At 35.5% G+C, this 810,685-nt stretch overlaps 3 protein-coding genes across 7 annotated transcripts; 2 read left to right on the forward strand and 1 right to left on the reverse strand.

Moving 5' to 3' along the window:
- Window positions 1-66,115: 66,115 nt before the first annotated feature.
- On the forward strand, window positions 66,116-87,463 carry LOC150109319 (troponin C). The gene is made up of 5 exons (XM_090412494.1): window positions 66,116-66,272; window positions 66,423-66,456; window positions 79,856-79,999; window positions 83,196-83,447; window positions 86,971-87,463. Exons 1-5 carry the CDS (start codon window positions 66,270-66,272, stop codon window positions 86,997-86,999), a joined length of 462 nt encoding a protein of 153 aa, XP_090268620.1. The 5' UTR covers window positions 66,116-66,269; the 3' UTR covers window positions 87,000-87,463.
- Window positions 87,464-140,219: 52,756 nt separating this feature from the next.
- Pex14 (peroxisomal biogenesis factor 14) lies at window positions 140,220-286,293 on the forward strand. Its single transcript, XM_090407412.1, has 9 exons — window positions 140,220-140,819; window positions 196,680-196,745; window positions 211,932-212,016; window positions 212,197-212,289; window positions 218,110-218,231; window positions 239,625-239,795; window positions 257,386-257,480; window positions 279,351-279,507; window positions 286,008-286,293. Exons 1-9 carry the CDS (start codon window positions 140,769-140,771, stop codon window positions 286,077-286,079), a joined length of 912 nt encoding a protein of 303 aa, XP_090263538.1. The 5' UTR covers window positions 140,220-140,768; the 3' UTR covers window positions 286,080-286,293.
- Window positions 286,294-300,249: 13,956 nt separating this feature from the next.
- LOC150109321 (Na(+)/H(+) exchanger beta-like) lies at window positions 300,250-789,740 on the reverse strand. 5 transcript variants are annotated; one of them, XM_090412495.1, is made up of 27 exons: window positions 789,615-789,740; window positions 691,113-691,322; window positions 654,450-654,557; window positions 622,826-623,046; window positions 622,351-622,617; window positions 608,157-608,202; window positions 593,815-593,856; window positions 580,668-580,736; window positions 566,030-566,111; window positions 545,971-545,998; window positions 534,374-534,483; window positions 521,533-521,608; window positions 517,892-517,962; window positions 517,654-517,765; window positions 509,642-509,723; window positions 499,023-499,118; window positions 482,758-482,879; window positions 468,459-468,535; window positions 427,120-427,248; window positions 407,378-407,473; window positions 400,062-400,127; window positions 386,934-387,034; window positions 372,630-372,698; window positions 372,428-372,516; window positions 349,456-349,479; window positions 323,898-324,058; window positions 300,250-308,487 (listed from the first exon to the last, which is right to left on the reverse strand). In XM_090412495.1, exons 4-27 carry the CDS (start codon window positions 622,998-623,000, stop codon window positions 307,933-307,935), a joined length of 2,745 nt encoding a protein of 914 aa, XP_090268621.1. In that variant the 5' UTR covers window positions 623,001-623,046; window positions 654,450-654,557; window positions 691,113-691,322; window positions 789,615-789,740; the 3' UTR covers window positions 300,250-307,932. The 5 variants fall into 5 exon arrangements, with proteins under 5 accessions (XP_090268621.1, XP_090268623.1, XP_090268622.1 ...); XM_090412497.1 differs by lacking the exon at window positions 789,615-789,740 and adding an exon at window positions 777,318-777,354; XM_090412496.1 differs by lacking the exon at window positions 654,450-654,557.
- Between the last annotated feature and the right edge of the window lie 20,945 nt (window positions 789,741-810,685).

Consider the following 810,685-nt stretch of genomic DNA (forward strand, 5'->3'; position numbering starts at 1 on the left):
CCATATGTTGTAGTTTACGGATTAGAATTTCATGTGGCATCCTGTCGAAGGCCTTAGCAAGATCCAGTAGAATCACTGTAAACCCATTACCCTTATCCAGTTCAGCCGTGACTGTGTTATAAAACTTGAGCACGTTACTGAGGCATGATCTACCCTTCACAAAGCCATGCTGTCCCCAGTACAGTATCTCATTTTCATCAATCCATTTCTGTATTTTTCCCTCGACTACTTTCTCCAAGACCTTGACAATGACTCCTGATATGCTGATCGGTCGATAATTTGCAAGTCGTCTTGGATCAATAGTCTTGGATCCTACTTTATGCAGTGGAACTATTTTCCCCTCTTTCCACACCTTTGGGACTAAACCAGACTCGAGACTCAGATTAAACAACATGGTCAAGAGCACTGATAATTCTTTAGCCGCTTCACGTAAGACCCGTGCCAGTATACCATCCAATCCCACAGATGTATTCACATTAAGGATCTGTAATAGACTATTCACCTCAACTTCATTCATCACAATTCCCGTATAAACTAATGGTTCCTTCATTTTTTCAATATCACCACCTGGATGATATACTCTTGCAAAGTGCTCGCTCAGTAATTCCATTATATCGACTGATTCAGTGACCTCTTACCATCGTCATTCCTTAAAATCATTCTGCCGTGTACAGTTTTTTTTTTTTTTGCTTGCAGCATATTGAAAGAACGGTTTGGGATTCTCTTTAGCTTGCATAGCTAGTTTCCTTTCATAATTCGCATTTGCTTTTTTTTACCATACCCGTTACCCTTCTCGCCTGCGCTTTATACCGTTCGTGTGCCTGCAGTTCATCTTTCTCTTTAAATTCCCTCCACAATTGTTTCTTTTTTTGCAGCTCAAGCTTAATGGTGTTATTCGTCCATTTAATTCCTACTCTTGTTTTACTATTCGGACCCTAGGTATATAATCAGCCATAATCTCCTGTAAATGCTCCTTGACTACTTCCCATGCTCTGTCGACATCCAGCCCTTGCAGTTTTACATGCCATGGCACTGAACCAATCTCCCAAGCTTGTCATACTTGCCAGCACGGTAATTCCACATATACCCTGTCTTAATCGAAAATTTCACACCTTTAGCCACTCCCAGGTCAAGACCTTATGATCACTCTCACCAATAGGTGGCAACATGGTCATATTCATTACAGTCAAATTCTCGGATGCTATTACCAGGTCAAGTACTCTCAAACCCCTAGTATTTTCAATTACATGCTATCTCAGAGTTCCTTCCTCACATATGTCCTCTCCTCCTTCCAATCAATGTTACTATAGTTGTAATCCCCCCATAATAATTACCCTCCTTCCACTCATTGCTTCTATTTGCTTATGCATACTATCTCCACCATTTATTCCATCACCTGGTCTATAGCAACACCCAACTGTATATTTTTTTCTGCCAGTCTCAATCTCACACCAAATAGCCTCAAATGAGCTCTTTTCACTGTCCTGCAATACAACTTCAATTCTCCTTGGCTGCAGTTCATCAGCTATCATCAATAACACTCCTCCCCCAATTTTATTTTCTCTGTCCCTCCTAAGCACATTATATCCTACACATAATGTAGGATATAATGTGTCCCTCCTAAACATTCTATCCCACTAACTATATCATCTTCCGTCAGCCATGTTTCACTAATGCCAATAACCTGTGGCCAGGAAGAGCCAATCAAGGCCAAAAATGCTTCCTTCTTGTTCCTAATACTCCTGGAATTAGTATACATGAAATGCAGAGGTCCCTTTGTCCCACCCCTATCTTGATGCGTTATTCTAACTATCCCATTCCGATTTCTTGTCCTTAGTACTGGCTCGGGTACATTATATACATTCTTACACTCAACTGTCTCACTGATGTCCGCATCCCCCCTCCTTGGTAGTTCTAGTTTCCCTGGTTCTGCACATCCATTTTCACTTCATTCAGCAACACTTTTTCCAGTCTCCGCACACCAAATCCATTCAAATGCAGGCCATCCATCTTGTATAAATCCTTTCGCCCACCAAACTCATTCCACACGTCCACAAATTCCTCACCACACCGTCTGCATAACCTGCGCATAGAGTCATTTGCGATTATGGCCCTCCTTCTAAACTCCTCTCTGTCATGCCGCGGACAGATTCACCATCCTAACTCTGTAACTCTTTTCTTTCGCTACCTTTAACAATACTTTCAAGTCCTCTCTCATAAAAAATGTATCTCTTTCAATTTATTCGTACCCGCCACAACTATCAAATTTTCACCCTCTGTTTTTGCGCTCCAATATTCTCACTTACATCCTTAAATTTCGCACCCGGTAAGTAAGATTTAGTTAAACTCCTATCTATCACTCCTCTTAATAACGAGTCACCATACAACACTCTTTTCTTCATTTCAGAAACTCTCCCACTCTTACGCTTATTTTTCCTTTCAAACACTTATTTATTTCCGTTAGCCGAGGCACTCTGGAAAGAGTTTTACAGGTGCTACAAGTGCCGCTGCGCACTGTGTATCACTGCGCGCAACTAAGCGATCTCACTCCCTACAAATAATTCCTCATTTTTTTCATCATTTAAACCATTTTCTCTCTCAGTATAGTTGCTTTCTCTCTCTTTGATCACCGCTCTCATTACCATCTTGTACAACATCGCAATTCCCTATCAAGCCACTATTTTCACTCACATTCTGGCTTTCTTCAACCATAACTATCTCACGACCTGACACATACTTCAATTCCTCATTCTTACACTTTCTGCACATTTTCCCACCACTATCACTTTCTATCAAAACTCCAGCCTCCTTCGGGAATGCATACCTCCCACACACATCACATTGGACAAACTCCCTCACATTACAGTTTTTGAACGAAGGCGTCGTATTTTTGGACGCCATTATCTTACGTCGCATTGGCGCCAGGTGCTATTCTATGAAACGTATCGTTAAAATACTAAGTTAAATAAAACGGAATTCATACCAAAATCACACAGACACAACAAGCTACCAAATATAAACAATACTACGTTAAGATTTAAACCAATATTCCATTTTTCACTCAAAATTATACTTAGCTTTCGGGAGCTCTCTGAAAACACTACACGCTTTTAATACTGTTCTGATCCCCCAGTCAAGATCAATTTTTTTCCTTTTTAGGTTGACTTGCATTTGGCTTATCCTGGCAAATACATCACAACCACAACCTTCTTCTTCTATCAGTCTTCAAAAAGTTGGTATTATTTTTCATTCAAAACATTACGGTGAATCAAAAATTTCCCTAACAATTCTTGACTGTAATACAGAAAGAGAATAACCTGTTTTATTCCGCTTCCAATAATTTCTCGAGGTCTTTTTTTTTTTTACAAATAATTTCATAGGCACTGCTATTACTCTGCTTTCCTCTAATTAAGCAAGAACACGACCAGACACTGTTCAACATTCATATATGGTTCATCTCCAGACTTATCAAATTAACTTCTTATCTTCATTCATTTCATTCCATCTACCTCTGATCGTTGGGACAGCCTTTCATGGAAAATTTTTCTAAATAAATACAAAGAATACTCTATTATCTCAATGAACTGTTTCCGTCTCTTCTGTGTCAGATGTTGGCATATAAACTTGTAATACGTATAACAATGTTTACTGGTTTAATAATGTTTTAACCATGATTATTCTGTTATTTATGACTATTTTAAACATCAGTGACGCATATATCACTTTTATTTTTATTAAATAAAAGTGATATATATGACATTGACCATTGCAAAAATCTCCACTTCCTTTTTATCGTACTTCAGATATATCTAAGAATGATATATTCTTCAATTTTTTTTCTGTTCTTAGTAATTTTCTTATTCCAAGTTGCAAGTTTAATACAAGGGTTTCGCTTGATGACTGAAGAGACCTTGCTACTATCCTACCAGACACGTCTATTCTTATCGAAGTTCCGTTTTTGTCAGTTACTATCTATTTTCCTCTGGTTCTTTCTATAACAACTTATCTTGGGACAATTAATGCAGCAGCTTCCCATTGTTTTCAGTATCGCAGTGCATTGACCGAGTTATTATCCTGATGCTGCTCAAGATAATCTCTTTTGCTGCTCTCCTTTCAACGAGAGTTCCGCATGTAAAAAGTACTAATGGTCACTGCTGCTCTACGTCAGGTTGTTGGTATTCTGTAAGCCACGGACAAAGCTGACCCACTTCTGAGTCCAATCTAGTCAACGCAATGCAAAAGTACAGCCTCTATATTTTGGTTTGTTTGCAAAATTATGAAAGATGCAGCAAACAACTATGAGACCAGTATACTGTTTTGTTAACTACATTTGTTCTTCTGGTTGGTTTATCTATTCTGCGGGATGAAAAGCTCCATTTACCGAAAGAAAAAACCTTTAACCTCCTTATAAATCAGGCTCATTCATAAAAAAATAAATGACAGAATCTGTTAACGCCTTTTATTCTCCAAGGGGAGTAGGCGAGGCTATTTAATCCTAACTTTAGGGAGGAGGATGTAGCAGACAACTGCGTTATCTCGTGGTCCATAATCCTAACATTATTGTCTGAAATAACGTGAGTTCTACGGTATATTTTCTTGAATTTACAGGATGAAAAATCCGAGTTTCCTTCATAAAAAAAGTCTAGATGTGGCAGAGACCAGTTAACTCGAGAAATAGTTGAATTCGACTAGAACAGAACTTTGGATGGCCTTCCTTCAGGCAGCTTAGCGCTATAGATGCAAACACCTTTTCTTCATAGACTATTTGTTTTATTAAGCCAACAATAAATATATATAGTAAATATATAGTAGATCATATTTACAATATATATATATATATATATATATATATATATATATATATATATATATTTTTTTTTTTTTTTTTTTTTATTGTAAACATAACAATCTTATATACAGGATTAACCGGTTTTTGGTTCTCTGCAGTCAGACAGAGAGGTTACATACTCTTGTTGAGGTATGTTACATCGAAGTCACTTATAAGGCTAATTACATTTTTTTTTTAAAATAAATTAAAGCCATTAAGCCATATATATATATATATATATATAGATAGATAGATAGATAGATAGATAGATAGATAGATGTTTTTACTCTGAGGAGTGTCATTGCTACAATTATTTAATTTTTTGAGATTACTTCTCGTGGTCATTAACTGTGGCAGAATGGAATGTTTCCACAATTATTCGTCTTACAAACATCCTGCTTTATATGTGAGTTCATTTCTGCTTTCGTTTCTCTTTCCTTTGACCTATTGTTCTTTAGATTATTTTAAATTTAAGACTTGTTCCTTATTGTATATATGATACATTTTGGTTTTATGTCATTCTTATTCCTAATTACACATAACAATATTTACATTCTTAGTTACATTCAGTTTTGTACACTTAGTCTATTTGTATTACTATTATTAATAACAGAACATTTTAATAATTTTAGCGCAGTTTGTTTGATTAAACATTTTGAGTTCTTAAAGCTCATTTAGTATTCATAGCAGGCTCATTCGCCTTCATTTGAAAAAAATCCCTTATGAAGGTTCTTCTTCGCGTCCTAGATAGGATTTGAACACAGGTCTTTAACACGTTCATTGAAAATCACGTGATATCACGCGATGCGAGCTCTCACCAAATGGCCGATCACGCGTTATCGCGTGGACATCGTTAACTAAATAAAAAATAAAAAAAAGTTGGCCACCACACGAAATTCCAATTTTCAGCTTGGCAATGAAAGTGTTAAAGAACCTGTTATTTCCTGCTGTTAAGAAGCGTATTTTTTATTGATTTTCTGTGAGCATTTCCATATGCATATTTTATATTTACACGTAAAAATCAATATTGTTTACAATTATGGTTTTTGATGTGAAAATTTGATGTGCGCTGAGAAACAATAACTGGCACTTAATTTGAGTGATTCATATATTAAATGTCGCTCACGCATATGGGCGTCAGTATTTTAGTATATATATAGTAAATAGATGTTGGAGTGATAAAATATCCCTATTTCGATTTTTTTTGTTCATTTACCAATTCAGAAGAACTAAAAAGAATCGTTGTGTCATATAGTTGGCAGCTACGGATGTCGGTTTATTCTGGAAACATTAGCAAAACTTACAGGTGGCATTAAAATATTTTTCGTGAAAACAAAAAATCATTCTGCTGAACAAATAAATGCATCTAAAACACTTCAATATGTAGTTCTTTCATTTAAAAAGAATCAAATAACAAAATTATATGGTTACTGGCCTTATCTACTATTATCATTAAATCTTAGTTGTTTGCTGTTGGAAGCTGCAAGAAAATTGAGTAATGAATTATTTTGCTTGCTTGTGCTAGTGGTTGGTATGCTTTCGGATGAACAGCATTTTAAACCTGTGTCATATCATCGAACTGTACAGATGATTTTTAAATGTGATTGCTAAATCACCAGTAGTTTTCACCTGAACGTGCAGAAGAGCTAGTTATCAAATAAATTATGTCGTATTATAAAATAACTGCTCAACAGTTTTCCTAAATTATTTCGTTAATTTCAATTTCAAAATCTGTTAGGTTTGAATGGAAACTATTGTAGTTAGAGCTTAAAGTAAGCGAGGCGTAAACGAATATTTTTTCCTGCTGGAAAGACTCCAGTGGAAAAGTGGAAAACTTTGCTTCATCATCAATGAAATTAAGGCATCGTACGGTCTAATGTGTAAAAGTAAACTCTCTTATAATGTATCAGTATAGAAAAGGCAGGCTCTTTTCCAAACAAAAAGAAGTAGTTTTTAAAGCTCATTGAGACCTCCTGTTTACTAACAGGGCGGTAAAACTGACTAATGACAAGTCAATCACCACTACCACCTAAATTTCATAAACATAATGTCACACTGAAAGAGTGGATACACTATAAATACAAACATCTTTTTTTTTCTTTTTTAAGCGATTCTTTCCTCATATGTTCATGTTCGTATCATAATCAACCTTAAGTGGATCAGCTTAGTTTAAGTGGGAGATGAATTTCATAGCCCGGTGTGAGACCACCGCCCCGCTTATTGGAGGCCTAAAGTGACTTGAAAAGTTCCATGCCTGGTCTCTAGAGCAGGGTCTCGGACTATCTAAAAATGAATAAAAAATACAAATATCCCACTTAACATAAAAACTTTTTTTAAGACGAAGACTTCAAATTCAAATAGGTGGGATATTTATAAAGTCTAAAACATTACAGGTGCCGTCAGCCGAACCTCAAAATGTGATATTAATTTTTGCAAATAGACGTACTTTGAAAAACCCAGTTATATTTGACGTTAAGAACCAAGTTTGGTGAAACACCGAGATGGAGATTTGAAAAATCCCTAAAACCTAACGAATGAGAGAGCTACAGTGTATAAGAAAATTCATCTTAAGTTTATGTTTTCGTCTACGTATGTACAGTTAAAAGCTAAAGCAAGAGCAGGAAGTTAAAAACGTATCGATAAAAAACAATAAACAGCGTTAGTTTTTAGTGGTATTTCAATACATTTGTAATTGTAACACGAACTAGTTAATGATATTGCGAATGATTCTAACCTTTCTAAAAGTGGTAAAGTAACTAACTGACTCATAGCATGCAAAAATGCATGCATATTTTACCTACATGAAATCTTGTTTTTCATTCTTGGTTGTATAGCAAAAAAGAAAATCAGAATTGAAATGATGCTCAATACATCATTTAGCTTTTTTATACTTATTTATTTATTCGATCCAAATTTGTATTTTCTTCTGATTCTACATCCCAGTTCATTTCAATGTAAATTTAAGTTCGAGTTTGGTTTATAATTAATTTCCAAGTACAAATCTTTCATAAATTTCGTTTCATTCAATATACATCATAAGAAATATAAGAATATAGTATTTATTTATGAACAAAATGAGCAGTACAGTTATTACCCCACAGAAGTGCTATTTCCACCGACCGCAATATTCTGGTTGCATAACAACAAAGGTATCTACACGTATTTCCAGAGCCAGTTTACAAGAGGGGGATAATCCGCTTAATTTTAAGCTGCCTATGAATTCTCTAATATAGCAAAGATGCACACACAACTAATCTTGGGAAACCATTGTATTCCTATTTCAATATTAGGCAAAATATCGATTCAATGTTTATTTATCGGAACTAATATATTGGCGCAATATATTGTGATATCAAGCACTTTCACTATGCTTGATATCACAATCCAGGAAAATTCCGAAATTTAATGGGAGAGCACATGATAAAAAAAATTGCAAATATGTAATAAGTATTAGTTTTTTCAGGAGTACAGTATATTGGAATGCGAGTATGTCACATTATTTCTTCAGGAGAACAAATGTAAGAATATAAATAAAGGAACAGCAAAAAAAAGTGTATAAGCTTCCCTGAATGTTATTTATCAAAGTGTTGTTATTCTTCTTTATGTCTAAATTTTACTTTAATTTTAAATTTATAAATTCTAAAAAAAAAAAAAAAAACATCCTAAAGCAGCTTCATTTCTGGGCTCTAAGTTAAGACTAGTAAAAAGAAATAAAAAAATAAAATAAAATAGCGACACATTTTCACATTATTTGGATATGTGTTGCTCTTATTAGTATCATTACGTAACATCACTATTACTTTTGCACGTGTGCATGTGGATTCGCTTCGTGTAAATGTATCTCAGACAGAAAATACAACGAAAAAGTACACATATTATTACTTATGCGTTATCAATCCACTGGAGTATCGCAATCAATGTTTTGCTCAGTCCTGAATGTTAGCTATATAAAATTAATTAATGTCGAAAAAAAAATTTTTTTTTTAATGTTGGGTCCATACACGAGAGGTTGATTGATGAACCTATAGTACGTTAGCATATATGGGTAAATAATCCTTGCTTCCAATAATTATAAAGGAATTAATGTCGCGCACTATGCATGCTCATCTGCTAATTTAAACCTAAATTTCAATCTGCCTACTAATGTTTTTTTTTTGGGGGGGGGGCTCTTTAAAATTACGCTAAAGCAACTAAGGCTATGCAGCGAGCGTGTTATACTTATAAACTGGATCTCTTCTTAATCAGTATGCATGCTTTTATGTGTGGGAAAAAACCCTAGATTTCGAGAAGGGAAGTCTTTTTGAGAATGACTAACTAACTTTTAAGTGAAAATTCTTTATAAATGTTTACTATACTGCCTTAACAAGGCATTCCTCCGTCTGGAGCAAAATGCTATAATTAACAATTTCTTCCCCGCTCTTCCGACTGACGTGTGTTTCTTGGTTTCCAATTTTTAATTAGAAATTGCTACTCCAAACACAATATTAATATGTAATTTTAAAAAAATCATTTTTTTTGCTTTTTTATATGAATTATTGTTTCTTTGCTGAGCCTAACAATGCTACGTTGATAGGCTTTGTATTTTAATTATACTCTTATCATACACATGTATACTGACTGCAATAAAAGTGTCTAACTTTTTTCATAGCATGTGAGAGAGCAGTCGTAGAAAATGTCTAGGATGCATGACATCAGGAGTATATATATAAATACTTGAAGTAGAAAAATACTATCCAGCAGAAATCAGAAAGGTGGAGAGACATTTAAATTGATGATAGTCGAACTAAAATGTTGAAATATTGTCGAATAAGCGCTTTGCAATGGTTACACTGCATAATTAAGAAGGGCTTGGTCATCAGCAAGTCGAATCCAAGATGACTTGATCAGAGCACTAACTGTACCAATTTACAAAATAATAATAAATAAATAAACATGCGAGATCAGAGACGAAGCTTCTTAATAAGTGTTTCAGGAAAGATTATATAAGAATACTTAATAGTACTTGATAAAAAGCTTTCAAAAACATAGCGGGAAAAAAGAAAAGGTATCAAAGGAAAAAGTAGTGGAGAACAAGCTGGATTTAGGTCTTCCAAGACTAGAAATTTGCCTTATGAAAAACAGTTGAGAAATCTTCAGTTTATAAAAAAAAATTCTATTAAAGATCCGCTGATCTCGTAAACACATATGATAAAGTATCAAGGGAAAAGCTATTCAAAATAGCAAATATATGTTAGTGTAAATGAAGCCTAATATAAAACAACAAATAGCAATTAGTGCCGATTTGCAACTTATGTATACATAAGTTGCAAATTGGCAGAGGAAAACATTGGTTGTATTTTTAGAAATGAACGTTAAGTTTAGATAGTTATTCAGCAATGTCTTTTCGTGAAAATGCCAAATTAAATAAGTAAACAGAAAATAGAATAAATCACACTGGTATGACTGGAAGTTAGCTGACTAAATTTATATCAAACAAGAATAGAAAAAGGCCAACAGACAAATTAGCATTATTACTATTACTATTACTATTACTATTATTACGGGCAACTCCAGGGAGTCATTAGACTCATCGAGGGAGGCCCCAAATCATATTCATCACAACTATTCGACATTCATACAGTATCTATCATACCTCGCCTTAAACTCATTCACTGTCTCAGCATCCACCACAGACTCAGGGAGCGCATTCCACTCATTCACTAATCTAAAAGTAAAGAACTCAGCTCTAACACCTTTACTAACCACACTTTTGCCCAGTTTCCATGGATGTCCCCTAGTCCTCCAACAACCAGCCCTGTTCTCAAAAATATCTTCTGAATTAATTTTATAGAAACCCTTCAGTAATTTGAATGTCTCAATCATATCTCCTCTCCTCCGCCTATCAACCAATTTTTGCAACCCACAAATCCTCGACCTGTTCTCATACGGTTCATTCCACAGACCTGCTATCATCTTGGTCACTCGCCTCTGGATCCTCTCCACCTCCTCCCCATCAAGAAGAAACCTAGGTGACCAAATCTGAGCACAGTAGTCGAGATGGGGTCTTATCAAGGCTCGATACAGAGGAACAATAACCTGCTTGTCTCTGCTTGTCAACGTATTCTTCAGCAACCAAGTGATTTGATGAGCTGATTTGGCCACTTTTGCAATGTGTCCCCTAAATTTCAATTCCTTATCCACCAACACTCCTAAATCTCGTGCCTCATCAATTTCCTGGAGCACGGTTCCACCAATGCAGTAAACTGCCGCCAATCTTTTCACCCCAAAATGCATAACCTTACATTTTGCCACATTAAATTGACATCCATTCTCCTTAGCCCAGACCTCCAATCTATCCAAATCATCCTGCAAAATTTTGACGTCATCTGCATTCACTATTGCCCTACCCAACTTCGCATCATCCGCAAACAAATGAACTGTTCCTCTCAGATCCTTTCCTATATCATTTATGAACAAATTAAACAGCAGTGGTCCAAGAACAGATCCTTGTGGCACACCACTAGTCACAGGCCGTCTTGTGGACTCTACTCCTGAGTAAACCACTCTCTGATATCTCTCCGTCAACCACCCTCCTATCCATCTCACCAACCCTATGTTCATTCCCATATGCTGCAATTTACTGATTAGAATTCCATGTGGTATCCTGTCAAAGGCCTTAGCAAGGTCCAGTAGAATCACTGTAAACCCATTACCCTTATCCAGTTCAGCCGTCACTGTGTTATAATACGTGAGCAAGTTACTGAGGCATGACCTACCCTTCACAAAACCATGCTGTCCCCGATACAGTATCCCATTTTCTTCTATCCAATCTTGTATTTTCCTCTTGACTATTTTCTCTAAGACCTTGATAATGATTCCTGTTATGCTGATTGGCGGTAATTTTCAACAGCAGCCTTGAACCACCTTTGTGCAGTGGAACTATTTTCCCCTCTTTCCACCCCCTTGGGACTGACCCAGTCCTGAGGCTCAAATTAAACAAAATGGTCAAGAGCAATGACAATTCTTTGGCCGCTTCACGTACGACACGAGCTGGTATACCATCCAATCCCACAGATGTATTGACATTGAGGTTCTGTAATAGACTAGTTACTTCTACTTCATTCATCACAATTCCAGTATAAGCTGTTGGTTCTTCCATTCCTGCAAAGTCACCACCTGGATGATATACTCTTGCAAAGTGCTCGCTCAGTAATTCCACAATATCGACTGATTCGGTTACCCGCCTACCCTCAGCATTTTTTAAGATCATTCTACCATGAGCATTTTTCCTTTTACTTGCAACATATTGAAAAAACTGTTTGGGATTCTCTTTAGCCTGCGTGGCCAATTTCCTTTCGTAATCTGCTTTTGCTTTTCTTACCACCCTTGTTACCATCCTGGCCTGAGCTTTATACTGTTCCTGCGCCTGATGGTTACCCTTCTCCTTAAATTCCCTCCACAATTGTTTCTTTTTTTGCAGCTCAAGCTTAATAGTGTTATTCATCCATTTAACCTCTACTTGATTTATTATTCGGACTCTTGGTATACAGTCAACCATTGCCTCCTGCAAACAGTTCTTAACCACCTCCCATGCACTATCAACATCCAGCCATTGCAGTTTTACATGCCATGGCATTGAGCCAAGCACACACCTAAGCTTGTCATACTTACCAGCCCGGTAATTCCACATGTACCCTGTCTTAATTGTAAATTCGACTCCTTTAGCCACCTCCCAAGTCATGACCTTATGGTCACTCTCACCAATTGGCGGCAACATGGTCATGTTCGTTACAGCCACATTATCAGTTGCAATTACTAGGTCCAGCACTCTCTGCCCCCTGGTATTTTCCAATACATGTTGCCGTAGATAGTTGTCCCTTAATAACCGCATAAAATCCAATTCCTTCCTCCCATGTGCCCTCTCCTCTTTCCAGTCAATGTTACCATAATTGAAATCACCCATAATAATTACCTTCCTTCCACTCATTTCTTCTATTTGCTTATGCATACTATCCCCACCATCCATTCCATCACCCGGTCTATAGCAGCACCCAATTGTATATTTTGTTCTGCTAGATTCTATCTCACACCAAACAGCCTCAAATGTGCTTTTTTCCTCATCCTGCAGTTCAACTTCTATACTCCTTGGCTGAAGCTCATCAGCTATCATCAATAACACTCCTCCCCCCTTTTTATTCACCCTTTCACTCCTGAACACGCTATACCCGTCGCATTCAATCCCACTAGCTTTATCATCTTCTGTCAGCCATGTTTCACTAATACCGACAACCTCTGGACTGGAAGTGCCAACCATGGCCAAAAACTCTTCCTTCTTGTTCCTAATACGCCTGGCATTAGTGTACATGAATCGCAGAAGCCCATTTGTCCCATCCCTACTTTGATGCCTTATACTAACTATCCCATTCTGATTTGTTGTCCGTCGTACTCGCTCGGGCATAATATACTCATTCATACACTTAACTGACCCCCTAAAGTCTGCATATCTACTCCCCCCTCTTAATAAATCTAGTTTCCCTGAGTCTGTGCATCCACTTCCACATCATTCATCAACACTCTTTCAAGTCTCCGTACACCAACTCCATTCAAATGTAACCCATCCATCTTATATAAGTCCTTTCGCCCATCGAACTCATTCCACACATCCACAAATTCCACACCACTCTCCATGCATAACCCACGCATAAAGTCATTGGCAATTATGGCCCTCCTTCTAAACACTTCGCTGTCATACTGCGGTAAGATACTCACCATCCTAATTCTCTCACTCTTCTCTTTTGCTACCTCAAACAACTCCCTTACATCCTCTATCATTTCCATTTTGTCCTCTTTCAAATCATTCGTTCCTGCCACGATTATCATCTCTTTCACCCTCTGTTTTTGCAGTCGAATAGATTCGCTGACGTCCTTTATGTTCGCACCCGGCTGGTACGACTTCGTTAAACTCTCAATTATTACGCCTCTTAATAGCGAATCCCCATACAGCACTCGGTCCTTCATTTTATTGACGTTTACGAACATTAATAAAATGAAGGAGCGAGTGCGAACATTATACATGTACATTACGAACATTATACGAGACAATGTTGAAACCAACGTTAACACATAAATGGGAGAGTTGAGTTAGAAATACATGATAAAAACTGGAATCTATACATATGACAGCGCTGAAAAAAGTACGAAAGTGAACAGATCGTATCAAGTATAACCGTATTAAAAAATCAAGGAAAGAGCTTGATATTATTAATATTAGGAAACGTGTAAGTAATGCTAATCTGAAATGGTATGAACAGGAGGAAGATAAGGTTTACAAATAATGTTTAACGTAGAAATATAGTGGAAGGACAATTTGATCTGATTTGAAACACAGAAATGTAAGAACTAATAAAATCTGCGATTTGTCAAATAGGAAAATTTCGAAGAAAGTTGAACGGATATTAATCATGAAATCTTAGTTCTGTTAGAGACTGTAATAATGTTTTGAAACCCTTGAGAATATATAAATATTAGAAAAGTTATTTCATCGATTATGTTGTCACTTCGATTTCTTGATACGAATGGTGTGTGTGATTTTTTAAGTGAAAAAGGTACCCTTCTTAGAGGACAACAACGATTACATTGTCCTTATAGATTGTCCGTTAAACACTCTATTTAAAATATTTAAATAGAATGTTTATTCTGCAAAATAAATGGTCTATTACACGGTATAACACGGATAACAGATACCTTTATTTGCTTCCTCTGGTGTAGAAATGCAGTTTGCGTTGTGACTTTATGAAGACTCATCTTGCACGATCAGGTGAGGCATGATTGCTGTTCCGGTAGCAATGTGCCTCTGATCCTGGTTAGTATGTTCCTACTAATGATAGTTCAGTTGAAGTAAAAACTTAAAACGATTTCCCGGTTTAGCTGATGGCTGTATTTCTGAGTAAACGTCTTTGGAATGGACGTTTACTCAGACCACTAGTGATACGTTGTAAATGGAGCTCCAAGTATTCCCCAAAAGACAGATGAACCAAGGAGACAATATATATTTATTAAGACATATAAATCATGAATAAGGGGTATTTAAAGTGTGTAATTATGAATAAGGGTTCAACTATTGAAGCGTCAAACTCTTGCAATTATTTTCTTTATTTCTTTCTTGCTTTAATTCTTCAAGAGAAAGTAACTGGTTTAGTGCATATCAGCCGTGGAATGTTCCTTTCTTCCGCTGAAAAAAGGAACATTCTTAGATATCATTCAATACATGGCTCATATTTGCCATGACGCAAGTTTGTCCCAATGGCTGAAAACCATATGTTATTCGTCTTATAATATTTTTACTATACTTTTTACTTAAAGAAATTAGAAACACTCGCAGAAGCTGAATATCAAACGTAGAATTATTGTGCCGAATCCTTAAGCTATTTATAGCATAGTTAGTAAAAGTTACGCTGTTGAAAGACTGCAAGTTCATATTCTGAAGTTCTTTACAGAACGTAAACAGATTTTCATATGTATCAATAAAAGACACATGACTCAAACTGTAAATCTGTCTGCTTTGGTGACATACGCGAGATCAAAATTCTGTGAATGAAAGTACCTGTTTTATAAAAGAAAACATTCTACGTCTATCCTCTCTATGTATGACTATTTCCCTTTTCTTGAGAATTACAAAACCTGGGATCGAATCATGTCTAGGATGCAGAGAAGATCTATAAGAGTTTTTCAATGAAAAGAGAAATTACCGGATATCATAGAGCAGTTTCATGATTTTCTTCCTGAAAAAATTTAGTTCTCCTCCTGCCAAAGCGGGAAAAAAAAAACGAAGCCATCAAGCGGACTTAATGCACTTACACCATGACCTTACTTGTCTTGGAATAATCTTAAAAAATATCAACATGTATTTATTACTATTAGTCAGAAAATCTCCAAGGAGTTCCAAGAGTTATATTTTTAATAAAAATCCCATCCAGAAAATCTTGTAAACTTACAGTAACAAAGAGCAATAAATAACAGATAATAAACGAATATCTATTACTTAATGCTACGATCGAATAATATATCACTAATAACAAAATATTTCAGAGATTAAACTTACCTCAGTGCAGGTATATGGAAATTCCTTAGAGCACACATGCAAGAGCAGCATAATCAAACACATTACAATAAAAAGATGTACGTAAAAGTACATACGCCTCGCATATTTACAACTACAAGAGTTCACAAATCTTATTCTGAAGGAATTATGGGTAATGTCGCTTTCCAGGAAAAGAACAGCATGCTGCAGTAAAAATCTATTACACTCAATTCAATTTAAAATTCGTTATGAAACTGTCCGACAGTTATTCTCTTGAGAATGAATTTCCTTTTAATCCCATTACAAGTAGGCCAAAGGATGTGACTGGATCGGTAGACTTTATTCGCGTGTGTATGTGGCCAACATATTTTTGATCAGCACTCTAAGTGAATAATACTGGATATATGCAGAGAATATATGTATTTAATTTAGATTAAATACATTAAATAACTTTTTAATATATTTACAATTAAATAATTTTCACTGTGGTTAATACGTGTGTTTCTTTTAATTAAATAACTTGAAAAACGAAAAGAGACGGCGATTGCCATTCATAACTTATAAACTAAAAAAACATGTACCTTTTTGTCCAGTGCTAAATTTAAAATACTTTAAACTAAGAATGGAGAGGAATAAAGAGGCTTTATTCATTACCCCGTTTGAAAGCAAAATTTTACTTAAACAGAAAATAGTTGCCAGCATTCTAGAATAAATCACAGTAACATTAGTCAAACATTAATTTAAAGAGGGTGATCCTCTGCCGAATACCGCCACTAGTACCATTACTACTACTACTACTATTTCTAACAACAACAACAACAACAACAATAATAATAATAATAATAATAATAATAATAATAATAATAATAATAATAATAATAATAATAATAATAATAAACAGGAAGCAATATTTTTCTTTTTTGTTTATTATTTTGTCATTCAATATTCTGGTTTAAAGATATTTTTATTTGTTGTGTTTACTGTTCTCTATGAAACAAGTTTTGATTTAAAAAAAATTAATATTTCTTTTTTGGCTAGTTTTTGTTGAATGTAGCATTTTTTAGTTGAAAAAATATTAACATTAATCAAACAGTTCTTATGATAGCACGGATTTATTACATTAAGTTTAGCATTCGAAAGCATTATATTATTCATTTTATTCAGTCTTGCTTAAATGATACTAATACCTAGTAATGACCATTCAAAAACAGGATTCTCAATCGGTATGAAAGTGTAAAAATGGAGGATCTCGAAAAAGAGAACCCGATGTACAGAACATTGCTATTTTGGAAATGTCAGTGAATAATCCCAGCAGCTGACAGCGGAACTCTAAATATTTACACGTTATTGTGGAGAAGAATTTTTAAAAATATGCAAATGAGATCCAGGATAATACTTGCACTATTCTAGTGATAAGCAATAAAATCGATATGTTTTGATCTGAATGTTGATAAGGAGCACAGGTTAACTGTATTATTTCTTATTATCATTTATAAATATGAATGTAAGGACGCATGCCAGGATATTAATGATGATTTTAATGCATCTTACACATTTTGGTGCTATTTTGTTAAATCCAAAATGTCTACCAATTAGTAGGCTTCGTTATGCAGGGGCAAAAAGCCACAGTCATCGTAAAGTGGATGAATCAAAGAGAGTTTTTTTTTTTTTGCTTTAGCCTCCAACAAAGCATGGATGTAATTAAAATAAAAAGGCCAAAAGGCTAGTTTTTTGGCAATTGAATAGATATTAAATGGATAAGAATCCTATATTGTTATATAGCCAGTAAGTGAAACTCAAGATCGATAACTACGATCTATGAGTTTCAATGCCGAAAAACTATCGGCGAAGGCAATTCGAAGCAAAGGTGGAGCAAGCTAGTACATCTCCTAGGAGCTGTGTTTTACATTATGAGAAAATATCAAGAATAGTGAGGGAGCTTGCTCCACCTTTGCTTTGAAATTGAAACTCATAGAGCGTAGTTATCGATCTTGAGTTTCACTTACTGGCTATATAACAATATAGGATTCTTATCCATTTAAAGCATGGATGTGTCTTACTGGATCGTGAAAAATTCAATTATCACCTAAAAACTTTGAAAAGCCTTTATGACACAGTGAGATTCGCATCCACAGTTTTCGGTAAGGAAAGAGGTGACTATGGCGAAGAGATCTGTGCTCGGTAGACGTATTGCCATTACAAAAAGATTTCTGGGACAATTTTCATTCCTAGCTAGCCGGATCAAAACAGTGACGTAGTAGTATTTTTCTAGAATCTTTTTACAAATAAATAATGACAAAATAAATTAATTATTATTTTATAAGAAGAATGATGTAACTATTTCTGATTAATGTGCTTTTTTATGTGGCGACAGAAACTTTCTATATGAATCAGAAAACAGGCTTCAAGATAATTCAAGAGAATGTATTCTCAAAACCAGTGTTCATACGTGTGATTACTATTTGAAATTCTTAGCTATATGAAATACTTATGCTGCATTGCAATCTATCTACCATCATTAGAAGCAAATCGAGTGAAAAAAAATCAATAGACAGGGATATGATATCACACTCAGAACGCCTTCAAATGTAGTATCACACTGTTAAAAAGAAACTTTCTATACTTTTTTGTCATTTATTAATAGCTAATCGTATTTTTTTTATTCTACTTTATTATTATATTTTCTATGACTGGCCGGTCAGATCGATCGAACCGTTGCTGATCCCCCCCCCCTGATTTGCAGTATCAGCTGTAACTCGTAGATTAGAAACTTAGTTGCACTATATATCCCAGCATTACTTTGATAATTAAACATATCAAAATTTCAGACATTTCCTACGATAATTAAAGTTAGATCAATGGATCTAACTCCAGTTACTGCAGAAAATTGAAAGTTCACAATTATAATATCCAGCCAGCGGATGCAAGATCTTCCATATTATAATAGGTGACGACTTCACTTTGTTATCCTGCTTACTGATAAAATGACTGCATAATCCACATAAAAGTATTACCATTCTCTCTCTCTCTCTCTCTCTCTCTCACACACACACACACAGTTCACATGCGATCTAACTGACTACAATACAACAACAGCTTTGAAGTATCAGATATTCTAATTCTGTAACCTTTTGAACAATACAAAGCTATAAGTGTTCTGAATAATAATAAAAAAATCTATGACGCAGTTATCAAATAGATAGTCTTCTGCTCTTTTTTTAAAGAAAAGAAACCTTATTGTAGGACAGAATATTACCTTCTTTATATCTTGACATATAAAAAAAGAAGAAAAAACTATAATCTACAATGACTAAGCAATCAAGTTAAAGATTCCAATTAGATGTTGCTTAATTTGGTACGACTAGCAAATCGAAACGCCAACTACCTAAAAAGTAAATTACTTTTAATAAAGAAGAGGATTAATCACGTATGATCTAATACGCCCATTGAAAGCACTAACTGTGTATTTGCAGCATACAAGCATGCATTTACAACCAACAAAATCCTCGGTTTGCATATTGCCATGTAACCAAGTTCGATCCATATATATTTCAAAATAATTGTGAATGGATAACATAATTGCTTTTATTATACTATACACAAAACATGGTTGATAATTATACCAAAACTATGTTGATTACTGTTGTACGATTCTTGTACACCAAATGTTGAGATAAACGGTTCAAACCCATTAATCCAACTTCTGCTTCTCTGTCATTCCATCTACCACTTTTCTTTGGAACAGCCTTCGTTATATAATTTTTCCCAAAGACTACAACCTACAGCTGTTCAAGAAACACATCGTCAGGTTCTTAACTTGTTGTTCACACAAAGCACTGCTGTGTTATAGGTTTTGCGTGCTATCGTGTCTAGGAGTAATAAAAAATTAGGCACAATCTGGGCTAACCAGAACATCAGCCATGGTGTCACAGTCTTAAGAAGCCAAGTAACCAAAATCAGTTACCAAGAGATGAAAGCGCTGTTTCAGATCTTTGTCAACATCAGTGAAATATATCAGACCAGCACAAGCTACGCTTCCAACCACTAATAAATGTGTGAAACGGAAGGGTTATAAATCCCACCCCATTTCTACTTTCGTCCTGTCACGCTTTAGAACATGTATAAAGGAATTAAGCGCTAACACGATGAATTTAATGTCAGTTTTCATTAGTAGTTCTCAAAGAAATGCGAAATACCAAGTTTATTATGATCAGGGCTCGACAAATTATGCAAAATCCTACTCACCATGGAAAAAATAAATTCGTCCAAGACGGCACCGCCCCTTCCCCCACCATTTTTTAAATGAAATATCCAAATAAGTCAATAGGAGTTCTGTCAAGTAATTAGTAGTGTTGTATCGTTGTTTGGACACCGTTTTCTCCATTTTTTTGTGTCAAAACCATTCGAAGAAGTAGAAGATAATAAATAATAAGAATAGTAGATACTGATTTTATTTATTTTTTTTTTTGTTGAAAATATAATTTGTTACATTAATTTTTGTTACTAGGGAGGGCCCTTTATATTATGCACATTCTTCGATGTTTCCATAATATTAAAATATTTTGTTTAGAATTTTTTTTTATTGAAGAAAAAAAAATTATATTTTGTCTAGTTTGCAACTCTTCGCCAGCTGGCAAACACAGGAGAGTAGTGGGCGAGAGAATTTATCAACTCCTAATTATGATGATTATTCTTATGATGATGGTTACGCAATGATTACGTATAATGATTGCGTTTTTCAATTTCACATCTAATTTATTCACATTTGAGAAGCATTCGTCGACTGGCTATTCAAAATTAACTCGATAATAACTAAGAACACACGGTGAAGATATGTACAGTTGCACAATAATCACCAGACGCCACGAGTTGTTTTCGGAAGCATAAAAACCTTTGAAGTGATCATAAGAAAACCAGTACACATTTTACCACTGAATTATCGTGTAATATGATGGCTTTAGCTTAATCCTATGCAAAATGCACAGGTGATAGAATGGATATTGCCATACTGCGTTCTAAAACAAAATAATACTTATAGTAATTAAAATATACTAAAATGCTAAATTGAATCAGAATAGGAAACAACTGGCCCTTGTCCCTATTCCCTCCACCCTAGAACAAATCCTGACGCAGCGTTTCACGAAAATAAGTTCAAAACAAGAACTTTTTAAGTGAATTCTACCACAAAAATTTGCAAACTTACAGTATATTAAGACCGTGGATGGGGATAAAAGTCAGATAATCTGAAAATCCTGCTCAAGAGACCAAACACGGAACTATTTTTTTTTTTTTTTCAAATCTTCAAATCTTAACGGGATGATGCTATCACACCCTAGGAGAAAATCACTTACTTAATCAGAATCACAAACATCCATGCCCACAGAGGGATTAGAACCTACAGCCTGTTAGTTGGAGAGGAGATGCTGTGTGCTGGGCCAACAGGTCGGCAATCGACACACAAAGTTGGCATTACAAAATTTTTAACAAGTTGTTTCTTTAAACTGCTCATCTGAGTTTCGAATATAAGAAAAACAATTTATTTTGAAATTCATCTTAGAAATGAAAAATCTTCGTATTCAAGCACTTAGAAACACTTCACAATACAATGAAGATAACAAGTTAGTTTAATATAAAAGTAAAGAAAAAAGCAGTAGGCTCAAAAAAAATCAAACAATTTTTTTTTCTTTTTCGGAATGCTTTCACATTCTAAATATAAGGTGCCCTTTCGCATGCAGAAAATTTTCCATATTTTCCTCATTTACAAAAGCATTTAATGACGTCACTGCACACTTGAAGGGAAGTGGTCATCAAGCCGTCACGGTTTATCAAGTAAATGATTCCTGGTACCAAATAAGGATATTGCATAGTAAATCTCTAGGGAAAGTACACGTTAGCTTTCCAGCAGTCATCAATAAAAGAAAATGCTTCGCTCTACATGTAATACAGTTAGTTACTGCATCGAGAACAAATATACTGCTATATAATAAAGGTAAGAATGCTTTGTTTGACCGTGAAGCACTTTACATAAGCAACTGCAAATAAAGTGGCGGAGGATCACAGCATGTACTGTATACAGTTGATATACCGTATATGGGTATATGGATTACGTTTCCTGTTATAGTAAAGACAAGTTCAAACGAAATTTTCAGTTTAGAGAAATCCCATTCTGCAGCAGCAAAATATTGGAAAAGAGAGAAACGCAAGAATCTCTTAGTGTTGGCATTCGAAATACCCTTAAACAGATCGATAGTGAAAAAATGTAGGCAAACATATTTTTGGTATACAGGTTAATATAAAAAAAGCTGCTGATGGATGTTTTTTTAAATTTTATTCTTTATTTTATTTTATATATATTCCTAAAAAACTGAACGGAAGTCACAACTACAGACAAAAAATTTCAGGAAAAGCTTGCTGTATCACTGTACTCTGGGGCGCTAGTTATAGCGGATGAATGGGTCCTAAACCAATCGTGTACGCATTTGAATCAATAGTTTTCAAACCGGGTGCCACTTTGATCGGATAATCTGACTGTGTTTGCTCTTTCTTTCTTTCTTTTTTTTACTCGAGTTGTGCTTCTGTACATAGCTCCAAAAGGAAAACTATGAAAAGCATACCAAACGAGTTCGTTAAAATTGTAGTTACGAATTGAAATCGGGAAGTAATTGAAAGAAGCGAGGGGGATGATGAGATGCCACGATAGTTATGTCTCATTCAACCATTGTGACTTATAATAACTGGTCCAAAGTCCGTTCGGTGAGCTAAGCTGAAGGAGGAGAGAGACCAAATAAATAAATAAAAATCTTCTTTGAAACCGTGGTATGGTTCATTTTCTTGCTTAATATCTGTGTTTTATGTAATATACCTTTAACCAGTAATTTTGACATATAATGACAATTATATATATGTTAAAGATACCAAGCTATTTTAAACCTGATTTTACTCCATTGCCCAAGTAAGCAAACAGACAAATAAGTCAAGTTTGCGCCTGCACGTAATGCAAGTCTAGCTGACCCTGCAGGTAGTGCAAGACCAAGGTAACTCATGGTAAAAGTAGAATAAGCTCTGATCACTAATCTTAATATTTACCCATAATGCAAAGCACATCTCCTGGAGGAGATGTATGATGCTTTGTATTAAAGGCAAGGGGCCACTACCCAGACCGATTTCGACCTTTATTGAGGTGTATTTAAGTAAAGACCTCTCTCTAAAAATTAGGAAGATGCCTAGACCACTCCATAGTGGCCGAAAGACCGTCCAACTCAGCGTTGTTCCACTCAGTGTCAGGCTCACCCCGTCACCGAGAAGAACTTCTCAGCGTTGGCTCTACCCAGTGGAAGTCTCACCCCACCACCAGCCAAAGCCATAATCTCAGCGGTGACCCTACTCAGAGACAGGCAAAAACCTATGATACAATGAACCACAGCCTTGCTTGTCTCGTCCGTAATTGCAAACAAATCATTACAAACTTGAAATTTTATGGAAAACAAAATATACAAGATCAGTCCCGTCATTTCCGCTATTGATAATCGAAAAATATGTTTTGCTTTCGTTATAAGATTTTAAATTCTATAAAGACGTCCTTTATTTCGCTGCTAACTTGAGGAATATATTTCATCCTTATCGCTTCTCTGTGTCATCTATAACTGCCACAATATCAAGAAAAGAAAACGTGTTAGACTTTTTCTTATTCCGTTTCAGGGAAGCATTTGCTTTAATTAAATGCCATAGCTTCTATAGAAAAGGCTTTGTTAAAAAAATATAAATAAAAGGCAAGTTAAACAAATTGCATCGTATAATTCAGCGCTTTAATATCGTTTCCTACTCACTTCTTCAGAAATACTGAATATGAAAAAAGCTTTCCTCGAAAAAAAAAAAATTAAAAAAAAAAAAATAATAATAATATATATATATAATAACACTTCTCTGATTTATCTGATAGCTTTCACATACTGTACGAACGTACGAATTTTAATATTCAAATGAACTAAATGTCAATCAGAAAAATTTAAGATTGATTTAAAATACATACCTTTAAGATTGTCTCGTAAAAAGAAATTGCTTCTGTATTTTAATATTTGAATTAACTTATAGTCATTATAAATGCTTAACCTAGAGGATTTCCTAATGCTGTCATTACGAATCCTGTCTAGGATACTAAGAACGTTTCTAAGAAACTCTCAACTGACAGTGAGTTAGCCATCTCATTTGGAAATGGCAGGATAACTCCTCAGAGAAAATTAGAATTTTGCTCCCTAAAATCGGTAGATATAATACACGTGGCTCGTGGATTTAGTTTGCAACTATCTTCAAGAAGTTTACAGGATATTGTGTTAGTCCAATACAATTAATAATTCAATATTAGTTTTCTGTCAACAGTTTTCTTCCAGACTATTTGTTAGATCTCCTGGGATATCAACACTTACATTGTAACCTATGGCATTCCTAATTACATCTCTTCAACTACATCTTGGCCTTCCTCTGGGTATTTTCTTCCATTTTTCTTTTAAAACTTGTTATTTTGTTTCATACACCTATTATAATTATAATTAGAACGAGTATGATCAAGTTTCATCCTCAACTTTGTTACTTATAATTTGCGAATTCTCTTCCTACAAAACTAAATTATAATGAAATGTATAAAACTTTTTCTAGTAAATAAATGTTGTAATAGAGGTGGAATTCTTTGGTAACCTCATGTTACTTTTTACTTATTCAGTTTTTGGAAAATAACTGGCATTTTCATTGAAAACGTTTGTAATCCTAATGACATCATTGTTAGATCGAGTTAGATAAAGAATGAGATTTGTAATATAAACTATGAATTTCTCAACCCGAGAGTAAGGAGTGAGAAAAAAAAAACTCAAAGGTTCGAAGATCCTTGAAGGATTTTCAAAACTCATCATAATATCTTCAATCCTAGTAATAAATAGCAATTTTAATACTGATTGTCAATTTAAATATTTTGCTTCTATTTCATCATTATTTGCAAGTAAGTATCTTCAAGAAATGTACAGAATATTGTGTTAGTCCAATACAATTAATAATTTATTGTTTGTTTTCTGTCAACATTTTCTTCCAAAGCGTCCTATTATTTATGAGGTCTCCTGTGATATCAGCACTTACATTGTAATCTATGGCACTCCTAATTACATCTCTTCAACTACATCTTGGCCTTCCTCTGAGTATTTTCTTCCATTTTTCTTTCAAACACTTGTTATTTTGTTTCAGACACTTATTATAAATAGAATTTCAAAGAAAAAACACCTTGGATCAAATGTTTTGTTTCTGACCATCCTATCAGCTACATATTACGTTAAACATATTATGCTACTTTAAACACTGCTTTATATACTGTCAGTTTGCGTTTTGTTTGAATTCCATTGATTTCTCTTAACTTTAACTAGCTCCCATCATATCAATCTTACGTATCCTGTTTGGCTGTTGATCTTTTTAACATCTTCACGGAAAATTTTATTTCAATAAAATATTTACTTGTTCTATAGGTTTAACACTGAAAATGAATTTTTCTCTTCCCCTGTCTAATTTATGTCTTCTTAATAGCCATGTTCAGATCAAATTTGTTACATCAGTTATTTAATTTGATTCATTTAAGAGGATAACATCATTTGCACAGTGTAACATTTTATTTCAGCACCAGGTTTAATATCACTTTCCTTAACTAAGTGAGCAATACAAACTGCATTACACACCGAAACTAACTGCCTGAACATTCCTGTAACTACCAATACAACTCCAGCAAAACTATATTTGTACTGTACATCTCATCTGGAGGGGCGAGGGATCGAAATCAAAATCGTACATTATTGGTGTTCATGGACTACATGAACATGAACATTAAACATTAAAAAGTACCAATTTTTTAATGTTCATGTTTATGTTTATATTTAAAGTGTCGATTGGTCGCTTAAAATTAATTTAATCAATGAATTAAACATAGATAAAAAGATTTCAATATTTTTTTTACGAGTCAAAGTTTAGCGTCAGTACAAAAAATGCTGATACGGAATAGTTCTCTCTTTTGTTTAGTGACATTCATTACATCGTAAGAACAGCCGCGTTCTTGAAAAAATCCAGGTGCGAGTCTCTAGAATACAATTAATATTTAAAGTTCCAGATACACGGATCGCTAATAAAATCAAAAGATAAATACATAAATAAATTCCCCAAAGGGAGAGAAGAAGTCATTTAACCCTAACTTTCTGAAGACTAGTTGAATTGCCGATCCACCATTAGATATCACTGATAGCTAGTTCAAGCATTTCGTGTCAATGATCCAAAGACATACAACTACTGTTGTCTCGTGGACCATAATCCTAACACTTTATATTATTGTCTGAAACAGTAAAAGGTCAATAGTCTATTTTTTTGTTAGTAACAGAGTTAAAAACCGAGTGTCCATGGCAAATTTGCCTGTGTCAAATTTAGAACTTCAGAACCGGCTGAAATTTGCTTAGAAAAGTTCCTCTAGTTCGAACAAACAGCATTTACCAACACCAATTGGTAAAAGCCCGAGTATAGTGCGAGTATAGACAGGTGTGAGCAGCTACGATCTAGAATCAGTTTGTTTTTCTGCTAATATATTTTACGTTTTTTTATTTCCTTCATAAAAATGAAGACACAGTGAAAATAAAAATGAAGACACCAGTTAGGTTCCTAACCTAACCTATCGGAAGGTTAGGCTAGGTAAGATTAGGAACCTAACCGAACTTAACCAATTTACCTTGTGCCAAGAAATTTTTTTAAGCATCGAAGAAGTCGGAAAGGAAGAAATAAGTGCACTTGAAGTGGTAAAAAAGCTTTCTTTAGTTGGTGGACAAGGATTCCAAAAATGCAACTATTCAAAATAGTGTACCACGAAGATGTGTGTTTGTGCAAATCAGCCAATTTACTTTGTAACTCCAAATGTCACAACTTGCTGTAAGAAATAAGTTTAATTATGATTTGATAATGTTGAAGGAAATTGTGATTAATAAGTTACTTTTATTTCATGAACATTTTCTTATAATACATTAATTAATAATAATAAAATAAAAATAATAAAATAAAAATAAAATAATAAAAATAATAAAGCAGTTATGTTTAATGTTATTCTGGACATTACGTTTCATACTTTGTAAAATTACTGAAAGAATCATACACTCCAGGCTTATGCACTGGCTGACAAAAAATAAGAAAATCAACTACTACCAAACTGCCTATAGAATCCGTCATTCGACAACAGATCAATTATTCCACTTCTGCCAAACAATAATAGACTCATTTCAGGAAAAACCAACAAAAAAAAAAGACAACTGCCATATTCCTTGATATGACTGCTGCTTTCGATCGTGTTTGGATCAAAAAATTAATGCAAACAGTACATGATATTGGAATTAGAGGAAACGTTTTAATCTGGATTGCTGATTTCATTAGAGGAAGAAAGATCAAAGTCAGACTCAATGCAGCAATATCAAAAGAGCGGAGAACCTGGGCTGGTGTTCCCCAGGGCTCAGTACTCAGTCCCTTATTATTCCTTCTATATGTCAATAACATTCATCCCTACCTTACAGAAGACACAAAAATAACTTGCTATGCAGATGATATAGCCATCTGGCACACTAGTGCTAAAATCAAAGAATCAGACGAGATCCTAAACAAATCCATGAGAGGATTAGAAAAATGGTCAGATGAACTTAAAATCAAAATCAACCCATACAAAACAAAACTAAGCACCTTTAGTACATGCAGGAAAAATAGACATTCCTACAATCCCAAAGTGATGATCAACAACAAGCTAATTGAAAAAGTCACAAATCCAAAGTACCTCGGTATTACGCTTGATCAGGAATTACGATTTGCACACCACATCTCTAACACTTCCAACAGAGCTCTAAAAAAATTAAATATACTGAAAAGGCTTTGTGGATCAAATTGGGGAGCAAAGCCAAAAATCCTCAAAACTACTTACACTACACTAATAAGGCCATTAATGGAATATGCAGCCCCTATCTGGTCACCTTCGACCTCATCGGTAAAGAAAAGATTAGACAAAATACAAGCAAAAGCATCCAAGATTATCATTGGTGGTCTCATCCACTGACAACATCAGAGCCCAACAGGAATGTGGGCTTGACCTGCTGGAGGACAGAAGAAAATTTGCCACCATAAAATTCATAAATAATATCGGAAGCTACCAAAGCGATCATATCTCCCTAAAATCTTAGGAACATTGGAACCAAAAATGCAGACTTCACAGATCATCAACTTTACAATATGATGACACTATCAGGAAAGAAATAGGTCTTGATCAGCTAAATGCCCACATAAACAAAGAACCTCTATTTTCCTTTACCTTCAAATACCTCCATAAATCTAAATCTTACCAAACTCTGTACAAAAAAAGAACCAAAAGAAATGCTCAAAGAAAAAGGCCTAAATACTATCAACTTTCTTTTAACCTCCAAACATATTATTTGTTATACCGATGGATCGTCAGACACCACTATGATTAATGGAGGCGCTGGTGTTCTCCTTCTACTCCCGAAAGGTGAAAAACTTTCAATAAAAGTTGGATCTGGGAGAATCGCTTCCAATTTTACCAGCGAACTCTACGCAATAAATAAAGCACTAGAAACCTACTTAAAACTATCATCATCTCAACAATCTGAAGGAATTATAATTTACAGTGACTCAAGATCAGCTATGGAGGTAATCAAAAATGGCAATACCAAGCTCACACAAGAAATCGATAAACTCTTAAATCAACTAAAGTGTTTAGAAAAAAGTTGCATTTTACAATAGATTCCTGCTCATGTAGGCATTGATTACAATGAAGCAGCTTATAAATTAGCAAAAGAGGCCAGGGAACTCAACCAAAAACTCACATGATAACTCTTGCTGATGCCAATGCACTAGCAAAAGCTAAACCAATTCCACTGAAATCAGTGATACATCAAATTCCCGAAATCAGTGCTGACAGATTTCGGGAATTTGATGTATCACTATAGCAAGACTACGAACAGGACATTATAGAGGAATGAAGATCAATACAGATGATACGTGAACATATAGAATCTGCAACAACTGACCCAATACTGAACTGACATCCACTCACATCTTTACATGTCCAGCAATTACAGCAGACTTGCAAGAAAGAAATAGATCCTAATCCTGAACAACAGCTCTATACAAACAAAATCATCGACATAGCCAAAGCAGTACAAGGAGCACACAACATCTAACGGAAACATCTAAGACTCTTCAAAGGACAAGACAACAACAACAACAACGTTTCAAAGTTAAATTGACAAAGGTAAATTATTATAATGTAAACAAAACGGGATTTTACCAATTGGTGTTAGGAAATGCTGGCATTTTATCGAAATGGTTTGGTAAAAGCCCGAAATGGAAGCTTTGCAAGCATTTTTCGGACTTTAACCACCTCACTATGGTAAATGCTAGGATTTACAGGTAAAACCTAGGATTTACCACTTTTCGGGCTTTTACAGTATACATTTACACAATATTTTTATTAGTCAAAAATATTGTGTAAACATTGTGGTTAAATATTGTCATAAAATTGTAAAAAAAATGCAAGAATACTGGCATATTCGTACTTTTTGAATATGCTCACCTGAGAATTTATAAATACAGAAATTTCTTTAAAATTCTCATTTTAATTTTATTTTCCTCTTTATAAATTGATGTAATGAAAGCTCTTTCAGATCTTCTGGGATTCGGCCTTCGACGAAGTTTTCTGAATTATATACGTCCATATTTGAGTAGTTTTGCTTGAACATTATCTACTACAGCAGTCTGTCTTAACCGCCTTTCAAAACTTCAATGGCCTTTTTCTTTTTCTTTATTCTATATTATCATACAAGAGAGATCGAAGGTGCCATAAGCGCATCAATGCCATGTCTGGGGGGGGGGGGGTATCTCCAATGTACCCTAGAATATACTCTTCCTGGATATTTTCTTCTATTGTTTTATTATTAGCTGTCCCACTTAATGATTTTTCAAAATATTTACTCCAGATAGAATCTATTTATTTCCAAATTTATATCCCTTTTGCCATCATTAAATCCTTTAGCAGAAAGCTTTCCTTCCCATCTATGTTTATTGCCACCTTCCTGATATCTATTTTCTCTGCAATTCTCCAAATTTTACCATTACCTTTTTTTTTGTTTTGTTTTTTATTTAGCTTACTTTACACAAAACCTTTTCTTCTATTTTTTCCCCCTAATTCCCTTGAAGGAACATTCTAATTTAGTATACAGAAAGTATCACTTCTTTTTCTTTCTGGAAAGTTTTTCTGGGAGTTCTCGTTTTTTTTATCTGTGCTGATACAACTTACAAGTTTTAGTGAAGCTTTGTCTTGTGATCCAATGCGCACTCCCCTTAATTTTTTTTACATACTAATGAGTTGTGGTGAGTTGTGTAATTTTCAGTATGGACATGTACAGATCTGTGCTCATTTGAAAGAACACCTGTAGAACGATGCCCTTTACTAGAAAGACCTGAATTCGAAGTGCTCAAAGAAGGTGAATTAAATTCATAAGGATGTACCGAGGTTTTTCCTACGGATAACTTTTTTTTTTATCCAGTACGCCACGCAAACCGGCCATAATAGGCACAATTAACAGACGTAATGCTCTAATGTTACTGGCCTTTGTTAATTTAGGGGCAATTCTAAACAACTTATTTGAAGGCACATTTCTCAGGTTTATTTTACTACTTTGCAGAATAACTTGGGTCCGTCCCATGGAGATTACAAAATTGATATCGCGAAGCATTGAATTTTGGAAGGAAGCAAGTGGAACGTGTTTTTGCAAATAGATTTATTCATGCTTATGGTAATAGTTTAAAGTGACCATCGCTGTTCCTATCTGGTACGCCTATCTGACTATTTATTTCACTGTGATATTTCAAGAATTAAATTTCAACGCTCGCCACACTCGGTGATTTGAAGAAAGCAATACAGCAATAAGAATTTTCAGTCTCGAAAGACTTTTTACAAGCTCTAACAGAAATTTCATCAATAAGTTTCGAGATTTCACAGTAAGAAACATACATCGAACTTCTTTCATATTAAGGTTTGTATTCATGAGAATTTGTATTTATGAGTAACTCCATTAATTCAACTTAAACAGCTCAATATACTACATGACGTAGACCGATAAAGACTTCACAAACAGTGGTTAATTTATAAGGTTTCCCCGCCATTGGTTCATGGTATGGCATCAAGACAGCTAATGATTTTCATTGTCTAGTTTAATACTGCCTTGCTCCTGAATGGAGACTTGATCTGAAGTGGCAGGAAACCGTGTTTCCTTATAAGGTAGTAGTGCATCACAGACTTTCAGCGTTTGCTGTTTAGACACGCGCCGACATGTGCAGTACCGTCGACAGGGTGCAGCATAGAGGCAGCCTGTCTCATGGCGCGGCGTAATAAGGGCGCTCGTTCAGCCATACTGCGATAGTCGCCGTCGCTACCCTAACAATCAAGTGCGGAAAGAAGTTTTTCCAAGCTTAAACTGATCAAAAATTATTTGCGAACAGCAATGACCCAAGAAAGACCGGTTGGTCTACTAACTATCCGATAGAGGCGGACACATAGCTTATAATTTAAATTTAGAGGAGCTTATAAACGATTTTATTATTCGATATCCCTATAGAGCAAACATTTTATTAATATTATTATGTGATTGTTTTGTATTAATGTTTCTTTTGTGATAAAAACAAAATAGCAATTGGAGATGTTCTTATATTTTTGTCTTATAATCCATCATGGGCGATATTTAATTGTTTGCCTCAGGGCGCGATCTAATCTGGTGACGGTCCCATGTACATGTGTGTGTGTGTGTGTGTGTGTGTGTGTGTGTGTGTGTGTGTCCGGCGTGTTAGCAAGGTGGGGTGTCACAGACCCCAAAGATATAGAAAGAAATAACTGTGACACCGCCACCTTACTAACGCCGGGTTAATTTGTAGTCGGACTGTGGTATATTTGGCATTCAGCATTCCACAAGGAACGTTAAATGATTGTTCAATAAAGTAGCTGCAAGAAATATCTAAAGAAATAGATAAGATAAGACAGAAACAGTCTATTTATGACCGGGCCTATGAAAAAAACATGGTTAAAATAACCGAATTGTCCTCTTATGGACATCAAGAATTTCTAGAAATTTTCAGTACACATTCTAAAAATGGATTGCTTTGGGTATTTGTGCAAAGTCAATAATTATACAGGTAACAAATAATAACATCAGGAAAACACGAAATTTTTGTTGTCCGAGGATAATATGGGACAATATGATTGTGTCAGGAAAAGCTGGAGGTCGAGGTCCAAAAAGAGAAATATCTTGCTCGATGTCGGCATCAAAGATAAGGAGAGGAAAATGTAAGATTTTTGAGGAGGGAGACGAAGAAAAGAGGACTAGAGTGTGTGTTTTTTGTAGCAATGAATTTGGAGAGATCGTCATTACTCCATTTCGAAATGGATAGGGACAAGTGTTTAAAGTACTAGTGGAGCAGCCCGAAGTTCGGAGGGTTTCAGCACTGTAAAGCTTGTCAAATGAGGAGAAATACAAGGAACTACATTAGCAAACTAATAATAATTGAAAAAGCAAGTAATAAGTTGAATAAGTAAGTAAGAGGTAACTTATGTTATGTATAGTAAGAAACTGTACACCGTCAGTTCGTTCATTATCAGCCTTAAATCTTATCCTGAACGAACTGACGGTGTACAGCATGGGCTTAAAAGGGAGACTGGAGATATTCTTTTCAGAAGAACGATCACGAAAAATTGCATGATTTTCATTGTATAAGGCTAGATCTCAGAAGTCTAAAACGATGATGTAACTGATGTTCTGGTCACCAGAGTGTGAGATAGGAGGAACATCGGCCAAAACCTCTACTTATATTTGCACGTTGGAGCATATTAGAAAGCATTGGAATCCCAAATCAGGCATTCGAAGTTAACATCATCATTCATTAGTTCTAAAAGCGAACTGACGAAAGCAAGGGCTGAGGTACGATACCCACATCCCTTTATGGTGTTAGGCGCTATAAATAAGTTTCATTGCCCTTGATAACTTTCATTACCCTTGATAACTTGCTTCCTTGATAACTTTCATTGCCCTTGATAAATTGATGAAATACCACCAATGAAAGCTTTCATTGGTGGTATTTCACTTTGCTTATTTACAATAAATAAAATGAAATACCACCACTTTGCTTATTGAAGTTTGTTGTGACCAAAAACCATATCTAGATCCTAGAGCAAAGATCAGTTTTTTTTCCCCTTCTATTTCTTCCAAAATACAATGAGTGATGTTTTCAGAATTACGTTAGACATAATGCAAAGATCCATTATTTCTTAGTTTTGAGAGTACAGCTTTCAACTAGTCATTCTGCAGACCGGTAGCTAAATAGTATACCAGATCTAACACACTGGTAATAACTCTTTAGGAGATTTGCTGTGTGTTTTTGTTGTGTGTGTGTGTGGGGGGGGTGCTGAGGCCTTAATGCGCAGAAGATTAATGTCGTTGTTGTTGTTCTTGTTATTTAAGATTAAGAACGAAGTAACTAAGGCTACGAGGCCTGCGTACTGTGTTGGTATTTTATGTGTATTCTTGCCAGTTTGTCTATTTTGCGAGATGAAAAATCCGTGTTTCCGGTGAAAATATTTTCCATATCTTATGAGACTGGTTAACTCAAATTCAGTTGAAAAGCATTGTAAAAGAGTTCTTCGCGTCCTAGATAGGATTCGAACTTAGGTGTTTCCAACTAAAGGTAGTAGTTGATACGACTGAGCTACGGAGACGATAATTAGATGAACTTCTTCAGCGTCGATTGTTCAGCGGGCTTCCAATTTTGATTCATCAACAGCAACCACTAAAAGGCGAGAAATTGCCCCAGATTACATGCAGATATAAGGAAATCTTTCCAAAACCTTTCCAAATATTTATTTCAAAATATGCGAGTCTTTATTCCAAAATTCAAAATATGCAGGTCTTTATTTACGAACTCAAATTTCAGATTTGTCACCTACCCATCTCCATTTTTGCCAGTTACACACGCTTTGACTCATTTTCACCTCTCAGGCAGCATTTGTGCGAATATATCTTCTCTCTCTGATATACAATGTTAGAGAGTTTTCTCGCCTATTTTCGACCTTCTTTGGTAAAAGAATCTCTCTATCTCATTCTCTGTTTACTCTCTCATATCGAATTCAATTGCTATCTCTACAGCTCTCCTAATACCACCAACCATTCTGAACTTTTATGATATCCTTTCTTTAAATATTACCCCCAATCTAACTTCCTTTATGGTGACGCTATCTTCCTTGAAGATGTAAATGTCCACAAGTTTCATTGGTTTTCTCTTTCTCAACTGCACAGATCAAACAGGTAGAGATGCCGAAGTTTACTATCACTGATCATCTTGCACAAATTCTTCACATGTCTATGAGAACACCAAATAATTCTTACCACTTTCCAAACGCTATTAATCTTTTTCAGAGCAGTAACCTTTCGAATTGTGTTTATGCATTAAGCAACTCAGAGCACAATCTGTTGTCGATTTTGTCTTCCATGAAACAATCTCCACCACACTGTCATTGTTATCCATGTGTTGTCTGGTATTATTAGAGCTAAGTCGAAAGATCTTCATAATTTCTATGCATTTCCTTGGTTTTATTATTCTTTTCACTCCTCTTTGTACCTAACGTATCACTGAAGCAATCATCACTGATATGAAAACATTTTTTATGGAAAATCCCATTGATGAGCGATTGGTCTACCTACACTACATACACTAGGACAGTGGAAGGGCACGAAAGAACTTGTTTCCATATGTTTTAAAGAGCTGTGGATTTATGTTCCTTGGGAAACACATGGTGAGAGACTGTTTCAGAGGACAGCAGTGAAAAAGATGACTGACGAGAAGAAGAAAAGGTCTGGAGTTGAACTGCAAACGAGTGTTGATTAGCTGATGCACGCATTTCGATTGATTTGACAGAGGGCAGAGGAATTATTCATGTCAACTCTGATAAACAGCGATCATAGAAATATCAATAGAAGATGCAGGTAGTGAAAACTGAATGCATGTGTGAGAGCGGATTGTATTGAGCGGATTGCATTGAGCAGATTGACCCATCGCTCACTAATTGTATTAGTGAGCGATGGGTCATTGATCAATCTAACTGCATTTTTGTATAGAATTCAATATTTTTAGGGAGTTCTTAGGGACGCCACTCCAGATGTGGGAACAATATTCAGTGGTTACATGGAGTTGTAATATAGCAATAAGAACTGGTTAGAATTAAATTAAAGCCACGAGCGAAAGAGAAAACCCTAATTTTTTGGATGCAATACTTATAATATGTTTGTGCCAAGAAAGTGCGGTTAAAGTTACCCATGAAGGTGTTGTCAAAATGAGAACTGAAAATAAAGCGTTATTTTTGATGGGATAAAATTTTTGCTGTCTTTTGCTACATTGGAATTGACAAGTTATCCAAACTCCATTGATGGATGTTTTGAAGATCAGAATTTAAGGTACTAGAGACTAAAGTTCTGCATTGTGGTGATTTGTACATTGGAACGTTTGTCAAATGAATAGAATTGCAATCAGAGTCGCAATCAGTAGAAGTAAATCATTTATATATAGAAGAAATAGAGTAGACAAAAGAATAGAGCCTTGTGGAACTCCAGCATTAGTTGTATATTTAGAAGATAAGGAGCCATCCACTATAACTGAAAGTGAGTGTCCAGTGAGAAATTTGGTAACTCCATTGCAGAAGACGAGTGGGAAACCAAATGATGGAGTTTAGTCGAAAGCTTTGGAGATATCAAGAGGGGACTACCTGAGATCCGTGATGAGTGATATCAGAAAGTGTATCCTTTGTTGTTCCCAATTCCACATTAAAGTGTCTCAAACTTGTGTTTATGTATTTGGATATACTAATAGTGTGCTTCCATCGTACTATTAACAAATCCATAACTGAACTGATTGCAAAAAGGTTAAGCGCATGAAACTTGCATCGTATTAGGTTAGGTAATTATAAAAAGCCTCGGAGGCAGCTTGCAGCTGTTCCATGGCATAAAAATTGCAGGGGGAAAGATGTTAGTATTGCGTGGGATCGGGTATCTGAGGGAAGCAATATCGGAATGTATTCCCACGGTCAGGAAGATAAATAACGTAGGTGTTAGATGGATGAGTAGTAGTAGTAGTAGTATTAGACGTGATCTGCAAAAAAAGAAAATGTTATGGAGGATTTACAAGAAAAAAGGTGGTCAGAACACTCACGGGCAATACAAAGTTCAGGATAGATAGGTTACCAGCATAGTAAAGAAGGCTAAATCAGATTATGAGAAGCAGATCAAAGGAAATTCCTTAGCCAAGCAGGTCAAAGGAAATTCCAAAGAATTCTTTCGCAACACAGCAAGTAAAAGGAAGGATAACTTTAGTGGGCGCTGATGGTATCGAGGTGACTAAGTCAGATGTAATAGCAAAGTTACTGAGTGACCACTTTTCAAAAATCTATCACCCAAGGGAGGATATTTCTGTGTGTTATGTAGCAATAACTGATATGAGAACTGAAGTTAATGAATCAGAGGTACTAAGGATATTGCAAAATTTAAATACAAATACTGCTGTCTGTTTGGATAGGATATCAGCTCAGGTATTACGTGAATATGCAAAGGAGTTGTCAGTGCCTCTTACTTGGCTATTTAACTTAAGTAAGCTCTGGTAAGATCCGACCGCGCGGTTAGCCTAGTGGCTTTGCGCTTCGCAACCATATGTCTGGGGAAGGAGTGTCCCAGGTTCGAATCCCGTTATAGAAGTGAGGAATTTGAGGATCTTCCTCAGGCATAGCCAAGTTAGCCGGTCTTGGGCGCGGTCAGTAGGGTTTTTTCCGCCAGTTTATCTGGCGTTTTTCATCCCGCAAGCAGGCAAACCGGCCCGTGAACATACGCCTCTACAGTCAAAAATATATCCCCCCCCCAGCGGCAGACCAGGCGACGGGTCGGTTGGGAGTAGTACTAACAAGATGTCGCATCTAAGTAACACGCGGACCCTGCATAGGAAGCGGGAATAACGCGAAGAAGAAGAAGAAGAAGCTCTGGTAAGATCCGTACGGCTTGGAAGGTAGGTAAAATAGTTCCTTTCAATGAAGGAGGCTCTAAGACTGCGGTAGAAAATTACAGACCAATCACCATCTCAAGAGTGGTGGTAAAAATATTGAAAAAGTTGTTTAAATACGGAATTCAGGAATGGGTGGATAAGAATATGATACTCCATGCGGGCCAACATGGTTCTGCTAAAGGTCGGTTTTGCCTTCGTAATTTATTATCTTTTTACAATAGAGTGATAGCTGAGTTGGACAAGGGGAATGACTACATAGTGATACTGCTGAATTTTCTAAGGCATTTCTAAGGATACCCCATGGAATACTGTTATGCAAATAGAACAAATGGGGATGGATATTAGACTGGCGATATTGATAAAATAATGCCTCATGGACAGATACCAAAAAGTAGTGCATGAAGGAACAGAATCCAGGATGAAGTAGGTGACCAGTGATGTGCCAGAAGGCTCTGTGCTTGGACCGTTATTGCTTAATTACATAAATGATATAGGAAATGACTTTAAGGGAGATATTCTGTTTTTTGCTGATGATGCAAAGTTGGGAAGCGCAATAATTAATCAAGCTGATGTAGAGAGCTTGCAGGATGATTTAAATAAGCTGGCAATATGGACAAAAGATAATGGATATCAATTCAATTTGGAAAAGTGTAAAGTTATGCATTTGGGATTAAAAGATTCCAAGCTGTGTACGGGTTTGTTGGAACTGTACTCCAAGAGATTGATGAGGCTAGGTACTTGGGGTTTTGGTGGATACAGAGTTGAAGTTCAGAGAGTATATTGCTAAGGTGTCCAAGATAGCGCATATAATTACTTGGTATTTGAGGAACACACTAACATGCAGAGATAAAGTTATTATTCCTCTTTGTAAGGAGTTGATACGTCCACATTTGGATTACTGTGCTCAGGTCTGGTCGCTTGAATTCCTTGGAGATAAGGAGGCAGTAGAAAATATTCAGAGGCAAGTGACCAAGTTGGTGAGTGGCGTAAGGAATGCTCCCTAGATTGATAGATTGAGAGTTTGTGGATTACAGAGATTAATTGATAGGTGGAGAAGAGGGATATCAGAAACATTTAGATTACAAAAAAGGTTTTTATAGGATTGATGAAGGGGAAATAGTGATACAGCAGTGGGATAGTGATGGAAGAACTAGAGGTCATCCCTGGAAAAGTAAGAGTGCGGTTAACAGGGTTGTGGGGACTAGGTTTTTCGCTTGTAGAATGATGAATGAACGAAATGCGTTGTGTGACTCAGTTGTGGGTGCTTCGTCTGTTAATGAGTTCAAGAAGAGGTATGATAGATATTGTTTGGATAGTTTGGGTCTCTCGCGAAGTCTTCTGACTCCATGGTAATTACCGTATAATAATAATAATAATTTATTTATTTATTTATTATTTTTTTTAAGTTTGAGAAAGAGAAAGAATGATTAACATACAAATTTCTGCATTTACTTATAAGGATTACTCGTAGATGAGTGAGGCAAGTTAATCACACCTACTTCGAAGCTTGGGTTAGCTTTTATGAAGAGAGTGGGATTTAGCCTTCACTATTTGTGTTGTTGCTACTGTTTATGTATGGGATGTAGGCATTGGATGCTAGTGATTTTTGATGTGTATATTAGTGTTAATGGTATCTTAACTTTGTTGGTATATTTTCCAGAGTTCGTTTTTTAATGTTCTGTAGTTATCTACGTGTTTTAACTTTCTTGGTAGGTTGTTGAGTTGCGTGGGTATCTGATGTGATCTCACAAAAGAACCACATGAGTTGTTGAATGGTGTGGGGATGTAGAGAGTTGTCGTAGGTCGTGTTATACGATATGCGTCTCTGTTGTTTCGATAGGTGATGTTGAAGTAATTCCTTGTTAATGTCATGTAGTGTTTCATGTTTTTAATGCTCAGAATTCTGTGTATCGCCATGTGCTTGTCGGATATTGGTTGTTGCGTGTAAGGTGTCCAGATCACTGTTGACACCATTTTCCTGTGTAGTGTTTCTAATTTTGTTAGGTGGCTGTTTGATGTATTTGTATAGACTGTTATTTCGTATCTGAGTAGGGATTCGCAGATACCGTGATATAGGAGTTTTTTTTATGTTGGGTGGAATAATGTCTTTAACTTGGAAGAGTTTTGCTGCGATGATCCGGAGTTTGGTGTGTAGGTATTCTATATGTTTTGTCCATTTAAGATGGGAATCTATATAGAGACCGAGGTATTTTGCGCGTATTACGTTTGATTTCGGAACATTGGCATGTATTTTTGTTGTTAATGCAGCGGTGTGTGTGACAATGTATCGATAGTGATGCAGGGCGTATGATTCTTGGGTTGTGTATTATCAACATCTGTGTTTTAGTGCCGTTGATTAGAATTGCGTTTTGGTGGAAGTATGTTGTGATTTCATTTAGGTCTTGTTGTGCTTTGCAGAGAGTTGTGTTAATGCCTGTGTGGATTGCTAGTAGTGCAGTGTCATCTGCGTATTGAAATATTGACTTCTTATGGATATGTTATGAACATCGTTAATGTATATGTTGAATAGAGTGGGTGATAATATGGCACCTTGAGGTACAACGTGTTTTACTTGTATCCTCCGACTGCGACATGTACCTATTTTTGTTACTTGTGTTTTGTTTGAGAGGTAGTTCTTGAACCATGTATGCAGTGTGCCTCTTATACCTATTGAGTATAGTTTGGTGAGTAGAATGTCATGTTCAAGTGTATCAAATGCTTTGGTTAGGTCCAGCAGTATAAGGGCGGCGTACTTGTTTTTGTCGACAGCTTTGTTTATTGTGTCGGCGATGTCTTCTAATAAAGTAATGGTGCTTTTTGTTTTCTGAAAGCCGTATTGGTTTTGTGAGATGATGTTGTACTTCTGTAAATAGTTCTGTAGTCTGGTGTGTGTTAATTTTTCTAGAATTTTTGAAATGACTGGTAGTGTAGCTATTGGTCTGTAGTTCTGAGTATCGCTTCTTTTACCGTGTTTGTATACTGGCGTAATTACTGCAGTTTTTTAGTTGTTGTGGAATAATGCCTGTGTCGAATATTATGTTCACAAGTTTCAAAAGTATTGGATTTATTTGTTCAAAGTGTGTTATAAGGTCTGTGAGTCTTATTTTGTCTATTCCTGGAGTGGTCTTTGGTTTCAGTTTTAGGAGTGCTTCTTTCAGTTCCTGTTTTGTTATGGGTGGAAAATACATCGTTTGTTGTTGACTTTGTGTTTGTAGTTTTTTGTTGATCGTTGGTAGTTTGTCTTTTTTGAGTTGTGTGATGTTGTTTGTGAAAGCATGGTTGAATGAGTCTGCTAGTTCCTCTTATTTTGTGTCCTGACCGAAGCTTTTTGCAATAAAATCTTGTGCTGAAGTTTTCTTTTTTCGGGTTACTAATTCGTTGAGTGTAGCCCATGTTTGCTTAATGTTGTCGTTGTATTCCATGAATTTTTCGAAGTAGTAGCTTTTTTTTGCCCTACGAATTTTTGTTGTTAGCTTATTTCTTGTGTTTTTGTATAAAGTTTGTAAATTTCTGTTACTGGGTGACTTTTTAAGTTTTTTCCATAGATTTTCTTTTTCAGTAATAGTATTCAGTATGTCGTCATTTATCGATGGATTGTTGTGTGTTTGTCGCCTCGTTTGTGTAGGTTTTGTTGTTTTTTGTATATTTCTGTGAACTTTAGTTGAAAATTCTCGTATAATGTTACATGATCGCTTATTTTAAGTAGGGAATTTCAGTCTGTATTTTTTACTTGGTTATCGACAATGCTCTTTAGTATGATCAAGTTTTGTCGACTTTTGTGGTGGTGGGAGGGGGGTAGGAAACGTAATTAAACGAAGTTGAAACAAAGTAATGATCGGCAATTTTTACGTTAATTACTGATGATGTATATGTATGGATGGGAGCCCGTATGTTGATATGATCAATGCATGATTGTGTTAGTGAGTTATTGAGTATTTCTTCTCTTGTTGGGGAGTTAATGGTAGGGTTTATGTTGTACTGACTTAGTATATCAAGATATGTGTTAGTGGGTTGAAGAAGCGTGGTCAAGAACATTTATGTTAATGTCTCCTATTAGGATGAGCCTGTGTGTTGTACGCGGTTCGATGCCGCTTAGCCATGTTTCTAACTCGTGAAGAAAACTGAGTGTATTATCTGGGGGTCTGTTTATTGTGTATTTGATACTATTGTAGCTATTTGTGAGTTCCAAAATTAGTGTTTCCGCATGCTCGAAGTTTGTTTGTTTTTCTGTCACATTGTATTTTTCTTTGATAAATGCCACAATTCCACCTCCTCTTTTGTTTGGTTTGCATAAGTTGTAGGTTTGATAATTATTTATGTTGTATGCGTAAATTTCTGTGTCGTTTATTGCAACTTCGGTCAGTATTAGCGCATCTATGTTTATCATGGTATAATTGAGCTGTGTTATTAATGTAAGCCAGTGTTTTTTATACTTCTTATGTTTGTGTGTATGATTGTGAAGTTGGTGTTGGTAGAAATGTTGTCTGACCATTTCTTAAAAGAGTCAAAGACCTTGAAGTTTATGTTGTCTGACTGGATATGTTCGCCTACGTTTGAGATCTCCATTATATAGTTTTTAAATGAGTTCTAATGTTATTCTTAAGGATGTAAAGAGTTAGTGTTTTATATTGGTAGGCTGTGTAAGTCGGATTCACTTGTAATTATGTATACTCGAGTGTTTTCATTCTTTCTCAAAAATATCTCGGAATTCTTTGTCCACAGGAACTTGTAGTTTTTCTCTGTTTTTGTCTTCCTTGCTTAGTATAGAAGATTTTTGAAGTATGGAGTCCAGTGTTCCGTTATATAGATTGGTGTTGGGAGTTTCCTATCAGTTAGGATCGTTGTTGTCGTCCTTGTTTTCTTGCTTGCTGTAAGAATGGAGTCTCTCAGATTTCTGTTGGTAAAACGAGCGATGATTGGTGACGGTCTCTCTTTATTTTTTTGTGGGCCTCGGTTGATATAGGTAATATCTGTGGTTGCGATTTGAATTCCAATTTTGCTGCCGATCAGTTGCATCATGTTTATTAAGTCTTCTGTATTTTCTTTCGTTATTCCTCAATTTGAAGTTCTTTTTTTCTTTCTTTTTGTAGCATGTGTTCCATTTGACACTTGAGTGTGTTTACTAAATTTTGCAATAAAATCAATAAAATCAATTTTGAAATAAAATTAATAATAATAATAATAATAATAATAGGTTATTATTATTATTATTATTATTATTATTATTATTATTATTATTATTATTATTATTATTATTATTATTATTATTATTATTATTATTATTATTATTACAATAACCTATTCATGATTTCCAGAACTTCCGTTCGAAGGTACAACAACGGAGCAGTTCCATATGCGAGACCGAACCTGGTGGTAATAAGTATCGCAATAAGTATCAGAAGGCTTCCTTCCTGTTGCCACTTATTTCGCGAGATCGTACATGGAAAGAGTCTGACTATATCAGAATGCAAGGAGCGGGGGGGTACGGGGGTCCTATCAAGTTTGAGCATTTGAACATTCAATACCTACTCATTAGTTAACTCTTTGTCATCCATTCAAGAAAGACGCCATAAATAAATAAATCAAGTACTGTAGATCACATAAATAGCGTGCATAAGTTCAATAAATAATCCATACAAAAAAAAAAACTTCACATCTATTTTTCTAACATTCAGAAGATAAACAATGCGCACCATCTGCTTACAGGTATCTAAACCAGGCCTGTTACTTCTCACATAACTTGACTCGGCTGCCTCGTCCACCTCAAATATTTGCAGTGCACTCTACATGATTTCTTCCATAATTAGTGTGGTACTTGTTCGTTCATCAACTGTGACATCCTATGCTAGATAATGCCAAAACTAGAACTCTCTCTTCCTCTCTTCCAAAATGTAGCATTCCAAATGACTGCTACATTTGTGGCATTTATTTGCTGTTTTTATTGTGCTCTACAAGTTCTAATAACTGAACTATTTATTTAGCTCTGAAGCTTGATTTTCTGTAGTCCAATATCCAAACGGCAGGGATATCTTCATTAGTGACTTTAATGTTCATAATTCAAACAGTGTTCGATGAGTAAAACTATGTACTCATCGAACTAGAAGAAAGGGCAAAGTTCTAACTGTCAGAATACCAGATGATCCGCACCATCTTCCCAACACTGTATATTTTTCTTAATAAGCTCTTTTCACATAGACTGTAGATGTCAGACTGTAGATATAACGTAAACTTAATTTTCAATAGAACATTCTTCATCCAGCCATTCTCATTCTCTGTCTTTTGTCACTAATAAAGTATCAAATGAGTTCGATTCAATGTGATTTCTACTCTTCCAAGATGTAATTCTGATAGCTGTGCCAAGGTAATCCAAGGAAAACATTAGGAATATCACAAGTGACAAGAGAACTCTGGCAACATATTCAACCTGCTGCAGTTCGCAATAACTACAATGCAGACAATGTAAAATATCAACAATAAAAAATAATAAATAAATAAATAAATAAAAATCAACAATTCTGAATCAGACTTTGAAATGATCGAATACAGAAAATCTGCCATCAGGTCCTTCGCCGAGACTACTTGGTCAATTTCTGATTTCCTTTTATCCTCACACTTCACTCGCAAGTAAATCATGATATGATGGTACTATCATATCATGATTCAAAGATACTGTAAAGATGAGTGTCTGGAATAATTTTCTCTTCAAAATCTTTTACAGCCAACGAAGACAAATTACCGCCACAATACCAAGAACGGTTCACTCCATGGCTCTTCAAAATTCTTGTCAGAAAGAAACCAGAAGAATCTTCAATAACTTGGAAACCAACAAGTCGTTTGATTGTGGTATTCCTCCAGTTGTGCTCAAAATTTGTAATCTAGAATTAAAACTCATCATATTTCGTTCTTTATTATCTGCCATTCACGTTTGAAGTATGTTTTACAGAACGGGAGCCAGCTAAAATTTGAATAAAGGGAAATTTATTTATTTATTATTATGGCAAAAGGAATATAGAAGCTTGCTACAGGAAACGTCCAGTCTGGAAAGCCAATCCAAGGCCTCATCCATCACCTTGTGGATGTCCTGTAGGCCACAACCGTGAAATTGGCGCCTTGGGCAGTCGTTCACAATGAGTAATCGTCTGAGCCACGGGACAACAATCACAATAAGGGTGGTCTAAGAGCCTCCATTTATGTAATAGGTAGCCACATCTGCCCTGGTTAGTTCTGATCCTGTTGATTAATGACCAAATCTTCCTAGGAAGAGCAAAACCAGGCTGCAGAGCACAGGGATCTTCTACCAGGAAGCCATTTGTTTGAAGATTGTTGGACCAGTATTCTCTCCACATGTCAGGTGTTGATGGCAAGGCAGCTGAAGAGAGTTCGTCCATAGACCAGAAAGGCTTTCTAGATTTTAGGCAAAGACTAGGTGGATTTATGAAAGTCTGGTGCAGGGGCAGGAGTAGGTTGCTCATTGTTTATTAAGTTCTTTAATTGAGGCTTGTCTTCTCCGTACGTTTGGTGGAGCAATGTTAGATAGGACAGAGGGGGGTGCTTCTCATTCTCCCAATAATTGTGCGCATGGTAGAGTTTATAATGTTATAATGTTAGTGCGTGTGCACTTCTTTCCCTAACAGGGGCACAATATTCTGCTGCAGAGAATGCGAAGGCTAGTGCAGACAATTAGGACTTCTGCACCACAACCCCAGGTTGTTCCAGCAAGCCTTGAAATGATATTGTTTCTCGTTTTAATTTTGTTGGACAGGTTGGTGATGTGTCTTTTATAGGTTAGGCTTCTGTCCAGGCTCACTCCAGGGTATTTCGGGTGAGACTCCTGTTCTACCATTTTTCCACAGAAAGAAAGGATGTATTCTGGAAGAGTACTTGAAGTACTCTTCCAGAATATTCAGATCTGTGTTCAAGGTTGATTCCAGGTTGGCAAAGGAGGTAGATTGATGTAGGATCGCTAGATCATCAGCGTACGCATACTTGCTTGAGCTGATATGTGGTAAACCATACATGTAGATGTTAAAGAGTAAAGGGGATAACACAGATCCCTGTGAGAGACCGTTGTGAAGGAATCTGGGTCTGCTCTTTTTTCCGCCAATATGGATCCGATCTTTCTGCTAGAGAGAATGGTTTCAAAAAGCTCGAAAGATTTTTTGCACCTCATAATATTTCATAGCTTTAGGAGGAGGTCCCTGATCCAGACTGTGTCACAAGCTGATGTTAGGTCAATGAAAGTGGCTCTGGCTTTAAATTTCTTCTGGAAGCCTGCTTCAATCTGTGTTGTCAGTGCCAGGATCTGGTCACAGCAACTTCTTCCCGGCCTGAAGCCAGCTTGTTCAATCGGGAGTGCTCTTTCGATGAGTGATGAAATTCTTATAAGGAGAATTCTTCAAAGAGCTTAAAGGTGGAGCAAAGCAAGGAGAAAAAGGTATAGATTTTTGACATCAATTTGATCTTTCCCTGATTTTGGAAACGGCAATTATTTTGGCTTCCCACCACAGATTTGGTAGTTTTCCAGTCATTATCATTTTTGAGAAAAGGCCGGCCAGCCATGTTTGGCCTTGTTGACCGAGATGTTTTAGAAACTCAGGAAGGATACCATCCACTCCTGTAGCCTTGCCATTCTTGGTAAGTTCTAAGGCTACCTGTACCTCTTCCCGTAATACTGGGTGTACAAGTTCAGGAAGCTGGGACCGTCTTCAGGATTTGTCTGATGGAAGATTGCACAGTAATTTTCCTGATAGAGTTGGGACGTATCTTGGAGGTTTTCAATAAATTATTAGCCATTTGATCAGGAGTTATCTCTGTTGTTTTGTGTGTCGTTGGTTCTGCCCCACTTAATTTTCTCAGACGTGACCAGCTTTTCCGGCTAAATGTAATGAAATAGAGTTCATGAATGGTTGAGATCCATCTTTCCTTTCTGTTTTTATCCAGCGTTTCTATGAGCTCCTTAGCAACTGTTGCTAAGGAGCTCATAACAACGCTGGAGCTTCAGATTTTCTATTCCAGCATGGGATGTATTGTTTTCTGTAGCCTCTAGGAATAGAGGCTTAGGCTGCAATTATGATTAGTTTAACAAATCTTGGATAGCAATTAGGGGTGGATGGAACTGATCTAATGGTTTGCTCGATTTGTTTCTGAAATGCATTCCAGTTAGACCAGCGAAGGTTCCATCTAGCGATTGGTGTTCCGCTGATGACTGGGATCGATGTGCCTGTCTCTATTAGTGTAGGACAATGCTAACTATTAGGGAATCTGTTGAGGATGTTTCTGGTTGTTGGCAGAAGGTGGTCTTCAGAGTCTTTAGAGACTATGCATAGATCTGGGTGCAAGTTCTGTTCCATCTGGTTGAGTGGAGAGTGCATTCCTGCTTGGCATCGTAAATCAAATACAGGTTATATGTATCCATCCATCCAGATGATTACCGTCCCGGTTGTTAGAGGAATAGCCCCCACATGGTGTGATGAGAGTTGAAGTCTCCAACATAGATAGCAGGGTAAGGTGGTGGGCGGTCCATCTGATCAGGCTAGGATTGCGATGGTGGTTTATAGACATTGTAGATGGTGGTATTTTTGAACTTTAATACCTGCGGGGTATTCTGCATCAGGTACACATTGGGTTATGTGCTTGAGGCCAGGCCGGATGTAGGTTGCCAGGCCATGCTTGGGATGGCAGTTATACCACACGAGAATTAGGCCTGAGATCTTTAGTCTATTGAGGGCTGTGTCAGGCACATGTGTTTCCTGGAGAGCCAAGATGTCAATTGCTTTGCCTTTGGCTATTTTGCCGATGACTTCGGCTTTGGATTTAGATAGTCCTTCTATGTTTAAGGAACATGTCTTGAGATAGTGTTGTTTAAGGGGCTGTAACTCATTTTTCGAAGCTTGCCCTCCACCCAAACAAGCAACACGATTCCTTATTATTCCGGGCGACGACGAACGATCCGGCATGGAGCTCTTTAAGTTTTGTTTTCATCACAGTTGCTGTAAGTGGTCCAGGAGGCTTGGTACCTTTGGTCGCCTTGTTTGAGACATTAGCTTCATGTTACCTATGATTCATCTCTGGGGCTTCTTTTGTCTGAAGCACCAGCAATGTACCACAGGGTAACACTACTGGTGGGAAGGTGGGGGCACAGGAATGCTGTCTCAATCCCTCAATAAAGGGAAATAAAATCAACAATCAAACTATCATCCCATTGCTCACACGTTCAGTTCTCTCAAAAATAACAGATCGATCAACAACAGACAAAATTTTCATTATATGAAGGCCTATTTACCATGCTATCATCTTATAGTCTGCCAAAACTTTACAATTTGAAATATTATTTTCCATCATTTGTTTTCGACTTTCCTCTGTAATCGCTCACTATGAGCTACAGTAGATTGCTCCCTGTTCAGATTTCCTGACCAACCCAGGAGTACTCCTAGGGTTATGTACTTTCGTCCACGTTCTTCTTCCTATACATAAATTACTTTATTTTACTAAGCTGAAATGCTATCCGTAGTTTTGTTGATGACAGTAAACTCCATTCCTCTTCTTCGTTCGAAAAACTTTATAACACTCAAATAAGCTTCAAATAAATAAAATTAATTAAATAACAGCTTCAAAATATTTAATAAACCATGTTTTAAACGTGAATTCCTCGCCACTTCCCACTAAGATGGGGATAACCTAGTAAATTTCAGTAGACTATCCCAATTCCATTATCAAAGTTATGAGGAAGTGACGTGATCTTTCTTATGTGATATAAGATAAGGTTGTGTTTTTTAGCATTGACATACCCAAGTTTCAAGTCTATAATCAGACAGCATAATAAGACTGTCGGATAGCAGTGTAGTGAACCTCTAAAATTAACTAGTTTTAAAGCTAGCACTGTGATCTCCTTGCAGTATTTTTTTCTGCCAAAATCATTCTTACAAGAAGCGTATATCCTGCTTCTAACAACTTTTTATAGACTATCCAGACAGTACTCTTTAAAAATGCATCGATTTCTCTAATTTTTATTATGGTAAGATCATATTTCCCTTTTTTGGACTTACTTACATCTCTAGCCATTCTTGTCGCAAATCCATACCACAACTATATTCAACTAAGCATTCAAAGGTTTTGATCACTTTTTTAATCCAACACATCATTTCTGAGCTGTGCAACTAATAACATTATGAATATCTCCTGATCTTAGAATACTCTTCCTTTTTCGAATGTGTGCTGGTGCACCAAAATCCTCCCTGGAATACTTGATGTTATCCAGAACGTGCATTTTCTCAGAAGAAGCATTTTTATTAGGATAACTCTAGTATCAAAGAGTTTAGAGGAGCACTTAACAACTTTTTTAATTAATATTTCCTTTTCTTTTTTTCTTTTCTTTCTTTTTTTTTTTTTTTTGATAACCATCCAGATTTCAGGCCTATCTGCATACCTGTCTTCGCAATTAGTTATTACATTTGTTTTCAAGATGGAAAAAAAGAAATATCGAATAATATATACTACTGATACAAATCAAGCAGTGAAAAATTACAAAAAATATTATTTCGGTCTTGAGTTTTCTGAAATCTATTTGCTTAAACTGGTCTCAATATTAGCATTTAAGGTGCTCCTTGGGCACAAGTTATTGTATTTTGGATTGTACGGAAAATAAAACGCATTGTAAGTAATTTTAAAGAAAGAAACATACATAATTATTTTTCTTTTCTTTCTTAATACAAAATTCCTAATACTGAATATAATTCACAATACGAATAAGTCAAATACATTCCTTCCAAAATTCTCATATCCTGCTTTGAGGAAACGTCCCACTTGAATACCTCTAGATTACAAGCTTAGATAGTAATAATCACTCCTTTTCCATTAGTAATTTACTCACAATTACGAAATTATTTTCAGAGAGTGGTCTCGAAATACGCTCTACATGAATAAAAAAAAACCTGAATAATGAGCTTCTAATACATCCCAGAGATTCACAATATTGATTGAGATTCCAAGTGTCCATGGAAGATTACTATCACGTTCTTGAAGCCGCTGGCAGACACACCCGTACAATGAACACATACATGAGTTATAATAAATTTAAATAGTCATCCTGCAAATTAATATATTTATATATTATATATTCAATATTTATATATTGAAGGTACCAAATACGTAGGATGCATGCTTTCCGAAGTATTATGCTAAATGAAATTAGGTACAATTTCAAATACAGAACACTTTTCAGAAATATCAACGAAATGAACCCACGCACGTGTGTGTGTGTGTGTGTGTGTGTGTGTGTGTGTGTGTGTGTGTGTGTGTGTGTGTGTGTGTGTGTGTGTGTGTGTGTGTGTGTGTGTGTGTGTGTGTGTGTGTTTGCGCATACATACACACACACACAATACGCGGGTGCAGGTATTTACTGCACTATTATGTTGACGCCATGACTTATACAATTTGGTATAAAGGTTCCATCGTTATGAAGTTGTCTCCATATTATTCTTGTATTATGTCCAGGGCTTTCATGGTGAATTCGGATGAACGACTTCTAAGACTTCAAGAGCCTTTAAAAGGACGCTTCAACATCGTGGCGTACCCCAGCTTTTTGCGCCAGTGGCAGATATCTTTTTCTTGTGCAAAATATACACAGAAGCGTTGATGAATATACGTAATTTAACAAACAAAATGTATTTGCCTCTTGGTCTAAGTTGCCTGTACAAAATGAAGTGTGGAAAAACCAAACAACCTCTCTTTCCTATGTGCAAAAGAGCGGAAATCTTTTTTGTAAGTTTCGACAGTTCAATCGCGTTACTGCTGATATAATGGATCATAGTTTTCGATTTTCGTTAGAAACAACTCATTTACGAATAGAATAATGATAACCTACCTTCATTTCTTCAATTTCCCTGAGAATGGTTTGAGTCGATATTGGTATTTAATGCTGGGCTAAGTCAGTAGTTGTCATGCAGTGAAACAACTAGATGTGGGGAAAAAGACAACTTAGCAAACTAATGAAAATTGCAAAGGGCACACTGAAGTTCTTAACGAGCGCTCCAGCTGAAAGCTTGTCTCGGGGAAAGAAAAAAAAATCGTGCTCGCTACAATATGACGCAGGGTAGGGATAAATGATAAGTTTCAAGTCTATAATCAGACAGCATAATAAGACTGTCGGATAGCAGTGTATGGTGAGTGAACCTCTAAAATTAACTAGTTTTAAAGCTAGCACTGTGATCTCCTTGCAGTATTTTTTTCTGTCAAAATCATTCTTACAAGAAGCGTATATCCTGCTTCTAACAACTTTTTATAGACTATCCAGACAGTACTCTTTAAAAATGCATCGATTTCTCTAATTTTTATTATGGTTATATAACGCCTTTCTGAAAGTCAGTTATATCAAAGTTAATAACGATATCAGGTGATTTGATTCCGTAATTTACATAGGCTTCATCTGAAACACTTAGATGTAGAAGAGGCAGGTTTCGGTGGCGTATGTTTTAATTTTTCCCATATCAGGGTATCTCATATTATAATGAATGCTATATTATAAATAATAGTATGATGTTTGAAAGGTAAAGGCGCTTTCAAACACAGATAGGCATCGATTGTGAAATATAAGATATAACACAATGAATTTTTCAAACTTTTCACCCTAGAAAATGTGGCGATGTGTAGAGATAAAATGATAAAATTTTAGCAACCGCACAAAGTGTATCGTAGTGTTATAACCACTACTTTATATATGTATCATTTCTAAAAAAGAATATTTTTCTGGATATAGCAATAATATTCGGAAAAATCAATAGATCAAAAAAATAAAAAGAAACAGGTATAAATTTTTTGTAAAAATAAAGACTGGATGGGGGAAAAAGATAAAGTCATATTTTCTTCTAAAGAATAAACACACACAAACACACACGCACATGTGTGTGTGTTTTCTTTAGAAGAAAGTATAAGATAAAATTATTTTCATCTCTTTGGTCATATTGACAAAACAGATGAAATTCATTTTATAATAAACTACTTTCAAATATTAACGTTATACATATTTTCGAATTCATACATCACAATGAACCGATTGTTTATTCTGCGTCAAACTACATAAGAAGATTTTTTTTATTGTAATCATTTGGATTAAACACTTGCCTTACTTTTGTTGGCTACGCATACAAGCTAACAGAACTTGACAAGGGGTAACGTACACTTGGAAAAGCAACTTGAGCAACAACTGCTTAAGGGGGAGAGAAGGAGGGGTAGACACTGAAACAAATGCTTCTTTGTTTCAGCGGTATAAAACAACAACACGTTCTACTTTCTGTCAGCATTTGAACACTACAGCGCCCTCTGAACTAAAAAAAGAAAATTAATGTTTTTTTATTATTATTATATATAAACAGTTTGAAGGTCAAGCTATCTGCAATGCAGGTAGATCAAACGAAACATTTAATTTATTCTCTCTCTCTCTCTCTCTCTCTTTCTCATTTCTAAATAATGCAAATTACTCATGAGCAGTTATAATGCTAATTAATCAGAACTACGCCTATAAGCACTGATAACGGCAGACTGTAGATTTTAAATAAAATAAAATTCTTATATAAATGTTACCATCATTCTTACTGTGGAAACTTCCTTATGATGACAAATATTTTCAGAGTTCATAACTAGGATTCTGCTATGACCACAGAGAGTTACACATCTGAATGTTTCTGTAAATTCCTAAATTTAACCACTCTTAAGAATACTGTAATTCACTTTAAGTATAGCACATATGTAATTTATCTGTATTTAATTTTATTCTAGCGAAATAAATATAGTACAATAACTGAAGTAATATTCAATTTCTAAGACCTCTAAATCTAGTAATTGGCTATCGGCTTAGATGCTTTCATGATATCATTGCAATACGGACAATTTCGTCTTGGAATCACGTTGCCTTTGTCATTTGATTTTCATAAATATGTATTACTCTCAGTAAACAATGAACAATAGGTAAGATTTAATTTAATCCACTATTTGTTATTAAAATTAGGTTTAGTGCATCGCTTAATACTATCATGTTTTTTTTTTAACAATGAGTCACCCAAAATGATGTTTCTGTAGAATCTGAAAAAAAAGAATTGTATTTAGACCTAAGGGAAGGGAGGAAATTATATTTGATATTATTAAGAAGACAAGCATTTGCATTTTTTTTCAACGTTTCCAATTAGAAAAGAACATATTTTGAATTGGAAGGTTTTGTATTTGAATCTCTATTTAATGTACAAAGTATAAAGTATAAATTCTTATATAAGTTTGATTATGCTTACCTCAGAAAGTTTCAATTTTAAAACTTTTTAAAATTTGAAAATTTCGGTATTGCTACAGATTACAGATGTATTCAGTAAAAGTATGATAGTAATATTTCTATTAAGCATACATGAAATTTGAATTGCCGCTTTTCCATTTGCTGGGCAAGAGGTAATCGGTATTATTCTCTATATACGTTAAGCTCTCTCTCTCTCTCTCTCTCTCTCTTGGGTTTCATTTGGTTATTTAATCACGGAAGAAGCAACTGCTATTAGGCCATTGTATTATGTCTGTTAATTGTGCGTGTTCTCCCAACTTGTTTGTTTCTACTGAGATGAAAACTTGAATTTGCGTAAGGAAGGAAAAATTCTGCTGCCTCCGTAAGAAACCTATTAACTTACCTCCATTTGAAAAATATTTATGAAGGTTTCCCGCTCCTAGACGGGTTTTAAACTCAGGTTTTTCCAACAGAAGAGTAAACGTGGCTCCGTCCTCGTAAGAGCACGTAGGCACACCAGATTACTGTGATAATATTCCTGGCTTTTCATGTCGGTACTAACATGAATCAACCCGAAGCTAAAGTTTATGATCCATTCCCAAAGATTAGCGGGGAGGGACTACCAATTAAGTAAATATAATGAAGAGAAATCGCATGAAGATTTTTTTCCAAACTTCAATTATGAAGTCCGGTAGATACATATAAAGAATTTTGCTTATCTAAAGCTTGAAATTTGTTCTATAATATAATGCAAGAATCGGGATGGTGACAATTTCAATAGTTTTAAAAATGAATATCGGATTATAAAAATAGTATTAAAATAAATATTATGGATACAGTATAGATTAAGTAATTTCAGCTTACACACGGATGATCTATATATTAGGAATTAGTATGGTTAATTACGGTAATATACCTAAAGGAAAGAAAGATAATTTGAATCGTTGATACTTTTAATAGTGTGTGTGTGTGTGTGTGTGTGTGTGTGTGTGTGTGTGTGTGTGTGTGTGTGTGTGTGTGTGTGTGTGTGTGTGTGTGTGTGTGTGTGTGCGTGCGTGCGTGCGTACGTGCGCGCGCGCTCAAAGATAAACTGGGTCGATCCAGAGTGGTCTTGAAGTTCGGCTTCCTTCTTGAAGTTTCGGCTCTTGAAGTCCGGGTTCTTTAGTTTTACTCTGTTATATATGTTTCAACACACAGCAGCAATTAAGTAAGTTGAAGTTATGAGGTAATTCTAGATGTACGAACGTCACCTAGCGGAAAGGTGAAATAATTTATTCTCAGAACAAAAGAGAAACAGGGTGAAATAATAAGAGTAATTTATTATTAGAAAAGAACAGAAACACGATTGGTAAATACAAGAAATTAAAATCCAATTATAATACAGAACAAACAAAATAACATAGCAGAGTACCATATTCAATACAAGAAACAAAGTATAAAACAATGCGAAACCAAATACAGTATAATGAAGTGGAAAAAAAAGATAACACAGAACAATACCACATACGTACAGTTAACATTGGAAAAAATTTATTTGTATTTGAAACCAAGGGACATCAAAGTAAAAAAAGACCTGACAGTACGTCGTTCATTACTTTGAGCTGCGAACCAATTAATTACTAGCCGTAATCTAACTAGCGTTTCTAATTCAGTCACTGTTAGGCAATGTTTCTTCAGATCACTTACTTTTAAACTGAGAAATGTTTTCCAGTGGTTGCTCTACTTATGGTTAACATTATTTTTATAATGGTAGTGGCATACTGATTGTGCCAGTATGCCCCAAATATAATAATGAAAATCATACCTTATTATATAAACCGTACTATGATGCTGGAGAATTAACTTGTAACAAATAATATTTTAAAACTTGAACAGCGGATGCGATTTTATAGTGATAACCTATTAGTGTCTTTTCCGACTCTCGTGTTTTTCATACTGCATTATGTATACACTGGCAGGCGAACAATCACACACACACACACACACACACACACACACACACACACACACACACACACACACACACACACACACACACACACACACACACACACACACACACACACACACACACACACACACACACACACACACACACACACACACACACACACACACACACACACACACACACACACACACACACACGAGCACTAACATAATTACTGACCTAAATATATGCTCCTGTAGCCTGCGTAGCTCAATGGATGTGGCGTTTGTACACCACCGCGCTTGGCCGCACGAAGGAAGTCTTGGTTTCGAGTCTAGTCGGCGACTAGAGGAAATTTTTCTAAGCCTTTTTTCGACCGGTTCCCGAGTTAGTCGATCTCTGGCACGGGCAAGCAGGTTTTTCCTCCCGGAAACTCGGGTTTTTCGTCCTGTAAACTCAAGAAAATCGACCGTAGAACCCACATTATTTCAGACATTAAATATATTTGTGTTAGGGTTAGGGACCACGAGATGGCGGCACATTTGAGCCGTCTCTCTTCACTGCGTACCGCTTAATTAGTGATAGCCTTGGGCCATCTGTCTCTGATTGGGTACCAGTGGAGATTGAACTGCCCACTCAGTCTCCAAAAGTTAGATAGGGCTAAATGGCCTCGTCTACTCCCGTATACGGGAATAAAAAGGCGTTAGCTGATTTTTTTTTAAATTTTTTTTTTTATATATGCTCCTTGCATCTTTAGTTGTGCTAACGTATCTAAACAAAAGCCAACCAATCCTATTACTGATCCGGTTTATGTCTTCACCGAGAAATTTTTTTATCATTTACAGACTGTAAATATTTAAATAATAAGTATATTTATTTATAATAAATAATAAAGCTATCAAATGGAAAAATAGTTTTAATTCCAAATGAATTTTAATATACTGTCTGATCAAAAATATTCGGACGCCTGCTCATCCTAACTCTCACTCCAATATGAAAGACATTAATAAGGAGTTAGTCCACCCTTTGTTGCTATAACAGGTTTCAATCTTCCGGGAAGGCTTTCTATTAGATTTTGGTACGTGGAACTCTCTTCCTGAAGAGTATTAGTGAAGTCAATCAATGATGTCGGCAATTCGACATGGTCGAATTGCCTGCTTACAGTCGACGTTTCAATTGATCCTACGGATGTTCGCTGGAAAGGCATTGAGATCAGAGCTCTGTGCAGGTGGATAAGTTCTTCAAAACCCATCTTATCAAACAATTATTGCGGAGACCTCACTTTGTGTATGGGACATTGTCGTCATAATACAGGAAAGTTACCTTTCACTAAACTAGTGTCAAATAGTTGGAAGCACAGAATTGTCCAGAATCTCATTATAGGCAGAGCGTTAAGATTCTCCGTCAATGGAATTGGGTGGGGGGGGGGGTCATCTCGAACCATGAAAAACAGCTCTAGACCATGATGCCTCCTTCACCAAACTTCCTAGTTGCTACAACATATTCGGGCAGATAGCATTCTCCCGGCAATTGCCAAACTCAGACTCGTTCATCGGACTGCCAAATGATGAAGTTTGATTCATCACTTTAGAAAAGGGGTTCCCACTGCTCCAGAGTCCAATGGCAGCAAGCTTTACACGGGCAACACTACCGGACGCTTGACATTGTCCTTGCTGATGTTAGGCTTTTGTGGTGCTGCGCGGCCACGGAAACCAGCATTCTTCAATTCCCGGTTATGGTTTAGTCAGTCAGCTTTGGTTGCAGAGCAGGGGCGAATTCTCCATGCTTGGTATGCTTGCTGCGCAAGCTCATTAATTGAGAAAGAAGTAATATTTATTTATTAAAAAAATCCATGCATTTATAAACATTCCATTTAGGCTTTTATTTTTGTAGACTGAAGACGTCTTAAGCTTGCGCGGCAATAATTGAGCTTTGCGTTGTGTAGCGAAGGCCGATGCTTGCTCGTCTAGTCAAAGCTACCTTGGCTTGCTCAGTTGTAGGAGCTTCTAGGTCCTCGCAGCAGCACTGTGATTTCATGCGCACGCATAGCCATTTCACGTCGTCTCACTCTGTTGTTTAAACGCAGGCCATACGAGTGTCGCAGTCAAAGTATAGTTCGCCCACCGTTTGTAGATCTCTGCTTGACGTCTTGCCAAGAATAGTCGATTCATGCTGAAAGGGAGAAAGAAATGAAGGACGTATGAATTAGTCGCCAACACGCGAAATCATGTGCTTTATAGGTAAAATTTTCCAACTGTTATACAAGCAACATAGTTAACTACAATAATCATAAAAGAGAAATTAATTTTCCGACCTGTAATAATAAACAACACTCATCCCACAATACGGACTAATTACCCTATTATCAGAATGGATTCTCCTTTTTCTGACATGCGCAGAAGTGTCGAAGGATCTCTAATCGGTGGGCGAACTGTAGCTCTAGCCAGTGAGCTTCAGCCAGCTTTTACAAGTGTGCGTATTGCTTGGGAAAATTAAGTTACAACCAACTTTTTACGACGATGTTATTGACCAGTTCATAAATAAGAATCGTATGGTAGAATTTGTATTCAAGTAGCTAAATTGAAAAAGATAGAATATCATTTGTTAAATAAATGCTGTATTTGTAAGATTAAATGTACATAAATTTCTAAATACATAGTTTTAAATGGTCAGTAATTCATTATTCTGCTAATCAGATTTCAATCATACCTCTCACTCCCTGAATGATAACAGGAGCAAGCGTGAATTTCAAGACCAGCATTCTCCCATGTTGCAGAGGCATTCGGAATTCGGTAGCGAGTGTTTCGAACAAGGACAGTCGATTTTTTCTGTCCAGGTACTTTTGAGTTTTTACAAAAGAGTCACTGAGCTCATTTTTAAGCGGCTCATTTTACTGTTAATGTTTGTCGATGAAGACTACAGGACCGTGTGATTCCTTTTATAACTCTATGAGCCATGGTTAACATGGCTCATAGAGGTATAAAAGTATATAGCCAGATCTACAATGAAGAGATTTTGAAGATCATTTTGATAAGATGGTATCTCAACCAAGATACAAGTCAGTGGTTGTTGCCTTTTCTAAAGAAGATTCAAAATCTTCAAATTCTTCTATTAACTCTGAGCAGAGCCATTCAAACTTCTTCCGACTAGATACTACTATTTTTTTTTTAGCATCCGAGTGCTGATCTTTAATCAAAACTCTTGGATCGTTGGGCTGCCTACCTAATTAACTGCTTAGTAAATGGATTCAGTTATTAGAAATCGTTCATACTAATTAAAAATGTTTGATTCTTGGTTTTTACGATGTGGTTTTAGTCAGTAAGCAACCTGCTCTTGAACGATATACGCATTCGATGGTCGCGCTTTTATGGTCCAGCATTTCATATAGTCACAATACAAAATTTATAGCAGTGGTAAAAGTGGGTGGTCATAAGACGAAAAATCATAAAATGTGGTGTACTCTATTACATTCTCCAGTTGGTATCTCAGACTCAGACTCAGCCATAGCCAACTGGCTTCATAGACACTTAAGTTCTTCATATCCTGGATCGACTCATGTCTTTCCAACCAGAGGGTATCCTCAAAGCCAACTGAGCTACGAAGGGTCATTATTATTATTAATATTATTATTATTTGTTATATGCAAGCAGTCCAAGGGTACTCAATGTGACAGGGCACTCCACTCTACTCAACCCACCCGTCTGCACTACTTAATCCTCCATTTCGCTATTACAAACTACACCACTATGCACTACCTACACAAAACACCATTCTACTGCTCGCCGAAAGTATGTTTGTCTGTGATATTATATTATATAATATTATATTACAGCTGCCCATTCCGATGGAAGGTGATAATATAAGTAATAAATGTCTGTTATAAATTCTGCCACTCTCATCACATATTAAAACCTATTTAGAACTATCAATTATCAATCAGTTGGCTAACAAGATACCTGCCTGTGTGTGTGTGTGTGTGTGTGTGTGTGTGTGTGTGTGTGTGTGTGTGTGTGTGTGTGTGTGTGTGTGTGTGTGTGTGTGTGTGTGTGTGTGTGTGTGTGTGTGTGTGTGTGCGTGCGCGCTCAACAGAAAATGAAAGCAAAACAAAACTATGCCTAATATCACAATTATCCTCTCCTAATTGAAATATTAAGTTTCTATTAACAACTTTTTTTCAGGAAGCTTTATAAAGAACATTAATAGAATCATTTTGCAAGTTCAAATATTTTTAATTGATTTATACTAACGAAATAAACGAATAACAAATCCGAGTAATTCTAAACATGTCATGCTTGCAGGTTTTGGAAAGTCCCTTACATGCTTTCGAACTGCTTGCAAATATTTTGTATGCTGGCAGAGTATCGCATCGAAATTGTTAGAATCTGTAAGAACATGGTTTGTATCATAGGAGGATCAGCTATTTCAGTCTATTTTAGGCTTGTTAATCATTTCGCTTGTTGTGAATTGCAGTCTGCTTGGAGCTCACTGACTATTTCCGTTGATCGTAGTGTGTTTCAAGGTCGAGAATCCCTTTACATTGTGTTCCTTTCTTTTACTATTTACTTTGACGGCAGTAAAAACGCATATTCATGCATGCTGAAAAATAGAAGGGGGGGGACTCCTTATTGCACAGTATATTAGCATTAAACGCGAGCGAAGTTATAGTTGTGCTCGCAATCTCCGCATCCATTTTACAGACTTTAATGCAAACGTCCTTGTTTTCCATATCAAATTATTCCAGTCTTCTAATTGTGATTTTTTAACTGAGTATCAAGAGATACTTGAAGCTTCTAGAAAATGAACACAGAATAAACAAATACTTTGGCAGCGTTATACAATAAGGCTGATTGATTAAAAACCAACTTGGAAGCCACGCCTTGCTTTTAGCATGAATTCCAAGAGTGCTCCATTTGTAAAAATATTTGTTAGACTTCAGAACTATACCAAATATTTTCTTTTTCTTTTCTTAATTTATAAATATATTTTACATAAAGGACATTTTAGTATGGAATAATCCAGATCATCAAAATCTTAACAGCTGCTGGTTCCAAATATGTCCAGTTTCTTTTACTTGATTTGCACATAATCACTGAAGTTTAGATATTCGCGATTGCGCAGTTCTTGAAACGTGTAAACGTATTACTATATATTATCATTAATCCATGGGAAGACTAACAATAAAATCATCTGGAATCCTTCTCTAGAGATTAAACTTTTCAAGCCATTTCAGACCTCCATTAAGCTAAGTGGTGATCTTATACAATTCTATGAAATTTATCTGCCACTGACATCCATGTCCACAGTGAAATTCGCCCACAGCTTGCTGGTTGGAGGCTTTAGTCAGGTTTAGTCAAGTATTCTTCAGAGAGTCATCATAAGGTCCTTCCTTGACCTGGGAAGTGGCTAAATGTGTGGAATTTTCGATTAAGACAGGGTATATGTGGAATTACCGGGCTGGTAAGTATGACAAGCTTAGGAGACTGCTTGGATCAGTGCTATGGCATGTTAAATTGCAAAGGCTGGATGATGATGATAGTGCATGGGAAGGGGTTAAGGAGCGTTTGATGGAGTTAATGGCTGACTGCATACCTAAGTCCGGAGAGTAAATCAAGTGGGAGTTAAATGGATGAATAACACCATTAAACTTGAGCTGCAAAAAAAAAAAAAAGAATGAAATTTAAGGAGAAAGGTGACATACAGGCACACGAACAATACAGAACACAGGTCAGAAGGATAACTAGTGTGGTAAGAAAATCAAAAGCAGATTATGAAAAGAAATTAGCAACGCAAGCTAAAGTGAATACTAAACAGTTTTTTCGATATGCTGCAAGTAAAAGAAAAAATGTATACGGCAAAATGATTCTAAGGAATGCCCATGGCAGGGAGGTAACTGAATCAGCTGAAATAGTAGAATTACTAAGCGAACACTTTGTAAGAGTATATCATCCAGGCTGTGATATTGCAGGAATGAGAGAAAGAATGGCTGATACAGGAATTGAAGTGAATGAAATGGAGGTGAATAGTATAATACAGAACCTTAATGTAAATACATCTGTGGGATTGGATGGTATACCAGCTCGAGTCTTACGTGAAGCAGCAAAGGAATTGTCAGTTCCCTTCACCATATTGTTTAATTTAAGCTCCAGTCTAGTCCCGAGGGGGGTGGAAAGAGGTGAAGATAGTTCCATTGCATAAAGGAGGTTCCAAGACTGCTGTTGCAAATTACCGACCGATCAGCATATCAGGAATCGTTTTCAAGGTTTTGGAGATATTAGTCAAGAGAAAAATACAGGAATGGATAGATGAAAATAGGATACTATATGGAGGATAGCATGGTTTTGTGAAGGGTAGATCATGCCTCAGTAACTTGCTCACGTTTTATAATACAGTGACGGCTGAACTGGATAAGGTTAATGGATTTACAGTGATACTGCTGGACTTTGCTAAGGCCTTTGAAAGGATACCACATGGAATTCTAATCAGTAAACTGCAGTACATGGGGATGGATATAGGGTTGGTGAAATGGATAGGAGGGTGGTTGATGAAGAGATATTAGAGAGTAGTTTATTCAGGAGGAGTCCAAAAGAAGGCCTGTTACTAGTGGTGTGCCACAGGGTTCTGTTCTTGGACCACTGCTATTTAATTTGTTCATTAAAGATACAGGAAAGGATCTGAGAGGAACTGTTCATTTATTTGCTGATGATGCAAAGTTGGGTAGAGCAATAGTGAATGCACATGATGTCAAAATTTTGCTGGATGATTTGGACAGATTGGCAGTCTGGGCCAATGAAAATGGATGTCAGTTTAATGTAGCAAAGTGTAAGGTCATGCATTTTGGGGTGAAAAAATTAGCAGCAGTATATCACAATAGCCTAACTGTACTCCAGGAGGTTGACGAAGCCAGAGATTTGGGTGTGTTGGTTGATAGGGAGTTGAAGTTTAGGGGACACATAGAAAAAGTGGGTAAATCAGCTCATCAGATCACTTGGTTACTGAAGAATACTTTGACGAGAAGAGATAAGCAAGTTATTGTTCCTCTTTATCGAGCCTTGATAATACCCCATCTTAACTACTGTGCCCAGATCTGTGCCCCTGGGTTTCTTCTTGATGGGAAGGAGGTAGAGAGGATCCAGAGGCGAGTGACCAAGATGATAACTAGTCTATGGAATGAACCTTGCGAGAACAGGTTGAAGATCTGTGGCTTACAGAAATTGGTTGATAGGCAGAAAAGGGGTGATATGATTGAGACATTCAAATTACTGAACGGTTTTTACAAAATTAATTCAGAGGAATTTTTCAGAACAGGTCTGGTGATGGGAGAACTAGGGGCCATTCCATGGAAACTGAGCAAGAGTGTAGTTTGCAAGGGTGTTAGAACTAGTAGTGAATGAGTGGAATAAGCTGCCAGAGTTTGTTGTGGGTGCCATGACTGTAAATGAGTTCAAAGCAAGTATGATAGATACTGTGAATGCTGAATAGTTGTTCTTGATATGATGTTTAGTTCCTCCCTCAATGATTCTAAAGACTCCTTGGAGTTTCCCGTAATAATAATAATAATAATAATAAATCTTTTTTTTTTCAAACTATCTCTCACTGAGATCGTTCGTTCATAAATTATGTATCACTCTTCGAGAAATGGGTTGTGATATTATGTGACAGCGGAAGAGAGGGAGAACGTATCTAAGAATATATAGAATATATTACATAGGGAGATAAAGCTTGCTCTCATTTTCAGAACTTTTTCTCACATTTTTTAATTTTTTTAAAATACAATCTGAACGTTTGGACATGCAAATCTTCATTTAGAGCGCTTGTAGTCTAGTCTCAGAATATTCTCAGCTTTTCTTTTTTAGGCGAAGTTCACAAAATGCATAGGCATCTAATAGATTTCGTTTTGTCAGTATTTAGTATGTAGTCTCCAAAAATCGCCGAGCTATTCTAATGTTGATTTCAATCGGACCATTCGCTTGAACATACAAAGCAACGAAAGGTTTGAAATTGCATATTACAATACCTACGCTTCAGTTAGGTGAAATTTCATAAATGTTTAGTATAGCATTTGGGATACAGACGAGAATTTGTCCATTAAATTAAATTTTGATTTCATTTGGCCTGTTTTGTTTGAAACAATTTGAACTGATATACACTGCTTGGAAAGAAGTCAATGGACACACGCCACCATGGGCAAGGTGCATCATGCCATGTAACGAGTCATGTGTTTGTGACAGGTTTAGATTGGAGGAATATGATGCTCCCAAATCAATGCAGCTGTGTCCAGGTGAAATGGCTGCGAGAAGGAAATCGAAGGAGTTTGAAAGAGGCGTTGTGATAGGATGACATGTTGCAGGCCTATCTGTTCGGCAAATTTTTGACAAATTGGGCTATTCCAGATCAATCCGTGATACCATACTGACTGTTGTGCTACGAAGGATAATATGTAAAATCGCCATTCGTAGGCCAACACGTTGAATGCGGAGTGTCGGCATTGACTGGAACACGAATCTATACAAAAACATTCAAAACTGAAGCTCGCAACATGGGTTTCCATTGTAGGTCCTGCAATATGCAAGCTTCACATTACCAGAGCCAACATTCAGCGTATTACTGTATCTCATCTGTATCCCAGTGGTGCAAAAGTCATGTACAGTGAGACGTGGAAGCTTGGAAAGCTGTGTAATGGAACGACAAATCACGCTACCCACCTCTACCGAGCAGATGGATGAGCACAGGACGTGGGCGTGTTCACCCCGGTGAACTCTCTTACCAAAGTGCATAACCCCAACTATAAAATTCGAAGGTGGCGGTCTGATAGTATGGTCCTGTTTTTCTTAGTTTGGCCTCGAACCTCCTTTTGTGGCGCCACGAACACTGAATTCCGAGAGGTATCTGAACATTCTGGACAATGCAATACTTCGTGGCGTTTCTACGGAAGTGACCATTGCCTCTTTCAACAAGACAATGCACCGTGAATAAGGCTGCTGCTGCTATGCTGTTACTGAGTGGTCTGTGGACATGAACGTCACCACACTTGACTGGCCTCCACAGGGCCCTGATCTCAATTCTACTGAATATTATCATCATCATCATGAAATTCCTGACATATACCTCAAGGGGTACCAAGATATGATAGTACTAGAAAAACATCACCACTAACTTCCAATTTTCCTCAAAATCAATCTGTTACCTGTAAAAACTCCAACATTATCAGATCGTATATTTCTGTCTTTTTACTAAGGCAAGTGATGTGAAATCATTAGCTTCTCTATATACGAGTTGCCCAATCCTGAAATTACTTCAGGTGCAAACTTTGCTTGCTTACACTTGGATAAAGGATTAAATCAAGTGTATAATTTCTTGGTATCTTTAATTTAAACATTCAGCATTAGAAAATACTTATTCTGAAACTGTCTTAGTAAAACAGAGGAAAAAATGGAATAAGTTTGATAAACAAACAAAGCGTACAAACTTGCATATCGTTAATTTTTGAAATTTTACATATATATATATATATATATATATATATAATATATATATATATATTATATATATATATATATATATATATATATATATATATATATATATATATATATACATATAGCATGTATAATGATAATGTTTCACTTCACAGGTACTGATTAAAGATCACAACGCATTTTTCTAAAATCAACCCAAAAAATTAATCCCACACATATTGCCAAAGGACAGGTAAACTAAAAATGGAAAGTCAATTTGAGATGTAATTAATATTAAGTTTCATAATCTTTATATCGCTACATAATATTGTTACACGTATTGCTAAAGAATAGGTAAAATAAAATGACAATAATAATTTAAGAATATCAATCATTTTCAACTTTTTTTAAAATTATATATTATATTTAATTTTATACAATGAAAATAAAATAATGATATTAGTAGCGCTTTGTGAAATCTATAGTTTATTATTATTATTATTATTATTTATTCACATAATTGATACACAGTCAAAACAATATTTAAACAGCATTATTTAAACAACGTTATTTAAACAACAATTTGATTGGTTATACAAATCAATTCAGATTCTATTCAAGAATCTAAGAATAGTCTGTCCGGTAGCGTCGTAAAATATGAACTGTTCCAAGTAATGCTGTTTTTTGTAGGTCATATGGGGTCACTTCGTTGATGTATTATTATTATTATTATTATTATTATTATTATTATTATTATTATTATTATTATTACATGAAATCTTTACGGAGTATCAGGATTCATCGTTCAGGGCTACTGTACACGATCAAGATAGGTTTTTTTTTAACTGCATTCGTTCTCTGACAGGTTTAGTTTAAGAAAGGAAAAAATTCGAATTTATGGAGAAAAATTCTGCTACCACCATATGAAACTGGCTAATTCTCCTTGTATTGAAAAATAAAAAAATAAAAGACATATAATTCCCCACATTATTCATGAGAGTTTGTCATCTGAGATTAATTCTTGATAGAAATGAATGGCTTTTAATTTATGTAGTAGTTTACAAAAGACATAGTAATTTATACATTTTAATACGATTATATGATAAGATTTAAATTTCTTGGAGATCAACTATTAGCTACTAACAAGTTATTTATTTATTTATTTATTTATTTATATCAATTCCACACAACAAGAGGTTGCAGAGTCAATAGCACATTAGAAAAGAATTAAGATAGAAGAAACATTTTTATATTTTTCTTGAAAATATGAAACTGAAGTTGGGAAACTGTATGTGAGTATTGTGTGAAAATGGAGAACAGTGGCAGAAGGAATGAAAGAGAAGAAAAATAGCTGATTCGATGGATTTGAAAATATAATACGCATAATACCGGTACATATTATACAAAGAAAGCATAAATGTCTAATTTTGAAGTGATATTTTAACACAGAAAAAAGTTTTAATTAAATAAGAAACTGTTAGTTTTGCAAACATTTCCGTCCCGCCCATTTTCTGGGAAACATCCACAGTTCAAGAATGTAAATAATATATCTAAAAAAAGTAGATCCCTCTTCCGCATCATCTCGATATATCCTTGCGGGTCATCAAACTTTTCATTTGTCTGCTTAAAATGACTTCCCTAAACAAAATTTATCAATTATTAAACCAGAAATAAGATTAATCATGATTCGGATTAGTTATGATTTGTGGAAATAAACTTATTATTGAATAACGAAGTTTTCATAATATTTGTTGATATAAACGAAATTCGTTTTCAAGCATTCAAAATGTTATTCGCTTCGAAAAGTAGAATAAATTCCAAAGATTTTCTTTTAGATAGTCTACATTTTCATATGCCAAAACTATCTAATTATTTCAAAGAGAAAACGATCAATTAAACAATTTTACTTTTAAATTTGTAACTTTCATATTTTTTAGTCTCCTTTATGTTTACACTCGACATAAGCTGAAATGGTCATGTGAATAATTAAGTGAACATGTGGAGTGGATTTTACCCAGCCTTAGTTTCCGGCTGACGGAAAGTATATATTTACATGACTAGAGGTTAGGAATGACGAAAGTTACTAAATCGGCGGTCGTAGCCTCTTCCTACGTCAGTATGGGGACTAGTCTGTAACTTAAGATAATTATATGAAAGAAGGCCAGAAAAGCAACCCAAAACTGTAAGTTTTACTTCTCTGCTAATATTCGTGACTTCCTGACGACTCATCCGGGCACTTCCATTGGGGAAAAAGTGTGCCAACAAGTGTACCAGATGGCGCCTTGCGATCTTAGGATACTCTAAAAATAACAGAGTTTGAAAGAAACAGTAGCCGTCCTTGCAGCGTTCTTCAACGAGTACATGCGCAGTAAAGGGCACGTGACTAGGACGAAAATGGCTCTTCGAAAAACAATGTGCATTCCTTAATCCCACTACCAGATAGGTTTCCCGTGGGGCTTTTCGCGAAGGTGTAACGGAAGCGGTCCTAAGAAAATCGTCAGTATATTGAAGGCCACTTCAGGGTGTTTGGTGAACATCGAAGTACATCACTTCAATAGCGTTCGTAACCCCGGACCTAAGGAAACCACACCACCATGGTAAGTACTTAATCTACAAATTAAGTTTTTAAAAAAAAAATTAAAAAAAATTAAATCCTCTTCATAGAATTTTCCCACTTCCTTGTACTACTTTAAATATGTTATAGCCATACATTTTCTACGATCCTAAATTCGATTTTACTATTTCAGTCTGTTGAAGATCTGAGCAAGGAGCAGCTTCAGAGTAAGTACAATTCCCATCCTTTTTAATCGTAATAATAAAAAAAAATTTAATTACCATTAAAATGAAAAAAAAAATCCCAATTTAAACAGTATACTTAAATTTGTAGAATTTTTTAATTTATATTCAAATAAGCTTAATGGATAAAAAAGAGAGATTTTGCCAGGCTAAATATGTTAATTATCTAATTACAGAAATGTATAAATCTAAATTAATCCATAATTGCGATTATCTTCCATTAGAAAGAAAAATATTGCTTTATTTTTATAAAGTGTTTTCGGCGCTTTTGCGTTCCACAAAAATGGCAAGTTTAAGAGAACAATACACTCTACATCGCCTGACACCAAAGATTAGCAGTAAAGCTACCCAAAAAATTCAGGGGACAAGGATGAAATTTAAGACAATAGACAATCAAATTTAATTCAGCCATTGAGCTTTATAACAAACATATGTTATCATTCTTACGATGAACTTTTATTCCATTGCATCAATATTTTATCTAAAGCAATATATTCATATACACGCAAATCATTACGAAATCATTCGAAACCATTTTAGTTCAATTATTTTTCACAGAAGATATTTATATATTATTGCAATAAGTACAACAGATTTAAATCGTATAGATTTATATTACACATAACTATATAAAATAACCTGAAAATTCTATTCGCAATTCTTGTATATATTATTCTCATTATTATTACGCGTACATGGTATACCTAAATAGATAGGATTCAATTAAACGCAACTTGATTCCGCCCATCAGATGTGTATTTCTCTTTTAATACATTATGGCCAAATCAAATCTGCCCAGTATTTTTCATGTGTGAGTGAGTGAGTGAACAACCAATAAGAGTAATCATTATTTTCTCTAGGAAAAATAAGATCTAATCCGAGTCAAGTATGAGATTAATTAAATGCTTAAATAATAAAATATCTGGCAAGGCCGGACTGAGATTCAAAATGATAACTTCATTGGCATCAGATATGTCCAAAATAAAATAAATTAGATTATATAATAATAAAAATAAAATAAAATAATAAATAAATAAAATGAAATTAAAACCTAAATACAAAATACAAGTCATTTAAAAATAAACTACAATTGAAATTTATTCCAGATTTATATTTGGATGTAGAAAAGGATACATTTCGAGAAGGTTACATAAAAATAAATAAAAACTTATGAAATAGCATTCATCGTTTAAGAAATTTTACTGATAAAAAGTTAATTAAATTTATTTGATTGCACTTGTTATGGAAAAGAGACAGAGAGAGAGAGAACGATTTAGGTTCCCACAGCCTGAACTACAGCGCAAAATTTCAAAGTTATAGAAATTGAACGCATCCGTACTTTTCAGTACTGATGTTTAATGAAGGGCTTTTAAACCTTTCAGTAAAATAACCTACATAATGTTTTAACATTATGTAGGTTATTTTACTGAAAGGTTTTTGCATATTATCTAATTCATTCTCTAAAGAAAGTAGATAGCTACTTTCGCTGTAACTTTTTGACTTTAGTTCTTGAAAAGAAAAAATAAATAAATAAAACACTAATATATTTTAGAAGTTGCTTATTAATAATTTTTAAGTTATATATATATATATATATATATATGTGTGTGTGTGTGTGTGTGTGCGCGCGCGCAAAATTATTTTAGTTAAAATAATATTTTTAAAATATATTTTAGACATAATGAATTTAACATTTATTCATTCTAATATTTATCTGTCTTTAGTAAGTCAATAACAGTTCGAAATAATTATGCAATAATAAAAATAATTTATTATAATTAAATGTATGTCCTTTTATATTATTTCTTCCTTGTTATATTTTTTTCAAAACACAAAATTCAACTTGATCTGATAATTTCTCTTCTTTATTTTACGATGATATGGTACTAAACGACGATTTTAACATAGATTCTTGTTTTAATCTAAACGGTTCAAAATTCTCTGAAAATTCAGATATCTTTTTAATATTATAAGATGAAAATTGCAAAATTCAATTCATGTGTACACGCATATTCAGCAAAGATACTGCAACTAAGAAACGGGGGGATGCAATAATAGAACCAGAAAAAGTAGGTCTTCAGGACGACACTGCTTTGTAAAGGAATTTCGTAAGACGGTGGCAAGAATCCGATGAGAAGAGCGACGATTGGCAGACATGTGACATAGTTGGAGAGAGTTCAGAGAACAAGAATAATACAAGAGGTGATGGGATATCCCTACAAGAGGAATAGTGAAATTAGTAGCCATAAAGAAAGGGAGGAAAAAGTCTTGAAAAAAATATAACGTCGACAAGTATAAAAATAATGGAAATGAATATATGTGTTTTTCTACTAGCAAAAATGGAGAAAAGAAAACAAGTATCATAAAATAAGCAACTATGGACTTTAAAGAAATTTTATTCGATCTGAGTTGTAAATACAACTCTAATTCAATCTTTAATTTAGAGAGCTTAGATGCCTAAATCACAAGTCGATCTGTATACAACATTTGTACAAAGCATTACGTTTATATCAAAATAAATGTTATAAAAAGCAAGATCTGAAAAAGAGTGATTAATCGTCTGCAGAAACGTTTTTTCGGAACAGCTGCTAATAAACTTTCACTGAAAACTAATTTCGTCCGTTACTGAAACAAATATTCACTTATCGAAAATAATTTTTAAGGACTGCTACAATCCATTACAAAGTGTAAATTATGTTCTGTAGATTGTCTATTGGGACATATAATTCAGATTATATACAAGTTGGATATGCTCAGAAGGTCACTACGTTTCGAAAAATAACTTACAGACTGGTGATGGGCATCTTTCTGGTCCATGGGCCAGATTTTATGCTAAAAGGTGGCAACGGGCCGGATAATTTTATTTTTCATAAAAACTAGTGGCACCAACACGTGCGACAACTCAGACTAGGAGAAATAATTAAGCTTTTATAGAATTGCCCTCTAGTTTGACATATTAATGTATAACAAATATTTTCAAAAGTCAAGTAAATATGTATGCAATTTTATTCACAGAAATTCACAAAACATATTCAAATAAAATTACGTTCGTGAGCACGCGTACTGACGAGCCGGCGCAGAGATAATTGCGGATCATCTGTGTGTGGCTCGTGTCACCTACTCTTAATCTCACACCACAAACTTCTTTAGCTTGGTGTTAGGAGTATAAGAATATACTCCTAACACCAAGGAGTATAAGAATATTTAATTTTTATATAAAAACACTCCACCGAAACGACACACTAACTGGCTTATATCTAAATACACTCCTCTCTGCAGTTTTTATGTTGTAATTTACAATTTTATTAAGATTTAATGAAATTAATTGTATTTTTAATGAATATAGTAATGGAAAAGAAGTATTTAATTAGAATGTGCTTGAATATCAAGTCAACAGATCCTATAACCTCAAGCATATTCTTATTAAATACTGGTTTTCCATTACCATATATTCAAAACAAAAAAATATATAAATTTAATAACTGATCCATGTTTGTCATCGGTGTGATCCTTTTTCAGAATTTTTTTTATTATATTAATAAATATTTTATTTTAAAATATTATTTTGATGGAATAGACAAAGAGCAAATGGCAGCATCAATGAGTAATGATCCTGTCCTTTGGTTGGAAAGACATGGATTAGAATCTCATCCAGGGCGTGAAGAATCTTTTTAAAGGTTCTTCGTTGGGAATATCCTCCCCTAACTTTCGACATTTTCATTCTCAAAACAGATAAATAAGCCAGAGAATATGCAATTGACAAACGCGGTAGTGTATGCAAATGGGATTAACTATAATAACGTTAATTAGGTTGAAGTTAACGTAACCATTAATTAACCATCCATTAACGGTAGATTTTCATTTGGATCATGAATGGATGCTGTAAAGCCTAAAGGGAAATGGAGAAACGCCATTTATGTAGAAAAGGCATAAAGCAAAAACAATATGGAAAATATACCTGCTCTGTTCAACATTATTTAAGATGCATATACAGTTAAAAATAGCAATAATGACGGTAAACTTGATACCGTTTATTTCAATTATAATAACAATATCATGACAACTGATATTAGAGTAGGTTAAATATAATAGTGTGTGTGTGTGTGTGTGTGTGTGTGTGTGTGGACCAAGTGCTACATTAGACATACTGGCTTATGTCAGCATTGGCCAAATCCCGCCTCGCGGGCCGCATGCGGCAATTTTGGTTTTTATTGTGTTTATCATAAAAGACAAAAAATTATGACACATATATAATATTTTTCAGAGACATAAAAATATACATTTATATTTATATTGAATATCTAAATAGAAATATAAACATATATTTCTATTTCTATTTAATTATGTTTAATAATTAAAATTTTAGAGCATATCTTGTAGCTCATGAACATTTGAAAATCGTCCTATATGGCTCTCGTCCCGGAACCTTGGCCACCCCTGGCTTAAGCCTCTAACAGTTGCAGCTGACAGAAGCTAAGTTCTTGCTTTATGAGCACAAAAACACTAAGAGGGAAAAATCTTTAATTATTACAAATCCCTCCTCCATTTTAAACACGCTCTTTGTGAATCGTTTATTTATGATTACAAAATGGGAAAACGTATTCTATTTTCGTTAGTTGGTTTCCCTCCTTTAAAATCATAAAAAATATGATGTCACTCAATCATGTAAATTTTCGAGAAAAATTGCATTCTCTCTTCCAATTCTAACTTTTAACCAATTAAATTTATAGATTGTTATAGAGTGTGTTATAGAGCTTTTAGCTCAATAACACACCATCCACACAGATTTTCTTCATTCAGATGACGGGATAAAGAGTCAAGGACTCAGTCCATCTCCCAGTTTTTTTAAGAACTTTAAGAACCTTGTATTACTAAAACTCTGTATGTTGTCAACAGCTGTGACAACAATAACTTGGTACTCAAAATGGATTCGTATGATGTTGTGATACCCTCGTTCACGGATAATCTGTTGTTGGTTCGGAATGCTTTGGATTAGCGCCAAAGCAGCTAAGAAGTGGGTGTGTTAATACTAGAAATGTGTGTTCTTAGGCTGGTGCAACTCGTTGTGGATTGAAAAATTAAAATTTTCTAAAGTGAATGAACAAACGCAATTCGCAAATATAATTCACAAATACAATTGATTAAAATTTACAGTGATTCAATTTTGAAGTTGGTTGATTGTAAATAATAGCATCTAAATGAGGACATGTTCGTATAAATGCGTTAATCTTTGTCACTGGGGTTTTGAATTGAGATTGCCGTCCCGGTTGGCCGAGTCGGTAACGTACCCACTCTTATACCAACAGGCTGTAGATATGGATGATTGTATTTAGAGTAAGAGGCAAATATTTCATCACCCCGCAAAAAAAAAAAAAAAAAAAAAAGTTTCGTGCTCGGTCTATAGAGCAAGGCTTTCAGATTATGTAAAAAAGAATTCAGAAATAATGACAAAATATCCTTATCCTCCCACGCTACTAATGTACTATAGGTTCAACATTTTGGGGAGTAGGAATTTAAAAAACCAAACATATCATTGCAATATTTGAATATTTAGAAATCATTCTTCCGAATATCACATATCTGCATATAATTTTTGGTATAATATCTATGCGCAAATGCATAAATGCATTTCTATGCATATGTATTTTCTCTTTGTTTAAGCCAGCCTGTAAATCTGCCATTGCATATTGTGCTTTCGCTTTTGGCACTGAATTTTATATTACTGTATATGGTTCATGAGATTGAAAGAAAGACACTAGAATACATGGAAATAAGCAGCTAAAAGCGCTCAGATATGTCAACGTCCAGAATAGTATCCAACTACAGCAATCTTTTAGAGTAATGGCAATTACTGTATTTTTAATGCTTTTTCTGTTTCGCTGAATCATTTCTTCTATGTATATTTGCATCAGGTGAAGTCCTCGAGAGTAGGACGAAACCAGACTTCATTTTTTAAAAATATTATACGCTAATGTATTATTGTATTTATTATTTTATTTTATTTGTGTGTGTGTGTGTGTGTGTGTGTGTGTGTGTGTGTGTGTGTGTGTGTGTGTGTGTGTGTGTGTGTGTGTGTGTGTGTGTGTGTGTGTGTGTGTGTGTGTGTGTGTGTGTGTGTGTGTGTGTGTGTGTGTGTGTGTGTGTGTGTGTGTGTGTGTGTGTGTGTGTGTGTGTGTGTGTGTGTGTGTGTGTGTGTGTGTGTGTGTGTGTGTGTGTGTGTGTGTGTGTGTGTGTGTGTGTGTGTGTGTGTTTCGGATTAAGTGAGTACCTCCCAAAAATTAAATTCTTGGACTACTTGGAAGTGTCATGTAATAATACTAATACTATTATTATTATTATTACTACTACTACTACTACTAATACTAATGATAATAATAATAAACTACTATATAAGTTTATTATTAGTTGAGAAAGCTTTCATCAAAATTATACATATAATATATTCAGAATAGAAACCAAGAATATCGGCTATTCAATTACTAGGACTAAATATACATATATTATAAAATATACAATATTCCTATTTAATGAGGGCAATATTGTTAAAAGTAAATATGTTCGAGTATTACTTTTGTATAATCAAAATCATTTAGTGTAATTTATTATTATTAAGTACATGCTAAAATCTACACGCAAAAGGGCACAGTATAGGTTTTCCTTTGAAAATACAAAATAATAATATATTATGTTTCTATACAGTGATGATAAATCAACGTATTTATAATTTATCAGAGTGCAAAATATATGTTCGCCAAATGCATTGGATTAAAGTATTATTTCTGGGAAAATTCCCATGTTACTCCTCTAAAAATAAACTATTAGCCATTAAAATAATAGCATTTGATTAAGATTTTCTTTAAAAACAATATTTGTTATTAAAAAATCTTAATCAAAATGCATTGACGAATATATATTCCGCACTTTCGTAAATACTAAGAAAACTTTTTTTTTTACTTCCAATATAGAAATAAAGTAAGCAGTTATTTTTCTAAACATAGTTTAGAAAAATAACTGCAATTTCTTTTCCCTATTCCTCCTATTTTTTACTGCACTTCTCAGTATATTCTTAACAACATTTGTGCATTCATATTTATTTAAAATACAAGAACTTATTACTACGCATTTCCCACCCACTTAAGGATAAACGTCATTGTGTATGTGCACGTGTGCATGAGATACTGTGATACAGCCAGACGTGTAAGGGCAGCGTCGCCGCATAACTTGCACGAGCGAAGATAAATAAAGATCGCGCTGGTTTGAGGAACCAAATTTGGCCATGGAGCGCAAACCGCTTAGTTGCAGTACACGTCGGAGATGTGCTTAGGGGTCGGATTTCTTCAGGTGTCGTATTGTGAAGAAACTGTATTCCCATTATGAAGGAAATAGAATTTGTAAAAGATAACATTCATTTTTATACTCTACAAAATAATCTCATTTTACGGAAGCAATAAAACCGTAGTGACAGTTAAGTTCTTAATGCATTCTGTCTTTCAAAAATTATTAACAAAACTGAAACAAGTTATATCCGAATTTATTCATTGCTCCTGATTAATCTCTGAACATATTATTTATTTTTATTCAACAAGTTACAGCAATAATCGATTATTTTATCTGAAGAAAATACTTACCAACAGCCAGAATTATCGATAAAGATATTAAAAACTTGCTTTGGATTACTGACTTTTGTATCACTTTTATGCCAAATACTACTGAATCTTTGCAGATTGACTTCTATGACAACACTAATAACTCTTCGACGTTTTAATTCTTTAATTCAACACTACATTTGCGTGTTGTATTTTTAAAGTTTAATAAGCGCGTAAATTTCGCTTCCGTTTAAGCCAGACGACAATCGATAATGAACTATTTAAGCCTAAACTGCTATAAACAAACTTTATGCAAAATGAAATTAATTTAGAACAGTTTTTACTTATGTTAAAATATAATAAGCAGCTTTACTTCATTGATTTCGCTCTCTAGGACAAGATTAAAATATATATAAATACTACTTTACTTCTTTACTTTCCTAGAATATAAATCTTAGAACTCAAAAATTTCAGCGCCCTCTACTAATAATTTTCAGAAAAATTAACTATTCAAAAATCTCATTATTATCTATCAACTTTACTCAAAAGTTTGGAAAAAAAAAAAGCGCTCTACTCTTTCAAATTCGCTAAGTTGGTAATTTAATAAAAATCTAGAAATATATTCTTGTGAGTGAAATAATACAATTTTACATTCCACTGTGTAAAATGAATATAAATAAATTAAGCTATTGCATAAGCCAGGAACAGGCTGGATTCTATTACGAGAAGTGAAAAAGGGTAGCTTAAATTATTTTAGTGAACAAATAATATTCCTCGTGATCACGTTGCAAGCTAAGCTTCTTTAAATGTCACTTCATTTAGAGCTATAAATTACGCCTGGTGCTTATATCAAGTGTCTCCTTGAATAGATGACGTCACACCATGTGTTGGATTACAGACTTCCTCAGTAACATGAGCTTGTAATTTCGGTTTCGTAGAAAACTTCTAACGAAGTTCGCGACCTTTATATCTGCAATTTAAGAATAGTGATATCATAGTAATATCATTAATTAACATGCATCAATATTAAATACTTTAAAGTATATGGCTAATTTTATCTTTAATGCGCTTATTAACAGTGAAGTAGCTTTTATTGACTTCTGCTAAAATTAATTAATATCACACACACACAAACATGTTCCGCTTGATTATTTTCAATGAGCATAAATCATTGAAGTCTTTTTTACAAAGTCAATTATTATAATTTGCTGTAATTGTGCATCTTAGGAAAATTCTACTAAAAAAATAAAGGGATACCTTCGTTATCCTTTTATTTTTTAGTAGAATGCAAAATACAGAATCAGTTTTTTTTTTAATTTATTTCAGTCATAAATTTCAACTGGGTTTATTCGAAAATAAATATAAACAGTATTGCTATTTATTATTTCCAGCGCAAAAATGTTTAATCTCAGGGGTTATGAGGACACACTGTGCTAAACATTTTGAATTATAAAATCATCTCATTCGACATATTTACCAAGAAAGTGAATAGCATTTACCTTATGGAGCGTTGTTTCATAAGTTTCTTAATTTTAGCTTGGTGTTTTGTAATACTGATAAAATCGGTCACAGTAATGTAGCTGATTTCATCAGTAACGTGGTTGAAACTTAAATAGGTCTCCAATCATGATTAATAAATCATGGAAAGAGGCTGGCGTGTGACATAAAGAAGGAATCGTAATATTCCTATTTTGAATGAGAATTTTTCGCTGACTTATCCCCCACCCACTCCCAATCAATTTTGGTTTAAAAATATTTACAGAGATCTTCCACTTTCCCCCTGCCACGAAGAGAAATTCGGTGTTCGTGAAAACCTTTATTATATTTTTAAACTAATATACTGTCAGTATCGTTATTAATTTCGTTATTATTTATTGCTAAAATTCACCTGTCTTTCTCTAAAGTCGTATAACGCAGATTTTTTTTTTTTTTGGCTTTCTACTGAAGTGTAGCAAACTATCACATGCAAACTGTTCTTACAACCTCTCTGTAATTTGAAATTGAACAGGCGCTTAGTAAAATTCTTTTGTCTTCACGCATGACTAAAGATATTCATTGTCTGAATCTATCTTTTGTTTTTTGTTTTATCTTAGGAGACATGAATAGCAAACACCTGTTATAGGGTTCTGAGGAAATAAACCCAAGAGGAGAAAACCTGAGTAATTTCCTAGATGAAACAGGACTAATAACTCTCAACAGTGGAGAACCTACTTATCTGTCTCATTCTTATGGTACAAAAGATGCCCTAGATATCACTGCGGTGTCTCCAGATCTTCACGACAAAGCTATTTGGTCTGTTTTGGAACCAGTAGGAAGCGGCCATACTCCAATATTAATCAATCTGAACCCAAAAATGACTAGACTCACCCAAAAAATAAAATATCATTGGAACTTCCAGAAGGCAAATTGGTAGAAATACAAGGATGAAGTAAGTAAAATGCTGAAAGATCACACATACCATGATGACTTAGACAAAGACTATATAACTTGGAAGAATACTATCCTAAATGCAGCAAAGAAAGTATCCCAAAGGGCTACAGGAGAAAAGTTATTTCAAACTACACAAAGGTTCACCAGGAACTTTCCAGTAAAATAACTAAACGAAATGAATTATTTAATATCTTAAAAATTGAAAGCTCTCCAGAAACCAGGATTGAGTACAACAAGATAAATACTAAAATTAAACAAAAATATAATATATTACAAAGAACTAGGTGGCAAGAATTTTGCCACAACTTAAATCAGAAGACTTTAGATACCAAACTTTGGAAACTGACTGCTAATTTACAAAGAGACCTACCAAAGGTAAATGAGACTAACACGCTAAAAGATCCAGATGAAAATATCAAAATTGGAGATAGGGAGATCTCAAATACCTTGGCCTTTCATTTTCAAAATATAAGCAAACTAGAGATGAATATACTAGGAAAGACCATCAAATATCAAAACAGGCTCGACAGCAGAAAAATGCTGCAAACTCCCCAAAATATCAAAACAAACCATTCTGGGATCCATTTACAATCTCTGAATTGGGAGATGCCTTGGAGAGACTAGATATAAATAAATCATGCGAACCAGATAACATACAAGGAATTGTGATCAAACATCTTCCTTCCCTAGCCCTAGATTGGCTACTTCGCCTATACAACAATAGCCTAAAACAAGGGAAAGTTCCGAAAGACTGGAAGACAGCCACAATCATATCAATCTTAAAGCCTTACAAACCGCAAGACCAACCAGGAAGTTATAGACCAATTTCACTGACTTCATTTCCAGGCAAATTAATGGAAAAAATGATACTTGAATTACTATCTAAACAAAAATTGTATAGTACCACATTTTCAGGCTGCCTTTAGAAGAAATCACTCAACAACTGATCAACTTTTCTACTTAACCCAGACAATTCAAGGTAACTTCCAGACCAAACCTACCAAATCCACCATTGCAGATTTTATACATTTTAGTAATGCCTTTGACAAGGTGTGGAGGCAGAAACTTTTTTCCAAACTTTGTCATATTGGAATAGAAGGGAAAGTTCTTAACTGAATCTATGACTTTCTAAGAAATAGAACAATTCCTGTTAGAATAAATAATACCTTTTTCAAGAAAGTGAAAATAAGACAGGGACTCCCTCAAGGTAGCATTTTGAGCCGACTCCTTTTTTTCCATCTACTTAAATGACTTAGATAAAAATATAAAGAAAGAAACAAAGATAGCTATGTTTGCTGATGATTTGGTCCTATTCTCAGCTCAACAACCTAGAAACAGCAGAAGTTCACTTAAACAAAGCCATTGAAAGTTTGGCTACATACTGTGAAAACCAAAAAATCAAACTTAACCCTACTAAATCAGAAATCTGTGTTTTTACTATTAATAACCACCTCAGAAAATGGAGACCAAAGATTAAGCTAAACAGTCAACTAATTACATTTAATGAAAACCTCAAATACCTTGGAGTTACTCTCGATCCATCGCTAAGCTTCAATAAACATATCAACAATGTTTCAGTCAGAGCAAAAAGAAGACTAAATATCATGAAAAGTACCTCAGGTAAAGAGTGGGGAGATGTTTAAACCTTAAAAGTCATATATACCTCTATTAACCGTCTCATAATGGAATATACTTCGCCAATCTGGATGCAAACATCACAAAACAGTTTAGACAAGCTTATAAAAATTCAGAAAAATGCAGCTAAAATCATATGTGGACTAAGGAATACAACTCCTGGAAAAATAGCAGAATTCGAATCCAACCTTGTTCCTTTAAAAATTAGGTGGCAAGAAAATCTTACCAAAATTGTAGAAAAAAGAGCCTACCTTGCACATCATAGAACAAGTGAACTTTTTAAAAACTGGAAACCAACAAACAGAATACAGAAAAAATCAACAATGCATGAAATCATGGAAAATAAAATTCCCTTGGATTGTCCAAATAAAATAGCCGACTATCCAGCATTTCCTCCAAATCAAAACAGGAAAAATATAGTTATCAACTCTGAAATAGGGAAACATGAGGAAAAAAAGTCTAGCAAACCCTGAAATTTTGAGATCATTAGCCTTTCAAAAATAATGGAATATGGACCTGACTCAATAAAGATCTACACAGATGGCTCCAAAAATCCAAATGACAATTCTGGGAGTGGCGTACTGATCTATGGCTCACATAATATGGAACTAAAAACAACTAACAGTATTGGATACAACTCATACCATGCAGAATTAATAGCCATTAACACAGCACTGCAATATTTGGACAAACAAAACCCGAAGGAGTTTATATTTTTCACAGATTCCTTAGCAGCCCTTCAAGCTATTAAGAACTGCTACACTAGCCATCAAGAAATACTTAAAGACATAGCAAAAAACATAAACAAGCTACACAAGGATTCCGAAATAATCTTCCAGTGGATCCCATCCCATGTGGGATTAAAGAGAAATGAAACTGCAGATGAAGTAAAAATGGCCGCAATCTGTGGTATCAAGTGATACCACAGATTTCGATATTTTTAAAACCACCCAAAAAGAAAACATAAAAAGAACAATTCTTCAGGACATGACTCACCACTGGTACTTAGTAGAAAATCCAGGAGCTACCATCAACTCCAAGTTTAATCGCAGTGCCACTACTATGATCTCTCGCCTGAAGACCGGCCACACAAGACCAATCAAGTTTAGCAGTGGCATAAAAGTCTTCCCCACCTGCAAAATCTGTAACATCGAGGAAGCATCACCAATGCATTTGCTGAACTGTATGAATATTTCCAAATGTGAACGCTATAACAACCCAGAAAACGTGCTGTATAAAATACATGAACTTGACCTCTATGATCTGGTGTTATAATACCATGGGATAATAAAAAAAAATCCTTCGTTTTTAATTCACAGTGCTGAGGAAGGCCTTCGATATATTTGACAGGGATAAGGAAGGCTGCATTCACACCAGCATGATGTCCACCATTCTAAGAACCCTAGGTTAATTCAAAGGCGCGATTTATTGGGAATTGCAGTTTTTTTTTCCACAAAAAAAAAACAGCTGTAGCATAACGTGACAGAGGACCATTGAGTTCAAACACATTACTCTCCTTCTCGTTTTCTTAAAAAAAAGGAAACAATAACAGATATTTTATGCTTTCCACTACGAATTACAAATGCTTTCGCTTTTACTGAAGATTGTTTTTCATAACATTCTCACACATCTTTCCATTGATTTGTCAGTCTCATCTCTGTTTAATATGTTCATCTTCACGCAAGACTAAAGATATGTATTGGCTGAATCTATCTTTTGTTTTTAATTCACAGTGCTGAGGAAGGCCTTCGATATGTTCGACAGGGATAAGAAAGGCTGCATTCACACCAGCATGGTGTCCACCATTCTAAGAACCCTAGGTCAAACGTTTCAAGAACAAGATCTAAAGGATTTAATTATTGAGATTGACGCAGACGGTAAGTGATATTTAGTTGAATTATTAGTAAAATAGCTATTTTTTTTATAATTACAAATTCTTTGTACATACATAAGATATATCCATAAACGTTAAACCTAAAACATCTTCTATAAATAAGTCATATTAGCTATCTGTCAGTTGATTTATAATCGTGTTTAAAGTAAAGCTACAAATGAATCCTCTAATGTCTTATACATTCCTTAAAGGAAGTAAGCAGCCAGCAGCACTTTTTATTAACCGCAACTTTTAGAAAATCGGTGGGCATCCAGTCACCTCCTCCTCTCACCATACTTATAGAGCTTATGTTTCAATGCTTAAGAATTTTATTGCAATTCGGTGATGCTGAAATTTATTTACGAAACAATTTAATCTCTAAAGTTAGTCCTTAGATTTTTAGTAACTAATTTTTGATTTTCATTTCAAAATTGCCACGTTCCTTTCGAAATTTATTTCCAGTAACAAAGCAAAAATATTACATTATGTTTCGATATGCAAATTGACAACATTCAGTTAGTTTATATGTCTTTACTGTAGCTTTTAGTGAATAATTACAAATAAGAATAAAAATGATAATCCTATATTATGGCGAATTTCCGCCAATATTATCCCATATGGCAGAGTGCAGAGTACTTGAGTAATAATTAGTAAGTGCACTTTGGCATGTGTCAGGAAGTACGATGGATCCTCTTGCTATGGCTTTGGGTTTGCCTTCGGCATTTATAATATGCATGTTGTCAGAGAAGGTTTGCTTGTTTGACTGAAGAAAACCCAACTCAGTATAAGACTGATAAACTTAGCCTTTGTTAAAATTAAACTTAGCCTTATTTAAAAAGAATTAAATAAAAACTTAGAAAATTCCTCTCATTAGCGCAATATTTGAAACCGTTATTTTTGACCTAGTGATTTATAATGAAATGATCATAGCATGGAAGATTAAAGTTCCTCATTGTTTTTTCAAAAGAGCATAAGTTCTTTTCCTTATGTGCACTTTTGCATAGGATCAAGCATCAAAATATGTTCACCGAAATTATGCACATTAAACAGCAAAGAAAAAATTACAGATGAAAATTCTGTTAAGAAACAGAATTTTTCTAAATGTACATAAAAGTTCTGTCACCAATATTTATTACAGATTTTCTATATATATATATATATATATATATTCATATCTTTGCACTATTAAATGTAAGACAGCTTTTACTTTTTGGGATATTTAGTCCAGCTTTCAACTATAAAATAAAACTTTTCGCTAGATATAAGTAATAAAAATTTCTTACGTTCATCAGACAATTGGACAAATAAGTATCGAAAACAAATTTGTGCTATGTAAGAATTACTTTCTCTCCAATGTGCTGTTTTTGCTTAAGAACTATTTCCCAAGTAATTATTTTCCTGGACAAACTTTGATTTTCCTTAATAATTTATTCATATTAATATAAATCTCATCGTGAGACATTACTCTTTGTTTATTAGTTGTCATCACTTTTATATATTAATTATTCATTTTAAATTCAACAAGAATGATTTGATCGTTTTAAGCCAAATTTATCTGAAGTCCATTCATTCAAATTAATGTCTCAGTAATGATAACGATAGCAAAATAACAAATCATATAATAATTATTAAAAAAACATATATAATATTCATTAAGAAATTGTTATGAATAGCACACTGCTTGTAATTCGTATTTCAAGTTATTTTTGTAGATATGTAAAGATAATTTCATGCCACAAAATAAGAGGTGGATAATGCACATGCAGTGAACAGAATATTAGAGATGCCCCAGTAATACGCGACTTAAGACACATATCTTACGTCAATTGTAAATAGATGTGAAGTTTCCAAAGGAAACTTCACATCTATTTACAATTGACGTAATCTATTTACATTTATTTACAATTATGCGTTTATTTATTTTTTTTTTACATTTATCTATTTACATTTATTTACAATTATGCGTTTATCGAACACAATTTTCTAATATTCCAAATTGAGATATTCTTTTTTTCCTAGTAAATATCATCGTTCTGAACTATCTAACCTCATGATTCTGAAGACTATTTCGAAGTTCATATATGACCTCCAAATAAATTGTTCAGTTTGTTAAATCTTATTTTCTCATGAGCATCGTAAAAATTAATTATTACATATTTAATGTATTACTGCATAAAAATTACTACCTAATAAATATATGAAGAGTTAGAAATAATTATTAAGATACAAACATAAGTAAATGCTAAAGTATTCTCACTGACCAGAAAGTATCTCTCCAGGGAAGTAGCTTCTCAGGAAACAAACCGTAAGGGAAAAAAATCACAGAATTTTTTTTTCCTTACAGTGCAACTTTGAGGAGGCATAGCGTTCATTTTTATAAATTATGATGTAGGATGCCATCACTAATTTAGGGAATAAATACAGGGTCTATCGGAACGTTTCCTTTAATAATAATTTCATTGATAACTTAGTGCTAAATGTATTTTAAATAAATAAGTAAAATAATGAAATAAAATAGTATTGGCGTCATATTAAAATTTTTCTATTTTTAGATATGACACTTAAAAAATAAAGATTAGATAGAATTCTGTATGTATTTAAATTTAAAATATTTTCGTTCTCTTATAACGAAATTTAATTGTTTTTTTTCCTTGACAAAAAAAGCACTACACCACAAATACCACTAGAATGAATACACTGGCTAAAGTCGCATTTTTCATATTTTATTTTATAAAGGATATCATTATTACTCACTTTTTTACTAGAATTTTTATCGTAATAAGTTCAGAAAAAGCATATCGTATCAGTTAGGAAACAGATTTCCTAACTGATATGATATAATATGATGGAATATATTATCCTAGGTTAAAAAGTCGAACGAAGGCCATCATTTTACTCAGAAGTAAAGAAAGTTCCACATAACTCCTTGACTATTATATTACAGTTTAAATCATATGAAAAAACGGATAGAATTTGAAATATGTAACTTTACAGGATTAAAAACCATAGTTTCTTAAACATACGTTATCAAACTTCTAAAACGAAATTGAGGAAATATATAATTTTATTAATAGCTATATGGATGTATAATTATCCAATAAACGTACAACATATTATTTCATTTTTAGTCTAATAAAAAGCATTTACAGTATTACTAGCGTTAAAAAATCTAATGCTATATTTTATTGTTTCTCAATTAGGTAGCGGTGAGCTGGAATTTGATGAATTTCTTACACTAACTGCTAGGTTTCTGGTAGAGGAGGACACGGAGGCCATGCAAGAAGAACTTCGAGAAGCCTTTCGTATGTATGACAAAGAAGGCAACGGCTACATTGTAGTTGCGGACTTACGTGAAATCTTGAGAGCATTGGACGATAAACTAACTGAAGATGAATTGGATGAAATGATTACTGAAATTGATACTGACGGTAGCGGTACCGTTGACTTTGACGGTAAGGACTTTTAAATGATTAATGACTGAAATATCATTAAAAAAAACAAACGAATTCAATTCAGTTTAATCGATGTAACAACTTCGAAAGTCTGTTAGAGGGAAGTTTATATGAAGTTGTTAATTATACAGCGGACCTTTTTTTTCATATGCTTGTAGTTTAAATTATATGAAAGTACCTCAAGTGTTAATTGCATACGAAAACTCAATCCAGATTGGATTTATGTAAAAGAATACTTCCTACAAAGAAGAAGTAGATTAGTAGATTAAAATCATCATTGTTACTATGGAAAATATTGAAATACAATCAATAACCAAGAGGAGAGATAAAACAGACATTTTACAACTCTATAAAAATCTGTCCTTTATCGAACCCCGTATATTTAAACCAATATTAATACTGTACATATTTTCTTTGGCTACTTCATTTAAAAATAAACAAAATTACTTCAAAACACAACTTCAGGATATCATTTCGATTTCTATACCCTGTTAAATGAAATCAAACTGAAATTGAAATCGTTCTCATGAATTTGAAATTAGACATAGTTCTACTTAAGTGGGATAAGAAGTTAAATGTAAAAATATTAGTGCAGTTTTAAAAGTGTAGTCTTTCTCTAAACAGATGTTTCCACGAACTTGGGAAACACTTAGAATCACAGTCGATCTCAAGAAAAACAAAACACATGTACAAAGTACTTGTAAGAGTAATGGCAGATGAAAGATAACTAGGGTTCTCAGACATATTTTGGAGCACTATAACGAAATAATTTTGGAAGAAAATATACGAGCATGAATTATACAGACTATTTAATGAGCCGAACATTGTTAAGTGCATTAAGACCAACAGACATGTTATATGCATGAACATTTAAGAAGAGAAGAAAAATAAGTAAAACTAGAAGACCTAAATTAAGATTGGAAGATGGAATGATCCAGGATATCAAGGATATGAAAGTGAAGATTTGGAGGAATTTAGCAAAGTACAAAGAAGGATGACAAAAGTTTCAAGAAAGCCAAGGTCCAAAGGTCCACACAGGATTGTAGAGCCCACAACTAATGATGATAATAAGGAGGACACTTCTAAATTCAGTAAATGTAGACATATAGACATGCCGATTCTTGTGAGTTCTGGTATGAAGACCATATAATTCTATGATAATACAACTATCAGTTTCACACTTCTGTTACCAGTTTCTCATACTTTTTTTGTACATTTCTTCTGGAAAGTTAGATCAGATAAATGACAAGAGATCTTTACCAAATGAAAATTGCAATGGAATAAACAGGTGAAAAAAAAACCGGTTTCCAAATCAGTTTATTCCATTTCAGCATTGAATTAGTGAAGATTTTCGTCGTTTAAGTGATATCATGCAAACAATTTCAAAGAAGTGTACAAAAGAGGTATATAAAACTAGTAGAGAAATGCAAAAATAATAGTATTTTTGCGTCTGCAGTTTATTACTGTGGCTCATTATTTGTGCTGCATGACTGCGTGTAATGCCATATGTAGTAAGGTGGTTTAAGACCAATTGGTACAGTGACGACGGGAAACTGTAGAACATCCTGTCTACTTTCCAAACATATCCGAATATACACGCCACTGATGTGCCATACGTTTAACAACTTCTTGTGTGTACGGTGTTTGTGGGAGGAGGAGTAAAGTACTAGTGGCAGGGATACAAGCATCGTAATGTTAACAACCGAAACTAACTTAGGTAATGAGACGCTGATGATCGTATACTAAAACAAAATGTTGTCGGAATGAAATGTCTGATGAATGAAATTTCAAGTCTGAGAGTTAAGTATTAAAGTCTAAAACGATGGATGGTTAATGAAACTTGTACACATAAAAAAATTCACTACACCAATTTTTCTTTTTCTCCTTCCTATGCTCAGAGTGCCCTATGTGGGACTCTCCCTAACATTGAATATGTTTTGAATACCAAAACAAATACTAATTACAATAAAAAAGACATTAGAACGACATTGTGAAATATCTTTCTTTATATGAATATCAAGGCTCTCAATGGGTGAAAATAATCGTCAACCATCAAAACACTTCCACAAACATCCATGATATGGATGTTTGTGGAGGTGTTTTGAATTCATAGTTTGTTGTTGACAGAGTGGAGACGACGCTGTCTACTTGCCAACGTTCTGAGAACAATCATGTTTTTTTATTAATGACGATTATTCTATTAAATTTAATGACAATTACGAGTATTATAAAGGATGGTAAGTTGATGATTAATATGTAGCATTGTCAGACATGTTGATACTTGCATTAGTTTTATAAATATTTTCTAAATTAGTAATTGTATTATTATTGTGGGTTGTTAATATTTAATGTCATCATGGTTGTCAGAGACCAGTGTGATAATTGATAAGTAATTAGTATTGTTGAATATTTTGATATTTTGCATATATAGAAATTAAAACAAACGCCAAGAAATAAAAAAGGAAATAGTTTGATTGAAGTAAAACCAAACCTGTAGAGATGTGTGGAGGGACGAGAATTTTGAGTTACGTCTATTGGTCACATCACATCACTGATAGTTATCATGCAACCTACACCCGATGATTTTATTTTAAAATCTCAGCAAATGAGTCAGTTTCAAAGTGATTTATTCTTGGACATTTTAAAATAAAACGATTGATGGTCAATTTTCCTGTGGTTTCTATAGTATTTCCTGCAGTAACATCAAAACTGCTTTGTTTTCGAGTTCATATTATCGCCATTAATGTCTCATGGTAAAAGATTGGGAGAAAAAATATGATGATAATAATAACTTTCCTCCCACTGTATTTTACTAGGAGAACTATTTTTATTGTATATTATTCAGAGAAAGAAACTTATTTTTATTAACTTTCCAAAAATAAAAGTAAAAAATTTTTAAGGAAAAAAATCCGCTAAGCCTTGATTCACCTAGAGGGAACAGGCGAAGTCGTTTTAGCCCTATCTAATTTTTGGAGACTGAGGGGGAGGAAGTTCGATTTCTATCAGTAGCCAATCAGAGATAACTGGCCTAAAACTATCAGCATTCGGTGAAGAGAGGCTGCTGACAAGTGATGCCATCTCATGGTCCCTACTCATATCACTGCATTTATTGTCTCAAAGAGTATGGGTTCTGCGCTCGATTTTATCGAGTTTAGGGGATGAAACACCAGAATCTCCGGGAGAAAAATTCTTTCCCGTTCAAGAACTCGCGAATCGGTGGAAGAAAGGTTAAAAAAATTCTCTAGTCGGCGAATAGAATCGCACTTAAAATGCTCTTTCTTCGGGAGGCCTAGCGCTGTGGACGCACACGCCATTTCCATTAAGCTACACAGACTCTTAATTTATGGAAACAATTTCATATTTTAAATAATTAAGAAAATTTACTCTAGATGTTTTTTTCTAATTTACCTACTTGAGTTATCTAAGATAATGTTCAGTTGACTAACATTCTGTTAATTTTCAAAAATATTAACTGAATTAATAATAAAACATATATTAACAAATTGTTCTTTTACTTCCTTAGAATTCATGGAGATGATGACTGGTGATTGAGCAATCTACCTCAACAGTCCTACCTGCTCGGTACTTCTAGACTGGTCTGTAGTTTCCGGGTCACCTGACAGCCTTCCATTTCGGTTCCTATATCATCAGTTAAATTATACATGCACTTAACAAAAGTTTCAATTTCTCTGCATTCAGTAATTTTGTAAAATTTAAAAAAAAAATCATTCACAAATATTAATCACTAGCAAAGCAGTTGATCTAAATAACATTATTAATCTGTGAAAAAAAAAATTGTATTGTGAAAAGCTTACTCTGTTTTTGATTTCGTCGCTGTGTATTTCGTTTATCGTGCTACTGTTTGGTTCCAACAGCACAAATTATTGTATGGACGAAACGTGAGTGTCCAACAGAAAATAATAATAATAATAATAAACTGAGGGGATTTCCATTTCCTGTCTCCTGTGAAATGTACTGTGTACGGAATTCATTAAACTTTTTAATTCACCTGCTTATTCTTGGCAGTGATGAGTATCTTTTACTGGTGACTTGTATTCCTAATCGAATTCAAATAGCAAATTATGCATAGATTATGCTTATTTGAAACAGAAAATTCAAGAAAAAAATCAATTATTTTGGCTTCTTGTACCATTTTTTGATTATTTGTTTGCCTAATGCGCTACACAGGTGAAATTATAAAGTAAGTATATGAATGTCCATCGAAGTGATTGATGTCAATATATTACTTTTCACTCACTCACTGGGCAGACCCTTAGTAGGGTTTTAGATGCCTTAGGATTCATCATAAAACAAGTAACGCTATTTTTCTGAGTTCTGAGTTCTATCTTCCCCCTCCAGCCTTTTTGACAAATTTTCAAAATATTACGAAGTCACCTTACCTATTGTAACAAAAGTACCAATTTCTCTTTTTCTTCCAGAAGGATTCATACGCATTTATTGATGAACTCTCATTTGATGTCGATGGGCGCCTCCGTAGCGGTCGTGAGGGTGATAAGGCATTTGCCTATCTGATGGAAAACTTCGGAATGGAATCCTGTCTACGAAGAAAGAAACCTCATAAGGGCTTTTCGATAGTTATAAATTACGTCCAAAGCAATGTATATAAAATTATGAGATGAGAAAAGAACCATACTACCTGAGTCGGCAGGGCTTTCTCTCTCTACCCGTGGAGTGAAACTCGGGTTTTTCATCCCACAAAACAGACAGAACACGCCCAACCGTAATTCCAACCGCACCGTCTTTGTTTTTTAAGATAGTGGAGTTTACACTTCCATCTGAGATTCTGTCTTAGTATTGTTTGAAGATACTAAGAAAATTCTTCTTATTGTAGCATGCTAACAATTTCTCCGCGGAATTTACTTCCCTCCAACAGTATTATATCCAACAGATATGCCTCCAAATTAAAATTGTAAAAGCATTGGGTATTGGTTGGTTGGAATTACAGCTGAAGCCAACATAGGTATGAAACCAGTGTCTTGTGTCTCTCAACTGCATGTGTTCTGTCTGTCTTGTGCCCTTGGTCGGTAGCTTCTCCAGTGCAGTTCCCAAGAAAGAGCAACGACATTTGTCCTTATGTTGAAAAGACTGGCTTTGAATTTCGTCTAGAATGTCAATAACTTTTATAAAATGTCAGCAAACTGAACGTGATTTATCCAACCTCATACGGCGGTGGCAGGTTTTTCTTCCCATAAATTTCGGACTTTTCTCATCTTGCAGTGTCATCTTGCATCAGGCAAGCAGGCCCGAGAATAAACGCAATTTTCCACTTTAGTTAGCCAAACGAATAACACATCGGCTTTCCAAGAGCTGTGGATTTAAAATCCCATTGTGGACGTGAAAGTCTTTCGTCGGTGGGATTTCGATAAAAAAATTATTAAATAAATACAATAAAAATCAACAAGTAAATATATCGAGTTCATAGGTTCAGTTGAATTTGCCGTAATTCCAAAATAAAATAAAAATAACAATAATACAAAACCACACCAAAGCAAATGTTCAGTTGAAAATCCGTTATAAAGATTATTAGCATCCTATACATGATTTGAACTGAGGCAAAATGAGCAAACTGGAGAAATGAAACGACGTCTTCGAGACTACCCTACAAGTTGCTAAAATTTTGAAAATGCAGTTGTTTTTTATACCTGAAAAGGTGATAATAGAATATGTATTACAGTAACCATCATGTTTCTGATTATTTATGCTTATCTTCAGAGTTGCGGGTATCCAGGATAAGAGGAAACAGTATATATTTCCATAGTTTACTATATGTGTCTTCCATTTTTAATTGTATACAATCTCAGACCAGTGTACCTGTTTTGGGAAAAGAAAAATCCTATTTGCTGGGAACGAAAAAATCTTTCTTTCTCCATCCAAGACCGGTAATTTAGTCCTATTGTGAAGAAACATAAAGCTTCTCCAATCACAGTGGGGATGTGCACTTCGGTCATTTTTTCATGCAATTGACGTGACGAAACCACTCAGCCACCGATGGATCTTATTATGCTTTAGACAGCTGATCGAAATATCCAGGAAGATTTTTTATACGAGAATTAAAAATACATGTTAATTACTTGGAGTTATATCCTTCAGAACGCGTTGTTTATCTGAGACATCTGGAAAGTGTTTCCCTTTCACGGTGCTTTTCTTCTGCAGTCGCAAGGAATTAAACACGTGAGTTCAGCAGGTGTGAGTTTGACTTGATTTAGTTAGAATTAACACGAAGTAACTGCTGGGATATAAGATCAGAGCATTGATCTGGCTAATTTTGTCTGTTCACGGAATGAAAAATCCAAGTTTACAGACGGGAAATCAATGCTATCTTCCTGATATATCAAGAATTTCTTCCTAAAGGCCACAGGGCATTTTGATCGCTTTCTCAACTTAACAGAAAGTAATCAAAATTTCCTTCCCATTTGATTGGACTAGCTTTATTTCTTTAATCGAAACGATCATGGAATTTTCCATTGTGATGATGTGTACAAATGTAGAACACGAGGAACCATCAGCATTTTCTTTACTTCTATGGTTCGTGAATTGCACATATTGTTTCTTTTACTCTGCGAATGTGTTCTTTTACATGATTGGTAAATGCACTATACATCTTCTGTCCAAAAAGAAACCGAACTTTTCGAAAATAGACGACATTAGTGGCGCCATCTGTTGTATCTTTTTGTTCTCGAAAGCGGCAACCTTCTTTAGTGTTGTGTCAACTGTTTATGACATTCGTTTCATTAGAAGCCGAGTTATAATGCCAAGAGTGGCAGTGCGTTTTGACGAATGGTCGGAAAATGAGTTTCAAACAGAGAACTGCGATTGACTTTTGTGTTAAACTTGGTAAAAGTTTCACCGAAACGCATCAAATGCTTCAAAAAGCATACGATAATGAATGCTTATCCCATACTCAAATTTACGAGTGGTTTAAGCGATTTCAAAGTGGTTGTGAGACTCTTGAGGACGACGAAAAGCCGGGCCGTCCAAAAACTGAACTGAGCGAAGTTAACATCCAAAAAGTGCGTGATTTCATCAAAGAAAACCCGAAATCGTCCTGAGATTGATTGAAGATGAATTGGGGATTCCAAAATCAACTGTGAACAATATTTTGACAGAGAATTTGGGCCTTCGTGAATACTGGAACTCGCAAGAAAATATCTTTCTTGCGAGTTCCAGTATACAGACCACACAATTCTGAAATTAAACTTTATTATTAGTTTCACACTTTTCTGTCTTTGAGAATCATATTTTATAATTACTTGATCTTATTCCAGAACTTACTTGCAAGAAATTAAAGCTTTTATTATTGGATTGGATAAAAGAAGAAAAGTCACCGAAAGGTGTATGCAATACCCTGATTTTCTTCAGTATTTTATTGTATTGCTGCCTACGTTAATTAATGTGTGTGTGTGTGTGTGTGTGTGTGTGTGTGTGTGTGTGTGTGTGTGTGTGTGTGTGTGTGTGTGTGTGTGTGTGTGTGTGTGTGTGTGTGCGCGCGTGTGCGTGCGTGTGCGTGCATGCGTGCGTGTGCGTGCGTGCGTGCGTGCATGTGTGCGCGCTAGCGATACCCATTCTATCAAAAGCATAACCACACCCTAGTCGATTGCAGAAGAATGAATGCAGCTATGCAGTTATGTCACTACAATAGTGACATAACTGCATAGCTGCATTATGATCTTCTCTTTGTCACTACAATAGTGACAAAGAGAAGATCGGTTCTAGTTGAAATTATCTTGTATGTTGATTGATAAATATAAACAAAAAGAGGTCATCAGTATTTCAGAGGGAGAAATAAATGTGTTCTCTAATTAAGCATTTCTAAATCCACGCTGAAGAGGCGTAAGTCTAAATGTTGTCTTGTGCCCAAAATATTACTAGGTAGGTAGGTAGGTTTAAAGTACTGATTGCAGGAGCATCTCCTCGAAAAGTTTGACCACTTCATAAAGAGAGAGAGAGAGAGAGAGAGAGAGAGATGCATACTACAAATTTTCATAGAAGAGCAGTCCATAATTTTTTTTATTAACAGTAACGGATATACTTCGATTAACGTAGTAAAAAGCATACAGAACTGCAACATTTAATGGGATTGATTCCATTGAACAATGGAATCAATCCCATTAAATAATGCGCCATACTATGCGCTCCTCATCTGATATGGATTTTTGGAAGCCGGAAGATTATGGAGAAAACAGTTTCTCTCTGAAATTACAGTCCCAGTGGTGAGATTTGGATGCGATAGTATAATAGAGAAGGGTTGCTTCTTGTATACATTAAAATCAGGTGGTAGCTGGTATCTTAGCAGTAACCTGATAGGTGTGTTCTTGTCAGTTTGTGGTGTCCTGTAGTGTGGTAATTTTACACTACTGCTCTTACACCTTTCAACACAATAATGAGACAGATTTGAAAAGAATAATATCGAAGCATTTCAATGTCCTACACAGAGCGCTAACTTGAACTCAGCAAAACATCTCAGAAACACAACGGAACGCAGAATTAGGATACAGATTTTTCAATTGATGGAACGTAGTGATGTGTATAGGAAAGAGTAGGACAAAACACCACCAACTTTCTGCCAAAAATTAGTCAAAACGTTTCATATGACTGAGGCATATAACTTATTAAGAGGAGCTTACCAGATAGCACCAGGAATATTTTTTAAAAAAAATTTAGGGAGGAAAGGAATAGGGGAAGAGATAATTCTTGGAAATTGTATAAAGATGTGATACATAAGAGAGTGATGCGTGACTTTTTTCCATAGAGACTGATTAGTGAGTGGAATACGGGTACGGAATATATGGCAACGTTGGTTGGGAGAAGAACATACAAAAAGACCTAGCTGAGATGAAAATCCAGGACTGGACTGGAAGAGCCAAAGACAGAAAACAGTAGAAGAAAATGGTACATGCGACAAAGAAACTTAGAGCTTAAGTAAACTAGTAGGAGGAGGAGAAGAAGATGCATATTTTAAATAAGAAACAACGTACACTTTTTTAAAATAAAAGTGGGTAATGTACAAAAATAATAAAAATGCAAGATGTTATGAATAAATTATTAAAACGTAATTACATCATAATTGCATTTAAGGGGAAAAAACACTGCAGAATTCTGCATATTGCCAGTAAATGAAAATATGCTTATATACAAGATCTGCATCTGTATAGCTAACAGTGTTTTCAAATATTTCAACTTCTTAGCACCCTACATGAAGTTCATTATCTCAAACCCCGTTTTAGATAATGAACTTCAGCTAAAGTTAATATATTAAACACTAAAGTTAATATATTTTAATAACTAAAAAGGATTAATGCAAAAATATGAGTTTTTAAATATGAAATGAAACATCCAAATACTACTCAATAAGTTAATGAACATTGATTAACAAACTAGAAACGTTAGACATAAAGTGGAATTTGATTAATTTTTTCACTTTGATATTTTAGTTGTAGTTTAATCAATACTTTCCGTGGCACTTAAAGTTGTTCACATCAGAAGAACATTCCAAGGCTCATTAATGATTTATTACTTTTTAGGTTTCTCCCTAGTAGATAATTCCAAACACAGATGTAAATGAACAAGACGTGAATTCATTATTTCTTACGGGAATTCCTTAAGGATATGTGCACTAAAATAAACAGAAACAGAAACAACAACTGTCATTAGTGTGCATATAACCTCAAGAAGGGTCATCGGGATATCTATTGAATCGATAATTTGCGATATTTGATAATATTCAACTAGAATATAAAAATGGTGGAACATATCATTTTACATCCTTTTTGAAAATCATTTTAAGGGAAAAAATCCATCTTATGAAAATTTGAAACACACTACTGGCATCCAAGATGGCTGATGATAGCATTATTCTCTTTTTAGTAGGAATGAAAAAAATACCGGATTTTTTTTCCACCCACGAAAGATTATTTTACAAACTTGTATTTTAATTTATTTTTTGCGTAGTCAGGGAACCCCACTATAGAGAACAAAGATGGAAATTTTTAATCCACTTCAGGCCTCCAGTAAGCGGGATGGTAGTGTCACACCGGGCGATTAAATTCATCTCCCACCTAAAGACAATCACAAACATCCATGTCCACGGGGGGATTCGAACACACAGCCTGTGGGTTGAAGAGCGGGTACGGTGACCACCCGGCCAACCAGGCCAGCTAAATCCTCCAGATATAAAAATAAAATGAAAAAATATATATGATTTTTATATTATTAACTACGTTTAAAAAATATCAATAGATTATACTTATAAATATCCACATGTATATGTAAATACAAGGACGACTTTACATTTCCTATTATTCCTTTATTTTTAATCGAGATTTGTTTTCCTGCATGCGGAACATACAGCATAATAAAGGAACCACATTTATCACAGCTGCATTTGTGCTTTTATACTGCATGCTCTCCAAAACGTTTGTGACCCACTACTACGATTCCTTCCACTACATCACTATCTCCTTTCTCACCTTCTCGACCACACCTACCGCAAGAATTCCTCATAAGAAAGAACCATGTCGGACGTACACTTGTTCATACCTGCTTTCAGAATTTCCCTTTGGAGGAAGCATTACTGTAATAAATTCAAGTGATCTGCATAAAGACTATTCAAGCTACAGCAATTTTTATGATTCTTTTCGAAAACTCCCATCTCTGAGAAACTAAATTTTCATACCAAACGTGAGAAGAAATCACCATATTTCAACATGTTACTAGACACGCCTCTGCAACTTAATCGCTTTTAGGATGTAGGCATATCTCGTGAGATGCTTGTTAGATAAAGAATATTTTATCAGATGAACAACATATTACTTGTTTTTGGCAGTTTATTAAACAATACGAATAAAATATTATATCTTTAGAATTTTTAACATAACAAATGTTTTATTTAAAAAAAAAAAAAAGGAACTGTCAGTAACTGAAAAGAATCGAGTTTTGTAATGCGTCTGTCACAGAATCATAGATATACTACGTTGTATGGGTTTTATTTTATTTATTTTTTTTTATTATTTTTTTTTTTTTTTGTCATTCTGTGCACGTTCTCTACTGTTTTTACATCCAAGTTTGAGAGTATAAGATATAAATAAACTTTGGACAATCTCGAATTTTGCAGAAACTGAATTTATTCTTCCTAAGCATTTATTTGTCTATTGAAAAAAAAATTAAAATATTGAATTGAAAAAATACCCCATTAAGTATAGGAGAAATGAACTATATAGGAGAAATGAACTACATATAGGAGAAATGAACTATATAATGTACAGCTCAGCAGTACCCTTAAGACCTGTTTTTTTAATTTGGAAGTAAGGTAGTATTTATCCATGATATCGATTTCGTAGCAAGCAGGTCTTTAGAGGCATTTAAAAATGTATTGTTTAAAGAACATGAAGATGGTGTGTGAAATTCCATTGTTATCTTTGAACATCTCACTGTTTCTTACATTACTTCCTTAGAGATTATGTTAAAACATACAGAAGTAATTGTTTGGGGTTACGTCAGTCCTAAACAACAGGAGATTGTTGAAATCTCACTGTGGGATATAGTCCTTTGAACAGACAGCCAATAATAATTGCAATATCAGATTTTTCAATGAAGAAGTAGCTTATCCATTGAATTCAAAACAATGGCCGAGTTGTTTTGTTCCGTTTGAGTGAACACAATTAAAAAAAAAAAATTAAGACTTACAGTATTCAATTACAATAAAGTGAACAAAAGTTGGAGAATACGAATTTAAGAAAAGAAACTGAGAAAATTTAAGAAATTATATTGTGAGAGCATTGTCTAGTTACATAAGAGTATGAACCTGTCTAATAAGGATGCCATTTTCAAGGTTGTTGTAAAGGATAAGCAATTCTCTCGAAACCTGTGTAGCTCAGTGGGAGTAGCGTTTGCACTCTACGGCGCTAGACTCCACGAAAGAAAACTCCAGTTCAAATTGCTGACTAGAGGAACATTTTCTAAGCCTTTTTTCGACCTGTTCCCGAGTTAGTCAATCTCTGGCACTGCCAAGCACGTTTTTTTTTTTCTCCCGGAAATTCGCGTTTTACGTCCCGTAAACTCAAGGAAATCGATCTTTGAACCCACATTATTTTCAGACATTAAAAATATTGTGTTAGGGTTAGGGACCACGAGATAACAGCATTTGTTGAGCCGTCTCTTCAGCATGGCGATTAGATTAGTGATATCCTTGGGCCATCTATCTCTGATTGGCTAGTGGAGACTGAAGTACCCATCTCCAAACTAAGATACAGCTAAAACGCCTCGCCTACTCACTATACGGGAATAAAAGCCGTCAGCTGATTTTTCTTTTTGATAAACACTTCTCTTAGATTACTTAAATATAAAGAGCCAATAGGCTTCATTTCGGCGATATAAACATTATTTAAATTAAGGGGATATTAAATTCCACCGAGTTTGTACTACGTACTTGGACTACTTGCATTAGCTTAAGCTAGTAGTCGCCGATACTTTTATAGTTTATTATACTATATTCGGCATGAAACTCTCTGATTCCAATCTTTGAGTTTCTTATTCGGTTTAAAAACAATGTGGGATTTAATATCCCCTTAATTTGAATAACTTCTCTTAGAGATATTTATCCGAAGTATATGCATACTTGGACATCATTTACATATCATTCAATACAGTTTGTATTATTCATGGAATGTATTCGCATTTTGTGAGTGCCTAGTCACATTCTACACTTTCAAAGAAACATTTGAAGACAGGTGGGAAATTCGTCTCCACCTCAAGTCTTTATTGATGGTGAGCCAAATTATGAATGAATGAAGGCTTTTCAGAAGAGAAAGTACGGCAGACAACTACCGCCATCTCTTAGCCCTAAACCTTAACACACATTATTATCAGTAATAGTGTGAGGCCTATGGTCGATTTTTAAGATGCTGGATTTCAATACTAAACATCAACTAACTCAGGAATCAATCGATGACATAGGAAATGTTCTTGTAATCTGCAACAAGAATGGAAACTATTAGAGTATTCATTTTGCGGTCTAAGTATATGGATGAAAACGCCATTAAGACTGGGCTATGTTGCCATTAAGAATGCAGATAAACAACAAAATAGATTCAAATAAAATTCAAAGAGACTTGAGGATCAGATACTTTCTTTACTTACACCTTTTTTAACTGAACAAAAGTAACTGAATTGCATTGAATAAAATAAAGGGAATTAGTGATTTTCTTTCATTTTTAGAAAAAGCGAAATTATATAATAATAATAATAATAATAATAATAATAATAATAATAATAATAATAATTATCCATGTTATTTTCGCTTATATATGTCTACATACATTCTGATTATCAAGCGGATTTCTCTTCTAAACTACACTGATTTTTCATAACAAATTACTTACACTTTTGTCTTTAATGTTTTCAAAGGGAAATAGGTATTTTGCTTTTTCGGCCATTTGAACCGGCCGGCTTCTATTCTGTCTATAACTTTTTCATCCAAGTTTCATTTCTTCCTTTCCAAGTCCCTCCTTTGATGTGCTGCATTGATCATAATCAACTATACACTGAATTTTGTAAAGTAAGGAACAAACAGAAAAATCGGGATAACTAAGAGAAAAAAAAATCAAAGTCAAATGCATTATGTAAAAACTAATGCTGCGTATGCTATAATAGGGAACTAATGATAGGGAACTCAATTCTCTATCAACAAATCTTTGTCTTCTAACTCTCTCTCTCTGGCTATTTTTGTCGTCTCTATGAAGCTCGATAACTGTGACCTTTCCTTCAAAGACTATAGCCAAGTTGTTTTTGATCTGACCCTTGATCGCCTTCCTCCAGTGATTCAACGTTATGTTTGTAATCTCTGAGAGTGAATTACTGGAGGTGTCCAAACCATCTTAACTGCTGCTTAAGAATTATAGCTACGATATATTTTCTATAGTTTAAATTGTGTTTGACTTGCTCTTTTATTCGTGTTCTGACAGCAAGTCCGATTTATTTTTCGTAAGCATTTCATTTCGAATGCTCTGATTTTCTGTATTTTTTTCTGACCGAGTGTTCATGCCTCGACTCCATACGTTGCTGTAAGCATAATAATGATTTTGTTATTTTCCATATTTTGTTTCATTTATTCATATTAGACCATCCTTTCTAAGTCTGTAATTTACTTTTTCCTATTACTGTGAGTAATGAGACTGAAAGATATGTAAAATGTTTTACTTGCTGAAATATATGATTTTCTACGTTTATGGAAAATTTTTCTTCATCTTTTCCTCTTTCATTGTTTTAGTTTTGCTTGGATTGATTTTCATTACAAAATATTTCACTCATTTAAAATTTTGATCGTTTTTTCCAATTCTGCTTTAAATTCTGCAAGAAGATTATTATTATTATTATTATTATTATTATTATTATTATTATTATTATTATTATTATTATTATTATTATTATTATTATTATCATCATCATCATCATTATTATTATAAGATTCTAGAAAAAATAACACACACCAGACTACAGAACTATTTACAGAAGTACAACATCATCTCACAAAACCAATATGGCTTTCAGAAAACAAAAAGCACCATTACTTTATTAGAAGACATCGCCGATACAATAAACAAAGCTCTCGACAAAAACAAGTACGCCGTCCTTATACTGCTGGACCTAACCAAAGCATTTGATACACTTGAACACGACATACTACTCACCAAACTATACTTAATGAGGAACACTGCATACATGGTTCAAGAACTACCTCTCAAACAGAACACAAGTAACAAAAATAGGTACATGTCACAATCGGGGCATACAAATAAAATACGACGTACCTCAAGGTGCCATATTATCACCCACTCTATTCAACATATACATTAGCGATGTTCATAACATATCCATAAGAAGTCAAATATTTCAATACGCAGATGACACTGCACTACTAGCAATCCACACAGACATTAACACAGCTCTCTGCAAAGCACAACAAGACCTAAATGAAATCACAACATACTTCCACCAAAACGCAATTCCAATCAACGGCACCAAAACACAGATGTTGATAATACACAACCCAAGAATCATACGCCCCGGATCACTATCGATACATTGTTATACATGCCGCTGCATTAACAACAAAAATACCTGCCAATGTTCCGAAATCAAACCTGTAACACACGGAAAATACCTCGGTCTCTATATAGATTCCCACCTTAAATGGACAAAACATATAGAATACCTACACACCAAACTCCGGATTATCGCAGCAAAACTCTTCCAAGTTAAAGACATTATTCCACCCAACATAAAAAAAAAACACCTATATCACGGTATCTGCGAATCCCTACTCAGACACGGAATAACCGTCTATGCAAATACATCAAATAGCCACCTAACAAAATTAGAAACACTAGACAGGAAAATCGTGTCAACAGTGATCTGGACACCTTACACGCAACAACCAATATCCGACAAGCATGGCGATACACAGAATTCTGAGCATTAAAAACCTGAAACACTACATGACATTAACAAGGAATTACTTCAGCATCACCTATCGAAACAACAGAGACACATATCGTATAACACGACTTACAACAACTCTCTACATCCCCACACCCTTCAACAACTCATACGGTTCTTTTGTGAGATCACATCAGATACCCACGCAACTTAAGAACCTACCAAGCAATTTAATACACGTAGATAACTACAGAACATTAAAACACGAACTCTGGAAAATATACCAACAAAGTTAAGATACCATTAACACTAATATACACATCAAAAATCACCAGCATCCAATGCCTACATCCCATACATAAACAGTAGGAACAACACAAAAATGAAGGCTAAATCCCACTCTCTTCATAAAAGCTAACCCAAGCTTCGAAGTAGGTGGGATTAACTTGCCTCACTCATCTAAAAGTAATCCTTATAAACAAATGCAGAAATTTGTTTGTATAATCACTCTTTCTCAAACTTTGAAAAAAAATTATACAAAAAATTCTGTATAATCTTAATTGTTAATATTAGAAGAACATGTGTTGTAAATACATAATATAAAGGCAAAAAATTATTATTAAACATTTTAATTGAAATCCAATATATAAATTGCAGTACTTAGTGCTGAACTCTGTAAAATTATGAAGTGCAATGTCACACAAGATGTTTATTGTATGTATAAATATTTTAGCAATCAATAAATTATCATTATTATTATTAAATATATATATATATTATTATTTTTAAAAAATTATTATACAAAAAAAATTCTCTATAATCTTTATTGTTAATATTAGAAGAACATGTGTTATACATACATAATATAGAGGCAAAAAAGTATTATCACAAATTTTAATTGAAATCCAATGTACAAAATGCAGCACTTAGTGCTGAATTCTGTAAAATTATAAGTTGCAATGTCACTCAAGTTGTTTATTGTATGTAAATATTTTAGCAATTAATAAATTATTTATTTAATTTAAAAAAAAAAGAGATCTCCACGGAGTCAGAGACTCATCGAGCGAGGCCACATACTACACACACCAGTTATCATACTTATTGTCTGTATATTTAATATGGTTCGTATCCGGGATTTGTACATCAGGTTCTTTGGCTATGGATATTTCGAGATAAATAGTAAATAAATCAAATGTGTTGGATAATCGGTTAACATCTCAGAAGAACCCCGAACTGTACGACACAAATACGTGTATAATACACGTATTTGTGTCGTATTAGTTCGAAAGGATATCTTTAAGTTTGAAAGCATGCAAGCATGCTGTGATCAAACTATCTTGAGGAGGTAGTTTTAATCAAGATTCAAAAAAAAAAAATAAATAAATAAATAAATAAAATCAACTGTGTGAATAATAAGGAGTACACTGCTCCTCTTTTACGATGCAAAAGATGCTTCTTTTGTATCATCAAAGAAATACATGTTTCTTTCATAATACTTATATTGTGGGTTCTTTTAGAGACGCGTAATCTTAATCATTAATTTCTTCCAGTTAGCAACCTTGACGGGGACAATAATTTCGTTTCATCCAAGACCAGAACATAGTAAAAGTTGTACAGATTCCTGTATGGGCAGTCGTTGTAGTAATCAACTCATTCTCGAGTTTTTGAAGAATTTTTTCCTTGATATATGACTGATGCAGTTCCACAAAATTGGACTGAAAACCAGAAACGGTAACTGGAGTTATTCCCACAAATCCTGTACTCTAATAATATTTGAGCACTTTCGAAATATTGTGATGTACTTCAAATTGATAAAGAAATACCTTTTTAGCTCTCAGCATTCGAAGAAATTCCAACCATTCGACAAGTCTAACATTAATATCTTGGTTCAAGAAGTACAAACCTTTGACCCACACCACAAAGTCTTGTTCCTTAGATGTGTTTAAAGGATTGTATATTATTTGCATTAGATTACTGGGAGTTTCACAGTTCTTTGTAGCTAAAGAAAAAATAGCCATAGGCACCGTATTGTTGAACTTTTCCGGAACTGGACAAGAAATGAAATATGCTGTCAAGATGTATTCCCCAAACATTCCCCCAGTTCCTATCTGTATGCAACTGTACTTCCCTCTGACATAAATTGGATTGGTCAAACATTCTGAAACCACAGCTGACATTATAGGAGTTGTAATTGGTTTGATTATGATTCCTTTGTAGTGTGTGTGTAGCTGTGTAGCTCAGTGGATGTAGTGTTTGCACGCCACGGCGCTTAACCGCACGAAGGAAGACTTCTTGGTTTCGAATCTAGTCGGCGACTAGAAGAAATTTTTCTAAGTCTCTTTTCGACCGGTTCTCGAGTTAGTCGATCTCTGGCACGGGCAAGCGGGTTTTTTCTCCCGGAAACTCGGGTTTTTCGTCTCGTAAACTCAAGAAAATCGACCGTAGAACCCACATTATTTCAGACATTAAATACGAGTATTAAGGACAATGAGATGGCGGTACTTGCTGAGCGTCTCTCTTCACTGCGTGCCGCTTAATTAGTGATAGCCTTGGGCCAGCTATCTCTGATTGGCTACCAGTGGAGATTGAACTGCCCACCTCAGCCTCCAAAAGTTAGATAGGCTAAACGGCCTCGCCTACTCCCTGCATACGGGAATAACAAGGTGTTAGCTGATTTTTTTTATCATTCCAAGAATGGGTACAAAGAGACCTTTTTTTAACCGCATTCCTGTTATCATAGAATGCATTGTAAAGATAAAATATAAATAGCTTTAGAAGAACCGGTACTAGATATGATATCGGCTGCTGATGTGCTGGGCAAAACTAGCTTCACTTTCTTTTTTTTTCCTTTCGACGTATTGGCTTCACTCTCATCATTGTTCAAATTTTCGATTTTTTATTACAAATACGTGGAAATACGTGGTGTTCGGCGGTAGATGACGATGGTGTAGTTGGGGTAAGTTGGTGATTGAATAGTGGAGACAGAGTTGTAGAGCAGATGCCTTCTCTCGATGAGTTCCTTGGACTCCCTGGAGGTGTCAAATAATAATAATAATAATAATAATAATAATAATAAAAGAACTCTTACCAGTTACCTTAAAAATAAGAGAATTAAATGAAGTCATTTGTGAACACACTTATTAAAAGGTTAAAACTAATTAACACACAATTTTAAACCGATTCACCAACTGTAAGTTTCGTAAAATATACATAAGGGAGCTTCAGGTACTGATGGAAGACCAGACACTAATCAATAAATGTGCAAATTACGACATTATTTCTTTCAATTAATTTGTTTTCACAAAACTCGCGACACACTTGAACACCTCTCGCGGTACACCTGAAGACCTCTCGCGGCACACCGGTTGAAAATCGCTGGCATAGAGCAATACGGAATTGCGTTAGTTTACTCACTTTATATAATAAAGTGGGATTTGAGGTAGATAAAGCAATTACCTACAATGACTGCTGAATTTTGCAAAGGCAATTGACAATACCACATAGGATCATATTATGTAAATTGGAGCAGAGGGAGAGAGAGAGAGAGAGAGAGAGAGAGAGAGAGAGAGAGGTGGATATGAAGCTGGAGAGGGTATTGATTAGAGACTGTAACCGATAAACAGTTATCAAAAAGCAGTATACAGTGCAGAAGAAAGTAGAATACACCAGGCCAGTCGCATCCTTTAGGGCTGTGTACTTGTGACAGTAACGTATAATGCGAATCTTTCTTAATGATATTCGGAATTATTTCAGAGGATTGCCGACTTTGCTAAACTAGGAAAAACATTGTTAATAATTAATAAATAGTCCAGTTTCATTAGTGTAATACAGGGTATCATATTTTCATTCAAAGCTACGTACTACGTAACATTATAATTTGACACACACACACTGAATTGATGACCGTGGTCTTTTGAACGGAGAATCACCTGGAGAAGATAAGCTAGGTTCAGAACTATATAAATACGCAGGAACAAGATTCAAAGAAGACTCTTATTATTTTTTAATAAAATTTATTCAACTGATATCCCCCTCCCCAATAGAATGGAAAAAACCAATTTTGATTCCTATCTTTAAAAAAAGGTAGAGATGACCCTAAAAACTATAGAGGTATCAGTATACTAAATTCCTGTTACAAATTCAGAAAACTTTATTTTAGAAGTACAGAATGGATTTAGAAAAGGACGATCATGTATAGACCCGGCCTTTTGCCTAAAATTAATAATAGAGAAAAGAAGAGAATGCAATTTAGAAACACATATTGCATTTATTGACTTTGAAAAAGCATTTGACAAAGTTAAAAGAAACATATTATTTAGCATATTAAAAGAAAGACAAATACCAAATAATATCCTAAAAGCTATCACAAGCATATATGAAAATAATCAAATACAAATAAGATTAAATCACGAGCTATCATATACGAGAGAGATAAACCAAGGGGTCCGACAGGGATGTCCCACTCTCAGCAACTCTTTTTAATATCTACATAAATTAAATAATAATAAAATGGAATTAAACTTTCTCCTGCAGTAAACTTAACTCTTTGCCAACGACCAAATAATAATTACAAATTCTGAAGATAACTTACAGAAAGCTATTTCAGATCTAAATGAGATGTCCAAAGATTATGGTATGATAATATCAACAGAAAAATCAAAAACTATGGCCTTTAAAGGACAAGATCCAGCAAGAACTAAAATAGTAATAGATAACAAGATCTTAGAACAGGTGAATTCATTTAACTACCTAGGATGTATGATCACTTATGAAAATGAAAAAGATATAAACATAAAAATTGCAAAATATTTAAAAATAACAGGAGTAATTAACTCTATATTTAAACCAAACCTAGTTCAAAAACAACAAGACTAAAAGTATACAATACATTAGCCCTTCCAGTCTTAATGTATGGAAGCGAAATCTGGACAATAAACAAAAAGACAAACAAAGATTAACAACAGCAGAAATGAAGTTTATGAGAAAAACTCCAAAGTATGTCCTATTTGATCATAAAAGAAATGAAGAAATTATGAAAGAATTAAACTAAGAACCAGTAATAGAAAAATTAAAAAATATAAACATAAATGGATGGAGCACTTTAAAAAAATGAACACAGAGAGATTACCAAAACAAGCCTTAAAGTACAAGCCATTAGGAAAAAGAAAATCAGGAAGTCCTCTTAAATGATTCAACGATGACTTCTAAGGCCGGAACAGGCCATGCAAGGCCTAAATCCTTGATACGCATGATGAAGATGATGATGATGATGAATAATTAATAAAAATGATGCAGAGACCCTGTAGGATGATCTGAATACACTAATATTATTAACAAAAGACCACAGTCATCAATTCAATGTGTGTGTGTGTCAAATTATAATGTTACATAGTACATAGCTTTGAATGAAAATATGATACTCTGTATTACACTAATGAAACTGGATTATAAGCAATTGATGAAGCTATAGATTTGGAGTAGTGACGATAAGGGGGTTGGAGTTTAGAGCACGTATTGAAAAATAGCAAAATAAAAAAGCAAAATCACTTGGATGTTGAAGAATACAATGAATAGAGATAAGTGACTTATTATCATACTTTATAGTTCTTTGATACAACTACACGTAGATTATTGTGCACAGACAGATCTGGTAATTTGAATTTCTTGAAGACCCAGATGGGGAAGCGATTAAGATATTAACAGGTCCACTGAATCGTCGCCCCATGAAATAAACCGAGGGTTGGCAAGTTGCAAAATTTGGTTGATAAGAGAAAAATGGATGTAATAGAAACATTACTCTCACTTTCTCTGACTTTTGTGAAATGATCAGTTTCCTCCCATTTCGAAGAATATCCTGTTAACTTCTCTTTGTCGATGGTTGGCATGTTATTCCTCTGCTCTTCTCTGGCTCAATAGGCGTTAACGAAAATATTCCCAGCCATTTCAATTTCAATTTATATCAGACCAATTTTGGAATTTTGGTCGTTATATTTAGACAAAGATTTCAAAATAATGTAAATGAATTATGGATGGTATTTAATGAAATTCGGTATGTTTTGTTTTAATATTTTATGTAATTTCTACTCAAGAGAGATTAGAAACCTCTATCACGTTTAGTATACTGTAGATGAGTTACATCTTGCTTCTGGTACAAAACATGAAACTGTTCAAGCCACTTGGCTTCCACTAACAGATGAATTTCATTAACCTAAAGATATTCGGAAATATTCGTGCCAGTATGAGATTCAAACCAATTGAATTTGAATTTCAAATTGAAAACTCATACAGCCTTGTCACGAAATTTTGGTTTCATGCAGACATTTTCAGTGATAAATATTTACAAAGCGGTTTGAAAAAAAATCATAATTATATCCTTGTAAAATATAAAGAAATAAACTGTCTACATGTAGACATTTATGGCTCTGTGTTCTAGAACCGTCGTTTTTTATAAGTGGTATTTCATTCCATGAAAGTCTGATAACCTAGTATAGAAAACTAATATGCTAGGAGGATAGTAGCCGTCAATATGGATAAAATATATCACTCCTCTACACTCCGTATCCATCATATATTTCAATATAATATCAATTGCATTACAATTTTAACATGCACTTCTCATCCGTGGTAACGTGGACATATATATATATATATATATATATATATATATATATATATATATATATATATATATATATATATATATATATATATATATATATATATATATATATATACGTCTTGGCCGGTTGGGTGGTTAACGATGCGTGTATAGTTCTGCAGAAGTGACACTTGCATCCTCTATGCTAGGCCGCCCGACAATAGACTTAAGTTTAAGTCTAGTCACCAACTGGAGGAACATTTTCTAAGCCTTTCTTCGACCGGTTCCAGAGTTAGTCGATCTCTGGCACAGGCCAGCGGGCTTTCTTCTTTCCCTGAAACTCGGGTTTTTCGTTCCATAAACTCAAGGAAATCGACGATAGAACCTACACTATTTCAGAGATGAAAATATCCTGTTAGGGTTAGATATTATTATTATTATGTGTAGGTATACGAACGGTTGCATGGTTGTATCGCTGGTTCCCGTTTTTTATAGTTTTAATGTGGTTCTGACTCCTGTTTCTAATTTAAAAGTGTCACAAAGTAACTCTACTTGTCACGCTGAAGACAGTGACATATAATTCATCGAAATCAGCCAAGTGGAATCCAAAATCTGAGTGTACTAAAAATTGAAGGATACACCGCGGTTGCTAACGAGTATATAACAAAGGAGGTCACCATCTTTGCAGCTGTCCAAAGGAAGAAAGGTGAGTCATGAATTGCAACAAGTGCCTGAAGGAATTACCGTCCGACGGATGTCATATAACCTGCAGGAAATGCCATAGGAATCTTCACTTTACATGTTCCGTACTTTCAGAAACAACATGGCAACGCAAATCCAATGCCAAACGAGAAGAATATAAGTGCCTAAACTGTAGAGAGAACAAAGAAACGTCCCCACCCATGGCGCAACTGATTACACTGGAGGCAGAATCGGATGATGAACTGAACAGACAAAAAAATACCGGTGAGTCTTATAATTTGAGTTCCGTAAATTTATTACTAGAAAAAGGTTTAGAAAATATAAAAGCCAGCTTGTTAGATCTTGTCCAAGAACTATTTGATAAACAGAATAAAGAAATAACAAAAAAAATTTTATAATTCAATTTAATAAAATTTAATTTAATTTAATAAAAATTCAATTTAATAATTCAAAAGTCGAAGAAGTCTTACAAACGGTAAAAGACATTAAAACCAGCATTAACGCATTAACTGACAGGCAGCACAAATTGATAAAAGACACATCGGAACTCCGTCAAGAATTTAATTCCTTGAAACCACAATACGAAGTTTTAAACCAACAACAACATAAAGAAGACCTTGTCATACACGGTCTACCAGAAACTGAATCCACAGAAAATCTCAGAGACATAGTTTTAAAGTTAGGCCATGCAATTGACATCCCCTCCCCTAGAGCATAATGATATTCAGACCATAAATCGGTTTCCCAAGAAGAACAAAAAACATGGCACGCAACGACCGCACCAGTCATAGTTCGTCTGACAAGCAAGGCTACATGAGACAATCTCATAAAAGCCAGCAGACTGAAAAAACCAGTAGTCAAGGATTTAAATGCATCGCAAGACAATACGCCAATCTTTCTATCTGAGTATTTAACACCTTTCAATCAGAATCTTTTGAACCAAGCAAGAAAAGAAAAAACAGAAAAAAAGTATAAATTTTTATGGATCAAAGATGGCAAAATATTCTTGAGAAAGTCACAGACTTCAAAGTCTATACAAATAAAAAGCTCAGAAGATATAGACAGGTTGCCAGAGTGAAAACAAAAGACTCCAACTTAGTTCAATAAGAAGATCTCAACACAACAAAAATGAATGTGAACCATTAGATAGATGTAATTACACCAGAATACATCAGTAATTGTACTTTCGAATCGCTTGATGCATGGAAACAACACACAGTACAAGCGAGAGGTCTCTCAATCTTGCATATTAACATCAGAAGTATCCGAAAACATTGGTTATTATTACAGGCTTATCTGAGGAATTACACTGATATCATTGATATATATTGATTCTTACAGAAGTATCCATAACTAATGACGAAGCGACTGCTTTCCAAATTTCAGGCTTCCAACAACATAGATCATGCCGCCAAACAAAAAGAGGGGGTGGAATATTAATATTTATCAAACAAAAATTAATAGCAAAAGAAACGGCCTATCAGTTTGAGCATGCTGAAACCCTTTGCCTCGAAATCACTAATACCACCAATAGACAGCATCCCATAATACTAAATGCTATTTACAGGCCACCAAACCTAAACGTGATAAAATTCTTGCACGAACTCAATTGCTTGCTTTCAAGCCAAGAAATATGCTCAACCGAATACCTAATGATAATTGGCGACATAAACATAAATATTGCAAACGAAAACCAGAACAACACTGTACAATACCTAGACACGCTATCCATGTATAATCTAATACCAACAATAACATCATGTACTAGAGAAGAAATATTCGGAAATACTATCACTGCCTCCTGTCTAGATCATATAAACGTCCGAGCACCACCAAACAGTTACACTGCATCAGCCATAAAGTGCAACGTAGCAGACCATTACTTCACCGCTCTAAACCTGCACACCAAGACAATATCCATGCAATGTCCCACAGAAGAAAAGCGACAGAAAACAATAATAGACGAAGAAATAGCCAACCACGAAATAAGAAAAACATACTGGGAACACCTGGCATCAGATTCAGCAGATATCTTATAATTAAACAACATTAAACTCACACTAGAGGAAATATATAAGAAAGCTACAAAGAAAGTCAGAATTCGTTCAAAAACAACACAAAACTTAATCCTAGAAATACACAGAAAGGACGCTTTATGGAAAGAATTAAAGCGATATCCAAATAACACATCTTTAAAAACTGAATATAAGATAACAAGGAATCGCCTTACAACACAAATCAGAAATGCAAAAAGAAGCTACTACAGAAACAAACTAACCTTTGCACAAAACAACATGAAATGTTGCACAAAACAACATCTAGTATGAGATGCTAGATTTTGTTCCCAACACCACCGCCTCCGAAACCATAAAACACAGCTTCATGTAAGACGCAAAACCTATCCAACAACTAGCAAATGACTTTAACCAATACTTTGCAGACTCCATCCAAGAACTGCACAGAAATATTCCCCCAATCACAAAACGAGACCCTCCACTTGGACCACAATCAAAACAGACATTATGCTTCCCAACCATAAAAGAAGCAGAACTTCTCTCTGCAATACATCAAACCAAACCAAACAAAGGCCCATGAATTGATGGTATCCGACCTAAAGATATAAAGCAACATGCAACTAGTTTAAGTCCTATCCTACTAAAATTAATAAATAAAATATTTAAAAGAAGACAGATACCAAGTACGCTAAAGATCGCCATAATCACACCCATATACAAACATGGAAAAAGAAATTTAATCAGCAATTACAGACCCACTTATACTATGAGACAACCATAGTTTCACAATGTCTCTTACTAATTGAAAATTCTAATCATTCACAACATTCCAAGTCAACATCATGTGATCACTCTCTCCAATTGGAAGCAAAGCGGTCACATTGGTTACGGTCATAACTTGCTATCCTATGACTATACTCAACAGTCTTATATCATAAGCCACTCCTTAATGTGCAGCTTTAAGTAGTTATCTCTCAGTAGATATATTTTTATATCTACTGAGGAAATTTCATTTCCTTCCTACCATGTGATCTTTTCTCCTTTCAATCATATCTCCATGGCTGAAGTCCCCATAATAATCACTCTACCTGCAGTCATTATGTTAATTGCTAATGCATATTTTCCACGTCCTGTCATACGTTGGACTATTGTAGCAACCGATTTTTAGATTTGTCATATTGGCAACAAACATGCACAAGACTGCCTTCAATTAAACTGCTCTCTAAATGCCTGTCTGCAACTCTTATTTTCTTTTTGGCTGCAATTCAGCTGCCCTTAACAGCTGCCTTATGGCATTCCCTTAGACCTGCAAGCACTGTTGCATCCTGTATTATTATTATTATTATTAATAACGCCCGCGCGGTTAGCCTAGTGGCTTTGCGCTTCGCAACCATATGCCTGGGGAAGGAGTGTCCTACGTTCGATTCTCGTCGTCGACGTGAGGATCTTAATGATCTTTCTCAGCCATAGCCAAGTTAGCCGGTCATGGGCGTGGACAGCAGGTTTTTTTCCCCAGTTTATCTGGTGTTTTTCATCCCGTAAGCAGGCAAACCGGCCCCGTGAACACACACGGATCTACTGCCATAAATACTTAACCTCCATGAGGGGGCTCAACTCGCCCCAATAGAGACGGGATAGAAAAGGGAGGGAACGCCATACGAATAAATAAATTATTATTATTATGGAAAAATAAATTTAATCAGCACTTACGGACTCATAGCAACACTACCAATTATCAATCAAATTATGGAGCAGATCGTACTAAACAAACTCACAGCATATACATAGAACTTTCATATTATCCCAAAACACAATACGGTTTCCAGAAAAATAAGGGAACAACATCTCTCTCTCTCTTGGAAGACTTTACAGACGTAATTAATACCGCCTTAGACAAAAACAAAATTGCCATGGCAGTCTTTATTGATTTAACTAAAGCATTTGATACATTCACACATCAAACTTTATTAGAAAAGCTGAGACATGTCGGAATAGATGGGCCTCTGCACAGGTGGTTTACAAACTACCTTCAAAATAGAAAGCATATCACACTTGTCGGACCAAACCGAAGTAGAGAGCTACCAGTAACCTGTGGAATGCACTAGGAGCTTTACTCTCTCCCCAACTCTATTCAACATTTATATGCACGATACTAATCAGTTACCTCTCAAAGGTAAGATCTTCCAATACGCAGAGGATACAGCTATAATATCCATCCATAATAACTCAAGCATGGCCCAAACAAATATGCAATATGACCTAAATCTGTTCATAGACTGGCTCACCAAAACTCCATACACCTAAACTCAGATAAGACAAAATTGATGATAATCAGAAATCCACTCACTCGACCAGTTGATAAACATCCGCTCTCCAACATAAAAAACACACAGAACAGTAAAACCACTACAGTCACTCAATTTGAAACAATACGATACCTTGGAATTTATTTTGATGCAGATATGAACTGGAATAGCCACATAAACCATCTACACAACAAACTCCGAACAATAACTGCAATCTCTATAGCAGGAGTGTCAAACTGGCGGCCCTCAAAGTAATTTTTGCGGCCCCCAACGCCTCAAGGAAAGATTTTAAAAAAGGATGGTTGCTTTTTATAATAAAACAGAAATACCATATTTACTCGAATATAACTCGCCCTCGCATATGACTCACACCCCTGTATCCTGATTTTACTTTATGAAAAAAGAAATTAAAAAGTTTTGCACAAAGATCGCGCACGAAAATAAAGTTTAACCATAAAGTTTAACGATAACTCGCTCCCCACGGTAAACATCACACCTTTCTCCAACTGTCACTATACTGCAGATGCAGGAAAAACAAGTAGTTTTATTGTAGAAAACTACTTGTTATAAAACGCTGAATAAAGTACAGAGACATTTGCTGTCTGCGAATATATCTCAACATGTGCAACATTGGTGCACCCAGGTAGGGGGGGAGGGCAAAGGGCCTTTTCCCTCCAATAGAAAAATTTCCAAAAATCTTCTCCTAATTAAAATTCTTTTTTTTTTTTTAATTTATGTTGTGTCGTGTCTTCTATTTCTATGCTATTTATAAATTAGTGGTCACATAAGGTGGGAATACCCTATAGCTCTCGAGAATTCTCGCCATTGTGAATGCAAGGCAAATGAAGTAGTGCTCGGGCGCTACTTCGTTGGCCGAGCCAAGCCAGAGGAGATCACGGGTATCATGTATTGGCGATCACTGCAGATGCTCAATCATAGCTCGTATGCAATGCGTAGTGTGTATTCTCAAATCATTTACTCAATTCGGCCTCCCCCAAGATTAAATATTAAGTACTCGAACCCCTTCAAGATTAAATCCTGAGTGTGCCACTGATGTGTAATATATTTCTTTATTGCGATTAGAGACAACTGGTATAAAAACGGCATTAACTAATGAATTGCATGTTCCCTCCCACATTACCCATGCTGTTTAGACTCAAGCAAAACCATATGTTGCACAGGCAAGCACAGTATCTAACAAAAATCTATTGTTTTTAGTTTGTGTGTGAGTGTGACCACTAACTCAAACACAAAGCTGCAATAAAATTCGTAAACGTGTTAAAACTAAGACATATAGAGTGAATGTTGTTATGACAGTTTCAGATATTATGGAATTTAGTTGAAGAGAATTAGCGTTTCAGCTCAAAAATGTCGGCTTGACTTTGTGTTTTGATAATGCGATCTTTTGTTAATACCGCACCAATCATATCCACCTCTTCATAGCTGTTCTATCTCTATTGGCGTACAATTGCTGTCTATTTCACGTTCTGTTTTCACTTCTCAGACATTTGTGAAGGGTGTTCATCGTATCTAAAATCTTGTAAATTACTTGTAATTTTTACTTGGAATAATGGGAAAGATGATGACGCTATTTGGATAGATGATTTTGACAATGCACACAAGGAAACCGCTCTCGAGGCCGGAATTAGCTGTAACGAAGAGGAGATTCTTGGTAAGGCATCTCCATTTTCAGTTTGTTTTGTGAAAACTTTAGTTTCTAAAAATCTCCGCATATATCTTGCACCATAATTTTTTAGCTTTAATGTTGGGGGGAAAAAGTGCGAGTTATATTCGAGTAAATACGGTTTCGATTTATTCGTTTTCATACGACATTTATAGTTACAATATGGATGCAACCACCTGCTATAATATAATTACAATAATAAAAATTTATGTCACAATTTCAATGTTAGATCTGATCCTAATTAATCGTAAACTATATTTATGCTTTCATTGTTAATTTATAGCACGCTGCTGGTAGTGTGCTGAAAAATTTGAATTCTATTGGCTACCAGCTGTTCACATGATGCTCAGCATATGCACTCATGTGAATCCAGCTATGATTTTATAATTGCCTGCTATAGTCAATCAATGATCTTTGAAGTCAGTGCGCCGAACACGATTCAACGACAACCTAGCAGTGAGAGAATCCCTTTTATTATTTTTTTTTAAATTTTTATTTGCAATAGTATCGTGCACTGGTCTACAGTTTTGTGAGTTTTTATTCAAACATTTTTTTGAAAATTGTTAATAATATTAATAATATATTTATTCACCGAGGCAATGTTGCTTTTCAAGCCAACCAGAAAAAGAAAAATTGCTGATAAGGGGAGAAAATTTCAAGAAAAATGGGAATTGAATTACTTCTGCACTGAAACAAAGGACAAAATTGTGTGAATTATTTGTAATGAAACAATTAGTATCGCCAAAGAATATAATATAAAAAGGCACTATGATAAAATGTAAAAAGAACAATATTTACGTTTTGAGGATAAACTGAGAGAAGAAAATTTAAAAAGTATGAAGAATTCATTTCAAAGTCAACAATAAGTATTTTCAAAAATTATGAAAGATAATGAATCAGCAGTAAGAGCCAGGTATGAAATCTGCTATTTATTGACGAAACCTTCCAAACCTTTTAGTGATGGTTCTTTGGTTAAGGAATGTATGATAAAAGCAGATGAAAACGTATGTCCCAAAAATGTGCAAATATTTCGGGGTATTTCATTGTCCAGAAATACTGTGATCGAAAGATTAACCGAAATGGCAGATAATCTGCGTGACCAGTTGCAAGAAATATCCGCAAACATACAGTGCATTTCAATTGCACTTGACGAAAGTTTCGATATTCACGACGTGACTTAAGTTGCTTTGTTTCTTCGGGCTTGCGACGAGAATATTAATATTACTGAAGAGTTCTTGGAAATGATTCCCATCCATGGAATCACTGCAGGGGAAGACATTTTTGACGCCGTGTGAGACATTTTGGAAAAATACCAACTTCCTCTAAACAGGATCGTAGCAGTGACGACTAATGGTGCTCCAGCAGAGACAGGCAAAAATAAAGATTTTGTGTCAAGACTTGCAGCAAAGTTAAAGGAATTGTATCCAGACATCCCAAAACTGCAATCTTTCCACTGCATTATTCATCAGCAAGTCTTGTGCTCCAAAGTATTTGAAATGAGCAGCGTACTCAAGCCTGTGACAAATACTGTGTACTTCATCCGATGCAGAGGCCTCAATCACCGCCAGTTTGCACAATTTCTAAAAGATTTGGAAAGTGAATTTGAAGGGCTACCTTATTATACAGGGATTCGTTGGTTATCTTGTCATAAGATTCTAAAAAGCTTTTTTTTATACTTTTAGAGGAGATCAAATTGTTCCTAGAAATGAAAAATCATGATGTCGCATTTCTTAATGATCAGACATGGGTACAAGATCTAGCATTCTTAGTTGATATTACAGGACATTTGAATGATTTAAAAGTCAAACTTCAGGGGAAAGATCAGTTAATAACACACATGCATGATGCACCGGCAAGTTTTAGATGTAAGTTAGTTTTGTTTCAAAATCATTTAAAAGAGAATATTCTGAATTACTTTCCTATGTGTGAACAGTTGAACAAGAAGAATCAAAGTTTTATCTTTTCTCAATGTTGTCCCAAACTAGAAAAGATAAAAGAAGATTTTCATATGCGATTTAAAGATTTTAAGGAGCAATAAGGAGTTTTTTCGCTTTTTACAGATCATTTTTCCTTTAATTTCGAAAAAGCTCCTATTTGTATTCAAATTCAACTTATTGACTTAAATGAAGGGGGATATTAAATCCCACATTATTTCAAAGCCGAATAAGAAACTCAAAGATCAGAATCAAAGAGTTTCATACCAAATATAGTACTCTATAAAAGTATTGGTGGATACAAGCGTAAGCTAAAGCACGTAGTACAAACTACGGCAACTCGTGGCAAAGGTGGATAAAGAACTAATCACTATTCTTAGTATTTCCCATAATGTAAAACACATCTCCTAGGAGATGTATGATGTTATACATTATGGTGGAAGGTCACTACCCAGACCGGTTTCCCTTTGTTTAAGAGCAGGAATACCTTTCCAAAAACTCGTGAAGTCCCTCTTTGAGTCCCAATAATGAGTGACCCGCAGGATCAGAAAGTCAGAAACTCAGAAACGCTCATTTGCTCATCTGGAAGGATAACAGCAACAGCCGTGCCTCAGTTAACTTCAACCCTCATTGGGGTCTCATCAGTTGGTAGGCAGACCAGATTAATACTGAGGGTATAGCGAAAAGAACTTATATACCCTGCTATACGAGTTGTCAAAAAATGTGCACCATAAATTACTTAAATAAAGGAGCTAATAGGCTTCACTTTGGCGATGTAACATTACTTAAATAAAGGGGATATTAAATCCCACATTATTTCAAAGCCGAATAAGAACCTCAAAGATCAGAATCAAGAGTTTCATACCGAATATAGTAAACTATAAAAGTATCGGCGGATACTAGCGTAAGCTAAAGCACGTAGTACAAACTAGGGCAACTCGTGGTAAAGGTGGATAAAGGTCTGATCACTATTCTTAGTATTTCCCATAATGTAAAACACATCTCCTAGGAGATGTATGATGTTATACATTATGGTGGAAGGTCACTACCCAGACCGGTTTCAACCCTCATTCGGGTCTCATGAGAGAGTTGGCAGACCAGATTAATACTGAGGGTATAGCGAAAAGAACTTATATACCCTGCTATACGAGTTGTCAAAAAGGTGCACCCATAAATTACTTAAATAAAAGAGCCAATAAATAATTTTGGCTTCACTTAAATAAATAATTTTGGCTTCACTTCGGTCAGGACCGCATTTACCATTAGGCGCAAGATGCAGCCTCGCTCTCTAAGGGGGGGGGGGGCTCATTTTAAAACCTTACTCCTCACAAAGAACAATAAAAAAACAGCGTAGTTATAGTTGCAAAATAAAATATTTATTTTTAAATATTAAATTCATAATATAAGAACTAGAGGCCGCTGAAAAATTTGTGAGGCTTCCCACTTCCATTCTTCATCAAGAACTTTTCTTCATCACAACTTTTCCATGAAACATTGTTCTTTCCTTAGAACAGTGTTTCTCAAACTTCAGATATCCGCGGACCCCTTCATAAATTTTCATTATTACGAAGTACCCCCTAATTAATTAATAATTAAAAAATTAATTAAACAATTCAATAAATAAATAAATTAATTAAAAATAAATACATTAATTAATTAAAACGGATGAATTAATTAAAATTAATAAATTAATTAAACATAATTAATATCTATTTTATTTGAATTTATATGTTTATGTAAACAAGAAATATGATTTATTTTTAATAGAACACACTTTATAAAGATACTATAAAGTTTTACTTAATTTATCATCAATGAGAGGAGTGAAATTGCTTATGGTGAGATAAAATTTCAGCAAAATTTGGCTCTATGGTTGTTAGTTTCAATCTCTGATGCGGTTCGACATCTATAATGCGATTCCTCTTCTTCGTCTTAATATCTGCAAGGGCCGAAAATCCAACTTCGCGCAGATATGAACTTGGAAATAGAAAAATGAACCTTAGAGCTTTATCTGTTAATTCAGGAAATTCATTCTGTATTTGTAGCCAAAATGATGATAAAGTATTCTCTCATTTTTTAGGAAACCATCAGAAACTAGTTGTAAAAGTTGTTCTTCTTCTTCTATTGACGATAGACCCTTTGGCATAAATTTGTTTTTATTGAAAGGGTATCTTATCCACTCAATATTAATGTCCAATTCAGGGAAATACTTTTCTAGATTCATTTGTAAGCTTTTTAAATGCTGCATGATAGTAATTTTCACATCATCATCAATTTGTTCATTTGAACTTGCGAGCAATTCATGAAGCGATGGAAACGCGTCAAATTCTCCATTACCAACCCGCTTTTGCCATAACTTCATTTTTGCCAACATGGCGTTCACTTTATCTTGGACATGAAATATAGAAATTTCCTTGCCTTGTAAAGATAAATTAAGACTATTTAATACAGTAAATATATCTGCCAGGTACGCTAATTGACTGAGCCATTTCCAATTATCTAAATACTTTTTCAATTCAAACTTTTCATCAAGAAAAACTTGTAGTTCATTCCGAAGTTCAAATAAGCGAGTAAGAACTTTTCCACGAGAAAGCCAACGAACATCGGTATGGAAAAGAAGTTGTGTATAGTTGCTTCCCATTTCTTTGCAAAGTTGAGAGAAAAGTCTCGCATTTAGAGCACGGCCTTTAATATAATTTATGGTTTTTAACAGCTTCATCAAGAACTTTTCTTAGGTTTGTAGACATCATATGTGTAGCCAAAGCCTCCCTGTGTATGCAGCAGTGTGTCGACTTTGCATTTGGTGCAACAGCTTGAATCCTTGAAACAAGCCGTTTTTTAGATCCGACCATGGATTTCGCTCCGTCCGTGCTTATTCCAACACAACTTTTCCAATCAAGCTTGTTTTGATGCATAAAGGTATTTATGCTGTTGAATATTTCTTCTCCTGTTGTATGTTCTGGCAAGGGTTGGCAATATAAAAGGTCGTCATGAATTTTTTTATTTTTTTCGTACCTAACGAACACTAGAAGATTTATAAAATTTGTAATCTCGGCGGATTCATCTACCTGCAACGCATAATAACGACTCTTACGTATATCGGATAACTATGTCTGGTTTATATTTTCAGCCATTTCAGTGATTCTTCGATGAACGGTACTATTTGAAAGACAAATCCTATCAAAAGAACTTTTTGCATTATCTCCGATCATAATTTCCGCTATTATTTTTGCTGCAGGCTTGACCAAAGTTTCACCAATTGTTTCCGCTGCACCACTTTTTGCTATTAATAGCGACACACGATATGAAGCTTCTTAAGCCTTCATGTTTTCACCTCCTGACACGATCGACATCACTTTTTGAGATTCTTTTAAATTTTTTAGTTTATTTTGAAAAAATTCGACAGGTTTGTCCTTGCATTCATTATATTTCGATTCAAAATGGCGATTTAAATTACATGGTTTCATGCTTTCATTTTTTAAAGTTTCACCGCAAATTACACATAATGGAATAGGTTCCTCTTCATTTCCCGTCCATGAAAATCCACATTTCAAGTAATTTATAACGTACTTACGAAGTTTTCTCATATTCTTCCTAGTTGGTTCTTTAGAGATGTCAGACGACACACTCTTATCAAGTTCATTTGATCCAGATGCAATATCAACATTTTCTTGTTGCTGACGGCTACTTGTATTTACTATGTTCCTCTCTTTTGCGCATTTTAAAAATCCAGTTTAAAAAAACCAGTGATCCATACTTAAGAATTTGAAAGCTAAAAAAAATTACCGTATTTAACGAACAGCCCTTCAACAAATGGCTAGTGAAAGCAGAACTCGAAACAGACAGCAATGGTAGGTCAGTAGAGATAAAGCAGCTATGAAGACGTTCATATGATTGGTGCGGCATTAACAAAAGATCACGCTACTAATTGACAAAAGCAAGCCGACAGTTCAGTTGAAATGCTAATTCTCTTCAACCGAATTCCTTATATAATATCTGAAACACATTCACTATATATTTCTTAGTTTTAACACGTTCACTCAAACAAAACCATATGTTGCCGGTGCACCATATGGTTTTGATTGTCTACTATACAGCATCTTATGTGGGAGGGGTCATGCGATTCATTAGTTCCGTTTTTACCCAGTTGTCTCTAATTGTACTATTTGTTGAGAAACATATTAAACAGCCTGCAGATGTCTCTGTACCTTATTCAGTGATACAATAGGAATGTTTTACGATCTCAAACTTAAATTTTATTGCGTTAATGATGCATAGCCGAAAATTGCCACGGACCCCCCCTGAAGACCTTTTGTGGACCCCCGGGGGTTCGCGTACCACACTTTGAGAAACACTGCCTTAGAATATAAAACTAACAGGAACTCTGTATTCCATAAAATTCATGTATGTAAGCGTACCATTTCTTTGCTGGACTTTGCTGTATATACACGTCCAGCAAACCTGGATAATATTCTGTTCACCTGCTGAAAGAACATGGATAAGAAGTGTAGTTTGACCGTCATGTCCATTAGAAGGTGCGATAATCCTTCACGCTGAAAAGAACACTTAACTACATTACCTGGCGTACGTAGTAGCTATGTTCTGTGGCCTGCAGCAAGAAATGCAGTTGCTTGCCGTTTACTCGGTAACTCTAAGTAATATCAGACTAAATACCTATGAGTTATATTCATTTTGCTGCTTGTTTTTATCATATAATTATAGTTTTTAATGCCAGCATAAAATAAGAAATCCTTTCATACTTTCTTCACTTCATATTGTATCACTTTGGAAGATCAATGCCGCTATCAATTTTTTTGCTAATTATTTTAAGCCAATACATTTTAAAATTCTCCAAGAACTTGATTGAAGATAATTATTTTTGTCAAACAATTATGTTTAAATTCATGAAAATCCGAATCTAAAAATGAATACAGCCGCCATCTGTTCCAAATTCAGTTTCCTATTTTATTCATAATCTTAGTTCGAAGGTTAGTTATCATACGTAAATCTTGAATCATATCATGTAATGAATAATTTTTATAACGTAATCTGTTGGTTTTTGCATTTAAACTTTCTTGGTTTCCCCCCTAATCACTCACTACAAATCAAAATAAACGGCAGTTATGTACATATTTTCGGCTAATTTCGTTATTATGCGGCAGTTTAGAAGTAGCGATATTTTCCCTATAGTTTATCTTTTGAAACGTGTAGGTGCATGCGTCAAAATTAAATTTCTTTCCAAAATTTTCATAACAGAATTAATTCGCCTTTAATGGTTAACCCCCCCTCCCAAAATTATTATTACACACACACACACACACACACACACACACACACACACACACACACACACACACACACACACACAAATACTGCTAGATAACATGCGTGCACTTTCTTTTTGTTTGAATTCGTTATTTTTCCAAAGTAATTGTACTGTTGCAGTTTTAAGCAAAAGACAAAGGCATTAGAATCTCTGATAAAATACCATTGGATATCAATTAAAAAGTCTCACAATCGGAACCCCGAGTAATACAGTTTAACACTATTTGTTGTTCATAAAAATAAATAAATAAATAAATAAATAAATAAATCGTTCCTAAAATTGAAATGTTCGACCCATATAATCTTATTTTGCAAGGAAAGGAAGCAAAATGTCATATTTATTTCAATAAATGTTATTTAAAAAATATAAATATTTGACATAATATTTCCAATGCAAACAAACATTTTGATTATTTATTTTCGCACATGTGAAATTCGTTTTTATTTGGGAAGAGACACAATAAGTAAATTGTGCAGCAAAAAAGGGTCAATCCAAGAAATACAGTTCACATAACTACAATAATCCGTTAGCGGCGGGGGGGGGGGGGGGGCTAATTGTCAAAATCCATTTGACCTTTTTATTAGGTCAAATGGATTTTGATTATATTTGCGAACAGATATATTCAACATAACTTAGCCAGCTTTGTTGTAAAAAGTGCCACATTTGAAGAAATATTAGTGGCATAATAATAGAATAGAAAAATTCATAATGCTTCAGAATAACTTGATACTTTTGATAATACCATAACAAGATGAGATGCATCTGTAGAAAACTATTGTTATTATTATTACTAGTAGTAGTAGTAGTAGGTAGTAGTAGAGTCCTTTTAATTATGAACTCTATAAAGATATACTTAATAAATTTGTATTTTTGTGTTTTTAAATAAATAAACTAGTTTCATTTTGTCACTGATAGTTTTCGCTGGACTACCTGGACTTTTAGACTATTGTTTTTATCAATATTGTAAAAACACGATTGTAGCTTAAATATTCCAAAGCACATTACATTGATTTTGTATTTAGGTCAAGTCTCATAAGAATGTTGTAAAAAATAATCTTGTTTGTCTCTGTATATTTTGTATTAGATATTTTTGTAAATATCCCTTTTGAAATTAACTGTATATACTTCTTTAATAAAAATATGTTAGAGTGTTAAAAACAAAGGCAATATTTTTTGCCGGAGCTGTATGTAATAGATCTACATGGCGGCATTAGAAAGATTGTTTATTAAATTTTGTATGTATGAGAAAGGCTTACAAGCTCTGCACGTAAACACCTCCGAAGTCAGTCAGAAAGGTTCAAACAACTTTCCAATGGTCGGCAACTTACAATCAAAAGATGGCACAGAAGAGAACAAAGAGCGGGCCGAACATGAAACTTAAGATGAAAGAATTATGCCGAATTCTTCGAGGTTACAAACTTCGTCCGAGGTCTCAGAGAAGGTATAATAAAAGGGGACAGAGCCAAGCATATGGGGCTTCAAGGATCCAGAAGTCGCTAGAGAGAGAGAGAGAGAGAGAGAGAGAGAGGGGGCTTCCCGTTTCCAGACATTGCCAGAGAGGAGCTTCCCGGCTCCAGTCATAAGAGAAGGCTTCGAGTTGCGGAAAGGAGATGTTTCAATCTCCAGAGAAAAGCTTCCAGGCCAGAGAGGAATCCCAGTTGACAGTTGGCGGCAATTCGAGTTAGTGCAGGCGGCAGAAAAAGGAGGCAGTCGTACAGGTATTTTTGGTGAGCCCAAGCAGAGGAGAAAACGCTAGACAAATTACCTGAAGCACCTTCTCTCGGAAGTTTTTCTTTTCGCCCTGGAAGAATAACTTTTTGCTGGAGCTGTATGTGAGTACCGCAGGGCACAGTTCACAGTCTGTTTTCCCGATGAGATAATTCTGAAGCCAGATTTCCTGAAGGAAGCTCAAGATCCGAGATGAGAGAATTGCCTAAGATTTTTTTGTGCAAGACCGTTGACTGAATGTGCAATACAGGGCTTTTGTAAATTATATACCTTTGTACAATTCCTCTTATAATTTGTTTCAGTTGGACAATTAAGATTTAGATTAACAGTAACAAGAAGTGTCATAAAGAGAATCTATAGGCATATTTGAAGTTGATATAAAGTTTGTAAAAGTAACTTAATAGAGAGTTAGCTAATCTCTTTGCATGTATACTAGAAGTTTAATAAGTGGAAATTTTGAACAGAGTAAATAAGTTTTTGAGTTAAAGAAAGTTTTTGCGATCATTTTGAAACACGTTCCAGAGACAAGAGAGGTTTTTGTGTGCTGCTGCTATTTGTATTAATTAGTTGGGTAAGAGCAGTTTCTATATCACATAAATAGAGCATTGGAATTTCAAGTTTATTATTATTTATAAATTAAATTGATTTTTCAGTTCACTTTTTTGTGCATCGAGATTCTAGTCATTTTAGGGTAAAATGTCAAGTAAAAAAGTGGATGTTAGCGAGCATAACAAGTTATCGTTACTATTTATTGCCTCTACGTTTTAACTAAAGCTTATTACTGCAACTTCAAAAAAATCAAAGCTTGACTTGAATAAATCTTGAAATAAATAAATGTTGTAATTCCATAAATATGATGATTTTTGCATAATTTTTATTAGCGTAAATTCAAAATTTTTATTTTTAGTGAGAATATCTGAACTTTACAGTTCATGAAGTTCCAATTTTTACCTTGATTAGCAAGCTTAATTTGAGTGCATTTAAATTCTTTAAAAAAAAAAAAAAACTTTTATCCTTATACTAAATTATTACCATACCTTTTAATATTTTTTCGGTATTCAGAATTTTTGTAGCAACTATGATGCTTGTCAACGAAGCTTGTCAAACAAAATCAACGTTTTAATTACATCTTTCTTTAAATTAATTATGATTCAATTACATGGAATATTTAAAAGTGTAATTAATATATATATTTAGAATTACATTGAAAGATTTTAAACTATTTAGAAAATTTGATATTAAATATAAAGTATCGTAGAAGTTGCATAATTATTTATAATCCATCGATATAATTTAGTCATTTATTTATATAAAATGACTTACAAGGTTGCTAGTTTAATATTACCAAGATTTTTTTAATATTAAATATTTATTGTATACATGTGAAATTCGTTTATATATTTGGGAAGAGACACAATAAATAAATTGTGCACCAAAAAAGGGTCAATTATCGTAGAACAGTAAAGGAAATCCCAAAAAACGGTAATTAAACTGATAGTTTAGTTACCGTTATTTGGCTAGTACTTGTAAAACAGTATACTGTATACAAGTGTATATACCTAATTATATGGTTAAAGTAGTTGTCGCAGTCGGTAAGAATATATTATTCAATTAATTATTATTCTTATTTTACTGTTACTCGTTTATTTTAACAAAATCAAGATACTACTGTTTCTATTTTTGTATTTTTTAAGCTTTTAACGTAATTATTTATTTTATTTATATTTTTATTTTTTATTTAATAAATATTTATTTTGCTTTTGATAGATTAATACACATAATGATACCAAGAAAATTTGAATCCAGAGCTAGTAAAAGAAAACGACTTAGAGAAAATGAAAAAACAGCTAAATAGTCAAAAGGGGGCAATTTTGTCTTTCTTGCGTTCTGAAAATGAAGAATTTCGTAGAACTAAAGTTGTATTTCACAGTTCTCGGAATGAAAACAAAACATTGATATGATTATCATGAGGAGATGAAAGTGAAAATGAAGAACATCAAAATGATGTGGAAAACATAGAAGGAGAGATAGAAGTAAATGAAACAAATCAAGAGGATTTTGAAGAAAATTTTCAATCGTAGTCTGTACTTACCAACAAGCAAGCTATCTCTTATCCTACCGATATAGCAGTGTGGCCACTTACTATTAATGAACAGTTTATCGAGCATATTTTAATAAATATGCTCCAGAATGTTGGTAAAATCGAAAATTTAAAAAAAGAATACACAGAACGCAATATAATATATGTCAGAAATGCAAATATATCACATTTTTACTGTAAAAAGGCGAATGGAACAAAGGAGAAACGAGAGTGGCTATTTTTTTCAGAAACCAGCAAAGCAATTTACTGCTTTGTTTGTAAATTGTTTTCTAAGTCAAATAATAGCTTAATGAAGGGTTTTAATGACTGGGGAAATATAACACGAACCTTATGTGATTACGAGCATTGTACCGAGCATATACGAGCGATGTGCACATATCGCAAAAGAAAATCAAGTTCTGTAAATAGTCGAATTGATTCTGAATTGATCAAACAAATACAATCTGAAGAAAATTATTGGAGAGAAGTTTTAAAAAGAATAATAGCTACTATTGAATTACTGAGTAAACTATGTCTAGCATTTAGAGGAAATACAAATGATATTTTTTCTGATTCTTGGGGAAATTATTTATCGTGTTTACATTATTTAAGTGAATTTGATGATTTTTTAAAACTTCACATGAAAATGTACGCCAATTGTGGTTCTGGAAGATCAAATTATCTTTCTTACCATACTTGTGATGAATTCATAGCGTTAATACATAAAAAAAAACAAGAGAAATATTAATATCAGAAATTAAGGAAGCTGCTTATTTTGCAATAATACTCGATTCGACCCAGACATTGCCCATAATGACCAACTAGCTATGATATTTAGGTATGTTGCCGCAAATTCGGACATTAGAGAAACATTTATCGGGTTCATCAGAATTACACAACATAATTCCTTATATTTAGAAGAGGTAGTATTAAAATAAAATAGAAGAATTATCTTTAGATATAAAAATGTGCAAAGGGCAAAGTTATGATAACGCTGCCAATATGAAAGGTATCTATACAGGTTTACAAGCTAGGCTGAAAACACGTAGTCCCTCTGCACATTATATATATACCGTGCTCTAGTCATTCCTTAAATTTAATTGGCAACTATGCCACGGAATCTTGTCCGGAAGCAGCGCAATATTTTTGTTTTATTCAAAATGTATATAATTACTTTTCATCTTCAACAAGAAGATGGGGTATACTTCTTAAACATTCAGAAAAAAAAATCTTTAACAGTTAAAATACTAAGTGAAACGAGGCGGCCCGCAAGAGCTGACACTATATTGGCTTTGAAACGTGGATATAAACAAATTAAAGACGCATTACTTGAACTATCCATTTCTCCTCATGAAAAACCTATTTCTAAATTAGAGAGCTCATCATTGGCTGAACATTTTGACAAACCAGAAATAGCAATTTTAACAGTTATGTGGGACAAAATTTTACAACGAATAAATGCTACTAGTAAATCTCTACAAGATCCCGATATGGATTTCTTTTTAGCTAATAATTTGTTATACTCTTTAGTTGGTTTTCTTTTAGATATAAGAAATAGTTTTGCTGCTGTAAATGAAGAAGCGAATTTATTAACAGATGAGACAAAATTTAAAGATGAAAAGAAAAGAGTTAAAAACGAAAAAAAATGAGTGACGAAGTTTCACAATCTAACAATGAGATTATATTACATGGGAAAGAAAATTTCGCTGTGAACACTTTTAATGTCATTTACGATATGCTAATTCTGGGAATTAATGAAAGAACAAAAAGCTATTTCGACATATTAGATATGTTTGACATTTTTTTGAAGGAAGATATGATCAAGACAAGTACAATTAGTACTGATAAAATTTTATAAACTTATGGGACTGATATTGATCCAGAAAAATTTACTCATGAAGTTAAGCAATTTTTAATAATGATAAAGGAAGAAAATTCTTCAATTAAAAATATGTACAAATTTATAAACGATGGGTTAAGGTCTACTTTTCCGAACGTAGAAACAATTTTAAAAATAATTTTGACGATGCCTATTTCAAATGCAAGTGCTGAACGCTCATTTTCAGTATTGAAACGAATAAAAAATTATTTAAGAAGCAACTCGCACCAAAATAAAACAAGTGACCCGTCGTTATTATGCATTGAATCAGATGTAATGGACTCGTCAATTATGATGACATTATAGATATATTTGCTAAAACCAAAGCCAGAAAAAAAAAACTTTTAGTTATTAATTTTTTTATTTAAATTTGAAGAGATTTATTTTTATACTTTTTTTAATGCCAATATATGAATACCAATGTTGTGTTCTGCTATTAAAATGAGTTATTATCGAAATGTGGACTTTTATTTTCAATAAACTAAAAAAATGCTTATTTTTGAGGGCCTCATAATGATGTTGAGCCTCGGGTCTCCAAAAGTATAAATGCGGTCCTGTCTTCGACGATGTAACATTACTTAAATGAAGGAGACATTAAATCTCACTCTCAGGGGACCCTGTAACCCCTAGAGAGCGCGTCCCCTGGGTGGCGGATAGGGGAGCCCACCATGAGTGTGTGTGTGTGTGTACATGCGCGTGCGTGTGTGTGTATATATATATATATGGTGGGGTGGTCCGAATATACTGAATAAGGACTCGTGGACCAACAGGGCCATAAGGGGCAATCATCTTGATTGTAAGGGAAGCGGCACTCCCATGAACCCCTAGCTGGATCTATCCTCTCCTTCTTCTACTTTGAGGAAGACCCACTTACTTTAATCTTTCCTATGCCTTATCAGCCAACTCTTCTTACTTTATGACCCTTGTGCTATTAGAGTACTCGAGGGCCATGGGGTCTTTTCATTTCTGGCCTTACAACTATGTCCTCTCTATAAACCTTACTATATTTCTTCTATAATCTACCCTTTCCCCTTCAATATACCCTATTCCTCCTATGGGTTTAAATTCGAAAGAAGGCGAGTTCAGAAGCCTTAAGGTAGCAGCCCTACCACTGAACTATTCCATCGTCAGGCTAGTCCCCTGACATGGAGAACATAACCATACTTGTAAGCTGACAGAAAAAGATAATCGGATTGAATCTATGGGAAACGACCCTGGAATGGAAAAGGGAAAACGAAAATGGAAACGACAAAATATCATACACATAGCAAACTGGAATGTAAGAGGAATAGCATATAAAGAAATAGAATTAGACCAGTTATTAAATGAAAGAAATTTTAAAATAGCAGTAATCACTGAAACAAAAAAGAAATTAAAAGGAACTATGAGAACTGAAAATTTTAATGTGATATACAGTGGAGTCGACAGAGACCAAAGAGCACAAGCAGGAGTCATGATTTGGATTCATAACTCCCTTTCAAAACAGTTAAAACATTATAAATTATGGAATGAAAGAATAATAGAAGCTAGAATAAAAATAGATAGAGGCTATTTAACAATAATTGGTTTATGTGCCCCAGAAGAAGGAAGAGAACAGGATAATATTGATTTTTATAATCAGCTACAAAACATATATAATAAAATAAATAAAAATGATTACATAATTTTAGCAGGAGACTTAAATGCAAGAATTGGAAACACGAAAATTAATAATAATATAGGAATACATGGAGAACACACTCTAAACAGAAATGGTAAAAAATTGATTGACTTTGTAGTTTATAATAACCTAAAAATAATGAATTCCTTCTATAAACATAAAGACATACATAAATATACTTGGGCAGCAAGAGGATGGAAATCAATATTAGAATATTTTATATTAAATGAAAAAACATCAAAATTTTCACTAGATGTTAGAGTTCACAGAGGATATGAAAAATAAACAGTGACCACTTCCTTGTTAAAATAAAATTAAGATTACCACCTAAATGGCTACAAGTAACAAGAACAAAAAGAAAATCTGAAACATTTGTTTATAAAACTAAACTATTGAATGACACAAATGTACAATGGCTATATGAACAAAGAATTAACCAATATCTAGATAAAATAAAACAAAATGAAGACATAGAAATAGAATGGCTTAATATAAAAACGATACTAAATGCAGCAGCAAATGAAAGCTTAGGAAAGACCAAAAAATTCAATAAAAGGAAAAAACTGAAGATCTGGGATGATAAATTAAAGAAATAATCAAAAAGAAAAAATAAGCCTATCACAAATGGTTAAGCAGTAAAAGATTAGAAGATGAAATAGAATATAAAAGAATAAGAGCCATAGCTAAAAGAGAGGTCAGAAAAAGACATAGAGAATCATGGAATAAATTTGTTTCTAATTTAGAACATGATTTATATAAAATAAGACGCAATGTACATAAGATTTTGAAACACCTAAATGCAGATACCAAAGAAAACATAAAATTAAATACTGAATTGAAATTAGAAGAATTTCTAAATTACTACACAGAACTGTGGACAGACAAATATTTTAAAAAAGACAACTGGCAAACAATTAACGAAAATGAAAAAGAAATAACTGAAGAAGAATTAGAAATCAGCCTGAAAGAAACAAGAAACGGAAAATCACCTGGAGAACATAAGCTAGGTTCAGAACTATATAAATACGCAGGAACAAGATTCAAAGGAAGACTCCTATTATTTTTAAATAAAATTTACTCAACTGGTATCCCCCCAAAAGAATGGAAAAAAGCAATTGTGATTCCTATCTTTAAGAAAGGTAATAGAGATGACCCTAAAAACTATAGAGGTATCAGTATACTAAATTCATGTTACAAAATATATAGCAGAATCTTAAATAACAAACTAATGAAATATTCCGAAAACTTTATTCTAGAGGTACAAAATGGATTTAGAAAAGGACGATCATGTATAGACCCAGCCTTCTGCCTAAAATTAATAATAGAGAAAAGAAGAGAATATAATTTAGAAACACATATTGCATTTATTGACTTTGAAAAAGCATTTGACAAAGTTAAAAGAAACATATTATTTAACATATTAAAAGAAAGACAAATACCAAATAATATCCTAAAAGCTGTCACAAGTATATATGAAAATAATCAAATACAAATAAGATTAAATCACGAGCTATCATATACAAGAGAGATAAACCAAGGGGTCCGAGAGGGATGTCCCCTCTCAGCAACTCTTTTTAATATCTACTTAAATGAAATAATAATAAAATGGAGTAAAAATTTACATCAAGGAATTAAACTTTCACCTACGGTTAACTTAAACACTCTCCTCTTTGTAGACGACCGAATAATAATTACAAATCCTGAAGATAACTTACAGAAAGCTATTTTAAATCTAAATGAGATATCCAAAGATTATGGTATGATAATATCAACGGAAAAATCAAAAACTATGGTCTTTAAAGGACAAGATCCAGCAAGAACTAAAATAGTATTAGATAACAAGATCTTAGAACAGGTGAATTCATTTAACTACCTAGGATGTATGATCACTTATGAAAATGAAAAAGATATAAACATAAAAATTGCAAAATATTTAAAAATAACAGGAGTAATTAACTCTATATTTAAACCAAACCTAGTTCAAAAACAAACCAGGCTAAAAGTATACAATACATTAGCCCTACCGGTCTTAATGTATGGAAGCGAAATCTGGACAATAAAACAAAAAGACAAACAAAGATTAACAACAGCAGAAATGAAGTTTATGAGAAAAACTGCAAAGTATACCCTATTTGATCACAAAAGGAACGACGATATTATGAAAGAATTAAACCAAGAACCAGTAATTGAAAAAATTAAAAAATATAGACATAGATGGATGGAACACGTTCAAAGAATGAAAACAGAAAGATTACCAAAACAAGCCTTAAAGTACAAGCCATTAGGAAAAAGAAAACCAGGATGTCCTCTTAAACGATTCAACTATGACTTCTAAGGCCGGAACAGGCCATACTAGGCCTAAATCCTTGATACGTATGATGATGATGATGATGATTAAATCTCACATTATTTCAAAGCCGAATAAGAAACTCAAAGATCGGAATCAAAGAGTTTCATACCAAATATAGTAAACTATAAAAGTATCGGCGGAAGTTTACTATATTCGGTATGAAACTCTTTGATTTCGATCTTTGAGTTTCTTATTCGGCTTTGAAATAATGCGGGATTTAATATCCCCTTCATTTAAGTAATGTTACATCGCCGAAGTGAAGCCAATTGGCTCTTTTATTTAAGTAATTTATGGGTGCACCTTTTTTGACAACTCGTATAGCAGGGTATATGAGTTCTTTTCGCAATACCCTTAGTATTAATCTGGTCTGCCTATTCACTGATGAGAACCCAATGAGGGTTGAAACCGGTCTGGGTAGTGACATCATACATCTCCTAGGAGATGTGTTTTACATTATAGGAAATACTAAGAATAGTGATCAGAGCTTTATCCACCTTTGCCACGAGTTGCTGATTAATATATATATATTAATCAGCAACAATATATTAATATATATATATATATATATTTTTTTTTTTTTTTTTAACCCGAAAATATTATCATTTTTCCCAAAATATTTCAGTAAAATTTAAAAAATTCCCCAAAATATAGACTCCCCCCCCCCCCAAAAAAAAATGAAGTAGTTTATTTCAACACAAACATAAAAAATTTTCAAACTAACAGGAGGCTCTGTAAATTTTGGTGATGGTTATTAATGAGAGTTTTTACTAGTAAGTATAAACTCTCATATTTTGGGGAATTTTTTAAATGTTACTAAAAATATTTGGGGGAAAAATGATAATATATATATATATATTATATTATATTATATTAATATAATAAAAATATTCTTTATATTATTTTTTTGAGTTATCATAATCATTATACTATTATTTTATGTCTTGTAATGACTTAGAATAAATAACATTTTTGTTATTAATTTTCCAGTTTATTTATACTCATTTTTTCACTTCCCTTCGATTCTAATTAGTGCAGGTTTTTTTAGTCGGAAATTTTTTGCGGCACACTTGAGATACAGTTTTATATCAAATGGCCTGCGGTCCAATTGAGTTCGACACTCCTGCTCTAATATACAAAGCACTGTGCCAAAATATACTAATATACTCTATAACAACGTATGCTTTCTATGCGTCCTACAAACTAAATAGATTAATGTCGTTACAGTACAAAATGATAAAACTACATAGTGACAAAACACTTATGTCATGCAACTTTGCTAAAACATTATTTCGATGCCAACTAGAGGACAGTCAGAAATACATACCGTATAAAAAGACCTCCGACAACTAATTGTATCACATGTAAATACAATAATCACTACGGAAAGCTCACACGAAGTTTCTACATTCCAGACATGCTAAACAAATTACCCTTTGACAGAGGCGTAGCTAGGGAGGCACGGAGGGGGCGATCCGCCCCAGGCGGCACTTTGAACCTTTTTGAATTTTTGCAGTTAATTCTAAAATACAGTCTCGAGAACTCATTTCCAAATATTGTAATACTACTGCTAATTTTCCTCAAATTGCTGTAAGTGTTGCTAGTTGTGAGAGGGGTTTTTCTAAATAAAATAGATTAAGAATTACCTGCATTATTATGAAATAGACTTCGCCAATGTCATCGACGATTTTGCTAACAGAAAAGCAAGAAAAATAACATTTTAGAATGTTGAAATTAAAGTTTTACTTCAAAAATAAACATAGTGTTTTAATTTATTTCCCTATACGTCATTTTGACTTTTTGTAGTAATTTTGGTGTATATTGAGAGGGGCGGCAAACTCAGGGACCACCCGGGGCTGCCAGAGCTCTAGCTACACCACTGCCCTTTGAATGCAGGAACCTTACAAACTACAATAGTCTGAAAAGAGCCCTAAGGACATATTATGGACAAGAAACACGCAACCTGCATACCATATTAACTTAATGAAACACAATACAGTATATTAGTTCAGGCTTTCCTGTTCAGCGATGAGTCAAGACCAGTGGCGCACTCAGAGAGGGGGGGGTAAGGGGCCCTGGTCCCTCCAAAAGAAAAAAACACTAAAAAATTTTCCATAAATCTTTTCCAAATTAAAATTCATTTTTTTTTTTATTTATGTTGCATCGTGTCTTCTATTTCTATACTACTTATGAATTAGCGATCATTGTACATGCTCAGTCATTGGTCGTATGCGATGCTTAGCGTGTATTCTCAAATCGTCTACTCAGCTCAGCCCCCCCCCCCAAGATTTAATCCTGAGTGCGCCATTGGTCAAGACATTCCAGGTTAAAAAAATATGTAATCAATGTATGTATCATATATAATCAAATGCATGTATGTGTGTGCTGACGTGTGCGTGCGTGCGCGAATTTCTCAACCTGCGGCTGTAGTGGAAATCAAACCTATGAAGCATCAGCCTTCTTTCCAACCCAGCAAACAAACCAATAAATAAAAACTAACTGGTGTCACCTTTAGATAAGCTTAACAAATAAGCTTCGATGATGAAAGGTAAGAAATTACATCTCATCCAAGATCAACAACAACAATAACAAAAAACAAAGCCAAAAAATCCATATATCACATTTAAGTGTTGTATTTACAGCGCTTAAATATATTAAAATCAAAATTATAAATATATATAACTCATTGTTTAATGAATAAATGTTGTAAAAAAAAGCAATATTATTCAACCTCAGAAACAATAAATTACCAACTACAGTAACTATTATTGCATTATACAGAAAAAAAAAGAAAGAAAAATCTGTACGAATTTCATTGTTACCAAAAAAAAAAAAAAATAGAAAAAAAAAGAATTAAACCTGTTGTAAATATGTAATCACAATATGTAATTATAATTTTAACAGTAAAAAAAAGATTGAATTAAAAAAATATATGTAATCAATGTATGTATCATATGTAATCAAATGCATGTAATGTAATGTATGAATCATATGGAATCCAATGCATGTATGTATGCAATGTATCATATGTAATCCAATGCATGTATGCATGCAATATATCATATGTAATCCAATGTATGTATGTATGCAATGTATGTTTCATATGTAATTTAAATATGTAATCAAAATTTTATTAAAAAAATTTAGATTCTGCTTTTTTTTTTTTTCTGTGTAGCTGAGTGGTGTGGCGTTTGCACACCACGGCGCTTGACCGAACAAAGGAACACTTCTTGGTTTCGAATCTAGTCGGCGACTAGAAGAAATTTTTCTAAGCTTTTTTTGAATGGTTCCCGAGTTAGTGGATCTCTGGTACGGGCAAGCGGATTTTTTCGTCCCATAAACTCAAGAAAAGCGACCGTAGAACCCACATTATTTCAGACATTAAATACGAATGTTAGGGTCAGGGACCACGAGATGGCGGCTCTTGTTGAGCCATCTTTCTTCACTGCGTGCTGCTTAATTAGTGATAGCCGTGAGCCAGCTATCTCTGATTGGGTACCAGTGGAGATTGAACTGCCTACTCAGTCTCCCAAAGTTAGATAGGGCAGAAACGGCCTCGCCTACTCCCTATATACGGGAATAAAAAGGCGCTAGCTGATTTTTTTTGTTTCTTTTGTTTTGTTTTTTTCTCATAATTACTCTTCTCACTGCTGTCTGCATGCCCTTACCTGCAGGCCTAATATTTTTGTGACCTGGAGCAAGAGTACAAATGGAAGTTCACATACCATATGCCCAGGGGCGTGCCAGTAGTGTCTGGCGCCTGTGTGCAAAACTTTAGATGGCGCCCCTATACCCCCCGCCAATAAAAAAACACTATAAAAACGTGATTTTTAATATTTGATGCCGATAAAGTATTTCATTTTGAATTGTATCTCCTAAAAAGGAGGGCATATTTTTAAAGTCAGGATCATTAGCTGCATATCGCGTGTGTTCCGGTATAAAAGGATCAAACTTTTCTAACATCTCAGTGCATTTTAAAAAATTGTCATTGTTGCGATCGTAAAGTTTATTACTTTTACCACAAAGAGCTAGATTTTGTTTGCCTAAAAACTGTACTACAAAAATTATTATTTTTATAACTTCATACCAACGTTTCCTTTCATTATCTAAAACTGTTTGTTGGAAATGATCAATACAAGTTTTATTTTTTAAGGATGTAATTAATTCTGTCCATTTTTTGTAATTGTTCAAATGATTTAAATTTTTCTCATGACGATTCAGGTACATTGCAAGATGTTGCCTATATTGTGCTGATAACAGCAGAATATAGAATAAAAACTGGAGCAGATTTTCTTCTATATGTTTAGCGCAATTGCGAATGTGAACAAGATTAAACAAATTCAAACGCCCGTCATCCTGTAAACAGTAAATTCATGCAAGTTCAAGTTTTTACTTGTTTATGATAAACTACTTGTTAGAACTAGGATCAGAATAAAATAAGATCTTAAGGAATAATAACAAATAAGTGATTATAAATAATTTGTTGAAGACAAACTATAAAATATAATTAAAATTTAAACAAAAATGTAATATATTTTGATATAATTAATGAATAATATTTTTTTAAAGTATTTCTTCCTCGCCTGAAATCTTTCGTGCCTTTACTATCCTGGCGCCTGTGTGCGTCGCACAAATTGCACTTATTGCAGGCGTGCCCCTGCATATGCCTAAATATCTAAAAGTGAAAATTCAAGAAAGCAAGCTATTAAATAAAATAAGCTCTATCCTCCTGCGTAGACAAACCTAGTTTCATAAGGCCAAATATTGAAAAATATGTGTGAAGCTATGGTTTTTATATGAATAAAACATGACAAGACAAAGACACCAATGATAAATTTAATGAATTTAATTATTAATGCGCATGCGTGAGAGATCTGTTGATGGGTCACGAAATATGTAAAAAATAAATAAAAAATACTACAAACTTTCTTACCCTGTAGAGCAGAGGTTGTAACGCAGTACCCTTGCAGGCGCCATGCGCCCGCAGTGAATTTTTACTGCGCCCTCAGAGAAATTATTGTAAACTATTTTGGAGCTTGCAGCGGTAATTTTGCAGCATAGATCGCAGTATATCTGAGAGATACATTCATCACTAGTATATGCTAAAATGCAAGAAAACATAAAGAAAAAACACTGTAAATATAATACATGATGGTGCAAATTAAGTGAATATTGAATCCAACATTATTTCATTTCATAGCCGAATATAGAAACTACAAGAGTTTCGTGTCAAATATATAGAAACTAAAACTTTCGGCGGATGCAAACATAAGTAGTGCCTTATAGGCAACTCGTAGTAAAGATGGAGCAAGCTCCAGACCTCTTTCCTTAGTATTTTCCATAAATGTAAAGCACATCTTGCAGAGGTCAGCAACCTTTTTAATATGAAGAGTGCAATATAAAATTTGAAAATTGCGGAGGGCTCATGACACAGGCATTTTTTTCTCTCATTTCAGGCTTAGAAATTCTATGATTAGTTGTTTTTAAGAGAAATGAGATTTCAAATTTTAACATTAATTTATTTACCTCGCTTTTACAACATATTTTTGTCACATCAAAAAAAAAATCAGCTAATGCCTTTTTGTTCCTATATAGGGAGTAGGCAAGAGCGTTTTTTTTTTATCCCCATCTAACTTTTGGAGACTGAGTGGCTAGTTTAATCTCCACTGGTAGTCAATTAGAGATAGCTGGCCCAAGGCTATCACTAATTAATCAGCACGCAGTAAAGTCCCTAACCCTAACCCTAACACAATATTTTTAATGTCTGAAAATAGCGTGGGTTCGACGGCCGATTTTCTTGAGTTTACGGGACGAAAAACCCTAGTTTCCAGGAGGAAAAACCCGCTAGCCCGTGCCAGAGATCGATTAACTCTGGAACCGGTCAAGAAAAGGCTTAGAAAAAGTTCCTCTAGTCGGTGACGAGATTCGAACGCTTTTCGTCGTGCAGTCGAGAGCTGTAGAGTGCAAACGCCACTTCTACTGAGCTACACAGGCTTTCTGTCGGAGAGTATTTGTCACATATGAATGAATATAAAATACCATAAAAAATAAAAATAAAAAATGAATACAAAAAGAATATTCATGTTAACAGTTAGCATGTATCTGTCAGATCAGATGTGAGCGCCTTGCTTTATCAATCATAATGGCAAATGTAATTGTTTATTATGCAATAATAGTGTGGCTATTTCTAAAAAAAAAAGTAATATAGAAAGACATTTCAAAACCATTCATGCCAATTGTAATTTTAAGTTTAATTATTTAAATCACGAGGAGTCGACAATGCAACGCCCACGAGCGTCATGGCGCCCGCAGTATTGCGCCTTATATTAAAAATGTTGCCGACCACTGCTGTAGAGCCTTAGTCGTGATGTTTCGATGAATGATAAAATAAATATACAATTTATAAATTTTTATTGAATATTTTTTCCATAAAATTTATCTTTCCATAAAATTCATTCTGAATTTTTAATTGTATCTCTTATTTAAAAAATTTATTTTTCACACTCAAAAAATAACACAGACTTCTTTAATCTTTCAATACAATTTATTCAGAGGTGGGTAAATAAGCAAGAAAACCTCTTGCTTAATAAATAAGGTGGGTAAATAAGCAAGAGGTTTTCTTGCTTATTTACCCACCTCTGAATAAATTGTATTCCAGACCCCCAAACAAAAACATCCTACTGGGATGTTTTTGTTTGGAGGTCTGGAAGATGAGAGAATAATAACGCTTTTCAATCTGAGATCATTGGCTATGGATTCAGGTAATGATGTAACAGCTTTTTCTATTTTGCATATAATGTTCACTTTAGGAATGTGGTCTGGAGCAATAGCAAAATTAAACCCTTTCTTTAGTATAACTGACTTCCGGTTTTGTTAAAACCGAAAGTAATGCCGTCTTCAAATACGCCGGTGTCTATAACATCTTCTGTTCATGTGGTTTAAACTACATACGTCACACTTCAATAAGTTTGGAAATAAGAAAAAGAGAACACGTTGGTGATGTTAACAACAACAGGTAAGACAGCTCTGGGTTAGTCCTTAATTTCCTCAGTGCGAACCATACCATCGAATGGGACAAAAGCTCTATGCTCTATCTAGAGGAAGATCTCCGCTCCCGCAACATCAAAGAAGCTATAATAGTCACAGCCTCAACAGAAATCAAGATGGCATTTGGAAGACCCTCATAAGATCATTAAGTACGCCAGAGTTCAATTTCGCTGCAAATTACAGAACGTATCTGCATAACAATAACTGATATCATACATGCTCCATGCGTTCGATGTACGCGTTCTTATAAATTTGTAAAAAAAAAAAAAAAAAAAACATTTGCATTCGTTTTAACTGTTTAGGTTGTTTTGTATCATTTCTGCACACCCTGAAAAAGCCAAACAGCCAAGTTGGCGAAACTTGGCGATGTTTTTTATTTTTATTATTAAAAAAATTCTTCGGCCAATATACAACCCAGTTTATGTCCATTTATTGCAATCATCCAACGCCTTTTATTCCCTTTATGCAGGCAGGCGAAATGTTTTCCATTCATAAATTTCTCTGTTATGTTCTAGAGGATAATTAAGAATAAGTCTCTATCTGGATTGCACCGTTTTGCCATTCAATTTGAGATGCACTGGATATGGAATAATTTTGAGACTGCTGGGTATATGCTTACAGAACAAGAAATATATAAAAAAAGTAGCATAAGATAGCAATGAGCTTTGAAGCTCAGGATTAGTCTGGCGGCCTGTGTAGCTCAGTGGAAGTGGCGCTTGGCCGCTTGAAGTTAGACCTAGGTTCTAGTCTAGTCGCTGACTGGAGGAACTTTTTCTAAGCCTATCTTCGACTGGTTCCCGAGTTAGTTGATCTCTGGCACAGGCAAGCGGGTTTTTCGTCCCGCAAACTCAAGAAAATCGACCGTAGTACCCACATTATTTCAGACAGTGACATATCTTGTTAGGGTTAGGTACCAAGAGATGGCAGCACTTGTTTGCCAGCCTCTTCATCGGCGGCTGCTATAATTGGTGATAGATATGGGCCAGCTATCTCTGATTGGCTACCGGTGGAGATTGAACTGCCCACTCAGTCTCCAAAAGCTAGAGAGGGTATAAAGGCCTCGCCTACTCCCTATTAGGGAATAAAAGGCGTTAGTTTATTATTATTATTTTTTTAATTTGATGAAGACTGCTTTACACCGGTACTGTGACTAGTGCAACATGAGTATGGCACTATGTCCATTATAATTACAAGATGAAATTTGTATTATTTCTCTGGTAGTTTTATTTCTTTTATTGATTGGGCTCATACTAATAGTACCTATCTTCATTGCTGTCGAGGGTCAAGTTGTTCCAGTAACTGACTATTCACCAGTGTGGCCTGATTTCCTGGTAAAAACAGCAGCAGTTTTGTATATCCAGGAGATGCTAAAGGTGCCATGCTATTTGATTATGCTGAAATGTATTTTTTATATATTATAATGATACAACATCATAATGAAACGATATAATATAATATTTTAATAATTTTAGGCCAATATAGAGTAAAGTGCCAGCCTGATTGGCCGAGTGGTAAGCATACCCACTCTCCAACCAACAAGTCGTGGGTTCAGATCCCATTGTAAGCTTGAAAAGTGACCTATGTTGCTCCGTGAAAATGGTGTCTGCATCCAAATCGCTAGGGTCCACCCCTAAGAAATATCGCTTTAAGTTCGATTCTTGTCGTCCAATAGAGGAACGGTTTCTAAGCCTATCTTTGACCTGTTGATGAGTTATTCCGTCTCTATCACTGGCAAATAGGGTTTTCCTCCTCTCGGAAACTTGGCTTCTCGTTCCGTAACTCAAGAAAATCGAATGTAGAACACACACACACACACACACACACACACACACACACACACACACACACACACACACACACACACACACACACACACACACACACACACACACACACAAACATTATTTCAGGTAGTAATAATATATTGCATCAGGGTTAGTGGCATCAATCTGCATCTTTTCACCAGATACCCTTTTAAAAATAGTGATACTGCACGGCTAGCTATCTTTGATTGGCTACAATGGAATTTCATTTCTCCTAACCTTCCAAACATTACACAAGGTTAAAACAGTCTCAACTACCTCCTCTTTTATTTCCTTATAGGGAGCAGGCAAGTCTATTTTATACACGCGCGCTATGATGACAAAAGTGTTTGGACACCTTATGTGCCATGCAATTTTCGGAACCTACCATATGCAAATATTCAGGGAGTGTTTGCGTAAATCTGGTAATAAAAGTTACGATGTGTACATGTTTTGCATTGTACTTGATGTCAAGATGCCAAATTCAGCTGAAATGACAAACTTCCAACGTCAGATGTAGTCGGATGTAATATAAGTGTTTTTTGCTTTCCATGACATTGCTATCTATCTCACTATACCGAATTAAACCGTTGATTTTGTCATTCGTAGATTGAAAGTTGACGGTGCTACCCCGGGAGGCCACCGACACTCACTGACTAATATCAACGAGCGCTGTCGCAGAATGTTCAAGCATCCCGCACGTTATTAACGGCGGATCTTGCAGCCAACCTTGAAAATGCTGCAGGGACATCTGCTAAAACTAGAACTGTCTGCAGAGATTTGCGTGACTTAGCTTATCATGGCAGAACTGCAAAAAAAGCCACTCATCACACCCGCTAATGCCAAACAACGTTTGGACTGTTGTCTTTCACACCGTTCCTGGACCGAAGATGATTGGAAAAGGGGTTCTGTGGGGCGACGAATCACGCTTCGAAAAATATTTTATAATGATGGGCGTGTTTAGATCCGAAGATTCCCTGCGGAATGCTTTCATAAGGATTGTATCATTCAATGTCAAGTATGGTAGAAACTCAGTAATGGCATGGGGTGTTTCAGTTGGATGGGGGTTGGTTCATTGGTGGACGTGTCCAAAACCATGCCGCCTGATGGCTACCTGGAATTCCTGGAAAACTACGTGCTTCTGACGCATGGAAGTACTTTGGCAGTAACCCTCGCCTGATCTAATTCAGCATGACAGTGCTCAATGCCACATTGCAATGCATGTCTGAGAACTGGTTTCCAGTTCTACGTTGAAGTGTAGTTTGGTGAAAATCCAACCTTTGGGATGAATTAGAACGTCGAATTCGCTCCAGACCACAGCGGCAGCCATTAGCATCAGAATGGGTATAGTTTTGCACGAGGAATGGAAGAATGTTCCTCTTGCGATGTATCAGAAATTGGTTGAAAGCATGCCTCAAGGGTAGTTGCTGCTATTCAAGCCAAAAGTGGTCCCACTCAGCAATGCCATAACGAGGGCGTGGCGAAAGAGGCGCCCGCCACGGGCGTAACTAGGTTTGGGGCACAAAATGTATAACATTTCTGTCATTTTTGAGTTAGGGGGACGCAAGTTCGACACTTGCCACAGGCGCTTCATACCCTCGTTACGTCACTGCCACTCAGTACTAGAAATGTAATTAAAAAGTATTTTATTTTGTCTACAACTAGGTGTATAAATACCTTTGTCAACATAGTGTATATATTAGTTATCCTTTATGTTTGTTTTATGAATGTGCGAATAAATAAAGACAAAATGAAATTCTTACATGAAGGTCTTGAAAATACGTATTATTTTCATTCCAAATATTTGATAGCTAAAAGTTTCCAATGAAAATGAAAGTTATGTTTGTCCCCCCCCCCCCCACACACATTCATGCTGTAGAATGCTTGATAAAGACACGTCCATGAGAGCTAAAAGCTTTTTACAATTTACGTTATGAAAATTTTATCCAAGTACAGGAATAATCGAAACGTTAAGAAATGCACTTTTATGCATCCAATAAAAGAACCGACAGTTCTTTTCTTACAATTTTACTAATTTATTATTATTATTATTATTATTATTATTATTATTATTATTATTATTATTATTATTATTATTATTATTATTATTATTTATTACTGGTTAGCCGTGTGCCAGGCTTATTCGCTCTCCAACTAACAGGCTGCGGGTTCGAATTCCGCCGTTGGTATGGTTACTTGTGATTGTCTTTAGGCTGCCTTTAGATCTTCGGGTGTGAGATCACCATCTCGCTTATTGGAGGCCTTAAGTGCTTTACAAAAGTTGCACATTTGGTCAGCAGGGTTTCCGGACTGTGTAAAATATAAGTCAAAAATGCAAAAAAAATTATATAAAATCGATTTTAAAAAATAGAAAAAAAAAACCTCCTTATCCCATCCGCTGTATAAAATGTACTATAGGCTCGAAAATAACCTTTTGTAGGCGGAAGCAACATAAAAAAAAAATCGCCATCATTTTAGTAGGATTATTTATTTATTATTATCATGCGATGAGTCGTTTGACTCCATGGAAGTCTAGTATTAATGACGAAGATTATCAGAAAGATAATGCAGTATTCAAGTAAAGATGCTCTTCTTCTGGAAGATCCTAATTTCAAATGAAGTGGAATAAAATTTTATAGCCACGAATCTGTGAACCAGCTTCAATAATAATTTCGTTCTGCTAACCACCAGTTTAAGCGAGACCGTAAACAAACGCTATCTGCTAATAACATATACGTGCGTGATATTTGTTGGTGTATAATGGCAGATGATGAGCAAAGGCCGACTATTGAACCTGAGGATAAAAATAACGTAAGGCTAATTCTAATTTGTCTTAATTATATAGGTGTTTCAGAAGTCTTTTATAACTAATTAGATTTAACTTAATAAGTGCACCAAACGTCAGATATCATTCATAGTAATTTATTTTGTGAATACTTATTTAAAAATATTGAATAATGATTTTATCGTTTCACGGATGTGAAATATTTTTGTTTATTACCTCTAGTTTTTCCCCCCCGTTAATTATATTATATATTATATTACGATGTGAGTAGTTTTAATTTAACATTCACCTTTGATATTTGTAGGCGTGAGAGAGGGGGATTGTAGAAGATGAACTAAAGATTACTTAACTAGGCTTTTCTTGTCTAATGATAGTAATACACTGTCATAGTAATACATGTTCTGGAGTGTGTGTGTGTATATGTATATATATATATATAATTAACAAAACTGGGGAAGTGTTCAGTGGTTAGGAAAGAAAATAAACTTATGTTGGATGTAGGTAAGTTAATTTTTGGGAAATGATATAATAGCTGAGACATGTGAAAAAAAAAAAAAAATTATTTAATTCCAGTATATTTCATGCTATTTTTTTTTTTTTTATGATTCTCCCATGCATGAAAGGTTAATTGCAAACCTATAAGCTAATTTTGTACCATTCCTGGACTAAGGATTTTTTCTATTTTTATGAATTTTATGTATGTATATATATATATATATATATATATATATATATATATATATTTGTATTTTTAATTTCTATCTGTTCAGCCTGCTTATTGGAGGCTTCACATTGCTTGTCCAAGTTCCACGTTTAGTCTCTAGAGCAGTTTATGGACTATGTAAAATAAACGTATATATAAAAAGTAATAAAAAAATAGAAAAAATCCTTAGCCCACCCACATTATGAATATACTATAAGTTTACAGAAAAACCTTTCATGGATGGTAGCTGCATACAAAAATTTAAATAAAATAAAAATGAAAACCCTCATCAGTTATTATATACACTTGATATCCTTAACATGAATACCAAACAAGTGAGCAGAAAGTAGGCACCTTGTTAAACTCCCTTGCCTACTTGAAGCCAGTCACTTAATTCTGATACCCTACTCTGGCCTCTTGCTCACTATACAAGTTACCTATTTACTTTGATAATGTTGAGCAAATCCATTATTTTCATTATCATTCACAATTTCACATGCTTAACACAGAGAAAAGCTTTTGAATAGTCTGTGAAGCACATTACCAAAAGAAGTGTAAATTATATACTTCTCACTGATCTGCATAAGGCAAAAGTAACCCATGTTTAGTTGCCTTTCCTGAAACCTGGCTGGTCCTCAGACATCTCAGCCTCAACTTTGGCCTCAGTCTATTTAGAATAATCTTTAGAAGACCATTGGTAGAAAGAATTACTAATGCAGAGAGGGTAGATGAATGATGTTAGTGAAGCTGTTAGTTTTCAGAGGGAAGAAGTGAAAGAATTGTTTTTGCTAGCACAGATGATTTGAAAAGTTGAATTATACAATGAAAGAGGATATGAAGAAGTTGCTGATAGAAACAACAAAGAAGAATGAGAAAGTAAAGATTGTGAATCTTCTGTCTCAGTATGATAGGAATGGATTTAGAAGAAGAGCCATGATTACTAATGAGTCAGTGAGAAGGTTCTGTAAGAGGAATGGTGTGCAGTTTGTAGATGTGTAATATGAATTTTGTGAATTTTGTGACAAAAGGATTTGTATGTGCCTGATGAACCATTTGAATGGTTCTGGAGTTAGATGTTTGGGAGTGGGGGCGAAGAGTTCTGTTCAGTGAGAGGTTGGAAGTATAATTCAGGAAAACTTGAAGTACTGGTAGGACTTTTAAGAAATATAAAGAGACGTGATCAGCATACTCATGAGCAGTATTAAGTGCAGGCAAGAAGGGTGACTAGTATGGTAAGAAAGGGCAGATTAGATTATGAGAGAAAATTAGCTAAATAAATCCAAAAATTTTTTTTTTTTTTGATTTACTTAGAATGATTATGGAAGGATGATTTTAATCAATACTGATGGTTGGAAGGCGACAGAAGCAGAAATAATAGTTTATTTTAATTAACTCAACAAACATAAGGAGTAAGTAATACTATTTATTTAAGGCCATATTTTTCAGCCTGAATATTACAGGCATTCATCAGTGGCGACGATTGTTAATTACAAGATAGAAAGCGAACACTGGAGTGATTTGAAAAAATAAGGGATGCATGTTGTTTTGTTAACTGAGAGAATATTAATTATACATTAGCCATTAAAAAAAAAAAAACCTTTATGTATGTGTGATTAAAATAAAACTTTCTCATATCTTAGAGAGAGGGGGGGGGGGTGGCAGTCTTTCTGATTTAAGTTCAGATGGTAAAGTAAGGCTTCAGTGCCTTCTTTAAACAAATGTTCAAATTTATACCAATATCAATGTAGTAAGCGTGTTTCAGACCATACGATATTGTGGTCTGTATCTATTCCATGCTGTGCTAAGCCAGATTTCTCAGATTTATTGTTGCTAATATGAGATTGGTGTTCTTGTATTCTCTTTACTGCTGAGCATCCAGTTGTCTGAAGTAAGAATGATGACAGCCACGATGAACTTGGAGAGTTACAGGAGACTGTTTATCTTTGGAAGATGGAAACCATGCTGATAGTTTGTTGGTAAGAAGAAAAGTAGCTACTCAATTGTAATTCTTAAGAATTCTGGAAATGGGTTCTGAGATGCCAAAAATGTAAGGGATTGGAACTCAACATACTGTTATTTCCATGTTATTTGAACTAGTTATAGGAATTAAACAACTATTGTGTAGTCCTTTCTGAGAAAGCATTTAGTTTCATATATCACTTGATGTTTAAGAGTTCCTGCTATAATAATTGAGGAGTAAAACGATTAGTATGAGCACGTTGTAATAAAGTTTTTATAATTGCAGTCTTCTGTGATGGACGGTGAGCTGATTGTTGTTGAATGTAGCATCCAGTGAAAGTTGGCTTTTGATAAATGGAAGTAATTAATTCACTTGTTGATGAGTGGAGGACTAGAAAATCTTCTTCCTCATTTCCAGTAATAGACCTAGTGGCCTGTTATGGTCCCTTTCCATCTTTTCAAATGCCATCCCCTATTACTTCTCCCTTGAGGTTGATATCTCTCTCTCTCTCTCTCTCTCTCTCTCTGGGGAGTCTTCCTTCCAGTGGTGCACCCAGGAAGGGGGACAAGGGACCCTGCTCCCCCCTCCCCCCAAAAAAAAGAAAAGAAAAAGGGAAAAAACACTAGAAAATTTTCCAAAAATCTTTTCCTAATTAAATTTTTTTATTTTTATTTATTTATGTCATGTCTTCTATTTCTATACTACTTATGAATTAGTGGCCATATAAGATGGAAATACCCTATATCTCTCGGGAATCCTGGTTGCTGTGAACTCAAGGCGAACAAAGTAGTGCGGACCAAGCGCTACTTCATTTGCTTGAGCCGGACCAGAGGAGATTATGGATATCATGTATTGGCAATCACTGCAGATGCTCAGTCATAAGTGTGCATTCTCAAATCGTCTACTCAACTCTGCCCCCCCCACAGATTAAATCTTGAGTGCTCCCCCCCCCCCCCCCCCAAGATTAAATCCTGAGTGCGCTACTGCTTCCTTAACTCATTCTTTCTGTATATTGTCTCAATCTCTCTTTCTCTCTCTCTAATGATTGATGTAGTCTAAAACAGATATCACCTCAAGTTCCTCTAAGATTTCAGAATAGAAAATCTAAAAAGGATAATATAATTTGTTCTCCTTTTCCATTTCCATAGTAAATTTAATTAATGGATATAGATTATTTATATTAGATAAGAAAAAGTTGGGAATGTTTCTTCATTATGGGGCCAGATAGAAAGAATGTTATCTATATAGAAAAAATAGTTGAGTTGCTCAGTGATCACTTTGCAAGGGTATGTCATCCAGGTGGAGGTTTTCACTGATGTGAAAATTGAGATTGACAAACTGTAGGTACTCAGTATATGAAAAAGGGTAAGGTAGTTTCATTGCATAAAATAACATAAAGACGACTCCAAGACAGAGGTAGGAAATTACAGACCAATTAGTATCTCATGAGTGAGTGATGTTTAAAGTATTGGAAAAGTTGGTTGAAGGTAAAATCCAGCAATGTGTAGATAGGAATACTATACTTGGCGATGGTGGGCATCATCGCCTTGTAAAAAGTTGGCCCTATCTTAATAATTTACTCACATTTCATAATAGATTGACAGCAGAATTAGATAAGAGAAATGGCTACACCACGTAACTGCTATACTTTGCAAAGGCATTTGACAGGATACAGCATGGAAAACTATTACAGAAGTTGGAGCAAATGGGAATGGATATGAAGCTAGTAGCATGGTCAGTCACTCACTGTCCACAGGCAGATATCAGAGAGTAATACATTGTGCACTTTAATCTAGGAGAATGAGGGCAACTCAGGGGGTGCCTCGGGGCTCTGTACTAGGGCCACTACTCTTTAGTTTGTATATTACTGATTTAATAGGGAGATATTCAGTTGTTTGCTGATGAATAAAAATTGGGGAGGACAATAGTTGATAGGTGATAAATCATCTATCAACTATTTAAATAAATTGGCATTGTGAACAAAGGATAATGATTGTCAATTTCATGTTGCAGAATGTAAGGTCATACACTTTGGACTGAAAAAATTACACACTGTGTATACCGCTTTCAATTTCTTTTGCTCCCGATACTTCCTTATTTGTTCCGACCCAAATATTGGGATATTATTAGAAAGCTGACGAGCTGCTCTTTCCCGTCGTATGCGTTCAGCATATTTCTGGCTGGCTTTCTGGTAAGTATAGGTGGACATTGTGAAATTTCTAAACTTTTTCAACTTCAATCCATATTTTCTTCACAATACTATATTGAAATTTAAGAATTATACATTAAATCAATAGATCTCGACAAGAGCTGTTGATTGACACTAAAACGAGCATCGTACCATGACAGAGTGCGAAGTTATACTGAGTGGAAGTTTCCGAGGTGCAGCAGATTGTACACAAAATGGCGGAGTCCCCACTGCCACTCGCGGGACGTGCCGTACTATCTGAAGGTCACTGATGAATCTTTATTTCCTCAGCTATCAAATATGATATAAGTTTGGTTTGGCTACCTTTAATACTTTAGAAATTATTAAGCCAAACCTTATCGAATGATTTCATTACACTCAACTTTTCATCCCATAACTCCCTAGTACTGTTCTGAATTTAAAGACGTATTCATGTCAAAAACAATTTTTTCTTGCCTTTCTCTGTAGAGATTTACAAAGTGAAAATTTTGTTTTAAAGATCCAAAAAGAGTGAATTTAGTAAATGTTCTATCTATCTATCTATCTCTTCCCTTCCGTCTGTTACAGATGGGTTGGGTCTCCTCTTAATGAGGAGTCACGGTGAAATAATGCAGCCGGCATGCCACTCCTCTGCTGCATCCCTAATGGAGTATAGGTGGTAAGTATAGGTGGAGTATAAGTATTCATGACTGTAGTCCGTGTGTGTGTGTGTGTGTGTGTGTTCACGGGGCCAGTTTGCCTGCTTGCGGGATGAAAACCCCAGCTAAACTGTGTAGGGGGGGGCGAGACTCTACTTCAGTAAATGTTACTGAACATTTATCAAGAGGACTAAAAATTATTCTTGTGAAGCAGCAGTAGACAATTTTTGTTCTAAGCTTTCAAGTTTCTGCAAGTTAGCAGCAGCAACATGGACAATATTAGCACTTGACTCAACTTTACCCTTTTTGATTTGCTAATACTTGAAAGATATTTTGACCTTTGTTATCCAGTAGGACACGTCTAACCCACATTAGACATATAAATCTAAATATTGTTCATTAGAATTACTTCACTCCATGATGCCAAAAGACTTGTTGTGAAAGATTGATCTGAAATATAACCACAACTGTTATGCTGCATCTTTAATTCATCAACAAGCCTTGCAGTTGTCACACTCCCTGACAGTTAATTTTAAGCACCAACCATTTTTTCTTCATATGAAGTTTGTCATCACTTTCTTATTCACCAAACCTTTATACATTTTCCTCACTTGTTTTATTCATCCTATTCCCTGAAAAAATCTCCTATATATTTTGTAAGCCCTTATAACTGCCTTGAGTTTTTGCTTTTCCCATCAGGCTCTGCAGATTCCATTCCTTCAGTCTCTTCTCATAGCTTGAATATTAATTATGTTACTCGCTCTCGAATCAAATGAATTGCTCAAGTGGTCCTCTGATTAAGAAAATTGAAATGGAACTCACAATTGAATATTGTCATACTTTTTGTCTTTTTTTCAGCAAACAGTCATACGTGATAACTTATTAACACTTACAATTATAATATGGTTACTTATGATTTTCCACAAGTTGCTGTTGGCAAGAAATATGCAGCTTTAGTGCAATCTTTTTTTACAACTTTACAAGTGGAAACACATGAATTCTACAATACTTTTTTTTAAATCTCTTCCTTGTGTATTTTTTATATGAAGTTAAAATACTCAGAAAAAAGGATTTGGTTTAACTCATCTGAAATAAGAGTTACCCTCTTTTACAGAAATTTAGTAAACACGCACACACACACACACACAATATATAATTCATTATCATTGATGCTTGTTAAAGAAGGCTCCTGGTTCAGATAAGTTTCTTGACTAATTAATTGTGGATATCGGTGTGTTCTTATGTAAGAGTTGTGTGTTTGTAGTATGTGGGCTTGTTTGCTTGAGTTTGTTTATAATATAGTTAGAGCAAGGTATACTAACCAGTGGTGGCATTGTTTGTACAAGAGTTAAAATTTGATTTCTAGTCGTTATGTGAAATGTGACGTGAGCTATATGTATTCATCGGATTATATCGTTAAATTATGAATATTTAAAACAGATGGACGGTGTGTCTGATAGCAAACAGACATACTGTAAAAGAGTAATAAATGATTTACAAGCAAGTTATGAAAAAGCAAACAAGCAATCTACTGAACAAAAGAATTGATGGTAGTATGAATGACATGTGCAATACAAATGTAGTCAAAGTTGGGAGTAGTGAATACAGTGCAAATGTAGTAAATGACTTGGCAGAGTATAGTCAGACAAAGGAAGTGAAAGATGGTGGAATGAAGAACGAATGAGGAATGGTAAAGAAGATAGCATGAAGGATATAAACACAAGGAAGATATTAGAAAAGAATTGTTAAGGTTGAGGATTGAATTAAGGCATGTGCAGAGTGAGATATAACATTTATGGAAGAGATTGATAGTTGGAGGTATAAGAAGGAAGATTGCAGATGAGTCAGACAAATGATTGCAGTGAAATGGTGGAAAGGAGCATTGCTATATGGGATCTGTTCTGGAATCATTGTTGTTTAACTTGTATATCAATGATATAGTTCATGCTCGTAGACAGGCTTATACGTTGGTTATGCATTTCTGAATCACTTAGGGAATTGAAACAACGTAGATCCGAATATAAATTAAATAATACTTTAATAGATATTTCCGATATTTCGGCAATGTCTCATTGCCATTTTCTAAAGGAACTTACAAAAAGGCAGGTGCACACAGGCCCTAACAATACAGTAACTGGAAATGAAGATATGAAACTATCGTTCTCCTAGAAGTCCTGATGGTAAAGCTAGAAGTCTTGATGGTAGCAACAGTAATACACCGGAGCAAATATAAATTCGAAAGATTATTTATGGAATCAGCCTCTGCCCTAAGAAACTCTCCAAACCTCAACAAATTTGGTTGTATGCGACTGCCCCAAATTTGGGAGGCATACATCAGCAGACCTTCAGCCCAACGGCCAAGAACGCCTACTTAGCCCGCCAGAGGGCACCATCAGGACTTCTAGGAGAACGATAGTTTCATATCTTCATTTCCAGTTACTGTATTGTTAGGGCCTGTGTGCACCTGCCTTTTTGTAAGTTCCTTTAGAAAATGGCAATGAGACATTGCCGAAATATCGGAAATATCTATTAAAGTATTATTTAATTTATATTCGGATCTACGTTGTTTCAATTCCCTAAGTGATTTAGAAAAAGATATAGTTCATGGTTTGAAAGGAGGTACAGTTGTTTGCTGATGCTAAATTATGAAGAGCAATGTCAGGAAGTTCTGATGTGATGTGTTGTTGTTACAAGACAATTTGAATAGGTTGGTGCTGCTTTCGGCTAAAGAATGGGGATGTCATTTCAATGTTGCTAAGTTGAAAGTTAAGCACTTTGGCTTGAGAAGAGGTAATGAGACTTACTGCATTGGAAGAACTTTGCTTCAGGAGGTGGAGGAAGCAGGCTATCTGTACATCTTGGTGGATAGGAAACTGAAGTTCAGGGGACACATCACAAACGTTGTAAGGTTTATCCAAAAATTTGCTGCTATAAATCAAAGAATGCCAACATGTATAGATAAGGAGGTAATAGTTCCATTTTGTAAAGTGCTAATTAGGCTTCATTTGAATTTCTGTGCACATATCTGGTCATCTGGCCTTATTGGTGAATAAGGCCAGATGACCAGAATCAAGGGAATTATTGGAGAGAGTGTGTGCATAGGTGAATAACTAAGACTCTCTCAGGGCCCAGGATATTGAGTATAAGAACAGATTGAGGGAATGTGGTCTTCAGAACTTGGCAGATAGGAGTGATATGATTGAGACGTATAAGCTGGTGAGAGGAGCCTACTAAATAGATTCAGGGGAATTGTTTCATAGGAGAACAGGAGATGCAAGAACAAGAGGTCATCCCTGGAAACTGTACAAAGGTCATGCGAGTTCATTTCAAACTCCAGAAAGGAAAAGCTTCTCATCTCAATATATGGATAGGTGGTGAATGAGTGGAATTCACTCAGTATACTATTTTACACTCATTCACCCACCAACAAACCATGTGCAATCCCAAAGCCACCTATTCTTAGAATATTGTTCACCTAAAACCTCCCTAAAAAGTCTTAATGATGATGATGATGTCCATAGGGGAGCAGTTTGGCTCATAGATGACCATTCCTTCACAGGTGGAGTAGTGACTGTGGAAAGACATGTAGAAGAGACATGGAGGCTGAAACACAGTGCATCTGTGAAGGAATGATCATCTATGAGCCAAACTGCTCTCTTCTGGAGAGCATCCAGACTTTTTAGGGAGATATTATTATTTGACACCTACAGGGAGTCCAAAGACACATCGAGGGAGAGTGTGCCAACAGCATCGAACGATTGATCCCTTCCAACTACTAACCATGCTCAAACTTGCTTAACTTTTTGTGTGAGCCATTAGTAGTAGAGGTGCTACCAATCGACCAACCTTTGCCGGCAATATTAGGTGAACAGTATTCTAAGATAGATGGCTTTGAGATAATCCATTTGAGAAAATTTCTGAGAAAAGGGTCAGGATTGTGTTTTCCAATTATTTGTTAATGATAGGTTGAAATTTGCTGATGTAAACATTGTTTTATTTATTATTATTTTGAATCTTTTTAAATCTTTGTCGGCTGCGTCCTTGTAACAATACGTGATTATATTATCTTATTCAATCTTTGTCATCTGCACCATTGTAAAAATATTTTGTAAAAAATATTTTACAAATTACATTGTAAAAAACTTTATGTTCCTAAGAACATAAAGTCTGTCAAGACTCATAGAGGGGAGATCCCCCCTAAGAAACACAAAGTCTATCATACCACTCCTTAAACTCATTGACCGTTCTTGCTCTCACCACTCCATCAGGCAATGCATCCCATTGTTCAACCACCCTCCATGCAAAGAAACCAGTCCTCACCCTCTTGCTCACAGTTTCCTTTCGTAACTTCCAGGGATGGCCTCTTGTCATCACTCCTTCCCGCTGTTCAACCAAGTGAAAGAACTGCCCAGTGTCAACCCTGTAACCACCTCTCAACAATTTAAAAGTCTCAATCATATCGCCTCTCCTTCTATCCACCAAACTCTGCAGTCCACATTCCCTCAGCCGATCCTCGTAACTATCCTTGTACAGTCCTGAAACCATCTTTGTCATCCGTCTTTGTATCCTTTTCACAGTTAATTTATCCCCTTCAAATCCTGGAGACCAAATCTGAGAACAATAGTCCAAGTGTGGTCTGATCAGAGACTTATACAATGGAATGATAATGCTCTTATCTCTGCAGGTCAGTGTCCTTCTCATAATTGCAGCAATCCTCTGTGTTACCTTCACTACCTTTGCAATATGTCCCCTAAACTTCAGGTTTCTATCAACCATCAACCCCAGATCTCTTGTCTCCTCTACTTCCTCCAGCATAACTCCTCCCATAGAGTATGCTGCATCCCATCGATGTTTCCCAGACCTCGAGACCTTACATTTTGCTGCATTAAACTGACACCCCATTCATTTGCCCATCTATCTAGCTTATTCAAATCCTCTTGCAAGGCTACCACATCTGCACTATTACTAATAATCCTTCCTAGCTTTGCATCATCTGCAAACAACTGAATATCCCCTTGCAATCCACTGGCAATGTCATTGATATAAAGGTTAAACAATATAGGTCCCTGTACTGAGCCCTATGGGACCCCACTTGTAACCCTCTGCCTCCTTGAAACTGCTCCACCATACACAACTCTCTGATACCTATCAGACAGCCAATCCTGAATCCAGTTGACCAATCTAACATCCAGACCCATGTGCTGCAACTTAAATATCAGCTTATCATGTGGCACCTTGTCAAATGCCTTTGCTAAGTCTAAGAAAATTGCAGTATATGCTTTTCCCTCATCTAATGTTCTTGTAACTTTATTATAAAAGGCTAGCATATTGCTAAAACAAGAGCGCCCTTTCACAAATCCATGTTGACTCTCAGAGATAACATTACCCTCATCTGCCCAATGTTGTATACGGTCCCTTACTACTTTCTCCAAGATCTTAACAACTACTGATGACACACAGACTGGCCTATAATTAGACACTTCCAGTCTGTTACCACCCTTATGCAATGGCACTATCTTACCTTCCTTCCATTCCATGGGCACCTTTGCTGAAGCCAGACTTTCATTGAAAAGACAGGTTAAAGGCACTGTCAGTTCCCTGGCACATTCTCTCAAAACTCGTGGTGAAATACCATCCAGTCCCAAAGCTTTACTGACATCCAGATTACTCAGTATCTGAAACACACTCTCCTCCTGTACCTCTAAACCTCGAACCAGCCCTATCCCTCTAGCATTAAAACTGACTCCTCTAGGATGAAATACCCCAATAAAGTGTTCATTGAACAATTCCACTATGTCCTCTGCATCAGTCACTCTATTCCAATTTTTATCCCACAATATCATTCTTCCACAGTCATTTCTCCTCCTACTGGCCACATTGCTAAAAATTCCCTAGGATTTTCTTTGGATCTTAGGGCCAACCTCCTCTCATATTCCAGTTTCGCTTTCCTTACCACACTAGTCACTCTTCTGGCCTGTGTCTTATATTCTTCATGCATCCTCTCTTCACCTGTCTCCTTATATCTCTTCCATAGCCTCTTTTTCGCATGCAATTCCTGTTTAATATTGTTTGTCATCCACTTTACTCCAAATTGTGTCCTCTTCTTCACTCGTGGTATACAACTTATCATTGCTGCTAACAAATATTCTTTCACAATTTCCCACGCACTAATGATATCATGGCCTTCCAATTCCTCCCATCATGAAACTTCCCGAAGTTGACGTCTAAGACTATTATAATCACCTGCTTTATAATTCCACATAAGTTCCTGTCTCTTTGATACTCCTGCATGTCTATTCACTTTCCAAGTCAAAACCATATGGTCACTCTCTCCAACTGGTTGGAGAGATGTCATCTCAGTTATTATCAACTCTTCTGATGCTTTAACCAAATCCAAAACTCTTGAACCTCTTGTTCCCTCTGTTACATGTTGCCTAAGACATTTGTCCCTCAAGAATTCTAGAAATTCCATTCCCCTATTGCTACATGCATCTTCCTCTCTCCAATTTATACTACTGTGGTTAAAATCCCCCATAACAATCATTCTTCTTGCACTTGCCAAACTTAGCTGTCTAAACATCTCCTGGTCCCCATCCTCTGTGCTCCTGGGTCTGTAGCAACACCCCACTAAATATCCTGTCTTGCCTACCTCTACCTCACATCATATGCTCTCAAAATCATTTGTCTCACTTCCTTCCAAAGCCTCCACTCTTAGAGGACATAGGTCATCACTTATCATAAGCAGTACCCCACCACCATGCTTTCCCCTCCTATCCTGACGAAAAATGCTATACCCAGCGACTTCAATTCCTGTTATTATATCCCCTTCTGTCAACCACGTCTCAGTGATCCCAATAATTTTTGTCCAGGCTGATGCTATCTGCACCACCAATTCCTCTCCCTTATTCCGGATACTCCTGGCATTAGTATAAAACATATAAATGCCATTGTTTCTGTACCCAGCATTATCCCTTTTAGACTCCACTGGGCTCAGTGCTACCTGACATCGTCTCCCTTCTCCCAAGTATCCATTCCCACAAGAGGCTACCCCTGCTATCATTCTCCCTGGGACACACTGACTCGTTCAGAACAGCAATCTCTCCAGATGCCTACGTCCTTCCTCATTCAAATGTAAGCGGTCTCTCGCATACAATTCCTCTCTTTCCTCAAACGCACTCCAAGCATCCACATATACCAGTCCTCTCTTGTCACACATTCTCGCTATTATGCCATTCAATATCACCGCTCTTCCACTCAGTTCATCATTATCATACCTAGGCAACACACACACTATTTTTCCTCTCTCTGTTTTCTTCCGTACAGCCTCAAGCAAAAATCTCATATTTCTCGCTGCTCGACTTACATTACCACTCAAATCATTTGTTCCTACCATCACAATCATCTCATTCACCCTTTCACCTCTCTTAATTGCCATAGCCACCCTTTCTATTGTTCCTCCTGGCAAACACTCCTCATGCATCCTATCTTGAACACCACGGATCATTGAGTCGCCATACATTATACCTCTTGCCATTCTCCCTCTCCTATTGTTTCCATTCTCTCCTCTTCTTTCATTCCCTCTCTTCTACTGCTATTCTCTCTTCTAGCATTCCCATACCTCTCTCCTACTGTTTCCATTTTCTCCACTTCTAGCACTTCCATATCCCTCTCTCATTCCGTCTCTCCTACTGTTTCCATTTTCTCCACTTCTAGCACTTCCATATCCCTCTCTCATTCCGTCTCTCCTACTGTTTCCATCCTCTCATCTTCTAGCATTCCCATATCTCTCTCTCTCTCATTCCATCTCTCCTAGTGTTTCCATTCTCTCCTCTTCTAGCACTTTCATATCTGTCTCTCATTCCATCTCTCCTACTGTTTCCATTCTCTCGTCTGCTAGCATTCCCATACCTCTCTCTCATTCCCTCTCTTCTGTTTCCTTTCTCTCCTCTTCTAACACTCCCAAATTTCTCTCTCTCCCACACTCTGATTCTGCTTGCATTTATCTCTTCCATTCTCCTAATCTTATCTTTCATACTTCTGCTCTCATTCACAAGACATTCCACCTCCTCTTTCAGCTCATCTATCTCCCTCTGCAGGTCAGTCACTCTTAATCTAAATTCGCTCTCCCAAACAAAACCATCTCCTAAACTTTCACAGTCACTCACGCCTTCCACACTATCAACTATTATTTTCTCATTCATACATATATTTTTTTCATTCTCTCATATCATGCTACTTGTCTTCCTACATTCATTCCCCATTCCTGGAGCAACAAGGTCGGATATTGATAATTCGACACATTTCCAACCCGCTGCCTGCATTTTGCACACATACGCTCTCCGCTCTCTTTAACAAGCCACATATCTAATTCTCGAGACGCATACATGCCGCAAGTACTGCATGCCACAAAGTCCCTTATGATATTTCTTATAATCGAGTTCTTAAATGGTGGAGGACTTGGCGATACGCCACTTACAACTGCAGCTGAATCCGCCATCATTCCTTACTGCCGAGTAGCGTAATCGTTAATTATTCAATTAATATTAATCAAAATCAAAGTTTATATTAATCAAAACTTATCTTCAAAATTTTCTTTATTTAATTCAACTTTACTTTAACATTAATTCAATCTTAACAGTCGTAATTCCGAGCTCTTAATACGTCTCTTGATTTAGTCTCTTAAATTTCAATCTTATCATTCAACCCTTATCCCCCCTTTGTTTCAAGGCCACAAAGATTTTCAAAATTATTGTGTATACAAAATGTGTATTAACGTGTATACAAAACTTTCAGAACTAAGAAATTGCCTCTGGCTGAAGCCAAGCTCTTTGTCTAAACAACTGGTGTTTTTCTAAATTGAATTCTGAAAATTGATTTGATTTCCAAATGCACCATCAAAATTCATGTATAGGAGTTGAATATCCTTCCAAAGAAAAACACTCAACAGAACACAGAACCTTTCTCTCTTACCTATTACTAAATCTAGTAATTGACCAACGCAAAATTTCTATTCTACAGCCTGGCTTCTCAATACTCTAGGACACACAGATTCGAATTTTATGAGCAGTGCATTGGTATGCAGGAATCAGGCAAATTACTAGACAAAGAAAACAATTTATTCATACTTAAAGAATGTATGAAAAGGTTAATACTAAAATTACAAGTTAATTCAGACTCTATACTTCAACAGCAACTTATGTTGGAAATACAATTAATCCTCTTAAGTAAAGAATTCTCTGTTAAACAACATGTCTATGGTATCACCTTAGCTATCAATTAGTCACACGCAGAGCAATTTTTTTTACATGCTAACAAAAGACAGGCTTAGTTAAAAAAACAATGTTAAGCACATAATATTTCACCTTAAACTAATGCTAATATTTCTTTCACTCAACTGAACAAGATAGTTCAATGATTAGCTTAATTCCTACAATCCTCAAGTGCTATTAACAAAAAAAAAACTTTAGACAAATCACCATCACAAAATTCTGTCACTAGTGAGAACAATATATGAAACCTTACTTTGTAATAGTTGTCTAGTCCACTCTAATAGATTCTTATTCTTGAAATCACTTTCTTCTGTTACTTTCTGATCTTGGCTACGCACGTGGGTACCTTTTTCCGGGATTTGTGAGGTCACTTCTTACTTTTGCGAACGTCAGGAAACTTGGTGGCATGAAAATCCGGTATTAACTTTCTTCAAAAACAACTCAAATGAGTTATCTCGCACTTCTGGCATCTGATGGCTGGACCATAGGATTTCGACCTTGAATCTGGGCTACTTTCCCGAACCTGGATCCAGAACAGAACAGAACGAAGATGAACTTATTCTGCCATAAACATCGATATGGCCTTCCCTTATCGCTATGGCTTTCCGCTTGAAGACAACTCACCTCTGTTAAGGCCTATGAAAATTCCCGTTGACTTTTATAAACCATTTCCGACAACGATTAGCAAAACTCTGTTGGACTCCATAACCTCTGACCTCCGTTGTCATAACTGCGTAATACTTTTCCTAGCTTATGTCTACTTACTAAATAACTTAAGGAATTCACAACGTACAATAGAATATAAATTAAATTAAACTTTAATATATATTTCCAATATTTCAGCAACGTCACGTTGCCATTTTCAAAGGAACTTAAGATAAAGACACGTGCACACAGGCACTACACACAGTAAATGAGGACGAAGCAAGGAAGCTATTGTTTCTCCTAAAAGTCCTGTTGGTGCCTCCTAGCAGGCTAAGTAGGTATTCTTGGCCGTTGGGCTGAAGGTCTTCTGATATACGTCTCCCAAATTTGGGGCAGTCTCATGCAACCAAATTTGTTGAGGTTTGGCATGTTTCTTAGGGCTGAGGCTGATTCCATGAATAGTCTTTCAAATTTGAATTTGCTATGGTGTATTATTGTGGCTTTCTTCCACCGTATTCTGTGGCGTGTATCCAGAGCATAGTTTGCAAGACCAGAGTGGCTGTACTGGTGAAACCGGATGTAGTTCTTGTGTTCTGAAATTCTAATATTCGCTGTCCTTCCTGTTTGGCCAAAGTAGGACAGCTTACAGCTGCAAGGGACCTGGTATACACAAGGTAGGTCTAGGGGAAGTGGTTGGTCTTTAGTGGAGCTGATAAGGGACACCAATTTTCTATTGTCTGTAACGAGAGGTCAAGTCATGATTTTTAAGATTTTGGTAATTTTTTCTGAGGTGCCTCGGATGTAGGGAATGGTGATGGATTTAGAGTAATCCTTGTTGTGAAGGGGGGGGGGGTTGTGGTTTACTGGTTTCAATATTTTTTGGAAATTTTTTTGGGGGGTAGCCATTGGCTGAGAAAGTGTTGAGGATGTGGTTTAGTTCAGTGGCTAGGGCATTGTCATTTGAACAGATTAGTTTAGTCCTGTTGTATAGTGTCTTAATAACTCCATATTGTTGTGAGGGGGGGGGGATTGTTGGTGAATGTAGCTGCCTGTATGGGTGGGTTTTCTATAAACTGAGAAAACTAAGATTCCATCAGGCTGGTGGGTGACTAGTGTGTGTCTAGGAAAGGGAGGCTATTGTTTTCCCTCTCTTTCCAGGGTGAACTTGATTCTGGGGTGTTGGTTGTTTAAGTGTGTTAAGAAGGAGAGGAGTGTTTCAGAGCCATGTGGCCAAAGAGCGTGCACATCATAACGTAGCGAAGCCATGTGGTTGGTTTTTGTGGGGCAGAGTTTAAGGCTTTCTCTTTAAAAGTCTCCATAAAGAAGTTGGCCAAGGGTGAGGAGAGTGGCGAACCCATGGCTGTCCCTCCCCTTTATTTGTTTGTAGAATTTTCTTTGCCAAATGAAATAACCTGAGTTCATTGTGAACTGAAATAGTGCTGAGATATCAGGAGGAAATTTAGCTTGGATTAGCTCTAAGGTTTCCTTGAGTGGGATTGGGGGGGGGGCTTTTTGGCCGATGCCTCCTCCTTTTACCTTGCTCACTTGACCTTGGGTTCTGCCATGATTTTAATCCCTTGGGTACTTCGTGGGTCTGCACCCGCCACCTTTTTTCCGCCATTGCATTAAGGCAGGAAAACCCCGTACATACTTGTCCTTTGCCATAGTAATTGCCTTAGGTCATAAGTTAATCCGTCTGGAATATTTCTTTGTTTGGAACTTTTTTTGTCACAATTTAAATTATACTTAACTTTCTTTGTTCTTTACAAAATTTTGGTGGTTACATTATTTAATAATTCACTAAAAATTATTTCCATATTATTAAACTATAAAAAGTTTGCTAACAAGTATATATTGAACAGAATTTCGTTTTCCAGTAAAATCGGTATATAAGGTATTTTTGTACAAAATTCTTTGTATGCCAGATTTTACACTGAAAGTGATTTGAATTAGCTACTTAGAAGTGATTGTGGATGGTGTTTTCAAATTTGAGGATCACATTGCTTGAGTAGTAAAGCCATCACAATGAAGTGTTCTCTTCAATGTGACTGTGATGCTGAAGAGATACTGACTTGTAGAGATAAGGAAGTAATTGTTCCTTTTTTAAGGCCTTGGTAAAATTGCATCTGAGTACTGTGCTCGAATATGGTTGCCTAGTTTTTACAAGGATGAGGAAATTGTGGAGAAAGTTGAGAGGTGTAAGACCAAAATAATGTTTTATGTCAGTTAAGAAAATAGATTGAGAAAATGGGAGTTTCATAGCCTGATAAATAAATAGAGCATAAATGGATATGATAGAAACATGTAAGTTAATGAGGAGATTTTATATATAGAATATAAAGGTCCTTTGATCTGTTCTGCACCTCACTCACTACCCACAAGCATGTGGGTAGTATAGTACCAGAAGGGCCACAGTAGGAAGATTACACTATGCCTGGCATGCACAGGGCATTGAGAGAGAAAGAAAGCAGGTTATTAGTAGTCTGTTCCAAGAGTAAAATCTTTTTCAAGCTAAAAATGAAGACTATCCAGACTGACTATGTGGAACTGATTGATCAGACAAGGAGATCAGAAATTAGCAAATGATATTTGAAAATAACTCGTGCATGGGATTCTTATAAAGTAAGCAACAACCAGCAAAAGTAAAAAAAAATGTAAAAAATAGATTTATTGCCTTATATTTTTTCCTTGTTACTAGAACTTTACCAAACAGAATAAATGCCAAGCTGTTAGTGTATCTGCTCTCCTACCAACAGGTTGTGCATTCGAATTCTTCCTTGGACATGGTTATTGTATTTGTTTAAGGTGGGAGATTGAATTTCCTTGTCTCTGGTGTGAGAGCACCATCCCATTTATTGGAGATTTGAAGTTTCTTGAAAAAGTACCATGTTTGATCTCTAGAGCAGGGTTTCTGGATTATGTAATAAATAAGTAAAAATATAAAACATATGTAAAATTAATAAAAATAGACAAAAAAAAAATCCTTATAGATAAAAGGTTTACCCACACTAATGTACTATAAGTTTACAACCTTTCTCAGAAAAGGAAGCAGTAAAACAACATGCATATGACTGACAAATGTCATAATGCATCTGCTATCCTTGTTTATTATTATCTGACCTCCATAGAGTCAAAAGACTCATTGCAGGAGGTCTATACTCTGTAATGCAAAAAGATCACTGAACTATGCCTTAAACCCATTCATCACAGTTTCCACACTTTCATGCAATGCATTCTGCTCTCCAATCACTTTTCATGCAAATAACCTGCTTCTCACATCTCCTACAGTTTCCAGGGATGGCTTCTAGTTTTCTACTCTTGCCTCCTTCTATTCTATCCTTCACCAACTTATGTCTCAATCATATCCCTTCTTCATCTTCTATTCACAAAGCTCTGTATCTGAATCTCTCCTCGAACCTTTTCTGGACTCTTTCCAATATATCCTCATCTCTTGAAAACCAGGCAATCAAATCTGTGCACAGTAGTCCATATGTGGCCTGATCAAAGCCCTTATACAAGGGAACCTCTTTGCTTCAGCATGTCAATGTCCTCATTATTGCCATAATCCTCTGAGATGTTCTTACAATTTTAGCAATGTGACTTCTAAACTTCAAGTCTCTGTCTATCATCACTCCAAGTTCTCTCACCTTCTCTGCCTCCTTCAAAATTGCAGAGTATACAATTAATGGTATACTCTGCATCTTAACCTTATCTACCAAATTCAATGCCTTGCACTTTGCAACATTGAACTGATAGCTCCATTCATTTACCCACTCATATAGTCTATTTAGGTTCTCCTGCAAGGCCTCACATCTGATCTACTTCTCATAGCTCTTTTGAACTTTGCATTATCAGCAAACAGCTGCACATCTCCAATTAATCCAATCCCTGTGTCATTAAAGTACAGGTTAAACAATAATGGTTCCAAAACAGATCCTGTAGCACTCCACTAGTAGTGATCTTCCTCTTTTTAGATACCACTTCTCCATATACAACCTGCTGATACCTGTCTGACAACCAGTTAGCTATCCAACTCACTAGTCTGTTATCTAATCTCATCTGTTTCAGCTTAGCTACTAGCTTGCCATGTTGCAGTCTATCAAAGGCCTTTGAAAAATCTAAGTACACCATTGTATATGCATCTCCTTTATTGAGTGAATAGTATGCTGATTGCTAAAGCATAATTTCCCCCTAAAAACCTGGGCTGACCATCATAAAGAATACTGTTTTTATCAATTCATTTCTCAATCCTAGTCCTCATCAACTTTTCTAACACCTTACGAACACCAGACATGCAGATTGGCCTAGAACTGTAGCCTCAGTCTTATCCTTTGTGGTGTGGAAAAAATTTTTCCACCTTCCACTTCTCCAAGACTTCCCCCTGTTGCGAGACTCATGTTAAAAAATGGCACCTTTGGTGTGCCGAAGGTGCCATTAATTCCACAGAGCATTCCCTCAAGATGTGGCGATATACCATCAAGTCCTATTGCTTTATTAACATCAAGTTTATCCAATTCCTCATGTACTTCCTGCTCATTCACCATCAGTCCCTCCTCCACCATACACTACACTTCAGCTACTCATGATATTGAGTTCATGAAGATGAAATACACTGATAAACTAATCATTGAATCCTCTACATTTTCAGAAAAAATCGTGATGCATCTAAAATGTTTACGGTAGAAAAGAAAAAGCTAAGCTATATCTGCTCCATTGCCATTTATGGTGATGAAGCTTACCCTTTGTAAAGACCAGGCGTAAAAGTTAAATTTAATAGTTTAATATTAATTAACATACCTGTGTAAAAGTTTTGAAGGTAAAGATGGCAAAAATTTGACAAAAGACTTGATTAGAGCTGAGAGAATATGGAATTGATTTAATTTTTTTAATTAAATCAATTCCATATTGTCACAGCTCTAATAAAGTATTTTAATTCATTATCAAGCAAGTCATTATTATATTAATCAAGTCATTAATATTAGTCAAATCATTAATTATTTTAATTTTTAAAGTTAAATTAATTCCATATGATCTCTGCTCTAATGAAGTCTTTTGTCAAGTTGTAATAGGTTTCACGGTATGTCTTTTGTCAAGTTTTCACCATCTTTACCTTCAAGGCTTTTACACAGGTATGTTAATTTATATACTTCAGTTAAAACCCTATTAACACGTTCGCTGCCACGCTACTTCAGCATAGTCTGTTTCCCTACGCTGAGAAATTTCACTTCTTCAAGGTCAGTACGGTAATCTCGTTGCCGGTGGTAAGCGTCATACGAGTATACTCGTAGTTGACTTGTGCAGAGCATATACCGTCTATGAGAATACACAGTTTTCATGCTAGCTCCACAAGCCAAGCATTTTCACTTCTTCAAGTCACTACAGTAATCTCGTTGCCGGCAGTAAGCGTCATACGAGTATACTCGTAGCTGGCTTGTGTAGCTGGTTTACCAACTACGAGCATACTCGTAGTTGGCAGCGAACGTGTTAAATTTAACTTTTAAGCTTAGTCATTACAAAGGATCTGCTCCATTGCCATAAATAGCTTAGCTTTTTCTTTTCTACTGATCATTGAATACTTAAACTATACCCTCTGCATTGGTTACCAATCTGCCAGTGTCTCCATTTAGCATCATCCTCCTCCTCCCATAGTTATTTTTCCTTCTGCTTGCCACACATCGAAAGAACTTACTAGGATTTTTCTTAGCTTGATTGGCTAATTTCTTCTCATACTGTGCTTTTGCTGCCCTTACCAACTGAGTCACTTTCCTGACCTGCTCTTTGTACTCTTCATGTAACTGATTATTACCAACATTCATCTTATATTGCCTCTGCAGTGCCTTCTTCTTCTTCCAGATTTCATGCTTAAGCTCTTCATTCATCCATTTTACTCCTACCTTGTTTAGCCTTTTCACTTTCGGAATACTCACACATTGTTGCTGTTAAATAGCTCTTGATCAATACCTATGCAGAGTCTATATCCTTCCTAACCCAACTAATCTTTCCACGCTATATCTCCCAGTTGTCTACTAGGCATTTCATAATCACCAGCCTTGTATATCCTATCTTTATAGAAGTTCTCATATGATTGGCTGCATGAAGTGATCACTTCATGATGGTCACTCTCACCAATTGGGAAAGATTTGACACTCCCATTCACAATGACATCCTCTGATGATATAGCCAGATCTAAGACTCGACCCTCGTATACACTCCATTGCATATTGTCTAAGATTGTTGTCTCTTAAGAACTTGAGAAATTCATTCTCCTTATTCTCTGATGCTATCTCTTCATTCCAATCAATATTGCTGTAGTTGATATTGCCCATAATGATCACCCTTCACTTGCTCACTAAGCCAAATTGCCTATATATTTGTCTCCACATTCCATAGCCTGTAGCAACACACCACCACCAAATATCTCATTCTATCAACCTCCACTTTGCACCATAGCACTTCAAAATGGCTGCCACCTTTTGTATCTCAATGTTGCACAGACACAATGTCCTCCTGCTGTCATAAGCAGCACTCATCTCTCCCTTCTTGTCTTTCATATCTTCATGAAAAATATCATATCCCTCCATTTCTATTCTTGTCAAGATGTCATTCTCATCCAACCATGTCTCATTTATTCCAACTATTTTCAGGCATGTAAACTCAATCAACAACAATTTCATCTCCCTTATTTTTGATGCTCCTAGCATTTGAAAATAAGCATAATTCATTTCTTGGTCTATATAACTAGTCATACTCATACTGTCCTCCATTTGTGACTTCTCTTCACCTGCTCCTGTTTGCTCATCTTCTGCTCCATATATATACCCCAAGGCTCAACACTTCATGTATTCCTGGTCACATACATGCATTCATTACCATTTTCAGAATCCACTCTTCTTACACCGTGTCTTCCTGGCCAACTTCATTTCCATGTCCCGCTTGCATTCCTTCTTCATTCACAACCACATCAGTCTCGCCCAGTCCACTCTCCTGCTTATTCACATCACTTTGACTTTCACTGATACCTTGTTTCCATCACTCATTACACTTATATTCATCAGCTGCAACCTTTCCAAATGATTTAATATCTTCAATCACCCTGTTCATTCTCCCTCCTGGAAAACCTACCTTGTGCCCCTTCTCATCGACCAAAGCTTTTATGATATGATCTCCATATTGTGTTCTTGAGTTGTTTGTTACTTCCTTCTCTTTGCTATCTTTCATTTTATTCTTTCGCACTCTTCCATTCATATTCACATATGTTTAGTTTCATTCTGTACGCACCTCATGTTATTCCTCATCTTATTCATTTCTTTTTTTCAATTCTTGCATTTCAGCAATTGTTCCCACTATTGCTTCATCAATCAATTTTCTTTCATTTCTGCAGTAATGTCAGTCAGGCAGACTTTCGCTTTTTTTTTTTTAAATAATTTCCATATTCACAATCACGTTCTCCACACTCATATTCTCATGTTCACTCTTCTGGTTATCACTATTAGTTTTAGTTAGGCTGACCGTACATCCCGATTTGACCAGGATGGTCCCGGTTTGAAGGTACTGGCCGCTTTGTGAATTGTCCCGGGAAAACATAATATTACATATTATTACTATTGCTATTGTACATTATCATGAGTGGGGGGAGGAGTAAAAATAGAAAAACAAATAAGTTTATAAAAATAATGATGCTGCACTAAACTCTAGAATTGTCCTGGGAAAACATAATATTACATATTATTACTATTGCTATCGTACATTATCATGAGTGGGGGGAGGAGCAAAAATAGAAAAACAAATAAGTTTATAAAAATGATGCTGCGCTAAACTCTAGAATGTGTGCAATTGATCTTCATCAAGGCCACTTCAATTGTGACTAGACCACTACTAACTATGAAACTATGTGCACACAGAATCTATACAGGCATGCAAATCATTGACATGTGCCGAGAGTGTTTAGCTTTAGTTTATGTTATAATTCTGTTTTGTTCCTATCCCTGTCATGCCTAAAAGGAATTGTAAGTTCACCGATGAACAACAAAGGGACTTTCCGTTTCTTAAGAGATATTGTGATGAAGTTGATCGGATGTGATGTGATCATTGTGCCTCAGTTTTCTCTGTAGCGCATGGTGGGCGGTCAGACATTAAAGACCACTTGAAAAGTGCTAATTTGTGCTAAGCATAAAGCTGGTTTGTTAGCTACAGCAGGTTGTTCTTCATTATCTATGTATTTCAAAAACAGTGATCCTGCAGAAAAGGATCTAGCAATCACAGCTACTAAAGCAATATTTGCATTCCATTCCATTTCACATGATGTAAGTTTCCGAACCTCTGATTGTTCTTCTAAACTGATTTCGAAACTTTTTGAACCAAAAGTTACACTTGCCAGAACAAAATGTGAGGGTATTGTCTTGAACATAATGACGCAAGGTAATTGATGAACTCTACGAGGACTTAGAGAAATGTAATTTTGTCACAATTACAACAGACACATCAAACAGGAAAGAAATTAAATTTCTGCCAGTCGTTGTGAGGTACTTCATGCCTGAATATGGAATAAAGGTTAAACTTCTGGATGTTGAAACACTCCCTTGAGACTTCGGAAATATTGATGGAATCACTTCACGGCATCATTAAGAAACACAAACTGTCTACTAAAATTGTCAGATTCAGTGGCGGTAATTGCAACACCAACTTTGGAGGTGTAAAACACCAAGGTGAAAATAATGTTTTTGCATGTTTGAAGAAAGACTTGGGGAGAAACATTGTTGGTGTTGGCTGTGGGGCACACATATTGTCCACAATTGTCTACAAACTGCAGTAGATGTTCTTCCAATAGACATTGAAGCTTTGATCGTTAAAGTGTACAAGTATTTTTATATTTATACCGTTTGCGTATCTCAGCTGAAAGATTTGTGTGACTTTGCGCAAGTGAAATACAGGAAATTACTGAAACATGGAAATACAAGATTGTTATCTCTCTTCCCAGCTATTGAACGATTTCTTCATATGTATGAAGGCTTGAAGTTTTACTTCTGCTCACTAGAGCACTGTCCAGTGATTATAAGTAATTTTTTCAACAGTGAGTGTGGAGAAATGTACCTGTAGTTTGTGCATGGACAACTCCGTCTCTTCAATGAAACCATTTTGGCTATGGAGACAACAAAAGCAACTGCAGCTGAAGTGACCATTGAGCTTGAAAAACTGAGAAAAAACATTCAGGAAAGGCTAGAAAATAGATTTTTGCCACAGGGAGCCAAAAAACTATTACAATCACTTGAAGACAAGGGACAGATTAATGGTACAGTTGTCATGCAAGAAGTTACTGCCTTTTATGAGAGATGCATCATTACATTGAAATGTGGCAAAACTGCTTTAGTGAGGACACCAGATCCTTTGCTTGGAACAATAACACCTTATCATGGCCTGATGTAGAAAAGTCTGCAGAAAAAGTTAATGAGGCAGTTGGGTTTGAAGCTATAGATTTGATAATCTTTTTGATGAGCTGGTGATTGCTAAGAATTTTTTAAAAGAAAATAGGAGGCAAACAGAAGAAAACTTGACTAGTGAAGAAAAGTGGGTTGGATTGTTCTCCCATTTCAAGAGCCAAAAGATAAATTTGTGTAACCTCTCTCGTGTTGTAGAATACAAATTCTGCTTTCCTTTTACTTCTGCTCCAGTCGAAAGAATATTTTCAGTGATGAACAATATTTGGTCAGAAGATAAAAAGTAGAATAACAATATTGGAATCAACTGTTAAAAGTTTGTTGTATTGTAAAATTAATATTGAACTCACCTGCACACAGTTCTATGACAAAATAAAAAAACAACACAATTTTTAAAGAAGGTTCACTCAAGTGATAAATATGAGTGGTATATTACAGCTCAGAAGGAATAAAGATAGTCATTAAAAATATTATGAATATTGTTTAAAATAATCATTAATCTCATCAATATTCATAGATTAAAAACTATTTTTAAAGTTTAACAGTTTTATTCCAAAAAAACAAAATAGACATTTAAAACATACATAATTAATAAAATACTTTTAATTTTTTTAAAGTTAACAATAAACCTGTTTTGTTTGCTTTTCATGGAAGAACTGTGCTTAAATGTACAATTATTTTGATGCCAATTAAACAATTTAAAGTTAAAAGTCAATATTAATATATTTGTCATACCAGTTATTCTCTTGTATAGAAGCTTTAATTTGAGAAAATCAAAAAATGGTGAGCTTAGTTTTAGTCATAGTTGTGTTTCCAAAATAACACATTGTTGGAGTTCAAAGGAAGCAATGAACATTTATGTTAATTGAATACATAAATTTATGTATACATTTAAAAAAAATTATGGGCAGTTGATCGTGATTATCCTACAGAGTGGTTAAGATTCAGATGTGTTGTAAAGCTTCACATTTCCAGAAAGAAATGGTTGAATTTAAGTATACATGAGCAGAGTAACTAATTCCATCTAATTCTATGGCTAATGTCATTGCTTCTCATGCCAATGCCAAATTTATCAAATTCCAAGTATTTCATGCAGGCTTCATGTTCATGGATTCTAATCTCGTGTGATCAGTTTGTCTGTCCAAACTTGTTTTTTTTTTTTTAATGACATATGTAACCTATGTATATAATGTATATAATGTTGGAGTCTTAATGGATTGTATACAGCACTCAAAGGATTAAAACAGAATTTAATACTTCCTATATTTCATCTCGGTCACTGAGACAGCTTTAGAGATTACAAAAAAACTGATGTAACATATACACAAATATCACACAATACTAAGCCCAACCATGTGGGTGACTCTAAAGTCCTATCTAGGTGGAGCGCCCTCTAAGGGTAGTGTTGTAGGTGGCCTGGAATGTAAGGTGGCATTTCTGATAAGTGTTTCCCAAATCTTAGGAAGCTTAATGCAACTGCATTTATTAAGATTTGGTTGATTGTAGCTGCTGCTGATTCTAAAAATAGTCTCTCCCTTTTTTGAATTTGCCGTGGTGGAGCATGGTGGTTTTTTCCCATGAGATCCTGTGGATTGTATCCAAGACATGGTCAGCCAGGTCTGACTGACCATAGTCATGGTTGCAGATGTATAACTTGTGTTCCTCTAGGCAGATGGTTGCTGATCTGCCTGTCTGTCCAAAGTATGCCAGCTTACAGGAACAGGTTACTTTATAAACTCCAGGCACTGAGAGAGGAAAAAGCTGATCTTTTGTAGAACGGATAAGGGTAGCAAGTTCGATGGGGCTTAAATGCTGTGTGTAGGTTGTACTTTTTTAAAATCTTGGCTATTTTTTCTGATGTGCCATTGATGTAGGGTATGGTGATGACATTTCTGAACTCTTTTTGAAGGAGAAGACCGGGGAATGGGGGAGGAACTGATTATTTTTTTAATACTGTGATCGCTATAGCCATTGGAGAGGAAAGTGTTGTGTATGTAGTCGAGCTCATTTGTAAGGGTGGTTTTCCACTGGAACAAAGATTGTGAGCTCTCTTGGTTAGAGTTTTAATAATGCCATATTGTTGAGCGGGGTGGTGGGAGAGTTTGTGAATGTATCTGCCTGTGTGCGTAGGTTTTCTATATACAGTGAAGGAAAGTGTTCCGTTAGGAAGGAGTATATGTATATTAATCAACATTTCATTAATAAGAGATGGGTCATTTATCAGTCTAATTGCTTTCCTCTGTATTGAGTCAAGCATTTTGAGGAAGCTTTTAAAAGCCCCACTCCGAACAGGAGAGCAGCATTTGATAGCTAGGCAGATTTGTGATTTGTATAATGTTAACAGCTGTTTAGAGGCGAAGTAGTGTCTTGAGCAAAAGAGAAAACCTAGTTTCTTGGAAGCTGAGGATGCAATGGTTGTGATGTGTTTATGCCAGGAGAGGCTTGATGTCAGGGTAATTCCGAGAAGAGAAATCTCATCTTGTCTGGGAATTTGAATGTTATCGAAAACAATGCTGAGGGAAAATGGTTCTTTTTTTGTGAGAAACAAGACAGAACTGGGTTTTACTAGCATTGAAGTTGACAAGGTTATCTGAGCCCCATTGGAGGATGGCTTGGAGGTCAGAATTAACCTCCCAACCAGCTGGTGTGGATGATATAGTCAGCTCTCCCTAGCTTTTTTCATGGATCAAAACTTCGTCGGCATTCTGCCTTTTATCATGCCATTACCTTCCTCCGCCGTTATCTTGTTACGGCTATTCTATAGCCATTAGCGGATTAACTGTTGTTGAGTGACCTTTGTCCCCCTGTCTTTACGTCTATTGTGTTGCTTAGAATTTCATTTACTGTCCTAAGTTATTTGACCTTTCTTGCCTCTAAAATGATTTATTGTGTCTCTTCCCAAAAATTGAAACGAATTTCACATATGCGAAAAAAATCAATCCTGAAATGACCACTGATCAGTTTTTGCAATGAATCTATTTAGTGATAGTAAATTTGGTGTATTTTATTCTACAAATCAGTGCACCGGAAGAGTTGCACTGATTGTTCTTTCACTTTACGTATAAAAATTGAATAATTTTTTTTTCGAATTTCAGAATTTCCAAATGTTTGCTTTGAAAATATTATGTCAAATATTTATATTTTTGAATAATATTTATTGAAATAAATATGTCCTTTTGCTTTCTTTTCTAGCCAAATAGCATTATATGGATCATCACATTTCAGTTTTAGAAATAATTTTTTGTTATTCATAAAGACAAAATAAAAAAAAAATGTTAAAATGATAATTGCATTACTCGGTTTCCGATTGTGTGTCTTTTTGCTATCAAAAATTTATATCCAATGATATTTTAGCAGTGATTCTTCGCCCTTCGTCATTTATTTATTTATTTGTATTATGCATATTACGATAATATCTAGTGCATATCCTCATAGATATGTTGAAAATGTAATGTGAAAAATATCATATACAGAATGATTCAAAATTTTTGCTCATTTTGAAGATTTTCTAATGCTTCACCCCCCCCCCTCCTTATCCTCTCCTGGAACTCAATTTCATAACTACCCAAATTTCTATATAGGTTTGAAAGCTATTCTAGACAGTATTCAAAATCAATTACTTCATTTTACCATTTTGACAAAAGATATATGGCAAACAAATTGTACCATGAAGCTTCTAATTCTGTTCTATTTATTTGCAATCTAAAACCAGCTGTTCTACTGTCTGCTGAAATTATGTGAAATTTTAGAAATAATATGCTATATTTTCACCATGCAAAATTGTTTACATGCATACCACACAAAAGAAAGTTCAGTAGTATTATTTTTGTTTGTTTTTCTTTAAAAAAAAATCTAAATATTACTTCTGCTGCTGCTGGAAGCTATTTCTCAAATAATCTACGTCTTATAAATAATTGGTAATATCCTCTTAGCTGGAGGAGAAGTTGAAGGCTTATTACTCTCAGTGCTATTGAGAAGAAAGGGGAGAACACTAAAGTCGCACTAAAGTGCCTCAGGCTGTAGTGCAGAATATGTGAAGAATGTCTGGTTTCCTTTTCGATTGTTGATTACATATATCCTAATAGAAATACTGACATTTCGTTTACATGCTTATACATTATTTATGCCAAAATAATTGCTTAATTTATAATGATCAGTTTAACTTTTATTATCAAAAATTAAATCATACAATTATCTTGAAAAAGAGGATTTGAATTATTTTCAAAGAAAAGTTGCACGTGCATTCTTTTTTTTTTTTTTTTTTTTTTTTTTTTTTTTTTTTTTTTGCAGGGGCGGGGTATAGACCTAATCAATCTGCAGATATTTCAGATAATTTATTTCATAAATCATTCGCAAGACAGCTGTTACAAACGTAAATCACTTGGGGAACATACCCATTCATTTTAGTCTAAAATAGTAGCAAAGGTTCAGTTACTTTAGATATGTAATCTAGAAGAAAATGTTATGTCTGCTGAGATTAGAATCTTGCATGAATAATTTTTCTGACATGATTTCTCTATTTGTTATAATGTAACCAATTTTCAGATTTTTCCCTCCTGCAGACTCCATGTTATATGCAGTGATTTCTTCTTTGTACTACAAGAAAAAAATCAGATAACAGAAGAAAAATATGTAGCATTTTCTTTTCCACTGGGTGAATTTACAATGTTCTTTCTTTGTGTTTTGAAGAGAAAGTGCAAATGACTTTTTTCTTACTATTTTTGCCATTATAACATCTCATATAATTATAAGAGTGACATTTTACTGTTTTTCTCCCACACAAGAAACAGAAATAAGGTAGTAATAATATTGTTGATTATGTCAAACTTCATTGTAGCAGAAATTTTTATTACAAAACTTTGTAATATATATATATATATATATATATATCTCCGAAACAAGAAATTTAGAATCCATATCACATCAATGTTGAGTGTTAGCAAGATGAAAATGTTCCTATTATCATTTATATATTCATTTATTAACTGGGGGGGGCTATGCCCCCCCCCCCCCATGTTCCGGTCTGGTAGGCCAGTTCTCCTTCATTTGTGATAACTCAAAAGGGGGTTCCGCCCCTGAATTCTGATGACTCGAATTTTGAAGACTCGACACTCAGGGTAGCCCATGAGTTTCAAAATGTTTCGAAAAACATGACATAAAAAGGCTTATCATTTTATATATATATAGGGTAGATTTTATTTCATTATTTTTTATTGTTTTGGTGAAATACTTTACCTGGAATACTCTTTTCAGTTCCAGAGGAACTGGAAAGAGTATTCCAGTTCCTCTTATATTTTATTCCTTCGAAAATATCATTCTTTGTCATAAAAAGAACTTAAAAATTAACCTTCAAGATGAAAAGGAAACAGTACTTTTAGGTATCCCTCTATCAATATTTGTAGTCCTGAAAAGGACTGTTTTGATGGCCTTGAAAACAAACATTTTTTATTTCATACTGTTCAGAATTTAAAATTCTTGAACAGTCTGGAACACCTTGAAGCAAGGGTAAACACACAAAGCAGTTTTACACTCAGGGCACCAGATTTTTGTTTCCTTTCTGACATTTTTTTTATTACATACATAACATTTGCGTGCAGGTTTTTTTTTATTAGCCGTTGGTGGTAGATTTTCGGGATAATGGTTGGAGTTAGCAGCGTTCAACCTCGAATGTCTGGCAGGATTTCCTGTTTTTCTGCTTGCTGAAGAAGGCGCATGTGCATGCAGCAATGCTTTCGCAATTTCTATTCTGTATTCTAGATATGTATGGTAGACAAACATTTTTTCTTGTGCAGGAGGAAGCTGTTCCAAATAACAAAATCCAATACATGTCCAAACACTTTTTTTGTAATATTTTTTATGCTGCTGATTGCACCTGTCGACTCCACCCATAGTGTTGTTGTATGCACACACAGCAATGGGTTTTTCTTTCTTCAAACCATGCTTCTCCACGGATTCCGTTGATGGATTGTGCAGGGAAGACAGCAGAAAAACATCTTTTTTGTCTTTCCAACGTAGTGCAAAGACTTTCCCTCGCTGATAAGCTCGGATTTCCCCCTTCGATAGCTTTCCTGAAGCCAAATCTGGAGGCATATCTCGCCTTTTTGCATTTACAGTACCATAACTATCTGTACGATGCTGTAAAAGCAAATCAGCGAGTTGGACACATATAGTAATTATCCATTGTAATGCAGTAACCTTTCCCCAGTAAAGGGTCTAGTAACTGCATTACTGCACGCATCGACAAGGGGAGATCCGAATATTTATCATGCTCAATTACAGTTTGCTTTCCCGTATAAGGTTTGAAATCCCAAAGATATCTACTTTCCGATTCGCAAAGCATAAAAAATTTTACTCCATGCTTCGCTTTCTTTTTGGGAATATACTGCTTACATTTCAGTCTACCTTTGAATGGCATAAGACTTTCATCAATACGCAAGTCTCTCTCTCTCTCAGGAATGTAGAGTGATCTAAATTTCTAACGGATTTTCATCAGAAAATCATAAATTTTGTTGAGGACTGGGCAAGGATGTGTTGCCTGATTGTATTCCTCATTATTCTGAAAATGCAAATACTTCATGATGAGACTGAATTGTTTTTCAGTTATAACATCACGAAACATTGGCGTGTTCAGAATCCAGTCTGTAGACCAATACATTTCGAGAGCGGAATGAATTGTGTCTTGAATATACTTACTAATTATTCTTTTCTGCCCAGCTCAAAGCTAATGAAGATTACTAACCCCCACTGAGAAACAGAACAATAGAACATGCAGCACACTAAAGAGCCTCAAGCAATATCTGAATATTTTACAGGCAGAAATTTCTTGTTTGGTTTTCCACTTTCTTTTTATTTGGATATAGGCGAAATTAATATTCTGATATTGCATTTGAAGGATGACAGTGATTTTAAATATTAATTTCGCCTATATCCGAATATCACATAATTTCCTGATTTATAATAATCAGGAAATAATATGTATATTTTCTGATTTATAATTTGCTAATTTATAATAATCACCACATAGTTTCAGTATCGAAAAATTAAAGTTATGTGGAACAATTACTAGAGAAAAATAATGAATTAAATAAAAACTGTACCTATGTTTCATAACAGTTTTTGGGTGTGTGATAGTAATGCAACAGGGGGATGGTTAAACTATCAGAGGCGAAATAAAGTTCAATTCTATTGCGAAAGGAAATGAAATTTCACATTTGATATACATATTTTGAATGATAAAAATAAGCAAATGTATCGCTTACTTTAAAAATTGGAGAATAAAATATCTGAATTATGCAGAAAATATAAATTTAAATCATAACTGTTAATTTCATTTTGTAATGACCAATTATACAAGGAAACCAAGAAAGTGAAAGTACAAAGAAGAGTAGATTACTATACAACATGAAGAAAAAATTTAGTAATATGATTAAAGAATTTCATGTTATTCTCTATAAAGCAAAGTTGCTCAAGCGTGTCCTAAAGGAAATCTGTGAAGTATTATTTGATTTCGATGGTTTTGTACAAAAATAAAAATAATATAAACTGGAACGTCGGCAGCCGGTTTTCTTTTCTTTTTTTAAAAGAATATTTCAAATAATTATCGTGAATTAATTTCTTCGAGAACAAAGAAAAATCTTTTGTCTAGTAAGCGATTAGAAAAAAATTAGCGCAAAAAAATAAAAAATTAAATCGGTGTTCTCCAAGGTAAGGCAATATTTAAGAGAAGAAATTATACAAGATCTTTATTTTGTCCAGACATTAAAATTGTATTGTACAATAAAAAGAGAAAACAAAAATATAAATAATTTCTCAATTTTTAGTCTATCTTATATAACTAAAATCCAGTTACCCAGCATGGAACAAGGAAGTGCGTTTCTTGTTATAGGCAACCTGCGGCTACGAACGCGAGATAATCCGATTAACCATTCTCTTCAGCGTGAGGGTTTATCACACTTTGTAATGGACATGACAGTCAAATTGCACTTCTTATCCATGTTCTTTCAACAGGTGGGCTGAAACATATCCAGATTTAGCTGGACGTCTATAGATGTCCTAGCCGTTTGGGAGGTTAAGGGCAGTGGTGGTTGATGTTCTGTGGGTTGAAGTGAGTTGTGTAGAATAGGGTTTTTCAAATGAAAGGGAGGTGTGTAATAGGCTGTCATCTTCAAAACTGTGTATTGGTTTACAGGTCAACTGAAGTAGGTCATTGATATATAGAAGGAAGAGGGTCAGTGAGAGAACTGAACCTTGTGGGACCCCAGCATTAGTTGGATGTGAGAGGATAGGGAGCCGTCTACCATCACACATAGTATTTGTCCAGACAGGAAGCTGGCAATCCATCTGCAGAAGTCCTGAGATAATCCAAATGATGGCAGTTTGCTTAATAAGCCTTTGTTCCAGACCTGGTCAAAGGCTTTAGAGATATCAAGTGCAACTACTTGGGATTCGCCGAAAATCTCCATGGCATTTGTCCGGCGATGGGTGATGTATGAGAGTAGATCTGTTAATCGGCTTCGACGGAATCCGTACTGGTGGTCGCTTAATAGCTGGGTACCTTCAAGGTACAGTAGGAGTTGAGAGTTGATGGTTTTCTCCATCACTTTCAGGACTGAAGTGAGTGAGAGAGGGCAGTAGTTAGATGGCAGTGATTTGTCACCCTTTTTAGGAATGGGTTGAATGTTAGCCAGTTTCCAGTCTTTGGGATATATGCCAGTGGAGTAAGAGAGTGCGTACAGACATAGGAAGATGTAAAATAGGAGTCAGTTCTGGTGCACAGACCTTCAGGACATTTGGAGGAATGTCATCAGGGCCAGGAGACTTTTTTTTGTGTCTAATTTAGACAACAGGTTTATGATATCTTTTTGGCAAAAGGATACGGGGGGTGGGTATTGTATGTTGGGCAGTTGCAATGACTGGAGGGCATTTGCCATTGTCAGTTATGAGTGCATTGGAGGCAAAGTTTGAAGCCAGGTGGTTAGCTTTTTCTGTGAGTGATGTTGCAATTGAGACAGCTGGGTATGAGGTGGGAATAGTGTAGGGCAAAAGTTATGACCAATTACCTTGGCAAGAGACCAAAAGGACCATGGCTGCCATTTGGACAGGCTGCAAGTTTCCTGCTTTTTGCCCATTGAAATTCTGTTTTAGAAGCATTAATAATTTTCTTGCATCTGTTTCAGGCTTCAGTATAGGCATTGAAGGAGGTTGAGGTTCTTGATTTGAGCCAGTTGTAGTATGCCTGATTGTTCATTTGTACAGCCTTGGCACATCTTTTGGAAAACCAGGGTTTAGTTAGGGGGATGGCAGTTCAGAGTGGTGTGGGGAATGTATGTTTTCATGCCAGTGAGGATTACTTTGGTAATATGTTTGAACCAGAAACAATAATCCAACCATGGGAATGAAGCATAGTAATCTCGGAGACTGTCCCATTTGGCACTGTTATAATGCCAAACCACTCTTGTGTGGGAGTGATTGTGTAAGCATTGTTGCATGGGGCAGGAGATGAGCACTAGGTTGTGGTCAGAATTACCCAGGGGGCTCACTATGTTCACTGTATATTTGGAAGGATCATTGGTAAGGAAGAGATCTAGGGTATTTGGGGAGTGGTTCGGGTTATCTGGTATTCTAGTCGGCTTTTGAACAATTTGTGTAAGGTCATTAGTGATGGCAAATGTTTTAGCATCTCTGCCTGCAGGATCTGTACAACTGGAAGAGGATAACCAATTGGTGTTATGGACATTAAAATCACCCAGGAGGATGATTTTGCTGTTAGGAGAGTGGGACTGGAGAAAATCAACTTTTAAGGAGAGGAAATGAAAGAGCTCAGAATGATTGGTGGTATTAGGAGAGTGATAGAGACAGCAGAGGAATTTTACTGAGTAGGGGAGGGATATCTTCAACCAAAGAAGGTTGAATTTGGGCAATTCTAGGTTTGGTGCTCTCTCTGGCAGGATGTGTCAGAGCAGATGTATGCACAGATGTCATCCTTGGGTCAAAAGGAGTTAAATAGTGTAGCTGGAAGGTTGAGGTTGATAGTTGAGTTTCTGTTAAAAAAAAAGTAGGTGGGGTTTGGTGGACTGAGGATGGTAGTGGACACTATTAAGGTAGGAATTGAGGCCATGGATGTTGGTGAAGTGGATATGCAAGGTTCTGTGAGGCATGGATTTGACCGCAATGGTCTTGCACATTTGCTATGCAGTGCCTGCATACTGGTCTCCTTGGTGGCTGTTAGTGGCATCACTTGGTTTTTGCACTAATTTGGTTTGTTTATAGTCTGTCATCCAAATGTTGTCTCCATTTTCACGTTTTCCCTCTAGTTGTCGTTGGAATTGGTATCTTGTTCTCTCTGGGCAAAGGTTAAATCAGGTCGAGCACGTATGTGCGACTGGAGGCAAGTGTCCTTTAGCTTGTTGTTTATTACTGTCATATACTTTGCTAGATCATTAATTAAATAAATAAATAAACTACTTAGAGAAATCAGTGAAAGAAACATTAAAATAGTAAGTTATTCACAACTAAGAAGAAAATAAAAGGAATGCATAACAAACACAAAACACAGGTTGGCCCGTAAGTCACAGGGGACTTTAAACATTTAATAACTTTTTTTATTTATTAATTATTTTTATTATTTTTTTTGTTATAATGGAATACAGAACCTGGAGATTTTTTTTATTAGTTATGAAAAACCATATCATGTAAATGCCTTCCATTATTGGCTTCACAAAGACGGGCACTTTCTACAGCATGTTTCATGATATCTGCTGCAGTGCACTAATTTCTACATGAATGTTTTCCTTCAACTGTTGGATTGGCTATAGCTTATTCACATACATCTTTTCCCTTTAGGTAACCCCATAGAAACAAGTTGGGAGCAATCAGATCTGGAGAACAAGATGACCAATGAATTGCAGATTCTTGTTATTATTAAGAGAGCTCTCCAGGGAGTCGGGAACTCATTGAAGGAGGCCATACTATTCACACCAGCTGTCATACCTGTTCTTAAATTCATGCACAGTGCTATGAGAGAAAAAATCTTGCCCCCCCCTTGACAAATTCATTCCCAACTTCCAAGAATGACCTCGTGTCCTTTCCTCACCCTCCATAAAATTAAAAATTCCATCTACTGAAATTCAAAAGTTTGAAAGTCTCAGTCATATCACCCCTCTTTCTCCTGTTTGCTAGTATCTGCAGCCTACATATTCTCAATCTATCTTCATAATCAGTATTCCATAATCCTGATATCATTTTTAACACACTTCTTTGCACTTTCTCCACTGTATCAGAATCACCACAGAAACCAGGAGACAATCCCTGAATGCAATAGTCCAAGTGAGTTGTTATCAAGGCCTTGTAAAAAGGCAAAATGACTTCCTTATCTTTACATGTCAAGGTTTGTTTCAGCATTGCAATTATTATTCACTGAGTTGTATTTACAATTTTTCCTATTTCACACCAAAGTGTGATTAGATATCCTTACATTTATTAACATTGAATTGACAGCCATTTTCACATGCCCACAATTCCAGTCTATTCAAATCATTTTGCAAGTACTGCACATCAGTAGCACTTCTGATTACCTTACCTATCTTTGCATCATCATCAGCAATAACTGTATGTTGCATGTCAAATCTTTCCCAATGTCATTAATGTACAGATTGAATAACAATAGACCAAGGACTGATCTCTGAGGCACACCACTGGATACCTTGGATCTTGCAAATCCCCCCCCCCCCTTATATGTGACTTTTTGATATCTGTCAGTCAGCCATCCTCTTTTCCATGCTAATAGTTTATAATCCAATCCCATATTTTCCAATTTATGCAACAGTCTTCCGTGCTGTATTCTGTCAAAAACCTTAGCAAAATCCAAAAGTAACATGGTGTATTCCCTCCCTTTTCTAACTAAGTGGTAACATTATTATAGAATGTGAGCAAGTTACTGAAACATGACCTTCCTTTAGTAAACCCATGATGTTCATTGCAAAGTAGAGATTCTCTGGTGATCCATTTTTGAATGTTGAGCCCTAACCAACTCTTCCAAAATTTTTCACCACCACTCCTGAGATACTGATTGGTCGATAGTTGGGTACATCGGTTTTTGCACCAGCTTGTGCAATGTGATTACCATACATTCTTTTCACTCCTAGGGAATCTTCCCTGTTCTGAGACTCAAATTATATAGCCAGTTCAAGTGAACACTCTTTTAGCATTTGTACTGATATCCCATCAGTTCCTATTGCAGAATTTTTATTCAGTTTGTGCAACAGCTCTAGTACTTCTTCCTCATACAGTGAAGAGGTGGCAGCGAGTTCAATGTTGCATATACCAAGTTGATAGCTTTTAGCAAAATGGCTACTCATTAATTGAACAAATACTTTTACATCAGTCACCAGCATACTATCTACGTTCAATAGAGTTCTTCAATAGATCTTCATGAAATTATTTGCTTGCCAAAAATGTGCTGATTTTCATAACAAAATTGCATGAATTGGTTCTTCTTTGTTGGGTTGGGAAAGATTTCCATGATTAATTTCTGAAATGTTCCTTAGAATACCTGGGGGAGGGGGAATAATTAAAAAAGTTTTTCATATTTTAAACCCCTTCGTGACTTATCAGCCACCTTGTATAATGCCATGAAGTAAGGAAGATAGAATGGTAAAAGTGGGAGTGACAGTAATACTACCAGAGTAGTATCAGTTAAATATAAAATAATGAACTACATATCAAAAAGAATCATGTCTGATTAAAGATGAAATAGCATGTAATAAATTTCATAAGTATTTATGGTCCTGACCAGGGGGGAACAAACCAGTTTTAAGTTTTGGATCTGACAGTTGGATTAGAAATAAAGCACTTGATCATAGACTAGAGACCAGAGATATGAAAGTTCTGAGAAAAATTAGGAGAGTGAACTGATGGCAACAATGCAGAATCATATTAAAAATGAAGATATTAGAAAGGAACTTGATATTGTTAGCATTTAAAGATGTATAAGCAGAGCTATTCTATTTTCATTGAAATAGAATGGGTGAGGAAAGATTAGCAAAACAGGTATTTGATGCCAAGATGGCATCAAAGCAATCCAGAGGAAGACCAAGGTCTAGGTGGATTTATTCAGTCAGAAGTGCCTTAGAAGCATGAAATGTTAGATATGACAATATTTGAGTGCTGACAAGTAATAGACTATTTTGGAGGAAAATTGTGGATAGCAGATTAATAATAATGTAAACTTAATCATGTAGTGTTATAGTAGCCTGAACACACCTTGAGGATACATATTAGGAGACTGATGATCATATAGGAATATGTCAGAGAGAAGAATGAACCTGAGCAAAAAAAAAAATGGAATTAAATTAGTACAGTTTTGTGCAGAGTGAATTTTGGATAAATACCACCATCATAAAGAAAATCATAAAAGATCACGGAGAAAGACTTTAAGAAACTTATCATGTATGTAGTCTTGCTTTTAATGGCACTTTTGACACAGTAACAATTATTAGAGACACCTATTCATGAGAATAAAGAATAATAATTTTTATTATTGCTAATATTTCTGCAAATTAATAGCCGATCATCAGTGCATCAACATAATTGCAAGGTGAAGCTAGAACAAAGAATGTTATTCCTATTTACAGAGCTGAGCCACGTGCCATAGTTCCACCACATGGCTGGTTACAAAGTAAAAAAATTATCTAAATTTTATTTTATTTAAAAATTATTTTAATTTTACCTTTAGCTTTAATTGCAATCTCATTTTATTTTGTAACCACCCATATGGTAGCATTCGTTCCAGCATGTGGCTGCATAGCCACATGCTGGAACCACCACTCCTGAGCTCTAATTCTGCTCCTCCATGTACCACTTATTGGTATCTGTCCAGCAGCCACCCTCTTATCCACATTACCAGTGTCATATCTATTCCCATTTCTTCTAATTTGCACAACAGAGTTCCATTTGGTATTCTATCAAATGCCTTTGCAAAATCCAGCAGAATCATCGTGTAGCCCATTCCTGTTTTTCACCCTGATTTCATCTCCCATGCACTACTAACATCCTTACCCTGCAGTGTTTTATGCCATGGCACAGATTTAAGCTTCCTAAATAAAGAGGAATAACAACCTCCTTATCTCTACTTGTTAATGTGGTCTTCAATAGCCAAGTAATCTTATTGGGCTACCTTAGCAATACGTCCTCTAAACTTTAACTCTCTGTCTACTCTCACCACCCCTAAATTTCTAGCTTCATCTATTTCCTGGAGTACAGCAGCATCAATGCAATACATGTCTTGTAATCTGTTTAACCTAATATGCATAACTTTACATTTCTCCACATTGAACGGATATCTTTTTCCCATACTGACAGCTTATTTAAATCGTCCTGCAAGCTCTCCACATCGCCTTGATTAACTATTACTCTACCTAATTTCGAATCATCAGTAAACAACTGAATATTTCCTTTCAAGTTATTTCCTATATCATTTATGTAGAAACTAAACAACTATGGTCCCAGCACTGAACCTTTAGGCACACCACTAGCCACCTGTTTATGCCTCGATTCTGCCCCTCCACATACCTCTTTTTGATACCTGTACAACAGCCACCCTCTTATACACTTAACCAGTGTCATATCCATCCCTTGTTTTATAATAGAGCTGTTGCTCTATTATAAAAAGTTGGTAAATTGCTAAAGCATGACTGACCCTTCACAAAGCTATGTTGCCCCCTCATACAGTATCATATTCTTCTACCCATTCTTGAATTCTCTTTTTCATCAATTTTTCCAGTATTCTTACCACCACTCCTGAGATATTGATTGGTCTGTAATTTACAACTGCAGTCTCTACATTGCAAATTAACCTCCCTTATGTAAGGGAATTATTTTGCCCTTTTTCCACTCTCTTGGAAACTCTACCAGAGCTGAGACCTAAATTAAAGAGCCTAGTCAGAGGCATTGCCAGTTCCCTTGCGCATTCTCTCAAAACCTGAGCTGATATGCCATCTATCCAAAATCTTAACTACAGAAGAAATACAAACTAGTCTATAGTTTGAGCTTTTTATTCTCCTACCATCCTTTGGCACTATCTTATTCTACCTTTCACTCCTTGGGCACGTTTCCTGTAGCTAGACTTTTGTTAAAGAGCCAAGTCAATGGAGCTCTAAATTTCTTAGCATGTTTTCTTAAAATATGTGGTTAAATTTTATCTAATCCAGCTGCCTAATTGACATTTAGAGTACTTAGTAGTCGAAACACATTCTCCTCATGCACTTCCAAGTCTTGAACCATCCCTCTAGTAATAAAATCTTTTCCAGATTGGAATACCTGAATAAAGTGATCATCAAACAATTGCACTGTCATTTGCATTGGTCACTCAATCTCCATTTTTATCTGACAGTGTCATTCTTTCACAATTATTTCTCCTCCTACTGTGTGCATAACAAAAAAAAAAAAAGTCCCTAGGATTTTTCATGGCCTGCAGACAATGTTCTGCAGGTCATGAAAGTTCTCTTAGGGAAATTACAGAATTTTACAGTAAACAATTTTTGAACATATTATAAAAATTAATTATATAATAATTCATATTTGTCACTTATTTTATTTAGTAATTTCTCTGTCTCCACTCCAATGTTACTCTAACCCATTCCAACTTAATGCATTCTAATTAGTCACTTTTAGACTGTGCAGTGTGTGTGTGTGAACTGATGCTGGCATCAGCAAGTTGCAGAGGCATATTCGTTTAGGATGGCTACAGTACACTCAACTCTAACTTGTGCAGTTCATGATGGATTTTTATAGCTAAGTGGATTTAAGTGAATTAATTTAGTGCTTGCAATTTTACAAGTTATAGCTAGACAAAAAAAGAATGACATTAACATAAGAAATAATATGTTAGCACACATTGAGTTTGAGATTGAAAACTTTGGACCAACAAAAATGAGAGGGAACATTGTTTGTAAGGCTGATCTCTTTTTGTATTCTAATTTTGTCTTTTTTACTATGCTAGTAACTTTCCTGTCCCAAGTTATATGTTGCTCATGTATCCACTCTACACTTTTTTTCCACAACCTCTTCTTCATCAGTGTTTCCTGCTTGATTTCATTAGTCATCCACTTTACAATAAAACATTTTGAAAGTTTATTTTTCACTTGGTTAGACTATAATAAATTTAGTTTAATCCTTTATCCAAGTGTGAGCAAACAAAGTTTCTGCCTGAAAATATCAATAAAGGTCAAAACTAGTCTGGGTAGTGGCCAATCCCTTAATGCATAACATTATACATATCTCCCATAATGTTTTGCATTATGGGAGATGCTGGGATAGGAGTGTTGTTAGCTTTGTCCGCCTTTGCTACGAGTTTCCCAGTGTTATACTACCTTACCCCAGTAAGGTAGTACAACACCATATTCAGTCCTGAAGATATTTTCAGGTGCAAACTTTGTTTGCTCACACTTGGATAAAGGATTAAACTAAATTTATTAAAAACTAAAACATTTTATCTTTTCTATTTGAGGTATATAACTTGCCATTGCTGCTTTACTAGCTACTGCACTGATGATATCTCTCCATTCTAATTAATCCATCCACGGAACTTCTGCAAGCTGATTTCTGACATTATTATAATCTCCTACTTCATAATTTCACATAAATGCCCTTCTCCTTGTACCCCCTGTGTGTCTGTTCATCTTCCAAATCAGGACTTTTGTGGTCACTCTCCAGCCAGGGATATGGAATCTCAGTTACAATTGGATCCTCTGATGCTTCTTGGACCAACACTCTTAAATCTCATGTTCCTTTCTGTCACATAAACTCTAGAACTTCAATTTCCTTACTACTATGTGCTTCCTCTTCTCAATTTTAAATACTGCTGTAGTCAAAATCTCTCATAATGATCATACTTGTTTTGTACTTACCCATCTTAACAGACTAAACATCTCCTCTTCTTCCTCTGAGTTCTTTGGTCTATATCAACATCCTATCATGCCCACCTCCACTTTATACCATACATTCTCGAAACCATTAGTACCATATTTCTCCTTAATTCTCCACTCTGTGAGGACACAGCTCATCACTAATAAGTAATACCCCACCACCTTGTTGTCTTTTTCTATCCTGCCAAAATATACTACAGCCAATCCTCTTTTTAACGGGATATATATTCCAAAGAATATAGTGTAAAAAAAAAATTGTGCAAAAAATGGCACAAAAAAGAAAAATATTAAATAGCCTCCACAACTTCAAAGAAACTTCAAAAATTAGTAATCTTGGTAAAAGTAATACAGATTTTGTTTATTTGAGTATATCCATCCATATTTTATTTAAAAAATAAAATATGGATGGATAAATAATCACTAAATACATAAATCACTTTTTATTTCAGTATTTTAACAAAAAAAAACTCAATCTTTTAGAAATAAAAATAAAATTATAATTTCAAAAGGAAAAAAAAATATCACAGTTGAAGAACATGAAAATAGGATTTAATAATGATTTCTTATTCTGAGTTACTTTCTGATAGAAAGCACATTCTTTTATACTGAATTGGTGCAAAATCACTTTCGTCTGAGGCAATGTTTTGTACATCACCTTCATCTATGTTCATCGACAATTGATTTCCTCTTATATCAGAAACCTTTTTAAAGCATTATTTCAGGTGCAGTTTGATTTATTTTAACAGTAAATTTGGTAATAAATCTTGTGATCCTAATTTGGAGAGTTCTTTGTATAGCTCCTTGTAGCGACTCATACAAGATTTCAGATCTGATTGGAATTTAACAGCTCATATGATTATGGGATCATTAATCAGAAAATGATTTTCCAATTTATTTGCCAATTGAAGGCCTTCAAGAATTAAATTCGTGGCTAGTGGTGGTGGTGATAAATCCTGTTATAAAAATTTTAACTTACATTAATATAAAAAAAATCAAGTTTATTTATTTTTTATTGATTTAACTATAACAGTGCTAGAAATCAATTAACATAACTCAGAAAAACTTGGAAATTTCTTATAAATTTTCATTTTTGAATTTAGATGAACATCATATGAAAATATGTAATATGAACATGATATGAAAATAACATTAAAAATAATAAATTAAGAATAATAAATTTTGTTATTACAAAAATAAACTTAAATTTGAAAAAAAAATTACATTCATACTTAACAGGATTACTTTATTTTTGTCAGCCGTGTAAAAGCAGGATTAGATGTATATCCCTCTACTTTTGTTTCTTTCAGGACAACCTCGGCCACATTTCAGGGATTCCAACCATCTTTGGATAGGCTGAGGCTATTAATGACACCAGTTCATTCCCTTTATTCCTGTTATTTGACTCTGTGATATACTGTATATTATCCAATTTTCCAAATGATTATCCTTACATCCCCTCTGTCAACCCTCTCTCTAGTTCCCTGCCCTAACACCTTGTCCAGAGAAAGCAGTCTCTCCAGATGCTTGCATCCATCCATATTCAAGTGCAGCCCACTCTCTCTCTTGCATACAGTTTTCTTCTATCATCAAATGCACTTCAGCCATCGACACAATCCATGTCCCTCTTTCAAAACATTCTTGCCGTCATGTCATTCATTATTGTTGCTCTTCTCAACTCTGCATTATTGCATCGGTAATATGCTCACTATCTTCCCTCTCACTCTTTTGCTGCACGACCACAAACATTTATCTCAGATCTCTCACTACTCAGTTCACACTACTCTCAAGTCATTCATACTCACCATCATCTCATCCAAATGTTCATCTCAATTGCCATAGTCATATGTTCTATCATTCCTCAAGTAAGCACTCTTCTAGCATTCTGTTTTGCCCACCATGAATAATAGCATCTCCATGCATCACACCTCTCACTGATCCATTTGTTCCTTGCTCACCTTCATCCCTCCCTCTCTCTCTCTCTCTCCCCCCTTCAACACTTTCTCCTTGTTCTCTCACTTACTTGCCTTCTCATTTCTCACTCCTGCATTATCATGACTTCCTCGTAAGGTATGAAATATGAGTTCATCTCTCTCTCAGCTTTTGATCATGCTATTCATATCTTTCTGCCAGCACTAACTTGTTTCAGACATGCCACTATCACTTTTACTGAAACTAGAAATGCTTATATTCAGTAATGAGCTATGGAAATTTTAACAAAGGGCTTGCATCGTCGAACAAAAAAAAAAGGCCTAACTTAGCCCTTATAATACTTATATTGCACCTTTGTAGAGCTTCTGACAGATATGATAATTCCTGTAGGATATCAATCATTAATGCTAGATCTTTTAAAAATTCCAAATTGAGAAGTCGGTTTAAAATGCCCTTATATTTATCGTTCGATGCAAAATGCTTGCATAAGGCTGGGTAATTTCTCCACACAGCAAGAGCCGTCCGTAAACTGCAAGCTGCCCATCGTGGTTCAAACACACAGCCGATCTTTAAAATTTCGATACCAAGGTCTTTTGCAATCGTATTTAATTCTCATTGATTTTTTGGTGATTGATGATAAAAAGCATATAATTTATCCATAAATATTTCAGAATGATTTATTTCTTTAATGTTTTTTATCGAATCATCTAATGCAGCGTTTCTCAACCTTTCTAAGATCAAGGACCAGCAAAATGCCTAAAACAATTGTACGGACCACAAAGTTACAGAGGCGTAGCTGGGTGGGGAGGGAGCGATAAGCCTCAGGTGGCACTTTTTTGGCGTTTAAGAAATCTTGCCATACTGTTTATAAAACAGCAACTGAGTGATGAAATAGACTTCGACAATGTTATCAATGACTTTGCAAACAGAAAAGCAAGAAAAATAACATTTTAGAATGTCAGAATTAAAGTTTTACTTCAAAAATAAACATAGTGTTTTTAATTTATTTCCATATACGTCGTTTTGACTTCGTAATTTTTTTAAAAACCTATGTAGGAATTACCAACATTTCGGAAAAAACTGTGCCATTTATAACATAATAAATCTAAAAGCATCTTTTGAATACATATGGAAACATAATTAATTAAATTGGAAGTAAACGATTAAAAGTGTATCATCATTGAACAAAGCTTTAATTTTTATTAACCAAATAAATAATATGATATAATTATGTTACTACTTACTTTTAATGAGATGGTTGAGCTTCTCTGCCCTTGCAGAGTTGCTGGATATCTGGCTCAATATTGGTCAACTTCAGTTGAAGATTGGTACATACACGAAGACGATTTCTATATTTTGTTTTTATTTGAAGGAGCGATGAATGTCCTTTCTCACAAAGATAGGTTGTAGAAAACTGCATGACGATTTTCAATGCTTCTTCAGATAATTCGGGAAATTCACTTCTCACTGAAGGCTAGATCCAAAATTGGGCCAAACCAAGATCACGTAATTGCATTTTAAGTCCACTGTCACTTGAAAGCTCAATTAACTGTTCCTTTTTTTCGATAACGAAAGCTAGTTCTTGTGACTGCAAACCTGAAATGGATCGCGAACCCACAGAAATTTCTTATAAAAGTTATTCGGAAATATGTTTCAAAATTCCGTTTCAGATTTTTGAGGTGGTCACAAACCCTTTCCAGAAACTCAGAATCAACAAAAACATCATTTTCCACTAAAAAGGATTCCAATGTTGGAAAAGGTACAAATTATCTGTCTTTTACATAATTACCGTATATTATCGCGTATAATGCGAACTAGAAATTTTGTTTGAAAACTAGCCCTAAAATGCCATGTTCACGTATAATGTGATCTGTTAATCTTAACATTATAAATAATACAATACGAATTAATGAAAGAAATATTTATTTTAAAACAAAATGTCAAAATCCTTTAAATTCTTCTTCATCTTTTGAGTCGTCAAACATTTCATTTATAAATTCATCTGTAGGGATTGCGTCATCAGTGTAGCAGTTGTTGTCATCGTCTTCATGCTCTCCAATTTGTTGTGCATCATCCTCGCTTTTGCATATGATGTGATCTTTGGATCCATCCATTGAATTACTTATTCCACATTTAAGAAATGAGCGTTGAATCATTTCAGATGGTATCGAATCCCTTGTTTCTTTAACCCAGCTGGTGACTAGGGTGATCTCAGGCTTCTGAAAATTCCCAACCTTTGTCATCTTCACCAAACTAGATGACATCCATTCTCTCCATTTTTCATGTAAGTGGTCTTTAAATGGCTTATTCAAGCTGACATCAAGCAGCTGCAAAACGGAAGTTAGACCATCTGGTATGACTGCTAGGTCTGTACATAGCTCACGTGCTTTCTCTTTGCTTGCCTCTGTTAAATGCGCCCGGAACATATCTTAGATTAGCATGCATTGTTGATGAAACAAGCTACCTGGATGTATGTTCCATACTTGATCCAGCCACAATTGTACACCTTCTTCATCCATCCAACCTTTCTGATTGGCACGAACAATTACACCTGGTGGAAATTTCATATGCTTCGGAATTTTCTTCCTTTTAAATATCACTGTTGGCTTTAATTTGGTTCCGTCTGCCATGCATGCTAGAACAATGGTAAAATGCGTTGTTTTTATGAGGACACTCTTTTCACCAACTGAGTTTACTGTTCGATTCCCAGGCATATCAAAGTACATGGGTGTCTCATCCATATTGCCAATTTAGGAGAGTTCATATCCGTGACACTTCCGTAATTTTATGATAAATTTATGGAAGGACTGCACTTTTTCTTCAAGCTGCTTTGGTAACTTCTGCCCAATTTTTGTTCGGTGTCGTAATGTTAATGCTTTGCACCACCCAGGTGAAGCAAGAAAAGATGAAATACCTGGTGTGTCCTTGACTTTACCATTCTTGAGTTGTAGAGCTCGAAAACAAATTGCATTTCTTGTTACTATAATGCCATCTTGTTGTTGCATCAAAATCCATTCATTTAGCTCTTCTTCGAGTTCTGGAAAGGATGCTACATCTCCACGACAGGCACGTTTCGTTTTGGGTATTTTTCCAAGACTGTCTTTTTGCTTACGCCAAAGTCTGATATTACTCTCTGCTACACCAAATTCTCTCATAGCAACACTGTTATTATGTTCTTCTGCAAACTGCATGACATGCAATTTAAATCCTGCTTCAAAAGATGAACGTTTCTGTTGGCTCATTTTCAGGCTAGGTTTGTTTAACGAATAATATTTAAAATGAACTGTGGTTAAACCGATATACCTAACTGTGCTCTATCATTCGGCAACAGAGAGCGCATCGTATCTGCACATAATGCTAGTAATGTAAGTAGCTTTATGTGCAGATACGATGCATGCTCGGTCGCCGAATGCGAGTGAGTCAAGTAGATTTGGTTGCATAGGCGTTAGGTAGTATATATTGTGTGTGCAAGTTTAATAAGATGTTATATTTTTTAGGATCTGCATATAATGCGAACCCCCCTAATTTTAAGTAGTATTTTTTACCATAAATTTTTTGCATTATACGCAATAACATACGGTAATCCATAAAACACTTTTTTTCTCGAATGCCTTTATTTTGTTGTAGGTATGAAGAACATTTAAAGAATTTTAACTGTTCTTGATGCCTACGATGGAAGGAAGAGATTTAATTAATTTAATTTCGCAAAAAATGTCTGAAAGATAGGATAGTGTTGATATCCATGCTTCGTCAACAAGGAGTGATGCGAAATCAGAATTACGTTCATTTACAAATAATAAAAACTTCATGCCTTAATCGAAATAGCCTTGTTAGTATTTTGCCCCTGGAAGGCCAGCGAATTTCAGAATGAAGCAAACGTTGTATATATTCACTGCCCATTTCATTGCAGAGTACTGAAAATAACCTGTTATTTAATGGTCGAACTTTAATAAAATTAACTAGCTTTACAGCATTTGTATAACACAGTTTTAAATTCTGGAGGCATTCCTTTGGAGGCTAATGCTTCCCTATGAATGAAACAATGTACCGAATTCATATACGGAGCTACTTCCTTGACCATAGAACGCACTATGCCTTCCTGTAAGGGTGCGAGCTCCATCCGAACAAAAGCCTATACATTTTTCCCACTGGATCCCTTTGTGTATTATGTAATTATTGAGAGTGTGAAATATTCCTTTCCCAGTTGTTCGGGATAGCAAAGTTCTACAAAACAGAATATCATCATGAATGTTGTTATCATGCACATATCTTACATAGCATATTAACTGTATACATCATTTGTAATATCAGTAGTCTCGTCTATTTGTAACGCATAATAAGGACTCTTCTTAACTCTTTCAATTAACTGAGATTCTACGTCACCTGCCATATCATTAATTCTGCGACCGACAGTGTCATTTGAAAGAAGAATCAAATCAAATCAACATCTTTTAGTAACTTGTTGCCAAACATAGTTTTTACCACATCTTTTATAGCTGGAAGTAGCAACTTTTCCCCAATAGAATGAGGTTTCCCTGGTTTTGCTAATGCACAAACTTAACAGGTAAGATGCTTCCAGTGCCTTGCTATTAATGGAACCCATGGCCGAAACTATACCTTTCCCATGATTTAATGTCCCTAACTGTTGCTGAAAAAATGCTTTTGGCTTATTTTTCACATCACAATGTTTAGTTTCTAAATGTCATCCGAGTTTTGCAGGTTTCATGCACTTGTTCGACAACACTTCATAACACAAAACACATTGAGGTTCCTGTTCATTTTCATCTCCACATCAAGTAAACTCGAATTCCAAATATGAACTGTTATATTTCCTACTGCATTTTTTCTTTGAACTGCTTGTTTCTTCTACTTTAATAGCGTCAGATTTACTCGCAGTTACAACATGTATCACAATTAGGGTTAGCATCAACTGTTTCATTTGCTCTTCTTTTCAAGGTCCTAGTTCTAAGCCACTTTTCCATTATTAAAAAACGTTTCCGAAAAATATATAAATACTCAGTTTAACTCACGACACACTTTGTCCAAGTATCACTTTGCACTTCTGAAGATATGCTGAGCCTTCAACAATAAAAATCAATAAACAACAACCAATTGGTTGAAATGTGGATAACAGATGTTCACTTAAAATCTGACAAAACAGCAAAGGAAGACAGAAGCAATAAAACTATATTGTTATTCACTTCACCCGTCTTTTATTATTCATCATTCTGCCGCTACAAATTTAGCAACAGTATGACGAATAAGAAAAGAGGGGTGAAGTGAACAACAATATAGTTTTATTGCTTCCACTTTTGAAATTTCTGACGCTATTTGTTGGTTTTTTTTAAGTCTCTATTTGATTTCAATAATTTTTACTTATTCAGTTTTAATTTGTTTTGTTTGGATAATTAAAAAATATATATTTATTTATTTAATTTAAGTCTGCTTGCTGACCACAGGTTGAGAAACACTGGTCTAATGCTAAGTGTAAACAATGAATGCAATGCCCAAATAACAACGTTGGGAAATTTTTGTAGAAGTTTTATTGCAACACCTGATTTGTTACACTAGCTCCATCAGAACAAAATGCAATGAAATGATTTTTTATATAGTTATCAGAAAATCCTTATGAATTTAAAGTAGCAATTATAGTAGGATGTATGCATTCCACGGTAGTATTTTCTAGTTCTACAAGATTATTAAACAAGAAGAACAAGGGGCTCGCAAATTTGAGAAAAATTTAATAAAGGGCTCATGTGAGCCCTTTATAGCTCCTCACTGCTTATATTGACATCACCGAGCTCTTCCTATAAGCACAGCGTGCCACAAAATTTATTTTGTAGGATACTGTGCAAAATGCTGTTTTTAAGTGGTAGTGGTGGGCTGGGCAATTACTTATCAGCAGATCGAATTTCAGCAGATCATACGTACAGTATGATCGACACAAACATGATATATTGAAAATAGGTTAAACTGTAAAACTTCAAAGTATAAACTCTCTGTGCTCAGTTATTATCAACCTAGACAAAACTTCCTTTAAATTTATATAAATATTCTACTGATTTATATCAAAACTTATATTGTTTCTGTGTTTCGCTATTGCTGCTACAATGAAATTCATTGCCTGGTTTCCACATCCTAGATGGGAAAAGCTCTTTCCGACTGAAGGAAAAGTGTTGACATCCTCACAACTGTGTAATGGACTTGCCTTCAGGAAGCATTCATAGCAAATTTTTCTTATGAAGATCTTGTTATTACTGTCTTGTTTTTTATTGATAGCCCAGTTTTATATCAGTTTTGATATTATGATATGATATGACTATATGATATATCAGTTGTCCTCTATTAAATCTAGAATTTGATTGTCCATATTAACACATACCCACCAACCACCATTAATAGACTTTTCTGAAGGTAGTTTAGCATTCTCTCTTAGATTGCCTGTAATTTGTTTATTTTATCGTAACAATTCCTGCACATATACCTAATGCAGGAATTGTTACGTTCTCTTTGCTAGGATTAGTTGTTATATACCATTCATATTTTAAATTTATGGTAATTAACATCCACTTTAAAAATAACGATTTATTAATAGTTATAAACTTGCAACATTCCGTCAGTACCTTTTTAACTTAAAAACACTGTTAGAGCTACAACATTATGTACATTATGGAACACTTAAGGATACACTAAGCTATCTCAACTCATTACATCCATTATACACTAGTTCACACTAGCTAGTTAGTATAAAATAAAGTCCTCTACCTAAATGAAGACAAGTGTATAATATAAATTCCTCTGAGTTAACCTACTAATCTCTGAATGTAATACAAGGCACAAGTAATCACCTAGATTGCTTGTAGGCCTGTTTGAAGACCACAGTATTACACAAATACTGTGGAGGAAGAGGTGTGTATATATATATATATATATATATATATATATATATATATATATATATATATATATATATATATATATATATATATATATATATATAGAGTTTGATTGGTTCAGTGCCATGGCATGTACAACTGCAAGGACTAGAAGTTGATAGTGCATGGGAGGTAGTTAAGAAGTGCTTGCATGAAGCAATGGCTGACTGTATACCTAGAGTCCGAATAATAAATCAAGTAGGGGTTAAATGGATGAATAACACCATTAAGCTTGAGTTGCAAAAAAAGAAACAACTATGGAGGAAATTTAAGGAGAAGGGTGACCGGCAGGCACATGAACGGTATAAAGCGCAGGCCAGAAGGGTGACGAGTGTGGTAAGAAAAGCAAAAAAGGATTACGAAAGAACATTGGCCATGCAGGCTAAAGAGAATCCTAAACAGTTTTTTAGATATGTAGCAAGTAAAAGAAAAAATGTACATGGCAGATTTATTTTAAAGAATGCCGATGGTAGGGAGGTAACTGAATCAGTTGAGATAGTTGAGTTACTGAGTGAGCACTTTGCAAAAGTATATCATCCAGGTGGTGACATTGCAGAAACGAATAAACCAGTAGATTATATGGGAATTGTGGTTAATGAAGTGGAGGTGAGTAGTCTATTGCATAACCTCAATGTCAATACATCTGTGGGATTGGATGGTATACCAGCTCGTGTTGTACGAGAAGCAGCTAAAGAATTGTCAGTACCCTTGACCATTTTGTTTAATTTGAGTCTCGGGTCTGGGTTAGTCCCGAGCGGGTGGAAAGAGGGGAAAATAGTTATACTGCATAAAGGTGGTTCCAAGACTGCTGTTGTAAATTACTGACCGATTAGCATATCAGGAATCATTGTCAAGGTCTTAGAGAAAATAGTCAAGAGGAAAATACAAGATTGGATAGAAGAAAATGGGATACTGTATCGGGGACAGCATGGTTTTGTGAAGGGTAGGTCATGCCTCAGTAACTTTCTCACGTTTTATAACACAGTGACGGCTGAACTGGATAAGGGTAATGGGTTTACGGTGATTCTACTGGACCTTGCCAAGGCCTTTGACAGGATTCCACATGGAATTCTAATCAGTAAATTGCAGCATATGGGAATGGACATAGGGTTGGTGAGATGGATAGGAGGGTGGTTGACGGAGAGATATCAGAGAGTGGTTTACTCGGGAGTAGAGTCCACAAGACGGCCTGTGACTAGTGGTGTGCCACAAGGATCTGTTCTTGGACCACTGCTGTTTAATTTGTTCATAAATGATATAGGAAATGATCTGAGAGGAACAGTACATTTGTTTGCGGATGATGCGAAGTTGGGTAGGGCAATAGTGAATGCAGATGACGTCAAAATTTTGCAGGATGATTTGGATAGATTGGAGGTCTGGGCTAAGGAGAATGGATGTCAGTTTAATGTGGCAAAATGTAAGGTTATGCATTTTGGGATGAAAAGATTGGCGGCAGTTTACTGCATTGGTGGAACCCTGCTCCAGGAAATTGATGAGGCACGAGATTTAGGAGTGTTGGTGGATAAGGAATTGAAATTTAGGGGACACATTGCAAAAGTGACCAAAATAGCTCATCAAATCACTTGGTTGCTGAAGAATACGTTGACAAGCAGAGACAAGCAGGTTATTGTTCCTCTCTATCGAGCCTTGATAAGACCCCATCTAGACTACTGTGCTCAGATTTGGTCACCTAGGTTTCTTCTTGATGGGGAGGAGGTGGAGAGGATCCAGAGGCGAGTGACCAAGATGATAGCAGGTCTGTGGAATGAACCGTATGAGAACAGGTTGAGGATTTGTGGGTTGCAAAAATTGGTTGATAGGCGGAGGAGGGGAGATATGATTGAGACATTCAAATTACTGAAGGGTTTCTATAAAATTAATTCAGAAGATATTTTTGAGAACAGGGCTGGTTGTGGGAGGACTAGGGGACATCCATGGAAACTGGGCAAAAGTGTGGTTAGTAAAGGTGTTAGAGCTGGGTTCTTTACTTTTAGAGTAGTGAATGAGTGGAATGCGCTTCCTGAGTCTGTAGTGGATGCTGTGACAGTGAATGAGTTTAAGGCGAGGTATGATAGATACTGTATGAATGTCAGATAGTTGTGATGAATATGATTTGGGGCCTCCCAGATGAGTCTAATGACTCCCTGGAGTTGCCCGTAATAATAGTAATAATACACGTGATGTGAATCTTTTGGATGTGGAATTCATTCATTTGAGACATTTAAATTGCCAGAATGTCCTCATATTATTGCACATGTGGCAGGTCAGGCAGAACCATGTGATTGTGCATGTTTGGACATGTCTGTGCTTTTGTATTGAGTCAGAACAATCAAGCCAGTAGTTGACATGCTGTGGTAGAGTTTGCACATGTGTGTCTGTGAGAAAATTAGTGAACAGATGTTAGAAAAGTGCATTAACATCAAGTTTTGTTCAAACTTAGACAAAAGTGCAAGTGAATATCTAGACATGTTAAGAGTGTTATGAGAGGCATAGGAAGATGTGAGAGGTGATGAAAGAACTGGGCAGTCCACAAACTCATTGAATATGTGAGTATGACCGGCCAGAAAATTAAGTTTGCTGTTAATGGCAGAAGATTTAAATTTAGGCAGAAAGAAACAGTGGATGATTTGGGAATGAAAAAAAAAAAATTTTTGCAAAGATGGTTCTGCAAATTTTGATGGAAGATCAAAAGCATTGGTGGCTTGATGTTTGTTCTGATTATTTTACACAATTGGCTTTTTTTGATAATTATTACTGGTGATGAAACTTGGTGCCTTCAGTGACCTGTAACAAAATGCATGCAATTGGAAATAGTCATTTTCACCGGTGGTTCCCAAACTGTGTGCCACAATGCACAGTTTGAAAGAACAAAAAAGGTACATTTTTTAAACAAGCATCAATACCAAGCACTGCTTTACTAGCATCCTACAAGATAGTACATAGAGTTGCAAAGTGTGAAGTGAGTCTAGGAGTGCCATGAAAAAATTACTAAGACTCTAAGTGTGCTGCAAACAGAAAGAGTTTGAGGACTAATAAAGGTACAAATGTCATGATCAATCAATGTTTTTTTCTGAGGGTGTAGTTCACTTCAAATTCATTAAACAAGGACAAACAGTGAAACATCTGCATTATTTAGAAGTGCTGTCAAATTCTTATGAACATCAAGCTGTTCATATGACAACTCCCCATGCACATGATGCAATAGCTGTCTTGAGTTTCTGGCTAAAATCAGTTACAAAATTGGACCATTCTCTCTCTCTATTCACTAGATGTAGCCCCATGTGACTTTCAGCTGTTCCCAGAATTTAAGAATATCAGAAAATCTACGTCCTTTCGATGTATTCTTAAATTCTGGGAACAGCCAACAGCGAGGACAATAATAAGAAGTATTCCAGAAGTAGAGTTTCAGAAATGTTTAGAACAGCAGCATCATCTAAGTACATTTTTGCACAAGGGGCTTTGATGGTGATAGCCATTAGTCTACAGGTAAGCAGATATAGTTTTTATGTATACATTGTATACATTTAGGACTAATAGTATTCTGAAGACTAAAGAGTACAAGCATACCCAAGTCATATGACATATTAGTTCCAGACCATTGTTGTATCAGGTCATCCCAAAAGTAATGTCGTTTTTAACATTAAGTGTTGAAAGGACATAAAAGATAAATCACTTGCTAATTTAATCAAGTATATATTCTTCATTTGAATGAATAACGCACTTCCAATGTTGTTAAAGCTTTATAATGCCATTTCTATAGAATTCAGGTGGTTTAGAGGCAAAGAAGCTCATAGGCTCAATTTCAGTGCCTCTAATGTATTGTATTGTTTTTCATTAATGAATTGTTGCAAAGTTTGAAATAATTAGTAATCTGAAGGTGTAAGATCAAAGATCAGAAGAATACAGAGAATGTGGAAACACTCTTATCCCTCCATCCCCTGTGGCTTTAAGTAACTCTGCTGGAAATCCATCTGCACCAGGAGCCTTATTGCTGTTAAGCTGTTTAACTGCTCTTTCAAACTCATGTCTAAGTGGAGGAGGTTCCAAATCAAAATTTTCTTGGTGAGAGGCCTCATCCAAATTTTCCTTATCCTCTCTGCTGTACAGTTCCTCACAGTATTCTTTCTATCTGTTTTTGATTTACAGTTCTTCTGTTAGTACCACTCTATTCCTGTCTGATTCATTGTCATGACCTAAAGCACAAATTTAAGCCAAATTGAATGCCTTGGATGATATTCAGGTTGCACTTAAACTTGTGTTAGGTCATGAACTAAACAAGACATCCTTTTATAATTGTGCCTCCTCATCTAGATCTCTATCTCTTCACATTTATTAATATAAAACTTTTCCTTGTCCTGCCTGATGCCTCTTCTGACTTCTCTATGTAATCTCTTTTGTTCTTCTGGTGACATTTCTATTAAGCTAAAGCAGTACCCTTGTTATTGCTTTAGCTGAATAGACTACAAAAGGATTACAAGAAATAATACTCTTTGGGTTGTGTAGTGAGTAGCTGTTGTTTATTCAGATTGCAGCTGTATTTTGGAAGATATCTCTGACATTCTTATTATTGTGATGGGTGGGGATAAGTTGTGTATAAGAAACCTATATAGGCATATCAGTAATCATTATAGGTGTTTTTTTCTCTGTAGATTCAGTATACCTGACTAAATTTTTAAATATCAGAGGTAGGTAAACATTTCAACATACTGTATGTAAATTTATATTGCAGTTCACATTGTGAACTGAAGAATAAATGAAAGTTAAAAAAAATTTTGTTTCTTGAAATAACTAACACAACTCATATGAAAGAATCACTAACTTATGTTTTTAATTTTTAGGAAATGACAACATAAACTAAATTATTAATTTTATAAAAACTTTAATTGATAACTACCTATATTTTGGCAGTGTTACATTGCCATCTTCAGAGATCACAACAAGGTTATGTGCATGCAAGCACTCACACTAGACAAATGATCCCTGAAGATGACAGTGTAACATTGCCAAAATATAGGTAGTTATTAAAGTTTTTATAATTAATAATTTAGTTTATGTTGTCATTTCCTAAAAAGTTAGAAGTATGTCTAACCAACATAAGCTTATCTACAAGAATTAGCATAAAGAATATTTTCATCCAAAATTACAAAAATTGTTATTTCTTAACCAACTAGTATGATTGCAGAAGAAAGTTTGTACTGAAAAGCAGATTTGATAGCAAAAATTAATATTGCTTTTTATTTTATTTATTTTTTTTTTTTTTCAGCAAGGAAAAGAAATAAATGAGAATACAACTAATCCACCATTGTCAACTGTTCCACGTGAAAATTTGGTAAATATTGAAATAGTTTATTTGTAGGAAATTTTTTTTTATTGAAATATATAATATACATCAGTCATTAATTTTTTCCTAAATATGCATATCCTCTGTGAAAAACTTTGAAAAAAAAAATTTAATTCATTATGAATAAAATTGTCAAGCTGATTAAATTCTTGTTTCTTAGTAAATGAACATTGATATTAAACAATATCAGGCTGCAGATCACATGTATTGTGCAGATAATATGAATAATAACAACATTACTTTACAGGCCTTTAATGTCCATAACCTACCAAGTATTTTTGGCTTTCAGAACTGTATAATAAGTGTTCAATCCGTGTGTTGAGGCTTAAGTGCTGTGCAGAATTCATGTTGGAGGTTTAATGGAATAATTATCAGCACTGAGAAAGGATTAAAAATAATTTTAATACTTCCAATATTTCGTCTCTGTCATGAGGAAAGGTGTTCAATCTTATGGCTAAATATGTATTTTTGTATGTGTGTGTGTGTTTTGCTGGCCAATTTGCATGGACACGAAATGAAAAACACACACACATACAAAAATACATATTTAGCCATAAGATTGAACACCTTTCCTCATGACAGAGACGAAATATTGGAAGTATTAAAATTATTTTTAATACTCACCATTTGTTGGAAAACACTTATAAAGGATTTTCATGTTCTAGACAGGATTCAAACTCAGCTCTTGTCAAATAAGAAAGAGGAAAACTGTTTTACATCATGACTTCTAAATTAAAATATCTAGTGTATCATTTCATATGATTTTAATGCCTCTGTCTTAGAATGTAACTGGCTGCCTGCAAGCTGTGGTACAACCTTACTTGTGATACTGGCAGTCATGGATGATATCGCAAAGATTCCAGTACAAACATCTAGGAGAGTCATGAAAATCATTGGCAACTTCTTGATTTCACATACATGCAGCTTCGAATGATAGTACTACAGCAATAGTGTTGTCCAAAATAGTTGAGGCTTACTGCTGATTAGACTTCTATATGTAGGGAAAGGCTTAGATGTCACTGATTATTCATAACAGCACTTCACAGTTTAAACAGCAGAAGAAAAAAATACATTTATTAAACTTATTAATATTTTGGTGATACACACACACACACACAGTAGTTCTCCCCTTATCCACAGGTTTGCTATCTGCGGTTTTAGTTATTAATGGTCAACCCCGGTCCTAAGATATTAACCTACAAAAGGCCAACTTACAAAACTTTCATAGTCTCTACAAACGTTCGGCTTTGAAATAATGTCGGATCTAATATCCACTTTGCCTAGGTAATTTTACATCACCGAAATGAAGCCGTATGACTCTTTCTTTTAGTAATAGACAGTTCGGCTTAATCCCAGAGATAGTCGAACACCAGGGAAACTCGTTGCAAAGATGGAGAAAGTCTCTACATGCACCTTGCAGCCTTTCGGAAATCAGGAATACTGTTACTTAAGTATAAAGAGCTAATAAGCTTCATTTCGGCAATGAAAACATTACTTTAATTAAGGGGATATTAAATCCCACATAGTTTTAAAACTGAATAAGAAACTCAAAGATTGGAATCAGAGAGTTTCTTGCCGAATATAGTAAACTATAAAGTATCAGTGACACTAGCGTTAGCAAATGCAAGTGATCCTACTACGTAGTACAATACCGGACGACTCGTTGCAAAGGTGTGGGAAGTTCAGATCGCTATTCTTAGGTATTTTCCATAATGTAAAAACACATTTCCTAGGAAATGTATGCTGTTATTACATTATGAAGGAAGGTCACTACCCAGACCGGTTTCAGCCTTTTTTGAGGCTTCATCAGTGAGTAGCTAGACCTAATGCCAAAGTGTATAGCGAAAAGAACTTATATACTCTGCGAACGAGTTATCCAAACAGGTGCAACCATTAAGTTACTTAAGTATAAAGAGCTAATAAGCTTCATTTCGGCAATGAAAACATTACTTAAATTAAGGGGATATTAAATCCCACATAGTTTTAAAACCGAATAAGAAACTCAAAGATTGGAATCAGAGAGTTTCTTGCCGAATATAGTAAACTATAAAGTATCGGCGACACTAACGTTAGCAAATGCAAGTGATCCTAGTACGTAGTACAATACCAGACGACTCGTTGCAAAGGTGGGAGAAGTTCAGATCGCTATTCTTAGGTATTTTCCATAATGTAAAAACACATTTCCTAGGAAATGTATGCTGTTATTACATTATGGAGAGAGGTCACTACCCAGACCGGTTTCAGCCTTTTTTGAGGCTTCATCAGTGAGTAGCTAGACCGAAATGAAGCTTATTAGCTCTTTATACTTAAGTAACTTAATGGTTGCACCTGTTTGGATAACTCGTTCGCAGAGTATATAAGTTCTTTTTGCTATACACTTTGGCATTAGGTCTAGCTACTCACTGATGAAGCCTCAAAAAAGGCTGAAACAGGTCTGGGTAGTGACCTCTCTCCATAATGTAATAACAGCATACATTTCCTAGGAAATGTGTTTTTACATTATGGAAAATACCTAAGAATAGCGATCTGAACTTCCCCCACCTTTGCAACGAGTCGTCCGATATTGTACTACGTACTAGGATCACTTGCATTTGCTAACGCTAGTGTCGCCGATACTTTATAGTTTACTATATTCGGCAAGAAACTCTCTGATTCCAATCTTTGAGTTTCTTATTCGGTTTTAAAACTATGTGGGATTTAATATCCCCTTAATTTAAGTAATGTTTTCATTGCCGAAATGAAGCTTATTAGCTCTTTATACTTAAGTAACTTAATGGTTGCACCTGTTGGATAACTCGTTCGCAGAGTATATAAGTTCTTTTCACTATACACTTTGGCATTAGGTCTAGCTACTCACTGATGAAGCCTCAAAAAAAGGCTGAAACCAGTCTGGGTAGTGACCTCTCTCCATAATGTAATAACAGCATACATTTCCTAGGAAATGTGTTTTTACATTATGGAAAATACCTAAGAATAGCGATCTGAACTTTCCCCACCTTTGCAACGAGTCGTCCGGTATTGTACTACGTACTAGGATCACTTGCATTTGCTAACGCCAGTGTCGCCGATACTTTATAGTTTATAGAAAGTATTTTACCTTGGGTATAATAAATGTTAAGAATACCAAGCAATTTTTAAACCTGGTTTTACTCCATTTCCCAAGTAAGCAAACAGACAAATAAGTCAAGTTTGCGCCTGCAAGTGATGCAATTGGGAAATGGAGTAAAACCAGGTTTAAAAATTGCTTGGTATTCTTAACATTTATTATACCCAAGGTAAAATACTTTCTACATTTATATCTCCTCCAGAGATTTTTATTTAATAAGGTTAAAACACCTTATGGCAACTTGTTCTGGTAAAATACTTATGAGCTCTGTATTTCTAGCCTAGCTCCCACTGATGAGACCTCAATAAAGGTCGAAACCGGTCTGGGTAGTGGCCTCTTGCCTTTAATACAAAACATCATGCATCTCCTTCTTGGAGATGTGTTTTGGCATTAAGGGTAAATATAAAGATTAGTGATCAGAGCTCATGCACCTTTACCACGAGTTGCCTTGGTCTTGCACTACCTGTAGGATCAGCTAGACTTGCATCACTTGCAGGCGCAAACTTGACTTATTTGTCTGTTTGCTTACTTGGGAAATGGAGTAAAACCAGGTTTAAAAATTGCTTGGTATTCTTAATATTTATTATACCCAAGGTAAAATACTTTCTACATTTATATCTCCTCCAGAGATTTTTACTTTATAGTTTACTATATTCGGCAAGAAACTCTCTGATTCCAATCTTTGAGTTTCTTATTCGGTTTTAAAACTATGTGGGATTTAATATCCCCTTAATTTAAGTAATGTTTTCATTGCCGAAATGAAGCTTATTAGCTCTTTATACTTAAGTAACTTAATGGTTGCACCTGTTTGGATAACTCGTTCGCAGAGTATATAAGTTCTTTTCGCTATACACTTTGGCATTAGGTCTAGCTACTCACTGATGAAGCCTCAAAAAAGGCTGAAACCAGTCTGGGTAGTGACCTCTCTCCATAATGTAATAACAGCATACATTTCCTAGGAAATGTGTTTTTACATTATGGAAAATACCTAAGAATAGCGATCTGAACTTCCCACACCTTTGCAACAAGTCGTCCGGTATTGTACTACGTACTAGGATCACTTGCATTTGCTAACGCTAGTGTCGCCGATACTTTATAGTTTATTATATTTGGCAAGAAACTCTCTGATTCCAATCTTTGAGTTTCTTATTCGGTTTTAAAACTATGTGGGATTTAATATCCCCTTAATTTAAGTAAGGAATACTGTATATATAGGGTTCAGTACTATCCCCGGTTTCAGGTATCCGTGGAAGGCGATGGAACCAAACCCAACGGATAAAACATTGCAGCAAGCTTAGTGCAAAGTAGATGAGATTTTGAAAGGAATTCAAAATTGGAATATAATAATTTTTTTTTTTTTTGTTAACTTTTGGTATGCCATTATGATAAGTACATTGTATAGAAATAACACACACACACACAAAAAAAAAAAATGCTGACACTGTAATTCATCATTGAATTCCTGCCATGTACTCTCAAGGAGGTGTGCAGGGTGTTTCAAAAAGAATGTCCAGATTTGAAAATTGTATATCTCTTTATATACTGTGGCTACTTCCACAGCTGAATGAAGAATCTGAAGATTACATTTTTCAGCAAGATGGAGCACCGCCACATTGGAACCTCTAAGTTCATCGGTTTCTAAACGAAACATTACCTCAGCGTTGGATTGGACGCACGAGATCCCATGACTTGGCACTACACTCTTGGCCTCCAAGATCTCCAGACATCACACCTTGTGACTTCTTTTTATGGGGATGCGTAAAAGACTGTGTTTATGTTCCTCCATTACCCACTGACTTGGACGAGCTCAGAACCAGAATCATGGCTGCAGTGAATTCTGTGACAGAAGACACTCTCAAATGCGTTTGGGATGAATTCAGCTATCGGCTTGATGTTGTCCGTGCAGCAGATGGAGGGCACATTGAGCATTTGTAATTGTGGTGAGTGAAACTTTAGGCCTTACTTCATACTTGGTAATTTATTTTGTAACTGTACCACATTTTCATTATTAAATATAATTATTTGAAATTGGGTCATTCTTTTTGAAACACCCTGTAGTACTGCATGGAAAAGTTATATCATTATTAACTCCCTATCAACAGTTTTCCTCCAGATTAATCTGTTATCTTCAAGATTTCAATATTATCAGATCTTATATTTCTGTCTTCTAAGGCACATCTTAATGTTATCAAGTCAGCTAGATCTTGGTGTTCTACTGGATCTTTTTTCTACCATCTTAACAAAAATCACTATTGCTAAACTTTTCTCTCCCATTCAGTTTACATGACAGTACCACTTGAGATTAGCTCTGCCAATAAATTCATGAATGATAGCATGTCAAGTTCTGTACCAATATCCTCATTTTTAATATGATACTGCTATTGATGCACGTTGTTTACTCTCCTGATCTTTCTCAGGACTCACATTTGTGTTGTCTCCAGTTTTTGACCAAGCATATTATTTCTAACCTAGCTCTCAGATCCATTATGTTAAAATTGATTTGAACACTAACACTTTCTTGTATCCAGCTAGTTTAGTGTTTTGACTAATTCTCTCTTATTCCATATAAATTTATTCAGTTGACTTCCTGCCATACCATTTTTGCTAATTCTGTTGTCTGTTTCCATATTTAATTTTTCATCTTCGTTAAAACTTGTGCCTAATAGCAAAATTATGTTATTTGTTCTATAGGTTCTTCTGCATTCAGAATGCCATTGATATTTTCAGTGTTTCTGCCTATATTCATTGACTTTGTCTTTTTATTGCTAATTTTCATACCAAATTTATTACAGTATTTGTTCAATTCAGTCAGGGATTCCTGCATACTTCTACTTGGATTTATCTAGGAATATAACATCATGTGCATAAAGTAAAGAGCTTGATATTAATATCTTCAATTTTGATAACAATGAAGAATAATGTTTTCACTTTTGTCTCATACCCGATTTAATATGAATCCATCTTCCTGTATCTCCTTCAGTTATAACTGCTTACTGACAATTCAGGTGTAGAGTAAGTATTGCTTGATATAATGTCTCATTTATTCCATATGACTAGCATTTTGACTAGCTTTTTTTTTTGTTACCTTGTCATATGCATTTCCAGATCTACAAAACTGAAATACAGAACTTTGTTATATTCCCATGACTTCTCAACTATTTGATTTAAAGTCAAAATCTGGTCCTGACAACTGCTATTTGGCTTGATCTCAGCTTGTTCTTCTCCAAGCTTTTCTTCCACAGTTTTTCTTAACTGTTGGTCAAGTATGCAAATAGGAATTCAGTAGGCAAATTCCTCTGTAATTCTTACATTCAGTTTTATTTCCCTTTTTATAGATGGATAATGTGAGTGCTGTACTCCAACATCCAGAATCTGATCTTCTGATCAAACCCTCTGAATTATGCAGTGTAGCCACAGTAAAACTTTACCTTCATATTTGAGCATTTTTGGTCAGAAATCATTTTCTCTAGCTGCCTTTTTTGTCTACTACAAGTATTGTTCTTTTAGTGATACTTGTGCCTTTGGTTTCTTCAATCCACAAGGAAATAAATGAATAATATTTATTAAAAGGCTATATGTTTCAGCCTGAAAATACAGGCCATCATTATTGGCAAACAGTAGTTTAATACAAAAGTGGAATGCAAAGAATGGATTGATTTGAAACAGGGAGCTGCCTGGTGTTATAGATGATTCATTGCAAAGGTATAACTGAGGAGACATTATATTATTAATTAGCTTATTATTAATTTCAATTTTAATGATGTGTAATTAAAATTAAGACTCTCCCATATCCTTAAATTGAGAGGTAGTCATTCTGATTCAAGTTCGGAGATGAATTAAGGCTTCAGTGCTTTCTTTAAATAGACATTTTAACTTAGAGTGACAACAATGGAGTAAGCATGTTTCGGACCATTTGATGTGGTCTGTATCTTTTCCATGTTTTGACCAATTTCTCAGAATTTCGATTGATATAAGACTGGTGTTTTTGTATTCTTTTCTCCATTGAAAGTCTGGTTTGTCTAAAGTACGAAGGATGACGGTCACAGGAAACTTCGTAGATGTCGAGAAGAGTAAGAGGGAATGTTTGTAAGGTGGGAATTATGATGACAATTTGTTGACTGGAATACATAGCCACTAGATTGTAGTTAAGAATTAAAGAAATTAGTCTCTTTAATTCTTAACTACAATCTAGTGATATGCCAGAAATCTATGGAATAGGGACTCTTTCTGTTTCCTTGTTATGTGAGGTAGAAGTATAGAAATCCAAATGATGTGTACAATATATTTTGGATTCCCGTTTGCACACTGCAAATTACAACGAAAAATATATCTTTTACTGTGTGATAGATCAACATATCAGGAAATGGATCACAATGGATCAAGCCTGTCCAACAGTCAGATGAAAAAATTAAACTCACTATTAGATGAAGTCGTAAGCCTTGATGGAAATACTGTGAATGAATGAAGGAATGAAAACAGCCTGTAACTTCCCCACTGCTGGGTGAAGACCTCTCCCATTGCAGAAGAGTTGAGTCTGCTTCTCCTACAGTGACCCACTCCATCTTGGGAGAGTGTATACATATTTGTCTGAATCAACGTATGAAGGTGAAAGACAATCACAAACATCCATGCCCTAACCAAGATTCGAACCTGCCGCCTCATGGCTGGAGAGCAGATATGCTAACCACTCAGCCAACCAGGCTGGCAGAAAAACTATAGACAAACTATAAACCTATTTTGTTAGAACCCCTTTCTCTGGCATGCCAAAGATCCACAAGGAAGGTAGTCCTCTTCATTCGACTGTTGACTGATAAATTCTCCAATATATCACACAGCAAAGTTTTTGGCCCATTTATTAAAAGCTGTTACCAATATGAGCTTATTTTCCTTCTCTTTCACAAAAAATTTCCCAATTTTCTGGATAAAGTGAAAAAAGTTTCCATAACGATTTAATGGTAAATTTCAATGTAGAATCACTTTTCACTAATGTGCCTCTAGAAGAACCTTCATTTGCTCTCACAAACCTTTCCACCAGAGATAGTGAAATTATTCGACTTCGTCATTCATTTTATTTTGTTTGTAAAAATAGAAACTACAAGCAAGTTGAAGGAACTGGCATTGTAAGACACTGTGTTCTGCTCTTGCCAACTTCCATTTGGAACACTTTGAAGACATTCTTTTCTCATCCAGACACCTTCATCCTTTGTTTTGGGTGTGTTATATAGATGACATTTTTTGATCTGGCCTCACAACAAGGATACACGAAAAAAAATTTAATTGTTTCACGTATCTTTGTTTTACATTTAATTTTACTATGGAAATAGAAAACAAAAAGATATCCTACTCCTCCACCCATCATCGTGAACTAATTAAGTTTTTTAATGTAGTGTCCAGTGAAGTGTAGTTTGTAGTGTCCAGTGAAGGTAGGCTGTCTTAATTAACTAATTAAGACAGCCTACCTTCACTGGACACTACATTCAACAACAATTGGCTCACCATCCCTCTCAAAAGATTGGAATTATGTAAATTTTATTAAGATGTGCTCACATTATTTGCTCTACACTGCAACAAGTACAGCAGGAATTTTTAAACATCAAATGATATATAAAACTCGACGGTTTCTCAGACCTGACAAAACATCTTTTGGATTCCTATATTCATATGATAAGGAAGGAGTATGTAGAGTCCCTACCCCATACATTTCTGGCATCTCGGAACCAATTTCTAGAAGTCTTAAGAAGTACAATCTATTGGCTACATTTATTCCAATCAACAAACCATCATCATGGTTCCCATCTTCTAAAGATAAATGTTCCCCTCTTGCTCTACCAAGTTCCTTGTATCTGTCACCTTTCATATTTTGGACAAACTGGACATTAAGTGGAAAAAAGAATACAAGAACACTACTCTTATATCATCAATAGGAAATCCAAGAAATTGGATCTTGCAAAACATTGAATAGATACAGACCAATGTCACATGGTCTGAAATATGCTTACTCCATCATTGTTTCTATAAATTCGACATTTATTTAACGAAAGCACCAAAGCTTACTTCTAAGTCTACCAAAGTCTACTAAAACATGGAATAGATACAGACCATAATATCACATGGTCTGAAATATGCTTACTCCATCATTGTTTCTATAAATTCAACATTTATTTAACGAATGCACCAAAGCCTACTTCATCGTCTGAACTTGAATTGGAATGACTGCCTCTTGATATCAAAGATATGGTAGAGTATTTTGATTACACCACATCAGATTCTGTAATAACTCTGTGGTATGCTTTTCTGGAGGATTCAATTCTCTGAAGATGAGTCATTTCAGACCCACCATCCTTCCATCCATCTCATTGACAATCTACCACTTTCTTTTTTTCCAGGAACTTTACCTTCTATTACTGTTTTGAGAAGTCCTCCTTCCATCTTTACAATGTATCCAAAGTATTTCAACTTTCTTTTGTCAGTATCCTTCAGGAGCCTTAAAGTTCTACCGATAATTTCTTAGCACCCATCCGCTAGTCTGCTTTTCAGTATATGATATCCTCAGCAGCCTTCTGTAATAACACCATATCTCAAAAGCAGCTATTCTTTTCCTATCAGACTTCTTTAGGTGTCAGTTCTCAGATCCATAAGTCTCTGTTGGAAAAAAACAGCTATATCTAGAATCCTCAACTTTGTTCCTGTGGAGATAGATCCATCTTTCTAGATTTTAGACAAGTCTCTATTATTTTAGCCATTCATAATCATCTTCTGAACAGCAATCCTTCACATTAATAATGGATCCCAGGTACTCAAGCTTGCTGACCTCCTCAATGTTTTTCTCCATCGAGGTACACTTGTTTCTCAGTAGCTTTCCTATCTGTATTTCTTTTGAGAACCATAATATTTGTCTTGCTAGAATTGAGCTGAGGTCCTCTGTTCATACTGGTCTCATTAACTTTGTTAAGGATTTGTCATAGTTCTTTCTTGTCATTATCAAAGGAGTACTGTATGAATCCACAGATTACTGATCAATCTACCACCTATCCTAATTCTTGTCTTGAACTCATCAATGATGTCCTCAGCATAAATACTAAACAGGTGAGGAAAAAGTGGGCATCCTTGCCTAACTCCTTTTCCAACCAGAAGCCAATCAGTTATTCTGACACTTATTCTTACCATGGCTTTTTGCTTCTTGTACAATTTAGCTGTCAACTTGATAATGTGTTGAGGAAAACCCATTCTTTTCATTACTTCCCACAGTTTAACATGCTGAATGCAGTTAAAAGCTTTGGAGTAATCTATGAAACACATTATCCTAGGAAGTCTAATTTCTTTATACTTTCTATGATTCTCTAAGGCAAAGAATCTGATCTCTGGTAGTACCCTTTCCTAAAACTTGCTTGTTCCTCAGGCATCTCTGCCTTAACTTTGGTCTCAATCCTATTTACTAAATAACCTTTAAATCTTGCTTGCACGAGAGATTAAACTAACGTGTGTAGTTTCAAATTAATCCATTATTTGCATTTTACTTTGTATTAAACTATCGTATACCACAGGTGATGGCCTGTAATTTTCAGGCCAAAATATATGGCCTTTGAATAAATATTATTCACTTATCTCTTTGTATTTTCATGTGAATACTACAAGTATTATTATGTATTCCTGATTGCATTCTTGTTGACCGTTTTCTTACACTTTTCTACCAGAAAAGTGGTAGAAAACGGTCTTTCTTTCAAAGTAATGACTCCAAACTTCTAGAATATCTTCAGTTTTCACCTGTGTTCTCTGATTCAGCACTCTTTCCTCTTTCTGAGCTTTCTCAATAACCTCCAGAATATTTTGTTGCCTTCCTGATATTATTTTCTATGTTCATACCAAAGTCTTTCCATAACTTTTCTTTAGCTACTTTTACATAGTGCTTCACTTTCCAGCATTTTTCTCTATATTCTCTAAGAGCATGGGCTTACTTAGTTGCCCGGAATTTTTGATACGAGTCCACAATGTAGTTCTGATTTTTCTATCCTTGCAGATAACCTCACTATATGCATTTCTGGCTGAATCAATCAATATTTTCTTCAGAGTTTGCCATTAAATCACCAAGTTTTGGTCTTGTTTTCAAACTCTTTCATTTTTTTTTTTTTTTTTGAATAATGTTTATGTATTTGAGTCTACAGTTCACCTTTGAAAGCTGCTCAACTTTGATTTATTTTAAAACTTTCTTACACACTCCTCTTCTTTGCAATATGAAATTCAATTTTTTCCTGCTCAAAACTAAATGGTGGTCAATTCCATATCTCCTGTATACTGTTGTGTGCTGAACCGGTGGAAAAACATTGCTATCAACATAGCATAGTCAATGAGATGTTGAAAATTTATTTATCACTAGGTTAGACTATAATAGATTTAGTTTAATCCTTTATCCCAGTGAGAGCAAACAAAGTTTGCGCCTGAAAATATCTTCAGGACTAAATATAGTGTTGTACTATCTTATCCAGTAAGTAGTGCAACACCAAGGCAACTCGTGGCAAAGGTGGAGCAAGCTACCAGGCACTTCTAACCCAGTATCTCCCATAATGCAAAACACATTTCCTATGTGGATATGTATACTGTTATGCATTAAAGGGATTGGCCATCTAGTTAGTCCTGAAGATATTTTCAGGCGCAAACTTTGTTTGCTCTCACTGGGATAAAGGATTAAACTAAATCTATTATAGTCAATGAGACTTTTCTTTCATCTTTTCTCCATGTGAATTTGTGCATGTTTTTATGTTAGAACATGGCATTAGTGATACTCATCCCATGTCCTGAAGTTAGAATTCTTTATATTTTGTTGGGAGGGGTAGCCATTGGCAAAAAATGTTTTTTATGTGGGTGAGTTCTGTGTAGAGTGCATTGGTATCTGATCAATTTAATTTTGCACAGTGTACGAAAGTTTTTATAGTTCTAAATTATTGGGAGGGGTATATGATGTGACCTTTGATGGATGTATCTACTTGTGTGTGGGAAGATATTCTGTAGACTATGACAGTCAGGGTTCCATTTGGTTGTCTTGTAACTAGGGTGCCTAGAAAGGGCAGACTATTGTTACTTTCTATTTCTGTTGTGAATTGGATCCTTGGATGTTGGCTGTTCAAATGGGAAAGGAAAGTGTGTAAGGGGTCCTGGTTATGTGGCTAAACTGCAAACACATTGTCCACATAGTGTAGCCAAATAGGGGATTTAAGGGGGAGGAATTTAGGGTATTCTTTTCAAATGTCTCCATGAAAAAGTTAGCCAAGTGGGAGAAGAGGGGATTCTACAAACAAACAAATCAAGAGTACAGCCCATGGCTGTACTCCTGATTTGTTTGTAGAATTTTCATTCCCAAACAAATAAATACAAAGAATTCTAACACCACATACTCACACAGTTTCTTCTCCCCCCTTCTCTCTAACATATATTACAGCAAATCTGTCACTATCTCCTACATCTGTGGCATCTCAGAAAAGATGGCCAAGATATTAAAAAAACACAATCTTGTGACCACCTACAAACCACACAAAAAGTTAGCAACCCTTATCTGCTCCCCCCAAAGATTAGCGACAGCCTCTGGATTTACCTAGAGTTTACGAGGTACCTATAGCTGCAACCTTTCTTGTTATGGACAAACAGGTAGGATAGCCAACATCCACATATATCAGAGCACCAAGATTCCACCTGATTCCACCACTACAGCCACTTAGGATTATCAGATCATGCCCTGGCACAGGATCCATTGGAAAAAAGCTACCTTACTCCACCGAAGCAAATAATTCAAGTTCGAGAGACTTTCCCTTGAATCAGCTGCAGGCTTTACCAACTATCGTAATGTAAAAAATATGGTTGTATAAGACTCTTGCCTCTTCCACAGACAGTCAGCCCAATGACCAAGAACATTCGACCAAAACCAATAGGTAGTGTAATTATGAGACTTTAGGTCTTCCTGTATCTCTCCAGTTTTTTCATCTTTGTTACTGAAGAGTGCCTGAGTGCATGTGTCTAATACAAGTGTATTAATCCCTGATGATGCCGATTTGACTTCAGCAAAATATAGGATAATAAGTAAATAATTTTATTTATTAACAAATACGTTGTTACCATGTTTACTCAAATATAACTTGCCCTCGTGTATATCTTACATCCCTGATTTTACTTTACGAAAAAAGAAATTAAAAAGTTTCACATATACCTCACACACAAAAAAAGTTTAAAACTTCAGATGTTGTTATGGCAGTTTCAAATGTTTTTGGAATTCGATTGAAGATAATTGGCATTTCAACTCAACAATCTTCGGCTTGCCTTTGTCATCGAGCCGCGCAACCAAATAACAATAATAGAAAATGGGGGAAAAAGTGTGACAATGCACACAACTGGAAGTGAAAAACAGCGATGCACAATAATGCTCGCAATTATGGCAGATGGAATAAAGTTTCCTCTTTATGTAATGTTCAAAAGAAAAGAATGTCGAAGGGGAAATTTCCCCCTGTAATTCATGCAACAGTTCAAGAAAAAGGGCGGACACTACAGTGGTTCAAGATTGGATTAGAACAGTTTGGGATAAAGGGCTATGGACTTTATCTTGACTCGCAGCTCTCCTCGTGTGGGATTGTTTCCACGGAAACTTAAGACCTGAAATAGTAAAACAACTTTCAGATGTGAAGACTGATGTGGCCATTATTCCTGATGGTCTTATATCTTGTCTACAGCCTTTGGATGTATTGGTCAACAAACCATTCAAGTACTACATACGAAAATTCTACACGAAGTGGATGGCAGCCGGTGGCTACGACCTGACTCCGGCAGGAAAGATTAAGAGACTATTATTAGATCTATTGTGCAACTGGATTTTGAGAACTTGGGATATGATTTTACCAGAAATAATTGCCAGGAGTTTTTTTAAAAAAACTGGCATCTCTAATTTCCTGGATGGAAGCGAAGATGATGCTGTTTGTGTAGATGACCTTAACAGTGCACACGAGGAAACCATTCTCAAGACCGGAAGTAGTGATAGCGAATAGGAGATTCTTGGTAAGTCACCCATTTTCAGTTGTTTTTATTTAAATTGGGTGAATTTATGATTCCGAGATGATAAAAGCACAAGCAATAATAAAACTTAATTTAATTACAGAAGCATTATTGCTAACGATTCGAATATATCACGTGTCAAAGGTGAGCAGCTGATCGCATAAATAACGATAATTAAAATTTAAATGCATGCATTTTATAAATAATATGAGCAATTATAAATTATAATAAATACTAAGGATTTAATTATAAACGTTGAATTAATTTTTTCCTGAAAAATTTTAGTTTCTGAAAATCTTCGCATATATATCGCACAATGATTTTTTAACTTTAATTTTGGGAAAAAAAGTGCTAGTTATATTCAAGTAAATATGGTAATTTCCTTAAACTATATACGATGCTGTATATGATGGTATCCTATAAGTTACTAAAAGAATTTTTATGGCGTAGATGCTAAAGAAATATTTCAATACATGACTGGATGTGAGTGAACAAGTGGTCACCTCTGGTAGTTATATAAGAGTATGGCTAGTAAGGGCATAAAGACTAAGAGTTTTTGCTTAGAGAATAGTGAATGAATGGAATAGGTTGCCAGAGGTAATCACGAGTGTCCCCTAGTCAGTGAATGAGTGTAAGGAGAGATATGATCAGCGTTACATGAATAGTGGTAAACGAGTCTTCCTGAAGATGCTTGTATTATTATATACGCATCTCCAGGAAATCCAAATAACATTATCGCTTAGTAAATAATAATTTACTAAGTGATAATGTAACTCTAACAAGTGCAGACATTTTCTCATAATTGATGTTAACTATAATTTAATGAAACACAAGAATCATTTATACTATTGGTATGTGTAGGTCTAAATTTTTCTTGTATATTAATATGCTAGATATAAGCCTAAGCCAAAACACTATTAATATTATGCACTTAAAGAGAATTCAGAAATTCACATTCAGTTTTGCAAAGTGCTAAGATATTGACTTAATTATTCTATTATGCAGGATAACTGCATCTGAGTTAATTTCTTACCCAGGTAGCAACAGCTGTTCGTTTCCTTCAAAATCCAAGAGTAAAAGATAGTCCTCTTTCACAGAAAAGAGCCTTTTTGCTAAAGAAAGGTGAATATAAGTGTAATTTTTTTTTCCCCCTTATGATATTAAAGTTATAAATTACTTAGTTTATTTTCAGTGTTAGGTGCATTCTTTACTTGCTGAATGAAATTATTGAAGACTATTTATCAAAATCAGTCTAATTGTTAATATTTAGTGATTTTATTTGTTTATTAATGTTTTAAATAGGTCTTACAAGTGAAGAAATAGATTTAGCAATAGATAGTGCACATGTTACAGATTCCAAGCAAGTAGCAGTGGAAAGATATCCATCAAAATCTGGTAAAAATATTTCAAATATACAGTAATATATTATACAGTGTATATTTTATTTTTAAGAAGGGAAACTTAAAAACAATTAAAAAATAAATTATCTGAATTTGGGCTTTTTCTATTTTTAATGAAAAATAGAAGCAATTTTGTAATTATTTCTGCATATATCTGCCACAAAACACAGCGGTTAAATATCTACATGAACTCATGAATTTCTGCATGTATCTACATATAGAAATTGTGACAAATCTGGAATTCCCAAAACTGCACCTGTTCAAGAGTACCATTACTTTTAATAATAGCAGCAGAATGTTGCCAGTGTTTATTTGTTAGATGATAGCTGGAGATAAAACTGAGGGTCATATGACATGGTTTTTATTAAAGAAACATAAGAAACAGGACACATCATATTTTCTTCACATGCGAAGCACTGTCTTCTCATTTTGCCATATTTTTATGGCCATTATTAGGACTAGTGTGTGTGTGTGTGTGTGTGTGTGTGTGTGTGTGTGTGTGTGTGTGTGTGTGTGTGTGTGTGTGTTTAAAAAAAAAAAATGCAAATACTAGAAAAATCAAATTGGATTATCAAATAATTTGAAGAATTTTGCTTTGAAGAAGTCTCTTCTAGTAGTGCCAAACATTTAGCAGTTATACATTGATTTGGCTACATAGCATGGAAGAGTTGGGAAAGCAGCAACAGCATTCATATAGGCTATTGATTCAATTCATCAGTACCTAAAAAATAAAATTTACCATGGAGTTCAAAAGCAGGCATTCTCTCCTTAAAAAGCAACATTTTTCTTGAAATATACATGAAATCAAATGCTGGACATTTACTTACATACTAGTACCTGTCATGACCTCCTTGTAAAAAATAGGCATAATCAACAAATTTTATCATCATACTCAAAACCTATTACAATATGAATGCAATTCAAACTCAACACTATCATAGAATGCTGAACTGAAAATATTTCTTCTATTGTAGTTCTTTAAGCAGTGCCATGTGTCAAACCAGATCAAGTATGCTTTGAGCCAGTTCAAAAACTAAATCTGTTTTACATTTTGCAAAAGATTTTTTTTTTTTTTTTGGAAAATAAATATCAGCATTCAGTTAATATCACTTGTGTAAACAAACTGGAGGATGTAAAGATTTATTGTTTGGATGACCTTAACAGCCAGGTTGTCATTACTATAATTCTCTTGCTGCTGCTGGTGTGTCAATTCTTGGATAATCCTGACAGCCGAGTTGTTTTCACTCCAACACTATCATTGCTGTTCTTTCTGCTGACCTGGCTCTGTTAGTCTTCCCAGCCCTAGGATAAGTAATGCATTAAGCAACATGTGACCTGACTTTGTTCATGCTAATAAGTTACATGATTATTAAAGAACTTTAATGTATATGAATGATTAAAATGATATACCTACAAAAAACAAAGACAGTAGCAAAGCAATTAATTACGCAAAATATGACAAATCTATCAGGAGACTCAAACTTAATTATTCTTCATATGAACAAACAAATTTCAAGTGAGATTTGTAGGAATGTCAGAGAGAAAAAATAGATATTTAAAGCTGTAACTTAATAAACAAAAAAATATTATACAAGAAATATAAAAAGAATCTCAGAAATGCACAGATTGAAACAGAATATAGATCATTTACCAAGTTTGTAAGAGCAAGATCATAAAAGACAAGGAGACTTTACTGAATTTGTGAACTTGGCAACAATCCAAGAAAACGAGATGTTTGGATTCACTTCTGGGTAAGATGCATAAACCTAAGACATTCTCCGATTACACTGATCTGAAAACTACTGTAAATCAAACTTTAATAGCTAGCTGTAAAGGAGGTGCACGTTCCTGCCAGAAATCTCAGAACATGAAATACAACTAATTGTAAGCAGACTAAACACCAACAAAACTATAGGATATGATGAAGTAACTGTAAGAATGATACTTTTACTAAATACCACCTATGATTTTTCCTTCATATCATAAACAAATCCTTTTCAGCTGGTGATTCATAAACAGCCCTAAAAAAAAAAAAAAGCAGAAGTTTTATTCATCTGCAAAAAAAGCAATATCAATAATTACACTAATTATAGATCAATGTTTATTTTATGAGTTCTCTCAAAAATCTTTGAAGTCTCAATGAAAAACAGGCGTCAATTTTTTTTTTTTTTTAATTCAATAAAATTCTTCAATAAATATCAGTATAGATTCTTCACAAAACAGAATGCTGAACAAGCTTGCCTAAAGGTTTCTGAACTCATATATGTAAAAAGAGCATTAACAATGATAAAACAGCAGCTATTTTCATTGACATACAGAAGGCATTTCGACTCTTTCAATCATGCTATAATATTAAAAAAATGGCATACTTATAGGCATTAGAGGGAAGTGTGTTCACTATTATTTAGAAAACCTGAAGTGTGCAGTTCAAATAAATGTCTCCTTCAGCAAATACCATTCATCCAAACTGGTATTCTTCAAGACTCAGGAATCTATATTATTTCTGATCTATATGAACCACCTCTTTTTGTTGGAAATGAAAGGGAACCTAATCAGCTTTGCTGATGATATGGCAATAGTTTTCTCTTCAAGTGACATGCCAGTATTGTCTTGTCAGGTGTCATCTCCTTCCAGGTGGTTGACTACCATGAGCTTCTGCCATGTATGGTTTTGTGCTTCTCTCTTACATTCTTCATAAGACAAAAAGGTCCAGTCCTTAATATTTCCCATCCAATCTATTCTTTATCTTCCTCTTCTTCATTTTCCTTGTATCCTTCTAAAAGGTTTTTTGTAGAGATTCAAGCCTTAGTATGTGACCAAGGTTGGTGGTGCCTATCTTGTCAACTAATGCCAACATTAGCATAACATGAAAACTGATTTTTTTTTTTTAGCCTGCATAGATGGTTCAGTGAAAACAAAAACAAAATGAACGTTCAAAAAATGAATTTACCTTATATAAATTAAGTGGATATTAAATCCAACATTATTTCAAAGAAGAATACAGGAACTATAAAAGTTTCGTACGAAATTTGAATGTATGAAATGTAGTTTCTCTATTTGGCTCTCTACTTGAAATAATGTTGGATTTAATATCCACTTGATTTATATAATTTTGTATTTTAGTGAATGCAAAATTTATATAATTTTTATTTATTTAGTGAATTTATCTTATTTGAACTAAAGGGTAGAGAAGCAGTCTTGCCAATTAAATACCATTCCAAGCAATTACAAAGCTAAGGTACACATTGTATAGGATGCATAACATGTAGTATCTCACAAATTTTTACAGACTATATTATGCAGAGGTATACTCAAAAAGAATTCAGTATGGAATTTGTAGATGAAGGCAAAAATGTCATTAGCAAATAACACAATACATGCAACATAATATATTAAAGAACATCTTTGATTATAATTATACTGAAGTGTACAACTCTAATTTAATTCTTATCAATTTTCTTTTTTTCTTCTTAAATTGAAATGAACATTGGATTAGTCTCAGTGACCAGCACCATATCCTCAAACAAGGTGGTCTACTTTTTTCAGTTATCTCAGTACAAAAAAAAAAAGCATCCTACAGCATCATTTCACATTCCTGGCACCAAGAATCTGTAACTCTCTTAACGGAGAGTTCAGGAATGAAAAATCAGAAGCAACCTTATGATTAAGACTATTTCTTGGAGCCATGAATAATGCTGAAACATTTCTCATCTTTACCTAGATAAACACTAACACATTTCAAAGTAGTGTTTTACTCATACTCTATATAAAAAAGGAATTATTTTCTTTTTTACATGGACTATTAGTTTTTTATAATTATCTCTAATATATAGTGATATATGGGGAATGTGAGTCTGCAGTATTTAAGGTAACTAGTGGTGTACCACAAGGATCAGTCCTTGGTCCACTGTTATTCATTCTGTACATTAATGATATTGGGAAGGATTTGACAGGAGACATACAGCTATTTGCTGATGATGTAAAGATAGGTAGGGTAATCAGGAATGCTGCTGATATGCAGTACTTGCAGAGTGATTTGAATATGCTGGAATTGTGGGCATGGGAAAATGGATGTCATTAAATGGAAAGTAACACACTTTGGCGTGATTAGATATCCAATGTTGTATTATATTAGTGGGATTATGCTAGAAGAAACTGATCAGGCTAGGGATCTTGGAGAGTTAGTAGATAACAAGTTGAAGTTCAGGGGACATTTAGCAAAGAAAGATTGCAAATACAACTCAAAAGATAATTGCAATGCTGAAACAAGCTTTCACATGTAAAGATAAGGATGTCATTTTGCCTCTTTACAAAGCCTCGATAAGACCTCACTTTGACTATTGTGCACAGGTCTGTCTCCTGGTTTCTATTGTGATTCTGATACAGTGGAGAGAGTGCAAAGGAGAGTGTTAAAATTGATATCAGGATTGTGGGATACTGATTATGAAGACAGATTGAGAATTTGTTGACTGCAGACACTAGCAAACAGGAGAAGGGGGGGGTGATATGATTGAGACTTCTGAAAGGGTCATACAGGATTTCAGTTGATGGAATTTTTTTTTTTTTATATATAGAGAGAGAGAGTGGGGAAAGGACAAGAGAGCATCTTGGGAATCCGATAATGAATGCTGCTAAGAAACGTGATGAGGGCTAGATTTTTCTCTCATTATGTAATGCATGATTGGAATGGATTGCCATTGGATGTGTGTGTGCAAGCAGTGTGAATGAATTCAAGAATAAATCTGATAGCTGGTGCATGTAGTATGTGGCCTCTCTTGATGAGTTCCTGACTCCCTGGAAGTCTCTCTTAATAATAATAATATGCTGCTTATTTTATATAACATATAAAGTAAAATAACACAGTTTGTATATATTTACTTGCATTAAGTTTGCTAAAAATGTAGCATGTGAGCTTAACTGATGCTTCGAAAAGTTTGAAATATACACAATAGCACATGAATATTGTATTGTATTGATCTCTTAGGTGCATGTTGTAGCATTCTAGAGCACACCACTGCTGTACAATGCAGATCTCACAAGTACAGTTGATATGTAAATATTATTTCATGCAATACTCATTACAGAATATTTAAAAAAATAAAATTTAGATAATTAATTTTAAATTTTTAAAAAATATTTTTTGTAAATGTAATGGATATTTAAATAAATATTAATTAAAAATATTAATATTAGCATATGTAACAAAAAAAATGTCTATCATTACAGACTTGGCATAAAATAGATGCAACTAATCATGGCTGAATATTAGTGACCTTGCCTATCTCCCCCTCCCCTTCCCACCCTTAGAAAATTGTCAGCATGAAAAATTAGTATTTTGTAGGTGGGAAATGAAGCAAGGATGTTTTAATGTTTTTGGTTAAATTAAAAATTCCAAGAAATACATTCTTCTTTAATCCTTTATCCAAGTGGAAACAAACAGGTTTGCACATGAAGTTTCTTTATAGCTAGCACAATTACACACACAAACGATGTCTTTGCATTATAGGATACTACTGCAATTAATGTGAAATCATTGGCCTCTCTCTATATACAAGTAGCCTAGCAGTGAAGAAACTTCACTCAAACTTTCTGTCTTTGCTTACACTCGGATAAAGAATTAAACAAGAATGTAATTTCTTTAATTTAATATATAACCAAGTGAAAAATCTTTTTATAATGTTTTTAGTGTTGATATTTAATATATATTTGAATATTCATTTTATCACTTTTTTTTTTTTAACTGTTGCTTTGACATAATTTTTTGATATAGTAAAAAAACAAATGGTTTATTTTATTTATTTATTTATTTTTCCAGAAGTTTTATATGCGACTCCTCCTCCTCCACAACCATCTTCTACATTGGTGAGGTTGCAGAGATTATGTTCTTCATTTGTTTTAATTGGTGTTGCCTGCTATGGATTTTATAAATTTTATAAGGTAAAGATTTTACATCTTTTTTTTTACTAAAACTTGATTCTTCTAGTTTTATCCTCCTTGTTTATGATAAGGAGGAAAAAACTTCTTGTTTCTACATCACTACACTACATATTACAAATGAGAAAAGAATCTGAAGACTGAAGATAGAAGGTATTTTTTTTTGGGAAGAGGAGGGATTGATGGGAAAATGTCATGGGTGGAAGTAATGGGGTGTGAGCCGTTTCGGCAGTGCGTTGTCTTTGGAACTTGTGGGGGGGGGGCAATGTCATGTCGGCTAGGTGTTTCTGTCTTTGGTGTGCTTGAGTTGTCTTCTATTGGTCGGAGTTGTGACCTAATTTTTATGTTGTGGAGCTTCCAACTCTGAGATTATGTAGGGTCGGTGGACGTTTATTGAGTTTTTGTCCACCGACCTAATCTCTGAGAGTTGGACCACAACATAAAAATTAGGTCACGACTCCTAAAAAAAGGAGGTACTCCTAAACAAAAGTAGGCTATATTAGCCATTAAAATAAGAGTTTATTTTAGAGAAGTAACATGGGAATTTTCCCAGAAATAATACCTATAATTTTTCCATTCTGTTTAAATGACCATACCACCTGAGGTTAGCTCTATTAACGAATTCCTGAATGCTAACAATGGCAAATTCTTTCCTAATATCCTCAGTTTTAATATGACACTGCAATTGATGTCATTGTTCTCTCCAGTAATCTTTCTCGGAACTCTCATATCTCTCCAGTCTCTGATCAAGTGTTTTATTTCTAACCCAGCTCTCAAATCCATAAGGTAAATTTGATTTGAACACTGTCTTGTATACTGTTAGTTTAGTGTCTTGACTAATTTCTTTCTTGTTCCATATAAATTTATTCCGTTGACTTCCTACCATACCAGCTTTATTGATTCTGTTGTCTATTTCCATATTGAATTTACCATCTTCACTAAAAATCATGCCTACGTAGCTGAAATGTTTTACTTGTTCTATAGGTTCTCCATTCACAATGCTGTTGATATTTTCAATGCTTCTGCCTCTTTTCATTGTCTTTGTCTTGTTATTGCTGACCTTCATACCAAATCAATTACAAGAGTTATTCAATTTTGTCAGGGAATCTTGCAGGTTTGTAGCAGATTTATTTAGAAGTATAACATCATCTGCTATCTAGTAAAGAGCTGAGATTTAACACATCCAATTTTGATATCAGATTTAATACCACTTTCCTTCATAATGTGATTCATATAGATAATAAATAACAGAGGGAAAAATGTACATCCTTGTCTGACACCAGATTTAACATTAAACCATCTTCCTGTACTTCTTTCAATTCTAACTGCTGACTTGCAACTCAAATAAAGACTAAGTATTGCTTGATATAATGCTCCATTGACATCCCACAACTGTAGCACTCTGAACAATTTCTCTGTTAGCACCCTGTCTTATGTCTTTTCCAGATCTATAAAACTTAAATACAGATCTTTGTTATATTCCCATGATTTCTCAACTATTTGTCATAATGTGAAAATTTGATCTTGACAGCCTCTATTTGGCCTGAATCCAGCTTGTTCTTCACAAAGCTTCCCTTCCACAATCCTTCTCAACTGTTTCTCAAGTATACTTGAATAAATCTTACCAGGAACACACAGTAGGGAAATACCTCTGTAATTCTCGCATTCAGTTTTATTATTATTATTGTTCCGGGCAACTCCAAGGAGTTGACAGACTCATCGAGGGAGGCCCTAACATCATGTCAAGAACAACTATTCGACATTGACACAGTATCTATCATACCTCGCCTTAAACTCATTCACTGTCACAGCATCCACCACAGACTCAGGGAGCGCATTCCACTCATTCACTACTCTAAAAGTAAAGAACCCAGCTCTAACACCTTTACTAACCACACTTTTGCCCAGTTTCCATGGATGTCCCCTAGTCCTCCCACAACCAGCCCTGTTCTCAAAAATATCTTCTGAATTAATCTTATAGAAACCCTTCAGTAATTTGAATGTCTCAATCATATCACCCCTCCTTTGCCTATCGTCCAATCAATGCAACCCACAAATCTTCAACCTATTCTCATAAGGTTCATTCCACAGACCTTCTATCATCTTGGTCACTCGTCTCTGGATCCTCTCCACTTCCTCCCCATCACGAAGAAACCCTGGTGCCCATAACTGAGCACAGTAGTCCAGATGGGGTCTTATCAAGGCTCGATACAGAGGAACAACAACTTGTTTGTCTCTGCATGTTAAAGTATTTTCAGAAGCCAAGTGATTTGATGAGCTGATTTAGTCACTTTTGCAATGTGCCCCCTAAACTTCAATTCCCTATCCACCAACACTCTCAAATACCTGGCCTCATCAATCTCCTGGAGTACGGTTCCACCAATGCAATATGCTGCTGCTATTCTTTTCACCCCAAAGTGCATAACCTTACACTTTGCCACATTAAATTGACATCCATTTTTCCTAGTCCAGTCCTCCAAACTATCCAAATCATCCTGTAAAATTTTGACATCCTGTGCACTCACAATTGCACTACTCAACTTTGCATCATCAGCAAACGAGTGAACACTTCCTCTCAAATCCTTTCCTATATCATTGATGAACAAATTGAAAAGCAGTGGTCCAAGAACAGAGCCCTGCGGCACACCACTAGTCACAAGCCGTCTTTTAGACTCCACTCCTGAATAAACCACTCTCTGGTATCTCTCCTTCAACCACCCTCCTATCCATCTCACCAGCCCTATATCTATCCCCATCTGCTCCAGTTTACTGATTAGGGTTCCATGTGGTATCCTGTCAAAGGCCTTGGCAAGGTCCAGTAGTATCACTGTAAACCCATTACCCCTATCCAGTTTAGCCGGATAGGGGTAATGGGTTTACAGTGATTCTAAGTTTACAGTGTTATAAATCGTGAGCAAGTTACTGAGGCATGATCTACCCTTCACAAAACCATGTTGTCCCCCATACAATATCCCATTTTCATCTATCCAATCCTGTATTCTTTTCTTGACTAATTTCTCTAAGACCTTGATAATGATTCCTGATATGCTAATCGGTCGGTAATTTACAACAGCAGTCTTGGAGCCACCTTTATGCAGTGGAACTATTTTCCCCTCTTTCCACCCCCTCAGGACTAACCCAGACCAGGGACTCAAATTAAACAAAATGGTCAAGGGTACCGACAATTCTTAAGTTACTTCTCGTACCACAAGAGCTGGTATACCATCCAATCCCACGGATGTATTGACATTGAGGTTATGCAATAGACTACTCACCTCCACTTCAATCACCGCAATTCCCGTATAATCTACTGGTTTATTCGTTTCTGCAATGTCACCACCTGGATGATATATACTAGGAAAGTGCTCACTCAGTAACTCAACTATATCAACTGATTCAGTTACCTCGACATTCTTTAAAATCATTCTGCCATGTACATTTTTCCTTTTACTTGCTACATATCTAAAAAACTGTATAGGATTCTCTTTAGCCTGCATGGCCAATGTTTTTTCGTAATCCTTTTTTGCTTTTCTTACCACACCCGTTTCTCTTCTGGCCTGCGCTTTATACCGTTCATGTGCTTGCCGGTCACCTTTCTCCTTAAATTCCCTCCATAGTTGTTTCTTTTTTTGCAGCTCAAGCTTAATGGTGTTATTCATCAATTTTAACTCCTATTTGATTTATTATTCGGACTCTAGGTATACAGTCAGCCATTGCTTCAATGCAAACACCTTTTAACTGCCTCCCATGCACTGTCAAATTTTAGCCCTTGCAGTTGTACATGCCATGGCACTGTACCAATCAATCTTCTAAGCTTGTCATACTTAACAGCCTGATAATTGCACATTTACCCTGTCTTAATTGTAAATTTCACACCTTTAGCCACCTCCCAAGTCAAGACGCCATGATCACTCTCACCAGTTTGGTGGCAATGTGGTCATATTTGTTACAGCCAAATCCTCAGATGTAATTACTAGGTCAAGCACTCTCTGATCCCTAGTATTTTCCATTACATGCTGTCGCAGATAATTATCCCTTAATAACCACATAAAATCCAATTCCTTCCTCCCGTGTGTCCTCTCATCACTCCAATCAATGTGACCATAGTTGAAATCTCCCATAATAATTACCCTCCTTCCACTCATTTCTTCTATTTGCTTGTGCATACTGTCACCACCATCTTTTCCATCACCTGGTCTATAGCAGCACCGAATTGTATATTTAGTTCTGCTAGCCACAATCTCACACCAAATGGCCTCAAATGTGCCCTTTTCTCTATCCTGCAATTCAACTTCTATTCTCATTGGCTGTAGCTCATCAGCTATCATCAACAATACTCCTCCCCCCATTTTATTCTCCCTGTCATTCCTGAACACACTATACCCATCACATTCAATCCCACTAGTTATATCATCTACAGTCAGCCATGATTCACTAATACCAATAACCTGTGGTCTGGAAGTGCCAACCATGACCAAAAACTCTTCCTTCTTGTTCCTAATACGCCTAGCATTAGTGTACATGAATTTAAGACCCCCATTAGCCCCAACCCCTACCTTGATGCCTTATATTAACTATCCCACTCTGATTTGTTGTCCTTATTCAGTCGGGCATATTATATTCATTCATACATTCAACTTCCTCCCCAGAGATTATGTCTACACTCCTCCCCTTAATAAATCTAGTTTCCCTGAATTTGCACATCCACTACATTCAGCAACACTTTCTCAAGTCTCCTTACACCGTAACCATTCAAATGCAAGCCATCCATCTTATATAGATCCTTTCACCCATCGAACTCACTCCACACCTCCACAAATTCCACACCATTCGTCATACATAACCCACGCATAAAGTCATTCGCAATTATGGCCCTCCTTTTAAACATTTCACTGTCATACCATGACAAAAGACTAATCATTCTAACTCTCTCACTCTTTTCTTTTGCTACCTCAAACAATTCATTGAGGTCTTCTATCATTTCCATTTTATCTCCTCTCAAATCATTTGTACCTGCCACAACAATCATTTCTTTCACCCTTTCCTTTTGCTCTCTAATAGACTCAGTTACATCCTTTATGGTCGCACCAGGTTGGTACGATTTTGTCAAATCCTTGACTAACACACCTCATACTAACGAGTCTCCATACAGCACTCTATCCTTCATTTTGTTCATGTTCACACTCATATGCCTATTTTTCCTGTCATACTTTTTATTATTGGCTGGCTCAATCAGTCAACTTTTGCTCATACGCTCTAGCTGCTGTTTTGCCCTTTGTATCGCACCATTCAACAATGCGATCTCACTCGTTGCGTCTATCTCATATTTTTTATTCTCTGTAAAACCATTAATACTATCATTCACACTTTCTACATTCACACTCTCACAATTCTCTGGTACAACCTCGCCGTTTCTTGTCATATTCCTATTTTCTTCATCCTGAAGTTTGACAAAAATATCACACTCACTATCCAAAATACACTTCAGTTCCTCATTCTCCCTATATTTTCTACACACATTCACTCCTTTATTATCATCTGACCGCACTCTGACCGCACTCCGCAAAGCATACATTTCGCAGATAGTACACTGAATCATCTCCTTTACATTACTGTTCTTCAAAGAAGATGGCGAACCATCATTACTGGCTGCCATTTTCCTTCGTACTGGAGCCATACTTACTAGTAACATATTTTATCAAATTATAAATTATAAACACCAAAAACACACAAAGAGACGCAAGGCAAACAAAACTATGCAATATTAAGTAAATTTATCAACGATAACTGAAAATAACGCTTATCTTATCAGGAGTTTTCACGAACACTACACACTACGAATCCCTCTAGCGGCGACTTCCCGACATAGATTATGTTATAAAACACTTTAGCACACTAACTACACTAATAAAACTACAATATACTAGATATACTATACTAAATATAATATACAAAAATTACACAATTAAATCTATCAAAATATTTAATAAATCAACAAAAATCACAAATCTTTCAGGAGCTCTCCAACAGTACGTCTCTTCACCAGCTAGCCTCGACACCAACCCTAAATTTTTGCTCAGTTATTACATATAGTAGAGCGCACCTACTCCACAACTCTCTGCCTCCACCAACCGCAACTACCTTCATAATCTTCAACAACGCCATCTACCGCCGACCATCACAACTAGTATTTTCACAGACAACCTCAAACATCCATGCCCATGGCTGGATTCAAACCCGCAGCCTTTTGGCTGGAGAGCGGATATGCTAACCACTCGGCCACCCATACCAGCAATTTCTTATTTCCCTTTTTTATATATGAGTACTATGAGAGCTCTACTCCAATCATCTGGAATTCTTCCCTCAGTTCAATCTTTCTAAATTATAGAGTGCATTCATTGTAAGACTTTTATACCTTCATACTTGAGCATTTCAAGTAAAACATTTCAGCTTACTTAGGCACGATTTTTAGTGAAGATGGTAAATTCAATATGGAAATAAACAACAGAATCAATAAAGTTGATATGGTCAAATATCATCTACTCCTGCTGACTTTCCACATTTCAGGCTTTTGATGGCTTTTTCTACTTCAAGTATGGATATGTATTCCTGATTGCATGTCTGTTAAGTGTTTTTTTACAACTGTGTTGTCATCACTGCTTGTTTCATTTAGCAATTTTTCGAAGTAATTTCTCTACATCAAGGATATCTTTTTCTCCAGTTTTCATCTCACCTTTATCATCTCTAATTCCTTTTACAGCACTCTTTCCTCCATTTCTAAGCTTCTTCAACAACCTCCAGAATATTTTGCCACCATCGTGATATTTATTTTCTACGTTCTTACCAAAGCCTTCCCATGACTTTTGTTTAGCTAGTTTTACACAGTGTTTAGCTTTTTTACATTTGTCTCTATATTCTCTAAGAGCACAAGCTGACTTATTTGCCAGAAACTTTTAATATGCTTTCTTCTTTTCCTTCACTACCTCTTTAACTTTCTGTGTACACCATGGAGTTATGAGTTTTCTGTCCTTGCAGACACCCTCACCACATGCCTCTGGCTGAATCAATCATGATTTTCTTCAAAGCCACTGAATCTCCAAGGTTTTGTTCCTTTTCTCAAACTCTTTTATTTTTTATTCAGTAAACTTTGTATTTTAGTCTAAGTTCACATCTGAGAGCTGCTCAACTTTTATTTGCTTTAAAACTTTCTTACATCTTCTTTTCAAAATTAAATTCAATTTTATCCTGCTCAAGAAGACTAAATAGTAATCACTTCCAATTTCAAATCCTCTGTACACTCTGGTGTCCTGCACCAGGTAGAAAACATCACTATCAACAATAACATAGTCAATGAGACTTTTCTTATTCCTTACCTCTTCTCTCCATGTGAATATGTGCATCTTTTTATGTTGGAACATGGTATTAGTAATAACCAGTCCATGTCCTGAGCAGAAATCCAACAGGTATTTGCCATTATTATTAGCTTTGCTCTTTTCTCCAAATTTTCCAAAAATATTTTTGTATGTCTGACAATCATTTTCTACTCTGCTATTTAGATCCCCAACAAGAACAGGGGGTGCTTAAGGATCAAAGCTGTATAACTGAGAGGAAACCTCCACATAGCCTTCAAAGGAATGCAGAGAACCGACCAGGGCTTCTGACCTAATGTCCAATCCTCACCTTCTCGTGGTGCACCCTGTTGGGTATTTACCTGGATACTGAATGAACGAGGATGGGCTAGAAATTTGGGATTTAACCGACCAAATTGTATTCTTATTGGCTTAAACCAAAATACAAAATGATGGTACAACATGACAGAATTTCATGCCAGCTAGGGCATTGCCCGGTTAAACAAGCCCCCCACCTCCCCCCATTGTTTTCGCCAGGGAATCAGGGCAAACAACGAAAAGTTAGCTACTACAACAAATCTGAAAACACAAACTAACTCAACATCACCACAGTTAAAGATTGGTACTATCAACATAAGAAGCCTGAATGGCAAAGAAATGGAGCTAGCTGAGGAATTCGATAAGTACCAGATCGACATAATAGGGGTGACTGAAACAAAAAAGACAAAAACTGGTGAGATCTTGCTGAGCAATAAATACAAAATGTTATATTCAGGAAATGACAATCAAGGAAAAGAAGGAGTAGCCATAGTATTCAACACAAAACATGAGGCTAATCTTCTTGAATGGCAGGCAGTCTCAAGTAGAGTGATGTCGGCTAATATCAGAATGGGGAATTGCACAATGAGACTTACAAAGGTAGAAGTGGGGGAATATTTGATGCTTTAGAAAAAAGCAACTGACACAATGAAAAAGGAAAAGTTGGTCCTTGTTGGGGATTTAAATAGCAGAGTAGGAAATGATTGTCAGACATACAAAAATATTTTGGGAAAATTTGGAGAAAAGAGCAAAGCTAATAATAATGGCAAATTTTTCATGTAGTACTATCATATCCTGTACACCCCTTTGAGGGTACATGTCAGGAATTTGATGATGATGACAAGGACCAATTTTTCCTTTTTCATTGTGTTAGTTGCTTTCTCTAAAGTCTCAAAAAATTCCTCCACTTCTATCCTAGTAGAACATTCTGTGGGACCTTAAGCACAAATAAGTCTCATTGTATGAGTTTCCCCATTCTCATATTTGCCCACATCACTCTACTGGAGACTGTCTTCCATTCAAGTAGATTAGCCTCGTATTTGGTGTTGAATACTATGGCTACTCTTTCTTTTTCTTGATCGTCATTGCCTGAGTATAACATATTTGTATTTATTGGTCAGAAAGATCTCGCCAGTTTTTGTCTTTTTTGTTTCACTTACCCCTATTATGTCAATCTGGTACTTATCTAATTCCTCAGCTCGCTCCATTTCTTTGCCATTCAGGCTTCTTATGTTGATAGTACCGATCTTTAACTGTGGTGATGTTGAGTTTTCAGATTTGTTGTAGTAGCTGAGTTTTCGCTGTTTGCCCTGATTACCTGATGAAAACATCGTGGGGGGAGGGGCTTGTTTAACCTGGCAGTGCCCCAGCTGGCATGAAATTCTGCCATGTTGTACCATCATTTCGTATTTTGGTTTAAGCCAATAAGAATACAATTTGGTTGGCTAAATCCCAAATTTCCAGCCCATCCTCGTTCATTCAGTATCCAGGTAGATACCTAACAGGGTGCACCACGAGAGGGTGAGGATTGGACATTAGATCAGAATCCCTGGTCAGTTCTCTGCATTCCTTTAAAGGCTATGTGGAGGTCTCCTCTCAGTTATACTAATAAAGAGAAAACAGTTTATTGATTTGGGGGGAGGGGGGTTCATCATGTGCAGTGTGGATGACTGCTATTCTCTTAAACTATGTTTAGCTATTTGCTATAATGCTTATTCTTCATCAGCCAAGAAATTCTGAGATTCATTTTCGGAAGGCCTACTCCATCTCACATATTGCTCATTCTTCTTCAGCTTGTCCCACTTAAGTAGGGTCGCTGTTTTTGGTCAGTCTCCTCCACATCCTCATATCTTGGGCTGTAACCACATCCAAGTTCTTCATCCTCAAGTCTTCCTCTACCAGCTCCCTCCATCTCTTCTTTGGCTGCCATTGCTTCCTCCTCTCCTGCACATCCATCTGCATGACCTTTCTTCCCACATATTCGTCCTCCCTCCTCATCACATGACCAACCATCTCAACCTTGCCTCCTGTATCTTTGCTCCTAAGTTCGTGACTTTCACCATTCCCATCACATAGTCATTTCTCAGATGATCGTTTCTGGTCACACCGCACATCCCCCCCCCTAAGCATTCTCATCTCTCATCACATAGTGCTTATTATACAGCCTAAATTCATTCACCATGAATGTATTCAGCACATGCCATTGAAAAAATCTATCACAGATAGGCTGACAACACTTCCAGGAATGTCTTTTTTATTCTGTCTTCTCTCCATCATTATCAAATTCCTATTTCAAATAGGAATTTGACCCTTAGGAGTGTACAGGATATTATGATAGTTACCCTTTTCCTGGAATGCATGGTCTCCATTGAGGTCTGCACATTTCGTCCAGCTAGTTTCCAATTTTTTCATCCTATCTAAAAAGTAGGATTTGTCAAATTGTGCAAAATAGTCATTGACAGGCTTGATAGCATCCTCGGTCAAAGAAACATTTTCCCACCGAGCCAAATTTTTAAATTTGGGAACAAGAAGAGTGACACGGGACCAAGTACAGAGAATATGGTGGATATGGAACCAATTCGAACCTGAATTCATGCAATTTTGCCATTGCAATGGCCAGTGTGTGGGATGGTGCATTGTCTTTGATGAAAGAGCACTTTTCTGTGTGCCAATCTTCGCTGTTTTTTTTCTTCAGTTCTTCTTTTAAACAGCCCAATAATGATGCATTATAGACTCCTATTATTGTTTTACCCTTTTCCAAATAGTTTATCATGATAATAGTGCAAACGTGGCTAACGTAAAAAAACAGTGCAAGAATGAGAGAGTTTCTGAAATGAAGGAAAGAGTGTTGTATGGTGACTCGTTATTAAGAGGGGTGATAGATGGCAGTGTAACTAAATCGTACTTACCGGGTGCGAAATTTAAGGATGTAAGTGAGAGTATTAGAGTGCAAAAACAGATGGTGAAAGAATTAATAATTGTGGCGGGTACGAATGAATTGAAAGGTGATACATTTTTTATGAGAGAAGACTTGAAAGTATTGTTAAAGGTAGCGAAAGAAAAGAGTGACAGAGTTAGAATGGTTAGTCTGTTGCCGCGGTATGACAGAGAGGAGTTTAGGAGGAGGGCCATAATCGTAAATGACATTATGCGTAGGTTATGCAGATGGTGTGGTGTGGAATGAGTTTGAAGGGCGAAAGGACTTATACAAGATGGATGGCCTGCATTTGAATGGATTTGGTGTGCGGAGACTGGAGAGAGTGTTGCTGAATGAAGTGAAAATGGATGTGCAAAACCAGGAAAACTAGAACTACCAAGGAGGGGGGGGGATGGATATGCAGATATCAGTGAGACAGATGAGTGTAAGAATGTATATAATGTACCCGAGCCAGCACTAAGGACAAAAAATGGGAATGGGTCATTTAGAATAACGCATCAATATAGGGATGGGACTAAGGGATCACTGCATTTCATGTATACTAATGCCAGGAGTATTAGGAACAAGAAGGAAGAATTTTTGGCCTTGATTGGCTCTTCCTGGCCACAGGTTATTGGCATTAGTGAAACATGGCTGACGGAAGAAGATTACTATTACTATTATTACTATTATTACGGGCAACTCCAGGGAGTCATTAGACTCATCGAGGGAGGCCCCAAATCATATTCATCACAACTATTTGACATTCATACAGTATCTATCATACCTCGCCTTAAACTCATTCACTGTCACAGCATCCACCACAGACTCAGGGAGCGCATTCCACTCATTCACTACTCTAAAAGTAAAGAACCCAGCTCTAACACCTTTACTAACCACACTTTTGCCCAGTTTCCATGGATGTCCCCTAGTCCTCCCACAACCAGCCCTGTTCTCAAAAATATCTTCTGAATTAATTTTATAGAAACCCTTCAGTAATTTGAATGTCTCAATCATATCTCCCCTCCTCCGCCTATCAACCAATTTTTGCAACCCACAAATCCTCAACCTGTTCTCATACGGTTCATTCCACAGACCTGCTATCATCTTGGTCACTTGCCTCTGGATCCTCTCCACCTCCTCCCCATCAAGAAGAAACCTAGGTGACCAAATCTGAGCACAGTAGTCTAGATGGGGTCTTATCAAGGCTCGATACAGAGGAACAATAACCTGCTTGTCTCTGCTTGTCAACGTATTCTTCAGCAACCAAGTGATTTGATGAGCTGTTTTGGTCACTTTTGCAATGTGTCCAATAAATTTCAATTCCTTATTCTACCAACACTCCTAAATCTTGTGCCTCATCAATTTCCTGGAGCACGGTTCCACCAATGCAGTAAACTGCCGCCAATCTTTTCACCCCAAAATGCATAACCTTACATTTTGCCACATTAAACTGACATCCATTCTCCTTAGCCCAGACCTCCAATCTATCCAAATCATCCTGCAAAATTTTGACGTCATCTGCATTCACTATTGCCCTACCCAACTTCGCATCATCCGCAAACAAATGAACTGTTCCTCTCAGATCGTTTCCTATATCATTTATGAACAAATTAAACAGCAGTGGTCCAAGAACAGATCCTTGTGGCACACCACTAGTCACAGGCCGTCTTGTGGACTCTACTCCCGAGTAAACCACTCTCTGATATCTCTCCGTCAACCACCCTCCTATCCATCTCACCAATCCTATGTCCATTCCCATATGCTGCAATTTACTGATTAGAATTCCATGTGGAATCCTGTCAAAGGCCTTGGCAAGGTCCAGTAGAATCACTGTAAACCCATTACCCTTATCCATTTCAGCCGTCACTGTGTTATAATACGTGAGCAAGTTACTGAGGCATGACCTACCCTTTACAAAACCATGCTGTCCCCGATACAGTATCCCATTTTCTTCTATCCAATCTTGTATTTTCCTCTTGACTATTTTCTCTAAGACCTTGACAATGATTCCTGATATGCTAATCGGTCGGTAATTTACAACAGCAGTCTTGGAACCACCTTTATGCAGTGGAACTATTTTCCCCTCTTTCCACCCGCTCGGGACTAACCCAGACCCGAGACTCAAATTAAACAAAATGGTCAAGGGTACTGACAATTCTTTAGCTGCTTCTCGTACAACACAAGCTGGTATACCATCCAATCCCACAGATGTATTGACATTGAGGTTATGCAATAGACTACTCACCTCCACTTCATTAACCACAATTCCCGTATAATCTACTGGTTTATTCGTTTCTGCAATGTCACCACCTGGATGATATACTTTTGCAAAGTGCTCACTCAGTAACTCAACTATCTCAACTGATTCAGTTACCTCCCTACCATCGGCATTCTTTAAAATCAATCTGCCATGTACATTTTTCCTTTTACTTGCTACATATCTAAAAAACTGTTTAGGATTCTCTTTAGCCTGCATGGCCAATGTTCTTTCGTAATCCTTTTTTGCTTTTCTTACCACACTCGTCACCCATCTGGCCTGCGCTTTATACCGTTCATGTGCCTGCCGGTCACCCTTCTCCTTAAATTTCCTCCATAGTTGTTTCTTTTTTTGCAACTCAAGCTTAATGGTGTTATTCATCCATTTAACCCCTACTTGATTTATTATTTGGACTCTAGGTATACAGTCAGACATTGCTTCATGCAAGCACTTCTTAACCACCTCCCATGCACTATCAACTTCCAGTCCCCGCAGCTGCACATGCCATGGCACTGAACCAATCAAACTCCTAAGTCTGTCATACTTTCCAGCCCGATAATTCCACATGTACCCTGTCTTAATTGAAAATTCTACACCTTTAGCCACCTCCCAAGTCAAGACGCCATGATCACTCTCACCGATTGGTGGCAATGTGGTCATATTTGTTATAGCCAAATCCTCAGATGTAATTACTAGGTCAAGCACTCTCTGACCCCTAGTATTTTCCATTACATGCTGTCGCAGATAGTTATCCCTTAATAACCGCATAAAATCCAGTTCCTTCCTCCCGTGTGTCCTCTCCTCACTCCAATCAGTGCGACCATAGTTGAAATCTCCCATAATAATCACCCTCCTTCCACCCATTTCTTCTATTTGCTTGTGCATACTGTCACCACCATCTTTTCCATCACCTGGTCTATAGCAGCACCGAATTGTATATTTAGTTCTGCTAGCCACAATCTCACACCAAATGGCCTCAAATGTGCTCTTTTCTCTATTCTGCAATTCAACTTCTATTCTCCTTGGCTGGTGCTCATCAGCTATCATCAACAATACTCCTCCCCCCATTTTATTCTCTCTGTCATTCCTGAACACACTATACCCATCACATTCAATCCCACTAGTTATATCATCTACAGTCAGCCATGTTTCACTAATACCTATAACCTGTGGTCTGGAAGTGCCAACCATGGCCAAAAACTCTTCCTTCTTGTTCCTAATACTCCTAGTATTAGTGTACATGAATTTAAGACCCCCATTAGCCCCAACCCTACCTTGATGCCTTATATTAACTATCCCACTCAGATTTGTTGTCCTTATTTACTCTGGCATATTATATTCATTCTTACATTCAACTGCCTCCATAAGGACTGTATCTCTACTCCCCCCTCCCCCCTAACAAATCTAGTTTCCCTGAATTTGCACATCCACTACATTCAGCAACACTTTCTCAAGTCTTTTTACACCGTAACCATTCAAATGCAAGCCATCCATCTTATATAGATCCTTTCGCCCATCAAACTCACTCCACACATCCACAAATTTCACACCACTCGTCATACGTACACGCTTAAAGTCATTTGCAATTATAGCCCTCCTTTTAAACATTTCACTGTCATACCGTGGCAAAAGACTAATCATTCTAACTCTCTCACTCTTTTCTTTTGCTACCTCAAACAATTCATTCAGGTCTTCTATCATTTCCATTTTATCTCCTTTCAAATCATTCGTACCTGCCACAACAATCATTTCTTTCACCCTTTCCTTTTGCTCTCTAATAGACGCAGTTACGTCCTTTATGGTCGCACCAGGTTGGTACGATTTTGTCAAATCCTCTACTAACACACCTCGTACTAACGAGTCTCCATACAGCACTCTATCCTTCATTTTGTTCATGTTCACATTCATACGTCTATTTTTCCTGTCATACCTTTTATTATTGGTTGGTTCATTCAGTCTACTTTTGTTCATGCACTCTAGCTGCTGTTTTGCTCTTTCTATCGCACTATTCAACAACGCGATCTCACTCAATGCATCTATCTCATCTTTTTTGTTCTCTGAGAAACCATTTATACTATCATTCACACTTTCTACATTCACATTAAGATATAGTTAGTGGGATAGAATGTGTAGGTTATAGTGTGTTTAGGAGGGACAGAGAGAATAAAATGGGGGGAGGGGTATTATTGATGATAGCTGATGAACTGCAGCCAAGGAGAATTGAAGTTGTATCGCAGGATAGTGAAAGGAGCTCATTTGAGGCTATTTGGTGTGAGATTGAGACTGGCAGAATAAAATATACAGTTGGGTGCTGCTATAGACCAGGTGATGGAATAGATGGTGGAGATAGTATGCATAGGGAAATTGATGAAATGAGTGGAAGGAGGGTAATTATTATGGGGAATTTCAACTATGATAACATTGATTGGAAGGAGGAGAGGACACGTGTGAGGAAGAAAAAGGATTTTATTCAATTATTAAGGGATAACTATCTGAGACAGCATGTAATTGAAAATACTAGGGGTGTGAGAGTGCTTGAACTGGTAATAGCATCTGAGAATTTGACTGTAATGAATATGACCATGTTGCCACCTATTGGTGAGAGTGATCATAAGGTCTTGACCTGGGAAGTGGCTAAAGGTGTGGAATTTTCGATTAAGACAGGGTATATGTGGAATTACCGTGCTGGCAAATATGACAAGCTTAGGAGATTGCTTGGATCAGTGCCATGGCATGTACAACTGCAAGCGCTGGACGTCGATAGAGCATAAGAAGTGGTCAAGGAGCATTTAATGGAGGTAATGGCTGATTGTATACCTAGGGTCCGAATAGTAAAACAAGTAGGGGTTAAATGGATGAATAACACCATTAAGCTTGAGCTGCAAAAAAAGAAACAACTGTGGAGGGAATTTAAAGAAAGGGGTGACCTGCAGGCACACGAACGGTATAAAGTGCAGGCCAGAAAGGTAACGAGTGTGGTAAAAAAAAGCAAAAGCGGATTATGAAAGGAAACTAGCTTTGCAAGCAAAAGAGAATCCCAAACAGTTCTTTCAATATGCTGCAAGCAAGGAAAAAACTGTACACGGCAAAATGATTTTATGGAATGACGATGGTAAGGTTGTCACTGAATCAGTCGATATAGTGGAGTTACTGAGCGCGCACTTTGCAAAAGCATATCATCCAGGTGGTGACATTGAAAAAATGAAGGAACCATTAGTTTATACGGGAATAGTGATGAATGAAGTGGAGGTGACTAGTCTATTACAGAACCTTAATGTGAACACATCTGTGGGATTGGATGGTATACCGGCACGGGTCTTGCGTGAAGCGGCTAAGGAATTATCAGTGCCCTTGACCATGTTGTTTAATCTGCATCTCAGATCTGGTTTAGTCCCGAAGGTGTGGAAAGAGGGGAAAATAGTTTCACTGCATAAAGGAGGAGCCAAGACTACGGTTGCAAATTACCGACCGATCAGCATATCAGGAGTCGTTGTCAAGGTCTTAGAGAAAGTAGTCAAGGGAAAAATACAGGAATGGATTGATGAAAACGAGATACTGTACAGGGGACAGCATGGCTTTGTGAAGGGTAGATCATGCTTCAGTAACTTGCTCAAGTTTTATAACAAGGTGACGGCTGAACTGGATAAGGGAAATGGGTTTACAGTGATACTGCTGGACCTGGCAAATGCGTTTGACAGGATACCACATGGAATACTAATCCGTAAACTACAACATATGGGAATGGATATAGGATTGGTGAGATGGATAGGTGGTTGGTTGATGGAGAGATATCAAAGAGTAGTTTATTCAGGAGTAGAGTCCAAAAGACGGCCTGTGACTAGTGGTGTGCCGCAGGGTTCTGTTCTTGGACCACTGCTGTTTAATCTGTTCATTAACAATATAGGGAAGGATCTAAGTGGAACAATTCATTTGTTCGCTGATGATGCAAAGTTGGGTAGGGCAATAGTGAATGCAGAAGATGTCAAAGTCTTGCAGGATGACTTAGATAGATTGGAGTTCTGGGCTAAGGAGAATGGATGTCAATTTAATGTGACAAAATGTAAGGTTATGCATTTTGGGGTGAAAAGATTAGCAGCAGTATACCACATTGGTGGAACTGTACTCCAAGAGATTGATGAGGCCAGGGACTTGGGAGTGTTGGTGGATAGGGAGATGAAGTTTAGGGGGCACATTGCAAAAGTAGCTAAATCAGCTCATCAACTCACTTGGTTGTTGAAAAATACCTTGACGAGCAGAGACAAGCAAGTTATTGTACCTCTGTACCGAGCCTTGATAAGACCTCATCTCGACTACTGTGCCCAGATTTGGTCACCTCGGTTCCTTCTTGATGGGGAGGAGGTGGTGAGGATCCAGAGGCGAGTGACTAAGATGATAACAGGTCTATGGAATGAACCATATGAGAACAGGTTGAAGATTTGTGGGTTGCAGAAACTAGTTGATAGGCGGAGGAGGAGAGATATGATTGAGACATTCAAATTGCTAAAGGGATTCTATAGGATTAATTCAGAGGATATTTTTGAGATCAGGACTGGTGGTGGGAGAACTAGGGGACACCTATGGAAGCTGGGCAAGAGTGTGGTTAGCAGGGGTGTTAGAGCTGGGTTCTTTACTTTTAGAGTGGTAAATGAGTGGAATAAGCTGCCAGAGTCTGTTGTGGGTGCTATGACGGTGAACAAGTTCAAGACAAGGTATGATAGATACTGTGAGAATGTAATCGCATAGTTGTGTGGGCATGATGTTTAGGGCCTCCCTCGATGAGTCTAAGGACTCCTGGAGTCGCCCGAAATAATAATAATAATTCTTTGGGAATCCCAAAAAATAGTGGCCATCCCTTTCCCAGTTGACAAAATGGTCTTTGCTTTTTTTTCAGTGCTCTTTCACCAGGCATTGTCCACTGTTTTGACCGCTGCTTTGACTCAGGTGTGTAGTCATGGATCCAAGTTTTATCTACAATCACAAATCGATGCAAAAAATCCTGTGAATTGCAATTAAACATCGGCAAACACTGCGTTGAAATATCTTTTCTCATGCGTTTTTGATCAACAGTCAACAATCGTGGCACCCATCATGCACACAGCTTTTTCATGTGCAATTTTTCATGCAGGATATTATACACCCATTCAGTTAGGATGCCTACAATCTCAGCAATCTCACACACTTTCACTCGGCTGTCTTCCATAACAATACCATGGATTTCGTCAATCATTTCCTTCGTAGTGACTTCAGTCAGGTGTCCAGAGCATGCTTCATCTTCGATGGACTTACAACCACATTTAAACTCATTTATCCTAAAATATATAGTCTTTAATGCTAGTGCAGAGTCCCCATGAACTGCATCTAACTCGACTTTGATCTGCACGGCCATCCACTTCTTCAAATAATAGTGTTTTATCACTGCACAAAACTTGTTTTTCTCCATTTTTATGAAAAATGCGAACGTGGTCATTTTAAATGTTTGCCAAATGAGAACTACGCATCGCACGTGGCTATAATTTTGCCAGGGGTCATGAAAAAGATGATACGTGGTGACACTGGTATGAATGAATGAATTGTGTCGCTGTCTGTTGGAAATTTACCAAACTTTTCAAACAACCCTCATACATGAAAAGTTTACATCATTACTAACTTCTTATCAGCAGTTTCTTCAAATTAGGCAGTTAGCTATACGGTCTCCAGAATTATGAATGGGACTAAGGCACTTCTTTGGCTAGTAATTGTTACGATGATAGCAGGTCCTTGGGAGGGAAGAGAGAAGTTAGAATTAAAATTTAATCTGGGCAAACATAAATGCTTGTATTTTGTTATAAACTAGTATTATTAGGTGGATATGAGGTGAATGTAAAAGTTTGGAGAGAGTTGATAAATATAAGGATTTGAGTATATTGTTTGATAGTATTTAATGGCAGAATCATATTAAAAATGAAGATATTCGGATGGTACTTGGCATCTGCATTCCAGAATTTGTGACTTGAATTAGATATAATTCACTTCAGCAGAATGGAAGTTACATTTAACCATACTGGAGACCTGACAAATAACAGATTAATATAGAAAAAAATTGTTCATAGGAAATAAATAATTTTATTTTATTATTATTATTTATTTTATTATGTAACACCTCCAGGGAGTTCAAGGACTCATCAAGGGAGGGCACATACTCTACAGCTCTCTGTCTCCACCAATCCACCACCTGCAACTACCTTCATCATCTATACCATCGCCATCTACTGCCAACCACCACCACTAGTATTTTCACAGACAATCGCAAACATTCATGTCCACAACGGGATTTGAACCCACAACCTTTTGGCTGGAGAGCAGATACGCTTATCACTCAGCCAGCCAGCCGGCTGTAAACCTAATTATGTTGTACTCTCATGTCTGTACACTCCTTGAAAGTACAATTCAGAAAATGATGATAGTGAGAATTTAAGTTCAGAAGTTACATTGGTAAAGCTCAGAAAATTCTGCTAAGTGCATAGTGAACAGGAAATAATGATTATGATGGTGAATGATGGCTGATGAATTGTATTGTGATAAAGTAGTTTTAGGCATATGAAGCCTAAAAGTAAGTGACTTATGTAAATATGTATGTTCATCTTGGTTACATAATAAGGCTTCACAAGATTCTTTTAAAAAAATGAAAAGTTTGTTTATGGTATTATAATTCAAATTTGCTGACATTAAATTAAAGGAATCTAATTTAACGTAAATAATGTAAAAAAAAAGTGCAATATATGTTTATTACAATTTCTACAGGGTGTTCGGGATAAATTTGACAGTTTCGTAAGGAAAAAGAAAATCTTCTTTGTATCTATTAAATTTAATGAATTGACAAAAAAACATTACAGGCAGAGTTAATTACAATACTATCAACAAGATTTACTCAAAATAACCACCATTAGCATCGATCACAGCTTCAATTCTGCTTCGGAACCTCGAACAAGCTGATGCTACAGTCTCCCTGGGAAGGGCCGCAAAAACTGTTTTAATTTTATCCATTAACTGGGCTTTTGTATTACTGGAAGTGCGATTGGTGTCTTTTTCAACTGCGCCGCATACAAAATAATCCATGGGGTTAAGGTCTGGGGAGTTTGGAGGCCAAACATTTGGACTGGTGAAGTCGTAGAAATTTTCAGACAACCATTTTTGACTTTTCCCAGAGGTGTGGCAAGGGGCCGAATCCTGCTGCCATACATACGGCCTACCATTGCCTACCCTTGTTATCCAGGGCTTGACTACAGTTAGCAACTCCACGAACAAAGCCCGAATTCCAATGCCAGGGTTCTTCAACACCTGTTCCTGCAGATTTGCGAGGAATTCTGCTGTACGAACGCAATCAGATCGTCTGCTAGGGATCTTTCTTCTTGCTACATCCTCGTAGTCACCATTGCAAGTCTCTAGTTCATGCCTGATTGTTTTTACTGTATTCAGGGAGCATTGGGCAGCAGTCGTAATATCCTTATTTTGATGGCGGGCACGAATCATCATGATACAAGTTATTCTCTTCCATGATTCAGGTGGGTTCCAGCTATCCATCCTTTCTGACATCTTGTATATGAATGAAGAAGGGTCCAAACTTTTAAATGAAGAGAAGTGTGTGTTAATACATGTAACTTACGGAAAAATATAATTAATTATAAATATGTCAAATTTATCCCGAACACCCTGTATTATAAAAATGATAATGTGGTCTTTGTTTTGCGGTCAAATTTCACTTATATAATTTATTTCACAAATATATAACTACAAATAACTGTGCATAAGCCTGTACTTACAAATACTATCTGTAACTATGCAGATAAATAATTTGAAACTGTTTTGGAAAAACCATATAGCTTAACTACATGGAAAAAGAGAATGGTATTTTTGTTATTTATTTCACCTAGAAAATAACAGCATTCCCACACCAGAAAATACACTAGACATGTTCTACTAAAAATGATATCAGTGACATGCAGAGTGGTTTGTTTCAAAAAATTTCATGAAGTGATGTTTCAGATTTGTTTTTGTCCTCTTTTTTTTTAATAAATTTGTTTAAAATGTTTTTTTGTATAAATACTACTTTTTTATATTTTAAATGCTTATTTGTAAGTAAAGTCTTAAGATTTTAAGAATTAGCTATGAAAAATCTAGCATACAGCCCATCATCAGATAAAAATAGTTGTCATCAGATATAAAAAATTTGTCATTCATTGTCAGCTATTTTTTCATTAACCCCACCCCTACACAAGAAGTTACAAAATCTGTAACCAGTACAACAGGGCTGTGTTGTGCATATGTGGTAAGAGGTACAAAATAATTTATTAACAATTTTAAATTATATGAATTCATATAAAAAATTTTTTATTGTAATTCATTAATATTAGAAAAGAAAATTTTTAAAAGCAGCATCATAAAAAATGGGGTGTGGATTTGACATTGTTGAGTTAATTTTTTTTAGTTATTTGCAAATTTTTTAATCTAACCTTTGTTTTAGCCTTTGGACATATTTTGAATAAATATTTTATTATATTCACTTTATATTCTAGCTGTATCTCAGGCCATGGATTTATGGAAAAGCTGAAGAAGAACATGACAAATTGATATGCATAGAGAAACATTTATTAGAAGTAAATGATAAACTTTCAGAATTGAATGATTCTCTTAAAATAGTTGAATCAACTTTAAACCATCAACAGCATCAGATTAGCAAAATTAAGGTAGGTAACATATTTTACAATTATGGAAAGTTATCAAAAACATATCAATAGCTGATAAAGAAAACAAACTGAAAGCCACCCTGACAAAGATGGAAGAAATTTTCACACAGTACAGCCTAAAAATTAATTATAAGAAAACAAAATTATTAATTACAAATAAAGCAAATCGAATGAAAATAAACCTGTAAATAAATAATAACCTAATACAACAGGTATCCTCTTTTAAATATCTTGGAAGTCTTATCACAGAAGATGGAAGAAACAAATCAGATATTAAAGCACGAATAATCCTCGCCAAAAAAAACATTCTACAACAGAAGAAACATTTTTACCAGCAAAGGACTTAACATCCTGCTCAAAAAAACTTACATATGGAGCATTGCATTATGTCGTTGTTAGGCCTGGACTCTAACAAAACAAGACATCAAAAAGTTGGAGGCATTTGAACTTTGGTGCTGGAGAAAGATGATGAAAATTAGTCGGACAGAAAGGAAAAGTAATGAAGTTCTAAATATAGTTCATGAAGAGCAGTCATTAATGAAACACATCAATAAGAGAAGAAAAATCCTAACTGGACACCATTTGAGGCATGGGGGACTGATTACAGAAATAATGGAGGGGACTAGAAGGAAAGAGACCACGAGGCAGACTAAGAATTTCATATGTAAATAACATAATGATGCTAACTGGCACTAAGAGTTATGAAGAGATAAAAAGGAGATCACAAGACAGGATGTTATGATGTGCTGCAATAATTACCAATATTTGGATTGATGCACCAAAAAAGAAGAAGAAGAGATCAAAAGCATAACTTATAAAAATTATTGTTTTCCCAAAGGTGGCTAGACTTAACCTAAAAGGCAGAGTGATTCGTGAAAGAGAAGGTCTCTATTCTGTCTCATATGAATTGCGATAACTCTTATTATAACAATATAATTTTCTTTAGAATGTCCCACAGAAATCCACAGGATTTCTGTAGGACATTGTCATTTGAAAGAGAAAATCAGACATACTCAAAAATAAATATTTTCTATCCAGAATATATTTAATAATTTTTATTTCACATGCATGGCAATTGGAGATTTAGATGGTAGTATGCACAATTGCATCTAATTATAATTTAATTTTTCATTGCTGTTTCTTTCTCCTTCATTGGATGCCCTGGATTGTCTTCCTTCCTTCCTCCTCCTGTTTTGTTACGTTATGTGAGAAATATCAGTTATGTTAAATCTTGAAAATAATTTTAGTTTATCTGACTTTGTTGTGTGAGTGGATAGTGTCTTTGCTCTTCTGTATACAAATTATGGATTCTTGCCCCAATCTGGTATGGATGTTTGTGAGTGATTTTAGGTGGTAGATGATTTACTTTATTCTCAAGTGGCTTGAGAAATTCATTTCTGGATTACATAATAGACTGTAAGATTACATCTTTTATAACAGTTTTCTCCTGAATATCTTAATTTGGTACTTGACTACTGGCAAGTCTGTTTGCAAAAAGATCATAACATAATACACTGTTCTGGAGAAAACAGTCAGTGTGATATATGTTAATCATAGTATATAAATTCATTCTGGAGGAGAGAAAAAAAATTTCTTTACATATATATGCTGGTGGCATATGAATTGCCATCCCTGTATTTTTGACTACTATTTGACTACTCCATTCAATATTGTTGCTTGAGAGACTAGGTGTTGCATTTTTTTGGTCATTTTCACACTCATTCACCTTATGGATGCCTGCGCACTTGCTTACCTATATCCACCCTAATTGATTTAGTTTTTTTGTCTTTGTGCTTTCACACTCTCAGTGTAAAAAGCTCTCTCTCTCTGGACACCTAATTTCAAATCCATTTAAATGAAGTCTATCAGCATTATATAAGTCTTCCATTCATCAAATTCATTCTCCCTAAATCTACAAACTGTACACCACTCCTTCTGCACAACCTTTTCCTTGATTCATTTGTGATTATTGTCCTCCTCCTCAAACTACAATCTTCATTCTCTTGCTCTTCTTTTTTGTATCTGATTTGAATAAAATTCTCTTTCTTTCTTTTTTTGGCAGATAGTCAAAGAGGGCATTATGGTGAATGTTTTCAATGGTTGGGGGCATTTGCGAGGATCAAGCATACAGAAATTAGCAGAGAAGTAAAAATTCAGGAGGTTGGCTTTTTCCATAGGTGGTGATGCAATATAACTGAGTGTAACATTGGTGGGAGCAGTGATGGACAGAAGTTACAGCAAGAGACCAGGATGCATGACTGCCATTTGAACAGGATGCAAGTTTCCTGCTTTTAGCTCTTTCAAAATCGATTTGATATTCTTGCAACTATTCCTTACTTTATTGTAAGTGGTAAAAGAAGATGAAGTTTTGGATGAATGCCATTTACAGTATTCTTAATACTTCGCTTGTACAGCCTACATGCACCTTTTAGAGAACCAAGGCTTAGTTTGAAACTGAGAATATAGAGTGGATGGGAATAAATGTTTCCATATTGAAAGTTTTTTTTTTCGCTTGGTTATACTATAAATTAAAATGCCAAGAAATTATATTATTATTTTTTTCATTCTTTATCCAAGTGTAAGCAAACAAAGTTTACTTGTGAAGTAATTTCACAACTGCACTACTTGTAATTAGAGGCTAATGACTTCATAACAATTGCTTTAGTAGCCCATAATACAATGCACATCTTCTTATGGACATGTATAATGCCATGCATTATGAGAAGGTCCACTATCCAGACCGGTTTCATGAGACAATTGATGTGAAGTAAAATTAAGTGTTAATAATTGAATATTGCAGTGTTCTTTTCTAATAGGATTTTCATTGTAAATATATTTCTGCCACTAATAGTATTTGTTATTTTTCTGTTTTTCCTGACTTTTCTTGGAACTCTCATATTTGTGATCTCAGTTGCTGTTCAACTTTTTTAACCTAACTCCATGTGTTATAATTGAGTTGTATTTTATCCTTCTAATTTGGTCTTTTTGCAGATTTTTCTCATGTTCAAGGTAAACTCTTTCATTGTAGTACTTTGTTTCTTCTTTAATGTGTATGCACGCACACACATTACTAAAAATGGTGCCTAAGAAGCTACAGTGTCTTTCTTGTTCTGTACATTCATTATTATCATCATCATCAAATTCCTGCTATGTATCCTCAAGGGGTGTACAGGATATGATAGTACTACATGAAAAAATTACATCATCATTATTAATTTCCTATCTACAATTTTCCTACAAATCAGTCTGTTACTTGTCAAGACTCCAACATTATCAGATCTTGTATTTCTGTCGTCTAAAGCACTTTGTACCACATCAATCCACCTATATCTTGGTTTTCCTCTGGGTCGTTTTGCTGCCAACCTGGAAGAGAACACTTGTTTTGCTAATCTTTCCTCGCCCATTCTGTTTAAGTGACCATACCACCTGAGATTAGCTCTGCTAACGCATTCCTGGATGCTGACAATGTCAAGTTCTTTCCTAATATCCTCGTTTTTAATATCATATTGCCATTGATGCTATCTGTTCACGCCTACCTGGAAGAGAACACTTGTTTTGCTAATCTTTCCTCGCCCATTCTGTTTAAGTGACCATACCACCTGAGATTAGCTCTGCTAACGCATTCCTGGATGCTGACAATGTCAAGTTCTTTCCTAATATCCTCGTTTTTAATATCATATTGCCATTGATGCTATCTGTTCACGCCTATAATCTTTCTCAGGACTCTCATATCTGTGGTCTCTAGTCTTTGGTCAAGTGTTTTACTTCTGACCCAGCTCTTAGATCCATAAGTTAAAACTGGTTTGAACACTGTCTTGTATACAGCTAATTTAGTGTTCCGACTAATTTCTCTCTTATTCCATATGAATTTATTCAATTGACTTCCCACCATACCAGCTTTGCTGATTCTGTTGTCTATTTCTATATTTATTTTACCCTCTTCAGTAAAAATCGTGCCTAAATAGCTGAAATGTTTTACTTGTTCCACAGGTTCTCCATTCACAACACAGTTGACATTTTCAATGATTCTGCCTATTTTCATTGTCTTTGTCTTTTTATTGCTGACCTTCATACCATATCTATTACAACAGCTATTCAATTTAGTCAGAGAATCTTGCAGACTTGTAGCGGATTTATTTAGAAGTATAACATCATTTGCATAAAGCAAAGAGCTGACATTAACATCTCCAATTTTGATATCATGTTTAATACCACTTTCCTTCATAATGTGATCCATATAGATAATGAATAACAGAGGGGGATAATGTACATCCTTGTCTCACACCAGATTTAACATTAAACCATCTTCCTGTACTTCCTTCAATTCTAACTGCTGACTTACAACTCAAATAAAGACTAAGTATTGCTTGATATAATGCCCCATTGACACCATATAACTGCAGCGTATTAAATAGCTTCTCTCTTGGCATCTTGTCATATGCCTTTTCCAGAGTGACAAAACTTAAATACAGATCTTTGTTATATTCCCATGCTTTCTCGACTATTTGTTGTAAAGTAAAGATCTGATCCTGACAGCCTCTATTTGGCCTGAATCCAGCTTGTTCTTCACCAAGCTTTTCTTCCACAATTCTTTTCAACCGTTTCTCAAGTATACTTGCATAGATCGTGCCAGGAACACTCAGCAGGGAAATACCTCTGTAATTCTCACATTCAGTTTTATTTCCCTTTTTATATATGGGTACTATGAGAGCTCTACTCCAATCATCAGAAATTCGTCCCTCTGTCCAGGCTTTCTGAACTATGCAGTGCAGCCACTGTAAGACTCTTATACCACCATACTTCAGCATTTCTGGTCGAATATCATCTACTCCTGCTGCCTTTCCACATTTCAAGCCTTTGATGGCTTTTTCTACTTCAAGTATGGATATGTATTGCTGACTGCATGCCTGGTCAGTGTTTTTTACCACTGTGCTATCATCACTGCTTGTTTCATTTAGCAGTTTTTCAAAGTAATTACTCGATACTTCAAGGATATCTTTTTCTCCCGTTTTCATGTCACCTTTATCATCTCTAATTCCTTTTACGGCACTCTTTCCTCCATTCTTAAGCTTCTTCAACAACCTCCAGAATATTTTGCCACCTTCTTGATATTTATTTTCTATATTCTTGCCAAAGTTCTCCCATGACTTTTGTTTAGCTAGTTTTACACAGTGTTTAGCATTCTTGCATTTGTCTCTATATTCTCTAAGAGCACAAGCTGACTTATTTGACAGGAACTTTTGGTATGCTTTCTTCTTTTCCTTCATTGCCTCTTTAACTTCCTTTGTCCACCAGGGAGTTCTGATTTTTTTATCCTTACATACAACCTCACCACATGCATCTCTGGCAGAATCAATCGATGTTTTCTTCAGAGTTTGTCACTGAATCTCCAAGGTTTGATTCCTGTCCTCAAACTCTTTCATTTTTTCTTCAATAATCTTTTTGTATTTTAGTCTACAGTTCACATCTGAGAGCTGCTCAACTTTTATTCGCTTTAAAACTTTCTTACATGTTATTCTTTTCAGTATGAAATTCAATTTTATCCTGCTGAAGACTAAATAGTGATCACTTCCAATTTCAAATCCTCTGTACACTTTGGTGTCCTGCACCAGGGAGAAAACATCACTATCAACAATAACATAGTCAATGAGACTTTTCTTATTCCTAGCCTCTTCTCTCCATGTGAATTTTTGCACATTTTCATGTTGGAACATGGTGTTAGTAATAACCAGTCCATGTCCTGAGCAGAAATCCAACAGATATTTGCCATTATTATTAGCTTTGCTCTTTTCTCCAAATTTTCCGAAAATATTTTTGTATGTCTCACAATCATTTCCTACTCTGCTATTTAGATCCCCAACAAGGACCTATTTTTCATTGTGTCAGTTGCTTTTTCTAAGGCTTCAAAAAATTCCTCCACTTCTACCTTAGTAGAACCTTCTGTGGGACCATAGGCACAAATAATTCTCATTGTCCAGTTCCCCATTCTTATATTTGTCCACATTACTCTACTTGAGACTGACTGCCATTCAAGAAGATTAGCCTTGTATTTTGTGTTGAATACTATGGCTACTCCTTCTTTTCCTTGATTGTCATTGCCTGAATATAACATTTTGTATTTATTGCTCAGAAAGATCTCACCAGTTTTGGTCTTTTTTGTTTCAGTCACCCCTATTATGTCGATCTGGTACTTATCTAATTCCTCAGGTAGCTCCATTTCTTTGCCATTCAGGCTTCTTACATTGATAGTACCGATCTTTAACTCTGGTGATGTTGAGTTGGGATTTGTTTTCAGATTTGTTCCAGTAGCTGACTTTTCGCTGTTCGCCCTGGTACCCTGGCGAAAACAACGGGGCCCTTGTTTAACCGGGCGATGCCCCAGCCGACATGAAATTTTGTCATGTTGTACCATCATTTTTTATTTTGGTTTAACCAATAAGAATAAAATTTGGTCGGCTAAATCCCAAATTGCCAGCCCATCCTCGTTCGTTCAGTATCAAAGTAGATACCCAACAGGATGCACCACGAGAAGGTGAGGATTGGACATTAGATCAGAAGCCCTGGTCGGTTCTCCGTATTCCATTAAAGGCTATGTGGAGGTCTCCTCTCAGTTATACAACTTTGACCCTTAAGCATCCCTAATATATATATATGTATAATTTATTTATGAATAAATTCATAAATAAATAAATAATATGAAATAAGAAACAGAAATTAGCTAAAACAGTAAGCTAGTAGTATATAAGACAAGTGTTTAGCCAGCTTTAATGTATAGATTTCAGAGTTGGGTAGATGAAAAAAAAAAATAAATAAAATAATAAACAATATCACAGACTTAAACACACAACGGACATTAGAGATATGAGAAAATTTATGGGGCGAGTGGGGGGGGGGGGGGTGAACAGATGGTGTCATTGTCAGAATCATATGAGAAATGAAGATATTAGTAAAGAACTTGCATTTTTAGTATTCTTGAATGTTAACAGCTTTGAGTTGTAATCCAAAAAATACAACACAGTTAATCGTGGTAAGGTCACTTAAATAGAATAGGAGAGAAAATGCTTACAAAGCATCAAAACAGATGTTTGATGCCATTATTGCAGGAAAAAAGACCCAGAGGAATACAGTTACGTCATGGTTTTTCTTTAAATCTATGTTGCTATTATCCCCTCTTGTGCCAGCTAAGAGATCTCCAGTCTATCTCTCTGGGGCTGTCTCTTTTTCGAACTCTGACAAATTTGTTGTTCCAGCTGCGCCAGTCAGAGTCCTAGGACAGAAGAATTCTTGCTCAGAGAAACTTTCCCAGAGTTCTAGCAGCTACCTAAATTCATTAAATATATATAGCGTCTGTAGAGATCTCAGTTTGCAGTCATGGCCCTATCATTTCTAATTATTCTATACCTTCTCCTTATGCATAGGTTCAAACTTTTATAAGTGGTAAATTAGTCTTATGCTCAAGCAAAACTCAGGCTTACATAGTAAAACATGTTTATTAAAGATCTAATGAGTTTACAGTTAGGTTTAAACATATCAAAAGCTTATCACAATATCTATACTAAATCAACTGACAATCATATATGAACACTCTAGTTAATGAACATGTAACTCATATCCTCTGGTCAATTAAAATACACTTAGTATGGGAAAATACAAGTTTACAATTTTAACTTCAAATGCTAACAGGCCCCACCACATTAATTAGGTCTCACAAGAACTTAAGTGCTCCGATTACCAGTCCAATGGAGCTAACAAGTTACAATGCATATAAGTCATTCAAAAAGTTCTCTAGGCAATTGTCCTTTTTTTCTTCCAACTAGAAATTGATTCACTCTTTTGCTCTAATGCTAATTGTTCATAAAATAAGAAAATTCTGTACATTACCACCGCCGTATGAGGTTACCATGTCCCCTTTATCCGTCCTTTACTATTAGATACTATACTGCTTCAGTGGATTGCATCCACGTGGAGGTCACTTCGCTTGTCACGTACAACCATTTTCTGCACTCTGCTCGTCTGACTGCCCGTCTCTCTGGAGGAACCTTCCATTGTCTCATTCCGGTAGCACTTCTACCGATGGCCCGAGTTGGTGGATATCGTCATCTCGCATACAGCTTGCCCAATGCTCGCCAGTTAGCAATGGGGAGAAACTTGCTGTCCGATGTCGTAGAATTCCCTTCCGCTGGTCAGCATCATTGGTTCGAATGAAAACAGGATCAGATAAAAAACGGGGCTCGAAACCCGTGCGAACCCACATTTATTATCCCTTGTTGTGCCCTCCGTTCATTGCAGAAGTTTTCTCACGGCGCCTTATTGGCCCTTAAATTGTTTAGTCACAACTCTTGTCCTCAAGAGCACTCTTTTCAGGGAACGCAAGTTCAATTCGCTTTCCACGAATGCCTTCACTTTGGGCATTACACTTATCTTGGGTAACTCACACGCAACCTTTGGACTTTTGTTTGCATTGACATACATTTTGCATAGAGTATTTTTTCTTACTAGTGTTTTCGAACAACAATATTTCTATCTAGACAGACAAATTCCTCCTTTTTTTTTTTTTTTTTTTTTTTTTTTTTTTTTTTTTTTGTACTTCACTTTAAGGTACCGTATATTTCCGCGTATAATGTGATCCATGTATAATGCGAACTAGAAATTTCATTTGAAAACTAGCCCTAAAAATGCCATGTCCACGTATAATGTTAATCTGTTAATCTTGTTCCATAACATCATAAATAATATAATACGAATTAACGAAAGAAATATTTATTTTAAAACAAAATGTCAAAATCCTTTAAATCCTTCTTCATCTTTTTAGTCATCAAACATTTCATTTATAAATTCATCTGTAGGCATTGCATCATCAGTGTAGCAGTTGTCGTCATCATCATTATGCTCTCCATTTTGTTGTGCGTCATCCTCGCTTTCATATATGACATCATGTTCAGATTCATCCATTGAATTACTTATTCCACATTTAAGAAATGAGCGTTGAATCATTTCAGATGGTATCGAATCCCATGCTTCTTTAACCCAGCTGGTTAAACTAGGGTGATCTCATTCTTCTGAAAATTCCCACCCCTTGTCATCTTCACCAAACCAGATGACATCCATTCTCACCATTTTTCATGTAAGTGATCTTTAAACGCCTTATTCAAGCTGACATCAAGGGGCTGCAAAACGGAAGTTAGACCACCCGGTATGATAGGTCTGTATGTAGCTCACTCTTTGCTTGCCTCCATTAAATGCACCTTGAACATATCCCAGACTAGCATGCTTTGTTGATGTAACAAGCTACCTGAATGTATGTTCCCAGCCACAATTGTACACCTTCTTCATCCATCCAACCTTTCTGATTGGCATGAACAATGACACCTGGTGGAAATTTCATATGCTTCGGAATTTTCTTCCTTTTAAATATCACTGTCGGCTTTAATTTGGTTCCGTCTGTCATGCATGCTAGAACAATGGTAAAATGCGTTGTTTTTATGAGGACACTCTTTTCACCAACTGAGTTTACTGTTCGATTCCCAGGCATATCAAAGTATTAAATTTATTTTTTCAAAGTTAAGTATCAAAGTTATTTTTTAATGGCATACTATTTCCGTCTACACTATGTTCCAAATTTACTGCTAAATGTATGTTGTCTGCTAATTACATACATTTTGATGATAATATCTTGTGCTTCTTTTGCAATTGTTTTCTTTACTTTTTTTTTTACTTTTAAAATATTTTCCCCTCCTTCATCATGAGTAAACGAATTAGTGAGCAAAAAAGTGGAGGTGTGAGAAGGATTCAAAAAGTAATCTCATTGAAAGAAAAACTTGAAATAATAAAGAAAAATGAACAAGGCGAATCCAGAGCAAAGATAGGACAAGAACACAAAAATGGGTGAATCAACTATATGAGCAATTTTAAGCAAAGCTGCTGAATACAAAGAAAATGGTAAGGCTGCTTTAAGTTCATCATGCATGCACTCAAAATCAAAGTTTTATAATGATTGAATTAGAGAGAGACTTCTTTCTACATGGATCGAAGATTGTAACCAAAAACAGATCCCGCTAAGCACTGGCCTTATTAAATCAAAAGCATTAAATCTCTTTGCAACTTTGAAAGAAAGGATTATCAGTGATGGAAAAGAAGAATTCCACCCTAGTGCTGGGTGGTTTGAACGCTTCAAAAAGAAATAGCCTACATAATGTTCTAATCACAGGTGAAGCTGCAAGTGCAGATAAGGAGGCGGCTGCAAATTATCCAGAGATTTTGAAAAAATTGTGGAGAGGGAGCTATTGTCACCAACAAATATTTAATGTCAATGAAACAAGCCTTGTTGGAAGTGAATACCTTCCAAGACTTTTCTGGTAAAATCAGAGAAATCTCAGCTTAGTTATAAAGTCACAAAGTTGAATGAAATTACTGCTAGCAATATGTGAGCCATTTGGAAACACATTCTTCCACATTGTGCAAATAATTTTACAGGCTTTTCAAATGAATCTAAATTAAATAAATCTCATTCTGAGAATTGAGTGATTCTGACCTGCTGAATTTAGATGTGCAGCGGGAAGATGTTGAAGAATATGAGGAAATTTTAATCACTGACAAGCCCAAAGAGGTTTCACAGAAACAGATTGAAAATATATTTCATACAATCGAAGTTTTTAAGCAGCAATGCTTAGAGGCCGGTCGTGATGAAGAGAAAAGCAGTGAAATTTGCAGAAGTAGTAGAAGAGGCAATAGGGCCATACTGTCAGTTGTATGAAAAAAAAAGAAACAGAATGCCCACCAAACTATGTTAGCTCTATTCTTTGTTAAGTAGAATAATAAATTTATATCCTGAATCCTGAATATGTTTTTTTATTGTCTTTCAGCTTCATCGTTTTCCTTTAACTAGGCCCTGAGACACACCTAATTCTTTTATATAAAATAAAATAAAAATAAAAAAAAAAGAGGCAAAACAGAAATTGGATGAATGAATTATACTTTTTCCCATAGGTTATTATATTCGATTAGTGCATTTTTGATTAATGCACCTGTTTTAAAGAACGCATTAGGTGCATTAATTGAGGTATTGTTGTACTATCATATTATCCTGTTCATACTTTGAGCAGCATGATGTGACACATATCACTGATATGATGATGATGGAGCTAGTAGTTGAGTTGAAGTTTAAACAATGAATCAGACACTGGAGACAATAGATATGAGAGCTCCAAAGAAAATTAGGGGAATGAACAGATGGTATTGTTGGCTTCTAGTAGTCATATTAAAATTCTTAATATGCTGATGCTAAAAAACAGCTTGATATTATTAGCATTCAAAAATATGTAAGCAGAACTAATCTGTGATCTTTTGACCACTTGAACAAAATGGGAGAGGAAAAGTTAGCAGATCACATGCTTAATGCTGGAACGAGGAGAAGATCTCGAGCGGTTTTCTCAACGTGGGGCAATTAGAAAATGATGTTGCATTTGTCACCTCATCACTGATATACTCAAAACACTCACCATTGTCTGTGAGGGGGGGGGACATCAAAATCTTTGAGGCGTTGAGGTGGGGCATGATCCAAAAAACGTTGGGAATTACTGATCTAGAGGAAGACCTTTATTAGCATTTCCCAGACTTTACTTAGTAGTTAAAGGCTAGTTTTAGTATAACCTTTTGGTGTTCATCATGTATCCATATATATATATATATGAGGGTAGTCTGAAAAGTTCTCGGCCTAACAATGAAAATACGAATTTATAATTTCAAAATTATTTTTATTTTTCAACATAATCTCCCCTAAGACTAATACATTTATTCCAGTGATGCCCCAGAGCCATTATCTTGTCCCAGTTGTGGTTCTCAGTAAGATCTGCAAAATACCCCTCAACAGCTGCAATCACCTCTTGATTCGAAGAAAAATGCTGACCAGCGTGGAAGAGTTTTAGTTTTGGGAAGAGGTAGAAGTCAGGGAGGGGGGGTCAAATCTGAGGACTAGTGTGGATGTTCCAACAATTCATGGTGCAGATCCCTTAATTTTATCATTGCCAAAACACCTTTGTTGGCAGGTGCATTTTCCTGATGAAAGATGATTTTTTTCTTCTGCAAACCGGGTCTTTGCTCACAAATTTTCTCATCTAGTCTTGTTAAAAGATCAGAATAATATTCCCTGTTATTGTTTTACCCTTTTCAAGATAATTCATAAACAAAATGCCTTTAGCATCCCAAAACACTGATGCCATGACCTTTCCTGCTGATAGAACCGACTTTGTCTTTTTTGGCGCTTAACAACCGGCTTCTGTCCACTGTTTTGACTGCTGTTTGGATTCTGGTGTGTAATGGTGAATCCAAGTCTCATCCATAGTAAAAAATCGATGCACTAAATCATTTTTATTCTTGTTAAAACACTCCAAGCACTGTTCAGAGATTTTCATGCGAGTGCGTTTTTGATCTGCTGTGAACAAGTGTGACACCCATCTTGCTCAAAGCTTTTTCATATGCAATTCTTCATGCAAAATATATCCTACACATTCTTTTGAAATGCCTATAGTCTCAGCAATTTCATGCATTTTGACTCGCCTGTCATCCAATACCATATCATGATCAATGATTTCTGGTGTTGTTATACTTTTTGGATGTTCTTCCTGTGGATCATCTTTAAGGCTGTAAGGCCACATTTAAACTCGGTAGCCCATTTCTTAATTGTAGAAAATGAAGGAAAAGTGTGCCCATAAACTTTTATGAACTTCAAATGAATTTCTTTTGCCATTAAACCTTCTTTTACAAAGAATTTTATAACTGCACGATACTCAATTTTATCCATTTCAAGGTATCCCTTGAAATGGATAAAATGGATACTGACAACACTTTTGCTTCAGACAGCTGTATAAAACAAACTACTTCATAGAATGACTTTCAATTTCACATGGATGCTTATGACAGATGCACCAACTTAGAAAAAAAAAATCGTGCCAATAGTGTTGCCATCTATGTCGAGGCCGAGAATTCAGATCACCCTCGTGTGTACACACACACATATGAGGTCTGACACACAAAAAAAAAAAAAATGAGACCATTCCTGTATCTCTTTTTATTTAACAAATTGAGAAAATCTACTACGATCTCCTTCAATATAGATCTCCTTCTGAGTTGACACACAGCTGCATACGATGCTGCTAATATTCAAAGCAATTCTGCAGATCGTTTTCTGAAAGGCTGTTGAGGATTTTTGTTGTTTTTGCTTTCACATCTACCAGCAAAGAGTGGGTTCTTTTGAGCACCGACCTGATCTTTGTGAAGAGGTAGAAGTTGCAAGGAGCCAGGTCTGGTGAATTGGGTGGGCGATCATACACAGTGATATTGTGATTAGCTAAAAAACAGACAAAGTGTTGTGGGCTGGCGCATTGTCTCTTGATGCAAAATCCAACCACAATTCTGGTTGCTGGGAACTGACTCTGCCATTACAATACCCTGGATAACGAAGAAAACAATCAACATGGCCTTGAACTTCAAATGACTCATGCTTCTTTTCAGGTCTTGAAGATGTTGCTGACCTCCACTGCATTGATTGTCGCTTGGTTTCCAGATCATACGTAAATATCCAAGTTTCATCACAAGTAATTGCCGAATTCAACAAATCTAATCTGATTCATCTTTAATGTATTGCAAAAGGTTCAAACATAGTTCCTTGGGAGGTTCTTTTATTTCATCTGACAACATTTTTGGAACTTCTTGCATGTTCAATTCTTCCATTAAAATGTGTTGAACATTTTAACTTTCCCTGTCCAAATGAACTTTCTTGGTGACAGCTCGAAGAAATGCACGAGACATGCACTCTTCACCGTAATCCTTAGTCAATAATTTAAAGTTTCCGTTGCAGATTTCTTCAGTTTCACAGAAACGATGTTAACTCACTGTTCACTCTTGCACTGCAATATTTTCGACCAAGGGTAAGAAAGCGTCTATATTTGAACACGTGTCCACTTGTACTGAGTAAAGCGATGGAGTTGAGCCTTGTCTCATGGTGACATGTTAGAACATGCTCTATAACCATCTCTTTGTCTCTCCTCTCCCATTCTTTGTTCCCAAGCTATAGGGTTAGTCTCATTATTTTTGTGTCGGACCTATATATATATATATCATCTCATCTCATCTTACTTTTCCCTCTTTTACCTTGTGGTCTCGAGGGTTTATTAATCATCGGACCTCAAGCCATTCACAGGATAAGGTGGTCAGCCCTATGCCCCGGTGTATCCTTTGTCCATAGTGTTGAGTTCTCAAGGCTGGTTTGGCTGCTTTGCGGGATGAAAAACCCCAGGATAAACTGGGGAAAAAACCCTATTATCCATGTCTAAGACCAGCTAACTTGGCTGTGACTGTGGAAGATCCTACAGCTCCTCACGTCTCCAACAGGAATCGAACCTAGGATATTCCTTCCCCAGGCATATGATTGCGAAGTGCACAGCCACTAGGCTAACTGTGGGGCTAGTATGGCAAACCCTATATATATTATTAGATATATGAAGAGCCAAAGGCTTCAATTCGGTGACATATGACTTGTTTAAGTTAAGGGATATTACATCCCATATCGTTTCTTAGCCGAATAAAAAACTCAAAGAGTTTCATGCCGAATACAGTAGAAACTATATAAAGTTCAGCGATTCCAAGTGTAAGCAAATCCCTGGATACTGCAGCAACTGACCCTTAAGGTAGTGCAAGCTGAGGCAACCCATGTCAAAGGTGGAGCAAGCTCCGATCACTATTCTTGATATTTACCCATAATGTGAACCCTATATATATATATATATTAAAGATTAAAGATACCACGCAATTTTAAACCTGGTTTTACTCCATTTCCCAAGTAAGCAAACAGACTAAAAGTCAAGTTTGCGCCTGCAATTGATGCAAGTCTAACTGATCCCACGGGTAGTGCAGGATCAGGGCAACTCGTGGCAAAGGTGGAACAAGCTCCGATCACTAATCTTAATATTTACCCTTAATGCCAAAACACATCTCCAAGAAGGGGATGTATGATGTTTTGTATTAAAGGCAAGGGGCCACTACCCAGACCGGTTTCGACCTTTATTGAGGTCTCGTCAGTGGGAGCTAGGCTAGAAATACCAAGATTTAGTAATACTGAGCTTGTAAGTATTTCGCCAAAACAAGTTACCATAAGGTGTTTTAACCTTATTAAATAAAAATCTCTGGAGGAGATATAAATGTAGAAAGTATTTTTACCTTGGGTATAAATATGTTAAAGATTAAAGATACCAAGCAATTTTAAACCTGGTTTTACTCCATTTCCCAAGTAAGCAAACAGACTAAAAGTCAAGTTTGCGCCTGCAATTGATGCAAGTCTAACTGATCCCACGGGTAGTGCAGGATCAGGGCAACTCGTGGCAAAGGTGGAACAAGCTCCGATCACTAATCTTAATATTTACCCTTAATGCCAAAACACATCTCCAAGAAGGGGATGTATGATGTTTTGTATTAAAGGCAAGGGGCCACTACCCAGACCGGTTTCGACCTTTATTTAAAAATACTTTCTACATTTATATCTCCTCCAGAGATTTTTATTTAATAAGGTTAAAACACCTTATGGTAACTTGTTTTGGCGAAATACTTACAAGCTCAGTATTACTAAATCTTGGTATTTCTAGCCTAGCTCCCACTGACGAGACCTCAATAAAGGTCGAAACCGGTCTGGGTAGTGGCCCCTTGCCTTTAATACAAAACATCATACATCCCCTTCTTGGAGATGTGTTTTGGCATTAAGGGTAAATATTAAGATTAGTGATCGGAGCTTGTTCCACCTTTGCCACGAGTTGCCCTGATCCTGCACTACCCGTGGGATCAGTTAGACTTGCATCAATTGCAGGCGCAAACTTGACTTTTAGTCTGTTTGCTTACTTGGGAAATGGAGTAAAACCAGGTTTAAAATTGCTTGGTATCTTTAATCTTTAACATATTTATACCCAAGGTAAAAATACTTTCTACATTTATATCTCCTCCAGAGATTTTTATTTAATAAGGTTAAAACACCTTATGGTAACTTGTTTTGGCGAAATACTTACAAGCTCAGTATTACTAAATCTTGGTATTTCTAGCCTAGCTCCCACTGACGAGACCTCAATAAAGGTCGAAACCGGTCTGGGTAGTAGCCCCTTGCCTTTAATACAAAACATCATACATCCCCTTCTTGGAGATGTGTTTTGGCATTAAGGGTAAATATTAAGATTAGTGATCGGAGCTTGTTCCACCTTTGCCACGAGTTGCCCTGATCCTGCACTACCCGTGGGATCAGTTAGACTTGCATCAATTGCAGGCGCAAACTTGACTTTTAGTCTGTTTGCTTACTTGGGAAATGGAGTAAAACCAGGTTTAAAATTGCTTGGTATCTTTAATCTTTAACATATTTATACCCAAGGTAAAAATACTTTCTACATATATATATATATATATATATATATAGGGTTTGCCATATTAAATAAGTACATTTTTAATACCATTAAAAATATCTATTTTTATTGGTATCTGATATTGGTTGGGCATTGACACTTTTCTATTTTTTTATTATTATTATTATTATGTTACACCTCCAAGGTCCCATCGCGGGAGGGCACTCTACTCAACTCTGCTACACACGTTTTCCCTACTACTTAATTCTCCCACTGCACATAACCATCAATGCCATCTACTGCCTATCAATACCAACAGTATTTTTTGTATATAAATTGAATGTGTTCTAATGGCTGATTTACTTGTATGCAGGATGAAAAACCAGAGTTTCTGGGAGGAAAAAACCCTGCTACTCCTATATGAGATCAGCTCACTCACCTTCAATTGAAAAAAATCCATATAAAGATTCCTCTCATCACGACGAGAATCTAGTCGAAGGGTGCAACGCACTGTTGTTCTTTCAATTGAGCTACGGAGGCTGTTAATTATTTATTTATTTATTTTTATTTTATTTTATTATTTTTATAGCTTGATTTGATCTTATTTTTCTCAAGCCCAGTAATTTTTATCTGAGGACTAGTGCCATGCTACTTTACTACACTTTGGGAAGACACTGATCTAGGTGGATTGTCTAGAAAACTACCAGGTCTAACTATAATGTGAGAGCTGGCAATATTGGAGACCTGACCAGTCTGGGTCATTGAGGGAAGCGGGATTGTTGATAGGAAGTTAATAGCAATGAAAACTTAATTGTGTTGGTCATAGTGTCTTCTACATTCACTGAAGGTACATATCAGTAAATGATTATGATAAATCTAATTAATACTGGAATGAGCTGTTCATTCCACCTCATGTCATTTTTGCTATATTGTTGATAGTATATCTCAGTAAGTCAACTGTTCTGAAAGTTAAATGAGATACTTCTCACTATTAGATAAGTGTACCTAATAAACTGACTGCTTGATGTATGTTTGAAGTGCATCAAATTTTATTGGCACTGCCTGTTTATTGCTTTTTAGTATTACTGATGCTATTTTAAATTCGAAAACTTTCATGTATAATTGAAAAACTTCCAGTTAACTTTTAAAACAATTCATTTGCTACTTTCTGCATATTTTATTAAAAGTAATTTGATATTTGATGTTTGCATTTCTAGTTTAGTCCAACAAATGATAAAAGTCTTCCAGGTTCTGTTACCCTGGCAGATCTGAAAAATGAAATAGCTTCAGTAAAATCATTGCTGTTGAGCAGGTATGTGTGTAGATATTATTGGTTAAAATTATTTAATAAATTTATTTTACTTCTTTGTTCAGCTTGTCCATTCTGCCATATTTCTGACTACTCTGGAAAGAAACTTTTCATCATATCCTTTTAATGTATATTCAGGATTTTGACAAGTTCATTAATATTCAACTTTTATTTAATGAGATGATGTGGTTAGCTTATTGTCTGTATTTAGAAAACTTAGGCCCTGTCAGAAATTATTTTCCGAAGAAATTCTATTCTTGGTTTAATCCTTTATCCAAAGGTAAGCAAACAAAGTTTGTGTGTGAAGTATCTTCATGACTGGGCTAGTATATAGAGGCTCATGGCTTCACATTAATTGCCTTAGTATCCCATAATGCAAAGCACTTCCTTTTGGACATGCACAATGGTATGCATTATGAGAAGGGCCACTACCAGACCAGTTTCAACCCTTATTGAAGTACCTCTCCACAAACCGAGTTATCTTGTAGATCACTCTAAATCTACCCTAAAGTATCACTTCTAACCTGAAAAACTCTGGCTGTGGCTCCACTCAGTGACAGGCAAAAACTGCTACTGAATAGAACCTCTCTACTCCCCAGGAAGCAAGCAATTGTAATCAGTGGGTGCCAGATCAGAAGAGATACCAAGGTGGAAGCAATGCAGAAGTCATATATTTTCCGTGTATAAGTAGTGAAAAGGTGCATCACCTTCAAGGCCGCATTTATAATTTTGGAGGCCCTAGATGCAACATCATAATGAGGCCTCAAAAGAACAAGTCTATTTCAGTTAATCAAATTCATGTGCTTTTTTTTAAAATTTTTTTTTTAGTTTATTGAAAATAAAAGTTGACATTTCCATAATAACTCATTTTAATAAACTAAAAATAACACAACATTGGTATACATATATTTGCATTTAAAGAAAAAAATTATATATATATATCAGTTCAAATTTAAAAAGAAAATTAATAATTAAAAGTTTTTTTTGTTTTTTTACATTCGGAAAAGTAGACCCTAACCCATCGTTTATAAATTTGTACATATTTTAATTGAAAAATTTTCTTCCTTTATCATTATTAAAAATTGCTTAACACGTTCGTTGCCAAGCTGAAAATTGGAATTTCGTGTGGTGGCCAAACTCCGCCTCACTTGATATTGATTTCCACGCGATACCGCGTGATCGGCCGAGGGTGAGAACTCGCACCACGCGATATCGCGTGATTGACAACGAACTTGTTAACTTCACAAATAAATTTTTCTGAATCAATATCAGCTCCATAGTCTTGTACTTGTCTTGAGCTATATCTTTCTTCAAAAAAATGCCAAGCATATCTGTCTAAATGGTTTTTTCTCTTTCATTAATTTCCAAAATTAGCTTATCGCAAAGACATTAAAAGTATTAACGATGAAATTTTCTTTCCCATGTAATACGAGTAATCTCATCGTTAGATTGTGAAATTTCGTCACATTTTTTTTCCATTTTTTCACTCTTTCCTTCTCATCTTTAAATTTTGTCTCATCTGTTAATAAATTTGCTTCTTCATTTAAAGCTGCAAAAACTATTATATCTAAAATAAAACTAAAGACTGTGACAAATTATTAGCTAAAGACAAATCCATATCGGGATCTTGTAGAGATTTACTAGTCATTTGTTCGTTGTAAAATTTTGTCCCACACAACTGTTAAAATTGCTGTTTCTGAATTGTCAAAATGATCAGCCAATGATGAGCTCTAATTTAGAAATAGGTTTTTCATGAGGAGAAATGGATACTTCAAGTAATGCCTCTTTAATTTGTTTATATCCACAGTTTCAAAGCAATGCAGTGTCAGCTCTTGTGGACCACCTCGTTCCACTTAATCTTTTAATTGTTACTTTTTTTTTTTTTTTCTAAATGTTTAAGGAGTATACTCCATCTTCTTGTTGAAGATGAAAAGTAATTATATATGTTTTGAATAAACAAAAATACAGCACTGTTTCTGGACAAGACAAAACTTCATCCGCATTCGACTTTTTATCATGCAATTATCCCCTACGCCATTAATCCCTGAACGGCGATTTTAGAGCCGTTAACTGATTAACTGTGGTGGAAAAGCCTTTGACTTTACCTGTACTGTGGTACTTGGAATTTCCTTTACTGTCCTGCGATATATGATTTTTTCTCCCTGCACAATTATTGTCTTTCCCCAAAAATAAAAACGAATTTCACATGTGCGAAAATAATTAATCCTGAAATGACCAGAGATCAGCCTTTGCAATGAATCTATTTAGTAATAGTAAATTTGCTGCCTTTTATTCTTCAAATCATTGTCACAGAACAAAACATCTTTATGTTCTTTCACTTTACTCACAATATAGATTTTTTTTTCGAAAAATTTCAAATGTTTGTTTCATTTAAAATATTGTCAAATATTTATATTTTTAAAACAACATTTATTGAAATAAATATGACATTTTGCTTTCTTTCTTTGTAAAATACCATTATATGGATCGTAACTTTTTTTTTTTGTGAACAACAAATGATGTTGAACTGCATTACTTGGGGTTTCCGATTGTGAGTCTTTTTAATATCAAAAATTTATATCCAATGGTATTTTATCAGAGAGTCTTCGCCTTTTGTATTTTGCTTACAGATTTTTTTTTTATTAGGATCTGCATTACTATAATATCCAGTGTAACCACTGTAGATATGCTGAAAATATAACATGGACAATATCCTATATGAAATTTATGTCATTTTGAGGATTTTCTACTGCATCTACCTCCCTTCTCCTCTCCTGGAACTCAATTACATAACTACTTTAAATTTCTACTGGTTTGAAAGCTTTCAGACAGTATTCAAAATCTGTTACTTCAGTTTACCGTTATGACAAAAATATAAAATAAAGCAATAATATTGTTGTGCCGTCGAAGCTTCTAATTCTGTACTATTTCTTTGCAATCTGAAATCAGTTGTCCAGTGGTCTGCTGAAATTTCAGGGGTGTTATTTATTCATTTTTTTTAATTTTAAATATTACTACGTCTTCGAAATACTCCATAATAATCCTCTTAGCTGGAGGAAAAGCTAAACTTAGATTACTCTCACTGCTACTGAGAAAGACAAGAGAGAAAGTTTCCCCAGAAATCACACTAAATTGCCTAGCTGTAATGCAGAATACATCAAGAATGTCTTGTTTCATTTTCCATTATTGATTACAGACATTCTAACACAGAAATACTGACATATCTTTTACAGGCTGATACAACGGTTATACCAAAATGATTTCTTAATTTATAGTGATCAGTTTCATTTTTATTATCGAAAAATTATAAATAATTTGATACAATTATCTTGAAAAAAAAAAGATTTGAATTATTTAAAAGAAAAGGTGCATATGTATTACATAATCATTTATGTTTTTTTTTGGGGGGGGGGGGGGGGGGTTATAGACCTATACCTTTCTGCTCTAGTAACAGTCCATAAGCTGATGAAAATTATTGAGAAAGTGAGAAACTCATGTGTCCAGTAGACACACTTTATTTATTTATTTATGCTTATGGCTACATGGAACTGGTAAGCGAAAAGTACAATCACAATTTACAGAAACAAACGATGAAAATCTTAACATATAAAAGTTCATTACATAAAAGGCAAAACCTGCTTTCTAAGTCTTTCCTTTTTTTAAAAAATTAAGCAAAAGTAACGTGTCATAATCAAGCCAGAGACAATTATCATCCTGCTGCAACAAGTATGACAAAGGCTGCATGTTCTCATAACACTCTTCACAACATAAATGTAGCTGTATCCGAGGTTTAATTAGAGAGCAGTTGTGTCTTGTGTGAGAAAACTTGATCCATTAGAGGAGGCCCATTTCATATTGCATCATCATCATCTTCTAACATGAGGAGGAGTTCTGCTGATACTATGATGAGGACTATGAGAGTGACTACGAGAATAACTTTGTGGTGAGGCATGACCGTGATCTTCTGTTTCCTCCATAACCACCACCATACCAACTACAGGTCAGGGTCCAGACTGGAAAGCCAATCCAAGGCCTCATCCGTCACCTTGTGGATGTCCTGTAGGCCAGCACCATGAAATTGGCATCTTGGGCAGTCGTACGCAATATGAGTAATCGTCTGAGCCACGGGAGAACAATCACAATAAGGGTGACCTGACAGTTCCCATTTATGTAGAAGGTAGCCACATCTGCCATGACTAGTTCTGATCCTGTTTATTGATGACCAAATCTTCCTAGGAAGATCAAAACTAGGCTGCGTAGCACAGGGAGATCTTCTACCAAGAAGCCGTTTGTTGGGAGATTGTTGGACCAGTATTCTCTCCATATGTTCAGATATTGATGGCATCGCAGCTGAAGAGAGTTCGTCCATGGACCAGAGAGGCTTTCTAGATTTGAGGCGAAGACTAGGTGGGTTTATGAGAGTCTGGTGTAGGGGCAGGAGTAGGTTGCTCATTGCTTTATTAAATTCCTTAATTGAGGCTTGTCTTCTCCGTATGTGTGGTGGAGCAATGTTAGAACAGGCAGCCAGGAGAGAGGGATGCTTCTCACTGTCCCACTAATTGTGAGCATGGTAGAGTTTAGCTGGGTGTATAATGTTAGTGTGGGTACTTCTTTCCCAGACAGGGGCACAATATTCTACTGCAGAGAATGCGAGGGCTAGTGCAGATGACCTTAGGACTTCTGCACCACAACCCCAGGTGGTTCCAGCAAGCCTTGAAATGATGTTATTTCTGATTTTAATTTTATTGGAGAGGTTGATGACGTGCCTTTTATAGGTTAGGTTTCTGTCCAGGCTCACTGCAAGGTATTTTGGGTTAGGCTCGTGTTCTACCATTTATCCACAGAAAGAAAGGTTGAGTTGTCGATTTGCCTCTGCATTGTACAGGTGAAATGCTGAGGACACTGTTTCTGTTGGATTAGCTTCAAGTACCACTGCTTAAAGTACTCTTCCAGGGTGTTCAGGTGTGTATTCAAGGTTGGTAAAGGAGGTGGATTGATGTAAGATCACTAGGTCATCAGCATACATATGCTTGCTTGATCTAGTATGAGGTAGATCATACACATTAGATGTTAAAAAGTATAGGGGATAACAGAGAGTTCTGAGGAAGACTGTTGTGAAGGAATCTGGGCCTGCTCTTTTTTCTGCCAATGTGGACCCAGATCTTTCTATTGGAGAGAATAGATTCAAAACGTTGGAAAGTTTTTTTACACTTTATAATATTTCCTAGTTTTAGAAGGAGGCCCCTGATCCAGACAGTGTCATAAGCAGGTGTTAGGTCAATGAAAGTGGCTCCAGATTTAATTTTCTTCTGGAAGCCCGCTTCAACTTGAGTTGCCAGGACCTGGTCGCAGCAACTTCTTCCTGACCTGAAGCCAGCTTGTTCAGTCGGGAGTGCTCTTTCGATGAAATTCTTTTAAGGAGAATTCTTTCAACGAGCTCAAAGGTGGTGCAAAGCAAGGAGATAGGTCATAGGTTTTTGACATCATTTGGATCTTTCCCTGGTTTGGGCATGGCAATTATTTTGGCTTCTCGCCACAACTTTGGTAGTTTACCAGTCATGATAATTTCTGAGAAAAGGGCAGCCAGCCATGTTTGGACATGTTGACCAAGATGTTTTAGGAACTCAGGGTGTATACCATCCACTCCTGAAGCTTTGCCATTCTTGATAAGTTTTAAGGCTACCTGTACCTCTTCCCATAATACTGGATGTACAAGTTCAGGAAGCTCGGGACTGTCTTCAGGATTTGTCTGATGAAAGATTGCACAGTAGTTTTCCTGATAGAGCTTGGATGTATCTTGGAGGTTTTCATGAATTATTAGCCATTTGATCAGGAGTTATCTCTGTTGTTTTGTGTGTTGTTGGTTCTGCCCCACTTAATTTTCTCAGGCGTGGCCAGGTTTTCCAGCTAAATGTAGTGAAATCGAGTTCATGGATGGTTGAGATCCATCTTTCCTTTCTGTTTTTAACCAGGGTTGATATGAGCTCCTTAGCAATAATTGGATCTTCAGTTTCCTTATATTTGGCTGGGAGTTCCTCACTTTCTCTACTCCGACATGGGATATATTGTTTTCTGTAGCCTCTAGGGATAGAGGCTTTTGCTGCAGATTTGAGTAGTTCAACAAATCTAGGATAGCAATTGGGAGTGGATGGAATTGTTCTAATGGTTTGCTCGATTTGTTTTTGAAATGCAGTCCAGTTGGACCTGCGGAGATTCCATCTAATGATTGGTGTTCTGCTGATGACTGGGAGTGATGTTCCTATCTCTAATAATGTAGGACGATGTTGACTATTAGAGAATCTGTTAAGGATGGTTCTGGTTGATGGAAGAGGGTGGTCTTCGGAGTCTTTAGTGACTATGCACAGATCTGGGGTGTAGGTTCTGTTCCATCCTGCTTGGCATCATAATTCAAATACAAGTTACATGTATCCATCCAGTTAGCTGGATTATTACCATCCCGGTTGTTAGAGGAATAGCTCCACATGGTGTGATGGGAAATGAAGTCACCAACATAGATAGCAGGGTGAGGAGGAGGTCGGTCCATCTGATCAGGCCAAGATTACGATGGAGGTTTGTAGACATTGTAGATGGTGATATTTTGAACTTTGATACCTATGGAGTATTCTGTATCAGGAACACTTTGGGTCACATCCTTGAGACCAGGCCGGATATAGGTTGCTAGGCCATGCTTGAGGTGGCAGTTATAAGACACAAGAATGAGTCCTAGGATTTTTAGTCTATTGAGGGCTATGTTTAGGGAACATATCTTGAGGTAGTGTTGAGTAGGGGACTGTAACATATTTTTCAAAGTTTACCCTCCACCTAAACAAGCAACGTGATCCTTGTTATTCTAGGCGACGATTGAGCTGGCATGGAACTTTTTATGTCTTGTATTCAACATAATTGTAAGTAGTCCAGGAGGCTTGGAAACCTTTGGACGCCTTGTTTGAGACATTAGCTTCATGTTGCCTGTGATTCATCTCTGGGGATTCTTTTGTCTTAAGCACCAACAATGTACCACAAGGTAACGCTACTGGCAGGGTGGGGGGGCTCAGGAAGGCTGTCTCAATCTCCCCCAGTAGACGCATTAAAAAGTTCCTACAAATAGCTGAATACACACAGAAATTTATTTTATTTTATTATTATGTTTTTCACCTTTCTGATTGTTTTACATTACAGATGTTCAAAACATTTTATTCTAATATTGTAGGGGGGCACGGGAAGGCTGTCTCAACCCCCCTCCCCCAGTAGACGCACTAAAAAGTCCCTACAAATAGCCGAATACACACAGAAATTTATGATTTATACTTATTAGGAAATAATATAAATGTAAAAATAGACAAAATTTGCTAATTTATAATAATCATAATTTAATTTCGGTATCAGAATATTAAAAGTTCTCTAGTACAATTACTTTGGAAAAATAACGAATTCAAACAAAAAGAAAGTGCACATATTTTATCTAGCAGCATTTTGTGTGTGGGGGGAGTGATAATTTTTTTGGGGGGGAGTTAGCCATTAAAGGCAAATTAATTCTGTTATGAAAATTTTAGAAATAAAATTTTATTTTGATGCATGCACCTACACGTTTCTAAAGATAAACTGTATCCGTGTTCTTATCCATAGGGGAAATATCGCTACTTCAAAACTGCCGCATAATATCGAAATTAGCCGAAAATATGTACATAACAGTTGACTTCCTGCCGTGTATTTCGATTTGTAGTGAGTGATTAGTGATTACGTATGATTCTCTATAAAGCAAAATTTAAAAGTGCGAACCTTCGCGCAATCTGTAAACTAACCTTCGAACTAAGATTATGAATAAAAAAGAAAACTTAACTTGGAACAGATGGAGACTGTATTCATTTTTAGATTCCGATTTTCATGAATTTATAAAATAATTGTTTGACAAAAATAATTATCTTCAATCAAGTTCTGGGAGAATTTTAAAATGCATTAGCGATTAAAATAAATAGCAAAAAAATTGAGTGACATTGATCTTCCAAAGTGATACAATATGAAGTGAAGAAAGTATGAAAAAGATTTCTTATTTTGCGCTGGCATTAAAAACTATAATTATACGATAAAAACAAGCAGCAAAATGAATATAACTCATAGGTATTTAGTCTGGTATAAATAAGATTCTGGTTACCTAGAAAACGGCAAGCAACTGCGTTTTTTGCTGTAAGTGTAAAAATTCGATGTTGCCAAAATAAATTATCTAAAACATCGACTTTTTACAGTAGGAATTCATCTAAATTTTCTTGTACAAATGTATATTTTATTTCTCCATGTAAAGCTATCTGCATAAAGAGCAAAATAAGCCCAAAGGGAATTAACTTGCTCATTGTTTAAGAAGGGATGTAGAAGTATTGAAACCAAAAGCATCGCCCGAAATTCGGCATGTCTATTGAAAATTTGTTTGCAAGTCCTGTCGCGGGTGACCTTCAAGGTCAATATTGAAAGGGCACGGTGCGAATCAAAAGGAAAGGCCCGTAGGCAGGATTAAGGAAGTAAAGAGAGAAAGTAAGATTGTCGGCGAATATTCGAGAAACATTATCCAGGGTTCTAAAAACTACTAGCAAGACTCGCACGGGGACGTTAGGGGTCCCAAAAACTTAATCCAAGGTGCAGGGACACTGGTGTTTAAAAGGTTTGGTTCTGAGATCAGAAGGGCTTCCTTTTCTTCATCCTGCATGATCCATCCACGAGAGACTGAGATCGAAAGGTACCGTAAGTTCTGGTGGGGAAGACGGAGAGACCAGTCCACCAATTTGCCACTCCAGTCACAGCCAAAGATATCTGGAGGCGATAAGTTAAGGAGAAATCTTGCCTTATTGGTCCTGAAGTCAAGTAAGTGCATGATCTGACCTATGCAGAAATCCTTCGCCAGGCAGTTCAAGACGCCGGAAAGCCTACCCTATATCCCTCCAGCTGCCGCGACTATTCATTGGTACCCTGTAATGCTTTGAGGAGAATTCCAAAACAGGGAATGCAGGAGAGAACCCCCCCCCCCCCTTCAAGCGCCGGAATAAGAAAAAAAAAAGGACGGAAGACACATGCAAGATAGATAGACCATGCAAGTCTATCTATTCATTAATTGTTTGTGAATTAAGAAAGAATTCACTATCGAACTGTTAAATTGTCTAGTTTAAGGAGATGGTATTTAGAGTGTTAACATTTCTCATAAATGTGTGTAATTGCTATTGAGTGAAGCATGAGTGCAGTTAATTTCCCCCAGTGAAAATATTGAGCTAATGAAATTTCTTTGATTAATTATATGTGTACTTATGATATTGAATTTTATGATAGAGTATGTTCCTGCTATCATATCATTGGAATGTTTGAAACTCAATGAGGTGGATTGTATAAATATAATTGCCTAGATTATGATTAAGTGTTTGAAAGGAATGAGATTCTGAGAGATATATTTGTATACATGTATGTTGTATTTTGACTGATGCTAAATTAGGAATGTCAAGCGCACCTAATGAATTCATGTTATGTGTATAACTTCCTGATAGTAGTAATATAAAGTATGCTTGTTGAAATTCTAAGTAAGTGTGAAAGGATATACTAGAAACCAAGTTGAGTGATTAAGACTAAGACTTACCTTTCATAAATGAATCTTGTGATTTCATGTGATATGTACAATTATTAGACCAGAAATTAAACTTATTGTTATTGTTTATAAAAATAGTTGTCCGATTCAATCTTTTGCAATGCACTGATCCTAAAAACACTATTTGGACCTGATAGCGGAATCCCAATGATTAGTAGTGATTTAAGATAAAAAGTTTGCCATGACTGCAAACCTTGGCTAAGATAGGATATAAGTGATTATTTCATCTAGTATGAAAGTTTTTTTTTTTGTCTACAGGGGAATTTCAGAGGTGCAGTCTTCAAACAAATAAATATCTGGAGATCCCGGGCATGAGAAAAAATACTTAAGGTAGAATAAGAAAGAAAATACAAAGAATATGAAGATAAAGGAATATTTTTGATAAGATACAAGAGAAAATATAAGATATATACCTATACAAAGAAGAAAAGCCCACGTTTTACAATGGCGCAGCCGACAGGATAAGATCCACAAATAGATAAGGGATTAAAAAGTGGATCAGGATCAGTATTGCAAAAGATCAGACCAAAGTGCATTAACAAGTGTATATATATATACTCAGTAATTTAGAGATACTTTTGAAATTATATATATATATATATATATATATATATATATATATATACTGTGCAAAACAATTTTTCAAAAATGAATGTGGATAATTTGAACACAGAAGCCACTAACACATTGGGTGATAGTTTTTTAGAACAATTAATCCCCAACTCATCATTCCACAATTCTCAGTGGAAGACCACGATGTTGTACTATCATTTTTAAATTTGTAGAAGAGATTAGGAATGTAGGAAATTGGTCGGATTTCCAACTTCTGATCGTTGTGAGGAACAAATTAATTGGAAGGGCTAAAAACTACTTGTACTTTTCTCCAATGCTGAGAGATACTTTAGAGTATAACAAATTCAAAGAAACCCTAATTATTATTATTATTATTATTATCCAGGCCTCCATGGAGTCGAAAGACTCATCGTGGGAGGTCCTTCCTAAGAACATAAAGTCTGTCAAGACTCATTGAGGGGAGGTCCCCCCCTAAGAAACACAAAGTCTATCATACCACTCCTTAAACTCATTGACCGTTCTTGTTCTCACCACCCCATCAGACAATGCATTCCACGGTTCAACCACCCTCCATGCAAAGAAACCACTCCTCACCCTCTTGCTCACAGTTTCCTTTCGTAACTTCCAGGGATGGCCTCTTGTCATCACTCCTTCCCGCTGTTCAACCAAGCGAAAGAACTCCCCAGTGTCAACCCTGTAACCACCTCAACAGTTTAAAAGTCTCAATCATATCACCTCTCCTTCTTCTATCCACCAAACTCTGCAGGTCCACATTCCCTCAGCCGATCCTCGTAACTATCCTTGTACAGTCCTGAAACCATCTTTGTCATCCGTCTTTGTATCCTTTCCACAGTTAATTTATCCCCTTCAAATCCTGAGACCAAATCTGAGAACAATAGTCCAAGTGTGGTCTGATCAGAGACTTATACAACGGAATGATAATGCTCTTATCTCTGCAGGTCAGTGTCCTCATAATTGCAGCAATCCTCTGTGTTACCTTCACCACCTTTGCAATATGTCCCTTAAACTTCAGGTTTCTATCAACCCCAGATCTCTTGTCTCCCCTACTTCCTCCAGCATAACTCCTCCCACAGAGTATGCTGCATCCCATCGATGTTTCCCAAACCTCAAGACCTTACATTTTGCTGCATTAAACTGACACCCCCATTCATTTGCCCATCTATCTAGCTTATTCAAATCCTCTTGCAGGGCCACCACATCTGCACTATTACTAATAATCCTTCCCATCTTCACATCATCCGCAAACAACTGAATATGCAAAAACAACTAATATCCAAGTTTTCTAAGGTGAAAATGTAGGTCCGAACCTATGGAGGTTGCAAAGGTGCACTCAAGAAAAAAAAAAGGAGTCTACAACAGACTACTATAACAGATTGCTAACTTTGGCGAACAGCCTTAGCATATCTGCTGAAGACAGGAGCCATCTAGACTGGGCAATATTTAATCAATTTAGACTGGGGGCTAAGGGAGGAATTCTGTGAGCCGGCATATAAAAAGAAATTAAACAATTTAGATGAGTGTTTTCTTGCTGTAAAAGAAAAAAGAATGGGTGACTTTCATCCTGTATCTAACACCAGTCAAATCCACGTCATAAATAAGGAATCTAACTCCAAGAAGGATGAACGGAAGGACAAAAACCTAGAAATTTTGGAAGCAAGAGCAAAACAACAAATTGAAAAAACTGAAGACAAAAACGGAGCGTTGCCTGTAAATAAAATTGAAGATGATAGAATGACCACCCCAAATATTTACAAAATCCTTGACAAGGGAAGAAGTACAATCGATGATGATAAAACAAGAAGTAGAAAGATTACATCAGCCCCTAATAGAAAGACTTGATTTAATTGTACAACAACTACATCAAGTAGTAACTAAAACAACCACAGAAAATCAGAGTTACGAACAAAGGGATAATCAAGGGGGAAAGACAGGGAGAAGCACCTCCAATGCTACATCTGCAGCAAAATGGGACACATAGCTAGGAACTGCTTTCAAAATAGAGGAAGATTTTACCAGAGTAAACAATTTGAAACAAATACGCTGGGAGCTAGGCAACATCACACAAACTGGTTAAAAAAATTAGAGAAGAGAATTCGAATCAACGCAACGAGCTAATGACCATTATTCGTGGAGAAATAAAGGGGATACACTGTAATGTTTTATCGGACACAGGATCCCAAGTCTCAGTTATGACAGAATCCCTGTTCAAGAGACTAAAGTATAGAATCGATCACAGAGTCACGAAATTGAGGCCAATCAGACTGAATGATATGGCGAATCCTACTATTTATGCTGATAGGAAACTAAAGATAAGCATGTGGTTACCCAACTTTGATTTGAATGTACTTCCAGAACTGCTAATTATTCCAGAAACCTCCAGACGTGGGGATAGAATAATACTGGGTACTTTCTAAAAAGGCATAGGTTTTCCTGTAATTTCAGTGTCCAGGAAGTTTCTCTGATGGGAGTGAAGCAGAAAAAAAAACACTCAGAGATTCCAAGCCGAAGGGGTTCATAAACATGTAGGAAAACACAACTACAACATCAGACAGAATAATCAAAATGTGAATGAAGGGAGGAAGAATGATCCCTCAGAGAGCAGAACCACCCAAAAGGGGGACAGCACCATATGCTTGGCAAGGCCAAATCACGCTAAGACAAGAATGAAAATAAGTAATAAGGATAAGCAAACTCATGCTAGGGAAAACAGATGTGAAATTGATAAACCAGGTGAATTTGATGCAGAAAGCACCAATTTTGACAAAAAACGCATATCACAACTGTATAGAAACATATATCGGATAGAGTGCAATGCTATCTCAAAGGATGATAATAAGAAAACTGAGTGGTACTCGCCCAGAGAATTGATAAACTTCGACACAGAAGCGCTATGTAGAAAAAAAAATGTTTACATCTGATAAAAAAAAAAAATTTGCATCCATATTTAAATGCTTGAAAAACTTTTTTTCATGAAAGGGTGTGCTTATGTAAAAATTTGATGTTTCCAAAATAAATTATCTAAAACATCGACTTTTTACAGTAGGAATTCACCTAAATTTTCTTGTACAAATGTATATTTTATTTCTCTATGTAAAGCTATCTGTATAAAGAGCAAAATAAGCCCAAAGGGAATTAACTCGCTCATTGTTTAAGAAGGGATGTAGAAGTATTGAAACCAAGAGCATCACCCGAAATTCGGCATGTCTTGAAAATTTGTTTGCAAGTCCTGTCGCAGGTGACCTTCAAGGTCAATATTGAAAGGGCGCAGTGCGAATCAAAAGTAGAGGCCCGTAGGCAGGATTAAGGAGGTAAAGGGAGAAAGTAAGATTGCCGACGAATATTCGAGAAACATTATCCAGGGTTCTAAAAACTGCTAGCAAGACTCGCATGGGGACATTAGGAGTCCCAAAAACTTAATCCAAGGTGCAGGGACACTGATGTTTAAAAGATTTGGTTCTGACATGAGAAGGGCTTCCTTTTCTTCATCCTGTGTGATCCATCCACGAGAGACTGAGATCGAAAGGTACCGTAAGTTCTGGTGGGGAAGACAGAGAGACCAGTCCACTGATTTGCCACTCCAGTCACAGCCAAAGATATCTGGAGGTGATAAGTTAAGGAGAAATCTTGCCTTATTGGTCCTGCAGTCAAGTAAGTGCACGACCTGACCTACGCAGAAATCCTTCGCTGGGCAGTTCAAGATGCCAGAAAGCCTACCCTATATCCTTCCAGCTGCCGCGACTATTCATCGGTGCCCAGTAACGTTTCAAGGAGAATTCCAAAACAGAGGAGAGAAACCCTCCCCTGAAGCTCCAGAATAAGAAAAAAAAAAGGACAGAAGACCCATGTGAGTGTATCTATTCATTAATTGTTTGTGAATTAAGAAAGAATTCCTTATCGAATAGTTAAATTGTCTAATTTAAGGAGATAGTATTTAGAGTGTTAACATTTCTCATAAATGTGTGTAATCGCTAATGAGTGAAGCATGAGCGCAGTTAATTTCCCTTGGTGAAAATATTGAGCTATTGAAATTTCTTTGGTTAATTATATGTGTACTTATGATTGAATTTTATGATAGAGTATGTTCCTGCTTTCATATCATTGGAATGTTTGAAACTCAATGAGGTGGATTGTATAAATATAATTGCCTAGATTATGATTAAGTGTTTGAAAGGAATGAGATTCTGAGAGATATATTTGTATACATGTATGTTGTATTTTGACTGATGCTAAATTAGGAATGTCAAATAGTTGTAATATTAAGCATGCTTGTTGAAAGTCTAACTAAGTAAGTGCAAAAGAATATACTAGAAACCAAGTTGAGAAAGACTAAGAATTACCTTTCATAAATGAATCTTGTGATTTCATGTGATATGTACAATTATTAGACCAGAAATTAAACTTATTGTTATTTAAATATAAAGAGCAGCCAATAGATAATTTAAATGATGCTTATTGTTATTGTTGATAAAAATAGTTGTCAAATTCAACCTTTTGCAATGCACTGATCCTAAAAACACTATTCGGACCTGATAGTGGAATACCAATCATTACTAGTGATTTAAGATAAAAAGCGAGTCATTTTTTTGCCATGACTGCAAACCTTGGCTAAGATAGGTACTTCTCCAATACTGAGAGATACTTTAGAGTATAACAAGTTCAAAGAAACTCTAATATCCAAGTTCTTCAAACAATTATCAATAGTGGTAATTGTCTGTGGGTGGACTTCAGCTGGGAGATGAATTTCATTTCCTGGTGTGAGATCACTGTCATGCTTATTGAAGACCTGAAGTGGCCTGAAAAAGTTCTATATTTGGTTTCCAGAGCAGGATTTTTGGACTATGTAAAAATGAATAAGAATATTTTTTTTTAAATTATATATATATATATATATATATATATATATATATATATACATACATACACAAAATTGATAAGAATAGAAAAAAAAACCAGTACAAAATGCACTATAGGTTTGCAAATAATAACGTTTCATGGGTGGGAGAAACAAATAAAAAAATGAAAGAAGTTATTAATCTCTGTACTAAAATCCAGTTCAAAGTTTGTTCTTAATCATCCATTTCTTCCTCCTTGAACAAGGTGATGAACCTTTTTTCATTACTGTATATGAGACAATTTAATATAATTTAGTTGAATTATAATAGAGTATTCTTCAAGAGAAATACTCATTCATACAATATGAAGAATAACGTTTTTTACATAATGGAAGCATATGTATTAAAATAATTTTTCCTATTTCCATTCACTAATGATAGAAAATATCAATATTTGCTTTGCATTCTTTAAAATTAAAATTTAAATTAAAACTACCACCGAATAGAACAGTAGCACAAAAAAAGCCTATAAGAAGCCTGTATCAGCATATCAGTTGCTCTTATCATAATGTATGCCCATCTACTTCTTAACATACTTCTATTTTATTCTTTGATTAATATTTATAGAAAGCCTGGATCTATATTACTCCAAAATGTTAAAATTTTCTACTGTTTTCCCCTCTCTCTCTCTCTATGCGGTTTGCTTCCAGTTATTTGCTAATGTTCCCTTGTTGTCAGTATATGCTGTATGGCATCATACAAATTGCCCATTTGTTAATAATATTAATAACAATAATTAATACAATGTAAATATAACTGTCAATTATTAATATAATTGATAATTATTAACCCTTTGACATAAATTATTTTTAAAGTTGGAACAGATAAAACTACTGTTTATTTAATTCATGTGATTTATTTCGTTAATTGTTACCTTATTATAAAGAATCTTAATAATTTTGCAAGGTATGATACTTTTCAAAGCACTTAGGTAAATGTAACGGTATTAAACATTTTTTACATTGCCATGTAGTCTCGCTTCTTACATTATGCTTGGCACATACATGGCATCTCTTTGCTGGATGTTGCTTTTTTATCAGTAGGGGGTATATGTGCAGGGAAATGTGCCCAATTTTTGCCTGCAGTCTAATTGGGCAGTCCTTTTGCGATGGACATCCACGGGTACTATAATTAGGTAAAGATATATTTGACAACATATCTTCTGCTACGCTCAAACGGAAATTGACTATTGTTAATTTTGATGTATTGGGTAGTTTGGAATATAAAACATAAGCATTGTAAATAGTGATATCCATCAAATAGAAAAATATTTTCTTGTAACCTTTGACGCATTTTTGCATAATTGGAAATGTCCTTTTGCGATGGACATCCACGGGTACTATAATTAGGTAAAGATATATTTGACAACATATCTTCTGCTACGCTCAAACGGAAATTGACTATTGTTAATTTTGATGTATTGGGTAGTTTGGAATATAAAACATAAGCATTGTAAATAGTGATATCCATCAAGTAGAAAAATATTTTCTTGTAACCTTTGACGCATTTTTGCATAATTGGAAAACAAGCAAGTAGTTGGTCTTGCCTATCAACACTGCCCATTCCAATTGTATTCAAGAACACATTTAGGCTTTATTACTTTTTCTTCATCGTCCCTCTTACTTCTCCTTACTTTTCCTGTATCTACCATTTCTTCTTTTGAATGTTTTGTGCTTATCATGTAAACATCCTTCATATCGCGCCAACGTAATGACAAAATTCGTCAACAAGATAAAGTTTTTGATTCGCCTTTTTTTATTTCATATGTCATCAATTTCTTAGGCATATTCTTGCAATTTTTTCTAACTGTCCCCACAACATTTGTACTATTTTTTCTCAAGAAATAAAATAATTCTGGTGACGAATACCAGTTATCTAAGAATAACGTATATCCTTTTCCTAAAATAGGTTCGGCCAACTCCATGATGACACTTTGAGATGCAGGTGTATCGCTTCCTGGAATTTTATCCTTTCTTGTATAAATTTTGAACTTTGAACAATATCCAGAGTCTGATTCACATAGCTTGTAAAATTTTATCCCAAATCGTGCTCGTTTGCTAGCAATGAACTGTACATAATTTAGTCGACCTCTATATTTCGTAAGGGATTCGTCAATTACTACATTTTTATCTGGTGGATATAATTGTTGAAACTTATTATTCAGGTAGCTGACTATATTTTGCACTTTACATATTTTGTCATCTTTCTTTATTGTTTCATTATCCACGAAATGGAGAAAATGAGATATAGCCAAGAAGCGTTTACGAGGCATAATTTTTGTATATATAGGTGTCTCGACCACAGCCCCCTTTGACCAATACATGTCTATATTAGGTTTTTTTACCTGTGACATAATTATACATATTGCAAAATATGCCTGCATTTTGTCACTTGTTATTGGATACCATTCTTCAGTCTTTTTAGTAATTTCCTCTTTTATTGCTTGAGCCGCATATCTGTTAGTTTCTCTAACTATCATGTCAAAAAAATCATCACAAAGTATTTGTTTCAAAACAGAAAGAGGTGTCAGATTTGCACTAAATCTTAGCAAAGCAATTGCATTGATGCCGGGAATTTCCGTAAATGGTTTTATAATAGGAATATTTTCCTTTTCTTGCCAATTCCATTCATTTTCTGTTACATCGGAATCATCGCTACCAGACGATATTGGTCTGAAACGTTTACGAACATTGCCTCGAACCAAACTTCCACTGCTATTGTCACTTGACAAGTCAAAAATGCTAACACTTTGATGATATAAATTTGTCTCGCTGTTTTTATCCAAACTGTCCTCTCTGCTTTCAATATCACTTTTGGCTAACATATTATAAATATTTGCAGACATATTAGGGACGATAATAAATTGCAACACAAACAAACTAGTGAATAGAGTTGATATGCATATATATTCACCCTAACACCCTAAATTCGTTTGAAATTGATGCGAACTTCGTAACGTCATACGTCAAAATCAATTTTGATGCAATAAACAAAATACGTGTCACAGACGTCTTTGTATGTTAACTCTAAATTCGTTTGAAATTGACGCGAACTTCGTAACGTCTGCAATACGTCAAAATAAATTTTGGTGCAATAAACAAAATATGTTTCATAGATGTCTTTGTATGTTCGTTCGAAATTGGCGTCTGCGATATGTCAAAATCAATTTTGGTGCAGTAAACAAAATACATGTCACAGGCATCTTTGTATGTTAATGGGTTAATATTAAACTGATAAAATTTATTTTCAGTGTCACAATTTCCTCATCATCATCAAATTCCTGATATATATACCCTCGGGGGTGGGGTACAGGATAATTATGATAGTACTACATCATAAAGTTATATCATTATTACTATGTTTTACCGGCTACATAAGTTAATTGAAAGGGAGATGGTAAATCCCATTTTATTTTATAGCCGGGTACGAAACTCAGATCGAAAATCCATTGAAGTCCTAGAGTTTCATGCCAAAAAAACTATCGGCGAGCCCAAGAGTAAGTAATCCCTTGGGTAGTACAACACCAGGGCAACTCCATGCAAAGGTGGAGCAAGATCCGTCACTAACCTTAATATTCTCTCATAATGTAAAACACAGCTCCTAAGATATGTAGCCGGTAAAACATAGTAATAACAATTTGGTAATAACAATATATGAGTACACCATTTTGGCAATTCGATAATAGAGGTATGTAAGTTCGGTTCACTTAAAACCTTGATATTCCAGGTCTACCTACTCACTGATGAGACCTCAAAAAAGGTTGAAACCGGTCTGAGTAATGACCTCTTCTCATAATGTAAAACAGTATACATATCTTAGGAGCTGTGTTTTACATTATGAGAGAATATTAAGGTTGGTGACAGAGCTTTTCCACCTTTGCATTGAGTTACCCTGGTGTTGTACTACCCAAGAGATTACTTACTCTTGGGCTCGCCGATAGTTTTTTCAGCATGAAACTCTAGGACTTTGATGGATTTCGATCTGAGTTTCGTATCTGGCTATAAAATAAAACGGGATTTACCATCTCCCTTTCAATTAATGTTATATCATTACTAACTTCCTGTCGACAATTTTCCTCCAACTTAGTCTGTTATCTGCCAATATTCCAATATTATTAGAGCTTATATTTCCGTCTTCTAAGGCATTTTTGACTATGTCGAACCACCTACATCTTGGTCTTCCTCTGAGTCTTTTTCCTGCCATCCTGGTAAACAACACTTGCTTTGCCAATCTTTCCATTCTGTTTAAATGTATCCCATACCACCTGAGATTAGCTCTGTTAACTCATCCTGAATGCTAATAATATGAAGTTCTTTCCTAATATCCTCATTATTAATATGATACTGATATTGATGCCACCTGTTCGGTCTCCTAATCTTTCTCACGACTGTCATATCTGCATCGTCTCCAGTCTTTAATCAAGAATTTTATTTCTTACCAAGATCTAAGATCCTTAAGTTAAAATTGGTTTGAACACTTTGTTGTATACAGCTAATTTAGTGTTTTAACTAATATCTCTCTTATTTCCTACAAATGTATTCAGTTGACTTCCTACCATACCAGCTTTATTAATTCTGCTTAAATGAGGTTGAAGAGCAGTTGCATAACCTCGATATGAATTTTGTCAACATGGACAGATGGAATATTAGCACATTTGCTAAAAGAATGTTCAACCAAATTGGCTAGGCCTTTCACATGTTTGCAGTCTCAGCTCAGGAATGGAAGGAATGTATGATAGTTCCATTGTACAAGAATGGTGCAAAAAGTGATGTCTAACTACCGACTTATCAGTATCTGGTGTGGTAGTGAAGATTTTAAAGAAGTTGATAAGAGCTTGTATGCACAAATAGGTAGACACTCTGCAAGGAGCAGCATGGGTTTATTACTAAAGGAAGGTCATGTTTTAGCAATTTTCTTGTATTTTATAACAACATTATGGCTGATTATGGCCTCAGATAAAAGGAATGGATACACTATGATAATGTTGGATTTTACTAAGGAACTCTTGATTTGAATCAGCGGATGGTTGACAGACAGATATCAAAAAGTGGTATATGGTAGGTGTGAATCTGCCAGATTTAAGATGACCAGTTGTGTACCCCAGGGTTCAGTCCTTGGGCTATTGTTGTTCACTCTATACATTAATGACATTAGGAAGGATCTAACAAGATATGTACAATTGTTTGCTGATGGTGTGAAAATAGGTAGGCAATCAAGGATGCTACTGATATCCAGCACTTACAAAATGATTTGAATAAGCTGAAATTTGGGCAAACGAAACTTGCTGTCAGTTTAACGTTAGTAAGTGTCAAGTTATGCACTTTAGTGTGATGAGATTTCCAACGTGTTATACACATTAGTGTGGTTATGCTACAAGAAACTGATGAGGCTAGGGATTTTGGTATAATAGTGAATAGATATTTGAAGTTTTCATAGGTCACATAGCAAAAGATGCAAATACAACTCGGAAGATAATTTCGATGTTGAAGCGAACTTTGACATATAAGGATAAGAAAGTTATTTTGTCTCTTTATAAGTCCTTGATAAGATCTCACCTGGATTATTGAGTGCAGATTTGGTCTCCCGGGTTCCGGGGGGGGGGGGGGGATAAAGACGAGTTACAAAGATTATATCTGGATTATAAGATTTAGATTATGAGAACAGATTTCGAGTATGTGGATTACAGACTGGTTAACATGAGAAAGAGGGGTGATAGAGTCCTATAAACTTCTGAATGGGTGTTATAGGATATTATCTGATGAAAAGTTTCATTACATGGAAGATGGGAGAGAGAACATGGGGAGGTAACCATGGAAGTTAAGTTTGCAGTCAAGAAAGGGGTAAGAGCTAAGTTTTTCTCTTACAGAGCAGTGAGTGAGTGGAATAGTTTGCCTTTAGAGGTAGTGAGTGCATCTAGTATGAATGAATTTAAGTAAAGGTATGACAGTTGATTTTAGTGATGTATAGCATTTCTATGAGTCCTTGATTCCTTGGAGGTCTCAGATAATAATAATAATAAATAAGGTAGATGTAAAATGGATGACTGAAGAGGTGAAGCTTGCAATCTGGAAGAAAGTGGCATTGTGGAGGTGGCACAAGATGAGTGGAGATAATTAGGTATATGAGGAGTACAAAGAGCAAGGAAGGCGACTCACTTAGTAAAGATAGCAAAAGTGCAGTATCAGCTGATAAACTAAACTAATAATTGAGGGGAATTCTATATTTGGTTAATATATTTAAATTCCTAAAACATACAAGTTCTATTTCTTGTGATGATTTGACTGGGTGGATACTCTACTCACTCTCCCACCAACAGGCTGCAGTTTCAAATCCTGCTATGAACTTGGATGTGTGCTTGTCTTTAGGTGGGAAATGAATTTAGTTTGGGACTGCTACTCTGTTTATTGGAGGTCTGAAGTGGCTTACAAAAAATTACATGTTTGGTCTCTAGAGCAGAGTTTTTGGATTACATAAAAATGATAAAAATAAATAAATAAAAAGAAACTTGGCCTTCTCTCAGTACTTACTTACTATAGATATACAACCTTTTGTAGGTGTGACTCACATAAAAAAATGCTTATCCATTACAAATTACTGTATTTAATAATAGTTTAATCATCCCCTCTTTCCATTAATCATTCTTTTAATTAGGCTTATGAATACGAAGCCAAGTTATTTTAGCCATGCCAGGCCATTGTTAGAATTTAAACAAACTTTTGCATTAAATTTCTGATTTATTTATTTATTTTTAATATTTCCTTTCAGACGGCAGTTTCCTGCAACTCCTAATACCAGTGTGAGTATTCCATCATGGCAGATGTCCACTGCTTCTCATGAAGAGCAAACTGCAACGTTAGTTAAAGCCTCTGCTGCTGAAGATAATCTTGAACCTTCTACAGATCATGTTCAAGATAAGTATATGGTAAGAATGTGTTGTAGTCTAATATATGTATACTACATTTTTAAATATAATGAGGGGAACCTTTCTTTTCCTCCTCACTTTTTTTTCTTTCCCTATTATTTTCTTCCCATATTATTTATCACAACACTTTCTGTAATTAGGTTCAATGGGACTTATTGTACCATTGTAGGATTAAGTAGTTTAGGACATGGGTAGTGAGGTTTGCCTTCCTGTGATGTGACATAATAATAATTAGTACTTTGGCACTAGTGAAATAATTAGAATTTTTGTAATAATTACATAAGTTATACTCGTATTCTTGTTTTCATCATATTTTATACTTTTGTAAATGCATAATAGAAGTACAGATGAGGTATGTATTGTAAGCCTCCTGCAATTATTCTCATTATTATGTGGGCATCTCAAGAGTTGTAGAGTCAATGGAGATGCCAGCATAATAATAAGCATCTTCACAACTAACTTGTGTAATGAGAGCAGGTGATTTTAGTTTGTTTAAAGCAGATTGCGAGCAAGAATAGGAGTGACTTTGATCACATCCCTGATTTTTCTCTGTTGGGATCTTATCAATAGGAAACTAGAAAAGATTGTAGGAGCTATTCAGTGGTTGAAGTCATACTGTATTTCTCTTATACAGATAGAAAAATGGTATGAGATAATCTAGAGCACACTTTCTAGATGGCTATGCATTATGGGATGCAACAATTTATAGCAAGCTGACTGCTGTCTTCATACAAATAACTAATTAAGGTTTTAAGCAGAAGTTTTTGTTTGTTTACATTTAGGGTGGAAAATATATGAGAATGAGATTATAATTTCTTCTCATGTATATATGCCACCTAAGCTATCAAGATTATTTACTATAGCTATCTCAAATCATATAGTGAGCATATGTCAGTATAATAAAAATATGGTTGTTGCAGTTGTATGTGAGAAATATTACTTCAGTCATTAAGATAACTCCCAGTATTTCTATGACTCTTGTTTCCTATTGGCGATAGCTCAGTAAAGATCAAAGCCTGGGTGCAGAGTGACTCACCCAAGAAGGCTATGCTGCATTATTAATAAACAACTTAAAATTTGTATATGAAGCATCATGTGCATACTTCAGCTGTTGTTAAAATCCTTTACCACACACACACACACACACACACACACACACATGGCCCTGATGTGTTATAAGTTCTGCAACCTTTTGTGTGTGTGTGTGTGTGGGTAGAACATTAAGAAGGAAGCAGGACTGTTGAGCTGCTTCTGGAACAGCTGAATGTTGTAGTCTTCGTGGGAAGACAATGTGAGAAATATTACTTCAGTCATTAAGATAACCCAGTATTTCTATGACTCTTGTTTCCCATTGGCGATAGCTCAGTAAAGATCAAAGCCTAAGTGCAGAGTGACTCACCCAAGAAGGCTATGCTGCATTATTAATAAACAACTTAAGATTTGTATATGAAGCATCATGTGCATGCTACAGCTGTTGTTAAAATCCTTTAACACACACACACACACACAAAAGGTTGCAGAACCTATAGCACATCAGGGCCATGTGTGTGTGGGGGCAGAACATTAAGAAGGAAGCAGGACTATTGAGCTGCTGCTTCTGGAACAGCTGAATGTTGTAGTCTTCGTGGGAAGACAATGTGAGGGAGGAGACTTAGATCAAAGAATGGAGAGAGAGAGAGAGAGAGAATGAAAGAGATGTTAGTTCAACAGGTTTGAAGTTGGACAGTAAATGGATGTCTGACAGTTGCACATGTTTGTTTATTCTTAGAAGAAAGTGGTGAAATGATGGTGGTCAGTTCAGCAGGATATTGTTCATGAAAGTACCCATAGAAAAGGCATAAGGTACAACATATAATAAACTCATCATACAGAGTAAATCTATTAGGAGGTAGAGAGGATCATCAATTAATAGGAATTCCCTCTTTTGGGATATCATGAAAAAATCTCCCTAAGGAGTTTTTTTGGTACATTACTCCAAATATGTGAGAAGTATGAGGTTAGATAGATTTAAGATTTTAAGCTTCTATAGTTGGAATTATCCATGGTATTATTTCCAGTAAGAACCACAAGGTGAAACACGAATAAAAATTGTGTATTCAACAAGTTTAATACACCCTATGGTATATTACATCAGGAATAAAATATTATCATATGAAAAAAACTTATATTAACAGATTGATTCCTAGAGTCAAAGCTATATAACTGAGAGGAGACCTTCATATAGCCTTTAAAGTAATGCAGAGAACCAATCAGGGCCTCTAACCTAATGTCCAATCCTCACCTTCTCATGGTGCACCCTGTTAGGTATCTGCCTGGATAGTGAACAAATGAGGAATGGGCTGGCGATTTGGAATTTAGCCGACCAAGTATTCTTATTGGTTTAAACCACAAGTAAAATGATGGTACAACATTACAGAATTTCATGCCAGCTGGGGTTGCCCAGTTAAACAAGGCCCCATTGTTTTTGCCAGGGAACCAGGGCAAACAGCGAAAAGTCAATTACTGGAACAAATCCTGAAATACACCCCAATTCAACATCACCAGAGTTCGAGATCAGTACTATCCACATAAGAAGCGGAGAAGTACCAGATTGACATAATAGGAGTGACTGAAACAAAAAAGACAAAAACTGGTGAGATCTTTCTAAGCAATAAATACAAAATGTTATATTCAGGCAATAACAATCAGAAGAAAAAAGGAGTAGCTATAGTATTCAACACTAAATATGAGGCTAATCTTTTTGAATGGCAAGCAATATCAAGTTGAGTGATGTGGACTATATCAGAATGGGTAACTGGACATTAAAGTAACAAGAAATAAGAAAGCCTCATTGACTGTGTCATTGTTGATAGTGATATCTTAATGCTCATTCAGGTTACAGAGTGTACAGAGGATTTGAAATTGGAGGTGACCATTACTTAGCACTAAGCAGGATAAAAATGAATATCACATTGAAAAGAACAGTATATAAGAAAGTTTAAAGTATTAAAGTTGAGCATCTTTTACAAGTAAATTGTAGACTTGAGTATACAAACACTATTGAAGGAAAAAATGAAACAAATTGAAAACAAGAACCAAACCCTGGAGTCTCAGTGGCAAACTCTGAAGAAGACATTGATTCATTTAGGGAGGTATGTGATGAAGTTGTCTGCAAAGATAGAAAAAACTTGAAATGTGGTAAGGCAGCTGGAGTAGATGATATTCGACCAAAAATGCTTAAGTCTGGAAGTGTACAAGTTTTGCAGTGGCTACACTGCATAATTCAGAAGTTCGAATTCCCAGTGATTGGAGTAGAGCTCTCAAGAGCCATCTATAAAAAAAAAGGGAATAAAACTGAATGTGAGAATTACAGAGAAATTTCTCTACTATGTAAGATTTATGCAAGCATTCTTCAAAAAAAAAGAGGTTAAGAAAGATTGGAGAAGAACAAGTTGGGTTCAGGCCAAATAGAGGTTGTCGAGATCTGATTTTCACTTTAAGACAAAGAGTTGAAAAATCTTGGGAATATGATATGGATCTGTAACTTAAGTTTTGTAGATCTGGAAAAGGCATAACAACAAGGTGCCCAGAGAAAATATTTTCAAAACAATACAATTATATGGGGATGAATGGCACATTATACTGAGCAATGCATAGTCTATATTTAAGTTGTCAGTCAGCAGTTAGAATTGAAGGAAATACATGAAGATGGTTTAGTGTAAAATCAGGGGGTAAGACAAGGGTAAACATTATCTCTACTCTTATTCATCATCTATATTTGATCACATTATGAAAGAAAGTGGCATCAAGTCTGATATTAGAATTGGAGATGTCAAACTTAGATCTTTGCACAGATGATGTTGCATTCCTAAATACATCTTGTGTAAGTCTCCAGGATTCACTAACTAAATTGAATAACAGCCGTAACAAATTTGGAATGAAAATCGGCAATAACTATGAAAATAGTCAAGAGCATAGAAAACTTCAGCTGCATTCTGAATGGCGATCCTATAGAACAGGTAAAATTTTTTAGCTATTTAGGCACAGTTTTTAGTGAAGATGGCAGGTTAAATCTGGAAATAGACAACAGAATCAATAAAGCTGGTATAGTAGGAAGTCAATTGAATAAATTCATATGGAATAAGAGAGAGATTAGCCAAAACACTAAACTAGCAGTATTCAAGACAGTGTTCAAACCAGTTTTAAATTATGGATCTGAGAATTGGGTTAGAAATAAAGCACTTGATCAAAGTCTAGAGACTACAGATATGAGGGTTCTGAGAAACATTAAGGGAGTGAACTGATGGCATGAATAGCAGAATCATATTAAAAATGAAGATATTAGAAAAGAACTTGACATTATTAGCATTCAAGAATGTGTCAGCTGAGCTAATCTGAGGTGGTATGGCCACTTAAATAGAATGGGTGAAGAAAGGTTAACAAAACAGGTGTTTGATGTCAAGATGGCAGAAAAGAGACCCAGAGGAAGACCAAGGTCTAGGTGGATTGATTTGGACAGAAGTGCTCTAGAAGCACAAAATGTTAGATATAATATTGGAGAGTACTCACAAGCAATAGATTGTTTTGGAGGAAAATTGTTGATAGGAGATTAATAATGTAAACTTAATGATGTAGTGCTGTCATACTAACCTGAGCACTCTTTTTTTTTGGGGGGGGGGGGTATCATGATGGCAATGATTGCACTTTTTTTTATTATGTTATCCTTTTACAGTCCACAATTTGTTTCTGATTTGTCTATCAAGTTTTTGCTTGCATGAGACTGACAAGTACTTGATACTGTTGCCCTCAGATTGTCACATATATTCACATTTTCACTGAGACTTGGTCATTCTTTCTGTGTCATAGATTTTGGTCTGTGACACAACTTTCTATGCCAATAACTCTCTGTGATTTGTTATTGCAATTTACAGCGTATGGCATGAATTTATGTGTGGGACATATGTTAAACACTAATATTAACTAAACAGTAAGACTATTTACTAAATACGATGCAATATTTATGATGATATTTACGATGCAAAATTATATAAATCAAGTGGATATTAAATCCAGCATTATTTCAAAGCCGAATATAGAAACTATAAAGTTTCGTATGAAATTTGACCAGAGAGCTTATGGGAATACACTTACCAGCATTTACGAGTGCCCCTAGCTGAACCTTATAGGAGACGTTATCGCTTTGCCCAAGCATCTGTATATTTGCCTTCTGTTGGTCCATTTTGATAAGGTTTCACTGGCCTGATAGCTGTTTCGAACTGATTGGTTCTCCTCAGAGACAGGCAGAAACTTTAAGAGAGCAAAAACTCTCATTCAATACTAAGGAACTCGAAGTGTCGGAGAGGTGTATTTTTCGTAGGCCAAGCGATCATGTCTCCTATACGAGGTTTGGCTAGGGCAAATTGTAAATGCTGGCGAGCGTATTCCCATAAGCTCTCTGGTCAAATTTCATACGAAACTTTTATAGTTTCTGTATTCAGTTTTGAAATAATGCTGGATTTAATATCCACTTGATTTATATAATTTTGCAATGCCGAAATGAAGGCCTTTTGGCTCTTTATTTTAATAAATACTTTACACGCTGACCAAGAGTTCACTTATGAAAAATACACCTCTCTGACACTTCGAGTTCCTTATTACTGAACGAGAGTTTTTGCTCTCTTAAGGTTTCTGCCTGGTCTCTGAGGAGAACCAATCAGTTCAAAGCAGCTGTCAGATGAATGAAACCTTATCAAAATCGACCAATAGAAGGCAATATATGGACGCTTGGGCAAAGCGATTGTGTCTCCTATAAGGTTCGGCTAGGGCAACTCGTAAATGCCAGAGAGCGTATTCCCATAAGCTCTCTGGTCAAATTTCGTATGAAACTTTTATAGTTTCTGTATTTGGCTTTGAAATAATGCTGGATTTAATATCCATTTGATTTGTATAATGAACAGTAAGACTTAATTTTGTTCTTTTTCTCCGTGATGATACTGAGAATTTTCTGTATTGGTGTTCACTAGTTTGTGTGAATTTCTTCTCTCTCTCTCTCTCTCACACACACACACACACACCACATTCATATTGAATGGTGGACAGGCTACAAGGATCTTCTTCTTTGTGTTGCAGTGTTAAAAAATAAATGAAAACATATTCTAAAGTAGTAACAAAACACATTGATATCCATTTTAGCTTTTTGATCAGATAATTTCTTTTTAAATGATTGGAATTTCCATTTGTTATGTGGTTGATCATTGCTCAGTATTTTTAGTTTGTCAAATAAATATGAACCAATTAATATTAAATTGTTTTGGATACAGGAAATTCCATTACCAACAAATAATCTGCATCTAACAAAACAAATGCAGCAGTATGAATTAACTGAGTGTTCTGGTGTCATTAAAAAAATAATAAAATGATAATATTATTACATAATGGAGTGGTTACTTTAATCACTTTTATGTCTTGAGCAGAGTAAGCCTCTTGTTTCTCAAATTACTTATAAATACTGTTATCTCTAGGTTGATCCAGATACAGAGAAGCTAAATGGCACTATTGAAATAGTTACTAATGTTCAAGAAGTTAATTACTGAAGGAGAGTTATCCAAGGCTGTTTACAACACATATAAGGAACATTTTCTGGAATATTTTTATATATTAAATAGTGAGAAATCAAGTCTTATGTTGTGAAGATGATTATGCTAGTTGTTATAGCAACATGTAAAATAAATTCTTTAAATTTCTCCAAAAATAGAATTATGAAGCTTATTTCTTACAATAAAATATACAACACAGTTACTGATGCTATTTATAACACAGTCAAATAATAATAAACAGTACAGTAATTTAGATGCGATGACATCCGATTTCTTCAAGCCTAGGCTATATAGAATAATCAGATGCTAGGGTAAAAAAAAAAAAAAAAAAAAAAAAGATGGAAGCATGCATGCACTCAATACTTTATGTAATCGAGTTAACAGTAAGCATAATGAATGTTATAATCAATTAATTTCACTTTACTGTTCAAATTTAAAATTCAACAGTTATAATAAAATATAACTGTTGAATTTTTTGATTATGACTGTGTAGTCAACTCTCACCTAAGTGAAATTACCTTTAGCATAGTATTGATTCTATGCAGCTTTTGCCAAAACTTTCCCAGTAGTTTGTTATAGCAAGTAGGTTAATTATAACAAGGCTGTTATAGTGAGAGTTGATTGTATTAAAAAAAAAAACTGACAGACTTCAATTTTATTGCACATACTTGTAAATTTTTAAAACATGTCTCTTATATGAAATATTATTTATTTAATTATGTTAGCAGTTTAGTGCAAAAATATTCAATAATTTTTGTTACCTTATATGAAACCAATAACCCTATTTATGAGGTCTGAATTACTTTGGAAAAAAGTATCGTGTTTGGGCTCTTGAACTGGCAGAAGTCTTTTTTTTTAGTGTACCTTCCTAATTGTCTTTTTTCCACCCTCTTTGGTTTAAACCAGGAAGTAATACAAATATGAAACTAATTAACTCCATTTGAAATATTAACAGAAAAGCAGTTTGTGTGTAATCAGTCAAGTTGAACAGCATGGTTTATTGTCAAAATATTGTCTTAGAAATAAACTGTTAATTTTAATTATTACTTTTCCTTTCAAAGTTCAAACATGAGAATTACATAATATTTACACAACCAAGAGGTGCATTATAATTTTCATATGTAATTTTATTACGAAATTCATGAAAACAGGTCAGCTAATGATAGGGAGGAGTACTATTAATAGCAGATGAATTGCAGCCAAAAACAGTGAATAAGACCATCAGAAAGAGATATGTGGAAGGGAACTCATGTGAAGTATTCTAGTGTAAAATGGTATTCATTAGGACAAAATATACAGTTGGTTGCTAGAGATATAGGCTAGGTGGTGCAATTATTGTTTTGTATGAGACCATCACAACATTTTGCTCTTGAGAAGTCTATTCTTTGATGCCTATGCTCTATAAGCAGAGCTTGAAAATTTTGTGCTAGCTCACACCAGTCAGGCAAATACACTTGTCAGATGTTAGCCTGAGCGTACTCTACCACAGTCACATGTATAATCCTGGATCTGGGCAATTTATGTAGGCTTTTGTTAAATTGCTAATATTGATTCTGTACAGCTACCAGTGCTGAAGCAAATATTTATTTATTATTAATTATTATTATTTAGTGACACCTCCAAAGGCTCATTGAGGGAGGGCACCCATTCTACAACACTTTGTCTCCACCACTTCCATCCATCATCATCATCCACACCAACCCCTACCACTAGTATTTTTTGTCTGTATGCAAGATGAAAAACCTGAGTTTTCGGGAGGAAAAAACCCTGCTACCTTTGTATGAGATCGGCTAACTCACCTTCAATTGGGAAAAAAAAACCTTATAAAGATTCCTCCCGTCACGACGAGAATCGAACTTAGGCCTTTTCCAATCAAAGGGCACAACGTACTATTGTTCTTTCGATTGCGCTACAGAGGCGCTTAAATATGTTAACTACTTATGTATTATTAATGTGTTTATTAGTCTGTAAAGAAAAAATAATAATCATGTATTTTATAAGTGATACAAGACCATTTATCTATTTTAGATTGCTGTGATTAATTGGCTACATCGCAGTACTTTAAAAAATAAAATGTGTATGTATCTTATCCTCTCACTGGTCATATTTCACTGATAATTGAGAAAAACTGGCATTTTAATGACTAGCATACTCCAATAGATGCACTAAGTAAGGTAAGCATACAAGAAACTGTTTACAACTAAGCATGAGACAGACAATTAAACTGAAACTTCTCTTCTGATTTTTTATTTACTTGTCAACTAAAAATTCCTACTTGTCACAGATGAGTGCATTTTTTGAGCGTGGTATATAAGCTATACACCCTTGCATCAGATTTTATACTAACACTGATACTAATGTCTTGACTTCTATACTAAAAGGTTTCACCACAGTATACTTTTTGTAGTGCATTCAGCATTCGAGTTACTGGGATTATGTCGATCCTGTCTGGGATCTCAAAAAGGAGAAATCCTCATGATACAACTGACAGTAGTCCAGGTTGCAACATACAGAAAAGCATGTTCTCAAAAAAACTCTTGGAGAGTGTTAAACAGAGTGGCCACTTTATTATGAACGGCATCAACAGCATTTAATAATGAATGAGACCTCCTTTTGCCTTAAAAATGGCTGTGGCATTGATTCAGCTAAGTGTGTGAAACATTCCTCTGGGATGTTTGTCCACATTATCACGCAATGGCATCACTCAATTATGCGTTTCTTTTTTTTTTCCCACTCATGAAAAGTTATTTGTAAACCTATAGTACATTTGTACTGTGGATATTCTTTTTTCATTTGTTTATCAATTTTTTTTGTATTTTTTTCTATTTATTTTTTACAGTCTAGAAACCCTGCTTTACAGACCAAACATGGAACTTTTTCAAGCCACTTCAGGCCTCTAATAAGTGGGGTGCTGGTCTTACACTGGGTGATGAAATTCATCTTTCACCTAAAGACAATCACAAATCCATATCCACAGCAGGATTTGAACCTACAACCTGTTGGTTGGAGAGCAGATATGCTAACCATACAGTCAACTAGGCTGGGTGGTCAACAATTGTTGCAGATTGGATGGTGACACATTGCTGCTGCAACCATCTCATTCCAGAGATGTTCTATTGGATTGAAGTCTGGGAACCGATCTGACCACTGAAGTAAAGGAAACTCACTATCTTGTTCCTGAAACCACCTCAACACATCAAGGGCTTTGTGCCATGGTGCATTGGCAAGAAGGTTCCATGACTCATGTTGTTGCTGCCAAAATCTCATTCTGCCATCAGCATGATATAGTACAGACCAGCTGGCATTTTTCCAGTCATCAGCTGTCCAGTATTGATTATCGTAAATTAAAGATACCAAGAAATTATATACTTGGTTTAATCCTTTATCCAAGTGTAAGCAAACAAACTTGGTACCTGAGGTATTTTCAGGACTGGGGCAACTCGTATATAGAAGCTAATGATTGCATCACTTGTCTTAGTATCCCACAATGCAGACCAGTCTGGGTAGTGATTCTTCACATAATGCATAGGGATGATATATGTGGGCATAATTATGGCTTTCCCCGGACTTCATTTGTTGACTTTTACTACTGTCCAAATTCAGACAGTCATGCTGCTTTACTTGACTGTTAATCTCTTCAAAGGGATTTCATACAATGTGAAATTATCTTCATATTTTAACCTCCTATAACATGAAATGGCTTCCCTTCTCTAACTTCACAAATCAAGCTGGAAAGGAAGCAGAATCATTTGCTATTAGTTATTATTTAATACAAACAGTTAATCAACCAGAATATCCAACACTCTTGTCATTCTTCCAACACGGGACCTTTTCTTAATGAACTCTTCTTCCAAACACCCTGTAGATGATTGCTCTTCTCTTGGCAATGCTGACCATTACCTTCTCTACATCTCCTTTCCTACAGATTGATCTCCTGCCAGCCAGTCCATTGTAGTGTCATACTCTAATGGCACTACAATATTGCTAAGTGAAATGAACTGGGATTTCCACATCTCTTTTCTGTGGTCTGATTGCTGTTTCTCCTCTCCTAGTGCAATCATTTGCTCTGACCAGGTAACTAAAATGAAATTATTATTATTGGGATGAGGGCCTTCATTCCTCACTCTACTGTAAACCCTTGCTCTTTCTCCAAGCCCTGGTACTCTTAAAAAAAAAAAAAAAAAAAAAAGTGCCTTTGTGGTCCATGATGAAAATACAAGTATATTGTTTCAGTGTCCTCATGATATATTCAGTGATAAAAATACAAGTATACATTCAATTTCACGGTGTCCTCTATTATATATTTCATAGCCGAAGTCTGAAACTCCAACTTCCTTCTCACGCAGCCTACAGTATGGCCTGAAACAAGAATAAGAAAACCATCAACAAATCAATCTTTTCCATGAACTCTTATATATACAACTATGGTAAATCACAGCATTCCTCTGATTTTTTCCTAGAAGGATCAGAAAAATTTTCAGTTAAGCTTGATACTACTAAGTCTCCTGGTTCAAATGGTTTCTCCTTAGTTATAATTTGTGCCCCAGAATAATATCATGCACCTTGTGTGGCCTCTACAAGCTGTCACACCCATCTGCATGGAAGCAAGTGTTTATTCAGCCTGCCCCCCCCACCTAAAAAAAAAAAAAAAAGATAAAAGTCAGTCACCAGCAACTAGTTTTTTCATTACTATCAGTTAGTGATGACCAACGTGAATCCACAACAGACCTTGCTAACATAACTCACTTGTGGACACGGGCCAGAAAGATTTGGAGAAACTCATTTAGTTACTGTTGATATTTCCATGGTATTTGTGTCTGGCATCAAGGCCTTCCCTTCAGACCACCATCTTATGGTCTCACTCAATCTCATTCTTTGGGATTGGATTGCCAGCTTCCTATGCTGGTTGGCTTTCTCTCATCAAAGTGTTATCAATTCCAAATGAAGACTGCTGACCAGTTATTTTATTGAGTTTAAAGCTACTATGGTGTCCAAAACCTAAGAACGAACACTATTTCTGAAGATTATAATGGCAAATTCAGACGAATCATCTTGTGGCAATTTGATAAATGATGATTTTGAGTAGAAAGCAGGTACACATTCAAATTTTCAAATCATGTTTAAAGGGGTCACGTAGTAGCACTCAACAGGATAAAAGGCTGGGCCTAAGCGTATTCTGTTTGAAGGAAGCTCTTTTCATGAAGGAATAAAATTGCAAAGTTGGATGCTTTCTAATGTCTCAAAGACACGATTTCATACAGGGAAGAATTATTGGAAAGTGTGAAGAAGGTTGCAGAATTACTGATATTGCACTGTGAAATTTCACATAGTGTTGTATCTAGGCTCTGGCCAGCATATCAAACCAATGGAATGTCTTCCAGACATTTGCTAAGAGGTTGTCCCCATTCTACCACAACACAAAGACAGATTTTTGGTTATGACAGCAAAATAATCGATGCACCATGGCAGGTCAGCTTGTAAGTTAGCTCCATTTAAGCACAGGTATGCAGATATCTTGACAAACTGGAAAGATGTCTGCGACAAGCAGGCCTTCAGGTGTATAATCTGCGTCCCTTTTTCCACATCTCATTGTAGAACATGTTTTCAGTGGTGTTGTATCCATAAAAATTGGACAAGACACCAATGGGCTAATGTACTCTTTACAGATGAAAGTTGTTTTTGTCTTTCCTCTGATTCTAGACGACACTTGATCTGGCATGAAAGTGGTAGTACTTACCATCACAAGAATGTTCTTGAAAGTGATAGATACAGTGGCAGGGGCAATGGTGTGGGGAGGCATTATGCTTAATGGGCACACCGAGCTACAAGGCCTGGAAGAAGGGACTATGACTTGTGAACGATATTGCAATGAAGATCTTCAACGTCATGTTCAATTGTTCCGTGGTGCTGTAGGCGAAGAATTCATTATTATGAATGACAATGCACACCACATCATTCATGAGCAGCAGAGATACTTCTGGAAACCGAGGATATTAATCGAATTGAGTGGCCAGCAAGCTCCCCATAGAACATGTTTGGGATGCAGTATGGAGATGCATTAAGGCCTTTTCCTTGCTCCGAAGAAGGTTGAGTGAGCTAGTTTTCTGCAAGAACTCCTGAATCACTTGATTCTAAGCATGGTATGACATTTTGAGAGCTGCATCATAGTTCAAGGTGGACATACTCCATACTGAAATGTCTCTCTCCTCAGTTTTGCACAAGCACTACATTAATTCCTTAACTACATCCTTAGGAAATTTGTAACGTTTGCCAAAAGTGTATTGCAATTTAATTTGAATGAAATTTATAACACATTTTGTGTAATATAATTTATTAGTATGCTGGCAATAAATTTGTCTGCATTTGGCTGTAGTCACAAAAATGTTTTCGTATACAGGTAAAAATGTAGTTCATCCTTGGCTTTTGGACACTAGTGTTTCACATATAGGATGGCCACAAAGAGGTGTTCAGAGCCCTGTAGCGAAAAATGTATTGGACGAAATTCAATCAAACTTGGTGTGAGTACACTGGAACATGGGGTTTTTATTTACAGAAGATAAAAAAAGTACAAAATTCTGCCACCAGGGAACACTTGGTGCTATAATATATGCGGTTTGGGATTAATTAAAGGCTAGAAGAGATGCAACAAATCACTTTTCCTGTTCATATAACTTACGGATGTGGTTCAATGTCTTCCTTTCAGATGTTGTAAGAACTGCATTCTGTGAATGACATTGTCTATAGCAGAGTGCAACAAATCTGCATTGATTTGCTTCACATGCTGCATTATTCTGTCTTTCAAGGTTGCTAAATCAGGTACATGTCTTTCATACACCATGCATTTCAGATGGCCCCACAACCAAAAATCACAGGGATTGATTTCAGGTGAACAAGGTGGCCATGCTGTGGGAAATGCACGACTAATCACTCTGTGTTCTGTGAAGTGTTTTCGTAACATTTGCTGTACTGACAATCCAATGTGAGGTGGTGCTTCATCCTGCATGAATAAGGTAGAGCCAAGGCATCTTTGCCGTTTCAGTTGCGGAACAACAAAGTTGCTCAGCATCTCTCTATACCTAACAGCAGAGACAGTACAAGTCACTGGTCCTGTCAGGCAAAGTTCTTTGAAAAAGTACAGACCAATAATAAACAATGCAGTGAAATCGCACTGTGACTTTCAGCGAGTGTAAAGGGGTCTGATAGAACACGAGGGTTATTTGCAGCCCAAATGCAGCAAATGTGCGAGTTAACACTGCCATTCAGCTAAAAATGTGCATCGTCACTCCACAGGATCTTCCACCTCCATTCGAGCTAAGAATGTCAGAGCAAACTGCAGTCTAGTTTCTGCATCACTATGATGCAAAGCTTGAGTATGGAAGATCTTGTAGGCAGAAAAACCTCAGCATTTGATGCAGGATTTTCCACATAGTTGAGTATGCCATGTCCAGTTGCTTTGGTATTGCCCGAGCACTGATGGACCCTTATGTATTATTCATTCCATTATTGTTCCACAATGGCAGTTGTAACTTCGTCAACTTGTTGAGGAATAATCTGTTTGCACCCTTGTCCTGGCCTCACTGCTATAGGTCTACTATTTTCAAATCATAGAATCATTTTTCTGAGATTTTTTTATTGTCATTAGGCATTTTCTCCTCTCCTTCAAACGCCAGAATTCACAAAGCATGGCATTACCGTTTCTGCATTGTTGATAGTAAAGCTTAACTAGCAACTCCCGTTCTGGTAAGGTGAGATCCACAGCACTTGTTTTATCAGAATGACACGAATCCATTTCGGTCTTCCTTATATCCACCAACTAGTCAGTAGAACTAGTGAGATTATGCAAATATATCACATTCTTATAGTGCCAAATTTCCCCTGGTGTCAGAATTTTATATTATTTTTTATATACATTTTTTGCTACAGAGCTCTGAACACTTCTTTAATTATGACCACCCTGTACATTACAGTACACTTCATCAGGGGAGAAATAAAAAATACAATCAGTCTTAAAGCAAGCAGATTAATGGAAAAGTAACATAAAATATTTGAAAAAGACTAATGGTGATATGTACATGCATTTTATATTGTATTATGATGGCTAGCAACATGGTGAAAATTTGTATCTGATATCTGCATGCATCAAATTTTTGATGAAAAACGATTAAATCCGATTTGGAATCACCAGATTGATCATCTTTCATCAAAAATCTGATGATTGCAAATCTCAGGCACTCTTCTCATAACTTTGCTAGTCATAATTCTTATTATTTCAAGAGATATTCAGAGATAGAGGCCACATATCAGTCACCACCAAAGGCAAACTATTACAATTGTAACTGTTCTATGAGAGAAATTTTGCTCTCATGCATCGATTCCCAACTTCCATGGTGGATGTCCTCCATAAAATGAAAAATTCCATTCACTGGTATCCAGTATGACCCTTTCAGATGTTTAGAGGTCTCTATCACATTACATCATCCCCCCCCCCCCATTTTTTCCTGTTTGCTAGTGTCTGCAGTCCACAAATTCATGATCTGTTCTCAAAATCTTCAATCCAAAGTCCTAATTTTATCTTTAACTCTCCATGTATTTGCATCACATCAGAAATGAGATCTAAGATCTATACACTATCCTGCTAATATAATACACCATTGGATAGCTCAACACACCGAAGTATAAAAGTTGATTAATATTAAACTGTTAGCAATTTTCACATGCCCACAATTCCATTCTGCATATCAGTTTATCCTGTCCATCCTTGGATCATCAGCAGATAGTTATGTCCCTTGTCAAATCCTTCCAAATGTTATTAATGTAAAGATGAACAATGGACCAAAGACCCTGGAGTATATCACTGGTCACCTTAATCCATGCTAATAGTTTATAATCTAATCCTATATCCTCCAACTTATGTAACAGGCTTCCATGCTGTATCCTCAATTAGTAAAGTCCAAAAGTATCACGCATATCCATTCCCCTTGTTTAACTCAACTATAATATTATAAAATGTGAGGAAGTTACTCAAACATTATCTTCCTTAGTAAACCCATGCTGTTTATTTCATAGTGTAGATTCCCATTTCTGTAAGTTCTTACCAGCTTTTCCAAAATCTTCACCACCACTCCAGAGATACAGATAAGTTGACAGTTAGACACATCAGTCTTTACACCACCCTTGTGTCATATGCTGTTTAAGGAAGTTGTCTCACAACAGCTCAGTAAATTTGTCTTCATTCTTCTCATGAGATTTTACTGCTAGCCAATCAGTGTTTGGATAATTAGTCACTTGTGATGATTAATCATGTGGTGCCCATTAGGTTTATCTGGTGATGCATTGTACTGTCACTAGCAACTGATCTACTGGGTCTGTAACACCCCACAGTGTATTTGGTCATGTTAGATTCCACTTCACACAGTATCAAATTCATTGTTATATGGAAAAGTTTTACTAGCATTGCAATCATAGCTTTTTATCCTAACTGCACTCAAAGCATCTGATATCATTAGCATCATCCCCCCCCCCACTATTATCTATCCTTGTTAAAAATAATGTATGTTTATCTTCCCCTAAAAGATAGGGCTCACTAATGCCAGTAATCTGAAGACACAACAGTCACCAAGGCAATAATATTCAACCCGTTTGTTCTTGATATTCTTGGCATTTGTGCACAGACAATAAGTTACCTCCACACTTTTTTGTATATTCACCTCTGTAGTCTGTATGACTCAGTTGTGAACAACTTTCATGTTCATATCTAATGCTTCACTTATACATCCTTGGACAAAATTTAATAAAATTTATGCAGAGATGTGTGCTTGTCTAGTTCAGCCTAATAAGACCAAACTGGATGAGCATGCAATTATCCTTTCATTATAATCACCTCTATGATTAAACACATTCATATCATTAACATAGTTACATAACTTAGTTGCTCTTATGCATTGATTCTCACCATTCTGCCCATCATAATCTAGTTTCCTTGTTTCTCTGTACGGTCTCATACCAATAAATTTCTCCGGATTCCTGAATTCAGACATATTCAAACATAAGACTGTCCCTTGTATATAAATCCAATATATAATAAAAAAAAAAAAACTCTACACACATAAAATTATTTGGCATCATAGCCCTTCTTAATTCATCTTGGTAATATACTAATGATTTTCATTTTTTCATTCCTGCTTCTTACAGCAACCCCTTCATATCCTCTCATACAATGCAAATTGTGTTACTTTCACCATTGTTAATCTTTTTTTTTCCAAATATTTTGTGTTTCTGTTAATCTGCTTGTTTAACTAATTTTTTTTCCTTCTCCTGAAATGACTATAATGTATGTGAAACTAGTAGAGTTTTAAACTCATAAAATAATGGCCAACCAAGCAGCTTCCATGTGAAATTCATACTGGACTTAAAAATATTTAACATGTTCCCGATCTGCAGAAGCCAAAAGGGTTCCTCTCATCAGATTTCTTTATAAATGCTGGAGTATCCCAGGGTTCTGTAAGTTCACCCTTACCCTTTTCACCATAATATATCAGTGAGCTTTTCTCTGTAACTAGAAATCATATTCATAGTTTTGCTGATGACAGTACCCTAATGCCTTAAATACTGATGATCTCACCATTTGCAAATGAAAGGTGCAAATATAATCTAGTGAATGTTGATGCTATCAAAACACATTCTTCACTTATTAACCAGAAAAAAAAAAAGATTCTCCTATTTCCAGTCAAGACCAGTTCTTGGGGTAACTTTCACGTCTAGCTTACCCTGGCATAAACATATTACATCCAAACCTCTCCAGAGGGAAAAAAAAAAATTCTTTTTCATTCAAAACATTACTTCTCTCTTGCTCAACTTCTAACCCTTCATAAATCTCCAATATGACTAGCCTTAGAGTATCATTCTCACATTTGGGATGGTGCACCTAAAATATACTGTCTTCTTCTGCATACAGAAGAAGACAGTTTGCCTAATAGGTCACTTAGCAAAAGTGACCCTTTGGTCACTTTTTCATAGGTGCTGTTTCTGCTTTATATATATATATAATTACCCCAACAAACTGACTATTATCATCTCTTCACTTTCCTCTAATCATGTAAGAACACAAGCAGCTACTGGTCACATCTGTAAACACTTCAACTAGAAACATATCAAACCAACTTCTCACCTTATTCCTTCTGCCTCTGTTATTTGGAACAACTTTCTGCATTCTGTTTTCTCTAACGAATGCAATCCCCCAGCTTTTCAAGAAATGTAATAGATTTCTTCTTTATCCTTAACCATTTCATGTTATGAAATCTACAAAATTCTATGGACTAGTCATGTTTTTTATACCATGCTGCCTGAAATCTTTTAGCATGACTGATCTTTTCCTTCATTGTTACACAGTACCAGCATTAGTTATTATTATTACTTGACACCTCCAGGCTCATGGAGGGAGGGCACTTGCTCTACAAATCTCCGTCTCCACCACTCAATCCTCTAACTATGCGAACCACATCAACTATAACAACGCCATCTACTGTCCACCACCACTATTATTATTATTATTTTCACAGACAATCACAAACATCCATGCCCACATCGGGATTTGAACCTGCAGCCTTTTGGCTGGAGAGCGAATAAGCTAACCACTCGGCCAACCAGGCTGGCAAAATTGTAATCATCTTTGGTGGGACTCAAACTCTGGACCTTTGGATTAGAAGTTCAACACACTATCCACTGTGCCACAATGAAACCTGCTTATGGAAACTATTAATTAATATTAAGATAAGCTTTCTTGATGCTTCAACCTTTGTTAGTCATTTGTAGTACCCATAAAGGGACACAAGCTAAACTACAGCTTGTCATCCAAATTAATAACACTGAAGTATACTTCAATGTTACTAATTTGGCCAACCTCTGATGTGTGGGGGAAGCACTAATTAGCCAAAATTCATTATAATTATCTCGAGTCCTGTTATATTTGAGAAATTGAGAACATTCCAACTAGGATGACCCATAGCCCTAGAATAGGCATTTTGTTTATCTGTACTCACAATACAGTTTAAAGATTGCTGATGGCCTAAAGTCATTGTGTTTAAATGGTTGACCTAGAGGCTTTCTATTAATTATATAAAAACTGTTTGGGATCTTCAAAACAGTTAATCTTCTTCAACAGCTTAATTGGGATAAATTAAACAATGCCTAGTTGGGATTATGTGGGTAAAATGTCAGCCAGATTCCAGAAATATTTAAGCTGTCATTTCCAGTGAGATTTGGTGATTAATTAGTATCTCATAGATTTCCTTAAATTTGCATTCATACCAAGTTTTGGTACAGTGTAAGATTAGGTACTTAGTTCTGTGGAATGTACCATGTTAATTATCAGAAGGCCTAATTGCTCTATTTATTGACTCGAATATGTCATTTTATTTTATTTATTTAGGTATATTCTTGCATAATTTTTTTAAGTTATAACTTGTTTATAAGCTTTTTAATTTTGTAAGGAGTTTAAAGAGGGCATTAATATTATATTTGTGAAATATCTTGTGGAAACACCAGAGGAACCAAAAGATGAATGACACCAAAGTTATATTGGGGGCTCTGGGGTGTTCAGTTATGCTGAGTGGTTGAGGGAATGCAGATTACAGATTTTGGTGGATAGGAGGAAAAGAGGAGATACGATGGAGACCTTCAAATTGGAAGGAATTATAAAAAGAATGAACATTAAGATGGGAAGAATAAGAGGCCATCTCTGGAAGTTGTATAAAGATATGGTGAAGAAGGGTGTGAGGAGTAGATTTTTTATGTGGAGAGTTGTTGGTGAGTGGAACATATTGTCAGAGTGCATTGTGAATGCAGGGAGTATAAGTAATTTCAAAGTTCAATATGATACACATCTTGCTGGTTGAGTTTGTTTCTCACAATGTGAGTCTATTGACATCATGGAAGTTACTGTAATAATGATATCAGTTTTTACCTAACAGAATAGTTATGGCCTTAGATTATATTTTTATTTGTATTCTTGCATATTTTTTTTTGGTTATAACTGTTGTTTATAAATGCTGATTTCTTTGTTTATAAATTCTGATTTGTTTGTTTTTCATTTTTTAAAGTGTGCTCATCTGAGTAAATTGTTATTGCCTTTATATTTTAAGGGAGCTAATGACACCAATTTTTGGGTTAAGTAGTGATAAGGACAAACAGCTAGAGGGAAGGCTTGGTCTATCCCCTTTTCCAACTTTGCAGTTCTGTTATAAAACCTCAGCAATTTGCTAAAGCAAAATGTACCTTAAACAAGACATGCTGTTAAAGACATCTGACAGGATTTCACATGGTAGGCTGTTATGCAAAATATGATTATGACATGGATAGGTATCAGAGAATAATGTATAGAGTGATGAGTCTAGGAGAAGGAGGTGACTACTGGGATATTTGTATTTGGGTCATTGTGGTTTAACTTATTTATTAATGTTATGTGGATTGGTCTGGATAGTAATATACAATTATTTGCTGATGCTGCCAAGTTAGAAAGAGTGACAAGAGACATTTCTGATACAGAATGGTTGAAGGCTGATCTGAACAAAACTGGTTCTGAAGGCAAATGATATCAATGTCAATCTAGTTTCATTTATCACTTGTAGCCAATTATCATTAATATAATACTCTGCCTGCAGTATCCTCAATCAAAAATGCATAACTAAGCTTGCATTATAGCAACAAGAAACCTGTGGATGATGGTAGGGTAGATGGAGTCAGTGGCGTAGCTAGAGCTTTTGTCACCTGGGGCAGTTCCTGAGTTTGCTGCCCCTCTCAATACACACCAAAAATACTACAAAAAGTCAAAATGACATACGAGTATAGGGAAATAAATTAAAATACTATGTTTATGTTTATTTTAGTTGTAAGTATAGTTATTAAAAATTAATTATTAATTAAATAATAAAAATTACTAAGTTAACATAAATAAAAGAATCATCGCAAAAAAAAAAAAAAAATGTGTCTCATTAAAAATGCCCCCCAGCTACGCCACTGGATGGAGTTTAAGTTGTTTAGGGCCACACTTCTAAGATGGTTAAAGTCTTCACATTGGATTTAACTGCAGTGTTGAAGAGAAAACAATTTATAGGAGTAAGGAAGTTATTCTTCTATACACAGCTTATTGGCCTGGTTGGCTGAGTGGTAACATATCTATTCTCCAACTAATAGACTGTGGGTTCAAATTCTGCCAGTGGTATGAATGTTTGTAATTACCATACTAAGTCTGTACACACCAAATACAAAGCTTTCAGGATACAAAAATTAAGAGAAGCAGTGCAGGCAAAAACCAGCCTGAAAAAATATAGAGAAAGACTTAAATTTTAAACAGTCAATTCCATCTGCTTTACAGGATCAAAATGGAGAAAAACATACTAGTAGAAAAAGGATAGAAGAAATTGTGCAGAATTTTTATAATGATCTCTATGCAACTAAGTGCCAAGTTTCAGAACCTATCATTCCAAAACCAAGCAATATACCAGATGTACTTCCAGAAGAAATAGAACATGCCCTTAAGAAAATGAGTCAAGGAAAAGCCTCAGGACTTGATCATGTTAAGGCTGAAGAAATCCAACAAGGTGGACTAATTATTTTCAAAGCCTTGGCTGCCAGATTCACATGGTACTTCAAAGAAAGAAAGATTCCAGAGGAATGGCAAACCTCAAAAACCATACTTCTATTCAAAAAAGGGAACAAGGAAGACATAAAAAACTATCGTCCAATCTGTCTACTCTCTCACATATATAAGCTCATGAACAGAGTAATAATACTGAACAGAATCCAAAACACTCTAGAAGACAACTCCAGCAGAGAGCAGGCAGGATTCAGAAGCGGCTTCTCCACAACAGATCATATCCAGGTCATTTCACAACTAACAGAAAAATGCAGAGAATACCAAATCCCTCTGTTTCCTCTGTATTGATTTTAAAAAAGATTTGATACCATAGAACACAATGCAGTCATCAGTGCCTTACTGGAAATAAATGTGGATCCTACTTATATCCACATGATAAAAGAAATTAACAAAAATCAGACCACACAAATAACCCTATTTGATCAACCTATAAATATAGATATAAAGAGATGGGTCTGCCAAATCTATTTGCCAGCACTTTAGAATACATTCTGAAAAAAATAGACCTAAACGGAGGAATAAGCATAGATGGTGAAAAGCTACAAATTCTTATGTTTGCCGATGATCATCGGCAAACATAAGAATTTGTAGAATTAGTACTGATATCCCACAACCCAAAAGACCTAGAAAAAATGGGTGAAAAAGTATACACAAACAGCAGTAAGATAGGCTTAGAAATGAATCTAGAAAAAACAAAATGGATCAAAAACATCTACACAAGACAGTCACCTATGTATTGATAACATCCCTATAGAACAAGTTGACTCATACAAGTACTTAGGACAAATAATAAAAATGAATAACGATTTATCTGAAGAACTAGCAAAAAGAAAGAAAGCTGCATGGCTATCATTCAGCAGACTAAAAGAAACACTTACTAATCCAAATCTTGACATCTCTCCGAAGGCAAAACTATTTAATAGTGATATTCTACCATCACTCACATATGGATCAGAAACATGGAACACGACAAGAAAAGAAGAGACTCTCAGAATAACTCAGCATGCAATAGAACGCAGGATTTGTAACATCAGCAGAATGGAACATGTTAGAAACACGGAACTAAAAAAGAGATCAGGCATAAAAGATGTGGTAACTGCAGTATATGAAAGCAAGATGAGATGGGCAGGTCACATAGCCAGACTCAGGGATAACAGATGGACATATAGAATACTCAACTGCCAACCAAAAATAAAGAGAAAACCAGGAAGACCACCTACAAGATGGGAAGATACACTAGTGAAATCTATGGATATAACATGGAAGAGAGAGGATCGAGATCGTTGGAGGCATCTTCGTGACCTGCACTCATGGAGAAATCCTGAGTGAAACACGGGTCCATCAAGGTAATACTAATTCTGTGTGGAAAGAGAGTTGAGACTTCCCTCCCAAAAACCTATGAGGTATGGGAGTGAACTATATGCTGTCTAGAGTGATGGCAGTATAACCAAAATATACAAGGCTTTAGATAATTTCAATATTGAAGAAATCACTAACTTGTAGGAATAATGAAGTTATTCCTCCATTGTACAAGGCTTTAATAAGACCACATGTTCACTACATTCAGAGGAAACAACTGAAAAGATCTAGGGGATGAGTAACTAAGATGATGTTAAGTCCATGAAAATATACATATGAGGAGAAAGGAAACATGGTTTTCAAAGTTTAAGTAATAGTTTATATAATAATTTAAGTTTAATATGATAGAAACATACAAGTTAGTAAAAAGCTTATAGAAACAAGTGAAATTTTGCAGCTCATCGTCAGGTTGGGGAAGAAGTCGTGATTTCTTACTGGAAGCCAAATAAGGGTATGATTAGGAGGCATGTGAAATCTAACATATCTTTGGGTTTCAGAGTAATAGCAGTGTGTGTAATATAATGTAACAGTATAGTGTGTATGTGTGTGTAATATAATATTATTATTATTACCCCAAGACCTCATGGAGTCAGACTTATCTGGGAGATCCTTTTATTACACAGACAGCTCATCATACCGTGTCTTAAACACACTCAAACTCCTTGCAGACACCACACTCTCAGGCAAGGCATTCCAATCATTCACAACTGCACGAAAAAAAACCTGCCTCTCACTCCCCTACTCACACCCTCTTTATAGTTTCCAGGGATGACCTCTGGTTCTCCCATTATTTTATGTAAAACTTCTCCAGCATTAATCCTATAACAACCCCTTACCAACTTGTAGGTCTATATGTCCACCAGACTCTGCAAATTACATCTTCTCAATCTTTCTGCATACTCGACATTCCAGAGGTCAGAAACTAATTTAGCCTTGGCCTACCTCACCCTTGGACCCTTTTCAACATCTCTTCATCCTTCTGAAAACCAGGTGACCAAATCTGGGCACAATAGTCCATGTGTGGCTTAATCAAAGCCTTATACAAAGGAACAAGAATCTCCCTACGTCTACAAGTCAGTGTCCTCTGCATCATTCCCAGAAGCTTTTGCTTTGTTTTTACAATCTCCCTACTTCTACAAGTCAATGTCCTCTGCATCATTCCCAGAAGCTTTTGCTTTGTCTTTACAATTTTGGCTATGTGCCCCCCCTAAATTTCAGATCCTTATCCACTATAACCCCCAGATCTCTTATTTCCTCCACCTCCAACAATATATCCTCACCAAGAATAAATTCTGCATCCCATCTTTATTTTCCAAATTTTAAAACCTTACATTTTGCAACATTGAACTCGCATCCCCATTCCCAATCACTCAATTTATTCAAGTCTTCTTGTAAAGCCACAACATCTTCACTACTCTTCGTGGTTTGTCCCAACTTTGCATCTGCAAACAACTGAATATCTCCATCCAAATCTTCACCAATATCATTAATATACAAGTTAAACAGTAATGGCCCTAAAACAGACCCCTGAGGCACTCCACTAGTGACTTTCCTTTTCTTGGATATCGCTCCCCCATACACAACTTGTTGATATCAGATAGCCAGTCTCCAATCCAATGCACTAATTTAATATCCAACCCCATCTACTCTAGTTTGACTGTCAACTTATCATGAGGTACTCTATCAAAAGCCTTTGCAAAATCCAAGCATATTACTATATATCCTTCTCCTCTGTCCAAGGAAGCAGTCACTTTATTGTAATAAGTAAGTAGATTATTAAAACATGACCTCCCTGTAGCAAATCCATGCTGTCCATCAAAGATAATACCATTGTTGTGAACCCAACTCTGGATCCTAGTTCTCACAAGCTTCTCCAACAACTTAAGGATAGGGTGTACCATGTAATTGGAAAAAATTAAAATTAATTAAATTTTATTTTAATTATAATTATTAATTAAACTCAAATTTTTATTTAAAAATTATGCATTTTTTGTCCCTTTTTTTATGAAACAATTTTTTTTAGTTCAAATTTCTATAGATATTCTATCATGTCTATTAGGCAATATGAACTAAAATTATTGAGCAAATATCAGTTCCTTTAACCATGCTACCGGCTAAGACGTCTATAGACATCAGGGTTATCATGGATGCGAAGTGCATATTAAAATTGTAATACCATTGATATTGCACTGAAATATATGATGGATACGAAGCATATGAAGATGCATATTTGATCCATAATGGCCGGTAAGGTGGTTAAATGTATGAAATTTAATTTTTCCATATAATGATTATTACACAAATCTTGCATGTTTGAAAAATAAACTTAAAAAATAAAAATGAAAATACATATCAATGATTATAATTTTAGTTCAATATATTCTGGATATATTAAGCTGTGTTACAAAAAAAAAAATTAATATTTTAGGACTGATACTAATGTGTTAAAATTTAAAAAACAGAGAAAAATCAATTTAAAGTTTATAACTATAACTCAAAATGTAGGAAGTTTTTGAGTACAAAGATAACGGAATATATTCTTAATTAGATAAGAACTAAATATTCTTTAGTATATAAACTTTATAAAAACAAAAATTTTTTTTTTATTTTTGCCTCAAAACTATGATTTTTTTGGTGTACCTTAACCACAACACCAGACACAGAGATAGGCCTATAGTTTGATGATTGAGTTTGATCACCTCCCTTATGAAGTGGCACAATCTTGCCCTCCTTCCACTCCTTACGAACTTGACCGAGTGCAAGACTCGTATTAAAAAAATATGTCAAGGCAGGTATCAATCCCTGGCACATTCCTTCAGAATACGTGGTGATATATTATCAAGTCCCACAGCCTTATTAACATCTAGTTTACTCAACTCCCCATACACCTCTTGCCCACTTACAGCCAGTCTCTCCTCCCCATTATCAATTGCTCTCAATCTCTCCATGAAGTCACATTCACAAGATTGAAAGACCTTTATGAACTGCTCATTAAGTATCTCCACCACACATTCTGGAACAGCTGTCTTTACCATTTTCTCCAATCAATGTCATCTTTCCATAATCATTCTTTCTTTTTCTAGCTACATATCAAAAGAACTCCTTAGGATTCTTTTTGGTATCATTTGCTAACTGCTGTTCATACCTCTGTTTAGCTACCCTCACCAACCAAGTCACCCTCCTTGCCTGGTCTTTGTAGACCTCATGGAATTGCTTATTTCCACTTCTCTTATGCTGTCCCCCCCCCACACACAATGCCCTTTTTTTCTGTATCACATGCTTAATCTCTTTATTCATCCATCTCACACCTACCTTATTTAACCTTCTCACCCATGGTATACATTTAGACCATCTACTAAATAGTTTTTGAAAATCCCCCAAGCTGCACTGATCTCTTTTCCAGCTAACTCCTCATTCCATGCTACACCTGCAAGCTGTCTCCTGAGCTCTTCATGATCACCCCCCTTGTAGTTCCACATATACCCTTTTCTCACAGAGGTCCTCACACTGCTGGCAACCACCCAGGTAATCACCTCATGGTCACTCTCACCAATTGGTGGATGATTTGACACCTCATTTAATTACATCCTCTGATGAGATGACCAAATCCAAGACCCTCAATCCTCATGTGCCCTCTGTTATATACTGTCTGAGGTAGTCATCCCTCAAAAACTCAAGAAACTCATTTTCTTTACTTCCAGTTGCTATCTCATTATTCCAGTCTACATTGCCATAATTAAAATCGCCCATTATGATCACCCTTTTCTTATTTACTTGGCTAATTTAATTATACATTTCATTATCACCACATCCACTTGTTGCTGACTTCATGAGGTGCATACTTTCATGTTCATAGTTTATCGATCTGGTAATAGCTCCTTCTGCAGGATAAATTTGCTATGTCATTTTTGCAGGTACAGATAATTCAGAAATGATTCCAGGAGTAGAGCATGAAGTGTGCCTTCATATTGGCTTGTTCAAATTATCATACTTTAACACAATTAAGCATCACAGCACAAATCTGATGCAACTATAACATGAAATAGTGTCTGCATAGATCGACATCTCTGTGGAATGATTCCTGTACTTTGTGGTGTTCATTTTTTCTTAAGTTTAACAAAGGATGCTATTTACTATTAGGTGGGGGATACTAAACAAATTGATCCTTTAATGGCTGTATATTGTTTCAGCATTTCTCTTCCTTTCATTGGGTATATATTAGTTTTTCTCCATTTTGAGATAGACAGAAAATTTAGCCTATTGCTTTTGCTATAACTTATAGACATATTAATACTTAGCTGTTAGAAACTTTCAATTCCGAAAATGATTCAAAATGAAGGGAAGGATAGCGTAATAAGAACTTTTCAGCTTATGAAGATGCAAATAGAGCTTATATATATATATTGTGTGTGTGTGTGCGCATGCGTGAGAGAAATGGGTTGTAATGTACAGAGTTTAGTAAACTACTAACTCAAGCAAGACGTCTATACACGTCAGTTATCATGGATGCCAAGTGCATATTAAAATTGTCATACCATTGATATTACATGGAAATATATGATGGATACAAAGCGTATGAGGATGCATATTTTATCCATAATGGGCGGTTAGGTGGTTAATATGAATCCTACATTGTCCTAGCTAATCATCTTGTATCACTGATTTTTTTCTTATAAGATTTAAATTTGATTCTAGAAGACAGTGAACACATTTCAACATATTGTGGAAACAAAAATACGAATATACTGTACAAATTATATGCAGCATGAAATATGATATTGTGAGATTGAGATTTGATGATAATTTCCAAATAAATTTAATGCCTTGCCCAATATTAATAAGATGCAGGGACAATGAATTTGTTGCTGCACTGCCATAAGTTTTTGTCTCTGCATGTTATATTCTCAAGTGATGCCTTCAAAATGTACTCAAAATTATATTTTCTAAATATCCTGGATCATGTATTCACCAGGAAGAAAAATTATCTTTGATTTCTTTTACCAGTAATCAAATGTGTTAGAACTGAATAAGTTGCTCAATATGACTTATATCAGGTGTACTTTATTTTATATTTCATCAGAAGTAAATTTGTTTGGGTTTTAAAATTTTTTTGAAGTTTTTCTCTGTTTTAGTTTTTTTTTTTTACTTAATGTTGCTGTCCAGTATGTTTTATATTTTTTAATTCCTTCCTGTCCTTTTATCTTACTTATTATCTTTAATTTGATTTGAAAATCAATTTTACGTTGAAAAAAAAGGACACTATAATTTGTCTCTAGTAGTGCACAGCATTATAAAAATGTTTTACTGATAATGCCTGTGACTGTAAAACTAGATGGATGTAAACAAATTTGCTTAATATTATATTTATATCTTTATCAATATGAAGATAGATCTCTGTACAAGATTTTACTATTTTATATCAACATTTACAATTACTTCACAAATGCATTATTTTACAATTTAATCATTTGTATTTAGAATATGATGTTTCAACAAAATATTCTAAATTACATGAAATAAAATCTGAAATTTTTCTATGTCAGAAATAATATAGTTTGTTCTATATACAGAATTCATTATTTATGTTACAAGTTTGAAACTTAAAAAAAAATTCAGTCTTTATGAAACTAAGAATATCTTATATGCCAATTTAACTGTATTGCTATTAAAAAAAAGTTGCTTGAAAATTGTAGTAAATGAAAATACAGTATAACCTTAGGTTTACATTTATACATATTTTGTGTCAATGCAAGATACAAAAGTTCATATCTTCTTTTATAACATGGCAAAATCAGAAAATATTTCTATACAGGGTTCATTCGCACAGGTTAGGACTACTCATACTGCAGTATCAGCTTGTTCTCCTTCATTCTCACTTATCTCACACATAAGTTTATTTTTAACATTTTCTGTATTATTCACTTCATTGGTACTCTCTTTATCTCCATTTTCAGGGTCATTTTCTTCTGTAATCCCTTCTAAAATTCCAGGAAGTGATGACGAACCCTCTTCATCAATACTCTGTGAGAAAGCACGTTGTCTCTCTAATTTAGATCTTAATGTAGGGCTAGATGATGAATCAATACTCACTGAATGTGCTACAGCTGGATCTCTACTCTTAGAACGTCTTAATTGGGCTCGTTCCAGAAAAAAGTTAGTTGTGTTTTTTTCAAAGGGCTCACCAGCATACCAAGTTCCTCTTGTGCCTAATTGTTGAGAAGGTTCCCCATTGGCAGGTTTCACATCTTCTTCAGAAGGTCTTCTGTTAGGGGACACCACACTGTTCATTGCTGCCAGTGTAAGTCTCCGTGCACGAAGATGACGGGCTCGCAACTGTGCACTTATTTCTTGCTGATCATCATCCACAAGATTACGATTATATTTCTGGTAATACTGTTGAGAGAGATATGTTAAGTCATTATCACTTGTTCCATTCTACTGTTTTAATGACAATTATGCTTAATTAAATCTGAAATAATATAGATCTGCAATGAAATATATCTGTATGTATCATTTGTGATTGGTATACACTGAAGTGAAATATGAAAGTGATTTTTTATACACTGACTCTGGGGGGGGGGGGGGATACCAAGTTTTTAAATTCAATGTCATAATGAAAACCTGTGCAACTTGACCACTGTGATGAAGCCTTAAACTCCACATTATATAGTAAGTATAATGAATGACTTGAATCATTTAATAAGATCACTTAGTCAATATACAAATATAAATGAATTTTACTAATATGCAGATCTTTTTTTTTACCTTTGACCTCTATTTGATGAAATTTATCCTAGGGAATAATTCTTTTTAGAATCCTCAGCCCGGTGGATGGAAAGTTGTCATCTTTGACATGTATATAGAAATTAATCAAAATATTTTGAAGCATGTAGGTGTTATTCTCTCTCGCATGCACACATGCAACTTGATTGGGAAATAACTTCATTCTTTATCCATCTATAAGCTGCAACATGGCACATTATTATTATTATTATTTATATGGATACTCCATGGAGTCAAAAGACTCATCACAGGAGACCCAGTCTGTCCATTGACACAATACCTATCATACATCTCCTTAAACCTATTCACTTTTGGAGTGCTTACAACCACTTCTGGCAATCCATTTCACTCATTTACCACTCTCCAAGTAAAAAACCTAGTCAGCACACCCTTACTAATCACACTTTTAGACAACTTCCAAGTGTGACCCCTTGTTTTCTCCATACTCCACATTTTATTCAAGGATTTCTGATATTTTGCAAAATATTGAAGGAAAAAAATTTGAAGCTACAAGAGAATATGAAATTCAATGCAGTAAGTTAAAAAAAAATAAAAATATTAATTCTTTCTTTTAAGGTTACAGTGGTCAGCATTTATAAGTGAAAAATTTATGGAGACACAATACACATGTTCGAATAATTATTTATAATTAAGAAAATAATATTTGATGTTTTGACCTCTGTATTGAGATCATCATCATGAGGAAAACATACATATGTACAGGACACAAGCTACATGACACTACACAAAAGTGTGGTGTCATGTAGCTTGTGTCTTGTACATATGTTTTCCTCATGATGACCTCACTACAGAGGTCAAAATGTGGAATATTATGTTCTTAATTATAAGAAGGTAATTATTCTAACATGTGTTGTGTCCCATAATTTTTTTACTATGAAACAAGAATGTTAGTCTAAGAAAACAAAAACCTTTTGTTTGTTTATTGTGTTTGATTAGTAAGGATTTTGATATAGAACTACCCCAACATAATCAACCTAAAAGACTCATAAATTTACTAAATATTCAAAAATTTGGCTGATTAAGTGTTCATTTTTGAATATCGAGACATATTTGAACATCCTTGAAAAGAAAGAAGATAACAGTTTTGTAGAATTTTTTAAAATTATTGAACTTTGTGTGTGTGTGTGTGTGTGTGTGTGTGTGTGTGTGTGTGTGTGAGAGAGAGAGAGAGAGAGAGACTTAAAATAGGCTAAAAATCAGGAAAAAAGTGAAAACATATGGAATAAAAATATAAGTTACAAATAAGGAATAATCCCAACATGGATTTAAACTAATTAACTCATCTTTTTTTTTATTTGACAAATCTTGTAGTGCCTAATTATTAGATGCCTCAAGACTTACTATAGTAGACTTACTATAATATAGTGCTTAATTATTAGATGCCTCAATACCTACTATAGCCAATGTTCTAAATGCTTATCTCCTTGATGTACTTCAATGGAATGAAGACAAAGTTTTTCTTGTTCCATTGAAATATAGCAAGGAGGTCCACGCAGTTAGCCTAGTGGCTGTACACTTCGCAACCATATGCCTGGGGAAAGAGTGCCCTAGGTTCGATTTCCGACAGTGACATGAGGAGCTTAAGGATCTTCCTCAGCCATAGCCAAGTTAGCTGGTCTTGGACAGCAGGGTTTTTTCCCCAGTTTATCCTGGGGTTTTTCCTCCCACAAAGCAGGCAAACCGGTCCCTTGAACACACGCTTTGAGAGGCATGGGATACCACTGGGAATAAGAAGCAACCAACCTATTCTGTGTGATTATCGGTTATGGAAGCTTATGCGGTAAAATGTGTAGGCCTGCACAAAAGCGTAACATACGATGACGATAGCAAGGAGACACAGTCATGTCTCACACAGACACGATAATACCTTTTGATAATACCTAGATACCTAAACATGATCAGATCTCCCTTCTTGGGCTTCCTTACACCTCCAGTCTTTTTTTTGTCACACAGGCTTTCCCTAATATCTGTGAGGCCTCAGTAAGAGCACAAATGGAGGACCACACACCATATGTCTAAATATTTAAAAGTTATAAAATATGTTCTATCCTCCTATCTTGACAAATATATCTTCATAGTGACAAAATCAAAAAATATGTATAGAGCTATGACTGAATTTAATTATTATTGTGCATGTCCAGGTGTTCTCATTTTTCTTGCCTTGATTTCAGCAAAATCACTAATTATGCTGTAATCAAAATTTTCATATACTTTAGTGTTCTATTGACAGTATGTCAAATCAGACAACTTTTCTTGAGTCACTAGTTCTTAGTTATTTTATTAAATTCAGTTTGAAGAAAATTCACTCTGCTGAGGTAGTAGCAACTAGAATGTCAATAAAATTCTTAAAGTAATACTTAGATATGGAAATTAACCGTGAATTTTACATATCATGTTCAAACACATGGGTTGCATAACAAATAATTGTATTCCGAGTGTACAAAATTTGAATATATTTTCATAAAAAAATGTAAATTAAAGGAAATGTAAAAAAGTCAAAATATTAAAATTATTTTCATATATGATTTCCAAAAAAAAAAAATGTTATTATTATGCATACACACACACCTGTCATGATCCATGTGAACATGTGGTTGGCAGAATTAGGTGCATTCAAATATTCTAGTTTTCATTCCTATACTCCATACAAATAATGTGATATTCACTTGGTTGTGTATGTTCTTAACAATTATTTAAACTGATTAGATTCTAAAAATTATCACTTTTTAATCTCTTATTTAATATTTGTTGTTTGTGTTCATGATATGCAGGGACCCTCTAATGCCTGGGTCCTAGGGTGGCCCTGCTATCACAAACACATTGCAACCAGAGTGCATGCTGCTGCTGGGAAATATATCAGTGCACTTTTCTGCTCAGGCACTACTTCTCATCTATATAAATGTTAACACTGTATAAATTCCAAATCTGACAAACCATGGTATACAGTGCACGCATTACACATTTGGATTAGTGCACCAAAATCCTCTCTAAGATTGCTTGATGCTATTCAGAAGAGGGCAGTCTGGTAAATATGATCCCTCTCTTTCACAGATGCTTGGTTTCTGCATGTATTTTTATCAATAATGCTCTGCTGAACTGGCCACTATCCAAAATCATAAGAACAATTACAGCTGCTGATCAACATCTATTTACTGTTTAGTTCTAAACTTATTTAGTGGAGTGTTGCTACAGACCAAGGAGCACAGAGGGTGGGGACGAGGAGATGTTGAGACAGTTGAGCGTGGCAAGTGCAAGAAGAATGATTGTATGGGAGATTTTAACTACAGCAGTATAAATTAGGAAGAGGAAGATAGCAATAAGGGAATGTAATTTCTAGATTTCTTGAGGGACAGATATCTTAGGCAACATGTAACAGAGGGAACAAGAGGTTCAAGAGTTTGGATTTGGTTATAGCATCAGAAGGGTTGATAATAACCGAGATGACATCTCTCCCACCAGTTGGAGAGAGAGAGTGACCGTATGGTTTTGATTTGGAAAATGAATAGACATGCAGGAGTATCAAAGAGATAGGAACGTATGTGGAATTATAAAGCAGGTGATTATAATAGTCTTAGACATCAACTTGGAGAAGTTTCGTGGAGGGAGGAATTGGAAGGCCTGGATATCATTAGCTTGGGAAATTGTGAAGGAATATTTGTTAGCAGCAATGGTAAGCTGTATTCCACGAGTGAAGAAGAGGACACAATTTGGAGTAAAGTGGATGACAAACAATATTAAACAGGAACTGCATGTGAAAAAGAGGCTATGGAAGAGATATAAAGAGACAGGTGAAGAGAAGACGCATGAAGAATATAAGGCCAGGAGAGTGACTAGTATGGTAAGGAAGGCGAAACTGGAATATGAGAAAAGATTGGCCCTTAGATCCAAGGAAAATCCTAGGGAATTTTTTAGCTATGTGGCCAGTAGGAGGAGAAATGACTGTGGAAGAATGACATTGTGGGATAAAAATGAGAATAGAGTGACTGATGCAGAGGATATAGTGGAATTGTTCAATAAACACTTTATTGGAGTATTTCATCCTGGAGGAGTCAATTTAAATACTAGAGGGATAGGGCAGGTTCGAGGTTTAGAGGTGTAGGAGGAGAGTATGTTCCACATACTGGATGTGGAACTAACATCTAGTATGAGTGTTCCACATACTGGATGTTAGTAAAGCTGTGGGACTGGATGGTATTTCACCATGAGTTTTGAGAGAATGTGCTAAGGAACTGAGAGTGCCTTTGACCTAGCTTTTCAGTGAAAGTTTGGCTGCGGGAAAGGTGCTCATGGAATGGAAGGAAGGTAAGATAGTGCCATTGCATAACGGCGGTAGCAGACTGGAAGTGTCTAATTATATGTCAGTTTGTGTGTCATTAGTAGTTAGTAAGATCTTGGAGAAAGTAGTGAGGGACCGTATACAGCATTGGGCAGATGAGGGTAATGTTATCTCTGAGAGTCAACATGGATTTGTGAAGGGGCGCTCTTGTTTTATATGCTAGCCTTTTATGATAAAGTTACAAGACCATTAAATGAGGGAAAAGCATATACTGCCATTTTCCTAGGCTTAGCAAAGGCATTTGACAGGGTGCCACATGATAAGCTGATATTTAAGTTGCAGCACATGGGTCTGGATGTCAGATTGGTCAACTGGATTCAGGATTGGCTGTCCGATAGGTATCAGAGAGTTGTGTATGGTGGAGCAATATCAAAGAGGCAGAAGGTTACAAGTGGGATTCCACAGGGCTCAGTACTGGGACCTATATTGTTTAACCTTTATATCAATGACATTGTCCGTGGATTGCAAGGGGATATTCGGTTGTTTGCAGATGATGCGAAGCTGGGAAGGGTTATTAGTAATAGTGCAGATGTGGTAGCCTTGCAAGAGGATTTGAATAAGCTAGATAGATGGGCAAATGAATGGGGATCTCAGTTTAATGCAGCAAAATGTAAGGTCTTGAGGTTTGGGGCACATCGATGTGATGCTGCATACTGTATGGGAGGAGTTAAACTGGAGGAAGTAGAGGGAGATGAGATCTGGGAGTTGATGATTGATAGAAACCTGAAATTTAGGGGACATATTGCAAAGGTAGTGAAGGTAACATAGAGGATTGCTGCAATAATGAGGACACTGACCTGCAGAGATAAAATGGTTATCATTCCATTGTATAAGACTCTGATCAGACCACACTTAGACTATTGTTCTCAGATCTGGTCCCCAGGATTTGAAGGGGATAAATTAACTGTGGAAAGAGTACAAGGGCGGATAACAAAGATGGTGTCAGGACTGTAATGATAGTTACGAGGATCAGTTGAGGGAGTGTGGACTGCAGAGTTTGGTGGATAGAAGAAGGAGAGGTGATATGATTGAGACTTTTAAACTGTTGAGAGGTGGTTACAGGGTTGACATTGGGGAGTTCTTTTGCTTGGTTGAACAGCGGGAAGGAGTCATGACAAGGGGCCATCCCTGGAAGTTATGAAAGGAAACTGTGAGAAAGAGGGTGAGGAGTGGTTTCTTTGCATGGATAGTGAACCATATTGAACCATGGAATGTACTGCCTGATGGAGTGGTGAGGGCGAGATAGACTGTGTTTCCTGGGAGGGACCTCCCTCGATGAGTCTTGATAGACTTGTGTTTCTTGGAAAGGACCTCCCACAATGAGTCTTTTGACTCCATGGAAGCCTGAATAATAATAAAAACTTACAGAACCAATTTCTCTTCCTCTTCTTTCATTTCCTTTAATAATTCTCATTGTTTAATCTTTTGCCCAAGTGGTAAGCAAAGTTTGTGTGAGGTATGTTTATGACTAGGCTACTTGTATATAGACATTAACTTTGCATCATTTGCCTCATTATCCTATAATGCAAAAACATTATGGGAAGGCTCACTACCCAGCCCAGTTTTGACCTCTATTGAGGTCTCATCAGTGGGAGCTAGATTCAGAAAGATAAGGTTGAATTAATGCAGAAGTCAATATTCCTATATAAGTAGTGAAAAGTTGTATCCGAGTATTTTAATAATAAGGGAATACAACTTTTTAGAAAGTAAATTAAATCTGACAAGTAGTTTGGTTACAAAGCAAATTAAGTTTTGACAAACAATTATATTCTTTGTTTAGATTATATTTGGTCATTCAAACATATAATAAATGAAATATATATTGATCTTTAATTGACCATGATTTGTAAACATCTAATACCAATAAGTTTCGCCAATGTGGCTGTCCAGCTTCTTCAGGGCTTATAACGGTAAGAGAAAAAACCTCAAAGTTGCTAGTACAAAGAAAATGGAGTAACATTATCATCTAAATTAAACATTAAAACAGAACGCGTATCATTACATGCATGGAGTGTGTTGTGTTAGTCACTGTTATGAGAACACATTCTGTAGTTCTGAGCAAAATTAAATTCTGGCAGGCTGAGTGATCTTATTAAGGTTTTCCATATGTCAGCTATTATCATTCCCTGGTTTCTGTTAAGATTTTCTCCAGAACGAAGGACTACAACAGCTTCTTTGAAGTTTCTACAATGAAAATCTTCTTCTAGATAAGGCATGGAGCTGCTATCCCAATCAATGGTATGGTTAGTAATCGCAAAATGATGGGCTAGACCTGAGTTGTCTGTTCTGTTGTTATTAACATCTCCTATATGTTCTTTTTTTTTTGAATTTCGAGGCTTCTCGACATCTCTCCTATATAGTTTAGACCATAGGTTCCCAAAGTGGGTGGTACCGCCCCCCAGTGGGTGCTGAAGCCTTCTGGGGGGGGGGGGCTATAGTGGGATCAGAAGCATTTGGGGGCATTCAGGCGGTCTAGGGGTCAGTGGCTCTTTATAGAAGAAATTAATAATATATATTTAAAAATTAATTATTTTCATCGTTTTGCGATTAGATGATCATTTAAAATTTAAATATTGCATTTTAATTCATCTTATGCCCATCTTACACGATCAATTTTTTTATCAATTTTCTATTTCAATTATTTAATTATTTGAAAAATTTACCATGTCAGATAGAAATAGATGTCAATTTTCTATGTCAATGAGAAAATAGAGTATGTATAATAGGTTATGTTTACAGTAGCAAATATATTCATTATATTTCATTTCAAAATATATATAAAAATATATAAAACCACTTTTATATATTATACTGTTTTCTGTGGTTATGTTTTGTAGGTTTGTTGTTTATATCTTGTGTAATTATTTTATTTATTAATTATTATTTATAATTATTTGGACGAACAAAATGCACTTGCGTTTTTTTTTTTGGGGGGGGGGGCATTACAAAATTTATGTTTTGCAAAGTGGGCGGTGGCCCGAAAAAGTTTGGGAACCTGTGGTTTAGATCATGTGCTTGTGGTCACTCCAGTGACCACAAGCTTGTTGTACACTCCAGCATGTTTGAAAAAGGATTAATGTCTTTTTGGTGATCTTAAAATGTGACAGACAGTCTTACCGGTTTGAATGCAACTTTGATGTTGAAAGGTTTAAAAAGTTTTGCAATCTTCTCGGACACTGTACCTGCATAAGGAATAACTATGGATGAACTGTATTGAGTGATGGTACGTTGTTGCTGTGGGGGATTTCCATGAAGAATCTTGTTGATTAGATTCTTTGGATAACAATTTTTTATTAATGTCTCTGATATATGAGTAATTTCATCATAGAATTCTTTTTCTTCTGAGATGATGTTCGTAGCTCTATTTTTGAGCATATGTATTATGCTGAGCTTCTGAGAAATATGGTGAGTTGACTTGAAATGAAGGTAGCATTTCAAGTGTGTGTTCGTTTGCCGTAGACTGCTAGTTTTGATAAGTCCATCTGCTAGTTTCTTGATTAGAGTATCCAAAAATGGTAGTTGATTATCTTTTTCTAGTTCCAAAGTGAATTGTATTTTTTGATGAAAAGAATTAATTTTGGTTAAAAAGTCCAAAAGAGCTGTTTTTGTGTCCCTCCAAATTATGAAGACATCATCTACATACCTCCACCACAATAAAGGTTTTTGGGTATAATTTTGAGAGGATGTCTGTTTCTAGCTTTTCCATAAACAGATCTGCACAGGGCGGTGAAAGGGGACTGCCCATGGTTAAGCCATTTAGTTGCTCATATATCGTTTCATTCCATTTGAAATAATTAGATTTAAGGCAGTGACGAAAAAAGTGAGCCGTATCTTCATCACTCAATACAGTAACTTCAGGGAAGAGATTGTATAGGATACTGATAACTTCTTCTACTGGGATGTTGGTAAATAAAAGATACCATGTCCAAGCTAGCGAGAATGTCTGTCTTTAAGATCGAGATGTTTTTCAATAAAGTGCTTTGAATTCTTAATGCAAGTGTCCAATTTTCTGATATGTCCTTTTAGGAGGCTGGAGAGGTGTTTGGACAATAAATATGTGGGAGCATTTCTTCCGTCACGATCGGGCATAGTGGAGTTCCACTATGCCTGATCGTTGACTACTTATTATGGAACATGACTTTCGGGGCTCCATACAACCGTGGCATCAACAGGTGTAGTGACTTCAGATTCCGTTGCAAGTCTGTGGACCAACTAGTCATGTTCCGTAATAAGTTATTAGTGTCCTTGTGGTTTTTCCATGTTGGGCCCGACTCTAATATGTGATATGTTGATGGGTCTGATAGTAGTTCTGCAGTCTTGGCTACGTAGTCCTTAGTGTTTAAAATGACTGTGGCATTACCTTTGTCTGCTTTTAAGATAGTTATTTGTTTATCCTATTTCAAGTTTGAGAGATCTCTTTTTTTTTTTTTTTTTTTTTTTCTTGGGGTGTTATGTTTAGGTTGGGTGGCTTTGCAGTTGAAAGGATAATAGCACTTTTTAATCTCAGATCATTTGCCATTTCTGGAAAGGATGAGAGTGCTTTCCCTATGTTACTGATGATGTCGACCTTAGGCGTATGATCTGGGGCGATGGCAAAATTGAATCCTTTCTTAAGTATTTCAGTTTCTGGTTGTGTTAATATATGGTCCGAAAGGTTAAAAATCACTTTTTCATCAGGGAGGCTCGGTCCGGAGTTGTAATACTTTTCATATAGTGTGTTGAGTTTTTTGAAAACAGTGACTAACACTGTTTTCAAAAAACGCATAACATTACATGCTCCATGCATGTAATGTTATGTGTTCTGTTTTAATGTTTAATTTATACAATAGTGTTACTCCATTTTCTTGTACTAGTCACTGAGTTTTTTCTCTTACCGTTATAAGCCCTGAAGAAGCCAGACAGCCCTGTCAGTTGTGCTGATGGGGTATTAGATGTTTACAAATCATGGTCAATTATATTCTTGTTTAATCCTTTACCCAAGTGTGAGCAAAATTTGTACATAAAGTATCTTTACAAATAAATCTTAAGGATACAAAGGATAATTATTACATTATTGGTGATTTCAACTGTGGAGATATAGATTTACATATAATGTTATTTAAGGAAATGAACAAGATGATATAAAATTTATTTATTTCCAATATTTTGCTCAAGTTAAATGGGCATCTTCAGGGGAATAATACACTTGTATTAACACATGCAGGCACTACTTTAGTAAATGAGAATAAACAGGAGAAATACACTGCTTGGAAAGAAGTTAACGTACCCATAGGCAAGGTGCATTGTGCCATGTAATGAGTCACATATTTGTAGCCAGAATAAATTGGAGGAATAGGATGCTCCCAAATCAGTGTAACTATGTCTGGGTGAAATGGATCTGAGGAGGGAACTGATGGAGTTTGAAAGATGCATTTTCTATAGGATGCCATGTTGCAGGTCTATCTGTTTGGCAAATTGTTGACAAATTGAACCATACTGAGATGGAAGTGCAAGGGAGTCAACTGCAAGTGCTACCCACAGTGAATAATGGAGGGTGGTAGATAGCGTTGAAGTAGTTGTGGTTTGTTGTAGTTGGTGGATTGAGTGGTGGAGACAGAGTTGTAAAGAAGGTGCCCTCCCTCGATGAGTCTTTGGACTCCCTGGAGGTGTCATGTAATAATAATAATAATAACCCACCATACTCACCGAACATGACCATAGGGTGCTACGGCCAACATGACAACATTCATTGGTTGACATGTTAAATTCTGAATTCTAGGCATTGACTGGAACATGAATCTGCACAAAAACATTCAGACTCAAGGCTAACAACACTGGTTTCCATGGTAGGACTGCAATATGCAAGCACCTACATTACCTTAACCAAATGTGTCTTTAGTGGTGAAAAGAGCATGCATACTGAGACGTGGAAGCTTGGAAAGCTGTGTTATGGAGCTATGAGTACGCTACACTCTCTACTGAGCAGATGGACAGATGTGGGTGTAACGGATGCCCAGTGAACATCTCTTATCAGAGTGTGTAATCCTAACTATGAAATTTGGAGGTAACAGTGTGATGGTATGGTCCAATTTTTCCTGTTTTAGCTTTGGATTTTTTTGCTGCCACAAACAGTGAACTCCAAGATGTATCTGAACATTCTGGACAATGCAATGCTTCCTACTTTTGGTGTTTCTACAGAATCTTTTCAATGAGAGACACTGTGTCATAAGGGTGCTGCTGTAACAGTGTGGTTTGTGGACACCTTACCACACTTGACTGGCTTCCACATGGGCCCTGATCTCAACCCCAATGAACATCTGTGGAATGAACTGGAGCATATGGTGAGGTCAAGGGATGTCTGCCTCCACGACAGTCCAGGACCTCATTACATGCCTACAGGAAGAATGGTCCAAAATTCTCATTGATAGCTATCATATGCTTGTGGAAAGTATGCCCTATGGGATTGCTTCAGTCATCATAGTGAAAGGAGGTCCTACATCCTATTAAGGTGGGTGTTATGGCTGTTAGTTCCTAACACTATGGTGTCTGTTGACTTCTTTCCAAGCAGTGTACAGGATGGCCTATAGTCCTAAAACTACCCCACCTATTGGTTTATATTTAAGTGTTCTTGGCTATTGAGTAGATTGTCTGCAGATGAGAGGTTCCCATATGAGCAGCAGTATGATGCCACACCCACATAACCATATTTGTTAGTTCAAGTTAGGATGGTTCATGAGGGCAGAAAGAGATTCAAGGAAAAGCATACTGAATTTAAATTTGCTTCAGTGGAGTAAGATGGCTTTTTCCAGTTGATCCTGTGGCAGGTGTCCAGGGGATGGCAATATCCTAATGTTGGCGGTCCTGTCTGTTGTCATAGTAGGAAAGGCTGCAGCTACAGTGCAGCTGGTAGACCCCAAGTAAATCCAGAAGTTGAAGCTGCATTTTAGGAGAGCAGATAAGGGTAATTTTTGTGGTTTGTAAGTGATTACATTTTTAAGATCTTGGCCACCTTTTCAGAGAGGCCACTGTTATATGGAATGATGATAGATTAGTTGTAATCTATGTTATGTTAAGAGGAGAGATGTGGGCACAGGGTGTTAGTATTCTTTTTTATCTGTTGGGAGGTGTAGCCATTGGCTAAAAAGATGTTTTGCATGTGATTAATTGGTAAGTGCAGTGTTATCAGAGCAAATCAATTTTGCTTATGAATTAGGGTTTATAGTGCTATTTTGTTGTGATGTGACTGTTGGTGAATGTATACATATATATGTGTGGTGATGGATGGATGCAACAGCCTGCTCTTCCTAGATACCCTAGTATCTAGGAAGGGCAGACAGTTACTTTATATATATGTAGTGAATCAGATCCTTGGGTGTTGGCTATTCAAATGGTAAAGAAAAAATGTTTAAGGTGTATCTAGTCATGTGGCCAGATTTCAAACATGTTGTTTACATAGCATAGCCAAATAGTAGGTGTGTATGTGTGGAAGAGTTTAAGACATTCTTTTCAAACATCCATAAAGAAGTTTGCCAGGGGAGGGGGGGAGTGCTTGGCTGTACCCTCTATTTGCGCATAAAATTTTCCTCACCAAATGAAATAGCTCGAGTTCATGGTGATATCGGGAGGAAAGTCTGCTTGGATTAGATCAAAGGTGTCTTTAAGTGGGCCTTTCAAGAATAAGGAGGGGATGTCAAAACTGACCATTAAATTAATGTTGAGGAGTGCAAGGTCTTGTATACTGGACTTAAAATGTTTTTCTTTATATGTGAAAAGTTGTTGTCAGTAATATGAGAGAGCACTTTGCTAAATGTTTGGATAGCTTGTAGGTGAGTGAGTCTATAACATCTACAATTGGGCATAGTGGTATATTCTCTTTATGGATTTTTGAAAACCCATATATCCTGGGTCTTCTAAAGCTCAGTCAGTTTTGACAATGCCCTTCAGCTGGAAAGACCTGGGTTCGAATCCCATCTAGGACACGAAGAACCTTTCTCAGGGATTTTCAAGTGAAGATGAGTTAGCTGGTCTTATACAGGGGTGGTAAGGTTTTTTTTTTCTCCCAGAAATTCAGAATTTCATCCAAATCAGCCAGGAGAGCACATGCAGTCGACATACAAAGTACACTTATAAGCACAGGACCAACCACCTTATCCCAAAATTATAGTTATGAAATTCAAAGATATCTTGGATGGTTATGAGGCACTTAAGCACCCATTAAGAACTGTAGAAGAATTATATATATATATGGGGGAGGAGGCTGGAATGGTAAGGTTTTAATTAGTTGGCCACTTCTGGTAAGCCAGAGGAAGACATTTTTCAGAGCTCTATGGATAGTTTTGATCTGTGTGTGTGTGTGTGTGTGTGTGTGTGTGTGTGTGTGTGTGTTGGTGGTGTGTGGGAGAGGGGGGGGGTCATAGTTTAGTTAGCAGTAGGTAGACTGGTCTCATAAAAGACCAGCCATTTTTTTTGTGTAATCTGAGTGGTTGAGAATCACAGTTGCATTGTTCTTATCCAGTTTTATTTATTTTATTATTTTATTTTTTTTGAGACTTGGTAGAGATTTAAATTCTCTGTCAGACAGGTTTCACCTTTGATAGCACATCGGCTTCATCTAACCTAATATTGTTAGCCTCACTGGTTGGAAGCTTGTAAATTCCACACTAAATTTTGATCATGAAGGCGATGTACTGGCCATGATTCAGTGCATTCATAGAATCTATTTTGAGAGTAGCAGATGACAGGTTTAACACGTTTTCCGATGGTCTTAAAGGATTTTGTAGATTTGTATAGTCAGGGCCATTTTAAGGTAACGGCAAACCTGGCATCTGCCTGGGCTCCACTCTTTTTGGGGGGCCCCCATTCTCTTATTGTGAACTAAAATGAAATTACTAAAAAAATGAATTAAGAAACAGCATGGCACAGTCACGATTAAACCACCTAAGTTTAATGAGCATTGAACATGAGATTTTACAAAATATTAACTTTGATGACCTACTGATTTTTTCCACATCAAAATGTAGAAAAGTCACTTTATAATGTTAGTTTTGCTATGGGGAAGTGCGTGGGTGGGAAGGAGTGAATTGTTGTGTTATTTTTGTTTTGAATATCGCCTTCACATCCACCAATGGAATTACTTGTGACTTCAAAATTGCTGAGTATCTTATTATTATTATTACTGAACATTAGGAAATGTGATAGGGGGCCTCACATCTCTCTTCCTGCCGGGGGCCCAAGAGGGTGTTGATTCGGCCCTGTATATAGTGATATAAATTGTAATATTGAATATAGGGTATAGATTGTAAGGGGATACAGATTGCATGTAGGAAAATGAATGCATGTAAGATGAGCAAAAGAGAATTTATATTACTGAGGAATAACTACCTTAAGCAACACATAAGGAATAGGACTGGTGGTGCAAGAATATTGGTTCTAGTAATATCATCTGAAAATCTCTCTATAAATGAGATGATGCTTCTTAATTATACTCTTATAATTAAGAAGGGTATATGCGGAACTATAACAGCAACTGGAATTTTGATCATGACTGAGAACAATCATTTGCTTATCACTGTGTTCTTTCTTTATTCTGAATGCAGATTGATACTTATTAATAGATATATATATATACCACCATGTTTTTCTTTAAGTTTCTAATTAAATAACCAAGAGGAGACCTCCACACAAAAAGTGTAAAGAAAGAACACAGTGATAAGCAAATGATTAATAACTGCCACATTTATTATTAGTATTATACGGGTATCTCCATGGAGTCAGAAGATTCATCAAGGGAAACTCACACTAACCTTTATACACACAATACCTGTCATACCTCTCTTTAAACTTATTCACTGTCCCTGTCAAGGCACTCACAACTAATTCTTTGAGCCTGTTCCACTCATTCATCACTCTCTGAGCAAAAAATCTGGTCTGCATGCACTTACTAACCATACTCTTACACAACTTCCAGGGGTTACCCCTAGTCTCTATTCATCATGTATTGAAAATTTTCCTTTGTGTCAATGTTTTAGAAACCCCTCCCTTTAATAACTTATAAGTTTCTACATGTCCCCTCTTTTCTGCCTATTAGCTAAACTTTGCAACCCACTCACCTTCAACCTATTTTCATAGATAGCATTCCAGAGACCTGTCACCAGCTTGGTCACTCATCTCTGAATCCTCTCCACCACCTTTTGATCACCAAGAAACCTAGGTGACCAAATCTGTGCACAGTAGTCAAAATGCAGATAAATCATAACCTTATAATGAGAGATAATAACCTCCCTATTTTTACATGTATGTTTTTCAACATTCAAGTAATCATTTGAGTTATTTTACCAACATTTCTATTTTGCATTTTTTTTTGTCAATGTGTTTACATTGGAAATAGTGAAAAGTTTACTGCATTTTTCATGCACACCTTTTAGTTTTGTATGGTTTATATAAGTAAAAAAAGCAGATTGCATTAAAAATTAGAGTGATTGTAATTTTATACAGTTGACTCTCACTATAGCAAACTCACATAGGGACCACAGGAATAGTTCTTTATAGTGAATATTTTTCTATAGTGAATTTTTTTTTTCAGAATGGCATTGAGCATATTAGGTCAGGAGGTGATTTATTGTAATGGTGTTTGTAATAGTGAGAATTGACTGTGCTTGCTTTATACAAATACAACAGTACTTACTTTGTTATAAGGATTCTCTTGCAAAGCTTTATGAAGTAGTTTAGAGGGATCTTCATCTTGTTTTCTTTGGATGCCTGTAAACATGGAGAGAGTGGAACGCCTCTTCATTAGAGGAGGAGGCGATGATGGTGGAGAATTATCCAAAGTAAATTTAGGTTGCTCTGAAAACAAAGCAGATATGTGCTCTAAACATGCAAAACAAAAATAAATAAAAAAAAAAAGGGAGCAAAAGATTAATCTGTTCAATTATGCTGCATTACAACTTTACAAGAAATATATGTTCTGTATGAAACGAGATATTCTATATAGTGAATCCAAAGGAAACATAAAGCATTTATGCTATCTCTGATATTCAGTACATCTTCTCTAAATCTGAGAGTAAGGATAGTAAGTTTGATAAAATTCCCTCAGACAAAATAAACAGCAAATAAATGTGGCTAGTACACTCACATAAGAAATCTGAATAAGAATTGCTGTTCATGATGTAAGTACCATGCAATCAAAGACTAGTATCCAGTTAACTGCAATAAGTATAGCATTCCTTGCTGAGCTGCAGTATATGTTTATAAAAGCTGATTTTTTTTTTTTTAAGTGAAAATCCAGTGAGCTTACATCTTAACTGTCTCAAAATCCTAATAAACTGGATATAATCAAAGAATCTAATTCATCATCATCAAAAATGCAATGAAGTACGGAAAGCAGCAAGATCTGATAAAGCCAAATGGTTGGAGGACCAGTACAAAAAGATTGAACAGTACTATGGAGAACACAAAACTAGAGAAGTCTACAAACTTATAACAAATGTCAATAGGAAGTGGTAAACAAGATCAGTAGCGGTTAAAGTATTGATGGACAAGACCGAAATCATACACAGATGGACAAGATATTGCAGCGAACTATATAAAAGTCAACTAAATAATACTGCAACAGAAGTAATCAAAGAACTAAAAGCAATCTCTCCACCAGCAGAGATATTTGAAAATGACATCTTGGAAGAGGAGGTGAATAAGGCTATAAAATATCTCAAGAACAACAAGAGTCCTGGAGATGACAACATAATAGGCGAGATGCTAAAATATGGGGGAGAACCAGTTGTAAAAGAAATGCATAACTTATCTAATGAAATATGGAGATCAGGGTAATGCCCCCGAAGAGGGGAAAAAATCGGTCTTGGTTGTTCTTCATAAGAAAGGCAGTGCTTTAGAATGCACCAATTACAGAACTATTGCATTAATGAGTCATCTTGGCAAAGTGTTGATGAAAATACTAACAGAACGCCTGAAGAGTCATATGGAGGCACATCTTCCTGATGAGCAAGCCGGATTTCGAAAAGATCGAAGTACAGTGCAACAAATACTCACACTAAGACTAATAGCAGAGAAAGCTCGAAGAAAGAACAAAAAGATATACTGCTGTTTTGTGGACTTCCAAAAGGTATTTGATAATATTGACCAAAATATAACATGGACTGTCTTGGAATCCTATGGTGTGGACAATAAATTGATCCACCTGCTGAAAGATATAAACAGCCAAGCACAAGCAAAAATCAGGATAGCAGGTGCGACTGGAGATTGGTTTGCCACTAGTCAAGGCACAAGACAAGGGGACCCATTATCGCCAATCATCTTCATTACACATCTGGAAAGAACACTAGATAAAATTAAAGAAGGTGGAGGCATTTCAAGGCAAGGCTGGAATAGACATTGCAAACATTATACACAGAAGGAAAAAAGATATGGACTAAATGTCAACTTTGAAAAAACTAAAACAATTATATTTGGACAACGGGAGTTACTGAACATAGTTACCATAGACAGATTTCAACTAGAAAATGTGGAACATTTCACATATCTTGGATGCCACATGATGCATGACTTGGACCCCAAAAAAGAGATAAAAATTAGAACAGCCAGGGCAAAAACTATTTTAAAAGCCATGGACAAAATATGGAAGAGCTGAGCTATAAAGATGCAAACTAAACTGCACATTGTAGAAACATGTATCTTCAGCAGCATGCTCTATGGATGTGAGGTCTGGGTACTCCTGAGAGAATCTGAAAGCAGGATATTAGCATTTGAGAGGAAGTGCTATAGAAAGATCTTGAGAATAAGCTGGATCCAGAAAGTGAACAATGAGGAAATCTACAGATGAATAAAACCAAAAGAAAACCTGATCCAGAAAATAATCAAAAGGAAACTACGTCTCTTTGGCCATATATGTAGAATGAACGATGAGAGGAAAATAAAAATGCTGCTGTTTGGATGCTTTATTGAAGGAAAGAACAAAAAAGGAAGACCAAACAGAGAATGGGGCGATGACATTGTGTCAAATGGTGCGGAAACTCCATACACAAACTGTGTCATCTTGAACAAAATATAATGCAATGGAAGAATCATATCAAGATGGCATCAGACACCTGCGGGCATTGGACCCATGGTTGTTGATGATGATGCTACTAATTATATATTGGGTTTTATCCTTTATCCAAGTGTAAGCAAATAAAGTTTGCACCTGAAGTACTTTCAGGACTGTTGCAACTTGTGGTAAAGGTGGTATAAGTTCTCATCACTTTCCTTAGCATCTCCTTTGGACATGTATAATGCTATGCATCAAGGGCAGGGCCACTACCCAGACTAGTTTTGACCTTTATTGAGATCTCATTGGTGGGAGTCAGCCCCAGAGGTGCTGATACTAACGGTCTGGGTAGTGGCCCTTCCCTTAATGCAGAGCACTATACATGTCCGCAAGGAGATGTGCTTTACGTTATGGGAGATACTAAGGAAAGTGATGAGAACTTATACCACCTTTACTATGAGTTGCCCCAGTCCTGAAAGTACTTCAGGTGCAAACTTTGTTTGCTGTGGAAAAAGGATAAAACCCAATATATAATTAGTAGCATAGCCAAGTGAAAAAACTTCCTTAAACTTATCTCTAATCCAGAGAAGTTTAATAATAGGATATGACACCCTTTGGCAACTCGTATAGGTAAATATGACTTCTCCATTACTGGCTCCCACTGATGAGACCTCAATAAAAGTTGAAACCAGTCTGGGGAGTGGCCCTTCCCTTAATGCATAGCATTATACATATCCACAAGGAGATGTGCTTTGCATTACGGGAGATACTAAGGAAAGTGAAGAGAACTTATACCACCTTTATCACGAGTTGCCCCAGTCCTGAAAGTACTTCAAGTGCAAACTTTGTTTGCTTACACTTGGATAACGGATAAAACCCAATATATAATTAAAAGAATAGGATTAACCATATGCAGAGATGAATCCAAGAAAATTACAGTATAGACCAAGCACAAAAAATTAAAAATATGATATTTCACATTGCAGTCTCTGCAGCTCAGATGATAATGCCCTGTGACTGGAAAAACCTGGGTGCAAATCCTGTCTAGGATGTCAAGAATCTTTATAAAGCTTTTTAATTGAAGGTGGGTCAGCCAGATATGTTTTTCCCTCCTCTCAGAACATGGGTTTTTTCATCCTGCAGTTAAGCAATTATAAGCATAAGACCAACCACCTTATCCCATTAAAATTATGGTTACAAAAGTGAAGGATACCTGACAGATTGTGGATCCTAAAGGCCTATAAGGGTCACTGATGAATGAATTTCACACACTGCAAGTAAGTTAACTATTTCCGTATTTGAAAATTTTGCACCATATATATAATTGATGAATGCTCTCAAGCATTACCTGCAAATGTTGCTGCTTAGAAAATGTTTTCATCAGATTTGTATATAAGACACTGTTTGAAACAAATACATTGAGAATAAAGGGAAAAACCATCACAAATCAAATAGTATAGCAAGTTATTTTTATGGTCACACCACAAGAATTATCTTATGTGCATTGCAGATTTTATCTTATCTGAAACATCTTTTGCCATGACATATATGTTCTGGATCTGTAGAGGACTAAATTTTACTAAGTAGAAGTATTTGTAATAAAGCTGTAAGGCAGCATAAATGTGCAAAAAATATTATAACTGGAAATCAAAATAAGTGAAAATAAAAATGTTAAAAAAAAGCTATTTATTTAAAAATGTTTTATATGCAAAATAAATATCATGGTCTTGGCAGAATCATCAATTCTATAATTAAGCAAGGCTTTCAAATCACAGTGCAAATAATAGCCAATAAAGTCTCAGATAAGCTCCTACTTGTTGCAACAGAGTAAGTAGCTAATTTTCTCTCTAAGCACTCTTTGCATGCCATGGCAGAAATTTGTTTATCCATAACTTTTTTTTAATTATCAATTTCAAAACCTTATTCGTACTTTCCGCCTTTTTTTTTTAACTCATCCATTAATTACTATTATTATTACATTCCAAGGATTCATTGCAGGGAGGGCAATACACTCCACATATACACTACTTAACACTAAAGAAAGAACTAAAGCCTTTAGAATATTCCCTAATTCTGATGGCAGATAAACAACTTAGTTAAAACTATTTGTTCTAAAATAATACTTCGTTTTGGCAGAAAGGATTTTTTTTATTTATTTTATTTATGGTTACATTTGATATTAACCAATTGTCTTGACATGATGATGATCATTCTCTACTTAGAATAACTAAAACCTTCTTGTAAATACATTTATGTACTCAAGTTCCTCAATATCTGAAAGACTAGTTCTTTTCTGCTACACACGAAATGGCATGTAGCAAATTCTCAACATGCTTATATTTTCTTTCTGAATGAGATTATTGTCACTGTATAAATCTGACCTAAAGTAGACCACAGTTCTTGTATGTGGAACAAAAATTCTGAAATCTCATGAAAGTCTTTGGCTCTGTTCAGAAGCAAACAGATATGCTGATTAGCAACCTCTCTCTTGTTCTGTCTGCTCACATTAACACAGATATGTTCCTGCATTTTCAAAATAGGAATGCAAGTAAACATAATTACAATGAATAAAAGATGGAAGATTTATGTAAAGTAAAATTTTTGCTTCAGTACAAACACAGAAAAAAATTCAACAAAGTGTCATGGCAGCTTCAGTAAGGTAACAAATGGTCAATAAATGTGTAGAGTTAAAAATCATAATAACAAAACCTAGGAAAGGTCAGAAGATGAAGCAGTATCCTTAAGTGAAGAAAGTAAAGTAGAGATTTCCTTTACATGAAATGTTACGTGAATGTTAAACTGCTTCAGAATTTTAGAAGTAATATCCAATATTTTGACATAAGTAGAATGCAAGCAATTTCTTCTTGACCAAAAGAAACAGGAATCCTATAATCATATAACTATTAAATGCTTTTTGACAAAAATCTCAGTGAAGCTATTAGTTATAAAAGTTGTTTTAATGTATTGTAACTCCTGATGTAGTAAATCAGTAGAACATAAAATATGAGCATAGGGTCAGTGTATTAAAATTTTAATAGTTCCATTTTTCTGACAAGGATGATGGTATGGATGTATACTGATGCAATTTCCTGTATGAGTTTTCTACTGCAATACAGAAAAGTGAAGATTACCATCCTGATGATAAAAAAATTAACAGATAAAGAAAAAAAAAAAGAGTTGGTTGATTTTTCTCCCCATTTTCTAATGTGAACCTGTATTAATCATGAATACAAAATTTTCTAGATCACAGGAAGAACTATCTCAAACTATAAAGATATTGTCAATATACCTGTACCATAATGTTGGCTTGTGAGAAATATTACTCAGGAGACGTTAATATCATTCCATAGAATAGTTTGCAAGAGTGGGTGAAAGAGGAATAATTTATTCTGAAGCATAAAATATCCAACATGAATTACAAAATTAAAAAAGTATTAGCCAGAAAATCCTATCTGATAATTCAGTGGTATCTGATAAAGGTATGCTGATAAAAGTGAGACTATATCCAGACTTATGTCATATAGACCCAGGTGAAGATCATAGATTTTGTTCTTAAAGTACAGAGTGTCCTTAATACGAGAGGCAGACTTTTCTGAGAAAGCAGAGGTGACAAATGTTTAGAAAATATATCCAATGGACAACTGACACAATTAACAATGGGCCATAAGAGTTGATTAGTTGGTTGTTTTGGATTGACAGTCAAAACAATTAAGGCTATCAGGTGAGTAGATTATGTCTATCAATTGCATATGTTCGTATGGCCAGTGTGCCTATTTTCAGGGATGAAAAACCCAAGTTTCCAGAAGGTAAAACCATGCCACCTCCATATGAGATATAAGGGTATATCTATCTTGTGGATCTTAGAGAGACCACGTTGTCTAGGGGGAATATGTAAAATGTCTTGAGTTATTTTCTTTAAAGCATCATTCCAATTAGAAATATTATCAATGAGGATCAGAAGAGAAGTATCATTAAGTAGAATAATCATGAAGTACTAATGAAATCTTTCTGTAATATTTTCTCTCTCTCTCATGCTGTATGACTACAGCATGAGAGAGAAAATATTACAGAAAGATTTCATTAGTACTTCATGACTATTCATGACCAGAAACTGAAGGTTGGGGAGAAGGTCCAAGAGATAACACATAACTAAGATTTGAAAGAAACAACTTATGTGACTTGGTCATATCAGTAGATCAAACAATCAGATTAAACAATCTAGTTATCCTATTCCATTCAAGTGCCATCTCCAATCTAGGAGGTTGCCTACCATGATTTAACTCATGGTTAACTATGGGCATTATATGTGGTGAGGACCCTATCTCTTCCACATATTGTCGTAACTATTCATGGTTGTAAACTGTGTGTGTGTGTATTTTCCATGGGGCCGATTTGCCTGTTCTGGGGAGCAAAAACCTGATTTTTCAGGTGAAAAACCTCCTACCTCTGAGACCAGATAACTCACCTTTGGTCAAAAGAGACTAGATAAAGCTTCTTCACATCATGGACAAGAATCAAACCCAGGTCTTTCCAACCAAAGGACTTTATCTATACTGACTGGGCTAAGGAGGCTCAATCTAGTCATAGGAACTACCAATTCCCTAACACATTCTCATAATACATGAACTGATATCCAGTCCAAAACCCATAGCTGTATTGACATCCATATTCTGTAATATCCTATGTACCTCAACTCCATCTATCCTTACTTCCACATTAACCCCCTGTTATCTATTACTATAATATCATCACCTGGATGATACACCTTTGCAAAATGATTACTCAATAATTCAGCTAGCTCAAAAGTGTTTCAGTCACTTCCCTAGTGTCTGCATTCTTCAAAAATCATTCTACTGTTAATAATAGCTTTAATAAAATATGTGCACTAGATATATTTAAATAACTTTCATGGCTTACACACATAACAAAAATAATATGGAATTTATTCAAAAACTTCAATATATTTCATCCAACATTACATGAACATTGTCAGGGGGGGAGAGAGAGAGAGACTGATAACTACATTCAAAAGATGAATCATAATCATCATCAGCTATTGTCAGTCCATTTCTGGATGAACCTTTCCAGGATTACTCCAAAACTGTCTGTCAATGGCTCTCCTTCCTCATGTCACTCCTGCAAATTTGATGATATCATCAATCCACCATGATTTGGATTGACGTCATGGTTGTTTTTCCTCTTGTGGAATCCAATCCAGTACTTACTTTGTCCATCATTGATCTTGGCTTCGAGTAATATGCCCAGCTCATTGCCACTTCAGATGTTTCACTCCTCCTATGATATCATACGTTGGTTTGATTACTTATCTATGTATTCCTTTTGTTATACCAAACACTTCTTTCCATACTAAATTGTGTTGTTTTTTTTTATTTTTTGAATTTCTTTTGCACTTAGTGTCAATTTTTCACAGCCATACGTCAATATATAGGAAGAATACATTGATTAAAAACTTTTCTTTTCAGGCATAATGGTAATTGGCTTTTAAATATTGACTGTAATTTTCCAAATGCTTTCCACCCAAGCATTGTGCATCTGTTAATTTCATCCATGATATTTTGTTCCATTGATATCCTTTGTCCTAAGTATATGTAATGACCTACTTGTGCAATTTGATCATTATTGATTCTGATTATTTCTCGTTGGACATAGCTACTGAACATAACTTGGGTCTTCTTTAGGTTTACCTGTAGGCCAGCTGCTTTGCTAGCCATTTGGAGTTCATGGATATGAGCCTGTAATTCATGTGCAGTTAAAGTAAAGATTACTATGTCATCTGCAAAGTGTCAATGGCTTAAATATCTTCCATATATCTTCAGAACCTTTCTCTTCCCAATCAAGAAGTTTCAATATTTCTTCTTGGCATGCTGAATAGTTTTAGAGATATTGTGTCAACTTGTCTTATACCTCTCTGTATTTCCAGAGTAGCAATGTTTCCAATGAAATGAATTGATGCTGTTGCAGTGGTTTATGGTGATTTGATGGTCCTGACATACGGCTCCTCCACTTGCTGGTTTTGTAATGCTTTAAGTATTGCACAAGTTTTTATTGAATCAAAGGCTTTCTCATAATCAATAAAACCAACACATAATGGTAGCTGATATTCATTACACTGTTCAATAATCTGTTGTACAACTCGAATACGGTCCATTGTACTAAAGCTACTTCGAAAGCCTTCACGTTCTTTTGGTTGTGCTGGGTCAGTTGCACAAAGCCTATGAGCCAAGACTTTTGGAAACACAAAAGCCACCAATAGTAGACTCATGGGTTGGTTGTTCACCAAGTCTTCTACCTTCACCTTTTTTGTTACCAAGATTTTGTATATCTTTCCCTCTCCTGATTTTAGAAGTGCAGATATATCTTATCTGCAGTTTTCCCATTTTGCAAACTATGGATACTCCACATAACTTCTTCTGGAGGAATCTGCAGAACTCCATATTTCATAGTTGTCTTCTTTGATTCATCATCCTGATATAATATTGAGTAAAATTCTTCAATTTTTTTTGCTATAGTATGTCTATCTCTGGTTTCCCATCTCGTAGTTTGACTGCAACCATCTGTTTACTGCTGTTCATCAATCAAAATAATGAGTTATAAATCATGCGTATATTACCTCATGTCTCGGTCACAGCTGAAGTACAGGGCAATCAAAATACATTGAACACTGTGGAAGCGATATCTAAGAAACATAAATAAATAGCTACAAAATTTACCACCAGGGGATGTTGTAAACATCAAATGCATGGGATTTGCATATCACATGACTTGACAAGTGCCAGGAGGGTTTAAAAAATTGGACACAGGATTTTTCCCTTCATTCTGGTTGTTAATACTGTCTGCAGTGATGGCACTAACCTGTTTTGCAATGTACTACCTAAACAATTGCAATACTGTTGCTGTTCTGCAAATTTCAGTGCATGAAAAAATGTTGATGAGGTCCACTATCTTCTGCGACAAATGATTAGTCGTTAAACAGGGCTGTTCTGAGTGAGACCTGGCAGAGGTTGTAAACCAATCAGTTCACAACAAGTGAATGAAATTGGTACTGCTGTCGTGGAACAGGCCATGAATAACAGCTTTGGTTCCTACAGTGCACGTGCTGTATCAAGCCACATGGATGTGCCTTATTCAATTGTCTGGAAAATTCTATGGAAGATTATTATTACTATTATTACGGGCAACTCCAAGGAGTCCTTAGACTCATCGAGGGAGGGCCTAAACATATCAAGAACAACTATTCGGCATTCGCACAGTATCTATCATACTTTACTTTGAACTCATTTACAGTCCCATGGCACCCACAACAAACTCTGGCAGCTTATTCCACTCATTCACCACTCTCCAAGTAAAAAACCTAGATCTAACACCCTTTCAAACTACACTCTTGATCGGTTTCTATGGATGGCCCCTAGTTCTCCCATCACAAAACCTGTTCTGAAAAATTTCCTCTGAATTAATCTTGTAAAAACCCTTCAGTAATTTTAATGTCTCAATCATATCACCCCTCTTCCACCTATCAACCAATTTCTGTAACCCACAGATCTTCAACCTGTTCTCGTAAGGTTCATTCCATAGACCAGTTATCATCTTGGTCACTCACTTCTGGATCCTCTCTACCTCCTCCCAATCAAGAAGAAACCCTGGGGTCCAGTAGTCAAGATGGAGTCTTATCAAGGCTCGATAAAGAGGAACAATAACTTGCTTATCTCTGCTCGTCAAAGTATTCTTCAGTAACCAAGTGATCTGATGAGCTGATTTAGCCACTTTGGCTATGTGCCCCCTAAACTTCAATTCCCTATCCACCAACACACCCAAATATTTGGCTTCATTAACCTCCTAGAGTACAGTTCCACCAATGTGATATACTGCTGCTAATTTTTTCACCCCAAAATAACCTTGCACTTTGCTACATTAAACTGACATCCATTCTCATTAGCCCAGATTGCCAATCTATCCAAATCATCCTGCAAAATTTTGACATCATGTGCATTCACTATTGCTCTACCCAACTTTGCATCATCAGCAAATAAATGAACAGTTCCTCTGAGATCCTTTCCTATATCGTTAATGAACAAATTAAATAGCAGTGGTCCAAGAACAGAACCCTGTGGCACACCACTAGTAACAGGCTTTCATTTGGACTCCACTCCTGAATAAACTACTCTCTGATATCTCTCCATCAACCACCCTCCTATCCAATCTCACCAACTGTATATCCACCTCCATGTGCTGCGGTTTACTGATTAGAATTACATGTGGTATCCTGTCAGAGGCCTTAGCAAAGTCCAGCAGTATCACTGTAAATCCATTACCCTTATCCAGTTCAGCAGTCACTGTATTATAAAACATGAGCAAGTTACTGAGGCATGATCTAACCTTCATAAAACGATGCTGTCCTCCATACAGTATCTCATTTTCATCTATCCATTCTGGTATTTTGCTCTTGACTAGTATCTCCAAAACCTTGACAACAATTCCTGATATGCTGATTGGTCGGTAATTTGCAACAGCAGTCTTGGAACCTTCTTTATGCAATGGAACTATTTTCCTCCTCTTTCCACCCCCTCAGGACTAACCCAGAGCTGAGACTTAAATTAAACAATATGGTGAAGGGAACTGACAATTCCTTTGCTGCTTCATGTAAGACTCAAGCTGGTATACCATCCAATCCCACAGATGTATTTATATTAAGGTTCTGTAATATACTATTCACCTCCATTTCATTCACTTCAGTTCCTGTCAGCCATTCATTCTCTCATTCCTGCAATATCACAGCCTGGAACTTAGTTTGCATTGCTAATTTCCTTTCATAATCTGATTTTGATTTTCTTACCACAGTAGTTACTTTTCTGGCCTGTGCTTTGTACTGTTTGTGTGCCTGCTGGTCACCTTTCTCCTTAAATTTCATCCACAATTGTTTCTTATTTTGCAGCTCAGGCTTAATGGTGTTATTCATCCATTTAACTCCCACTTGATTTTCTCTTCAGACTCTAGGTATACAGTCATCCATTACCTCCCTCAAATGCACCTTAACCATTTCCCATGCACTATCAACATCCAGCCCTTGCAGTTTAACATGCCATGGCACTGATCCAAGCATTCTCCTAAGCTTGTCATACTTATCAGCCTGGTAATTCCACGTGTACCCTGTCTTAATTGAAAATTCCACACATTTAGCCACTTCCTTGGTCAAGACCTTATGATCACTCTCTCACCAATTGGTGGCAATATGGTCTATATTCATAATAGTCAATTTCTCAGATGCAATTACTAGGTCAAAGCACTCTCAAACCCCTAGTATATTCCCTTGCATGCTGTCTCAGGTAGTTATCCCTTAGTAACTGCATAAAATTCATTTCCTTCCTCCCATTTGTTCTCTCCTCCCTCCAATCAATGTTACCATAGTTGAAATCCCCCATAATAATTACCTGTCCTCCACTCATTGAGTCTATTTGCCTATGCATACTGTCTCCATCATCTCTTCCATCTCCTGGTCTATAGCAGCACCCAACTGTAAATTTTATTCTGCTGACCTCAATCTCACACGAGATAGCCTCAAATGTGCTATTTTCACTATGTTGTTGAAGTTGAACTTCTATTCTCTTTGGTTGCAGTTCATCAGCTATCATCAATAACACTCCCCCCCCCCCCCCAATCTTTTCTCTTTGTCTTTCCTGAACACACTATACTCCTCACATTCTATTCCACTAACTATATCATCTTCTGTTAGCCATGTCTCACTAATACCAATAACCTGTGGCCAGGAAGAACTAACCAATGCCAAAAAATTACTCCTCCTTATTTCATATATTCCTGGCATTAGTGTACATAAAGTACAGAAGTTCCCTAGCCCCACCCCTATTTTGATGCCTTATACTAACTATCCCATTTTGGTTTGTTATCCTTCATCCTAACTCAGGCATATTATACACATTCTTACACTCAACTGCCTCACTGATGTCTGCATGTCCACTTAACAGCATCCCCACCCTCCCTAAAAGCTCTAGTTTCCCTGATTCTGCACATCCACTTTCACTTCATTCAGCAACAATTTTTTCCAGTCTCCGAACACCAAATCCATTCAGATGCAAACCATCCCTCTTTTATAAGTCCTTTCGCCGGTCAAACTCACTCCACACCACTCCTGCATAACCTATGCATAGAGTCGTTTGCAATTATGTCCTCCCTTCTCAACTCTATTCTGTCATACCGCGGCAACAGACTAACTATTTTAACTCTCTCACTCTTTCCTTTTGCTACCGCTAGTAATTCTTTCAAGTCCTCTCTCAAGCTTCTATACCATCTTGAGAGAGGACATTTTTCACCTTTTAAATCATTCATTCTGGGCACTACTATCATTTCTTTTACATATCATTTCTTATGCTTCTGTGCTCTAATAGCCTCACTTATATTATTAATTTTTGCACCTGGAAAGCACGATTTTGTCAAACTCTCATCTATTATACCTTTTACTACTGAATCACCATATAACACTCGCTCCTTAATTTTTATTTCACTCCTGATCATGTTCTCATTTATCTTATCATGCACTTGCTTCTTTTTGTTAGCTGATTCACTCAGTAGATATTTTTGTAATCACTCCAGCTGCCACTTTGCCCTATGTATCACTCCGTGCAACCAAGCTATCTCCCTCATTGCAGTTAACTCTTCATTTTTTTTATCAGTCAAACCATTCTCTGGCACTGTACTTTTACTTTCTCCATCAACTGTATCACTTTTAAAACTCACTCTCTATGCTATCTGGCGTTACATCACAATTTTCTATCGCATTCTGACTTTTATCCACTACGTCAATCTCGCAAACCTGAGACACACTCCAGATCCTAGCTTTTCATGACACTTTTGGCACACTTTCCCACTACTATCGCTCTCAAACCAAACTCCAGCTGCTCTCAGTAAAAAAAAAAAAGATTCTACATCTCTATCCATTCAAGATAACCCTGATACAGGAGTTGCGCCTGCACTTTGAAAGTTGACTGATATTTGCTTTAACATTCCTTGCTCGAGTGGAGTTGGATGCTGCATGACCATGGATGATTTTGTGGGGAGATGAAGCTCACTTTCAGCTGAACAGAACTGTGAATACTCAAAATTGCCAGGTAGGAGCTATGCAAAATCCACATGCAATCCAACAAATTCCTTTGTATTCACCCAAAGTTACTGTCTGGTGTGGGTTTACATCTTCATTTATCATTGGACCATTCTTCTTTGAGGACATTTGCCAGTGGGGTCCTGTGACCTGCTCAGTTACCATCCAGAGGTATCGTGATATGATAAACAATTTTGTTGCCACAGCTGCAACAGCAGATATGAATGGATTCAGTCGTTTTTCAAGCAGGATGGGATCCCTCCACACATTGATTGATTCATACAGGAGATTCTTCCAGAATATTTCACAGAAGCCAGAGTGATCAGTGCATGGCCTCGTTCACTTGATCTGATCCCCTGTGACTTAAGGCTCTGGGGATTTCTCAAAGACAGGGTTTATTAGGATCATCCTGATAACTTGCCAGGGCTGAAAGACAACATAACACAGCACGTGCACAGCTTCAGTCCTGATCAGCTGCATTCTGCCACTGAACACACTGTGCAAAGGATGTAGTTTGTGGCATACTGGAAACAGCAGCACATTGAAGAGTACAGCCTGTGAATGCATAATGGAATTGAATAAAAATGCATTATCGATGCTTGCATCACTTTTCTCCTTATTACACACACACAGAAAAATTACTACATCTCCATTCATTACATCATACAGCACACACATATTGGTGAATTTTGGAACTACTTATTTTTCTCAGATATCGCTTCCACATGATGCACAATGTATTTCCGCAAAGTTTCGCAATATTTGTATCACTGGGTGACACTCCACAAGGCCTTAAAGAGGGATGCTTTAATTTTGATCACCTTGTATATGATATTACAATACAGTATTAGAGTTGAAAGAAATAACTGTAGTAAGTTGCGTAGATTAAATATAAATACAAAAAAATAAAATTAAAAAAAAAAACAACTTATGAACAATTAATAGTGATCAGTTTCTTTACAATGTCTTTACAATTTTGGCTATGTGTCCCCTAAATTTCAGATCCTTATCCAGTATCACCCCAGATCTCTTATTTCCTCCACCTCTGACAATATATCCTCACCAAGCATAAATTCTGCATCCCATTTTTGTTTTCCACATTTTAAAACCTTACATTTTGCAACACTGAACTCACATCCGCAATCACTCAATTTATTCAAGTCTTCTTGTAAGGCCATAACATCTTCTCTACTCTTCATGGTTTGTCCCAACTTTGCATCATCTGCAAACAACTGAATATCCCCATCCAAATCTTCACCAATATCATTAATATACAAGTTAAACAGCAATGGCCCTAAAACAGACCACTGAGGTACACCACTAGTAACTTTCCTTTTCCTGGATATTGCTCCCCTATACACAACTTGTTGATATCTATCAGATAGCCAGTCTCCAATCCAATGCACCAATCTAACAACCAACTCCATCCACTCCAGTTTGACTATCAACTTATCATGCAGTAATCTATCAAAAGCCTTTGCAAAATTAAAGTATATTGCTGTGTATCCTTTTTCTCTGTCCATGGAAGCAGTCACCTTATTGTAATACGTAAGTAGATTACTAAAACATGACCTCCTTTCAGTAAATCTATGCTGTTCCATCAAAGATAATACCATTGTTGTCAACCCAATTCTGAATCCTAGTTCTCAGAGCCGGCGCTAGGGTCTTTGGCGCCCGCATGCAATTTCTATCTAAGCGCCCCTGTAACGATCCGGGAGAGTGTGGTTCTTTTACGATAATAAAAATTTTAATTATTTGAAATTTCTTAAATAACTTTTGACGGAACAGCCATACGTTGGTTCGCTAAATGTAACGAACCGGGAGTGTTGGCTAGGCAGGATAATCGTTAAAAACCGCAATATTCAAAAAATTCTCAAAAGTTAAAGCAAATTTTGATAAAGCCACTTCACTTTAATCGTTGAATATAATGATACAGGGATTATAGCCTTCTCACCGACCTGAATCGCTAGCAAAATTAAAATGAATTTTAATTAAAGTTAAAATTTATTTGTTTAAAAAATTCTTGCATTTTACAAGTTACTAAATTCTTAGTAACTTGTAAAAAGTTTTAATAATTTTTATAAGTGCTTTTAGAAAAATAAAAGAAACTTAAAATAGATGAGAAAATAAGAAAAGAATTCAGAAATAATTAGAACATTTAATATAAGTATTCAAAAAATGACATCTTTACAGAATAACAGAAAATAAATTAAATTACATAAATATACTTGAAATTTTTTTTATTAAAATTTCAAGGATTTTGATTTCATATTCACAAAATTAGAAATAATGGTCTTAACGTTTAATTCTGCACATATATCATTTTCAATAGCTATTAACGCCAAACTACCAAGCCTTTTTTGTGACATACTTGTTCTTAAGTAGGTTTTAATCAATTTCAACTTGGAAAAGGAACGGTCACCGCTCGCTACACTAACAGGTAAGGTTAATACTATTCTTAAAGCAATTGAAAAGTTAGGGAAAGATAAATTATTGAACACAATAAAATTAAGAATATCGAAAGGGCTTTTGAATATTTAAATTATCCTTCCGAAAAATATCCCGAAAAGCACACAACTCGTCATATAGTTCTATTGCATTTACATCTTTATTGTCGCCATCCTTCAAGAGAATCTCTAAATCGTCACAATTTTTTCGTAAATCTTCGTTATTAATTTGTAGTAATCTATACAAGAAATTGAAATTATCACAATATGTTTTTAGTTGTTCAAAACGTTCTATTAACGAACACATTGCAACGTCTATAAGTGTATAAAACACATTCCCTCTAAATTTATCTTCTGGCAATTGTGGCGTTTCGTCATGATGCTCGTAGTCAAATTGTCGTGTCTTCTTTTGTCGTCAAACTTCCGTACCAGTTTTAAATTCTTGTTCTCCATCCACCTCTTCACTCAGTTCTTTTGCCATTTTTAGAACTTCTTTAAAATTTGTATCTGATCGATACTCTTGTAAGAATATTTTTAAGTTTTCGATAGATTCTAAAGCAAGTGTAATGTTCATATTTTTGTCTTGAAGCATCTTATTCACAGGGTTTATTCTGTTATGTAAATCATGCCAAGTTATAAGAGAGCAAATAAATCTGTAGTCCTTTATTTTAGCACATAATGTTTGTGCTTCATGCTGAGTTTCTGTATTAAAATTTTCATTATTTAAAATTTCAAAAAGTGCATCATAAATTTCTCCTAACTGATATCGTAGAGGGCGGATTGCATTAATTTTACTTTCCTATCGCGTTTATGATGGCTGTTTCAATGTTAGTTTTTTTACGAACTTTAAAAGGATTGCCCAACGTTTGTAAGAGAATGAAAAGAAATTTTATATTTCTTGAATAATTGCAAAGAAACTAATTGTATCTGCATTCACTTTGGCTGAATCGTTAATTATTAAATTTAGAGTATGAGCAGCACATGGCACGTAAAACGCTTGAGGATTTTTGCTCAAAAGCAAATTTTGGAGCCCATATTTTTTCCCTTGCATATTTTCCCCATTTTCATACCCTTGACCTCGCATGTCTTCAATGGGAATATTCCATTTTTCCAGTTGTTCCACTATTGTTGCACATAAACCACGTCTTGTGGAATCTGATATATCTGCAAAACCTAAAACGTTTTCCCTGATCTTGACAATTCTATTGTCACAGGAAACAAAGCGAATAATAATGGTCATTTGTTCTGTTTTACTTGCATCAGGTGTGCAGTCTAAAATTATGGAATAATATTTAGATTTTCGAATTTATAATAAAATTGTATCCCTGATTGTGTTACTTAAAGTTTCCAATATTTCATTTTGACTGTCTTTACTCAAATAGTGTACCTTATTGTATTCGTTGTAGGGCCCTTTCAACATGAGTTTCCATAACGGGATTAAACATAGCAAACAGATCGACTAATTTTAAAAAATTGCCGTTACTCCTTTCATATAATTTATCAGATGATCCGTGAAAAGCTAAATTTCGACTACCAAGGAATTTTATAATTTCAATCAAGCGTTCTAAAACACTCGTCCAATGTTTCTTTTCCATCTCATATATGCTTTGAGTCTGGAAATCAATAGTAGTTTTGTTTTTTTAAATTTTTATCAAGTTCCTTCCATTTAAAGAAATTTTTCTTGTGAGTTAAACTAGTCTCATGTCTATGTAAAGTTGTACTTACATTTCTCCAATCGTTATAACCTTCTACAAGACTCAGTAGGTAATTCAGTTGATTTAGTAGGTGCAACAAGTTTGCAACAAAAGGAAAAAAAGAATTTAAAGTTTCGGAATAAATGAGCCATGTTCTTGGCACGAGCTCCCGTTTTCCATTTTTCTATTATAATATGTGTCGCCAAATTTATGACCATTATGTATCTCTGGGATATATTATATTTTTCTTTTGAACAGGCCCCATTTCAATTAAAACAGCTCGTAATTTTTCATCAATATTTCCCCATTCACCTGGATCTAAATTTACAAAGACTAGCAATGTGTTAGTTTTCTGGTCAACTACAACTAAATCTTGTTGTAGTTGACTAAATCCTAACTATTTTTCACTTAAATCATGTTCAATTATCTTGTTCAATAGTTGCAATAGTACTTTCATGAAAACTGGATGATGTGCACGGTTCTGCAACTCTGATTTCTGATGTATCGAGTTGGTTACAATCTGCATCAGAATATTTTAATATTTTAACAAATTTATTAAGAGCCCCAGTTTGTTTCTTAATATCTGCTTCTTTTGCAGCATGACACTTACAATTGTGTGCACTGAATAACTTTTTTTTTAAATTTTTGATTCCATTTCTATTTTACACCCACAAGAAATTATTACACAACACGACACAGAGATGAAATAATAGTCGGCACTGCGCTACTGTCAGTAGCCTACTGAGATGCATACCATATGACTGGTTAACTAGCAACAAATGTTTTGTACGAAAATTTGTTTCTGCGCATAAAAACTGTTCATCATTTCACTTTAGATAGATTACAGTAGACACAACATTCTGCAGGCAAGCATTTAGCCTGCTCTAGCTGCAAATTGTAAACAGCCGGCTGATTAAAGAGGCAACAATATACATTTTTTTAAAATTTTTATTCGCTTACCAAAAGTGGCCCACTGGGCACTCACATCCTTTCGTCCGGGCTTCGAGTCAAGCAAGCCGGACTTCTCACCCATTTAAAGTTTGAGAATAGGCTGAGGTCGTTTCGGCCCCAAGGCCTCTAATCATTCACTTTACCGGATGAGACTGATTCCTGACCTTATTTATTTTAATATTGATCATTCTAAGAATTTTTTGTTTTTATGATAAAAATTTTGTTTCTTAAATATTAACTTATGAACCACTCCCTGGCAGGGGCACCCCCATCGTAGCGGCGCCCGCATGCTCTGCATGCCTGCTTCTGCCGGCCCTGCTAGTTCTCACAAGCTTCTCCAACAACTTAACTACAACACCTGACACACAGGATAGGCCTATAGTTTGATGCTTGAGTTCTATCATCTCCTTTATGAAGTGGCACAATCTTGCCCTCCTTCCACTCCTTAGGAACTTGACCCGGTGCAAGACTTGTATTAAAAAAAAATATGTCAAGGCTGGCGTCAAGTCACTGGCACATTCCTTCAGAATACGTGGTGATATATTATCAAGTCCCACAGTCTTATTTACATCTAGTTTGCTCAACTCCCCATACACCTCTTGCTCACTTACAGTCAGTCTCTCTTCTCCATCATCAACTGCTCTCAATCTCTCTCTCTCTATGAAGTCACATTCACAAGATCGAAAACAGCTTTGCATGCTCATTAAGTATCTCCACCACACGTTTTGCAACAGCTGTCTTTATGCCATTTTCTCCAATCAGTGTCATCCTTCCATAATCATTCTTTCTTTTGCTGGCTACATATCGAAAGAACTCCTTAGGATTCTTTTTGGTTTCATTAGTTAATTGCTGTTCATACTTCTCTTTAGCTACCCTCAACAATCAATTCAATCACCTTACCTGGTGTTTGTAATCCTCGTGGAATTGGTTATTTCCACTTCTCTTATGCTGCCTCCATAATGCCCTTTTTCTCTGTATCACATGCTTAATCTCTTTATTCATCCATTTCACACTTACCTTATTTAACCTTCTCACCCTTGAGAAAGTTTAAACATGTCACCATTTAGACATACATTTAGATTACATTAAATCTCGATATGCAGTTAGGTATTTGTTCTTTCAAACATCCTTTTATCATTTCCAATGCACTGCTAACATGTTTTCCCCTTAAGTATATTCTCCCATGGTACTGCTCCAAGCAATTTTCTAAGTTTTTCATAGTTCCAGGTTTGTAATTCCAGATCAAACCATTTTTTACTGAAAATTCCATATACTTAGCCACCTGCCATGTCAAAACTTAATGACTGCTCTCACCAACTGGCAGAATATATCTATCTTAGTTATACACAAATCCTGAGATATAATCACAAGGTCCAGCATTCTCAATTCCCTTGTATCTTCCATTACATGCTGCCTTAGGTAATTATTCCCAAGCAGCTGCATAAATTCCATTTCTTTCTACTGTATGACCTTTCCTCCTTCCAATCTCTATATCCCCATAATTAAAATCACCCATACTTTGCATTCCCTGGCCTATAGCAGCAGCCAACCAAATACTTCATTATGTTAGCTTGTATCTCAGACTAGACAGTCCCAAAAGCACTGTTTTCCATTTTATTGATTTCCTGCTGAACTAGCACTCTTTTATTCTGCAACTCATTTGATATCATCAGTAATTCCCCTCCCCTATCCTATTTGCTCTAATGGTCTAAAAATACTATAATATAACCATCACTTTCTGTGATTATGATTACATCATCCTTAGTTAGCCATGTCTCACTGATACCAATAACTTATGGCCAATAGGAACTAACCAGTACTAAAAATCTTCCTGTTCATAATACTTCTGGCATTAGTGTACATAAATGATATAAACCTCATAGATCCATAATTAACCTAAAGCTAAGTATCCACAATCCCATTCCTATTTATTGCCTCAAAGACTAAAGTCTGCATTTTATCATCAATCATACACCAATTTGTTTATCAGTACTTTTATGTACACTCATCTGCTTCCTCTCTAATAACTCTAGTTTCCCTTATTTTGCACAGCAGCACTTTTCCTAGACTCCTAACACCAAATCTATTTAAATGCAAACCATCTGCCTTATATTAGTCTTTTTGGCCATTAAATTCATTCTACACATCCATAAACTGTACTCCATTCTTCTTACACAACCTATGCAATCAATCATTTTCAATGATGGCCCTTCTTCATAACTCACCTCTATTATACTACAGCACCAGACTCACTCTTCTCTTTTGCTACAGTCAGTAACTCTTTGATTTTTTTTTTTGTACCTGCCCAAATAATCAACTCTTTCACTCTTTAACCCTTTGCATGCTAATAGCATATTGAAATTTCTGAAAATTTCTGGAATAAATTATGCTGACACAATAATGAATTTAATAACTAAATTAGATGTTTTGCTAGCATCATCAAATATATTTTTAAGATACATATTCAATGGAGACTAAAATAACAATGACTTCCAGAACAAGGACAGTGACATGCATCGAAGGGTACAGTGATACTTTCTACAGCAGCGGTTCCCAAACTGTGTGCCACAGCACACTGAACCGCCATGAAATATTCCAATACTTTCACTGAAATGACATGTGATTTTAGAATCAGACCATCAATGTGCGATTTATTTTTTTAACTTAACCAACCTAACTGCACCAACTATGTGCTGCAATTGTTAGGTAGGCCTATGTTCTGACTTTGGACACCATGGAAAAATCCTGATACACTAAGGGTGCCGTTAACTGAAAAAGTTTGGAAACCACTGCTCTACAGTGATGTTTTGTTGTTATTACTGACAGACAGAGAGGACACTGCACCACCAAAATTTATTCTGAATCAATTGTAACAGAAATGAGCTGATTCTAGGAACAGTCTCTGTGATTTAAACCAGGATCTGTGTAGTAGCTTTGATTTTTTTTTTTTCCACCTGATGTCTTCATCTAAGGCATGCTGAGCTAGTGCACTTTTTGGTTATCCATACTGAATATATATTTTTTTATGTTATTTTTTTCTGATAATGGCAGTCCATTCTGTTTGTTCAAAATACTGGATCTCATATTGACAGGGAATACTGTAGACATCTGGAAGAAGAGAGGATTCTGGTGCTCCTTAATTTGTCTGAGGAAATTGGAGACTTTGTCCAGAGGTTTGTAAACTGTTCTGATTTTGTGTCATTTCAAAAGTGAGTCCAGTTTAACTTTTGTACCTTTGATATAAGGTAAGGTGATGTGAAGTGGCACGTAAGTATCTGCTTGTGAGTGTGTGTGTGTGTGTGTGTGTTGGTTTCCAATAGATTAAATATAAGGGACCTATCATGTATAGCTTAAAAATGCATTTGATAATACTAGTTTGACATGCAAAATGTCAGGTTGTAAATACTTATTTTAGTTATTTTTAGTTCTTTCATTCCTCGGTATACATAATTTATTCCAGAAATGTTCAACATCAAGAGAACATGATTGTGTGTGCATGTGTGTGTGTGTGTGTGGGGGGGTATTGCTGATGATAGCAGAAAATTGCACCCAGAGAGTAAAAGCTCAGCATGAAGAGAGGGTCACAAGAAGGACAGTGTATCTGAGGCTACCCAGTACAAAATAGAGGTTAACAGAACAGTAAAGACAAGTAAAATTACTCATATAGATATTGTATATAGTTAAAAGTTTATTTTTCACTTGGTTAGACTATAATAAATTTAGTTTAATCCTTTATCCAAGTGTGAGCAAACAAAATTTGCGCCTGAAAGTATCTTCAGGACTGGGGTAAGGTGGTACAACACCAGGCAACTCATTGCAAAGGTGAAGCAAGCTCACAACACTCCTATATCAGTATCTCCCATAATGCAAAACACATCTCCTTGCGGATATGTATAATATTATGCATTAAGGGGAGGGCCACTACTCAGACTAGTTTCGACCTTTATTGAGGTCTCTTCAGTGGGAGCCAGGCCCGAGTGGAGATGGAGATACCAGGCAGAAGCATTAGCAAGGTCATCTCTACCTACAGGAGTTGCCAAACGGTGTGCCACCTTTTTATTAAATTACTCTGGATTTAGAGAAAGATGTTAAAAGTTTATTTTTCACTTGGTTAAACTATAATAAATTTAGTTTAATCCTTTATCCAAGTGTGAGCAAACAAAGTTTGCTCCTGAAAGTATCTTCAGGACTGGGGTAAGGTGGTACAATACCGGGCAACTCGCTGCAAAGGTGGAGCAAGCTCACAACACTCCTATCTCAGTATCTCCCATAATGCAAAACACATCTCCTTACGGATATGTATAATGTTATGCATTAAGGGGAGGGCCACTACCCAGACTAGTTTCGACTTTTATTGAGGTCTCTTCAGTGGGAGCCAGGCCTTTTCCAGTAAATTTCCAGAGTAATTTAATAAAAAGGTGGCACACCGTTTGGCAACTCCTATAGGTAGAGATGACCTTGCTAATGCTTCTGCCTGGTATCTCCACTCGGGCCTGGCTCCCAAAGAAGAGACCTCAATAAAGGTCGAAACTAGTCTGGGTAGTGGCCCTCCCCTTAATGCATAACATTATACATATCTGCAAGTAGATGTGTTTTGCATTATGGGAGATACTGAGATAGGAGTGTTGTGATCTTGCTCCACCTTTGCAATGAGTTGCCCGGTGTTGTACCACCTTACCCCAGTCCTGAAGATACTTTCAGGCGCAAACTTTGTTTGCTCACACTTGGATAAAGAATTAAACTAAATTTATTATGTATATAGTTATATAGTTAGTTGTTACTGTAGGTTGGAAGAGGGGTTGCAAAAGACAGAAGATGGTATGCATTGTAAAATTAACTCAATGAATGTAAGATTACTAATTATTAGGGGGGATTTTTGTGCATTCTTTCTTTCTTTCCAAAGGAAGAAGAAAGAAAAAAATGATCGAAAGAAAATTATAAAAGCTAGTTACCTAAAGCAGCATGTGATGGAGGGGATGGAACTGAGATTTGAGAGTGCTCAACCATAACCAAAGTAGCCACTTTTGGCTCAGAGTGAAGAGAGTGATCATACAACCATGATCCAGGAGGTGACTAAAAATATGCAATATTCAGTTAAGAAGAGATATAATGTGTAATGCATGGTTAAGACCAATTTAGATAGCAGTTTGGAACAGTGTCATGGCATAAGAAACTGGCATGAGCAATGGTCAAGGAGTGTTTGAAGGAGGCAGTATTAACTGTGATACTCATGGTCATAAGGAAAAATTAGGTCAAAATTAAATGGATGAGTAGCATCGTTAAACAAGAGTTGCAGAAAAAAAAAAAACATTTAAGGAAAATCAGCTGTAGAACCAACACTGTTTCAGACAATGACAATAATGTATCCTGTTAGGGTTAGGTAGCAAGAGATGCCAGCACTTGTTTGCCAGTCTCTTCATTGGTTGCCACTTATTAGTGATAATCTTGGGCCAGCCATCTCCCATTGGCTACCAGTGGAGAGTGAACTGCCCACTCAATTTCCAACGCTAGATAGAATTAAAAGATCTTGCCTACTCCCTATAAGAAAATAAAAGGCAATAGCTGATTTAAGGAGAAGGGATGAGCAAGCACATGAGCAGTATGAAGAAAAAGGCAAGAATTTTGACCAGCATGATAAGAAAGGCAAAGCCAGATTATGAGAAGAAATTAGTTGTGCATACTAAAGAAATTTATAAAAAGTTCTTTCTCTTTGTGAAAGTTTTCAGTTCACAGGAAGAATGATTATGGGAGAATAATATGTTAATGACTGTAGATAGTAAGTGAGAGGTGACAGAAGCAGAAAAAAAATTGAATTATTGAGTGATTGCTTTGTCAAGGTGCTTTGTCATTATCTCCACTTTTTAGTGGAGATAATACAGTGACTGATGTAAAAATAGAGATACATGAAAAGTGAATGTGTTTTGAATATTGCAAAACATTTATATGACTACAGCCATAGAATTGGATGGAAGATTAGAATATGTGTTGTAAGGTGCAAGAGAATTGGTAATTCCCTTGTTGAGGCTGTTTACTTTAAATTTCAGTACTGGCAGGGTCCCAAGCGAGAGAGGACAAGATAGTTCCATTACATAAAGAAAGCTCCAAGACATCAAAGAGGAGCATATGGTAGAATTAAATCAAGAAGGCAAGTGAAAGTATACCATATAGTAAGACAGCCAAGTAAAGAGCTGTGTTACACACAGAATTCTCTAGTTGGACTTCTACTATTTAAGTTGTTTAATTATGTGTCACATAAGTCTCTTGGTTGGAAAGAGCTGAAGCTCTAAAAGAAGAGAACAAATTTTCTGTTTCATAGGAGTAAGCTGATCTCAGACCAGAGTTTTTTTTTTTTTAACTCTAGGAGATCAGATTTTGTTTTTGTATGAACAAAATTTGATTTCTTGGAGTTGAAAAAATAAATAAATTCCTGGAGTTAAAAAAAGTTTAAAGCTGAAAAAATTACAAAAATATTTAAAATACCAACAAACTACTTAAGAACACACAGTTACAGACGATTATACAATTCTTTCTAAAAAGGCAGAAGAGCTGCTGTTTAGTTACAAGGTAATGGAACAGTACAATTTAACCTAGCCATAACTGCACAAGCAGAAAGTGTACAACAGTGCAAGTGACCATGCTTAACTTGTAGTTTAGCCTCCCAAAAGAATTTACACACATAACATATCAGGAAGTGCCATGCTCATGCTCATATAGTAGTAATGTATTTCTTTGTTAAATGGTTGCTTTATAGCAATTATTTTAATTATTTTTTTATCTACTTTTATTAAGAGAGTTCACTAAAATGTCACAAAATAAACTGATTAAAGAAAATGTACTTAAAAAATGCTGAACAGAAGATATCAGCTGGCATTGCTTTTAAAGCATGCAAATTACTGCATGCAGATAAAAAAAAAAAAAAAAAAACAGTGCAGTCCAGAAAGCACTGTAAGTACAATGATTTGCTCGCCCATAGTAATACTTACCCTGTGTAAATTTTACGCATCTACCTGATAAAAAAATAATAATAAATATATGTAATAAATAAATATATGTATATTGAAACATAATATCATTTTATACATAGTCTTGAATAAAGACAAGTAAAATTACTCATATAGATATTATGTATATTATGTGGGTTTTTATCATACATTATATAGACTGGGTGGAGTGGATTAAGATAAAATTTTTGCACTGACTGAGCCTCACTCACCTGAGAATCCTTGGAATAAGTGCAAGTGAAACATGGTTGTATAAAGATGATATTCTGATAGGAACAGAAACTGATGCATGTGATATTTTTTGTGAGGATGAGAAGGGCTGCTGATGATACAGGGAAATTATGCATAAAAGAATGGGAGTGGCAGTAATTTTGAACTAGGATGATGTGAGGTGGAGTTGAAGAGTATGAAATATTTAGATGGATGCTGCTATAGGACTGGGAATATGGAAGGTGGTGACAAGGTAACATATAGGTGAATATGAAAGGTGGTGACAAGGTAACATATAGGTGAATATGAAAGGTGGTGACAAGGTAACATATAGGTAAACTAGCCTATAAATATGACAGAGAAGCAAAAGAAGGATGAAATGCAATGGAAGACATTAAAGAGCAGAAGAGTGAGGGATTAGGAGAGAAAGAGAATAAGAAAAGAAGTGATACTTGATGAGAGTGCAATGAAATCATGTTTCCCCTAGTGCAAAGATTAAGGAATGGTAGAGAGGCTATTAGGATGCTAAGAGAGAAAATGAAAGGAATGATTATTTGTGATTTGTTAGGATGCTGAGAGAAAAAGTAAGAGATGATTGCAAATGATCTAGTGAAAAGTGTGGTATGTGAGAAGGTAAGAAAGGGTTGCTGATATTAATGATTAAGAAAAGTAAAAGAGTAAAGATTGTAAGTAAGAGAGTAATTTGTCTACACACACATTTTATTTATTATTATTATTACACCCTCCATGGAGTCGGCAGATTCATCTGGAGGTTCATTCAACTGACAACATATTCAACAAATATAATCTTAAAATCCTTAACAATCCTTGCATTAACAACACATTCTGATAATGCATTCCATTCACTGACAATTCTCCATGTAAAAAATCTGCTCCTCACCATACTTTTACACAACTTTCAAGAATGGCCTCTGGTTCTTCCCCTCACACTATCTACTCATTTTATAATCCACTCTGGATTAATCTGATAAAAATCCTCTCATTAACTTAAATGTATCTATCATATCACCTCTCTTCCTCCTATCCACCAAACTCTGCAATCCACATTTCTTCAACCTCTCTCCTTCCTTATCCTTACATGTTAGAGTACTTCTTATCATAGCAGCACTATGATGTACAGCCTTTGCAACACTAGAAATATACCCTCTAAACTTCAGTTTTACTGTCAAACATCATTCCCAAATTTCTAATTTCATCCATTTCCTGCAGTATGGCTCCATCGATATAGTACACAGCCTTATATTTCTGCACTTCAAAATGCAACACCTTGTGCTTATTGATATTAAAACTACGACCTTACTCTTTTGTCCAAGTAAAAAGTTTATTCAAATCTTCCTGAAGGGAATTACCATCAGCAGTACTACTTATAATTCTTCCCAACTTTGCATCATCAGCAAATAACTGAAGATCTCCCCAGTCAGTCCACATGATATGTCATTTACAAACAAGTTAAACAGCAGGAGCCCAAGAACAGAACCCTGGGGCATGCCACTGGTTACCTTTTTTTTTTTTTGAGACACTGCTCCATCATATTACATATACAACCTGCTGGTATTGCTCAGAGACTTAATCTGTGATCCATTTAACCAATATACTATCTATTCCCATACTCTGCAGCTTTTACATTAACTTATCATGTGGTAATCTATCAAATGCTTTTGCAAAGTTTAAGAATATTACTGTATATAATTCTCCCTTATCTAACACATTTGTTACCTTATCATAAAATGCAAGTAAATTACTAAAACAGGACCTACCCTTTACAAATCCATTCTGGCCATCATAAAGAATGCTATGTCCATTAACCCAATCCTGTATTCTGTTCCTTACCAGTCTCTCCAACACCTTGACCACAACCACAGTTATACAGACTGGCCTATAGTTGGAGACCACTCCACAAGCATGGTTCTGTCTTAGAACCATGCTTGTGGAGTGGAACTATTTTGCCTTCTTTCCACTCCTTAGGAACCCTACCCCTCTGCAAAACTTTCATTAAATAACCAGGTCAGAGGCATTGCAAACTGTGGTGCACATTCCTTAAGAATACGTGGTGATATGTCATCCATTCCCACAGCCTCATTCACATCTAACCCAACCAAGATCTGATACACCTCTGTTTCTTTCACTTCCAATTCTACTTGCCTCTCTTCTATTTATTCCACTGCATCATTTACACCAGTATGAAATATGCCGATAAAGTGCTCGTTCAATAATTCCACTATATCCTTTGCAGCTGTTAGTCTGCTGCCATGACTATGCACCAATGTTAGTCTGCCATAATTATTCTTCCTCTTGCTTGCCATGTAGCAGAAAAATTCCCTTGAGTTAACCTTGGCTTCACCAGCCAATCTCCTCTCATACTGCACCTTTTCTTTCTTTACCATGCTCATCTTTCCTTTCTAGCCTGCACTTTATACTCTTCATGGGTCCGATCACCAACAATTGCCTTGTATCTCTTCCATAACGTTTTCTTTTCCAGCACAGCTTGCTAAATTTCACTGTTCGTCCATTTCACTCTTACTCTATTCAGTCGCTAACCCTTGGTATAAGTTTTAAAAGAGGTATACTGGGAGTAGATATATCGATACAAAATTAATAACGGAAAAAACTCACGTACAAACGCCTTTATAAAGAAACATGTGAAACTCTACTTCATTCTCCTAACTAAAACAGATCCGATGGCTTACGTCTATCCCCCTTTATGGGAGATAGTACTTTACAAATCAGCTCATCTTTCCTAACATTTTATTGTATTGATGTATATTATTTCTGGGAAAACTTCCATGTTACTCCTCTTTATAAACTATTATGATTACATATATTTTGCCTGCTTCAGTTTAGGAGTACCCCTGTTTAAATGTCATTGGCTATTTACTCATGGATTCTTAGGGCATTATGAGTGTAGATGTACTAAAAAGTATATGTAGCCTAAGGAACAGAAAATTGCACATACCTTTTTCTGGGTGTTGTGGCTTTTCCTCAGTCTGCGATGTCGAAAACTGCAGTGTGTGTGTGGGGGGGGGTAGGCAGTTTGGTAGAATAAGTTAGAAAAACCCGGGATTTTTTCGTAACATATAGAAACATATACTTTTATATAGGGTGGGGAAAAAGTGAAAGGGTTAATTTTTTTAAAATAGGGAGGGGGAAGGTGGTTGACGGGGTGTGGACCGTTTCGACTATTCGTGGTCGTCATCTGAACACATTGGGAAAGTGGAACCTATGTCAGGTCGGGTGAGTGCTTCTGCTTTAGAGGTGTTTGTGTTGTCTCCTATTGGTCGGGGTTGTGACCTCAATTTTATGTTGTGAAGCTTCCAAACCTCGGAGATTATGTAGGGCCTGTGTACGTTGATAGAGTTCGCGTCACACTTTATAGCTATTGTTTCCGATATTCTGAGCATTGTTTCATTGTCTTGTCTGTCTATTATGATGGCCTTGTTTATCTGCGGGGTGTGTTTTTGTTCAAGGGTGTGAACAGCTATTTCTGTTTTTCCTGTGTTTTGTATACGATTTTTCTTTTTGATGTTGCGTTTTTTAGTGTTTAAATGTTCTGGAATAGCGATGTTACAGTCACGGAAGTGTTCTTGTAGTCTTGCCCATAAAGACCTGATGGTGGAACCTGTGTAGGTGATGTCACAGTCTTTTTGGCAGGGAAATTTATAGACTGAATTGTGCTGTTCAAATATTTCTTTTTGTGTGTGAGGTTTGGTGGATTTTAGGAGGTTTGCCAGTTTTTGGCTAGTGGTGAATACCAGTTTGTAGTCAGTATGTTTGAAGATGTATTTATAGACTTTGTATGTGTTTTGGGTGTATGGTAGTTTGATAATTTTTTGTGTAGGGAAGTTCGTTTTGGTACTTGGGTTGTTTTGGCAGTTTTTTGCCATCTTGTTTGCGTAGTTAATCAGTTGTGTAGGATAGTTGCGATTTAAGAAGATCTGTGTTAGTTTTTTTATTTCAGCGTTTAGGCTATTTTGATTGGTTGAAAATTTGTAAGCATTTATGAATTGTGATAAGATGACGGATTTTTTAACAGAATACGGATGGTATGAGTGAAAATGGAGGTAGTTTCCGATGTGTGAGGGTTTGTGGTATATTTTCGTGGCTATTTTGTTGTGTGTTCTGGTTAATGTCAAGTTTAAGAAGTTGATGGATTTGTTCTGTTCGGTTTCTGTGGTGAATTTTAATCTGTTGCTGTAGCTGTTTAGGGATGTTTTTAAGGTGGTGATGTGTGTGGGATTACCAATGCACAGAATATCGTCTACGTATCTGCCATAAAAGGTGATGCCGGGGGGAAGGGAAGGGTGGAGTAGAAGTGATTCTATATGTGCCAGGAATAATTCCGCTAGTTGTCCACTGATGTTTTGGCCCATGGGGAGTCCGAAGATTTGTATGTACATGTTGTTGTTGAACTTGAAGAAGTTTGCCGAGATTACTAGTTTTATTAAGTTAATAATGTCAATGGGCGTTAGTTTAGTACGAGAGTGTAGGGTGTGGTCTTCTGTGAGTAGTGTGTGTACGATGTCTAAAGTTCTGGGGACGTCCACGTTAGTGTATAAAGAGGCCGCATCCAAGGAAGTGAGGATGTCTTCTTGGGATAGGGTTAGGTTTTTTATTTTATTTTGAAAAGGTCGTCCGTGTTTTTTATCATGAAGTTAGACATTGTGGTTAAAGGTTTGAGGAGTTTCGCTACGAATTTTGATAAAGGGGCTGTGGTGGTATTTTTGTAGGAGACTATTGGTCTCATCGGGTACCCGTCTTTGTGGGTTTTTATTTGTCCGAACATACAAGGGGTGCGTGTGGTGCGGGGGATTGTGTTTTTCAGTGTGGTTTTGTCACTTTTATTTTCATTTTTTAGGGTGTGTAGGGTATCGTTGATTTGTTTTATGAGGTCGGAGGTGGGGTCAATTTGTATTTTTCGGTAGGTGTGTGGGTCGGTTAAGATGGCTGTTATCTTGTTGTGGTAATCAGCTTGGTTTGTGATGACTACGGTGTCCCCTTTGTCCGCTTTATTGATAATAATGTTCGGGTTCTTCTTTAGGGATAAAAGAGCTTCTTGTAAGTTGGGGGTGATGTTGGGTTTAATTATTATTTTACTGTTTATGATGTTGTTAATTTTGTGGAATATTGTTTCTTTGTTAGGGTCATACTCTAATTTCGCTTGCATTTCGGTAATGATGTCTCTGTTTTGTATGTATTTTGGGGAAACACCAAAGTTTAATCCTTTGTTCAGGATGGTGATTTCGTCGAGCGTGAGATTGTGGTGTGATAGATTGATAATGGAATTGTTTTTTGTTGGTTCTAGGGCGGAAATATCCGAAGGGTTGGAAGCGACGCGATCGTTGTATTGGGTGTTTGTTAGTGTGTACCATTTCTTTGCGTGTCGATCTTCTAATAATAGCGTGTAGTCGTTGATGTGCGATTGGGTATTATCCCAAAAAACTGCCCATTCGTTAGTGGTTAGTAGCTTTTTCAATCTGTTTTTTGTTTTGTGAATGTATGAATATGCTTGTTGTTTCTTTTTAAATCTGTTGTTTATGGCTTGTTTTATGAGGGCACGGGATGCTCGGTAGCAGATTTTTTTGTTTCCGTGAATCGTGCTGTTGCCACGTACCGTCGCGAATTTTGGTGTGATGTTGTGATCGAGGCATTTTTTGAGGAAAGTTATGTGTATTTTTTGAGCGGTGTATGTTAGGATGGTTTTTTGGTATGTACTTTTTGTAAAGTTTATGCACTCATTGAACATGTGACGTGCGACCATGACATATGCTTATGTTGGTATGTGCGTTAGGTGAAGGCTATTTTTAATGGTGTTTGTGATCGAGGGGGGGGGGTTTGGGTGTTGGTGGGGAAGTTATGAGTAGAGAGCCAATGTTAGGAGTTATGGAGTTGTATGTTGTTAGGAGTTGTGTCTTATAACCATACAACTCCTAACATTGGCTCTCTACTCATAACTCCCCCACCAACACCCAACACCCCCCCCCCCCCGATCACAAACGCATTTCGTAGCGAAACTCCTCAAACCTTTAACCACAACATCTAAATTCATGATAAAAAACATGGACGACCTTTTCAAAAAAATAAAAAACCTAACCCTATCCCAAGAAGACATCCTCACTTCCTTGGATGCGGCCTCTTTATACACTAACGTGGACGTCCCCAGAACTTTAGACATCGTACACACACCACTCACAGAAGACCACACCCTACACTCTCGTACTAAACTAACGCCCATTGACATTATTAACTTAATAAAACTAGTAATCTCGGCAAACTTCTTCAAGTTCAACAACATGTACATACAAATCTTCGGACTCCCCATGGGCCAAAACATCAGTGGACAACTAGCGGAATTATTCCTGGCACATATAGAATCACTTCTACTCCACCCTTCCCTTCCCCCCGGCATCACCTTTTATGGCAGATACGCAGACGATATTCTGTGCATTGGTAATCCCACAGACATCACCACCTTAAAAACATCCCTAAACAGCTACAGCAACAGATTAAAATTCACCACAGAAACCGAACAGAACAAATCCATCAACTTCTTAAACTTGACATTAACCAGAACACACAACAAAATAGCCACGAAAATATACCACAAACCCTCACACATCGGAAACTACCTCCATTTTCACTCATACCATCCGTATTCTGTTAAAATATCCGTCATCTTATCACAATTCATAAATGCTTACGAATTTTCAACCAATCAAAATAGCCTAAACGCTGAAATAAAAAAACTAACACAGATCTTCTTAAATCGCAACTATCCTACACAACTGATTAACTACGCAAACAAGACGGCAAAAAACCGCCAAAACAACCCAAGTACCAAAACGAACTTCCCTACACAAAAAATTATCAAACTACCATACACCCAAAACACATACAAAGTCTATAAATACATCTTCAAACATACTGACTACAAACTGGTATTCACCACTAGCCAAAAACTGGCAAACCTCCTAAAATCCACCAAACCTCACACACAAAAAGAAATATTTGAACAGCACAATGTAGTCTATAAATTTCCCTGCCAAAAAGACTGTGACATCACCTACACAGGTTCCACCATCAGGTCTTTATGGGCAAGACTACAAGAACACTTCCGTGACTGTAACATCCCTATTCCAGAACATTTAGACACTAAAAAACGCAACATCAAAAAGAAAAATCGTATACAAAACACAGGAAAAACGGAAATAGCTGTTCACGCCCTTGAACAAAAACACACCCCGCAGATAAACAAGGCCATCATAATAGACAGACAAGACAATGAAACAATGCTCAGAATATCGGAAACAATAGCTATAAAGTGTGACGCGAACTCTATCAACGTACACAGGCCCTACATAATCTCCGAGGTTTGGAAGCTTCACAACATAAAATTGAGGTCACAACCCCGACCAATAGGAGACAACACAAACACCTCTAAAGCAGAAGCACTCACCCGACCTGACATAGCTTCCACTTTCCCAATGTGTTCAGATGACGACCACGAATAGTCGAAACGGCCCACACCCCATCAACCACCTTCCCTCTCCCTATTTTAAAAAAATTAACCCTTTCACTTTTTCCCCACCCTATATAAAAGTATATGTTTCTATATGTTACGAAAAAAACCCGGGTTTTTCTAACTTATTCTACCAAACTGCCTACCCACCCCACACACACACACGCTCTGCAGTTTTCGACATCGCAGACTGAGGAAAAGCCACAACACCCAGAAAAAGGTATGTGCAATTTTCTATTCCTTAGGCTACATATACTTTTTAGTACATCTACACTCATAATGCCCTAAGAATCCATGAGTAAATAGCCAATGACATTTAAACAGGGGTACTCCTAAACTGAAGCAGGCAAAATAGCTGTAATCATAATATTTTATTGTATTGATTTTTTTAAGGAAAGTTATTGACCTTTTTGTTATCTTACACCAGCTACTTAGGTGGCGCTTTTTGGAATTGTTAGTTATTGTTTAATTTGAGCTTAATGTACTGAAGATGCCTGTGACACACAGGCGAAAATTATAATATTAAATAATCTTTGTACGCGAGTTTTTTCCGTTATTAATTTTGTATTAACCCTTGGTATGTAGTCATACATTGCTTTTGTCAGATACTGCCTTATGAGTTTTCATGCATTGTCAACATCTTTTCCGCTCAGCTCATCTACCCAATGTACTGATGCTAACTGACTACAGAGTTATAATCACCTGCTTTATACTTCCACATGTATCCATTTTTGGCAGTGACCTTTTCTTGTTTCATCACTTCCCAAACAAGTAATGATAACTCTCACCAACCAGTGGCAGTGTTAACACTTCATTAACAACTACATCTTCTGAAGTTATCACCAAATCCAAAACATTAAAGCCTCTAGTTGCTTCAATGTCCGTGCAGTTAGTGGCTGTGCGCTTCGCCACCATAAGCCAGGGGAAGGAGTGTCCTAAGTTCGATTCCTCAGAGACGTGAGGAGCTCAAAGATCTTCCTCAGCCATAGCCAAGTTAGCTGGTTTTGGGTGCAGGCAATAGGGTTTTTCCCCCCAGTTTAGCTGGGGTTTTTTCATCCCACAAGCAGGTAAACTGGCCCTGTGAACACACACACATACATGGACTACAGTCATGAATACCTCCATTAGGGATGCAGCAGAAGAGTGCCGTGCCGGCTGCATTATTTCGCTGTGACTCCTCATTAGAAGGAGGCTCAACCCGAATCAGATGGAAGGGAGGGAGAGATAGATAGTTGCTTTTATCACATGCTGCTTAAGATACTTATCTCTCAGAAATTCCACAAACTCACTCTCCTTTTTCCCATACACTATCTCCTCCTTCCAGTCTATATTCCTGTAATTAAAGTCTCCCATTAGGATCACCTTTTTTACATGCCCAACTAATTTTCCTAAACATTTCACAATTGGTATTCTCTGCATTCCCTAGCCTATAACAGCATCCTATCAAGTATAATAACCTATTTATTTCAACTTCACACCACACAGATTCAAAATCTGTGCATGCACTACAGTGGCATAGCTAGAGCTGTTGCCACCCGGGGCAGTCCCTGAGTTTGCCGCCCCTCTCAATACACATCAAAAATATTACAAAAAGTAAAAACGACATATAGGGAAATAAATTAAAACACTATGTTTATTTTTGAAGTAAAACTTAAATTTCCAACCAGGACGTCCTCTTAAACGATTCAACGATGACTTCTAAGGCTGGAACAGGCCACGCTAGGCCTAAATCCTTGATATGCATGATGATGAACTTTAATTTCAACATTCTAAAATGTTATTTTTCTTGTTTTTCAGTTAGCAAAATTGTCAATGAAGTCTATTTCATAGTAATGTAGGTAATCTTAATCAAATTTTATTTAGAAAAACTCCTCTCACAATTAGCAACACTTACAGCAATTGTGAGGAAAATCCACAGTAGTATTACAATATTTGGAACAGTTCTTGAGACTGTATTTTAGAATTAACTGCAAAAGTTCCAAAAGGTTCAAAGTGCCGCCTGGGACGGACCGCTCCCTCCACACCTCCTAGCTACGCCACTGATGCCCTATCAACTTCCACACTTTGAAGACACAATTCCTCTGCAATCATTAACAGCACAGCACAGCACTCCCTCTCCTCTTTTCACATTTCTATCCTTCTGGAAAATTATATATCCTTCTAGTTCTGTTCCCGACATCACATCCTCCTCGGACAACCAAATTTCGCTTATTCCAATTATTTTTGGGCATACATTCTTTTTCTCCCCAACTAAGTCATTTATGCCAACAACTACGACTAATTTTGATGCCTGGTATTTCCTTTTCTGCAATGCATCGGTTATTTGCTTCATTGTTCGACCAGGAAAGAATAAAGTGTTTTGTGCACTTCATTAGTAATTACACACCTCTAATGATTGAGTTCCCATACACCAATATACGACTATCCTTTGACTCTTTCTTCATAATATTAATTTCCTCCTTCTCCTTATCATCAGCTAATCTCTCCTTTAGATGCTTAATATCATCTTCCAGATATTTCTAATCTATCCAGACACTTTTCATATATGTTAATGCTTTCCTTCTTCTCGTTTACCCAAACAGTGCACAGATCTTTCAAATTTTTTGGTGCATACATATACTAGTTTTTGCAACGCATCCACTGCGAAAAATCCAAAGCAGAGCCAGACTTTCATACAGAAGCCTTCCATGCCACTGATGTGTTTCTTTATGGACACTATCTTTAGAAGCTTAAGCAGTACAACAAACAAATAGCAAAATACTATATAAACAACAAAAAATTTCAACAACAACAACACCAAAGGACATTTGTATCCAACTGAAAAAAAATACACACAATTTGTGACAAAAACCCAAAAACACTTTTTTTAGCACAGCTCAAATCTGCCTCTATAAGTTTTTAATTTTTTTAAGGTTTAGTTTAATTTAAAGTTAAGTTATTAGTTTTGTTATTAAAATCACAATAAAAGATATGTGGATATCGTTATACTGAGAAAAATTTAAGTTGTTTGTTTGAACAATATTCCAACATACTGCATCATGTAAACAGAATGCAGTAAATTGTGCTTACTGTCAATAGAAGACAAGACTAGCAAAGGCATTAAACCTGATGACACCTCATGTTAAAGTCACTAATGGAAAGTAATATTTTATTTAGTGGCATAAAGAGGAATCAGTGAAGTGTACATACCTTCTTGTGCCATTGCAAATAAAATACCTATAGACACTTTTGTAGATGAGTAGCTTGACTAGCTGCTCACAGATGTACTGTATCCCTGAACTGTTCTTTACTGTTTGTAATACCTGGCTGTCATGATATCATCCATATGGTCACAGTGATTGAAAATGCAGAGTATGCTATACTGTGTATGAGTAGAAAAACTGATGACACGAGAAAAATAATATACGTTGAGATGCTAGAAATGAACAGATGTACTAAAAAGAAAAGGGAGAGTTATTAATGATTCTCTTAAAAATAACAAAGCCAATACTAGGAATGAGTAGTGGTGATCTGTTTCTTTGTTATTCAAATTACTATTGAAAGATTAATTTACCTTTAGTGGTAAATGTTTGTGAACTTTTGTGAACTGGAAATAAAAAGGAAGACAATACAATGTATTTATGGACTTAACAACTGCCAAGCAGTAAAGGATGTTCCAGAGTTATTACTGTTGATCACTAAACAGTAAAGCTGTGAAATAAATCATTAATACATTCGGCTTCTGAATAAATAGATGCTGACTGTCTACAATAAAATACTAATTAAGGATTACCATTATTTTTTAGGTGTAACTGTATGAAAAAACACCTTTCATATAACTATTTTCTGTTTCTTTTGAGAAACGTACATACAAGTAGGTGACATATTTTGTAGATGAAATATGTTGTTTCTAAAGACAATTTAAAAAGAATACTAGAAAAGTCTTGACTCATAATTTTAAGGCATGTTTGTGGAGTAAAAGTGTTTTTTTTTGTATAATTTTAATGTTTTTATAATGAATTCTTTTATATATATACGTGGACTATTCAATAAGTAATAAGACTAATTTTACTGTCGTGAAACCACTCATCACAATATTAATTTCTGTGGAATAAAGAAATGTTGCTGTCTGTATTAACAAAAGAGGTTGATAGATGCCGTATACGGGCTGATGTGCCAGAGTGTCACGTGACTAAACGCAAGTGTCCTTGGAACAGCGTTATGTGATTAAATTTTGTGTGCGTTTGCAAAAATCGGCATCGGACACTTTTAACATGATACGCGAAGCTTTCCACAATGAAGCAATGTCGAGGGCAAATGTTTTTCGCTGGCATAAAACTTTTAAGGAAGGAAGGCAAAATGTGGAAGATCTTGAACATGAGGGAAGACCTTCAACGTCCATCACAGAGACAATGATCAACACAGCAGCGATTATCATCAAGCAAGTCAAAAGGAAGCGTCCATTGCTGTAGAATGGCTTCTTATTGCACCACGATAATGCAAGGCCACATATTGCTGGTTGTGTAGTTGATGTTTTGCAGAAGAACAACACATATATCCTACCACACCCTCCATACAGTCCTGATCTCGCACTGTGTGATTTCTGGCTGTTTCCTCAGCTCAAGAAACCACTAAGAGGCTGCCATTTCGAAAGCAACAAAGCATGGGTAAAAGCTGCGGAGGCGGTTTTGAAAGAACTCTCAAAAAATGGACTTTCACATGTGTTTAAGAAGTGGACGCAACGTTGGGACAAATGTATCGCATCTCACGGTAGTTACTTCAAAAAAGACCATGTAAATAATGACGATTAAAGGTAATCTGTTTTCTGTATAAATATAGTCTTATTACTTATTGAACAGCCTATGTATATATATATTTAAAATAAAGAGCCAGTAGGCTTCATTTTGGCGATATAAACATTATTTAAATTAAGGGGATATTAAATCCCACATTGTTTTAAAACCGAATAAGAAACTCAAAGAGTTTCATGGCGAATATAGTAACTATAAATGTATCAGCGACTACTAGTGTAAGCTAAAGCACGTAGTTCAAGTACATAGTACAAACTAGGACAATTTGTAGCAAAGGTGGGTAAAGCTCTGATCATTATTCTTAGTATTTCCCATAATGTAAAACACATCTCCTAGGAAATATATGATGTTATACATTATGGTGGGAGGTCACTACCCAGACCGTACTTTAGCTTACAGTAGTAGTCGCCGATACATTTATAGTTACTATATTCGGAATGAAACTCTTTGAGTTTCTTATTCAGTTTTAAAACAATGTGGGATTTAATATCCTCTTAATTTAAATAATATATATATATATATATATATATATATATATACACATATATACGAGGATGAGCTGAAAAGTTCTCGGCCTCAACCATAGATGGCAACACTATCGGCAAGATTTTTTTTTTCTAAGTTGGTACATCTATCATAAGCATCCATGTATAATTGCAAGTCATTCTATCATGTAGTTTATTTTATGCAGCTGTCTGAAGCAAAAGTGTTGTCTGTATCCCTTGAAATGGATAAAATTGAGTATCGTGCAGTTATAAAATTCTTTCTAAAAGAAATTCATTCGAAGTTCATAAAAGTTTATGGGCACTCTTCTCCTTTATTTTCGACAATTAAGAAATGGGCTGTCAAGTTTAAACATGGCCATACTAGCCTTGAAGATGATCCACATGAAGGATGTCCAAAAAGTGCAACAATACCAGAAATCATTGATCGAGTGCACGATATGGTATTGGATGACTGGTGAGTCAAAGTGCACGAAATTGCTGAGACTATAGACATTTCAAAAGAACATGCAAGATATATTTTGCATGAAGAATTGCAAATGAAAAAGCATTGCACAAGACGGGTGCCGGGCTTGCTCACAGCAGATCAAAAATGCACTTGCATGAAAATCTCTGAACAGTGCTTGGAGCGTTTTAACAAGAATAAAACTGATTTTGTGCATCGATTTATTACTATGGATGAACTTGGATTCACCATTACACACCAGAATCCAAACAGCAGTCAAAACAGCAGAGAGAAGCTGGTTGTTCAGCGCCAAAGAAGACAAAGTTGGTTCCATCAGCAGGAAAGGTCATGGCATCGGTGTTTTGGTATGGTAAAGGCATTTTGTTTATTAATTATCTTGAAAAGGGTAAAACAATGACCGGAGAATATTATTCCGATCTTTTAACCAGACTAGACAAGAAAATTCGTGAGCAAAGACCCAGTTTGCAGAAGAAAAAAAATCATCTTTCATCAGGACAATGCACCTGCCCACAAAGGTGTTTTGGCAATGGAAAAATTAAGGGATCTGCATTATGAATTGTTGGAACATTCACCCTATTCCCCAGATCTGACTTCTACCTCTTCCCAAAACTAAAACTCTTCCTCGCTGGTCAGCGTTTTTCTTCGAATCAAGAGGTGATTGCAGCTGTAGAGGGGTATTTTGCAGATCTTACTGGGAACCATAACTGGGACAAGATAATGGTGCTGGGCATCGCTGGAATAAATGTATTAGTCTTAGGGGAGATTATGTTGAAAAATAAAAATAATTTTGAAATTATAAATTCATTTTTCATTGTTAGGCCAACAACTTTTCAGACCACCCTTGTATATAAGAATTGTAAAGACATTAAAATTAATCTTAGTGATTTATTTTGAACGGTGAACACTTAATCTTAAGTTTATGTCATAGTAAAGTAACATAAGCCAGGGAAAAGAGCCCGTCTAGTTAATTAAAAGGGAAAAAGATATTTATTTTCACTGAAAAAGTATTGTTCACCACGAGTTCAAAAGCACAGTCAGGAAAACTGGAATATTTAGAGAGGACACAGCAGATAAGGATTGGATGTAGGCATCCTAGAGGTGAGTGAGTGGGGAAACGATCCCATGATACTAATAAAGCTCCTCAAGTTCTCAAATTGAGTGGGATAGTACCACAACCATTTGGAATAAGAGAAAAGAGTTTTGGACATTGATTAGTTCAACTTGACCAAAAGTTATAGGCATTACTAGACTTGGTTGATAGTAGAAGAGGTAATCATAGGGATAGAGTGAATGAAGTATAGTATTTTCTTAGAGAACTGAAGGAATTCTATGGGGTGGGGAGTTCTGATAATGATAACAGAAGAGCTCTCAAAAAAAAAAAAAAAAAGTAGGAGAGAGGATCAGGAGGAAAGTGATGTAGAAGGCAGTGTACTGGGCTATCTTATGTGAGATAGAGGGCAACAGAATTTAGTTGGGTGCTGCTATATGCTAGAGATACAATGGAAAAGGTAGATGCATGCATTAACAAATTAGTACAATGAGTGTAGGAGGAGTAATTATTATGGGGGACACTTCAACTATGGGAGTATAGGTTGGAAGGAGAAATGGTCACCAGGTAGGAAGGAAGTGGAATTTTATTATTATTATTCCAAACTTCCATGGAGTCATAAGATGGGAGACCCATCTTAGATAACACACAGTCAATCACATCACTCCTTAAACCGCTTCACCATCTGTACATTCATCGTTCTATCAGCCAATGAATTCCATGGTCCAACCACCCTCCATTCAAAAAACTACTGTTCACCCTCCTGTTTACCACCTCCTTTAGCAGCTTCCATGGATGGCCTATTGTCCTTCTTGTTCCTTCTCCTAGTTCTGCTGTATGAAAAATACCACCTGTGTTAATCAAGCTAATAAATCTCAACAGTTTAAATTGTCTCAATCATGTCACCTCTTTGTCTTCTATCCATCAAACTCTGTAGTTTGCATGCCATCAGTCTATCCTCATAACTAACATTATAGAGTCTTAATATCATTTTGGGGTTGTTTATCCTCTTCAAATCTTGATGACCAGATCGGGGCACAACAGTCTAGACATGGTCTGATCAGGGATTTATACAATGGAATCACCATTCTTGAATCCCACTGGTCAAAATTTGTCTTAGTATTGCAGCAATCCTCTGGATTACTTCTCAACCTAAACAATCAGTGCCCTAAACTTCCAATTTTTATCTACAGTTACCCAAAGATCTCTTGCCTCATCCACAACCTATAGTAGAGATCCATCAATAGAGTATGCAGCCTTCCATCCATAGATCCCTGATTTCAAGATGTTATATTTAGCTTCATTAAATTAAATGGATATTCCCATTCATTTACCCATCCTTCCAGTTTATTCAAATCCTCTTGAAGAGCCAAAGCATCATTTTATACTCTCTCTCTCTCTCTAAATACTCCACCTGCACTATTACTAATAACACTCCCAAGCTTCACATCATTTGAAATAGCTGAATATCTCCCTGCAACCCAGTGACAATAACATTGATTAGTAGAGAAATTTTAAAGTGGAAGAGATAGGTATGAGAGGAACAGGATGGTAGACAGGAGACCTGATTTTAGGAGTCACCTTGCTGATGTGATGTCTGTGAGGACATCAAATCAGATTATGGCAATGATGATGAGAACCTTGGCATACAGAATTAAGAATATGGATCCACTGTAGAAGGTCTTGATCGTGTCTAACTACTGACCAATAGGTCAGTAGTTAGACACACTGATTTTTTGCACCACCCTTGTAGAACAGAACTATCATACATTCTTCCATTCCTGTGGTATTTTTCCTGACCTGAGACTTCAGTTATACAAACATGTCAAGGGGCTAGCCCTTGATGAACATTCCTTTAGCATAATTGCTGTTATCTTGTCTGTCCCTGTTGCTGAATTCTTATCCAGATTATGCAACATCTCTTGGACCTTGTTCTTATGCACTGCTATCTCTTCATCAGTGCAGGTGGCACTGTATGCCATGTTACATATTCCTGATTGATAGATCTTAGCAAAATGAACACACATCATTTGAACAATTTCATCTGCATATGATATAAAGGTACTGCCTGCATTAACTAAAATTATTCTTCCACATTCGTTTTTTTTAATTTACCTTGGAGCATAATGATACAATTCTTTTGGGTTTCTTTTAGCCAATTTCTTTTTATACTCCAATTATTTAGCTTTTCATACAATACTCATAAATTTTCTGCCTGAGCTTTATAGAGTTCATAACATCACACTTATTCTCACAATATCCTTCCACATCATCTTTTTCTTATGAATCTCTTGCTCCCACCCTATTTCTTTTTTGAATTCTAGGGACACATTCAGATGCTGCCTCATTTATGCACCTTTTCAAAGCTTCTCATGCATTGTTGATATCCTCCTTCTTATCTTAATAATGTTCCTATCTTTGGTTGTAACTGATACAGTGCAACCAAAGATAGAAACATTATTAAGAATAGGATTCTTAATAATTTTTCATATTATATAATAATTAATTATCAATTGTAATATTAATATTTTTACTGCTTGAAAATATCAATTAAATATTTGTTAATAAAAATAAGACCCTGATCAGACCACACTTAGACTACTGTTCTCAAATTTGGTCCCCAGGATTTGAAGGGGATAAATTAACTGTCGAAAGGGTACAGAGGTGAATAACAAAAATGGTTTCAGGACTCTATAATGTTAGTTATGAGGATCAGCTGAGGGAATGTGGACTGCAGAGTTTGGTGAATGGCAGAAGGAGAGGTGATATGATCGAGACTTTTAAACTGTTGAGAGGCAGTTACTGGGGAGGTCTTTCACTTGGTGGAACAGTGGGAAGGAGCAATGACAAGGGGCCATCCCTGGAAGTTACGAAGTAATAAAGAAGCTGTGAGCAAGAGGGTGAGGAGTGGTTTCTTTGCGTGGATGGTGGTGGTTGAACTGTAGAATGCATTGCCTGATAGAGTGGTGGGAGCAAGAATGATCAATGAGTTTAAGGAGTGGTATGATAGACTTTGTGTGTTTCCTAGGAAGGACCTCCCACAATGAGTCTCTTGACTCCATGGAGGCCTGAATAATAATAAATCATACAGTTACATATGCCTTACCGCCTATGCAGCGCTCTGTGTTTTGAAGTAATTTGAAGTATGTTTCTTAATACTGTAAAAATCCCAAAGTCACGTCAGAATTCTTTAACAAATCAATGGTGCACATTTATGTTTTGCATAAAGGAAAAATACGGTGGTTAAACAAAATTGGAGAAGAAAGATTAATAAAACAAGTGTTTGAAACAAAATGGCAGGAAAAAGACTCAGAGGAGACAGGAGTTCTTCAGAAAATGAAATGTAAGATCTGATGTACTCAGAGAAGTGATAAATAATAGAACCAGTTGGGAATAAAGATGTTGATATAACTCATGAACTACTAATTGTGTAGACAGACAAACATATATATACTTGAAAGGGATGATGATGGTCTTGTTTGTATTTTAACCAAAGCAAATAAGACAATAGGATCTTATTTGCTTATTATGAGCAAATTATGAGATGAGAGCATATTATGCCTGTCAATTACCACATATACCAGTGTACAGGGTAAATGGACATATAAAACAATCCCAAAATCTCCTTCTTTCAAAATGTTATTTTTGTACCATAATCACTGTATAAGGCAACCAAATTTTATACCTACTGCTGACCGATTTTTACACATTATTTTTAGTTTAATATAAGTAAAAGTAATGTGTAAATGTAAAACATGTACATCACAACAGGGATTTTTTTTTTTTTTTTTTACTGTAATATATGGCCAATGTCTTCCCATACAAGATGATCTGTAAAACTATTTTGACATGTTTATACCAGTCTTCAGATTCATATACTATAATTCATGTGGCCATACTAGTAAAGTTTTGTTAGAATTTAAATGAAAAAAACTACATGCATACCATGTGGCATACATTTATGAAATAAAATTTTTATGCACAAAATATATTAATACACTAATGTACAGTATATTAATATATTAACGTGATAATTAATATAAAAGCAAACTATCGATTACCCTAAAAACAGTTTAGAAAGGACCATTTTAATAAAATGGTCCACACTTAAAACACAATATATTAAAAGCCATCACTATGAATATGAAACCTAAGCTGCAACTTCTTCATTGTCATCCTCCCACAACATTTTATTATCTATTTCATTGCTAGATGATGTTTTCCAGATGATGTCAAATTAAAAGGTTCAGATTTTATACTACTTCTTCTTCTGCAGCTTTTCTCACTTAAGCAGGATCGCTGTTTGTGGCGAGTCTCTTCCACAACCTCCTGTCTTGGGCTGTAGCCACATCCAAGTTCTTCATCCTCAAGTCCTCCTCCACCATCTCCCTCCATCTCTTCTTTAGCCGCTCACACTTCCTCCTCCCCTTCACATCCATCTGGTCACACCGCACATCCACCTAAGCAGTCTCATCTCCGCTACCTCCATCCTGCTGATGTTATTTTGTCTTAGGGTCAAAGTTTCCATAGCATACATCATAGCTGGTCTCACTACTGTCCGGTAGATTTTTGCCTTTAAGATTGATCGGCACCCTCTTATCGCATAGCACTTCAGCCATCTCTCTATCCCCAATTCCTCCATCCTGCATTCCACTTTCTTCTCAGCCTCACCATCTTCTTTCGTTGTTGAACCTAAGTGTCTAAAGTCCCTAACCTTCCTGATAACATTTCCTTCCAGCTCCAGATCTGTCACCTGACTGCCATCCACTTTGCAACACAAACTCTGTCTTACTTCTGCTCAGTCTCATACCTCTCTCTTCCAGTACTTTCCTCCAACTTTCCAGTTTAGCTGCTACTTCTCTTGATTCTGCACACAGCACGATGTCATCTGCATACAACATAGTCCAAGGTGCGTCTTCTCTCACCTCCTCCGTCACCACCTCCATCACAATATTAAACAGGAACGGACTTAATGCTGACCCTTGATGCAAACCAACTGTCACTAGAAAACTTTTTGACTCTCCCAGGCAGGTCCAAACTCTTGTCTTCACATTTCTGTACATCTCCTGCACCAGCCTGACATATTTCACCGGTACCTTCTTCTCTCAGACACCTCCAGACTTCCTGCCTTGGCACTCTATCATACGCTTTCTCCAGATCAATAAATACCAGATGTAGCTCCCATTGCTTCTCTCGAAACGTTTCCATCATCTGTTGATAGATAGCATCTGTTGTCGATCAACCAGGCATGAAGCCAAATTGCTCTTTTGCAATCTCCACCTCCTTCCTTAGTCTTCCATCAAGAACCCTCTCTAGGATTTTCATTGTTTGGGACATCAACTTTATTCCTCTGTAATTCTTACAGTCTTGTGCATCCCCTTTACTCTTGTAGATGGGGACAAGAATACTTTCCCTCCATTTTTCAGGTATATTTTCCTATTGACAAACTTTTATTAATAGGTCCCACAGTAGGTCAATTCCCTCTCCCCCCAGTGCCTTCCATGCCTCCACTGGGATCCTGTCAGGGGCCCACCCTAGAGTATAAAACAAACCCTTGTTTCAGCAATTTTTTTAAAACTTTCAAACATCATCTTATATGCTAAAATAATGATAACTGTTTGCAGGTTGGAAAACATGCATTTTTGAGAAGAAAACCCCCCCCCACACACGCTTCTATATGAAGCTAACTTGCCTTGATTGAGAAGGAATCAACAAATTCGGTCTCAAAGACAGAATTTGAGTCCATGTTTTATCAACTGAAGGGAAAATGTCACATTATTTTAAAAACTGTGCTGCAGAGGTGCTAATTTTAAAGGCATTTAGAGGAATTTTAAAGGAATCCTTGAGACAAGTTTTGAGTCCTGTTTTATCAACTGAAAGGAAAATGTCACATTATTCTGATAACTGTGCTGCAGAGGTGCTGATTTTAAAGGAATTTATAAACCCAAAGTTATATATAAAATTAAGTTAGTAAAGTCTTGCTAGTTTCTTATATAGAAAAACCTGTAGAGTATTCATAACTATAAATTCACACAAACGCCACAGTAATTAAGTTTTTAATAAGTAAATATTTTGTCTTAAGCATCATAAGACATCATCAAAACAGTTAATAAACAACAATAGGAATTACATTAAAAAAAAACACATTAGTGTGCATGATTACAGTGGAATCCCTCTATGTATACAGTAGCACATTGAAGGATTAAAAACTTATTGGGCTGTAATTAAATTAAATTAAAATATAATTGTTAATTTATTTTATACAATAGAGGTTAAGAATTTCCCAGACTTTTGGGTGTGAGACAGTCATTACGGTTAAGTCTGTGATGTAATATTTATCAGTTATATTTTAATTTAATGTAATTACAGCTGAATAGTTTTTAATCCTTAAACACACTACTGTATACATAGAGAGATTCCAATGTAAGCATGTGCACTAATGCATTTTTTTAATGTAATTCCTATTGTTGTTTAATAACTGCACTGATGATGTCTTATGATACTTAAGATTATTATTATTATTATTCGTGACACCTCCAAGGAGTCCGAAGACTCATCGCGGGTGTCCTCCCGTGATGAGTCTTCTGAGAAGATGAAATATTTACATATTATTAAAAATAATATGTAAATATTTCAAGTTAATTAGTGTGGCATACATGTTTCAAGTTAATTAATGTGGCATACATGTGAATTTATAGTTAAATCTTGTTAAGAAGAAAATCTTTTTTGTTTGTTTGTTTTCTTATTATTATTGTAAGACAGCATGGAGTCAAAGACACATCTTGGAGGTCCCTTTGTCAAACACACAATGCATCATACTGTGCCTTAACACAGTCAAATTCTCTGCACACACCACACTCTCAAGCAGTGCATTCCAATTATTCACAACTCTCCAAGCAAAAAACCTGTTTCTCACTCCCTTTCTCACAATACAGTTTCTAGGGATGACCTCTTGTTTTTCCCCCCAATCTCCTACCATTTTTATGAAAAGCTTCTTCAGCATTAATCCTATAACAACCCCTTACCAACTTATATGTCTCTATCATATCACCTCTCTTCCTCCTATCCACCAGACTCAGTAAATTGCATCTTCTCAACCTTTGTACATATTCAACATTCCAGAGATCAGAAACTACTCTGGATCTTTTATGACATCTCTTCATCCTTTTGAAGACCAGGTGACCAAATCTGTGCACAGTATTCCATATGTGGCCCAATCAGAGCCTTATAAATTGGAACCAGAATCTCCTTACTTCTACAAGTCAGTGCCCTCTGCATCATTTATTAATTCAGGTGGTGTTCTGGTATAATAAAAATAGTGCATTGATTTATTCTTGTAACAAACATCATTCCTAGAATTCGTTGTGTTGTCCTCACAATTTTGGCAATGTGTCATCTTAATTTTAGATCCTTATCCACTATCACCCCAAGATCTATTTCCTCCACCTCCAACAAATATATCCTCACCAAGATTAAATTCTACATCCCATCTTTGTTTCCCACATTTTAAAACCTTACATTTTGCAACATTGAACTGGCATCCCCACTCCCATGCTCATTCACTCAGTCTATTCAAGTCTTCTTGTAAGGCCACAACATCTGTTCTACTCTTTATAGTTCATCCCAACTTTGCATCATCGTCATTCTTCTTCTTCCATGAATTATAGGTATACTGTTATTTGGAATCTGTTAGTAATAAGACTGCAACCAGAACTGTTGTTTTAATAATGCTGACACAGAAGATAAACAGAATCTTGTCAGTGTGCAAAAAAAACTGTTTTGTAGCCATTGATGAGACTTCTGTCCATATACTGGGAGTACTCATGCAGCCATTTCTACTGGTCGGTCTGATTCCTACAAAATTATGGCAGTTTTTTAAATAGCCTATGAATGCATCTGCCTACTTATTCTCTTTGTGCCATGTGGCACATAAAGCTAGGGTTTTTCTTCTCCAGTTAGCTTTGTATTTTTCAACTAATTCTGTTTCTCTTCAGCTATTCCATCTACTATGTTTCTTTTTCTATTATTTCAAGAATGAAAGGAAAATAAAGGCAACAGACAGATAACAATCTGTCTGTGCCAAGTTGGTTTAAGGCTTCCTCCTTTTCCTTCTTTCTTTCTTGGATCCATGTCAGAGATATCTTAGAATTATCCGTCTGTCTATTGTCACTCCATATCCATCTGTGTCTTTTGATTTCTCTTGTGATATTTTTTCAGTGAACCATGATAACTATGTGATTGTGGCTCAGTGAAACTTTAAACTCTAGTGACCATCAACACAAGCATTCATATATATATATATATATATATATATATTAGTCCTTCGAAATCTAAAAGAATTAACCTTTTATATTTTTTATTATATTGTTAATGAGATTCTGATATAGTGTAAGAGTCACCAACCTGATTTCTTAAGAGGCTTTGTTTCTTCGTCACTGACTTCTTTTTCTTCTAAAACTGGTTCTAGTCCATTTGTTAATTCAGGTGGTGTTCTGGTATAATAAAAATAGTGCACTGATTTATTCTTGTAACAAACATCAATGTTTGGAAGTTAAAAAAAAAAATTAAGCAAATACTGTAGCAATAATAATAATAAACTAAACACCTGTATAAGAGAAGAGGCTGTTTATCTTCTATAACAGTAGCAGGTCCATATAGATGAGCAAAGTGATCCCTACAAAAGATAAACAGTTTTTTTTTTTAACTCAATCCACCAGATGACATATTATAGACTGATAATATTAACTTAGCAATGTTGCTAACAAATTAGTACTGATTAAAAAAAAAATATTTATCATTGAATTTCAAAAAAAAAAATAAATAAAATATTCGCTGAATTTCAAATTAGCATCATCAGAGCACAACACAGTTTGTATATGTGACAGTGAGTAAGTGAAACAATACAATTGTAATGGATAAAAGATCTCAAGTCCTATTTTGGCACCCTCTAATGTTGTAAAAAAAACAACAAAAAAAACATTACCGCTATGTGGGAGTTGCTTTTAAGAGAGCATTGTTATCTCTTTTTTTTTCTTAACATTACAGGCCCCCAAAATAGGACTTCATATCTTTTGTCCATTACAATTGTACTGTTTCACTTACTCACTGTCGCATGAACAAGCTGTGTTGTGCTCCGATGATGCTGATTTGAAATTCAGTGAAATATATGCAGTTAATAAAACATCTTTTGATAAAAATGTTTGGTGTTGTTAATACCGTTAAAAATAAGTCATGAATAACTGTCAACACCTAAGAGCTTATCTGTTAGATTGATAACTCTATAAAATATCTAGTCCAAGATTTAGTATTTTTATTTTCAGTATATTTTATTTCCTTTTTTTTAAAAAAAAAAGAATAAACAACCTAAACAATTTGAAAGTGCTGTATGTGAAGAATTTTTATTCATTATCTGATGGCTGCTCAATAAAATATCAATTAAAATTCTTTCAGCAAGACTAATTTAATAAACACACACACACACACACACACACACACACACACACACACACACACACACACACACACACACACACACACAGAGTGTCTTATAAGTTCCAAAATATTTCAATAATTCATAAAAATCAGAAAAATTTATATTAGAGTGCGGTTTGCACAAAAGTGAATCACAAGGATTTAGTTCAAATTTTCACTAATAGAGGGCACTACACCACATTGCTCATGTGCAAATGAGAGTTTTCTATAAAACGCAGGGTGGTATACTGCTGGCCGCTTGTAATGAATGTGTGCAAATTCCCAGTCATTGGAGCGAACAGAATTATTTTTGTGAAAAGAAAATTTTTTTGATGTGATACTCACATTTGTGGATAAGACATCGTTAGTGAAGTTGTTTTATGTAAGTGGGAAATCGGTAGTGGAAGCTTTACAAAAGTTTAGAATGCAGAAAAGAATGAAGAAAAGTCAATGTCCTATCACTCCTGCCAGATTACAATCTCTAATTTGATGTTTCAAGGAAATTGGAAATTTGTTAGATTGCCATTGTCCTTGCATATTGAATATTGACTGTCCCATGTAGCAAAAAATGCACTTCATCTATCCAGAAGATGTTGTACAGTCATTGTGATCTTCTTTTGTCAAATCCCATCTCGTGAATTTCTCCCTCTCAGTGGTATCACTTGGTAACAACTGGTGAAGAGATTTGCAACTTGTGCTGTGCATTATGGGAGATACTGAGACAAGGAGTTGAGAGCTTGATCCACCTTTGCTGCTAGTTGCCCGGTGTTGTACGACCTTACCTAAGTCTTGAAGATATTTTCAGGCACAAACTTTGTTTGCTCACACTTGGATAAAGGATTAAACTAAATTTATTATTGTATGAATACAAGTTTAATACACCATGAAGGATGCAGAATAATGATGTTTTCACTATGCCTGTGATTCATGAAGCTTCCAGTGCACTGCTTGTTGATTGTGCTGCTAGGGCATTCATTTGCAATACCACAACATTGGTACAGATTTCGGATAACACTGATCTGCTGGTCGCAAGGGCGATCTGACAAATTTCCAGTTTCCTTGAAATGCTGTATTAGAGACTGTAGTTTGGCAGGAGTAATAGGACTTTGGCCTTCTTTCATTCTTTTCTGCATTTGAAACTTTCAGAAAGCTTCTGCTACCAATTCCCTGCTTACATAAAACAAGTTCACTAACAATGCCTTATCCATCAATGTGAGTATCCCAGCAACACATTTTTCAAAAAATAATACTGTTCACTTCAATGACCGGGAATTTGGATGCATTCATTACGAGCTACCAGTGGTACACCCTGCGTTTTGTAGAACTCTCATTTGTATGCATTTGTAAATTAGGCATGTGGTACAGTGCCCTCTATCAGTGAAATTTTGAACTAATTTTCTCCCAACCAAAAAAAATCCCCCCCTCCTTGCGATTTACTTTCATGCAAACTGCACTCTAATATATCAATTTTTCCGATTTTTATGAATTATTGAAATATTTTGGGACTTATGGAACACCCTGTACATGAGAGAAAGAGAGAGAGAACTAATTTCTAGCAAATTAAAACCTTAAGCTTCACTTTAAGTATACAACAGTGATGACCGGCTGGTCTAAACATGACATTAAAGCACGCATTGCAAAAGCAACTGTTGTTCTTCAGAGATTACAGACACTTTGGAAAGACAATAAAACACAGCTAGCTAAAATACTCTATCTCATCGATACCCCTTGTTAACTCTATCTTACATTACATGGATGTGAGAGTTGGACATTGCTAAAGGAAGGTAAGAAAAGATTATTGGCCTTTGAGATGAAGTGCTACAGAAAACTTTTGAAGATATCATATACGATGCACCTAACAAATGACAAAGTTAGAACGAAAATCTGCTCCATTGCTAAAACACAAGAAAATATCATAATAAAATACGTTGGAAAAAGCTCCAGCAGCTGGGCCACATAGCTAGATCAGATAGCTAGAGGACTTGATCTCTGGTAAAAGACATCGGGGATGACCTAGAATCACATGAATAGATAATATCAGAAATTGGACTAATTATTCGTTCTCCACTTTGTTAAGGAGATCCCAAAACATAAACATCTGGAAAGAGAAAGTGTATGTTAGGACTATCGCCTTTATAGTGCCCCAATTGCCTACATGACTATGGATGAAGAAGAAGAACAGCACTAAGAAGGGATTGAAAACTATTTTAATTCTTCCAATATTTCAACTGTCACTAAGACATCTTCAGGAAGTACAAACAATACTTGTAGCACACACACACACATACACAAAAGGCAATGCAATAATAAACAAAAGACATGGTTGTGACCCTAAATTCCTATCTAGGTGGGGCTAGCCTTATACAAATGCCCATAGATGGAGCATTTGTATAAGGCTAGGTTTTAAACTGCGATCTCTGAGGATTAATGTTTCCTATATTTTACATTGAAAAAAGTGAAAGATGTGTGGACCGCTAGGATGAACAAAAAGAAATAAAGTAGTGATATATGCGAAAAGTATGTCGATAGGTTAGAGGATTTGGAAATAGGAGCTAGCATTGCCAGTAGTAAACAAAAATCTACTGGAAACATTAGTAATGATGACAAAAGGAACAAGGGAAGAGCTTAGGTGCAGGAAACATATGAGGAATTCGGTAAACTTAATGCTAACAAGGCAAAAGGATTTGACAGTATATCGACACGTCTTGTGGGAATGCCCTGTGGAATTAATGGTACCATTGGCAGAACTATTTAACATGAGTCTTGCAACAGGGCAAGTCCAAAAGGAATGGAAGACAGGAAAAATTGTTCCACTTAATAGAGCAGGGGATAAGACTAAGGCTGCAAATCATAGGCCAATCAGTGTGTCTGGGATTGTTAAAGTATTAGAGAAGTTGGTGAGGACTAGGATACAGAAGTGAGATGATAACAGCAGTATTCTTTATGATGGTCATCATGGTTTTGTTGGTCACATTTCAGCAATCTGTTTACATATTATAACAAGGTGACAAATTCACTTGATAAAGGAGATGCATATACAATGGTGTACTTGGATTTTTCAAATGCCTTTAATAGACTGCCACATGACAAGCAAGAAACTAAACTGAAACAGATGGGATTAGATAACAGACTAGTAAGTTGGATAGCTGATTGGCTGTAAGTCAGTATTGGCAGGTTGTATATGAAGGAGTAGTATCACAAAAGAGAAAGGTCACTACTGGAGTGCCACAGGGATCTCTTTTGGGATCATTATTGTTTAATTTGTATCTGAATCAGGGGTGGCTTGTGCATAGGCACTGCAGAACTGCAGTGCCTATGCACAAGCGACATTTTTCTCGATATATAAATATATTTATTAATTTATTTATATTTGCTTGTAATATTTAATTTTATCATCAACAATCCTATACAATTCTCTTATTTTGTATAAAAAATAATAAAAATCCATCTTGTAGCACTTAGGAGGGATAGCAGCACTGTGTTTACCACAGTGTCACATTGCTAGTATTTGCTACACGCACAAGCATATGCACGTCATAGTGAGATGCGAACTATTGGTGTAATGCGGCACTGTCCATCGTGCAGTTCCACTGTTGTTTATATGCGGTTTGCACCAGTAGTAAAGTGTTAATAGTGCTTATCGTGTTTACTCCGTCTCTATAAATATTTGGACATTACAATTAAAGACATAACATTTGTTATAGTTTTTATTTTAGAACATTATTGGGGTTATGATAATGAATTTTATTTTTAAGTAATTTTGAATTATACTAAACTGCATAATTTTATCGATAATAAACAATATTTTTCCATGAAACAAAACAAGAAGAATATATTTTATTTTTAAGTAATTTTGAATTATATCAAACCGTATAATTTTATCAATAATAAACAATATTTTTTCATGTTTAATTTTTTTTTTTTAATTTTTGCCATAATTTTGAAATTTTATCCAAACATGTATACACTGTACTTACAGTGTATGTATATTTCGAAAGTTGCAGCATCCCCACGATTTCAAGCCACAAGTCATCCTAATGATATTTAGACCTACTCAACTGGAGATGTGCAGCTGTTTGTCAATGACGCAAAATTGAGAAGGGCTGTGAAAAGTTAATTAACCGTTCTGCTCCGACCACTCTCTCAGGCAATGCATTCCAAGGTTCAACCACTCTCCATGCAAGAAACCACTCCTGACCCTCTTGCGCACAGCCTCCTTTTGTAACTTCCAGGGATAATAAGGAAGGAGTGATGACAAGGTCCTCTTGTCATCACTCCTTCCTGCCGTTCCACCAAGTGAAAGAACTCTCCAATGTCTACCCTGTAACTGCCTCTCAACAGTTTAAAAGTCTCGATCATATCATCTCTCCTTCTTCTATCCACCAAACTCTGCAGTCCACATTCCCTCAGTCGATTCTCATAACTCATATTGTACATCTTTGTTATCCGCCTCTGTATCCTTTCCACAGTCAATTTATCCCCTTCGAATTCTGGGGACCAAATCTGAGAACAATAGTCTAAGTGTAGTCTGATCAGGGCCTTATACAACGGAATAATAACTCTTTTATCTCTGCAGGTCAGCATCCTTCTCAGTATTGCAGCAATCCTCTGAGTTACTCTCACCACCTTTGCAATACGCTCCCTGAATTTCAGTTTTCTATCAATCATCTATCAAAGATAGTATCAATGGCAGTATCATATTAAAAATGAGGATATTAAGAAAGAACTTGACATTATTAGCATTCAAGAATATGTTAGCAGAGCTAATATTAGGTGATATGGGCCACTTCAACAGAATGGAAGAGGAAAGACTGGCAAAACAAGTTGTTTCCCAGGATGGTAGGAAAAAAGACTTGGAGGAAGACCAATATGTAGGTGGATCGACAGAAATATAAGCTCTGATAATATTGGAATGTTGACAGATGCTGATGGTATAACAGGCTAATTTGGAGGAAAATTGTAAATAGGAAGTTAGTAATGATGTAACTTTTTCATGCAGTATTATCATAATATTCTATGTCCGCGTGGTTAGCCTAGTGGCTTTGCGCTTCGCAACCAAATGCCTGGGTAAGGAGTGTCCTGGGTTCAAATCCTGTTGCCGACGTGAGGAGCTAAAGGATCTTCCTCAGCCATAGCCAAGTTAGCCGGTCTTGGGTGTGGACAGCAGGGTTTCCCCCCCAATTTATCTGGTTTTTCATCCCGCAAGCAGGCAAACCATCCCCGTGAACACACGGATCTACAGCCATAAATACTTAACCCCCCCATGAGGGGGGGCTCAACTCTCCCCAATAGGGATAGGGGAGAAAAGGGATGAAACTCCATATGAATAAATAAATAAATAATATTCTATACACCCCCCCAAGGGTATAATCCAGGAATTTGATGATGATATATATATGTATGAAATTTATAAAAAGAATATATATAATTATGACATCTCTAGTAACTTCTCATGGACTTAACAGTTTGATTAATGAAATTTCCATTCTCATTATCAAAATATTCTCTTCTTCATATAACAATAGGTAGCTAGATATCTAGCTGCTCAGTGTTTAGTAACTTAACATATAGGTGCTATGTTGCAAGAAGATTGGGTCAGCAGCATGGTTCAAAGAAATCTAAGTTGAACACATCTTAACAGCAGGTGACATGCATAGATGGTATGCATTTGACCCTCATCCCAAGGGCTTTCTTTTCAAAGCCTATTTTCCAACACTAGCCTGTGATAATATTTTCTTCATTCTTTTTTATATGGCCATCAGTGCATGTGCTGTTTATGGATACCTTGAAGTTATAGACTTTAATCATTCTAGCCTTAAAGCTTGGAGCCTTCTTAGGAAAGTAAGTGGTAGTGCTCCATTGATTAAAGAACAACCAAGAATCACCCCAGATCAACTAGCTATACATATTGTTAATATATCACGTATCCCGATCAATAAAAAGCATACAAGATATATTAAGAGAAAAATTAAAAGAATTTAGCAAGTCTTCACCTATAACTTCAAATTTTGCACACCCTTTTACGCAGCAAAAAGTTGAAGCAGCCTTAAAGGAATTAAAGCCTGGTAAGGCTCCTGGTTTTGATAACATTCATCCAGAATTTTTGATTAATCTGGAAGAAATGCAAGATTATGGTTAACTAAGTTCTATACTGACATTCTTACAACTGGTAAACTTCCCACTATTTTTAAAAAAGCAAAAATACTTTCAATTTTAAAGCCTGATAAGCCTAATCATAAACCAGAAAGTTACCGACCTATTACTCTCCTCAGTTGTTGTTATAAACTCTTTGAAAGACTTATTTATAATAGAATAAGCTCCACAATTTTTAAACATGTCCCAATAGAACAAGCTGGCTTCAGACCAAATCGTGGGTGTTGTGACCAGGTTCTCTCTTTAGTAACTCACATAAAAGCTGGTTTTCAAAAAGATTTAAAAACAGCAGCAGCATTTATTGATTTGTCAACAGCTTTCGCCACCGTTTAAAGACAAGGCCTTCTATATAAATTATACAATATTATCCCATGTAAAACAATAGTCCATATTATTAACAATATGCTAAGAGATAGAAGATTTATAGTGGCTATAAGTAATAATGTTATGCATTAAGGGAAGGGCCACTACCCAAACTAGTTTCAATCTTTATTGAGGTCTCTTCCGTGGGAGCCAGGCCCAGAGTTGGAGATACCAGGCAGAAGCAATGGCAGGTCATCTTTACCTATAGGACCTTTTTTTTTATTAAATTACTCTGGATTTAGAGAAAGATGTTGAAAGTTTATTTTTCACTTGGTTAGACTATAATAAATTTAGTTTAATCCTTTATCCAAGTGTGAGCAAACAAAGTTTATGCCTGAAAATATCTTCAGGACTGGGGTAAGGTAGTACAACAAGTACAACACCGGGCCACTCACAGCAAAGGTGGAGCAAGCTAACATCACTCCTATCTTTCTCTAAATCCAGAGTAATTTAATAAAAAAAAAAAAAAGATGGCACACCATTTGGCAACTCCTATAGGTAAAGATGACCTGCCATTGCTTCTGCCTGGTATCTCCACCTCTGGGCCTGGCTCCCACTGAAGAGACCTCAATAAAGGTCGAAACTAGTCTGGGTAGTGGCCCTTCCCTTAATGCATAACATTATACATATCCACAAGGAGATGTGTTGTGCATTATGGGAGATACTGAGATAGGAGTGATTGTAGCTTGACCACCTTTGCTACCAGTTACCTGGTGTTGTACTACCTTACCCCAGTCCTGAAGATATTTTCAGGCACAAACTTTGTTTGCTCACACTTGGATAAAGGATTAAACTAAATTTATTACAGTCTAACCAAGTGAAAAATAAACTTTCAACATCTTTCTCTAAATCCAGAGTAATTTAATAAAAAAAAAAGGTGGCACACCGTTTTGCAACTCCTATGGGTAAAGATGACCTGCCATTGCTTCTGCCTGGCATCTCCACCACTGGGCCTGGCTCCCACTGAAGAGACCTCAATAAAGGTCAAAACTAGTCTGGATAGTGGCCCTTCCCTTAATGCATAACATTATACAAATCTGCAAGGAGATGTGTTGTGCATTATGGGAGATACTGAGGTAGGAGTGATGTTAGACGCCCTCTCAGGCAAGAGAGGACATCTGCAGAGAATTATGTCTGTCACAACTCTGCATGCAAAAAACCTGCTTCTCATTCCCCTGCTCACACCCTCCTTATACAGCTTCCAGGGATGACTTCTAGTTCTCCCATGATCTCCCACCATTTTCTATAAAACCTCTTCAACATTGATCCTATAACAACCCCTTACTAACTTGTAGGGCTCTATCAATACCACCCCCCCTCTTTCTCCTATCCACTAGCCTCTGTCAATAGCATCTTCTCAACCTTTCCTCATATTCGACATTCCAGAGATCAGAAACTACTTTAGTCAGTCACCTCTAGACCCTTTCCAACATCTCTTCATCCTTTTTGACTAGGTGACCAAATCTGTGCACAGTAGTCCAGGTGTGGCCTAATCAGAGCCTTATAAAGTGGAACAAGAATCTCCTTACTTCTACAATTCAGTTTGCATCATTCCTTGAATTGTCCTCACAGTTTTGGGAATGTGTTCTCTAAATTTCAGATCCTTATCCACTATTATCCCAAGATCTATTTCCTCCACCTCCAACAATATAACCTCACCAAGCGTAAATTTTACATCCCATCTTTGTTTTCCAATTTTTAAACTTTACATTTTGCAACACTGAACTTGTATCCCCATTTCCTTGCCCATTCACTGAACCTATTCGAGTCTTCTTGTAAGCCCACATCATCTGATCTACTCCTCATAGTTATTCCCAACTTCTGCAAACAACTGAATATTCCCATCAAAATCTTCCCCAATATCATTAACACAGGTTAAACAGCAATGGTAATAACAGACCCCTGAGACACACACACCACTAGTGACTTTCCTTTTCCTGGATATCACTCCCCCCATACACAACTTTCTGATGCCTATCAGATAGTCAGTCTCTGATCCAATGCACTAAAATATCCAACCTCATCTGCTCTAGTCTGACTATCAACTTATCATGCAGTAATCTATCAAAGCCCTTGCAAAATCTAAGTATACCTATGTATCCCTCTCCTCTGTCCAATGAAGCTGTCACCTTATTGTAATAAGTAAGTACATTACTAAAGTACATGACCTCCCTTTAGCAAATCCATTGTTTCTTTCTCAGCTTTCAACTCTCACCTTTAATGTTGCCTGGCGTTTATGAGATTCCATGCTCATGCAAATTATCTTACTTTGGACAGACAGGTAGGTCTGTTCAGAAATACATCTCGGAACATCAAGACCGCATTCATCTTTTTAAACCACAGAAATCTGGCCTCTCTCACCACAGAATTGAAAATCCAAACCATAGGATCCATTGGGAAAAGTCTAAACTTTTACATAGATCTTTACATAAACATGAACGTTTATACAAAGAAAGTTCTGAAGCCCTACTACACAGACCAAACTTAAACCCCAACGACGTTCTTACTATTCCTAAAGTATGGGAAATTGTCATACAAAATTGTGTTAAATAATTATTATTATTATTTTTATTTTTATTTTATTTATTTTTTTTTTTTTGCTACTGTAGCACGTTATGCACATTTAATGAGATTCTATTGTAATCATGCGCCTTAACTGTATGTTATTCCTATTATTGTTTAAAACTACTGTACTGATGATGTCCTAAGATACTTAGGATGAAATATTTACAATTAAATAATTTTCACTGTGGTTAATACGTGTGTTTCTTTTAATTATGATCGCACCACAGGTTTCATTATTTAAAATAAAAAAAAAATTTTCATGTGTTTACATGAAAAGTAAGCATTAGTAAGTATGTGTTTACATGGTTATATAATCTACAAAGTACATAGATTTAGATGATTCTAATTCATATTTGGTAATAATTTTCTATGCAATAAAAAAAAACTGCAAATCATTCAATACATTTTCTTTGATTATTCTAATTTTTTTATTCGGAGATGTAGACTGTACTGACTGCCCCACATATAAAGTTTCTAAATACTTGTCTGCATTATAATCTTTATTTCCTGGAAAATGTACTTCTCACATCAAGAACACTATAGATTTTAAAACAAATGTTTGTAATCTACATTTATAACCTTCAGATATTTTATTTAATCTTGATATAGTATCTCTTTTCACAAACATTCCTTTGACAGATACTATTAATTTAGTTAAACAAATTTTCCTAATGACATCATCACACTTTTTGATTTTTAATCCACTCTGGCTATTTCAGTGTACACGACAAATTATACCAACAAGTTGAAGGAATAGCTATATGTAGTCCTATCTCTCCTACTCTTGCCAATTACTCCATGTAGTAATTGGCAAGATCATTTCCTTAAAGATCGTTTCTTCTAAACCTACAGTGAGGTACATATATGGAGATGATATTTCTGCAACATGGAAAAGCTCACCACCAGATTTAAAACTATTTACTTCAAAAATAAATATGATTCATCTGAGAATTCAGTTTACTTAAAAGAGGAGAAAAACAATCAACTAGCCTTTTTGGATATTTAATTCTTCATCAACCAGATAGTAGTTTACAATTTTCTGTTTTTAGAAAAGAAACTCATATTGACTGTTATATCCATGCTAATTTTCATCATCATCCTAGTGAAGAAATTGGAACTATGAAAACTCTGTCACATTGCGCTCATAACATTTGTTCCACTGAAGATCTTTTACAGCAAGAATTGAATTATAACAAATCTGCTTTTATGAAATATGGCTTTAACAAATCATTTATCAAGAAAGCCTTCAACAGCTAGGTGACAAGTCTCTAGATTTCCTAATATCACTCAGATTTCACTCCCGTGTATTAAAGGAATTTCTGAACGTATTGCTAAAGTTCTAAAACCTTTTGATGCTACAGTATCCTCTCTTCCTGTTAGGAAGATGTCTACCTTCCCTTCTTCACCTAAAAGACATGTTTCTCCACTCAGCCTTCCCGATGTCTACCAAATCCCATGCTCCTGTTGTTTGTTTTATTTTGGACAGTCTGACAGATCTGTAGCTATCTGTCATGAAGAACATAAATCTTATTTACAGTATTATCTTGAACCTGAGCAGACTGGCCTAGCAGAATATCCTTTCTCAACTAAACTAGACTTTTACATAAAAGTAGATTCCTTATAGAACAATTAGATAAAAAGAGCTTTGAGGCCTTTCTGCACTGATTGAACTTAAACAGATCTGAATGTCTTCAGTTATTCCCTTTATGGGAAATATTATATCAATTTTTTATGCAAATTGCTGATTATTATTATTATTATTATTATTACGATTTTTAAAAAAAACTGGGAATATACTGACTATCTGTCTCCTACTGAAGTCATAGTGATGCTTTTTGAAATTGATTCTTTTAGTAATTTTATTTTGTGTTCCATTGTCATTATTGTATTGAGGATGCCTATGATACTTAGGTGAAAAATTTACAGCTAATAAATTTATTTCACATAAGTTTAAGTTTTGTCTTTATGTAAAAAAAAAAATATTTTTTTCTATGTACCACTGACAACATATACATATATACAGTTATCACTAAAGATATAACTTAATGCCCTATATAAGAAAATATGAGCAAATTGTTAAAATCTGACCTGCCTATAGTAAACCCATGATGCAAAGTATACTTATCTGTCAGTTCATTTCTCTAGGCAAGTTCTTACCAATTTCTCTAAAATCTTCACTATCACTCCAGAGATACTGATATCTCAGTAGTCAGACACATCCATTTTTGCACCACCCTTGTATAACAGTAGTATCAATGCACTCTTTTCATTCCTGTGGGATCTGTTCTGACCTGAGAGTTAAGTTATACAAACATTTCAAGGAAGGACCAAGCCAATCTGGATAACATTCCTTTAGCATATGTGCTGATATCCAATCTGCCCCATGGCTGATTTGATGTTCAAGTTATGCAACAGCTCTTGAACCTCATTCTCATGCACCTCTATCTCTTCATTCAATGTAGTGGTGGCACTTTTTTACCCTGAGCTTTATATATATATATATTAACTCCTCTCAAGCTTATTCTTATGATATTCCTTTCACATTATCTTTTTGTATAGATCTCTTGCTTAATATATATTAACTCCTCTCAAGCTTATTCTTATGATATTCCTTTCACATTATCTTTTTGTATAGATCTCTTGCTTAATAAGGTTGCATATCCATTTCACTCTTACCCTATTTGTTCTTTGAACTCTAGGAAACACATTTAGATACTGTCTCATTTAAGCACCTTTTCAAAGCATCTCATGCATTGCTACTCCCCTATTCAGTAACTGATACCATGATTATCAAAGATAGTATTCTCCCGAGTTTGTCATAATTTTGAGCTTTGTACTTCGGTATGTAACCTGTCATAATTGAAACATCCATATACTTAGCTAATTCTCTGAACAGTGTGGAATAATCATTATCACCATCTGGGCAAAACAGTCACATTCTTAACTGAGACTCCTCCTCTGATGCTAGGTGAAATCTATGTTTTTGATTTCAAGTTCCTTCTTTCACATGCTGCTTGATAAAGGTGTCTTACAACAGCTCAACAAATTCTCCTTCATTCGTATCATGAGATATCTCTGTTATCCAGTAAATGTTTGGATAATCTAAGTCACCCATAATGATTACTCATTATAGTAACCATTAGAGTAATTTAGCAATACATTTGATCATCTCCAGCAGCTGAACAAACAGGTCTAGCAACATCTTACCATATATTTAATCCTATTAGCCTCAACTTTGTACCATATAGCCTCAAACTCACTGATCTACGACTACATTATTATTACTACATGGTTTCCATAAATTAAGAAACAAAGAGAAAATCACAATAACTTAGAAACTGAATGATGAATTTTTATTCAATTCAGTAAAAAGCAGTATGATAGGAGATGAGAAAGAAACACCCACAAAAATTGTAAATAATTTAATTCAGTAACAAATGGAAGCATGAAAACAATGGTCAAAAAGAAGATATCAAAATGAGATTGTCAAAGTGCTTCATTAAGGAATGTGGTTACCCCTCACAATGACGTTTCATACTGTTTATAATGGTGTCCAGGAGGTCAGTTGGTAATAACAACCATTGCTCCTACAACTTCTGAGTCCCTCAAGGTTTTGCTGCTGCTCTCAGTCCCTGTGTACAGGGATTGAGAGCAGCAGCATGTCTACCTAGAGCATCCCAGATATGCTCAAAGGGATTAAGGTTAGTCCATATGTATGATAATCTATTCTTCAAGATACTGGTCCACGAGCTTTGCTCAATGAGGATAACCATTATCATCTTGTAGAATAAATGTCTTCCCTATAGCACCCACAAAGTGATGAACATAGCCATGCTGGACCTCATTTCTATAAGTTGCACTGTTTCTGGTTCATGGTTCTGCTAGGAAGCACATCAAGGTTGGTGCATCCACCCAACAAGATGCTTACCAAAACCATCATATTACATCCACCATAAGTGTCCCTTTCATGGATATTAGAGGAATAATAATGTGTCCATGGTTCTCTCTCTCTCTACAAAGTAATACCAGGTGGGCTCTGATCTGGAGAGAACAACTGTGTTTGGTCTCAAAAGCTCGATTCCAAACCTATGTAACCCACTAACCACGAGATAATAATGGCCTGTAATGGAATTTTCTCACCATTGAAGACTGTGAGATTGTCAACAATTGCATTTTTTATCATTATTATTTTAAAAAATTTTTTATTTTAATGTATCTGGAAGGTCTATAATTGCCCTAAAGAAGCAAGAAAGTTATTATAGCAGATCAAAGTAAATTTTAGGGATTTTAAATGAAATAGCATATAAATAAATGATATATAGTTTCATAATTATAGATATCATTTCTGAAAACTTACGCCAAGACCATTTTAGTATATACACGTGTAAGGTTGCTCTCTGTACAGTTCCTAAGCAGAAACTTCCTGAAGTACTTGTCATTATAACGAAGAAGTAATTGCTGTTAAAAAGTACTAAAATAAGTAAAGAAATATAGGAAACAGAATCAAGTTTTCATAGTGATTGATGGTAAAATTCTTATAACAACAAGTTATTTTATTTAGAAAGAACAATTAATCAGCTATGCTTTTAGTACTATAATACTACAACACATATCTGCAGCATTACATTAAATTAGTCTTAGTATAACAGGTTATAACACAAAATGTAATTTTTTGCACTCTGAAATTTGTGTTGCTGATGGTTATTTATAAGATTTTTATGAGATTTTCTTGAGATCTTTCATGAGATTTTTTACATGGAGAATTGTCAGTGAATGGAACACATTACTGGAATATGTTGTTAATGTAGGGAGTGTTAAGGATTTTATGATTCAGTGTGATAAATATGTTGCCAGTTGAATGAACCTCCTACGATGAATCTACAAACTCCATGGAGAGTGTAATAATACTAATAAGTAAATGTAAAGATAATAAATAATTAAGTTTTCTTATACATGAAGACTTGTGGAATAATTAAATTGTGTTAATTTTATTCAACATTTATGTATTTATATATTTTACTCAACCTTTATGTCTAATGTACTGACCTCATTTTCTGAAGCAGAAGTATTTGCTAGAGACAATTTTATATGTTTATTATGTAGTGATAACTGCTGTGTGTGTGTGTGTGTGTGTGTGTGTGTGTGTGTGTGTGTGTGTGTGTGTGTGTGTGTGTGTGTGTGTGTGTGTGTGTGAGAGAGAGAGAGCATGCGTTCCATATGCTCACAACTGGATCTCAGTCCATGAGATTCTGGGCCTAGTTTAGCAATATCTTCAATTAGAGTCCCATTTATTCTGAGAAAGCATCAAGTAAATCTCAGTAACAGAACAATACTTAAAGGAGGGTCAAACAAAAATATGGTTTGTAATCTAAAATCCTGATTCCATTTTAGAATATATTCCACTATTTTTTTCTTATAGAGATATTAAATATTTCTCTTATAGAGATATTACAGTTTATATTTTCTTGGTTTTACTAAATAACAGATAATAGAATCACTGGAGCAAAGATAAGTTTTACTTTTTGTATGGTGACTCATTATTAAGAGGAGTGATAGATGGGAGTGTAACTAAATCGTACTTACCGGGTGCGAAATTTAAGGATGTAAGTGAGAGTATTAGAGTGCAAAAACAGATGGTGAAAGAATTAATAATTGTGGCGGGTATGAATGAATTGAAAGGTGATAAATTTTTTATGAGAGAGGACTTGAAAGTATTGTTAAAGGTAGCGAAAGAAAAGAGTGGCAGAGTTAAAATAGTGAGTCTGTTGCCGCAGTATGACAGAGAGGAGTTTAGAAGGAGGGCCATAATCGCAAATGACATTATGCGCAGGTTATGCAGACGGTGTGGTGTGGAATTCATGGACGTGTGGAATGAGTTTGATGGGCGAAAGGACTTATACAAGATGGATGGCCTGCATTTGAATGGACTTGGTGTGCGGAGACTGGAAAAAGTGTTGCTGAATGAAGTGAAAATGGATGTGCAGAACCAGGGAAACTAGAACTACCAAGGAGGGGGGGGGGTGGATATGCAAACTTCAGTGAGACAGTTGAGTGGAAAAATGTATATAATGTACCCGAGCCAGCACTAAGGACAAAAAATGGGAATGGGACATTTAGAATAACGCATCAAGATAGGGGTGGGACAAAGGGATCACTGCATTTCATGTATACTAATACCAGGAGTATTAGAACAAGAAGGAAGAATTTTTGGCCTATTATTGGCATTAGTGAAACATGGCTGACGGAAGATGATATAGTTAGTGGGATAGAATGTGTAGGTTATAGTGTGTTTAGGAGGGACAGAGAGAATGAAATGGGGAGAGGGGTGTTATTGATGATAGCTGATGAACTGCAGCCAAGGAGAATTGAAGTTGTATTGCAGGATAGTGAAAGGAGCTCATTTGAGGCTATTTGGTGTAAGATTGAGACTGGCAGAATAAAATATACAGTTGGGTACTGCTATAGACCAGGTGATGGAATAGATGGTGGAGATAGTATGCATAAACAAATTGATGAAATGAGAGGAAGGAGGGTAATTATTATGGGGGATTTCAACTATGGTAACATTGATTGGAAGGAGGAGAGGACACATGTGAGGAAGGAAAAGGATTTTATTCAATTATTAAGGGATAACTATCTGAGACAGCATGTAATTGAAAATACTAGGGGTGTGAGAGTGCTTGACCTGGTAATAGCATCTCACAATTTGACTGTAACAAATATGACCATATTGCCACCTATTGGTGAGGGTGATCATAAGGTCTTGACCTGGGAGGTGGCTAAAGGTGTGGAATTTTTGATTAAGACAGGGTATATGTGGAATTACCATGCTGGCAAGTTTGACAAGCTTAGGAGATTGCTTGGATCAGTGCCATGGCATGTACAACTGCAAGGGCTGGACGTCGATAGAGCATGGGAAGTGGTCAAGGAGCATTTACAGGAGGTTATGGCTGATTGTATACCTAGGGTCCGAATAGTAAAACAAGTAGGGGTTAAATGGATGAATAACACCATTAAGCTTGAGCTGCAAAAAAAGAAACAACTGTGGAGGGAATTTAAAGAAAGGGGTGACCTGCAGGCACACAAGAGGTATAAAGTGCAGGCCAGAAGGGTAACGAGTGTGGTAAAAACAGCAAAAGCCGATTATGAAAGGAAACTAGCTATGCAAGCAAAAGAGAATCCCAAACAGTTCTTTCAATATACTGCAAGCAAGGAAAAAACTGTACATGGCAAAATGATTTTAAGGAATGACGAGGTAAGGAGGTCACTGAACCAGTCGATATAGTGGAGTTACTGAGCGCGCACTTTGCAAAAGTATATCATCCAGGTGGTGACATTGAAAAAATGAAGGAACCATTAATTTATACGGGAATTGTGATGAATGAAGTGGAGGTGAATAGTCTATTACAGAACCTTAATGTGAATACATCTGTGGGATTGGATGGTATACCAGCATGGGTCTTGCGTGAAGCGGCTAAGGAATTATCAGTGCCCTTGACCATGTTGTTTAATCTGAGTCTCAGGTCTGGTTTAGTCCTGAAGGCGTGGAAAGAGGGGAAAATAGTTTCACTGCATAAAGGAGGATCCAAGACTATGGTGGCAAATTACCGACTGATCAGCATATCAGGAGTCATTGTCAAGGTCTTGGAGAAAGTAGTCAAGGGAAAAATACAGGAATGGATTGATGAAAATGAGATACTGTACAGGGGACAGCATGGCTTTGCGAAGGGTAGATCTTGCCTCAGTAACTTGCTCAAGTTTTATAACAAGGTGATGGCAGAACTGGATAAGGGAAATGGGTTTACAGTGATACTGCTGGACCTGGAAAAAGCGTTTGGCAGGATACCACATGGAAGTCTAATCCGTAAACTACAACATATGGAAATGGATATAGGGTTGGTGAGATGGATAGGTGGGTGGTTGATGGAGAGATATCAAAGAGTAGTTTATTCAGGAGTAGAGTCCAAAAGACGGCCTGTGACTAGTGGTGTGCTACAGGGGTCTGTTCTTGGACTACTGCTGTTTAATCTGTTCATTAACGATATAGGGAAGGATCTAAGTGGAACAGTTCATTTGTTCGCTGATGATGCAAAGTTGGGTAGGGCGATAGTGAATGCAGAAGATGTCAAAGTCTTGCAGGATGACTTAGATGGATTGAATTCTGGGCTAAGGAGAATGGATGTCAATTTAATGTGACAAAATGTAAGGTTATGCATTTTGGGGTGAAAAGATTAGCAGCAGTATACCACATTGGTGGAACTGTACTCCAAGAGATTGATCAGGCCAGGGACTTGGGAGTGTTGGTGGATAGGGAGATGAAGTTTAGTGGGCACATTGCAAAAAGTAGCTAAATCAGCTCATCAACTCACTTGGTTGTTGAAAAATACCTTGACGAGCAGAGACAAGCAAGTTATTGTACCTCTGTACCGAGCCCTGATAAGACCTCATCTCGACTGCTGTGCCCAGATTTGGTCACCTCGGTTCCTTCTTGATGGGGAGGAGGTGGAGAGGATCCAGAGAAGAGTGACCAAGATGATAGCAGGTCTATGGAATGAACCATATGAGAACAGCTTGAAGATTTGTGGGTTGCAGAAACTAGTTGATAGGCGGAAAAGGGGAGATATGATTGAGACATTCAAATTGCTAAAAGGATTCTATAGGATTAATTCAGAGGATATTTTTGAGATCAGGACTGGTGGTGGGAGAACCAGGGGACACCTATGGAAGCTGGGCAAGAGTGTGGTTAGCAGGGGTGTTAGAGCTGGGTTCTTTACTTTTAGAGTGGTAAATGAGTGGAATAAGCTGCCAGAGTCTGTTGTGGGTGCTATGACAGTGAGCGAGTTCAAGGCAAGGTATGATAGATACTGTGAGAATGTCGAATAGTTGTGTGGACATGATGTTTAGGGCCTCCCTCGATGAGTCTAAGGACTCCCTGGAGTAGCCTGAAATAATAATAATAATAATTTTTGAAAAATTGTATGCATTTTTCACCGAAAACTTATTAGTGATACTTAGACTGAATGCTTAGTAATTATTGAGATTGTTAGTAAGTTTTATAGAGAAATTTGTGTAATGCAATTAACAAATTCAAATTGGCAGTTAGAAATAAAACAACCAGATGTGCAGTACGAAAACTGAGTGTAGTGGACTATGTGAACTTGTCTCAGGTGGTTCACTGTGAGGAGTGTGATGTGCAGCACTTTTTTTTTTTTTTTTTTCCAAGCAATAGGTGCTGGTTTACATTCTTTGCTAGCATAAAATTGAAAACTAAACTGACACTGCATCCTTATTCCATGTGTCATTGTTAATAAAGATGCTAATACATTAAACCATTCCAAAAAAGCACTAGTGATATGTGTGAAAAGGAGAATGTGGCAGATGTATTTATTGAAAGACTGAACAAGACAAGTGAGATGAAAAATGAAATATGAAATGGATATGAAAAATAAACACAAGGAAGTCGGTGGTGGTAATAGGAATGAATGATTTGGTTGGGCATAAGAAGAATGTAAAGATGGATATCAGGAGAATATTAAAGAGAGTAAAAGTCAACAGTGTGGTAGGAAGAGTAGTTGGCGTGTAGCCCAGATATGACAATGATGAGTCGAGGTGAAGAGCAAAGATCATGAATGGCATGTTAGTTAGTAGAAATGTGAAAGAAAAAAGGAGAGCAGCTTGTGAACGTCGTGAATATGTGGGATGGATGGAACTGTGTAAGGATGATGGGCTACATTTTAATGGTTTTGGTGTGAATCATATGGAAAGGCTCCTGCTGGAAGGAAGTATAATTATGAGTGATGTGAACAAGGTATCAGTGGAAGTCAGAGGTGATGTAAATGAGCAGGGAAAGTGGACCAGGTGAAATCAAAGTGATTGTGAATGGAGATGAAATCAGTGTAGGAGATGAGTGTGAGAACAGAAATACAAGTTGGACAGGGAAATGGAAGAGGAGGCAGAAGAGAGGAAGGATAGTGTAAGGAGAGTGGATTCTGAAAGCAGTGATTAAAGCATATATAGTAGGGATGGCCAACATAGGAATGGGATGGATGGGAAGTAGTTGAGTCTGGTGGGAGATATATAGGACAAAGGGTAAAGGTGAACAGACAGGTGCAGGTGAGTAGTCACACATAAAGGGTAGCATGGGTAGGACTGGTAATAGACCAAGAAATTAATTTCTATGCTTGCTTATGGATACCAGGAGTATCATAAATCAGTGAAATTAAATTGTTGCATTGATTAAGTCTATCTGCAAATAGTTGGAATAAATGAAACTAGGTTGGATGAGAATGATATCTGATGTGAAAAGAAACAGAAGGTATGATGTTTTACATGAATATAGGAAAGGCAAGAAGGAAGGAGGAGTGCTGATGATGATAGCAGGATAATAATGCCTGCAACATAGTTGAGATACAAGAGGAAAATAGTGGTAGTGGTTTTGAAGAAGTATGGTGTGAGATGGAGATTAATAGGATGAGATATTTAGTTCAGTGTTGCTATAGACGAAGGAATGTTGAGAGTGGAAACAAAGAAATGTATAAGCAACTTAACTTAGTGAGCAAGAAAAGAGTAATTATTACAAGTGCTTTTAATTATGGTAGCACTGATTTTAATGAAGATATAGCATTGGGGGATAAGGAGAATGAATTTCTTGAGTTCTTAAAGGACAACTATCTTAGGTGATATGTAACAGAAGGTGCACAAGGGTTGCGAAGCTTATATCTGATATCATCATCAAAGGAAATGCTTGTGAATGGAGTGTCTAATCTTCTCCCCAGTTAACAAAGAAGTGATCATGAAGTGTTCACCCGAGTTGTCACCAGTCATATGAGAACTTCTATGAAGAAAGGATATATGCAGAATTACAGGACCAGTGAGTTATGAAAACCCTAAGAGCGAACTAGATCATGGAAAGAGGAGTTGAGTGGTATGGAGACAGATGCTGCTTGGGTTGATCAAAAGCAATTTAACAGCAACAATATTTGAGTGTATTCCAAAGGTGAAAAGGCTAAATAAAGTAGGAGTAAAAATGAATGAATTAAGAGATTAAGCATAAAATCTGGAGAAAGGAGAAGAAAAAGGCACCTTGGAGTCAATGCAAGATGAATATCAGTAATAATAATCAGTTGCATGAAGAATACAAAGAGCAGGCCTTAGTAAAGACAGAAAAAGTCCAGTATGAGCAGAAATTAACTAATCAAACAAAAAAAAATACTAGTGATTTCTTTTGATATGTGGAGAGTAAATGAAAAAATGACTATGGCAGACTGGTAACTGATGCAAAGGATATAGTTGAAGTATTCAATGAACAGTTTATCAGGATATTTCATTCTTGTGAAGGTGATATCTTAAGAAGCTGGAGTACAGAAGGTAGGGTAGAGAGTGGAAAGCGAGAAAAATTGTTCCACTTTACAAAGGTGAAACTGAAGTTACAAAGTATAGCCCGATGTGTTTGGAGTTGTTATTAAGGTGTAAGAGAGGATGGTGAAGACTATGATTTAGAACTCGATTGATAATTGCAGTATTCTCCATTATGGTCATCATGGCTTGTTAGCAGGATATCATGTTTTAACATTCTGCTGATGCACTACTACAAAGTAATGAATTCACTGGATAAAGGAGATGAATGTGCAGTGATATACTTGGATTTTTCAAAGGCCGTGGATAGTTAACAGTTTGTCTTGTAGCAATTTAAGTTGAAATGGATGGATTGGATAAGAGACTAGTAAGTTGGATAGGTAACTGGCTGTCAGATAAGTATCAGCTGGTTGTGTATGGGGAAATGTATCCCAAAAGAGGATGGTCACTAGTAGAATACCACAGGGTTTTTTCTTGGGGTCATTATTGTTTAACTTGCATGTTAATGATATTGAGATAGATTTAACTGGAAATATACAGTTGTTTGATGATAATGCAAAGTTGGGAAGAACAGATGTGGCTTTAAGGAGGATCTCAATAGACTATGTGAGTGGTCAAGTGAGTGGCACTAACAGTTTAATGTTGCAAAGTATTGAAACCGTTTCTCAAGTATACTTGAGAAACAGTTGAGAAGAATTGTGGAAGAAAAGCTTGGTGAAGAACAAGCTGGATTCAGGCCAAATAGAGGCTGTCAGGATCAGATCTTCACTTTACGACAAATAGTTGAGAAAGCATGGGAATATAACAAAGATCTGTATTTAAGTTTTGTCGATTTGGAAAAGGCATATGACAAGGTGCCAAGAGAGAAGCTATTCAATACGCTACAGTTATATGGTGTCAATGGGACATTATATCAAGCAATACTTAGTCTTTATTTGAGTTGTAAGTCAGCAGTTAGAATTGAAGGAAGTACAGGAAGATAGTTTAATGTTAAATCTGGTATGAGCCAAGGATGTACATTATCCCCTCTGTTATTCATTATCTATATGGATCACATTATGAAGGAAAGTGGTATTAAACATGATATGAAAATTGGAGATGTTAATGTCAGCTCTTTGCTTTATGCAGACGATGTTATACTTCTAAATAAATCCACTACAAGTCTGCAAGATTCTCTGACTAAATTGAATAACTGTTGTAATAGATATGGTATGAAGGTCAGCAATAAAAAGACAAAGACAATGAAAATAGGCAGAATCATTCAAAATGTCAACTGTGTTGGGAATGGAGAACCTGTGGAACAAGTAAAACATTTCAGCTACTTAGGCACGATTTTTACTGAAGATGGTAAATTAAATATAGAAATAGACAACAGAATCAGCAAAGCTAGTATGGTGGGAAATCAATTGAATAAATTCATATGGAATAAGAGAGAAATTAGTCAGAACACTAAATTAGCTGTATACAAGACAGTATTCAAACCAGTTTTAACTTATGGATCTGAGAGCTGGGTCAGAAGTAAAACACTTGACTAAAGACTAGAGACCAAAGACTCTATAGAGAGTCCTGAGAAAGATTATAGGTGTGAACAGATGGCATCAATGGCAATATCATATTAAAAACGAGGATATTAGGAAAGAACTTGACATTGTCAGCATCCAGGAATGCGTTAGCAGAGCTAATCTCAGGTGGTATGGTCACTTAAACAGAATGGGCGAGGAAAGATTAGCAAAACAAGTGTTCTCTGCCAGGTTGGCAGCTAAACAACCCAGAGGAAGACCAAGATATAGGTGGATTGATATGGTACAAAGTGCCTTAGATGATAGAAATATAAGATCTAATAATGTTGGAGTCTTGACAAGTAATAGACTGATTTGGAGGAAAATTGTAGATAGGAAGTTAGTAATGATGTAATTTTTTTCATATAGTACTATCATATCCTGTACACCCCCTTGAGGGTACATGGCAGGAATGTGATGATGATGAAGTATTGAAATTTGGTAGGCACGGTTAGGATGCAGAGTATACAATTAACGGAGAAATTTTGAAGGCAGTAGGAAAAATTGAGTAAATGCTTGAGGATATGCTTGTGAATGGAGTGTCTAATCTTCTCTCCAGTTAACAAAGAAGTAATCATGAGGTGTTCACCCGAGTTGTCACCAGTCACATAAGAACTTCTATGAAGAAAGGATATATGCAGAATTATAGGACCAGTGAACAGGCAAATTGGAAATCAGCTCCTGATGTGAAGAAACTACAACACTGGAAGAACCTATACTATACCAGAAACAGTGCACCATGGCCTCCTGTGGTTGTTTTCCAGAGAGATATCAGAAAAATCTTAAATAATATGGATACTTGAAAAGTCTACTGATCCTGATGGTAGTGCCAGAATTTGCACCCATCCTGTATAGCAGTGATTTCCAAACTGGGTTCAGAGAACCCTCTTCAGGGGTTCCATAAGAATTATATAGGAAAAAAATTCCCTAAAATATTGTATCTTGGCATCAAGTACAAAGAAATTTGGTTAAAAAAAAGTCAGCTTTTTTGGAAAATTTTCATTATTTCAACTATGAGTTATGGGTGGTGCTTGATTATCACTTCATTACCACTTTCTTGAGAAATCATGGCATGGCAGCTACACTCACACATATCACATGCATATTGGGCATTTTTTAACTTAGTGCATGGGTGGACCAACTTCTATTTTTCCATTGAAAAATAAATTCCTACCGTTGTGTTCTCAGCATTCTTTGTGAACAAAAAGTGAAGAAATTTCATATTTTTAGAAAACTATTTTTTGTGTAGTAAAACAGCCATTTATTACTTTATTAAATTTTTTGTCAAAAAATGAGTTTGAATTTTTTGTTTTTATCAAAGTGCCACTATAGTGCAACTGGAAGAACAGCAGAACATTGTGCCCCTTTGATTGGAAAAGACCTGCATTAGACTCTCATCATGATGAGAGGAATCTTTACATGGGTTCAATGGTAGAGGTTCAGAGATAGCAGGGTTTTTCTCCCAGAAACTATGGTTTTTCGTCCTGCGTACAGGCAAATCAGCCATAAGAACACATGCAATTTACAGGGAAAAAAACAAAAATAAACACCATTGTTGTTGGTGGTGATGGGTGGTAGATGGCATTGAAACTAGTAGTAGTGTCATCATGTGTATTTGGAGAATTAGCAGTAGAAGAGATAGTGAGATGTGTGTAGAGCGAAGTAGAGTTGAGTGTCCTTCCGTGATGAGTCCTTGGACTCTTTGGCGGCATCAGGTAATAATAATAATAACAATATTTACAGTTGACTTAGAATTATATTGTAGAATCTATTTGTATGAACACATATTTTTACATAAACTGAGGATTCCTCGGTATGAAAAAATATTTTAGGGGTTCCACCATAGTAAACGGTCTGGGAATCACTGGTGTATACTGTAGTTTGCATGCTTTTATATTTAGCTCACATCTGCTCCTCAGCATTGAATTTCATTTCAAAAATAGAAGACAAAAGCCTGCTGTTAAACTTATGACCCACTGACCATACTTCAGGCTTTTGTAAAAGAGTGCAGAAGGTCATTAATCATCAGTTTCTCTCTGCTTATATACCTGCCAGTTAGTCAATGGCCACTAGTTATTCATCTGCTTCTGTATTTTGGAGCAATCTTTCTCATTAAGTGCTCTAAACAATTACAATCCCCATTTTTTGCAAGAAAAATATCAATAGGTTCCTTTTCTCCTAAACCTTGTTTACACAGCATGGCAGTAATGTGGTGTAGGTTCTGCAACCACTATAAAAAAAAAATAAAAGAAATCCAAGAATGTGAAATTTTTTTATTACCTAAAATTATTAATTTCTTTTTATCTAAAATTATGAATTTATTTTTATTACCTAAAAATTATAAGAATCTTTATTTTTTTTATTTTATTTTAGAACTGAAGGTAAGTTAGATAGTATCATACAGAATTTGTAGTGCTTTTCCTACAGAAAACTTGGGCGCTTCCTCCCATAAGATGGATAAACTTATCAAAGAATACACAAAATCAATAACAGACTATGTTTTAATACTTTGGTAAGATTATTAGTCCTACCACAGTATTAATGAGGCTTCTATGAAGTCATGTTTTTTTTTTAATCGATCAAGAGAGTTACTCTTGAAGAATCTTATAAATTTTAAATGAATGTTGATTTGATATGTTTCACTGTCCTTTTGGCCGATAGCATCTTCAGAAAGATAATCAACACAAACAAAAAGATCTAAATTGTTTCCAACAGCTGTTATTTCTATAAATAAAAAGATATAGGATCTACAGTTTAATCATGCATATCATTAAGCATATCATGCAAAGTCTATACATTGTTATTCAAACTCATATGTGACTGCTGGTATACAAAGGAGAGAGCTGAAAAGTTCTGAAAACACCAAGAACAAAAATGAAAGAGAAAGAAAGAAAAAGAACAAATTATTACAATTTGATGAAACATGGGTTAAAGTTTTAAGATATATTCTTTCTTGTGTTTATCAGTTGCTTTAATATAATTTTTGTTCTAGGTGTTTATCAGAACTTCTCAGCCCCCCCCCCCCCCCTTGCAACAGAGGTCTCCAATATTACATACACTAATAAATGACTTCCTGATGTTACAAAGTATAATTGCTTGGTATCTATTTAATGTGCCATGTGAGCAAATTACCTTGAAAGACTACTTGAACATTCTGATGAAAGTGTTCTTTCAAAATAAGGTGTGGATGATGATGATTGCCAATATACAAATCTATATAGTACAGTGTCATGTTCTGTAAGTATGTGTGCCATGAGGCTGCAAACAACCTCCATGCCTTACTTAGAAGAGAATATTGAGAACAAAAATTGTTCACATGGCACATCAAATAAAATCCAAGAAATTATACTTCATGACATCTGGAAATCATTTATTAATGCATACAACACTGGAGACCTTTGTTATGCCAGCAATCACATACAAGGCTTACACAGTAATATACAGATTTTGCATGATGTGTCTAATGATACATGTGATTAAACTGTCAATTTTATATCTTTTAATTGACAGAAAAAAATGGCGGAAATGTCCAAGATCTTTTTTTGTTCTTTCTGAAGATGATGTTGGCCAAAAAAGAGAGTAAAACTATTGAATTAACATTCATTTAAAATTAATCAAGCAAATGAAAGGGAAAATGAGATATATACTATGATATAATTATCTCATCTTCTCTTTCATGTGATAATTACTATAGTGTGATAATTTTATTTGCCACATTGAAATTTCATAAACTATTGAACACTTTCAGTTATATTAACAGGAATTTGTTATTGCAAAATATGCATATCAATCTCATTTTTAAATGCTCTGAAATCATTATTGGTAATTAAACATTATGATTAATGAAAAGAGTTTATGCAAAAATGAATATTATGAATATAGCAATATGTAACAGCAAAGTTTGGTGGAAATAGAGCTACTCTTTTAAAATTTATTTTAGAAAGAATACCTGATCAAAGAAATATGTCTGAATATTCTTGGAGTGAAAGGTGGCCAAATTTGTAAAATTTTCAAATGGATACTTCAAAGATTTTTTTTTTAACTTTTATTTTATTTTTATTGAGTAAACTTAAAATGGTGCAAAAATTGGTATAAGATTGAAAATAATGAAAATTATAAATGTATATAGAAAAGTAAAAGAGAAGAAAAATACACAATGACATAAAATGAAAGACTATTACTAGTAAAGACTAAGAGCGAAAAAAATATATGATATAAGTAATATGTCAACAGTATTAATGCTTCTTATAATAAATTTAGTTTAATCCTTTATCCCAGTGAGAGCAAACAAAGTTTGTGCCTGAAAATATCTTCAGGACTGAATATAGTGTTGTACTATCTTACCTGGGTAAGTAGTACAACACCAGGCAACTCGTAGCAAAGGTGGAGCAAGATAAACTTTCAACATTAAGGCTTCTTGTCATTGATATAAGAGGGCAGTTAAAACCTTGTCATGAGGGCAGCACCATTTCCACTAAGCCTTATTGATATATATTGGTATCAAACAATTCAAGTTCCATGGAAGTAATTTTCAGAAATTTAAACTAATTATATTTTTTCAATGTACTTACTGTCCAGTAATTGCCACCATGATCTCCTGTGACTTCTTCGATACCTGCCATGATGCTACCAACTAACTGAAAAATACAGTTCATAGAAAAAAATGTGAGTTTAAGATAATTAAATATGAGGAAATGTATTTATTAGCCACTCTAGCTGTGAAGTTGATATATGAAGATGTTTCAAAAAATGTGTGTTCAACAAAGTGATGAATTCATTGTGACAAAGCTAGTAACAAAATTGAAATAGATGAGACTAGGTAAGAGAGAGAAAGAGATAGATAGGTAACTGACTCAAATAGGCAGGTTGTATATGGGGAAGTAGTATCCCAAAAGGAGAAGGTCACTAGCAGAGTACCACAGGGGGGTCTGTCTTGTGACCATTATTATTTAACTAGTATGTTAATGATATTGGGACAGGTTCAGCTAGGAATATACAGTTTGCTGATGATGCAGAGTTGGGAAGAACTATGAGGAGCAGAGTAATGTGATGGCTTTGATGGGGATCTCAACAGACTATGTGAGTGGCCAAGTGAATGAAGTGTCAGTTTCTTCTTCTTCTCCTCTCTTCTATCATTTATGTGGATAATGATGATAAGGCCAAATGAACTCTTTCCACTTCCGTCTGTCCCTGGAGAGTCTGAACAATTCTGTTCAGTTTGGTGTTGCTTGTTGTGATTTGGTTTTCAGGTCCTCTTTTATTTTGTCTATCCATCTAATTCTGGGCCATCCTTTGGATCTTTTACCTTCCATCGTTGTATACAGGGTTTTAGTTGGTAATCTTTCTGTTCCCATTATGGTCACATGGCCAAACCATAACAGTCTTCTTTCTTGGATTTTGTCTATTATTGTTATTTCTTGTTTTAGTCATTTCCTTATGTCTTCGTTTCTTAGTCTATTCAGCAGAGATACTCCAAGTAATCTTCTTAGCCAACCCATTTCAGTAGTTAATAATTTTTTCTCTTCAGCTAATTTTGAGATTCCAGCATTCACTTCCACAGAGAAGTATTGGGAGGACCATTGTCTCATAGATTCTTACTTTTGTTACTTGTTTGATGTCTCTTGACCTTCCATGTTATATTTATCACCCAAAAGTTTTTTATGCTTGGCTAATTCGTCTGTTTATATCTTTTATAATTTCACGCTTGTACTCAATTACTCCTCCGAGGTAGGTAAAGTTTTCTACCTGCTCTAAATTCTTACTATCAATTTCAATTTTCAGATTGGTGTTTCTTTTTCCTATTTGCATAATTTTTGTTTTGTCTATATTTAGGTTTAATCCAAATTTCATATATCCTTCCTTTATTTTATCAGAAATTTGTTTTAGATCTTCCATGCAATTCCTTGCAATAATGCAATGTTGTCTGCAAATTTTAAGTTTGTTATATTTTTCCTATATATTTTGATTCCAGAGTCTTTGTTTAGGACCTTACTGGTTACTTCTTCCAGTGTAAAACTGAACAGGTCCAGTGATAGATTGCATCCCTGTCTTACTCCACTCTCTGTGTGGAACCAGTAGGTTCAGGTGTCCTTCACTCATACTGTACTTTTAGATTACTCATATAGATTCTTTATTATTCTTATAGTTTTGTTGAGAATTCCAAATTCTTTCAGTTTTCCACAGTTCTTTTCCATGGATTGAATCAATTGTCTGACAAAAATCTATGAAATTTACATAGCAACTTTGGTTGTACTGTCTTTTCTATTAGCTGTCTTAATGTTAATAATTGATCAATTGCACTTTGTCCTGGTCTGAAACCTGCTTGTTCTTCTCCTAATGTTAGAAGAATTCTAACATTTATGTATGATTGTATGGCTTAATTTGTTTTTGGAGTACTTTCATAAAAACCTTACTTGGAATACTGTGGAGGCTAATGCCTCTGTAATTATTGCATTCTGTTTCTACTGCATTATTGCATTCTGAAGTGTCAGTTTATGTTACAAAATACAAAGACTTGAAATTTGGTAGGCAAGATTAGGATGCAGAGTATATAATTAATGGATAAATTTTGAAGGTGGTGGAAGAGATGAGAGATCTCAGAATGATGATGGAGAGAGAGAGAAAGAGACTTGAAGTTTAGAGTCACATTGCTAAAATTGTAAGACCAGATTATGGCAATTATGAAGAGGACATTAACATGCAGAAGCACAGAGATTATGGTTTCCTTTTATAATGCCTTGATCAGGCTGCATATTGACTACTCTATACAGATTTGGTTGCCTGGTTTTCAAGAGGATGAGGATATATTAGAGAAGGTACAGAGAAGGTTCATTAAGTCAGTTTCAGGTCAACTTGCAGATCCTTGTGATTAGAAGAAACATATAAGTTGATGAGGAGTGGTTACCAGATAAATTTGGATGAGATTTTTCATTGAAGGGTAGAACAAGAGGCCATCCCTGGAAGCTATATAATGAAGGTGTGAGGAGCTGGTTCTTTACAGGGTCTTTGCATGGAGAAATTTGGTGAGTAAAATGAATTGCCTGAAAGTGTAGTGAGTGCAGAAACTGTGAATGTAAAGATGTGATATCAAAACTAATTGTGATGTCTGAATTTTTAATGATGTAATATTTTACTAAAGATTTAAAATGGGCCTAATTTTTATAAAACTGGAGGAGTTACTTGTGAACGGAACAACAAGTGACTTTGTTAATTGTTTGGCAAGTTGTAAATGGGATTGTCTGTACTACAATTATTGGGTGCAGGGAAATATTGAATTTGTGAATTTTTGAGGTCTCATAAACAATAAAGGGTGGTTCAACATGAATAGGCTTTATTTCTTAATAATTTCTCTGTACCAAGAAGTAACTTTTTTCAATAATTAATGAACTGTTTTTTTTCTATTGAGGCTTGATTTTTTTCTATTCAGGCTTATTGATTTCTATTATCTCTGGATTCAAAATGTTAGCTGCATTCTTCTTATCAGTTTTAGTTATCATGATTTTTTTTCTTTTACTCTTGAATAACTTTTTTTAAGACAGTTATTTCTGTGGCATATTGTTTTAGGCAGTTTGGATTTAGCTAGGGATTTTGGATTTGGTTGCAGGATTGTAGATTCCACATTTTATATTTGTCATAATTTCTAGTTTTTGTACTTGTCTTATTACAAGTGGGGTCCCACAGGGCTCAATACTGAGACCTATATTGTTTAACTTTTATATCAATGACATTGTCAGTGATTGCAGGGAGATATTCAGTTGTTTACGGATGATATGAAGCTGGGAAGGGTTATTAGTAATAGTGCAGATGTGGTAGCCCTGCAAGAGGATTTGAATAAGCTAGACAGATGGGCAAATAACTGGGGAGTTTCAGTTTAATGCAGCAAAATGTAAGGTCTTGAAGTTTAGAACACATCGATGGGATGCTGTATACTCTATTGGAGTAGCTATACTGGAGGACGTAGGGGAGACAAGAGATCTGGGGTTGATGATTGATAGAAAGCTGAAATTCAGGGAACATATTGCAAAGGTGATGAAGGTAACCCAGAGGATTGCTGCAATACTGAGAAGGACGCTAACCTGCAGAGATAAAAGAGTTATCATTCCGTTTTATAAGACTCTGATCAGACCACACTTAGACTATTGTTCTCAAATTTGATCCCCAGGATTTGAAGGGGATAAATTAACTGTGGAAAGGGTACAAAGGCAGATAACGAAGATGGTTTCAGGACTGTACAATGTTAATAATGAGGATCAGCTGAGGGAATGTGGACTGCAGAGTCTGGTGGATAGAAGAAGGAGAGGTGATATGATTGAGACTTTTAAACTGTTGAGAGGTGGTTACAGGGTTGACACTGGGGAGTTCTTTTGCTTGGTTGAACAGCGGGAAGGAGTGATGACAAGTTACGAAAGGAAGCTGTGAGCAAGAGGGTGAGGAGTGGTTTCTTTGCATGGAGGGTGGTTGAACCATGGAATGCATTGCCTGATAGAGTGGTGAGAGCGAGAACGGTCAATGAGTTTAAGGAGTGGTATGATAGACTTTGTGTTTCCTAGAAGGGACCTCCTGCGATGAGTCTTTTGGTTTCATGGAGGCTTGAATAATAATAATGATGATGATGCGACCTCAAAAGAGAGCACTAGAAACTTCTCTGAAAAACTGCAACGATGAATTTATAACAATGCAATCTCCTCCAAAATCCTCCAAAAATTACAGTGCACTGACCACAACGTTGTTGTGGTCAGTGCACTGTAATTTTGGAGGATTTCAAATTTTTTCATGTTTAATTTAAATAATTTTCTAAAAAAGCTAAATTATTTTAGAAAAGCCAGCTTTTCTAAAATAATTTAGAAAAGCTGGCTTTTCTAAATTATTTTTTCACTGAAATATGATGAAATACAGGACTGACCACAGGTCAGGTTTTAAAACATTCATCACTTTTTTATGTAGGGAGGTAATAGGTAATCTATGAGAACAGCAACAATTTGCTAAAGTAAGTGTTCTAAGCTCAACCATATGTAAATACGATGTGCTTTGTCTGACTGGAACTTTTCCTTGAGTTTTAAAAATCATATCGGTATCCTAGCATCATTTTAGGAAGGCTAATTTGGTAAGCTGTTGTGCCAATTTTAGTTTCTACTTACAGTTAATAAATATCTATTTACTATTTTGGTATGACATAATTAGTGCTAAAAAGCAGAGATGAATAATGTCAACACTTAATCAAATTTAATAATAATAAAAAAAAAAGCCATTGCAAGCTATTACCTAAAGATGATTAGCAATAGCAACACAATACAGGTCAAACATTTTATGCAATAGTTAACCAAACTATAATATGTCATATCAGTTCCTCTGATTTATTCACATATATTTCATATATTTCACAGTTCTCAAATTACAGATTCTCAGTTTAATGGTTCTTCAATGGATTATGTCAACTGATTACTGAAAAAGATTTGACCTGGTTAATCAAATATGTGGTTACAAAATACTTTCTTGGAATTAATATACCAAACGATCCCAAGAAAGTGTAATAACCACATTCTCTTAAACTGGTCTGCAAATCAATCTCGTAAAGGAGACTAGATAATTAAGAGATCTATATACAAAGTATATATTAACAAAATTGAGAAAAGAACAATATAAAACTGGAACAGAATTTAACTGAATATAAAAAACAAAAAACAGGAAACCCTCAATACTCAACCGCTGCTTCTCCGTGTTGAGAGATCACAGTTATGTTGGTACGGGCACCTGGTCAGAATGCCACAAGAGAGGATCCCTCAGCAGGTCCTCTTTGCCAAGCCAGAGAGTGGAAGGCCAAGGACTCGCTGGATAGATTATATCCAAAACCTTGGGTGGACAAGTTTGGGAATCCCACCAGAACACCTGAGCTTGGTGGCAGAGGATCGTGACCATTGGAAGTTCCTCTTGCAGCTGTTGCCCCCACAACCCAATTAGGAACGGTGGGCCTTGAAGATGTATGTATGTATGTATAAAAAACAAGTCATAGCAAGCTGTTATTTGAAGAAGACTAATAATAACAGAAACTTCATAAAATAAATTGCAGATTGCTCTTAAAATACACTATGAACAAAGCAAAAAAGAATATAAAACAAAATTTTCCCATGGAAAGCATGTAATGGAAGAGTGAAATTTCTCATACGTAGTAAAGCAATTATTGCAAGTAAAATAAATTAATATATTATTGTAGACTATGACATTATCCATAAAAAAGATATACTGAATGGCCAGTTCATTAGACATTAATCTAAAAGCAAGCAACACTACCCTCCTTTTATTCCTCTTACACACTGGAGAATTGTGAAACAATTCCTTAGTGTGTAAGAACTGGGATTCGTGAGACTAACAGATCCTTTGGTGTGGACATATATAGCCACCAGCAGAGTGGCTATATGCCCACACAAAAGGGTCTATTAGTCTCATAAATCCCAGTTCTTAAACACCATTATACGTCCATACCATTCGTATTCACCATCCAGATATTGGATCTAACATTCCAGCTTTTGCAGTAGCACACTCAGGATTTAATCTTCTTGGAGGGAGGGAGGGGGGGGCTGAGTTGAGTAGACAGTTTGAGAATACACACTGCGCATCACATATGACCTATGACTGAGCATCTACAATGATTGCTAATTCATAAGTAGAAGCCATAAGTAGAAATAGAAGACACGACACAACACAAATTTTAAAAAATGAATTTTAATTAGGAAAAGATTTTTGGAAAATTTTCTAGTGCTCTTTTGCATACCACTTTTATGTTAATCGTTGGAAGTTTTCCACTTGGTTATACTATAAATTAAAGATACCAAGAAATTATATACTTGGTATCTTTATATTATTATATACTTGTAATTTAATTATTATATACTTGTAATTTAATCCTTTATCCAAGTGTAAGCAAACAAAGTTTGCACCTGAAGTATTTTCAGGACTGGGACAATTCATATATAAAAGCTGATGACTTCAAATCACTTGTCTTAGTATCCCATAATTTCATAATTCCTTCTATCATTAAATGCACTTTATTCCAAATCTCTCTTCCTGCCTATTTCATTACATGTCATTCATTACAACCCTCCAATATCATAATGAGGCAATTCACGGTCCTATCATATCTTTCATATTCTACAATCTGTAATATGTTCTCAAATTCTTCACTACTCAAATACACTTTCTCTCATGTCATCTGTAAAACTAACACTATCATCTCACCCACATTGTGACATCTTCTCACTGCCCAAGTTGCACTCCCTATTGTCCAATCCCTTCCTTCCAAGGAAAATCCTCCTCTAACTTTCTATCTTTTACCTCATGAATCACAGAATCTTTATACATCATGCTTGTTATATTTCTCTCTTCCCAACTTTCATGTTTTTCTGGTGGTTACACTTTCTACTCTGTCTCTATCTCACTTCCAATCATTCCCTTGTTCCTTCACCCTGTCCTCCATGCAACCTAATTACTTGACAGAGATGTGGTAGAAATAGCAAGCATAATGTTTAAAATTCACTATCACAAAATGGAGACTGCTACCATGATGGAATAATGACTAATTTAAAATAAGCCACACTAATTACAATTAACATTATTATGAAGAATATAATCATGAAAAATATATCATTATATTGTTTATATCATGTCCAAATTATTATTATATTACAATTAACATTATTATAAAGTTATAAATTATTAAAGTTATTACTCAAACACAGTAATGGCATCCATAATTTTGTCATAACGAATGCTGATTACTGTGCAATAATGAACGAAAGGATGCTGCGTAAGATACAAATTCTTGTTCAAAAATTTATACAACCATGAATAAATGACATGAACTAATAGAAAGCAAGGATATTTTTTAGCTCACCTTTTGATTAACTTCAGTAAAAAGGCTACTGGTTTTTGCTGACTGGGTTGTTGTTCGTATCTTTAGAAGCTCCACTAGAGGTTTGACTGTGGCCCCCTGAAATATGAAAGATAACGCATTTATATGAGAATCTCATAATATTTTTAATTGATTTCAAGACACAGGTTGTTGAATTTTGTTATTACAAATTAGTATTAATTATATATATATGATGTGTTTTACAATTTGGTTACTAATGCATGAGATCTCCAGCAAGACAAATTGAATTTTGATAAATATTTGGTGTTATTATATATATTTTTAGTTTAATTCTGTTTAATGAAAAATTCGACCAAACACAATGTTTAGTCGAATTTTAGCATGCCTGTAAGATTAATCTCTGCATTTTCTATTGTTCACAGTGATCCAAGAAAAAAGGTGGTAAGAGTGTGGTTAACACACTAACATGCAAGATCAAAAATGTTTGCAATTTTCCAGAATGGTTTGTTGTCATGAGTCAATATGCATGCATTGGAGGAAAAAAAATCTGCATGAAGTGGATAAACAAGAAGAATTGAGCAAGTATAGGTAAGCAAGATGAAGAATAATTATGGAGGAGTGACACTGCTGAATAGTTATGATAGAGTGATCATGGCAAAGGATGCAATGGAATTATTTAATAAGCACTTTATGGATGTACTGTATATCACACTGGTGTAAATAATGCTGTGCAACATATGGAATGGAAGGAAATATAGATAAATTAGAGGTGAAAGAATAAAAAGTGTATCAAGCATTGATTGGATTAAATGATAATAATCTTGAGAGAATGAATGAGGTATCATATCCATCCATCCATTTGTTCATTGTACATCAATAGATGCTGTATGGTCACTCAGATGCTCGGTGATGTGCCACAAACACCAGTTCTCGCCATGTGGTCCTGTTGTCTGAAGGCTTCAACTCTCTGAACATTAGTCACTCCAGACACATCATTCATCCATCCATCTCACTGATGGTATACACTTTCCTCTTTTTCCCAGGAACTTTAACTTCTTACTGTTTTGAGAATTCCTCCTTTCAGTCTTTGTGTGAAACAAAATATTTCAACTTTCTTCTATCAATATCCTTAAGGAGCCTTAAAGTTCTACTGATCTTTTCTAACACCCATTCATTTGTATGCCTTTCAGTATAAGATATCCTCAACAGCCTTCTATAACACCACATCGCAAATGTAGCTATCCTTTTCCTATCAGATTTCTTTAGATTCCAAGTCTCAAATCCATAAGTTGCTGTTGGAAAACAGCTGCATCCAAAATCCTCAACTTTGTTCCTATGGAGATAGAGCCATCCTTCCAGATTTTAGACAAGTCTCTGCCTGTTGTTTTAGCCATTTGTAATCTTGTTCTGATGTCTTGTGAACAGCAATTCTTCACATTAATAACAAAATGGGTCCCAGGTACTCGAACTTGCTGACTTCCTCAATTCTTTCTCCAGGAGCTTCTCTGTCTATATTTCCTTTGAGAACCATAATCCTTCTCTTGCTAGGATTGAGCTGGAGTCCTCTTCTTACTGATCTCGTTAAATTTGCCAAGAATATGTCATAGTTCTTCCTTGTCATTATCAAAGGAGTACTGGATCAATCTACAGATTACTGATCAATCGACCTATCCTAATTCCTGTCTTGAGATCATCCAATGTTACATGCATGATGTCCTCAGCATAAATACTAAACAGGTGAGGAAAAAGTTCTTTCCATTCTTTTCATTACTTCTCACACTTTAACATGCTGAAGACAGTCAAAATCTTTAGAATAATCTATGAAACACATCACCATAGAGAATCTAAATTCTTTATACTTTTCTATGATCTGTCTAAGGCAAAATATCAGATCTAGGGTACTCTTACCTTTCCTTAAACCTGCTTGTTCTTCAAGCATCACTGCCTCGACTTTGGCCTCAATCCTTTTTAGAATGATCTTTAATAAAATCAGGTATCACTATATATTTTAAGGAGTATACAAAATAGTTAGTTATGCCCTTAACCTGGTTATTTAACACGTTCGCTGCCAACTACGAGTATACTCGTAGTTCGTATATGAGCTTCACAAGCCAACTACGAGTATACTCGTATGTCGATTTACCGACCTCCTATGCCAAACACGAGTTATCCCTTTGCATAATTACCTTAATTTGGACCCTTGGATTCTGAATAATGCTGAGAGCATGTCTGGGGGCTTGGTAGAAGAGAAATAATTTCAACTAAAATATAGTATATTGTGTATGTGCCTCAGATGCCAACTACGAGTATACTCGTAGTTCGTATATGAGCTTCACAAGCCAACTACGAGTATACTCGTATGTTGATTACCAACCTCGTATGCCAAGCGTGAGTTAATCCCTCGTATAACGCGTAATTTGTATATCAATTTAAACTAGTAAAATCAATAAAAATAAAAACCAATGAATGAAATAAAAAAGCACTCAGTAAAATAAAAAAAAAACAATTTATTCAAATTAAGAATGGTACATTTTAAAACACTTTTCCACGCACAATGATGGTTTTTCCTGGCAAACAGGACAATAATAACGTGTTTCGCGTCTACGTTTGTTTCTTGTACAAACACGGCATGGCTTTGTCGGTTGATTCTTTTTTTCTGTTGGTGGTAAAATTTCCAAATAATGAAAATTCCCATTTCTCCTGATATTCTCTGATGCTGTAAGTTCATCCATCCCAACAAAAATTGAGATAAATTTATCTCTAAATTTTAATGCAGACATTGCATTTCCAGTAATCATGTTATAAAATTTATGCGCATTTTGAATGTATACCTCAAAAATGCGTATTGCCAATTTCTTTGGCCATCTAATTGTCTTTCGTAAGGTGGAATAGTATGAAAGCATTTGATCAGAAAGATCGGTGCCTGACATACCCAAATTATAATCCCTAACGATATTAGGTTTTAACTGAAATTTACCATTCCGATTTTGCGTTTCAACCATTTCAAATTTGTGCATATTTGAAATGGAAAGGACTTCCCTCTTATCCTTCCATTTACTGACTACAACAGGACCTCTTCTTTGCCAGACAAATTCCCCTTTCATTAGTTTCTTTTGAATAACATCTGGTGGATTGTTTTTCCTATTATTTCTCAGAGTTCCACACACATACGTTTTTCTGTTGGTAAGCGATTCTGTTAGAGCTACAGAATTATAAAAATTGTCCATATGCAATACATAACCCCTGTCTAAATATTCTTCCATCAAGTGGAATACAACATCATATGCGTGACCCATTTTCGCTAAAGACGATTCAGATTTTCCTGTATAAATTTTTATTTTTATCACCAATCCATTTGATTCGCACAGTTCATAGAATTTCACGCCATATTTATGTTTTTTGTTTTTTATGTATTGCCGAAATGCCAGTCTACCGCGCCACAACACCATTGACTCATCAATACATAAGTTTCTGTCTGGTGTGTAGCAATTTCGCATTACACTATTAAAATGATCTAGGACTGGTCTTAATTTGTGCAATTTATCATTAGATGCTTGGGAATTATCTGCGAAATGCAAATGACGCAATAAAATTTGAAATCGATTTCGGCTCATTTTAGAGCGCCAAAATGGCAAATTGTAAAGTTGATTTGTACTCCAATAATGCTCAATAGACGGTAAATTACAAGGACCCATATGAAGTAAAAGTCCAAGAAATAATTTCATTTCAGGTATGTCTGTTGCTTTCCAGTTAGAAATTCTTCGACTTTTTTTGAACTGCGCTCGGCTTTCCTCAATATTTTGTAAAGCATATAAATTGGTTTGTTCTACTAAAATTGTGAGAAATTCTTCAGAAAAGAAAAGTTCAACTAACCTTTTGATACTGAAATTTCTAGTGTCAATTTTAAAACCTGCAGTTTCAACAAAGTCAAATTGTGGGGGCTCCTCTTCTGAATTTTCCCAATAAGTTGATGTTGATGCATTTGGCTGGTTGCTATCTTCATCTTCAAAAGTTTCTTCATCATCGGAGTCACCGCTAGAGTCGTCTGTAGGATCATCTTCGGAATCGGAACCAAATATTTCATGAAATTCATCATCGCTCATATTAGCATAAGCTTCCACTTCTATATCAGTAAGTTTTCTTTTACTGGTCATGGCGAAATTGAAGGTTCTTAGAGACTAGAAACTAAAACTGAACTAGATGCAATAAACACCGTCATCAGCGCATGTAATATATAGCTGGAAGTGATACGAGATTACTCGTAGTTGGCGTATGAAACAAAATTCTGTCTGATAAGCCGGCTACGAGATTACTCGTAGTGACCTTGAAGATGGGAGTGATACGAGATTACTCGTAGTTGGCGTATGAAACAAAATTCTGTCTGATAAGCCGGCTACGAGATTACTCGTAGTGACCTTGAAGATGGGAGTGATACGAGATTACTCGTAGTTGGCATATGAAACAAAATTCTGTCTAATAAGCCGGCTACGAGATTACTCGTAGTGACCTTGAAGACGCGAAAAGCGCTTGGCGTGCGGGAACAAACTATGACTGAGTAGCGTGGCAGCGAACGTGTTAATGAAAGTTGCAGTGTGAAAGGTTTCTAAGGAGTGGAAAGAAAACAATACAGATACAACCTCATTTGCATATTTATGGCAGAAGGTTTCAATAAGAGACCATTCTATATATCTACAGTTGTGGTCAAATTATTGGAAAGGTTGGTTAAGAATAGAGTACAGGACTGGAATGGGCACTGCATTCTTTATGATGGTCAGCATAGGTTAATGAAAAGTAGATACTTGTTTTTAGCCATCTACTTGCCCTTTATGATAAGGTAGTGAATATGATGGATAATGGAGATTCATAATAGTAAACTTTCTGGACATTACAAAAGTATTAGATGGATTGCCACATCACAGGTTAGTGCTCAACCTGAGGATGATGGGAATGGATAATAATTTTGTTGGATGGACTGGTTAATAGCTCTGAAAGACACCAGCAAGTCATATATGATGGGGCAAGTCCAAGAAAGAAAATTAAAGAATGTCTACAAATGAAACTCTGTAAACACCACTGGTGTGCAGCAGTTTTATTCTTGAACTTTCTGTTAACTTATTTGTTATTGATATTTCATGTGGACAGGGGTCTTGTCCCAATCAAGTTGGAAAGATTCTAATACAAGTGCTGCAAAGAGTACACATCACATTACTGTTATGATAAAGAGTACACTGACAAGTTGAAATAAAGAATATTGCGCTCAAATTTGGTCATCTAGTTTTTACTATGATATGGAACTATTGGAGAGGATCCAGAGACTAGAGAATAGTGACCAAGTCAATACAAAGGGGGGGGGGGTCTGAAACGTTCTCAGCCTAACAATAAAAAAAAAACAAATTTATAATTTCAAAATTATTTTTATTTTTCAACATAATCTCCCTTAAGACTAATACATTTATTCCAGCGATGCTCCAGCACCATTACCCTGTTCCTGTAGTGGTTCTCAGTAAGATCTGCAAAATACCCTTCTATAGCTGCCTCTTTATTCGCAGAAAAGCGCTGACTAGCGAGGAAGAGTTTTAGTTTTGGGAAGAGATAGAAGTCAGAGGGAGCCAAATCTGGGGAATAGTGTGGATGTTCCAATAATTCATAGTGCAGATCCCTTAATTTTTCCATTGCCAAAACACCTTTGTGGGCAGGTGCATTGTTCTGATGAAAGATGATTTTTTTCTTCTGCAAACTAGGTCTTTTCTCACGAATTTTTTTGTCTAGTTTGGTTAAAAGATCGGAATAATATTCCGCAGTTATTGTTTTGCCCTTTTCAAGATAATTAATAAACAAAATACCTTTAGCATCCCAAAACACTGATGCCATGACCTTTCCTGCTGATGGAACCGACTTTGTCTTCTTTGGTGCTGAACAACTGGATTCTGTTCACTGTTTTGACTGCTGTTTGGATTCTGGTGTAATGGTGAATCCAAGTCTCATCCATAGTAATAAATCGATGCACAAAATCAGTTTTATTCTTGTTAAAATGCTCCAAGCACTGTTCAGAGATTTTCATGCAAGTGTGTTTTTGATCTGCTGTGAGCCTATCTTGCACAAAGCTTTTTCATTTGCAATTCTTCATGCAAAATATATCCTACATGTTCTTTGAAAATGCCTATATCGTCAGCAATTTAATGCACTTTGACTCACCAGTCATGCAATACCATATCATGCACGTGATCAATGATTTCTGGTGTTGTTACACTTTTTGGATGTCCTTCACATAGATCATCTTCAAGGGTGGTATGGTCATATTTAAACTCGGCAGCCCATTTCTTAATTGTCAAAAATGAAGGAGAAGAGTGCCCATAAACTTTTATGAACTTCGAATGAATTTCTTTTAGAAAGAATTTTATAACTGCATGATACTCAATTTTATCCATTTCAAGGTATACAGACAACACTTTTGCTTCAGACAACTGTATAAAACAAACTACTTGATAGAATGACTTGCAATTTCACATGGATGCTTATGACAGATGTACCTACTTAGAAAAAAAAATCTTGCTGATAGTGTTGTCATCTATGGTCGAGGTTGAGAACTTTTCAGGCCACCCTCGTTTCTACTAATAAATGTGAAGAGATAGAGTTCCAGATGAGGAGGCACAATTATAAAAGAATGTTTTATTTAGTTCATGACCTAAAGCACAAGTTTAAGCCCAAATTGAAATTGTAAATCAAAACAGATGGAAAGAATACTGTAAGGAACTGTACAATAGAGTGGACAAAGAAAATTTGGAGGAGCACTCTCCCAGGAAAATTCTGATTTGGAACCTCCTCCACTTACGCAAAAAGTTGAAAGAGCAGATAAGCAGCTTAAAACCAATAAGGTCCCAGGTGCAGATGGAATCCCAGCAGAGTTAATTAAGGTCACAGGGGATGGAGAGATAAGGGTGTTTCATAGATTAATTACAAGGATAGGAGACAGGATCATAACCTAGAGACTGGAAGAAGTCAGTTTTCATACGACTACATAAGAAGACAGATATGAAGGCTTGCAAAAACTATAGGACTATTAGTTTAATATCTCATGCAAGCAAAATTTTATTGAAGATCATGTTAAATAGGATTGAAGCCAAAGTTGAGGCAAGAGATGCCCGAGGAACAAGCAGGTTTTAGGAAAGGTAAGGGCACCAGAGATCAAATCCTTTGCCTTAGACAGATCATATAAATATGTAAAGAATTTAGACTCCATCTGGTAATGTGTTTCTTAAACTACTCTAAAGCTTTTGACTGTGTTCAGCATGTGAAACTATGGAAAGTAATGAAAAGAATGGGTTTTCCTCAACACACTATCAGGTTGACAGCCAACTTGTATAGTGATCAAGAAGCCATGGTAAGAACAGGTATTGGATTAACTGATTGGCTTCAGGTTGGAAAGGGAGTTAAGCAAAGATATCTACTTTCTCCTAACTTATTTAGTGTCTATGTTGAGGACAGTGTGTAGCATTGGATGAGCTCAAGTTAGGAATTAGGATAGGTGGTAGACTGATCAGTAATCTGAGGTATGCTGATGATACCATACTCTCTATAATGACAAGGAAGAACTAGGATAAATTCTTGATAAAGTTAACAAGATCAGTAATAACAGAGGACTTCAACTTAATGCCAGCAAGACAAAGATAATGGTTCTCAAAGGAAATACAAACAGGGAAGCTCTTGAGAAACTAGTGTACCTTAATGGAGAAAGAATTGAGGAAGCCAGCAAGTTTGAGTACCTGGGATTCATTATTAATGTGAACATTAGGGATGGCGAAGAGAACAGTCAGAGACTTGTCTAAAATCTGAAAGGATGGATTTATCTCCATGGGGAAAAAGTTGAGGATTTTGGATGCAGTTGTTTTTCTAACAGCAACTTGTGGATGTGAGAATTGGAACCTAAAGAAGTTAGATAAGAAAAGGATAGCTACATTTGAGATGTGGTGTTACAGAAGGCTGTTGAGGATATCTTATACTGAAAGGCATACAAATGAATGGGTGTTAGAAAAGATCAGTAGAACTGTAAGACTCCTTAAGGATATTGACAGAAGAAAGTTAAAATATTTTGTACACATTATAAGAGTGGAAGGAGGACTTCTAAGAACAGAAATAGAAGGTAAAGTTCCTGGAAAAAAGAGGAAGAGGTAGACCATCAATGAGATGGTGAGGACTGGAGTGGCTCATCACTGAGCACCAGAGTGACCATACGGCATCTTGGATGCTCAGTGAACAGATGGATTTTGTGGCACCTCCAAGGAGTCTTAAAGACTCATCCAGGGAAGGCACCTACTCTACAACTCTCAGTCTCTGCCAATTAATCTACCAACTGCAGCGAAACCGCCAATACCATCATCATCTACACCAACGACATCTACTGCTCACCACCACTAGTATTTTTTGTCTGTAAATTACATGGATTTCGATATATAACAGCTTTTACTGCTGCTGGAAATAAATTTTGTCTTAGAATTACAATAGACAATAATCTTCTCCGCTGGAAGACAAGGCTAAAAGCTACATAAAAATATATGTGTTTTGATTTTTTTTTTAACCTTTAAATTTCAAGCACATTAAAAAAAAGTAAGGGGTGCTCAACTTAAAATGGCATCAGGGCATCAGGACTCCAAGAGTCAGCACTGGAGAAATGCAATATTTGCAGAATTTCATGGAGTAGAATGAAGGTACTGCATATGTTAGTACTGGTCTGACAACACTTTTATAGATTCTTATTTTTGTTTCTTTACTTATACACTTATTATTTCAGACGAAGCTATTGGGACATCCAGATATTTTACCACTTTTTATCACTTATTCTTGTACTTCCTTTTGTGTGATAGCATATTTATTTAGTCCTATTCCAAAATATTTTCTCTTACTAACTTATTCAATTATTATCTACAATCTGCTAAAACAGTATTCTATATCTTCAAAAACGTTTCCTGTAATATATTTTGAAATTAAATTATCAGAACTCATTTCAGCAATTAATTCCAGATGAAATGTTATGTTAAATATAAATACAGTAACCTACCATTTATCTGCCCTTTGATCAACTAATATCTGAATATGTCAACAGACTTCTGATAACACCATACCATGTAATCGTATCTCAATTATCAGAATGACAAATTGCCTTCCTGAAGTGGTTGCCTATAGTACAATTGGAAGAACAAGGAAGCACTACACCCAAAGTTTTTGTTTTTTCAGTATATGGTAGGAAGGGAGAGAACAAGAAGTTGTTCCTGGAAATTGTACAAGAATGTGGTTAGCAGTGGTGGTTAGGACTATACTTTTTGTTTGGAGGGTGGTTATCTCCCCCTTCTTCCCCCATCTCTTAGGATGGGTTGAGCCTTCCTAATGAGGGATTAAGTATGCATTTATGACTGTAGACCCCATGTGTATGTTCTTTGGGCCAGTTTGCCTGTTCTGAGGGACAAAAAAACCAGAGTTTCCAGGTGAAAAAATCCTCTTTTTATGGATTAAAAAAAAATCCTTCAGTTAAAAGAGACCAGATAAAGGTTCCTCACATCATGGACAGGAATCAAACCCAGGTCTTTCTAGCCAAAAGGCTTAGTCTATACTGAATGAGCTATGGAAGCTCATTCCATAGCTAGTGAAGGGGTGGAATGGGTTGCCAGAAGTAGTTGTGAGTGCTTCATTGGTGAATTAGTTCAAGGAGAGGTATGACAGGTATTATGTGAACAATGGTAGAGTGGGTCTACCATAGAATGAGTCTTTGATGCCACAGAGATGCCTGAGAAATAATAATAATTTCTAACAGAGCTCTCAGATTCCATTAAGTTAAAATTGTTTTGAACACTACCTTGTATTACTGCTAGTTTAGTGTTTGACTAATTTCTGTGTTATTCTATATAAATTTATTCAACTGACATCCCATCACACTAGCTTTGCTTATACCAGTGTTTCTCAAACTTCAGATATCCGTGTACCCCTTCTTAAATTTGCATTATTAACAAGTACCCCTCCCCTTATCAAATGATAAATAAATAAATAAAGTATATTTCATTGTAAATGTCTTTTTTATTTTAATTTATATGTTAATGTAAACAAAAAAAATGATTTATTTTTAATAGAACAAAATTTGGAATAGGTTCCTCTTCATTTCCCGTCCATGAAAATCCACATTTCAAGTAATTCATATCATACTTATGAAGATTTTTCATCTTCTTCTTAGATGGTTCTCTAGAGATGTCAGACAACACACCCTTATCAATTTCATTTGATCCAGATGCAATATCAATGTATTCTTGCTGCTTACAGCTACTTGTATTTGCCGTTGCTCTCTTTTGTGGGTTTTATAAATCCAATCTTTAACCAACGATCCATACTTAAGAATTTGAAAGCTAAAAAAAATACCATATTTACTCGAATATAACTCACACTTTTTTTCTAAAAATTAAAGCTAAAAATTCATGGTGTGAGATATATGCAGGAATTTTCAGAAACTAAAGTTTTCAGAAATAAACTGCGAATGGTGTAACTTACCAAGAAGCTACTACTTGCTATCGGTACTCTTAGGCATCAAGAACAGTTTCCTTGTGTGCATGGTCAAAGTCATCTACCAAAATAGCTTCATTTTCTTTTCCATTATTTCAAGCAAATTATTTGCAATATTTCAACCAGTAATTTACAAGACTTGAGATGCATAGAGCAGCTATGAAGAAGTGCATATGATTGGTGCGGTATTAATAAAAGATCGCGGGAACCAAAAACAAACTAGCATTTCAATGGTTGAGTTGAAATGCTAATTCTCTTCAACTGAATTCCATAATATCTGAAACACATTCATTATATATTTCTTAGTTTTAACACGTTCACGACGGGGTGGTGTCAAGCAAAACCATATGTTGCACTGGCAACATATGGTTTTGCTTGAGTCTATATAGCAGTTTCTGTTGGAGGGGAGATGTGATTCATTAGTTAGTTAGTGCATTAGTTTTTTTTTTTTTTATCCCAGCTGTCTCTAATAGCACCATTTGTTGAGAAATCATGTTGGAGGCTTAATGGATTTTTTACAACACTCAAAAAGAATTAAAATAGAATTTAACACTTATTATATTTCGTCCTAGTCACTAGGACATCTACGGGGATTATAAAAAAGAATTAATGTAACATCCACACAAATATCATACAATACTAAGCCCAACCACGACTTCCAGAAGAAGTTGCCACTAGAGGGATTCGTAGTGTGTAGTGTTCATGAAAGCTCCTGATAAGATAAGCGTTATTTTCAGTTTTTGTTAATAAATTTACTTTAATATTGCGTAGTTTTGTTTGCCTTGCATATCTTAGTGCGTCTGTTTGTGTGTTTTTGGTGTTAATAATTTATAATTTGATAAAATACGTTACTAGTAAGTATGGCTCCAGTACGAATTTACTAGTAAAATGGCGGCCAGTAATGATGGTTCGCCATCTTCTTTCAAGAATGGTAATGTAAAGGAGATGATTCAGTGTACTATCTGCGAAATGTACGCTTTGCGGAGTGCAGTCAGAGTGTGGTTAGACTATAATAAAGGAGTGAATGTGTGTAGAAAATGTAGGGAGAATGAGGAATTGAAGTGTATTTCGGATCGTGAGTGTAATATTTTTGTCAAACTTCAGAATGAAGAAAATAGGGATATGACAAGAAACGGCGAGGTTGTACCAGAAAATTGTGAGAGTGTGAATGTAGAAAGTGTGAATGATAGTATTAATGGTTTTACAGAGAATAAAAAAAGATGAGATAGATGCAATGAGTGAGATCGCGTTGTTGAATGGTGCGATACAAAGGGCAAAACAGCAGCTAGAGCGTATGAGCAAAAGTCGACTGAATGAACCAGCCAATAATAAAAAGTATGACAGGAAAAATAGGCGTATGAGTGTGAACATGAACAAAATGAAGGATAGAGTGCTGTATGGAGACTCGTTAGTACGAGGTGTGTTAGTAGAGGATTTGACAAAATCGTACCAACCTGGTGCGACCGTAAAGGATGTAACTGAGTCTATTAGAGAGCAAAAGGAAAGGGTGAAAGAAATGATTATTGTGGCAGGTACGAATGATTTGAAAGGATATAAAATGGAAATGATAGAAGACCTGAATGAATTGTTTGAGGTAGCAAAAGAAAAGAGTGAGAGAGTTAGAATGATTAGTCTTTTGCCACGGTATGACAGTGAAATGTTTAAAAGGAGGGCCATAATTGCGAATGACTTTATGGTGGGTTATGTATGACGAGTGGTATGGAATTTATGGATGTGTGGAGTGAGTTCGATGAGCGAAAGGATCTATATAACATGGATGGCTTGCATTTGAATGGTTACGGTGTAAGGAGACTTGAGAAAGTGTTGCTGAATGTAGTGGATGTGCAAATTCAGGGAAACTAGATTTATTAAGGGGGGGGGGTAGATATACAGTCCTTAGGGAGGCAGTTGAATGTATGAATGAATATAATATGCCCAAGCGAATAAGGACAACAAATCAGAGTGGGATAGTTAATATAAGGCATCAAGGTATGGTTGGGGCTAATGGGGGTCTTAAATTCATGTACACTAATGCTAGGAGTATTAGGAACAAGAAGGAAGGAAGGGTTTTTGGCCATGGTTGGCACTTCCAGACCACAGGTTATAGGTATTAGTGAATCATGGCTGACTGTAGATGATATAGCTAGTGGGATTGAATGTGATGGGTATAGTGTGTTCAGGAATGACAGGGAGAATAAAATGGGAGGGGGAGTATTGTTGATGATAGCTGATGAGCTACAGCCAAGGAGAATAGAAGTTGAATTGCAGGATAGAGAAAAGAGCACTTTTGAAGCCATTTGGTGTGAGATTGTGGCTAGCAGAACTAAATATACAATTCGGTGCTGCTATAGACCAGGTGATGGAAAAGATGGTGGTGACAGTATGCACAAGCAAATAGAAGAAATGAGTAGAAGGAGGATAATTATTATGAGAGATTTCAACTATGGTCGCATTGATTGGAGTGAAGAGAGGACACATGGGAGGAAGGAATTGGATTTTATGCAGTTATTAAGGGATAACTATCTGCGACAGCATGTAATGGAAAATACTAGGGGTCAGAGAGTGCTTGACCTAGTAATTGCATCTGAGGATTTGGCTGTAACAAATATGACCACATTGCCACCAATTGGTGAGAGTGATCATAGGGTCTTGAGTTGGGAGGTGGCTAAAGGTGTGGAATTTTCAATTAAGACAGGGTACATGTGGAATTATCGGGCTGGAAAGTATGACAAGCTTAGGAGTTTGATTGGTTCAGTGCCATGGCATGTACAACTGCAAGGACTAGCTGATAGTGCATGGGAGGCAGTTAAGAAGTGTTTGCATGAAGCAATGGCTGACTGTATACCTAGAGTCCGAATAATAAATCAAGTAGGGGTTAAATGGATGAATAACACCATTAAGCTTGAGCTGCAAAAAAAGAAACAACTATGGAGGGAATTTAAGGAGAAAGGTGACCAGCAGGCACATGAATGGTATAAAGCGCAGGCCAGAAGGGTAACGAGTGTGGTAAGAAAAGCAAAAAAGGATTACGAGAGAACATTGGCCATGCAGGCTAAAGAGAATCCTAAACAGTTTTTTAGATATGTAGCAAGTAAAAGGAAAAATGTACAAGGCAGAATGATTTTAAAGAATGCCAAGGTAACTGAATCAGTTGATATAGTTGAGTTACTGAGTGAGCACTTTGCAAGCATATATCATCCAGGTGGTGACATTGCAGAAACGAATAAACCAGTAGATTATATGGGAATTGTGGTGAATGAAATGGAGGTGAGTAGTCTATTGCATAACCTCAATGTCAATACATCCGTGGGATTGGATGGTATACCAGCTCGTGTCATACGAGAAGCAGCTAAAGAATTGTCAGTACCCTTGACCATTTTGTTTAATTTGAGTCCCTGGTCTGGGTTAGTCCCGAGGGGGTGGAAAGAGGGGAAAATAGTTCCACTGCATAAAAAAGGTTCCAAGACTGCTGTCGTAAATTACTGACCGATTAGCATATCAGGAATCATTGACAAGGTCTTAGAGAAATTAGTCAAGAAAAGAATACAGGATTGGATAGATGAAAATGGGATATTGTATGGGGGACAACATCGTTTTGTGAAGGGCAGATCATGCCTCAGTAACTTGCTCACATTTTATAACACAGTGACGGCTGAACTGGATAGGGGTAATGGGTTTACAGTGATACTACTGGACCTTGCCAAGGCCTTTGACAGGACACCACATGGAACCCTAATCAGTAAACTGGAGCAGATGGGGATAGATATAGGATTGGTGAGATGGATAGGAGGGTGGTTGAAGGAGAGATACCAGAGAGTGGTTTATTCAGGAGTGGAGTCTAAAAGACGGCTTGTGACTAGTGGTGTGCCGCAGGGCTCTGTTCTTGGACCACTGCTTTTCAATTTGTTCATCAATGATATAGGAAAGGATTTGAGAGGAAGTGTTCACTTGTTTGCTGATGATGCAAAGTTGGGTAGAGCAATTGTGAGTGCACAGGATGTCAAAATTTTACAGGATGATTTGGATAGTTTGGAGGACTGGGCTAGGAAAAATGGATGTCAATTTAATGTGGCAAAGTGTAAGATTATGCACTTTGGGGTGAAAAGAATAGCAGCAGTATATTGCATTGGTGGAACCATACTCCAGGAGATTGATGAGGCCAGGGATTTGGGAGTGTTGGTGGATAGGGAATTGAAGTTTAGGGGGCACATTGCAAAAGTGACTAAATCAGCTCATCAAATCACTTGGCTTCTGAAAAATACTTTAACATGCAGAGACAAACAAGTTGTTGTTCCTCTGTATCGAGCCTTGATAAGACCCCATCTGGACTACTGTGCCCAGTTATGGGCACAAGGTTTTCTTCGTGATGGGGAGAGGATCCAGAGACGAGTGACCAAGATGATAGAAGGTCTATGGAATGAACCTTATGAGAATAGGTTGAAGATTTGTGGGTTGCAGAGATTGGACGATAGGCGAAGGAGGGGTGATATGATTGAGACATTCAAATTTCTGAAGGGTTTCAATAAGATTGATCCAGAAGATATTTTTGAAAATATGACTGGTGGTGGGAGGACTAGGGGCCATGCATGGAAGCTGGGCAAGAGCGTGGTTGACAAGAGTGTTAGAGCTAGGTTTTTTACTTGGAGAGTGGTGAATGAGTGGAATAAGCTTCCAGAGGCTGTTGTGGGTGCTACGACCGTGAATGAGTTCAAGGCAAGGTATGATAGATACTGTGTCAATGTCGAATAGTTGTTCTTGACATGATATTAGGGCCTCCCTCGATGAGTCTGTCGACTCCTTGGAGTTGCCAGGAACAATAATAATAACCACGTGGGTGACACTAAAGTCCTATCTAGGTGGAGCGCCCTCTAAGGGCGGTGGTAGGTGGCCTGGAATGTAAGGTGGGACCTCTGGTGATGAGTGTTTCCCAAATCTTCGGAAGCTTAATGCAACCGTATTTATTAAGATTTGGTTGGTTTCTGAGAGCTGCTGCTGCTTCTAAGAAAAGTCTCTCTTTCTTGAATTTGCTGTGGTGGAGCATGGTGGTTTTCTTCCATGATACCCTGTGGGTGGTGTCCAAAACATGGTCAGCCAAGCCTGAATGGCCATAGTTGTGTTTACAGATGTAAGACTTGTGTTCCTCCCTGTGGATGGATGCTGATCTGCCTGTCTGTCCAAAGTACGCCAGCTTACAGGAACAGGGTACTTTGCAAACTCCAGGCAGAGAGAGAGGAAGGAGCTGATCTTTCGTAGAACGGATAAGGGCAGCAAGTTTGCAGTGGAGCTTATATGCTGTGTGTAGGTTGTACTTTTTTAGTATCTTGGCTATTTTTTCGGATATGCCACAGTTGTAGGGTATGGTGATGGCATTTTTAAAATCTTGTTGGCGAGAAGGACGGGGAATGGGGGAGGATCTGATTTTTTTTTGATACTGTGTTCGCTGTAGCCATTGGAGAGGAAAATGCTGTGTATGTGGTTAAGCTCAGTAGTGAGGGCAGTTCCACTGGAACAAAGATTGCGGGCTCTCTTGGTAAGAGTTTTAATAATGCCATATTCTTGAGAGGGGTGGTGGTGGGAGAGTTTGTGAATGTATCTGCCTGTGTGTGTGGGTTTTCTGTATACAGTGAAGGCAAGTGTATCATTAGGCAGGCGTGTGACTAAGGTGTCTAGGAAGGGTAAACAATTGTTCTTTTCCTTTTCCATAGTAAACTGGATTCTTGGATGTAGGCTATTGAGATGACTGAGGAAGGAGTCTAACGTGTCTGGGCCATGAGGCCAAATAGAGAACACATCATCTACATATCTTAGCCAGATAGAAGATTTGAGTGGGGTTGAGTCTATGGCTCATTTTTCGAAATCTTCCATATAGAAATTGGCAAGGGGGGTGAGAGGGGGGAACCCATGGCGGTTCCCTCTATCTGATTGTAGATTTTGTTCTTCCAAGAGAAATACCCAGAGTTAATGGCAAAGGAAAAGAGATCTAAGATGTCAGAGGGAAAAACGTTTTCTAAGAGAGATAAGGTATCAGTTAAGGGAATATTGGTAAACAAAGAGAAGATATCAAAGCTTACCAATATGTCTGCATTATTCAAGGTTAAATTTTCTGTGCGGGTTTTAAAGTAGGTCGAGTTTTTTATATAGGAAGTGGACCTTCCAGTGAGGGGGGTGAGAGAGTTGGTCAGCTGTTTAAACAGTCTGTAGCAAGGTGCATTGGTGGCTCTACTATAGGCCTGAGTGGGGAATTGGGTTTGTGGATTTTTGGTAAACCGTATATTTGGGGGGGGGGGGGGAGGAGAGCGGAAAGGTTTAAGTTTTTTCGTGATATCAGGGGGCCAGGAAGATACTTTTTTAAGTAAATTTTTAATTCCTTAACTTGTGTTTTTGTGGGGTCATGTTCTAGCGGGATGCAGGTAGTGCGATCGCGGAGGATAATGTTCATTTTACGATTATATTCACTGGTATTAAGAACGACTGTGGCATTACCCTTATCCGCTCTGGTGGTGACGATACTTTTTTTCTTTCCGTAGTTTCAGGAGAGCCGTGCATTGGGCATACGATAAGTTACTTTTTGGAGGCGAAGAATGAGCAAGGATGTTGGCTACGTCAAGTCTGATGTTGTTGGCTATCTCCGATGGTCCCCTGTTCGATGTTAACCATTACATCAAGCACCGGCACTTCCTTCAGAGCAACAGCAAAGTTACGGCTGAGGCAAAGGGCGCTGATGGCATCGTCGTTGAGCCTTTTGGAAGAGAGGTTTACTACTGTCTGGAGCGGTTGAATTTGTGGTTGTGGTTTGTTTTTAACCAGGTTGCTATATTTCTTGACGTGTTTATTTTTTATTTTTTGAAATTCTCTCTGTGCGGAAGTTTCCGAAATGCCAGAGAGAATCGACCAAAGTTCAGGGTTAAGAACGGTGGAGAGCTCTGGCGGTGTTCATCACTGAGAGGGTGGCACGAGTAGAGGCGATTTGCTCGTGTTGAGAAATATAATGATTCCATGCGTTAATGATTATTGCCACATACTCGCAGACCTTTCGTGTGCCCCCAGGGGTGTGCGTACCACACTTTGAGAAACACTGGCTTATACTATTGCCTATTTCTGTTCCACCCATTCTTCTCACATACAATTCTGGTGATGGCCTTGCTGTGCATGCTCACAACACACACTGTTATTAACATTTAAAAAGCAAGCACCTCCTCCATTTGAGGATACAGCAGTAAAGCAGTTTCTGCAGTCTAGTCACTGTATAGTAAATGGGACCTTATGGTAATGTATCTGTTGGTCCTGGTCAGCTAGCAGATATTCCTACTACTGCTGCTTAATGTATCCAGCTTGTACTTGGAGGGGATAGGGTACTGCTGAAACTGCACTTGGATTCTCAGCACTCCCAACACTTTGGAAGTTGTGTGCATAAGTCCTTCACCAAATCTCTCTCTCTTTCATTTGTTTTCTTTCCTTGGTTATCTCATTCTCTTGCCTCGCTCTCTCTCATTTGTTCTCTCTCCTTGGCTATCTCATTCTCACACCCCCTCTCTCTTCCTCCCCTGCCTTCTCATTCTCATGACTTTCTGTCCTCTCTATTCAAGCTATTGGGCCCACCTACTACAATATTAGTGAATTATAGATTGCCAACCTTTACATGCAGCTGAAACTATTATAAATGCTAATTAGGACTAATCCATAAAATCTCAATATGTTCACATCTCCAGATGTCAGCAAAACAGAAAGTGAGCTTATCTACAAAGATTAATATATATTTTTACACTATGAGATTTAGTTCATAATATTGACTTTTTCTCATTTGCAGATCAGATATGAAGCTTGAAAATACACATATCAATTATAAAAATACATACTCTAAAATTAAAAACCATAATATATTCTTCTGCAATAAATCATACTTTAAAGTCAGTTATAAAAATGAATACTGTAAAAATGCATGTTCAATGTTTTAATCTCTGATCTCCTTGTTATCCTTTAATGGAGTGAGGATAGTCTTGTGAACTTCAGCATCACCAAAACACAGTCCTGTCTTATTACATCTCATAAAAAAAGATTTCTCTTCACCCTCCTAGGTTTTGATAATACCCAGGACTCCAAACATAATCAGATCTCTTCTTGGGCTGACAAACTTCTAGCATCTCTGCCACATTTCAGCCAAAGTTTCATCGGCTTCCAAAAATGTGGTGTACTTTTTCCTCTCAAGGCACTTCTCATCTATATAACTAATAATGATGTATAAATCCCAAATCAATCTAACCTCAGAATATTGCTTACATATTTGGGATGGTGCATCCCAAACATGTGAGCAATGATACTATTCAGAAATTCAGAAGAGAGGTTAATCTAATTAAGTGATAACCACCTCTCTCTCGCTCTGAATAGTATCATTGCTCACATGTTTGGGATGCACCATCCCAAATATGTAAGCAATATTCTGTCACTCACTCACAGATATTCTGTTTCTGCTTTATGTCTCTTCAATAGGTATTTCCATGGACGAACTAATTCCCATCATTTCTTTATCTTCTTCCAAAACACAGACAAGGAAGAGAAGTTGGTCATATCCTGCAACAGTCTGGATTTGCAGAGCATGCTATCAACACTAGACATGGAGTTCATTGGAACAAGACCACTTCATAAAAGTCGCTTCCTCATAGATGGCTTTATAAAGAATCACGTGAAACTTTACTCCACTCTACTAACTTAAACAGATCTGATGGTCTATGTCTTTCCCCTTTGTGGGAGATAGGAAAGATTGGCTGATTTAAAAAGTACTAACTTTATTTTGTCTAAATATATATAATTTTTTGTCAAATAAGTTAGGAAATTTACTAACCTTTTTTAGTTATCTTATATTAGCTACTTAGGTGGCATTTTTAGAATTGTCTATTAATGTTCAATTGCTATTTCGTGATCTTGTAACAATGATGTCTATGATACTTAGGCAAAAATTCTACACCAATAAAGTATTTTACGTGAGTTTTCCTCCGGTGTTATAATTTTTTTAAAATAAAGACTAAAATCCTTCAGCTGTTCAAGAAACATGTCAATAAATTTCTTCTTTCTTCTTACTCTCCTGCCCATACCCACACTTAATGTGCTATAGGTTTTGCAACCTTTCATGTGTAAGTCAGATATATATATATATATATAAACTGACAATTTACAGGTAAGAAAAATAAGGGACTGAAAAAGAATAAAGATTCTGTAAATCTTACCTGAATAAAAACTGTAAATAGGATTATGAAAAGAGTAGCTGTAACAAAGATTGGTTTATTAGGTATTCGGCCATCATCAAGCATTATGACTAGAGAAAATGCAACAGCACCCCGCAATCCTCCATATGCCTAGAATGTAAAAATATTCAATAATTAATATTTCTCAAAATAACTTACTTGTAATCTAACAATTACATTGAGTGTAACTGTTAGTTGTACACTAACAATTACACTCAATGGTCACTTTATTAGAACACTTCATGAATATCACTTTAAAACTTACTTAAGTATTATAAACCACTGCAGATTGCAACAGAATGATGAATCATCACACTGACTGCTTTCTCTGCTTCATTCCAAAATGTTCAATGGGTAGTGGAAAACATATCAAGTGCAACTGAGAAGACAACAAAGCAGATAGAATTCACTCCCATGTTTCTGAATCTACTGAACACTATATAGTTAAAGTCCTCCATAATGATCCCTTGTTTTGCACTTATCAAATCAATTTCCTTTAACAATTTCTTCTCTTCATCCTCTATATTTTGTAGCCTATAGGAACATCCCATTAAACATCCTGCCCAGTCCGCCTTTCCCTCACCATAAAACTCAAAAGCCATCAGTAATCATTTTCCTCCTTATTTTCTACCCTAACAGGGCACAACTCATCATTCACCATGATGCTCTACCATTTAGTTTACCCTCCCTATCCTCCTGCTGAAAAATGTTATACTCCTCAATTTCTATTCCTGCCAGTCCTGATAGTAATAATCTTCAGATAAACTGAGTCAAACATGACACAAACTCATTCTCTTTATTTGATGTTTTAAGGATACTTGTAACATAAAGACTGAATAATATAAGCACGTAAACACAAGAAAGATATTTAACTAACCAAATATTTCAATCTGGAAATAGCAGACCATCTTCAGTGGCACTACAAGAACAGTTTTAAAACAGTTTTTTTCCACGTTGTATATTTTTTTTTTTTAACTGTTCTTGTAGTGCCACTGAAGATGGTCTGCTATTTCCAAATGGAAATATTTGGTTAATTAAATATCTTTCTTGTGTTTACATGCTTATAGTATTCATTCTCTTTATTCTCAATACTCCTGGCATTTCTATATAGAAAATCCAGTACAGCATCAGTACTCCTATAATCATGGCTCCAGAAATACCACTTAAATCTATTGGTCACAAAAAATTTTTTACTTGCCCAAAGTTGTAGTAAAAGGTGTGTGTGTGGGGGGGGGGGGGGTGTTATTATATCAAAATGATATACAGCATCATATAATATTATTTTATTAGAATATTATATATATATATATATATATATATATATATATATATATATACATAAAAAATTAGTTTGAATGACTGTATACCGAGAATGAAAAAGAAAAGGTTTAATGTTAAGATACTACTAGTTTTGTTGACCAAATCAACTTCTTCAGGTATTACAGACAAAGAATTATATAAAATAACAGAGACATGATAAAATTAAATCAACAGATCTAGTATAAAACACAATAGTACATTTTAAAACAGGAATGCATGCTGGAGTTCCAATTGAAATTGACTACTTGCGTGAGCTGTCACAAGTGCACCAATACTGGACAGTGGCAATGTGTGCGTCAGAAAGATCTTTCTGACTTTCTCTCGTGACAGCTCACGCAAGTAATCAACTTCAATTGGAACTCTAGCACGTATTCCTGTTTTAAAATGTACTACTGTGTTTTATACTAGATCTGTTGATGTAATTTTATCATGTCTGTTATTTTATATAATTCTTTGCCTGTGATACCTGAAGAAGTTGATTTATTCAACGAAACTAGTAGTATCTTAACATTAAACCTTTTCTTTTTCATTCTCGATATATAGTCATTTAAACTAATTTTTTATAATATTATCTATCGAGTAAATATGAACGATAATATATATATATATATATATATATATATATATATATATATTATTATTATTATTATATATACAGAGGGAGAAAGAATGTTTTTAATAGAATTAAAAACAGTCAAATTCAAATTATACATAATAACTTGTAAGACCTATCATATACAGGACTCTAACCAGTCCTAGTCAAGTGGCTTGGGTAGGACTGGTTATAGACTAAAAGTGAACTGCTGTGTTTATTTACAAATGCTGAGTATCAGAAATAAGGGAGATGAAATTGTGAAAATGAGTAAAATAAGTGAAAGGAATAGAAATGGAAGGGTACAGCGCTTTTTGCGAGGATAGAAAGGACAAAGGGGGGGGGGGGGTGCTGATGATCACAAGGGAATTACATCCACAGAAGAAAACAATGGTTTAGAGGCAGTGTGGTGTGAGGTTGAGGTTGACAGGAAGAGATATTTAGTTGGATTTTGCTATAGACCAGGGAATGTGAAGGGTGGTGAAGAAATGTATAAGCAACTTGGGTTAGTGAACAAGGAAAGAGCGATTATTATATGTGATTTTAATTATGACAGTATAGACTGAAATCAAGAGATAGTATTTGGGAATAAGGAAAATTAATTTCTTGAGTTCTTGAAAGACAACTATCTCAGGCAGTATGGTGGACCAAGCTCATAAGGAGTAAGCTTGGTCCACCTTTACCACGAGTTGCCTCAGTCCTGAAGATACTTCAGGCACAAACTTTGTTTGCTTACACTTGAATAAAGGATTAAACTAAATTTATTATAGAGATAAGAGACCTTGGAGTGGTGGTTGTGGACAAGGATGAATTTCAGAGGTCACATTGTACAAGTTGTGAAAACATTACATCAGATTATGGCAATGATGCAAAGAACCTTAACTTGTAGAAAGAAAGAGATTCTGGTTCCCTTATATAAGGCCTTGTATGGATTACTGTGTACAGATTTGGTCCAGTGTTTTTCATGGTGCTGAGGATATGTTGAAAAAGGTTGTAACTGGTCTTTGGGATATGGGATATAATGACAGATTGAAGGAATGCAGTTTGCAAAGCCATTGAACAGGAGGAAGAGAGGGGATATAATTGAAACATTATGTTGGTAAAGGGCTGTTACCAGGTTAATGTTGAATTTTTTTGTAGAATGGCGGAAGGGAGTAGAACAAGTTGTATAAAGAGAGTGTGAGCAGGGACATTAAGAGCAGGTTATTGCATAGAGAGTGGTTGGTCAGTAGAATGCTTGACCTAACATTGTGATTAATGCAGACACATTATCATTATTATAGTTCAGACACCTGAAATGGAGTCTGAAGACTCATCGCAGGAGAGCCAAACTATACAGATAATCTATTATATCTCTCGTTGAACCTATTAACTGACAAAGCACTCAAAACTGACTCTGGCAACCCATTCCATTCATTCCCAACTCTCCAAGCAAAAAATATAGTTCTCACATTCCTACTAACCACACCTATATTCAACTTCCAGGAATGACCACCTTGTTCTGGCCCCCTCTAGTCAAGTGCTGAAACATTTCCCCTGCATCAATCCTATAGAATTCTTAAAGAAACTTAAATGTTTTCAATCCTATCCTCCCCCCTCTTTTTCTCCTATCAACTAACTTCTGCAATCCACACAACCTCAATCTCAGAGACCAGCCACCATATTGGTGGCTTGCCTCTGAATCTTCTCTGCTGCTTCTTCATTCTCAAGAAACCCAGGAGACCAGGCTTGAACACAGGAATCCAGATGTGAATGTATCAAGGCCTTATAAAGAGGAATAACAACTTCCTTATCTCTACTTGTTAATGTGTTCTTCAATAGCCAAGTAATCTTATGGGCTACCTTAGCAATATGTCTTCGAAACTTTAACTCTCTGTCTACCACCACTCATATATCTTTAGCGTTATCTATTTCCTGGAATACAGTGCCATCAATGTGATACACGGCTTGTAATCTATTTATCCCAAAATGTATAACTTTACATTTCTCCACATTAAACTCCTTCCTTCTTCTTCCTAACATGGATTTTAGGCCAGGTGGCCTGTCTTGGTCTCATGCCCTCTCTTTCTTGGTCTTCCGATTCTTCTTTTTCTACTTATTTTATATCTGTATAGCATTTTCGGTAGTCTGATGTTGTCCATTCAATTTAAATGTTCTATCCATTTTTGTTTGTACTGTATTATGCAGTAATTAATTGGTTTTATATTCATGGATTGTAAAATTTCTTCATTTATTTTATGATCCCACTTAGTATATCCAGCTGTTTTTCTGAGAAATTTCATTTCTTCTGTTTGAATTTGTTTTTCATCTTTCCTTTTTATGGTTCATGTTTCACTTCAATATAGTAAAGTTGGTTTTGACAAGACATTATATAGTCTGATTCTAGTGTGTTTTTGTACTAGGGATGGCTTAAATATATTATTTATTATGCCATTTACTTTGACAAAGTTTGATATTTTAGTGTCTATGTCTTTTTCTTCTTTGTATGATAAATTACATCCCAAGTATTTGAAAGTATTTACTTGTTCTAATATTTTATTATCCATCACTATTTTACATCTTAATGGGTTTATTCTTTTGAATGCCATTATTTTTATTTTTTCTTTAGATATTGTTCATATTATATTGTTTTGAGATATCATTTAATGATTTTATTGATCCTTGTAAATCATCTTCTGATGTAGTTAATACTATTTGATCATCTGCAAATAGTAGTGTATCTATCTTCATTTGTGCGCTTATTTATATACCAAATGGGTTATGCTGCTTCCAGATTATTATTATTATTAATATTAACATTTGACCTCCATGGAGTCAGAGACTCATCATGGGAGGTGCACACTATTGCACACAATGCTCATCCAACCGTGCCTTAAACTAATTCAATCTGTCTACACCCACAACACACTCAGGCAATGCATTCCACTCACCCAATCACCCTCCATGCAAAGAACCTACTCCTCCCTACTCCTAACCCCCCCCACTCTCCATGTTGGCATGATAACAACCCCTGACTAGCTCATAGGTCCCAATCATATTCCCCCCCCCCCTCTTCCTCCTATACATGAGGCTCTGCAGCTTACATTCTCTCAATCTGTCCTCATACTTCACATTCCAAAGACCACTGACTACCTTTGTGAATCTTCTCTGGCCCCTTTCCAACATATCCTCATCACCATGAAAACTAGGTGACCAAATCTGTGCACAATAATCCACATGTGGCCTGATCAAGGCCTTTGGTATTATAACCTCTCTATTTCTGCATCTCAGGGCCCTCTGCATCATTGCCATTATCCGATGTGACATCTTCACAACTTGTGCAATGTGGCCCCCCTGAATTTCAGGTCCTTGTCCACCATTACTCCTAGATCTCTCATCTCCTCTATTCCCATTAAAATTTCTTCACCAAGTGTATACTTTGCATCCCATCATTGCTTACCAAATCTCAAATCCTTACGCTTTGCAACATTAAACTGATAGTTCCACTTACCTACCCATTTATGCAATCTATTCAAGTCCTCTTGTAAGGCCATAAGATCCATTTGACTATGCATTGCTCTCCCCCAGTTTTGCATCATCTGCAAATAGTTGCATATCACTAGTTAAATCCATTCCAATATCATTAGCATGCAAATTGAACACCAATGGCCCCAAAACTGACCCTGTGGCACACCACTAGTGACCTTTCTCTTTCAGGATACTGCATCCCCATATACAACTTTCTGATACCTATCCGACAGCTAGTCACTGATCCAACTCAAAAGTCTGTTATCTAATCCCATCTGTTTCAATTTATATAAGAGCTTGTCATGTGGTAGTCTATAAAAAGCCTTTGCAAAATCTAAACACACCACTGTATACGCATCTCCCCTATCCAAGGTATCACCTTGTTATAGTACAAAGTAAGTTAGTGAAACACAATCTCCCCTTAATAAACCCATGCTGATAACCACTGAGAATACTGCTGTTATCAACCCATTTCTGTATCCTACTTCTCACCAATCTCTCCAGTACCTTCACCAACTCCAAATATACAGACTGGCCTATAATTTGAAAGTACAGCCTTATCACCACCTTTATGCAGTGGAACAATTTTACCCTCCTTCCACTCCCTTGGAACCTGTGCTATTGTAATACTTTTATTAAACAGGTATGCCAATGCTACTGCCAATTCCCTGGAACATTCCCTTAATATGTGTGGTGATATGCCATCAAATCCTATCACCTTATTGACATCAATCCTATTTATTTCCTGAAATACCTCCTGCTCACTCACAATTAAGCCATCCCCTCCTATGCCCTCTACACTTAAGTTCCTCATGATTTCACCCTGATCAGGATGAAACACGCTTATAAATTGATCATGGAATGCCTCAATAATGTCTTCTGCAGCAGTTACCATTCTACCACTTTCATCCATTAACTTCATCTTACCATGATCATTTTTCCTTCTACTTGCCACATATCTAAAAAACTCTCTAGGGTTTTTCTTTGCCTGATTTGCATAATTTTATTTATATATATGTATTGAAAAGCAGAGGAGAGAGGGTACATCTTTGTGGTATTCCTCTTGATATAGCTTCCATTCTGAGGTGTGTTCTAATTTAACTGCTATTTTATTTTCTGTATATATTTCTTTGGATTGTAAAAGTTGGTTTGGTATATTTAAATCGGCCAATATTTTAAAAAATTTTTATCTCCTAATTTTGTCAAAGGCTTTTTCATAATCAATAAAGGCCACATGTGTTTCTTTTTGAAATTCTCTTCTCATTTCTATTAATAACTTTAGAGTAAAAATTGAATCTATGCAGGATCGGCTTTTTCAGAAACCATTTTGTTCTACTAGTAGTTTGTCCTCTACAATACTGTTTAGCTTCTCTTTTAATATTCCTGTGTATATTTTATATCCTGTATTTAGCAGACTAATTCCCCTATAGTTATTGCAATCGTCTTTATTTCCTCTTTTATAGATTGGGATAACCAGTGTTATTTTCCAAGAGTTAGGAGTTTTTCCTGACATCCAAACCATATTAAAAAATTTCAGGAGTCTTTCATTAAATTTTTTACCTACATTTTTGTAGAGTTCTGTATTCATATTGTCTTCTCCTGGTGTTTTCCTATTTTTCATCTTCTTCATTGTATTTCAGTTCTAACAATGTGATATTATCTATTAGGTCATTCTTTGTTTTATAAAATTTAATTTCATTGTTCTCATCTGTCCAGAGATTTTTGGAAATAGGCCAACAATTTTTCTAAATCTACTGTTTGTAATTTTATCTTTTTTTTTTTTTATTTCTTTGTTAATGTATTTGATTACTTTATAGGTTTTGGGAGGATTGGCCTTCTTGGCTTAAATACATTCTTTTCTAGTTCTTTTACGAAATTGTTCCATATCTCTCTCTCTCTCTCTATCTCTTTATGTTTTTTTTCCTTACTCTTGTTTTGCAATTGCACTGTTTATTTTATACCCTATTTCAGCTTCTATTGTTTTGGAATTTAGCCATTCCTGGTAACTGTCTTTTTTGTTTTTATTATATTTTCTATTTCTTTGTTCCAGTGTCATAGTCCTCTTTTTCTAATCTATTTTTGCTTTATTCCTAAGCTTTCTGTTGCTGCTTTTGTGAGAATTTTCCAATTCCTCTTCTATGTCACTTGATTCATGTTTCTCTGCATTTCTGATATTGTTGTCTAACATGGGGATCCTGTAGTGCAGAAATTTTGCAACTCAGTTGATAATAATTTTCAATTTTATGTATTTTTAGCCACTTTGGTTTAAACTGAATTTTTGCTGATACCATATAATGATCAGAGTTTAATTCAAAGCCTCGATATATTCTTATGTTTAAAATTAATTCTGCTAATTTAAAATATGTGATAATGTAGTCTTCAGATTTGTTTGTTGACTACATTATCACAAATTGTAAATTAGCAGAACAAATCTGAAAGCACACCCCAACTCAACATCACCAGAGTTAAAGATCGGTACTATCAACATAAGAAGCCTGAATGGCAAAGAAATGGAGCTAGCTGAGAAATTAGATAAGTACCAGATCGACATAATAGGGTGACTCAAACAAAAAAGACAAAAACTGGTGAGATCTTTCTTAGCAATAAATACAAATTGTTATATTCAGGCAATGACAATCAAGGAAAAGAAGGGGTAGCCATAGTTTCAACATAAAATATGAGGCTCATCTTCTTGAATGGCAGGCAGTGTCGAGTAGAGTGATGTGGGCAAATATCAGAATGGGAAACTGGACAATAAGACTTATTTGTGCCTATAGTCCCACAGAAAGTTTTCCTAAGGTAGAAGTGGAGGAATTTTTTGAGGCTCTAGAAAAAGCTACTGACACAATGAAAAAGGAAAAGTTGGTCCTTGTTGGGGATCTAAATAGCAGAGTAGGAAGTGAATATCAGACTTACAAAAATGTTTTGGGAAAATTTGGAGAAAAGAGCAAAGCTAATAATAATGGCAAATACCTGTTATTCGATATTTGCTAATGGCAAATACATGGTGTTATTACTAACACCATGTTCCAACATAAAAATGTGCACAAATTCACATGGAGAGAAGAGGCATGGAATAAGAAAAGTCTCATTGACTATGTTATTGTTCATAGTGATGTTTTCTCCCTGGTGCAGGACAAGAGAGTGTACAGAGGATTTGAAATTGGAAGGGATCACTATTTAGTCTTCAGCAGGATAAAATTGAATTTCATATTGAAAAGAATGACATGTAAGAAAGTTTTAAAGCGAATAAAAGTTGAGCAGCTCTCAGATGTGAACTGTAGACTAAAATACACAAAGATTATTGAAGGAAAAATGAAAGAGTTTCAGAACAGGAACCAAACCTTGGAGATTCAGTGGCAAGCCTTGAAGAAAACCCTGATTGATTCAGCTAGAGAGGCATGTGTTGAAGTTGTCTGCAAGGATTGAAAAATTAGAACTCCATGGTGGACACAGGAAGTTAAAGAGGCAGTGAAGGAAAAGAAGAAATCACATAAAAAGTTCCTGGCAAATAAGTCAGCTTGTGCTCTTAGAGAATACAGAGACAAATGTAAGAAAGCTAAACAGTGTGTAAAACTAGCTAAACAAAAGTCATGGGAGGAATTTGGCAAGAACATAGAAAATAAATATCAAGAAGGTGGCAAAATATTCTGGAGGTTGTTGAAGAAGCTTAGGAATGGAGGAAAGAGTGCTGTAAAAGGAGTTAGAGATGATAAAGGTGAAATGAAAACAGAAGAAAAAGATATCCTTGAACTATAGAGTAATTACTTTGAAAATTTGCTAAATGAAACAAGCAGTGATGACAGCACAGTGATAAAAAACACTGACCAGGCATGCAGTCAGGAATACATATCCATACTTGAAGTAGAAAAAGCCATCAAAGGCTTGAAATGTGGAAAGGCAGCAGAAGTAGATGATATTCGACCAGAAATGCTGAAGTATGGTGGTATAAAAGTCTTACAGTGGCTGCTCTGCATAGTTCAGAAAGCCTGGACAGAGGGACGAATTCCCGATGATTGGAGCAGTGCTCTCATAGTACCCATATATAAAAAGGGAAATAAAACTGAATATGAGAATTACAGAGGTATTTCCCTACTGAGTGTTCCTGGCAAGATCTATGCAAGTATACTTGAGAAACGACTGAGAAGAATTGTGGAAGAAAAGCTGGGTGAAGAACAAGCTGGATTCAGATAGAGGCTGTCAGAATCAGATCTTCACTTTACGACAAATAGTTGAGAAAGCATGGGAATATATCAAAGATCTGTATTTAAGTTTTGTCGATTTGGAAAAGGCATATGACAAGGTGCCAAGAGAGAAGCTATTCAATACGCTACAGTTATATGGTGTCAATGGGGCATTATATCAAGCAATAATTAGTCTTTATTTGAGTTGTAAGTCAGCAGTTAGAATTGAAGGAAGTACAGGAAGATGGTTTAATGTTAAATCTGGTGTGAGACAAGGATATACATTATCCCCTCTGTTATTCATTAGCTATATGGATCACATTATGAAGGAAAGTGGTATTAAACATGATATCAGAATTAGGGATATTAATGTCAGCTCTTTGCTTTATGCGGATGATGTTATACTTCTAAATAAATCCGCTACAAGTTTGCAAGATTCCCTGACTAAATTGAATAACTGTTGTAATAGATATAGTATGAAGGTCAGCAATAAAAAGACAAAGACAATGAAAATAGGTAGAATTGTTGAAAATGTCAACTGCGTTGTGAACGGGGAACCTGTAGAACAAGTAAAACATTTCAGCTACTTAGGCACGATTTTTAGTGAAGATGGTAAATTAAATATGGAAATAGACAACAGAATCAACAAAGCTGGTATGGTAGGAAGTCAATTGAATAAATTCATATGGAATAAGAGAGAAATTAGTCGGAACACTAAATTAGCTGTATACAAGACAGTGTTCAAACCAGTTTTAACTTATGGATCTGAGAGCTGGGTCAGAAGTAAAACACTTGACCAAAGACTAGAGACCGCAGATATGAGAGTCCTGAGAAAGATTAGAGGCGTGAACAGATGGCATCAATGGCAACATCATATTAAAAACGAGAATATTAGGAAAGAACTTGACATTGTCAGCACCAAGGAATGCATTAGCAGAGCTAATCTCAGGTGGCATGGTCACTTAAACAGTGAACAGAGAGATTAGCAAAACAAATGTTCTCTGCCAAGTTGGCAGGAAAACGACCCAGAGGAAGACCAAGATATAGGTGGATTGATATACGGTACAAAGTGCCTTAGACGATAGAAATATAAGATCTAATAATGTTGGAGTCTTGACAAGTAACAGACTGATTTGGAAGAAAATTGTAGATAGGAAGTTAGTAATGATGTAAATTTTTCATGTAGTACTATCATATCCTGTACACTCCTTGAGGGTACATGGCAGGAATTTGATGATGATGATGATAATGTAGTCAATTACTGATTTGCATCCTCTGGCTGACTAAGTATTTCCTTCTGTTTAATCACTGAATTCATTACTTTCATATTATTATAAATTACAAAATCTTGCAGTTTGTGACCATTTTGATTACATGTATTTTACATGTAATTTACCTATGTTTGTTTTGTATTTTTTGTTTCCTATTCTGGCATTTAAAGCTCCTGCTAGTAGTAAACACATTAGTATTCCACATTAAACTGACACCCATTATCTTTTGTCCATACTGACAGCCTATTTAAATCGTCCTTCAAGCTCTCCACATCGCCTTGATTAACTATTACTCTACTTAATTTTGCATCATCAGCAAACAACTGAATATTTCCTTTCAGGTTATTTCCAATATCATTTATGTACAAATTAACAGTAGTGGTTCCAGCATTGAACCTTGCAGCACACAGTTACCTGTTTTTGCCTCAATTCCATTCCTCCATATACCATTTTTTGATATCTATCCAGCATAATAATTTAGTAGTCATGTGTTACCAACGTATAAACCTATCTACAAGAATTTCCTTAACTAATAATTTTTGTTTGACATTAGCAGTAACTGACACAAATTCTTTACATTTCATGTTATTTTGATAATGTTCTACTACTACTGGGCCTATGAAGTTTTTGAAGTCAGTAAATGGTTTAGTTAATTTAGCCTTATAATAGGCAGTATTAAAAGGCACTTTTTTTGGAAAGCAGCTAGAGATGTTTCTCAAAAGATTTCTGGTCAATTCTATGTTACAGCATTTTTTATTAACATTGAACTAACAGCCTCAAAAACCTTGTAGTAATCTAGAGTTTCTGTCAACAGTCCCATGATATTTTTATATGTTACAGAATGCAGTTTAGTAGATTAGAAACAGTTAAACAGTTTAAAAATCACTTGAATTCCTTGAGCCATTTGTGTTGAAAGCAGGTTCTCTAGTGTTTTTAATATCTTCTGGTCCCAAAACTTCACACTCAGTTTTACATTTCCCAAAACTAAAATTTTTTTTTACATTTCCTTTCAATTATTCATTTCTTTCTTTTATTTCATTTGTCAATATTGAAGGATGAATTTATATAACTTACTCATAAAAATAAATCAATAGGAAAGACAAATAATAAAGTTTGAGAAAACAACAGAAAATGGTAAGCATTAGCAACAGAGCCAGACTAAGTTGTTGGAAGTTTTTTCACTTGGTTATACTATAAATTAAAGATGCCAAGAAATTATATTATTGATTTAATCCTTTATCCAAGTGTAAGCAAATAAAGTTTGCTGAGCTGCCCAGTCCTGAAAATAGTTCAGGTGCAAACTCTGTTTGCTTACACTTGGATAAAGGATTAAACCAATTATATAATTTCTTGGCATCTTAATTTATAGAAGCAGACTAACTTTACACAATGTAATGCCAATAATGTGATCCAATCTCTGGCTCATCGTTGCAAGATAATTGTCATATTTTAAATAACACTATTAAAAAGCCTTTTCATCATATATGTTTAAGTGTATAATTACATTAAGCTAATTCATGTGAACTGTGAAAATATGCTTACCTCAATACTACATTACAACTGCATACCTACTTAAGGGTCAAAGAAGGTGTTGGGAATATTACAGTTGTCAGTGAAATAAATGAAAATTGGTCTTGTAAAATCAATTTTAGGATATCTTTGATTTTTATAAGAGTGGTAATGGCATGTAAGTGATACAAAATAAAATGTTGTTTGAGAATACTTGACTATTTATTTCAAAATTAATCTGCAGATGCAAGGAAGGCTTTACTTGATAACAGAGGGTAAGAGATAAATAGTGCTACTTGTTGTTATAGACTGGAATCACTTCACATTTGGGAAATTATCGTCTTTGAGAATATTTTTGTGAAATGTAACTTTTGGAAGGGACAAACAATTTACAAAGGAATTAACTTAATAAATTAATTACATATGATACTATTTCCTGGATGATATTAAATAAAACTTCTTTATTATATTTGGTGGAGGCAGTCCATGAACTTGATAGTAAATGAGATGATGTTTTAAAACAAAAAAAAATGTGTAAATCATGCAACAAAAATAAGACAATACATTTTTTAGAATGAGGCTGAATATTCACAAGCCATTTGTCTCTGAAAACTTGTGTGTGGCAAGTGTATTTCTGAAGCCCTGCCTATAATTACTATTCCTTTCTGCAGCCTCTACTCAGGTCTGTTGTATACTATAGACCAGTATTTCCCAACATTTTTTGAATCATACCCCACCTCAATGCCTCAAAGATTTTGATGCCCCCCCCCGCTGACAATAGTGAGTGTTTTGAGTATATCAGTGATGAGGTGACGAATGCAACATCATTTTCTAATTGCCCCCAAAATATTCAAATTTCCCCTCTGTGGCATATGCCCCATGTTGAGAAACACTGCTATAGACCCTCTCAATCCTTGAAGACACTATGCAGACATAAGGTCATCCATGCTATCTTCCACCCCCCCCCCAGAACTTCTATTTCCCTGCTATAGACCAGTATTTCCCAACATTTTTTGGATCATGCCCTACCTCAATGCCTCAAAGATTTTGATGTCCCCCCCCCCTCGCTGACAATGGTGAGTGTTTTGAGTATATCAGTGATGAGGTGATGAATGCAACATCATTTTCTAATTGTCCCCCAAAATATTCAAATTGCTCTCCTGTGGGGCATATGCCCCAAGTTGAGAAACACTGCTATAGACCCTCTCAATCCTTGAAGCCACTATACAGACATAAGGTCATCTATGCTATCTTCCACTCCCGGAACTTCTAGTTTCCCTGCTCGAACACACTGACTTGTCCAGTAAATAGCCTATCCAATGCCTGTATCCTTCCATGTTCAAATACAATCTGACTCTTGCATACAGCTTCCTTCTATCATCAAATCCATTCCAAGCATCTACATATTCCAAACCTATCTTCCCACACATTCTTACTATTATTTTATCCATTATCACTGTTCTTTTCCCTTCAGCTCTGCATCATACTTAGGCAATGAGATGAGATGGATAATCTCATGTTAGTGAACTGAACTTTGGAAGCTGCCATAATGAATGCAAAACACAAGATACAATGAAAAAATATTTTTAAAAAAAAACCTTTGCTACATAAATCATACATATAAACAGTAAAACTTAGTCATTAAAACTAGATATAAACAAACAAAAAAAAAATCCCCTGTAATAATAAAATTCTTTTTTTCTACCGTAACAGAAGTCTGATAGAAAATTCACCATTCTTGAAAAAATAAATAAGACATTTATTAATATACCGATGGATTTTTAACCAACTTTTTCAGAGCACTACAACTTGTGATAAAAGACTTATAATTCCTAACTTGCTACCCTCTAACATTGTATAAATAGAAATTTTAATAATTGTGGAGCTGGAGTTGGTCTTAAGATGACTTAATAAATAAACTTTTTTAAGGCAGTTAGTTCTTTCTATGATATATTGCATTTAGGTAGTTGAGATTTGGTCAGGGTCATTACAATATCTTATCCCATTTTCCCCTTGTGTGCTTGACTAGGTAGCCTGTCACAGCCAAATAACCTGACTTCTTAAACCTTAAGTGCTCTGACTGGGCAGTCAGTCCTATACACACACTATATGGGAGGCTCAGGGTGGACAGGGATACACAGCGTGAGAAAGGTGGATGCTCCAAGAGGAGGTGAGAGAATGTGTAGGCAGGAAAGTAAAGGGATGATCAGGGATCAAAAGGAAACAGATGGAATTGCAAAGGGTTCTAAAATGAAGAAGCAGAAAGGGAAATGGCCCCAGTCCAGCATGGAGAGATCACATCGAGTGAGTGGTATCAGTGGAACTAGCTGTAGATCCAGAAATGAGTTGTTGTGTTTGTATACCAATGCTAGAAGTATAAGAAACAAGGCGGATGAAATGGTTGCACTAATTGCGTCTGTGCACCCAGAGATTGTCGGAATAAGTGAGACATGGTTAGATGAGGATGACATCCTGACAGGAATAGAGATGGAAAGGTATGATGTGTTTCGTGAGGATAGAAGGGGTAAAAAGGGAGGGGGAGTGCTATTGATGATAGAGAAAGAGTTATGTCCATACAAGGTAGAGATGCAAGAGGGAAATGGGGCCAGTGGTTTTGAGGCAGTATGGTGTGAGATAGAGGTGAATAGAATCAAATACTTGGTGGGATGTTGTTATAGACCTGGTAATGTGGATGGTGGTGATAGTGAAATGTATAGTCAAATAAGCCAAGCAAATAAGAAAAGGGTGATCATTATGGGTGATTTTAATTATGGCAATATAGACTGGAATAAAGAGATAGCAACTGGAAGTAAAGAAAATGAGTTTCTTGAGTTTTTGAGGGATAACTACCTCAGACAGTATGTAACAGAGGGCACAAGAGGATTAAGGGTCTTGGATTTGGTCATCTCATCGGAGGATGTAATTATCAATGAGGTATCAAATCATCCACCAATTGGTGAAAGTGACCATGAGGTGATTACTTGGGTGGTTGCCAGCAGTGCAAGGACCCCAGTGAAAAAAGGGTATATGTGGAACTACAAGGGGGGTGATTATGAAGAGCTCAGGAGACAGCTTGCAGGTGTAGCATGGAATGAGGAGTTAGATGGAAAAGAGATCAATGCAGCTTGGGGGATTTTCAAAAAATATTTAGTGGCTGCAATGTCTAAATGTATACCACGGGTGAGAAGGTTAAATAAGTTAGGTGTGAGATGGATGAATAAAGAGATTAAGCATGCAATACAGAGAAAAAGGGCATTGTGGAGGCAGCATAAGAGAAGTGGAAGTAACCAATTTCATGAGTTCTACAAAGACCAGGCAAGGAGAGTGACTTGGTTGGTGAGAGTAGCTAAAGAGAGGTATGAACAGCAGTTAGCTAATGAAGCTAAAAAGAATCCTAGGGAGTTCTTTCGATATGTAGCCAGCAAAAGAAAGAATGATTATGGAAGGATGACATTGATTGGAGGAAATGGTATAAAGACAGCTGTTGCAGAATGTGTGGTGGAGATACTTAATGAACAGTTCATAAAGATCTTTCAATCTTGTGAATGTGACTTCATGGAGAGATTAAGAGCAGTTGATGATGGGGAGGAGAGACTGACTGTAAGTGAGGAAGAGGTGTTTGGGGAGTTGAGTAAACTAGATGTAAATAAGGCTGTGGGACTTGATAATATATCACCGCGTATTCTGAAGGAATGTGCCAGAGAGTTGACACCTGCCTTGACATATTTTTTTAATACGAGTCTTGCACTTGGTCAAATCCCTAAAGAGTGGAAGGAGGGCAAGATTGTGCCACTTCATAAAGGAGGTGATCGAACTCAAGCATTAAACTATAGGCCTATCTGTGTGTCAGGTGTTGTGGTTAAGTTGTTGGAGAAGCTTGTGAGAACTAGGATCCAGAGTTGGGTTGACAACAATGTTATAATCTTTGATGGACAGCATGGATTTGCTAAAGGGAGGTCGTGTTTTAGTAATCTACTTACTTATTACAATAAAGTAACTGCTTCCTTGGACAGAGGAGAAGGATACACAGTAATATATTTGGATTTTGCAAAAGCTTTTGATAGAGTACCTCATGATAAGTTGACAGTCAAACTAGAGCAGATGGGGTTGGATATTAGATTAGTGCATTGGATTGGAGACTGGCTATCTGATAGGTATCAACAAGTTGTGTATGGGGGTGCAATATCCAGGAAAAGGAAAGTCACTAGTGGAGTGCCTCAGGGATCTGTTTTAGGGCCATTACTATTTAACTTGTATATTAATGATATTGGCAAAGATTTGGATGGAGATATTCAGTTGTTTGCAGATGATGCAAAGTTGGGACGAACCATAAAGAGTAGTGAAGATGTTGTGGTCTTGCAAGAAGACTTGAATAAATTGAGTGATTGGGCAAGCAAATGGGGATGTGAGTTCAATGTTGCAAAATGTAAGGTTTTAAAATTTGGAAAACAAAGATGGGATGCAGAATTTATGCTTGGTAAGAATATATTGTTGGAAGTAGAGGAAATAAGAGATCTGGGAGTGATAGTGGATAAGGATCTAAAATTTAGGGGACACATCGCCAAAATTGTGAAGACAACACAAAGACTTCTGGGAATGATGAGGAGGACACTGACGTGTAGAAGTAGGAAGATTCTTGTTCCATTGTATAAGGCTTTGATTAGGCCACACATGGACTATTGTGCCCAGATTTGGTCACCTGGTTTTCAGAAGGATGAAGAGATGTTGGAAAGGGTCCAAAGGCGACTGACTAAGGTAGTTTCTGACCTCTGGAATGTCGAGTATGAGGAAAGATTGAAAAGATGTAATTTGCAGAGTCTAGTGGAGAGAAGGAAGAGGGGATATATGATAGAGACCTACAAGTTGGTAAGGGGTTGTTATAGGATCAATGGCGGAGAAGTTCTACAGAGAATAGTGGGAGATCAGGGGAGAACCAGAGGTCATGCCTGGAAACTGTATAAAGAGGGTGTGAGTAGGGGAGTGAGAGGCAGGTTTTTTTCGTGCAGAGTTGTGAATGATTGGAATGCCTTGCCTGAGAGTGTGGTGTCTGCAAGGAGTTTGAATGTGTTTAAGACCCGGTATGATGAGATGTGTGTGAGATAAAAGGACCTCCTAGATGAGTCTTTGACTCCATGAGGTCTTGTTTAATAATAATAATAATAATAATAATAATAATAATATTATGGCTGTTAATTGCATGTGTTCTTCTGGTTTGCTGATTTGCCTGTTTTGTAAGATGAAAAGCCTAAATTTCCAAGTGGAAATTTGGTTCACATCTTAGGTGGGATACAAATAAAGGTCTTTGTCCAAAATGGAATAGGTTTGGAAGAAATGGGGGGAGAGAGGCATAACATACACTAGTTCTGAACAAAACTTGCCTACGGTTACCTACTGTAGATAAGTTTATTACGGATGAATTCATAGCATTCAAGTAAATAATATCAAAGATAATCCTTTTATAAAGGATTATCTTTGATCATCAGAGTTATGCAAAATAGAATCTCAGGTCAACTAGGAACAAACTAGTCATCTGACTAAACAGGATTTATGGAACAACTTTCCTATAATAGATCACATGCATATAATAAGTTAACGTATTCAAAATATAATGAGGATAAGCTGAATATCACCCATGGAAATATCTCTGGCAATGCAGAAGCTGACAATCTGTGAGACAGTAGTAGGAGAGTCTTTGAAAGGGGGGGGGGGGGGCTAATAGTGCTGATGTGGCTTTTCATAATGATTTGGATAAGCTGGAAAGTAGAAAGGTGGCAAGTGAATGGAAATTTCAGTTTAATACAACTAAATGTAAGAACTTAGAAGTTGGGATCCACAGATGGAAGGCTGCATACTCTATTGGTGCATCTATACTAGAGGCAATGCATGAGGCAGGAAATATTGGAGATGATAGCTGATAAAAATTTGAAGTTTAGGGCACATATTGTTAAGGCAATCCTGAAAATTGCTATGATACTAAAATGGACTTTGACCAGTAGACATAAACAGTGGTGATTTCAATGTATAAAATGTGATCAGACCACATCTAGACCACTGTACTCAGATTTGGTACACTGAGAGTTGAAGAGAATAAATTAACCTTGGAGAGAGTAGAGATGTGAATAACTAAAATGATATCAGGACTCTACAATGTTAGTTATGAGGATAGAATGAGGGAATTCCAACTGAAGAAGACAAAGGGATGACATGATTGAGACATTTAAACTGTTAAGAGATATTTACAGGATTGACACAGGTGGGATTTTTCATATAGTAAAACTAGAGGAAGGAACAAGGAAGACAATAGGTCATCCCTGGAAGCCGTGAAAGGTTGCGAAGTGTAGGAGGGTGAGAAGTGGTTTTTTTTTTTTTTTTGTTGCTGCATTAACCATGGAATTCACTTCCTGATAGAATGGTAAATGTGCAAGCAGTGCATGGGTGCAAAGATTCACATATCTTTGGAGTGGTGTCTTTAGGTGATGTTTGAAAAGTTGGTAAAAGATCGCATACAGAAATGGAATAACAGAAAATCTACACTTTGCCATAACCACAAACAGTAAGGGTTTACTAAGGAAAGGTTGTGTTTGAGAATTTTGCTCACATTTTATAATAGCATTACAGTCAAGTTAGACAAGTGGAATGGATACACCAGAATACTTTTGGACTTTGCTAAGGCTTTTCACAGGATATAGCATGGAAGACTACATTTGCGTTGGCCACTAGAGGGCCATATGGTGTGTAGTGTTTGTGGATAGCTCCTGAACAGATAAGTGATATTTTGAAATAACTGGTGAATTTGCATAGTATTTACATAGTATTGTTTACTTTTAGTATTTTGGCATGTCTGGGTGATTTTTGTGTGTCTTTTGAGTATTTCAATAGTAAATTGATAGATATGATTATCTGTGCACATGGCTCCCATAAAGAGGAATACAAAGATGGCATCCAGGTCGCCATATATGTCTAAAAATTTTAACTTAAAGGATTTGATTCAGTATACAGTTTGTGAAATGTATGCATTGAAGAGAGCGGTTGGAGTCTGGTTAAACAACGATAGTGGAGTGAATGTGTGCAAAAAGTGTGAAGAATGTGAGGATTTAAAGAGTGTTTCAGGTCATATGAGTGATATCGTTGTTGAAACTGAGAATCTAGATAACAGTGATATGCGAGGTATGAATGGTGATATTTGTGAGGTAGTACCTGATAGTTGTGAGAGTGGCGTTGAAAGTGAGAATGAAGGTAAACATACAGAACGATTGAATGAATCATCAGAGAATAAAAATGATGACACTGATGCAATGAGTGAGATCGCTCTATTACGCGGAGCGATACATAGGGCAAATTGGCAGCTGGAGCATTGGCAAAAATGTTTACCAAGCATACCGACTAATAATCAGCAAAAGTATGATAGCAAAAATAAGGGTATGATAGTGAGTGTAAACAAAATGAAAGAGCGAGTGTTGTATGGAGATTCCTTAGTAAGAGGTGTGTTAGTTGAGAGTTTGACAAAATCGTACCAACCTGGTGCGAATGTTAAGAATGTAAGCAAGTCGATTAGAATGCAAAAACAGCGGGTGAAAGAATTGATAGTGGTAGCAGGTACAAATGATTTGAAAGGAAACAAAATGGCTATGAGTGAGGACGTGAAGGAATTGCTTGAGGTAGCAAAAGAGAAGAGTGAGGGAGTTAGGTTAGTGAGTCTATTGCCACGGTATGACAGTGAAGAGTATAAAAGGAGGGCCATAATTGCTAATGACTTTATGCATAAATTATGCAGTATGTGTGGTGTGGAATTTGTGGATGTGTGGAATGAGTTCGATGGGCGAAAGGATTTATATAAAATGGATGGTTTACATTTGAATAGGTTTGGTGTACGAAACTTGAAAAGGTGTTGTCGAATGTAGTAGAAGTGAATGTGCAGAATCAGGGAAACTAGTGTTATTAAGGGGGGGGGAGAAGTAGATATGCAGACTTTAGGGGGATAGTTGAGTGTGTGAATGTATGTAATATGCCCAAGCGAGTAGGAAAGACCACGAATCAGAATGGGATAGTTAGTATAAGGAATCAAAATAGGGATGGGACAAATCGGCTTCTGCAATTCATGTATACTAATGCCAGAAGTATTAGGAACAAGAAGAATTTTTGGCCTTGGTTGGCATTTCCAGACCACAGGTTTTTGGCATTAGTGAAATATGGCTGACAGAAGATGGCATAGCTAGTGGGATTGAATGTGAGGGTATGGTGTGTGTTCAGGAGTGACAGGGAGAATAAAATGGGGGGAGGAGTATTGTCGATGATAGCTGATGAGCTACAGCCAAGGAGAATAGAAGTGGAACTGCAGAATAGAGAAAAGAGCACTTTTGAGGCTATTTGGTGTGAGATTGAAACTAGCAGAACAAAATATACAGCTGGATGCTGCTATAGACCAGGTGATGGAATAGATGGTGGAGATAGTATTCATAAGCAAATAGAAGAAATGAGTGGAAGGAGGGTAATTATTATGGGAGATTTCAACTATAGTAACATTGACTGGAAGGAGGAGAGGACACATGGGAGGACGGAATTGGATTTTATGCGGTTTTTAAGGGATAACTATTTGTGACAGAATGTAATGGAAAATACTAGGGGTCAGAGAGAGTGCTTGACCTAGTAATTGCATCTGAGAATTTGGCTGTAACGAATATGACCACATTGCCACCAATTGGAGAGTGATCATAGGGTCTTGACTTGGGAGGTGGCTAAAGGTGTGGAATTTACAATTAAGACAGGGTACATGTAGAATTATCGGGCTGGAAAGTATGACAAGCTTAGGAGTTTGATTGGTTCAGTGCCATGGCATGTACAACTCCAAGGGCTGGAAGTTGATAGTGCATGGGAGGCAGTTAAGAAGTGTTTGCATGAAGCAATGGCTGACTGTATACCTAGAGTCCGAATAATAAATCAAGTAGGGGTTTAATGGATGAATAACACCATTAAGTTTGAGCTGCAAAAAAAGAAACAACTATGGAGGGAATTCAAGGAGAAAGGTGACCGGCAGGCACATGAACGGTATAAAGCACAGGCCAGAAGAGTAACGAGTGTGGTAAAAAAAGCAAAAAAGGATTTTGAAAGAACATTGGCCATGCAGGCTAAAAAGAATCCCAAATAGTTTTTTCGATATGTTGCAAGTAAAAGGAAAAATGTATATGGCAGAATGATTTTAAAGAATGCCGATGGTAGGGAGGTAACCGAATCAGTTGATATAGTTGAATTACTGAGCGAACACTTTGCAAGAATATATCATCTAGGTGGTGACAGAAATCAATGAACCAATAGATTATACGGTAATTATGGTGAATGAAGTGGAGGTGTGTAGTCTATTGCAAAACCTCAATGTCAATACATCTGTGGGATTGGATGGTATACCAGCTCATGTCGTATGTGAAGCGGCTAAAGAATTGTCAGTACCCTTGACCATTTTTTTTAATTTGAGTCTGGGTTAGTCCCGAGGGGGTGGAAAGAGGGGAAAATAGTTCCACTGCATAAAAAAGGTTCCAAGACTGCTGTTGTAAATTACCGACCGATTAGCATATCAGGAATCATTGTCAAAGTCTTGGAGAAATTAGTCAAGAGAAGAATACAGGATTGGATAGATGAAAATGGGATACTGTATGGGGGACAACATGGTTTTGTGAAGGGTAGATCATGCCTCAGTAACTTGCTCACGTTTTATAACACAGTGACGGCTGAACTGGATAAGGGTAATGGGTTTACAGTGATTCTACTGGACCTTGCAAAGGCCTTTGAACTCTAATCAGTAAACTGGAGCAGATGGGGATGGATATAGGATTGGTGAGATGGATAGGAGGGTTGTTTATGGAGATATACCAGAGAGTGGTTTATTCAGGAGTTGAGTCCAAAAGACGGCTTGTGACTAGTCGTGTGCCACAGGGTTCTGTTCTTGGACCACTACTTTTCAATTTGTTCATTAATGATATAGGAAAGGATCTGAGAGGAAGTGTTCACTTGTTTGCTGATGATGCAAAGTTGGGTAGAGCAATTGTGGGTGCACAGGATGTCAAAATTTTGCAAGAAGATTTGGATAGTTTGGAGGACTGGGCTATGGAAAATGGATGTCAATTTAATGTGGCAAAGTGTAAGGTTATGCATTTTGGGGTGAAAAGATTAGCAGCAGTATATCACATTGGTGGAACCGTACTCCATGAGATTAATGAGGGCAGGGAGTTGAAGTTTAGGGGGCACATTGCAAAAGTGGCTAAATCAGCTCATCAAATCACTTGGCTCCTGAAAAATACTTTAACAAGCAGAGACAAAAAAGTTATTGTCCCTTTGTATCGAGCCTTGATAAGACCCCATCTAGACTACTGTGCCCAGATATGGGCGCCTGGGTTTCTTCTTGATGGGGAAGAGGTGGAGAGGATCCAGAGACGAGTGACCAAGATGATAGCAGGTCTGTGGAATGAACCATATGAGAACAGGTTGAAGATTTGTGGGTTGCAAAAATTGGTTAATAGGCGGAAAAGGGTGATATGATTGAGACATTCAAATTACTGAAGGGTTTCTATAAGATTAATCCAGAAGATATTTTTGAGAATAAGACTGGTGATGGAAGGACTAGGGGCCATACATGGAAGCTGGGCAAGAATGTGGTTAGCAGGGGTGTTAGAGCTAGGTTTTTTACTTGGAGAGTGGAATAAGCTGACAGAGTCTGTTGTGGGTGCTATGACTGTGAATGAGTTCAAGGCGAGGTATGATAGATACTGTGTAAATGTCGAAGAGTTGTTCTTGACATGATGTTAGGGCCTTCCTCGATGAGTCTGTCGACACCTTGGAGTTGCCCGAAATAATAATAATAATAATAATTGTTATAGATTGGAGGATATGGGACTGGATTATAAACTGTTAAGTTAGATAAGAGGATGGTTGACTGACAATTATCAAAAAGTGGTATGTGGGGAGTGAGTTTGAGATTTTAGGTGGTATCCCACTGCGTGCTTGGTCCATTGTTATTCAATCTTTGCATTAATGACATTGGGAAAGATTTGAGAGAGAGACATACAACTGTTTGTTAATAATGTTAAGATAGGCAAGGAAATCAGGAATGTGAGAGACATGCAGAATTATAGGCATGCAAAAATGGTTATCAGTTCACTGCTAGTAAACATAAAGGAATGCACTGATATGATAAGATATTATTATCATGATTCAGGCCTCCAAGGAGTCAAAAGACTCATCATGGGAGGCCTAGAAAACACAAAGTCTATCATACCACTCCTTGAACTCATTGACTGTTTGTGCTCTCACTACTCTATCAGGCAATGCATTCCATAGTTCAACCATCCTCCAAGCAAAGAAACCACTCCTCACCCTCTTGCTCACAGCTTCCTTTCGTAACTTCCAGGGATGGCCCCTTGTCCTTGCTCCTTCCCCCCCCCCCCCAGTTCCACCAAAAGAAAGAACTTTCCAATTTCAACCCTGTAACTACCTCTCAACAGTTTAAAAGACTCAATAATATCACCTCTCCTTTTATCTACCAAACTCTGCAGTTCACATTCCCTCAGCCTGTACATACTCAGCCTCAGTCTGTACCCTTTCCACAGTTAATTTATCCCCTTCAAATCCTGGGGACCAAATTTGAGCATAATAGTCCAAGTGTGGTCTGATCAGGGCTTTATACAATGGAATGGCAACTCTTTTATCTCTGCAGGTCAGCATCCTTCTCAGGATTGTAGCAATCATCTGGGTTACCTTCACCACCTCTGCAATGAATATGTTCCCTGAATTTCCGGTTTCTATCAATCATCATCAGATCCCTTGCCTCCCCTACTTCCTCCAGTAGAGTTCCTCCAAAAGAGTATGCAGCCTCTCACGCATGTATCCCAAACTTCAAGACTACATTTAGCTAAATTAAACTGATATCCTCATTCATTTGCCCATCTGTCCAATTTACTCGAATCCTCTCACAGGGCTATCACATCTGCACTATTACTAATAATGCTTCCTAGTTTCACATCATCTGCAAACAACTGCATATCCCCCTGCAATCCACTGACAATGTCATTGATATAAAGGTTAAACAATACAGGTCCCAGTACTAAGCCCTGTGAGATCCCACTTGTAACCTCATGCCTCCTTGATGCTTCTCCCCCATACACAACTCTGATAACTTTCAGATAGCCAATTCTGAATCCAGTTCACTAACCTGACATCTAAATCTATGTGCTGCAACTTAAATATTAGCTTATCATGTGGAACCCTGTCAAATGCATTTGTTAAAAAAAAATAAAAAAATAAAAAAATGGCAGAACATGCCTTTCCATCATCAACTGCTCTTGTCACTTTATTATAAAAGGCAATATTACTAAAGCAAGAGCACTCCTTAACAAATCCATGTTGACTCTCATAGATAGCATTACCCTATTCTGCCCAACACTGTACATGATTTCTAACTAATTTCTCCAAGATCTTAACAGTTGATAAAACACAAACTGGTCTTAGTTTGACATTTCCAGTCTGTTACTACCCTTATGCAATCGCACTATCTTAACTTCCTTCCATTCCTTGGGTACCTTTCCCTTGGCAAGGCTTTCATTGAAAATCCAGGTCAATGGAGCTGTCAGTTCTTTAGCACATTCTCTCAAAACCCATGGCAAAATTCCATCCAGTCCCACTGCTTTATTGACATCCAGAGATCATAGTACTCAGCATTTGAAACAACCCTCCTCTTGTACTTCTAAACCTTAAACCTGCCCTATCCCTCTAGCATTAAAACCTACTTCTCCAGGATGAAATACCCCAATAAAATGTTCATTGAACAACTCCACTATATCCTTTGCATCTGTAACCCTATTCTCATTTTTATCCCACAGTGTCATTCTCCTCACGATCATTTCTCCTCCTACTGGCCACAGTAGGAGGAGAAATGAGTAAAAAATTCCCTTAGGATTTTCTTTGGATCTCAGGGCCAATCTCTTCCCATATTCCAGTTTTACCTTCCTCGCCATACTAGTCACTCTCCTGGCCTGAGTCTTATATTCTTCATGCATCTGCTCTCCACCCCCCCCCTCTCCTTATATCTCTACCTAATCTCTTTTTTTACCTGCAGTTCCTGTTTGATATTGTGTGTCATCCACTTTACACCAAATTGCATTTTCTTCTTCATTCGTAGTACATATACAGCTTACTATTGCTGCTAATAAATATTCCTTCATGAGTTCCAAAGCACTAATGATATCTTGCCCTTCCAATTCCTTCCTCCATGGAACTGCCCCAAGTTCATAGCTAAAAACTATTATAATCATCTGCCTTATAATTCCACATACATTCCTTTTTCTCTAATGACATATTATATTGGTGGGATTATGCTAGCAGAAACTGATCAGGCTAGGGATCTTAAAGTTTAATAGATAGAAAGTTGAAGTTCTGGAGTCACATAGCAAAGACTGCAACTACTACTCACAGGATAATTGTAATTCTAAAACAAACTTTTACATGTAAAAAGTAAGTCATTTTGCTGCTTTACGATGTCTTGATGGTGTAAGGTATGAGTAGTAGGGGTAGCACCTCTGCCTGCTCAGCAGTAGCATCAAAATATTTGGTGGCTGGGTGGAATTGGTCCCCACTGCTCATACAACTCTCACTTATGGCTCCAAAACTAAGTGAGGGCATCAGCATTTTATGCTGTAGTGATGGAGAGTATCTCCTCCTTGTTGCACTTGAAGACTGGAATGGCTGAATTAGCAGATGACCAAAATTTAATTGACAATATTAAAGAAGGCATGACATCAAACTATGTGATATAGTCCAGGCACACTCTGAGACAAAACAGAGATGTGACCAGTCACCGTGGAAGAGACCACATAACCTTCCGTAGGAACGTAAGATGGATACTATGAAAATAGTATCATCATATATGACGAAGATACCTTTAACCCTCCAGGAAGGGGTATCTCCTAATCTTTCATGTCTGAAAACCAAGAATTTCTCTTAAATCTTACAAACTTGGAATGCAAGGACCTTATATGAAGTTGGAAAGTTCATCATCATCATCAAATTCCTGACATGTACCCTCAAGGGGTGTACAGGATATGATAGTACTACATGAAAAATTTACATCATTACTAATTTCCTATCTATAATTTTCCTTCAAATTATAGAAGTCTGTTACTTGTCAAGACTCCAATATTATCCGATCTTATATTTCTATCGTCTAAGGCACTTTGTACCATATCAATCCACCTATATCTTGGTCTTCCTCTGGGTCGTTTTCTTGCCAACCTGGCAGAGAACACTTGTTTTGCTAATCTCTCTGTTCACTGTTTAAATGACCATACCACCTGAGATTAGCTCTGCTAATGCATTCCTGGATGCTGACAACGTCAAGTTCTTTCCTAATATCCTCGTTTTTAATATGATATTGCCATTGATGCCATCTGTTCACGCCTCTAATCTTTCTCAGGACTCTCATATCTGCGGTCTCTAGTCTTTGATCAAGTGTTTTACCTCTGACCCAGCTCTCAGATCCATAAGTTAAAATTGGTTTGAACACTGTCTTGTATACAGCTAATTTAGTGTTCCGACTAATTTCTCTCTTATTCCATATGAATTTATTCAATTGACTTCCTACCATACCAGCTTTGTTGATTCTCTTGTCTATCTCCATATTTATATTTACCATTGTTATCGTTCACTTTCATTTGAACTTTCTAATAATTTTAGTTTGCCTACCACAGTACCTTATCTTACTTATTTATCCTTTCTCTCTTCTACCAAATCTTACTGGCCACGCTATTATTTGTTATACTATTTATATATTGTATTGTACCCCCTTTTCGCTTTACCTTGTCCCTCTTTTATTTGTTTAATACATGGCTACTATTATCTTAGCTCTTTTACATATGCAAGTAAATCGCTGGTCTCCTATTAAATTAATTTATTTCTTAGGATCTTTGCAGTCTTATTGGCCTCTTTACTTTCTAAACATCATATTATCACACAACAATCTGATGAAGTTCACCCTACAAGTATTAACACATTTATTTTTTTACTGCGCCAGCTCAGGGTGACCCCTTCAGAGTGATATATGATAATTAGAATCAAGATTAATCTTATCCCTCCGCTTACTTATTTCTTTCTCACAGTCGTGGCTCGCTTAATATATTTATTCTCTTGGGTTTATCCTGCTTAGTTCGTTTATTTTTTTTTTTGAGCGGTGGTTTTGAATTCTTATAACACAAGCAGATCAGACAAGTACATAAATGAAACAATTTAATGAGCCTTAAGGAGATACACAATTATACAATTCAAACAGGTTAATGTGGATGCACTCAATTTAGATCAAAGGCTCTAATTAATTTATACTAGTTACACATATTAAACTGCAATAACCACTAATACAATCAATTTTGTAAAATTTCATAGGTAATCATCATGCCATTCTGATACATGTGACCATGAGTTAACACAATAACATAATTTATACATTAAGCTTAGCGTAATCAGATATCTACTCGGCCTCGTGGGCAAACAAATCTTAACACTATTTCAGGCCTATACCTAGTTGTAGGCTAATCTTACAGTCCCTTAAAGCTTAGTCCATTACAAATGTGTTCACGGGGAATTCACTCTCTTCTATAACAGGAAATAGGATCTTAAAAGTCTACATTACCATCTCTGTCCTCAAATTCTTAAATTTTGTTCCTGCCTTGTCTGGTCATCAAGGCCTTCAATATAGTCCTTTTAGAGGATATCTTCCGTTGATCTGTGCAAGTAGAATCTCAGCGGGAAAACTGGGAAGTGGCACGGTAACGTTGCGTTGTACGGCCGGCATCAATTTGGTTCTTCCGTCGCACGACAACACACAGCTATCCTAGAGCACGGACATAGCTTGGCCCCAATACGAACGCTACGACAGACGAACCAAATGCCTTCCCCGACTGGCCAGGAAACTTCTCCGACGACAAGCTCGACCACGGTCCGAGAGATCAGGAACCAGGAATCCAGGAAAAAAAGATCTCGAATCGTGCTTGCAAGGCCTTTTTGTTTAATTTTCTCCTCTCGGCAATTCTCGATCTTCACGATGCATGCCAACGCAGTCACGTGAGGTAATGTCAATCTCCTTAGCTCCCTCTATTTTAATCGCCCGTGTGGCTGCTTTCCATTCCTGGAAAACGCTTAGGTTTCCTTTTCCAGTACTTCTCTCCCTCCCTTCTCTTTCATAACGTAGGATGGCAAAAGTGACCCTTGAACCCTGACTCATAGGCCTTGCTAATTTAGTACTAGAGACTGGTCTTTTTCAAATGGATTTGTCAGCTTACATGGATCTATATCTGGTCCACACTTAATAGAGATTATATATAAAAGCTTACTATACAAGTTTATGTAATTCCTAATTTATAATTGTTTTGCACTTGTAAACAGCTTACACTTATCCTATTGCCAACGTTCCATATTCTCTGCCTAAGTTGCATTAAAGTTGTGCCCTGAATAATTTACATTAAACATTTCTTAGCTCTTTCAGGATACAACACCATCTTCACTAAAAATTGTGCCTAAGTAGCTGAAATGTTTTACTTGTTCTACAGGTTCCCCGTTCACAACGCAGTTGACATTTTCAATGATTCTACCTATTTTCATTGTCATTGTCTTTTTATTGCTGACCTTCATACCATATCTATTACAACAGTTATTCAATTTAGTCAGGGAATCTTGCAAACTTGTAGCAGATTTATTTAGAGGTATAACATCATCCGCATAAAGCAAAGAGCTGACATTAACATCCCCAATTCTGATATCATGTTTAATACCACTTTCCTTCATAATGTGATCCATATAGCTAACGAATAACAGAGAGGATAATGTACATCCTTGTCTCACACCAGATTTAACATTAAACCATCTTCCTGTACTTCCTTCAATTCTAACTGCTGACTTACAACTCAAATAAAGACTAAGTATTGCTTGATATAATGCCCCATTTACACCATATAACTGTAGCATATTGAATAGCTTCTCTCTTGGCACCTTGTCATATGCCTTTTCCAGATTGACAAAACTTAAATACAGATCTTTGTTATATTCCCATGCTTTCTCAACTATTTGTCGTAAAGTGAAGATCTGATCCTGAAAGCCTCTATTTGGCCTGAATTCCAGCTTTCTTCACCAAGCTTTTCTTACACAATCCTTCTCAACTGTTTCTCAAGTATATTTGCATAGATCTTGCCAGGAACACTCAGCAGGGAAATACCTCTGTAATTCTCACATTCAGTTTTATTTCCCTTTTTATATATGGGTACTATTAAAGCTCTACTTCAATCATTGGGAATTCGTCCCTCTGTCCAGGCTTTCTGAACTATGCAGTGCAGCCACTGTAAGACTTTTATACCACCATACTTCAGTATTTCTGGTCGAATATCATCTACTCCTGCTGCCTCTCCACATTTCTAGCCTTTGATGGCTTTTTCTACTTCAAGTATGGATATATATTCCTGACTGTATGCCTGTTGAGTGTTTTTTACCACTGTGCTATCACTGCTTGTTTCATTTAGCAATTTTTCGAAGTAATTACTCCATACTTCAAGGATATCTTTTTCTCCTGTTTTCATGTCACCTTTATCATCTCTAACTCCTTTAACAGCACTCTATCCTCCATTTCTAAGCTTCTTCAACAACCTCCAGAATATCTTATCACCTTCTTGATATTTATTTTCTATGTTCTTGCCAAATTACTCCCATGACTTTTGTTTAGCTAGTTTTTCACAGTGTTTCGCTTTCTTACATTTGTCTCTGTATTCTCTAAGAGCAAAAGCTGACTTATTTGCCAGGAACTTTTGATATGCTTTCTTCTTTTTCCCTCACTGCCTCTTTAACTTCCTGTGTTCACCATGGAGTTCTGATTTTTCTATCCTTGCAGAGAACCTCACCACATGCCATCTCTGACTGAATCAATCAGGGTTTTCTTCAAGGCTTGCCATTGAATCTCCAAGGTTTGGTTCCTGTTCTCAAACTCTTTCATTTTTTTTTTCAATAATCTTTGTGTATTTTAGTCTAAAGTTCACATCTGAGAGCTGCTCAACTTTTATTCGCTTTAGAACTTTCTTACATGTTATTCTTTTCAATATGAAATTCAATTTTATCCTGTTCAAGACTAAATAGTGATCGCTTCCAATTTCAAATCCTCTGTACATTCTCTTGTCCTGCACCAGGGAGAAAACATCACTTTTATTCCTTATTCCTTGTCTCTTCTCTCCATGTGAATTTGTGCACATTTTTATGTTGGAACATGGTGTTAGTAATAACCAGTCCATGTCCTGAGTAGAAATCCAACAGGTATTTGCCATTATTATTAGCTTTGCTATTTTCTCCAAATTTTCCAAAATATTTTTGTATGTCTGACAATCATTTCCTACTCTGCTATTTAGATCCCCAACAAAGACCAACTTTTCCTTTTTCATTGTGTCAGTAGCTTTTTCTAGAGCCTCAAAAAATTCCTCCACTTCTACCTCAGTAGACCCTTCTGTGGGACCATAGGCACAAATAAGTCTCATTGTCCAATTCCCCATTATGATATTTGCCCATCTCACTCTACTTGAGACTGCCTGCCATTCAAGAAGATTAGCCTCGTATTTTGTGTTGAATACTATGGCTACTCCTTCTTTTTCTTGATTGTCATTGCCTGAATATAACATTTTGTATTTATTGCTCAGAAAGATCTCACCAGTTTTTGTTTTTTTTGTTCCGATGTACTGATCTTTAACTCTGGTGATGTTGAGTTAGGGTGTGCTTTCAGGTTTGTTCCAGTAGCTGACTTTTCGCTGTTCGCCCTGGTTCCTTGGCAAAAACAACGGGGGCCTTGTTTAACCGGGCGACACCCCAGCCGGCACGAAATTTTGTCATGTTGTACCATCATTTTCTATATTGGTTTAAGCCAATAAGAATACAATTTAGTCGGCTAAATCCAAAATTGCCAGCCCATCCTCGTTCGTTCAGTATCCAGGTGGATACCCAACAGGGTACACCATGAGAAGGTGAGGATTGGACATTAGGTCAGAAGCCCTGGTCAGTTCTCCACATTCTTTTAAAGGCTATGTGGAGGTCTCCTCTCAGTTATACAGCTTTGACTCTTAAACAACCCAAAATTGACATCTCTGGTATCAGTGAAGTCAAATGGACTAATAGTGGAAAAATAAATAGAAAGAGCCATTCAATTATATACTCATGTGGAGACAGTCATAGGAATGGAGTAGCATTTGTACTAAAAAATAAGATTGTGCAATTCTCTACTTGGATTTTGGCCCAGAGATGGGCCAAAAGGGCCCATCTCTGGGCCCTTTTGGCAGGAGAATTGCATTTTAATGACAGGAGAATTGCATTAAAAATTGCAGTTCAACCTTTTAATATTTTTATTGTTCAAATATATGCACTTACTTCTGATTACCCAGATGAAGATGTAGAATGTTTCTATGAAGACATTCAAAATGCACTAAACAACGCTAAATCAGATGACATAACTATCATTACGGGAGATCTAAATGCTAAAGTAAGCTCAGAAAAGATCTCTTCCTGCATGGGAAACCAATGCCTGGAACATAGAAATCCAAGCGGAGAAAGATTAATACAGTTCTGTAAAGAAAACAATCTGGTAATAGCAAATACTTTATTTAGCCACCCTCCTAGAAGACTTTACACATGGAAAAGTTCCAGAGACAGTTGTAGGAACCAGATTGACTATATAATGATTAAAAAAGATTCCGGAATAACATCTTACAAGCCAAAACATACCCAGGGGCTGATATTGGATCAGACCACAACCCTGTGGTCATTAAAGCAGCAATAAAATTAAAGAAAACAATGAAACCTCTAAACACAGAAAAGTATGATCTTGGTTAAAATTCAAAAAATACAAGATAAATTTTTAAAGGAACTGGCCCAATCTACTGCTGTTAATGTTCCTGATCCCACCAAGTATCCTTACCCTAAAGATGAGATTGAGGATAGATGGCAGAAATTTAAAGAGGGCATAAAAAAAAGGCAGTAAAACAAACAATTTCCAAATTTGAGAAGAAAATGAGTAAACCCTGGATGAATGACAAGATACTAAAAAGGATGGAGGAAAGAAAGAAACACAAAAATCTTTCTGAATACAAGAACTTAAACAAGGAGATAAGGAAAGAATGTAGGATTGCAAAAGAACTATGGCTCAACAACAAATGCAAGGTAATTGAACTTCTGGACAAAAAGCACAAAACCAGAGAACTTCATGAAAAAGTTAGGAAGCTAACTAACAAATCTTGCAAAAGGGTAGGCTCTCATTGCATTGAAGATACCAGTGGAAACATCCTAATGGAGAAAGACAAAATAAGGGATAGATGGGTAGAGTATTCAAAGGAACTCTACAATCATGATAGAATAGATAAGCCAATCCAAGAAGATTTGGAGGCCTACTATTCTTACCTGGGAAGTAACAAATGCCATTAGGAAACTGAAACCAGGAAAAGCTCCAGGAATGGATGGAATTATGGCAGTATATCTAAAGACTTTAGATGATAAGGCTATAAGATCACTGACTGACATATGTAACAAAATATATGAAACTGGACACCTGCCAAAAGATTTTAAGCACTCAACATTCCTACCAATACCTAAAAAATCAAAGACAATCAAATGTGAAGAATACAGAACAATCAGTCTGATCAGTCAGATAGCAAAAATTATGTTATATATCATCCTAGAAATAAATAAACAAAAAATCAAAATGGAAATTAATGAAACACAATCTGGTTTCCAGGAAAATAAAGGAACTAGAGAAGGACTCTTTAACATTAGAATTATTATAGAAAGATATCTGGAGAAGCAGAAAGAAGTCTACCTATGTTTTATTGACTACACAAAGGCCTTTGACAATATACAACATGAACAACTAATCAAATGCATCAGAAATTTAGGAGTAGATGGTAAAGATACCAGATTACTGATAAATATATATTGGGAGCAAACTGCCTCAATAAAAATATCAAGGGAAATCTCAGAGGAATTCCCAGTAAAGAAGGGTGTCAGACAAGGCTATGTTCTTTCTCCTATATTGTTTAACCTCTATACTGAAAATATCTTCCAGCAATTAGAAGAATTTAAAGGAATCAGCATAGGAGGCAGGAATATAAACAACTTAAGATATGCAGATGATACAGTACTGCTAGCTGAAAATAAAAAAGATCTTCAAAACCTACTAGAAGAGATGCTGAAGCTAAGTGAAAAATATGGACTTAATTTCAACTTCAAAAAACCAAAACCATGCTGGTAACAAGAGAAAAAGGGAAAATAACTGATATAAATATTAAGATGAGAGGAAATACTTTAGATCAAGTAGAGAGTTATACACATTTGGGTCAACTAATTACAGAGAATGGAAAGTGTGATAAGGAAATATTAAGAAGAATAGAAATTGCTAGATCAACCTTCATTAGCATAAAAAACATTCTAACCTCAAGGGAAATTCACACAAAAACAAGAATTAAGCTGTCCAAATGCTACGTATGGTCAACACTGCTATATGGAGCAGAAACTGGACTATATCAAAATATTGTGAAAACAAACTAAAAGCCTTTGAGATGTGGATCCTCAGAAGAATTCTTAGAATCCCATCGACTGTCAAAAAAACTAATTTAGAAATATTAGAGATGATTGGAGAAGATAGGAATCTGTTGAAGATAGGAATCTTGGTCACATACTAAGTCATAAATCCCTACAAAAAACACTTTGTAGGGATTTTTGAAAAAGAAGGAATGTTACAAGGAAAAAGAAGAAGAGGAAGACAAAGAACAAATTGGATGGGAAATATCAAGGACTGGACCTTTTTGTCCTATGAAGAATGCAAAAGAGAAGCACAAAACTGTATATGGTGAAAGCTCATGGTAGTCAACCGCCTGGAAGGAGATGACATCTGACAAGAGACAAGACAATGTCTTGATATGACTTAAACTGAACTACTTGATATGACTTGAACTGTCTACTGCAGATACAGTAGACAACATGCAAAGACATGATAAAGATGATATCAAGATATGTACATTATGAAACAGATTGAGACTTTGTGGAGAGCAGATACTAGAAAAACAGATGAAAGAGGAGATGATATAGAGGTAATATAAATTAGTGGCATAAGTGAACATAGTGGTAGATTTGAGCTGCGATAAAAAAAATTGTTCTTAATTATTGTATAGTGTGGCTTTTTATCACAAATTGTGCTGCATTTTTTTCAGTTTAGATACATGTGTCCTTCAGTAGTGTTGTTGTAGGAATTTTTTTTTGTTTGTTTTTATTGTGTTTTGCTACTTGTTTGTTCATACTGCTTCTGAAAATGATATCGGTGGCACATAAGGATTTGGTACAAAGTTCTAGCTCTGCCTGGGTTTTTCGCAGTGGATGCATTGCGAAACTTGCTGTATGTATGCACCAAAAAATGTGAAAGATTTGAGGAAATGAGAAGAGGGAAAGCATTAACTATGTGAAAAGTGTCTTGATAGATTAGAGCAAAGGAAAGTTGGAATGGTTTAATGTTGATGGATTGCATTTGAATGGATTTGATATTGGGCATTTAGAAAGGTTATTGTTTTCTGAAAAGGCACAAAGTCAAAAACTTAATGTAGTAAATCATCAGAGTCTACTTGTGAAACAGAATAGCACAACTGAATGGATTGTATGTCAAGAGGGAGATGGATATGAGGTTTCAGATGTAGTTGCAGCATAAGGGAAAGAAATGCATAAGGGTGAGGATGAGATAGGTAGGAATGGAAATTAGAGTCAGTATCAAGGAAACTGGAATGGTCAGACTGAAGAGCGAAGTGTGGTATAGCAGCCAGAATAGAGAATGTTGGTGCTGGTAGAATGGCCTCAAGGACACAAGGATTGTTATGTTTATACACAAATGTAGGGAGTATTTGAAACTAGAGAACTGAGTTTGTTGCATCGATTGAGTCAGTGTGCCCAAATATAATTGGAACAAGTGAAACTTGGTTGTCTGAGGAGGATGTGATGTCGGGAATAGAAATAGAAGGATATATATAATTTTCTGGAAGGATAGAAATATGAAAAGATGAAGGGGGTAAGTGCTGTTAATGACTGCAGAGGAATTGTGTTCACAAAGTGTGGACGTTGATACTGCATGCACAGATTATGAATCTGTGTGGTTCAAAGTTGAAATAAACAGGTTTATATATCTGACAGGATGCTGTTATAGGCCAGGGAATACTGATTGTGAAATGGTTATGCAAATTAGTTGGGTATGTAAAACGAAGGTGATTCTGATGGGAGACTTTAAAGGAATATAGACTGGAGGGAGGAGATAGTGTATGGGAATAAGGAAAGTAAGTTTGCTGAATTTTTGAGGGATAAATATCTTAAGCAGCATGTGGATGAAGCAATTAGAGGCTTTAATGTTTTAGAATTGGTGATAACTTTGTAAGATGTAGTTGTTAGTGAGGTGTTAATACTTCCACCGGTTGGTGAAAGCAATCATGAGGTGCTTGCTTGGAAAGTGATGAAACAAGAAAAGTTTACTACCAAAAATGGATATATGTGGAAGTATAAAAGTAACAAAGATGGTGCCAGGATTGTACAATGTTAGTTATGAGGATCGGCTGAGGGAATGTGGACTGCAGAGTTTGGTAGATAGAAGGAGAGGTAATATGATTGAGATTTTTAAACTGTTGAGAGGTGGTTACAGGGTTGACACTGGGGAGTTCTTTCACTTGGTTGAACAGCGGGAAGGAGTGATGACAAGGGCCATCCCTGGAAGTTACGAAAGGAAGCTGTGAGCAAGAGGGTGAGGAGTGGTTTCTTTGCATGGAGGGTGGTTGAACCATGGAATGCATTGCCTGATAGAGTGGTGAGAGTGAGAATGGTCAATGAGTTTAAGGAGTGGTATGATAAACTTTGTGTTTCCTAGGAGGGACCTCCCACGATGAGTCTTGATAGACTTTGTGTTTCCTAGGAAGGACCTCCTGCGATGAGTCTTTTGACTCCATGGAAACCTGAATAATAATAATAAAAATAATAATAATTATCATCATCATCATCATCATCAAATTCCTGCCATGTACCCTCAAGGGGTGTACAGGATATGACAGTACTACATGAAAAAATTACATCATTACTAACTTCCTATCTACAATTTTCCTCCAAATCAGTCTGTTACTTGTCAAGACTCCAACATTATCAGATCTTATATTTCTATCGTCTAAGGCACTTTGTACCGTATCAATCCACCTATATCTTGGTCTTCCTCTGGGTCGTTTTCCTGCCAACCTGGCAGAGAACACTTGTTTTGCTAATCTTTCCTCTCCCATTCTATTTAAGTGACCATACCATCTGAGATTAGCTCTGCTAATGCATTCCTGGATGCTGACAATGTCAAGTTCTTTCCTAATATCCTCATTTTTAATATGATATTGCCATTGATGCCATCTGTTCACGCCTCTAATCTTTCTCAGGACTCTCATATCTGCAGTCTCTAGTCTTTGGTCAAGTGTTTTACTTCTGACCCAGCTCTCAGATCCATAAGTTAAAATTGGTTTGAACACAGTCTTGTATACAGCTAATTTAGTGTTCCGACTAATTTCTCTCTTATTCCATATGAATTTATTCAATTGACTTCCCACGATACCAGCTTTGCTGATTCTGTTGTCTATTTCTATATTTAGTTTACCATCTTCAGTAAAAATTGTGCCTAAGTAGCTGAAATGTTTTACTTGTTCCACAGGTTCTCCATTCACAACACAGTTGACATTTTCAATGATTCTGCCTATTTTCATTGTCTTTGTCTTTTTATTGCTGACCTTCATACCATATCTATTACAACAGCTATTCAATTTAGTCAGAGAATCTTGCAGACTTGTAGTGGATTTATTTAGAAGTATAACATCATCCGCATAAAGCAAAGAGCTAACATGAACATCTCCAATTTTGATATCAGGTTTAATACCACATTCCTTCATAATGTGATCCATATAGATAATGAATAACAGAGGGGATAATGTACATCCTTGTCTCACACCAGATTTAACATTAAACCATCTTCCTGAACTTCCTTCAATTCTAACTGCTGACTCACAACTCAAATAAAGACTAAGTATTGCTTGATATAATGCCCCATTGACACCATATAACTGCAGCGTATTGAATAGCTTCTCTCTTGGCACCTTGTCATATGCCTTTTCTAAATCGACAAAACTTAAATACAGATCTTTGTTATATTCCCATGCTTTCTCGACTATTTGTCGTAAAGTGAAGATCTGATCTTGACAGCCTCTATTTGGCCTGAATCCAGCTTGTTCTTCACCAAGCTTTTCTTCCACAATTCTTCTCAACCGTTTCTCAAGTATACTTGCATAGATCTTGCCGGGAACACTCAGTAGGGAAATACCTCTGTAATTCTCACATTCAGTTTTATTTCCCTTTTTATATATGGGTACTATGAGAGCTTTACTCCAATCATCGGGAATTCGTCCCTCTGTCCAGGCTTTCTGAACTATGCAGTGCAGCCACTGTAAGACTCTTATACCACCATACTTCAGCATTTCTGGTCGAATATCATCTACTCCTGCTGCCTTTCCACATTTCAAGCCTTTGATGGCTTTTTCTACTTCAAGTATGGATATGTATTCCTGACTGCATGCCTGGTCAGTGTTTTTTACCACTGTGCTGTCATCACTGCTTGTTTCATTTAGCAGTTTTTCAAAGTAATTACTCCATACTTCAAGGATATCTTTTTCTCCCGTTTTCATTTCACCTTTATCATCTCTAATTCCTTTTACAGCACACTTTCCTCCATTCCTAAGCTTCTTCAACAACCTCCAGAATATTTTGCCACCTTCTTGATATTTATTTTCTATATTCTTGCCAAAGTCCTCCCATGACTTTTGTTTAGCTAGTTTTACACACTGTTTAGCTTTCTTACATTTGTCTCTGTATTCTGTAAGAGTAAAAGCTGACTTATTTGCCAGGAACTTTTGATATGCTTTCTTCTTTTCCTTCACTGCCTCTTTAACTTCCTGTGTCCACCAGGGAGTTCTGATTTTTTTATCCTTGCACACAACCTCATCACATGCCTCTCTGGCTGAATCAATCAATGTTTCCTTCAGAGTTTGCCACTGAATCTCCAAGGTTTGATTCCTGTTCTCAAACTCTTTCATTTTCTTTTCAATAATATTTCTGTATTTTAGTCTACAGTTCACATCTGAGAGCTGCTCAACTTTTATTCGCTTTAAAACTTTCTTACATGTTATTCTTTTCAATATGAAATTCAATTTTATCCTGCTCAAGACTAAATAGTGATCACTTCCAATTTCAAATCCTCTGTACACTCTGGTGTCCTGCACCAGGGAGAAAACATCACTATCAACAATAACATAGTCAATGAGACTTTTCTTATTCCTAGCCTCTTCTCTCCATGTGAATTTGTGCACATTTTTGTGTTGGAACATGGTGTTAGTAATAACCAGTCCATGTCCTGAGCAGAAATCCAACAGATATTTGCCATTATTATTAGCTTTGCTCTTTTCTCCAAATTTTCCCAAAATATTTTTGTATGTATCACAATCATTTCCTACTCTACTATTTAGATCCCCGACAAGGACCAACTTTTCCTTTTTCATTGTGTCAGTTGCTTTTTCTAAAGCCTCAAAAAATTCCTCCACTTCTACCTTAGTAGAACCTTCTGTGGGACCATAGGCACAAATAAGTCTCATTGTCCAGTTCCCCATTCTCATATTTGCCCACATTACTCTACTTGAGACTGACTGCCATTCAAGAAGATTAGCCTCGTATTTTGTGTTGAATACTATGGCTACTCCTTCTTTTCCTTGATTGTCATTGCCTGAATATAACATTTTGTATTTATTGCTCAGAAAGACCTCACCAGTTTTGGTCTTTTTTGTTTCAGTCACCCCTATTATGTCGATCTGGTACTTATCTAATTCCTCTGTTAGCTCCATTTCTTTGCCATTCAGGCTTCTTACGTTAATAGTACCGATCTTTAACTCTGGTGATGTTGAGTTGGGGTTTGTTTTCATATTTGTTCCAGTAGCTGACTTTTCGCTGTTCGCCCTGGTTCCCTGGCGAAAACAACGGGGGCCTTGTTTAACCGGGCGACGCCCCAGCCGGCATGAAATTTTGTCATGTTGTACCATCATTTTTTATTTTGATTTAACCAATAAGAATACAATTTGGTCGGCTAAATCCCAAATTGCCAGCCCATCCTCGTTCGTTCAGTATCAAAGTAGATACCCAACAGGGTGCACCACGAGAAGGTGAGGATTGGACATTAGGTCAGAAGCCCTGGTCGGTTCTCCGCATTCCTTTAAAGGCTATGTGGAGGTCTCCTCTCAGTTATACAGCTTTGACCCTTAAGCACCCCTAATAATAATTATTATTATTATTAATAAATTATAATAATAAATCGGGTAATTATAGGAAGCTCTGTAGACAGTTAGCATCAGTATGTAGGGTAGATGAGCTGAGCAGAAAAGATGTTGGCAATGCATGGAAACTCACAAGGCAGTATCTGACACAAGCAATGTATAACTGCATACCAAGGTTTAAACAAGTAAATAGAGTAGGAGTGAAATGGATGAGGTACAAGACAGTACAAGTACAAAATGGTCAAGGTTAACTCAACGGAATTTTTTCGCTATATGGCAAGCAATAGAAAAAAATAATTATGGCAGTGTGGTGGATAGTCATGGCAGCAGAATAACAGCTGCAAAGAATATAGTGTAATTATTGAACGAGCATTTTATCAGTGTATATCATACTGGTGTAAATGATGCAGTGCAATATATAGAAGGCAAGGGGGACAAATATTAGGAGAAATGGAAGTGAAAGAATCAGAGGTGTATCAGGAATTGATTGGGCTAGATGTTAATAAAGCTGTGGGTATGGATGACATATCACCATGTATTCTTAAGGAATGTGCACCGCTCTTGACCTGGTTATTTAATGTAAGTCTTGTAGTGGGTAAGATTCTTAAGGAGTGAAAAAAAGGCAAAATAGTACCACTCCATAAGCATGGTTCTAGGACAGAAGTTTCCAATTATAAACCAATCTGTATAACTGCAATTTTGGTCAAGGTGTTGGAGAGATTGGTTAGGAATAGAATGTAGGATTAGGTCAATGGACATAGTATTCTTTATGATGGTCAGCATGGATTTGTAAAGGATAGGTCCTGTTTTAGCAATGTGCCTGTATTTTATGATAGGATAACGGGTGTGTTAGATAAGGGAGAATTATATATGGACTTTGCAAAAGCATTCGCTAGATTATCACATGATAAGTTGGTCTAAAAGCTGCAAAGGATGGAAATAGATAGTATATTGGTTAGATGGATCGGAGGTTGACTCTCTGAACGATACCAGCAGGTTGTGTATGATGGAGCAGTGTCTCAAAAAAGGAGGATAACCAGTGGCATGACCCAGGGTTCTATTCTCAGTCCCCTGCTGTTTTACTTGTTTGTAAACAATATATCATGTGGACTGACTGGGGAGATCTTCAGTTATTTGCTGATGATGCAAAGTTGGGAAGAATTATAAGTAGCACTGCTGATGTTAATTCCATTCAGGAAGATTTGAATAGACTTATTACTTGGACAAAGCATGGCGGGATTCAAACCCGCAACCTTTTGGCTGGAGAGCGGATATGCTAACCACTTGGCCAACCAGTTTGGTAATATGATAGAGAACTTGCATAGAAACAGTTACATCATATTATTCAAAAGGAATGTACTTTTAAATAATAAGATTTTGTTTTTTGATGATTCTATAACCTTAGAAACAAAAAACATTTTTTTCTCTACACTGCAAAGAATAGTATACAATATGCCATTTAAGACTTTATAATGAAAATTCAACTCAAATAAAATTTTACACTACTGAAATTAACGACAACACTTACCATGATAAACTGCTCTTCCATATTAATGATGTGCACTCTTTCAAACTTATTTGCAAGGAATGTTAAAAAAAAAACAGCTGAAAAATAAAATTTGGAACAAGAAACTATGCATTAAATATAGCAGATCATTTACATTTACTACTTTTCCAATTGCTCACTAAATAAAATTTAATGAGCAACTGAAATATATATAAAAACATTAATAAAATTAGCACCACAAAATATGATATAAAAAATATATATATTTGACAGACAGTTAATGAATAAGAAATGTACAATACAAATTATGTCAATATGCAGAGGAACTTAAAGTAATACAGAATACCATTTTATTTTTTCCTAGATAAAATAAAAACTATTTAAGGAAAATCATATCTCTTGCTAAGACGTAAAGCAGAATGCTTTTCCTAACCACTGTTTAAGAATTATCTTTAAGTACATTTCAACTACGTGGATGCTCCAAGAGGATGTGAATGCATGTGTAGACAGGAAAGGAATGGGATGACCTGAGATCAAGAGGAAACAGTTGGACTTGAAGAGAGCTCTAAAATGAATAAGAACAAAGGGAAATGCCCCAGTTGAGCATGGAGAAATCACATCGAATGAGTGGTATGAAACAAGGCAGATGAAATGGTTGCATTAATTGAGTCTGTTCACCCAAAAATTGTTGGAATAAGCGAGACATGGTTAGATGAGAACGACATCCTGACAGGAATAGAGATGGAAGGGTATGATGTGTTTCGTGAGAATAAAGAGAGTAAAAAGGGAGAGGGAATGCTATTGATGATAGAGAAAAAGTCATGTCCATACAAAGTAGAGATGCAAGAGGGAAATAGTGCTAGTGGTTTTGAGGCAGTATGGTGTGAGATAGAGGTGAATAGAATGAAATAATTGGATGTTGTTATAGACATGGTAATATGGATGGTAACGACTATGAAATGTATAATCAAATTAGCCAAGCAAATAAAAAAAGGGTGATCATAATGGGTGATTTTAATTATGGCAATAAAGACTGGAATGATGAGATAGCAACTGGAAGTAAAGAAAATGAGTTTCTTGAGTTTTGAAGGACAACTACCTCAGACAGTATGTAACAGAGGGACATGCAAGGACTGAGGGTTTTGGATTTGGTCATCTCATCAGAGGACATAATTATAAATGAAGTGTCAAATAACCCACCAACTGAGAGTGACAACGAGGTGTAAAAAAAATGGGTAGTTATCAGCAATGTGAGGACCTCTATGCAAAAGGGCATATGTGGAACTACAAAGGGGGGGGGGGGGTAATTATGAAAAGCTCAGGAGACGGAGACAGCGTGTGGGTGTAGCATGGAATAAGGAGTTCAGCTGGAAAAGAAATCAATGCAGCTTGAGGGATCTTCAAGAACTATCTAGTAGATGCAATGTCTAAATGTATTTAAAGGGTGAGAAGGTTAAATAAGGTAGGTGTGAAATGGATGAATAAAGAGATTAAGCATGCAATACAGAGAAAAAGGACATTATGGAGGCAGCATAAGAGAAGTGGTGATAACCAATTCCATGAGGATTACAAAGACCAGGCAAGGCAGGTGACTTGATTGATAAGGGTAGCAAAAGAGAGGTATGAACAGCAGTTAGCTAATGAAGCCAAAAAGAATCCTAAAGAGTTCTTTCGATATGTAGGAAGCAAAAAAAAAAAAGAATAATTATGGAACGATGACACTGATTGGAGAAAATGGTATAAAGACAGCTGTTGCAGAAGATGTAGCGGAGATATTTAATGAGCAGTTCATAAAGGTGAATATGACATCATGAAGAGATTGAGAACAGTTGATTAAGGAGGAGGAGAGACTCCCCATACACCTCTTGCTCACCTACGACTATAAGTGAGCAAGAGGTGTATGGGGAGTTGAGCAAACTAGATGTTAATAAGGTTGTCGCACTAGATAATATATCACCACGCATTCTGAAGGAATGTGCAAGAGAGTTGATGCCTGCCTTGACATATTTTTTTAATACGAGTCTTGCACTGAGTCAAGTTCCTAAGGAGTGGAAGGAGGTCAAGATTGTGCCACTTCATAAAGTAGGTGATAGAACTCAAGCATCAAACTATAGGCCTATCTGTGTCAAGTATTGTGGTTACGTTGTTGGAGAAGCTTGTGAGAACTAGGATTTAGAATTGGGTTGACAACAATGACAACAGCTTTGATGGACAACATGGATTTGCTAAAGGAAGGTCATGTTTTAGTAATCTACTTATTACAATAAGGTGACTGCTTCCTTGGACAGTGGAGAAGGATACACAGTAATATACTTAGATTTTGCAAAGGCTTTTGATAGATGACTGCATGATAAGTTGATAGTCAAACTAGAGCAGATGGGGTTGGATATTAAATTAGTGCACTGGATTGTAGAATGGCTATCTGATAGGTATCAACAAGTTGTGTATGGGGGAGCAATATCCAGGAAAAGGAAAGTCACTAGTGGTGTGTGTGTGTCTCAGTAGTCTGTTTTAGGGCCATTGCTGTTTAACCTGTGTTAATGATATTGGGGAAAATTTGGATGATGGGAATATTCAGTTATTTGCAGATGATGCAAAGTTGGGACAAACCACGAAGAGTAGAGAAGATGTTGTGGCCTTACAAGAAGGCTTGAATGAATTGAGTGACATGGGAATGGGGATGTGAGTTCAATGTTGCAAAATGTAAGGTTTTAAAATTTGGTAAACAAAGATGGGATGCAGAAGTTATGCTTAGTGAGGATATACTGTTGGAGGTGGAGGAAATAAGAGATCTTGGGGTGATAGTGGATAAGGATCTGAAATTTAGGGGACACATTGCCAAAATTGTGAAGTCAACACTTCTGGGAATGATACAGAGGACATTGACTTGTAGAAGTAGGAAGATTCTTGTTCCATGGTATAAGGCTTTGATTAGGCCAAACATGGACTACTGTGCCCAGATTTGGTCACAAGGTTTTCAGAAGGATGAAGAGATTTTGGAAAGGATCCAGAGGTGACTGACTAAGGTATTTTCTAACCTCTGGAATGTCGAATATGAAGAAAGATTGAGAAGATGCAATTTAGAGTTTGGTGGATAGGAAAAAGAGGAGAGATATGATAGAGTTAGTAAGGGGTTGTTAGAGGATCAATGTTGGAGAAGTTCTACAGAAAACAGTGGGAGAACCAGAGGTCATCCCTGGAAACTGTATAAAGAGGGTGTGAGCAGGGGAGTGAGAAGCAGGTTTTTTTGAATGCAGAGTTGAGAATGATTGAGATTGGTGTTTGCAGAGAATTTGAGTGTGTTTAAAGCACGGTATGATGAGCTGTGTGTATTATAAAAGGACCGGCTAGATGAATCTTTTACCCCATGGAGTATTGGGTAATAATAATAATAATTTCTTTTTTATTCAAAGATTTTCAAAAAAAAAAAGTATAAGTGAAAAAAAAATAAAAGTAATCCTAGAAAAACAAAACAAAAGTCTACTGATAAAAGTCACACACATAAACAAATTTGTGTGTATAAAATATCATAATGTGTGTGAAATGTCACAAAATACCTATACCATAGTCCAGTAGGCTACAACACTTTATAAGCAAGAAACCATGGTGCTGGACAGTTTTTCTTACTTCATCAAAGAAAATAAGATGAGGTAATTAGTGTGCAGAAATGATAAAAATTATTTTGTCTATTAGTGATATTATATATATCTTGTTAAATTTTGTGTTACAATAGTTGTGACTGATTGTATGATTTTTTTTTTTTAAAGTAGAAGTTAAAGAGATGAAAAATTTCAATAAGCATTTTTTGAGTCAATAGAGCAGGAAGCAGACATAATGAAAATGGAAAAAATTGATCCTTATTGAACAACTAAGCATGACAGCAGGAAATGAATCCCACAAGGCATATAGAAAGGTTTCAGGAGAAAAGGGCAAGACTAATAATAATGGTAATTACTTGTTGGATTTCTGCTCAGAACACAGACCAGTTCTTACTAACACCATGTTCCAACATAAAGATGTGCACAACTTCACATAGAGAGAAGACAGATAATAAGAAAAGCCTCATTGGTTATGTTATTGTTGACACTGATATTTTCACGCTGGTTCAGGATACAAGTGTACACGGGATTTGAAATTGGAGGTAACTATCACTTAATTTTTAGTATAATAAAAATGAATATCACATTGAAAAGAACAAAGTTTCAAAATACAGAGAAACAAGAAAAAGAATGTCTACTCTAGATGGAAGCTCCAACAAGACGGTAATCAACTTTTTTAAAAGAATTAAAGTTGAGCAGCTTTTACAGGTAAACTGTAGACTCACCTATACAAAAGTTACTGATAAAAAATGTTTGAAAACGTTTAGTTTGGATTTTGTTTTGAAAACAAGAATCAAACTTTAGAGTCTCAGTGATAAAATCTTAAGAAAATACTGATTGATTCATCTAGGAAAGCATGTGATCAAATTATCTGCAAGGATGGAAAAATAAAAACACCATAGTGGACACAAGAACTTAAAGAAGTAGTCTTGAAAAGAGGAATGCATTCCAAACATTCCTAGCAGATGTAAGTTAGCAGATGCACTAAAAAATACATTGAAATATGTAAACAAGCTAAGCTAATGTAGTAGATAAACAAAAGTCATGGGTAGACTTCAGTAAGAATTCAAGAGATAAATATCAGAAAGATGGCAACATGTTCTGGAGGCTTAGAAATGGAGGAAAGAGTACTATAAAAAGAATCAAAGATGATATGGGTGCAAGTAAACTGAAAGACTGTTAAACAAAACAAGCAGTGAAAGAACAGTATTAGAAAATATTCAAGAGGAATACAATCAGGACAGCAATTTCAACAATTTTCCTCTAAATTAGTCTATTATTTGTCAGTAATCCAGTATTGTTTATCTAACATTTCTGTCACTTAAACAGATTGTAAGAGGAAAGGTTAATAAAAACAGGTGTGTAATGCCAAGATGGCAGGAAAAAAGACCCAGAGGGAGACCAAGCTCTAGGTGAATTGATTCAGTCTGAAGTGCCTTAGCATATCCAACACAAAATGTTGGATATGACAATATTGGAGTGCTAACAAGTAATAGACAAATTTGGAGTAAAAACAATTTTTGATAGGAGATTAAGAATAATGTAAACTTAATCATGTAGTACTCTCACAATAGCCTGTGTATATATATATATATATATATATATATCCCTTTAGGGTACATATCAAGAAATTGACGATGATGGCAGTATCATTAAATAGCACTTATAACAAAGAAGATATCTGGAGGAAATATAAAGCAAAAGGTGATCAGTATGCTCATGAGCAGTATAACACACAGTAAGAAAAATGTTTGGCATGATAAGGAAAGTATTAATTATTGCTGATGGCAGGAAGATGGCAAAAGGGTGAAAGAAGGTGAAATAGTTGAGTAACTGAGTGATCAGTTTGTGAATGTATGTAATCCAGATTGAGATATCACAGTTGCCTATGTGACAAACTGATGTGAGAACAGAAATAGGCAAAGTGGAGTGCTTAGCATATTTCGAAATATCAATATGAACGGCTATGAGACTAGATGGGATATCAGCCCATGTGTTATCGAGAATATGAAAGAAAATTGGCAATGTCTCTAACTTTGTTTAATTTAAATCTCAGCTGTGGCAAGAATGTGAAGAAGTGAAAAGGTGGCAAGGCAGTTCCATTACATAATGGAGGCTCCAAAGCTTACCAAAGGCTTGGTAACTTAACTAAGTTTTTATAATAAAGTGACAGCTGAATCACTTACAAGAAATCTATACCTTGATACTCCTTCATTTTTCAAAAGCATATCACAGGACAGCACATGGAAACCTACTATGAAATCAAAAGTGCAATATGAACAGCAGTTAGCTAATGAAGCCAAAAAAAAAAAAAAAAAAATTGATTATGATAGAATGATATTAAGTAGTTCTTAAAGATCTTTTATCCTTATGAATGTGACATCATGAATAGTATGAGAGTAGTGGATGATGAGGAGGAGAGACTGAGTGAGAAAGAAGTATATGGGGAAATGAATAAATTTGAAGTTAATAAAGCTGTGGAACTTGATGATATATCACCATGTACTTTGAAGGAATATGCGAGAGAGTTGACATATGCCTTGACATATTTGTTTATTATGAGTCTTACATTTGGTCGAGTTCCAAATGAGTGGAAGAAAGACAAGATTGTGCCTCTTCATAAGGGAGGTGATGGAACTCAAGCATCAAATTATAGGCCAGTCTGTGTGTCATGTATAGTGGTTAAAGTGTTGGAGAAGCTAGTGAGAACTAGGATTCAGAATTAGGTTGACAACAATAGTATTATCTTTGATTGACAGCATGGATTTACTAAAGGGGAGGTCATGTTTTAGTAATCTACTTTACTTATTACAATAAGGTGACAGCTGCATTGGACGAGGGAAATGGATACACAGCAGTATACTTAGATTTTGCAAAGGGTTTGATAGATTACCACATGATAAGTTGATAGTTATACTAGAGCAGATGGAGTTGGATATTAGACTAGTGCATTGGATTGGAGACTGGCTATCTGATAGGTATCAGCAAGTTGTGTATGGAGAGCAGTATCCTAAAAGAGGAAAGTCACTAGTGGTGTACCCCAGAGGACTGTTGCAAGGGGTCATTGCTGTTTAACCTGTATGTTAATGATTAGGAAACACTTGTATGGGGATATTCATTGTTTGCAGATGATTCAAAGTTAGGATGAACTATGAGGAGTGAATGAGCATTGGAGTGGGGATACCAGTTCAATGTTGCAAAATGTAAGGTTTTAAAATTTGGACAAGAAAAATGGAATGTAGTATTTAATCTTGGTGGGGATATATTGTTGAAGGTGGTGGAAATAAGAGATCTTGGGATGAAGGTGGATAAGGAACTAAAAGTAAGAAGACACATTGCTAAAACTGTAAGAACACAATGAATTCTGGCAGTGATACAGAGGACACCAACTTCTAGAAGCATGGAGATTCATTTCCATTGTATAAGGCTTCGATTAGGCCACATATGGACTACTGTGCACAGATTTGCTCACCTGGTTTTCAAAAGGATGAAGTGTTTCCAATCCTTTCCAAAGGATGGAAAGGGTGCAGAGGCGACTGACCATGGTAATTTCTGATCTCTGGAATGTTGAATATGAAGAAAGATTGAGGAGGAAATTTACAGAGCCTAATGGATAGGAGGAAGAGAGGACGTATATGTTGATTAAGGGGTTGCTATATGATTAACATTGAAGAAGTTTTTCACAAAATGGTGGGAGATGAGGAAGAACAAGAGGTCATCCCTGGAAGCCATATAAGGAGGATGTGAGAAGCAGGTTTTAGGCATGGAGAGTTGTGAATTGTGAATCATTGTAATGCATTGAATGATAATAAAAAAATATGAGCAAATGGAATTCTGGCTAGTAAAGCTGTAACAGCTTTACTATTTCAAGAAAATTAGGATTTCTAGAAATTTCAAGGAGGCAGCCATTATTAATTGTACAACTTAAATTACAGACTATGGTGTTTCCCCATTGTTGATTTTCTTCTTCCTTGAAGAAGTCAGAAATGTGACATATCAGATGTATGCAAAAAGAAGCTCAGGTGTTGTCAATAATTGTCAGAACCTAAGTCTCTCAATACATCATACCATTAGAGAGTATATTTATTCCAAAAAGTGAAATTCAATTTTGTTTTACCAAGAAGTATCATTTAGGAGAAGCAAAAACAAAATGAATTCATTCCATTTCATAATAAAAGTATAGTTTTGATAGCATTGCAGTCAATTAGAATGGGCAAAAGATAATGGATGTCAGTTCAATGTGGAAAAGTGTAAAGTCATGCATTTTGGGATTAAAAGATTACCAGCTGTGTACTACATTGATGGAACAGTACTCCAAGAGATTGATGAGGCTAGGGACTTAGGGGTGTTGGTAGATAGGGAGATGAAGTTCAGAGGACACATTGCTAAGGTGTCCAAAATTGCACATAGGATTATTTGGTTGTTGAGGAACACAATGACATCCAGAGATAAAGAGGTTATTATTCCCCTTTATAAAGTGTTGATACTTCCACATTTGGATTACTGTGCTCAGGTCTGGTCACCTGGATTCCTTGGAGATGAGGAGGCTGTTGAGAAGGTTCAGAGAAGAGTGACCAAGTTGGTGAGTGATGTAAAAAATGCTCCCTACGTTGATAGATTGAGAGCTTGTGGATTGCAGAGGTTGGTTGATAGGCGGAGAAGAGGGGATATGATAGAAACATTTAAATTACTGAAAGGTTTTTATAGGATTGATGCAGGGGAAATGTTTCAGCTGTGTGATAGTGATAGAAGAACAAGGGTGTCAGAACAAGGTTTTTTGCCTGGAGGGTGGTGAATGAGTGGAATTCATTGCCTGACTTAGTTGTTAGCTCTTCGTCTGTAAATTAATTCAAGAAGAGATATGACGGATATTGTTTTGCTAGTTTGGGTCTCCCATGATGAGTCTACTGACTCCATGGAGATACCTGTAATAATAATAATAATAATAATTAAGTTAATCATATAAAAAATGAGCTATGCAACTGAATAACTTAACCTCTCTACCAGCCAAGGTGGATGAAATAGTGAGATCAACTTGCACTTCTTATCCATGTTACAGAATTGTATCCAGATTTATCAGGACGTATATATATATATATATATATATATATATATATATATATATATATATATATATGTGTGTGTGTGTGTGTGTGTGTGTCCTGGCTGGTTGGGGTGTTAATTAACATCAATATTAAAAGTTTTTTTCACTTAGTTACAAATTTAATTAGAGATGACAAAAAATTATATTCTTGTTTAATCCTTATCCAAGTGTAAGCAAACAAAGCTCATGAAGTATTTTCACATGCAAACTGTTTAATGTATTTGCTCATGAAGTATTTTCACATGCAAACTGTTTAATGTATTTGCTCATGAAGTATTTTCACATGCAAACTGTTTAATGTATTTGCTCATGAAGTATTTTCACATGCAAACCGTTTAACAAGTGTAAGCAAACATGTTTGCTTACACTTGGATAAAGAACAAGAATATAATTTTTTGGCATCTTTAATTAAATTTATAACCAAGTGAAAAAACTTTCAATAACTAGCTCTAATTCAGAATGTGCTAATAATAAGCTTATACCTCAAAAGATATATTTCGGTGATTACACCACATTTTTTTTATTATTCAGTTATGTAAAACACTGAAATAATAGTTCCCGACAAGTTTCGTAAATCGTAGGATTTACATCTTCAGGGGGTAAATAGTATAACTTTAATTCTCTTGTTTAAAGTTTAAACAAGAGAATTAATAAATACAAATCATAACCGTCTGGCTATTCATAAAACTCAAATAACAGAATGCAGATATATAATGTTATTGACGTTGAACAATACTGGACGATGTCACGTGTTCTTGTTCTCATTCATACAGTCCGAGCTCAGATTGAGGTAGATTTTTTATTAGAGCTGACCACACTTGATGGAGAATTAAACCTTGATTTTTATTGCATTGGGTTGGGTTTTTTAGCATATTAGCAGCTTCTTTAAATTTTCTTATATAACTGTTGTTTTCTATGTATGACATCGTCGTTTTTTGCCAGAGTACATCATGTCCAGTGGAAGTGGTATGGAAAGCAAGACCCGTTTTTTGTTCTCTTTTGTATTGAACGTCTTTTTGGTGTTCAGCCATGCATATTTCTCCAGATCTTCCTGTCTGTCCTACGTAGCAAATCCCGCAAGAGCAATGGATTTTGTAGACTCCTGGTTTTTTAAGAGGATGATGAGGTGGTTTTGGTGGATGTAGGAATCTTGAGATTTTTTCCATAGGAAGGAAAAAATTTGAGTTTTTTGAATAGCCAGACGGTTATGATTTGTATTTATTAATTCTCTTGTTTAAACTTTAAGTTATACTATTTACCTTCTGAAGATGTAAATCCTACAATTTACGAAACTCGTCGGGAACTATTATTTCAGTGTTTTATATAATTGAATAATAAAAAAAATGTGGTGTAATCACCGAAATATATCTTTTGAACCAATTAGCCACAGAAGTCTACGCCTGCAAGCTTATACCTTGTATATTATTATTATTATTAACACAAAAGGTCTCAATGGAGCTAAGAGACTTGTTCCTGGAAGTTCCACTCTCATAGTTACCAAACACCCACCACTTTCCATGCAAAAAAATCTACTCATACCCTTACTCACATCCGTCTTATACAGCTTCCAGGGATGGACTCTCATTCTTCCTGTCTCCAGATATTCTATGAAAAATTACATACACTTTAGATCTGGTAATTACATCTTACCAACTCAAATCTCTTGATCATGTCTCTCCTCTTCCTTCTATCCACAAGGCTCTGTAATTTGCATTCTCTCAATCTATCCTCATATTTCATTCCAGAGAACAGAAACCAGCTTAGTTCAGAAATTGTCTCTGAACCCTCTCCAACAACTCATCATCCTTTTGACAACCAAGTGACAAAATCTGTGCATAGTAATCTATATGTGACCTGATCAAAGCTTGTACAATCGAATCATCTTCTACAAGTCAGTGTTCTCCTCATCATTCCCATAATCCGCTATGTTGTCCTCACAATTTTAGCAAAATGTCCATGAAATTTCAAGTGTCCTTATCAACCATCATCCTCAGATCTATCATCTCTAAAATATCCACACTAATCCTATATTCTACATCCCATTTTTGATTCCCAAATTTTAAAACCTTATACTTTGTAACATTAAACTCACATCGCCACATACACTCGCCCATTCAGACAGCCTATTTAGGTCCTCTTGCAAAGCTACAACATCTGCTCTACTTCTCATAACTCTCCCCAACTTTGCATCATCTGCAAACAACTGCATATCACCATTTAAGCCCTTTCCAATGTGATCTACATACAAATTAAACAATATCCCCAAAACAGCATCTCCTAGGGCATGACACTAATGACTTTACTCCTCTGGCATATCACTCCCCCCACCCCCATACACAACCTGCTGATACCTATTAGACAGTCAATCTCCAATCCAAAACTTTAATCTACTATCCAACCCCATCTGTTCCAATTTAACTACTAGTTTGTCATGTGGCACTCTATCAAAAGCCTTTGCAAAATTTAAATATGCATCCCCTTTGTCCAATGTATTTCTAATCTTGTTATAGTAAGCAGATTACTAAAACATGATCTTCCTTTAGCAAACCCATGCTGTCCATTAAAGAGAATTCAGCAACTCTCAACCCAGTTCTGAATCCTTGCCTTCACTAGCTTCTCCAACACCTTACTACAGCAATCCAGACAAGCTGAGTATCCTATAATTCGAAACATCAGTCTTAATATCCCCTTTATGAAACTGAACAATTTTGCCATCTTTCCATTCCTGTGGAACTTGGTTCCACAGGAGTGGAAAGGAGTGTGTTACAGATAAGTTAAAGCTGTTGTTAACTCCCTGGAACATTCTCTCAAGACACATGGTGATATACCATCAAGTCCCATGGTCTTGTTGACATCAAGTTTACTCAATTCCTCATATACCTCCTGCTCGCTTGTCATCATTGATTCCTCCCCCATTCCCATTACTCTTAAGTTCTGCATTATGTTACAATCACAAGGATGGAATAATTTAATGAAATGCTCATTAAACACATCTATTATATCCTTCTCAGTGATTATTATTCTCCCATTATCTCTGACTAACATCATCCTTCCATGATCATTCTTCGTTTTATTTTACTGGCTACGTATCAAAAAAACTCCCTAGGATTTCTTTTAGTCTCATTTGCTAACTACTGCTTATACACTTTTGCTATCTACCTTTACCAAGCAAGTTGCATTCCTTTGCTTGCTTTTTTGTACTCCTCATTTAACTAATTATCTCTACTCAGCTTGTGTCACCTCCACAATGCCTTTTTCTTCCAAATTGTATGCTTCACCTCTTCAGTCATTCATTTTACACCTACCTTATTTAATCTCCTGACCTTTGGAATACACTCAGTCATCTTACAGATACTTCCTGAGTAGAGTCCAAGCGGTACTGACATCCTTCCCATCCAATTCCTCATTCCATGATATCATCTGCAAGCACCTCCTGAGTTTGTCATAATCATCTGCCTTATAGTTCAACATATAATCCATTCTCACAAAATTCCTGATATGGCTGATTACTTCATAGTGACTTTCTCCAAATGGAGGAAGATGTGACACTTCATTTACAACAATATCCTCTGATGAGATAATGAAATCCAAGACCCTCAACAGTCGTGTACCCTCTGTTAAGTACTGCCTAAGCCGTCTCTCAAAAACTCAAAAAATTCATTCTCTTTGGTTCCTGATGCTGTCTCTTCATTTCAGTCTATGTTGCCATAACTGAAATCACCCATAATGATCATCCTTTTCTTATTAGAAGACCAATTTGCTTAAACATTTCCTTCTCACTACTTTCCACACTACCAGGTTTATAGCAACACCCTACTAAACATTTCATCCTGTCCACCTAAACTTCACGCCACACTGCTTCAAAACCACTGTTAGTATTTGATCCTTGCATCTCCACTCTAGGTGGGCACAACTCTTCTGCCATCATCAATAGCACTACTCCTCCTCCCTTTTTGCTACATATCTCTATTCCTGACAGAATGTCATACTCATTCAATCATGTCTTACTTATTCCAATAATTTTTGATCAAATGAATTCTATCAATGCTACAATTTCATTTCTCTTGTTTCTAATACTTCTAGCATTTGTAAACATACACACTAGCTCATTTCTGTTTCTATAACAAGTTCCACTGACCCCACTTCTCCGATATGACTTCACTCCCTGCATCCATTCCTGTCTATCATCACTGATATTACATCCCTTCCCACACTTCAATGTCACTCCCACATCCTTTACTATCTCAATCCTTTCTTGTGCACTCAGGCATCTACTCCTGAAACCATCAACTACTTTTCACATGGTCTTCCTGTTTAACCTGACCTTCCCCATATACCTGTCCATCCTATGTCCCTTCTCTCTCTCTCATCATTTGTGTCCCTCACTTCTCCACTTGCAAACTTACCTTAATTTCCTGCTCTTCCATGACATCTCTTGCTTACTCAGGCTTTACATTCACTTCAGCTATTTTCTCTTGCAGCAACAGTTTCTCAAACTGACACACCGAATCCATTCAAATGTAGCCCATCTCTTCTATACAGCTCTATCCACCCCCTCAAATCCATCCGACACATTCACAAACTGAACTCCTTTCTTCTCAAACAATTCTGCTAGCATACCATTCATAATCTTCACTTGCCTTCTCAACGTCATTATCATACCTGGGCAACACTCTGGCTACCTTATCTACCATACTGTTATCTTTCACTCATGACATCCCTCCTTACATTCTTCTTTTTTACCAGTCAATTTGTACCAACTACCAACTCTTTTGCTTGCATACTCCTCTTATCTGCTTAGTTGGTTAAAGTGTCTGTCTAGTAAACAGAAGATTGAGGGTTTGAATCCTGCCTGTGATATTTTCTATTATTGTTTTATTGTTTGTATATAAAAAATATATGATTCTGCATTACTTCAACCTTTGTATCTCATCTGGGTCTGGCTCCCAATGATGACATTTAATAATGTTCATCTATGGACTTGCTAGCTTCCTGGGGAGTAGAGCAGCTCTGCCAAGGCAGGCTTTGCCTGTCACTAAGTGGAGCCTCTTCTGATTTTCCTGTCATGCTGTGATTCAGCTCAGGAGTGATGAGTGTAGTAGTGATCCCCCCCCCCCTTAGGGTCACTCATTGAGATTTAGAGTGATTTGTAAACCACTCAGAGTTTATGGAGAAGTATCCCTACATTACAACAGTACCTGAATACTATCAGGCTCTCTTGCACCCCTATACTACTATTTTAGGACTATGATGAACACTCCTTTACTTTTTCACCTGAATAAAGATCTAAATTGGGCTGAGTAGTGGTCTTTCTCATAATGCATGGCATTATACACAAAGGATGTGTGCTTTGCATTATGGGGTACTAAGACAATTAATGTGAAGTCACTATCTTCTATATACAAGTAGCCTAGCTGTGAAGATACTTTGCATAACTTTGTTCACTTACACTTGTATGAAGGATCTCTTAGCCTCTTTAATTTAACATCAATGTGTGTTTAAGGTTCTTCGAATAATGCTATTACATACTGTACTACTGTATTTTTAAAAACTTATTTATACCTGTATTTTTACTTTACATTACAAAGCAAATGATATTGAGTACTGAAACACTTACCTATAAATCTGTATACAAGACAAAGTAGAGTAGCCCATAGTATAAAACCTGTATGCCAAATATGTAGATCATTTACCAAAACCATTCCAAGAAACAAGAAAATGATTGTGTCACAAACAGCACTGCAAAATAATAGGCAAAGTGAAATATTTACAAACAGAAAAGTTTACAAATTATTATAGTATTATCAGTAGTTATAGACATAAGACTTCGATAAAGAGCCAAGAGGCTATTTTTCCAGTGGCATAAATTAAATTAAGGGGATAATAAATAAATTAATAATAAATTAAGTTAAGGGGATTCTATTATCCCGTTAACTTAATTAGACATAAGACTTATTCTGATAAAAACATAATACTTAGATTCCAAATGCATTTCTACTCTAAACAAACATTTTTCAGTTATATGCCTTGAACTGCATGAATTCAAGATATGTCATATGTTATTCAAGTAATGTGAGTCAGTATATGATCCTGATTATTATCATCAAATTTTATTATAAAGACTCCTTAATGGATTTTTTACAACACTCAAAAAGAATTAAAACAGAATTTAATACTTCCTATATTTCGTCCTAGTCACTAGGACATCTACGGGGATTACAAAAACAATTAATGTAACATATACACAAATAACAAACAATACTAAGCCCAACCACGTGGGTGACACTAAAGTCCTATCTAGGTAGACGTGGTCACCCACAGGTCACCCTAGTCACCCACGTGGTTGGGCTTAGTATTGTTTGTTATTTGTGTATATGTTACATTAATTGTTTTTGTAATCCCCGTAGATGTCCTAGTGACTAGGACGAAATATAGGAAGCATTAAATTCTATTTTAATTCTTTTTGAGTGTTGTAAAAAATCCATTAAGCCTCCAACATGATGTCCTCACAGCACTTAAGCCTCTACACACATATAAAGACTCCTTGCAAACAGTCCATGCTCTCATTGAAGAATGGTCCTCTTCTAGGTCACACAATGTCTAAGAGTATCTATTATATTATTAGTAGAAGTAGACAAAATAGTGAGGTTACAAAATGACCATATTACAAAGATGCAACATCAAGTTGAAGATATTGACTGATGACAATGATTGATGTCAGCATAGAAGAAGATGAACTGAGGTGCTTGTAATATTGCAGAACCTTAAGGTATGATAAATATGCTCATAAGATTAGATGAAATATCAGTTTATGTATTATGAGAAATAAGGACTGTGTAGCTCAGTGGAATTGGGGATTACATCTCTGCACTAGACCACCTGAAGAAAGACTTAAGTTCTAGTCTAGTCTAGTCGCCAACTAGAAAAACTTTTTTCTACACCTTTCTTTGATCGGTTCCTGAGTTAGTCAATCTCTGGTATGGGCAAGTGGATTTTTTTCTCCTAGAAACTCTGGTTTTTTGCCCTGTAGACTCAAGAAAATCGACTATAGAATTCACACTATTCCAGACAATAATATATTGTGTTATGGACCGCAAGTTGGCAATACATGTCAGTTATCTCTTTATCAGAAGACACTTATAATCAGTGATAGTCTTGGGCCAGCTATCTCTGATTGGCTACTAGTGGAGACTGAATTGCCCACTCAGTTCCCAAAAGTTAGATAGGGCTAAAACAGCTTCTCCTACTCTCTATAAGGGAATAAAAAGGCATTAGCTGATTTTTTGTATTTTTTTAAGTTAGAAAGTACAAGGGAAATAACAACTCTAAACCTAGTTCAAAAACAAACCAGGCTAAAAGTATACAATACATTAGCCTTACCGGTCTTAATGTATGGAAGCGAAATCTGGACAATAAAACAAAAAGACAAACAAAGATTAACAACAGCAGAAATGAAGTTTATGAGAAAAACTGCAAAGTATACCCTATTTGATCACAAAAGAAACGAAGATATTATGAAAGAATTAAACCAAGAACCAGTAATAGAAAAAATTAAAAAATATAAACATAAATGGATGGAACATGTTCAAAGAATGAAAACAGAAAGATTACCAAAACAAGCCTTAAAATACAAGCCATTAGGAAAAAGAAAACCAGGACGTCCTCTTAAACGATTCAACGATGACTTCTAAGGCCGGAACAGGCCATGCTAGGCCTAAATCCTTGATACGTATGATGATGAGTTGGATGAAAGCTCAAGGCTAACTAAGTAGAAGATATTAAGTTAATCAGTAAAAGTTTGTGAAAAATCATTTACATAATTTTTTTAACTCCAAGAATTTTCAGTCATGTCTTTGTGACCATCTTTCAATGCAGATTCACAGCTAAAATGGGGGGGGGGGGGGGACTGTATCAAGAAAGATCACAAGTGAGATTCCACAGGGATCAGTACTAGAATCTTTGCTTTTCAAGCGCCTCAGTAGTGTAATTGGAAGAACAATGGTACGTTGCGTCCTTCGATTAGAAAAGGCCTAAGTTCGATTCTCGTCATGATGGGAGGAACCTTTATGTGGATTTTTTTCAATTGAAGGTGAGTTAGCTGATCTCATATAGAGGTAGCACGGTTTTTTATTCCCAGAAACTCTGGTTTTTCATCTGGCATACAGACAAATTGGCCCTTCAGAACACACGCAATTTACAGACAAAAAAATACTAGCTGTGGTGGTGGTGATTGTGAGCAGTAGATAGCATTGATGTAAGTGATTGGTAGTAGAGGTTCTATGTAGCAGTAGAGATGGAGAATTGTACAGTAGGTGTCCTCCCACGATGAGTCTTCAGATTCCTTGGAGGAGTCATAAATAATAATAATAATCTATATGTTAATGATATTGTCACTGAGTTGCAAGGAAATATTCAGTAATATGCAGTTATTAGTAATAACGCAGATGCAGAAGCCCTTCAGGATGATTTAAATAAGCTGGACAGATGGGAAAATGAAAGGATGTCACTTTAATGCAATAAATGTAAGGTCTTGAAATCTGATCCACACTTAAGAGGCTGCATACTCTATCAGTGAATCTATACTTCAAGCAAGGGATTTTAGGGAGACTGTGAATAAAAATTTGAAGTTTAGGGCACATATTGAGAGGGTAGTGAAGGTAGCCCAGAGGACTGCTGCAATACAAAGAACTTTGACTAGTAGAGATAAAAGAGTAGTGATTTTAGTGTATAAAGCTACATATGGATTATTGTGCCCAGATCAGGATAGCAGGATTTGAAGAGGATAAATTAACCTTGGAGAGAGATAGTAGTATGGAAGCAGAGAAACAAAATAATATCAGGACTCTACAATATTAGTTATGAAGATAACCTGAGGACGTGCAAACTGCAGAGGTTGGTGGCTAGAATATGAAGGGGTGAAACGATCAAGACATTTAAACTGTTGAGAGGTATTTAGGAGATTGACACAGGAGAAATTTTTAATGTAGTAGATTGTAGATTGTATGGGAGAGAGAACAAGAAAAAAGAGCTCTCTCCTGGAAGTTGAACCGGGAATTCATTGCCTAATAGAGTGGTGAATGGATTTAATGAGTGGTATGATAGACTCTGTGTTGTCTAAGGTGGGCCTTTCACTATGAGTAAAATAAAAGAGCACCTCATCACTGTAACATGTGCTCGATCTATAATACCATTCAAGTCCAGAGAAAAAAAAAAGTAATTAATTTATAGGAACACAAAATTAAAAAGAATTAGAAGCTTATTAAATACACTTTGCTACAATAATGAGGTGCATTCAATAAGCTTACCTCTCAAAACTGGAAAAGTTTGAGGGGACCATTCTGATTCAGCTGATGAATGTTACATATCTTCTTTTACAACCTTTTTATTAAAAAAATGGATTGCATGTAATGTCTTAGTCTTTTTCAATGGACTTTGTGTCTAAAGAAATAGCATTATTTGCAATACATAATTTGTCATACTAATGCAAATGAATGTAATTTTGGTGCTCATCTAAGCATACTATATCTGATCTATCAGTATGTTCATAATATGATTATTAAATCAACTGAAATTTGAGTTCACTAATATTCTGCTAACAAATACATTAAAATTATCCTGGAAAGATTTTTAACCTGATAATGTAAAATTATTTCATTTTGTTATTAATGGCAGTTATTTTTCATGTTAGAATTTTATTTTTCCAAAAATAAATAAACAATTTAAAAAATTGAATTATTTACTATGAATTTGCCTATCATTCCTATGCTAGTTAGCTATTGCACTTGAATATTTTGAGAAGCACATCATTGACACATCAGTTCCACATCATTTCATATGGTTCCATTATGTGGATGACATTTTACAGTTAGGAATGCTTCCTTGTCAGACTTTGGTGGTTTTCTTCAAAGGATTAATTTTACCTATCCAAGAATCAAATTCATTTTTGAAGTAGAAACCAACAACAGCTTTCCTTTCTCAGTTTCAGTATATACAGAGAGAAACCTCACAGGAACATTGAAGCTTTTTTGCAAACAGGAATTGTAGTATTAAATTCACTTTCCTCTTTAAAGGATGCAACTGATCTCACATCTAAGATAATAAAAACTGCCTCCATATCTTCATTCTCAACATGACATTCTAGGATTTCTATTTCTTGCATCAAGGATTTATGAGTAAAGATCTCCAGGCTTCTGCACAGTGTGAACATTCTTTCATTCAGTTTGCAAATTAGCAATATTTTTCCTCTTTCTGAATATTTTTTTTTCTCCATTCCAGTCAGGCTTGTGAAGGCTTTTATATTATTGACAGACTGGTAGATCAACTATGGTATACTTATACAGGGTTTCCCAAAATTCACGCAAGAAGTAATTTTGATAGAAAACACAGGTTTTTAATTAAAAATTGTAATTTCTTATTGATTCATAAAGTATACAGTATAGGGTTATGCATGGAATAGCATATCAGGTAAATGGCCTCCACGGCTTTGCTGGCACATACGCACTCTTTTGTCGAAATTTTCCATAACCGTTTTGCATAAATGTGGCTGAATTTCGTTGATACAGCGCTCAGTTTCCTCCTTCGAGGCATGGGTGGTCGTGGGCTTGTTGGCATAAACCTTAGACTTCAAAAAACCCCAAAGAAAAAAGTCCAACGCGTTAAGTCACATGATCTGGGCGGCCAATTCTGATCACCAAAATGGGAAATTACACGACCAGGAAATGACTCATGCAGTAATTGAATTGTTTCTCAGGCTGTATGGCATGTGGCACCATCATGTTGAAACCACATGTCGTCCACATCCATATCTTGCAATTTAGGCACAAAAAACTGGATTATCATGTCGCGATAGCGAGCACCATTAACTGTTATTGCCTTACCAGCCGCATTTTCGAAGAAGAATGGACCGATGATGCCTCCAGCCCAAACTCCGCACCAAACAGTGACACGTTGTGGATGCATTTGTTTTTCAACAATCACTCGTGGATTTTCTGAACCCCAAATGCGACAATTTTGTTGATTAACGAAGCCATCAAGATGAAAATGAGCCTCATCGCTGAAGATGATTTTGTTCGAAAAATAAGCATCCACTTGTTGTTGTTCCATAATCCATTCAACGAACTCTCTTCGCTGTGTGTGGTCATTTTTAATAACCCTGAACTGTCAGCTGTCATGCTGTCTTTTTTTTCTCGTTGGCAACACTTCACCGCACAAATGGCGCTAAATTTAAATCTTGTGTGAATTTTGGGACACCCTGTATAAGCACCAAGATTACATTCAGTTCTATGAGTGTAATAAATTAGGTCATGCAAATCATGCTATATCTTCCAAACATAGGGTCCATTGGAAAAAGACTGAACTGTTTCATAAAAGTTTTTTATTTTTTATTTTTTAATGGAAAGATTGTGTAAAGTTATCTCTGAAGCTGTTATTCATCAGTCAAATTTAAATAAGAAGACTTATCTTCAATTTCCCAGTTTTGGGTGGTAAGAAAGAGTTTTAGTAATCCTACTAAATACACTTCACTATTATAGTTAATTCTTTTTGCTATACGTTAATTACCTTTTATTTTGCTTTGGATTCTAATGGCATTATAGCTCGAGCTCTCTTCATGCTTGCAACATCTCATCTTAGTAACACTTTTTTTTTTAAAGCCTGCTATTCTGTTTTCTTTTAACCATAAATTAACATTAAAATGATCATGAGATATGACTAAAAATTCGGATTAAAAAAAAAAATACAAGTGTTTTATGAAATAAGAGCTAGATTCACAAAATTACGAAATCTTTCTCTTATCATAACTTCTAGCAACTATAATGGTTTCAGCAACCCCTTACACTTGGTATCCAATACTCGGTGTTGTGAATTTGTAAAAATTGTAATTTCTTATTGATTCATAAAGTATACAGTATAGGGTTATGCATGGAATAGCATATCAGGTAAATGGCCTCCACGGCTTTGCTGGCACATACGCACTCTTTTGTCGAAATTTTCCATAACCGTTTTGCATAAATGTGGCTGAATTTCGTTGATACAGCGCTCAGTTTCCTCCTTCGAGGCATGGGTGGTCGTGGGCTTGTTGGCATAAACCTTAGACTTCAAAAAACCCCAAAGAAAAAAGTCCAACGCGTTAAGTCACATGATCTGGGCGGCCAATTCTGATCACCAAAATGGGAAATTACACGACCAGGAAATGACTCATGCAGTAATTGAATTGTTTCTCAGGCTGTATGGCATGTGGCACCATCATGTTGAAACCACATGTCGTCCACATCCATATCTTGCAATTTAGGCACAAAAAACTGGATTATCATGTCGCGATAGCGAGCACCATTAACTGTTATTGCCTTACCAGCCGCATTTTCGAAGAAGAATGGACCGATGATGCCTCCAGCCCAAACTCCGCACCAAACAGTGACACGTTGTGGATGCATTTGTTTTTCAACAATCACTCGTGGATTTTCTGAACCCCAAATGCGACAATTTTGTTGATTAACGAAGCCATCAAGATGAAAATGAGCCTCATCGCTGAAGATGATTTTGTTCGAAAAATAAGCATCCACTTGTTGTTGTTCCATAATCCATTCAACGAACTCTCTTCGCTGTGTGTGGTCATTTTTAATAACCCTGAACTGTCAGCTGTCATGCTGTCTTTTTTTTCTCGTTGGCAACACTTCACCGCACAAATGGCGCTAAATTTAAATCTTGTGTGAATTTTGGGACACCCTGTATAAGCACCAAGATTACATTCAGTTCTATGAGTGTAATAAATTAGGTCATGCAAATCATGCTATATCTTCCAAACATAGGGTCCATTGGAAAAAGACTGAACTGTTTCATAAAAGTTTTTTATTTTTTATTTTTTAATGGAAAGATTGTGTAAAGTTATCTCTGAAGCTGTTATTCATCAGTCAAATTTAAATAAGAAGACTTATCTTCAATTTCCCAGTTTTGGGTGGTAAGAAAGAGTTTTAGTAATCCTACTAAATACACTTCACTATTATAGTTAATTCTTTTTGCTATACGTTAATTACCTTTTATTTTGCTTTGGATTCTAATGGCATTATAGCTCGAGCTCTCTTCATGCTTGCAACATCTCATCTTAGTAACACTTTTTTTTTTAAAGCCTGCTATTCTGTTTTCTTTTAACCATAAATTAACATTAAAATGATCATGAGATATGACTAAAAATTCGGATTAAAAAAAAAAATACAAGTGTTTTATGAAATAAGAGCTAGATTCACAAAATTACGAAATCTTTCTCTTATCATAACTTCTAGCAACTATAATGGTTTCAGCAACCCCTTACACTTGGTATCCAATACTCGGTGTTGTGAATTTGTAAAAATTGTAATTTCTTATTGATTCATAAAGTATACAGTATAGGGTTATGCATGGAATAGCATATCAGGTAAATGGCCTCCACGGCTTTGCTGGCACATACGCACTCTTTTGTCGAAATTTTCCATAACCGTTTTGCATAAATGTGGCTGAATTTCGTTGATACAGCGCTCAGTTTCCTCCTTCGAGGCATGGGTGGTCGTGGGCTTGTTGGCATAAACCTTAGACTTCAAAAAACCCCAAAGAAAAAAGTCCAACGCGTTAAGTCACATGATCTGGGCGGCCAATTCTGATCACCAAAATGGGAAATTACACGACCAGGAAATGACTCATGCAGTAATTGAATTGTTTCTCAGGCTGTATGGCATGTGGCACCATCATGTTGAAACCACATGTCGTCCACATCCATATCTTGCAATTTAGGCACAAAAAACTGGATTATCATGTCGCGATAGCGAGCACCATTAACTGTTATTGCCTTACCAGCCGCATTTTCGAAGAAGAATGGACCGATGATGCCTCCAGCCCAAACTCCGCACCAAACAGTGACACGTTGTGGATGCATTTGTTTTTCAACAATCACTCGTGGATTTTCTGAACCCCAAATGCGACAATTTTGTTGATTAACGAAGCCATCAAGATGAAAATGAGCCTCATCGCTGAAGATGATTTTGTTCGAAAAATAAGCATCCACTTGTTGTTGTTCCATAATCCATTCAACGAACTCTCTTCGCTGTGTGTGGTCATTTTTAATAACCCTGAACTGTCAGCTGTCATGCTGTCTTTTTTTTCTCGTTGGCAACACTTCACCGCACAAATGGCGCTAAATTTAAATCTTGTGTGAATTTTGGGACACCCTGTATAAGCACCAAGATTACATTCAGTTCTATGAGTGTAATAAATTAGGTCATGCAAATCATGCTATATCTTCCAAACATAGGGTCCATTGGAAAAAGACTGAACTGTTTCATAAAAGTTTTTTATTTTTTATTTTTTAATGGAAAGATTGTGTAAAGTTATCTCTGAAGCTGTTATTCATCAGTCAAATTTAAATAAGAAGACTTATCTTCAATTTCCCAGTTTTGGGTGGTAAGAAAGAGTTTTAGTAATCCTACTAAATACACTTCACTATTATAGTTAATTCTTTTTGCTATACGTTAATTACCTTTTATTTTGCTTTGGATTCTAATGGCATTATAGCTCGAGCTCTCTTCATGCTTGCAACATCTCATCTTAGTAACACTTTTTTTTTTAAAGCCTGCTATTCTGTTTTCTTTTAACCATAAATTAACATTAAAATGATCATGAGATATGACTAAAAATTCGGATTAAAAAAAAAAATACAAGTGTTTTATGAAATAAGAGCTAGATTCACAAAATTACGAAATCTTTCTCTTATCATAACTTCTAGCAACTATAATGGTTTCAGCAACCCCTTACACTTGGTATCCAATACTCGGTGTTGTGAATTTGTAAAAATTGTAATTTCTTATTGATTCATAAAGTATACAGTATAGGGTTATGCATGGAATAGCATATCAGGTAAATGGCCTCCACGGCTTTGCTGGCACATACGCACTCTTTTGTCGAAATTTTCCATAACCGTTTTGCATAAATGTGGCTGAATTTCGTTGATACAGCGCTCAGTTTCCTCCTTCGAGGCATGGGTGGTCGTGGGCTTGTTGGCATAAACCTTAGACTTCAAAAAACCCCAAAGAAAAAAGTCCAACGCGTTAAGTCACATGATCTGGGCGGCCAATTCTGATCACCAAAATGGGAAATTACACGACCAGGAAATGACTCATGCAGTAATTGAATTGTTTCTCAGGCTGTATGGCATGTGGCACCATCATGTTGAAACCACATGTCGTCCACATCCATATCTTGCAATTTAGGCACAAAAAACTGGATTATCATGTCGCGATAGCGAGCACCATTAACTGTTATTGCCTTACCAGCCGCATTTTCGAAGAAGAATGGACCGATGATGCCTCCAGCCCAAACTCCGCACCAAACAGTGACACGTTGTGGATGCATTTGTTTTTCAACAATCACTCGTGGATTTTCTGAACCCCAAATGCGACAATTTTGTTGATTAACGAAGCCATCAAGATGAAAATGAGCCTCATCGCTGAAGATGATTTTGTTCGAAAAATAAGCATCCACTTGTTGTTGTTCCATAATCCATTCAACGAACTCTCTTCGCTGTGTGTGGTCATTTTTAATAACCCTGAACTGTCAGCTGTCATGCTGTCTTTTTTTTCTCGTTGGCAACACTTCACCGCACAAATGGCGCTAAATTTAAATCTTGTGTGAATTTTGGGACACCCTGTATAAGCACCAAGATTACATTCAGTTCTATGAGTGTAATAAATTAGGTCATGCAAATCATGCTATATCTTCCAAACATAGGGTCCATTGGAAAAAGACTGAACTGTTTCATAAAAGTTTTTTATTTTTTATTTTTTAATGGAAAGATTGTGTAAAGTTATCTCTGAAGCTGTTATTCATCAGTCAAATTTAAATAAGAAGACTTATCTTCAATTTCCCAGTTTTGGGTGGTAAGAAAGAGTTTTAGTAATCCTACTAAATACACTTCACTATTATAGTTAATTCTTTTTGCTATACGTTAATTACCTTTTATTTTGCTTTGGATTCTAATGGCATTATAGCTCGAGCTCTCTTCATGCTTGCAACATCTCATCTTAGTAACACTTTTTTTTTTAAAGCCTGCTATTCTGTTTTCTTTTAACCATAAATTAACATTAAAATGATCATGAGATATGACTAAAAATTCGGATTAAAAAAAAAAATACAAGTGTTTTATGAAATAAGAGCTAGATTCACAAAATTACGAAATCTTTCTCTTATCATAACTTCTAGCAACTATAATGGTTTCAGCAACCCCTTACACTTGGTATCCAATACTCGGTGTTGTGAATTTGCTCAAAATGGTATGTGCTCAGACATTTAATTCTAGTGCCAGCTAAACTCTTTTACATTATACGGTATGAGTATTATTATTTTTGGAACTCCATGGAGTCAGAAGACTCAATGCGGGAGGTGATTTTCAGAACAGAAATTGCAGGAGGAAGATATGGGATGACCTGGGATCAAGAGGAAACAGTTGGAAATGAAAAGGGTTCTAAAATGAATAAGCAGAAAGGGAAATGCCCCAGTTGAGCATGGAAAAGATCACATCGAATTAGTGGTATCAGTGGAACTAGCTGTAGATCCTGAAATGAGCTGTTGTGTTTGTATACAAATGCTAGAAGTGTGAGAAACAAGGCAGATGAAAGGGTTGAACTAATTGAGTCTGTTCACCCAAAACTTGCTGGAATAAGTGAGACATGGTTAGATGAGGATGACATCCTGACAGGAATAGAGATGGAAGGGTATGATGTATTTCGTGAGGATAGTAGGGGTAAAAAGGGAGGGGGGGGTGCTATTAATGATAGAGAAAGAGTTATGTCCATACAAAGTAGAGATGCAAGAGGGGAAATAGTGCCAGTGGTTTTGAGGCAGTGTGGTGTGAGATAGAGGTGAATGGAATTAAATTCTTGGTTGGATGTTGTTATAGACCTGGTAATGTGGATGGTAGTGATCATGAAATTTATAATCAAATTAGCCAAGCAAATAAGAAAAGAGTGATCATTATGGGCGATTTTAATTATGGCAACATAGACTGGAATGATGAGCTAGCAACTGGAAGTAAAGAAATCAAGTTTCTTGATTTTTTGAGGGAAAACTACCTCAGACAGTTATGTAACAGAGTGGCACGCAAGGATTGAGGATCTTGGATTTGGTCATCTCATCAGAGGATGTAATTATAAATGAGGTGATATATCAGCCACCAATTGGTGAGAGTTACTGTGTGGTGATAACCTGGATAGTTGCCAGCAGTGTGAGGACTTCTGTGAGAAAAAAGGGTATATGTGGAAATACAAAGAAGGAGGGGGGGGTGATTATGAGAGCTCAGGAGACTTGTGGGTGTAGCATGGAATGAGGAGTTAGCTGGAAAAGAGATCAATGCAGCTTGAGGGATCTTCAAGAACTATCTAGTAGTTGCAATGTCTAAATGTATTCCAAGGGTGAGAAGGTTAAATAAGGTAAGTGTGAAATGGATGAATAAAGAGATTAAGCATGATACAGAGAAAAAAGGCATTATGGAGGCAGCATAAGAGAAATGGTGATAACCAATTCCATGAGGATTACAAGGACTATCCAAGGGTATGAACATCAGTTAGATAGTGAAGCCAAAAAGAATCCTAAAGAGTTCTTTCGATATGTAGCCAGCAAAAGAAAGAATGATTATGGAAGGATGATACTGACTGGAGAAAATGGTATAAAGACAGCTGTTGCAGAAGATGTAGTGGAGATACTTAATGAATTGAAAGACCATAAAGATTTTTCAATCTTGTGAATGTGACTTCATGGAGAGATTGAGAGCAGTTGATGATGGGAAGGAGAGACTGACTGTAAATGAGCAAGAGGTGTGTGAGGGAGTTGAGAAAACTAGATGTTAATAAGGCTGTGGTACTTGATAATATATCACCACGTATTCTGAAGAAATGTGCCATGGAGTTAATGCCTGCATTGACATATATTTTTAATACGAGTCTTGTGCTGGGTCAAGATCCTAAGAAGTGGAAGGAGAGCAAGATTGTGCCACTTCATAAATGAGGTGATAGAACTCAAGCATCAAACTATAGGCCTATCTGTGTGTCAGGTGTTGTAGTTAAGTTGTTGGAGAAGCTTGTGAAACTAGGATCCAGAATTGGGTTGACAACAATGGTATTATCTTTGATGGACAGCACGGATTTGCTAAAGGGAGATCATATTTTAGTAATCTACTTACTTATTACAATAAGGTGACTGCTTCCTTTGACAGAGGAGAAGGATACACAGTAATATACTTAGATTTCAAAAGGCTTTTGATAGATTACTGCATGATAAGTTGATAGTCAAACTAGAGCGGATGGGGTTGGATAATAGATTAGTGCATTGGATTGGAGACTGGCTATTTGATAGGTATCAACAAGTTGTGTATGGGGGAGCAATATCCAGGAAAAGGAAAGTCACTAGTGGTGTGCCTCATGGATCTGTTTTAGGGCCATTACTGTTTAACTTGTATATTCATGATATTGGTAAAGATTTGGATATTCAGTTGTTTGCAGATGATGCAAAGTTGGGACAAACCATGAAGAGTAGAGAAGATGTTGTGGCCTTACAAGAAGACTTCAATAAATTGAGCGACTGGACACAGGAATGGGGATATAAGTTCAATGTTGCAAAATGTAAGGTTTTAAAATTTGGGAAACAATGAAAAAAAAATTTGGGATGCAGAATTTATGCTTGGTGAGGATATATTGTCAGAGGTGGAGGAAATAAGAGATAGTGATAGTGGATAAGGGTCTGAAATTTAGGGGACACATTGCCAAAATTGTGAAGACAACACAAAGACTTCTGGGAATGATGCAGAGGACACTGACTTGTAGAAGTAGGGAGATTCTTGTTCCATTGTATAAGGCTTTGATTAGGCCACACATGGACTATTGTGCCCATATTTGGTCACCTGGTTTTCAGAAGGATGAAGAGATGTTGGAAATGGTCCAGAGGCAACTGACTAAGGTAGTTTCTAACATCCGGAATGTCGAATATAAGGAAAGACTGAGAAGATGCAATTTGCAGAGTCTGGCAGACAGGAGGAAGAGGGGAGATATGATAGAGACCTACAAGTTAGTAAGAGAATAAAAGTTTAAACATTAGTAAGGGGTTGTTATAGAATCGATGTTAGAGAGGTTCTACAGAAAACAGTGGAAGATCAGGGGTGAACCAGAGGTCATCTCAGGAAACTGTATAGGGAGGGTGTGAGAAGCAGTTTTTTTTTTTTTTTTCATGCAGAGTTGTGAATGGGAATGCCTTGCCTCAGAGTGTGGTGTCTGCAGAAAATTGGAGTGTGTTTAAAGCACGGTATGATGAACTGTGTGTATGATAAAAGTACCTCCCAGTTTAGTTTTTGACTCCATGGGGTCTCAGGTAGTAATAATAATAATATTCAGAATTGAAAAATTCACCATCCACTCAGGCAATGCATTCCACTTATTCACTACTCACCATTCAAAAAATCTACTTTTAACTTCTTTCCTCACATAGCCTGTATAGAGTTTCCATGAATACCTTTTATTCTCTTTCTCACCAACTATTATTCCTTTGAAATATTTCCCCTATAACTATCTCACCAACTTATGTGTCTCGATCATATCATCTCTTCTCATATCTGCAGAGAACATTCTCATAATCTTTCCTTATACTGTACATTTCAGAGATCCAAAACACTCATCTCTACACTCTCTCTCTCTCTCTATCTTTAATCTTTCCTTATTGACTAGATATTCAAGTGATAAGATCTGTGTAAAATCCAAATAGTTGATAACATCAATTTTCTGAACACTTTTGCAATGTGTCCACTGAGCATCACCTTACTATCCACCAACAACCCTAGATCCCTGGCTCACTTCACTTCCCAGGTGAATTTTTCCACCAGTAAAATACACCTTGCACCATCTATCACTGTATAAAATGCATGGCTTTATGGTTAGCAATATTGAAATGATCCCTATTCATCTGTCCATAAGATAACCAATTAAGATCCTCTCATAACATCATGCCAGCTGTCTGGCATTTCTCTCTACAGTTTAGTATAGTTAGTAAACAATCAAATATTTCCTCTCAGGCATTATCCATATTGTCATTATATAAATTAATCAGCAATGAAACAGAACCAAACACTTTGTGTCATGTCTCATGTCATTTTTCTCATTCAAAACATTAACCCCACCATACACAATTCACTAGCTTCTATCAACTAACCTTTCTTGCAATTATGCTACCAAATGAATATCATCCACATCCTTCTCAATTTTAACTTTCTCTCTTTCAGTTTGTCATGTGCTATTATATAAAATGCTTTGCAAAATCTATAAAAACAACTATGTAAGCATCTTTTCCCTTGTCTCCATCCTCTTAAGGTGGGTAAAAGGACACAGTGGGAGGGACATCTGTGGAAGTTAAGTTTGTATGCAGTTAAGAAAGGAGCAAAGGCTAGATTTTTATTCTCATAGAGGCAAACATGAGTGAGTGGGATGAGCAGTTTGCCTGCTGAAGTAGTGAGTGCATTTAGTATGAATGAGTTTAAGAAAAGTTATGAGAGATGCCGAGTGATGTATGGCCTCCCTTGATGAATCGTTGACCCCCTCCCTGGAGGTCTAAAAAAAAAAAAAAAACAACAACAACAACAGCTTTCTCCTAGTTTCCCTTCCCACATTTCCTCACCCAATCATTCTACAAACTATCTGATATAACAATATGTATAATTATGTGTTAGTTTCTCCCATAAAATGCAGTTTCTGGATGTGGCTGTTGTACTGCATAGATAAAGTTAAAAATAAATGTGTCTGTGTTTGGCAGATGAATAAATAATTTTGGGAGGAAGAGTAAGATTTTTATCTGATAGTAGCAGGGTTTTTCTCCTGGAACTCGGGTTTTTTATCCTGCATGCAGACAAATCGGCCTTCAGAACACACACTCACACACACAATTTGCAGACAACAAATACTGTTGTTGGTGATGATTGGTGGTAGATGCCACTGATGTTACGTAATAGTGTCATAGTAGAAGAATTAAGTAGTAGTGGAGGTGAGATGTATTTAGCGAAGCAGAGTAGAGTGCCCTCCTGCGATGAGTCCTTGGACTCCCTGGAGTTGTCACATAATAATAATAATAAATGCAGTTGTTTTTTTTTAACTTTTGCTACTTGTGCTGCTACTATGGGACTTCAGCTGACTTTTATTGGTAGTTCATAATAAACCATCATTTCATTATAGCTGTGCTTGCTATACATACATATATATATATAGTGAGTATATATTGTATTTCTTCAAAATGTTTTTGAAATAAATCATGAAATTACATGTTAATGCATAAAAGACATCTTAGTATAAAATGTGTTCATGAGACCTTGGTATCCTGTTAATTTTTTTAATTTATAATTTATTTGTCACTGAACACATCCACAAAAACTGTGCTGTGGTCCAGCTGCAAACTGTAATCCACCATCTAGTAACCTTGATAATGCATTATTCATAGTTGAAAATTTTCACTTTCTTATTACTCTTAATAATGATATATTTACTTGTTATTTAAACAATATACTATTAAAATGAAATGAAAAGGTCAATAATTTCAGTTTTTATTTAATTATTTCATTATTTGTACTTTTACATTTTATTTCATTATCTATTAAAAACAAAATGAAAAAAAAATACATAAAAGAGAGATCATAATTTGGAAATTATAAAATAGATATTTAAAGAATTATGTTGCTTTGTAGCAGCAGAATAAAGCATATATATAAATAGAACCAGAACACATAACTGGAACAGGATAACCCATCATTGTAATCATACCGGTTATTTTAAAAGTATTGAAATTTTGATTACTAATATAATTATAAAAGCATGGTGATATAATCCTATAGCTTACCTCATCATTTTGCTAAAATATTTCACTGTAGTATATGATTTCTGGGAAATATTACATCGTGCATACTGAGCCTGAACAAGTCCGCAGCCAATTATGCTAGTAATTAAAAAGAAAAACTACATAAACATTATTTATGAAATATGGTTTAAAATCTAAATATATTCTTCTTCTATTATTATTGTTTTTACTACACCAACCTCAATGGTGTCTGCAAATTCAGTGTGGGAGGTCCACTTTAATACTATAGCAACATATCGATCATACTAAATCTTAAACTCATTTATGATCCTAGTATTTCCAATGTATTCTTAGCAGTTTTCCACTCATCCATCACTTTTCATGTGAAAAATCTACACCTCATTCCATCTTTACACAACTTCTAGGGATGTTCTTTTCATTCTAATCCTCTCATCTTCTACTCTTTTTGTAATCCCCTCTGTATTAATTCAGTAAAATCCCCTCAATAACTTAAATCTCATCATATCACTATTTTCTGCTTATCCACCAAGCTCTGCAATTCACATTTCCTCAACCACTTCCCATTATTAATGTTCCAAGTGTCTTGATATTGTCTTGGCCACTTGTATCTGTACCCTCTCCATTGTTTTCACATTACTTTTTTTTTTTCCTACAGTGGCTTGGAAAGGACTGGTTATTGACCTAACCTAAAAACAAACTACTGTGTTTGATTATAAATGCAAGAAGTATCAGAAATAAGGGGGATGAAATGGTTTCAGTGATTGAGTTTATTTGCTCCAAAATCACTGGAATAAGTGAAAAATGGCTAGATGAAGATGATATCATAACAGGAACAGAAATGGAAGGATAGATACATAGACAGCAATATATACACTTGGTGGGGAAATTTTAAAGGAGGTAGAGGAAACGAGAAATCTGGGAGTGGTGGTGGTGAAAGACAAGGACCTGAAATTCAGGGGCCACATTGCACAAGTTGTGAAGGCCTTAATCAGGCCTCATATGGATTATTGTGCACAGATTTGGTCACTGGTTTTCATAGTGATGAGGATATGTTGGAAATAGTCCAGAGAAGATTCGCAAAGGTTGTCAGTGGCCTTTGGAATGTAGAGTGTGAGAACAGATTGAGAGAATATAAATTGCAGCCTCATGAATATGAGGAAGAGGGGGGGGGGTATATGATTGAGACAGATAAGCTAGTTGGGGTTGTTATAAGGTGACATGGAAAAGATTTTTCATAAAATGGAAGGAGGGGGAGAGATAGAACAAAAGGATGTGAGCAGAGGAGTGAGAAGAAGGTTCTTTGCATGGAGAGCGGCTGGTAAGTGGAATGCATTGCCTGAGTGTGTTGTGAATAGATACACTGAATCATTTTAAAGCATGGTTGGATGAGCATTGTGTGACAATAGTGTGTACTTTCCAGGATGAGTCTCTGATTCCGTGGAGGTCAGATGTTAATAATAAATAATAATAATTACAATTAAAACTAGGTGACAAAATATGAATACAATAATATATGTCATCTGACCAATGCTTTATACAGTATACGACAGCTACGCTCTTATCCCACTTGTCACTATTTATCATACTATAATGCAATTATGCTAATGTTAATTATATATTAAATATAAATTAAATATTAAAAAATTAAATTAAATGAGAATATAAATCATAAATTAAATATTAATTTAATTGTTTTAAAATTTTATTTATTTATATTTACATGACGTATTTTTTTACATAATACATGTAAAATGTTTTACGTAAAATACAGGTAGAAAGAGAATTGTTGATATCTTTGTATCTGAATACATGGAAATTCAAAAGAAATCAGAAGCTGGAAAGAAAATAAACCGAAGAAAACTTTATTGTTCTCCAATTCAAATAGAGGCAGGCATAATAAAGATCTACTTCTTCAGTTATGAATTTTGTTGCTGTTTTATTTAAGATGCTCATTCTAAAAAGATATTTGAAATTGCTGATATGATTCTAATTATTTGTTCATTGAATTTTTCTGAAAATTTCATAAAGAAAGTAAATTCATTCTAAAATGGTTAAAGATGCAGATAGAACCAATTTGATTTATGATGCTGTAACTGCATCATAAATAACAAGTAACTACAGTGCATAGTGAATTGAAGCAGAAGTTGCTTCACTGTATTTTGAGAATGTGCATAAATGAAAATAATAATGACAGGTATCACATATTATCAGCAATTCTTGAGTGAGGAGAAGAGAACAGGTAGAAAGAGAATTGTTGGTATCTCTGTATCTCAATACATGAAGATTCAAAGGAAATCAGAAGCTTGAAAGAAAATAAACTGAAGGAAACTTTATTGTTCTCCAATTCAAATAGAGGCAGGCATAATAAAGATCTACTTCTTCAGTTATGAATTTTGTTGCTGTTTTATTTAAGATGCTCATTCTAAAAAGATATTTGAAATTGCTGATATGATTCTAATTATTTGTTCATTGAATTTTTCTGAAACTTTCATAAAAAAAGTAAATTCATTCTAAAATGGTTAAAGATGCAAATAGAACAATTTGATTTATGATGCTGTTATAAGTACGTGCAATTTCTGTGTTAATTTTCCTCCTTTTTTTTGTGTGTCTTGAAGTAAGAGAATGAATTCAATAATAATATTTTGTCCAGAAAGGGATAAAAACTATTTGAATATATAATTAAAAGTGGCATTTTAGAAAAAGTGATTTCATACTTTTTCTTGTTGTGACCTGTGGTATATATATTAGTTCTTGTGTAGTTAAATTCCAATGATTTTATGTTATATATATATATATTTGCATTTTTGTAAATTATATTTGTTTAGTCACTGAGTCTCTTAATGAGTTAAATGGTTAATGAAGTAAATTAAATTATATGAGATATTCTGCAAAACGAATGCGTGAAACTTGAGAATAGACAGAAAGTTGATTTAGAACTGTTTTAGATTTTTTTTATTTACTTGATTATTTATTATATTGAGAATCAAACTACTCAGAATCAAAACAGGAGGTATATATACAATTGAATTACATCTAACATAAAAAGTAACAGTCAAGAGGAACCATGCAATTTTGGAACTAATAGGATTACATCAAATAAAAATGTACAAAATGAAACTCTTAATCAAGCATTTAAGAAATTGAGTTCTATAAACCGACTTACTTATTGTTGGAAGTTTTTTCCCACTTGGTTAGACTATAATAAATTTAGTTTAATCCTTTATCCAAGTGTAAGCAAACAAAGTTTGTGCCTGAAGTATCTTCTGGACTGAGGCAACTCATGGTAAAAGTGGACTAAGTTCTCATCACTTGTCTTAGTATCTCCCATAATGCAAAGCATATCTCCTTGCAGACATGTATAATGCTGTGCATTAAGGGAAGGGCCACAACCCAGACTGGTTTTGACCTTTAGTGAGGTCTAGTCAGTGGTGATACTAAGGTGGAAGTAATGGAGAAGTCATATTTACTTATACGAGTTGCCAAAAGGCGTACCACCTTATTATTAGATTACTCTGGATTTACAGAAAGATGTTGGAAGTTTTTTCCCACTTGGCTAGACTATAATAAATGAAGTTTAATCCACCTTTGCATTATGGGAGATACTAAGACAAGTGATGAGAGCTTAGTCCACCTTTAGCACGGGTAGCCTCAGTCCTGAAGATACTTCAGGCACAAACTTTGTTTGCTAACACTTGGATAAAGGACTGAACTAATACTTAAATTTCGCAAAGGCTTTTGATAGATTACTGCATGATAAGTTGATAGTCAAAGTAGTGGATAGGGTTGGATATTAGATTAGTGCATTGGATTGGAGACTGGCTATCTGATAGGTATCAACAAGTTGTGTATGGGGGAGCGATATCCAGGAAGGTCGCTAGTAATGTGCCTCAGGGGTTTTAGGGCCATTACTGTTTAACTTGTATATTAATCATACTGGTAAAGATTTGGATGGAGATATTCAGTTGTTTGCAGATTATGCAAAGTTGGGACAAACCATGAAGAGTAGAGATGGCCTTACAAGAAGACTTGAATAAATTGAGTGACTGGGCACAGGAATGGGGATATAAGTTCAATGTTGCAAAATGTAAGGTTTTAAAATTTGGGAAACAAAGATGGGATGCAGAATTTATGCTTGGTGAGGATATACTGTCGGAGGTGGAGGAAATAAGAGATCTAGTGGGGGGTGATAGTGGATAAGGATCTGAAATTTAGGGGACACATTGCTAAAATTGTGAAGACAACACAAAAGCTTCTGGGAATGATGCAGAGGACACTGACCTGTAGAAGTAGGGAGATTCTTGTTCCATTGTATAAGGCTTTGATTAGGCCACATATGGACCATTGTGCCCAGATTTGGTCACCTTGTTTTCAGAAGGATGAAGAGATGTTGGAAATGGTCCAGAGGTGACTGACTAAGGTAGTTTCTAACCTCTGGAATGTCGAATATGAGGAAAGATTGAGAAGATGCAATTTGCAGAGTCTGGCAGACAGGAGGAAGAAGAGAGATATGATAGAGACCTGCAAGTTAGTAAGGGGGTTGTTATAGGATCAATATTAGAGAGGTTCTACAGAAAACAGTGTGAGATCAGAATAGAACCACAAGTCACCCCTGAAAACTCTGTAAAGAGGGTGTGAGTAGGGGAGTGAGAAGCAGGTTTTTTTCATGCAGAGTTGTGAATGATTGGAATGCCTTGCCTGAGAGTGTGGTGTCTGCAGGGAATTTTTTTATTATTATATCACACCTCCAGGGAGTCCAAAGACTCATCGAGGGAGGGCATCAACTCTACAACTCTTCGTCTCACTTCTCCACCAACTTTCATCATCTAACACCAACGCCATCTACTGCTGACTTCCACCACTAGTACTTTCACAGGCAATCACAAACATCCATGCCCATGGCAGGATTCGAATCCGCAGCCTTTTGGCTGGAAAGTGGATACGCTAACCACTAGGCTAACGGCACTGTGTGTGTGTGTTAAAAATTGGAAGATAAAAAATTTGAGTGTGTTTAAAGCACAGTATGATGAGCTGTGCGTGTTTATGATAAAAGGACTCTCAGATGAGTCTTTGACTCCATGAGGTCTTGGGTAATAATAATAATAAATAAATTTTGCACAAAAATTAGTACATTTAAGTGATTAAGAATATGAATGAACTGCTACCATCAGTACTGAGGATGCCATTTGGTTGCAAAGACCTGGCTTTAAATTATTATTATTATTATTATTATTATTATTATTGTTCTGGGAAACTCCAAGGAGTCGACAGACTCATCGAGGGAGGCCCTAACATCATGTCAAGAACAACTATTCAACATTCACACAGTATCTATCATACCTTGCCTTGAACTCATTCACGGTCGTAGCACCCACAACAGACTCTGGAAGCTTATTCCACTCATTTACCACTCTCCAAGTAAAGAACCTAGCTCTAACACCCTTGTCAACCACGCTCTTGCCCAGCTTCCATGCATGGCCCCTAGTCCTCCCATCACCAGTCATATTTTCAAAAATATCTTCTGGATCAATCTTATAAAAACCCTTCAGTAATTTGAATGTCTCAATCATATCACCCCTCCTTCGCCTATCGTCCAATTTCTGCAACCCACAAATCTTCAACCTATTCTCATAAGGTTCATTCCACAGACCTGCTATCATCTTGGTCACTCGTCTCTGGGCCCTCTCCACTTCCTCCCTATCACGAAGAAACCCTGGTACCCATAGCTGGGCACAGAAGTCCAGATGGGGTCTTATCAAGGCTCGATACAGAGGAACAACAACTTGTTCGTCTCTGCATGTTAAAGTATTTTTCAGAAGCCAAGTAATTTGGTGAGCTGTTTTAGTTACTTTTGCAATGTGCCCCCTAAACTTCAACTCCCTATCCACCAACACTCCCAAATCCCTGGCCTCATCAATCTCCTGGAGTATGATTCCACCAATGCGATATACTGCTGCTATTCTTTTCACCCCAAAGTGCATAACCTTACACTTTGCCACATTAAATTGACATCCATTTTTCCTAGCCCAGTCCTCCAAACTATCCAAATCATCCTGTAAAATTTTGACATCTTGTGCACTCACAATTGCTCTACCCAATTTTGCATCATCAGCAAACAAGTGAACACTTCCTCTCAGATCCTTTCCAATATCATTGATGAACAAATTGAAAAGCAGTGGTCCAAGAACAGAGCCCTGTGGCACTCCACTAGTCACAAGACGTCTTTTAGACTCCACTCCTGAATAAACCACTCTTTGATATCTCTCCTTGTGCCTGTCTACAATATGAGGAACCTTTATCAGGGCTTTTCAACTATGGAAGTATTGGGTTGTTGTTGTTTTTTTTAATTCTGAAAAACAGGCAATTCAGACAAAGAACACATATACTGAAATCCAGATAAAACAACCTACCATATACTAAAAAGGTTTTCTACCTCCATTCTATAAAACCGTTTAGCAGCTTGAATGGTTCTATCATGTCACCTCTCTTCCTTCTATCTGCCAATTGTTGTAACCCACAAATCTTCAATCTATCTTCATACGGAACATTCCACAAGTCCACAACCATCTTGGTTATTCACCTTTGAATCCTCGTAACCACCTTCACATCACCAAGAAACCCAGGTAACCAAATCTGAGCACAATAGTCTGGATGTGGATGTATCCAAGTCTTACAATTTATAAGCATAGCAAACAATGCAGATTGACCTGCATTGTTTGCAGAAGGAGTGGAGTGTGTCTGAGCCATGTGGCCATAAGTTGACCTGAGAGGGCTTCGTTATGTGGATGATGTGTTTGCTATTTGGCCAACTCCGCCCCACAAAAACCCACTATTTGGCTTCGTTATGTGGATGATGTGTTTGCTATTTGGCCACATGGCTCAGACACACTCCACTCCTTCCTAACACACTTAAACAACCAACATCCCAGAATCCAGTTCACCTTAGAAAAAGAGGAAAACAACACCCTCCCCTTCCTAGACACTTTAATCACCCGCCAGCTTGATTGATCTTTGGTTTTCTCTGTTTACAGAAAACCCACCCACACTGGCAGATACATTCACCAGCAATCCCCCCCCCCCCACAACAATATGGGGTGATAAAAACACTATGTAACAGGGCAAAATTAATCTGCTCAGATGACAAGGCCCTGACTATGGAACTAAACCACATCCTCAACACTTTCTTAGCCAATGGCTATAACCCCAAAAAAATCCAAAAAATACTAAAACCTGTAAACCACAACCCCCCTCCCCCCCTCCACAATAAAGACTACACCAAGTCTATCACTATCCCCTACATCCAGGGCACCTCTGAAAAAATAACTAATATCCTCAAAAAATATGACCTTACTTCCTGTTACAGACCATATAAAAAGTTGGCATCCCTTATCCGCTCTACCAAAGACCAACCACTTCCCCTAGACCTACCTGGTGTATACCAGGTCCCTTGCAGCTGCAAATTGTCCTACTTTGGCCAAACAGGCAGAACAACAAATATCAGGATTTCAGAACACCAAGACTACATCCGGTTTCACCAGTACAGCTGCTCTGGGTTGGCAGACCATGCCTTAGCTACCCACCATAAAATTCGTTGGAAGAAAACAAAAATAATCCATCGCAGCAAGTTTAAATATGAAAGATTATTCAAAGAATCTTCAGCAGCTCTAAAAAACGTTCCTAACCTCAACAAATTTGGGTGCATGAAACTGCCCCAAATTTGGGAGACTTTCATTATGAGAACTTCAGCCCAACTGCCAAGACTACCAAATTAGCCCGCAAGAGGGCACCATTAGGACTTTAGGAACAAAATTAGTTTCTTACTTTCTTCCTCATTTGCTTTGTTAGTTCCTTAGTGCACATACCATATCTTTATGTTCCTGAAGATGGCAATGTGACATTGCTGAAATATAGAAGTGATTCATTAAAGTTATCTTTAATTAAATACTTCATATGCGTTGTTAATTCCGTAAATTAATTACCAGTTATGTCTAACCAACGTATAAGTCTTACTACTATACAACAAATAATGGTACAAAGCGAGTTCAAAACTGTCAACACTCTTCAGTAGTACATATTACAAAAAAAAAATTATTCACTATCTCTGCAAAACAGGGAAAAATGCAACACATAATGTATCTATGAGAGAAATGTATATGTTTGCTGCACCAAAAAAAAACAGAATTAATTTTTACTGCATACAATCTCTTCCATAACACATTTCAAGTCAATCATACATTTGTTATATAACAACAGTTATTAATATTCCATTATATTAATAACAGACTACATCGAGTAATGGGATGATGTCAATATGATATAAATTCAATAAAGAGGTCATAAATAATAATAAATAATAATGTGATTGCTATATTACTGATTTTCAGTGCAAATGCATAAAGATTATTATTATCCCAAGACTCTCCTCCCATGAGTTAAACATGTCGCTTTAGGGCCTTTTGTTGAAAGTTTTTTTCCAGTTGGTTATACTATAATTAAAGATGCCAAGAAATTATATTCTGAGTTTAATCCTTTATCCAAGTGTAAACAAACAAAGCTTGCATGTGAAGTAACTTCACAACTGGGCAACTCGTATATATAGTCTAATGATTTCACATTACTTGCCTTAGTATCCCATAATGCACATATCCTTACAGACATGTATAATGGCAATCCCCCCCCCCCCAAGATCACTATAAACTCAGCAAGAATGAGCGACCCAAAGGATCATTTTACTCAGCGGTGGTTCCACTCAGTGACAGGCCCACACTGTCGCGGAGAGGAACCGTCAGTGGTGGCTCTATCCAATGGCAGACTCATCCCCAACACCACGCAGAACTATGAGCTCAGCAGTGGCCCCACTCATATCTCAGTGCAGCAACCACAACAACAGGAGCCAGACCCATAAGCAATACCAAGGTTGAGGTAATGCAGAAGTCATATTTTCATATACAAGTAGCCAAAAGATGTCACACCTTATTACTAAAATACTCTGGATTAGAGATAGATATTGAAAACTTTACCACTTAGTTATACTATAAATTAAAGATGGCAAAAAATTATATTCTTGGTTTAATCCTTTATCCAAGAAAGTTTGTGTATGAACTTCACAACTAGGCAACTCGTATACAGAGGCTAATGACTTCCTTAGTATCCCATAATGCGAAGCACATATCTTTATGGACATGTATAATGCTATGCATTATACTATGCAAGTGATATGAGGTCATTAACCTCAATATATGAGTTGCCCAGTCATAAAGTTACCTCATGCACAAAGTTTGTTTGCTTACAATTGGATCAAGGATTACACCAAGAATATAATTCTTGGCATCTTTAATTTATAGTACAACTAACTGGAAAAACTTTCAACATCGATCTCTTATCCAGAGTATTTTAGTAATAAGGTGTGACACCTTTTGGCTACTTGTATATAGAAATATGACTTCTACATTACTTGAACCTTGGTATCACTTCTGATCTTGCTCCCACTAATGCACTTTAGCATTGAAGTAGTTGCTGCACTAAGATATGAGAGGCTCTGCTCAGGGGCGGGTTTTTGCCGGTCTCTGAGTGGGGTCACCACTGAGCTAAAGGCTCTGCTCTGTGGTGATCAGTGAATTGCCTGCAATTGGGCAGAGCCAATGTGAGGATTCCTCTCTGTGGCAGGGTGGACCTGTCACTGAGTGGAACCAATGCTGAATAAAATGATCCTTTGGATAACTTGTACTTGCTGAGTTTAGAGTGATCTGGGGGATCACCTCAGTTTTTGTAAGGATATGTGTTTTGAATTATGGGACACCAAGGTAATGATGTGAAGTCATTAGCCTCTATATATGAGTTGCCCGGTCATGAAATTACTTCACGCACAAACTTTGTTTGCTTACACTTAGATAAAGTATTAAATGAAGAATATAATTTCTTGGCATCTTTAATTTATAGGAGGTCCCTTTGTGATACACACAGCTCACCATACCTTGCCTTAAATACATTCAAATTCTCTGCAGACACCACACTCTCTCAGGCAATACATTCCAACCAATCACAACTCTCCATGCAAAAAACCTGCTTCTCATGCCCTTGCTCACACCCTCCTTATACAGTTTCCGGGAATGACCTCTTGTTCTCTGCACCCCCCCCCAATGCCCATCATTTTATGAAAAACCTCTTCAATGTTAATCGTATAACAACCTCTTACCAACTTGCACATCTCTATCATATCTACCCTCTTCCTCCTATCCTCTAGATTCTGCAAGTTTCATCTTCTCAACCTTTCTTCATACTCAACATTCCAGAGACCGGAAATTACCTTAGTCAATCACCTCTGGACCCTTTCCACTATCTCTTCATCCTTTTGAAAATGACATTACCAAATCTGTGCACAGTAGTCCATATGTGGCTGAATCAATGCCTTATATGAGTACAATGGAACTAAAATCTTCTTACTTCTAGAAGTCAGTGTCCTCTACCTCATTGCCAGAATTCGTTGTGTTGTCCTCACAATTTTGGTGCTGTGTCACCTAAATTTTAAATTCTTATCCACCATCATCATGATGAAATGGTTATGCATGTACACTCTTTATTATCCATCACATGATGAGTTACCATACTTATGATAATAATAATATTAAAAATGTGGAAAATACCTGATAATTCCAGAAAAGTGTACCATTTCAGCAAGTAGATATGAAAAATAAGCTATGGCAAGCATTGCAAGTGGTTCCACAACTATAAACAAAAAAAGCAGATATGTAGTTCACTATTCATAAAAAAGTAATCATATGAAAATATTTGACAAATATAATATAATTTGATGTGAAACTTGCTACCAACTTCTATTTTTTTTAATCCTTTACCCAAGTGTAAGCAAACAAAGTTTGCCCATGAAATTATCTTCAAGATACTATGCTACTTGTACAAAGGCAATGACTTCACATTAATTGCTTTAGCATCCCATAATGCAAGGCACACTTCCTTTTACAAGTGCATAATACTAAGAATTAATGGGGGGTTGCTACCCAGACCAGTTTCAACTTTTGAGGATTTCATTGCTTCAATATCCTCAGACTTCCAAAAACTCATGAGTGACCTAAAAGAAAGTCACTCTGTGATGCAGCTCAAAAGGGTCTAAAAAATCTCTTAACTCTTCCCAAAACACTGAGTTGAACCTTAATCCTGCAGAGCCACAAGCAGGTCAGTCATCATTTTAATCCTTAGCCCTATGATGCAGCAGCAGCAGCAGACAAAAACCCACTACACACCAAGCAACAACTACACATGGCAGCAGACAGGCTCAGAGTGCGCAAGGGCTATCACTCCACCAGAGAATAATAGGGACCCCTCTCCCTGGGAAGCACTCAGACAAACATAAAAATGTCATCAGTGGGGACCACACCCAGGAAGATACTAAGGTTGACTGTTTACTGTTCTGGCAAGATGGATTGATTGGACCTGTAGTCCTTTATCCCATTGTTGGATTTGCAATAAAATTTCTAGATTAAGGAATATTATTGTGCACTTTGCTTGCCCATATTGAGCTATTGACTACCATTGAGTTCATATCCCCCCCCCTTTTATTTTATTAAAAAAAAAAAACTACTTGTTTGGCATGAAATTTTGGGATGTCTGTCCTGAGATATTTGTTTTAGTCTACTGCTAGGTGGTAAACCATAACTGGCTTGGAATATTATTGAGCCTTTGGCACACCCATTTTGGTATTCTGACAGTGGGTTTTAAAAAAATTACTTGTTCAGTATGGTTTTGGGACGTTTGTAAGGTAAGGAAGGTGTAGAAGAGGAGTGAGGAATGAGACTAGCCTATTTAATCTTGTTTGAAAAAAAAAAAATAATAATAATAAATAAGTTCTGCAAAAATTATCTCATTACAGATGGGATCAAAACCCCAGTCTTTCCCAAAGAACTGGTCAAACTATTCCATCAGAGAGTCATGAATAGTTTTCATTCTTCTAAAATTAAATTTTTCCATTGAATAATCATTATATTTAATCAAATTCTACTTCTTGTCTTTTATGTTTAACTTATTTGTTAAAACTTCAATCTTCAATAAATTAGAAATATATTTTATTATAATTATTATATCACAGGACATTTCAACATTTGTTGAGATATATCAGGTGCTCTATATCAGCAGTTCTTAAACTGTTGGTTGCGACTCTCCAGAGGAGTTGTGAAAAAGATTCTGGGGATCACATGGTTATTTAAAAGGAGTTGCTGATAAAAAAAAAAAAAGTTAAAGGACCTGTGTTTAAGAGCAGAACAGTGTTATTTAGAGCTGAAAAACAAGTATTTTAAAAATAATTGGTGATATTGGAATCAATTTTAATAGCTATGGTGCTTATGAAGATTCATTAAATTTTTTGATAGTTATCAGGAAAAAACTGTTACTTATATTATACATATATTGACTGTCATGGTGCCAATGCATACCACAATAATGGTAGCTGAATTCAATATGCAGAATTTTGTTCACAGAGCATGTGTGAAATATTTGCATTTGACCTTACTTCTTCTCTTTCATTCACATTTCAATCAATTGCTTCTTGGAAGAATGAGCTGTGCTAAAAAAAAGTGTTTTTTAAATGGTGTGTGACTTCTGTCGTGAATTGTGCTACATTTTTTTCAGTAATACAAGTGGTGTTACTTTTGGAGTTTAGTTGTTGTTTATATCGTGTTATTTTGCATTACTGAGAAGGCGAGTTCAGAGTTGGATGCATCTATGGTGAAAGAGAAGAAGAGAATAAGTTTTCGTATTTAGTTATTTAGTATAGTTAAATATAGTTTATACTTAGTATCGCGTAAGTAAATTAGCTTACAGTACAGCATATAACATAGTATAGTAGAGCGTTTAGTATTTAGCACTTAGTTGTAGTAGTTCCTCAGCACTATTTGAATGATGGCGGCAGCCACAGCTCCAATTTAGTATAGAAAAATGGCATGTCACCAAGTCTTCCCTCATTTAAGGACTCTATTTTGCATAACATACTACAGGATTTTGTAACATGCAGTACTTGTGGTATGTATGCATCATGGCAGTTTGATACGTAATGGGTGAGAGAAGGAAGAATGCATATATGAGCAAAATGTAAGCAATGGGAGGAACTTAGTGAGTTAGATATTACAATAATGATCTTTGCATCAGGGGTGGGAGAATCTCAACCTAGAGAGACGATTAGTGTGATAGAAGGTGAGAATAACGAGCGGAATATGAATGAAAAAATAAGAGTGGGGAGTAGAAGGCTTGAATGATTGTGAAGTTTTTGGAGATTGTCTTGATTGTGAAGATGAATGGTGAGGAAGAATGGTTAACTTGCAGAGAGAGAGAGAGAGAGAGAGAGATAAGTGAGCTGAAAGAGGAGGTGGAATGTCTCAGGAATGAGATGAGAAGTATGAAAGATGAGATAAGGTGAATCAGAGTAGGAGTCAGAGAGAGTTATGGGAATGATAGAAGAGGAGAGAATAGAAACAGTAGAAGAGAAAGAGAGATCTAACAGATAAGCTTAGGTGTTGATGGTTATTCATGACTTATTTTTCACAGTATTAACAACACCACAAACACTTTTATCAACAAAGATGTTTTATTAACGCTTATATTTCGCTGATTTTCAACTCAGCATCATCAGAGCACAACACACTTGTAAACGCGACAGTGAGTGAGTAAAACAGTATAATTGCAAAAGACAAAAGATCTAAAGTCCTATTTTTTGGCACCCTCTAACGAAAAAAAAAACAGCAGTTATCCAGGAGTTTTTCTTAGGATAACTGTCTCCCAAATTTTTGGCAAATTAATGCAACCATATTTGTTAAGGTTGGGAGAATTCTTTAAAGCCATTGCTGACTCAAAAAATAATCTTTCAGATCTATAACGACTCCTAAATAGCACATTCGTTTTCCTCCATCTAATCCTGTGTGAAGGAGTGTCCAAAGCGTGGTCTGCCAGTCCCGACTTGCCATAGTAATAGTAGCGAATGTATCTTTCATGTTCTTCCAGGTGGATGTTCACTTTTATCATGCACTTAATTCCTGAACCATTAAGCACTGATTCCTTAACCACCTCTTTTTTTAACACCCTGATTAATTTTTGTATTTCTCTTGAAAAAGTGTGCTGAAAGATATGCAAAACTTCTTTGAATTTTAAGCTAATATATCAATTTTTATAGTTGCTAGCTCTAATGTGATGTTCATGCTGACAGGGGTCTCTACGCTGGAGAGCATCTGATTAATATATATATTATTATTATCTGAGACCTCCAGGGAGTCAAGGACTCATCGAGGGAGGCTGCAAATTACCCAACCCATCTATCATACCTTCCCTTAAATTCATTTACAATAGATGCACTCACTACCCGTAAAGGCAAATTATTCCACTCACTCACTGCTCTCTGAGAAAAAAACCTAGCTCTTACCCCTTTCTTGACTGAGAACAACCTTAACTTCCATGGATGCCCCCGTGTTCACTCCCCACCTTCCATATAATGAAAAATTTCATCATTTGAAATGCTATAACACCCATTCAAAAGTTTATAGACCTCTATCATATCACCCCTCTTTCTCCTCTTAATTAGAGTCTGTAATCCACAATCTGTCCTCATAATCTAAATCCCAAAATCTAGATATAATCTTTGTACCTCTTCTTTGCACCCTTTCCACAGCTTCTTTATCCCCTTGGAACACAGGAGACCAAATCTGCGCACAGTAATCCAAGTGTAGTCTTATCAAAACCTTATAAAGAGGCAAAATTACTTCCTTATCCTTACATGTCACGGTTCGCTTCAGCACAGAAATTATCCTCTGAGTTTGTATTTGCAATTTTTGCTATATGACCTTTGAACTTTAAATTCTTATCCACCTATATACCAAGAACCCTTGCCTCTTCAGTTTCTTGTAGCATAACCCCGCTAATATAATATGCTGCTGGATCTCTAATCACGCCAAAGTGCATCTTTGGTGTGATTTACACTTACTGATTTACACTCACTAAAATTAAACTGAGAGCCATTTTTGTTTGCCCAGATTTCCAGTCTATTCAAATCATTTTGTAATTGCTGAATATCAGTAGCATCCCTGATTGCCCTGCCTATCTTCGCATCATCAGCAAACAATTGCAAATCTGATGATAGACCATGCTTGAAGTCATTAATGTATAGATTGAACAATAATGGCCCAAGGACTGAACCCTGAGGTACACCACTGGTTACCTTAAATATGGCAGATTCACACCTACTGTATACCACTGTTTGATATCTGTCTGTTAACCATCCCCTGATCCAAGTCAACAGATTATGTTCCAATCCCATATTCTCCAGTTTATGCAACAACAGCCTATTGTGTGGTATCCTATCAAATGCCTTAGAAAAATCCAACATTATCATAGTGTATCCATTTCCTTTATCCAACTCAGCCATAACATTGTTATAAAATATGAACAAATTTCTTAAACATGACCTTCCTTTAGTAAACCTATGCTGTTCCCTGCAGAGTATAGAATGATTGTCTACCCATTTCTCTATGTGAGTTCTTGCCAACTTCTCTAAAATCTTCACTACCACACCAGAAATACTAATAAGTTGGTAGTTAGATACATCAGCTTTTGCACCACCCTTGTGCAATGGAACTATATTACATTCCTTCCATTCCTGTGGTATCATTCTTGAGCTGAGACTGAGTTATACAAATGTGTGAAAGGCCTAGCCAATTCAGCTGAACATTCCTTTAACAAACAGGCAGATATTCCATCTGCCCCTATTGACAAATTCTTATCTAGGTTATGCAAAAGCTCTTCAACCTCATTTCCATGAACCTCTAACTCTTCATCCAATGTAGCAGGAGCACTGTCACCATGTTACATACACCTGGTTGATATATCTTAGCAAAGTGAACACTCATTAACTGAACAATCTCCTTAGCTTCCAACACTCATGTACCATCTGCATTCAATAAAGTTATTCTTCCACATTCATTCTTTCTTTTGCTTGCGGCATAATGATAAAATTCTTTTGGATTGCTTTTAGCTTGCATGGCCAATTTCTTTTCATACTCCGTTTTAGCTTTACTCACAATACTCGTTACTTTTCTGGCCTGAGCTTTATATATTTCATAACTCCTCTCACTCTTATTCTCACGACACTCTTTCCACATCATCTTCTTCTTGTGAATTTCTAGCTTAATAAGGCTGCACATCCATTTCACACCCAACCTATTTAGGGATATATTCAGATACCGCCTCATTTAAGCACTTTTCAAAGATTCCCATGTATTGCTGACATTTTTTCCCTTCAGTAACTGATACCATGGGACCAAAGATAGTATTCTTCTAAGTCGATCATAATTTCCATATGAATTTCATATGAATTCTTTGTAGTCCAGCATGTAGCCTGTTTTAATTTGAGCTTCAATACAAGTAGATACTTCCCAAGAAAGAACAGCATGATCACTGTCACCAATTGGTGGTAAAATAGCTATATTCTTGACAGAGATCCCTTCTGACGCTATGAGAAAATCCAACACTCTTTGACCTCGAGTTCCTTCTTTCACATGCTGCTTGAGAAAGTTATCCCACAACAATTCAATAAATTCCTGTTTCTGATCATGAGATTTCTCTTCTACCCAATCAATGTTTGGAAAATTAAAGTCATCAAAGTCACCCATCTTCACCAGCCTTGAAGATGATCCATGTGAAGGATGTCCAAAAGCGTAACAACACCAGAAATCATCGATCAAGTGCATTATATGGTATTGGATGACCGGTGAGTCAAAGTGTGTGAAACTGCTGAGACTATAGGCATTTCAAAAGAATGTGTAGGATATATTTTGCATGAAGAATTGCATATGAAAAAGCTTTGCGCAAGATGGGTGCTGCGCTTGCTCACAGCAGATCAAAAACACATTCGCATGAAAATCTCTGAACAGTGATTGGAGCATTTTAACAAGAATAAAACTGATTTTGTGCATTGATTTATTACTATGGATGAGACTTGGATTCACTATTACACGGCAGTGTCCAAACAGCAGTTAAAACAGTGGACAGAAGCGAGTTGCTCAGTGCTATCAGCAGGAAAGGTCATGGCATCGGTGTTTTGGGATGCTAAAGGCATTTTGTTTATCAATTATCTTGGAAAGAGTAAAACAATAGCCGGGGAATATTATTCTGATCTTTTAACTGGTTTGCAGAAGAAAAAAATCATCTTTCATCAGGACAATGCACCTGCCACAAAGGTCTTTTGGCAATGGAAAAATTAAGGAATCTGCACTATGAATTGTTGGAACATCCACCCTATTCCCCAGATTTGGCTCCCTCTGACTTCTATCTCTTCCCAAAACTAAAACTTGTTGGCCTGGTTGGCTGAGTGGTTAACGTATCCGCTCTCCACCCAAAAGGCTGTGGCTTCGAATCCCGCCATGTGCATGGATGTTTGATTGTCTGTGATACTAGTGGTGGTGGTCGGCGGTAGATGGCGTTGGTGTAGATGATGAAGGTAGTTGTGGTTGGTGAAGACAAAGAGTTGTAGAGTAGATGCCCTCCCTCGATGAGTCTTTTGGACTCCCTGGAGGTGTTATGTAATAATAATAATAACAACAAAACTCTTCCTTGTTGGTCAGCATTTTTCTTCAAATCAAGAGGTGATTGCAGCTGTAGAGGGGTATTTTGCAGATCTTACTGAGAACTACTATAGGGACGGGATAATGGCACTAGAGCATCACTGGAATAAACGTATTAGTGTTAAGGGAGATTATGTTGAAAAATAAAAATAATTTTGAAATAATAAATTCGTTTTTTCATTGTTAGGCCGAGAACTTTTGAGACCACCCTCGTATACACAATTTGCCTCTGTAAAGATATTTCAAATGGTTTGCTCATAAAATATCTCATTGGATTAGGATAATAACAAGAATAAACAGCTCTCTTCAAAGAATGACTAAAGCTGAATTTCATTGCCTAGTGCCTTGCTTAGTGAAGTCATATATATTGAAACATATACCATATATAGACTCTGGAGTTATCAACATATAGAAACCATTATGCTTATGAAATAACAGAAACTATCATTGAAGAAAGAGGGTTTTTGAGGTGTTAGAGAAAGTGGAAGGATAAGGGAATAGAGAGGTTTCTGATTATAGTTGTTCTGAGAAGTGAAAGGGATGAAGATATTAATTTTTCATTTTCTAAAACTTTTTTTTCTCTTTTTTATTTATATAGACTCCCAGAATATAAACTCATAATTTACGAAAGGAAGCTGTGAGGAGGGGTTTCTTCACATGGAGGATAGTTGAACCATGGAATGCATTGCCTGATAGAGTGATGAGAGTATGAATGGTCAATGAGTTCAAGAAGTTGTATGATATACTTTGTGTTTTCTAGGATGAGCCTCCCACAATGAGTCTTTTGATTCCATGGAGGCCTAAATCATCATCATAATAATAAAATAATCATTACTAGGTGCACTCTGAAAGCAATATATAAAATATTAATATAGGAATCAGTGAGTTTAATTCTTTATCCATTTTACAGAAACTTAGCCAATGAGAGAAAATATAGAGAAAATAAATGAAAGATTCTGAATTAGTTGTGAAAGTGGTGCGAGTGCCTCATTATAAGAATTAAGAGTTACATTTGCAGGTTCCACAAGGAGAAGAAAACTTACCTCTTACACCTTCTGTGTGCTTGGTTATAAGAGCTGTCATGATTCCCATTATAATACCAATGATTAAACCTCCGATGCTGACACAGAAAAATGCAGCCCCTCCAACAGCTACCTATAAGTGGGAAAATATGTTTAAATAAAGTTTTATCAAAGATTTCATATTAACACAGAAAGTAAAACACAATTTCTAACATTTAGAGAGGAAGGAATATATATATATATATATATATATCTTTACCTGTTCAGCTGTGACATAGTCTGCTTCAGAAAATCCTACCATCATCATATACAACACCACTGTTACAGCATCTGTTAAAAGTGGCTCATTAATTTCACATATAATAATATTATCTCAGTTAACTCTGTCAAATAAAATGTTACTATTATTGAGAATTTTAAGCAAACATATATAAATGCAAATATAAAATCTTGCTCAGACAATAATACCAAACAATTTTAAAAAATGAACAAATCCATAACCACAAAAAAATAATATATATATTAAAAAAAAAAAACTTGCACGTTAGATGCTATCTTTCTGAAAATTTTTCCTGTTACTCCTCTAAAATGCAAATCAATACAATACAGAAAATGTGCTTATTTTCTTAAGGGGCATCCCTGATATAGAAACACTGGTTATTCCTATGATTAAATATTAAAACATAAAATGATAAACATTCAGTCATATATTTAAAAAGTGACAACATGAAAGATGTTTTTAGATATACCTTAGGGAAGATCTTGATGCTCTTAGCTTGTTGATTTTAAACTTTTTGGGACATAATTTTGATAGATATAAACTCCTAACCCAACCTCTTACAAGGATAATGAATTGCAAGAGGAACTGAACTCACAAGAATAATAATTTACAAAAGGAATTACTATTATTATTGCATGACACCTCCAGGGAGTCCAAGGGAACTCATCGGGGGGGGGGGGGACACCTATTCTACATCTCTGTCTCCACCACTCAATCTACCAACAACAACGAACGACAACTACCATCATCATCTACACCAATGTCATCTACCATCCCCCACCACCACCACCACTGGTATTTTCACAGACAATCACAAACATAATGCCCACAGCAGGATTCAAACTCACAGCCTTTTGGCTGGAGAGTGGATACACTAACCACTAAGTCAACCAGGCCATAATGAACTTCCATGAAGAATGTTCTATGTATTTTTTGTTTGTTCATTCTTCATGCAAATTCATTATGTCACACAGTATGTATTCCTCTGGTTTTTTTTTTTTCAACTTTCCATATATTTTATCTTTATATTATTCTCTTCTGGTAAAAAAAAAAATGCATGCTTTTTTTAAATCTATTTTAAGATTTTGAATTCCTCTTGTAATTTATTATCCTATTAAGAGTTTGTGTTATGTGCTTATATCTATCAAAATTTTGTCCCAAATATTTTAAACTCAGCAAGCCAAGAATAAGAATATCTTTCCTAAGGATTGTCTAAAAACATCTTCATGTTATCACTTTTTTTTTATTATATTGAATATATATATATATCATTTATGTTTTAATATTTAATCACAGGAATAACCAGTACTTCTATATCAGAACTGTCCCTTAAGAATATAGACAAATTTGCTACTGTATTGAAACTCATTCATATTCACTAATGTCATGCCCTAGGGGTCTGTTTTGGGGCCATTGTTGTTTAATTTGTATGTAACTGACATTAGAAAGAGCTTAAATGGGGGATATACAGTTGTTTGATGCAAAGTTGGGGAGAGTTATGAGAAGTAAAGCAGATGTTGTAGCTTTGCAAGAGGACCTAAATAGGCTGTCAGAATGGGTAAGTGTTTGTAGGGGGGGGTATCAGTTTAATGTTGCAAAAGTGTTAGGTTTTAAAATTTGGGAAGCAAAAATGGGATGTAGAGTACAGGATTGGTGTGGATATTTTAGAGGAGGTGGAGGAGATGAAATATCTGAAGGTGATGGTTGATAAGGACTTGAAATTTCATGGACATTTTGCTAAAATTGTGAGAACAACACAGCAGATTATGAGAATGATGAGGGGAACACTGACTTATAGAAGTAAAGATGTTATGATTCAATTGTAAAGCTTTCATCAGGCCACATATGGATTACTAGGCACGGATTTTGTCACTTGGGTTTTCAAAAGGATGATGAGTTGTTGGAGAGAGGGTTCAGAGATGATTTCTGAACTAAGCTGGTTTCTGGTCTCGGGAATGGAATATAAGGATAGATTGAGAGAATCAAATTACAGAGCCTTGTGGATGAGTTAGTAAGAGGTAATTACCAGATTAATGTGCATGCAATTTTTCATAGAATATCTGGAGACGGTGGAGAATTATGGGCCATCCTAGAAGCTGTATAAGGTGGATGTGAGCAAGAGGATGAGGAATAAATTTTTTTGCATAGATGGTGGGTGAATTGGAATGCATTGCCTGAGAGTGTGGTGAGTGCAGGAACAGTGAATGCATTGATGTTAAAGTATGATGAACTGTGCATGTGAAAGAAAGTGGGACCTCCTACAATGAGTCCCTTGACTTCATGGAGAATCTGTTGATGATAATAATAATAAATTGTCCATTTATCCACTAGAGTATGTGATAATCCTCTCTGCTCTCACTTACAATTCATTAGATTGCATCTTATCCAGTTCTTACAATAAATATATTATAGATGTTATATATTTATTGGTAAAACCAAAAATTTGACTAAGTTCCCTTTCTCTCAGAAAGCCTTTGACCCATCCACTCTCAGTCTTATGTCCTTTGAACCAATGGTAATACCCACTGGGATTATCTCCATGATTTGTAAATTTTTTCTTGGCCTGATTACTGCTTTCACACTTCTGATTCAAACAATCTTTTTTTATTTATCCCCCTACAAACACTGACATAAGAGGTACAAGAACCTATAGCACATTAGTGCCGTTGTGAATCCTACCCATAATATTACAGCCCATCATCAGTAATGACAATAGTTAATTATAAGGTAGAACACAACAATGGATTGATTTGAAAAAGTAGGAGCCATGTGATGTTATACATAAAACAATACAATGTTTTAACTGTGGGAATATTGCAATATTAATTATTCATTAGCTGTATTAAAAAAAACTGTAGTGATGTGTGTGATTAGAATAAGACTTTCCCATATCTTAGATAGAAAGAGGCAGTCATTCTACTTTAAGTTCAGATGGTGAAAGAAAGAGCTGAGCCTTACTTCACCATCCAAATTTAAATCCAAATAACTTCCTCTCTCTCTCTATTAAGATATGGGTTCAGAGACAATTGACTATGGTGGTTTTTCTGGTCTCTGGAATGTTGAGTACGAAGACACATTGAAGGAATGCAATTTGCAGGGTGTAGTGAATAGAAGGAATTGTGTGGGGGGGGGGAACATGATCAAGACATAAGTCAGTAAGGAGTTATTGCCAGATTAATGTAGATCAGATTTTTCATAGAATGAGTGTGAACATGGGGAGAAAAAAAGGCCATCGTTGGAAGCTGTATAAGGAGGATGTCAGCAAGGAGATGAGTAAATTTGTCTGAAAGTATGGTGGTATGGAGTACTCCATACCCACCATACTGAATGTATTTAAATGACATTATGATGCACAATGTGTGTGTGCGTGGACCTCCCACAATGAGTCGTTTGACTCCATGGAGGTCTGATAATAATAATAATAATAATTTTCACTATTTATTTATTTTTCAAGTAACTTATGCAGGTAAGTAAGTGCATACTGCTATCAAAGAATTCTTTATCCAGTGATTCATAACAGTTGTATTTTGCACATTTTAATATAGTGTACTTCATAGTGCACCAAATTTGCATTCAGACAGTCTATTATCTGCTCAAGATATAAGAAATTACTTTCTTACCATTAAGTAGTGACTCTCCAAACACAAGAAAATACAAAACTTTATTAACCCCAACTTCCTGGAAAATGGAAAGAACCTATAAATGCAATATTACAAAATTGTTATAATGTCTCATCTATTTTTAAACTACAAATCTGAAAATGACATCTCTGAGTTTAAAAAAAAAAAAAATATATATATATATACAGGGCTCAACAAATTATGCAAACCCTACTCACTACACAAAAACATTTACTTGCTCAAGACACCTCAGTCCCATATTTTTTATATGGGATAATAAGTCAAGAGGACTTCTACATAAATGATTATGTGCTGTATCATGGCTGGAGAAACTATTTTTTATTAAAAAATATTCTATTTTGTTCAGTCTTCAGCTACTCACCAGCTAACAAAAACTTGCCATGAGCAAGTGGGCAAGCATATTTGTCAAGCCATGTATGTATATGTATATGTATTATATATGTATCATTCCCATGTATATGTATTATGTATATACTGAGGGATCTGGAAAGTTCTGATAAATACTTGGAACAAAAATGATATTAAAGCAACTGATATAACCAAGAAAAAACATTTTAAAACTCTTTAACCCCCATGTTTCATCAAATTGTAATAATTTGTTCTTTTTCTTTTAGGATATATAAGAAGACATAAGATTAATTAATTTCTGTTCTGTTGTTTATCCGAACTTTCCAGACCCCCCCCCCCCATATATACACATGCACATGCATTCAATCCTAGATCATGCAGATATTGATGAAAAGGAAGCACACAGTATACAGCATACTTGTTATTTTATTACTAATTATTCAAAACATATGTACTAACACAGAAATATATGTAAAAAATAAATCTAAGCATTATGAAATTATATTCCTTTACCTAATTCCACTTTAAACTATCTATTAGAAACAAAATTAAAATGGTTTGATAAATTTTAATTTACATATATAGAGCTCTACAACATGATGACAAATTTATGACAACAGCTTGCATACATCTTTTGAACACAAAAATTAAGCACATATCACAAAAAGCCTCCATAAGTGGGGCAGTGGCCACACACTAATATGGTCATGAAATTCATCTCCCACTTTAAGACAATTAAAAATGCGCATGCCTGTGGTGGGATTTAATCCTATAGTCTGTTGGTTGGAGGACGGATAAACTAACCACTTAGCCAACCAAGCCGATAAATTTAATTTGCCATCTTCACTAAAATTTGTGCCTAAATAGCTGAAATGTTTTACTTGTTCTAGGTTCTCTATTCAGGATGCAGTTGATGTTTTCAATGTTTCTTCCTATTTTTTAATGTCTTTTTATTGCTGGTTTTCATACCAAATTTATTACAGTTATTCAGCATTTTTGCAGTATTATTACAGTATTTCCTTCAATTTAGTCATAGATTAAACTGAATACCTATTTCAAATTAATAAACTGAATTCAATTTAGTATAGTGCACACTTGTACTAGTTTTGTTCAGGAGCATAACATCATTTATATAAAATAAAGAGCTGAGACTAGCATCTCCAATTTTTATACAAGTTTAATGACACTTTCCTTCATATATGATCAATACAGGTAATGAATAACAGTGGAGATAATGTGAACTACTGTCTCACACCTGATTTAACCTCAAGCCATCCTGTATCTCCTTCAATTCTAACTGCTGACATACTACTCAAATGTATGGAACATTACTGCTCGGTATAATGTTCCAGTTTTTCTTTTGGCACCTTGTCAAACACATTTTCCAGATCTACAAAACTTAAATACAAATCCTTGTTATAATTCCCATGATTTCTCAACTATTTTTCTTAAAATGAAAATCTAATCCTGACAACCTCTATTTGGGTTGAACCCAGCTTACTCCTTTTCAAAGTTTCCCTTAGCCTTTTCTCAAGTATCTATCTTTTTATAAATCTTACCAGGAACACTCAGCACAGAAATTGCTCTAATTCTCATATTCAGCTTTATTCCCCTTTTTACAGATGAGAACTACAAGAGCTCTACTCTGGAATTTGCTCCTCTGACCAGATCCTCTGAATTATGCAGTATAGCAATTGTAAAATTTTTTTACCTCAATATTTCAGCATTTCTGATCAAATATCATTTAATCCAGATGTCTTTCCACATTAATAGTTTTTAATTTTTTTTCTACTTCAAGTATTGATATGTACTGCTGACTTCATTTCTCTTGAATGTTTTCTACCACTTTAATACCATTGCTTGTTTCATTTAGGCAATTTTTTCAAAGTAATTACTCCAGACATTTAAAATATCTTTACCTTCAGTTTTCATCTCATCTTTATCATCTCTGATTCCTTTTACAGTACTCTTTTTTCCATTTCTGAGCCTTTTTTTTTTTCAGTATCCTCCAGAATATTTTGAAATCTTCCTGATATTTATTTTCTATGCTCTTACTAAAGTCTTCCCATGACTTGTTTGGCTGTCTTATACATTGCTTCACTTTCTGACATTTTTTCTCTCAGAACACATGCCAACTTACTTGTGCTTGCCAGGAACTTTCAACACACTTTATCTTTTTTCATTGGTTGCATCTTTAACTTCCTATATCCACCATGGAGTTCTCGTTTTTTATTTATTTATTTATTATTATTTTTTTAATGCTTGCAGACTACTACACCACATGCCTGGCTGGCTGAGGGTCTGCTACTGAATATCATAGGTTTGGTTCTAGTATTCAAATTATATAATTTTTTTTGAATAACGTGTATTTTAGTTTGCAGTTCATCTCCGAAAGCTACTCAACCTTTATTCTTTTAGAAACATTTTTTTGTACATTTTGCTTTTGCTCATTTTATTGTGATATCCTGTCTTATTCTTCCATTTATTAAAAATATTGCTTAGGTATTTGAAATTCTCAACTTCATCTATACATTTATTCACATGCGGAATTTTTTTTTCATCATCTAATGCTACTATAGCAATGCATTCTGAATCAGAAACATAGATTTTTGTCATAAGTTTTGTGTATATACTCAAATTAATCAGTCTTTGTGGTGCTTCAGGAAGCACCACAAAGTTAGATTATACTCCTAAAAAATATGGCTGAAGATCTGATTTGTTCTCTGCTAGATGAATAACATCACTAGTAAAGTTTAGATATTTTATTCTTCTTCCTCCAACTCTTATTCCAATATAACAGTTCTCTGGAGTTTCATTTACAGCATACATTAACTGGTCAAAAATAGCTCGACACCGACACCCCTGCTATGCAGGGGTGTCGGTGTCAATTTGGATATGGCTACATACATCACAACCATGGCTACATACATCACAACCATGGCTCGTACATGTATAAAATGAAGCAAATGGTCTTGCAATTTTCCTTTACAAACAAACTGAAAATGGGCATTCCTGAAGAGATTGGTGACTTTTGATATTGATGCAACTACCCTGATCAACTATAAGTGATGTTATTGTGTAGTGAAAATTCCTAGGAGCAACAACAGCACAATCGCAACTGGGCAGGCCACATAAAATCACAGAGCAAAACTACCGAATGTTCAAGCATGTAGTGCAAAAAAATCACCTATTCTTTGTTGAAACACGTGCTACCAAGTTAAACTTAAGTTGTCATGTTTTTCTGATTAATGTAAGACCTAATTTCAACATAATCATTCCACTCTGAGACAAAGTGGAATAACTTTCACATATAGAATGATCCTACCAGGAATATATACTTCCAACATGCTTCTGCTGTTCCATCCAGTATCACTTCTTTGACACAATGAGGCAACTTGCAGGGCTTGGAGACACACATTATATAATCATTATATAATTATTAAATGACTGTATGATTTCATATGATTATAATTATATAATCATTATACCACTATCATCATCATCATCGTGTGTATCAAGGATTTAGGCCTAGCATGGCCTGTTCCCCTTAGAAGTCATCATTGCATCGTTTAAGAGGACGTCCTGGTTTTCTTTTTGCTAATGGCTTGTACTTTAAGGCTTGTTTTGGTAATCTTTCTGTTTTCATTCTTTGAAGTATTCCATCCATTTATGTTTATATTTATTAATTTTTTCTATTACTGGTTCTTGATTTAATTCTTTCATAATTTCTTCGTTTCATTTCTGATTAAATAGAATATACTTTGCAGTTTTTCTCATAAACTTCATTTCTGCTGTTATTAATCTTTGTTTGTCTTTTTGTTTTATAGTCCAGATTTTGCTTTCATACATTAAGATTGGTAGGGCTAATGTATTGTATACTTTTAGTCTGGTTTGTTTTTGAACTAGGTTTGGTTTAAATATAATTAATTACACCTGTTATTTTTAAATATTTTGCAATTTTTACATTTATATCTTTTTCATTTTCATATGTGATCATACATCCTAGGTAGTTAAATGAATTCACCTGTTCTAAGATCTTGTTATCTATTACTATTTTAGTTCTTGCTGGATCTTGTCCTTTAAAGGCCATAGTTTTTGATTTTTCTGTTGATATTATCATACCATAATCTCTGGCTATCTCATTTAGATCTAAAATAGCTTTCTGTAAGTTATTTTCAGAATTTGTAATTATTATTTGGTCGTCAGCAAAAATGAGAGTATTTAAGTTCACTGTAGGAGAAAGTTTAATTCCTTGATGTAAATTTTTATTCCATTCTATTATTATTTCATTTAAGTAAATATTAAAAAGAATTGCTGAGAGGTGACATCCCTGTCAGACCCTTTGGTATATCTCTGTCGTATATAATAGCTTGTGATTTAATCTTATTTGTATTTCATTATTTTCATATATACTTGTGATAGCTTTTAAAATATTATTTGATATTTGTCTTTCTTTTAATATGTTAAATAATATGTTTCTTTTAACTTTGTCAAATGCTTTTTCAAAGTCAATAAATGCAATATGTGTTTCTAAATTGTATTCTCTTCTTTTCTCTATTATTAATTTTAGGCAAAAGGCGGTCTATACATGATCGTGCTTTTCTAAATCCATTCTGTACTTCTAAAATAAAGTTTTTGGAATATTTCATTAGTTTGCTATTTAAGATTCTGCTATATATTTTGTAACAGGAATTTAGTATACTGATACGTCTACAGTTTCTAAGGTCATCTCTATTACTTTTTTAAAGATAGGAATCACAATTGCTTTTTTCCATTCTACTGGGGGGGGGGGGATACCAGTTAAATAAATTTTATTTAAAAATAAAAAGAGTCTTTCTTTGAATCTTGTTCCTGCGTATTTATATAGTTCTGAACCTTGCTTATCTTCTCCACGTGATTTTCCGTTTCTTGTTTTTTTCAGGCTGATTTCTAATTCAGCCTGAAAAATATTTGTCTGTCCACAATTCTGTGTAGTAATTTAGAAATTCTTCTAATTGCAATTCAGTGTTTAATTTTATGTTTTCTTTGGTATCTGCATTCAAGTATTTCAAAATCTTATATACATTCGGTCTTATTTTATATAAATCATGTTCTAAATTAGAAACAAATTTGTTCCATGATTCTCTATGTCTTTTTCTGACTTCTCTTTTAGCTATGGCTCTTATTCTTTTATATTCTATTTCATCTTCTAATCTTTTACTGCTTAACCATTTGTGATAGGCTTATTTTTTCTTTTTGATTATTTCTTTAATTTATCATCCCAGATCTTCAGTTTTTTCCTTTTATTGAATTTTTTGGTCTTTCCTAAGCTTTCATTTGCTGCTGCATTTAGTATCGTTTTTATATTAAGCCATTCTATTTCTATGTCTTCATTTTGTTTTATTTTATCTAGATATTGGTTAATTCTTTGTTCATATAGCCATTGTACATTTGTGTCATTCAATAGTTTAGTTTTATAAACAAATGTTTCAGATTTTCTTTTTGTTCTTGTTACTTGTAGCCATTTAGGTGGTAATCTTAATTTTATTTTAACAAGGAAGTGGTCACTGTTTATTTTTCATATCCTCTGTGAACTCTAACATCTAGTGAAAATTTTGATGTTTTTTTCATTTAATATAAAATATTCTAATATTGATTTCCATCCTCTTGCTGCCCAAGTATATTTATGTATGTCTTTATGTTTATAGAAGGAATTCATTATTTTCAGGTTATTATAAACTATAAAGTCAATCAATTTTTTACCATTCCTGTTTAGAGTATGTTCTCCATGTATTCCTATATTATTATTAATTTTCGTGTTTCCAATTCTTGCATTTAAGTCTCCTGCAAAAATTACGTAATCATTTTTATTTATTTTATTATATATGTTTTGTAGCTGATTATAAAAATCAATATTATCCTGTTCTCTTCTTTCTTCTGGGGCATATAAACCAATTATTGTTAAATAGCCTATCTATTTTTATTCTAGCTTCTATTATTCTTTCATTCCATAATTTATAATGTTTTAACTGTTTGGAAAGGGAGTTATGAATCCAAATCATGACTCCTGCTTGTGCTCTTTGGTCTCTGTCGACTCCACTGTATATCACATTAAATTTTTCAGTTCTCATAGTTCCTTTTAATTTCTTTTTTGTTTCAGTGATTACTGCTATTTTAAAATTTCTTTCATTTAATAGTTGGTCTAATTCTATTTCTTTATATGCTATTCCTCTTACATTCCAGTTTGCTATGTGTATTATATTTTGTCGTTTCCATTTTTGTTTTACCTTGTCCATTCCAGGGTCGTTTTCCATAGATTCAATCCAATTATCTTTTTCTATCAGCTTACAAGTAGAATTATGTTCTCCATGTAAGGGGACTAGCCTGACGATGGAATAGTTCAGTGGTAGGGCTGCTACCTTAAGGCTTCTGAACCAGTCTTCTTCCAAATTTAAACCCAGAACCGGCGCTAGGGTCTTTGCCACCGCATGCAATTTCTATCTAAGCGCCCCTGTAATGATCCGGGCATGTGTGGTTCTTTTACGATAATAAAAATTTTAATTATTTGACAGAACAGCCACACGGTTCGCTAAATGTAACGAACTGTGGGTGTTGACTAGGCAGAATAATCGTTAAAAACCCGAATATTCAAAAAATTCTCAAAAGTTAAAGCAAATTTTGATAAAGCTACTTTACTTTAATCGTTGAATATAATGATACAGGGATTATAGCCTTCTCACTGACCCGAATGGCTAACAAAATTAAAATGAATTTTAATTAAAGTTAAAATTTATTTGAACTAAAGTTTAAAAAATTCTTGCATTTTACAAGTCACTAAATTCTTAGTAACTTATAAAAATTATTAAATTTTTTTTACAAGTGGAACTATCTTTTAGGCAAAATAAAAGAAACTCGAGATAGATGAGAAAATAAGAAAAGAATTCAGAAATAATTAGAACATTTAATACAAGTATTTAAAAAATAACATCTTGACAGAATAACAGAAAATAAATTAAATTACATAAATATATTTGAAATTTTTTTTATTAAAATTTCAAGGTTTTTGATTTCACATTCACAAAATTAGAAATAATGGTCTTAACGTCTAATTCCGCACATATATCATTTTCGATAGCTATTAACGCCAAACTAACAAGCCTTTTTTGTGACATACTTGTTCTTCAGTAGGTTTTAATCAATTTCAACTTGGAAAAGTAACGATCACCGCTCGCAACACTAACAGGTAAGGTTAATAGTATTCTTAAAGCAATTGAAAATTTAGGGAAAGATAACTCATTGGACACAATAAAATTAAGAATATCGAAAGGGTTTTGAATATTTAAATTATCCTTCCGAAAAATATCCCGGAAAGCACATAACTCGTCATATAGTTCAATTGCATTTACGTATTTATTGTCGCCATCCTTCAAGAGAATCTCTAAATCGTCACAATTTTTTCGTAAATCTTCATTATTAATTTGTAGTAATCTATACAAGAAATTGAAATTATCATAATATGTTTTTAGTTGTTCAAAACGTTCTATTAACGAAAACATTGCAACGTCTAGAAGTGTATAAAACACATTCCCTCTAAATTTATCTTCTGGCAATTGTGGTGTTTCGTCATGATGCTCATAGTCAAATTGCCGTGTCTTCTTTTTTCATCGAACTTCCATACCAGTTTTAAATTCTTGTTCTCCATCCACCCTCTTCACTCAGTTCTTTTGCCGTTTTTAGAACTTCTTTAAAATTTGTATCTGATCGATACTCTTGTAAGAATATTTTCAAGTTTTCGATAGATTCTAAAGCAAGTGTAATGTTCATATTTTTGTCTTGAAGCATTTTACTCACAAGGTTTATTCTGTTAAGTAAATGATGCCAAGTTATAAGAGAGCAAATAAATTTGTAGTCCTTTATAATAAAGAACTTTTATTATTAAAAGACCAGAAGATAAATGATAAAATATACAAAGAGCCAGCAAGTTTCACTAGCCACTGTCTAGCATTTTCAAGGCTGAACTGGTGTGAAAACAAATGCATTAAGTTACATTTCAAACATACACTTTAGTAACTGTGGCCGTTACATTTGATTATTCTGTTTGAAGGCGGGCATGTGTTCGAAAGCTTCAGTCAGATTCCGGTACATGACCACGTGTTGTGTAGTTTTTTGCATATTGTAATTCTGTCGAACTGAGAGAAATGATGAGATTTTTCCATATGTCTTTAAGAATAATACCCTGATTTCTATTTAAATTATTGCCTGTGCATAGTACCACAGCTGCTTCTTTTAAAGTTCTGTATCTGTAGTCATTCTCGATGTAAGGCATAGAACTGTTTTTCCAATCTATAACGTGATTTGATGTTGAGAAATGATGAGCTAAACCAGAAGTGATGATTCTATTATGATTGACATCCCCCACATGTTCCTTCTGTCTTATTTCAAAACTTCTAGAAGTCTGACCAATGTAAGAAAGGCCACACGTGCATGGAATTTCATATACTCCAGGACATTTGAAGAAAGGTACCTCATCTTTAGGTGATCTTAAGATTTGTCTGATCATGGTAGTTGGTTTAAAAACCACTCTGATGTTATGAGCTTTTAACATTCTCGCCAATTTTGTGGAAACTGAATTAATATATTGAATGACAGCTGTAGACACATATTGGGGCACCGTAACACGTTGTTGGTGGTTGTCTTTAAATAGCCATTTGTTTAAAATGTTAGAAGGGTATCCATTAAGAGATAGAGTGTTAGCTATTAGTGACAGTTCTCTCTGCACATCTGTTTCTTTTGAAATAGACCTTAAGGCTCTATTACGGAGCATGTGAATGATGCTGTGTTTTTGTGATCTATGACGGTTGGACGAATAATGTAGATATCGACCAGTATCCGTGGGTTTCTTGTAAATGGACAGTTGGAAATTGTTATCTTCTCTCCTCACCAGGATGTCAAGAAAAGGAAGTTCTTTGTTCTTCTCTAGTTCTATAGTGAATTTGATCTTATTGTGTAGTGAGTTGATTTTGTTCAGAAACAAAAGGTTTTCCATGGTATCTTTCCAGATGATGAACACGTCATCGACATATCTCCACCAAATTGACAGTTTTGGTACAATGGTGGAAAGAATATCCTTTTCAAGTTTTTCCATAAAAAGGTCTGCACATGGTGGTGACAGAGGACTACCCATGGCTAGACCTTCCAATTGTTTGTATACAGTGTTGTTAAATTTGAAGAAATTTGATTTCAGGCAATGATGAAACAGCTGTGTGATGTCTTGAGGTAAAAGATCTTTCCAATATGTGTCCACAGCTGTCATTCCATATATTAATTCAGTTTCCACAAAATTGGCAAGAATGTTAATAGCTCATAACATCAGAGTGGTTTTTAAACCAACTACCATGATCAGACAAATCTTAAGATCACCTAAAGATGAGGTACCTTTCTTCAAATGTCCTGGAGTATATGAAATTCCATGCGTGTGGCCTTTCTTACATTGGTCAGACTTCTAGAAGTTTTGAAATAAGACAGAAGGAACATGTGGGGGATGTCAATCATAATAGAATCATCACTTCTGATTTAGCTCATCATTTCTCAACATCAAATCACGTTATAGATTAGAAAAACAGTTCTATGCCTTACATCGAGAATGACTACAGATACAGCACTTTAAAAGAAGCAGCTGTGGTACTACGCACAGGCAATAATTTAAATAGAAATCAGGGTATTATTCTTAAAGACATATGGAAAAATCTCATCATTTCTCTCAGTTCGACAGAATTACAATATGCAAAAAACTACACAACGCGTGGTCATGTACCGGAATCTGACTGAAGCTTTCGAACACATGCACGCCTTCAAACAGAATGATCAAATGTAACGGCCTAACAGTTACTAAAGTTATGTTTGAAATGTAACTTAATGCATTTGTTTTCACACCAGTTCAGCTTTGAAAATGCTAGACAGTGGCTAGTGAAACTTGTTGGCTCTTTGTATATTTTATCATTTATCTTCTGGTCTTTTAATAATAAAAGTTCTTTATTTTAATACATCAGACCAAATATGTACAATTGTAGTCCTTTATTTTAGCACAATGTTTGTGCTTCATGCTGAGTTTGTTTATTAAAATTTTCATTATTTAAAATTTCAAAAAGTGCATCGGAAATTTCTCCTAACTGATATCTTAGAGGGCTGATTGCATTAATTTTACTTTCCCATTACTATTCTGATGGCTGTTTCAATGTTAAATTTTTTACGAACTTTAAAAAGATTGCCCAACGTTTGTAAGAGAATGAAAAGAAATTGCATTTCTTGAATAATTGCAAAGAAACTAATTGTATCTGCATTCACTTTGGCTGCATCGTTAATGATTATTTTTAGAGTATAAGCAGCACATGGCACGTGAAAAGCTCGAAGATTTTTGTTCGAAAGCAAATTTTGGAGCCAATATTTTTTCCCTTTCATATTTGTCCCATTGTCATACCCTTGACTTCGCATGTCTTCAATGAAAATGTTCCATTTTTCCAGTTGTTCCATTATTGTTGCACATAAACCACATACTCTGGAATCTGATATATCTGCAAAACCTAAAAAGTTTTCCCTGAGCTTGACAATTCCATTGTCACAGGAAACAAAGCGAATAATAATGATCATTTGTTCGGTTTTGCTTGCATCAGGTGTGCAGTCTAAAAATATGGAATAATCAGGGGTGTAGTCCTAAAAGTGTCAGGGCTCTACCTTGGAAACAAAAATCTAGAGCATGAAGTGCAGCATTATTATTATTATTGCAACGGCCATATGGCAGAGAGATTGCCTTGTTTTCTGAAAAAAAAAAAGCAGCAAGCTGTTTTTTGACTGAAAGCTGGAAATGCATTATAAGTCTCATTCTTATAATTTATTATAATGAATTTAAAAAGTTTGATAGTTTTAAAGAAGTACCAGGGCGTCACCCAAGCGTGCCCTGGCCCGACTACACCCCTGGGAATAATATTTAGATTTTCAAATTGATAATAAAATTGTATCCCTGATTGCGTTACTCAAAGTTTCCAATATTTCATTTTGACTGTCTTTACTCAAATAGTGTAGTCTATTCTTTTGTTGTAGGGCCCTTTCAACATTATTTTCCATAACGGGATCAAACTTCGATAACAGTTCGACTAATTTTAAAAAATTGCCATTATTCCTTTCATATAATTTATCAGATGAACTGCGAAAAGCTAAATTTTGGTACCAAGGAATTTTATTATTTCAATCAAGCATTCTAAAACACTCGTCCAATGTTTTTTTTCCATTTCATACATGCTTTGAGTCTGGCAATCAATAGTAGTTTTGTTTATTAAATTTTTATAAAGTTCCTTTCATTTTAAGAAATTTTTCATGTGAGTTAAACTAGTCTCATGTCTATGCAAAGTTGTACTTACATTTCTCCAATCATTATAACCTTCTACAGGACTACTTGACTCAGTAGGTGCAAAAAGTTTGCAACAAAAGCAAAAAACAGAATTTAAAGTTTTGGAATAAATGAGCTCTATTCTTGGCAGGAGCTCCCCGTTTTCCATTTTTCTATTATCACTGCAAAATTGTAAACAGCCGGCTGATCAAAGAGGCGGCAATATACAATTTTTTTTTTTTTTATTCGGTGTATCCGGCATTATTTATTTTAATATTGATTATTCTAAGAATTTTTTTGTTTTTATGATAAAAATTTTGTTTCTTAAAAATGAACCTATGAACCATGCCTTGGTTTGTGCCCCCCTTCGTAGCGGCGCCTGCATGCCCGCTTCCGCTGGCACTGTTTAAACCCATAGGAATAGGAGGAATAAGATATACTGAAGGAGGAGGGAAAGAGTAAATTATAGAAGAATTATAGTAAGGTTTACAGAGAGGGCATAGTTGTATGGCCAGAAATGCAAAGACTCGCATGGCACTCAACCACTGTCCTCTTTAAACATGTTCACTGCCTGCACTCTAACTACCCTACAAGAAAAACATGCCATGCTCCAACCACTCACCATACAAAAAACTTATTTCCTATCCTCTTACTTTATTTCTCTTTTTCACAACTTCCAGAACATTTTGTCCTTGTTCCTTCCCTTTATTCTACAATATAAAAATTTTTCCAGCACCCATCTGGCAAATACCTCTCAACAACTTAGATGTCTCAATCATATCATCCCCTTCTTTAATGAATTAAAGAACTTATTACAATAATGTTCACTTACAAAATTTATGTTAATATTCATAAATCTCTAGGGATATTTTTGTGATGATTTATAGTATTATATTTAACTCATACTGCAATTGAACACAGTGCTGTCCACAGTTCATCACATAAGCAATTCCAAATGTGGCAGGCTACCTCCAGATCATTCTGTATTGAACCGGGTCAGCTATCTTTGAAGTAAAGTAAGGAAAGACAGACTTCTACAAAATTCATAAGCTAACACAATATTAATGACAATGAATTCTATATATGTATAATATGAAAATTATTACTTACTGCAACCGGATCTACAGCTGAAATAAGAGCACTGAAAACAAGGCACTCGATTATAGTGATGTTTATTGTTCCTAAAGCTCCTGCTGTTGCTAAGCCATATAAAGTTGGTCCTAAAATGTAACCATTACTTAGAATAAATTAGAATATCTTTACCTAAGTGAAATGCAAACATCACATATTTCCATAAAGTAATAATATTGAAAGGGGATAATTTTATACAGAGTTTTATCTGTTTAATTATATTATGCCAATAAATGTATTTTATGCTTCTTAGAGTTATTCACTATTGTTCTTGCTTTCAGTAATAGTTTGCAATAACTACTTATACTTTACTATAATCCATAAGCAAAAGAGAGTACACTGGTCAACAAGGATGTTATAACTAAGATCACCACTTATGGATTCCATTTATTATTGTTATTATTATAATTATACGGTATCTCCATGAAGTCTGGAGACTCATCGTGGGAGACCCACACTAATGTTTATACACACAAAACCTATCACACCTCTTCTTAAACTCATCATCAGGGCACTCACAACAAATTCTGGCAATCCATTCCACTCATTCACCACTTTCCATACAAAAAATCAACTCCACACATCCTTACTAACCACACTCTTACACAACATCCATGAATAACTCCTAGTTTTCTGACTATTTGTCATAATTTTCCTTTGCATCATTTTTATAAAACCTCTTTATTATCTTATAAGTTTCTATCATGTCCCTTCTTATCTGCCTATCAACTAAATTTTGTAACCAACATACCTTCAACCTATCCTTATAGGGAGCATTCCACAGACTTGTCACCAGTTTAGTCACGCATCTCTGAATCCTCTCTACCACCTGCTGATCACCAAGTAACCAGGTGACCAAATCTGTGCACACTAGTCAAATGCAGCCAAATCATAGCCTTATAAAGAGGATAATAGCATCCCTATCTTTACTTTTTTTTTTCAACATCCAAGTAATTCTTTGAGCTATTTTACCAACTGTTGCAATATGCCCTCGGAACTTCAACTCTCTATATACCATTATCTCCAAGTCCCTAGCATAATCAATTTCCTGCAATCCAGTACTATCAATGTAATACACAGTGTGCAACCTTTTCAACCTGAAGCATATAACTCTACATTATGCAACATTAAATTGACAATCATTATCCTTTGTCCGCAATGCCAATTTATTCAAATCATTCTGCAGGATATTTACATCACCTTTATCAACTACTGCCCTCCACAGTTTTGCATCATCTGCAAACAACTGAATATCCCCCTATATCACTGATATACAAATTAAAGAGTAGTGGTCCTAGTATAGAACCCTGAGGTATTCCACTAATCACCCTTATTCTTCAAGATTCCACTCCATCATATAATACTCTCTGGTGTCTGCATGTCTGTCAGCCATCCCTCCCCTATCCATGCTACTAGCTTCATATACATTCCCATTTGCTCTAACTTTTGTATTAGTTTTCCATGTGGTATTATGCCAAATGCCTTTGCAAAATCCAACAGCATCATAGGGTAGCCATTTCCTTCATCAAATCCTACTGTCACTTTATCATAAAATGGAAATAAATTACTAAGACAGGACCTACCCTTTGCTGCCCACTGTAGAGTATTGCATCCTTATCCACCCACTGTTGGATTTTACCTTTAACCAGCTTTTCCAATACTTTAACAACCGCTCCTAATATATTAATTGGTCTGTAGTTTGCTACTTCTTTCTTGGAGTTGTCTTTATGTAATGGAACTATCTTAACCTCTTTCCACTCTCTTGGAACCTTGCCAGAACTGAGCCTTAGATTGAGCAACTTCATCAGAGGCAATACCAATTCTCTTGCACATTCACACAGTGCACAGGCTGACATTCCAACCAGTCTTACTGCTGTATTCACACTGATATTTTTCAATATGCTGAACATCTCCTGTTCATTTACCTCAATTTTTACATGCATCTCTGTCACATCAGCAACTGCAAAATCTCCACCTAGATGATACACCTTTGCAAAATGATCACTCAACAACTCAGCTATTTCTCTTGGTTCTGTCGCATTCCTGCCATCAGCATTGATTAAGGTCATCCTACCATAGTCATTTTTCTTCTTACTTGCTACATAACAAAAAACCTCTTTTGGATTTGGCCTTTCTTACCATATTATTCATCCTTCTTGCTTGCACTTTGTACTGCTCAGTGCTTTTTTTTATTTTATTTGCAACTCTTGCTTTATATCTCTGCTCATCCACTTAACTCCCCTCCCTGAAAGTGGGGGATTAAGTGGATGAGTAGATTCCATACCCAAGATCAGGTTTATCCTCCTGATCTCGGGTATGGAATCTGATACTGCTTCTCTGGAACAATCTCTGTCCACTTTCCATGCACGGTTGATATTCTTTCCTTGTAGCTCCTCAAGCCATAGCACTGTTCCAAGATGCTTCCTAAGTCTGTCATAATTACCAGCTTAATAATAAGTTCAAAATTTTAAAATATAGAATTTAAAACTGGATCTTGTTTTTTTTTTTTTTCGAGCACACACCAGTGTTCTTTGTTACAAAGCACAAGCTTGGCTTTTTTCATTGATAAAAATTTAATAAAATAATCATAATTCTTAAATTTAAAAAAAAATGCATTTTGCTAAATCAATATAAGCAGTCAAAGCTCAAGTACTTGCATATTTTACTATGTTTGCAATAGGTGAGAACACTTATTGTAAATAAGTGTTCTCACCTATTGCATATGTGTGTGAGCATGCATGTATGCAAGCATCCTTGAGATGAGAATTGAAAAGATCAAAGAATACTAAAAATAGTTTCATAGGTTTGAAAACTCTAAATAGGAAGTCAATAAAGGTACAAAGATATCTAAGAGACCTAGAGGATAGTGACAATTTATAGATATTAATAGAGACATCAGGAACAAGGATAAGAAGCCTTTGGCATTTGGCAACTAATGCATTTTATAAAAATATAATAAATCACAAATATATTTAAAAAATAATTTTCATGAGCAAAATTGTATAATCCTGGGAATTCCCAGAATTAAACCTTTATATTTCAGTCTTGGCAGGAGATATCTAGGGTGTTGTTCTGCCTGTGGTGGTGGTGATGCTCATAGAGGAGATGGCTTCTCACGATTTGTTTAAAAGCAGGAAGCAGATAGTCAGTTGCTTCACTCAGTGATAGTGTTATGAAATTTTGAAGGAGGTAGAAGAGATGAATGATCTTAGAGTAGCAATAAACAGGGACCTGAAGTTTAGGGTCACATTACCCAAATAATGAAGATATCACATTAGATTATGGCAATGATGTGAAGGACATTGACATGCAGAAATAAAAAGATTATGGTTCCATTGTGTAAAGGTCTTGAACAGGATTCATTATATTACTGTGCTCAGATGAGTTAGTCATCTGGTTTTGATGAGGACAAGGATATATTAGAAAGGGTGCAGAGAAGATTGACTAAGACAGTATCTAATGTTTCGAATGTGAGGTATGAAGAAAATGTTGGTAAGAGGAATATAAGTTGGTAAGAGAGTTGTTATCAGGTTAATGGGGAAGAAACTTTCATAGAATAGGGACAGGATGGAACAAGATGATATCACTAGATATAGTTTCAAGTAGGGTGTGAAGAAAAGGTTCTTTGCATGGATAGGTCAGAATAATGTATTGTCTCATAGTGTGGTGAATTTGGACATGTTGAATGAGTTTAAAGGATGGTTTGATGAATTTTGTGTGTGATAATGTTACTTCCTTCAAGGTGTCTCCATAGAGGTCTAGTGTCAATAATAAAACTACAAATATATTTAATTTATTAAATAACTTAAATCATGGTTTAAGGTTTGAGAGAAAAAGAGAGGATTTCCCCAATCAAGCATCATCTGCAAATTCTTAATTTGCAGATGATGCTTGATTGGGGAAATCAATGTTCATAGAGCTCTGATGTGATGTTTTTACAAGAGTTTTTTTTTTTTTTCAGGGACTTTTTCAAGGCATTTCAAATCTTCAATAAGCAGAGTAGTGGATCCACAGGCAATGAAATTCATTTTCCTCCTAAAGTCATTCATAAACCATGTTACAGTGTGATTCAAACTCACTGCCTGGTAGTCAGAGAGCACAGACATTATCCACTTGGCCAACAAAATCGTATGGTTTGACCACAGGAGATGACATGAAGTGTATTGTACTGGTGGAACTTTGCTCTAGGAGGTGGATGTGAAAAGAGATCTGAGAGTATTGGTAGATAGTGGGTTGAAGTTTGGGGAACATATTGCAAAAGATGTTAAATGTTTCTCATGAAAAACTGCTACCATAAAGTAAAGGAGAATGCACTGACTAGCTCCGTCTTGATTTTTGTGCATATGTTAGCGCTAAAGCTCGAAAGCCGTTAATGTGTACATTACACAGCTAATCTGCAGATTAACTGATTTGCTCCGTTAACGTGCGGAATCAAGAGTTTTCCGCATTTTACCTAGGTAATGTGCACATTAACGGCTTCCGTATCGTTAAAGTTCAAAAGTTTGTTTCTCTCATTTCCTTTCCCTACTCCTCCCCCCCCTCTCCCTCCACTTTTAGTTTGGTTTTGCCAGTGTCATGTGTTTTGCAAATTCATTTCCTTAATTGTAATAATATTTTAAACCATTTGATTCTTTGTATTATAGTTTTTTAATTGATTGATGATTGATTCTATCAACTAATTTGTTGATTGTTTGATTGTATTAACTTGATTCTTTAGATATCGAAAAATAAATAACATTATATTAATTTAAGCATACAGAAACATTGCTGTTGTTCCAGCAAAGATCTTATTTTCACTTTAACGAGTGCCTAGTAGGTAATGTGCAGATTATCTAGGTAATTTGCAGATTACCTAGGTAATTTGAGAAATGAAACAATTTTCCGCACATTAACGGATCACCCTAGTTAATCTGCATCATACCTAGATAATCTGTAGAATAACTGATTTCTGCACTTTAGCGGTAACACATATATCCTGTTATCTGGATAGGCGGATGATAAGGAAACATTATGAAGTTAAGAGGCAAGTGATTGAACTAACAGGACTATGGAATGTTGAACTCAAGGATAGACTGAATGAATGTAATATGATTGAGGCATACAAGTTGATGAGCAGAGCCTTTGAGATATATCATCATCATCATCAGCCATTTTCTGTCCATTGCTGGAAGAAGGCCTCCCTCAAAGTTCTCCACTCATTTCTATCTTGAGCTTTTCTGTGCAACTGAATTCCAGTCATTTCTTTAATCTCATTCTTCCACCATCTCTTTGGTCTTCCTGTAGCCTCTTTGCATTTCTGGGATACCATTCAGATATCAACTTTGTTTATTTTTGAGGTGCTACATCTTGCAATATGACCTGCCCATTGCCATTTGGATCTTTTAATTGCAGTTATGTGTCTCCACTACTGTTGATGATAAATGATAATGCAGGCATTATTATTTACAACTAAGTTTGTAAATAATAAAGTTTGATGAGGTCACTTTTTAAATAATGTATAGTGTAGCTTTTTATCATATAACTGTGCATAATTTTTTCATGCTAATTACAAGTGCCCTTCAGCAGTGTTTGTTGTAGGAATTTTATTTGTATTTTGTTACTTGTTTGTTCCTACTGCTTCTGCTTTCTGAAAACAGTGTCTGTAAAGAAATCACATAGCAGATTAACATTGGTAGATAGTCATGGAAGCACACTAACAGCTGCAAAAGGATATAGTGGGTTTATTGAATGACCACTTTATCAGTGTATATCACACTGGTGTAAATGATGCTGTGCAACATGTAGAAGGGATGCAAGTATTAGGAGGATTGAAAGTGAAAGAATCAGAGGTGTATCAGGTGTTGATTGGGTTAGGTGTTAATAATGCTGTAGGAATGGATGATATATCACCACATACTTTTAAGGGATGTGCACAATTAGTTATGCCCTTGACCTGGTTATTCACTAAAAGTCTTCCAGTGGGCAAGGTTCCCAAGGAATGAAAGAAGGGAAAATAGTACAACTCCACAAGCATGGTTCTAGAACTGAAGTTTCCAATTATAGACCAGTCTGTATAACTGCAGTTATAATCAAGGTGTTGGAGAGATTGATTAGGAATAGAACACAAGATTGGGTTGATGAATATAGTATTCTTTATGATAATCAGCATGAATTTGTAAAGGGTAGGGCTTGTTTTAGTAATTTACTTGCATTTTATAATAAGGTCACAAGCATATTAGATAAGGAAGAATCGATTACAGTGATATTCTTGAACTTTGCAAAAAAGCATTCGATATATTACCACATGATATGTCAGTGTAAAAGTTGCAGAGGATGGGAATAATTAGTATATTGGTTAGATGGATTGGTGACGCTCTCTGAACAATACTAGAAAGTTGTGTATGATGAAGCAGTGTCTCAAACAAGAAGGATAATCAGTGACATGCCCCACGATTCTGTTCTTGGGAAAGACTTGTTTGTAAATGATATATCATATAGACTGACTGGGAATCTTCAGTTGTTTGCTGATGAAGCAAAGTTGGGGAGAATTATAAGGAGCACTGCTGAAGTTAATTCCCTTCAGAAGGATTGAAGAGACTTTTGACTTAGACAAAGCAGTGAGATTGTAGTTGTAACATTAATGAGTGCAAGATGTTGCATTTGGGGTACAGAAATATAGGGCTGTGTATTATATGATGCCACTGTACTGCAGGAAGTGCATGCGATCAAGATTAGGGAGTGATGGCTGACAGTAGAGTGAAGTTTAGAGGCATAATGCAAGTGTGCACATTGTAGTGCTGCTATAATAAGAAGTACACTGACATATAGGGATAAGGAGGTGGTTCTGCCACTGTATAAAGCACTAATGTGACTGCAATTGGACTATTATGCTCAGATTTGGTCACCTGGTTGTCATTGTGATGTGGAAACATTGGAGACAATTCAGAGATAAGCAACTAAGATAGTATCAAAATTCAGGAATGTTGGCTATAGATAAAAGTTGAAAGCTGTGGATTGCAGAATTTGGTAGACAGGAGGAAGGGAAGTGATATGCTAGAGATGTTTAAATTAGTGAATGGATTTTATTAGATTAATCCAGAGGGGATTATAAAAAGAGTAGAAGGCTAGCAGGGGAGATCTCTTGAAGATATCTGAGAATATCTCTTGAAGTTATTTAAGAGTATGGTGAAGAAGGATGTGAGGAGTAGATTTTACATAGAGAATTGTTGTGAATGGGGAATGCATTACTAGAATATGTTATTGATGCAAGGAGTATGACATATTTTAAGATTCAGTACAATAAAAAATGTTGTCAGTTGTGAATGAACCTTCATGATGAGTCTACCAACTCCACTGAAGGTATAATAGTAACAAAAATAATAATTTGGTTGAATAAAGTTATGGAAATTTATAAGATGTGATAATGATGAGTATGTCTCTTTAGGAAGATGTTAAATCTTTCCGACATGACATGACAAGACAAGTTGGTTGGTTGGTAGGCTATTACCATAAACAGATTGCTGCTTATAATGTGGGTGAGTGCAAAAGTGTAATAATAATAATGCTGTGCACTGTGTTGATTAGCTGAGATTCAGAAGGTCAAAGATATGTAAACTAGAATGATAGCTGACTAGGATTTGAAGTCCTGGGATGTAATGTGTGTCACAAAGAACAGAGCACATAAGTTGGTATTTGGATATAGAAGCATACATATTGGCATGCATTATTATTATTCACACCTTCATGGAGTCACAAGACTCACTGACAGAAGCTCATCTTAGACAACACAAGATCTAGCATACTAATCCATATCTCATTCGGCATTCATGTCCTGACTACCCTATTGGAAAATGAATCCCATGGTCAATCCACCCTCCATGCAAAAAAAAGAGGTCACTTATCCTCCTCACCACTTCCATTCATAACTTCAAAGGATGACCCTTTTCTTCATTTCTTTTCTTTGTTCTACCATATGAAGATCACTCCAGTGTCTCAACAGGTTAAATGTGTCAATCATATCACCTCTTCATTTTCTATCTACCAAACTCTGTAGTGCAAATGTCCTCAGTCTATCTACATAACTAATATTGCAAAGTCCTGATGTCACTTTTGCTATCTGCCTTTGTGCATTCTCCAAGGTTAATTCATCCCCTTCAAATCCCAGTGAAACAGTGAAAAATCTGAACACAATAATCCTGATGATGTTTGATCCACGATTTATACAATGGAATCACCACTCTTCAATCTCAACTGATCAGTGTCCTTCTCAGTATTGCAGCAATCCTCTGGATTGCTTTCACCATGTTTGCAATATGTCCCATAAACTTCAAGTTTCTATCAATCCTTACCTCTTCCACTTCCTCTAGTATATTTTTACCAACAAAGTATGCAGCCTTCCATTAGTGGAACCCAAACTTCAAGACCTTACATTTATTTGCATTAAACTGACATTCATTTATTTACCTACCTGTCCAACTTATTCTAATCCTCCTGGAGGACCAACACAGTGGCACCATTACTAATAATCCTTCCCACCTTCACATCATCTGCAAACAAATGAATATTCCCCTGAAGTCCACTGACAGAAGATTAAATAGTACAGGTCCCAGTACTGAGACCTGTGGAGTCCCACTTCTGACCTTCTGCTCCCTAGATGCAGAAGGTCAGAAGTGGGATTGTATGTTTTCTCATACACAACTCTGGTATCTACCAGATAGCCAATCTCGAATCCAATTCACAAACCAGATATACAAACCCATATGCTGTAACTTAAATATATCAACTTATCATGTGGCACCATGCCAAATGCCTTTATAAAAATCCAAAAAATGGCAGTATATGCTTTTCCCCTCATCAACTGCTCTTGTTATTACTTAATTATAAAAGGAAATCATATTACTAAAACAAACACATCCTTTAACAAATCTGTGCTGACCCTCACAGATAACATTACCCTCATCTGCTCAATGCTCTGCTTGATTCTTGAACTAATTTTTCCAAAATTTTAACACCTACAGAATGTCTTCTTTATTGAGCTTTTCACATTCCTACTTGTACTTTGACCTGTTTATAAGCTTGCTCATCACATTCTTACTTTACTTGTTTTTTTTCCAGCTCCTGCTACTTAATAATGTTGTTCATTCATTTATCACTGGATTTATTCTCCTAACTCTAAGTATGAAGCAGTCTGTTACTGCTTCCCTCAAATGTCTCTCCTCTCCATTTCCATGTACTACTACTAACACCCTCTCCTTGCAATTTCAGATAGCATGATACTACTCTGAGCCAGAGTAATATATCCATATTTTGTCTTCCTTAATAATAACTGGATTAGTGCTCACTGAGTTAGTGATGAATTTATCTACATCTTCTTTTGCATTCCATCTGGCCTAAAGCAGTAACACTATATATTTTGATGAAACAGCATCAAATGCAATCACCTATGACCCTGCTTCCTGAACTCATTCCAGTCACAAATTACTCTACTATCATCAACGATATCTTTATCCCATTCTATTCTCTCTGTACTTCCTGATAATACAACATTTCTTATATTCTATTCCCATAACTGTATCATTCTTCTTTCACCTTGATCACAAAGTGATCCTTTGTGTTACATTTATGAAAAATTACAGATGCACTAACATCTTTTTGTTCAAGTCAAATAACCAATGCATAATGCTCCTCTCATATTCCTGATGTTTCTTGTATCTATATATAGGAACTGAAATATTCTGATGACAAGATCTTTGCATATTTTTACATTTATAAAAATATTCCAACTTATGATCAGTCATTCATTCAGTAATTTCAGTGACCTGCAAAACTATGTTCAGCATCCTTTAATCATTCCACCTTCTCACGTCATCATGGTCTGCACTCTAGTTTTCACCCAAATAGCCCCAGATTCCCTGATACTGCACTTCCATTCTCTCACTAACACCTTTCTAAGCAGCAACTGACTTTAAATCAATTCAGGTGCTGGTCATTATTCAAATGTCAGCTTTTCCACACATCAATCATCCCACAATTTACAAACTGTATCCCATTCCTCCTACACAACCAATACACTCATTCATTTGCTACTATGGTCATTCTTCTCAATTCACTCCTATTCATATAATGCAAAAAATTTATAATCTTTATTCTCTCTCTCTCTCTCTTCTTTTGTGTTTCTTCCAGTAATCCCTTCCTACATTCTTCTCACTTTCACATTCTTCACACCTATCAAAACTACCAAGCTTTTCACTATCTTTCAGTAGTCTAACAACATCACTCACATCTTTAATCTTCATTTTCAGAAAATATGAGCACACATTCATCAGATACTCTCTTAATCAATGAATTACCAAGCAATGTTAGCTGTTGTGCTCTTTCATATTCTCCTTTCTCTTAAATGAACTTTTTTTTATCTATCCCTGCTGTTTCACTTGATATATCTACAATCTTGAGTTCTGTATTATGTCTTGATGTCCTGAATAAAACTGCAAAAGCACACTACTTATTCTCATCTTCCACTACTTCTTCCATGATACTTTTTCTTAACTCACTCTTCCATTCTTTATCTTAATTCAGTCCTGCAATTTATTTCTATCTTCCTGCTCTCCTACACAGATTTTGGTGTTTTTTATCATTATCACTTACAACTATAGGAATTCACTTTCAACGCAATCAAGGAATCCTTGTTGAAACTATACCTGTATACTGATAACCATTTTCATCTTTGAAGCAGGCTCACCAAGAAATAAACTTAAGTCCAATGATGTTGCTCCTTCTGAAAACATTTACCATAGGGTTATTATAACAGTTTTTAAATGTTATCAATTTCTGCAAACCACAACCCTGAAAAACAGCTCTGCTGAAAGCAAAAATTCACTGGGGGGTTTGTTTAACTAGGCAATTCCAAGTAGGCATGTAATTTTCATCATATTGTACTATCGTTTTGTTTTGGTTTAAGTCAATACAGAATATAATTTGGTTGGATAAATCACAAACTGCCAGCACATCCTCATTCTTTCGGTATCCAGGTAGATACTAAATAACAAGGCTCACCACAAGAAGATGACTGGATATTACATCAAAAGTCTCAGTTGGTTCTCTATATTCCTTGAAATGCTATGTGGAGGCTCTCTCCAGTTATCCAGTTTGGACCCTTACGTGAACTTATTATTGTCAACCTCTATGGAGTAAGCACTCATTGTGGAAGGTTCACTCAACCAAAAACATATTTATCATATTGAACCTTAAAATCCTTAACACTCCTAGCATTCATAATGCATTCTGGTAATGTATTCCACTTGCTCAGAGGTCTCTATGAAGGAAATCTAATTCTCATACACTTTTTTCCTCCACCTTGTTACACAACTTCCAGAAATGGCCACTTATTCTTTCCCCTCTCACTCTCCACTCTTTATATAATCCTCTCTGTAACTTAAATGACTCAAACATATCACCTCTTTTCTACCTATTCTACCAAACTCTGAATTTATTTTCCTTTAACCTCTCTTTGTTGTTGACAAATACACTCTACAAAGAGACAGAACTGCATAAATTATTTTGATATAGTAAGTTTCAAGCAACAAAAAATTTTCACTTACCTATTGTGAAGCAGTTAATTAGTGTTCCCTTTAAAGGAAAAAAAAATCAACTGATTAGTAAGATATTTAATTTGTAAATTAAATAAATTACAAAATGAAATATGCCACATTAAGAAGTCATATCTTATATATAATCAGTACTATATAAGATCTAACTATTTGGATATACAGGAAAACCTTGCTTAACATGAGTTCAATATGGGAACGATAATCAGTTAGCACGATTGAGTGAAATGATACCATTTCTTGCTTTATGCAAGGAATTAATCAGTTAACACGTTTTTTTTACATTATGCGAAATTTTTTTGTCACCAATCTGCAACAAGTGGAAAATCTGGAAGTCATTAAGAGACGTGAAAGTGGCACTGGTAATACAATGATTGTGCGAGACCTGGGATACAGCGAGTCTACAGTTCAGACTATATGAAATAAGTGCAAAGAATACAAAGAATAAGGAAGTGTTGCTACTGCTTCTTTAAGCATGCAGATCACCCAAAATAGAAGCCATTTAATGATTCAGATGCAGCATCTTCTATCACTCTGGATTGAGGATTGTAATCAAAAAAAGAAGAATACCTTTTAGTATAGGGAATATTCAGGCAAAAGCTCACAATATTTTTACCTCATTGAAGAGACCAAATTTTAAGAGGAATGTGAAAGCTTCACTGCAAGTATAAGACCATTTTAAATATTGAACTGGATTGCAATGTAAGAATAACTGGGGAATCTGCTAGTGCTGATAAAGATTCTGCAGCCAAGTTTCCTGAAGAATTGCAAAGGATAATTCAGGAGGGTGATTATGACAATTGGCAAATATTCAATGTCGACAGAATTGGTCTATTTTGGAAGCATATGCCAACAAAAATTTTCCGAACTAAAACTGAAGTATCTCAACCAGGATACAAAGTATCTAAAGATCATCTTATGATTTTATTAGAAGGCAATGCAGAAGGCGACTTCTGCATTGCCTCCTAATTAGGTTATCATGTACAAAATCCAAGATCTAACATTATTGAAGAAATCAGCACAGCTGGAAAAGATCTTGGATTTAATGACCTAGATAATGAAGATGTGAGAAACTTGCTCGATTCTCATTCAGAACAGTTAAACGAGAATGATCTTCTTCTTCTTCAACTAGAAGAACAGCGTGTATATGAAGAAGAAGAAGAAAAGGCGTGTGAACAAGAAAAGAATGTTACTAGTAAGAAGCTAACTGCAATAGAATTTGAGCTAGTTTTCAATCACATCGAGCATGCTAAGGAAACTTTGTTTGATGCTGATCCTGATGTGGAACAAAGCTTTGCAGTCTGTCGAAATCTCAAATGTTTAGACATTAAATAAAAATTTAAGCAATTAATTTTTATTAACTTTGATTTTATCCTCTAATATAGCTTATACTGTAATTTTTTTAACAAATTTACACGAACTAGTGGATGAATTATAATTATTCCAATTGTTTATTGTATTCGCTTAGAGCACATTAATTGATGGATTAATTAATCATGTTAAGCGAGGTTTTCATGTGTGTGTGTATATATATATGTTAAAGATACCAAGCAATTTTATAAGCTAGGTTTTATAATCCTTTTTCCCAAGTAAGCAAACAGACAAGTAAGTCAAGTTTGCGGCTGCACATAGTGCAACACTAGGCAACTTGTGGTAAAGGTGGAGCAAGCTCTGCTCACTTTCCTTAGAATTTTCCCCTAATGCAAAGCACATTTCCTTGAGGAAATGTATGATGCTATGCATTAAAGTAATGGTCATTACCCATACCAGTTTCGACCTTTATTGAAGTCTTGTCAGTGGGAGCCAGACCAAAAAATGCCAAGGGTGAAGTAATACAGAGCAAATAAATATTTTACCTAAACAAGTTGCCATAAGGTGCTTTGACCTCATTAAATAAAAATCTCAGGATGAGAGTAATATGTAGAAAGTTTTTTACCTTGGGTATATAATATGTTAAAGATACCAAGCAATTTTATAAGCTAAGTTTTTTAATCCTTTTTCCCAAGTAAGAAAACAGACAAGTAAGTCAAGTTTGCGGCTGCACGTAGTGTAACACTAGGCAACTCGTGGTAAAGTGTGTTGCAAGCTCTGATCACTTTCCTTAGAATTTTCCCCTAATGCAAAGCACATTTCCTTGTGGAAATGTATGATGCTATGTATTAAGGTAATGGTCTGGCTCCCACTGACGAGACTGCAATAAAGGTTGAAACCGATATGGGTAGTGACCATTACCTTAATGCATAGCATCATACATTTCTGCAAGGAAACGTGCTTTGCATTAGGGGAAAATTCTAAGGAAAGTGATCAGAGCTTGCTCCACCTTTACCACGAGTTGCACTACATGCAGCCGCAAACTTAACTTATTTGTCTGTTTGCTTACTTGGGAAAAGAATTATAAAACCTAGCTTATAAAATTGCTTGGTATCTTTAACATAATATACACCCAAGGTAAAAAACTTTCTACATATATATATATATATATATGTGTGTGTGTGTGTGTGTGTGTGTGTGTGTGTGTGTGTGTGTGTGTGTGTGTGTGTGTGTGTGTATTCATGAGCATTGACTCAGTTACTATGATACATTTAGAAAGATATTTAATGATTAAAAAACCGAGAATTAATTAAAAGCTTTAATGATAAAAAACACAACAGTTTCAGCTTTTACAGTCATCAGGTATCTTTTTAGGAAGAGGAAACAATAATAAAAACTGAAGATTCTAAAAAGCTGAGAAGCACAGATAAATTGCAGTACATAATTGAAATAAAAATGTTGTTTTAACATTCAAGTTGTTCTATTTTACGTGCCATTGTTTGTTGTATGCGTGGCAGCAGACTCTCGAGAACACCAGTACTGAATAACAGCAGTATGGCTATCAGGGATGTTATAGCTTAAATTGTTGTTTAAAAGTTCAGTATTAAGGATGATCTCCCTGGATTCCACTATCTTTCTTTTAAATTCATCATGGCTGCGGAAAATGTTTTCAGATCTATCCCAGGAAATTGAGTGACCTTGAAAATCATCATGAGGATTGTTAGAGAAGAGAACATGGCTGGATAAGGCACTTGCATGTGATCTTTTATAGGAGATGTCTTTTTTATGTTCCTCCATACGAAGTTCAATAGACTTATTAGTTTGACCATAATAAGGAACATTACAGTCACACTATAGTTTATATACACCAGGATATTTCAGATTGTGATGCTTAGGATGGCTTATAAGAGATCGGATTTTTGAAAGTGCATCCTAATGTTCTACTCCTTAAGGACTCTAGCCAATTTTTGGGAGACTGAACTGATGTATGGGATTGAGATGTTACCTTTAAAATTGGTAGTTTCTGTATTGTGATGCCTAGGAGGATCTATAAGAAATTTCTTAATGGTTTTTTAATATCCATTTTGTTCAAAGACATGTGAGAGGTGATTAATTTCTTTTTGAAGTTCATCTGGATTGCTTAAAAGAGAGTGTGCTCTGTGTCCCAAGGTGGAAATAGTTCCGAGTTTTTGTGGTGAAAAATGATGAGAAAGATTGTGAAGATATCTATTAGTATGCGTTGGTTTTCTGTACATAGAGATTCTAAATATTCCAGAGCAGCATGAGAGTTTTATATCCAGGAATGGTAGGGAGTTTTCATGTTCTAATTCGGCTGTGAATTTTATATTTGGATGTTGGTTATTGAGATGATGAAGAAAATCCATGAGAGAGTTTTTGCTGCGACTCCATATAATAAAAATGTCATCTACATAATGCTTCCAAACTTTTGGTTTAAACGAAAAGGACGATATAGCTCTTGTTTCGAGTCGTCAAGGTAAATATTCACCAGAATAGGGGATAAAGGGTCACCATCACCAAGCCCTGGTTCTGTTTATAGATGGTGTCTTGATATCGGAAGTAGCCAGATCGAACGCAATGCTTTAATAAAGCAAACATTTTTTTGGATAATTTATCCTTTAGTAATATTAATACTTCTTCAGTGGTACATTTGTAAATAATGAAATAATATCTAAACTGGCTATAACATCATTCTCATTGATGGATATATTTTTTATATGTGATACAAAGTCTATGGTGTTGTTGATGAAAGATGAAAACTTATTAGAGAAAGACTTGAGGTATGTTGCAAGATGTTTTGATAGCTTGTAGGGTGGAGAGTCAATACCATCCACAATTGGGCGAAGAGTAATGTTTTCTTTATGTATTTTCGGGACTCCATAAATACGTGGTATAAGTGGATGTAGGGAGTGTAGTGAAAGGCATACATTGCGAGGAAGTTCACTTGTATTCTGTAGTAAATTGTTAGTATGGTTTTGTAGTTCACGTGTAGGATCTTCCTGTAATATTGAATGTGTCATTTTCAAGTAGTTGAAGCATCTTACTATGGTATTCTTCAGAATTGAGGATAACTGTGGCATTTCCTTTATCTGCCAGTAAAATTATGATATTTCTGTGTTTTTTTAATTTCTAATAGCTTGTCGTTCAGCTGTAGAAATGTTATCTGTTGGAGGTTTTGCATTATTAATAATAAAAATGAATTCAATACGAAGAAGTTTAGTCAAATGAGTAGGAAGAAGTGAAGTAGCTTTTTCCATTTTAGTAAGAAGAAATTCTTTGAGAATAAATCTTGGTGAAGGAATGAAATAAAGGCCTTTGCTGAGAATATCTTTTTCGGCATCTGTAAGAATATGAGAGGATTTGTTTATTACCACTTTGTCTGGATTGATGCGGGCTTTTGTAATATCACATGTATTTTGTACTCTCTTAAGTTTCTCAAATATCCTGATAATAGTAATCTTTTTATTATTTTGTATCCATGTTGCTTGTGTTTTACTATTAGAAATAAACTCATTTAAGCTATCATTATCCAGAAACTGTTCAAGCTTTTTAGTTAAAGATCTTTTTTCGTTGAACAAAAAAGCCAGACTACTTTTTGTATTCGAGATTCTTTCACTGAGTAAGTCTAACTTGGCTTTATGATAGATTCTTTTGGCATGTACTTACTGTAGTTATATTTTCTTTAAATGAGATGAAATTCGGGAAGACTGCATGAAATTCACAACGTTTTAGGAATACTAACCTGTTGACTCTCAGTCCTATTTTCTTCAACGTTTTTTTTAAAGTTTCTTTTTATATTATTTAGAGATGCCTCGTCATGTAGGCTATGAATGTATTCATGAGCAGTAACTTGGTTACTTTGATACATTTAGAAAGATATTTATGACTGAAAAACCAAGAATTAATGGTTTTTAAAAAAACCAATAAGAACTTTCTTATATATCCTCCTGGGCACTGCAATACAGAAACTAAAAATTTTAAAGGTAGCATCTCAATCCCAAACATCAGTTCAGTCTCCCAAAAATTGGCTAAAGTCCTTAAGAAGTACAACATCAGGACATTATTCACTACACTTCCAAAAATCCAATCTCTTATAAGCCATTATAAGCCTAAGCATCACAATCTGAAATATCCTGGTGTATATAAACTATAAACTATGGTGTGACTGTAATGTTCCTTATTATGGTCAAACTAATAAGTCTATTGAACTTCATATGGAGGAACATAAAAGAGACATCTCCTAAAAAAGATCACATGCCAGTGCCTTATCCAGCCATGTTCTCTTCTTTAATAATCTTCATGATGATTTTCAAGGTCACTCAATTTCCTGGGATAGATCTGAAAACATTTTCTGCAGCCATGATGAATTTAAAAGAAAGATAGTGGAATCCAGCGAGATCATCCTTAATCCTGAACATTTAAACAACAATTTAAGCTGTAACATCTCTGATAGCCATACTGCTGTTATTCAGTACTGGCATTCTCAAGAGTCTGCTACCAAGCATACAACAAACAATGGCAAGTAAAATAGAACAACTTGAATGTTAATACAACGTTTTTAATTTCAATTATGTACTGCAATTTATCTGTGCTTCTCAGTTTTTTAGAATCTTCAGTTTTTATTGTTTCCTCTTCCTACTCTTCCTAAAAAGATACCTGATGAAGGCCGAAACTAGTTGTGTTTTTTATCATTAAATCTTTTAATTAATTCTCGGTTTTTTAGTCATTAAATATCTTTTTAAATATATATATATATATATATATATTTTTTTTATTATTATTTAACTTGTTAAAATAAACATTACACGATTGGTAACAAGGACTATTTACATATTATATATTATAAGTTTTTAAGTATATATATTTCAGAGAAAGAAACATTTTCCTTTCGGGTGTACAATAGAGAATGCAACAAATGAATTAAAAATTTACAGTTCAGTTTCAGTCTGAGTTATCTTTCAGATGAAGCACATTGTCGTCGTCAATCCAGAAGAGGGTACCAGTCGGATTCCACGCCTCTATGAATTTCGTGACAGTTCTTGTTTCTTTGAAGTGCTCAAGTTCCAATATCAGCCTGCTTTTTAGTTTCCAACGGAGAATATACATGAGGGTTTGTGCAGTTTCAGTGATGGATGGGTGCTGGTTACTTCTTGTCTGTTTTAGGTAGAAGCTGTAGATGACGGCCTTAGCACAGATGAAGAGGAAATTGCATGTTCTGTGTCTGTTTTCTTCTGTGTGGACTAAATTCCAGTAGTCTTCTTGGCTGTGTGCGTACTTACAGGTGCTCGGGGCAGTATTCAGGGCATAGGTGATTATCATTTTGTTTGCGGGACAGGTCAGATATGTGTGTTCCAAGGTACCTGAAATGTCACAGAATAGACACAGATCCGTTTCTCTTAGCTGAAATTTGTAGAGCTTAGAAGGAGTTGGCAAGATATTGTGCCATAGTCTCCACTGTATATCGGAATCTGGTTTGGCACATTTTGATTTATATGGCAGATCCCACTGAAAACTGTGTGGTATATGCATCCTTGTAGATGAGAGTGTTAAGGCTGAGTATAAGAAGGGCGAGGATGGGGACACTGACATGAGGAAGTGGTATATTTTCTTGTAGTTGGAGGGAAGAATTGGAAGTGAGGCTTCAGATTGAACAAGATGAAATATTGGCCCCGAGCGGTTTCTAGAAGGAATACGGATTTCCTGAGGTGTAGCGATATCTGGATAGGCTTTTATAATGGAGGCTTGCAGCTGTTGATATTGCTTTTCAGTTTTTGGGTTCTTCATTGGTAGGCTAGTGAATGCTTTCCACTTTAGGGTGTGGGTTAGGCGGTCTCCTATGACTCTTATTCCTGCCCAGTTCCATGTAGGGAAAAGAAAAGGCTGGCCCGTTGTGAGACTTGTGATGTTTCTGTTCGCAAATAGTGGTTCTGTAAGTACAGCTGATTCTGTTGATCCTGTGAGTGTGTGATGAAGTCATGTGTTTTTCCATTGCTGTAGAGCGTCTTTGTAAAAAAGAGGTAGCTTAGGAGGAGATGGTGCAGGACTGGCCATTCGGAGGATTGTGGAAAGTGTAAGTCCTCTGGTGGATGATTTCGTGATGTAATCGAAGGTGGTCACATAAGTATGATTGCATTGAAGTGTTTTTAGGAGGAAGATTATCCTCCTATAAACTTTTAGGAGGAGGATTATCCTCCAAGGCCTGATTTCAAGGGAAATCAGGCCTTGACCTCCCTTGCTGAGTGGCTTGCAGAGTTGAGGGTATGTTGTCCAGTGAGTTTTGTTCCAAAGGAAACGTTTGATTTCCTTTTGAATGTGGTGGAGAAATTCTTCAGGAGGTGCGAGTACTTTGAGGGTATGCCATAAGATACTCACAGCCATCTGGTTAACTATTAGTACTCTTCCTCTAAGTGAAGACATGGAACGAACGCTGTTCCATTTACCTAGTACCTGTTTAAAACGATTGTGCAGCTGTGTCCAGTTCAGTGTGTTATATATTTTGGTGTTGCCAAGGTGTACACCTAAGTATCTTTGTCCTTCGCTTGACCAGGTACATTCGATCGGAGAGTCATTTCTAGACTTCCATCTGCCTGACCACAAGCCCGTGGTTTTGGCAGAATTTAATTTGGCCCCTGAGGCTTGTGCATATAGTCTGTGTGCGTCTTCGGTTACTGTCATTTCTTCTTCATTTCGTACTATTACAGTGACGTCATCGGCATATGCTGATAAGATAATTTTTTGATGTGGCTCTATTATTCTGGTTCGTTTGGAGATGATGGTGTCGTGTACTCTTTTTAAGAAGGGTTCTATGGCCAGTGTGTATAATTGACCGGAGAGGGGACATCCTTGCTTGATCCCTCGAGAGTATGACAAAGTGCGAGTGAGCCTGTTGTTGATTTTTAAGCAGAAGTGTGCATCTCTGTAAAGCAATTGCACTGTTTCAATGATGAGAGGACCATACCCAAATGCCTTTAGAACTTCATAGAGGTACTCGTGCTCTACCCTGTCGAAAGCCTTCTCCTGATCAAGGCTGACGAGAGCTAGGTCTTCATGTTGGCTGTTTGCGATGTGGATGAGATCTCTTATTAAATGAAGGTTATCATGTATTGATCTTCCTGGGACAGAGTACGTTTGATGTTGGCCAATTACTTCGGACAGTGTTGGCTTTATTCGGTTTGCTATAACTTTGGAAATTATTTTGCAATCGGTATTAATTAGGGAGATTGGACGCCAGTTCCGGATATCCGTGTGGTCTCCCTTCTTTGGTATCAATCGTGCTACTGAGGTCGTGACGGATTGTGGGAGGCCATTGATGTAGGCTTCTTGCAGTGTTTTGAGGAGAAGTGGTCCGAGTTGATTCCAGAAGACTTGGAAAAACTCTGACGTGAGACCATCAAGGCCAGGAGATTTGTTCTTTGGCAAAGATGTGCATGCGGTTTTCAGTTCGTCTAGCGTGATTTTCTTTTCTAAGTGGTTCCAATCTGTTGCAGAGTTTTTTTTGTTTCTTTCAGTATTTCGTGAATGGCATGATGGGATGTTCCTGTAGTACTGTATGCATTCTTGTAGTATTGTAGGATTTCAGAGGTGATTTTGCTAGGATCTTCTGTGATGCTGTCATCTTGAAGTCTGATAGCAGAGATGGAATTTACTGCCTGGCATTTTTTTTCCAAAGAGAAAAAATATTTTGTGGGGACGTCTGAAAGATTTATTTGTGTATGCCGCGATCTAAGTAGGGCACCTTTTGCCGATAATTCTGCCTGTCTTTGCATGGCTTGGAAGGCAGAATGATGTTCAGGGCTTTCTTCTGGGAGATACTTGAGCTGTTCTTCAAGTTGTCGGATTCTAATGTTCCTCTGTTGATTTTTCTGGTGACTGTAGATCTGCGTAAAGGATTTTATTCGTGATTTTAAGTGGGGCCACCATGTTTTCATTGGTTCTGTATCCACTTTCGAGTGAGTGAGGTTGGTTATTAAAGCCTGAGTGTTTGTTATATAAGCTGGATCTTTCAGGAGAGTACTGTTGAAGATCCAATAGGCACTTCCTGATTTGGATGCTTCCCAAGATAATGAAAGTTGCAGCTTGACGAAGCAATGATCTGAAATGTAGGAAGGGATGAGTGAGATGTTTCTAACTAGAGGCAAGGTGTGTTTGGAAATGTAGTATCTGTCCAGTCGTGCTTGGTAGAGTGGCCTATTTGTCACTGTGATTGCTGACCTCCATGTGTAGGATTTCTTATCAGGATGTTGATGCCGAAAGACGTCGATAAGTTCATTATCGTTTACCAGTGTTTGAAGTTTGTTTATTAATTGGCATTTTTAAATATATATAGATAGATAGATAGATAGATAGATATGTATATACACATTAAAGATACCAAGCAATTTTATAAACTTGGTTTTAATCCTATCTTCCCAAGTAAGCAAACAAACATTGCACCTGAAGTATTTTCAGGACTGGGGCAACTCGTGGCAAAGGCGGACTGACTTCACATCACTTGCCTTAGTATCCCATAATGCAAAGCACAATTCCTTGCAGGCATGTATGATGCTATGCATTAAGGGAAGGACCACTACCCAGACCAGTTTCGACCTTTATTGAGGTCTTTACAGTAGGAGCCAAACCCATAATGCAAAGCACATCATAGGTAAATATAAGTTCTGCATTACTTCAACCTTGGTATCCATCTCAGGGTCTGGCTCCCACTGAAGAGACCTCAATAAAGGTCGAAACTGGTCTGGATAGTGGCCTTTCCCTTAATGCATAGCATCATACAGGTCTGCAAGGAAATGTGCTTTGCATTATGGGAGATACTAAGGCAAGTGATCAGAGCTTAGTCCACCCTTACCACGAGTTTCCTCAGACCTGAAAATACTTTTGGCACAAACTTAGCTTACTTGCTTGTTTGCTTACTTAGATAAATAGGATTAAAACCAAGTTTATAAAATTTCTTGGTATCTTTAACGTATAGTATACCCAAGGTAAAAAAACTTTCTACATATATATGTATATATATACATACATACGTGTGGTTAGCTAGTGGCTGTGTGCTTCGCAACCATATGCCTGGGGAAGGAGTGTCCTAGGTTCGATTCCTGTCGGTGACATGAGGAGCTGAAGGATCTGAGGAAGATCCTCAGCCATAGCCAAGTTGGCCAGTTTTGGGTGTGGACAATAGGGTTTTTTCCCCCAGTTTATTCTGGGGATTTTCATCCCGCAAAGCAGGCAAACTGGCCTTGAGAACTCAACACTATGGACATAGGATACACCGGGGCATAGGGCTGACCACCTTATCCAGAGAATGGTTAAGGTTCAATGATTAATAAACCTGCAAGGTTAAAAGAGGATAAAAGGAAAATAATGATGATGTATACATACATATATATGTATGCATACATATATACGAAGGATCTGCGCTTTGCAAACATATGCCTGGGGAAGGAGTGTCCTAGGTTCGATTCCCATTGGAGACGTGAGGAGCTCAAGGATCTTCTCAGCCATAGCCAAGTTAGTCTATCTTGGGTGCAAGCAGTAGGGTTTTTCCCTCAGTTTAGCTGGGGTTTTTTCATCCCGCAAGCAGACAAATTGGCCCCATGAACACACACACACACACACACACAGACTATAGTCATGAATACCCCCCATTAGGGATGCAGCAGAGGAGTGGTGTGCCGGCTGCATTATTTCGCCGCGACTCCTCATTAGGAGGAGAACCAAACCATCTGAATCAGATGGAAGGGAGAGATAGATAGATACATGAGGGTGGTCTGAAAAGTTCTCGGCCTCGACCATAGATGGCAACACTATCGGCAAGATTTTTTTTTCTAAGTTGGTACATCTGTCATAAGCATCCAGGTGAAATTGCAAGTCATTCTATCAAGTAACTTGTTTTATACAGCTGTCTGAAGCAAAAAAGTTGTCTGTATCCCTTGAAATGGATAAAATTGAGTACTGTGTAGTTATAAAATTCTTTGAAAAGAAGATTTAATGCCAGAAGAAATTCATTTGAAGTTCATAAAAGTTTATGGTAACTCTTCTCCTTTGTTTTCAACAATTAAGAAATGGGCTACCGCGTTTAAATGTGGCCAAACCAGCCTTGAAGATGATCCACGTGAAGGACGTCCAAAAAGTGTAACAACACCAGAAATCATTGATCAAGTGCACGATATGGTATTGGATGACTGGTGAGTCAAAGAGTGTGAAAATGGTGAGACTATAGGCATTTCAAAAGAATGTGTAGGATATATTTTGCAAGATGGGTGCTGCGCTTGCTCCCAGTAGATCAAAAATGTACTCGCATGAAAATCTCTGAACACTGCTTGGAGCATTTTAATGAGAATAATACTGATTTTGTGCATCGATTTATTACTATGGATGAAACTTGGATTTACCATTACACACCAGAATCCAAACAGCAGTCAAAACAGTGGACAGAAACCAGTTGTTCAATGCCAAAGAAGACAAATTCGGTTCCATCAGCAGAAAAGGTTATGGCATTGGTGTTTTGAGATGCTAAACGCATTTTGTTTATTAATTATCTTGAAAAGGGTAAAACAATAACTGGGGAATATTATTCCGATCTTTTAACCAGACTAGACAAAAAAATTTGTGAGAAAAGGCCCGGTTTGCAGAAAATAAAAATCATCTTTCATCAGGACAATGCGCCTGCCCACAAAAGTGTTTTAGCAATGGAAAAATTAAGGGATCTGCATTATGAATTGTTGGAACATCCACCCTATTCCCCAGATCTGACTTCTACCTCTTCCCAAAACTAAAACTCTTCCTCGCTGGTCAGCGTTTTTCTTCGAATCTTCAAAATACCCCTCTACAGCTGATTGCAGCTGTAGAGGGGTATTTTGCAGATCTTACTGAGAACCACTACACAGACGGGATAATGGTGCTGGAGCATCGCTGGAATAAATGTATTAGTGTTAAGGTGGGGGGGGTTATGTTGAAAAATAAAAATAATTTTAAAATTATAAATTTGTTTTTTAAGCCAAAACTTTTCAGACCACCCTCGTATATATATACATAGAGTGGTTAAAAATTCCACATACAAACTTTGAGGGGAGGTAGAGAACATCAAAATCAACCGTATTCACATAGGAAAGCATGATTGGAAATGCCACTGGAAGGTACTAACAGGGACAAAGATACAGAAATAACACAAGGCAGTAAACAGTGTAAAAAACTTTATTAGGCATAACTGAACAGTTCAATAGTAGTTGGATACATAATATGGTTTCGCATCAAGTGCTCAAAGTTACGACCATTAGCAGCGATGCATGTCTGACACCGATGATGCATTGATTGCCATACATTTTTGGAAATACCTGGAGTTTTCTAGATATTAGCAGCGCCGATGGCGATTCTTGCCACGAGGTCCATGTCAGAAGCAACAGGCGTTTCGCACACCATGGCTTTAAGGCTCTCCCACAGAAAGAAATCAATGCTTGATGAATCAAGTGAGCGTTGGGGCCATACGATGGGTCCACCATGCCCAATCCATCGAGCCCCAAAGGACCTGTCCAAATACTGATGCACAAAAATGCCAAAATGGGCTGGAGCCTCATCGTGTTGGAACCGCATCTGCCGACCCACAGTCATTGGAACATTGTTCAGTAAATCCAGCAGAACTTCTTCCAGAAAGGTCCGATACCTCTGGGAGTCCAGTCGGGGTGGTAACAGGTATGGGCCGACTAAACAGTCAGCAACGATACCTGCCCATACATTAATGGCGAAGCATTGTTGTGCAGCATGTGATCGCACAGTGTGTGGGTTCTCATGGGTCCACATGAGCACTGTGGTGGTTGAAGACCCTTTTGCAGATAAATGAAGCTTCATCCGTGAACAAAACACAAGTTGAAAAATCCAGGTCTACAGCACTTTTCTGCAGAAACCACTGCGCAAATTCCACACATCGAGGATAATCTTTGGCCATCAGTAACTGGACCTGTTGCAGATGAAATGGATGTAAGGACTCAGAGTGCAAAACACACAATACACTGAATCGAGATACTCCTATAGCAGAGGTAACAGCATGTGTGCTTGTCTCTGGATTATTGTCCATCGCATGCAACACCTCCTCTTCCATGGTGGGATTTTGCATCAATCGTGGCCGCCCACTATCATGCCTGCAATCCCTGAATGATTGATAGTCACACAAATTCTGATGTAAATGTGCAAACATTTGGTGATGCCGTACACATCTGTTTGGGTACCTTTCGTGATACATTTGTACAGCGACTCATCCATTACTGTCAACTAACCCGTAAACGAGGTGCATGTCTGCCATCTCAGCATTTGTAAAACGATACGTTCTTCGTACAACATCGAAAGCCTGATTGAGGAAGCCCCAATTGCTCACCTGGAGCACAGGCAAACAGTGCCACCTATCACTTTCGGGTGGTGTTTCTGGTCATGCTTTCCTATATGAATATGGTTGATTTTGATGTTCTCTACCTCCCCTTAAAGTTTGTACATAGAATTGTGAACCACCCCATATATATCCAAATGGCTAGATCTTTTTTTTTTTTTTTTTTTTTAGATTTTGTAAAGCAATTGATAAAACAGCACACAACAAACTATTTTTTAAAACTGAGGTAGATAGGAGAGATAGACACTCATCTAGTAGCTTCAAAGCAGAGATGGTTGGCTGATAAAAGCTAGTGGGTTGTGTATGATAAAGCAGCATCTCAAAGAAGAAGTGATAAGCAGAGCACTACAAACTTCTATTTTGGGACCACTGTTAGTTTAATTTCTATACTGATGATATAGTTCAAGGTATGAGAAGACATATTCAATTGTTTGCAAATGATGCTCAGTTGGGAGAGAGTAAAACCGGAACTCTCATGTGATGTTGCTGCAAGAGGTTTGAATAGTTTGGTGCTATGGGCAGGCAGATGAAGAGGGATAATTAATTCATTAGATTTGATGTTGGTGTTAGATTTGAGGAGAGTAAAGATAGAGAGCTCATGTGATGCTATCACAAATGGATTTGAATAGTTTGGTGCTGTGAGCAGTAATATGAACAGGGATGAAATGTTCCAACATATACAGTCATGCCCTTTGACCATAGGTGATAAGATTATTATTATCAGACCTCGACAGATCAAATAACTCATCATGGGAGATCTCACTGTCACACACACACACACACACACACACACACACACACAACTCCTCATACCTGCCTCCATGCAAAAAAACCTAGTCTTCACCTTCTGCTCACATGCTTCTTATACAGCTTCCAGGGATCGCTTCTTGTTCTCCACCCCCCCCCCCCATCTTCTATCATTATAGGAAAAACCTCAACCAACTTATATTGTTTCTGGATTGTTTCTCAACTTTTCTGGATCCTTTCCAATATCTCTTCATCCTTTTGAAAACCAGTGATCAAATCTGCTGTGCACAGTAAATCCACATGCAGCCTGAGCAAAGTTTTATACAATGGAATCATAACATTCTTACTTCTACATGTCAGTGTCTTCCACATTACTGCCATAACCCACCATGCTGTCTTCTCAATTTTAGCAATGTGTTCCCTAAATTTTAGGTCCTTGTCCATCATTCTTCCCTTATCCCTCATCTCCTACACCTTTTCTAAGATATCTCCACTAACTGCATACTCTGGATCCCATCTTTGCTTCCTAAATTTTAAAACCTTACACTTTGTAACACTAAAGTGAAAGCTCCATTCAGTCAATCTATTCAAGCTCTCTTGCAAAACTATATTTACTCTACTCCTCATAGCTCTTTTCAACTTTGTATTATCTGCAAACAACTGCATATCACCATTCAAACATTTTCAAAGATTAGACACATTGTACTGGTGGAACTTTCCTCAATCAAGTAGGTGGAGGAGATAATGGATCTGAGAGAGATTTGGTGGATAGTGAGTTGATGTTAAGGGGGAGAACTATAAATGTTGTACCATATTTCTCAAAATTTTTCTGCTGTCATGTAAAAAAAAAAAAGAAAGATAATCAGGTGATAACACCTATGCACTGATTAGGTCACATTTGGATTTCTGTCCACAGATCTGCTCATCCAAAGGCAAGTAATAGTCAGGAGTGTAGAATACTGTGAAATACAAAATAGACTGAAGGAATGTGCTTGTAGAGCTCAGAAGACAAAAAGAGAACAGATAATATAATTGAACATATAAGCTGAAGAGGAGTTTATCAGAAAGATATAGTGCAAATACAACACAGAGTAATAAATGGTGCATGAATCATTAAGGCCATACCTGAAAGCTGTACGAGGATCACGAGTAAGTAAGTGAAAGTTAGTTTTTGCATGGAAAATAGTAATAAATGAAATGGATTGTCATCATTATTATCAATTTCCTAATAAGTACCCTCAAGGGGTGTACAGGATACAATTTCAGTGTTACACAGTTAAGTTTACATTATTACTAATGTCTTGTCAACAACTTTAATCCAAATTTGTCTATTGTTTGTCAGTAGTTCAATACTGTGAGATCTGATATTTCTATATTTCTGGCAATGTGAATGTATCAATCCATCTAGATTTTGGTCTTCCTTTTAGTCTTTTTTCTGCCATCTTCACAAAAAACTTATTTTGCTAACCATGTCTCTCCCATTCTATTTAACTGACCATACCACCTGAGATTAGCTCTGCTTATGCATTCATGAATGCAAGCAATGTCAATTTCCTTTCTCTAATATCTTCATTTTAATATAATTCTGCTGTTCATGTCATCTGTTCATTTCCATGATTTTTATCAGAACTCTCATAGCTGTGGTTTCCAGTCAGTGATCAACTGTTTTATTTTAAACCCAGCTCTCAGATCCATATAAGTTAAAATTGATTTGAATACTATCTTGTATATTGGCTAACTTCCATAGTACCCATATATATAAAAAGGGAAATAAAACTGAATGCGAGAATTACAGAGGTATTTCTCTACTGAGTGTTCCTGGTAAGATATATGCAGTATACTTGAGAAACGGTTCAGAAGAATTATGGAAGAGAAGCTTGGTGAAGAACAAGCTGGATTCAGGGCAAATAGAGGCTGTCAGGATCAGATTTTCATTTTATGACAAATTATTATTATTATTACCCAAGACCCAATGGAGTCAAAGACTCATCTGGGATGTCCTTTTCTCATACACACAACTCATCACCTTGCTTTTATCACATTCAAATTTTCTGCAGACACCACACTCTCAGGCCAGGCATTCTAATCATTCACAACTCTGTATGAAAAAAACCTGCCTCTCAGTCCTTACTCACACCCTCTTTATACAGTTTCAAGGGATGACCTCTGGTTCTCCTCTGATCTCCCACTGTTTTCTGTGGAACCTCTCCAACATTGATCCTATAACAACCCCTTACTAACTTTTATATCTCTATCATATTTCCCCTCTTCCTCCTGTCTGCCAGACTCTGTAAATTGCATCTTCTCAATCTTTCCTCATATTCGACATTCCGGAGGTTAGAAACTAACCTCTGGAATGACTCTGGACGTCTTAACTACCTTAGTCAGTCGCCTCTGGACCCTTTCTAACATCTCTTTGTCCTTCTGAATGGTAAATAGTTGAGAAATTATGGGAATACAACAAAGATCTGTATTTAAGTTTTGTAGAACTGGAAAAGGCATATGACAAGGTGCCGAGAGAGAGAGAGAGAAGCTATTCAAAATGCTACAGTTATATGGTGTGAATGGGGCATTATATCAAGCAATACTTAGTCTTTATTTGGGTTGTAAGTCAGCAGTTAGAATGGAAGGAAGTACAGGAAGATGGTTTAATGATAAATCTGGTGTCAGACTAGGATGTACATGCTCCCCCCTCTGTTATTTATTATCTATATAGATCACATTATGAAGGAAAGTGGTATTAAACCTGATATCAAAATTGGAGATGTTAGTGTTAGCTCTTTGCTTTATGTAGACGGTGTTATACTTCAAAATAAATCTGCTACAAGTCTGCAAGATTCCCTGACTAAATTGAATAATTGTTGTAATAGGTATGGTATGAAGGTCAGCAATAAGAAGACAAAGACAATGAAAATAGTCTGAAGCATTGAAATTTCCATTTCATTCCATTCACAACTGCATTGTGAATGGAGAACCTGTGGAACAAGTAAAACATTTCAGCTACTTAGGCACGATTTTTAGTGAAGATGGTAAATTAAATATGGAAATAGACAACAGAATCAACAAAAGCTGGCATGGTAGGAAATCAACTGAATAAATTTATATGGAATAAGAGAGAAATTAATCAAAACACTAAATTATCTATATACAATACAGTGTTCAAACCAATTTTAACTTATGGATCTGAGAGCTGGGTTCAGAAGTAAAATACTTGACCAAAGACTAGAGACTGCAGATATGAGAGTCCTGAGCATTAGGGGCATGAACAGATGGCATCAATGGCAATATCAGATTAAAAATGAGGATATTAGGAAAGAAGTTGACATTGTCAGCATCGAGGAATACATTAGCAGAGCTAATTCTCAGGTGGTATGGTCACTTAAACAGAATAGGAGAGGAAAGATTAGCAAAACAAGTGTTCTCTGCCCAGTTGGCAGGAAAAAGACCAAGAGGAAGACCAAGATATAGGTGGATTGATACAGTAAAAAGTACCTTAGAAGGCAGAAATATAAGATCTGATAATGTTGGAGTCGACAGGTAACAGGCAGATTTGGTGGAAAATTGTAGATAGGAAGCTAGTAATGATGTATATTTTTCATGTAGTACTATCATATCCTATACACCCCTTGAGGATATATATCAAGAATTTGAATGATGATGATGAATGGATATAGTCTGTATTTATATTATAAGTCAGCACTGTGTACTACTCTGTGTAACATTCCATTTAACCCATATAAATGTAGCATTCTGCTTTTCCCCTGGTGCCTTGTATGCTTTTTTTCCCCGATCTACAAAATTAAGCACAGATCATTGTTATGTTTGCACAATTTGTCAACTACTCTTATTTAGCCTGAATCCTGCTTGTTTTTCTCCAAGTTTCCCTTACTGTTGAGTGTTCCTAGTGAATTTTACCTTATCTAGCTTTTGGAAACTGAGTGGGCAGTTCAATCAGTGGGAGTGTACAGAATAGGATTCACTGCCATAAACTAACTAAGAATAGTCTAGCAAATCTGCAGTTGAATTCAGAGAAGAACACCAAAACTATATATTTGTGAATCAGTATAAGAAAAACACTGGCAAACTATGTGCTTGACCCTCTGCATGTAGTAACATGGAGAAAATCCACCACCTTAAAATAAGACTCTTCTGAAATTCAACATATGCTCTAAAGAACAATCCTAATTTAAATACATTTGGCTGCAAAAAAAAAAATAAATAAAATAAAAGCCAGAAATTCAGAAGACTGTCATCCTATCCAAAAACAATAACAAAAGTGATGACAGCAGCCAAAAGATAACAGACATTAGGACAATAGCTTGAATATTTCAACCTCCAATTCAATTTCACATCTAATTTATGCAATATCTTATGTATGGATATATGTAAGATTTATAAAGCTTCTCATAAAAATTATCTTTTTTTTTTGCACAAAACAGCAGAAAAAATTTCTTTTATCTCACACTTGATGGCCTCAAATACAATGCATTTGCTGATCTCCTCCTGACTGGCTGTTCATCTACCACTATTAGTAACATCCCTCCATCCTGTTCTCTCTATCCTCTCTGAAAATACCATATCCCTCACATTCTATACAGTCTGTACATTCTAAACAACCTTCTGGAAGCCATGTATCACTAATGCCAGTAAGTTTTGGGGCAAGGAAATCTAACCAGTACTGATTGTTCTGAATGCTTCTGGCATTAGTGTTTATAAAGCACACAACTAGCACACAGCTGTCTGCGGGGTTAGCCTAGTGGCTGTGCACTTCGTAACCATATGCCTGGGGAAGGAGTGTTCTAGGTTCAATTCACGTAGTACGTAGCATTTTCAGAATTCAAATTCATGTTTCACCAGCCTGGTTGGCTGAGTGGTTAGCGTATCTGCTCTTCAGCCAAAAGGTTGCGAGTTCAAATCCTGACATGGGCGTGGATGTTTGTGATTGTCTGTGAAAGTACTAGTGGTGGTAGTCGGCGGTAGATGGCATTGGTGTTAGATGAAGGTTGGTGGAGTAGTAGTGAGACATAGAGTTGTAGAATAGATGTCCTCCCTCGATGAGTCTTTGGACTCCCTGGAGGTGTGATATTATAATAATAATAATAATAATAATAATAATAATAATAATAATAAAACTATTGCTTACACTACCCCCATTCAGATTTGTTATTTCTACAGAACTATATTCAACATTTTTTTGTTCATTCTCACACTCAAGCCTTACTGGTGTGTGCACACCCACTCATCTACACCCTCCCCAATGGTTTGAGAGTTCTGGATCTAATAATTACATCAAAGCATTTGTCTATAACTAAATATGAAATTAGAGAGCTAATAATTATGAAAAAATCAGTAGACTCCTTGCAGCAGTCTCCTGGTGTTATAATTGCAGGGCTTGGATATTCATAGTCCAAGGATACAATACAGAGACAAACACTCCAGCCTACTCCATTCAGCAGTGCTTTTTCATGACTCTGAATACCAAATCATTCAAGTGCAATAATTATCACTGTTGATTATTTTGAATTAACAATAATTAGTTTTAAATAATTATTAGTTATGTTTATTCTACTCATCTCAATATATCACTAGAAGAAGAACTAAACTTACCACAACAGCATAAAGCAGGATCGATCCTAGATTACTAAAAAAGGCACGATCATGAAGAGAATAAGCTGACTCCAAAACTATTCTAACAAAAAATAAAAAATACACAACTATTAAATCAAAAACACATATGTTTAGCAGGTCTGTGTTTTTCATGACAGTCAAAAATTGAAGAACCTGTAATTTATGGTTTAAAGCTAGAAATAAATAAAAAGCAAGTAATAAATCATAAACAAATTAATCAACTAAATAAATATTTTAATTATTCTTTTCAACATCATAACAATATAGAATAATTCATGAATGTTGCCATGTGATAATGCACACAAATTACTGATTTAGCTAAAATTTCTAGGTTTAGTCAATCATTATAGATCATATGTTACCCATGGGATAGCTAAAGTTCTTGCTAAAGTTACTAGTCACCAAAATTTCTATCCATCCTCATTACTGTATCTTTAGTATTTAGATTATTCTCTTGCAATGCTGCTCAAAAGTAATGTTGGCTTTTTACTTCTTTTTTTTTATTTTTCCTCTAACGGCTACTCTAATGACCAAATAAAATTTCTACCTACTACCACTATTATTGTTGTTGCTTTCAGATCCCTTCCAGTCACTAATACCTAAGTACCTATCCTATCTCTCCTTGTACATATTGACAAAGATACATTCGCACAATGACCACATACAATGGCATGCTGTTTTACAAGCATTCTACTCAATACTTCCTTTGGTCTTTCAGCAGAGAGAGAGAGAGAGAGAGAAAGAAAGAGAGAAAATGTTGAACATAAAAAGACCATTTTGGTTTGTGATATCTCTTCAATTACTTGCAAAACCTGTATTGAAGAGCTAACAGCCATTATATAATCTCTTCTTCCAATGGCATTTAACCTATAGATAACTTTTGAAGTAGAAATTAATCCATACAATAAAAGACATAAATCTATACCAATTATCATATATGCCAGTATATAAATAAGGTCCAGTGTATATGGTAATGGTGATTAATATCAGTATATTAATATGCTAATTAGCATAATATAAAAGAAAAAGCTTATTAGAACATTGTACATACATTTAACCTAACAAACACTATACAATATACATTACAGTAGAAGCTATACAATCACTTGATGATGTTTTATATCAACAAATTCAAAGGTTCAGATTTCATATTCAGCATATAAGACGATCCTATGTTTCAGCAATTTTTTTTTTTTAACTTCAAACATCACCTTATATGCTGACACATATGATAATTATCAACTGATTGCTCCCTTTCAAGCTTTTTCAAATTAAAAAAAAAAAAAAAGACTTGTAGTCACCTTCAATGCTACCAGAAAACCTCACATCTAATTAATTACCAGTAATTATCATAGCCATTCCACTGAGAATCCTCTTGTTATTGTTACTTGGAAAAATGCCATGGAATAGTCTGGAGAAACTCAGACTTATGAATCTCTTGACCTCTGTATATTTCATTGGCCCCACAAAAGGCCTTCTGAGTAACTTTTTTTACCCTATGAGCTTCTTGTTTTTTTTCAGTTTTTAATACTGAATTTTCATACTGTTAATTGCTCTCTCTCTTTCTCTGTATATATGTGTGTGTGTGTTTGTGTGTATATGCAATGGTAATTTATTCTCCATCTCCTTGACAAATGCAGAGCACCTCATGGCTCTGCTATTTTGAATAACTTTTTGGTTTCCTAACAGTAGAAAACTAGCTGGTCTATATGATAATCCAGCTATCTTCAATGTCTCTAGAACTCAATCTATTCTTATTTATATATAAAAAAATGTATCTAATCTTGCTCTTGATAATCTAAATCTTCCAAGAAGACAGTGTATATTACTATTACTATTACTACGGGCAACTCCAGGGAGTCATTGGACTCATCGAGGGAGGCCCCAAATCATATTCATCACAACTATTTGACATTCATACAGTATCTATCATACCTCGCCTTAAACTCATTCACTGTCACAGCATCCACCACAGACTCAGGGAGCGCATTCCACTCATTCACTACTCTAAAAGTAAAGAACCCAGCTCTAACACCTTTACTAACCACACTTTTGCCCAGTTTCCATGGATGTCCCCTAGTCCTCCCACAACCAGCCCTGTTCTCAAAAATATCTTCTGAATTAATTTTATAGAAACCCTTCAGTAATTTGAATGTCTCAATCATATCTCCCCTCCTCCGCCTATCAACCAATTTTTGCAACCCACAAATCCTCAACCTGTTCTCATACGGTTCATTCCACAGACCTGCTATCATCTTGGTCACTCGCCTCTGGATCCTCTCCACCTCCTCCCCATCAAGAAGAAACCTAGGTGACCAAATCTGAGCACAGTAGTCTAGATGGGGTCTTATCAAGGCTCGATACAGAGGAACAATAACCTGCTTGTCTCTGCTTGTCATCGTATTCTTCAGCAACCATGTGATTTGATGAGCTGTTTTGGTCACTTTTGCAATGTGTCCCCTAAATTTCAATTCCTTATCTACCAACACTCCTAAATCTCGTGCCTCATCAATTTCCTGGAGCACGGTTCCACCAATGCAGTAAACTGCCGCCAATCTTTTCACCCCAAAATGCATAACCTTACATTTTGCCACATTAAACTGACATCCATTCTCCTTAGCCCAGACCTCCAATCTATCCAAATCATCCTGCAAAATTTTGACGTCATCTGCATTCACTATTGCCCTACCCAACTTCGCATCATCCGCAAACAAATGAACTGTTCCTCTCAGATCATTTCCTATATCATTTATGAACAAATTAAACAGCAGTGGTCCAAGAACAGATCCTTGTGGCACACCACTAGTCACAGGCCGTCTTGTGGACTCTACTCCCGAGTAAACCACTCTCTGATATCTCTCCGTCAACCACCCTCCTATCCATCTCACCAACCCTATGTCCATTCCCATATGCTGCAATTTACTGATTAGAATTCCATGTGGAATCCTGTCAAAGGCCTTGGCAAGGTCCAGTAGAATCACCGTAAACCCATTACCCTTATCCAGTTCAGCCGTCACTGTGTTATAATACGTGAGCAAGTTACTGAGGCATGACCTACCCTTCACAAAACCATGCTGTCCCCGATACAGTATCCCATTTTCTTCTATCCAATCTTGTATTTTCCTCTTGACTATTTTCTCTAAGACCTTGACAATGATTCCTGATATGCTAATCGGTCGGTAATTTACTACAGCAGTCTTGGAACCACCTTTATGCAGTGGAACTATTTTCCCCTCTTTCCACCCGCTCGGGACTAACCCAGACCTGAGACTCAAATTAAACAAAATGGTCAAGGGTACTGACAATTCTTTAGCTGCTTCTCGTACAACGAGCTGGTATACCATCCAATCCCACAGATGTATTGACATTGAGGTTATGCAATAGACTACTCACCTCCACTTCATTAACCACAATTCCCGTATAATCTACTGGTTTATTCGTTTCTGCAATGTCACCACCTGGATGATATACTTTTGCAAAGTGCTCACTCAGTAACTCAACTATCTCAACTGATTCAGTTACCTCCCTACCATCGGCATTCTTTAAAATCAATCTGCCATGTACATTTTTCCTTTTACTTGCTACATATCTAAAAAACTGTTTAGGATTCTCTTTAGCCTGCATGGCCAATGTTCTTTCATAATCCTTTTTTGCTTTTCTTACCACACTCGTCACCCTTCTGGCCTGTGCTTTATACCGTTCATGTGCCTGTCGGTCACCCTTCTCCTTAAATTCCCTCCATAGTTGTTTCTTTTTTTGCAACTCAAGCTTAATGGTGTTATTCATCCATTTAACCCCTACTTGATTTATTATTCGGACTCTAGGCATACAGTCAGCCACTGCTTCATGCAAGCACCTCTCAACCACCTCCCATGCACCATCAACCTCCAGTCCCTGCAGTTGCACATGCCACGGCACTGAACCAATCAAACTCCCAAGCCCGTCACACCCTCCAGCCCGACAACTCCACATGCACCCCGTCTCAATTGAAAACTCCACACCTTCAGCCACCTCCCAAGCCAAGACCCTATGATCACTCTCACCGATTGGTGGCAATGTGGTCACACTTGTCACAGCCAAATCCCCAGATGTAATCACCAGGTCAAGCACTCTCTGACCCCTAGCACCCTCCATCACATGCTGTCGCAGACAGTTATCCCCCAATAACCGCACAAAATCCAGTTCCTTCCTCCCGTGCGTCCTCTCCCCACTCCAATCAATGCGACCATAGTTGAAATCTCCCACAACAACCACCCCCCTTCCACCCACTCCCCCCACTTGCCCGTGTACACTGTCACCACCATCCCTTCCATCACCCGGTCCATAGCAGCACCCAACTGTATATTTAGTTCTGCCAGCCACAATCTCACACCAAATGGCCCCAAATGCGCTCCCCTCTCCATCCTGCAATTCAACCTCCATTCTCCCTGGCTGGAGCCCATCAGCTATCATCAACAATACTCCCCCCCCCATTCTATTCTCTCTGTCACCCCTGAACACACCACACCCATCACATTCAATCCCACCAGTCACATCATCTACAGTCAGCCATGCCTCACTAATACCCACAACCTGCGGTCTGGAAGTGCCAACCATGGCCAAAAACTCCTCCTTCCTGTTCCCAACACTCCCAGCACCAGTGTACATGAATTTAAGACCCCCACCAGCCCCAACCCCACCCCGATGCCTTACATCAACCATCCCACTCAGATTTGTCGTCCTTACCTGCTCTGGCATATTATACTCATTCCCACATTCAACCGCCTCCACAAGGACTGCATCTCTACTCCCCCCCCCAACAAATCTAGTTTCCCCGAATTTGCACATCCACCACACTCAGCAACACCCTCTCAAGTCTTCTTACACCGTAACCATTCAAATGCAATCTCCCATATTCTTCTTCTTTAACCACCATATTTAGCTTCTTCTTCTTTAAACAACATATTTAGCTTTTCAATGGAAAAAATTAACATTCTTATGGTTAATCAACATTTAAAAATAAAACAGTAAGAGTCAATAACCTTATACAGACCTTGCCAAAAATGCATCTCTGTGGGGTATTGTCCCTATTTAGGAAGGTGTGACCAAAACTTTAACATTTATAATTCTTCGATGAAGCAGCTAGATTAATTAACTCCTCCAATACATAGTAATGCAAATACATGATGCATGTTCAACAGATACCTCCATAAATATTGTTCAACTGAACTTATAACTTTGTCCTTCTCTTCAGAGCCTATTAAATCAACATCAGCACATAGTCATTATATATCCAAGGTCCAATTTGGAATTTGAAGAGGGGTAAGAATTAAACATGATTCCTTGTTCTTTCTTGTCATACATTGAAAAATTTCTTGTGCATTAAGCCAATAAAACTCCTTTAGTAATGTTTATCATTATTATTATTATTATTACATGACACCTCCAGGGAATCCAAAGACTCATTGAGGGAGGGCACCTACTCTACAACTCTCTATCTCCACCACTCAATCTACCAATTACAACGAACTGCAACTATTATCATCATCATCTACACCAACGCCATCTACTGCCCACCACCACTAGTATTTTCACAGACAATCACAAGCATCCATGCCAAAGCAGGATTCAAACCTGCAGCGCTTTGGCTGGAGAGCGGATATGCTAACCACTCGGGTAAATATCCCCTCTTTTCTGCCTATCAACTAAACTTTGTGACACCCAAACTTTCTTCAATCTATTCTCATGGGGGCATTTGATGGACTTATCACCAACTTGGCTACCTGCCTTTCCATCCTTCCTCATCCCTAAGGAACACAGACAATCAGATCTTCATGCAGTAAGAATGTGACCATATCATAGTCTTATATATAGAGAGAGATTAATAACTTCCTTATTTTTGCATGCTGGTGTGATTCTTCAGCAACCAGTAATCTATGAGCTATTTTGCTACATTTACAATATATGCTTCTGAATTTCAACTTCCTGTCCATCATCACTCCAAATCCTTAACCTCATCAAAAAGTTAAAATCTTCCATAACAATCATTCTTCTAATGCTATCAGCGCCACCAATTAATCTCCTTTATTCTGGATATTCCTGGCATTATTATAAAAAAGGCATTGTCACTGTTTCTATACTTATCATTATTCCCTCAAGACTCCACTGGGTTCAGCATTACCTGATATATCCAACCCCCCTTTCTCCAAAGTACCAATTCCCACAAGAGGCCATCCCTGCTACCATCCACCCTAATAATTCTGGTTTCCCTGCACTGATACGTTGACTTGTTCAGAGAACAGCATTCTCTCCAGATGTCTTAGGTCTTTCCCTCATTCAAATGCAAGCCATCTCTCACATACAGTTCCTTTCTGTCCTCGAATGGTCTCCAAGTATCTGTGTATTTCAAGCCTCTCTTTCAACACATTCTAGCTATTATACTATATTATATCACTGGGTTCAGCATTACCTGATATATCCAACCCCCCTTTCTCCAAAGTACCAATTCCCACCAGAGGCCATCCCTGCTACCATCCACCCTAATAATTCTGGTTTCCCTGCATTGATACGTTGACTTGTTCAGAGAACAGCATTCTCTCCAGATGTCTTAGGTCTTTCCCTCATTCAAATGCAAGCCATCTCTCACATACAGTTCCTTTCTGTCCTCAAATGGTCTCCAAGTATCTGTGTATTTCAAGCCTCTCTTTCAACACATTCTAGCTATTATACTATTCATTACTGATGCTCTCCTCTGTGGCTCTGCATTATCATAGCTGGGCAAGACACTCGTTATCTTTCCTCTCTCAGTCTTCTTCCATACAATCTCAAGCATGAACTTCAGATCTCTTGCCACTCAATTCACAATGCCTCTCAGTCATTTATGCCTACCATCACAATCATCTCATTGACCCTTTTGCCTCACTTAATTGCCCTGTGATAGTCACACTGTATATCGTTCCTCAAGACAAACACTTTTCAGGAATTCTATCTTGCACACCATGAATCATCGAGTCTCCATACATAACAACTTTTACACTCTGTTTCTTCCTTCCTTGCCTACATCTTTCACTCTGTCTCTCTCTCTCTCTCTCCTCTAACATTTTCTTTCTGTGTTCTCCTATTTACCTGTTGTCCTGCCACCTCATTATCCCTGGTTCCAGCACCCTCCAACATTTTCTCATTCTCTCTCTTTTATTGATTCTCCTATTCTTTCCCCTTCCATCATTTCCATAATTCTCTCTCACTCCTACTCTGATTCGTTTTACATTCATTGTTACTAATCACCTTATCTCATCCTTGAAACTTCTCAGTTAATTCCCAAGACATTCCACTTCTTCTTATGATGATGATAGCCTCGTAAATAATGGCCTATTTTGTCATAACAGTTTGTAATGTGATGGTCTATCAAAAGCTTTTGAAAAATCTAAGTATACCATGATATCTTATTATAATACATAAGTAAGTTAGTGAAACATGATCTCCCTTTAACAAACCCATGCTGATAACCACAGAGAACACTGCTGTTATCAACTGATTTCTATATCCTAATTCTCACCAATCTCTTCAGTATCTTAACCACAGCTCCAGATATACAGATTGGCCTATAATTTGTAGCCACAGCCTTATCACCACCTTTAAGTACCTCTACATAGATCCTTATATAAATATGAACATTTATATAAAGAAAGTGCTGAAGCCCTATGTCACAGACCCAACTTAAACCATAATGACATTCTTACTATCCCTAAAGTCTAGGAAATTGTCATCCTTAATTGTGTAAAATAAATTTATCTATGTTATACGAATTAAGTGGATATTAAATCCAACATCATTTCAAAGCCGACAACAGAAACTATAGAAGTTTCATTGTGAAAATTTGACTAGACAGCTTACAGTAAATACGCTTGCTGCCACACTACGAGTTGCCCTAGCCGAACCTAATAGGTGGCATGCATGCTATGCAGTGCCCATATATTCGCCTCCTATTGGTTCATTTTGATAGGTTTCACTGACCTGACAGCTGTTTCAAACTCATTGGTTTTCGTCAGGGATACTGTTTGGGTAAAGATCCTCTAAAGATTAGGTGATCCCCAGGACCACTCCCTACGAATGACTGAAAGATCATCCAACTCAGTGTTGGTTCCACCAAGTGACAGGCTCACCCCACCACTGAGCAGAACCGCTCATATTCCAGGCAAAAGCACCCACCGAAATAGCCATTCACGGACTGACTGGAAAACACTCTCCACAGAGACTCAAAATGCTCTCTCAGGCAAACTCCCGAAATCCAATTCCCCCTCAGTGTGAGCAAAATTCCAAAGAAACCTAAGAAAGCAAAAACTCTCAGTACTAAGAAACTCAAAGCGTTGGAGAGGTGTATTTTTCGTAAGCGAACTCTTGGTTGGTGCGTGAAGTATTTACTAAAAATGAAGAGCCAAAGGCTTCATGTTGGCGATGCAAAATTATACGAATTAAGTGGATATTAAATCCAACATCATTTCAAAGCCGACAACAGAAACTATAGAAGTTTCGTTGCAAAAATCTGACTAGAGAGCTTACAGTAAATACACTCTCCACCATACTACGAGTTGCTCTAGCTGAACCTAATAGGTGGCATGCACACCATTCAACACCCATATACTTGCCTCCTATTGGATCATTTTGATAGGTTTCACTGACCCAACAGCTGTTTCAAACTCATTGGCTTTCGTCAGGGATCAGGCAGAAACCAAGAGAGCAAAAACGCTCAGTACTAAGAAACTCGAAGTGTCGGAGAGGTGTATTTTTCGTAAGCGAACTCTCGGTCGGTGCATGAAGTATTTACTAAAAATAAAAAACCAAAGGCTTCATGTTGGCGATGCAAAATTATACAAATTAAGTGGATTGAGAGTTTTTGCTCTCTTGGTTTCTGCCTGATCCCTGACGAAAACCAATGAGTTTGAAGCAGCTGTCGGGTCAGTGAAACCTATCAAAATGAACCAATAGGAGGCGAATATATGGGCACTGATTAGCATGCATGCCAGCTATTAGGTTCGGCTAGGGCAACTCGTATTATGGCAGTAAGCGTATTTACCGTAAGCTCTCTAGTCAAATTTTATTATTATTATTATTATTCAGGCCCCCATGGAGTGAAAAGACTCATTGTGGGAGGTCCTTCTTAGGAAACACAAAGTCTATCATACCACTCTTTGAACTCACTGACGGTTATTGCTCTCACCACTCTTATCAGGCAATGCATTCCAAGGTTCAACCACCCTCCATGCGAAGAAACCACTCCTCACCCATTTGCTCACAGCTTCCTTTCGTAACTTCCAGAGATGGCCCCCTTGCCATTGCTTCTTCCCGCCGTTCCACCAAACGAAAGAACTCCCCAATGTCGACCCTGCATCCCTCACTCTCTCTCTCTCTCCTCCAACCCTTTCTCTCTGTGTGTTCCCCTACTTACCTGCTGTCCTGGCATCACTTTATCCCTGGTTCCAGCACTCCTCACATTCTTCTCGTCTCCTCTCTCTGAATGTTTCCATTCTCCCCTCTTCTATCATTCCCATAACTCTCACTCTCTTTCTTCTACTGTTTCTATTCTCTCCTCTTCTATCATTCCCATACCTCTCTCTCTCTCATTCTCTCTCTTTTACTGCTCCTATTCAAATTTTTGTAATGAAACTTCTATAGTTTCTATCCTAGGCTTTGAAATGATGTTGGATTTATATCCACTTAATTTGTATAATTTTGCATCACCGACATGAAGCCTTTTGCTCTTTATTTTTATGTGTGTTATTTTATTTTAATTTAATTCTTATAACATGCTACTGCATGCATAGTGGGATTCAACATAAGCATGCACCCTAACTGTGTTTTATTTCTAGTATTGTTTGAAATAACCATACTAATGTTGTCCTAAGATACTTAGGACGAAATATTTACTTATTAAAAATAATTTAATTACTGTGGTTTACATGTGTGTTTAGTTATGAATACTTCACAGGTTTCACTTTATAATAGAATTATCATCTGAGTTGTATCCCACCTTTTCTTTATCCAACCTTTCATGTCAGTCGTTTGTGGAAAATTAATTATGTACAATTTTTTGTTTATCAGTTGGTTAAATGTTTCAAATTAATACCCATACTGGATATTATGTTAGGTGCATTGCCTTCAAAGGTCAATATTTTGTATATTTCAAAGAATGAACTCTAGTATATAAAAATAAATTATTTACTGTAAGCAATTACAACAGATACAATTCTATATATTAAATTATTCCCTTTATCTCTCTAAAGTGATCTGATATTGATATTCTCTATAAGATTACAATTAGTAAATATTATACCATCCTATATTTAACTTGGATAAATTACCTAAATCACAACTATCAAACTAGAGGTGACTAACAATTGAGCCTCTAAAAGCCATTGTCTTTGACCAATGTCAATGAAAATGTCAAAAACAAAGACAAGTAAAATAGGGCAGAAACATTAAAACCATTGAATTGTACCCTGAATAGGGAACCTACAGAACAAGTAAAACATTTCAACTTTCAAGCACAGTTTTTAATGAAGATTGCAAATTAATTATGGAAATAGACAACAGAATTTGCAAAGCAGGTATAGTAGGAAGTCAACTGAATAGATTTATATGGAATAAGACAGCAATTAGTCAAAACACTACATTAGTATTCAAAGAATGATTTTAACTTACAATGAAAGTTAAATTTGTTTTTTTTTTAAGATTAACACATACTATTTGGATTACAAGACCATAGGTTTTAATACACATATATACAAGAAACGTCTACTAGTTTCGCTAGCTGTAACTGACTAGCTTTGTCAAGACAAGAAGGTAAAAAAACTACTAGTAAATGCCAAAAAAGAAACAGAATGCGGTAACGGTTAACAACAGTTAGACAAAATTGGAAGACTCACGTGACATGATACGCCTGAAGCGTGCAGAGTCAGTCATTTTTACAAAGTCGCGTTACATAATTTTTGGCGTAATGTAGCTCTGCTAAACTTAATGAGTTAATCAGATTTTTTCCACATATCTTTTAATATAACCCCTTGGTTTCGATTAAGGTTATAACCTGTTCGTAGGACTACTGCAGCTTCTTTAAAAGTTTGACAACTATAATCCTCTTCTATATATGGTACGGAGCTTTTATCCCAATCTATTGCGTGGTTTGAAGTTGAGAAATGATGTGCAAACGCCTGAGGTGTCTGTTCTGTTATGATTGACATCTCCTACATGTTCCTTCTTTCTAATTTCTAGGCTTCTCAAAGTTTGGTCTATGTAGGATAGTCCACATGTGCATGGTATGTTATAAACACCCGCATATTTGAAGAAAGCTAAGTTATCTTTAGGGGATCGTAACAACTGTCTAATGGTACTCGTCGATTTAAAAACAACTCTGATGTTATAAGACTTCATAATTCTAGCTATTTTTGTGGAGACTGAGCCAACATAGGGTAAGACGATGGATGAAACGTACTGCATTGCTATACGTTGTTGTTGGAGGTTGTTACTGTAGAGAATTTTATTGATTATGTTTTGAGGATAACCATTCTGTGATACAGATTTTGATATAAGGGAAAGTTCTGTGCATATGTCTTCTTCTGTGACTATATTTTGGGCTCTGTTTCTTAGCATATGTATAATGCTGCATTTCTGTGTATGGTGATGATTAGAAGAATAATGAAGAAATGCTGTTTATAGCATACCATGCACGTGTGCGCTATCCTACATAGGCCAAACTTCGAGAAGCCTAGAGATTAGAAAGAAGGAACATGTAGGAGATGTCAATCATAACAGAACAGACACCTCAGGCTTGGCACATCATTTCTCAATTTCAAACCATGCAATAGATTGGGATAAAAGCTCCATGCCATATATAGAAGAGGATTACAGTTGTCGAACTGTTAAAGAAGCTGCAGTAGTCCTATGAACAGATAGGAACTTAATCAAAACCAAGGAGTTATATTAAAAGATATGTGGAAAAATATGATTAATTCATTAAGTTTAGCGGAGCTACATTACGCCAAAAATTATGTAACGCGACTTTGTAAAAATGACTGACTCTTCACGCTTCATGCGTATCATGTCACACAAGCCTTCCAATTTTGTCTAACTGTTGTTATCTGTTACTGCATTCCGTTTTTTTACATTTACTAGTAGTTTTTTTACTGTCTCATCTTGACAAAGCTAGTCAGTTACAGCTAGCAAAACTAGTAGACATTTTTTGTATATATGTCTATTAAAACCTATGGTCTTGTAATCCAAATAGTATGTGTTGATTTTAAATTATTTTAATTTATGGATCTGAGAGCTGAATTAGAAATAAGACACTTGATGACCGGAAACTACAGATGAGAGTTTTAAGAAAGATTAGGGGGAGTGAACAGATGGCATCAATGGCAATATCATATTAAAAATGAAGTAATTAGGAAAGAACTTGCCATTGTTAGGATGCAAGACTGTGTTAGAGCAGAGCTAATCTCAGATGGTATGATATGGTCACCTATACAGAATGGGAGAGGAAATATTAGCAAAACAAGTGTTCTTTGCCATTTTGGCAGGAAAAAAGACCCAAGGGAAGACCAAGACGTAGGTGGATTGATACAGTAAAAAGTGCTTTAGAAGACAGAAATATAAGATCTAAGTAATACTATCATAATATTGGGTACACCCATGAGGATATGTATCAGGAATTTGATGATGATAATGAAGATATATTGAACTTTAAATCTTTATTAAATACAGAGAATAACTATATGCCATTCTAGAGTTTACATGATATGAGCCCTCATTCTCTTTGACTCTCACAGTTAAATTCATTTCTGAAGAATAACATCAAATATTATACAAAAAATTGAATATAGCATTCAGTTAAAAATTCTATATTTTTTGTTAAATACCAATGAAAGCCACATAAAAAGTCAAGTACTTTAATTAATAAATTAATTAATAGTTTCATACAACAGTACTGTATACCTCTTCAGATTGAGACAGAACACAAATAAAAAGTGGTATTTACAAAGAGATTTCTGAATTAGTAACTAATTTTTTTTTTCAATTCATTCAATAGTAGACAGATGTTGAAAGTAGAACAAGATACAGAACTTTTGTACTTTTTAAAAGTTTTACAGTTTCAACTGAGTTTATGTATGGAAATTTCCTATGCAGAATTTATCTCATTACTGTTCTCTTTGTCTTCCTTTTTTATTTGTTTCTATTCATATATTCTTTCTATCTTATCTATTAAATTCCTCAGAAGAATACTATAAAAGTTAAAGATCTTTAGCTATATTCAAGATATGCTTTAACTATATTGCATATATATGCTGAGAGATATGCTCTAACTATATATGTTTAACAAAGGTTGGTCGATTGGTAGAGCCTCTGCTACTAATGGTTCACGCAAAAAGTTAAGCAAGTTTGAGTGTGGTTAGTGGTTGGAAGGGATCAATCGTTCGATGCTGTTGGCACACCACTCTTTGTCAATGAGTCTTTGGATTCCCTGGAGGTGTCACATAATAATAATAATAATAACTATATGCTTGATAAATAAAGATATACGCAAGAATTATAATCCTTGTATATATCTTCGTCTATCAAGTAAATTTCATGAAAAACATCTTTCTTTCATCTGCTGAAGTAGGAATGAAGGATAATCACTCAGGGAATACATTTGACTGGTCAGTTCCAAAGCCACTTCCAAGAAAAAAAAATTCCCCGCAGATGCCATCTCATTTCATAGAACATATACCATTGCTTCCCATTATGCACAACACATTCTTATTGATATACAAAGGCTTGATACATTGCACTGTAATTCAGTTATTAACTTCAGAGTTATTTGTTGAACAATGGATAAAGAATAACTGAGTACTTTATTCCTCTTTTTCAGCTCTCCTACTTCCTGTTTGATTAATATACAAACACTGTTTTTTATGGCAGAAGGAATTGTGTCAGGTATAGTATGGGCAGTGGAAATAGACAGTAGTTGTTCAGATTACCAGTTGAGATTTTATTACAAATAATGGATCTGATTCGGATGACATAAGTATGATGCTAGTGATTTATGTTATTGTTAAAGCTGCTAATATCAGTAAAGTAGATGGCAATAAGGATTTTGAAGTTTGTAGGATTTTTTGGGAATATGGTTTTTGTTTATTATTTATTTCACTAGCTGTTCAAAGCTTTTCAAAAAAGAACATAAATGCATTCTTTCTTCTCTCTCTTTACCCCACCTCCAAAATTTTAACTAAACATCACTAATGTGCTATATGGTCTGCAATCTGTGTATGGAAATTATATAAAAAATAAATAATTACATTTTTTTTTTTTTTTACATGAACAGTGACTATGAAATAAACTTCTCAATAATTCTATCAGAAGGTGTTTGTAAGCTATTAAATATTACAAAATCATACTCAATACAAGTTATATTTAAAAAAAAAAAAGCTCCAAAAAATCCAAAAATTTATGCTGCCAACTTAAGTTTCGTAATCTAAAAATGTTAATATATATATACTTATTATATATTATACTTATTATTATTATTTATAATACTATATATATATATATATATATAAAAGAATACTTATTATATATTATACTTAAAAATGATAAAATGTATACTTACGGAGGAAGGAGATACAGGAAAAAAGCTCGAGTAGTAAACTGTGGTAATACATTTGTGGAACCTGAAAGGCTGAATTAAAATCTAGTCACTTAACCAAAGGCTATTAACAAATAGGATTTACTTATTTGAAAAATAAGTAAATCCTATTTGTTAATAGGATTTACTTATTTTGAAATTTTGAAAAATTGAAAATTTGAAAAATTAAAATAATTTTTCAATTTTTAATATTTACTGTGGAAATAACATGCAAAGTACATTTAAAAATAAATTATATTCTTACGGTTGAATGTAAAATGGCTACTATAGGCATAACCCAATCGTAACACATTAGGTTCCAGACCACCATCATATAACGAATCACTGCTTTTTTTTTCTCCCACTTCTAGATGCATGTAATGGCTTAAACTTTTAAACAGTCATATATGCGTAAAACTGACATAAATAAAGCATTTATTTACATCAGTTATGCATAAGCAAAATTTAGAATAACATGGCTTAAGGGAACACACGACTTGTTTGGTCTATATCACTAAAAGTTTTTTAATTTCAGCAAGAAGATTATTACATTTCCAGATAAATAACTATAGCATTAACTGATATAGCACTTTTCACTTCACTAATGTTTTTAACAACTGTTAACAACAAAGACACAAGGTAAGTTTAGCCCTTACTGGGATGGTGGACACTGCAGTCTGTTTCAGTGTCCACCATCTGCTTCTCACTTCCCTGCTCACACCCTCCTTATACACCTTCCATGGATGGCCTCTGATTCTACCCTTGTCTCCCTCTGCTCTATCATCAATCTGGTAACAATCCCCCCACAAACTTATATGTCTCAATCATATTCCTTCTTTTTCTTCTTCTATTCACAAGGCTCCTGCATTCCCTCAATCTGTACTCATATCTAACATTCCAAAGATCTGACATTGATTTAGCAAACCTGCTCTGGACCCCTCTCCAATACATCTTCATCCTCTTGAAAACCAGGTGACAAATCTACACACAGTAGTTCATATGTGGCCTGATCAAAGCCTTATACAAGAGAACCATAACCTCTTTGCTTCGGCATGTAATTGTCTTCCTCATTATTGCCATAATCCACTGGGATATGCTTTCAATTTTAGCAATACGATCCCTTAACTTCAAGTCTCTGTCCACCATCATTCCCAGATCTCTCATCTCCTTCAAAATTTCACCATTATTTCTATACTCTGCATCCCAAATTTCCTGGCCTTGCACTTTGTAACATTAAACTGAGAGTTGCAATCATTTGCTTACTTTCACACTTTCTATTCAGATCCTCATGCAAGGTCACAACATCTGCTCCACTTCTCATAGCCATTCCCAACTTTGAATCATTGGCAAACAGCTGCACATCTCCATATACAACCTGCTGATACCTGCTGCACAACTCCAGTTAATCAGCCAATCAGATAATAACTTACTAGTTTGTTATGTAATCCCATCTGTTTCAGTTTAACTACTAGCTTGTCATGTGGCAGTCTATCAAAGGCCTTTGAAAAGATCCAAGTACACCACTGTATATGCATCTCCTTTATCAAGTGAATTTCTCACCTTGTAATATATATAAAGCAGATTACTGAAACATGACCTCTCCCTAATAAACCCATGCTGACCACATCATAAAGAATACTGTTATTATCCAACCACTTCTGAATCCTAGGCCTCAACCAACTTTTCTAATATGGTATGGTGAGATATGCCATTCGACTGCATTAATATTAATAGAAGAGCACATGTAGAGTCTACACCATTACATTTAGCTGTAGCAATGGTGCTGACTTTGGTAAAAAAGACATTTATTGTTGAGTGTTATTTTCGTTCATATGGAATTGATAGAGCAATTGGTCCAAGCCTATGACATATTTGTGAGCAGTTTTCATCATTTCCATAAGTGTAATTAAGCAATAGTGTCATCTTTGCCTTCATCGAGAGGTTCTGACAAACCAGGAGTGTTCAGTCACAATGCAAAGAACAATCAGGGAGACCATGAACTATTAACACAAATGAGAATCACGGGCATGTACTGGAGCAAGCGTTAGTGTCTCTGAAACGTAGTCAATACCAAACAGCGGTAAAACTTAGGACCGATGTGGTCACTACCCGAGAATCCTTAAGGAGCTGGGTGCTTTTATGTACATCATTCATGTGGGTCAGTGTGTAACAGCAATGGATTACATCGCACGACGGGAATACTGTGAACGTGTGCTGGCTAATGTTTATGAAGATCCATCCTCTTCCCCTTCCCTCATAATATCTGGCTCTTGGACAAAACTCATTTCCATCTAAGTGGTCATGTAAATAGACAAATCTACAGGTTTCTTGGTTTATCAAGACCTGAATTTGTACAAGAGAAACTTCTTCACAACAAGAAGGTCACCACATAGTGTGTGGTCAAGGTATAATTGGGTCCTACTTCACTGAAGAGGATGGTGTAATGACCTTGAATAGCAAATGCTACATCAAGAATGTGTTGGTTCTGTTTACCCAGGATTTGCATAGGATGTATTGTGCAAAAAACATTCCATTTCATGCACAGGTATTCCAACCTGTCACACATCACATGATTCTAGAGACCAATTTATCAGAACACTTCCTCGGGAGGCTCATTTTAAGGTTCACAAAAATTCTGTACCCTTCACGCTCTCCTGATCTCATATCACTTGATGCATTAATTTGGGGTATGTTGAAGAAATGGGTGTTCCACCATGACTTGCCTTCAAACCTTAATGAACTAAGGGATAAAATTACATGATATGTCCAGCAAATGTCCCAAACCTTTTTCTCTAAGTTGACAGAAAACCTTCGCATACAGTGTGAAACTTGAAACCCGTCTTCAAAAATGTGCCAATTTCAAGCATGTGACTTAATGTCATTTATGCTTTATTTGGCTAAGCTTCCACTGATAGTTGTGGATGTACATATCATCAGGTGTAAACATATATTTCCTTTGTTAATGAGCCCATTTACTCCATAACATATATTGCTGTAGTTATTTAGTAGTGTTTTTTTTTTTTTTTTTTTTTTTTTTTTTTGCAACATACTGTACTTAACAGCAATCCCAGACAGACTGGCCTATAATTTGTAGCCTTGGTCTTACCCCCCCCCCCTGCCGCTTTGTGAAGTGTGAAACAAATTAATTTGGGACTTGCCTGTTGCAAAACTCATGTTAAATAGTTGTGCCAAAGGTGCCATTAATTCCAGGACATTCCCTCAAAACGTGGTGATATATACTGTCAAATCCTATTGCCTTATTACCATTAAGTTTACCCAATTTCACATGTACTTCCTGCTCATTCACCATCAGTCCATCCTCCACCATACCCTCTACTATCCAGTTTCACCTGATGTTGCCTTCATGAGGATGAAATGCAATGATAAACTGTCATTGAATAATTCAATTATATCCTCTGCATCAGTACCAATCTGCCAGTGCTATCAACCAGCATCATCCTCACATAGTTATTTTTTCATCTACTTGCCACATATCAAAAGAACTCACTTGGATTTTTCTTAGCGTGATTAGCTAATTTCTTCTCATACTGCACTTTTGCTGTTTTAACAACCAAATTACCTTCCTGGCCTGTTCTTTGTATTCTTTATGCAACTACTGATCATTACCAACATTCATCATGTGTTGTCTTCACAGTACTTTCTTCTTCCAAATTTCATGCTTTCTCTACATCCATTCATTTTACTCCTACCTTGTTTATCCTTTTCACCTTTGGAATACACTCACACATACACACATTGTTGCTGTTAAATAGCTCTTGATCAATACCCACATTCTCCTTATTTCCTGATGCTATCTCTTCATTCCAATCAATATTGCCATAAATAAAATCATCCATCCACCCTTTGTTTGCTCACTAAGTCAAGCTGCATATACATTTCTTTATCTCCACCTTCCATATTCCCTGGCCTGCAGCAACATCCCACCAAATATCTCACTCTATCGACCTCCACACCATACTGATTCAAAACCACTGCCACTTTTTCCTTATTGTATCTCAACCTTCTGTGGACATAATTCTCCTGCTATCGTCAGTAGCACTAGCTCTCCCTTCTTGCCGTTCCTAAATCTTCACAAAAAAATGTCATATCCCTGCATTTCTATTCTCATCGAGATATCGTTCTCGTCCAACCATATTTCACTTATTCTAACTATTTTCAGGCACCTAAACTCAATCAATGCAACAATTTCATCTCCCTTATTTCTGACACTCCTTATTAATGACACTCCTGGTAAATAAACATAACAGTTCATTTCTTGGTTGATAACCAGTCCTGTTCATTCTGTACCCTGCCTGTGACTTCTCCTCACCTGCGCCTGAATGGTTATCTTCTGCCCTACATCCACAGACTCCCAGACTCAATTCCATGTATTCCTAGCCATTCCATTCTATTCCTACACTGACCATTCATTGCCATTTTCAGAATCCACTCTCCTTACAACGTGTCCTGCTGACCTCCCTGGCCCATCCCGTTTCTCTGTTCTCTATTCCCAACCATATCAGTCTCACCTAGTCCGCTCTCCTGCTCATTCACAACATTTTTGACTTCCACTGATACCTTGCTTGCATCACTCATTACACTTTGTTCCAGTACCAACCTTCCCAAATGACTCATGTCTCCAAATCAGATGCAATCTATTGCTCTTATACAGTTCCATTCATCCCTCAAACTCATCCCACACATTCACAAACTACACTGCTTTGTCTTCATACATCTCTGCTAAATCCAAAATTATCTTTGCTCTCCATCACAACTCATCATTGTCATACCTGGCAACAAATAAACTACACTTTCTACTGCACTGTTATCTTTCACTTTCCTCAATAATCTGCTGATATCCAATCTCACATTCTTCCTATGCCCAACTAAATAATTTGTTCCAACCACAACCACTAATTTCCTTGCATGTTTCGTATCCAGTGCTTCAATCACCCTGTTCATTCTCTGTGATGATATCACTGAATCCAACATTCTAAAACCTCTATCATTTTGTTTATTCCCCTCAGAAATGCAACAAATTCACTCTCCTTGTTTTCACACTAAACATCACAATCAGTGTTGTTTACATTCCCCAGTCTATAACATCTTATTAGATATACTGTTCTATTAATTTCAATCTTGCACCAAATTGCTTCACAATCTTCGCATGTACTACTATTTTCCACTTCCTCTTAGTAGATACAATTCCTCGTTATCATTAATAGAACTTCTCTTCCTCTTTTCACCTTCCTATCCTTCCAGAAAATTTTATGTCCTTCCATCTTTATTCCCAACATTATATCATCTTCAGACAACCAAGATTCACTTATACCTCTTAGTAGATACAATTCCTCGTTATCATTAATAGAACTTCTCTTCCTCTTTTCACCTTCCTATCCTTCCAGAAAATTTTATGTCCTTCCATCTTTATTCCCAACATTATATCATCTTCAGACAACCAAGATTCACTTATACCAATTATCTTTAGGAATAATGACTGAATCACTGCCACAACTCAGTCCTTATTTGAGGCTACCTCACCAACATCATCCCTCCTTAATCTAGTTGCTATAGTATACCTCCACTTCCAGTCTGCCACTTCTGTTTCCCTGTTCCTCACTGTCAGCATTCCATCACTCTCTCTCCTTCTATAATTACTTCCTCACCCTTTTATCCATCTTCTTCCTGTCCTTCCACAATCTGCTTCTCAATTTCTCTTCAATCCTTAGTCACAGTAACTGCATCTTAGACTATGTGTACTCTTAGAAAAACAAAAGTTGTTCCAAATATCCAATGACAAACCCAAACCCATTCAAATATAATCCATCAACTTTATACCATTCCAACTTTCTTTCAAATTCACTCTATACATTCACAGATTGCATTCTTTGCCTGTCAGAACTTAGCTATTTTGCCATTCACTATCTCTGTACTCCTTTTGAATTCAATATTATCATATCTGGACAATACCCTAACCACTTTCTCAAGAATACTATTATCTTTCACATCTCACAATGACTCCATTCCTTAGGATTTAGGAGAATAAATTGCATGGGAGTTAAATGGATGAATAAAAGTTTAAAGCAACATCTGCATAATAAAGCAAAAATATTGTGGATTTAATACACAGAGAAAAGTGATAATACACCCAGGAGAGGTATAAAAAAACAGGCTAGGAGAGTGACAGTCATAATGCAGAAGGTGCAATAAGACTATGAAAAGAAGTTAGCTGAACTGGCCAAGGGATTTTTTTTTTTTTTTGGATACATATGAATGATTATGAGAAAAAATCTTCATGAATATAGATGAGGAAAGTATCAGATACACAAGAAATAGCAGTTATTTAGTGATTGCTTCAGTAAAGTATGCATCTAGGAAGGCGCACTAGCTCTCTGAAACAATTAAAGCTACTGCAGGATTCAAACACAACAGTGGGATTTAATGGGATATTAACATATTTGCATTAGAAGTTGCTCATTCAACTTAAGTCTAGATTAAGTCTAGTCAATAGCAAGATTCCTAATAAGTGGAAGGAGAACAAGATAATTCCATTATACAGAGTTAGAAGTGAAGCAACCAATCGGTATTGCTAGAGTGGTCATTAATATATTAGGGACTAGTAAGGGTCCACATCCAGAGGTGATAGATAACACTCTGATCCTTAAGAGAGAACAAATGGCATTGTTAAACATAGGTTTTGTATTAGAAAGCTGATCATGTTTAATAATAGTGATAAGAGAGCTTGGAGGAGGGGGGGGGATATAACATGATACTACTAGATTTTATCAAGGCATTTGACAGGATTCCACATAGCAGACTGTGGAAACTCAAAGGGATGGTATGCAAAATAAGCTTCTGACATGGATAAGAGAGAATAGCTGACTAACAGACAGGTATCAGACAAGCCACCTAACCTAACTTTAGGTTCTATATTTGGGCCCATTTAACCAAATTTAATCAAAATGCTTATGCATTTTGATTAAATTTGAATTGACACTTATTTATTGGATTAAGGACATTGGCACACAGTATTATATTAAATGGAATTTGCTACATGTGAATGAAGCCAAAGATCTCAGAGTAATGGTGGATAGCATATTTAAGTTAAAGCGCTGCACAGCTAAGATGATTAAGCTGGATAATACTGGATAACTGAAATGTTGAAGAGATATGGAATACTGGATAACTGAAATGTTGAAGAGAACAATGGCTTGCAGGAATAAGGATATCAGATCTCATGGTGTGAGAAATACAGACACAACTACTCTGTGTGCCCATTATGTAATGAGACAACAATTATTATATCAAAACAAAGCACTGTATTTGGAATTGTTAATCACACAGATTAAAAATAATCTCCTTCCAACTCCAATGTTTACATTTGTTGTACAGGTGTTCAATCGTGGAAATTCTGAACAGGAACCTTCTTCAGTGTCTGGGTCACACCACTTTGGATGTCCTCAATATCACTGAAGCATTCCCCCCCCCCCATTTCAAAGCACACTTCATCTTTGGAAAGAGATAAAACTCTGAAGTACCAAATCTGATGAACTGGGGAAGGGGGGGGGGGTTCAATCACACAGAGCGAGTCATGCAACAGAAACCAATTGTTGTTGTTGTTGTTGTGGAACACTTCTTTCCTGACATATTGCATGTCAGCATACAGAAGTTGCATTATTTCTAAATAATACTCACTGTTCACTGTGGCGACCAGCAACATTGAAAAAAACAATGACCATTGTCTTGTAACATGATTTTTGCAATCTGGCTTTCTTCTGCCAGGGAGAAGACATTCCACAACATTCCATGCTCTGGCAGTTCATTTCCTGATCAAACTGAAATTCCAACTTTGAGCACCAGTAACAATTCTTTGCAACACATCATGATTTCGTGATCAACTGCATGGATGAAATTTTGACAACATACGACCTGGTACTCTCTCTCTCTCTCTGTTCATGTGTCAATGTGTGTGTGTGTGTGCGGCACAAACCTTGCACAAATCTCTTTCTAAGATTAATCTGGCCATTACCTTACCAAAAGCTGAACAGTGAGTAGCCTAGTGGTTATTCGCCTGTCATGGGCAACAATTTTCCTAGCTTTCACAAAACTTTCATTTGTCCATGTAGAATTTGACTGTCCACAGTGTGTTTCATCCTGCAGGGACTCCCTCACCTCTTTAAATGTTGAAAACCAGTCAAACATCTGTGCATGGCTCAGTCATTGCGATAAACGGTTTTAGATCTTGGTATACTTCTGCAGCAGTTTTTCCTAATGACAGTAAAATTTTATCACAGCTCTTTGCTCTACAATACAGCTTCCGATACGCTCCATCACACACACTCTTACTTCAATGGTTGCTGTACGAAAACTGCTGCATCACCCAACTTAAAAGTTGCACCTGCAATTACAGCATCCTCTAGCAGTAAAACTATAAACATGTTTGTTACTTTTATTCAGGGGGCTGTCCTGCAAAAAATCAATCTCATTACTTAATGGGTACACTGTGTATATAAACGTTATTCAAGAAAATGAGACAATTCAAAAACAAGAACTAAACCTTGTAGTCTCAGTGGCAAACTGAGACTCCAAGAAAACACTGAATAATTCATCTAGCAAGACATATGGTGAAGTTGTCTTCAAGGATAGAAAAATAAGAATATCATGGTGGACACAAGAAGCAAATGAAGCAATCTTGGAAAAGGAGAAAGCACATAAGTCACCAGATGTCTTAAAAGAATACAAAGAAAAATGTAAGAGAGTTAAGCAATGTGCAAAAGAAGCTAAACAAAAATCATGGGAAGACTTTGATAAGAATACAGAAGATAAATATCAAGAGGGTAGCAAAATATTCTAGATGCTATTGAAAGAGCTTAGAAACAGAGAAAAGAGTACTGTAAAAGAAATTAAAGATGATAAAGATTATATGAAACTGAAGATAAGAACACTTTAAATGTCTGGAGTGATTACTTTAAAAGACTGTTAAATGAAACAAGCAGTTACAGAACAGAAGCAGAAAAATTTCAAGAGGAATGCAAACAGGAGTACATATCGATACTTGAGGAAGAAAAACCATTCAAAAACAGATGAAATCTGGAAATGCAGCTGAAGTACATGATATTTGACTAGAAATGCTCAAATACAGAGGCATAAAAATTATGCAGTGGCTAGACTGCATAATTAGAGATCCTGGTCAGAAGGTCGAATTCCAGATTATTGGAGTAGAGTTCTCATATTGCCCATCTAAAATAGGGACATAAAGCTAAACATGAGAATTACAGAGGAGTTATTTCTCTACTCTACTAAGTGTTCCAGGTAAGATTTATGCAAGCATGCTTGAGAATAGTTAATAAAAATTGTGTAAGAGAAACATTGAGAAGAACAAGAAGGGTTTAGAGCAAATACAGGTCATCGAGATTTTCACTTTACAACAAACAGCTAAGAAATCATGGCAATATACAGCAAGGATCTGATAAGTTTTGTAGATCTGGAAAAGGCAGAAAACAAGGTGTCCAAAGAAAAGCTTTTCAAGACACTACAATTATATGGGGTCAATGGACATTATACTGTGCAATACAGTCTATATTTAAGCTGTAAGACAGCATTTAGAAATGAAGTAAATACATGAATGGTATGAATGTCAAATCAGGTGTAAAACAAGAGTGAAAACAATATAAATTTTTATTCATCTATATGGATTGCATTATGAAAGAAAGTGGCATTAAACCTGATATTAGAAATGGAGATTTCAAACCTAGCTCTTTTCTTTATGTAGATGATGTTGTACTTTTAAAACATGTCCAGTGCAAGTCTCCAGAGTTCTCTAACTAATCTGAATAACAAATTTCATGTCAAGTTTGTTACAGCTGTAACAAATTTGGTATGAACTGGCAGGAACATAGAAAAGTTCAGCTGTTTTCTCAATGGACAACCTATAAGAAAAGGTGTGCTGAAAAGTTGTGATAATCACCATGAAAGAATTGGGGTAGAACTCCGAGGTTTGAGATAGAATTGAGGTGTTTATCAGAACTTTTCATTCTCCCCCCCTTGTAAAACAAGTAAAATATTTCATCTATTTAGGTACACATTTTAGTGAAGATGACAAATTAAATATAGAAGTAGAGAAGAGAATAAGCAAACTTGATACGATAGGCTGCCCAGTACCATCGACAGGATGTAGCATAGAGGCAGCCTGCCTCACGGCACAGCTTAATAAGGGCATTCATTCAGCCATATTATGGTAGCCATCATTGCTATGCTAACAATTCCTGTTAGCATAGCTAGCAAGTGCAGAAAGAAGTTTTTCCAAGCATAAACTGATTAAAAATTATTTGCAAACAGCAATGACCCAAGAAAGATTGGTTGGTCTAGCAACTACTGTATCGACAGAGGGGGATATAGCTTATAATTTAAATTTAGAAGAGCTTATAAACAGTTTTATTGTGTGATATCCCCATACAGTAAACATTTAATTAATATATTATGTAATCGTTTTGCATTAATTACTAAAATAAAGAGCCAAATGGCTTCAGTTTGGCAATGTAAAATGTATTCCTGTAAGCCTGGTCAAATTTGATACGATTATAGTTTCTGTATTCGGCTTTGAAATAATGTTGGATTTAATATCCACTTCATTTTTATAAGTTCTGCATTAATGTTTCTCTTGTAATAAAAACAAAATAGCAATTGGAGATTTTCTTATATTTTTGTCTTATAATCCATCAAGGGCAATATTTAATTGTTTGCCTCAGGGTGCAATCTAATCTGGCAACAGCCCTAAGGCTGCCAACCGAATAAATTTATATGGAATAAGGAATCAGCCAAACCACTAAACTAGAAAGTGTTAAAAACCAGTTTTAAGTAATAGATCTGAGAGTTGAGTTAGTAATAAAGCATTTGATTAAAGATTAGAGACCACATAAATTAGAGTTCTGAGAAAAATTAAGGGTATGAACAATGGCATCAGTGGCAGAATCATATCAGAAGTGAAGATATTATTTTGACACTGCTAGCATTCAAGAATGTGTGAGCAGGGATAATCTAATGTGCTATTATCACTTAAACAGAATGGAAGAGGCAAGGCTAGCAAAACAGGTGTTTGATACCAAGATGACAGAAAAAAAAAAGGCACAGAGGAAGACCAAGATCTAGGTGCATTGATTCAGTCTGACTACCTATCATATTTTGAATATTTTCACAGAAGATGCACTTATGACACCCAGTGGTAGCTGTTGTTGGCTGCTGAAGGTGCCAATTAATTGGTGACATTATGTATCTGACTTTTTTGGATATTTTTTTTATTTTATAACATAATTGTTTTGCTCTGTACAAAAGTAAATAATCACAAAAGTGTTTTGTTTTGTAACATGAGGTGTCCTTATTCTATAATACACACACCAGTGGCAGCCCGTGAAGTTTGTGTGGGTGCTGCCGGAACAAAATAATTTTTAAAAAATTCTTTTTTTTCCTAATGCAACAGAAACCAATTGTTGTGTTTTGTATATTATTTTGTATAGGTAGCACCCCACTTAAAACTTCATGGGCTGACACACACACACACACACACACACACACACACACACACACACACACACACACACACACACACACACACACACACACACACACACAGTATACATTATAAAATAAAGCACACCTCATATACTTGTTTTCACTGTGTAAAAATTATGGAAACAAACTCTTGTGTTAGAGCAATTACTTTACTTAAAACTAAGATTAAAAAAAAACACTCATTTCAATCTTTGATGTATATATACACTGGGACAAAAGCCACATCACAATACACTTGAGCAAACTACCAACTCATGACATCTGATGAGAGAAAGAAATGGAAAAATAATAATAATAATATGAAAATAAAAATATTAAAACTAATAATAATTAAATGCCTTGATAAGTGGAACTACATCAATTGCTACTAGTTAAATTCTACAGTCCTGACACAGTAGTTTGTCTCCATATTGTTACACAATAAATGCTGACTAGCAACCACACTTGCCACCTGCTAGATCATTAGGGAATCAAGAAAAAAATTTGCACTGCCCTGGAGACTAAAATCCTTATTCTGTAAGTCATTTACTCTGTCTTTGTTGAGAGTGCAGTTTCCAAGTGCCTAGATAATGCTAACTTGAACTGGAAATATCATAGTCAATAAATCATTTGTTTCATTCTTATTATACACAGTAGTTATTCAGAAACTTTAGCATGAGAGAACTTATTCTTGCCTGTATACAACATCCAGTTGTATACAAACAAGAATACTTTAGGGTTGATTTCCTGCTGATAAATCTGAGTTTTGTTAACTTATAGTCTGTTAACTACATGTTCTCTGATCAGCTAACTCATGTTCAGTTGTCAAGCAAGCCCTTATTTAAAGTTCTTACATCCTAGACAAGATTTGAATTCAGGTCTTTCCAACCAAAGGGTACTTCCTACTACTGACAAACTATAATTTGCAGAATCTACAAACAGTACTAAGCTGGGGGGGGGGGGGAGAAGAATGACTCATTTTATTTTTTTTAAAACTGTGAGATAATTTCCAACAGCTGGCTAGTATGCCAGTAGAATTGAATATTTTTCAAATGCTCTACCAATGATTTGCATTTGCAATATGCATCAACATAAATATATTAATACCCATGCTGTATAAATATCAGATTTTATGCTTTGCTTCAGATGTTCTTTTAGTATTGGTCTATCAAAAGCTAATCTCATAACTTGTGCTGCTTAACTACAATATCTATTCCTTGATTATTAGTTGTGAATAGAAATGGATATGAAAAAATCTGAATACTGAAGTGCAGCAATCTCATAATACTGCTATCTGCAATTACTAATGTTAATATCTACACCAATGATAATACTTTCATGATATCAATATTACATCAATGATACATCATCAATACATCAATGATAATGTTGATATTTATATAAGTTCTGTAGCTCATAATTCACTGGTTTCAGAAAGTGGAAATTTAACAAAAATGAAATAAAATTACTGTAAGAGCTAGTTGATAAATTGGCATGAAAAGTAAATGTATCAATAACAGCAACAAAAGAGGCTGAATGACAAGAAAGTAAAATAAATGACCAAATAACAAAAAGTACCACTTACTAAACAATACCACCAACTGCAGTTCCCAGCATAATAAGAAGGCTGAAAAGAAAAGCAATTATGTTAAACAGGGCATTTAATTAATCACTCATCTTTACTCTCACAAAACCTGTTAGTAATGTTATTTCAGGAAGGGACAGGATTATTACTTTTGTTACAATGAAACTCTGCTTTCAATGTAAAGTACATTAGAAATATGCTTATAATTTAAACTACTATAATCTCTAATAAATATAGCATTAAATCGACACCATTTATTCCCATAAAAATAAATACGCCTAAAGTACTCTCAGCATTCAGTCAGAAGATTTTTGTTTTCTTTAAAGATACATCCCAGAAATATTCAAAATCTGTAGTGCCCAATAAATGGTTGGAATGGAATTCATTTTTCTTTTATCTATTTACAAGGTTGAAATTATATATTTTTATTAACACAAGACCTCCAAGGAGTCAAATACGAGGGTGGTCTGAAATGTTCTCGGCCTCAACCATAGATGGCAACACTATCGGCAAGATTTTTTTTTTCTAAGTTGGTACATCTGTTAAATTGCAAGTCATTCTATCAAGTAGTTTGTTTATACAGCTGTCTGAAGCAAAAGTGTTGTCTGTATCCCTTGAAATGGATAAAACTGAGTATCGTGTGGTTATAAAATTCTTTGTAAAAGAAGGTTTAACGGCAAAAGAAATTCATTAGAAGTTCATAAAAGTTTGTGGGCACTCTTCTCCTTCATTTTCGACAATTAAGAAATGGGCTACTGAGTTTAAACATGGCCATACCAGCCTTGAAGATGATCCAGGTGAAGGGCATCCAAAAGAGTGTAACAACACCAGAAATCATTGATCAAGTGCATGATATGGTATTGGATAACTAGCGAGTCAAAGTGTGTGAAATTGCTGACAATATAGGCATTTCAAAAGAACATGTAGGATATATTTTGCATGAAGAATTGCAAATTAAAAAGCTTTGCAAAGATGGGTGCTGGGCTTGCTCACAGTAGATCAAAAATGCTCGCACAAAAATTTTGGAGCATTTTAACAACAGTTTTAATTAAACTGATTTTGTGCATCGATTTATTACTGTGGATGAGACTTGGATTCACTATTATACATCAGAATCCAAACAGCAGTCAAAACAGAAGCCGGTGTTCAGCGCAAAAGAAGGCAAAGTCAGTTCCATCAGCAGGAAAGGTCATGGCATCGATGTTTTGGGGATGCTAAAGGCATTTTGCTTATTAATTATCTTGAAAAGGGTAAAACAATAACCAGGGAATTTCTTCCACATTAACCCAGTAACATCCCCTTATCAACTTAATCATATCATATCCCATAATCATATCTTAATCATATCCCCCCCTCTCCTCCTCCCATTCACGAGCTTTTGCAATTTGAATTTCCTCAATCTGTCTTCATATCCCATATCCCAAAGACCAGTTACCATCTTAGTCAGTCTTCTATGGACCCTTTCTGATATATCCTCACCATGAAAAGCAGGGAATCAAATCTCTGCACTTATACAATGGAATCATAACATTTTTATTCCTGCACATTAAGGTCCTCTGCATCATTGCCATAATCAGATGTGATGACTTCACACCTTGTGCAATGTTACCTCTGAATTTAAGTTCTTTCCACCACCACTACTCCCAAGTCTCATCTCCTCGACTTCATTGTTGAAGAGATGAGACTTTTGTCACCTACCAAAATTTCAGAACCTTACACTTTGCAAAACTGAACTCACAGTTCCACATACTTAACGACTCATCTTGTTAAGACATAACATCTGCTTAATTTCTCATCACTCCCTTCAGTTTTACATCATCTGCAAACAGTTGTATATCTTAAGTTAAACCTGTCCCAATATCATTAATATACAACATAAATAATAATGGCCCCAAAACTGACCTCTGTGACATACACACACACACTACTATTGACTTTCCTTTTTCAGGATATCATACCTCCATACACAACTTGCTGATAACTATTTGACAGCCAGTCATCTATCCAACTCACTAATCTAGCTTCAATTTAGTTACCAACTTGTGGTGGGCAGGCTATCAAAAGCCTTTGAAAAATCGAGAAATCTAAGTGTAGCACTGTATACCCTTGTCCAATACATTTGTCACCTGTTATAGTACATAAGTTGGTAAAACATGACCTCCCTTTAACAAGCACAGAGAATACTGCTGTTATCAACACACCTGTATTCTAGCTCTCACCGACCTCTCCAACATCTTAACACCAGATATACAGATTGGCGTATAATTTGTAGCCTTAGCTGCCTATGGGAAGTGGAAAATTTTATCTTTCTTCCACTCATTTGGGATTTGTGCTGTTATAAGACTCTTGTAAAACAAAGCCAAGGCTGAAGCTAACTTCTTGGAATGTGGCGATATATCATCAAGTATTATTGCCTTATTAACATCGAGCTTACTTAACTCCAAGTCTTTTCTCATTTCACTCTCTACACTTCAGCTTCTGATTTAATGCTGTGGATGAAACACCCTGATGAATTATTATTATTGCATGGAGTTAGCAAAATCATCATGTGAGGTTCATTCAACTGACAACATATTTTTCATATCGAATCTTAAAATCCTTGATACTTTTTGCATTAACAACACATTCTGGTAATGCGTTTCATTCACTGACAATTCTCCATGTAAAAAATCTACTCCTCACACTTCTCTTCATCATACTCTTACATAACTTCTAGGGATGACCTCTAGTTATTCCCCCTCTCGCCCTCTACTCTGTTTATAATCTCATCTGAATTAATCTGATAAAATCCTCTCACTAAATTAAATGTCTCTGTCATATCACCTCTTTTCCTCCAATCCACCAAACTCTGCAATCCACATTGCTTCAAACACTCTCCATAGCCAGCAATCCAAAGTCCTGATATTGTCTTAGTCACTTGCCTCTGGACCCTCTCCAATGTCTCCACATCACAATGAAAGCCAGGTGAACATATTTGAGCACAATAGTCCAAGTGTGGTCAGACCACACTTGGACCAGTGGCACAACCACTTCCTTATCCCTATATTTTAGAGTACTTCTAAAATCCTTGATAATTCTTGCATTTTATCAACCATCATCCCCAAATCTCATCCATTTCCTGCAGTACAGCACCATCAACATAGTACACAGCCTTACATTTCTGCACTCCAAAATGCAACACCTTGCACTTACCGATATTAAAACTACAACTCCACTCCTTTGTTCAAGTAATCTCCTATTTTCTATCCACAATTTTCCTCCAAATTAGTCTATTATTTGCCAACACTAAAATATTGTCATGTCTAACATTTTGCCAAGATGGCAGGAGGCATTTCTGAATCAATTCACCTAGACCTTGGTACTCCTCTGGATCTCTTTCCTGCCATCTTGACATCAAACACCTGTTTTGCTAACCTTTTGTCACCGGAGCTAACCTAAGGTGGTCACTTCTATTTAAGTGACCACCTTAGGTTAGCTCTGCTTACACATTCTTGAATACTAACAATGTTAAGTTCCTTTCTAATATCTTCATTTTTAATATGATTCTGCCAATGATGCCATCTGTTCACTCCTCTAATTTTTCTCAGAATCCTCATATCAAGTTCTTTATTTCTAAACCAACTCTCAGATCCATAACTTAAAACTGGTTTGAACACTGTTGTGATTTCTCTCTTATTCCAAATACAGCTGGATTTATACAGCTGGCTAAACCATCATTTTGCTTATTCTGTTGTCTACTTTGAGATTTAACTTGCAATCTTCATTAAAAACTGTGCCAAACAAATATTGTATTTGTTCCATAGGCAGAATGCAGTTGATGTATTCAATGTTTCTACCTATTTCATAGTTTTGGTCTTTTCATTGCGGATTTTCAACTAAATTTGTTCCAGTATTATTCAGTTTAATTAGAGAATGCTGAAGATTTGCCCTAGATGTGGTTAGGAGTACAATATCATCTGCATAAAGCAAAGAGCTAAGTTTTGACATCTCTAATCCTAATATCAGGCCTAATGTCCCTTTTTTTCATAATGTGATCCATATAGAATATGAATAAGTGGAAATAATGTTCTTCCTTGTCTTCCTGATTTTACATCAAACCATCTTCCTGTATTTCCTTCAATTTTAATTGCTGCCTATCAACTTAAATATAGACTATGTATTGTTCTGTATAATGTTCCATTCAGCCCATATAATTGTAGTGTTTTGAAAAGCTTTTCTCTGGGCACTTTGTCATATGCCTTTTCTAGATCTTCAAAATTATAGTATGTGTCCTTGACATATTCCCACGATTTCTCAACTATCTGTCTTAAAGTGAAAATCTGATCTTGACAACCTATATTTGGCCTGAACCCAGCTTGTTCTTTTCTAAGTTTCTCTTATGCAGTCTTTCTCTTTCTCAATCTCTTATCAAGTATGCTTGCATAAATCTTACCTGGAACACTTAGTAGAGAAATTCCTCGGCAATTCTCACATTCAGCTTTATTCCTTTTTTTTTTTTTTTATATAGATGGATACTATGTTAGCTCTACTCCAATCATAAGGAATTTGACCTTCAGACTAGGCCCTATGAATTATGCAGCATAGCACTGCAAAACTTTATATCTCCATACTTAAGCATTTCTGGTCAAAATTCATCGACTCTGGAGAGCTGCCTTTCCACATTTCAGTTTTTGATGGCTTTTTCTATCTCGAGTATACATATGTACTCCTATTTGTATTTCTCTTGAAAATGTTCTAGATAGTTCTATTACTGCTTGTTTCGTTTAACAGTCTTTCAAAGTAATTACTCCAGACATCTATGATATCCTTATCTTCAGTTTTCATGTCACCTTTATCATTCTTTGTTCCTTTTTTCAGCACTCTTTCCTCCATTTGTAAGGTTCTTCAATAGCCTCCAGAACATTTTGCCACCTTCCTGATATTTATTTTCCAGTCTCCTACCAAAATCTCTGAACAGTTTTAACTGTTCAGAGATTTTGGAGCATTTTAACAACAGTTTTAATTAAACTGATTTTGTGCATCGATTTATTACTATGGATGAGACTTGGATTCACTATTATACATCAGAATCCAAACAGCATTCAAAACAGAAGCCGGTGTTCAGCGCAAAAGAAGGCAAGTCATTCCATGACTTTTGTTTAGCTACATGTAAAAACGTAGCTTAGCTCTCTTACATTTTTTCTGTGTATTCTTTTTAGGACATCTGCTGACTTATTTGCTAGGAATGTTTGGTATGCTTTCTTCTTTTCCAGAACTGCTTCTTTAACTTCTTGTGTCTACCATGGTGTTCTTATTTTTCTATCCATACAGACAACTTCACCACATACCTCCCTAGCTACATCAATCAATGTCCTCTTCAGAGTTTGCTACTGAGACTAGAAGGTTTGGTTCTTGTTTACAAACTGGTTCAAATTTTCTTCAATAATATTTGTATAGTTAAGTCCACTGTTCAACTTTACTGAACTTGAATTCTTTTTAAAACTTTCTTACATACTGTTCTTTTCAATGTATATCCATTTTTATCCTGCTTAGCATTATATATCAATCACTTCCGATTTTAAATCCTCTGTATACCCTTGTATCTTGGACCAGCATGAAGATATCACTATCAATAATGACATAGTCAATGAGGCTTTTCTTATTTCTTATGTCTTCTCTCTCCATTAGAACTTGTGTGCATCTGTTGTTGCAACTGCAGGTGTGCATCAGACCCATATGTTGCAACTTAAAAACTAACTTTTCATTTTGCTGCCAAATGCTTTTGCAAAATCCAAAAAATGACAATGTATGCCTTACCCTCATTCACTGTTCTTGTTACTCTATTGCAAAAGGTAAAGATATTAATAAAACAAGTGTATCCCTTGACAAATCTGTGCTGGCTTGCATAAATAATATTGCTTTCATCTGCCCAATTGTATAAACATATTCTTATCAATTTCTCCAAAACCCTAACAAACTGCAGAAGAAATACAGCCCTATAATTTGACACCTCTGCTCTGCCCCTACTTTTATAGAAAGGAACTTTCTTACTCCCCTTCAAATCTCCAAGAATGAATGAATGAAATACATTCTCTAGGAAGGTTTAATGAAAGTCTTGCAACTTATCCTGTTACAAGACTTTCATTAAACAGCTAAGTTAATGGTACAGTCAGTTCCACAGCACATTTCCTTAAAAGACATGGTAAAATTCCAACTAGTACCCTACCTCCACTGAAACACACACACACACCATGCTCACATTTAACAAACTCAGTATTCAGAATAAATCCTCATCATTCACTTCTAATACTTCACAACTACTTATCTCTCTCTCAGAATAAAGCCCTCTATACAAGGATGGAACACTCTAATAAATTGATCATTAAATAGATTAACTATGTCATCTTCATCCATCCCCAGAGTCCCACCTCCATTTATTCCAAGTAATCCATCCACAGTCATTTTTCCTACTGCTAGCCACATAACAAAAAATAACTCCTTTTGATTCTCCTTGGAGGATTGCAGTAGTCTCCTCTTGTGTTCTAATTTTTCTCTCCCTGGAATACTAGTCACACCTTCCTAGCCTGAGCCTTATAATTCTTATGCAACTCTACTCCACCTCTTTCTTTATATGTCATCTATAATCTCTTTTTCATCTGCAATTCCTGTTTAATTTCTCTAGCCAGCTATTTTATGCAAAATCACTCTATATTCTTTACTACTTAAGGTACAACCTGCCATTGCTGTCAACATTTTTTTTTTTTTTCTTAAGTATCTGCCAGATGAATATGGAAAACCAGTGCATTGAAATATGCAGAAGGTAATAATAACTATAAGAATAGCCACTATTACTCCCTGCATACTCCACCTGGCTGTACAATATAGTCTACATCCTCTTATTTCTCAAGTCACTATCCCCCACATGATGCCTTCCTGCTACATTCCACCTTTGCAATTCCAGTTTCCTTGCATTAACACATTCACTTGCCAGTAAACAACAGTCTCTCCAAATGCCTGCATTCTTCTGTACAAATGTGATCCATCTCTTGCATACAACTCTCTCTTCTGTCCTCAAATGTACTCCATGAATCTGCATATTTAGACCTCTCTTCCTACACATTCTTGCTTTCATCTCATTCGTTATCACTGCCCTTCCCCACCACTCCACATTACATACCAAGGCAACACACTCACTATATTTCCGTTGATACATTTCTGCTGCTCATAACATCAATCTCAACTCTCTCGCTATGTGGTTCACGCTATCACTCACATCATTCTTACCAATCATTACTATCATCTTCTCTACATTTTCACCTTGCTTCGTTGCTATTGCCACCATCTCAACTTTCTCCAACTTCATCTCTTCCCATCTCTTCCAACCTCATCTTCTTATGCACTTCTCTCATTTTCCTCATACAAGCCAACCTCTCCAGCCTTCTAATCTCTTCATTGACCCTCCTCAACTCAGTCTTCATGCCTTCTGTCTTCTCTCTCTCTCTCTCTCTCTCTCTCTTAGCAATTCTATTTCTCTCTCCACATGTCCTGCTCTCAACTGACAATCACACACACAAACATGGCCATCAGATAAACCATCTCCCTCTGCCACACTGTCCAAGATCAAATCCATAGGTACATCTCACATTCTCTCTACCCTCTGACACACTATTGGTATTTACAAATTGGCATGCATCAATTTCTGGAGCTCTATTTCTGCTGCTGAATCCTGAGATCAAAATATTTACGTCTCCCAGCTCTTTCCACTGTCTACATTTCATATACACACAAACATTCCTGTTCCTCATCTTCCACAGCTTTAAGCTACAGGATGTATACATGCCACATGGGTAGCAAGCTATAGCATCCTCAACTATGCTATGAATAATGTAGTCTTCAAATGGTGGTGGGCTGGGAAACATATAAGAACTGGTGGCCACCATGATGAATACAACTGATACAGCTGGATACAATACAGAGACAAATAATTTTGTAACAAAAAACTATTTTCTCAGGGGCTCATATTGGTGAGTACGGGCATGGCAAACCCGAGATACCCAAGCTAGACCTGATCTTACTTCGTACAATATACACTTCGTATATCATATCTGGAGACTGGTCTTCTACTCTTCTTTCCCTCTACTCTCTCTCTTACTTCTTCCCCTCAGTGCTATTAGAGCAATTCGAGGGCGATGGGGTGACTCTTTCCTCTCAAACTGTAGTTTTCACTATCTACTAAAAAAAAGGCAAGCCTAGCTGTCTTAAGTGGCAGCCCCACCACTAGGATACCTATTGTCATGCTGGTCACTTGACATAGGGAGACACATATTACTTTCAAGTCACAATGAAATCCAAACCGGAGAAAACATGGGAAACGACAGCAAACTGGAAAAGGTTAAGAAACTTTGGAAAAAGAAAAACGTGATGAAATATGCTACATGGAACAATAGAAGCATAGCACATAAAGAAGAAGAATTAGATAAAATTTTAAATATGAAAATATAGAAATTGCAGTTCTTACAGAAACAAAAAAAGAAACTTAAAGGAACAAAAGAAACAGTTAACAACGATATCATATATAGTGGAGTGGACAAACAAATACATGCAAAAGCTGGTGTAATGATTTGGATCCATAAATCGATTAAAGCAAAAATAACTCATTATACATACTGGAATGAAAGAATATTAGAAGTGTGATTAAAATTAAATAAAGAAAATTTAACAGTTGTAAAACTGTTAAATTTACTTATGCTCCTGAAGAAGGAAAAGAAGAAGAAAATGATTACTTTTAAAAAGAGTTATTTGTTCACTCCACTATATATGATACTGCAATTAGCTATGTCTTTTGTTCCAACAGAGGATTAATAACTACTTAGAAAAAAAATACAAGAAAATGAAGACATTGAGAAAGAATGGAATAATATAAAAGAAATTATTGCATCAGCAGCATATGAAAGTCTAGGAACACACAAAAAATATCATAAAAATAAAAAATTACATATATGGGACAATGAAATAAAAACAATAATTGAAAATAAAAATCTGGCTTTTAAAAGATGGTTAAGTAGAAAAAAACAAGAAGATGAAATTGAATATAAAAAAAGACGAGCAATAGCCAAAAGAGAAACCAGAAAGAGACACAGAGAAAGCTGGGAAAAATTTGTATCATATCTAGAAAATGACATATACAAAATAAGACCCAGCGTACAAAATACTAAAACACATGAATGCAGATATAAAAGAAACTGTAAATATAAATTGTGAAATAGATGTAAAAGAATTCTTGGATTACTTTACAGATCTTTGGACGGATAATACTGGCATCAAAAATAATTACACCTTACCAGAACCTTACAAAATACCTTAAATGATATGATAACAATAAAAGAATTAAAGGACAACCTAAATAAAATTAAAAATGGCTAATCAGCAGGAGAAGATGGGATAAACTCCGAACTGTATAAATTTGCTGGAAAAAAATTTCATCAAAGATTACTAAAATTTTTAAATAAAATATATACAAATGGACAAATACCAATAGAATAGAATACAAGCATAGTAATACCTATATTTAAAAAAAAGAGGATATAACAAAACCTGCTAACTACAGCGGTATTAGTTTATTGAATACATGCTACAAAATATATAGCAGAATACTTAATGAAAAAATAAAAATATACAGTGAAAAAATATTATTAGAAGGTCAAAATGGATTTAGAAAAGGACACTCTGCAATGGATGCAGCTTTCTGTTTAAAACTACTTATAGAAAAAAAGAAGAGAATTTAATTTGGAAACTCATCTTTTGTTATAGATTACGAAAAAGCATTTGACAAAGTAAAAAGATATATACTGTTTGATATATTACAAAGAATAAATATACCTAATATTTTACTACATGCAATATTGAATATATATAAAGATAATGAAATAAAAACAAAAATAAATAAAAAGTTGTCTGAAAAACAATCTATAAACCAAGGAGTAAGACAGGGATGCCCTCTGTCTCCAACACTTTTCAATATTTACATTAATGACAGCTTAAACACCATAAACAATCAAGGTATATAGAAATTTCTCGGAATAACAAAATAAATATGCTATTGTTTGCAGATGATCAGGTAATAATATCAGATAAGAAAGACAATTTACAAAGAGCAATATATAATTTAAACATTATAGTAGAACAGTTTGGATGAAAGTTTCCATAGAAAAACTAAAACAATGGCATTTTGTGGACAAACTCCAGTTAGAAGCAAAATAGTTATTAATAATAAAATAATAGAACAGATAAATACTTTCAGTTATCTTGGATGTGAAATATCATATGAAGGAGAAAAAGACATAAAATTAAAAACTTCAAAATTTTTACAGATTATAGGCTTGATAAATAGAGCACTCAACTCATTTTGGCATTTTTTTGGCAACAATGGCATTTTGTGGACAAACTCCAGTTAGAAGCAAAATAGTTATTAATAATAAAATAATAGAACAGATAAATACTTGCAGTTATCTTGGATGTGAAATATCATATGAAGGAGAAAAAGACATAAAATTAAAAACTTCAAAATTTTTACAGATTATAGGCTTGATAAACAGAACACTCAACTCAAATATAGTACAAAAAGAAACATGCTTGAAAATATACAATACTTTAGCAGTGTCCACATTATTATATGGCAGTGAAATTTGGACAATAAACAAACAAGATGAACAAAGAATAAAAACAAGTGAAATGAGATTGATGAGAAGAACTGTAAAATACACATTAGTAGATCAAAAATGGAACGAAGACATTTTAAAAGAACTAAAAACAAAATCAACAGAAGAAAAACGAAACAATTATAAACAAAAATGGATTGAACATGTAAACCAATTGGCCAGCACCCGACATCCTTAACAAATACTAAAATATAAGCCAAATGGAAAGAGAAGGCAGGGTAGACCTCAAAAAAGGATACTGGATGGATAATGAGGCCAGAACAGACCAATATGGTCTATTCCCCGTAATTAGTGTCATGATGATGATGACAAAAAACTATCATACAAAAAACAAACACTTTCAATAATTCAAATTTAAAGAACAGTATTGATAATAAAATAAACAAAATATTCAAATATCCTTTATGACTACATTCATGTTAATACAATAACGGTTCACAATGACCAACTTTTATTTTACTGACATTTCTTTTGAGTGGTGAGCTATCACATAGTCATTACTTTCAGAACATTCTTTACAGTGAGATTCCTACAAGTTTGATATGGTGAAAACAAACTTGTGTATGTGATATTTTACCTTAAATTCATTTGATGACTTCATATTTCCTCACATTTGAAGCAACACATCCCAATCATCCACTATTTCCTATGTAAAAATCTACTTCTCACTTCCGTGCTCATTACTTTCTCATACAACTTTCAGGGATGGCTACTATTACTTCTCCTCTCTTCTTCAACTACATGTATAACCCCTCCAGGGCCAGTTTTATCATTAGGGGAATCTAGGCTAAGACTTCAGGGCTTATGTTTGTGTGAGTATGACAAAATATATATAGAGAGAGATAATGTATAGGGGCACCTAAATTTTCTTTGACTAGGGGAATCAGATACTCTCGGACCGGCCTTGAACTCCTCCATGTTTGTCTGGTAAAATCTCCTCACCAACTTAAACTTCTCTATCATATTATCCTATTACCTCTTCTCCAGTTATCTAGCAAGCTCTGCAATTTGCATTGGATCCTCTTCAGAGTTTCATCATTATTGCAGAATTAAAAGATGTTGAAAGTTTATTTTTCACTTGGTTAGACTATAATAAATTTAGTTTAATCTTTTATCCAAGTGTGAACAAACAAAGTTTGCACCTGAAAGTATCTTCAGGATTGGGGTAAGGTGGTACAACACTGGCAACTCGTTGCAAAGGTGGAGCAAGCTAACATCACTCCTATCTCAGTATCTCCCATAATGCAAAACACATCTCCTTGCAGGCATGTATAATGTTATGCATTAAAGGAAGGGCCACTACCCAGACTAGTTTTGACCTTTATTGAGGTCTCTTCAGTAGTGTTGTACTACCTTACCCCAGTTCTGAAGATAGTTTCAGGTGCAAACTTTGTTTGCTCACACTTCGATAAAGGATTAAACTGAATTTATTATAGTCTAACCAAGTGAAAAATAAACTTTCAACATCTTTCTCTAAATCGAGAGTAATTTAATAAAAAGGTGGCACACCGTTTGGCAACTCCTATAGGTAAGGATGACCTTGCTAATGCTTTTGCCTGGTATCTCCACTTGGGTCTGTCTCCCACCGAAGAGACCTCAATAAAGGTCGAAACTAGTCTGGGTAGTGGCCTTCCCTTAATGCATAACATTATACATGTCTGTCCGCAAGGAGATGTGTTTTGCATTATGGGAGATACTGAGATAGGAGTGATGTTAGCTTGCTCCACCTTTGCAATGAGTTGCCCGGTGTTGTACCACCTGAAGATACTTTCAGGCGCAAACTTTGTTTGCTCACACTTGGCTAAAGGATTAAACTAAATTTATTATTGCAGAATTAAGCTTCTTTAAGTCAATGTTTTAATCCTCTTTAATAATTTGTACTTTTATAATGACTAAGACAACTAAAATACTAGTGCTTCTAAAAAGGGAATCTAATGTGAATGAATCATTTTTATTATATTGTGTCTAATCCTTATCTACCATTAAACCATTGCATGAGATGTAGAAATAGATGTAGGTTTTTTAACTTGGGTATACTATTGTGTCTAATCCTTATCTGCCATTAAACCATTGCATGAGATATAGAAATAGATGTAGGTTTTTTAAGTTGGGCTATGTTAAAGATACCAAGCAATTTTATAAGCTGGGTTTTAATCCTTTTTTCCCAAGTAAACAAACAGACAAGTCAAGTTTGCACCTGCACATAGTGCAAGTCCGAGGCAACTCGTGGTAAAGGTGGAGTAAGCTCTGATCACTTTCCTTAGTATTTTCCCTTAATGCAAAGCACATCCACTTGCGGAGATGTATGATGCTATGAATTGAAGGTAAGGACCACTACCCAGACCAGTTTCGACCTTTATTGAGGTCTCATCAGTGGGAGCCAGACCATAAAAATGCCAAGGGTGAAGTAATGCAGAGCTTATAAATTTTACCTAAACAAGTTGCCACAAGGTGCTTTGACCTTATTAAATAAAAATCTCCAGATGAGAGTAAGATGTAGAACGTTTTTTAACTTGGGTATACTTTGTTAAAGATACTAAGCAATTTTATAAGCTAGGTTTTAATCCTTTTTTCCCAAGGAAGCAAACAGACAAGTAAGTCAAGTTTGCACCTGCGCGTAGTGCAAGTCCGAGGATTAAAACCTAGCTTATAAAATTGCTTGGTACCTTTAACATGGTATACCAAATTAAAAAACTTTCTACATCTTACTCTCATCTGGAGATTTTTATTTAATAAGGTCAAAGCAACTTGTTTAGGTAAAATTTATAAGCTCTGTATTTCTTCAACCTTGGCATTTTTATGGTCTGGCTCCCACTGATTAGACCTCAATAAAGGTCGAAACCGGTCTGGGTAGTGGCCTTTACCTTTAATGCATAGCATCATACATCTCCGCAAGGGGATGTGCTTTGCATTAGGGGAAAATACTAAGGAAAGTGATCGGAGCTTACTCCCCCTTTACCATGAGTTGCCTCGGACTTGCACTACGTGCAGGTGCAAACTTGACTTTCTTGTCTGTTTGCTTACTTAGGAAAAAAGAATTAAAACCTAGCTTATAAAATTGCTTGGTATCTTTAACATGAGATATAGAAAGTAAATATTTGTGAATATGTGTACTTACAAGAAATTGTTTTGGTATTTATTTCATCTTTTATGTCACTTCTGCCCATGAAAGGTTTATAACATATAACACATTTAGAAAGGTAATTAAGTTCAGGGTCAAATAACCAAGAATCCTACTCTAATATGGAACTTTTTTTTCAAGCTACTTCAAGCCTCCAAATAAGCAGAGTGGCAGTGGTATCATAACATACAATAAAATCATTTATACCTAAACACATTCAGAAATGTCCATATCAAATTGGGATTCAATCTCATAATCTCAATTAGAGAGCAGAGACTCTTCATTTGGCCAACAATCCATCAACAAGCATTATACCCAACATGAGGCATGGACCCATAATCCAAAAACAAAACAAAACAAAACCAGCTAATCCAAATTTAATAGTGTACACATAGACAGTAAGCTGTGTGAAGATGATAAATTGTGCAGTGTTGTATAGGGTAGAGTTGCTTCCCATGGGGAGTCCCGGGACTCCGTAATATATATATATATATATATGTGCATTAATTTGTTAATTCACTTACCATGACTCAGGAATAATTGATGAGAGAAAGTCAGCATGATGAAAACCTAACAAATGATAGAAGATAAATATTAATAATGCATTTCAAAAAATAAAACACATATTCTAGAGGATAATTGAATTTGGACTGCAAAGCAAAAGTAGAACTCCAACATTTTGAAATTATTGAATACATATATATATATATTTACAAGTGAACATAAAGTATACATTGTTGGAAGTTTATTCACTTGGTTAGACTATAAATTATATTTAATTTAATCTTTTATCCAAGTGTAAGCAAACAAAGTTTGCACCTGAAGTATCTTGAAGACTGGGGCAACTGATGGCAAAGGTGGACTGACTTCACATCACTTGCTTTAGTATCCCATAATGCAAAGCACATCTCCTTGCGGACATGTATAATGCTATGCATTATGGGAAGGGTTACTACCAAGACCGGTTTCAACCTATGTTTAAGTAAAGGGTCTTTCTAAAAATTAGGTGATCCCCAGACCACTTAAAACGAGTGACCGAAGGAATGTCCAACTCAGCGTTGGTTCCACTAAGTGATAGGCTCACCCTACCACTGAGCACAACTGCTCACATTCCAGGGAAAAGCATCCACTGACAAGGCCCCACATGGGCCATGCAGGAAAACACTCTCCCCTGAGACTCAAATTGCTCTCTCAAGTCAGACCTCCTCGAAATCTAATTATTTGCTTCCCTTCCAGATGTTGTGAAGTATCATTGACATCACCAGTATGATATATACTGATAAAGTTTTTGTTAAATAAACATCTTGTCATGCCCACTATTAAGTTACTGAAATGTGAGATGAATAATTATCCTTCCTCTTAGTTGACACGTAGTAGAAGAATTCCCTGGATAATCCCCTCTCATAGTGTACTTCTTTATCATGCATGTTGACTTTAAAGACTACATTTTATATTCCATATATTCTTCATGCATCTGATCACTACTCTTGTACTTCTTCTGTATCATCATGTATTAAATTATTTCAGGAAATTTCAACTTAAATAAGCTAAATAATAATTAAAAGAAATTTTTAATCAATACTTCCTATATTTCAGCAATGTTACATTACCATCTTCATGGGAACATAATACTATATGAGCACGCAGGCACTAACAACGAGCAAATGAGGCCAAAGAGAGTAACTAATGTTGTTCCTAGAGTCCAAAAGGTGCCCTCTAGTGGGCTAAATCGGGTTGTCTTGGCTGTTGGGCTGATGTTCTCATGATGCAAGCTTCCCAAATTTGGGGCAGTCTCATGAACCCAAATTTGTTGAGGTTTGAGAAGTTTTTTAGAGCTGAGGCTGATTCCATTAACAATCTTTCCTATTTATATTTGCAGCGATGTAGTAAAGTGGCTTTCTTCCAACGTATTCTGTGGTGGGTATCCAGAGCAAGGTCAGCAAGCCCAAAATGGCTGTATTGGTGAAACCGGATGTAGTATTTATATTTGGATATCCTGATATTAGCTGTCCTGCCTATGTGGCCATAGTAGGACAGATTAGCCTGCTGGGGGGGGGGGGGGACCTTTAGGACTAGGAACAATGTTAGTTACTATCTTTGGCCTCATTTGCTCATTGTTAGTGCCTGTGTGCACATATCATAGTTTTATGTTCCCATGAAGAGGACAATGTAACATTGCCAAAATATAGGAAGTATTGATTAAAGTTTTCTTTTAATTAATATTTAGTTTGCATTGTAATTTCCTGAAATAATTTAATAGTCATGTGTTACCAACATATAAGCTTGTATACAAGAAGAACTGTATCATCTTCATTACAAACATTGCCTGCCAAATTTCATTGTTCATCCAACATCTACTTTATTTATTTCATATAAATCTTGGCATTTGCTTGTGTAAGGTGCTTCCTAATCACTTTCCATGCTCTGTCAACCTATTTTCCACACAACTCATACCTAAGGTATTGATGCTAGTTGTTTCTCATAATCACTCATCTTATAATTCCACATATATCATCATCATGTGTATCAAGGATTTAGGCCTAGCATGGCCTGTTCCGGCCTTAGAAGTCATCATTGCATTGTTTAAGAGGTCATCCTGGTTTTCTTTTTCCTAATGGCTTGTACTTTTTTTATGTTAGGAGACTTGATGTAGTTTTATATAAATGTAACTGAACTGATAATGTATTTATTATGACCTTGGTATTATTGGCGTTTCAATATAGGAATATTCGTTTATGTTAGTAAACTGTTTATTGCAGCTTCAGGTGATCACTATGTTAATCTTCATTTTCAAATATACAATGTAATTGATATGCTCCAAGGTTTGACCTGTGCTCCTAATATATTAAACAGCACTACAATTAAAAATGTGCTCTAGAAATGATACTAGTAGGCAAAAATACTTTTAAAAGGCTTTTAATATGGTTGTGTAATTAATCTGTATAGTATAACGTGGATCTTTGTCAGACCTGAAGTTCCACATTATATACATTTCTACTACTCTGAGAATTCCTGTTATCTAGTTATAACAGGTAGTTACATCTGTTAGATCAAAGAATAACAATGTATTATAAAGATGTTTTTGTGAGTCATTACTAATAAGGATGAAAGAATTTAAGATCATAGAACTATAGTATAAATTAATTATTTTATTTATTTTGAAATGCCAGCAAAATATTATTTTCTTAACTAATAAGATCTGACTTAGTTTCTTGCAAAAGTTATATTGTAATTATTATAGAAAAGTACTCCTCAGTATTCATTTAATTCCATATTAAACAATTTTAGAGATACAAATTTAAAATGTAATATATGCTGCATAACTTTCTGGGGATTGTTTTGAAACAGTTAATAAAAAAATAATAAAAAAAAAAAAACATTTAAATGCAAACCAAATATTAACTGAGAATTAGATTCAGAATCTAAATACATAAATTACTATCCAAAACTGGATCAAGGCCTTCATGCATAATGCTTTGAAGTCAGACTTTTCTTTTGAGTTAGTTGGAATCTATTAAGAAAACACATTCATTCACATTATTAGGATGTCACTTTATCATATATATATATATATATATATATATATATATATAAGATACAAACATTTAGGTATGTACCTAAATAATTTCAAAACCTAAATGTAAATTTAGGTTTTGAAATTATTTACCATTGCAGTAAATTATTTTATCCTGTCTATACTTCAGAAATTATTACTGACATTGGCTTTATCTAATATCAAAGATACATAGATTCTAGTCTCATTAAAACTATCATTAGGTTACAAAAATTACTTTAATGTAATTATTTCAGTTGCTTAAAAAAAAAATGGGGCGTATTTTTGATACTATGAATAATGCTGATATACAATTAATGTGTTATCTGTTGTTTGTCAAAAGTATGACCGGATCATACTCTTGCTCAACTCTTTTATGTTATGTAAAATGTAAAAGAGAGCTGAGTTGAGTTTCTGAACTCTCCAAATAAAATACATCTTATTTGCAGAGCATTTTAAATATGTGAAATATATTAATGAAATATAATTTATATTTCTTATGCCATATAAAACAGTAAAAGTATGATACATTCCAGCATCAGATATGTGTAAGCATATGAGAGTAGAGAATCTAATTGCAGTGGTCAGTTATGATATTTGTATTTATTGATGGCTGGTATACTACTTTTAAAAATTCTATCACAGATTGTTTTTCTAGATTGTTTAATTTGACAACATCAGAGTTTTAACTACATCAGTTATTGAGCATGGATGCTTTGCTCTTTAGTTATATTAAAAATTAACTAAATAAATTAATGTTTTCATTTCTAAATACTTAATAAACAAAAAAAAAATTGTATATTTTTAATATTCATTATTACTATCTAACACATATTACAATAAGAAAGCAACTGTTTGAAAACACAGTTCTTTAGGCTTACTTATTTTCCATCATAGGTGGTATAAAAACAATGTTATCAATTAAAAAAAAAAAAATCAGCTAACGCCTTTTTATTCCCGTATATACGGGAGTAGGCGAGGCCATTTAGCCCTATCTAACTTTTGGAGACTGAGTGGGCAGTTCAATCTCCACTGGTACCCAATCAGAGACAGATGGCCCAAGGCTATCACTAATTAAGCGGTGCGCAGTGAAGAGAGACGGCTCAAATGTGCCGCCATCTCGTGGTGCCTAACCCTAACACAATATATTTAATGTCTGAAATAATGTGGGTTCTACGGTCGATTTTCTTGAGTTTACAGGACGAAAAACCTGCTTGCCCGTGCCAGAGATCGACTAACTCGGGAACCGGTCGAAAAAAGGCTTAGAAAAATTTCCTCTAGTCGCCGACTAGACTCGAAACCAAGACTTCCTTCGTGCGGCCTAGCGCGATGGTGTGCAAACGCCACATCCACTGAGCTATCAATTAATTTATTTATAAGATATAAATTTATTCGCTACTTTATGTAACTTAGCATATGTTTTTATCAGCTAATGAGACCTACTTCTCTGATATCATCACTTTACAGAGGATAAAATTTATAAATAACTGATATTTTTATTTTAAATATCTCAAATAGTGATTTCAACTATCTCAAATTTTAGTTTAATATAAAAAATAAATGTAAAATAATTGTTTTATATATATTTTAGGAAGCATCAATTATTGTTTACCACTACATTTTAGCTGGAAAGGAATAGTGCATAACTATATACAGTGGATTCCAGTTAATTGGGCCACAACTGGAATTAGCATAATTTGGCCCAATTAAGCAGGTGCCCCCTATTAAATGAAGTTGCACATCAAGAGTTCAAAAAAGGTGTATGTGCATAAACAAAATACAAGTTTGGACAAGTTTTTCATTTATTGGGTAGCAAAATTAATAACTTATAGATAAACAACTGGTTTTAATTAAAGTAAAACATTTGCCATAAAAATAATATCATTAGCAGTTAATGATGTTGTTGGAACTGATCGTGTGTGGCCTTTTTTTTTTTTAAATGACCATAAATAAAATCAGTGCAGGTATTTCTTCTTGTCTTGTCAGGTGTCTTCTCCTTCCAGGAGGTTGAATACCATGAGCTTCCAGCATTTAGTTTTGTGCTTCTCTCTTATATTCTTCATAAGACAAAAAGTTCCAGTCTTTGATATTTCCCATCCAATTTATTTAGTGCAGATAATAACATTGCCTTCCTGCATGATATAGTTGTAATCCAGTAAGAAATTTTCTAGTATCCTGGGTAGACACTCGTTCAAGTTCAAGAATATCATCCTCATCACTTTTGTGGTTTTTTAATGGATGTTTTGCAGCAATTTCCTTCTCAAATTTTTTATTTTTATGCTAGTATTGAAGACTATTATCAATGGATGCAAACTCTTCGTAGTTTCTGATGTGGTTCATGTCTAATGAGACATCATTTTCATTATCTGCTGTATATGTGATTAAATCACATAATAAATTAAATCACTTAAATCGCCAGCCTGGTTGGCCGAGTGGTTAGCGTATCCTCTCTCCAGCCAAAAGGTTGCGGGTTCGAATCCCGCCGTAGGCATGGATGTTTGTTTGCGAAAATACTAGTGGTGGTAGATGGCGTTGGTGTAGATGATGAAGGTAGTTGCAGCTGGTGGAGTGGTGGAGACGGAGAGTTGTAGAGCAGGTACCCTCCCTCGATGAGTCTTTGGACTCCCTGGAGGTGTTATATAATAATAATAATAATACTTTAAGGCTTGTTTTGGTAATCTTTCTATTTTCATTCTTTGAACATGCTCCATCTATTTATGTTTATATTTTTTAATTTTTTCTATTACTGATTCTTGGTTTAATTCTTTCATAATTTCTTCGTTTCTTTTGTGATCAAAGAGTATACTTTGCAGTTTTTCTCATAAACTTCATTACAGCTGTCATTAATCTTTGTTTGTCTTTCTGTTTTATTGTCCAGATTTCGCTTCCATACATACATTAAGACTGGTAGGGCTAAAGTATTGTATACTTTTAGTCTGGTTTGTTTTTGAACTAGGTTTGGTTTAAATATAGAGTTAATTACACCTGTTATTTTTAAATATTTTGCAATTTTTACATTTATATCTTTTTCATTTTCATATGTGATCGTACATCCTAGGTAGTTAAATGAATTCACCTGTTCTAAGATCTTGTTATCTATTACTATTTTAGTTCTTACTGGATCTTGTCCTTTAAAAGCCATAGTTTTTGATTTTTCTGTTGATATTATCATACCATAATCTTTGGCTATCTCATTTAGATATAAAATAGCTTTCTGTAAGTTATCTTCAGAATTTGTAATTATTATTTGGTCATTGGCAAAAAAGAGTGTGTTTAAGTTCACAGTAGGAGAAAGTTGAATACCTTGATGGAAATTTTTATTCCATTTTATTCCACATATATCCCTTCTTGAAAATAACATTTTTCTATTTGAACACCTCTGAAACTGGTATCTCATGATAACTTTTGCCAACCAGTGGTAAGATACTTCATTTGTGAGTGCATCCTGAGGATATCATCAAAGTCAGCTACTTAAAATCTTATGTTACTTCCATCACATGCTCCTTAAGATAGTCATTACTCAGAAATTCAACCAATTTATTCTCACTTCTCATACACTATTAAGGTGGGGAAATTTACATTATATCTTCTTTCCAATCACATTTGAGGGAGGCCATACATTACCCAAAGCAACAGCTGTTGCTTTCTTTTAAACTCATTCACACTAGATATATTCATTACTTCAAAAAATGCAAACTGTTCTGCTCACTGATTGTTCTATGAGAAAAAAAAAAATCTACCTGTTATCTTTTCTCAACTGCACAAAGTTAACTTCCATGAATGCCCTCTTGTCCTCTCCCCCACCTTCCATATAATAAAAAATTTTATCAACCAACATCCTATGAAGAACTCTAAAAATTGTATAGCTCTCTATCATATCACCCCTCTTTCTTCTATCTACCAGTGTCTGTAGTCCACATACTCAGAATCTGTCCTTGTAATCTACATTCCATAATCCCAATATCACTCATAACTTTTCTTTGCAGCCTTTCCACAGCTTCTTTATCCTTTTGGAACCCAGGAAACCAAATCTCCTCACAGTAGTTCAGGTGCAGTCAGGGGCGTAGCTAGGGGGCAGGCGGAGGGGTGGCCCACCCCAGGCAGCACTTTGCATGTAAGAAATCTTGCTATACTGTCTACAGAACAGCAACTGAATGATGAAATAGACTTCAACAATATCATCGACGATTTTGCTAACGGAAAAGCAAGAAAAATAACATTTTAGAATGTTGGAATTAAAGTTTTACTTCAGAAATAAACATAGTGTTTTAATTTATTTCCCTATACATCGTTTTGACTTTTTGTAGTATTTTTGGTGTGTATTGAGAGGGGTGACAAACTCGGGGACTTCCCCGGGCAGAAAAAGCTCTAGCTACGGCACTGGGTGCAGTCATATCAAGGCCTTGTAAAGTGGCAAAATTACATCCTTACATGTCAGTGTTTGTTACAACATCGCAGATATCCTCTGCGTTGTAGCTGCAATTTTTGTTATGTGACCTTTGAACTTCAACTTTCTATTTGGCATAACTGCAAGATCTCTAGCCTCATCAGTTACTCCAAGCATAATCCCACCAATATGCTGCTGGATACTACATCACACCAAGGTGCATAACTTTCCACTTACTAACACTAAATTAATAACTATTATTGTTTGCCCACACTTCAGTCTTTTCAAATCACACTGTAAATGCTGCACATCACAAGCAGCATCTTTGGTTGCCGTTCCTATCTTTGCATCATCATCAGCAAACAACTGAAGATCTTCTGTCAGCCCCTTTCCAACATCATTAACGTATAATTAAACAATGGTCCAAGGATTGATCACTGAGGGCACGCCACTGGTCACCTTCAATCTGGTAGGTTCACATCTCCCATATACCACTTTCTGATACCCATCTCTCAGGCATCCACTTATTGAAACCAAGAGCTTATATTCCAATCCCATATACTCTAGTTTATGTAATAGGCCTTTCATGTGATATCCAATCAAATGCCTTAGCCCGGTCAAATAATGTCACAGTGTATCCATTCTCTTTATCCAACTCGGACATAACATTATTATAAAATATGAGCAAATTGCTCAGAAATAAACTCCTTTTACTAAACCCATGCTGTTCCTTGCAAGGCATATTTTCTTTATCCACCCATTTCAATATGTGGCTCATTTTAGAGACATCTCTAAAAGTTTTACAATTTCTCCAGAGATAATGATAGGTTGATAGTTAGACATCAATTTTTGCACAACCCTCATGCAATAGATTATCATCCATTCTTTTATTTTCTGTGGGATCTTTTCTGAACTAAGACTGAAATTATACTAACATGCCAAAGGCCCTAGCCAGTTCAGTTGAACATTCCTTTAGCACATGCTGATATTACCATCTGCCCCAACTCTGAATTCTTATCCAGTTTATGCAACTCTAGAATGTCCTTTTCATGCACTTTTGTCTCTTAATCCAATGTAGTGGTGGTAGCATTGTGCATTATGTTACATACACCAGGTTGATAGATTTTTGTGAAGGAGCACTCATTATTTAAATTAGCTCATCTGCTTCTGATACTAGGGTAGAATTGTGAATTCAGTAAAGTTATTCTTCTGGATTCATTCTTTCTTTTACTTACAACATAACAAAATTCTTGTCAGTTGCCTTTAGCAGCTAATAGCTCTTCATACTCCAGCATAACTTTCTGTACAATACTCATAAGTTTACTGGTTTGAGCATCATTTATTTCATACCTCCTCTCACTCTCTATTTTAATGATATTCCTTCCACATCATTTTCTTCTTTTAGATCTCATTTAATCAGAATGCACATCCATTTCACAACAATTCTCTTTGTTCTTTGAACTATACAGACCCATTCAGATACTGGCATCATTTAAGCATCTTTTCAAAGCTTCTCATGTACTGCTAATATCCTTCCCATTTAACAATTGGTACCATGGAACCAAAGATAGTATTCTCCCGAGTTTGTCATAATTTTCAGATTTGTAGTTCAGCACATAACCTGTTGTGATCAGAACATCCATATAGTTGGCTACTTTCCAGGTCAGTATGGAATGATCGTTACCACTAACTGGTGGTAAAACAATCACATTCTGAAGGGACACACCTTCTGACACTACAGTGAAATCTAACACTCTTCATTCTTGAGTTGCTTATTTCCCATGATGCTTAAGAAAGTTGTCACTCAACAGCTCAATAAATTCTTCTTCATTCTTCTCATGAGTTTTCTCCACTGCCAATTAAGATTTTATATAATTTAAGTAATCTATAACATTTACTTGTTCAGTACTCATCAGGGTAATTTGGCGGTGCATTTTTCTTTGTCCTCAGCAACCGAACCTCCTGGTCATTACCCTTTCATCCCTATCTTAATGATTCCATCACTCTGCTCTGCCATGGTCACTTCTTCATCCTTGTATTCATCTTCCTCCTAGCTTTTCATAACTTATTAATCTCCTCTCTCTCTCTCTCTGATCTTTAGCTACACTACCTTTATCTGAACTCTGTGCAACTTCCAACATCAAACAACATAGTACAAATGTCCACCACCAGACTCATTCAAATGCAATCCATCAATCTTAACCCATTCCAACTTCCCTTCAAATTCACAAACTAAACACCTTTTCTAACATAACTCGCCCATTTTGCAATTCATTATCTCTGGTCTCCTTTGAACTTGCTATTATCATATATGGACAACATGCTAACCACTCTACCAACGACACTTATCCTTTACCTCCTGTAACAACTTATTCAAATCTCCTTCCACATTCCTTTTTTTCACTCTCTAACTCACCTGTGCCTCAAAGTGCCACTATGTCTGTTCATTCCTTTCATGCAAAGCATTGGTTAATTGTCTCAACGTCCACTCTAATATTCACCACACTTCTGGTTGAATTCCTCTTCCCACAGAATGCTACATGATCATCCTTTGACATTTCCTTCATATCACTAACTTCCTCCTTCTCATTCACATCAGTCAATCATTGCTTTAGACATTCAGTTTCATCCTTTTATGTTTCATTTTTATCTTCCACTCCACTGCCATTACAATCACTAGCACTTTAATTGGTTTTTCTTAATGTCAGTATATTGCTACTATTTGCCACCAATAACTCAGTAATGAATAAAAATTCAAATGTCAAATGAACATTCCCTGAAAAATGCATCACCGAAAACTATAAATGCAATGAAAGAATAGCAAGCTCGAAAAAAACAGAAACAGCAACACAAAAAAATCGAACAAGCTGAAACAAATAATACTACCCATGTAAAAAAACAAAGGAACCAAAACTAACATGTACAGCTTGGTAATATTTAGCTATAAAACCGCTTACAGAAAGAAAATATCAACAGAAACGAGACTAAAGAAGCAAGACCATGAACAGGACCAGACACTGGTGGTAAGAACTACCAAGCTACTGTGGCCCTTAAAAAGCTAACCCAACATTTTCATTCACTGAAATCCGCATGGCATGCCTTTGCGGCAAAACCCACCATAGATATACCACAAATGCAATACTAGAAAAGCTAGCACCAAGAGTGACCAAAAAATTTGGGCAAACAATAACCCAACCTACATGCTAAAGATTCAAACATTACTATTCCAAACACTAAAAAACAAACACTCCAGTAAATATATTGACACTTAAATCAACATATCACTACTTCCAACACAGTGATGATATTAGCTCAAGCAAAATACGAACAGCGCGTTTTCCTTATATTAATGAGCATGGCTCCTTCCAAAATTGACGGTAACATCATAAATTCTTGATGTTTTCTGATCAGTGAAAAATCAGAATGTGTGAATAAAGTAAATAAAAAAAAAAAGACACATAATTTCCGTACTTTTACAACTACACTCTTTTAGGTGTTGACTGACGATGAAATCCTTTAGCAAGCACACAGAGGTTGAAATTTTCTGTCAGCTTCACGGAAAATGTGGATCATGCAATTTGTTCCGTTTTTCACAAGAGGATAGGTATAAGCATTCAGATGAAAATGCATAATCATCTAATTGCAAATTACTTCCAAATTTCTACCCATGCCCCCTTGCAAAAGAATACGGAACTAACTGCACATTTACTAATTGCAGCTACTTCTAAATGCATAGCCTTATGCCCTTGTAAAATTTACAGAACTAAGTGGACTTCTAGTTACTTCTAAATGCATACTCTTATCCCCTGTTAAAAAAAAAAAAAAAAAAAAAAAAGGGAATGGCAAGTCTTATAGTTATATTTACTTCTAACATACGAAACTAACTGCATTCTCCACATTTTCCTCTAAGCGATTTCAAAAGTCGGGCTTACAAATAATTTCCATCTCGTCTATACTAAGCCAAAATATTTTTAGGGAACGCTTACAGAAATTACACTAAACATGGGAATGATATTCAATGATTTAATGATCTCACATTTCACTGCATCTCCAGTTAAGCTGGAAAAGAAAATTGAAAACATTTCTTTACTTCGTCGGTTCCCAACAGGTGGTACGCGTACACCGAGGGGGGGGGGGGGGCGGTATACGCGCATTTACATGCTGGGACATTCAGGGGTTCATGAAAAATAATCAGTTATGGCGGAAAAACAAGTAATTTCCACTATTTTACATTAAGATAGGCACTGGACAAAAGTGTCAGTATTTAAAAACAGCTATTTTAAAAACAAGGGGTATAATTTATAGAAATGGGTTTAAAAGAGGTACACAAGTGGGAAAAGGTTGAGAACTACTGGTAGAGTCTACTTTAAAGCAAGCTACTCTACTCCACTAACTTAATTATTCGTTTTTTTTTTAAACTTCTTTTTAAAAAAAAAAAAAAAGATGGTTGCAAAACAGACAATACAAATGTAGATACGCGCGCACACACACACACACAGAGGGAGGGAGACTGACTGCAACATTCACATAATAAACCTCACATCTCACTAATATCCTCAAATGAGTTGTAATATTCCTGACTTTGTAAAGATTGAACAGAGAGTGTCAAGAGTATTTGGTTGCTAAAAGTATATAACCAACCAAAAGCTGGTCATATACAGTACGGTATATATGGATGCTGTAGTTTATAGAATTCGGTGACTCTCAAATCCCAACATTCTGCAGAGATGGGGGGGGGGGGGGGAAGGTCAGAAGGTACATAAAGCAGTTAACAACATCCAATGTTTAGATGGTATACTCAGGGCCGACTCTACCGACGGTGTAACACATGCATTTGCACAGGACTGCAAGTTTTGGAGGGGTGGCAAAATTGCATTTACTGCGTTTGACGAGTATATCCGTCATCGCTTGATTTTACTTACACATGCAGATGCACATTTTCAGAAGAAAATTCCTCCGTTAAAGGATTAATTGTTTCTCTCTTTCTTAAAATTATATTTTATGATCGCTTTTCATTAGCTTATGAATTTTCATTAGTTAATGCTACTATTTAGAATTTATGATCAGACATGTTGAAGCCTAGCTTAACATCAGGGCTTTTAAGAGATCATTAGAGTAGTTTTTTAGGAGGAAAGGGCGACAAAATATGATATTGCATGGAGCGACAAAATTCCTGGGGTCAGCCCTAGGCAGTGGCGACTCCTGGCTTGAAATCGTGGGGTGCTGCAATTTTCGAAATATACATACACACTGTGAGTACAGTGTACACGTGTTTTGATAAAATATCAAAATTATGGTAAAAATTAAAAAAAAAAAATTAAACATGAAAAAAATATTGTTTATTATCGATGAAATTCTACAGTTTGGTATAATTCAAAATTACTTAAAAATAAAATATATTCTTCTTGTTTTGTTTCATAAAAAAATATTGTTTATTATCGATAAAATTATACAGTTTAGCATAATTCAAAATTACTTAAAAATAAAATCCATTCCTTTAATTGTAATTAAAGGAATAGATTTACAATTTTTGGACATTACAGTTAAAATCCTTTAATTGTAATGTCCAAATATTTAAACTAATAATATTATTAGACACCTCCAAGGAGTCCATAGGCTCATCGAGGGAGAGCACCTGCTCTACCACCTCAATCCACCAACAGACTGCAACTACACCAACGCCATCTACCGCCGACCACCACCACCACTAGTTTTTCCAGAGACAAACACAAACAGTCATGCCCAAAGCAGGATTCGAGCCCGCAGCCTTTCGGCTGGAGAGCGGATATGCTAACCACTCGGCCAGCCAGAAACAGAGTAAATACGATAAGCACTACGAACACTCTACTACTGGCGCAAACTGCACATAAACAACAGTGGAACTGCGCCACGGACAGTGTCGCATTGCGCTAATAGCTCGCATCTCACTATGATGTATATGCTTGAGCGCGTAGCAATATGACACTGTAATAAACACAGTGCTGCTAGCGTCCTTGACCCTCCTAAGTGCTACAAGATGGATTTTTATTATTTTTATACAAAATAAGAGAATTGTATAGGATTGTTGATAATAAAAATTAAATATTATAAACAAATATAAATAAATATATTTATATATCGAGAAAAAATGGAGGTGCTGTAGTTCAGCAGTGCCTATGCTCAAGCCACCCCTGGCCCTGGATATATTTTTTTTCTTCTTTTTTTTTTTGCTTTCTGATCAAGCTAAATAAGAAGATACCAATGTTTAGTCTTGGATTTTCCCCTCCCCTTAAGTAAACCATATATTGATATCATGAAAGTTATTGACAATAGTTCCAGATTTCATATTACAACTTGAATAAAGTGCACATCACGCACTTAGTGCGTTATCTTTATTATATATGCATATTTTGCAAAATATTTCAGTAAATATTTCGTAAATATTTACTGAAATATTTTTGTGTATAATGTTCTAGGCCTTTCACGAATGGAGTTTCCATTAAAAATAAAAATAAAACAAAATACGAGTAATCGTCCGGCAGTTGTATTTATTACCTTCGAAATGAGTAAAATAAAACTTCCCTGAGCACATTAACAATTAAGTGAAAGAGGTTCCAATTTGCAAACCATGTCCTGAATTATCCTGATTTACGCCTGCGCAATAGGGTAAAGTGTGGACTTTACCCTGCAGACGTTCGAAACCAAAATCCAACGGAATACAATGGTTAATCCTTATTCTGTGTTATTTAAATACTAAAGAAAATTACTTGAAAGATATAACACTGTTTGGTTAGCTCACCTATTTTACAAAGTGCTGCAATGATGATAAATGCGGTATAAATGAAAGGGGTGTGTACGTAATCCCACCTCCACGATGCAACAGTGATTCCATGGCCTTTAGAGGTTTCACTACTTTTTGTACCATTTGTAACTGTTTCTTTAATAGTTGAGTTATCAATTTGATTTATGTCTGCTTCACCGCCTTTTTGGTCCAGGTGACGACGATATACGAAACTTGAATCATTTCCAGATTTATTGACTGTTTTAGGGGTTATAGAAGAAATAACTGAAATTAAGCAAAGAAACAATTAACAACTGATAAATTTAAGAAATTTTTAAACTATAAAGTGATGCTTTAAGTTTATAAAAAATATAAAATAATAACATTCTTGGAAAAATATCCGAATAACATCAGAAATTGATATTTCCACTTACGCGTTTGATATACTGTATATATATATATATATATAAATTTAATATGATAGCATACGTACGTTTAGAAACTGTGACTCTTGGAAATCTTGTAGTACCCTTTCTAGGCTCTGAAGTCAGCAATCTATCGAGGCCATTACCTCCAGATTCATCTGGTTCACTTGCGTGGAGAGATACAATTAATGCTACAGCTAATCCACATATACAGAGAGAAAAGTATGACAAGTCGGACGGCATGGAGACGGAAAGATTGATCACTGTTCATGGAATTAAAGTCGATAACCTGGAGAAAACAGACTTTTCAAAATTCGTTTCTCTATATAATATCAATCAATAAATAATATTTAATATTTCAATCCAGATGATTAACTGAAAGTTAAGTAAAAAGTTCATTTCCAATTCTTGCATAGCGACATTAATCATTGAACTTTCAGCCATTTTATCTAATGTAGATATAATGTCGATTTTCTTCATTTTGCTATTAAAATAGTACACTCGAAACATCTCGATAAATTTATTAGTAATCCTAAATGCTAAAATTCCTTAAATATCATCAAACCAAGGAGCTATTATTATTATTATCATTTTGAATCGTTTGGCCGCTGAAAACAGAATTTATGAACAAACAAACAAACAAAGAAAAATCTTCATCGACCAGAGTTGACTTTAGAATTCTTCTTCTTCTTCTTCTTCTTCTTCTTCTTATTATTATTATTATTATTATTATTATTATTATTATTATTATTATTATTATTATTATTATTATTATTAAAACCTCCATGAATTAAATTAAATTAAATTAAACTAAATATTACTCTAAAAATGTTTTGAATTATTTGCTTGGAAAGAAGTCAACAGACACCCCATGAGCATGGTACATTGTGCCATGTATCGAGTCGCGTGTTTATAACCGGTATAAATTGGAGGAATAGGATGCTCCCAAGCTACTGCAACTGTGTCTGGTTAAAAGAAGAAAGGAAATGACAGAGTCTGAAGAGGTGTTTTGATAGGATGCCATATTACAGGTCTATCTGTTCGGCAAATTGGGCCATCCCAGGACAAAAATCAGTGACTTTGGTGACCATGGTATCCTATAGTCACCAAACGTGGCCATAGGATACTACGAAGGGTAATATGTAAAAACCAGTATTCGCCCGGAACGTTGAATGCAGAGTTCCAGGCATCGACTGGAACACGAATCTGCACAAAACCATTCAGAACCGAGGCTCACAACATGAGTTTCCATTATGGTAGGACCGTAATATGCAAGCACATTATCCGAACCAACATGTAGCGTCGTCTTCAGTTGTGCAAAAAGCGTGTACAGTGGGACGTGAAAGCTCGGAAAGTTTTCACATCCCACTGTTATGGAATGACGAATCACGTTGCACCCTTTACCGAGCAGATTGATGGGTTGTGGGTGTGTGCGGAAGTCCGGTGATCGTCTCTTACCAGAGTGAAACCCCCAGCTATGAAATTCGGAGGTGGCGGTTTGATGCTACGAACACTGAATTCCGAGAGGTATATGAACATTCTGGACAATGCAATGCGTCCTACGTTGTGGGGGCTTCTAGGAACCGACCATTATCTCTTACGCAGGGCCGGCGCTACCATTTAGGCAAACTAGGCAACAGCCTAGGGTGCAAGCCATGAAGGGGCGCAAAACTTCAAGCTATGCTTTATTCATACTTTACTAAAATATCAAAATTAAATAGTGATATAAGATTTAGGTATCAATTATTTTTCCTTATCCCTCACACATCACACTATTTTACTATTAAACTCTTGGTTCTTTTTTGTTCCTTACCTAAATGATTTGAACTTACCGCTATTTAAAATTCAGTTAAGATAAATATTTTAAAACGTTAACATTTTAAAAATATTAAATTTCGGTATTTTATAACTTTTTTTTGTAAATGAATTATAACAGAGAATTTTCAAATTAATTAAAAAAGAAAATTAAAAAAAAACTATTAATTTAACCTGAAAGATAATGTTATTTTGTTTAATGTCAATTAAAAACATTTTAGTTAATGAAATAAGGGGGGAAATTATAAAATTTGCCTAGGGCGCAAAATAACCTGGCACCGACAGTGCTCTTACGGCAAAGACAATGCACCGTGTGATAAGGCTGTTGCTATAACTGCGTGGTTTGTGGAGAACAACGTCACCACACTTGACTGGCCTCTACAGAACACTGATCTCAAATCTATTGAATATCTGTGGGATGAACTGGAGCATCGGGTGAGGTCAAGGAACGTCCACACCACAACAGTTCAGGACCTGATTAATTGCCTACAGGAAGACTGGTCCAAAATTCCCATCGATCGTTATCGTATACTTGTGGGAAAAATGCCCCGTAGGATTGCTGCATTGCAGGGAAAAGAAGTCCTCCATCTTATTAAGGTGGTCGCCATGGCTGTTCTTCCATTACACGTGGTGTCCGTTGACTTCTTTTCAAGGAGTGTATTCAAGGAGAGAGAGAGAGAGAGAGAGAGTGTGTGTGTGTGTGTGTGTGTGTGCTAAAAGAATTGAATGACATAAACCGAGAGAAAAGGAAAAAGGTTTAATAGTATCACACGACTAGTTTTGGCTTTTTACAGCCTTCTTCAGGTGTTTTTATACAAAAAGAAACATTAAACATTGAAGATAATAACTGTGAACAGCACAGAAAAGGCATTATATATATTTAACGTGAAAATGTTGTAATTAACTTATTCAAAGCTGTTCCTTCGTTGGTCACATTGTTGTATGAGTGCGTGCGTATAGTGCATCTCGCGAGCGCCAGTATTTGATCAAAGCAGAATGACAGTCTTGGAGGTTGTAGCTTAAATTATTATTTAAATGTACAGGGTTGAGGATGATTTCTCTAGATTCTACAATTTTTCTCTCCAATTCGTCATGGCAACGGAAAAATGTTGTTAGAGCTATCCCAAAGGATTGTATGACTATGGTTTTCAAGGATATGGAAAACTATGGTTTTCCATATCCTTGAAAACTATGGTTTTCAAGGATATGGCCGGATAAAGGACTGGCACGTGTTCTCTTGTAAGCGATGTCCCTCCTGTGCTTCTCCATACGCAATTCAGTAGACTTGTCCGTCTGGCCAAAGTAAGGAATGTCGCAGTCACACCATATCTTGTACACACCGGGATATTTTAGGTTGTGATGGCTTTGAACGACTCACTAGAGAGCGGATCATAGGAAGCGGTACAAATAAAGTTCTAATGTTATATTTTTTGCGAATCTTGGCTAATTTTTGAGAGACTGAGCTTATGTATGGAATAGATATATTGCCTTTAACATTATTCATTTGTTCAGTATGGCGACTAGGAGAATTAAAATGGTATTTTTTTAGAATAACCGTTCAGTCTGAAAGTAAAGTTGTTTTTGTTATTCTGTTTTTTCTCAAATATAAATGTTAAAGTATTATATTAAAAAATGTTAAAGTAAATGTTAAAATATTACATTAGAACTTTATTTACTCCGCTTCCTAAGAACCGCTCTCTAGTGAGCCGTCCAAAGCCATCACAACCTAAAATATCCCGGTGTATACAAGATATGGTGTGACTGCGACATTCCTTACTTTGGCCAGACGGACAAGTCTATTGAATTGCGTATGGAGGAGCACAGGAGGGACATCGCTTACAAGAGAACACGTGCCAGTGCTTTATCCAGCCATATCCTTTTTTCGGCCAATTCTGATGATGAAACCATAGTCATACAATCCTTTCGGACAGATCTAACAACATTTTCAGTTGCCATGATGATTTGGAGAGAAAAACTGTAGAATCTAGAGAAATCATCCTCAACCCTGTACATTTAAATAATAATTTAAGCTACAACCTCCCAGACTGTTATTCTAAAATGATCAAATACTGGCGCTCGCGAGATGCTATACGTACGTACTCACCCAACAATGTGGACAACGAAGGAACAGCATTGAATAAGTTAATTACAACGTTTTCACGTTAAATATGTATAGTGACTTTCCTGTGCTGTTCACAGTTTTTACAGTTTTTATCTTCAATGTTTAATGTTTCTTTTTGTATAAAAACACCTGAAGAAGGCTGTAAAAAGCCGAAACTAGTCGTATTAAACCTTTTTCCTTTTTTCTCGGTTTATGTCATTCAATTCGTTTAAAAAATATATTTAATATATATATATATATATATATAAACGATGAAGGCCGCCAACACGTAGTAGATTGGAACGCAACATCAAACGTAATGGCGTATAGTTGAATCCAAAGATATTGTCCCAGATCTTTCTCACATCAACAGCAACCTCAGTTATAGTCTACCTGACTCGCATAGTTCTGCCATTAGATACTGACGTACGCTTGAACGCATACGCTCGGAGTCAGTTACACAACAGTAGAACTATAGACCGGACTATAACGACAATTCAAACTTAACTTCAGTTTATATATATATATATATAATATATATAATATAATATATAATATATAATATATATATATATATATTATATATATATATATAGAAGAAAATGGGATACTGTATCGGGGACAGCATGGTTTTGTGAAGGGTAGGTCATGCCTCAGTAACTTGCTCACGTATTATAACACAGTGACGGCTGAACTGGATAAGGGTAATGGGTTTACGGTGATTCTACTGGACCTTGCCAAGGCCTTTGACAGGATACCACATGGAATCCTAATCAGTAAATTGCAGCATATGGGAATGGACATAGGGTTGGTGAGATGGATAGGAGGGTGGTTGACGGAGAGATATCAGAGAGTGGTTTACTCGGGAGTAGAGTCCACAAGACGGCCTGTGACTAGTGGTGTGCCACAAGGATCTGTTCTTGGACCACTGCTTTAATTTGTTCATAAATGATATAGGAAATGATCTGAGAGGAACAGTTCATTTGTTTGCGGATGATGCGAAGTTGGGTAGGGCAATAGTGAATGCAGATGACGTCAAAATTTTGCAGGATGATTTGGATAGATTGGAGGTCTGGGCTAAGGAGAATGGATGTCAGTTTAATGTGGCAAAATGTAAGGTTATGCATTTTGGGGTGAAAAGATTGGCGGCAGTTTACTGCATTGGTGGAACCCTGCTCCAGGAAATTGATGAGGCACGAGATTTAGGAGTGTTGGTAGATAAGGAATTGAAATTTAGGGGACACATTGCAAAAGTGACCAAAACAGCTCATCAAATCACTTGGTTGCTGAAGAATACGTTGACAAGCAGAGACAAGCAGGTTATTGTTCCTCTCTATCGAGCCTTAATAAGACCTCATCTAGACTACTGTGCTCAGATTTGGTCACCTAGGTTTCTTCTTGATGGGGAGGAGGTGGAGAGGATCCAGAGGCGAGTGACCAAGATGATAGCAGGTCTGTGGAATGAACCGTATGAGAACAGGTTGAGGATTTGTGGGTTGCAAAAATTGGTTGATAGGCGAAGGAGGGGAGATATGATTGAGACATTCAAATTACTGAAGGGTTTCTATAAAATTAATTCAGAAGATATTTTTGAGAACAGGGCTGGTTGTGGGAGGAATAGGGGACATCCATGGAAACTGGGCAAAAGTGTGGTTAGTAAAGGTGTTAGAGCTGGGTTCTTTACTTTTAGAGTAGTGAATGAGTGGAACGCGCTCCCTGAGTCTGTGGTGGATGCTGTGACAGTGAATGAGTTTAAGGCGAGGTATGATAGATACTGTATGAATGTCAAATAGTTGTGATGGATATGATTTGGGGTCTCCCTCGATGAGTCTAATGACTCCCTGGAGTTGCCCGTAATAATAGTAATAGTAATAGTAATATATATATATATATAAACTGAAGTTAAGTTTGAATTGTCGTTATAGTCCGGTCTATAGTTCTACTGTTGTGTAACTGACTCCGAGCGTATGCGTTCAAGCGTACGTCAGTATCTAATGGCAGAACTATGCGAGTCAGGTAGACTATAACTGAGGTTGCTGTTGATGTGAGAAAGAACTGGGACAATTTCTTTGGATTCAACTATACGCCGTTACGTTTGATGTTGCGTTCCAATCTACTACGTGTTGGCGGCCTTCATCGTTTTTGTGTTCACTGAAAATAAGACGTGACATGAGAGTGCGCTTGCTCTGATTCTATTGTATGAAATATCTCTCTGATGTTCCTCTAGCCGTAGGAGGATTGACTTCTCAGTCTAGCCATAGGAACATCAGAGAGATATATACACCGAGGAACTGAAGATGGTCATGAGCTAGTTTTGGGTGGCTTAGAACTGATCTTAGTTTTGGAAGAGTTGAAAAATACGTTTTTATATTAATTTTTTTCAAAATTCTTCCTAGTTTCAAGGAGAGCGAGCAGATGTACGGTAAAGAAATATAACCCTTGGGTTTTTTTTTTTTTTTTTGGATCTCTGTGTTGTTTCGAGGGCGCTGGTATAGTTGCCTCTTAATGTTTTTGGAAGAGTATCCATTATTTAAGAAAGTTCTTTCTAGATATTTTAGTTAATTTTTAGTACTTCTTCATTTGGAGATCTTGTTTTCTAAAATGCTGAGAACATCTTGCGTTGAAACATTTGTAAAATGTGCCACAACATCAAAGCTCGCCATACTATCAACTATTGGCCTCAGCAGACAATTTGCTTTATGCACCTTTGGAAGGCCGTATAATCTTAGAATAAGTGGATGTAAAGACCGAAAAGAAAGACGTGTGTATTTCTTGGAAGTTCCGTTGTCTCTAAAGGAGATTGTCTGTTCGATTATGTATCTCTCTCTCGTTGGGTCTCGGTCTAGTTCAAAGTAGGTATCTGACTCTAGTAACGTCAGGATTTTTTCGCGATAAACTGTTTTATTTAGTACGCTCGTTGCATTGCCCTTGCCTGCTTGGAGGATAACAATATCTCTATTCCTTTTAAGTTTTTTTGATAGCTAGTCTTTCACCAGGAGAAATGTTGTCGACTGATGGTTTTGCGTTGTTAATCGCAAATATTGCCTCCATACGAAGTAAATTTGCGTCTACTCTAGGAAGCAGTGAGCTAGCTTTTTTCTATCTTAGTAAGAAACAATTCTCTAGGGATGGATTTTGCCAAAGGAACAAAATTGAGATCTTTTCAGAGAAAATGCTCTTCTTCGGGACTTCTTCAACATTTTAAAAAATAAGATTTCTAAAAAGATTTTTGCTCTCCTTTCACACTGTATTAGTTCGGGGTATTTTAAGTTCGAAAAGAAAATTTATAAACAGAACAAAGAGCCTCTCCCCCCTGTCCCCAGTACTGGCCAACATTTTCTTCGAGGATTTCTAGGAAAAAGCCATCTCTAAAGCAACATTAAAACCTAGAACATGGCTCTGCTATGTGGACGATATATTCCTTATTTGGGAGCATGGTGTAGAGAATCTTCACATCTTCCTAAATCATTTAAACAACTTCCACCAAGACATAAAATTTACCGTCGAGATTGAAGAAAATGGTTCCGTTTCATTTCTAGACATGAAGCTTACTAAACTTACTTACTGTCTGACTCTTTAAGGATCTCAATCTTCAGGAAATCAACACACACGGATAGATACATACATGCATCCTCACATCACTATCCCGCACAAAAGTTAGGCATCGTTTCCACATTGGCTCACCGTGCTCGCTCAGTAATGTCCAACGAAGAAGAACTAGAAAATAAACTAAAATATCTGGAAAGAACTTTCTTAAATAATGGATACTCTTCCAAAAACATTAAGAGGCAACTATACCAGAGCCCTCGAAACAACACAGAGATCGCAAAAAAAAAACCAAGGGCTAAATTTCTTTACCGTACATCAGCTCATCTCCTGGAAACTAGGAAGAATTTTGAAAAAATTTAATATAAAAACATGTTTTTCAACTCTTCCAAAACTAAGGTCAGTTCTAAGCCACCCAAAACAAGTGCATGACCATCTTCAGTTCCCCGGTTTATATAAAATAATATGTGATTGTGGGAGGCCATACTATGGCCAAACTGAGAAGACAATCCTCTTATGGCTAGAGGAACATCAGAGAGATATTTCATACAATAGAATCAGAGCAAGCGCACTCTCAAGTCACGTCTTATTCTCAGTGAACACAAACGATGAAGGCCTCCAACACGAAATAGATTAGAATGCAACATCAAACGTTTATATTTGTCTCGATGAAGTTGAACGGCGCATAGTTGAATCCAAAGAAACTCTCCGAGACCCTTTTCACATCAACTGCAACCTCAGTTATAGTCTATCTAACTCGCATAGTTCTGCCATTAGATACGCGCGTACTACAGAACGGACTATAGCGACAATTCAAACTTGAAGTTTGAATTTTTGAATTCAGTTTACAAGTCTGTTATTATAATGGCACAGTGTTTTTATGGGTTTTTTTTTTTTAATTTGCTTTACGTGTTACCACACCTGAAGAAGTCGTTTTGACGAAACATGCTGTGCGCTCCATTAAATTAACTTGTTATGTATTTTCTCGGTTTCAGTCAGTCAAAAAAAGATGAATATATATATATACAGAGGCGGCTCATCTATAGGGGCCGAGCCCCCCCCCTATATTTGTATAACTAGCCCAATAATTGCAGTTTTAAAAAATATATTTCTTGTAATTATTATTTTTTGATCTATTTCCAACGCGTTTTAATGTTTAATAACAAAAAGTACTGTAGTATTTTGTGGCAATATTGTATAATGCGCCTTAGTAGGGCAGTGGCGCACCCGGGGGGGGGGCAAGGAGCCTGGGCACCCCCCAAAGAAAAGGAAAAAAACACTAGAAAACTTTCCAAAAATCTTTTCCTAATTAAAATTCCTTTTTTTTTTATTTATGCTGTGTCGTGTCTTCTATTTCTATACTTACGAATTAGCGATCACTGCAGATGTTCAGTCATAGGTCGTATGCGACGCGTAGTGTGTATTCGCAAATCGTCTACTCAACTCCCCCCCCCCCCATTCCAAGGTTAAATCCTGAGCGCTTGTCCCCTTCCAAGATTAAATCCTGAGTGCACCACTGTAGTACGATCTCTGGTATTTTATACGTGTAGAACACAGGGCATGTGAGGCACGTGCACTAGCGATCGTGTGTGTTTACCCCGGGCGCAAAACTTATCTTGGGGCCAGTTTAGTCTGGCCCAGTCACTGTGTTGGCACATAGGTACATAACGCGCGATTCTTTGATTGTGAAGCACGCGCACTAGCAATCATGTTTGTTTACCGGGCACAACGCTTATTTTGGGGCCCGTTTAGTCTGGACCAATCACTGCATTTGTACGTAAATAGCGCGCAATTATTTCATTGTCTTATTATTTATTCTCGTTGTTGATCTGTTTTATTGTTTTTAGTGCGTTTAATTATTGTTGTCATTTTTCGTTATAATTTATTTTAAAGTTTAAATTTTTATTACGTCCATAAACAATACATTTTAACTATGAACAAAATCGATAGTTTATTGGAAAAACGTTTCCCGTTATTAAGTCTAGAAGAAAAATTGGAAATCAAAAGACTTGGCACATACCAACCCAGAGATGTGTGAATTACTCAACAAGATAGTAAAAAAAACAAGAACATTTTATGTAACCTGGTTTGAAGAAATCATGGCTTAGTGTGAGTGATGAAAAAAAAACTTTGTTCTGTTTTTATTGTGTTTTGTTTGGTGGCTAGAGCTTGTGGACATTCAGTGGCAGTAAAGGCCAAAAATATCTTTCCGAGCGAATACAAAAACACGAATCCAGTAAACTTCATATAAACAATGCGGTGCAATTTCAAATGTTCGGTAAAATGAACATCTTATCTTCCATTGATACTGGATATCGTCTTAATATAAAGAAATGTAATGAATTAGTTGACAAAAATAGACATACTTTATCGAGGATCATAGACTGCATAAAATTTTGTGGTGTACATGAACTGCCGTTAAGAGGACATGACGAAATCATCGATTTCGAACCAGCGTCTTTGGATTTCCGGTCAGCTGATCTAGTAGGTTGAGCTATGCCCGCAACTGCAAATCATTCGAGTTTTCGTGTTATTAATACGCTGAGCCCGTATATGTTACATCCTAACAATTTTAAAAATTTAATAGCTCAATGCATCAGTGGATTCTGATTAACCATTATTGTAATAGAAATAAGAACTATAAATCAATAATAGAACCCACTATATAAATATAAAAAAATTAAGTTGTTTTTGGCCCCTGGCCCCACCTGTTTCTATTGTCACCAGCCGCCACTATATATATATATATATATATATATATATATATATATATATATTTATATTCATTTTTAATATAAACTGACTAAAAACCCGAGAATTATAACAAATTGAGATTTATTTGAAAACGCAACATGTTTCGTCGAGATTATTGACTTCATCAGGCGTTAAGAACATAGAAAGATATTAAAAGACACTGAAATAAACAGTGAGACACTTTAAAGCTATACAATTGTAAAGTTATGATATTCGACTGTAAATTACAGTTATTATGAACTTGAGCTATAGTCCGTGTTAAAGTTCTATTGTTGTACACTTGTGTGGAACCACGCGATCTCCAGTATCTGATAGTAGAGCTGAAAGAGTCAGGCAAATTATAGCTGAGATTATTGTTCATATGAAGAGGGTCCAAGGTGATTTCTTTTGACTCTACAATGCGGCGTTCTACCTCATCATGGCAAATGTGTAGGTTTGAAGTTGTTGTCTAATTTACTTCATGTTGGCGGCTTTCGTTGTTCGTGTTTATTGAAAACAGGACCTGGCCTGACAGGGCAGTTGCTCTGGTTCTCTTATAAGCAACGTCTCTCCGGTGCTCCTCGAGACGTAGGAGAATAGATTTCTCCGTTTGGCCATAGTAAGGTTTTCCGCACTCACATGTGACTTTGTATACACCTGGAAATTGTAGAAGGTTGTGAGATTGTTTATAGTTGTTGAAACTTGATCTTATTTTTGGAAGAGTCGAGAAGCACGTTGTATGTTGAATTTCTTTAAGATTCTACTCAGTTTTGTGGATAGTGTGCTGATATATGGCAAGGATATATAACCTTTGGAGTCGTTCTGTGTCTCTACGTTGCTACGTTGACGGTGGGATAACTGTTTATTGATACTTTTTAAAGAGTAGCCATTGCTTTTAAAGGTCCATTTAAGATGTTGTAGTTCTTTTTTTAGTTCTTCATCTGATAGTACAGATCTTGCACGATTCGCAAGAGTTGATATAATACCCAACTTTTGCGCTGGATGGTGATGTGAGGACGCATGCAAATATCTGTCCGTGTGTGTTGGCTTTCTAAATATAGAGACTTTTATTGATTCAGGCGTCTTGGTGAGTTTAATATCAAGGAAACAGAGGGAACTATTTTCTTCAATCTCCATGGTCAATTTTATATCCTGATGGAGGTTGTTTAAATGGTTGAGAAACCTGTGAATATTCTCAATACCATGCTCCGATATGAGAATATATCGTCCACATATCTAAGCCAAATTCTTGTTTTTAAACTAAAAGAGGAGATTGCCTTTTGTTCAAAATCCTCGAAATAAATGTTGGCTAATATAGGAGAGAGGGGAATTCCCATAACTAATCCTTTGACCTGTCTATAAAGTTTACCTTCGAATTCAAAATAGCCAGAGTTTACACAGTGAGATAGTAGAGAGAACATTTTATTTGAAATCTTGTTCTTTAAAATATGGAGAACTTCTTGTGTCGGAATGTTGGTAAAGAGTGCTACCACGTCAAAGCTCACCAAGATGTCAGAAGATTTGAGTTTAGATTCCTTGATTTTAGAGATAAAATCTGTTGAGTTTTTAATATAAGAAAAAGATTTTCCCGCATAAGTTTTTAACGATGACGCGAGATTTTTAGATAATCTGTAGGTGGGTGAGTCAATGCTGTCTACTATAGGTCTCAGTGGATAGTTTTCTTTATGAACCTTAGGGAGACCATATATATATATATATATATATGCATCCAAAACGCTAATATCTTTTTCGATACGAGACGTTCTTTTATATATATATATATATTATTATTATTATTATTATTATTATTGTAATCCATGGAAGTTTTTGGCATTTTCGTGTGGCTGGTTTGCCATTCCTCTGCCACACCCTTTGGTCCACGGCTCCTTATTCTTTATTCGGAGCAACCCGTTGGGGCTTCCATCATCCGCCACCCAAGGGACGCGGTCTGGTCTCCCACAAGCTACCCAACCTTGCTCTGTATGCAAGATTAAAAGAAAAAAAAGAAGATCATGCAAGAAACCGAGACTCCTGGAGGTTGTTGTGGAAACAGGAAGACTCAACCCGTTCCCGACGGAAGAGGACAGTAAATAAGTATTATTATTATTCCTTCCCTTCTCTTTTACCTTGAGTGTCGAGGATTTTTTACATTTAACCGCTACCGTATCTCGAGGATAAGGTGGTTATATATGTGTGTGTGTGTGTGTGTGTGTGTGTGTGTGTGTGTGTGTGTGTGTGTGTGTGTGTGTGTGTGTGTGTGTGTGTGTGTGTTACGGTTAAAGTGATAAATCCGGTTATTATTAATAATTACCGGTTAAAGTGAATAATTCCTAGAGGAGTCGGTTAAATGTAATAAAAACATATAGGTTTTCATTCTCAATAGAAATTATAACAGCTTAAGTTAGGTTAGGTTAGGTTAGTTTATAATGAAAAAAGTAAGGCAAGTACTTCTTTGCACTCAATGAAATCAGAAATCATTATAAACTAACCTAACCTAAACTGGATGTCGCATGTCGAACCAGAGTGTAGTCGTTGTTTGTCGTGGGCAGATTAATGAGGATGAAAGATTAACGTTGTTGCGGGCCGAGCTTAATGAATGAGGGAAGATAAATGGGGATAACAAATAAATGTTGTGTGGGGGAGATGAATGGGGTTTATAGATAAATCACAGAGGAACTGATTAGTGTTTTTCTCCATTGATGAGGAAAGAGGTACAGCAACAATGTTTATCTATCATCCTCATTCATCTGCCCATAACCATTTTTATTTGTTATCCCCATTATCTGTCGGCAATCATTAAGCTCGGCCCACAACAACGTTTATGTTTCATCCCCATTAATCTGCCCACGACAAACTACGACTACACTCTGGTTCGACATCCAGGTTAGGTTAGGTTAGTTTATAATGATTTCTGATTTCACTGAGTGCAAAGAAGTACTTTCCCTACTTTTTTCATAATAAACTAACCTAACTTAATTTAAGCTGTTATAATTTCTATTGAGAATGAAAACTTATATATAAAACCTATAAACATGTTTTTATTACATCTACCAGACTCCTCGAGAATTATTCACTTTATATATATATATATATATACACACACACGGAGGCTGTTCAATAAATTATAAGACTATATTTATACAGAAAACAGATTACCTTTAATCGTCATGATTTACATGGTCTTTTTCGAAGTAACTACCGTGAGACACGATGCATTTGTCCCAACGTTGCGTCCACTTCTTAACACATGTGAAAGTCCGTTTTTTGAGAGTTCTTTCAAAACCGGCTCCGCAGCTTTTACACATGATTTGTTGCTTTCGAAATGACGGCCTCTTAGTGGTTTCTTGAGCTAAGGAAACAGCCAGAAATCGCACGGTGCGAGATCAGGACTGTATGGAGGGTGTGGTAGGATATCTATTATCGTAGTGCAATAAGAAACCATTCTTCAGCAATGGACACGTGCTGTACCATTGTCCGTAAAATATCCGCATAGTATGAGCCGTTTACAGTATTCCCGGGGTCTACTGCGTGTTGGTAAACAATGCCTTCGTAGTCAAAAAACATTATGGGCATAACTTTACCAGCCGATTTTACAGTTTTTGCTTTCTTGGGGGTAGGTGAAGACGGATGCTTCCATTCACTGCTTTGTTGTTTCATTATAGGGTCATAGTGATACAACCAAGCTTAATCTGCTGTAATGATGCGTTTTAAGAAGTTGTCGCCTTCTTGTTCTAGTCTTTCTTTCAATTCTGTGCACATATCCACTCGATGCTGCATTTGCTCCGGTGTCAAGAGTTTGGGAATCCATCGGACGCAAACACGTTTCACTTCGAAATGTTCAGCCATGATTGAGTGAACACTTCCCACAGAAATATTCAGGACAACATGCAGCTGGCGTACTGTAATTCTGCGATCCTCCTTGATTTGATCATTGTCTCTGTGATGGACGTTGAAGGTCTTCCCTCACGTTCAAGATCTTCCACATTTTGCCTTCCTTCCTTAAAAGTTTTATGCCAGCGAAAAACACTTGTCCTCGACATTGCTTCATCGTGGAAAGCTTCGCGTATCATGTTAAAAGTGTCCAATGCCGATTTTTGCAAACGCACACAAAATTTAATCGCATAACGCTGTTCCAAGGACGCTTCCATTTTGACGACTGGTCGCGGTTCGAAGGCGCGCCGAAACAAGCTTGCGTTTAGTGACGTGACACTCTGGCACATCAGCCCGTATACGCCATCTATCAACCTCTTTTGTTAATACAGACAGCAACATTTCTTTATTTCACAGAAATTAATATTATGATGAGTGGTTTCTCGACAGTAAAATTAGTCTTATTACTTATTGAACAGCCCTCGTATATATATATATATAAGGGGCTAGCCACCTTATCCTCGAGATACGGTAGCGGTTAAATGTAGAAAATCCTCGACACTGCAAGGTAAAACAGGAGGGAATGAATAATAATAATAATACTTACTTACTTACCGAACTTTTCGAAAATAGAAGAAACTAGTGGCGCCACCTGTTGTATCTTTTTGTTGTCGAAAGCGGCAACCTTCATTAGTGTTGTGTCAACTGTTTATGACATTTCTTTCATTAGAAGCCGAGTTATAGTGCCAAGAGTGACAGTGTGTTTTGACGAACGGTCGGTCCTCACAATATTCATGCCGTACGCGACTAATTCGCGCTATCAATCGCTTCAATAAATCGCGAATTCAATTTACGAAGGCCCAAACTCTCGGTGAAATATTGTATACAGTTGATTTTGGAATCCCCAATTCATCTTCAATCAATCTCACGGACGATTTCGGGTTTTCTTTGATGAAATCATGCACTTTTTTGGATGTTAACTTCGCTTAGTCCAGTTTTTGGACGGCCCGGCTTTTCGTCTTCTTTAAGCGTCTCACGACCACTTTTTGAAATCGCTTAAACCACTCGTAAACTTCAGTACGGAATAAGCATTTATCACCGTATGCTTTCTGACGCATTTGATGCGTTTCGGTAAAACGTTTACCAAGTTTAACACAAAAGTCAATCGCAGCTCTCTGTTTGAAACTCATTTTCCGACCGTTCGTCAAAAACACTGTCACTCTTGGCACTATAACTCGGCTTCTAATGAAAGAAATGTCATAAACAGTTGACACAACACTAATGAAGGTTGCCGCTTTCGACAACTAAAAGATACAACAGGTGGCGCCACTAGTTTCTTCTATTTTCGAAAAGTTCGGTTTCTTTTCGGACAGAGGGTGTCGTTAATTTACTTCCATTACTTTTAGATAAAGTAACTGAATGAGAAGATATCAGCATTCGACTATATAATTCGGTTATGCAAATAAGATGCATGAATCACAAGAAAATGTTTCAATAAAGGTAAATTTACAGCTGAAATTGGCACATATTTTTGTCTGTTATTGATAAAAATAAATAATAAAATAAGAAATGAGTGATTTAGGTAACATAACTTCGTCACCTAGTCTTGAACAGCTTGTTATTGTGTTTAAAACAATCCCTTGTTTCTTTCTATGATAACTGACAATAATAGTTCTTGATCGTCATTTTAATATGAAAATCCATACAAGGATATCGTATATAATAATCTTCATAACTAATAATACTATTATATATGAGAAAGAAAGAAAGAAAGAAAGAAAGAAAAAAGAGAGGAAATTATAGTGGGAGAAAAGAATGCCAAGAAAAATAAAGATTAGTTGTAGTATTGATATTAATTAGTTCCTTCTCTATACATCATGACAATCTGCCAGCATTTATTTTAGTCGCCATAACAACTTCGCATATACATTTAACAGAAAATCTTGAAATAGTTATGCACTTCATCTTCTACGTACGCCAAGACTGAACTGTAAATGTATGAGAGAGTAGCGTCAACACTTGTGCTACCTGAGCTACAGTGTTCCTTCAAAGACATAGAGAGAGAGGGGGGGGTGGAATACTTCGTACTGCAAATACATCTTATTGCAATGGAAACAATTATTACAGCTTTCATAAACGAAATCTCCTTAACGTAATCTAGCTATGACAATGTCATGAGTGTTAAAAAAAAAATCAATTATAAAAGTGTCCGAAATATAATCCAACGCTGTAAGCTGAAGTTTTCAGCCAACTGTATTTAAAAAAATGTGCTTACACTCAAGATTTGACACGTGTGCATTTGTTGTGTTGTAATTTTGGCAAATTTCCATCAAAAATGATATGCTCACAATTCACATGAACCAGTTGTCCCCAACTAGGCACCTCCGGGGCGCCTTTCAGTCATCCGCTTGTTTAAAAAAAATTCTTAGTTCTATGATTGTTTCTAGTAGTGAAATCTTATATCTAGATTATAAATTAATAATGTTCATTAAGTCTACTGACGCTAAAACACAATCAACAATTTAAGTATCTCCCACCCAATTTTCCGATCGTTATTCACATGGAAAGGCATTATTCTAAATTTAGCTTAAAAAACTGTAAAGTTCATATTATTCATATAACGTGACTGCAAGAGCACCGATGAAAATCTTGAACTGATGAAATGTTCTAAGTAAAGTTACGAACTTTTGATAAGTCGCATTTTCATAAATTAATAAATAAAAACACAAGGCACTCATATTAGAAAGACAGATTTTGTCTTAATTTATTATTATTATTTTGGTTTCCAAGAAATATATTACAGTATTTTCTCAAAGTTATTCTCAGAAACTATGCATAGAATCTGTAAAAAAAAAAAGGAAAAAAAAGTTCAAAATGTTCACATAATTATCACTTTGATTTTAAATGTCCGAAGACAATTTAACAGCCTCTTGTACATGTAGGGATTCTTTACACTTACAAAAGAAAGCGAATTGGTCACCTTACCCCTTGCCGCTACTCTTGTTTGATGACTCTTACCCTTGGTGTGTTTTGCTATTTTATTGGGAAGTTCTTTTGCAGCGATTTTTAACTCGCGAATAGAACAGGCTTTTTGTTATGGCCACTCAGACGGTGCTCTTGCTTCCAATCAGATCGAACATTGTCCAAGCAAGTCCATTCATCATTTTCACTGCATTTTGAGAAACGGTAATCTTCGGATGAAGTAGTTTTAGGCTCCGGTAAACATATTTGTTAAATAATTATTTTCTTTTGCGTATGACTATCTTGGATGCCATTTCGATCTTTTAACAAAATTTAGCAATCACAAGAAAATCCCTGGAAGGGAACTAAATGGGTCTGGAGATAAATATTTGATGACTGCGGAAGAATGAAGCGTTTTAATGTTCGTAACCGTTTATTATTTCAAGTTTCACGCATCAAATACAGCATTACTGCATAGTGTTTATTATTATTATTATTATTATTATTATTAAATATAACCAGGCTGTCATATAATACTGTTATAATAACAAGTAGCTCGGTGAAATTCTTTTAGTTTTTTAAAAAATATATTTTGGAATATTTCAATGTTAATTTGTATTTGAGGTTCTCCTGTCATCTTCGAACCATTTGAGGAAATATAGTTCTTTGAATTATTTTAATAAATCGAAAGACCAAATAGGGAAACAAACTAAAATATTCATAGATATTTCGCAATTAAATATCCATTTAATTGCGAAATTTTTGCATTTGTTAAACCTTTGATTTCTGATTGACATAAAAAATACTAATTAAAACGCATTAATTTGACATAGAAATTTAAATGAAAAAAGTACCCTCCCTCTAAATGTCAGAAAAGAAGATTAGAGGTTGAACTTATCTCCAGAACGGAACAAAATTTACCCACAATAATGTCAATTCTTTTAGATTCAGATATTGATTTAAAATATATAATATGTATATACAGAAATACAGAAACTTTCAGGTAAAAAATAAAATTTATTTTTTATAAATAAAAAATAAACCATATTTATAAATATATAATAATATACATTTTATAAGTAATGTAATTTCTTCATTAGAGAAAGTATTTTTTAATCTAGTTATTAGAATGAAAGTATATTACTAGAATAGCAAGAGTAGTAGTTTATTCACTTCCATTACCTTTGAATTGAGGTAACTGAATTGAGAAGATATTAGCATTCGACTATGTAATTCGGTTATGTCAATAATATGAAGTTTGTTTCCTCCGAAACATTCAGCATGAATCACAAGAGAATGTTTTCCATAAAAGTAAATTTAGAGCTAAAATTGGCCCATGTTTTTTGTCAGTTATTGATTAAGAAAATGGGTGATCGGACTGGAGTTGTTTGTGGGCGACAAACAGGCTGCAAACAAATATTAATTTGCATAGTATGTTACATTTTGCCTAATAAGATTCTAACAATAAGAAATTAGCTTCATTATAAAAGTCCACTTGAACTAATCACGAAAAAAAAAAAATTATGTATTCATGCTTTATAGCACTCGATATGCTTTCAGGTAAGCTATGATTACCTGTGCTATATATGCAGTCCAGTGGGAACGTCTTAATTAGTGAGGAGCCGACCAGAGTAACAGTAGTGTGTAGATCATAGCTTTATGACAAGAATCCATTTAATATGATTAAATACTTTCCGTTATGATCATCGCAGCCGTGTTGCTATCGTATAGTTGTAGGCTGCGCTGCTTACTTCTGTGTCCTCTGAGTTGCCGGTACTGTACAATCCTTAGAAAATGTCTTCATTTCTTAATGAAAAATAATTCTGCTTCATTTGCATACACGGATCGATTCCATGATTTTTTTGTTTGGTTTCTGGGTTGAGAACGAAATATAAATTTCTTTTATGATGAACAAATTTTGCTGTTTCTCGGACTGAAGCTCATGTGGTGTTTTTGTTTTGTGCAACTTGTTGCTCCACTGTACCTTGTGCTATTTCTGCAATGTAAATTGCTTTTCTCTTTGATATGAATGTAATAACGTAACTCGTAGAGAGAGAGACAAGATAACCTACACTCGTGAAAAGTTGCATGGTCATAATATCTTCAAGACAGTTCATTGTGCAACAACTGTTCTAGTTCTCACGCGAGGAGCTGTTGAGAACTAGAACGGCTATTCTAGTTCTCAACAGCCCCTCGCGTGACCTGTCTAAGGAGAGGCATGCCATTTCCTCAAGCCATGTTGTCGTCACAATCTTTGCAAAATGGCCACTGTACATTACCATTTTCATACACAACTGAGTCCTTTTCACAGAACTCTCAGGGTAGATCCACGTCGAATTGTTTCAATGTCGACATCCCGTTCGGTGTTTATTCTTCCAGGAACTACAACATTACTAGTCGAAATCAGGAACGCTTCCTTTCACATAACATTTCCACAAACAAACGTAACAGATAACACTTTGGTAAATAGCTTTCTTCTAACATCCTCCATACCTAAATATGTCCATCTGATTCGAAGAGTTTTAATCGTGATTTTTCACTCCATATAATTTCCAAAAGACTTATTATCAAACAACAAAGAGCCCTACTTTTCGAAAGTTGAAACCTAAGTAATATTGGAGATAATTGTTAACTTGTATGTAGAGTCCATCATTGAATGTGAAGTTACTAAAACTGAAGCTACTGCTAGAATTACGTACTGAAGTAAGTTTCGTTCCAGTATGGTGTTTTGGAAAAAAAAAAAAGAGAAAAAAAAGCGACTACAACTCTGGGTGTCCTGAGAATACCAGGCTGAAAGAATACACTACTGGAAGAAGATAGGCCCTTTTCAGGACTGGCTTTACTTTCTTCCGATCGTGTATTCTCTTTTTAAAAAAATCTAAAGAAAAAAGCACAGCCTGTTTCAGTTCTGTCCCTTCTTTTTTAATGACGTCCGGCAGTTAATGCTGAAAGTCTATTAACGCTAACGTAAGTTCCATTTCCAGTAATATACATAACTACAGTCATTTCCGGTGATCCCTTGCTCTATCTTTCTGTACTGCATGGTTTATTACTGCTATCTGCCTAAAACATTTGCAATCCAGTGTGACATCTATAATGCACGATAATGGCTGAACCTATAAAACATCAGAAATTAGTTGATTTAATTAGGATATTTACCGTGACTCCTCTTTCTTTGAACTGCTCTCATTTATTATTAGAGTAAGTAAGTATTGAGAAGGTTTTATTTATTGCTATTTGATGAGGCATTTGGCCTTATCCATTAGCTGTCTTGCTGAATTAGGCGCGTAAAGATACACAGTGCATTGGCCACGACACATTAAGAACTGGATGCAGTGATTCAATTTTTGCTAGTTGAAGCTGTTTACAGATGCAGATATTCATCGAAGACTTACAGCAGGATATTGTGGCAATTTCTTTGCTTAGAACAGCATATTACTAGCGGATTCACATCGGCGACTAATGAGAACATTGACAAGGCTCGTGCACTTATTCTCGACAACAAGAAGGTTTCAGGTAGTCGATAAAATGCTTATGACGTCATCCACAACAGAGCTCATTTCCATAAAGCTTTTTCATGGCAGCTTCACAAACAACTTACGGAAGGGCATAGACAAAACCTTTCATTCATATTGATCCACGTTTCATCCCTGGTGTAATGCCTTCACGATATCTGTTCAGAAAGGTAGCTAAATATGAATAAAAGGTTTTGTCTATGCCCGTTCATTTGTGAACCCTTAGTTCGAAAACAGGCAACACATTTGGAATGGAAACATAGGTAGGACGTCCCAAATGACGAACCTTCGATACTGACATTTTTCTAGAATCCACATGGACCAGTCCTTGAACATTTTCAAGAAAGAGATACAACAGTAAACAGGCCAGGTTACAGTAAGATGCCTGCAGTGTGGTAAGCTAAAGCAGAGACTGTCCGTAAAAACCAAAAGATATGATAGCCCGCTCCAAAACCATGCAGACCAGCGTGTGGAAAGATTCCAGACTTATGTGATGGCATGGTATTTATAACAAACGTTCCTGGTTATAATAATCCTTAACTAGTAGCCTAGGCAACTGTTGTTCCTTTCGACATTCCGGACTACGATCGGATTCCTTCCACTAGAGATAGAACCTATCCTTTTGTTGAATATGACATCCCGTCTACTCTTGACCTGCATTCAGTTACATTCGTTTGCTGTCTCTATCTCCTATGCTTCTAATGTTCCATGCCTTTGACGTGGCTTCTCTCTCTCTCTCTCTCTCTCTCTCTATCCAGTTTTTCATTAAAGATTCAAAAGCTTGCACTACTGGACTGAATGCATTCATATACGAGGGGAACTAACTATTTTGAGAAATTATGCACTTACTATTCTGCATTGTTATTATGTTGATTTAATCAGTTCATTAATAAATGTAATGCTTACTTCCCCTCTTTTGAAACAAGATTGCATATCCATCCTTGTTTCTAACTCTCAGATGGTCATTTGTGTTTAAAACGGTAAAGTGAAAACAAGTGTACGTTTCCAAAAAAAAAAAAAAAGTTTTTCATGTCAAGAATAATGTAATACTGTGGTCAAGGACATCATGTCTCGTGCATTCAGCCCAGTAGTTCAAGCTTTTGAATCTTTAATGAAAAAAAAACTGGATAGAGAGAGAGAAGCCACGTCAAAGGCATTGAACATTAGAACCATAGGAGATAGACATAGCAAACGAATGTAACCGAATGAAGGTCAAGAGTAGACGGAATGTTATATTCAACAAGGTACGGGAGTGACTACATGTCAAAATGACGTCATATGTAACTAACTATGCTAGGAATAATAATATTCAGGTAATAATATTTTGAGGTGGAAAATGGGATCACCTGGAGTAAAACAACTCACATTTAAAGACAACTAACTGAGTACCAGAGGGGAAAGAAAATAAAAATAAACGATTGCAGCAGGTGGCTCATTACTGTCGTCTCACGAAGCAAGAAATTCTCCCCCCCCCATGAGTTTGTGTTTTGTGTTTATTCATATTCGAACTCCTTTCTTTCTTTACTGTCAGTTTCAACACAATTTAACGATTAAGCATTATCAAGCTAACTAATTTCTAATAATCCTGATCTTAAATGTCAATAATCTAATTCCAACATGTTCAACAGTACCGGTTGCATGCCCACCTTCAAACTTACTGTCCTTTTTATAAAATGTAACTACTTTTAACATGTATCATGTTAGTTACTTATTAATTATGTAGTAAATAAGGTATTAGCTGTTATTTAAAATTCACAGCAATCATCGACAACAATTAATGATGATGATTAGTTTGCCTTTCTTAACATTTATGCTAATCATTGTTATAATAATCTATGAATATTATTAACTCTGTATCTAGTTCCATACATTAATCGATATAATTTAACCTATTCTCTATGCATAATATTTATCTAATTCAGTTGGACAGACATGGGACTCGAAAAAAGTTTATAAGGACTTTTCAACTGAAGGTGAGTTAATCTGTCTCATACAGAGGTGAAAAGATATTTCCTTCCTGAATGCCTGGTTTAAAGCCAACCAAATAGATAAGCTGTCTAGAAGGACACACGCAGTTAACAAATAATACACTGGTCCCATAATCATAGTTGCTTTGGCCCGAATTCTAAATTATGTAAAACTATCTAATGCATGAGTTCACAGTTCTCTGTTGAAAGTCATTCCACGTATTCCTAATCATAATTTTGCAATTTTGTATGCTTTGAATTAATAAGAAATCCTTTTAAATCTAACTTTGTGCAATGCATAACTTGATTTTGAAACTGTTTAGAACAGTTCAAATTATTAATTTGAAACATTAGATGTATTTTAAAACAGAAGATTTAAATATTCATTAACATACAAAATAATTTAATCTACACATGTCACATCATTTTCGGAAAACTAGCAGGAATCCATTCACTTTGATTTATTGTATGAATCAGTTTACTAGGCATGAAGTGCACAAAAAATTATAAATGAGTGTACCTATGAGACTTATTAATAGAATAAAGGCGTGGTCGCCAATGGATCATCTAATTCTGTGTTCAGTGCAATTTGCAAAAAAGAGTTATGACTATCAACCATACAAATTAATGAAAGGCTTATCTCTTGATATTCTTCATCTGTCTAATTCTCTCAAAGTTCATACCAAATATTAAAGACCATCTCAGTGCTTTGACATAAATTCTGTTTCAAGATACTTGTAATGAGATTCTTTAATACCACAGAGACATCTCAGTCAGCCACCGTTATCTTTTGAAAAGAAAGCAATTAATTGCAAATCCAAGCCCCCAGTCCATATTGGTCACCATACAAGAAAATCAATAAATGAAGAGAATTTATTATGTGAATTTTACCGAAGTCTTTAATCTCCCTACCCACAGGTGATCTAGTTATTCTTTGAAAGAAAGCCATGTTAATAACAAGTGGCAACCCTAAAGGAATTAACGGTGTCATGCAAGATACTGTAAGATTAATATAGTTTAATATAGCATCTTGTGTAAAATTGGCTTATTTGCGACCTCAGATAAACCTCTGATACTCCTCGATTAATGCTAGGTAGTATTGTTGAAGAACTTTATATTAGGCAAATGTGCATCTGCATCCCAAAGGGGTTCATATTAATTAAGAAAAGCATTTCATTGTTATGCATAAGTGCAAAGGGTTGTCGTGCGGCGTTGTTTAGTTATGGTGCAACATATGGGTCACAAAATGTTTACGAGAAGTTGCAAGAGAAAGTTTAGTCTACAAGTTTATCTAAACAGAAGTTGTGAACCTGCGTTATTTTTAATAGCTCAAAAGAGTACTGTGCAAAATGTGTCACCGGTTTATTAGAACATTTTGCAGTTCTTCCAAGTAAAAATAGGGTTTTTTTAAATGAAAATATTAGTCGATTTACGGTGAATAAATAAGAGTAAACAGTGGTAGGTGAGTTTCATCTCCCGGTGCGAGATCACGTTGTGATTATTGGAGGAGTGAAGTGGCTTTAGAAACGTTTCTCTAGGTCTGAAACCTTTCGTAGATGGGAGTCATATTACAAATATATATTGAAACAAAAAAAAATTGAAAAAAGCAGTGAAACGTCCAAATCTTTCATTGTTATTATAAAACTTCAATAGTAAGAACTGCTTTCTTGATATTACAACTTATGCCACTTACCCATAAAGCTGTAAAAATTTAACGATGTACTTTTTTAATGATAATTTGAAGGTCTTCCTTCTTGGTAATCCCTATAACAGAGACGAAAATGGAATATACGCAGCAGTCCATACCTAATTTTAAGGGAGAAAAAACTTGCCACTCCGTAGGATACCGGCTATCTCACATTCTGTGGGAAAACGTTTATAAGGACTTTTCAACTAAGATGAAAGATCTTCATTTTTTGCATCCTGGACAAGATTCAAATGCAGATCTTATCAACGAAAGAGTATTGTCGTGATAGATTAAAACAAAATGAATTCTTAGGAAAAGTATTGTGGGTCGTAACATGAAATATGACTTGACGACAGAAACAATGAAGGTTTTAATAAAGATGTATCTAGTGGGTATAGTGTAAATTTAGTGAGTATAGCTCATCTAGTGGTTAAGTACTGTTGTGAATCCCACACCCACAAAAGAACCTCTTTATTATTTTTTTTTTAGCAAATGATGATACAACGGCCGTGAGACCCATACAGACAGGTATGCATCAGCTTATGAAAAATATATAGTGCTGTTGGCTATAATATAATTTGTATCTGTAAATTGCGTGTGTTCTACTTTCCAGTTTTCCTGGTTACAGGACGTAAAACCAGAATTTCCGGGAAGGAAAATCCTATCACCTTCCTATGAGAATGGCCAACTCACTTTCAGTTGAAAAGTCTTGATAATGGTTCGTGTCCTAGACAGGAGTTTAAACCAGGTCCTTCCAATCGAAGAGCATCGTCGAACCTGCCTAAGCTGCGGAGGCTGCACGAAAGAATCTGTAGTACTCAGCGCGGTCTAAGTGTGAGATAATTCGAAAACCCTGCTCTGGAGACCAGAGGCGAAAGCCATTCGACACTCTTTATAGTCCATATTTGGTCTCTCGAATTGTTTTTTTTTTTTTTTTCAGGTACTTCTAATCAGGTTAAGATCTCAAACCTAGTGATGTTGAACGTCATCTATATGAAATGCATTCGCTGACATTCGTGTCGCAGTGGGATTCGAACCCATAGCATTTTGTTTGGACAGCCAACCAACAAGTTGAGTTCAAATTCCCCCTTGGTCATGGATATTCGCAAATGCCTTTACGTGAGAGATACATTTTATCGTCAGGAATGCGACCAACTTCCCACTATTAGAGGCAGAAATGGCTTGAAAAAGGTCCATGTCTGGACTGTCTAGTAAGGTTTCTGAAATTCGTAAAAATAATAAAAAATAAAAATAAATAGCCAGATTTGAGACAAGATAATCTTATTATATCAAAAACTAATTTTTCAGTTAAAAAACGGAAGTGGTTCTTGCATAAGAAATCCTAACTTAAGAAAATCGGTGTTCGCATAAGTTTTCTCAAAAATATCAAAAACAAAATGCAAGATTTGAATGGACTAAGAACTAACAGAGTTTAATAATTCACACTATTAATAATCCTTAATATTATCAATGTTATTTATTTATCCATCATTTTGATTTTTTTTTTTTACTTTTATTTGTTTATTTATTTATTTACGGTGCAGTAACAAATGTCAAGTGTCGATGCTCTTGACAAGTATATGAAGCATAACACGATAATGGATGTTTGAAACAGTTACCGTTACGATTTCCGGTGATGTTTGCATGAATGTGAGCAACCGAATTTTTTTAAAAAAATTTTATTACTGTTAAAGTTAACTTGAGCATGTGTGTGGTTTAGAAAAACAACGGAACACCCAGGAGACTTAGTGCTTACATAAATTACTTCCCATATGGTCGGTGTTCCACGTGAGTCGAGAGAGAGAAAGAGAAACTTGCTACTATGATGATAGAAAAGCATTTGGATAAAACGAGGAAGACAGGATGTCTTGTATATTAATCTTGTCATATGCCTTTTGTGTTAATGTCATAACTCACTAAAGATTAGAAGAAAAACCTGAAAATAATGCCAGTCGGGATACTTTCTGGTTTATAACACATTTTCAGGTGGCGCCACACGACACGCATCGTTTAAAGGAAAAGCAATGGGTGAAATTTAATACCATGAGTTAATATTGTTTCAGCGGAAACTCATGCACAGATTACGGACGGGCGATTGAAATTTAGTGCAGTACTAGTACGAAATATAAGCAATACGAACATGTAAATTACAATGTAATATGATTCATGTTTTTTTTCTTCTTTTTTTCCTTTCATCCTAGCTGAAGGAATAAAGGAAAAAATTACTTTGTTATTCGATATTGAAAAATAATCAAAAATTCATTTCGAAGTTTGAATTATAGATACACGACTACCATATCAGTTTATGGAATATTAAAAAGCTGCTTAATGGATTTTTATATCGTATGATCATTTCTACATATTTTATGAGAAAGAATATATATAGTTACAAAATTGAATACGAAGAAGTTAAATAATAATAATAAAAATAATAATAATATCATTTCATGATGACTTGCACATCCGTTATCAGAAGTGCAAAGAATTAGGATAATTAGCGCACTTTTATCGCAAAGATGAATGACCATACTCTTCGGTTGGGATGATTTGCTTGGAAGGAAGAAATATTTATAAGAACTTTTGAACAAAAAGTGGGTTAAACAATATACTCAATTAAAACGCATAATAAACTCGATTCTGCCTTGGCGTAACAATAATTTATTCTATATTCAGTTATTACCTGAAATGCATTCCTATCAAGTCATAAAACTCGGAGATAACATTGCAAACATTTTTGAAACTCTTGCTGGCACATTTGTGTTTAAAATTCAATATGAGTATTCTTTTAAATGTTTTCGAAATGACGCTCTATTTAAGCGAAATTATTATTTAAAAAAAATATATATATATATATTGTACTAAGGGTGTTTGTCATGTTTATTTATTTGTTTATTTTTTCCTTTTCCATCTTTGTGTATTACTCGGCAGTATTCGAAAGTGGAGGACTAAATGCGTTTGACTTGCAATAAAAAAAAACAGAAGGCGCTTGAGAAAACCCAATGCTTTTCTTCGAAAATGATTAGGTAGCAGGGAAGTAAGCGGCATCGAGAGCCATCTTATAAAAAAAAAAAGGAAGAATTTACTTTGCAGATACCTTTGGACGTGTGTAGATTATGGATTATGAAAAAGCCTTTGATCGAATAAAAAAAAAAGTTGCATAGAAGGGGGGGGGGGGGCGAAGACAAAAGTCATATCAAAGCAGCCGAAAGGAAAAGTCTTAAATCAGTTGGAGTATAAGAAAGGATATAATAAAATATGAAGAAATAATAAATAAATTATAAATAACAAATGCAGCAAATCACAGTACGTGCAGCATCATTAAATGTAGTAAAATTGAAGTATATATAAAGAAATTAACACAAGACGGCATACAAACAACGAAAGTTCGACTAACAAATGAAATAAATATAAATCTAAAGAGAAAGCAGATAGAATGACAGTTAATTATTTATTATGATTATTATTCGTGACACCTCCAAGGAGTCCGAGTTCAGCTCAGATGCCAAAACTTATAGCCTAAATCGCTATAAGAAGAAGAAGAAGAAATTGCATTCTTGTTTTCGCCGTATTAGATCCTTTATTTGTGCCTATATGCAACTGAATTCTCACTCCATAATGCACAATACTTCCAAGTGTCGAATTCTATTGAGATCTCGATACAGAAATTTCATCAAAAATATAATTTTATGTCAACTACGAATATAATATGCTTTTAAAATTCTTTGAAAACCTTTTGAAATATCCAAACTAATTCTATAGCATATTAAAATATGTTTTCGCACCAATTTATAATTTAAACATGAGTAATATAACTTCAATCAATGAAATAGAAATGATTATCGGAAAAGTTCAAGTGCAACTCCATCGGGACACAGATATTTCCTATATTTACACTTTCCTGCAAACTATAGCAACAAAGTTCTTTTCAAAAGCATCTGTACACCCCAACAAATTGGTTCAACTAGCTGCAAATTACGAAGCAACAGATTACTTCAAATATAAAAGACCAAAAGCCATCTTAAACTCTAATTTTGATGTTTAATCTTCAAACCTGCTCAGGGCGTCAATTGGCTCATAAATTTTTCCACTCACTGTTTTCCCCTATCAGATAGCGGGGAGTATGAAAAGCATTTTGCTTCATCCTTCATGTCAGAAATATTAATCGTTAATTGTAGAAATGATTATAGGAAAAGTTCAAATAGCAATTTTCGCTTATGAGGTAGTTTTTAAAGTCTTTATCTTTCATCTACAGTATCTTCCAAACAGTTAATGACATCCGGACATTATTTGCCGTTCTACGATCAAATACTGTTATTGACTTGGCCACTGAATGTATGAATGCAACTGATATGAGTAACATATTCCACAGACTCATTCTTCTCAGTTTAAACGTGATGCAATTGTTGTCAATTATTTTAAAATCTCGCTGTGAATTAATTAAGGGTAGAATATTAAAATTCATAAATTAAGACAGCAAAAAAACTTTTCTCGTCGCGAATTTTATTAAATATTCGCGCTGTTAGAAGTGCACATCATAACGAGCAGCACTGAGAATAATGAATGACGACTCTTTACCTCTAAGAGCAGGTAAAATGATAAATCACCGAGTTTCTTGGTTGCTATCATTGCCGGAAACCTGTCACTAGTCAACCTTGCAGAGAGAGAGAGAGAGAGAGAGAGCCATTGATCATGTTCTGATAGATGAACACTTTTTCTCCCGATTTTCTCGCTTGAATTGTTTTCTGTAAAAATCAGATAAAGGAGTGCTTAAGATGAAGAATTGTGCATTGTGCGTAAAGATATTATGGCGTTAAAGAGAAATATGATATTTCCGTGGATGTCGGATTGGTAGGAAAAAACAGCAAACTTGTTACGAAGGAATACAAGGGTCAAACAAAGCATTGCTTTTTTTCCCTTCCCCTCTCTCATTTTCAGGCTGCTTGTATTGAGGACAGTCCCGTCATCCCTCCCCCCCCTCCTTAACCTGAAATCAATCTGAAATGTTTATAAGCAGTTCGGGAGCTCTGTACTTATTATGCTTATGCGTAGAGCCTCACACCGTACAATAAAGATATTCGAAACTACATCCGAAAGAATATGTTGGTTAATTGTTATTCCTAGATTCCAATGGCTGTATATTGCATGTGTTCTTCTGTTTTGTGGGATGAAAAACTCTTTCCACCTCAGTATCAAACCAACTAATACACCTTCAGATGAAAAACCATGATAAAAGGTTCTTCCCGTCCTACACTGGGTTTGAACCCATGTCTTTACAGACAAAGGGCCTCTTCGAAACCAACTGAGCTACAGAGGCTCGTTGTTCCGGAATAGTCTCCTGTATTTCCTGAGATGATGATGCCGCACTGTTATATATAATACGCAATTATAATATAGTATTTGACGAAATACTTCTGTGGACCATAGTTTTAAGTTAAAATTAACACATTTATTTTAACGATTTAAACAACAACAATAATGAGACGATTTATGAAGTGAATTATATCATTAAGAAAGATTATTACAGCATATCTATTAATAAAAATTATATACCACGATTGACATTTCCAATGCCTTTGATCTGATATAACTGAAAAGCTCTCCCACCAAACTACTACCCTATGGTCTGACTTCGTCCCTTTTTTTTAATGGATAGAGAGTTTCCTCTTTGGTCCATAAATGCATGTCAAAGTAGAGGCTTTTCTCTCCTTCTCTCTCTCTCTCTCTATCTTTTCAAGGTCAGCTTCCGCCACCTCTGTTTTCATACACTCGTTCTCCTGATTATCAACAACCTTCCTCTCACTGATCTCAAATCCCAACCACAGCTAACGATAGTACACTCCATCCATCATCATTTAACAAAATGATCTGCGGTGTCCATATATACTTTACATACAAATAACTGCATGGAATTGCTGCATATATTGGTAAGAAATAAAATTTACGCTATGAGCCAAAATATTATGATCATTCAGCCTGTTCTTGGCAAAGCAGACTCCGCGGTTGGCCAGAAACAGATCTGTCCTACATGATGACAATGTGCCCCGATGGATCCAGAACTCTTTCAGCAGTATAAGACTTCCATTTCAAGCATAGTTCAAAGAACATATCCCAACAATCGGTGTGCTTCTCTTGCCATCTAATTCTTCTGATTTGAATCCCATCGAACATTACTTGATAACCCTAATATATATATATATATATATATATATATATATATATATATATATATATATATATATATATATATTAGGGTTATCAAGTAATTTTATAATATTAGGGTTACCAAGCAATTTTATAAGCTTGGTTATTTAACTCCTAATCCCAAGTATGCAAACAATTAAGTTTGCGCCTGAAACATAGTTCAATGTTTTTCGATGGTACAACACCAGGGCAACTCATTGCAAAGGTGGGTAAAGTTCCGATCACTATTCTTAGTATTTTCCAATAATGTAAAGCACAGCTCACAACAAAAAAAAAAAAAAAAAAAAAAAAATATATATATATATATATATATATATATATATATATATATATATATATATATATATTATATACGAGATAATCGTAGATAACGATTTTTGTTTTAGCAGAATTGATAAGATTTTGCCTGTTTATTTCCAGACAGTTATCTTGAAATTTTCGTGCTTCATCGTGCTTACATTTAGCGGTGTTCTCTGCAAGTTTCTCAGAAGAAACATAAGATTTTCGCTATACGAGTATTATCTTTCTAATAATAATTGAATTCTATTCTTTTTAAGATAATCTGCTATCATTAATGAATGTGTTTGTAGAGATTCCTGATCATTATGTACTATTGCTATCGGCTTCTCTACTTCCTTGGATTGCTAATTAAAGTGATGAAATTGAATTATAATCAATAAAATCGTCAAGAAAAATCCTCAAAATTCGGGATCTTTATTTCCGCATTAATCCAGAATTATTTATTTATTGCGTGTTTCGGTATAGATATAAATCAGTTATGTACCAAAATTGATGCCATCACACACTTCCTGTTATGATAATTTTATCGTAATAATCGCTGAAGTACTAGAAGCATATTATACTTAATGAAAATGGAGTTCATAGAATAAAGAGGCGCGCGAAAATCTTCCGACGACATTAATTAAAGGCTGTGCAATAAAAATCCGCAGTGGATTTGAATTATTACATATTAATATCTGAAATATGTGCACGAGTATGGGCTGCGGCTATTGTTTTGTTCAACAATGCAGTTTTATTTGTAAATAAATCACAATGATTTTGTTTTTTTCAGACGATATACTGATGTTAGAAGGGAAAGTAGGTGTTTACAGTTATGAGAATATTAGTTGAAATAAATATTTTGAAATATTAAACCTACTTTAATTGCCTTTTATGAAAATTTCAATAGAATGTAGAACATGTATATTTTCTTCGATTTCGTGTTTTGTGGTATAAAAAAATAGCTAACCAGGAATGGATAAACTTGGATAACCTCACATAATACGTCTAACTCACCTTTAGTTGAAACGTTCTTATAAATGTAGCTTTCGTACTTCGTCAAGCAAAGAAACCAGTTATTCAGTAACTCTACTCAGCCCGTGCATGTACGAATGTACTATGAATCTAAAAAAAAAAAAAAAAAAAATCTTTTATTGGTGAGAGTCACATTAAAAAAAAAATATCAGTGTTTAATTAGTTAGTCAATCTGCAAATGTCGTAAGAGTAAATTGTTCCTTCCTACCGATGGCGGCGTTGTTGCTTTCGAATTATGACCGAAGCTATAAACCTATAAGATCAGTGTTGTATTATGCCAGCTGACTGCGTGTGTTCTTCTGGTCAGTTGACCTGCTTTGTTGAATAAAAAACTCGAGTTTTTGGAAGAAAACTCAGGTTTTTTTTTTTTTTTCAACCTGCAGGCTGTTCCCACCAGCTCCATAACTACGATTTCTGCCCTTGTAAAAAAAAAAATTTCAATAAGACGCCTTAAGGCTTTAACTCTTAAGATATATTGAATATCATTTCTTTATATCCAGACGTAAGCTAATCACTAATGCGACATATAAAATTAATGAACATATGTGTAAATTTAAAACATAACAATGGTAATTCGAAGGTATTTTTTTTTATAATTAATGCATTTATTATCAGTAACGCAATATATTACTAAGCGATGATCAGAATAATGAGTCAGTTTTGGCCTCCGCTTAGAGATCTTAGTATCTGTGGACGTAACTTTAGGTTATATTCGCGGTTTAATTTATCTGCTTTGAATTAAAGAAAAAAAAAAGATTTGAACATCAAAAAGTGTTTTCACTTTAGTGAACATGACTCCCCCCCCCAGTATTTTTTTTCTTTTCTGTAATATTACAATCTCTAGGATACCCAGAACGGTTCACTTCAATGTTCAATATTCACCAGCTCGTTTCCAGTGCATTCAATATTCACCAGCTCGTTTCTACTCCTTCTCCGCCTGCTGTGTTCTAAATCTGATGTAATTCGCATGGAAGTATTTATCTAAGTTAACAAACAGATTTATGAATAGTTGGAATTAACAGTACTAAATTTTGCGAATAACTATTCTGAGACTACATCTACAGATAGATTTAGTCCATAGTTTTCATTCATTGGTGGAAATAGGTTTCAGGAACTGGGTTATGTCCCTGTTTTTAAAGATTACGCAGAGATGACATAGATCATGAAGCAAGTGTATTTCGATTTTTCCTTGCGTGTTCTCCAGCAGATTGTTTGTCAGAAGAAAGTGGAGAAAAATAAAAAAAAACTGACCACTTATTTTGGTCACATGGCTCATAGTAGTCTCGCTCCACTTCCCATTTTTTATACGGTATGGCCCAAAAAAAAAAAAAAGTGCTGAACTTCGGCACGTCTTTCAGTACTTTTCAGTGAGCGTGAGATATGCCGTTCGACTGCATGCACATTAATAGAGGAGCATGTGTGGAGTCTGTGCCATTACATTTAGCTGTAGCAATGGTGTTGACGTTGAAGGAAAATACGTTTATTACAGCATTATTTTCGTTCGTACGGAGTTGGCAGAGCAAATAGTCCAAACCTGCGACATGTTTGTAAGCAATTTGTTCGTCGTTTCCGTAAGCGTTCCCCAAGCAATAGTGTCAACATTGCCTTAATCGAGAGGTTCTAACGCAGTACAGTAACGAGGATATGAAGCGCCTGTGGCAAGTGTTTAACATGCGCCCCTCCCCCCCCCCCGACATACACACACAACCCAAAAATGACAAAAATTTTGAAAAATTTAAATGTAACGAGTTAAATTTAAATTTAGAGTCTCCGAAATGCAGTGAATATCGAACAGCAGTAAAACCTGAGATACCGACGCAGTCATCAGAGAATACTGGATGCCTTTTCGTACGCTACTCAGGTGGGTTGGTGTTTAACAGCAACGGATTACGCTACACGACCGGAATACTGTGCACGCGTGCTGGCCAATGTCTATGAAGATCCGTCCTTCCTCCATAATGTCTAGTACTCGGAGAAAGCTCATTTACATCTAAGCGGTCAGTCATGTAAACAGACGAACCTACAGGTTTCTTGGTTTCTGGATACCTGAATTTGCCCAAGAGAAACCTCTTTGCAGCGAGGTCGCCGCATGGCATAATTGGGCCATATTTCATTGAAGTGGGTGGTGTAACCGTGACTTTGAATAGCAAACGATTCATCGAGAATGTATTGTCCTGTACACCCAAGATTTGGATAGGATGTGTCGTGCAAAAAACATTCGATTACGTGGACAGATATTTCAACAGGACAGAGCAACTAGTCACACATCACGTGGTTCTAGAGCCTATTTTTCAGAATACTTCCCCAGAAGGCTCATTTCGAGGTTCACTTACCCCAAACAAAGTCATCAAACGATGTGAGATCAGAAGAACGTGAATGGTACGGGTATGAATACTGTTGAAGGATTGGGTATTCCACCATGACAGGGCCTTCAAACATCGATGAACTAAAGGAATAAAAAATTTTACACAATATGTCCAGCAGATGTCACAAATCTAGTTCTCCGAGATGACAGAGAAAATCCGCATGCGATACGACACCCGTCTTGAAAGACAAGGTGCCCTGTAGTAGTGTAGTCACTTCTGACAAGATCAAGATCAAGATAAGGAATCGTGACGTGATTGGTTGATAAGAAGATGACGTCATTGTGGGCGTGACGTCATGAGATTGGAATGTTTGGAATTTCCCTGGAAGCATATTTGTCAGTGAGGTGAGTTCTTGTGTTTTGGTTCACGTATGAAATTATGGATGATGGTAAAGATAAGGATTCATGTTGTGATTGGTGGTGCACTTCGGACAAGATCAAGATCAAGATAACATGAGGAATCGTGACGTGATTGGTTGATAAGAAGATGACGTCATTGTGTGTGTAGCGTCATGAGTTGGGAATGTTAGGAATTTCCCTGGGGGTATATGTGTCAATGGGTTCAGTTCAGTTTGCTTATGGAATTATGGGTGATGGTAGAGATAAGGATTCATGTTGTGATTATTGGTGCACTTCTGACAAGATCAAGATCAAGATAAGATAAGGAATCGTGATGTGGGTGTTTGTTGTTATGAGATGTAGATAAGTGATGTCATTTGTTAGTTGTAAATAAGTGACGTTATTGTTTGAATGGAAAAGGAAGATATATTATTGGATAAGGAATCGTGTCGTGATTGGTTGGATACTTATGACAAGATAAAGATCAAGATAAGATAAGGAATCGTGACATGGATGTTTATTCTTATAGATTCTGGAATTTCGGTGGGGCCCTCATCTGTCAGTGACATCACATGGTGATTTTGGTTTGCTTATTGCATTGTGGGTAATATTTAGAGATAAGATTCGTGACGTTAAGTGTTTGGAAATATCTGGGGAACATATTTGTCTCACTGATATCATATGGTGTTTTGTTTTGGCTATGGAATTGTGGGCGATGTTTTTGAGATAAGATATCTTGGAATTTTCCCAGGGTGACACACACCCATCATTGTCATCATGTTTTGTTTGGTTGTCTAGTCTATTGATGGCTGTACTAATTTTCCAATACATTTGGGGTATTTCTTTCCTGTTAAAGGGTGGGAATGCTTAGAGTAGAGTAGAGTAGAGTCGAGTCGTAATGGCGGCAGTGTTTCGAGGTTTTCTGAATAATTTAATTATATGCTGGTGTCACTCAAATATACATTTTTTTTTCATCCTCATCCGCATTTTCTTCTATATTCATATTCTAAATCAAGTTCATATTTTATTCATAATTCATCCGAATATTTTGATTTGTCTAAAATTAAGATCTTGAAGTTCGATAAATAAATAAATAAACAAATCGTGTGTGAATTCACGGCGATTTCGAAAGTGATCTTACTTAAACATACATACACTTGTTTTTTTCTTCTATAGATGATTGTACTAATTTTCCAATACATTTCGGGGTATTTCTTTCCTGTTAAAGGGTGGAATTCCTAGAGTAGAGTAGAGTCTAGTAGTGGTTGTGTTTTTCGAGCTTTTCTGAATAATTTAATTATATTCTGGTGTCTCTACGGCATTTAAAATAAATCAATTAAAATAAACGGACAGTTAAATGGATTACAAATCTTTTTGTATATATTCTAGAAATTCTAATGATAATTTAAAATTACTTACAGCTTTCCAGAATGGCTCTTCTAAATACGAATATTTCAAAAAAAATTCCGAAATGGTTGAATTTATATCCACACAACAACACAAACACAAAAACCACAAAGAACGAAATTTATGTAAATACTGTAACCTGAAATAGTTGAGTACTTCTTACTTTAGATTTCAGCCTGTAGATGCTATGTTATCGTCATGAGCAATATCCCCCAGCGAGCGGTTTTTCTTCAAAGGGGTCTTTCATGAAGATGACATGAGTCACATCCGTAAATTGCGGTATTGTTCAAAAGGTAGCATTTTCTCAAGTTAGGATGTTTCTCAAATACTTACATATGACTAAGTGATTAGCATTCACATTATTGTTATGACACATATCCTAAAATTATTCATTCTTGGTTCCTGTGGGAAATTATTGGTGTAGTAAATTAATGCATACATTTAATTTTTTAAAACCAATATTGACTATTAATTTTAGCTGCAATTCCTTGTGCTCTTAACCTATTTCTGTAACTGAAATTTATTTATTTTATTTATTTTTTCTTTAGCATTAGTAGTTTTGAGTAACGGATATTTGCGACAATCAAGGTTTTGAACTCGCCCTTGCATTTTCTTTTAGAAATTTCTTTTGCCAGCACTACAAATAAATAGTTATTTCTTATTATTTCAAATGAATATTAGCTCTGTAATATATACTTTGTTAATTCCTATGTTACCTTTTATTTGACTGTAATATTATTAACAAACTGCTCTGTAAAATAGCGAAATTTTTACAGTATTGTAACTTTTCAGGTGAAATCTTCTCCACTAAAATTGAGTGAGAGAAATAGTCACATGGTCTAACATTAAAAACACCTTTTGAGGATAAAACACTACATAATAAGGACAAAGAATATAGAATACCCTTCAAGCCACAGAGATAAGATTTGCCCTATGATGTCTCAAAGTAAGATAATCTCACATCAACGTCATATCCAACAGCATGTAGAAACATGTCCTCATCTGCGCAAAGTTTCATTTTGGAAGAAACGGTCAGGGTTAAGGGTCAGGTAAACAGTACTATAAGGAAAAATAATCGAGTCAAGTGTCTTTGCAGTTACGGCAATTCGTTCATCCCGTGCAGCTATCGTATTGTGTTGTGGTGATTGGTATCCAGGAAAGTAAAGTAAATTAATGGGTGGGCCACAAAAGTCATTGAAATTTTTTTCTTCAGGAAAAATAGCACGACACAAAACTCTTCACCTAGCTCTAAAAGGATGGAAACCAATTATTATTTTAGAAGACACATACATTGTGATGTATTTATCCAGGTCCACTTGGAAAAAGTTAGGCAGGAAGTGGTCTGATATCCTCGGCTACTTGCAAAGAAGAGTTGACTATGAAATGGACCTTGGTGAGTGTTATATTCTGAAATGCCAAGATGGGGAACTAATATTTAATGATACAAAAGCTGATGGAAGTAAAGTTTTCTATATTAGTTGTGAAGAAGCCGAGAGATTTTCACCAAAAATGTATGACATTGATAATCATTTACTATTTTTGGAAACTGAATTACCATCTATTCGTATCATGGGGAAAATTATCGCTAATCATTTAAATTCATCAATGGTAAAATTAGACTTTCAAGATTTTATCCAATTCGAAAAAGATTCTTTATTTTGGGACATTTACAAATATTTTACAAAAACTGTTTTTGTATATTTGCTGACAAAAGAATACACAGAATGTTTAGGGAGGCATGGTGTCATTTCCTGACTGAAACAATATCAAATGTATGGAAGTGTGGTTACCATGGTATCTGGTTTAAAAATTCTTTTGCATAACCAGCTATTTTGATGTAATGTAACCAAGAAACAGTGAGTAACAAAAATTTTATTCATTGAACTCTTTGGAAAATGTTAAGAGTCTAACCTAATATTGTGAAATATTTTTAGGTAATTACATGTTTCGAATTTTTCTCAGTGAATATACTTGTAAATAGTATTTCAGTATTATTTCAAAATAGTATTACAAATGCAAAATAAAATATGCATTTGTAAACTTAAATGAACAAAGATGTGTGCTTTTGTTGTTGTGTTTTTCCACAGTAATTTTTTACTAAGTTATTCTGATTAGAACTTGATATTTAAATCCACAACTTTATATCTTAATGCAATCCTGTTTAATTATTTAAAAAAATCACAACTGTGAAATTAATGCCAAGAACGGGGAAAAAAGTATTGAAAACTAATATCCATGTATTCATTATTTTAGAAATTGTCTAATGCTACCTATTGACATCATTTGAGTTATCTGGAAACAATTCGTTCACATAATCGAAAATCCGAACTGTTAGAATTTGGTTATTTTTACAGAGATTGAGAGAGAGAGAGAGAGAGAGAGAGCAACTAATTAACCCAAAACATGACTTTAACTCTTAAAGTTTGGTATAGAAAAAATGTTTGTACTCTCCAGATAACACGTATACAAATTTTACCTTTCCCTACACAAAGTAAGATAAAAACACACCAGTAGTATATCCAGCAGCATGTGAAAACATGTCGGTGAGTCATCTGCGTAAAAGGTTCATTTTTGAAGGAACAGTCAGGGTAGGGCCTGGTAAGTGTAAACAGTACTATAAGAAAATACCATAGAGTCGAGTGACTTTGGAGGTAATCGTTCATCCACTGCAGCTGCTGTTTCGTGTTTGGTAATGCAAAAATAATGGGTGAGCCAAAAAATTCTTTGAAAGTTTCTTTGCGAAAAGTTCTAATTGTTTAGAATTTTGTAACAGAAAGTTAACATAAAATATATAATCAGAGCTAATAATCAGTGAAATAATAATAATAATAAATAAATAACTATTTATTTGTGGTGCCATATGATGTAATCTAAGAAGAAGAAGAAGAATGAAGGAAAACGATTATGAAAAATCGACAGTGGGTGAAAAATACGAATTTTCAGTTATCAATAGGATAATTGATTGCCAATTTCTTTGGAATAAATGTTCAAATTTATTTCCTAAAGAAATTTGTATTTCTGATGGAATTAGTGTAAGATATGCATTGAAAAATAACCTTGTAGTTGGAAAGAATTAACGGAAAGAGTTAAAAAACAGAATTCTTGGTTAATAAAATATAACCATCAGCTGAAGTGGGAAATTGGTTCCCTATCTCTGGACAAACTAAGAAATTGGATGATAGAATACATATGCAAATATCAAATATTACTTGCCAAAGGAAGAGAAAAATCAAAAATATTAACAAGGTTAATAGGGAGGCCTGTTCTTGATTTAAATGAAATTGGATGCCCAAAACGTGAAAACATAACGTGTACTTTTAAATGCTTTTGGAAACATAACGAAAGATTCTGTACTTTTAATAATTCTCAGAAGTATATGTATTGGTTTCAAAAAAAATAAATATGCAACCCTTAATTTTACTATAGTAATAAATTCCCAACGAACACCAAATAAAAAATTAACTTTCAGATGAGAGTCACATTGTCAAAAACCACATGATGGCTGTTCCACAAGCATGGGAAGAACCTTTGATGTATTTTTCAATTTATTTATTTTCTGTATTGCTAGATTCAGTAATTACAATTTGTAAATAATATTTTATTCAAATAAAATGTGTAAATTTAAATGAACAAATTGGGTGTCGTTGATGTGTTATACAAATATTCAAGCAGGAGGATAACATTTTTTTTCTTTGTGAAATTTCATGCCACAAAGAACCAGAGACTTTTTTTGATTCATTGAATTAACAGTCTTATTTCTGCATGCCATCCCTCAAATATTTCAAGAAACTGTCAAATATTGGAAGCAAAAGGAATAATTAGGTATTAAATTAATAGCCAGAATTTTAGTGGAGAAGATTTCACTGAAAAGCTACAATACCGTAAGAATTTGGCTATTTTACAGAGCCATTTGTTAATAATATTACAGTCAAATAAAAGGTAACATAGGAATTAACAAAGTATATATTACAGAGCTAATATTCATTTGAAATAATAAGAAATAACTATTTATTTGTTGTGCTGGCAAAAGAAATTTCTAAAAGAAAACGCAAGGGAGAGTTCAAAACCTTGATTGTCACAAATATCTGTTACTTAAATTACTAATGCTGAAGAAAAAAAATAAATAAAATAAATAAATTTCAGTTACAGAAATAGGTTAAGAGCACAAGGAATCACAAGTAAAATTAATAGTCAATATTGGTTTTAAAAAATTAAATGTAAGCATTAATTTACTACACCAATAATTTCCCACAGGAACCAAGAATGAATAACTTTAGGATATGTGCCATAACAATAGTGTGAATGCTAATCACTTAGTCATATGTAAGTATTTCAGAAACATCCAAACTTGAGAAAATGCTACCTTTTGAACAATACCACAATTTATGGATGTGACTCATGTCATCTTCCTGAAAGACCCCTTTGAAGAAAACCACTCACTGGGGGATATTGCTCATGATGATAACATAGCATCTACAGGCTGAAATCTAAAGGAAGAAGTACTCAACTATTTCAGGTTACAGTATTTACATAAATTTCGTTCTTTGTGGTTTTTGTGTTTGTGTTGTTGTGTGGATATAAATTCAACTTTTTTGGAATATTCTTATTTAGAAGAGCCATTCTGGAAAGCTGTAAGTAATTTTAAATTATCATTAAAATTTCTAGAATACATACAAAAAGTTTTGTATGTGTTCTAGAAATTCCCACATAGAGACACCAGAATATAATTAAATTATTCAGAAAAGCTCGAAAAACACAGCCGCCACTAGACTCTACTCTACTCTAGGAATTCTCATCCTTTAACAGGAAAGAAATACCCCTAAATGTATTGGAAAATTAGTACAATCATCTATAGCAGAAAAAAAACAAGTGTGTGTATGTTTAAGTAAGATTACTTTCGAAATCGCCATGAATTCACTCACGATTTGTTTATTTATTTATTTATTGAACTTCAAGATCTTAATTTTAGACAAATCAAAATATTCGGATGAATTATGAATAAAATATGAACTTGAATTAAAATATGAATATAGAAGAAAATATGGACGAGGATGAAAAAAAATGTATGTGTTAGTGACACCAGCATATAATTAAATTATTCAGAAAACCTCGAAACACTGCCGCCATTACGACTCTACTCTACTCTACTCTAAGAATTCCCATCCTTTAACAGGAAAGAAATACCCCAAATGTATTGGAAAATTAGTACAGCCATCAATAGACTAGACAACCAAACAAAACATGATGACAATGACGGATGTGTGTCACCCTGGGAAAATTCCAAGATATCTTATCTCAAAAACATCGCCCACAATTCCATAGCCGAACCAAAACACCATGTGATATCACAGAGACACATATGTTCCCCAGATATTTCCAAGCACTTAACATCACGAATCTCTTATCTCTAAATATTACCCACAATGCATTAAGCGAACCAAAATCACCACGTGATGTCACTGACAATGAGCGCCCCACCGAAATTCCAAAATCTATAAGAATAAACATCCATGTCACGATTCCTTATCTTATCTTGATCTTGATTCTTGTCAGAAGTATCCCACCAATCATGACACGATTCCTTATCCACTAATATATCTCCCTTTTTTATTCAAAACAATAACGTCACTTATTTACAACTAACAAATGACATCACTTATCTACATCTCATAACAACAAACACCCACGTCACGATTCCTTATCTTATCTTGATCTTGATCTTGTCAGAAGTGCATCACCAATCACAACACGAATCCTTATCTCTACCATCACCCATAATGCCATACGCGAACTGAACTGAATCCATTGACACATATGCCCCCAGGGAAATTGCTAACATTCCAAACTCATCACGTCACACACAGAATGATGTAATCTTCTTATCAACCAATCACGTCACGATTCCTTATCTTATCTTGATCTTGATCTTGTCAGAAGTGCACCACCAATCACAACACGAATCCTTATCTCTGTCATCACCCATAATTCCATACGTGAACCAAAACACAAGAACTCACCTCACTGACACATATGCCTCCAGGGAAATTCCAAACATTCCAATCTCATGACGTCATCTTTTTATCAACCAATCATGTCACGATTCCTTATCTTGATGTTGTTCTTGTCAGTAATGACTATACTACTACTGTACACGTTTCGAACACGTAATCTAACCGTCGTAAATGCTTTATTTCACCAAGATTCCAAATGCTCACACAGACATTTGGTTCATTCTTTATCGTAAATACAGTATACTACATGGATTTCATTGCTTTCACTATAATTCCAACACATTTAAAACTATTAAAAGATCTATACACTTAGATAGGCTTGATTTGTCCATGACGTAAGAACAAGAAAACGAAGATGATGAGGCCAATGTATTTATGTCTATGAACGGCATATATTCTACAAATGGTTTGCCTGTTTTGCGGATAAAACACAGATATCCGAAAAAGAAAACCCTAACCTTTTCTATATGAGATCAGCTTACTTGCATTCAGTTGAAAAGTCTTTATAAAGGTTTCCAAACAAAGGACAACTGTTATATCGTCCTCGGCTCAGAGCTAAGGAGGCGCTCGCATTAGGAAATTTTTTGTAGTTTCTTCAGCTTAAATGATTGCCATCATCATCATCAACCATCTGCTGTACTTCTGGTTAGCTGAACCAAATTAAGAATAACAGAATCCGAATGGATATTTGCATGGCTTAGTGGCATTGCTGCCTTTTACTTTATTCAGAACGAAGTTCAGGTTTTAATCTGATCTATGGACACATGAATCTTCTAGACTTTAAGGATAAGTTAGTTGAAGGCAAGTCACGTTTATTTTTCTTGGCGACTTACATTTTCCTCTTTTCCCCACAAAGCAGGCAAAGCAATATCGTGTCAGAATTAGCTTTATGAAAGAATTATCGAATTTAAGGATATCAACCTAATGCATCAAAAAGTAGGGAAAGGAAAACATTTGAACGTTCTGTATCTTATACAAGGTGGCCCATAAATCACGAAGGAATTTAAACATTTAATAACTTTTTTATTTATTAATTATTTTTATTCTTTTTTTCTTATAATGAAATACAGAACCTGGATTTTTTTTTTATTATTATTAATTATGAAGAACCACATCACGTAAATGTCTTCCATTTTCGGCTTCACAAAGGCGGGCCCCTTTCCACGGCATTTTCCATGACAACTATTAATGTTTCTGACTGCACCGGCTCAGTTTCAGCACGAATGTTCTCATTCAGCTGTTGGATTGTCTAGGAATTGTTCACATACACCTTTTTCCTTCAAGTAACCCCACAGGAAACTATTCGTGCAGAAATAAGGGCGGGGTAGTCAGAAACAGTGACAGCTGTCATGGAACATGCTGTAGAAAATATCCCTCTTTATGAAACCGAAAAACTTTTTTAATAAACAAAAAAAGTTATTAAATGTTTAAACCCATTCGTGACTTATGGTCCACCATCTACGACAAGGCCACTTTATTTCTGTTGATCAATATAGAGTATACTGTTCAAGTATACCCAATTCTCCAGCATTGCTACTGGAAAACCATCGTCTACTCTTGTTTTTAGTTTACAGACTAAAATAACTTTGTTTCTAGTTAGTACAAAAAAAAGGTGAAGAATAACATAAACGTCAAGGAAAGATCGGTCATCAATCATATTAATATTCATCTCGTGCACATCCATTAAGTTAGAGACAACATTGCTTGATACCGTGCTGAAATATACTGCATATTTTAACAGTACACAACACACATCGTCCCAGACGGAAAGTTCAAGGTTCAAAAGAAAGTAGATGTACCTTATGGATGAGAAGTTGCCAGGCAACACACCTGTAAACAAACGTATACTTCGGAAATGAATGAGTACCTGTAAAATATGAAACAACCGCATGATATTGAACAGTAAATAGAATAAGATGTGATTTTTTTATGATCACTGCATACTTTTAAACGGATTTTGAAGGATCTTTGCGGCATTTGAGCAAGGAAGAAAATCTTAAGACTTATTTCAAGGTCTTCTTTAATACACAGAACTTTGAGATCATGTTTGAATAAACTTTCATTGATTTTTTTTTTTTTGTTCTTCTTTCTATGCTCAATAAACAGAAATCATTCAGCAGTATCTGCAGTCAACGGATCGTTAGACTCTGATGTTGGCAATAGCTGGGGAAATATGATTCATCTGTTCAGTATCCTTGAAAGTTTTCATTGAAAGTGGGTTAATATACCTTAAATATTCCTACAATTCCAAAAATGATTATTCTGTTATTATTATTAAAATCCAACGATGTTTGTTGTCTTATACATTTAAACTTTGTTCATCTTTCACAGCTGAACTAAAGTATCGTATGATAATTCATAACTACCAAAGTTTCCTCAATACCTGTAGACATCGATTATGAAAATCGCCAATGGTCTAAATATTAACTCCCGAAACGGCAGCAGATTACTGGAATAGTAGAATGAAGAGAAATGTTATTAGAATAAAACCCGCTGCAACTGATAGTGATTTTTTTTTTATATGGAGAAATGTCTCAAGTTCAATTTGATTCCGTAATTTGGGCTTAGACATTGAAATATATATTAAAACTATTTGTACGTCAAATTCCTTATTCATACGCAAACGTTTTATATGATGAGAATAAAAATTGTAATTCCATCTACAATTCAACTTGTGCTATTAAACCTTCTAGAATTATATATTTATATATAATAAAAGGCGTAGAAGCGGAAATCTCTTCCTAACTTTAAGTAACCAACTCCACCTTCGTAGGAAAATTAGTGTGACCTGCAGTCAGCATTCGGAGACAAAATTCTGTGAGTATATGACAGACAGTTTCTGCCATCTAGCGTTCCTAATGCTAATGGTTATAGCTGTGTGAAATAGTATAATTGTACGATCAGTTTTTCTTCAGTTGCTGGATTAAAAACGTGTTTCTTTTACTAAGCGGGGGGGGGGGGAATAAAAGAAAAGAAAACGCAAACGGCCTAAAATAGGTTCCTGTAGTTTAAAGTATTAATTTACTGTTACGATAAACTAGGATGAATAAAGATTTTAATTTGAATTTTAACGACAGTCCTCAATGGAGTCCCAGCATATCTCCCTAAAGTCCATTGAGATGCATCTCTACATTGTCAAATAAGAATACACTGTTAATTTGACGTCCTCCACCTCCAATCTGTTTTTGCTTTTGAGTCGTGAAACATTCGACTCTGTAAGTTTAACAGTTGGTGAAAATAAATTCGGGAAACAGAGTAGACCATCATTAAGCATGAGACATAAGAAAGCAACAGCAGTTGGTCGTATATTTCTTCACGCACGCTTCTCACTGTCCCGAGACTATTTTTAGAAGCAGTTTGAAGTTCGTATACGCTGTCGCATTTTCTACAAGAACAACGAAATACGTATCAAGAAATTGGTCTACAATTAAGTGAAGTCATGTATATGTATGTTTGTATTGTCAGTATGTATATGTAAAGATTGGTATTTCATTCAGCCCTTTTACTTTTGTAAACGTCGACATTCCTCAAGTTCCCGTAAAGATTTCTCAGGCTCCTAAAGTCGAACTTTCATCTCGACCTTTCCACAGATAATCACATATCTGAACGCTCATTTGGCAAACTCGTCATATGTCATAGTCGCTTTGATGCTAATCTAAATAACTGCAATCGGTAAATCGGCCTGATTATTCGAGTGGATATTGTCTCTGCTTCCCGACTAACAAGCTGTGAGTTCGAATCCCGTCTTAGGCACTGATGTTGTAAATGGCTTTAGGTAGTATATGAATCTTATCATCAGGCGTGTGTCAGTTGATGAGTCACAAACTCACTAGAATTTCGAAGAAGTTTCACAGATTCAGACATAAAAATAACCCATTTTTACATTCATCGGAAACTGAACATTCTTAAAAAAAAAAGTATTTCTTTAAAAAAAAAGTTGGTGATTGCTTCTCTCATATTCAGGAAGTATGCAATATCATATCGGAAACTACTTCTTCGTTGAAAAGAAAAACATATCAAAATAATATTTATATTCACTGAACAGAGCCTTAACTTGAAAAAGCTCTTCGCTATAGCCACTAAGGTTTATGATGCCAATAATAACAATAAAAAAAAAAGACCGCGACATGCGAACAGCTGCAATTTAATGGAGTTTACTTCAAATACTTCGTAAGTGCTTTAACTGCAAGGGGAATGCTTTACGCCGGTGGCACTGTCTTTCTGTAATGGACTTTGCTTTCTCCATATGAAGATTACTTAAGAATAACATCTAACTGTCGTCAGTTTTGTGGCGACAGATCCATCACTATCTTTTTCTTCCTCTCTCTCTCTCTCTCTCTCTCTCTCTCTCTCTCTCTCTCTCTCTCTCTCTCTCTCTCTCTCTCTCTCTCTCTCTCAGAGAAATGGAAATAAGCCGCTGACGAAGCTCTTCAAAGCAGAACCTAAAAGTAAAAGTAAAACTTCGAGGATGCGACTTCAGCTTCTAACCTATTGACTAATCTTGGAAGTTTGAACGTTTGTAATGTGAAAGCTTATTATTGGAGAATCAGCAACCGTTTTTCTTAATGGTATTTCGTTATAATTGGAGCTTGAAACCTAGTAACGTATCTCAAGATGATCGTTAATATTGTATTTGCACTGAACTTAAAAAAAAAAAATTTTTTTTTTTACAATTCATTAATAATAAATGAACAGTTAGTACTAATAAACAGGAGTATTTAAGATATTTTCTTTATCTCAAAGGGACGAATAAATAATAGAAGGGAAATGTAAATAAATAATGATAAGACAACCATAAAATGTGCATTTTATAATAGCATTGTGTTATGCTCATATTTGACAAGAACTAAGTGCGCTTCATGTCATGACGCAAAGAATCTTCATAATGGAGTGTTTTATCTTTTTTTTTTTTTTTTTTTTTAAATCGAAGCTTGCTGATCCCACATACGGAGACTGCAGTGTCGTTTTTTCTCAGAAATTCGGAAATTTTCACTCTGCATATAGGCAAATATGCAGAGTGAAACGCACTCGATTAACAGGCAAAAATGTAGTGGGAAGGTGGCGTGGTGGGTACATAGCTGCATAATGTGTAATAATAATAATAATAATGATAATTTTGTTTCGTGCTTTCACTAAACTGTTTCATCGGAACTAAAAATGAGATGTCTTGCGAAATTTTAGTGAAATTGCCAAACATCAAATTTCAATAAAAGTGCCATCTAAATCTAATGAAATTACCATATTATTGCGAAGGCACAAAACGAATCTAACAGATGCTTTCAATCTGTAAAACGCAGCTAAGAATCAAAATTCAAACTCAGAATAACATCGCACTTCAGAATAAATATGATTATACAGCATTTCATTTTGTAATACTTGAATTATTTTTTTTCGATAAAATACAGTTTGGCTATAATTTGTTATTAACAAACCGGAGACACATAAAACTCGTGTCTCCGGTATATTAATAACAGCTTGCATTTTCAACTTGACACGTGCGCTATAATGCCGAAAATCTCTAACAACCGAAACTCATTTCTGTAGGAGAAAAAAAAAAAAAATGTACGTTCTCCAATTTGAAGAATAAAGAAATACGCTCCCGGATGTCTAATATCCGACAGAATTACAGAATTTGCCAATAACAAAATTCTATATTTCGTATACTAACAAGAAAAAAATCACGGGATTTTAATCAAAGATGTACCAAATCATGGTGATTTCAACGAAAGTATTCTTCCTTGCTTACTGCGTTAAGGAAGGATGGCGCCTCTCACAGTGCAATGGTGTTTTCGGCCTACTAAAGTCAAATCTCCACTTACTTCTCTAAGAAGAGAATAGATTCACTTGAGCTACGTACCATAATGGTATAGCATAAACAGTTGTTGGCAACTGTATTGAGCTCTATAAATGACTGGGGAATCAGGCATTTACAGAGTGACTGCTGGTCGTGACAAGTCACAACTGACCATACCACAAAATACCTAGTGATTGGCTATCCTCTTATCGAGTTACCAGGAATGCATATTATCTATTGAAAGTTCTCTAATACTTGGCGAGTTTCTGCATCTCCACGTTAAAATCCCTATGCTTCTGAAAGTATTTGTTCACTAAATTAAAGATACCAAAAAATTATATACTTGGTTTAATCCTTTATCTAAGTGTCAGCAAACAAAGTTTGCACTTGTTTGCTTACAATTAGATAAAGGATTAAACTAAGTATATAATTTCTTGGTATCTTTAATTTATAGTATAACCAAGTGAAAAAAACTTCCAACAACTTTATTCACTAAATATTATCTTGCTATCTGGTTTCAACATTAGAACAGCTCAGGAAATTGTCTAATTTCACCATGTTTCTCAAACTGCTAACAAAAAGATGTTAAAATGGATTAAATCAGTTAAATGCTTCAAGCACTTGCCTGATTATTATTTTCTTTTCTAATAAATACGTTGTGTTCTAGGCAATATGTAACTGCCCTTCGTCGTTCAGTGCGAAATCTTTTATTAGCAGTCAGGTATAATAAAAGTATGTTTGGTCTCTGAGGGACTACATAATCCCTATCCAGCAATGCACTAATGTATTATATCATAACTTTTGACCTTTCCGGAGATGTGCCTGCCATAAGAAAAAGCTATACTGACATTTCTTGTCCTAATCTACGATATCTAGCAATGTTTTTAACCATTTAATGATCGCAATTCCATTGAATTACTTTTGAAACTCATATTGCCACATAACCTTAAAAATCTTGTAGTCGGCTCATTCCTACTGGTTAAAAACTCCTTCCGCTCTCACTGATTCATCCCTTCTCTATTCAATAAATTTTCTTTATTCTCTTCTATAGATACTTTCGTAGTCCTTATCAAGTTTGAAGTGGTATCCATAATTATATGCTCCTCAAAAATCATTAAAATAAAAGTAATAGAAAACCTGTCATCCATCTACATTCCATCTCCAAACACCGCTCTAACTTTTTCTCCTATTCATTCATCCTTTACTATGCTAAGGTAGGTACAGTCTATCTCTAACACTTTATCCAAGAAATATCGATCTGGTGCTGCTGGGTTAAAACCGAATTAACAATATACTTTTCTCCCGCAATAAATAACATTTTAAAAAAATGTATCTTGCTATTAGCTTTTTAGAGGGTTATTTATAGTCAATCTTGCCTCCGTTCTCCAATATACCATCACAAAATATTTTTGTTATTAAAATTTTCATACGAGGAAAGCAGTTTTCAGATGTGCCTTGCACAAAAATACAAAACTAATTTGTGAATTTCATTTTTTTTTTTCCTGCGGACATTTATTTATTCCCTTGCGAATCTTTATGATCTACACAGTTCAAAATCAATGCGAAGGAAAAATATTCGTAGTATATTGAACAAGCGGTACTTTCTAATAAGAAGAGTTGTTTAATATTGCCATTAGCAATGAAATACGGTTAATGTTAAACGTCTTCAAAAACGAAGAGAGAAAGAGAGAGCTCAGAAGCACCGAGCATAAAAGGGCGTTGTTATTTTCAGAACAGAGCCTCCCTCGCTTATCTTTCAGTTCAACGTGCTTCGAAAGAGCCTTACTTTAGATAGTTCTTAAGTAACCTCCAAGGCGCGCACACAATAGAAAAACAGTACTTTAAGTGGTTCATTATTAAAGTGTAAAGTGTTATTCTGCAGGTGTTTCTTGTTCTTAATACAAACCTTGGGCATCATCTGAAAAAAAAAAAAATAATAAAGGGACAAAATTCCCGAATTCACAGAAGTGTAATAAAAATATCAGATACTACGTTTATAAGTTTAACGAAAATGGATTAAGGTTGATTGATTTAGTGAGTAAGAGGGAGGTCCTTAAATACTTTCATGAAAACATCCTTTTTCGACAGACCTGTTCTTACAAAGGAATATTTATTATTTTATCAAGAGGTCCTTGAACGAAAAGAGGTAATTTACAGATAAAGAATAAGAAATGAAAAGTATATATTTTTCCTCTGCTTTCAGGGTCTGTTTTACACTTAAGGGCAGACCTACACAGTGCCATGTAAGTTTTCGAAACCAGATCCGACGGAGTAGGGTGGTTAATCTTTGTTCCCGTAATCTTCAATGTCTGTGTATTGTGTGAATTCTTCTGGTAGCTTTGCTGTTTCGCGAGATGAAAAACTTCGGTTTCGAGAGAAAAAAAACCCTGCCACCTCCACTTGAGACCGGATAACTCACCTTCAGATGAATAATCCTGCTAATCCTTGAGGAGATTCGAACTCAGGTCTTTCTCAAAGGGGATCGTTCAAACTGACTGTGCCACGGAGGTCTTGTGTGTGTGTGTGTGTGTATATATATATATATATATATATATATATATACAGGGTGTTCGGGATAAATTTGACATATTTATAATTAATTATATTTTTCCGTAAGTTACATGTATTAACACACACTTCTCTTCATTTAAAAGTTTGGACCCTTCTTCATTCATATGCAAGATGTCAGAAAGGATGGATAGCTGGAACCCACCTGAATCATGGAAGAGAATAACTTGTATCATGATGATTCGTGCCCGCCATCAAAATAAGGATATTACGACTGCTGCCCAATGCTCCCTGAATACAGTAAAAACAATCAGGCATGAACTAGAGACGTGCAATGGTGACTACGAGGATGTAGCAAGAAGAAAGATCCCTAGCAGACGATCTGATTGCGTTCGTACAGCAGAATTCCTCGCAAATCTGCAGGAACAGGTGTTGAAGAACCCTGGCATTGGAATTCGGGCTTTGTTCGTGGAGTTGCTAACTGTAGTCAAGCCCTGGATAACAAGGGTAGCCAATGGTAGGCCGTATGTATGGCAGCAGGATTCGGCCCCTTGCCACACCTCTGGGAAAAGTCAAAAATGGTTGTCTGAAAATTTCTACGACTTCACCAGTCCAAATGTTTGGCCTCCAAACTCCCCAGACCTTAACCCCATGGATTATTTTGTATGGGGCGCAGTTGAAAAAGACACCAATCGCACTTCCAGTAATACAAAAGCCCAGTTAATGGATAAAATTAAAACAGTTTTTGCGGCCCTTCCCAGGGAGACTGTAGCATCAGCTTGTTCGAGGTTCCGAAGCAGAATTGAAGCTGTGATCGATGCCAATGGTGGTTATTTTGAGTAAATATTGTTGATAGTATTGTAATTAACTCTGCCTGTAATGTTTTTTTGTCAATTCATTAAATTTAATAGATACAAAGAAGATTTTCTTTTTCCTTACGAAACTGTCAAATTTATCCCGAACACCTGTATATATATATACACACACACAAGACCTCCGTGGCACAGTCAGTTTGAACGATCCCCTTTGAGAAAGACCTGAGTTCGAATATATATATATATATAATTCTGAGGTAGTTGCGTGTCTTTTTTGCTCTTACGTCTGCTTATCGTTTTACTGAAGAAAAAAAATTAAGTGTTTTAGGTAGGCCAATTGTTTGGTTCTAACACACACACACGCACACACACACAAAAAAAAAAAAAATTACTCCTACCCTTTACGAGATTCAAAATCAACTATTGCCAACCAAGAAATGACCGCTCTACTGATCATGCAGCAGAAGTATCACGTTAGCCTTATTGTTCAAGGTTAGCATCCATCCTAAAAACGTGTCATTGTGGCAGGTATACAAAAAAAAAAAAAAAGTTTTAACATCACATGATACCTCTCGTTCCGGATATAGAGACGTTTTGGGTAATATGTAGATACTTTTTTTTTTTTTTGTTGTTGTTGTTTTTGCTTTTATTTTGTCAGTTTTAGACATCTTCAGTTCCCCTTAAAATATACTTTAGCAGTTAGTAGGTAGCCAATTTTATAATTACGTCAAAACGTGACTATCTTAAAAGAAAACAAAATATAGGTCAGTTTCAGCATGTACTATTTCGATAAAGCTCAGAATTTTATTTTTATTTATTTGTTTTGTCGTGGAATTCCGAAATAAGGCCAGTCTTCTGAGAAAATATTACATTTACTTTCTTTCATTTTGAGAGCGAAAGTTTATTTTTTTTTTTTATTCGTTTTGGAGTTAAAGTTCATTTTCAGGATACTTTTGTTTACATCTCTTTAGAATAGATTTAGAACAGTGCTTTCTTTATTCATCCGAAATCTTAGTGTTTCGGGAAATGATGTGTACAAAAAATAAGAGATTTCAAGATTTGAAGTTTTGCCTCCTTCAAATGCAACAACGCACTTGACCCATTGTGTGCACTAGAATTGAAAGCATTTATCATATTCCGTTTATTGCAGATTTTAAAACAAAATTTAATGCAAACACTTTTTTTTATATTTTAGACAAAAAAATGCCACTTTTAGATATACATTTATATCTAAAAACTGATGTATATCTAAAAAACATTTAGATAGACATCAATTTTAGATAACTTTTAAATATACATCAAATCCGGATATTTTTTAAGAGATCTCATATAACATGATGTTATAACTTACACACCAAAAAATGAAGCAAAACTAATCACTACTTATTCATAAATTAAGTTGTAGGTTAAAACATCAAGTTCTATCATATTAATAGAACCTTAGTTGTGAAGAAATATATCATTGCTTCATAGCATTTTGAGTTTGAATATACAAAACGAGGTTCTGTTTTCAAAAGTATGAGACAAGGAGAAAGTCAGATACTTGCATTGTTACTATGGCGCAAGCTTATCTTTTTCTATATATTACAGGAGTCCAACAAGCAGATTATGTAACGTACTTTCCACCAATTTGTGACATGTTTCAAAAGAAACGAGCCTACATTTCTCTTTTAATGCAACCAATGAAACCTTATCTACGAACGATTTGTCACACTTAATTTATGATTCAATACTTTGAGTATAACTATGAGTTATATCATCCTTCTGTCTTGCTGTTTATGGACAATTAGTATGATAACTATGTCATTCATCCATTCATTTGTGCTCTCCATTTCTGGGAAATTCTGCAATAGTTGTAGATACGATTTGGTTTTCAACATACACTCGTGAGCCAAAATATTGTGACCACCTACCTAGCAGCGGGTTGGACCTCGTTTGGCAGAGATAAACACTTACATCTGTCTTGGTATTGATTTCACTAGTCCAAGGAAGGTGTTCTGATGTATTCTGGATCAACTAGACAGAATAATGTCCCGGAGGTCGGCGACCGAGCGAGAGAGAGAAAGAGAGACTGGCGTTGATCGATCAATACTGTGTTTCAAATGATCTCACAAATGTTCGTGGAATTAAAATCAGGAGAATTAGGCGACCAGGGAGCATACGGAATGCTTAGATATGACCTTCGAGCCGTGATTCCATAATGAACCTTGTGACAGGGCATATTGTTCTTGGAAGCTTCCAGATCATCGGGCCATATTGTCACCATGTAGGACAGCAATGGTTGGGCCGAAACAATACTCAGGTAAGAACTGGAAGTCAACGCATGCTCATTGGGGATGTGCATGAGAACAAACCCCATACCTAAGTACCATACTACTGGCCTATTTTCGACCCTTTGCAGCCCTCTAAATCAAATGACTAAGGTGCATTGTGTGGTCCAATTTATACTAATGTGCTATTTGATCTCCCTTTGTCGTTATGATCCTGTATGCCCACATCCTATCACCTTTGAAAATATAGTGTAAGAGGGGGAATCTGGAAAGTTCTGAAAAACACCGACCAAAATGATATTAAAGAAAGAACATACTAGCAGCAGAGTTATGAAGATAACTTATGCTCTTATATCCTCGTATGTTCTTTCTTGTGGGTTATATCAGTTGCTTTAATATCATTTTTATTCTAGGTGTTTATCATAACTTTCCAGACTCTCATTTATACCAGTTGCCCCAGTTCTGAAAATAGTTCAGATGCAAACTTGTTTGTATACACTTGGACAAAGGATTAAACCAAGTATATAATTTTTTGGTATCTTTAATTTATAGTATAACCAAATGGAAAACTTCCAACAACTTTCCCTAATCCAGAGTATTTTAATAACAAGTTGTGACACCTTTTGGCTACTCGTATATGAAAATATGACTTCTGCATTACTTCAACCTTAGGATCACCTCTGGGACTGGCTCCCACTGATGAGACCTCAATAAAGGTCAAAACTGGTCTGGGTAGTGACCCATCAGGCATGTCCGCAAGATGTGCTTTGATGAGTTTCCCAAGTTCTGAAAATAGCTCAGGAGCAAGCCTTTTTTGCTTACACTTGGATAAAGGATTAAACCAAGTATATAATTTCTTGGTATCTTTAATTTATAAGGCAATGCATTGATTTGAAAATATTCCTCATACTTCAGTTGTACAATCAGATACAAGGATATCTTAATGTTTCCCAATATCCTATTTCTTAATACTTGTCCGCTGTCTGAGATCTACTCGTTCCCTAAATACGATACATTTTCTTCATCGTCATCGTTTAGGTGTATTTCTTGATCCTGTGACCTTATTAAGAGCAAGATTTGCAACCTGTTTGCATAGGTTGGAAAATTTGCATTTTCCAACATCTTTACAATGGTGTAGCTGTTCCTTAGCCTCGGTTGCTTCAATGAATATGGTAAGTATCTTAAACTCATAGGCTTAGTTTCTTCAGTCTAATCCAAAAGAACTAACCAATCTTAAACTCAAAGGTTGGTTGCGAGCCACATCTGATATGTTTCAATGAAAATTCTACATGCTGCTCTAATGTATGGTTCAAGCGGGGACCATACAAAGCCTTGAAGGAAAATGAATCTCTCTCTCTCTATTTCCTATATAACTGTTTGCTTACTCTACCATGAATGTAGAAATGTATTCTTTGTTTGGCTAGAATCTTATCCCAGTCCTTCTAGGAGAGTAGGGTATTTAATTTTAGGAAAATTAAAATTCAGTTTGCATCACCTAATTATGCTTTACAAGTCCATTAAATGTCAAATAATATTATAACTGATAAAATATTTGTTATCCGGATGTTTATTATCTGTTATTTTCATGGACCGCTGCCAGCAATCGGATGACAGTTTGATTATTCTATTTAAAACAATAGAATGTGTTTGACTAAAAGACTCAATTGTCGCGGTGTCAGGAATCTGATATCTGGAGTTGTGCAGTGAACAATTCAAAGTTGGAACATGATCAACAATTTAGGCATACCGGAACCATTCATGCATCAGTTCGTCAGCTGGCCTTGAACAGCTTGTTATTCTGTTTCAAACAATCCCTTGTTTCTGTCTAAGCGTCACCATGATCATTGACAAAAGTTCGTGATCGTCATTTTAATATGAAAATCCATACAAAGATATCGTATATAATAATCTGCATAACTAACAATGCTATTAAATAGAGAAAGAAAACGAGAGGAAATTATAGTGAGAGAAAAGAATTCCAAGAAAAATAAAGATTAGTTGTTGTATTAATATTAATTAGTTCCTTCTCTATAAATTATGACGTTCTACCAATATTTATTTTAGTCGCCATAACAACTCCGCATGTACGTTTAAAAGAAACTCTAGAAATAGCATGCATTTCATCTTCTACGTAAGACAAAACTGAATCTCTAAATGTATGAGAAAGAGTAGCGTCAACACCTGTGCTACCCAAGCTGCAGTGTTCCTTCAAAGACGTCAAAAAAAGAAGAAAAAAAGAAACGAAACAAGAGAAACGTTTCGTTGTCTAGCCCAAACCATACATGCAAACACATCTTATTGCCATGGAAACAATTATTAAAGCTTTCATAAACTAAATCTCCTTAATGCAATTTGGCTAAGACAATGTCATCAGTGTTAAAAAAAAATTTCAATTATAAACGTGTCCGAAATATAATCCAGCACTGTAAATTGAAGATTAAAGCCAACAGTATAAAAAAAAAGAAAGAAAATCATCTTTCAGTAATTTCAAAAATTTGCTTATACTCTTGCTTTGAGAGAAAACTGCAGTCTTCATTCCTTCTTTGACAGGATTCATTCTCAATTTCCAAGGATGCCCTCTTGCCCTTCCCCAATCTCCATAAAATGAAAACTTCCATCAAACTGAAATCCTGCATAACCCTTTCAGAAGTTTGTAAGTCTCAATCATATCACCCCTCTTCCTCTTGTTTGCTATCATAATTTTTAACATTCTCATTTGCACTCTCTCCACTGTATCAGAATGACTATGGGGAAAAAAAGCAACCAGACCTACTCACTATAGTCTAAGTGAGGTCTCATCAAAGCTCTTTAAAGAGGTAAAATGACATCCCTATCTTTATATGTCAAAGTTCATTTCAGCATTGTAATTATATTTCGAATTGTATTTGCAATCTTTGCTACATGGCCCATGAAATCCAACTTCCTATCTACTAACACTCCAAGATCCCAGCCTGATCAGCTCTTTCTAGCATAATATCACCAATGGGTAATATAACATTGGGTATCTAATCACGCCAAAGTGCCTGACTTTATATTTACTGACAATGAACTGACATCCGTTTTTCCATGCCCACAATTTCAGCCTGTACAAATCATTCTGCAAGTACTGCATATCAGCAGCATTCCTGATTATCCTACCTATCTTTATCATCAGCAAATACCTGTAATGTCGCTTGGAAAATCCTTCCCAAAGCCATTAATGTATAAATTGAATAACAATGGACCAAGGACTGATCCTTGTGGTACACCACTAGTTACCTTAACCACGCTATCGGCCAAGACGTCTATAGACGTAAAGGTTATTCATGGATGCGAAGTGCAGATTAAAATTTTAATACCATCGATATTACATTGAAATATATGATGGATACGAAGCGTATGAGGATGCGTATTTGATCCATAATGGCCGGTAAGGTGATTAAATCTTGCTTTTTGTCAGCCATCATCTAATCACGCTAATATATTATAATCCAATTCCTTATTCTCCAATTGATGCAACATTCTTTCCTGCTGTATTCTGTCAAAAACATTAGCAAAATCCAAAAATATCATGGTAACTCGTTGATAACATTATTATAAAAAGTGAGCAAGTTGCTAAAACATGACCCATGCTGTTCATTGCAAAGTAGAGATTCTCTGTGAAGCCATTTCTGAATGCGAACCCTAACCAACTTTCCCAAAATCTTCACCACCACCACCATTCCAGAGATACTAATAGGTTGATAATTGAATGCATCAATCTTCGCACTACCCTTGTAACATCTGTTAGATATATCATCGGATTGATTATTCTGATATTCGCCTACATTCTCGTTGCATACAAATGGCAGATTCAAATTGTGGCTACCAGAATCGAGCTCACCAAGCTTCTTATTGAATTATTGGTGTCAGAATACTTTGTTAACAATAAACTGGTCAGGCATTCGCACAACTCTGTGGGTATGTAAACAACTGTCTTAGATCATGTATATTAGGTTAGGTAGATTAGATTTGAAAAAATCTGCATTTAAATTACCAGCATTTTTTGAAAACTCTGTATTTTGAGAGATTATCGATTCATTAACATATTACAGAATTGTTCTTTTTCCAAGTAAAGTTGAATGCACACGGAGCCATAATTTGCTGGACTGATTGCCCGAGTTAATATAGTATAAGCTCTCCTATCAAGACACTGCGGGGTTTGAACGACAACGTGAATATGGATGTTTGAACGTTTCATGCCATAGATGAATTTCATTCCCTAGTGTGAGACTATCAGCCTGATTAGTAGAGACCTGAAGTGGCTTGATGTTGTTTGAAATGAAAAGGAGTAGTACACAGGCTATAAGGCTGTGTGTTATGGCTAGTATTTATCTGTGTTCTTCTGACTAGAATGTCTGTTTTTGGGAACGAGAAATGTCTTGAGAAAACTTTTGTTTGGTCTCTAGAGCAAAGTTTTTGAATTTTGTAACGCTTAGCCCACCTAGTACCTGATGCTAATGTACTATAGAATAACACCCTTTTGAATCGCATTCACATATTAAAAACCAAAAGAAATGTGGTTAACTGTTTTTTACGCAGGAATGAATTCAAAAAACAATGAATGTTCTTGAAAAATGTTGCAGTAGTGAATCATTTTTCAATGATTTTGTATTTAATTTAAATACGCATTCTGAAGAAATGTCACCATGAAGGATTTAGTATTCTGTGTTTTAGTGTGGAAATACCGTAAATAATGATAATAATTAACTGAAAATAATAAAAATTAGAAACGTATATAACACAAAATCGAAGATCATACTCTACAAAGGTAATTATAAAATAAACTAAATTTACTAAAACAAAAAAAGAAAATTTCGTAAAACTTCATTTGATGTTGTCAATAAAAATTCAACATTTTATGTCTGTTTATTTTTTAATAGAATTTTCACAGCACCTATGAGGCCAGTGCTAGTGCCTGTTAATTGCGTGTGCGTTCTGGTCGCTTTGCATCTTTTTACGGGATGCTTAAAAAATCTACTGGCCTTGTAGTTATTAAATTACTGACGCCATTGATAATTTGCTTTTAAGACACTGTAATACAGTATTGCTATCTACACTAGTCGTAGTTTTCTCTCTATTTCACATTTCCTTTTTCGCTCGTTATTTTTTTTTAATCATTTCATAGCATTCATTATTTCGCAGTGTAATAATAAATTATCCTCAAAGTAAATTAAAGAAAAATAAATGTGGGTTTATGTCCTATACACCAGCAAGACAAACTTTTTACGCTAATTGAATGTATTTTTTATTCCTATTTGTTGCATGTCCTTTTACTTAAACAGGTACTGATTCATCAGGCATCTTTATATATGCAGTGCAATCAAGTGGATATAAATGAATTCCAGTGTTCCCATAGCATTAGCACTTTTTATCACGTTTATGTTTGTATAATATGAATTCTAGTTTTCTCTTTTGTTTTGTTGGGAGTCGAAAAAAAATATATTCTGCTATTTATTCAGCATTTCTGACCATGAAAGATAATAACTTACAAAATCCTCTCCACGTATTATATTTATATAAACATATCGATACGCTTCACATGGTACACGCCAAAATTTTGTAAAAGAACTACAACCACTTGAAAGAAAGAATTACATTCTTCGTGCATATTAAAGCAAGCGCCCGCCTTCACAAATTAGGTTTTGCAACCGAAGAAGAGTGCCAATTTTCTACTTAAGGGTAATACCCAATCTTCTTAAACAACTTCGAGAAGTGAATTACTCAATACAGTTGATTCAGATAGATAGATAGATAGATAGATAGAGAGAGAGAGAGAGAAAGAGAGAGAGAGAAATATTTAGTAACGTTTATTGAGGCATCCATAACTAAAAATAAGAAGGTGATGCTGCTACTACTACTTCTCTCTTTTATTTATTTTTTCTCTTATTGTGACGTCGTATTTTAAACTTGCAATGGTAAAGCCGTAAACGCCCTGCACACTCCTATAAATAGGAGAGTGGCATTTCTGGTTGTATATCAGAGAGTGTACATTTTATCATAGTCTAGGTGCTTTCAGAAATGCGTTTTAAAATATTATACATCCTGAGTAGTAAAATAGTTGATAGCTTGTGAATGAAACATATTATGAACTCACGAATTTGTGCAGCTGTTTGATCAAAGATATAGTTTTTTTTTTTTTGATGGGGGGGGGGGAGAAAAACTCTTGGTTATGTTGTTATAACATATTTAATTACATCTTACTTAAGGTAATTAATTATTATATATTATGCTATAGAACAATAATTATCTACGTACTTATCATTCGCTAAAGTAGAAACTGAAGCTTATGCTTGTATGAGTATACTGACACACCTGCACGAAATAAATTACATTTTCGCTTTTATGAGAGTAGTTTGTAATCGCTGGTCACGTATACAGGCTCAGGGGAACGGTTTACAGTCATTATTCGTGTTCTCATAGCCATCATTTAGTGATCGCTGTGTGATGATGATTTATTAACATCTTTATTTTGTGCCTTGCAATGGTTTAACCTAGTCAAGTAAAAGACATTGACCATAACTCCAAAAATTAATAGAATAGCAAGGCGTGAAATAGAGGAAGGAATGCCAGGCTGTTGCACCACCATGAAAACTTTACCAGCTGAGCGAGTCATTTATTCGCAAAACAATAAGACACTTTCTCAAGTCTTGTCAATAGAGCCATAGTAATTAGGGAACGGAAGTATGAACGAAGCGTTGGGAGTGCATTTTTCCCAACAGAACTACCGTAATTATGAAGATCATGTTGACGTACCAAACTTCCGATCAACTTGGGAAATAAAACCAAACCAGCCTTCTCACATGAAAAAAAAGAAAGCGCGCGCGCGTGCGTGCGTGTGTGTGTGTGTGTGTGTGTGTGTGTGTGTGTGTGTGTGTGTGTGTGTGTGTGTGTGTGTGTGTGTGTGTGTGTGTGTGTGTGTGTGTGTGTGTGTGTGTGTGTGTGTGAAGAAAGAAATTAAAAAACAAAGTAATATAAACAAATGTCACTTAGTCATAGGCAATATCTATGCAACAATTAGAGAAAAAAAAAGAAAAAGAAACGAGTGAAACGTGCATAGGAAATGTGGATTAGCGAAATAATTATTAATTTTGTGTAACATAACAATCTAAGCGCAACGAGAATGAGATGGGCGTAGACCAGCAGTGGAATATCAATAAATGAAACTGATTTTTTATCATCATTTTATCAATGTTACGTTAAAGACATCATAAAGCAAGCAAACAGTTTTTCAAGCGACTATCGAATGGGAAGAGGAAGAGTTAAAATAACAAAAAAAAAAAAAAAAATCATACCTTAGATAATCTGTGTACCCGAAATATAAAATAAAATACATTCACTGTGAAATCTAATGCAATAAATCGTTCTTATACAAAAAAATCAGACTAAAAACTGTAGACGAAAATAACATTGAAATTACTTTTAAAAAATTCTAACTTATAGGGAAAAAAAGAGGCAGTAATTTCAGAGAGAATCGTGACATAAATAAAGCTATCAAATTTATTATTAAAGAAGATATCAAGACAAGAGGATAAAACATCCAAATAGTAATTGAAAACAATGCAAATATGAAAATGTGAATTTTTGATGAGAATTGGAGAGAATATTTGACAAGCATAAAATATTGGATCAAACAGAATATGAAATTTTAAACAGTAGGGATAATAAAAAGAGGAAAAAGAAGAAGAATAACATAACAGCATAAATAATATTCCCCGTAGAAATATTTGAAATGGAAAATCTTGAAAAAAAATGAAGATAGAGTTTGTAGGAGGATTAGACAGCACTTAATTGAAATGTTAAAAGAAGCTAACGAAAATGTAAAACATGGGCATATTTAATTTCCGGATAAAAGAAGGAAGTTCTCTAATATATATACACATATATAAATAATACAAAGGCTACACTAATACATAAATATGGAGTAAAAGATACTGACAAATCACAGAGTAGGCGAATTGCAAAGAAAATTACACTTTATCCAATCAGTAACGAGTACAACATATGGTTTAGATCAGGGATCGGGAACCGGCGGCTCTTGGCTGAACAAAGTGCTGCTCTTTTATATTGAATTAAAAGATACATAATTAATACAAACAACTAAATATTGTTTTTTGATGTGGTCTGTTCGTGTAGCTAGATACTATGCATGTGACGTGTGTTACGCATGAAATTTTATGACATGGACAACTACGTTACATTTGAAATACCGCTAAATGTTAACCCTGCCTAAGGTGACTAGCACCATGGCGAAAATTTGAACTAATTGATCAGCTGTCCTGTCAAACACCACGGTTTTTAGATACATACGGATTTTAACTGTCAAAATAAATATTCTGTTAGTTAACTTATTTATTGTGGTACTAAACTGGTGTTTAATTTAGTGTCAGGTAATGTTATGCACAAATTAATTTTATTAATTTGTGTATAATGTTATGTTGATTTTGTGTTTTTACTTGCAGGTAAATTTATGATTGATAATAACCCTCCTAATATGAGTTCAAGAAAAAGAAAAATAATCGAAGAAAACAGAGGATTCAATAAAATGTGGATAGAGAAATTTGCATTTATAGAAGTAAATGGAAATCCGCAATGTTTAATTTGCCATCTACTTCAAAATAACAAATCAAGTAATGTCGAACGATATTTTCGAGGAAAACATTTAGACTTCAGTAAAAAATATTCTGAGGGTGATAATTTAAAAAAAGCAATTGAAGAATTACAAAAGAAAACATTGCTTCAGCAAAGAAATTTGTCAACTTGGTCGAAATCTTCGTCAAATACTACTGAAGCAAGTTTTTTGTTATCCCTTGAAATAGCAAAAGCGGGAAAACCTTTTACCGATGGTGAATTTCTAAAAAATTGCATGTATAATGTCTCTGAAATTCTATTTAAGGATATGAAAAATAAGGACGAGATACGTAAAAAAATTAAAGATTTACCTCTTTGGATTATAACTGTCAAGGAACGGATTGTAACAATTTCTGCAGAAGTTTCAAATATGCAAATTATGGATATTCATTCTGCCGATTTTATATCTATTGCTGTTGATGAATCAAATGATATTTCCGATATGGCACAATACTGCGTGATGGTTAAATATATCACATCTTCCGGTATTCGAGAACTTCTTGATCTGCTAATACTTAAAGGACAAGCTACAGGTCAAGATATTTCAGAAAACCTTCTAACAAGTTTACAGAATAAAAATATAAATATTAATAATATAGTATGCATTGCGACCGATGGCGCGCCTTCTATGACTGCGAAAAATAAGGGGTTTGTTAAATTATTCTCCACTCATATTCCACATGGAGTTATTTCATTTTATTGCATTTTGCATCAAGAAGCTTTAGTTGCAAATTCTTTAGGATTATTACCACAACTAAAAAGAGTGATGGCTGTTGTTGTGCCAATGATCAATTTCATCCGATTTCAGACGTTGAATCACAGACTTTTTGACACATTTTTAGAGGAATTAGGTAGTCAACATAAAGATTTAGTGACATTTACATCTGTACGATGGTTATCAAGAGGAAAAGCATTAAAACTTTTTTTTTCAGTGCTTAAAAGAAGTAATAGTTTTCTTAACCACTAAAAATTATAACGTAAATTATGTGGAACTTCTCAGTAATCCCAAATGGATACAAACTTTTTGTATTTTGCTTGATATGACAGAACATTTTAATAAGCTAAATTTGAAGTTGCAAGGGAAGGGAAACATAGCCTTACAATTACTAGAGGAAGGCCTTACCTTTGAAACAGAAACTAAGAGTGTTTTTCGAAGTTATTACTGAAGAAAAATTTATATATTTTGAAAATCTAAAAAATTATAGATTTAATTTAAATCAAGAAAACGTTGATTGCAAAATATTCTCTGAAATGATTACTGTAATTTTAGATTCATTTACAAGCAGATTAGCAGATTTCAGGATTTAAAAAAAATAAATTTCATCATTTCAGGAGATGATGAAATTTATATTACATCCGTTAAATTGCAATTTAAAATTAATTGATATTGAAACTTTCCCCGGAATATCAATTGCAGAACTACAAATGGAGCTTCTGGAAATTCAGAATAAAAGCATCTGGGTACAAAAACATCAGGAAATGGTAGTACAAATTGAAGAAAATGAGGAAACTATGAAAGAAACACATAGTAATCATAATCAGGAAATTATATTTAAATGTTGGAATTCTTTCCTAACTAATTATTCAAATGCCAGGCGACTTGTTTTGGGGGTTTTGACTCTTTTCGGTTTAACGAACAATTGCGAACAATTTTTCTCTTCAATGAATTATATTAAAAATAAGTATAGGAACAAATTTACTGATGAAAGTTTGAAAGCTGAATTACTATTAAAGTGCACGGCATACAATTCACATTTAAGTAAATTGGCTGGGAAGATGCAAAATGAAAAGTCTCATTAGTGAATTTTAAATTAAAACAATGAAATATCTATTAAAATACATAATATTGTATTTTTGTTCGGACTAATTCTTTTTGCAATACAAATGCTGACTTTTTTTTGAATATTATACTTACTTAAACATATTTTGTGATTAAAAACTTAATCAAACTTAATGTTGTTTTATTTATTGAACATATAAAAAATTTATATGCAAACATAAAAGTGGTATTTGATATCTGGAAGTACTGAATTAAAAACAAATTTACCTAAGTTTAAACTAACTGCAACTTTGAGTCACCAGGAAAAATCGAATTGAAGTTTTGGCTCCCAAAATTTTGTTTTAATTAATTTTTTTTGGTGGAATGGCTCTTTGGTTCAAAAAAGGTTCCCGACCCCTGGTTTAGATGTACGTATAAAATGCTACAGTTGGCATTTTCAATTAGCGAAGTAAAAAAAAATAATTATAATAATATCGACAGGGGAGTAAAACACGATACATACTACAATATTTCTCTCTCAACTTCTCACGCCAACATTAAAGCATACAATGAATAAAGTACACTATATAGAAAAAGTTTATATCGGAATCGATATAAACGGCATGAAACTAAACAACATGAGATTCGTTGATGATATCGTAATTGCAGCAAGAAACCGGAAAGAACAAAAGGAAATGACTGAAGCATTGATTTCGTAGAATTAAAAGGACCCCCCCCCCTCCAAAAAAAAAAAAATTAATGCAAAATCTAACTAAAGTGAAATTATTGACAAACAGAAGAAGGGCGCAATATAGTGAAGGAAAACATTTAGAATTTAAAAATGTAGAAATAGAAGAAGAATAAAAAATATAAAAATAAGTAGAAAGGATGTACACACCAAAGTTGACATATTGACTGACAAATTAAAGAAAACATAGAGCAAAATAAGATTGCAGAACAGATATAAAAGAAAAAAACTTGATTATATGATTGTATAATTCCAACTATTTTTTTATGCAGCAGAAACAAAATGGAATGAATTATGCTAAAAAGCAGATTACAAGAGAGAAGATGACATGAAAGTGGGAGAAAGAATGCTGAAGATGGAATTGCAGTAATTAAATCACATGATTAGAACGCAAGATATGTGACCAAAACTATAACAGTTGTGAAGGGACAAGTCTCCACGAAAAATCACAAAGAACGTAGACATATTAGATCGCTGAATCATCAGGGACTGTACCACCTCAAGGCAGAGATAAAGAAAGATCACAGGCGGAGCATAAGTTCCTAATTCCACATTGTTTGAAGACCTGAAAAATGGAGCAACCAGTTATTAGAGAACATTGAATTTAAAGCCCAAGCAAAACCGATTTCAGTAATTTGAGAAGTGCGCCAATCTGCAATGATCTTCGCAGATTATAATAAATAAATAAATAAAACTGAGTGAAGATTTCAAGACAGAGAGGTTTTTCTAAATAGTTTCAAAAAACAATCATACAATAGGAGACTTTTCGGAAAAGGTAAAAAAAGTATAATTAATCGTGGAAATATTGCAGTTACGTAACATGTTACCATCGTTTCATCATATTCTGGAAAATACGATCTCACCATGAAAGCACTTCGAATTGGTGGATGCTCTTTGGCCAAAATCAATGATGGACAAAAGAAGTAGTGGATTGGATTCCATGAGAGGAAAAACGACCATGACTCCGATCCCAATCACGGTAGATTGACGATATCATCAAATCTTTGCAAGTTCCCATATTAACATTATTATCGAGACTCAATTTTTTGATATCTTAATTATATTTTACAGAACTGTACAATGATTTGGAATCTTTTGAGACTGCAACATGGAACTATAAGTGTATTTATTATGCATACATCATTCTCGTTGTTCACTTGTTTCTATTCCTCCGAATAACTCAGCACGGTTTTGTCTACATCTTTTTAATGATGTCTCTGAGTTATCTCATGCCAACTTTAGAGGAGCAGTATGCCAGTTATTGTTCTTGTTATTACTGCTTATCGCTTTGTTTCCTTGAACCGCGTGTGCAAATATCTTCGCGGCGAAACAGTGACAACAATACGATTTTATTCTCCAGTTGATACATTATGTGTGTTTTTCTACCGCGCAAGTTTTACGGAATGAAAAATCCAACATTACTAGGGAAGAAACCCTGTTATTTCCATGTTGGTCCTAACTAAAGGCGGATTAGCTGGGAAGCCGTGATAAATATTCCTTAAAACTAATGAAGCTGTTTCAACATGTGAATGAAATTTTGTTAAAACAGATGAAAACGGTACTTCAAAACTCTGCGTAAAAACAGTCCGTTTATATTTAATAGATAATATAGTTTTGTGCTTCCTGAGGCAAAAAACGTAGTCGAGCTCCCTTGAATAATATGATCACACTGATTGGTTTTTATAAAGGAACTGTGCAGCACGAATTGGGTAGAGGGACGTAGATTTCCGGAAATATCTGTATAATTTTTCTTTCTTTTTTTTTTTTTCAGTTTCTCTTTTATTGCCATAGTCTGGAAACTTTTCTATCATCCCTTATATATATATATCTTGCATTGGTTTATATTCTTGTTTGTTTCAGTTTTTAATATATCATTTTTATGTATCTTTCGCTATTTGAATGATAATTATTTTTTATTATATTATAATGGACTGTTTTATGGTGGCGCTGTAATGAACTGTGCGAGGGGACGCTGTCATCAATTCAGATAAAGACAAATATTGTGTAAGTTGATATCGCATCTATTCCTCCACAAATTATGCTGTCTGGTTAAGATTTATCGTTCAGCAACTTTGTTACCAAACGCCAAATTTTAGATCACGATATTTATTTCGAAATGAAAAAAAAAAGCGTCAGAAATAGCAGAGTTAAATAGCTGTGGAATAGGATTAATCTTCGTAGCAAGTTGTTCGGCTTAATTAGATTATTTCTGTCATGAAAAAAATATTCAATTCGCTTCTGGTTATGTTAGCTGATCAGAATAAGTTTACAACTCTTTAGTTGTTAAGAGATTAAAACGTATTTATATCGACATGGAAAAACCATGGAAGATAATTTTTTAATCGTTTACCAAAAAAAAAAAAAGCTTTATATGCATACTACAGCATATGTAGTATGCATATAAATACAAGCCGAAATCCCCCCCCCCTTTTTTTTATTCCTATTTCTATTAGTACTTTCCGGTTCTAATAGATCGCGCTGTTTTGAGAATTCGTTGTCATAACAATTATGATATTATAAATTTGTGTATACGTATTTAAAATTTTAATAAATAATTTAAATGATTAACATGCTGAATTATAATTATAGGTGAAATATAAATGACATTATTATTTCACTTCATATTTTTACATAATCTGAAAACCAAACATGGAACTTTTTCAAGCTACCTCAAGCCTCCAGTAAGCAGGATAGTGGGTCTTCCACGGGGGATCAAATTATCTCCCACCTAAAGACAATCACAAACAGTCCAGTGTAAGATTCGAACCGACAACCTATTGGTTGGAAAGCGGATACGCTGACCACTCGGTCAACTAGGCTGGCAAATGTTATTTTATATTTAAATTATATTTAAAATTCTAAGTTTAAAATTATTTAATATTTAATCTGACGTTACTTATGCTACTAAGGGAGTTATAACTTAGTCTTCACGTGATTTTTCATTTCCCAAGTTAAACTGCTAAAATTAAAATGCTTTCCAAAGTTTGAAACAATGTCTACAAGAGTATTAATTTCTATACAACTTTGAACAGCTCTAAGAAGGCTTCGTTAGTAGTGATTCATGTACACGAAATTGTATTGGTAATTGAAATTTCGGCATATTATTCCATTTTATTTTCCCGATCAGCCAAGTCACAAAAATTCTATAGCGTTCAGGACTACCAACAGTTATGACTACATGGCTGCGAAAGAAACGTCCATTTTTTCCAATGAAGAGAACATTGCCTTCTTTGTTCACATGTATCCGGTGTCTGAAAACCTCTGAATAGAAAGTAATTGGAAGTCATAATAGGGAATGATCAGCTAAATGAGAAAAACGTTCTTTAACTGTAATTCATGTGTTGTCAGAGTTATAAGTTTTAAATTTACTTAAAGAATCAATTAAATGCTATCATTTTATTAAAGGTGGAGTGTATTACACAAGACAGAATTTTAACTGATTGCTATTTACTATGCTACAAGTATATCCATGCATTTAATTTAATAAATATCAAGTTGAGTGATATTAGGATAAACCCAAACGAAGCACTATTAAGGAACAAACAAACTATTCAATTTTAATTATATAAATAAGATGCGGAGGGAAAATGAATGTGTTACTTTTCTCCCATAATGATCGCTTTTCTACAGTATTTCTATTCTCCTTTATAGAGAATGACAGTAGTTTTTGAAGAAAGCAAACCTATTTTATTTAACGAAAAACAAATAAATACTTAAAAACAAAAGATTAACATATACTGACAGACATTCAGAATAATATTATAGAATAAATAATCAGATTTATTGTATGTAACTACAATTTTGTATGTAACTATAATATTGTATGTAATAAACAAGCAAATAAACAAAAACCATGCAAGCTCATAAAAAAAAAATTGATATTTTAAAGGAGACTGACATTCTCACGCATTAAAAAATTCCATTAACTTAGTCATTAGCGACATGCTAAACAATCTTGCACTTTATTCACTAATCCTTACCTTTAAAGGTGGTCCAACTCGTCTGACAGTTGGAGCGTACTTGATCGACTTAGAGAATTAATCTCAGGCCCATCGAACGGAGCGTTCGCTCACTCTACCGTAGTGCAACATAACATCTCTACGATCTGTTCCTTTCCCCCTACACCGGCAGTGCTGTTAACTGTCCGAGTACATGGGCTCGTGCAATGTAACTTCCTGCTTCCGGTACAGCTGAGGGATGAGTTTAAGAGAAAGCCGTCAGAAGCGTACACATAAAATAATAAGGCACACACACAGAAGCAAAATTAACGCATTGCAAAGTTTTAAACACAATGTTTTAATACCTGCACCTTGGGGGTCTGTCGATACAGATATATTTATATTTAAGTTAGCACACCAAACTCCTATTTATATGCTTCGAATTAGAAAACTAGAATGAATAAAAATAAATGGATATTTTGTAAATTTATTTTTGTTTGTTAAGAGCAAAATACTAAATAGGATTTAAATGTCAAAATGTAAAGCTTAGAAAAGTTGGTTTCGATTAGATTAATGGGTCATAATGTCTTTTTGTTTTTTTATACAAGTACTAAAATAATTTTAGATACAAAAATATCTAAAATCAGAAGAAAAATCTAAAATCAAAAGTTTGGATTTTAAAATATCCAAAAGTTTGGATATTTTTAAATCCAAAAGGACGTTTTTTCTATTTCTCGCTAATTTCCTAATGGTTACCCCCTATTAAAATATGCCACAAAATAAATAATTATTCACCACGTTAATTACTAATTTTACAAATATCAATCATCATGTGTATAATATTTGCTACAACTACATAACTCCCCAAACCTGTATGCAATAAAAAATAATTAAAAAAATGAAACGCGTTGCTGTGAGGAATTTTACACTCGTGCAAGCAACATTGTCATAAAAATTATTTACTTACCTAGATAGCAGAGAAACAGAAGCATTACACTGCACTGCAGTATTGAATTATGTTACCCAAGTAGGCCACTTCTTATAACTAAGTTTCAGAGCACAATTTTTGAGATATGGATCGAAATGAATTTGAAAGATACTTTACGCTAAATTTCATCAAAATCCATTCAGTAATTCAAGAGATGAAAGATGCTGTTAAAGCTGATAGATGAACTAAAGTATTTGCTGTCAGCTTCCTTGGTAAGGTTTTTTTTTTTTGAAAACATTCGCTAACAGACGATGACAACGTTATCTGGACCTATTCAAAGTATTTGCTCAGATGTTTTTTTTTAGTTCTTTTTGTTTTGCTTCAAATCCATCCCTAGATATTCATAACTTGTATGCTTACTTCTTCCTCTATGAAAATATGACGAAATCTTGGAGAGAAGATAATAAAATTATATGAGTATCCCTCTTATATTTCTATGTTATATTCTACTCTGTAAAACGAAATAGAAAAAGGAAACAGAGCAATAATGGAAAATGAAAAATGTAGAAGAACAAAAGTAGCAAAAGGCAGCATAATTGTATTGAAAAAACCGAACAAGATATTGCAGCGTCTGCAGGTGATTTATCAATAAAAAGTATTCCCAAATGGTATTTCAATCACTCTGGAATCTTGTATACCTCCACCATAATACGGAGGTGTTATGGATGTGTGCACCATAATGCCTTATCTGTCTACCCAAATAATAGATGAATCTATCTAAAGGAGTAATAATAATAATAATAATAATAATAATAATAATAATAATGTTCTCGAAGCGCTAGAAGAATAAAAATGCACCTTCATTTCATGAACTGACTCATCAAACAAATCACATTCTAGTAGATTAAGCTGTAGAACACCGTGAAAGTTTGATAAACGAGTTACAGCGCCTTCAATGAACACGCTATTTCATTAATATGAATTACACAAACATGAATGACACAAGAAAGAATGGAAAAAATCTTTTCTTCCAGTCTTTCTACATTCTTATTACTGAGAAACTATAATAATAAGACTTTAGCAGGACTGAAAGAAAAGATTGGAGAGACTGTAGTACTTTTCAAAAGTATCGAATACTCTGAAAAATCTACATCGGTTAATGTTAGAAAATCTACAAAGAGTTCCTGCTAGCATAAACTAGAAAAACTGGGCGAAAATATAAATTGAAGCAAAATTGTAATCATGAAACATGTTGGATCTAGTTATTTATTTATTTTGTAAATAGGTTGTTAAAAGCTTCATTAAACTTTAATAACAAGTTTAAGAAGAGTGACTTATTTCCTCCGATTACAAAAAAAAAGAAAAAGTAATCGCTTGTAATCCAGTGTGCTACCAATTAATTGTGATAAGGGTTGTCGTACATAAATGAAGGACAGAATCCTCCTTGAGTAGGATGTGTTTAAACAATGCCCGATTCCTTAAAATACTTAAGAAGACCCGAATATAAACACAAGACAGAATGGTTAGAATTTGGGCTGATTATTTTTTTCATATTTTTTTTTCATATCAACAATAAAGAAAAATCATTAAAATTATTAAGTTCAAAGTACAATACGAAAACTAAGAACAACATAAGAACACGTAGTTAATAAAGGTGTATCCAGAACTGTATAATATGAAAATAGGGGGGAGAGATTGGAATATATAACTAAATGACAACTTACTATTCTCCTTTGTAGGAATAAAAAAAAAATGAAACTAATTTGATTTGCCTGTTTCAGTGACTCACACTTTTGTGCGAAGTGTATGTCTCTCTGTATTGATTAGTAATGAACATATGACGGAGGTAAGCAATTATTTCTGCTGGAGGGCAACATTAAAAACTTAGCAGCCATCGAGGACGGTGTAAAAATATAACATAGCAGGTAACTATTAGTTCGGTAGGTGAAGCGAGACTTTCTTGCATTGAACGTTGCTAAAGGAAGGAAACAAAAACTGCATTAGTTTTGAAATTAATTTGCCCAGCCATGCTCATAACATATTTTTATTTTAATTAAATTCACACGCATTTAGCATCTATTGATTTATTATATTTTATAGGCGTAATTGTGAATTATCATTTATAGCTTAATTTATTTTCTTTGTATTGTGTTGTATTATATTCACATACGATGTTTTTATTGTTGGCGTTCACCATACACACAATAAATAAATCGGTGTGTGTGTGTGTGTGTGTGTGTGTGTGTGTGTGTGTGTGTGTGTGTGTTATATTTTGGATTATATATATATAATCCAAAACAACCAATCAGCAAAAGTTGATCGCTTACCTACTGTGTGCTAGATGAGAGGCAATATTTACTGATCCTAATTAGCATTTATTTGTGTTAATCCTGTATGCTTATTTTTGTTTTTTATTGTCCATTTTGCTGAGCTGCAGAGTTTAACAGCCCAGTTTCCTCCAGAGGGTAAAAAAAAAAAACTACCTAGAAAAGTTTCCTCATCAGTGACTAAAATCGAACCTACAAGATCCCTTTTTGCAGAGGCCTAGTGTCATAAATGCTACGTGGTCAATACTTTTTATACACATCAAATATTTTATTTTTGGCATAAAATTTATATTTTATGCCAAAAACTTGCTCATTTCAAGTTTTGACTAAAATATCGTAAAGTCCTTCTTAAATTTTCTTGTATTAATAATCCAAAAAGTATTTCCGTTTTCCAGGTATTTATTTACTGTAAAAAAAAATTCTATATTTACTTTTTTAAATCTACAAAATTTATCCTTTTCTCTGTTATTGTTTAATTAACAATGTCGTTGAGGATATACTAATATAGTTCATTATTACACATTTTTCATTTGAACTCTTAATTCTTATTTGAAATACGTTTATGATCATTAGTGCTTGAATTAATTAGATGATTTCAAGTGCTAAGCATTTGAAATATTCGTAGTTCAGTTTAAGATATCAGAAATCATGTTTCAGTTAAACAATCCCACAGATTAACTTCTCCAATTTTAACGCTGTGTATTTCTCATTTCCTATAAATACTTGGAACCTTTCAGTCTGTACTGAACTCAGGCTGCATTCTTTCAAAAATCTAATTCAATTCTGGTTCGCTTTCGTCTGATTAGCAATTGTCGACACGCATAAAAAAAAAAAAAAAAAGCGAATGCATTCCTACTGATTCCAGTCTCAACCAAAAACACGATTTTAAATGAGGATGCAATTTCAACCCGAGCAAATAGTTGCGTCTCGGAAATAATTTACGAAATTAATGTCGTTACTCAAGTGACGCTAACAGAGAAATCGTATCCGAAGAGTAATTTGAATTTAGTTGATTTACTACCGTTTCGTTGTCTGCGTTGTTTCAAATAGAGAATAATTTACTCTTAATAGTATATGCACGGCTTATTCATCTGTTTATTTATTTTATGACTTGTTTGAATAGCGGTTGTCGTGATGAATTGAATTAGGTGATCTACTGTAGAATGTAAACGAGAAAATAAATACATTCAACTGCAAGAAAATCGATGTTAAATATTGGTTAAACTGTTGTTACTAGAATATATCTTTTAATGGTAAGCTTTAAGTCAAATGAACTGTATTCTCTTTCATTTGGTCGGACAACTTTTGTTTAAGTCTGATAAAACATACTGTTTTCCAGTTGTATGTTTCCTTATTAATATTTGTAGCGCAGAAATAAGATGTGCATTACTATTTGCAAACGTTCGAGTTCAATTTGTCTCACAGACGTTCTTTTGAAGTGAACAAAATAAGCCATATTTTAGTTACTCCAAAAGGACCGTCTCCGATAAAATAAAAATAAAAACTTCTAAAATCAGTTATGTATGCATAGCGGGATTTTCCTACAAACAGAACAGACAGCTAATAGACACAAGATGGCTACTTTTTGCTAATCTTAAACAACCCAGATCACTGGGTGATTAGGAAGAATTTCCGGATTACAAAAAATATATTATTATTAAATTTAGTTTAATCCTTTATCCAAGTGTAAGCAAACGAATTTGCGCCTGAAGTATCTTCAGGACTGAGGCAACTCGTGGTAAAGGTGGACCAAACTCTCATCACTCCTTGTCTTAGTATCTCCCATAATGCAAAGCACATCTCCTTGCGGCATGTATAATGCTATGCATTAATACATGCCGCAAGGAGAAGGGCCACTACCCAGACCGGTTTGGCCCTTTATTGAGATCTCGTCAGTGGGAGCCAGACTCAGAGGTGGCGATACTAAGTTCTTATAAGGACTGGCTTAAAAGGGCGAAGCAAGAATGCGTTTTATCTTCCCCGTTATCTGTAGAGGACAGTGTGGGAATAAGGTGTTATTGAGCTATTAAAGCGCTGATCATGGCAGGAGGGTAACAGCAATAGCCGAGCCTATTAAAGCGCTGATCATGGCAGGAGGATAACAGCAATAGCCGAGCCTCAGTTAGTACTTCATTGGCTACAGCATTGTCATCCATTACCCTCCAAGGGTATTAATCACCGCATCTCACGGTCCCTGCCTAAATCCTGCTGATACTGAGGTGGAAGCAACGGAGAAGTCATATTTACCTATAGGAGTTGCCAAAAGGTGTCTCACCTTATTATTAAATTATTCTGCATTTAGAAAAAGATGTTGGAAGTTTTTTTTCCCATTTGGTTAGACTATAATAAATTTAGTTTAATCCGTTTAGTTTAATCTGTCTTTCATATAATATATTTCTTCTTTTTTCACTCCTTTTCGCCTTTGGACCAGTTTAAAATAGTTCAGCTTTCTATAAATGCACTGGATGATCAGAAAAAAGTTCCAGGTTCAAAAAAAAAAAAAAAAAAAAAATGGAATGAACGGAAAAGGTTTTTCTTTTCATACACAGTTGAGTTTTATAAACAAATACAAATTTCATGTTCTCATTTTAAAAAAAATTCGTTTAATTTAAAATCATTATTGGTATTTGGTTGTTATGTAAAGAACTGTAGAACTGCCCTCATACAAATTTGATGTAGTCCTTCATTTTGTTTTGTAAATCTGAAAAAGAAACAAAAACTACGTAAGACCGCTTTATTTCAGTTCTCTTATTCTTTGTTTTTTACCCACCATAAACCAGGAGGTTGATGGCTATGTGTCTATTATTATGCGGTTTCCTGATACTGTCATTACACGAGAACAATATTTCTGTAGACAACCTACGGCCGTTGACTTGCTCTGCACAGTGCTTCTCAACCATAGAGGCGAGCCTGTCGAGAACATTCCTATATAATGATGCGACATCCGGTAAAGCAAATTTATCACGATCGTTCAAACACAGTTCATTTAGTTTGTTGTCCAGATTGCTGATGTTCCTTAGAATACAGATCTCTCGTTTAACAAATATTTCCAAAGAAGTTCACTATAGTTACGAAGGTTTTATATTACAGACAAAACAATATTTTTAATTCGTGCGATTGCCCAAATACCGAGAATTAAGGACAGACTTCTCATAAATATGCTGCAAAAGACGGAAAGACTTACAATGAGTGTTTTGATAGCATCATGAGTGTGTGTGTGTGTGTGATGACTTCTTTATGTCCGATTGTCTATTAAGTCATTTACGATCAGAGATGGACTGAATATCCTGGACTCTTTTGTCGAAATGAGTGTTTATGTTAGAATCGGCACTTAGAGCAAAATTTATAGCATACTGACTTTGTTTCGGGTTCTCTCTCTCTCTCTCTCTCTCTGTTGATGGCTTAGCCCTCAGTCTATGCCTGATCAATTTGTCTCTGTTCGTGATTATAATCAAAATTCTCCGGATAATTTTCTGTGAAAGCAGTAACACACTCGTTACTGGAAAAGTGAAGCGACTCCTCTGTTCAGTAGGAAATCCTAGCATATTGACCTCTAGAATAACTTGCGTGTTGTAATTCTCATTTCTTCAATAAAATCTGGAAAAAAAAATGTCGAAATGTTTGCATCTTCCGTTGCTTTTCTGAAGAAGGAAAGTTCACTACGTTCAACATCCTTCCATGAGCGTTATTCTCAGAAGACAAACGTAATTCACTTTCTGGAAAAGAACTACAGTAGTAAAAATATTCCATCCGCAAAAACCGAGCTGAGTATTTTCTTTCATTCGGGTTTCGTTTCTTCAGATGTAAAGAGAAAATTTTCCTCTTGGGAACAATTGCTCTTATATCCATAAACAAGAAAGAAGCACAAGTAATCTAGTTTTATGGCTCATGATTACAACAACTATTAACCCATTTGAAGTTTGTTAAGATACGTCTTGATAAAATAAACGAAACCTAGTTTTAAGACTAGGTTTCGTTTTTAATATAATATTCTAAATAATTTTTAGAATATTTTCGAAAATATTCTAAAAATTATTTGTTAGTAAATGGGGTTAGAAATATATTGATGAATGACTTGATGTTCTTCCGAAATGGGGATAGACGAGGGATGAGAACATGATTATTGATGTGGAACATGTTCACAAAACTAGAACATCACATGGAGAGAAACTGACTACGAACACTTGCCGAATGTACATGGTTTAAGTAAATCTTGTGAAGTGAAATATTCTTCATACTGAAATGTTAGATGGGTAAAAGAATTTTGAACGGTTGAACAGTATGTACTTAATGGGTTTGAAAGTGCAGATCGTCGCCTCCTTATTAAAAAAATATGACAGATGATGGATTTTTGTTTGTTCTTGCATTACCATCTGCAATCTAAACTCTGTTGAAAACCGAAGCATTTCTCAAAAACTCCATATTATACTGCAACAGTGCACGAAACTGTACATTTGTCCAGCTACTTCTGAATTGACTGCCTAACTAGAAATATTGAAGCATTCGCTCTGCCTTTGATTTCTTCTCTAAAAGAGAAGAAATTTCTCTGGTGAAGTTGTTTTTCAGCACATAAAATGATATCCTTAACATCCTAAATCGTATTTGTATATATATATATATATATATATATATATATACAAAACAAATCAAATCAAATGATTGCCAAATTACAACAAATAATTTTTTTTTTGATTTGATACTCATTTAGTAACACACACTCAGAGTTACTCACAGTTGTAATTTGCGACAAATTTTGAATGCGCATCATAAAAATATCCAGTCAGCTAACAATATTGGATCTAGATGATTCATAATGCTGTGCTAATAATACATTCCTACAAATGCACGTTCCTTTAGCTGTTTGGCTCATTTTATCCATCTCTTGTAGCGTGCCCTGCATCAATTAACTGATAACCGAATTTCTTGTCATTAAATTTGCATAGTACGGCACGCCATATTAATTAAAATTCCGTAAGCGTGTGCTAATAATGTTGCATAGCAGTAAAAGTCATTTCATTGACTTGAGAGAAATTTTTCGATGACCATTAAAACAGAATAATTGCTTCCATAATGGAAAATCCAATTATCCATCGTGATAAATGAGGCTCGAACAGCTAATCCGAAAGGACGGTTTGCTCCATTCAATTTTATTTATATGTCAGTATGTGATAGTATTAGATGCATGTGACTCATATTTAGGTGTCTTTTACATGGTACAAAGTTAAGAGTTTTTCGATAGCAAAGCATTATACAAAGCACTTCAAGCAATGCATCAAAAATGCGACTGGCACGTGTGGAAAAGAAGATGACGAATGTTTACAGATAGAATGAAATTTCCACTCTGAATATTCATAATACGCACGATTCTTCATTCTGTTTATTGTATGACCTGCCGCATAACTTTGTGTCAATGTTATACTAAGTGATGCATGAATTTATTACCAATGTTCATTTTGAGAATGGAATCAAGTTCTGGTTGGCTCGATGGTCAACAGCTAAGTAACATGGCTTCATAGAATCCTACATGTAATTAATACTACGATAGAGCAGTTAATCCTATCTGTAAAGTCTGTATTATTGTGTCAACTAAACTGTATATTCTTCCTGCCAGCTAGTCTGTTTTGAAAGGAAAAAACTCTTTCCGGGAGAAAAGTCCTTCCACCCTGTGAAGGTTCTTCATGTCCTATACGGGATTCGAACCCAGGTCTTTCCAACCAAAGGTCATCGTTCTTATCGACTGAGTTAACGAAGCTCTTGATAGAATGATGTCTACAGGCTTTAAGTTTTAATAAAGGAATACCGTGAGCAGACATATAAATACAAAATTAATAACGGAAAAACTCAAGTAAAAAAGATTATTTAATAGTATAATTTTCGCCTGTGTGTCTTCAGTACAAATTAAACAGTAACTGTCAATTCCAAAAAGCGCCACCTAAGTAGCTAGTGTAAAATAACTAAAAAGGTAAAAAAATTTCGTAACAAAAAAAAATAATAAAAAAATAATATATATATATATATTTACAAAAAAAAGTTAGGAAAGATTAGCTGATTTATAAAGTACTATCTCCCATAAAGGGGATAGAAGTAAACCATCGAATCTGTTTAAATTAGGAGAGTGAAGTAAAGTTTCACATGTTTCTTTATAAAGCCGTTCCATGAGAAACCGACTTTTGTGAAAGACTCTTGTCTTCTTCCGATGAACTCTATGTCTAGTGGTGATGGCACGTTCTGCAAGTCCAGACTGTTCAGGTTCAAGGTATTTAATATAAGATTGGTGTTCTTCTAGCCGAATAGAGACAGATCTCCCGGTTTGTCAGAAATAAGATAATCCACAAGAGCAAGGAATCTGGTAGACATCTGGATAATTAAGATGTGGAAGCTTGTCCTTAGGAGAAGTGAGAAAGGTGGAGATTTTTCTGAACGGTCGAAAGACAACAAAAATATTCAGTGGTTTTAAAACTTTTGCTATACGTTCACTGATGCCTTGTACATAAGGGATAGGAATGCGCGTTATTTCTTCTGCATTTGAAGAGGAAGACATATTAAAACTACTCAAAGCTCTTTTAATGAAGGAATTCTTATATCCATTAGATAGAAAGGAAGAAGTAATATACTGGTTCTTCCTATAATAGATCGTCTGAAGAACAAAAGGAGTGGGCCCGATGAACCAGTGTTTTAATAGTTCCTGCCTTTTGACTGGGATGATGATGAGATTCAGCATGGATATAATGACCTGTATGAGTCTTCTTTCTATAGACTGAGAAATGTAGGTTACCATCTGGTTGGCGAAGAATTAAAAGATCTAAAAAGGCTAACTGCTTATTTGATTCTACTTCTAGGGTAAACTGGATCCTTGGATGAAGTGCGTTTAACTTAGTGGAAACTGTCGAAGTTCATCAGAAGAGCCGTTCCATATATCATCGACATATCTGAACCAATGAGTAGATCTGGGAGAAATGTTGTCAAAGATACGTTGTTCAAAATGTTCCATAAAGAAATTGGAGATAGCAGGAGAAAGAGGATTACCCATTGCTGTTCCTTCAATTTGTTGATACAACTTATTTTTAAAGGAAAAATAACCAGAATGTATTACAAAATCAAATAGTTTTACAATGACTGAAGGAAATTCCTGTTACAGTAATTCAATGCCTTTCAGATAGAGGCACATTTGTAAATAAATAAACAACATCTAAACTGATCATGATATCTTTATTTGGACGTTTCGGATATCATGATCAGTTTAGGTATTGTTTCTTTTTTTACAAATGTGCCTCTATCTGAAAGCATCGAATTACTGCAACAGGAATTTCCTTCAGTCATTGTAAAATTATTTGATTTTGTAATACATTCTGGTTATTTTTCCTTTAAAAATAAGTTGTATCAACAAATTGAGGGAACAGCAATGGGCAATCCTCTTTCTCCTGCTATCTCCAATTTCTTTATGGAACATTTTGAGAAATAATACACTTTTATCTTCTTGTATTGTCTGATTTAAAAAAATACGTGGTGACGTACGGATAGTTTTTGTCTTCTTTTTGTAGTAGCTATACTGGGCATTTAGTATACTTAGTTTCTCAAAAACATTGCTCAAAAAAATCTCCGTAGCACCAATAAAGCAAACAGTTCCTTTTAGAATTTCAGATACTGCTCTAGCAGAAGTATTTGAACAATCTGCAAATCACAGTGAATTTAAATTGTTTCTTCTTTTTCTGAGATGCTCTCGATGTGTATATAGTTTAATTCACTCAAAGAACGGATAAATAAATAAATTAAATTAATTAATAAATTAATTAAATAAAATAAATCGATAACTTAGCGTATGAAATACAATCACTGAATGTATAATATCAATATAGATGAGTCTGAGGAAATACATTGATCATTGAATCCCCCCCCCCACACACACACAAGCTAGTAATTTCCCCAAAGAGAAAATCTTTCAAAAAGTAGTAAAGAAAAAAAGAAAACGTGGTAAATAAAGTTATATAGCTTCAGAATTATCAATGACATCCGATGTCGGATAATACTGTTTCAAAATATTATACAAGAAAATGTAAAATTATCGTAGACAATTGTAAAACGGGGTGTTTCGTAATCATATTCGTGTGACACAATTCAGTATGACGACAGCTGAATTTATAACTTTTTTGCCGCATGAGAGCGTCCACATAATTTTGTATTTTCTTATTCAGCCAGATCAGAGTTTTTTTTTTTCACTACATATATAATTTAAACCGTTTTGCCAATTTTTTCCTTTCAAATGAACCAATCCAATAAGAAACAAAAACTGAGAATGTAAAAAGCCCGAATCTCAATGAAGTCTAAACCGCGAACAATTAAAAAATAAAACGAATCTGAACATTTTGTGAAACACACTTCAAAAGAGCACGCAAACATAAAGTAGATAAACAGACAAGTTACAAAGAATCACATTGTTCAAAAGCTATTAGCAAATAGGACAGTGTTCCAAATTAGCTTGACTCTTCTTAATATTATTAATATATTCATATCGTTTCGATGCTTCAAATATGACGCTTCAAAATAAATTCTTGCAATTATGTTTTAATGAATAATTCTGTTTTTATGAATGATGTATGAAAACTGCTGATTGTGTCAATAAAACGAGGCGAAAATTCATTTGTGAGTAGAAAGCAAACAATTAGCTAATGGAGAAATAAAGTGGAAAATTAAAATTGAATGAGTTACTATTTGGATTTGTGGAACCTCGAGGCAGCTGATGTACATTTACATCGTAATCACTGATTTATAAAGCACGCCTGAAAAATATATGCAGTTCGCATTTCTTCACGCTTTCATATTCTATATGAAAGACTGCGGCGAGCTGGTAGCGAAGGGTAGATCGATTCATTGTTAAACGTGCATGCAACTAGTTCTCCCAAATGTGCTACGGATGGGGGCCTTGACTAAATAAAACAAAAATCGAAGATCTATATATAGAGACGTGATATAACGTCTGAGTCAAATAAATAGCACGTGCATTTGTCTAGTGATTGATTAAGGCACAATGGACTGTGCTCAATAGGTGAAGTGTTCTTGTTGATAACCTCAATGAAAAAAGAACGAAAAAGAGATTGATGAAGAGAATATAAAAGACAAAATAGAGCACCAAAATGTAAGAGTTTTACTACTAGAGATTGCTTTTGACAGCATATTGCAAATAATTGTTTTCTTGGGAAAGATTGTGTTCTTGGTGTGTTGGACTATAGCAATCACCAAAGTATTCATGAAAAATTTTATTAAAGTATTTATTCATGAATCAATAGTAATGCGATTATCCATGTATTAGAATACGCCTAGTTATGCTATAATCCCCGTATATTACGCTGTCTTGTAGTCACATCGATATCAAATAATTGATTTTCGTCATCTGATATGTCGTCACTGCCTAAAACTGCATTAAAAATAAAATAAAATAAAAATATATCTCATGGACAGAATCTACAGTGAAAAGAAATACAATTCCAATACATATATGCTTCGTTAAAACGTAATAAAAATATTTATGAATATTTTTGCCTCTTCAACTTTTGTCGTAAATATTTGCAAGAAACAATCAAAGATTTATGAGTCAATCGTAGTATATATGGTTAGACAATTCAATATCAAATATCATTCTATTTCTTTCGTTATCACTTTTTTAATAGAAAATAGCTTATTTTCTAAACAATACAACCCAGGAACACTATCAGTCATATGTTTCTGTAGCAAGCATGATGTTGTTGTTGTTTGGATGTTAACGAAGTCTGCCTCTTTGTGCAAAAAAAATCACTAAGAAAGCAACCGAAACATATAAATCATCACCCAATGCAAATAGCATTGGATGACGATGTCATGAGTTATTCAAGAATTTTTGAATGGATCAACTGTTTTTACAAGTATGAAATCACCCCTGTCAAGCAGCATCGAAACAAACGAACGTAAAATATGGACATCCAGGGAAGATAAATTTCACCATAATAACGTATCTGCATATCCAGAAGAATTGGCATTGGCCAATTTGCGGAAGTGCACCACCCTCCGACATTCACTGGATATGATGCCATATAACTTTTAATTTTTCTTTCTTTTCTGAGAATCTTGAAGACGATTTGATGGCTGTGAATTAAAAAAAAAAAAAAAAAAAAACACGATGAGAGAGAGTATTTATCGATAGCGAACCCCCCCCCCCTCGAAATTCTTCTAATAGCTGCAAGAAAACTAAAAGAGAATATATCATGCATATTAGAGTATGTTTCGAAAGGGTATTAACTCTATAAGACATAACACTTTGCTTTTTTGAGGTTTATTCAAACATCCTATTTCTTCCTTGCAGAAGAGGTATGCCAAAAATATTGCAAATAGCGAGGTGTGTGTGCTTTTTTAACTTAGCTATCCTTTATCCTAAAATTTTTCTTTCTACTCTAAATTAATAAATTATCTAATATCGTTCTCTCCTTCACGAATATTTAAATATACTAAGAACGTAATTATAGTCATCAGTAAAATAGCATCAAGTGAATGTGAGCTTGTTATTAAACTATAGAATGGAGTTGCGAACTAGCTTACTGCTTGGGTAATTCTAACTGACTTACTGAAGACATTTGAGAACGAATCGTATTCACAATGAACACGCGATTGTTTTGTTATTCCAGAATAAATATTGAAGCTTTCAGAAAGCAATTACTTTAAAACAGATTTCGGATTCGAACGTTACATTTTCTTAATACATCTCAGTACATGCATTTCTCGTTACAATTTCTCGAATTAAAGTTAGTTTATCCATTACAGTCAATCAAGATCCTTAGAGATCGGCTACTTAGTACAACACCTCTCTCTCTCTCTCTCTGTCCTTGAGACTATTATTAATTTAAGTGGCCTCCCACACATTGCTACCACTTGTTTTGTTCAGCTATGAAAACATGCTGAAATGGGTACCGTAATATTTCTGTGAAACACTAAAATGTGCAGGAGTTTAAACTTTTCCTTTACTAAAATGTCGTTTCTTGTTTTATTTCGTCTGATGTCGCTTTTATTTATTTTTTATTTTTTTCGTATTCTTCACTTCTAAGCAACTTACATATAATTTAATGACTGGAATCTAACGATAAATTGTTAGATTTCATTGTCATGGCCTCTCTGCGTTAATAACACGAATACTATTAAGTAATATTAAAAATTATTAAGTGTGGTTTTATTCCTTGTTTATGTTCCAGAATGGAAGGATTTCAACTCTTAATTGTCACCGTAGTGCCGATTTATTAATAGGCCATATACTAAAGCAATATTACTGTTCACTGTGCCGTTAAATGACTTGATTGCTCTTTTCGAATGTAGCAGACGCCTTCTGCATTGAAATGTATCTTTACAGGCTGTTCCTCATTCGTGTGCCAAGTAGTGTTAACAAAATAAGGAAATAACTTATTTGTTAATTTCCGTTTTAGTTTCGTAATTTTAATTATTCGTTAAACATTAGGAAGTTATGTTTTACGTGACCTTGAAATGATGTTAGGTCCTATAGAACTGCACATTTTAGAAATCTATTATAATTGGCAATGAATAACGAAAGAAAAGAAGAAAAAGAAAACGATCTTTTTTTTTAAATAAAAATAATAATAATAATTGGTTTTAATAATCTGACTTCCCCATTTTACTGGAGTCTTATTCTTTCGGAAAAATCGATCTCGTAGATTTAAGTATATTTAGGCAGAAGATGAATGTCATTACCTGGTGTGAGACCAACACCCCACTTTTTAGATTCCTGAAATGGTTGATAAAGTTTCTTGTTGGTTTCCGATCCAGGTAAAAAAATAGATAAAAAAAAGAAGAGAAAATTAATAATAAAAAATAGAGAAAAAAAAAGCCTTAGACCACCTACAGTATGTTTGTATTGTATTTTACAGAAACCTTTCGTGGGTAAGAACCACATAAAAAAATAAAAAAATAAAATAAATAGCCTTCGATATTTTGATATTCTTGTGGAGTTAAAGAATGGAATTCTTTAAGAATGGAAAAATGGAAAAATCAGACAGAAGGCCTAGAATTCATAACATACCTATCCCTGAATTAGAAATCTTAATGCAGACGTACATAACGTCACGTCTGTAGCATACTACGTCTTGTAGTCAACTGTTTAAGAATGCTGCTGGTCAATAATCGTCAATAGTGTTGATCACAATGGAAAAAAAAACAAAGGATCTTTTGGAATTCGATAAAAGGCTTATTGTGGGTGCCAGATTGGTTGGAGCCACTATTTTGAAAATAGTAGACTGGCTTCTCAAAAGTTGAGATATCCCTGGTGTTTAATCAGTTGGAAAATAACCCACATTGCTTGTCGAAGAGGCGAAACTGTGGTCCTAAGACCTCTATCAGGAACGAAATCGCTCGCCGTTGTGCGAGAAGGTTTATACGGACAAACAGAACTTCCTGTGTGCAGAAATTGGCCGAAGCATTTAATAACGGCTATTCTTGACCCATATTTCACCGAACTATACGGAAATCACTGATGTTGGGGAATTCATCTACAGTTCATCTACAGTCTTGTCAGGAACACCGCGACTGAACCCAGCTTGCCTTGTAAACGTAACTCAAGTTTCTGGAGGTGCTGTGGGGCATGTTCTGTTGGTATTGATATTGCTGAAAGGTTGTGGGTTCTCCAAGGCATATCTGAACATTGCTACCGATCAAGTCCATCCTGCATTGTTGACTTTTTATTCAGCAGGTGACAGCTGTTTCATGGACGACAATACTACTCTCCATCGCGCAAGAAATGTTCAGCATTGGTTCAGCGAGCATGACAGCGACTTCCTCCATCTTCCCTGGCCACTACAAAGCCTGGATCTGAACTCCATTGAAAATGTATAGGACACGTGAGAAAAAACAGATCAGGGAGCAAGGTTCTCTTCCGTCAATTCTGATCCAGTTAAAGGACTGTCTGGCGAATCCAATACTTCGTGGATTCTATGAGAAACCGCATATGCGCTGTAAGATTGTAGGACTACAACTATAATTCTGAGTTAATGACAAATAATGTAAATTAAGAGCGACATAAATCACAAGAGAATTTTATTTAATGGGATTACTGTAATTGCGAAAGGAAAATACAGTAACTAGCAGTCAAATGAAGAGTTAAAGTGAGTATCAATAGAGAACTATATCTTTCAGAATTTTCTGAAGACTATTTCGAATGATGATGGAATTAATGCAAAAACTCTCGGTTGGTTTAATTCGCAAATGGTTTGAGAGATGATATAAACTTCAGTATAGGATTGATGACAATCAAGATTTTCTGCTACATGGAGAAGTTAATTTGGTAAAGGTTAGAGGGGCAAATAAGAATTTAGTGGTGAGATCTGTGAAATAAATGGAAATAAGTGTGATTTTAACAGAGATGTGAAGGGAGGAGAAAGAAAGATAGAAGAGGGAGCTAAAAAAAACCGATAAACTGAAAATCTGATTAGTGATATGTGAGCAATGTGTAACTTTCCAACTCAGATCATGTTTGACTCGAACATAAACACAGAGGGATGAGGATTGTAGAATAAAAACCCCTATTTTGTTCAACAGTGAAGTATGGGGATTTCTATGATTATGTGAGTAGTTTAATCTGTCAAAATTACGTTAGTAGTCAGAAGTTATAGTCTCGTTCTGATACAGGAACTCTAAACCAATCATTCCTTTCATATTCCCCAATATGAAACATTATATACTGTGGGTACAGTCCATATTTGGAACATAGAGAGAGAGAGAGAGAGAGACGTAATTTGCGCGCGACCCAGCTTTTGTTTTTAATATTTCATGAGGTAATGCTGACTCACTGAAAAAGATTTGCGTTTGAGAGTTTATGAAGTCTAGATATCTCTCTATTTCTTCCATGATTCTTATAAATTCAATTTTGAGGTTATTGCATTGATATGTTGCAGACCAGCGTGATAACCCCAAATCGATCAGACTCTGTGAGTACATGAGCAATTTCAAAGCTTCTTTATGTCAGTTTTGCTATTTTATTCGCTCTTTGCAGGAGTAAATATCTCTTCGAAATGGAATTTGTCGGTCATTGCTTATATCTTCGGATAAACAGAGCATTTCGAAAAACTTATCGAATATTATTCGTGGTAATAGTAGCGTTATTTCCTCTCTCTCTCTCTCTCTCTCTCGATTTTTCTTTAATTCTCTTTGCTACCGTACTGCTGATTTCACTGAAATCAGTGCATAGTTTTTTTTATTTATTTACTCGTATTTTTTATAAATCTAGTTTTAAATGCTCATTTATAACTTTCATTAGAAATGAAAAAAATTCTGAAGACATTCTTGTATTTATTTAGAAAAGTTAGATAAAATATAATGATTAGTGTCGTTATATAAAGTCACTGTTGAGAGTTAAGAGAAGAGAAATCTGGATTGCTACTAATAAGTTGTGAGGCTTCAAATAGGTTGAGGACTAAGGAAAGTAACGAAAAATATTTCACTATAAAACTTTTCTGTTTTCAAATTAATATTGTTAAAGTATTAACCGCTTAATATATTCATTAAAACTTGAACTCATTAAATGATAGATAATTTATTATGAGTATTTAGTATATTGTACTTTACTTTGTTTTGTGATACTTGTTTGTTTTCTTTTGGGTAATAAAGGTGGGTAGGAGTCGTTACGAGATGAACTGAACTAGATAGGAAAGTGTCGTTGGATTCTACAGACCATTAACAAATGTCATCGCAAATTGATGAAATATAGGATTCGTAGTTTTAAAAAAAAACGCGTAGAAAGGCCTTCAATTTCGGTTGAGAAAGCTCTGATGGAACATGTTCACCGTTGAAAGCAGCTATTTAAAGTGTGTTAGAAAATGTATGGATGAAAATGATTTGAGGTACAGCATCGTGCAGAACTACTACGCAACAGAGCTTGTTCCGATAGTCTGAAGTTAGGTTGGTATTTGTTCTTAGACTCATATGCATTAGTATATATTACTGTCTAAGTAGTGTAAATTTGAATTATATTAAGTCATCTAACATCTAAGTGTTTCGATGAATTATGTGCCACAACTCCTCCAGCCGCAACATTTTAAAAAATAGGGAGCGAGTTTGCAATGACAGGCAGAGAAATTCTGGTAATATCCAGTCTTCTCAGTGACGAGCCGCCAACTATGTATTTGTATCTGATTAGCTGTTGTGCCGGTGTTTGTTTTTTTCTTCATTGGAGAGAGAGACAGTTCAAAGCGGCTATCAATAAACTGATTTCCAGTACATGATAAAGACAAAATCTTTTACTTCCTAATAATTAGAATGCGAAGTAGAAATTTAAACGAAAGTTGATGAAAAATATCAGAGACAGAATATTTATCGATATTGAAGTACATAAAAAAAAAAAAAAAATATATATATATATATATATATATATATATATATATATATATATATATATATATATATATATATATATATATATATATATATAATAAAAATATTGTAGAAGGTCTGTGGAATGCTTCCTATGAAAGACTGAAGGTCTGTGGGCTTCAAAAACTAGCTGATAAGCGTAAGAGAGGTGAGAGAGGTGATAGGATAGAAGCATTTAAATTATTAAAGGGATTTTTATAGGATTGACATGACTTCTTTTTTTCGGTACAGTGCAGGAGGGGAAAGAACGAGGGATCACCCCTGGAAATTGTGCAAGAGTGCGGTTAACAAGACTATTCGATTTTTTGCTTGGAGGGTGGTGAATGAGTGGAACAGGTTGCCAGAAATGGTTGTGAGTGCTTCATCAGCAAACGAGTTTAAGTAGAGGTATGATGGGTATTGGGTAAATGATGGCGAAGAGTCTTCTGACTCCATGGAGATACCCGTATATAATTTTTATTATTATTATTATTATTTCTCAGATAAATTACATACATTATATGAAGACAATTATGCATAACAAATACTTTCTCGTACTTAAAGTTTTTTTAAATAACAATAATAACAATAACTGTTTACAACATATATTATTATAATATTCATAATGATGATTATTACAGATGTTTCTTTGCAATTTTACACTCTATATATACAATATCAATGGATATAATCACTCTATATTGCATACTTTCGTTACAGGTATTACATACATTAGATTACATATGATACATTACTTACATTTGTTTACATATGATACTTACTTTACATACATTTGTTTACATATAATACATACATTAAATACTTTGGTTTACATGTGATACGTACATTACATGCACTTGGTTACCTATGATACATCTTGGATGAGAACTAATTTCTCTGCTTTCATCCTCGAAGCTTATATGTAAGCTTATCTGAGGATGACACCAGTTGGTTATTGTTATTTTTTTTTATATTTTTGCTGTGTTGGGAAACTACGAAATCTATAATAATTTTTTTATTACATTGCATTCATTTGTTACAGTTATTATATACATTACATGCATTTGATTACATATGATACATTACTTACATTTGTTTGCATGTGTTACTTACATTACGTACATTGGTTTACATATAATACATACGTTACATACATTGGTTTTCATGTGATACGTACATTACATGCATTTGGTTACATATGATACATCTTGGATGAGAACTAATTTCTTTGCTTTCATCCTCGAAGCTTATGCTTATATGTAAGCTTATCTGAGGATGACACCAGTTGGTTATTATGAATTGTTTTTTTTTTTTTTGCTGTGTTGGGAAGCTGCGAAATCTGTGATTGAGAAATTCGCGCGCGCGCGCACTCACACATACACACGCACAATAACTTGGAATGCTTTGATGCATCGCTGAACTGGAAGCCTGAACGAATATATTGTGTTTCATTAAATTTGTATGGTATTTTGGGTGCGTGTTTCTTGTTCATAGTATGCCCTTAGAGCTCTTTTCAGGCTATTGTAATTTGTAAGGTTTCTGTATTCAAAAGGTAATTTGTTTATCATGTCTGGGATGCAGAAGTTTCGCGTGGCCTTTCCGTAGTGATTATTGTATTTATATGTGATATAATTAGTAGTCTGAAGTCTTGTTATACGGTAAGTATTCCTGACTGTCCTGTAGTTGGCATCGAAATAATGTTTTAGCAAAGCTGCATAGTGACATAAATGTTTTGCTGTCAGTATTTTGTGTTCTGCCATTGCAATGTTTATAAGGTCGTGATTTTCTCTTTGGTCACAAAAGATCAGTTTTGTCATTTTGTACTGTAACGAGATTAATTGATTTAGTTTGTCGGGTGCACCGAAAGCATACGTTGTTATAGCGTATCTTAGTATATTTTGGCATAGTGCTTTGTATGCCAGTGTTATTAGGGTGTGAGAACTATGTCTTTTAACCTGTAGAGTTTGCCACTTATTTTTCGGAGTTTGTTGTGTAGATGGTTTATGTGGCTATTCCAGTTCATATCTGCATCGAAGTAAACTCCGAGGTATCGTATTGTTTCAACCTGAGTGATTGTAGTGGTGTTGCTGTTCTGTGTGTTTTGCATGTTGGAAAGTGGATGTTGGATGGTTATATATTTGTTATGAACTGTTATCAATAATAATAATAATAATAATAATAATAATAATAATAATAATAATAAACGCTGTGTGTGGAACGCCATCAATGAAAGCATGAACATTTTTAAGACTTATATATAATATAATTCTTTGGTTTGACAGATTATGGTTTTCCGATTTATTATTTTTTTTAAGTTCCCACTTCGCTACCGTTAATGGTCTCACTACAAAAAATTCTGTGCATAATATTTTTGATTAGTCATCGTATACAAAAAAAATGATGGGGAAAAATCCACATATACAGATTTAAAATAAAGATAAAATCCGACAATCTTTTTTTTTTTTTTTTGGTAAGTTTCTTTGTACTTACAGCCAACACAAGTAAGGCTATGAGGTCGATGTATTATGTCCGATAAAAGAATGTATTCTCCAGTTAGTTTGCTTTTTTGAGATGATGAAATATTTGAGTTTCAGGAAGAAAAAAGAAAAAAGTTTCCATGTACATACGTCCTCCGTGAAAATCTCTTGAAAATTTCTTATGTGGTCGGTACTGGTGAGTGACACATGTGTTCTTCTTTATGGCAATCTCATCCACAAGTTGAATATCTATAACACATATTTATATAGTGGGTGGGCTAATTAATACCACAATGGACATTCCGAGACTCATATTCTAGAGACTACTCTTGTCTTTCTCCTGTTTTTTAAGTCTCCAATAAGAAAGCTGGTGATGATGATATCATACCGGAGATAAACATCGTTTATCACAAAACATTGATGCGACATTGGATTAAAGTTCAACTTATTTTAATGAGGAGATCTGATAACTGGGTGTCACTCAAACCTGTTTTCAAAGCACTGAACTTAAGGCAACTTCATATTTCTATATTTTATTCCCTTTAAGGATCGTGTTGTTTGTTTTAAGTCTGGAAATGGCACGTAGTGATGAAGAAGTGAAACGTTTGAATTGCGTCTTATTACTTGGATGGAATGTAATGTTTACCAGAAGCAGCATAATTTATGTCTTCCTGAGATAGTAACGTTGGATATTTATCTTTTAGCCGTATATTATTGGAAAGAGTACAAAGGCGGAATTATATATATATATATATATATATATATATAATTTTTTTTATTTATTATTAAAAAACTTTCCATTGCGTCAGATGCTGGTAGTAAGAAAGACGATGCAGAATAACACCTTTTCTTTTTTAGTCTCGGAAATTCATGTACAAACAAAGCAGAGGGATGTACAATAACTTGGAATAGAAATGTTTTTTTTTTTTTTTTAATCGGCCATTTTTTTCGATTGAATGGAAATTGAAGAACAATACACAATCATAGTTTACATGACATTTCTTCTCAACAATGTAAGTTACAACTTTGAAATAAATTCAATGATCCAGAACGTTTTGCTCTACCTACATCTAGCGGAGTATCTTTGTACCCACTACATTAATATCATGCGGCAGTCCTATCGGAAATGTTTTAATTACGCATCATACCTTTCTTGTTTGCAAGAAAACAAGTGTTTTCTTGCAAACAAGAAAGGTATGATGTGTAATTAAAAATCTCAGTTATGTGAAAGATCGATTCTGATCACTTTTCGTTCAACAGTAACTAATCAACTACAACTGCCTCGTCGGAAATATTTTTACAATCGAAGAATAGAAATGTTATTCGTTGGAAGTTTTTTCCCACTTGGTTAGACTATAGTTTGCGCCTGAAGTATCTTCAGGACTGAGGCAACTCGTAGTAAAGGTGAACTAAGCTCTTATCACTTGTCTTAGTATCTCCCATAATGCAAAGCACATCTCCTTGCGGACATGTATAATACTATGCATTAAGGGAGGGGCCACCACCCAGAATAAGGTGAGACACCTTTTGGCAATTCATTTAGGTAAACATGACTTCGCCATTACTTCCACCTCAGTATCACCACCTCTAGATCTGGCGGCCACTGACGAGACCTCAATAAAGGTCGAAACCGGTCTGGGTAGTGGCCCTTACCTTATACATGTCCGCAAGGAGATGTGCTTTACATTATAGGAGATACTAAGACAAGTGATGAGAGCTTAGTCCACCTTTACCACCAGTTGCCTCAGTCCTGAAGATACTTCAGGCGCAGATTTTGTTTGCTCACACTTGGATAAAGGATTAAACTAAACGTATTATAGAATTTTTATTCGTTGGAGATTGTATTAGAATATGCGAAAGCAAAACACATTAGATCTTGACTGTGTTCTTCGGCTGGTGTGTCTGTTTAGATGGAGTAAAATCTGTTTTTATGTGGAAATTCCAGGAACCGCCTTATAAAGCAATTTACTTTCCTTCGTTTAAAATGCTCTTAAAAAGGTTTCTCTTTTCCCCAACTACGCCTTTCCAAACAAAGACAACGGATGCTCTTCCGAAGGAAATATGGAGACGGCACAAATCGGAAAAAGCGAAATCCAACATGAGAGTTTACCATCACTGCACTAACAACAATCAACAATAAGTTTTGTCCTCTCTTCATAGGTTTAATTCATTTACTTAATGCATAAATTTTCTTATTTTTCAGATCAGGATACACACGCATTGTAATAGGCAGTTCGATACAAATTATAGTGGTGTATGCTGCAAGGCAAGAATAAGTTTTCTTCTTCTTCTTCTCGGTATAAAAATATTTTCATGAAGTGGCTGAACTTACATATTTAAAATAAACCTTTAGAAAAGATATGTTCATATAGTTAGCTTATTCAAAACGCATTGTATTTGGAATAAAATTTAAAAATTGAGCCCAGAAAGCATAAAGAAATAGTGAGAAAGAAGGAGTTTTTTACTGTTTAATCGCTGACATTAAAAGACATCCTCATCAATGTTGTGATGAAATTACTTTGGCGACTTTTACCCATGCTTACCAATTGATTTTTTTTTCTATTCTTTGTTTTCAAGATAAGCTCTAAATGTTAACAACTAAGCGAACTACGGCGATAAGTTCTTCGCATAGATACGGTAATAAGATGTCAGACGTTCACTGATTACGACAATGAGAATCTCTCGTAACTGCCTGAAAAACCTGATTAGGAAAACCCAATCTACTGGCAGTTGTTGTCAACATTATGGCGACATCTAATTAACAGTAGGCAGAACTACTGTCAATTTAAATCGCCATAAACAACCGTAACGAACTACCGCAGCTGCTCCTAAGATTGAAGAAGCATCTGAGGAGAAGTTTTGCCAGAAAATACATCTGCGAAGATTATAACTCTTCTCTTGATCCGGACTTATTATTATTATTATTATTATTATTATTATTCCCCCTAATCAACTTAATTTCTATCAAGTAAAACATGCGTGGAATACCTGAATGTATTCTATGATTTTAATGTACATAAAATTTTGCCAAGGTTGTGAAATATATCAAGATAAACAAATAGTGCACTAACATTAACAAATCGTGTCACTTATAAAAAATACAATATCATCTGAAAAGTCACTATCCTTTCTTATATCTCATAAAATTTTGGGAGAAAAGTTAAAAAATTAGCTGAGACACCCAAATTCCTTCTTCTTCTTTTTTTTTTTGTTCACTCTAACAAAATGATGGCATACGCGTTTATGTCATATGCAATTAATTGTTGTCTCGGTAGTAGCCACTGTCACTAACAGTGAGCTCAAAGATATCTGTGAAATGAAGCTTTCAGGGGAAAATATTACGACACAGAAATACTGCTTCGTTGTCCTAAATTCTAACAGGTAACTATTACGTCTGAAATAGTGTGAAGCTCTACGATCATGGTTTTGAGTCCTAATTTATGGAAGGGGAGACCCTACCATAAATGTGCCAAACACCAACTAACTCGAGAACCGGTCAAAGAAAGGCCTAGAAAAAAATTCCTCTAGCAGGCGACTAGAATCAATGCTATAATTGTCTTTCTTCCAGAGGTCTATCACTATGGAAGCAAACGCCATTTTCCAATGGGACTACACACGTATCTTTCGAACTAATTTAAAGATTAATATTTGTGTTTACTGAAATGCAAATAGTTATTTCGAAAATTCAATTCCACTTTAATAAACTGATATTCCGAGAAGAGAAAACAGTGAAATCGGCGCGGGTATATAATCTTTATAATAATTAAATTTGTATGGTAGATGAAGGCAAGAATCTGGATACATTCTTTGATATTTGTTGCGCATATTGATCTTGTACAGGTATCCTCACACATCTACCCATACTACACGTGGATTCAAATCCTTCTGAAGTGCCACCTACCGTCAATTCCGATCTCTAAGCCATACTACAATGCGGTTCGGATAATCTCATCAATAAAACCCACTTCTGTCCTATTTTCCATAAAAAAATAATTTTTTCCCAGATTCCTTTTTGACGATACCCAAATTTCAGACAATTTGAGATCTCTCTCTCTCTCTCTCTCTCTCTCGCTTCTTGGAATCACCCTCACATCAAACCTCTCTTGGCATAAATACATCACAACCATTGCATCCTCAGCTTCAAAAAAACTAGGATTTCTCTTTCGCTCAAGACGTTACTGCACCCCTGAACAGCTGTTAACATGATACAAATCATAAATCCTCCCAGCTATTGAATACTGCTCCCATACAGTGGGTGGGGCCCCTAAAAGCTCTCTCAAAATGCTTGACTCAATACAAAGGAGAGCAATTAGACTTATTAATGACCCATCTCTTACCAACTCCCCCCCCCACGCACACTTTCGCATAGACGTATGGTCTCTGCAGTATGTATATTCTACAAATATTTCCATGGGAAATACTCATCTGAAATAACATCAATAATTTCTCCACTCAGTACTAAGCTCGTTGGAACACGTGCAGCTGCTGCTGCTCAACATCCCTTCACAGTACACCTAAAAAACAAACAGAACAAGTTTCTTTTCCTCCTCCTTCATCCCTGCAACTGCTGCACTGTGGAACAGTCTCCCACCTGCTGTGTTTCCCAAGGAATACAACTTACAGTCATTTAAATCAAAGGTAAACAAGTTTCTCCTTTCCCAACCCACTACCCGTACACGGTACTAATGTACTATAGGTTGACCAACCAACCTCTTGTGTCATGGGCTCAACATAAAATAAAAAACGATTGCATAATAATAATAATTAAATGTTTGCTCTATGGGGATATCGCACAATAAAACTGTTTATAAGCTCTTCTAAATTTAAAGTATAGGCTATGTCCCCGTCTATCGATATAGTTGTTAGACCAACCAATCTTTCTTGGGTCATTGCTGTTCGCAAATAATTTTTAATCCGTTTAAGCTCGGAAAAGCTTCTTTCCGCATTTGCTACGCTAACAGGAATTGTTAACGTAGCGACGGCGCCTACCGCAATATGGCTGAACGAGCGCCCTTATTAGGCCGCGCCGTGAGGCAAGCTGTCTATGCTACATCCTGTCGACGGTACTGCCAGTCATTCACATCTTAAATTAGCACTGAGACAATTACTAGCTTAACTTATCATGATAAGTAAAGCTATTTATCATGTACTAATCTGTCGAACACTTTTTTGAAATCCAGACAAAACACAGTGCATGTTTTATATCTTATCTTATTTTATCGTATGTTATCTTTCTGATATTACAAATATAACTAAATTATTTAATAAAACCTCTCACAAATACAATCATCCTGTATCCTTATTTTAACTGAAAAAATTCTTATGGCTAGATGTATTACATCTCTTGACTGCATTGCGAATCATAACGGGTAGCACAAAAAATCTTGTAACGTACACAGCTACGCCATCTGTTATCAAATATTTTTACTGCATAAACTTTTTTATCTTAAGGGAATATTATTTAAAAGTAGGCGTCTGATGTCATTCAAATATTCAATCTTAGAATAAATTACATTTTATCACTAAATTACACTAAATACAAATCAGCAGTGGCGGACCTAGAACTTTTGTCGCCCGGGGCGGTCTCCAATTTGCCGCCCTTTCTAAGTCAAACAAATGGTGTTTTTTATAAATTAATAAACATAAATAAATAATTGTAATTGAGACAAACTATAGGTGGGGGCTTTTTTACCATTGGATGCCATATTTAAATTAGGCAGTAATAAAGGAGGCCGCATAATTTTTAGAGATAATATTTTCTACCCTACATTGACTTGACGACGAGGAAAAATATTCGAAATCATATAGTAATTCATAATTCGTGGAAATCGAATAGTAAACTTATGAAGTGAACAAGTCGTTTTTTACAACTATAACTAAATATAAAAAATGCCGCTCCCAAATATGTGCCGCCCGGTGCGGACCGCACCCACCGCTCCTCCCTAGGCACGCCACTGCAAATCAGCCTTTTGTGTTTCTAATCATAATAAAGATCAAAGGGTTGTATGACATCTTCATTAAAAAAATACTATACAGTTGTATTCTGTTTACGCTGATATATGAAACTGTGTTATTAAATGATTGGTCATGATGAAGAAATTTTAATAATAATAATAAAAGTAAAAAAAAAGAAATTATAAAAATAGGCAGGAAAAGCAGCTACATTATCAATGAAGAACAAGTAAAATTCCAACTTTTATTTACGATTTTATTGTTGTTGTTGTTGTTATTATTATTATTATTATTATTATTATTATTATTATTACGTGGCACCTCTATGGAGACCATGGATATGCCACACAACTCACCATCCACATAACAATTCACAATCCACACCATTTACTACACTGTCTACCTCTACCTAAAGCCTTAGATAATCCACCAATCACACACACGCTCTGCCATCTACCGCCCACTAATAGTATTTTTGTCTGTTAAATGATTGTGTTCTCTGGCTGATTTGTCTACATGCAAGATGAAATCCTAAGGAGAAAAATAACAAAATTACATATTTTATTTCTTCTTTTGTTCTACATAAATGAAAACAAAAGAAAATAAGACTACAAAATATTTTGTAGTAGAAATTCGAGGGTTAAATCTTTTTACAATATTTTTTTCTGATGGAGTCTGTTTTAATTTCACAATCTCGTTCTACCCATGTCTGAGGTTTTTATTTTTCTTGAAGTTACTAACATATATGAATTGTTAAAAAATATGACCGATTGATCTGCAGCTACTTCTCCAGCATATGCTGCCTGCACCCATCTTTCCTCTCTCTCTCTCTCTCTCTCTTCCCCTCCTGGAATTCTGTTCAAATTGTTATATTCCTAGATAAAACAAGATCTAAACAAGCTCATAAATTCACTTGAATTTCGTATGACCTACTCAGAAGCTGTCGTAAACAACCGCTTTTCTGTTACCTTTATTGTCGATTCTCATTGTTCCTTATTCTATTCTGTATTGGTTACATGTATCACAGATGATCAAATCGGCATTTTTTTTTAAAGTTAAAAAATGCTTTCTATAAAATTTATACAGCTCATAATTCATTTCAAAATTCAATTTATAATAGGTTATATCGTACCATAAGATAGAACGAAAAATCATTAATTTTTTATAGAAGACTAGAAAGTTTTATGAGTTCTACAAGCCAGTTGTAATCTGTTCTCGTTCCTATAGGGACCGACTGCATATACAGATCCATACGTCATCCAACAAATGAACGATGTCAAAGAGAAGATTTTCAAAATGTCTGAAAATCCATTAACAATATCAAAAATAAAACGTGGATCGATAGTTGTCTGAGGACACAATTATTGCTATGAATTTTCTATTATGTTGCTGTCCGCCTCTGACACGTACACTACGCTACCAACAGTCGAATTACACCAATTGCAAGAAAATGGATGAAGTTATGCAGTTTGAGAAATGCGTGGCCTATAAAGAAAATTAGCGATTCCATCGCTAATTTTCATCGCTAATGAAGTAATTTTGATGTAATATTTTGATCAGTAACGAAAAGCGAGTTAACAGTATTTCAGAGATGGAATGCTCATCCGGAAAGATTACAGAGCAGAAGGAGGGTTGGTGGTGGAATAATGATGTACAAGAAGCACTAACGCTAAGAGGAAGGCAAAGCAGAAGTGGGACGAGTCAAGAGTGGAAGAGGACAGAGAGAAAAAGCGAGAAGCCAAGAGAGTTGTTGCACAGGCGAAGCCATGGCATATCAAGACCTTTATGATCAATTAGAAACAAAGGAAGGAAAGACAGAGAAAGATTTATCGATTGGCAAAATGTAGAAATAAGGCTTCAAAGGACATCGTACATGTGAGGCAGATCAAAGACGCTGAAGGAAGAATATTATGGAGGGATGTGGACATGAGAAATAGATGGAGAATATACTTTGAGGGACTTTTAAATTAGGAAAATGCGAGGACTCACTGAGAAGATGGGCAGCGTTCTGAGGGGATGGTGCAGAACATCAGTAGAGTGGAAGTAAAGGAGGCCATGAAGAGGATGAAGAATGGAAAATCGGTGGGCCCAGACAGGATTCCAGTGGAGGCATGAAAGGCTCTGGGGGAAGAGGGAATTGACCTGCTGTGGGACCTGTCCATGAAAGTTTGCCAACGGGAAAATATATCCGAGGAATGGAGGAAAAGTACTCTTGTCCCCATCTACAAGGGTAAAAGGGATGCACAAAACTGTAAGAATTACAGAGGAATAAAGTTGACGTCCCACACAATGAAAATCCTAGAAAGGGTTCTTGATGGAAGACTGGGGAAGGAGGTGGAGATTGCAAAGGAGCAATTTGGCTTCATGCCTGGTCGATCGGTCACAGATGCTATCTTTGGGGTACGACAGACGATGGAAAAGTTTCGAGAGAAGCAATGGGAGCTACATCTGGTATTTATTGATCTGGAGAAAGCGTATGATAGAGTGCCAAGGCAAAAAATCTGGAGGTGTCTGAGGGAGAAGAAGGTACCGGAGAAATATGTCAGGTTAGTGCAGGAGATGTACAGAAAGGTGAAGACAAGTGTTGGAACCTGCCTGGGAGTGACAGAAAGTTTTCCAGTGACAGTTGGCTTTCTTTCATCAAGGGTCTGCATTAAGTCCGTTCCTGTTTAATATTGTGATGGATATGGTGACGGAGGAAGTGAGAGAAGGCGCGCCTTGGACTGTGTTGTATACAGATGACATCGTGCTGTGTGCAGAATCAAGAGAAGAAGTGACAGCCAAACTGGGAAGTTGGAGGAAAGTACTGGAAGAGAGAGGTATGAGACTGAGCAGAAGTAAAACAGAGAATGTGTGTTGCAAAGTGGATGGCAGCCAGGAGACAGATATGGAGCTGGAAGGAAGTGTCATCAGGAAGGTCAGTGACTTTAGATACTTAGGTTCAACAATGAAAGAGGATGGTGAGGCTGAGAAGGAAGTGGAATGCAGGATGGAGGAACTGGAGAGAGATGGCTGGAGTGCTATGTGATAAGAGGGTGGCGATCAATCTAAAAGGCAAAATTTACAGGACAGTAGTGAGACCAGCTATGACGTATGCTTTGGAAACTGTGGCCCTGAGGAAAAATAACATCAGCAGGATGGAGATAGCGGAGATGAGAATGCTTAGGTGGATGTGCAGTGTGACCAGAAAGGATCATCTGAGAAATGACTATGTAAGGGGAACGGTGAAAGTTACGAACTTAGGAGCAAAGATACAGGAAGCAAGGTTGAGATGGTTTGGTCATGTGATGAGGAGAGATGAATAGTATGTGGGAAGAAAGGTCATGCAAATGTATGTGCAAGGGAAGAGGAAGCGCGATCGGCCAAAGAAGAGATGGAGGGAGATGGTGGAGGAAGACTTGAGGATGAAGAACTTGAATATGGCTACAGCCCAAGACAAGAAGTTGTGGAGGAGACTCACCAAAAATAGCTACCCAACTTAAGTGGGAAAAGCTACAGAAGAAGAAGAAGAATGCTAATCGGATACCATTTGGAGAAAATGTCTGTCTGTACAATTATGAAACCACTGAACATTCTCAGGTCAACAGTGCAACAGGCTGAAGGCAGGAAAGCCTAATTGTGATACTGAGTCCAAGATTAGACCAAGCAGGGCTATAACTGTGACTAACAGCAGCCGACAAACCTCGACCAAACTGGCTAGCTTATCTTGAATTTGGATACGTAAGCCGCCATAAGTATTACCATGACACGTAGAAAAACTACAGGCATTGAATTTTAATGAGCTTTAGCTCAAAAACTTCTATTTTTGAGCTAAATTGATCAGCCTGCAAACGAAATTAAGAGTACTAGAAACATGCATCTTTAGCGGTGTACCGTGTGGATCTGAATGGTCGACTGGCTAAGAAGCACAGAAGCCCTCTCTGGATCATGGAGTAAAGCAAATAATCGAGTCTATCGAAATAAGCCAGTCAAATAAGCGTGATCGAATACGGAAAGAATACTTTTTACCTAAGTGTATACAATTAATAATGAAGTTTCGAAGGTGTGTAGCGACATGGAAATGCTTTTCGAAGGTGTGTAGCGATGTAGAAATGCTTCTTGTGGTAAAAGAGTAAATAAAAGAGTACTGGCTGTTGTGAGGGAATCATGAGTCCTATATTCTACATTGATATTTAGACAACTGTGCAGATTTTGTATTGTAGCATTTTATGGTAAATTGGCCCTTACAACTTCTAGCACGATGCTAATCCACCACACAAACTTATAGTTTAAATATTGAATAATATCCGAACATTAAACATTTAGAAAGAGCAATGGACAAAACGAAGGAAGGTGCAAAAGGAATATCAGAGTACGAAATGAAAGTTAACAATTTGATATTTGCAGATGATATTGTTATTATTGAAGAAGACGAAAGAGAACTATAAAAAACACTGAAACTATTAAATGATCAAGGGAAGAGATTTGGACTTGTTATGAACTTGGAAAAAACAAAGACAGTGGTATTTGGTGAGAAGAAAATGAAACAAAAGATACAAGTGGATGGAACTGTTATAGAAAATGTCGAACAGTTCTCATATTTGGGAACTAAGATGACATATGACTTGGACTGTAAAAAAGAAATAAAGATCAGGATTGTAAAGGAAGAACAAATCTGAAAGCCATGGATAACATTTGGAAAAGTAAAGCGATCAGCCTGCACACAAAATTAAGAGTACTGGAAACATGCATCTTTAGCGGTGTACTATATGGATCTGAAACATGGGTAATAAATAAGCAATCAAGAAAAAGAATTTTGGCATTTGAAAGAACTTGTTATAGGAAGATTCTAAGAATAGGATGGGCACAGAAGATCACAAATGAAGAGCTCTATCGGAAGATATAACCAAAGGAGAATTTAATGCAGAAAATTATACAACAGGAGCTGCACTTATTTGAAACACATCTGCAGAATAAGTGGGGATAGGAAGATAAAGATATTCATGTTTGGTATTATGGATGGTGTAAACAGAAGAGGAAGACCATACGGAGAATGGATAGACGATATAAAAGACTGGTATGGAATGGGTGTACAGAAACTGCGACACTGTGCACTGGACAAAGAAAGGTGGAAGAAGATAGTGAAAGAGGCATCGGACACCAACGGGCAGTGTGCCCATGGTTCGTGATGATAATGATGATCAGAACATTGCAATGGACAGCAGAGAGGGCCACACTGGAACATCTATGAAATGAACTGAAAGCAGAGTTAAGGCAACCTTCTTAAAGCTCCTCTTAATTGACGAAAACATTAATTTATTAAAGGATGAGTAGATACTACTATATAGGTTTTCTATAAGAAAGTATTTCACGGTTTACTGAAGAATTTATTATCTCCTAAAGTGTGAAGCATGTTATTAATTTCTGTCACTATAATCAAGTTTTATGTATTAAAGATACCAAGTAATTTTATATAAATTTGGTTTTTAATCCTATTTCCCAAGTAAGCAAACAGACAAGTAAGTCAAGTTTGCGCCTGCACGTAGTGCAAGTCTGAGGCAACTCGTGGTAGTGCCACTCTAGGCAACTCGTGGTAAAGGTGGATTAAAGGTGGTAAAGATCGAAAAAAAATACTTGGTATCTTAAATACATAATACACCCGAGTTAAAAAAACTTTCTATAAACAAGTTTTATTTATATCCGCATGTATCCATAATTTTCAATGGAACGGTGCATTTTATGTTGACCTTTTTTTTTTAAGCAGGGGCGACTCGTGCATAGGCGCTGCGGAACTGCAGCACCCCCAATTTTTCTCGATATATAAATATATTTATTAATTTATTTATATTTGCTTGTAATATTTAATTTTATCATCAACAATCCTATACAATTCTCTTATTTTGCATAAAAAATAATAAAAAAAAATCCATCTTGTAGCATTTAGGAGGCCGAAGGACGCTAGCGGGACTGTGTTTACCACAGTGTCATATTGCTACGCGTGCAAGCATATGCACGTCATAGTGAGATGCGAGCTATTAGCGTAACGCGGCACTGTCCGTCGCACAGTTCCACTGCTGTTTATATGCAGTTTGCGCCAGTAGTTCAGTGCTCGTAGTGTTTATCGTGTTTACTCCGTCTCTTTAAATATTTGGACATTACAATTAAAGGATTTAATTTTAATGTTCAAAAATTGTAAATCCATTAATTTAATTACAATTAAAGGAGTGGATTTTATTTTTAAATAATTTTGAATTATATTAAACTGTATAATTTTATCAATAATAAACAATATTTTTTGATGTTTATTTATTTATTTTTTAATTTTTACCATAATTTTGATATTTTATCCAAATACGTACACACTGTACTTACAGTGTGTGTGTGTGTGTGTGCGTGTGTATTTCGAAAGTTGCAGCACCCACACGATTTCAAGCCACGAGCCGCCACTGGTAATGAGAATATTTTCCTGTATAGTGACCCTTTAATTAGCTGCACTATCTTTACTTTATCATTCCTTATTCTAAGGACAAGTATCAAAACACTCTTCAGATTATCAAATAGCCTTTTCGCATTAGTTCGCGAATACAACATGAGAAAAAGTTACCTCTACTTTATCTTGCGTTGTCACTCTGACACAACACCTTCGCCATTAATAGGAGCTGAAATCGTAGGGTGTGCGGTTTCTTGCGTCGGGTATCACAATCATGCTGCTCCCAAAAGCGAATTTATCTTCTAGATGTCAAACGTCGAATCTCCGCATCGTTGTGATTTATGTATGCGTTGATCGTACATCAAATAATGTTGGAAAAGTTTTGTTACTAACAACGTAAATTAAGGACGATAAAATGTCAAAGATGGATTCATGTCACTGAATATCTGAAGAATACACACTAATAATAATGCTGGATAGACAGAGGAGGGGAGCTTAAGAAAAACTGATAATAATGCTGGAGAGAGAGAAGAGAGAGAGGTTTTTTTAAAACAAAAAATAATTGATGAATATTGATTTGCACTTCACACGACTGTTCCAATTCATATATGATTGAACACATGAAATAACGCACCCTGTTTAAATTGAATAGAAAAATATCTTTATTCACCAAATCAAAGGTACACAAAAATTTACCTAAGAAAAGACCCATAACCACCTTAAAATGTTTTTATTAAGAATTCTTATTTTCTTCTTGCGTGCTCGATTTAATAGCCTTCATTACCAAGTACCTTGAATTCATGAGAACCTAATTCTCTGACAGGACAGTTAATCGTGTCTGTGTTGGCTGACAATTGTGTGGCCTGTTTGCCTGCTTTGGGGGATGACAAATCCGGAAGAGAAAATTTGTGTATCGCAAACCTGGCACCCTCTTGATGGACATAAGATTACAATTTCTTATATTAGTTTTATTTTGCCATATTCGAATTTTTCATTGTTTATTCTTATACTGTGAAGATGGATTGTATATCACAAACAGAAAGCATCTATATTTAAACTGTATATATTTTTTTGTTAAAACAGCTTTAATGTGATCACTTATGTTCTCTTATTTAAATGGATTTTCCATAGTTTTGCTTCCATCAAAAGTTATAGAAGTTTTCCACACACACTGCTTACATTTGCACATCTGCATCCCTACGTGTTATCTCTTTATTGCAGTAATTGCAATTTGAAAGTGTATTTGAAGGATACATCGGTCAGGACAAAGTTTTTTTTTTTTTCACTATAGCTAACGATGGGTTATTACAAAACTTGTTGCTTCTTAGAGAAGGACTAAATATATTCACGTATCAAAGATTTTTTTTTTTGAGTCATTATGTCCACATGTACTAATAAACCTTATAGACATTCTTTTGCTCTGAAGGATTGTCTTGTTGGACTTATTTTTTTCATTTCTGTTACGAAGGTCTTTTAAAGCTAAATTACCAGCATTTGTTTTCTTTGTCTGGATTACGCAACTAATCACGCTCAACAATAACGTGTTGGCTCATATAGTTTAATGCGACTTAAAATATAAGAGAAAAGAGAAAATTGTCATAGAAAATTGCAAAATTAGTGTACCCGTTCAGCCTTAAGTTACTTTTACAAGTGATTAATACAAGATTATTAATTATATTACAAAATCTACTCTAACGACAAGCTAATCGTTAGAGTAGATTTTGTAATATAATTACTTTTCTATGGTCTGTCTTATTAAACTATTTTTACTACCAAAGAAAGTCCGAGAGATACCACATGAAAAAGAAGAATACGAAGTTTAAGTCGATGGCTATTTCAGACCAAAACAGGTTCATATGAGGACCGTCATATTAACATAGAATTGATCTGTGACGAAATAAACGTTCAAAGCAAAAAAAAAAAAAAAAAAGAAAAAAGAAAAAAAGGGTGGTTTCTTTCAGGAAATTAAAATGAAGGAAGTAATTTGAGAGGGAACACGGAAACACATAAACTAAAGCAGCTTTAGAATTGAGAACAAACTCCTTTCATGAAGTGGCTCTTTGAATCTAACCAAATATGTTCGTTTACGAATAAAGGCGAAAAAAAATCACCTCTGTCGTAAACACGAGTAATCTTGAAACAGTCCCGCTGAGTATGGAAATTGCGTCTTTGTGGGTATCGCAGCTAACAAAGAAATCAAAATGAAACCAGAGAAGTAGAATTCAATGTGCTTGCCAACCAATTTCCTATTTCATGACACGTGTGTTGGAAAGGAAAACATCTCCTCTCTCTTTATGAAATTTCCTCCAATTTTACTTTTTTTTTTTTAATCATTTCTTTCACCTGTCATCTGCTATAATGTTTACGAAGAAATTGTAATTTTGATCAAAGCAAATCAAACTGTTCACATTTTTGTCCCTTGCGATTGCTCCATCTGACCAAAGACACGCGTCTTTCTTCTTAATATGCGAAGTATTTACATAGGAGGGAGGGGGGGTGAATTATCCATCCTCAAGGGAAAAAACATGAAACTCGCCAGGAGAACACGTGCAAATCTCAGACTTAATTTCTGATTTACGTTGTCTTACCCGAATAATTTGGATTTTGAGAAATCAAGTTGTTGCGCAGTTCTATATATTCCATTTTGTGCTTTATGTCATCATTCACTTCTAAATTCAGGAAATCGCCGTTCAAGTCACAGAAAAAAAATGTAAATAAATATTTAATCCTTTCTTAAAGAGTTCTTAAAACTACAAAACGACTTTTAATTCCAAATTTGTTTCCACTAATACTGGCATAGTTTTAGAAACTACAAGGATAGAACAAGGTTAAACAAGCACCAAAAAATTTGCAAAATTTAGATCTAATTTAGTCACAAGTTATGATCAGAAATAGTTGGCTGGTCCTGATGAGAAACGTGTGAAGTATTTCATGATATTTTCCCAGACGATATTTTTATGGTCATTGATAAATATTATTTCATTAAAACAGCGTATACCACCCATATTTGTGATGTTTCCTTTAGCACCATGTATTGAACAAACGGACAGTAAAATATATATATATATTGAAATAACTACGCAGAAGTCATTACGTTTGGAAATCAAAGCTAATACGACTTTTGAAGATGACGTGTCCGATCACATTGGTATCTTTCAGGAAATAGAGTATCACGATAAAAATAATGTGTTTGACTAGAATATTTGCATAGTAAAATAAATCCTAAGGGAGGATATTGGTGAATATAATTATGGGCGAAATAAAATAAATAAAAAATCATGCAAGTTAGTGAGGTTTCTGCCATTACATTAAGGAAATCTGTCATCGTAGATATAAGGAAAGACGATCGTTCTGTGTATGTACCATTGGGGGACTCTCATTTCCTCGCAGACTCAGTTGACGATTTGTTCACATCAGATGTTGTAGAATAAAATGTTATGATTTCCTTATTACTGTGGCTACAATTAAACAACGGGAAAAGGCCAAATAAATAAAACCTTGTCATGATGGCATCATGTGTTCTCTCGCCTTGGACCAACATAATAATGGAAAGATTTGCTGATTTCTTTTTTGATCACGCTCTGTTGGTTGTTGTTTTTTTATTTATTGATATATACTCTGCATGCATCCTTATTTGTTCATTATGTTTTTATAGATCTCTGGCTTTACTTTTGTTCCAGATATTGTGTTATGAACTATCATTTCAACAGAAGGAGTTTCCGGCTAGAATATTGCCAATTTCTAGCATGGATGAATATTTGCTACACCTTGCTTTTATATTTTTCGATATACAAAATACCCACTTAAAGTAATCATTATGTTTTACTTATATTTTTTTATTTATTTATAGGTTACTTTCTTCGTTTCTTTTTCTTTCATTTCATTTTTGCAATAAATAACGAAATAATGTAGACTAGTTACGTATATCCGAATTACGAAAGAGAAATTGAAGACATCATTTTGACTGTTAGCAAGGAAGAAAAATGAAACAGCAGTTTGTTAGCATTGTTTGTTGGCTTTAGGATGACATCGATAAATAAACCAACCTTCACCTTCTTCACGTGTGGCATTGGAATAGAGTATTTGACGTTACACTGTACGGTTAGGAGTGTGTTCGGAGATAGCTATCTAAAAGAAGGGAATGGTCTGAACTTATTGTTTAGAAACAATATATTGGCACAAAAAACGCAGCAATATCACTATAGCTGACTACGGAAAGGAACTTAAGTAGCTGTAGAATGCCTTATAAAAAATTCATAATTCTTCGTATTGTTATGTACTGGCTGAATTCTGGTATTGTAGTGGCCTTTCGTCACCATGGTAACCGAGAAGACTAGATTCCTGTGACATCACATTGACGTATGATATTATTTAGTGAAGATTGTAATACATCAACGTCAGTAGAATCTAGTATCCCTTTTACCGTAGTAGTCGAGAGCAGCTACCAGCTATCATTATAGGGTAGTCTAAAGTGCTCTGTGATAATAGATGTGCATACGTGTGTGATCAAACTCTGCTGACTACTCTAGTCCAAAGGAACTGTCTGGAAATGGTGTCACTCAGGAAACATGAAACATCCCTGTTAGGCGGGTGATGTATGATCACTAAGCAAACGTAAGACGAAACAGGAAGTAATGGACTCGTCACCTGTGTACGGAATTCATCTGCGATCGTAGCACTCGACGTTGCCAATATTCTCCATCTTCGCATACTGGGATAATCTTGATACTCCATGCTTCGCTCATCACCTGTCAACGCATATTCATACAAAACGACTGACGGACGAGCTATTCGAGAATGTTTTTTATCGAACAAGCCGTCCACTAAATTCTCAAAATGACATGTTCCGTATTCTTTCAGTCCTCCGAATGCTTGGTTTCAAGTAAGTGCTTTTGATGGTATGGTGAGCTGTATTGGACTGGAGAAAACACCTATTTTGAAGTCCATTACTTAACAGTACCAAGGGCTTATTTTACTTTCTATTGTGATATTTCGTTCCCAACAGAATAAAGCAACCTTAAGGATAGCAATTAGAAATATCATACTTTGGTCCTTCTTATCGCAATCAAACACCTTAGGCAGTGTCTCAACAGACGTTTAACAAAATTAAGAATTCGAGATGTTCTTGAAAGAAGTGAACATATTTGATATTCACTCAGCCTATAATACTGTTCACATATTATGAGTAATAACATTATAATCAGCGGTACTCACAGGTCCTTAAGATCTACGACTTCACCATATTGACTTTCGTAACCACATGTTTGGAGTGGTGCACAAATATCTACCTGAAAATTCTTGATATGTCAAGAGGAGGGCAATTCGGCTCATTGATGATCCCCTCTTTCACCGACACACTTCAACCATTATCTCAAGACGATCTGTTTCAGCTTTTGTGTTTTTCACGTGCTTGCACTCTATGCTCCGTTGAAATGGCATTAATCATTGCTACGCTTTCCATTGGACGTGGTAAAACACAAGAAGGAACTTCTCAATATCCTTTTAGAATTCAACGACAAACTGACGTATTCTCTTCTTCGTTTCTCCTGAATAGCCTTCTGCACGAAGTATTCCCGAACAATTACGATCTTTAGCTTTTCAAGAAAATCATCAATAGGTTCCTTAGTTCTCAACTGTCACCTATACCCTACACACGGTCCCTAATGTGGCGTGGATTTTACCAGTTCTCGTGTGTAGAATTGATTAAAAAATGTACTTTCCTTTAACTTTATTTTCCCTTTATGCAATGTTTCGCAATAATCACCTCTGTCCATACTTAATCTTCACTGTCTCGACTTTATCATATGATAAAAATGATTCGATCAAATGCTAACTCATTTTTTGAAGGAGTTGGAAGTCATTTTGTATCATCTGATGAAGTCCATATGAAACTAGATCCGGACGGTATTTGGAAGAGGAGAGGAATGGCTTAAAACAATGAAACCAAGATGATGAATATCTATAATTGTCAGTGCACTTGCGTAAAACCACAAGAACTGTCGCATCGGAGGAAAAGTTACTTAATATCAGGATGAATCTTTCGACCTTACCTACAAATTGCTCAGCGCTGAATGCTGCATGCATTCACGTCTAAAATAAAAGGGGAGAAAAAGTCGAAATTTATCGAATTTCGATGAATATCAACTGGCGAACGTTATCAAAAACTCAGTTGCCTATATGCAGTTTAATTCTTGTTGACATTGTTTCCTCACAGTAGTACTGAGCTATTTTCGCTTCTTTTAAGAGACCTTGATACCTCCCACCCCCAAGGATAAAGTAGCCAAACGTTAGAGGGTATTCCTTTGCATAGGAGATTTTTGGAAAAGCTTACAGAGTCAAATTTCGCTTGGATAGGATGGTAGGATATCATTTACAGAGGCGCAATTGTAGCACTATCTGCAAGGATATGTAATCAAGTTCGTCGGAGGAGGGGGGGGGGAGGTCTGAAAAGTTCTTCTAAACACCAAGACAAAAATAATATTAAAGCTACTGATGTGACACTAGTAGCAGAGTTATGAAAGTAACTTATGTTCTTATATTCTTATATCTTCGTATGTTCTCGTAGTAACTTATTAACATTATTCCGTTGTATTGTTAGGTTAGCCGAGTTTAAATGTGCGTTTTATAGAAAAGATATCTCTAAGTTTTCAAACGAGGAGTACACTGACATCCATTTCCTTTACAATTTCATAAAGACAACACGAGAACCACTGTTGAGGAAGAGTGGCAACGATCTCTCAGCCACGTTAATCCTAATCAACAAGTTTTTAAAAAATTTTTAGAGCAGTACAATGCAGTTCAAGTAAAACGGAGACATTTTGAACAACAGCTTTATTAATAATTATTTCTTAAAATAATTGAATTTTAATACGATATTAAACCGAAATATAAGCATTTAACACACTAGTCGAGCTTTTTATATACAACTGCGATATCTTCTTATCTACCAGAAATCCGATCTATGCTGTTAGATTTTTTTTTTTTTTTGGCCTGAAATCATTCAACGAATAAATCAATGATTAAATATGAAATATATTTAATCGATCAAAAAAAAAAAAAAAGTTCGTAGAACCATATGTAAAAAGAAACAATTTTTTTACTTCTTTTCATTCCATTCGTTTCAGATTTTTTTTTTTTTTTTGACTTAACGTGGTCAATACCATTCATCATTTCGTAAACAACATACGGTACATGACCTGATTTCATCCGGAAATTTCTGTCACCGATTTTTCATTTTAAGAGACAGAAAAGAAAAGGTCAAGGCAAAGCAATTACAGTGGAATTCGCCTCAAATAGAGAAAAAACCATTATGATGACCCTGAGACGTCATAATGAACTTTGGGGGAAAAAAATGTGTTCCGGAGTAAATCATGTTTTTCAATAAAACTTTATTCTCTTCATAATGATGATGATCAGACTGTTTTCTACCCACTACAGAGTGAAGGCCTCTCGCATTGCGGGAGAGTCTGCTTCTACTTCTCCCCTGGTGACCCATCCATCTTGGGGGAGTGTATATATACTTGAATGTGGAAGACAATCACAAACATCCATGCTTAGACGGGATTCGAACCCGCAGCCTCTTGAGCTGGTGAGAAGATACGCTAACCACTTGGCCAACCAGGCCGCAATTCACTTTATATAAATATCTGCATAAAAAAAAAAAAAACTAAGCCTTTGCTTACTATTTAATTTATCATAAATCTGCGTATTAATGCTGCTTGTATTTGTCATCTTACCACCAAGTAAGATTGGACAATAAATTGTTGACCAATATTTCTTACAGATCGCACTCCACTCCAAAATTTTCTATCGCTGTTTGTGATCATTACTATAATTCGCCCACAGATTAGAGGTCCCTCGACACTTCTGCGCATGTCAGAAAAAGGAGAATCCATTCCGATAATAGGGTAATCAATCTGTCTTCTGGGATGTGTTTGTTTATTATTACAGGTCGGAAAATTTAGCTTTTCTTTTACGAACATTGTAGTTTTTAAAGTGTAACTATTTTGCTTGTATAACAGTTGGGAAAATGTACGTAGAATATTACCAAAATTAAAAACGGTATAGCATAAAACAAAAATTTAACTAAGTTTATTTTTAAGAACGTTTTCTATAAAATAAAAATAATTATAATGAAAAACAGAAATTTTTTCAAATGAACTTAGATATTCTAAACTTACAGTTGAGAGAACTGAGACATTTTAATGTCCTAAACCGATTAATTATTAATGACTTGTTGTGACTCTTTTAACAAACCCATGCAAAAAAATGTTGGAAAAAAATACCATTATAAAATCCTTTTAATCTTCATAGTCATCTGAATCGGTGACCGAATCGCCATCACTTTCACTTTGGTGATCATAAAAAAGAATTATGATCACCAAAGGTTCGCATAATTCTTCGATAATTCCGTCTCTGTCCCAATACATATTTTCCAATGAGGTGACATGAGAGCAATATTTTCCCCAGTTTTGAACTGTGATACTTTCAATCGCCTGTTCTGAAAGCTGAAAAAGTTTCGACGTGTCAATATCTCCAGTTACGTTGCGATGGCGAATGAAACTTTTCAATTCTGCCCAAACATACTCAATAGCATTAATATCGCAATGATATGGTGGTAGCCTCAAAGTTAGAAATCGATGCTCTTTGAGCATCGTGTCGAATTTAAATAGTTTAGTTGTGGACGAGTTTCTTTTGACCAAATTAAGCAATTCAATTTTTCGCATATCTGGGGAATGAGAAATGTTATTTGCAGAGCCGATCAATAAGAACTTGCTTCTTATTAGACCAATTTGGAACTTTGTTTAATTGAATATGAAGCGTTATCAATTATAATAACAGCATTTTTAGGAAAGTTTGGAATCAGTTTTTCTTCTGCCCACTTTTCGAAGATAGTAGAATTCATTTGCCTATGGTAATTGGCTTTGTATAGTAAGTTTGAATTCGGTAAAAAAACCCATTTCTCCACCCGCACACAAAATTATTATGCGCCGCGAGGCATTTCCAGTTTGTAGCACTCCACATCCTTCTTTAGACTGCCAACATTTTCCATAAGTTAAATTACTATCAATCCAAGTTTCATCTAGATACACCATCGGTCTTTTCTCCTCCCTGAAACGTCTTAATGTTCTCAAATACTGCGTTCTAGATAAAACAATGTCACTTCGCTCCATGATAAGTTTCCTTTTATTCTGAGACTTTTGAAAACAAAATCTGATTTCGTGAAGTATTTTCTTTAAAGTTTCTCTTTTCCAAGGAAAATTAATTTTTTTTCTTTAAGCACAGGAATCGATTTCGGAACAGTTGGCACTCTTTTCTCGACCACATAAAAATCGTGAATAGTTCTTCTTATAACGTCTACATCAAAATCATTCAAAGCTACAGTTTCCATGGTTTTCTTTCTCTGGCGCTTTTTTTAGAAGATTTAAATTTTGGCTTACCTTCACCTTTTGATTCCCTACGAATTCTTTTAACAGTCGACCCCAATACGCCCGCAATTGCACTTGCACGTTTTATGACTTGAGAAAGGGGAACAAGGAGACGATTCTTTTTTCGCAGAATGTCAGCACATTGTTCAATATTCTTTTGCAAGAGCTACTGAAATGTTTAACAACATAACTTGTTGACTGTACTGGATCCATCATACAAATTAATAATAAAAAAATAATGCAAAAAAAGCGACAACAAAAATCAAGCCAGTACTAGTACGACAGACAAGAAAGCACGTGATTTCGCATGTTGGCGACCAATTCGTATATCTTTCATTTCTTTTTCCCCTTCAGCATAAATCGACTATTCTGGGCAAAATGCCAAGGAGAGATCTACAAATGGTGGGCGAACTATAGTTGTGAGAGCGGTTTTGTAACATAAAAATATACTTAAGATCCACTCTCGCTAAAGAAAAGTTGACGTCATCTTGTTTGTTGCGGACGATAGTGTATTGCACAATTTTAATCGGTTACTTACTGTTCAAAAACGTATGTACAGGGTTCGGCCTTCCATGGAGTCACAAGACTCACTGAAAGAGTCTTGCAGACTGTGCAGACTACGTTGATGTTGTATGATAGCTCATCGTCAGCGCATTCAACATTGACACAGTCACTACGTACTCCGCCAAACACTTCACTCACCGCTCTTCAAACAAAACAACAAAAACAAAGAAACACCTCTGCTTACAACGCTCTAATACACTTCAGGAGATGGAGATGACATCATATTCTCCTACTATCCTGTGCAATACTCTCCTGCATCTGTCTGATTATTTTCTCCCAACAACTTAAGTTTTAATCGTATCGCTTTTCTTCCACTGTAAAATAAGATTCCATTTTTTCTTTTATGGGCAACACTCCGGTAATACAAGTTTAGTCACTCTCCTTTGGATCCACTCCAGCGTTTCTACATGTACTAAACATCCAGGCGAATAAATCTGTTCGCAAGAGTATTCTAGATGTTACCTGATCAATGTCTTATAAAACAAAGAACTATAACTTCTCCCCCGACTTGCCAGTGACAGTCTCACTGTGGCAACATTCGTTGAATGAGTTAGTCACAACTTTCGGAATCTATTACGTAAACTTCATCTCACTGTCGTCAGTCACTTCTAGGTCCTTTGTCTTTTTATCCCTTTTTTTTTTTTTTTTGGAGCAGTTCCACCAGTAGAGTACATCTCGTTACACCTTCCTTTGGCCAAAGCGCACATTACGATTTTAGCACTGAAATGGTGTCTCCGTTTATCAAAACCAAATCGAGAAAATAATTGCACTTGGAATACACATTGGAAACGAATCTACGCTCAGAATCTTAAAGGGTTTTAATATGGAAGGAATATTCCAAAAATTCTATTCTTATAAACATAATTGCCATTTTCTATTAGATAAGGAAATTTTTGCGTTTATACCTGTGACGCCATGATTTCTCGTCAAGAGGATAATCCTAACCTAAAGAGGATAAACCTAAAGAGGATAATATATAACGTTATCAAGCATAATGTAGTTTATGTGATTAATGAATGTCGCTATTCGACTCATCCAGAGATTCAGCATTACGTATTTGACTTATGTTGTTCATTTTAACTTTTCCTAAATAAAGATATAACTTTATTGCTTCGCAGAGTTCTGCTGGCCTCCTTATAATTAAGACATTGGAAATTTGTCTTTAAAACAGTTGTAATAATAAGTTCCGTGAGAAAAGTATACACAATAGGATTATCATGTCTAAAAATCAATTCCGTTTCAGGCAGAAAGGCAAATAAACATTATGCATAAATATGAACGCAACGTATGCGCGTATATATATATATATATATATATATATATATATATATATATATATATATATATATATATATATATATATATTGGACAGCTGCTCTAGTATTATTTCATCTTGAAGTATTATTTGATCGCATTCTCTTTGTATTCATAAAACCTTAAATTATAATATTTGACACCATGAAAATCAAGGCATAAAATATCATCATTCCGAACAATTAGTATTTGGCACTTTCATCTCTTCCCTCTTTCCAACAAAGCAATCAGGATCCTTTTCTTACTAGATCGAGGAGTCCATGTTTATCTTTCCTTTGTTTATTATATTTTGTTTGGGTTTGATAGCGCTCTTCAGTTTCGGGAACAGCGATCGATAATGCTGCTGTTGTCTTTATTTTTAATCTTTTAAGTAATCAATCATAATTCCTTCAGAATATTAAATAGACAGAGTCCGTAACCTTTTCTGCAGACAGTTTTAATCAGAATTTCTTGCTTGCTGAAAACGTATGGTGCTTCCACGTCTTATTTTGTAAATTTAAAACTATGCATGCAACTCTCGTTTATTTGCATTCGCCTTAAAACTTCACAAAGTAGACAACTTTTTTTTTTATCTAAATCAAGTGTACTTACAACAGGAAAGAACATGCATAACCTTGTATTTTCTTTCTCTACTCTTTGCTCATATTAAACATCTCAAATACAGTACTTATAGCGAGAACTATATTCTCTCGTGTTGTGTGATTGTTGTGTATAAAACTATGTGGAAAATAAAGTGTCATTCATCTATATTCACACATAACTTTTATCACATTTTTATAATCATGACACGAACAGATTACGACTGATGGTTCTCAGCTCCCTTCATCGTCGTTATAAGAGGAGGCTACATTATCCCTTAACTTCAGCGTCACTATTTAGAGGGCCTCCTCAGAACTTTTTTATAGTGCAATCAGGAAGTAGATGACTTTCATGCTGCCGGTGTGCGAGATTACTTCCCTGTTTACTGGAGGACTGAAGTAGCTTGGAAAAGTATACTACTGTCTGTTTCGTCTCTAGAGGATTCTTGGATCCCCCCAACTGCTAGCCTGTCCATGATACTAACATATACTACAAGTTTCTAAATCTACTGTGAATGCGACTGATATTTAAAAAACAAAACTTCATCAGTTATTTTTATAGTTATTTCCATTATTGATTTTTGATTTTTTTTCTTCCTAAGTGCAATTAAAAATAACCGTCTTAATGCATACTTACGTTTTTAATAATCATATAATATGGAATTATGATGTTACTTTACATGCTTTGTTAATTTATATTTTAATCTTGCTAGTATTTTTTATATTCCTCTCAACGATCCATTCGTGTCTTACTATAATGTGTTTCTCTAAAAATCAACTGGGCATTAACTTTGTAATTTTATACCGGCACAAAAATTTAATAAACGCAACGTGTTCTACAAGGCGATATGTAACAAGTATGTACAGTATATAAAATAGATTAAAAAAATTAAATATATATTAAAATACTAGAAGAATTGTACTTAAGTGATTTCTGTAATGTATCAATTAGAGAATTTTATTTTATTTGTTGAGACGAATTTATTTTATTTCTCTCGTGTGGCTTAACTTATGGTGGTAATATACTAAAAAAAGACTAAAATTATTCATTTTTGTAAAAATTATAAAAATAATAAATACACCTTTATATTTTATACATATAAATTTATAAAAATAAAAGGTAAACTTATTGCATTGTTGTAAATGATGGGTTAAGCATTTATGTTTAACTACACGAGCTTTGACTGAAGTTTGAATTGATTTTTTGTAAATTATTATTTTATTTTGTTAATTTTCAAATCAACTTACAAAAATTATAATAATATGGTTGGATGGATGTTTTATTTCATTATTAATTATAATTTTATAATTTAAAATTAGGATTAATTAGTATAATTAATGAAACTTTATTTGATTGTTTTTAATTAATTATAATATAATTAAACTGAACATAGAAAGAAGATGCCTAAAATATATAAAAGTTATATATAAAATATGAAATAAAGGATTATCTTTTAATTAAATTAAAAAGAGATTTCAAGATTATACAAAATAAATGATCATATTTTCACCTTGACTGTCTGTTGTCTTCTCTCATAAGTACGATTTCACAGTCCGAAAATAGATTCAATATCGCAAACTTAATTTAGACGCGTGGTAAGTGTTGCTAAACTCCGTGTTCTCCAACATGCCAACGAACTAAATGTTCACAGAGATTAATGATTTTGACTCCCGTAGAGGGGAGACAGGTTGCAACATAGTTTTGTCACGCTTAAAGGCAGTGTCAACTTTCACCGACACTATGGAGCATTTAAAATGATGTTAGGAAAGTATTACAGTATTTACATCTACAATTGCGGAAATACAAAAATTCTTAAATGTGCATACATTTATGGTTTTTTATATAGCTTTTATTTTATTTCAGTTTTACGTTTTACCATAAAATACATGGTAAATCTGAAGTTTAAAAATTATATGATTAAAATTCAAATTTATATTTGAAGATAACAGTTACTTTCTAGTAACTATCTTAGATCTACTGTGACTCTGTTATATGATGCAAACAAATCTGAAAGAATTGGGGTGGGGGGGGAATCATACAGCAAATTTGAACCAAATTTGTTGTATGATTTCTGGAAAATGTGATACGGTGATTGTTAGGTGAAGGGAGGTAGAGAAGCTGGGTTGGGTTAGAAGTGGATTGTTTTGAATTACTACCTGAGCAACGAAAGCAGTGGGGTCCAGAGCATTATGACTATTACTTGCGTGTGTTCTTCTGGCTGACGTGTCTATTTTACGAGATGATATATCAGAGTATCCAGGTGGAAAAATTCCTACCATCTTCTTATGAGATTAGGTAATTTACCTTCAGCTGGGGTGGGGAGGAGCAAAGTATATTTTAAAAATATCGTATCAAAAGCTGAAGTGTTCTCTTACAAATTTTAAAAATCATTTTAAAAATGTTAAAAAATTATTCAAAAAGAGATAACCATCCCATTCCGTTCATTTGAATTTGAGTGACTGCATGGTATGGTATGGACTTAAGCTTCAGTATAACCTATGAGTACGCTGTACTCACGGGCAACCATCAATAGCAATTCTATGCATATATTTACAGAACAAAAAGAAATTATTTTTCTAACAAATCAAAGTTGTCATTTATTTATGTTTACTAAATTTTTCGTATGCTTGATTTATATATATATATATATATATATATATATATATATATATATATATATATATATATATATATATATATATATATATATATATATATATATATATATTTACTTTACATGAAATTCGAATGCCTTTCTTGGCCTATTATTATTATTTCGTATGATGATACAACGGCCGTGAGGCCCCTTTTACAGGGAGGTACGGCACCATCTCAATTCCCCCTCATTTTATCCGGCCTCTGGACCGGCATAGCTGACGAATGAGGCCTATGGCTGGGTCTTAAGTATTCCTGACTGTAATCCGTGTGTGTGTGTGTTCACTGAGCCGGTTTGCCTGTTCAGGGATACGAAAAACCCGAGTTTCCGGGGGAACACCCTCTACCTCCGTATGAGACCGGCTAACTCACCTTTCGTCTAAAGAGACTAGATAAAGGTTACTCACGTTAATGACGGGTATCGAACCCAGGTCTTTCCCGATCAGAGGACTTCCTGTATACTGACTGAACTACGAGGGCTCTCTTGCCCTATATATCGTGTTATTGTTTTAATGCGTCTTCCTACCTACGAAAAATTGCAAACCTAAAGCCCATTAGCGACATGTGGCAGAAGGATTTTTCATCTTTTTATTAATTATATATATATATATATATATATATATATATATATATATATATATTTTTTTTTTTTTTTTTTTAAATTCAGAAACCTTGTTCTATAAACCAAACAATGGAACTTTTCTAAGCTGGCAATGAAATTCATCTTCCATCTAAAAACAATCACGTACATCTCCATGACCAAAGCGGGATTCGAATCCAGAGCCCCCTGTTGGTTGGAGAACGAATACCCCAACCACTCAACCAAATCTTTACATTATTAATAAGCCAGTATTAAAATGTAAGTTTTGCTAATAAACGTGTATCCAGCTATCGCAAACAGCGGGATGGACAATTTATTCACTTTCGGATGTTGTTTTCCTGTTTTGTAGATGGAAAAAACTGGATTTCGAGTGAATAAACCTGCCGTCATTGACGTCGCCCTCCCATAAAAAAGTCCTACATTTCCGTAATATGATGTAGAAGACTTTCAAGTTCCTATCCCTATAATTTCGAAAATAGACAGTGCCATCTTCTTGTTCATAAAAAATAAACTAATTCCATCCTTTCTGAAGATGTTTTTTTAAGTCCTACAAAAGCCCTTCCATCACAGATGGGATTTACCTAAGGTTCTTTATCAGATGGAAGTAGCTTGAAATTTCGAATCGGAAGGAGACCTGAGAAAAGGATTTGTTGAGGAATCTCTCAATGAATAATACGACATTATTACTAGACTATTGGAGCTTAATTTTTATAATTAGAAAAAAAAACATCTTCAGAAAGGATAGAATTAGTTTATTTTTTTTATAACGAACAAGAAGATGTCACTGTCTATTTTCGAAATTATAGGGATGGGAACTTGAAAGTCTTCCACATCATATTAAGGAAATCTTTTAACTCTATACGTCATTAGTCGTTTAAAACGACCGCCCTAACTTAAACATATTTATATGATAACAATATCGCATTTTATAAAAATCTAAAATTTAAAGATAACTGTTTATATTTGTTTATAACTCAACATTTGTTAGTTGAGTTATATTTTTGCTCAGCCACACGCTATGGAATTCACAAAAAGGTGGGGAAATAATTGTTTCTATAGGTTTGCAGATTGTCACAAACCTTTGCGTTAGTATATATAAAATACTGGAACTATGGTCGTTTTATAACTGGTCAAAACATTGCTGATTGCTGTAGTGCACTTCTTCCAGTGAAAAACATGATTGCAACATCTGTAATACATATTCACATAAGCGTGAAATTAATACAAAAGTAAATTTTAACGAGCTCACACAACAGACCTTTCCTTGGCTTTGAATGCACGCTCTGAAAGAATCGAACTGCTTTCCCGAATGACGACATCTCAAATACGTGATTTGTCTTATCCTTATCTCTATCGCTGCAGTTATCTGATTGTAATGGATTCTGGGAGGGAGAGAGACGAAGAAGTGCTATTTCGACAGCTCTTTAAACTGTTTTGGAAATTTCTTGAGCACTAAAAGGAAAGATTCTTCACGCCGACGCTAATTCTTGGTTATTGGACTAATGTGATTTAAGATATTTCCAGAGAAGGAAAATCTATAAGAGTTCAGCTCCTGACGCATGAATGGCGTTTTGTATTCTTTTCTTTATTTAAAGAAAACGTGTGCTAGTGTGCTGCATGATCTAGAAATTACACTCGGGTTTTTGAAAAATTGGAATTTCGTGTTTGTTACAGAGAGATACGATTGGAATCTTTGTAGTTGTCAGATGATATCTAACGATCAGAAGTTGAGTGATTTGCGAGAATAGGTGTGCCTCGATAGCTCAGTTGGTAAAAGACACTACTCATTTATTGCGAAATAAGAAATTGTCATCTCGCTTAAGGTATGGGTGTTTATAAAAGTCTGCTCTGGAAGAGCTTGTATAGCTCCTTTAGTTTATAAGATTTGTCTTTTATAAATAAACGCACAATAAATTTATACACACTCCAATGACTCACTGTACCTATCAGCTGCTTTAGTTCAATGTAAATATTTGATAAACTATGATTGGAGATTTTAATAGCAATTGAGATATGCTACACCACTCCACTATATTGAACAACGTGCGCAAGACACCTGATAATCTAATCACGTGTCCTACTTGTAAAGTATTCTTCGGCAATTTATATATACATTCGTTTGTTGTGTGCACTTCCGTTACAAACAAGTTTTTTTTTTTTTGAGTATTAGTTTCACTTTTGTGTATCTTGAAGAAAACAAATAACAGCTACGATGAAACATATGCAAGACACATGATCGTGTGGAGCGGTGTATCATGGGAAATAATCTTTGAAATTAAGTGCATGTTTAAAGGCATTATAAATTATTGAAAAGTAAATTCCTTATCGTTTGCTTACTTTTTTGTAAAGTAGTGTTGTAGAATATCGTGCGTAAAGAATGGGAAGAGTGGTGAATGGTTCTTATAAGCATAAACAAGTTGAACTCTTCATCCAGAAAGATTATCACCTTCAGGCATATCTTGAAAAATGTTAGCCTAAATAAGTGTTTGCAAGAATCATGCTGTATACGCATCTCAATTGCTATTAAAAGTGCTTGAACACTGCGGTAAGAATTTATAAATACTGTAGTGTGTCTGCGTGTGCATGCGTACGTGCGTGTGTCTGCGTACGTATGTGTGCGTGCATGCGTGCGTGGTGCTGGAAGATTGGGGATGAATAAGTTTGTCATGCTAATGAAAAATCAGTGCTAACGGTTTGAATTAATAGCTATGCAATCAGTAGAAAGATTTATCTTTACTAAAAAAAAAAAAGAAAAGAAAAGAAAAGAAAGATTCATCTCTACCTAGGATTCAAATGGGAACTGGAAGAAAAGGATTCGGGTTGCTGTGTTAGATGCTCTGAGTAGCTATGATTTAACAAGAAACGTTTACAGACAGACAAGCAAGATGGATCTGTGCGTGGACCAAGTCAGTTAAGATAGGTCCTGCTTCACTTGATGACTTTGAAATCGAACTTTTAATTTAGAAAATCTAATTGTGTTTAAGCTTATTTGACTTTATGTGAACAGTCTCCGATTGAAAATTACCCATGTCTTAGCTAACTTCTCATTAAAAAAATAAAATAAAGTAAAAAAGATTAAAAAAAAGTCAACCATGATGAACAAGTCTAAACGTGTCTTTAGCCTCGCTCACTGAATTTCAAATAGTGATATATATATATATATATATATATATATATATATATATATATATATATATATATATATATATATATATATATATATATATATATATATATATATAACATGTCGACTTTGCTTTATTTTAAATAACACGTGCGCTTTTCAAAATTTCGAGATCAAGAAAGGGGTCAAATTCTACGAATTTTAAAGAAGAAAGTTAGTACTATATAAGTAAAAATGTATAGATATGGATAAGAAGATTCCAAATGGCAAAACTACTATTCAGAGTGGAATGTTGTTGAAAGCCCTTTTTTTGTCCAATTTGTCCAAATTGTATTTGTCCAATACAATTTAATATTTGGATATAGGAACAACTAAAAAATCCTTCTCAGATGCCATCAAGATGAGCCGATTTAAGAAATGTTTTAAAACACAGGAGAATGCGTTGAATATGATTTGTGAATTTTACCTTTATTGATTTTATAGGGGGAATAATTTTTTTTTTTATTTACCCTTAACATCTCTCTCTCTCTCTCTCTCTCTCACACACACACACACACACACACACACACACACACACACACACACACACACACACACACACACACACACACACACACACACACACACACACTAAGCACTAAGCATCTTTCGTTATTTGTTGAAAAGTAACCCCGCATTTTTTGCCACTCAATTTCTGCTTTCTTATCCTTAACGAGTCTCCTTCATCTTAGTAATGAAGAGTTGTTTTTAGTCATCAAGCGAGTATTGCTCTGTTGGTTTTCGATTTGCTCATATCATCATCAAATTCACTCACAGGATATGTCGAAGAGGAATATGGATCCACGTTATTTTGTCTTTCTTTTAGAATGGCTCTTTTGCATTATTAAATAGTAAGTGGAATTCCAAATTCGATCAGAGTCAGTAAAGTGCTTGAAAAATAACGAACTTCTGAATTTATTGACATACTGACAAGATTTTTTCCTTGAGTGCAATCGAACAGTCTGAAGGCAGTGAACATGACATAAAAATAATCTGTTGGAATTTATTAAATGTTTTATTAAATGCAAAGATTTAATAAAAAATAAATTAAAAACAAATATGAAAATGATCAGACAGTCATAAAAATTATCTTTCATAATGTAATTTTCGTATAGTGACGTCATTTATTATCACAACTAGTTTAACTTAAAATCGTTTGGTATACATCTTCATTTTTCAAATAATTTTTGTTTAATTCTGCTATTAATGGCCGGAGACGAATAAAAATGCGAAGAGAATCGAATAGTGAGATCAATGAAAATTAATTATCTTCCATTGGTTTCCAAAATTGCAATTCCATGAGTAAAAATTCATGGTTCTTATTTTCATCAAACAAGAATTTATTTCACTGGCAAAATCATTGCAAGTTTTTCCTCGAATACAACTGCTTCAGTATAATCGAGTTCGTTGTATTGTTCGGTATTCATTCGTGTTGCTGTATACAACGAACGCCCCGTGGGGTTAGCTTCTTAGTAAAAACAGAAATTATTGAGAGCGACCTACTTAACGTAGTTTGTCGTGCTTCTTTCGCCGGTTACAGCATGAATAATATTACGGGAAATAAGTGATCAGTTAAAATTTGTTCTGTTTTGTTTTTCTCCGAAAATATGACAAAGAATGAAATAATAAAATTAATGTACTAACGAACAGAGATGTCAATTAACAGAAATTTCCATTGTTCGGGGAAAAATAATTCTTTGGTTTTCCTCGAACAGAGATTTCTGCTAACAGAGAATTGGTTTTCCCCGAAAATATTATAAAATTGCAGCTGCTGCAAATAGGGTAGAAAACAATGGGATGGGAATTTCTGTTTATTGAAATCTCTGTTCGTTAGCAGGTTATTAAAATAAAATAAAAAATAAAATAAAATAAATGCTGAAAATTAGGTATTATAGTTTGACTCATGAATAATACTTTTACATACTTTTGTTCGTTCGGTATAATTTATTATTCCGTGTACTTTATTAACTATTCTCAGAAATAAAAGTGTAACTGATTTTTAACCTAAAAAACAAAATTGTAGTTTCTTTTATTGGGAAAAATATTTTTTATTTCTAAGAATTAAATAACACACCTTAAATCTTTTTATAAACGAATATTACAATTGTTGACTTCGTGAGGGAGACACCATAAAGGACCTACTGCCATTGGAGGGTAATGTATGGCAATGCTGTAGCCAATGAAGCTCCAACTGAGGCTCGGCTATTGCTGTTACCCTCCTGCCATGATCAGAGCTTTAATAGCTCAATAACACCTTATCCCTACACTGTCCTCTACAGATAACGGGGAATATGAAAAGCATTCTTGCTTCGTCCCTTTAAGCCAGTCCTTATAAGGATAGATAGGAGACACCATACTGCTTTTTAGGACTTCCAGGGTAACAAATGGCAATGCTGTAGCCAATGAAGTTTTAACTGAGGCTCGGCTATTGCCGTTACCCAGCCATGATTAGAGCTTTTTAGCTCAATAACACTCCATCCACACAGATTTACTTCATTCAGATGACGGGATAAAAAGTCAAGGACTCAGTCCATCGCCCAGTTCTTATAAGAACTATAAGAATAAGAGACACCATACTGAGTATTGAAAAAATGGCGGCCGCATGTTAGTGTTTTGTGTCGTTTATTATTGATGATGGAATTAAGAGTCAGATGAGTCATTGTGTTGTTAATTAGTGGCGATAGTTTTGAATGTTAAATGATATATACAGAGGTAAGTGTTCTTCATTTTCTGAGGTTTTTTTAAGGTGAAATAATTGCTACCGATGCTGGTAGATCGATTTGATCTACGGGATATATATATAGAGAGTAACATTTTATTGCTGGTAGACACCTAAGAGTGTCTACGGGATCTGCTAGTGGACCCTCAAAAGTCCACAGGATTGTCTTTGCCTGCTCGGGGCACCTGAGGGATCTCTACTTTTTCTCCATCTGTGTCTCAACACATTTTAAATTCTTGAAATGACAAAACTTCTAAATGAGACCAAATTCGAAGAAGTTTACAGGGAATTCCTCAGACTGGGAAAGCTACTGAGTGATAATTGGCCGGGAAAAGTTAAACTGTATGACACGTTTCCCCCCGAATGTGTCTCAGACGCTGTCGCTGAAGATCATTTAGAGTCGATGCCTTCTACTCCTTCAGACTTTGTAGAAGTGCGTGCTCGCAAAAAAGCGAAGAACAACAGAAGAACCGCACAATGACAATACTGTAATGGAACAGGATTCTCAGGGTTCGGACGCCGCTACTTCTCCCAAAGAAAAGGTGGCTCCGGTCATCCTTAGAGAAAAACAAAAGTGGGCAGCTTTACGATCCACAATGTCCAATCTGCATATTGGCTTCATTAAGGCCAAAAACATGGATGAAGGCATAAAAATTCAGCCAGCAACAGTGACAGACTATAGAAGGTTGACCGAGGAACTGGACGACAGAGGCATCCAGTATCATACCTTTGCGCTCTGTTCCGAAAAAAATTTAAAAGTAGTCCTTCGTGGTGTCTGTGAAGACATTGACACAGCAGAAATCGCTGCTGATCTAAATTCTCAGGATCTGCCACCTGTCAAGGTGAGCAGAATGTACAAAACAGACAAAACTCCCATGCCATTAGTCCTTGTTGAGATTCACAAAATATATAAGGATATCTACAACTTAAAAACAGTCTGTGGTCTCATCGTCACACCGGAACCACTCCATAAAAGATCATCTTCTGGGCAGTGCCACAGGTGCGAAAAGTTTGGCCATGCCCAGAATCTATGCAGAGCAGAATATAGATGTTTAAAATGTGGAGACAGCCACCCAACCAATACCTGCACTAAGCCAAGGAGCACCTCGGCCAAATGTGCCAACTGCAGTGGCCCTCATCCGGCGAACTACAAAGGATGTACTCAACACCCAAGAACAGAAGGATGGAGGCAATCAGTCAGCCCTCCTCCTACAGTACAAGAACACCAGCGGCCCAGACATCAAAACCGGACACTCTGCGGCCACAGTCGGAGACCTCCAACCAAAAGCAAACAAGAAGTTATGCCGATGTGACCCGTACAATTAGGCCAATTCCAGAACAAAATCAACCAAGAGCACCTAAAAACCTAACAGCTATTATCACGGCCTCACTAGCAAACATGCTACAAAATTTTAGCCTATCAAACCCTACTGAAACCTCCACTAAAAGATTTCTTCGTGAAACACAGGTCATCCTCACAGCTCTCATAAATGAATAGAAACAAACTCATTCCAGCATCTCTTCAAATAGTTGCTTGGAACGCAAATGGCCTCAAAAACAAAATCCTGGAACTCCGTGCCTTCACATCTAGGTATCAGCCAGATGTTATTCTAATTAGCGAAACTCGTCTAAGACCCTCAGACAATCCTACAATAAGGGGCTATCGCCTATACAGAAATGACAGACTACTCTACAGAGGCGGTGGCACTGCCATCGTCATTAAAAACTACATTAAGCACCACTCTGTGAACATTCCTTCAACCACTAACCTTGAGATCACAGGAGTGGAAGTAGTCACCAGCTCCACTGGCAAACTGAAAATCTACTCAGCTTACAACCCTCCCCAAAAATCTCTACTTCACTCTAATCTAAATGCCATCTTAGGCATCAGAGGGCCCACCATTATTGCCGGGGATCTGAATTCCAAGCATCCTGCGTGTAATTGTTCAACCACAAACAAGAATGGTTGCATCCTTTTCAATTACTTAGGATCAAGCAACGCTGTTGTGGCAGGCCCCACCGAACCAACTCATCTCAGTACGTTCGGCACTGCTGACATCCTGGATATAGCTATCCTGCAGGATATTAAACTTCAGTACAGTATCATATCTATGGATGAACTATCATCCGATCACAATCCAATTCTTCTACAGCTGGGAAATCATGAATTCCTGTGTCCTCCTTCTCACTCCTACATTGCATGGGAAAGACTGTCAGCCGCACTCAAGGATTATATTGGACCTGTTCCTCACATACGCACAAAAGAAGAAGTAGAAACTGCAGTTACAAATCTTACGCAACAAATTAATTCTGCTATAAAGGTAGCCTCCTCCTACAAATCTGCCCGCAAGCCAGATCGTTTGCCTGAAGACATCATGAACTTAATTAGAGATAAAAACAGAACTCGAAAAAGATTCCGTAACACGTGTGCACCACAAGACAAAACAAATCTAAACAGACTAAATGGGGCAGTAAGAAATGCACTGAAAGCTCATAGAGACTATGTATGGGATGAAAAGTTATCCTCCATTTCACCTAGGGATCACTCCATCTGGGGACTACTGAAAAATACCAAAAACAAAGGCAGATCCCTTCCCCCAATATTAACTGATCAGGGCCTTGCTCACACAGATGTGGACAAAGCAGAGGTTATAGCGCACAGCTTGGAAGAGCAATGCAGGCCTTCGTATGGAAACCTTGACTTTGACCACATACATAAGATTCACAGCAAGGTCAGACACTCACTCAAACTTCCTATCACCAGCACTGACCATATTGCATCAACATCACCTGCTGAGATATATGACATTATTAAAAATTTAAAGAACAAAAAAGCTCCTGGACCAGACGGCATTACTAATCGTGTGATTAAACTTCTGCCCCGGAGGGCAGTAGTGTACCTGACCAGTATAATAAATGCAATTTTAAGATTTCACTATTTTCCTTCCACCTGGAAACTGGCTGACGTAATTCCCATACATAAGCCAGGCAAAGACTCACACCTACCCCAAAATTATCGTCCAATCAGTCTCATCTCAAATCTGGTAAGGTTGCAGAGAAGGTTATTCTCTCACGACTTCAGACCTCAATAAATGACCTAAACATCCTTCCAAAAGAACAGTTTGGTTTTAGGCAACACCATAGTACGACCCAGCAAATCCACAGAATTGTTGAATACATCACAACCAGCTACAACTGGCGCCAGTGCACAGGCGCTGTTTTCCTAGACTTATCCAAAGCATTTGACAAAATATGGTATTTTGGACTCCTGCACAAGCTTATCTCAGCCGGCATCTCACCTAAAATGGTTCATTTAATCCACTCATATCTTCAAAATAGATCAATGCAAGTACAAATCAACGGGTCTACATCCTCCCAGCGCCACATCTTTGCTGGAGTGCCGCAGGGATCTCTACTGGCTCCATTACTGTTCTCTATATACATGTCAGACATCCCGCACAATCCGATGACTTCCATTTTGTCCCTATATGCGGACGATACGGCAATACTAACCAGATCTCTCAGACCCCTTTTCATTACCAGAAAGCTTCAAGAAAACATTCTAAAGCTGGAGGGTTGGTTCTCTAAGTGGAGATTGGAAGTCAACCCCCAGAAAAGCTCAGCCGTTCTTTTCTCAAAAAGGCCAATGTCTCCTGTAGGAGATTTGTTACTATTCAATACTAAAATTCCCTGGCAGTCAGAAACAAATTACCTGGGTGTAATTCTCGACAAAAAGCTATCTTTCAATCAGCACACCAAGTCTGAATGCATAAAGGCATCTAAAGCCATAGCACAGATCTATCCGCTAATTAATAGAAATAGCAAGCTCAGCAACAGAATCAAATTACAACTATACCAGATGACAATTCGTCCTATAATCACCTATGCCTCTCCGGCCTGGAGCCACACCTCTAATGCTAACATCATCAAAAAATACAGCGAGTGCAGAACAAGTACCTGAGAATGATTTTGAACGCCCCGTGGTATGTTAGAAACATTCAACTCCACAGAGACACAAATATTCCCTATATTTTCTCTTTTCTACGATCTTTAGCCACCAAGTTTTTCCTAAAGACGTCCACACATCCCAACGATTTGGTTCAACAAGCTACAGCATACGATCCAACGGACATATTCAAATATAGAAGACCAAAAGCTATATTGGCCTCCTTTAGTGATGCATAATCTCCATGCCCAATCAGGGCGAGCATTCTGCTCATAAATTTTACCTTCACTGCAACCACAACAGATAGCGGGGAATATGAAAAGCATCTTGCTTCACCCCTAAAGACATAAATGTCAATTGTCAATTGTCAGACACCATACTCTTGGATACTCTTGGAGGGTAATAGAAGGCAATGCTGTAGCCAATGAAGTTCTAACTGAGGCTCGGCTATTGCTGTTACTCTCCTGCCATAATCAGAACTTTAATAGCTCAATAACGCCTTATCCCTACACTGTCCTCTACAGATAACGGGGAAGATGAAAAACGTTCTTGCTTCGCCCCTGTAAGCCAGTCCTTATAAGGATAATTAAATATTATTCTCCAGTGTGGTGGCCGGGATAAGAGTAGCTCAACCGCAAATCCATGCGTGTCGTAAGAGGCGACTAAAATGGGATGAGTTTCGAGAGTTCGCTCTCTTAGGTTTCTTCCAAAATTTTGCTCCTGGTGAGGGGGGGCTTATTTCGGGGGGTTGCCCTGGGAGAGCATTTTGAGTCTCTGGGGAGGGTGTTCTCCGGCATGGCCCCTGAGGGACTTCGTTCGTAGATGCTTTTCCTTGGAATATGAGGGGTTCTGCTCAGTGGTGGGGGATCGTCACTGAGTGGAACCAACGCCGATTTGGACGGTCTAGGGATCGTCCTAATTTTTAGTGACGGCTTTACTTACATATAAACCCCAATGTAGCTCATGCATGTCGTACGAGGCGACTAAAATGGGTTCCCTGGGAGGGTAATGGATGGCAGTGCTGTAGCCAATGAAGTTCTAACTGAGGCTCGACTATTGCTGTTACCCTCCTTCCATGATCAGAGCTTTGTATAGCTCAATAACACCTTATCCTTTCTTATCAAAGCATTCTTGCTTCGCCCTTTTAAGTCAGTCCTTTTAAGGACTAATTAAATATTCACAAATTTCTACAACCACATCTTGCCATCAAAAAACTGCAAGCAAACCTACTACAGATTAAAAAAGGATTCTCCCAATGGAGACTGCAAGTGAATCTCCAGAAGAGCATAGCCATGCTATTCACCAGAAGACCGATGCTTCCTAACGAGGACATTTTCCTGTTTAACACAAAAAAATCCCGTGGCAAACAGAAGTCAAATACCTTGCTGTACTACTGGACAGAAGGTTAACTTTCAGCTGCCATATCAAGGCTCTCTGTGCAAAGGCATCAAAAGCCATTGCTCAACTCTATCCTCTAATCAACAGGAACAGTAAACTAAACACCAGAATCAAACTACTTATCTACAAACTGATGGTTCGTCCTAAACTCACTTAAGCTTCTCCAGCTTGAAGCCATACCGCTGACACTAATATTCTCAAATTACAACGAATGCAAAACAAATGTCTACGAATGATCCTAAAAGCTCCACGGTTCGTCAGAAATGTGCAATTTCATCATGACACAGATGTGCCCTATATTTACACTTTCCTGCAAACTATAGCAACAAAGCTCTTTTCAAAAGCATCTGTACACCCGAACAAATTGGTTCAACTAGCTGCAAATTACAAAGCAACGGATTACTTCAAACATAAAAGACCAAACGCCATCTTAAAACTCCAATTCTGATGTTTAATCTCCAAGGCCGCTCAGGCGAGCAATTGGCTTATAAATTTTTCCACTCACTATTTCGCCCTATCAGATAGCGAAGAGTATGAAAAGCATTTTGCTTCACCCTTTATGTCAGAAATGTTAATCGTTAATCGTTTAATTAAATATTCAATTCAAAGTGATAATCATGTGGTGTCGACTGGTTGGCTCAGTGATTAGCGTATCCGCTCTCAACGAACAGGGAGTGGGTTCGAATCCCGTTGTGCCCATGGATGTTTGTGATTGTCTTTAGGTGGGATATGAACTTCATCGCCCGGTTTGAGACCAACCCCCCCCCCTTACTGGAGGCCAGAAGTGACTTGAAAAAGGTCCATATTTGCTCTGCACAGCAGGACTTCTGCGCTATGTAAAAATTATATATACATATATATAAAAAAATCCTTAGCCCACCCACGGTACAAATGCATTATAGGTTTACTAATAGCCTTTCGTAGATGGTTTACCACATAAAATAAAATCTGCTGGTGGGTACCTTACAACAAAATTACCGAATTCCTTTGCCGAGAAATTAATACCTTTTGAGCAAGTTATTTATAATTTTTTTTTTTTTTTTTGAAAAAGCAACTCACAATACCAACGCTGTTTCAACATCATTTGCAGTGTTGCTTCTTTTGCGGAGGTTGCAATATTTTACATGTAACACACTAACAAGGTTTTCAGCAGTGGTGGTGGGGGGGGGGGGTCTAAGTACTAGAACTTTAGCTGACTTCAAAACAAATGTACAGGAAACTATTTGACTTCGTGAGTCACCAAACTCCGGACTTGGGTACAACAAACGAAGAGGTGTTCTTCACAAACATTAAAAATAGTTGTAGGTGGGGTGTGTGTGGGGGGGGGGGGGGGGGGTAACCATTTCACCCGGACTTGGCTTGAAGGATTTCCTACTACTCTTCTCCCGGCGAAATGGATACAATCACAACATCTTAAACTGTGCGACCCATACTTCAACTTAATGCCACAGTGTTCGAAACGGTAGGGTACTCTTCCACTAGTGCAGCACATTTGGCCGAGGTTATAAGTACTTAGGATCCCCAAGGCAACTTTGCAAAGGTGGTTCTATTACGGTTTCCTTACAACTAAGAGGAAACACCAGAAATACATAAATCTTCCTCATAACTGTGTTAAAATATCACAACAGGTTCACTGACGAAAAAAAAAAAAAAATTACCATAGAAATAAGAACTGTTTCTTCCATTATTTATGGTTTGGTGACACATACAAAAAAATATATTTTAAGCGAAGGCGGGTTTAATATAAATATTGCAGATCAAAGACGATGTGCAGAATTGAATAGAGAGAAATCAAAACCGGCTATTTTTATGCAATCATAGATTTTATTAGGTCTGTCTTAGGCGTATGATTCATTTCACGTTTGCATTATAAAATATTTCATCTGATTTCTCTACAGAGGTACGAGAGGATTGGCCTGACCGATAAGGGAAGGCGAACATTGAGAGAGACGCAGATCACTAGGGAGGTCTTTCTCCGCATTTGTTTCTTTTTTGTTTTTCTCGATTTTTAAAAATTTTATAGCATTTCACTATATTTTATTTATTCTCTGCTATCTGCTTTTATTTCCTGGTTTCATTGTACGCCTTAATGGGAATTTCTTTTATTTTTTATTTTTATTTTCTTTCTTTCTATTTGAGATTTTTAGTACATTTTTCTTCCCTTTTGAGAAGCTTTTGTTTAATAGTAAAAAGCAACGACGTCGTTTTTGAAGCGCCCAATTGATAGATAGCTAAAACTATCAATCGAGGTCCCCTTCTAATGCTTTGCTGAACCTCAGCACTTCTTTTTTTAAGAAAGTTGTAGATTCCATCATTTAAAGAAGTTCGAATTGGCTAGTAAACTTACTAGCCAGTCCGAATCGGATTTGCGAATCCAGGCTCTGGGAAGCATTTCAGCCCAATGGAATGTGTTCCTGACGTTTGCTGAGAGGTCACTTCGCTCTTTCACGGAGCATGAAGACAGATTTTTGTTATAACAACTAACTTAATCGACGCACCACGGCAAGTCAGCTTGCCAATCGACTCCATTGAAGCACAGGTACGCGGATATCTCGACAAATTGTTGCAAGACGTCTGGGACAAATAGGCCTGTAGTCTGCGTCCCTTTATCCACAGCTCATCGGTTTTTTATGGTGTTGTACCCATAAAAATTGGACAACATACTAATGGGCTAATGTATTTACAGATGAGAGTCGTTTTATTCTTGCCACTGATTCTAGACGACATTTGATCTGGCGAGAAAGTGGTACTGCTTACCCATCGCGAGAATGTTCTTGAAAAGGACAGATAAGGTGGTACTGGTGAAGAATTCATTTTTATGGATGACAATGTCATATCACATTGTACACGAGCAGTGGAGAACGAGGATATTAATCGAATCCAGTGGCCAGCACGCTCCCCAAATCTCAACCACATAAAATACGTTTGGGACCCAATAGGGAGAAGCATTGCTGATAGAAATTATTCCCCTCCAGAAAACAAACAAGGCCTTATGCGCATGGTGCGATGCTGTGGCAGCTGCATCGTAGTTATATACATGCGAGTACACCGGACAAAAATGATTATATATATATATATAATCATTTTTGTCCGGTGTACTCGCATGTTTTAAAATATGTTATTCATTCTACAGTAAAATTCCATGTAAATTGTTCCTGTTCGCCCACATTCATTTGCAAACTGCGCACACAGTTGTCCATTGCAGTTGAGAAATAAATGTTAGTTGCTGCTCTGCAGTATAATTTCGCCGTTCGATAGAAATGAAATAACACGCAATACAAAAGATTGATAGCACATTCTAAACTTGTTGAGTTTTGTATTGTCTGCAAGAGCGAACATAATTTTTATTCTTTTCATCGATTCAGTTGTTAGTGAGAATGTCACGGTCACTAGAATGTCGGGCGCCTTCTTGGCACCGATTCATGATTTTTATTTCTAAACTAACGATAAACAGAAGTCGAAAGTGTAAAGAAGTAGACAAGTGAAGACAAACAGATCGGATTTTACGATGTCAAGCATAAATACTGATTTAAGAGGTCATCTGTAATAATGATGATGATAATGACAAGAAATACAACAGAACAGTAGAGTAATGACATAGTGAAGCTAACCTTTAACGTGTCTTTAAAATTCATTAATGTATTCTCTTAGTTTAAGTGCCTAAACTTAACAAAAATTGGGCCTGTTTCTTTTACTGGTGTAATACGCTCAGAGCACACACTAAGAATTCAGTAGAATCTATATGCATAAAATCCTACATGAAATACTGGTATCGGATCTATACCATACTAGCGCCATAAGTGAATCTCGTCCTATTTACTGTTGTGTATCAGCCTAAGAGCCTGTTATAGTCAAATAACACTTTTCAAAACCCATTCGTAGCTGCATGAGACTGGTTACCTCATCTTAATTTGAAAAGCCATTATAATTGTTCTTCTCTTACTTCGACGGGAACTGGGCCCCGGGGGAGGGGGCTGAAAAGTTCTAATAAACACCTAGAACAAATTTGATATTAAAGCAACAGATATAATCACAAGAAAGAACATATCTTAAAACCTTTTAAACCCCCCCCCCATGTTTCAAATTGTAATAATTTGTCCTTTTTCTTTTAGGATATATAAGAAGACATATCCATTCCTTCATGGTGATTATCGTAACTTTTCGGCACACCGTGGTAGTCAAACAAGTGCCTATTATACTGGCGGCCAATTTTAACCAATTCTAATACCATTTCTTACACTACTTCATTAAAGCTATCGAGTCAACGTTAATAGTGAATTGTATTCAAGAATGCAAGTACATCTCCCAACTCCATCAATCGATGAAAATGTCGTTTACCAGGTGATAAAAATTTCACTCTTATTAACTTATTGTCATTCTCTATCTTCCAACTTAAATTTGCAAGAAGTAAGGGATTTAAAACGATTCTCAATGCTAAATTGTTTAAATTTTATTTTCATTGTATGTATAAAAACAATGAATATCAGTACCTTACTACTGAATGGTTTACTATAAAAATTTTCGGTACTTAATGAGACTTCATACCCGACCCATTTAGTAAGTTATAAATAAAATAAAGCTACACTACTAAGTAATTGGAGGGCTGAAAAATTACAAAATTTTAACGTAGTACTAAACATGAAGAAAGAAATATTGAAATATGACTCTAAGCAAAGAAAGGATTTCTAAAGTCAATAAAACGAAATAGCGATATGTCTTAAAATTTTATAATGATTTTTTTTTAAAAAATAAGAATTTCTGATTAAAAAAAATTCCTTTAGTTATGGATTTACCTGCGATTTTAAAATACAATAGTTGTGAAAATGAAAATAAATTTATATGGCAGTTTTAAACACAAACATTTATGCGTTTACATTTTAAATTGATCATTTGTAACAGAGAAATGAGCAGAACAAAAAAAAAAAATCCTTTAAAAATAAATAAGAGCATAATCTTTAAAGATGACTTTTAAGAGGTTTTCATTAAATGAAATTTACAATAACGGCTTAAATGCATTTATTCATTCTTGTCGAGTGTAATGTAATTTCATTCAGTCAGTTTTTGATTAATAAAAATGGAATAAAAATGATTGATGAATATTAATAAAATCGCTTTAGAGCTTTATTATTAATATTAATAAATAATACAAAAACGTAAAGTAGCAAATAGTGTTACAATTTTGTCTTAGTACAGAATCACTCTTTTCTTATTGACCAATGTCACTGCATTGCAATTAATGATTAATCACAGAACTCCTTTTTCTTTCTTTCTTTTTTTGTAATTTTCCGATTTCTAAACTTGTTAAACAACTAATCGAATGTTTTAAGATATTTTATATGCAACGTGTCTCATCAAAGAGTTATGCATTTCAAACATTATTATTTTAGGCTAAATTATTACAAATAAACTTAAGTTTTAATGAGAATTACGACGAAGGAAAAAAAAGTGAAAAGTTATATTGAAAAGATCATTTTTGTTGTTGTTATGTTCAAGTCAAACTAGTATTGCAATAACTGAAATTGAAACTTTTTGTGTGTGTTAAAGAAACTCGGTAATACTGAGATTCTGAACCAGCTGCCAAACACAGCACGAGAGAAAAAAAAAAAAAAAAGTATGTTGTCATAACTAACCTAAATATATCTAGAGACAAGTCATTTGGTCGCCATACTGAGGTTAAAGAACGGATGATTCATATCTGTCGCGTGTAGGGTGAAAAAAAAAATGAAGACGCAATATTAGCGACCTTCATAAGGTCGTCTCTCCAACCCCGTTATAAACAATGACGGGATGAAACTTTTTATCTCTTAAAAACTCTCGACATTTCATAGTAAGTGCTTATTAGATTGCATTTCTCGAATTGCGGTTAATCAGATTTGTTTTTATCCATTTTGTCCACACTACCAATTGGACTTAGCCGGAACGGATTCTATTTGGAATCTTTACAAAAATTTGTCGAACCACCTCCATTTTTATAAAAATCGGACCATTTGGAAGGCAAGGAAAAGGGTTCGAAATTATTTATTGCGATAACGTTATTCTCTCTGGCTGTATAAAAATAATTAGTGAAATTTGGAATTTAGGATAATATATATATATATAGTGATATATGTATGTATTTCAATTTTGATTTGATTTTCTAAATATAGATGTTAAATAAAAACAAGATGGAGAAACAAATGGAATAAAACTGCAAATGTTTTTACTTCTGTGTCCATTTGAACACAATTATAATTCATAGCTGAAATTGTTCCATAGAGATCTGTGAACTTCTCTTAAGAGAATAAATTTGTGCCATTCTGAAAATTGGTCAATCGATTCTCTAATATAATTTCCGTTCCTGCTGGTGTACATCTGTAAGAAAAGAAATCCTGAGATAATCAAGATGGGGAACATTGAGAGAGAGCCTAAGACTTATTCGGTAGGCAAGAAATGGATTTGCAAATCTAAAGCCCTGGGGTACAATTGGACGCATGTGGACATTACTAACAAAAATATATAGATGTAGGATTTAACTCTAAATAACATACATTATGAGAATAAAATTTGGAAAGTAAACCACAGGGAACAAGGAAATCATTTAATATACAAAAATCTGTCAGGGAAAAAATTGCCTAATTTTTGTCTCAAGTTCTATAGTGTCTAAGCAACAAAAATGTTTATTCCTTAAAAAATAAAATACAAATAAAACATGAAATCTTTTTTCAACTTGTCAAAAAGTGCCGTATGGGATGTCTGCAGTTTGTCTGCTAAATATAAACATGGTCTGCTGCTCAAACTCCGATAGATTATAAATCAATAAACGCACTCTTTCTGAACTAATAAGATCTTAGAATGAATTTTGAAAATTTGTAACACGTGTGATCACTGGTTAATGCCAATGCCACTTTCAGAACATTTGGTGAAGGATCTGCACCTAGAATAACCAAGCTTATAACAAAATGAAATATTTTCATTTCTACAATAAGTTTAAATGGACAAAAATGAGGAATCGTTATGAAGGGTTACAATATTCCAATTCTTACATCCCATTTGAGAATGCGAGTATTGGGATATTGTAACCCAGTCGCTGTATTATTTTTTTCTTACATTCATGACATGCAAACTATGTTTGGGTTACGCCAATATTTTAACCTTAACATACAATTAAATGCATGTTGGTATCTTCGTTCGTGTGTGTGTGTGTGTGTGTGTGTGTGTGTGTGTGTGTGTGTGTGTGTGTGTGTGTGTGTGTGTGTGTGTGTGTGTGTGTGTGTGTGTGTGTGTGTGTGAGAGAGAGAGAGAGAGAGAGAACGTGGTTGAAGTGGAATGACGCAAGCACAAAAGCCAGCATTTAACAGTGTTCATTACAAACTACATAAGTTCCCCATGAAGGAGGAGCTACAAGTAAACATCTTCTGTTTATAGAAAACACAGGGATGGTTTCGTAATGCCCAAAAGATGTTGCAGCAATTATTTTGTACTAGCGGAACACTTCGCGTTTACATAGCAAAAATAATATCCCTCCTTAGTTTCTATAAATGAATAAATAATTCTCCTCTTTCTCTATAAGAAAAAGAATTTTTAATTCCAAACCGTACTTTTTCTCCTTTGAAACTCACAGTGAAAACTCCTCTTGGGGACTATTTTGTACTTATTTTGTAATGATGTCATGCAAACTAGGTAAACTTAACTAAGTTGGTAAGTTTCTTTAAATTTTTTTGAGATGAATTCATTTTGCATATGCGATTTTGACTTCTGAATATAACAGTAGAAATAAAATAAAATCCGAATAAACAAAATGTTATTACTTTGTAAGAAATATGTATAATAAAGTATACAAACGATCATTGCTTTTTCTTTCTTTTTTTTTCATTAATTTTGCGTTTCTACTTAACAAAATAATTTGGTTTGTTTATTATCAAGTAATACTGATACGACATCATTGTTCCCCTAAATATTCAGATCAAGTCATGTTTTATGCAGTTGTGAAATATAGAATTTTAATAGCGTTGTCAAGAACGAAATAGGCGATAAATAATAACATTTTCGCAACAGGCTGTTGCGTTTTTTTTTCCCTTGATAATGTGATTGCTTATTACCACTCATATGAACGTTAAAGATGAGTTTTAAAAAAAGATATTAAATGTCTTCGTTATTGTCTGCTATCATCATCATTTGGGACAACTCTCGTCGTATTTATATTTTAAAAACAATGTAAAAATGATACCCAGATCTAATGTTTATGTTAATTTGATCTTCTTTCTTATGTTAATGTTATTAACATAAGAAAGAAGATTAAAAAAAAAAGGCTTTGTAGATGTGAGTTTGCCTGGAGGAATTTCATCTTACAACATATTCTGCGGTGATTATGATATTCGAGTATGGGAAAGCCTTTAACCAAGTTAATGATATAAATAGAGACCTAGACTTTAAAACAGTAATTTAATACAATTAATTAAGAGCTTTTGTGCCAATATAAAAATGAATTATAAATATGAATGAATATATAACAGCAGAAAAGTTGAATTAGATATCGATGCAGCCTTTCTCCCATCATAAGGAAGCGAAAATGTATAACAAATCCAGGACTAAAAATCAGTCGACATATAATTGGAAGAGTTCAACTCTCAGATGATCAGGTCGTGCAAAAATCAGAAGATCTTCAGGATTTGATAATAATTATTTGCAATAACTAAGTACTGAATACAACTTTCTTCTTTTAAGTTTACACGTAGATCCACATTTGCAGGCTTTCGAAATCAAATTCGAAGGAACAGGGTGGTTAATCCCTATTCTGGTGGTCTCCTGTCAACTGCTTGTGTGCTTTAGCTAGTTTCCTTGTTTTGCGGGATGAAAATTCCAAGTTTCCCGGGGGGGGGGGACTTCATCCACTTCCATATGATGAAGCTTCTTTGCGTCCTGTCTTTCCAATCAAAGGGTATCGTCGAAACCGACTATATATATATATATATATATATATATATATTCGGGTCAATCCCGATATATATATACTGTATATATATATATATATCGGGGATTGACTTCATCAGGCGTTAAGAACATAGAAAGCTATTAAAAGACACTGAAAAAAACATTGAGACACTCTAAAGCTATAATATTCGACTGTAAATTACAGTTATTATGAACTTGAGCTATAGTCCGTGTTAAAGTTCTATTGTTGTACACTTGTGCGTGTGTGGAACCACGCGATCTCCAGTATCTGATAGTAGAGCTGAAAGAGTCAGGCAAATTATAGCTGAGATTATTGTTCATATGAAGAGGGTCCAAGGTGATTTCTTTTGACTCGACAATGCGGCGTTTTACCTCATCGTGGCAAATATGTAGGTTTGAAGCTGTTGTCCAATTTATCTTCATGTTGGCGGCTTTCGTTGTTCGTGTTTATTGAAGACAGGACATGACCTGATAGGGCAGTAGCTCTGGTTCTCTTGTAAGCAATTCTAATTATATATATATATATATATAATTAGACTAAAAACAGCGGAAATTAAATTTCTTAGTACATTTTAAAGATGTATGAGAAACGACAGAAAACGAAATAAGAATGAATAACAAATAAGTGTAATAAATTACAAACTAAAATAAAATAAAAACATTAGAGAGAAAACGCACTCAATGAAGCACTTAATCGAAGACTAACAACAGAATAATTAAATATAAAACTACAGGGATGGGGGTGGGGGAGAGAGAGAGAGAGAGTTGTAAAGGTCTTAGGAAAAGAAAGAGTATAAAATATGTCAACACCAGCTTTATAACCTAAATCTCGAATGATGAAGAATAAGATAAAGACTAATTGCGAAATAGGGTTACAATAGATGCATTATCATTGTTTTTGATATATCTTGAATTTCTCGTTTAATATTATGCTGATATTTTCTGTTTGCAATGGTGTTCACGTACGCCTTGCTTAAAATAAAGTTCGAAAAAAAAATCGATTGCGTACAGAATGATATGGTATATGAAGCATAAATATAACACTCCGTCTCTTACAAGAGTCGATAAGTGAAAATTCAAAATAACTAATGAATGTTCTGAAGTAATAGTTGAAAAGGAAATGAGTCATGTATAATCACTTAAAATAATAGGAAATGAGTCACTGCCTATTGTTATGATAGGATGCTGATTTTCATAATGGCTATATTATTGCTTTGTCATTAGCAATAAAATTTAAAAAAAAAAACGAACAGAACACTACTTAATGACAATCACATCGACAACTGTTGCGAGGCAGTAACATGTCTACTACGCTTGATCTTCTTGTTTTGCGATAATTATTTATGAATAAAAGTTTAACTATTAATCGTCCTAAGCGTATTCAGACGGTGGGCATCATTCGTGTCTACTTTTAAATGGGACTTTGCTAATTTGAACGGTGTGCTTTTGTTAATTGAAGTGCATCTTGCTATCGCGATTATACGCTATTTAGTAACTAGGCTAATGGGTTTAATAACGTTTCCCACCGGAATTTCTTTAATATAACACACCCAAGTTTGATGGCTTCTTTCTTCCCTGGTAAATAATTATGGAAGAAAAAATCACGTGATATTTATACGTCATTATATGCCACTTTTATTATAGTATAAGTATCAGTTTAATGTTCCTAAGTACAAAGGCATGTACTGAAGGACGCGATGAATCCTTGACTCCCTGAAGGTCTCTGTCAATAATAATGATAATTAATCTCATATTATTGACTTCGTGTTATATGCTACTTTGCTTGGAATATAGAAGTCTGTGTTAGATCAGTGGCATATGAGTTAAAAACTTAGCTTCCCGAATCATACATCTTGTGGAAAATATGTCGAGAAACCTCTAGAAATATAGATATATGGTTGAGGATGATCGGAAGTACTCAGCTAGTACTCAACCTATCGGAAAAGTCTGCAGGCACTGAAGAATGCCTTGACTCAAAAGATGGCGATATGAGCAGTCAATCTCTGACTCTTAATTCCACGTCACATAAACGAAACAGTAAGCAATACAAAAGATTTCTGTTCTATGACTTATCACTCTATCATTGATGACACTATTAGAAAAGATCTAATCCCCTTGTTCTTGAATAAAAGGATTTTATGGACATCATCGTCATGATGACAGAAACAAATATGGGAAATCATCGATTTACAAAGGATTCTTCGTAATAAATAATTAATTAGTCTGTGTAGATGTGGCGATGATCAGTGGATGTGGCGTTTTCACACCACAGCACTTGATGATCACTTTTTCTTCCGACCGGTCCCCGAGTTAGTCTATCCCTGGCATAGGCAAGCGGGTTTTTTTCTCCCGGAAACTCGGGTTTTTCGTCCCGTAAACTCAAGAAAATCAACCGTAGAACCCACACTGTTTCAGACATTAAATGTATTGTGTTAGGGGTTAGGGACCACAAGATAGCGGCACTTGTTCAGTCATTCTCTTCACTGCGTGCCGCTTAATTAGTGATAGCCTTGGGCCAGCTATCTCTGATTGGCTACCATGGAGATTGAACTGCCCACCCCGTCTCAAAAGTTAGATAGGGCTAAAACGGCCTCGTCTACTCCCTATACGGGAATAAAAAGGCGTTAGCAGACTAATTAACAATGTGTTTTATTTAAGAAATTTTACAATTACTTCAGTTATTTTTCTTCATTTTACTGTGTTAAAAATTATTATTATTATTATTGTTTAGATTATATGTTTCGGCTTGCATGTTCTGTGGAGATCATTTTTTCCCTTTCTTGTTAAGGAAATGTGGTTATTTCTTTTCTGATCAAATATCATTATTTTGATAATATAATCATTTGAAATAGAATAAACATGGTTATTTGTTCGAAGACATTCGCCAAGTGATTCCGGGAAATTTGCAACGAAAACGTGATTTATTACACTTGCCTTGGAATATCTCCAGCATTTCCCACCTAGTTTCATCGTAATTTATCTAAATTTTTTATACATTCTCTGTTCTCTGTGTACATGTGTGTGTGTGTGTGTGTGTGTGTGTGTGTGTGTGTGTGTGTGTGTGTGTGTGTGTGTGTGTGTGTGTGTGTGTGTGTGTGTGTGTGTGTGTGTGTGTGTGTGTGTGTGTGTGTGTGTGTGTGCGTGCGCGCACACACACACACACACACACAAAGGATGAATTGCCCTTCTCCTTTGCCTTTCTTTCATTTTTCTAGATTTCTTTCAAGTGAAACGAATCCCAAAAGAAAAAAAGACATGACAGGCCCTTTCTTTTTCGCTACTGACTGCTTTTCCTTATAGACAATGAGAAGTAGTCGCTTATAATATTTAATTCTAAGTGAATATTAAATAGTCGAAGATAATTGCATAAATTCATAAACTAGGATATTTTTATACACACTTTCAATATTTTGTTATTTCCTTAGTATAAAACATAAGTATAAAAAAGCAAAACATTTCACCAAACAATTCTTATGTTTGAACTTTGAACTTAATTGGTTGATGGACTGAGTCCTTGACTCTTTATCTCTTCATCTGGATTTTAGTTTGTGGGTGATGAGATTATTGTGGGTAATTTACCCGCTCATTGTGAGCATTGAGGCTCTATCAGCTTTCTCTTGCGATGGAGGATTTCGGTTTTTTATGTTTGAAACGATCTGAGGGCTTGTAGTCCGCTGCTTGTCGAATTAGCTGATTTGGGTGATTATCTGTGATTGTGAAGAATTTCTCTGCAATTCCTGTCATGTAGGTTTTGATATCTGGAAGATTGGCTTCTTGATGTAACTGGGTGTTTCTGATGAACCACGATGCATTAAATGCCATTCTTAGGCATTTATTCTGTATTATATGAAGTCTGTTGATGTTGCTTTTAGTTGTGTGACCTCAGGTTGGAGAGGTCTGATTACCGATTTGAAAAGGAGGATTTTGTTGCTTATGCTTAGGAAGCTGTTCCTATTCAAAAGTGGATATAGCTGTGCTATGGTCTGACTTGCTTTAGTGGCGACACTATCTATATGTGACTTGAAATTTAGACGTCTCTCAAGATGAACTCCCAGATATTTGGTAGAATTGTGCCAAGGGATGATTTTACCAAACATTTGTATGCTTGTATTCGGTTCTGCTTTACGTCTGGTGAAAAGTCCTGCAGAGCTTTTGTTTGGATTGATTGCGATACGCCATTTGGTGTACCAATCCTCCAATTCATTCACTGCTCTCTGCAGCTTGCTTGTGGCCAGATGTGGACGGAGGGATCTGGCTATAATGATCGCGTCATCAGCATATAGAGTGGTGATAGATGGGGAAAGTTTGGGGAGATCTGCCATGTATATGGAGAAGAGTAGAGGAGATACCAAAGAACCTTGAGGGACTCCGGTCGTGATTCTCCTCTCTGTGGATCTGATCCCGTTGAGTTTTATTTTAAATTTTCTGTTATTTAGATATGATTTGATAAGTAGAACTAGTGGTCATGGAATACCAACTTCGTGTAGTTTAAAAATTAGTCCCTGATGCCACACTCTATCAAATGCCTGAGTGATGTCCAGGAAAACTGCGCCAGAGTGTTGGTGCCATTCATACCTTTGGGTTATATATTGGACAACTCTGTAAATTTGTAGAGTTGTGGAGTGATGTTTCCTAAAGCCGAATTGTTCATCTTGACTGACATGGTTGATATCTGATGCCTCTTGAACCAGTGTGAGAACAGCAAGTTCGGCTATCTTGCCTATGCATGAAAGAAGGCTGATTGGTCTGTAATTTTCAGGAAACCGTGTATTTTTTCCAGGTTTGGGAATTAAGAAAACGTCGGCAATTTTCCATCGCTCTGGCAAATAATTTAGACGAAGGATGGCATTAATGATGGCTACCAGATGCATAACCCATTTTCTGGGAAGTAGCTTAAGCACCTTGTTTGTTATTCGATCTGGACCAGGAGTCTTTTAGTTTTCTTAAAATCTCATATATTTCTGTTGGTGACACGGATTTGTTGTTGGTTTGGAGTGAGGCATTTTGAGTTATTTTACGCACTTGGGTGTGGATTTTACTTATGAAATTTATATCTGTATTAATATAATTGGGGCATTGTTTTTATAGGCTGTCAGCAAATGCTTCAGCTTTTTCCTCGTCGTTGTAGACAACACTAGATTCACCATGGATTGGAGGAAATGTAAAACGCTTTGAATGGAGTGATTTCATCATTTTCCATATTGATTGATCCTCTGTGTTTAATTGGTGAATTTTGTTATTCCAAAGTTGGTTACGGTGGTCATTTAGGACACATCGAACCTGGTTTGTTGCTCTATTGATTGCTTGTTTATCCGCTGGGACCATTGTTCTCTGATATTGTCTTCTTAATCTGTTTTTCTCTTGGATAAGATTTTATATCCTCTGGGAGTTTATTTGATGGTGCACATTTAGTTATACTGTATTTGTTACCTGTGTTATAGTTGTCATTAGTTGTTTTTCAAGAGTTTTCACTGCTTTTTCTATATCTTCGGCGGATGTTATATGCGGTATTGGACCAAGGTTTACCTGGAAAGCTGAGGGAAGTTGTTTCCAATTTATAAATGTGGTGGTGTTTTCCATTAAATCTTGTATGGTGTCTAGTTGTAATATGATGGGGTTATGATCAGAACTTAAGTTGTTGATTGCTTGTATCTGATAGCTGTGCGCTGTTTTTTAATATAGCTATATCTAGTTCATCAGGACGTCCGGTTGCTCCGTAATGTGTGGGTTCAGTGGGTCCTATTACTGTTATATTTCTTGAAGTGGTGTAAGAGTTGAGTATTCTTCCGTTAATATTTGAGTTTCTGCTGTTCCAGACTGAATGTATGGCATTAAAATCTCCGGCTATAATCACTGCGCTTCCTGTATTTAGTATCACATCTAAGTCAGATTCAAGGAGTTTTTTTATTGGGGGGGGGGGGGGTTGTAGGCTGCATATATCGTAATGCTGTTTGTGTTTTCTATATGTATTTCTATTCCTGTAGTTTCCATGTGTTCTGTTTGGGGTTCGGCATAATTGTATTGAATTATGTTTTATGTTTCTTTTCACAAAGATGGCAGTGCCTACACCTCTGGCAAAGCATCTGTCTGTACGGTAAGTGCTATAACCGTTAATTCTGATTTTGTCACTTGGACGAAGATGTGATTCATTTATGAGGATGATGTCTGCTTGGGTTTCGGCTGCAAACTCCTGCAGCTCCTGTAATTTGATAGATAAACCCTTTGCATTCCATGAAACAATTTGTTGCGATCTCGGTTTTCTTTTAGACTTATCCATTAAGAATTTCCACAAGGAGTGATTGTGTGTGCCTTAAGATGATATTCTTGGCTTCTTGAGTTGGGTTGGTTTGTCGGAGTCAAGCATTTCACCTAAGTGGCTTGTTATGTTCAATGAGATAGGCTTGTTGGTTTGCTGTGACTGATTTGGTTTTGGGTCTTTTTGGAAGGTTGATCTTGTAACTTCAGCATACGATCTTCCATCCGTTGTGAAGACTATGGTTTGATGGGAGGACGTGCGTTCTTGTATAGGTTTACTGGTTTTGAGTTGTATCTTTTGGTTTTGGGGAAATGCTATACAGGGTGTGGTCCACCGCAGGTTGCACACTTTGCTGGAAGTGTGCGGGGTTTTCGGCATTCATTTGATGCGTGTTTGCCACCACATTTCACGCAACGAAATTCAGCCTTGCAGCATCGTTGTGCGTGCCCAATCTTCTAACATCTGTGACACTGGGTTGTAGTTGATTTATGTTTCAATGACTCAACTTTTATGACTAGATCACAGATGGTTTGAAGATTGTATATCTGTTTTTGATCTTTACTTATTTCCACTAGAATTAGGGGATAGGGGATATGTTTCAGTTACTCCTCTTAATACCATTTTTAGATTTTTCTCACTGTTGAGCGCAAACGTGTGGTATGGCAGGTTGTTGTTGTTGTCTAGTTTTTGGTTATTTTTCTAGTATATATATTCTGTAGTCTGTATATATTCTAGTATATATTTTTCTAGTATATATTTTCTGTAGTCTGACGACGTTTTTGGTTGTATATGTATCCCTTCTTCTGTGTTTGTGGCTTTCGTGAAGGTGATATCTGAAGATTTCAGTGCAGATGCAACGGACGTCCAGTGCTCCTTGGCCCTTAGGACGACTGGGGATACCCTTTCTTTAAGTTCATTATCTGGTTCTATCTCTGCTGTTTTTGGTGTATCTGCAGTAGAGGAGATTTTCCTTTTCTTTTTGACTATTTGGAATTCTGTGTGGGTTTCCAAAAACTGCTGAGTACTATCTAGGGATGCAGCATCCTCTATATTCGTGGAGTGTCCTAATTCTGGTTCAGTTCAACATACTTCCATTATTTAAATCATCCATCCTATCTTCTGTGACTGCTGTAGGGGGGGATGTATCGAACAGCTTTACTTTTCCAGGCCAGTTGTCGCTCAATAGTTTTCCTAATCTTAGAAATTCTCTGTAAACTTCCTCGAATATGCTTTCATTGAGAGGTTTTGACATGTTTGGCAGGAGGTAATAATTTTGTTAGAATAAAGTTTGAGAAATGGGTCCTAGAGCCCAATATAAATATTCCATAGATCAAATCGATCTAACAGCATAGGTAGCAAAATTTTGCACTTAAAAGTTTTCTGAATAAAACTACTTACTAAAAAACTTCATTTATACATACTTCTGCTACTTGATTGCGAATCTAAACCAAAACTCAACAGACATTATTCGTGTTATTTTATGGATAAGCATTCATTAAATTCAGAATTCCGTAACAAGATCTTTAGCACAGTCTCAAAACTCACGCACCAAACAAATTCACAAATCGTAAAGCAGAATCAAAACTGAAAGCCACAATTCTTATGTAACCATTAATCATTAACGTTACTGACAGGATGAGTGAAGCACTAGCGCTTTTCATATTCCCCTTTATCCGTAATGAGAGTTGTTTGGGAATGGGAGATTTGTGAGCAATTGGGAGGGGGGGGGGGGCAGTTGTGTTACCTATGATCAGTTGAGAGAAGAATAGCCTTCTGTCTTTTGTGTTTGTAGTAATCAGTCTCATTGTAATTGACAGCTTGTACGATCGGTGGGTTTGAATGTGAACTTGACTTCACGAAGAATTTTTCTGCAAGATCACGAAGAAAGGAGGAGATGTATGGAATGCCGGTTTCTCTGTGAATCTGTGAATTTCTGATGAACCACGGTGCATCCAGGATCATCCTAAGGCATTTATTTTGGATTCTCTGCAATTTTGAAATGCTTGATCTTGAAGTGCGACTCCATGCTGGTGAGGCGTAGGTAATGACTGGACGTATTACCATCCGGTAAAGAAGCAATTTATTATGTAGGTTCAATTTGCTCTTGCGGTTGATCAATGAGTAGAGCTGTGCTATTACTTTGGAAGATTTGGAGCCAATGAGATTGATGTGCTTGTTAAAAAGGAGTTTCTTATCCATTAATACCCCAAGTTATTTGGTCTCTGATTGCCATGGGATCTTATGACTAGAGAGCAGGATGTCTTCTTTATTGCAGACCTTTCTTCTTGAAAACAACATGGCTGAGCTTTTGAGGGGGGGGGGGAGTTCACTTGAATCCTCCAGTTGGTGAGCCAGTTTGCTAGCTCATTGATCCTTCCTTGGAGTCTAATTATTACTAGGCGAGGGCTGAGCGATCTAGCTAGAATAGCGACGTCGTCGGCATAAAGGGCCGTAGTAGTTGTTCTTGGATTGAGAGGAATATCTGCCATGTAAGTTGTGAAAAGTATTGGAGCCAGAAGAGAACCCTGAGGTACTCACACCAGAATTTTACGCCTTGATGACACAATTCCGTTGAGTTTTACTTGCATGTATCTTTCACTAATATATGAGTTTCACTAGTTTAATTGGGACATTGTTTTCAATTAGTTTGAAGATAAGGCCTTGATGCCAGACCTTATCAAAGGCCTTGGCAACATCTAAAAATACAGTAGCAGTGTAAAGGTGCCAGTACAAATCATGGGTGATATGTTCTGTTAGTCGGTGAATTTGTTGTACTCTGTTGTGAGCTTTGCGAAACCCAAATTGCTCATTTGGGATTATTTTCTGTTTGTCCACTGCTGGTTGTAGTCTTGATAGGATGACCTTTTCTGTTACTTTGCCAAGACAGGAAAGAAGACTGATGGGCCTGTAGCTTTGGGGAAGTTGTGGGTTATTACCAGGCTTTTTCGGAGGTATAATGTCAGCGATTTTCCAATCTGTGGGAAAGTACTAGAATGTTAAAATGGAATTGGTAATAATATTAACTAGATGAATTATGGTTTTCCGTGGGAGTAGCTTTATTATTCTATTGGTAATGCCGTCAGCGTCCTTATAAGGACTTGCTTAAAGGGGCGAAGCAAGAATGCTTTTCATCTTCCCCATTATCTGTAGAGGAATATAAGGTGTTATTGAGCTATTAAAGCTCTGATCATGCCATGGCAGGAGGGTAACAGCAATAGCCGAGCCTCAGTTAGAACTTCATTGGCTACAGCATTGTCATCCATTACTCTCCCTGGGTACCCATTTTTTAGTCGCCTTTTACGACACGCATGAGCTACATTGGTCTTATTCTTATTCCGGCAACCACACGAGAAACGTAGCTCTGATCTTCATTAGCTACGACATTGCCATCCATTACCCTCCCACGACAAACGTTCTTAAAAGAACTGGGCGATGGACTGAGTCCTTGACTCTTTATCCCGTCATCTGAATGAAGAAAATCTGTGTGGATGGAGTGTTATGGAGCTAAAAAGCTCTAGTCATGGCTGGGTAACGGCAATAGCCGGAGCCTCAGTTAAAACTTCATTGGCTACAGCATTGCCATACACCATCGCCATTGCCAAAGAAACATAAATACCTTTGATCTTAGTTAGAATATGGTGTATTCGATTTATATCTAAATGCAAGAGTAAACGAGAAAAACATCAAAATTTAGTGTATTTTTAAAAAGTAAATTAATCATACAAAACTATTTAATAAAACTATCTCTTGAAACTTAATATTCTATTAAATAATCTATTTAAAATGTAATATCTCGGTTGTGTCTAAAATAAAATAAAAAAAAGTCATTTTTAAACAATTCTAACAGGAAGCCTTTCAAAATGAATCCTTCCTTACCTATTTTTCTCTTTCAATGGAACATTCTTTAAAAAAATGTGGGACGCACATTTTTTCCCTTTTCCAATATAAACGTTTTGGTAAACCAATTACCAGTTTGTATGCATTCTAGAACAAGGGATAATATTGTTGGCCGTATTGATCGCTCTAATCAAACTTTGCAAGCAAAAAAAAAAAAAGCGTCTATATAAAGGCAAGCCTTCCGCGTATTCTGTGGATTAATAAATATACTTACAAGAGATGGCATGAATGCGAGTGATATGGAAGATGTTTTCATTTATGTTAAGCAAGTAACCTCATCACTAAATTGAATAAAAATTCTTCGCACTTTGTACTTGCTTCAAAATATGTCAATTAGAAATACTGTATTAATGCAACGTTTTTGCAAAAAGTAAAATCTTGTCTAACACTAAAACATAATAATAAATAAAATACTACAGAATTATGTTGCACAAAATACTACGAAATATAAAATTAGCCGCTGCCTGTGTTTTGGTGCTTTCAACTAATTAGAATACCCTGTTTCGAAGTCGTATGAATTTAGAATATATTGACTAAATGTCAAGGTTACGTGACAGGTCCTAGTTTTTTTTTTTCTTCTTGCTTTTTTATCTCCCGGAAACTGGCTTTTCATCCTTCGAAGCAGGCACCTTAGCCATAAGTTTCCAAATTCCATTGACCACAGGCGAACGAGGGCAGTCTGTATATCTATGCCGTAAACTGGACTCCAGCACAGAATGTTTGGTAATAGTGATGTGCATCTTTACCGATAGGTGACTGATATCCTAGCCGTAACTATAACGTTACGTTGCCATGGAAACATCTAGTCCGTCTTAATCAGTCAAACAAACGAAATTATTATTTTGTATAAAAGAAGTGGATGGATAAAGGAACCCAGCACCAAACACGGAACTTTTGGACTGTTTCAAATTGAATTCAAAATTCTCTCTCCAAATTGACAGCATGGAAGACTTACCAGAGAATGACTTCTCAAATCCCCAAGTCGGGGAGTTGGATAGCACTTCACACTTAGGACTCTTCTGGTCCTGCACGTGAAGTTTAGGACTAGAAGAGTCCCAAGTGTGAAGTTAGGGAAATAAAATAAAATGTCCAATAAGCAGAGTGGTGGTCTCACACCAGACAATGAAATTTGTCTGTCACCTGAAGATATTTACAGATGTCCATTCTCACGATGCGATTTGAATCAGAACCTGTTGGAGGGAGTGAGTACGCTATCCATTTTTGTCAACTAATGATATTTTTTCTTTTCGTTCATCAGAAAAAAAACGCTTTTCGAATCCCGTGTAGGACGCGAAGAACCCTTATCACGACTTTTCAAGTGAAGGTGAGTTTCCCGATCTCGTACGACGGTGGTAGGGTTTTTCATCCGCAAAACAGACAAACCGGCCATTAGAACACGCGCAATTAACATACATAATACATTGACCTCATAACCTGAGTTGCTTCGGCCGTAAATCTAAATAAACCCAAACCAAACACTGACAAGTAATTTGAGGTTCAGAAAATTCCATAATGTATGCATGTCCCAAAAGCAATTACATTACATGAAATTATTTTAAAAAATAAATCAATGCATTCTATATATCTCGTGATATCCACAGTCAACCATATCTCTCTATAAGTAACGTATACATTATCAAATTGTTTTTTTAAAATAACAATTGAATAATTAATTAGCACATATTCCAGAGTAATGCAGAGGTTCCATCGGTCTCCACATTATTATGACATTACGTCTGCTTTAAGCACTCGTAAATCAATCTCAAATAAATAGTAAACATATAATCAAATAATATAAATGAGGTCAAAAGAAATTTTAAAAATTATAGCTTATTACAAGGAAAACTTTAGCGTTACCGCCACAAGTGGATCGCATGTCGTCCTGTAGCTACCAATGGGTTAGGAAGTCAGAATTTCATCGATGATCGAAAGATTTTTTTGTTTTTATTTTTAGTTTATCTTCTGATTAGGTTTCTCTTTATTGCTGCTGTACAGTTCCCTTTTATCACATCTATTGTTGACTAACAATCTTTCGATTTTTTGTTTTAACCTAAGCTAGATATCCTTATTACAGTACCCCCCCCCCCTCTCTCTCTCTCTCTCTCTCTATCTGGACCGCTGGAATGATTTATGTCTGGGTTATTTTTCGTCGAGAAGTGCCCGCTGTGCAGCTCGTGTAAGATTCTCGCGTGGGAGTTAGTATGTTTGAGTAGAACAGACTATTTCAAGCTAAACATCTTTTGCTCCTTCCGTTTACTGATGGTGTGTTCCACATCATTAATGTCAGTTTACAAGATTGCAATAGGAGCTAAAGAAATTCATCTAGTTCCTTAGTAATAGTGCTCCGTTTGGATTTCAAATATACTCGAGAGTAACTACTGCGTTATCATCATCAGGTAGATGTTCGTGTTTTTTTTTCTATCTTGTAATAAATTTCATATTTCTTTATTTAGTTTACTGTTTGTAAATAAAACTTTGTTGACTTATTCCTTAGTGATATGCTATACTAAATCTCAAAATCTTGCATAGTTACGTATTAAGATCAAGGTGAAATTTATATCTTTTGCTGTTGCTGTTGTTACAATACGTGTGTAGCGATAGAAATCTGTTATGTTCTTCCAGGACAGACTGACTTTATGGTGCATCCTACTTTTACTACAAAATAATGGAGCTTTTTTATGACTACATAGCCCGGAGGGCCACTGTCACATCATCGTAAAAGAAATGTCAAACACTTATTAACTTAGTGTATTGTCGCCTTTCGAACGAAGGGATATTTCCTTGGTGAATAGCATGTACGGATTCTTCCATCAATTATGAAACGCCATATTTTTAGTATTATTCCTTCATCTCTTTCTTACTAATATTCAGTCTCACAAAAATTACATAAGAAATATAAAATGACTCTTCCCTATGTATAAGTTTCATCATAAAAAAATTAACAAGGTTATTTTTTAGTTATGTCTTCATGTGAGAATGCTCATAAGAATTTTAATAATACTCTATTCCAATATCTTTAGTATATTATGTTAATTTATTAATTAACATAATATACTAAAGTTAATTAATTATGTTAATTTATTAACTTATTAATTTCCAGAGAACATTTAAACGATTATTCAATTAATATACGGGAAAAGTTAAAATCAGGTTCATCCCCCCCCGAGTTAATTCCATAGCCCAGCTAACCCTCTCATCCTCATGTCTATATTCGCTTTCCTTATGAACAGTATTTACCACAATTTATTTTATATTACATTCTCGTGGCCATATTCATAGACTTTAGGTTACAATTGTTGTGAGGCTTGATTTTAGAAATACTAAACATCCAGCATATCTTATCATTGCATCTTACCATTTCTTATCATTGCAGAAAGGGTAAGATGCATTTTCAATTTGTCTTTAACCCTCTTTTGTTTATTATAAACATATGACATTCGTCGCGTTTATGAAACCTGTATATTCCGATTTTAATTTAATGTCACAATACATATTGAGGAACTAAGAATATCAACATGTCAGTGCCAACACCTTAACTTTTCCAGTTGGATGGGAATTTGAAAATTCATACTTGGAAATTCGGAGGAAAACACTAGTCAGTGCTGATACCGTTCAATAAAAGAAAATTCATCTAGGTATGCGCGTTGATTTATTTCCTAGAAAGAGAGAGAGAGAGAGAGAGAGAGGCTCTGTTTGATGATGCTAGCCAAACTCGATCGCCTAGCGCGTATGGAAGGATTAGTTATTTATTGCCTTGAATGCTGAATGATATGATATGAATACAACACAGTTGTTACGTTGTTGGAAATTTTGTCGAAAATGGGTATAAATTTCTTGCCAGTGCGTATCTCGCTTTTCATGGAGTTCGTTTTCATTCAAACCACCACATAGATCCGTCGTAATAAAAATAGCACACGTGTGGTCACTTTCGAATTGTAAACACTCTTGTTAAAAATCTGTTAACACTACGACTGGATATTTGGAAGGTTATGTTACAATATTTGGCTAAGCAATTATTTGATTGTTCTAGAATTTTAGTATCCTTATCATTATTGTCGTAATACTGAGAGAAATGAGTTCACCCAGCGTAGGTCGCGTGTATCTGAGAGGTACGTTCATTACTAGTATGTGCTAAAATGCGATTAAAAAAAAAAAAACCTGCAAATATAATACATGATAGTTTATTTATTTTTATTTATTTTCAGTTACAATCTACAAATTATTGAACAAAGAAACAAAGCAATAACAACTAAACCAATAATATACTGACATCGGAGTTCGCGGTATCTCTCAGATACAATTTACTATCAAATATAACTTTCACTTTCGCATTCGACTCTATCATTCTCATCATCGGACTCGAGTAAAAAAATAGCTGAATTTCTACAACATCTGATGGATTATCCAAATGATATATTTTCCCAGTCATTTTCAAACGGTAAATAAATAAAAAAAAATAAATAAAAAAAAACCAATACTATACTGACATCGGAGGTCGTGGTATCTCTCAAATACAATTTACTACGAAATATCACACACCTTTACATAACACGTGTTAAACCAAAACTGACCGCATAAACAGTGTGGAATATCACTCGTAATATATGCATGCGCAGCTACTAATGACCTCCAAGCTATACACTGAATATGTGTAAGAATATTTATATTAAACATTTTGCATGTATATGTCAGATCAGCCGCGACCTCCCCAAGGTTAATTCTAATATAAATTATTATTATTCACTGTCCGTTATCTCTACGTTGATTTCTTTATTGGTGATTAGTGACTTTGAATATCAAATAGTAATTGTTGAGATGTTATCATTGCTGTTGTTAGGAGAAGGGAGAATATGAGTACTTTGAGTTTTGAGTGCGAATTGTTTTTTAATTATTGTTATAATCTCTAGCGCTATTTGATTCCGATATATATATATATATATATATATATATATATATATATATATATATATATATATATATATATATATATATATATATGTATATATAAACAGCTTGGAACACAATTCAGTGGCGCCGATTTTTACTTGAAAAACTCTAAACACAGTTTAAGGCGGGTAATTTTATGCTGTTTCCTTTGCTTCTTCAGACAAAATAATGTCTCCTGGCGGAAAATTGAAATGATAATCTATTCATTGTCATCTCGCCTGGCGCCACCACTATGAAAATATAATGCAGAAGTGGAGAATAAAAATGTAAAAGATCCGCTCGCTGATTACATTGGTTATTATTCATGCGTCTGTGTTGTTATGGATGAACATAAAAGGTTAGTTAGATTCTCATCGAGTTCGAAGACATTTAATCTCAACGATCAGAAGTTGTCACTACTCTTGTTTTTAAACTAATCCAATAAACATTTTTCAATAAACAGTTTGAAAAAAATATTAAAAGCTGATCACTAAAAAGTACTGTATTAGCTTAATCTAATCTAACTTTTTACTTAACTTTTTATACGATTTCTCTTCAAATTTTATTATTTTATTATCAAAAACAGCCAGTAGGTGTCGTTCCGGTAACTATTGCAAACTACGTAGTTGGCTACTCATAACAATAAGCTGCAGCCTGATGAATGTATAGCAGCAGGTCCTCTCGATTATTGCGTTAGAAAGTTTTGCCACGCATTTATATAAATGCTATCGTTTAGACTTGTGACAGCATCGTAAGTCAACAATAAAAATTGCGCAATCTAAAACAGACACACCGAGAGAACTCAATTAGAAGAGCAGACACTTGTTTATAACATGTCATGCTCTTCCCTTGCTTCACATGAGCTCACTTGTCGCATCTTCCAAACTACCAACCCATAATGTACCCTGGATGACCATTGTCTTATCGTAATATCCATCTTATACTTAATGAGATATCCGAAAACAATGACACGGTACCTGTTTCCTTAGACTTCACTTAATGAATATGTGTATACCGCAGTGACACACGGAAGCAATGGAAGGATAATCATCTCTGGAATGATTGTCAAATTAAATGGCATCCAACCAGGCAAGAGTGTAGTGAGTCATGAGGCCAGTAACGAATGTAAATGATTCATTCGTTAACAAGTTCAAATAAATCTAATTAAAAATAAAAGTAATAAAGAGGCTGGTCGCATGTTTAAGATGAAATAAAGTGAATTTTTTAAATGGAGAAAAATTAATTTGAAAAATATTAAATTTGTTGAGAATAATACACCAACAAGGCGACACCTACTGTCACATGGGGAGTAGAAAGTTTATTTATGAAACCATTCCACGGAACCTATTCTCTCATCTGCACGTAGATCACTGCACAGCACCTATCTGATTGATATATGGAAATTTACATTGAATACAATGGGAAATATCAAGAAGACAGAGGTTAATACGTAAGTGACAAGGACATCCACTTCGAGTGTTGCCACTACGTCCATTCTGGCCTTGGTTTTTTTCGTTCTTTCTTTTTTTTTTTTTTTGGTTTTCTTTTTTCTTTTCCCCGATAATTGGCAAATGAAGGCTTATTCTTGTGTTCATTTTCTTATGTACTGTCATTTTCATTTTATATTGAAGTGGGTCATTGAAATTGATGGGTCAAAGGAGAAGGGAGTATCGCGGTGGGGGAATAAAAAACATACAACTGCTGATTTTTTTTTTTTATGATTTTGAAATATATGATAGCGCGTAGATTTTTATATATACTATTTAAGTTACAAAATAGAAAGTAACCCATTTATTTGACACTTTTAAAAGCAAGATTGTAATAAACAAGCTAAAAAAAAAAAAAACACCAAAAATGAAATTATAATACTCAGTCTTTTTTTCGGAAGCTACAATATCATTATTATTATTATTTTTTTTTTTTGAGAAAGTGTATTCGTGGGAAAAGGGGGGGGGGAGAACTTTCCGAAAACATGCATTTGTATTTTATTTAATTATTTTTTTAATGTGACATCATTTACGAATAATCGTACTGTATGTCATCATTCTTTTGTACTTGCAGCGTCATCAGCTACATCTGCTTTTCCTCTTTTGGTTTTTAACCGTAAAACAGTCCATACTCTAAACCATAGCTGCTTAGAAGGAGAATGCAGAATTCTAAGAAACAAGAACATGTAAAAGTACAAAAACGTTCAGAGAAATATGCAACAAAATCGATTCCCGTGGCAACAGGCTTTCCCGCAATGCCTACTGCGCACGAGGTTACAATCTTTATAACAATAAACTTCACATATTACTAACTAATTCATTTATATTGAAGTGGTTCCAACAAAGTGTTTAGAAATAGAAATGTTTGTCCTAATTACAATTACATTTATTATTAATATCAAGCCTGAAGTTTCTTACTTTAGTTTCTTATTTTAGTCCTTATGACGAAATTGCCATTTCTTCTTCAAATTATCACTGAAACAGCATCTTTTATTAAAACTAGAATAACCAGTAGGAGCAAGTTTAGGCATTTCGTTTTAAAATGTGACGAAACAACTTTTCTTGAAAAATATGGCCGTGTTGTCAGTTTTAAGAACTTTCTATTACCGGTCACAGAAGCCCTCACGGTTTCTTTAACTTCCCCTTCAGTCATTACGCCTACCACTCCTGCGCTGTGTCAAGGCTGTGTGGAAAACATTCAAGACCTAAACGCGCAAGGTTCCAGATACAAACCGGACGCAAGGTCAAGGCTGGCTACTAAGAGAGTAATAGGGCATGTTTCAGAGTTAGATTGGTCTTCATTCCTTCCTTCTCCAGTTAAACTTCTCAATATTTTGTTCTTTCGTTTTTAATGAAGTATGGATTTATTACGCGATCTTTATAGGCATCTATAATTTCTCGCGCTCTGTGCTGATTTATCCCTGCTCTGTGCTATTTATCCATTTCATAAGCAATGCATGTAAGACATCTTCCAATGCGATTTTTCGTCACCCCTTCCCCCCTTCTTTCGGAAATACTAAGCTATTTTCACAATACCAAAATTGTTTAATTTTTCTCCTGAATATAATATGTTTTACAGAAGACAAAAAACAAACAATAAATAAAATATATATGTATATAAGAATGCAGAAGCATCCTGTTGCTAATTATTGCCTAGAGAGACAAAAGTAGCTCGATAACCATCAATTAGGATCCAAATGCAAACTGGATTCCAGGTCAGCTAACTGAAGTAATAATAATAATAATAATAATAATAATAATAATAATAATAATAATAATAATAATAATAATAATAATAATAATAATAATAAACGGACATTAGTTTAACGACAACTTCTGATACCTGTTACTCGATCGATAGCGTAAACTCGACATGACATAAATTCCATTAGGAGTGGTACATATGGAACAAAACCCATTACTACCGTGCCAATGTTGTAAGAGTGGTTTCACAGCATGAATAAAATATTCCACAATATCCAACTATTCATATTAAGTCCATCGGATAAATATCAAGCCATTCAAGTCCAAATATATCCATTAGACACCGTCCGTTGAGATCGAATCCATTTCCGCTGCTTTACTTTGTAATTTAGCCTTAAGATTCAGATGATGAGTCCAGATCTCTTCCTTGATTACACAAACAGATCAAAACTCTTTATCCCTAAACGTGTTTTCATATTTCTCAAGAGTATTCGATGACTCTTTCTTCATCATTCAAGATGTTGTGTATTCACAGAGTGAATAAACAACAAGTGTAATTACAAGACAAATAATCAGTGCAAAACAGAGTTAAACAGAATTCGTTCACCTACATAACCCGTTTGCAATATCAAGAAACTCTTTCAGCTGAAAAAAAAAAGAAGAAGAAGAATAGTAATATTGCAACTAGACTTACACAAACAGAGTAATACCTTTCGAGGAGAACTGCTTCATAATGCATAGAATTTACTTATTTTCCTACTATATTAGCTTTCAGTCTGTACTGGTAGAGGACTGTCCTAACTCTGTTCTTTACCTAAGCACGAGAGTGCAAGTGACTTTTCTGGTTCCGTTTGTGTTGTTTGTCTCTTTTGACGGCCATTGTTCAGTGTTGGAGCCACTCCTTTTCTATGTTGAGTAAACCTATCAGATTGTCAGCTGGAAACTCTATGATTTTCTCAAGCATGTATTAGGAAGCGCGTTTTTCTTGCCGATATTCGATTTCCAGAATAGGCATTACAATTACATCTATATCTATAGAGAAGGGGAAACTATGTAGTTTCCCCTTCTTTATAGATCCGAATGAGTTTCAGGGTAGGATTATATGTATTATGTCAGCTTTGCATTTAAAGGGGGGGGGGGGAAGTTGGAAGTTTTTATAGTGAATCTCCTGATCTGACATGGAATATCTTAGCAAACAACAGGTAAGAAGATAGTGAGATTGCGTTCACCGGGCGCGAATTAATATCCCGAGGGAGTGATCAAAATCATCAGCCAAGCGTAAATCACTCGGGCAGTGAAATTAGTCGATTCAGTGTCTTACTGAAAAATGTATTTTTGGCGTTTATGTAAAGAGGTAGTTGTTAAGGTCTAATTTTAACAAAAATTAAAATTGCAAACGATAATTCATCAGAATTGGTGTAATATTTTAAAGCATATGACTCAAATTTCAAAACGTTTATACAATGTAGACAGACGAACAGGTATGACTAAATTATGAGCACTGATAATATTATATGTTGTTCTAGTAACCTCACGGGTTTTCAGGTATATTTTTTTTCCAGTTTTACTTGTTTTTGTTCTCATTTTATTGTTTTACTTCCCATGACATTTTATTTTCTTTCATTTCAGTTTTCTTACGAATTGATCATTATTAACTCAGTTTGTCTACATCTCATCTGTGTTCATTTAGTCTGATAGTAGCGTTATATATAAGTAGTATTTCATTCTAACTTTTGATAAGGTTTAGGAACGTTTTTTTTTCAGGCATTATAAAAAAGGAATATTATCTTTTGAAATTAATTTAAAAATATGCACGAAATTAAACGAAAACACCTTCCATTTCAATCGGTTGGTTGTGTGTCGCTCATGCGTAGTTTCGTATCTTCTGCATCGTTGCTATTAATTGGTTTTCTAAATTACTTTTGAAGTTTGACCGTGAAAAACGTTCCGCTTGAAGACATGCAATTTAAGTATTTTAAGCAAAAATCTTTTTTTTTTTTTTTTGACTGATCGTGTCTTTTGCTTTTGTCAAAACTGACATTTCTGATCTCTGTGTATTAGGCGAATATCAAAATGCAAAATTATTAATTTTGAAGTTGGCTGAGCAGATGACATTAACAACGAATTTGACTACGTTGAGAATGACTTATTTATTCTTAACAGCATTATTAACTCCAGACAAGGAATATTTCTCTATAAAAATGTCATTTCTGATCATTCGATGACTTGGAAGTCACAGCGTTTACTCTTAAACATCAATAATCTCTTAAAACTACTGCATGTTGTCGCAAAAGCACTCACCAGTAGCTTAATGTAGGCTACTCAGTTTTCGACAATAGATTGCTCTTAGACATTAGAGAAGACTCCATTGGGTCTCCCAGAAAGATTCAATACTTCAGTTAGGCGAATATGTCAACAACATATTCGCTAAACGGTATTAATGTATTTTCTTTCCCGAATAATGCAATACCGAAGTCAACTAAAGAAGAGTAGAATTTCTTTATGTTGATTTGATGAGAAACTTCGATTTCAAGGAACAAGCATGTTTTTTTTTTTTTTTTTCTGAAGTATGAAGAAAGAAAGATGAAGCTTATATCGCCTCCCTTTTCTCTTGTGAGGTGTTTTTCTTTTTCTTTTTTTTTTCCCTTTCGTTACTTTCCGTTTTTTTTTACTGTCTTTCTTTTCTTTTTTGGATTGCTGGAAGTTGTATTCCTTCAGGAAACTAGATATGAAGGGCTGTTCTAGAGAACAGAAATAGAAAGAATGAAAGAAAAAAAGAAGTTGATTGAATGGTTTGTAATTGAACTGTAATGAATAGTGACCAGCTATGCTTGCTTTCTTTTACAGGCATAGAAGCAAGTGGAGTAATGACGAAGGCAGTAAGAACAGCGCTCACTTACAGAAAAGACAGAAGCAGAGCATCATCAGTGAGAAGTAATTACAGTGACACTATTAGAGAGAGGGGTAATCTATGATTACCCCTCTCTCTAACACGTACTGTCCTTCTTAGGGTACCATCAAGAATGTACTATATGGTTAGAATTTTCCGATGTGTTTGTTTCAAATAGTATCGACCACAATTAAACGAGATGAATAGAAATAGAAATATTTAAGCCAATTATATTAAACGCATCCGTCGTATCTATAGGTGATGTCTGCTTGTAGGATCCCTTGAACTTGTTTTTAGCTGTCATACATCGGAGAACGAATATGATTTACTGTATAAGAAGATTATCTTATATGCTACTGCAGTGATTTAAAGGGAACCGTTCCCCCGAATCTCCTCTAGACCAGCAACGAGAAACTTTTTCTTTCCATCTCCATACTTTCGTTACATCTTCTCTCTCTCTCTCTCTCTCTCTCTCTCTCTCTCTCTCTCTCTCTCTCTCTCCCTCTCGTTTTCTTAACGACTTAACTTTATCTAAGAATTGAAAATAACATGTTATACCTGAAAATGTAAACAGGAAGCTTGCTTTGTATGCTATCTTCTACAGCAACCCCCCCCCACACACTTCTCACCTTACTACGCTTCAGTAAGTACTTAAAAGAACACACACCTGCCTGCTGTGTACATTCAGACCACTCCTTTCCCAGGAGGATATATTTTTCTGGAAAAATTCACATCACTTATATGCATCGATTTTTTTTTAATCTTATTCGAAACTTTATTCTAATAAGAATGTAAAGAAAAAAAAATGTATATTCATGCGAAGTTTAATGTAGATCGATTCAATGATTCACAATTGTATCTCAAGGATAATAGGAAAATGTCATTTTTTTTTTCATGAATGCTTTTAGATCAATATACACAAACATCTCTTGAGAGAGCGTACTTTGCTTTCAGACGATGCCTTCAACTTTTATTCTCATTTTACTTTTGCACTTCATAATTTTTCTACATAAGAATGCCAATTAACTCGCAATATAATGTTTGACTTGAGTGTCGGATCAGTCGAACTCTCCAATTCATGTTTTAGATTTCATTAGAATAAGAAAAGTTCCATAAGTTTAAGAAAGTATACATAGAAATGAACATCTCCTTTCGTTACAGTTTACATTTATTGTATACTTATTAAGATATCTCAGTTAAAAAAGCAGGTGGATCTACATTTGTAAAAGTTTTCGGACTTCTATGAAAAATTTCTACGAAGTTCGGAAAAAAAAAAGGAAAAAAATTCTCTGCGCCACTATTAAAGGAATTTCAAATGGAAGAGGAAAAAAAAAATATATATATATATATATATATTATATTTTTATATAAAATGTTTACTTCCTATACCGAATTTTCAGATGAATTCGCACAGACGGACAAGAAAGTGCTGTTGTAACAAAGCGAAGTGCTATCTTACAACAAGAACTGAAGTTACCAACGAAGCCGTGAAGGGGAAAAAAAAAAAAGCCCAGCAGCAGGCGAGAGCCTTTTTTTAGGAGTACCAATGTTAACTTTTGTATTTTTTTTTTCAAAAAGTGTGCTGTACATTGTCAAATATTTATTTCAGTCGGATTACATTTTTAAAATAACACATAAAAGTAGGAACACTTAAGTTCGGATTTGTTAAAAAGAATAAAAGGCATGAACTGGAGAAAAATAAGTGAAAATTCGATTCATTTCAATATATATATATATATATATATATATATATATATTATTATTATTATTATTATTATTATAATCTGTCTCACTTGCAGCAGAGCTCGTCCACCTATTCTTCTTGGTAGGTACAACCGGTCAACATCACTTCGTGGATGTAATTCATGATGCATTACATCCACGAAGTGATGTAATGCATCATGCATTAGTTTTCTAGTCCGCGCTGTTAGCCTAGTGGCTATGCGCTTTGCAACCATATGCCTGGGGAAGGAGTGTCCCAGGTTCGATTCCCGTCGCTGACGTGAGGAGCGTAACGCTCTGCCATAGCCAGGTTAATCGGTCTTGGGCGTGGACAGCAGGGTTTTTTCCCTCAGTTTATCTGGGGTTTTTCATCCCGCAAGCAGGCAAACCGGTCCCGTGAACACACGGATCTACAGCCATAAATACTTAACCTCCCATGAGGGGGCTCAATTCCCCAATAGGGACGTGGGAGAAAAGGGAGGAAACTCCATATGAATAAATAAATAAATTAGTTTTCTAGTTTTGAGGTCCAATTTGCCTAGGTCTTCTTTTGTCCAGTCTATTATGCCAGCTCTGTATCTTCTCTAATTGTGCTTAATCCATTTAGTTTTGTTTTCAGAATAGTTCTATATCTTTTGGTGTATTCTGCTGCTGCCTGTTGTTTAACTTTCGAGTGGAGAATGTCACCGGCTTTTAATATTCCTAGTATATATAGTGAAATACATAAAATTGCTTTTATATATTTCTCTTGATCAAAATTAAAATTGCTTGTCTCATTAATTTTTTCTCATTTAATAGATAAAATTGCGCATTTATCTAAATCAAATTTCATTTTGATGTCCTGACTGAAATTACGAACTGTGTCCAGTTCGTATTTTTGGTCAGCAAAGAACAAAAATACTTTGCTGGGCGAAAATTGGCCCGGCAAAGAGTCTATTTGCTGGGCCAATTTTCCATATAACTTTAAGTCATCCATATACAATAGATGGGAAATTTTAATATTACATTTAGGAATTTCATATCCTAGTTTTGTTTTGTTCAGAATCATAGATAAAAGTATCAAAGAAATGTTGAAGAGCAATGGTGACAAGGAATCACCTTGGAAAATTCCACTTTTAATGCTGATATCTCCAAATCGTTCATCACTATTAAAGTTGTATTCCATGATTTAATAACAGCACAGCCAGAAAGGAGTATATGTGTTTGCTAATTCCAAATATTTGTAGCGATTTTAGGATTCAGGAGTCTGGGAGGGAATCGAATGCTTTCTTATAGTCTATCCTTGCCATGTCTAAGTTACTTTTTCGTCTTTTTGAATTTCTGAGAATCATTTTATTAATAAGGATCTGGTATTTTGTTCCTCGAGATTTTTGAAAATTGTCTTTTTGTTCAATCGGATAAATCTGATTATCTTATAAGTACTGGTATATGGAATTTGGTATGATTGCAGTGAACAGTTAAGCATAGTTGGTAGGCATGTTATTGGGCGATAGTTACATGATGATGATGATAATAATAATAATAATAATAATAATAATAATAATAATATTATTATTATTATTATTTTTATTATTATTATTTTTTATTATAGCAGTTTAAGAAAACCGTGTATATAAATGATAAGCTATAATCCAGGACATACATCAAATCAATGAACCAAAGAAAGTAATTAAAGTCCCTCCAACTGTGAAATAACATCTCAATTTTGAATGTGTACAAAGTCATTATGTATCTGCTGTACAACTTTACCTAACTGACATCTTCCTGGAAACGTAGATCACGAGGCAGACCAATTTCTTCTCCGTCTAGGTGAATTGTTGACAGTGGACTTAATTATATAGGGCAAATTAAAAGTTCACTTTCCCCGGAACAACCAGTTCTTGGTGGAAATTAAGGACTCGAATCGAATAGTAAATGAAATTCGTAAAATCGCCAACTGGAGAATGTTTACAATAAGTTGAACGGATCGATGTATCGTTTAGAAAAGACAGCAGCTACATTAAAGTTTAAAAATCCACAACAATTGTCTTAAATCTATATGGAATTTTTTAGTGTATTATTTTATAGATTGCATTATGTGTAGATGAAGCGCTATATAAGAATCCAAGTGACTTCTTGTCTTTGATGATTTAAGAAGATGAATCAATGCTAGTGGTGAACCTTTGATCAAGACACTAATTTAAAAAGTCGTTTAAAAAAATGAAAACACTGACGTTTACAAAAATAAAATTACCAAATAATCTTATTCAAAAATATTTATTGAAAAAGGCGAACGAATTATTTTTATCTCTAGCACTAGAAAAATTAGGTGTCTGTCACAGAAAAGTTATCTTTTCTGAAGCCGATTTTCACTAATTATTATGCACTCAATTGCGCTGTGACCCATATTTTTTTTAATTGCTTTTCAATAAATGATGGTAGTGAACTTGATTTTTCCAATGATGCTCTTTAAAACCAGTTCATTAATTTCCTCATTATGAAACATATTAAGCTTTTCAAAGTATGGCGTTTGCACAAAATATTTGATGATACTACATTCAGATGATGAATAGTAACATTGTATAACCTGACGACACTAAAGATCTTTTAGAAAACAATATATATTTATGCACATTTATGGCTGTCGAATACATTTTGATATTTTTTGTCACATGTATTGTTTGTGAACTATATCATAACAATTGTTTGAAAGGGATTCGGGATTTCTAGAAGAAAAACTGTTTTAATGCCTTCTGAATTTGGCGTTAAAAATTTCTATTAATATTAGTTTCTTCCTCTGTATGAAGAAACAGCCTTTTCTGAATTAAACATACTCCACTAAGACTATTGTGATGGGAACCATTACTGGAGATCGTCTTATGATTTTTTTTTCTTAAATATACTTTTAGTTAATCCTTTATTAAGCGTAGGTGGACATTCTACTTAACATTCCATCCATTGTATATCTATTATGAAAGCATATATATATATATATATATATATATATATATATATATATATATATATATATATATATATATATATATATATATATATATATATATATATATACTATAAGGTATCTACTTTATTTAAATAGATATTTCTCTGAAGTAAACCTTAATTTTTCCGTTTTTTCTGCCATGGTGAAAGTACGGGTATATATACCCTCTTAAGTTTTTTTCAAGGTCATTTAAAGGTCTCATAGCAAGATGCGATGTCGACCACTAGGGTGTGGTTCGAATTTCAGCTCTCATAAAACGCGCCTGTGTTTTTACCTGTAGCAGTCACAGCTCAGCGACAAAGAAGTTTCCTAATAACCTAGAAAGAGAGTTCTTCCAAGGTTAATGTTTATTGACAAAGAGGCCTATGATGGTTCTAAACCGCGCGTATTTGAATAGGGGGTAGGAATGGGAAATGATCTATGACGTTTAACTGTAGAGAGAGAGAGAGAGAAAGAGAGAATAATAATGAAAAGAGTGATCCAGCATATTTATTGTAGCTTTTGAAATGAAACTCTTTGGTCCCATTAAAATATTACATGACACCTCTTTTGTAGAAGAACAATGTTTACCATTATGAATTGTGTAGTACGAGCTGAGTTCGATTCCCGTCTATGACTTGAGGAACCTTTATTTGGTCTCTTTTGACTAAAGGTGAGTTAACCGGCCTCGTACGGAAGTAGAGGTTTTTCTTCAGGTAACTCAGGTTTTTCATCCCTCCAAACAGGCAAACCGGCCCCGTGAACACAAATGGCTACAGTCATAAATAACGGTACGGCAAGGAAGGCAACTGGAAACCACCTTGCTCATAATCATTTCCCTAGTATAATAGCATATTGCTACCCCACCAACCATAAGGTTGAAAGGAAAATATAACAAATTTTCTCCTACTCGATAGCAAGTCAACAGTAGCGACACCCTTGTTGAAAACTGCTTGGTTCGAATTCTGTCTAGGATGCAAGGAATCTTTATGAGGGTTTTTGAAGTACAGATGAATTGGCCGATTTCAAACATTGGACTCTAGGGGTTTTCCCCCTTTTTGGAAAATCAGAAATCCTAAGTGTTCTTTTTGAAAAACCTGGATCGATGACTAAGGGTTCTTAGAACTGAATGAGAGGAGAAAATTTGTTGTCTATTAAAACCTGCGTAATGTAGAGAATTAATGCAATTAATAACATTTCTAACACAATATTTAATTTCAAGTCGCTTCTAATTTATTAAGAATATTAGTCCAATGCTGTTGAAAATAACTATTAATTAAAGATAAGATACCAAGAAATTATATACTTGGTTTAATCCTTTGTCCAAGTGTATTCGTTAGCAAACAAAGTTTGCGCCTGAAGTATCTTTCAGGACTGGGACAACTCGTGGTATGACTTCACATCACTTGTCTTAGTATCCCATAATGCAAAACGCATCTCCTTGCGGACAGGTATAATGCTATGTATTATGATTGCTATGCATTATGGATTAAACCAAGTATATAATTTCTTGGTATCTTTAATTTATAGTATAACTAAGTGGAAAAACTTTCAACAACCGAAAATAACTATTGTCCAGCTAATTGTTTCATGCAGTTCGCCTTGTCAATTCAACTGATGCACTAAAATAGACTACGCATTTTGACAGCCGAGATTCTCGTGCTAAAGAGATATTTCAAAGACCTCAACTAATCAATTCTCAATGTGTTATGCTAGGATCTAATGGCCTTGCTTTACCAATGTCTTATCTAATTTCGACTTAATGGATGTTTTAGTCATTTGGTTTGACTGGCTCTTTCTCGTATTGGCGCTTGCTGTTCCGTCGAATATGTCGATTAAGCTTGAAAGCAGATTTTATGTTAAATATTGTGTCATAGATTAGAGTTTTTATGAGTATTTAATGGACTTCTTTAAAAATAAGTAACAAATACAGATATAATACTACGAACTCACTAATTGGCTCACTCACTTTTTAGTGAGTGAGCCAATCTCATACGGAAGTGGGGGATTTTCCACCCGGAAATTCCGAGTTTTCATCCATCAAAACAAGGCAAACCAACCCCCTGAATACACACACCTACAGACATAAAATACCTAGCCCTTAGGGGTATGTAGTAGAACAGTGGCAAATCGGTTGCATTAAAGTTGCCGAAAACATCTAATTTGGGGGACTCATCCCGGCTTGGACGAACTAGAAAATGGATGGAGATACCTTTGACAGTGTTCATACAAAAACAAACAAATATTCATAGCATAGACTTAGAAGTTAACTAGTCTGGAAATAACTTTACAGATTTGGAAAGATTCTTGTTTCTGCCACAATAAGTGGAAAATTCTGTTCATTTGAATAATTAAAAAAAATTGTGCCAAAAATATCATTTATTGCACCATGTGCTGTGTACCATTATGTACATAATTGCGAAATCTATAAAATACACGACATACTATTTAAAAAAAAAAGTAAAATGCTATTTCACATCTCTCTCTCTCTCTCTCTCTCTCTCTCTCTCTCTCTCTCTCTCTCTCTCTCTCTCCACATCTGAATTCAGAAAGTAAAAGTGCATTCCTTTTTGCTGGATCCAGGTTTAGCATAATAACAAAAATGTTAGGAGTAATTCAACTCGTCATGAAACAACATATCATTAGCTATGACAGTTTTAAAATGGGCATTCGTCATGCACTCCTACGAACAATTTTGGATGTTAAATAATTATTTTGAGATGTATAAATTTCTTACAGCCCACGATCTCGTGCTGAAATTGTATATATTGCAATTATATAAATGCAATTAAGAATTGTTGAGTTGGTTATAACGTGTGCCAACGTACTCCGCAAAGGTCCTTTGCAGTTTCTCTCTCTCTCTCTCTCTCTCTCTCTCTCTCTCTCTCTCTCTCTCTCTCTCTCTCTCTCTCTCTCTCTCTCTCTCTCTCTATTGATAGTAATGCCTTTAGTGTACCTATTGAAGTATTTCAATCCTTTACCTTAATAACCTGTAGGTTTCCAAAACTATTTTTCAGTTTACGATTTTTTGCACCAAGAAAAAAACAAACGAAAAAAGGAGATCAATTTACATACCATCGACTCCCTCGCTGGACTTTTGAAAGATTTTATTGTGCATTCATTGGCATCCAGTCAAGGCCTTTGAAGATGGGATTTATTTTTGAAAAAACGCCAAAGAAATTATGTACTATTCTTATTGGTGAGTAGCCAATATGGATTTATGTCACTAAAAATAACAACTTATATACAAACAGACAAAATATTTCATGAATATAATGGAAGAGTGTTGATATACTGAAGATTAAAGGCCACTCATATACGCGATAATAAAAACATCCAACAAGTGTCCAACGACAGGAACAAATTTGTTCGTACAGTAAAAATAACAGTAACAAGTGTAAGACCAGATGCACGGAAGATGTATGTCAGCTATCAAAAAATGTCGCTTTTCAACATCTTAATCATTTATCACAGTTGAAATTCAGTAATTCCGTTCGCCTACCGTCAAAACTATCCTTGCCTTCTAGCAAGAATGCATACCATGGTAGCCTAGCTCCTCGGTTTATAACTCCACCGAGTTTTAATAAACACGTGCGCAAGATGCACACATGAGTGTCGGTCAAACAAACCGCTTTTAAGAAGGCCACAAGAGTTTCCTTACTTTTCTAAGGGACCATTATATAGCTTATTTCCTTCTGTAAAAAAAAATAAAAATAAAAAAACTTCCCCACATACAAAAATCTATAAAACAGTTCATCATACACGTCTGTGAATTGTAAACCTTAACATGCGTTTAAATATTTGACCTATTTTACCGACAAAAACATCAAAGAACACGCATAAAACATTTGTATAACATGCATCAATAGAGAAATTCTCTATAAGTAAGAGGTTTTTTTTTCTTTGTTTATATCTCTACTATCTACTACAACCTTACCTTCACGTTTCTGTTATCAAAGCATGGAACAGAATGCACAATCCAGTCGACTGTACCCACACTTCCCGTTAGTCAAAGAGCAGAAGTGATGTCTGTATGGTAGGCGCAGGCGGATAGCGGGCTACCACTCAGAGATACATACTGGGTGCTTCCATTTCAGTAGAGAGGTGAAGAATAGAAATTTCTCCTGGGGTGTGTGTGCTTACCGTTATCGGCATGTATCGTTGCGCGTGGCTGCTACGGTCATAAACGGCGCTATAAAATTTGTATGCTAGCCATGTCATACAATAAACCATGTGATATGCAGCTGTTATAAGTAGCTTCAAAAATGATGGATCGAAAGGTGGCGAGTCTCTTCTTTCACTTCCATTGGTATTGGAATAATAATTATTATGATTAACTACGCAGTTTAATTCTGTTTTCTTAGAAAACTGTTAAACTTATAGGAAATTTTTCCTGTGTTTAGAATCCATATTTGGTTATTCGATAAACTATTTGTGCGTAATTTGATATTTTCATGATAAAATGGTAAATATTACATCTATGACAATTCCAAATACGATTTGCTGCGATTTATTTTAACCATAACGTTATTTCAGACAACTGCATGTCGTTTGGTGGTAATTGAAACTATTTGACGTATGAATATTCATGTTTTAAGTTCTAGAAACAACCATGCAAAATAATTTCTGTCTTGTTTTAGACTGTTATTTGGTTTGTTTGTTTTTTTAACCAAAAGTTTCATTTTTCTTGTTCCAGTCTCTTTTGTTGACTTTAGTTTCTCTTCTATCATTTCAATATTTAAACGTCCGTTAGTTTGTATCGAAAACATTACTTACTAGCATTAACAACTCGTAGCTATAAAACATCTCCATTCTGGATGGAAGGATTTTGGTTGAAATTTATTACTTCAGATACCCGCTCAGGTTTGTTGAGTCACTTCAATTATGTTCTGAATATGACCATTTTAATAGAAGAAGGAAAAAAAAAACCTGTTTCGAATCTGTTATAAATGAATAAATGAAGTATCTAGCCAAAAACAGTGTTCGGGAAATTGGTGTAATGAATGCAGGGGCGAATGTTGGTCTTGAAATTCACGCTTGCTCTTGTTATCATTCGGGGAGTGAGAGGTGCGATTGAAGTCTGATTAGCGGAATAATGAATTACTGACCATTTAAAAATATATATTTAGAAATTTATGTACATTTAGTCATACAAATACAGCATTTATTTTACAAATGATATTCTATCCTCTTCAATTTAGCTACTTGAATAGAAATTCTACCCTACGGTTCTTTATGAACTGGTCAATAACATCGTCATAAAAGCAAGTACCGGCCTTCGATACACAACGCAATCTCAATTATTGCCGCGCAAGCTTAAGACGTCTTCTGTCTACAAAAATAAATAAAAGCCTAAATAGAATGCTTATAAATGAATGCATTTATTAACGAATAAATATTACTTCTTTCTCAATTAATGAACTTGCGCAGCAAGCACAGCAAAAGCATGGAGAATTTGCCCCTGAATAAATGGCATCACTATACAATAATGCTATTGCGAAATGCTATTGTATTTCTTGACTGATCATTTCCATACCTGCTCATCAATATCTGTTTTGCGAAAGTATTCGTCTCCGTCAGTAATTACAGAGCATTCTCCATCCCCCTTCCTGAAAGGGTTAGCTAAAAATGTCGATTCTTTATTTCAAATATTTTTTTTCACTCATTTCTAGTTTTTATGTCAACTTTACCCATGAGAGGTTGGAAACCTATAGCACATTTAATGCCCTGGAGGGGTTAAGGGTTAAATAACCTTTAATCCATCAAATAGTGGTGGCACACCAGACAAAGAAGTTCATCTGCCACCTAAATACAATCACAAACATCCATGTTCACGACAAAATTCGAACACGCAGCCTGTTGGTTGCAGAACTAGTTCGCCATTTATTCGCCCAATCAGGTCACCTAAACATCTCAGTTTACAAAAACGTTAACACTAAACCCATGAATTTATTTTTTATAATTTAATTAATTAAATTATAAAACATCATTTAAGCACACAGGAACAGATCCTGATAGTAGCTATCTATTTTTTCGTATCCAGTATTGCCACAAAGTCTTCCTAAATAACTTCAGTCATTTTACGTTATGAGTTTCGTATCACATTGCTCCTGCTCTAAAATTGTCGGCAGCGAACAGAAGTGAAAATATAGTTGAATAATGAGCAAGCATTAAGACGTTTTTATTCATGTTTTTTATTTATTGCTAAGACGTGGGAGTTTAATAAAGCGAACTCCAAATGTCATTCCTACTGTGTAATCAGTACTGCTTTACATTTCATAGTAATGTAAAGCAGTTATATCTGCTATAAGGAAATTTCCGAATAGAAGCAGAAAAATAAATTCTAACGCAGCTGACAGTTATCTGAGTGAAATAAAAAAAACAAAATAAAAAGAAAGACATTTGTCAATTTTTTGATCAAACTCAGTTTACCGTGACGGTAAACTGAGTTTGATCAAAACATCTCCGAAATGTCGGAAATGCAAGGTCAGAACTATCAAACGCAACAACCACAAAAAAAGATGAATCATATACAGCGAAGAGCGTGAAAGGTACATACACCCCGTATCGGAGTAAAAACGCTGCCCATCGCTTACGATTCTCTACCTCCTCGACCGAAAGCCAGTAACTTTAACTTACGACAACTTCATTTTGCTTTCCTCGTATATACTCCATCAATGGTGAAGCTTTCTCGAGCAAGGTTGATTTAAGATATCTTCATTAAATAATATTCACACTTTTCCTCCATCATATCACATCACAAATGAATTTTTTGACAAAATTTATTATCATCTTCACATATACAAATTATTTACAAATGTACAAATGAAATATTATTATTACTTTTTGTTCATCACAAATATTCAGCACTTAATGTTAAGTGAATAACTTATTGAAATGTGTATAAATAATAATACTAACAATGTATTTTACATATTTTCCTATATATTTACAATTATTCATTTAATGTGTTAAGAGAGAGATATTTTTCATATTAACGATATTGGATATGGAATAATTTTATATAAATATAATTATTTATATTTACTAAATTCATTTTTGCTATTTGTCATTAACATTTATATTTCAATCTGCAGTTCATTTTAATTTACAAATTATATTTGCAGTTTATATTTTTTGTTGTCTGCAGGGAATGCTGAATGGATTTATTTCACTTTTTTAACATTGATATTTTTTGAATCAATAATAATAATAATAATAATAATAATAATAATAATAAGTTTGTTTGTTTGGATAGTTTTTCTGCTTTCTTCCTCGAAGCTACTGCAAAGCTTATCTGAGGAAGGTAATAGATGGCGGTGGTTTCATGGTTTTGTTTCAATACCCGTCACAAGCCAGGTGTTCATTTAACTGTCTGTTTATGTGCTTGGAAACTTATATATGAAGATATATATGTTTATTAATAATTAATTAATTAATAATATGAAATGCGTAATTCTGGACTTCAATATTCTTGACTAAATTAATTTTTATAATTTATAACTTCAGTAATTGCATATAAAAATAATATCACTACCTAATTTGAAGTGATCAGGTGATTTAATGTTGGAGTCTATTTTTATCTGAATATTTAATGATTTTTCGAAATCTTAATATTATGTTTAATTGCTATGTTTCTAATCTGAAACGTTTAAAATTGTTTAAGAAAATGCATCTTCTTCTTAGGTTAGGTTAGATGGCGTCATTCTAGATATTATCTTCAGAGAATGTCACTGTATACTGAATCCCTGTCCTCAATAATCTGCCATAATTGACGAATCCCTAAGTAGTATTAGGGAGAGATAACAGGATATATTTTTCTCCCTAAAAATTTGGAATTTCATCTTTCCATATGCCTTATCTTGCGAACACACTGGGGAGATAACAGGATAAAGAAATTTCTTTTAAAATTTTCTTTTAAATTTCTTTTAAAAGGAATTTTAATGACTGACGGAATTCTGTCTTAAATTTTGGTCCACAGAAACGAAGATTTTCATCAGTGTAAAAGGTCAAGACGAATACATTGTACTACTATTGAAAAAGCTACAAAAAAAGGTCTCTAAATAGCTTGAAAATCCTGCATCATGCAAACAATTTGTGGGTGGAGACAGAAAGTATTAAGGAAAACAACCAAATATTATGTTAAAAAATCAACGTGCAGATTCGATTTGAATTCACGCTATGTTATAAACATTTTTTCCCCCCAAATTCTGTTCTTTACAGCTGACCACTGTTATTATTTCCTTGTTTTTCGCTCTTAAATATCAAAATGCTTTTAGTAACCTATATCACTAATAATTTTGATGCTAAGGTCCACGACCAATAGTATATGACCAATGGCTGCTCGTGAGTTGAAATTGGGGGTACTGCAACTTTCGTAATATACATACACACTGTAAGTACAGTGTATACGTGTTTGGTTAAAATATCAAAATTATGGTAAAAAATTAAACATGAAAAAATATTGTTTATTATCGATAAAAGTATACAGCTTAGTTTAATTCAAAATTACTTAAAAATAAAATGCATTCCTTTAATTGTAATTAAAGGAATGGATTTACAATATTTGGACATTACAATTAAATCCTTTAATTGTAATGTTCCAAATATTTAAAGAGACGGAGTAAACACGATAAGCACTAAGAACACTCTACTACTGTCGCAAACTCATATAAACAACAGTGAAACTGCGTGACGGATAGTGCCGCATTACGCCTAATAGCTCGCCATCTCATTATGACGTGCATATGCTTGCGCGCGTAGCAATATGACACTGTGGTAAGCACAGTGCTGCTAGCGTCCTTCGCCCGCCTAAGTACTACAAGATGGATTTTTATTATTTTTTATACAAAATAAGAGAATTGTATAGGAATGTTGATGATAAAATTAAATATTACAAGCAAATATAAATAAATTAATAAATATATTTATATATCGAGAAAAATTAGGGATGCTGCAGTTCCGCAGTGCCTATGCACGAGCCGCCCCTGTATATGACATTGATAAACACTCAAGCCCTTTATTAGCTGCCCAGTCCACTAAAATGGTCTTCCTATTTAAAGCATGCTACGAATGTTTTAAAACTGAATTATTCTGTTTATCGGCTACTAGACATGTTACAATAGCACTTTAAATTCACATCAACTCTTAAATTGATATTAAATTGACAAAAAGTGCGATTTAGATTAAAACAAAATGGACTGACAAATCTCGATAAACATGGCATATTTAATACAAATCTGTGATATAGTAGATAGGCTCTGTTTTATGCATGCAAACGAACTGTCAAAAATTTCTCAAACTTCAGATCGATGATGTAGCTATTTTTGTTTAAATCATTTTATAATATGGACTTATATCATGTTGTACCACCCTCCGACTTTTCCTGATTTTAATTTTACAAGATTTCTTAAATAGCCAATCATACATTCTTGTTGCGTGATTGGTCGTCATGACAACTTATAGAAGCAAAATTATCAGATTTCAGTTTTATACTAAAATAACAGAGACGAGTCCTTACTAGTAATTGAACTTTGAGTATACTGAATGTTATTCTTTTAGTTTCATGATCGTGTTAGTCCCAGTCAGGATCATTTTGCGGTAATGTTCTTGCGGTATGAAGCGATTACGTGCCTTCGTTCTCGGGCATCGGACAAACTATTCGAAGGAAGGTAAGTTAATGCTGACAGAACGGCTACTATGTCAGAAAACCTTGGTCAACGATGTTCACTTACATTGACTCCTAACGTCCTACTATCTCGTTGCCTAGTAATTCAAGGCCTCCTCTGATACCGTGAGTAGTAAAGTCAGAGACATTCCAGTCTCTGTCGGGTCTAATTTATCTTGATGAGTATTCTCAAAACCCGAACACTTCAGATGCGGTTTTATTGACGGCCACTACTCAGCGGTTTATTTTATACGTATTTGCAAGCAAGCCAGCTTCTCATCTAAAAGTTTGAAAAACGCACATTCACGCACGCACACACACACACACAGCAAGTGATGATATCAGATAGTTGTTTGAATAGCTGGGACACGTGATTATGAGTTCTTCTGTCTCCATCTTACTTAATTGGTTAGCATGGGCGAAGTAGAACATAAACAACTAAACCTGAACTCCTCTTCTGTCCATTTTTATCATAATGTTTACCACTGCTGCTAGTGAAAATCTCTTTAACATTTTTACGGTCATCTATTCTATCAAAAAATTCAACTTCTTTGAATCCTGAGACGTTGTCACATCAGGTTTACTATCACTTAGAGACACATAACTGTAGTTTCCCATTGAAATCACTGAAACTGTGATTCTCCAGGGAAGCATGAAATAATATTCACGGTATTTTCATTCAGCACTTCTCTGGTTTCTAATGGTTTCTGATCACTCTTAGTTGGAGAGCACCACTCGGGAAACTAAAAGGCTCTCTGCACAGTCTTGCAGATTGCACATAATCCATTATGAGCTTGTAATAAATATCAGAAACCATCAATAAAAACTAGCGAAACCACTTGTATATTTCCATTCATGATAATGGAGGTGAAACGTGGACTTTGACTAAAACAATTGACCAATAAATTGAGGATTATCTAGAGAGAAATGAATGGATCACGGCTAGGTATTGCCATTCATGATAGACAGGGCAATATTTGAATCAGAGCTCAGACCAGAATGATAGATATTATAACGGCTATTAAAATAATCAAATAGCAATGGACAAGTCATATTGCAAGATGTAACAATCAAACATAGACAAAGTTGATATCTGAATGGCATCCCAGAGATAGAAAGAGAGTTACGGGAACACCAAAGAGACAGTGTGAAAATAAGATTAAAGAGATGGCTGGAACTCAGTGGCATAGAAATGATCAAGATAGCACTGAATGAAGGAACTTTGGGAGAGGCCTTCCTCCAGCAGTGGACAGAAAATGGCCGATGTGAATGAATGTCTAGTGAAACAAATTTGGAGTAGCGCAATGCTCTTTGATTAATCTTTTGTGATCAACGTCCACATCCACAATGTGCATATAAAACCTTTTCACAAGAGGGGATAGATTTATTGGTTTCTGAACAATATTTGAGTGAACCCAATGTGACATTGAGTATACTGGAGCTGCAGAAAAATTTTATCTATTTTTTTCACCCCGTTATTACTTATGAGCATAACTGATAAGAGATTGGCGATAATTGCAGTAGTCTACCTTCATCCAGGTTTACAGTGCAGTAAAAATCCACTCGTGCTGTCATATATGAAAAATATTCTCGAGTTTTTTTTTTCTTACACAGGATTAAAAAGTGAGTCAAGAACATGCAATCGAAAGAGATAACACACTAGCATCTCATGACCACGAATCTTTTTTCACTAATAATTCGACCAACCACAGCAGTTTCAGTAAAAGACCAGCAATAAAAATAAATAAAAAAAAAGAAGGTAACCTTAAATTCTGTGAGTAAATACGATATATCATTTAGATAGCCAATTTATTAAAATTTAGATAAACAAATAAGTAATTAAATCTTTGGTTATCAAAGCAATTATTAAAAATAGCAATTTATTCTATTTTTTTAATTAATAAAACAGAAGCGTCATTGTGAGTGAGTTTCAATTACAGAGACACATACACTTAGCGGTTGATCCAAGTAATAATGAAAGATTATATTTGCGTCTGGACTTCTGGTACAAAATGACTTATGTGAGAAGATGCAGTCGTTTTTGGTTATGAGGTAATTCTTTATGAGCATTTTTATTTTTTTCTGTCTGCAACTTAATACATTCTGCTCTTAGTGGATTTAACCTTAGGGTTAAATGTTGGAGGCTTGCTGGTTGTCTGTGATTTCTGTAAAACCGTCAATGGCTGCTGTTATGATTTAACTGCAATGCCGTCATAATATATAAAATGGTGAAGAGTCTCCCCTGTCGTAAAAATGACTATATGAAGAATGTTAGCTCAGAATCCTGTCTGATTTATTTTTAATGTTATTAAGTCTAAGATGGTTTTGACAGCAAAATTTATTTGACACCAGAAAATGCAATTATATGCTTCGACCAGATCTGACCTTCTTATTAGTGAGCAGACAACGGCTTCGCATGTCAGAAGATCATAAGAATAATTTTAATTCGCCTTGTTTATTAGAATACATAAAATACAGATTACAGAAATATAATATAAAGATGAAGTGTCTGTTTTAAGAATAAATCAAAACATACCCTCAGTTCAATTACACGGAATACAAAACTTACATCTAAATTCAAATTACGTCAACTCAGAATAGAAATTTATAGTTTTGTGCTATTAGATGTATGCGGTAAATTTAGAAGAAAAAAAAAAATGGGACACATCTATTCACTAGTTGGTTCACTTTTATGTTGTATTATTATTTTTTATATTTTTATTATTATGCTTTAATGTTACGTAAAGTCTTCTTCTTCTTCTTCTCTCTTCCATCATCTATGTGGATGATGATGAGGCCGAATGAACTCTTTCCACTTCTGTCTGTCCCGGGAGAGTCCGAACAATTCTGTCCAGTTTGGTGTCGCTTGTTGTTGTGATTTGGTTTTCAGGTCCTCTTTTATTTTGTCTATCCATCTAACTCTGGGCCGTCCTTTGGATCTTTTACCTTCCATCGTTGTATTCAGGGCTTTAGATGGTAGTCTTTCTGTTCCCATTCTGGTCCAACCATCGCAGTCTTCTTTCTTGTATTTTGTCTACTATTGTTATTTCTTGTTTTAGTCGTTTCCTTATGTCTTCATTTCTTAGTCTATCCAGCAGAGATACTCCAAGTAATCTTCTTAGCCAACCCATTTCAGTAGTTAATAATTTTTTCTCTTCAGTCGTTTTTGAGATTCCAGCATTCACTTCCATAGAGGAGTATTGGGAAGGACTATTGTTTCATAGATTCTTACTTTTGCTGCTTGTTTGATGTCTCTTGACTTCCATATTTTATTAAGTCGTCCAAAAGTTTGGGATGCTTGACTGATTCGTCTGTTTATATCTTTTGTAATTCACCTTTGTACTAAATTACTCCTCAAGTAAGTGAAGTTTTCTACATGCTCTAGATTCTTACTATCAATTTCAATTTTCAGATTGGTGTTTCTTTTTCCTATTTGCAAAATTTTTGTTTTGTCTATATTTATGTTTAATTCAAATTTTATACATTCTTTCTTTATTTTATCAGACATTCGTTATATCTTCTTCCGTGCGTTCAAGTAATGCAATGTCATCTGCAAATTTAAAATTTGCAGATGACATTGCATTACTTGAACGCACGGAAGAAGGTGCAGTACGAGGGGAGGACACCTTACTGGTTGCTTCATCCAGTGTGAGATTGAACAGGTCTGGTGATAGATTACATTCCTGTCTTACTCCGCTCTCTGTGTGGAACCAGTTGGTTAAGGTGTCCTCCCCTCGTATTGCACTTTCAGATTTCTCATACAGATTCTTTATTATTCTTATTGTTTTGTTGGGAATTTCAGATTCTTTCATAGTTTTCCATAGTTCACGTCTATAGATTGAATCAAATGCCTGACGAAAGTCTATGAAATTTATGTTGCAACTTTGGTTGTACTCTAGTGTGTTTTCTATTAACTGTCTTAAGGTTGATGAATTGTGCTTCATCCTGGTCTGAAACCTACTTGTTCTTCTCCTAATGCTAGTTCTATATATGTTTAATTTGTTTTTGGAGTACTTTCGTAAAAACCTTACTTGGAAAACTGAGGAGGCTAATGCCTCTGTAATTATTGCATTCTGTTTTATCTCCCTTTTTTTTTTTTTGTATATAGACGTTATAACTGATTTGGTCCAATCAGCAGGCAATGATTCAATGTTACGTAAAGTAATGCAGAGGAAAAAACCTTAAATGTCACAAGAATCATTTACTAAATTAATTAAAAATGTATATTTGTCTTTTTTGAAATTATTTCGGGAAAATTCTTCTCTATATCTAGTAATGCATCAAACTTAAACTTTGCAACACCCTGTGTGTGGGGGGGGGCGTGGATGTGGGTGTGGGTGTGGGTGGGTTGGGGGTTTTGCAAATTAATGTACCCTATATTCAGAACAATCTTCAGAGAGAACCAGTGCATGTAATACCTTCTTCGAACTTGGTGTGTTCCCTAACCAGATCACGGGGAAGATATTTTGACAATAAAAATTGTTCAATAAATGACCAATGGAGGAAGTGTGGCGCTGTAAGCCTAGAAAATATAGTGAATTTTGCATACGTGAGCCGTAAGGCTGTATAAATGCAGAAGCGAGACTGACTCTACAGTCATTCGACTTTAGCGATGAGCTTCAGTTTTGTCTGAACGTGCCTTGCTTGTGAAGTGTTTCTATAGAAATGGGGAAATGCTGCAGCACACTTCATGAGTACAGACATCTACTAAAGCCTTTGTACAAAAAAAGTCCATCGACATCAAAGACAGTGCGACATACTTTCGTCGAAATCAAGAGACAGGCAGTTTGACAGTCTAAACCAGGAAGAGGACGTAAATCTGAGATTTATGACAAATGACTAAAGGTGTTGCAACTGTTTCTTGAAATCGACGAACCATGCGTCGTTGCATGGCTCATAAAGTGCACTTGCCATAGAAAGACAATTACATTGGCCATATACAGTTATGGAGAACTTTGCGTAAAGCATTGTAACGCTATTCGTATACACTTAGCCATAGCCGAGATTTGCAAACGTCAGGAGTTAGCGTCCGAAAAACATTTGCTTTGACATTTCTGACACGCATGGAGGTGGACGAGGATTGTCTTTGAAACATCCCAGGGAATGATGAAGCACTTTTTCATGTTTGTTGAACAGTAACACTCAAAACTGTCGCATGTGGGTTACAGAGAATCCCCTCACATTTCAACAAGTTTCCTTACATTTCCTTACATTCGCTGAAGGTCATAGCATGGGCAGTATTTCTTCGAAGAAAAACAACCGGACAATGAATTGGACCTGTGATCTGCACGGTCACCGCTGTGCGGTATCGGGACATGTTGCTGTTTTGTCATCCCGCAAGTGCAGCAAAAAGGGTGCCCGAACCAGTGGTTAAATTCAGCAAGGGCCGGCTGCGGAACTTTTTTTATGCACCGGGCTCAGACCCGGATCATTTTTCTGTTTTGACTTTTCTCCCTTTACGGTAATTATGCCTACATTATTGTGTTATTATTCAACAATTGTTTACAGTTTCGAATGTATATATAAAGTCAAAATCAACAGTCGCCTGATTATGAAAGCGTGATGAAAGGGACGGGAGGTTTCGAGCTTCCTGTAATGCGTTATCTTGACGTTTGACAAGCAACCATTATTGCAGCGTAGTATTAGCGGAATTTTCGTCTTTTCTGATTGGCAACATTGTCAGCAACAGTCAGTAACCAACAATAGAACATCATTAGCAGTTGTTTATCAGAGCTAGTGATTGTGAGAAGCACAAAGTAAATTGTGTAATATTTTTGTGTTTATGTAGGCCTACTATTTCAACTAGGGATAAGTACATTGGTGCCTTCTTTAAACGGAAAAATAGCTCGGATGATTGATATTACAAAACGAATTTCTAATGACACTTTTTGTGTGGTCTCTGAAGAGAAAGAAGTCTGTAACAAACCCACAGAAACACAAGATTCCCATCAGTTGCAATACGATAATATTAATACGTTGAACGAAAGGAAAGGACACTCGACTAGTGTCCTTTCCTTTCGTTCACACATTTATAATCACTCACATTTATAATCCTTACTTTAAGGGCCCCGGAGCTTATTCGTTTAGAATTTAACCACTGGCCCGAACACCAGTGTTGATGCAAAATGGAGCACTTCCTCACATAGGACATAAAGTTCAACAATTATTGCGTCAACATTTCGCAGAGTATAGAGTAATCAGTCGCTCATTTTCTATGAAATAGCCATCGCGTTCATTAGACATTAACCCCCCCCCCCTCCCGTAACTTTTGATTTGTGGTTACTTCAAAAGTATGGTGGATCAGGACAAAGTTCTTCACCCGGCAGATTTGAAAGACAAAATCGCACATCACGTGCGAAACATTTCGACATATCAATTGAGTTCCGCTGTAGACAATGCTGTATGGAGGTATCAGCTATTAGTCCTGCTCAAAGGCCAATACATTGAACGTAACCTGCACTGATCATCCGGATCAACATGACAGCATGTCAGCTCTGTGTGATGTGTTTTTTGTATCACACTATTTTATGAAATCAGCAAGCAACACAAAAATAATCGAATAACTTCTTATTCAATTATGTTTATTCAGAATTCAGAATTAATTATTCATTAATTCTTAATAATTTCACAATCACATTCCATTCGATTCACATTAATGTATTTTCTCCCGCTGACAGATTAATATTTAACCTATCGGTCATTTATGAACTAATTTTTTTATTGTCAAAATCTCTTCCCCATAATCAGGTTGGGGTATCTACCAAATTTGAGAGAATTTCGTCTACTGGTTTCTCTACAGATTATATATATACTAGGGGACTAAGGCGCCCCCCCCCCCACGTTCTGGACTGGTAGGACGGTTCTCCTTGAATTCTGATGACTCGAATTTTGCAGACTCGGCACTCAAGGTAGCCCCCTGGGTTTCAAAACGTTTCAAAAAACGTGACATACAAACGTGACATAAAAAGGCTTATCGTTTTATATATATATATATATATATATATATATATATATATATATTATATATATATATATATATATATATATATATATATATATATATATATATATATATATACTGTATATATATATATACACTGATTTTCGAATCAGTATTGCCAGTATTGAAATCTTGTTTTTTAAAATATGGAGAACGTACTGTGTCGGAACGTTATCTCTCTGTTATCTCACTGTGTAAACTCTGGCTATTTTGAATTCGAAGGTAAACTATACAAACAGGTCAAAGGATTAGCTATGGGAAGCCCCCTCTCTCCTGTGTTAGCCAACATTTTTTTCGAGGAATTTGAACAAAAAGCAATCTCCTCTTTTACTTTAAAACCGAAAATTTGGCTTAGATACGTGGATGATATATTCCTCATATGGGAGCATGGTACTGAGAATCTTCACAAGTTTCTCGACCACATAAACAACCGCCATCAAGATATAAAATTGACTATGGAGATTGAAGAAAATAGTTCCATCTGTTTCCTAGATGTTAAACTCACTAAGACGCCTGAATCAATTAAAGTCTCTATATTTAGAAAGCCAACTCATACAGACAGATATTTGCATGCGTCATCCCATCACCATCCAGCGCAAAAGTTGGGTATTATATCAACTCTAGCGAATCGTGCAAGATCTGTACTCTCAGATGAAGAAGAACTGAAAAAGGAACTACAACATCTTAAATGGACCTTTAAAAACAATGGCTAATCTCTAAAAAATATTAACAACCAATTATCCCACCGTCAACGTAGCAACGTACAGACACAGGACGACTCCAAAGGTCATATCGTCTTGCCATATATCAGCACACTATCCAAAAAGCTGAGTAGAATTCTAAAGAAGTTTAACATAAAAACGTGCTTCTCGACTATGCCAAAAATAAGATCACGCTTCAACAACTATAAACAACCTCACAACCTTCTACAATTCCTAGGTGTATACAAGGTCACTTGTGAATGCGGAAAGCCTTACTATGGGCAGACAGAGAAATCTATCTTACTACTACTCGAAGAGCACCAGCGTGACATTGCTTATAAGAGAACCAGAGCAACTGCTCTGTCAAGCCATGTCCTGTTTTCAATAAACACGAACAACGAAAGCCACCAACATGAAATAAACTGGCCATCAACTTCAAACCTACACATCTCCCATGATGAAGTAGAGCGCCGCATTGTCGAGTCAAAAGAAATCACCTTGTACCCTTTTCACGTGAATAACAATCTTAGCTATAATTTGGCTGACTCTTTCAACTCTACTATTAGATACTGGAGATCGCGTGATTCCACACACGCACAGGTGTACAACAATAGAACTTTAACTCGGACTGTAGTTCAAGCTCATAATAACTGTAATTTACAGTCGAATATTATGGCTTTATAATTGTATAGCTTTAGAGTGTGTCAATGTCAATTTCGTGTCTTTTAATATCTTTCTATGTTCTTATCGCCTGATGAAGTCATTCTTGACGAAACATGTTGCGTTTTTTCAAATAAATGTCATTGTGTTATAATTCTCGGGTTTTAAGTCAGTTAATTTAGAAAAATGAATATATAATATGAATATACATATATATGAATATACATAATATATATACATAATATATATAATAATATATATAATATATATATACATAATATATATACATAATATATATAACAATATATATATAATATATATATATATATAATTAAATACTTTGCAGTTTTTCTCATAAACTTCATTTCTGCTGTTGTAAATCTTTGTTTGTCTTTTTGTTTTATTGTCCTGATTTCGCTTCCATACATTAAGACTGATAGGGCTAATGTCTTGTATACTTTTAGTCTGGTTTGTTTTTGAACTAGGTTTGGTTTAAATACAGAGTTAATTACACCTGTTATTTTTAAATATTTTGCAATTTTTACGTTTATATCTTTTTCATTTTCATATGTGATCGTACATCCTAGGTAGTTAAATGAATTTACCTGTTCACTTGTTATCTATTACTATTTTAGTTCTTGCTGGATCTTGTCCTTTGAAGGCCATAGTTTTTGATTTTTCTGTTGATATTATCATACCATAATCTTTGGATATCTCATTTAGATCTAAAATAGCTTTCTGTAAGTTATCTTCAGAATTTGTAATTATTATTTGGTCGTCGGCAAAGAGGAGAGTGTTTAAGAGTTTACTGTAGAAAAAAGTTTAATTCCTTGATTTAAATTTTTATTCCTTTTTATTATTATTTCATTTAAGTAGATCTTAAAAAGAGTTACTGAGAGGAGACATCCCTGTCGAACCCCTTAGTTTATCTCTCTCGTATATGATAGCTCATGATTTAATCTTATTTGTATTTGATTATTTTCATATATACTTGTGATAGCTTTTAGGATATTATTTGGTATTTGTCTTTCTTTTAATATTTTAAGTAATATATTTCTTTTAACTTTATCAAATGCTTTATATATATATATATATATTATATATATATATATATATTATATATATATATATACAGGGTGTTCGGGATAAATTTGACAGTTTCGTAAGGAAAAAGAAAATCTTCTTTGTATCTATTAAATTTAATGAATTGACAAAAAAACATTACAGGCAGAGTTAATTACAATACTATCAACAAGATTTACTCAAAATAACCACCATTAGCATCGATCACAGCTTCAATTCTGCTTCGGAACCTCGAACAAGCTGATGCTACAGTCTCCCTGGAAAGGGCCGCAAAAACTGTTTTAATTTTATCCATTAACTGGGCTTTTGTATTACTGGAAGTGCGATTGGTGTCTTTTTCAACTGCGCCCCATACAAAATAATCCATGGGGTTAAGGTCTGGGGAGTTTGGAGGCCAAACATTTGGACTGGTGAAGTCGTAGAAATTTTCAGACAACCATTTTTGACTTTTCCCAGAGGTGTGGCAAGGGGCCGAATCCTGCTGCCATACATACGGCCTACCATTGGCTACCCTTGTTATCCAGGGCTTGACTACAGTTAGCAACTCCACGAACAAAGCCCGAATTCCAATGCCAGGGTTCTTCAACACCTGTTCCTGCAGATTTGCGAGGAATTCTGCTGTACGAACGCAATCAGATCGTCTGCTAGGGATCTTTCTTCTTGCTACATCCTCGTAGTCACCATTGCATGTCTCTAGTTCATTCCTGATTGTTTTTACTGTATTCAGGGAGCATTGGGCAGCAGTCGTAATATCCTTATTTTGATGGCGGGCACGAATCATCATGATACAAGTTATTCTCTTCCATGATTCAGGTGGGTTCCAGCTATCCATTCTTTCTGACATCTTGTATGTGAATGAAGAAGGGTCCAAACTTTTAAATGAAGAGAAGTGTGTGTTAATACATGTAACTTACGGAAAAATATAATTAATTATAAATATGTCAAATTTATCCCGAACACCCTGTATATATATATATATATATATATATATATATATTATATATATATATATATATATATATATATATATATATATATATATATATATATATATATATATATATATATATATATATATATATATATATATATATATATAGATAGATAGATAGATAGATAGAGAATAAGTTACACAAAAAAAGATGGAAAAAAAAACTGAAAATATTTTTCAGTTTTTTTTTTCGCGTGTTCATTGCTTTTTGCCCTTTATTTTATTAAGCTGTTTTAAGATGCATAGTAAAAAAAAATTAATTTTAGCCATTTTTAATTACTGTAGCCAAGTAATATAATCTTTCCAAAAGATTATATTCCTCAGTTGCTCTTTATATCAATACTCAGTTGCCCTTTATATAATCTATAATGATTTACCAAATATAAACGTACTGAATACGATTCTGCAAAATACTCAGTTTTTATTCAGTGAAAGAATTGTTTCGTTTTGTTTTTCTATTTTCCATTTCTAGATCCCATAACATTCTGCCAACACGGCACTGAATCTTACAAATAAATAAATAAAAATAAAATTTCAGGACTTGCTTGATGATGAAACTCACAGGCGCTTTCAACACATTCAACGTGCCGGAAATAGCAAGGCAAGGATGCCCACCGATATTCGGATAAAAAATAATCCATTTCTGTCAGAACTGACAAAGGGAGAAAAGGAAGGGTGAGAAGAATGTTAAAGAAGGAAAACTGGTGCAAAGTGTAGGAAAATTTTTTTTACCATTTTTTTCGGGAATTCGGAAAATTTTTTCGGGAATTCGGTACATTAGAAGACTCCAGTAACTAAAATTAACCTCCATTAGCTTTGTGCAAAATTGATGTATGACGTCACATCCGACTCAAAGCTTCTAGTAAAACATATCGAGAATAGTGGTAATGACTCAAAAGCCTAGTAGAGTGGCGAATCACTGGTCAGGCTTATTACCAGAATTATTAGAAACGAAATTCGATTCTGCTCGAAGAAGCTAAACATTATGGCCACACTTTATTTTATTCCACGTCGATATTAAAACCCAGTTAGTTAAATAAATAAATAAACAAACAAACAAAGAAACACTACCTTTTTTTGAAAGTATCGCAAAACTCAACAAGACACCTCTACAAATCTTGCCTTTTAAAAGATAAGATTTGTAGAGGTTCACCAATTTAGACCAAATTTGGAATATTGCAGTTTCTTATGTTGCTCTAGCTATTCCTTAAAAAAGGCGTCCAATATCGGACTAAAATGAGTGAAATTAAGGATGCAGCTCCTCTTTCACATACACCTCTATCGTTCGGCAATTCATTACCTACTTCCTCTTAAAACAAAATAACAGCACAAAAAATCTCATAAATATCTCGTATTTAAAAAAGTACGCAGAAAGTAGCTGGCCATCTTGTTTTTAATTGTTGAGAATGTAAATACTATATCATGAAAGTTATGATACACGCTTAGTTAAATGCAATTCGTTGGGCTTACAGGAGAGAATTAATTGAAGTTTTCGAATGAGTTCATAGCATTTCTAAAGTACATAATCCCCTCTATTGCATTGGTTGAGTCAGAATTTACTCGGGACCAGAACATAATGAAAGCTATAAATCATATATGATACGCATTTTTTACGCTGAGAGCTAAAAATTTATGAAATAGCCTTCCTCAAACTGCCATGTTAACTTTAAGAATGAAATAGATAAATAATACGGAAGGTAAGTTTCAAAATAAATGTATGTATGAATGTGTGAGTGATATAGATGTCATCTAGTTTATATAATTAGCGTTAACGTCAGACTAAGGAGAATTATTCTATAAAATTTTATAATGATTATATCCATTGATATTGTATATATAGAGTGTAAAATTGCAAAGAAACATCTGTAATAATCATCATTATGAATATTATAATAATATATGTTGTAAACAGTTATTGTTATTATTATTATTTTAAAAAAAACTTTATGTACGAAAAAGTATTTGATATGCATAATTGTCTTCATATAATGTATGTAATTTATCTAAAAAAAAAAAATCAGCTAACGCCTTTTTATTCCCGTATACGGGAGTAGGCGAGGCCATTTAGCCCTATCTAACTTTTGGAGACTGAGTGGGCAGTTCAATCTCCACTGGTACCAATCAGAGATAGATGGCCCAAGGCTATTACTAATTAAGCGGTACACAGTGAAGAGAGACGGCTCAAATGTGCTGCCATCTCGTGGTCCCTAGCCCTAACACAATATATTTAATATCTGAAATAATGTGGGTTCTACGGTCGATTTTCTTGAGTTTACAGGACGAAAAACCCGAGTTTCCGGGAGGGAAAACCTCCTTGCCCATGCCAGAGATCGACTAACTCGGGAACACCGGTCGAAAAAAGGCTTAGAAAAATTTCCGCTAGTCGCCGACTAGACTCGAAACCAAGTCTTCCTTCGTGTGGCCAAGTGCCGTGGTGTGCAAACGCCACATCCACTGAGCTACACAGGCTTTGAGCTTCACAGGCCTGAGCAACCGATCCCATTCCACTGAACTCAGTATACTCCTCAGTTGGTCATAATTTCCTGCTTTGTAGTTCAACATGTAACCTTTTCTGAATGGAACATTCATAAACTTAGTCACTTCCCCACTGAGTACCGCATGATCACTGTCACTAACTGGAGGCAGAATAGTTACATCTTTAACTGAAATGCCCTCTGACACTATAATCAAATCTAGCACTATTTGACCTCGAGTTCCTTTCACATGCTGCGTGAGGAAGTTGTCCCGCAACAGCTCAATAAATGCATTTTCTTTCTTCTCATGAGATTCTACTGGACTACCCAATCAATATTTGTATAATTAAAGTCTTCCATTATGATTACTCTTTTCGCGCTCACCTTTTCTATTTGGTGATGCATTTCTTCATCACCAGTAACCGATCCACCAGGTCTGTAACAACATCGCACTGTTTAATTTGTCTTATTAGATTCCACCTCACACCAGATGGCTTCAAACTCACTGCCACGTGAAATATTGTTAGTAGTATTACTACATTCATAGGTCTCAACTCTAACCGGATTTAAATCATCCAATATCATTAGCAGCACGCCCCCTCCTCTCCTATCCACTCTATCCTTCCTAAAAATACTGTACCCATGACACTCGATACCAGTTAACAGGTCTGATTCTGATAGCCAGGTCTCACTAATTCCCACAATCTGAGGTCGCAACATATTGACTAAGGCAACAAACTCTACCCCTTTGTTTCTGATACTCCTAGCATTCTTGTACCGAAATAATAATCTACATTCATTTTCTTTAGTATACCCTTGTTTGCAGTCTGCCAGACCCAATTGGACAACTTGCAGATCTCTATTCTTCTCTAATGCTTTACACATGTAGACATCTTTGCACACATATGATTGGTCCGAACCGGAGGAACACAAACCCGAAATCGTTCTCACCTCGTCAACATTCCCATGACAAATTCCATTCTCATCATTAAAACAGTTATATACCATTTTCGCTCTTACACTCACATTCCTCCCTTTATAATTTAGTTTCCCTGACTCTCTGTGTTAGGTGTCATACCAGTTATTAGTTTTTCCAGACTCCTGATACCAAACGAATTCAGGTGTAGGCCATCCCTCTTATACAAATCCATTCTTCCCTTAAACTCACTCCACACATCCAAAAACTCGCATCCATTCCTTCTACATAGCCTACGCTTTGAATCGTTTGCCATCATAGCCCTTCTTTTTGATTCATTTTTGTCATAGCGAGATAAAATACTAACGATTTTCACTTTCCCACTCTTCATGCTCGCCTCTTCCATCAACCTTTTCATGTCCTCTCTCATACTGAATTTATCACGAGTTAAATCGTTTGTACCTACTACAACTACCATTTCATTTACTTTTCTTTTCTGTTTTTGAATTACTTGAGTTATATTTTTAATTTTCGCTCCAGGAAAACTTGATGTTATAACTCTCTCATCTATAGCATGTTTAATTATAGAGTCACCATACCAAATAATTTCTTTCTTTTTAACTAACAACGTCACTTACCTGATTTTCGTTATTTTTTGACTTACTTGTTTCCTTGCTTTGTTGTTTCTTATTTTCCTGTTCATTTTTCTTTTTCTCCCTGTGCTAATTTAAACGTCTCTCAACTTTTTCGCAATTCCCGCGTTATCTCTCGGATGATCTGCTTCAACTTCGCTATTTTGGCGGTTAATTCATTTTCGTTAACCTCCCCCACGTGCACAATGCTCCTCCATGTGTGTAATGAATGGCGATGCTGTAGTCTGTGAAGTTAACTGTGGCACGGCTGTTGCTGTTACCCTTCCAGATAAGCAAATGAGCTGCTCTTCTCGGTTAGGGGAGCCTGCCACGGTATAGAGCCAACTGAGTTTCTGACTTTCTGATCCTGCGGGTCGCTCATTATTGGGTGATCCGGGGGATTTTACGAGTTTTTGGAAGAGGTATCCCCCGCACTTAAACAAAGGGAAACCGGTCTGGGTACTGACCTCTGGCTTTAATGCATAGCATCATACATCTCCGCAAGGGGATGTGCTTTGCATTAGGGAAAAATACTAAGGAAAGTGATCGAAGCGTAATCCACCTTTACCACGAGTTGCCTCCGTCTTGCACCACGTGCAGGGGCAAACTTGACATACTTATCTGTTTGCTTACTTGGGAAATAGGATTAAAAACCAAGTTTATATAAAATTACTTGGTATCTTGAATACATAATATACCCAAGTTAAAAAACTTTCTACACACACACACCACACACACACACACACACACACACACACACACACACATATATATATATATATATATGGGTGTGGGTGTGTAGGTGTGTGTATATATATATATATATATATATTCAGTATAAAAACACTTCATCCTCCTCAATGGTTCTACCCTTAAAACGACTT

The sequence above is a fragment of the Typopeltis vanoorti genome, chromosome 2 (genome assembly GCF_054136105.1).
Source record: "Typopeltis vanoorti isolate ZY-2024b chromosome 2, IOZ_Tvanoo_1.0, whole genome shotgun sequence".
Lineage (NCBI taxonomy): Eukaryota > Metazoa > Arthropoda > Arachnida > Uropygi > Thelyphonidae > Typopeltis > Typopeltis vanoorti.

What these genes read in the sequence shown, in the direction of transcription:
- LOC150109319 (XM_090412494.1), top strand. An exon ending in GAGCAAGGAGCAGCTTCAGA is followed by an intron (nt 66,457 to 79,855) that starts GTAAGTACAATT and finishes TTTAATTCACAG; the next exon opens with TGCTGAGGAAGGCCTTCGAT. An exon ending in TATTGAGATTGACGCAGACG is followed by an intron (nt 80,000 to 83,195) that starts GTAAGTGATATT and finishes TTTCTCAATTAG; the next exon opens with GTAGCGGTGAGCTGGAATTT.
- Pex14 (XM_090407412.1), top strand. Translation starts at nt 140,769, where the DNA reads ATGGCAGATGATGAGCAAAGGCCGACTATTGAACCTGAGGATAAAAAT. An exon ending in CTGTTCCACGTGAAAATTTG is followed by an intron (nt 196,746 to 211,931) that starts GTAAATATTGAA and finishes TTTCTTACCCAG; the next exon opens with GTAGCAACAGCTGTTCGTTT. An exon ending in AAATCATTGCTGTTGAGCAG is followed by an intron (nt 257,481 to 279,350) that starts GTATGTGTGTAG and finishes ATTTCCTTTCAG; the next exon opens with ACGGCAGTTTCCTGCAACTC.
- LOC150109321 (XM_090412496.1), bottom strand. Translation starts at nt 623,000, where the DNA reads ATGCCGTCCGACTTGTCATACTTTTCTCTCTGTATATGTGGATTAGCT. An exon ending in GCAGTTGGTGGTATTGTTTA is followed by an intron (nt 580,737 to 593,814) that starts GTAAGTGGTACT and finishes ATTTTAATTCAG; the next exon opens with CCTTTCAGGTTCCACAAATG. An exon ending in ACTATGTCACAGCTGAACAG is followed by an intron (nt 517,766 to 517,891) that starts GTAAAGATATAT and finishes TCCCACTTATAG; the next exon opens with GTAGCTGTTGGAGGGGCTGC.